General features: G+C 45.9%; 8 protein-coding genes across 19 annotated transcripts; 4 read left to right on the forward strand and 4 right to left on the reverse strand.

The window, feature by feature from the left end:
- Positions 1–533: 533 nt before the first annotated feature.
- On the forward strand, positions 534–100,150 carry Trpm1 (transient receptor potential cation channel subfamily M member 1). Of its 3 annotated transcripts, none has more exons than XM_075953299.1 (27): positions 534–608; positions 32,689–32,768; positions 36,117–36,312; positions 39,110–39,323; positions 40,280–40,404; positions 41,596–41,767; positions 44,932–45,106; positions 45,515–45,638; positions 46,414–46,486; positions 47,248–47,348; positions 52,993–53,163; positions 54,680–54,814; positions 55,838–55,888; positions 58,870–59,010; positions 59,837–59,866; positions 65,118–65,410; positions 67,598–67,826; positions 70,302–70,424; positions 71,140–71,271; positions 73,099–73,227; positions 75,908–76,159; positions 78,639–78,831; positions 80,255–80,275; positions 81,540–81,684; positions 83,119–83,321; positions 83,950–84,082; positions 98,974–100,150. In XM_075953299.1, the coding sequence occupies exons 1-27, from the start codon at positions 534–536 to the stop codon at positions 100,148–100,150; spliced, it is 4,893 nt and encodes a 1,630-aa protein (XP_075809414.1). The 3 variants fall into 3 exon arrangements, with proteins under 3 accessions (XP_075809414.1, XP_075809415.1, XP_075809416.1); XM_075953300.1 differs by having other exon boundaries at positions 78,639–78,813; XM_075953301.1 differs by lacking the exons at positions 534–608; positions 59,837–59,866; positions 65,118–65,410; ... (9 more) ...; positions 83,950–84,082; positions 98,974–100,150 and adding an exon at positions 19,385–19,671 and having other exon boundaries at positions 58,870–59,534.
- Positions 100,151–118,665: 18,515 nt separating this feature from the next.
- On the forward strand, positions 118,666–174,159 carry Mtmr10 (myotubularin related protein 10). Of its 4 annotated transcripts, none has more exons than XM_075952308.1 (16): positions 118,666–118,859; positions 119,362–119,422; positions 129,469–129,605; positions 131,706–131,778; positions 132,670–132,812; positions 140,010–140,100; positions 145,831–146,011; positions 148,047–148,134; positions 148,217–148,305; positions 149,786–149,916; positions 150,940–151,009; positions 151,740–151,810; positions 156,497–156,666; positions 164,353–164,523; positions 166,230–166,412; positions 171,186–174,159. In XM_075952308.1, the coding sequence occupies exons 1-16, from the start codon at positions 118,800–118,802 to the stop codon at positions 171,780–171,782; spliced, it is 2,316 nt and encodes a 771-aa protein (XP_075808423.1). In that variant the 5' UTR covers positions 118,666–118,799; the 3' UTR covers positions 171,783–174,159. The 4 variants fall into 4 exon arrangements, with proteins under 4 accessions (XP_075808423.1, XP_075808424.1, XP_075808425.1 ...); XM_075952309.1 differs by having other exon boundaries at positions 118,688–118,859; positions 139,998–140,100; XM_075952310.1 differs by lacking the exon at positions 140,010–140,100 and having other exon boundaries at positions 118,700–118,859.
- A 4,725-nt stretch (positions 174,160–178,884) lies between these two features.
- Fan1 (FANCD2 and FANCI associated nuclease 1) lies at positions 178,885–207,197 on the reverse strand. 2 transcript variants are annotated; one of them, XM_075952523.1, is made up of 14 exons: positions 207,068–207,197; positions 205,439–206,894; positions 202,267–202,407; positions 200,358–200,559; positions 199,575–199,802; positions 195,257–195,388; positions 193,587–193,695; positions 191,447–191,566; positions 187,945–188,109; positions 186,784–186,934; positions 183,087–183,190; positions 182,367–182,561; positions 181,725–181,853; positions 178,885–179,455 (listed from the first exon to the last, which is right to left on the reverse strand). In XM_075952523.1, the coding sequence occupies exons 2-14, from the start codon at positions 206,655–206,657 to the stop codon at positions 179,318–179,320; spliced, it is 3,033 nt and encodes a 1,010-aa protein (XP_075808638.1). In that variant the 5' UTR covers positions 206,658–206,894; positions 207,068–207,197; the 3' UTR covers positions 178,885–179,317. The 2 variants fall into 2 exon arrangements, with proteins under 2 accessions (XP_075808638.1, XP_075808640.1); XM_075952525.1 differs by lacking the exons at positions 178,885–179,455; positions 181,725–181,853; positions 182,367–182,561; ... (4 more) ...; positions 193,587–193,695; positions 195,257–195,388 and adding an exon at positions 195,395–195,519.
- A 2,810-nt stretch (positions 207,198–210,007) lies between these two features.
- Mphosph10 (M-phase phosphoprotein 10) lies at positions 210,008–226,056 on the reverse strand. The gene is made up of 11 exons (XM_075952706.1): positions 225,823–226,056; positions 223,567–224,257; positions 222,822–222,970; positions 221,469–221,637; positions 219,821–219,962; positions 218,456–218,523; positions 216,418–216,555; positions 214,256–214,366; positions 211,973–212,080; positions 210,507–210,737; positions 210,008–210,231 (listed from the first exon to the last, which is right to left on the reverse strand). The coding sequence occupies exons 1-11, from the start codon at positions 225,909–225,911 to the stop codon at positions 210,082–210,084; spliced, it is 2,046 nt and encodes a 681-aa protein (XP_075808821.1). The 5' UTR covers positions 225,912–226,056; the 3' UTR covers positions 210,008–210,081.
- Positions 226,057–226,214: 158 nt separating this feature from the next.
- Positions 226,215–240,201, forward strand: Mcee (methylmalonyl-CoA epimerase). Its single transcript, XM_075952744.1, has 3 exons — positions 226,215–226,342; positions 232,976–233,313; positions 239,919–240,201. The coding sequence occupies exons 1-3, from the start codon at positions 226,297–226,299 to the stop codon at positions 240,069–240,071; spliced, it is 537 nt and encodes a 178-aa protein (XP_075808859.1). The 5' UTR covers positions 226,215–226,296; the 3' UTR covers positions 240,072–240,201.
- A 42,933-nt stretch (positions 240,202–283,134) lies between these two features.
- Positions 283,135–488,135, forward strand: Apba2 (amyloid beta precursor protein binding family A member 2). Of its 5 annotated transcripts, none has more exons than XM_075952872.1 (15): positions 283,135–283,294; positions 329,038–329,113; positions 388,269–388,322; positions 438,740–439,736; positions 456,319–456,399; positions 457,815–457,851; positions 470,885–471,030; positions 471,951–471,986; positions 473,698–473,784; positions 474,994–475,179; positions 478,608–478,787; positions 479,854–480,066; positions 481,118–481,237; positions 483,585–483,725; positions 486,747–488,135. In XM_075952872.1, exons 4-15 carry the CDS (start codon positions 438,780–438,782, stop codon positions 486,816–486,818), a joined length of 2,256 nt encoding a protein of 751 aa, XP_075808987.1. In that variant the 5' UTR covers positions 283,135–283,294; positions 329,038–329,113; positions 388,269–388,322; positions 438,740–438,779; the 3' UTR covers positions 486,819–488,135. The 5 variants fall into 5 exon arrangements, with proteins under 5 accessions (XP_075808987.1, XP_075808988.1, XP_075808992.1 ...); XM_075952873.1 differs by having other exon boundaries at positions 388,273–388,322; XM_075952875.1 differs by lacking the exon at positions 283,135–283,294 and adding an exon at positions 285,624–286,032.
- A 1,657-nt stretch (positions 488,136–489,792) lies between these two features.
- On the reverse strand, positions 489,793–892,453 carry Entrep2 (endosomal transmembrane epsin interactor 2). Of its 2 annotated transcripts, XM_075952878.1 has the most exons (10): positions 892,099–892,453; positions 709,105–709,161; positions 596,591–596,701; positions 559,140–559,274; positions 523,026–523,133; positions 513,328–513,488; positions 512,457–512,592; positions 504,206–504,281; positions 495,496–495,723; positions 489,793–492,753 (listed from the first exon to the last, which is right to left on the reverse strand). In XM_075952878.1, the coding sequence occupies exons 1-10, from the start codon at positions 892,315–892,317 to the stop codon at positions 492,437–492,439; spliced, it is 1,548 nt and encodes a 515-aa protein (XP_075808993.1). In that variant the 5' UTR covers positions 892,318–892,453; the 3' UTR covers positions 489,793–492,436. The 2 variants fall into 2 exon arrangements, with proteins under 2 accessions (XP_075808993.1, XP_075808995.1); XM_075952880.1 differs by lacking the exon at positions 596,591–596,701.
- On the reverse strand, positions 606,078–607,582 carry Nsmce3 (NSE3 component of SMC5/6 complex). Its single transcript, XM_075952881.1, has one exon. The coding sequence runs from the start codon at positions 607,475–607,477 to the stop codon at positions 606,584–606,586; it is 894 nt and encodes a 297-aa protein (XP_075808996.1). The 5' UTR covers positions 607,478–607,582; the 3' UTR covers positions 606,078–606,583.
- Positions 892,454–990,085: the final 97,632 nt, after the last annotated feature.

A 990,085-nucleotide genomic window follows, 5' to 3' on the forward strand; every position in this document is an offset into this window, starting at 1 on the left:
TTCAGTCTCTGCCTCCAGGTTTCTACCTTGAGTACCTGCTCTGACTTCCCTGAGTGATGGAGTGTGACCTAAGAGTTAGAAGCTGACATAAATCCTTTCCTCCCCAACTTGCTTTTAATCATGTGTTTTCCCTGCAATGAAAACCTTAACTAAGTTATAGTCCAGCAAGGGGCCTTGGACACCAGTGCTGGAGGATCCCCAAATCTTCACCATGTGCCCCCCACCCCAGTTCAGCCACCACTTTCTCAAAGTAGATTTCACATCCAATTCCCATTTGCTAAATCTCTCTCCTAAAAACCATGCAGGGGCGCAGGGAGGAGGGACGGTGGATTAAAGCTGATTACAGATGTTACAGAAGCCATCTAGACTCTGGGCACCAGGTGGGAGTCCAGCAGGAGGATGGGAAGCAGCCCAGCTCCTCCCGAGTCCCCCACGTGCCTAGCCTGGTTATAAAGAGCCGTGTGTCTCTTGTCTCAGCCCATCGGGGATTCCCATGTGAGGCTGGGCCTCGCAGGGAATGCAGAGGGGCACCCATGGGGTCCCTCAGGAAAATGAGCAGCTCCTTCAAGCGTGGCTCACTCAAGAGCTCCACTTCGGGGTCCCAGAAGGTGAGTCAAGTTGGCTTGATGCCCAAGGGCTGATGGGCAGCGGGGTAGAGGGACGTGGGTCTCTGTTCTGTGTGAGTGTTGCTCCAGTGAACTCTTGCCTTCCAGGTGTGTGTGTGTTGAGTGTATATGTGTTACATGTGTATGTTGTGTGTGTGTGTGTGTGTGTGTGTGTGTAGGGTGTGTATATTGTATGCATATACTGTCTTCCACATCAACCTCCCTTCTTAGGAGGTGGACCCCACATTTCCTGTCTCTGTCCCACGCCCTTTGTCTCCATTCTCTCACTCAGAATGCTGCACAGCTACCTTTGGGCAGTGTCCCCATGACATCCTTTGTCTACACCACAGAGCACCACTAAGGGCTCCTGTGTGGCCCCCTTGCCCCCTGCTTTGTTCTGTTTGAAGGTTCATAAAATTACCGAGGAGACTTGGGGATAATTGATGCCCGCTGTGTGAGCCTTACCCTCAGGGAATGGAGCACACCAGAGGAAGTTGTGTAGTGGTGCTTCTAGCTGGGGGAAGGGTGTCCTGAGTGTCCTGAGCTGGGCCTGGGCTCTGTGACCTCAGAGCAGGCTGTATGGAAGTCCCCTATTGTGTCTGTTAGGCTCATTCGTCTGTTGTCCAAGGTGACTACACACTAGCCCAGGAGTGAGTGTCCCTAGGCACCTTGGACTTCAAGAAAGGGTCCTTTGGATCCAGGTTACCGTGACCGGTGCAACTGGGCACTGGAAACCTGTCTGAGAGTGACTAGAGATGAAGAAAACCAGACACAAGTAACTGTAAAGCTGGGATCCTGTGGGCCATGGCCTCAGAAGGAGGCACACCAGCAGCTTGGGTACTCGGTGTGTTTGGTCAGCTAATCTGTGTTTATTATATACAGTATGGACAAGGAGGCTGCTCAGCTGATCGCGGTAGATGGTCTCTGCAGAGGAACAGCCTTTTGAGGGTGTGTCCATGAAGTCATCTGGGACTAGGAAGCTCTGTATGGTTTACGCTACTGTTAGCCATTCATCAACATCCTTACTTGGACCAGGGAAAGGTCTGGCTATTCCCATGAATATACTCTTCCCACACTTGGTGGCCTGAATAGGTCATCTTACATTCAACAGACCTCAGATAGAGCCCAAGCCAGAAGGCAGAGGCTCCTGAACACTTGTTGAATGCACGGGTGGTAGGGGTGGTGCTGATCCTGTTCCTTCTAAGACACTTCTCCTCCAGAAGGAGAGGGACAGGAAGGAGAGGGTATGAGCAGAAGAGCGCTTTCCCCAAGTAGCTTGTTCTGAACACTGGCGTGCCAGCCAGTGCTGTGGTCAGTGTTGGGAATAGAAGCCAGGGCAGCAATGTGAGCCAGGTGAATGCCCTGTGGACCATCAATCATCACTCAGGAGCTGGCCAGGTTGTGGTCTCCCTGCATGTCAACAGCTGGGTATGCATCCAGCCAGGAGCCTGAAAACACACACAGAAAATAGGAAACTATTCTTTTAAATAGTTAAGGCGTTTTCCCAGTTTGAAGAATAGAGAAGATCCACCCCCAAGGGCTCTTGGTGGGCGGGTGGGGGGTGGTACATCTCTCCGTCCTCCCAGGCCTGTGAGAGTCACCATTCTTCCTCCGGAGCCAGCACGCCCACAGTGTCTTGTAAATTAGCATTCGCAGATCTACTACCACACTTGGCAGGAACACGACATTCACCCGCCCGCCACTAGCTACGCACTAGCTACGCCACTGCACCCACATAGTGCTGCAGGGCCTCCTTCCCAGAACACAGCTGCTCGTGCTAACTGATAAGAGCCGCTGGAAGGAAGCAGGCTGTGCTGTTCTGGGATCCCATGTTTCTGACCGCCCTCTGCCTGGTGTGGAGTCTGGGCGTGGGGGAACTCAGCTCAGGGAAGAAGCACTTGGAGTTTGGTCAACATTGAAAACTAGCACCTTTCTCTTTCCACTCCCTCCCCCTCATTTCCCTCTTCCTTTCCCCCTCCTGCACACCCTCTCCTGCCATCTCTTTCCTCCCCCCAGTCCGACTCCCCCCAGGACTAAGCACCCAATTTTACTTCACATTTAAGAAGAGGATGCCCCTCCCCTTTCCAAGGTGATCTCATCCCAAGACAACTGAAGGTGACCTCTTGCCTGCGCTGGCAGTGTGGTTCAGTAGCAGAGCCCGTGAGCTGCCTGTGGGAGGGAGACCCTGGGTCCCATGGCCTGTACTTCCCACCACCTCCAAACCTGAACTCCCCAGACCCTCCCTGCCTGCACCTGACCTAGTTAACGGCTCAGCACTCCGTTTGCCCCAGGCTTTTTTATGACGCTCCTCAGGCCGTGGATGAGAGCACAGAAGGGAAAATGAAGACCAAGAATGGTTCTTAGGATCTTTTTTTTTTCTTTTTTCCCCAACGATGTAGGAGTCTTACTCTGTAGTCCAGGCTGGTCTTGAACTCAAAGCAACCCTCCTGCCTGAGGTATCCCCCTGTTCAGCATGTCACAGAAACCCCATCCCAGCCTAAGTCCAGTGCATCCTGGGAACACGACTTCAGCTCCAAGCCATGGAGTGTGCACACTGGGAGAGCCCCACAGTGCGCATTGGGGCATTGAAGGCTCTGCTAAGTCTTGAGGAATGAAACCTGCACTTCAGCAGAGTTCCTGAAAGAAGCCCTTGCCTTTGTGAGGGTCACATGACCCTTGGTGGAGCCCAGGCTAGGAAGCATTCCATTAGGGTGCAGGGAATGGGTGAGCCCAGGCTAGGAAGCATCCTGTTAGGATACAGGGAATGGGTGAGCCCAGGCTAGGAAGCATTCCATTAGGGTGCAGGGAATGGGTGAGCCCAGGCTAGGAAGCATTCCATTAGGGTGCAGGGAATGGGTGAGCCCAGGCTAGGAAGCATCCTGTTAGGGTGCAGGGAACAGGAGAGTTGGCTCTGGAGGACGAGCTGAGGTGAGCTCCAGTAGCACACAGCACAGAACAGGCTGCCCCTCCCACTAGCCAGCACTGCCTGGAACAGTGGTTCAGTCTTCCGGACACTATAACCCTTATTTCATACAGTTCCTCATGTTGTGGTGACCCCAGCCCTAAAATTATTTCATTTCTACTTCATGAGTGTAATTTTGCTACTGTTATGAATCATACTGGAAATATCTGGGGTCGCAACCCCAAGACAGAGAAACACTGGCCTAGAGGATGCACCAAGCAGAGGACATCAAAGCGTTCCTGAAAGACAAACGGAAGAAAAAGATGTTGCCATCCAAACTTACTATGAAACTGTCAACATTCCCCAAAAGGAAATTTTTGGGGAATTTCAGAACCAACATCTGTCGACCGTGAGGCAGAGGCGGGTTGTCGAAGCACAGGACCCAGCTCAGCTGCAGAGTATCTGTGAGTCTCTGCTCAGAGGCCCTGAGATTCAGGAGGCAGCAAGCCCAGCGTGTGGAGGCAGAGAACACAAGGCACCCTTCTCTGAGCTGTCGTGCCATTTCCTCAGGGCAGAGCCAGGCATGACACTTTAGAGATCAGGATGATCCCGGTGGCTCTCAGGGACCTCTAAAATCCCCCTTTTTCTCCTACCCCACGTTAAAGCCAGCAGATGTCCCTCGCTGCTCCCCCGCTTGGCCATAGATGCGCTTGCAACTGCACCCCACACTTCTGCAACCCTGTCTTTCAGAGTCGGTCGCAGCCTGGCAGGGGCCCTCCCCCCAGGCTTCTGGTTCCACCCTGTCTTCTCTCATTCTTTGCCTCTGGGATTTGGGAATAGGCAGAGCAGTTCCAAGGCCAGCTTCTAGCCGGGCCTTCCCAGCATCTGTGGGGTCTGGCACCTGCTCACATCCCCAAGGGGTACTTCCCAGGCAGAGCTGAGACGGGGCTTTGGTGAATCTAGGTTGCAATGACATTCCATGGATAGAGCTTTCATGTCAAGGCTCTGGCCACCCTTGCCTGCAGGACTCCAGCTAAGGATTTTGCTGTGTGATTACAGAAAAGTTATTCAACTTCTCCGGGCTTAATTTCCTCATCGATAAGGTGGACTTTCCTGCGTCCATCACTGAAGATGTCTTCAGTTCCCACCTGCCTTATGTCACTAGGCTACCCTTGTTAGGAGTATCGATTTAATGTTTGCAGTACCAACTGAAAAGCAAAACCCCAAACGAGCACAAAAAACATTCGTAGGGAGGGAGCTCTTTGTGGCTTTGTTCTTTGTTGCTTTTCTCTGCAAATCTATTGTGGTGTTTGGACAAAGGCTGCTCTTTGATAAATGCGCACGCCTCCTTTCTCCCACAAACACACGTCAGCCACAGCCGCCTTTTTTGGAGGTGGGAGTCTAGAATGTCCAGTCAGAAAACAGCAGCAGACCCTCCAGGGGTGGACTTCCCAGGGAGTCGGCTGTGCTAAGAAAGTGCTGTGAAGTGGGACCAGAGAGGGGCCCGTATACATCAGGGTAGGGTGTACACTGTGCAAAAGCCGCAAGGCTGAGGAAGGGAGCTGAGCCATGCTGACTGACCTCCACAGGAAGAGCACCTGGCTCGCGGGAACAGCCGGTCCACAGGCTAGAGAGTTGGAGGGGACTTGGGACACAGGGGATCGAGATGAATAGGAGGGATGTGTGAAGGGAAAAGGTGCCCCAGTACCTGCTGATTCTCTGGGCCACGATGCAGGCTTCATCTGCAGTTGACTTTGCCCTTTGATAGAACCTTGGCCCAAGAGTAAAGAAAGTTCTCAGGGAAAGAGCAACTTGGGATTTAACTTTTGAGCAAGTTTTGAGATAGCATGGTGGTCCTCTTCAGAAGCAGCTAGACTTGAGCCATGAGTGGTTCAGGCGGACACTGGGCACACAGCTGGAGGAAATGCCCCCATGAGCACCGAAGGCTGAAAGCAGCCTACAGTGTGTATTTCAGGCCAAAGACAAAAGATCCTGTGTGCAGAAGCACAGCAGACGCTGTTGTTAGAGGCAGTGGGATCACAGGCCACCTATGCCTCCTGCTGCCTTGGGGACACCGGGGAGCTCGGGTGGCTCTTCCCACTTCACCACCCATCCAAAGGAAGCAGAGCCCCTTCCTCTCCAAGGAAGGAGTGGCCACACCCTTCCCATCTCTCTGATACTGTATGCACAAGGAATTCATTGGCAGTGCCTGGTGGTCTTGGCTAAGACAAAACGAAACACACCTTAGTTCTTCAACTTCATTACTGTCCCACATCATTCATATTCTCTCTGGTTTGCATTTCTGTGATTTTATTCACCTATGCCCTTGGTTCTTAAGAGCAGCAGGTTCTTAAGTGCTTTCAAGGCTTATTTTTTTTATTCTCTCTCTCTTTCTGTGTGACACATGTGTATTACATTTTCCCTACATGTACGAGTGTAGTAGCTAGCGCGTGTGGAAGTCGGAGGACAGCCCCAGGTGTCGCTCCGCACCTCCCACACAGTGTGTGACAGACAGGCTATCTGGCCCCCTAGCTTGCAAGAATTCCCCTGTCTCCACCTCCCGTCTCACTGTAGGAATGCTGGGACTACACACATGCACTATCACAACCAGCTTTATAAATGTGGGTTCTGGGATTTGAACTCAGGTCCTCATGTTTGCACCGAACCATCTCTCCAGTCTTATTTTTTAATCTTAAACTGGCAAATAAAAATTGTGTATCTCTATTATGCATATCACGATACTTTGAGGTATATTTAAAAAAAAAAGCCTTTGAGCTTTCTTCCTTCTCCCGAGAAACCAGTAATTAGCTTTGGTGGTATATTACTTATAGAGTTCTCTGCTTGAGGGAGCATGCGCTACTGTGTGTGTGTTGCGGGGGAGGGGATTGCACACGCATCCAGGGGTCTTGGCAGTGTTTCTAACCTAGGATTTGGGGGAGGAGAGTCGATTTTTTTTCTTACATTCTCCACACTGAGACTCCCTGCAGCAAAAGGCAGATTAGCACAAGTAGCTGGAACAGATGTTTAATGGCACGACCACTTGCCATATACACGGGAGAAAATGCAGAGAGGCTTGCACGTCTTCAGAATCTTTTTCTCTACCTCCGGCGTACATACAGCTCTTGAATAAAGACAGAAAAAAGGGTGTGGGCAAAGGCCTGTGCAAACAGGATAGGGCTTATTCTGCAGGGGTGTGTGTGTGTGTGTGTGTTGGGGAGAGGGCTATTCACATGAATGCAGGTGCTCTCAGAAGCCAGAAGACAATTCTGGGTCTCCTGTGAGAGCCACCCTTCATGGGTGCTAGGAACGAAACTCAGGCTCTCTACAAGAACAGTATGTGCTCTTATCTGGTGAGCCATTTCTCCAGCCTCATCTAGGAGAATCTCTTAGGACATAGAGTGACCTTTGCTTTCTAGTGAGGAGAAGCCATGCCAAGCACCGAGACCCTTTCAGAGATGAGCATTTTCCTTCTGGAAAGGGCACTTCTGCTCCATTCTCAAAGAGTTGCTTTTGTCCACGGTTTTCCAAAATAACTCGCTCAAAATAGTCCTTCTAAAGAGGCGTATCTGGTCTCCTAAGAGTCTTGAAACCCATCAGGACATTTTTTTTATGCTTTCCTGTGTTTTATTTTTACCCACCGTGTGTGCGTGAATGAGTGTGTGCGTGAGTGCGTGCATGTGTGTGTGTGTGCATGTGCATGTGAGTGTATGCCCTTGTACCATAGTACCCATGAGAGATCAGCTTACCTGCCGGTCCTCACATCTTCACCGTGTTTGAGGCGGGGTCTTTCGTAGTTTGCTGCTGGATATTGTGTGTCGGGCTTCTAGAGATTCTCCTGTCTCCATTTCCCATCTCTCTACAGAAGCACTGAGATTCCGGTTTCACACCACCACACTAGATGGTACAGGGGCTCTTAGCGTCCAAAATCAGGTCTTCATGCTTGTGTCGGAAGCCCCTTGCTCACTGAACCATCTCCGCGGCTTCTTCTCTGTGCTTTATAAGATTCTTCGAAGCGGCCAAAGCCATTTTGAGGAAAATGGGGATCAGAAATGAGGGGCACCGTGAACATGGCTAGGCATACCCCTGCCCTGCTAGGTCCAACACAGCCTTCCTTGGCCACGCTCATCATTAGCATCCAACCACATGAACTTCCAACTGCTCCTACAGGCTGGCCTAAGAGGGGCCTAAGTACCAGCGAGCCCCTCTCCCCAGCGGCCTCATCGCAGCCAGCTACTGTACCGTTCGTTCATTCCTCTAGCCATAAACTCTGAATCAGCCGTTCCTGTGATTATTTCCCACACCTGAGAGGTCCCCATGAAGAAGGGGACTCTCTTGTTCTCCACGCGTGTGTTTCTACAGAGTCTAATATTGTCCTGAGCCCCCTGAAACAAATGTGCTTTTGACTATCCGTTGTCATGGTTATTAGCAAAAGCTTAATTGGCCACTGGAACTACTAAGGGGACTTCCTTCTGTGGGCAGCCAATGCCCTCTATAGTCCACTGGTAGGACATTTTGGGTGCTCAATAAGGGACATGGGCCACACCTGCCTGGTGTGGAACTGGAACTGGAGCACCGAAACAGTGAGCCTTTGCCATGAGGTCACTTTAGACTGGGCAGTGGTGTGTCCCCAACAAGCCTGCTCCAAGTGGCCAGCCCACGATGCAGGGGGACATGTGTGTGACTGTTGATCTGTAAGGCCCTCCCTTTCCGTTCCCCTTTGCCCTGGTACCTGGTTAAATTCCTACCTGCTTTTCCTGGTTTAGACTCAGCCTTTCCTACTCGGGCACCCACAGGGGCAACCACTTGCTTTGGGCCTGGCAGGGCCTCTAGTATGGAGTAAGGCAGAAGCTCTGCTTTCCCAGGCTGCCAGTGTGGCTGGGCATCAAGCTAGAACGATGTGGTCTGAGGTGGGCATAGCCTGTGCGTTGGGAGACGAGCTCCTTTAGCAGAGAGATCTAGGGGTTGTTACAGGGAGGGCAGGAAGGAAGCACACGTGCTGGTCCCCTGCTTAAGGATCAAGAGCTCAGTCCCACCTCCCCAGACAACGGGTGCTGGGTGCTGGCCGGGCCTGGGCATAATCTTCCTAATGGCCCAGGCAGCCGTATAGCATCTGCTGGTGCCTGATGCCCGAGGAATATCTGCTTACATGTGATTAATGGCTGTCAATAAGACTTTGATCCTGGAAAAGCAGGCCTGGCCGCTGAGCCCAGCTACCAGCATGACTTTGTTCTGCTGGGATTTGGGAGCCATTTCAGTGAAGAAGGAAGAATGGCGCTCATGGGTAGCCCAGAGAGAGACAAGGGGAGACAGGGCTGAGGCTGATGGTGAAGGTGTCAAAGCATCCAGGGGCAAAAGTGTTTCCAGTCCTAGGACCCCAGCTCACCGACCCCAATTCCCCCTCCTTGGACCTTAGATAAAGTCCCTAGACCAATCCCCACCCGCTATGCTCTACACTAGCTATGCACCGAATGCTGCAACAATCAACAATCTGTACCTACATCTCGCTGCTCTGGCCCATCTCATCTCCTCGTCCTGGCCAGGCAAACAGCTGTCGGTGGAAAAGGCCAAATGCCAGGCAGGGCAGGAGGCAGGTTCCTTCAATTACTGGATCCCAAGACTGGCCTAGCACCCAGGCAGCCCCTCAGCTCTAGAAAAGACTTATTTCCTGACCCACATAGAAGAACACTCATGTGTCGTGAGCCCTTTATGTCCTCAGCTTTGAATCCACGGATTTAAACAGACTTTTTTTCTTATCACTATCTCCTAACTAATAGAGGATAACATGATCTGCGTGCTATTTAGGGCTTAGAGTGTAGCTCAGTGACTTAGTATGTGAAAAGACCTGGGTTCAAGCCCCAGCATCCCCAAAATACATATATCCATATTTTCTCTCAATATGTACACAGAACATGTGTGCTCTTGTAGGTAGTCTATGTCATCCAGGTATGTCTCAAGAATCCACATAGGTTCTATGCTCATACAACATTGTCTTGTATAAGGGACCTGAGCACTTGCAGATTTGACAGATCTGGGAGCCCTGTAACCAGTGACTCGGGTACTTAGGAATAACTGTACCCCCAAGGGCACCCTTGCTGAAGTCCAGGCCTCATGCCTGGACATGGAGGAGAAGGGGCTGGGTTGCCAAAACCACACAGGTTCTAAGAGGCCACAGAGCCTGTGAAAAGACCTCTGTCCAGGAGGCTTATGGGTGTCCCATCATACTCTCCGGAGTTTTCTAAGCCATGGGCCGTGTGTCACGTGCCCCCAGAGCCACCACAGCTCTCTGGCTTCTGGGGGCTCTCTTTAGCACACACGAAATGTATTTTCAGATTATCCTTCATAAAAGGTTTTCGCTCCTACTTCTAAAACTCCTATGACTAACGAGATTGGTCTGGGCGAGTTTCTAACTGACATTTGTGCAGCTCAGTATTTTGACTGAAAAAAAAAAGCAGCAATTTGATAAATTACTTTTATGGAAAGCAAAGGACAGCTAGGGCTCAGGTTTCTGAAAACAACCAGCAGGGGGCAGCAGAGCGCTGAGCTGGTAGCGCCTGGCTCACCAGCAGGGAAAGGTAGATGGACTGGCTGAGCAGTTAGCAAAAGTTGGTACTGTTGCCAGAGCAACAGCAGCTCAAGGGTCCCTAACCCTCCTCAAGACTCCATGGCAAGAGATACCCCAAGCTCTGGGAGTCCCCTAAACTGACCCACAGTGGAAGGCAACTCAGCCAGTTAGCCAAGGTGCATGAGGCACTCAGAAGGATGAAACTTGCTTGTGACAGAGGTGGCTAAGTCCCTCTTTGGAGTCATCTCTACCTGGCAAGCCCCAGAGGCAGTTGCCACTCTGACAGCATGCAAGCCTTTGGCACTTCACTGGGGGAACATCTATTGGAGATCTGTCTTAACATTTGTTGGTCACAGTGCAAAATAATAGGCACACCTTCTTGTCTTAATTTTTTTTTCAAACATTTCAAGATGGCAGTAGAGTAGGAACCCGAATTCAGGGCGTTTCCTATAGGACCCCACGTGACAGCACAGTCCCCCTGCCCATGAAGATGCCCTTGGCCATCCTTAGCCCAGAGCCCACTTGCAGTGAGTTTTGAGCAATGGGTTGTGTCTTAGGGTTTCCATTGCTGTGAAACAGCAGGACCAAAACAACTCTGGAAGTAAAGGGTTGACTTCAAAGACATTTCTCTATCACTGTTCATCTGTGAAGGCCTTTAGGGCAGGAACTCAAACAGTGTAGGAGCCTAGGGCAAGAGCAACTACAGAGGCCCCCAGGACTGCTGCCTACTGACTTGCCCATCATGGCTTGCTCATTCGACTGTCTTACAGCACCCAGAACCACCAGCCCTGGGTGATCCCACCCACAACAGGGTGGGCCCACATCAACCACTAATTAAGAAAATGCCCTACAGGCTTCCTTACAGTGCATTCTCATGGAGGCCATTTTCTCAACTGAGGTCCCCTCCTCTCAAGTGACTTCAGCTTGTGTCAAGTTGACGTGAGACCAGCCAGCACAGGCGACTTCATGGTTCCAAGACAGAGAATCCTGCCCTTCTTCCCTTCTAGGAATGGGATGGATTTCTGGCATGCACCCCACGAGCCATTGTGGCCCCTGTAGAAATAACTCTCTTGCGGCATTTAAACCGTGTTAGCTTGTGTTTTGGGAGACCAAGATTCCTGATATTTGAGCTCTTTCGTTCTACAAGTGTTAGTTATTCCAAGGAGTTCTGAGGCCCACCTGCGAGCATGGCCTCCTGGGAAGACAACTGTAGCTTCCTCAGATAGAGGTGGGAACAACAGGCCAGAGTAGTGATTCCAGCCAGTTCCAGCCTGGTGAGCCATTGACTTTATTGGGGTTACTTGCAGAAGTACAGGTGAGTCAGACAATGCAAAAAGATGTATTACTACAGTTGTAGCACAGTTTGCAGATGCCCCCCCCCCACCACCACCACCACAACTGCCAAGAGTCTCCTCTCTCTCAGAAATGGTTTACTGCTCGTGAAACTTCAGGGAGAGCCTCTGAGATGGGACTTCTGGTGAGTTGGGTAGGCCTTGCTTCCCAGCACACCAGAGAGTGGCATTTCAATCCAAAGGACACAGCTACACATCATCTTCTTCTCTCTCCCCCGGGGACCCGCCACGGTCACACAGTTCCGCCTCACTTGCCTCGTCCTCACTAGACTGCCCTTGCCCCGCGACAGGCAGCTGTAGGAGGTTTAGCTGTTGTGTAGGCTCAGGGATGACGTAAAACTGAAGCTATCCTGAGATGCTCCAGCTGCCTGTCTGTCCTCAGCTGTCCCAAAGCTCTGCCCCTTGTCAGTTTCCTCCCCACAACCGCCGCACCTCCTTTTTCTTGCGGAACCGTTGGCTGTCATTCAGAATTCCCTTGCCTGAGTCTTTCTGCTCAGAATCTTGACTTACCCAGAAATTCAGTCCGTAAGAGGATTTTTGTAGGTTAGGTACACAACTCAGTGGGAGAGCACTTGCCCTGGTTTTGATTCCTAGCAAACACATACACACACACACACGCATGCGCACATGCACACACACACACACACACACACACACACGCATGCGCACATGCACACTCATGCACACACACACACACACACACACACACGGGTGGTGGGGTACAGACAGACAGAGAGAGACTTTCCTGGAGATAGGCAGGCCTTGCACAGTTCCGAACTGCAGCCAGATGGAAGCTGCCCTCAGGAGGTCTCCACATGATAGACCCAGAAATAGACAAGTGATGACTTCCAAGGAGGGGTGTGAGCTGTGCTTTGCTGTGTGCCCTCTGCCATCATCAAGGCGGAAACCCAAGGAGAGTAGGAAGACTCGGGGCCTCAGCCTGGGGCATTCACACACCTGCTCAGCACGGGCAAATCTTTCAATTTCTCCACTGGAGAACTGTGGGTGCTTGAATCCTTCCCACCAGCTTCTGCAGCTCTGAGGGTGGTGACGATGCATTTGTAAGGTGCAGAGAAAATGAAAATGTTTCTCCTCTGCTTGATGAGGTGTACGTGCTTGAAACACCTTGGTGAATTCAATCTTTCCTCTTTATTTTTGTAAGAATAATGAATTTATATATAGTAAAGATTGATTTTATGTGCATTAGTGTTTTGCCTGTGTGTGTGTCTGTGTGTGTGTGTGTGTGTGTGTGTGTGTGTGTACCAGATCCCCTGGAACCGGAGTTACAGACCATTGTGAACTCCATGTGGATGCTGGGAATGAACCCAGGTTCTCTGGAAGAGCAGTCAGTGCTCTTGACTACTGAGCCATCGCTCCATCCCCAGCTTTTTATATATTTAAAAATTAAAACATAATCACATGATTTCCCCCTTTTTCCTTCTTTCAACCCCACCCACTTGCTTCCATTCAAATTCATGCCCTCTTTTCTCCATTACTGTGACATGTATATACATATGCGTAATATGTAAATACCATCTGCTCAGTCCGTTTAATGTTACTTGTATGGACCCGATTTTAGGGCCAACCAGTTGGTACTTAATACCCAATTACTGGTCTAATCCCTGGGGAAGACTTTCACTCCCAGCATCCCTTAGTTGTCTGTAGTTCTTTGCTTATAGTAGGCCCATGGGATTTCCCCCTTCCATGGTAACATGTTTATTGGTGAATGACCTTTAAAAAAAAATCACTTTGTTGTAAAGAATTTGCAAATAAAGACCCCAAGGTGTGTATGTCTTAACAAACATCTACACAGTTGAAACAGCCGTTTTGAAGTCATGGAGCTTCTCTTTGGATTTTACGCTTTCACTATCAATTGTGTGTGTGTATAATTATATATATATATATATATATATATATATATATATATATATATATATATATTGAGTTTCTCTGTAGCTTTGGAGCCTGTCCTGGAACTAGCTCTTGTAGACCAGACTGGCCTTGAACTCACAGATATCCTACTGCCTCTGCCTCCCAAGTGCTGGAATTAAAGGTGTGCACCACCACTGTCTGGCTCTCAATTATATATATATAAAATTATACATGTTTTATTGACATTTATTGAGCTCTACATTTTTCTCTGCTCCCCTTCCTGCCTCTTCCCTCCCCCCTTCAATCCTCCCTCAAGGTCCCCATGCTCCCAATTTACTCAGAAGATCTTGTCTTTTTCTACTTTCCATGTATATTAATTAGATCTATATAAGTCTCTCTTAGTGTCCTCATTGTTGTCTAAGTTCTCTGGGATTGTGGTCTGTAGGCTGGCTTTCTTTGCTTTATGTGTAAAAACCACCTATGAGTGAGTACATATGATAATTGTCTTTCTGGGTCTGGGTTACCTCACTAAAAGTAATGTTTTCTAGCTCCATCCATTTTCCTGCAAAATTCAAGCTGTCGTCATTTTTTTCTGTTGCGTAGTACTCCATTGTGTCAATGTACCACATTTTCCTTATCTATTCTTCAGTTGAGGGGCATTTAGGTTGTTTCCAGGTTCTGGTTATGACAAACAAAGCTGCTATGAACATAGTTGAGCACATGTCCTTGTGGCACGATTGAGCATCCTTTGGATCTATACCCAAAAGTGGTATTACTGGGTCTTGAGGAAGGTTGTTTCCTAACTTTCTGAGAAATCATCATACTGACATCCAGAGAGGTTGTACCAGCTTGCATTCCCACCAGCAATGCAGAAGAGTTCCCTTTCCACCACAACCTCTCCAGCATAAGTTGTCATCAGTGTTTTTAATCTTGGCCATTCTTTCAGGTGTAAGATGGAATCTCAAAGTTGTTTTGATTTGCATTTCTCTGATGACTAAGGATGTCAAACATTTCCTTAAGTGTCTTTCAGCCATTTTAGATTCCTCTGTTGAGAGTTCTCTGTTTAGGTCTGTACTCCATTTTTTTTATTGGATTATGTGATCTTTTGGTGTCCAATTTCTTGAGTTCTTTGTATATTTTGAAGATCAGACCTCTGTCTGATGAGGAGTTAGTGAAGATCTTTTCCCATTCTGTAGGCTGTCATTTTGTCTTGTTGACCATGTCCTTTGCTTTACAGAAGCTTTTCAGTTTCAGGAGGTCCCATTTATTAATTGTTTCTCTCAGTGTCTGTGCTGCTGGGGTTCTATTTAGGAAGTGGTCTCCTGTGCCAATGCGTTCAAGTGTACTTCCCACTTTCTCTTCTATGAGGTTCAGTGTGGCTGGCTTTATGTTGAGGTCTTTGATCCATTTGGACTTGAGTTTTGTGTATGGTGATAGATATGGATCTATTTTCATTCTTCTACAGATTGACAGATATGGATCTATTTTCATTCTTCTACATGTTATGTTCAGTTATGCCATCACCACTTGTTAAATATGCTTTCTTTTTTCCATTTGGTATTTTTTTTGCTTCTTTATCAAAGATCAGGTGTGTGAAGATGTGTGGATTGATATCTGGGTCTTCTACTCGGTTCCATTGGTCCTCCTGTCTGTTCTTATACCAACACCAGGCTGTTTTTCAGTATTGTAGCTCTATAGTAGAGTTTGAAGTCAGGGATTGTGATGCCTCCAGAAGTTCTTGTATTGTACAGGATTGTTTTGGCTATCCTGTTTTTGTTTTTTTTTTTTTGTTTTTCCACATGAAGTTGAGTACTGTTCTTTCGAGGTCTTTGAAGAATTTTGCTGGGATTTTGATGGGCAGTGCGTTGAATCTGTAGATTGCTTTTGGCAAGGTTGCCTCAATTATATTTTTAATGCATATATCTACCATAAGAAATTAAAATTCCATGACACAGTTAAAACTGGAAAAAGCATTAAAATCATATACACTGCCACAGCTCACGTGTTCTTTACCTGAGTCCTGGTCTTCCTCATTGCCTGATGGTATCCGTTCTTGTTCTTCAATGTATGTTATATTACACCTACACATACATCTGTTTGCTTATGTGCACGTCTGCAGTATAGGCCAGGATCCACATATGGGAGCGAACATATTCAGTTTTTTTCTGAGATTGAATGGCCTCATTTAATATACATTCATATAATGTTCATTCATTCTCCTGCAAATTTTGTGATTTAACTTTCCCACAGAGCTGAATAGTATCCGTCTTACAGATGCGCCAGATTTCCAGCCTACATATTTCTTTAAATTGCTCATTCTTTTGCCTTATGGTCTTTACTTAGGTCAGCTCTGGCTGGAAAGCTACGAAGCCTGAGGAGTGAAGCTTCCTAAGTTCTTTCTCGGGGCATGTTGGGCCTGACAAGGATTTCAGAACAAGAGAAGTTGCAGTCATGTTTAGGAAGGGGCTGAGCTTTCCAGAAGTAAAGAAATTTCCTCACTGGGTGAGAGAGTCCTCAGTGCATATATATTATGAGCCTCAAGAGGAAAATCTACACTAAGTCTCACCTAAATTCTGTTCACACAGAGAGGGCTTTTGAAAAGACCCCAGATCTGACGAGGCTAGTTTTGAGAATGCCAGTCCTTGGATCCTTTAGGAGGGATCATTTCTGAGTTAGGGATTTCTCTCCTTTTATCTTAGTCACTAGGAAAGGCAACTCTGTCTCTGGGGAAGAAGGAGCCATGCACTGTGGAAAGGAGAACACTCTGCTAAACGAGGCTTCCAAGGCCCAGGGAACTCGGGACAAGCTGCCGACAAGCTCTAGAGGACCCTGACTAACACAGGTTCATATTTTCTTCAAAGGTTATTATCCCCCAAGTTGCAATAAAAATCCATATTTTAGGAGTGATGACGTATTACTCGAAAAAGTTGTGACCGGAACAAGCCCCTCTTGACGGGTTCTGAGTGCTCCTACTTACGCACAAAGCAAGGAACGGAAGTCATGGCTTGTCTGGGAGCATGCGCGCTCCGCCCCCCCAGGATGCCAATCTTTCGCACCTGGAGCATCTTTCTCCCAGCCCGTGAGGAGGCACGACTGCCTCCTAGGGAACTCCTGCAAACCAAACAAGTTTGCAGCCAGGCCTGGGCAAAACAAGTTCTTACTCTGGTCCCTTGTTCAGATTTCTCCTCAGGAACACAGACATCTTGAAAGAGGAAAGGGCCACATTGACTGGCCTGTAAGGAGACCCACATTCTGGGAGGTTCGCCACCGCCCCAAGTGGCTGAAGACGAATGAGTCACAATGTTTGAAAGCCCTCCCTGGGTCCCAGCAGAGGGTAGTCAGCCACTCCGGGTCTGTTGGCTTCCAGCACAGTGACGCTGGGACTCCAGCCAGGGGGGGGGGGGGGCGGGGGAGGATTGATGAGATGTTGGGGACATGGTGGGCCATCTCTAAGGCTTTCTCCAGGGACCATCCAGAAGCTCCAGCTGCTCCCTGCTGTTGTAGGAGAGCTCAGGGCGTGCCCACTTGAGCACGCCTGTTCTGGGCTCACGAACCCTTGTGAGACATCAACAGAGCCGCAGCCCAGGGTCCTCATTTGCTGCGGCCACTACGGCCATCATCATTGCATCATTGTAGAGATGACCCTGCAGACCTACGCGTATCTAGTGCTTGGCGGTCCTTCGCACCCATGTGTTTGTTCTCCAGAGCCGCATAACAACACGGCCTCTGAGATGCAAGGAAGGAAGCAAAGAGAGAGAAAGGGGAAAAAAGAAAGCCCGTAGGAGCTGAGAAGGAAGCACGGCCCACTCGAGATCTGCTCTTGGGTTCTTCCTGTCTGGAACCTGCTTCGCCAGGCAGAAGAGTTAACGCCGCTCCTGCCAGTCTAGAGCTGTGTGGAGGGCTGTGTTCCTGGGGAAGGCTGCGGTGGTACTAAATTATCCATAGGCCTGGAGTCCTCTGCAGAATGCCCAGCAGTTGCTGTGGGCTCACCCTTGCTGCCTAGCTGAACTAGTCCACTCCCTGGAAAGACCTGTCTGCCCTTCAGACAGAGAGAGGAATTCCCAAGGCCTGAATTCCTAATTTCTGAAGATCTTACTCTCCCTAAACTGGGGGAAAAAAAAACATTTTTACTTATTCAGTCCCTGGAGAAACAGCTAAAGTTCAAGGCAATCAATGGCATGGGTCAACCTCTTGGTCTTTGCCTCATCTAGTCGTTCATAATTACACCTTGTGACTCTTCATGACCTTTTATAACGAAGTCAAAGATCTTAAAGTTACGCCTAACTTCCTCTCTTCACACAGGCGTCGTGTGACTTTCCAATTAAGCGGTCATTTTCATCTTCCACCCTAGGCTTTCTAATCTTTAGCTGAGTCGTGGGAGGGTAATGCTCCCCCGATTTAAATGCGTAAAATAGGTTTCAAAGTAAGAGCTACGGAAGCCTGCCCCTGCTGCCAATCCCAGGCGCGGTCTCACTGGTATGTCTTACCTCAAGTAAGACGTAAAGGAAATGGATTGGATCAGGGCTCCCGGGACAGGGCCCACTTGACCTTGGCAATTCTGACTGAGTGTGTGGTACTTACTTTTCCAGTCTGCCTCAGTCCTCCCTCCATCTTCAACATCATCTCATCATCTCCTTCCTTTGTCTGTCCTGACCTGGGAACTGTGGTCCCGTTCAGTTCTCTGATGCCCCACAGCTTCCGATTACAGCAGCTTTGCCTAATGTGCCCCCCGGACCCCCTACCCAATTACCCCCACACGTTAAAGCCCGCTAGCTTTCTCTCTCTCTCTCTCTCTTTTTTTTTTTTTGTTTTTTCGAGACAGGGTTTCTCTGTGGCTTTGGAGCCTGTCCTGGAACTAGCTCTGTAGACCAGGCTGGTCTCGAACTCACAGAGATCCGCCTGCCTCTGCCTCCCGAGTGCTGGGATTAAAGGCGTGCGCCACCACCGCCCGGCCCAGCTTTCTTGAGAGAAAGGTTCTCTCCCTTTCTGCCTTCCCGTTCTTGCATATCTGGATGAAGAGCTTCCTCTCACTTTTCTGGAGGGATTCAACCAAGTTCAGGTCAGACTGTGCCAAAAACCCCTTCATCTGTATTGACCATAACTATTTACATATAGCATTTACATTGTGTTGAGTATCATACGTCAGCTAAAGATGATATGGCATCTTCAGGGCTGCTGTGGTATGAGCCTGCCATCCCAGGTGTCTACCCAGCTCACCACCTGGGAAGTTGAGCACTGGTACACAATCCCTGCCTGTTAGCATAACAGGTGCCAACCTTTGGTGGACCCAGAGATGAAAGAAATCAAGTAACGGAAATAGCAGACTTTCCCCAGTTCCTGGCCTGACTGGGACCCCAGCTGCATCCTCTGGGGGAATTCAGACTCCCGGTGCCCCTGGATACCTTGTCCAACTCCTGCCATGATTTTTTGCAGTTTGCTGGCTCTAGGGAGGTCTACCCATTCCGTCTTTCCCATTCTCAGGGTTCTCCTGTGAATAGTACAACCTGGAGTGAGCAGCCAGGCCTGCACCGCGTCATGTGTTTTTGGGAAAGTCAGCTACCCGCAGTGTCCTCTTCTGCAAGTGGGAACCTGTTCAGGCATCCCAGCTGCCTACGACACACATTCATGGTAAATCAGAGAGGGGTCTGCTCCAAGGAGCCTCCCAGACCCATGGTGAAGAGCAGCCCAACCCAGGGGATGTCAAGGAGCCTTTCAGGACTGGCTTTCCCCAGGCAGGGAAAGCAAACCAGAGGCTGGGGCACATGTGCAGACGTGTTGTTACAGCAAATCCAAAGAGCTCTCATTGCGGTGGCCTGGGGGTGACTGTGACCCCAGTCAGGCAGATTGCTGGCAGGGTAGAGACAGAGAGGATTAGAAGCCTCACGTGGGCCTGGAAGTCATGTGGGACTCACCCAGCATTTGCCTTGGATTCATCTCAACCTCTGGCCCAGCCCTGAGCAACTTGAAAAGGCGCAGCAGTAATGAGAAGCATGTGGCTCCCCTTCCTGGCTCATGAGGGCGGGGCCACTGGCCGCCTGACATGGGGCTTCTGAAAGAATGATTAGGTCCAATTGTCTCAATTATGCAAAGTGGGCTGACATTTGTAGCACAGAAGGCCTGGCTGGGTCAGGGGAGGTGGGGGGACCACTTCAAAGGGAGCTGGCTCTCTGTGCATGCCACGCTGAGCAGCCTGGAAGCCAGGTCATGGGGCCGTTGTCTCGCAGGGATCATGAGGCCTGGGCATGGGGACACTCACATGCTCTTCATGTGGGCTGCTCTTCTTAAAGAGTGAGCCCCCCTCACCCAGTTTCCTGCCTGGGCCAAGGAAGAGGCTGGAGGAGACCAGGTTGAACCCTTCCTGCTTGGCGGCTGAGGCAGGTAAGCCAGGAGCGGAGCTTGGCTTTTGGCCCCTTGCTTCTCTCTGCAAAGGTGGCCTCAGGGCTGCCTGGGAGTGAGTACTGGATCCAGACTCTGCCTGGGTTCCCAGAGGCTCAAGCTGATTGACAGTTTGGTTGACGGAAGAGAGGGTCTGTCGGGTCAAGGAGCGGCTAATACTCAGAGTGTCCCTGGGTGGCAGTTTCTCCATGCAGGTGCCTCGGATTTGCTGGGAAGTTCCAGGGCTGAGTGGCACCCACCCTCTCTCAGTTTCTACCTCACCCCTTTCCTTTGGGGAAACAGACATCTTCCTCAAAAACTCCAAATCACCTGAGTTCACAGGGTGAGTGTGTACTTAGAAGTCTTCCCCACAGAAGCGTGGGGCTGCTAAAGTTTAGTTAGGCTTGGGGGAAATATGGTGGAGGCCCTAGGCCTCTCGTTGATCCTTCACAACAGAAGTGTGGACTGGACTGTAGACATGTTCAACAGCACATGACAAGGCCAGCAATCCCACGTGGAGGAATCTGTCCTGAGGGTAAGAGGACATTCACCTAATATTGTGTGCCACACTGCGACCCAGGGTTGTCCAGTAACAGGGCGGACACAAATCCTGGTCTGTTCATATGAAACATTATGAGACACTTCTACATGCTCAGAGCAGTCATAGCCTTGAGATTTGTACTGCCCGTGTCTAACCACATGTCTAATGTATCTTTAGAAAAAAAGGCAGGAGTGAGCACGTGGAAACGTGACCAGTTGTCATGGTAGCATGGAGGCTTTGGGAAGACCTGCTCATTTGTTCTTCTGTATGTCTCTCCTTTTTTTTCCCCCACTTCTGTTAGTTTCTGTAACAATTTCTTTTTTTAAATGAATTTTTTTTTATTTCGTGTACACTGGTCTCTTGCCCGTATGCCTATCTGTGTTAGGGGTGTTGGATTCTGAAGTTCAAGTCCGTTGTGAGCTGACATGCGGGTGCTAGGAATTGAACGCAAGTCCTCTGGAAGAGCAGTCAGTGCTCCTAACCATTGAGCCATCTCTCCAGGTCCCCCTCCCCCGCTGCCGCACATAGCAACTTCTTTAAATCAAATTATGCATGTTTTTAAACCATAAAAAATCTACCTAATCAGTGGGGAGAATAGCAGTGTGCACGGCGTGTACTCGCCTTGATCTGGTGCAGGCATTGAGAATGAAGGGGAGAGAGGACAGACGCGCACCCATTTGTCTGGATTTGGTGCAGCGACAGGACTAAGGCCAGGCTCTCCCCATGGGGAAGACAGGTTTGACTGGGGACGGCTTCTCTCTGGCAGTGTTTTGTGTGGTATTTTATAGTTATATTTGTAGCGCGAGCTGGCCACTTTCTTGCTGTTATTTTAGAAATAAGAAAATGTCACTGGAAATGCCAATTCATGTCGCATGTGTTTGCTGTGATTGTTGTTTGCCGGATTATTATTTTCTAGAAATCTAGAACTTGATTTGACTCGCTCTGACTTCTAAGTTTGTAAGCAGTGCAATAAATGAGATGGCCCCAGACATTTGAGGTCGCTTGTCATCCCCAGGCTAAACTGAGCAAAAATAGATTCTCCAACAAGCCAAAAGTCTCTTACTCAGGGACACTAGGTGGTTTTGAAAAACTCTTTTTACACATTGGTTAAATTTTTTCCAAGATATTTTGGAGAGAGACAGTCAGATTGACAGACAGAGAGACAGAGACGGAGAGAATTGATTGGAGCCTGGGCCAGGAAACTGGAAGCCCCCACTGGAAGCTCAATGGATCCCATCCACCTCTATCTTCTGGAACCTAAAGGAATTCACCATCTAAACACTTCCATTAAGAAGATAGTAACCTGCCCACTGTGGCAGCACATACCTGTGATGCCAACACCTAAAAGGCTGGGTAAGGAGGAGTCATCAACCGGGCTACACAGTGAGATTGTCTCAAGGAAAAACAACAACAAAGGCATGCTGAACTAGAGACACATTGCCATGGTGACCTGGCTAGGGACCTGGCCTGCTGATCCTGCTTTCACTGGCTCTGTTGGACTGGGCAGTGGGCAACTGAGATAACGGTGCTAGAAAACCCCCCTGGCACAGGAAGCCGATGGTCCATGACCCAGACACTTTGTAGTCAGGGGCAATTCTCCCAGGCTCCCGCAGAAAGTGTATATTACTGTTAACTCACTATTTTCCAGAATTCAGAAATTTAGTTGGCATCCAAATGTGTGTGTAAGTGTGTGTGCGTGCGTGGAGTGTGTGTGTATGTGTGTGTGTGTTTACAGTGCTAGGGGTCACTTAAGAACAGGTGCAGTTCCAGGCTCTCCCCAGCAGCTGGGCCTCCTGTGTTTCTTATGTCCCCTTCCTTATGGGTTGCCACCCCACCAAGTTTCCTCTCTGTGACTATGGCAAGCACAGGTCATAGGTCACAGATGAACACAGCAGAGTTCATCTGTCCCCTGTGCCTGCCCCTCCCCCTGGGGTTGGTCAATGCTTGATGTCCTTGAAATTGACTGCATTCCTATCAGAGGGCCTCCTCCTGATAACAGCACCAGGGCAGGCAGATCCTCTGGCGTGGGGCAGGAAAGCTGGGTTCAGGGAAGACAGCCCATGAAGCCATTTTCCCTCCATTTGTTAATGACTGTAATGTAATGCATGGGTATGTAGAATATGTTAAGACCGACAGGAGAGCTGCAGGGATCTTTGTGTCTCTGCCTCCCCAGCACCATGATGACAAGTGGGTGCCAGCTGGCTTGGCTTTCTGTTGGGGGCATGAGGCAATAGTGAAGGCACCGTATTGTGGCTTTGATTTCTGTTTCTGTTTCCCTAGTGATTTGTGATGCTGAACAACTTTTCAGGTGTTTGTTGGCTACTGCGCATCTTCCAGGGAGAACTGCCTATTAAAAAGTCCTTTGCTGATTTTTCTTTTAGAATATATCAATTATTCTCTGATAATTTCAGACATGTGTACACTATGTCTTGATCATACTCAACCCAAAATCTCTTTATCTCTCCCTCCCTTCCTCCCTCCCTCCTTCCCTCCCTCCCTTCCCTTTTCCCACACTGAGTTTACTTAGTGCTGCCTTCTAGAATGCTGACTGACCTTCTTGGCCTGGCCTCGTGCAGATCCCGACATAGCAGATAATTTCAGGGAGTCCATAAGAGCGACTAGCACACCACATCCAGAGGACAGCATTTTACCTCACTCCTGCCCATTTTCCTGCTCTTACATTCTTCCTGTTCCTCTTTCTAAATGTTCCCTGCACCTTGTGCTGTGGGGCAGGTTGATTTCGATGTCCCATTTAGTGCTGAGCAATCCAGAAATCACTTATTCTCAGTACTTGGACCAGTTATGAGTCTGCCTTACTCCCCCTACAGAAAGAAAGGAGCTGCTCTGGCCAAGGTGGAAGGCAGCATTGACACACACACACACACACACACACACACACACACACACACACAAACGGAGAATTAGATATAGATATATAAATGTAAATGGTATGAGACAATTTAACATGTTTGTAATAGGTTTCCCCTTGGGACCTCTGACTACCAAAACCCTCAATTTTTGACCACGTTTACCTTTGTATCTGGCGTAACTTCTCTCCTCTGGAGTGAAGTTCTGGCCAGAAAGAAGTTGGTTGTCCCCGGAATCTCCATGCTACTCTTGCCCCAGTGGGCATGTCTTGCCTGGCAGGTTGATATTGTCACATGGTCCAGCGCTGGGTAGGACAAATCTTTTCTCCCCCATGGGCATGCATAGCACCTTCCAGCCCTGTAAAAACTAGCGGGCCGGGAGAAGGTTTTAAAGTCAGTACCAGTTTGATACTGCTAAGTTCTGCAACCAAAAGGTTTGGTACCTCCCTTTGCTTCTTTTCAGATGACTTGTACTTCTGTTGTTGAGTGGCAAGGAACCTCATACAGCCTAGAAACTAGACCCTCACCAGATACACAATCTGTCAATCTTTTCTCCCTTTCTATAGGATATCCTTGATTGTGCTTTTTGGTTTTTTTTTTTTTTGGTTTTTCGAGACAGGGTTTCTCTGTGGCTTTGGAGCCTGTCCTGGAACTAGCTCTGTAGACCAGGCTGGTCTCGAACTCACAGAGATCCGCCTGCCTCTGCCTCCCGAGTGCTGGGATTAAAGGCGTGCGCCACCATCGCCCGGCTCCTTGATTGTGCTTTTATGCACATTTTTTAACATAATGAAATCATTTGTCTGTTTTCTTTTGTTGCTCATATTTTGGTGTCATTCAAATGTGCACTCTCAAGCCCAATGGAGATTTAGCCTCCTTTTCCTCTTTCTTCGAAGAGATTTATAGTTTTAGCTCTTAACTTTAGGTCTGATTCCATTTGAGTTAGTTTTGTAAAGGGTGTGAGGTATGAGTCTAAATTTATCCTCTGGTGTGTAAAAATACAACTTTCCAACACTATTTGTTGTGAGACCTTTTCCCACCATCACACATCCGTTTTCCATAGATAATGTGGATTTATTTCTAGGGACACCTATAACTGAAATTTTAAAATCACTGTCTTGTACATCAGCCAAGGGAATGTTATGGTGGGGTGTTTGATTTCTTGAGGAGACACGCTTCTTTGGTTATTCGTGTTGTTTATGTTCTTGTGATAGAATCTCAGCATCTGGAACTAAATCACTGATGGCGTTCCTTGGTGTCGATAGCTGGTCTTGCCAAAAAATGTCTCTTCAAAGTTCAAAGCTTCTCTAAAATTACAAAGTCTCTCTAACAGTCCGAAATATCTTAACTGTGGTATCCAATAAAATTTAAAATAAACAAGTTGCATAATTTCATATTCCGAGAGGGAAGAATCTAGGGCACAATCACAATCAAAGCAAAGCAAAACCGAGGTTTGGTGGTGCAAAAAGTTCAGCTCCTCACATCTGGGACCCAGTCATAATCCCGTGGGCCCCAAAGGGCTCCCCAGTGGCGCTCCTCCAACTCTGCCCTCTATCACACCATGACTCCTGTGGCTCAGGTGGGCACCCCGCCACGGCTGTTGCTGTCCTTGGTGGCCGTCCATGGTATTGGCCTCTCCAAAATGTTGGGATTTGCACAGCAGTTGGGCTGCATCTTCACCCATAGCCTCTCCTGGCCTCTCTTCAGGGACTCTAACTTTGCTCCCTGGTGTCAGGCCTCACTTTCTTCCCACACCTCCTTTGATACTGATGCTTCCACTGCCACTGAGTCTGCACCTTCTCAATGGCCTCTCATGGCACGCGACAGGGTCAAGTCTTAGCTATTCCTCATGACTCTTTTATGGTTTCAAAACCAGTACCCCTTGGATAACTCTCACATATTACACAGTTTGGCTGCTAACATGAGATGCAACCTTGGCCCCCAGGGTCACAGTTTCTGTGTGCTGAGTCCGAGGAAATATCCCCAGACTTATGATCTTCAACATTGCTGGACTCTTCCAAATCACACGGACTCTTCAGGACCAGCTGACCAGACACAAATTCTGAATTCAAAATATCAAATGGAGCCGGGCGATGCTGGCGCACGCCTTTAATCCCAGCACTAGGGAGGCAGAGGCAGGCAGATCTCTGTGAGTTCGAGACCAGCCTGGTCTACAGAGCTAGTTCCAGGACAGGCTCCAAAGCCACAGAGAAACCCTGTCTCGAAAAACCAATATATATATATATATATATATATATATATATATATATATATATATATCAAATGGTCCTCACAGTCTTCACTTATTTCTGAAACTTTATGAGCCAGGCCTCCATCTTCTGCATCTCTCCCAACATTCTTTTCTTCCAAGCTTCTACAGAGCTTGAGTTCTAAACATTCAACAGCTTTTCTAGCCCCAAGTTCAAATACCATCACAAATCTGTCTTTCATAGGAATTCCCATGACCTGGTACAAATCTCCATCTTACTTAGGGTCCCTATTGCTTGGATAAATACCATGACCAAAAGCAACTTGGAGAGAAAGAGGGTTATTTCAGCGTACATGTCCCAGTCAATCCCATCGTGAAGTATCGAGGTTGTCTATGATCTGCCAGCTGTACTTTCTCTGTACAATGCTTATGAGAAGTCATGGCAGGAACCTGGAGACAGGAACTGAAGCCAAAGCCGTGGGCATGTGCTCTTTCCTGGCTTGCTCCCCATCATTTGCTCAGCCTGCTTCCTTATATAAACCAGGAGGATTTCCCAGGGCCAGCACTGCCCACAGTGAGCTGAGCCTTCCCACATCAATCCTCCGTCAAAGCAGCACCCTACAGACTTGTTTACAGGGCACAATCATAGCGGCATCTTCTCAACGAACATTCCTCCTCCCAGTATGTCTAGGCTTGGGTCAAGTTGACGAAAACCGGCCAGCACACTGTAGTCGTCCTGGAGCTCCTGCACCTTGCCTCTCCCCAGCACACGAACTTGCAGTTCCTGGAGAGGTCTGCCTTGGAAGGACCCCCCAGATAAGCACAGTGTTGCTGTGTAGCTCACACTGGTCTGGCCCCCACCCGTGATAGGGCTTGTGAAAATGCGCACTTCTAAGCCCTGGTTCTCTGGGCAGACCGCAAGTCAGCATTTCCAACCTGCTTAGTTTTCAGCTGTGGCAGAATACACAAAGTGTGAGTTACTCTCACCCTTTCCATTTTCTGATGCTTTTTTAGTTGTCATACAAAATGCTGTGCTTTTTTTTTAATATATCACATGCACACATCTTATTGTATCTTACCCAAAGCTATAGACGTTTTATTAGAAACCTTATTGGTGTGTCTTCATTCTATGTAATACTGGGTTTCATAAAGACAATTTCTTTCAAGTATACCATGCACCCCGACCATATTCACCCCATGCTTTCCCTCTTCTCCTGACTATGGCATGGCCACCAGCAACATTACTAGAAGATGTTAGTGATGCTGCAGCCGTGCCCAGGGGTGACAAGAAGCCCAGGCTCAGAGCCTGCTGCTGTGGCCGGATAGCAGGTGTGAGTTCCTCACTTTGACCGGGTCACCCTGGGAACAGTCTCTTTTCCTTCTCTTTCAAACAAACCATGTTTATTTTTAGAAAATTAAAAATGCAGTATAAACAACGAAGAAATTAGAGAAAAATTATACGCTCCCTACCAACAAATAGGAATTCTCTTCAACCTTTCTCTGGCAGTGTTCAACATTTCTTTGTCTTGCAGCACTCCTCACAGTGGTGGGAACCTTGGAAGCAGCTCAAAACTTTGTGGGTGCGTGAAACGGAATTCAGTACTGACGCGGGCTGGGATGTAGATAAACCTGGAAAACATCACACGAAGTGTTAGGAGCCAGGTGTGGAAGATCACGTGATTCTACTTATCTAAGATGCCATATACATAACAGCTGTTGCCAGGAGCGGGTAGTGGGGGTGAATAGGAAAAACACTAACAAGTCCATGACCATTTCTAATGTTTTCATTCAGTGTGTGTGTGTGGGTACATGCGTGCATGCGTGAGTGCGCGCGTGTATGTGTGTATGTGTGTATATGTGTGTGGGTGTGTGGGGGTGCTTGCGTGTGCATGCGTGCACATTTGTGTGTGTGTGCGTGTATGTGTGTGTGTATGTGTGTGTGCGTGTGTGTGTGTGTGTTTACCACGGTGTGGGTGTCCTGCAAGGTTTGTAAGAGTCAGTACTCTCCTGCTACAATGTAGATTCTGGGAGCTGAACTCAGAACCCCCAGGCTTGGCGACAAGTGACTTGCCTGTTAAGCCCTTTAGTCAGCCCACGTGACTATTTCATGGAAGCCCTGGAGATGATCTGGTGTAGATGGTGCTGATGGCTGTACAACCCCCGAAATGGGACCGAAAGCGCCAAGCTGCAAGCTTTAAGGAAAATTTTAGATCTTGTAGCTTATACCGTAATTAATTATTCACTTTGGACAATTTTACACGTGTGTACAATGTACTTTGATCCTATTTGCACCGTTACCTCCTTTCATCCCCCCTATCTCCTGTTAACGCCTCCTTTCTCCATCTAGTCCCCCTCCCAGTGTCTCTCTTCATGACTTTACTTGGGGTCACTTGTCTAGGTGATGGTGGGAGGGGATTCACCAGAGACAGGCAGCTGACCAGTCCACACTCCTGAGGAAGACACTGGCCCTCCCCTGCCTTGGATTCCCCCTGAAGTGTCCGCAGGGCAATGTCCCTGGCAAGGACAGAGGGGGCCCTGACACTGGGACACTTGGCACTTCACACAGGTTAGCCCTGGGCCTCTGAGGGATTTTGAAAATCAGCCACCAGAAATAAGGTCTCCCTGCCATCATAGGCACCCTGTCATTTGAGTGTGACACCAGCTCAAAGTCCCCAAATTAGGGACATCACCTCCATTCTCCATAAGAAGCTTGACAATGTTAGGGTTTGCTTTGTCACAGAGGTGGAGAGACTGTGTCTAACTTGAGACACAAGAGCCAGAAAGGCCTTGGCCATAAGCCAGGGCCTCCCCTGAAGCAGAGGGTGGAGCAGGAAGGGATGATTGTGGGCTTTAATCCCTTGTGCACGTAAGAGCTCTCTGGATAAGGAGCCTTCCGACTTTCTGCAACAGAGAGCTATCCTGGTGAGCTGGTGCTCCCCTTGGTGAGCCCCCCCCCTTCCGGGATACAGGCAAGGGTGGAGCCCCACAGTCACCTGCAGTGGGAAGGAGGGTCAGCCAGTTTCCTCACCTCCTGGGGGATATGAGGCGAAGCCAGAAGTCTAGACTCCTCTTAAGTGCTAACACCAACTAGCCCGGACTTTGTATGCAGGAGTCCGGCCAAGCTCCTGTGTGGGACGAGCAGCCATGAGGGAGAGTCTGAGTCGTCTGCTCTAAATATACACATGAAATGAGTGGTTTCTCCTGACTAAACTGGCCCACAAATCAGCCATTTTACTGGGGAGTTTGCTGTTAATTTTGGCCCAAGAAATGACCATTGCATAAACAGACTCATGTAGCTGAAAACCAGTGTTTACTCTTGGAAGCCACTTCTCCCGTTTCTTCCAGGGCAGAGTCACACCCCGCCTTCACAGCAGCCTGCCCAGGTCACCCTTGCCCCCTGCCCTAGCCTTCTCAAGAGGATGTCCTAGCAGCCCTACTTTCTCCCATATTCTTTGTGTTTGGTCACCCTCCTTCAAGTACAGACAAGAAAGTCAAGTTGTTAACACAGCTTGTGACCCCCCCACACACATATCACTTAGAACCCCTACTTCCCAGCTCTTCTCACGGGCAAACGTCTCCAGGATCTGACATGACGCTGTCTGTTCAGCCTCACTCAGACCTTATACCATAAGCTGCATTAAAACCTAGAGAATTCAGACTCTGATCTCACACAGGACACCTTGGCTGTTTTACAGATGCGTCTATCAAAAAAGTAAACATACGGGTAACTAGTAGCTCCCCTTTCTCATCAGCCCGCTCTCCCTCATACCCTTGCCACTGCTCGCCCAGGACCCACATGCTAGCATTCACTGGGGAAAAGGATTTTGAGTGAAGCAGGGCTGACGATATCAGCTGTACTTGATTAGGGCCACAAACAATGGCGGTTGTTTGAGACCCAGGAAGATCCACCTTTTCAGAAACTAGAGAGGAAAAGCAAAGCTGACGCCGCATGGGGAAGAGACACACTGAGGCTGCTCCATCTCTGTGCTGCCCGGGCCCGGGGTGGAAGAAACACAGACCTAAATGCCAGGGCACACAGACTCCTGGCCCAGTTTCTTGTTTGTATGCCCAACATGTGAGTGTGAAAGCCAGGGCAGGACATCCGGGGCCTTTCCCCGGCTCTCCACTGTGTTGCCTTAAATAGCCTCTCACACTGCTCACTGTTCACAGCTTCAGCTAGGCTGACCAGCCAGAAAGCTCTCAGGACCCGTCTGTCTCCACACAAACCTCCCTGCGGTACTGGAGGTACAGAAACAGGCCATGCCTGTCTTTTTTTATGTATGCTGGGATTCTAATTTAGGTCACCCACTGAGCCTCCTCCTCAACATCCTCCCTCCTGCTTTTCTTACTCCAGGGTGCCCGAAAGCAAAAGAAGGGATAGATGCTAGGCATGCATTTGGCCTTTTTTTATTATTATTATTTTATGTGTATGGGTTTTTTGCCTGAGTGAGTGCCTGGTGTCCAAATAGGCCAGGAGAGGGTGTTATGTCTCCTGGAACTAGAGTTTCAGCTGACTGTGAGCTGCCATCTGGGTGCTGGGAATAGAATCCCTTGGTCCTCTGGAAGAGAAGCTGGCACTCTTAACCACTGAACAACCAATCCAGACCATTGGCTTTGTTTCTCAGAGAGTCTCGCTAGTAGTTCAAACTCCTGACAACTCTGCATCAGACTTGTGAGTGCTGTGTGAGCCACCACACCCACCTTCTTAAATTGTTAATGGTGATCCCAGTGGAGCAGGGTGTCAGAGTGGAGATCTAGAAACACTGGGTACTGCAAAAGGTGTCTTAACTGGGATGACCAGACATCAACTCAAAGCCAAACACACCGTGAATGCAACAGGTCTCTGGTGGTGTGCATGGGTGTGATATGACTTGGCTTCATAGTGCCTGGGTCTTGAGTGCACTGCCAAAATGAGAGCTCTGCACTGGGCAGGCGTCAGGCCAGCAAGTGCAGCCATCACTACCTGAAACGCATAGGCTCAGACCGTGGTCTCTGCTGAGTCCCGGGGCTTTTGCTAACTGCGGTGCTCTTATAGAAGCAAGATGATTGAAGACGTGTAATATTTTTCTAGCCACCTCTCAGCATGTAAGCACCAAGTAAGGGTAGTTCTGGATGCATTAGAACATCTGATTTTAAAGACTGCTATTTGATTTGTGGACTTGAGCTGTATTCTAAAAAGTCATTGAGTTTTGTCTTGGGATTGGAATAAATTTCCAACAGTTTGGAAATGGTCCTTAACATAGTCTGCACGGTGTGTTTATGTGAGGCAGCACTCTCAATGCTGACAATTATAAAACTAAAACATCAATCAATTCTGAGTGGTGTTAAAGATGATCTGAACCATGCAGTATCAGATATTCAGTGAAGACTGAATTCTTTATGGAAAGATAAAGAAGTACATCCTTTGATTAGTATGCAGGATTGCTTTCATCCCCAACAAATGGCAAAGATACATATTATAATATCAAAGAGTTATTACAACATATAATGTCAATCAAATAGTTATTTAAATGCATTTATTTATGATTTATTATTGGTAAATGTTATACAGATATATACATATGCTTTATATACTAACTTCTGGAGACTATAAATTTCTCACATGAAGAGTTTTGAGTCTGCTTTGTTGTTGAGCTGGGCTTGAACATTCTGCTCCTGGATTCTGGTCTGGATGAAGCTCCTACTGACTTCCCTGTGTTCTATCCTCTGAGCTGATCCATTTCTGTCAAGAACACAAAAGCACCAGCTTCCAAGGCACACTGTTCAAGACCCAGTGGTTCTCAACCTTCCTGATGCTGTGACCCTTTAACACAGCTCCTCATGTTGTGGTGACCCCCAACTATAAAATTATTTTTATTGCTACTTCATAACTGTACTTCTACTGTTATGAATTGTAATGCAAATATTGTTTGGGAGATAGAAGTTTGTCAAGGGGGTTATGACACACAGGTGGAGAACCATCATTGGGCAATTATTAAATTATTTGTGCATGAGACTTTAGTTCAGTGGTGGTGTATTTGCCTAGCATATATAAAGATTTTGGACTGAAGACCCCCAGGTTGTACATACATGTGTAAACACACACATATGAGTGTGTGTGCACGCACACACACACACACATGCACACGCACACATACATACACTGTTAACTCTCCTCCAGTCAGCCTGGACAGGTTTTGCCAAGACCCTCCCAGCCCCTGCTCCCAGAGGGATCTGCTGACTCTCCACTTAGAGTCTCCTTCTAAGCAAGGCCAATCACTTCACTGCTCTGAGCCTCCTCCACATGAGGGTGCTTTGGTGTCTGAGGACAATATAACTCGAACAAAGGCATCTGGGCCTCAGCCTTCTCCATAAAAAAAGCCACCGCAGGAAGTTCTCCCAATCCTTGTGGCCTGGATCCCCATGCTGCCCCACCCCTTATCCCTGTATTTTCTCAGCCATCGCCTGCTATTTTTAGAGGGCGAAGGACATGTGCCCTCTGCCTCCTTTTCCTTTGAAAGTCTCCACAGCACCCAGTACAGAGTGTAACCAGAGATTGCTCATTCATTCTTGGTCACCCAGACCTGAATAACCACACCTAAACTATATTAATTACAACACTGCTCAGCCTATTAGCTCAACCTTCTTATTAACTAACTCTTACATCTTAAATTAACCCATTTCTACCAATCTGTGTATGGCCACGAGGCTGTGGCCTACTGGTATGGCTCCAGCATGTCCTTCTCCTTCGGCAGCTACATGGCATCTCCTTGATTTTGTCTACTCTCTCTCTATATATATATCTCTTCCAGTCTGGCTATATTCTGCTCTGCCATAGGCCAAAGCAGTTTTATTTATTAGCCAATAAAAGCAGCACATATAAAGAAGGATACCCCACATCAGCCTTGCACAAAGGAGATCTTCAGCCAGTGGATGCCAGTGAACTAAGCCCAGCAATTGGGAAACAAACACATGTTTCTAGGCCACCTCTCTTACAAAACACCAGATCCCTAAACACATGCGACCCTTCGATTGAAATGACCACTCAGGTGTCATAGGCAAGGCCAAGGCCATAGCTCAGCCTTGAGTGAGACATCGGGTTTGACTCCACAGCATTACAGAAAAGAAACACACACACACACATACACACACACGGAATAGGAAACATCCTATTAATGTCATGTTAATTTTTTAAAAAATGAATTGATTGATTGTACTTATATATGAGTACATGGTATGGCTGGAGCAGAGGACAAGATAACTTGCAGGAATCTCTCCTGACATGTGGGTTCCAGGGATTGAACTCAGCTCGTCAGGCATGGTGGCAAACACCTCTCCCTGCTGACCCGTCTTGCATGCCCTATAATTTTTTTCATGAACCCTGGTGATGGCTTATGGAATCTAATTTTTATTCTTTTCTCTTCCAGGGTCAGAAAGCTTGGATAGAGAAAACATTTTGCAAAAGGGAATGCATCTTTGTAATTCCCAGCACAAAAGACCCAAACAGGTATGTTGGGTGCTATTGTGGAGGTATTGTCTGAGTCAGGGCTCGTCAGCATGCCTCCGCAACTATTCTAATGTCTGTGGGAGAAGGGAGTGGAGGCAAGGACATGCCAGAATTTGTCACCACGGGAGCCACTAATACAGATTCATGGGGCTATTAAGTGCCTCTGTTGACAAGCTAATGCCCCGACAGAGAATTTCTCTTTGCACCTCTTCCCTGGGCTCTCTCTCTCTCTCAGCCAGAACTTTGGAAGTCTCAGGATATCTTCTGGGGTGTCTGCAGCTCAACTCCCTAATTTGTTTACATGGAAGGAACTTCTATCATTGGGAAAGACTGAAACAATGTATCTGCAGAATACATGACCAAGCAATCTTTTCAAGTACAGACCATAGGCCAAGTTGTGACATAAGCCTCAATATTCCCAAACAAGTCAAAGCCTAGTCCTGAACCATAATTAAATAAAGTCAGAGATCAATAGAAGAAAAAAATATTGGCACCTCATAAAGTGAAGATACTCCTCAGTAACCAGTAGATCAAAGTTGAAATTAGATGGGGAATAAAATATTCCAAGATAAATTAGAATAAAGATATAACACAGAGAAGCTGAGGAGATGCGCTCATATAGGCTGAGAGGGAGATTTGTGCCCATAAGCCCCTGGATTAAGAAAGAGGAACGTCTAAATACACACCCTAGCCATCCAGCAGAAGCCACGGGAAAAGTAGGAGCAGAGTGGACGGAAAGCAGGCAGAGACAGCCCTGCTTCAAGACACAAACGAGGCGGCCCACACTGCAGGACAGAGGGACCTCGGTGGCAGAAGTCAGAAGCTGTTCTTGGAAAAGAACAAAACCCTGGGAATCAGTCAGCCAAGCTGATGTGAGGACTGGAATGGCAGGGTTGAGAGCGACAGCCGGTCTTAAACGGAAGCCAGCATGAAGAAATACTGTGATTTGTACAACAAATTAGAATTTAGCAAATTCCCAGAAAGGTACAAGCTACCGAAAGCTAGCTCAGGGGAGAAATACCCAACGGAAGCACGCTTAAGTAACTGGTGCGATTAGGGTCAGTGATCTAAAGCCTCCACATTGGTCCTCATTAGCAGTCAGAACGAACCCACATCCAGACAGTCTCCCTCCACTGATTTCTGAAGCCATTCCAGAAGAAACAACACAAATCCTCCACACACTCTGCCCAAAACATGTTGGGAGCACTCTGCCGACTAGTTGTACGAAGCCAGTAATACAGATTCCCAAACTGAGACATTAGACATTAGTGAAAGAAATGAATGAAGTTCCAAGCAGTTTGGAAACCATCCCTGCTCACATATCCAAAGATATGTCACTATTAAAACAGCAATGCTCACAAAATGACCCATAAATTCAACTTAATCCCAGTTGACAACTAATCTTGATGTCAAGTTGACTAGATTAAGAAACACATCTATTAGTGGCCCACACTTCTGGGCTTGTCTGTAATGGTGGTTACAGAAAGAGGTAGCTAAGGGAGGAAGGTCTGCCCAGAGTGTGAGAGACACCATCCCCAAGGCCAGGACCCTGGTACAGCAAGAGAGAGAACAAGGACGTCTAACATAGGCCTCCTCGCTGTGTCCTGGCCTCTGAGAGGTGACCCGTTCTGTTCATCTTTCTCCCTGCCATGACGTACAGAGGTCTCTGAAACTGTGAACTACGTCTTTCCTCCTTATTGTAGCTTCTTTTACTGTTCAATTAAAAAATAAATCTCGGGAGTCAGATAATAAAGGAATAAAGCTGAAAGATTCACAGAGTGATGAAGAAACAATCACCTCCCCTCTTCTCCACCTTCCTTGATCAAAACGGCTCCTCCTCGTTTTTTCTGTGTGCCCCTTTATCTTCTTCTAGTCAACTAGAAAACTCTGTAGTTCACTCCGGCTAACTGAATGTGGACTCCACCCTCCCAACTGATATCCAACTCCACTTGTGGTCTCGGAGTAAGAACACAAACAAATCTCCCGAATGTTCCACACATGACAGCCACAGAAGCCTGACTGACGTTACCCCTCTGGTGGCTTTGTTATAGAAACTGACACTCGAGTTCTAAAATGTACATGAACTTTTGTAAGAACCCAGGACAGTGAAAACAACTTGAAGGAAGGGAGGGGCAGAGGGTGGGAAGGCAGGGAAGAAGGAAGGGAGGGAGGGACAGAGGGTGGGAAGGATGGGGGGAGGTAGGAAGAAGGAAGGGAGGGAGGGACAGAGGGTGGGAAGGATGGGGGAAGGTAGGAAGAAGGAAGGGAGGGAGGGACCAGGGGTGGGAAGGATGGGGGAGGTAGGAAGAAGGAAGGGAGGGAGGGACAGAGGGTAGGAAGGATGGGGGGAGGTAGGAAGAAGGAAGGGAGGGAGGGACAGAGGGTGGGAAGGATGGGGAGGTAGGAAGAAGGAAGGGAGGGACAGAGAATGGGAAGAATGGGGGAAGTAGGGAAGAAAGGAGGGAGGGAGAAGGTGGAATGGGGGGATCCAAAGGGGAAAGGAGAAAAAAAGAAAAGAATAGAAAAGAGAAACAAAGAGAGGAGGAAGGGAAAGAAGAAAGGAAAGAGGAGAACGGCAAATCGAGTAGGAGAGAGAGGAAGAAAGAAACCCCAAATATCAGCTCACAACACTGATGAAGGAACAAGTATGGAAGGAAAGCCCCCCCCCCCATTGGTACCAAGACATCAGTCTGTGCCCTTGCTGTTCTCCCTAAGGAACATTCCAAGCTTTGGTGGTTCATGCATGAACTATGTGGCAGCCAATCAGAACAGTGACAAAGGAAACCCTGGACATACATGGAAAAACCAAGGGACATGCTCAGAGGAGACTAGGAAGGAGGGCAGGCCTGAGGTTAACTGAGCTGTGGAGAGGCACTGAAAATCAAGATCGGCAAAGCCCAACATATGGCTGCTCAGGACAGGACGACTCAGCCCTCAGTGCTACTTGGAAGGTTTAACTAAAAGCCAGAAGAACCCTGTAGCACCATAGAATTCCAGAAGGTCACTTATCTACTCCAAGGCTATGGCTGTACTTTACCACAAACTGCTCAGCAGTGTTCAGAGGGCCCCGCACCTGTTAATGTCCCCAAGACAGCAGAAAGAGAACCTCTTACTCAGTGAGAAAGAACGGCCAACCAATGCGTTGTAAACAGCCTGGTACGTGGGAAGTGAGGTGTCGCTTTTTGGGCACAGAAATGGCCAGGATCACTTCTGTCCCCCATGAAGCCGATGACTAAGACATTCTTGTGGCTCTGGCTAGACCCAGCTCATCCGTGCAGGCTGGTTTATACTCACTGATGGGAGGGGAGGGGGAATGTTGCCGAACAGTCTGACTTGCTCTTCTTCCAGGTGTTGCTGTGGGCAGCTCATCAACCAACACATCCCTCCACTGCCCAGCGGGGCTCCCAGCACAACAGGGGAGGAGAGCAAGCAGGTGGACACTCAGCCCGGGAAATGGTCCGTCGGCAAACACACCCAGAGCTACCCAACAGACTCCTATGGGAGTCTCGAGTTCCAGGGTGGGGGCTACTACAATAAAGCCATGGTAAGAGGGGTGATGGGGCTCTGTGCACAAGGACCCAGCCTTCACCAGTGCCTGTCTCCCGGATGCAGAGACCTGGGTCTTCCTCCGACTTACAGCTGAACCTTCATAGGCACATTGCCGCAAGTCCATGCTGTAGATCTGTGTGGATGGATTTTTAGATCACTGTAGAGTACATGCAGCCCCCATGAATCCACCCCAAGCTCTAAACCACAGGCACACCCTAGCCCAACCTCGTACTCAGTCTCCATTGCCCCATTCCTGGTACCCTTCTTTGCTTTCTAGTGCTATGATAAACTCTGTGACAAAAATAAATGAGGAGAAAGGGGTTTATTTCTACTTCTGTTTCCAGGTAACATCAAAAGAACTCAAGACAGGAACCTGGTGGCAGGAGTTGAAGCCATGGCCGTGGAGGAATGCTGCTTACTGGCTTTCTCCTCATGGCTTGCTTAGTCTGCTTTCTTATACACCCCAGGGCCACCTTGCCCAGGGGTGGCATCCCTCACAGTGATCTGGACCCTCCCACATCAATTATTAATCAAGAAAATGCCCCACAAGCTTGTCTACAGGCCAGTCTGATTTTTTAAAAAAAAAGTGCTTTCTCAGTTGAGGTTCCCTCTTTCCAGATGACCCTGGCTCTGGCTTGTGCTAAGTTAACAACAAACAAACAAACAAAATAACAACAACAAAAAAAACCCACCAGCATCCCTAGTGATAAAAAGCTCTTTAAACAACAGTCCCAATAGCAGGGGAATTGGCACCCTCCGCCGTGCATGCCAAGCCTCTACAAGGATTCTCTGAGCTCAGCTTCCCTGCGCCTTCTCAGACAGCAAGAGAAGGGGAACAGTCCCTCACAGTTTGCTATCTGGTAGGGAAAGCTAGCTCCCTTTCTGGTGCGTCCTGCAGTGAGGGGAGGTGCCAGCCCAGAACCCCATACTGCTGACTGCTGCTGACTCTTAATACTATTTTTGCAATTTCGTCCAACATTAGAATAATAATGTAAATAAATAATGTATATAATAATAAATAAAATTCAGTTATGTTCCAAATACCACAACACAAGCCAACATTAGAAAATAATGTAAATAAATAATGTATATAATAATAAATAAAATTCAGTTATGTTCCAAATACCACAACACAAGCCAACATTAGAAAAATAATGTAAATAAATAATGTATATAATAATAAATAAAATTCAGTTATGTTCCAAATACCACAACACAAGATTTTCTGGGCTAGCACCCTACATATAAGAATGGACACAAAATGGCAACACAGAGGAATCATGGCCGCTGACCACTGATGTCTTTTTCACCCTGAGAAGAAACTAGTTCAAGATGTGGACCCATGACCCTTCCCTACGCATTCAATGATAGCATTCCTCAACTTCCTGGACCACTGCGAATCAATTCTTTCAAGGTTAAGTTTGCAAACTTAAGTACAAGTACACTGAGATATGTTTGAATGCCTGACAAAAGAAGACAGAATCTTTAGCACAGATCGATACCAGCTCTTGTGTGATGTAAAGATACTGTGCTAAGTCACTTAAAATATTCATAATAAACCATTCAGAAATTCACATTAGCCTGGTCAATGGTCACTACAACACTTTAAATTGGGTACTTTTTATTATTAACTGCCATTTTTATTTAATATTTTTATTGATTTTCATTGAGCTCTACATTTTTCTTTGCTCCCCTCCCTGCCTCTCCCTTCCCCTTCAACTTCTCTCAAAGTCCCCATGCTCCCAATTTACTCAGGAGATCTTGTCTTTTTCTACTTCCCATGTAGATGAGATCCATGTATGTCTCTCTTAGTGTCCTCATTGTTGTCTAAGTTCTCTGGGATTGTGGTCTGTAGGCTGGTTTTCTTTGCCTTATGTTTAAAAGCCACTTATGAGTGACTACATATGATAATTGTCTTTCTGGGTCTGGGTTACCTCACTAAAAGTAATGTTTTCTAGCTCCATCTATTTGCCTGCAAATTTCAAGATGTCATCATTTTTTTCTGCTGTGTAGTACTCTATTGTGTCACTGTACCACATTTTCCTTATCTATTCTTTGGTCTAGGGGCATTTAGGTTGTTTCCAGGTTCTGGCTATGACAAACAACACTGATGTGAACATAGTTGAGCACGTGTCCTTGTGACCCAATTGAGCATCCTTTGGATATATACCCCAAAGTGGTATTGCTGGGTCTTGAGGAAGGTTGTTTCCTAATTTTCTGAGAAATCACCACGCTGATATCCAAAGGGGCTGTACCAGCTTGCACTCCCACCAGCAATGCAGGAGTGTTCCCTTTACCCCACAACCTCTCCTGCATAAGTCAGATGAGGGACTCTGTAAATGGAAATGTACTGTGTAAGCTTTAGAGGCAAAGAAACCTACAGTCAAGATCCCAGTTCATCGAATTTCGTGCCCTACTTAATAAATGACACCTTCTTGCTATATGTTCATATACAGGATGTATGAGTAAGCTCCCATGGGCCTCTGGAGCACCGTCCCTTATCTTCCTCTTACTATTACTGCACTGGGATAGAGTTTTCACATGTGGTTGTCATGGTAACACCAACATTTGGATCATAGCACTGGTATCTTGTGTTTTCCTTTGCTAAATTGACCATCTTTCCCTAAGTTCTCGTTAGTCACTTGGCTGCAGATTAATGCAGAGGGCCCAGCTCACAGAGGGCCTCAAGGGCCTGAGGGAGCTCTTCCTTGGACATGTGTGGTAACCCTGCTCCCTCTGACATTACAAACAAAACCAAGATCAGGAGGTGAGCACTGTGCGTTCTTTTGCAGTACATCCGCGTTTCCTATGACACCAAGCCAGATTCCTTGCTCCATCTCATGGTGAAAGATTGGCAGCTGGAGCTCCCCAAGCTTTTGATATCTGTGCACGGGGGCCTCCAGAGCTTTGAGATGCAGCCCAAGCTGAAGCAGGTGTTCGGGAAAGGCCTGATCAAGGCCGCCATGACCACCGGGGCCTGGATCTTCACCGGGGGTGTGAGCACTGGTAAGAGGGGCCCTGCCCTCGCTGGGAATCGGCGCATCTGAAACTCAGCTGAGGTTGCAGAGGGCCTCATAATGAGAACAGCCAGGAGACTAGACACATGAAATCCTGATCCCAACTGTAACAAGGGGGAAACTTATTCAGCAGGGCTTTCCTGAAATTGCGATGGATTTCTTTAAAGAGTATAAACGTAACTTTGTTAGGCGACTTTGCATCACCAAACAGGCATCTGAGGCAATCAGGTTCTCAAGGGAAAAGGTTTACTCTGGCTCACGGTGTTAGGTTCCAGCCTACGGTCCATTGGCCCCATGCCTTTGGACCTGTGGCAGTACCTCGTGGCGGGAGTGTGTGGTGAAGCAAAACAAAGAGAGGTGGACAACTAACTCTTCAAGGGCACACCCCAGTGACCCACAAACCACATGCTGGGTCCTCTCTCGTATAGTCTCACCACCTCCCAACGATGCCCAGCTGGTCGCCAAGCATCTAATATGGGACTTTGGAGGGGGGGACATTTGAGGTCCAAAGTTCAGTGGGAATAACAGAGATGGTCGTGAACATCTGAGTCACCCAGCCTAGCCATTGCTTAAGCATAGCCATGAACAAATGTCCTTTTCCACAAGCCAATAGGCCTTGGGGCATATATGAGTGAAGGAACATGCCTAGTGGTCTGTCTCTTGCTGTTAGCAGAAGGTACCCAAGCACTACCCACGAGATCCCAGGGACTTCTGGCTGTGGGCACAGACATCTGTGGAGGATGTTCTTACCCAGCAGCCATGGGCGCTGCTCTTATTTTCCAGAAGTTAACACAGGATCATTGGTTATGATGAGCACAGACTCATGGGATGTTTTCTCTTTGTGAAGGGAACAGGTCCCACCCCTGATCCAGGGGATTATGGGGGCTCAGAGCAGGTACCCCTGAGGTTAGAAGGACCTGAAACTTGGCCTGTGGTTGCTTACAGGGGTCGTCAGCCATGTGGGGGATGCCTTGAAAGACCATTCCTCCAAGTCTAGAGGCCGGCTCTGTGCAATAGGAATCGCTCCGTGGGGCATGGTGGAGAACAAGGAAGACCTGGTTGGCAAAGATGTAAGTTTTCTCTGAAGACATTGACGGGTTTTTAAGACTTGAAGTCTGTGTTTTGAGATCATTTTAAATTCATACTTTGTTGTAAGAAATACCATTCTTACTTCCTCTTTAACCCTGAAGCCACTAACGTGCTGCATAGCTCTAGAGCGTTTTTGTAGCTTTCAGGACATTGTATCACACAGTACCCAATCTTAGAGGGCTGGGTTTTTCCAGCCTCTGTAATACTCAGGAAACTCAGATTGTCCTATGCTCCTTCCCACTGCTGAATGGTGTTCTGTGATATGGGTATACTACTGCAGGTTGTCTATAACCCTGAAGAATATCTAAGGCTGTTTATAGCTGGCCTATTCAAAAGAAAGACAGTTCAGTGAGAGGGTATAGTGCTTGCTGAACAAGCATGAGGACTGGGGTTTGGATTCACAACATTCATATATAAAGTCAGATGTGATCGCGTGTGACCGTAATTCCAGGGCTGGAAATGAAGTCAGGGTCCTAGGGCCTCATTGTCAGCCAGTCTAGCAAGTCAGTAAGTTCCACATTTAGTGAGAGACCTTGTCTTAAAAAATAAGGTGAAGAGCAATTGAGGAAGATGCTCGGGTAGACCACACACACACACACACACACACACGCACGCACGCACGCACGCATGCACGCATGCATGCACACATTTATGTATATACACCACACATACACACATAGAGGTACACACAGAGACATCAGTGTGTGCCAGGATTTTGTGTTACTGCCAGCTCTCAATTCTCTGTAGTAGATAAGTGTTCAATTACCAGATTGCCATTATCCAAGGCAGCAGATCTCAGTCTGTGGGCTGCTACTCCTTTCAATCAATTTCTGACAATGACAATACACCCTGCATATCAGATGTTTACATTACGATTCACAACAGTAGCAAATTACAGTTGTGAAATAGCAACAAAAGTAATTTTGTAGTTGGGGGTCAGCACAACATGAGGAACTGTATTAAAGGGTCGCTGTGTCAGAAAGGTTGAGAACCACTGATAGAGCAAACAAGTTTCTTTCGGTCTTCATACACTAATTGTGAAAACAGCCTCCAGAGTGCACAGCAGAGAACCGGGGCTAAGTGTACGTGTGGTATGTGTCCACAGTGCTTGAGTATCCTATGACTCGATATGGAAGCCCCGCAGCTTTGATTGGTATCGTGCATCTTATTAGGTCACGAGAGTCTACCAGACCATGTCCAACCCTTTGAGCAAGCTCTCTGTGCTCAACAATTCCCACACTCACTTCATCCTGGCTGACAACGGCACTCTGGGCAAGTACGGCGCCGAGGTGAAGCTTCGAAGGCAGCTGGAAAAGCACATCTCCCTGCAGAAGATCAACACTAGTAAGTCCCGGGAGTCTGTGGACATCAGCTGGGGCCTGGCTCCACCAGGGTGGATGCCTACTGAGAAGGACGTTACCCAAGGATGTTTAGAGTTTCGATTCTTGCCAGGCTCATGGACCACGGTCAGACCCTTTGCCCTAGCCACCATCATTGCCTGCACATAGCAGCCATGTAATGCCTTGCCCAAGTCCACAAGTTGATCTGAGAAGTACCCCTGCGCTGTTGTCATGGTGATGATGCTGCCCATCATCATGTTGCCTTCATTCCTGTTTACCGTAGTCACAGCTATTATTTTCTTTAATGTTTTATTAGGAAAACAGTTTGTTCTCAAAGACTTAGCATGATTCATCCTACGAACAGATAAGTAGTGTAGGCCATTAAATATCTCTGTAGAACTGGGTCTCTCACATGGGCTAAGATGGCCAAATGAGGAAGTCCCTGGACCTGGACAGATGCAGAGCCATCTGTTCCTGATGGACACCATCCTCGCTGGTCCATGTGGCACAGCTTTGAGGAAAGAACACTCAGTGCTGGGGCAAATCTGAGGATAAGATAAAGAGAAAGGACTGGCTCCTGGCCCGATGAAAGGATGAGAGAGCTTGTTAGAACAAGGTCGTTGGCATAACCTCCTGGGACGTGCCCACACGCAAAGACTCTGCCGAACAATTGTTAAGCGATCTCACAGAATGTCTCATTCTTAACATCACCAGCAATATGTTTGTGCACAACAACCTAGGCCTGGGAAAAGGCCCTAATGTAAGGTACTGTGATATCTATCACTCAGGTGGTTAGGATTGGCATGGCCACCATGAAAGGCTATGGATTTTTCAAGAACCAATGTAAAAATATTTCTATCAATGCTCTGAAAATTCCATTCAATTTATTTTTATTATGTTCACTCCCCTGCTTCTCCCAGATCTGTCCTTGTCTCCCTACCACTGCCCCACCCTAAATTCATGTCCTCTTTTTAAAAAATAATTCATTGTGTCCTATCGGGCTGACCATGCGCTTACGGGTCTGGGGCCATCCACTGTAGTATGGCGAACCTACCAGGGGTCACAGTCTTACAAAAGTTGTCAACCCCTTCCCACCCCTACGCTGAAATGCTGACCGGCTTGATCTTGAGCAGATAGCCACGCTTCTGCAAGTGCAGTGTGGTTTTAAGAATCAGATCCTGATGGATAAATTGGTTTTATTTGTTTTACACTTTAAGTTTTTTTTTTTTGACTTGGAAGTCCTACCTGGCCCCGTGACTTGTGGGCTTCCCTTTGTCATCCTTTGCCTAGGCCTCTGAGTGGGGCAAGGACAGCAAAGGGGGGCTCAGTAGTCACCTCTACTGCATTGAGCTCCATGAGCCCGAGGCAAGAACAAGTTCTCCTCTGCTTCCGGAGATGAAGTCACCACGCTCCTAGAGATGTCAATTCCCAAGCCTGCTTGGATGGGAATCTCAAAGACAAAGGCGATGCCATTTTGATCCGTTTGCCATTATTCCTTATCCATGACATACCTTCAATGCTTGTTTGCTGAAACCAACTCTACTACAGCTCTTCGAGCAGGAGATAACAAAGTTGTCCTAAAGAGAAAGTATCCCCTGGAGAAGGCCTGGCAGGAGGGAAGCCGAGGCTCTGAATTCCCTCACCGAGAGCCTCCAGGTTTCTTATAACCTGTGCTGGCAGATTTTAGCTGACGCTCTTGAGATCTGTGAGGTCAAGGATATTGCCCCTACTTGGCACTTGTAATGTTTGATCACAACTCTGGAAACCTAGCAAGACCTGATCAGCAAATAGTGACCCTGTATACCAACAGGTTCTAAAGTCCAGAGCTTCACTGGCCACAGATGGAAAACATTCAGGGGAGAAATTCAGTCTTTAATTAATGTGTACAGTTTTGTTTCCCTAGTCATTATCTCTAAACAACACAGAGTAATAATTACTTCCACGCCATGACGTCATGGCAGGTATTTCAAGTCCCCTAGAGGTGGTGTGGAGCACACAGAAGAATGTAGATGTAGATAACACACCATTGCATATAAGAGACTTGAGCATCTCGAATTTGGTGTCCGGCGGCGGGTAGTATGATGTTCTGGAACTTATTCCCCAGGAGATGTCAAGGAGCAACTATGTAATATGTCCTGACCAGGCAGGGGTGACATTATGAGGTAGGCAAATTTGTCATGAAGACTCCACTCCTACTGTGCTCCCAATATGACATCAGCTTCCCAGACTTCCCCTGTCTCTTCCTGCTTCCTTGAGCCCACCCTACTGGATCTGTTCCTACTGTGTTCTTGAAGAGCCCGGTAATTTTAAAGCAGAGGCAAATCCTGGAAATAAGTCGTTAGAAATGGGCTAACAGTGGTCCATGTTTTTGTCCCTAAGATTAATATACAGGGGCCAGAAGTGCTTCAGACATCAGAGTTGATGAAATTTTGTCATATTTGCATAACCTTTACTACTGATCATCTCCAATGGAAAAAAATGATATCTGCAATGCTGTTGGTTTCAGACTTGAGCTGTTTAGATTGGGGATGCTTAACCCATACGGCCTTATTCCTGGCTCTGGAGGCAGTAAACAAGAGCATACTGCTACACGTTTGCCTCTTCAACGTCCCGAAGGCAAATGTGTTCTTATAGTTCAGATCCATTCCTCCTCAGGAGTTAAGTAAAGCACTGTTTCTTTTACAATGGCTCATCTGTGAGATGGCGCTTTGACCACTAGCCTGGCATTGTAATGCCAATGCGGGAGAAGCCCTGGATTGAGCTAGTTCCTCCCTTGCTTATCCTGCCCACCTTACACTGGATAATCCTTAGAAGACAGCCTCCAGGTGGGCACTTCACACCCAGGCAGGGCATTAAAGGAGCATTCTTAGCAATGCTTCTTAGCTCTCACGCCCAGGTGTCCCTGTGTCAGGTTCCTTACGGGTCACAGGGAAGTGTAGGGGAGCTCAAGAGTTTTGAGGTTCCAGAGTTCACAGTGAGACCATGATGTGAAGTTGGAATGCAGGAATGAACACACCCTTCCCTGACTTAGTCTGCCTGTTAGTCAACACTAGCGCCACAGGGAAAGCCCTGGGGCAGGAAGCTTGTACTTTTTGCGGTGTCAGCATTTAAGACAAGTTGGTGATGCTCATGCTGGCTTGAAGACCAAGTAGTGTGGTTGTGTTGCAGGGCTGGGCCAGGGTGTCCCTGTCGTGGGCCTTGTGGTGGAAGGCGGCCCTAATGTGGTTTCTATTGTGCTGGAGTACCTCAGAGAAGACCCTCCTGTCCCCGTGGTGGTTTGCGACGGCAGCGGACGTGCCTCTGACATTTTGTCCTTCGCACACAAATACTGTGAAGAAGGAGGGTAGGAACCGCATGGGATGCGGGCGAGCTCTTAATGGCCTTCTGTCAGGCTGACTTGAACCGCTCAGACACCCCAGAATTGTCTAACTCATAAGGAGTTTTCTTGACCTTCTCTCCAGTTCCCGAGGTCAGTGTGAGAGCTGCCGGGAGCTCCTATCCCTGCCTGAACCCCCTCTCGGAACCCTCTCTCTCACTCCTTCATTTTCCCTTATAAGTCTCACAAAGAGCTAAACTGAGGCCAGTTTTTAATACTGCCTTTAGGCCAGGGTGACTTTTTTGTCTCCTGGACGCAAATCTCGGCCATTAGCAATCACAAATCAAAAACACTCGGGTGGGCAAAGTCGGCCCGTTTACTCGGAAGTTGCCCTCCTTCCCCTGCTTCCCTCCTTATCTCCATCCCTTTGAACAGGACCATAAACGAGTCCCTGCGGGACCAGCTCCTCGTCACCATTCAGAAAACATTTAATTACAGCAAGTCACAGTCGCACCAGCTGTTTGCAATTATCATGGAGTGCATGAAGAAGAAAGAGCTCGTGAGTGTCTTCCGTTTCTTTCCCAACACATTCTACAGAGAGAGCTGTTTCCTTGTCTCCCTCCGCCGCGCATGCTTTGATGGACTTCTGCACCCTTCAGCTGACCTTCCCAAAGGGCGACTTAGAAACTCATTCCACACTACCTGCCCGAGTGCACTTGTGGGGGGGAGGGACAAGCCCACAGGTGGTCCCAGGTGTTTCCAGACCTTAGCAAACATGGGTGATGTCACACCAACCATGTCTCTCAACTCAGAGACGCCAACCATAAATCAGACTTGGGAAGTCCCTGGGAAGAGAGGCATGCAAGAGCCCTTTAGATGTGGTGACAAAGTCAAATTCACTTCCCTTTGCAAATGCAGGGGTCATTTCTCTTTCCTTCCTTCAACTGTATTGATGAGGCATTGGCCCTCCTCATTCACTTGTGATAACGTATTCAAAGTTCTAAATTCGCAAATCCCCTGTTAACGTATTCCTTCTGATTAGATGTGTGTTCAGCGGCTCTGTTGGCTGTTTAGTGAAGATCCCGAGTAAGCGCCCTCTGCCCCAGGTGGGATAAATAATAAGCTCCTAATCCAGGCAAGGGTCTCATCAGCAAGAGCAACATGGAAACTCCTGGAGACTGAAAACTCTTCTACCCAGCTTCTACCCAGCCTTCTGCTTCACTGCACCAGTCCTTGTGTTCAGCGTTTTTTTAAAAAAAACAAAACACAACACAACAGCTCCTTCTTCCTCTTGTTGCCTTGATTCCATCTCTTCCCCATCCACCCGTTTCCAGGTCACCGTGTTTCGAATGGGTTCTGAGGGTCAGCAGGATGTCGAGATGGCAATTTTAACAGCCCTGCTGAAAGGTGAGCCTCTGGGAAGGGGTGATTCTGATTTTTGTCTTTTCAGAGCTGCCTGGCAAGGGCTTTGCCAATAATGAATGCTCCTTTGCTTCCCTCCTCCTAAGGACTTTTAGAAAAAGAACCCTGAGCGGGCCAGGTTGCCTGGGGTGACCTCAGCATGATATGCTGGAATGACCGAACTCTAAAGAGGGCTTTTTGTGGGACCCACAGACGTTACCGACCCATCAGAGCTGTTCCTACCCATAGCTGTCCCAGTGGGTCTGGTTCCTGAACGCTGCACCCTGCCTCTAAAGGCAGGTTCTGATGAGGAGCTTATGATATGGCGGGGGTGTCTCTGTGGGAGGCACATTTCCTCCCTGCCTCTCAGCTAGTCTGGGGCCACAGGGACAAGAGGACATTCACCACAGACTTGATGCTGGGTGCCGTTTCAGGACTTACGGTCCTTGGCCCAGCTTGGCAGAGTTCTCTCCTTTTTAGATGAGAAAAGAATGAATTAGTTGGCTCCTCCTCCATCCCTTCCAGGAAACCACGCCCCATTGGCTTGGGATGAGGTTGCCTCTGGCTTCTTCTCAGCAAACCTAAAAAAAAACAAAAAGCAGAGGTCTTAGCTTTGGTGGTCATTCGGGGTCAAGAAAGAAATAATAGGTACTTAGTTCCAAACTAGCTCCCACCGGGAAGTGAGAAGCCCAAGTTCCCTCCCCAGAACCTGGCAAACTCAGGTGGTCCAGACACAAGTGAGGAACACTCATTTCTTCCTTTCCCAGGAACCAACGCATCGGCTCCTGATCAGCTGAGCTTGGCACTGGCTTGGAACCGAGTTGACATAGCACGAAGTCAGATCTTCGTCTTTGGCCCGCACTGGCCGGTGAAACTTTTTTTTTCTATTGTTTTTGTTTTGCTGGAGACAGGGTCTCATGTAGTCCAGGCTGGGCAAGAATGTGCTATGTAGGCAAGATTGGTCTTGAACCCCTGATCCTCCCACCCTCACCTCCCAAGTGCTAGGGTTGAAGGCCTCTGTGCCTGTTGGAACAGTTTTCAGTTTAGAATATTTATTGTGACTTGGCATGGTGCCGTGTTAGTATGTCCTTGATCATGACATGGATCTCAGGAGATGATCTCAGGGTTCTTATCTGGGAAATCCACGAGATTATTGGAAGATGTTGCTGTTTAACTTCAAAGAAACCAAAGAAAGGCGGGCTCTGAGCACTGATTCCGCACTGAGCGGGTCTTCCTGAGGAAACTAACCACCAAACCTTTCATCATTGCTGGTGAAAGAGGGTTTTTATCCTTTGAAAGAAGAGCATCAAAATTAACGGCAGCATTTTCTTCTAGGGCGCTGAGTTTTCAGGCTGTTTTGTAAAACTTCGGGGGGGGCGGGGGCTAGAGAACTCTGCGTGTGATGTGTAAGTGATGGGATTGCTGTATTCTTTGCTCTAGTATCTGTGGGATGCTTTAATGTACTGTATGCATCAAGTCTGTGCACAGCATACATGTAGCAAATATGGATTGTGATATATGGGTTGTGGTAGAAAGATGTAGTTTAATGTGTGATATCTGTGGGTTTATGGCATGTATCTGTGTGTGTGTGTGTGTGTGAGAGAGAGAGAGAGAGAGAGAGAGAGAGAGAGAGAGAGAGAGAGAATGGAAAGTGTAACTTTTGTCACGTCTGTAGAATAGTGTAACACAATGTAATACCCTGTGTTGAATGTGATCTCACCTGCACAGCACAGATGTATGTGCTCTATGATGTGTTGTGATATGATGTGTGGAAGCAGGCACATGTATGTGCGTGATTGGCAGGCATGTATGTGTGTGTTTTTTATTGAAGGATATTTTGTATGTTTGTGGCTGAGAAAATGTATATGAAAAAGGCACGATATGTGTGTGATTGGAAGGTCGTGGGTGTTGTGATGTAGGGCAAGTTATGTGTATGTGCACACCCATGCAGCCATAATGGCCACATGCACATAGTATGTGTGATAAGTCACTCGGGTGTCCTTAAGTCACTCCTTCAATCAAAGCAACTTCTGTGCTCTAAAAATTAGAGCATAAACCAGTGACAGGGCTAGAAAGTCACACAAGGAACCCAAAGGAATGTCAGAGACACTCTTTCCAGCGATAATTGCTCAGCCCATATTTGAAGTTCGTGGATGTGATCCATGCCAGCCCACATCCTTTTAGAGGTGTGGTACCTACAATGTTACATCCTGTGTTGAGTGTGATCTCATCTGCACAGCACAAAGGACTATTACTTGCCTTGTGCTGGCTCCATCCGTCCCCCCCCCCCCCCCCCCCCCCCGCGCAGAACCACACTCATTTCACACCTATTAACCCGTTTGCAGAAATGCCCTAAGGGCTCTGTCATGCACACCGCCTGCTACTCAGTCTCTCATCCCACAGCTCTGCAGATGTGGTAGCCTTCCTAGGGCCAGGCAGAAGGCAGCAGGGCTGGGAGCAGGGTAGGTGGGGTCAGGATTCTGTTCCTTATTATTTTCTTCCTTGCTGGATTTAGTCTACCATGTTACAAGGTTTGTAAGACTCCAATTACGTCATCCACCTGACTTTCCTCATGGCTGAAGCAAATGCCACCAACACCCTGGTCTTTTTCTAGGCTACCACTATGCTCTTGTTCTCTGCTCGTTCTCCCTAGTATTCCATTTTAGTGTGGAGTGTCCACCTCTAAAGTGCCTGATAGCTACCTGCACCCATCAGCTGCCCTCTTCTGGACAGCCCCTGAAGCCCTTCCTAAAAACCCCTCCTCTGCCAGCCCAGGTTACAAGCTATTCCTCTGAGGTTAGCCATGATGCTCTTGGAATCCCGGATGTCAGCCAGGAAGCAGAGTAGGTGAGTTCACCCGAGCAACTTGAAACTCTCTTCCTATAGCAACCACACCCTTGTGCCTTCTCCACTCCACACAGCAGCAAGACCAGAAGCTGCAGCAGGGAAAGGCTGCTGCATCCCACTCGTTCACCGTGTTTTCAAAGCTGCGCATTTACTCACTCACTTAGGACATGTTGGTTGATGGCTGCTTCTTGTGTCCGGGGCTCTTGTTTCATGCGTTGGGGACACAGACGTGAATAGAGCAGACTCACGGAAGTCTGTAACACCAGGGTAGATGTGAAGGTGGGGTAATGGAAGGAAGAAGGAGGCTGGTTTGGGACAAAATAACAGATAATTACTGGATTCCACATTATAGGAGGAGCTAGGACAGAAGATAAGCATGCACGAGGGAGAATCTGGGATGCTAGTTTGTAATGCAATACCAGGAAAGACATTGCTGAGAAAATGAAGTGGACACTGAGTCTAAATGGTGACCAGACAGATGCTGGCTTCCGTGGAGGAGGAAGGGCACCCGGAACAGACTGAGGCAAGAAAGAGAAGGGCAAACAAGGGATGGGAGAAGGAGCATCGTGGTGAGAATGCAAAGCGAGAAGGCGCCGGTTCAGAAGGCTGAGAGCTGGCCAGGGGGTGTGCTGCTGGGTCCTGCAAATCAAGCCCAGGGCTGAGTGCTGGGATCTAGAAGCTGGGGGATACACAGAAAGGTTTCTTTTGTCAACGGTATTGTTATCTTGCACCATTTCTGAGGCTCAAGAACTTCGGGGTGGCTTAGCTGGGCAGTTCTGACTTGGGGGCTCCCATTAATGGAAGCATGGAGTTTATCCTTGGGTGACTGGCTTCTTCCACTTAGCATAATATTCTCAGGGCCCCTCCCTATAGATGTATCTATCCCATGTCAGAATGTTTTCTTTCTTTCTTTACTTTTCTCTTTCTTTATTTTTTCCTTCCTCCCTCCCTCCCAGCCAAGCTCCCTCCCTCCCTCTCTCCTTCCTTCCTTCCTTCCTTCCTTCCTTCCTTCCTTCCTTCCTTCCTTCCTTCCTTCCTTCCTCTTTCCCTCTCTTGTCCTTTTGTTTCTCAAGATAGGGTTTCTCTGTGTAACCCTGGATTTCCTGGAAACTCACACTGCAGACCAAGCAGGGCTCTAACGCAAAGATCCTCCTGCCTCTGCCTCTCAAGTGCTAATACTAAAGGCAGGTGTCCCAATGTCTGGCTGTTCTTCCTTAAGATTGTAAAAGGCTCCACTTTGGGCCTAGTGTGGTGACGCACGTCTTCACTCCCAGCCGTTGGGAGGCAGAAGCAGGTGGAGCACTGTGAGTTTGGGACACGCCTGGTCTACAAAGTGAATTCCAGGCCAGCAGGGTTACACGGTGAGACTCTGTCTTGAAAAGAAAAATGTCCTACTTTGTGTGTGACCACACTGCTTATCCGCCATCCTGGTGAACAGTGGCTCTCGTGAGCAGCGGCGCTGCAAAGGGAGGTAAGCAGGGATCCATTCGAGTCTTGCTTCAATTCCTTTTGGAACATACCCAGAAGGATTTCTGTCATAATTCACTTATTATGCAAAAAATTCTATGTCTAATGTCTTAGGAGTCATCACAATCTTTTTAATAACAGCCGAAGTACAAATGTTCTCACTTCTCTACTTTCTCAAAAACGTGTTACCTTCTGTGGGTTTGTTTTTCATCCTAGTGGACTGGGAGGGCATCTCAGCTGGTTTTAGTCTGTGTTTCCTTCATGATGTCTGGAGGTGATAATCTGTGGTGTCCACTTGGGAAATTCTTTGGAGACATGTCTATCCAAGCCTTCCTTTCCTGGTTTTTCTGGCTTCCTGCCTCACCAGCCACAGCTGCTCCCACCGTGGGTCTCCCTTCATGTTCATGATGCAGCAACGAGGCCTTAGGCAGCGCTGACCCTATATTTTTTTGGAGTTTCAGCCTCCAAAAACCATAGGTCATACACAGTGTCAAGTCCTGGTATTTTTGTTGTAACAGCAGAAAGCTAACTAATACAGAAGGAGTCTGTGAGACATGCAGGTGCTAAGTTCACCAGAGGAACTCTGGAGAGGAGCGTGGACTAAAACTAGATGGGGAAAATTGTTCCTGAATAGCGGCCAGCAGTGTGAGCAGCGGTAAGACTGCTGAGGGAGAGAGCAAGATGAGAATGAAGAAGGCTAGGGGCAGAACCCAGAAGAACCTTGACATTGAGAAGGACTGGCCACACTGAAAAGAAAAGAAAAAAAAAAACCTGGAGCTTGCAGCACCCAAGAAACTGGTTAAGGGAGAAAGCACATGACTAAGGGCTTGCCATGAAGGGGGCTGGGTGATGCCCAGGTCTTGGGCCCCAGCACTGTCATCAGTGACCAGTGGACAGAAAGGCAAGTAGAGGAAAGGGTGAAGTGGATGGACCACGGACAGCTCACCAGTAGAGTGTGATGGCAGGAAGGCATTGGGGCGAGGACTTCAGCAGAGGGCCAGGACTTCTAACCCTAGCTGCATTGCCTTGACATACCCCATGCTCCACACTTACCAGGAAGTCAGACCCATTTTCTCCTTCCTATTTCACTAAGTGAGCACCCTCTGCCTTTGAGGTTTTCAGTCTGTCAACACACTGCATGTGTCTTTGAGACCACCCTCCCTCCATCCTCAAGGCCTCCATCCATCACCACACTGCATGTGCTCCTGGAGCCTCCATCCAGGACCACACTGCGCGTGCTCCTGGATCCTCCATCCAGGACCACACTGCAGGTGCTCCCCGATCTTACATCCTTCACCACACTGCACATGTTCCTGGATCCTCCATCCTTCACCTCACTGCACGTGCTCCTGGATCCTCCATCCATCAGCTCACTGCACGTGCTCCTGGAGCCTCCATCCAGGACCACACTGCACGTGCTCCTGGATCCTCCATCCATCACCACACTGCATGTGCTCCTGGATCTTCCATCCATCACCACATTGTGCAGCTCCAAGGCATCTGCTAGAGCCTCTTTAGCCATAATAATCTCCAGCTCACATTTCTTCCTGGACAGCGACTTGCGCTATTATCTGTTGCCTCTGACTCATTCATGGTCACATTCTCCCATCATTCGAGGACTATCAGCACACCTCTGGTACCTTTTAATTTGCCTCTCAGCACCCTTCCCTCAAAATGCACTCATCCATCAGCACGTCATTCACTTCAAATACTCACAGCCATTGCATCAGACCAATTAAGTCTTTGTGCTTATGGAGAACAGGGGTTCACAGTATTAGGATCTTCTTTATCAGACAGCCAGGCCACGGTGACAGATTTTGTATGTATACATGTGTGTATGCCTGTATATGTGCTGGTGCATATGTGCCCTGGGTGTATGCATATGTGCGTACTCAAGTACATGTTCATAAGTTTACCCATGGGTGTGTGCACCTTCCCCATGTGGAAGGTGTGTTCTTTTCCACATGAAGGCATTATTTGTGTGAACATGAGTGTGTACATGTATGCCTTACAATGTGTACAGGTGTGTGTACTATGCATGTGTGTGAATATATGGGAGTCTATGCCATGTGTGCATTGTGAGAATGTAGGTATGTGCATCTACTTTGTGTGTGTGCAGATAGAGTTTGGAGTGTCACTACACTTGTCTTGGAGTAAGGGGCAGTCTTGGTATCAACACTACTTGCTGTGGATTGCAGCCACTGGGAAGCCTGGCCCCTCCAGTGGACAACAAAGTCACAGAGAAGGAGAAGAAGCCACCCACAGCCACCACCAAGGGGAGAGGGAAAGGAAAAGGCAAGAAGAAAGGCAAAGTGAAAGAGGAAGTGGAGGAAGAAACGGACCCCCGGAAGATCGAGCTGTTGAACTGGGTGTGTGCAAAGTCCTTGCTCGTGTGTCTCGAGATTGTAGAGCCCAGAGTTGGCTTTACCCTAGTTCTCCAGGGAAGGGACACTCTAGTTACCTTCACTTCATCCCCATCAGGATGGAGGACTGGTGGAATAATGCCAATATTTCGGTGACAATAGTGTGTTTACTGCTGTTTAATAAATGGGAGTGATCGTCATTAGGGCATATGCTTGTCACTGCAGAGGCCCTGCTTGCCGGTGTCTCAACAGCAGGGAGACCTGGAAACATCTTGTATGGGTGTCTTCAGCCTCCCAAGCTTGGTAGCTGCATCTACTCACCCACCACCCCTCCCCACACTACCGCTAGCTCTACCATCAAAAGTGTTGTGTTGTGTGAATCATAAACATGTGGTTAATTTCTGTACCAAGTGTCCGCATGCCTGCCAAGCAGAGAGAGCAATGACCAGGGCTTCCTTTTGGAGTGGTACCTTCGTTCCAAAAATAGGAGTGTATGGCCACTCACTCACATAGCACCCCAGTGGCCTGTGACATGCCTACATGGTCCTACCACCACCAAAAGATGCTTCTCAGCCAAGAAAACAGCAGGAGAAACTTAATAGGGCAACATTGGAATAGTTGTCTTAACTCATTAAAAAATTTTAGATTGATTGATTATTTTATGTATAGGAACATTTTTTTTGTTAAATATTTATTTATTTATTATGTATACAATATTCTGTCTACATGTATGCCTGCAGGCCAGAAGAGGGCACCAGACCTCATTACAGATGGTTGTGAGCCACCATGTGGTTGCCGGGAATTGAACTCAGGACCTTTGGAAGAGCAGGCAATGCTCTTAACCACTGAGCCATCTCTCCAGCCCTGTATAGGAACATTTTGCTTACATATATGTATGTGCACCATGCACTTTCCTAGTGCCTGCAGAACTTGGGAGAAGGCCTTGGATCCCCTGGGAATAGAGTTAGCAGACAGGCTGTAAACAGGCATGGGAGTGCTGGAAATTGAGCCTGGGTCCTCTATAAGAGCAATAAGTGCTCTTAGTGTTTTGTTTATTTGTTTGTTTTTGGTTTTGGTTTTTTTGAGACAGGGTTTCTCCGTGTAGCTTTGGAGCCTGTCCTGGAACTTGCTCTGTATACCAGGCTGACCTCGAACTCACAGAGATCCGGCTGCCTCTACCTCTGCCTCCCAGGTGCTGGGATTAAAGGTGTGCACCACCACTGCTTGGCATGCTCTTAGCTTTGAAAACAAAAGTCCCTTGTAAACTTTGACAGAGCATGTGCAAGTATGTTTATTTAAAGGGAGCCACCCTGGGAAGCACAGGCTGGGTGCAGCAGCCTTAGGACAGTTCTTGGCTGGCATATGTGAGGCCATGGGCTCAATTCCCAACACCAGGTTAACAAACAAAACTGCAGGGGATACAGCTCAGAATATCCCAGAACTTTCCATGGTGTGTCCTAATGTCTCCTGCCTGGAGTCTCCACAGAGGCAATTCATGGACTCCCTCCTGGATTTTACGCAGGTGAATGCTTTGGAACAAGCCATGCTCGATGCTCTTGTCTTAGATCGGGTTGATTTTGTGAAGCTCCTGATTGAAAATGGAGTGAACATGCAACACTTCCTCACCATCCCGAGGCTGGAGGAGCTTTACAACACCGTGAGAATCCCTGGGAGAAGGCTGGGGGCGAGCTAGCTCAGAATACTCTTATCACCTGACACATATTATTATGCAACCACCACAACAAAAGCTCTCCACTGAGTGCATACTCACGAGGGCAGCTTCAGCTGGAAGGCCAGTGTGTAGTGGGGCGGCTAATCCGTATTTGCTCCTGGCTAGTGCATATTCATATTCTCAGCAACTGTGCCGTGACAGCCAGTCACTCCAGCTAGAGGAGACAAATGATTCCCGCTGTCCAATGGGCTCACATCTTCAAAAAGCCACCTCTGCAGTGAAAGTGTCCGAAGCTGAAAGTGTACTTGATGGTTCCAATCCACTGAACAACAAGATGCAGAATGCCATAGCGTCAGGCATTTCCCGGCGGGGGGGGGGGGGGTGTGTGTGTCATGAGGCTTACCCAGAACTTCGGTTTACGTGGAGAATGAGGAAGGGACTGTAGTTCACTGGCCCGAGGAAAGGATCAGATTCCATTTCTCGTAAAAACTCACAATGAGAGAAGTCAAAGGTGACCAGATGAACCCCTGTAAGTCTGCATTTACATCCTAAGCTTGTGACGCAAGAGGACCTCATGTCCTAAGGCAGCAGCAGACTGAGCTGTCATCAAGGTTATTAGTCAACTGTTGCTTGGGACCCTGACGTTTCCCTGGTTACAGGGAAAATACATTTTAGCAGGAGGTGTGTTGTGTCAGAATGGGAAGTGTGTGGATAAAATTTGCTTTGCGCACACTAGTCCAATTCAAGTTTTGAAAATTTACGTCTTCCTTGGTCATTCGAAGACTTTCAGTGGCAGAAATGGTGTAAAACACGCAGGTATTTAACACTGCAAGAATGCTAAAATTATTCAAAGCATTTCACACACATTTAAATGTGGAAACCACAGCCAGTTGCCTTATAACAAATGAGTCAGTGGTATATGTGAACCCCACAATTCACTGGAGCAGAATTTTGTTCAAGGGTTAAAGAGCAAACCATACTGATTGAGGCCCCCTGCTTCCCTTTCAGAGACTGGGCCCGCCCAACACCCTTCACCTGCTGGTAAGGGATGTTAAGAAGGTGAGTTATCCACCCTTTACCGGCTGGCACCTGCCACGAAAATAGTTTGTGAAAACAGTTTTCTGTTTTGACATGTGTTCCCTTCTTATTTGACGCATAGGGAACAATGGCTTCCTCTGCTCATGATAGTTCAGTTATAACGTTAGAAAGAGAAGAACAAAGGGCGAGGGGGATGACTGTAAAATGCTTGGAACTGTAGCTTGTATTTCTAGAACCCAGGAAATGCTGTGGGATGGCTCAGCGGGTAAAGGGGCTTACTGGCAAGTTTGCATACCTGGGCTTGATCTCTGAGACTCATACAGTAGAAAGGGAGAAGTGACTTCTGCAGGCTTTCCTCTGACCTCCACAGGTGCACTGTGGTGTGCGTGTGTGCATGCACGCATGCTCACACACACACACACACACACACACACACACACACACACACTCTAACACTCACACTAAATATATAAAGCTTTTTTAAAAAAAAAATATCTAAGCTGTATGGTCATGGAGTCCCACCTTCCATAACCCAAGCCTGCCAGAGGTAGAGACAGAGAATCCAAAAATTAAGCTGGCAAATTCCAGGTTCATTAGTGCCTCTACTTCAGTACATAAGGTAGAAAGACATTGAGGAAGACACCAGACACGCACACCTCAGATCCCCACATGCATTCACACACATGCATGCATGTGTACCTACACACACAAACAAATACATACATATATGCATATCAAACAAACAGACAAAAAGCAAAAATAAAACTCGAAGTATCACTGCACTGGGGCACATTGATAACAGTGTAGGCTCCAGAAGAACCGACAGGAGGCTGCTCAGGAGGTCTGTGTGCCCTGTGTAGTGCACCAGAGGCTCTCAGCCTTTGTGGTTTCTTCATTTCTAAGGGGAACGGCTCTCCTCATTCTCCAGGGCCCCCCACTATCACAGCCTGTGTTCCTGTGGGGTCTTGCTCACTCGGTCCTACGCTGGCATCTCTTGTTCTTGTCATCACAAGTTAGAGGTGAGGTCAGGTTCTCATAGGGGCAATCTATCTCTCTAGAATGAGACAGTGGGGCTTCTGGTCAGAGTTCTGTATGACTTGGTCATATTTCTTATCATGATTCAGTTCTAAGAATATGATAACGTGATTTCTACAGAGCAGAATGGAATCAGTGGATGGGAACTGAGGATCTCAGAGGTCCCTGGACCCAGAGCCTTGTTCCACATTCTGCTTCCTCCCTCAAGACCCAGGTGGAAGAAAGACTAGGAAGTGTAAACTTTCTTCTTTCCCAAGGAGGATATATAATATATGTTATTTATATATATAATATATATGTAAACATACACATTTAATTGTAACACACTTTAAAAAGGAAAACTCTGCCCTTTTACACGTTTAGAGTAGAAGACTGATTTCCAACCTCGTCTCCTTCCACTCTCATTAAATGAAGGAGTTCGTGTAGTGAGTATTGTATTGTCAGCTGAAGCTTTTTACCAACAGCAAAAACTGCATCCAAATAGGATTAGGATACTTACCAATCTAGGCTTCCCTCTGAATTTATTATTATTATTATTATCATCATTATTATTTTCCCCACTCATTGTCCATCCTTCCTTCTCCCCAGGGGAGTGTGGGGAAAAAAATAAGAATAATACCATAATAAGTCCAGAGGGAAGCCTAGATTGGTAAATATCCTAATCTTATTTTAATACAGTTTTTGTTGTTGTTAAAAAAAATAAGTTTCAGCTGAGAATTCAGTACTCACCTACACAAAAATCCTTCATTCAGGGAGGAAGTGCAATGATCCGTGTTTAATCCCAACTGTTTCCCAGCTGAATGACTTCAATAATCGCCCCTCTCCTGTAGTCCTCCTGCTTATCACTTGATTCCCTGTTCATAACCAGCATCTCCAAATCGTTTCATGGCAGAATTCTGAAGTTCAAGCTTGTCCCAATACATACACATTTCCACTGGGCCTGTCCCGGACCTGTGACCCCTCCCGGAGCACTCTCTCTTTCTCTTTTCACCCCATCATTCCTGCTCCATTGCTCCTATGTCATCATTTCATGGAAACCCTTACTTGCCCCTAAACAATGCACCCAGGCACCTCCAGACACTCCTGAGGGTTCCATATGATGCCGCACTCCCCTCTTCACAGCTTCATCCCTCTCCCCAGCATCCAGCTCCTGGTCGCCAACAAGGAATCTTCGGCTGGGATGTAGCTCAACAGTAGAGTGCATACCTCCCACGTATGAAACCCTGAACTCGGTCCTTGGCACTGAAAAAGAAAAGTCCCAAGAGTAAAAAATACCCAACATGGTCAATGATCATAATGGGATCTTAAGAAATATAGATTTCAGGAACAAAGGTTCAGCCAGTGTAGCTAGTCTAGGATATAGATGAGCGCCTCGCTTCAGGCCATTGCTTCTCACCACCGGGACTCTGTCCCAGCAGATCCTCTTCCACGTTGATAAGATTCAGCCCCTTTGGTGGCTCCTTGTCAGATCAGACAGATGCTGGTTGTGTTTTTACTGAAGATCTGGTGTCCCCCAGAGTCACTGACTACCACTTAAGCTTTCGCCAGAAGGGCTCCTGGCCCTGAAATATACGTTGGCCACCTATAGGTTCCCATAAGACCCTCTGTTTCCCAAATGAAGCTTGGCCCCTCCCTGAAGCTAGCGTCTCCTCTCCAGGGGGTTATCCAGGGTATGTGTCATACAAATAAACGCTTATATTCCGCTGGTACCACACTGTTCCTTCCAACTCCCCGTACCAGCTGCAAACCACTCTGCCTGGCCATGGGCTTGCCATAGACTCTGCAGTGCCTGAGTTTTTAACTCTTCCTTCTCAATGCAAGAGCTGATGCCAATGTTTGGAATCATCCCCACACGCCATATGGTAACAGACTGAACATGGTTGTTATAGTAACAGCCAAGCTGCTCCTGGGGTGATGTGGCCTAACTTGTGGGATGCTGTCCTCACTGTGAACTTCTTCTTTTGCAGAGCAACCTTCCGCCTGATTACCACATCAGCCTCATCGACATAGGGCTGGTGCTGGAGTATCTCATGGGAGGCGCCTACCGCTGCAACTACACCCGGAAGAGTTTCCGAACTCTCTATAACAACTTGTTTGGCCCTAAGAGGGTACAGATCAGCGGCCACGCCGTGTCCTGTGTCCCCCCAGAGTGGCATGTGGTTCCTTACTATGCTTCCCAATAAATCTCCCCGTGCAGAACCCAGCTCTTCACGCCATCTGTCCCAGAGTACACCCACACTGCCTCTGTCCTGACCCCCCAGTGTGAGGCTTCCGGGCGCTAGGTGCAGGCACTCATATCACCTCAAATACTGGGGCAGTCAGTGCAACCTGTCAAGCAGTCCGCCCTCCCTCTTTCCCCACAATAGCCTTCCTCCTGGTCCCGTGTCTCTACTCTCTCAACCCCTCCTCCCACCAATCACTGGAGCTGTTGTCAACTTCTAAAACATAAAAAAGCATCTGTTACTCCCCCCACCCCCGCCCCCGCCAAAGTCAGGGCTCCCTGCTGGTCAAACAATTATAGCCAAACTCACGGAAGTCCAAGGAATCCAAGACAGCTGTGGCAAGCCATCCCCACCCTACCGCAATAGATTCTATTCCTCTACCAAAATTAAAGCTAATTCCTGACCTGCCCTAATGCTTCTGGTTGCTCCAGTCCATCAAAACCCCAGTCATGTAAACATCAGATCTGCGGGGAGTAGTCCTCCCTCCTGCTCCACAATCTGTGCTGGAGATTTGTTTGGCTCTACTTCTGAGGAGGGCCGTGTGTCTGTCTGTCTTTCCAAACTGACTTCTGCTGACAGAAGCAGTTTGTGTGCAAGCATTTCCTCCTCTTGGATGTTGCCATTAATTAGTAGCGATACAGACTATTTAACTTAATTAACACTGTACTCACCTGAGTAAATTGATTTCTTTTCCTGCTTCTTCATCATGCAGCCGAAAGCACTTAAACTTCTGGGAATGGAAGTAAGTAGAACGGGGTTGCTTATGACACTTCAGTCACTCTGTGGAAATGGTTAGATTCAGAGTAACAGAAAATTGAGGGATGTTTTCCACGAATAAGTACTCTATACCAAAATATTAGATGGGTTGAAGGAATCGTCAAAAAGGTCAGACACCTTTAAAAATTTTAAGTACTAGGGGAGGCTGTGTTTTCCAGTGTGTTTGTGTGTGTGTGTGTGTGTGTGTGTGTGTGTGTGTGCTTGTGTGTGGGTATATGTGTGTGTGTGTGTGTGTGTGTGTGTGCATGCGCACACACGCAGGTGAATGGTTGTTCTCATGTCTTCCTCAGTTGCTCTCCACTGTATTTATTGAGGCAGGATCTCTGCCTGACCCTGGAGCATGTTAGTTACAACTACTTTATCTAACCAACTTGGCCTGGGAAAGCTGTCTCTGCCTCCCAAGGGCAGGACTCCACGCAGGTATGACACCTACCCAGCTTCTTCGTGAGTTCTAGGGATTCGAACTCAGTCCTCACACTTCAGAGCCAAGCACTGAGCCATCTCCCCAGCCTAAGCTTATCATATCTTAACAATTTAATTTTCTTTTTGTTAAGAATTTCACACGTGAATATAATGTATTTCGATTAATCAAATGCACCCTCATTCACTCCCCCCCAATTCCTCCCATATCCACACATGGCCCTTCAGTCACAACTCCGTGGGCTGTTTTTTAAAGCCACTGAGTTCACTGGATGCTGCCTGTATGTACATGGATGTAGGACCATCTACTGAAGCATGGCTAGCCTCTCAGAAACCTCAGCCCTGAAGAAAACTGATTCTATTTGCCCTCATAGACGCCAATTACCAGTCACACCTCAGCTAGGGGTGGACTTGATAAGCTCCTCTCCCATCCATGCTGGGATTTTGGTTGGCTTGATCTTATGCAGGTCTTGGGCATACAGTCATGGCCACTGTGAGTTCACAGAGGCAACGGCTCTGTCATGTCTAGCAAGTACTGTTTCAATGCAGATATCAGCCACCTCTGGCTCTTACAATTTCTCTTCCCCTTTTTCTGCAATGGCCTTCAAGCCTTGGAGAAAGAAACTGTGATGTAAATATCCCCTGAGAGATGAGCACTCCGCAGTCTCTACTGTATAAAGAAGCTTCTCTAATAAGGTTTGAAAGGTGTTCTGATCTATGAGCATTAAAAATACGTTAGGGGGCAGTTTGATACTATGTCCATTTAGCAGATATAGTAAGTTATTCCCGAAGGCCTCTGACACGGCCAGCCATGGGTTTGGGGCCCAGTAGCAGGCACAGGAACAAGAGTTCCATCTGGTGAAGCTAGCCTTTAATTTGGTCAGAAAGGTGTTGTCGCTACCCTAACATTCACGCTGCTATTGCACCGGTGGTATGTCTTGCCAGGCCAATCATTGCTGTAGCTCACAGGATTCCCTGCGGGGGAAGGGGTGATTATCTTTCTTCCCTGGTAGTGTGTACAGAACCTTCCAGCTCTATGAAAGTTAGCCAGCAGGGATGAAGTTCCCAGGTCTTACCAGCTTGACTTCTCCTTGACTCAAGCATATGGTGTCCACAGCAATGGGGTCTTATGATCAGGTTCTAGAAGATAGAACAATAATAACAATGACAACAGCCCGCAGTATCTGTTGAGGGTGTCTATGGGATAATAGATACTGTTAGAGATGGAGGCCTAATTCTATAAAGTTTGTAAAGTCAGTTTCCAAAGAAATACTAACAGAAACCTGTAGAGAGCAAGGTTACTTCTATCATCTAAAAACCATAAAATACCAAAGAACTCAATAAAACATTTTAACATCTAAATAAGAAATTAAGATTTCCTAAGAATGCAAATAAAGTTTAATATTAATAAGCCTTTAATATTTTACCTTATTGTTAATATAAACAAGGAAAAGATATGACATGTTCATTTATCAGTAGGTGTTAATGAGGAAACTCAAAGCTGTATAACATTCCTAATCGTTTTAAATTAAAAATAAAGCTATTTTTAAAAATAAAGTTATTTTCATAGAATATATTCTGATCATGGTTGCCTTCCATCTCCTCACAGATCCTCTCTACCTCCAAACTCTTCCAACTGCATGCCTTTTTTCTCTTTTAAAAAAACAAACACACACTGGGCTTTGGTGTTGCATACCTTTAATCCCAGCACTCAGAAGGCAGAGGCAGGCGGATCCCTGTGAGTTCAAAGCCAGCCTGGTCTACAGAGCAAGTTCCAGGACTGGCTCCATAGCTACTGAGAAACCCAGCCTTGAAAAACCAACCCACCAAATAAACAAACAGAAAAACACATAAATAAAAAAGACAAACAAGGATAAAACAAAATAAACTAACAAGAAAAGAAAAAGAAACTTAAGAAAGAGCATGAGAAATGCAGATACATACACCACACACACACACACTCACACACACACACACCCCAAACCACAAGCAAGCAAGCAAAACCCATACAACCTCAAAACCATAAGCCATAATATACAAGCCAAGGACCAGTAAATTTTTTCCTTTTATTCTTTTCTTTTCTCTTTTCTCTTTTTTTTTTTTTTAAAAAAAAGCTCAAACAGCAATATGAGACAAAAAAAAAATCTTCTAAGATATCACTGAGTTCATTTTGTGCCCCTCTGCTGCTGGGTATAGGCTGGCCCTTAAATCTGGTTTGTATACCCAGCGAGACTCCTTTTTTCACAGTTATCAATTGGAAATAGCTTCTTGGCTGGGGATAGACATTCGAGCCCACTTCTTCATCTCGGTGCTGCGACCCTGTCTGGTTTGTATCTGGCAGGCCCTGTGCATGCAGCCACAGTCTCTAACAGATCAACCCTGTATTATCTAGAAGACACTGTCTCTTCCGTGTCTTCCAGTACCTCTGGATCTTATAACTTTTCTGCCTCCTCTTCTTCAAAGCTCCCTGAGCCCAGAGAAGAGGAACTTGGTGAAAAGATCCCATTTGGAACTGAGAGTTTCATGGTCTTTGCACAACATCCAGTTGTGGGTCACTGTGTTGGTTCCCATCTACTGCAGGAGGAAGCTTCTCTGATGATGGCCTAGAGAGGAACCCGTCTATGGGTACAAAGGAATGTCATTAGGAGTCATGTTTACTGCTGTATTTCTTTAGCAAAATAACTATCAGCAAAGAATACTATTTGACATCAGGAAGATCAGCTCAAGTACCCTCCTCACGGGACAGAAGAGTTGACAGCACCAGTAACAAGAAGCTTTAAAAATGAAGCACTAAGAAAAACAAGACACAGACACACACAAAACCACACCACCCTGGGGCAGGGGAAGCAATGCTGCACCTCAGAATGGCACTCGGCTATTGCTGAGTGTTTTATAATTAAACTGCCATGCTCAACAGCGTCCCATTCTGAATGGTTTTGTTAAAAAGGCTTCAGTTCAGAACTCACAGCTAAGGCCCAACTCCGGCTCTATCACGTGAGCCCCGAGTCTTCTATTATTCCCTCTCTCAAGTCCTTCCGTCTGGTAGGACCAACCTGGTCACAAAGATCTGTTTAATGTGCCTCTGGAATACTCTGCTCCCAGGCCTGCTTTTACTTTATATTTCATTTTCTCAAGGACAGGCACTGAGAATACGAATTCATCCTGTCTTCCTGTCTTACAACGTTGAACTTGCTCATTTCCATTTTTCCTCAAAGAGACTTCCAAGTTCACTTTTACAAGCCTTTACACACCATTCTAACCTCTTCCACCTGTCCGATAGCTTAGTGAAGCATAGTTCTTATTCCGAGTTTTCTTTTTAATTACATTGTGTGTGTATGTGTGTGTCTGTGTATGCATGTGTGCATGTGTGCACACACAGACACAAAATATATGCCAGTAGAGGTCAGTGGACAGCTTGTAGAAGTCTGTTCTCTCCTTCCATCATGTAGGTGGTGGGAATTGAAGTCTTTGAATTCTGGTCCTTGGGCTTGACAGCAGGAGCCTCCTGGCCCACTTACCAATCTCCTGATTTTTAAAAGATGCACATATTCCTCCATCCCTTTTTTCCCTTCCCCTTATTTTTTGAGACAGTCTTTCTCTGAAGCTGGACCTCACCAATTGGCTAGACTGACTTGGCCATCAAGCCCAGAGATCCTCTTGTCTCTGCCTCCCAGGGCTGGGGTTACAAGCCCTTGCTGTCTCGGCTGACTTTCTACATGGCATAGGGATCCAAACTCAGTTCCTCATGTTTGCATGGCAAGCCTTTACTTTTATTCTGAGGGGAATCTCACATGGTTGCCCAGGCTTGCCTTTGACTCTCTCAGTAGCCCAGGAAGGTCTTTACCTTGCTGAGCCCTGCCTCAGCCTCCAGGTTACCTGGTATTACAGGCCTGTGCTACCAGGCCCCACTACACTGTCTCCATCAGTTCTTGGCTCAGCTATATCTTACAAACAAGTATCAGTGTTCCTCTGTGTTGGAAGATGTCCCTGAAGAGACAAAGGGTGACTTCACCTTTCCTGTTGGGCTATCTGTATTTAGTTTATGGGGAGGTTTTTCAGCTGTTTGCTTTGTCTCCTTGGTTTAAACTTTCTGGGGAAAAACATCTGCTGACCCTGTGGGATAAGTTACTCAAATAGCAGCATTCCTTTTCAGATCACTTGGCTTCCGCATAGTAAACACGCGGGGCCTTCTCAAAGGAATCAGTATGCAGAGTGGAGCCCAAAGCCTGGGGCTCACCAAGTCTCTCTGCTGCTTCTGACATGGAAGCCTGCCTCTCCCTCCTATGTTGAAATAGGAGCGGCGGGGCTGCGTCCCCGGCACCCGGCCGCCCCCATGGCTAGCTTTACCCGAAATAATTACACGGAAACTGTATTCTTTTAAACACTGCTTGGCCCTTTAGCTCTAGCCCTTACTGGCTAATTCTGATATCCTGATCAACCCATCTCTAATAATCTGTGGGCACAGGTCTTACCGGGAAGATTCTAGCCTACGTCCATCCTGGGTCGGAGCTTCATCGCATGCGTCTGCCTGGGAGCAGGGTATGGTGTCTCTCTGCTCCAGAGAGCAAAGCTGTCGAGTCTCTGAGCTCACTTCCTCTTCCTCCCAGCATTCTGTTCTGTTTACTCCACCCACCTATGTTCTAAGTTATGAGCCAAGCAGTTTATTACTTAACCAATGAAATCAACAGATTGATATATGACACTCCCACATCACTCCTATAGCTCCTGAGGAGCTAATTTGTTGTCAATTTAAGAAGAGCCATTTTTTTTAAGAAGCTGTGTTTCTTTCCTCCCAGGATGATGAACCTCCAGCCAAAGGGAAGAAGAAAAAGAAGAAGAAGAAAGAGGAAGAGATTGACATCGACGTGGACGACCCGGCCGTGAGTCGGTTCCAGTACCCGTTTCATGAGCTCATGGTGTGGGCCGTGCTCATGAAGCGCCAGAAGATGGCCGTCTTCCTGTGGCAGCGCGGGGAGGAGAGCATGGCCAAGGCCTTGGTGGCCTGCAAGCTCTACAAGGCCATGGCCCATGAGTCCTCTGAGAGCGAGTTGGTAGATGACATCTCGCAGGACCTGGACAACAATTCCAAGTGAGGATCTTGAAGGAGTGTGAGGCCCAGATTGGCTACTGCTCCGGTGCTCTCCCCTTAAAGGCATGGCCGCTGAGCTTCCCCTTTGAGGACCGTTGTGGTTGAGGTTTACTCATAAACTGCCCTGCTCGTCATGTCTGTCAGTATTTTTCACTGCTGTCCCCTGGGCTATTTCTGGGTTTTTACTGGTTTAATCTGCTGCTTTCCCATGCCAGTTATCAAAGCCCCTTTTATGCTAACAAGGTAGTGAAATAGATCCCCATAAAGAGACACTTGCTTGTGCTGTATAAACCTCAACACAACTACACACTGGGCTCTGAATGTCAGGAGGACTTCTGGATTTTTCTTCCCCTGTAGCTGGGGCAGATGGCTAAAGGGGGCTGGTGTTGGTGTTTTCTCTTCATGCAGATACTCACAGTAGGCTAGGTTTTCTGTTTAGCTCATTTCTCCTGGGGCAGGCCTGGAAAAGGAGGGCAGAGATTACTCCCAGATTTTAATGTGGCTCCTTTCCCCTTCCCCCTATTGGAAGAGGGGTTGTTCCGTACATTTGCTGTTAGAACCTGGCTGGGTAGGGCCCTGGACTTGATCCCATTTGGACTTGGCCACAGCAAGCATTTAGGAATACATGGGTTATAGCTCATGTTGTGTTTCCCGAGTTTGCCCTGGTTCTGCGGGCATGTCCGCTACAGTGAACAATGATTCCATGTCTGCCTGCCTGCCCCTGCAGTCTAGATATAGAATTCTTCCCTGTGATGGAGCGAAGAAGGGATGCTGATCTCCAGCTTGTTCAGCGTTTCTTCTGTTGTTAGGAGCAACCAGCCCTTTCCAAGTTTGTCACATGCCAGACTGGAAATACGAAGCCCAGGGAAGACTTTATAAGCATATAAACTTGAGGCAGATCCAGTCAGGCAGTCGTGCCAGCATCTGAGGGCTTTGGAAGCCTTCTGCTTTTGTTCTAGATGCAATGATTTCCAAGATGATTAGTAGGCTAACTGTTAGAACCCGAGGCTTTAAATGGTTTTCTCTTAGATTTATTTTATGAGTATGAATGTTTTGTCTGTGTATGTGTACGCACACACGTGTGCGCCATCCCGCCTGCATGCTTGGTGTCTGAGGAGGTCAGAAGAGGGCGTCCAGTCTCCTGGAGTTGGAGTTACAGGTGGTTGTGAGTCACCATGTGGGTGCTGGGCACTGAACCCGGCTCCTCCACAGAAGAAACAAATGCTCTTAGCCACACAGCCATCTCTATAAATCCTGAGCCCAAAGGACTTTTAAAACAGAGATATGTTCACCTACCTTTGGTGATGCAGCTATTCTAGATGCAGTCCTGCCTTCTAGAGCATCCTCCCTTGGTGATACGTCACCCTGCAGCCTAGGACCAGAACAAGAAAGTACTGTACGCTGTAGCATCTTCAAGGGACAGGAATGGCCACTCTCCCTCCTTCATTTTCATCTTCATAACTTCAATAAAATGCCCTATAAATGGAGAAGCAAAACCAGAAGGGAATGATCACTATGTGGTCATATTTTAATCATATCTCATGCAAAAAAGTTGAAGGAATAGGAAATGGCTATCACTGTCATTAAATATTGGAAATGTGGTCATGAGGAAAAAGGAACAAACTATTTTCAAAATACAGCCACGTCACCTTCTCCATGCCCTTGACTCCTACACTTACCCTGCCATTAACCATCAGATGTCCTGCTCTGGGCCCTATGACAACTGCACTTTGTTTCATTGCACTGAACATGTTGAATTATCTTGTAATCAATGCCTTGTTGAAGTCTTACACAATACAAGAAAAGCATATGGTTTAAATGATTGGCTTGTGTCAACGCATCAGCATGTCCAGCAGCCACATTTAAAATCAGAACCTAACGAACACTCACAAGCCATTCTGCTGTTCCACCAGCCCCACTCGATTCCTGAAGGACATAGATAGGTCTACCTATAGCCCTGTTTGCAGGAAGAGCAACCTGTTCCCTCTCTGACCAATCATAAATCCTGCTACTTGCTGTCTCCTTCCTCTGGTGACAGGTCTTAAGACCTTAAAGAGGACATTAAAGCCACTTTCAATTCTGTGTTCTGTGTCTTATGGCTCCCTACATCCCCATGGACATGTACATTTAAGTACAAACTCACAGCCACTGTTGGCTTCATCACCACCGACATCTTCTTCCCTGCAGAGATTTTGGGCAGCTTGCGCTGGAGCTCTTAGATCAGTCTTACAAGCACGATGAGCAGGTGGCCATGAAACTTCTAACCTACGAGCTCAAAAACTGGAGCAACTCGACCTGCCTCAAGCTGGCTGTGGCAGCCAAGCACCGGGACTTCATTGCTCACACCTGCAGCCAGATGCTGCTGACAGACATGTGGATGGGAAGGCTCCGTATGCGGAAGAACCCTGGCCTGAAGGTGGGTGTGAGGCAGTCATTGGGCTGGGATCACCAAGACGGGACACCAGGCTGAGCTCAGTAGCTGTAGCCTAGTCCATCTACCGCGGTCCTGTGGTACAGGAGCCCATTTCCCTCCAATTCAGTCACCCCATCACCCACAGCCTGGAAATGTTAAATGGAAAATTCAGGAAATGATCAATTCCTAAGATTATTTCGCTTGCTTGTTTTTGGGGGGGGGGGGAATAAGGGGCCTGATGTAAACTAGATGAAGACTCAGCCCCTGAGCTCCACCCTAATCCTCTTGCTTGAGTTGTAAATTATGTATTGTTCCGAGCAGTATGATGAAATCTCACATGCTCTCACTCTACCTCCCCCAAAACCATAAATCATCTGCTTGTCCAGAGTATCCACAGTGTATGCTGCATCTACCCATTAGTCACCTGGTAGATGTCTCCGTGACCAGATCAATTGCCACAACATCCCAGTGCTTGTACTCAAGTAACCTAAAAGTTCCTTATTAAGGACCACAAAGAAGAGAGCCGTGATGCTTCTCGGGAGGGTGTAAAATGTATGGCGCGTTAGCTTAGCTACTAGGTGGCAATGCTGCAGGCACGCAGGCAACACCCAGAGGACATGGAGGTCCACACTGTCTATGTCAGGCATCCTAGTGGTGAGAGATAAGGGGCACCACTGTAGCCCCCTGAGCATCCCCACGCAGGAGACACTACAACGGTTCTGACTGCACAGATGAGGAACTCGAAGCTTAGCAATTAAGTTGCCCAGGGTCTGAGTTGGTCAGTACGGGACAGGACCAGCGCTAAGGTGGCCAGACACTCTGGCCCCATTGTTCTTTGTCGCTGTCTTTGCTTGCAGCTGGAGGCCACCACGATTGAGCATGCTCTACAGATGGGTCATCAATCTACTAGTGAAGCACAGGCCCGGGGGCTAGGGAGGGGGCTCAATGGTTCAAACCACTCATTGCTCTTGCAGAGGATCCAGGTTTAATTCCCAGCACCCCACAGTGGTTAGCAACTGCCTGTAACTCCAGTTTAATTCCCAGCACCCCTACAGTGGTTAGCAAATGCCTGTAACTCCAGTTTAATTCCCAGAACCCCCACAGTGGTAAGCAAATGCCTGTAACTGCAGTTCCAAGAGAGGCAATGCTTTCTGTGGCCTCCTCAGGCATGACATGCACACAGTGCACAGACACACGTGCAAACAAAATACCCATGTGCATAAAATAAATTCATCTTAAAAGGTCAAACTACAGATCTGCCCTCTGTGTTTTAGCTGTGGTGCATGCCCAGGATCCTGGCTACATAGGAGGCCAAAGTGAAAAGGCTGCAAACTTAACACTAGCCTGATCTGCAGAGTGAGTTCGCCTCAGCCTGGATACATCTGCGCTGGCAAAATTCTAGCTAAGCCTCAACCCTGACTTACCTGTGTGGGGATTTAATGTTTACACATTGCTTTTTAAAGTCTGGATCACACACGACATTACTTGTCGTTTCTCTTTTGCAAAAAGAAATTCGGTGAATATTCTCAAACTTCTCACAGCCTGCAGTTCTACCAAAGTATCCAGCACATAAAGACACAGATCCTCAGGGTGGGGACAACGCAGCTCTCCTAGGTGACCCGAGTGAGCAATCCAACTTTATAGCTTCAACAGTACAGTCAGCCTTCCAGCTCCCAGGATTTCGTGTTCTTGAAATCAACCGAACACACATCAAAACCCCTTCAAGGGCTTTGGGAAGGGCAAAGGTGCCTGCTATAACCCTGATAGCCTGAGCTCAATCCCTGAGACACACATGGTTGCAGGAGAGAATCAACTCTAGCAAGTTGACATGCACTGTGGCATGTGACATGCACACACTAGACGGATGTGTGATATTTTTAAAAGAAATTATTTGTAAGTATATCTGAACTGAATGTACACACGCTGTCCTTTTTGTCTTTACTCCCCAAACAATAAAGTAGAACCGCATTTAACCAGGCGTTTGTATTGCATTAAGTAAGCAGCCACCTAGACATTATTCGAAGTGTGTGGAAGGATGTGTGTAGATTTTATGCAGATATTGTGTCTCTTAGTGACCATAAGCGCCTCCAGACTTTGGTATCTAAGGTCATTGAATCAGTAAAGCACACCTCTAGATTGACCATGATGGCATATCCAGGAAGGATTAACTAAGAGCAAGAGGGGGAGACCCCCCCCAAAGTGTGGACAGCACCAGTTCATAGGCTACAAATGGATGAAATAAAGTGGGGGGGGGAGAAAGCACAAAGTACAGGCTTGGGCCCCAACCCTCTCTACGAGGATGGCAGCTCCTCTCCTCTCCCCTTCCTCCTCCCTTCCCCACTATGATGATTTAAAACAAGTCTTTCCTCCCAAAACTTATTTTCTTAGGTATTTCATCCCAATACAAAAAAAGTAACTGAGACTAGATTCTCCTTGGATTACCCCAGCTTAAAACTGGGTTTGTTCCTCATCACCTAGGTGATCATGGGGATCCTTCTTCCACCCACCATCCTGTTCTTGGAATTCCGAACATACGATGACTTCTCGTATCAAACATCCAAGGAGAACGAAGACGGCAAAGACAAAGAAGAGGAGACTGTGGTCAGTGGCTCTCAAGAGGGTCACGTGGCTCTCAAGAGGGTCACGTGGCTCTCATTTTCAGTGGTTAGATTTTACCATGGACTTAGAAGGCTTGCTAATAGGGGCACAAGAAGAATTTCCTCTTGTTAAGGCCTTTGTGCTGGGAATGGGGTAGTTCCCACCTGTAGGCCACCTTCCATGTGCTGGGGATGGCCTGTTCACACCTGCAGACTGCCTGCCACGGGCTGGGGATGACCTATTCACACCTGCAGACTGCATGCCATGGCTGGGGATGACCTATTCACACCTGCAGACTGCCTGCCATGTGCTGGGGATGACCTATTCACACCTACAGACTGCCTACCATGGGCTTGGGATGGCCTATTCCCACCTGCAGACTGCCTGCAGTGTGCGGGGTGTGTGTGTGTGTGTGTGGCCTATTCACACCTGCAGACTGCCTGCCATGTGCTGGGGTTGGCCTATTCCCACCTGCAGACTGCCTGCCATGGGCTGGGGATGACCTATTCACACCTACAGACTGCCTGCCATGGGCTTGGGATGGCCTATTCCCACCTGCAGACTGCCTGCCATGCGCTGGGGATGGCCTGTTCACACCTGCAGGTTGCATGCCATGCGCTGGGGCTAGCCTGTTCACACCTGCAGGTTGCATGCCATGCGCTGGAGTTAGCCTGTTCACACCTGCAGGTTGCCTGCCACATGCTATGCTATTTTCCAGGATGCAAATGCAGATGCCGGCTCGAGAAAGGGGGATGAAGAGAACGAGCACAAAAAGCAGCGGAGCATTCCAATTGGAACAAAGATCTGCGAGTTCTACAACGCGCCCATTGTCAAGTTCTGGTTTTACACAGTAAGGCTCTCCCCAACGATTACCCTTGGTCATGTGGGGACTACTGAGCTATGCCAGAATCAAGAAAAATTTCAGAGCTTCAATAAAGTGTTCAAAGATTCATTAAGGTAAAATGAGTCATTAAAAAAAAACTAGGACTGAGAATTTTTAAATTAGATCCCAATATATTGTCACATATATTTTAAAGATGCGGGAATATTGGCTACCCTAGCCCCGCATGGCCGCTTCATTAAGCAAAGTAGACATATTCTATTTGCTTAAGGAAACGATTTTAAAAATACTTTTAGTAATTGACACTAGGGGAAGTTTTGTTTGGCTTTAAAATAAACAAAAAACGGGGGTTGGAGAGATGGCTCAGCAAATAAGAGCGCTGTCTACTCTTCCAGAGGTCCCAGGTTCAATCCCGGGCAGCTACATGGTGGTTCACAACCATTTTTAACTCCAGTTCCAAGGGCCCAACACCCTCTTTTGGTTTCCACTGACACATGGTGCCCAGACACACATGCAAGCAAAAAACCCATACACATAAAAAAAATTAAAAGTAAATGTAAAAACTGTTTAAAATAAAAATGACTTGTGAATTAGAGTCAACTCACAGACCCTATTTTTTCCCACTAAAATGACATGGTTGTTTAAAAGGCTATGGCTTCTGTCAGCTCTCTGTTACTATAACCTACCCCCCCCTCCCAACAACCGATCAACATGTAAAGAGAAAAGGGTTCCTTCTGCTCATAGTTCTGGTGTTTCCGTCCGTAGTCAGTTGGCCCTGGTGCTTCTGGACCTGTGGTAAAGTCACACATCATAGCTGGGAGTCTGCAGCAGAGCAGAACCACAATTCTCACAGATAGGAATAGAACGGAAAGTAGAAGGAGGACCAGAGTCCCCAGGCTACCTTCAAAGGCCCACCCCCACTGACCTCCCGCTAGGCCGCAGCTCTTCAAAGCTGCACCACAAGCTGGGCACACATGGGCCCAAGGGAGCATTTCCAATAGGAACAGTAGCAAGGCTGAACCCAGATACACAACTAGAAGGGCAACAAAGACTTTCTTCTCTAAAGCTCTCACCAAACAATGTGCTGGGCCATAGTGAGTCATTCTCTAGCCAGAGAGCTATACTCTCTGAGAATGTGGCTCACTGGTAGCAAGAGCAGGGCAGGACACAAGAACAGGTGAGAGCATCCTTTAGATGGACCACTACCTACATGCAATCCCAGTGTCGTGCCAGGAGTACTATAGCTTGGTCGCAATGCCGTTTTGGAGAGCCAGCTGCAGAGAACCTCCTGCCAGCTGTGCCCCTTCGCCATACGCCTCACCTCTTCTACCCACCTCTATTCTACCCCCTTTCTTGTCAAAAAAAAAAAGATAATTTGTTATGGCCACAGAAAATCACAGACCTGTCGTTAGAAAGTGAGGGTGCCCTTTGGCCATTGCTGAGGGCCTCAGAAGACAATTCATACAAACGTTATCTCTTCTAAACTCTCAGTTATCTGTCTACAATGGGAGATTTAAGAATGAGCTGTGTGGGGAGACAGAAAAGCTAAGTCACCTTTGCCATTTTCCCCAGAATGTAGAAGACACACCAGCAAGTTAGCAAAAATGTCCCTCGTATGTTATGATTTCTGCAACTTCACGACAAACGTATGGTGAAACATGGACTCTAGGGCCTGTTTGGTACCAAAGTTGTATGATGCTCCCAACCTACTTCAATCTCTGCACTGGTGATGGACAGGGAGGGAGGGTGTCCACTAAGCAGGGAATGAAAGAACCTCTTGTAGATGAAGCATTGAATGCTATCTCTGAGACACAAGCACCAGCTTTTCTCCTTCAGATCTCCTACTTGGGCTACCTGCTGCTGTTTAACTATGTTATCCTGGTGCGGATGGATGGATGGCCCTCCCCTCAAGAGTGGATCGTCATCTCCTACATTGTGAGCCTGGCATTAGAGAAAATACGAGAGGTGATTATCGAAAAGAATGATCCCTCCTCCACTAACTGCTGGGTTCGGTTTCAGGTGTTCCTGATGCAGAGCTGTGTGCAGACGGTGGCTGCCCGAGGGCCCTCCCTGTGAGGCCTCACCGTCTGGAGTCATTCTATTCGCTTGCTTCAGATGAGCATGCCTCCTCCTTCTGACTCACAGTTCAAAACACAAAGCAACGTAAATGACGCATGATAAAAAATAGGTTCGAGTGTATGGAGGGATTATAGCAAATTTTGCCAGCTACTTGACATAAGCCAGCAAGTATGAGTGGCCACAACTTTCAGCTGTCTTCTGGGACCTGAGATTAAAACTGAGACGGCAACTTTTTTTAAAGTGTGTTTGTGTGTGTGTGTGTGTGTGTGTGTGTGTGTGTGTGCGTGTATGTGTGCATGCATGTGAATGTATCCATCTGTGTGGGTGGATACACTGCCATGGGCAAGCGTACAGGTTGGCTTAGACTAGACTGACTGGTGAGAAAGCAAGGATTCCTCTGTCTCTGCAACAGCCCCTGCCCCATCATCGCCCGAGCCCAGTGTTGCGCTCATAAGCACACACCATCTTGTCTAGATTTGACATGAGTTTCAGACATTTAAACACAGGACCTTGTGCTTGTTCAACAGGCACTTCGCTCACAGATCCCCCTCCCGAGCCCCGGGAACCACACTGGTGCTATAACTTGGGACTTTGCATCGCACTGTGCGTTTGCATAGTTGGTGTCTTCTTTCAGAGGCGCATGGAAGACGAGTTCTTGGCGAGAGGGAATGGGAGAAGGAGGCAGGAGAAGGAGCTGAATGAGGTGTGGCTCCAGAAAGAGGCTGTTCTCTGTGTAACCCCATAGGTGATCCACCCTGCAAGGGGTGGGGGAGAGGAATTTCAGACCCACATCAGTGTTTGGCTCCCAGAGCAGCGGTGACTCCAATTACCCGAGGGCGGGCCTCCCAGAAAGGGGCAGGTGCGGGCCTCCCAGCAGCACCTGCAGTAAATGGGTGGCATGCCCACCTGGTGAGAGGCTCCAGGGAACCTGGGCGGGGCCCAGAGCATCTGCTGCAAACAGAAGGGTCCGGATTTTAAACTAAGCGCTGTAAAAGAACAGACATGCTCTCGCACGTGGCTCACATCAACCAGGTCTTTTATTTAAAATGGAAAGCCAAGCGTCAGTTTCCACAGACGGCAAAGGAAGTGCTACCTGGGATGGGCTGTCACCCACAAACCTGACAATAATGCATTCACTCACAAACAGCAAGTTATATCCAGGCAGAACATGAGCTTACAGTGAAGATACATACAGTACAGGTTGCTGACCTTTACCCAATGGACACAGAACCAATACCGTTATCTTGTATTGACTATTGACCCCACCCAGTAGAGTAAGTTTGATGTCGTCATCAAGTGACAGCAGGGCAATCAGGAGTGCTGAGAATTCTACACTCCATCCTCTTCCGTGACTCGCACTGTTTCTTCTCTAGCTGGGCTCCATTAGCTTTCCGCAGCTGTTCCACCCAAGACTTCCCAAGGTGCCGGTCTTACCTTTATATAACTGGGGGCGCATGGAGAAGTCAGAGGGCAATTTGGGGAAGCCAGTTTTATCCTTCTACTTTTAATGTGGGTCCCAGGTGATCAACCTCAGGTCACCAGACTTGTATGGCAAGTGTCTTTACCCACTGAGCCATCTTGCTCACCCTCCGTCAAGATCTGGATCCTACCAGGATTGTTCTGGGAAAGATGGGACAGCTGTCAGCCAGCACACGTAGCTTGCTGAGACAGTGAGCCCTTCTAGGTTGGTTGGTAGACGGTCGATACCCCACTGGCCCTTGGATCCAGGGGTCTACTCATGATTTTCAAAGTTCAAAGGGTACTCTGATATGGCTGCCTTGTCCCCTGTGGTGCCTCCACTGTGCCTGTCATGACTGCAAGTGTATGGCTGTGCATTCTGCTGGCAGAATAGCACCACTGTGGAAGAGTCCTTTAAGTCAGTGGTGATGCAAAAGGATAATATCTCAAACAGGAGGAAAAAAATCTGGCTCAACTTTCTCTGATTTCTCATGTCTAACTTGAAAAGAAATTTTGGCACGCCTGTGTTTCCCAGCCCCATCCAGCCTTTTCCGCCAGGTGGGTCAACCCTCTGCGGTAAGAGAACTTGCTCCTGCTCTAGAATTTTCCTTCTTTACAGTTCTGGAATGTGAGTCAGTAGGCACAAGTCCAGGTAATTAAAAAGGGAATCAAAAGGCAGCTGCTCTAATTACAGTCAGAAGGGGACAATCTGGAAGGCATTTCCCATGTCTACAAAATCCCTGAATCGAAGAATACAGAGGATTCCATGGAATTTCCCCCTCTAGATATACCCTTGGCCTGAAAAATTCATGTGTGGAGATCTTGAGTCACAAAGGGCTCAGATGCCCTGAAATGTCCCAGCATTTTTTTCCCCCCGAGACAGGGTTTCTCTGTAGCTTTGGAGCCTGTCCTGGAACTAGCTCTTGTAGACCAGGCTGCCTCGAACTCACTGAGATCCGCCTGCCTCTGCCTCCCGAGTGCTGGGATTAAAGGCGTGCGCCACCACCGCCCGGCTTGTCCCAGCATTCGTATCTTTCCTAGATTCCAATGAAGATGAGGTTTCTGATAGGACCCTCTCCACTTACTGCTCTTTGGGGTTTATTTTTAGATCCTCATGTCGGAACCGGGCAAACTCAGCCAGAAAATCAAAGTGTGGCTCCAGGAGTACTGGAACATCACGGACCTCGTGGCCATTTCTATGTTCATGGTCGGGGCAATCCTGCGCCTCCAGAACCAGCCGTACATGGGCTACGGCCGGGTCATCTACTGTGTGGACATCATCCTCTGGTACATCCGAGTGTTAGACATCTTTGGTGTCAACAAATACCTTGGTCCGTACGTGATGATGATCGGAAAAATGGTTAGTAATAGCTCCCCATGAGTAACCACATAGCTTGGCTGGCATTAGAACGCTGGGCCAGGCTTGGGTGTGGCTTCCTTTGATTTCACTTGGTCTTTCCGTTGCAGCTGCTTTAACATGTACCTTTACCCTGCGTGTTGATATCTTAATAAATTCCAACAGGAAACCAGGAGTTGAAGATTCTTATATACACATATTATAGACATTTATCTCTGGTTCTGTACCAGGAACTCAATATATGACATATTCTTCCTTCCATAGCATATTTAAACTGTAGGATGATCAAGTATTTATCAAATTTGTTCTGATTTTGTACTGATTATATTTTGATAGGAAGAAAAAGGAAAATATCCTCCACTTCTCTAAGAATTTTCTTTCCTGTCCCAGGACATAAGAAAGCCTAAGTTTCTTATATGTAGTAAGAGTTCAGTGTCAGGGGGCTGGAGAGATGTCTCAAAAGTTAAGAGCACTGACTGCTCAATTCCCAATACCCCCATGGTGGCTCACCACCATCTGTAACTCCGGTATCAGGGATCCAATACCCTTTCTGGCTACGGAGTGCACTGTATGCATAGACACACATACAGGCAAAGCACCATACACATAGAGTATAATATTTAAAATTCTTTAAAAAGTCATTCAGCAGCAATAGCTGTATCTCAATATACTTGCTCTGCCTCTTAGGGGCTGGAACCATCATAGAAACTCTTCACGGTAGGATGTGGATTTCATGTGTTAGGAAGTTTCATCCATTTCAGAATGCTTTCATAGACAATTCAGATTGCTAACTTCCTCGCCTCTGGCAGAAGCCAGTGACAATGGGGCCCAAGCCTGGCTCCTACCTCTATAACCCAACAGACTCTGGCTCGTGTGCTCTGCCCTGGGGTGGTAGACGTATGTTCTTTGTGCCATTAGTTTGAGACACAACCATGATGACATTTATTTGAGAACAGGACACAGAACCTAAGACTAACTATGACCCAGCAAGTTGTCCCTACATAACTAAACTGATTTATGTTAGGGCTAGTATAGAAGAAAGGCGACCTTCTAAGTTATGCAATAATCAAGAAATAGGATAACAGAATAATAATTATTTTTAAATACTTCAATAGAGCCAGTATATTTGAGCTACAGGACACATGGTTTAGTTAATTCCAGGCAGGACCCTAATGCTAGGGAACATTCAAAATTGGGGATTATAGGAACTAGAGAGATGGCTCAATGAATAAGGGCACTGGCTATTTTTGCAGAAAACTTGAGTTCATTCGGTTCCCAGAAGCCATATGTTGGCCACAACTGTCTGTAACTCCAGTCCCAAGTGATTTGACACCTTCTGAGGTGCTGCATACATGTGATGGAGAGAAACTTGGAGGCAAAGCACCATACATATAAAAGGGGGGTTGTTTGCATTGGGGGTTACAGTAGTTTAGCACTGGCAATGTAGTTCAGTTCCTGCCTAGAACGTGTGAGGCCCTAGTTCAGTCTATAGCACCACATAAAAGGAGGGAAGTGGGGTTCTATCTGTCTAGCATCTGGAGCGCTCTCCACTCAGCCTTCATGCCTTTATTTCTAAGAAGAATACTCTCTTGCTGTTGTTCCTAGAAACCCCCATGTTTTCTGATGAGGCCTTCCTGCCTCTGTTTTTCATTTGTAAGACAGGGTCTTGTTATGTAGCCTTGACCGACATGACAATCATTACATAGACTATGCAGGGTCTCAAATTCACAGAGCACCCCCTGCCTCTGCCTCCCAAGTGCTGGTACTAAAGATATGTGCCACCATGGCCAACGCTTTCTCTGTTTGCGCTTAGAATTACCAGAACATCTGTGTAGGGGTGTGTCACTTAGCTTTTGTCACTGTAAGAAAATACAACCTATAAAAGAAAACATCCATTACAGGTTACAGTCATGGTTGACTGAGCCTGTGGCTTTGGGGGTGTGTCACGGAAGCTCCTCGTGGCAGGAATACATGTTGCAGCAAGCATGCTTACAGCATAAGGCAAGGAGGAAAGAAAGAGGAAGGAGATGGGGTCCAATCATTGTCCTGATGACTTAAGGATCTCCAACAAAGCCACACATCTCAAAGGTTCCATCTCTGTCCTGGACTTGACCAATAGCGTCAACCTGGAAACTAAGCCTTTAACACACAGCCTTTAGTGAGAAGTATTCTAGGTGCAAACCAGAAAACATTATTCAAATGCCTTTGGTAAGGAGCATTCTAGAACTGAACTGGAGCAATGGGCAGCAATAAATAGAAGCAAGAATGAGCCCAAGCAGATGAAGGCATCAGGGCTCTGGAATAAGACTCAAGCTCTGCATGGGGTATAAAAAGCTATCAGCCTGTGGATTAGGAGGAAAGATGGGAAAGAAGCTTTTGTTTATCACAATTAAACTGACACCTTTGGCAAGCACAATAGCATGAGCCAAGGTGAACGTGGTCCACGAGTTAGTACTGAGGAATGCGTGTTCTTCCTACGCAGATGATTGACATGCTGTACTTTGTGGTCATCATGCTGGTGGTGCTGATGAGTTTTGGAGTAGCTCGCCAAGCCATCTTGCACCCAGAGGAGAAGCCTTCTTGGAAACTGGCTCGAAACATCTTCTACATGCCCTACTGGATGATCTATGGAGAGGTGTTTGCAGACCAGATAGACCGTAAGACTAGAATTCATAGTAAGATTCTCTTCCCTGCTTCCAGGGCAGATGATCATCACTTAGCTGCGTGTTAATGGGAGAACACCCATTAATTTAGAAGTAAAGTATTTTTCATTCTGCCACAGGCACTGGATTATTTTATGAAAAAATAAGTTTTGAAAGTATCTTACCTATATAAGCATGTATTATTCCCTGTTTTTTCTATTGTGTGTTAGTTAGCACACCAAAGAATGGACTTCATTATGACATTTTCCCCATTACATATATTGTACGTTGCTCTTATTTGTCCTTCTCCCAGTATCCTCCTGCTCCATTTTTGCTTTTATATTACATAGGTGTGTACATATGTAATATGTATGTGTATATATATATATATAAATAATAAGAGAGAAAATTTATCTTAGCTTCCTCTATTACTCCTCTTGCTCCCCTCCCTTTATGTCATGAAGATGGGCTGAAAGATGCACAACAAAATGCCATTCTCTGCATTCAATGCAGCTCTTACACACTCACAACTGCAGTTACTTGCACAGGGACCACACCAGACAAGGACTACCAACAAGACGAGGAAACAGGAGATGTTCACAGTGATCCTTTACCTCTGAACTCTTGGCTCTCAGTAGATTCTGGGAAAGGCCGGGGAGGGAAGGAATCACTGTCTGTAGTTGTGTTCTCTGCTGAGCCCACCAGACCCTAAAGATTAGCTCCAAATTCATTGTCACACAGGTTGTCCTGATTAATCTAAGTGGGTTAAAATGAATGAATAACTAGGAAAGTGAGATTTGTGCGGAGGAGGGGAGGTTGACAGGAAAAATAGAAAGGTGGGGATGGAAGTGGTTGGTACACCTTGTATACACGTGAGAAATTGGTCTAAACCCAAATTTAATTAAACATATATACTTAAAGCAAACAGACAGAAGTTTCTGGAATACAGATATTGCTGTGGTATTTTTATGGTTCATGCTTTTAATCACATTGGTTAATGAGAGAGGCTAATGAGGTAAACAAAAGACTATACTTTTTCAGTAACATCATTCGGAGCAGGTTTTCAGCTCTCCATCTGACTGCTTCCCCGTACTTTTGCCTCTATTTGCGCTGCTGAGGTGTTCGTGGCAGGATATAGGGAATGCTTGATTGTCACACTTGAAAGTTCAAAGGATCATCTGAAGCAACATCATGCCTTCCCAGAGCTTAACTCCCAAGCTCACACTGTTGTTTATAGACATATGGCTAGATGGATATTCATGAAATCTGTTTTTCAGAATTAATAATAGGTACATTTATTCTAGCAGGCTTGAGTCTTTGTGTATCTTAGCAGCAAAGCAATTCTTGTGTTGGTAAATTATTTTATGTTCCTCTCACCCATCATCTTATTTTCTTTTCTCCCCTCCTGGGACAATTGAAAAACAAAACGCAAACTTCATATCCAATGACTGTCTAGTCTACGCCATGGAAATCAATCGTAAGTTCCCATGGAATTGGTGGGGTGAGTTTGTGAAGGGTTTTCCTAAGTAATCTTTTTCCTCGTCTGTTTACTGATGGTCTTATCCTAGTTTTTTTTTTAAAGACTTTCTTTCTTTTTTCTTTTTTTTTTAAATTTATTTATTTATTAAGGATTTCTGCCTCCTCCCCGCAACTGCCTCCCATTTCCCTCCCCCTCCTGGCTTTGGTTTCCCAAGACCAGTACTTTTTTAGACTGTGAATAGACCATAAGTTCCACATTGGGATCCTCGTGTTTTCCCCCTTTGGGAACTAGATCTCCTTTGTGAACAGAAGGGGAAGAATTCATTTTCAAACATGACTCCATAGTCGATCTGAGCGGGTGGCAGGGACCCCTACGTCACACCGGAAACCAAATATGTTTTCAGAGTTAAGGTAAAATGAAAGCAAGAAAATCACAAGAAGACAGCATCAGCGGCTAATGGGAAATTATTAAAAGACAGAATAAGATTCTAATAGACAACATAGGGAGATACAATAATGGTTAATGGGTCTGTTTAACCACCATTAAAAACTAATTATATACATGGTGTAGCTAAGTTGTAGAATGCTTGCCAAGCATGTGCAAGGTCCTGTGCTCATTTTTCCCAGGACTACCAAATGAACAATAAAGTTTCTAAACATAGTGAAGGGATATGATGGTAAGAAAATGGAAAATGTTTACAAATGCAACAAGCTTCACTATGACTATCCCAAAGTAAAAACATAAATTTATTACCTTCTTTATATGATTCGATATTTTTGTTTAGAAAATTATTGCTTATGAGATACAAAAATCAAATTAAGCCAAGAGTGGGGGTGCATAGCTGTAATTCTAGCACTGTGGTCAGAGGATCTCAAGTTTGTAAGACTGTGTCAAACTAAGTAGGGCTGGAGATGGCTCAGTGGGTAAAGTGCTTGCTGTGCAAGCATGAGGACCTGAGTTCGAGTCCCCAGAACCCATATGAAAGAGCAAGGCACAGTCACACATACTGGACAGGAAGATCTCTGGGGCTTGCTGGCTCTAGCGGAGCCAGTATAGCAAACTGCAGGTTCAGAGAGAGACCTTGCGTCAAAAATAATGTGGAGAGCATTTGGCCTCTACATACAGATGCACAGATGTGCATCCACAGACACATATGTATCCATCCCAAAAGAAAAAGATTATTTAAAACACATATAATAGATGTTTATCCTTTTTGTTACATAAACAAAACAAGCCCCCCCCCAACAAACTTTTCTTTCAGCTCCTTGTGGTGAAAACCTCTATGACGAGGAAGGCAAGCGGCTCCCTCCTTGCATCCCTGGTGCCTGGCTCACACCTGCCCTCATGGCCTGTTATCTCCTGGTGGCCAACATCCTGCTGGTCAACCTCCTGATTGCTGTTTTCAAGTAAGGATCATGACGGAGGCCTCATGGCCGCTGCTCATTGCTCTAAGGGCTCCAGCTCAGGGTCAGAAAGTCATGGTGATACCTACAGTACGTTCAGAGAACTTTACTAAAACTTTTAAAGGGATAGGATTTTGCTCAATGTAGTCATAAATCAATTGTCAGCACTTGACTGTATGAACTTTGAATCTTGGCTAGTATTTTAACACTGAAGCACGCATTCTAAACTAATGGAGATAATTTCTTATGCAGACGTCTCCTGAGCAACAGAAGATTTGAGAAACTTGTGCTTTTCATTTTATTCATTTTCACTACCGAAGACAAAAATACTAACTTCACATGATTATTTTATATATAAAATATTAAATCTTATCATTCAGAGCAGTAGAGTTTTTTTACTAAATTTAGTAAATAAATTACTAAATAAAGTTTTTTTTTTATAAAACTGCCCATTTGACATGCATTGATTTTGTTGACAACACTTTAAAGATGTTGAAAAATTATTTTACAATCTAAGATGGGTTTTGAAAATAGAATCAAGGGCATCAAGGAGAGCAAAGTCATCCTTGACCATTCAACAAGTTCAAAAACAGCTTAGGCGGGGCTGGAGAGAAGGCTCAGTGGTTAAGAGTGCTGACTGTTCTTCCAGAGGACCTGGGTTCAATTCCCAGCACCCACATGGCAGCTCACAACTGTCTAAAGATCCAGTTGCAGGGGATCTGACACCTTCACACCAATGCACATAAAATAAAGTTAAATAAACCATAAAAAAATTAAAAAAAAAACAAACCAGCTTAGGCTACATGAGACCCTGTCTCAAAAACCAGAACACAAGAACAAAACATCTTCGAACTTGAGAAATATGAAGAAAAACTCTCCCTAGAATTGTAAAGTCATACCATGTAACAAGACAAGGCTCTGGCTGAAGCTTGAGAAAGGAGAAAACCAAGGTCTCTAGACAATAATGGGTTTTCTTAAAGCTCCAGTGCTAACAATCACACACTGACTGACTCCTGCTGGAAGCTAAAATATGACAAAGATTGCATTGCCCACATCCAAAATAGTGCACCCTCAGATAAGCTCAATTATTAATCAGCTGCTCATCTACACAGTAAAAAGTAGGTCATCTAGTCATTTGAATTGAAAGTTTAACTCTTCAAAGTACCTTTAAAACATAAAATATCACACTGAGCATATTAATCCGCAGTTTGGTGTGCATTTTCAAGAAAACAGTGTAAACCAAAATTCAACATATTTGATATGTCTTTGAGCGTGGATAATCCACACTGATGAATAAGGCTAAAAAAAAAATCAGATGATCAAGGAATCTGCCTCAGTGAGATTGCACTAAGTCCATCTCAGGATGTCATTTAAACCCAAGGAACAGAAAGCCCTGAAATGACAATAAGAACTAACTGAAACTGTCTTCGTTTAAAGCAATACCTTCTTTGAAGTCAAGTCAATATCCAATCAAGTGTGGAAGTTCCAGCGATACCAACTGATCATGACATTTCACGACAGGCCAGTCCTTCCTCCACCCATGATCATTTTGAGCCACTTCTATATCATCATTATGCGTCTCAGTGGTCGCTGCAGAAAGAAGAGAGAAGGGGAGCAGGAGGAGCGGGACCGTGGGCTGAGTACGTTGGGGATTCTTCGTTTTTACTTGCGGGATAATTTTTTTAAGAAGGTACTAAATAGACATTTCCATCGCAGCCTCATCAAAATACCGAGGCGTGTGAAAACCACGGCAGTCCAGCCGCTGGGTGTTTTAGAAAGTTTCTTGTTTTCTGGGTATACAGTGAGCCTTGCTCACTTACATTGTAAATGGTGTTGGTAAAAAGCCAACTCATGGAGACCAGAATCTTAAAGTTCGCAAAAGTCTTTCTTCTATTTCCACTTCCGTATGCTTGAAGACCCCTTTAAATGTATGAATGTGCTCCGTCTAAAGAGGGTAAGGAAAGAAAAGCTTGGCTTCTTATGCAATTAAGTGCAAACTGTTTTCTGGGAAACCTTTCGCTTTCCAGACAGATGCAATTCACTTTTGTTTTTCATTAAAACATGATCCATTTTGCTCCGATAGCATTTGGAACACTGAGACAGACTTTCTTTTGGGGGAACCGTGGAGGGAACAGCTACTTGAAGTAATCAGGAAAATGCCTACTCGTGGGGTCGAATTAAAGCTTAATCAAAGTCTGGCTATAAAATGCTAAAGCGATTCTTCTAAAAAGCAGTGCTCACGTGCCCCCACACTTCTCCCCCACACAGAGCTGTTCCTCAGTGACGAGGAGCTGAAGAAACTGCACGAGTTTGAGGAGCAGTGCGTGCAGGAGCACTTCCGGGAAAAGGAGGATGAGCAGCAGTCATCCAGCGACGAGCGCATCCGGGTCACCTGCGAGAGGTGCGCCAGACTCTGCACCCCACGCTTCGCGGGGTGTTCATTTCAAATCACTGCTTGGGTTTTTGGCTAAGATCGCTTATAGTTGCTCACTGTTCTCCCGCGTTTTAAAAAGTCACCTTCCCTACCTCTGCAATAGTGATGCAAATTGATTATGGGAAATAATATTTATTTTAAACAATCATGAAAAAACATACTTCCTAAAGTGGAGTGTTTACCTCAAATCCTATATCAGCTATAGGAGGCCACCATAAAATCCCTGCCTTTAGCGTGCGGTTCCCTTTGCCAAGCCAGGAGGCCCACTGGGGACTGAGATCCCCACCCTGCATATATGCATAGTTTCTTGCTGCTGCAGGGAAGCCCAGGAGAAAAGGCTCTCATCTCTGGAATAACACGAAGTGTGAGATCTTGCAGGGCTGGAGTAAGGGGTGAGTGTCTGTTTCCCTTAATCTCCCCAATTAGTCAGGATCTGTCCGGTAGACAGAGAAATATGATACTGGTTAGCCATGCATGCATGGATGGATGGATGGATGGATGGATGGATGGATGGATGGATGGACAAATGGATAAATGGATGGACAGATGAACAGATGGACAGGGAAGTGGGTGAGTGGGTGAGTGGATGGGTGGATGAATGGATGGATGAATGGATAGATGGACAGACGAACAGATGGACAGACAAGAGGATGGGTAGATGGATGGATAAGCACATAAATCAACAAATGGCTCAATGAAGGATGGTCAGGGAGGAACACAAAGCTAGGAGTGTGCCAGTCTGATGTATTTCTATACCCTAAACTGGGAACAAGTAGCCAGGGAATAAGGGAATAAGAAAGGATATACATGTTTTTGAAATCAGAATTGTTGGGACCCATTATTTCTTAGGGAAAGCAATGTTAGCTTGTTCAAATCTTGCTAGCATGTTGTTCCTGAGAATGTCACTAACTGGGTAGAAACAGACGCGGGAAACATGCCTAAGCAAGGTCTGGCCCATCCTGTATCTTCGAGCACTTAGGAGTAGTTTTCTGATACAGATACCAGCATATACTGAGAAACACAAACATGATAGCATTTAAAAGGGGGTCTTCAGTCAGCCTTGACCAGCGAAGCCCAAAGACTACTGCAGAACTCAGACACATCACCAAGCCTCTCTGCCGCATGCACGGCCTTAGATTCTGCCCCAGCCAAAACGACTAGATATGCCTCTGACATCTGGTCCCCAGCCCCTCCTGGCCGCAGTCACCTTGTAATCAACTGAGCCAGACCAGCTAAATTCAAAGGTTACCTGTACCAACATTTAGCCTTAATGAAGGACATTTTAAAAAAGACTTCAAAACACTCAATTGATGGCTTTACAGTAGTTATTAAGCTTCTAAAACATAGAAATTCCTTCTTCATAATGTAGTGAAAAATTTCCAGTTAGGAGTCAGACCTTGACTTGAATGTTGCTCTAGTCAGTCATTCACAATGGAAATTGTGTTTGGTTTTGGTTTTGCCTCTCTCTCTCTCTTCTCCCTTTCCCTAGCATTGTTTGGATTTTTATCATTCTTGGACCAGTGATTCACGAATGTAGTTATCAGGGCACTACCAAATCGAGGTTTTCTCTTGGGGCTGTGCACACATAATAGGAATGAAAGTGTGCAGGGCAACACACACACTATTTCCTGTTTTCTTGACTGAGGCCCCCCGCAGGAGACGGGAACACATTCCTGCCCCTCTACTTCCTTTGGCTGCTCTTTGCCAAGGATGACTCACAGGTGAATGCTCTAGGCAAGAGGAGGAGCTTTCTTCCCAAGGACCAGACCACCAGAGGAACAGGTGCCGTGCAGGCACTTGCTGTACCTAATTTTGGGTACTTGTGGTTACTTTCAAAACAGATGTTTGTGTGTTTGGAAATTTCTGCTGATTCTTCCATCCCTTCAATCGATTCAGTCAGTTCATTTCTGCACAGTATTTCATTCATTTGACTACTGATTGCTCTTTCTCTCAATGGTATCTGTTTCAGCCATCAGTGCAGGGTCAGGTCTGGTTTGAAGAGACAGGCCTCAGACCTTCTCTCACCACTCTGTTACCCAAGCACCTTTGCAAACACAAACTGGGGAGTCTCATCACTATCTGTCTCCCTGATGTGCACATCAGTCATTCCCTTCCACCAAGGGTCCCAAGCATGTCAACCCTCGTTCCTACAACTCAACCTAGCCCTTCCCCCCAATGCTTGGGAATGAACACTAAGTTCTAATACTGATTTTTGTTATCAAATGTCAATATTTTGTAACACCCAATGTTTAGTCCCTCAGTAAGAGATTTACAGTATGACTCACTGTTAGATAACACAGCCCTGGGTTGCAGCAAAGGGTTCAACCCAAAGCTCCACCGACATGCCCACGGGCTCTCATAGCTCTCTTAAATATAGACGACCTCTCCTGGACTCCAGGTTCTATAAATGACACCACCATTCAGCCGCTTCAACAGAAACTGAATGTCACTGTGGTTCGTGTTCCTTACCTTATCTTCTTTGACTTCTTCAGAGCACCTTGTCCTTTCTGACGCAGGAGTTCTGCCCATGCCAGCCCCTCTACCTGGTCTACCCACACCCACCTTCCTTATTCATTCTTTGAACCTCTGCTCAAATACCATTGACATGTGAAAAAGCTCCCTGGCCACCAAACACATGTAACTGGGTCAAAACCATTGAACCCTAAGATGGATGCAGTCAGCATGTCTGGATTTTGTCAGCCAAGATAATACCATAAGGTATAAATAGAGCTTTATGAATGAGTAACTAAAAATCATTCATACTTCACTACAAATCTCTAATCTCTTCTCAACCCTTGTGGAATCTGAGGCAGGTGATAGGACTCAGCTATGCTCCCTCCTACTTCAGATGTCTATGGTTTTGATGGGCCAAACCTGTCCTGGCAGATGCTGATCTCCATGGTCTTCTATGCTGGAGCTTTTTGAAAATTCTCATAGACTTGGGCATGAATCTTGTTATATAGCCTTTACTCATTTTATGTCTTCTAATCACTTCAAAACATACAGGACATAATGCAGCTCATAGAGTATACAGTTAGATACAGTTGATCCTGTCCTAAAGAAACTGTTGATCTTAAATAGTCCAGTCCTTTAACAACAGGTTCTGATTCTTCCCTGTCCCTGTTTAGAGGTTTTCTGTCAGATTTATGTATTTGAGTTAAGGTTTTCGGTTTCCTGATGACTTGGTGATTCCTATTAAGAATGGCAAAGGCAAAGGACCATAGGACACACAACTCTGAGACATTTGATATTAGCATAATGGCATATGCCCGAGAACTAAGGCAGAAGGATCATTAAAGTCATTCTGAGGTTCGTAATGAATTCTAAAGAAGCCTTAAATGTGTATCAAAATAAGAAGAACAGGAAGAGAAAGAGGAGGATGGAGGGGAGGAGGAGAATGAAGGGAAGAGAGGAGGAAAGGATGGGGAGGAGGAGCGAGTGCTTATTGTTAGTAATACCAAAACAAGGGTTAATGTTGGTAGGCATTGCCTCTTTCCTCAGATTGCAACAGTGGACAACCAAGAACTGGGGCCAGTAGGCTACATAGTAATAGCCACCAGCAAGACCAAGTCAGAGCTTGTCAACCTGAACATTTCATTCTCATCATATGCATTAGTTAAATGTCTTGTTACTGTGATAAAACGCCCACAAAAGCAACTTAAAGAAAGAGGACTTTACTTAGGCTCATAGTCTGAGGCTCATCGTGGTGGGAGGCATGGCGACAGGAGCATGAAGCTGCTAGTCTCCCTGGGCCCTCGGTGCCAGTCTCCCTGGAAACTGAGAGAGACAAAAGCTGGTGTTCAGCTCACCGCTTTTTTTCTCCATTATTCAGTGTGAGACCTCAGCCCATAAATGGTGCCACCCACAATCAGGGTGGGTCTTCCTAGCTCAGTTAGTCCTCTCTGGAAACACCTTATAGACACACAGGGGTGTGTCTCCTAGTTGACTCAAATCCAGTTGAACTAAAATGAGATGATCACTTCCTACTTAATGACTAGCTGAAAATGTGTATGGTTGGTAACTGCAGCATCAACATCTCCCCGAAGCCTTCTGCAAGTCTAGTGTTGAGCGCATGGTTCTCTTGATGTCCACATCTTTACAATGGTTCCACAGGGCCAACTGGGTTGGAAAGAGTCTTTTCTGAGGAAAACTTTGTCAGTGATTTAACTTCTGTTTTTCAAAATCAAGAATTACCTGGTCTACAAGAGCTAGTCACAGGACAGGCTCCAAAACTACAGAGAAACCCTGTCTTGAAAAAAAAAAAAGAATTATGTTATCACCAGGCAGTGGTGGCATACACCTTTAATCCTAGATCTCAGGAGACAGAGACAGGCAGATCTCTGTGAGTTCAAGGCCAGACTGCTCTACAGAGTTAGTGCCAAGACAGGCTCCAAAGCTACATAGAGAAACCCTGTTTCAAAAATAAAAGAAAAAAGAGGAAAAAAGAAAGAAAGGAAAGGAAAAAAGAATTACGTTTTCCACCATGGTTACCCTGTTCATGTGGCTTCAAGGAAGTGTAGCACCAAAATTTAATGTCTGAGTACAACAAATACGTTAGTCTCTGTTTCAGAATATGTGATATATTTCTTCTTCCTTTCCTTTCAAAATTATATTCTGCTGCCATTTATATTATTTTGTTTTGTTTGTCTTGCTATGTAGCCCATCCTGACCTCAAATTCAATATCCTCCTGCCTCAGTCTTCCAGTACAGTACTTATATAAGTTTTATTATGTCTAATATCTCAAACATACAGACTGGAGTTCATGAGCTACACATTTTGAGTGCAATTGGCCCTGTAGCTAAAGAGCCTTAGGCCTGGGCTAGCCAAAGCTGTATCTATAGATTCTGCTCGGGTGGGTATTCTTGTCACGTTCATGAATTGGACTAAGTCTTGGGTCTCCTGTAGGCTTGACAGGAAGTCAACAATCCATGGCATTGAGATATAATTGGCTTCTTTTTCTCATGTGATAAGGAAGAGAAGGTGTTGATAATAGAGACCTCAGCAAAGAGGCAAGATGGTAGCAAGAAGAGGAGTTGAGAGATCAGTCTTAGAAAGATGTAGAGAGCATAAGACAAAACACACAGTAGTGAGAAAGACATTTAGGACCAATCATATCTGAATGCTTTCATATTAAAAGTTAATGGGAATCAAGGCTGCTTGAGCAGAGAAAGGAATGGATTAAATGTTGGAGCCTTATTGGCTCCTTAAGTGGCATTCTTATTCCTCATCTGACTTGTAACCTGTTTTAGTTACAGTTTCTATTGCTGTGATAAAGCACTATGACCAAAAACAAGTTGGGAGGAGGAGTTTATTGGGCTTACATATCCTGGGTGATATTAATGAGAGCCAAGACAGGAACTCAGGGCAGAAATCTGGAAGCAGGAATTGAGACAGAAGCCATCAAGGAACACTGCTGATTCAATCAGCAAGTGCTTTTTATATCATTTAAAACCTTTTGCCCAGTGGCAGCACTGCCCCCAGTGAAGCGGGACCACCCACGTTAATCATTAATCTAGAAAATGCACAGCAGACTTCCTGTAAGCGAATCTTATCAATCATATGAGGCATTTTCTCCCTTGAGAATCACTCTTCCCAATGATTACAGCTTTTGCCAAGTTGACATAAAACTAACCAACACAAAGTCAACTCAGAGCGAGATACAAACATTAGGCCAACAGATAAAAAAATATCAACTTCATTAGCAATGGAATTATACTGGGTGGTGAGGCTCAGGGCTTGTTAAATATACTCCTAGTTTAGGCCTGCCAGCTCAGCCACTGGCAGTAGTAATTATCACAGCCCCTGCTCATGGTCATCAATCCCACCACACTTCTGTAGGACCAAGACAAAAAGAAAACCACTTTCCTTGCAGGCAGCTGACTTTCAAAGAGAGAAAGTAAAGTGTACGGGTGGTCTATATTCCAATCCACAACCCACAGCCCCCAACCTGAAAATCATTCCTCCTCCAGAAGAAATAAAGACCATAAGAGTGGCTGGAGGCGCTAATGTAAAGACTGAGAACATAGAAGGGAAAAACCCAGCACTCAGGGCCACCCACGTCAGTGCTACCGTGGTCATGAATCCAGTAGGGGTGATTCTAGGTGCACACGTTGACTTTTAGGGAAAATATACACAGAAGGGCGATAGCATGGGATTGTGTTGCAGAGTAATAAAGATGCAGCCGTGAGACAGCATGGCATTGTACTGGGACATGTCAGTGTGACTCCCGTGACTTTCATCAGCGACATCCTTCTTAGTTTGGATTTCTATTGCTGGGAGAAAACGCCTGACAAGAAAGCAGGTTGAAGAGGAAAGGGATTATGTGGCTCACACTTCAATACTGCTCTTCATCATAAAAGGAAATGAGGACTGGAACTCAAACAGGGCAGGAACCAGAGGCAGGAGCTGATGCAGAGGCCATGGAGGGATGCTGCAGATTGGCTTGCTCTCCACGGTTTGGTCAGCCTGCTTTCTAACAGAACCCAGGACCACCAGCCCTGGGTGGCACCGACCATAATCAGTCTAATGAATCAAACTAATTAAGAAAATGCCCTAAGCTGGATCTTATGAAGGCATTTTCTCAACCAAGGCTCCCTCCTTTCAGATGACTCTAGCTTATGTCAAGTTGACATAAGGCTAGCCCAGCACTCACCCAATAGCCCCAACATAAGGATGCATGGGGCTTGGAGATTGAAGAGACTCTACTACTATCCACAACCAACCAGCTGGGACAGTGCTAGTGCCACCAGGGGCAGCATAAACACATTTGAGTGTCTCCAGGCACTATTTCTCTTTGCCAGGCTCTATGGCCCTAGTGATGCTAGACAAAGGGTGAGAACCTAGGACTGTGGAAGAGATAATCCAGGATGTCAATGGGCTTCACTTAGCAGCTGACTACAGGCTCTGGCCCAAGTAGAAAGTGCTAGAAGATGCTAGTGATTTTGATGCTTAGAATTCTAGAAACCGAGGAACAGCAATGGTGGTGTATAAATGAGGGACACAGAACTAGCGTCCCAGAAAGCTTAATATTCTTATAGTAACCGCTCTGTGTACTGTTGACTACAAAGAATGAGAAAGATGGGAGACTTAAGGCTTGAGTTTTATTCTATCATTATTAGTCCTTGTTCAGTCTTTCACGTATAAAAGCTCTGCAAGTCAGGGCAAGGCACTACCCTGGGTGTTCTCCCTATAATTACTAACCTTAAAGACAGTCTATGTAAGGAAGTAACTGGAAATTAAAATGCCTAATGTAAAATTTAGAGTGGGTTAGATAACTTTATGATCTATGGATCTGGAATAAAATTATAGAGTAGGAATAGTCTTAGAACTCAAGTAGAGAATACCACGGGATCTTGAAACCTGGGTTTATACAAGAATGAACTGGACCTAACTCCACTAACATCACGTTTTGATGTGAATACTTAACTCTGTTATTATGGGAATGTTCTGTGTAATTTATGAGGTACCGTGCAGGTAAAAAAGGACTGTTCCATCTGAAAAGGTGGCTGTGCAAAAAAATATGTTTGAAGAACTGGCTCGGAGTTGAGTCCCACATGTCTAGGTCCTTTCCTTCAAAAGAGACACACAGAATCTCACCATGCGGAGATGAAGGTAAGACTTACGTGAACAGAACGGCACCTTTCACAGGCCGTCCCACAGGAATTACTACAAAAGTTCCACATACTGTCCAGAAGTTAACCACGCTGTTAGATATATCATTGTTTTAAAGTGATATGGAAGCGCTGGCTTCAATTTCTTTAACAAAAAGTGTCACTCTAGTTTAAGTTTTATGGATATTACACTAAAACCAAAATACCCATTTAGTAAGCAGTGTAGAGGCCCATGGAGATGTAGAGGAGGCTAGCAACGACACCCAATTCCACACAGTCACATTCTTTGACACTCACATAGCACCCGCCGTTCATGGGGAAACCTTCACATATACAGTTTCAGTAACTCTTCCAACATGGCTGTGTTACAGTTACTCAATACAACTGTTGTTCTACAAGGGACTCTTGGTGACAGATGCATAGTAAAGGGAATTAGAGGAATAACTCCATCCCCAGTTCTTACAGGTTTCCCAAAGTTGGTGTGGGATTAAACAGAAACACCCTTGGGTTTTTTCATAAAAAAATAAAAATAAAAAAATAGAGAGAGAGAGAAACCTCAACTAAGTAAACAAAAAGAGTATGTAATGTCAGCTATTAATCTGAAACTTTGGGGATGATGGTGGCATTTAGGGTGCACCCTCTTAACAGAAGAACCCAAAGTCAATCTATTCTAACCTCTGAGTTAGACAAAGAAATATGAAGGGGTATGGGACACTGGGATTACTAATTAAAATCTAAATCGATTAAGCAAATTTGTTTCTGGCCTCCTCAATGTCTTTAGGAAGAGGAAGGGTGAAAGAAGTGATGTTGGAAATTAAGTGGAGTGAAAAATTCTGCTCAAAGGCAAGGGCCTGATGCATGTGGGCCCAGAAAGTTTATAGACTTCATTTGTGTAAATTGACTTTCATATAATAGAGGGTGAAGGCTAGCCCTCAGGAATTTTCTGTTGCTCTGCCAGTTGAAAAGCCCTATATTTAGCATTCGGGAGTCAGAGGCAGGTGGATCTTTGTGAGTTAGAGGCCAGCCTGGTCTACAAAGTGAGTTCCAGGACAGCCAGATCTGTTACACAGTGTTGAGAATCATGGTCCCTTCAATAGAACCATAAAAATAAATGGTTTGCATGATTCTTCTTGAAAGGGGAGAAATATAACTATTCTTATTTGTAAATAACATGGTTATCTCTGAGTTTACTGATTAATCAAACTTCACCGAGTGCCTATCAAAGAATAGAGGTTTTTCATGTTAGCAGCTAAGCACATTGAAAGATGTCAAGTATGCCAGGCAGTGGTGGCACATACCTTTAATCTCAGCACTTGCAAGGCAGAGGCAGGCATATCTTTGTGAATTCAAGTCTAGCCTGGCCTACAGAGTGAGTTCCAGAACAGCCAAGGACACAGAGATACTCCATCTCAAACAAACAAACAAACAAACAGACAGACAGACAAACAACAAACAAACAGTAAATCCTAGGTAGTCTATCATTAATATGTGGAATCACTCTGTGTAGATGCCAAGATTAGTAAGAAGTCACAAAGCATGACTAGAAAAGAAGATAGTTCATTGTGGTGCTCGGAATGAAACTGGCTCATTTATTTGAATGATTGATCCCAGTTGGTAGAACTATTTAGGAAGGACTAAGAGGTGTGTCCTTGTTGGAGCAGGTGTTATCACTGGGTGTGGATTGTGAGATTCAAAAAAGTTCCTGAGATTCCGTGTGTGTGTGTGTGTGTGTGTGTGTGTGTGTGCTCCCTTTCTGCTTTGTGGCTGTGTACCAAAATGTAAGCTCATTCCTTCAGTCTACCATCCCGGACTCTGACCCTCTGAAACCATAAGCCACATTGAACACTCTACTTCATAAATTGCTTTGGTAATAGTGTTTTATCACAGCAATAGAAAAATAATTAAGCCAGAGGCTGGAACAGAGAGTGGAATATTGATGTGACCTATGTTTTTGGAGGAACGTAGAAGACTTTGGGACTTTGAACTACAAAAGCAGAGCATAGTGGACCTTCCTTGTAGGAACTCAGAAAACAGTAGTGTTGAGAGCCTGGAAACCATGGAGGCCTAGTTCAAGAGGTTTCAAAGAACAGCATCAGCAACTGGGCTAGAGACCGTTGTTATGATATTTTGGCAATGAAGAATGTGCCTGCTTTCTGCCATTGTCCCAAGAATCAATGGACTAATTTGCTTGGCAGAAGAGATTCAGGATTAATATTGACTTTGGCATGGGGTTATTAATAATCACTCTTAAGCAAATCTGTAGTTACAAAAAGAGCAAGTGGGACAAAAAGGAATACAAATGTATATTAAAAGAAAAGGAGGAGAAGCACCAGGAAATTTAATGTTGTAGCTAAGGCTTGAGCAGAAAGAAGTGAGAAGATTAGAGAGAGGTATGATCAGAGATGAAGTAAAGGGAGGGGTGCCCTCAGGGCAAGACCCCACATAGCTAAGCTTCCAAATTCTTAAAAGGAATTTTCTGCTCCTAAAAAGCATTAGCAAATATTATTCAGGGGTCCTAGGTTCATCCCAAGTTAGTAGTCAGGTTTAGCAGAGTCATGTGTGGATCTGGCTTTAGAATTACGAGGGATACACAAATAAAGCTGTTTGGAATCTTCTATCCGTGGTCAAGGTGAGCCACTGAGGCCAAGGGTGTGGCAGGGGAATCTGTGCACAGGGCACCGAGAGGCCATTGCATGCAGCTGTAGAAGTGAAACCTGGAATGTGTTAGCGACACCAGGATGTTGGAGAGGCCAGAGATGGGGAAGACCTACCTGTCAAGGAGAGCTGCAACCAGGGAGTGGATCCAGCCCAAGAGAGACTGTAGTGATATTTCATTTATATTTTAATAAATAAAGCTTGCCTAAAGTTCAGAGAGCAAAACAGTCCATCACTGGCTCTACCTCCACCTCAGTCCAAAATGGCGGTCCTACCTCCAGGAATCTCAGAATGAGATGGTGTCTGACAACTGTCTTCTCCCTTTTTATAATCCTCTCTAGGGCTGGGATTAAAGGCATGCACCACTGGGTTTAAAGCCATGCACTGCCCAGTTTCTATGGCAACTACTGTGGCCACTGGGATTAAAGGTGTACGTCATTGCTGACTGGTCTGGAAGGCTGACCAGTGTGACTGTTTTACTTTCCCAATCTCCGGGCAAGCTTCAATTATTAAAATACAAGTGAAATGCCACTCCAAGAGAGAAGTGTGTTGTAGGCACAAAGCTGGGGTAGGGAGAACCATCTAAGCCCTTTGGCATCAGACACTGAGCTATAGGAGTTGAAGTTCGCCCTCCAGGTCTTAGTCTTGCTTTAGCCCAGTATTTCCTCAATAGTTCTCCATTCCTCCCTTTTGAAATGGTTATGTATAAATATGCCATCGCATGTTGAAGGTGTATAACCTGCTCTTTGATTTTTCAGGGAGCTACAATTCATAGATTGGTTTGTGTCTCAAGAGAGGCTTTGGACTTTGAAACTGTTGAGACTGTAAGAGTATGAAGTCATTTAAAGTAGAACTAAATGCATTTTACATTAAGTATATCAACCAGCCAGTTGGGGTCAGGGAGTGAAATGTGTGCTTTGAATGAGAATGACCCCCCATAGACCCATTTATTTGACTACTTTGTCCCCACTTGGTGGAATTATTTAAGAAGGATGAGGAGGTGAGACCTCGCTGGAGGTGTGTCACTGTGGGTGACCTTTGTGGTTTCAAAAGCCCATGCTGTTCCCAATGCACTCTCTCTCTCTCTCTCTCTCTCTCTCTCTCTCTCTCTCTCTCTCCCTCCCTCCCTCCCTCCCTCTCTCTCTCTCTCTCTCTCTCTCTCTCTCTCTCTCTCTCTCTCTCTCTCCCTCATGGTTGTGAATGTGATCTTTATTCAGCTGTTCTTTTGCTCCCCCATCACGGTCTCTAACCCTCTGAAACTATAAGCCAAATGACACACTCTCTCTTTAGTTACCATGATCAATTATCACAGCAATCGAAAAGTAATTAAGACATTCATACTTTGCTACTTTCATTAACCATTTCAAAAGTAAACGAACTCAGTCCATTTCCCCTTCTTTTATCCATATATCCTGCAACATTTCTGGGTGGAGAAAAGAAAAAAAGCAAACAAAAAGAACCCCACCGCAGGTCAACCTCCTTTATTCCTGCACAGTGATCAAAAATTGGCTTTCTCCAAGTGGCAACAGTTTTCGGGTTCTAACCAAGGGTCTGGCAGTTTCTCTTGGCCTCTGTTGGATGATGTAACATTTCTTCTTCACCTTCAGGAAACAGCCTTAGAGAAGGGAGATGTAAGAGACCAAAATGGGGTCTCTCCCAGAGGCCAGGACCAGAGATCACGCAGTGGGACGGGAGGGTTAGAGAGGCAAGCAGAGTACAAGGAGAGCAAAGAAACAATGACTTTGACATTGGGGGTTCCTTTTTCATGTGTGAGTGGCTGGCAAACTGCACTCTGAGTTGGTTAATACGGAGAAGCAGAAAATTATAGAATATATCAGAGGAAAGATGTCTCTATGTATACCAGTTTACTTCTCTTTAAATACACGCACAGCTGCATTAGCTTTTTCTGGGATGCTTGTTGGAGGATTTCAAGTTTGACTACTGCAGAGGCATTGTGGTTTAAATACAAAAGGAATCATTGGAGGTAATAGATTGAGGAGAGCAAGGAGTATATTTAACAGTGAGTTGCAAGTGTCCTTCAAAAGTAATGGGAAGTATTCGGCACTATTCTTCTGCACATCCCTGCAGGGCAAGAGCAGCGAGAACCCTCAGGACTGGACTGGCTGAGGGAGGGAGGCTATACCATAAGGCAGTCCCAGGTCTTCTTGTCCATGCAAATTTGGTCCTGCTTAGCAGCAAGCTCCCAGGAAGCCAGCCCCTCCCTCCTCAAATGATGTAACTAATCAAGGGGCACATAAATAGTTCTCTGTCCAAGAGAAGAGTTAAGAACAGACACCAGGATCCTGCCAAGCAGCAGAGTGAAGCTGTCAATGAGGGCACAGAAGAGCAGCACTGACCAAAGCCACTCTAGGCAAATGCCAGGCAAGCTTGCTAGCGCATCGGCAGGTTGTGCGTGGCACACCGGATGTCCAGCGTGAGCAGAGGCGGTAGTGCAAGGAAGAGCACCAGCGTCACCCAGATGAAAAAGGAAGCAAGAAGGAAGGGCAGACTCTCACAGTGTGGGAATGAGAAAAGCCAGCAGAACAGAGAGGAGCTTTTTGTGATCTGTAGAAAGGACACCAGGGACTTAGAACCAGGCTGCACTGCCAGCCATGTTATTATAGAAACCACACATCTTCTTTTAAGAAAGTTGGGGAAAAAAAATCAAAGCCTGGTGGCACTGCATCAAGGTGTTTGCCATCACCTAGGGAGGAACCTGCCTGGACAAGCCACTGCAGGACTCTGGAGCCAGAACTCCCGACTCATCCCTGGAACAAATTCCATTTTTAGAAGGTCGTCCAAAATGCTGGGCATTCCTCACTGCCTCCTAGAGTTATATGTCATGAACCTATCCACACTGCACATATTGAAATGTAAGATGAGGTTTATTCTAGCAGGTTTCAGTTCAAGCAGCATTACAGTTTCATGTGCTGTTGCTTGGTGATTGATGAGATTTTTAAAAAATTATCTATTTTTTAAAAATTTATAATTTGCTATTATCTTTTCTTGTGGATTCTCACTCACCAAGAGTATATTGTTAAATACAAATACTAATCTAACATGCAGACAATTTAATGTGCCATTGTCCTTCAAATAAATTATATGGTAATCTGCATCTAATTATTACAATTTATTTTTAAGTCCCTTGAACTTCCAATAAAATTATATACTTATTTATTTTGTTATAACCCATTTGTCATTGACAGTCATAGCTAAAATCAGTAGTAACTACTAGTACATTCGGCCTTGCGGATCTGTGGATTCTGCATCTGTGCATCCGTCCTCAGACTGAAACTAGATTGGCAGGCAAGCTAGCTCAATGGGTAAAAGAACTTGTCCCAGGCCATCTGAGTTTGAGCTCTGAGACCCACAGGGTGGAAGCAGAAAACCAGTTCTGCAAGTTGTCCTTTGGTCTCCACACATGCGCTGTGGCACATTCACGTTCATTCTCCCCTGCTCCACGGCATAGGCACAGAAGCGTGCGCGCGTGCACACACCACACTAAAAACACTAAATAAATAGAGTAAGCTTTAAAAGTAAAATCTTTAAAATTCCCTCTATACTGAACACGTGCCAGCTTTTATTTTTGTCATTGTCGCCTACATAATACGATGGAGCCAATCTTTACAGAGCATTTACATTACATTAGGCGTTATAGACCATCCCGAGCTGACTTAAAGTGTGTGGGAAGATGTGTGCAGATTATATGCAGTTACTGTGCCAAGGGACTTGAGCCTCTGATGGACTCTGATACCCGTGAGGGTCCTGGGAGCAGTCTCTGGCAGCTACAGAGGTTGTACTGTATTTGTAGAAGCGGCTTAAAAGAGGAGTGCTTTATATTTGCTCACAGTTTGGGGTATGGTCCATCGTGGCAGGGAGGCATGGCAGCTGGCTTGTGCTGTAGGGGTGGGAACCCGCTCACATCTGATTGGTCACGAAGCAGAGAAAAGCGGAAGCCTGCATGGCTCCTTTGTGTACTGCTGTAGAGGCGGTCTCCTTTGCTTTTCGTTTAGTGGGAACCCCATGGGATGGTGCTGCCCACGGCAAGTCTTCCCCCTCAATGAACCCTCTCTGAAAATGCCCTCACAGGCGCTCCAAACTCAGGAAGGCTCTGGGTTCTTGGCCAGCAGCATCTTTCTTCATTCCTAAGGCAGTGTGAGGAACCAGCTGCGAGGCAATGGCAGAAGCAAACGTTGTGTGCGCAATGTTCATTAGCTCTGACCCCTGAAGAGTTACATTTTTCCGTGGATCAACTTCCTTTCTGTAAAATGGGGATGGCAGTAACCAGTGCTTACCTGGCAGGGCAGTGCTGGGGCCTGAATATACCTAGACCAGCACCAAGTAGACTTATTAGTACGCACACACTCCTCTAACAGAATACTTGGCAATATGGCAAGCACTACATGCTAACTGATATTCCCTAATGCTTGTCATAATTTGAGTGAGAGCTTGTATTAGGGGCAGGCAACATGCTCAAGCAAGGCTGGTAATCAAAGAAAGCCTGGAGGTTCAAACAGCGACAACAGTATCTCTATTGTTTTCAATATTTAATTAATCTCAATTTAATAAACGTATCCCTTTGTGTTTGCCAGAGTTGAAAATATGTCAATGAGGTTGGAGGAAATCAATGAAAGAGAAAACTTTATGAAAACGTCTCTGCAAACTGTGGACCTTCGGCTCTCTCAGTTGGAGGAGCTGTCTGGCAGGATGGTGAACGCTCTGGAGAACCTGGCGGGCATAGACAGGTCTGACCTGATCCAGGCCAGGTCGCGAGCGTCCTCAGAATGCGAGGCCACCTACCTGCTGCGGCAGGGCAGCATCAACAGCGCGGATGGTTACAGCTTGTACCGCTACCATTTCAACGGCGAGGAGCTTCTGTTTGAGGAGCCTGCCCTCTCCTCGCCAGGGACAGCCTTCCGGAAAAAAACTTGCTCCTTCCGGGTGAAGGAAGAGGATGCAAAGTTGCACCTGGACCAGACCAGCAGCCAGCACCACACTCCGGGTCCCAGCCCACCCGCCACGCCAGGCCGCAGCAAGCTTGCCCAGGATGGTCCCACGAGCGCAGAGCCCAGACCAGGACCGGATCCTGCCATCTCCGCGGGCGAGCTCGACCAGCAGACTGACCTCAAGAGCGAGGAAGCTACACCGGATCTGAATGCAGTGAGTGTTGCAGGCACTCAGCTGACCGTCAAAAGCACCGTTTCCCACCAACTGCGGGAGAGCAAACTCGCGCGCTATTACCCAGGAGACCCCAACGCCTTCAAAACAATGAAGTCCAGAAGCTTTGTCTATTCTGAGGGCAGAAAGCTGGTCCGGGGACTTAGCAACTGGGGTGCCGAGTACAGTTCAATCATGGACCAAGCATGGAACTTCCACTCGGCAGAATGGAAATGCCAAGTTCAAAGGATCACCCGCTCGCGCAGCACAGACATCCCATACATCGTGTCGGAAGCAGCGGTGCAAGATGAGTTTGAAGATGAGCGAAGCGATTCTCTCCTGGCTCCTCAGATCTCCCGTTCCGCCCTCACTGTTGCTGTTGACAGGACTGAGAAGGAAAACTTACTGTCTGTGAAGCCTCACCAAACTGTAGGGTTCCCCTGCCTGCGGTCAAGAAGTTTGCATGGTCATCCTAGGAGTGCGGAACCCACTCCTAGCAAATTAGACAGGGCGGGACATGCTAGCAGCGCCAGCAACTTAGCAGTCGCGTCCCTTGCTCCGAAGGGACAAAATGCTAAGCAAGAGAAAAGAAACACAGAAACTGAATGCTAATCTATTTTGCTTCTTTGATTAAAACCACAACAAAAACAAAACAAAAGAACACACTCACAACCAGAACCATGAACGGATGCCATCTTGGCCATCCAAAGCATTATCTATGCCTGGTAATGCTTTCATTTTAAAACGATGAAAATTTAAACTTAAATTGTAATGAACTTACAGCCGCGTCTTGTTAAGCAAGGTTTTGTAAACGATGTTGTGATACTGCCAGGTTGGGCCTGTAGCCCAGTAGGTAGAGGACTTGCTTACCCAGTTCACCCAAATCCTGTAATCCCAGCTCCCGCACCACTTGAACTGCGTGTAGTGGTGTAACACCTGCACAGTTGTGATCCCAGAATCCAGGGAGGTGGGGGCACGAGGATCAGAAAGTCACAGTCATCCTTGGTTACACAGCAAGTTCAAGGTCAGCGTGGGCTACCCAAGACACTAGGCCAGTGAAGCTAGTTAGTTAGTCACTGTCAAGACTGCAAGAGCTCTTCATTCTGAGAGCCACCTGCAACCTGACAAAGGCCTTAAGGTACTGGGTAAGTGACACTTCATGAGTAAGTGACACAAGAAAATTAAAGAAATAGTAGAAAAATAGTGTGGAAAAAGGAAGAGAAGAATAAAACAATTAGTAGAAATGAGAAGTAGCCACACGCTTCATGTGTTTTTATGACGAGTTTTGTTGGTTTTATGTTTTAAAATTATACAAAGGGGGAAATTGCAGAACTCTGTTAAATTTCACGTTCTAATAATATAGGCTGACTGAAGTTTGTGAATACAAGGTTACCTCAGTAACAAAACCCAAACCACTGCATCTTTCTCTAGGAACGGCTGTGCAAAGCTGTAGATAAAACCTAAGGGCTAGTGGCTCAACAACCAGAGACGGCTCAAGGCCAAGAACACAGAGTGCTGTGCTCCACTGTGTTGTTCATACAAAACAAAGGGCTGGGCTATCAAAAAACGCCCCACTTTCATTTGGGACTAAAGGTTTGGATTTTTTATCCGGGACACATAGACCCCTGAGCAGGTGGAATGTAGCATGCTCTGAGAACAAAGAAAAGGTTGGGGTTTTAAAACCGAATATGTCAAACACGCTATCACAAATGAAGGTTCACTGGCATTTCCAGCGATGGCTGAGTACCTGATGGAGGTAGAGCCTGTGTAAAGCTAGTCTCAATGGGATATCTGCAGTTCCTTCAGTGGGCCCTCCGCTTTATGTCACTGAAGTGTGACAGAACTACCTCCATTTTGTACAATGGTTCCTCACCAAGTCAACACCTACCATAACACCAGGACCTTGTGCAGGAGTTGGGGAGGGACGGAGTACCATCTAGGAATGTCACCACTCAACTATACACAAAGAATAAAGAGGACTTCCCTGGCTTTAATGGAAGTTAGTTAGTTCCCAGTACCTCTTCTAAGGGCTCAAAGAAGTCTCCAGCACACACAGAGAGCCAGTCTCCTGCCTAGAATCACTGATGGGTCTCACAGAAGCCAAGGCTTTCATAGAAAGAACCATTGGTTAGAAGACCCAAGATCTAAGAAGTAATGGCAGTAGTAAGGGGCCATAACAGATGAAAACAGGAGATGATGATTTAAAGAGGAGGGAAAGGGAGATGAACAAGTCAGTTGCCTTCTCTGAGTTCCAGTGGGGAGAGAGAGAATGAGGGAGACACATAAAGGCAGGCAGACACAGACAGAAGCACAGAGCATCGGAGAGGAGTCTGTGGTCTGTTCTCCACTAGAAGCTCACCTCGGGAGTGCCAATGAAGTGAGCCAATGTGATGAACAGGAATGAGACCGAACCCCGTTTTCTTAAAACAAGACTGAGATTTTAATAGATAGAATCCCTGAACTGGGATGAACTTTTCAAAAAGGTCTGAACCACCACTACGGAGGTGGGTGGGTTTTTGAAATTTAATACATAGCATTCATTCAGAAAACAAAACTATTACTTGTTTTCATATTGTCATGTGGAACCTATTTAATTATTCCTGCTATGTGTGTGTATGTGAATCCATGTTTCCTAAAATGATCCCCAAAGGATAGCTATTGACAACCACAATGATTAGGTCAATCAAAAAATTTAAGTCCTTTTTGCTGATTGCCAGATCAAGAGTGGGCTTGTGCCTCTGAAAAGCCTCTTGGTGCCCAAGCTCAGGGGGACAGCGTTTTTAAAGGCGAAACCCACAAAGACCACAATTTACATCAAAGTTAGATAAGGATCAGAGTGCCTTGACCTGTCCATCCTGGCAGAGCATTGGAACTATTCTAGACATTAACCTGACAATTATTCTTTGCTTATTTCTTTTCTAGTTATTTTAGTTTACTTTAATTAGTTTGGTTAACACATCTGGACCGTGGTCAAGGTCATGGAAATCTCAAATGTGTTGCAAGGCAGACATGGCCATTGGGCAGCTGGGTAGAGTGCTGAGCACTGTCTACGCGAACATAAAATGCTGTCAGAACAAGATGGTGCCAACTTAGTCACTTTGCTTCCCCCACTTCGTTTTCTCTCATTCCTAAACATTTCCTTTTGATAACAAAAACTTTAAAAAAAACATTCCTTTTTTTGAGATTAATATAATTACATTCTTTTCCTTATTTTGGTTGTTACACACACACACACACACACACACACACACACACACACACCACTTGCTGATAGTTCTCCTACCTTGCTCAGGTGTGAGACATGTGTCCCATCCCTGTAAGTCTCTCTAAGAATGATAGTACTTACTAAGTGTCACCTAAAAGCAACTTTAGATGCCATGGTTTTTGGTGAATATTTGTTTAAAAGATAGAAATGAATAGCTTGAAATCTGAGAACCTGAGGCAACCCAGATATTCTTAAGAGTTTTGTTATGTAGCTTAAATCGTACCATGTAGCTATTTATGTACTTATCTACATAGTACAACTCAGGTACTGAGAGTTTTATCTAAGTCCTGGACCCAACTATTTGATATGGCATTGTTACTGTTCCTATTGTCATCACATTGTCTAAATATAGGGAACCAACTATTAGGGACAAATAATCAATGTAATCAAATATATAGCACCATCTAGTACATCCAAATAAAACACTGCATATGTTGAACTGTGTTGGTGAATCCATACAGAGTCCACAAATTCTCTTTCTGTGCTATATAAATATAAAACAAAATATAATATGGCTTTTATACTTATATCACCCCAAATTCCGAGACATCACATTCAAGTTATAATATGGTATTTGGTAGATATTAAATGTGGCAAGCAGAGCCGGTAAGCTGTGAGGCACTCGGCAATCAGGATGTCCACAGGAGATGTGCCTTTAGAATATGCTCAGTTAATTCACACACACATTCCTTCCAACGCCATGCTATTATGGAAGTCTCGTATAAACGGACATCTTATAGAGCAGGGAGCAGTGGTGCAGGAGATGCAGGAAACCGTGGTGCAGGAGATGCTGCAGACTTCTGCTGGGGAATCCTCTCCAGTGAGGACAATGGGGGAGCAAGCTCTACTAGCACCCATGTGGAAGTCCTTCAGCTGTGGCAGGCAGGGAGGTTCACACTGTTGGAAGATCCAGAAGGGCCTCGAGAGATTTGGACAGAGGCTAGCCTTGATAGGCGAGCATGTGTGAACTCAGTCATGGGCACCAGAAACAGAATCACACTGTAGTCAGTCTCAAAGTCCCTTTGCTGCTGGGAATCAATGCTGAGGCTTGAGGTGCCTTGTCCCTAGACTATGACAGTGGGATTCTGGTGTAGTTTCCAAAGTTCCAGTTTTTTGTATTGTTCCAAAGGGCACTACCTTTGTGCTATCTGGGCCCACAACTTAGGGTTGATTTGCTAACATATCAGAACCATTTTGGAATTGGTTGTTAACAGTCTACCATAGGTGTGGTTCGCATAGGAGCTGCCTGATGGCTGACTCCTATCTTGCAGGCTTTACATTATTCCAAGTCATACAAGATGGCTTTACTTATGTTCTTAACATATTAAGCTTGGTTTCAAACTCTGTCCTATGGGAATTAGGAACTCAGAGGATCAAAAGACCACACAATGACATCTCTTCTTTGACATTATGTTACTGTTTCCATTCTGATTACATTTCACTTCACCACACAGATTGGTTTTTTGTTTTTTGGGTTTTTTTGTTTGTTTTTTTGGTTTTTTTTTTTTTTTTGGTCTTTTGTGGTGGTCTCTGCAAACATTAGAATCAGCAGGGTAACCACCAATGTGAGGCAAGAAGGAAATTCGGTTCAACACAGCTCAGTAGCCAGTGTTGTTTCAAACTTCTAGAGTGTGACACCAGGTACTTGACTTTAGGCATTTAAGTACAGTACGACTTTGAAAAGAAGAGTTTGCTGGTAACAATTACCTCAATCCTGTGTGCACAATAAAGCTTAAGGCGTGACTAAATAAAAATTCTTTTGTTTAGTGCATGCGACCTTCACAATAAGAATGGGTTCCGTAGTCTAAGGGCCTAAGGGAGGATCTGGCACAATAGCAATCATCACGGAGATCACCAAGCTATAAAGTACACGTGACATCTCCCCTAAGGGTGGGCTCTATTGACTGAGAAACAATGTTCAAGATAAAGGGTGAGGGAGGAAGAACATGGAGAATTCAGATGTGGCCTGGCCCTTCAGATAACATAGGCCACCAGATTACTAACTACACCCATTCCCTGCTTTCTGGATGAAAAACAGGAATACGTCTCTTCTGTTGAAGAGACAACTTTTTAACATTCCTGGTTTCTATAGTGCTTATTGCTAAGTATTTTTCCTTTGACCAACAAACCTTTCCGTCCATGCAATAATAATGAGACCAAATTAGACCACAATTAGAAGATGCCCAGGTTTAATGGATGCCAACACTCCCGGGTGGCCTGGAGGGTCAAGACCACTCCCATAGGCTATTTAAACTGCCCCCCAGAGAAGGATTACATGGTATCCTGATTTTCCATGGTCTTTCCAGTTCTCTGTTTCCTTCTTCATGTTTTCCAGGGGCGGGCACCTAGGAGTATTGGCATCCATTAATCCTGGGCATCTAATTTGGTCTGATGGGATTATTGGGTCGGCAGAACCGTTTGTCGGCCAAGGAAAAATACTTAACACTTATCTGTGAGCCCAAGGACCTAGTGCCCTCTACAGTCTTCCATAATCTAGGTTTCAATTTTTACATTTAAGTTGTTAATGTTAACAAACAGCAATTCCATATTCAAGTGCATGCTACTGAATACATTGGAAATAAAGAGAAATGTTTTGTTTAAAACAATATTTATAAAAGATACAGAAAAATCACATGAAAAAAATATATGATTTAATTGAGTGCTGTAAGATGAATATCTTTACAATTGCCACTGAGATTAGAGAATTTGCAGCTTAGTTGTGGTGTTGTATAAATGTAGTCCTAGGTACTTGATCATTTGCACTCACAGGTTGAGATGAGCCTGGGCACCTCATCCAAACAACAACAACAATGATCATATAAGAACCATGAAGCAGTTTTAAAAAGAGAACTTGCCATTCACTCCTGAAATCTCACTACACCTTCTTCTCCCAAAAGAAACCCGACAGTAAGTAGTCTTGTTTACAAAGACCATTTCCTTGCTATTCCAATCACTGCCATCCATAATTAATGTCTACCAAACTGTGTGGCTTAACTCATTCACCTCGTGGATTCCGAGGGTCAGGAATTCATAGGCACAGTCGGTAATCAACACCCGGATTTGAATGCACGCTGATTTCTGTGATGTAAAGATTCCTTCCGATCCCAGACTACTAATGTGGGAAGCCCTGAGTGTAGAACTGGATAAAGACGCCAACAGTTGCCTACTACGTCTTAGTCTAAGCCAGCAATAGCATATCATGGACTCATTCCATGGCTTTCAGGGAAGACTCGGCATCTGGAGGTGACTCAACAACTGAGGGCTGAGCTAGGGCGGAGACATGCTTAGTCACAAGTCTGAAAGCTGAGCCTTCTCTGCTGGGATCAACATCTCAGAACAGGGCACCTATCCGTGGCGTCTGGGGGACCCAGGGTCCCTTGCAGTAATCAGGTTTCTCCCAGGGTAGCTCGGGATTCGGAACGCAAGTGTCCGTTCAAGCAGGGAGGAAATGTCAGCATTTTTGTGGTAGAAGTCACGCAGACGGACTTCCAGTGCATTCTGTTGGCTACGGTTGAGTCAGTCACTAACGCCAGCTCAGATTCGAGGGGTGTGGCCACATACGGGAATTTGCTGAAACTTTTGCAGACAGGCTTTAAAGTCGCTGTACTTGTCACTGATTATAGTTTTTAGCAGCTGAATGCTTCTTGAATGATGGTCATCTTTTTGTTTTTGCTTGAAGGTCTTTGAAATCTGTATTAATCTCCTGTTAGGCTCTCTGGCTCTCAGTTCTCCTTATAGTTTATTTGTTAAAAACATGGATCATTTGTCATGCCAAGTCCCCTCTGGTCTAAATTTTACCTCTTAGATACTTAGAAGCAGCTTGATATGTTCTTGTGTTTTGCATAATGGCAGGAGGACTCCCAGGGCTGCTTATACTCGGGTTTGTTTTGCAGCAAGACAAAAAAAAAAAAAAAAAAAAAAAAAAAAAAAGGGACAGGAGAAGAAAAAAAAAAGTCCTCGGCCTGGAATTCAGCTTGTCTTTTCTTCTTACTGAAGTCAGGAAACTTCAACAGAATAAAGCTAAAATTGCCTGCAGAGATGTGTGTTCTCCTAAAGACACCATCAAATATGGATGCTAAGAGCAGCAAATGAACCATGCTTACTTAGGGCCAGAATGTATGCGACCTCAAGGCTTACCATATTATCACACCTCTCTCCTTAAATCTAAACATGTACCTCATTAGGCCACCTTATAAATTAACTTAAGAGTTAATAACATTTTTCTTTAAGATAAGAAAATTAAGCAAATCAGTTCACATAATTTTTACTTAATTCTAAAATTATCTAAATTTTAGCGTTGTTTAATCTGTAAGCCTTGTTGTTAAGTTACATCCGTTCAGCAGCATACCTTACAAAGCACGGAATCATGAATGTGGGTGTCAGGAAGATACCAAAGTGTGACTCTTAAAATGCTACCTCCAGCCTTGTGCTGAGTACTCACCACTGGATAGTGTGTCGCCCATCTCTCTCAAATCTAAAGCGTGAACGCGCCCTCAGAATAAACTTCACTGACTTCTGCTTCACGCTGACTTATCTTAAATTGTTGTCTGTGCTATAGTCAAAGTCTAGGCTTTGCGTTCATGTCCGGCTCTGCGGTCATGTCCGGCTCTGCGGTCATGTCCGGCTCTGCGTTCATGTCTGGCTCTGCGGTCATGTCCGGCTCTGCGGTCATGTCCTGTTTCTCAGGCTGTTGGCAGCAGTTCTGGACCTGTTCCTCTCTTCCACCTCCCCTCAGGGCTCCCCTGAGGGCACCCAGTTTGCGAGCTTCGGGCAAGGGGGTCTGGAGGTTAAAATACACAGACACACACAGACAAGAGAGACAGCGACACGGATCATCCTTGAATTCCCCAAGAACGCCCCCTTAATTGTGTTCAGGGGCAGATTATATAGAGATAGCCACGCCCCAGCCAACCCCACCAGAAACCACTCTCCTGCCACCAGGAACTCCTGAAGGTCTCGTGCTCAGAGCAGCTGTAGGCACTTGGATCAGGAGATTACAAGAAATTCAGGATCTGGGGTTTCACTGCTCCCAACACTGCAGGATGCATAGTTTGAAGCCTCTGTCAAGGTATTGTTGCCCCACTCATCTTGAGACACCCCCTTTGTACTTGTCTTTTTGTCCCCTCGGCAGGTGTTGATGTTCAATGCCAAACTTCCTTTAGTCATAGGAGAGCAAACGTTATAATAATGGTCTGGCAAGATGGCTCAGTGGATAAGGGCCCTTGTCCTCAAACCTGACACCTGAGTTTGATCTCAGGGATTCCCGCGGAGAAAGAGAAGAACTGACTCTCACAGGTTTCCCTCCATCCTTTATGATGTCCTCCCTCCGAATTATTTAATGAACAGAAAAGCGTTGCAATATCCAAACTCTATTATTCCTTTGGTTTCTTTGTCGGAATGCTTCACGTAGAGATGGCTGCCTTTGTCCACCGGTTGGGTGGACTGCAGGAGGGCTGGCCCTGTGTAACAGGACTGACTGATTGCTTCCTTGGATGTGCTGCCTTCACAATGTGTCGGTTTCCTACCTAACAGTGACCGCTGGTCCCATTTTGGGAAGCACACCCATGATCCGATGGCCTTATATATGCATGAGGCGGAGATCCTCCGTTGTATGCATTATTCTCTCCCATTTTCTTTCTTTCACACTTTAAATATGTTACTTGATTTTCTCCAGGCATAGAATGTAGCCATCAAAACTTGTGATAAAATCTAATTTCTTTCACCCTGAACTCATTTGCTTTGTTTGTCTAGCTACAAAGATATTTTCATCATTTTTCCTTCTTGAGAATCTGAGAGTTAGTTCTAGAGGAATGTGTCCTAATGCTGGTAAGTCCAGACTAGTGTTCTCAATAAAACATCATCTTTCAGTTTGTGGTTTCAAATCTGTGTTCTAATGTCAGTGAATTATCCCTTTCAAACAAGAATGATTTTAATTGATTATTTTAGCCAGCATACAAATACAACGTTATGGCTGTTATGGTTTTTGTTATGATGTTTTCATACATACACATATATATATACACACATATGCATGTATATGTATATATAATTATACTCTGCTCTTATTCTTCTGGGCTGTTTGATCCCAGCCCCCTTCCTCTTGTCACTGATCCCCAAATAGTCCCTCTTTATATTTGCATGTCCTGTATATTCTAGGATCCATACTTATTCCTTCCCCTCTCCTTCTCAGTTTCTTTCTCCCCTCTTCTAGCTCCTTTTCCTCTCATCCATATGTACCCACATGAGAGAAAGTACTGCCATATTTGTCTGACTTATTGTGGGTTAACATAATAATCTCTTGTTCTTTATGTTTTCCTACAAATACCATAATTTTATTCTTTACAACTAGAAAATATTCATTGCATATGTATATAGCATTTTCTTTATGCATTCACTTGTTATTGCACATGTAGGCTGGTTCCATATCTTGGCTATTGTACCATAATCAATAAACGTGAATGTGCCCAGGTCTCTGTTGGGGCTGACTTAGGGTTGGCATCACCGAATCATAAGATAGTTCTGTTTTTCTGTGTTTTGAGGAACTTCCTACTGATTCCCATAGAGACTGTACCAGTTTACACTCACCCAGAAGTTAAGAAGTGTTCCTCTCTGAAACCCTCTCCAGCATTTGTTTTCATTTGTTTTCTTGGTGATAGACATTCTGATTGGGGTGAAATGGTCTCAAAGCAGTCTTGATTTGCATTTCCCTGAAGCCAAGGATATGGAATATTTTTCAAGCATTTGCTAATTACTTGTATTTTTTTCCTTTAAAAAGAATCTATTTATAGAGAGATGATTCAGCAGTTAAGAGACCTGATTGCTCTTCCAGAGAGCCAGAGTCCAGGTCCCACTGCCTACATGACAGCTGATAGCTATCCAGTTCCAGAAGATCCAGTGTCCTCTTCTTCTGCCTTTATGGGCACCAGGCAAACATATGGTATAAGACATATGTGCAGGCAAAACACCTCTACACATGAATTTTAATAAAAATTTTAGAGATGTATTTTTTTAACTTATTCCTTTCCAATACAAATCCACTTGATCCCCTTATGTTGTCTTATTGCTATTGCTAGAACTTCAAGCACTATATTGAAGAGGTATGGAGAGAGTGGACATCCTTGTCGTGTTCCTGATTTTAGTGGGATGGCTTTAAGTTTTTCTCTGTTTAATTTAATGTTAGCTGTTGGCTTGCTATAAATAGCTTTTATTATATTTAGGTATGCCCCTTGTATCCCCAATCTCTCCAAGACCTTTATAATAAAGGGGTGTTGAATTTTGTCGAATGCTTTTTCAGCATCTAATGAAATGATCATATGGTTTTTTTCTTTCAGTTTATTAATATGGTGGATTACATTGATAGATTTGCGTATGTTGAACCAGCCCTGCATCTCTGGGATGAAGCCTACTTGATCATAATGGATAATTTTTCTAATGTGTTTTTGGATTCGGTTTGCCAGTATTTTATTGAGAATTTTTGCATCGAGGTTCATGAGTGAAATAGGTCTGTAATTCTCTTTCTTGTTTGGGTCTTTGTGTGGTTTTGGTATCAGGGTAACTGTAGCTTCATAAAAGGAATTTGGTAATGATTCTTCTGTTTCTATATTGTGAAATACATTAAGGAGTATAGGTATTAGCTCTTCTTGGAAGTTCTGGTAGAATTCTGCATTGAAACCATCTGGTCCTAAGCTTTTTGTTGGATGCTACCCCCAGAAAACCGACAAACTCATGGAAACTGAACATTCAACTACTGAACCACACCTGGGTCAAGGAAGAAATTAAGAAAGAAATAGAAGTCTTCCTTGAATTTAATGAAAATAAAGAGACAACATACTCAAACCTATGGGACACGATGAAAGCAGTGCTAAGAGGAAAGTTCATAGCACTAAGTGGCCACTTAAAGAAAACCGAGAAAGCTTACATTGGGGACTTAACAGCACACCTGAAAGCTCTAGAAAAAAAAGAAGCAAACACGCCCAGGAGGAGTAGAAGACTGGAAATAATCAAACTGAGGGCTGAAATCAACAAAATAGAAACACAGAAAACAGTCCAAAGAATCAATGAAACAAAAAGTTGGTTCTTGGAGAAAATCAACAAGATCGACAAACCCCTATCAAAACTAATTAAATGACAGAGAGAGAACACGCAAATAAATAAGATCAGAAATGAAAAGGGGGACATAACCACAGACACAGAGGAAATTCAGAGAATCATTAGATCTTACTACAAAAGCCTGTATGCCACAAAACTGGAAAATGCAAAAGAAATGGACATTTTTTTAGATAAGTACCATATACCAAAGTTAAACCAAGACCAGCTGAACGGTCTAAATAGACCTGTTAGTCGCGAAGAATTAGAAACTGTTATCAAAAATCTCCCTTCCAAAAAAGAGATGTATTTTTTTAAAAAGAAGAAGTGTCTATTGAGTTGATTAGTTGGTTTGGATGATCTGTGAGAGCTTGGAGTGTTTGCATTTCTTTCCAGATTCTGGGTCAGATGGTACAGTTGGCAAAAAAAAAAAGTCTTCTCATTCTGTAAGCTACTATTGTCTCTTTTGCTGTGCAGAAGGTCTTTTAACTTTGAAATCCCCTTTACTTGTTTATTCATGTATGTGGAGGAAAGGAGCATGCATGTGTCATAGGTGCAATAGGAATGTGACATTGAGTATGTTTGCTGTGCTGACCTGATGAGAAAAAGTAAATTAAAAAGAAAATTGAGTGGAGGGATTTTATAAACTGAAAATTTTCCCTTTTGTCTTCTGTTCAGAACTATAACAAGTCATTTTATAATAGTGTTATTTAATACACAAACTGTATTGCTATATAGAAAATAAAATATAATTTTTTAAAAAATAAAGTCAAATTAAAATGTGGTGACATACACCCTCTAATCCCAGCACTGGGGAGCAGAAACAGATGAATCTCTTTGGGTTCAAGGCAAGTGTTAATCCCACCAGGGAAGAATAAAACCACTACCACAGTTTAAAGTCAAATTTGAAGCAAGCTTTAATGAAATATTGGCCAGGTTGATGGACTCTCTGTTCAGGTTCATCTCTGGTTTCACAGAAAATGGCCCTTAGTCATGGTTTGCAGGTATTTAAGTATTTTTCATAGGTCCTGTCAGGGGCAAGTGTGTATCTTTTTCCTGCCTGTGAAACTCCCGCCAACACGTGATCAATCATGTCTGGTGTAGTTGGGTCAAACAAACTTGTTTAGGGGAGTGAAAACGTGTGACTTACAATCTCCCATGAACAACAGCCCCCAGCATCTCAGGAACTATCTGTCCTTGGCAAGGGGCTTGCAGATCAGCGGCCTTTTTTATTTCGTGGATCTCTTGGGCATAGTAATTAAAATTTAAAATGTAGCTTTGGCTCTCACAATAGCCTGATCGATACAGGAAGTTCCAGGCCAGCCCGGGGTACACAGTGAAACCCTGTTGCAAAACAAACAAAGCAAAAGGGAAAAAAGCAGCCCTTTCCTGAAATGTTTTACATTTTCTTCTAGGACTTCCAGTGTTTCAGATCTCAAGTTCTTTGACGTTTGAACTGGAGTTTGCACAGGGTGAGAGACAGGCGTCTAGTATCCCTTTTTCATAGGAAGATATTCTGTTTCCTGGCGTCATCTCTTGAAGAGGCTGTCTCCCCGCTTCTCCAGTGGGCTTAGTTTCTGTCCTTGTTGCTGTGATAGAACACTTCCTCTTCTTTTGACTCTCTCCTTCACTGGATCACATGGAGGTTGCTTCTAGCCCTCACCGGGAAGAAGGACTTCTTTTGAACGACAATTGCTCATATTTGTTCCGTTTCCTTACCCTGCACCCCGCATACCTTCCTCCAACTCAAAGATAATATACGCTCTGTGTGGATCTCTTTTGTCTACAGTAAACAGCTGCCACTTTGTCCTTGTGCTGGTTGGGTTTTGTCGTTGTTTGTCAACTTGACACAAGTTAGGGTTATCTGGAGAGGAAACTCAACTGAGAAAATGCCTCCATCAGATTTGTCTTTTGGGCAAGTCTGTGGGCATTTTCTTGATTGATAATTTATGTAGGAGGACCCCAGCCCACTGTGGGTGGTACCATGCCTGGCAGGTGGTCCTGGGTTGTCTAAGAAAGCCTCCTGAGCGAGCCAGTGAACAACATTCGTCCATGGTCTCTACTTCAAGTTCTGATTCCAGATTCCTGCCTTGACTTCCTCAGTGATGGACTACAAGCTGTAACCTGAAATAAATCCTGTCCTCCTAAAGTTGCTTTTGGTGGTGTCTTTATTACAACTATAGAAAGCGAAGTAGGGCAGACACTGGCACCAGAGAATGGGATGTAACTGTGGCAGACCTGTGCAGGCTGTTTGGGGAGGATGGTAGAAGTGTTCGGAAAAGCATTTGTGCTTAAAGCTTAGTGGGATGCTTTGTGGGAGGTCAGCGTGCTGAGAGCAATGCAGACAATGAAGGCCTAGCATGAGACTTTCGAGAATCCGTCAGAGACTTTACTGGGACTGTTCCTATGATCATTTTTAGTCTGGGTTTCTGACCTTCTGGGGCTAAATAATTGGCTGTGATTAACAAGAGACCATCACTACTGAAGCAAAGCCTTTGTTTTCTAGGACAATTGGTACTGGTCAGCTGGGGCTGAGATCAGATGCTAAGAAGAGACAAGCATCATCATTAAGGTGGAATCTTCTGGGATTATTTCCTTAGGGTTAGCACCAAAAGTTGTGGCCCATAGTGATCAAGGCTGCATCTCATTCTGGCAGCTGAATCTGGTAATGTGCAAAAATCTCCCGCATGGTTCTGGTTGAGGGGGCTGTGGAGATCCCTGGAAGCTTGGCATTGTAAGAGCCTGGGTGGGAGTCACCGGTGAATGTGCAGCCTCTGATGCAGTGGAGACCACGAGGAAACTCTCCAGGGAAGCAGTTTAAATAGACTGAGGGCGAGGTCAAGATTTTGGTGGGCACAGGGACGGGGCCTCCAAAGATGGAGGCCAGAGATGGGGGCTTACACTTTGTACCCCCTTTGACACAGTAGTTCTGCTTAGTGGGCATGTGTTCCATCACCTGTAGGAATGTTGTCTTTGTGTGATGTTTTACTCTTTTGACTTTGTTGTGGGGTCTGCTACCCAGCTCCCAAATAAATCACACACCGAGGTTTATTCTTAGTTATAAATGCCCGGCTTTAGCTTGGCTTGTTTCTTGCTAGCTTTGCTTAACTAATTATCCCGACTACCTTTTGCCTCTGGGCTTTTATCTTTCTATATTTCTGTATACTTTTCTTTCCCTCTTACTCCATGACTGGCTGAGTGGCTGATCCCTGATGTCCTCCTCTCCTTGTTTTCTTGCTCTTCCTCTTCTTCGTTTCTTCTTCTATTTATCCTCTCTGCCTATCCTTGCTCCTGTCTCATTGTTGGCCAGTCATCTCCTTATTAGGACCATCAAGCATTTTTGAACAGGCACAGAACACAGCTTCACTGAGTTAAGCAACTGCAGGATAAACAAGTCACACACCTGAAAACAATCTTCCCCAGCAATGTTGCTTCCTTCTTACTCCCTTTCATCACAACTTCTTCATTTCTTTATAGTGTGCGTTGTGTGTGCACACATGTTTGTGTGCACGCGTGCGTGTGTGGTGACAATGTGTTTATGCATTTGTGTGTGAGTACGGGTGCATGTGGAGGTCAGATGTTGAAGAAGGGCGTCTTCTTTTGCTTTCTGTCTTATTTTTTGAGACCAAGTTTCTCACTGAGCCTGAAACTTTTGGATTCAACTATGATAGCTGGCTTCCAAGTCCTAGGGATCCTCCTGTCTTTGTTTTGTCATAGACACCTGCCACTATGTTTGGCTTTTTATGTGGGTGCTAAGGCACAAACTCAGATCCTTATCCTTATGCAACTGGCACTTACGACTGAGCCATCTCCCCAGCCTGCTCATTGCACTCCCCCCCCCCCCCAAATCTTGACTCACATACTTTCCTGAGATTGTTTTTAAGTGAAATTTGTTTTCTTTAGTTTTTGTGGTGGTTTAAGACAGCTTTTCCAATTAGCTCGTATTCTTAGGTGCCTTTCTCTTGCCTTTGCTTCTTGTTTACTCTATTATGCTTCATCCTCAGCACTTTGTCCTCAGTGTGGATCCTTTTCCTGGAAGGGAAGTCTCCTTAGGCTGTTTTTCAAATTCCATCAATCCAGTTGCTTAGTCAACACACACCTAATTAGGAGCCTCTTGCTTTCTCCTGCTTTGGAAGAAATATCCATTCTGTTTCAGCTGCTGTCCTTGACCAGACCGGCTGGATCTCCCAGCAAACACCTTGGGCTATTCTGGAGTTCTAGGGAAGTCTCACTGATCCCTGATGCTGACACTGCAAACATTTCAGGGTCCTGAGCATTTGTTTGTTAGTGTCTTTTGCTCTCTTTTGGAAAACTCGAGGATGTAATGTCCCTTAGATATGCTGTTGATGCTTCCTTAGGGTGGTTTTGGGGGATTTTCTGTTTGTTTGTTCTGCTTGAATATGTTGTTGTTTTGTCTGTTTTATATGAGAACTAAAAGCTGTTGTGGCTTGTCAACTAAATTCTAAATTTTCCTAAGTTCTCCTTTAATGCACTTTAAAATGCTTGTTATCTTGAGAAGCATACCTTCAGCCGAGGGCATCCTTTTGTAGTCAGAAAATGTAGCCCCCTCTAGCTAAGTCCATAGCTACCACTGTCTCCTACTTTTATCTACCTTGTTATCACAGCTTGTCTCTGTGCTGTGCCACTACAGCACAGCTATTTCAAAATAGAAGGCCTAGAAGTCCCGCTCACTCACTTCGCAGCTCTGCTCAGTTTCCAAATCTCAAGGACCCTGACCTGGCCTGTTTCCCTCTGACCTACTCTTCCGCTAGATTAGGCTGCTTCAGGCGTCCTTGCCTCAAATACTTAATCTAAGGCTCTTACCTCGAGGTATTTCTGTTGCTGACCTCTGCCTGGAAACTCTTCCTTCTGATTTTCACCTCCCATACTCCCTTCAGCCTTTGCTTAAATGTCATCTGTGCAGTATTGCCTTCCCTGATTTGACCTAAATCTTAGTTGGTAAATACAATCTGTCGCCTTTACAGTCCCTTTAAACCACATTATATGTTATATATCAATTTTTTCTTTTTACGCATAATGAAAATGTCATGACTGTAAAGAACATTGGCCTCTTAAAAGTCCTGTACTAAGCTGGCACTCAATAAAAATCTGGCAATTGATTGAATGAGTAACTAAATGAAACAATAGATATTCAACAAAGATGAACTCATTCTTTTATTTCTTCTTCTTTTTTTCTGTCAAAGAAAAGAAAGTGGTCTCTAGGGGATGCCAGTGTTTCCTATGGTAGAAAACCCAACAGTGGAGACAGATATGTGATTAGACAGCTGAAACAGTAACAAAAAGCCCAAAGAAGGGGGTGATCTACAGCGTCTGCGCTGCTACGGATGCTATGGTCCTGCAGCACCCGGACTGCGTATACTACTGTACTAGGCCTGTAGCATACCGCCTGCACTGCGGGATGGTTCACCAGCCGGGAAAGGGGCTGGAGACTGAAACACACAAACACACAGAGAGACAGGTCATTCTTGAAACAAGAATGCCCCCTTTATTGTTTTACAGGACAGCTTATTTAGAGATCCTTAACTGATAGCCATACCCCAGCCAAACCCACCAGAAACCACTCCCCTGCCATCAGGAACTCCTCAGGGTCTGGTGCTCAGAGTAGCTGCAAACACAGGAAAAACAAGTTGTTTTGCTCAGAGCAGCCGCAAGTATAACAAGTTGTTTACAAGAAATTCAGGGTCTGGGGGTCCACAGCCCCAACCAAGCATCTAGTAGTCAAGGTCGGAATCTGAGAGGAGGCTGCAAAACCCATCAACAGACCCCCCCCCCACCCCCAACACAACACACTCTGAAACCCTGATGCCACCGAGACTGTACCTAGAGACAGGGCCAGTAAGACAAAAAGTCAGGGTGCTCATCAGACAGGCTCAGTGTTCTAAGAGGAAAGACCCACCATCTGAGAACACAGCAAGAAGGAAGCTATTGGCTAAAGCTACCTATTGGCCTGTAATCTCACCTATTACTTGGAGGCTGAGGCAGGAAGATCCCAAGTTCAAATCCAGCAACTCAGTAAAACCCTTTCTCAAAATAGAGAGGTTGGAACTATAGTTCAGTGGTAGATGTCACTTGCTAAATACATGAGAAGCCCTCTGTTCTGTCCAATCACTAGGACAGCAAGAAAAAGAAAAAGGGAGGGGAATTAAAAATCATTTGACAGAGGCTTGATTGAGCTTCTCTGAGTCCACAATTGTGATAAATAATAATACATTTTTGTTGTCTAGACCAGGTTGCCTGGAGCAACCTAATACAGCAAGAGCAGAGTCAGGAGTACAGGCCTGATCATTTAGTATTTTATTATAGTAGCCCAAGTGCCTATGTGGGTTAATACAACTAGATATCCAGAATATGTTACTTGAAGAAAATGATCCAGAAAAATATTATTGTGAAGCCAATAACAAATCTGGAGTTTCCCTTTTTTAAAAAAAAAATTTGCTGACATGCATATTAAAGTTGCAGAGACTAAGAAAACATGAACAATAAAACCCCCCAAAAGGGGCACAAATAGTTTGAAGACTATTAGGGGTAAGTCCATTTAATGTGTAGAAATAAAAATAGTCATAAAAAATATGCACCAGTGATTTTTCATAGGAGCCCGTCATGGCAATTTACTTGTCAAAGTACAGTTGCATGTTACTAAACAGAAAGATGAACTGGAGAGCAACTCTTTGCATTTCTGCTTCTCGGAACACACACACACACACACACACACACACAAAGCTAGCAACATTGGCTCACGTGTCACCATGGTGATTGTGATTTCTGGGGCTACATCGGTTTCTTTGTGACATTCATGATAAAATGCTTTTATTTTTCCAAGTGTAAGAGCATGGAATATCACTGGCTCCCTCTCATCAAAGGAGGTTCAGAAGCATGATTAAGTCTAGAAATGACCTGCACCTTGCTGAATGAAGCGGGGTTGCTCTTTGCAACTTTGGAGTAGATTCTCATTTCCGCAACCTAGGGTAGTCCCCAATGTGCTGGCATCTTCTCTCCCTGGACTGCTGATGGCTTACCAGTTCAACAGCTTCTTTATGAAGGATGGGGAAAGGAGGGGGCTGGGACATCTTGCTTAGTATCTTTTTTCACGTAAAGTTTAATGAGAAGAATAAATCAGTAAACTGAACTTGGGATTCTGCATTGCCAGCGAGTATCATTTGTCCGGGCCACCCAGCGCGGGCCAAATCTGCACCGCAAGTAGTTAGGTCAACTGGTAGTAAGCAGGGAAAGAAAATCTTCCCTTGTTTCTTTGAGATCTACTCTGGCAACCAGGTCTGTGATGATGCCTAAATCTCTGGGTCCTTTAGTACGAGTACTCCTCAATGCGCAGACAACTGGAACTGTGAGAAGACTGCACATCTTTTGCTTTAAAAAATAACAACAGAACAAAACAACAAAAAAAAAAACCCGATGCTGGTAGCTCAGGAGAGATGACAACAGGCAGCAGCTATCGCAGATGGGAGACTCCTGAGAACTAGGGTCGGGGACAGCAGCACACTGCCTACCACAGACCACAGCGGCTTCGCGTGACCGCCAGAAGCGTGCAAGTCGCAGTAGGCCGGTGAAGGCCGCCGTGACCCTTGCGAGCCTCCGTAGGAGAGCGCTCTCAAGATGGCCTCTCGGGGGCCAGCGGCGCCCAGTACCACCGTCGCGCTCCGCCACGGTGCAGCTAGCGAGCTTCGCGCTCGGCTCCGCGCGCCGCTTCCGGGGATGGGCGTGGCTCCTCCCGGCCCCGCCCATCGCGGGCGTGCCCTTGGCCGCGTCTGTCCCGGCCCGTCAGTCGGCCCGGCGGGGCGGGCCGCAGTCCCGGCTTGGGTACTCGCACCGGGAACGTTGGTCCCGGAGGCGTCTGATCGGCCACAGGGCCGGGGCCGCACAGGCGGCGTCACCATGTTCTCCCTCAAGCCGCCCAGACCCAGCTTCAGGTCCTACCTCCTGCCGCCGCCCCAGGTAAGCAAGCGCTCGCGGCTCGGCGCGCGGGCCGCCCGGGACCTGGACGCGAGCGACGCGGGGCAGCGCGCCTCCCGGGAGCCACGGGCGCGGTGGAAACTTGTAGAACTCCGCGGCGGCCATTCTCTTGCCGAAGTCCTCCGGTCCCTAGTCCTGCCGTGTGACGAGACCTTAGGGACCGTCCCGAGCTGCATTTCTTTTCTTCGGGGTCTGCCACGGACCCTGCTGTAACTGCCAGATGGTTGCAGCGCCGTGGACACCTAGCAGAGCTTACCTGTCTAGCAATTGTAAACTCTTGAGAGCAGCTTGGGCTACTTACTGTAAAGGTGTTGACTGTCAGGTTCTCAAGTCTAGATGAGTAGATCTGAAAACGATCTCGGTTTGGACGGGAAAGGATTTTAAGTCAAAGTCTGTCGCATGTGTCATCACTTAGAAATTTTGACTTAGTATCGCATGAGGGGATGGTATTTGGATTTTGCTTTATTTTGTTCTTGTATTTCAGACTGACGATAAGATAAGTTCCGAACCGAAGATTAAAAAACTGGAGCCAGTTCTTTTGCCAGGTAAATTTCAGAATTCTAACGTGTTTAGGACTGACATTGTATGAACAGTATTGTACGGTTAACTTTCCTTTTCTATTATTTTAAACATTCTTCAGTTTAAAAAAAAAACTTTACAAGTGAGAAGAGAAAGAAGAGTTGGCCAGACATAATTGGTGTTTGTCTAAGAAAGTTTAAAGTACCATAGAAGACTTTCGAGAGCATAACTACCTCATTATCTTTTCTGCCTTCCGAAATGTTCCTTTAAAGACATAGCTAGTTGTTTGCGTAGTGAAAGTTCTTTTTGCCCTGCATATGTGTTAGCATCTCATGATTGATAATCAAGTCATTATCTAATATGTTATGATAGTATGAAAAGCATGCCTGTGTCTCTAAGCGAATGACAGTGCTCAGCAGACATTGAATTACTCTGTAATTTTTTTTAAGTTGTCAGCTGTGTGCAGATTCGTTTGTTTGGTTTTTTTTTTTTCCGGTTTAGAACTTTGTTTCCCAGTAGAGGCATTATTGACCTTTCTGGCTGGACAGTTCTTTGTTGTGCGTGGAGTTTTCCTGAGCTGACAGCCGTCCCTACATCTTCAGCCTGTATCTGTTCGGTGCCAGTGGTACCCCATCTCCTGCTAACTAGCTGTCATGTTCTCAGCACAGCAGAATGTCTGCAGGCATTGCCCTACGTGTGTGTGTGTGTGTGTGTGTGTGTGTGTGTGTGTGTGTGTGTCGGTCCTTGTGTGCCCCTTGAGGTCATCCTCAGGTTGAGAAAGACTTATTGAGAACGAATTTACCCTAGACGAAGGACCCAAGAAATAGAAGTAGGGATTCATAGGAACAGTTTTACTGTCCAAAAACTTTTGATGGCTATTTTGTATTATGAAACAGTCACACAATAACTAAAGAAAAATCAGTTGTTTAATAAGATTATTGGGGCAAATAACCAGACAGGCAGGAAGGCCTGTCTTAAACTTAAACTATAATCAAATACCAGTTTGTTATGTTAAAAACCCCAGAATTATTACTTAAATAAGATAAGTGAAACTTTGTAGAGAGTAACTTAACAAATGTGGAAAGTTAGTAAGTAGGGACAAATAACTAACCGGTCAACCTTGGGTTCTGTATAGTAGATGCCAACTCTAGACTTCATTATTAGAGTTACATTTTTCTGGATTTTGTTAGTGTCTTTCACTCTGTTTACTAAGGAGCCTTCTCTGTGACCCCTGAGAGTGAGCAGCGTACATACTGAGCAACCGTTGCTCCCTGTGCCCTCTGTTCTCTGCCGATGTTTGCCATGGTCGGCATTTTCAGAACAGCAGCAAGGGAGACAGTATGCATGCTGACTGAGTGCCTGTGAGCTCCTGAACTTTGATTTCTACTTTGAACTGGCCCGGTTCTTAAACAACTGATCCTCTTCTCAGCAAGTCTGTGCTTTGATACTGAAAACAAGGTAGGCTTAGCTATACATGCTCATGTTGCGTCTTTTAAAATTAACTTTTAAATGTACGATATGCTTAGGAAAAGTGTCAGTGAGTATAACTATGGTCGAAGAATTTTTTTTTTTAGTGAAGCATTAGTCTTTAAAATTACTAAAAAAAAAATAATCATTTTCTGGGGAAGATTTTAACCTCAGTTTCTGACTGTGAGCAGGCATACTTTTCCCGGAAATAACACTGGCTTCTGTTTAATTGCCTGCTAAGAAGCTGCCTGACCTCCATTAGTTTTTCTCGCATGAAAGCTTATGCGAGAAACCCCACACTTGGATGCACGGTAAAGGTGATGTCCAGTTTCTTTTTGCTCTCAGAATAGAGAGCTGACCTTGAGTTGTAGAGTCCCGCCTCTTGCCTAACCTCTCCTGTTCTTACCCTCTTGTCCCCATATTTCCGTGCTCTTTGAGGTAGTGCCCTGAATGAGCATCCCACTGGGGTCCCCTTTTTCTGCCTCAACTCTAATGTCTAATCTGTGATCACTGCTAGGAACCGAACCATGCTTCTGTCTTCTGCCCACAGCATGGTGTTGTACTCGTGTACTCTGGAAAGCAAGTACAAAGTGTAGTTCTCTAACAACCTAGAGTAGTGCGGGTTGTAGGTCATGGTAGATTGTGTGTTTAACATGCGAAATATGTGCAGGGCACTGGGTTTGTTCCACACCATTACAAAAACGACAACCAACGGGCAACCATAAAGACCTAAGCTAGGGCAGCACCCTTACTGAGGGCTTGGCTCATACAGTTCTGGCCTTCACTGTAGTCAGGGGGCAAGAGAAAATTTGTCCAAGTCACCTGTGACTTTCTTTACACAGAATAAGAAGTGATTTTTGTGTGATATAGTATTGCGCACTATGTTTTGGCTTACTGCCTTAGGTCCAAGGATATCCTACTTCAGTTGCCCTAAGTTTGAACTTTTAATTCAATAAGCAGATGAAAATTAGAATACAAAATCAATTGTTTATTTGTGTGCCTTTATTATGTGCTCTATTAGGCCTTAATGCTAAGTTTAAAATGATCCCCATCATTTATTAAGTACAGAAAATTGAAGAAAATACTAGTAATTTAATTCAGATTATGGTTTATGTTAGTAATTTTCAACTTTGCTGGTTCATGAAGCCCTTTGAGATGGGGATTGTATCAAAGTTAGCTTTGTGATCCTGATTTGTACATGGTGCCTGAAATGTGACACTGAGCTATCGCTGAGTGAATGACCAAACAAAAGGACCCCGCCCTGTTTAGACCTTTTGCTACCTTAGGCATGCATGTGTGTAGACAGACAGACCAGGTTCTGGTTTTAGGAGAAAGAGAAACGCTGCTGTTTCATGGTAGACATCTTAAGAGAATTGCACCCGAGCCTATAATTGGAGTGAAGTACTGTGCTATCTTAGTTACCATTCTCTTCGTCATTAGCTCATTATATGAATCCTGTTTCCTTAGCATATTATTGTATAGATGCAGTCATTTTATGCTTTTAGAAACTAGGGTATTACATTAAAGTGTGTAACTGTGTATGTGTGTATGGATGTGAGCCCGTGTGGAACTCCTGGGTACTAGGCTTTGTATAGAAGGGAAAGGTTCCTGAAGTACAGTGATCTAGATCACAGCAGGACCCTGAGGGGATTCCTAGCTGCCTGGACAAGATTGTGATCTGATAAGTGGTTCCCAAATTCCAGGAAGGACCAGGGTAATGTTTGGGGCAATGTATGTATGTATGTATATATGTATGTATGTGTGTATGTATGTCTATATGTACATATGTATTTATTTAACTGATCTATTGAAACAGTATTGTCCAGGCTGGTTTCAAACCCTTGGGTTCAATGATCCCCTGGCCCCAGCCTCCTTCCCCAGGGGTGGCACTCTGGGCCACTGTGCTCAGCCTGAAGTGTTTTTTGCTAGGCCATGGTCGAAGGGACAGTCAGGAAGATGGACACTTTCTTTCTTAGGGTTGAAATTAATTGATGTAAACATTGTTGTGCTGACTTTACCGTCTAACTTCTTTGATTTAGGATATATTCCTTTGCTGAGTAAAACATTTTAAATTGGCAAAATACAAAGTTAGGAACTCTGCTTTAGTCGTCCCCCCCCCCTTTTTAATGTGTAGCTATGGTTTAGAATGTGAACTGAAAATCACAGGATGAGATTATTGTCAGTACAGCTTGCTGAGCACCTGCAGAGATTATCAGTTACTTTCTGTCGAGGCGTCCTCCTTTTGACAAATTGTTGTAACACAACTCTACCCAGCCAGAGTGTGGTCATCACAGCACAGCCTGCCTCTAGATATGTGTAGGTTCCTACTAAGGAAAGCATTTGGTAGTGCCGATTGTCCTTTGATTCCGGAAAACCCGGGTCAAAGAATGGAGAGCACTGAAGGGATAGTGTTCAGGCCCTGGGTTTTATTGTCCTTGATGTGCAGCTGACACACAAAGCTGCAGAACTTCCTTGTTGCTAACCTGGTTCCTGGCATGCCTTGACATCTGAGCTCACATCCTTGGCTGATGCACCTTATAGGTCAGTCTTCACCACAGCCTTGTCAGGCAAGGTACTAATTTGTCTCCATTTGGCAGGTAAGAGAACTAGCTGGAATTAAGGAAGCTGCGCAGTGTTGCAGGGTCTGCAGAGGCGGAGGCGACTGCCAAGCCTGGCTCCCATACTGTGCTGTTAGCACAGAGCAGCATGACCCACGTAGCTACGCTGGTGACTTTCATATTCAGATTTATGCTTTGAAACTGTGGTGGGCAGACTGAATGTCAGTCAAGAGAAAATCCTCTAGTGAGATGGAAAGAGCCATGTCTTTGGCTGTGCTTCTTTCTTTTCAACAGTGACAGATTTGACCCAGCTTGAGGAAGAACTTTCAATTTCAGCTGCCAGAAACTGGAATGTCTTAAGAGGTAGTGATTTCCTGTTGCTGGCTTTGCCGAGGAGTGGCTGGTAGAATGCCAGCAGCTTGTGATTGGGATATGAGATTTGCTATGAGGAGGAGGGCTTGGTGACCTTTGCCCATGTCTCTCCCTGAGGCAGGATCTTTTTAAGGCTCCTGGAGGTGGGAGGGAGAAGTTGAAAAGCTATGACTAACTAGAATGGATTGCTTTGTTTAACAGGTATGGAATGCCCGGTGTTACTTGGCAGAGGTTTTTTGTTTTTTTGTTTTGGGAAGGGTGGGAGGGGTGGAAGGTGGGATTCCTCCCTTACACAGTTTCAGTTTAGTGCGGGAAATGCTGTAGCAGAGGAGAGCAAAAGTTGGAAGGGCTCAGGATAGTCACCTAAGTCAGACTGGGGACTCTGCTCATCAAGGAGTGTCAGCAAAAGCCTTCTCAGGAAATGTTTGTCATCTGAATTTAGAGTGTCAGCAAAGCCCTGGCCACTGTTCTGAAAGCCCTGTGTCAGCTCAGTTCATTCTTCCCCCTTCCCAAGTCCAAAACCAACAGCACTTCAGTTATAGGGATCAGCTTGTGGGCTGATAAGGGATGCCCTAATCATCAGATCTCTTGAGGTCAGATAGGGGAAGTGTACATCCACAGGCAATCTGGAAAAATGACTGCAGCATTGGTGTGTAGCTGTCTTAATTTATTTGTTACATCTTCATTGTTCGTGCCATTTATATATTGTTCTTGTCTTCTGCCTCACCCTGCATCTCATTTCCTCAGTTAGCTTAGAAATCATGGGCTGGCAAAACAACACAAAAATGTCTTTTAAAGGGCTCATGTAATACCCATTTGAAGATGGCTTCCTAGATGAGCTAGACTGAGGTTTGTATTGGTCAAAAGCCTGGTAATGTGCCCTTGAACCTGTGATGTTCAACTGCAGCACTTTAGCCTTAGACTAGAGCTTCACCTGGAGCCTTCCCTTCACAGAATGGCAGCAGTGTTTCTTACGTCCTCCTGCACTACCTCAGGCCAGCACACTGCTCACTGCTCACATCAGTCTTTCCGCTGGTGCTTAAAGGCTCTGAACTTCTTAAATAAACTCCCACTTGAGCAGGATAAACTCCTGAGTCTTTCTGTAGATTTGTTAACACTCTGGCTTACTAAGTTGCCTGATCCTGGGTACTTAGGTTTGCTGCGATCAGTCTGGCTCTTCACTGCCTCCCAGATACTTGACTCATTGTCTGGGTCTTTGTCACTGTCACCACACATTCTGTACGGTCACAATCTCTTCTGCTCATCATTTCACTCTGGTCCTTTCCCTGGACCTACACCGTAGACATGGTCCTGCCCCCATGTGCCTGCACATAGTGGATGTGGTGCTTGGATGAAGGCTTTGGGGGTATGTGAATGAGCTGCACAGTCACCACCATTAGCGGCACACATTTGTTTATCTGATGCATACCTCAGACTTGCAGTTACAACTGTTTTAAAATTAGGTTGAGTAACTGGTGACAGCTTACCCCATACTATTCTTGAGTGTCACAAGCCCCATGCCCAGGGAATCCTTCCTGGATCAGGTAAACTGGAGACTGGTTCCCTTTTCAAGCCATGTGTTGAGTTACGGAAGATTTTGCCCTGGACTATTTTCCAAACTGATATTTATGGGAAAATTTATTTCTATTTACCAAACATATATTAACTTTCTAACTGTATGACACATTAACAGTAACTTGTACAATCTTTTTTGTTGTCCTTGGAGATTATAATTTTCCTTCCCTATACCATTTGGATATCATTCTCTTTGCATTTCTTTTCTCATTTTTCTTTCCAGGTAGAAGGGTTTGGAGGAAACTTCAGTGACTTCTCGGTCCCCTCCCAGGCCTTGGTAGAAACTCTCAGCTAGCTTCTAATTGACAAAGTTTGCTTGGATGCTTTTGCTCTTCCCACAGGGAAACCAGTTTCCTGCTTGCTTGCTCCTTAAGAGCACTCTCTGTTACTTCTCAAAGCTCTGCTGGTGATGTGTACAGTTCCTCTGTGGCTGAACATGCTAAGTCGGGAGTTGGAAGAAGTGATGGAGCCATTGTGAGCCATCCCTAGCACACCACCTCTCATTCCAGAGCCAGTAGAGGGGCGCTCTCCAGGAAAGCCTCAGAGATAAACAAAAACATTACACACCAAAGGGCCACTAATTTAAGAATAAAGAAGAAAATGTATTTCTTGTATCTCTCACTACTCTTTGTAAGTGTGTTGCTTTGTGTACTTTCTTCCCTGTTTTAAGCGAGGCTGTTTTTATGACAACAACTTAGAACACCTGTCGCTCCTTTGAAATGTTAGGAGAGGACCGCTGTTGGGTGAGCAGACAGCACTTTCTGCTGACTGCTGCAGCTCACTGGCGAGAGGCATCTTGACTTGGATGGACTCTTTCTGAGGGAGGTTTTCTGTATTCATCCTGGCACCGAGTAGACCCCCTGGGTACCCTAGATTGCTGTAGTATTGCACAGGCACCTGCCTTCAGACAAGAACACCTAAACATATTTAAGCTTTGTTTAAGATAATTCAGAGTTGTCATTTTTAAGTAGTCATCTGTAATGCTGGGGCCAGCAGACTTTTTCTGCAAAGTGCCATACAGTAAACGTTGTAGGTATTGTGGGCTAGCTCTGTGTTATAAGTACTCAGTTTTGCCTTTGTCCTGTGAAGTAGCCAAAAGCAGCACAAGAATAACGTTTCAATAAAATTATATATACAAAAAAAAAAGAGAGAGAGATCTTGGTGTAGCCCAGGGTCTGTGTTTTACCAACCCATGAAGCCATCATCACATACCGCCTTCCTTTGTCTCAGCCTTACTAAATTTGAAGGCTGAATGTTTTCTCCTGGCTGCATTGGGAAGAGTTTAATTGCTAGAAAGGGCTGTCGTGGGGATGTGGAGAGATAGGTAGGTAAGAGATAGACAGATAGGTAGGTAGAAAGATAGACAGAGATGGAGATAGAGATAAAACTGGCAGATGGTACAAGCACAGCCACAGTGTCCTAGTCCTGCAGCCCTTTATTCTTTGCTTACCATGACTGCCTCTGCCCCTTCCCAGGAAATCCTACAGTATGACTTGACTTGCTTGTTTTTAGGTGGTTTTTATTTGAATATGACATACATACAAGTACAAATGAATCATAAATCTTGTCTTACTGTAGCATTGTTTTGAGAGTCCTAGTTCAGATAAATTGGTTGGGGTGCAATATAAGATTAATCAGAAAGTTTGGGTTATAGTACAGGAAGGTATTTTCTGTGTGTAGTGGAAATAATTAGTTCAGTTATTTTAGTCTTATAATTGAGAACAAAGGGGACAGAGGTTGACTATTCAGTAGCCTAGATTGTGATAAGCTCTCGTGGAAGGAGCTAGATAATTTCTTTTGTTTCTCACTAGAATGCAGTTAGGAACAGCACTGTGAATCTTTAATTCAGTGTTGGTATTTGTTCCATGTCACTGTAGCATATTTACATTTATGAGAGTATGTAGAAACAAGGACAGAAGACTTTTGTGACTGGGTTCCACATCCGTGGAAATCACGGTACTGAATATGCACAGTTTTGTTCTTGTCCTTGTTCCCTGAGCAATACTGTGCAGCAGCACGGCACTTACATCGAATCGAAGGTGCTTTAAAGACTGCATGTGTTGTGTGCAATGCCCACCATGTGTGTAGGAGCTTTAGCATCCACAGGGTCTGGGAACCAATCCCCCGTGGGTGCTGAGGGACACTTGATAAGTTTCACATTTATTTTTATTTTTAAAGTCTTAAAAGTGTGAAAGTGATTTAATGTTTTTGGTGGCAAGTCCCTCATCTCTGTAGTAGAGAAAACACCTGCGCTCCTCTCGTATCTACTGACTAAGGAATCAGTCGGGACCAGCACTGAGAAGCTACCAGTCCTAGATTATACTCTGGGTGTTGGGCAGCTGTGGCAGGTCTGTGATTACATTTGTGTGCTCAGTCCTCGTCTTTCAACCCAATTGGCTCCTTGACCAGATTGAATAGCTAGTTTCAGCACTACTCAGAGCGGCTTGAGTTCTACTGCTGCTGGTTTCTGTTGGGAATATCACCTACTCACTTTAAAAACCGAGCTAGAGAATGTTGGGCCTCCTAGGGGAATAGAGTTGGTGAGCTTGGTGAACTACGTTGCTTTTTAGGGACAGTCTCACTGTGTACTCGGCCTGGTCTCCTACTCTGGGTTCTTCTGCCTCTGCCTCCTAAGTGCTGGTTTACAACACCTCATCTGATTTTGTGAGCTGCCTATAAGTCATTTGCTTTACTTATCCACTCGGATCACTGCTTTTATTTCAGTAACCTGGGGCACTGAGTTGATTTTTTTCCTTTATTCGACACTTTCTTAGCATCCACCTAACTAGTACTAGGTACTGTTCTATGCACTAAAGTTTCAGCACTGAACAAAAAGTCTGTTTCCTGCCACCTTTGGATGTATACTCCTGGCTGCGAGGCAAGCATTAAAACTTAAAAAGTGAACATGTGATCAAATTGTAGCTCAGACGCGCACTGGAATTGCAAGTCTATGGTGCAGCGATAAGGGAGATTTAATCTAGGCAGAGAGATTATTTTAAGGCATTCTTCAGCGCAGCCGCTGTCTAAAAGAAAGAATCTTCCAAGACAGAGGGGCGTGTTCAAAGACCCATAAATGGAAGCAGTGTGGTATATAAAAGGGATTCATAGAGGGCCATTGTGGGTAGAGCGGGAGGGTGAGGAAGACAGCTGAGCAGGACTTGGCATTCAAGGCCTTACGGCATGTGAAGGAGGCTTGTATTCAGGATGGAAAATTTCTTAAGTGATTTGAGCCAGGAATTTGACATGAGTATATGAATTAAATCCTCAGATAAATATTAAGGGTTGTTCTTAAAATTAGCCTCACAAATTTTTAAGAGCTTTGACTAAAATTTATTCATCGTCACTCAAATTTATTGTTAATATTTTTGTTAGAGAGGATTGTGTTGAAACTAAAGTTCCATTCTTCATGGAGTTTGGGGATTGTCAGCAAGCAGGTTCTAGTCATCACTGTGAAACTAGTTTTCTGGTAATAGGAACTATAAGAATCCTGGCTTTCTGCTATTGACACTTAAAATGTGCCTCGTATAATTGCGTTGTAGGTCTTAAAATGATCAAGTTTTCAATTCCTTTTCAAGAAATTGCTCCTTTCAAAGCATATGAATGCTCTTGTTTGGGTTTTCTAATATTTGTTTTTCCAATCTTCCCTTTTAACTCAAACTTTATTTTAAAGTTTTACTATTTACTCTGTTACAATTTGAGCACAGAGGTTTTATAGAGTATATTTTAAAGCAGATAGAACTGGATGCTGGTTCTCATCCCTTACAGAATGATAAAGACGTGATTGTTAGTGCACATCACATCTTGATAAAACACAGATGCTCCATCACAAATTTCTCAGAAACACCTTTGGACCTTGTTATCTAGAGGCAGTGGAGCAGAAGCAAAGCCCCAGGCTGGGGCCAGCCTGATTCAGTCAGTTCTGACCCGACAGCCTTTTGAGCCTCGTTTTGTACCATATCCTTAGGGACACAAAGCACTCCCAATGCCCTCCAAGTTTCAGATGCCACCAGTCATGAAGTCCTCCAGTAAGGTCACACAGTGGTTTGGCGGTTTGTTTGGCATATTTGTAGCTCACTATGTGTTTGATTTTTTTTTTTTAGGAGAAATTGTTGTCAATGAAGTCAATTTTGTGAGAAAATGCATCGCAACAGACACAAGCCAGTACGATTTGTGGGGCAAGTTGATATGCAGCAACTTCAAAATCTCCTTTATTACAGATGACCCAATGCCATTACAGGTATTTATTTTTATATTGTTTAGTATTGTTAAGACTTTAACTCTAAGCAGAATATATTGTTATATAAAGAAGAGATTGTGGAAAAATGGAAAATTGTGAAAAATTACCAATAAATCATTAATGTTGGAAATATTCTCTATAAAAACTGGAGTTGATGGGCTTAACAAGAGGACATAAATTTATGTGGGTAGGTGAGGGGCAATGGATCTGGGAGGAGTTGGGGGAGGGTGAATATGATCAAAATTCATTGTACAAAATTCTCAGAGAACTAATATAAATAATTTAAAAAAATCAAAATATAGTGAAGGAGAATGTCACAACTTGCTTGAGCCATAGTGGTTTTTGTGATTTTGGTTTGTTTTCTTTGGTGTAATATTGGAGACCAGACTAGGGCTTTGTCTGTGCTCTGCTGCTGAGCTCCGCCCCAGTCCAGAGTCTCACTGTGTAGCTCAGGCTGGCTTGGAACTCTTGATCTTCCTGCCTCTGCCTCCCAAGTACTTGATTACCCCTCACAGGAGGCTTAATGAGACGATTTTAGTGCTCTGCTGCATTTATCCTCGGGGATATCCTGGTGATGTATCCCCAATAAGGGAGTTCTTTCCTTTCCTCCATTTTTAGAAATGTGTTTATAAAAACAAATATTCCTTCTGACTAATCATGAAGAGAAAAACACAGTTATTTGGCATACAATATTATAAATGTTGAACATTTTAATGATTTGCTTGTTGGTTTTCTAACTAATTAGCTCTTTTCCCAGAAACTTGAATTCTACTTTCTAGCATATAAGTAAGAGTGAAAAAAAAATGACTAAATGTTTATTTCTTTAATAACCCAAACATTTCTTTGAGTGATCTGTAAGTATATTTTATTTCTTGTAATCATTCACTAATTTTTCAATATTTTCTGTATATTTATATGTGCATTAATCTTCTGAATTATATTTAGGCTAAATTTAAGGCATTAGCAAGGCTTGATATGCAGGGAGATAAGCTCATCTCTTGTGGACTTGTGTTTCCCTTTTGATTTTGGCTTGATTGAATGCTTTCTGGCCCCAGGCTTCACTGAGCAAGAGAAACCTTAAATCTATCACTAGGACCAGTGATAGACCAGTGCCATACTGACAGCTGTGTTTCAGTTTGAAAAGATCAGAAAGTATTTTCTAGGAGATGTCAACAGTGGGCTGTCACTCATCAAAGCCATCTCTACTGCTTTCTCTTCACTCTCTCTGCCCTCTTCTGTCCGTTTACAGGGTCTCATGTACCTAGGCTGGCTTTACACCCATGTGTAGTTAGAATGAACTTGAACTTCTGATCCTCTTGCTTCTACCTCCTGAATCCTGTGATTATAGAGGCGTTTCACCTTGCCAGAATATTATGTAGTGCTGGAAATTAAACCCAGGACTTCTACCTACATTCCCAGCCCAAAGCCTTTTCTCAGGTTGTTGTACTTAGAAAACTGACGCAGGAGAATCACACTTCTAAGGTGAACCCGAGTCAGACCCTATCTCTAAACAAAACAAACCTTTTTAAAAAATTTTAGTCATCATTATGTTCTAGATAGTCACTTCCCACACTGTGTTATAAAAATCAGGTATTATTTTACTCATTAAAATCAGATGACGTAAGAGCCCCTATCTTTCATTATTTTGGGTCCATTCATCTAGAACTAGGCATGCACCTGCTTGCCTATAACAAATTGATGGTATTACACTCTCAGATATTGTAGTAGCATTGTGGTATGTATTTTAATTTCCTTCTGTTAGAATAAAACTGTGAGGGGCAGGTGTGGTGACCCATGCCTGAAACCCTAGCACACAGGTAGTTGAGGCTACAGAGTTCTTAGGGGTTAAAGCTCAGTCTGGGCTGCCTGGTGAAACCTGTGTCAGAACTCAAAGCACACATGGCCTCCCTCCATTGCCTGCTGACGTGTGCTGTGAGATGCCCATCCCTTTGGATGGACGGCCCTTGCTGCGTAGCCAAGGTTTTTGTGCTCCTTGGCAATAGTATACTGAATTTCTTATCACATTAAAAGTAAGGCTTGTTATTGCCATTTTGAGGCCATTGACGAAAGAATTCACATGAATATCATTTTTTATTTCAGAAATTCCATTACAGAAACCTTCTTCTTGGAGAGCATGATGTCCCTTTGACATGTATTGAGCAGATTGTCACAGGTAGGTGGTGTTCTGCATGTGATAGAGGATCTTAGAGGATAGCCTCAGCTACCTGGGAGGCCAGAGCTAGCACAATGATCATTTCATACAAGTTGATTGAAGTCCAGAAGTATTCCTTAAAGGGCCATAGTCCCGAGTGTTTGAGTTGGAATTTTATTTCTGTTGACTTGCTTTTACATTTATTACTTTTGAATTCCTAAGATTCAACAAACAGAGAAATCAAGAAATTCTTGTTAAACGGAGATATGATTTTAAAAAATTTATTAGTTGTGGTCTCTTTGGAATTAAAAATTTAATCATTAAATGTATCAATGTAAAGATCCTCTGAAATATCACCGAAGCCATAGAACCAAGCCTCCAAAGTTGTAGGAGTTAGAGGAGATATGAAGTCAGGCGGAAGCACCCAGCGGTGGGGTCTGCTCCAGCGGCGGGGTCCGCTCCAGGAGCAGTGGGTCCGCTCCAGGAGCAGTGGGGTCCGCTGCAGCAGTGGGGTCCGCTCCAGCAGTGGGGTCCGCTCCAGGAGCAGTGGGGTCCGCTGCAGCGGTGGGGTCCGCTGCAGCGGTGGGGTCCGCTGCAGCGGTGGGGTCCGCTCCAGCGGTGGGGTCCGTTCCAGCGGTGGGGTCCGCTCCAGCGGTGGGGTCCGCTCCAGCAGCAGTGAGGTCCGCTCCAGCAGCAGTGAGGTCCGCTCCAGGAGCAGTGAGGTCCGCTCCAGGAGCAGTGGGGTCCGCTCCAGCAGTAGGGTCCGCTCCAGCAGCAGTGAGGTCCGCTCCAGGAGCAGTGGGGTCTGCTCCAGCGGCGGTGCTTCAGTACTGCTCTCTGCGGGGACGTTGTTGAAGGATCCTGAAGAGCACCAGGAAAGAATGTTATCACATTTCCTTTTTCCTTCTTCAGTGAACGACCACAAGAGGAAGCAGAAAGTCCTAGGTCCCAACCAGAAGCTAAAATTTAATCCGACAGAATTAATAATTTATTGTAAAGACTTTCGAATTGTCAGATTTCGCTTTGATGAATCGGGTCCTGAAAGTGCCAAAAAGGTAAATGCTGTTAAGCTTCAAATTCTCAGTTCCATTCTCAGTACAACTTTACTATTTTTAGTTATGTGAAAGTTGTTTTTTAAAATATAAGTATTTTTACTCTATTTATTGTTTATGCACGTGCACATGTGGTGGTAAGAGGCCCCAGTTTCTGTAGTTGGGCCTCTTCCTACCATGTGAATCCCAGGGATAAAACCCAAGCTCTGAGGATTGGCTGGAAGCTCCTTTATCTGATGAAGCCTCTCCTGGCCTTGCATACATTTCTTAATTGCTCAGGTGTTTTTAGGGAAAGTTATCATTAGTTGTCTCTTTAAGTTCACTTAAAGCCAAGAACATTAAGGGAACTATTTTCTTGTATCAATTTATAGCTACTTTAAAGTAACATGTATTTTTTTATCAACTACTACAATATTAAAGACTCCTTTTCAGTTGTAGAAATAAGCATATTTTCTACTTTCTGACTGTGCGAGCCAGTTTCTTTCCTGGTTAATAAATGTTGAAAAGTTGGAGATCTATTATAATTTCTATTAGTGAGGCTTTTAATTTAGTCCAGAGAACTTCGTGAACAGAGTGAAAGCCAGGCTCTGGCTCACAAGGATTGGTAAATGCGTAGTTGTAGAAGGGGCCTAATGATTATTAGTGGTTTAAAGAAACCGTAATGAATTAATTATATTCTGCAAAGGCAGATCACAACTTTTTAATTGACTTCTAGGGAATGTTTAGTATTTACTCTCAAAGTAAAAGTCAAGAGCAGAAACCATTTCTTTGGTCCCTTGCTGTATGTAGCTTTGCCGGTAGGATGAAGCTGTAGATCACCTACCCCTCTGTTTGACATGATGCAGAAGATGCAGAAAGCTATGAGAACCCCTGGGAGAAAGCCTGCTCCCCAGTACCAGGAACAGAGCATCAGTGTCCTGATGGACCAGGACTGACTCAGTGCTAGCCTACCAAGGATGCATTTGTTTTCCTTCTTAGTAGACTGCAGTAAAATTCCTGTTGTTGCCAGTTAAGGTCGTCAGAAGTATCTTAAGGCAGCTAACTGTCTTCATATCCTTTGGTGAGGAGGTGGTAGATTTGTTGTTAGAACTTGAACCAGCAGTTTCTCCTCTGAAAGGCAAGCATGAGATGGGTATCTAAAAACCGTATGGCTGCTGGGACTGCGAGCGGAATGACAGCAGTGTCTGAGCTAATGCTCTTATCTGCAGCCGACATAACCATCGCATGAGCACCCAGCTTGGTAACTTTAAGGCTTCGTTCGGTGGTTGAATTCTGCTGTTTGTGATTTTGGCATTTTACATCTGTGTGCCCGCTCTTGTGTAGAAAGATTGTAGGACTGATTAGGTCGAACAGTACAAGTAAAATATTTAGCCAAGTCACTTTCTCAGACTTAAATATATACTCGTAATGTCCTTTACCAAAGAAGTTAGAGCCTACCTATAAACTCTGTCACCTAGACGTGCAGCGTGCTGAGAGCAGGGGTGCCCTAGGCTTGTGTGCGACATTGAGTTAATAGTGTTTCACCTGCGGATTCTAGAGTTGGCCGAATTTTCTTTAAGAAAGTTTAAAGCTTTTCCACTCTTACTATATTTTTCAGACGACATATTCAGTGAATGGAAGTCATAATTATTTGGGTTGTTCTAGAGTACTTGTTGGTGTGCATTCTGTAAAGAAGGTTTCATTTTTCAGTTGCTGACATTCTTGGGGGTCCTAGTTAGGGTTTCTGTTAAACACCATGACCAAAAGCAAGCTGGGGAGGAAAAGGTTTATTTGGCTTGCACTTCCATATCATAGTGCCATCACTGAAGGAAGTCCAGACAGGAATTCAAGCAGGGCAGGAACCTGGAGGCAGGAACTGATGCAGAAGCCATGGAAGGGTGCTGCTTACTGGCTTGCTCCTCGTGCTTACTCTCCCTGCTTTCTTATAGAACTTAGGACCAACGGCCCAGGGATGCACCACCCACAATGGGCTGGGCTCTCCTCCACTGATCACTAATTAAGAAAATACCTTACAGGCTTGTCTACAAGCTGATCTCATGGAGGCATTTTCTTAATTGAGGTTCCCTCCTCTCAGGTGACTTTAGCTTTTGTCAAACTGACATGAAACTATCCAGCACTGGGTGAGGAATGGTGTTACTGGATAACTCCTTCACAGTGTGCTAAGTTTTTGAGATTGAAAGAAGGGCAGGCTGTGGCTTCTTGCCATAAAGAGTGCAAGTCCAGTCAGGATGAAGCCGGAACAGATGAGTGTGAGGGAATGATCACAGTGACAGCATTGCAGATGTGCTAGCACCAGCGGGGAGTCGCCAGCTGGAAAGCATGGTGAGCTTCAAAGCCAAGTTACAAACCAAGTATAGCTGGGGCCCATAGAAGTACTCCTTGTCTTCTGTGCAGGGCTGAGAAGGAGGAGGAAAAGGAGAATAAGGGGAATGAGACAGAAGACATCTGCTGACTTACATGTTTTATGTATGGAGTTGTATATGGCTAGCAAAACTTACTGGCTTTTAAATTTCAAGTGCAGGTTTTTGTGTCAATTCAGTAGGAGCTGACGCCATGACATATACCTGTAGACCTGGTTACTTGGTAGACTGGAACCAGAAGATCTTGAGTTCAAGGTCAGCCTGTGCTGCAAACTGAAATTCCACCTCTGAGAAACAATGAACCCTGCAATTATGACTGTGTGGACCCTCCTTTCCTATGACAGTGAAGCAGGAGGATCATCTGAGCTCAGCTAGGAGTTCAAGGCTGCTATTAGCAACACAGTGAGGCCCTGTCCCTAAGAGCAGGGTGCAGTAAGCATCAGCTGTGGAGTGAAGGCTCAGTTTATTTCTCCCTGGAATCTTTAATGTAAGTTTCCTATGGAAAACGCATTGGTTTTTGTAAGGTCTTTGAAAAGGGTCAGGTGTATGCTTGGAATTCTGTGTCTCATGAACTATGAATTGTTTCTCAAACACTGAAAGCATTCCTGTTTTTGTTTGAAATAGGAATGCTCAAAATACTAGATTGGCTTGCTGGTTCACAATGTTAAATGTTGCTCTAACCCTGACTGTCTAACTGACTCTTTTTCAATTGTGCCATGACTAATTAGGCTAGTTTGTGCAGCTGTATCACTTGTGCTGTCGTGGGAAATAAGGGTATCCTTAGAAAGGAGTTTAATGATACAGAATTGGACATTTTCCTCATAGAAACTTTGAACCACCATTTCCTTTTAATGTACCCTTGCTCAAAACTGAGGTATAAAAAATAAATTGAGATATTTTCAGATTATTTTTTAATGATTTATAACTTTAAAAAATGCATGGGTAGATCGATGAATGGTGATTAAATTGGATATCTGATGTCTATTTTATTTTTCAGTTAGAAATGAAGTTTGTTCACCTAATTAAAGAGTAGGACTGGATAGCTCAGTAGTTAACAGGTGCTTCTGCTCTTAGAGAGGACCTGAGTTCAATTCCAAGCACCCAAATCAGGCAACTCCTAACTGCCTGCAACTCCAGGCATGCTAGGCTCATATATATATATATATATATATATATATATATATATATATATATATATATTTAAAAATCAAAACAAAAAGGTTGGAGAGCCAGACATAGTTGTACATACCTGTAATTTCAGCATTTGGGAGACTGAGACAGAAGAATACTGAATTCAAAGCCAACCTGAACTTCATAGTAAAACACTTGAGAAAAATCAAAACAAAAGATCAAAACCATGTTGACCTGTGTTTGTATAGGCCAAAGTTCAACCTCAGGAGCTATCTACCTTGTTTTTGAGATAGAGTGTCTCACTGGCCTGGAGCTTGCCAAGTAGCAGGCTAGGCTAGCTAGCCATTGAGCCTCAAGGATCTGCCTGTCTGTGCCCTGCACCTCTGGAATGACAAGTGCATATTGCTGCCTCTAGCTGTGTGTGTGTGCGCGCTCTTCAGATAAGGTGTCTTGGTATAGCCCTGGTCATCCTTGAACTCACTGTCGACCAGACTGGCCTCTAACTCAGAGATCCACTTGGCTCTGCCTCCCTAGTGCTGGGATCAAAGGTGTCCACTACCACCTGCCTCCACCACTTATGTGGTTCTGGAGGTCAAACTCTGGGCATTATGTTTATGCAGTAAGCACTGTGTGGACTAATCTTCCTCACTAGCCCTAGCTTAGGTTCCTTGAATCAGTCTCACTTTGTAGCCTTGGCTGGCCTGGCTCTCCCCGTGCAGCCCAGGGTGGCTTGAAAGTGGTAATCCTGTCTCAGTCTCCCATATGCTGGTAGGATTGCAGATGTGAGTACACCTGCATTGGGCTGTTATTTTTGCCTGAAACTTGATATTCATCCTTGGTACTGAGCCACAGAAATGTAGGGAACTTGGTTTGCTTGCAAATGTGGTAAAGCTGGAGGTTAGTCATCCCTTAATTTGATGTCTCCTGTGCTGTGCTTCAATTAGAAGATTAATTGACTATGGATTTTTCCTTACAAATTATTAATTAGGGAATATCTGTATAGTAAGAATAATTTTACATGCAAATGAGATCTTATAAAGACTTTCAGAGTCTCTTACAAGAAGCAAGGAATTTAGACACAGACTTTTAGGACAGTGTGTTGGGAAAAGTATAAAACAAAAGACATCTGGCTTTCTCTCTCCTTTGGGTGTTCCACAGAAACAACATGACTCTCCTCCAGATATGCAAGTGTACATATGCCTGTGCCAGACAATAGCTTTGCGTGTGTATAATCATGCTTCTGAAGAGCAAATTCAATTTGCAATACAAACTTCCCTTCCTCAGGAAAGCAGCTGTTGTAGAAGGCACTGAACCAAATTTCAGTCTCACAGTCTTACTTATTGTCTTTAAGTGTACATGCTGCTTGACATACCTGCTTTGAAGCTACTGTGCCACTGTGTGGTTTTTAAAGGGGCTTTAGAAATAGGCTGTGTTGGGTTTTGCTTTATACGTGAGATTTGTGCTCTTTTGCTTCATAAACATGTTCCATCATTAGTGATCTGTGAATTTCTTCTCTGTTAATGGGCCTATGCAGCTTTCTGATTTTCTTAGAAGAAGCAGAAGACTAGTTATAGTGTTAGTTAGCATTTCCATGATTACACTAGTAACTGATCTGTCTGCTAACATGCTTAGTGCTGTCACTGCCAGACACAGTGCCTGTCCAGAAAGTCACAGGTGATGCTACAGCATGCAAAAGCTTTAGTTTCTTAGTCTCCATCCAGGGAAGTTTGCTAAGACTCATATGTAGTAGCTCTGGCTGTTTACAAGAAAGTAGGGCTGGCTGGGAGAGCAGTGGGCATGGCAGATGCGGCTGCAGTCAGTCAGACACAATGTTTACAGATATCCTTTCGTCTGACCATAGATGACTAAGGGAACCTTGGAAAGGTAAGAGTTGTTTAGTGAGGAGGACTGTGCAAGTACTTGGAAACCATGGCAGCTCGCCAAGACAGCCAAGTAATTAACCAAAAACACATTTTAGAAGACAGTTCTTAAGTGTAGATATCTAGGATTCAGGGAAGCCCACAGAGGTACCATAAAATATGTCTGGCTTCAGGATGTAGTTACTACGGCAGTGTAGCAAAATAGGGCAGCCATAAAAAGTGCTGTAAGTGTGTGTATGAAGTAAACATGGCCGTAGACCCTATGAAGGCATAGATGGAGAAGCTTCGCTGCTAGAAGTCCTTCAAAAAAGACTTATTTCTCTTCCAGTTGTGAGAAAGTACTCTGACCAAAGCAACTTAAGGGAGAACAGCTCACAGTTCTGGATTAGGAGCCTGAAGCAAGCTCCAGGTCACACCACACCACAGTAACAAGAACAGAGAAGTTTGCTTTTCCACTTGCACAGTCTGGGCTCCCTGTCTAAGGAATGGTTCTTCTACCACAGTTTAGATGGACCTAGTCAGGGTGTGTCCAGAGGCTCGTCTTCCAGTGAGTCTAGGTCTGTCAAGGTGACAGCACTGAACAGCACAGGTTGATGTACAGAACAGGAATTGGAGAGCGGAAAAAGTCGTCTTATAAGATTGTAAGTGGGACCCTTACAGGATGCTCTGTGGTTAGGCACTGAGAAATTAAGGCAATAAAAGTTTTAGGAAGATTTTCCTTTCATTAAAGTCTAGTGGTAAGTTATGTCTCCTTGGTTTATGCTTTAACTTTTTATGATAGGAAATGTTATCTGGAAGATGTTTGAAAATGCAGTCTAAGCAACAAGCTGACATATACTTAATGGTTAATGGAATTTGCATCAACTTACTGCAGACACCACTGCTTTGAGATGAGCTAACAATAAACTTTTCTTGCTTGCTCATTGTCAAAAGTGTGTCATTCTGGTTTGTGCTTCACCTTTAAGTCATATATAACCACTTTAAGAAAGACCATCTTTCTTTCTTCCTCTACACACGCCTTAGACTTGTTTCTTCTTTGTTCACGTCAGGGCTGTTTTCTTCCTCGGTCTCATCCATGGCTTGTAAGCATGGAACACTGTCCTTCCTTCCATCCAGTACCCTTTGAGAATAATAGTGTTTCTGTACACGGAGTGCTTTTGAAGGCTAGGCATGCTCAGTTGTTAATACTTAAAACAGCTCAGGCATTTCTGTCATTTCACAGATGAGAAGGCCAAGGCTATCGGAAAAGAACCAATTCACACAGGTCATAGCAAGTGCTTAGTAGACCTAGCACACAGGTCGTGATTTATTGGTTTTTCTAGCCCATGTTTTTCTAGTCTTAATCCATTTCACTGGAATGCTTTTTAAGATGTACTTCTTTATCTTATCTAGATATAGATACTCCTAATTTTAATTTTTTTTATGATTGTGGTTTAGAGTTAGAATTTTTTTTTAAATCCCTGAAGATTTTTAAAATCCACTAAAACTGAAACTTGGGTTTGGTTGTTGTAGAGTGGATATGTTGTTACTATCTTTTTGGAGAACGCTTTTCTAGCTTTCAAGTTTTATTTACAGATAAAATTATTCCACTTAAAAATTGAACTCAGCAAATACATATTGAATGCTTAAAGTGTCTTGGGGGGGCAGAACAATGAAGGAGATAACTTGGCCTTAAATAGTTCTTTCATATTCTAGGTCAACAGAAAAACATGTAAATAGTATCTGTAGTCATTGCCCCAGGATGACTCTCCCAGTGGCTAAAGCCTTACTGTACATTTCATTTAACTAAGTGTGTTAAATTCAAATTCTAAATGTAGAATTTTTCCTAGGTATGCCTTGCAATAGCTCATTATTCCCAGCCAACAGACCTCCAGCTACTCTTTGCATTTGAATATGTTGGGAAAAAATACCACAATTCAGGTAAATATGAAAATATTAAGTACTGTGACTAACTTTACATGTGTCCATCTTATTTGTATGTTTGTTGGACTTTTAGTGAGTGTAGGGTTATTAGCGTCCTAGCTGCTAGGAGACAAACACCATGCCCTAGAAGACACTGTTTGTCGGTGTCTCTTGAGAAGTGACCAGGCAGCCATAAGCCCTAGCTTGTAGGAGTCAAAACACCTATTTTCCCTGTAGGCACTGGTTTGTATTTTGTGCTCAGTATGTCTTCTGTTTTTATTTGGTAACTTGGATTTTAAAACTGGCAGAAAACCAAAAGATAGTTGAAAACCACAAAATTTCTAGCAAAATGTGATTTTTATATAAAAGCTGAAATGGTTAAAACCTTTTGGAGAACTTTGTTAAGATTTTCAAAATACTGACTTTCTGTTTTGAATAAGACCAATGAAAAGATGAGCATTTGTCAAAAATAGATATATTCTAGGCAATTTTGTGGTAATTAAACAGTTTAGTCCACATATCTATGTTAGCTATGACATCATCAAGAAAAAAGCTTAGATTTGATTATGTAATTCTGTTTTAAATACTCTGTTCTAGATAATGTAATTCCTAGTACAGTGACCATGTATCTCCTGTTAGCCTCCTCATGGGTCAGTTAGTGACTGTACAGTGACAGCTGTCAGAAGTACACATTCCACCAGTGTTCACGGAAGAAAAGTCAATGAAAGATCCATTTGTCCCAGCATGGACTAGGGCAGTGGTTCTCAACCTGTGGGTCGTGACCCCTTTGGAAAACATCTATTTTTTACATTATGTAAAAAAATTTACATTATGACTCATAACAGTAGCAAAATTATAGTTATGAAGTAACAGTGAAAATAGTTTTATGGTTGGGGGTCATCACAACATGAAGAAGTATATTAAAGAGTCACAGCATTAGCCGGGCGGTGGTGGCGCACGCCTTTAATCCCAGCACTCGGGAGGCAGAGGCAGGTGGATCTCTGTGAGTTCGAGGCCAGCCTGGTCTACAAGAGCTAGTTCTAGGACAGGAACCAAAAAGCTACGGAGAAACCCTGTCTCGAAAAATCAAAAAAAAAAAAAAAAGTCACAGCATTAAGAAGGCAGAGAACCACTGTTCTAGGGCTTATAGATTATTAATTGTACTAAACTTCTGTACTTCTTACCTTAAAACACAAGGTAGTAAATAACATAACTTATTTGTTATGAGATGGCTTAGAGGTTAAGAGCACTGGCGGATCTTTCAGAGGACTTGGTTTCAATTCCCAGCACCCACATGGCAACTCACGACTCTCTGTAACTTCAATTCCAGGAGATCCAATACCCTCACACGTGCGTGCAGGCCAAACAACAGTGCACATGAAATAAATAAATAAATCTTTAAAACTCTATAGCTCACTAATTGTACTGAGCCTTTATACGCCTTATCTTAAAACGCGAGGTAGTAAATTCCATAGCTTACGATGCGAGTGCACTTCAGCTCACCGCGGTGTCACTGCATAGAAATGTGGCATTGGCGCCTGGGACACAGATGCTTTCAGTACATCTTCATGACTTTGAAAATACCGTCTCAGAACAGCTTTCATTTTCTACTTCATAGAACCTGGATAACACAGTATTTGTGTCTTAATTTTTCTTATCCATATGTACAGTAACTATAATTTAGTCTTGAGCAGTACAGTTATTTTTGAAGTTGATACTTCTCTGTAATTCACTTCCTATCTGAAAACAAAGCACAAATCCTTGCGGTGATCACCATGCTCATTAGTGAGGTACCATTTCAGAACAGCAGCTCGGATGAGCATTTCCAGTCAGTCTTGGAAGCCTCCTTCAGTTTGCTGTGGTACAGCCTATTTCTTCATGCTGCTTTTTCCTAATAGCAATGATTTGGTGGCTAAGTAATGACTTTTGCAAAAACGTAATGACTGGGCTCGCCAAGTACAATCAACTGTGCAGTTGGTGACCTGACACCTGCATGAGTTACTGTTTGGATCCTACCTCCTTCATTTCTTGTGGGCATCTCCAGTCTATAAAACTTGAAGTACTTCATGTTTTCTTATAAACCAGTCCCTCTTATTTTCTTATAACTGGCTGATGCAATTGGATGATTAATAATTACTTAAAATATTCAGGAGCCCTTTTTAATAGTCCATCCTTCTAACTCCTCCTCCTTCAGCAAATTCTTCATAAGCATAGTTCTGGCCAAAGCTTTACTCATAGGGTAACATCCTTTAATATCCTTCCATGCTGTTACAGAAGCATAAAGTGCATCCCTAAGATCAAAAGGAGCCTGAAACTTGCATACACTGCAATAACAGTTCACTAATTTGTGAGTGAAGGATGCTCATTGCCCTCTCTTGAACCTCTGGATGGCACCTTGACTCATTGGCTGGATTAAAGAAGCCCCTTTTCAGGCAGGTAGGTGACAAAGGTGTTTCCACAAGTAGGAGCTGAAGTTGGAGACTGTCCGCTTCAGTTATCTGACGACTCTCCTGCTATCTTAGGCACTCTCCAGCCTCAGATGAGTAAGACTCACTTCTGAGAGGATCAGTAGGCATCCACACTGCAGCGAGCATGCTGAGGTACAGGGCAGTGTGCAGCTCCACAGGCTTTGGAGCAGTTGCTGCACACATACACCTAAACATGCTACTGTAATCCAAAGCTCCCCCATTAAAACATGTACATTTGTAGTGAGCTTTATTAAATTTATCCTCTCTAGCAATGTAGTCCTTAAATTAGGATTATAGAATTCATTTTAAATACTTATATGAAAAAATACATAGTATATAACTCTTTGGAACAATATAGGAATTGTCAGTTTGTTGCTTGGGTGCTTCTAGCATTCTTAGTGTGACGACTATAAACGATGTGACCAGTCTTTTCTCCTCAATGGTAGCTGCCATAGCAGCAGAATCACTGTAGAAACAGTATGTTGGCTCCTCTCAGGCTCACAGGGTCAGAGTCTCTGCTAAGAGCAGCCTTAGTATTTTGAGGTTGCCTTCTTTGCCCTTCTTTGTGACTTGTAGTTCCCGCTGTGCCACCACAGTGGCAGGCTTTCTTTGCGTATATTGACCATTTTTCCTATCTTTCTTGTTACATGAGCTTGTTCTGAGTGTCAGTGGGGAATCAGTTACATAGAAGCACTAAAATAGCATCACATTCTAGGGCTAGATATCTAAAATACTATAGGAAATGCCGGGTCAAGAATTCCTAGTGTCTCTGTTCTTTTAGTCTGCGAAAGAGCTATGCGTAAAACCTGTCAGGTATCCTTCAGGAAATCCAGGACTAGCTCGCTGCCGCAATCCTGAGCAGTCCATGGTTAGAGCAGTCCTTTGGGGCTTTTGAGGAAACACTAGAATTTGCAGTCCATGTAGTCTATTATGATTACTTATCTATTATGCATTGCATAATGAACTCTCTCCAAAGAAGACACAGAGCTAATGGCAGTGTAGTCAGTCCCAGCTGCTGAGAAAGGAACCTGCAAAACGGCGCACATGCATCCGACCCAGAATGGTCTCACTTTGTGTTCAGAAAATCTGTCTATTCATAAGGAGGTCAGAGAAATAATCCCAAATAGTAGAGCATCCTCACGTGATTTCAGAAATTCAGAAAACTAGGTATGAACTCAGCTGGGGATTTGCTGCTGAAGTGCTAGCTAACTCCCACAATGAGTGTGTTCTTTCTATCTGTGTTCTGTGATGGCTGTCCTGTTAAGTGGCCAAAGTCTGTGGTACAGTGCTGAGTAGCTAGCTAGAAGACACCATTTCTCTCTTTAGCTTTAATGGTAATGCTGTTTGTTGCAGGTTCTAGAAAAATACTCTGTATCAAATTGGAAAAGATGTCTTAAAATGAACAAACAAACAAAAAACGGATTGATCCCTACCAAAAGTTTTTCTGTACTTACTGAACTGACCATATGATTTTTTCCCCTTTGCATTAGTAATACGACCAGTTGCTTAATGCTTTAGAACACTGTATTGATGAGTCATCTAGAAAGCACACTTTCTAGGTGTTACGTTCCATAGCGGAAGTACTGCAGTAGAGTGGGATGTGAGGATAGAAGCTAATTAGCATTATAACTTCTGTGAAATCCTGTTAGAATCAGACTCAGGGGTAAAGTTCAGAATTCCTAACAGCACATCAGACCCTTGTGATCTAGACTAGAGTTCTTCAGTGATGGAGATGTCCCTTCTTCTGCACTGTCCTGTGTGGTACCCAGCTCCATGTGCCTGTTAAGCACTTGAATTGTCCTTAGTGTACCTTAGTGACTGACATTAGTTTTTATTTCAATTTTGTTTTGGTTTATATATAAATGGCCACTGTAGCTGGCTAGTGGTCCTATTCTCAAGTAGCACAGATCTAAATTCTAGGCCTTGTGTAATCTGTAGCTGCTCTTCTACCATGTCTGGCTTTCCTGCTAAATTGTATGGTTTCCTTGATGCTTACCATCTTCCCATTCTCTGCTCAGCATGCCCACCTCCTCCTCACCAGCTACCTGACACTCTCTTCAGAACCTATTCAGATGCTGTCAAGTCAAGGCAGCTTTCTTGCCCACCCCTTTCTGCATTTATTGTATATAGTTCATTCTGTGCTCATACTTTCTGTACCCACCTACTACTGTCGGGCTATAGCTTTCAGAATAATAGACAGAAACTCACCTTTCTGTTCTCAGACCTTAGTAGCTCATTGTAAGTTCTCCAAAAACATCTGTCTTCTGCCAGGAGTTAATAATGAACTTTTGAGAATTAACCATTGAGAATGGGGTGTAGCATGTTCACGTGATAAAAGGCATTTTGCATGGCTACAGGAAAGAAAGAAAGTTGGAAACAATGGTAAATAATTAGTTATGTGAGGGATCTGTATGACCCAAAGAAGCCATTTAAATTTGATTTCTTTAGAAAAGGAGACTCATTGAAAGGTTGGGGTAAGAAGCTAGTGTCATGAAACCATCAGGTAAGGAATGTCGGCCTAGGAACTGCCACTTAAACCTGGGGCAGTGAGACACTGGGCCAAAAGGGATTATGTCATCTCTTTTTGGAAACGTTCCTTCCTAAGGAAGTGAAATCTAGACCTACCTCCAGACTCACCATGTAGGATAGTGCTGTATCTTCTTGCGACACACAAACTGCTTTGTCAGCTTTTCAAGTTAAGTAGCCATACAGAGCCAAGAATCATCTAGTGAACAGATGCGAACATGTTGCTAGAAAAACAAAATATTCTGAGAACTTGAAAACTGTTGGGTGGATCCATGAACTTCCTACCCCAGTGTGGAGAGAGTATGCAGATGGCAGTTTACCCCTTTGTTCAGAACAGGGAGAAAGTTGAGGCTCAGGAAGTTTCCAAAAATTGGTAGAAATGGGAGATAATTGAAAAATAAGGAGAGTAAATGGAGACAAAATGTGGGCAGCAGGCATTTATCATTATATAAGGAAGTGCCTAGTAGAAAAAGAACCTTGTGTGGCAAAAGCAGCATCAGCAGTCAGTGGGACAGCTTGAAGTCTTCAGAATCAAGTTGGCTGCTCATCTGCAAGCAGAGGAGATGAAGCAGGAGAAGACTAGGAAAGGAAAAGGTGTCTGTACAGCAGGAAAGAGCCAGCCAGGACCAGGTGAAATTGTGATGCAAAGATTTTAGAGAGACATGACAGATGACAGGCAGGAGGCCACAGCTCAGGGTATGCATGTAACAGAAGACGGGATAGTTCAACAAAATTAATATTGCTTTTCCCATAGCCAGCAAAGTTAATGGAGTATCCTCAGGAGGTGGAGGAGTGTGGAGCGGAGTTGGCAGTAGCAGCAGCCAGAGGACGCCACTGTTTGAAACTTACTCAGACTGGGACAGAGAGATCAAGAGGACAGGTGCTTCTGGGTGGAGAGTTTGTTCTATCAACGAGGGTTACATGATATCTACATGGTAAGTCTTATTTTAACATGTGCACATGTGCGGGCACACACACATCTGGAAAAGACTTCTGTGGAGAATAATCCAACTCTACTTCCATTGATAAGCTTGCCAGTTAATGGTTAATACCTGTTTTAAATAAGGTTTAAAGGATACTTTATTTTAAAGTTAAAGACTTTGTAGTATAAACACCATCCGTAACATTTAAAAGATGTTGACAGTATTTTTTTTATCATTCGTAATCTAGTGAGTATTTGTTTGCAGTTTTCTTACAACTGTCTTTTAAAGTTGATTTAAAATTCAAGAATATTTTACACTGAATTTGAGTGATGTGTAACATAGGCCTTTTAATGTACAACGTTCTTGTTTTTCCTCTGTTACACATATGCATTTACAGACAAAGCCACATTATTGGTCTGTGGAATTTCCCATATTCTAATTACTGATTTATCTCTGTCCTGTCCTTTAACGTATCCTTTGTCTGCTGAGGAGCAATTGGACCCAGACTCAGTGTTTTTGCTTCATCAGGTGGTGCTGTCCCCTGTGCATCCCATTTAGTCTCTAGCTTGCCTGTCATGTGTGTACTTCCTCAGTCTCTGGCTAGCTGGCTGTATCTGTGTATGTGTATGTGCTGACACCTGAGGGCTGTCTGCTTACTCTGTCACTGTAAAGTTCCATGTTTTGTATCTCGCTTTCAGTGTCCCGGAATAGTTTTCACTGAGAGGGAGGATGGCTACCTGGACCTGTTATTCCATTGACGTTGCTGTTGGTTATGTCCTAGTTCTACCATCTTTCTACTTTCTAGCATACTTTCCCATCGGCTCTGACTACCATGAACTATAGCTCATATTTTAAAAAAATAAAATACATATATATATATATATATATATATATATATATATATATATATTAGGTTCGTAAAAATCTTTCTTTTACTCAACAGTTTTTTAGAATAGTGAACTGATGTCCCAGAACTCTTTAAAAGTGACCAGGAATTGTTGTTTCTTAGTTTAATGTCACTTAGGATTGGTGAAATTTTGAGAATACCTTGAGACCATTAAAGTCTCATTGGCTGTAATCAGCCTTCTTGGGGACATTGAAGTCTCATTGGCTGTAATCAGCCTTCTTGGGGACATTGCGCTGTCATGTTGTCACAGGAACTTCTCTGTTTATAGGTCTGGGCAGGGTAGTTTGGATTGTGTTGTTTTCATCTTCTGCTTCCCTTTGGATTTCACTTCCCAGTCAGCTTGTGCCAGTTTATGTCCTGAGAAGCACATGGCACAGCCTGGCTAGGCTTGCCCCTGTCTACCTGCTGGGCTGTGTGGAGGAAAGGAAAGAAGGTAGAAGAGGAGAACAGGGAGGGCCGTGAACTTCTCTGGAGCTTCACAGGCTGTCTCGTGTACTGTGCTACTGCTGTGAAGAGACACCACTACCAAGGCAGTTCTTCTCGGGGCAGGCATTTAACTAGGGCTGCTTACACAGGCTTAATCCATTATCATCTTGATGGGGAGTGTGACGGCACGCAGGCAGGCACCGGGGCAGCAGCTGAGAGCTGCCTGATCTGTAGGCAGGGCGAGCACAGTGGCCCTAGTGTGGGCTTTTTGAAACCTCAAAGCCCACCCCAGTAACACACTTCCTCCAAATCTCTCTCAAGTAGTGCCGCTCCCTGCTGACTAACATTCACATATGTGGGCTTATGGGTGCCCTTCTTACGCAGACTCCACACAGACTTTGCTTTTGTTTGCCTACCTTCTTTCCACAGCCTACAAGACATGGATGCGTAGTGATGGTGTTTCCCAAAGAGTAATAGTCGTTCTAGAAAATACTTAATTGTTCTGTATTTTTCTCATGTTCAAATTTTAATTTTATGAGAATTGACCACATCATACTTGTACACTGAGAGGGATTATCAGTGCCTCCCATGATGCCACATCAACAGCCCAATCTGGTGGGGCATTTTCTTAGTTGAAGTTGAGCTACTGTGAGTAGAGCAGCAGTGAACATGGTGAGCACCGGACTCATGCATGACCTCTTTCTCTCCTATTAGCCTTCCAGAATACTTTGTCGTGCCAAGTTCATTAGCAGACCAAGACCTGAAGATCTTTTCCCATTCTTTTGTTGGAAGAAGGATGCCAGTAAGTGACTTCTGTTGGATGCTATTAATGCTAATATCCACTGTTTCTGTCCAGTTAAATGAGGATTCTGCCTGTCTCCTAGTTCTGGTGCTGGAGCCACTCTAACGGCAGTGCTCTTGTGCGAATGGCCCTCATCAAGGATGCGCTGCAGCAGAGGAAGATTGACCAGAGGTAAGGGAGGAAGGTGGTCAGTGTACTTGGTATCGTAGACCTACTACTTGGAAATAGTTGGTATCACCATACATTCTATGCAGCGATTACCATTTTGCAAAGAATGAATATACTTGAAAAGTTTAAATCCCCTGGTAATTATGCTGCTGCCTGTGTAATAAGTCAGATCAGTTGAATTAGTAAGTCCAGGTTTAATCTGAGCAGAGCAAAGCAACTCCTGGGTGACCCTTGGGAAGGCAGGGGCGGAATCAAATGGCAAATATGGCTACCAGGTCTTATGTAGCCTGTAGGCATGGTCTTGAGCAGCCCCAGGGAGGGGCTGACTTTTGGCAGGCTTTCTCAGAGTCAGGGTTTGGAATGGGAGGAGTGAGACCAGAGCGTGGAATGATGCCTCTAGCTGGAGGTCCCTAACATCCCAACCTTTTTGGGCATATATGGACAGCCATAGGACTTCCACCTAAACAATACTAAATTCATCTTTGTTTGATAAAACACTTTCCTTTAACATACTTTCAATGTACAGCTATTTCCACTTGACATACTTTAGGAGAAATCAAACTTCTTTCAATTTCAGGTGTCTTGTTTAGGTCTATGAAGTCAGAATAGTTCAGAAAATGGTTTTGATGGATTTGCACAAACAAGTAACCTCCCTATCACTGGTAGGAAGCTGCTCTCAGGTGCACCCATAGCCATAGACTCATAGTTGACCTGGGTTACCACAGCTGACCACAGTTCTCGATGCTCTTTGTCCTTGCTGGCCTGTGCTGTCCATAGGCCTGTCCTGTTCTCTCTAAGAGAAGGTCTTCTGATCTATGTTCCTTTCTGCACGAGGTCACTGAAGGCCATGGCTTTAGTAACCAACACATTAATACTCTCTAGCTGACGCCTTCCATGTGGACATCTTCAAGGCCCTTTAAACTATATATCTAAAGCCAAACTCCAGGCTGTGGCCACCATGCCTCCCAGCCTGATGCTTTCCTCCTCCTTTCCTTTCTCCATCTGTAGCCCCTTGTGATTTGACACTTCTTTTTTCAGAAATCTTATAAACCCAACTATTGCCTAGGTTCCGCCCTAGTGTGTTATCAGTGCTGTCATTTTCTCTCTCTGTGTCGCATTTCATGGGCTCTAGCCACCTGTAGACTACTGAGTCTTTTCACTGTCCTCCACTGTCCTGACAGACATTTCACAAGTCTTCCCTCCTGGGTCACCTTCTTCATGCTCCTTCTGAATACTCTGCACCCACCAACTTGGCTTTCATCGTCAGTGAGTTCTGAGGCCTCACTCTTAGGCATTCTCTGGGTTTTCTTCGGTTTTCCATTTGATTTATGTAATGGCTGTTCAATTACTGCCTGTCTTCCTCGCTAGGCCCCATAGGGTGACACCATCATATGGTTAGCTTAGGAAGTATAAAATACTTCAGAATGAATATGGTCTGTACTGAAATGGATGAGCAGATTCTAAAGGATTTTGTTTTCACTAGGATTTGCAATGCGATAACTAAAAGTCATCCACAAAGAAGTGACGTTTACAAGTCAGATCTGGATAAGACCTTGCCCAATATCCAAGAAATACAAGCAGCATTTGTAAAACTAAAGCAACTGTGTGTAAATGGTAACGACATTTTATTTTGTGCATGTATATAATGAACGGGAATAAAGAATTATGTGGGAACTATCAGGAAAAATGATGTTTGTTAAAGACATGTAGGTATATCTAAGGAGAGACCCAACCTCTAGAAAATGAAGTTTAAACCTCTTTTGGTTTGGGGGAGAAAAAAAAACCAAACCTGCGAAATGTCCCCCAAGTCGTGAAAGATACTGACTACCTTAAAGAAGCATTTCTTGCACACATAGATACCTGAGAGTTTGGTGCGTAAGCTTGGGCTAGTGGCTCAGCTCGGCATGTGTCGCCTGTGTAACCCAGAGTTTTAAGGAGACTAGCTGGTCACACTGCTCTGGGCAGGATGTCCTAGGAAAGCATCTTTGGAGTAGAGTGGGCTCTTGGAGGGCAGGGCATGGATGATGAGTTGGCATTGTTGGTGTAGGGAGCTTAGCAAGAGTGGGAGCTTGAATGGTTGTGTCCACCCTGGGCAGGGCAGTGTTTGACTCCAGGGCTGAATACACACAGAGCTGACCCTGGCAGCTGTGAAGGTGCAGAGAAGTGGTTAGGGATGGGACCTGAAGCAGCAATGCTGTAGAGTGGGCCTTAGTCTAGGCATCGCTTTCTGGGGAGCCAGGAGTCACCAGCTCTCAGGACACAGTGTTAACTGTACTTGCCAGGATTTCCTTGAAAAGGCCAGAAAGTAGAAGACAGGACCTAGGGAGGGCTTTTTTCTGTTTCCTTCTAGAACTGTAACATGTCATCTTAGTGCAGTGGCCCATACCTGTGACCCCAGCATTTGAGAGAGTGAAACAAGAGGACCCAGAGTTGGAGTCTAGTCTGGGCTTTGTAGCAAGACACTGTTTTAAAAACAAACAACAATCAGAATGTGTCTTCCCAAGGGTTTATTGAAGTGAAAATGTGTGCTGCTTCCTCGGAGCTAATTATTGAATATGTGCGGGATATCACTTAGCTCTTAGATTGATTATGTGAAACCAGATTAAAGAGTTTAATGGCATTGTGTGTGTGTTACAGAGCCCTTTGAAGAAACTGAAGAGAAATGGTTGTCGTCACTGGAAAGTACTCGGTGGTTAGAATATGTCAGGTTTGTTTAACTTTTCATTTTGAAATAATTGTGAGCTCCCATGAAGCAAAAGATAGTACAGAGAGCCCTGTGCCCCTCACCTAGCATTCCTCAGGGTAACTTCTTGTCGAACTGGAGCACAACATACAAACCAGAAAATAAACACTGCTATGATCTGTAGATGTCATTAGTGCCTATTCCAGTTCACCTTCTCCCATCTTCCCTAATCCATGACTTCTGACATGTGCTACTCCATCTTCACTCTATAGTTTGGTTTCCTGAACATTATGTAAACCAACCTCTTTTTTTAAAAAAAATTTATGATTTATTTATTTTTATTTTATATGCATTGATGTTTTGCCTGCATATCTGTGCGAGGTGTCGGATCCCCTGGAACTGGAACTGTAGACAGTTGTGAGCTTTCTTGTGGCTGCTGGGAATTGAACCCAGGTCCTCTGGAAGAGCTGCCACTGCTCTTAACTGCTGAGCCATCTCTCCAGTCCCAGCCTCTTTTTTAAATATAGGGTTGATGAATTTCACTGATATTATTCCCTAAAGAATCATTCCTGTTAATACCAGAGAAGATTGCAAAGGTTGAAAGTCTGTGTATATATGGTAGATGATGGGTTTTGTGTGATTGTAAACCCTTAAGATTTATTTATGCAGGCGGCAGGATGTCTCTGCAGGCAAAGGCTTGTACATGGAAGATAGTTGATATTTAACAGTGTTTTCCCTCTTTCTTGCTTTTCAGGGCTTTTCTTCAACACTCAGCAGAACTTGTATACATACTAGAAAGCCAGCGTCTCTCTGTAGTCCTGCAAGGTAATTAAAATAATTCCTGAGACTACCAGGGCGGCCCACTAATGTAACTAGTGTCCAGTCGCACTGGCACAGACCTGCTGGAGAACAGAAAGGCAGACTCTCCCACTTAGTAAATCCTTTGTCTTTCCTAGGAAGTGGGTCTGGCCCTGGCTGGACTGATTCTTGGCACTAGTTTGGCCAAGGCATCCTCTCTAACCTATTAAATTTGCTATTAAAATTACTATTTTTCTAATTCAGACAAATTTAGTGTAAATGCTTACTGATTCATAGTAAATTGTGAACATAAAAAAATAATTTGAGATCAAAAATTCAGATGAAATAGCCAATAATTTTCTTCTTTATATAATTAATTAAATGTTTTTATTGATTTTCCATCCCTACTGTAGTCTCCCCTCCCTCCTCTTTCACAGTGAGTATTCTCATCTTATTGGGCTTGAGTCCCAGTTTCCCCACACAAAAAGGCTTTAGGAGTATGGAGCCTGTTTCACTAACATTTCTAAAGTGTGATTTTTAAACCATTTGTTGAGGTGTGATGCACATTGACTATACTGATAACTTAGCAAAGAGAAAGCTTAGGTTTTCTGTTTGTGATTTTGGTTACACATATGCAATCTCACCCAAGTGGAGGTCCGAGGACAACCCCAGGTGCTGGCCCTTACCTTTTACCTTAGACAGTGCTCCTCTTGTTCATAGCTGTGTAAGAGGCGAGCTGGCCTGAGACTTCTGGGCTCTCCTGGCTCTGACTGTCTCCCAGCAGGGGTGCTGGGGATTACAGATGCTTGTACTACTTTATAGGCTTTTACAGGTTCCAGTGACCCAAACGCACATCATCAGGTCTATAAAGCAAGACCTTTGCCCACTGAGTCATCGCCCCAGTTCCCCAGTCAAGTGTTGGAAATTTTTCATCACCCCAGTTGGGTGTTTTTTTGGTGGAGAGGCAGGGTTGGGGACAGGCAGTTGAGTCAGGGTCTGACAATGCAGTCTTGGTTGGCTTGCTTGAAACTTGCTCTGTAGACCATGCTAGTCTTGAACTTGCAGAGATCTGCCTGTGTCCTAGCACCAACTCACTAGGCTATTTTCTGTCTCTGTAGATAGGCCTTTTCTAGATAGTTCATATAATTGGAATCACACAGTATGTTAGTTATCAGTCTATGGCTTCTTTCATTTACCCTAGGATTTATGATGTTCATGAGTGTCATGTGTATTTTTAAAAGTGTATCCGATTGTTTGTAAATCAGTTTATCTATTTGCCTGTTGATGGACACTAGGTTGTTTCCATATGGGGACTGTCACTGAGTCTGTGGCTGTGAATATTTACACAGATGTGTTTTGGAAGACATGGTTTTAGGTTGCTAGGTTATGTTGCATATCCATGTCCATCTTGTAAGGATCCGCTAAACTATGCTCTGGAATGGCTGTGTTATTGGACTTGGGGATCACAATTTGTGCCCCAAATCAGGTCCAGCCACTCGTCCTCAACGAGCCAATAAAGAGTCAAATTAAAAGTGGAAAGCAGGAAAAGAAGGACAAAGAGATCCATCTGCTCAAGTCCATCTGACTGGGTCCTAACATGAGATCAAGATCAAATAGAGGGCCAAGCATGCACACATCTAAGCAGTCCTGGTCAGGGTGTGGTCCCACCAACACTGACCCATTACTGCCTGGGCTTCAGTCTCATTCTCTATGGTGTCTGACAAGTGGTAGAACAGTGTGAAGTCTCCTCCTAGGAAAGAAGCTCACCCTCTGATAGCACCTTTTTCTTTTCCCAGCTTAGGATTCCTGGGGAAATTCCCATGTCCTTGGGGCCCATTGTTTCAACAGTCTGACAGTCAGATAGAGAGACACACACATCTCCTTAGACTGTCTTCATTTCTGCCAGACTAGTTACTTCTGGACCACATTTTCTCTCTCTGCATGGATGAGGATGCTGATTCATCTCCATCCTCACCAGCACCATTGTCTGTCTTACTCAGGTGCAAGTGAAGTGCTAGTACTTCATTGTGCTTTTCCTTTACATTTCTCTAATGCGTTTCCTCTTTCTGTTGAGTTCTGAGCCTTCTGTATGTGTTCTGGATGCAAGCCCCTTTAATCCTACATGGTTTGTATTTTCTCTTACTGTGTCCTGTCTGTCCTTCCTTTTGGATTTTGAAATACTAATTTAAAAATTTTGAAGTATAACTTATCTATTTTTATGGATCATGTTTTTATATCCTATTCAAGACCTATTTGCCCAACTCAAGGTCATAGGGACATTTCCCTTTGTTTTGTTTTATAAAATTTCTATAGTTTTAGCTCTTAAAATTTAGGTCTTTGATCTATTTTGAATGAATTTGTGGGGGGGGAGAGAAGGTAAGAGGTTGAGAGAGAAAGATACATTAGATAAATAGATGATAGATAGAGAGATGACAGAGAAATAGAGAAGGTAAGAAGTTTTGTATGTGGATATTAAGTAGCCCCAGCATCATTTGTTGAAAAGACTTTCATTTGTCCATTAAATTGCCTTGGTGCTTTCATGAAAAATCACTCGTAAATGCCAAAAGTTTATTTTTCTATTTTATTTCTTTGAGTTTATGTCAGTTCTTCATGCTACTACCACAGTATCTTGAGTGCTGTAGTTCTTCAGTACACTTTAAAATTGAGACATTAACTATACATCTTGGCCTTTGAGATTGTTCTGGCTATTCTGGGTTATTTATATTTCTGTGTAATTTCTAGGGTTCAAAGAAAAAGGACTACTGGAATGTTATATGAGCATGTTGACTCCATAGATCAGTTTAGGGAGAATGCCATCTGTGTGGAATTGACCAAACTGTGGAGTGAATGTCTCCCCACTTATTCTGGTCTTCCTTCATTTGTCAGCAGTGGTTCTAGACTTTACACTGATTCTTAAATCTCTTGAGTACATTTAAGGTATTTTTAGGTGTTTCTATGGTTACAGTGTTTCCTTAACTTCATTTCCAGGCTTATTGCATACTTGTTATATTCTGAGTTCTTGTGATCTTACTCATTTATTCTAGTGGTTATTTTCTGCATTTCTTAAAAATATTTTTCTTGTATGTGTATGATGTGTGTATGTGCATGTCCATGTGTGTGGAGGCCAGAGATAAATGTTAGATGTCATTTTCAATCACACTCCACCTTATCTTTTGACATAGTGTCTTTCATTGAATCTGAGCTCATGGATTTGGCTGGACTGGTTAGCCAGTGAGCTCCAGGGATCCACCTCTTTCTACCTACCCAGCACTGGGCTTATAGGTAACCACTCCCCTTTTTATGTGGGTGCTGAGGACCCAGGACCTCGTGCTTTCTTCTTGGCAAACATTTACCAATTGAGCCGTCTATCCTTCATCCTTGATCTTTAATATGCAGGAGTTATATTGTTGCCAACTGATGCCTTTTAGTTCTTTTTTATTTATTTATTTTTTATTTGAGACAGGGTTTCTCTGTGTATCTCTGGCTGTCCTGGAACTCACTCTGTAGACCAGGCTAACCTCAAACTCACAGAGATCTGCCTGCCTCTGCCTCCCCGAGTGCTGGGATTAAAGACATGCTCTTTTATTTCTTTTTTTTTCTAAGTATTTTGACTTACGCCTCTAGTATCATGTGCTGTAGAAGTATTGAGAGCAGACATCCTTGTTTCATTCCTAGTTTTAGGGGGAAGCATTCAGTTTTTTACCATTAAGGATGATATTAGTTGTAGGGGTTTGGGAGATGTTTCTGGTAAGGTTTATTTTAACCCCTAGTTCATTAAGAGTTTTTATTAGGAATAAATGTTGAAGTAAGCCAGATGCTTGTTTGCTTCTAGATAATATTTTTATTGACTTTTGTTTTATTAATATGCTATTGTTACTTTGTCATGTGCTAAAGCAATCCTGCATTCCATAGAATAATTCCTAGTGTTTCATAGTAATTTGTTACATTAATACTTTATTCATGACTATTGCATCTATAATTGCAAAGTCTGACAGTGTTCTCATCATTTTGCCTGGCTTTGATATCAAGGTAATTCTAGACTCGTTGGAAAGGACAATGGTTGGGTGGCAAGATGCACAACTGTGATACTAGCACTTGGGACACAGAGATAGGAGGTCCATTGCCACCCTTGGCTTCACTGCAAGTTCGAGGCTAGTATGGGTTACATTGAGACCTTGTCTCAAAAGGCAAAAATCTGAAAAGGAAAATGGCTGTAAAGGGTGGGAAGAAAATGCTTGCCACCTTTTCATGTGATGGGAACAATTTCATTCCATCATTCACTTCTGTAATACAGTAATTTGACTTTGAAATACTGTGTTTGTTTAATATCCTTGACAAAACAACAGTAGAATGTATTCTAGAAAGATGTTGTACACAGACTATTGAGATGTAGGAAATGTAAGCAAAGAACTACATCTGCCAACAGTGACATGTGAAAGTCCATCTATAGTCAGTGCGTGTGTCCTGCAATGAATTAGGATAAAATACTGTACTTGTTTGCCTCACTGATGACCTGCTTTAATACTTCTTTTGGTTCATATAGATCTCCAATTAAGAATAGAATATGAGTTATATAACAAATTATATGCTGGACTCCACTAAAATTCTCTTACATAGACTACCTTGAAGGCAATTTAAGTATATACTGTTGAATTACCTAATTTATAGTCATGATTTCTCTTGGTCATCATTTTCTTTCCATTTTATTGACAGAGGAGGAGGGAAGAGACTTGAGTTGTCTGGTAGCTTCCCTTGTTCAAGTGATGATGGATCCGTATTTCAGGACAATTACTGGATTTCAGAGCCTGATACAGAAGGAGTGGGTCATGGTAGGATACCAGTTCCTAGACAGATGCAACCACTTGAAGAGGTCAGAGAAAGAGGTAATCAGTATTTCCGCCTTACGAGACCTTCCTTTTAAAGTGTGTGTTGTGGTGGTGGTGGCGGGGGAGGAATGCATAGTGCCTGCCATGGGAGGTTAGAGGACAACTTTCAGAGGTCAGTTCTCTTCCATCATGAGATATTGGAATCAAACATAGGACTTCGTGTTCATCTGGTAAGTGCATTTACCCTCCGAGCCATTTCACAGGCCCCAAATTCGCACCTTTCAAATATGCATGAGATAAAATTTTGCCATTGTGAAAATGGTAAGGACCTTTTTCTTTAGTTTTTCAATATTGATTTAAGACATCCTAGCTTTGTTAGTTAAAGGCTAATAGAGTGGAATCCAGATTGATGTAAAAGGTGACAATAGAGGCAGAGATGACGCTTGAACCCCTGACCTCTAGCATCTGAGAGAATAGAGCCAGAGCAGCTCCCTCCAAGCTGTTTGCTGTGGGCTGTCTTGAAGTTTGTCTTCTTATCTCTGGGCCTTAAATATATAAGTTGGGTGTTTGGTTTCCAAGCAACACAGCCCAGTTGTCATAAAATCAAACCTAGCTTTTCTGCACCATAGTGAGTATTGCAACTGTAGGAACACCATGGTTAGGCAACAACCTGACCTGCCGTGCTCGGTGCTAATGTCGGAGCACAAGAAACTGGGGAACAAGCAACATGAGCCTCCAAGCCTAAGTCCACAGTAAGTGATCTAGTGCTGATGAGGTGGATGGCAGAGACTTCTAAAGAATGGTTATGAGAGAGTGGAACCACAGAGGAGATGATTGAACACCAGATGTACTAACGAGAAACAAACAGCTGAATGTAATTAAAAGGCAATTCAGGAGATGAGAGAGGAACTCAAGTGTCTCAAAAATTCACACTGAATTCTAGGAAACGAAACAATAAACTGAATAAACTTAGCAGCTTCCCAATAGATTGCGGCAAGTGAACACGGGTTATCAGGCTATATAATATGATATATATATATATATATATATATATATATATATATATATATATATGTAGATGAATTAGACAGTAGTGAGATGCAGTATTTGGGGGATATAATTTCAAAAAAAACAATTGAAGAGTCGTGGACATTGAAGAATAAAAAGAGGTACAAGCCAGAGACTATTGAATAAAATAATGGCTGAAAGTTTCCCAAATTTTGGGAGATGGACATCCAGATACAGGAGGTTTTAGAACCTCAAGCACTTTTGACTGAAAAAAGATCTCCAGATATGATAATACAGCTTTTAAAAGTGTGTGTGTGTGTGTGTGTGTGTGTGTGTGTGTGTGTGTGTGTGTGTGTTTATGAGTGCAGAGTCTGTGGTGGTCAGAGAGGGCATTAGGCTCTCCTGGAGCTGGAGTTATAGGTGATTGTAACGCCACCTGCTGTTGGTACTGAGAATTAAACTTGGATCCTGTGCCAGAGCAGTGACCTATATGCTTCTCTGTTTCTGTGATAAACACATAACCAAAGCAACTTGGGGAGGAAAGGGTTTATTTCATATTATGCTTCCAGAGAACAGCTGATCACTAAGGGAAGTCGAGGCAGAAACCATGGAGGAATGCTGCTTAATGGCTTGCTTTCCATGGTTTGCTCTACTTTCTCCTCCCTCCCTCCCTCCCTCCCTCCCTCCCTCCCTCCCTCCCTCCCTCCCTCCCTTCCTCCCTCCCTTCCTTCCTATTTTCCCTTTCCTTTTTTTCTTTTTTTTTTTTTGGAGGGGTGCCACGGGTTTGAAACAGGGTGTCTCCGTATAACCCTGACTGTCCTGGAACTTGTTCTGTAGAGAGGCTAACCTGCAACTCACAGAGATCCACCTGCTTCTGCCTCTTAGAGTCATGAGCTACCACCACTCCACTCAGATTGCTTTCTTATACAACCCAGGACCACCCATCTAAGTACGGGACTGCTTTCAGTGGGTGGGCCCTCCTATATTGATGCTTAAGTTTAAAGATGCTCCATAGACATCCCCAGAGGCCAGTCTAATGTGGGAGTTGCTCAGTCAAGGTCACCTTTTCCCAGGTGACTGTAGTTTCTTCCAGGCTCAGAAAAACTAACGAGTGCAAACAACAAATGCTCTTTTCACCATGGCATTGCTCTAGCACCATCAGAATATGTTTTAAAAAACTAAATGATCAGAAAAATGAAAACTATTGAAGGTTGCAGGACAGAAATGTCAAGTCTCATAGAAAGGCAAACCCATCATAATAGCAGGAGAATTCTGAGCAGAAACTCTAAAGTCCAGGCAGGCCTAAAATGATGTATTTTAGCTGGGCGGTGATGGCGCACGCCTTTAATCCCAGCGCCTGGGAGTCAGAGACAGGCGGATCTTATTGAGTTTGAGGCCATCCTGGTCTTCAGAGTGAATTGTAGGACAGGCAAGACTGTTACACAGAGGGAAAAAAAGATGTATTTTAAGCCCTGAAAGAAAACCAAAAAACAAACCCCAAACTATCAAACTAGGTTACTGTTACCAGCAAAATTATGCTTCATAATCAAAGGACAAATAAAGATGATAAGAAGTAAAGATCATAAGCTAAAATTCATAAGCATTCCTTGCAGATAGTACTGAGAGAAATCCTCTACACAGGGGAGGAAACAATAAGTCTCACTAGAAGATTTGATAAGAGTTAGAGAATGAATCAAGAATTACAACAGGAGCTGGGCCGTGGTTGCACAAGCCCTTAATCCCAGCACTTGGGAAGCAGAAACTGCAGATCTCTGAGCTCAAGGCCAGCCTGGTCTAAAAGAGCTAGTCCCAGGACAGCTAGGACTACACAGAGAAACCCTGTCTCAAAAAAAAATATTACAACAGATGACAGGAGTTAATTCATAATTTTATTTATTTTTTTAATATTTATTTATTATGTATACAATATTCTTTCTGTGTGTATGCCTGAAGGCCAGAAGAGGGCACCAGACCTCATTACAAATGGTTGTGAGCCACCATGTGGTTGCTGGAAATTGAACTGAGGACCTTTGGAAGAGCAGGCGATGCTCTTAACCACTGAGCCATCTCTCCAGCCCCATAATTTTAAATAGTAACTCCCAATCTTAATGATTTCAAGTCACTAACTGAACAAAGCAGAGTGTCAAAGTGTTGGATTAAAAAACAAGACCCAAGTATTTGCTGCCTGCAATAAATATACCAAACTGGTAAAGATAAAATACAGTCTGGAAGTGAAAAGACAGGAAAAGATATTTCATGGAAATGAAATCTTTAAGTAAGGACTCGCTCTATTCACATCTAACAAAGCAGACTTCAAAATCAGTTAAAGACAAAGTTACTTCATTGATTAAAACGAACAATTCATCAAAATACATAACAGTTATAAACATCCACGGATCAAATGCTGGAAACATTACTGGACATAAAAGCTGATCCTAATACAACAATTATAGATGGCATCCATACACCTTGGTTACAGCATGAATATAAAAATGTCCCTTGTAGGTTTCTGTGTTGGAACAATCGATCCTCAGACGACAAGTTCTTTTTATTTCTTTTTGTTTCTTTGTTTGTTTTTGTTTTTTAACGGAAACTTTTGGAGGTGAATCCTCACTAGAAAGATGAATCACTAGGGTAGGTCTTGAGTTTATAACCTGAGCCACCCTCTTACCCTCCACTTCCTGTTCTATGGGACAAGCCACTGCCACGCTTCTGCTTCTGAAGAGCCATCTGCTCTGTGGCATCTTCTCCACTATAATGGATTTTATCACTTCAAGCCACCAACCAAAATAAATCCCCTGTGGGGCGCTTCTCTTCAGCAATGAGAAAACTAAGTAACAGAAATTTGGTAGCACTAAGTGGAGCCATTGCTGGCATGAACCTGCTTTTGGAAGTGGTGTTCTGAAGGAACTTTGAAAAGTTTGGAGGTTCAGTATAAGAGCCCTAGAACTCACTAAACACAGCTTAATTGGGCATTCTAGTGTGAGTGGGAAAGACAAGTGTAGACACACGGAGAGTGCAGACCATGCTCACAGGGTTTCAGAAGGGAACAAGGACTAAAGCCGTTCGTGTAGGAGTCTGAAAACTTGAATAAGACAGAACTCAAAGGTAATGGGCTAATTGGTTTGGCAGAGGAAATTTCAAGACAGAAGAATATTCAGGCTGCAGAATGGTTATTGTTCACTTTGTTTACCCAGATTTGCAGTGAGAGAGAGAGCAGAAAGTGGAGCAGGAAGATGTTAAAATTGTACTTCTGGCAAGGGAAGGAGTGATCTGGTTACAGTTGTGAACAGAAATGTGCAGCTTGATGAGGAAAAGAGCTTGAACCAGATTCAGTTGGTGACAGAATTACTGCAGAATGGCTGTGATTCTTAAAAAGATTAATGTCATGAAGGAGAAACCTTGAATTTAAAAAAAAAAAACGGTAAGAAAGGTGCTTTGGGGGCAAGGCCTCACCCATTGCAGATTCACTTGAGAGAACAGGGCTTAGAGCACCCTACTGGCAAATGGTAGCCATGAAAGTGCTTTCCTGGGTTCTGTGACCAAAATACCTGATTTCCAACTGTGATCCAAGGGATTCAAGCTACACCTTGAGCTGTCAGTGGACTTGGCATTGTCCACATGGTGATAGTTTTACAGACATGCAAAATGCAAGAGGGGATGGGCTGTTAAATGAAGGTTTGCACTGATTTTTGATAAAGCCATTTTATTTCCTGTGAGGACACCTAAGTGTGCTATATCTGAAGCTGTGAAGCTGTGAAATCTAAGTTAGTGGGCACTCCAGGATATTGGAGATGCCAACAAACTGCAGGCATGTTGTGGAACTGATCCAAGGGAGAGGTCATAAGTGTTAGAGGCACCAGAGTTGGAGGCAGGGCTATAAACTCCTATCTAAGCACACATAAGTGAGCACAAACCCCAAGTGCCAGGGCCAGAGCCACTTTACCCTGCTGGTTTTCAACCTTACTTTGGTACAGTTTTTCACTTGTTTATGTTGCTTTGCTCCATTCCTGTCTTATGAGCAGGAATGCCTATTCTTTTCCAGTCTTTATTGGCGGTAGCTTATTCTCTAATTTCATAGGGGCTCATCAGTAGAAGTTTACCGGGAATCTCAGAAGTCACTGGGCTTTAAGCTTTCAAATAACGTTAAAGCTGTCAGACTAGGGGACTTAGGAGCTGGACTTAATGCATTTTGCGCTGAGTGAGCCATGAACCTATGAGGATCATTGGCAGAATGTTGTGGTTTGCATGGGAATGTTTCCAATAGGTTCATATAGTCAGACACTTGGTCCAGCTCTATAGCTGTTTTGGAAGGCTTTGGGATCTTTAGGTGAAGCCTCACTATAGGAAGTGACTTGCTAATGCTGGGCTTTGTGGGTCATAGCCTGGCACCACTTTCTGTCTATTCCCTGATTTCTGATCCACGTACATGTGAACTGGCAGCTGCCACAGCTGTCACACCTGTCTGCTACCATGCTTTCCCCATCGTGGACTAGGCTCCTTCAAACTGGGAGCCAAAATAATCCTTTCCTTCCAGAGATGGCTTTTGTCAGGTGTTCGAGTTCAGTGATGAGAAAAGCAACTGACACACCTTCTCCTGAATTCATAGGTCATTCAGAAGAATAAAAACAAAACCAGCAGAATTTAAACTGCATTACAGAGCAAATATATTTAATAGGCATCTACAGAGTATTGTACCTAATAGCTACAGGATATACATTTTTCTCAGCAGCTCATGGAACTTTGTCCAAAATAGATCCATTTTAGGACACAGCATTCTTAAAAAATGAAAAAAAATAGAAGCAATGCTAGCAGTAGCATGATACCTAACTTCAGATCATACTGTAGAGCATTGGGCTGGCACAGAAGGGCACACAGACCAACAGGAAAGAAACAGCCGACTGAGGTAAGTGCATCACCTGCAGCTGTGCTGAGAGCATACACGGAAGAAAAGATGGCCTCTTTAGTGAGTCATTGCTGGGAAAACCAGATTACCCACATTTGGAAGACTGGAAAAAATCAATTCAAAGTGAATCAAAGACCGTATAATATATTATAATATAATATAATATAATATAACATAATAGATATAAAGTATTGAAGCTACTAGAGGAAGGCATACAGGAAGTGCAGGCAGAGGCCGTCAGTGCTATGTGGATGAGGGTAGAGGTGACTCTTATGCTGCGCATGTAAATTAGTGAAGCTCTCATAGGAATCAGTGTGGAAGTTTGTCTTAGAGACACCATGACCAGAGCAACTATTAAAAATGAAAACATTTAACTGAGGTGGTAGCTCACAGTTCATTATCATCATGGTGGGGAGCATGGCAGCGTGCAGGAAGACGTGGTGCTGAAGCTGAGAGTGCTACACCTTGCAGGCATCAGGAAGTAGACTGATAGACTGCGTGGTACCCTGAGCATATAAAAACCTCAAAGACTGCCCACACAGTGACACACTTCCTCCAACAAGATCAAATCCACTCCAACAAAGCCATACCTACTTCCTATGAGGTTATGGGCGTCAATTATATTCAAACAACCACAAGGTTCCTAAAAATCTAAAATAGGAACTATCTTATGATCCAACTATGCCACTTCTTGCTGTATACCAGGAGGGTCAAAGGTCACATCCAAAAGAGATACTGCCCAGGCTCAGTGTGAGGTCAGCATAGGTGCCCTCATCCCAATTGAATGGTAAGGAAAATCCAGCGTGTAGGTATACAAGACATAGCAGTGTACCATAAAAAAGAAGGAACTATGGGGCAACTGGAGATCATGATGGTAAAGCAAAATAAGCCAGACTTGGGAAGACAGAGCACACTGTCTCCTCTGGGGAGAGAGACTGCTGGGGAATAGGCAGGGGGAAGTGTAAGAGGGCAGGTGGAAACGGCCCACTTCTACATGTATGGAAGTGCCCTTATGCAATCCCCTATTGTATAGAACTGAATGCTAAGAATATCCTAGCTAGCTCAAATCATCTTTGGAGTTTCACATTTCCTGAAAATAGGCCATAATAGTTAGACCCGAGATTTTGCAAGGAACATCTTCATAACAGCTGTGTGGCTTCCTGGGCTCCCTGTTTAGCTGCAGAAGATCCTGTAGTACTTTGGAGGCCACGCAGCTAGGTTGGCTCCTTTACTGTTGTTTCAGAAAGCACCGTCGACTAGTGGCAGTGCCTCCCAGGAGTCCTCCATGTGGCCTAGGGCTGATGCCAACAGCTTCAGGAAACTTGGGGAATTTCCTGGATGAGAACATGGTCATTGGCTGACCAGTTTGTGTTGCTCTGTAGAACCACTTGCCGGCTGTTTAAACACACGGCCTGCTCCTCCACATTGGTACAAGGCGGCACACTCATTTGTCTGCTCTTACCATATTTGCTAAGCAAAGAAGAGTTACTTTTTTGTTTTGTTACGTTTTTTGAGACAGGGGTTCTCCGTGTAGCCCTAGCTGTCCTGAAACTCCCTTTGTAGATCAGGCTGACTTCAAACTCTACCTCCAAAGTGCTGGGATTAAAGGCACATGCCACCACCGCCCAGCACCATTTTTTTTTAATTAAATGTGTGTCTTGACATAGATAGGTTTAATCTATATGCATGGCCTTAGCTCAGCTCAGTCAAGTGTTTGAGGCTTAGATGTTTTCTTGTTAGCTTCTTTCGTACCAATAATCAGTCAGGGAGTACATGTGACAACCAGAGGACAGCACTAAATAATCCCTTTCTCTGTCTGTATTTGCCAGTCTCCTTTATTCTTGCTCTTCTTGGACACCACGTGGCAGCTGCTAGAGCAATATCCAGCTGCCTTCGAATTCTCTGAGACATACCTAGCAGTGCTGTGTGACAGTACCCACATCTCACTCTTCGGCACCTTCCTGTTCAACTCTCCTCATCAGCGGGTGAAGCAAAGCACGGTAAGTGCCATGCTGGCTGCGGCTACTGTTTGTGCATATGGGTGAGTACATTTTGTGTCTAGTATGTATGCACGCCCTCACATGTGCGTGCAGGTGCCTGTGAATTTGAAGGCCTGAAGTTAACATCTGGTGTCTGCCGCAGTCACTTTCCGCCCTGTTTTCTTGAGGCAAGTCTTTTTCAGACCTGGAGCTGCCAGTTCTGCTTTTCCGGCTAGTCGACTTGCCATAGGAATTCTCCATGTCTCTTGAGTTTTGGATTCACCTTCTTATTTAGCTTCTCTAGGAACGTGAATTATAAGCTCAGTGTCCTTTATTTATGGCTAGAAACCAAATATGAGTGAGTATATCCCATGTTCCTCTTTTTGGGTCTGGCTTACCTCACTCAGGATAGTGTTTTCTATTTCCATCCATTTGTATGCAAAATTCAAGAAGTTCTTGTTTTTTACTGCTGAGTAATACTCTAATATGTATATATTCCATACTTTCTTCATCCATTCTTCCATTGAAGGGCTCTCTTCCATTTCTTTAATGGAGTTTTTCACTTCCTCTTTAAAGGTCTCCATCATTTTCATAAAGTTACGTTTAAAGTTGTTTTCTTCTACTTCTTCTGGTTTAGGTTTATCAAGTCTTCCTGATGTGTGACTGCTGGGTTCTGGTTACCATCTTGCTTTTTAGGTTGTTGGAGGAATTCTTGTATTGGCGTCTACCTATCTCTTCCTCTAAATGAGGCCAGCAGTTTCTTTGTGTCTTGCTCCAATTCTTGCTGTGGCTGTCTGAGTATTTGGGAGTTTTTCTTGGTCTGCTCTGTACTGTCAGTGTCTGTCTCAGAAGGCCTCTGAGGTCTCTATACACCTGCTCTCTTGGTGCTCTCTCCTAATCCCCTCAGTGTTATAGCAGGCTCTTGGTCTCCTCAGTATTATAGCCAGCTCTCAGCTCTTAGGTGGGGTGTGGTTAGTAGCTTGTGGGGTCCAGTGGATGGGTTTGGATTTTGGGGGAGCCTAGCTGCAGGAAACTCCCTGCTGGCTGGCTAGGAAAGCCCATGGGAGTTGGGGAAGGGCCCCTAGGTTTTGTGCTTCAGGACATGCTGCCACACAGTTGTTTGGGTTCTGTGAACCTAGGTCACCATGTTTGTAAACCTAGGGATGTCAACAGTGGTCCAAGGTTTGCAGTTCCATTCTAGTGAAATGCTTTGTTTTATTTTTAGTTAGCACCTTCATTGCCTGGAGTACAAAGTCTCCTTGGTCGCAAGGCTGGGAACATGCTGTACAGGCAATGTGCATCTCTCACCCATGTCGATCCTCCTTTTCAGGGTAGACTTCCTGCTCCCATGAGCCTGAGTGCTCTAGCGACAAACGTCCCTGGTGGTGCAGGCATGGGAAAGAGTGGGGGGGGGGTGTCTTCTCACACGTGTGCTTCCCTGGTGGTGCAGGCATGGGAAAGAGTGGGGGTGTGTGGCTTCTCACACGTGTGCTTCCCTGGTGGTGCAGGCATGGGAAAGAGTGGGGGTGTCTTCTCACAGTGTGCTTCCCTGGTGGTGCAGGCATGAGAAAGAGTGGGGTGTGTGTCTTCTCACACGTGTGCTTCCCTGGTGGTGCAGGCATGGGAAAGAGTGGGTGTGTGTGTCTTCTTACAGTGTGCTTCCCTGGTGGTGCAGGCATGAGAAAGAGTGGGGTGTGTGTCTTCTCACAGTGTGCTTTCCTTTATAGGAGTTTGCTATCAGCAAAAATATTCAGCTGGGTGATGAGAAGGGCTTGAAATTCCCCTCGGTTTGGGACTGGGCTCTTCAGTTCACAGCAAAGGATCGGACCCTTTTCCACAACCCCTTCTACATTGGCAAGAGCACTCCTTGTGTACAGAATGGCTCCAGGAAGTCTTTTAAGCGGACAAAGGTAAGCTGCAGACAGCAGCGCACTAGCAGTAGAGACCCCATCCCCACGCTGCTGCAGACAGTGCACTAGCAGTAGAGACCCCATCCCATGCTGCTGCAGACAGCAGCGCACTAGCAGTAGAGACTCCATCCCCATGCTGCTGCTGACAGTGCACTAGCAGTAGAGACTCCATCCCCACGCTGCTGCAGACAGTGCACTAGCAGTAGAGACCCCATCCCTATGCTGCAGACAGTGCACTAGCAGTAGAGACCCCATCCCATGCTGCTGCAGACAGCAGCGCACTAGCAGTAGAGACTCCATCCCCATGCTGCTGCAGACAGTGCACTAGCAGTAGAGACCCCATCCCCACGCTGCTGCAGACAGTGCACTAGCAGTAGAGACTCCATCCCCACGCTGCAGACAGTGCACTAGCAGTAGAGACCCCATCCCATGCTGCTGCAGACAGTGCACTAGCAGTAGAGACCCCATCCCATGCTGCTGCAGACAGTGCACTAGCAGTAGAGACCCCATCCCATGCTGCTGCAGACAGTGCACTAGCAGTAGAGACCCCATCCCCATATGCAGACAGTGCACTAGCAGTAGAGACCCCATCCCCACGCTGCTGCAGACAGTGCACTAGCAGTAGAGACCCCATCCCCACGCTGCTGCTGACAGTGCACTAGCAGTAGAGACCCCATCCCCACGCTGCAGACAGTGCACTAGCAGTAGAGACCCCATCCCCACGCTGCAGACAGTGCACTAGCAGTAGAGACCCCATCCCATGCTGCAGACAGTGCACTAGCAGTAGAGACCCCATCCCCATGCTGCAGACAGTGCACTAGCAGTAGAGACCCCATCCCCACGCTGCAGACAGTGCACTAGCAGTAGAGACCCCATCCCCACGCTGCAGACAGTGCACTAGCAGTAGAGACCCCATCCCATGCTGCAGACAGTGCACTAGCAGTAGAGACCCCATCCCCATGCTGCAGACAGTGCACTAGCAGTAGAGACCCCATCCCCACGCTGCAGACAGTGCACTAGCAGTAGAGACCCCATCCCCACGCTGCAGACAGTGCACTAGCAGTAGAGACCCCATCCCATGCTGCAGACAGTGCACTAGCAGTAGAGACCCCATCCCATGCTGCAGACAGTGCACTAGCAGTAGAGACCCCATCCCCACGCTGCTGCAGACAGTGCACTAGCAGTAGAGACCCCATCCCCACGCTGCAGACAGTGCAGTAGCAGTAGAGACCCCATCCCCACGCTGCTGCAGACAGTGCACTAGCAGTAGAGACCCCATCCCATGCTGCAGACAGTGCACTAGCAGTAGAGACCCCATCCCCACGCTGCTGCAGACAGTGCACTAGCAGTAGAGACCCCATCCCATGCTGCTGCAGACAGTGCACTAGCAGTAGAGACCCCATCCCATGCTGCAGACAGTGCACTAGCAGTAGAGACCCCATCCCCACGCTGCTGCAGACAGTGCACTAGCAGTAGAGACCCCATCCCATGCTGCAGACAGTGCACTAGCAGTAGAGACCCCATCCCATGCTGCAGACAGTGCACTAGCAGTAGAGACCCCATCCCCACGCTGCTGCAGACAGTGCACTAGCAGTAGAGACCCCATCCCCACGCTGCAGACAGTGCACTAGCAGTAGAGACCCCATCCCACGCTGCAGACAGTGCAGTAGCAGTAGAGACCCCATCCCCACGCTGCTGCAGACAGTGCAGTAGCAGTAGAGACCCCATCCCCACGCTGCAGACAGTGCACTAGCAGTAGAGACCCCATCCCCATGCTGCAGACAGTGCACTAGCAGTAGAGACCCCATCCCCGCGCTGCTGCAGACAGTGCACTAGCAGTAGAGACCCCATCCCCACGCTGCTGCAGACAGTGCAGTAGCAGTAGAGACCCCATCCCCACGCTGCAGACAGTGCACTAGCAGTAGAGACCCCATCCCCATGCTGCAGACAGTGCACTAGCAGTAGAGACCCCATCCCACGCTGCAGACAGTGCACTAGCAGTAGAGACCCCATCCCCACGCTGCAGACAGTGCACTAGCAGTAGAGACCCCATCCCCACGCTGCTGCAGACAGTGCACTAGCAGTAGAGACCCCATCCCATGCTGCAGACAGTGCACTAGCAGTAGAGACCCCATCCCCATGCTGCTGCAGACAGTGCACTAGCAGTAGAGACCCCATCCCCACGCTGCAGACAGTGCACTAGCAGTAGAGACCCCATCCCATGCTGCAGACAGTGCACTAGCAGTAGAGACCCCATCCCCACGCTGCAGACAGTGCACTAGCAGTAGAGACCCCATCCCCACGCTGCTGCAGACAGTGCACTAGCAGTAGAGACCCCATCCCCACGCTGCAGACAGTGCACTAGCAGTAGAGACCCCATCCCCACGCTGCAGACAGTGCACTAGCAGTAGAGACCCCATCCCCACGCTGCTGCAGACAGTGCACTAGCAGTAGAGACCCCATCCCCACGCTGCAGACAGTGCACTAGCAGTAGAGACCCCATCCCCACGCTGCAGACAGTGCACTAGCAGTAGAGACCCCATCCCCATGCTGCTGCAGACAGTGCACTAGCAGTAGAGACCCCATCCCCATGCTGCTGCAGACAGTGCACTAGCAGTAGAGACCCCATCCCCACGCTGCAGTGCACTAGCAGTAGAGACCCCATCCCCACGCTGCAGACAGTGCACTAGCAGTAGAGACCCCATCCCCATCCCCACGCTGCTGCAGACAGCGCACTAGCAGTAGAGACCCCATCCCCACGCTGCTGCAGACAGCGCACTAGCAGTAGAGACCCCATCCCCATGCTGCAGACAGCGCACTAGCAGTAGAGACCCCATCCCCACGCTGCAGACAGTGCACTAGCAGTAGAGACCCCATCCCTATGCTGCAGACAGTGCACTAGCAGTAGAGACCCCATCCCATGCTGCAGACAGTGCACTAGCAGTAGAGACCCCATCCCCATGCTGCTGCAGACAGTGCACTAGCAGTAGAGACCCCATCCCCACGCTGCAGACAGTGCAGTAGCAGTAGAGACCCCATCCCCACGCTGCAGACAGTGCACTAGCAGTAGAGACCCCATCCCCACGCTGCAGACAGTGCACTAGCAGTAGAGACCCCATCCCATGCTGCAGACAGTGCACTAGCAGTAGAGACCCCATCCCATGCTGCAGACAGTGCAGTAGCAGTAGAGACCCCATCCCCATGCTGCAGACAGTGCACTAGCAGTAGAGACCCCATCCCCATGCTGCAGACAGTGCACTAGCAGTAGAGACCCCATCCCATGCTGCAGACAGTGCAGTAGCAGTAGAGACCCCATCCCATGCTGCTGCAGACAGTGCACTAGCAGTAGAGACCCCATCCCCACGCTGCAGACAGTGCACTAGCAGTAGAGACCCCATCCCCACGCTGCAGACAGTGCACTAGCAGTAGAGACCCCATCCCATGCTGCAGACAGTGCACTAGCAGTAGAGACCCCATCCCCACGCTGCTGCAGACAGTGCACTAGCAGTAGAGACCCCATCCCATGCTGCAGACAGTGCACTAGCAGTAGAGACCCCATCCCCATGCTGCTGCAGACAGTGCACTAGCAGTAGAGACCCCATCCCCACGCTGCAGTGCACTAGCAGTAGAGACCCCATCCCCACGCTGCAGACAGTGCACTAGCAGTAGAGACCCCATCCCCACGCTGCTGCAGACAGTGCACTAGCAGTAGAGACCCCATCCCCACGCTGCAGACAGTGCACTAGCAGTAGAGACCCCATCCCATGCTGCTGCAGACAGTGCACTAGCAGTAGAGACCCCATCCCATGCTGCAGACAGTGCACTAGCAGTAGAGACCCCATCCCCACGCTGCAGTGCACTAGCAGTAGAGACCCCATCCCCACGCTGCAGACAGTGCACTAGCAGTAGAGACCCCATCCCCACGCTGCTGCAGACAGTGCACTAGCAGTAGAGACCCCATCCCCACGCTGCTGCTGACAGTGCACTAGCAGTAGAGACCCCATCCCCACGCTGCAGACAGTGCACTAGCAGTAGAGACCCCATCCCCACGCTGCAGACAGTGCACTAGCAGTAGAGACCCCATCCCCACGCTGCAGACAGTGCACTAGCAGTAGAGACCCCATCCCATGCTGCAGACAGTGCACTAGCAGTAGAGACCCCATCCCCACGCTGCAGACAGTGCACTAGCAGTAGAGACCCCATCCCCACGCTGCTGCAGACAGTGCACTAGCAGTAGAGACCCCATCCCCATGCTGCTGCAGTGCCCTGTCGCTAGCCATGGTGTCTTTACAAGTGTTAGAAACAGGCACTTTGTAGGAGGCAACTACTGCAAGTTTTGAGAGGCCTTCCTTTTTAACCAATGTGATAATATTTTGACTTTTTTCTTGGTGAGGCCCCTGAAGCCCAGTTGGCATAAGAGATGGCAGTTGGCAGCTCCGAGCTGGACTTCTTGCTAGCCTGCCTATTCTTTCTAGAAATCAGCTAGTGTAGATGTTTTCCTTACCCCTACAGTCTTATGAGCATTCCCTAAAGCAAATGGTACTTGCCTTCCTTCCACTCTTCTCCTGGCATGATAATAACCTTGGAGAGTCGATCCAAAAAGTTAGTTCCAGAGAAGACAGCATAAGCTCCATAAGGGAAAGAAGGACCGTGTCCTTCAAGGCTGAACCCCTCCTGACCGCTATTAATCCTACCTGGTTAAACCTGCACCACTGGTCCTTTTGAAAAGTGGGCGCTCCGGTAGAGTAATGGCAAGATCTGTCTCCTGTGCAGAAAAGCTACAGCTCTACACTGAGAGGGATGCCGTCATGCTTAAAGAATGGAGTCATCAGTGACCAGGAGCTGCTTCCGAGGAGAAACTCACTAATACTGAAACTGAAGCCAGACCCACTTCAGCACACCGACAGTCGGAACGGTGGAGTGGAACAGTACTTTAAAGAGTGGTTTTCCAGACCAGCCAACCTTCATGGCATTATCCTGCCACGTCTCTCTGGAACACACATTAAACTGTGGAAATTGTGCTACTTCCGCTGGGTCCCTGAGGCACAGATCAATCTCGGGGGCTCCATCATGGCCTTCCACAAGCTCTCTCTCCTGGCTGATGAGGTGGACATGCTAGGCAGGATGCTGAGGCAGCAGCGGAGTGGCCCTCTGGAAGCTTGCTATGCAGAGTTGGAGCAGAGCAGGATGTACTTCAGAGCCACAGGTCCACACGACACCCTGGAGACACCAGAGTTTCTCTCCTCTTCCTTTCCATTTTCTCCTGTGGGAAATCTATGCAGACGGAGCATTTTAGGAACACCCTTAAGCAAATTTTTAAGTGGGGCCAAAATATGGCTATCAACTGAGACGCTAGCAAATGAAGATTGAACTAATGTATTTTCTGAACACATTGCGAGAAGCTGTATATTTCCCCTCCGAACTGAGATTGCTAATCTAGGTGTTTAAAACTGGTCATTTTATATGTAAGAAATTTGCACTAATATTTAAAACTTGTTTAATCATGCTGCCTTCAGTTATTCTAAGGGCAGTGTGACTTTGGTTTTGTCCTCTGTCCTTTGGGTCATTTGCAGCACACATTCCCCATTGTGACCTGTGATCACAGTAGTGAGGTTTCTCTGGTGTGTGAATTTTATCAGCATCTATTTTCCTACCTATTAAAGGTTATCTGACAGTCAGATCATGACCCAAAGACGGTGGGTAGGAAGTTCATAAATTAGCACTTAATGCATTTCAGATCATCTGATAAAATTCCCTGTAGGCCTCAGTTGGCATCCATATGTTTTTCTCTGGTTGAACTTAACTAATGAGGGTTTGTGTTCTGGGGTTAGACTTTATTATTTTAGTTGACCTCATTTAGGACCTTAGATCACTGTGTTCCAGAACCCTGAGTTTGCTTTAATTCCGTACAACTAACTTTGGAAAATGCACTGTAACTTTCAAGCATTCACTGTAGCTAATTAAACCTAGAAGTGCCTTGGACCTTAAGGTGAGAGTAACTAAGATGCCAGAATAACAGGGGGAACCATAACTCCACGTTTTAAACTTAGGGCATTTAGACCCCACTACATATTACATACTGGGAATAGCTTCTTGCCAACAGGCCTCACTAATAGCCAGTAGTCTCCAGAGCGACATTTTGTCCCTCAGGAAGTGACCCTGCAATCTATGGGGTGGAACCCCTAGAGACTCTTTAGGCAGCAGAGGCACAACTCCAGCTGTGGACAGGAGCATGCCTCACCCTGACCATGGGCTACTGGGAGTGCTCTGCCCCCCCATGATCACGTCAGCTGGCATGCTGACATAGGTCCGCACTCCTCCTTAGAAGTAGCTAGTGGAGGTCATGAGATGAACAGGTGCACAGACTAGAGCAGAGGGCTTCCCCAATTATTGCCATTTTAATACACTTTGTGGCTCCCATTCTGACTTTGGGGGTCAGTGCCAAGAGGCTGAGAAGCTCATCTGAAACTCGCGTTCCAAGCTGTGCTAAGAACCTGGCCGGCTTTATGAGGCCAAATTCAGAAGCTCCCAATTGTTGATGTGTGGAGAGCCTCCTCCCCGTTTCAAGGTGGATATTTCCTAATGGACAATGGCAGTGTCTTAAATCACCACCTTGGGTTTCAAAATACTTTATAGTAAAGTGCTGATTTAGTTGGTTTCTTTTTCTATAACAGAATTTCTCAAGTAGTTGTATCTGTATGTGGTGCTGCATAGCTATTTCTGCTTTTACCTTTGCAAACTGTTTAATGATGGCTCTGCATTTAACAGAGCAGTTGTCCTTGAAAGAATCTTAAGAAGTTCCAATCTCGTGGCTAACCTAATGTTTCCACCCATCTGCTGCCTATAGAATAAGGGCTCTTGTGAACTTATACAAATAGCATTATCAGCAGTGAGGATGCTCCCGTCTCTGGCTGCTTAGCAGCCCCAGGCCCTAAGACCACTGGAGCCTGATAGTAATTCCCACATTTTCATTAAGCTACTTCTAGAAATTGTTCTAAATTTATTTTGGTAATGGGAACTTATATCTTTGTAATTTATATCCCTTACATTTACTTCAACTCTTTTAAGAACTTTGTTTTTGTTAACTTACAAAAAGGTCAGGTACTATTAACACTACTTTTATGATGGAAATTGCCTATTTTTGTATGGTAATCAATTGTAAATGTTTTAATATTTCCACTAGGTGGTTGTTATATCATGATTATTGTGCATACTATTTGTAAAACAGCTCCAAAGCCCTAGTGTGGCCCATGGTACAGCTGCTCGGCACCTCTGTTAGCCGAAGTGACCCTGTGGTGGCAGAAGAGGTAAGCATGGCTGCATGCAGCATACCAAAGAGCTCGAGGCCACTGTCTCCCAGGCCCTGTGGGCAGAGCCTGTGCTGGTGGCGTCCACGCAAAGCCGACACTGGACGTTCTAGTGCGAATCCTAAAGGTGGGGTGTCTTACTGTTGTTTTACGATGGGAAGCAATTCTAAAACCAAAAATGCCTAACTCTATTTAAGGACAGGACATTAATTTGTACTGACAGACAAAGATGAAAACTGCTCAACACATCTTTCAACAAGATCTTCTTGCTGTAGCAGTAACCTCAAGTACAAACCTTGGTATTGCGACAAAACTAAAACCTTTGTGCCTAAATACAACTGGTGAGCTGAAGAGGGACGAGCAGGTTGGCTGGATCCTGCTCAACAGAAAGGATGTAAAGGGAATTCTGACTGCTAAATAAAATTTCCACTGAAACTGTTTGTAGTAGTGACCAGCATGAAACAGTCCATAAGACCATAGCCACTGATGACAGGAGGCTTCGGCTCCCTCCTGTACTGTGTATCCTTTCTTCATCTGGTTTGAATACCCTCTAAGATGGATTGGAGAAACAACTTTCACATCAGTTCAGAACTGGCTGTAGTTAGGCCACCTGAGTAGCAATGAACTACCCTATCAGTTTTAATACTGGGGAATTGTGTTTCCCTGAGTCCCTGGAGACTGGGACCCCACATTGAGACCTGACCCTGCTATACCGTCAAGTCACCTCCTTCTAGGCCCCTTCTCCAACCTGAGACTCTTTCAAACAGGGGCTAGTGAGCATCCCTGTTATAGTGACAGTGTATAAAATCAGCCTGATCTAGCCAATGGGGGTGTTCAAATGCGATGGCATTGGTCTTGCCTTTGCTAATATGGCCTCAGGTGCTTCAGAGATATAAGAAGTTAGTGGCACAGCTTTATTTTATAATCATGTTTTATTAACAAGGACTTTTCCAAAGGCCATTCCAGCCAGGGAAGCAGGGAGCCTGACTGCAGATCCTCACTTCTTCCTCAGCTCCTCCAGATCTATCCCTGTGTCACCTCCAGCTCTAATAGACCACCCACTGTAGACTACTCTTCCTTTCTGCCCCATCTCCAGTGGATCACCTAGACCTTCTCTTCTAACCTTCATCCCATTGTCTCAGCCCCAAACAAGAGCAGGCACTCCCTGGGATCCCAGAGGCTACTCTGGTCAGGGAACCAGGTGGCCTAACTGCAGATTTTCACCTGTCTGTCCTCTAAATCCAGCACCCCTTGTGTCAGCCTTAAGTCTGTAGCTAACCACCTACTGTGGATCTCCCTCCTCTGTCCCCATCTCCAGCGAACCACACAGATCTCCAACCTTCCTAATCATCCTGTTATCCCAGCCACCAAATTCAGCAGGCATCCCCTGGGAACCTACCTGTCAAGCCTGCTGGAGAAGCACGTAGGCCAGCGAAGCAGGTAAGCGAGCTTCAGATCTTCACTCTCCATCCTCTCCTCCAAATCCAATCCCCCAGTCTCGTCCCCAGCTCTGTAGGAAACTACCTGTTATGGTCTTTCCTCACTCTCTGTCCCTATTCCCAGGGGACTAAACTGAATTTTCTTCCCTTTCTTCCCTCCTGTGGACCCCTTAACTATCCCCCCCCCCAGCCCATCCCCATTCCTAAATTTCAGCTCCCAATACCTAGAAACATTTTAACTGGAACTCCCAGTGACCACATCTAACAGAATCACAGAAGTCCCTACCAGGAAGCACATAGTCACCACACTATCCTGAGAACCACAGAGGGTAACAGAAACCAAGGGACAAAACACCCCTCAACAAAGACAAGACCAGATATCGACACCTAGATTTACAGTCATCGCAAATTCAGCTGCCTAGATACCAGCGTAAAAACACAACAACAGCCAGGACAGTATGTATGTCTTCTCTAGAGCCCAGAAACCCTACCTGAGAATTTTAACATAGCTGAAAAACAAGATAAAGGCCTTAAAACAGGCTTTATGAATATGATAGAGGTTCTTAAAGAGGAATAAGTCCCTTAAAGAAATCTATGAAAACACAAACAATGTAAGGAAATAAACAAAAACCACTCAATACATAAACATGGAAATAGAATTAATAAAGAAAACCCAAACTGAGGGAAATCTGGAAATGAAAAATTCAAGAACTCAAACAGGAACCTAAGAAAAACCTCACCAACAGAAGACAAGGGATGGAAGAGAGAGTCTAAAGCATTGAAACCATCATAAAAGAAATGGATACCTTGGTCAAAGAAAGTGTTAAGTCTGAAAAACATCCTGGTACAAAACACCCAGGAAATCTGGGACACTGAAAAGACCAAAACTATGAATAGATTTCAAATCTAGGAATAGAGGTCAAAGACACAGAAAATATTTTTGACAAAATCATAAGAAAGTTTTCCCAGCCTAACGAAGGAGATGACTATCGGTACAAGAAGAATACAGAACACCAAATGGACTGGACTAGAAAATTCTCTTTGGCACATAGTAATCAAAACACTAAATGTAGAGAACAAAAAAAGAATATTAAAAGACAAAAGGGAAAAAGATCAAGTAAAATGTAACGTCACACCTATTAGAATAACACCTGATTCTAGAAGCCAGGAGATCACAAACAGATATTCTACAAACTCTTAATAGACCACAGATGACAACCCAGACTATTATACCCAGCAAAACTTTCAGTCACAATAGATGGAGAAAATAAGACATTCCATGATAAAACCAAATTTAAGAAATAATTTATCTACAAATTCAGTCCTACAAAGTCCTACAAGGAAAAAATCCAATGTAAAGAGTTTAACTACACACAGGAAAATACAAGGAATAAATAATCCCATGCCATAAAATCAAAAGAGGTGAAACACACATACACACACACATCACACAACACCAACAAAATAACAGGAATCAGCAAACATTGCTCATTGATATCTCTCAACATCAATAAAAAGACTGATGATGGTAGTGGAAACAGGATCCATCTTTCTGTTGCATTCAAGAAACATCTTACTGGGACTTGATTGGGGGAGGAGGAGGGAAATGGGAGGCGGTGGCGGGGAGGAGGCAGAAATCTTTAAGAAAGAAAGAAAGAAAGAAAGAAAGAAAGAAAGAAAGAAAGAAAGAAAGAAAGAAAGAAAGATACATCTTACTATCAAGGACAGATATCATCCCAGGGTAAAAAGATGGAAAAAGATATTCCAAGCACACAGACCTAAGAAGCAAACTCGCATAGCCATTTTACTATCTGACAAAATAGAGTTTAAAACTAATCAGAAGAAATAGGGAAAGACACTTCATAGTCATCAGAGGAAATACCTACCGAGAGGATATTGCAATCCTTAACATCTATGTGCCAAACACAACAGCACCCAAGTTCATAAAAGAAACAATAGTATAGCTTAAATCACATATTGATCCTCACACATTGATAGCAGAATTCATTCTTGCCAGTAAACAGGTCATCCAGACAAAAACTGATGGAGAAATGGTGGAGGTAGGAGATGTTAAAAACCAAATGGACCTGACATATTTACAAAACATTTCACCCAAAACAGAATATACCTTCTCAGCACTCATAGAACTTTCCCCAAAATTGACCATATACTTGACCATAAAGCAAGTGTCAACAAATAAAATAGAAATAACACCCTGCATTCTATCTGACCACCACACATTTAAGCTGGTTATCAATAACAAAAAGTTTACAAACTCGGGCTGGAGAGACGGCTCAGTGAGGGCCTGTGTTCAATTCCCAGCAACCACACGGTGGCTCACAACCATTTATCGTGAGATCTGGTGCCCTCTTCTGGCCTGCAGGCATTCATGCAGACAGTACCCTAAATACATAATGAATCTTTTTTTTAAAAAAAAAAAAAAAGCTTACAAACTGATGGAAAGTAAACACCTCACTACTGAATGAAAAATGGGCCAAGACAGAAATTAAGAAAGGCTTTCTAGAATGAAATGAAAATGAATACACAAAATACCCAAACTTAGGGGACAAAATGAAGTCAGTTCTAAGAGGCAAGTTCATAGCACTAAGTGCCTACACAAAAAAACCGGAGAGATCTCATACAAGTAATTTATCAGCACACCTGAAAGCTCTAGAACAAAATTAGAAGCAGACAGCCATGAGGAGTAAATGGCATGAACTCATCAAACTGAGGGCTGCAAATGACAAATAGAAACAGAGAACAATACAAATAATCAGTGAAACTGGGTTCTTTGCAAAAAAGATAGGCAAACATTTGCTCAAACTAGAAGGCCGAGAAAGCATATCCAAATTAACAAAATCAGAAACGAAAAGAGGGACTTAACAGTAGATACTCAGGAAATTCAGAGACTCATTGTGATGGTTCAAATAAGTACGGCCCCATAGACTTACGTGCTTGGCCCATAAGGAGTGGCACTATTAGGAGGGTGGCCTTGTTGGAGGAAATGTGTCACTATGGAAGTGGCCTTTGAGATCTTCTATGTTCTAGCTATGCCCAGCTTGAAACTCAGAGTCCTTTCACTCCCAGTAGACCAAGATGGAGCACTGTCATCTCCTCCAGCACCATGTCTGCCTGCATGCCACCAAGTCCCACAGTGATGATAGTGGACTAAACCTCTGAAAGGGTTTTCCTTTGAGTTGTCATGCTCATGGTGTCTCTTCACAGCAAGAGAAACCATGACTAAAATATTCGTAAGGACATACTGGCTAGCTCTTACATATAAACCAACCCATTTCTAATAATCCGTGTATCGCCACGTGCCCCGCGGGTTACTGATAATGACCTGGCATCTTATTCCTCTAGTGGCTGCTGGCGTCCCCCTTCTTTCTCCCTGTATTCAGTTTGGCTTTCCCGCCTAGCTATGTTCTGCCCTGCCATAGGCCAAAAGAGCTTTATTCATCAACCAATAAAAGCAACACATATTCTCAACATACAGAAGGACACCCACATCGGGTATGCCTGTTGCCTTGATGATGTGATCCACCTTGTAGTGAACTGTGGGAGCAGAATGAGGTTCTAGACCAACTTTTGACAAAGTGGGGGTAATCGAGAAGAGCACTGTCTTCCCTAACATCTTGGCACACGTTTTTTCTCGCACATAATCCAAAAGCTTGAAGCTTGACACGCACCATGACGCCACAACTGAAATTCTCTGGATTCCTCCCCTTCGAAATAAAGAATTTATTTCTGGTTGCTTTTCCTTCCCTAAGGAAATCAGAATTTCTATGGTTTCTGCCCTTCTTGGGTAATCATGAGACAAACCCACATTCAGGAATCTCCATTTCCAGTGTATTTCAGTGGAGAAATAATACTTGTGTTAAAAAAAAAAATAACCTCAAAGGTTCATCATGTTCATTTTTTCTCTTGACTTTTTTAGCCTAGTAATACGGAAGCTTGCAGCTCCTACAGTCCACCCACTGTGGATCCGGTATTTCCCAGCGGATGGCAAGCTTTGTGACATACAGATACTATACAAGGATCTCATTGTACATTCTGATCTCAGGTGTCAGAAAAATCAAAGTGGAAACAGCGCCAACAGCTTTATCCTCTTGAAGATCTTGTCCCAGTGGATGGCCAGATATCCCCAATGCGACATTCTTCAGCCAAGACCTTTGCTCTTAGCACCGACCGCAACCACGTGGCAGACTTCTACTTCTGCCCCCAGCTTCTGTAGTTCATCCAGCCAGATCATCTGCTTACATGAAAGCCGATCACTGGGGCCTTTAACCTCCACCAGCTGGAAGAGAAGTTTCCAAACTTATCAACATCTTACTGAAATGGAGAGGGACCCAAACGAGCTACAGTCGCTTAAACTGCCACCTCTGTGGATGGGTCGGTCTACACCACTGTCCGTACTTACAACAAAAAGATACGCAGCCGGGACAGCCCGGGAGATATTGTTCTGTGGGAACTACACAGTTCTGGAGAATCAGCCAACTTAGGCAGTAGCAACAGAAACTGTTTTTAAAGAGTGCACTGGGTTGCTGGTCCCTATTTTAACCCCTCAATCTGTTAGGTTTGCACTTGAACCAAAGCTTCAAATTGTGATGTAGAAAAGTAGGATCTAGTCTCTGCCAATCATCCCAAAGGCTCCATTCACACCAATCTCACCCCAACCCAGGACCTCACACGGCATTTGCTTAGGACACACCTATCTGTTCATCACATGTGCGGTTTCCTAGGTCTCACAGGTCTGCATAAGCTCATTCCACGGAGCTCTACCTCTCAGGAGGATCTTCCCAGGCACTTCTTCAAGTGTTTATTGTAAGACCGAACTGTTCCCTTTTTCCACGTTTTTAAAATATTGAGGGAGGAGGTGTTGTCGGAGGACAACTTGCAGGAGTTGGTCTGGGGACATAACTCACATTGTCAGGCTTGGCGGCACGCGCCTTTAGCCATCTCGCTGGTCCCTAAAGTGTTTATTATGTATCAGATGCAGGAAGGTAGGAGCTGGGTCACTATTGTTCACTGCTAAGTTAGGAGACAGCAATCAAAACAATCCAGTGGCGTGCAGGAAATGTGTGTGTGCGCGCATGAACAGCAGGCATCTGTTTCCCGGGGGGGGAGGGGGGTGTTTAAACAGGGTTTCTCTACATAGGCTTAGCTGCTCTAGAACTCAAAATTTAAGGCTAGCCTTAAATTCACAGAGAGCAGTCTGCTTCCTCCTGAGTGCTGAGGTCCAAACATGACAATATGATTTTGATCCGCAGAGCTCGCTAAGAAAGGATAGCATGGTGGTACGCACTCACTATCCTAGTGCCTGGAGTGGGGTAGGGGTGGGAGGCAGCAGTGCAACTGATGGGCACGGCGTGCTCCAGGAAGATTCAGGATATAGAACAACCATCTTATTCTGGGTACCACGGGGAACTGGCTGCCTGTTCCCAGAGGACTCCTGGAAGCAAGCCCCTTCTCCTAAGTCAGGCTGGCCAGCCAGAGGCGGCTCACCTCTGACCCAGAAGCTCATATAAATGAGAGTAAGAAGTGGACTTGGGCAAGGCGAAGGCCATTCTTTCAAGATAATGGTGCTAGATTCTGCTGATACCAGAAAAAAAGCCAGCGTGGGTAATTTGTTGGTGCTCATGGAGACTGTGTGCCTAAACCTATACAGTTGGCAGAAGTGGGAATGGGCAAACATTTCTGTTCTAAAGGAGCCAGGAGGTCAGGTAACCTTTCAAAGACACAAACTAAGGGAGAAACAGAAGCCCAGACTAAAGAATTAAATTCAGTCCTTTACTCGATAGGCTTGGAGTTCTATACATAATAAACAAAAATATTCTCATCAGAGACAGCACAGGTGGAGCTCAACAGTCAGCTACGCCCCAGCAGAATTTATTTCAACCCCACAGCAGACGGAAAAGTATCTACAGGAATCACACAATAAAAATAAAATGTAAACAGAGCCTCCAGCGCAGAACACGAGAGAACCTCTCTATGGCTTCAGGTCATGGAAGTAATTCTGATAGCTGATACCAATATAGTCCATTAAAGAACACCTCAATTTGATCCGAATTTAAAATTTCTGATCATCAAAAGATACTAAGGAAGTAAAAAGACAAATCACAGGAAAAGGGGGAGATAAAGAGGAAGAGAAGAAGGGGAAGAAGGGGCAAGTACAGGAGAGGCAGTGCAGTGTGTGGCGTGGACAAGACAAAACCAACCAGCGATGACAACAGGCAGGAACAGGCCCAGGGAATGTGGCTCGTTATGGACTCCTGAGGTCCTGGGTCCACACACTGTGAAGCCCTGCCTCTCAGCGCCCTGCAGCTGGTGACTTGTTCCAGAAACAGGATGTAGGTACTAGTGGACTATCACCCCACGGTGGGGCGGCATGGGACTGCCTGCCTCATTGCACCCCAGGTCCTTAGGAGTCTCTGAGAAGCCCCACCTCCAGCCTAGTGACTATCCAGGAATGGAATTCAATCCTTCCAACAGCCATGAAGAAAATGCCTAGCACATGGACTCTGACACCGTCACTGATAAAATCACACACAGTCTTCTCTACTGACCTTGTAGTGATGGCTCTGAGAATTCCACACCACCAAGTCAGGGAGGCCTCCTCGGCAGTGTCGGAAGTCAGCAGCCAGACGCCTGCACACACCACTGAGAACAGGACCCCCAAGGCAGGAGACAAGATCCTAAACACAAAAGGAGAGTTACCCACCTTCAAGACCAAGACCCCAAAATGGGCCTGAGTGGTCATCAGAGTACACCAGTACAATTCAACAAACACGGGCTCCAGGAACATCAGAGGTGGCTCTGCCGCTCGGACCAGGCTCCAGAGTGGCTGGCGAAACCCCAGATAAGCTCTGGCAAAGAGCTCTCCGTGGTCAATTACCGATCTCGGCCGGGTGTGGACATCCTGTGCACATCTGATGAAGAGGGAGAAGTCCTCGCTCCTTACAGAGGTCAGCAGCTACAGGGCAGAGGTTGCCCTTTCCCTGTTTAGGCCACAAGTCACAAAGGACGTGGGAAAGGCATCAAACTGGAGGTTTCTGAATGTCCCCACGTGTCTATCACTGACAGTGGCCTCTGGGCTTGGGGGCTGAGTATCACCACACACACACACATCTCTGTGCATTTTGATATAATTGCCCAAATGCAGCCAGCACTGAGGAGGGATGACTGACCAGACTGCAGGCAAGTATTACCTGAGCTTGCTGAAGGGAAGAGAAGCGGTCCCAGCTGACCAGGGCAGCCACTCTGCCTTGCTGGGCCTGCCACGCCTCTGTCACCAAGGCCCGCAGGCTCGCAGCAGGGGCGCTGTGGATCAGCTGCAGCCTGGCTTCCAGGGCCTGCTTCCTGCTCGAGAAGAAGCTGTCTGTGCACAAATCCAGTGGAGATGCCTGTGTGGAAGAGGAAAGAAACCTCCCTAACGTGCCTGGGAAGGACACTCAGGCAGGGACGCTCAAGTCCCACGGATCTGGAAGTTAGCCAGCTGGCTGGCACAGTGTTTTCTTCAGAGGAAATGAGTGAAAATATCAGATACATGTAAGCTTGTAAGCTCTCATCCTGGAATTTTAGTGATCATTTAAATCGAACTGGTAGAGCTGCAGCTAGTGCGAGTGGATTGTGTGAGCCACTGGCTGGGTGCTGCCAGAACAGGCGCTCGGCTGAGGGTGCTGGGTACTCTCAAAGTTCAAAACGTAATGTTGAAGGGACACTCGGGTTGGGGTTAAAAGCTACTAGTTCCTCTTTCAAAATAAAAGGCCCTTTCCCATGCAATTAGCGCCCCTGTGGATAGATCCCAAAGTCACCACGAGGCCAGGTTGCTGCTGGCTTCAGACCCTGGTGCCGGTGGGCATGAAGCACGGGCATGTATGCATGCACAGGAGAGGCCCCGGGGGGCATGGGTGGTGTTAGCGGGTCACCTGATAGGCGTTTCTGAAGACATCTGGTATCCCGTCCATGAAGATGATATCCCATAGCAGGAGGCCACACAGGGTGCTGAAGGTGGATCCTTCCCCATGGATCCCTACAACAAAGTCACACAAGGAGGAAGAAGACTCGTTTTATCTGCTTGTTCAAGAATATCACGATGGCTGGGCATGGTGGCGCGCACCTTTAATCCCAGCACTCAGGAGGCAGAGGCAGGCGGATCTTTGAGTTTGAGGTCAGCTAGGTCTACGTGGTGAGTTCCAGGACAGCCAGGACTACACAAAGAAACCAGTCTCAAACCAAAACAAAAACAAAAGAGGGCTATCATGATGACCTAATGTGAATTCTTTTTTAGGAAAATAATTGAAACATTGATTCTGAAGAACATGCTGTTTTCATGCTATGGTTGATTCTGAAGAACATGCTATTTTCATGCTATGGTTGATTCTGAAGAACATGCTATTTTCATGCTATGGTTGATTCTGAAGAACATGCTATTTTCATGCTACTTCTAATTCATTCTTCACACTATACTCCTTGCATACAGAAGCTTCATTGAAGGAGAAAACTTCACAAGACTGGAAAGTCACAAAGCAGTGGCTCTCAATATTGACGGACAGCCAGAGGGTCAGGCTTTCTTTAACAAAGCAGGTTCCCTCCCTCTGCTGAAGTTCTAAAGTAGTGGGCAAACTAGGCTGGGTGCAAAATTCACAAGTTGGCTCTGGCTCAGGCCCTTGGCGATCTACAAGAACCGTTTTCCCAGCAGGACTGACAATAGAGGAGGCCAGGCATTTGGGGCAGCTGGCAGCCTTAGACTCCCCCCCCCCCACCCCCGTACTCTTTCCATTCCCTTGGGCCACTCATTCTTTAAGCCGCTTTGGCCTGATGAGGTTAACTCGGTGTTCCTGATATGCAAGGCTTCTCAGAAACTGCCAGCTGGAAAGACCACCTGGTTCCAATGCCGTGCTCGTGCTGAACACACAATCACTGGGAGACAACCTCAGGGAATGGTTAGGTCCTAGGGTCACTGCAAGTCAGCAGCAGGGTCTGGAGAGCGATGAATGTCTTGGCATAGCCTCCAGACCTGTGTCTCTCTGAGTCCTGACTCAACCAGCTCCTCTCTCCAAGTCGGGTGACTGCACAGCTACACACCCCAACCAAGGAGGGCAGCTAGGTGGCCATCTCTCTGCCTTCCTGTCATGTTCACACTGGCAATAAAGCTCACAGAGAGCTTGGGGAAGACGGCGGGCGGCATGGGTGAGGTGTTCGGGAGCCTACAAGCTGCTCACCAGGTGCACGGGAAGGGGGGAGGGAGAGGGAGACAGCACCATGGGTGAGGTGTTCAGGAGCCTACAAGCTGGCCTCCTGCTCACTGGCTGCACGGGGGAGGGGGAAGGAAAGGGAGGCGGTGGCTGCATCCAGTGGCCATGCTCCTCCACCCTGAGCTCCAGAGCTGTGCTGGGCTGTTCTTGCTCCCTCTCAGTTCTGGCTCCTGGCCCACTGGCCTGTTTCTGTGATACATAAGGACAGAGTGAACACAGCTTGCTCCACCTGGCTGCAGCAAGTCCTCCCGCTACCGGGATCCAGACTCTGACCGGCTGGGAGAATGCTGGGCCTAACTTCCAGGTTCCTGTCCCCGAGTGACTATTACTCGGTCACTGACGCGGAGGTCAGAATCATTCCCGACCTTGGCTACGCTCTCAATTCTCACTGCGGTCATTTCTGGTATAATCTTCCTGCGTTATTCAGAAATAGCTTACCCTGGAGGGTTTGAAATGGCCTCTACACAAACCCCCTCTAGAATGAAGCCTGGTAGTAAATTGGCTCACTGTGGCCACATCAATCTTCTAACATATTAGAATGTAATGTAAATTTAAAACGTCTGATACAGATAAAACATCTTATGAAAATAAAAATATCTTTATAATTTAAAACATCTGGAAAAAGAGTTGTCGACTGCTTCTCGGGCTCCTGGCTTAATTGGAAGCATTTTTTCTGTGTTTCATTCATAACTGACCTTCCTCTAGCCACTAAATGGGACAGTTTACATGTCTCCTGTGACATCATCTAGGGCCTGGAATTTCCATCCTGTTCTTTGATTTCTAAGCCGTTTGGGCTCGCTGCATTGTCCAAGTCTTCAGCAGTTCTCCCCTAGAGCATGACCCCTCCCCGTGAGCAGGAGAGATGAGGAGGCTCAAGTCGACCCCTCCCCGTGAGCAGGAGAGATGAGGAGGCTCATGTCGACCCCTCCCCGTGAGCAGGAGAGATGAGGAGGCTCATGTCGACCCCTCCCTGTGAGCAGGAGAGATGAGGAGGCTCATGTCGACCCCTCCCTGTGAGCAGGAGAGATGAGGAGGGTCATGCCAACTCTCAATAGGAAGAAACCCCATGCCATAAACCCTGTCTGCACAGCCCAGCTCACCAAGACCCACACACCACCACCTCCTCACGGTACTGGAGCCGTTTCTCACTAGTAACCCTACAGCATGGGCACAGGGAGAGGTCAGGTGGCCTCACTCTCCAGTGACAAAGCAGAGGGGAGAGACTGTGAGAGGAAGTGCAGCCACAGGTCTCAGGGTCCAGGCTGTTATAGGTGTGCAGCTTCTGCTGTGGCTGTCACATGTATGAAATCTCAGTTCTGTGTTGGTTAACACGCTGCCGAAGTTTCACTGGACATTCACATCCAATGAGCGGACTAGCACGGCCCTTCAGCATCCTCTTCCTACCCTGCAGCGGCTGCCGAGACCACTAGGCTCCCAGCTCTGAGACCTGTGTTCTGAGAAGCTACAATTCCTTTCCTGTAGGCTGTGAGCATTTCAGAAGGTTGGCCTATGAATGAAACCTACAAAAATCCCAAACCGCTGCGGCAACCCGGACCCTTGGTCCCACTGAATTTCTAGTTTAGAGATAGAGAAGTATCAGATCGAGGTAGGAAGTCTCACAGATGCACGAGACTGCCTGCCTTCTACTGGACCACACCTCCAACGAGTGCATGCACACCGCCCTCCGCCACCAGGAAAAAGGGAATGGGAGCCTCTGCAGGGCTGCAGAGAGGAGGGGCGCAGAGAGAAGCAGTGCTGTGTTCTCTCCCTGTCTTTGCCTCCATTAATGGTGCCACAGATTCACTTGGAGGTCTCTCTGCCAAAGGCGGGGGGCCAGGGGTGTGAAGAGCCCCAGTCTCTGAAAGTGAAGACGAAACAAGGTCCCAGTGTGACACAGGTCCTCCCTCGGGTCTGGTGTGCAGCTTATTTCAAAAGGAATTCAAAGTCGCTGTTCTTCCTCATGGCCCCTGAGTGCGTCTTTCTAGCTCCTCACACTGGTGACCTCCTAACCTCAACTATCTGCACTGGCCCCGGGCCTCAAGGACAGTGTCACTGCCAGACAGTCCCTTTCAGGGCAAACCTTTGTTCTTATCATTTCTACCCACTCCCAGCCTGGTAGCAGAAACAGTCTCCTTACTCCAGCCACCCTACCGGTGCACCGTCCTCAGAGCCAGCAGAGAGCAGCACCGTCAAAACAGCAAGGGGACCCGCAACAAAAAACAGCATTGTTTCTCACACACCTCTGGCCAGCTGTGGCTTCTACTGAGGTCAGAGAGGAGAGCAACCCACTAGCAATGCACCCCACAACACTCCTTGCATTTGCTGCTTGGCCGCCTCGCTGGGCCATAGGAGACACTGCTTGGCTTACCCTGGTCAAAGCCGCTTCGCCTATAGTAGTCCAGGGCCAGCTCCTCCACAGAGCATAGGATTGTGGTGGGGTTGGTGGCGTCTCCAGTCTCGACGACAAACACTGACTTGCCCATTCCATGCTGAGGGCACAGCCTGCCTGTGATGGTCACCTAGAATGATGGCAAAAAGCACTCATCAAAGTCGGGCATGGGGTGCATACCTTTAGTGCCAGCAATCAGGAGGCAGAAGCAGGTGGGTTTCTGTGTGTTTGAGGTTAGTCTGGTCTATACAGGGAGTTCCAGGCCAGCCCAGGCTACATAGTGAGACTTTGTCTTAAAAACAAAACCAGACATACCTTGATTGGCCTTGCTTCAGTGGAAACCTCTGAAAACCTGCCTGCTCCTGCAGAGCAGAATGAATGGTAGGTGACCCACCCTGGAACACTCAGAAGGATGGGACTGTGCCAGCCTCTGAAGAGCATCTAAACGGCCCCCAGAGGACCAGGCAAAGGCGACAGAGGCTCAAGTTCTTACTCAGCAGTTCTGTCACCCAGCTCTGGCGTGGCCATATGGGGTAGCCCAGAGGTATCAGAGAGGAGAGCATATAATTGCACTGGCATTTCATTTGTATTTTAATAAATAAAGCTTGCCTGAAGATCAGAGAGTAAACACCACACTGATCAGCCTCACAGACCAGGCAGTGGTGGCACACACCTTTAATCCTGGTAGCCACACTAGTTTGCCACAGAAATCAGGCGGTAGTGGTGGGCACCTTTAATCCCAGAACTAGGGAGGAATTATAAAAAGGGAGGAGCCAGCTCTCAGTCTCATTCTAAGATTACTGAAGGCAGGATGGCCATTTTTGGACTTGAGGTAGAGGCAAGAGTCAGTGGCTGGCTGTTTTGCTTTTCTGACTTTCAGGTTGAACCCCAATATCTGTCTCTGGATTTTTATTAATCGTGCTACATGTAATGAAATGGATACCATGCTGATATCACCATTCCAGATGAGAATCAGGACATTCTGAGTTCAAGAGGAAGAATGTACTGAAAAGATTCCCAGGGGCCTCCACTCAGAAGAATCTAAGTAAATATGTTTAAATCGAGGACACCCAAAGGGGCACTGGGGATGTGGCCAGGGCTTAACTAAAACTAAGCAAAATTCACCCAAAGGACACCTACATGCTTAACATCTTCTACAGCAATTTCTGGCAGCTGGCTGAGGAGGTGCTTGTATTTTTTGCAGCTTGGAGATTCTCTCAGGCGCACAGCTCGCTGGTAGAGTGACAGCCGGTGTCCTGTCCTCACTTCTGGGTCTGCCAGGCCTTCGCTGATGCATCTAATTGCCTGGCAATTAACAGGTCACGTGTCAGGCTCCCCCAAGTCCTGAAGGCAGCAGCTGTTGATTTAGTCTGAGGAGAAATCTCACAACTAATTATGCCATTTTAGTAAGTGGGCAAACAGTGCTTGGAGAAATACAAGCTATCTTCTTAGCTCACTCTGGTGGCTTTAACCATAACCCCAAACAAAGTCATTTGATCACTCACGTGACCAAAGTAGAACCACCTGGAAGGAGCAAACGCATTCTAGGGAGACATTTGTGCCCTTCCCTTCCTCTGTCAGACTACTGAGACAGTAGGCACCAAGAAACTGACATTTCCCCATGGGTCTCATGGTGGAAGAAAAGGCTGGAGTCCTGAGGACAGCCAGAAAAGGGGCTTCTCTCCAGAAACAGGATGGTACACCAGAGCAAGGAACACAGTGATTCTCAGGGGCAAGTGAGACCACAGAGCCGGGCGAGATTCCCTACTCACAGGAAGAAGAACCTATGGTTCATATTTTCTAGGTTCTTCAAAGCTAAGTCGAAATATGAAAGCTCTAGAAAGACATCATTCCTCATCTACTAAGATCTCAGAAAGGCAGAAAAATAACCAGTGTTGGTAAGGATGTGGAAAAACCAGAGCCCTCGTTTCTTACTAGTGGGAATATAAAAATGGAGGGAAGTCTGTGAACAACAGTTTGGCAGCTTTTTTAAAGAGTCACACATAAAAATGCCACAGGAGCTAGCGGATTCGTTGCTAGGTACATCCCTAAAGAATTAAAAACAGGCACTCAAGAAGTATGGCACACCCATAGCCATGGCAACAGTGTTCATAGCAGCCGAAGGGCAGAGGGAACTCGAACACCCTTCACAGGACCGGACAAATACACGTTGGTCTGCGCATGCCACAGCATCATCCATGACAACCAAAGAAGTCACGACACACTGGAATAATGATGGAACTTGGAAGCAAGCACCGAGTCAAACAAACCAGGAGCCTGGGCTATGAGGGTAGCCAACCAGATTGCTGGGAGAAGGTTAAAAGAGTCAGACTTATTAGCATCCATCGGCAGGAGCCAGGAGAGATGGCTCCTGGGTAAAGCGCCTGCTGCCCAGTATGAGAACTGGAATTTGCATCCACAGAACCCAGGGGAAGCAGGGCGCAGCACTGACCGTTCATTTGTAATCCTAGTGTTCCTCCACCAAGATGGGAAACAGGAGAATGTCCTGAGCTCAAGGGCCAGCCAGGCTGGTGCATGCTGCGGTGAGCTGGATGCTCTGTCTCGGACAAGGTGCAAGCTGAGATCCACTACCTGAGGTTGTCCCCTGACCTCCACATGCATGCGGTAGCACTCACATACACATGGTCGTAAACGGGACACACACACACTAGGATTTTAAAATTTAAAGAAACACTTAAAAAAAAAAACCTAAAGAATGAGTGAAAAGCTCAGGCCTCGAGGAACTAATGGGGTCTAAAGGAGTCAAGAAGGGTGATCAGACACTGCAGCACTCTCTGCCCCTGCAGAGACACCAGGCAAGAGGGGTCTGGCATGGGCAAGGATGGCCAGTGCGGCTCCATCTCTTCCCAGGGGCTGGCACTGGCTACACCGGCAGCTTGTGTCCTATAACACACAGAAGACTAAGATGAGGGGACAGGATAACAAGGGCTGTGTGTATGGCAGTGAGCTACTGGACAAAGTTAAAAAAAAAAACAACTTGAACGTAGCACCAAAGAACGCTAAGTTCAGCAACCTGTCTGCCTCTGACCACAGGCAAGCGTTCTGAGAACTGTGAACAAGCGGGGATTGGGGGAGTCAGGAACATCTTTGGCCATAACTTCAATGAAAGGCAAAGGTGGCACAGATACATGCACTCTCCCATCCTGGGTTCTGGGCCTGCAACCACCCTGCCTTGTTCTTTCAGCCTCAACATAGCTTCTGTTGGCCTTGTCATGGGCACCCGAGGTAACAAGGCATGGCTTTAGTAAAAAGCAGTAAAAATACTACATCATACTTTTGCATTCTGTGGGCCATTTTTTCCACCCCTTTATCCCCGATTCACTTAATGTACCAATGGAAAAACAAACCCTCCCTGAGCACAGTCCCCTCCATTCAGTTCAGACACAGGGCTGGAAAGGGGACAGTCAGGGAGGGAACCCGCAGGCAGTCACACAAAGAGTCACTGTTACTCTCCTGGCTCAGAGGCAGTGGCCTCAAAGGCTCCACCCTACTCAGGCACATCAGTGACAGAATCTACGTATTTTAAGTCCCCAAGATCCCTGGGGTCTGCCAGAGAAAGTGCCCTGTTCCAAAGGTGAGGTCAAAAGCCCCGCAGAAGCACAGAGAGACAAAGAGAGATAAGGAAGAGACTGCCTCCCATCAGCCTTTGTTTCTAGAAGCAGGGAGCAACAAGTTAACAAAATCATCAGTTCTCACCAATTCCAGTCACAGACCATCAAATCAGTCTGAGAAGAGAAAGGGAGAGGGAAAAGGGGAAGAGGGGGATGGGGATATGGTAGGTGGGAGGTGGGTGGAGGGATGGGGGTGTGAGGGATGGTGGATGCGGGGAAGGGGGGACTATGGACCTGTAAGAGCTGAGACACACCTGATCCTCCCGTTCCTTCATTCCACTTCCTGGAGTCCACTGTCAACCCCTTCCCCTCCCAGTCAGAGCAGACAGACGGCTCCTGCTTCTACCTCATGCTAGTGTTAGAATCAGCCCTGCTATTGCTATTTTGGGGTAGGGGGTAGGGTTGGAAGAATCCACCCAAAGAATACTAACAAAAGGAAAAATAATCTTCTAATTACATTTAGAATTCCTTTTCATTTATTAAGTTTTTATTTCATTGCCACATGTTTCTAATGTTTTGATAAAAATTAAATATTTGAAAATTTTTGTTTTATCTAGAGAACTTTTCCATGTATTATATAGAAATACATCAATAGTAATAAAAATCATACTTTAATTATTTTCACAGAACCATAGATTAATAAGAGAGAAAAAGGAAAGGAAGAAGCGATGCAATTGTATTTTAACTAAAATAAAAATAAACCAGACATGGTGGTGCATGCCTTTAATATCAGTACTAGGGAAGCAGCTGCAAACAGATCTCTGTGTGCTCCAAACCAGCCTGGTCTACATGGTGAGTTCCTGGACAGCCAGACCTAGTGAAACTGCCCCTGACCAGAAAATAAACAAACAAGTCAGCTAAAGGAAAGAGTTTTCCTAGGCTGTGGCAGCTGGGGGCAGGGTGCTTATTTAGGTACCTGTGAGGCTCTCAGTTCCATCCCCAGGGCCTGCCATTTCAAAACCACTTTCAAGTCAAACAGGCTCTGGCTGCTGTTGCTGCCCACTGCTTACCGCTTCCGGGCGCTTCAGGTGCTGGTGCAAGTTCAGAGCCAGGCGATCCCACCAGCGCCCTCTGCTGTCAGGACAGTAGATTTTCTGAGACAGGAGATTTTCCAGTTCCTCCACGGCTTCCTATGGCAGCAATACAAAGAAAGGTTGTTAAATGCTAGAAGCACTGACTCTAATTATAGTCAGAAGTCAACAGAGCTGGTAAGGTCCGTTCACAATGAAGGTCAATGTTCACCATGTTCTCCTGCATGACCACCCAACTGCTCGGGCATCTGTACTTGACCCCCGGTCCCTGCCTGGTGGCTGGTGCTGAGCCCTCGGAGGTCTGGGAGCAGCCACAAGTCTCCACCAAGTCCCCTCTGGCAGCTCAAGGCCCCTGAGGACCCTGGCAGTCAAGCAGTGGCTGGTACTGGCAGGCACTGACACTGGGAACCCAGCAGGCCCCAGACCCACTGAGATTTGAGGTAGGCTGTCAAGTAGGCGAGAAGATTAAGGGGATACGGGAAGGGAGAGAAGTCTGTAGTTGGAATTATTTGGGGGGGACCAGCTCCCAAATGAGGACACAGAGACTTATAGTTGATTATGAATGCTCTCCTTTAGCTGAGGCTTGTCCCACTAGCTCTTCTAAACTTTTTAACTTGCTTCTATTCATACACATTTTGCCTCGGGGCTTTTTAGCCTTTCTTTCATTCTAATGTTCTACTCTCCTTCCGCCCTGTCTGGCTACCTAGCTGCCCCTAGTGTCTCACTGTCATCTCCTTTTCTTTCTTATTTCAAGCCTAACTTTCTCCTCCTACTTCTCCCCCTGCCCGGAAGTTCTGCCTTTACCTCCTCCCTTGCTATTGGTCATTCAGGTTTTTATTTAGACCAATCAGGTGCCATAGGCAAGCAAGGTAAATGCAACAAATGCAACACATCTTCACACAGTTACACAAATACAACACATCACACAGTTACACAAATACAACACAACTTTACACAGTTACACAAATACAACACATCTTTACACAGTTACACAAATACAACACATCACACAGTTACACAAATACAACACATCACACAGTTACACAAATACAACACATCTTCACATAGTTACACAAATACAACACATCACATAGTTACACAAATACAACACATCACACAGTTACACAAATACAACACATCACATAGTTACACAAATACAACACATCACATAGTTACACAAATACAACACATCACACAGTTACATAAATACAACACATCACATAGTTACACAAATACAACACATCTTCACATAGTTACACAAATACAACACATCACATAGTTACACAAATACAACACATCACATAGTTACACAAATACAACACATCACATACAACACATCACACAGTTACACAAATACAACACATCAAGCAGGAATTGCGCACAGAGACTGTGCCTACCCCGCCCCGCCCCTAGAGGATGCAGAAACAAGGGACCTGCGTCCTTGCTTCTCCTCCTCCCCCATCCCAGCAATCGCCAAAGAAAGCCATCTTACCATTTCAAAGGTATCGTTTTAAGGTAAGTGAACCGGCTTCCAGTTTGTATTATTCTATTTTCCTTAACTTTGCTTTACCTTTAAATCTTGTTAACTATAATGCATACTTTGAGCATTAAAGGCTTTAGAATGACAGATGTCACATCAAGTCCATGGATCTTCCTCTTTGTAAAATATCATTTGTCCATACAGAGTGACATGATAAAAGGGAACTCTGCCAATTTCTTAATCCTAATCTAAGGCTGTGACCAAGTCTCTAATTTGTGACTATCAACTACCTCCAGACAGCACATGGCAGGTGACAAAAGGCATGAGCTTCTTACCCACAAGACCTAGGGTAACTAGAGCCTTTCACGGAGATCTGTAGCCAGGGAAGACTGTCCGGGTTCCTAGCAGGCCCTGCCCATGACCACCACCAAGCCTTCCCAGTACACCCGCTCACCACATTATAAACAAAACGGCTGCTGGCAACAGCTTTCTTACTTCCCCCAAACCAGGGAAGCAGGTGCCTTTAGTAAACAGCCTTCAACAGCGCTGATGAGAGAGTGGGAAACACGGAGAGCCCCAGAAGTTTCCACTCCGTGCATGTCCCAGTCCTATCAGTGAAGGGCGGAGGGGGACGCTAACCTCGTACTTGCGAAGTCGCTCCAGTATTTCAACAGCCCGAGAGAAAATCCTTGTGTAAATCCACCCAACGGTAAAGCAGCGCAGAAAGAGTGGCAAGGCCTCGTGGTGTCTGAAACAACAACGCATGCCCACGGTTTAATAACTGGCTTGTCGGAGAATTGTAACAAGGGATTGAACACTGAATCCCGATCTTTAAAACGACATATTCCGATATGCTGAGTTGCGTGTGCAATTTCCCTCAGCACAAACTCACATCATCACAGCCAAGCTCCTGCCCGGACACTCAACGGGGTGAGATGAGAACACCTAATGAGATTTTTACTGAGGTCAGCATTTAAACCCCACCCACAACACAGACAAGCCTTCAAACTGCCTGAGAGCCGCAACAAAGGGTGGGCTGAACCCTCTTTAAACATTATTTAAAAACAGATTCTACTTTTACCTTTCTGCATAAACTGCTGCAACTACTTAAAATTAAGTTCATTTTGTAACTGACATATAAACACGCAAACTGCGTAAGCAGTGGAGTGTGACACCATATGCCCACACTGTAATCACAATAATCAAGTTGAACATCCACCTCTTTAAATATTATTCACCTCGCTTGTGGGTTTGTTTTTTTGTTTTGTTTTTAATTCGTTTCTATTCCGGGCAGTGTCTCAGGTTTACTGTTGCTATGATGAAACATCATGACCAAAAGCAACTTGGGGAGGAAAGGGTTTGTTTGGTTTACGTTTCCAGACCACTGAAGTCAGGTCAGGAGCTCAAGCAGGGCTGGAACCTGGAGAGAGGAGACGATGTAGAGGGCATGGAATGGAGCTGCTCGTGAAGCTGGAGGCATAGCCCCAGCCGCTGGCATCCATTCCAGCCTCCCTGACCTGGGAGTTGTATTGGTCTGGACTCCAAATCCCAGCATGCCAGGTCCTGACCCCTTCCTGGGGAGGGTCAGGACCACTCCCACAGGGTATTTAAGTGGGCTCCCAGAGGAGAAACACTTGGTTTTCGGGTCTGCATAGGCTCCCTGCTTTCCTGTCTCCCAGCCATGTGTTCAGCCACCCGAAAGCATCTTAATAAAACGATGGGCATTTTGATTTGGTTTGATTTGACCTAATTGGGTTTCTTGCACTGGCGGAGCTGCCCATTTTTACTATTTTTTACTTAACACTGCTTACTGGCTTGCTCAGCCTGCTTTCTTACAGAACCCAGGACCACCAGCCCAGGGATGGCACCACCTGCAATGGGCTGGGCCCTCCTCCATCAATCACTAATTAAGAAAATGCCTACAGGCCTGCCTGCAGCCTGATCTTACGGAGGCTTTGAAGGCTCCCTCTTCAAAGATGACTCTAGCTTGGGTCAAGTTGAAACAAAACTGGCCAGCGCAGGGAAGTGTGTATGTCTGTGTTTAAGTATGTGCAGGTCCTGGGCATGAGGAGACCAGAAGTTGACCCTGGGTGTCTTCCTCAACCCTTCTCCACCTTGCTTTTTCTTCTTGTTTTTAATATTCCTAGTTTACTGATGGTTTCACGCACAGGTATAATGTATCTTCCTCATAGCCTCCGCCATTACCTTCTACTCTCGCCACCTTCCTCGAGCACTGATCTCACCTCATGGCTTCCACCCTCAACACTGGAAAAAAAAAAAAAAAAGAAAAGAAAACACACAGCACTCACCTGAGGGACGGATGGCTCTTCAGTTGGTCCCAGTCCCTTTTTGCACTCCGAGAAAGCTCCTTAGCTTCTTCCCAGTTCCCACTGGCCATGGCAGCCGAAATGTCACTCAGCATGTGTGCCGCAGCTGCGTATCTAGGGAAAAGGCCGTGCAGGTCAGCCGGGGAGTCCTTCCATGACACTTCTCACATCCAGGCCACTGGGTTTACGGTCATGCGTGTGGGAGGGATGTGCTGGACATGGTGGTGCTGCCTTCAATCCCAGCACTGGGAAGCAGAAGCAGAGGATGGGTGGATCTTTAAGTTTCGGGTCTACAAAGTGAGTTCCAGGCTAGCTAAGGTTACCTGCTTCAAAAACAAACAAACAAACAAAACAAAACAAACAAAAAAAAACCACACAAAAAAGTGAGGTATACTTAAGTTGGATCTGAGTAATAATTTAATAAAGCTCTCCCCCACTGTTCAAAATGGCCGTGACTGATTCAGGGCCTACTAGGAAAACACCAGCATTTGCATCGGGAGATCACAAAGCTCGCCCCGCTGTATAAACAGTGATCAGATCAGTACTCCTGGGTGCCGGCATTCACTCATTCACCAAGTTAATCTGTAACTGACTTCAGAATTGTGGCAAGATGTCAGTAGAACACAGTAAGCAATGCAGTAGTCAGAGGTGCCACTGGGACACTGCCAACAGAATGACAGGGGAGACAGCGATGAGGAAATTTTATGAACTATTTAGTGGAAGAAATGTGACCTCATCACTCCCTGAGATATGAAAATCATTGACACGTGACTCTGAAATACTATGAGAGCACACTCATTGTGCTGTGGAGAAGAAAAGAAAAGTGTGCAATATACTAACGTTAACAAGAAAACATGTCGCAATGAAAATAAACTTATGGTTGGGGATTTCTAAGACCATCAGAAATATGTGTTTTCTGATGGTCATGACCCACAGATTGAGAACCGCTGCCATAGACACGATTATTTATGGTATGCTGTAAGACAATCCAAGGTCAAGAAGGACACAAAAAAACATGGTCAGGGGCTGTAGCTCACTGATTAGAGCACCTCACCTGCCTCACACGAAGCCCTAGGTTTGATCCTCGGCACTGAATAAACCAGTTGTGGCCACACATCAAAACAAGAGACTCAGAGCTCCAAGGTCATCCTCAGGCTCACAGCAAGCTCAGGGGCAGCCTAGGAAGTGTTGGCCACAGTGCTCTTGGTCCTTATGACCTGCACAACACGTTGGTCACAGATACTCTTTGTCAGGTGGTGGTGGCGCACACCTTTAATCCCAGCAGTAGGGAGGCAGAGGCGGCAGGTGGATCTCTATGAGTTCAAGGCCAGCCTGGTCTACAAGAGCTAGTGCCAGGACAGATTCCAAAGCTACAGAGAAACCCTGTCTCAAAAAACAAAAACAAAAAAACAAAAAACCAAATACTTTGTCCTCATGGCCCGGCCTGCATATTCATCCAGAAACAGTCAGTCCAGCTTTCTTGGCATGCCCTGTTCAGCTGGGTCAAGAACTGGCTTGCTCTTTGTCTGTGCCCAAGGCCCTGACTTCTGCAGAAGGAATCACAGAAGGAGCTAACGGGTCCTACTTGATTCAAGACCAGTTTTGAGCGAGTACTAGGTACTATCTTTGTTTCCTATAAGCTGGCCTTTAATCTTAATCCCAGTGCTCTGGAGGCAGAGGCAGGCAGATCTCTGCTGAGCTCAAGGTCAGCCTGGTCTATAGAGAGTGAGTTCCAGGACAGTCAGGGCTGTCACACAGAGAAACCCTGCTTAGAAAAAAAAAAAACCCAAACTAAACAAAACAAAAAATCCTGCAGAACTGCCTTGCCCTTACAGCTAGTCAAGGGTAACATAGAACAGCATCTACCAGGCAGCTAGTGGTACCCTACATCCTGCGCCCTGCCCCGTCTTGACAGTAGTCTCATTTTCCTCTCCTATTTTCATCTCACAATGACACCATCACCTCAAGAGAACACCAGAGCCAGCTCCATCTACTCCTATATGCTTCCTTATATCCAATAATGATCAAGTCATTTCTGCTTTCAAACTGATATACTCACCTGTGTCCACTGCCACCACCCGGTCCATATGTCACCATCATCACCCAGACCACCAACCAAAGTCAGACTAGCCTTCCTCAGCTCTCCTGGTCCTCCCTGACTTCTGCTCCTCCACAGGCTGCTTCAGGGGGTTCCCAATACTGGGAAGATCCAGGCTGTGCCCCATCTCACGAAAGTCAAGCATCCTCTGGGTCCCTGAAGCTTGTCCTTACACGGCCGCTCCCCAGAGCTTACGCCAGAAGCCTTCTGTGTTTCTCCAACACAATCAACCCTTCCATGCCTCAGTTTACCTTATTGCTGAATGCACGGCCTGGTCCAGGCCTGGCTGCCTTTCCATTGGTATGTCTTGTTTCAGATGTCAACTATCCAGGGCCAATCCCCGACACTACATATAAAGCAGAACTTGTGCAGCCTACCTCTCTCTCAATGGCCATATCACTTAAAAAAAAAAAAGGATTTATTACTTTTATTTTATTTGTATGTTGCCTATGCGTACGTAAATGCATTGCATGTCTACCTGATGCCCACAGACACCAGGGGAGAGTAACACATCAGATCCCCTGGCGCTGGGGTGACAGACGGCTGTGCGAAGTCATGAAGATACTAGGAACCGAGCTAAGTTCTCTCTGCAAGAGAAGCAACGGCTCTTAGCTGCTGAGACAGCTCTACAGCCCTGTCACCTCGTTTCCACACACTGTAATTTCCCTGCTTGTTATCTGTCCAGTGAGTGGTACCTGTGAAGGCAGCAACCTTACCTCCTGCTATAACTCCAGACACCCCCTACCTAGGGCATAGGAGGCTCCGTGCACTCCACACAGTTTCCCTGGATAACTGAGGTCTGCTTATCTTGAGTGCAGCAGGAGGCAAAAGGCTCTCAGGTCAGGTATTGTGTTACATGGCACTTCCAGAGGTCAACCAAGCCTGATGATTTCATTCCCAACAATGGAATTTTAATTACTTCATTATAGCATAGGTGCTTGGCAGGAAAAACATGAGTCCCCTCTCTTATGAGCTTGCCACCTGTGGTTCGGTCAACCATAAAACTAAAAGGTAATCCCTTTGCTCTAAGGGTAGCGATGACATTTATAGCACTAACCAGCATGTATGTGGCACGGCACAGAGGCCAGACTCTAAGTACTTCCCATGTGCTCAGACACCTGTAAAAGAATCACAGATGAGGCTACCGTGACAGAGCAAGTTCACAGTCCCGAGTCCAGGGAGCCTGGAAGGTGGATCAGGGTACGCAGACCACAAAGAGGAAAACCCACAAAAGACAGGAGACACCTGGAGCGGGGCGAGTCCTCAGGACGGAAGACCTGGCTAGAGACTCACTCCAAATGAACACAAGCAAGACATCAAAGGTCCTGAAGCTGAGGCAAGATGTGCTAATATTGGTTTCTATCAACACTGATTTGATTCAATAATTCCAGTGACTTCAGCTAGAACATGAGTGTTCTAAACACTACTTAATGTTCCCCAAAGCAAAGGTCTGAGTCAGTTCTGCTGAAGTTTGACTTATAAGTCTTAAGTCAATAACCAAAAGGGACATGCCAGGAAACTCATTTTTTCTGATTGATGTCACTTCTTCTTTTTTGAAAGGAAGTACAACAGTATGGTTGTGTGCACAACCAAATAACCAACAGTTGGGGGGTCAAGAGTATAGGGCAAGAGGACTGTGACTACCAGGCCAGCCTAGGCTACAGAGGCAAGAAAAAGGCCACCTAAAAACAAAAAGGCAAAAAAAAAAAAGTTCTTTTTCTTTCTTTAAGACCTATACCATTTTTTTTTTTTTTTGCAATCAAAGTCCATTCTGATCAAGTTGATGTTTTAATCCATGATGTGCTGTGTAAACTCCAAGGTCTAAGTCACCACACACGTGATCCTAACCACAGGCTCTCATAGGTCTGGTCTGGGAAAACACACCTGCCTTATTCACCCCAGCACACTCACAAGGCAGGGCTGTTGGAATCTCTCTGTCTGTCTCATAAAAAGTGCTCCTGCACAGCTACTCAGGATCAGAACCTAGTGAAAATCTTTGTAGCTTTAACTCAAAACTCACGGACTTGGCAGCCTTAGTCCAAGTGCTCGTCTGCATTCTTCCTGTAGATGCAGAAAGACCGTGAGGAAGGCTAAGGATGATAAACCCCAAAAACTTAAAAAATGACTGTATTGGCTGGCGAGAGAGCTCTTACTGCATTTTAAAATATGCACAGATATCCCAGTGACTTAGTGTGACCCCACCTGATGAGGTCCTCTCTGTCCCTGAAGATCTGGGTCTTCCGACTGACTGTGTAGCGAGGGAATTCCATTCGGCCCAGGTTGACCAACAGCACCGTAGAAAGCTGACCTTGACCCCCAGCGTCTTCGTCTTCCAGGGAATCAGTCAACGAAAACAGCAGCAAGATGCGGGAGAACACAGCCCTGGGGCCTTTACAGACTCGCAGGGACCGTCCAGCCAAGTCTTTAGCTCTAAAATAGAACACCACAGAATCAACTCTCTAGCCTTTCGGTATATGGGCATAGTCTGCAAATTATTCTCAGCTCAAATAAGGAGAATGAGCAGCCACGGTTCTACACTGCAGCAAACTTGTCACCCCTGCTGTGTGACACTGTGTGTGTGTGACTCTCTGTGACACTACTTAGCCTTTCTGGAGCTCAGAGCCTCACTTAGCACATGGAGGAAAAGGATTGAATGTTTGTATCTCCAAAGGTTTCTGTGGTTTTTACTCGGTAATGGTGCTTTCTGTCCCAGCCATAGATATGCAGGGTGTACCACGGCCATGAACCCTCAAAACACCAGGGAAACTCATACAAGAATGTATTGCCTCTTTGGCATTAGCAATTCTCTCTCTCTCTCTCTCTCTCTCTCTCTCTCTCTCTCTCTCTCTCTCTTCCCTCCCGAGTGCTGAGGTTAAAGGTGTGCACCACCACTGCCCGGCTCAAGTTTCCATCTGCCTGGTGACTTGGAGAGTGGGAAGCAGTCCAGACAAAGCAAATGTTTTCACCAATACAATGGCCACACACCTTTTTAAAATCGCCGCTCTGACTCCAGACTGAGTCTTGCTCCAAGTGCAGACTGAGCGCTGTCTGGCCAGTTTGAGAAGGGCATCTACCAGCTGCTGCTTCTGCCCAGCGGGACTCACCAAGTGGAAGGTTTTGGCCAGGGCTTTCAGTTCAGGAGCAGAAAGGAGTTCAAGTACATCAGAGAGTTCTTGCAACTCAGATTCTGAAACAGTTAACAACAACCAAAAGTTAAAAGTAGTTTTATAGAGTTTTCTATTATCTAACATTATTTACTTAGGGAAAGAAGAGAATTAGCTAGATGAAAATAAAATAAAATTTCTCTATAGAAACTGCAGTAAGTTTTGCAAAACAAAGCACGAGTCTCCCAAGAGTTCACCAAACTCTTCCCATTGAAGACTACAGACAACAACCAGGTGGTGGTGACACACACCTTTAATCCCAACACCTGGAAGGCAGCGGCAGGTAGATCTTTGTGAGTTTAAGGCCTGTCTGGTCAACATAGTGAGTTCCAGGACAGCAGGGCTACACAAAGAAACCCTGTCTCAAAAAACAAAAAATAAATGAACAAAAACCAAAGAAACCCACTCTAGACAACAAACAATGAACAAACATTACTGGGGTACACTCTCCATCCTTCTCATGTGTGGCCTGTGAGGGTCCTCTCCAAAGTAGGTCACAGGGGAAAGTGACCATCAGCTCTTCTCCACTCAGTCCTTTAGCGCATGATGCAGAGTGGAAAGCCAATCACGCCTCAGGGCTCCAGCATCCTGTGTGGTGTACCCCAGATACCATAGAAAGCCTCACACGGTCTCCGGGCTCCAGCATCTGCTGTGGTGTACCCCAGATACCATAGAAAGCCTCACACGGTCTCCGGGCTCCAGCATCTGCTGTGGTGTACCCAAGATACCATGGAAAAACTTACACGGTTTTAGGGCTCCAGCATCTGCTGTGGTGTACCCCAGATACCATGGAAAACCTTACACGGTCTTAGGGATCCAGCATCTGCTGTGGTGTACCCCAGATACCATGGAAAGCCAATCATGCCTCAGGGCTCCAGCATCCTGTGTGGTGTACTCCAGATACCATAGAAAGCCTCACACGGTCTCCGGGCTCCAGCATCCTGTGTGGTGTACCCCAGATACCATAGAAAGCCTCACACGGTCTCCGGGCTCCAGCATCTGCTGTGGTGTACCCCAGATACCATAGAAAGCCTCACATGTTCTCTGGGCTCCAGCATCTGCTGTGGTGTACCCCAGATACCATGGAAAGCCTTACACAGTCTTAGGGCTCCAGCATCTGCTGTGGTGTACCCCAGATACCATGGAAAACCTTACACGTTCTCTGGGCTCCAGCATCTGCTGTGGTGTACCCCAGATACCATGGAAAGCCTCTCATGGGCTCAGGGCTCCAGCATTCTTCTGCTACAGTGTACCCCAGATTCCACACCAGGCTGAATCGGACCCAGCCATGTGTCTTTATCAACATACAGAGGTGGTCTGTGCGGGCATGGTGGGGACAGATGTTTTTAGAGAAACTTATTTCATCCCAGCTGGCTTCATTTTGTCAGAGAGGGGGAATGGGGATCAAGAAGAGTCAAGTTCTCCCTGGAAGACAAGAGCTCAAGAGGAAAGACCCCTATTATTCCATCTCCCAGAGACTACTACACTTGCCCCAGGAAAGCAACTGTAGTCCGCCTGTCACGCCCTAGCCACCTTCACCCAAGAACCATCAGGACAGTCTTAAGTCACATGACAACCTGTTGCCCTAAACTAACAGCTTCTACACTTTTTTTTTTTTTAAAGCAATCAGTACTTAGCAGCCACGGATCAGGAGATGGCACCACCCTGACATTGTCATAGAAATCCCACTCAAATTCCGTTTTCCTCTCCGTGCCTCCCCCTCGCCATACCTGTCTGTAGGAAGCCCGAGTCCTTTAGTTCCTCAACCACAGGCGTTAAGTCTGAGGCGATCTCGTCATACTCCAGTTTACTCATCTTAATCCATGTTAGTTTACGCTGAAAGAGCCTTACATACAACTTCTGACCACTAGCTGCAATAAAGTTCAGAAAAAGAGCAAAAAATAGTAACTTCCTTCTCGAAAACACACAGATTCCTTAGACATGTTGTCAATGAATGCTGGCCAAATTAGAATTTCTAAAATCAAATTCCCCGACTTTTTAATGCAACATGTCCGCTCTTCAGAGAAGCTCTGCTCAGATTCTGGTTGTTTTGTTCCCTGCTTTTAGGTTAGCACATGTGCTGGGTAGTTTTACGTCAATCTGATACATGCTGGACTCACGTTAGAAGGGAGAACTTCAACTGAAAGAGAACGTCCCCCCATTGGTCAGTGCTGTGCTGCATTTTCTTGACTGATGATTAATTATTGATGTGGGAAGGCCCAGCTCTGGGCGGTGCCACCCCTGGGGCAATGGTCCTGGAGTGCTTTTAAAAAAAATAGGCTGAGTCGGGTGGTGGTGGCGCACGCCTTTAATCCCAGCACTCGGGAGGCAGAGGCAGGCACAGCTCTGTGAGTTCGAGGCCAGCCTGGTCTACAAGAGCTAGTTCCAGGACAGGAACCAAAGCTACAGAAAAATCCTTTCTTGAAAAAACAAAAAACAAAGAAACAACAAACAAAAAAGGAAGCAAGCAAGCCATTAAGAATAAGCCAGTAAGCAGCAATCCTTCATGACCTCTGCATCAGCTCCTGCCTTCAGGTTCTGCCCTGTTTGAGTTTCTGTCCTGACTTCCTTCAGTGATGAACTGTGATACAGAAGTGTAAGCTAAAATAAACTCTTTCTTCCCCAAGTTTCTTTTGCTCATGGTGTTTTTATCAGAGGTAGAAGCCTTAATTAAGAAAATAGCCGGGCGGTGGTGGCACACGCCTTTAATCCCAGCACTCGGGAGGCAGAGGCAGGTGGATCTCTGGGAGTTCGAGGCCAGCCTAGTCTACAAGAGCTAGTTCCAGGACAGGCTCCAAAGCTGCAGAAAAACCCTGTCTTGAAAAACCAAAAAAAAAAAAAGAAAAGAAAAGAAAATATACATTATTCTAGTTTTGATTTTAAAAAGTCTGGATTTCTTCCCCAAATGCCTAGTTTTAATCTATGCAAACCTACTTAATTAACCCATTTGGTGCTTCCTTAATACCTGGATTATCTTTAAATTTCTACCAACTGTTACATTTCTTGAAATTTCAACGTTTCTTTCCTTTAAGGAAACAGAAATTAGCAGCAATTTTACCTAAGATACACTGTACATGGGCAGGCATGATGCCAAACACCTGTGATCCCAGCACTCCAGAGGTGGAGGCAGGAGGATCAAAATCATCTTCAACTACAGAGAGCTTGAGCTACATGAGACCCTCCCTCAGAAAGACAAAATCTTTTTTTTTTAATATTTTTCTTTTCTTTTTTTTTAATATTTATTTATTTATTATGTATACAATATTCTGTCTGTGTGTGTGTGTGTGTGTCTGCAGACCAGAAGAGGGCACCAGACCTAATTACAGATGGTTGTGAGCCACCATGTGGTTGCTGGGTATTGAACTCAGGACCTTTGGAAGAGCAGGCAATGCTCTTAACCACTGAGCCATCTCTCCAGCCCCAGAAAGACAAAATCTTAATGAATAAATCAAGAAGCAAAAAAAGACATGTTGTATATTGTTCTCCATAGAGAGCAGCACACAAGAATCTGTTGGACTTGCCTTGGGCAAACTATTCCTATTTCTTTTTTTGTTGTTGTTGTTTTGGTTTGGTTTTTTTGAGACAGGGTTTCTCTGTGTAACCCTGGCTATCCTGGAACAGAGATCCATCTGCTTCTGCCTCCCAAGAGCTGGGATTAAAAGTGTATACCACTACTGCTTGACTCAAACTGTTCCTACTTCTAGGTTTTGGAGAAGCAGAGCTACCAACTACTCAGGAAGTCACATTCGAACAGTCAGAACCCACCAGAGAATCCCGACCACTCTGGATAGGAGTCAGTGAACGCTATTAAGTCATCACGTCCATCTTCTGGTGAGAAGCACACAAACAGACAGAAGCTGTGGACGTAACTGAGCTAATAGAACTACTGACCACTCTGGATAGGAGTCAGTGAACGCTATTAAGTCATCACGTCCATCTTCTGGTGAGAAGCACACAAACAGACAGAAGCTGTGGACGTAACTGAGCTAATAGAACTACTGTTTGCATATTCTAAAACAACACCAGTGTGTTACCGGGAAGATTCTGTAGTAATGGTGAGGATTTTTTCTTGGATTTTAATGCCCCAATATGGCCACACATCATTAGAAGACAGCGTGGCCACCAAAGCAGCTCTTCTTACCAAACTCCAGAAACTTCACGGCTTGGGACTAACAGTGACAGTCACACAAGAGTGGCTTTTGCATCAAACCTGCACTACCAGCACGGAGCCACCACTGACTGCCAAGCATCCAAGCAACAAACTGGTGTTTTTATGCACCAATTCAGGCTTGTGTTTCTTCTGTTTGTTCCACACCTCAACTTGACTCATCACCGTAACAACTTCAGTGGGGAACCTGATCTGCTGTGGCAGCTCACAACCTCCACCCCCATCTGAGGATTTCACTGTCCTTGCAGACAACAAGAAATTGATCACAGGACAGATAGACTGATCAGTGCCAGACCTGTAACTTTTTGTTTGTTTTTTAAATCTGGACACTGGACATCGCTTTACCACTATCAAAGCAGACATATAAGAAATAAAACTGCAATAAGCCGGGCGCACCTTAATCCCAGCACTTGGGAGGCAGAGAGGCAGGCCAGTTCAGGCCGGTCTGATCTACAAAGCAAATTCCAGGGCAGCCAGGATTACAGAGAAACCCTGTCTCGAAAAACCAAGGGAAAAAAAAAAGAAGAAAACCACTGCTCTCATAATTGAAGTACTGCTTGCACAGTGACATCACCAGGCATAAGAATCTGTTTTCAATGGGCCTATTCTTGACACAGACCTTGTAAGAGGCCGAGTCCCACAATATTCCCACAGTGGCTCCTCGTGGTCATTACACTCCTCCCACCCAAATCCGATAAGGAAGAAAACTTCCAAAGCGAACAGGCCGAGGATACCTGACAACTGGTAAAACTTGGTTATGATCCCCTTCTCCTGGTCATCAAAGAGCCTCATGTCCTCTTCATTCTCCCGGATAGCCTGCAGCACCACCAAGAAGCTCCGCAGGTAGTAGGGGTGGCTCGGTGAGGGTTGAGTGGTCTCCCTGGGACCATCACAACCGGATCCCTCCATCAGAATTTGTCGCTGTAAGGCACTCCCACCTTCCCTAAGCTCCTGGCTGTTATTCCCTGGAGAAGTATCCCTGGGCATGTTTGATTCCACCTCCTTAGCAGACGCTGGCGTGGGAATCTCAACAGTCACTTCGGCCTCTTCGCAGCTGCACGCCTCAAGCTGTGCAGCACCCCCACCACTTACCCCTCTGGCATCCTCTGGCTTCACAACACTGTCTCCTGAAGCCGACTTTCGGTTATTTTCAAGAATTAAATCTAATGAAAATAATGTGGGCCCGTGATCCGAAGATGCGGGCGTGCGGGCTGACTCCCCGCAGGGTGCTTTTTGGCTTTCATCTCCTATTATTATTTTACGGCTCTCTACCATCTGTTCAGAAGCATCCTCTTCCTCTAGAGATGCACAAGAAAAGCGGTTTTCCTTTTGAGAACCGCTCAACATCTCATCTCTGTCCTCCACCTCAGAAGAGTTAACAAGAAGGCTGGTGCCGGTTGTGGACAGAGAACGCCGTGGACAATGACTGGCTAGTCCCTCCTTCTCATACTGTGATTTTTTAACCTTTAGGTACTTGCTGGACAATTTAGACGACAGACTCCCCAAAGACGCAATTTCCACACTCTGACTTTGAAGCCCACTTTGATTTTTGCACACCGGAGCATCTTTGAAGTAGGGACTGGTCTGCTGTTGGGTGCCCAGTTTTGAACCACATCGGGCAGGGATTAAACTTCTCTTTGGTGGTGACAACTTCTGAGGTGTCATGTCTTCTAATGCAATACTGGATAAATCTGACCTGGACACAGTTGGATTCGTTAAACCAGACTGTGCAGGCTCAACCTGAACGAAGTCACCGTCGTTAGCACAGGACTCATCAAGGTGCCGAATTAGGTCGTACCTAGGCACCATTTTATGACAAATTGAACATGCAAGTTTAGCAGGTGGGGCATTGTTAAAATATGAAATAATAGAAGGAGATGGGCTTTTTGTAGTTTTGTTGGTAGATAAGCTTCTACGGGGTCTTTTTTGGACAGGTGATTTCCCTTGTGACATCACGACTATCAGAAAAAGTGGGAGGCCAAGAAAATTCGGGTAATCTCAGGTTAAGGGTCGCAGTGTCTTACTTTTACTCCCTTGGCTTGAATTAATAAAAGGTGCCTGCTACCACCTCATCAGACAAGACAGTGGCCACCCCGGGTGAAGGACCCCAAAGGTTTACTTTTACTCTCGCCTTGAACTAATGCAAAGTGAAGTAACATTTGGTGTAGGTATTCGTTCAATTTCTTCTCCCTACAACATAAAATACATAAATTAAAAACATTTTCACGCATTAACGGGGTCGGGGGACAACTGAATGGCAACTTTTGGAAAGAGAACCCTGAGCTTGAAAACAGATCAGGGTTGTCCTGCAGCTCCGCGCAGGCTCCGTGATCCTTGCCTCACGAGGACCGAGCTGCACTTACTTCCAGGCCCTTCCTAGAACCATTCTTCTTAAAAAGAGGACGCTGACTCTCTCAGACGCCTCTGAAGTCACTGCAGCGGAACCAGCCGAAGAGGCGCACGAGCGGGCACAGAGGCGGCAGTCCGCCCGAGCACCGCGCTGCAGGCATTCCCAGCCGATCCCCGCGACTGCACTCCCAGACTCGGCGAGTGGAGTCCAGAGCGATCGAACTGAGGGAGGGCGGATGGGGAGCTGGAGGGTGAAGACAGCAATGCATCCTCACAGGTCTTCTCTGTGGTAGCAATTGCAAAATGAGTGAAAGCAGCGATTGCCCCGAGAGCTTCACAAGTCATACACGAGGGTAGCACAAAACTAACCCTTTGTGGGTGGTAAATTAGGAAGGCTACCATAATTCCTTTTTGTTTGTTTTCAAGATAGGATTTCTCTGTGTAACCCTGGAACTCACTCTGTAGACCATGCTGGTCCCAAACTCAGAGATCATCCTGCCTCTGCCTCCCAAGTGCTGGGATTAAAGGCGTTTGCCGCCATACCTAGCTTTCCTAACGCAACTAAAAATTAATTCAAAGAGATACAGCTAAGATAGGTTACTCATAATAAACGCATTATAGTTAATTTGACTTTACAGGAAAAAATGAACACAAAAAGTCAGAGAAAATACGTAATAAAATACCAAATAAAATCAGGTCAATAATGACATTAAATGGTCATAAGTTCATAGAATTAAAAGGTAAAACCAGTCTGATTACACTTAAAAATGTAGTTCCTAACTATGTGTCACATTGAAGAGCCTGGTGCAGCAAATCGTTTGAATTGAAAAAATTCACAAAAAATACAAACTCCTAGGATCATGTAATACCCAAATCCCTATGAAAACTGGTACTTTAAGGTGTAGGGAGACCAGAGGATTACCCAAAAGTATTTATTCAGAGGAAAAGGATATTCCTACTTGGAATAAAACTTCAGGGAAAGTTGCTGGGTGTGGTGATACACGCCTTTAATCCAGCAGTTGGGAGGCAGAGAGGCAGGTAGATCTGAGCTGGAGGCCAGTCTGGTCTACATGGATTTCCTGGGGCTTCATAGTTTGGCCCTGCCGAACACCAACTTGGGGAAAATTTTTTTAATGTCATATTAGTGGTGTCACAGTCAGAAAACATCCCCCAAACTCATGTGTTAAAATTCAATGGCCAACAGAGCAATGCCTCCAGAATCCATATGGTAGGAGAGAAGCGACCTAAACATTGTTCTCTTACCTCCAGACCTGTGCGGCATCCTCAGAGCCCTTGACATTGCATACAATTAGCACCGTGGTAAAAAGGTTTTGGGAACTGGAACTAGAGATGGCTCAGAGGTTAACGGCACTTGCTGCTCTGGCAGAAGACCTGGGTTCAGTTCCAGGCAGCTCTACCAGGTGGCTCACAACTACCTGCAACTCCTGTTTCGGGGAAGCAATGCACATACAGACACGCAGGCACACACACATACACAACAAGGCTTGGGGGAGGAGTCCCGCCCTTCTACCTAACCCAAGGACAAAGCAACAAAATGCCATTTTGACACCCACATCTCCCCCATCAGACACCACTCCATCTGAACTGTAAAGAATCAAGTTCTCTATAAATCCCCCAAATTTAGTTTGTTGTAGCAGAACAAGCAGACTCAGCGAATCAGTATTTAAATCCAAACCCACACAACCTAGTTCTCTCCGATAACAGCCATGTTCAGCATTAATAAAGAACTCTAAACAGGATATTCTTTACCATTGGGTTTGATCAGTGCAGATGAAAATCAAGTACCTTTCCAGTCATTCTTAATCTTAGGTCTCATTCTCTACCATCTGGATTAAGGCTGGTCATTTTTCCATCTAGTCATGACGTTATCAGTGAAAGGCATTCTTCTGAGTGGGGATGTCTGAGCAATGGACACCTGGTTGTCCTAGGGAACTCTGAAGACTGCCAGTCTGTATTCCAAGCTCCATTAAGCCTGTTGCTTTTGGATTCCCCTCTAGATTCCCCTCTAGATCTGTCCTCTATCTTACTATGAACTGTAGCAGCTAACCTGTGCTAACTCTTTGTCCAGGTATTAAGATTTTCCAAAGGGGAAAGATCTAAACCACATACATGAAAGTGCTGTTTTGTGAAGTAAGACACAATAGTGGAAGAGAATGAGGAACTCAGAGGACTATGTGGACAGCCAGTTGTGAGGGATGTGACTGGCTCTGGGTGCTTCTCATGGCAGGCAGGCAAAATGGTGAACCAGTGACATCAGCTGGCGAGCACTAAAGCAGGAAGGGCACTGGCAAGTTCAGGTGTGTTTCATACCCAGAGAAACCCAGACAGGCTTTCTATTTGTTTTACGATGTTTTAGGGGCTAGTGTGCTCTAACCTAGCCTCCAACTCACTTTTTAGCTAAGGAAAATCTTGAATTTCTGATTCCCTAGCCTTCATCTCCTGAGTGGCTGATTATGGAGAGGTTTCCCAACGCACTGTGAAGTCTCAAGGTCTTTGTGTCTTGTTCATATCAAGCAAGATAGGTCTTTGCTAGCTATGTATGTGTGTATGTATGTATGTATGTATGTATGTCACCTAATACAAGTCAGTATCATCTGGGAAAAAAATAAAACAAAACAAACAAAAAACAAATCAAACCCACTCAATGAAGAAAATGGCTTTAAAGATTGGCCATAGGGAAGTCTGTGGGACATTTCCTGGATTAATGATTGATGAAGGACCCAGTCAACCACAGATGGTGCAACACCTGAGTAACTAAGTGGTTGTGAACAGAGCAAGCTGGGAAAGGCACAGAGAGCAAGCCATTATACAGTCTTTGCTGCAAGTCTTGAGTTCTCTCAATGACAGACTGTAAGCCGTAAGATGAAAAAGCCCTTCCTCCACAAGCTGCTTTGGTTATGGTCTTTATCAAAGCAATAGGAAGCAAACTGAGATAGGTCTCAAGAATTTTATTATAAAACAAAATAATGACAGAAACTTACAAATTTATATATTAAATTCAAATATATTACAGCTTTAATTTGTGAACAGAAATGTCCTGTTTTTTCTTCTTTATCTTTCCTGGTTGTTTTGCATCATTAATCTGCATTTTTACTTGATCTTGCAATTTAGAAAAGAATGCCTGAGATGACTTTAAGGGCTTATCTTTTCGTTCATCCTGCAGTTAAAACAAAACAGAGATGTTACAAATCATGCTTCTGTGAGACAACGCAAACCATACAGCACATCATGATCGGAACAATGACCAAATGCACAAACATGAAAAGCCACTACAAAAACAGTCGGCTACCTTAACATACATTCCATTATTACAACACCCTTGTGCCTTAGGGAAAAGAGAGAAGAAAGAAAACTTGCTGACAGGCCTGCCATTGTACAGAGCCCAACACATGCCATGCCATAAGTCCCCAACAGGTGCCTGTCCGTACTTACCTTTAACAAGGACACTTTGCCTGTTTTGGTCAACTGTTTCAGCTTCTCTTTAGCTGCTGCTCTGCTGGTCTTCCCAGGCTGGTCTGGGTTCCTCTTTTCAAGCAATTTCCTTCGCTTTTCTTTCTCCTTTATTTTCAAACGCTTCTGATATTTCTTTTTCCTCCGTTCTCGTTTCTTGTCTGTAGCTGTTTTCTCGGCAGTCGTTTTTAGATCTCCAGCTTTATTTTTCTCCTATTAAAATTAAACCAAATAAACAAAAACCATCAAATAAATGAAAACCCTAAACAACTACCATACTTGTTATCAATATCTAACATCTGCTGAGGGAGGAGAAGATGAGCACACACACAGTGGCCAATGGCTCCATGTCTGTGGAACAGTGTGTCAGGATGCAGAGCAGGCCCTGCTTGGTACCAAACTCTAAAGCCACACTTTCCTCTTTGCCAGAACTGTCTCAGTAAGAGTTCAGCCCCAAATGAACTCACAAAGGAAACACAGAGAGCTAGGCTCTCAAGTCCACAGTATTAGCCAACAGGTGCTCTCCAACACGGGTCAAAGGACATGTCTGGTTCAGTCTTCACTCTCAGCTGTGAATGGCAGCCCCTGGGTTTGGATGAGAGGGTCCTAAAGACCAATGAAGAGAGGAAGCAGGGAATCCTGACTCCAGTAAAAAGTGACATCCTCATTTCTCCTGAGCTGTCAGCTCATCACACCAGGTTCTGAGTGGCACAAGATGGCAGAGGTTCTGACAGAAGTGCTGGCTGTATATGTAACAAAGCAGAAGAGACAGAAGAGGACACCCGGAAGGCACGAATGTCCATGTGCAGGAGTCAGGGGATGTCAGCACCTGAAATATCCAAAGTGTTCCAGTGTTCAAATGGTCTGCTGGATTCTAGACGTCAACGCTGGTAAGCGTTACACTGCACTTTCTGATTATTATGGATAAAACCAGCATGGGGATGGGCTAATACTAAAGTATTACTGGATTTTCAAAGACTGAAACAGGCACTTTAAAACATTTGTAATACTTTCACGATGCCTGAATACACAAAATTAGTTTTTAAGCATTGCATAACTAATCACTCCTCTCACTATATAAGCATCCATATTGACAGAGGATCAACTCTAGGACCCCACAGATACCCAAGTTCTAACATTCATACTTCCATACACTTCAAATTGTGCGTGGATTGCATGAAGCCCTTGGACAATGAAAATACTACACACAAATAGCTGCACATGTTCAAACCAGACTCAGTTTTCTTTGCTGAATAATTTCAACATGCAGTTGGCTGAATTCATGGATGAACAACTCAGTTACAGGGTGTGGGGGGGATATAAATAGAAATTACTGAGATACACAGGAATAAAAACTGAAACTCAAGGAAAGTCACATCAAACAAATGCAGATCTGGTTGCAGTAAACTTCCTTGCAGTCGATAAACATTTCCACACTGGCTTCCTACCTTGATTTCCTCTGGGGCCAGGAGGGTCGCATCACTAACGCTCACTGGGGCTACTTCCTCCATGGTTATGGCCGGCAGATTCGACACCACTTTAATTTCAGGAACAGGCTAGAAAAGAGACAAGGTATTAGTGGGGAGAAGAAAATGGAGCAAATGTCATCCAATAAGCTCTTTATGGAGTTGGTCTCCTCTGCATATGCTATGGTTGCTGGCTTGGTGTTTGGGGGACTCCTGACAGTGGGGGTGGGCTGTCTCTGACTCTTTCACCTGCTCTCGGGACCCCTTCCTCCTACTGGGTTGCCTTGCCCAGTCTTGACATGAGGATTCGTAACTAGTCTTACTGTGCTATGTTTGGATGATATCCTTGGGAGGAGTGCCCTTTTCTGGGGAAGATGAAGGAGGGGGTGGATGTGGGGAAGAGGGAAAGTGCAGGGTGAACTGGGCAGAGTGGAAAGAGAAGCTGTGGTCAAGATGTACTGTATGAGAGAAGAATAAATAGAGCTGGGCGGTGGTGGCAGAAGCAGGAGGATCTTTGTGAGTTTGGGGACAGCTTGGTCAATAAAAGCTAGTTCCAAAAAAGAATAAATAAATTCTTTAAAAGAAACCACACGCTGAAAACAAAACACAAATCTAGAACATTTCTATGCTAGCTGGAATGACAACCATGACAACGGGCAGCAGCAAACCATTCCGAAAGCATTTATAGCTACCTATGTGTACAACATTCTGCCAGTCAAATACTACTGCATGTTACCTATTTGGACATTATCAAAGAATCCCACCTACTTAATAAAATATATTGATTTGTTATCATCTTGCCTTTTGCTATGGAAAAATCTAAGCTCTCAAAAGAAATATAAAAAATGCTTATGAGAAAAAATTAAGATTACTTGATAAAATATTTAAGCTACTAGAAACTTATCTTTATATATTAGCATGAAATGGTACTAAACTGTTTGTAAAAACTAAAATAATGTAGACGAGAAAAAGTTAATGGCTCAATCTTGTGAGGGGCTGTATGGGTAGTCATAGCTACCGTTCTTTCAAGATAATAACATCCAAGTCACATCCAGAGGACAATGTCCCAGGGAAATGTTGTAAGTGCAAACACACATGAGGAACAGGACAGGATCCTGGACTCTAAGCAAGAAGAAAATGTGGAATGTGGAAAACAAAACAAAACAAAACCTTATCCAACTGGGCTACTGTTCAGACATTCATGAGAAATACTATGCTCTTCCACAATCAGAGAGAAACAGAAGCAATCTCAAACAATACAGCATAGATGCTGGTTAACAGTTCGCATCTGCAGAGATAGTAGGTGAAATACAGACCCAGATATGAAAAAAAAATATTAGAGGACCCTACAGCAGCCATTGGCACTCCTGAAGAGTAAAATATAAAACAACAATAAAATCTTTTAAACCAAGGCAAAACAGAGGCTGAGGAAATGATTTAGTGGGTCAGGTGCTTGCTATAAAAGTGAGAGGATATTAATTCAAATTGCCAGTTCCCATATAAAAAATAAACATATCTGCACATGCCTGTTGAGTCCTGTGCTGGGGAAGTAGAGAGCAGAAGAATCTGGGAGCTCACTGACAAATCAGTCTATCTGAAATAGTGACCTTCAGATTTAATCAATGAAGAGGTCAAAAGACAGAGTGGAGAGCAATAAAGACGCCTGATGTTTCTCTTTGGTCTCTGCAAGCTTCTGACATCCAGACCAGTCTTTAGTTGACATTTAAACACCTCCACAAGAGACACCAAAGGGCGACAGGTGTTTAATAGAACCACAGGTGGCTGTAAGTAGACAGAGTATCAAGGAGTCAGGAGATCCCAGCCAGCCCAGGAAAGGGGCTGAAGAAGTCTGGAGTGGACAGAACACTAAGCAGTGCAGAGCACATGGGCCCAGTGTTAGTTCTGCCTCTCCCACATTCCAAGCTTCAGTTTGCTCATCTGCAAACTGGAAACAGTAACAACAGCTTAGTGTTTTGGGCAATGAAAGTGATGTCAGCAAAGGACCTAATATGACTTGCAGCAGGCACCAATCAGTGTGAGCGATAAACACCATCACATAATCAAACACAGCTGAGAGTCAGGAGAAGAGGAATCATTGAGGCTCAGAACCGAAGGTGACCACAGAGGGGCCTGCTGGAGATCGGGGTGAAGCTCCCTTACAGAAGCCCTGTTGTGACTTATAGGGAGTGTGTCCTGACACCAACAGAGCTCAGAGGGATGAAGTTCACACACGCTGTTTTTACACTGAACTGTTAATGCACATACCGGCTTGGGGATGAAGTGGAAGTTTGATAAGGCATCCAGTTTTAGGAAGAGAGAATCCATCATCTTCTGGATTTCTACATGCTCTGGATTTTCTTCTTCTTCAGTTTTTTGCTAAGTGAGTAAGGTCAATATCAGATGAAGCAGTTTACAGTGTACCACAGATAAAACATTACAGGCAACGAGGGTGCTACTTTCTCAGAACCACAACTATGCAGCAGCATTCCACCCTGATGTGGTGCACACTCCTTTAATTCCAGCACTTGAGCAGAGGCAGGCAGATCTGCGAGTTTGGGGTCAGACAGGGCTACATAGTGAGATCTTATTTCAAACAAAAATAAAAACAAAAAAATCCCCAGCCGGGCGGTGGTGGCGCACGCCTTTAATCCCAGCACTCGGGAGGCAGAGGCAGGCGGATCTCTGGGAGTTCGAGGCCAGCCTGGTCTACAAGAGCTAGTTCCAGGACAGGAACCAAAAGCTACAGAGAAACCCTGTCTCGAAAAACCAAAAAAAAAAAAAAAAAAAATCCCCAGCCAGGGAAGACAGTAATTTCCAACACCCAGGGAGCTTGTTCAAGACCAGCTTGGGTTACATAGTGTTACTTTGTTTTTAAAAAGAAGGAGAGAAGAATGTGGCAGAAGCAAAATTACAGGTATCAGCACCACCGTGGTGCCAATGCCTCACAAAGGCCACAACGGGTGCGCGTTTCAGTACCCGTCAGCTCTGACATTTAGAACTATCAGTTTAATTCCTTGGGTATTTTCTGTCAAGAGCTAAGCTACTCACAGTAGGATCATTAAACTTAAGAAAAATTAACAAATGTTAGTGAGGATGGGGAAATTTGGACCCTGCGGATTACTGGCAGCAAAGTAAAATGAAGTAGCCACAGCAGCAGCAAGCTTAGCAGTTCACAGAAGGCTAAAGGGAGTTAGCATTTCCCTCCTAGACATAATAAACCCAAGGACACTAAAGGAGAGAAACATGCATGCATGTGCACAAATACACACACAAAGTAGGATTTGCTATATCTAGCAGGTGGAACAGTCTACATACTCATCAACTGAAGAAAGACTAAAGAAGCTGTGGCACATATAAATATAAATGGAATATTACCCGGCAATAAAATAAAAATAAAGTGCTGATATATGCTATCAACATAAAGACATAATGCTAAATGAAAGTCACAAATTGTGTGACTTTATTCATACAAAATGCTCAAAGTAGGCAAATTCACAGAAGTGGGGTGTAAGACAGCAGAGATGGGAAGGAACGGGATGCTGCGAAGTGATAAGCAAGGGTTCAGGGAACTACAAAGAAAAACACAGTTAAGCGCCTCTGAATTATTCACTTCCTTATTCTGGTTTTTCAAGACAGTGTCTCACTATGTAGCACAGAACCAACTCAAAATATGATCATCCTTCTTATAAGCCTGCTGAGTCCTGGGACTTCAGGAGTGCCCCATCAGGTCTGAAAAACTGTCAAAATGTTTTTTATGTTAAATGAATGTAATTTGTGTAAGATTTATTCAGATTAGTCACACTGATATGGAAATGACAGCCATTTAATTCTACAGAGTCAGGTAATTTTATATTTGGTCTTCCCCTAGCCCCAAATGGGCATTGTGAAAGGCTAAGATGGTCTTCTGCTTGCTTGTTTTTGTTCTTCATAATTAAGACAGAGGAGCAGAAGGCAGTGGGAGGGGGGTGAGAGGGCAGGAGTGAGAAGTTCCTGGCTGTCTGTGGCTGTGGCCCAAGTCAGATGACATTGTGTCATTAGCGCTACTCCAATAAGACCAGAGTAGAGAAAAAAGTCTTCCCAGGATATGACCTTGTCCCGCTGTTTATCTAGGTTAAATTTAGAATTTAAGAAAAATAAAACAGAACAAATAAAAATAGCCTAGCGATCAAGATAATCTCAAAAATATATAAAATCTGAATAAATCAATTACTTCGAGTATCAAAGAAGCAGGACTTTAGAATTATAATACCTTATAATAATTGCTGGAAAATCAATAACTGTTATACAAACTGATTACCAGCCCTCTATTCCCAGCACATGCAGTTACACAAATATCTAGTTCTTAGATCAGGGTTGACTGAAGGTGTGGTTCTCCTCTGCCATTTCTTTAGTAGTCATAGCCCCGAGGGCCTTTGAGGTCACCTTACCTGGTTGAGTTTGATGTACTCCTGCTCATAAATCTCAGCAAGGCTCAGCTTACTCTTCTCGTGGTCTAACGTCAGACGCTTCTTATATTCATATGCATCCTCTTTGGGCTTTTCTTTTCGTTCTACATCATCCCAAGCCTGAAATGCAAATACATTAATAGAATCTAAGATTTATTTCTATGTTCTGTAAGAATTACAGAAAAGACATTAATTTTCAACTTCTGGGGCTGGGGCTACAGCTCGATGGTAGAGGGCTTGTCTTGTGTGCATAGAGCCTTGGTTTCAATTCTCAGCCTCACAGAAACAGTGCCCACAATACCAGCACTTGAAAGATTGAGGCAGTAGAATTAAACGTTCAAGGTCATCTCAGGCTATGTAGTTAGTTCCAGGGCCATCTATGGGCACATGAAACCTTGTCTCAGTAATTTTAAAAAGTGTTAAATGTGATAGCCCACATCTTAATCTCGGAACTTGAGACAGAGGTAGATAGACCTGCGAGTTCTAAACAAGCCTGGCCTACACAGTATTCCAGGCCAGCTAGGGCTACACAGTGATACCCTGTCTCAAAACAAAAAAACAAAACAAAACAAAAGGTGATTTTTTTTTTCTAAGTGGCAAATAATAAAGCATGAGGAAGAGAGCAAAGAGGACATTAGTTCAAACATTCCTCCTGCCTTTATGCTAAAGTCAGTCTTCCCCTTAGTTACAACTTTAATTGCCTTGTAACCCTTTGCTAGGAACTGAACCAGAGCCTCACTTATACCAAGCAAGAGTTCTACCAGAGCCACACCACCAGCCCTTAGATTTACTTTAGAGCCAGTTTTTCCAGCCCACCTTACTATGTGATCGAATTAGCCTAGTTTTTCTACTCTGTTCCACATTTTCAGATACTCTCATATAGTATTCTCCTGCTCTTGCTCCTCCACTGTAGATGCACTAAGGAAGTATCTCTAGTAAGACTAGTCACATACTTGTAATATAATGTCTGCTTTATATTCTAAGCTGACAAAACCAGAACAACTGCAGAAAACTCTTTGCTGGGCCACTAACATCTGAAAAGATCCACCCTTGATTTATTACAGCAGATACTGTGCCGAGATGGAGGAAGGGTCATGGGTATGACCAAAGCAAGCCGGATGCCCATCATCGCTGCAGTCCGCAGAATCGATAAGGCAGAAGGCCGACCCTCCAGAGCAAATGCGTTCTGATGGAGCAAACCCAGTTCACAAGGCGCTGGGCCCACCGTTTGTATATCAACTGATTCTCACAGTGAATCTCTTGTGAAGCTATGAGCACTCTCCCTTGGTGCAAGATTCAGCAGAGAATGGATTATTGGACACAACTCTTTCCCATGTACTGGTATATTGGGTCATGCCCCCCTCCCTGTGGGATTTCCAGTGGGAAATTTAAGTCACATAGTTGATAACCTTGGTTCCTACAGTCTAATCTCCATTTTGTTCCCTGAGATACATTAGAAGCTCCCTCCCTGCAACTATCTTCCATTTGGCAAGACATGCAGTCAGGAAAGGAGTCTTTCATATAGATCACATTGGAACCTCCAAAGATAGGGATGTCCAAGCTCAGAGAATTGCCTTTGTTTGCTTGTATATATAAACTGCAAACTTTACAGACTAGGAGAACAGCAGGAGAATAAAGAAGCTGATGCAGAACAGTACACAGAGGAGAGTCCATCTTCTCCCTCAGAATTAAGTCCCGTGCTTGCTGTGAGTCTTCTTCTGAACCCTGAGGGGACACTGAGGCTGGCACTCAGAGGTCCCCAATACATCATAAGCCCTATTACCCATCCAATCAACAAGATTCAGAACAGATGATACTGACAGTGGCTCTGGCCACTGTTCCCATCAGACACATTACTTTCTTGGGTATGAGCAAAGAGCTATGCCCTACAGAGAAGGTGAAAATACCTGTTTCCAGTCTCAGCGCTTTAAAGTCAAGACGATCAAATAAAAATTAAGAAAGCATTATTTCTAAATAATACAGTGAGAATTAAATTAAAACCCACTCCATTCTTACTGACCTGATCACGTATCCTCTGTTTAATAATATCTTCTAGATGGAGGGTGGTTTCCTCTGTGATTACAGGGGCTAAAAGAAACATAATGTGTTTGTTAGATAAATACACATCAGACTAGGGATTCTCAAATATGTGCTGGACCCACAACATAAGCCACACCTGGGAACTTACAAAACATCCAAATTCTTAGGTCAACCCTACACCTTCTAAATCAGACAGTGGAGAATTTCTTATACTGTTCTTGTTTACAGGCCTGTACCCTGTCACAGTTCACTGAGCTGTTCACAATTACACTGTAAACCTTGGCTATCTAATCAAATCCTTTTTAGCGTCCATTCAGTTCCAAGCATGGTGTGGTGGTGCCTCTGAGTAAAAGGCCAGTCTGGTCTACAAAGTGAGTTTCAAGATGGTCAGAGCTATGCAGAAAATATGTTAATAAAAATAAAAAAAAGTTTAACTGCAGAACACCCTCCCTCCATTCCCCATCTCTCTGTCTCTGTCTCTCTGTCTCTGTCTCTCTGTCTCTGTCTCTGTCTCTCTCTCTCTCTCTCTGTGTGTGTGTGTGTGTGTGTGTGTGTGTGTGTGTGTGTGTGTTTGAAATAGGATCTCATACAGCCCAGGATAGCCTCAAACTTCCTAAGTAACCTGAGGATGACTCTGAACTTCTGATCCTTCTGCCTCTCCCTCTCAAGTGCTAAAATAGGCCACCATGCCTGGTTTCTGCAATTCAAGGAATCACATCCAGGAATTCAAGTATTCTAGGCAAGCATTCCACCAACTGAGTTTGAGTTATATCTGTAACTTGAATGGATATGGTAAATGACAACATTTCCATCCCAATGCCCTGGGATACCCTCCTTAGCAGTTAAGTGCCAAGATATTGGCAGCTGTGCTTCTGTGTGAGTAGATACATGTGCACACTGGTGTATGCGTCATGTGTAGGTCAGAGGTCAATGCTGGGTACCTTGCTTAAATGCCCTCCACCTTATTTTTTAAAACAGGATGTCTCCTGAACCTATAGACATTAATTCCACCAGCAATTCAAGCCATTCTCCCATCTCTGCCTCCTCAGTGCTAAGATTACAGGATCTTTTTGTGTGGGTGCAGGGGATCCCAACTTGGGTCCACGTATTTGCACAGCAAGTACTTTACCAACTGAGCCATCTCCCCAGCCCCTGACAATTACTTTTTAATGATGGGAGAGGAGCATACACTGGAGACTTAAGGCAAAAACTACAAACTGTTACCAACTGGTGAATTCAGTTAAAGGGCATACCTATCCACTCTACTTTTCTATATGGTTGCAAATTTTTAAAACAAAAAGCAGGGAGAAAACAAACATTATTGAAAATCTTCCAGGCACCATACCCATCCTGACAGCATGGTCAAAGTGCAGCGTCTCTTCCAGCAGGCTGTTCTCTGGCCGCTTCTGCGCTGTCACTTCCCCTTGAAGCTGCCAGGGCTTTTTTTCCAACAACTCTTTTTCCAAAGATGCAATTTTCTCATTCATCTGGAAAATAAGACGGGTTATTTTGAAATGTGTACTTACTAATGTACCAAGCTCCCCAGAAGCATTGGGTCTATTTGTGGGCTCCGTTCTATTCAAACGATCTAAGTCTGCACAAGCCACTAGCACTTAATTATCACGACATCCTAACATGATTAGCCCGGAATATCACTTTATGGAGCCTAGCTCATCTCTGCCCTGTAACACACCATTTTAGAGACACTGGCAGACACAAGGCCGAATTTATCTTAGAGGCCTGCTGTTTGCCTACTTCCCTTCTGCTCACTTCTTAGTGAGTCCAGGGACCTTGGTAAGAAAGAATGCTTGCACTTTAGCCTCCCTAGCTTTTGCTTTTGTTACCGCACTGACAAGTCTTATAGAGATAGCAGGTAACAGTGAGGATGGTAACAGTGGACATTTTGTCTTGTTCTTGCTAAAGTGATGTTTCTAGAATCTGGCCAAAAACCATGGTGACAGTTTTGGACTTGATATATTTGTAGTTCCCTGAATCACAAAAAGGAATAAAATACGGTTAACTCCTTGACATGCCTGGAGCTTGCTGACCTTACACTGAATTAAAAGCTAGAGGCCCACCTGACGGTGGCACTGTTCTCACCACACTGTTGTGGATTCATGCATCACAACCAAGAAAGAGGCTAAAGTCAATGTGGATATTTACGTGTTGAGTCGGATACAGTTAGTCCTGTTTATACATTCTGCTTTATTTCTTATATATGGCTGTCAACCAAACATTACATTATTTACTTCTTGAAGGTTTGTGTAATTCCTCAGTGAAACCAAATATTTTTGGGGGGTGGGGAGAAGAGGGAGGTGGGAAGACATTAGGGTAGTAACTCATAAAGTTATTCTAGACTTTCTATCTCTTCTAGGGACACAGTGACAACCCTGAGCTTAATTCAAATTGCCTTTGAAAAATAATCCCTTAGGTAGTATTGATATTTCGTTTTAAGATGAGTAAATGACAGAACCAAAGTACAATAACAAGTTAAAAGTATTAAAATCATCTGTCTGGCACTCATGTAAGAGACACACCTCCTCCAGCAGCTGAAGCAGCTGAAGGAGGGCCACAGGATGACTCAGCGGAAGCATACCCGACAGGAAAATAGGCACAGAGAAGAAGATTTTACAAATCTGGTTCCAAATGAAGGCTACGGGCTAGGAAATGGAAGCACTAACTTATACAAATTATAAGATGACTTTCATGTGGTATTTATATACAGTATATGCAAGATTTCCTTTTTTTTTTTTAATGAGAGAGGGCAGACTACATATCCCAGGCAGATCTAATGCTCACTGTGTAGCCCAGGTTGTCCTTGAACTCGACACAATCCTCCTACTGCAGCGCCCCAAGTGCTGGATTCCCAGGCATGCACAACACTTAGCTTAGTACACATGATCTTTAGGGAGCAAGGACTTTGCTTTTCAAAGAGCAGGGTGGTTAGTGAGGTTCCACACTGTTGAACATATAACACAAGTCCTAATAATTACCTTCTCCTGTCTCTTTTCAAAAGAGGATTTGACTTCATCCGATTCTTGCTTTACAGCTAAGGGACTCGTATCTTCAGCCTCATCCTCTGGCAAAGCAAAGGTCACTCTTTTCAAGCCTTCTTTATGCTGCTCACCGTCCTCACCTTCTTCCAGGTCACCATCTTCATCCCTACAACACCAAAAGGCTTATCAAAGAGGAAACACTACAAGCCTGTAAGAATACAAAGATATTATTCCAACTATAAAGTACTTTTTAATACCAAGTGTCATTCAACATTCAGAACTTCCAGGGTCGCTAAGTTAAGGAACAAAAGGAATTCTAATTTTTTTTAATTTTATTATTATTTTGTATGCATGACATGTGTGGGCAATATGTGTACCAAAGCATATATGTTAAGGTCAAGAGCAAAACTTTTGTGGGTTTAGGGGATCAAACTTAGGTTACCAGGCTTGCATGGCAAGTGCTTTTATCTACTAAGTCATCAACTACCTGACCCAAAAGGAAGAGATTCTTTTATTTTTCATTCATTCATTCATTTATTTATAGGTAGGGTCTATCTCTATGTAGCCCTGTCTTTGAACTCCCTTGGTAGACTAGGCTAGCCTAAAACTCACAGAGATCCACCTGCCTCTGCCTCCCAAGTGCTGTGATTAAAGGCGTGCGCCACTACAAACCTGGTCAAGGAAGAGATCTTTAGGTGAAATGCTTGCTATGTAGAAACAGAGTAGAAAGCACTAATATATCAAATACGTAACTCATCAACCCATGATACAAAATGCTTATTTAAACATTCGGAGCTGGAAAGATGGTTAAGAACACTGCCAGCTCTTCCAGAGGACATGGGTTCTATTCATAGCACCCACACGTGCCTCACAACTGTCTGCTGGCTTGGTATCTCCAGTCCCAGGGGACCTGACACCATCTTCTGGCCTTTGCAGGCACCAAACATACAGCGAGCAGACATACAAGTAAACCAAAAAAACATACAGATAAAATAAACTTTAAAAACAACACAACGTGCTAGGTGGTAGTGGCAACGCCTTTAATCCCAGCACTAGGGAGGCAGAGGCAGGCGGATCTCTCCGTTTCTAGGCTAGCCTGGTCTACAGAGTGAGTTCCGGACAGCCAGGGCTACGGGCTCAAAACCCAATTGCCAGGTCCTTACTCACAACATAAAAGGCTGACTGTTCTGCTGGTGCCAATTAAATGATCACCAATATCCCCTGAAATCCAGACACATTTTCCTAGCTGTGTGATAGATATTTAGAGTCTGACTTCTGTGATGTACTTGACAACTCTGAGTACATATTTTACATCTCCACTTACAAACTACAAGAGTCTGAAATGCTCACGTTTCTGAAAGGCTCTCCTCTGCATCCTCGGCAAATCCTTCCTCCTTGTTTGAACCCAGCTCATCATCATCAACACTAGCGATGTCATCATCACTTTCAACGGGATCGAAGAAATCTTTGTATTTCATATTTCTGGAACTTTTGTTTGACTAAAAGAAAGATTTTTGAAAAATTTAAAGATAGAAAATTGTGAAAAAAAAAACACTCATGTGCCTATGTATATTATACACACATAAAAATTGCTTTCTAACTTTAATATCACTCCAGCCACAAACAGCTATTAGGGAAACTAGCAACGAGGTAACTACCTTAAAGGGCAACTGAAGCACAGCACACTGAAAGACAGAGCACACCTACTGAAAAGACAAAAAATAAGAGCACACTGTTCCATCTCAAAATTTCTAATTACCATTATTTAAAAAACAAAAACCACCCTCCAAATAGATAATTGTTAAAAGCCCCTTGCATCCATATCTTCCTTTTTTCTATTTAGTTGGGTGTGTGTGTAGGAGTGTTTTTCGAGGCAGGGTCTCATCACTTCGCCCAGGCTGGCTTTGAGCACATAATTTTCCTGCCTCAGTGTCCCACTTAAAATGTTCACACCCCTGCACCACTGGCTCAGCTTTTACATTTATTTAATCTCTTCAATACTTCACTTGTGCTCTAAGGAATTTTGAGGCACATTAAGTCTCTACTCAGGAAAACATGACATCTAAATTAAAAGTTTCTTTTCCTAAAACCTTACCTTAATCTTCTGATGTCCAAACAGCCCTCCCTCATCTTCATCTGAATCAATGTCTTCAAAAAAGTCAATGTCCTCCTCCTCCTCTCCGCCATCAGGTCTCCTTTCCTCTTCTTTTTCTACTTTTTCTAAAAAGTTCTCCATTTCAGACAGTTTGAAGAATTTATCATCCACTACAGACTTTTCTCTTGGTTTTTCGGATGGTTTGATTTGCATCTTGGTCTGCTGTTCCAGTTTGCTAATATCAAAGTCCAGGTCGGAATCCTCATCACTGAAAACGGGACTTTCTCTTGGGTCGGGTCTGCTTTGGGCTCTCTCCCCTGCTTTAGGAACATTAGCACCCATGTCTGACAGCTGCTCCTCCTCCACATCAGTCTCTTGGTTCTCCTGGCTCTCAGCCTCCAGCTCTAAGGCACCCTCCTCACCCTCCTGGTCGTCACCCTCCTGGTCGTCACCCTCTGGGAGAAGGCTGAGGTCTTCATCCTCGACTGTCTCATTAACTGCATTCTGGAAGTATTGTAAGATTGGTTCGTTCTGCAGTTCTAGTTGTTGCCAAATCTGCTCATCATCAAAACTGTTTATCTCAAGTTTCCGCAAAGGACTTCCAGAGATTCGGCCATTCTCTAAGATTTTATTAAAATCATAGAGAACTTTCGTTAAAGAGGTGAACTTTGATGCTAGTCCATTTTGAATCCTATTGGGAAAGGAATTAAGTAAGATTATACACAGTGATATCAAGCATTCTTAAATAAAAGAAAAAACAAAAAGCATACCTTATTTACAGAATAAAATGTAAATGAAGCATTAAGTAAAGACCCTCGGTCCCAACAGTGTGTATCTTGCTGATGGACCAGAGTATCTGAGTTGGCTGAACAGACTGTAGGCTGGACAATCACTGCTCATCTATCTGCCTGGAGATACCTACTAAGTCAGCCTCAAATTCTCAAACCTGTGGTAATGGCACAGACCTTTAATCCCAGCACCCAGGAGGCAGAGGCAGGCAGTCTCTCTGAGTTCCAGGATAGTCAAGATTACACAGAAAAGCCTGTCTCCAAAAACAAAACAAACAAATTCTCAAACCTGCCACATAACACTTTTTATTACTCATTTGGCAAGTGATTAGTATCTGGCTATAAATTTGGGGACATTTCTCTAAGGATAGGACACCTGAAATGAGATCTACAGATTGATAGCGACAAGTAAAAGAGATCACGTAGTATAAAGGTCTGGAAACATGTATTCTGGTTATAAGAAACAGTTAGGAAAAAAATACCTTGAAAAAGATGAGCTCAGGCAGTGTGAAGAACAGCAAGACCCAGACAGCTATAGTGTGATTAAGGAAGCAGAGTATGAGCCTGAGATTATAGACTCTGGGGGACCAGGACCCAAACCACGTCGGAGTCAGAGATAAGAACTTGTCACTTTAACGCCGAAAGCTGGTAGCAGAAGGGCAAAATGACAATTTGCTATTTGGAAAGAGAAATGATAATGGAAGATTTGTGAGGAAGCTTAAGCAGCTTCCCAAAGGATGACAGAGATTGATGTTGGAGTCACAACAGTGAGTATGGCAATTAGGAATCAAAGTCTAAATAGAATTAGCTAGGATGAACCAGCCAGAGAAAGCCCAGAAAATAAGAGAAAAACAATGACACCAAGGAAGTAGACTAGCTGACTAGGAACAAATAAAATGATAGCATAGCCTAGTAGTGGAAATGGGGAAATGACTTCAGGAGAGAGAAGAGTATAGGTGGAAGGGGAAGCTCTTTTGTGGACTCAGTGAATTTGCGATGCTAAAGAGTATGGATTTGCAATAGAAATCTGAGTCATAATTTTACAGGCTTTAATCGAAGCGCCAGGAAGAAAGACAGAAGTCTACCCTAATTTTCAAACTCAGTCGTGAAAGTGCACATTGTACAAGCACGTACTTTGATAAAGCTTAGTGAGTAGCAAGCGGTGGGCATCTCGAGGACATACATTCAGAAGTGCAATCGGCACAGAATAAGGTAGCATGTGTCAAAAGTCTCTCTCGACGCTAGTAAAGGCGCTTCGTTTTATTTTAGTAGCATACAACTAGGAGATATGCACTGAACAGCTTTCACTGAGAAAATTCCTACAGGCTAAGAGAGCAAAAACTGTCTGAAACTGGGGTTAAGCGACCTGTATGTACTTCCACTCCGGTCTTTCCGAAGTTGCAGAACGCCTGCCCGCCCGGCATCCCTGCGATACAGGTCGCCCTCCCAGGCCTGGATCTGCACTTACGTGAGGAAACACTCGGGTCGGCTAGTGGCTTTCTTGATTTCCCTCAGACACCGTTCCAGGGTCTGGCGACGGGTCATGCGAGGCGCCATAGCTGCGAACTACAGCTCCACGCGAGGGCCGAGAGCAGACGGAAGCCGTACGACAATCATGCGCCTTCCGCAACCATAAGCAGCTCAGAGTCAAAGGTTCCGCAGCGCACAGGTTCCGTCCCTAAACCCAGACGGTGGCTATAGCAGCGAGCACCTTCTACTTGGCATGCGTGGAGGCGGGGCAGACAACCGAAAAGATCTATTGGTCGTCTCAAGCGCCTTGGTGTTGTGACCCCGCCCCCTGGCCTCACGCCCCGCCCCGTCCTGTTTCCCCGCCCACTTCGGCTTTAGGCACGCCCCCCCGGGTCCCAGTCCCCGCCTTCTGCCCGCTTTCCCTGTTCACTCTGCCCTACTAGGACGCTGTGCAAGCGCCTTGCTTCACAAAATGAGGCGCATAGTGAAGGCCGCCGCGTTGGCTGCGAGCACTACAGGTGAATACCGGGCACCGTCAGGGGCGCCGGGCGCGGGGAGCGCTGCACGGGAGGCCGCGGGTGGCCGAGGTCTAAAACGCTGGACTTCCTGAACTGTATTCCCTTAGCGCAAGAGTTCTTTATTGTCCAGCTCCCTGCTATTGGGTTGCCCTTGGCAAACGTGGACCAGACAGGTAACCTGCCCAGGAGCACAGACAAGGCGGGGACTGCAGAAAATCAGGAAGGGACTCAAGAATTATTATATGCCCGCAATAAGAGACAGGAGAAACCAACAAAGTGGCGAGTCCTGAAAAGTCTCTCTTGAATTCAAGCATGTTTTATGCACTTAATCTACCCTTTTTTTCATCTGACGTAAAGAGGAAAGGAACAATCGGAAGGATTGTAAGTTCTCTGAGTTCTCATGACCTCCGTCTCTTTTATAGATAAGCAGAATTATGGTGACAGATAGCCAAGTTTTCTTACTTTCTCCTCTTTCGTTTTCTTTTCTTCCTGGTGACAGTTACTACCCTCAGTCTGAGATTTTCTATTTGGAAGAAAATATAAGGCAGCGTCATTCCAGAGTTACTCTGTTACATTTGTGACAAATCCTTTAGCTGGCTTGTTCAAAAGGTATTCAGAGGAATGAACTTTTGTTAATATACTTCCCACCTGGAAAGTTCTGTCTGCTCATCTGATGAAGCCTACACTACTAGTCATCTTTCAAAGTCGGCTCTCAAACTAAATTTGTTTCTTATTTTGTTTTTTTGGTTCTCTAGGCTTTCAGGCCAATCAAAAAATTACTTGTCTAGCCGGGCGGTGGTGGCGCACGCCTTTAATCCCAGCACTCGGGAGGCAGAGGCAGGCGGATCTCTGTGAGTTCGAGACCAGCCTGGTCTACAGAGCTAGTTCCACGACAGGCTCCAAAGCCACAGAGAAACCCTGTCTCGAAAAACCAAAAAAAAAAAAAAATTACTTGTCTGTCCTAGCATGCCCCCAAGGCAGAGAGATGGGCCACAGGCAAAAGAAAAAACATATATATCTTAATACATGAGCTGCCTTATAATCAGTTTAGTATAGTGGCACGTGCGCGCGCATGTCACACAAACACAGACACACACACGTGTAAGAGAGCATATTGTATCAAAAGACAGAGCAGAGCACAATAGTTTTTTTTTTGTCAGGGGGGGCGTTGATTTGTTTTATCTAGACAGTGTTTCTCTGTGTAGCTCTGGCTGGCCTGGAACCACAAAGATCTGTCTGCCTCTGCCTTCTAAGTGCTGGGGTTAAAGGCGTGGTTTGACAGAGCAAAATGTTAAGATGAGTTTCTGATTCAGCTAATGCTGAAGTTTTGCTAGTACTTCTGCTTGGTATGGTTTTCGTATGCCTGGCCGAATATAAATCACCACCTTAGCATGCCATATGTTGTTTTTTTTTTCAAATATCTGCTAAGGCAGAATCACATGTTCTGTCATAGCAAGCTCTCTCTTAGAAAATAGGCATTGCTTATCAGACATACACTAATGATATTAAAAATGAGGATCTGGCCGGGTGGTGGTGGTGCATGCCTTTAATCCCAGCACTTGGGGAGGCAGAGGCAGGCGGATCTTTGTGAGTTCGAGACCAACCTGGTCTACAAGAGCTAGTTCCAGGACAGGCTCCAAAGCTACAGAGAAACCCTGTCTCGAAGACAACAACAACAAAAATGAGGATCTGGACTGAGATAGTACCTCAGTTCCTAGAGTGCTTTCTTAATATGCACAACGCCTTGGCTCAGTCTTCATCCCCACATAAACTAGCATGGTAGTGCATACCCGTAATCCAAGTACTTGGGAAATGGAGATAGAAGAACCAGAAGTTCAGGTTCATCCTCAGCTCCTGTGCTGGTTTGAATGTAATTGACCCCTATAATCTCATAGGATGAGGAGGTGTAGCTTGTTGGAGTGGGTATGGCCTTGTTAGAGGAAGTGTGCCGCTGTGGGTGAGGGCTTTGAAGCTTCCTTTGCTCAGGATACTGCCCAGTGAGTCAGTCTACTTCCTGTTGCCTGCAAGATGTGGACTATCAGCTACTCCCCCAGCACCATGTCTGCCTGCCTTCTGCCATGCTCCCCGCCGTGGTGATAATTGACTAAACCTCTGAAGCTATAAGTGAGCCCCCAAAATTAAATGTTTTCCTTATAAGACTTGCCGTGGTCATGGTGTCTTTTCACAGCAAAAGAATCCTAACTAAGGCAGCTACATACTCAGTTTGAGGCCAACCTAAGATACCTGTGAAGTGAACTCCCACCCACAGAGTGGGGGCTCCCTTCCAGACCCCAGGTTAGGCACAAACAACACCCAAACCTCTGTTTTAACCAAGATCCTTTATTAAGCAGGAAGAAAAGTTAAAAGTGGCTGCTTTCTGCCTCAGGCAGAAAAACAGCATCAAATGGTCTTCCAGGTGTCCTTAAGAAGAGAAAAGGGGAGATCTGTGTTAGAATAGGCGAGGGTGTCCTGGTAAAGGAGATCGAGGAGGAGGGAGAAGGGAAAGGGGCAAGGATATTTGTCCTGGGGGGACAAAGGACTGACCTCTGAACGGAGAGGAGACAGATGTAGCACATAGGCAAATGGTGGTTTATAAAAGGGGGAACCCCATGTTAGGATGAGGTGGTTAATTTTATCTGGGCATGTTATTTAGGTGAGCCAAAGGGGGCGTCTGATTCCTGGACTTTGGTAGTCAGCCGCAGGAGGCAGATGTAGCCAAATAAGGGAATAGGCCTTGGTGGCTAGCTTTAGGAATGTCATCTAACAGTTTTTAGCAAGGCAGAGAGAATGGGATGGAGGGCAAGGTCTGGCAGAGCCACATGCTTGAGTGGGCAAGTGTCCCTTCATTAGCACCTTTTTCTTTTATTATTAAATGGCTGGGTATTGGGTAAGTGGGCGTTGTTTTCTCTGTTTGCTTCCTGCTGACATTGAGGCATCGTTCAATGAAGCTGGTTGGTTGGTCGAGGCAGGGAAGAGCAGGCTGTGTCAGTTGATGTCCAGGTTCTGCAGGACCATCTGAGGCTAGGGAAGTGTCGTCTATGAGACTGGACCAGGATGTAGAGTCTAAGGAGACAGCTGGACTGGCACTGGAGTTGCTGGAGCAGTCTGTAGTCGGTTTGAAATCTGTTGGGACAGATAGACTAGGGACAGAGGTGACGTTAAAGAGTTTAGAAAAAACATTTCGTTTGAATGTACATTTGAAACTTTTAGGTTCATGGTCCTAGCAGTTGGGAAGAGGAGTCCCAAGACCAGGGAAAGGGGGAGAGATCTTACCCTTAAGAATAGGCAATAGCCAGGAAATCTTGGGCTGTTGGTTTCAGAGAAAACGGACCCTTCTTTCTCTTACCAGCTGTCAGTTGCCAATAGCTCCTCAGCTGGAGGTGGGACTTCATGCCTACCTCTCTTTCCGTGTTGGGATTTTGTCTGGATTGAATTTTTTGCAGGTCTTTTTCATGCTGTCATAACTGCTCTGAATTCATGTGTGAGGCTGCATTACTGTATTCCTTGTAGTCGTCCGTGGCTTCTGGGTCTACACTCTTTCTGCCCCTCTTCCACAGTAATCCTCGAGTTTGGGAGGAGGGGATAGGAGATTGTGTGTGTGTGTGTGTGTGTGTGTGTGTGTGTGTGTGTGTGTGTGTGTGTGATATGTATGTATGTATGTATGTATAAATGTGTGTGTGTGATATGTATGTATGTATGTATAAATGTGTGTGTGTGTGTGATATGTATGTATGTATGTATAAATGTGTGTGTACCATTTAGGACTGAGTGATCTCTTATTTTCTGTACCTTGTCTCTATGTTAATTACCATCTACTTGAATAGAAGCTTTTCTGATGAAGGTTGAGAGATACACTAATCTATGGATATAATGTTAAATAATTGAAAGTCAGTTTCCTACTACTCCCATTTATTTAGCAGAGTGATTGTCCTATCTAGCCATAGTTTCGTTCATTAACAGTGGTGTCAGGTAGGGTCTCAACTTGTGAAATGGGCCTTTAGATCCAATCACGAAGTTGTTGGTTTTCCTCATGACATTTGTACCACTGTTGCACACTGGGCGTGTCTTGTCAGGCTGGCGATTGCAGCTGTCATGGTTCACAATTAGGTAAGACTGATGACCACGTTACTTCTCCAGTAGTGTGCATAGCCCTACAGCGTGTGAGAGATAGCCAGCCATGATGAAGCTTCCAGTGAGTACCAGCTTTGTTTTTCCATGTTCTGTGACTTAAGTATGTGGTGTCATCAGCAATAAGGGGCTCTGGAGGGTAACCAAGAGCATTGGCAATAGTTTGGGGACTCTATGGCATCCATTAGGCCAATTACTTCAGAAGAGGTAACCCATTCTTGGCAGTAGGCACTGGGCTTTTTATTTGTTATCCTGTGTGTCATATAGAGGCGTTGTTGCCCCATTAGAGAGTAACTCCTTTTAAATGGTGTGTGTGTGTGTGTGTGTGTGTGTGTGTGTAATAGTGTATAGCATGGGGGGGACTGGTTAACAGATTGCTGAAAGATAGTTATTGTTTAGTTTCCATTTCTATATTATAAGAAAAGAAATTCACAAGTGAAGAAATGGTCATGAGCAGTATACACGAATCAGAGGGGTTTGATTTGTTGTGATATAGGAGACCGAATTCAGATCTTTGTACACGCTCGGCAGTGTTCCTTCATTGAGCCGTATACCCCATCAGAACTGGAAGTGTATATGTGTGTGTGCACGCGCGTGTGCGCTTATGTGTGTGTAAGCTTGGTCAGGAGTAGGTTTCCATATGGTCTTTAGTGTTAATTATCCCTCCCCATATTCCCTCCCATCCCCACTCAATTTCCATTACTCCCTCTTTATACTAATGAGTGCGTGTATTGGTCCTAGCTGTGGCTCTGGGGAAGGAGGACAGGCAGATCTCCAGAGCTCACTGACCAGCCAGCCTTTCCCATTACTGAGCAAGACCTGACTCAAAAGTGGCATATAAGAATAGGGTGGAGGATACCTAATTCCATCCTTTAGCTTTTGTGAAATTGTACACACACACACACACACACACACACACACACACACACACTGTTTCTCTCACACACTTGGCTTGTTGTAGTATTTCATAAGGTATACATATATCAAAACATCACATTGTAAACTTTCAGCATTTATACTTTCATGTATAATTATAAGATATAAAGTATAAGTTATAAATTATAAATATATTTATCAATTATAAATCATAATGTATGATTTATACTTGTCAGTCATACCTAAATAAAACTTGGGGGATTACATTATTTTAAACTCTTTATGGCTGGTTGCTTGGTCTACAAGATTTTACCCACAGACTCTTACTGCATTTGATAGTTTGAATGTAATTGGCCCCCCTAATGGTGGGGCCTCCCACTCTCATAGGGAGTGGTGCTATTAGAAGGTGTGGTTTTGTTGGAGTAGTTATGCTTCTATTCCATCAAGTTGAATAAAGAAATAATGTAAAACTCGGGCCCAGAAGAAATCACAGCCTGGTATACACACCTTGTTCTCACTCTCCACCAAGAAGTTAGATGTTTTCCTTAGTTGATATTAAACAAAATATCCACCCAAATTATGCAGAGTATGCCTTTTGTGAGTTCATTCCATGGTGTGAAACAAACATGTGTACGGATTGGGAAGAAAATTGCCTGCTCTTCTCCTTGGGGGTGATGTTCACTCTCACATCCAGACTTCTGTAAAAAGCAGACGTCATTGGGCAGTTCTGATGTGCAGAGTACCCCTAAGTGCTACAGTAGGCATGGATTACTATGAATGTACAGTTACCCCTAAGTAAGCATGGATTACTATGAAAAGTGGGGTTCTTTGTTCAGAGTGGAAGTGAAGCTAGGAATATGCTTTTTATATTTATTTGTATTATTTTTAGTTATGTGCATGTGTGTGGGTCTGAGTGTGGGTTTGTACACTTGAATGCAAGTGCTCTTGGAAGCCAGAGGCATCCGATCCCCCTGGAGCTGGAGTTCTAGGCATCTATTGGCTGCTCGACGCAGGTGCTGGGATCTGAACTCGGGTCCTTTACAAGAGCAGTAAGTGCTCTCGACCTCTAAATTATCTCTCTAGCCCCAAGAATTAGATTCTAACTCTGAACAAATAGCTTTCTCCCCTACAGTTTGAACCTAGAGCCTAGTGCTTAGTAGATAAACACTGTATCACTTAACTGTCTCCTGGGCTCTCCTCCTGTTTTGTTTTGAGGCAGTCTCACTAAACAGCCCACCGTGGCCTTGAATGCACTCTGCAGCTTAGGCAGGCCTTGAACTTCCTCTCCTCCCACTTCTGACTCCAGAGCAGCTGGGATTATAGATCTGTGCCACCAGGCCTAGGTGACACACAGCTGGGATTATAGACCTGGGCCACCAGGGCGGGCTGACACACAGCTGGTATTGTAGACCTGGGCCACCGGGCCAGGCTGACGCATAGCTTTTAATTCTTGGCAGAGCAGAGTGAGTAGTTTTCATATAACAGTTTCTAATTTAATATCAAATAGATAATGTAAACAGTGAATTTTATAACTCTTTGTTTAGATTTTAAAATGAAATTTAGAAGTACATGACTTCTCAAAAGAGAGATATCAATGGCCGTTCGACTTTTTTTTTTTTCCCCTCTCAGGGCTTTTCTCCAGAGTCCAAACTCCAGTTGCTTCGGGGAGAAGTCTTTCCGTGTCACAGTCCCTGCAGCAAGTGTCAGGTCCTGTGTGGAACCTGGGTCGGCTCAACCATGTGGCCATAGCAGTGCCAGACTTGGGAAAGGCCTCGTCATTTTATAGGGATGTTCTGGGGGCCCAGGTAAGCGAGGCGGTCCCTCTTCCAGAACATGGAGTATCTGTTGTTTTTGTCAGCCTGGGAAACACCAAGATGGAGCTGCTCCACCCACTGGGGAGTGACAGTCCAATCACGGGCTTTCTGCAGAAGAACAAGGCTGGAGGAATGCATCACGTCTGCATCGAGGTATTCTATCATCTTAGTGTCTGCTGTTTGACTGCCTATAACCAGAATCGTGTATCGAGTTTTGAACGGAATGGTACTATTATTTTCCTTTAAGGGTGAATGTGTACGTCGGGCGTGTGTTTGTGCAAGTGTGTATATGTGTGTCTGTGTATGCATGTGCAAAAGTGTGCATGCATTCACTCTCTTTCCTTTGAGGAAACTATAAGAATAACATCAATGTATTTTGAGGACAACTAGATCCAATAGATCTAAGCTAGACCACCAAAGTGGATGTATTGATTAAATGTGGACTCTCTTGTAATAAGAAAGCAAAGGCTTTCCACTATCCCTATGAGGCAGTTAGGCACATGAAGAAAGATTATAAAATAAGAATTTCATCAACATGCCGAGGTTTTAGATGCAGTGGCAGGGATCGAACTGAGGGCACCATGCAAGCTAAACCTGTGTCAGACACAGGGCTATACCCCAGCCGAGGTATTCTCATAATTCTGATCTATCTTTAAAAATTGAATAACTTTCCAGGCAATGGTGGCACATGCCTTTAATCCCAGCACTTCGGAGGCAGAGACAGGCTGATTTCTGTGAGTTTGAAGCCAGCCTGGTCTACAGAATGAGTTCCGGGACAGCCAGAACAACACACAGAGAAACCCTATCTCAAAAAAATCAACCAAAACAAATTAAATAACTTGTTCCTTATTAGAAAACCAATTCATTTTCAATTTCTGAAGGGTTTTTTTTTTGTTTTTAAAAATCACTCCTCTCCCCCACCCCCGCATACCATACCTTGCGTGTTGGAGGTCAGAGGGCAACTTGCAAGAGCCATTTCTCCGTTTCCACTATGTGTGTTCTGGGGGATTAAACTCAGGCCATCGGGATTGGTGGTAAGCACATTTGCTCACTGAGCCCTCTCTCCAGGCCCTGGGTTTTAATATCTCCCAAACTGCATTTTGCTAACAGTGTCTGAGGAAAACATGAGGAAATGTTTGATAAGAACATTCTCATTAGAGAATATTTATCTGTAGATGGTCATGTTCGGATAACTGACTTTGAGGCTCCCAGCAATGCCAGTTAGACTTCAGCTTAAATTAACTTGATAGGACAACTAACTCATCAGCAAGACATAATGGCAAAATGAATGGCAAAGCCTCAGCCCTAATTCTGAGGAGCACTAAGTTGGCTAGAATAAAATCAAGGCTGTATTCACACATGTGAACCTACTTTGTGTTCGGTACCTGGAATTCAGCCAAACACATGGACCCTGTCTCCAGTGAAGCAGGGATATTTCAGCAGTCAAGTGGACCCTACTATGATAATGGGATTAAGATGTGTGTCTTCTCAGTATTCTTCAGTGAGGTGGAAGTTGATTGCTCGGGTCAAGGAGCTGGAAGGTGTCACAGGGCATTGGCTATAATGACTATGAAGAAGTTCCCTCAGAGAACAGGAGGAAAGGCCATCATAACAGCTAACAAACACGTGTATACCCTTTGACACACATGAAATTAACTATGACACACACATTCTTTAACTCACTCTCCTGGCTGCTCTGTTAGGATGCCACTAACCCCTCTGACAGGAGAAAAAACAAGACTTGATTAATTTGCTCACGGTAACATCAGGTACACACAACAGGGCTCAGGTTCAAACCCAGATTTATTCTGTTTCCAGGGTATGCACTCATAGCCATGTGGCCAGTTGCCTTCACTGTGTGATCAGACCTTAAAATGTGAGGTTGGGGACCCCATCCGACATTCGGCCAGGGGACCACACACAGTCTTGTCTTTACCCTTTCTTTCATCCTTGGAGGTTTCTTGGCTGCCAGTTTTATCCGTGAACAGAGGGTTCGTGTAAGCCCCCCTCTCAGGATGGAATACTGGACCATCTGCCTTTGAGTCTACTCTCTTTTCTCCTCCACGGTGTGGTCTAGGTTCCACATCAAGAGAGCTCGTGCTATCAAAGGAGACCAGCTGTGAGTCAGAAGTTCAGTTAAGTAGAGTGCGAGTCCAGGAAAGTAAGAGCCAGTTCAAAAGGAGAGAGCAGAAGAGGGGGCAGCAATGCTATGAGTGTGAAATGGAGGCAGGAGACGTGTGAGTGTGGAAGGTGCTCGGCCTACTTCAATCTGATAGCATCGCCACACGCAAAAGTGGCTTCGCCACACAGATTTCCCTTTCCCATCCTGAGCTATCACAGTGGTTTATGGGACTGCCTTAGGTACTGCTGTTCAACAGCCAACAGGAAGGGAATCAGAGAGCACTAAGGGCAAATGCCTATGAGGTGACTTGGGCATTTTACCTGTGGTTTCTACTCATGTCCCACTGACCTGATCATAGTCAGACGGTACGTGTGGCTGGAACAGAGACTGGGCAGTTTAGTCTGTGTCTAGGTAACTATGTGTCCCGCTCAAACAAGAAAGACTTTGATAGCTGGGAGGTGGTGGCCCATGCCTTTAATTCCAGCACTCGGGAAGCAGAGGCAGGCAGATCTCTGTGAGTTCGAGGCCAGCCTGGTCTACAAGAGCTAGTTCCAGGACAGGCTCCAAAGCTGCAGAGAAACACTGTCTTGGAAAAAAAGGTTTTATAATTAAAAGGAAGAAAGTGAGAGCGTCAGTCTGGATCAGATTTGTTTATCAATATCTGCAACACTTGGCAATTTTTATTTTTTTATTTTTTTTAGGACTTTTTTTCTGTGTTTGGGTGTTTTTCCTGCATGTGTGTCTATGCACCCTGTATATGCATGCAGGGCCTGTGGAGGTCAGAAAGGGGCATAGGATCCCCTGGATCAGGGGTTACAGATAGTTGTGAACCACCATGTGAGTACTGAGAACTGAACTCCAGGCCTCTGGGAGAGCAGCAAGTGCTTTTAACCCCTGAGCTGTCTCTCTAGCCCCAACTTAGCAAATTTTAAGAATAGGTATTGCCAAGATAGCCTTACCTTCTTTCTGAATGGCGAGACACTATAAGACGGAGACACTGGAGAGTCATTTCTCTCAGAGCTGTGGCATTCTCAGATAGTGGAGTCACAAGATGGAGCAGGTTTAATTCCTCAGAGCGAGTGGAGCAAAATTCCCTGCCTTTCCTTGAACAGAAAACATATTTTGTGAATGTAAATATTGAGATTTCAATCTCAGCGTATTGTCGGACTGTAGCCGTAATATTCTGTTCTGGCTGAAGGACTTGGGTCTTGAACTGTCTTCTAAAGTACAGTCCTCTGATGATAAAGCCCACCAGAAGCCCTTTCTGTGATCAGCGTTCCAGTTCATCTGGCCATGGAGTGGCATCACCAACACCATTTTGTTTGCTCAGGAGCGCGGATGCAGGAGCCGCGGTGCTGCTGTACAGCTCCTGCTCAAGGTTTCTCATGTGACACACGTCAGCAGCGACCACAGTGCCTTCCCAGATGCCTCACTCACGTGACTGGTACTGAGTGCACTCTTACAGCTTGGAGTTCAGCTGGACGTCTAATAGGAGCGCCTACAGGGGACCTCTTTGGCTTGACAAGCGAGGTGTAGTTCTGAGGGTGACTGAATTTCTTTCTGTGTTTATATGTGCGTGTATCCCCACAAAACTAGGGAGGACCGTGTGGCCTCTTCTGATGGCACCTTCTGCCACTGCCTATTGGTCACAGGCAGGTTTGAAGCAGAACAAGTCTCTAGATCTTGGCTTTTTAAAAAGTGTGTGAGTGCTTTGCCTGCATGTGTAGATGTACCTGGTGTCTAACAAGGGTAGAAGAGGGCATAGAGGGCACTGGGTCCCCTGGAACTTCAGTTACAGATAGGTGTAAGCTGCCATGTGGGTGTCAGGAACTGAACTACGGAGGAGTAGCCGGTGTTCTGAACTGCTTAGTCATCTTTCTAGCTCCTGGATCCTGTCTCTTAAGGGGAAGAGCCAAGCTTTCAGAGCACTGTAACCACGAATGTGTGCTGAGAAAAAGGCTAATGTGGAATTTTTTTTAAGCTATAAAATTATTTGAATTCCAAATTACCAGAAATGGGGAAGTTGGGATCAGCATCATTCGCATATGCAAGAAGCAACAACATGCCTAGCCTCGTGAACACATCACAAGTGATGGGTTTCGTCAGCTTTCTCTAGCATTTGGTCAACAACATGCCTAGCCTCGTGAACACATCACAAGTGATGGGTTTCCTCAGCTTTCTCTAGCATTTGGTCAACAACATGCCTAGCCTCGTGAACACATCACAAGTGATGGGTTTCCTCAGCTTTCTCTAGCATTTGGTCAACAACATGCCTAGCCTCTTGAACACAAGACTCGGGATTGTTGAAACACAACAAGGTAGAAGACCCATAAGCACCACATCACAAATAATGGGTTTCCTTAGCTTTCTCTAGCATTTGGTCATAAACATCACTAAGATGTCTTAATGTATATCGTTTGTTCAATGATTCTGGGGAGACATGAAAAAAATGTCTGTCTGAACTCGAGGGCACCAACAGCTCAAAGAATAACTCGTTCAACTCCACCTTGATGAGGAGGGTGGGTTTAACTGGGGTTTGCTTACCAGGTGGTGGCTGACTGATTGCAGAATTGCCAGCACCCTGCCTACCAACGCCTTGTTTTCTATGGCTCCCATTCTACAACAGAACTGATACCATGGACTTAGAGCACCACCTAGTATTAAAGCCGCAGAAGTGACCACAGCTTAGATAGCAGGGCGTAAGTAAACTCAGACCCAGCAAAGTTATTTTATGTGCACTCTGTCCTTGCTCTTGCTGGGGATTCAGAAAACACTGTCCCACGGAAGGGTGGCTTTGTTTTTCTGCACTCTGGAAGACAGACAGCTTAATGCAGCTGACTGCAAAATGGAGTCACTCTGGGGGTGGATTCGGAGAACTGCACATCTGTAAGTGTTCCTAGTTCTTCTCTAGCTTGTAGGTCTTTTGCCGTTTCTTTCATAATATCATCCCTTCTTTAGTCATCTAAGTCCACTCACTGGAGAAATGGATTTATTCTAACATCATTTGTCCTTAGCCAGACCCAGTGAAACCTCTGATTGTGTAGTTTCTGCTGTGGACACTCTTTATGGATCTAGACATCTGAGAAATCAGCACCTGTTGATTGTAACGTGCCCAGTTTCTGGTACTGTGTGATACAACTTCAGCAGATGAGCCACAGCCTGTACAGTGAGTAGAGGACATACCTGTGAAGAGGTCCACCTAGGATTGGAATGTTGGGTTCAATAACCTCTGCAGTGTGAGGAAGAGTGGTGATAGACTCGTGTGTGTGTGTGTGTGTGTGTGTGTGTGTGTGTTGGGGGCTGGAGGTTGCCTAGATTGGGGGGGGGGGTCAGAGTTAGTGATGTGTAGAGAACATCATTGCAGGAGAATGTGACGATCTGTATTTTTGTATGTAACCCTGAGAATACATCGGTTGTCACTCAGAATTCCCAAATCTCTCACTGTCTCCTGCAGCCTGAGCTGTTGTCACATGGAGCTCTCCCTGTACCCATCACTTGTCTGGCCCCCTCTCCTGCACTGCAGACAAGTGAGACACTGAAGACACACAAAAGAGAAGTGAACAGTTAGGAGTTTGTGGTCTTATGATGGAAGTGGCATTCGGACAGCTTTGTAGTGTCTTTCATTTCTAGTTTGGATCTCAAAGGCCATAGCCGGGTAGCATTTCTCAGGGGAGCCAAGAAGCTTGAGATCAGGGAAACATATTTGCTGAGCGCCTACTAAGTGTAAACTGCTAAGAACTTAAGGGCCACCATATTTTAAATTATTCCCATGGTAGATGTTTGTGCTAGTAGATTTTCTCCACTGTGAGAAATAGCAGAGACAAGATGAAAGGTGTCTTCTGGCTTGCTGACTTGGAGCTCCCAATTCATGACTTGTATCAGCGTAAATGAATGTAGGCAGATTGTAATAATCTATACAGCTTTAATGGGGAAATAGACTTACAGAACCACCAGTTCCAGCAGAGAACAGGAAAACAGAAGGGGCCAGATTTATATGTAAACATTAGCCCGAGGCGAACACGCCCCCTAATGGGCTGGGCTTATCCCTACAATGACTTACTATCTTCAGTGCAGCCTGTGATGACAAGAAGTGAAAGACACCACTGTCTCCTCAAAGGCACCGCTCTAATGCCCTGAGACCTCCCACTAAGCCCTGCCTGCTAAAGGCTCACTGTCTCCCATCAACTCCACCTGGTGCCGATGTTTACTAATGAAACTTTGGGGCCTTATGGGTCACACTAACAATCTTTTTTTTTTTCATTATGGATAAGAAACTCCACTCCCTCAGAAAAAGTTTGTTCAATGTTAGAAGAAATATCTGAAGTATAATATCACAATGTAGATCGCAAATCCACTAAGGTGAAAGGTCTTTGGTGTTACAGTTTTCATTTTTTTATTTTCTGAAAAATTGAGGCTTCTTTTGTGAGGTGCTTTTGTTTTGGTGCGAAGGGTGGAACTCAGGGCCGCATGCACTCTAGGCATGGGCTCCATGACTGAGCCCCACCCCAGCCTATGTGATAGTTAAGGCATAGTCCTGTCCAAAGGCAGAGGAAGCAGCTGACTCGAGCTCAAGACGCACGGCAGCATTTGGTATTTTTTCCTCTCAGATGTACCCACATTTTCCTCCTCTTTCCAGGTGGACAATATAAATGCAGCTGTGACGGATTTGAAGAAAAAGAAGATTCGTAGTCTGAGTGATGAAGTCAAAATAGGTGCACATGGGAAACCTGTGATTTTCCTCCACCCCAAAGACTGTGGCGGGGTCCTTGTAGAACTGGAGCAAGCGTGATCTGTAATTGGCAGACACTTAATTGGCTTGGACAACTCTTATCAACACTATCAGATGTATTATGCTACTGCTTCCTCTACTTAAAACGTCAAATTAATTACAGAAAGATTAAAATATATGTACACACATATATATCTATGTATATTTGTTATTTAAAATGGGAGGAAATCTTAATTAGTAAATACTTGGCATTGTTGAAATGATGTTCATAGACACTGCGCCCAATTTTTCCACTCAGGCAGACCTCCCACATCTTTCTCCAGGGTCTATCCCAGTGAGTCTTCCTCTTTTGCCCTATTCATACCTCTTCCCAACCCAACAGATCCAGCCCAGGTCCTACATCAAGTGCCCCAACTTAGGTCTTTCTGCCTGCTTTACAGATGATCTCTAGGCTTCTTCTAGGACCCTCCTATCCATCTCCCAACTCAAAGGCCCTCCCACATTGCATCCAACTTTTGCACCCAACCAGATCTACCCCATACCCTTGGCTTGGACCAAAAGTCACATCCTATACATTACCCTAGTCCCCTTGGTCCACCTGACTTTGTTACATCCAACCTCTAGGGCTAACCGCCCCCAACACCATCTCTTCTTCCCCAACCTGCTCTGTCCATATCAGATTTATAACTAACCAAAGAAACCCACATGTCCAGATCCCATTGCAAAAATACCAATGATGTGAAAGTGCCTCCTAGCCCGATAGAAATGTATGCCAATGAGAACTTCCTAGGGGAACTATAAGACATGATTTAAAAGAACAATCGTAAACTTCATTGAAGAAATTAAGGAGTTTAAAGAAGACATAAAACAGAGAAATAACTTAAGGGAAATTAGAACCTGAGTAATGCTCAAGGAAACACAAACACAAGGCTGATGGAAATGGCAAGGATTATCTAGGACTTCAGAATAGAATTTAACAAGGAAATAAAATCACTAAAGAGGTCTCAAGTTCAAGTGAAGAGGAAGTGAAGAATTCAATAATTTCTCTAAAATTTTTTTAAAGGAAATCCTTACAAGAGGAATGAATCAAGCAGAAGACAGAATATCAGGACTCAAAGGTAAAGGAGAGGATCTAGACCAAATAAGCAAGGAATAGGAGCACTTTACAAACAAACAGGAAAGGAACACACGGGAAATAGAACATCATGAACAGCCAGACCTTTGAACTGCAGGCATAGACAAGAGAAAATAATTCTAAGTTATAGACAAGATCTTCAACAAGATCATACAAAAAAAAAAAAAAGAAAAACTCTCAAGCTAAGGAAAAACACACCTATACTGATAAAAGAAGCATACAGAGCATCAAATACACAAGACACTCCCTGATTGGTGGGCTGTAACTTGCAGCTTCAGAGAACAAATCAGTCGTTTCGTTATCTCTCTAGAGGGTTGGTCTATAAAGGAGTAATAAAACTGCACTACTGAGGACTCTAAGAAAAACAAGGGGGGGCTGGAGAGATGGCTCAGTGGTTAAGAGCATTGCCTGCTCTTCCAAAGGTCCTGAGTTCAATTCCCGGCAACCACATGGTGGCTCACAACCATCTGGAATGAGGTCTGGTGCCCTCTTCTGGCCTGCAGACATACACACAGACAGAATATTGTATACATAATAAATACATAAATAAATAAATAAATATTAAAAAAAAAACGAAAAACAAGGAAATGGTGTCCTGTATCCTATACTTCTGCGTGTTCACCTGCACAGCTTCAGGACCCAACATAAAAGAACAGTTAGTTGGCCGAGTCTTCAGGTTACATACCCGTATCATAAAGCTAAGGTTAGGAATCTGTGCAGAGTTAATCACTGCCCTAGGTTAGCGGCCAGACCTAGCAGAGAGACTGGCATGGCAATCAGGCTGCTTTGTACCTTCAACATTAGCTCAACCAATCTGACAGCTGGCCATCATGTCTTTGTGAACTGGAGTACTTTTTCCTGGAAATAGTTTATCTTAAAAACCAATAGCAAGGCACCTGGTTTAATCTAAAGCTACTTTGAAGATAGTGCACAGCTGTCCTGGCAGCTGGGGAAAATCCAACTATTTTCATAGGCATTGACTGTGTAGTATATCTTTGTATTCATCTTTATTCATCCAAACTCTGTACAGGCTAACATTATTGATATCAATTAGACAATACAGCTTAAGGAGGAGTCATGTTCTAAACCATCTACAGATAAAAAATGCTCAGTAGATCAGGATGTACTCATGAGATAAACATGCTAGGATACAGGCAGTGGGGGATCCCCCATGCCTGCTAGGGGAAAATTGCAGGAGCACACGTGAGGTTACAGACAGAAGCAAGCAGATATTCCGGAGACTGTAGCCTCCTGGCCTTAACGAGGGTTTGCATCAGAGAGTTTTCCTTCTGGTGGGCTGACGCCTTAAATATTAATTTCCATCTACAGTTCTTATGGCATGGCTTCCAACAGGCAGGGCTACATTATGCAGCCCATTTGGCTAAGTTTTTATGAAGTTCAGATGGGCCTCAAAGATCAAGCCAGCCCAAGCTTCAGCAGGCCCCAGTCCTTACAGAGATGCTGTCGGCAGAAGGCCGCTGCTGGGAGGGATCATTATTCTCTGAGGTGTGGCCACTGGTAGGGATTTCCATGCCCAGCAGATGTCCCACACCAATGCATGTATGGGCAGTACTAGTTGGACTTAGTGGGTCATAGGGGGAAAAAGTACATAAGGACATGAAGAATCTGGGAGGACGATGTGTTAGGGGAGATGTCGGGCAGGTTGAAAGTGGAAAGGTGGATTGGATCTAAACACATTTTGTTGTATACATGTGCAAAATTCTGAAGAATAAAACATTTATAATAAAAAACTATGGTTGCTCTGCCTCAGTAACCATAGTCAGCTTTGAACTACTGTTTATACGATCCAGTTGGTGTTCTCTCTCTCTCTCTCTCTCTCTCTCTCTCTCTCTCTCTCTCTCTCTCTCTGTGTGTGTGTGTGTGTGTGTGTGTGTGTGTGTGTGTGTGTACTCACAAGTGCCACAGGGTGTTTATAGAGGTCTACCATGTAGGGCCCACAGACTGAACTCCGATCCTCGGGCTTGTCAGAAAAAAAGCCTTTACCTGCTGTACCATTTGGCCTACACAAATTCTTCATTTTTTACAGTCAACCCAAGTTGAGGCTTCTGTTACTGGAAACTGAAAATATCCTAATTACACAAACAAGAAACAAGCAAACCCCAATTGCAAAGGCCCAGCACCTACACTGATTAAGTCAAAAGCTTTCCAACAAGGGCAAAGAACTGGATGAATTGCTTCATGTAGTTTCTGCAAACGGGTTCTAAAATTATCTACTATCTTTTGAAACTCGACTTTAAATGCTTGATTAGCAGTGATTGTGTTTGATACTACAGGAGTGCGTCAAGGTGTCAGTTCAGTAAAAATGTGCTATTGGCGCTCGCTTCTTTAAGGCAAAGACAAGTAGGCCATTTACTTTACTTGTACCCAGCTTTATCATATAAGTATACACACTTGCTATAAGTTAAAGCAGAGGCACTCATTTTATGGATTATGGGGATCTAATTCAGACCCAAGTCTTCCCCAGGAGAACTGCAAGCAATTCCTCATCTGCTTAGTGACTGTTTCCTTCTCTGAGGGAATGCATCAATACAGGGGTCTGTGGCATTTTGGGGGTGGGGCAAGGCAGTATCAAAGATCCACCAGGACATGACAACCACAATTAGACAAGTTGAGGAGTGGGGCAGGGGAGAAATGTAGCATGCTTGCATACCTAGTGAGGCCACGGGGGGAGGGGTAGGTGGGGGGGCAGGTGGGGGCGCGGGAAAACGGGGGAGGGCGGGGAAGGGCTGGGCGTGTGGCTCAGAAGGTAGAGGCTCCCCGTGCATACACCCGATGCACTTCCACGCAGATCCCACAAGGTGGCAGGAGAGAGTCGAGTCAGAGATTTGTCCTCTGCCTTCCATGTGTGCAGTGGCCGGCATGCGACTTCTAATCACACGTTCAAACAACTGTAAAGTCTATGATTTTTGGAAAACTACAAATACTATCTTTTTTTCAATCAAAGTGAATTTGTCTTTTTACACATAACAATGTGATTTTAATAGGCCGGAAACTGCTACGGTGGGGAGGTGGCTAAGCTTGCCCTGTAAAGGTTCCTGTGTTGAGGCTTGGTCCTCTGGGCAGGGGAAGGCCCATGGGTGATCTGGGGGTGCTCTCAGAAAGAATGGCGGAACTCTAAAGAGATGTGATCTCTTCCTCCCACACCATGGTCGTTTCCGGTCATTTTCACCTACTAGAAGTCAGGCTGCTAGGGGGACTTTGACAAAGACTGTGTCATCGTGTTAGAACTCCTAGCATCAAAAGTTCAGGGCTAAATGAGCCTCTTTACTATGTGGGGTTAGCCTGCTTCAGGTGGTCTATTACAGCAACAACTGAAGGGGTACACCTTTCCGGACACTGGACTAGGTGCAGACCACACCCAAACACCAGTTTCCAACAGAGAGATCCTTTATTAAGCAAGACAGAGAGGCAAGGTGGCTGAATCCAAATCTGGCAGATACCCGAGCAAGGGCCCTGCAGGAGGGAAAAAGGGGGCAGGTCTGTGTTAGGATGAGCGAGGACGAGTTGGCAGGTTCGGATTGGGCACGTTAGTCGGTGTAGCCAAATAGGGAATTCGGATAGCTGGACCTAGGGAGTCAGCTTCAGGAATGAGTCAGGCTTAAGGAAGGGGCCAAATAAGCAACTGGACCTAAATAAATATGGTTTAACTAGGGAGGGGGCATGGGAGAGGGTGATATGGTGCCATGTTTGCCATGCTTGGGCCTTCAATAACATGACCCTCAGTCATCTACCTTAAAAAAGACCATAAACAATCCTTGTCAAGAACCAGAAGTTTGCCCTTGTGCCTGTGACTTTGGCTGTAGATTTATCGTGTGCACCCTTTACTATATGGAGACACTGTCCCTCTGTTTCCAGTCTCTTTAGGGTTTTTATTACAAAAGGTGCTGGATATTGAAAAAAAAATAAAAGCATCTTTTCTGCATTATTTATTGACATGATCATGCGACTTCTGTCCTTGAGTCAATTTATGTGATGGATTATATTTATTGATTTCCTTAAGTTGAACCAGTCCTCCACATCTCTGGAATGAAGCCAACTTGATCATTATAAACGATCTTTTGGATTTGTTCTTGAATTTGATTTGCATGTATTTTATTAAGAACTTTCAAGTCTCTGATCATCAGGAAGATTGGTCTATAATTTCCTTTTTTCTTTCTTTCATTTTTTTATTGTTTTGGGGGGTTGCTTTTTGTTTGTTTGGTTTGGTTTGGTTTTGCTGTTGTTAGCATCCAAAAAGGTACCTTTGGTGGCCCATCCAAGGTGGGCTGCGAATAGATCGTATCACATAACAGATCTAATACAAGAGGATTATTGGGGGAGGGAGAGAGAGTGAAAGAACACCTCGGAGTAGGGACGTGAGAGAGATACAGAGGCAGATAGACAGACAGAGAGAACAAACGAGAAGAGAGAGCAACCCAGGGTGGCCGGGACCTTTTCGGAGGCATATGTCTGTATGTAACACTACGCAGTTATCAACTCTAAGGGGCTGGACTGGGGAATGTGCTGCACCTGGCGGCAGTGGTTGAGCTGAAGTTGGAAGCTTTCTTTCCTTTTCCAGTTTACGAAGGGCCTTGAGAAGGATTGGTGTGCACTCTGGAAAGCCCTCCCAGGATGCTGCCGCGAACCCACTGGGGCTGGACTTTTTCTGAGATGGAGGATTTTTAAATTAGGGCTTCAATCTCATCACTTGATATTGGGCTCATCTTGGTTTAATTTTAGGAGGCTATATGCATCCGGAAAGTCAGCTATTCGTTTTAAGACTTCTACTTTACTGGAATACCAGTTTTAGTACTTTTATATTTATCTACTTGTGAAGTGTGTTTGTGTGTACCCATGCACATGCTTGAGTATGTCTGACCTATGTGGGAGTCAGTGTGTGTGTGTGTGTGTGTGTGTCTATGTGTTTGTGTGTACCCATGCAGAAGCTTGAGTATGTCTGACCTATGTGGGAGTCAGTGTGTGTGTGTGTGTGTGTGTGTGTGTGTTTGTGTGTACCCATGCAGAAGCTTGAGTATGTCTGACCTATGTGAGAGTCAGGGTGTGTGTGTGTGTGTGTGTCTATGTGTTTGTGTGTACCTATGCACAAGCTTGAGTATGTCTGACCCATGTGGGAGTCAGGGAAAGGCTTGCAGAGACTGCTTATCTCCTACCGTGTGGATTCTGTGGCTGACCTCAGGAGACAAAGCTTGGCAGCAGATACCTTCACCCACCGAGTCATCTCCTGGGCTGTGGAATGTAGTTTTTAAGGTATATTCTTGTGATTTCTGAACTTCGTTATTATCTATTGTAATAACTCCCTTTTCATTTCTAGCTTCATTAATTTGGGTTCTCTCTCTTTCTTTTGCTTAGTTTGGCTGAGAGCTAATCCGTCTCCTTTATCTGTTCCAAGATCCAGCTCTTTGTTTTATTGATTTTTTTATACCGTTTCTTATTGTTTTGATTTGTTTGATTCTATTTCAATGATTACTTCTCTGATCATGATTATTTCGCTATATCTGCTGCTTTGGGATTTGGCTTGTTCTTATTTCTCCAAAGCCCTAAGGTGCATCATTAAGTTATTTGTTTGTGACCTCTCTGATTTTTTGGGGGAAGTTATTTTTTTTTTTTTAACATTTTTTTATTGATAAAAGAATAAAGAAAAAAAAAACAAATTTCCACCTCCTCCCAGCCTCCCCTTTCCCTCCCCCTCCTCCCACTCTTCTCCCTCTCCTCCCACTCTTCTCCCCCTCCTCCCACCCCTCTCCCCTTCCCCCCACTCCTCTCCCCCTCTTTCTCCAGTCCAAAGAGCAGTCAGGGTTCCCTGCCCTGTGGTAAGTCCTAGGTCCTCCCCCCTCCGTCCATATCTAGGAAGGTGAACATCCAGACTGGCTAGGCTCCCACCAAGCCAGCAGATTGCGTAGGATCAAAACTGCTTGCCATTGTCCTTGGCGTCTCATCAGCCCTCATTGTTCGTCATGATCAGAGAGTTCAGTTTTATCCCATGCTTTTTTTGGTAATAGTCCAGCTGGCCTTGGTGAGCTCCCAGTAGATCAGCTCCACTGTCTCAGTGGGTGGGTGCACCCCTCGTGGTCCCGACTTCTTTGCTCATGTTCTCCCTCCTTCTGCTCCTCATTGGGACCTTGGGAGCTCAGTCCAGTGCTCCAGTGTGGGTCTCTGTCTCTATCTCCATCCCTCGCCAGATGAAAGTTCTAAGTTGATATGCAAGATATTCGTCAGTATTGCGCTAGGAAGGGGTCATTTCAGGTTCCCTATCCTCAGCTGCCCAAGGAACTAACTGGGGACCTCCTATACAATAAAGGAAGTTGTTTTTTTAAGATTTCATTTTTATCTTAAATTATGTGTGTGAAGGGAGAGGTATGTGGACATGAATGCAGGTACCCACAGGGACCAGAAGAAAGTGTTGCGTTCCCTAGGTCTGGCAGCTGTGCACTGTGGCATATGGGTACTGGGAATGGAACTTGGATCCTCTGCAAGAGGATCTTAACCACGGAGAGGAGCCATCTTTCTGTCCCTCCAGGTCCCACTCTCTTTGTGTTTTCTTATAGGCACTTACCAACATAAAATTCTCTGTTAGGAATGCTTTAATTGATTCTCATAGGTATGGATTTGTTTTTTATTGTATTTTTTATTGTAGATTTAATATTTTTTTCCTTCTAGATTTTCATTTCTTTGTTTGAGATAAGATTGCACTATGTAGCCTTGGCTAGCCTGGAACTCACTATATAGGGCAAGGTTGGCCTTGAACTCACAGAGATTCACCTGCATCTGCCCCGCAAGTGCTGGATGGGATTAAAATGTTGTTCATTTGCCATGAGTTTGCAGAGTGTCTGTAGTTTCCACTACTGTTCATTTTTAACTTTGGATTGAATGGAAGAAGTTCCTTCTTTTCTCCTGTATTTGTTAGGACCTGCTTTCCCAATACACGATCTGTTTTAGAGAAGGTTTTGTTGCTTCTGAGAAGAATGTGTTCTACAGGCTTTGGACAGTGTGTTCTTTAGAAGTCTGTTAAGTCCATTTGACCAATGGTATTATTTAAAGTCAACATTTCTGTTTAGTTTCTGTCTGGCTCGTCTGTTGGTGAGAATGAGCTATTGATGTCCCACTTCTTTTGTGTTAGGTTAATCTGTGGCATTATCTCTTCCACCAGTGGCTTAATGAAGTTGAGTGACTTGAGTTTGCTGTAGCGATGTTTGGAGATGCAATTCCCTCTTCGCAGGCTTTCCCTTTGATTGGTGTGAGTGACCTTCTTCGTCTTGTCTTATTAGTTTCACAGTGAAGTCTATTTTGTTGGAAGTTAGAACAGCAATGCCTGCTTCTTTCCTAGCTCCATTGCCTTGGGATGCCCTTTTCTATCCTTTCATCCCAAGGTGTTATTTGTCTCTGAAGGCAAGGCGTGGTTCTTGAAAGTAGCTAATAGATGGGTTGTGTTTTAAAATCTAGTTTGCTAGTCTGCGTCTTTTGATTTGGGGAATTGAGACCATTAATATTCAGAGTTGTCATAGAAAGGTCTGTATCCATTTCTGTCAATTTGTTGAATGTAGCATTTGGCATTTTCCTAATCCTCTTTTGCTTGATGATAATTTTAGCATCCTTTATTTCTTCCTTGTAGCTCTCGGACATTTTCTGCATACATAACATAATATGGTGTGGGTATTTTTTTTATAGTCCTGACTATTTGGTGTTCTATATATCTTTTAATACATGGATGAGTCTCTCTTTCCCTAGATTCAGGAAATTTCTGCTATGATTACATTGGAAAATATTTTGTATACCTTTTGCATAGAGTTCTCCTTCCATGCCCATATCATAGATTTAGTCTTTTGTTCCAGAGAGATTGCATATTGTTCATGTGAGTCTTGGAATTTGTTGGTTGCCCATAACTAAATGTTTCAGTTTCTCTACCTCACCTTCATGCCCTGGTATTGCTCCCCATAATGCGTTGATTGGTAGGGCTTATTGAAATTCTCATTTTCAGCATCATTTTAATTTGGGTTTATTTCATAACCTGCACTGACTTCCGTATTTCATTCCTCTGCTTTCTTTCTTAGCTAAATCAGGCATGTATCATGCCCACTTCATTTCTTTGAATGTATTTTCCATGCATCTTCTGAATTCTGTGTCTGGAATTTCATCTCAGCCACTTTCATTGAGGGGATTTACTCTGAAATCAGTAGATCTTAAAGGGGGATGTGTTGTCTTTGTTTTTCATGTTGATTGTGGTTTGTATTGGGAGTGGGCGTCAGGAATTAGACCTCTTTTAATTTTTAAAATTATTTAGGTTACCTTTCTTCTTTCGGTTGGAAATATTCATGATGTATTGTGATGTTCTGTAGGGAGCAGGTCATAGTACAGTTGGGGTATTATTTTCCTCCGTAAGACAGGAGTTCTACCTCCCAAGACCCTCCGTTACAGCAGTCACTAACAGGGGAACATTCCCTCCCAAAACAGAATAATAGCCAACTATACAAAAATAACTCGTAAAGTGCCAATCATATTAGGGAGGAAAGAAAATCGATAGCATTATATGCACTAACATATTAGTTACCGTGGGTATAAGTGGAGAGAAAAAGAAAATAGGAAGAAGAAATAAACACAGTGAGATTTTAGTGATGACGGTAGAGGAGGTGTGGATGGGAGGCAGAACTGTAGGGGACAAAACAACAGGGTGGGGTGAGAGAATCCAGGCTAAGGGTGAGAAAGAGAGAAGCACACACAGAAAGATCAAGACTCTTGGGAGACTGAAGCACAGGGACCCTGAACACCTAGTCAGACTCTGCTTTGGGGGACAGGAAAAATCGGAAGAAAAGATTAAGGAGAAAAGCAGAAGAGGGAACACAAAATAATAAAATAAAATAATAAAAATTGGGCAAGAACAGCAGGGCTAAACTGGCCTTGAGTGTTGAATTCATATGGGTGAGATGTAGAGAGAAAGCTGCGTGGGGTGCAGGCTGTGCAGGGTAGAGGCCTTGCTGCTGCTGTGGCTGCCCCGACTGGCAGGGGTGCAGGCTGTGCAGGGTAGAGGCCTTGCTGCTGCAGTGGCTGCGCCGACTGGCAGGGGTGCAGGCTGTGCAGGGTAGAGGCCTTGCTGCTGCAGTGGCTGCGCCGACTGGCAGGGGTGCAGGCTGTGCAGCGCAGAGGCCTGGCTGCTGCTGTGGCTGCGCCGACTGGCAGGGGTGCAGGCTGTGCAGCGCAGTCTGGCCTGGCTGCTGCTGTGGCTGCGCCGACTGGCAGGGGTGCAGGCTGTGCAGGGTAGAGGCCTGGCTGCTGCAGTGGCTGCACTGACTGGCAGGGGTGTAGGCTGTGCAGCGCAGTCTGGCCTGGCTGCTGCTGTGGCTGCGCCGACTTGGGCAGGGGTGCAGGCTGTGCAGCGCAGTCTGGCCTGGCTGCTGCTGTGGCTGCGCCGACTTGGGCAGGGGTGCAGGCTGTGCAGCGCAGTCTGGCCTGGCTGCTGCTGTGGCTGCGCCGACTTGGGCAGGGGTGCAGGCTGTGCAGGGTAGAGGCCTGGCTGCTGCAGTGGCTGCCCCGACTGGCAGGGGTGCAGGCTGTGCAGGGTAGAGGCCTTGCTGCTGCAGTGGCTGCGCCGACAGGCAGGGGTGTAGGCTGTGCAGAGCAGTCTGGCCTGGCTGCTGCAGTGGCTGCGCCGACAGGCAGGGGTGCAGGCTGTGCAGCGCAGTCTGGCCTGGCTGCTGCAGTGGCTGCGCCGACTGGCAGGGGTGCAGGCTGTGCAGCGCAGTCTGGCCTGGCTGCTGCAGTGGCTGCGCCGACTGGCAGGGGTGCAGGCTGTGCAGCGCAGTCTGGCCTGGCTGCTGCAGTGGCTGCGCCGACTGGCAGGGGTGCAGGCTGTGCAGAGCAGTCTGGCCTGGCTGCTGCTGTGGCTGTGTGCAGAGCAGTCTGGCCTGGCTGCTGCTGTGGCTACGCCGACTGGCAGGGGTGCAGGCTGTGCAGCGCAGTCTGGCCTGGCTGCTGCTGTGGCTGCGCCGACTGGCAGTGCCAAGCACCAATGCCTGGGGGAGGAACTTTAGGCTTCTCCATCTTTTATCACTGCAGCTGACCTGGGCAAAAACTCTTGTCCAGCCATTTGAGTATCTATTGTTTTTCTGATAATTTATTTTTCAGCTTCTTCCAGATTATTCTCTGGAGACTCTTGTGCACCCTGTCTGAGTGGCATCCGCCATCTTTGGTTCTATTTTTATGCCTGTGTGTGTGCATACCGGTGTACAGATACACATGTATGCATGCTTTTGTGGAGGTCAGAGGTTAACCTTAGCGTTGTTCCTTAGAAGCTGCGCACTTTATTTACTGGTCCCCTCATTAGGACCTGGAACTTGCTGATTACGTGGTTTGGATTGGCCAGCAGACTTCAGTGACCCACCTGTCTCCACCTTCCAGTGATGGGATTACAAGGTCAATCTCTGCATGGATCCTGCGGGTGGAACTTGGGTTCTCATGCATATGCTGGAAACGCTTTACCGCCAGAGCTGTCTCCCAGCTGCGTTCTTTGGCTTTTAGAGAATTTTTTACGTGTCATTCTATTAGGTACTTCTTGGGCATTGCAAAGCAGCAGCAGACTGGAGACTGGGCTGATGGTTAAACTATTCTGCAGTGTGAGAGAGTTCCTCCTGCTAAGTCAAAATCCTCACCCAGGCTCAAGTGGGATGGGAGACACTTTGCCACCATCAGCCCCTCTCCTCTCTGCCTTTTAAAGTGGGTCATTGTCGCCCTGATATTGGACCTGCAGGTCCTGTCCCTGGGTCAGCAGGGACCTCTGTCTTCTTCTTTGTGACCTGGCTTCTTTCTCCATCTCATAGTTTAAAAATGGATGTTCATCACTTTTGAACTTTAGTAACTATCCCCACCCTTCGTCTTAAGGTTTAAACTGGAGATGTTTGTAGACTTGCCACCCCGTGAAAGCCAGCCCTGGAGACAAATGCTTGCACGTTCTCTGAGAGTAATGCTGTCACCACAGCTTCTGCGTCATCTGGGTTCTGGTGCTTGGCTCTCTGTTGACCTCAGTTCCCTAGCGATTCCTCCCATGGCCCTTTTCGTACTCTTTGCTGCTCCTGTAGTGATTCTATGTGAGAAATTATATTTGTCGTGCAGCCCCCCAACCCTGCATGACAAGTGGGTTTCAAATTTTATTATCACATTGGTGCTGGCTTTCCTCACTACCCTGATTTCAACATCAGGTCACAGCTACAGCATTCGTTCTGAAACAGCCACACTGGTATGGACTAATCATAGATAGTGCATACTTAATTGCATATTTTCATAAGTATTTTTCCTCCCAGAACCAAATGTCCCATCAGATAAATGATTTTTATGTATTTCTCTTTCATTCCCTTGGCTTGTCTTTTAATCCTCTTAGCGATATCTACTGGAGAGCAGAGTTTCTCACTTCTACAGAGCCTATTCCTGGCTAGTTCTTTTATGGCTCATGCATTAGTGCATTGCCAGAAATCTTTACTGAGCCTAAGGTCATGATTTCCTGTTAGGAGTGTAGACCTTTTGTGAGTTTAGGTTTTACATTTAGATCTATGGCTCGTTTGAATTAACTGTCATGTACAGTACAGGATATGGCTTGAAGTTCAACTTGTAGACAGATACACACTTATTCAAACAATCTTTTTTTCCCCCAAATCTGTAAAACATCTGCTAAGGGAAACAGACACTGGCGGATCCTGGGGAGTTGCTGGCCAGGCAGTATAGCGAAAATAACGAGATCCAGGTTGAGAGTGGAAGACCTTTTCTCAAAAAGTAAGGTGAAGATAGTTAGCCTCCATATATCCACCAGGGAGCATGTGCACTGCGCGCGCGCGCACACACACACACACACACACACACACACACACACACACACACAGAGAGAGAGAGAGAGAGAGAGAGAGAGGAAGACAGACACATAGAGAGGCAGAGACAGACATATAAACACACACACGCACACATACGCGAGGGGCAGAGACAGACACATACACACACATGCACACATACGTATGTGTGCGTACACACACACACACAAAGAGAGACAGAGAGAGACTCATAGGGAGGCAGAGACAGACACATACATACGCATGCATACAAAAACATGTGCATACACACACATATGTACACACACACACACACACAGAAAAAGTGAAAGCGAGACAGAATCTGTTTCTCACAGGTGTGTGGCTCCATTTGGGGACTCTATTCAAGTTTGTTGGTCTATCTGTCCTTCTGTCCATATGGCCCGAATTATTTTTGTCATTTTTGTGATGTCTTTTCTAAAACATTCTCTTCACTTTCCCTCTTTTTTCTTCTATTTTGTGACAGGCTCTCACTACGTAACCTTGGCTGACTTGGAACTCACTATGTAGACCAGGCTGCCTCAAATTCACAGAGACCTGCCTTCCCTTGCCTCTCAAATGCTGGCTAAAGGAGTAGGCACCACACTTGGCAAAAATACTACTTGAAATAAAGAAGCGTAAGGTATCAAGTCTTGTATTTTAGAACTGTGTTGGCTATTGTGGTCCATTCTCGTACAATTTTAGAGTCTGCTTGTGAATTTCTTCGAGGAAGTTGTTGGGGTTTTGGTTAGATTAATGCTGTATCTGTATCCTGGGAGGCGCCTACATCACTGCTCAAAGATAGTACTCTCCATCACTGAGGCTCTGGGACCTGGGAGAATGGAGCCAGTAAATGAGGCAGTCTAAAGTCTCATGTAATAGCCAACTCTATTCAGAGCATCAGATAATTTATACATTGAGTGTTGATATAGTCACACGAGTGAAGCGTCTAATCACAAGGGCGAGCTACACATGGCAAAAATAAGACCAATCACAAGGGTGAGCCTCACATGGCAAAAACAAGACCAATCACAAGGGCGAGCCACACATGGCAAAAACAAGTTTTTTTTTTCTAAAGAGGCATACAAACAGATAGCAATAGCCAGTTGTAATGAGTAATCTGAAGTAAGCGCACTCCTATCTACTACACCTGGGTGGAGCATGAAACCATCACCCAAGAACAATTCTGTGTTTCTGAAGAAACTGAGATCACAAAACTGTCTTGGTTTCTTGGAGTTTTCTCACAAGCAATGTGAATTCTCCTCACATGAACCATTATTGGACCATGCTCTGACCAACACAGACATTGCTTTGCTTGAACTACGTGAAATGAAGCAGCCTGCTTTGCTACATAGTTGCTCACTTTTTAAATAGTGTGCTTTAAGCTCTCTGTTTTTGAATTACAGTAAGTACTTTATCCACACTCTACCATAGCATGAAAACAGTGAAGAGAAAGTTCTAGAAATAAATAACTCGTGAGTCTGAATTGTGTGTGCTGTTGCCCTGGGATTTCTTTTGCTTCTCTTCTATGATGGTGGCTGTCTTCATTTCTCTTCTGTTGCTGTGAAAAAGCACTTTGACCAAAACATCTTAAGGGACAGAGGGCTTATTTTGGCTCACAGTTTCGGAAGGAGGGGATGCCATCCATTGTGGTCGGAAAGCATGGCTGTGGGAATGTGAGGACAGCCTCTTGCATTGAATCAGCAGTCTGGAAGCAGGCAGGGAAAAGGAAGCAGGGTCAGGCTACAAAGCCTTAAATCCTAACCCTAGTGACACATTTCCTCAAGTCTCTGCCTCCTGTCAGTTCCATAGCCTTCCCAAATGTCACCAACATCTGTGGACCAAACACATAAGCCTATAGGGAACTTTTCATATTCAAACCACAACAGCCATGCTTTTTAAAACATGCTGAATCCATTAGGAATGCTTTGAGGTACAAGCAAAAGATCTCTACCTGAAGTCGTTTACAGAAGTCGAGATTAATTCCCCAGGTGGTGTGAGGTATGCGTTTGAAGACATTGGCTGAGGGACTCCATGACATCAGGGTGATCCATCTCTTGCCTCTCTCCTCCATGATTAGCACACAACTGTGCAGCCACCACGTCTGCATATGCCGAAGAAGAACAAAGGAAGGAGGTACGAGAAGGAACTTGACAAAGAAAGCCGCAGATCCTAAATAGACATAGTCCCTTGACACCTTTCTAAGCTCTGTTCGTGGGGTCAGCGTGGCTGAGCAGTGAGCTAGCCCCAGGCTCCCTCTGTGGCATGCGGTGCTGGAGAGGGCATCATTCTCGGCACCCTTTCCTAGGGCCGATTTAGAGATTGTGGGTCACAGAATTTACAACATTCACATTTTCACTAACGCCACCAAAGCAGTCTTCACGTTCCCACCACCCGTTTATAGGACTGCTGGTCTACCTCAACATCTTACCAAGGCTCGGTGTCGTCACAATTGCTAATGTCCCAGCGTAATGAAGGAAAGTGGAATTTTATTTTAACTTTAATTTCTGTGATTACCAGAAAGGCTCAGTCACTTTTGCTTTTTTTTTTTCTTTTGGGCCGTGCTGGCAGTTAAAGCCAAGTGCTTATGCACATGCGTGCTAGGAAAGCCCTCTCCATCCACACCTCTATCACCAACTGTTTGTCGGACTGCTGAGCTGGTCTGTGGTTTTCTTTTGTTAATCACCAGCCATGGCCTTGGCCATTTTCCTTCCCCCAGCAGACCTCCCTTCTCTTCCTGACTTATGGGAGTTAGTTGGATGATTAGCAGACTAATTATTGGCTTGGAACGAATTTTGAAACATTTCCATTTGTGCCTTGTCATTTATTTTATTGTGCTTGACCTCACACGGAGGTCTTTTTTGAAAGTTTTTTTAGAGTTTTATTTTTTACTGAAATTGAATCATTTCCCATTCCCTTTCCTCCATTCAACCCTCCATAGCCTCTTTTTCTTTTTGCTACATATATATGCATAAATATATAACTACGACCTGCTGAATCCATCTAGTGTGGCTTGCGTATGTGTAATTTCAGGGTTGACCACTGGTACTGGATAACCAGTTAGGAGGCTCATTACTGGGAAAGACTAGTTATACCTTTTTCAGCAGTCATTAGCTTGTAGATCTTTGCCTAGGGGTGGGGCCAGGTGAGATTTCCACTTCTACATTAGCTTGTCTGTTGGTACTGTCACTTTTCAGGTCTTGTTTAGGCAGCTATAATGTTGAGATATCACGAGTATAGCTTCCCTGTCACTTGTGTTTGAGACAGGGTCTCACTGTGTAGCCCTGGTTAGACTGGAACCACTGGACCAGTTGACCTGGAACTTGGGGAAATCTGCCTGCCTCTGCCTCCCTCATGCTGGAATTAACAGTGTGCACCACCAGGAAGGGCTGGCTCCCTGTCACTTCTTGTAGACACAATGTCACATTAGACTTTCTGGTCCCTTGGCTCTCACAATCTTTCTGCTTCATCTTCTGATATATTCCCTGAGCCTTGGGTGCAGAAGCCTTGTGTGTGGAAGCCTTGGGTCCAGAAGCATCGGGTGCAGAAGCATTAGGTGCAGAAGTGTTGGGGCCGTGTAGGTCGTGTTCAGTTGCTCTCTGCATTTTGATCAGCTGTGGTCTTCAGTAATGGTCTCTGTCTGCTGCAAAATGATCTTCTCTCATGACTACACTTTAAAGCTTTGGGATAGTAAGAGTCAATAACGCTGTATTTTTTTTCTGTACAGAGTGTTCTGCATTTTAAGGTGCTCTTTCCATGCTGGTTGGGTTTAATTATCTCTCTAATGACTTTAAAGGCTCTCTCTTGTGTTTTCTTCTAATTATTTAAAATTACTTTTATGGATTTTTTTCATTCTGAGTTTTATTTTAAATTATTTCCTACATAGATTAGCCAATTTCCCCTGGACTGTTTACTTAATAACAAACTATTTCTCTACAGATTCAAAATATTCTTTCCAGTAGCTAAAAAAAAATGTCCTAATAATATGTATCTGGTCTTGGGTATTTTATTTATCACTTTCTGTTGACCTATCCTGTCCATGGGCTAGTATTACAGTATTTTATTTAATATCTGTGATAAGGCTCGAGGGCCTAGCTCAGTGATACAGCATGTGTTTAGTATCCATGAGGTCTTGGGTTAAACTCCTAACATGACCACCAGAACAACAATAGCAGCAGCAAAAAGGCATGTAAGAAGTCTTGCGAGCAAGTTGTAAATATATTTCTCAGAATCAGAGTGATCGTTCTTGGATGCTTTCACACAAATCCATTGACTTTGGCTGTGGTTGCTTTGGGATGTGGATGAAACGGGGCAGGGGGACCACTGAGCCTCACAAAGCAGATGCTCTGACCCGGACCCAGTGCATCCGGCCACTCCCCGAGCCATGCCATGGTGTTTCTTAGTTCACGCCAGGTTCTGTGACTAATACTGCTTTCATTTGTCTTATTTTTGATTAATCATATTCGTAGTACATAACATCTTTTGAGTTTTATGTATTTGGCACTGTATCGGATCATCTTACTGAATGCGTTTTATAGTTTATCATTGGTTTTCTTAGAATTGCCAGGGAAGCAAACCTCTTGCCTAGGAATAATAACAAACTCTCCATTTTTCTTTCAAATATTTACCTGCCAATTCTTTTTTCTTGCTTGGTTACAAACACAATGCACATTTGTAGCACTAAAAATAAACATCATTATATTATTCCTGATTTTTGTTATTGGTTTTTTTCCCTAGATGTTTTGCTTGCTATAGAGGTTTGGTGGACTTATCAGCTAGATCTTCATAAACTGCATAACCAGGAAACCTGTTCAAAGGTAGTAGAGAAATCCAGGCCGCATGTCGTGTCTGTCGTGCTGGTGTGCAGAAGGCTCTGAGGCCCTGCAGTATTTTGGTTCTGTCCTGGGTGACTCCTGTTTTCACTACAGCAGGGTGGCCACTGTGGTTTTCATGGTGGCAAGGTGGCTACTGTGGTTTTCATGGTGGCAAGGTGGCCACTGCAGTTGCCTTTCAGACATGGAGGGAGAAGAGTCAACAGGCACACTTACTGGTTGTCTGACAAGCCCAAATTCTCAAGACCGTACGTTTTCATCTTTTGGTTGGAGCTAGGTTACGGTAGTTCCTTACCTACCTGAAAATGAGTGTTTTCAACAAGGCACGTGATCGTCCCATCTGCAGCAAGGAAGGAGGGATGAGAGACGTCATCTAGGCGACTAACAGTCTCTGCCAGGAAGCTGAAGGAAGCCCTTAGATGGCTCGGCATCCATGCTTATGCTTGCTCATCAATAAACATGCCGTTTAAGTAGTTTTATTTTAAAAATATCAGTTGGAGTGCTTCCATTTTTCCTGTCATAAATTTTATAATGTGACATTATCTTCACATTTGCTCCTGTAACACAGTCCTGACTTTTAGTAATTACTGTTCTGAAGTATGCATGAATCATGTGCTCTGAGAAACCCCACAAAGCAAATCCATCGTTCACCGCATCCACATCCCCCGATGACCTATTCCAATCCTTCTCCCTCTCCAGGTCTCAAGGTGGCCAAGTCCTTAACTTCTAATACCACTTATAAACTTTATTTTGAACTCTAACTAACTGTAAGTTTACAGAATGACATACACTGCTTAGGTTGTTTTCAAATCATGAATTAATTCCTTGTAATTAATTAATTATAATTACTTAGTTGCAATTAATATTAATGGGAGCATTCCTTTATGCATAGTTCTGAGTTATTGAGATGTAAGGCTTTGGCTTTTACAGCTATTGCTAAGCAGCTTTAAAAAATTATTGTGTAAGGGCAGGGGAGATGGTTTAGTGGGTAAGAATACTAACTGAGCAAGTGTAAGCACCTGAGTTGGGATCCCAGCACCCACATGAAACTTATCAGGGCTGGATGCATGGGCTCCTGTAATTACAGCACTAAAGGGTATATAGCAGACACAGGAGTTCTGTGGAACAGTCCTTTACACTCTGTGAATATATGTCACTGTGATTGGCATAATGAACAAGCCAACTGGCCAATAGCTGAACAGGATATAGTTAGGCAGAAAAGCCAAACTGAGAATGATGGGATGAGGAAGAGCAGAGTCCGAGGAGATGGATGCAGAGGGAGCAGGAGATGAACGCGCTGTGTTAATAAAGGTACTGCCACATGGTGGAGCATAAATAAAGGATATGGGTTAACTTAAAATGTGAGAGCTAGTTAGGAATAAGCCCGAGCCATTGGCCTAGCATTTACAATTAATACAACTGCCAGGAAGGAAAACTCCGCCTACGCAGGAGGATCCCTCGAGTGTACTGGCCATGAGCCTCACTCCAGGTCCTGTGAAAGACCCTGTCTCTAGGGAATAAGGCAGAGAGCGACAGCAGGACACTGGAATTCTCCTTTGGCTTCTGTGTGAGCACAGACATGCACACTCTCACACACACACATGTGCACATACACTGCACACCCTACACTCAAACTCCAGCCCTCCGAGGGCTTCTTTGGTTAATGTCCTGGCTAGTACTTGGAGTTCTCCGTCTCTTTGGTTTTAGTTGTCCTGAAAAGTCAATGACTCGGTGTGGGTTTTGTTTGCTTCTGCAGTGCTAGAGGTGAAATCTCTGCACAAGGCTCTGCACATGCAGGTAGTCACCCTACCGCTGGCTCACACCTGCAGCCTCCGGCTGTGGCTTTGCTGTGCACTTTGTTCATTTTTACACGTGAGCACCATCTGTGTGCTTCTAATTTTTTGAGCATTCTTTTGTTTGTGACTAGCCTGTCCAGTCTTTTGCCCAGTTGTTCCCACTGTGTGTCTGCCTTCTTCTTGCTGATTTTCCAGTTTCCTCTAAAATCGTAAAACTTGAGTGTGACGTCTTTGTCACCCTGTGCCTCACCTGTCTCTTCTTGAGTGAGCATTTTCTGACCAGCAAAAGTCTTCTAATTCAAGTGATCAGACACATCTGTCGTTCACACAGGACATTAGAGTTCCTGCCCATCTCAACACCAGGAGAGTAGTTTAATGTTTATAATTGATTCTACAGTTTGTTAGTTTACAGCTACACTACAAATAGAATTAATGTTTGTGTGTGGTACAAACAGAAAGAGCTGCCTTTTCCATACGGATAGCTAGTTGACCAAGGACCATTTATTTAACTAGAGAACTCTTGACCCATCTCCTGCGGTGTTCCTTTCTAGAGACAATTGAATGATTCCATGTGTGGCCTACTTCTGGATTTTCTCTCTATCACACTGATCCGTGCCTGTGATTGCAGTCACTAACATGCTAGCTTAATTGTGGATTGCTATTGTTTTAGCCCTTTGCCCTTCTTATAACTAGTGTTTCAGTGCACATGTGTGTGGCTCACATGCTTACGCACAAGTGCCTGTGGATTTTGGCTCGATTCTGTCGAATCCCTCAGATGGTATTGTGTAACTTTGTCTTACACGCTCCATCGAGTCACTTGAGTTTATTCCCCTATATGAGATAGTTTTTGGTGCTATGTTAAAAATGGAATTATTCTAAAATTTTGCCTAATTGTTTCTGTTAATACAGAGAATTATAGTCAATTTTAACATATTATTTTTATAGATAGTAATATTGTTAGATCATGTATTTCTTAAAAGTTTTTGGATTTAATTTTATTTGTATGAATGAGTGTTTTGCCTGCATCTATTTCTATGTACCATGACCTGGTGCTCTTAGATGTCAGAAGAAGACTTTGGATAAGCTGGGACCAACTTTCAGATGGTTGTGATTTGCCATGTGGGTGCTGGAAGTCGATCCCAGGTCCTTTGGGAGAGCAGCCAGTACTCTTAACCTCTGAGCCATCTCTCCTAGCCCCTCAATTTTTTAACTCATTGTATGTAAGTTTCTTTGGATTCTATATATCATCTGCAAAGAGTTACATTAATAACAATTCTTTAATAACTGTATAATTTGATAATTATTTAATATCCCATCCTAAAACACTGAATTTATTTGTTATGGAGAGCGCATTGTGTGTGGTGTGTTCTGAACTGAAAGTGGACTGTGATGATTTTGATAGACGTTGTTCTGTCTGTAGTTTCACTTGTGTTGTTGTTGTTTTGGGATTTTTTTTTGAGAGAGAGAGAGAGAGAGAGAGAGAGAGAGAGAGAGAGAGAGAGAAAGGAGAATGGGTAGGGCACCAGGACACTTCTGAGTTTATGTGCACTGCATATGTGCAGTTGCACAAAGCGGCCAGAAGGGGGCACCAGGTCACTGGATCTGGGGTTCCAGGTGACCCTGAGCTGCCTGACCTGGGTTCTCAGAACCACTTGGGTCTTTTGTAAGAGTGTCAGGCGTTCTTGACCTCTAAACCATCTCCGAAGACCCTTTCTTTGTATTTTTGAGAGTTTTTCTCTGTAGCCCAGACTGACCTTAAACTCACTGCCATCTTCCTGCCTCAGTTTCTGAAATGTTGGGATTACAGGCACGTGCCACCATGTCTGCTTGTCTTCTTTTTATAGGAGAAAATTACTATTTAAGACCAAGGAAGACTCTATATCTTTTTGTCTCCCCCTCCCTCCCTCCCTCCCTCCCTCCCTCCCTTCCTCCCTCCTTCCTTCCTTCCTTCCTTTCCTCCTCCTCCTCTTCTTTTTTGAATAAGAATCTCTCTATCTAGCCCTGGCTGTTTTAAAACTCACTATATAGACCAGACTGGCCTTGAACTCAGAGATCATTTGTCTCTGACTCCCAAGTGCTAGGATCAAAGGTGTGCACGACATCCCCTGGCCGGAGGATTCTCTCATCTCCAGCCTCAGCCATGAATTCATTACTTTGCTTTAGCATCTTATTTGCCACATCTGTGATGCCCCCACAGAGGCAGTGCTTTTATCACTGAGAGTGGTGTCTCAACAGCAATTGCCTCATGACTGTCACTCCACAGGACAGTGACTCCGGCCAATGCAGTGACTCCGGCCAATGCAGTGACTCCGGCCAATGCAGTGACTCCGGCCAATGCAGTGACTCGGACAATGCAGTGACTCCAGACAATGCAGTGACTCCAGACAATGCAGTGACTCCAGACAATGCAGTGACTCCGGCCAATGCAGTGACTCCGGCCAATGCAGTGACTCCAGACAATGCAATGACTCCGGCCAATGCAGTGACTCCAGACAATGCAGTGACTCCAGACAATGCAGTGACTCCAGACAATGCAGTGACTCCAGACAATGCAATGACTCCGGCCAATGCAGTGACTCCAGACAATGCAATGACTCCAGACAATGCAGTGACTCCAGACAATGCAGTGACTCCAGACAATGCAGTGACTCCAGACAATGCAGTGACTCTGGCCAATGCAGTGACTCCGGCCAATGCAGTGACTCTGGTCAATGCAGTGACTCTGGCTAATACAGTGACTCCAGACAATGCAGTGACTCCAGACAATGCAGTGACTCCGGCCAATGCAGTGACTCCAGCCAATGCAGCTGGAGACCAGAGCAGGGAGAGGGCCTGCAGCCTTGCTCCAGCAGCCTTGTGAAGGTCTTCTCTCCTGCCCTCAGCCCTCCACACTGCTGTCTGTTGTCACAGCCGCGTGTCTTAGAGTTCTGCCGCCAGCTCTGTATGTCTCTCCACCCAATTGTCCTCAGCCCAGAGCTCTCACCTGGCTGGCTGGGTTCTGCCTGCACCCACCAGGCTTCTGAGAGGCCCATGCTGTGGTTTGTCTCCCGAGGGTTCATGTGACGAAAGTTTTGTCCCCAGTGTGATAGTACTGAAATGTGGTGGGGCCTTTAAGGGACGGAACCTGGTAGGTGACGACATGAATGCCTTTGTGTGAGGATGAGGGCTGGGTCTCAGGACATTCTGTACTACAGGCTGCTGTGACCCAGATGGACCCCTCCTGCTCTCTCGTGTCCTCTCTAGTCAGGTAGCTCAGTGTCTCCTCTTGTACTCCAATCACACGTTACTATCTGCCATGAGGATCTCACCAGAGGAAAAGGAGCCCATTTTCCTTCTAAAATACTGAGTCTCGGTTATTTGGTGATGGCGGCAGTAGTCAGCTCTTAGGCAGCCTTCCTTACCCTCCATGTGGGGTTTGCAGAACTCTCCCAGCCATTGGTTCTCAGTGGTTCTCAAACGCCCTGGTTTCTCAGCCTTGAGTGTACATCAGATTCACTGGAGGTGGGGGTGGTGATTGGCTAGTTAAACATTGCATTGCGCTGAGACCTTTTGGGTCAGTGGATCTGGGGTGAGATCTGGGGTTTTGTTGGCCGGATCGTCTGTGATACAATACTCATACTACAGACTGGGAAGCATTTGGAAAGCCACTGACTGCAGTACTGAACAGGGGACCAAATGCAGCTCACTTTTTGTCTTCCATTTTTGAAGCATTAAAGCCAGGAAATGGTTTATGCTCTGATTTTTGCCAGCTGGTGGTAGTACTCACAGCCAAGACTCCGAGCTGATGCATGGGGAGAAGCGTGGGGTTCCTGGGAAAATACTACATGAATGGGCACACAAGACCACCCGTCTAATGTAGCTGCTATTTTGAAGTGAGGGCCTGGTGCTCCAAGAGATACACATAATGTCATTGCGACCGGTATGTTTTCTTTTCTGTAGTTGTTTTTCTCACTACCCAGAGCAGACGCTAGGACTTAGCTTGAGTCTGGTGCAGCCAACCGGAGAACACCAATGTCACACAGTGTGACTCAGAAAGACCTCAGAAAACATATCTCAAGCCGGTAAGGAGAGAGGAAAAGCAATTTCAAGCAGCCTGCCTCTGTGTACCCTTAGCAGAAGTTACTCCAGCAGCCACAGAGAGGCTGTGAGGTCCCTCTGGTGTTCCCAGCCTCCACCCACTGCCTTCTCATGCAAATCAGCCCTCCCAATTCGCATGCCATAGATGGCCTGGCAGATCTCTGTGTGTGGTTTACTGGCTTGGTCTTTGAAATATGTTGAATCTCAGACATGTGTTAAAAATGTGAAAATTCCACTAAGGTATAGGAGGAAGGCACAGGATATAGTAAAAGCAAGTTCAAGGTTCTCATGGCAACCGTGGAAACATATTGGAGCACCCTCCTCCTCAGCCTGGCCCTCCTTCAGCTCTGCGGTTCTCCAGGAAGGGCACCATCTTCTCTCTCACTGCACAAGCCGGAGAATGAAGAGGAACCCTGGCAGGGCCGCTCCCTCGCCAGCCCTCCTGCTAAGAGCGCGCACACACTCACGCACAGGCAGCTGACAAAGGCCTCTTTCTTTAGCTTCCAGTCCATCTGCCGTCCTCTATCTCCCCATCCCCCTTCAACTGGGCTCGCAGCATCCGCTCTGGTCCCTGCAATCTGTTCTGCACTTGGCAGAAGGACTGCCATGCACTTGGGTACTTGTTTCTTTATTATCCCGTTTACAGCACACCTGTACTGTAGGCATCGCAGAAGCACCGTTAAGATCCTCTCCCTCAGACACAACGAAGCAGGCTAGCCCCAGGCCACGCCACCCTCCCCCACAGCTGCCATTTCTTACCAGATTGACAGAGATGAGAATGATTTCATAACACTGTTGATGGTTTGGTGTGTGTGTGTGTGTTGGGGGGGGGTGATATTGACCAGCAGACACTGTTATCTGAACCATGACCTGCAAATGAGGAGGTTTCTAGTCCACAGTACTGTTGCCATGGTAATTAGCAAGTTTGGTCAAAGTTACACATCCTGATATGGTTTGAGCCACTTCTAGGTACTTCCAGGGTGGAGTTCTTGTGGTGATGACTCCAACAGTTTGTAATGCATGTGGCTATAAACAATCCAACATTGAGTCAAGGGTGCTGGGTGAAGGACATATTTATACATGGAATTCCATATAGCTGTAAGAAAACAGCCAAAGGAGTTCTCTGTGTTCCTTAGGATATATGGCTATGAGAAACAGCAACTTTAGAATGGGGTGTGAGCCTATGTATCTGCTTATCAGTCGCTCCCGGGGTGGGGGCAATAAACACTGGCGACATTAAGTCAGGACAAGCTAGCCAGTCTCCTGTAGGGAGAGGACCATTTCCTGTGTCCTCTGTCATTCCTTCTCAACTTCAAGCCAGGCTCCTATACTTCCCTTTCTGAAACAGCTACATAAGTCACTTCAGTGCCTGCTGTTAGCGCCTACGAGGTGCCTGGCGCGTAGTGGGGCCTCACTGTTTGCTGATGGAACTCACTTCTCCGGTGGAGCCGGCGCCAGCTACTGCTGTGATTTCAGGTGTGTTCGTTACAGGCTTGGCTGCCAGCCAAGGGTATTAGGACTCTGTGGAACCTTTAGGTGTTGGGCTGATAGAAGGAAGTTAGGTCCACAGGACCAAGCCCCTGAGAGCGATGTGGAACATCGCCCCTTCTTGTCTTTCTCTTTGCTTTCCAGCCTCCATCAGATGAGAAGTCAGTTCTCGCAATGGCCCCTGCCACGATGACTCTCCACAGACCCTAAACAGTGGAGCCCGTCAGTCACAGGCAGAAGCTGGAAAACTGCGAGCCCAAATTACCCTTTCAGCCCTGTAAATCGATGGGTTCCATTATTTGTCAGGATTCATTCTTCACATAAAAAAAATGATACCTAAACTTGACAACTCAAAAGAGCACATACTTATTATCACCCTTTTCTGTGAGTTAGTAGCCTAGGCAGGACTAGCTTGACTGGGCGTGACTTGGTTAGTGCTTGTGATGGTGTCAATCTGAATGTCCCCTTAGACTCATGTGTTTAGGAGGTGTGGCCTTGTAGGAAGAAGTGTGTCACTGTGGGAGTGGGTTTTGAGTCCTCATAGGCTCCAGCTAGGCCTAGTATGCCAATCTCCTACAGCCTGTGGGTCAGGATGTAGGACTCTCAGCTCCTTCTCCAGCACCATGTCTGCCTGTATCCTGCCAGTCTTCTTGTCATGGATCATGGACTAAACCTCTGAAACTAAGCCAGCCCCGATTAAACATTTTCCTTTATAAAAGTTGCCGTGGTCATGGTGTCTCTTCACAGCAATGCAAGTCCTAACTGAGACAATGAGCATGCTTTCGGTCTCTCGGGAGATGGCAGTTTTGTTACCGAGGGTGCTGTTTCAGCCACTGGAGAGCTCAGCGGAGCCAGGCTTGCGGATGGGAGTCATCGGGCTCACACTCATATTGCCACTAGGCCTGGATGTGACATAGGACATCACCTCTATTGCCCGAGTACTCAGTCTCAGCACGGCGGCTGGCCAGTAAGAAACGAGGAGTCAAAGAGAACCCTGAGTGGAAGCCACAGTCCATTCTGAAACCCAGAGGCAGCAGGGTCACCCCACGACTGCTGCTGGAGTCTGTTAATCGGAATTAAGTCAGAGAGCCACTGAGTGACCACACTCAAAAAAAAGGACTGTAGGAGGGCCTGGGTCTCAGAAGGCATGGGCCATGGAACACTTGTGAGCTTCCGTGCTTCATTAGAAAAACGTCTTTTCTAAGGCCTTACAGGCCTGGCCTACGGCCTGCAGAGGTCCCAGTTTCTCTAGCCTCTTCCACATGAGTCTTTCTTACTTTCCTTATGTGATATCTGTGGAAACTTTCGGTACCTCTGTGCATGCTGTCCCTTCTCCCTGAAGCACAGGTCCCTCTCCTACTAGGAACTTTCCTGACATGGCGCTCCTGTTTGCATTTATGCCCATCTCTTCCACAAAGCTCCAAGGCAGTGAGCACATCTTGTTTTGCTTCAATGGCATCCTCAAGGCCTAGTACAGTTTGTATGGTGTGGTGGTTTCCTTCAGGTGCCAACGGGACCTAGTGCTGGGATGCCCAGAGAACTCACTCACGCTATGTGAGCTCTGGGAGTGTCTGTGAAGGTGTGTTAGAATAGGAGAGTGGGCATGAAAGTCACTGGACTAAGTGGGGAGGATGCACCTTCAGTGTGGGTGGGTGCAGCCAGCCAGCCAGGGGCCACAGAGAACACACACACAGGAAGGGGAACCGGGTTCTCTAAAGTGCTCTTCTATGGCCTTCAGATGTCAGAGGCCCAGGCTTACCTGTTGTGTGACCATTCCTGGGGAGCTGTGATTAATCATCCATGTATCCCAGAGAAGTCACTGACGGCAGACCAAAAATGACTCCACTGGAGACTGACCCCGTGGGCCAGGGGTCTTTCTGGGCTACATACAATGACATAGGCGAAGGGCTACACATAGGAACATGGGAGCCTCTTGGGCAGCAGTACCACTGAAAGCCCATGGTAGCATAAATTACAAGTCACAAACATGCTCTCTTTGGAGCTATGGGAGCAAAGTCACCTCAGCAGTCCAGAGCGTCAATCTTCCTCAGCAGTTCTTATTGCTCATGTAACCTTGGGGACAGAACTTGTGAGTCTTGACAGTTTCAGGGACTTCCTGAGATTTGTGAGTTGCTGATTTCACCAGCTTTCTTTTGTTTACTTCTCAGCTTTAAGGAGCCTCAGTCCAGGGTAGAGGTTTTCAATTAGCAGATTGCTACACTACATCACAGAAACTGTTCCTTCAGCCTCCACTTGCGCTGAATTATGTGACCTGCCTCTCAGGGTCCCCAGCTGACCTGTGAGGGATGCGTTGTCTCCATAATCCCACAAGCCATTTCCCTTCCTATGTCTCATGTCACCTCTCCTCCTCTCTGTTTCTCCTCCCCTTCACTCCCCCTCCTGTCTACTGCTCCTGTCTTTATGGACAACCCTGCTTCATTCAGATAGTGATACCAAAGAAATACCAGGTGAATGGATTAAGTCACTCACTCCACAGTCGAGTAGGCCAACGTGTCAATAGGAAGCCCGTGGAACTTTCAAATGAAGGAACAGGGAAAATTTAGTGAGAAGACCATTAGCAAAGGTGAGGTGGCTAAGAATCCAAAGGCCCACACCCTGGTGTTTGCAGAATAGGGTAGCTGTTGGCAACCAGGCCAAAGGAGAGGGCTGGGGAGTACTCGCTAGAATCCAATGAGGCTAGCAGCTGTGGGAGAGGGCCATAGGGCAGTTTCTACAGGCTAGCGGAAGCACAGGGCCGTCTCCATGCTCTGTAAGGAGAGCAGAAGCCAGGGAGAAAGCCAGCCCCGCTCTCTTCAGTCCCTCCTGTCCTCGTAGCATGTTCCTCACTGGGCAAAGCAGACAGAGGGCTAAGAGCCTGCCCTAGTTGGCTCTCTATGCTGTGCCAAACACCATTACCAACAAGCCACATGGGGGAGGGAGCAGTTACTTTGGCTTATGCACCTACACCATGGTCCTTTATTGAAGGGAGTTGGGGCCACAACTCAAGGAAGGAACCTGGAGGCAGAAACTGAAGCAGAGATCATGGAGGAACGCTTCTTACTGGCTTACCCACCATGGCTTGCTCATCCTGCTTTCTAACAGGACTCAGGAGCACTTCCCAGAGGTGGAACCATCTACAATGGGCTGTGGCCTCCCACTTCAATCAGTAGTCATGAAAATGTCCCACAGACTTGCCTATAGGCCAATCTGACGGAGGGATTCAATTTTTTCTGTTGAGGTTCCACCCTCCCAGACTGTGCCAAGTTGACAAAAATCTAACTCACCCTGAGTCCGTAGGTCATCTTCGTGGACATAGAGCATGGTAGGAAAGGGGACAAATGGTTTTAGAGGAACAACAAAGGACCCTTGTGCAGCTCACAACTACTCTCCTGTTGTTCCCAAGTGGTGTAGGAGGTTCTTCTTTCTATGTGTTGCTTTCATTGGATAAATAATGAGACTGCCTTGGCCTTTTGATAGGACAGCAGCTTAGATAGGTGGAGTAGACAGAACAGAATTCTGGGAGAAAGGAGGCAGAGGCAGAGGGCCGCCTGCCATGAAGCTGCCGGGTCAGACATGCTGAATCTTTCCCAGGAAGCCACGAGCTCATGGTGACATACAGATTATTAGAAATGGGCTGAATCAAGATGTGAGTTAGCCAATAAGAGGCTAGAACTAATGGGCCAGGCAGTGTTTAAATGAATACACTTTGTGTGTTGTTATTTCAGGGTATAAGCTAGCCAGGCAGCCGGGAGCCACGTGGTGGGAAGCGGCCCACTGTTCTTTTTACAACACCCAAGGATGGAGAAACCCCACCAGCCAGCCAGAGCGTGATCATGGTGACTCGGCCATAATCTCACTTGGACCCCAACATGCCCACTTCTTCCTTTACAGGAGGAGATGAGGGAAACAGTTAATTAACGCAAAGAAGTCCAGGTGCTGAGAGCCATGCTGTATGCTGAAGTCTGGAAACACATCTGGCATGTTTTTGAACCACATCTGTAATAACAGGTGCAATTGAAGCCATATCAAATGTACAGAAATCCCTTGTCATTCTCCAAGTCACTCAAGACGTATCCCCCAAGCAAAGAGTCAAGCCAAACGGGGAAGCAGCAGTCGGCCCACCTTACATCAGACTATTCTTGTTGCAGCCACTGAGGTCTCTGAAGCTTCCTTCGGGGTGGGGCAGGAGCTCGCTCTCTGTAGGTAGGGAGGTAAGAGGGCCCACAGTGAAAGCTGCAAGCTGTTCACATATTTTATAGCGTCAGCAGAACCCGGGTTTAAAAGGACGATTAGGGGTTAACACAGCCGAGTTGGAGCACTGAAGAAGATGAATAAAAGGGCTGTGGGGTGGGTATGAGATTATCAAGCTAGACAGATAAGAGGAGGGACAGGGCTTCGTACCAACGATAAGCAGATCAGCCGTTCCCCAAAGCCTCCCAGCCCTCCAGGAACATATATTAGAAAAGACTCTTGTCTTTTCATACATTCTTGCTTCTACTGCCGTGCACGGTGACAGACTCCACTGTAAGGAAGGCTGAAAACAAGTTCCCACCTAGATCCATCCCTGGCCACGCTATAGACAAGAACTGAATGTGACATACTATGACACTAGGAAGGGCTGTGGCTGTATCCCCGAGGCTGAGTTAGAGTTAACTTTCTGCGGTGGTAAAGGGCAAGCCGACCCGGTAAATAGGGGAACAAAGACAGCACAATGCAATCAATAGCACTTGAGATGCCTGCAAGGTAGGGGCAGCAACGCTGGCCAAGCGACTAAGAGCTGGCGGACAGTCGAGGTCAAAGCTGGAGCCAGCAATGGACTGAGGGGGCTTCAACTGCTCCTCCCTGTGTGGGCAGCTCATAACCAGTGCATGAACGTCACAGAGCACGTAGACCCTTGCACTGGCTTGGTCCATGATCATCCAAGGAGGGAATCAATCTCTAAAGCGGTTCCCTCTGTCTGTGTCCACTCTCTGCGCTTGCTCTGTAGAAACACTGGACAGAAGGAAATCGACCATCTTTTCCTTAACTGAAAATCCCTCCCAACTCCTGGGAGTTTCTCTCACTGTTCCCTTTCCCCCTTGTGTAATTTCTCACTACTCTTTAATTTCTTACTTTTTTGGGTAATAATTCTTCATCAACCCTGGTTCTGTTTTGCAATACTTCTATGAGGACCTGTGCCATTAAATGTCTTTGGAATGAGACAACGAACTTAGGGCCACTGTCCTAGATGAAGTTTGATGACTTCAAGGGTCTGGCAAGCTGGGTACTCGGTCATATACAGCTAGGCTCTGAAAGAAAGGTCCTGTCTGACTAAACCACATTGTAGCACTACTGTGGGGCTTTCCGCCCATGCGTCAGGGGGCCTGTGGAGAGAGTGAGGGTCTCTGAATGTCTGTCCCTGTCACTCACTTCAGAACTGGGGAGTAACTGCAGGGTAAAGCTTCAGATCCAGACTTGGGCCAAATACTCCTTGACTACCATGGCTCTTCTTGGTGACCTTTTGCTCTTCTAAGAATTTTCTAAAAAAATGTCCTCAGGCTTAATGTCATTTCAGAGCCATGTCTGAAAGTCCCTAAAAGCTTTTGACATTTCCCTCTTCCCAGTGGACATGTGTTTCCAGTAAAAGGCCACAGGCATCTATAGCGAGGAAGTACGGGAAGATTACGGCATTGTAACTGTGACAGTGTTGCAAGGTCTTCCTGGGGACACCCAGACTCCCGGTGCAATCAATAGATTCTAGTTTTAAGAATCATTTTATTATGATCATTATTTTTAGTTTTATGTGTACTGGTGTTTTCCCTGTCTTTGGAAGGCACTGGATTCCCTAGCACTGGAGTTACAGATGGTTTTGAACTGCCACCTGGGTGCTGGGAATTGAATCTGGGTCCCCTATAAGAGCAGCCAATGTGCTTAACTGCTGAGCCACTTCTCTCCAGCCCAGTAGTCTAGTTTTGATCTCTGACCTCAGTCTGGAGATTTGGCTGCTGTTCATCTCATCCCCGGGAATACACACAATGATCCCAGTCTTGGTGGAAGTTCAAGTTCTGCTGGCCAGCAACAGTATTCTGACAATCACGTCTACTCTCGCCAGTTCCTTGTGACAGCTCTCAGCTTCTCAAGGACAGACACTGGTAGCCCTCCTGCTCTCCTGTGGTTTTGTGCCAGCCCTGTACTGGGTACTCTCTGATGGGCATCAGTGTGAAATGCCAAAATCCTTTCACCTGATACCCGCTCTCTGGATCCGTCTACTGTGTGGGAGCCACGTCATAGAATACCCAGTCTTGTTTCTCAGGCTATGACCAAGCCGCCAAGCTATTTGCTACTTCCTGTCAATGGCTAAACTTGGGTCAGTTTTCTTCTTCAAATGAAGAACCAGCTGTGTTGCCTCAAGTTCTGCCCATGAGAGAAGTTCTTTTCCTCACTAAGGGACCATCTGAGTGGGTTTACCCCTTTCCCACCAGGGCCCTGATGCTGGCTCCGCACTGCTGAGGCTGTGAATTCTGCCATCTCCAAGGTCCTGGGCCAGGTCTTCTGTGGTTTAGGAAGGGTCGGGTCTGTTTAAAAGCTGTGCCTTGACTCAGGTGGTCATTAATCAACCTGAATCACCCTCCTTCTTCTTCCTTCATTCAACAGATGCTCACAACCCAGGTGTCCCCTTCCCCCTGGCTTGTGTTTCCCATCAGTGGGGGCTTCAGGAGCTGGAGAACTAACTGTGTAACATGAACCACAGGTCTCAGGACAGCCAGGCCTATGCAGAGAAACCCTGTCTCAAAAAACAGACCAGAGCAAATGAGGAGAGAGAGAGAGAGAGAGAGAGAGAGAGAGAGAGAGAGAGAGAGAGAGAGGTGTCTAGCAGTGTGATAGAGCCTTAGCCCTTTTTTTACATTTTTTATTTTGAAATGGGTTTGTGATGGTTAATTTCTGTCAACTTGACACAAACAGAAACGTATCTGGGAAGAGGGAATCTCAATTGAGGTATTGCCTCTATTGGATTGATCTGTGGGCTTGGGGGCATTTTCCTGATTAATGATAGAAGTAAGAAGGCCCAGACCACTATGGGTAGTGCCACCCCTAGGCAGGTGATCCTGGATTCTGTATGAAAGCAGGCTGTACAAGCCACAGAGAGCAAGCCAGCAAGCAGCATGCACACATGCACGTACACACACACACACCCATCAGTTCCTGCCTCCAGCTTCCTATCCTGCTGGAGATGCTTCCTTGGTTTCCCTCAGTGATGGACCATGATGTGGAAGTGTAAGCTGAAATACCCTTTCCTCCCCAAGTTGGTTTTGGTCAATAGGTTTTTACAACAACAAAAAGCAAATCAGAGCAAGAGTCTCAGGAAGTTGTCCCTCCAGATCCTAAACTCACTGTACATATAGCCCAGCTGGGGTCTTAAACTCGGTCTCCTCCTGAGTAGCTGGGCTCATAGACCTCTGCTACTGTCCTCACCGGGATCTAAGGCTTGATTTAATTTTGATGCTATTTCAGTCTCATACACAACTGAAGGGTTGTGTTACACATTTAGGCGTTGAGATTTGGTCAGCAGAGTGTATGAAGATGCATGCTGCATGAATCTACTCAGCAGGAAGATCCCAGGCCAGGCCATAATTCATCAACTTTAAAACTTTGGACTGCTTCACATTTTAATATCTGTTACTGGTTGCATTGTGTCTCCTCCTAAAGATGTTGAACACCTCATCCCCCAACATTTTGAGCATGGTATTATTTGCAGCTGATAAACAAACAGAACTGGTGGTGGGCCCCTACTACAAGGCCTTTGATGTCCCTAAATAAGAGAACATTGAACACAGAGACAGATGTGCCCAGGAGGAAAATCAAGTGAAGAATGTGGGCATGATAGGGACACACACAATCTTCGAGGTTAGAGGAATCCATCTGGGAAGCATTTTCTTCCTCCAGCCTCAGAGGAAATCAGTCCCACTGACACCCTGACTGTATCTAGCCTCCAGAACCGTGAGACTACAAGTACCCCAACCTGTGGTTCAGCCAACTGTCCACAGCTGCAGGTCCCACAACCAAAGGTCCCATATCTTGCAGGGTCAACCAACCTTGAAGCAAAAATATTTGAAAAAAAATTTATATTTAACATGCACAGACACCCCCCGCCTTCCTGCTAGTCTTTGCTGAAGCCCCATTGTGCCCTTCGAGAACAAACTTAGTGAAGTGATGGTAGGGCCTTGTGAGAAGACTACTTTTATCCAGTAGTTAGACTTGAGGACACACCCAAGGAAGGCAGATAAAACAAATTCTGGACATGGCTTCTAAAATACTTCGTTTCACCTGAATGTTCACACATTTAGTCAGCAAACCTTTACTGGATGCCTACTCTGCAGTAGGCACTGCACATGAACCGAGAACATAGTTTATACTCTGTATCTAAGAGGTTAGCCTGTCTGAGTGCCAGGAACTGCTAACCACGTGCATGAATAAAGGATTGCAGGCACAATGGAAGTGAAAACAGAATGTCCAGGTGGGGACAAGCAAGCAGCCAAGCTTCCTGGGTCCAGTCTAGTTAGGTGGGGAGGTGTGTAGCAGGCTGGAGAGGGTCCCGAAGGAGACTCCAGGACCCCAGCAAAGGCCCCTGTTAGGACTGGACATGGCTGCCGACAAGCACTGACTGACCTTCTCAGGCCGGCCTGGGGTCCTGCCTGCATGACTGGCAGCAGTGGGGCTGGAAGCTGCCAGGCCATTCTGGAACTGGGCACTGGGAAGGGTAGGCCTGCTGCCTGGAAGTCTCTTAAGAACAGCTTCTCTGAGAACGCATCAAAGGACTGTAGCAGAGAGAACGCCACCCCGCTGCTAGGGAACCCCTACAAGGCACTTCCTAGGCTCACACACATTTATATAAAGAGTCCCAGGAATGTTTCTGAGAAAGCTGGCCAGACCATGGAGGTGAGAGGAATCTCGCATGGCCATTGGTGCAGGGTGAGCAACAGAGGGCTGGTGAGGCTGCGGTGAGAGACGTGGGGTGCCAGGCAGCACCCCTTTCCTCAGCACGGAGTCAACTGCTGACTGTCTGACCTTCATGCACCAGGGGCTGACTTGTTTCTTAACACTGTGACTCACTAGATGCAGCTGGGCAGTCTTGGGTCATCTTCAAGTTGGGGGAGGGGTGTGGGGACTGAGAAAGAAGGACCCCAACTTAGTTCCCTCTTCTTATGCTGAGGGCATTTGCTCTCCAATCAGGATGCTCCTTGCCAGGCCTGGGCTCAAGGATGGTCAGAGAGCAGGGTATGGTATAGCTGACCCAGTCTACCGCAGAGTAGTCTCCTGGTGACCAGGCAGGCTGGACGAGCACAGCCTCACTTGTGGTGGGTCCTCTATGGTCTTCTGGCTGGATCCAGGGGCTGCTTGTAGTCACAGCTCTGTCACCTCCGTACTATGGAAATACAGCAACAGATTTCCTTATTCCCAGTCTGTAGTGATATTTCATTTGTATTTTAATAAATAAAGTTTGTCTGAAGATCAGAGAGTAAAACAGCTGCCCTGGTCAGCCTTACAAACCAGGCAGTGATGAACACACCTTTAATCCCAGTAGCCACACTAGTTTGCCATAGAAACTGGGTTGGTAGTGGTGTATGCCTTTAATCCCAGAACCAGAAAGGAATATAAAGTGGGAGGAGCCAGCTCTCAGTCAGTCTCATTCTGAGATTCCTGGAGGAAGAATCACCATTTTGGACTGAGGTAGAAGTAAGAGCCAGTGGCTGGCTGTTTTGCTTTTCTGACCTTCAGGTTGAACCCCAATATCTGTGGCTGGATTTTTATTAAATGTGCTACACCAAGCACCAACTTGTGGTTTATAATTCTGTATTTTTACAATTGTCCTCCATGTAAGCGGATAAGCACATTAGAAGGGGACATCGCAGGGTTTGTCAGTGTGAAGTCTGATGGCCTCTTGGTTTAGGCAGATGCTTCATTCTCTAGACGGCTCTTCTGTGCTCTGCAGGTCACCGCAACTACACCCACTAAATGCCAGGAGTTTTGTTCCTCTATGTTTGGACAAACCCATCTCTACACTTGGCCAGACCGTTCACAAAATTGATACCAAGTGACAACTGAGGTTCTGGCTCAGTCTCCGTGTTCTGAGAGGAGTTGGGAGAATGTGGTCACTCATGGGTAAGCCAAGTTCAGCAGAGCAGGAAGAAAGGAGAGATGAACTTGTTGCTTTGGGTGAGGTCTCCGGTCCCGTGGAAAAGTGACACTGTGTAATTATCTCTGAGTCCCTGAGTCATCCATCCTGCATGCCTGGGCCATGTTGATGGTCACACAGAACTGCGTGTAACCATTAAATAGACTGTCCCTCAGAGCACCACACTGTGGCCTGGCTTTAGCGGGAGTTAGGCCCCCAGTATACCCAGTCTCCTGAAGCAGCTCTTAGAACTGTTGCTACTCAGGGACCTTACACTTTTATTTCCTTTCTGAACATGATGCTATGGCTTCAGGACACATCACCTTGGAATGCTTCTAAAGCTGACCCAAGGCCCAGGATAACAAATGTTGCTGGTCTTCCTGGAACCTCATGACCCTGGGGCTCCCTAGTATGTATCGGTAGTAAGAACTACAAGTAACCAAAACGAGCCATCAGGTTCTCACTGTATTAGCCAGTCTCTGCCTCTCTGTGTTTGGAGTCTGGGGTCACAGGTCTCCTCCCATCACATCTACGTCTTCCTTTAGGGCAAGATCTCTCACTGAACCTGGAGCTCACTGATTGGTAAGCTCCAGGGATCCACCTGTCTGACCCCGCAGTGATGGAATTGCTGCATGCTCTCATGCCTACCACGGAACTCAGCTGTTCTCACTTGGCTTCTGGGCAACCAAACTCAGGTCCTCGTGTTGGCACAGGAAGCATTTTATTCACGGAGCCACCTCCCCAACCTGTCAGCCAGGGTTCTTAAGGTTACAGGAGTATCCTTGAAACCAGAATGGACCCATATCGCTGAAAAGTCTAGAGGCAGGAAGATCAGGCACGGTTGGTTCCAGAACCTACATTGATGTCCTCTTGGCTCATTGTCTGTTTATCCTTCATTTTCATTTGCCTTTGCTCTGACAACGATTCTCACAGGTTGCTCTGCAGGTTCCGCTGGATGCTCACATCATTCCTACCAAGTACCATTTTATTTGGGGGAGACCAAGACTAAACTGGGTGGAGTCTGACAGGAGTGACGTGGGTCACATACCCAAGCTTAGACCTAGAGGAGGGAAGGAATGCATGGATTGTTGGGATGCAACTCATGTGCCCCCTCATGGCACAGGAGGGGCAAACCCTCATCCTAATTCAGAGGACAGAGGATGAGGATGGTGGGTCCTAAGGGAACATCTGAGTAGCCAATCACCAGAAGGGCAGCCTGTTCCAGGAAAAACGTCCAGTAGTGCAATGTCCAAGGCTCAAGGAGAGCAGAAGGTGTTGCCTTGCTGCCTGCTTCAATTCTGGTTATGAGTCGGAGGTACCACTTATTTCCTTTCTCCTGAGCGTCACGGAAGTGCAACCTGGTGGCCAGCAGGAAGCCTCTCTGTCCTGCTTGAAACTCTTCTGGGATAGGATGCCTTAGGAACCACAGGACAGGGGCCTGAAGACTTTGAATGGCCAGTTTCTTCATGCCCACAGATAGCCTGGGGGGTGGTGGTGGTGAATTCTGCTGGTCCTCTGGCGGTAAAGGGTAAAGTCTCCCAGGGGCCTCTTCTCAGCTCTGGGATCTGCGTGGGTGTAAAGTTCTGCCTGTAGCCACTCCAGATACTCCCCATGACTGGGGCTCTCTCTTGGCAGGCTGCCCACCTTGTCATTTCTAACACATCTCCACAGGTGCAGATGGGGGATCACCTCAGGTACCCAAACAGAGGCACCTAGCGCTCTCAGGCTGCTTTGGGGGTCTTGGGCAGATACTCCTTCCTATGAGTTGCTGTATACAACCAGCCTTGTGAAGGCTGGCTTTGATTGGATTGTCCTGGTCCCTTTGAAGCTCATCTTCTGTTGCTCAAGCATCTTTTCTTTGGCCTGATTCACATGGGAGGGTTATTCCCAGTCTGTCTACATCCGCTCCCCTAGCAAGGTATGTGTTTGTGCTGGTACAGCTCAAGCCCTTTCCTGTGGGCACATGGAAGTGACGGCGTGTTATTACAGTTGCCCTGTACCCAGCGTTCACAAAGGACAAGGGGACTCAGGACCCCCGAAGCTGCCAAGATCTACAGATTATCTCTCTGTGTAGCCTTGACTGTCCGGGAACTCACTCTGTAAACTACACTGGCTTCAAGCTCACAGAGACCTGCCTGGTTCTGCCCACCCCCCAAGCGCTGGGATTAATGGCATGTGCCCACCATGCCCAGAATGATTAGGTTCTCTAAAGAAAGGGCACAGCCCTTGCATAGAACCAACACACACTTTTCTGTATGCCTCGCTTCATCTCCAGCCAGCTTGCCAGACCTGATATCACAAAACTGCTGTCAAATAGTTTAATTCCGTATGGTTTAAGGAATAAAAACTGGAAAAATCGGTATGTGTTCAGGACAGATACCATTTGTTTCCAACCAACCCCGTCCCTAACACTGCCCTTGTGTCTGTGGTGCTGAAAACCAAACCCAGAGCCTCACCCATACTCCCCAAGCAGTCTTCCATTGGGCTAAATCCCCAGACCTGCCGCCTTTTCAAATATTTTCAATTCTTGGTTGAATCTCAGATGCAAAGGAACCAGTGACCATGGACAGCAATTGTGTATTACAGTGACTCTGCTGTTTGTTTTATCTATCGTCTGTACTAAAGATGCTACCTGGAGCCACACCTCATCTCTAGGACCCGCTCTCTGTTTTGCACCCCACCTTGACCAGTTGGCAACTTCTCTTACAAGGAGCAGAACGCTGCCTTTCCCTGCTGTGTCAGCATCCATCCAAACAGCTGCTCCTTCCTTAGAGGCTCTGCCCTGCAAGGCAAAGGTGTGTTCAACCCCTGCCCCACTTGGCACCTTGCCCTTCAGTATAAGCACAGTATAAGATCCAGTGGCCAGGATCTGGAGGGATGGGAACCGGAGGCTTCTGATGTTTATGATTATTCCTTTGTTGCTATATAAAGCCTTGACTTTTTTTTTTCCTTTCAGAATTTACATGCTCCACTTGGCCAAGAAATCAGTAGTATTTACTTTTGAGGAAGGTACTTTGGTCCCATGGTCATTCAAGGCATTTCCATGCCCCCTCTCTCTGTCTTTCGACACAAAGCTCCGGGCTGTGGAAGAACCCACTAGAGTGTGTGTGTTCTGGTGGGTAATTTCCTCACGCCCTAAATCCTGACAGTAAGACATCGGCATACAGCTGAGGATGCATTTGTCCTTGGACATCCTGGAGGCTAGGGATTTTTGAAGTCAACTTCCCTAGAAATGGAACAGAGAGGGAAACTGCCATACAGGCTCTAGGTGATTTGCCTGAGGCCTTGCCATACATGGTATATTAGTTGAGACAGATTTAGGTCTGGGGACTGGATCATGATTCTTTGGACTGTACAAGGAAGGTTGAAGGGGCTCAAGGACTTGGCATTAAGGGAGGTGAAACCAAGAGATGCTTCTGGTGAGCAGCCACTCTGGGATAGGAGAGATGATCTGCCAGTTCCACAGAACAAAGACATGTTTTTGTCAATCAAATGCATTTATTTATATGTTCAGCATAGGAATGAAAGAAAAATTTTCTGTTGCTTGGAAGTTATTAAGGAGGCATCTTTCCTAGTATATAACTCAAAATGTCTATATTCTTCCCTATACAAGAAAGACATGTGTTATTTTAAGAAGTAGGTAATGGTATACCATGAGCTGAGTAGTCTGGCTGCGGTTTACAATACCTTGCAGGAAATCTGACCTGGTCAGGGACTTGTGCCCTGCAGGAACTGGCCTGCAACAAGCCTGCAATTCATGAATACAGCCACTAAGTGGCAGTAGGCAGCATGGCCTTGTGGTCCAAAGACGTAGGTTACTTTGATTTCTCTCCCCAGAGGAAGGGACCAGAGATTTCAGGTGTCCTGGTCTCCTGCTTGGCACTAGTGGGAGCTGAAAGAACCTATAGTGGTCAATGCCTAGTGGAAGGTCTTCATGCGATTGAGGCCATGTCCTGGAGGGAGTTTGGGCCCTGGTCTCTTTACATAGCTCTTCTGCTTCTCCTGGCCAGATGAGCAGCTTCCTTTTTTATGCTGGGAAGTCATAGGTCTTTTAGCTTCCAAAGGGCCTAGCCCTGAAGCTATGAATAATTAAAAAACATAACCAAACAAACAAACCAAGAAACAGTCAGGGACAGATAATACCCAATATTTCAAAAAGCCAAAAGGGTAACCAGCTAAAACTCTTCCTGTCATTTCTGTTTTGGTCACTTATTTCTATCCAGGGATGGCCAGCCTCTGATTCACTTCTTTTTTTTTTATTTTTTTTTTCTGATTCACTTCTTGTGGTCTCCTGGGGGAGGTTTAGAGTTGCATGAAACCATCTGCTGAGTCAACCTTTCCCCTCTTCTCCTTTTTTACAGCAGTCTTCCTATGTACTCCAGGGTGGTCTTGACCACAATCCTCCTGCCTCCACCTTCCAAGTGCTGAGATTACAGGTGTGCGTCACTATGCCCAGCATCCTTTCCCTTTAATCATATGCACGGACACACGTCTCTGTCCCTTGTTCTACGCCTCATGTGACTCTGCCACAGGGTTCTTGCTTCTCTTCTGACTGCATGCAATTCCAGTGCTCGGATATGCCCAGTGTGCACAACTGTCCCCCAGTCATGGACTTTACAGTGGCCCTGCCCCAGCCCCTTTGCACATGTGTGCTATTCCTGTAGAAATGCACATGAAGCTGGAATTAGGTTAAAGGGCGTAGTACAGTTTAGATGATGACTGTCTCCCAAAGGCCCATGTGTTAAATGCTTGTTCCCCAGGCTGGAACTGTTAGGATGTGGGGTCTGGAAGGAGGAAGTTTGGTTATTGGAGGCATGTCCTCCAAAGGGGACTAAAGTCCCTTCAGGGAGGAGGTTAGTCTGTAGTGTACTCCCTGCCATGATGTCCTGGTTCACCCATGGTCAGGGCCAAGGCCAACTGACCAGTGGACTGGAATCTTGGAGACTAAGCCTAAATAAACTTCCCCTTTAAGAAGCTCTAACGGTAGGTTTGTTAGAGTTGATGGAGGCAAAGTAATAGGCATGTGCTGTTCTAATAGGAGTTGAACTTTCTCCCTTAGATGTCATACAGTTTACACTTCTGTGGGCAGTGAGGGGGTCTGCCAGTTTCCCCCTTACCTCTGGAACACAATGTGCTCCGAAGGTTCCGGCAGGTAAAATCAATGCCAGTTTAGTGTACTTTCAGTTTCCTTTCTTTTTCTCTTGCGATGCTGGGGAGCGATGCCAGGGTCGCATGTGGTCTCTGCATGGGTTCCATTGTGGAGACACACTCCCAGTTCTACATGTGTTTGAAGGTGCTCATCAGTTAGAGGCGCCTGCAGCCAAGACCGATGACCTCAGTTCAATCCCTGGGACTACAGGGTGGAAGGAGAGAGCCAACCCCTGAAAGCTGTCCTCTGACCTCTGCACCATCAGACACACACACACACACACACACACACACACACACACACACACGACACACACAGACACACCCCAAATGTAATGAAAGTGTTAAAAGAGATAAAAGTCACTTGTATTTCCTTTCCTGTGAACAGCCCATTTTATTTTTAACTCGGTTAAATTTTCTTTAAAAGCACTTTTCAATATTATGTGTATTATTAGCAAAATCAACTATGATTGATCTGCAAACATTTTGATTGGTTTTCTTTGCTTAAGGAGCTCATTTCCAGGCAGGAGTTTTCAGTTTTGTAGCAAGCTTAGGACGTCCCCCACTCCCTTCTTTAAAGCAACATTGAAGAGTGGGGCTGACCCATTCTCTCCAGAGTGAGGCCTGGCCTGGATGTTTGATTCCATGGACACGAGACACGGTCACTCCTGAGTGCCACAAGTCTGGGAAAAGCTTGAAGGCAGTTACCCAGAGGCATGACCTCAAACAGCCCAGACACAGGGTATTGTGGGTACTGTGTATGAATCTTTAGACATAGATGTCGAATTTCCTATGGGGTTTGGTCACCTTAGAGCCAAGCAAGATTGCCAAGGGAGACACCATATGCTTGTGGTCCTAGCATTTAGCAGGCTGAGAGAGGACAGCGAGTTAACAGGCAGCCTCGGCTATATGGCAAGTACCTGTCTCAAGGGCATAGGGACGGAGCTCCAGGTAGGTAAGTAGAGTACTTGTCTAGTGTGTGCAAAGTCTGCACTGCTAAGCAGATGGGCACATCTGGACCTCACGCTCAACAGTCACTACTACTATGGAACCATTTCCATTTAGCGAAAACCTGGGGCTGAACTACTGTTTTCCAGTTGGGTCAATAGAATATTTAAGGGGGTGTAAAATAAACAGTAAAATATGTTCACCTCCAGGTGATGGAGAAACTCTGCCAACCAATCACAGCTAATTGGGGCGTGGCGACCTGGACCCCAGGAAGAAAAACTGGGAGATACAGGTGCGTACTCTTCTCTGCGCGGTGCCCGCCGGACCGATTGGAAGTCGGACCTCCCACTCTTAGAGTGTGAGTTTCCCCTCTTTAAACATTAAAGTATAGCTGTTATTTTTGAGCTAGCCTGGTTATTTATCGTACCGACCTAATTCTCTACATCCAGGAGGAGGGAGAATGGTCTGGAGTGGAGATGACCTGTTGGGTATCCTGGTCACCGAAACTGCTCTGCTATGACAGGGCCCTGGGAGAGGAGATAAGGGAGGAGGCAGACAGACTACAGGCCCAGGAGGTCCTTACTAGATCTGTCCCCACACTCAGCTTTTCTCCTGGTCCTACTCAGGAGAGAAGGGCTCTCTGCATCCTACCCAGTCCCTCTTCCTTCGGTGACACTCTGATCTTGTGGCATCTGACCTTCATTCCAATCCACCACTAAAAGGAAAAAAGAAGAAGAAGAAAGAGAACCGAGGTCAACTGAAAGGGGGTTCAAGTGAAACAGGGGAGTTCCCACCCCTTAAACAGGCCACCCTGTATGCCTTAGACCCACACGTTGCCACAAGTACATAGGAGGGAAGGAAAGGTCAAAGGTGATACTAGCTTCTACCCTTTAAGGGCTTCAAGAGGCTTGCTTGTACGGAGGGGCGGGGCGGGCAGCTGGTTCTCTGTGGGAGTTGTAGAGGTTATGGGGCTTCTCCATTCCGGACAGCCAAGACAACACAGATATCAGAGAGTCGGTGGTCATCAGGGAACGGGTGAGAAGGCCTGGTGGCCAGCAGGCCTCTGGGAATCGACAGTGGAGAAGCAGGACGAGGCTTGCCCCGCAGGAAAGCCTTTCTGGTGCCGCGATCCCCTAGGGATTCCAGGGATTTTGGCCAGGGCTCCGCACAGAGCGGAGCTGGCAGAGCAGGGCGCGGTCGCCGCAGCCCCTTAGCACCGCGCGCTCTCCGGAGCCCGCCAGGGGGCAGCGCGGCGACAGGGGCAGGGTGCCGGCACCAGCAGCATCGCCTTCACCTGTTCTGCCCGTTGGGAACCAGACTTGTAAGGCTCCGCAACCGGCGGGTCCCAGCCCACTCCCAGGAATCTGTGTGCTCCCTAGGGCTCCACAGCGACTCCTGGGGCCGGCCCCAGCCCGCGTCCCGAGGACCTAGGTCCCAGGTGGGCTCATCTGCCCGCCCCGCTGCTGTCCCCGCGCCGCTCCCGGAGGCGCCGCGCTTGGCGCTGAAGCATCTTTGTCTGCGCTCTGCGCGGTCGCGCGGTCCTGAATCTCTTGAATCCCTAGGGTCTCTCCGGAAAGCGTTTCCGTCCCCGGTGGCCGGGTGCTGGAGGAGTGGGGGGCGGCCGGTGTGGCAGCGGCGAGGGCGGTGTGGGTGCGGGTGCTCCCGGGCCGCGCCGCGTGCACCCGGCAGAGGCGGCCCTGCGTGCCGTGCGCGGCGTCCGGGGCGCGCCCGCCGCTATCCAGCTTCCCGGGCTCATTAGCAGTCTCGGTGTGCGGCTCGGCGCGGGCTCACAAAGAGCTGCGGCGGCGCCCCGCTCTCGGCCTCGCGGACCCAGTCACGGGTGGCGGCGCATCGCGGCAGCAGGTAAGTGGGGCCCGGGGCGTCCGAGTCCCCGTGACCACAGCCTGGGTTGCTCGGTTCCGCGCGGGGGCCGGGGCGCAATGGGGGGCGCGGATGCTGTAGTCCCAACGCTCCCTTTCGGACCCTCTAGGGTTCTGGAGCGGAGGAGGGGCATAGCGGACAGGACTGGCAGCCGCTGGGACCTGGGGGTGCTGCGGACCAGCGCCCCTCTCTCTCCGGACCCGCCGGACCCTTCCCATCACTGACCAGCGGCCGGGCGCGGCAGGGACCAGCTGGAGGCTCGGATATCAGGGGCTGGCGGTGCTGTGCCGAGAGGCTACCTGTCTCAGCCAGAGGAACTGGTCACTCACTTGGGTCCCCCTTCACTGGCCCGGCCGCTAGTGCATTCTGGGTGGGGGAAGCCGCTTGGTACTGATACTAAGTCCCTGTGCTGGGTATCAACTCCGCTTCCAGGCAACCGATCATTGATCTGTACCCCCGCCCCCTTTCCCTTTATAATGAGGCCCAGGGGGGAGAAACTCAGTTAAAAATTCCACACCCAGTATTCTCTGGGGGTGCAGTGGAGGGACATGCCCCTCGGCCTGGCTACTTCCTGTTGGCAGGTAGAGCCTGGCAAGGGGACTTGGGCATAGAGGATGAAGGCAAACATTGATCCCAGGTTCTCCAAGCTTTGTTTTTACACTGGACAGTATGGGCAGCAGGCCTTTATATACCAAAGCTGTGGGCAAACTTCCCCTGAGTATGGTAGGGATAGAAGCAGTACCAGTGGGTCTGTGCAGGGGCCTGTCCTGGCTGCAGGGTGCTGCAGATGGAACCTGCTAATCTTAGAATTTACTTTCGGAAGACTTTTAATTCTTTGATATCTATTTGTATATGACTTGACAGAGGCCAGACCGAAATCTGACTTTAAATGTAGCCAGTTCACTCTGGGCTTGTGCAGGGTGAAGTTCTTAAACCAGGCATATTATTCTTGGTCTTTCATCCCTGGGCTGGTTTGTCCCCAGTCTCTTAAGCCCCATGCCCCCCTTTATGGATACTGCTTACCTTCTGAGAAAGGATAGAGGTCTCAGAAACAAAGACCTGCAAGCTTTAAGGGCCCAAAGGAACAACTTTTTCTGAAGTACGCATCTGCAGGTGCCAAGAACCAATGGGCAATCTTTCTTAGGGTCAGGGTCTTTCCAGTGAGGTGAGTCGCGGGTTTCTTGGCCAGAAGCAGCCTGGAGGCAGGGGACTCGGGTTAGAGTGGCTGGACTACTTTGTCCTGCACTCTGATTGCTGGGTGGTCATAGTGGGCTGCAGAGGGTTTCCTGAGCTTCGGAGCTCTGGGACAGAGGGAGGGAGGGCAACAGACTTGGAATCGTCAGGGACTTAGAGCAACATAGAAGGCAGTAGGGGATAACTGGAACTGTCTGTTTGTGAGCTGTTCTGTGGACACCACCAGCCTTAGTAGGCTTGCCCTTGGGGAAGTTTCTGAGCTAGGTATAGCAATGCACCACCCTCAGGCTCTCCTCATCCGTGTGGCGTCAGGGACCATGCAGCTTCCTCCCACTGCTGCCTTTCCCCTTCTAGGGGACTGGACTCCACTGAATCGGATGGTTGGTGAGTAGGCGTGAGCCGGACTTGTTCCTTGCTGGAAGGAGCTGTCATCGAAGACCTTAGCTTCTCGTTGTATTCCTCTTTCCCTTGAGAGGCAGCACCAGGTCTGAGTGGTAGCTTGTTATCCAGTTTGCATCAGTATCCCTATGATAGTTCTGAAGTACACCCCAATGGTTTTTTTTTTAATTATTGAATAAAATATTAGTTTCACACTAATAATCGGTGGGGATGGTTTGTGAAATGGAGGTGCATAAATATGCAATTCGCCAACTAAGCTAAGAAATGCTAGATAAAAATAAAAGATAATTGTAAAAGACACCAATCACACCCCTGGAGGCTGAGAGGGAGTGTTAAAACACCTTGACTTTTCCTAGACAAAACTGAGGAACTCAGAGGAAAAACATCTGGTAGCGAAGCTGGCATCAACCAGGGCTTTGCTTAGGTTGGGCAGAGGTCGCTGAGGCCTGTGGGAGGGGCAGAATGGGGGTAGTACGCAGACACAGAGGAATCTTCTAGCCCTCAACTTATTCCTCATGTTTTTCTCTTATCTCGGCCATGAATCTGTGGCTTAACAGGTGAGGGTCTCCAAAGATACCACTGCGTTCTTCCCCATCCTAGGAAGATATGGGTGTGGAGGTCCTACACAGCCCTCACTGCCCTTATAGTCTGTGCCCCGGGTACGGTAACAGCCTGGGCCGTGTGTTCTCTTTTCCTGTTTCAAGTTCCTTGTCTTATTGGTGGCCACAAGGATGAGAGACATGTAAGTCACTGGTGGAGCGCCGTGTGACCGCCGGTTGGCGGGTAGGCATTCCTGCCATAGGTTACCCTTGAGACAGTGGCCCCCATGGGGCAGGGGCCAGCATGGTGCTTACTCATTCCCTTGGAGGATGGCTGAGTGACAGCTCTGAGAGGGGAATCTCGCCTCCATCTCCTCCTAGTCTGTGCCTCACCCACCAGCTGGGCCAGGGCCAGCAGGAGTCTCCAAGCAGCCTGCTGTCACAGGCTGAGTCAGCATCATGGGCACTGGCTTCTCGCCTCTCCTGCAGCTGGTCCTCACTCTGTCCCTGTCTGGACCTTCAAAGGAGCCCGAGGAGAACAACACCCTCAAGGTCAGAGTGTCAGGCTCTGTGACACTTCACTCATTGGTGGGTATTACAGATGGACAACCCCATCTGTGCAGGTTAGGGGTGTGTGTGTGTGTGTGTGTGTGTGTGTGTGTGTGTGTGTGTTTGGGCACATACATGCTACAGAGTAAGAGGTCAGAGGACAACAATTTATGGGAATTGATTCTGACCTTCTACTATGTGGGTCCTGGGGGATGAACTTAGCTCACCAGGCTTGGTAGCATGTGCCTTTACTTGCTAAGATGGCTTCCTGGTCCTGATTATGCTTTCTGTGCTGGCCCCGGGGTTTCCTAGGGTTGGATTTTGAGACTGGTCGTTGATCAGTTGGGGGCAATGCTGGTCTATCTCACTGTCCTAAGTGGTTAGTGATTCCCCACTGCCTACTCCACACCTGCATTCTTGACCTGATTTCCATAGTTTTCTTTCCCTAAGGGTGATCCTTCAAGGCTTCCCAGGCTGCTGGCAGACAGCCCTTACCTGATTTGCCTTTGTTTTTGCCACCCAGTCTGTCACAGTCTACTACCTTGGTCTAAGCAGTAGTCTCCGTCCTTGAAGGTTCCAGCTAAGGTGGGCTCCTTCTCTCTTATCCCTTTGATCTCAAACTGTTGGACTTGATTGAGATCATGCCTCTGGGCATTTTCATCTGCTTCCTGGCCTCCTCGGATGCCTGCCTGACTTGCTCCATCATTTATTCCATTGTCTGTTCATACACCAGCTCCCTGACCACCCTCCATGCATTGGAATCACTTCCCCATCGTTAATGCAGCTTTGTGTCTTCTTAGCACCGAATACCCAGTCTTTCTCTCTCTCTCTCTCTCTCTCTCTCTCTCTCTCTCTCTCTCTCTCTCTCTCTCTCTGACACACACACACACACACACGCACACACTCACATGCACACACATATATTGCTCACTGTTTATTGTCTGCCTCTTACTACAGGAATGTAAAGACTGTTGACTTCTGTATCCCCAGCATCCAGAGTTGTGCCTGGCACACAGTAGATCCTCAGTGCTCTCGTGGTGTGAATGGCTGACTGGACCCCAGAGGCATCATTATCTTTGCCTTTCCCTACAAACTAGGGCTGGAACCAAGACATCTTCACACTTGGACCTTGAAACCTAGTGCAGAACCTTGAGGTCGGTGACAGGGAGGACAGAGCCACACAGTACTGCACTGTGGTTTGTGGAGACCGGAAGGGAATATGCTGGTGAGGCTAATCCAGCCCACAGCATGGTCTTCTGGCTTCCCACTGAAAAGGCTTTTGAATTTTTACTGGCCTAGATTGTATTCAGTCAGGCAGGCCCAGCTACCAGAGGTTCCCTTCTCCTCCATCTGGATGTTTCTTTCCTTTTTCTTTTTTCTCTAATATGTTATTCTGTTCCTCATCACTCTTTGTTACATTTTAATGCACTCTGTGTGTGTGCACACACGCGTGTGTGCTCACGCATACACATGCATATTCACCTGTGTTGAGGTTAGAGGGACAACTTGGGGCAGACTTTCTTTCTACCTGGGTCTATGAATCAGGTTACTTAGTGGCAAGTGCCCCGATTATCTGAGTGATCTTGTGCACACCCCTGCCCCCACTGGATGTTTCTAAACCTGTCTTGTACCTCACATCAGACCCAGTGTCTCAAGGACGGTCAGTTTTTGCTTGTCCGTTCTGGTCAGTTCTCCCTGTTGGAAGCCTTCTTTTGCCTAACTCCACCGCCTGTCTGGCCTGGTCGTGCAAGTTGCCCCGGTTTCCTGCGGGAGGAAGGGGAGGTGGGAAGAGGGGGTGGGATCTAGAATAACAATGACTCCAGCCTGGCTGTGCCACTGTCCCTGGGGTCCTGTGCAAGTTGTTTGCCTTGGAACCTTTCTCGCTCTATCTAAAGTTGTTTTGAGGCACAAGTGAAAGTCAATACTGAATTGATGCAAGAGTCTGTTATGATAGCGGTGGCTTCAAGGGGTGCCTGTGTGGCTTCAGGCTGATTGTGGCTTTTTCTGTTTTGCTTGAGAGGTGAGCCTAGCATAGATGCTTCCGGAACGCTGCAGTGCCCTTCCAAAGTAAGATACGGCTGTTGTTTTGTGACTGAAAGAGCAAACAAGAATGATAAAAGGATGTGGTTTGGTTACAACAGAACACTCCAGCATCTGAAGACAGTTTGGTGGAGAAACCAGTGGAAGCAACTCCACACTAGATGACTCTGTGCTGAGCCCTGGTTCACTGTGTTTCCTGATTTAAATGGCTTCCCTTCTCACTGGAGGTGGCTGGTCTTGTCTTACGCTGCAGCTGAGAGGCTGAGGACCAGGAAGCTGGCATTGGCCTGAGGGAGTGTAGGCACATCTCTTCCAGGTGTCCTTTGGGGGGAATCATTTCCTGAGGCATGTATTTATAAACTGGATGAGCCTGGCTAGGATTTGGGATCCCCCACCTCCAAAGCACATATGGTTAGTTTGCAGCGTGCGCTTGGACTATCTGTTGCCTGACGGCTGGGGGTCAAGTGCCATGGAGATTAGGGAGGGGGCTGGGGACCATTCTGAACAGCTGCTATTGCTGGGGCCCTAGGTGTTCTCCATTTTACACTTTAAGCGAGCATGGATTATTAGCATTTCTGGTCTCTAGATAGAGAGACGTGCTTGGTTAGGAACCATTCAACCACTTCTGAACAAACCCTAGTTAGTAAATGCAACAAGGAGGGTAATGCCGGCCTTAGAATTCCCAGTTGATGTGAGTGCTTATATATGTGTATTTATGTATGCAGATGCTTTATTTTTGTTTCATTTGTTTGGTTTTATATTCCTGAAATTGATTCCCAGCAAGGGAGTGCTAAATATGAATGACTCTGAACTGTTGTGTGTATTGTTAATTTTAATATCTATATATCTCTATATATAGATGTAGATATATAGTTTATGGTTTTCCCCAGTTGGTTCGATTAGCAATCTTCTTGAGAAACTCATTGTTTCCCAAAAAGGAGAACCATCAATTGAGTGAGCGCATGCATTTAGGAATGATGGATTTCTCAGGTCTCTGTGACGGCAAGTGTGTGCATTGTTCACATAAAACACAGTTTATGTTTTTAGGTCTTTTGGTGTAGTAAGTGAGCCATGTGCTGTAACATCTGTCCATGTTCTCCAAAGCTGCTGACAGCTGTCACGGGCTGGGTGGAGCAGAGGGAGACGTGTGTGTGAGAAGTTGGGAACTCAGGAAAGTGGGCTTACCCTCCAGCAGCTGCGGGCTGTCTTCGGTCCAGTGTGACTAGGCTTGTCCCGAGAAGGGCATGCACATCTATCTGCCCGCTGTCCTCCCTAGCTAGAGTGACAGCGAGGAACAAGTAGAATCTGGATGTTTTAACACATTCCTCAGTCAGTATGGTCACAGATGGGGTGTGCACGTGCAGGTGTGTGTACACGTGTGTGTTACCTCTAATCTGCCTGCTATGTCTCAGGTAACTGGTGTCATGGGAACCATAGCTGGGTATGGTTCTGGTTCTGGCTGGTGACCGTGATAGCTACTGTTTGATTGATGGATGGGCAGACTGATTCTGGCTGTTGGTCCTAGATATATCTTGTGCCCCAGAGGCAGGAGTGAGTCTGTCTTGGCATCTGTTTCTCCAGGGAATGGCACCGGGTATGGTCAGTTTTCTTAACCCATATCCCGGCATGCTTCACTTTGTGGTAAAGATTTCCCTGGGAACATTTTTCTCTTTTGAGTGCCAGGGCATTAATCTCTCTCTCTCTCTCTCTCTCTCTCTCTCTCTCTCTCTCTCTCTCTCTCTCTCTCTCCCTCCCTCCCTCCCTCCCTCTCCCTCTCCCTCCCTTTCTCTTTCTCTCTCTGTATGTGTTGGAAGGGGGGCTGCCATTAGTTTTGGGGCCCCATCTTTGTGATGTTTTGGGTTGGAAACTGCCAATCTTGACTTACTCTTGAGAATTAGCAGATTTTAGCTTTGAAATTAATTCCACTTTTATTGAGTACTAATTTTCCTCTTGATCACAGTCAGATCTTTGCTTCATTAGCTGCACTTGGATTTGCTGTTCTTCAGGGCAGCGTCACCTCAGCTTACATTGATCCCACGTGGAGGGATGCTTTTTGTTTGTTTTTGTTTTCTTAAGACAGGGTTTCCGCGGTGTTGCTTTGGAACCTGTCCTGGAACTCGCTCAGTAGACCAGACTGGCCTTGAACTCACAGAGATCCTCCTGCCTCCGCCTCCCCAGTGCTGGGATTAAAGGCGTGCACCACTATCACTCAGCATGGTGGGCTGGTTTGAGAGAGCCTGTCCTGACAATGTTCCCTGCCCTATGCTTTGTGAAACCATGCCTTTAGTCCATGTATATGTTTTATCCATCATATATGATATTTATTTAGTTAAAGGAAGTGAGGGGTAGAGAGGTTTCTGGGCATTTAAAAGGGAGCCCCTGATCTAGCCATTATCAGTCACAGATACAGATACAGATACAGATACAGATACAGATACAGATACAGATACAGGGACTTGTCAATGCTCAAATTGAGGAGTCAATTGAGGAGTCAAATGCTTTAGTTGTCCCTAGTTCCTTCGCTGAGGGCTCCATCCATCCATCCATCCATCCATCCATCCATGTATCCAACCAGTCATCTATCCATCCACCATCCACCCACCCATCCATTCATCCATCTATCCATCCATCTATGTATCCATCTATTCATGCATGCATGCATGCATCCATCCATGTATCCATCCATCCATTCACCCATCTATCCACCCATCCATCCATTCATCCATCCATCCATCCACCCACCCATCCACCCATCCATTCATCCATGTATCCATCCATCCATCCATCCATCCATCCATCCATCCATCCATGTATCCATCCACCCATCCATTCACTCAATTTTCTGAGTACTTGCTGATTCTGTCCTCCCTGTTCCCTATTTAGAGCTGGGTGAAGTTGGCACAGGGTGGATTGGGTGAGGCTGCTGGAGAGTGTCTCATGGTACCAGAGCTTGGTCCTAGTTTTAGATCCAAGCTCTTCCCTGGAAAGCACAAGCTGGGAGGTGTGAGAGCGCCAGGGCTGGTGGGAGTGTTCACAGACCTCCTTCGTGAGAAGGGGCCGAACTTGCCCTTTCAGAGCAGAGGGCCATCCTTCATGGGGAATCCAGGGCACAGGGAGAGCCCAGTGCTCTGGCATTAGGATTATATAGTCTGTGTAGGTTGGGGCCCAGATAGATGCACAATGTTTATGGCCCCTGACTGCCTTGGGTGGTCCTGAAGGGTTGGGAACAGAGCAGGTAGAGTGATGATAATACAGGCTGTAGTGGACTTTCTGAAACCATGCTTCTGGACCAGAGAGAGAGCAGGATCATGGGTAACGGCCACATTCACAGGTGAGATGACGCACAGAGGGACACAGGGGGAGAATAGGGGTCATTTAGGGACATAGAACCCTGTTGAGGTTACCAAGTGGGGTTTTTTGAGGATATCGGAGAGGGTTGACCAGGAGCCCCCACCCTTCCCAGGGTGCTCTTGCAGGAGGCCATGGCAGCCTGAGTCCCAGACTCACGAGCACGGATGTTTAATTTCACCCTTTAGAGATTTATAGGCTTGCTAGATTAAATTGCCCCTGCGCTTCTACAGGCACGACAAGATCTGTGACAAACCATACATCACGTTATTAATTTGCTCACGTAGAGTTAACCTGTGCAGCTGAGCTTGACTTACTCTAGGCTGTTCCCAGGCCCTGGGAAATAAATGTTTCCAGTTGTCTGCTAAGAGAAGGTGGCTCTTGGGACAGACTTGGCGTGGGACATATAAGCCTCACCGTCTTTGTCTGCACACAGTCAGCCTTCGCTTAGCTGGGATACAGGTCACTATTTCCCAGGCTCCCAGTAGCTTTCTGGTTGCTGCTGCTGTGTCTGGACTGGCCATGGTACAGGCTTGAGGCAGGGCAGGGCAGAGCTGTGGGTAGTGGTCAGATACCCTGAGACCCTCTGCTGGGTAGGAGCTGGATTTCCAACCTTAACACCATGGCAGGCAGTAAGAAGATATGAGTACCCTTGTTTTAGCCCAGAGACCCAAGGGCTACAGCGTTCACTTCCCCTATCCCTTCATTTTCCGATAGGATGAAGCAGCCTTTATTCTCTTGGGGCTGATGGGTCAGGAACGGCTCTTCCTCCAGTATGCCAGGTGTCAGCAGAGGTACCCATCTTCGGAAATGCAGCAGCCTGTTGTATTCTTTGGCTCAGGGTTGAGGAGTAGGGTCAATGGGGGCGTGTTCTTTCCCATGAGGCTCGTGATTTGCTTGGCACCCTTCATGGCCTCTTTTATTCCCAGGCACCACAGCTGGGAGTGGGCTGCTGGTGGTTAGAAACCATGACTTGAAAGGGGAGGTGCGCCATGATTGCGGTGGGGGCACCCTGTGTGCAGACCATTCCACCATCTAGATGACTTTATCAGACACCAGGGCTTTATGCCGTGGTTCATATTGACTAAGTCTCCAGTCCACCCTCTTACACAGCATGGTGTAGATAATGTCTCACCAGCCACAAGATAACTGTTTTACTGACGTTACTGCCTTGCTGTGCCCACATGGGGGTAATTGTAGTGGGTCTATGTCGTGCTGACTTGGTCCACCAAGGCTGTGGAACCGAAGACGACCCACAGAATTTACACGGGTCTGGAAATGCAAGCAGAACTTACTCTCTTGGTGGCCACCCCTTACCTGGGCAAAATTAGCTTTGACTTTCGGGTTCAGGTGGACTTTTGTCCTGTCCACCCAGTTTCCCACAGTGACGAGTGTGATGTCATTCCCATCCTTATTGGAAGCTATTCAAGCTGCCAGAGACATTTTCTAGAGTTAGTACTATCTGATTGCCTGGACCTTACATTCCAGACCTTGGCACCTTGGTTCTTTTGTTTCTTTTTCACACACATTTTTAGTGGAATATATTTTCACAAATACTTAAAAATCCAACAATGCACTGTGTAATCTACAAGAAAAAAGGCGGAGGACCACACAGGGATAATGATAGAGGACACTATGTGTGCATGCTTGCGCACGCGTGCACGCACGCGCGCGCGCGCGCGCGCGCGCACACACACACACACACCCCAATATACAGGCAAAAAGGTTCTGAACTCTGCCCAGCCATAAGGGAGATGCAAAGCAAATCATAACTGTAATACACCCCACATCCACCAGGCTAGCTCTGATCAAAAGCAGGCAGTGACAGGCCGTCAAGCAACTGGAATTCTAGCTGCTGACTAGGTATAAATCCTCACAGCTGCCCAAGGGAGGCGCCTAACAGAACCAGCTAAACTCACATGTTAGCTTCACGAGCCATCTCAGTCCAGCAGAGGTGAAGTGTGTACAAGGGCCCCGAACACTTTGGTGTCCTAGTCCTGTGGATGCCTCCTTCAGTCGCTTCCAACCTGATTAGGAATTTGTAGATGAGAACATCCCGGTTTCTCTGGCAAGGCCCTGAATACCACTCTAAGGGTCCTTATAGGAGAGTCAGCAGGAGACTGACCACTGAAAGAAAAGGGCGACACGCCCACGGAGCCAGAGATTCCTCCGATGCAGCTGCAAGAGACTGGATGGTGCAAGGGACAAAGTGCTCCCAGGAGCCTTCCGTAGAGGTCCCGGCCCTGCTGACATCTTAATGTCCATCTGTTAAAACAGCAAGAGCTGTGAGAATGTAACATGTGCTTTTGGGCACTCAGTTCTGTGAGGGTTTTTAATAGCAGTCACAGGAAACTAATCCAGCGGCCAGGAGACACACCCAGGTGTCCACAGATGCATGGCGGTGATTGCCAGCCTGCAAGCAAGCCAGATAATCATCGCAGAAGAACGGGTGAGGACGCCGAGTTTCTTCTCACCCAGAATACAGCACAGCAAGCAGGGAGTGGAGACTAATGTGGGTGCCGTGGGACAGATGCGTCTCCCCAGGAGGTTGAGAACGTCCTGGTGGTATGTGGCATTCTACATGACATTCAACGGCAGGCAACTTCATCCATGTCAGGTGCTGCCCTTGCAGGTGGCAAGTAGAAGTCACATAGGATGGAAAAGGACCTCCTTCAGGGGCTGATAATCTTCCCTTTATGGTGTAGAACTTTCTGTCGACATGCAGTATTCAATGAGAAGCTTTAAGTAGAGCAGTACACTGCTTTGACTTTTCCTGGAGAATTTTAGTTGACTGACTGCTGGATTATTTGACTGCTGGAATGATGGTGTTTAATGAGAGATAATTATCATTTTCCAGTACAATGAATGCTCACTCCTCTATAGACATAACAGTATTTTGAGAATGCAATCAAGGTAAGCAGACCCAAGCAGCATGCTGAGAACCTTCTAGATTTAGTTGGTATGAATATGTAACTTAGATAATATGAGCTTTTCTTCCTGCACATAGCAAAAGTTTTGGTTTGATGGGTATCCTCCAAAGACCGTTTTTTTTGTTGTTGTTTGTTTTGTTTTGTTGATTTATTTTTAAGAGAACCAGATTCAATTAACCTAAATGTCAAAGCATCATAGTGGTTTTATTGAGCTGGGAATCGAAGGGCTTGAAGAAGAGTAACAGGTAGGCAATGCATGGACGGACAGCTCCTGAGGGTCAGCCCACATCCTTGCAGTCTGGGAATCCTAGCCTGAGGTTCCCTTTACACAAGGGCCTCCTGATCCCCAGAGTTGCTGGCCCTCTTTGTGTCTGTCTCTCCCTGGTGTGACCACAGCACCAGGGGATAGCCAGGCTCTGGGTCAGGATGGTAGCAGAAACCATTTCCTGAGTGTGAGCCCATGGTGCGAGGCTTTGTGAATTCACTTCCTGGTAGTGGCAGCACTGAAGGAACCTTCAGGAAATGTGCCACCACCCTCTTAGGTGCTCCACAGGGTCTCGGGTCAGTCCTGGATACAGACTCTGGGTTGATGTCCCCCACATTTCTTTCAGATGAGCTCCCATGTGTCCCTTAGTTGACCCTTTCCAGCTGCCTTGACATTGTGCCGCTGTGGTGATGTCGCTGCGGTGTGTGCGGTGACGCTGTGGCTGTGGTGATGCTGTGATTGTGGTGTGGCTGTGGTGACACTGACTATGGTGACCCTGTGGCTATGGTGATGCTGTGACTGGTGTGTCTGGTGACACTGGCTGTAGTGACGCTGTGTCTGTGGTGACGCTGTGGTGACGCTGTGTCTGTGGTGACGCTGTGTCTGTGGTGACGCTGTGTCTGTGGTGACGCTGTGTCTGTGGTGACGCTGTGACTGTGGTGACGCTGTGACTGTGGTGACGCTGTGGCTGTGGTGACGCTGTGTCTGCGGTGACGCTGTGTCTGCGGTGACGCTGTGACTGTGGTGACGCTGTGACTGCGGTGACGCCGTGACTGCGGTGACGCCGTGTCTGCGGTGACGCCGTGTCTGTGGTGACGCCGTGTCTGTGGTGACGCCGTGTCTGCGGTGACACCGTGTCTGCGGTGACGCTGTGTCTGCGGTGACGCTGTGACTGCGGTGACGCTGTGACTGCGGTGACGCTGTGTCTGTGGTGACGCTGTGTCTGTGGTGACGCTGTGGCTGTGGTGACGCTGTGTCTGTGGTGACGCTGTGTCTGTGGTGACGCTGTGTCCGTGGTGACGCTGTGGCTGGTGTGGCGCTGTGTCTGTGGTGACGCTGTGGCTGGTGTGGCGCTGTGTCTGTGGTGATGCTGTGGCTGGTGTGGCTGTGGTGACGCTGTGGTGAGGCTGTGTCTGTGGTGACGCTGTGTCTGTGGTGACGCTGTGTCTGTGGTGACGCTGTGACTGTGGTGACGCCGTGACTGTGGTGACGCTGTGGCTGGTGTGGCGCTGTGTCTGTGGTGACGCCGTGGCTGCGGTGACGCCGTGGCTGTGGTGACGCCGTGGCTGTGGTGACGCTGTGTCTGTGGTGACGCTGTGACTGTAGTGACGCTGTGTCTGTGGTGACGCTGTGACTGTGGTGACGCTGTGACTGTGGTGACGCTGTGACTGTGGTGACGCTGTGACTGTGGTGACGCTGTGTCTGTGGTGACAGCTGTGACTGTGGTGACGCTGTGTCTGTGGTGACGCTGTGACTGTGGTGACGCTGTGACTGTGGTGACGCTGTGTCTGTGGTGACGCTGTGACTGTGGTGACGCTGTGACTGTGGTGACGCTGTGACTGTGGTGACGCTGTGACTGTGGTGACGCTGTGTCTGTGGTGACAGCTGTGACTGTGGTGACGCTGTGTCTGTGGTGACGCTGTGACTGTGGTGACGCTGTGACTGTGGTGACGCCGTGACTGTGGTGACGCTGTGGCTGGTGTGGCGCTGTGTCTGTGGTGACGCCGTGGCTGCGGTGACGCCGTGGCTGTGGTGACGCCGTGGCTGCGGTGACGCTGTGTCTGTGGTGACGCTGTGACTGTGGTGACGCTGTGTCTGTGGTGACGCTGTGACTGTGGTGACGCTGTGGTGTGTTGGGGATACTCTGACTGGAGATACTGCATGCTCACTTTCTTCAGTGCTTCTCATAATCACAGTGTAACCAGGAATACTGCAGAGGCATCACCACCGCCGTGGTGTCACCAGACACACTATGACAGCATCACCACCACCGTGGTGTCACCAGACACACTATGACAGCATCACCACCGCCGTGGTGTCACCAGACACACTATGACAGCATCACCACCACCGTGGTGTCACCAGACACACTATGACAGCATCACCACCGCCGTGGTGTCACCAGACACACTATGACAGCATCACCACCACTGTGGTGTCATCAGACACACTACGACAGCATCACCACCGCCGTGGTGTCACCAGACACACTATGACATCACCACCGCCGTGGTGTCACCAGACACACTATGACAGCATCACCACCGCCGTGGTGTCACCAGACACACTATGACATCACCACCGCCGTGGTGTCACCAGACACACTATGACAGCATCACCACCGCCGTGGTGTCACCAGACACACTACGACAGCATCACCACCACCGTGGTGTCACCAGACACACTATGACATCACCACCGCCGTGGTGTCACCAGACACACTATGACATCACCACCGCCGTGGTGTCACCAGACACACTATGACAGCATCACCACCGCCGTGGTGTCACCAGACACACTATGACATCACCACCGCCGTGGTGTCACCAGACACACTATGACATCACCACCGCCGTGGTGTCACCAGACACACTATGACATCACCACCGCCGTGGTGTCACCAGACACACTATGACATCACCACCGCCGTGGTGTCACCAGACACACTATGACATCACCACCGCCGTGGTGTCACCAGACACACTACGACAGCATCACCACCGCCGTGGTGTCACCAGACACACTACGACATCACCACCGCCGTGGTGTCACCAGACACACTATGACAGCATCACCACTGCCGTGGTGTCACCAGACACACTACGACAGCATCACCACCGCCGTGGTATCACCAGACACACTATGACATCACCACCGCCGTGGTGTCACCAGACACACTATGACAGCATCACCACTGCCGTGGTGTCACCAGACACACTACGACATCATCACCACCGCCGTGGTGTCACCAGACACACTATGACATCATCACCACCACCGTGGTGTCACCAGACACACTACGACAGCATCACCACCGCCGTGGTGTCACCAGACACACTACGACAGCATCACCATCATCGTGGTGTCACCAGACACACTATGACATCATCACCACCGCCGTGGTGTCACCAGACACACTATGACAGCATCACCACCACCGTGGTGTCACCAGACACTATGACAGTATCATCATCACCGTGGTATCACCAGACACACTACGACAGCATCACCACCACCGTGGTATCACCAGACACACTATGACAGCATCACCACCGTGGTGTCACCAGACACACTACGACAGCATCACCACCACCGTGGTGTCACCAGACACACTATGACAGCATCACCACCACCGTGGTGTCACCAGACACACTACGACAGCATCACCACCACCGTGGTGTCACCAGACACACTACGACAGCATCACCACCACCGTGGTGTCACCAGACACACTACGACAGCATCACCACCACCGTGATGTCACCAGACACACTATGACAGCATCACCATCATCATGGTGTCACCAGAGACACTATGACAGCATCACCACGGCAGGTGGTGATGGACTAGCCAGGAACCCACTCAGTGTGCTTTGGTGGCAGTACCCAGCAGATCACATTTGCATCCTGTTTTCCTCTGCGCGACGTCAAGCTTATCTGTTTCTTGTCATTGTGCGAGGACTTCTTGAATGCCAGTCTCTTCAGAACTGAGTGGTTGCCGGATGGAGAGGCAGGCTCTTGCCCCCTGACCCCTCTAAAAATTACAGATGCCTCTTCCTATTGTCAATTGTAATGTCAACTTTGCATTTATAGTATCCACTCCCCTGACCATGGCTGGGGATGCTCTCTGCCTCTCAACCACCCACACTTTGCCTTGAGTTCAGTGACTGCTCAATAAAACATTCAGACGATGTCTTCTCAGCTTCTCTACCTGCCCTACCACACCGACACTCAAGGACCAGGCCCAGCTCTGCTTCAGCATCCTCCTCTGCAGCTGTTTCCGAAAGAAGTGAAGAAAATAAGGTAGTGGCATGTGACAGGAGTCATCGCTCTGTGTCCCTGACTTCACTCCGGGCCACTTCACACAACCTTGGTATCAAAAAGTGCAGTCATTTAATCAGTATGGCCTGGGGCTCAGAAAGAGCATTCTAACGGTCCACCTGGATGGGCAGAATATTGGCTTGCTATTCCCTAGGCCTGGGACCTGGGGCTGTCTTGTCTCCAGAACACCTGGGGCCCTCAGGAGCGAGCCTCCACAGAGAGGCCCCACAGCTCTCTTCCTGAGGATGTGCGTCCATGAGAGTACGTGTTTATGATATGGATGATCATCTACTTTTAGGGGGTGGGATGTTGTCCTGACCCTGGCTGGAATTTTATAAGCAGGACTCTCTCTATCTCTTCCTCCCTCCCTCCCTCCCTCCCTCCCTCCCTCCCTCCCTCCCTCCCTCCCTCCCTCCCTCCCTCCCTCTCCCCGCCTTGTACTGATAAGCCCAGCCCCTTAGGGGGCATGTTCGCCTCTGGCTAATATTTACCTATAAATCTGGCGAGGGTGCTCCCAGCCGCCCCTTCTGCTTTCATTCATTTACACCCTCTCTCTCATAAACACATACACATACACTAACACACACACACTTACACACAGAATACCGGAACTGAAGTGTAGAAAGGAAATTCTCTTAGTATGTTTGTGCTTTCTGTCTCAGGTCCCTGCATCTACCTGTGTGGTGATCATTGATCAAACTCAAGGGGTGAATTGGTCCAGAATGTTACTCCTTTTTAAATTCTCCCTTCCCTGACTATGGTGTTACCAACAGTTGTTTTGCCCTGGACAATAAACAGAGGAGCCAGACTCTAGCAGGAAATTCACCTTAACTGTGTTGCCCTCTCAGAGGCCAAAAATTCTCATTTGTATTGAAAAACTCAGTGATGTTTTTTTCCTGGGTTTTGGCACACATAACAAAGGCAGAATAGGGAAAGAGTGGCCTCTGCCCTCTCGGAACTCTGGATGTGTGTTGGGATGTGTGACTAAAAGGTCAAGCTTGGGGTACCGCAGGATGGCACCCAGCCCATTGCTGACAGGAGCAAACTAGGTGGCACTGGTTATACTCCTCAAGGGCGGACCTCACACTCTTGCCAAAGCCCAGTGTGCAGAGGGGAAACTGAGATGCTACTTGGTGCAGAACCCACAAATCCTGCCCCATCCTCAGCGAGCTGCTGACACTATGCACACCTGGTATCATGTGCTGAGAAGGGAGCCGGGATGCTGAGGTTTCTCTTCCTGGACCCTTAACCACTATGTAGACACGAGAAAGAAGCCCTTTAGACAGGTCCAGATGAGCGACATCTGGCACACTACCTTAACCGGTGACTAGATCAGTGATTCTCAACCTGTGGGTTGCAGCCCCTTCGAGGGTCATATACCAGATATCCTGCACATTAGATGTTTATGTTACGATTCCTAATAGTACCAAAGTTACAGTTATGAAGTAGCAACAAAGTAACTTTATGGTTGAAGGTCACCGCAACCTGAGGAACCGCACTAAAGGGTGGCAACATGAGGGAGGTTGAGAACCATTGGTGGAGGTCATCATAAGGAAGGTCTGAGCAGCTGTCACGGCCACGAGGAGGCAGATCACTGAGTGTGATGGGGAGTTCTGGATAGGATCTGGGAACAGAAAAGGGCCATTTGGCGAAACGGAGGGAAGGAGAAGCAAATGTGGACTTACTTAGTTATAATGGACTGGTCTTACTTCATACCTTGTGATAAGCATATTGTCATTTTCCTGGACATCTCAAATCTTCGAAAACCATAAAACTGAAGCTGGAGAACTGGTTGCTGGGGCAACACACTTGCCAGATAAGCACGGGCAAACACGAACAAGCACGAGGACCCAGCACTCCAGTGGTCACATGTAACCTTGCCCCCTGGGAGGTGGGAGCCGGATCCCTGGTGCCAGCTGGCTGGCTGGACTAGCCAAATCGGGAGGGTCAAGTCAGAGGCCCTCTCTCTCCATATAAGGTAGGAAGTGATCAGAAATACATTTGACGCCAAGCCTCGGGCCTCCAAATGCATTCCCACACACAAGCCTATGCACCTGCAAACACATGGGTACTACATGCACATACATATACACACCCACAAAACAGTACAGCACCCCCATAAAAATCTCAGGTTGAGTCAGGTTCAGTCCTATTGCTGTGTATCCCTTGGTAGTAGAACCTTTGTCCATGACATCATTCCGCCCCAGCTCCTGAGATGAAGCACCCCCATTGGATGTCTTGTACTGTTTCCAAGAAAACAGGGGCCGTTTTGTCTAGTTGAGGTAGCCAGATTCCACTTTTGTGACAGATTACCCGAAGCAGAGAGGACTCAGAAGGGGAGAGGATTCATGGTTTCCGGGATTTCAATGCTTTGGTCCTATTGCTGTGGGCTACTGGCAAGGCAGAGAGTCGCCAAGAAGGGCAAATGTCAAACAAAGCTCTTACTTCATGGCGGCCTTGAAATCGGGTGAATTCACCTTTTGAGCAGAGCCTGTCCCTCTGAAGCCCTCTGAACTATTGTTCCGTCAGTAGATGAATCCATTAACGAGGTCAGAGTCCTCACCATCTGGCCATCTCTACCTCGGATGGAACATTTGGGGACCAAGCACTCAACCCTTTGACTTTGGGGAGTGTGTGTGTAAGGTCCAAGACATAACATTTAGAATATATATTTTTGTATGCCCCAAGTATCTGGTTGCTTGAAAACAATTTTCTCTGATACAGTCTCTGCCCTTACTTAGAAATCATTGCCAGGGGAAATAAACCCAGCCACAAGAGCATATTATCCATTTTCTGGTATCTGGTGCCGGGGGAATTGAACCACCCTGCCCACCCCACTCAGGGGAAGGCCACTTTTCATTTTTCTGATGACTTTGGACAGCTGTGCCTCTGACCTCTGCTTCTCTCTTATGATTAATCCCTGGAGCCACAGGGGTCTTTTTAAAAAATATCGATCCCAGTAGACAAAAGGCTCATGTGTGCTTGCTGGTCAAGCCAAGAGGCAGAAGGAGCTGGGTGTCTGCACGGGTGGGGCTGGAACTGGCGATTTATGCCCATGCGTACACTGCTCCATCTGCTTGCTTCCTACAGAAGGGGGCTGCGTTAAAACTGAACCCGGCAGCTGAAACCCTGGGCTACAGATGGCAGCTTCGGTTTAAATTCCGTAGCGGTCTCCTCCTGTTGTTTAGCAGAGGCACACAATGAAGTGGAAGGGAGAAGATCGGATGGTCCTGTAAAGGGACTCAAGCCTGTTGTGAAGGCTGAAAGGGTGGGTCTGGTTCAGTGGAGGGTCAGCTGGGTCTGCCAGGAACCCAAGCTGTCCCTTGCACCCTGGCCAGGTGGTGGTGCCTATCCATCATTAGCTCCTCCTGCCTGCACCAGCAGTACCACCCTTTGCCAGAGCATGGGAGTGCTGAGTGACATGGGAATCGGTATATGGGGCTGTGTTGTGTGGGACAAAGGAAGCTAGGGGTGGGCTAGAAACAGGAAGTATGTCCCTTGGAAGACAGAAGACCACTCTCCTGGGAACTGTGGTAGCTCGAATAGAAGTACCACAAAGGTCTGCCCCTGTGTTAACAGCTCGATCCTAACGTTCTGCTTTGGGGAGGTACTGTGGACCTTTTAGAAGAGGGCTCTTGAGTGGGAGTCCCTTAGGCCACTGGAGGCAGGTGTTCCTCCACAGGGGATTATGGGACTGTGTCCCCTTTCTCTTCTTGGTCATGAGGGGAGTAGTTTTCTCAGGAGTGCCGCCTGGCACACCCACCCGAGACCCACCCGAAGCAATGGGTGCATCTGCTCACAGAGCGCAGCCCGTGAAACTGTGGCGGGAACACGCGCATTCTCTTCGAAAGTCCGTTCTGTCAGTGGTGTCATGACAGTGATTGAAAGATGATTGGCACAGGGACCCCGGGTGAGTCCGAGTTCCCCACTTGTCCCCGAAACCTGTCCGAGGAGCCGATTCCCACGGGTCCTGCCACTTCTCTGGACTTTTGGCAAAATTAGATGGAGCCATATGAAACTGTTATTTTTATACGGCAAAGTGATCAAATATAGGCAATTTCCTATGCCTCAGGCTCATTTTAGCATTCAAGCAGCTCTGGTAAGAACATTTTTATTTTAAAAAATGTTATTTTTAGTTATTACATATATACAATTCAGTGCATTAGGGAAAAATAGGACTCTGAGACATGGAACTCTTTCCTCCTGGGGCCAAATTCAGCGCTTCCCTCCCTTGAGCTTGGGCACACAGCTGCCAGCGCCTTGTCTCCTCCGCTCTCTCAGAGGCCCTGTCTGTGTTCACAGACCCTGCTTCCTGCACCCTGGCCTCTCAGCTGTCACATGGATCTGGTCCCCAGGGCTGGATGCTGAGCTTGTTCTGTTTAGAAGGTTTTGTTCTCCATGTTTCTTTTCCCTTCCTCTTCTTTTCTCTCCCGCTCCTCATCCTCTTTCTCTTTGTCCATCCTTGTGATACATTCCCTGAAATAGAATTGCGGAGCAAAATCTTCATGCTTTAGGGGACCCCAGGAATGTTTTATTGCCATGAGCAGTGTGAGAGGTTGGGGCTTTCTTCCTGGCTGAGCATCCCTGTGTTGCCTTTCTTCCCTTCTTCCTTCATTTCCTCCTTCCCTCATTTTATTCCTTCTGTGTGTGTACCTGTGCTTATGTGCATATGGGGGTCAGAGTTCAACCTTGGGTGTTATTCCTCAGGCTCCACCCGCCTTGATTCTCTCTCTTCTCTCTCTCTCTCTCTCTCTCTCTCTCTCTCTCTCTCTCTCTCTCTGCCCCTCCCTTCCTCCCTCTGTTGCTCTCTACCTCCTTTTTCTTTTTTCTTTTGTTTTTGAGACAGGGTTTCTCTGTGTAGCCCTGACTGTCCTGGAACTCACTCTGTAGACCAGGCTGGCCTCGAACTTAGTGATTTGTGTTATATGAGGAAGGGGGCCCTTGTTCTTTCCAGCCACCCAGCTAGCTTAACCCCCGAAATAATCACACAGAAACTGTATTCATTTAAACACTGCCTGGACCATTATCTCTAACCTCTTATTGACTAACTCTCACATCTTGATTCAACCCATTTCTAATAATCTGTATGTCACCACGAGGTCGTGGCTTACCAAGAAAGATTCAGCATGTCTGACGTGGCAGCTTCATGACTGCTCTCTCTCTCTCTCTCTGACTCTGCTTCCTTCCTCCCAGAACTTAGTTCTGTCGTCTCTGCCTACCTAAATTGTTCTGCCCTATCAGGCCAAGCAGTTTCTTTATTAATTAACAAATAAAAGCAACACACAAACAGAAGGACCTCCTACACCAGATTTGCCTGCCTCTGCTTCTCAAGTGCTGGGATTAAAGGCATGCACCACCACTGCCACCCAGCTTACTTTATTTTTCTGTTGGCCTTGAACGTGTAGAGTAGGCTAGACTGGCTGGCCAGAGAACCACAGAGATGCTACTGTCTCTGCCCCCCCCCCCACATGTTCTTTCCTTAGCCCCTCCTTCTGTCTTCTCTCTCGTGGATGACACCTCTGAGCATGGACCTGCAGTACCTCATGCCCGCTGCATCCACGCAGCTGCCCTGTGGAATTTGGCTCTAACTTGACTGGTAGTGTCTGGAGGGGAAAGCGAGGACTTCTGGCTAGCCCCGTGGGAAGTTTTTCAGACTCTGTGGTGTTCCAGGGAGACACCCTCACCCCTAGATGGACTCCTGACTAGAGCCCTAAGCTCTTGTGCTTTTAAAGATGCAATTAATTTTCCCCGTCACTTGGCATAGACGGAGCCACAGAGGGCATCTGGGTCAGGAGATCACTGATAGGAGCCTTTGGAGCCTGGCTGGCATCCTGACAACCAGAGTCACTGGCAGCAACCCTGAGCATCTCAGGAAAAGCTGCCTTGTCCTGTTCCCCAGGAGGATCTTTGTCCTCCTTCTGCAGAAGCGATGGATTCCTGAACCCGCTCTGCTGGGCTGGAAGCAAGAGCTTTTAGATTTCCTCTGGTTGAGGAACTTAAAATGGAACAATTTACATCAATTCCTGCAAACCGAACTTTGTAGCCGTTTTCTATGCATGGAAGCACATTGTATGGGGACCTCTGGTGATGAATTTTAAAGCAGCTCACCCCCCAACACTCCGATGTCCTGAAGACCAGAGGCTGTGGGGCTGGGGGTGGGGTCCAGGTCTGGGGGCAGCGTCCACTTACCCTGAAGGAGAGGGAGGCGCAGGACCTCAGCTTCCTGGGTCACAGGGTCACTTGAGGCAGGAGTGATTTATTCCTTTCAGCCACACCCCAAAAGCTCAGGAAGAGTGAAGCAGAATTGACTCCCAGCAAGCTCGGGCCTTGTGCTGTTTGTGGGAGGTAGAGATTTGTCTATTGTTTCATTATCTAACAACAAAGGGCTAATAATGAAGATAAACAGATGTGACAGCCCTCCCTGTGAAAGCCTGCCTCCTCTAGCAATTATCCTCTGTCTTTGGAGGAGACACAGAGAGCCGTTTTCTGGCCTCAGATCTGGAGGTTGACAAGACCTTGGTCCTCAAGGGACAGGGCATCCAGCGCTTTCTGGACTCAGGAGCCCTTTGCCTTTCATTTTGTATAAGCAGTTTTTTCCACTTATTTTTTTCTGGTTATGAAATTAATATGCAATAATTATAAAATTCAAAGCTCAGAAATAAATAAGAAAATGACCCACCCCATTTAATCCCTGCATGACAGATATTGTCAGTTTGGTGTATAATTTTTTGCTTTTTCTATGAGAGTTTTTTAAACTTGTTTTATGTGAATACATACATATTTATCATTTTTAATATTGTCAACAAAATGAGATCAAGTTAATGGTTGAGCATTCCTCATCTGAATGGTTCAAGCTCAGAAACTATCTGAGCGATGGGATGTCATAAGTGGAAAATTCCAACACTCACTCCCTCTATGTAAACCTTGTGTCATGCACAAAAGTCTTTCAGATACCAAATAAAACCATATACATTCGAGAAGATAGAGTTACTTCCATGTGTGTTCTATATGAAGCATGGCCTTTTCATTTAAACTTGGGTCGCAGGCTCAGATATGTCTCAGCGAATATTCCCAATTCTGGATTTCAGTCACCCATGGTCACCAGCGGTCCTAAAATAGACCTATTTATCTGGATCTGAGAAGGAGTGTAGATGGAGAGGAGATGGAATATTCATGTAACACTTTAGAAGACTGTTCTAATGGTTTTATTTCATTATTAGCTCTTTTGGTGCCTAATTTGCAAGTTGACTTTTATCATTAGGCACAGATTTAGGAAAGAGCACGGGCAGTATTCACAGTGACTTGTCTTTGGCATCCCCTTGGCAGATACCCCAGATATTATATATATACATATACTATAATACACATATAACAAAATGATATAATAATTACACATATAATTTCATTTTACATTATATAACATAAACATCATATATATGTGTGTTCACATATATATTTGTGTGTATATATATATACATATACATACATAAAACTTGTTTTTCACTGTACTGCTTTTAAAATTATGAACAGAGGCCAGAGATAAGGCTTAGGGGGTAGAGAGTGTTGCTGCACAGTCATGAGGATCTGACTTCGGATTCCTCCCACCCACATAAAAAGCCATGTGTGGCCTACCACACATGCACTTATAATACTTGTGGGGGGAAAGAGAGAAAGAGAAAGAGAGAGAGAGAGAGAGAGAGAGAGAGAGAGAGAGAGAGAGAGAGAGAAGGATTGCTGGGGCTTGCTGGCAGCTAGTTGAGCTCCAGGTCCAGGGAGAGACCCTGCCTCAAAGAAGTCAGAAAGACAGTGGCAGAAGAGGATGCACAGCTTCCTCCTCCCGCCTCTATGCATGCGTGTGTGCGCGCACGTGCACGCACACACGTGCACACACTCACACACAGAGTTAAAAACATTTGTCAAACAGCACAAACGGTGAACAACCACAAGCCGGATTCTTAGACTTATTAAGAATTTGAATCTCTTCTTTCACTGTCGCCTGTTTTCCTGCTGATTTGTTCAGTGTTTTCTCATCAATGTATTGGTGTGTTAGGCGCACCAGGACTATGTCTCATTTGTCATGGACACCGCAGATATTTTCCTTCAGATGTCCGTTTTCCTCAACCCTATTTAATGACGTCTTTGGCAATGCAAAAATCTCGTGATTTTTTGGGTTATCCTGTCAAACATTTCTTTTATGGCTCCTGTTTTTTTTTTAATTTATTTTATTTTACCGACGAGACATCCCTAAGTGCAGATAAACACTCTCCATTTTTATTTTCATTTATTGACAGGGTCTCATGTAGTCCAAGGTTGGCCTTGGACTCATTTTGTCCCAAAGATGACCTTGAGCTCTCAACCCTACCTCTTGAGTGTTGGTGACACGGGTATAGGGCACCATGTCTGGCTTCCTAGTTCCTTTTAATACCCAACAGTTTTACGTTCCCATCTTCTCTTATTCATCTTATTCATCTTTAGATATGTGTGAATTGAAGATACATTTTTTTCCACATGAACATTCAGTTCCTGAATGTTATTTATTCACGAGCCATCTCTGTATCTCTGCTTTGATATTTTACTTCTTTCCTTTTGGTAATAGGGGTTGAGTCCAGGGTCTCATGCAAGTAAGCCCACACTCTATCTTTGAGTTACCTCCTGCCCTCCCTCTTCAACATGTAGGTTTGTTAGCTAATCTAAGGGCTTGCATATATAGCAAGTGGTTATTTGTTATTTTGTACATTGTGATAAAATGCAAAAATAAAATACAAAAACAACTTAAGGGTGAGAGGGCTCATTTTGGTTCCGATTTTGTGGGTACAGTCCTTCATGGTGGCAGGAGCTGAGGGCAGCTGGTCAAGGGAGATGAATGCTGATCCTCAACTGGCTTTGTCCTGTGTACCCAACCTGGGACCCTGGCTCATGGGGATGGCTCCTGACACCAGTGGGTGAAACTTTGACTTCTCTTGACCTAATCAAGACAATCCCCCACAGATGTGCCTCGTGGCTTGTCTACTCAGCAGTCCCAGATCCTTCAGGTTCACCATGGTAATCATTGCAGCTTGAGGTGTTCTGGGTGATTTCCCTACATGTCTAGATGCTCTGATTTATTTGCTCATTCTTAGGGCAGTATCGGCTGTTAGCACTGCTGTTGTAACATTGAACAGCGCCTGCTTGTTTGTTGGGGTTTCTGTCCCACCCAGTACCCCACAACTGTTTAGCCCCAAAGAAAATCACACATAGGTCTCCATAAGTTATAAGCTGATTGGCCCATTAGCCCTAGCCTCTCACTGGCTGACTCTCACATCTTGATTAACCCATTTTTCTGATCTATGTTAGCCATGTGGCTCAGTACCTTTTTTCAGTGGTGCAGATCATATCCTGCTGCTTCCGTGGTCTGGGCAGGAGTGGGAGGAATCAACTTCTTCCTTCCCAGAATTCTCCTGTTCTCATTACATCATTTTTACTTCCTGTCTGGTTTTCCCTCCTATATTTCCTGCCTGGCCAATCAGCGTTTATTTATAACATGATTGACAGAATACAGACAATTCTCCCGCACCAGCTGTGACTTTCCTTGTGAGACCATTGTGGGGTACCCTTCCCGCAGCAGTTGTGACATCACATATCGGAATTTAGCGGACACGCCATGGCTCATATTTATCGACAGAAATGTCACGTAAGCACGGGACTGCTTTGTTATTTCAGTCTCATGGCCTCTCTGTTTTTCTTTTTTTTTCCATCTCCCCCACCCCAGACTTTCTGCTTTGTGACTTTTCCTGGGGAGATGTGAACAGTGTCTGTTCATTCCAGATGGGGAACCCACGGCAGACCAAAGGAACGATCTCACCCAAATCAGACTGAGAGAACCAATGAGTTTGTTGGGGTCACTTACAAAGCATGGGTGACCCAATGGCAGGTGTCAAAGGCTCCCCAGCATGTGATGGACTTCTGGGACTGAGTCCTGTGTAGGCGGTTAGCCTGATGTGAGAGTCCCCCCTTGGCTGCAGTTGTTACTGTCCGTATAACCTGGGGAAGCATCTTGTGAACATGGTGACTCCCTTAGCTCTCAGTCTTTGCTGTGTGGTCCATTGGTGGATAAACTTTAGAGGAAGCTAACTTATCCCCAGCCTGCTAGGGATGTCAGCTGGGTTGGCTCTGTAGGTTGATATAGGCCAGAAGAGACACCTTCTTTCATTTCCTCCTCTGCTGAGTCTTTTTGATTCTTTGCGTCCTTCACTGGGGCTTTGCCGTTTGGTTTAAATACGGTCGTTACCTCGTTGGTTGGATTTCCAGTCAGACCTCAGAGCTGTCGCTGCTGTCCCTGGGATCACTGCCTTCCCTTGCACCATTTTCTAGCTGATATGGAAGTTACTACAAACCTGCTGGCTTTTGCATATGGAGACTGGTCGGTCACTTTGCGTGTTCGATTGTTGGTTTAATTGACTGTGGACTTGTCCATTCTGGCCCCTCCTGTCGGCTGTTTATTCCATTGGATACTTGCCCACTGTGGGGAGAGTCTTGGTTAATTGCATGCTCCTTGGGGACAGGCTTCATGATCAGTAGACATCTTCGTACATGAGCCTGCACGTCCCCAGCAGCCCCCAGGCCACTCCATCTGCTCCGAAGTAGGAGCAGGTGGCGGTCAGAGAGAGCGCGCTTTGTTTTTGTGTGACTGGAGTGGGCGGCAGGGAAGGAGTCTTGCACTAAGGCTTCTCCAGGCCAAGGCAGTGGTCCTACTAGAACCTTCCCATGGACACTCATCCACGGAATCTTAGAGGCCTGTTCTACATTCTGCTCTCTAGAAGAAGCAACAGGCAGCCAACTCCTTGGGTGATTTCAGTGGATATGTAGTAGTGACGACGGTGGGGACTTCCAAGCCAGCAAGATGCTGCGTGACTTCTGGTGACCTCTACCTCTTCTATGCCATGCCTCTGCACCGTGAGGCAGAAGTAGTGCACAGGAGGTGTGTTGTGGGGACAAGCACAGCAGGGAGTCGGAGGCTGTGGAGGATCAGCGGTGTAGATGGACCCTAATATGGTACTGCAATGGTGGTTAGCCAAAGGAAGACCACACTCTGGCTGGGACGACATGTGCTTCCTGGCCACACCATTCATACAAGACTCCGTTCCTCAACGGGAGCCCCAGCCCCTGCGATGCATAGCCCTTGGTTGTTTCCTTGGTCCCTGTGGTGTCGGAGTATCCACTGCAGCAGCTACCCACTGCTGTGGGTTCTGAGTAGTGTCTCCTGGTCAGTGGTAGGTGTTATTCTTGCTAGTTTAGGTTCCTAAGTCATTTCCCATTCTACTTGTTTCATTTTAAATTTTATTGTTATTTTTTACCTTTTAAATGTAGAATCTTTAAGACATTATAGCCATTAATACTGGTTCATCATCTTTTTTTCTTTTCTTAGTTAAAATATTTTTATGTATAAGGAGTTTATTTGATCAACAGTCTGCTCCTCGTACCGTCCCACGGGATGCCTCATTTTCCACATTGTTCACTCTGGATTCCTCTGCTTACAGAGAGGGCGTGGGGGTCGAGGGGAAGAACTATGGTCCAGGCTGTCTCCAGCCAGTGGAGTCCAAGCTTGGCCAGCTTTGTGGAGGGCAGCGAACAGAGGACCGTGCTGCCCAAGGGCAGCCCAGATCCAGAGGCAGAGGTGCACACGGGCAGAGCTGGCTCCTGGGAGGTGGCGGCCTTAGGAGACGTACACAGAGTTGGTAAGGGAAGGAGGAGCGAGACATGCCCCTTTGTCGGGGGTCAGTGAGGAAGACTCCAGGGTCTGTGAGCCTAGCCCTTAAGTGGGGAGATCACACCGGAAATCAATTGAAGGCTTCTAACGAGGCAGTCAATATACTTGGCTTTGGGAACGACATAAGAAGCTGATGGGTTCAAATGTATGTACTGGATCAATCTGGCCATCTCTTAATGTGCTTTTCAGAATGGCCTGTTTTCAAGTGAAAAGTGATTGATATATGGTTGGTCTCATGTAGCTAGAATGCCACTGAAAAAGGAGGAGGGGGTGATGTCATAGAGCTGTGGACAGGTAGCCTAAGCAGAGTCCCCTTTTGTTGTGCCGTTGGCTGCTGGGGCTCTGGATCACCATCTGCTGAGGACCTGCAGGTTCCTATCTGCATGCAGGCTGCAGGCTGCAGGCTGAGGGTCCTGTACTTAGAATTCCAGCAACTCTGCATTTTTTTTCTTGAGGAAATTAAACTTAAGGTCTTGCATATGCTAGGCAAGTTCTTTACCCTTAAGCCAGGTCCCCTCCCATTTTTATAATTCTGGGGTACCCAGACTGACCCTGAACTCTTGCAAGCTCTGAAACTTGTAACAGAAACTATGGTTAGCTAGCACCTTAGCTAGGTAGGAATATGCTTTTTTTTTTCCCCCTGGGCACTCTTGCCTGAGTGAGGAGGCCTCTCTTCCTAAGGTGCTATCCATTGCTGGATATTTTCTGGGGCTACCCAACTTTCCTGGTGGCCCAACCCAGATGCCTGACACCAAGGTTTGATGGGTTCCCATCATTCTAAAGACGATAATTCCTTAGCCAGCCAAGTGTGAGTCCTGATTCATTTGATCCATTCCTTCCAGTTTGGGGTTGGTTCTAGATTTGTAGGGCAAAAGCTGAGAATGGGGTAGCTTTTTGTGACAGTGGAGTTGGTTTGGTCAGGTACCCCTCAACTGGGGAGACGGCACTGGTCCAATCAGGGACTCGGCCAGCACAGCCTGGTCAAGGAAGCAGCCTTGGTCTTCTTGTGCTTGAACATTGCTTGAGGACAAGGAATCAGGAGTGACTTCTATTAGGGATCCTGATGCCCGTTGGAAGCAGCTCTTCATGTGGGTGAATTTGACATCTGCCCCCACACTCATCATTTCCTTTGTCTAAAACTGTGCAGTAGCTCTTTGATTTTTCAATTTTAAACCCTTATCTTCTGACAGCCCGGCTGACCCGGAGCCCAGTGCTGGAGATGGGCTGCCTCTGCCGTGTTCTTAATGGGATAGGTTTTATTTCGGATGAGTGGATGGTGACAGCCTTTAACCACCTCTGTGTGACTCTTCTCACAATAGCCCACTTCCCTCTCATCTAGTGAGAGCAGCAAGATCGAAGCTCACCTCACAGTTCTGCTCTCCTGGTGGCCTGGGTGGATCCTGGCTCTTCTGCCAGGACCAGGGTCAAATAGGCTAGCCACAGCCCAGGAAGTTTGGGGCAGTGGAGAGGCCTGTACCTGACCTCAGGACCCAAGTGGCTCTTACTGTCCTTTCCACCACCCAGAACATGTTGTATTCAGGTCAGAGCTGCTCTGCCGCCAGGTCCATGGACTTTGGGGCATTTTGTGCAAGATGCTTCCTGGATGAAGAGTCAGGGAGGGAAGCCAGGCAGGGTGCTCATTGTGGTGTCTCAGCATTTAAATGACTTGTGTCTGTGGGTGTCTTAGCATCAGGAGATGAGTGCTCAGGAAAGGTGGAGCAAAGGTGTTGGGTGCCTTCCCACCAGCGTGGCTCAGAATGTTTTTAGAATGTGAGGTGTCTTCCAGCTTAAGCCTGGGAGCCTCAGGGACTCTGTGGTCTTTGGTTTTCTCCAGATGGGCAGATGTGGATGATGTGCTTCTGTTTGGGTCAGTCCTTAACGAGTCTGCCTGAGTGTCGGAACTTGGGCTGTTGACTTACAGAGAAACGAGACATTCTGAAGTCTCTTTCAAAACTGTCCTGAGAGGGTTGAGGGGTGTTGCTCTGTGGGGAGGGCTTACCCAGCATGCTCCAGGCCCAGGGACCACACTCCCCACTACTGCACACAAATGAGTCAGTTTTCCACGCTGTTAGAACTTTCACCTTGTCATTGGTGGCAGTATTCTCCAGTGTGCTCTGTCTGGTGAGAAGCGTCTGTGAGTGTGGGCCTGCGCCCATTATTGGCTGGTGCCCTGGATCCCATGCCACCTGCTCACTTACAGTCTAGCTGAGAAGGTCCCTGGTGTTCAGCATGCTCACCACGAGCCCCTGTAGAGCGCCTTCCTGCGGCTCTCACAGCTGCTCCTCTGAGGTCTTGTTCTTCGCATGTGGAATTTTCCCTTTGGCTATTCCAGGTTCATGATCACTCCATCAGTGGAGGATCAGGATTGAGTTGACTGGCATGGCCATCTTCTGTTCTTTTATCAAGGATATGTTTATCTTCTTAGTTTAAAAACAAATTTACAGTAAAGTTGGGGTAAACTTAAAACCCATCATCTGATTCGGTTTTGTTTGTAAGGTTGGTGTGTTGAAGTGCCTTCCTTCTGGTATGTGTTAGTTGCTACCTTCTTTGCAAAAGAACATAATTATTCATTCCTCCCCAGCCCCCAGCACCCATTGTTTCTCCTCTGTCTCTATGAACCTGACATTTCTCAGAATTTCATATAAGTAGTCGCCAATAGTGTCTGCCATTTTCTGCCTGGCTCATTTCACTTAACGTGATGTCCTCAGAGTTTACTCCAGCTATAGCTGTGCCAGACTTCCCTTCCTTTTTTAACTGCTACATAAAAGTCAATACATTTGTTTTTTTTAACTGATACCTTTACAAACAGAAACTATGTATATAAGGTACTGTATAATGTTTAGATATATGTATACATTGTACAAGATTTAAATCAGGCTACACATATCCGTTTTCTCAAACAAATATGATTTCTTTGTGATGAAACTTTCAAAATCCTTCTAGCCTTTTGATTATGTGCATTGCTGCCTATAACAGTTCCTCATTGCTAACTGGCTGTTTCCTTCTAAGGTTGAATAATATTTCACTAATATGGATGTGCCACTGTGTGTTAATTCGTTCATTGGCTGGGTGCCAGGAGTAGCTCCTGTAGTAAAAACAGCCCAAGAAGCAAGAGATGGCTCTGTGGCTAGAGAAGGTAGGATGGAGTATTCCTCTTACATCTGAACACTGACTCCCACGAGCATCCGAGTCGGCTGAGGGCAGAAGCTGCAGATGAGCTTTAAAGTCCATTCCTCGAAGAACGGTAGCAACATGGGTGTTAGTTCCAGCTCCTACACTGGACTTTGTGGAATGAAGAAACAGGGCTTGTTTATAGAGAAGACTGTATTCATCCTGGAGACTGTGCGCAGCCAGGCTTTCAGATGGATGAAGCTGTGTGCTCAGAGCTGGATGGACCTCTGGAAGCATTCCCTCCTTCTCAGGCTCTGGAAACAGGAGAAAACTGTGTTTACAAGAGCTGGTGTGGTCGTGATCGGTTGCACCAGAGCTTGTGAAATTTGTGCCTTTGAAGCTCCCCTGTCAGATGAGGACATCGGTAAAATCTCTCTGCCGTTGACATACCCAGAAATAGAGCTGAATGTGTTTAGAATTCTGGGAAGCACCATCAGAGGAGTTAAAACGGGAGATGATTGGAGAGATGCTGTTGTGGGTGGGGAAATCCAGACTGGGAAATGTCATTTGCTGGAGATGCCCTCGTGACATCGGATCTCTTTGGTCTGAGGGAGAGGATTGTCTTACTTCTTTGGGACCACACACAGCAAGTGAGGGACCGTCTGTCAGGCTTGCTCCTCAGGTCTCTTTGTGAAGCTGAGCTGGTGGTTCCCATCCTTTGATAGGCAGGATAAGGAAGGGAATCACGATGTAAGATGCCTAACAGCATCAGGCAGGAAATGGAAGGCGCCAGTAATGGGAGGGGCTGTGGATTTGGCACAGCTTTTCCTGACCAATGTGGTAGGCAGTCGGCCGAGGCGCTGCCCCTAACAGGTGTGGTGTGTTTTGAGGTAAACGCTTCCGTCAATCTCCTGTGTCTACGGAGTGGAAATGTTTCTGCCCAAGGAAGGTGCCTGGGAAGGTGTTTTCCCACAGAGTGCCCTGGGCTATGCTCAGTGTTTACACCACACGGCCGGGGTTAGATGAAGGATCCTCATTGTACTTCTCTGGTGATGCTGGCTGTTTGTGAAAGGGTACTTCGCTTTCACAGGACCCACAGCCGGGTTCTAGAGCATTCGGAAGTCCTACTGACTAAGAGAGCGATTTTTCTCTTTCCGTGTTTCCCCGTGTATTCACATCCGTGTCAAGTTCGTTTCCTGTCAGTTGTCTAACAATGTCACTTGGGGTGGTTTGTCTTCTGTAAAATGGGAGCCATTATTACCTGAAACTTAAAAATTTAACCTTTCGGAATTTAAAAGTCTTGGGTTTAGGGTAATAGCTTAGAGTCATCCAGCCTTTTCAGGAAAAAAAAAATCAGCATCATAAAATGATGTTTCACATTCTGTGCTCTTTAGAAAGAAAGAATGTTTCTATAAAACTCTAGGTTTTGTCATAGAAAACACCAATAAATCGATACTTAAAAAGAACCTCAAGCAGAGGAGGTTTCAGTTTTGACTTTGGCAGTCGCAGGCTGGCTGCAGGGAGTTCCTCTGTGGCTCTGGAGTGGCCTGCAGCAGAGGTCTGGTGGGCTCCAGGGAGCCCAGGGTCCAGGAGTTTGGACTTCATCGGCTGCCTTCCTGCTCTTTGTTCAGGCTCGCAGGCGCCAGGGAAGGGCAGCTACGGCCAGCCTTGGGAAGAAGGAACGCGGCCACCAGCCTGTATCATTTTGTTCCTCCTGAACACATCAGATTGTCACTTACCCACGCTGGGGTGAGTGCCTATGGCTTGAGCTTGTCTGCCACTCTGCCTGGTAAAGATAAGATGCCCGGAGCCACTGGAGCTATTTGGGTGCACAGTGGAAGACATGCCATTTAATCCACCCTCTCTTACCCCCCAAACCATTTGCATTTCTGCCACGGACGGCATTAGCTTGTTTCCTTTGGAGCTCTGTGAAGGCTCCTCTTCTTTCTTCATTTTAACGGAGGATTTGAATGAAAATACATACTGTTGGAGCCATTTGCTAATGCTTCACATTTGAGAAAACAATAGGTAGCTGTTACAATGGGTTCCTAACCATCTGCACACAGTACCTGGGCCTTGACAGCGGTAGGTCCTTTCTCTTGCCCGAGCCCCCCTGGAGATGCTCTGATCCTAATCAGAGCAGCTGCAGCTTGGGGGACAGTAGCAGAGGGTTGGAGATGGATGCACTCCCGCACTCCCGGGATAACCACTCTATGTAATGAGGCTGAGTAGCTGCATGAGCCAGACATCACTGAGAGTCTCCAGATGGGTGCAAAGAGAGAGTGTATTATAGTAATGCATTTCTGAAATCCATTATTATATTATATATAATATATAGTGCTATATATCATATACTATAACAAGCATTCCTGAAATTCAATATAGTGATTTTTAATTTTTTTTTTGTTTTCTGTTGCTGTAGTTATTTGTTTTCAAAGACAGGGTCTTGCTTTGTAGCCCAGATGGCCCGGAAGTGGAAATCCTCCTGCCTGAGTGCTGGGATTACATGTGCGCACCACCATGCCCAGTTTTTGCTTTTAGTTTTATAACAACTCTCTCTCATACTACATTGGCTTGAGATTTTTGACTTCTCTGAAATGGGTTTGAGAGGAAATTATTTAAAGTAACATTTGTTTCTGGGTGAAAGCCCTGGAAGTCTTTGCAGGACTCATTCTTGGGTCTCAGAGAAGCCCTCCTCCTGCTCATGGAAGAGCCAGGCTGACTGGTGGGCAGAGCAGAGGAGAGCATATTTGTTTCTGGGATGATCCTACAGATCAAGAAGCATGGGACATTCACAGGCATGGCCTTTCCTGCTTTGAACCTGAGCCATTGGAGCTGCATAGGGGTTTAAGTGTCTTTGGGCGGGGTTAGGACTGAACCTTTGATTTGGAATCAGTGTGCAGCCTATAGAATGCCTTGCTGGCCAAGCCTCACCAAGCTCCACTCCTGGCCTCTCTCATGCTTCACAGGTGTGAGTAAAAGAGTCTGGATCGGTCTGTAGAACTTTCAGCTCAAACCTCGTGATATTCCTAGGCTTTGCTTTCTTTCTTTCTTTCTTTCTTTCTTTCTTTCTTTCTTTCTTTCTTTCTTTCTTCCTTCCTTCCTTCCTTTCTTTTCTCAGTTGAGTGGTGGTGATGCCTGCCTTTAATCCTACCGCTTGGGAAGCAGAGACCTGTGGATCTTAAGTGAGTTCGAGGTCAGCCTGTCTACAAAGCGAGTTCCAGGACAGTCAAGACTGTTAGACAGAGAAACCCTGTCTCAAAAAACAAAAATAACAAAGTACTTCTCTCACACATTACATCCTGATGACCACAGTTGCCCCTCCCTCACCTCTCCTCTCCCAGAGATCCATTCCTCTTTCTCCTCTCACTATAAAAAAAAAGAAAAAGGCCTCCCAGGGGTATCAACTGATCATGGCTTAACAAGTTAGACAAGACTAGGCTAGGTATATAGCTAGCCTCATATCTAGGCTGGATGCGGCAACTCAGCAGGAGGAAAAGGGTCCTAGAGCAGGCAAAAGAGTCAAAGACACCTTCGCTCCCTGTATCAGCGTAAATGAATGCAGACAGATTGTAATAATATATACAGCTTTAATGGGGAAATAGACTTACAGAACCACAGGTTCCCGCGGAGAACAGGAAAGCAGAAGGGGCGGCTGCACTCCCGCAATCTTTATAAGTAAAAAATATCCTCGGGGGACCCCGCCCCCTGCTAGCAAGGTGATTGGCTGGGTCTCTCCTACAACTCCCTCTGTTAGGTATCCCACAAGAACACTCGGCTACGCAACCATATCATATATACAGAGGACCTAGCTTAGACTCATGCAGGGTCTGTGTTATTGTCTGGATGGCCCGGAACCAGGAGCAGGACAATCCAGAGACTCAGGATAGAACCAAACATGACTGACAAAAAAAAAGTATCAATAAAATGTGATATTCTGTTGTGCTCATAGTTTGGTGCCTAGCCTAATTGTCATCAGAGAGGCTATATCCAGCAACCAATGGGAGCAGATGCAGAGACCCACAGCCAAACACTAGGTGGAGCCAGGAGGAACCCTGCAGAAGAGGGGAGGAGGCTTGCAGGGGTCAGAGGGGTAAAGGACACTAAGAGAACTTGGCCCACAGATTCAACCTTGCAGGACTCATGAAGACTGAAGGCTATTCTTTCATTATTCTTCCTGTTCCAGGGAGACAGGAGAGGATTCTTGCAGGCCTTCACAGAATTAGGGAGCATCCTCCCAAGTTCCTGTCTTGTCTCCAGACCTTTGTGCTTGTTCCCTGGATCTTTTCCTAGATGGTACCTTAAGACCTCAGGTGTGTACTTCAGGACTACAAGGAAAAGATTAGAGGCATGGCATCGTCCCCATCTGTTCGTTTTCTTGTCACTCAGCTAATGTTCGTTGAATACCTACTGTGTGCCAGGCCCATGAGAGGCAAGCCATAGCCAGACTGCATTCTGGTACTTCATGTACCAGATTGTTGGGTTTTGTTATTTTCTTAGTTAGGTTGCTATTGCTGCGATAAAGACTATGATCAAAAGCAGTGTGGGGAGGAAAGGGTTTACTTGGCTCACAGATCCAGGGTCATAGTCTATTGAAGGAAGCCAAAGCAGAAACTCAGGCAGGAGCCGGAGCTGAGGCCACAGAGGAACACTGCTTATGGATGCTCTCTGCTGCCTGTCTTATAAAAGGACCACCCATCCAGGGTGGCATCCACAGTGCTCTGTCCCTCCCTTGTCAATCACCAATTGATACCACATGTACTCACCTGCAGGCCAGTCTGATAGAGGCAGTTCCTTAATTGGAATCCCCTCTTCCTAGATGACTCTAACTTGTGTTAAATTGATTAAAACAAACAAACCATAACTAACCAGCATTCATGCATCAAGCAGAATCATCTGCGCCGGCATTTATCTGTACTGGATATGGACACAGACTGAAGCAATAACTTCTTGACCAGAAGGGGTCGGCTTGGTCAAGTGGCTCAGTAGTTTGTTCTGCTCTCTAAACCCTCCTGCTATGGCCGCTTCGGTTTCTTGTCGATCCACAGCTTCCGCGTTTAGGTGCTGGTGTTGTCTTCACAGTAGCCCGAGGAGTGGCATAGCAGGTGTGGTTCTGGTCTAGCTCATGCCTCACGGGGGAACAGAGGACTACCATTCTCTGTGTCTTCCACCTCCAGGAACTTTTCAGGCCACAGCATCTTTGCCTGTCCATTCCTTCCTCCTGGATACTGTAGACCATCCTCTGACGTCATCCTGGGAGTACAGTTTTTCAAGGCGGTTTCGGGGGGAGCCGTCCCTGGGAAGAACTGTGCCCTTCTGCCTCCTGGTATGTTACCACCAAGAGGTGGCATGGGATAACTGGTCAACCACCTGTCTTCCCACAGTAGTTTCTAGATCGAGTCAGTAAATCGTTCTGCAGTACCAGTGTATGCTGTGTGAGGTGAGGGGATAGGATTCTTTCTAATAGCAGCCACTGTCCTTGCCTGTGTGGTTTATTGCTATTTAAAGGTAGACTGGACATAATAAGAATTTGTAAAGTTTATTCAACTAAATAATGGTTTGGGAAGCGTCAAACTGGAAGAGGCTGAATTCTACCAGGCAGTGCTTACCTTTCCAGAACAGACATGGAAATGATGCCTAGCAAACATTTCATTGGTTACAGCTACACAATTGCCTCACTTGATCTAGCCAATTGGAAACACTGAACTTTAGTTCAACAAATATTTATAGGTGGGAGACTACTCTTGTAGCCAGCTTGGCTACAGCTGGAATTAGCTAAAACAAAGCAGCTAGGCACACCTGTGAGGTTTGCTTTTTCTTATTTAAATCATTTAAAGTAGGAAGACTCACTTTTAATCCAGATCTTTTGAGGTAGGAAGATCCATCTTTAATCCGAACCACACCTTCTGTTGGCAGCCTATGTAAAAGACATGGAAGAAGGAAGCTTGCTTTCTTTGCCCGCTTGCTTTTACTCTCGCTTGCAAATCCATTCCTTCACTAGCATTAGAGCCTACTTCAGGATTTTTGATGCATACTGAAGACCAGAGGAGACTTCCAGTCTTATGGACGAAACAGCTACTGGATTTTTGGACCTTCTGTTGGTAGACAACCATTGTTGAACTGGCTGGACCACAGCCTGGAAGCCAGTCTAGTAAATCCCCTTTCTGTGTCTATATATAGATTCCTTCTGTCCGTTCTGTTCCTCTAGAGAACCCTGGACAATACAATAGGTAACAGCTCAGGTTAAATTGTGCTTAACATCCGCAGATCCAGCAAGGCTAAGGTCCTTGGTGGCCCCTTACTGGCTTTGCCTGCTCTGGGCAGGCTTGGTCATCGTTTTAACTGAATGTTGTCATTCTAACTTCTGCTGCTATTTTAAAACTCGAGAATAATTCTTCCGGTTGCAACATAAAACCACCCAAGGTTTACTCTTTGTGTTTGGAGTTGAAACCCCTTTGGCATATTCTGTTCTGTGACTAATGCCTGCTCTCGTCTGACATCTTGGTGAACAAGGGGTTCAGTCCTCTTCTGGGCTTCTGTGACAGTCAGTCAGTGGGTTCCCTGTCATCCACCTGAAAATGTCAGTGCTGTGGAACTCTGTGTATGTGTGCACGTGTGCATGCGAGTGTGTGTGTGTGTGTGTGTGTGTTTCCTTTCTTATTGAGGAAGGCCTAGAGAGGACCCTTAGAGAAATGGCAGCTCCGGAAACAGATTTGAAGTTTCTGTTATGTCTGGATTGTAAATTACTTATTTCCTTTCTAATTGTGCTACAATCAGAGGGGTTGGGGATCCTGGGAGTTGCAGTTACCAGTCTCTGGCATGCTCTAGTTAGATGGGAGACAGGGAAGAGGTAGGGTCAGACCCCTTGCTCCTCCTCTAGTGCTCTCCCTGTTTTATTTTGTCCTTTTTGACTTCAGGAAATCACCTCGCTCTAAAGCGTGGTTCATGTTCTAATATAGTCATATTAGGTCCCTTGAAAGGAAAACAGGTTTTGAGGAATCTGTTTGTAGAAAAGCACTGCACACCGGAACCCCAGCTATGGAGGGAGGCTTTGAATAGAAGCTTTAGTCACGGATGGTGCCTTTGAGCCATCTGGGCCATGGTTTCCTCATGGTGTGTCTTGGCTCTTCTCTGGACACACTCATGTGGCCTGCATTGTGGGTGAGACACTCTAGTTTATAGACGGGTGACTGTTTTACCCAATACTCTGATTCTTCTGTCCCAAACACTGGACTGCCTGTCACTTCCCCTCAGCGATTCAGCCTCCTTCATGGCTCTTCCTGTGAGCTCACTGATGGCATCCCTTAGCTCCAGGAAAAGATATGAAGGCTTTGTCAAATGGTTTCTCAGTCTCCATCTATTTCACCTCTTGGAGAGTGAAGCTTTTAGTAGAGCCATGACACACATCCCAGGCTCTCCAAGGGCCTGAATGGTTGGGACCTGGTCACTTAGCACTTCATATCCAGAGCCCTGCTCAGGTGCAGAGGGTCACTGTCACTTGTTACCAACTGCCAGTTGGCCTGTTCTCCACAGTGCATGTATGCCATCTACAGACAAATACTCTATACCACAGACAGGTACCCCATACCACAGCAAACATTACATACCACAGATAATCTATGTCACAGATAAATACACCATACCTCAGACAAACCCTGTACCATAGACGTATACCCCATACCACTGATAACACCCTATACTATAAACACCCTATACTACAGACAAAAGCACACACCCTACACCAAGACAAACACTTCATTGTGCAAACACCCCACACCACACGTAAATATCCCATACCACAGGCAGATATCCTATAGCACAGACAAATACCCCATACCCTCACTTACTCCCTGTCCCTAACCACACGTCACACCGACATACTTACATGTACACATGTACATACATTGTACCTCATGCCACACACCTCATTATCATGTCATACACACAAAGACACATGTATGTACCATACTGACTCCACATTTAACTGACCGCATTCCACAACATGTATCATGTCGCCCCACACGCAGATCCTACAACCCATTCCACCCCCATACATAGGCCCCTTAGCAGAGTTCAGTCAGGGTCTGCTTTTGCCAGCTGAGTCATCTTATTAGCCCAAAATAGTTTTTAATGGAAAAAAAAAATACTACAAACCAAAAAGCACCAGCTGCCAAATGCAGATAGGGAATTCTCCCGTGGATTCTGAACTGGGAAATCTGCAGTCAGGAGAAGCTGGGGGTCCAGATAAAGGCTGACATGGTCCCTAAGGCTTTCTTTGCTGTCCTCCATCTATTCCCCTTTCACCTCCTGGTGAATATGGGGGAAGAAAGTGGAAATCTCAAGGATTCTCACCAATGTTATTCAGTCTGAAGAGAGGGGGAGCATGAGAGCAGGGGAGGTTAGAAACCTGGTCCGGCTTTATGCTGAGGTCTTTGATCCATTTGGACTTGAGTTTTGTGTATGGTGATAGATATAGGTCTATTTTCATTCTTCTACATGTTGATATCCAGTTATGCCAGCACCATTTGTTAAATATGCTTTCTTTTTTTTTGCTTCTTTGTCAAAAATCAGTGTTTGTAGGTATGTGGATTAATATCTGGGTCTTCGATTCGGTTCCATTGGTGCTCCTGTTTTTATGCCCATACCAGGCTGTTTTCAGTACTGTAGCTCTGTAATAGAGTTTGAAGTCAGGGATTATGGTTCCCCCTGAAGCTTCTTTATTGTACAGGATTGTTTTGGCTATCCTGGGTTTTTTTCTTTTCCATAAGAAGTTGAATACCATTCTTTCAAGGTCTGTGAAGGATTTTGCTGGGCATTGCATTGAATCTGTAGATTGCTTTCGGTAAGATCGCCATTTATTTGCACTGACTTGTGGGAAAATTTAGCTCCATCTTCCAGTGTACTGGACAGCTCACTAATTCTGTTCATTCTACTCTTAGCTCCCTGAATATCATACCACACACAATATTTATAAAAATCAAGCTTTCTTTTTCACTGGTTTTAGGTTTGTAGAAAAAAAAATGGGCATCAAGTTTCTAATTTGCTGGGCGTCTTGTAGTGTCCCCCAGCCCCCTCTTGTAGTGTCCCCAGCCCCTCCTCTGTTCTTCACGTCTCCCTTGGTCACACTGCCCACTGTGTTGCCTGCAGACAATGTGCTGTTTGCCTGTGTCCACCCTGTACTTTGTGGTTCCCTGTTTGTGTCTCTGTGGGATTTGACAGGGTTACAGATTCATCTGACTTTTTTTATGCAGACATCTTTGCTTCCCTAACTTCCTCCTGTTATAGGAATGTCCCTTGTCACATCCTTTCTCCTCTTTGCTTCCCGTGACATGGGGGAAGGGTTAGGGGGTCCTGCTGTGGTGCTGGTGGGCTGGTCCAGGGAATGATGTTCCTTGTGTCCCTCTGTCTCTCTGGCCTCAGTGTCTTCCCTGTGCTTCCCCTGGGGAACCTAGCAGAGATGGTCATTGCTTGGACTCACTTACGTTTCCCCATATCCCTCCCTTAGCAAAGCCGACCCCACAGAGGTGGTAACAGCTGCATGCGTTTGCTGCACCTTTAGGAGGGAGCGGGCTAACCATAAGAGCCTCATGAGCACAGGCTATCCCTATGTCTCATCTCACAGCACTGCAAGAGGTGGAAGGCGGCTCTGCCCATTCCCTGGGTGTGGGAAGTAAAGCTCAGTTAAGCAATATGCCCAGTATCACAGAGCTGGTAAGTGGCAGAGTTAGGACTGTACCTGGGCTCTGGGGCTAACCCCCTCTTCTCTGTTCAGGACTAGTGACCCACTGGAATGGTGGCTGGCTATGGGTATGGGGCATGCATGACCCACACATTGCACGAGAGGAGGAGAAGCAATGCTGATGTAAGCCCCCTTCCCTTCATGTCTTCAGGACTTGGAGGTTCATGGGAGACATGAGCATTGGACCTGATCTCTGGAGGTTCCTCTTTCCCTGCTTCTTTCTCTATCTTTCTTGTGTGGATGGAGCTTTTTTTTTTTCTCTACAAATGGGTGAGTTGGGTGGGCATGGGTGCACGGGAGCTTCAGAGACCAGACTTCCGAGAAGAAGCCGGCTGGTGGCCATTGCCAGCTGTGTCGTTCCGTGATGTCGCATGAGTGGGTGACCGTGCACCATTCTGCATGTGAACGTGGCCACTGCGCAGAGGGAGACACACAGTTCCCCTGTGCCTCAGGAGTTCCCAAGTCACTTGAATGTTTCCGTTCCTGCCAGCGCTCTGTGAGGATGAATACACACGTGGTGGAGGGCAGGGATTTTAGAGATTCTTTTTCAGTAGAGCTCCTCTCTTTGTTGAAACAGGAAATAGCCTGGGTGTGGGTGGCTCTGAGGAACAGGCTGTCTCCCGGCCCGCAGGGAAGCCTGGCTGTGGTAATTCAGAGAGCACAACCTGCTCCAGCCCTCAGAGTCAGGCTCCTGTGTGGCTGTGGGGCCCTGGGGGCCTGTAAGGAGGTCTAGGAGGCTTTGGCTGCACCTCCAAGCGGTAGCCTGAAGGTGAGCTTTCAGGTCACACTCAAGGTTTCTGGCTCAGCTAGTCCCAGCGCAGGAATGTAGAAGGGTGTGAACATTCATCTGTAAGTGTATGGTGGGGGCTGCAGATGGAATTGTGACTGAAGCATCCCAGATTCTGAAGTTGGGCCCCCTGAGAAGCCATTGATTTTTCTGAACACTCAGTCCACGGGTAAGCCCGTCACTGAGTCCACACTCACTGGGTCACCCTTTAAGTACAGTTGTAAGTGTAGGGGTACATACCAAGGGGCACAGCCGAGGAAGAGGACTTCTGCCCCAGTGGGTGATGGTAGGGGCAAATACTGAGCTTACTTTCGGAGGTGTGCAGGTATAGGTGAGTGGGTACAAGTGGCATCTGAGGTCATCCATGTTTGTGTCTACCAGAAGCTGGCCTGGTATGTCTGAGGCATGGCAGTGGTCCATGGGAGTGGGGCAGGGCAAGAGACAGGAGAAAAGCCGGAGGCCATGGAGCAAGACAGAGGCTTTTCTAGGCATCCTGAGGATTTGTACTGGGGAGACAGTTGGGGTGCAGCAGAGGATAATGGGATACCACTTCTGGTGGAAGTTTTACTAACAGATTTAGGGAGATATAATTAATATATTATGAAGTTCACCCCTGTGAAGTGTCTAATGTGGTGGCTTTAAGTATCTTCATGACATTCATTCCCTAACTCCAGAGCCTTCTACCTGTGCTCAGTTTGGTGACATCCTGTAATATTACTGTACTGTCTTTAAATAGGTGTTTGGTGGGTTTTACCTCATATAGGCCTGTGACTGTCCTGCTTATACAGGGAGCAGCCATTAGTACTAGTGGGTGCACCCGAGAAGCCAGGCTGAAGGGACTGCAGGTTAGAGTCAAAGCAGGGATCGTAGGGAGAACCCCAAGAGCTGGAGGTCAAGGCCAGTGTGGGGCGGTGAGGTGAGGTCATGGGTGGAAGCCAGGTTGGCATGTGGGAAGGCTGTGGAAGAAAAGTTCATCCGAAGCTGGAGCATGCCAGCTCAGGGGGAAAGGCTGGGTAGTCCAGCTGGAAGGAGGAGGCTGTGGGTAGAGCAGGGTCCTGTAAGGGGAGATGAGGCCCAGTTTGGACCAGCTGAAAAACAACCACCTGTAGGCATGCCTTGGAGATGTTGGTTGAGGCGTGAACTTAGAGGCTATGGAACAGTCGGCCTAGGTGAGTGTTGCTTGGTCCATGGTCTTATCCTTGGCACCGTGCACCCGGCGTGACAGCCTACCTGAGGTAACTGCCAGTCCAAGGGCCTCAGCTCCCAGAGGTGGGCATGGCTGTCTGGAAGACAGAAGCCAGTGTTTTGAGGACTCATTGTTTCTAAGCTTTGCTTGTCTGAGGAACCAGGTGCCAGATTATCCTCAAATGCCCCCCCCCCCCCCCCCAATCCATGTCTGTGCAGTGCTGGGCACTTCACTCAGTGTGCAGGGAATGTGTATGTGGAGAGTTTGCAAACAACTTGTGATGGTTCTTTGGTTTTTCTCTCCCTTTGACCATCTTGAGGGTGTTTCTAGAAAAGGAGAGTTTTCCTGTTGGCATAAAACAAAGTCCCAACTTTCTCACGAGCTGACAAAGCAGAAAAGGCAGCGGGTAGGAATGCAGCCATGTGGTGACCGTGGCTGCTCACTGAGCCCAGGTTGCTTCCGACACAGGGTGATAGACAGAGAACACACAGGTCCTGACTCCGTTGGGACTTGGCTCCGAGACTCTGAGTCCGTGACTGGCTGGCTTGGCAGGACAGGGTGAGAGTTGAATTCCCCCAGGCCTGTCATTCTGCGATGCACTCATTCAGGGGAGGCTCTGTCATTGCTAGCTGTCCTCACTGGGCAGGTCAGCCTGGAGCTCCCCTGAGTTAGAACCTTCCAGGCTGTTGCTTGCCCGAAAAGGTCACGCATCAGAATGAGTTTCCACTAGTCCCACTCTCTGTTGGGTCTGGCTCCTGCCCCTCCCACCCTGTACTCTGAGCCACTCAAGGCTTCTAGGTCAACACTTTCTTAAGTGCTTTGACACTTGGTCTGTGTGACCCTGTCACCTTCAAAGCTTTCAGAACATGGACAGTGAGCTGCCCATAGTGAGGTTAAGGGTGGGGGTTGTTCACAGAAAATGTCTGGATCCCAGAACTATTTGAAAGGGACAAGGACATTTTGAAGAGATGCCCCTGTTGACGTGAGAGCTTGTGGTAGGGAGCAGTTCCTCCCGTATAGAGCCTGCTTTCTGGTGAGGGGAGGCAGGCATGGCTACCATCAATGAAAGATGGTGTATGTCGGTCCTGGGAAGTGTCATGAGGCAGCTTTAAGCTTGGAGGGAAGGCTAGGGACACAGATGGTGGGTTAAATAATGAGGTCAGGAAGCTGACACCTGTCCAAAAGCATGATGGGAGAGAATGAGGGTGTGCAAAGGCCCTGAGATCGACCCTTGCTTGTCTGTTCAAGGGAGAACAAGGAAGCCAGATCGGAAGTGGTGAGGCATAAATGGTCCTGGGAGGTCTGTGAAGTTCAACAGTGGAGCCTGTGTAGAATTTGCAGGGGTGATGGAAGGAGATGTGTCCAGGATGTCACCACGGCTTTGGTCTGAGTAACCAAGAACTCTCACTGTCTACTGGTCGGGAATACTTTGGGTGGAGACCAGAGTGTCACCAATTCATGCAGCGAGGGCCTTAAGTTGCCTTTCAGAGTCAGAGTGAGTGTGAGAGATGCTAAAAGACTCACTTGGGACCGGGATGCCCTAGGGGTTGAGTGGTGTACGGAGGAGGCTCTTGCTGGCTGCTGTTTGACTATTGGCATCTGGGTCATCTTGCTGTCCTGTATGCCTGCACCTGGTTTCCTATGCCCTCGTCCATATAATCCTGCTTGTGTTGGCTGACCTGGATGTTATCTTCTCTTGCTCCAGCAGAGTCTTCAATACTAGGTAGAGAAGGGGCTCCCTGAGCCTCCTGGGAAGGAGTTGGCTGGGTATGGGTGTACAGAGCGTCAGGGCAGGGCTGGTAGCCAGGCTGTAGCATGTGATGTCAGCCATTGCAGGTGGTGATTCCAGGGAGAAGGATGTCCCTGACGATCTACCTCTGCCTTTCCCAGTGGGCCGAGTCACCCCCTGACTGGTCAGGCTTGGCTGTGTTTGCTGGGTCAGCATTCATAGTGAGGGGAGCCATGGCAGCCAGTACCGGGTGCAGAGAAGTACAGGCTTGGGATGTGGGCGCCCACCTCTTTGTTCCTGGTGCTCTGGGGGTCAGGTATGGGGGAGAGGGAAGCAGCTGGCCCTGGGAACTGAGCTCTGTTGGCTGCTTAACAATTGTGGGGATTGTAAGTGCTGCAGCGGCCTGCATTTTCTGTAAATGTCTTCCTGGGTGGGCTTGGAGAGTGGCCAGCCTGAGAAAGACGGGCAGGATGCCAAGGTGCCCATACAGGAGGGTCGTCTGCTGGGTACCGGTACATGAAGGAAGCCAAGTACCTAAACCCTGCCCCAGGTGGCCTGCCATAGGTCTCCCACTCCATCATTGGTGTGGGATAGGGAGCTACTGAGAGAACCATGGGGCCTTTGCAGCTGTCCTGGCTCCCAGGCAGCCTCCACTCTCCCACGGGGCATTTCTGAGGAAGATTGTGGATGTATTTTTAGCCTGAGGAACACACTGCAGGTGGCATTCGCAGGTTAGTAAGGGCAGGTGTGCAGTGAGACAGTGATGGGTGCCCGTGTTTTAGAGACTGGCAGGCAGTTCCTGGGCTTCTGTTCAGGATGCATGGCCAGGATCCAGGGAAGGTAGCTGCGGTCAGGGGAGACTTTTTCTATGCACCCCATTTTTTTTCCTTAAGTCATTTTTATCAGCATATTCTGGGTAGAAGGAACCGCTTCATGAGTGTCCCGCTGATCTGTACCCTACAAGCTCCACCCCAAGGGAGATCATTGCCTTCTGTTCTCCCGGGTCATCATGGACCTCACTGACACAATGACCTCCTTCTATAGCCTCAAACCTCTCATGGACCTCAGTGCAAGTGAGGCAAGAGCCTGGGGATCGGCCTTTGCAGTGTACCACCACATGGCGGCCCACTGACGTCACACACCATGAGAGTCCCTGGGCATGCTCACTGGGGTGGGTCAGATGAATGGGAGGAGAGTTGATCTGGGTCTCCCCACTCTTTTTCCTTAGGCACGATAGTGGATCCCAGAAGTTGGGGGGGGGGCTCCAGCTGGGTAGCATGCTCCAGGAGCAGGACAAAAAATCTGTCTGAAGAAGCTGTAGGAGAGAACGCAGCAGGGGCCTGCCTTAGCGCTCGAGGAAGAGTTGGTTTCCAGGCAGCTCCTCCTTTGAAAGGACAGGGTGTGCAGGAAGGAACCGAGGGCATGTGTAGGAGGTGGTGCCAACTCAGTGTCTGGGTGCAGAATTCTCCGAAGCTCAGGCGGTGTGCAGGCTTCCCAGGCTCTCCCGGGAGCAGAGCTAAGACGGAGACCAAGGTGTCTGTCTTTGCAGTTCAGGGCCGAGAAAGAACAAGCAAGCCGCGGAGGACATGGTGTCTCTTGCCCACCTGGTGGCTCTCTTCAAGCACTGGCATTTGAGCAAGGTCATCGTTTCTTTGCAGAGTCCTTGCATTTGGAAGAAGCATATCCTATCCATATATCACATATACCATTCTAAGAAAAGTATCTCGAATTGCACGGAGCTCTGAGCCTTGTGTAGTGTTTTGCTACTTTGGGAAAAAGCAAGCTGGGAACAGATTCCCTAATGTGTGGGATGTATGTGTGTAGAGGGGTGTGGGGATGTGAAGAGATATTTTGTTTATTTCAGGGTCTTCCTGCAAAAGAGTTTGAGAAGTCTGTCCCTCACATATCCAGTGTGGCTCCGGTCTGTAGGCCAGTTAGTGGTCTGTGTTGACCTTTCTGCCTGACCCTGAAGATGTCAGGAAACTCATGACCAGCTGCACTCTGTATTTCCAGATGTTGCCTGTTGAGGAGAATACTTGGGTTCTGACTCCGCCCTGTGTCTGTGAGGGAGTGGGTTGCTTTCCCAGCCCACTGACTCCATGTTTGTGATCTTTCTGTTGCAGTTCTCTGGATACTGAAGCACCGCTGAAGCTCGGCCAGGTGACCTGGTGGAGGCTGGACTTTGTGAGGAGACTGCCGGTGAGTGGGATGTGTTTTCCAACTTCCGCGTTTCCCGATGTGCCCTTGGGACAAGTCCCCATTAACATGCCTAGCCACAACCTCACCTCTCTCCAACCAAACTCTCATGTACTCATGCCGATTTCCAGTGCTGTCTGGTTTGAAACGGTAACACCTACAGTTGTCACTTGGTATCCATGGAATGGCATCAAGGGCTTCTGTGGGTTCCTGGATCTGAGGATGCTCCAGTCCCCCATGTGAAGTGCTCAAGAGTTACATGGGACATGCATACATCCTCCTTCGATGACTTCTGACACTTCATATGTTGCAACTGCTATATGAATACTTGATTTTATTATTTCGGGGATGGCAAGAAACATAGCTGCGCCCATGTTCAGTGTGGACTGGGCCGTTGTAATCCTAGTATGACATCACAGGAGCCCAATACCGTACTGTAGGGAGACGACAGGTTAGGAAAAGGCCAGGCCATGCCCATACCATTCATGTGGTCTCTGCTGTTCTCTGGAGGGTTTGGTTGGTAAAAAATGGTTTGCATCTTTAGGACTTTTGGAATAAAAACAGTTTCGATCTGTGGTTGATTGTGTCTACAGATGTGGAACTGCACATCTGTATATGTGAAAAAGGCATAGGGAAGAGGTAGCAATGTGTGGAGGACAAATGACCAGCAGGCTGCCAATTGTGTCCAGCCCATGGGAATGACTGTCCCTGTCTCTGCTGCCAGGGTACCGTCAATCCTCCATGATGTATTATTGGAGACCCTCCTTCCCAGACAGTGGTGATGAGCCCAGGGCATCCATCACTTCTTTCAGAGATTTTCAGAAGCTGGCAGGGAGTGGGCAGGGTCTCTGTGCCTTTTGTGGGAGTAATAGTTCTTATGTTGTTCCACACCCAGACCATTCATGGGCGACCCAGGCAGCCAGCCCAAAGGTGCTGTTGTTGTGGGAAGGCTCCTTTATCAAAAAGCAGGCTGGGGGCTCTACAGAAAGTGCCAAGTGAATGGTGCAGGGTCCCTGGGCTGGTCTGAGGGACCTGCAACCATGGTTGGATGTGAAGATGTGTCATCTCAAGGGCATCTCCTGCTGGGGAGTTAGGGTGGCCAGCTCTGCACGGTTCTAGCAGGGTGGTTTAAACAGCATGAGTTTGTAGTCTCTCAGTTTTGGAGGATTGAAATTTAAGACCAAGGTGCTAGTCTGGTGGTTCTTTTGAGGGCTCTCCAGGAAAGGGCTGGTGGCTTGCTCAGTTCCTAGACTACATCTACCTTTTAGGGGTGTGTCTTGACCTGCCCCAGGTCAGCCTGCTCTTGCCTGTGTACTGTCTTCCCTGCACCACATGATACTCTTGGTCAACAATGCGACACACACACACACACACACACACACACACACACACACACACAATTGGAGTGGACCTGGTGAATTTCTACAGCCTAGTGACCTTGCCTGGGCTGTCACGCTGTCACAGCACAGTGTCCATCCACCTGTATGCAGGGTACACTGCCAGCCGTATGAGAGGGCAGATGTAGCGACTTGGTGATGACCGGTGCTGCTGTTTGGATCCAGGGTGTCCTGGATCGCTGGGGTGGTTCCATCATGAAGTTGTAGAACCTTTAAGAGATGGAACCTCGTGGGGGGGTGGTCTTCAGGTCATTGGAAGTGTGTTCTAGAAGGGACAGTGGTCCCCAAGCCCTTCTGCCTCTTCTTTTTCCTGTGTTCCCACAAGACGAATAGCTGTGTTCCACCATGTTCTTTCTGTCATGATGGCTTACATTGTCACAGGCCTAGAAGCAATAGGGCCACCAACTGTGGACTACAGTCTCCAAAACTGTGAGCCCAAATAAACCTTTCCTCTTTATAAGCTGGTCATCTCAAGCATTTTGTTATAGTAGTAAAGCTGGATAACAAAATATGGTTTATTATGTATTGGCTTATATATTTTTGTAGCATGATTAATAAAAACTCAGATACTGGAGTTCAACCTAAAGATCAGGAAAGCGAAGCAGCCAAGCCACTAGAGAGCTCTTACCTCTATGAAATCTTCAGAATGAAAGAGAGCGAGTACCTGTCTCATCCAGCCTTATATTCCTCTCTAGTGCTGGGATTAAAGGCGTGCACCACCACCATCTGGCCTCTATGGCTAACTAGTGTGGCTGTTGGGATTAAGGGTGTGTGCCAGCACTTCCAGGCCTGTATGGCTGACCAGTGTGGCTGTTTTGCATTCTGATCTTCAGGCAAGCTTTATTTATTAAAACACAAATGAAATACCACTACATTATTTACACCCACATTTCTGAAAAATGTGTGTGCCATTTGTGTGTGTGTGTGTGTGTGTGCGTGTGTGTGCATGTGTGTGTGTGCGCGCGCGTGCGTGCATGTGTGTGTGTGTGTGTGTGTGTTGAATAGGAGTAAACCCAAGGCCTCTATGCATTAGGTTTCTCTTCTGCTGTTCAGGCATATTCCAGCCCTGCACTACATGACCCATTGTGGCAAAGAAGATTTTAATGCATAGCTTCCCCGTCTTGGAGCTCTATCATCTAACCAATACATTTCTATAGTCAACTTCCTAATGCCAGTCAGGACAATCAGTGCCATGCTACAGTCATAAACATCTCCCAGATGTGAGGGGTGGGCAGCCATTATTGATTACCCTTCCGCCTGCCCTGCCCTGGTCCCTGGATTTTCCAGACTGAGTAAGTCTTCCCAACAGCTCAGATGGTTGTTCAAATTCTGAGCAGTGTTTTCTAATGGGATGGGTATACTTTAAACATAACGTTATTGCACTTTTACAGAGCATGGGGTAGACTAAACACAAGCTTTGCGTGTCCTGGGAAATGACATTTGCTCCACTGGAGTGATCTGGAGCTGAGCCAGCATTGCTGGGTGTATGTCAGAGGAGGAAGGACAGCCTCCTGCCCTGGGCGCAGGGCAGGGACAGACAAGGATGGTGGCTGGCAGTGGATCTGGTGAGGGGAAGTGGGGCTGAGGCCCTCAGCACTGAGAATGCGGATTTCCTGCTCTTCCCTGACAGTGTCCTCTCCCCTGAGTGCCTTCGTCCACAGGGCATCACATCGAGGCTTCCCAGCAGCAGGACCTCCTGACCCTTGCTCACCCCTGCTGTGCCAAGACCTTGGGCTTTGCTCTTTGGTGGTTTTGGAGGTGACTGGGGAGAGGGGTGCTTTTCTCTCTTCCCCCCATGCAGGGGTCATCACCCTGTGTGGCTGCTGCGGCTGCTGCTTGCTGCTTTGGTGCCCTGTTAAGGGAGACCTGCATTTCAAAAGAAGACACAGAGAGGTGTCAGCTGCCCCTTCCTGAAAACCAGAAGTCAACGTGGCCACTTCTGGTTTGCTCCACCCCTTCACCCTTGATGAGTGAGACCACCTAGATACGCTGTGCACCACATCTGTCTCCATCTCCTTGGTGCCCAGGAACTTTGAGAGCTTGTCGTCCCTGTTGCACCAGGAATGTGCTATTACTGGTAGGATTTTTAAATGGGGGGAAAGTACACATAATACAAAAATTTACCATTAGCCATCTTAATAAAATGTATTTTATTTACTTGGTGTGTTTATATGTATGGGTGTTATGTATATGTGTGTATGTGGTGTGCACACCTCTTTAGTCCAGAGGTTTGGGTGTCCTCCTCAATGGCCCTCCATCTTAACTTTTGAGGGCAAGTCCCCAACTGAACCTGCTTGATCACTGATTTGGTTAGCCTAACTGGCTTCCTGCTTCTGCTTTTTCAGGGCTGAGATCACAGGTGTATCCCGCCCTATCCTGGGTCTCATGTCAGTGCTGGGATCCAAACTCAGCATCTGTGCTGACTGAGCCATACTCAGTGCCTTAACTTTATTTTTAAAACTGATACATAAATGTAAAACTTGTGTATATTTATGGCGATTGCATGATATTTTGATAAACTGTATATAACATAATGTTCAAACTAGGGTAAACATCTATCTCTTTAAAACGTTTGTGCTTTTTATGGTATTCCTGTAGCTTTTTTTAAAATATAGTTTTGTAGTGTGTATATGTGTAGGCCAGAGAGCAGGGTTTGAACTCAGGTGGACAGGCTTGGTAGCAAGTTCCTTACTCTGCTGATCTATGCGGCAGGCCCTCTTGTAGCTATTTGGAACACACAGTACTTTACTGTCCTCATCTTGTGCCCACAGCATGCTCCTGAGTGGTGCACCTGCCTCTGGTGACCATGGTTCTACTCTCAGCTTCCCTGGGATCAGCTTCTTAAATTCTCCACGTGAGCGAGACTTCAGGCAATGCTTGTCTTTATGCAGCTGGCTTACTTCCATTAGCAGAATGATGTCCAGTGGTGTCCACACTGTCTCAAGTAACGGGAATTCATTAAATTTTATGGTAGCTGATTGCTGTCTGTTCTGGTTTGTTTTCTGTTGCTGTGGTAAACAGCATGACCCAAAGCAACCTGGGGAGGAGAGAGTTTGTTTCAGCTTACAGGTTGTGGTCTGTCATGGAGGGAAGTCAGGATGGGAACGCAAGGCAGGAATCTGAAGGCAGGAACTGGATCAGAGACCATGGAAGAACCTGCTTACTGTCTCACTCCAAGCCTCAGGCTCATCTACTTTTCTTATACAGTTCAAGACTGAGGGCTCCCCCTCCCCGACCAATATACTAGGTCTCATTGGCATGCAGCTGTTTTCTTGTCTTTGACGCAGCCAACGGTGCACTTAGCTGAGGTTGGTGAAGCCCTCAGTCTTGGACTTGGAACTTCTAAACTCATGGTCTAAATAAACCTCCTTTCTCTGTAAAGTATTAAGTCTTAATATAAGACTTAATATATAAGTCTTAAGTATTTTGTTGCATTAGTAGAAAGAGAACTAAGGCAGCCTTTGGGTGAGGGGTTCTCAGAGTTCTCAGGGAGAGGAAGAATCAGCCTGCAATCACTGTTTCAAACTCAGGGCTATGATACCAGGCTTCTCATCGGGTGTGTTGATCTGTCCTTAGAAAATGTTCTTGTAGTGGTGCTGAAGCCAGGGCCCCCTGTAGCATCCAAGTTGCCTGATTGCCGCAGGAGAAAGTGGCTTTTCTGTGCTTGCTCCTAGATTTGGGGCTCTTATCCTTTCTCTGTACAAAACTTCCATCCACCATGGTCCACAGCCCCCCCTGCCTTGCTTTGGGGATTACAGTGTGGGGTGCCCACTCATCCAGAAAAGCAGACTCGCCCCCATTCCCACATCTTGGTGATTTGGTTCTCACTAACAGGTTTTAAGTGGTTGCCATCTGTTCTCCTCTTAATTATTTTTCCTAATTCCATCAAAGGGAGGAGGAAGGACATTTTCCCCGAAGTCCAGATCTCACCTCTGCCGCCCACCAGGGTGGAGGAACGCAACTGCCATCCCTGAGGGTAAGGAGGCAGAGGGTGACGCTGGCCCCTTTCAACAGGGCCATACCCCTGCCTGATGTTCATTCAGTAGTGCAGTGGCAGGAGCCTCCAGGCCTCAGCCTCACCCTCCTGACAGATCCATGCACCCTGCTCTGTGGTGGCAGAGACTGGATGGAGCTTCTGTGGTTGACCAGGGCCAGCCAGTCACTGTGAATACCTTGCCCAAGTGGAGCGTAGTGCTGGCAGATGCCACGCGGAGAGCTTTACTGGAAAAAGAGTCCCTCCTGCTGATGCATCCACTGGCCTGGTGTAGCTTGTCACTGTCCAATACTGCTTTTTGCCCTATGTTGTATTTTATTTATCACCCACTAGGCTGGATACTAACAGAGCAGTGAGGCCCTTTCCCACTCCACCGTCCCTCGGCATGTGTCCTGCAGACGCATTTCTTCCCCGACCAGGGAAGTCAGACGGGCTTTGGAGCTTTTTGCTATGCTAAGGCAATGAGAGTCTCAGCTGCTTCCCAGTGTGTGTGTGTGTGTGTGTGGGGGGGTGTTATCCAGCGATGTGCTGGCTGATTGCAGAGACCTCCAAGTCTCCTGCCTAGCTACAGCCTGACCTGCCCTGGAATGCAGCGATAGGGGAGGGCTGTGCACGCCCCTCCCCTCCTCAACTGTCATCAGACCTGCACCTGCTCATCCCTTCTTACCAGTGCCAGTTGACGAGCCTGAGGGGTTCAGTGTCTTTAGAAAAGGCAGTCTGGCAGCTGATGACCATGGTGACACTTTGAGCAGCCAACAGGTGCTCAATTCTGACTTCTCCTGGAGGAGACACCCTGGAGATGATCTTGCCAAGAACATACTTAATCTGGTGTCCATGCTTGCTCTGTCCAACCCAGATACCCCAACAGCCTCTTGGCTGGCTCTGTGAGATGTCCCCAGGGAGAATTCTGTGACCACAGATGGTTTATCCCTGGGCAGAATCTCTTTAGCTCTTCAGGGTATAACTGGATGCCATTTCCCATTTCTGGATACTCAGGAGATTTAAGAGTGGGCCACGAGACATTGGGGATTTAGCATCTGGCTACCACTTCTAGAGTCTGATTCAGGAGGCAAAGCAAAGCCCTGGTCTCCTCCTTGGGCCATTCATTGGCCTTCTTGCTGATCTCTAGGCTAGGATATTCAAAAAGCCAGTCTGGGACATCTGCTCTTTGGTGCTCGTTGCCTCTGCTGGCCAGGTCAGTATCCTGGGCCACAGTGACCACTGTGTCCCACCTCATGACCTCCCAGGAGAAACTGCCTGAGCTGTCTGTTCTGTAATTCCCAGACCCCCAAGAACGGGAGGTTATGGAGTTCTGCAACCAGCCCCGCATTTTTCTGGGGGAAGGCTTGATAGAGTTTCCTGGCTTTCCCGTCCCCTGTGTCCTGGCACTCAGATTGCCACCATTGAAGGCTATAATCCCCAGCCATTCTGGTGTGGCCTTGTTTCCTTCAGCACATGACTGGAGAGCCAGCCTCGCTTCATGGAAGCAGGACATGGTGTCGCATCTAGATTCACTGCTGGGCTCCCTAGGCTCAGGAACCATTTCTCCTCAGCGGTGGCCTGGAGGGTCCTTTCAGTTCAACGGTGTCTGTGAGTGAACTGGGGCGTTGTCTGCATCGGGCTTAGAGATGGGAACATTTTAGTTCTGTTTGAATTACCAGCAATTGAAAATAATAATGTCAGTCTTGGCTGTATATATTCGAGATTCTATTTGTATCTTCGGAAGCAACCACACAGTATGTATTTTGGGATGTTATGCTCAAACGTGCAGATGCTCACGTAGAGGAAGTCTCCGTGGGAGAGCCTCTGTGCTGGCAAAGGGGTATCTGGGACAGGTCTACATCTGGCCCTTCCGCACCTGACTCCTGGGTCTCAACATATTTGTAGGGAGCAGCCATGGAACCCAGCCTCCTCTCCCAGTTTAGCAGTTGGCTCTTGCTCATCCTCAGTGCCCAGGATGGTCTGCAGGTGCCTGAAGCCACCAACTGTGCTACCTGCTTGTAGCTGAGTGAGGTACCTATTAGGCACAGTAGGAGACCAACAGTAATGAATAACCCATACATTACAGCAGTTCATTCACAGTCTCTGAAGTGTTCATTTCTGGGGTTTTCCTAGTTGGTATTTGTGGGTGGCAGTTGACTATGGGTAAATGGACTTAAAAAGCAATGTCTCTAAAGAGCAGGGGCTGGAGCACAGGGCCGTCAAATTCCAGGAACAGAGCCACTGGTCAGATGTACAGCTGACCTGGGGTTCCAGTCACTATCTGACTCTGGTGCCAGTCTGTGGCATGGGGCAGGATGGGTGCATGCAGGGTGGTCCTTGAGACTGTGTTCACACTTGTCCCACAGTTGCCCACACTTGCAGTGGGCTCCAGGGCCACTGCTGCCTGCAGATGGGTCAGCTTCCCCTGGAGTGTCCATACTGGCTAGCGTCTCTGTTCCTAGGACAGTGCCTGACTGTGGGGACAACCTCCCCCTCAGGATTTCTAAGTTGGGGCACATGGAGCATCCCGAGATCCGTGTGTATCTGCCCCTCCCCATGCTGCCCCCATCATCATCGCAGAGGCACACCGAGCTTTGCCACAGCGACACAGGGTGGCGCAGCCTCCCTCGGGGATGCGAATGGAAGCTTGGGTCCTGGTGTGGTAGCGTTAGAAGTAGGATGGTGTCTGAGGGGTGGGTTCTAGTGGAAGATGGTGAGGTTGTTGGGGGTGTGTCCTCAGAAGGGATTAGGGACTGAAGAAACGAGTGAGGGCCTAAGAGTGAGTGGTGCTGAGGACGTAAGTTCAATTCCCAGCACCCACTGTAGGGGACTCACAGCCACGTGTGACTTCAGCTCCAAGGAATCCAAGGCAATCTTCTGACCGCAGCAGACAGCTCACCCGTCAGTTCTCTCAGGAGCCAATCCTTAGGCAAAGGGTCACTCTGGTTCCTGCTTCCTAACTTCTGTCCTCGCCAAGTGAACTCCCCTTCTCCGGTACACACCTTCTCCAAAGGTCGACCAACTGACTGGCTGGTTGCAGACTAGTTTTAAGCTATGAACTGAATTAACCTTTTATTCACCACAAAAGCTTCAAGCCTCTGTTATTTGGTTGTAGCCACAGACAAAGACTAACAACGTACTTTAGACGCGCCAAGACGCCCTTCAAGTAAATAATCCTGCCCTGTTACACATGTACTTCGTCTTTCTCAGTCCGGTTTGTTTTGATTAATGTGACCATCTCTAGTTATGTTCATGTTCTAGGGACAATTTTTTTTTTCTGGCAAGTCGGTGCAGCCACGATCAAGGTCAGTATGGAAGGCTAAAAATAGAAATGCCACTCAAGCCGGCTGTTCCTCTCTGTGTGCCTCTGAGTTAGCACATCACAGAGACTCTTGTGGGTCATTGCTTCAGGACTCACACAGAAGGGTCAGGAAGCAGCCCGCTGCCCATCAGTAGAGGAACTGCATACAGTGCTTTTGTCCCTTTTGTCAACGTTGGCCACGCCCCACTAAGCCAATGGGGGCTGTGTTGTGTCATCTCAACCAAGGTCTGCTCCTAGGGAAGAGGTGGAGTCGGCTGCTGTCTTGCCATACCAGGCGAGCAGAAACTCCTCCCTACTTGCTTGGCTCCAGAGTGTTGCCTGCACCTCTCCTGCTTTCCCTCTTTCCTGAAGTGTTGGGCACAAATGGTCAGGCATCTTAGAAGCCCCGCTCGAGGGGTCCAAAGCCCACCTGCCACCTGCTGCTACTTGAACAGAGTGTGTTTGGGGGATGAGGGTGCCATTGTTGGTCTTCTAGGATACAGCGAGTTGTAGCACACGTGGCCCCCTTGTGACCATTATTGCAAAAGAAAAGGGGCACCTGGGTGTGGTGGTGCACATCTTTATTCCTTGGGAGGCAGAAGTAGGTGGATTTCTGTGGGTTTGAGGCTATCCTGGCCTACAAAGAAAGTTCCAGGACAGCCAGGACTAATAGACACACAGAGGAACCCTGTTTTGAAAAACGAAAGAAGGAAAGAAAGAAAAAGAAAGAAAGAAAGAAAGAAAGAAAGAGAGAAAGGAAAAAGAAAGAAAAGGGGCATTTTCCTTTCTCCTGAAGGTGAACTAGGTCAAGAGATTTATTTTTTTTCTGCAGCGATGCGTTTCTTTGAATTCTCATGTATGACTGACAGTCCCTGGAGCACAGGTGTCTCTAAGGAGGTCAAGAGCCTGAAGTGGCCTGGCCCTGGGCTCCTGCCACCTGGTGCATCTGCCCCAGTCCTCTCTGCCCTGCTTCTCCCTGCTGTTGGGCCAAGTCCTGCCCAGATGGTGACATGAACCAGTCTGGTCATGTGTGGATGGGAAAGTTAGCCAACAGCTTGGGGTCTAGGAGGGCTTTTCCGCGTCCTGGGGGGCGGGGTTCTAGGGCTGGAAGGGCCATGGGCTTGAGCACCCACAGATTCTGCTATCATCAGGTGGCCTATAATTAATCCCCCAAGTATACAGTTGATGACCACATATGACTGAGAGGCTGAGGGAGACAGGAAAATAGGCCCTAAAGATGCTGACCCTGGAAATACAAGTCTGTTCCTTTATTCATGGCCCCAAAGACTCTACTGATGTCACAGTTAGGGTTTTGCGGTGGAGAAGTTATCCTTCATTAACTGGGTGGGCATATGTTATCGTAACTGTGTTAGTTAGCGTTGTGTGACTGTATAGAGCAGGCTAAACCCCAGCGTGGCGTCAGGACTGATCCGTGGCTCCTCCCACCAGTGGCTCTGCCTCTGTTTGGGTCTTGCACTGTTGACCTCTGTTCATGAATAGCTGTGACTTCTTGTGGGCCCCAGCTCCTCTACCTGTATGCCTGCTTGTGTGTATCTGTGTGTGAGTTTGCGCGTGTATGCCTGTGTGTTTGAACACGCCCGTGTGTATTTGTGTGTGTTTGTATGTACCTGTACATGTCTCTGTGTATCTATATATGTCTCTGTGTGTATTTGTGTGTGTGTGCCTGTGTTTCTATATGTATGCCTATGTGTTTCTATGTGTGTACCTGTGTGTATCTGTACGTCTGTGTATGTGTGCACCTGTGTGTGTATCTATGTGCCTCATGCCTGTGAGCGTAGAGCTCTCAGACAACTCTGAGAAGGCAGTGAATCAGGGCAGACCAACTTCAGGGACTGGGGCATCTGCAGAGGCTTGGGAGCTGTTCCAGCATGTGTGGGCGTGTGTATGAGGCCGCCAGTCACAGAGGGAAAGTGCTGCCTTGTGGGAGGCCTCCTGTTCCTTTGGTCACTGTTGATGAAGTTTTCACCTTAGAACACTTTTAGATGTGAGGAGAGTTTGCAGTGCTGGTAAAATAGCTCAGAGAAACACCGTCCCCAGCCATGGTTCCCCCAGCACCTGATGCTACAGTGGGCCGTTTGCCACAACCATGGAACCCACATGGATCAGTGGCAGATTTTAGACTTTCTTTGTTTCTGATGATCTGGGCAGTTTTGAGAATTAAGGGACTGGACCTTGGTAGACTGCACCTCAGTTTGAATTGTCTTAATGTTTTTCTCCTGGTTGTGAGTTATGAGTTATAAGGGGAAACCCCACAGAAGTGGAGTGGTCCTCGAATATCACATGCTATCATAGTCAATGTAAAACTACCCTTTTCCTCTCCAAAGGACTCTGTAGGAGGAAGCCGTCTAAGGGATGAGGGTCCTAGGGAGAGTGTGTGCATAAATGATTTGGGATTTCTGTATGGGAGAATGCTGCTTACTTATCAATTCATCCAGACACTCATGGATTCCTGGTTTTGCTGTTGCGTTTTGCATCATAGCCCTCTGCGTCCCTGGATACCACATCTATGGATTCAACCACCTGTGATTGACAGCACTTAGGAAGACAGCATCTGTGCTGCACACGCATGGCATTGTCTCCTGTCACTCCCTGTGTTCTCAGCCACTCAGCTTCTACGTTGCATTAGGGATTATGAATCCGCTGGAGTGACTGAAAGCTCACAGGATGGTGCACACAGGTTCTGTGCAGTCAGCGCGGGGCTGTAAGTGAAGGACTCATGCTTCCTATGACTGTTGTGTACAAGGCATTCTGGGTGAGCCCGGTGGGGGTCAGGGGCCTCCATGCCACAGTATTGATTTTTCTGCTCAAATTGTTCAGAAATACTAGAAGTTCGGGCTACCTTCTGGACCACTTTGACAAACCACTGCCTTCTCATGGTTTAAGCATTTTTTGTTTAATGAAAGATTTATTTATTTTATATGTGTGGATATTTTGCTGTGTGTGTGTGTGTGTGTCTGTGTTGTGTGCATTCCATATGTCTATATGGAAATCAGAAGAGGGTAATGAATCCCCTTGAACTGGAGTTACAGATGGTTATGAGCTACCACACAGGTATTGGGGACTGAACCTGGGTCCTTTGGAAGAGTACCAGTGCCCTTAACTACTGATCCATCTCTGGCCCTTGGTGATTTCTTATGTTTGGGGACAAGATATTTCAGTCTTATCTTGTACAGCGTGTTCATGAGGCCAACCTCTACCTCAAAATAAAAAGGGAAAAAGTGGCTATGCATATAGTTTGGTAATAAATCACTAGCCTACCATGCTTAAGACCCTTGGTTCAATTCTTAGTGCCATAAATAAATAAATAAACCAAACAAAAAGCAGTCTGCATGCTAAGTGTGTTTATTGTTACCAAGACACCACTGCTCTGGGCTTTTCCTCTTCAGATCTAGGTCACATCTGTGTGTTCAGACATATGTGGCCATGCATAGGTACCCTGGCTCTTTGAAGGCTGGTCCCATCAACAATCACAATCACCCATGAGGGTTCGGTGTGTCCGTCGTCAGTGTGGAAAGGAATACTGGCACCACCTGACCCTTAGACAGGAATAAAGGACCTGGCTGAAAATATATTATCCAAGTATAAAAAAATGGAATGATGGGAATTATCTGGTCACTTACCAGGGAGCTTGAAAAATAAGGCATGGACAGACACGGTTCAGTCCTCCACAAATGTGACTCCTGGCTGTCAGTTAAACCCCTGAGCTGAAGTTGTTATTGATCACTGAGGTGAGCTGTGTTGTCATGGTGACTGTTGCTTACTCTGGGTGAGCTGTTGTGATATTGTCATGCTGTCAGGCATTCTCGGTGTTATATTGTCACCCTGACTGTTGATCATGCATTCGCGGTGTTATATTGTCACCCTGACTGTTGATCATGTATTCGCGGTGTTATATTATCACCCTGACTGTTGATCATGCATTCGCGGTGTTATATTATCACCCTGACTGTTGATCATGCATTCGCGGTGTTATATTGTCACCCTGACTGTTGATCATGCATTCGTGGTATTATATTGTCACCCTGACTGTTGATCATGCATTCGCGGTGTTATATTGTCACCCTGACTGTTGATCAGGCATTCGTGGTGTTATATTGTCACCCTGACTGTTGATCATGCATTCGTGGTGTTATATTGTCACCCTGACTGTTGATCATGCATTCGCGGTGTTATATTGTCACCCTGACTGTTGATCATGCATTTGCGGTGTTATATTGTCATCCTGACTGTTGATCATGCATTCACGGTGTTATATTGTCATCCTGACTGTTGATCATGCATTCGCGGTGTTATATTATCATCCTGACTGTTGATCATGCATTCGCGGTGTTATATTGTCATCCTGACTGTTGATCATGCATTCGTGGTGTTATATTATCACCCTGACTGTTGATCATGCATATGCGGTGTTATATTGTCACCCTTACTGCTGATCATGCATTTGCGGTGTTATATTGTCATCCTGACTGTTGATCATGCATTCGCAGTGTTATATTATCACCCTGACTGTTGATCATGCATTCGCGGTGTTATATTGTCACCCTGACTGTTGATCATGCATTTGTCGTGTTATATTATCACCCTGACTGTTGATTATGCATTCTCGGTGTTATATTGTCATTCTGACTGTTGATTATGCCGGAAAAGTTGTTATATTGGTTATGGGCGGCTGCTCTTTGTTGCAGTCAGTATATGCCCTGTGTTGCACATGCCGTGAAATACTGTGCTACTGTGGGCCCCCAGCTTGGGTTCCCATCTCCTGAGAACTTCTGCAGTAATGTCTCCTCTCATCTCAGCAGTCCTGAGAAAAGCAAGTCTCTGTTTTCCCTGTGTGGCCGAGGAAAATCAGTGGCGCGAACATTGCCAGCTCCAAGCTGCTGATAAGACAGGCTCACATGGGGCTGGAGAGATGGTGTAGCAGTTAAGAGCACCCGCTACCCTTGCAGAGGACCTGGGATTAGTTCCCAGCACCCATAGCCGGAGACTCACAACTGCATGTAACTCCAGCTCCAGGGAATCCAACACTGTGTTCTGGCCTCAGAGACATCAGTATGATGTGGTATATGTGGTATACACTCATAGACACATACATAATGCTAAATCTTTAAAAAAAAAAGCACCTCACATTTCTGTATGCAGAATACCATAAGTCTGTACCCTCTGTCCTATGTTTGTGTCAGAGGAAGGAAGCCGAAGTGGTCATATTATGATTCCCTGACCTAGTCTCCCCTAGCAGGGATCTCAGAGTTTTGCTATAAAGAGGCCTCTTGTCATTGGTTGATATTCCTCTTCCCTCGTAGTCCCATTTTCTCCCCTCCTGGGCTTTGACATAAAACATCCCTGCAGAGTTGCCCCTCTGTACTTAGCAGATGTCGCTCATTGCAGCTTTGCCCTGAGCTTCACAGCCTGCTGTCTTGGCTCCTTCCCTGCACATTCCAGCAGCTGCTGGAGAGAAAATGTCCCTGGCTCCCACTTCCTCCTCCTTCTCCTGTCCCATTTTTCAGCTTTGTTTAGCCGAGGCTTCTGGAAGGTCTGTCTCTTCTAGCTGTCCCTTCCCTCCCTCCCACTCTCACACCCACTCCAGACAGACGTACACCACGTCTTGCAACACTTCCGTGGGTGCCTTTGGCACGGGAGCTGTTTCCAGCAGGGCCATCAAGTCGTCCGTTTCCCTGGTCCAGTGGCCATCGCTGAATCTTCTTTCCATTCATTCTCTAGGACCGTTTGTATTGTCATCCTCTTCCCAGAAACCCAGCCTTCCTTGGTTCCAGGCTCCCAGAAGCCTGGATTTTTCCTTCACCTCATAGGACTGAGTTCGTTCATCTCTTCCCTGGCCTCAGAGTCCTGGAGTGTCCCCAGAATCTATGCATGGACTTCCTTTCTCCTCAGTCCACGTACACATGGTTGTTGCACACAACCTTGTAGTGTTAATTGCCATTGGGCCCATGGCGTGGCTAAGTGGATGAAGGCACTTGCTGCCGAGCCTGACAGTTTGATCCCTGGATCCCACGTAGTGGAAGGAGAGAACTGTCTTTGCGGCTTGTCCTCTGACCTCCATACATACGATATGCGTTTTCTAATAAATAAGCAAATGAGTGTGAAAACATGTACCATCCACATGTGAAAGCACCCCACATCCATAACTGACCCTCGACCTCTTCTCAGGACTCCAAAGTGGTGAGTCCAGTTGACAATCCAACACAGCGGGTACCATGCCGTCCCCTACCATCCTCCGGTTTCACATGCCTCTACCGCATTCACTGGGAGTCAGTCTGGATGACTTTCTCTCAAATCCTACAGCTAGTCTGCTCCGGAATCCTGTGGCTGCTTGCCTTTGTCATTCCTGTCATCTCCCATGCATTGCATCGCAGACAGGGTTCCTATTTCTAGTTCACCCCACATCTCTAGGCTGTGTCCTAAGGTCATCTTGGTTTTCCCTTGAGATCCTAAACTAGATCATGTTTCTATCACCCTTCTTGCTTGGAGGAAAAGCCAGAGGCCCAGCTGTAAGTTATCTTCTCTACGATGTTATTTCTAAAAACTTTGCCCTTCCAAACTTTATTGATTAGCTTAGCACCTTCATGTGTTGGTTTCAAATTACCTTCAATAGAGAAGGCTTCTGCAGACTGGCCCAGTTGGTACCGACCCTCCTGTTTCTGCTTTTGTGACTCCTCACCCAGTGGGAGCATCTTCTCCATTAACTCCACAGCTTATGTATTAATCACGCTCTCCATCACTCCAGAATGCAGGCTGGGGAGCACAGAGCCCTAAGTCAGCCTCATTCAGCTCCAGATCTGTTCTCAGCATTTGGCACACGATAAAGGAGGTGCCCATTGTCTTCGGGACAAATGACAGGTTACACTTGGCAGCCAGGGCCTCCTTGAACTCTGTACCCTGACACCTTCTCATGTTCATGCTAGTCTTGCAGCCCAGTCATTCCTGTCACAAATGTCCACATGTCTGTTGGTCTGTGTCTGGAGCCTTGGAGAGAAGTCTGGGGTACGCTGTGAGTGTGGGCAGCCTCTGCATGTGATTAGGGCATTTTTTCTTTTTTATATTTACTTATTGGTTAGCGTGTATGTGTATGGAAGTCAGAACATAAACCCTTGTAGCTGGTTCAGGCTGTTTGGGACCCCCAGAGCTTCTTGGGACTTGGCCATCTGGCTTCTATGGAGTCACACCCAGGAGAAGGCACATGTGGACCCTGATGTCCTCCACAGGGCAGAGGGACCCTGGTCTGCCTCATCACAAGTGGGTAACCCATCTTGGGACCATCTGATGATTCAGCTGCCCTTGATATCCACAGGGGTTGGTTTCAGGAGGGCTGCAAGAATATCAGGGCCCTCATATATAAAATGGGGAATGTGTCAAATTCAAATGCATCTCCACGTGCTTTAATTTTATCAAAAATTATTTTATAAGGAGTGGGATGTGGTAGCACACACTTTTAATCCAAGAACCCAGGAAGCAGAAACCGGGGGACCTATGTGAATTTGAGGCCAGCCACTCTAGTGTACATATTGAGTTCCAGTACAGCCAGGGCTACGTAGTGATATCCTCAAAAAAAAATCTTAGTGTATATTAATTGAAAAAAGAATGCTTATCATTGTGACATTCTCATAAGCGTAGAGAAAGTATTCTGATGGTATCATCTCCAGGTGACACGGAGTACTGAATACAGTGTGAGTGCTGTGGAAATAGTTTAGTGGATAAGAAAAAAATGACACGTTCGTGGGCCAGCCAGATGACTCAGTGGGTGAAGGTGCTTGCCACCGATCCCGACAACCTGACTGTAATCACCAGGACCCACATGGTAGAAGGAGAGAGTGGGATTCAGCATGACTTCAGTTGTCCTCGGATCCAGACATGCCCGGTGCCACCCCAACCCCCAATATGTAAAATGTAATAATAAAAAGACACGCTCAGCAAAGAGATATGTTTTTCTGGATATTCTGCCCAAGGCTGGCAGACTCCTAAGAGGCACACTGCTGGGCTTGCTGCCTTGCTCTACTTGCTCATGGGTAGAATCTGGAGCTGTTGGTCCTTTTCACACTCCCTGCTTTTCCTTCAGCCCCACAGAAATGCCAGGAACCTTTTCTTGGTTACATAGCAGTGATGCGATTTGGTATTGTTTGTATTTGGTGTTGGTTTGGTTTTAGGGTTCTGTTACTCCTCAGTGCATTTGCTCTTGATGCGCCTGTGGGCTTTCAGTGATCCACCAGGGCAGCATTCTCCACCATACTACCATACCGTGGGTTAGAGCCTGCCCCGGAGCGTGTGAAGGGTTATGCTGAGAGCAGATGCACGGGTGGATTTGCTGAAGAGCCAGGACTGGAGTCTTGCCCCACGTTCCCACCATGCAGCTTTCCAAGGGTTTTATAATTAATGCTAATGGTGGTGCCGTCGTGGCTTGTTTAAATTACCCCAAGAGGAACATCTTGTCTATTAAAGAAACTTGATTGTAACTGCCCACCTGCTCTATTCAGGGACACGCAGCTTTTGTGGGAATTCTTCTGGGTAATTAAGGGGGTCTAAAAGCTGGCTTTATAGTCATTGATTGAACTGTAGATAACAATGAAGTCAAATAATTTTTTTTTGAAGCAACTGTTTCCATCTTCGGAAGCATGTGAGTGATTTGAATTAGAAAGAGTTCTCCACGTGCTGCTCAGGTGTCTAGGAAGGCATGTAGCCTCCGGGGGTTCTGGGCATGTTCTCACTGGGGGTGTCTGGGGAGCAAGGCTGTGTGGGGTTGTTTAGGGTCATTGTCCCTCTCTTGGTTTAAGCCCCGAAGGAGCTCAGGGACCACACAGGCACTGGAAGATCTGCAGAGGTGGTGGGCACAGCTGCCTGAACACAAGAGTCAAACTCCAGTGTGTGCCACAGCCAGCGCAGCACCGGTCTGGGGATGTGGGGCTCAGGTGCAGGTTTGGCCACCAACTTGGATATCTTCAGCTATATTTATATATAACTTCAGGTACAGTTGGCTTACATGTGTGGGTGCTAGCTGGGTGCTGGCGTTGCAGAGGCACTCTGGGAATTTGTGTTCAGAGGGCAGGGAGGCACCATTTTATTTGTCTACATATTATGGCATCGTGTTTTATATCAGTGTGGGCACTCAGGATGAAGATGGCACAGAGGAGTCCAGCTAGTACCAGCAGCAAGTACAGGCAGCAAAGGCCAGGCTTTGGAAACCTTTACGAAATCATGTCAACAGTTTGGACGTTGTCTAGTGAGTCTTAGATGCCACCACTGTAAGGGCTTCTTAAACAATAGCACATGTTAGCTTTAAACTTAAAACACACACACACACACACACACACACACACACACACACACACACACACACACATTCCTATCCGGTTAGTGTCAGGTGGACAGTCAGAACCATTGAGAGCAACACATCACACAGCTATGAGTGGTTCAGGGTATTTATTTTAACCTTTCCACCCATCTCCTGAACCCGCTAAGAAGGACTCCCTCTTTTCTTCCCAGCCCTTCCACCACTATTCTGTCTTCTTTCTCTCAGAATCTGACTACTTGTGGAGCCATACCTAAGAGGCATAGATGCGATTAAACTTAGAATAATCATCCAGTATGTAGGTACCTGAGAGGCACACCTGGGGATATCTGGCTTATGTGTGTTTGTGACTGGCTTGCTTTACTAAGTGTATTGTCCTGAGGACCCATCCATGAAGCATGTGTCAGAATTTCCATTACTTGTTGTTGTTGTTGTTGTGTGTATGTGTGTGTGTGTGTGTGCATGTGTGTTTGTGTTTTTGTGTGCATGTGGAGGCCAGAGGCCAATGTTGAGTGTCTTTTGATGTCACGCCCCATCTGGCTTTTTGAGAACAGTAAGCTGACTGGTCAGCAAGCCGTAGGTCCAATCCTGACCCTCCTGTTTCCACCTCCCTGCCCTGTGGTTACAGATGCCTGGTGCTAAGTCTGGTTTTTATGTGGGGGTTGGGGATCTGAACTCAGGTCCTCAAGCTTACATGGCAAATACTTTCCCCCAAGCCAGCTCCTAAGCCCCCTAACTTCCAGTCTGGTCAAGGCTGAATAATACTCTGTTTATATATGGATCACGTTTGTTTACCCACTCCCCTCGATGAGCTTCTGGCTGTTGTGAGAGATGGAATCTCTGCTTCCAGCTTCTGTGCACACACACCCCCAGCAGTGGGATTTCTGGCTTCTTGAAGACATACCATACTGTTTCCCACACTGGCCATGTGGGTCAAAACCAACACTCTATCCCGTCCAACACCAGGTGAGCACAGGAGGCACCTCAACATCAAAGTGGCCATCTTCTCTGCCCTGGGATCACAGGGACTGAGAAGACAGAAATCATCGCTGGGTCAAGGCACAGCGATTTAGGGAGTTCTTGTCAGATGCATAAGCTAGTCCATCCTGATGGATCTGAGAAACCTGGGAAGAGCTCTAAATGCAAATACGGGTTAGGATGAAATGCTGCCGCTTTGGGCCCGGTCATAGACTTAATGGCTCAGTGTCAAGGGTGCCCAACCTGGCAGTGCATTCTGCAGGCTGGGGACGGGCTCTCTTCCCCTGTAGGTGGTTTCTCTTGCTGGAGAGATAATTACCATCCTCTAATGAGTGTATTTTGCAGGTGGAACTTGGCTCGGGCTTGATTGCCCACAGCTGCCCCAAGAGAGGCAGTGCTGCCCAGAGCTTGTGAGCACCGCAGCTCTGTCTGGAGTTGATGGCTTTGGTTTTCTAGGCTCGTCTGACATGAGCCTAATATAAATTTCGGAGACAGCCCCAGATTCCATGGACCTCATTAGACTTCAAAAACAAGAGAGTCGTTTTCGACGGTGATTCTCAATTTTGATTCTACTACAAAAGTGTCCTTTTAATATCGGAGAATTTCCAAGGCTTTCTTCCATGTGTTCCTGCTGACATTCTTAACACTGTTTTGCTCACTCAGTAGCTACTTGCTAAGATTTTTTTAAACTTAACTTTCCATTGTAGAAAAAATTATATAAAATCAAAAACAACAACAACAACAAAAACCATGGTGTTATTTGTCCCTGAGAGGGTTTAGCTACTTTCTCCCCAAGTTCTTCTGCTGAAGTCTCAGACCCTGTACCACAGAATGTGGTCTTATTTGGTAAGAGGCATTTCAAGAGTAATCGAGTTAAAAATGAGGTCGCCACAGTGACTTCAGCCAACTCACCCGATGTCCCTATAATAAGAGAGCATTGGAACATAAACCTCACAGGACAGCCGCATAAATTCTTAGGAAGAAAGGGCCATGCACACATTGAAGAGAGGTGCCACGTGCACACCGAGGAGAGGGGACCACTGCAGACTGAGAAGAGAGGACCATGTGTAACCAAGGAGATGAAGCATGTGCAGCCAGGGAGAGGAGGCATGTGCACACTCAGGAGAGCGACCATGTTCACACTGAGGTTAAGGACCAAGTCAACAGGGAGGGGGCAGTGTGTGAACAGGTGGAAGGGGTTGGCACTCCAGTGAGAACCAATCTATTCCCATGGAATCAGCACTAATCTCTTCGGAGTATGGAGCCTCTGCACCTGACTGATTGATTACTCATTAAGATTCCATCACTCCAAAGCTCCTACATTAGGTTCCAACTTTCCAGCATCTTTGGGGAAAAGCCATTTCTAAGCCATAGCCATCAAGAAATATGGAATGATTAACTGTGGCTCCAGCATAGAGAACCTTTGCCCCAGTGAAGCCAAACCTGTCACGTGGCCCTGGATGCACACCACCCTTGGGACTAAGCCGCACCCAAGAGGAGACAAAACAAGCATCATTCTTACACAACCAGGAAGTGGAGGATGAGAAATCACAGTAAAAAGTGGTCCACATGCTTACTGATGGATCTATCCAGGATACCTTGAAATACCACAGCCCCATCTGTGTTTAAAGCTACCTGATTCTCCCAAAAAACATGCCGAGTGAACGAAGCCAGACACGAAAGACTGCATATTGTACGATTCCGTTTATAGATCATTTCTAGAAAATGACTAAATATAGCCCCAGAAGGCAGATGAGTGAGTGAGTGAGTGGTTGCCTAGGTCTGGAGCTGTACATGGGTTGGCTTCAGATAGGCATGTGGGAGCCCTGGGGTGCCACGTGTTCTGAGTCATCATGCAAAGCCAGAGATGTGCAATGCATTCATGAAGATGGTCTCCACTTAGAGTGGGGACTGCTGGGTCTATGAGTTGTTTGTTGGTAAAGTATTTTAGGGTTTCCGTTGCTGTGATAAAACACCATGATCCAAAGCGACTTGGGGAGGAAGGGGATCATTTCAGCTTGTAGCTTGTAGTCCATCACTGAGGGAGGTCAGAGCAGGAACTCAAGGCAGAAGCTGATGTAGGGGCCGTGGAGGAACACTGCTTACTGGCTTGCTCCTCGTGACTTGCTCAGCCTGCTTTGTTATAGCACCCAGGGCCACCTGGCTTTGAGCTGGATGGGGAGGGCTGAGTTGTTGTGGGATAATGTTTTTTTTACACTATGAAGATGTGTCTCTCCTAAGGTGCCTTCTGATTGATTAATAAAGAGCTGAATGGCCAATAGCTAGGCAGGAGAGAATAGGCGGGACTTCAGGGGCAGGGGAATGAAATCAGGAAAACTCTGAGTCATGTGGTGATTAAATCTGAGACATGGAGAAGTAGGATCTACAGTGTAGGACATACTGAGAGGTCACAGCCTGTGTGGCAGAACATAGATGAATATAAATGGGTTAAGTTGCAAGAGCTAGTTGTGAATAAGTCTAAGCTAAAGCCTAGCATTCATAATTATACGAAGTCTCCATGTCGGTATTTGGGGGCTGGTGGTCCAAAGAAAGTCTGACCAAAAAGACCGACTACAATGAGCATCTTTGGAAGGAGAACTGGTTAAAGATGAATGAGATCCTGGGGTGTACAAAGGGGTGGAGAAGCTTGTCTCGTATGAGCGTGTTAGGAGTCGGAATTAGTCAGGGTTCTCTACATTAACAGTGCTTATAGAGTGAATCTCTCTCTCTCTCTCTCTCTCTCTCTCTCTCTCTCTCTCTCTCTCCACCCACCCACCCACACACACACACACACACACACACACAGGATTACAGATTTATTAGAATAACGTACAGGCTGTGTTGCATCTAATTTGGCTGCCTATGAACATAAGGTCCAAGAATCCAGCAGATGCTTAATCCCTGAGACTGGATGTCTCAGCTGGTCTTCTGTAGATGCTGGAATCTCAAAGAAGTAGGCTCTATTGCCGGTGAAGGAGTGGACTTGCTAACAGACAATAGCAAGCAGGCAGAGAGCCAAGCTTCCTTCTTTCTTTCTCCAGGTCCTTATACAGCCTTCCAGCAGAAGGTGTGACCCAGATTAGGAGTGGGTCTTCCCTCCTCCAAGTTCCAGATTAGAAACGGAACTTTGCACCTCAAATTAACCAAAAATCCCTCATAGCTATATCCCGCTAGTTTTGGGGTTTTAATTAATTCCAGATGTAGTCAAGTTGACAACCAAGAATCGCCACCTCAGAACCTGCATGCTGCCCAGCCGTTCTCAGTGCTGTTTGTCAACTCTCACTAATTGACCAGCGTTTTAAAACAACGCTGACCAGAGTTCAGATTGAACTGGTCTGGGACATACATTCTGGTGGTTACTATTGCTTACAACTTACCTTCAAGTGAGGGATATTCAAATTCTCTAATTTCCTTTTCAGTCCTCAGCTGGGATTGCCTCTATACAGAGGTACCAGCCTTTGTGTGTGGCCACACAGTGGGGCAGTCCATGGAGGATGCTCAGTCTTTGTGTGTGGCCACACAGTGGGGCAGTCCGTGGAGGATGCTCAGCCTTTGTGTGTGGCCACACAGTGGGGCAGTCCGTGGAGGATGCTCAGTCTTTGTGTGTGGCCACACAGTGGGGCAGTCCGTGGAGGATGCTCAGCCTTTGTGTGTGGCCACACAGTGGGGCAGTCCGTGGAGGATGCTCAGCCTTTGCGTGTGACCACACAGTGGGGCATTCTGTGGAGGATGCTCAGCCTTTGCGTGCGGCCACACAGTGGGGCAGTCCATGGAGGATGCTCAGTCTTTGCGTGTTACCACACAGTGGGGCATTTCGTGGAGGATGCTCAGCCTTTGTGTGTGGCCACACATTGGGGCAGTCCGTGGAGGATGCTTAGCCATTGTAAAGATGAACAGCTCCTCATTTTCTCAGGTCCTGTTTGTTGCTACCTTTGAATCCTGAATCTGGGTAATTATAAAGAGGAGAAGATTATTTCAGCTGTTAGTTCCACAGGCAGCACATCCCGGTGAGAACCACACAAGATATCAAGCCCTGGTGGGCGGCAGGAGGGAAGGAAGGGGTGTGTAGGAGCTAAAGAGCAAAGTGAGTTCCCAGATAGCCAACCCATCCCAGTGAGAAAGGGGCCGTCCACGCACGGGAGCGCAGCCTCCTGACTCACACTTCTCACTGGACCCCTTCTCTGCACACTGCTGCATTGAGGGAGCAAACTGGCTTCACACTGCAACCCTCACAACCTTCCAGAGGTAGCCAGTTGAGTCTTCTTAACTGCCATTTTGAACTCCTAGGCTTGAATACATTTGATAGGTGCCAAACTGGGCCCGGGATTACTTTCATTTGGGTTCAAATGTTTGACCTTTGGCAGTGGAAGAGTGATCAACATGGTTCTTGAGATTTTTGTCATCCCCACAGCTTCCTGTGCTTCCTGAGAGCTTCCTGGCCTTTTCCTTTTTTTTTTTTTTTTGGTTTTTCGAGACAAGGTTTCTCTGTAGCTTTGATGCCTGTCCTGGAACTAGCTCTTGTAGACCAGGCTGGCCTCTAACACACAGAGATCCGCCTGCCTCTGCCTCCCAAGTGCTGGGATTAAAGGCGTGCGCCACCACCGCCCGGCTTTCCTGGCCTTTTCAAAGCGAAGCCATTTATTTTCCATGCCCCTCTCACTATCTTATTAGGGAAGCGTCCTTTATAGTTTCTATTGCTAAGATACCGATGTTGTCTTGTCAGAATCTAAGGGCTACAGAGTCCTTTTTAGGTTGCAGTTTTTTACCACGTACTGGACTATATAAGGGCTTGACCTACAGATCCCAGTATGCTCTGAAAGCTTTGCAGGTCTCTGTGGCAGTCCAGGCTGGGGAATTCTGTGTGGCATTGCATGTGTGGTTGGCATTGGGGAGGCTGGCTGGATGTTGTGGGTGAGGTGTGGTCCAGCGCTCAACTGAGTAATGACCACTATGCCATTTTTGACTGCATTAAGATGAAATGCATTTCATCTTGACCGTGGTAAGTAAATTTGGCCCAAACCAGCTTAGTGATGACACTTGGCCCAAAGTAGCCTTTGTTCATAGTGAACTGTGATCCAGCTTGACAGGGGAGCAGAATGCAAAATAACAGCTACAGATAACGAAGGGGCTGAGTTCCAGCCAATCATAACAGTCCCTCAGCCAGTAACAGCAGGCCCTCAGTCAATCATAACAGCCAGCCATTCAACCAATCATAACAGCAGGCCCAGCCAATTGGTGGCAAGCAACAGCCAAGTTATAACCATATGCGGCAGATGCCCAGCTGCAGCCGTCAGGCAATCGCCGCAGTAGCGCCTGCGTTCTTCCGTCTGTAGGTACAGTTCACCACACATGGTGCCGAGTTCTGAGCCACGCTGAGTCGGGAGTGCTCTTCTGGCACTTGGTCCTCAGGGTCATATTTTGAAGAACGCTTCCCTAATTCTGCTTTTCTGCTCATTTGAGGTGTCGGTGGTGATATGGCGTTTTCAGTGTCAGGGTCCCTTCGGGGTGGTGCAGAGACGGGCCCTTTTATGCGTTGCTCGTTACTCAGCAGTGGAAATAATCACACAGCCAGGCCTGCTAGCGGACTCACGTAAGAGTCTCAACTCCACCCTTACCGTTCTCAGCATTCACTCCTTCCTGGGTGAGGGATCCTTCCCTGTGCCCTGCACTGTGCTGAGTCCTCTCTAGCAAGACTCCATTTAGTCTGCCCAACCCTAGACACCTGTTCGAAGTCATACTGCCCACAGGTGTCGCAGCAAGGGCCAACACAGCTCTACTACCTGCTGCTGAAGAAAGAGGTGAGGAAGTAGGTTTCGGGTCATCAGGACTAGCTGTGACCTCACTGACAACAGACTGACAGACAGGCTCCAAGAGAGCATTGGTCCCACTGACACTGTGGGGGTGAGCTGATCATTCATTTTAAAGCTTATTGTATTAAAAATCATTTTGGATTTATAAGAAAGTACAAGGAAATGGTAAGAGAAGTCTTTAATGCCCTTCGTTCTGTACCCTTTCTGTGTTGGCATTTCCACACACCTTCACCCTGCTCCCTTTCAGTGTTGGCATTACCACACACCTTAACCCAGTATCCTGTTCACTGTTAGTATATAGCAAAGCTACTGTGTGAATGCAAACCCAGGAAATTGATATTGGCATAACTAACAGAACTTGTATTTCACTGGTCACTAATCTGTGCTTAAGTATATGTGTGAATGTGTTTGCATTTCTGTGCAATGGTACGCCAGACCTCATGGAGCCATTGGACTGTGCCGCCACCAAAGGACGTCCCCCTGCTGCTGCCCTGGCAGTCACATACATGGTCATCCATCATTCATAACTCTGAGTGATCTCTATTCTCCATATCTCTGCTACTCATGAGTGGATCATTCCAGATTGGCTTTTATCAGCTGGTGGTACTTCTTTGGGGTTTAGGGTTCACTCGAGTTATTGTGTAGTTATTGCTTTTTATTGCTGAGTATTCCATGGTATGGTTCTTTCATGCTGGTGTGTTTGCTTATTAAAGAACATTTGGGTCATTTCCATTTGGAACTGTTATGAATACACCGTCTGTGACTCTGAGGATGGACAAAGTTCTGTGTATGATTGAGTTTAAAATTTAAACATCATATTGTATTTTATTTTATTTGCACATGGGTGTTTTGCCTGCATGTGTGTCTGTGTCTGGTACCAAAACCAAGAAGAGGCATCAGATCTAGAACTGAGTTACAGGCAGTTGTGACCTGTCTATATGGGTGCTGCGATTTGAACTCGGGACCTCGGGAAGAGCAGTCTTAACCCGTGAGCCATCTCTCAGTCCCTAGAAGAGTTTTAGCCCTCATGAATCCATTCCCTGCAGTTGCTGGACTGCACAGTGAAGATATTTGTAATAGGGAAGGAAGTGCCAAGCTAGTCTCCAGATGTGAGACTGGTCCACACTGCCACCAGTGCTGGGCAGATGCCCTGGTGTCCCATCCCCACCAACACTTGAAGGTGTCACTGTTTTCATTTAAGCCATTCTTGGATGCATGCTTTGATAGCCCATCGTTGTTTTACTTTGTACTTTTCTAATGGCCAATACTTTTGGGTGACTTATAATGAGGTTATTCTCCACCTGAGTCACTTCCTAGGTGACACCCGTGTAGCTTTTCTCTAGAACTTTCTTTTCTAGTTAGATTTCTGGGAGATTAAAAAACCTGTTTTGGGGGAAGTTCTTTATCTATTCTACACACAAGTGCATGGGATGTGCGATTTGCAAGGGTCTTCTCAGCTGTAGCAAGCTTAAGCTCAGCTTGGCAGAGAGAAGAGTTTTTTTAATCCCGATGAGCTCCCTCTTTGCCATTTCTGCCTTTTGACGATAGTGCATTTGGTGCTGTGGCTGACACCCCACTTAATCACAGCCCTCACGGTCCTCCCTTGGGCCTCTTTAAGAAGTTTATTAATATATATTTATGTTTTTAAGCCCATGATCTACTTTGACTTTTTGTTGGTTTGTTATGAAGTGTAAGGTTCATGTCATATTTCTCTCTCCTTCTCCACCCTCTCTATTCCTTTTTCCTTCTTTCCCTGCTCTCTGGATGTCCAGATAGCATGGCTTCTTGAAAAGGTGCTCCTCTCTTTTGATTTACTTTTTGCCTTTTTTGAAATAATTTGCTCACATTTATTTCGGTCATTTTTCACTGTTTGTTTTGGGTCATGTTTCACTGTGTCTTTGTAGTAAGTCTTACTACTGTGCAGGGTGTTCCCCCTCTCTAGGAAGATAAACACATTTTTAAATTAGTTAGTTAGTCTACAGCTTTCCTATAGTAAGTCTGTCTGCACCTACAAACATCTTCAGGACATTCAACAGGGCTATTGAAACTTAAAAGTGGTTTTAGGTGACGTTGACATTTTATCCAGTTTGGTTTCCCATCCACAAACATGGTATTTCTCTCCATGGTATTTCTTTAGGTCAGTGGTTCTCAGCCTTCCTAATGCACAGCTCCTCATGTTGTGGGGACCCACCCAACCATAAAATGATTTTCATTGCTACTTCATAACTGTAATTTCTACTGTTATGAATCATAATGTAAACATCTGACGTAGGACCCCACGTTGGGGTCGTGCCCACAGGTTGAGAGAGAGCCACTGGTTTAGAGCTTGTGTGTATCTTGGCATCTCTTTTAGTTTGTAAACTCTGGGCATGGTTTGTTACGTTTGTTTATACATTTAGTATGTATGGACATCTCATTACTACTCTGGGGGAAATTGTAAGTGCTAGTTTCTACTTTAATTTTTACATTGGTTTACTTGTCAGTGTTTAGACAAGGTTTTAATTTTCTGCTTGCTTCCTTGGGCCCTTTTGCTTACTTAACTGCATGCTTCCTCCCAATGCTCTCTGGGTCGCACTTGATCCATTCGCTGTGTTTTCCTTTTGCTTCATTTGTGTGTGTGTTAAAATTTCCATGAACATTTTCCCTTTGACATATAGAGTATTTAGATGTTTGTTGGTTAATTCACAAGTTATTGGTAATTCCCCCATCCCATGTTTTCCCAGTTATTGATTTCTGTGTGGTTTTAATTATTTTGAGTTCATTCAGGTTTGTCTAGTTGGATGTTTCATAAACCATTAAAAATGTGTTGAAATATGCCTCATCTATAGTGGTTGTGTAGCCAAGATGCACCTACTAGTATAAAAATGCCACAAGGCAGAAGTACATTTTGTAACCTCCTCACCAATAGAGCATACAACACAGGCCACTGCAGAGTATGGAGGGCTGAACCTGGTGCTCCCGTTCCTGCCCCAGCATCCCAGAGAGGACCAGGATGGGAAGATAAGCCAGAATCTGCAAGTGAAATTGTGCTTTCTATCAAGTGAGCACCTGACTGTGATAAGCCAGGTTGTTCTGCAGCTTGTGGGTGGAGTCTCCTAAGAGTGTCAGCGGGAGCCTAATGATTTCGTGCTGAGGCTTGCTTTTGTATCCTTGATGATTTCCTGCCTGGTGGTTTTACCAATTATTGAAGGTGGTGTATGGAAGGTCCAGAACACCACTGAATTTCTCGTTTCTCCTCTGTCACGGTAAGGGTTTATGTTAGTGAGCCAGGAAGTGAATGTTGAGGGTTGCTGCATCTTAGTAGGCTGAGCAAGTTTTCATCATGTGATGAATGTTCTTGTCTTTGCTGATTTCCTTTACTCTGAAGTCTGCTTTATCTGATCTCCATAGAGCCTCCTTTGCGTTCTCATGATGAATCTTTGTATGACAGGTCTCCCCCCTCCCCTTTTACTTCCAGACTAGATTTGGTACGTTCAGAGTGTTATGACTTAGATTCCACCCTTTTATTTTCAATCTACTTGGGTTGGTGTGTTGTTTGTAGGCAGCGTATAGCTGGGATATACTTATCTACTCTGACAATCTCTTTCATTTAATATTACTAGACTATTAACATTCAAAATGGCGCTTGACATGTTAGAGCTTAAATATGCCTCTTACATTGTTTTCATTTGGTTTCTCTTTTGTCATTTCTCTCTCCTGCCTTTCTGTGGTTTACGTCAGTCTATCTTACAGTCCTGCATTGCTTTAGTTACAGTGTACTGGAATATACAGCTTTGCTTACTTTTCTTTGTGGCTGTTTGGCTATTATCACAGCCTAGTGGTGCTGTAGTTTCATTACTTTGAGCAAAGTGCAGGAGACCTCTATCTTATTTCCATGGATTCATTTATTCTCTCATTGTTTGACTAAATGTCTGAAAAGGGCCAAGTTAAGGGGGTCAGGATTTGGTTTGGCTCATGGTTTGAAGGGATACGATCCGTCATGGTGGGGAAGGAATGGCAGTATCTATTTGTAACGGGAGCCGGTCACCGGGGTTCTCCCTACCTCCCTACCTCACAGATCTATACATCAGGAAGCTGAGAATATTAAACCTCAAGGCCCACTCCTAGTAACTCACTTTCTCTGACATGGCTCCACCATCCAGAGATTCTGCAACCTTCCAAAACAATGCTACCATCTAGGGGCCAAGTGGTCAAACACATTTCACTCTCAGTCCATAAAATCCGACCCCTGACACTACAAGCTCATGGCTTTGTAAAATATAGACCACACCCAGTCCACTTCAAAAATCCTCATAGTTCTAGAGTTTCAACATCATCCAAAGGTCCAGAGGAGAGCCTTTTCTGGGACTCAAGGGAATCTCTCAACAATGAGTCCCAGTTAAGAAAAACAAATAAGTTGCATTCTTCAATTACACGTTGGTACAGAGTAAACCTCCTTGCTTCTTTTTTCTACATATCATCCTCAAAGAGAAGAATTAGGGCATAGAAAGGAAGGCTGGACCAAGAAAGAACCATCACAACCAAAAGCAGCTTGGGAGTCAAGGGTTGGTTTCAGCTCACAGCTCTCAGGTCCCACAGTCACCAGGGAGTACAAGCAGGAACTCAAGGCGGGATCCTGGAGGCAGGAACGGATGCAGAGTCTTGGAGGAGTGCTGCTTCATGGCTTGCTCTCCATGGCTTGCTCAGCCTGCTTTCTTTCTTTTTTTCTGCTTTTTAAAAAAAAGAGAACAAACTATCTATTTTTCATTTTATATACCAGTCTCAGTTCTTACTCCCTCCCCTCCTCTCATTCTCTGTGGTTTGTTTACCTTTGTGATCAAGCCTAGGGAAGCTCCTTCCCCAAAAGGGTCTTTTTCAGTCTGGCTACCCTACTTTCCTGGCACCAGCCTTTCAAAGGAGTTTGCATTGTTGAGCCCAGAAACTCCTGATGGGCAGGGTCTTGCCCTCCAGGTATCTTTCCTCTAAGCCCAGTGTTCTCTGCTTGTTTGTTTGCTTTCCCATTTATTTATTTAGAGACAGGGTCTCACTATGAAGCCTTGGTTGGCCTGGAGCTAGGTCTGTAGACCAGGTTGGCCTCAACTCACAAAATTAGTATTTTGCCTTCCTCTTTGTTTTTCAAAGGCAAGGTCTTTATAGTTCTGGCTGGCCACAAATTTTGTAACTGAATTTCTGATCCACCTGCCTCTGTTTCCTGAGTGCTGTGATTACAGCCCTGTAAACCACAGCTGGTTTATGCGGTACTGGGGACAGAAGCCATGACTTTGTGCATGTTAGGCAGGCACTCTAACCACACGCATAAACCACTTTTTTAAAAAAAAAAGAGCTCCAATTTCGTTAACACATTTAGACCCTCTTGACCTCCGACCCTCCTTTTGCTTTATATGCCACTTGAAACTCAGACTCCTTTTCTCTCCAAACTGTGTTTTTTCCACATCTTTCTGTTTTACTTACGCGACATAAATCTGGCAAAGGGCAGTGAGCAGCAATCATGGTACAGCCTGGATGACTTTCTGTATTAAATTTTCTTCTGCCAAACAACTTCTGCTTCTCCTTTCCAGTTCATCCTCACTGACTTTTGTGGCCTGCAGACCAGTTCCCATAGGGTTCCCTGTGAAGCCTCGTGATCCTGGTGTTCATTGCCGCTGTGCTGTTGGTGGTCTGGTCGTCTATTATCACAACGGCCCCTTAGGTTCTATTTGTAGCGCAACAGAGCTTCTCTAGCCTGCAGCTCCAAAATTCTTCCTTCTGTGCATCTCAGAGTCCAGCAAACAGGCAGGCAGGCACAGCAGAGACTCCTTCTCAGGACCATCTTCTAACCTTATTATTTTACTAGAAAGTTTGTCAATCATAATTGCTATTCAAACTTAGAATTTTTAATACCTGGTAGGTTGTTTCAATATTTAATTGTTTGTTTTATTTAAAAAATAAGAAAATATATTGAATGAGTTTTCGCTTGTTATTTTCCCCCTTGCTTTGGTTTTCTTCTTCAGGAGTTTTTACAATTATTAGCTCTTCTTCGCTTCAGCCAACTTAATTCATTCTCAGTTTCTATAGGGAAGAAAGGATATATATGTGATTGTCTGTCTGTGTGTCTCAGTGGTATTAGCCTAGGGCCTCTTTACACATGCCAGGTAGCTTCTTTAACACTGAGCAGCTCTCCAGCTCTCTTGACTGGCTCTCACTAAGTTGCCCGGCCTGGCCTTGAACTTGTGATCCTCCCACCTCAGCCTTCCCAGTTGCAGAGATCACAGGGCTGCATGGTTTCAGCTTCCCAAGCTTTGCTCCCTTCTGCCTCCTTTTCCTGGTGTCACCTACTCTGTCTGTTTGCTCACGTGTTCCTTTGGGTAAAAATTTCATTACTAATAAAACATTTCTAATTCCTGCCTGAGTTCTTTCACCTAGTTCTTGTGTATTTCTAATTTGGGTTATGCTGGTTTCCATTGTCTGTTTTTCATTTCTCATTCCCCTTTGGAGCACAGGTGACCTTTTGACCTGCTCAGTGAGCATGCATTTTGAACATTCTCTGTCTGCTCATAATTCCCTCTTTTTCTTGTAGTGTTCTTGTGTATCATGCGATCTGTCTTTTTATTGATGTTTCTCAAATGAAATAAAGACCCAGTTTTTTAGGAGACACAGTTCATAGAACTTTCTCCTCCACTGTCTGTATCCCATAGACCCTAATCCCCTGTTCCTTCCCCTGCTTCTCCTGGATCTCTCGTTTCTGAAGACTTTGACCTGGTTAACTTGGACATACCCCCAGTAGTATTTTCATAGGTAGGCCACTCCAAGGGCCCACAGTCCCCAGTCCCCACTGAAATCACTCCTCCAGTTCCCTCCCTTTCATATCTCTCTGTCCTCTCCCTCCCTCTCTCCTCTTTCTCCTCTCTCTCTCTCTCTCTCTCTCTCTCTCTCTCTCTCTCTCTCTCTCCTCTTTCCCTCTCTCTCTCCTCTTTTTCTCTGTCTCTCTCTCTCCTCCTCCTCTCTCTCTCCCCTCTCTCTCTTCTCTCTCCTCTCTCCCTCTCTCCTCTTTCTCTTCTCTCTTCTCTCTCCTCTCCCCTCTCCCCTCTCCCCTCTCCCCTCTCTCCCCCCCCTCTCTCTCCTCTTCATCGGGCTTCCTGTTCTTTATTTGGGGGCTCTCATTCGTCCTAAGTCCCTGCTGCATTCCTTGGATGGCTGTGGTGAAACCCAAACCACGCAGGTCCTAAGGACTGTATGTTCCCACCTTGCTGTAATTCTAGGTGTGTGTGTGAAACACTCATTCGTTTTGCGTAAATGCGCCTGAGTAATTCAGGCTTTCATATTTTAGTTGTTGCTGTAATTGTCTTACGTAGATCTAGGGAGATTTGACGACAGCACCCCTGTTTTCCCAAATCCTGTAGGAGGCCCTCTTGTTGCTTGTGCCCTGAGGATGCTGCAGCTGAGCACACAGCTCTTGGCAGCGTGCCTTCTTCTTCTCTGTGGCTCTACCATGTGGACAGCTTAGCTCCAAGAAAGCACCTGAGCGTGCATTTGGAAGCAGAGTGGTACCACCTACCCACTTCTGGAGGGCAAGAATCTTGGGAACAAGGCCTACATTATTCTCTTATTTGTGTTCCAGGGAAGTGTGGCTCTGAGACAAAGGGAGGGACAGAGTCACATTTGGTTGCACAGAGCCCCATGGACATGAGGAGGCTATACCTCCACCATGGGGTGGAGCAGGATCTCGAGAGTTGTTCACTGTTGTTGGCTGACTTCAGAACTTTCAGAGATAGTTGGAGGTTAGCAGTGGTATGGGAGACCCTGTCCCTGGGCAGTGGCCTCTGTATCTGTCCTGGCTCCTTCAGTGGCCCTCTGAGTAACTGTGCTTTGGTTTCCTCTTTTAAAGCTTTGCTGTCTGTTTCGTCCCCTCTATGTTGCTATGGCAGCACAACAGAGACTGGACAGTCTATAAGAAAAGAGTATGCTGGCCCCTGGTTCTGGAGGGCAAAGAACATGGCACCAGCATCTGCTCTGCTTCTTGTGGGAGTCACGTGTGTGTCAACTCACAGAGGAGAAGGCACGTGTGGAAGAGAGGGATATGGAGCTGCCGTTCTTTGTACTACTAACTTGCTGTCCCGAGAAGCAGCCCATTCCTGATCCAGGCATGTACAAGAACAAGATTCCCCGTGAAGCCTCATTTCCAAACCTTCTGTATTGGAATCTGGTTTGAGCAGCAGTGTGGTCGGAGCAGCCCACATCCAAGGCTTTGCATCTTTTCATGTGCAGTGAGGACAGAGGTAGGAGGTAGCGTCACAGAGGAGCAAGGCTGGTCTTGAGCGTCAGGACCTTATCCTCTATGATTCTGGAGGTGAAAGCCATGGGGCTGCCAGAGAATTGGATGGCTTCACTGGTGCTCATAGGGAGAGAGAGAGAGAGACAGACAGAGAGAGAGAGAGAGAGAGAGAGAGAGAGAGAGAGAGAGAGAGAGAGAGAGAGACGGAGAGAGACAGAGAGAGAGAGACAGAGAGACAGAGAGAGAGAGACAGAGAGAGAGAGAGAGACTTCCTTGGTCTGACCAGGAGACTACTTAGAGTAAAGGATAGAGGGACCAAAATGTTACAAAGCTCCCTGTGGAGTCAAGGGATGGACTTAGATGTGTTTTCCAGAATGTTCCATGGTGGGTATGGAAGCCACAGTCAGAGCCAGTGTAGCACTTCCTCACATAGACTGAGGTGTGCTGTCTGCCACAGAAATGCCAGCCAGCTCTTCTCCAGGAGGCGATAAGTGGGGCTCCCTGACCATCTGCCTAGTTCCTGACATGCCTACGTTAAGCTTTCTGTTGCCTGTATGATTTCCAGAGGGTTTGCCTCTTGTCTATTCTGGGGTCCCCTTTAAATGTCAGAATAATATTCAACCCTTCTCATTGCTCTGTAAACCCCAAATAATGCCATGCTTGTTGGTCAAGTGGCATGCAACGGGGTGGCAGCTTTGTCAGCACACACAGATGCACATGACCTTACATCCCGTGATTTTTACTTTATTATTTATCACTCTAGGTTTTACGTAACAATTTATTTAACATAAACTTATTTATATAATTATGCTGTCTTAACCACATAATATGTTAAATGCATAAGTCTGTTGCATAATTACTGTTATTAAAATGATAATTTCTTCTTTGTATTCCTACTCTGTGTGTGTGCACGTGTGAGCGTGTGTGTGTGTGTTTGTGTTTGCTTGGATTGGTCACAGAGTCTTGTATTTGTTAAGTTATGACTCTACACATTAGCTTCACTCTGAGTCCCCTCATCATCATTATCTTCATTATTATTACTTATAATAAAATCACTTTATTCTAATTAACTCACAAATAAAAAAATTACATACATAGATGATGCAAAGAAGCCACTCAAATGCCTGCCTAGTCCACTCTCTATCTCTCAGTGAACTTCTACATCTAGAATGACTGTTCTGAGCAGGGATTATTAGAGGACCGTTTCAGAGCTACTGCTTATGCTTCCTGTGCAGTTAATTCTCTCTGCATCTTCTTACTCTAAGATGCCCTTGATATTCAACTTGGTGTCTTATCACCAACAGTCATTAGAACCAGAGAATTTCCCCATATAAGGGAGGCTGAGGACATGTGGATTCTTGATGCTGGGTGGGTAGCAGCCCTGGGAGAGGACTAGGTAAGTGAAGCGGAATAGAAGCTGGTGTAGGAAGCCCAGTTTCAGGGCTCTGCCTCCTGGGTCAGATCTCATGCACACAGCTAGCACTCACAGCCCTCACGAGTGTGGTCAGTGGACATCTCCTGGTCTCCGAGACTCCCTCAGGGCACACCTCAGGCTCTTTCAGCCACCGAGCCGCATGCTCAGTGCCCACTGCGCCTGCCCTATGTAATCACTTGAGTTGGAAGTGTCACCCCAGCCCCTGGCCTGGGAATTGCCCTGGTCTGGACTCCAATTCCCAGCCTGCCAAGCGCTGACCTCTCCCCGGTTGGGTCAGGACCACTCCCACAGAGTATTTAGGCTCACACAGGAAAAAGGAACACATGGTCTTTGGGGTTTGAGTGGGCTCCTCTCCCCACCATGCTGTCCCTGTCCACCTGGGAATGTGGCATTTATTAAATGTGGGCATTTTTGATTCTGCCTAATCTGGTTTGATTGGAGTTCTTTGCGCCTGGCGGAGAGACTCTTTTTTTTTAAGGATTATTTTTAACAGATGGAGGTCCCCCACTGAGAGGGTCTGTTTTTTCTCGTGGGCCCAGGGCCATGCTGGAAAATGCCCTTCCCGTGTGCCCTCTCTGCCAGGCAAGGTTGGCTTCAGGTGAGTTCCTCTTTTAAGGTGCATGGCTGATAGGGTTTTGGGCTGACCCATTCGCTTTTTGGCCTTTGCTGAGCCAGGCTTAGCTGAGGTAAATTTTGATTGGCCAGAGACACCTGCCATTCAATTTTCACAGCCCTGTTTTCGATGCAAGAGTTGTCTCAGAGGGTGTTCTGTGACAGACTTGAGTCACACAGGCATGCGCTTCTAATGGGTTTCTTGGGTGGGACCTCCATCTGTTAAAAATAATTCTTAAAAAGAACCTCTCCACCGGCGCAAAGAACTCCAACCAAACCAGATTAGTCCGAATCAAAAATGCCCACGTTTAATAAATGCCACATTTCCAGGTGGGCGGGGACAGCGTGGCAGGGAGAGGAGCCCACTCAAACCCCAAAAGACTACGTGTTCCTTTTTCTGGTGTGAGCCTAAATACTCTGTAAAAGTGGTCCTGACTCTCCCCAGGGAAGGGTCAGTGCTTGGCAGGGTGGGAGTTGGAGTCCAAGCGCTTGGCAGGCTGGGAATTGGAGTCCAGACCAGGGCAATTCCCAGGCCAGGGACTGGGGTGACACTTCCAGCTCAGTATTACAATCACTGCTCCTGTTTTTCATATGAATTATCCCAGGGCTTATCATTTATAAAAATCTAGCGTTTTCCCTGATATATTTGAAATGGGTGCATCTTTAGTGAAGATTTCTTTTGTGAGTCTACTTGGGTGTTTTAAAGAAGTGACAACTGGATCTGGGAGATCCCTGTGCAATAATGGCTGTTATAAAGGGAAGTCTGCCTGTGCTCCCTGGAAACCAGAGGTGCAGCAGGAGTGTTGGTGGCCGTCCATGCACGATCCCAACACAGCAGAGGCCATCAGTACAACAGACTTTGCTCTCCTAGGGGAAGAAGAGGCTCTGTGACTGTAGAATCGGGAGTTAGAGCACAGGCCACCCCCAGAGTCACAGCAGAAGGAGCCTGATAGGGCCAGAACAGGGCTGACAGTCATGGAATTCAATTCCCCCAAGGAAGGAAAAGGTGAGTGTAGCTCCTAGGTAGTGACCCACAGTGCTGGCTGTTGAGGGAGAAGCAAAGGAAGCTTGAGATCAACTACTGTCTTCTAAGAGTGGGGTGCAAGGGCGTGGAAGGAAGGAACAGCCCAAGGCGGGAACATTGCCTGACAAGACCTTAGCCAGCAAGAGTGAGAATCTGCACAGAGCATAGAGATGGCTGCTCACAGAACACACTGTACTTCAGGGCACGGAGGAGGTGTGACTGAGCAGTCCTCACGGGAGCATATCCCTCCCTCCCTCTGCTCTCACTGGTCCCCTGAGGTGCTGGTCCTAGCACACCACAGTGAGCACAGCAAGCACCTTGCCCCACAGCTCTCCGACAGGCCATGGGCAGAAGCCAAGACACACAGATGGAGCACAATCAAGAAGCAAGGATAGGCACAGAAAACCACCACGACTCACAGCTCAAAGGGTCAGAAGTTAAGTTCATACTCTGTTACGTAGCAAGTTTGAGGCTAGCCTGGGCTACAAGAGACTCCGTCTCAAACAAGCAAGAAACAACAACAAAACCAGGAGAGAGCATTTCTGGGTACAGTGGCACAGGGCATGTGTGGAGGTAATGGGACAAATTTTATTTTTGTGTTTTTAATCTTGTTTCTAATAACATACTTATTTGTGTATGTATGTGGGGCCATGTGTGCCGGAGTGTGCACGTGGCTGTCAGATGGAAGTCCCATCTCTTCTACCATGTGGGGCTTGGGGACTGAACTTGGGTTGTCAGTTTTGGCAGCAGGCATCTTTGCCTGCTGAGCTATTGTCCTGGGCCCAGAGTCCAGGTTTCATCAGCGCTGCTGTAGACATGTTGAGGGTATAAACAATCCAACGGTGAACAAGTGACAAGCCATGACCTTCCTGTTGACAACTGCCGCTTGAACGTGACACAGGAAATGTCTTGCAATATGCAAATTATATCTTGGACTAAAATACATCTTTAAAATTTGTTTATTGTTTTAATAATTGCAGATCTGTCAAGGGAATACTTACCCTTGCTGGTTATTGTGTGATAATGACTGAAAATATTTTTGTTTCACGGAAGACAAAGGTGACAGATAAGTACATGTGCCGCATAGCTGGGGACAGGACAAGATGGTGGAGATACTTTTTTGCAAAAGTCCTGTTAGATATTTATTTTTTAAAGACCAAGACAAAGACAGAGATCAATGTGGCAGAATATATATATGTATATATATATATACGGCATGTTTTATAAAAAATGGAAATAAAAGTGGTCAGTGATGAAGGAAGGAACTAGAATTGGCTTACTAAGTGTCCTGAAGCTGGTGTGACCCCAATAGCTGACAGATCCAGAAGACCTTATTGGTGAAAATACGACCACGGAAACAAAACCACAAGCCCCCTGAAACATTCACAGAACCGAATGATGAACTGAAGATATAGGAAGAGGGGTAGAGAGGGCAGTAAATAAGGTAAGCAAAGTCCAATGATAAAGTGCACGAAAGGTTAAGATAAAACCCAGTATGTGTAAACTAACAAATTAACAAAGTAGTAAAAATAGCTATTAAAGGAATACACATACACATGCATGCACACGCAGACCACACCATAACGTACACTGTAGAAATAGCACAAATAAAGGCTGGGGAGACAGTTTCAAGAGGAAAGTGCTTGCTGTGCAAGCATAGACTTGAGTTGGTGTTCCAGTGTGTAGGGGCCTGGCAGACTATGCCTGCAACTCTAGCACTGGGGTGTGTCCAGACAGGAGCATCCTTGGAGCTCTCTTACCAGTGGGCTCCAGATTGACTGAGAGAACCTGTCTCCAAAACAAAACAAAAACCAGAATGAGGATTGACATCTGATGTTGATGTTGTCATTCTGGTGTCCCTTAGTGTATGCCTGCATGCACCATGTGGTGGTTTGAATAAGAATGGTTCCCATTGGCTCGCATATTTGAATGCTTAGTTCCTAGTTGGTGGAACTGTTTAGGAAGGATTAGCATCTATGGCCTTGGCCTTGTTGGAGGAGGTGTGTCTCTGGGGATGGGACTTTGAGGTTTCAAAAGCCCATGCCAGGCTCAGGCTCTTTCTCTGCCTCCTACCTGTGGCCAAGACGTAAGGTCTCAGCTACTGTGCTAACACACCATTCCTGCCTGCCTGTTGCTACATTTCCCACCATGAGGGTCATAGACTCACCGTCTGAAGCTTTAAGCAAGCCCCCAATTAAATACTTTCTTTACTAAGTTACCGTGGTCACAGTGTCTCTTCACAGCAATCAAAAAGTTACTAAGATACAGCTAGGCATGTATACATGCGCGTGCTCACACACACAAGAAACAGCACAACAGAGATGAAACCAAACCAAGCTATTGCATCAATACATTTAAGACAGTCTCCTGTAGCCGAAGCTAGCTAAATCCTAGGATGGCCTTGAACTCCTGATCTTCCTGCTTCCACCACTAGAGTGCTGGAGTCTACCTGTTTTATACAGTACTGGGAATTGAACCTGGGGTCTTTTGTGTACAAGGCCAGCACTCTCCGAAATGAGCAACATTGTTGGTCTCAAATCAATAAATCTAAGCAAATTTAACTCGTCGATCAAGCCAAGACTTAGTTGTTCATCCAGTCCATCCACCCTCCACGAAGAAGGAATCCTATCTACATTGGAGTGATGCAGAAAGGGCAAGAGTGACCGTAGCCTTTGCAACAGCAACACCCAAGCAGACCCAGGCCAGAGGTGCCAGATTAAATAGCAAATGTTGGGTAACAGCTCAATGTGTTCAATTTGCAAATAAAGCATGGTTAGCTGTGGTTGAGTGTGCTACGTATCACATGGTCAGCACCTCCACAAATGGAAACCACAGTCCAGAGAGGGAGGCCCAAGCATGTAACTAGTTCCAGGACAATGTGACAGCCACTCTGAGACGCGTAAGGGGACAAAGAAATACGTCTCAAACATACCAGACTTTGTACCATGTTAATAGAGAATACAACCGTATTTCAAGGTTGCATTAGACACTTATGAAATCTGACATATATTAGATTACAAAGGAAACCTCAATAAGGTCCTTATCATGGAAATGATATAGACAATATTCTACAGTCACAATGCAATAAAAGGAAAAATTAATCATTTGGTAAAAAAAAGCAAAAATGGCCTACAGTGTGGGAAAAAAAAACAAGATTAAATTCTCTTCAATATGTTCCTGGGTGAGAAAAATAACCAATTTCCATAATTTCCAGAATATGATGATAATGAAGATGTATCAATGTATGAGGATCTGAATAAAGTTGTAGTTATGATCTCAGTAATAGTGTTAACAAATGGGCGCTTTAAACATCTAATTCCCAGGGTTAGAGAAAAAGAGCAGAGTCAACTGAAGCTGAGATGTGGGAAAGGCTGGGAAGTCATGGACGAGAGAAGAAGAAGATGGAACCAGTAAATACCAAGTACTGATTATCATTGGAGGTCAAGTGAACAGCGCTCTGTTTGACGTCGGGGGGAGTAAAAATGCAAACATCCAACGCCAGCAGCACATTAACAAAACCATGGGAAGAGACTTAGTGCTGTGCGTGGGAGCAGCTGTGAGGGCCTTGGAGAGAACAGACACTTGTGCTAGGAAAAGACAATCGACCCAGACTGACCTCAGCAGACACGGTGTAAATGAACCAATCTTCCTTTGGAAGAAAACAAACCTAACCAAACCCAAGTTTCTGTCTGCATAATCCAGATAATGTCATTGCTGCTTAGAACGTTTCAGAGCATAGAGAAATAAAGAAACTTCAAGATTATGCACTGAAAGAAAGCTCCCTACCAGATGATGTGAAATTTCTGCACAGTCAATAGAGAGACTGTTTTACAAGTGGATTTGGAGAGAGATAAAATTTAATCGACGTCCATCATCTTACACCAGCGTATGTTCCAGTGGTCCCAGACGGGTGGTCACCATGAGAACCAGAGGAAAGCTTAGGGAACCTCGCACTTCTCTGACAGGCAGAATCATGATCCAGAATCCAAAAGCAAGGCAAGAAGATGGGTCAGTGCAGCTGCTTCAGGGGAAATGGAGAACAAACGCCTCAAGTCGAAGGAAAGCCCAGCTGATAAACCCCTAGGAAAGATTTGCTGGTTATATCCAAAGGCAGAGAAGACAGATGACGTCAGTGTGGGGAGGCCTCCAAAGCACAGCTAGTAAATCCAGGGGTGGGGAATCCCAAAAGGAAGTGGACAAGAGATCCCAGCAAGTAATTTACAGAGAAATAAATGCAAATGAGTATAGGAAAATATACCCATCTCTTATGGAAATGGGCATTAAAATGTAGGTACCATTTTACTGCTCGGACTGCCACATCTTCAGCCTTGATAATGCCCCTCTTGGTGAGCTTATGGAGAGCTGTGCAGCTAGCACCTGCTCCTGCCAATAGGCTGCAACACGATAGATCCATGCATGCCTGTGGCGCTCAGGGTCTTACTTTATTTTTTTAAGGTCTTTGAATCATTTTATTTATTTATTTATTAAAGATTTCTGCCTCCTCCCCGCCACTGCCTCCCATTTCCCTCCCCCTCCCCCAATTTAAGTCCCCCTCCCTTGTCAGCCCAAAGAGCAATCAGGGTTCCCTGCCCTGTGGGAAGTCCAAGGACCACCCACCTCCATCCAGGTCTAGTAAGGTGAGCATCCAAACTGCCTAGGCTCCCCCAAAGCCAGTACGTGCAGTAGGATCAAAAACCCATTGCCATTATTCTTGAGTTCTCAGTAGTCCTCATTGTCCACTATGTTCAGCAAGTCCGGTTTTATCCCATGCTTTTTCAGATCCGGGCCAGCTGGCCTTGGTGAGTTCCCGATAGAACATCCCCATTGTCTCAGTGTGTGGGTGCATCTCTAGCAGTCCTGAGTTCCTTGCTCGTGCTCTCTCTCCTTCTGCTCCTGATTTGGACCTTGGGATTTCAGTCCAGTGCTCCAATGTGGGTCTCTGTCTCTGTCTCCTTTCATCACCTGATGAAGGTTAATATCCAGGAGGATGCCTATATGTTTTTCTTTGGGTTCACCTTCTTATTTAGCTTCTCTAAGATCATGAATTATAGGCTCAATGTCCTTTATTTATGGCTAGAAACCAATTATGAGTGAGTACATGTTCCTCTTTTTGGGTCTGGCTTACCTCACTCAGGATGGGGCTTCTTTATGCGTCCCATTTCCTATAAAGCTCTTGCATGCTTGCATCAGATCAGTTCCTAGGAATCTATTATTTTCTTCTAAACAAGTGACATCTGCCTGGAAGTGACCTTTTCTGATTTCGTTGAGCTTGGGTCTTCATGTTCTGACATGCAATCTTGCCAGGTAGCTTGTGGAATCTACTATATCGCATGTCTCCTGCAAACAATGGCAGCTGGGCAGGTCTACCCACGGCAACCCTTGTCCTTTTAATAACTCCTGCTTCTTTCTCTCTTGGGTTAGGGATGAGGGGACAGACAACATAGTGTTGCTGGGCTTGTGTAGTCCCCTGGAAGGGTTGAGCTTGGCGTATACCATGACTGTAGATAGTCGCTCTTCTGAGGACTGCTGGGAGGGAGACATTGGTAAAGAGCTTGCCCTGATAGCGTGAGGGCTTGAGTAAAGATGCTGAGCGAGGCAGCACACACCTATGCTCCCAGCACTTGGGAGATGGAAAAGGACCATCTCTGAGGCTTGCTGGCCAGCTGATCTAGTCCAATTCGTGAGCACCGCCCAGTCCCGCCTCCCAACAGACATGCACACACACACACTCAGACGTTGCTGTTGCTTTAAGAGATTCTTTGTCCAATTGTGTCGGCTTTCCAATCCTATGACAAAGTGACTGAGTCAAACAACTGAAAGAGAAGAAATATTTATTTGGGGGCCACAGTTTCCCAAAGATCAATCCAAGGCTGGCTGACTCCATTGCCTTGAGCTCACACAAGGCCCAGATAAGGTAGGGAGCAGATGGTGGCCAGGAAACAAAGGGAGACAGAAAAGGACAGGATTAAATCACTCTCCAAAGGTGCACCCCCAGTCCCACCTCCTAGTCCCCCATTCATTCAGCTGTGAACTCTTGGATGGATTAACCAGGGCTGAAATTAATTTCTTCCGATCGATAGTGCCACTGGCTGGACATCAGTTCTTCAGCACATGACATTTTATATGCAAATCACAACACGGTCCTAATTTGTGAGGGTTTACTCTCCCCTCTTTAATTATGAATGCATCATATGTTTCAGTTTTATGAAACGATTTCTGTAGCAGCTGAGTCCATCATTTCCCCTAACAAATTATTTCATGGCATTAATAGCTTTTGTAACATTCATCCACTGAACCATATCCATTGTGTTTCCTATGAGTTGCAAGGCTCATGTGTTTTTTTCGCTTTAGGCTTTGGACGCCTGTATTTCTACATGAGCGTGGCCTGTCCTCTCTTATCATCCTCATTGGCTTTTCTCTGGTGCACACAGGAGGCCCACCATATTCAGTACCTTGCCCTCTTCCATTCTGGGAAGCTGTTAGTATGTGACTGAGAGGATCTGTTCCTTGGTGGATATCTTGAGTCTCCCTGGTAGGCCAGATACATGTCACGAGCAACTTCTAGCCACTTAAGAAACTGGAGCAGGAATGTCACTTGAGCCCACGAGTTCAAGGGCCGGCTTCCACTACATTGAAAGTGGGTATAATGTACTGAATAAAGGTCTCTTCAGAATGGGATAATGAATTCCTCCAGCTGCTCATTTCTCTCCAGCGTCTGAACCTGGGATCTCAGTGGAATGAGGCACAGCCTTCAATGTGTGTCTGCTACAGCCTTATGCATGCCCAGCAAACAACCTTTTGCATGGTCTCCGATGCATGCCTGCTACAACTTCATGCATACCCAGCAAACAATCTTTGCATGGTCTCCATTGTGTACCTACCACAGCCTCATGCATGCCAGCATACAACCTTTTTGCACAGTCTTCAATGTGCATGCTATAACCTCATATATACCCAGCATACAATGTTTTGCCCACTTTGCAATGTGTGCCTGCTACAGCCTCAAGCATGCCCAGAATACAAACTTTCACTTTTCCCAGCTTAGAAACACCGAACAGTGCACAAAGTGAGGGCCTTACCAATAGACTATCAAAAAGGAGTTGGTGAAGGGCAGTTGTACTCACTCACAACCCCCCCTCCCACAACACACACATCTTCTGCCTGTTGGCAGTGAGACTAAGCTGGAGCCATGGATTCAGGTGCACCAGAGTCAAACCTCAGCTCTTTTACTTAGGGGGACTGTGTGTGTATAACTCTGTGGATGGGACCTAAGATGTAGTGGCATTTCATTTGTATTTTAATAAATCCATCTTGCCTGAGGATCAGACAAGTAAAACAGCTGCACTGGTCAGCCTTACAGACCAGATAGCAATGACACACACGTTTAATCTCAGTAGCCACGCTAGCTTGCCATAGAAACCAGGCGGTAATGATGCATGCCCTTAATCCCAGAACTAGAGAAGATTATAAGACGGGAGGAGACGGCTCTCAGTCTCAGTCTCATTCTGAGATTCTTGAAGGCAGGATGGCCATTTTGGACTGAGGTAGGGGTAAGAGCCAGTGGTTGGCTGTTTTGCTTTTCTGACCTTCAGGTTGAATACCAGTTTCCATCTCTGAGATTTATTAATTGTGCTTCACTAAGATACTGTCCAAAGCCAACACTCAGGGGAAAAAAAAGTTGTCTATCTCCCCTGGATATGGCAATGGCTTACTCGATAAGTGGTTAAGGGTCAGGTGGGTTAGCCTCTGTCTCTCTACCTCTGTTCCCACTTCGATCTCATTCAAGAGGAAAGCCACTGTCACTTATCAAAGGATGGCTTTGATATCCACCTCCCCACCACTGTTCATCAGTTCCTATCATACAGCTGCTTACCCTAGATGTGTGACATCATGGGAGACTGAAGCAGTGCCCAGTAGTTCACCGAAGTAGAATGCTGCCTGCCATCTTTGCTCAGGTGGCTGAGTGTCCGCAATACAGACTTGCTGTGCTTCAAGTGTTCTGGAGGTAGGGGAGGGGATGCTGGCCCGAGCTGGGAGCATGAAGTCCGGAGGTATCTGTACTGCTGCTGGCTGCCCTCGGGCTGCTCTTATGAAAAGGCAGAAGGAAGAACAAAGAGTTCCCTGGTGTCCAGCTGTCAGGCCTGTAGCTTCTTTGGAGGGCACCCAAGGGAACCGTGAAGGAGGTTCATCTCCCCATCTTCTTTACAGAAGTTGTCGGTAGCTTGTGAGCTGCAGCAGACCCAGCTGTGAGGATGCCTACGTGAGTACTGGGGCAGGGTGCATGTCCTTCTGTGGTGGGCCAGCAGCTGCAGCCTGCAGAAGGGAGCAGTCGTGCGGTGCTCCCTCGGGGCTGCAGGTGGGTTGTGGGCTTCCTTCTGCATAGCTTGCAGTTCAGCAGACAGATGAAGGGACTTTATTAGCGGCAGGAGCTGGGCTGTATTTTTCCAAACCCATTAAGGATCTTGAGCAGCCTGAGTTGCTTAATGGTCCTGAAAGCATTTGATTAGTACAATGGCCTCTGTACAGCAGCTCCGGGATGCAGAGATTTTAAAACACCCAGGGTCTGAGGCCCTGGGCTCTCTGTGGTGTCAGCATAGCCCGAGTCTCACTGCCACTACCATCTTCCAAGGGTACTTAAGGCTAGCCAGGTTCTAAGCAGTTTCTAGGGTATACTTTGGCCCTCCCCCCATCCCCCACCCTGCTATCCTACCCAGGACCCCCTGCAGGCTGGACCTCTGGTACCGCTCCTGCTGCCTAGCCTTCTCTATAGCCTTTGCTCTCCGGTGATGCTGTGGTCCCAGCTGCCCTGCCTCCTAGGTCTCCCCCGGTTGTTCTGCTGTCCCCACTCCTCTTCATTAGAGTTGGTGGCTCCCCAAGGCTCTTGTCACTCTTGTCACACTGGGAGAAGGTAGTTTCGTCTCCTTTGGGACTTTGTGATTTCAGGTATAGGGATTTTTTTTTTTGCGAGACAGGGTTTCTCTGTAGCTTTGGAGTTTGTCCTGGAACTAGCTCTTGTAAACCAGGCTGGCCTTGACCTCACAGCGATCCACCTACCTCTGCCTCCCAAATGCTCGGATTAAAGGCGTGCGCCACCACTGCTCCACAAGGCTATGTCATTTGATTTGTCCATCTAAGGCACCCACTGCCCACCAGAGTCGGGGACTGATGGTCCCTCTAGGTTTACAGCACTGCAGCCAGTTTCAAGATAGTGTAACTTCTTTGGGGCGGGGAATAGCATAGGATCCAGCTCCTATTTCAAACCCTCCCTGTCTGTGGCAGCATGTTGCTGTATCTGGTGCAGTTGTCCATACTTGGCGGAGTCTCATATGTATTTCCCCGTCCCTCTAGAGTCTTTCTCTGAATACACCAATGGCCACATGCCTGTGTTATTAACAGATGGTTGTGGGGGCACCTGTGGCCTCATGGCTGGGAGGCTGAGTGAGGACATCTCTCTGGAGCCTTCTGACATTGTCAGTTTGACCTGACCTGTGACTATAAGCAACTCATCGGCTTCTGGGACCTCAGGTGCTTGGGCCCCAAGGGAGATGGACAGAGGAGGTCAGAGATGAGGTTTTTGATTGTTCTTTTGGTCTTTGCATCAGTTGTTGAACGGAGCTAGGGTGAGGAATCAGGCCCACACCGCCAGAGCCAGCTGACCCACAGAACAGTGTTTATTTGTGCTGCTGATTAAAAGAAAATTTATTTCCGAAGGCTGCCTTAAGATTTCCCCTGAGCTCAAGAGGGTGAGAGAGGATCAAAACTGTCTTTTAGAGATGAGAGCCGTTCCATGTAGCCAAAGTATTTAGTAGATTCGCTGTTGACCATTAGGCTCAGGGCAGTATAAGAACTCTGACTGAGTTTAATTTCTGATAATTTCCAGTATGTAAGACTGGAAAAGTGGACCGAGGTAATAAAGGATTTTATGTTTGTTTTAAATTGTGTGGCCCGATATTTCAATATGAGTGTGGGGACTTTGTGGACCCTACTTACCTTGAACTCCTGTGATTTGGGTGACCAGGTCATGCTGCCTCTCTGAGATGCTTTCTCACCCATTAATATCCTTCATGCAAGTAACAAAACACATTTCACAGGGACAGGAATCTATTTTTTCCTCTTGCAATTGAGAAATCTAGTTGATTTCAGGCAAGATTTGACCTTGTGATCATGGTCCTGTTTTTTTTTGCTCTCTCTTCTACGGTGTCAACTTCATCATAGAGTTTGTTCATATATTCTCATATGTTCTGATACATATATTCTGGCTGTCTATATTTTTATTACAATAGAAGAAATGTCTAAAACCCTCAAAGTCGTCATAGCCTATTAAAACTTAATCATTGGACAAAGAATTGATGTAGACAGACACACACAAATAAAAACAACGATTGTCATGATAGGGGAAAGTGATGCGGAGGTACCGCAGAGCCATGACAAACTCATGATGGGGATTACTGAGAGCACACATCCTTCCTAAGTTCACAGGAGCCTGCCATGGCTGCCCACAGAACCATTGTCAGCCTGCTCGAGAAGCCAAACTGAGATTTGATAGTGGGCCACCCTTGGCAATGACGCTAGGTTGCTGTCATCTCTGTAACAATGAGAAATATGACATGAGACTCCGTCCACACTGGTGGAAGATGTGCATTGCCCCCCCCCCCAATAGGGTTTTCTGGAAGAACAGAACCAACAGAATGAACATCTATTAAAAGACGATTTATTTGTGTGGTTTACATAGTATGGACTGGGTAGTCCAACAATTGTTATATCCCACTGGAGAGACTGAGAACCCAGGAGCTATTAATTTCTTGAAGCTAAATGTGCCAGCATTCCTCATCTGGTGCTGGAGGCCTGGGGGATTCCAGGAGAGCTGCTGTTCTTCAGTCCATATTAGAAACAGCTGAGTATGGGCTGGAGAGATGGCTCAGTGGTTAAGAGCATTGCCTGCTCTTACAAAGGTCCTGGTTCAATTCCTGGCAACCACATGGTGGCCCACAACCATCTGTAATGAGGTCTGGTGCCCTCTTCTGGCCTGCAGACATACACACAGACAATTGTATACATAATAAAATAAATAAATTAATTAAAAAAAGAAACAACTGAGTAATTGGTTTTAGTGGTGATATGAATATGCCATCCGCGTCCTGCCCAACATGAAGCTTGGGTTTGGGGCCATCCATAGCAGTATTCTGTGGCTTTAGTTTTCTAGTGCACTGTTTCCTAGAGTCTTTTATCATATTGGAAAAAAAAAAAGACCCAAACTTAGAAGTGACCTTTTCCTTCCATGCTTGTGTGGAATGTAGAAACTTCCAGGGAACAAGATGTGAGCAAGGTAATCACCGTGTCAATCTCTGGGTGGGCCATCTGGCCCATGATGATTAATCTTGATTGTCAACTCGATTGGATTAAGAAGTACCTGGAGATTAGCATCACAAACCCTGGGTGTGTCTGTGAGGGTGTTTCCACAGGGAACTCAATAATGGGGAAGACGCTCCTGAATCAAGGCACTGGGGTGAAAGTGGACCAGATGGAGACGAGGTACCCGCAGCCCAAGTATCCTTTTCTTCCTCTTCATGTCTGCCATGAGGTAATGGCCTCCTACCTCACCTGTGTCTACAGCCTTGCTGTTCAGCTTGGGGTCAAGGCTAAAGTTACAGAACCAGTCAACCACCACTATTTATATGGGTTTTTTTTTGGTCAGTGATTCAGAAGTTAACTAACACATAAGTTCTGCTAGCAACTGAGCTCCTTCGGCCTATGTATGAAAGACAAGTTCTAGGGCCCGGGAACAGATCACTGGGAGGCCCATGTCTGGGGAATGTGGGGGTCCGGAGCACCTGTGGGATGGGTTTTAAGAATCCACCCACTGGACCTTCTGATCCAAAGCACTGAGGCCATCTTGTGGTCCCCACTCCTGGGGCAGATTGTTTCTTAAGGGTTAGCTATGCTAGAAAACCCAGGCCACCTCAGGTTGGTCTCCCCTGCTAAATTCCTCTTTCAATGTATTCCAGAGAGTGCTCAGACCCTCCTGCTTGGTGGGAGGCATAGGCAGCTGATGACTTTGTCTGTTGTGGGGTGCAAAGGTACAAAGTGGGAGGCTATGTCGTCAGGTACCCTAGGCATGGTGATTGATACTACAGATTCCAGACCGGGTGCGGGTGAGGGTGGTGGCAAGCATCATGGCAGGGGTAGCTCCAATTTGTATGATTCTGATGGCTTTGGATTTGTGTTTTCCATCGACTATTTAAGCCACAAGCCTGACTCTTACCTCACTTAATGGCCGAGACTGTTCCTGACCAGGGTCCCTGCTGTAATTTCCATGTGGAATGTCCTCCTCCCCACAACCCTCCCCCCTTGCAAAACAAAGCAAGCAAATAAACAAACAAAAAAAATGCATCAAAAGCTTGGTCCTTTAGGCTATGAACCTATTGGGAAGAAGTAGAACCTTCTGGATGCGGGGAGAAATTAGGTTGGTGGGGACGTGCTTTTGCTTTCTTCCCCCTTGAGTCTAATGGCTCCCGTGTGGTGCCCTGTTTGCCCTGACTGTTGCTCCACCATCCAGACTCAACACAAGTCCTAAGGCATTGAAGCTGGGACAAGGCACACGTTTCCTCCGTGCTGACTGCTGCGGTCACAGAACACCAAGTGTCCTGCTGGCACCAACCTCAGGCCTCCAGGTGGCCTCTGGGAGTTGAATTCTCTCAAGGAATGTTATTGTCCCCAAAGCCAGGGAGGGACTCAGGGGAACTCCAGGGTCCCGTTTCCAATGAAGACCTGAGCTCAGGAGTGGCCATTGCTTGGTAGCAGAGATAGGTAACCCTGCCTCCAGCTGTTTCTGTGGGAGAAACAAATCTGCTTTGGGATGGTGTGACTTGGGTCCCAAACATTGTGGTGCAAGGTCATCTGTCATCCCAGCCCTTCAAGAGCCAGGAGGCCTGAGTCTGGGATGGCAATGGCTGGGAGGCTTGGGGCAGCAGGCACTTCAGGGGAGAGGAGGCAGAAGGAGGGACTAGGCTGGTCACAGCCTAGTGAAGCTCTGTCCCCCGGAGGTGCTGGCATATGAGCATGCACTGAGGGTGGGCACACTTTCCTTCACGTTTGCCTTTCTCACTTCTCCTCCCTTGGTCCAGCTGGAGAGCGATTAGTGATGAGAAACAGAAAACACAACGTCATTTCCCAACAGATCAAGGTCAAAGGAGAACAGGACAAACGTGGATTAATACTCTGTCATTTTGTCCTAAGTGTTCCGCCCAAAGGGAAGCAAGCTTGGAATTTATTAGGATGCTGTATTGTATCTGTTGTTAGATGGTGGTGAGAAAGGCGGCTGTTTTCATCAAGATCAATTTTGGATGGTGCACTGAATGGCACACGCTCCGTGTGTGTGTGTGTGTGTGTGTGTGTGTGTGTGTGTGTGTGCATGCGTGTACGTGTGTGCATGCTGCAGCACATGTTTGGAGGCCAGAAGACAACTTTTTAGGAGTCAGTTTTCTCCTGAAATTGTGGGTCTCAGGGACTGAACTCACATTGTAGGCCTAGGTGGCAGGCGACTTTACCTGGTAAGTCATCTTGCCAGTCCAAGATTCTGGTCTATGTTCTTGGTGAAGATCTACAATGAAACATCCTCAGTAGTTTGATGGTGAGATGTTGGGATGGACTTGGATGGCTGGGTCAGCAGGAAGCATCCTGCCCTGTGTCCTGGCCTCACTCGACACTGCCACCGCTGCTTTCTTCTCTGTCCACGTCACCTAGGAAAGGGAACTGAGGCCACCTGTGAAGGGTTTGTTAAAAACTTTCTGAGCACAGTCAAAGCACCAGGGAGCAGTGTGGGACCCTCTCAGCTGCTTCCACTTGTTGCCTTCCTGTAGCATACTGTGTCCATAAATGTGCCTTTTCCTGTTATTTTCCATGCTGGATGTGAGCACTTTGTTAATGACACCAGGTCACAGTGTTTGGTTTTTAGCCGTCACCGCCTTCTTCGCTTAACCTTGTGCTGGGGAGTTTCCCCCACGGGACTTGTAGCTGGGGCTCACTGCGTCAGGGCTTTCTGGTGCTGCTTATTGGCTCCCGTTGATGGATGCTCAGCTGCTTTCCAGTTCCTGGCTGTCACAAACAAGGCTGTCATGGATATTTATGTGTGTATCTTGGTGAATGTGAGCCAGACTTGTGAGGCGTGTTTTAACAAGGCGTTGCGGTGGGATTGAGGATATGAATCTTACATTTTACTACAAGTAGCCAAATTGCTTTCCAGAGTGGGTGGGTGTAGCCAGGAGCCTTCCCGACAGTTTGTGCGTGTCTCCTCTTTGCCCTTTCCTTGGCAACACTCAGCATTTCAGATGTTTTTAGTATTTGTTAGTCTGAATGTATTCCCTACCTGTGGTGGTTTGAACGAGAATGGCCTTCATAGGCTCACAGATTGGCATGCTTGGTCTCCAGTTACTGGAAACATTTGGGAAGGATTAGGAGGTGTGGCCTTGTTGGAGAAGGTGTAGCAATAGGTTTCAAAAGCCCACAGCAGGCTCTGTCTCACACAAACTTTATCTCCTACTTATGGATCAGGAAGTAAGCTCTCAGCTGCTGCTCCGGCACACACCTCTCACCTGCTGCCATGCTCCCCGCCGTGATGTTCATGGACTCACCTTCTGATACTTTAAGCCCCAATAAATTCTTTCTTCCATGAATTGCCTTGGTTGTGGTGTCTGTACAGCAATAGAAAAGTAACCAAGACACGGCATGAGGCCTTGATTTTTATTCCCTGCTTGCCACTGAGACGGAACACTGTTCATAGATTTACGTTCATGTATTTGTAATTAATTGTATCTATTTGTTTTTTGGGGGATCCTGGACCTATCTACTCTTTGCCCCATTTCATCCTTCCTTGTGGTCAGTCTGAGCCACTGTTTGAGTCATATATTGCAGATGTATTTTTCCCTTTTATTCCTCTCAGAGTGGCACAGGGCTAAGAGTGTGGATTTCAGGGCCCGCCTGCCAGGATTTAAAACTAGGTTTGACACTTCCTCTGTCGCCTCGGCCGAGGAAATGAATCGGCACATGCCCTGGTCTCCTCATCTGTGAGTAGGGCTTTGAAGGTTTCGAGATTTGTCTCTGTGAAGCAGCACTTTTTTTTTTGTCCTTTTGTTGCTGATCTAACAGAATACCACAGGCTGGATTGCTGGGGCTTACAGGTCCTGCGGTCTGGGAAAGGCAATAAGAAGGCACTCACATCTGATAAGAGTGTATCACCCATGGCAGAAAATGAAAGGGAACGGCAGAGAAGACAGAGAGGGAGGAGGAAGAGAAGAGGGCTAAGCTCCTCTTCCATCAGAAACCCATTCCTGTGACAGCTACACCCCTCCATTGAAATCGACGTTAACGCATTCATGAGGATAGAGGCCTCCTACCTCTGCAAGGTCCTGCTGCTCAACACTTACCTTTGGGTTAGATCTCCAATGGGTAAACTGTGGAGTGCACAGTTGAACCACACAGATGGTGGCGAACTTTATCTGGCCCTACCCTGCAAGGTCACGTGGGAGCCCTACACAGGCATTGCCACCCTGTCCACAGCCCGAGTGAGTTCTGTGCCCATTGCTGCTGTACTTGGCTTTCAGCCTTCTGCACACCCCTCCCATCAGTCCCCAAGCTGCCTGAATAAAAAAATGAAATCCCAGCTTCTCTCCAGGGGATGCCTGGGAATTGGAAAGCATCGGGCACAGCAAAAATAGAAGCTTCATTTGCTTCGGAGAGAATGACAGTAAGAAGGGCAGCTAGCAGAGGCGGCTGGGGAGTCTGGGGAGCCCTCAGTGGTCCTGGGCACCTTGAGGTTGGATGCAGCTGGGCTGATCTGCCAGCAAGCTGTCCGTTCCCTTTCATCCTAGCCTCCCACTGGCACCACTGTTGGTCTGTGCCATCCACAGTCTTGGCATCCAAGGTCCAGCTTTTAATACCTCACTATTGTACTGTCCTCTGGCAAGACGCCAGGAAACAGGATGAGTTTAATGTGGACAGTCATTGGAAAAATATGCCAGAGATTATAGGGTAGTCAGTCCTGCCAAGAAGGGCAAGGGAACTGTGCTCTGTCCCCAGGATGGCATGGGCCGCACATGGACAGACTTACTGAAGGGCAAAGTACAGCTGAGGCAATCCCTAGTTCCAGAAGAGCTATTAATGCCTAGCTGGGGTTTGCAGTCATGCCTTGCTCAGGACATGTTCTGAGGAGTGCTGTAGGGAGGCTGTGAGTTTGTTTCCCGGCCGCCTAGCAGCTCACACCTGAAAAAAAATCACAAAGAAACCATATTATTTGCGATACTGTTTGGCCAATAACTGAAGCATATTTCTGGCTAACTCTTATATCTTAATTTAACCCATCTCCATTAATCTGTGCATCACCATGAGATCGTGGCCTACCAGCAAAGTTTTAGCGCATCTGCCTCCCGCTGTGGCTCTGTGGCTTCTCTCTGACTCTGCCTCCTTTCTTCCAGCATTCAGTTTAGTCCCCTCCCCCCCCACCTAGCTCTGTTCTACCCTATCAGGCCAAGCCAGTTTCTTTAATAACTAATGGTATTCACAGCATACAGAGGGGACTGGCACATCAGGGAAGTGTTGTCATTGTGCAGATACTGTCTACACCAGGGTACAGGGACATTATTGGGCATATGATCTCTGGCCACTGTCATTCATGTGCCATATTACATCACAACAGATTCTGTGATGCCGTCGAGTGTATAATCTCGGCCTGTTGTCATTAATGTGGTGTCATACTGACCAGATGTCATTATATGCCACGTGACTGCATTTGAGAGTGCCTTGGGGTATTCTCTGCAGAAGCAAACACTGGGCAAACCTTAGAGTAAGTTCTGAGTGCTACCTGGTTGGCACATTTCTGAGCCAGGAAGGCTAGTCATTTGAGAACAAGTTTCTGAGTATTCAACCAATTGTAACAGTCCATGCCCCTACCATCCACTCTTCCTTCATGGTGGCTGCCAGGGATTCCTCTAGTGACAGCCGTCACCCTTGAAAGAACTAGTGTGAGCCAGTGAAGACCTCTGTCACCCAGTCTCTGCTTTCAGAGGAAGTGAGAGGCTGGTAGCTCAGTGCCACCTCCAGGCCAATGATATCTTTCCTTGTCTGAGACTTTGTAGCCATTTTCGTGATGACAGTACACACGATATTTTTAAGTCATTTCAATGGCAACCGTCAGAAGCACCTGCTGTAACAGGCAGTTGTTTTTGAAACTTTGAGATCATCAAAGACTCACTTTAAATCCAGCTTGTTCCCAAAACATTTGCACAAATAAGAGGCTTGAGATTTGAGCTTTTTATTCTGAAGATGCAGCTTGCACAGGGGGAAAATAACACACTCTCATATTTATAAATAGAGTTATTAGCATCGAAGACGTTGTTCTGCAGTCAGCGTAGGGACTTGGCTGTTCAGAATTTGAACATCTTATTTATAAGCAGTACCTGGGTTTCCGCTGTTGCTGTCTCTCCATCCCACTGGATCTGAGGACCTGGGGACCATTTCTGATTGAGCTCAGCCTCTCTTGGCTCACAGAAACACTGCTTTGATCAACTTTTGGAGTTGTGCCTCTGGGCCCCTTTCTTTCTTTGCTCTGGAAGATACTTGCTCTGTCCAGCTGAACACTGTCTTTGTGTATCAGATCGGCGAGAGACCCACACCCTCCAGTCCTACAACACATGTCCATGGTCCAAGGAATCCCTGTTTTCCTCTCCTGAGAAGTTCCATCCTGAGTGGTCTGTGGGTCCGGCCCCGTCTTTGGGGATATGCCCCATCTTGTGGCATTCTTCTCAGGGCAGTCTGGATGGCCTCTCGGACAACAGGTCCCAGAAAGACTGTCTGTTCTGTAGTCCACCTGTCCAGTGCCTGCTTCTCTCAGCGGCATCCCCAGGGCAAACAAGTCACCCAGGCAACAGTCCTGTGAGTGCCAGTGTGTGGGTGTGGGGGTGCCAGGTTATAGGTGTGGGATGCAGGAGGAAGCCTCTGTCTTTGATGCTTCTGAACCCAGACCAGTCCTTCTGGCAAGGACTCCTTGAGCCATTCCAGGGCCTCTGCAGTGTGTGGCCAGGATCCTGATCATGGATGTCTGCAGTGTATGACCAGGGTCCTGTTCACGGATGCCTGCACGGTTACTGCCCCTCTTCTTAACATTGCGCTCATTCTCCACCCCAATACAGAGTTCCAGACATCCCCAGTCCTTGTGTCTGGTACCTAGCCCCTAACAACGTGGGGTTTTCCAGTTAGCACAAGGAAGTTAATACATCGCTCTATGGTCAGCCGGCTATTGAAGGCAACCCAACCAGTTGTCTGCTTCTCTAGCAGTGATTCCAGTGTTCCTGGGTAGGATCAGAGTTCTCAACTCTACCCGGGGAGCTGGACGTGTTCACATCTTTATTTTCATGGTTCCTCACTCCTTCCAGGTCTCGGACTTCAATGAAGCTGTAATGGTCTGCCTTGAATGTCCTAAGAAAATGCTTTCAGGGGTGCTTTTGATGTGCATGTACCACCCTTGTGCATGCCTGGGCTCTTTCCTGGGGACCTTGGCTTTGAATGGATGGTTCATTGAGCTGCCCTGCCCTGTCAGGATGTGTGTGTGTCTCTCTCTGTGTGTGTGGAAAACATACATGATCTAGGACTTCCCATAAACCATCAAAAGTAATCAGCAAATTTTGAATCAACCCCTCTAAGGAATTTTTATTTCTAGAATGCCTGGAAACACAGCATTACAAAGGCTGTGTTTGACCACAAACTAATTTATTCCCCGAATCTTGGATGTTGAAAAATATAGGACCAATGGTGGCAATTGAAGTGGTGAGTCATGGAAATGGATGCCAGAAATCACAAAAGTTACTTTCTGTAAGAACCCGGGCCTCGGGAATGTCATATGATGCCAGGTAGCTGAAAGTCATTCACTGGGTGTGTTCTCTATGTCTGACTCGTGCCGTAGACAGAATGCTAGCCCAGAGTGCCATGGCTTCTATGGTGGTTCCTAAGGCAGGGTGCTCCGGGAGGCCATGTACCCTGGAGGATCCTACTGTCTACACAGGGAAGGAGGAATCCTTTGGCTTGAATTTGCATGTCTTTTCTGGGGGAAGCCAAGCTGCAAGGTCAACTGTCTCCTGCATCCATCCATAACCAAAGCCTAGGAGTGGCGAGATCTCCTGGAATGCAAAGTGTCTTAGTCTGGTGGGAAACCTGCAGATTTAATGTCCAGCCTGAAGGTTGCAGAAGACTAGAGCATTATTCTGAAGGTGGCTGTGGGCTGGAAGGGGTGAGAGCAGGTACTGTCTAATCATAAATGGCTAAGGAGGTCCCCCATGCCAGACTCCTGGGGAGCAAAAAGGGAGAGGAAAATGCACTCGAGAGTGGTAGGGATGACTGGACACACCAGATGTGAAGAGAAGCCCGGGTAACCGCAGCAGGCACGGGGCTTCCTTGTGTCCTTTTAAGCCCCTGGCAAGAGCTGAAATTTCCTGGTGACCCAGTTAACTACAGGGATAGCTACTGACCCTTCTGGCTTTCAAAAAACTTCCCCTGGTTTCATGAAGGTCCCGGAGAGGGCAGGAGAAGCCGGTGGTGGTGCTGGATCCAAGTGGTAGGTGACCTTGCATTTGAGTTAAAAGACTGCTGGGAAATTGGAGAAGATAAAACTTAAAAAGAATGCAAATGAACTGCATCAGAGTGGACAGGAGCCCTGACTCCATATCCACCAGGGATGGCTGCATGGAGCCTATAAATAGACACTTAGAGCCTGGTTCTAAATTGAGTTCAGATGTGGGCCTGTTTCCTCGCACGGAAAAGTATTTGTGTAAGGTATAACACATACCACTGTTTCCAAGCTGGAGGATTTTGTGCTTTCTTAGGGACTCTATGTGGAGCAGGCGGGGGATGTGCTGCTTCCAGATGAATGAGACTCTGTCCTTTTCCAGGGCCTCCCAGGAGAGGGAGCGCTTTAGAGAAAGGCTCTCTAGGGAAGGAGGCAACGGCAGTTCTCCCAACGCAGGGGAGTGAGTCCTTGGGCAGCTTCTGGGTTTCTCCCGGGTTTCTGCTCCAGGCCAAGAGAGACTAGATCCAGGGTACACAGGACCTCTGCAGACCCACAGTGAACTGGCAGGATGCCAGGTGGTCCAGAGTGGGAAGTGATACATGCTTCTAGGGAGGAGTGTAGCTTGTATGTCTTGAGGGTGTCGGTTCCCCTGGAACTGGAGTTACAGACAGTTGTGAACCTTCATGTAGATACTGGGAATTGAACCCAGGTTCTTTGGAAGAGATGTCAGTGCTCCTAACCACTGAGCCATCTCTCCAGCCTGGAGTCTAACTTCCTAGCCAGTCTTTCTGGGGACAATGAAGGCTCTCTCTCACTCAGCTACCTACCATTTTCTATTATGCTCATCGACACAAAAGATGGGTGCTTTGGGGGGAAGAGAAGCTTTATTTTGTCTTGGTTCTGGAGGTCCAGGGTCTAGCGTGCGTACTGGGATGGCTGTCCAGCTGGTAGCAACCCCAGGTGGCGCATGCATGGCCTCGAGTGGTGAGCAAGAGAGCAAGGGCACTTGCACGTTCGGATTTCTCTCCTTCTGATAAACCCACCAGGGTGAGCTGTGGGAGCTCAGGATGACAGGTCCTATCTTGGTGATCTCCCCTAACTCCCCACCCTCCCACCAAACACCATGGTCAGGATAAGTTTTCGTCTCCAAACATCTCAGGAGAAACTAGACTCCAACACTAGTCTTGTAAAGGACAAGCCGTGTTCAGACCTCAGCACTGGTTGACCAGTTTGGGACCACAGAGCCACCCCTTCACCAGTTGATGAGTGCGGGTGCCCTTTCCTGCCACGTAGGTAAAGTGTTTCCTCCAGGGAGCTGAAACATGTGGTGTATGCACTAACTCCATAATTAGTTGATTTTGAAGGTTTCCCGGTAGCAAGCTTGTGCTGTATCACGGGGACTCAGATGGGAGAGTGGCTCCAGGGTTATTCTGGGGATTTGGTGGGTTTCACCTTCCCAGATGCCTTTTAATAGCTTTTATTTTCTTTTACTTATTTTCCTAATGTGTTTATTAATATGTATATATTCTGTTCCCTCTCTTGCTTCTGCCCCCTGGGGTATGTGTGTGTGTGTGTGTGTATGTGCGTGTGCATGTATGTGTGTCTGTAGATCAGAGGTGAGCCTTGAGTGTCATTCCATAGGTGCCATCCGCCATACTTTTTGAGACAGGGTCTCTCATTGACCTGGAACCAGCCAGTGAGTTCCAGGGATCTGTTTAGCTCCACCTTCCAATGCTAGGATTACAAGCACAAGCCACAGTTAATTTTGTTATATGGTCTCTGGGGATGGGACTTGGATACTTTTGCTTGGGCTGCTGTTAAGCCCTTTGCCACCTGATGGATCTCTCTGGGCTCCATGGTCATTGTCTCCATATTCATGCTGATGCTGTGTAGCCTTTGACGCCCACACAGGAATCAAGCAGCCCATACCGACTGCACTTTGGGAAGTGAGCATGTGGTTGAAATGCCTCACTTGGGTGGGAAAAGAAGGCCTCTTCAGAGAGCCAGAATCTGCAAGGCACTGAATGAAAGGCTGCGCATGCACCAGACCTCTGGAAAGGACCTGCAGCCATGTGAATACCAGGCCCCTGCCACCCTACGGAGGGCACAGAATCCAAGGGTCTGCAGATCCCTAACAGTCTTCTGGAGGATTCTAGTCACTTCTCTGGACATGAGACATTTGCACAGGCCATATTAAGGCAGATGGAATTCTTCAACACTGGGAGGACCTGCTGCTAAGAATGTCTCCTGAGGGAACTGAGAGCCCCTATCTGGTCTTGTTGGAAATGTGCTAACACAAGTCCAGACCAGGCCTTTGTCACAGAGTAGAAGCCATCATCTCCTTGTGCCAGGAACAAGACCTTTTCCCTGGTAAATGAAGCCACCCCCGGTGACTTCAGGCCCCACAGCAGGTAGAGGGTGAACTGGTCACTCAGTGTATCTGCCTGTGAAGCCTCTGTTCAGGCTTTCTGTCTTGGAAGACTTTGGGAGGAGGCCTTTAAAAATGGACCAAAGGAGCTGAGGAGACAGCTCAGTGAGGAACCATGCAGGCATGGGTTTGGAACCTTGGGCCCTCATGTAAATGCCTGTGCCTGCAACCTCGGTTCTGGGAGGGCAAAGATGGGAGGGCATCTCAGGTACCTGGCTGGTTAGCCAGTCTAGCCGGTTAGTGAGCTCAGGGTTCAGAGAGACTGTTTTTAAAGATAAGAGTGACTGAAGAAGATGCTTGATGTTGGTGTTTAACCTTCACATGCATGTACACGTGCTCGCGCGCACGTGCACACACACACACACACAGAGCACACCACAGATTCCCAAAATAAAAAGAAACAGGAAATCCTTTATCATTTCATCCTGCTCTAGCTGGAGCAGATGGAGAAGGGGATTAGAGACGGTTCCAAGGACAGATAAACCACTCTGTCTTGAGCCCCTCAAGTCTCTTGGCTCTCCTCCTCAGCTTTCATTTGTAAGACGGTCTCTGTTTAAGGAAAATGGGGGGCCCCCGTCCTCTCCAGGTTCCCTAAGGAACCATCATGGCCAGGAAGGAGGGCTGAGACCCTTGACAGAGAAAGTGACCGACGTCCTTTCTCTTCCTTTAATAACTCCAACCCTTGCGGGGACCCCAGCCTTCTCTGAAAGTGTCACCGAAGAAGGGTTCTACAACCATTGGGGGGTCAAGCTTTGTTGTGGGGAAATGAATATTCATGAGGCCTTTGAAGAACTTCATTAATATGCAGGTAGCCTCTCCTTCTAGAATGGCACATAAACCATCATTATTTGCCCAACACGTTTTTCTTAAGGCAATAATTATGCAATGAAATGGCCAAAGAAACATTTTAGTTATTTGTTTAGGGTTTTTTTTCTGTCATCCCAGTCATTCACTTTTGCAGGTAATTCGAAGCCTTTCATTTAAATTTGTGTGCACGGAAGAGCCCTATATAAGCATCATCGTCATTTCTGGAATTAAGTCTTTTTTTTTTTCTGTTCCTTCTGCTTTATTCCAGGAAGACTGGATCACCAGGAGGGGTTTCAGGACGTTGTCAAGACACTCATTTTCGGTAAGCAATCAGAGGCGGTCTTGCATGGAGCCACAGTGGCCTTGCTTGGCATTCCTTCCTGCTTCTGCCACGTGGAAGCTGGGATTGCCTCAGCAGAGGGATGCTGCGCCGTGGCAGATGGATGAGTGCCGTGTCCATTTCCAGGGAACTGCATGGGTATAGTTCAGTGCTCCTGAGCACAGACCTTTGAAGCTGGTGTTGATTTGACTGCCAAGGTGTAGGCAGACCCTGAGCCAGCACTGATCTTTTACTTTGTCTGAAACTGGTCCTTGTGTACCACCCCACGGCAATAGCAGTATGCTCTTTGTCCTGTGTGTCCTTTCTCTCTCCGACTGGAGTTCCTGAGCCCTTGTGCTCCCAGGGAATCCGATGTACTGAAGGTTGAGGTCAGCAGCGAGCCCATCAGTATCCGACACAGACAACTGCTATGGGTTCAGGGTCCTCGGTATGGAAGTTAGACGTCCCAAATGTGCTTGAATCAACTCAGCTTTCTGAACATGAATGTGTAAAGTCCCAGGGTCAGTCTCTAACATTGCAAATAAATCAACAGTGAAAACACCCCCCCAAAAAAACAAAACAAAAATAAAACAGCAATAGCATATAAAGCAGAAAGTCTATCGAACGTTCCCATGTCTAAACACTCTGAAATTATAAGTACTTCTAGTCCCGAGCATTTTGGATAAGGGTCACTCAACCTGTAGTCTGCTTTGAGGAGTCAGCCATTGTGAAATTCTAGGAAGCTGAGCACAAGACATCTAATTTAGATCAGAAAGAGACCTCTTCAGCCAGGTGGTTCTAGGTTGCCATCTGCCTGTGCTCTCCCTGCAGGACCTGAGGGATGGAGCTTGAGGCTAGCCAAGAGTTTGCAGAGGGGAAGGTGGAAGGCGGAATTCTGGATAGCAAGGGAACTGGCTTATCTTCCTGGGCCAGACCTTCACCAGCTGGCCTGGTTGCAGGAAACCTGCTGGATGGGTGGGGATGTGTTTGGAGAGGAGGGAGCAGAGGTGAGGGTTGTTAAGGTCAGGAAGCCTAGCATTATAAGGTCTCTGTGTCCTGACCCTGAGCTCTCAAAACCTCTGCTCAGCTCCACAGTGCCCCCTGGATTCAGGAAAAGGAACAGCAACTGGACTAGGATGGAGTAACCGTACAATGGCACTCAGGGAGGTGATGGCTTGTAGTGTTCAGGAGAGGGAAATGTGGGTATCCTACCTGGGGAAGCTGTGCGGCGGTTCTGAGGATGCAGGGAAGACTGACCAGGCCAAGAGTAGTATTCTGAAGGTCAAGGCTACCCTCAGAAGCACTGCTTTGCCTTGCTCTGGGTAGCAGAAGTCCCTGAACCATAAATAGTGAGGGTTTTGTTGTCTGTTTGTAACGTGAGATGACTGTCTATTCACTTTCAGCATCTACCTACCTTATGTCCGAGGGACTAATCACGAGGCTGCTGGTGCTGAACACGGACAAGAATACCTGTGCAGCACACTGGATGTGTTCTTGTCACAGATGTCATGGGGTAGATTATGGGGTAGCTTTTGGCTGCGCCATATTCATGAGCAGTTAGGAGTTGCAGAGCAGCCAGAGCTTCCTCAGGGGACAAGGTGTGGCTTGGGTGTTTTTCTGTGGCTTCTAAAGCATCTTGGCTGAGTGCTTCTGAACGTTCTCTGTCGTCCGTTTTTACATACACCGTCCTTTCACCTCACACTCTTCACAGGCTTTTCCCATCCCACCTGATTTTGTGCTAAGAGTGGTGCACACTTTTCACCCTTAACCTCAAGATGCACCGTCCTTTCTCAACTCTGGAAGTGTTAGCACACTCAGGGGCCAGGTTCTGTTAAGGGGCAGGGTTTTGTTTGTAACTTGTGGTGGGACTAGCTTGTGAAAGGTGGCCTTAATAATGAGGGTGCAGCCTCATGAATTATCGTGAATTTCTAATCCTGTGGAACCAGTACATCTTCTACCCTCCAGGAATTAGTCACTGTGAAATTGGCACCTTCAAGTCTTCTGGAATGAAGTCCGGGTATGTTTCAGTCAGTTGGAGCTGTAGGGTGGTTCAGTTTATACCTTCAAAGCCCAAGGTATTTTTTTTTCCTTCTGTGCCTACAAAAAGGCCCGATGGGATTTTAAGTGTACAGAAATACTGACAGAGGATCTATACCAGTTGCTACAGCCAAGGCCCCTCCAAAGCGCTCTTACTACCCAGTACGATAATCCATCATTTAAGTGAATGTGCCCAGCATCCTCCCTTACGGTGTCCCTGAAGGCAAGCATATTCCTTCTTAGAAAGAAAAGTGGTGATGAAATGAACATTTTTAAACGTCAATTATGCCAGAATGAATCTCTGCTTGGAGAGCCACAGAGAGAAGCAGAGCCTGGCGTTATATCTTTTTCTGCTGCAAATGGAGCCATTTTATAATCTCAGAATACTAATACCCATGATGCATCTGGTATGTTGTGGTAGAATAACTTTAAGAATGTGCTCCCAGTTTTATCCCATGCTTTTTCAGACCCAGGCCAGCTGGCCTTGGTGAGTTCCCGATAGAACATCCCCATTGTCTCAGTGGGTGGGTGTACCCCTCGCAGTCCTGAGTTCCTTGCTCGTGCTCTCTCTCCTTCTGCTCCTGATTTGGACTTTGAGATTTCTGTCCGGTGCTCCAATGTGGGTCTCTGTCTCTGTCTCATTTCATCGCCTGATGAAGGTTAATATTCAGGAGGATGTCTATATGTTTGTCTTTGGATTCACCTTCTTATTTAGCTTCTGTAGGAACGTGAATTATGAGCTCAATGTCCTTTATTTATGGCTAGAAACCAAATATGAGTGAGTACATCCCATGCTCCTCTTTTTGGGTCTGGCTTACCTCACTCAGGATAGTGTTTTCTATTTCCATCCATTTGTATGCAAAATTCAAGAAGTCCTTGTTTTTTACTGCTGAGTAATACCCTAATATGTATATATTCCATACTTTCTTCATCCATTCTTCCATTGAAGGGCATCTAGGTTGTTTCCAGGTTCTGGCTATTACAAACAATGCTGCTATGAACATAGTTGAGCTGAACATAGCGGACAATGAGGACTACTGAGAACTCAAGAACAATGGCAGTGGGTTTTTGATCCTACTGCATGTACTGGCTTTGGGGGAGCCTACGCAGTTTGGATGCTCACCTTACTAGACCTGGATAGAGGTGGGCGGTCCTTGGGCTTCCCACAGGTCAGGGAACCCTGATTGCTCTTCGAGCTGATGAGGGAGGGGTACTTGATTGGGGGAGGGGGAGGGAAATGGGAGGCGGTGGCGGGGAGGAGGCAGAAATCCTTAAATAAATGAATAAATTTAAAAAAAAGAGAATGTGCTCCCACTGTCAGTAAAAGTTTGACATCCTTTTCTGTTTTTCTTCTTGAAGAATCAGTTTGTAATCATTATTTTGTGTGTGTGTGTATAGGATGCACAGAGACTAAGATCATAAACTCGGTGGTTTTCCTGCAGGATCACTGAGAAGGGAGTAAACTGTGTTGAAATCATGGAGGGCTCAGAGTGTATGAAACGAGGTATTGTTGCGATCATGAAGATGGCTAGCTAGTATAACCATAGCTGCTCCTGCCCCAGCACAGACATACGCCAGTGCCGTGTAAAACCCTGCCGACCATGTTTGAAAAAAAAAAATACAAAAACAAAACCAAAAACCACAGATCCAGAGCACTAAGAGAAGAAGATGCCATTAAGGCTGGGACTGTGAATTCCCTATGGGATGCTGCCGTGATTGAGACTGGTATTCGTGTGGAGAGAGACAGAGACATAGGAGACACACAAAGTGACTCTATGGTAAGACTTCCTGTGCGGAAGACTGGGATATGGTAGAGCTAGGCTATGGTCCCAGTGGAAATGGTTCCTCCAGGTGCTTTTCCTATTGTTACGGTAAGATACCCGACTTAGGTATTTTTCTATTGCTATGATAAAACACCGTGACCAAGGCAAGTTGTAACAAAGAGCATTTAGCTTGGATTACAGTGTCAGAAGATTAGAGTTCATGGTGACTGGGTGAAGAAGGAATAGCTAAAAGCTCACCTCTTGATCACAAGCATGAGGCGGAGACGGTTCATTAGGAATGATGCCGGCTTTTGAAACTTCAAGCCCCACCCCCAGTGACACACCTCCTCCAACAAAGTCATACTTCCTCATCTTTCCCAAACAGTTCCACAAAGTATGGATCAAGTATTCAAACAGATGAGCAAATCTGTGAGGGCTATTCTCATTCAATCCATGACAATACCTAAGATAAAAGCAATTTAAAGGAGGAAGAATTTATCTAAGCTCATGGTTCCAGAGGTCCATTGTGGTAGGGGTGGTGGAGGTTCCAGAGGTTTCTGTCCATGTGGTAGGGGAGGTGGAGGTTCCAGAGGTTTCTGTCCATGTGATAGGGGAGGTATGGGAGGGCATCACAGATCTGGGGAGGCAGGCAAGTTCAATTCATATTACAGTGTCCATGGAGCAGAGAAAGTACCAGAAGCATTAGTTTAACCTCCTGAGGCCTGTCCGTACTGACCTACTTGTCTTCCAACTACACCCCAAGCTCCTACAGTGTCCACCACTTTCCAAAATAGTGACTCTAGCTACTGGTCAAGCGTTCAGCACATGAACTAGTGGGAGATGTTTTATATTTAAACTATGACATGCAGGACAACTGATTGGTTAGATAGCAAAAGATGAGATGAGATTGCGTATTATAGCTTACAAGGGAATGTCCTTGGAGTAGAAGGGATAAAAGGTTAAAGTACATGGAAGACATTTTCTTCTCTCTCTAAAATAACAATTAATTACATGTAAGTAAACATTTTAAAGAGAACCAAGAAAAAGATAAGAGAGTTGAAGAATGGGCAAATAGCATGAAAAAAGCCCAAATGGCTTACAGACTAATGAACACTTCCTGTCTTCAATTGGGGAATAGTTTAGATAATGAAATACAATTTCACACTCATATTTGGCAGATTAGAATAAACTAAGGATTTGATGAGCAAGGGGGTATTTTCATGCCTTACTTTTTGAGAGCAGGTTGGTGAAAAGCCCCTTTAGAGAGCAACTGCACAATTTACAAAAAGAACAAAATGTGGCTCCCTGTGATCCAAACATTCCACTCTTAGGTGTATATGCTTCTTGTTGGCCATGAATTAGTCAAACTTTTCCAGAGAACCAGAAGTCATGGGACCAATCTCAAGATTTGCCAATATATTAATCTATCATTAGTGTGCCTTAGGACTTACTGTTGATGGGTTTATTATATTACAGTGATTGGCTCATATGTAGCAAGGTCTTGTGAACTGTCTTCACAATCTGGAGAGATAGCAGAGCAGAGCTCATTGGCTAAGAGATAGAGCACAGAGTATCGCTTCCTGCCCAGGTCCAACAGACTCACAGCCAGAGTACAGAGGACAGGACTCAGGTGTTCTGGCTTGAGAAGTCAGGCAGAGAGCAGATTCTGTCACCTTTCTGTTCTAATCAGGTCCTCCACCGGTTGTCGGAGGTTCCCTAACCCACAGTTCAAATGCACATCTTCCCAAAATACCCTAAGAGAAGTGGCCAGAATGCAAGATGGTCAGCCAGGTATGGCCCAGTCAAGCCAACACATAGAAATAATCACAAGTCACAGTAAACATTTTTTTAAATAAATTAAAACAAAATAGAGGATACCAGGGCCCATTCTTTGTAGGAGAGAATGCCTTTATTAGTGATGGGTCTAGTGGGAGATAGAGAGAAAGAGAGTAACAGTGGTTAAGTAACAATGGTTTGTGTTCATGGGTTTGTGCCTCACGTTCTCTACACTTTGTTCTGTGAATCTCATAGCGTTGATTAAAGAGGAGGTTGTTGTAGCACTGAGGAGTTACCTCAGTTGCTAAAATGCTCACCTTGCAAGCATGAAGACAGGAGTTTGACTACCAGGACGTGCATACAAAAAGCTGGGTGTGGTAACACATACTTTGAATTAATGCCAGCACTGGGGAAACGGAGACAGGTGGATCCCCCGGGGTTTCCAACTAGCCTTTCCAACTAGCCCAGTGAGAAACTTTGTATCGAATAACAAGGTAGGGGCTGGCAAGATGGCTCAGCTCTTGCTCCTAAACCAGATGACCTGAGTTCATCCTGGGACCCAGGTCTCGGAAGGGGAAAAGTGAACCCCTCAAGTTGTTTTCTGAGCTCCGCCCTCTCACTGTGGCACTTGTGTGTGTCTATACGCACCTATCAATAAACATAGAAATAAATGTAATAAGAGAATTTTAAAAATCAAAATCAAAATGCAAGGCATATGGTCCCTAAGGAATGAGACCTGATGTTGACTTTCTTTGCACTTGTAGCTCCCCGCACATAAACACACACACAAGACTGTGTGTGCATGTGTGCATCCCCCCTGACACATGCATAAAAAGAGGTCGTGGCAAACACCCACATGTGGCTCACCTCCCACTCTGTAGTGTGTGTGTCTTTGTGCCACCTTTTTGCCAGTGGATCCTCTAATGGACTGAATTCCTGGCCTCACCTTTTTTTTTCAGATGGTTCTGCATTTGTCTCTTCCTTGCAGCGTTGGGATTTTTCATGAGCCAGGCTATGCTAACTGACCTGGCCCTGTGTTTTTAGTGTCTGCATTTCGGGCTGCTTATCCATCTCTCAGGCACCTCTGAACATCTTCCCGAACAACTCACTCTTCCAGGTGTTGGCTGGAAGACTGCTGTTGTTGTTCTGTCCCTGATTGCTATTATTGGCATGGACTCCCGTGACCACTGATGCCCATCCATAGCCCAAGACTTCATGGGTAATGGATGCGCTGGAGATATGGGATCATTCTTTGATGCTAGTTTCTCAGGTGTCCAGAAATGCATTTTCCTACCCTAAGTGGGGACTGAGGAGTTGTGGATCAGGTGGGGTGTGCCACTGATAGGACCTCTCTGGTGCTGAGTGTCCTCTGGAGGACCCGACCCATAAAGGAGACACCTGATTATTTGTTCTCAGATTTGGAATGTGCTTTCAAATATTTGGAAACTGCTACTCTGACACCGACTTTTTTTTTAAGTTGCATTGAGAGAGAGAGAGAGAGAGATCACCACCATCCCTTTAAAAAGATGAAAAAATGTGTTTAACACAGGGAACTGCAACTAGGTTGAGCCCAGTATAATTAGTGTGATTAAACTGAAGGAAGCCATCCTTTTATGTATGTAATTTTTTATTAATGATATTCAGATCAAGTTAATTATGTCCAATTCTAATTAATGACAGCAGTGAGCAGGCAGTCTTTCCCAAACTGTGTTCTGTGGAGTCCCATGCGACAGCGCTGAATAGTTCACGTATTCCCAGCTGGACAGTCCCCCAGAGCCAGAGTAAATAAAGGCCTTGGGAGGCTCTGTAGGTGGGATTCATGGTCTTCCAGTCAAGGCTCAGCCACGCAGGCGCAGCAGGGTGGATTTTAAAAGACTGGAAGGAGCAGTTTAGGTGGTGGTGCAGTCTGTATAGGCAGGCCTGGAATCCATAGGGAAGACGGTGAGGAAGGCTGGCTGGAGCCTCATGTACAGCTCAAGCTGCAGTCAACGGGCAGACCCTTTCCCTAAAGGATGCCTCTGTTCTGTTATGCTGGTTCCGTGAACTGGGACTGGTGCTACTTGGGCGGGATGAGGAGGTGTGGCTTTGGGAGGTGTGGCCTTGTTGGAGAAAGTGTGCCACGGGGGGTGGGCTTTGAGGCTTCAAAAGCCCAAGGCGGGCCCAGGAGCCCCCTTTTCCTGTTGTCTGATGGTCCTGATGTAGAACTCTGAGCTCCTTCTCCAGCACCATGCCTTCCTCTATGCTGCCAGGCTTCCTATCAAATGCCGATCACGGACTAACCCTCTGAAATCCTAAGCAAGGCTCCAGTTAGATGCTTTGTCTCGTAAGCGTTGCCTTGGCCATGGTGTCTCTTCACAACAATAGATCAGTACCAGGAAAGTATTTGGTACAAGGAAGTGGGGCATTGCCATGACTGGCCTGACGGTGCTGCTTGATGGCAGGATTGGGGGACTTTGGATTAGGAAAACAGCTGAACACTTTAAGTAGAACTCAATGGGACACACTAACAGGAGCATGGAAGACAGTTGTGGTGAGAGCAATGTAAATCATGATGACCTGAAGAGGTTTCAGGGGTTAATAAGTGGCCTAGAGACTATTCTTTTGACATTTTGGCAAAGAATGTGGCTGCTTTTTGCCCTGTCCTAAAACTCTTCCTGAGGCTCAATTGAAGAGTTCTTGATGAATTGCTTTGATAGAGGAGATTTCAAGATAGTCTAGTTAGCATTGACTGCGGTACTGTCTAGTTAGCCTTGACTGTGGTACAGTCTAGTTAGCCTTGACTGTGGTACTGTCTAGTTAGCATTGACTGTGGTACTGTCTAGTTAGCCTTGACTGTGGTACTGTCTAGTTAGCCTTGACTGTGGTACTGTCTAGTTAGCCTTGACTGTGGTACTGTCTAGTTAGCCTTGACTGTGGTACTGTCTAGTTAGCATTGACTGTGGTACTGTCTAGTTAGCCTTGACTGTGGTACAGTCTAGTTAGCCTTGACTGTGGTACAGTCTAGTTAGCCTTGACTGTGGTACTGTCTAGTTAGCCTTGACTGTGGTACTGTCTAGTTAGCATTGACTGTGGTACAGTCTAGTTAGCATTGACTGTGGTACTGTCTTAGGGTTTCTATGGCTGCAACAAAACACCATGACCAGAAAGCAAGTTGGGGAGGAAAGGGTTTATCAGGCCCACACTTCAGCATCACTGTTCATCCCTGAAGAATAAGGACAAAGATTCAAACAGGGCAGGATCCTGGAGGCAGGAGCGATGCAGAGGCCACAGAGGAGTGCTGCTTACTGGCTTGCTTCCCATGGTTTGCTCAGCCCCCCTGCTTATAGAACCTAGGACCTACAATCGAGGGATGAGACCATCCACCATGGGCTGTGCCTTCCCCTATGGATCACTAATTGAGAAAATGCCTTACAGCTGGATCTCAGGGAGGCATTTCCTCAGCTGAGGCTCCTTCTTCTGATGACTCTGGCTTGTGTCAAGTTGATGCACAACCAACCAGTACAGGTGTGGTTCTTCGTAATCACTTTTAGGCAGATCTATAATGAAAATGAACAAGCTAAGCAAGGAAAAATACCAAAAGTACAGTTTGAGGAGAAAAGGAACACCGGGAAGTGTCATGAAGCTAAGCAAAGTCCATTGCTCAAGGAAATAAAAAGTTTCAAGAAAAGCTGGATGCTAAGTGGAATAAAGGGGTGACCTCAGGTCGAGACTCCACCCCACTAAGATTCCAGCTTCTGTAAAGGAATTAAAGAAAATCTTCAGCAGTGAAGGAAACCATCACAACACTTTATGTCCAACGTTAGAAGTCCCGTGGTCTTTAACAATCCCAATACCGCTGGGCGGTGGTGGCGCACGCCTTTAATCCCAACACTAGGGAGGCAGAGGCAGGCGGATCTGTGTGAGTTCGAGGCCAGCCTGGTCTACAAGAGCTAGTCACAGGACAGGAACCAAAAAAGCTTACGGAGAAACCCTGTCTCGAAAATCAAAAAAAAAAAAAAAGCAATCCCAATACTATTCAAAGTCCACAGTGTCTTTTGAGACTGTTCTAGTTCTGTAGCTGTGAGAAACACTGACAGACAGAACCCAGGAAGGAAAGGATTAATTTCATCTCATACTTTACAGCTCCATTGTTGAGGAAAGCCAAGGCAGAAACTCAAGACAGGAGCTTGAAGGAGAAGTTGTGGAGGAGAACTGACTGCTTACTGGCTTGCTCCTAGGCAGACATTCAGCTGCCTTTCTTATATAACCTGGGCCCACTTGTCTAGAGATGGTACTGCCCACAATGGGTTGACCCTCCTACAGCAGTGAGTAATCAAGAAAATGCCCCATGCTGCATCTGATAGAGGTCGTTCCTCAGTTAAAATTCTCTCTTCCCAGGTTTGTCAAAGGGACAACCAAGAATATCCTTGTTGTTTGGCTTTCCCTTGGGACGGCCAACTCACAGATAATGACATGGACACTTCTTTCTACTTAAGAAAGCTTGACCTGAAATTGATGTCTCCATCTCGCTCTTTTTTTAAAAAGAATTTCAGAAGTCTTTATTTTACAGATGCAGTTGTCTATATTATGAGCACTGTACTCAAACTTACAATGTAATATTTCAGCCTAAATAACACATATCATAATCTCTGTGATATAATAAGTAATTTTTCCGATTTCTCTGTAGCTCTGTGTTCAGAGTAATTTTAGTAGTTTAGCATCCAGCTCTTTCTATGCATCTTAATTTAAACAGCATATACTGTTATGGAATATTTAATATCTTTGTACTTGCTCACTAACATCACACAGTGGCTACCATTCTTTTTTTCTTTATTTTTCTCTGCTCCCCTCCCTGCTCTCCTCTCCCCCTTCAACCCTCCCCTAAGGTCCCCATGCTTCCAATTTACTCAGGAGATCTTGTCTTTTTCTACTTCCCATGTAGATTAGATCTATGTAAGTCTCTCTTAGTGTCCTCATTGTTGTCTAAGTTCTCTGGGATTGTGGTTTGTCGGCTGGTTTTCTTTGCTTTATGTTTAAAAACCACCTATGAGTGAGTACATGTGATAATTATCTTTCTGGGTCTGGGTTACCTCACTCAATATTTTCTAGCTCCATCCATTTTCATGCAAAATTCAAGATGTTGTTATTTTTTCAGCTGTGTAGTACTCCATTGTGTAAATGTACCACATTTTCCTTATCCATTCTTCAGTCAAGGGGCATTTAGGTTGTTTCCAGGTTCTGGCTATGACAAACAAAGCTGCTATGAACATAGTTGAGCACATGTCCTTGTGGCACGATTGAGCATCTTTGGATATATACCCAAAAGTAGTATTACTGGGTCTTGAGGAAGGTTGTTTCCTAATTTTCTGAGAAATTGCCACACTGACATCCAAAGGGATTGTACCAGCTTGCATTCCCACCAGCAATGCAGAAGTGTTCCCTTTTCCCCACAACCTCTCCAGCATAAGTTGTCATCAGTGTTTTTGGTCTTGGCCATTCTTTCAGGTGTAAGGTGGAATCTCAGAGTTGTTTTGATTTGCATTTCTCTGATGACTAAGGATGTTGAACATTTCCTTAAGTGTCTTTCAGCCATTTTAGATTCCTCTGTTGAGAGTTCTCTGTTTAGGTCTTTACTCCGTTTCTTTTTTATTGGATTATGTGATCTTTTGGTGTCCAATTTCTTGAGCTCTCTGTATATTTTGGAGATCTGTCTGATGTGGGGTTAGTGAAGATCTTTTCCCATTCTGTAGGCTGTCATTTTGTCTTGTTGACCATGTCCTTTGCTTTACAGAAGCTTTTCAGTTTTAGGAGGTCCTGTTTATTAATTGTTTCTATCACTATCTTTGCTGCTGGGGTTATATTTAGGAAGTGGTTCCTTGTGCCAATGCGTTCAAGTGTACTTCCTACTTTCTCTTTTATGAGGTTAGTGTGGCTGGCTTTATGTTGAGGTCTTTGATCCATTTGGACTTGCGTTTTGTGTATGGTGATAGATATGTATGGTGATAGATAACTCTAAGCCCCTAATTTTAAAAAAGACAACAAAAAACAAGTTATGTACTTTCAGTTCATAATAGCATTCAACTGAGGAATGGGAGCATAGCAACGACCAAGACCTACCAGGCAAACAGGACAAAGATCAAATCTTACAACTTCACGTCCAGCATCTGGGGCTTGTGATGGACTCGTCTGGGCTCCCTCTATATTGGGACACCCTACCTTCCCCCAATCCCTATTGCCTACAGTACAAGAAATCTCTCTCTTGGGACCGATTCAGTATGCACATGAAGTTTCCTCTGACGACTTTTAGGTGTCCCCTTCCCAGCTTCATGTAGTTGTCTCTCAGGGCCTCCTTGCAGAGAACCTGACACTGATAATATTGCCTGGGTTTAATGGCTTTCTGCAAAATTTAGTGCAAGCCTTCATGTCTCTCTTGAATCTCTCATGCCTAAAAAACCAGTACCACCTAAATAACAGTTTGTAGTTATACTGCCTGTTCAGGGATGTAGCTCTGCCTCTTGGGCCACCGTTGCAGCAGCCTGTGTATTTCTTTGAGACTGACCCTGGGGATACATTTGCCTGCATACTTGCATTCGACCAAGGAGCCCCTATAGTGGTGGCCTTGGTTTAGACCCTTCTAATTTGGTTTTCATTTCACCAGACCCTTCAATGCACAGTATGTTGCCTTTAGGATACAGTGTAGAACATGAGGCATTTTATTTTTAATAATGTTAATTGATAACAGTTAATGCTGCTTACAACCTGCCTCATCTGGAACTGTACATTCCTCTCAAACTGTGCTCTTATTTCTCCATTCCCCTTGCTCCCCTTTATTGTCAACCTGGATAAATCCAATGTGCAGCCACTGTGCCACACGCCAAATTCTGTCCTGTTTTTAAAATGTCTCCACTAAACGAAGTAGCTCATTACTTTTTAATTCAGCCCCACGGTCTCAGGACAGTGGCAGGATGAAGTGAGGTTCTTTTCCGGAATATAATCTGAGTGACCTCTATTCCCCACTCTTGATAGAGTCCCCATTGCCCCGTGAAGCTGTCTGAGCTAGGCTCCGCCCCACTGTCTTGGCATGCTTGTCTTTGGACTCCCATTGGAATGGCTCAGTTAACTCCATTTAAAGCACTCTGGAGATTTCCTAGTCCATACTTTTAAACTCTTCCACATTCTTTTTGCAAAAACCAGCTCTAAAAGTTGCATGGTCAGCCTTTACCATAGCAACTGTCCCTCTTTTCATACCAATTTTCTGTATTAGTTATTTTTTCATTGTTTTGGCAAAAGTAAGTTGAAACAGGAAGCAAGGGTTTATTTTGACTTGTAGTTTGAGGGCACAGCCTCTGTGATAGGGACGGCATGGTAGCAGGTGGCTTCATGATAGCAGGAATGTACATCTGGTATCCTCACATGTTGGCACATTAGGAAATAGAAGACAGGCTATAATACCCCAGTGGCCCACTCGTTGTAGTAAGGTTCCAGCTCCTCAATGGTTCCATCGCTTTTCAGACATGCCAGCAGCTGGGCACCAAGTGTTAAACACTTGAGTCCATGGGGAACGTTTCCCATTCAAACCACCACAGCCTGCCACGCCCAAAGATTCCTAGAATCCTATCACCATGTGGTACTTTAGCTAATTTTTGAATTTTAAAATAGTGGGTGGACTATTTGGGGACAGCTTCTTTCACACTATGTTGTGCTTCTGAGTCATCCGCTGGTACTGAGTGTGACTGCTGGTCTGAGTTTACATGGGATACAAGAGTTTCTGTTTTCTTCATTTGGTGGGCACAGAACCTTTTCCACTGTGTGGATATTATTTCTCATAGGAATTTCCTTATAAGTTGGGTGCACGTGCTAACATTTCTAGGGAGTCTCTGCAGGGATCAACTGGAAAGGCTGTGGGATCCGGATGTATTTGTGCTCTAGTGAGCAGGACTAATCCCTTTCCTGAAGTAATTGGTTCAAATGCCATGTTTGGCTAAGTGTAAGAGTTGGGTTTGCTTCACCTCTTCCCACTAATTGCTGTTGTCAGTTTTAATTTTATATCTGGCAGTTGTGCAGTGAGATCCTGTAACTTGAATTTGCATCTCTCAGAATACTAATGGAGTTAAATATCCTTTTAGAATTTCCCTGATTGTGTTTGGATCTCTCACTTGACGTTGCTGTGCGGGAACCTTGCTCCTTTTTCTGCTGGCTTTTCTCTTTTAGCAATTTGTTGGAGTTCATAGATCCAACATATTTAGCCTATGTTACATATATATACTATATATGTGAGTATATATATGTTGGAGACATTTTCTTACACTCTTTCTGTCTTGGTTCCAATGGTAATGTTTGATGAAGACAAAGCCAAGTTATCAAGTTTATAATTCAAGCTACTGTGGTAAATGTCCTATTCAGGACATCTGTGCACACTCTGAAAACTTGAAAGCACTCTGCAGTTAACCTTTTGAAGTTAACTAACTAGCTAGCTAACTAACTAACTAGTTGTAGCAGGCTTTCTTGGACTACCAGCCCGAGAACCATGACGTGGAGACTTATTATTAATTATGATGCCTAGCTTTAGCTTAGACTTGTTTCTAGCCAGCTTTTTAAACTTAAATTAAGGTCGGGCGGTGGTGGCGCACTCCCTTAATCCCAGCACTCAAGAGGCAGGGGCAGGCGGATCTCTGTGAGTTCGAGGCCAGCCTGGTCTACAAGAGCTAGTGCCAGGACAGGCTCCAAAGCTACAGAGAAACCCTGTCTCGAAAAACTAAAAAATAAATGAATAAATAAATAAATAAACTTAAATTAACCCATTTCTATTAATCTATGTGCTGTCCCAAGGCTTGTTCACCTCATTTATGTACTGTCCGTACTTCTTTTCTGTTTTCTTCTGTGTCTACCGGCTGTTCCCTTGCATCCCTCTCTCTTTCTTCCCTTCTATTTTCTCTCTGTTCATCAGCCCCTGCTCTACCTCCTCTGCCTAACTATTTGACACTCAGCTTTTTTATTAGACCAATCAGGTGCCTTAGGCAGGCACAGCAACCCGTCTTTACATAGTTGTTCAAATATTCCGTAACCATAAACAAATGCAACACGTATGTATTTAGTCAAAACAAATATTCATTCCACAACAACTAATTGGTATGTCGGGTATTTTTCCTCCATGTGTGTCCAAATGGAGGACGTAAGAGAGTGTCAGATCCCCTGGGACTGCAGTTATAGTCGGCTGTGAATCACCATATAGATGCTGGGAATCAAACCCAGACCCTCTGGAAGAGCAGCCAGTGCTCCCAACTGCTGAGCCATCTCTTCAGCCCCCGTGGTTAAGTTTTTGCTTTGCTGTTTTAGCTTTCTCTTTGAGTTGCATTTCTGAGTGTCTAAATTGATGCTGAGTAAATGATGAAGTAGATGCCAAGATTTGCTTTCCTTTTCATGGCTCTCTACAGAGGGTCTGGTTCCATTTCTGATGTCTGAGGTCTGGCAGCTTTCAAACTTCCTTCTTACTTCTCTTTCTGCCCCACAACTGACCATCCCAAGAAGGCCTGGACACTGTCACTCTTGGTACCAACCACAGCTTCAATCCATGTAAGCACACAGACTCCTCCAAGGCCTATTTTCCCAATCATCAAGGCCCCTCTTACATCCTCCCACGCTACTGGTGCCCTGTGTGGATCACATGGCTGCCTTGTTCTCCTCTTGGTCCTGTGTGTGATCGCCAGTCTCACGTCTGAACTACTTTTGGGTGGGAGGCTGATCCCACCTTGACCTGATCTCAACCCTGTGGTGACACACGTTCACAGATGACATCACTGTGAGCATTCGGTGCCACTGCCCTATTTGCCGTGTCTGAACACTGAAGCAGCTTGATTACCTCACCTTTAAAACATCCACTCGCTGTCGTGGTTAGTCCTCTAGTTGTGTTCCTTAAGAGTGTCTTACTGTGTTTATCCTTTGTGTTTCCACACGAAGTTAGGCTCAGCTGTTTTTTCTTAAAGTGAGATCCATTCTCTCAATTTCCACATAAATACTTGTTGCCAGATATGAACCCTGCAGGTGTATTGATGACATCCTTTGAGGTACCTATCCATCTAGAATAAGTTGACAAGAGTCTAATGAGAAGTCTTCCAATCAATGAATTTTTAATCTCCCTTCATTGTGGTCTACATTTTTTTGGTGGGGGTAATTTTGTGTATAGAACACCTTTTTTGAATTTTGATATTGTTGTTGTAAATGCATTTTTAAATTGTTAAGGTTTCATGACTTATCTATAGATATTTTTTATGTATTTCTGTTGCATCCAGAAACCTTACTAGACTTGGTTAATAATTCTGACAATTATTTGTAGGTTGTTTTAGCTTTTTATAACTGTGAAGTCATATTGTCCATGACCAATAAGAGCTCCCCCTTTGGACCTATGGAAAATCCCAGTTTGGTGATATCTGTCTTAGGGAAAATTCTTCTGTTATTTCCTTTCAATGGTTGTGATTCTGTTTCCTATTTTCTTTAAATTGTTTTGAAGTACTCTATACAATTCAGAACAGCACCTCTGTTTCAGTGTTGGCTTGTTGCAGGTTTCTATCAAGATGGGGTGTAAAGTTTCCCGAAATGTTCTTTGTATCTGATGACATCATAAAATGCTTCCTTGCCAGTTCACTGATGAAGTGAATTGCATGATTCATTATTACGGTAACCTTGAATTTCTGGGTCAAATCAACCAGTCTAATATGATGTCAGTTTTCTATGTAATTCCCTTTAATTTTCTGTTTTGTTTAATATTTTTATTTGTAACTTTGTTCAAAAGTGATAAGTGATTTGTTTTTTCTGTGGTGTTAAGGCCTGTGTTTGGGATCAGGGTAATGGATGCCCCATAAAATGTTTGTTGGTACTTCCTCTTTTTTGCCTCCAATGAGTTTGGGTAATATTGGTGGCTTTTGTTTGATTTATTAGCCTGACTTTCTTAGTTTGCTTTCCATTGCTGTGATAGACACCATGACCAAAGACAACTTGGGGAGGAAAGGGTTCTTTTCACTTTACACTTCCAGGGGACAGTTCTTCACTGATGGAATTCAGGGCCGGAACTGAAGGCCATAGAGAGGTGCTGCTTCCTGGCCTGTTCCATGCTTCCTCAACTGCTTTCTTAGACAACCCAGGGCCACCTGCCCAGTAATGCCCCCACCCACAGTTAGCTGGGCCTTCGAACATCAATCATTAACCAAGAAAATGCCCATGGACATGCCCACATGACTGGTGATGGTAGCCATTCCTCAGCTGAGGTTTCCTATTCTCAAGTGACTCTTGTTTGTGTCAAGGTGACAAAAGTAACAAACACACTGATTGTTCAGAGGACTTTACCTGGGAAACAAAAAGTAACAAGCACATTGATTGTCTGGAGGAATTCACCTGGGAAGCCAGTGCACTTTGAAGTTGCTTGAGAAGAGGGTTTTAATGGCAGATTCAGTTTCTCTTGGAAATACCGGGCCATTTGGAGTTTTCTTCTCATACTGGTTTGGTGTATTTGCTGTTCTAGCCTCTTCTCTGTCGCTGTGATAAAGCGTGATCAGAAAAAGCAATTGGGTAGGGGTAGGGAGGGAGGGACTCATCTCCACTTAAAATTCCTTATCACAGACAATAACTGTGGGGGAGTCAAGGTGGGAACTTTGAGCAGCTGGTCACACCGCATCCAGTGAAGAAGTGAGTCTATGTCCTCTCGTTTGCTTGGGCTCCGCTGCATTTCTCCACACTTACACAGTTCAAGATCTTTCTGGGGACTAGTACCACTCACTGTGGGCTGGGCCTTTCCGTACCAATGAACTTAATTAAGAACACCCTGCACCATATACATGCTGTAGTGGTTTGAAGGAAAATGCCCCCTCCCCCAGGCTCAAGGGGTGGCAGTGTCAGGAGGGGTGATGTTGTTGGAGGAAGGGTGTCACTGCGGGTAGGTTTTGAGATTTCAGAAGCTCAAGTCAGGTCTAGTAGCTCACAGATATACAACTCTTAGCTCCTTCTCTAGCACCATGTCTGCCTGCATGCCACCATCACAAGCATGGACTATACTCTAATCTGTAAGCCATCCTCAAATAAACGTTTTCCTTTATAAGAACTGCTGTGGTCATGATGTTTCTAGCGATAGAAACTCTAAGACACATGCCCATATGCCAATCCAATGTAGACAGTTGTAGTGTTACTTCATTTGTATTTTAATAAATAAAGCTTGCCTGAAGATCAGAGAGTAAAACAACCCTGCTGGTCAGTCTTACAGACCAGGCAGCGGTGACGCACACCTTTAATCCCAGTAAACACACTAGTTTTATCATAGAAACCAGGCAGTAGTGGTGTGTGTCTTTAATCCCAGCACTAGAGAGGAATATAAGATGGGAGGAGCCCGCTCTCAGACAGTCTCATTCTGAGGATTCCTGGAGGCAGGATCGCCATTTCAGCCTGAGGTAGAGGTAAGAGTCAGTGAGTGGCTGTTCTACTTTTCTGACCTTCAGGTTGAACCCCAATATCTGTCTCTGGGTTTTTATTATTCATGCAACAGGTAGTCTCTCATTGAGACTGTCTTCCTATGTTGGGTCAAGTTGACAACACTTAACAATCACGTGTGTTTTCAGTGATTTCTTCATCTCATGACAACGCCGTGCCTACTGGTGTTGAATTTCTCACAGTGTTTCCTACTGTCTCATAAGGGCTGGCCACATTTTCATGTTGGGGTTGCTTCTCTTTTTCCAACTCACCATTTTCATGATTCTTTTGGGGATGTATTAATTTAATTCCCCCTGAGGAATCAATATATGGCTCTGTAGAGTCTTCCCCACCCTTTTTTCCTTTTGAGAAAGATCTTGCTGTATGTAGTCCAAGGTGTTCTTGAAATTTTTTGTGTTATTCCCCTCCCACAACCTTAGTTTTTCTTACTTTAGATTTGTTATGAATTTCATGTCTTCTGTTGTTTAAAATATTTCTTCCCTTTGTTCAGTTTTATTTGGGACTAAACATGTTGTTACTTTAAAACTACACGAGAGAGAAGAAATAGTTATGTACTTTTCTACTCTTTTCCTAATATGTGAATTTAGAGGTGTAAACATCTCACTGAACTGGCTTTATCACTGTTATTAACGTTATGGTAAAACGTAAGTATTCAGCTTATCGTCTTAATGTCTTGAAGCTTGTGGTTCAGTAAGATTTTTTGCATTTCAGAACCAACCTCTAAAACATTTTCATCTTGCCTGCCTCCTCATACTCCATCCTTTGGCAAGACCTCTGTTAAACTCTGTATGAAGTGACCTTTTTAGTTTCCTCATTAAAGTGAAGTCATAAATTCTTTTGATTTGTTTTCAGCTTTAAAAAGAAATAATGGCTCTCAGTTCAGGATGTCTTCCCTTTTCAAGGCTGTATAGTAGTCCAGCGTGTGAATACACCATGTTTTATTTCTCTGTCCATAAGCAGATGGACATTCGCTGGCTTCCGTCTGTGGCTGTTATGAACAAGACTGCCAAGAATGTGAGTGTGAAACATAGTTTTTGCACGTTTTGTTTTTTTTTTACTATTAACTAACTAAAATGTGTTTAATTGTTGAAGTTCATCATTTGATCTGACGGCCATTTTAAAGGAGCTTATTTGCAAATGTTTTGCATTTTTTCCAAGTTTTATTTGGTTGTTTATTTCTAGCCCAATTATGCTGCAGCCAGAAATGCCCTTTCAGTGCAGTGTTTTGAAACTTGGCTTATCACATTTAGACTTTCCCTGGTACCATTAATTTTGATGAAGTATTCTGTGTGCACTGGAGTGTGGGTCCTCAGTTCAGGAGCGTGTGTGGTAATGAGTGAAGGTTGCTAACTGTAGTGTTTATAGACTTGCTTTTATTATTAACCTGCTGGTCTCCTATCATTACTGAGAAAGCTCACTTCACCTGACTTCACGTTTGACTCTGTGACCCCGCCAGTCCTTCTATAAAGAGTGAGGTCCAGTAACTGAACACATACCTGTTCAGAACTTAGAACTGGTGGGCACACATCTGTTCAGAACTCAGTCCTGGCGGGCACCCTTTTAGTACGGATTCCTTCACATTTCCTTTGGGGCAGCTTCCTTCTGTGAAGTCTACGTGGTCTAATGGTCAACACAGCGATGAAGACCGGATAAGCTTTGGCAGAGTTTCTGTGCGCAGAGGTGCAGCCTGACAGAGACAGAGATCCAGACACTCCCTTAACCACCACATCCATTGTGTTGTTACTTGCCTCTGGCGATACGGTACAGACGTGGCAATTAGTGAGCCCAGGCCCACCCGTGATTGTTAACTGGAGCCTGCACTTCAGTTGTCTTTTCTTAGCTTTTACCCATGACTGTATTAAGTTCAATAATTATGCCCCTGGAGGCCCTTTCAGACAGCTGTGTAAACCTTACTTGTTTTGGTGACCTCGGCAGTTCTGGAGAGCACAGATCAAGGATGACACACCATGTGTGATGTTGTTCTTCTGGTTAGACAGACAGTCACTCTGAGAAGTGCCATTTTGGTCTTGTTAAGTCAGGATTGTGTGATTCATACTGATGACAGCAATCTTGAGCATGTGGAAGGAAGCACTGTCTCCATGAGAGGCAGACAGTGTCCATACATTACTTGGAATTCTATATGGGGATATTTATCTATTCTTCCAAATTATTTTTTACTTGCTTACTTGTTTACATTACTATAAACTCAGAATATTCATTTTATACTTTGGGTTATTGTTGTGAGGGGTGCTGGGCCCCTTTGTTTGTCCCGACCGCCCGGCTAACTTACACCCGAAATAATCACACAGAAACTCTGTTCATTTAAACGCTGCCTGGCCCATCAGTTTTAGCCTCTTATTGGCTAACTCTCACATCTTGATTCAACCCATTGCTAATAATCTGTTTGTCACCATGAGGTCATGGCTTACTGGGAAAGATTCTAACCAGTGTCAGTCTCAGGCAGGAGCTTCATGGCGTCTGCAACTCTGCCCTTCTTCCCAGCATTCAGTTCTGTCTACCCTGCCTACCTATGTGCTGCCCTATCAAAAGGCCAAGGCAGTTTCTTTTTTTTTTTTTTTCAGTTTCTTTATTCAACCAATGAAAGCAACACATAGAAAGAAGAACCTCCTATATCAGGTTATGAAACAGACCTACATGGTTGAGCATTTCAAATCTGAAACTCTAAACTATAAAATGTAGAATCAGAGCCTATGGGGACAAGAATGGAAGGTCAAGTTGGGATCAGATGGGGTTGAGATGGTTAATATTAAATGTCAGTCTGACACATGTTAGAACAACCTGGGAGATTGTCCTCTAGATATGTCAATGGGGATGATCTTGACCATATTAACCAGAGGAGAAGACATACCGCCATTCTGTATATCGGGTTCCTGGAGAAAGGGAGCTGAGTGTGGGCATTCACTTCCCTCTTCTCTTGACCCGACATAATGTGACCAGCTACTTCAGGCTCCTGCTGCCCGACTTCTCTGCCCTGATGGACTGTACTTTGATATGTGAGCTAAACTCAGCCCTTTCTGCCTTAAGTGGCTCTTGTCAGGACATCTTATCACAGCCACAGAAAGGAAACCGAGATCCTTGCTGCGAATAAGGTAAATTACCTTCAGACTATATGTATGATCTGTGGAGTAATTGCAGGTCCTATTTTAGACCTGATTTGCATTCTTAAGGTTCTTACTATGTATGTGCAAAGGTTCCCAAACGCTAAACAAGTCTGAAATTGAAACTACCCATGCTCTTCAGTATTTCAGGTAGGGGATACAGAAGTGCCACTGTTTGTCCAGTGGCAAACAGTGTTCATATGGCTCCAGTGTATATCCTTCCTTGAGATACGGATGCTCAGGCTCACTTCTGTGCCCCTGGGAGCTTGACTCTTGATTCTCTCTGCTGTATCAGCTATAGGTCAGAACTTCTTGGTTCTCGCTAGTGTATTAGCCATAGCTCATAACCTTTCTCCTGAGGCTGCCGGAAGCCTGCTTAGCTCTGTTGTTAGGTTCACTGCCTTCCTCTTCCTTCAACCTCATGGTTTGCAGATATCTGAGTTCCCAGAGAGCTTGAATAGTAGGGAGGTATTTCACTGAAGGGTGAGTTACTGAGGTTTGTTTCCTGCAGGTTGCCTCCTCAGCCCCCTGGGTCCTTGTTGCTGTGGCAGCTCTCTGGTACTCTTCAAATGTTATCAAGAGCTTCTGGATGTATTTGCTGGATTATCAGATGCAGTGCAGTGCATCGTAGCTGGATGTGGCACCTCCTGGGAATGACGTTTCTGTCTTTTCCTACCAGGTCATGGTGGGTGGGTTCTTGCACTTTATAGTCATGCAACAAATATCCTACGGAGTACAGTGTGCAGTGTGTGTCGAGTAGAGAACTAGACATTCCATGCATTGCTTCACCTAGCGCTGGCCACAGCTGGCTAGAGCAGAGACATCTAGCCTTTCTTCAACGTAAAGAAAAAAATAACGATCTCAGAAGATCCCAACTATCAGCAAAGCTCTTTAAAAGGTTGACACATTGTACATAGTTTCGGTGTACTGTTTAGTACGCATATATGGTTTAGGGGTCACATGAAGGCGCTCGGCATATCCAGCACTTCAGACACTCATCTTTGTGGTGAGAACATTCAGAAATCCTCCACTTTAGACAATTTAGAATGTACAATGTGCTATTGTTAACTACGACCACCATACTATATAATCAAATAGGAGAAGTTGTTTCTCCTTTCGGCTACAACGTGGTCCTCACCGACCAGTCTCTCCCAACTGTCAGCCTCTTCCCCACCCTCTAGTAACCACTGCTCGAGTCTGTTTGCATGAGAAAACCTTTCGTAGATTCACAAATGAGTGAAATCGTGCAGCGTTTATTTTTTCTTTCCTGGTTTGCTTCACTTAACATACTGTCCCCCAGAGTCATTCATATTGTCACAAATAACACAACTTCATCTGAGTAATATTCCATATGCTAATGGTATTCCATTTTATTCATCCATTAACCCATGGATTGTACGTTTAGGATGACCTGTACATTAGCTTTTCTGAATACTTTAAGAATAAAACATAATGTGGGCTGGGGAGATGGCTCAAGGTTAAGAGCATTGTCTGCTCTTCCAAAGGTCCTGAGTTCAATTCCCAGCAACCATATGGTGGCTCACAACCATCTGTAATGGGGTCTGGTGCCCTCTTCTGGCCTGCAGGCATACATGGAAGGAATGCTCTGTATACATAATAAATAAATAAATAAATTTTAAAAAAAGAATAAAAGATAACGTATAGTGGGGATGTGGAGGAAGGGATCCCTGGCACACTGTTGGTGGGGGTGCTGCTTGCTCTAAACCCTGTGGGAAACTGACAGATGCTGTGTGCAGACCTGGAAGGTTCTGATGAAAGGGTCTTGTGGAGAGCTCCTTCAAATGGCCCTTCAGCCATGGACACCTTATGACAGGCAATTAATGGTGCAGGGTTCTGGTTCGTCCTTAAGTGATGTGAGCCTTTCTGCACAGGTGTGCCGAAGACCCACAGCAGGGATGGTGCTGTCGTGTTCACGTCTGTGGTGGGAGAGCTCCCTGCACTGGACCTGGTGGCTTCCATCCCTCAGCCGGTGCCCCAGTTTCATGTCGCCTGCAGGTCTGAGGAGCTTCTCATGCCTTTGTCATCGTCCAGGATGAAAAGAAGCAAGTGCTAGGAACTCTGCATGGCCAACCCGTACCCGCCATGTTGTTACTCAGCCAGCTCATGGCTTACCTCATCTTCTTCTGATTTGCATATTTCTAGGCAGCCCACAGCACTTGAGAAAGAAACCTCTCACATATCTTACCCCTGACTGACATCCATTTGTCTGCATATGAGCTAACCCTTGAGTCTGCCCCAGCCAGCTGGGCCAAGGTCTCTGAGCGGAGTGTGGGTGCTGATCCGTCAGCATAGAGAGCTATTGGTAAAAACGTGTCGATTTTAGCTCCCCAGTCATTCCCATTGCAACTCCGCTGAGAGCTGGATGTGACAAGCGTTTCCTCTGGAGGCGTGGTGTGATTACCTGCCCTGAAACCATTCTAGCACTTTTTACTGCGCTGCTGCCTGGGAGGCTCTGATTGCATCCATCCCATTTTCTGTTTCTCTGCTCCTTTGGCCCTTTACAGAGTGGGAGGAAAGGCATATCCCTACAAGGCCTATATGGAGAATTAAGTTTCATGGACCCGTGGATAAGAGGAATGAGCTAGTGTCCCAGGGGCCTGGGGTATACTCTTGCCAGAGGCATCTTTCCAGCAGGGACAGGCAGGTGGGGAAGGTTAGCTGCAGAGTGGAGTCTGGGCATGGGGGTATCCTGCAGAGACGCTGATGAGCAGCCTCTGACTGTGGATGGGAGAATGGAAGGGAAGCTTAGGGGCCAGAGCACTGATGCTCAGAAGCCAGTGAAGCCTACCATCACTTTCTGTGCAAACAGCAGGGTTGGAGAGGCACGGGAGACGGTAAAGCCTTAAGCAGGGGGAATCTGAGGCTGAAGAAACTTCAGACCATATGAGCTCTACTCCACTAAGGGGAGGTTACAGCTTAGGCCTCTGCACTGCCCCGTATCACCTTGGGTCACGTGCACTGCCGCTGGGTCTCTCACCTGGCCTTCTGTCTGCAGGGAGATTATAGCGCGGAAGAGTGGCAGGGGAGCATTGTGGAGATTAGCCAGGACTCACAGAGGCTGATGTAACCTTCCTCCGTGTGGTAGATGGGGTGACCTGTGGTCCAGCTGTGGTGTGATGAGGGCCCTGCAGCTGTGTTGCTGGGAGCGAGTTGGAAAAGTTGGACGCTGGTGTCACAGCTGTGTTCATTCTAGTTTCTCCTGACCTTTCTGGGGCTGCTCCATATCTCCCCGCCCCCCCCCCCCGTGTGTGTGTGTGTGTGTGTGTGTGTGTGCGCGCGCGCGCGCGTACAGATGCCTTGGAGGTCAGAGGTATTGGATTCCCCTGGAGCTAGAGTTACACGTGATTATGAACTGCTGGACATGGGTACTGGGAATAGAACTCAGATCTTCTGCAAGAGCAGTATGTGATCTTAATTGCTAGGCCTTCTCTGTAGCCCTTTAAAACCATTTGGATAATTTTGTGTGACACCATGGCAGCGTGTGTGTGTGTGTGTGTGTGTGTGTGTGTGTGTGTGTGTGTGTCCCTTATATTCTCTCTTCCCTTTCTTATAAAAACAAACAACCCCCCTCCAAAAAGGAAAACCTGGGAACCAATCATTGGGGTCCACCGTCATATGACCTCATCTACTCAATATCCTAAGACCCCACCTCTGAACACTGTTAGAAGAAGTGGTTTCTTTTCTCCACAGCTCAGTTCCTGGAGTCAGTTGGATGAATTGTTTCTTCCCCATGGAAACTTCATTGTGGGGATTAAATTCCAAGACCCGAGCCCTTGGGACACACACATATTTCCTTAGGCGTAGCAATATACACAGCAGTGGTGGGCTTTATAGGCAGGGGCAGCATCCCAGAGTCTGTGACATTTGCCTCCTCTGGGAAACCCCATCTGTCCCTTCAGGAGCTCAGCCTCATTTGCATTAACTGCAATAGAGGCTTCCCTGAGCCACTTTTCTAGGCCCCATGTAATGAATGCCTTCCTGCTAATGAACTCTTAGATTGTTTCCTGATGGCTGCTCTCACAAACAGGATGCTTGTGGGCTAATGGTTCTCTCGAGGAAACAGCAAGGAGGTGGAGTGGCTGCCTGCACAGTCCTACAGATGCCGCCATGTTGCTTCTGGAGTGGACTGTGGCATTTGGTGCTGATGCCAGAACTTGACTCAAGTGAGATGGAGGATCTCAATTCTCTAGTTTCCTAGATTCTTTACGAGGTCAATAAATACCAGCCTGTCTCTCTGGTCAATTATCTTTCTGTACCTTTTCTTAGTTCCCGTTGGGTTAGTTGCTTGCTTGCTTGCCTCCTTCCTTCCTTCCTTCCTTCCTTCCTTCCTTCCTTCCTTCCTTCCTTCCTTCCTTCCTTCCTTCCTTCCTTCCTTCCTTTGATACACATAGAGGATGTTGTCACTGCAGTCTGTACCATTCACACCCACCTGTAGAAACTACCCCCTCGCTCTTTATTTTCGAGATAGAAACAATGGATCTCCCTTCCTGGTTGATGGTGTTTGGTACAAAGGTAGTTTTGCCTTTTTAGCAGATCTCTAGAACAGACTTCTTTGCATACTCTGGCCATCCCCTGTGTACCCACTTGTGCCTCACACCCCCCAGCCTCTGCCAGGAGTTTGTAGATCTGTAGTAGGTTCCTCATGCAAGGGACAGCGTGAGAGTCTTGGTTGTGCACTGGCTTGCTGCACTTGATGCTGCTCTCTCTGCGTTTGCCCATTGCTGTAAATGGCAGGACTAGTTTCTTTCTGAAGGCTGAGAAACACGGTCACATATGTGTGCCATATTCTCTTACCCCATCCTCCTGCCAGAGGGCATGGAGGCTGTCTGCCTAGGTGAGACATTGTGAGTGACTGCAGTGACCAGGGTGGGCAGACGTTTCTTTTACACCCCAAATTTACTCTTTGTATATATACCCAGGGATAAGGTTATAAGGGAAAATTATAGCTTCCCTTTTCTTTGAGGATTCTCCACACTGTGTTCCACGGATGCTAATTTACACTTCCGCTAGCAGCTCACAGGGTACCATTCTTCTCCCGCCCTCCCGTGTCTTGTTTCCTTTCCCCTTTGAGTCAGCAGACTTCCTCACAGATGTGAGGGAAGTTTCACTTGCTCTTGCCTGATGGTGGGGTGTCACCCCTTTGCTTGATGACTGTGATGTCCGTCATTCACAAAGGCCTTCCCTGTGCCAAATACCCAGTATTCTAGAGACATCTGTTAGCCTTTCTACAGTTTATTTTTGTGAAAAGTTTGGGGGGGGGGGCAGATATAGCTCTGTAAGTAAAAGAGTTGCAGTTGTACTGCTCATCCCAGTTATTTGAAAATCCATCATTATCATGTCCTACATCCCCACATGTGCCGGGCTGTTGTGGACGGTCTTCTTGGATACTTCTGCCCAGCCTATGCTAACAAAAGCTTCCTGTGTAATTTTATTTATTTTTTTTTTGACCTTCATTGTTGTCCAGTGACTTCCTCTGCTGTCGGGGCTTTATTATTTTCACTGGGGATTCTGTTGATGCTGCATTGACTTTCTAAATTGATTGAAATCAAATTAAAATATTTACAGTGTTCTTTCATTCCAGGAATATAGTGTATATTCAGACAAAATTTTTATATGTCTCTATATTGCTTCTTTCTAGATGCTTTCTATCTTTGTTCCCATGAGATGCCTTTTGCTGTCACATCTTTCTAACTCCTGGCGCAGAGGATTCCACTGAGTCTTCATATTGAGGACCTTGGTGTCTGGCTGAATGTTTTTCTTGGCTGTGCTGTAGCATCTGTTCATTCTGTAAGACCCCCTCTTTATCTGACAAGTAGTTTCCCTTCCTCTTCCTCTAAAGCTCTCCACAGTGTGAGGCTCGTCCTGTAGTAGCAGCTGTACTGGAATGACCTGTACAAAGCTGCGGGAGGACGGGGTGGCTGTGTCCTGTTCCTTGTCTCTGCCCCTCCTCTTACAGAAAGCCTTCTGTTGCTTCCCTGTCGGTCACGACAATTCTGCTGCGTGTTGCTGTGAGATCGTCTTTACAGTTTCAGAAAGTGGCTTTTCAGTCTGTTTTTTAAAGACTGTCTGTCAATCTGTGTGTGAGTGTGTGAACCTATATGCAGCTCCCCCAGAGGCTAAAGGAGGGGTCAGATGCCCTGCACTAGAGTTAGAGATCATGGTGAACTACCTCATGTGGGCCCAGTTCTCTCTAAGAGCAAGATGTTCTCTTAACTGCGGAGCCATCTCTCCAGCCCCTTCATTTACTCTTCAGTGTTTGCTTCTTTGTTGGTTGATTGGCTGACAGAGCCTCACTTCATTGCAACCGCTGGTCTGTGACGTTTCTTTTTAAGCAGGAGCAGGTCAGGTTCCATCACACTTGGTCGTACAGAGCTTCTATTGACCTGTTGTTTTGGTCTAAGACCCCAACAGATGGTAGAGGAAGGCCAGTGGTGGCGATGCATCTTAGCTGACAGCCACTTTCATTTTGTTGAACTGAAACATTTCTCCTTCACAGTAGGAGAGGAACCAGAACACTGGACACACACCGCCCTCACCTATCTGCTCAGTCTGAGTTAACTTTTTGTTTTTATTAACACCCCCCCCCTCTTTTTTTTGGAAAATCTTAAAGTCATTATAGTCCTTCATCATCATTTGTCCAGGATGTAGAAGCCGCGCAGTAGGTTAAAACAGTGAGAAGCTTATATAAACATAGAATAATTGAGCATGGTAAACAGAGGCGGCACCGTGCTGGTGCAGGTCTGGGCAAGAGTTCTGCAGTGGGATGGAATTTGCCCCCAGAGATTCACATGGTAGAAGCTTCATCTCCAGCTGATGGTCCTGATGGGAGAAGTTGGTCCAGGAGGAGGTGGTTCAGCTATGATCTTGCGATGCACATCTCTGGGACTGGGAGTTCCCATGTGCTGGTCAAGCTTGATGACTTGACCCATCCTTGCAACTCATGTCATAGTGGAAGGGAGAATCAGCTGCTCAAAGTCACCCTCAGACCTTCCCATAGGTGCGCTGGCCCTCACACCCCCACCCTCACCCTCACATAGGCTGTGCATAGGATAGTCGTAACTTTCTCAAAAGTTAGGGCTGAGGGTCATTGTGAAAAGCCTGCCCCTGGCCTCTACACCTACACATGTGCGCACATCCACACTCACACCACCGAGATGAAATCATGTCAACTCCTACTCCAGATCACCTCCCCCAGAGGCCCTACCTCTAAATGAGCCAGGTGGATCTGGGGGTGTGGCTCGGTGGGAGGCCTTGGGTTTAATCCGCAGCACCGCAGAAACAAACAACCCCCTCGACGGAGCTTCCATCTTCCTACACATCTCCCAGTGGGGTTTAAGTTGCTGCACACTGGGATACTCGCTTGAACCATCCCCAAGCTGCGGCAGCACAGTGGAAGCTAGAAGCTGGTTCTCAAAAGAACCGTTTCTAACAGGCAAGGGCCTGGGCTTGCCTTATTATCCCAGAGGCCGGCCTGTCATAATCCTACGGACACTTGCTGGTGCTGGGGACACGGTGTGTCCTCATGTCTGCGGTGTCAGGGCGTCGAGGAGTGGCAGAACAAATTGTGCTGTAGACTGAACACTGCAGTTCCTCTGTCTGCTCTGGTCCCCACTGCAAAGCAAGTGACTGCAGGTAGGTGGGGGTATATTACTCCGAGTGATTATGTTGCCCTTCAAAAAAACGAGAGGATTCCCAAGTATTGTGTCTCTTCCCTTTTGGAGGGTGGTGCAAAGAATATGACTTGTTTTCCTCCATAGAGAGGAATCTTGGTGTGCTCCAGGTCATGGGGTCCCCAGAAGCTTCACAGTGGCGCTGGCCTCAGAATTGTTATGGGGTTGATTTCCTATCCTTTTTCTTTTCCTTTTCCTTTTTTGGTTTTTTGAGAGAGGGTTTTTCTGTGTAGCCCTGGGTGTCCTGGAACTCACTCTGTAGACCAGGCTAACTTTGAACTTACAAAGATCTGACTCCATCTGCCTCCTGACTCCTGGGGAAGGCTAGGTTCACAAGCAAAATATAAAGTTTCCTATCTTCTTATCGCTGGATCCCAGACTAGGCCTTCTCTCACCGAGACTACCATCCTACCAATTGCAACCATTCTGCACGAAGTTGTCAGCACAGCGCAGCTGTGATGGATTTTGGAATGCTAAGATGATTGGGAGACCCCAGACAGAGTCGCTGTAGGGATCAGAATTGCCACAGCATGGATGAAACAGTGGAAAGATGTATCACGAGGGAGAGGCACCCTGCTTCTGGTCATACTTGCAGGCTGGTGCCGATGAAAAGACTTTCTTTGGATGGGTGGCTGAATTGCTTTTCTCCTACAACTATGTCATTCATATCTGAGACAGCAACTATGCCAGACCACTGTCTTTGCCTAAGTCACTGACTTTCGTGGAGGTCATACCAATGAATTAAGTAAGACTATGGTAAGAATCCGCAACCCTGCTAAGTTTATCATTGTTGCCAGTGTTGATTTCTACACCCCCCCTCCTCAAGCAAAGATGGGAATTGGTGTTCATTTTACTATCTTGGGGATGCAAAGAAGTTCTAGAAACTTCCACATAGCTCTTCCTACAATAATGGGTCTTGTTCCATGAGTCAGATAAGGGCTGAGTGGATTTTGTCTGTCAGTTGCAAAATATGTTTCTCTAATTGAATATTCAGGAATTGGGTAAAATAGGCCTGTAGTGGGTCCATGCACCAGGTGGAACCACAGTGAGTCTGAACTGAAATAAGTAGGGCATTACTTTAACTCGTGGTTGTAATGATGTTTTGGGTTACCATAAACTGTCTCTTATATAGCCAGCATCTAGTAACAACCTTCCCCAGGGTACAACTGGTATTTTCACCTCAATTCACAGTCTTGTGTTGCCAGTCCCTTTGGGGGAACAATGGGCAGCCGTGCAGTTCTTCCTCAGGAGACTTAAGTCTCTTTCCCCAAGTCACCGTGAGTAACCAGCTATTGCCGAAGACCTCTCTCTGTAGGACAAAGCATTGTGCCTGGGGTCACAGCCCGACATAGCTCCTTTTGGCATCTGGCCTCCACTATTCTAAACATCTGGAAACCTATCTGAGTTGTGGCATTCCCCACAGTCTCTCCCAGAAAGCAGAGCAGCCATGGGCCTTTTAGGGGTGCAGTTATTTACCCCACAAGTCAAAGCCTTTGTGAAGGGTGCCTTCTAGGCCTTTTCAGGAGTTTAGCTGGGGTAGCTGTTCAGGTCACATATGTAGATCATCCCAACAGGGTTGTCTTTGGATTTCTTCCTCCATGGTGTGACAGAGAAGCTACAATCAGGAGTTATCCAAGGCAGCCTACCTTCCTTTATGTCCAGAGGTCTTGAAGCCCTCTCTCATATGTTAAATTTGGAAGCTGGAGTAAGTCCCTCTATCCAAGATCTTAGCCCAGCCTGCTGTTGGGTTTCACTTTGCACAGCCTACCTAACACCCTCAGGCCACATTGCCACCCACATTCTCCAGACCTCTGTTTCTGCAAGGTATTTTCCTCCTGGCTTGCCTGTGCACCTGACCTCCAAGCCATCAGACTTATCCCAAGTTATAGGTGTCATGGTAGCAAATGGTGATGGGATTTTTTTTTGAAGAGACATAGCATCTCATTGAAACTCCATCCTACCATCCTCAAGTAAAGCTTCTGTGAGGTTGTCAAGGTAAAGGTTTCTCCTCAGACACCTTTGGGGAGTTCTGTCTGGAGGCAGAGGAGTTGCTCGCATTGCTTGGACTTTGTTATCAGCTTCATTTGGACCTAATTAGAAATTCCTGTTTCCAGTTTCAAGGTCTCCTTCTTCCTGGTTGCTGTTGTGACGTACAATTGACCAGATTGTGAATTCTCCTTACCACTCAGCAGTTTGCATAGCTCAGTGTCACATGTGACTTCTGGCAATAATAGCTATTTGGCCACAAGAAATTCTTCTCTCAGGGCCATTATGGAAGCTGTTTCCTCAAACCAGGGCTTGGTGAGTCAGGTACCCAAATGAGTTCAAAAGAATCCAGCTTACCTCAGCTCATGTAGTCCTGACTCCAGCCTTGGCAGTCATGAACAGGAAGCTCATTGTATTTCTAAAATGGTGACTGTTGCAACTTTCACGTAGCAACTGCAGTTGGTAAGTAGACCGAGTGTGGTGCCGTTGCATGCTGTGGGACACAAGCATGCCATTTTCCACGGGCAAGGGTTCAGCATGGCACTCAAGCCCAGGAACACCATGGCAAAACTCAGTTGCGAACCCAACCTCTAGGGAATTTTTCTTAGGACAACATTGAGTTACAGTTCCCTAGCAGCCTACATCCAAGTAGGAGATAGGAACAATACAGCGGGTTAAAGAGAGAATATCCATGCAGAGATTGATTAACCATAATAGAACAGGATTATAAGGCACAGGAGCATAGCTGGATATGGTTGTGTCTGCCTGCCTGTAATCCCAGCTCTTGAGGGACTGAGGCGGGAAGGTTTCCAACCAACCTGGGCTGCATAGTGAGCGAGACCTTGTCTCACAAAACAAACAGACTAACAGAAACCCACCAAAAACAGAAAACGACACAACCAAGAAGAGACAAGGAAAAAGGAAAAAGCCAAACAAATATTCAGACATAAAATATAGACCGTATGCGGACTCTTAAGGCTAAGAATGCCGAAGGAGAGGAAAACATGGAAGCCTCAGACTGCACTGCTGAGGCACTGTTCAGCCTACACACAGCACAGAAGCTGCGGGCTCAGCAAGCCGCAGCTGGTCTGCGGTTTCTGATGTAACCAACGAATACACTCTATGGTGCAGGAAGGGACTTCTCCTGCTGGCTGGATGCAGAGGGGACAGTTCCGGCTCCAACAGGACAGAAGCCGTGGGGAAATACAGAACATGTGAATTGAGCGGTTTTGCTCTCCTGACCAGATGCGCGTGGGTTTGAGGGAGCGCAGCAGGCGAGACCAAAGCTTCGAGGTTGTAATTCTCCAGGCCTGTGGCCTGAGCTGGAAATGGCAGACCTCTTCTTCCTGTATGCGCTGTCATCATCAGGAACGTGTAGAGCTTAAGGGAATTCTGTCGCTCATCACAGAGCATACATGGAAGGACTTGTCCTGAGTCGCGAGGCAGTAAACTGATAACTGGCGCCATCCCTTTGTCATGTCTCGTTTTGCTACATACTCCGTGAATGTGGTGGCCACAAATTGCCCTTTATAAATTGTACAGTTTCCTTTGAAGTTTGATTCTACACATTCAGGGCTACTTCAAGCTCAGCATATATGTGCATATGTTCACGGAAAACTTAGCATATACATACATACATACATTTCATTTTAAACTGTATTGGGTTCAGAGTTATAAGTAAATCTTCTTAATTTAAATTGCATGTCTCTGCTTATGCTTATCTTTTTGACTTGATCTCTGTGAATGTTTCCCATGTGAATAACAGCCGTCAGTCTCCCCTTCGCTCACCATCATGGGCATTTTGGGAGTGTGTTGCTAATTAGATCCAGGAACTATTTCTTTCTTATCTTTATATATTTCTCTGTTTACATCTATTTTCCACAGTCAATGTCACTGTTCCTGCTTCATTCTTGTTAGCACCTGCTTGGTAGATTGTCTCTACCTCCGTATTTTTGGCAGTCCTCATCTGTTTTGTTTTGGGTACAGGGATCCAGGAAGCTCAAGTCTGTTTTTCAGTGAATGCACCTCAGACAAAATATGAAGAACAATAGACTCACGTTCTAGGGCTGCCAAAGCGTACATCCATAGGCTGTGCTGCTTAAATAATGGACGTGCATTTCCTTGCATGTTTATTGTTACTCTCACGTGCCCTCACCATTCATAGGAGAGTCCCCTTGGCTGTGTGTGAGGTGCACACCTATATCCCAGCACACAGAAGGCTGAGATCGGAGGATCATAACCTTTATACCAAGCCTGACCTTTTTACCAAGCCCCTGTCTCAAACAAAACAACACAGTAGGGGGAAAAGAAGAGTGTCCTTAGACCTGCATCGTTGTCCTTGGTATCCATGGGAATTGGTTATAGAACTTCCTCGAGTACCCCAGATCAAGGACTGTTCAAGTCTTTCTATGTCATAGTGCAGTGTTTATAAATAAACTATACACGTCCACTCATGAGATTTAATTTCTCTTTAGTTTACTTAAAATCGAACAACAGGGATGCTGTGTATGTAGTTGTTAATTGCTTATGGCTTATGGCAGAATGCCTGTATGTGTTTGGAAATAGCGAAATTTCTCTCCCGAATGTTTTCAGTCCTAAATTGGTGGAGTTCTTAGGTGAGGGGGCCCCTAAGATCAGAGTCCTGGCTGTAATGATCAGACTCTAAGATGCATAAGAATTATCCACAGTGCTTTATGCGAAGACAGGTTCTCAGGCTTGCTTCCAGCCTTTCCAGTGTAATGGTTTAGGAGCTGCCCGCCATGGTTTTCTATCTCAGGGACCTTTTAAGAACAAGTATCTCTGGTTGCCATGGAATGTAGGGAACTCCGGAGACTTGGGAGAGTGAACAGACCATTCATGGGCTATAGATACATAAGTCTGGAATGGTATCTATCTACTACAAGATATTAATTGTGGATTACGTCACTCTACAGGTAAAGGTGGTCTAAGACCTCACCTTTAGGTTCTGGTTAAACTAGTGTGTTTTGTATGTGGATGACAAGAATCTCTGTGTATTTAAAGATTGGGTGAGCAAAATAACCTCTGATAAAGATCTCTACTGTGAAATAAATAAGGTCTGGCTTTTGGAATATGCACCCAAAAGGGGAATCCCATTCCTTACTGGGGTCTGAATGACTGAGCTGAGGACAGTATAGCACCTATTACCAAACACCACTGCTCGGGATCTGCTGCCTAGGGTAAGTTATCCTAGCTCGGAATCCCAGGATGATCACACCCACTGAAGGCGAGGCGGAAGTGGGGGTGGCGGTGTGGAGGTGATGCTGCCTCCCGTGTCTATGCAGTGAAGAGACTTTCCCCAGAAGGGATTGGATACCTGGAGGATGTGGTGGGAAGAATAGAAACGACAATACTTTCGCTGGAAACATGATGTTGTCTTATCTGCCCTGGCTTGTGGTACCCTTGCCTGATGTGTGTTGAGGTCAGAGTAATGTCCGTGCATTTATCGTACAACTTTGCATGTCAGCTTTCGTAGGCTGTCTGGCTCTGGTGGTTGGCTGGGAGATGCATCACTGGGCTTTGAGTAAAGTACTCTCCTCCCCAGGATGGTTGGATCTCATCCATCCAGTCAAGGATCTCAGAGGAAAGTTCAGAGTCCTCATACAGGAAGGAACTATACTCTGGGCTGCCTTCAGACTCAAGACTACACGATGAGACCCTACTAGAGTCTTTAGCTTGTCATCTTTCACGAAAAACGTCAGACTTGGCAACCTTCACAAACACATGAGCTATTTCCTTGGAACAACTCTCTGCATGCCCCGTTGTCTCTTCTCTGGAGATTTCCCACGAGTTCCTCAGCTTTTCAGTTGGTGATCCGTATAATTGCCTCACCAGCTTCTACCTTGGGACAATCTCAGATTCAGGAAAGAGTCACCTACTATTAGACCTTTCGTTCCCCAAATGCCACTGCCTACCCTACTTGGTCCCTTGAACTCCCCACGCACGGGCCTGCAGCTCAGCACTTTGGCTGCCCCTCTGAGACCCCAATGCTGACCCCTCTTAAGGCACAGACCCTTCCTTTGGACCTCATCCCGCCCTGTGGTAGGAATCACTTCCGTGGTAGCTAATGAATAAAGATAGGTCAGACAGACAGACAGACACTGAATGAACAGGTGTGGTGTATGTAGTATGGGCTCTGCCCACTGTTGTAGTCAGATAGCCCTATTGCAAGGCCTGGCTTCCTGCATGTTAAGGGATGCCCCCCCCCCCGAGCAGCTTGGCTCTAAGGATGTATCTGGTCCTCACCCTACACTTTGGGTCAGAATTGGAATATTATCAGGATGCTTGAGTGATAAATGTACATGGGATTGGTCCAGAAGCTGTGGAGTAAAAGCTTTCAGATGCCTGGAACTGATGAGATGCCTGCCAGTCAGCCCTCCCTTCTTTGATGTCTCTCTGGTGCCAGACACTTTGTCTTATATGTCCTTTCTTGGTTTACATTCTGAGACGCCTTTCTGCCAAAGAAATTTTCTTCCTTCTCCACTGTTCTGGTATTTCCTTCCCTCTTAGACCTATGGGTATTAACCTGTTTAACCATCTGCTAGGATTGGCCAATCCAAATGTTAAAAGATAGTCTTCCACAAGTCCACCCTTACTTCTGATGGTGGGCTACAGATTCTAGGCTTCCAAGTAGCAATCCTAATTTGATAATTTTCTAGAAAGAGTCATGGACCTCAAAAAAGCACCAAACTTAAAGATCTTACTACAACCTAAGAAAAGAGACATACAGGGTGAAGATTGTAAGACTTCTATACTCAAAACCTCTAGTAGTCTCAGAGGTCTATAATTCCTTACCTGTGCTGAAATGTGATAATCGGCAGGGTATAGCCACCAAGAAAGACTCAGTTGAGCATCCTTGTCCAGGGTGCTTACTAGGGCTTCGCTGAGTGGGTGGGTGAGACTGATTATGTCACTGTTGAACTTCATCTCTAGCCTCCCTGTCCTTCCTTCCAGAGGTTAGCTTGTATCAGGTATCTCAGATTCAAACTCTACAATAGCTGGGCTGGTCTCAAGGGTGAGAAGCCTATACCCTTGAGTTGTGAATTCAGGAACCCATTGATAATAGCAGAAACACTTCTTCTCCTGGGAAATCCCCAGGACTTAGCACCTCCCTCCTAGAAACCAGAAGCAGAGGTTACCCAGTTGCTTATTACGCAAAGGCTGACTGCTGCCACTTGGTGTTAATAGGAAGTAAATGAAGACTACATGACAGCAAGGGATGGAGAAGGATACATGCATGTATGTGTTTACACCTAGTGATGCTGAGAACCAGCTGCCTTCTGCAGCACAAAACTGTTCATCCCAACAGAGTGATGATGTACCAAGATAGAATGATGGATCTCAGAACATGCATCAGAGCATGGTGGTGGAGGGGTAGATTGCTGTATCCTGCCATGAAGTTTCAGCTTGCCTAGAGTGGTACCCATGATTTTCCAGTCCCAAGTTTCTAGGTGATGCTGTTGCTTCTGGTCCAGGGGCCACACGAAAACACCACTGAAACAGACCACGTCGGGTATTTCCTGTTTTAGAATCTTGACCTTTTTAGATTACAATGATAGAAGGGAGAATTTGGCAGGAAGAGATTGCTTCCACACACAGGCTGTCAACACCATCCTTCTTGCCCTCTGTCTCTTCTGGGGCCTCTGCCCAGCTGCCAGTGGGCATTCGAGCCCCAAATCTCATGACTCATTGTACAATGATAGAAGTGGGTGGACATGCGTGGACAGATCCTACATAGGTCTCTGCCTCTGACTTCTTCAAGTGCCAGGGCATGGGCTCTGGAGAGGGACATCAATAACCTGGATTTTGGAGTCTCCACCTCCAGGCAATCACCTGACATCTGTCCTGTCTTTGAATCATTAAAAGAAGCCAGACCCTGATTCCCCTGGGTTTCTGAACCTCCTTCCCTGAGACATTGTCTTCCCTTTGGTCTGGTAGAGGCCACACCCTTATCCAGGAATTCTGTGAGCAAGGACAGGGGACAACAAGCACACATGGGCTGTATTTGAGGGGGTCACTGGAATAGTTGGTAAATAGCCTTCAGATTTTGGAAATGAGACACTCTGGGAAACTGTTGTATTTGGCAGATTTTGGCAGGAAACAGGGATGGAACTTTATTTTAGGCAGGGTTCTGTCACCCAGCTCTATCTTGGCATCACAGAGGATTTGAAACTGGAGGTTCTTCCTCTTGGTCAGTGACTTGGGGGAAATCAGGAATAGATTGCACCTTAGTCTCTCTCAGACCTGGAATCTGTCTATCCACCTTTCTTAGAAGTAATCCTAGACTTTAATAAAAAGAGGTTTATTTGTTTATTTTGTGTCTGTGGTATGAACCAGATGTGTATGAACCAATACTTTGTGTGTATGCAGTACCCACGGAGTCCAGAAGAGGGCGTCAGGTCCCCTCTAACTGGAGTTGGAGGTCATTGTTGGCTTCCCAATGTGGGTGTTAGGAACTAAACTTGTGTCCTATAGAAGAGCAACAAGTGCTCTTAACTGTCAGGCCGTCTCTCCAACCACATGGACTTTTTATTATCAGTTTCACAAATGTGGCCGCTGACCAATGGGCATGTGACAAGAAATCTGTGCGACACTTTGGAGTTAAAGCAGGGGCTCTTGGTGGCATTTGAGGCTCCTATTGGAAGCATGCGTCCTCAGTTCTAATCCCTGCAGCATCGTGCATGCTTGGAGCTACTCCAGCTCCCAGATGACTGTCACACAAAGCGCCGTCAAATGTACATGCTTCTCAACCTTTTGCCCATCTGTGTGCTTGCTAGAAGGAGCTTGAGATAATGGTACTCTCACTGATAAAGTCAGTGATGGAGCCCCTGCCTGAAGTGTCTGTTGATTATCCAGCTTTATTCCAGGGGTATATTGGGGTGTAAGGAGAAAGCCATACTAGGTGTCTGCGTGGGGGATGAGGGCTGGGAGGATTCTGGGAGTCTGTCCTGATTCTCTGAGGTCCATGTGATAGATTAGTGTGAGGGATTAGACTCGGTGAGGTCTTTGAGGGTACGTGTGATAGCAAAAGAAGGTGGTGTCATCTTAAACACACCAGAGGCCTCAGATGTTCATGGCCGTGGGTGGCTCAGACATGGGACTGCTTGGCCAGCCTTCAGCACTGTCCTTCTCCCAATCCTTCCTTATCTCCTCCCTTTTCTCTTCACCTGTAGCTGTGCACCCCGAAAGGTGACAGGACCCTAATGGGCCGTGGACCCTCTCTGGTTTCATCCCATCTCACTCAGTGTCTCCACCGTTAGCCGTGTGTTAGTCATCCAGAGACTTCCAGCGTTGGAACCCTACTCAGAACTGGCACTAGGATGTGACCCACAAATTGATATTTTTAGAACTGGTGGCTTAATTGTATCAGGAAGCCTGGATGGAAGTCCCCAGAGCTGGTAGCATTTGTCCATTTCCCCATGGCACGGTCTTTCCTGCTGCTGCTAATGATGACGCCACCCAGCCGAGCCGGAGCGACAGCAGCTGCGTTGGTTTGAAACGACTGAAATAAAAATAAAATGACTTTGAACTTAAAGTGCCTTTCAGAATCAATATACAGATCAATAACAAGCACACGGTGCTGGTCAGATGGTGTCACCGCGCCATGGCTAGTCTCTCTCACTGCACAGAATTAGAGGCTATGCTTAGATGCCCAGGGTTTTGGCATTGAGTTCTGCTTTGGGGATTTTACTCCCCCTTAGTAGCAATGCTGGTTCTTTGGAAGTGGCTTAATGAGCAGGGATGGTAGAAGTCTAAAAATGGTCCTTTCTGGCCAGAGGACTGGAGTGTAGGCTAACGGGATGAAGGAAGTGCTTCACCTCTGGCTCTGGACGGGGGAACCAATTCCCTTGTAAACATGGAGAATCCCACTTCCCTTTCCCTTGCTGCTTTGTCCTTAGCCTGGCCTTCAGCTGAGCAAAATTATGGAACTGGGTAATAGGCTAAAACTCTGAGACTGCCCAATTGTGTGGAGAGAGGAGCCAGAACAAGGAGTCTTTGGTAGCTGGAGACTATGAAATTGATCTTGAAGAGGACAGCTACCTATTACCTACTGCTACCTACCTAACAACTACGTATCAACCTACCTACTACCTACCTACCTAACATTTACCCATCTACCTATGAGTCTGGACCAGCTATATGCATCAGATACAGTTCTTATCAAGGGCTTCAGAACTAACCTGCAGTGTGAGCCATGGTCCTGGACCCATATTTAACCCCTAGACAACTCGTCTGAGGCAGACTCGGGTCATAGCCAAGCTTTTGAGACTGAGTTGGCATCCGAGTCACCTCCTGAAAATAGTAGGACAGAGCTGAGGTCTGCTCTGAGTGGGTAGATTGCCCCAGGAACCAAACAGACGGAGCTGAGGTCTGCTCAAAGTGGGTAGATTGCCCCAGGAACAGAAGGGCAGAGCTGAGGTCTGGCTCGAAGTGGGTAGATTGCCCCAGGAACAGAAGGGCAGGGCTGAGGTCTGGCTCGAAGTGGGTAGATTGCCCCAGGAACAAAAGGGCATTCACATTCACTCGAGTCTCCAAAGGGAATTCTGACAATGTCCAGGGTGAAACCCAAGTTTCTTTGATCTACAAAGCATGAAGAAAATCTACATAATTCTCCAGTCGATCACGATTTTTTTCTTTAAAAAAGTGACCAGTTCTGAAATTGGGAAGGTAACAAATGTCACCCTGAGGTGGCCTAGATGTTGTAATTGTCAAGGGCTTTAAAGTGCTTCATGAAGTAGATGTTAGCAATTTTTTAAGTGAAAAGAAAGAAATTCTTATTAGACAAATATGAAGTTTAAAAAAGGAGAAGAAAATGGAAAATTTCAAACTGGAAAATATATATGAAATAAAGATGTCCATTGAGTGGTCTGGGGATCAAAATAGACATGCCATAGCAGAGAATTATTTATCTGTAAGTAGTTGAATAAAATTGCCTTCAAGTAACAGAAAGAAAACATTTTCAAAAAATAGGAAGTCCTTGGAGACTATTAGAATAATACCAGAAATGCAAGGATTCACAACACTGAAACTCCTTACTGAAAAGAAAGCTGTGTGTGTGTGTGTGTGTGTGTGTGTGTGTGTGTGTGTAAGTATAAGAGGTATGGGTAAGGTGTATATATGGTAATAAAGCTTCATATTTTCCTTAAAGTGGTAAAAATTTTCTCAAAGTAGACCATAAAACATTAGGTTGTATAGTCTAATCCATAGAATAAGCATTAAAAATTATACAAGATCTGAGTGTGGTGGTGCTATAATCCCTATAATGCCTATATCCCAGCATTCAGGATGCTGAGGCAGAAGGATTGAGAGTTTGAGGCCATCTTGGGCTATGTAGTGAGAACTTCTTTCAGAACCCCAACATACAACAAAAAGGGAAATTAAGCCAAAGGGGCAACAAATAAAGGGAATACTAAAGAAATGTAAGTAACAAAAATTTAGGCAGGAAAGGAGAAGCAGATGGGCAAAGAAATGAAGGAAGCAAAGAGAAAAATAACCAAAGGGGTAGATCTAAATTCAGCTAGGTCCATCAATATATTAAATATAAATGTAAATATAAATATATTAAATTAAATGACCTAAATGTCAGCTAAGAATGCACAGACTGGGTTCTAAGAGTGGCTTACCCATGCTTTCTCTATTAAGAAATCAACCTTAAAGAGATTTAAAGTAAGAAGGTGGAAGCTGGAGCTGGAGTTGGAGTTTGCTGGAAGAGCACTCCCTGAGCATGTCCAAGTCCCAGATTTCTAGTACCAGAGATAAAATGGACATGATCAAAATAGAAGGCTAGTAAAAGATACATTTTTTCCACCTTTTACTTAAAGGAGGCTGGAATGGTTGTTTTAATGTTGGAGAAAGTCCACCCGAGGGCAAGGAGGATTACTAGCAGGTAAAGAGAGACAACTATTGATGATAAAAGGTCTGATTCACTAAGAAGGCATATGTCTTAAGTGTAAATGTGACTAACAGCAGAGCTCCTAAATGCACAAAGCAAAACTGACTGCAAGGAGAAGCAGGCGATAACTCAGCAGTGCTCACTCAGTAGCTCGTAGAACAAATAAGGCAAAGACAGAAGAAGTACAGAGCCGATGGACAATCTGACCAACTAGAACGCCCTGTGGTCATCTATAGAAAATTCTGTGCACTAACGGTAAAATAGATTGTGTGAAGTGAGAATGGAGCCATCACTAAGATAGATCAGATGGCGTATTAGAAAACAAATCATAATAAATTTAAAATGATTGAAATTTTGCAGAGTATGTTCTTTGATCATAGTGGGATTAAACTGGAAGCCATAGCATAAAGACATTCTCAAATATTTAGAAATAATATAAGATACTTCTAAAAGACTCATGGGTCAAAGAAGAAATCTCAAGAAATGAAACAGCTTGAAAGAAGTGAAAATTGAATTCAACTATGTTAAATATTGTTGCATGCGGCTAAAATAGGGCTTTGAAGGAACTTTATATTATTCAATGAAAGATGTGCACTCTTCATCGGCATAGCTCTTGCCTAGAGAAATGGACCAATTCATTAAAAAAAGATGAAACTACTAAAAAGCTAATTAAAATAGATGACATAAATTTCCTTTTCTCTATTAAAAATGTCAAATTTATGGTTTTAAAAACTTCCCAAAAATTTCAGTTAACTTAAATGACTTCATTGCTGAATTCTTCAAATATTTCAAAAAGAAATAAGATAATAATGATGATCCCATCCTCCATAGCCTTTTAAAGAAAACAGAAAAAGCAATTCAGACGTGAATGTAGCATTCCTTTCATATGAGAAACAAAGTGCACCATATAAAAATTTCATATCAAATGCAAAATTAGATGTGAAAAATCCTTCACCAAGTGCACTCAGCATATCTAAGGTAAACACATCATGGCTAAGTAGGTTAATCTCATACATGGCTGGAGTTCAGAATTCAACCGTTCATTAGTGAATTTCATGGTGGTAACAGTGAAAAGAAGAAAAACCAAGAGTGTCTCAGTATGGGTAGAAACACTCAATAAAATTCGACATTCATTTTTGCCAAAACCAAAATGTAACCCATAAAACAGCATTAGAAGAAAAGGAGGAAAGGAAGAGGGAAGACAAGATGGAGAGGCGGGAGGGTCAGACAGAAAGGAAGGGAGCAAGGAAGAAGAGCAAGACTGGAGGGGAGGGAGGACAGGAGGGTCAAGGATAGACAGAGGGACTGAGGAAGAAGGAGGGAAAGAGAATATTGCCTTTGGCAAGTCTGCATGCACACAATGGAATGAATTAAGCCAGCTCCTCATCGGGTTGCATTATTGTCTGCAAAATCCCTGCCACCTACAAAATACTCCTGGTTCTAATGAATAAACTCAGTGAGGCTAATACTCAGTACTCAGTGATATTTCTATTTGAAACTCAATAGCCAGTTGTAGAAAGACAATGGCATTTCTAGTAGCATGAGGAAGGCAAGAAAGAAGGCAGGCCAGGGCCAGGGCCAGCGAGGGAGAGAATAATTTCCTTAAGAAAACGTGCAGAATGTTCATGCGGGGAAGTATAAAATCATGTTGAGAGAAAGGGAAGATGACCTAAGTAAATGAAAAGATTTATCACATTTATGCATCTGAAGATTCAATATGGCTCAGATCTAAGTTCTGCCCAGGTTGTTCGATGGAGTCAAAGCAACCCTAATCAATCAAATACCTGATAGGGCCGAAAAAATAGATATTGAGAAATTGCTTCTAAAATACATAGAGCGGGGCAAGGGAAATTGAACAGCTGAAACAACAGTCAGAAAGGCAGCAGCCCTGATGGCTTGCGGAGATTCCACAGAGCTAGCTCTGAGTGATGTGCACATTATCTTTGTGGATGGTGTTAGTGTTCCAGGCTGCCATAACAAAGTCCCCACAGCGGTGGCACCAGCAACACAAATGTATGGCCTCACAGGTCGTTGGTAGGTCAGTTCCTTCTGAGCCTGAGGAGGGGACCTGTCCTGCTTTCCCTCTAGAGCTGTTTCTAGATGTTCTCTTTCAGAAGGACACAGTCATCCCAGATCAGGGCCTGCCCAAATGAACATATCGAGAGAGTCACATCTGCCATGTCCAGACTTCAAATTAGGGCTGTATCCTTAGGTCCTGTGGGTTTTGACATTTACATGTGTGGGTTGTGGTGGGTGTGGGGATGGGACCCATATGTCCTTGGATTATTTTACGTTGCCATTGATGTATGCACTTGAAAATAACAGGACGGCAGCACCAATAATCATTGTAAGCCGGGCGATCTTGAAACTGTTTGCTCTGAGCCTGTTAGACTTCTTTGTTGCTGTTGTGGTCCCCTGTGTTTGTTGGGTGGAGAAGTTGCTTCTCAGGCAGGATGAGAAAACGGTGAGTGTTGGGCATGTTCTGTGTCGTTTGCCATTGTATCACTGCTCCTGCTTATCCCGCACCTCAGTCAGCTTCCCGTCACTATGACGAATACCTGACACTGTCGACTTACAGAGAGGAAGGGCGGTAGCCAGGAAGCAGAAGAGAAGTAGAGGAAGGCCCTAGAAGCCTAATAGCCCTCTTTAAGAGCACACTCCAACTGCCCTAAATAGGGCCCAACTATACCTCTGTAAAGGCTTCACCAGCTTCCTGTAGTCCCATTTTGTAGACCAAACTTTAACACGTGGCCCTCAGGAAGACTTTTAAGACCACAGGTGTTACAGCCCGCCACGCTCGCAGGAACAAATATGCCACACAGTGGTTAACTTCAGTATCTCCTCCCTTTTCCAGAAGCTCTTGAGAAGTTCTTGTGCAGAAGAATCCACTGTTTTTACTGGTTAGAGACAACCAGCGAGGAAACTAAAGTTTCTGTGTAGAAGTCCTTACACACATTGATGACATGTATGACATTAGCTATGGCTTCAGTATGGTTACGTGATGGGATTCTGGAAAAACCTGTTCCGTGGCCTTGGTGCTGATTGAGAAGGGCTGACTGTAGTTTGTGGCTGTGTTCTCAGGCCATTCCTGGGCACTCTTTCTGAGGTAATGATGCGGTGGGAAAGCCAACTAAGCATAACAATACCCCAGAGAAACGAATTAGTCCACACAAGTTAGTCCACACCGCCACCCTGTGCCCCTTAAGAAGGTCTGAGACCCTCATACTTCCTGCTGTAGAAAAGTCACCTGACCCTGTGGCCGCCTGGGCTTCATAGGGCCTGCAGGGAGGCACTAGTTTTTGTTGTTGTTTTGTTTTGTTTTTTAATTTTTGGCTATAGCAGTGCCGTGAAGATACAAAGAGAGGCAGGAGGTAAATTCTGTTGTTCTATGACTCAAAGGCCGTGCTTGCTAGTACTCAATGCGTTTTCTCAGTTTATTCCGTCTGTACATGGCTGTAGTCGAGCCCCAGTACTGCATTCTCTGTGCTAAAATCTGTAAATGTTTCCATCGCCACACAGTTGTCTTGGGGTTGTGCCAACACTCGTTTAAGTAGGATCTTGTCAAGGAAGGTTTAATGTGTGCTCAACAGTTTTGTGCCTTCCAAGGAAAACATACCTCCTGTGATCCTAAGTAGATTCTGGGGTCTTGCTTGACAATGGTAGACATCAGCCTGGGTTTCAGAAGAATTTGTGAACTGGTCCCTCTGAGCTCAGAGTTGCCTATGATCTGGAAGAAAATATCTGGTGATTTCTATCTAGAGAGTTCCAGCTGATTGAGTGTTCCCTAAGATCATGTCAATGCAAATCATGTGTAGTCCAAGCAGCTAAATTACATTAGAAAACAACAAAAGAATGCTATCTCTACAACACATAACGGCCACCCTGGAAGACAGAAGTGCTGGCCCCAGCCTGGCTGTGTCCACATCTTATCTGTATGCTATGCTTGTCCCCAGCCTGGCCTGTGGTGGCTGAATAGCTGTTTCCGTCTGCATCTGTTACAAGCTCCTCTCAGAGCCAGCCAGTGCGTTCTCCCGTGTAGGAGACAAGAGTGACGTGTAATGAGGACGTTGCTGCTCTCTCTCTGGTCGACAATGAGCCTTTATCCCCGTCTCATTAGGATGCTTCGGGAACCGAGGGCTGAGCAGTGGCAGAGGTTGTGTTTCCTGTTGATTTATGTGCTGTCATAGGATTAATTGAGTCTGGACACGGGGTCTCATTTTCTTGGACATGTAGCAGGTAATCGTGCTTCTCCTGTACATTCAAATCGCTTTCCAGATGGTCTGCTATGAAGGATTTGTCTCTAATATGACTAATCAGAAGCAAAGGACCGCAATATGTTTGTGTACATGCTCTGCAATAGAAGCCCCTGGACCCCGATTGGGAGGCAGTTAACTGTTTCCTGGCCACACGCCTGCCTGTGTTCATCTGAGGATGTGGGCCACGGAATGCAACAAAGGTTTTGAGGTGTTCTGAATAGAGGCCCTGGGGTGGGGGAATGGCTTCTGTTATATCTTTCGGGAGCCTTACGGCATCACTTATGCAAGAGCAGGAGACTGCATTCAGTAAAGGAATGGGTTCTCTATCAGTAGAAGCCACTCTAACAAAAATACTGCAGATGGGAGTGGCTCAGGCTCTCTGGGGAGATGTCAAAGGTCAAAATGCTGGGGCGTTGCTATTTGCCTGGGATTCTCTTGTGATTCATAGATGGTTCCTTTGCACTGGGCCCTTACGTGGTGGAAGGGAAAGGCAGGTCTCTTGAGCCTCTTCTATAAGGCTCAGAAGGCTCAAATTTTCTGGCATGACCTCCTCACATCTCCACCTAATGCCGACCTTTTAGGGGTTAGGATGTCAACATAGGAACTTCTAGGAGACTCAACCATACGGTCTATAGCAGATCGTCTACTTCTCTAGCAACTATTAAAATGAAACTCACGGTGAGTTTTTATTGCTTATAGTGTTATGTTAAAATAAAAGAGGAAGGGCTGAAGAGATGGCTCATCACTTAAGAACACTTGCTCTTGCAGAGGACCCGAGTTTGGCTCCTAGTGCCCATCTTGAGTTGTTCTTAACCAGCTGTAATTCCAGCTCCAGGGGATCGGATGTCCTCTTGTGGCCTCTGCAGGCACCTGCACCCCCACCACACACCCACACACATACACACAAATAAATATAAAGTGTAAAATACGCTATAAGAAAGGAAGAGAGGAGAACACAGAACTGCGTTTCCAAGTAAGTTCTTAGCTGTGTGAAGGGATGGGCTGAATAAAGAACAGAAAAGAATACACCAAAGAGCCTGCAGCAGCTGTCTTTGGCTGGATCACTTGACACTCCCCTTTCTTGTTAACTGCACAGGGCAGTGGGTCACCCTTTTCATCACCAGAAAGTAATGAGCCCTCAGAAAGCAGTCACCCCCTCAGCATAAAACTCTGCCCACATGATTGTAGCAGACAGCGTGCCGGATTGCTCACACCTCTGGCTCTCTCCCAGTGAAGGGAGAGAAGCTCTTTGAGGCCTTCCACAGGGCAGCTGTCCTCCCACAGTAGCTGCGCCCCTAGATGTGCTATGTAGTTAAGCAATTGAGATCTGTCCACCAGTTGTTGCCTGAGTTCACCGATGATGGCAGCCAAGCAGGCGGCATTTTGCGATTCTGTGGGGCGCTTCCCCTAGGCATCAAGGGGCCACCTGAAAAAGTCTCCTTGAAGATGAGGTGTGGAAAACAGCAACCTTAATCATCCAGATGTAAACTATTCCCGTGCTTCATGTGAGGTGTTGAGACCTTGTTGGAATGGGCACTGCCTGAACATCCCACGATGTTGTTTTCATGTCTGTTCTGTGACTGTAGACCACAGAAAGAATGACTTATGGAGACCAGGACTTCATTTGGCTGCTGCTCTGGAAGCTGGGAAGTCTAAGAGCAGGGGACTGGTCCCTGATGAGGGTGTAGCATGGTGGAGTATTAAAAGGAGACAGAGGAATATGTGAGCTCACGTGTCTTCTTAAAGGCTACTAGTAATGTACAAGTAGCATTGTACAGACTGAGCAGGTTACAGTGTATGTGCTTAGGAATATATACGTGTGTGTATATATGTGATATATATATATACATGAACACACATATAAAACAACTATTATAAAAAAAGAGGCTATGAATTTGAAAGAGAGTAAAGGGTATATGGAATTCTTTAAAGAGAGGAAAGTAAAGGGAGAAATTATGTAATTGGATTACCGTCCCAAAAAAGATAAAATAAATAATTTTTAGAAGATATTAATAACATCATGTGGGGTTCCACCCTCATAACTGCATCTAATCCAGTTGGTTATGTCTACAAATTCACTTCTAAACATCAGTCACACATAAGCATTTCATCGGAGATACAGGCATGAAAAAGCTGGCTGAGCTGTTTCCTTCTCAGGAGGAGTCATTGTTCCGCAAACATCTCTGCACACTCTTGTTGCGTCTCCGCTCCTCGGCCACACCTTGTCCTCTGGTATGGGAGTTGTCTGCTCTTCTCCAAATGGCCCCACTTTGCCAGACCATCCACTCTTTGTCCTGCTGGTGGCAGTGGGAGCCACCTATAAGCTGGACACAGTCTACAGGAGCTCCCCCTTTCCCTGTGCCCCATGAGTGGGGTGGGGCGTATAGACAGAGGTACTCTATTGCTTGGTAAAGAGGTCAAATCCATCTCACAGAGAGTAGGGAGTCCCCAGAGACCTACTGTTCAAGTGACGTCCTAGGTCGGCTTGTCTCTGACGCACTCGCAGCTCCAGGCTAGGCATGACACGCCCACCCAGAACATGCCACGAGCATGCAGGTCCCCAAGTTGACGTGTACCTTCAGAGTGAGCATAACACTTTGTTGGGAAGCAGCCCTTTGCTTTCTGCCATGGCCCCTCTCCTATGTGCGCTGCTGCCTAGATGCCCTCATGTTCCATTGAAGAGATGTACGTTAGGCTCAGTGTCCCTGCCACAACCACTCTCCTCCTGTGCTGTAGAGCCATGTAAGACACAATTCTGAGCGTGCATCATCCCCCTGAACATCCATTCAGAGCTTCCCTTAACTCCCTATTTGTCGAGTTCAGACCTGAATTGGCTACTCTGCTGTGGTTTGGATATAGCATGTTGCCTGGGAGGTTGATATGTTGGAAGTTAGATCTTGTGTGATAATAGAAGGGGTGATGGAGTCGTTAAGAGATGGGGGTAGAGGAAGACCCTTGTGTCACTGGGAGGTGATGGAGTCGTTAAGAGATGGGGATAGAGGAAGACCCTTGAGTCACTGGGAGGTGATGGAGTCGTTAAGAGATGGGGGTAGAGGAAGACCCTTGTGTCACTGGGAGGTGATGGAGTCGTTAAGAGATGGGGTTAGAGGAAGACCCTTGAGTCACTGGAAGGTGATGGAGTCGTTAAGAGATGGGGGTAGAGGAAGACCCTTGAGTCACTGGAAGGTGATGGAGTCGTTAAGAGATGGGGGTAGAGGAAGACCCTTGAGTCACTGGGAGTGCTGTTCTCAGTGGGGATTAAGGTAGCTCTTAGGAGATCCCGAGTTACCTATTGAGAGAGAAAATTATTACAGCACCTAGCTTGGTCCTTGGAGTGCTCATTGGCTCTCTGGTTCATGTCCCCTCCCTTTTGACCATACTCCACCATACCTATGCCATCTGCCCTTAGGCTTTTACTAGAACTGAATTGATGCTGGTGTCTTGGTCTTGAAACCTCCAGAACCAATGTAAACAAACCACTTTCTTGTATAACGCTCCCCAGCCCCTGGTACTTTATTGCAGTAACAGAAAGTATACTAATAAAACTCTCCTATGTAACTTCTTCAAGACCTGCAGGCAGATAGGGCGTTTCAGTTTCCTAAGTTTGGACACCATCTCAAATATTTTGCTCAAAGTCTCCCAGAAAATTTGCTTCTGAGTTTGAACAAGGTAGTGTCCATCTTTAGCGGGAGCACACCGTCTTTACACAGAAGGTGCCCAGAAGGTGAAATGGGAGTCTGCAGATTCTTTTGAAAGGGCATCATTCCCCTCCCAGGTGGCCGCTGTGGGTCCTTTTCTCTTGATAGTCACTGAAAGGAGGCCCAGATTAGAGCTATGATATCATACCCAGATGCCACAGCTGCATTTGATAGTGAAACAGTTGCAAAAGCAAACAAAAATTCAGATCCTTACCACTGCCCACCAGAATCATAATGTGGCTCAAAAGAAAAAAATTCAGTAATATGAACGCTATCTTTCCTTCTTTAACATTCTGATATTTGTCATTGTTGTTTTAAGCCGACGTAAATAAAATAGTCTTTGTTCTTCTTGAAAATTCCGGCGTCTCACTTGTCTTCACAGCCCTAAGAAAACACTAATAAAGCAAAAGCAGAATAATGGAGAAAATTGTGTTATCTGGTGTTAAGATCTCACCGCCACAGTGGTTAAAATGGCATGGGGCTGATGCTGGGGAGAACAAATGGCATAGACTAGCGAGTTGGGGAAAAGCTGGGCTCACACAAAGGTTAGTGCAGACAGCCTGTCTCACGACTCACGACTCTCAGGTTTATAATGGTGTGCTAGCATAGCCATGCGGCTACCCTGCTTCTCACCACCAGCCTAATGTTTAGAATCCACTCGGAGTTACTCAGTGTCTAGTGGGATGCTAACTTTGTGCTAGAGAATTTCCCCCAGCTGTAGAGAATACTGGTATTGGATCATGAGCGTGTTTGGGGTCAGGGAGGCTGTGTGTCAATGCTCTATAGGTTAGGTGGATTGAATCCATTATTTTACTTACATTTTTTTCTTTCCTTTTTGTTAGAAACTTTTATCCCTTATTCATGTATTATAAAAGCAGAACATTCACAAAAGGAACTATGTACTAGATAATTAACTCAGCATTGAACCACTTTCAATGTTTCGTATCATCAAAAGCAAGATTTGTGCTTTGTGCACAAAACATGTTCCATATCTCAAAGTAAATATGTCTGGGTGGCACATGTCTTTAATCCCAGCACTTGGGAGGCAGAGGCAGGCAAGCTCTGTGAGTTCAAAACCAGCCTGGTCTACAGGACTAGTTCCAGAATAGCCAGGGCTACACAAAGAAACCCTGCCTGGAAAAACAAAACAAGCCAGAAAGAAAGAGAGAAAGAAAGAAAGAAAGAAAGAAAGAAAGAAAGAAAGAAAGAAAGAGAGAGAGAAAGAAAGAAGACCAATGAAAAGATTGTTTGCATGAATTTAAAAGTTTCTAGCAATTAATTTCTTTAATAATTTTTTTGCAGAATTTATAGAGATTTATATCTTTTTCTCTTTTGAGAGCAATTAACCCAATCTTATGACCCTTAGACTTGGCCACCTGGGTTGCCCTTGTGCAGAGGGCACGAGTGAACCTATATGCCATAGTGTTCAATGCAGAGTGCCTACCTAGCTTTCTCCCCTAGCACCAGAATGAAACAAACCAGTGAGTCTGTGAGTCCTGGGCACTGTCTTCTCCTCGGTGTCCTCAGACCCTCTGGCCATGGCTTCGCCACCCATGAGGCCCTTGGACAGCATGGTCACATCCTGTGAACAGCTGTAAATCCACAGCTCTCTGAGCTAATGAGCTGTCCAGATACAGGGGTACGGGTTTGGTCACATAATAAGTGGCATGCATCTCGGGTTGGCCATGGTCCACATGATTCTGACAGTTCTCTCTCCCTTCCTCTCCACAGTGGCTGGTTCCAGGTCATAATGGCTGTGTGAGTGTCTGCCATGGCCCACCGCAAGCGCCAGAGCACTGCGAGCAGCATGTTGGACCACAGGACCAGACCGGGTCCCGTCCCCCATGACCAGGAGCCCGATAGCGAGGACACAGAGCTTCCTTTGGAGGGCTACGTGCCCACGGGCCTGGAGTTGGCCACTCTGCGGCCAGAGAGCCCCACTCCCGAGGAACAGGAGTGTCACAACCATAGCCCTGATGGGGACTCCAGCTCTGATTATGTGAACAACACATCCGAGGAGGAGGACTATGATGAGGGCCTCCCGGAGGAGGAGGAGGGCGTTACCTACTACATCCGATACTGTCCTGAGGATGACAGCTACCTGGAGGGCATGGACTGTAATGGAGAGGAGTACATAGCCCATGGCACACATCCCGTGGACACTGATGAGTGTCAGGAAGCCGTGGAAGAGTGGACGGACTCAGTGGGCCCTCACACTCATAGCCATGGGGCTGAGAACAGCCCGGAATATCCAGACAGCCACCTGCCTATCCCAGAGGATGACCCATCCGCCCTGGAGGTCCATGACCAGGAAGAAGATGGCCACTACTGTCCCAGCAAAGAGAGCTACCAGGACTATTACCCTACGGAGGCCAATGGGAACCCAGGTGGCGCCTCCTCCCCGTATCGCATGAGGCGTGGGGACGGCGACCTGGAGGATCAAGAGGAAGACATCGACCAGATCGTGGCTGAGATCAAGATGAGCCTGAGCATGACCAGTATCACCAGTGCCAGCGAGGCTAGCCCTGAGCACATGCCTGAGCTGGACCCTGGGGACTCTACAGAGGCCTGTCCACCCAGCGAGACTGGCCATGGATCCAGCAGGCACGAAGCAAGGCCCAAGTCGCTGAACCTTCCCTCTGAGGCTAAACACCCTGGAGACCCCCAGAGAGGACTCAAGACCAAGACCAGGACCCCAGAGGAGAGGCCAAAGTGGCCCCAAGAGCAGGTAGGCCTTGACTATCCCCAAGAAAGGGGTAGAGGGCCCTGGAGAGTGAGGCATTGCCCAATGGATAGTGGAGCCTAGGAGGGATGATGGGGGGGGGGGGATTAGCTGCTGTACAGTTCACAATGGAAGCTGAGTTAATTTGTTCAGTAACTGTGACGATTTGGGGATGCTCTGGTCACTTATGAGCCCATCCCTTAAATTCAGGAACCCGTATCACCAGAGGACTGACTGGCAGCTCTGATCTCCTAGGGCATGCTCTGTCCTTGGGAGGTTCAGTCTGTCTTCCGCTGCCTGAATCTGCTCCTGACAGGAGAGTATCCATGCTACCTTCTGATTCACTGAGGTGGCTCCTCAGACCAGCAGACCATTGCTCAGGGTGGTGGCAGGGGATGCAGGCGTTCATGGACTTCCCTACCTAGGCAGATAAGTGCGTCTCACAGTTCCTGCTGCAATGTCTACCAAGCTCTCTTGACCTGACAGGGACTTAGCTGTGAAAATGAACTGTCTTGAAAAACATTATTTGAAATTTGATAAAGTTGTAGAGAATAATACAAGGGAACCTAAGCATAGCCATGGTTTATTTAAGCCACATTGGAGCAAGTTATGTAGTCTAATAAACCCATTTGAAAAAAAAAACACCATCTCAACCCTCCAAATAGAAAAAAATTTCACTGCAAGTCGATGTAATTACTGCATCTGTATAAAAGAATTTCTTCTTGGCCCTTTATACGCACTGCTTTCATGGTTTGTAAAGCCTCATTTTCTCCCAGAAGATCTTGTGAGTTTGAATATTTAGTTAATACATATTGAATTGAACACACATACACGTGCACACACATACACACAGTGAACGCTTATGTTTGGAATGTAAATCACATTGACTTGCTGTGAGATTTCCCACACATCTTGGTGCCCTTTTGTTCTTGCTAAGTTAATAAGTACCAGCTGACTTCACTTTGGGGGTGCGCCTGTCATTCACAGCAGTTCTGCCTTCATGGGGGGGTGCTGTGGGATATAAAGTGCTATTGTACTAGTGAAGGTTGGGGGCAGGGGTTCTGCGCCCTGGTCTGGGCTTTAGGCCAAAATGCCCACATTTTTATTCATTCATTCTCAGAGCATGGGCTTGTCCCCAACAGCAACGATGGCACCGCAGGGATGGATGTGGGTTGTACCGAGCTTGGGACATGCTGTGTTTTGTTGTCATAAGTGGCCTCCCTGTCAAAGGTCTGTCAAGAGAAAATTAGCTGGGAACCTGGTGGTGGAGTGAGAAGACCTGGTGTTTTTCTCTTTTTTTGCTTCCTGATAAGCAGATGCTAAGTTAAATGAAATTCCCTAGTCCTTTGGGTTAGAGTGTTGGGGGTGGTGAAGGAATGCAAATGGGCGAATGAGTGGTGGTGGTGGCTATTTAGAAGGGCAAGTAGAAGTGAGGAAGTCTCAGGCCATCATGGGAGACAAGAAGGAAGTCTGTTCTTTCAGAGAAAGGTGTTGAAAGGGAAAACAGGTGTCTTATTCTCTAAGACCAAGGTGTCCTGAAGGCAATACTCTTAGCCAAGACTTTGGAAAAACTCCTGAGAGCTAGCTAATGATTATACAAGGTTGGTTTTTTTGGTTTTTGGTTTCTAGGTTTTTTTTTTGTTGTTGTTGTAATGACTTGTTCATTAATTTGTCCAGTCATTTACAAACGAATCCTATCAAGAGAGAGCCAAGCAGGATCTAGCTCTAGGCTGACCAGGCCCTCACAAATGAATGACCTGAGCACCTTTGGCAGACTCTGTTGGGCCCTGCCATGTGGGTAAGGTGTATATCCCGTAGTCCTGGGTAGCTCACTTCACACATGGACCTCTGAACGTGGGCATGAGGATCGGCTGGCGATGGAATCGCCTCGGAAACCAGATTCTCTAGAAAATGCATTGACACTGGATACTTCGGATACTTCATTTGAAGTCACAGCTGTGTTCCTTAAAAGGAATCTTTTGCTCCCCTGGGGACAGTTAAGCAGTATCAGGAACCATCTTAGTGCCTGGCCTAAGACCACAACAGTCAGAGTGCCACGGAGTCCTTGGTCCAGTTCTTGGAGCCATCCCCATGGTTAGGGTAGCACGGCCTAGAGATGAAGTTGCAGCAGCAGAGAGAGAGGACCCCACAGCCCTGGCCGCTGTGTAGACTCTCTCTATAAAGTGTGCCTACATGGTCCTCACAGGAAGCACCCCAATACTATTCGACCCTATTTGCATTTCAACAAGGTGGTACATTTCAGTCAGAGAAGCAAACTGTGGAGGTCTTTAGCTGGAGGGACATGACAGTGCTGCGCACCGCGCCCCCGTGTCTGCGCTCTTTTCGCTGGCACCCAGTTCGCGAGCTTCGGGCAAGGGGGCTGGAGGTTAAAATACACAGACACACACAGACAGAGAGACAGCGACACGGGTCATCCTGGAATTCCCCAAGAACGCCCCCTTTATTGTGTTCAGGGGCAGATTATATAGAGATAGCCAACGCCCCAGCCAAACCCACCAGAAACCACTCTCCTGCCATCAGGAACTCCTGAAGGTCTCGTGCTCAGAGCAGCTGTAGGCACTCAGATAAGGGGATTACCTGAAATTCAGGATCTGGGGTCTCACTGCTCCCAACATCTCCCCCCTAAATTTTTTATAAAACAGAAGACCCTCCTGACCACACAGCCTTTTGGTCACTTTGACTGAACCTGTATTGTTGCATTTGCTGATACTCTTGGCACTGCTGTGGCATCCGCCAGGCTAGGCACCGACTGGGCTGAGGCAATGTGCCTTCCATCACAGCCACCTAGCAAAGCTCTGCTCCAGCTCTGCTCCAGCTGCCTTCTAGCCCCAGCTGCATTCATTCTGGGTCCAAACTGGTGCATGGAGTGGAGGGGAACTCAAGAAAGCAGGCTTGCTGCTCTGAAACCACTGAAGGGGCCCCACTTAAATTATCTTTTAGGGAATTTGGGCGCTGTCTCTCTGTCTGTGTGTGTCTGTGTATTTTAACCTCCAGCCCCTTGCCTGAAGCTCGGTAACTGGGTGCCAGCACATAGTGCAGACACGGGGGCATGGTGCATGGCACTTGGAGGTCTTCACCGAGATATCAACAATTGGAGGTCCCAGCCGAGATATCGGGAACTAGGGAATGCTGAGGGGTAGCCCTCAGAAGGTGAGGGTGGATGGGGTATAGTGTTAATCCTGACGTCCTTCGCTTGGTTTGGCAGCAAGTGGAAGTCAACTGAGAAAGAGGGGTAAACGAACAGGGTTGTCCCCTTTATTGTGTTCAAGGGCAGATTACATAGAGATAGCCACGCCCCCGCAAAATCCACCAGAAACCACTCTCCTGCCATCAGGAACTCCTGAAGGTCTCGTGCTCAGAGCAGCTGTAGGCACTCTGACCGGGGGATTACAAGAAATTCAGGATCTGGGGTCTCACTGCTCCCAACATGACAGCATCCTTTATGTCTCCCCTACTCATTTTAAAGTTTAAAAATGATAGTCAGGGTTAGTTTTTGAAGTGTGGTTTGAGTGCCCCTAATCTGAAAATACAGAATCCTAAATACTCTGAAGCGGAAGCGTCTTGATCGCTGACATGGGCTCGAAGAGGAAAATTTCATACCGGCCATCCCGAGACAGCTCACAGGCGAAGCACACGTGAGCTAAAAGCATGTTAGGTTACCCTCAGGCTCTTCGTGTAGGAAATCCACACGAATTCTCATGTTCTGGATCTCATCCCCAGCACATCTCATTATGCACACGCAGACACTGCAAAGTATGAAAAATACCGCTCTCAGCCATTCTATGCAGGATGCTGTCCTGGAGAGCACACTTCAGTCACAAAGGACTCGAAGTCTCTGATCTCAGGAATTCCTGGAGCAATCCAAAGATTCGTTGCTGAGGCTGTACTCATGAGACAAGTGAGCTGTGTCTTAGCTACTGATCTGTGCTTGCAAAAGAGACACCATGACCAAGGCACCTTAGAAAAGAAAGCATTTAACGGGGGCCTGCGTACAGTTTCAGAGGGTTAGGCCATGACCATCATGGTGGGGCAGACAAGGTGCTGGAGCACTGGCCGAGAGCGTGCATCCATGTCTGCAGCAGAGAGCATACTGGGAATGATGTGGGCTTTTGAAACCTCTTCTTCCAACAAGGCCACGCCTCCTAATCTTTCTGAAACAACCTACTAACTAGGAACCAAACATTCAAATATATGAGTCTTTGGGAGCCATTGTCATTCAAACAACCGTATAGTGGTTGAGCTCTATGTGGGGTAAGTAGCTCTCCCTTGTATGGCTAAAAGGGCTGATCTTTGCTCCTGAGGTTGCTCACCTGAGCTCTTGAGGAACACTGTAAGAACATACCTGTTCAGGGTCAAAGATCCTGTTCTGTGGGCATGTGTGGTGGTCTCTGTTGAGGGGTTCTCTGCATGGGCTGCTGAATGACTGGGTTTAGTGAGTGCCACCTTGCTTGTTTTGGAGCCTCCTCACTTTTGCCCCCATATCTGCTGCCCTCTGTGGTCTGTTGTGAGATAAAGGACCCTGAAAAGTCCCCAGAGCAATTTAGTCCTTTGATTGGGGGTTTCAAACTGTTCCCTGTCTGGAACCTTAGCCACTCAGTTGATGGCATTGGGTTTACAGCCTAGTTCAGCAGCTCTGTGCCTTGGGTCCAGTGAACCAAGTACGTGTTTTGCTTATTTGTTGTTTTCATGATTTCTATTTATCGCCAACCCAACAGTGTTTTCTAGCAAGAGCCCTCTGATAATAGGAAAACAAGAAAATCAATACCTCGTAGCCAGCCTAACACAACAGCTAAAGTGAAGTGTGATCCGGGGCCTTCAGCCACATTGAGTGCCATGCCCATCATCGTGTGTTGCAGAGGTGTTTGGTCTGTGACATTTCACCGAGGCTGGCTTTGTAAAGGACTTCTCCAAACGGCACGTGAATGGTGGCTCTACATGGGCAGACATGGTGCATGCATGCCTGTCCTTGACCTGTTTCTGGTGGAGTTGGTACTGAGCTCATTTTCGAAAGGTACCTCGCCGTGTCCTATATGATGGTACGTGAAACAAGAATTAACTCCAGCTGTAAGAAGAGAACCAAGAGAGGAGCTCAGGGGGATTGCTAGCATCTAGGTACCTCTCTGATGTGCTTACAATGGTCCCTCCCTGATCTGCTTGCAGTGGGCAGGAGGGGTACAAAGGGCTGGGAAGAAGGACATTAGTGTTTGCCTTGTGCCCAGAGGGTCTAAGCTATCCCAGTTCAGATAGTGTTTTAGAAAGTGCCTGCAGGACAGGGATTTTGGGGGGGGGGGAGATTCCCAAGGCTCTCTCCAGTCTTAGGAGGACAGGACATCTGGCCTCTTCCCCTCTGCAGCCCTCCTGCAACCCATCCTCCTCATCCACACATGCCTCCTATGTCTGCCTGTGGGCTGCTTTCTGTAACCCATACTGCGTACACTGGGCCTCTCTTTCCTGTAATTACTCTTTTCTCCAGGCAGTGTAACAGGGTGACTTCTGTATCTACTTTAACAGTTTCCCAGGATTGTTTTTGAAAGAGAAATCCTGTGGGTGCTGCTTGATGTCATTGCCTGCCCCTTCTCCCAGAGCTTCTGAACATGATACCCAGGGCATGCTGGCCTAGCCTGCAGAATCCTTCTCTGTGGCTTTAAGAAGGGGCTAGTGACTGTTATTATGAGGAAGCAGTTAATTTAGCAGAAAGTGGGGATGTAGGCAGGGGTTTAGAAGGTCAGGGTCTAAACTATTTTGGTTTCCAAAAGTTAATGAACTGACTTTTATATATATTTTTTATTTTCAATTCACAAATTAAGGGAGTTCAGTGTTATAATTTCATCATGTATACAGTGTAGAATAGCTTAATTAGAGCGTTCTTGATTCTTTATAATAATTATGAAGGCAGGGACTGGGGGGATGGCTTGATGCCCACATGTGATGGTCAGAGTTCCAGTTCCCAGCAGCCAAGTTAAGAAGAAGAAGGAGGAGGAGGAGGAGAAGGAGGAGGAGGAAGAAGAGGAGGAGGAGGAGGAGGAGGAGGAGGAGGAGGAGGAGGAGGAAGAAGAGGAGGAGGAGGAGGAAGAGGAGGAGGAGGAGGAAGAGGAGGAGGAGGAGGAAGAAGAGGAGGAGGAGGAGGAGGAAGAAGAAGAAGAAGAAGAAGAAGAAGAAGACGACGACGACGACGACGACGACGACGACGACGACTTTTATCCCAGCACTCAGAAGGCAAAGACAGGTTCCTCCAGACAAACTGCCTAAATCAGCTGAACTGACAAGCTCCAGGTTCAGCAAGAGACCCTGCTTCTGTAAGTCAAGCAGAGAGTCATGCCTCACTCTCAGAATCTGGTCCTCACATACATGGGCATGCACAGGCATGTTTATTAGCACAAACATGCACCTACCCATGAACATGCTCACAAACACATGAACATACTCACACCCTCTAGTGTTGTTAGTCTGTCTTCTAATAGATGTCCAGAAGGTATCCTTTCCCTGGTCCTTATAGAGAGTTAAGCGTGTGATGTTTGAGTCTCCCACAGTCAGGAAACCTGGATCTCACCTTGCTATACAGAACATTTTGGTCAGGCTACCTGCACTGGCCAAACCCATCTCTAGGGTCTGGGAAGGAGTATCACCTCGGACCTGGGTGCCAATGGGGTGTGTGGTCCTGGCTCTGATGACAATGGCAAGGTTTAAGTCCAGAGAAATCTTCAGTTTGGGAGACAGACCATGCCAGCCGGGGGCTGGGGGTTCCAGTGGAGTAAAACAGTGGCTTTGTTTTCAGGTGACACAGGGAGAGGTGATCCCAGCTGATGAGGTAGAACAGGAAGAGAACTGAGGCTGTGCAGAGCCGCAGAGGGGCAACTGCTCCTCTCTGAGGGTCGCAGCAGGGGTAGTTTCTCATGCCCATCTCCTCAGCCTCTTTCCTCCCTGGAGCCCTGCTCCCAGGAGACACCCATAGCTCCCGTAGCTGCCCTGACTTCCTTATACCTGCTTTCTAATGGAAAAAATGATGGGAGACCCATACTGGTATCACAGACATCAAGCTGAGCCGTCTCTCTGACATCAAATGATGCCCAAGGCTCCCTCTTGTCACTATGGGCACCATCTCACCAGTGTCTCCTCTTAAAGTCTGGTCTCCTTCAAAGATGACCCCCACCCCACCCCCCTGTAGGCTACCCTGTGTCCTGAACTGGCTGGCTCCACATTCCCTCCCACGCATTCAGATTGGTGCCTCTGTGTATCAGGCAGTGAGATTGCCAAAGTGATCATGGCCCTCCTTGTGTACTTCAAAAGTCATTCTAGAGGGGGAGAAAGACAACAGGGGAACTGGGTACCAGAGAGAGAGATGCCCACCTCAGTGAGGAGTTCCAGGGAGAAGACAGACTCTAGCATGGTGAGGAATAAGGGAGGCTTTAGGAAGTCAGCTCATGAGTGAGGCTAACCATGGAGGTATGTGAGTATCCTCAGCATGGATGGACTGTGATCCCAAAGAGAGGACAGGGAGAAGCAGAGGATCCAGACTGAGGGTGGTGGTGAGAGGGAGGCAGAGAGTGGTCATCTTGGGTAAGGGGAAGAGCTAGAAGAAAATTGGAGTATAAAAACCAAGGGCTAGAGACATGAAGAAGGCCCAAGTCAGAAGGGCAAGTATGGGAAGGCTTGTCAGGAAGAAAGTGCTTTGGAACTGTGGTCATGAGGATCCTCAGGGGCAAAGTGGAGCAGGTCTGGGGGTTTGGGAGGACAGAGAGTCACTCTCGGAAATGAGAAGAGGATATAGGTAGTATCTACAGGGACTTCCAAGGAGGGACCTGAAGAGACAGCAGCGGACTGAAGAGGGTGACCCACTGCATCCCTTATTTGCCAGTGGGAATGACTGCAGGTACACAATCTGAGGCCAGGAGCTGGCCTCTGTGCATGTCCCTCTCTCTGTTCCTGTTTGGCTCCTATCCCTGGCCCACAGCATTCCACGGGGTCTTGTATTTGCCAGAGACTGGACCAACATCCAATTGACAAACATGGTTAGTCACATGTCAGTGCCTACAAAGTACCGAATCCCATGGAATAGTCTTGAGGAGCGTCATCTGCTTGGAAAGGAAGTGGGCAATGAATAAAGATGAGGTGTGGAAACGCATAATGTCACTCATGGTGGGTTCACCTGAAATGTGACAGCGTGATGTGGCTGTCATGGAGTCTCACCCCATAGTATTCAGTCAGTCAGTGTTAAATCAGACACTAATGAGGGTCGGAGTTGTTGTAGCAAGACGCTCATCCACCATAACCTCCAACCGTGTGGCAGACGGTGTCAGACAGCACAGGAACACAAGCACAACCAAGGCGTGTTGGGAAAGGAGGTGTGTGTGATGGTGCCCCTGGAACAGAAAGATGGTGACATCCCAAACCTGCTGAATCAAGGTTTACCCTCTGATCCCACAGCTTACTTTCCTAGAATGTCTACCTTCACAGAAGGGAAGCTGGTGTCTCTCAACCTGAGACCGAGCCAAGGTCCAAACCAGTTGGAGCTGAGAGAGAGCCACACACACAAAAAAGCCCAAAGCCTGCTGCCTCTTGTTTTAACATCTGACAAGTATGCCAGGAATGCTCCTAGTTCTGATTGCAGGCGGAGCCAGCCAGTGAAACCAGGTGGGCACTGTCCTTGGTGCTGACCCACTGCAGCGCTGTCTCATGGCGGCATGCTCCACCTACTGCCTGGCTGTGGAGGACTGTGAGCCCTCATTGTATGGTGGTTGGGAAGCTGCTGATCCAAGAGAGACATTCATGGAGATGGCTGTGGCTGGACAGACATTATCCATTCACCCTCATCATTTCGTTTGGCTCATATGCTTGCAAGTAGCCTCTGATTCTGCCTTTGAGACTGGTTTGTGCCCACTGTACTTTCTGAGGTTCCCTAGCAATGCTCCCTGACACTTCCCACACAGCCCTGTTTCTCCTCAAGCAATTCTAGGAACCGGCTGGGAGATATCCGTTCCTGACTTCTGCTCCGTGTGCTGGGGGTGGGAAGGATCTGTATCTGTGGATTTTGTCCATATTGCGCACTCCTGCCTAGACTCAGCCACTCAAGAGCCTCAGACGACTCCATATCAAAACCAGGACTCCCAGGTGCCTGGAGCCCCTTTGTTACTCCTCTCTCTCTCTCGTCTCTAAAAGCAGGAGCCTTTCCTTGCTGTGATCTACTCCCTGCTCCATTTACTTGTCCTCTAGTGTGTGTGTGTGTGTGTGTGTGTGTGCATGCATGCACACATACACATGCATGTACTTGTGTGTATGTGGTGTTGGGGTGGAAACTTATTACCTTATACATGCTAAACTAGCACTCTTACCACTGACTTGCACCTCTAACCTCCTCATTGTTCCTCCCTCCCTCCCTCCTTCCCTTCCTCCTTCCTTGCTTCCTTCCTTCATCTCTGGGTATGTAAAAGACAGTCTGACAGTCACTTTCAGAAGCAGCAGTCAGTCTTTAACAAAGGCGCTCACCCAGTCCTTGAAACTTAAAGACACAAAGCGGTGGTTTCTATTGTGTAATTGACTTAGATTTCCACTCCTCTTTCCCTTTGAACTTTCAGAAGAATGTGAAAAAAAAACAGAACACCTAAGACATGGGCAATCTGGCTTGTGGGGAGAGATCGTGGCCTGGTAACATTTTCAGGGATTTGGGGATCAAGTGGCCTCAGTTGTTGTGATGGAGGGACAAAGAAAAGCATTTACCTACAGCACTGAGCCCTGCGGACAGTACACAGAGCCAAGTACGCCAGGCACAGAAGGACAGACACCTTGTGACTACAATTCCGTTAAGTTCCCAGGAAAGAAAATAGAGTTGTGTCTTCCAGCGACTGAGAGAGCTTTGAGTGGAGACCTGCGGCTTCAGAGGTTTAGGATTGTTAGGATTGTCAGTTGTGCAAGACACCAGGGGAGCTGGGTGTGGGTGGTGGTGAATCTACTCAATTGTGTGCTTTAATGATTGGCAGGGTAAACTTATTTAGTATTATAGAAGATCTTTGTGCTATTAACTGGCTTGAGCCAGTTTGGAACATCAGTACCCAAGCTGAGCCTGTCTGAGTGTGAGTAGCCAGAATCAATGACAAAGCATTTAGGCCAATCAAATTTGTTCGGTGAGAACAATGGTAGATGAACCACCTACCCTCATTTAGGTTCTGGACACAGGACATGTATGTGGTCATAAGATAGTGGATCAGCTCTTTAGAGGCTATCAGGCCACCATAATTTATAAGAGGATCAGCACTTCCTGATTTGTAAGGGAAGGCTCCCTTTTTCTCCTAGGTCTTGGGTTATGGTCAGTATTAGACATAATTTCAGCTTGGCACGAGTGTCACATAAAAGATTATTGAAAATGTTGTAAGCACAGACAACTGCCAAAGGGGGGGTGGTGGCTGAGGTCATACCCTGTGAATACTAATGTCAGCACACAGACATGCCCTGAATTACAGTGGGTTTACATTATAGCAAAGCACATAAGTCTTAATGTGGAAAATTGTAAGTAAAACATGTACAACCACTCTCCCAGCACCAGGACCTAGACGGTGCTGTGTTTTCTGCTCCCAACCGCGAGGCTGATGGGAGCTGTGGCTTGCTGTGTTGACAGCATCCTGACAGACAACTGCATTGCATGCTTCCAGCCCTTGCAAGGTCCCAATCCACAATCTAAAGTATAGTTCCTCCTGAATGCATGTTGCACTTGCACCAACGTAAAGTCAAAAAATGGAAAAGTCTGGCCAATAAGTCGATGCCCTCCTATTTTGTAAAATCTAATGTTGAATCTTAATTCTACATTTTCTCTTCCCACGCGTTTTTTTTTTTAAAACAAACATCACATTTTTACATTCCCAAAAGCTTGGCAGGGAGAAGCTAATTGGATCCTTGGTATCATTTCACTATGCTATTTGGTGAAATGTCTGTTTAAATTTTGAATCACGGGAGTTAGCTTTCGCATCTGCTGCAGTGGGCTGCTCCTGTGGGGCTGAAGTCAATTGTTTATTATTGAGGACTAATCATATTGACTGGCACTGAGGGCTCCTTTTCTTCTTAGGAGAACACAGCTCTGGCAAAGGCCTTTCCATGCTAGCCATGCCTACCTATACGGAAGGATAGGAGTTAAATACGGAAGACGTCCCCTGGAAGCTGCAGCCTAATATTGACTTAGCATTGGCCATTGACTTGCTTTTTTGACATGGCACCTTTGTTTCTTTCCTCTTTGAGATGTCAAGCTAGTTTTCTGAGAATGTGTGCACAAGACTTGAGGTTAAGTGCTGGGCAGCTAGGGGAATTCAGAGAATGGTCTAGGCCAGGCTCCTGGGAGGACTCCAGGTCTGGGCTGTGGATAACTCTAAGTAATTGCTTTTGAGCCCCCAGTGGGTTGTTCCTATGGAAATCTGTCCATACAGCTTCTTTCCTTCAGATTAGCAGGAGGGGAAATTGCAGCTGTCTGTGTGTAATTGGCGGAACCAGTGGTGGAAGGAGCAGTGTTGACACAAAACAGGATTCATGAAGGGGGCTTAGGTATTCTTGTTCAAGACTTGATCAGAACCAAACAGGATTTTCCCTCGCTATGTAGTACGCATTGCCTTGAGCCATAGAGCTCCTGTGTCCCCTTGAAGGTCCTTAGTGGGACCTCCCCACATGTGAGGCAGGTGCACCAGAGATAAACAATTATGTGTCACGAGGTCTGTGTGGCCCACCCTTCGCTTGCTGCTGAAGGGTGACCGTCATGCAGCAGGGTACCACTGAGCTGGACTTGGTCACGAACAAGACAGGATAGTTAGACGTCTAGAGGGTTCTTCTCACTCTTTCTTTTTGTTGGTCACTATTTTCGTTTCAATCATTGTCTTGGCAGTGCTGTAGGTATCTCCCATATACACATGTTAGGTAAGAGCTGAACCACCACTGTACGCTGTCAGCTGCCATTATTTTGAAATTATAGTAATACACATCCAATACGAAACTTGACATTGGGCCCGTTTTGAAGTGAGTGCTCATTCAGTGTCTTTAAATAAATGCTCTGTAGCCGTAGCTGCCATCTAGTCCCAGCGCAATCTCATTGCCTTGCAAGACTCTTACCCTTAAGCAATCTTCCCTTGCCCTAACCTCTTACTATGGGAAATTTGTTTTCTATCATTAATGGATTCATCTAATCTAGACATGTCAGTCTATGCTATGCTGCTTGGCCTCTCCCTTAGCCTGATTTAGGAGTTCACCCATGAGGCAGCAGTATGCGGGGGCGTTAATTCTTTTAGAGCCAAGGACATTGCATGGGGCGAGTGGAGCATGCCACACCTCCTATCTCCAGCCATGGATGGCATTGGGTTGCTTCTGTGGCTAGTGCCAGAGTTGCTGTGAGTACGTATGTGCAAGTTTTCAGGGGCTCTTTTTTTTGTTTGAGCTTTGTGGAGTGTATAGAGAGGAACAAAATTTCTGGACTGTGTGATCACCAAGGCTTGACTGTACAGTAGCATTTTCCATTCCCACCAGCAGTCAGTGAGGGTTCTGCTTACTGTGAAATTGGAAAAAAAAATGTAGTCATCCCAATCCTGTGGCAGGCCAGACTTGGTCGCTCCAAATCCCCAGGCCTGATTTCTAAAGGGTAGCTTTTGTTCACTGTAAATCTGTTTACGGCCTGGGTTATCCCAGGGAAGGATGAATCTTGGCACAACCCTGTAAGTCCAGTTTCCATGATGCCTGTGGGAAAAGTCAAGGGTAGGGTCCTCATTGCATATCTCCATGTCCTTAATTAGAAGTGCCCTGCAGAGTGGAGAACACATAAACACTCAAGACTGGCCACCCGTGGACAGCTCAGTCCTTTCACAGAGGTTGGCACACAGAGGTGAGTTCAGAGAACAGTTAGAATTTTGCCCTGAACTGCACAGCAAGGCACCCCTATCCACTGCCTGCACTCTGTCGGGCTCTCTGGAAAGACCACAGGCAATAAGCAGATGCCATGTCCGGTTGGTTATGCTGGTCTGTAGTCGAGAGGATCTCAGAGAGCTAGGCCTAGAGTTCACAGCCAGGTCGGAGAAAAGGTCCCTGGTCATCAGTGCCTGGAAGGGTGGCCAGATTGACAGATAGTAACAATAAAGGGGTCCTTTAAATGAGAGAGCTGAAGCTGTGTCTGGAGTTTGGGTTTTTACAAGATGAAAAGATGGTGATCATAATTGCCCGGCATTCTAAACAACTCTGAGTGACCCCGAACTATGTGCACACATAATTGAGAGGGCGGATTTTATGCAGCGGAAAAGCTGAAGTTCGGGCAGATGATGAATAATTTTTAGTATAATGTGTTTCGTGAAATGCATGGCGTGGGAGCGCATGACCTTTGGCATTTCCTCCTCCGATTTACAGACCTACCTACAAATTTTAAAAGACAGATTCCCTGACCAGCTGGCGGCCTCTAAGGTGTCTGCCGTGACACTTTTAAGCCATACATCTCTTTGCAAAGGTGACCCCCACTATGGAAGTGGCTATCACAAGAATAAATACCGTATCCCAGTCCCATTTTCCTCAAGGTAAATATTACAGTAGTGGCCTGAATTGTAAGAGGAATGGAGAAAATAAATAATAGCAGAAGTTTTTTTTTTTCTCCTGAGCTCCGTATATGTCAGAGGGTGGGTTCTCAGGCTTTCTAAAGAACATGTCCATGTTCCTGAGACAGACCCTGGTAGATCATGCTTTGTCTTGTCCCCATTCAGAGCTGTCCTCATGCAGCAGAACTCGAGTCAGATGGAGGAAAAAAATCTTTGTAGGGATAGCAGATGTTCAGGGCTCCTTTTAAAAAACAAAGTCTGAAATGGTCTCTAGAGGACACGGTCGTCTGAGTCATCCACGCGCCCTGGGATTTGTCTGTGGCAGGGTCATGCTGGAGGGGGAGGTGTGACACAGTGAGACACTGTGACTTCTTCAGATCTAAGCTGATGTTGTCTGTTCCTAACATGTTTGTCGTTCAGGAAAGGCTGTTGTTCCAGATGGCGTGAGCTGAGTGGGTGTGAGCTCGTTTACTGTGAGTTCGTCTCAAGCAGTGTGGGTTAGATGACTCGGTTTTCAGTCGAGTTAAGCAGACAAATCAGAATTGACACTTCCAAAATGCCAAACTTTATTTTGCACCAACTGGAGCCAACATATTTACTCAGATGGTTTATGTGCATTAGTGTTTTTATTAAGGGTGTTTATCTCTGCGCTGAGCAGCTGTCCCTGGGTCCCAGCACAACTTGCTACCCTCAGAACTCCACAGTGGGCTCCTCCTCCCGAGAGCACATTTCCTATTACAGCTTTGTACAAGCCAATCTCTGTTCTCCTATGGACGGCTGATGGTTTGGGCATTGCTAGTAGTTTGGAAGAGCCTTGGTCATGACTTGTTTTGACACGTGGCTGCATGGATCCCAAGGGAGTGTTCCACAGAATCTAGGTATCATCCTCACCCAAGAGTCCTGGAGCCCCACATTCATGGAGGCCTCAAACCACGTGAATTCCCAATGCTGTGTCTCATGTTGCCAGTCCGCTAGGTGGGGATCAACACCAGATGGGCTTTCCTGAAGAGAAACATCACAAGCCCACCTTCTTTCCTCTTTGAAAATAAGCCTGGCTGTATATGGAAAGATGTGGTTGTCATGGTGATGAGCAGCCCACTTGCGAGTACATTTGAGGAGATGTTGACATGGAGGAGGAGTGGTCCCCAGGGAAGACCTTGCTTTTCCATGGATGTCCCATACTGTAGCTTCACTTCAAGCTGTCCCAGGGGCCATGCATAGGGGAAGAGTTGACACTTCTGTGTCCCCTGGCTAAGTCATGAACTCTAACCTAAGTTACCCAAAGGCCTAATGGCTGGTCTGGAGAGGGAATGCAGCCCCCTGTGTTCCATTCCCCACCCATATCTGGTGTAAAGATATCTCTGTCTATCTATCTATCTATCTATCTATCTATCTATCTATCTATCTATCTATCTATCATCTATCTGAAGTTTAGGTACCACCCCAACATGTGTGGTAGGTTCTGTTTGCTGCTTGGTAGTTGCTTTCTCGAAGGCTTCTTAGGGATGAGTAGAGCTGGTGAGCCACAGGGTGGGCCTTCAACAAAGGGGGTCTGTGCAGGAACTCATTGCGGGCATCTTACGGGCAGTCACACTCTGGATACAGCCAGAGGCAGGATCCAGCACTCACCAGTGTATCAGTGCGACTTCCTGTTACTGCGTCATTGTGTCATCATCCTTCTGCTTGCCGTCACTTCCTGGAAGTCCCATGATTTAAGGTGCTGCTCACCAGCGCTGTTTGGTTTGGGTGGTGACTTTGGTACCTTGGATGTTGCATCTGTCTTCTGCATGATGTAAAGAACTAAATGCAGAAAGGGTGAAATCGTATTGTTTGAAGTAAGGGAGTTATAGGTTGAGATCCTATTTTAAGAGGAAACCTATGTTTCATGCCATGTTTTATTTTTGTAGTAGTAGTAGGTTGATGTGTTTGCATTTATTCTCACTCGAGAACCTAAATTTATTATAACAATAAAATCCTCAACTCTTGAATAATATGAGAGGAAGGTACCACCATGGAGAAAACTATAGAGAATCACTTAAAAAAGCTAAAATGGATTCAACATCTGACCCAGTGGTTGTAACTATGGATGTGGGTCCAAAGGAAGCAAAAACAAAGTCTCAAAGACGTAGCTGCACATCCAAGTTCCCAGCAGCATTGGTTGGAGGAGTCAAAGACTGGAGCAACCCAAGCTGCCTTCAATGGATAAATCATACAATACGTGGGACACCGTTCAGCCTTAACAAGGAAAATTCTGACAGTGTAACATGGATGGATCTTGAGGACATTGTGCTAAGTGAAAGAAGCCAATCACCAACAGATGAACACTTTGTAGTTCCCATGTATTCCAGGCATTTAAAGTGGTCCAATTCATAGATCCAGAAAATAGAGTGACTGGGCGCTGCCATATAAAGATGACTGAGGAGTGGGGGATTGTAGCTTCACGGTCAGGTTGCTTTTAAACATTCACTTTTATTTTTACTTATTGATATGTGTTTGTGTGTGTGCATATGAGAGAGCCCATGACAGAAGAAGGTGTCAGCTTCCCTGGAGCTGGAGTTAAGAACAGTTGTGTGTGGCCCAGTGTGGGTTCTGGGAACTGAATTAAGGACCTTTGGAAGAGCAGGACATATACCTAACTGCCCAGCAGTCTCTAGAGCCCGGGTTTCAGTCTTGTATGAAGTGTGACTTGGAATGGATGGTGATGATGTCATACAACAACATGGATATACTTTATGCCATTCAACTGTACACTGAAAATAGTTCAGGTGGTAAACTATGTGTTTTATTAAAATAAAAGTAATAGTAAATAATAAAAGTTAAGTAATTAGAAAACACTTTAGAAATACAAAAGTATCATATTTATTGTATAACAGTTTAATGACATGTGTATGAATACTTGGACATATTTATATGTGTCCGTATACATGTGTATTTTTTAAGATTAAATCTCATTGTATATCCAGGTTTTTTTTAAATCTCAGCTCAATTTTCTAATATATAAACATAATGAACGTTCCCATTTCCAGGTTTGCAATGGCTTGGAGCAGCCGAGGAAGCAGCAACGCTCTGATCTCAATGGACCAGCTGACAATAACAACATCCCAGAGGTAATCTTCTCCCAAAGATGAGAGTTCTGGACCAGAGTTCTCATGATGAAGCTGCTGGCTGTGTTATGGTCAGCTCACTCTCCTAGTTTTAGGATCTGGAGAGAGGAAGTTCAGATCAAGTTTAGTTTAGGACCACTGTCTGAGGAAGAGATGTCAGTTCCCTGTCCTGGGAAGAGGGGACTCACATATCCTGAGGACTCACAATTGCACTGTGTACTGTTGGTGCACTGTTGATGGTGTGGGAATCCCTGGTGCTCCCTATGATAGCATAGGGATCCCCGATGGTCCTCAATGATGGTGTGGGGATCCCTAGTACCTTGCAATGATGGTGTGCAGATCCCTAGTGCTCCCCGATGATGGTGTGGGGGATCCCTGGTACTCTCTGATGATGGTGTGGGGATCTCTGGTGCTCCCCAATGATAGTGTGGGAATCCCTGGTGCTCCCTGATGATGGTGTGGGGATCTCTAGTGCTCCCTGATGATGGTGTGGGGATATCCTGCGCTCCCTGATGATGCTGCGGGAATCTCTGGTGCTCCCTGATAATGGTGTGGGAATCTCTGGTGCTCCCTGATGATGGTGTGGGGATCTTTGATGCTCCCTGATGATGGTGTGGGGATCTCTGGTGCTCCCTGATGATGGTGTGGGGATCTCTGGTGCTCCCTGATGATGATGTGGGGATATCCCGTGCTCCCTGATGATGGTGTGGGAATCTTTGATGCTCCCTGATGGTGGTGTGGGGATCTCTGGTGCTCCGTGATCTTGTAGAAACTCAAGGGTAGCCTGGATTTCTCACAAGCACACTCATTTTTTGACAGGCTTCCCTGTGCTGTATAGATGGTCTATGAGTAACCCTACCCACCAGATACTAGCAACCAGTACTCTGTACCTCAGTTATGACAACAAAATGTCACCAGACATTGACCAATGTGTCCTTGAGGACAAAAATCATCGTGATTGGGAGCCACTGGTCTAAACCAATAACATGGCTATCTGATTCAAATTAGGGCTCTGGAAAATTACCTTTTCTCTCTGGGGTAGTTGAGACACGATTGTCAAGCCCTGTTGAGATAGTTGTAGCCATCCCATCTCTTTATTGTGGTCCTGAAGACACACCCAGGAAATTCTCATGCCCAGTGGTTTGAGAACCATTGGGCTGACTGCTCTTGAGGCTCCTTCTAACTATGATGTGCTAAGTTAGGGGTTCTTAAAGACTGGCTTGTGGGCTTCTGTGAGCCTTCTTAGCATCCTCTGTCCCGCTAAGACCATCTTGCTGTGTGGATCTGATTTCTTAGGAACACCAGCCATTCGTGGGGTTAGACTGTTCCAGCCCAGGGTGGTATACATCTTGAGATAGTTCTTGTAAGTCAGCCTTTTGCAGTTATTGTGTTTCATTCTCTTTGTTATTTCTCAACAGACAAAGAAGGTGGCATCGTTTCCAAGCTTTGTGGCTGGTAAGTGACTTCAAATTGGATCTCTCGGGAGGCGGTTAGACTTTATGGAAAAGCAAATGGTCCTTTTGTGCGTGGGTTTCCTCCAGAGACTCTTCCTTGGAAAGCCCTGTTTCCAACAAGGTGCCCGCAGGCATTTGACTCGTTGGGTGCTGCATTAGCCCACTTGAGAGAGGGGCTTTCCAGCTCATCTGCCTGATTCAATGTAATGAACAGCAAGGACCATTCATGTTTTCCCCTCACTAACTGCATCGCCAGTGACACCGAGGGCTGGCTTAATGCATTGAGAGGTGTCTATCTGAGCAGCTCGCTGGGATCTACTTTTCATCAGCGTGGTTATAATGACATCCAAATGCTGGCTGTTCCTTTTCACGCCCTCTTTCACTTTCCCTCCCACCCTTTCCAGGAGTAGCAGTGCCTGTTCATATTCCAGAAAGAGCAAAGCAGACTGTCTTGATTGGCTGGTTCTGTGTCAGTGTTTGGGGTGGGGGCGCTCCTATTCAGCTTTTGATGAAGCTAGCTTACAGTGGCCTCATGTATCAGGTGTCCTTGGGTCCAACATCAGAGCAAAGAAGTTGGCCTTTTCTCTGCCAGGAGAATGTTTCTTGCCTCTAATGGGTTATAATAAACAATGTGAGTTTTATTAACTTTTTTCAAATAAGCTGACAATTAATTCCTATGAATATTTATAGGAGCAAAGTAAATGGATCTTCAGAAACAAATGGCTTCAAACCTTTGTCATTCTGCTTTGCATTGATGGTAAATAACCAAAACCGTCAAGTTCTCCTTTAAGGATGAGCTCAAACCAGGCTTAACCAGTTCCAACTGGTTCACTGTGGTGACTGTTATTACCAGCTTAATGCCATTTAATTTAGAAGAGTATCAGTTTTAATTGTGAGGACTTATCTAAAACCCAAGTAGATGACTCCATGTTGCCCAACACAAATAGACTCAAATGGGTTTTGTCCTGCAGTTCACTTGTGGACTTGCGGCTTTAGGTGAATTTTTACTGGATCCAACTGGCTCCAGCTGATTTCCATTAGTTCACAGCAGGTGACTGTAGTCACCCGGCTGACTGTAGTTCTTCCAGGGTCTTATGATTGACAGGAAGAGACCACGCCCATCTTGTCACTCCCCAGTAGGGCATGGCTGGGTTCTGATCTGAAGGAGGCAACATCAATGAAAAATATCCCATCTCTCTGCACCACTTTTCTTGTTGGGGTGAAGCTAAAATGGACGTGACTTGGTCACAACCATTCAAGGCTATGGGGCCTTCTGCACCTAAGAAATGGATTAGTCAATAAATCATGGCTTCATTTGGAAAGAACTTCAAACTGTCATGGTTAGCAGAGACAGCGCAGCAATCTTAACTCTGCAAGGGGGGGGCGCATTCCAGCAGCTGTCCATGTGTTCCATCTGACTGTGTCTCGGTACTTTCTAGAAGGCTCATGTGTCTGGAGCTCCTGAGACTGTTTTTCCCCACATTAGAATGAGACAGAGCCGTCCCACCAGCTCAGATAGATAAACTGCTTGTGGGCCGCTCACATTAATATGGAAAGCTCACACTAGTGTGGTCAACTCACAAATTAGCACTAATTTAGGAGAGAAACTAACTGGTCATTATGAAAATAGGAAAACCTTAATCAAAAGCCCATCTCTTCATCCAAGAGAATTTACATCCAACAAATGTGACCAGCAGTCACAGAAAATGACAGAAAGGGATAGTGGTGAGTATCACAGAAAAACCTGGACTCTAATGAATTTAAGGGCAGCATCTGATGTTAGACACCTTTACCAGCTGGGATGGGCCTGTGTGCAAGGACCCACCTGACATTTGCTTAGCGGAGAAGCATGTTAGGGGTGTGAAGAAATCTTGAGGGAGCCACTGACTACTCCGTGACTGTAATGTCAGGTTAGCTTCCTGGCTACGCTTGGTCTTGTCTTCCGGTTTGTAACCTCATTGCCTGGATGACCCCAGCCATTGTTTCCTGTTCCAGCAAGGAAAAGAAAGAGAAATGCCCAAATCAACCACCGTCTCTCTCTCTTCATATTAAGGAATTTCAGTACCACAAGTGAGTAAAGGGGCTAGGAACGTGTCTCAGCTATTTAAGTGCCTGACGTGTAAGCATTAAGACCTAAGTTCGGATCCCCAACATCCATGTAAAAAGCCATGTGTAATGATACCCAACACTTTTTGGTGAGCTTGAAGACAAGCAGATCCTGGAAATTCATTGCCTACTAGCTTACTCAAATTCATGAGCTCTGGATATGATGTTCAAAAGTAAGGTGGAATGTGGTCATGGAACATGCCCAACATTGACTTCTGGCCTCCACATACATGTGCCTGCATGAACACATACACATTATACATACACAAGAGTGAAGTTGTTATCTGCCTGAGGTTGTATTTTCCAATATCCTTCTAAGCCTGTTCACCAGGCTTCTAAGAAATAGTTTTTCAGCTGTATCAATGAGCAGCATTGTTATGACAAAGATACTTTGATTAGCAGACCGTGTCTAGGTGGGAGAATGTCAGCTCTATCAGTGAGCACCATTGCTATGATCAAGATGGCTCTGTATCTAGGTGCGGGGATAAGAATCATTAAGGGTGTCACTCTTCTAATCAGGATGTCTCTTGGAGGGTCCCTGGAAGCTCCGTGTAAGTGGTATGAGAACTACATGACCGCGAGAACTCTTGACAACAGGAGGTTTTAAAACCGCATGAGGTCCATACGCTCTTCATAGTGGGAGCTTTGTACCCGCACAGCTGAGCCATCCAGTGGACCTGTTAGACTAGCTATGGACATAATTATATGTAGATTCTGGCCAGAAGAATCCTCACACTGTTCAGATTATTTTTTTTTAAAGTTTTCAGCTGGAGCTTTTATTTTTTTTTAAGTGAATCTGATCCATCTATAAATTTTTTGGTGTAAAGATACAAACAGAGGTCACGTTTTGAGCACCCTGTACTCAAGCAGCTGACTGGCTGTGGGGGAACATCATTGGTGTGGAGGGTACTACCTTTGCTGTATCTTCTGGCTCTGGGTCCATTTGGGGATGGTTCCCAGGTCCCAACGGAAGCTACTTTTCTCAGGATTTACAAACATGTATAACTTGCTGGAGCTTATATGTGCTCCTACATCCCCACCCCCTCCTGCTGCCATCCTCTCCCTGCCCCCCCCATCTTCCCTGGAGACTTGTCTGGGGCTATTTTTCTATGTACATTTTTGGGTCAGCTTATCTAGGTACATACACAAAATGCCCTCTTGGAGTCTTTATTTGGTGTCCATTCAGTGTGTCTAGTTAGAGGAGAAGTACCAGCTCTAGAGCACAGGCGTCTCAGACGTCCAGAGAGGCTTCTCGCCCCATCAGGTCAAACGTGTTTATCTTTAAAGCTTGTCTGGAAACTCTGACACATGTCCTTTTCCTTTATTCTTTGGTCCTTAATCCCTCTTCTTGTTTTGGTAAATGTTATCTTTTTGCTCCATTACATTTTCCTGACTTGTTTGTAGGTACAAAGAAACCTATTGATTTCTTTCCTATATTAAATTCTAAACCATTGGTTCGGTCAGTTTTCTTAGTTTTATTTTCCCCTAAATAAATTTTTATTTGTCTTCTTGGCTCTTCCCTGGCTTAGAATCACACCATCTACAAATTAGAATCCCTTCCACTCTCCTTTCTTGTTTTCCATAAATTCTTCCTCTTATCTCATTGAGTTGGGCAGAAAATAAGAAATGGTGTTATATAATAATGAGATATGCCCACTAGTTTTTTTTTTTAAGATGTAGCGTTCTTTTAAAAGATCCATCCTTTTGGTTTGCTATAAAATGTTCACACATACAAAGCTTAGAAAGTCATACCTATCGCCATGTACCCTCCCTGGCTTCAGGCTCACAGTGCCTACCTCCTCGTGACCCATAGTGCTTAACCCCCACCTCCACACTCCCCAAGTTCTCTAAGCAATCCCATTTTTCCTATAAGTAGTTCAACTTATGTATCTCTAAAATATAGGAATGCTATTAAAAACCGTTGCAATGCCATTGCCACAAATGAAGCTATTGGTCATTTCTGTGTGTCGCTCAGCACCAGCTCTTGTTTGCATTTGCCCACGCACATCTCAATAGAGATCTAAATCAGGTCCCCAGTGAGCCTGGCTGATACGTTTTATAATTGTCCCCCTCCTTTTACAGATTCTCCACTCATCTGGTCTCTCTCTGTCTCTGTCTCTCTTCTCTTTCATTGCTGTGATAAAACACTGACCAAAATCAGCTCAGGAGCAGAAAGGTTGATTTGGTTTATATTTGCAGACGACAGTCCATCATTGAGGGAAGTCAAAGCAGGAACTCCTGCAGGGATTTGAATCAGAAGCCATGGAAGAATGCTGCTTGATGGCTTGCTCAAAGACCCTATGCTTACCCAGCTTTCGTATATAATCCAGGTCCACCTGCTTGGGGAAAGTAGTGCCTATAACGAGCTGGGTTCTCCTCCATCAGTTAGCAATCAAGACAAGACCCCACAGATATGCTCACCAGCCAATCTAATCTAGGCACTTCCTCAAGGGAGGCCTCCCAGTCGCCCTTCCAGATGATTGTAACAAGTTGACAAAGCTAACCATGATTGCTTGCCTTTTCACAGTGGTCTTGATGACACATTGTGGGAGTCTCTGTATCATTCATCCAGTGACTCTTTATTTGCACTCTGGGATTGGTTGATTGTATCCTGATGGTGTCATCTGCATGGCCCTCTGTCCATGTCTAGGAAAATGGTCAGGGTATAGATCGAGGGCCAATTATAATAAGTTTATTTCAGTAGCGCTTCTTAGATAGTATTACATCTGGCTATCCCTCTTTCCTTTTTTTTTATCAGCAATGAATTTATCACTGTCTAGATCCATTTATTGGTTATTCTGATAGAATCATTTCCCTGATGTTGATTCTTTGAACTCCTATACAGATGAACTTTTCCTGATTCTAATGCACACAAGAAACACTGTCTGTCTTGAGTTTTTCTCTTTAACAATGTTTAAGATAATGGGTTTCCCTACCAATCTATAAAGGTGAATGGCAGACTTCTGTACTGTAATTGTGCATCCTTGACTTGCAACCGGGTAGGGTGGCCCTGAAGACACCTTGCTTAGGGATATTTCGTGTGTCTAACCAACAGGCATTGTGCTGTTAGTCCCTCAGTCTTCAGATGGCCTCAGTATGTTCTAATATTATATTCTGGCATAATTCAAAACTGCTTTGTCCTGGAATGGAATCATTTAATCCTTTCATCATGGAGCTTGGGGGATACTGTTGAGAGAACACAGTCTGGGTGCAGTCGGGCTTCCCTGGTGAAGAGCTTCAGAAGGGAGAACATGTGGTGTGCAGGGAGAACATGTGGTGTGCAGGGAGAACATGTGCTGTGCATGTATGACAAAGCTCCCAGCAATCCCACCTCCTAACGGTTACAGTCATGCAAGCCCCTCACGCTGTTCATAAGCTGGGAAAAGTGATTACTAGGATGTCGCCTCCAGAATTAGGTTATAGGAAGAGCGCAGTGTTCGCATCACTCCATCTTGCCTGTTCTCGAAGAGAGCCAAACTGCTCTGCTGTGGTCCTGAGCTGCCCTGCAGAGAGGCCAGCAGGCAGGGGATCTAAGTCTCTGCCAACAACCACGGCAGGGAACTTGGAACTGGCCTTTCTTGTTCAGGCCTTAAGACTGTAACAGGCTTCCCAGCTACCTTGACTACAGCCTCCACAGAGATCCTGAGCCAGAGGCCCCAGCTGAGAAATAGCTGTGTTCCCAAGATAATAAGTGTTTGGTGTTTTAAGCCACTAAATTTGGTGGTAATTTTTATGCAATTATACTCAATAAACAATAACTAGTGTGCTATATTTTCAAAGTTGCACCGCATACTGATTCGTCCTGTTATTTTGCCAGGGCTCCAGGGCTCTTGTACTCATGTTCTCTTGATCCCGTGTCCCAGGCTCTGATTCTCAAAGTGATTATGCATTTGTCTCATTCTGCTAATCACACTCCAGTCCCGGAGATAGCAGTATCAGCGTTGCCAAGGACGCAGGGCTGGAGGCTCAGTTAGGATTTCCTGGCCTTCATTCTTCGCAGCAAGGCTCAGCAGGGACGTACCACCAAATGGCCTCAGGAGGGGAGGGAACTGTCTCCACGGCCCATGGGGAGTCCCTGGTACCTCTCTTCCCACAGCAGTCAATCCCAGACCAATACTGTGTCTTGCGGTGGCTTTTTAAAAATGCTTGACTCGTGTTTAGTTGTTTGATTAGGTCACAAATGAACATTCAGATTCCTTTGTTTCATTTTTCTTTTAATTCTGAGGGCTAAGCTTTTGTCAGTATGATTACGAAAAGTACTTGCATGGGTCTAAAGTCACAACTCAAGGTATGCTGTGTGCTGAGGCGTCCAGTCCTGGATCCTTCTTACCTTCTGTCTTCTCTCTGGATACTTCTCCATATAGACAGCCATTTGTAACATTTAACATGGCTTCCTTCAGATTTCTAAAATGCTCTGTTCCTTCTAAATGCACACATAATGCATAAAAGTCTTTTAAGTTTTAAATAGGATTTTATGGGGGAGTTATACAAAGTTTCTTTACACACTTGGTTTATGCTGTGGTTAATGTTTCATGTGTATTTGTTGTGAGCTTACCTTCCTCTGTTTAGGTAATTGGGGTGAATTTAGATTTTTTTTCCTCCATCATGCCTTCCTTCTAACGCTAGCCATGTGCCCAGGAGCTGCATGGTACTAGTGGCGTTCCAGACTGCTCAACAGGACTCCACTGTAGGATGGCTCCTGCTCAGCTGTGCCTGAGGGCTTCCCAGGTTTTTGCCTTTACAAATAATGCCACAGAAAAATATGCCCAGACACAAGCTAATGCTTATGGTGTCCTCAGCAGAGTCGGAGACTGGGCTGGACTTGGCTTTGGCCTTCTCTGTCACAGCTTCTCCTCCTGCGGCCACTGAGCCTTGCCGTTCACTGTGTTCTAAAGCACCACTCCGTGTCACTACGAGTTGTCCCTGTCGATGACAACTCTGCCTCTGTCAGGTCTGAATTTACAGGTAGCACCATTTATAAGTAGCACAGGCCCAAGCTGCTGCAGAGTAGAGCCTTGCTGGGCTAGGCTGGTGTGAAGAGAGAAACACTGTAGACCCCAGAGCCTTTCCAGCGAGGCCCGGAGGCCATTCTTTCCCCTCTCTGGGGCGCCTTCCCATGGGTTGGCTCTTCATGGACCTGTGTGGCTTCCTTGATATTTGGTCTGAAGAGTCCCCCTAGAGTGACATGTGAGATCTGTGGCCTTTCTGAGGCTGTGGAGACAGGCGTCCCTCTGCATCATAGTCCTCACAAGATCTGGAGCCTCTTCTTCCTCGCTCCCTCCTACTGCATCCATCTGCCTGCCTTGCGTACCTGCACACTGGCAATCCTCTTCTTCTCTTCAGAGCCGGAACTGGGGAATGGCTCACAGTCTGCCCCTGCCCACGCTCCTCACCCTATGGGCTGGCTCCCACCTGCTAGCCCTTGAAACTGCTCCAAGGTCACCGCTGGCTGTCTTGTCAGGATGCCCAGTACACGGGGGCCCCTTGTAGATGGCCTCCTGCCAGCCCAGTACAGATGGGCTTGCCTCCTCTCTCTCTAAACCCCTTCTTGTCATGATGCCTGGCAGAGCTGGTTCCTGGGGCCTCCTTCTGCCACCTCGCTCCCTGTCCTCCCCACAGTGACTCGCCCATGCCTGCAACTTTAGTTGGCATCTCTCACTGCTCACTCTTATCCTGTCGTCTAACCTGGGCTGTCTTCTATGCTGTTCTTGGAAGGCGCTCTGGCCCCTGCAGCTAAACTGGTCCAAAAGCCCCACCCCAAGGCCAGTGCTTTTGCAAGGAACCCTTTGCAGTGAGTAGAAGCTCCAGTCATCTAGGCACAGATGTAACGTCTTTCCAGTTCCCCTCAACCGCACCTCACATTCAGCCTGAATTTGGACTGAATCTTCCATTCCCATCATCCTCATGGTCTACCCCAGCACCCTCTCCTGCTTGCTTGGACCCCTGCAACGGTCCATTAGCTGCTGTCTGTTCTTCCTCTCTGTTTTGTCCCTCTAGAGAAAGTGGTGTGGTTGGGCTGCTTCCCCAACTGTTAGGCCAGAGTGGCCACCTTTGGAATGGCTCCAGAGTCCTCTTATCTGGCCAGCGCCTTTTCTACACTCTGAGTTATTCCAACCTCTGGCTCATTCCTTGCACTGGGTCGTCTGGACGTCCTTTAGTCCCTCTGAATTGCTTCTCCCTCTGCCACCTCAGGACCTTTGCACCTGCTCTTGCCTCAGCCTGGAAAGTTCTCTTCTGTGATGTACTGATGTCGTCCCATGTTATAGACTCCCACCCGCTGGCAGCCCTCCTCAGGCGCCTCAAGAGGTCAGGCCTGCTGCTCCTCCTTCGGGGCCACACCTTCCCTTCCTGGCACTCACCACAGTCCTTCATGATGAGCTTGTGTTGGCCTGTGGACTGGTGTCAGCCTCGTCCTCTAGCCAGTGAGCCATGTCTTGTGACATCACAAGTCCTCCCAGGCAGGATACTGATTTGGGGAAAGTTATTTGACTTTGCTGAAATGGTCTTTCTCATCAAATGGGACAATGAGGTTAGTTCCAGGGCATTGTGAAGGACTGGTGGCTGGGACTCTGCTTCCACACAGGGCTGGTGAGTGAGATCTGGCAGCCACACCCAGGGCTCCCAGCTGCAGCTGCACAGAGTTCTGTCTACTTAGAGCTGTGCTCCAGCCTCACAGCTCTGCCCTCTGGCACCCAGGGAGAGGCCGGCAGTTTTGGAGCTAGCAGCCTCTGCCCACTCCTAACATGGTCCTCCCCAGGTAGCAGAGATGGGTGATCCCAGGTACAGCTCCATGAGACCCCAGCAACTCCCTGTCCACAGAGCCAGCAAGAAGCCTCAGGTCCAAGTACAGACCCCAAGGTCACGGATAGAGCATATGGACTCTCCAGGGCAGGAGCACAGGCTCTTTAACCATGCTGAAAACAAAGGCTGCTTCACATAGGAAGGACAGTGTCCCACACCCCTGTCAACTGTACACACGGGACAGTATGCTGTGTGACTCAGAGCAGCACATTGCCCTCTGGGTACTCGGGCTCACCTGTCTGTTAAGCCTTTGGAGTTCCTCTGCTCGCCATTGCCCTCTGCTGGTGTCAGCTAAGGGTTGCTGCTGGAGTTGGGCAAAGGAAGAACTAGTGCCCTTCACACACAGGGCTGGCTCTGTGCCCTCCACTGCTCCAGGCAGTCCGGTCCACAGTTCTTTCAGGAGCATGAGCCTCATCAAGGTCCAGAACGCTGGTCAGGTCTCCTGGGAACCGACCAAAAGAACCATAAGGTGGCAGCCTCTGAGAGTGGGAGTCAGATTCAGAGACCCGTCCCTGCCCTGCCCTCCCACCAGAGGAGAGGACACTTACCTAGCTTAGGCTCTGGTATTGGCTGAGCCTCACCAAGGGTAGATAAAGGCTCTGTATCACCCACAGAACACAGTAGTACTCCCTCTTCCTTTACACACACACACAAACACACACACACACAAACACACACACACAAACACACACACATTATTACACTGGGCCCCACTTGGGGGAATGCAGACCTATGAGCTATGATACAGACATCTCTGACCTGCATTCACTGGAGAGAATTTAGCTCAAGGTGGCCTGTGATAGAAAAACTGAAATCCTTCAGCCTGAAGTTCCAGAAGTCAGAGTGGCAGCATCTGGGTTGTGATAGTTCCTGTTCTTTTGTGTTGCATGGCTTCTGAACCCCCTGTCTGGTATGCCTGGGCAAGGACCATCACTGCCAATAGCTACCTCCAGACCTAGGGCTATGATGCCTTTGGAAAGAAGAGCCTGATGAGGCCCTGACATTGGAGAGCTACAGGGATGGTTGAAGCTGTCTTGCCCTCGCGGGCAGAGTATGAGAGACTTTGCTTGAGAAAGCTACTGTGGATCTATGAATTCCAGAGGGTCCTTGGATTGGGAAATTCCTGACTGGGGAGGAGTTTCCTGATTCCACTCTGCTCCACTGTGGCTGTCTTGCAGTTTGAGCATGCCTGTCCCAATCCTGGGGCTACTGAATTCTCTAGGCCTGCCCAGGGGCGGCTGACCAGGGCCCTTGCTTCACCCCCTGAAGTCTTAGCTGTATACTCAGAGAAAGTTCAGAGGCCCAGCCACAACAGATTTGAAAGTCAAAGCCTTGATTCCTCTTTTTTATTCTTTGAGAAATAACTCTGGACATTTTCATACCCCGTTGCTCTGTCTCACCCTCCCCCTCTCTCTCCAAACCCTTCCCCAATAAGTCCCCTCTTTCACTCCCTTTTCATGTCTTTGTGGTGTTTTGTCTTCATGGTGTGTGTGAGAAACAGAGACAGAGGAAAGCAGAAAGACACACACACACATACAAGGAGAGAGGGGGGGAGGGAGGGAGGGACACACACATACAGAGAGAGAGAGAGAGAGAGAGAGAGAGAGAGAGAGAGAGAGAGAGAGAGAGAGAGAGAACCCACTGTTTTACTGGCAGCTTATATGGCATAGGTGAGGGTTTATTTACTGGAATATGACAGCTTGCTAGCTTGCTAGTAGTTATGCCCCTGAAGAGTGACATCCCTCCGTGAGCAACCATTAATAGATCCTAGGGAGGGAAACCTCATGATCCCTCCCTCTTCCATGATGAGATGTCGAGCAACCCAGTCTTGTAGAGGGTCAAACCACAGCTGCGTTGAGTTCACGGGTCAGGAGTTTCTCTGAGTGTTGTGACCCCTTTGCTCCCTCTGTCCCCACTCAGGGTGAAGTAGCTGGCTCGTGGAAAAGTGCTGACTCACACACGCCATCTCCCTGGGACGAGGTGCCTGGCCACCAGATGCCAGACCTGTCTCCCTCAGGTGCCAACAATTCCCTCAGACTTCTTCTGTCATCTGAGTTTGGGCTAAGATAATCACAGGCACTTTGTTGCTTTAGTAATTGAAACTGTCTTCCACAGCGGCTATTGCTCTCCACCAAGAGCCAAGAGCTCCTCATTGCTGGAAGCTCACAACCCTGCCATTCCCCAGAGGAGTATGGGGCCAGTGTGTGAGGTTCAGAGCCACAGCATGTCCCACTCCCATCCCCAGCAACTGGTTTCTCTCTCCCCTATCTCTCTCTCTCCATGTGTGTGTATGTATGTATGTATGTGTGTAGCATGTGTCTGTGTGTATATATGGCATACTGGTGGGTAGCACTGTGGGATAGGAGCCTGACAGTCTAGGAGAAAATTCTAGATTAGAGGAGCTTGCTGAGAGTCCATGCCAGCCTGACACCCACCAGAGAGCTTCAGCTGGATCTTTCTGACCTCAGCGATCACCACGCTCTGTGCTATGGTGGGAGGCCGGAAGAAGTATGGTACCAAAGGCATTGCCCAAGCAGCAGGATGCAGCTGCACTAGCCATCAGCAAGGTGACAGCGACTGTGGTGTGATTATTTGCTGGGCATCTGGGTGCTTGCCGGATTGCCAATTTGAGCCCAGAAAGCTCGAGCTTATTCATTGCAGGAGGCAGAGCCCCCAGGAGAGCCCTGTAGCATGGCTCCTTCCCAAGGGTCTCCAGATGGAACCCTGTCAGCCAGGCCACATTGGTTGTCGTGGTGAAGGGTGTCCACCTCTGGACACAGGCTTGAGAAAGGACCACCTCCCATCCTCCTTGACTCGTCACACTTACCTACAGAGTTGTACAGTGGGGCACGCTTCTTCCCCAAGGATGTGGCATGGTGGGGGAGCTCAATGGCTTTATACTGGTGTAAGGGCTATGCCAGCAGACCGGAAGTCACTGGAGCATCCATCCATGCAGGATAGTCAGGGAGATCTTGACCGGCAGCAGGCACAGCATTGTAAGCCTACATTAGGTTGCCTGTTGGCTAACTGTGGTCCCACCTAATGTTATAAATAAAACTTCAAGAGGATACACCCTGCACATTCAGTTCCATTTGCCTGCCTCAGCTTTTGCATCTCAAGTGCAGAAGTCAGCCCTTGCAACAGACAGGACAAGCCGTGAAGTAGTCACCATCTGTCCCTTATAGAGCCTGTTAGTGGACCCCACACTAGAGTTGTGATGCCCGGATAGGAACCATGAACCACTAACCTGCAGCCTTTAATGCTTCAATTTATTAAAATAACAGCCATCCCTTCCTTGATGTCTATGGAGAACTGGTTCCAAGATCCCTTTGGCAGCCAGTCTACCGCTGCCCGTATCCTTTGTCCTTCGCACACCCTCCCCCATGCTCACATTTATCTGTGTACGCCTTTAAAGCAATGACAACAATAGGCGTGTCATGTGAACATGGCTCCACTGTAGCTTCTCAGGGAATAACCACAGCAGAAAGTCTGCACTTGGCCTAGCATGGCTACAACCATCTCGGGTCTCACTTCATAGTGCAGGCTCTGAAGCTCACAGACACAGGGCATCTGCTGTGCCTTCGGGGACAGCCAGTCTTCAACCACAGTGCTCAGGGCACCCGTGTCCAGGGGTCTTGCACTGCACGGTTGAGGCGGAGCAGGCCATCAGAGCGTCTGTGATGCTGCCATAGTCTAGAGGCAACAGATAGAATCAGGGCCCTGGTGCCCTGCTGAGGCCTGGTTTGGGTGGGATGAGAAGCTGCAGGCTGGCAGCAGACTGGACAGGGGAGGAGAGAAAGTCCCCGAAGAGTTCAACATGGCCCTTCACGTACCTCCATGAAAGCGTGGTAAGTGCCTCTGTGTTTGGAGGCAGTCCTTTCTGGGTCACAGCGGGTGCGTGTCACCCTGGAAGCGACAGTCGGCTGGGGTAGAGGTCCCCTCACCACACCATTCCATCCAGCCATGTGTCAGTTGTGTGACTTGTACTGGCCTCCACTGAGCTGCAGGCCAGCTGCACAGCTCCGTCCTCCCGCTCCACCGTCCTGGTGGCTGTTCACCTTGTGCCGGGCCGGGCATGTGAGCCCTTGGTTCTCTTTCAGGGCGTCACTCATTCTGTACCTCCTCAGTTCCAGGGCCCTGCGAGCCAGAAGACCTCATCGATGGGATCATCTTTGCAGCCAACTACCTGGGCTCCACCCAGCTGCTCTCTGAGCGAAACCCCTCCAAAAACATCCGAATGATGCAGGCTCAGGAGGCTGTCAGCAGGGTCAAGGTGGGGGTACTTCCAGACCCTGAGGGTTACTTGGATGGGTCCCTGGGGGAGCTCTGAAGCGGGGACTACATAGGCTTCAGGAGCTTTGCCCAGCATCCCAAACCTGTAGCCTAGCTGGCCAATGCTCAGCAGGGCAGAGTCATCCCTAGCTCCTCAAATGTGGTCCAGCCAGTCACTGGGAAACAGTCTTTTAAAGATAACTGACGCTTCTAAAGCATCCCAGTCTTTAAGCATATTTGTTTGGAGCCTTAAATCCGGTCCCAACCGTGTATTTTTAGCACCAAAGTGCTTCTAGAAGCAGGGAGAATACATCAACTGTCACTCAAATGCATAGCCTCGAGGAAAACCGGCACACGCAACGCTCTGTAGGCTTTGGGGCCTGTGTGGTTTTTCCAGCAGGTGATGATGAACAGGTGAAGCTAAGTTAGGTCAGGGGAGGGGACATGATGACAGTATGAGCTGGTGTCCCACCCTGGATAAGGTGGAGCCCTGAATATACTGTCAGCCTGTGGGAATGTAGAGGAACTATGCTCCCCTGCTCTCACTACACGCTAATCTCCTTGGATGGAAGCAGAGGGCACCCCGAGACCATCTATGCTGGTGAAGATAAGCAAAGTAAGGAGAACTCGGGCTGGACCCAGCCTGCCCCTTTGGGCCTTATGGCTCCTGACCCACCTTGGCCTCTTTCCTGGTCCCTGATCCCATCCTCGGGTCTATGGAGTGGTCGACAGTCATTTCTACGCCTGGCAGTGGCAGGCATGAATGGTCTGTCTTTATTGTGTGTTCTCAGTAGGGTGGTGACTGTCCAATGGTCCCTGCAGGGGACTTGCAGAGTCTGGGTTTTCTCTGTAAAGCACAAGGCTGAAATAACCTTGCCACAGCTTCCTTCCTGATGTTCTTTTCTCTTCCATGCTGCTCAGAGGGTGCAGAAGGCTGCTAAGATCAAGAAAAAAGCGGTGTGTAGAACCCATGTGAGCCTGAAAGAGCGTGTGTGTGTGTGTGTGTGTGTGTGTGTGTGTGTGTGTGTGTGTATGTGTATGTGTGCCTGGCTTCCTTTGTGCATGGGGGCTTCTGGTGGGCATTCAAGGAGTACCACAGAGCATAAGTTTTCCTTCTCTGTTAGGAGAATGCTGGATTTGGGAATTAAGCCATATTGCTTTTTTTGTTGTTGTTGTTTTTTTTGTTTTTCGAGACAGGGTTTCTCTGTGGCTTTGGAGCCTGTCCTGGAACTAGCTCTGTAGACCAGGCTGGTCTCGAACTCACAGAGATCCGCCTGCCTCTGCCTCCCGAGTGCTGGGATTAAAGGCGTGCGCCACCATCGCCCTGTTCATATTGCTTATTTTAATGAGCTGTTCCTATCTACTGTCTCCCATGTCCTGGAGCAAGGTTCATGTCTGCAGAACTCTGTTTTGCATGGACACTCCTAAACAGGACATCTGCTTGGACAGCGTAGAGTGTCTAGAACTTGGCTTGCCTCATAGTGTTAACTGTGTTATTCTGATATTTGGGCCGTTAGTTTTTACCCACTAAACTGGGACAAAGAGTTTGTCTTGGAACTGCCCTCTCTCCCAGATGTGGTTCAAGGCAGAGCACCTGCCTAGGGAGCAAAGGTCATGGTATGCACACCTAAGGAAAACTAGAAAAAAGAAGAAAAAGGAAGGAAAAGAAGAGTTTAAGCCTGGGTAGACTTTCAAAACTTAGGTTGACAGTCATTGGTTTGTTGACCTGGTCATTTCGTAAATGCTGGTTATTTTCTATGTACTTGTATAAAACTCCAGCAAGCTTGGTGTCAGAGGGCCTTGGTAAGCCCATGGGAGACATAGCACCGTGGCTTGTTATCCATCCCACTTTCTTTCCTTACATGTCAAAGACGAGAAATCTAGTTTCCTGTGTCCTCAAAGCGGCAACGTTCTCTGGGGCTGTGGCCAAAGGACCACACCTGCTGGGCTCCCTTTCCCTACAGGGAAAAACAGGGTGGAGGGGTAGAAGGTAGGGGAGTAGGAGATGGGGGGATTCTATCTCAGTGCCACTGTGAGGTGATCAGTATCTTCAGGGGTGTGAGAAACAATTAGAAGCTGTCCTGCTTAGGGGCAGGCCTTGAGCAGCTAGCTACTCAGCTCCAGGGCTGAGTTGCTTCCAGTGGAGACCACAAAATGTGACAGTTTCTCCTGCACCTCCATGTCACTGTCAGGCAATGCTCAGCCCTGTCCTCCGTCTCTCCTGGTGGTCTTTGGAAGGGCAGTCATGTGATTATGAACATTTAAGTAGAAAGGAAGGGCTTACATCTGAAGCAAGCTTCTTTGAGAACATTTTCCCCCTGTCCCTGTCTCCACCCTCAAGAATGTCCCTGGAGGGTAATGACAGTCACCGTCGTCACATCCAGCAAGAATTAGCCAAGGGACCCTGCTTGCTGCTGGGGTGGGGGGGCAGTAAGACCCCAGCCAGGCACTTGCTATGGCAAGCTGCCTCTTTTCCCTGTGCCCTGTGCCCTGAGAGCTCGCACTCAAAAGGGGGCTCCCCACCACGCATGCATGTAGGCTTCCAGTGGCTGCCCCATTTTGGTTTAGTGTTTCCTTCCATGTCACCTCAGGGTCGCTAGAGGACAGTATAAGGCAGTGAACTGTGTTGGGCCTCTGGGGTGTGACCACATCTGTGGTTCTGTCTTAGAATTCGGAAGGCGATGCTCAGACGCTGACAGAAGTAGACCTCTTCATCTCCACCCAGAGGATCAAAGTTTTAAATGCTGACACCCAGGTAAGCACCGGACAGACAGCTGTCCACATCACCATAGCCAGCTGTTGCGCCTGGGGCCTCGGCAGAGCAGGCGTCCAGCTGCAGGAGAGCTTTTCTCGGGAGGACCGTGCTTCTATTCCTGAGTTCAAGGTGCTTGTGCCAGAATGCCGTCTCCCAGGGACAGGGGAATGGGCCATCGAGAGAGCTAGTGAGTTTATTCCAAGTCGCTGTTTAGAGTGAACTGGAAGGAGAGGGCAGCAGGACAGTGATTTGAATGGAAAATTGGAGCACTGGCAGATGGCTACAGGGTGGGGACAGGTGAGTGGGTAGAGGCTGAAGTGACCAGGCGTGGCCAGGGACAGCGAGGCCACTCCAGTGGCAGCTTCTGTCTGAGGAGCCAGAGCTGGGCAAAGATTTGGGAGCTCTGGCTAGCAGCCAGCGTCTCAGTTGCCAGTGTCTCATTGACAAAGACTCGGCCCCCACCTTCCCAGTGCTGTGGCTGATGAGCCTCCTCATAACCTTGGCAGCAAACAGACCACTGCCTCGTCAGGTGTATGCAAGGCAAGAGGAAGAGAACTCCAGAGGTCAGAGCCTCAGAGACACCAGATTTCCCTTTGTGACAGGAGAACAAAGGCACAAAGGAGCAACTGATTAGTTTTTCAGAGCCTTTGTGTGCAGCGTTGTTAGGAAGGGGTCATGGGCAAGATGCCCAAGGAGATTCCCATCAAGTGACAAAAGTCATCAAGAGTAATGGGCCTGGCCAGGGACCATTATGGAGACTTGCTGACCACAGGCAGGCTCGCTACTTCTTCTTAGAACTTGTGGCAAACTCATCATTGGCTTTGACACAGGAAAGCCGGGAGGACATGAAGTCAGCCTATGTGAATGCATACGTGTTACTGGGATGCGCTCCAGCACATGGATGCTTCTCCTCCATGGCTGACTAGCCCCACCCCAGGCCACTTTGTCAAGGACCATTGTGAAACACTATGTCAACTAGAGCTGTGGCCCTCAACAAGGGCCGCTTCAATACCCCCACCCTGATATTTTTGGTTTTGGTATCCAGTGGGTAAGGCCAGTGATGTCAGTATCATCATCCAGTGTACAGGACAGCCCTGCCCTCTGCACTAGAGTGACCTGGTCTCAAGGTTACAAATCTCCCGTGTTAGCCTGGTTGTTCGAGATGAATATTCTCAGTGCTCCCTGACGTGGCCTCCCCCACCCCCGCAGGAAACCATGATGGACCACGCCTTGCGCACCATCTCCTACATTGCAGACATCGGTAACATCGTGGTTCTGATGGCCAGACGCCGCATGCCCCGGTCAGCCTCTCAGGACTGCATTGAGACCACCCCTGGGGCCCAGGAGGGGAAGAAGCAGTACAAGATGATCTGTCACGTGTTTGAGTCAGAGGACGTAAGTAAGGCTAGGATGCAGGGTGTGGGGAGCTGGCTGCTCTCCCGAAAGCCAGCAGTCACTTAGCTCCAGAGTCCACGCGTGAGAGGAGTCGGCGCCTTTCCTCACACTTGCGTCTCTGAATAAACAAGTTTATTTCCCTTCATAGTACGGGTGCTTCCGGAGCTGTTAAATACATCACAACTATCTAACCAAAGAAATCATTCTGCATAGCCTGTCGCTTGGAGATAAGTTCATTTTTGCCTAACTTTTCTCTTATGAAAATGCACATGCTTACATGCCAAGGGTGCATACATGCACACGCTTACATGCCGAGCATGCACACATGCACACGCTTACATGCTGAGCATGCACACATGCACATGCTTACATGCCAAGGATGCACACATGCATATACATACATGCCATGGATGCACACATGCTTACATGCCAAGGATTCACACATGCACATGCTTACATGCCAAGCATACGTAGAAGGATGTGTCTTCACCAAGATTATATAGGCTTTGCCTTTGCTGTGTTTTTTTTAACCATGTAACAACTTAAAACATTTTTTTCAAGTTTTAAATACCAAAGCTGAAAGATCCTAGGGTGACCAAAGCCTGTAATACCAACTCCTCTGAAGCCGAGGCCGTGGGATCATTGTGTCAATCACAACTGCCAAACAAACAAACAAACAACAGAAACAGAACCTGAGGTGACCATGGGATAGGGGGGCTCCAGTGTCTCCATGGGGTCCTTAGCCTCCAGGAAGGCTATGTTTGAGCTGTTACCTTTTCTCTGTTGACCTTCTGTGAAGAGGCCATTCCAAGCTTTTGTCAGTAGTGACAATATTGTGGGAGCACCGATCTCTGCAGGGGCTAAGGCAGGCTCGTTCACAGGAGGGCTTGCAAGCCTTACTGGATCGGTGTAGGTTCCGGGTAGTTCAACATTTGAAACACAGTGTAGAATCTTTCTCTGAAAACAAGGTTCAGACCAGGGTGTGGGAGCTCTTATCTTTTCCCTAAGTCATCGACTGAAAATGTTTTGAAGCAATGGGAGTTTTCTACTAGAAGCTATTTCTTTCTGTTCATGCCTGCTAGTGCATGAGTGTGCACCACCGTATGAGGTTCTGTGCATAGGTGGACAGACAGGTCCGTTTGCTTGGGGATGTCCTAGAGAGCCGGTGTGGTAGATGTCAACTGAGATGCAGTTTGAGCAAGAGACAGCGAGCAGTTGGGCTTGTATGCAGATCGTGGAGGAGCCAGGAATGGGAGGGGCCTAGGCACGGTCAGGGCAGACAACTTTTGGTAGAGACTGAGGTAGGAGCTGTCTTTGTGACTTTAGCTGCCATCCACTGGGCAGGAGATCGAGTTGGGAGTGCAGTGAAGGTAGAACCCAAATAATCCTTGAAGGAGTGAGAAAAAAAAAACTGCTCTGGCTCTGTCAGGCACCTCAGAGCAGCTGCTCAGAGAGGGAACACAATGGTAAGCCTGTTTAGGCCAGCTGCTGAGGCCCGGGTGCCCCTCTGTAAGGTAGGATTCACTGCCCTGGGGCTAGGGCAAGGCTAGATGCTACTGCAGAGATGACTGTGGCGATGTGAGCCCGGAAGCCAGGAAGTTGTAAGCTAGGCACGGCCTCCTCCTGACTTCTTTAGGACCTTGAACCCACCTGCAGGAAGCCACCAGGCGCTGAGGCCCTTGCACCTAGCCCTCAGCTCAGCTGGGGCCTTATAGCAGCCCTATACCCACAGGCCTGGCTGGGAACTGGAGCAAGCAAGGAGCTCTTGTGGGAAGGGCTGGAGCGGGGCCTCAGCTAGTTGACTCCTGTCCAGGCAGGAGGGAAACCAGGATACAAGGGGAAGGGGTAGGGTTGGAAGGCATCAGGGGAGGTAGGGACAGCAAGGGCAGATAAGGACAAAAGGGGAGGTGGGAACCAACGGGGAAAGTGGGGGACAGCAGGCAGTGTAGACTCCATGGCTCTATGGATTGTGCTTGAAGAGGGTGATCTCTCCAAATGGCATGGCCAACTTGAGTCTCTTGGGCATTTCCTTGGGATAAGGAGAGGGCGCATCCTACAGCAGGAAGAGTGAGTTGGAGGATGGGAAGTGCCTCACAGAACAACCTAGGACAGTGGGCAAAGACACCTGATGCCGTCAGTCCGCCCTTCCCAGGTGGAGACAAGGGTTTGGCGGTGGGAGCACTGAGATCCCCCGTCCCCAATCTGTGGCCCTTCTCCTTTGCGGGATGGGTGGTGGTACAGTCCTCCCTCGGCTATTTTCCTCTCAAGAACCCCGTGTGCTCCTGCACCAGTTCCTTTCTTATCCAGGCCGGCAGCGCCACCTAGCGGTTCCTGGGCTGCCGCATCCACCCACTGCTAATATGCTGATGTGGGAACAAGAACATTGTTGGGCAGGCAGTTCAGCCTAGAATCAGTGAGTATTTAAAGCAAGGCCTCGTGTGCGGAGACTATGATCCATCCCAGCTTGATTTTAGATATGCTTATTCATTCGGAAGCACTTAAATCAAGCATTGTGCAGAGGGAGAAAAGAGTTGAAGCCAGACCCCCCTGTTCTTAGATCATACTGAACCAAGGTTTTTGGAGTCACCCTACAGAGTAGGCAATGGCAGGTGTGTGGGAGGAGAAGCAGAGGGGTACTGGGGCTAGGTGGAGCTCACGCAGCAAGAGGGTTGGGCGGGGGAGGCAGATGTTGGATTTGCTATGCACTGAGATGTTCCCCAAAGTCCCATGCCTTCCTAGGGCTGCATGGCTCGGAGCATCCATATGTGGTCCAGGAGACGGCCTCTTTAGATCCTGCCTCCCGGTGTCCTGTCTGTAGCGCAGCCAGGGAGGCAGTCTGTCATCAGCGTCCAGGCTTCCATAGGTTTCTTCCTGGGGCATAGAAAGATATGATCTTCTCGAGAACATGGAGTCTGTTCTGGGTCCCAGATCCATGCCTTGTGGCCCTCAGCTTAGCATACGCTTCCATACCAGAGCATTGTGGCATGCACACCAGCCTCCACCTCTCAAGGGCTTCTAATTCCAGAGAGATAGAATAGACAGCTAACCGTGGAAGTGTCACTCCAGGGGGTGGGGTGGGATCTCAACTCTGCTTTTAGAATTAAATGGGCAAAATAAAAAATACATTACAGTTCCTAATTAAAGCAAGAAAATTTTGTATTTAGCAAATCCTTCTACTTTGTCATTTTCTGTGAGTTTACAAAAGCCTTGCTCTGTCCCAGTATCTGGACTTGAGGTAGCACAGACAACAGAGATTCTCATCATGGTGGCCCGAGGTGGGATGTGACAGACAGCTTTTGCCAGCTGAGAGCCCAAAGTCACTGCCTTCATTGTTTAAGCCCAAAAAAAGGGCTCCTTTGAAGGCACATGGGCACCTAGTGGAGCCTGTGTATCCATGCTTTGGTCTAGCAGGCCTGTTCCTCCCACAGGCCCAGCTGATAGCCCAGTCTATCGGGCAGGCCTTCAGCGTGGCCTACCAGGAGTTCCTCAGGGCAAACGGCATCAACCCTGAAGACCTGAGCCAGAAGGAATACAGCGATATCATAAATACCCAGGAGATGTATAATGATGACCTCATCCACTTCTCAAACTCGGAGAACTGCAAGGAGGTAAGCCACATTGGCTGGGGGTCCCTAGGGGGTGAGCCACATTGGCTGGGGGTCCCCAGGGGGTGAGCCACATCGGCTGGGGGCCTCTAGGAGGTAGGTGGGCCACATTAGCTGGGATCCCCTCCAAAGCTCATTCTGCTAAACCCTGCTCTCCGAACTGAGCCACCAAAGAGATGGGCCAGGCAGCCTGAGTGTGGGGCTGTCTCAATGCCTCCCCATCTCAGCCCACCAGACAAGGATGGCTCAAGGTATCAGTCCACACACTCACCAATGTACCAACACAGAGGCCCTCAGAATGCATCTTGCTCCTGCCTTGGAGCTGTGCATGCAGGTGTGAGATGAGACACTTGCAGTGGAGACAAAGATTCCAATCAGTCTTAATGGCCCCGAAAATGTGCGTCTTTAATGTTGTTACCACTCGGCTTAGCGCAAGGAGATATTTCTGCAAAGCTCATGGGAGGCATCTTGAGAATAGGGAGCCTGGGTGAGTCGGCAGTGAAATTCTGGTAACAGAAGCCCTAGCAGGTCCCAAAGGCCTTCTTTGGGGGCTTCAGAATGAATGAGTCTGCTCTTTGGGGATTAGTGAGGGGAAGATTTTGTGTGTTTATTGGAGGACTGAGTGAATGAATTATCCTGTATCCTTGTTGGGTGCGTGCCCCATCCTGGCTTCTTGAATGTGTGGCAATAGTTAGGCATCGTTAAAGCAAAGAAGAAATAGGACTTTGCAGATGAGAGTAAAGGCTAGACCATGGAATAGCCTCAGAGCGTTTGGTGAGTGGGATAACTTCACGGCCCAGGAGCCCTGCTAGCATCCCAGAATCCCTGCTGAGTTGGGCAAGGGAGGGACTCCCTGCTTATCAGTTCCCAGAATGCTCCTGGGTCCTAAATACTGTTAGAAGCTGGTGCAGGATGAGTCCAGAGGAAAGGAAGTTCTCTCAGCCTCAAACCTTTCCTAGCTGAGATAAACGGGCCTTCGCAGGACAGGATCCAAGGGACCAAGGCCAGTCGTGTCTTTCCCTGGATTTGGCTACCAGTGTGCCCCCTCACAGTGTCCTTTCTCTTGCAGCTGCAGCTCGAGAAGCACAAGGGTGAGATTTTGGGCGTGGTGGTCGTGGAATCAGGCTGGGGCTCCATCCTGCCCACTGTGATCCTGGCGAATATGATGAATGGCGGGCCTGCAGCTCGCTCAGGGAAGCTGAGCATTGGGGACCAGATCATGTCCATCAACGGCACCAGCCTGGTGGGGCTGCCCCTGGCTACCTGCCAGGGCATCATCAAGGTGTGTATTCTGGGATCCTGTGCCGGTGGTCTCCTCAGCCCTGCTGGCTTTGACTCATGACCCTCACTTGAGACTGAAGCCCAGAGAGACCCAGGGATGGGTCCACGACAGTCAGCTGATCCCAAGAGTAGCACATACCTGAAATCAGAGGAAGACCCAAGCTTCGCCAGCATAGGAAAAGGAAGGGGTTATCTCATTTCTCAGCCTGCTGTGCCTGGGATATTCCCAGGTTAGCTCTGCAGGGGGCGTGTCTGGAAGTTTTCTTAGTCATGACAGCCTGTAAGGTAGGCTCTCTTAAGTGGACACAGTACTGGGAGGCTGGTGTTCTTTCTGACCACCTGTCCTGTGAGCTTGAGAGGGCTTTGAGAGGTGCCAAGGCAGAGGAACACATGTAGGTGGGGTCAGGTTTTCATATGGCCCAGTTCAATACTCGAGGTAGGGGGTGCTGGTTTTGGTAGCAGCACCGCAAGCTGTGCTTGACCCCCCCCCCCTCCTTCCTAACCATGAAACTAGAATAAGCCTCTCTGTCCTTACAACATGAGGAACTTTTCTAAGACCAGAATGTGACATGAGGAGCTTTACGAGCCCGTCTAGAGTAGCCTCTATCCAATGGGACAGATACTTACAGGCCCAGCCTGGCTTTTTCAGAGCTACGTGTCCTGGGAGCCCTGTATCTATCTGCATCTCTGGGTGAGCTAAATTGCAGCCATGAAAGGCCAAAGCACTCTGGCCTGGGTTGCTGGGGGCAGACCTGGTCCTCTCTACAGCCTGGAGCTGCTCTTGGCTCCTCACTAGCCTGTCCTCATGCAGTCCCTGAGCCCCCAGCGCCTGCTCAGGTCCTCACTGAGCTAGTATGTTCCTCTTGGGGAGGTCAATCTGTGGAGTGTTTTTGACTATACAATGGAGTCTTCATAGCCCTCGAGAAAAGAAAGTTCTTTTGTATACGGCCTGGTGACAGCTGCTCCCATACCCCCTGAGTGTGACCCTGGTATTCAGCCCCTCAGTTCCTCTTCATGGGGATCAGCTAGTGACATGTCCCCATGCTCTGCAGGGTCTGAAGAACCAGACACAGGTAAAGCTCAACATTGTCAGCTGTCCCCCGGTCACCACGGTCCTCATCAAGCGTCCTGACCTCAAGTACCAGTTGGGCTTCAGCGTACAGAATGGAATCGTGAGTCTACCCCACACTCCCTGCCCGGGCTACCCACTCCATGTGTAGCTACTGGGCACCGAAGGCTGGGGTGCCGCTCTGTCTAGGGAGAGCTGACCAGGCCAGCTCCAGGGAGAACATACAAGCCAGACAGATCTGGATAGAATATGCTGGCCAAGGCAGACAGGGATGGCCAGTGTGTGGCCTGGGATCTGTCAAATGTAGACCAGTGTTCTCTTGAGGTGTATTCTCATCAAGTGCTTACTTGTAAGGGGAATGGCAAACCTTGTCAGCTAGGGTAGCCTGGACACACGGCCAAATGCTGGCATCATTCTCACCATGCTCAACAAACACATCGTTATTTATTATTTCATTCATTCATTCATTCATTCATTCAATTCATTTGCTTATCCATTCAGCAGACATGGCTCCCTATCAGCCTCTCTGGCAGGCACTAAGAAGACAGGAGGCCTTCCTGAAGGAAGGGATGCGGGGCCAAGCATCTACCTGCTTCCCGAGCATAAGTTCTTCCAATTGGGCACTACCTTCTCTGACTTGCTTGACCAGCATAAACTCAGGCTCTTTGGTTTACCTAGTGTGAAGGTCCCGAAGGGCGGAGCTAGTGCCACTAAATGAGTACAGAAGGAACCTTGTTCCTGATTGCTTACCCAGCTGAAAGAGCTTCAGGGTGACGAGGAGAGCATTTGCAGGGAAGACAAGGGGATGTGGGGGCTCCCTAATGACCCCGCAGAAAAGTACTAAAACAGCATTCTAGAAAGACAACTACCACTGAGGGAAACTGTCTTCACTGTTTCCTGTAGGGTCACAGAACCTGGGTAATGTCACAGGTCCCTTTCTGTTTCGGTCATATAGCCTGCAAGGCGGATTGTGTACCGTGGGGCTGGAGAGGGGGCATTGGTAAGAAGTGAGGGGAGGCTCTGGCTTGAGCCTGTGGGGGCTGAATTAAGATGTGTGAGAAGAGAAGGGGATCCCTGTGGTGGGCCAGGTGGGATATGAGCCCCTTCCTCAGAGACCAGAGCAGAGGCAGAGGGCAAGGTGTGTGTGTGTGTGTGTGTGTGTGTGTGTGTGTGTGTGTGTGTGTGTAACAGGGGCGCTGGAGGTACCAAGGGGTTTGTAATACCCTATCACTGAGGAGGCCTGTAGGGTAGAGGGAAGCCTGTTTGGGGGCAGTGAGGTGTGTGGTAGAAGTTTAGGGGTGCAGAGTTCAGATGTCTGGCTCTGAGAGGTTTGGAGTTGATGGAACAAATGTATAATTTTGGGTACAAAGTTGTTAGTCTCCAAAGGTCATGGGGCACGCAAGAGGGGTTTTGAGGTGGGCTCTGTATGCTCTAACTGTTCAGTATGGACTCTAGGGAGTCTCCACGCTGGAGACTTCTAGACTCCTTGGGAGATCATGTGGGATGAGAAGGGAGGATCCATATGGAAATAGCCTTAATTAGGTCATGTGGGGCCTGTCTGCAAACTAATGTGTTGTGCTTGGGGTGAGATGAGGCTGAAAATGGGAAATGCACTTATGCAAAACCAGCCGCGAGGTAGGCAAGCTTCTCCAGGAGGCTCAGGGGAGTCTCAATCACGGTGCATAGCAGAGAGGAACTAGGCTCCCTGCAGGCTCAGCAGGAGAGATGGGCTTGCCGGCCACTGGTGGTGGTGAGGGAGACTGAAGCAAGTACCTAAGACCTTACAGGCAACTGAAACCCAGGTAGGGCTGGGTGCCTCAGGGACACCCCGGAGCTTCATAGACTCCTTTGGCTGGGTCCTCATCATTGCCCCTAACTGAGACCCTGAGCAAGGTCAGCTCCACCACAAAACTTGCTCCTGCATGCCCCATGGCCTGGCTAATTAACACTATGCTTCCTAGGAAGCAGCTGGAAGGAGGTTTTGTGCCTCTCTTCCCTGTACGTGGCATGTCCCTCTCCTCTCCGTGGCCTCTATGGATGCCGCTTTTCTAATGCCTTAGTTTTTCGTGAGTTTTGTGAGTGAGTGGATGCAGTACCATTTTCTGGTTCAGTGTCACTTCCCTGAACTCCGTGTGCTGCTTAAGAGTTTATCACCGAACTCTCTATGAGGTGGGAAAGGGTCGGACCGACTGTCTTCCTCCGAAGAGCACTGGGGTGTGGCTGATGGAGAGATGCTTGCTCTAGGCAGCAGCAGGAAGAAGTTTTCTGACACCCACACTGTGCTGCTGGCTCTAAACCGCACTCTAACTCACAGATGGCCTCTCTCATGACTCACGAGTGACTCTTTGGGTTCCTGCAAAAGTAGCTTCTCTTCTTGTATCTTTGGGACACGGTGGAACACGTGCAGGGTGTGGTGGCCATGTGTGTGCTGACTTCACCTGTCCCCATAGATCTGCAGCCTCATGAGAGGGGGTATTGCGGAGCGAGGGGGTGTCCGCGTCGGCCACCGCATCATCGAGATCAACGGACAGAGTGTGGTGGCCACAGCCCACGAGAAGATAGTCCAGGCTCTGTCTAACTCAGTGGGAGAGGTAAGACTCTGACCCGGCCTCAAAGTCCATCTTGTTCACGATGGCGTCCAGGATGACTGGGCTCCTACTTTTTCTGTCTAACAGCCAACCTGTGGGCCATATTATATGCTCTGAGGGAAGTAGCCCTTTCAGGACAGCCTGACCTGTGGGACGCTGGACTCACTTCCCCATGATGGCTCATGCCCTACATTAACATCTGTGACCCAGCTGCCCTCCAGTGGCCACTGGATGTCAGCTGAGAAGCACACTATGTCCCCACCTCACAGTGTCCCTGAGTAGGAGGAACACAATGGGTGTAGTGCTCCCAGACACTCAGGGCAAAGGTCACTGGGCAGAGGCCACCAGGTACAGTTCCCAGCACCTTTTCTGAACAGAATCCTGCAAATCCAGCCCTTAAGCCAGGTGGCTCTGGTCACCACCTAGCTGCTGTGTCATTGCTGTCCCTTGTGCCCAGGGTCAGGCTGCTTTTCCTTCCCTGTTTCACTAGTCTGTAACCATCCCCTAGTTTAGCTCTTCTTGGGTCATCTCCATGGTAACAAGAGAATGGCCGAAGCCGGGCGGTGGTGGCGCACGCCTTTAATCCCAGCACTCGGGAGGCAGAGGCAGGCGGATCTCTGTGAGTTCGAGACCAGCCTGGTCTACAAGAGCTAGTTCCAGGACAGGCTCCAAAAACCACAGAGAAACCCTGTCTCGAAAAACCAAGAGAGAGAGAGAGAGAGAGAGAGAGAGAGAGAGAGAGAGAGAGAGAGAGAGAGAGAGAATGGCCAAGAGGGTCCCAATGGAGGGGTGCAGCTGTCCTCAAGGATCTCCTAAGTGAGCATCACAGTGCGTGGTGTGGAGCAGGCTAGATTGGGTGATGCCACAGTGCACAGAACGGAGACTTAGCCAGTATGGGCGAGGTTTGTGGGATAGAGATGTGTGTGTGTGTGTGTGTGTGTGCATGGGTGAGGTGGTGAGCACGTGTAGTGGGGAGAAGTTGAGGTGAGGGCGTGGGTGTGTGGATGTGTTTATATAAGGTTCGGGGAGTGTGTTTAGTAGGGGTATGTATGACTCCACCTGTGAGAGAAGGCATGAATGTGGGTGCTAGTGATTACAGGGGTGTCAGTACAAATGCATGCGAGTTTGTGGTATGTTTTCACGTGTCCACGGATGTTGATGAGGTGTGTTAAAAGCGAGAGGTGTTTGTGTCAGTGTCTATGTAGATGAGGGACTAGGTCTGTGACTTGTGGGGTCGACGTGTGTTTGTGACCTGTGCATGCAGCAGCGGAAGAGAGAGATGGAGTACGGCCACAGGTGTGGGAGAGTGGGGGTGGTAGTGTGAGCGTGGGTGCCTGGGAATGCGGGGGGGGGGTGAGGCTGTGTTTGTGATGTGTGCATACATGGACAAGAACGGGTGTGCATGAATGCAGGTTGTGTGTGTGTGTGTGTGTGTGTGTGTGTGTGTGTGCTCGCGCGTGCGCAAATGCCTTTGTGAATTTGCCGGGTAAGAGTGGGTGCACGTGAGTCGGAGCATATATGTGTATGGGGGGAGTGGGATGAGTGTGCCAGTGGGAACTGACACAGGGTGGTCACAGTGAGTGGGACCAAGGGTGTGGGTGCTAGGAGAGAGAGTGAGACTGGTGCTCAGCGGAAGCGTTGGGGGAGTTGGGTGCCAGCTGACGTTGGCTTGGATTCTAAGGTCCCTGCCAAACTCCCTCTGGTGGCCACCTGAGGACCATGCAGGTAAGATGGTCAGGGCTCCTTCCCTGTGGGCAGGGAAGGGTGTGAATTGCTATTTCCTCAGGGTATCCTGGTTAATGTCCCTCAGTGACAAAGTCAGCTTCTTGTGAAATACCGGGGCCAGCACATTCCTTGGGCTGGCAGTAGTGATGGCTGACTCTCAGAGAGACGACAGGAAGGAACCGTTGGCTGCCTGTTACTAATGTCTTCCAAGAAAAGAAAATCTAATTTTCCTAAGTACACATTTAGGAATGACCATCCTCATGGGAGTGTTCAGCTTCACACCTAAAGAAATCGATCCCGTGGAGGCATGGGCCTGGGACCCCAAGAAATGATTCTGCCTCCTCAGGCCTGGGCATAATCGATACCCAAGGAGGCAGCAAACAGGGGGTTGAGTGACAGACTCCATTTAGCTTGTGGGCTGAGGCTGCGTCTTCCCAACTGGGGGATTAAAATGTCTGCCTGCATTTTCCACTAACCCCAAGCACATTTGGAGACTGAGTCACTGGTAAGCAAGAGGAAGAACCTTCCTCCTCCACGTTGATTGTGGGCGGGGTAGAGAAAGGCTGTCCTGGGTTGTGGAGGAGCTAAACCATGAACACAGCAAACATCTGCAGATTTTAGCCTGAATGAGCTGGGCAGAGTCGAGTCGGGGTTTGCTTGCCTGGGGCAGAGCAGACCTGGGGGGCAACTGAGACCCTGGCAGCCTCTACAAGAACACAGCACACCTGAGTCCAGGAGCATGGCCCTGTTGAGAGGAGCGGATGATGAGACGATGACGCTCACCTGCTCTTTGCTTTCAGGGGCTCAGTATCTTCTTACATCCCACCGCCCTGGAAGCAATTCCATGGTTAGTTGGCTGTATACCCAGCCTATGGAGAGCCAGCAAGGGCAATCAGGCTGTTAAAAACATTTGTTACTTGCTCCTCAGAGGATGAAGTCTTGGGACAGCTTGTCTTTCTGGCCTTTTCCTAGTCCCAGAACTCTTGTATCACCCAGTGTTAGCATGTGCCCCTGACAGATGCCCAGCATCCTCCTTGCGGCTCTGGGGTGGGGTGCCTGCATTCTACGGGCAAACTGTAGTCACCCTTGGAAGTCTGATACTTCGTTCTTCCGGTGTCAGTGTGATGAGATGAGAGGCAAAGAGAGCTGCACCGTGCACAAAATCCTGGAAAGGGAGTGGTCCCCAGGCCTCAGCCCGGTCTGTCCCTCTCAGAGCCTCCCCCAGGAACTGGACAGCTGCTGTTCATTTTTACTTGATTGGGAAGTGGCGGGCAGCTCAGCCTTCCTCTCTACTTACAGATCCACATGAAGACCATGCCTGCGGCCATGTTCAGACTCCTCACAGGCCAGGAGACCCCGCTGTACATCTAGGTACACCCGGCATCGCCACGGAGCAGGGACACCAGGCAGACCCACCTGGGCCCAGAGGAGCCAGAAGCCAGGACACAGCCCTGACCCCTCATCCCATAGCCCAACCAAGAACTCTGGCTCCCCTGAAGGGTGTGTCCTCACCACCTAGTTTTCTTGTTTTGGTTTGGTTTTGCCACAAAAAAAAAGGTACGTCCTTACCAAGGGGGAGTCGAAGGACAAGCCTTTGGGACACTTACCGGTCCTCTGCCACATTCTCATCGCGGCTGATGAAGGGTGCTCACGGGTAGTTCTGTGTGCTGTGCTGTGTTCTTCTTCCCTGAGGCTATGGAATGTGAATGTGGTGCCCGCCCCTGCGGCTATGAAGGGAACCCTCTGTGATGCAGCTGCAGCCATCTCCTCCCTTTGGCTGGGACACTTGGGGTCCAGCCGAGTCCTAAAGGGCCCGTATGCTGGCGTAGCCTCCATCTGCATTGAAGCAGGGGCAAGCTGGCTCCTGGGACCCTGGATGAGGCTTGTGCCGCGTATGGGAACCTATGACTGATTGTAAGTATTGACGCAGCAAGGGGATACTCCCGAGTTAAATAAAAAAAAAAAATGATGGTCACAATGCCAAAACTCCATATTTATTTAGCAAATATTACTGTTTGGACTTTGACCTTGGCAAGCCATTCTTAAGACATTTAGGTTTTCCGGCGACCTGTGACCACAGCTGCTTCTCCTGTCCTCGCCTGTTCTGAGTCCCCTGAGACCCTGTGAATTTCCCTGGACATCTTCACGTGGACTCCTTCTCCACCACGAGGCTCCCTGTTGAGGGGGGCAACATCCTGCTAGGAACAAAGGCAGAAGCATGGGAGACATCCCTATTTAAAAAAAAAAATTACGTATACCCCGTAGCGCCACACACACACACACACACACACACACACACACACACACACACACACTGTCCCCAACAAAGCAAGCCCACAGCAGAAAACCCCCATCTCCTCCCTTCCTGAAGGGAACAGCGAGAGTGTAAATTACTTGTCCAGTGAGGTGCTTGGCCATCCCGCGCGGAGCAGTGTTTTAGTGTGTGGAGCAGAGCGCAGCGGCTGGCTCTGTTCATTAGCGATCAATGTGACCTGACATCATTTTGTCTGGCAGTCTCTTTTTTTTTTGGCTCAGGCCTTGAAGAATACACTGTGACTTAAGAAGCCTTATTACACAGTAACTAAAGCTTTAGAAACTGTACTCGAGGAGTAACCTGTGTGTTGCATGCAGCCGACCCTAGGAAGACTTCCCGCATATCGCTAATAAACCTGAAGTCATGACAGAAAAGCACTTGGTGCGCCTCATTTGTGGGCTGAGCGGGCCCCGCAGGCCTCTCCTTTCCAGCTGGGACTGTGGCTCTGTGAGTCTGCCTGTGGTCACGTCACCCCTCCCTGGTCTGGAGCCTTAGGGCAGGTGCTAAAGTCACCAGGTGTCACTGATGGTATCCTGTCACCAGGCCAGCTCCAGGGTCCCTACTCACTGGCTGCATGGACAAGACGTGGCTGGAGATGTCTGCTGACTACATAAAGGAGCAAGTGGAGACAGGCTTCTCCAGATCAGCCACCTCTGTGTGTGAGAGGAAGTCGGCCCGCACCCTGGCATTTCTCCACACGTGCGATACATACATGTAGAATATTAACATCTGGGCTGCGTTGTACTTGCTCAGTGGCCACAGGTGGGCTGTTCCCTGATGTGAGTGAGGAATGGGAGTAAACTTGGGATTTTTCTCAGGATGTTGGGGTGGGAGACGTTGGCAAGCCAGAGTCTCTGACCGGCCAGAGCAGAACAGGTCCCACCGTCGTGAGCTGTTGGCCACGTGCTTTCATTGCTCGTGATTCTGCAGGAACCTCCCGAGGGGCCTGAGCCCCAGAGACAGAAGGCCCGAGAACAAAGAAAATGCTTCCACGTGCCGACATTCAAAAACTGCTATCTAGATGGCTTGCGTTCTTGCAGAATGAAAAGAACAGTCCCTGGGGTGAAAGCTACAGAGCAGAGGAGCTGGCACCTGCTGCCCGCCAAGCAGAATGCCCTTGTGTGTCCTGGACAAGCATGTGCCCAGTTCCGGACAGATGCACTGGGATGAGATGAGGGTGTGGGGTGGGCATGGGTTTTCTTTCACCTGTGTGCAGGCACGAGTGACCATCTGTGCACGTGTGGAATGTTATCCTCTGTCACACCTAATCTTGTCTATGGAGACAGAGCCTTTTACGGAGCTTGCTCTTTCAGCTGGGCTGGCCACCTGGCAAGCCCCTGGGATCCTGCTGGTCTGCACATCCCAGCAGTGGGGCTACAGGATCACCTCCCCTCCTCCTGGAATCCAAATCAGGTCCTCATGATTGTCCAGTGAGTTCTTTACCCACCGAGCACCTGGTAAACAAGTTCAGGAGCCCAAATGGAAGATGTCAGATTATACCACACTTACAGGTTCTTTTGAATGTCAGGTCCATAGAGGGGCAGCTGTGGTTTCGACCTGTAGGCACAAGACTGTCTTCGCTCCTCAGTTCCTGGCACTGAGTTTTGGGTGGACAGTTGTGGTGGCCCACCAGATCCAGCCCCTCCAGGACCCTCTTAGTCCCAGTTAGACCTCAGTGACCAGAAATACTTTTTATTAAAACACTGATCATTATGAAAACACCTTGAGGTACATTAAATAAATACAAACTTTCAAGTTGTACAAACTGGTCTCTGGGGGCCTGAAAGCAATTTCTGCATCAGCTGTAGCTGCTCTAGCAGAAGTGGGGGAGAGAAGATCCGACATGAGCTTTCTGTTCCAGGGTTAGTTGCAAGCATTTCATTTTATCATGGCCTCCTTGAGACCTTTAGTCCTTGTGATGGGGCCTCCCACCTGCCTTCCTGGAAGTAGAGTAGATGCCCACAGTGGGTTCATATCAGCATCTTCCTGCCCCTAGGCAGACACTTGAAGGATGTCTTAGAAGGTACTGGCTGTTTTTTTTTTATTTATTTGTTTGTTTTGTTTTTTGGTGGTGGTGATGGGGCAGGACCAGGCAAACCTGGAGTGAGAGCATCTCCTCCCAAATGATCACGGTTGGACCCAGTTCAGACATCAGAAAAAAAGAAAAAAGAAAAGAAAGAGAAAAAATAATAAAAGAAAGAAAAGAAAAAGCTTCCAAGACAACTGTGCAAATGTGGAGGATGAGAGTTTTTGCTTTATGGAACCCACATATTGCCTGGGGTTCCTAGTATACTAGGTCACCACTGAGGCATAGCTAAGGGACCCAGAAGAGATAAGACAAATTGCAAGAACATCACCTAGTGGCTGTAAGCCTGGAGCTGAGCATTCCTAGTCCTCATGTGGACTGTGTGGGGCTCTGCAAAGGTGAATACAGACTGACCTGTCATCTAACAGTCTTGTTCTGGGAGTCACGGGTTCTCACCCACCCAGGCGCATCAAGTTCTGTGGTTTCTGTGTCCGTAAGATAAACCTGTTAGCGGAGCCATCTCATAACCTCGCCTGAATGGTTTGTGCACGTCCCTTTCTTGAGCCTGCCTAGGACTCAAGGCTTCCAGGAAGTGGTGGCCTGCAGCCGAGGGACGGTGCAGGTTGAGGCGAGAGTGCTGCAGGACAGACAGGGGCCTGCTGCAGACAGGCAGCGTGAAGGCCACAGTCCGGCACTGTGCCCAGAAACCCTTCACCCCGGGTGCATCATGAAGATACCCTAGAGCTTGGGTCAGTCGGGTGGGGTGGGGCCCGGCCTCTCTTGGATCTCAGCTTGATCGGGGAGCCACAAGTGTTTAAGCACCTTGTGGCATGGACCCTCCGATCACGAGACACCCTGCAGCTGCCTGACCTCACCTCACCTCATTTTTGCGGTGATAAAAATGCCACGCGGCCAGGCTATGCAAGTTTTTTTCAAGCTGATAGGCTCACGGGAGGCCATTCTACCTGTAAGGGATTTGACAAAGTCCTCACCTGAGGAAAATGAGAGGATTTTAGAGTCTGGATAAAGTGCTTGAAAACTCATCTCTATTGCGTCTCCCGCGGAAAAGGCAAGGTTGCCATCATGTGCCTGATTTATGTCCTCCAGCTCCATAACCGTAGGAAGGCCACAACTTACAGCAATGGTCAAGTCATCAGAGCATGAAAAGCTGACCACCATTGGGTGTCTCCCAAGCCTTCAGCCCCCAGCTTCCAAACACACAAAGGTCCTCAGTATATTGGCTACAGGGAATGGGGAGGGGGGCTGGGACATGGGAGTAGAAGCTGAAGGACAGGCCAGCCCAGGCAGAGTGGAGAAGGGCTTCTTAAGCCTACCAGCTGGACACTGACCAATGGTGGTCACACTCTGGTCCACCCCGGCACTTTCCATAGACTTAGGGCCTCGGTGCCTATATCGAGGCTCACAGGCCAATTGGGGTACAGTGATCTCCCGTGCTTGGAGCTGCTGCTTTGGACGAATCAGATATGGGGTTTCCATTTTTCCAGGAAGTTCTTGCAGGCAGCATTGCTCTGGACCCATTGCCGAGACATGGTTACTGTGGATCGGGCCAGAAAATAAGGTCTGAACAGCCAAGAAAGTCTGGGGGTGGTCATCTTCCCCAAAGTCACCTGGCTATGCCCCAGCTGGTTTTGCTCTGCTTCTGTATTCTCCCAGAAATAAGTGGCTGACCATCTGCATCCCTCAACACAGGTGTGTCTGCTGCCACCTGAATCGAGGAGGGGCAACTCTGGCTCACGAAGGCATGCCTTGGCCAAAGGTGCACACGTAGCAGAGATAAACGCATCTTAGCCAGCATGGTGACCTACCCAGCTAGGTTGGGTGATGTCAGATACCAGGGGAAGCCCTCCGAGGGATGCAGAGAGGAGCCTATTGCTAAGACACAAGTGACAATTATTTGCTGTGGTTAAAGAATGGGAGACCATGGGGGAGGGGTGCAGGGAAGGACGTGGGAGTAGCAGCTCACAGTCAGAGGCCTAGAGGGGAGGCCCAGGACACAAGGAGGCGGGCATTTCAAGCCTTCACGACACCCGCTCGCTGTCCAAGTGTGCCTAGGAAGAGTTTTCATGGTAGATTTATTTGCATGATAGCCCAGTGATCAAAAATGTGGGTCCAGGCTGTGCTAGCATTGCCTGTTTCCTTTGAAAGGAAGTGATGGGTCTGGATTCTTTAAAGGTTCCGCTGCAAGTGATACCAGTCACATGGCAGATGGCTCCATTGCTGCTGCCACCTTCTGCTCAGGTAACACTGAGCTGAACTGGGCCCAGAAGACAACCTTGTGCCAAAGGCCTTGATTCGGAACAGATACAGTGTCCTTAGGTTCCATAAGTGTCACCTGTCCCTAGACAGGGATTCCGGTCACATTCTTCAGTTCAAGGTGCTATCCCCCCTGATGCAAGCAGAGCTTGCTGAGTTAGTGGGACAGGGGGCAAACAGTCCCTGGGAAGACAACCGATGGCAGAAAGAGTAACAGTTCCCTGCCCGGGCCACCAGAGAGCCTCGCCTGGGTATTCTGATTGTTCTCTGCCCTGCAGGCCAAAGGCCTCTCTCTATCAAACACGGTGGCATCATGCAGGACTGGACTTGCAGGCACTGGGACCATCAGTGTCTACATCCAGGTCTGTAGCTGCTTCATAGCTGGTCCAGGACGCCAGCACCAAAGATGGCCTCCTCCACCCTGGGCTCCTCCGAGGTGACCGTTGAGCGGACGGTGCCCACCACATGTCGCACCTCTGAAGGGAGGGTACAGTGTGAGTGTTCCAAGAACTTAGCCACCAAGACCCTGGTGTCCGTGTAGCCCTTGCTCTCCACTAAGGAGTGCGGCCGTTCTTTGGAGACGGTCTGTAAGGTCTCCGGCTTGGTCCCTTGGTCCGTTTTCCAGGTATCTTGGTTGCCAGCAGACGGGAGCTGGTGTTGACCGGCGGCCGTGGCGGGGCGTGATGCAGAGACTAAAAAATCAAAGTGAAAGAGGAAGTCTGAAAACAGCTGTGAGCCAAACGAAACCAAAGTTCTAGAAAGAAAGAGATGAGCAAGAGTAGGGTGCGAGTTCTGTTTCAGAGAAGGCGCCCGAGTGGGACGTGCGTCCTGCCAGCATGGGGGGGAGTCGGGGTTAACCTCTCAGGATTGAGGCGGGGAGTGAACTAAGGGGTGGGCCCGAGAGAAGGGCTGCTGAGGGGTTGCTGAGCTCTCCCCAGCCTTCTCCAGCTCCATGACTTTTGTCCTTTGTGGTCTGATGGCCTGCTGGGGCAGAGGAGGAACATCCAGACAGGTTTAAGACTAGAGCTGGGGTGACAAGAGGTAGTGAGATTCCTCCCCCGTGTTAGCGTAGACGGCAGCCTCTATTCAGGGCCTTCCTCCAGTGTCCTCTAGGCTGGGCCTGAAGAAATGACTCTGGCTCCTTTAGATGTCATAACCATCACTCCACCTCAAAATTGGGACAAACACTGCTTAGATGGCACCTCCAAGAGCTGTGGGTAGCGAGATACAGTCCACTAACCGAGGACCACATTGAGAATCAGCTTGCCTAATATGATACCCACAATAGATATTCTGGGTGGTCTGCTCCAGGGTCCTGGGGGATCTAGCTAAGTAACGAAATACATGATGATGTATAAATCTCTTAGGCAGAGCTAATATTGCCTTAATAAAGCAAAATAAGGCAAAGCTGGGTGGCAATGGCCCCAGCCTTAGCACTCCGAGGCTGAGACAGGAGGTTGAGGTCAGTCTGGGCTACTAAATGAGATGCTGTCTCAAAACAAAACTAAATGTAAGTAAACAAGTTAAACATATGTGTTCTGTTAGTTACAGCCTTGGATATAACTACCTTGAGATAGGCACTCACATTCTGGAGCAGCTGGATGCAGAGGCAGCAAAGGACCCCTCACCATGACTCACCCCTTCACAGTAGGTGGGTGTCAAAATGTTTGAGGGGTGCCTCACTTCTCTCCAGGGCAGCCCAGGACAGTCCTGTCTGCACCTCAACTAGAAGAACATCCACAGGAAGGGGCAGAAAGGATCACTGGTAAAATTCACCAGCTGCCAAGGGCTGAGCAGGATGTTAGATGGCGGATGAGCAGACGTGTGGATAAAAGGAAATCACCTTGTAGTTCTCTCCCAGGTTCAGGTCCCACAGGAGCCCAGCAGGTGCCTAGGAATACCCTCCAATCCCGAGGCTCTCCAGGGAAGCAGAAGGTGCATGCCTTCAACTTGGGGAACAATGGCAGTCTCATCTCCCAAGAGGAGACTGAAGTCGCAGGCTGCTGTGTGGACCTCAGGAAGGAAAGGTGGCCACCTCTCCCTTGCCCCATCCTTGCGGCTGTTTGTCACAGACCATGAATTCCAAAGAATGCTATCAGAAGGCCAGAGAAGGGACCTAAGCCCCTCCAGCCATGAGACCCTCTCTCAAAGCTCTGTGAGGGGGAGTGGACACAGAAACTCCTGTGCTGCCCTTGGGGGTGGCATGCACAGAAGCTCTGGGGATGCAAGTTAAGGAGCAAAGAGAGCATTCCAGGTTTGAGCTGACCTTTCTCCATGGAGGTGCAAGGGGTGGGGAATGTAGCACCCAGATGCTATAGGCACAAAATTTGACGTTTCTACCAGGAAAACGTTCCCAGATAGCTGGCTTCTGTCACTTTTTTGCTTCCTTCCAAAGGCTGCTCTTCCTTGGCATGGCCAGACTCTAGGCTGCCTGGTGTTCAGCTACATAGGAGCGTGGAAGTGAGAGGCTGGTGTGGGCATCCCCATGCCCTCCGTAGAGTCCTTAAAAATGGACATCAGAGGAAGTTCGTGCTGCAATGCAGTCAAAGGCCACTAGAAAGTCCTCACTGGCAGAAATTACTCCCCTATAACATGAAGGTTGTATCCATCCTCCAGACTCAAGGACATGAGAAAGACTCCCAAGGAAGCTGGTATGGGCAGCTGGCCACAGGAATCCTGTAGTACTAGATCGTGCCCTTTTGGAATAAAAACAGCTCATGGTAACTAAGGGTAAGTGCTGCCTGGAGTGGTCTGAGTAGGTATGACCCCATAGACTCGTGTGTTTGAATGCTTGGCCCATAGGGAGTGACATTATTAGAAGATGTGTTCTTGTTGAAGGAAATGTGTCATTGTGGGAGGTGGGCTCTGAAGTCTTAGATGCTCAAGCTATGCCCAGTGTGGCACACAGTCTCCTTCTGCTGCCTGTGGATCAGGATGTAGAACCCTGAGTTCCTTCTCCAGCACCATGATGATAATGGAGTAAACCTCTGAAACTGCAAGCCAGCTCCAATGCTATGCTTCCTTTGTAAGAGTTGCCATGGTCATGGTGTCTCATCCCAGCAATAGAAACCCTGAGACACTCCCTGAACACACTCAGGGCAGAGGACATACCGCCTACACACAGTCTTTATCCGTGCTCACCAGCTCTGACCTGGACCTCAGAGCATGCATGCAGTTCGGTGCTGATGCTCAGGTCGGAGCTGCTGGCCACCTAAAGGGATCTTATTACCCTCAAGTCTTAAATTCTTCCTCCCTTGCCAGAATGATGCCTCCCTGGCAACACAGCAAGAGCCCAAGGCTCCGTTCCCCTCCACCCCCACTCAGGGCCCTCAAGTGTGCAGATGACATTTCCCCGGATCCAATCTGGGCCTCGATTGTCAAAGGTCACTTGTCCTGCGAGTTGGGTACATCCTGAGAATACACGTGAACCATACCTGCTTCACTGAATGCGCGGGAGGTGGGGTCGCTGGCGGAGCGGGCCACACGCCCTGGGCTTGGCTGTGCCTGTGTGCTCAAGCTTGTTGCTTCTGGTGACATGTGGTGAGAGACTGGTGTAGGTAGAAGGGGCGGTGGGGTGTCCAGAGTGCCATCAGGGGAGGGGTGGCTTGGACCCAGTGAGGTGGCACCCTCTGATGTTGGGAGACTCGTGCTACTAGCAGGCACTGCAAGAAAACAGGCGATTAGGGTAAGTGATTACAAATTCTGAATGCAGAATCAGCCGGATGCCTGCCCTCCAAACCCTACCTATATAAACTCCACAGTTAGAAGCAGGCCAACACTGAGGCAGGTTACCAAACCAGTACCTGGCATGCAGTCCCTAGATCAGATATGTGAGACAAACATAGCCCACGTGATGCTTGTCTTGGTTCCCAGAGTAGGCCCTGGGCAGCACCATCAACCTTTCCTGGGAACAAGCAGAAATGAACCCAGAGTTGGGGGTGTAGGTCAGCGATAGGCTCTGATTTGGCACAGGGAGACACGGGGGCAGGATCCGGGGGAGCCTGGGCGCTCAAGCCCCAGCTGGACTCTAAATGGTGAGCATCGCCACTGTGGACCAGTGAAGCTGGCCACGTCTGTGCTTCCTTCCCACTCAGAGGCCAGAAGCCCATGGGTTGCACCAGGGGCTGTTTCACGCATGAACATCAAACCCCGGGGGGTCGACACTTCCTTCACCCGCCTGGAATTACTGGCTCTGTGCAGGGGCAGACGCTGCAAGGCGATGACCTGCCTGAGGGAACCTGCTCCATCACAGAAGCCCAAATTCCAGCACAGGTGGGATGCTTCAAGCTTTGTTCTTTCCTTCTCTCCCACAGGGCCCAGTCAGTGCCCCTTGCTCCCCCCGTGTCCATGAGCTCTCCCCAGACCCAGGACTTCAGAGACACCTGCCACTCAGTACCCACTGCCGACTCTTGAACCAGCCTGTGGAATATTCTAAAACATTCTTGTCTAACTACTCCACCCCCCACCCCCAGAAACAGTTGGTGACAAGTAGCAGTCCATTTTGCAAAAACAGAAATGGTACCAATATATCATATATAAACAAACACCCGGATCGTCGGGAAGATTAACCCTTCTTTTTGGAGGGCATAAACTCAGGAGAAGGAAATCCATAGGAGGACGGCTGTTTCGTATATCCTCTGAAGTTTGGAACGGAGAATTCATGGGTAGGATGGAAACCGCAAAGGGAAGGAAGAAAACGGACAATAAAACGCTGTGTGCTTTGGCCCATGGGATCAGCTAAGCAGGGCTCGTGGGGGTCCACAGACCGAAATGGAAATTGCGGAGCCCATACAGGTCTGTGCTAGGTCCCCTGATTGTATGTTATGGTTGTCGTCTTGGTGTTTTGACAGGACTCCTGGCAGTGGGAGTGTGTGTGTGTGTGGGGGGGGGGTATCTCTGATCCTTCCCTGCTTTGGGGACCCTTTTCCCCCTACTGGACTGTGATGCTCAGCCTTGATGTGAAGGTTTGTGCCTAGTCTTATGGTATCTTAAGGCCTTGCTAGGTTGATGTTCCTGGTGGGGCTGCTCTTTTCTGGGAGGAGACAGTGGAGGGGAGGTAGATCTGGGAGGGAGGGGGAGGCTGAAAGGAGTGGAGGGAGGGGAAGTTGCAGTTGGAGTATGCTGTATGAGAGAAGAATAAATCATTTCTTTGTAAGTTTTGTGCTTGCATAACGAACATGGCGCCCCCAAAGCAGAAGCAGTGCGGGGGCGAGTCCGCGCCATATGTAGGAAGGTCATGCAAGGCCTCACACACTTTCTCATGACTTGATTTAATAAGCACTTTTTCTCAAAAATCTACTCCCAAAATATCTTCTAAGGAAGAAAACACTTCAAATGAAAGAAGCGAATCAAATCCAGATACACACATGGACGGCAGACCTGTGAAAGTTGCTCAAACCAAAGGCTGGGCACGTTTATGCCCTCGGAGGGCGAGAGAACCCCTCAGGAGGGAAGGCACTCTGCTCTCACTGGCTGGTGTAACTTTCCTATAACGCAGTTTGTCTGCTCTATTAACACTTAAAATACACGCTCCCCTGGATTCAGCAATTGTTCCCAGGAGTTTATTACCAGGCATAATTTTTACAACTACTCAGAGATGAAGAGATTGCTTAAAAAAAAGAAGCAATAACTGATCATATCAGAAAACTTCAGAGACAGAAAAGACATTTATTAACCCCAGCCAACCTCTGCTAGTTACTCCCCAGGGAACTACGCAGTAGTGTGCCAAGATCACCTCGGATAAGCTGAGCTGTGTGGTGCAGGCCCAGACAGTGGTGTACCAAGATCATTTCAGATAAGCTGAGCTGTGTGGTAAAGACCTACACAGTAGTGTGCCAGGATCACCTCTGGTAAAGTTAAGCTGTGTGGTGTGATCCCTGCTGTCCCTGCTACACAAGAGACTTAAGACAGGAATACTGTGTTCAAGGCCTACATACACTACATAGGGTATTTTTCTAGCTTACCCTTGGCAATTTAGCGAAAACCTGTCTTAACATAAGAAGTAAAGAGAGCACTGAGGATGGAGATCATTGTAGAATGCTTGCCTAGAATGTGCAAGGCCCTGCATCAAATACTAGTACAGCTCCCAAATATAAATATACATATATATGTGCATACATACATATATACATACATTACATACACACATACACTAGTATCAAATTCTAATACTGGTCCCAAATTATATATATTAGCATCAAATACTAGTGCTACTCCCAAATATATAAGCATCATGTAATATATATTATATTAATTAGCATCAAATATTAGTACTGCTCCCAATTGCATATACATAAACATACATATATACATATGCACACACTAGCATTAAATACTTGTGCTGCACACACACACGCGCACACACACACAGCCCTTTGGAAAAGATTTAGGTATATATTTATTTCATCTTTTTGGAAAAGATTTAAGTCTGGGGGGGGGGTGGGCCTCTGCATTTGAGCATAGGTACCTGCAGAGGCTAGAGGCATCAGGTCTCCCTGGAGCTGGAAGGGTGGTTTTGTGCTGCGGGACATGGATGCTGGGATCTGAGCATGGGTCCTCTGCAAAAGCAGCATGTGCCCTTAACTGCTTAGCCATCTCTGCAGCCCAACACCAAAATCCATATTTTAAATAGCTTCGATTCATGCTGTCTTAACTCTTCTTGATCCAGTTTTCTTACCGTCAGTGCTAACACAATCAATTCATAGACAGGCAAGTGTGACTTTGCTCTGAATATATATATATATATACATATTTACTGGAAACATGAAATCACAGTAGATACTGAAAAAGCTCCCAGCCCAAGACTAGTGGCTGTTTTTTCTCGCTGTCACCAGGGTAATGCTGCATGCCTGTTTTTATGACAGTTATGATCTTAATGGACTTCCGATTTTTCATCCAAAAAACCCACACCAGTTTTCTTAGTTAATGTAGAATAATGCATTTTGCCTGTGCCACGTGGTTGTTTTTTTTTTTTTTGACTCTCATTAGTGAACTTCACTGTGCCCCCAGGTTTTCACTATTTTGAAGAATGAAAACACCTTCACTTTTAGAGTTGGCTTTCCTTATGTTAGATCCTAGGGCACTTCCAGAAGTGGAGATTACTCCAACTAAGAATATAAACACGGCACGTAGATAAAGAGCCCTAACATGATGGGCTAGTTTATAACATGTCAGCCAAAAATGTGAGTTGTAGCTCCCCTGAGGTCTTGCTGATGTCCAAACCTCATCGCTACATTATTACTCGTGGTAGTTTAAAACCAACTAGAATCTGTGAAGAACCACAGAACTAAAAAGCAAGTTCAGCGTGGTAACAAGGGACAAGATCAACGTAAGAGTGAATCATATCTCTATCATGTGGTCCGCCACACTCAATGACTATAGGACTGGAAATCCCAAGTGCAATACTGTTCCTGAGTGAAGGGAATGAAATCCTGAGGCATGGAGCTGACCCTCTGTGTGCATGAGTTCTGCATTTGCCCACTCAACCTTGGCCTTTGATAGGACAGAAAATTAGGTAGGCGGAGTAGACAGAACAGAATGCTGGGAAGAAGGGAAGTGAGGCAGACGCTACAGCTCTCCTCTGACAGTGCTTTAGAAAACTTTTGTGTCTATGCTCACTGTGGTAGTTTGAATGTAATTGGTTCCCATGATCTCATAGGGAGTGGCACTAGTAGGAGGTGTGGCTTGTTGGAGTGGGTGTGGCCTTGTTGGAGGAAGTGTGTCACTGTGTGGGAGGGTAGACTTTGATGTTTCCTATGCTCGGGATACTGCCCGGCGTCTCGGTGTCTCATTGTACTTCCTGTTACCTGCAAGGGGTAGAACTCAGCTACACCATGTCTGTCTGCACACTGCCATGCTCCCTGCCACGATGATACTAGACCAGATCTCTTAACTGTAAGCCACTACCTCAATTAAATGTTTTCCTTTGTAAGAGTTGCTGTGGTCTTGGTGCCTCTTCATAGCAATAGAAACCCTAACAAAATATCAGTGACTGGGGGATTGCGGTGATAGGCCTGGCCATGTTTTTGTTTGGAGTAACATGGACTTTGAGAGTTTGGGTTAGGAAAGCAGTGGGAATGTTTTAAGCGCTGCTTAAGGAGCCATCCTAGTAGGAGCATGGAAGACAGTGGTGCTGAGTGTGACTTGATGAACTGTGGGGCCTGGCTCTAGAGGTTTCAGAGGAGGAGAGTGTTGACATGTGGCCTAGAGATTGGTCTTGTGATATTTTGGTGAAGAAAATAGCTGCTTTTTGCCCTTTTTCTGAAGAGTCTGCCTGAGGCTAAAGTGAAGAGTTTAGATTCATTCCTTTGCTAGAGTAAATCTCAAAACAGCCCAGTATAGACTGTTTTGTGGTTACTAGGGATATAGTTCTAATGAAGATTTATAATGAAATGGAGCAAGCTGAGCAAGGGAAAATACTTCTGGAGAAAAAGAGCACTAGGAAGTGGGATGGAGCTAAATTCTGTGTTCAAGGAGATGAAGAGATTAAGGAATGAAATAAGGGGAGCACTGACCTCAGGGCAAGATCCCAACCAGCTAAATTTCCAACTTGTGAAAAGGAATTAAAGAAAACTTTAGAACTGGGTATGGTGGTGTACACTTCCCAGCACTGGGAAGGCAGAGGCTGATGGATCTATGAGTTTGAGGTCAGCCTGGTCTACAGATCCAGTTTCAGGATAGCCAAGCTTAGGTAGTGAAGAAAGGTCAAAAGTAGAATGTTGGTGAAGATATAATTGAAGGAGGCGGCCATATTCCAGCCCCAGCAAGCAGCAGAACTTGGCAACTTTGGCCACATGGTTCTGGCTTTAGAGTTAAAGATAGAAGAAATGGGTTATGGAATTTACCTCCATGCCTTAAAAAAAAAGCTGCTGAGGCCAGGCTTGTGTCAAGGGCCTAGAGAGGCCATTGTGTGAAGCTGTAAAATTGAAGCCTGGATTGCCTTGGAGACCCCAAGATGTTAGAGATGCCAGAGTCTTGGGATACCTGCCAAGAAGAGCTGCAAACAGGGAGTGGAACCAGCCCAAGAGAAAGAAATGTGTTGCGATCAACAAAGCTGAATGGAGTTGGAGATCTGGAGAGCGCTTCGACATCAGACACGGAGATGCAGAGTTTGGAGTTTTCCCATCTGGCTTTTGGTCTTTAGTATTTTCTCACTATGTTTTCTTTCCTGCATTTTGGAATGGTAATGTATATCCTGTGCCATTATATGTTGGAAGTATGTGATCTGCTTTTTGATTTGATTTTTTATAGGTCATTATAGCTAAGAGATTACATGAATCTCAGAAGAGACTTTCAACTTTGGACTTTAAAACATTGTTGAGACTGTGATAGATTATGGGGACTTCTGAAGTTGGACTAAATGAATTTTTCATTATAATATTATTATAAGACTATGGGGGTTCAGAGAGTGCAATGTGGTAGTTTGGATGTAATTGGCCCCCATAACTACCTAGAGAGTGGCACTATTAGGAAGTATGGCTTGTTGGAGGAAGTATGGCACTGCTGGGACAGGATTTGAGGTTTCCTATGCTCAAGATACTACCCAATGTCTCAGTCTACTTCCTGATGCCTGAAAAATGTAGGACTCTCAACTATTTCTTTAGCTACACAAAGCACAGAGGGACCATGTCTTGAAAAATCAAAAACAAAACAACAATAAAACCAATAACATTGATGCATACTTTCAAGGTGACTTATTTTAAAGCATATTGGAGGTCATGCATGTATTCTATGAAGTATTTTGTCATTTTACCTAAGGAACCCAAATCCCTTATATCTTTGTGATTTGGCATCTGACAAGGGTCCTGAAACCTGTCACCCAGCGACATCAAGGGATGACTGTGCACCTAACAAAGTGTGGTGCTAAACATTATCAAGGGGCCTTGAGAGAAGTCAGAAGTGGTCAAGGGAAGGGGACTGAATTTTTGGATTGGAATGCTCAGTTGTAGGTGAGCAGTCTGTCCAGGTTGTTGTATGGGTTTAATGTGGTTTTTATAGAATCCCAGCAATGGTTTTTGAAGGTAAAGATGACTCATTCTGAAATGCACATGGAAAATCACAGGCCCCAGGACTGAACCCCTGTGCATTAATTAATAATGTGGGAATGATACTCTTCCAGATTTTTCAGTTCACTTGAGGGCTGCTGTCGTGGGCAGCATGACATCGGGAGAGCAGCACACAGATTAAGGGGACATAATAGAGAACCTAGAGATAGATACACATAATTATGTCCAACTGAATTTTTTGGGGGGGCGGGGTTCGAGACAGGGTTTCTTTGTAACTTTGGAGCCTGTCCTGGAACTAGCTTTTGTAGACCAGGCTAGCCTCGAACTCACAGAGATCCACCTGCCTCTACCTCCCGAGTACTGGGATTAAAGGCATGCGCCACCACCGCCCAGCTAACTGAATTGTTTTTATTCCAGTATGGGAGCTGAACCTTGGCCTCACATATGACATATAACTCTCTACAACTGCGTTACACCCTCACCATTTTCTAACATATATATTATTACTAAAGTGCAAGAGGAAAAATGGACTGGAGCAACTGAACACACATAAGAAAAAAAAAAACGGCCATAAGAAAAAAACCAGAGAAGAGACCTTGACCCAACCTCATTGTGGTACAACAATGACCGGAGCGTAGGTGTCTTTCCAACAGTTAAGTCTGCTGGCCTAAAGGCCTCCAAAGTATTGATTAACTAGTACAATCTGGAGCCTCTAGTACTTGGCATCACCACCAGAAGACTGGGTACTGGAAGTACTCCCTTGGTCTTATGGTCAGCTCCAGAGCTCACTGATAAGTTCCTGGGCAAGGAGTACCCAGATTCCTCTGTCCAACTCTGCCTATCCTTATGTAATAGCCAGAGAAGGGTCCCAGCTACCAGCCAAACCCTTTCCATCATAATTTCTCTAGAACAACTTGAAATATGTAGGCATCTCATGGTTGGGAGCTGTGGGGCACGACCCAAGAATGTAGCAAACTGGTATGATATCACCTTCTAACCACACTTCACCAAACCCCAGAGAAACTTCTGATGGCTCCTTGGAGTAACCCAAGGAGGGGCATGATCATTTTTGAATCCCATGATCACAGAGACTTGGGGCTCCTTCTCTAAAGGATAGCTTCTTCCTGCTTCTCTTAGACGTTAACTCTGTACTGGAGGCAAGGATTAACTGTGGTTGGTCATGGGATGTCATGAGTTATGTGACAAATAAGCTGTCCCTATGAGTCTGGATCAAGTCTCCAAGAAAGAGATTCTCTGAACCCCAGTCCTCTTATTCCTTTGATGCTGGGGTACATCTGCTTGTCTAATACCCATCCTTCAAGCCAGGTCAGTACCACGGAGGTTCTAATGTGTTTAGGAATCTGGCCTTTCACATCTGCCTTTCAGAACTGTCAAGCTTATGACGTCTAGTTTATCCTCTGCTCAGGCTGCCCTTGGAAGCCTGTTAGTCCAGCTCGCCCCCTGCTGATGGAGGGGATCGGTCACAGTCGCCTGGAACAGCTCAGGAGTGAACACTGCAGTCACGTCCTAGAACCTCATCAAGTTGAGACATTTATAAATGGATACCCATGTGCTAACCCCCCTGAGCATCACAGCCCAGCCTCACCTGCCGTGAACACGCTGAGAGCACACAAACCCACAGCAGCCTATGGTTGAGTACAACTGTCTAATTCAAAGCCTCGTTCACAGGAGTGTGCTGATCGGTCACGCAGTTTACTGAAAATATAAAATCCCAGCGTTGAAAGCAGTTTCCACTGAACAGCACATCACTTTCCTACCGCCATAAAGTAAAAAATCCTGAGTCAGATTATCGAGTGCCAGGAACTAAATATTCCTCCTGGGTCCTAACAGAGTGAGCCTCAGGCTGAGTAGTATTTTTCATCAAATTCACATCCTCAAGTGACGGAGAAAGGACACCAAGGGAAGAGGTGACCAAATATCTGTCCCAGAGAAAGTGGGAGATCTCCTGGGGACACAACGTACTGGATCTAGGCTGGGGAAGAAGGCTGTGACTAAGGTACCATGCTACATACAGAGAGAGAAGAGGGGTGGGGAAGAGGTGGGGAGAAGGAAACAGGAGGAAAGGGACATCCTTGGAAAACACACAAGCAGTGTTTCGAACCGAGAGGGGTATGATTACCTGGTGTGCTGAAGCCAGCAGCTGTGTTGGGGTCCCCGGAACTGGAGTCGGCCACCTGGTGATCGACACTTGGAACCTATAGCGAGAAACACGCGGCATTACCCTTGCTCAGGAGAACGCCTGCCCAGGCAACCTCCGGTAACACAGCCAGTCCTCTGAGCCCTCAAATTCCTTTGATGCAGTCAACACAGATTCCAAATTATCAGGGCAAAGCTTTCCAGAAAGTTCCAAAGGGTGAAGTAGGAATCTCTGTGTACCGTGAACTATGCTGAATTCATGGGGATGAGTCTGTTGGGCTTGAAGTACGAGGGAGAGTGTGCAGGTTCTGTGCAAACAGCACTCTATTTTATGCAAGGGCGCTTGAGCATGGGTGGACTTTGGCATCTGGGGAGGATCCTGGAACAAATACTCTGAGGAACAACTGTGTATTTTATGAGGTGGGTGTATGTGAGAATCGAGAATTCAAGTCATCATTGCAGAGACTGAAGCCCATTTCTCTGGCCAGAGTACCTTCCGGGGCACTGGCATACACTGAGTCTATCCACCTTCTACGAGAACCAAGACAGGTTTGCTGGATAATTTTGTCCACTTGACACAGGCTAGAGTCATCAAGAGGAGGGAACCTTCTTTGAGAAAACGCCCCCATAAGATCAGGCTGTAGACAAACCTACATAGTGCGTTTTTATAGTTAGTAATTGATAGGGGAGGGCCCAGTCCATTGTGGGTGGTGTCATCCCTGGGCTGGGTGGTTCTGAGTTCTGTAAGAAAGCAGGCTGAGCAAGCCAGGAGGAGTAAGCCAGTAAGCAGTTCTCACCCCCTCCACGGCCTATGCATCAGCTGCTGTCTACGGGTTCCTGCTTTGAGTTCCTTTGATGATGTACAGTGATATGGAAGGGTGAGCCAAACAAACCCTTTCCTCTCCAACTTGCTTTTGGTCATGGTGTTTCATTACAGCAATAGTGACCTTAACGAAGACAAAAGACCAGAGGATCCTCCATGGTCATGGCGGGATGTAAGACAGTCCCTACTCCAAAATGCCTTCTCTCACTTTTTCCTTGAGGTTCCAGGAAGAATAAACCATGGGACAAATGGTCATGAGACCCGACTTGCTTCACCCCAGTATGGCTAGGGCATGGAATGCACACTGGATAAATGGCTGGATCCCAAGTGAACTCCCAGCCTACCGTTGACTAGCTTACACTTTTTCTTCCTTTTGTTACCTTGCAGACTGAAGGAACAGGAAGCTCCTGGGATACTCTCCTGGCTGAGCTTTGGGTTACAGTCCAGGTGCACACAGGGAGGGGGTGCCACTTTGACTGCCAATTCACGGTGTAATAGCAATGACATACCATTAAGAGCCACCCTGGCTTGGTGGAATGTGGACTTGGTGTGTTCTCTTCAAGTTTAGGTCAGGGAGATTCTACCACTCTCCTCCTGGACTGCCTTCATTGGGGTTTTTATTGCTGTGACCAAACACCATGACAAAACGCAAACTGGGGAGGAAAGGGTTTATCTGGCTTATACTTCATGTTACTGTTTATTCCTGAAGGGAGTCAGGACAGGAACTCAAACAGGGCAGGATTCTGGAGGCAGGAGCTGATGCAGAGGCCACGGAGGGATGCTGCTTACTGGCTTGCTCTCAATGGCTTGCTCAACCTGATTTTATATATATATTCCAGGATCGTCAGCCCAGGGATGACACCACCCACAATGGGCTGGGCCCTCCCCCACTGATCACTAATGGAGAAAATACCTTACAGCTGGATCTCATGGAGGCATTTCCTCAACTGAGGCTCCTTCCTCTCTGATGACTCTAACTTGTTTCAGAACCAGTCAGAACGTGGAATGGCTCTGATCTGGAGAGGCCTCAGGAAACAGGACACAGGGGGCTGAGCCCCAAGTCCTCCTGCTCCACATCACCCTGCTTGGGCTGTGTGTGATGCAGTTTCTTCCACAACAGGCACAACTCTTCCAGCTGTGCTTCAGGCATCTGGCATATAGGCCCTGGGCGACGTGAGACGTGGCACACCCTGTCCGTGTGCCACATGGGCGCCTACCCCTTCGCCAGTTCAGGAAACAATATCTGACTTCTTGTGTTATTTTCAGAATTGCTTTGGGGACACACTGGCAAGTAATGAGCTCAAGAGGAGACTGGCGAAGGTGAGGCGAGCCCCTGTGGCTTTGGTCCGATTCCAGCTCAGGTAATTACATTCCTGCCTTCCGTGACGCCAGCCACTTCAATCAGAGAGCCGATATGCTGCAAGCTATGGTGGAGCTAGGGCAGGTGACCCAGCTGTGGTACCAACACAAAGGGTGTGAGCGGCTGCCTGTTGTGGTGGTGGGGAAGCGAGGCGCTGAGGATAGCTGGAAACCAAGCTATCGCCAGGGAGGAGAGCAGCCTCCGTGCGGCATTTCATCCCACTGATAGGCTTTGGAGCAGCAGCACACTTGCTATTCTCCTGCCTAAGCCCCCAGGAGTGCCGGGGAGGGAAGCGAGGGAGAGAGAATTCACGCCACCCTTGTGTCTACACACACCTTTCCCCCTAGGGTATTCACTACACGCCCGTAACCAATTGTGAAAATGTCTGCCAAGAATCTTCCACTAAATAACAGAAAGAAACTGCCTAAAGGGCTATTTCATTCCAGAAGTCTCTCTCCAATATCTAACCCCATATATATGTATATGTATGTGTGTGTGTGCACGTGTGTGCATGTATATACATATATATATACACACACACATATATATGTATGGAGGATGGGGAAGGAAAGAGAAACTTAGAAACCCGCTGCTTGAGAAAGCAAGCTCTGGCAATAAAGAAATATAAATAAAACAAGAGAAATAGAATCCACAAAGGGACAAGGTCAAGAGGAAATTGGATTTGCTTCATATTCTGCAGGGCATCACTCACTTCCCTCTGGCTCCCGTATTCAAGCACCAGGAAATGTAGTTTGGAAAGGAGATGGCTCCTGGGAGCGCATCTGTCACTTCTGAGTAGAGTGTTAGGGGTTTAATTTGAATCTGATGGCAGAGGCCACCTCAGTGCACGGAACTGTGTGGGAAATGGCCATTTGGCTCAGCGGCACTCCAGAGGCAGGAAAGGGGACGGGCAACTGTGGCATGAATCTAAACTGAGATTTGAGTTCTGCCACCAAGGCTCATAAACAGGGATGCTGGCCGGATGAAGAGTGCGAGGATTGCGAGAGACAGGCTCCCTACATAACCTGCTCTGGACACCCCAAGCCACGTGAGACTGTGCTGGTTTGAATGAGACATGTCTACCATACTCTTGGGCATATGCCCAGTTGGTGGCACTGTTGGGGAAGTTTAAGAGGTGTGGTTTTGCTGGAGGAAGTGTGTCACGGGGGCGGACGTTGGAGAGCAAACACCGCGCTACTTCTAGTTCTTTCTCTTGGTCTCTGTTGCTGTCTCTACTGCTGTCTGTCTGCCTCTCTCTCTCTCTCTCTTTCTGATTTGCTACTGCAGCTGCCGTTCCTGCCACCTCTCCACCGTGACGGACGTCTCTAAGCTGACCTGGTCAGGATGCTTCATCAATGCTACAGAGAAACAAACTAGGGAAGGGACAGCACCTGGAACTTGCTGGCTCTGAGATGCTACTTGGACCAGTTGGCATAACTGAAGGATAAACTGGAATTTAGGCAGATGGGCTCTGTGGGGGAACCCTGCGTGGGAATTCTGCCCATTTCTGTGATGTGTTTCTCACTCCTGGATGAAGCCAACCATCTAGTACCACGTTCATGAAAAGCTACGGTTTGGGGGCAATTATCAGCTGTCATGGAGAATGAGGGTTTTATATATTCAAGGTCATTTTTGAAACGCTTCACTTGCAAGTTTTAAAATGTAGAGGTCATTTCCTTTAAAATACAATTTATAGGACCCACAGCTGGTGATCCTATGCCTGCCCATCTCCTTTCTCGTAACTTCCAGTATCGTAAGAGACTTCCCTTCCTAGCTGAACTGCTACCCAGTCAACTACTGGTTGAGCCAACCTAGATACTGAATTTATCAAAGTCTCTTCCAGTTTGGCATGCAAGGTCAGAAAACTTAGACCCAGTGCTCTAGCAGATGCTCCCACCCCCCGCGCCCACCTCTGCATGCTGCAACCCCACCCACCTCGCCCACCCCTGCATGCTGCACTCCCCCACCCCGCCCACCTCTGCATGCTGCACTCCCCTACCCCACCCACCCCTGCATGCTGCACTCCTCCCACCCCGCTCACCCCTGCATGCTGCACTCCCCCACCCCGCCCACCTCTGCATGCTGCACTCCCCCACCCCGCCCACCTCTGCATGCTGCACTCCCCCACCCCCCCACCTCTGCATGCTGCACTCCCCCACCCCGCCCACCTCTGCATGCTTCACTCCCCCTACCCAGCCCACCTCTGCATGCTTCACTCCCCCCACCCCCACCCACCTCTGCATGCTGCACTCCCCTACCCCGCCCACCTCTGCATGCTTCACTCCCCTACCCCGCCCACCCCTGCATGCTGCACTCCTCCCACCCCGCTCACCCCTGCATGCTGCACTCCCCCACCCCACCCACCTCTGCAGGCTGCATTCCACCAGGACCACCTTCCTTGTTTCCCTCACACCACAGCCCTATCCAGATGGCCAGGTACAATGCTTCCCTAAAGTCCCAGGGAAGGTGAACTGTCCCTGTCCCGTCATCACAAGGATTGTCAACGCCATGGAAGCAGTAGACTCGTGTTTTTATACCCCGCAGCAGCTAGGAAGCATAGCCACCAGGGAGCCCTGGAATGTGAGCCTGTATCTAGTCAGGAACGCCAAGTGAGCAATTCTCAGTAACTTTGCTGCCCCTGCTAGAGGTTCGCCTCTGTGACATTGCTGTGGAGCACAGCCTGAAGTTGTGAAAAAGAACGACATCTGTACCTAAGACCAAGGAAGGGAATAGGTCTGAATGGGCATCCCCAGTCAGACGACTGAAAACAGCCTCTTGGGTGCACACTTGGCATCTCAGTTATTCTGGAGGCTGGAGAGGAACGCTCCATCGAGGCTAGGAGTTCAGGGCCAATCTGAACAACATAGACTGACCCTGTATCAGAAAAAGAAAAAAATCTTCGCAATGGCTGCCGTCTCTTACTCCCCTGCCGTCCGTATGTTGTCACGTCAGCCCTGTCCCTCTATCGAGTTTGCTCCACTCTAGCCGGTGCTGATAGGCAATTTATACACCCTCTGGCGTGCAGGGGCAAGCAATTAACCGCCCCCTCATCCAGGCAAAGCGCCCATGCTGCGAAGGGGCAGCTCCTTGATGCCTGGTCAAGGGAGATGGACCACCCCGGAGGAGGGGGGCAGGTGGCTGACGCAGCCTTCCCTCTGTGGTTGGTAATAGGTTTCCCTCACTTCCGGACTCCCAGAGATGTCTGTGGAATTGAAAAGTGCCCTGACACCTGAGCATCAAAGAAAATGGGCCTGGGAGCTGCGGGTCCTTAATCAACAGATGTGTCCCTGCTATACAGGTGGCCTGGAGAGGGGCCACAGGACATGTCACACACATACCTGGCTGGCTCCAGAGCAAATTGAGTTTGTGCCAGCACCTGCAGGGGGCAGGCTTCAGAGCTTTGACCTTCAGCCCTCCATACCCAGGTTCTCTGAGAGAAATCATGGAAGGCAGCGTTTTCCAGTGCCTTTGGGAGAACAGTGTCATATTGATCCCAGAACCATACATTAGCCTGAAATATATTGCATTCTTCAGGGAAAGAGAAAATTGGTGATGAAACATGAATCAATATCCTTCTCGTGTGCAGTGTGGAGTGGGGGCACTAAACATCATACTCAAAGTCGGTAGCGACAGCCTGCACCTGCACTTGGGCCTTGCAAGGCTAGCATGGGGCTCCTGGAGAAAGGATCTTACTGTGAAGCCAAGGCTCTGACAGGGCGGTGCCCCAGCCCTGACACTGTCCACAAGGAAGGGCCCACAGAATCATGATCTATCCACCCAGCCTCCTCTTCTAAAAACACTAGTACTAGCTCACAAAGGGAAACAAAGAAGTGGTTCCCTAGCACAAAACTGGAATTCTCTGATAGCAGCAAGCAGGCTTGCTGGAGAGTGGGAAATGACAGAGCTTCCCGCCCAAGGCAGCAATGAAATTAACATACTACTGCAGACATGGCTTTGAGGCCCCTGCTTCCCAGGATGGGGTTGCCCATCTGCACCCCATCATCACCTCTTCACTTGGTGTCTATCACCAATGGAGGAGCTTGCTCTGGTTCTAGTGCATTCTCCTCTGGGTCCTGCCATGTGGGTTTGGTGATGTTCTCCCCCAAGTAGGCCTGGTACCACACTTGCCTCTAAGATCCACCATGTTAATGTCACTGTCTTCACCACAAACCTTGACACAGTAATCTACCCCGGTTCTCAAAGTGAGTTCTAGTAACTCCAGGGAAGGACCCAGGATTGGGATTTGATTGACCAGGTTTTGTGGGACTGGGGGGATACCCGCTGGAATCTACAACCCATTCTCAGACCCTCCCTGGATGCCCGAATACAAGCTAAGCACCTCTGAGAGTTAAAGCCTGTCATCATGATCGACAGCTTCACTATTTTTATTGTAAATGGAAAGGTAAACCTCATTGCTAAGTTGCAGGTCCCTGCTCAGCTTGGAAGGTCTAGGCAAACGGCTGTCCAAGCTGAGAGATTACAGGATCTCTCCTTTACTGAGTCTCTAAGCAGCCTTCCTCCCAGGCATTTCCTACACAGTGACTTTTACCATGCACACAAAAGAGGCCAAAATCCGGAGTCTGGAGCTGCCATCTGCAGCCACTCAGGGCTGCATCTTAGGACTGGAGTGGGCACAGAGACATTATTCAAGGATCCTCTGGTTGTGTCAGGGCAGGCGGGATTCACCAGGCTGACCCAATATGAAGGGAGACTCCCTATGCCAAATGTATCTTTTTCCTTTGATGCCAACAGCCCGAACATTGCCTGTGCATCTCTCTGATCACTGCACGCATGCACCCTGTCTTTGCCTGTCCCCTGACTCAGCCTACAGAAAGTGACCCACCTTTGTGGCTCTGATTATCCTTGAGGCTGAGCCACTACAGTGGACAGACAGCACACCACAAACAGATATTCTTCATGGGCCCCACAGCTGAGGGGTGGCTGAGGTTAAACACCAGTAACCCTAATTTTCCTCCACCCCTGCGTGTCGTTCTGATGTCCAAGGTGCAGGGTCAGAGCTTGAGGTGATATCAAAAGATCTGAGCCCTGCACCAGGGCTATCATCCAGAGGTCAGTCAGTAGGAAAACGGGAGCAGAGTGCAGACATAGCTCAAGCGCCCTGGAGAGCCTCCACATTGTGGTATTATCCAGCTCCATGACTTGTGCCTGGGACGGTAATTAGCACATACCTGACTACCATGTCCCCATCTTTGCCTCAATCCCTACAGCCTCCACTTAAGGCCTCCCTAGCCCCATGACCTCACCTCTCTGCCTGACTACAGATTTCACACTCAACAAGGACAACAACAATAACGGCTAATATATAAAAAAAAATGCTATCAAAATATGCCCAGAGACTCCTCCAACTTCAGGATTTACCACGTTCCCAGTCTTCTTCTGAATCAGCATCATTCCCTTTCAGCCAATGAACTTGATACTAACGCGATTTTTTTCCCTCATCATTTGTCAGTGAGGAAAGCAAGGCTTTACAGACATACTCAAAGCGCCTGCTCATGGTTGGGAAACATGCAGTAATAGGAGCTGGCACACACAGCTCAGAGAAGGCCTCACAGCCGGCAAGTAGAGACACATCGCTGGCCTGGAGCTGCCTGACCCCTTACAGATCCATCCAGTCATGTCTGCAACGATGACCAATACAGGTCTTGGTCCCCTGAGTCCTCAGTCACCAAGTCCAGTTCCCCCTGCTCTGGTCACGAGTTAGAAGCTGTCCCAGCTCCTTCTACATTCTCTCCAGGCACACTGGGCAGCATGGGACATGGACAAATCTGAGTTGGGCTGTGTGTCTGCCTGTAGGAGTTAAGCTGAGTAACCAAAAGGGTGAGTTCACATATTGATATGCCCAGGCTTGGGTTGGACTCAGCATCCTGCAGTGTACGCAAGGCTCACACATTGCACGGTACATGCAGAGGCTTCATCACAGGGCAGTGGCTGGTGTCGGTGACACCGTCAGCACTGTCAGGGAGCTTTCTGAGGACAGGCCAGGAAGTGTGGTGTGCAGAGGAGCTGATCTTGTCAGGGCCCAGGCCTCACCTGGCTGGCGGGCGTCTGACCCACCACGGCCTCATATGGTGGAGGCAGCTCAGCAGGATACAGCATGCCAGGGCTGTTGATGGCGACATCGTATATGGTGCCGAAGGGGGAGGAAGCGAAGTCCAGGTGGAGGCCCCTAGAAAACAGGACAGCCCATCACACGGTCATCTCCCGGAGGACAGAGCCCAGAGTCTGACATTTCTCTTCAAGTGTTGACTATCTAATACTTGTCATGGTGAGGATAAAAGCCTGAGTCACAGGGCAGGCTTAACTTTGCTCTTTCTTCTGAAAGATGCCCGTATTTCATTGACCACTTAAGCTCTGTCTCCTATAACTAAGACAGTGATAAAGCTGATGAGATTTCTAATTAATGTTCCATGCTCTGTGACGACTGTCGCTCAGGAGCAACTCTGCACGCAGAAGAATACAACAGATTCATTATTGGCCTACAGTGTCATTTCAGGTGACACCGCAAAGACAAACGGAAACCTTCTGTTCAAGTCAGGCCTGTGGTGCTTGCCTGTAATTCTAGCACTTGGGACGAGACAGGAGCATGGTGGGTATGAGGCCATCTGGGGCTACCTAGGGCGTTCACAGCCACCCTGGCTGTGCAGTGAGGCTGTCAACAACAACAAAATAAAAATGGAATACAGTTAACCCATCACCACCACCAAAAATGAGAAAAGAAATACTGTATTTCCAGGTCACATGGCCTTTCTTCATTGCCTACCCTTGTAAGGCGCATGTCTCTGTACTGTTCCCCTCCACACCTCCTTCTCCCCTGCCATCACCACTTCCTCCTCCAAAAGACGCTTCCTGTCTGTGGCTTCTCACGCATCATGGGCCACAGGACACCGAGAGGAAGACTGACCTGTGGGCCTCTGCTGTGGGCGTACAGGTGTATTCTGGAGGGTAGTAGGGTGGAGGCGGGAGGGGGGCGATGAACTCATCGAAGTCCAGGGTCTGGTGGAGAACGGTGCCATGTGGAGTCACGCAGGCAGCACTGGCCGAGTGGGACCTCTGTGGGAAGAACTGGAGAGCAGAGAGAAGCAGCGTTATCCCAGAGCTGGAGTGGCTGGCGGCTAAGGGAGCTAACTGCAAACACATTACCTATCACGGTTTAGGCTGCCAAGCCATGACTGCTAAACACACCCTGTACAGAGGATAGCTCTGGCCTTGCTCTGCTCCACTTCCTATACCGCTATGCAGGATGCCTCTGATGTGTGTGTGTGTGTGTGTGTGTGTGTGTGTGTGTGTGTGTTAAAGAGCTGGGAAGTCTTTAATGCAGATTCTTACTGTGAACCTTCACTCCTATGACGCTGATGCCTTAGCCCTGCAGTCAAAAGGACACTTGCCACTCGTCCTTCCACACAACACCAGCAAGTCCCCATCACAGTGTGTACTGGGTACACACCCAATACCTAAGTCCCTTCTCCAAGTCCTGCAAAGTGCTTCAGGCCTGCACTGTGAGCCCAGCCTGTCTCACACGCTTCCTTAGAGTTCACTATGGGCCCTATGAACACTAATATATAGGGATCCACACACTTTGTAGGACATTGCCCCCAAAGGTGAAGAAAGCCCACCATGAGCTCCAGAATATTCTGTGGGGGCAACTATGAATACTGGGTGCTACTTAAAATTATCAAGGGAAACATATTTTAATAAAAACAAATGCTCTCTGCCTGCATTTCTGTTTCTAAAGTATTAACCAACACTTGTTTCTCTCTCCATTCTCGGGGCACTCCTACCAGAGGTCACGAGTTCTACGGAAATGCCCGAGACACTGCTTCATCTATAGATATAAAATGACCCACACTGTATGGGCCCCCGGGCCTTTCCCAGAGCGTGTCAGCGAGGTAAGAGAAAAGAGACAAACACCAAGAATCACAAGTGCACAGTTAAACACGGCAGCTTCGTTAGCAACTACAGCCCTCCAATCAGTGTGGGACAGGGCATCTGCCGAGCATCCGTGAGGCAGGTGAGATCTAACCGGACTGAAGACGGGTGGGACTCCAGGCTCTAAAGCAGATGGCCAGCGAGTGATGTGTTTCAGAAGAAGGAGAAAAAAAATGAGGGTCTGTCTGGTCAATTCTTAAGTCTGGGGATTTGCAGGAGCCATTGAGGATGCTGGAGTTGGGTGGCAGGGAACCACCTAGTGGTGGCAGGGATAGGGTGGGCTCATCCAGACAGGGGGACAAGCAGTTAGAGAATTTCTGCACTTGCAGGGCTGAGACCAAGGTTCAGAATATGGTCCAGTGCAGTGAAATCAGTATGCTCTGGGCTGATGGCTACATCAGAATGAGGGACGCATGGACTCAGAAATGGCTACCGCCAGCCTTCCCAACACAGAGCACATTCCCTGCCCTTCCAGTTAGGCTGACTGGTTGCTGTTTCCCTAATTGCTGGAAATTAGAGGGGAATTGCTGGCTGTGAGCTGGTTGGATGTACGTGGTCATCCTCTGCTTCAGAAGCTATTATCGTGCTTGCTGCTCGATAGCTAGGCGGCGAGGGGAGGGCAGATGTTCTGGGGGTCCAGTGAGGAACTATTTTGAATTAGTCTCTATCAGAAATGAGAAGAACCAATTGTATACTCAAGCAAAACTCATGAAATGCAAAAGCATTCAACACCAGCAGCCTGACGCAAGTTAGAAGACAGTGCCTTCTCTCCGAGCACGACTTTGTCTCTGCTGGGGACCGCTGCTTTCTTTCAGAAGTCGCCTTGGTCATGGAGTTCTAATCCCAGCGATAGAAAAGTAACAAATAACGCTGTCAGCCTGCCTGTGTTTTATCCCCCTGTTCTTTCCTGAATGGGGCACAATACATGCTCAGCGGATGGATGGATGGATGGATGGATGGATGGATGGATGGATGGATGGATGGATAGATGGACACCTCTCTGCTGCAGTGCCCTTGCTCTTCTGCCCCCGCAGAAACAGCCAACGGAGCAGTGAAGGAGCAAGCTGCCCGGCCTCTGCTCCTGGCATGTGGGCTCCATCTTCTGTAGGAGCTATTTTTAGAGCAGCCCGGATGAGCTTGTGCTGCTGGAAAATCTCTTACCATCAAGACCTCTGTGCACTGAATCCCATCCACTTTCCGGCTGCCTTCCAACCAGTGCCAACCACCCCCTGCTCAGAACAAGGTCGGCTCAGCCACCCTCCACACCATCCGTACTTTGTTTCCTCTTCCTGGCAACTTAACCCCTTCTCAGCTGGCAACCTGCCAGTCCTCCCTCCATGTTCGTGACTGGAAGGCCTGTCTGCCGGCCTGCACTCAGGATTCATGCTCTGGGGCCTCATGTCTACACCTTCATGGTCAGGTATAAAGCACAATTCTACAGCTCCTGGAGAGGGTAGAAACTCCTGTGTGGTTCTGTCTTCCCTGGGCGCTCGAAACCACACGGAGTCAGCAGCACAGCTGTGTGTGGAAACCGGCCGAGCTGCTTACACCTTCTCCCTCCCCACCACGGTTTGTCACTCATACGATAGCAGTGTGCACCTGAGACTTTCCGTCCTGTCTGTTATGGGAGGGGGGCTTCTTCCAGGAACACCTGAAAGCTAGGGGCACCAAGAGCTGCCGTTACTTGACCCTGGGTAACTTCCCAAGGCACACAACATGGAGCCCCTAAAATCTGGCTCAGCTCTTACAGTCTGGCTTCTGCAGTCTGGAAGAGACCATGAAGAGGTTAATGCACCTCAGACACTGAGCGGTCACTGAGACCCTCGTGACTTTGCACCTTACTGACCTATTAATCTCAGCGTCCCTTCCCCTGGTGGCACCAGGATTGTAACATGAAATGCCACCCCGTGTCACAGATCCACACAGTGGTGTCAGAAGGCTCAAATGAAGGCCTCTATGATGGCCATTATCTCTCGTCTCCGTGCTTTATCTTCTGCGGGGGAACAGGATGGAGGGCAGGCTTGGGCAGCAAGGGTCTGGGTGCCTCTGCAAGGTTTGCCCGATGCCTGGCTGGCTGCCTTCCCTGCCCCCAGCTTCCTCCTGGCATTCTGGCTCTTTGGGTGACTGTTAAACTCCTGGGGTGAGTCACGACTTTGAGTGTCCTGCACGCTCGCCGTTATCAGGGCCTGTGCACACCCATCTGCACTTTCCAAGTGGCTCTGCTTAGTGAGACATGTGAGCAGACGTGAGCAGATCGGGCGCTCGGATGGCATGATTATGTAATGGCTGCGGCTGCTTCCGAGGCTAAGGTGGCAGCGAGGGACGTGGGGGAGGAGAGTGATGCAGTGGAAAGCAGGGAAATGAGATTACATTTAAAAACAAGTTAGAAATGACAGGAGAGGCACTTAGAAGGCAAAGCACCGTCTTCACCGGGCTGTGTCAATAAGCAGAACCGCATCACTGCGCAGTTACTATTTCTGCGCATGTCAGAAGCGCTGGGCTTTAGCAGTTCCGACAATAGGAGTAACACTTGCCGTCTCATGCATTCATGATGTTAGTTCCAACTGCGGCTAATTATCCCCAATATGGATGCGTTCGAATTGTAAGATGTGGGTACTTAGACTCCTAAAGCCCTTAGAGTAAGGCTGAGTCCCGGCTGTGGTCATGACCTTGAGTTGCCTGTCTCCGTGAGCCAACTAGAGACCCGCCTGGTAACTCCTACAGTAAACCAAGGAGGCCACAGAGCAAATGGGTGAAATGTGTCAGCCCATGATACCAAGTTGGGGCTCTTCTGAAAAGTCAGTGTCACAGTTACATATGAGCCGCAGCAGAAATGGCTGGGGTTTCATCTGCTAGCTCTCCAGGGTAAAGTGACCATGGCACAATGGCAGAATGAGTGCCCGTGGATGGCTCATGGCTGCCTTCCCTGCATGGCTGCCCCTGAGGTGGTACTGGAGGATGCTCTCCTTTGACGTCAGGTAGGAGAACCAAGACAGGGTTGTGCCGGATAGCTTTACGTCACCTTGACACGAGTTAAAGTCACCTGAGGGGAGGGTTCCTCTATTGAAAAAAAATGCCTCCACAACTTTGGGCTGCAAGCAGGCCTGTAAGGCATTTTCTTAATTAGTGACTGATGGGGGAGGGCCCAGCCCATGGTGGGTGGGGTCATCCCTGGGCTGGTGGTCCTGGGTTCTGTAAGAAAGCAGGCCTAGCAAAGGCACGGGGAGCAAGCCAGTAAGCAGCATCCCTCCATGGCCTTTGCATCAGCTCCTGCCTGCAGGTTCCTGCCCTGTCCTGTTCCTGTCCTGACTTCCTTCAGTGGCAGACTACATTATGGGAGTGCGAGCCAAACAAACTCTTTCCTCTTTGGCTTGCTTTCCGGTCATGGTGTTTTGTCACAGCGGTAGAAACCAGAGCTAAGACAAGGGCCCAGACTATGATGCTAGGAATAGGCTTTACCCTCTGGGCCCACCATCCCTGTGTGGAGAGTTACTCAGGAAGGTATGTAAGTGTGGCAGCAGGAGCTGGGTGCATGCGTTAGGAGTGCCCCGCGGTGTTCTCTGAAAACAGCCTTGTGTGTTGGTTATGAGGTATGGGCCAACGGGAGGTTGCACACATGCTGGTGGAGGGGCTGCTCGCCAGTAGCGACCTTGTCATGAATTCGTGCTTCTTAGAGGAGCTGTGGTTGTGGTATGACACTTACCAAACATGTACATGAAAACAGGAATTCAATCTCTAGTACCACACAGACACATATACACACACATGCACACACACACACAGATATACACATATGCACACTCATACAGTCACATAGACACACACACAGATATACACAGATACACACTCATACAGTCACATAGACACACACACACACATACACATTCATACAGTCACATAGACACACACACACAGAGATACACATTCATACAGTCACATAGACACACACACACATGCACACATACATTCACACAGACACACACACAGATACAAATACACACTCTCATACAGTCACATAGACACACACACACAGATATACACAGATACACACTCATACAGTCACAGACACACACACATACACACACACAGATACACATTCATACAGTCACATAGACAGACACACACACAGAGATACACATTCATACAGTCACATAGACAGACACACACACACATGCACACATACATTCACACAGACACACACACTCAGATACAAACAAATACACACTCTCATACAGTCACATAGACACACACACATACATACACACATAGATACACATTCATACAGTCACATAGACAGACACACACACAGAGATACACATTCATACAGTCATATAGACACACACACACAGAGATACACATTCATACAGTCACATAGACAGACACACACACACATGCACACATACATTCACACAGACACACACACTCAGATACAAACAAATACACACTCTCATACAGTCACATAGACACAGACACACACTTAAATAATACTTCTCACTTTGAGAATCTCAAATAAAAATAACAGAAGAATGACTGGTCAGTAACACGAGCCACAACTGAGCTCAACAAACGGAAATGCAGCCAGAATTGAGATGTCAAAACAAGTTACGGTGACACTGAGGTCGTGGTGAGCGGCGCGTCACAGAACTGCAGCAGAGATTTCGTAGGATCCAGTGGGATTATGCTTCAGACACTGACAAACTGACTCCGAACTTCACAGGGAACGACAAGGGGATGGAATTTTCACAACCAGCTTGAGAACAAAGGAAACTGGACGGGTCTCACTCCCATTTTAAAAGGGACTATAAGGGGGCAAGCGAGGCTCTGTGGGATTGCTGTAACGGTAGACACGAAGGCTGATGAAATAGAACTGAGAGGCTCTGGATAAACCCATCTGTGGTCAGCTGTTGACCGCCAGTGACACGGAGCCAACTCCATGCCTTAATCTTTGCATTTCAACAAATGGTGCCAGGAACCACACAAAACTGGACCGCCCCCACGATGTACATTGCAACCAACTCAAGATGTTCCTCAACGCCAAACTAAGACTGCAAAACTCTCAGGAGGAATAATTTTATTTCCCTGGGAGACGGGATACCAAAAGCAGAAGCAGGAAATGGAAAAAGGAGACACACTGGGCATCACTGAAACTAAAGTGTTATGGTTTGGGAGCTACCACCAAGGGTCAAGATGATCACCAGGACAGGCGAAAACACGTGCACACCGCACATCTGAGGAGAGACCTGTATATCCAGAGAACACAGGGAACTCCATGACTCAGCAAGAGGAGACAATTCCAGTTTTGAAAATGGGCAAAGTCGGTTTGTTCCTTCACAGAAGATCTATAAGTAGCCATTAGACACACAGGAAGAGAACCACCATCATTAATCACTGGAAAAGGCAAATCTAAACTACAATGGAGCACCACCTCCCAACCACTAGGCTGGAGGAGGGGCAGGGACGAAAGGCACCTATTTTTATGCAGTTGTATGAGTTCTCAGATATGATGGGTACATGGAAGGATCGTCGCGAAGCTTTCGCAGTTGTCTTGTCCACGCGGGTTTTCTTTATGTGCCGCTATGAGATTTAGCTTCGTCCAGTGATCACATATTATTCCTTTACTTAAATGACTGAATGAAATGAAGTAAAAGTCTAAAAAGAGATCTCAAAGCATCTCCTTAAATATCCTGGTTCCATTTTTGGGGATGTGTCCACAAACTTACAGGGTCAGCCGCTTCTTCTAGGGGCCAGCCATACTTCATATGGCCACCCTGTGTCAAAAAAAAAAAAACAACCACTTCTCTATATTATATGATCCATCCTCTCGGCAGTTCCGGCAGGACAGAAGGGCTCAAATACGTATAGCACTCTGAACAGCTCTTCCTTCTGCCCCTTCGCCCCACCATGCTGCTGGCGCGCACAGCTCAGTCTGACCAGGAGACCAGAATGCTGCCTGTGCCTCACCAGCAGGAAGCTCAGTTACTCCTGTTTCTGAGTCAGGAGGCTTCTTTATGGCAGCTTGTTGTGGCTTAGATGTGGTCAGTCCTTCACTGTCCCTGTGTTGGAGGCTTGGTCCTCGGCGTGGTGCTTCTGAGGGGTGGCGAGGAACCTTTCACAGGTGAGGCCTCCTGGGAAGGGTGGGGGTGGTGGGGGTGGTGAGGGTGGAGTTAGGTGACTGGACACAAGGCCTTTGGAAGGAAGTAATGTCGGGCTTTCGTTCAGAGAGCTTGTTATGAAGTACAAGCCTTATCTCAACCATCTATCTTTGCCCACCGAGACGCGCTCCACCATGTTGTGACACGGGGGAGGAGGGGTCTTAATGCGTGCAGGCACCATGCTGTTTTGCCCCTTCTAAACCATGATTAAATAACCTCCTTATAGGAGTCTACCCTAGGGTATTTCCTTATAACAGAAAACTAAGACATAGCCTTTGTGTTTCTGTAATAATCTGCTTGCTCACAGCACACCACAGTTAGTAAAGTACAGTAAAGCAGTACTGCACTTGCAGTCAGTGCTGTGATGACGTCACTGCTGTGAGGTCATCATAGTGATGCCACAGCTGTGACGTCACTGGTGTGATGTCCAGTAACTGGCTGAAACTCCTACCATCTTGAGAAACGAAGACGAAGCTGGGGACATCGCAAAGTGGTAGCGCTGTGCACAAGGATCCCAGCACCGCCAACAAAAATCAAGGAAGATCAGCAGGTTGTCCTGTGAGGACCCTGTCATGGGTGAGGAAGCTACTGAACGAGTAGGTTCAGGAATGTGCTCAGAGGCAGCATACAGGTAGAGGCAGTGGGGCTCAGATGCAGCCATGCTTGACACAGGACCTCAGGCCTACTTCTGCTCGACATGGCCACCAAGAAGGGCAGCGTGTACTTTGGCGTAATTGTAAATGTTTACATAGCTAGACTATGCCTTATTCTTCTTTAGCTGGCAATTTTCATTTTAGTATTTAAAAGTGGGGGGAATACAAACTGCCATCGTCTACAGCCTTCAGTTCTGTTAGTTTAGCTGAATTGGTGTGATATTTACAGATCAATAGCAAAATCCACCGAGGTGGGTAGAGCCTTCTGGTATTTATATTTAACCTTTCCTTTAAACAGCAAGCTGGAGAAAATTGCCAACACAAGGCCTCCATGAATGAGGCCAAAAGTTCATCGGACTGAATAAGTGCTTAATTAGACACCTTCCAGAACACCACGACCTCTCAAGAAAGGTCAGCTCGCTATGACAGCTGCGTGGATGTATGGTGTGAGCACCAGGCTGCGCGCCACATACAATTAGGGACCAACGGAGGTGTAACATATTGGTAATGATGCTCTCTGGCCTTATATCTTGATTAACGGATGCGCCGCTAAAAGGCAGCTGAGGAGGAAGATTTAAGAGAAAAGCCCACTATAGGGATAACCTGTCTTTAGTGAAATGCTTAAAACATTGGGTAGAGGGCACAGCGGTCTTGTGGGTCAGGTTGAAAGACAAAGAGAGCTCGTGTGGCTTGTCCCAGCCAAACATTGTGGTGTTGGGAGGTGGGTCTAGTGGGAAGTACTTGGGTAAGAGGGCTCGACCCCACCTGAATGGATTAATGCTATCTAGAGGGAGTGATTTACTCTAATAAGCAGGGTTAGCTACCACTGGGGGACAGGGCTGTTAAAAACAACAACAACAAAAGATTAGCCCTTGTCCTTGTTCTGTCTCCTACATGCACTCACTTCCCTTCTGCCATTTGCCACGAGATTTACACCAGAAGCCAACCGCAAACAGTTGTGCAATCTTGGGGTCTTCACCTCCCAGAACTGGGTGCTAAGTAAACCTACTTTCTTTGTAAATTACTTCGTCTTGGCTATTCTGTTACAGTAAGAGAAAAGAAAAAAAGCAGAGAGAGAGAGAGAAAGAGACAGAAAAAGAGAGAAAGAGAGAGAACACAAACGGGAGGGAGGAAGGGAGAATGGGCACAAGAGTGACTATTACCCTTAGCACTAAAAACCAATACCCATTTCTTTTTATTATGAGTTTCAAAATAATGTATTGAACTCTAGGCTAGTCTGTGGTCCATTCATGCTGAGACCACAAAGAGCCATCATGACTTATGAAGTGTGCGTTTAGAGATGTTTATTAACAAGAACACAACCCTGCTCTGGCCTTACCACTCCCATGGGAGCAGACGGTTTATTTTTTTTAAAGACTCTGACCATGACACCAGATGAGGGCCACTGGGCCCTGACCTCAGGGTTAATTAGCAAATTTCAAAAGCCAAGAACAGCAGTTTTTCAATTTGAGAATCATCTTCCAATAACTCCAAACTTCTTTTATTACAGAGAATTCTGAAGAATAAGGACAGGCCTTGCTCTGAAGTTCCCAGAGGGTGTCCAGCACGGCAGGATTTTAACTTAGTTAGGGACACATTCCAGGTGCTTGGAATCGGGGAGATGCTATCATAAACATGGAACTCTGCTGATGTCTGAAGTAAGGCCATGGCAGCGAAGATGCAGAATCACCCTCTTCAGGGTGCTTCATAAGGCGACCAAGGATCTCTGAGCAGTCTGGACTGATAGAACCCATGGTTCTCTAATCAGAGGCAGAGAACACATGCACACTGGACTCCAGTTGGTTAGAGGAGGGAGGGCTGGGCTGGCCACTCTGAGAGGGCCTGGGCAAGAGCGGGGTCTCACTCACCATCTGTAGGACATCAGCAGAGACCATCTGCATACAGCACATGGCTGTGGCCAATGCGCACACGATGGTGGAGAGGACGTTGAGGGCACACACGCTGAAGAGGAGATCCTGAAAGAAGAAAGAAAAGAAAAGAAAAGGGTCAGTTCTTCCTGGTCACTCAGATGCAGAATCCAGGGCACACAGTAAGCCCGGGGCAGCGCCACATGAGCAGAATGCTCGTTTTGTATGTGGCTGTATTTTATTCACGCTCAAAATTAGCCTTTAAAATACACACATTTGTTTGTGTTTTTACTATGATGCTCAAACTGTCATTAATACTAAAAATACTAAAATAGGTCTTTCATAATTTTGGTAATTCTTAGGTAGTCTGTAAAATAGCCGAGAAAATATTGGGATGCTCATGTCAGAAGGTGAGTAATTTTTATCAGTCACAAAGTATAGCTCGACAATGATGAGTGTTTAATAAAATGTAGTCTTTAAATGACTTTTTTTTTGTGTTTATGGAACTGTAGATTCCCATGTAATTGTCAGAAATAATGCCAAGTTATCACGTGTACCCAGTGATAGCATCTTGCAAAACCACAGCTCAGCTCATTATCCCAGCCAGGATACTGACAGCCCAGGCAAGACATGGAACACCCCACCACTGTGGCTCTCCCGTGTTGCCTCTTAAAAAGAAACTTCCCTCCTTCTGCCTGCTTCTCACTCCAAATATCTTCTGTCAACCACTAGCTTGCTCCTCAGTGCTTATTTCAAGAATGCTACATGAATAGAATCACAGAGCCTGTGACCATTTGCAATTGTTTCTTTTTTTCTTCTTCATTCCGCACAACTGTCTTCTGATCCACCAAGGCTGTGGTATGCATTAACAGGCCATTCCTCTTTATTGGTGAGTAGTATTCCACTATATGGATGTACCACAATTGGTTTAACCTGGGAAATCTGCAACTTGGGACGACACGAATAAAGCATGCATATTTTGTGCAGGTGTTTATGCGAATGGAAGTCTTTATTTCTCTGTAGCAATTGTCCCAGACAACGATGGCATAGTTAGTTTTGCAAGGAACAGCGAACCATTTGACGTTCACGCCCATAATGCATGAGCAGTCCAGCTTCTCTGCAGCATTGCAAATGTTTTGTGTGGCTTCTAGCTTAGCCGTTCTGATGGGTCTGTGTGGATTTACTTTTCCAGCTCTATTTCCAATTTCCCTGATGTGTAAAGATGTCGAACGATTTCTTCTCCCTTGCTATTTGCCATCTGGTTCCTCTTTAGTAAAATGTCTTTCAGGTTTTGCTCATTTTCCCGTTGGCTTGTTTGCCCTTTCCCTCCTGGCTTTTAAAAGTTCTTTTCACAGGCACACGAGTTGCAGATTATTTTCTCAAACTGCAGCATGGCTTTCCAAGAACTTCCCATGGTGCCTGGGTTTGGGATGCAATAACAAAAATGTCACCAGATGTGTGACAAGACATTTGTTTCCTACCTTTGGGGTGGGGGGGCTAAGGGTATAGAGCAAGACATTGTATCTTCTGGCTGTGGCTTTGCCTCATGGGAACAGGGCAGCAAGTTCTCTGGGTTCTCTAAGGACTCCACCTCAATGACATCATTTTGTATGGAGTCATGATGCTCTAATAATGTCATAGTAGGGTCAGGATTTTAGCATTTCAGCATAGGAATTTGGGGCGAAGGGGACGTCCAATCCATTGCCAGTTAGCTTTTCATAGAGCACAGATTTCCAAAATTCTCTCCCCTCCCTCCCTCTCCCTCTCCCTCTCTCTCTCTCCTCTTGCCATGCTTTGGGTGCCAAGTCTGTCTAGCTCTAAATACTTAAATATTTTCCCACGTTTTTTTCCCTAAACAATTTTAGAGTTTTGTTTACGTCCATGCCCATGGCTCATTTTGAGATAATTATTGGATAAGGTTTAAGTTGCAATTCATTTTTGTCCTTTTAATTTTAATTTCCGTATGCTCATTGTGAGTATATAGAAATGTGGTGTGTGTATGTTTATGTGGTATATTGTGATCTTGAATTCATTAGTTCCAGTCATTCTAAAAGACACTTTGGCATTTTCTATGTAGAGAATTAAGTTCTCTGCAGATGTTGTTTCTCTGCACTTCACAAGCTGCTGCCCACTTGCCTTGCCTTAGAGCACTAGCTGGGACTCTGACCCCTGGAAGTTGCAAGACAAAAGCAGACACCTTCACCTTGTTCTCCATCTTAGAGGGTCTACTCCAAGGCATTGCTCTCTATCTTAGAGGGTCTACCCATGGCATTGTTCTGTCTTGGGGGTCTGCTTCATGTCATGGTTCTTTATCTTAAAGGGTCTGCTTCATGGTATTTAACTGTCCAAAGGCAATTCATTCTTCTTTGGGACATTCATAATGAAATGCCATAAATATTATTTACAAAAATCCTATTTAAAAAAAAACGGGGCTGGAGAGATGGCTCAGAGGTTAAGAGCACTGGCTGCTCTTCCAGAGGTCCTGAACTCACTTTCCAGCAGCTACATGGTGGCTCACAACCATCTATAATTCAATCTGGTGCCTTCTTCTGGCATGCGGGCAGCACACTGCATACATAATAAATAAATCTTTAAAAAAATGACCCCAAAGATTCACAAAATTGACCAATGATCCATCACCCAACTCTAGCTTTTTTGAATAGACAAAACACTATACACATCCCAAAAGTTACCGGTAAAGATTCTCTTCACAAAAGAACAACAGTATTCAGGTTAGATACAGTGATCTATCAAAGGGTGAGCATCTCCGAGAGGAAATAAAAGATGATTCTCTCTGTGACTGACATTGTGCATGCATGCAGGTGTCCGTGTCCATCTGACTGTCTAGTCCACCACAATTTCCAGGGCTTGTTCCTGTAGTCATGAACCAGTGTCTTTAATTCTAGAACACCTTCTAGGAAGGCTGTCACTGCAGAAGTCACTGTCTACTCCCTTCCCTTGGAACCTCGAGGCCAACTTGCGAGATAGAAAAGGGGTGTGATTCTGACAATATTATGGAGTGTAAATTTAGCTCGTGGCATTTCATGGTTCTCAAGGTTGGATAGTCCAGTGTAAGTGGAGCCAGAGGAAGGAGTCTGGGCTTACCATCTAAGCAGTGCTCAGTCTGTGGCTAAGGGTTCCCACTGTCATCCCCGCCATGGCGACACCTCTAAACAATGTGAGAATCCAAGTCTGCCCAGCCCTGTGAGCCCAGGCTCAGTGTCTCTAATCCTTTCTGGTAGCCCTGTTCCTGGCCTCTAGTAGTTTCTTTCCCAGCATATGATAACAGTGTTCAACAGAATACCCAAGGGACACTCTTCACAGACCCCATAGGAACCACAAGTCCTTTACTGCATCCCCATACATTTTGTCAATTTGGTGGTTGCTTCAAGCAGGAGGTAAATCTCGTCCCTGGCTACGCCATCTTGGGAAGAGGCTTTGGGTGGCGTTTTTGTTTTGGATTATGGTATAGCTGAGCAGGCCATAAAGTTGCTACGGCCACTCCATATGCCCCTTCTGCTCCTCAAGCCACTAAAGAAGGAACAGGATGGGAGTTTGAACATGGAACAGAACACATACACAGTTCTAGAGAGAGGATAAGGAGCTCCAGCTGTGTTTTTAACTCATTACCAATGAAAATGTGTGATGTTGGAGTGGCAACAAGAGCTTCACTTAAAATGACTGAGAAAGTAATTTGAAGGCTATAGCATAGAACCTGAGCTTTCACAGGGCTCCAAAGTTTGGAAACACTGAAGAGACTGGTGATATGCTACTGTAGAGGGGTGTGAGCCACAGCCCACAGATATATGGAGACGGTGTCTGAGCCAGACTTCAGAGCCCACGTCAATACAGTGTGGCCATGTTTTGTGGATGAGTAGGGGGATAATAAATGAGGATGAAGAGATGACAGGAGGTCATCCTTGTTAGTGTAACCTGGGAGACCAGCCCCAGGGCCAGGGGGTGATGGGAGATGTCCATTTCAAACAAGTATCATCTGGGACACGGGATGTACCGTTCCACAGACAAGCTAGAGAGTGGTTGGCAAAGCAGATCTGTAGCTCATGATGGTGTCCAGATCTGGAGGAGCAGAGTTGGAGCTGTCCCATGACCTTGACCTTGAGAATGTTCCTCACGTGTCCAGTGGCCTATATTTACTCCTATTTCTAGATCCATCACACTTCAGGGGTCAGGGTACCCCAACCAGTACCCTGAAGGAGACACATGTCTGCAATGAGATCACCATTTTTACCTTATGGGGACATTAGAGAACATTATACCGGACTCTTCATTATATATTTTACATGTGTCTAAGGGTAATTCCAAATTATAACTAAAAGAGTGATCCCCATCAATGCAGCATAGCTAGAAACAGATTGAAAACTGGGAAGTTCAACTTCAGTGACCACATGTCCCACTGTCACTGAGATGGATGCCCTGAAAGTATCACTAATTTCGCATCCACTTCCACCAGCCTTAAAACCTCTCACGAACACACACCCTGAGGCGAGCGCTGCTTTATGTCTTGTGAGATGTGTTTATTTGAAACACATTCCAGAATGACTTCTTTCCCACCGCTCCCCCAGCTGCTTCTCTAACAACACAACGCTGGAATTGGGTTTAAATGTTGCTTTACAATCCCTTTCTGGTTTAAATGACACCTTCACAGCCACGGCAGCTTCCTCAGGGCATCACCGCGAATGCTAGAGTTCAGTCTGTAAAATCCCTGTCCACGGTCGGTGGAAATGCAAGCATGGAGACAGTGCGCCTGTCAGTGCTGATCACGAAGCCGGCCGCTAGACACTTGCCACCACTACCTGCCAGGTTACTAATCTAATTCTTAAGAAACTCCCTCACAGAACACTTCGGGCATAGAACAAAAACAAGAGGGAAAAAGTTGTAGATACTCAGGCAAATCTACACATGATGAAGTCTCCAAAGAATTTCTGCACTCCCGGTAAATCTTCCAGCACAATTACTAGAGACGAGTGTCAGCAGCGACATCTCACAGATGCCTCCACATCAGGAAACTTGCAGTCCAGGGCTTGGATACCTTTGCCTTCTGGAAATGTCCTTGTGCAGATGACAAGCCCCTACAACCCTTTCCGTGCATCCATTCACCAGGTTTTTCTCTTTTGACATGTTTTCCTTCTGTCAGCTGAGGCGTCCCGCTGGGTAGCCTAGCACACGAAACAGGAGGTGGAGGATCATGGATATCTGATGTAACCGAATGTGGAGTGGGGTTGGGCTTTGCCTGGCTTGTCATTTTAGATACCTGCGCCCTGTATTGTTTCTATCCTGGACACGTCTGACACTAGCTATGTTTTCCTCTCCTACCTGACATTTATTTATCTGTGTGTGGAGACAGTCAGCCACGGGTGTGGGCACATCTCCAAGTTCCTTCTGATCCAGATCTTAACTGCTCTCTCTGTGCAGCTCACTTCCCTGGGCTGAGTTTGCAATAAGCAATTCTGGAGAAAGAGGAAAGAGGTGACATGTGCCCCCAAAGTGTAGATTTACTACGTAGGCATGGACTCCCCAAGTTCCACATTCCTCGTCCGTCACCAAGCTTGCTGTGTGCACAGGCCTCCAGACTGGGGACTTTGACTGAGGGCAGATCAGTCCCTCTGGACAGTGCTTCTATTGGGAGCATTCAGACTCCCTGTCTCTGAACCAGGACTCTCTTGTCTTCTGTCAGAGAGATAGCAGCAACCAAGAACAGGCGATGTCCCCAGTTAGTTCCTTGGGCAGCTGAGGATAGGGAACCTGAAATGACCCTATCCTATAGCAATACTGATGAATATCTTGCATATCACCATAGAACCTTCATCTGGCGATGGATGGAGATAGAGACAGAGACCCACACTGGAGCACTGGACTGAGCTCCCAAGGTCCCAATGAGGAGCAGAAGGAGGGAGAACATGAGCAAGGAAGTCAGGACCACGAGGGGTGCACCCACCCACTGAGACAGTGGGGCTGATCTATTGGGAGCTCACCAAGGCCAGCTGGTCTGTGACTGAAAAAGCATGGGATAAAACCGGACTCTCTGAACATGGCGAACAATGAGGGCTGATGAGAAGCCAAGGACAATGCCACGGAGTTTTGACTCTACTGCATGTACTGGCTTTGTGGGAGCCTAGCCAGTTTGGATGTTCACCTTCCTAGACATGGACGGAATGGGGAGGACTTTGGACTTTCCACAGGGCAGGGAACCCTGACTGCTCTTTGGACTGGAGAGGGAGGGGGAGAGGAGTGGGGGGAGGGGAGAAGGGCGGGAAGAGGCGGGAAATGGGAGGCTGGGAGGAGGCGGAAACTTTTTTTTTCTTTCTCAATAAAAAAGTAAAAAAAAAAAAGAACAGGCTGGTTTGTTAGTTTAAAAGGAGATAAAGTCATAGACCCTATGGGAGAAATAGAGAACATTCCAACTTCCATCTGGAATGGTAGCAAGACCAGAGACCACATCTTCCACCACTGTAGATGGCAGAATGGCGTGTTCATGAACATTCATTTGAAAATGTATAAGCTACCTCATTGTGCTCTTTTGAATTTTAAGTTCAGACTTGAAGGAAACAATGTATTTAATTCTCATATTTCTAATCACACAGAGAAAAAATTAATTTAACCTTTCTATAAAGTAATGCAGAAAGTGTCTCAGTAAAACAAGACACACAAAACAACCCTTTCGTTTCTGGTAAAATAATCAATGTGTGTGCATATGTACACGGTGACTTTCATGTCCCACATTTTTTCCCAATGAATTTTACAATCACGAAGCAGATACCGAGCCACGTAATTTGCTTCTGTAGAAGGCCGTGGTTGGATCCTGGATAGCCTAAGTTCAGATCCTAGGAAAGGGGCTAAAACTAGGCTGCCCTATAAAGAAGGTGAGTGACATTTTCTTATAGAACTTAAAAAGAAAGAAACCAGTAATGGCAATCACGGCAGTGTGGCACAGGCCAGCCCACTATCTGTGAAGCTCCTATCCACAGATTCAGTCACTCGTGGATGGAAAAAAAAAACCACAGGGGAAAATGGCTCTACAGTGAACATGTACAGACTTAAATTTCTTTGTAATTATTATAGGGGTGTGAGAAGGCAACTTTGGGGAGCCAATTCTCTCCTTCCCCTGTGAGCTCTAGAGATGAACTTGGGCTCTCTGACTTGCATGGCCAGCACTTTGCCCCACTACACCATCTCATCTACCCCATGTGCAGACTGTACTTCCTGTCATTAGTCTTTAAATGATACAGTAGGATAATCATTTCATAGTGTTTCCATTGCTAGGTACCATGAGACTTGTACAGAACACACACGGACACTGTATATTTTCTCTAAGGCACTTGAGCATCTTCAGATATATCCTGCAGATACCAAAGGATGAGGGTGTGGCAGAGGGAGAGAGAAGAAATAAAGACATATTCAGCGGAAAAGAATGCAAAGAAATATTAGAGCTCGGTCTGTGACTAACACGGCAAAAATAGATTTTGATGGAAAGAATGAATTAGCCAGTAACCCCAAGATAAATCACTGCTTATACAACATGCATGAAAAGATGAATAAGGTGAATGGGAAAGGAAAGTTAACACATGAGCATACCATTATGCTTAGACAACAGCGATGGACTTCCTAAACAAAAGCAAACCTCACAGAAACGACAAAAGCAAATAGCCGATAAAAATCCATCCGCAGACATGAGTAGCCGTTCTCAGGAGAAGAATGGGATGGTGGACAAGTATCTGAGAAGCTCACCATGGATGGCCAGCTGGGTCAGGGGGCAAATGTGCTTGCTGCCTGACCTGAGTTTGATCCCTCAGACCTAGGTGGTGGGCGAGAATTGATTCCCTACACGCTGTCCTTTGACCTCCATACATGCACCAGCCATCCATGACGCACATATGAGCGTAAATACACACACACATACACACACACACACACAAATAAATAAATAATGGGAAATAGAGAGATTCCAGTAGTAACTGAGAAACATACATCAAAACCACAATATAACCTGCTGGACAAATTCTACAAATAACCTTGCCAAGTACCGCAGCGAGCCAACACGGATACCAAGACGTTTCAGGTGGAAGTAAATGATTTGGTATTATCTTTTAACGTTGACTATTTCCACTTCTCCTTGGGGTGCACTCACCTGTGGCTGTAAGGTGGATGGATACACAGGTGTTTGCTCTGACCAGCTCTCTTGCCAACATCAACTCTCCTTCCACAGGGCAGGGTTGAGCATACTGTGGTTTACATACAGATGGAAAATTCCCAAGCGGGGAAAACAAGCTACCAACACACAGAGCACATGAGGGTTTCGTGGAAATGAGCTAGTTATAAAACCGGAGTGAGTAAGGTGGAACAGAGTTGCTAAGAAGTAGGAAAATGGACAAAGAGCAGAGGAATTCACAAAAAGAGCCGGGAGACATGACACCCGGCAAATCAATAGGAAAGGTTGGGGTCACAGTCAATGACACCAGGCCCATCATTTATGTGTGGAGAGCCATCAGCAATGTCACACCGTTCCCAAGGGAGAAATTACAAACCATAAATCTGCTATATGCCACTGCAACTTCTGGATGAAAGCATAAAACCCGCAGCTCTGAGGGAGAGGACGGTGGGTGCACTCGATTATTTGGGAGTTTTGCACATGCAAATTTGGCGACTTGCTAAGATTTATTTTTAACTCCAAAATGTCTCTCTCCCTCTCCTTTCCTGTCTCTGTCCCCATGTCTGTCTCTCCTTCTCTGGATGCATGCGCACTGTGTAATGTGCGGGTCTGTGGTGTGTGTGTGTGCGCGGGTCTGTGGTGTGTGTGTGTGTGTGTGTGCGGGTCTGTGGTGTGTGTGCGCGCGGGTCTGTGGTGTGTGTGTGTGTGTGTGTGCGGGTCTGTGGTGTGTGTGTGTGTGTGTGCGGGTCTGTGGTGTGTGTGTGTGCGCAGGTCTGTGGTGTGTGTGTGTGTGCGCGGGTCTGTGGTGTGTGTGTGTGTGTGCGGGTCTGTGGTGTGTGTGTGTGCGCGGGTCTGTGGTGTGTGTGTGTGTGTGTGTGCGGGTCTGTGGTGTGTGTGTATGTGTGTGTAGTGCACGCACCCATGGGTATGTGCGTGCATGTGGAGGCTATAGCAGGATGTTGCGTGCCTTCCTCTATCCCTCTCTGACTTGAGAAAGGGTCTCTTGGTAACTGGAAGTTTGTCCTCTGGCTGAGCGGCGGGTCAGTGAGTACTTAGGATCTGTTTATCTAGCTTCTCCCTGCTGCTGAGGCTACGGGCACGTGTAGGCAGTCACACTTGATTTTTACTGGAGTGTAGTGCATCAAATGCAAACTGGGGTCTTATACTAACAGAGCACCTGCTACTAAGTCATGTCCTCAGTCCCTACGGGCCCCCCCATTTATTCCCCCCCACTGACCCCTCTCCCAAAGAAATCCTGTCAAAGTCATAAAATAACCATGCAAAACACAGTTCTCTATAGATAGTTGGCAAAAGGTTCTGACCAAGGACTTGAAGGAGCCAAGCCCCGTTTTTTACCTAAGAGTAATTGTTTCCTGTGGGATTTGGTGTTCGTGGCAATTTTAGAAAATATAATTTTATGAACAAAGAAAACTAACTGCATTTCTTAAACAAGGCAAAAGGCATAAATTATTAAAAAATGATGAACATTTGTATTGAAATGTTAAGACATTTAATGAGAAAAAAGACATTAAAACCAGAAAAGAAAGAAAATTAGGGTGCAGATGGAGGTTCTGTCCGCAGTACACTCACTCCAAGAAACAATCACTATTCAGAAGGCAAAAGGAACATTTACAAATTCAAAGCAAATTACAACTCAGTGCAAAAGTAGTGAAGGAGATGAACAAAGCCGCTCAGTGGTCTTAGCACATGCAGGCTGCGGCATTGCCTGTGGCCAGGAGGATGCACAGACCAGCCCTGGGATGATGTCTTGACCTGCTCTCGGGTGCCCACAGCAGAAGGCATGCAAACACGTGGAAACAGTCAGAGGCATGGGGACCTGGACAAAGTGGTGGCGGGAGCAATGCATCCAGCCGCTTCGGGGAACAATTTAGCAGTGCTCAGTGAAGTGGAGAACGCACGAATTGCAAGACACCGTGCTTTCCTCGGTGCCCAGGAGATATGAATGCGATGTGTGGCGTACTACTGTTTGTAAGAAGAACACATCGAGAGTCCACATTTCCATCAAGGAAATGCTGTAGGTCCACATGGGTAAAATGAAGCGTAGAAGTGAAAATGATCTGGATTCCTTCCCATGGATGACTCACAAGCAAGGACAGATGTAGGACAAATACAAGGTCACAAGTGCCATTTATGTGCAGCCTGAGACTATGCCAAAACATATAACATAGAAGCAGTACTCAGGCTTCTGGACCCCCAAATGTGAGGTTCGTCCTCACCAGCAAACAAGGAGGCAGGTCTCCAGCATCAGACACCAGCAAGGGCGAGTCTGATCCAGTATGGTTCCTAACTACCTAGAGATAGCTTAGATCCCACAGGCTAAGCAGCCCCTTGAGTCCAGCACCTCAGATATCAATCCTTAGTCCCAGGCTGTTTGACCGGCTAGTCACAAACTGAGCTTCCAACAGCCCACTCGATGGGTTTGATTTGCTAGGGGAACTCAGAACCTCAGAGAAACACGAACACATAGCACTTGATTACTGAGATGGTAAGGCGGGGAATATGGGAGGGGCGGCAGAGTGCCATGTCGTCTCTGGGTTTGAGTCTTCTGGAGAGCCCTACAAGTTCAGTGATTTGGGAACTTGGCCTTGATAGTGAAAGCAGGTCACTGGGTTGTGTCCCTGGGGACTCTGCCTTCTTGTGTTCCCCCTGTTTCTGCTTCTCATCTGCCTCAGAGAGGAAACCCCCTCCCATGCTGCTCTGCCCATGCTGCTCTGCCTCACAACAGGTCCAGAGCCACAGAGCCGAGTAACCATGGACAAAACCTTCTCAGACCACGGGCCAAACGAAAACCTTCCTCGACACTGTTTCCGTCAGGGTTTGTCATGCGGCGGGGAGGCTCACAAAGACACATGCTCAAATGTTGACTGGAGAACGGTAAGCAGGTCAAAGAAATCAGCAAAGCCTAGAAAATCCCAGAGTTAGCCAGAGTGGGGCCCAGTTATCATCCCGGGCTTGACCAAAAAAAAAAAAAAAAAAAAAAAAAAAGGGAGGGAGCCATATTATCAAGGTCTAGCCAAGTGTAGCCAAGAGAGTAGTGCTTCTCCAGAGAGCAGGGTGTGTGTAGCCAAAACCTGCCAGGGAAAATGGGCGCTGGAAGAAAACACGTGGCCCACCCTTTCACCCTCTCTCCTACCAGTGTCTCACACGGGGGAAACACAGCTAGGACAGCAGAGAGAAGTGAGCCCAGGCATGCAGTGTGCAGGATCAGCCCTGGCGCTCACAGAGAGACTCAGCACAGGTCCTGGGACTGGCAGGCAATAAATAAAGAATCCATCTGTCTCCAACTCTAATCCGTGATACATTAATTCAAACAACAAAGTTGCTCACACAGTTAACTCCTTTATATGTAGTTTTGTTTTCTTTGGTTTTAATTACCCCATGGTCCAAGAGCATTAAATAGAAAATTCCAGAAAAAAAAAAAACTACCACACATTTAAAATAATGTATTATGCCGTATTTACACAAATGCACTATTTTGCTTTTAGTTCCTGTCAATCTCTCACCATGCTTACTTTATAAGTCAAACTATGACGTAAACACATATGTATAGAGAGAATAGGCACATGTACCGTGGAAGCATCTATGATTCCACGTAGCTCCTGGGAGCCCTGGTCTATGTCGTCCACATATGAAGGGCACTAGTGTTTTGGTAGAACAATAGCTCTGGCTTTGGTTAAACATTTTACGTATATAAATGGATGTTGTATAAATATTCAAAAAAGAATTAATATACTATAAGATTTCTTACCCACCAGGTCTCATCTATATATATATATGTGTCTACCTATAATCTAACTAGTTTTTAGTGGCTTTACAGTGGTCAGGTATTGTTTTGAAAATGAGAGTTTGTCCTTGTAGTGGTTTGAACGAGATAGTCACCATAGGCACATGTATTTGAACACTTGGTCCCCAGCTGGTGGCACTGTTTGACTAGGCTTAGGAGATGTGCCCTTTCTGGGGGAAGTGTGCCACTGGAGACAGGCTTCCAGAGCTTCAGGCCCAGCTTCCAATTTGTTCTCTGTGCTTTGTGTTTTCAGTTCAAAACGTATGTCCTCTGCCTGCTGCTGCAGCCCCACATCTGCCATGAGGCTTGCTGGGGATGGAACCATAGAAACAAAGAAACCCTTCCTTCCATAGGTTGCCTTATCAGAGAGACAGAAAATAGCACATGCACTATACACTGAGCTCTGCGGTGCTCAAGGTTCGTGTTGTAATCACTGAGGGTTGAGGAAGTGCCTTTTGCTGTGCAAACCTTCTCAGAACAATTGTGGGACTCTGTCATAACTCTAGCTCTACTGAATCAGTCTTAAAATGATAGGTTTTCTTGAATAAATGCCAAGGTAGCATAAAAGAGATTAGTGAGATTCCAGATGACAAAGGTTTAGAGCCAGTCTGCCCTGGGGCTTTATGGGGATGACTACCTGTAGGCCCCTTCTTCACCAACACAATGTGAAATAAAAATTAAAAGTCTGGGGGTGGCTACTTGGGCACTGGAGACTCCAGCTGGTACTGCAGTTGAGGGAGGAAGCCCGCCATATGAAGTAACACCTTCCATGGAGGGCTTCACGTCAAGCCAATGTGCCTACCAAATTGTTATCTGGAAAACGTTTGGTCTGTTCCTGACCTCACACCAAGGAGATGCCATTGGTGAGGGCACCACCCTTGAGGCCTTTGCTATTTGTGGAGGTGTCACCCTGAGTAGTCTTGAAGAAAGTGCTGGGGACAGCAAGGTTTGTGCCTAGAAACAAGGGGTGAGGCTGAGGGCTAGATGGCTGCCCCTGGCTGTCAGTGGGAGGTCTGCTAGGCTTTGGGCCAGAAGGCACCTGGCCAGATGGTTGGAGAGAGATCACGTTGATCCTCGGTGTGTCCCTTGTACATGAGTGTGTACATGTGCATTTATGTATGTGTGTGAATGTGTTTGTGTACATGTGTGTATATGTGTATGCTTGTGAGTGTGCATGCATTTCACTTGTGATGCTTGAATGTGTGCGTGTATGTTGTTTGACATGTTGGGGCATGAGATAGGTGTCTGGCTCTACAGTGATGGCAGAAGGTGAAGGCTAGGCACTCATGATATCTAGGCATAACGGCACCTGAGTGGGAGGTCCTAGAAAGAGAGGTTTGTTGTCTGTGTCTATGAGAGGGGAGGGACTTCACTCCCTCACCCCAGAGTCCGGGGAAGGCTTGGGGGCACCACTATGTAAGGGTGAGAGGTAGCCTTCATGGCCCTTGGAATAAGGCCAGGCACTAGGCAAAACTGATGTCTGCAGAAGCATGCCGTCCTTGCAGAGCCTGCCCTGGAGGCAGGGAAACTCAGGAGCAAGTCCTATCCCTCCACAACAGGAAGCAGTACTGTCCTCCCAAAGTCACTCGTGGGTGATTTGTGAACTGTGACTGGAAGTGGTGACTGATGTGAGTTCTGAGAGGTAGCCGTGACCTACGGCCTGTGACCCGTGAAAAAGACCTGAGGTGGAAGGGCGAGAGGTGGGTCACAAAAGGGTGAGAGTAGGGGTCAGTTGTGACAACATCTGCAGAAAAATCGCCTGTGTCATTCATTTCTGAACTATTAATTCATTTCAGGAAGAAAGAGTATCAGCAGAAACTATGATGCGATTTGTTGTATTTACATTTTAAAATACTTAGCTCAAAGCAAAACGGTACATTTAAAAGATTATTAATAAATATGACTTAGTTGTCAATAATATAGGTGTTTTAGAAAAGAATACAAACGGAAGAAATCAATTCGGCTCGTGTAAACGCAGTGTTAGTGTTAGTGAGCACTGTGGCCTGAATATTTTTATCTGTAGAAACGCCTGCTTCGAGAATGTTCTTGTCAAGGGAATGACATCAGGAGATGGGCTCTTTGAGACAGAAGGTCAGGGGGATGCAGCTCCTGTGATGTTAGTGTCCTCGGGAGAAGATGCTGGAAGGAAACCACTTTTCCCCTCTCTCCCCCATGTGTGATGGCAAAAATGAGAAGCCAGTCACTCCTGAGTCTTCGGAAAAGAGCCTTTACCAGAGCCTGGCCATGCTGGTCCTCACACCTGGGACTTGAGGCTCCCACAATGATGTGAGAAAAGAAAGGTCTGTTGGGACTCAGGACAGCTCCGTGCTTGCTGTATTCAGACAGGTCTCTAGCGTAGAAGCTACAAGTGTTCTGTGTTCAGACCCCTACAAACAAGCACAGCAATGGGTGTCAGGAACCCCAGTGCTGGAGGGGGCACAGAGACAGGAGAATCCCCAGGGCTCACTGGACAACCAGTCTAACTGAATCAGTAAACCCCGAGTTCAATGGAAGTCCCTGTCTCAAAACATACCGTGAACAGCGGCGAAAGAAAATACCTTCTGTCCTCCACAGAAACATGCATGGGGAAAGGCACCTGCAGACACAGACAGACGGACAGACAGACACACAAGCACGCCCAAACACACACACAAAACTCTGTTGTTTTAGCCACCCAGTGTAAGCATTCTCCTACTGTGGTCCACACTGACCAAGGCATGCATGCGTGTGTGTGTGTGTGTGTGTGTGTGTAGTTTTTATCATTAAGAGCATCTCTAAGGCCACTTGCCTTCTGACTGTAGGGCCTGCATTGTAGCATTCTGCACTTCTTGGGGGGTACACATGCTCCCACAAATAACAAGACACAGCCACCTGCACACCCTGAGCAGCACAGCGAAGGCCTGCACCTGGCATTCCTGAATGCGGCATGGAGATATTTAAACCATCCGCCCTGCAAGGTGCCTCCCCTCTTCGCCTCCTGCTGGGAAAGCCAGGAAGGTGTCGGAAACAAGGGGTAATTTCATCAGCGGCTTTAATTCTGACATACGGAAATCTTTTATTTTCCTTAGCAATCCCCTTTCCCGTAAAGGCGAAGGTGCTCACGAAATGGCTCAGGTGTTCCAAGTTAATCAGTCACGGGCTGAAATAGCAATGGTCCGCAAGGTGCTTTCTCGGTTTTCACGCAGAATGTTTTACAAGGAGAACTTCAGAGGAAACAAAGGCTTCGCAGCTGAGAGCCCCATGGAGCAGGTAGGAAAAGGCCAGGCAGATCTCACCTGCGTGTTAAAAAGGCGCCCTCATGCATACCGCAACTGTGAGCCTGCAAGCCCGGGAGCCGGCGTGGTGCAGCTGTGCTCCCAGCCCCACTCAGTAGCACCACAGGAACGCTGGTTTTAACTAGCACCATCTTCCATTACTGTGTGCTGTCTCACACTGCCAAATAATTCCCCAGGGAAACACAGAGGGGCAGCATGTTTGTGCTCAGGACAACCCTGAGTCTATCTGTTTTGCTTAGGAACTGAAGGCCAATTAGCTTTGCGCATGACTGAAAGAAAATGTCAATATTAAAGGACTCAGTTTAGTTAGCCCTCTAAGCCCATGATCTTCAGGCAGGGATGGCTCTAGACTTCAGAATCAGGCAAAGCAGTCAATTACTGTCCCTTCATTAGCTATTGATTCCATTGTCATTGTGTGATTAGGCAGTGTTCTAGCAATTCAGTGCTTGAGTGTCCCACCCCCTTTAATTCCAGGGAACGCCAGGCAGAGGATGGTGTCCTCCAGGGTCTGATGCACTCCTGCAAGAGATGGCTTTTCCGTCACTGGTAATGTCCCACTCTCCTCTAGGGGAACAAGGGAGCAAGGCCTCCTGAGGAGAGCTGGGGGAGGACAGGAAGCCAGGAGGAAGCCCCTAGAGCAGGGACTGGCTAGGCAATCACCTAGTGAATTCCATTTGAATGGAAAGAGGTCCGGCAGGTAGGGAAACTATTGCAGCCTGTCCTCTTGGCCATTACAGGTCAGCACCTATGGGTGGCGACAATGATGGCTCACCTGAACTAGGTCAGCAGAGATGGACACGGGGAAAATAATGTAAGTCCCATTGCCAGGTTACTCAACAGGGACAGTGAGGAGAGGGAGGTCAGAGAGGGCAGTAAGGTTGTGGCTCCTTACTGTTCTATACTGCCCTTTATTCTTGGTGTTGACGCAGTTGGTAGAGACGAAATCTTTGCATCACCCCCCGACCCCTGTACCCATGGCAGACATATCCAATGAGGGTCCACTCAGTATCAGCAGATAAAGATGGACACACAGGTCCAACAGAGCAGCATTATTGGGGGACAAAGATTGTTATCTGGGTAAACTGAGACAGAGGAGACTTGAATAGTGTCCCATGAGGCTGATGCTAGAGAGATTTCTTCCATGGGGGTTGTGCAGTATTGGCATTCACTGGCTGGAGAGAACTCCTCAACTCACACCCTTCCTGTTGGCTAGAGAATTACTATTCCCAGCGGAAGAGACTGTAGATACTGACTTCAGCTGTTTATCCGAGTCTACGGGAACATTCTGTAGTTTAACCCTTAGCAGGTATGAGTACAAAGGCCTCTTGGTAACATCCTGACTCCACTTTAGAAGACCCTAGTTGGCATTGTATCATTTTTGTCTTACCCTGTCTTCTAAGCTCATGACTTAAGTGTGTCCAAGGCTCTAACTCACCCCCATCAGCTTACCCTCGGTGCTCTAAGCAGAACTTGACACCCGTGTCCAGGCCTGTCTGTTGTGATACAGACTCCCTGAGCACCGATGGACCTGCTCCAGCATAAGCTAGCTTGGGTCTCTCACAGGTCGTAGCCTGTGGCCAGCTACTGTGGGTCCCCTCTCTGCTCTCTGATGAAGCTCCTTTGCCAGGACTGGACACTGGCTTAGTTTTCTGGTACCTGGTCCCTAGCTTAGGGAGGGTATTTACTTACTGGCTTCATTTTGTTAGGTACCCATGCCTGGGCCAGTCAGTTGTGGCCAAGTATCCTGATAGGTAGGAGGTGTTGAACCCAGGTGCTCACCAAGCCTGGGTACTTGAGCTCAGTACTCTCTAGCCCCACAAACTACTATGCCACTGTGACAGAAGACAGAACTGGAGCTGCTGTCTGTCTCCAGGAACTCATTTCTTGGTCACATCACATCATACAGCAAGTCTCCCTCATCTGATTCCCTTACTCCGGGGCATGTGGCTTTCAGTGCTTCTTCGCTGCTCTGGGTTTGAGTACCTATTCTGCAAGACTGGGGCCAGGTTAGCCTTCCAATGCCAATCTCTGGAACAACCTCTGCCCTGTGTGTGCAGTTACCTGCCTGTGGCATCAGGATGCTCCTTACTGGGAGAGGGGTCTGGATTACAGGGCATCCGGGGGAGGGTGGGACCATTCATTTTCCTGTCTCTGTGACTGACTGTCACAGCTGGACTGATTTTGGTCACCTAGGAAATTCCTCCTTAAAGCCATCCCAGAGAGCAGAGAGTCACTTGGTTGTTCGGCTGCAGACATGTCATGAAGTGCTTCGAGGAAGTTACAGTGGCGAGAGATAATTATTCCTGTATTTAAGTTCCTGTTGAGTGGGAACAAAGTTTTAATTGCTTTAAAGTATGCCTCGGAGTCTCTCATTAGCAATTACAGCAGCAACTGATAACTATTCATAAGAGAGAAACTTTACAGTTCAAATTAATCTCTTGATAACCAAAAATAGAAAGAAAATCCCACTCCTTTTTATTTAGATGATTGAGGAATATTTAAGATTCAGGAAAAATAACGGGGCTTATTTCAAACACTATTTTGGGAGGAAAATGCCATCTTAGCCCTTGAAGAAAACTTTGCAAGTGAAGACTTGTTATGTTAGTAAATTCCAAAATACAGACACCTGCAGATCTAACCTGCTTCTGGAGATGAGCCTTCAAGGGGCAGAGCCCTGGAGCTCCTGAGTCCTGCGTGGTAATGCCTATTTCATAGAGAGGCATTGTCATTTTTCCCCGTGTCAAAATGGCAATTTATCCTTCACATGACAGCAGAATGGCCCCTCGGGTGAAGGGACACATTGCCTTTTCTCAGGAGTCTATCAAAACTCAAAACTCCTTACTCTGGGAACCATAAAGCTTTGTCATTACATTGTAAAGTACGAACTTCACTCAGTGGCTATTTATTTCCTGGGCAGAATCCATAAAAGTTGGGCTTGGGGAACACATCCATCAGAAGGCATTCCGTGAGGAAGAGAGCAAGCTCAATACGGAACACGTGAAACCATGGCTTGTTAGTTTCCTAGTAATTTTTCCAAAGACACGGGACATCCATGAGAGAGAGCAAGTTTATTTTTGCAAATTCAGAAAGGAATCAGTTACTGGCTGGGCTTTGCCTTGTTCCAGCCTCTCCCATGCAGCTTGCAGTAGCTGAGCAATTATCTCCTGCCTGGCCGGGAATCCCTGCTCCACCTTTGAACGCGAGATGATACTGGGATTTAGTGCCTCAGGGTCTTCATCTGTTAAATGAGAGCAATAATACTCTTTCTGGCAGGGCAGTTTCAAGGGTAATATTAGTTCAGAAGTGTGCTTCCAGCAATGCCTGGCACACAGCAAGGGTCAATAAACAGTACCTATAATTACAGAAAACTGTTAATCACCTGGGTGCCTGAGTCTTAAAAAACAGAGGCCTGTGAGGAAGAACTCAGCAGAACTCTTTAGTCCTTATCGCTGATGCTCAAAGTAAAGCAATACTGTTGATTATTAGACAGTTGCATGGCTTAAGTGTCCCTACCAGAACATGCTGAGATGTCATCCTTCTCGGGAGGTATTCAGACGTGGGACCTTTAAGAGGCAATTAGTGATCATGAATAGGTTAATCATGTAGATTGATGAATGGGCTAAGAGACTGTCTCCAGAGCAGATCGTCACAGAAGCCAAGCTGGTCTTTCTTCAGTGGTACCGTCTACCTTGTCAAGATGCGGTACCAGGTCACCACCAATAAGGGAGATGCCAGCACCAGGCTCCTGGACTTCCCAGCCTCTTGAATTGTGAGACAATTAACTCTTAGTCTTTGTTGATTACCCAGTCTTGGGCATTTTATTACAGCAACCCAAAATAGACTAAAGTCACATTCATCCAAAGAATGCTCTTTTTCTCCTTTAGAGCGAATGATTGAGCAAAGTTCAGATGTCTTCCGCCTTTCACCATTCTGTTTCCCTGGCTCTCGAACGTTCTCGTGGTGACGTGTTTTACCCCGATAAGGTTAAGAATAAGCAAAAGCAGTTTGATTAAAGTCGAGGAAGATGAAGAACGAAGTTAAAAAGAATGAAGAGGCACTTGTGGGAAATAGCCATAGCACAAGAAGCCATTTAAGTGATCTTATTATTAGCCTTTGCCTCCAGAGTGCTTGGGAAATGTCTGTCACCAGAAGTAACATTCCCAGTCTATTTAACTAGCAGTCCCAGGCTCCCTTAAAGCTATCAGCACGCCTCTTTCCCCACTCTGCCTGACTGGATGGTTTCCTTGAATGCCCTCCAGGGCCAAAGCAGATAGCAGTTCATTTAGGGATACAGGAAGAAGGTTATTAAGGATTATGGTCTGTGTGTGAGCACGCGTGTGTATGTGCATATACACGTGTGTACACGTGCATGAATGTGTGTACACGTGTATGTATGTGTGCGCACATGTGTATATATGTGTGTATACATGTGTATATACATGGAGGTTAGAGGTTAATGCTAGCTGTCTTCTCCCTCACTCTCCACCTTATTTTTTGAGACAGGGTCTTTGACTGAACCCGGAGCTTGTTAATTCAGTGAAACTGGCTGACCACTGTCATCCTCCTGTCTCATTTTCCCAGAGCTGAGATTACAGGCATGTGCTATCACCTCCAGGCAACATATGTGCTCTAGGGGACTGAACTCAGATCTTGATGAATGGCAAGCACCTTACCAATTAAGTCACATCCCAAGCCCACCCGTGGAGGTAAACTTCAAGGCACGGTGGTCAGTGCTTGAGTGTGGGATCAGGCTGAGGAGGGACGCAGAGGAGAGAGCAACCGGTGGCTTCTTTGGGTCAGCAGTGTATCCCTCCCCACAGCATGTAGCAGCAGACAAAACCCACCAAGGACAGGAAGGACCTGTGCCCTGTGAGAGCTGTCTGCTAGGAACGGTGACATATGTTGGGTAAGAACCCCACCCCCTGCCACAACTGTCAAGATAACCCTGGCACTTCATCGCTGGGGCCAGGCCAGAAGGCTTCAGAATGTTTCTCTTCCTTGCCTCCAGTTTTGACAGTCACATCTCTGAAACAATATCTGCTATAGAGGACATTTCCTAATCCCCACAGTGGGTGTCTGAAGCCCGTATGTAGGACGGCTTCTCTCGGTCGCGCTTGGGGCCGCTGTTGTTGAAAAGGATGGTGGTCTGAGCTGTGATCCCTCTGCAGTTGAGCCTATAACCCAGATGGCATAAATGACTGACTGATGGGCAGGCAGTGCACCCAACATGGATACGCTGCACCAAAGCATGACTCATGTTCCCAGTGGAACAGAGTGCGGTGGTATGGAATTTCATCACGCTGTGCACAATGGCGCACTGTTCCACCTCTTCAATTGTTTACTGTTGGAATTTCCTCTTCAAGATTTTTGGACCAAGGTTGACTGTAGGTCACTAAAATCCCAGAAAACCAAAGGATGGCGGAGCAGCACCGATTAAATCAGCCCCCCGCACTCTACCTCCTCTGCTGGCCTCTGAGGGTTCAGCCCCTCATCGGCTCTTGGCCTCCAAGTGGAGCCTCTTCGTCCTGGCTCCACAGCTGTTGGAAGATCTGTTTCCACAATAAATCTAGCTACCGGGGCTGGAGAGATGGCTCAGAGGTTAAGAGCATTGCCTGCTCTTCGAAAGGTCCTGAGTTCAGTTCCCAGCAACCACATGGTGGCTCACAACCATCTGTAATAAGGTCTGTTGCCCTCTTCTGGCCTTCAGGCATACATGTAGACAGAATATTGTATAGACAATAAATAAATAAATATAAAAATAAAATAAAATAAATCTAGCTACCCTTCTTCCCTCTGACACCACTTTCGGTCACCCCCCCCCCCCGGTCCTAGCTTTTACTTTTTCCCCTTTTAGAGAACAGGGTCTCATAATGTTGCTCAGACTGGCCGTGGACTCCTGGGTTCAACTGATCCTCCTGCCTCAGTCTCCCGAGAAGCTAGAATGAAAGCAGTGGACCAGCATACAGGAGGTAGAGGAGAGTGGACCCGAGGACAAGAACAGAAAAGAGGAAGGGGGAGGGGAAGGAGAAGAAAAGTAAAGAGGAAGAGGGGGATAGGGGAAGGAGTAGCATAGAGAAGAAGAGGGGAGGGGGAGGTGGCAACCCCCAGCTCTCTACCCTGAGCCGCCAGGACTGATGATGACATCATCCATTGGTTGTTATGGGGAGAGAGGGGCAGGAGCTGAGATGCTAGGTCCCATTAGGGGGAAGTTTAGGGAGGGTGGTGGGGACCAATCCCAGGGAGTCCTGCTTGTCTGCCCAACCTCCGTGACTCCGCACAGATGGAAGCTTGTAAAAGCTTGCCTGACTGGGGATCTTCATCTGTGAGGAGAGTCTAGGTCATCCCTGAGTGTGGAATGACTGACTGACAGATCTACAATAGCCTGGAGCAACAGCAGGCAGCGAAGGTGAGCCAGCATTGGGTCATCAGAATGTTAGGTGTTTAGCTCTTGCAGGTGACAGGCATCTGTACCTAAGTGGGTGCATCTGGGTTAGAGTCAGCTTAAACATGGAAGGAACCAACACAAGAGATAAGGACTCATGCAACTGTGGAAGTGGGTGAAAAAACAGAAACTAGACATTTTTAAATAAGGAGACTAAGACAGCTGATAATTATAGTCAGAAAAAAACCTAAATTATATATGTATATATATATATATATATATATATATATATATATATATATATATATATATATATATATTTGAACTAGGGTCTCATTATGTAGATCAGGCTAGCTTTGAACTCACAATCCTCCTGCCTCAGCCTCCTGAGCGTTGGCGCTGTCTCAGGCTTAGATTCGTGTTTGTAACACATACAAAGTTAAACCCCCAATGTGAAACACCAAGTTTCGAAACATCAAATCTAGGTATGCTTGTGAGTTCAGTCCAGGACAATATTTCTGAAAACGCAACACAAAAAAATGACAGTCACAAAGGAACTGAATTTTCCTGCTTTACAACTAAAGGCTTCTCTGTGACAAGCAGCACCCAGACAGCGTGGAATGACGAGGCCCGGACAGAAGATGCTAGAATGGTGGAGGATAACAGTTTAGAACAGAGAACAAATAGCCTACGAGAGAAAACTGTCGAGATTGGCCATCCTCCTATGACAACACGCCATGTATGAAATGATAGCATCCAGAAGAAAGGGCGCCTCTTCTAAGCCCCATGAGACTGAGTCAGTTCGGTTGCCATGGAGAGCAAGCGGGAAAGTCTGGCAGATGTACTCTTCCCCCACCCCAGGTACGCATGCTAGAGAAAATCTAGCTTGTGCTACAAAGTTCACATGGCTGTTGAGTGCCTACTGCTACAGCGGAGAAACTGCAAACAAGCCAGCTCCATTCACAGGAGACATGACCGTGGCCCCTATCTACACGGTACAGACACAAGAAGACGGGTGGGAAGAGACAGTCGTTCATTGTACTGCTAAGGGGCAAACTTTTATGTAAATTTTGATGAGGTGTGCAGCTGTGCAGGGGAATGGCTAAAGTCTCCCCCACAACAAAGGTTGCCTCTCGGCAATCATCGAACCTGTAGAGGGAAGGAGGGAACACTGAGGTGAGGGGTTTTATCTGGGTATGTCACCGGACATTATAATAAACCATGGTCTAAATGCTTTACCCCCAAGGTTTCTGTGTTCAAAACTTAACCTCACGCAGAAGATCTGGGTTCCATCCAAGCTCCCACACAGCAGCCCACAACTATCTGTAATTCTAGTTCCAGAGGGTCTGGTGCCCTCCCATCTGCATGTTCAGTTCCTTGAGACCTTATGCCTTCATCTGACCTTTGTGGACTTCTGAATACACGTGGTACCCCTAAACTCATGCAAGTCCAGACAGACACACACATAAAATAAATAAATAAATAAGATTAAACTTAACCTTAAATGTATGTGTTAAAGGCAGTTGGAGGTAGCTTCCTTAGGGGTGAGGGTGGTACGGGCTAGATGAAGCCAAGTGGGTGGGATACCCTCCCCTATGACAGCCTTAGTGGCTTTTAATGAAAAAGGAGACATGAGCTCAGACACTGCTGTGTCCCATCGTGTGATACCCTCTGATTTACCAAGACCAAATGCCACACTTCTGGACACCCCAGTATTTAGAAGCATGGGCCAAATAGGCCTCTTTTATACTTTATACATTTCTGGATCTCAAGAATTTTGTTATAGCGACAGGAAGCACAATAACACAAGTGTCATGGCTAGAAAAGCCTAGAGCTACTATTATCACACCATTCTCGTGTGTGTGTGTGTGTGTGTGTGTGTGTGTGTGTGAGAGAGAGAGAGAGAGAGAGAGAGAGAGAGAGAGAGAGAGAGAGAGAGAGCGCACGCATGTGCTGAACTTGTTAACTAATTCTCAGGGCAGGGTGTACATTACTCAATTCTAAGATTCTAGGATGTGCCAGCAGGTGCATGGGACAAGGGACAGCCGAGGCATCCATCTGCACAGCAAGGCTTCCTTGACCATCCACAGGTCCGCCACAGTGCTTCAGGCACCACCGCATCTCTGTCCTCTAGCAAGTGGACTGCACTGGGAGCAGAGGATGGACCACATCAGGTATGGAAGCCAGAAATCTAGTTGTGAGAATGCTGCTCAGTCCCTGACATTGTGGGGTTTCCCTGTCCTTCTCCCTAGCACGAAAATAAAGAAGTCCACACTGCTAACCTCACACAGGTTGGAAGACAATACAGTGGACTAAAAGAGCTGTGCATACAAGGCTACAAAGGATAACACTCAGAGAAGCCCGCCAGGTTCCTATGAAAAAAATAATAATAATCACACTATCAGGTCTTATCCTGCCCCTAGGTTGCTTTGTCCATGGTACATTACATCCCATGCCACAGGCTCTCTCCAGAGGCCCCTCTCAATTTGACCACCTCCCCTGTGGCCTTGATATAACGAGAACACACAATAATTTTATTCGGTGCTTCCGTGATTACATTATTCCTCGGAAGTTCCTGTAGCCAGTTGCCTATTGATTGCCGAATCACATCAATGCCCGAAAGAAAGCTGTGAATTCAGCTCTCTCTCTCTGTCTCTCTCTCTGTATCTCTGTCTGTCTGTCTCTCTCTCTCTGATCCTATCCTTCCCTTCTTTCCTCACTCACCTATCACGAAGGCTTTGAGAGCTTTCTCCAGGTATCCCCATACAGAGAAACTGCACTTGCTCCCACTCCCGTGGTTTGCTCTTCCGCCATTGCCAGGTTGCCTTTCTCACGGCCTCACCCTCCCCTCATTCCTGCACATCTTCTCCTACGGCACATTTACCACTCCTCATCACAGTCTCCCCTCATGCCGATCCCAATTCCAAGCTCTGAAAACAACCTCCAGGTGTGGGCTCAGCCAGCGCTCTTTCCCCAGGCTGCTTGCTCAGCCGCGGATGCGCTCGCTCTCTCTCCAGCCTCATACTTGCCTCCTCCCTCAAGCCCCTCACTCAGACACTGGAGCGACTGGGATGCTTTCAGTGTCCAGATGAGATCAGTGAGTCCTAGTCTAGCAGTCCACTGTGAGCGGACAGTCCCGTCTCCAGACCTTGGAACGGAAAGCACACAGCAGACAACCTGCAGCATGAAGAAAGGAGCTGCGGGTTCCTGTGAGGGGAGAAGGATTGCACCTGTTTCTCCCACAATGCACCTGAGCCCTCCCTAGACTGCCCCCCTAAGGCTTGGATTCTTTTGGGTCACAGTACCTGTGTTAGGGTAGGGGTGGCTACAAAGTTCTTGTTAGGAGGGGAACTAGGGCAATAAACTGGGTGGACGGTACACGGGGGAGGAGGCTGAGAGGGCTGTCACATCTTAAAGGGACATTTCCAGGGTGCATCGCATTAGACCTTAAAATATCTAAATAATGAGATTGCAGCTCACGGAGATGAAGAGTGTCTTTAGCATTAACTTTCCCCAAAATGATCCCATTTGTATCATAACTGATTTCTTATCTAGCCTCCCAGACATCTAGCAGTACATGATCTTCAAAATTAAGGTGCACCTCTTCACGTACTTCACAGAACTTCATATAAAAAAAAAAGTTACACTATTTGTAGGAGCTGTGGGCCGCTTTCCTCCTCCCAGCTCCCGGCCACTGGCTAGCTTTATCCAAAATAATTAGACAGAAACTGTATTCTTTTAAACACTGCTTGGCCCATTAGCTCTAGCCTCTTACTGGCTAACTCTCACATCTTGATTAACCCATCTCTATTAATGAGTGTAGTACCACAAGGTGGTAGCTTACTAGGAAGGATCTTAACCCGTGTCCATCTTGGAGAGGAGAGCTATAGCATCTGCCTGAATCTGCTTCCTTCTCCCAGCATTCCGTTCTGTCTATTCCACCTACCTAATTTTCTGTCCTATCAGGCCAAGCAGTTTCTTTATTAATTAACCAATGAAACAACAGATAGATAGAAGACCCACCTACATCAACACTATCTATATTACTTGGTGTTTGTATTGCAAAATTTCTGGAACACGCCAGAAAAGACTAGTTCCTCTAGCTTTATTCATGTCTGTGGTGACGAAGGATCCTGGTCCCTAGGACTTTTGTATCCAGGTGTGGTAAGGGGGGGCAGTATATGTGTGGCCAAACATCTGTGCCTACATCATCACCACGTGTGCAGCTGTTCTGGCTGGAGATTATTAACAACAGACCCTCAGGTGCACCCGAGCTCTTCCCACTTTCTCGGTTGCTGCCCACCCTTTACTTGTAACTGCCCCATCCATAACCTGTGAATGTCTAAATTTGTGTGTTACATTTATCCTATGGAGGAGGTGCATGTGCTTTGGAGGTCAGGAGAGAACTTGTAGGAGTCTGTTCCCTTTTTCTGCCACATAGGTCCCAGGGACTGAACACAGATCACTAGGCTTAGCAGCTACTATCTTACCTCCCGAGCCATCTCAGCACACCCACACCTAAAATTTTGCCCACCCAGCAAAACAACGGATATCCCTCTTGAGACAAAGGGAGAGATTGAAAATATCCATAATCCAACGCTTTTGCTTTGTTATGGCAAAAGCAACACATCACCCAGCAAGGCTCCATTGCCCTTGAACATGCAGAGGCTACTGTCTCAGTGGCTGTACACGCAGTGCCTGACTCAGGCACAGAGAGGTGCCCCAAAATCTTCCAGAATGAAGAAGCTAATCCTTCTTATTGAAAGGCATTTTTGCTGACTTCAGAGACAGGGTGCTTGCTGAACCATGCCCCTCGGTGTAAGCCACAACTGTCAGCCTAAGATAGTCTTCCTGCCACTGTGCTGGAGGCCGCACAAACGGTGGGCAGGGTAGCAACTCAGCATGGTAGTCTTGGTGACAGCCCAGGTAGACAGGGTCAGAATCCGAGCTGCTGGACAGTGTATGTGGTGTGTGGGGAGACGACTGTCGTGTTGAGGGATGGCGATGGCAGGGAACATGGGTTTATTTTTCTTACCCTCAACAGAGTAGAAACTTAAAAAGTAAGGAGGTGAGGGCATAGGGATTCGGCTGTCCTAGTGTGATTTGGAGAGAACCAGGTCACGTGGTAACCCGGAGGTGGGGCCATGCTCTGTGTCGGAGCAGTAGAAGCTGGGATTGGAGAAGGGTATGTTAAGAGCAGGGAGGGCCAGGGCTCTACGTTTATACACAAATTGTTTTCATTTCCTTGGCACGAGTAAGAACATGATCGAGATTGAGGCATGAGTTGGCTTCTCATGTCTCCAGGTTTTTAAGGAAATTGCTTTGTTTTCTCCCTCCACCCCAAGCTTTTTTGGAGACAAAATACCTTTAAAGTAAGAGCACACACTCTTGGGAACTCACTGGTTTCTTGGAAAATGTTGATCTCCTCGCCTGGGGTTTAGCTTTCCTTGGATTATTTGGCTTAGTGTAGCTTGATAAATTAAATCAGGTACATGAAAGAAGGTGTTCCAGTCTGTTTTGAATTAGAATTGGGTCATTATAATAAAATCACAATGGCTTCCTTGAAAATAGCAAGGAATTTAGGGAGGATAAATATAGTATAGCCCATTATGGATATTCCACTAACCAATTTTGATTTTTATGACTTTAAAAATCTTGTAAATACTGAATAGAAAATGTCACATATTTGTGTTGGGTTTGACCTGGTGAGTACAATCTTTAAACCCTAATTTTTAAACAACAAGAATAAGCAATATCTCACCCAGAAAGATCCACAGACATGCGTTTTCAGTTACTGACTCGCCACTGTCAAAGTTTTGGGAAATCAGATACCCATATCCTCATCTTTAAACCCTGTTTTCTGACTACTCAGAATGAATGCTGACAGCTATTCCCCTTCATCAGGGGCAGGGCAGGGATCATGGGGGAGTGAGCTCCAAAAGGAGACTTGCTCACTGCTGTGGAATAATCCTTCTGTACACTGTGAATATGTATTACTCTCATTGGTTAATAAAGAGTCGACTGGCCTATAGTTGGGCAGGAAGAGACTGGGTGGGAGAGGCAGATTAGGAGGATGCTGGGAAGAAGGGCAGAGTCAGGAGTCACCAGCAGATGCAGAGAGAAGCAAGATGGACATGCCACACTGAGGAAAGGAACCAAGCCACATGGCAAAGTGTAGATAAGAAATATGGATTAATTTAAAATATAAGAGTTAGGTAGTAACAAACCTGAGCTATTGGCCAAGCATTTATAATTAATATTAAGACTGTTGGTTATTTGGGAACTGGCAGGTGGGAAACAAAAGTTTGCCTACAACTCATTGCCCATATCGGTGGGCCCCTCCTGACCTCTCCCAGGTTGTGGTCTTCTTTCCCATGCCATGAGTGCTTGGCCAGTAGGATGTCATCATGCTCCAGTCTATAGGAATCCAAGAATCCTAGCCTGACACGATGAAGTTCTGGGTCCCCTCAGGTTGTTGGCTCTGTTCTGTCCTCAACTTGGCAGCTAGAGAATAGGACATTTGCCACGGCTGTAGTACGATGTTTGAGAGACCATCAATATCTTTAAGAGAGAGGGCGTTTCTGCCCCAGGGTTCTCTATTAACTCTTCAGAATGGCATCAGTGTGGCATGATATGGTGGGGTGAGGAGAGGAAGAGCAGGGCAGTGTAAGAGGCAGAAAAAGGTTTAGGGGCTTGGAGGCCTCCACACAAGCAAAGACTACACGAAGCATGAGACGCTCAATGTCTGCATCTTATTCTGGATTCCAAGTCCCTTCGTCATCAGCCACAGGCATAGCTCTGGGCTCTTTCCCTGGCTGGCAAATTATTCCTCTGTAAACTCCATGTACCACACAAGGGGCAGGGAGGGCAGTATCACAAGCAAGAGCATTTAACCAAACCTCACTAATTCAGTACCAGTCATTTAAACACTACGAAAACCAAAACTCTTTGACTGCCAAGTGGATTATATGGGATCTTGCCAGCATCAACTGAGTTCCTTAGAAATGCAGGATGTATAATCTATAATTTAATATGGACACTTAGACACGGAGTGTTACTAATCAGATAACTAAGACCTCAAATGGGACTATACAAAAGATCAATGAACCCACTACAATTGCTGACCTAAACAGATAGATGGAGGAAACCAATCAAGGAAGCATTTCTCCAGCCCCCTCCTCCACTAGGTACTGGAAGCGTTCTTCAAAGGCTAAGCGGGGCTCCTGTGACCATCTGTGCAGATCAGTCCTGCCCAAGGTGACCCCGTTCCCCACAACCCAGATTTGTTCTAGGACCCAAGAGCTCTACCACTAGCAAAGCAGCACAGGGCCCCCGAGGAGCCCTCCCTTCCTCGGAGGAAGCCATCCATCACAGCATGTCTTAAGTTTTCAACAGCAACGTTGTGTTAAAAATGACTGTGCCAGCAATTACAAGAAAATGCGACAAAGCGATTAGATTTATACGTCTCTCAGAGGAAGGAGTATCTGTAACTGTGAAAAGAAAGTAGAATGTCTTAAGTCAAGCCTATTCGAAGAGCACAAGCTTGGGTAGCAACGAGGGTCTGGAATCTGCCATAGTGCTTTGATGCATCCACACTGCTCAGAAGAAAGATCTAAGGAAGACCTGCGAAGAGCAGGAGGAAGGGAGAGGGCAGTTGTGGTCCAAGGGCTCCAGGACTATGATGGAGACTGATGAGGGGGTTGCCGGCGTTCATCATCACACTGAAAGCAAAGGGAAAGACAGCGGATGCAGGGACAGCAGGGAGAGACGGCAGAGAAACAGAGTGAACTGGGGTGGAAGACGCAGTTTGAAATAAGAGGAAAGAGGCAGTCATGAACTATAGATAAAAAATGGTCCACAAAATATGCCACTGTTGTAAATACACTGAACTGGGGGTGGGGGACAGGGGATCGAATACATACTTCAAAGAAATGTGTACGGGGTGGGAGATACATACTTCAAAGACATGTGTACGGGGTGGGAGAGATGGTTCGGGGCCTGAGTCACACTGCTCTTGCAGAGGACCCGAGCCAGGTTCCCAGCACCCATACTAGGTTGCTGACAGTTGCTGTAACTGATGGATCTTGTGCCTTCTTTTGGATTCTAGGGGTGCCTGCACTCATGTGTGCACACCTACACGCTGAAACTCTTTTGTAATAATAATAATAAATCCTTTAAAAAGTAAACCTGTCTGAATTCGAGCGAAATGCAGACACATATACCCAATGGCCATGTGGTATCAAGACACGCCTTAGTGGAACTCATAGACCTAATAATTGAAAAATGCTATTGAAATCACACCCAAAAACTGTCATACCAGCTCTGCAAGTGGGGAGAAGATGGGCCACGAGTAAGAGCATACAGGTACCTGACGAGAAAGATGGAAGTAAGGTGGGTTTGGTCATGCTGCATTAACAAATATCCCAACAAGACATTACTTCTCATTCATATTATACACCCAATGAGTAAGTTGTGGGAGGCTCTATTTCCTGCAGTGATCTGATCCAGCTGACGGGGCAGGACAATGAAAAATTTCACTTTCAGAGAAGGACCTCTGAAGACACCTTACAGTCAAAGCTTTGGAAATTATACCTATAAATTTGCTCACGTGCCCTCAGCAACCACAGGGATCTGAGAAACACAGCCTTGCAATGTGTGGGAAAAGCTACAAATTTTTTAATGAATTAATTACAATTTATTTTTAAAATTAATTTTAGTTTACATGGATGTGCGTGCATCTGAGCATATGTATTGCACCATGTGCCTTCAGGAGCCAGCAGAGGTCAGAAGAGGCATGGGTCCCCAAGAAGTGGAGTTACTGCAGGTTGTGAGCCACCATGTGGATGCCGGGAACTGAACCCAGGTCCTCTGTGAGAGCAGCAGGTACTTTCCGTCCCTCAGCCGTTTCTCCAGCCTCAGCTGGAAAGGCTGAAAAGATGTCAGGAGGATCTTAGGACTTTCCCTATGTAAATATTCAACGACAAAAGAGAATAGCGTGTCCTAAGATGGAACTGCTGGGGGAGCTGTTCTCAAGAATTTCATATTGGCAGAGATAGAATCTTCTGGAACAGTATTCAATACACTTCATAGAGAAAACCGGCAAGAGCAGTGCTTTACGGTTAGAACAGGACACTGGGTACTGCAAAATCCCAAATGAAGTTGAGTCCATTCATGCTTCAGGTCACAGGGCAACCCACCAAATTCTAAGAGAAAGAGGGAGCCTCCAAGGAGAAATATGAGCGCCAGCTTGGAGCAAATGCAGTCCAACACCAGCTCTAGCTAGATGGGCAATGAACAGGACCACACAGGTAAGTCACCGGACAGATGAAAGCAAGAAAAACCGGTCTAGTGGAAATTCTACGAATAGGGAACAGTGGTCTGCCAGGAGTAGTGGCTCATCCATGAAATTTCGAGCAGTCGAAAGGCTGAGGCAGGAGGATCACCAAAGTTCAAGGCCAGCCTAAGCTACACTGTAAGACCCTTGTCTTGAAAAAAAAAAAGTCATAGAAATGAAAAATGCGTTAGGACCATCAATATAACCAAGGGAAGTGACCGAGGAGAGTTTGGGGTGTCAGGTTGGCTCAGCACAGAGAAGTCCCTTTCCACGCTATCAGACTGCAGACAATAAGAGTGTAAGATCAAAGAGGAAATGAAGAACATATGCTAAGCGTTTAGTATTCTGTTGTGCTGCTGCCCACACTAGGGAGGCTTTCTCGCTTCTGCCTGAGAGCCACAGGATTAAGGAGAGCTGGAGGATTAAGATGTGCTAAAATTTTCCTGAGCTCTGCTTGTACTCCTGCCTGTTTCAGCGGAATCCCTTTCCTCTTATCTCAAGAAAGCAAAGATTTGCAAAGATGTCCTAAGACATGATTGACACCACTATCCTGTTAAACTGCAAGAGCCCGTTTACTAAAGAATGACCTAGGGGCTGTCTGCAATAGCTGCACCTCTACTTATGCTTAAACTGCAATAGAAACTTCCCTTCAGTAGCCAAGGACCTAGGGACCACCCAGGGATGCTCACACAGAGAGAATCCAGACACCACTGATGGTTACATAGAATTCAACACCATGGCTCAAACTATAGAAGCTGAAAAACAAACAAACCATAGGATGGGGTTGGACTCCAGAGCTTTAGCTATGTCTACTGCCTGCTGGAATACAATACCTGGTATTTGGTTTGTTGAGAGCCTCATTTCTATAAGTAGATGACCTACAAGATGCTGTTAAGAGGATGACAAAATACAACAACATCCTCTCATGGACGGGAGTGGAATTTACTACCCAGTGATGGGAATCACTGGGCAATTTGGAACAAACAGTATTTATAAGCTTTAATGTCAGGAGCAGGGAAAACAATGTGTGCTCCCCCTTCCCACCTCCATTTGACAGTGCCCTGAAGTTCCCAGTTATAGCAAAAAAAGCCAGGAAGGTGAGTGAGCCATCCAGACTGGGGTGTGAAGGAGTCATTTCAGGAGTTGATGAACTGGAGAAAGGATACCCAGAGAACCAGTAAAGCACTGATCCCAGGTGTGTCTATGAAGGAGAGCTGCCCACAAGTCAGTGGAGCGAGTGGGGAAGTCTATTTTCAGTGTGGTTAGGGCACCATCCGATCAGCCTAAGCCTCAGACACAACAAAACATGAAGGTGAGGTCCCTGTTCTCAGTCCTGATGTCCTGCCTGCAACATCAGAGAACTCCAAGCACTCTGAACGCCAGGACCTACGCCACTGAAGGTTATAATCTGTTTCCTTGATCCGGAAGCTTTTGGCTTGGACTGAGCTTCATTGCCAGAATCCTAGGGTCTTCAACTTGTAGACAGCCTGTTGTGAGACTTCCCAGTGCCCATAGAAAGATCCTCTGACTGTATTTATGTCTATAAGTGTCCTGCTGGGTCTGTTCTCTAGAGACCCCTGGCTAATACAGAATAGGAGATGTAAAACAACCTCTGTATTACAAAGGATCAGCTACCCAAGAGTCCCTACTGCTAGAAACTGACTTTAGCAAGACCATGGGATACAAGATCAGTAGCAAGCATCAAATTCAGATACAACAATAAGAGATGATTCTAAAGTATTATGAAAATAAATGGGGAAAGGGGATAAATAACTCAGAATGTGTGAAGATCTATAAACTGAAAATTACATGCTGATGAAGATAATAAACACTGTTGGAATAAAAGGAGACCTAAGTAGACCTGTTCAAAGTAATGTGTGGGTTCCACATGATCTCAATCAGAATCCCAGCAGGGCCGCCATAGAAACTGACAAGCTTGTTCTAAAATGTATATGGAAATGCTAAGAACCTAAGATAATAGGAACAAGTTCAGAAAAATAACAAAACTGGAAGACAGCAATAAGCCACAGACAGACACTTGCGTCCAATAGTCTCCATCTCGCTGCTCTCAGGCAAAAGCAAGTTCTCATCCCAGCGCTACTATTCTCTATAGAGACCTCCATTAGGGGTGGGGTAAGGTCCCCTTCTCCTAATTTTCATCATTGCTATGACTAGATCATCACCTTTCCACCGTGGTCATCAACCCTGTCTCCCTTGAGCCTTCTGCCATGGGCTTTGATAGCTTCTGCCTTGAGTGTATTTTGCAAAACGGATCAATAAGAAGTTTGGGAGAGTCTTTCTTTTGTCTTCAACTCTTATCGGTATATGGGGTATCTGCATCTACCCGAGTGATGGAGGAAGGTCATTGGTTAAGGAATAAAGAAACTGCTTGGCCCCATAGGTTAAAACATAGGTGGGAGGAGTAAACAGAACAGAATGCTGAGAGGAAGTGAGCTCAGAGACTCCATGCTCCCCTCTCACGGGCAGACGCGACAGCTCTGCTCTCTGAGGCAGACACATGAAGCTCAGACCCAGGATGGACATAGGCTAGAATCTTTCCCGGTAAGACTGATGCTACACAGATTATTAGAGATGGGTTGATCGGGATATGAGAATTAGCCTGTAAGGGCTAGAGTTAATGGGCCAAGCAGTGTTTAAAAGAATACAGTGTCAGTGTAATTATTTCGAGGCATAAGCTAGCAGGCGGCCGGGGTGCTGGGGACGCAGCCCTGCTGCTCATATTACAACACCTGAGGAAGAGCCACTGACAAGGTTCAAACAGTCAGCTGTGCTAGCCAGCCTTGGCTTGAGTTCCTCGACTTCATTCCATTTGGCTACTCCATCAACAAATTTCCCATTGCCTCTTCTCATCAAAGGACAGTGAACAAGGATGAGACTTCACAGTCCAGGCCACCCCAGGCTTGAGCCTGCACCTTAGAGAAAACATCATTCCCAAACTTCAATTCACATCTCCTTGGAGGGCTTTATGTAAGTGGACCTTGCATCTCACTGAGTAAAGATTCCAAGAGGAAGTCCAGGGCCTTGGGGCAGCAGACCAAAGACTCCATGACCCATTAGCTTATAAAATAGCAGGACCGTTTGGCTAAATGTCTGCCGATGGTTCACTGTTAGAAGCTGGATCCTTGGGGCTGGAGAGATGGCTTAGCAGTTAAGAGCACTTGCTGCTCTTATAGAGGAACAGAGTTCAATTCCCAGCACCCACACGGCAGTTCATAACCATTTATAATTCCTGTTCCACCCTGCTCTGGCTTCTGTGGTCACCAGGCAATTTTATATTTGTACATATAAAATAAAAATAAGTAAATATTAAAAGCTTGGGGGTTTAGGAGGCAAGACTTCAGGAGTCCTCGGGTCACTGGTAGAAACCCTCCTGGGGGATTGTGGGAGCCTGACCTTTCCTCTTTCGCTTCCACTCCCTTGCCTGCGATGAGGTAAGTGGCTCTGTCACATGACACACTCCTGTCATCCTCTGCAGGCTCACCACAGCCCAGAGCAGAAGGCACTGTTTGATCACACACTTAAAACTCTAAAACTAAACAACAAACCAAACCTTTCCTCTTCCAAGTAGATTACTTGAATTTTTTTTATAGTGCCTTAAAGTGACACACACAAGTGGTCCCCAGAGCCCGAGATGCCCTGGAGGCTTGCTGGCTTTCCCAGGAGGTGGTGGTCATACTGTCTTTGTGGTTACCTAGGGTCTGATTATGTTCTTTACATGCAGGGAGAAAGCATACCTGAGCTCAAGCACTAACTTAGACGATATCAGAAAGATCTTAGAGTAAGCAGAGTTCATTCACTCCCCATTGCAGTGGGCTATGAATGGCCACGCAGGCACTGGACACTGCTCCTGAGCAGACCCCAGCAATGAGATGCGTGGACTATGAAGATATGTAATGGAGAGCCACAAGAAATAGTTGGTACCAGAGAAGCATCCCTGTGAACCTGCAGCTCTGGCTTCCCCCGTTCTCACGGGCTGTCACTTCGGTGGGTACTAGGAGCCAGAACTTGGCCCATTTCCCCATGTGGATAGAGCAGGTGTTGGGGATACTCCCTCCAAAATAAGCAAAATAACCATGTGACCACCGTCCTTCTTCTCCCCAGGTTGGAGGCATCTGTCTTTGGAGCCTGTGGTCCACAGAAATGGTTTCCGGCCATAGGCCAGAGCTCTCCACTGTAAACAGTCTCACCACCAACAAAGAGGTTCTTTGATGGCAGCACAGCTTTCAAAACATTTCAGCCACTTCCTTCCAAGGAAAGGACTAGGTTGACTGTATTTTTAAGAAGCCACTTTGGGTTTTCAGGAAAATAGCCCTTGAAAGAAGACAGGTATGGGGGGGATAATATAGATAGCATTTCCATGTGCCCTCCCCACTTTTTCTTTGAGACAGGATCTCACTGTCTGGCCCTGGCTGGCCTGGAACTCTTCATGCAGATCAGGCTGGCCTTGAACTGACAGAGATCCACCTGCCTCTGGAGTGCTGGGATTAAAGCATCATCATCGTGCCCGGACAATATACTCCCTTTAAAAAGGATCAAATTCTTTATGTAGGAACCATGGGGAATTATAAGATCTCTTCCTTTATCATTTAGTTACATTTGTTTGTTTATTTATTTGTCGTTTATATATTGGTTGCATGAGCATGCCACTGTGTGTGAGGAGGAAAGAAGACATCGTTCTGGGGTCAGTTCTCTCCTCTTTCCATGTGGGCTCTGAGGTTCTAACTCAGGTCACTAACTTGATGCCCAGGGTCTGTACCCACCGAGCCATCTCACCAGCCCTACGTATCATTTTAGAAGTCAAACGCATCACCATGTAGACCTTGATGGAGTCACAGCAGAGACTGTAATCATGGTAAGCTCATCTGTGAAGAGTTCTTTCAGCCATTCTTACCCTGCTTTAATTTGTCAGAGGCAGGAAAATTACCTGGCAAAGATGGAAACGGGGGGGGCCAGAAATCAGAGCTTCCAAAGGACAATCTACAACGCTTTGAAATACGTTTCCCGGAAGGATGATCCTCAGCATCCAGCCACCTGGATGAGTCAGGAGCTGAAAGGATTCGCTATGCTAATAAATCATCCTCCCATTTCCAGGAGAGGGAAGGGCTCGCAACAGGCACCGCCCAGCCTCACCTTTAAGGTCAGCCGCACAGCATTGCAGTTCTCCTGCAGCGGGTTCAGCTTCAGTGTCTCCCCGAGGTTGCTGCATCCGGATGAGTGGTGCTGCAGCTCGCAGCAGACGCACACCTCCACGCTGTCGAACTTTATCTAAACAGGAACACAGACAAGTCTCGCATTAGCACGGCATCTGGCCTCCGAAGCACGCTCTGAGGTCTGTTATGACACAGCAAGGACACGTGAAATGGCTCCATTGGAAACAGACCAGGACAGCTAAAACAGTTTCCATTGACCAAGGCCACGAATTACTTCGACTTCTTTTTTCAAAGCAATCATTAAAAAAAGAAAGCGGAGCTGGAGAGCTGGCTCAGTGGGTAAGGGGGTGCCACCTGCACACAGGTATCTGAGTTTGAATCCCTAGAGCCTAGGGGAAGCTAGGCAAGGCAGTACATGCCTATAACCCTAGTGTTCCTATAGCAGAATGGGAGGCAGAGGCAGGAGAATCCCTGGAGCTCACAGGCAAGCCAGTTTGGTGTGTACAGCGACAAAGAACATAGATTCTTAAAATCTATCTTGAGAAAATTCTTCTCTCATACAATGCGTTCCAGCCACAGTTTCCCCTCCCTCCACTAGAGGCACTGTCTTGAGCAAGGTGGAAGGGGAGGACAGATTTCCAAGGTTGTCCTCTGGTAGCACATGTCTCTCTCTCTCTCTCTCTCTCTCTCTCTCTCTCTCTCTCTCTCTCTCTCTCTCTCTCTCTCTCACACACACACACACACACACACACACACACAGAAAGAGAGGAACATTATTTTTCAAGCAGTCTTTAAGTTGCATGAACTGCAGGTGGGCTACAAGAATAACTGCAATCTGAAAGATACTCCGGCATTGACTGCTCTGTAGAGATGAGCTTTGCCTCGTTCTTCTCTCATGGCCAGAAATCTCCTCTTACTCCATCACTCCATGGTCCCTGACATCCTTTCCATCCATCAGCATGCAGCCCATCTTAATCTTCAAGGCTCCGTGGGGTTTCCCATCCCCACCTCTACCTAATAGTTGTTTTGTTTCCCTGGAGTCTCACTTGTTGTCATACTACATGAGCGGTCACTGTCAGGGGACTCTGGATAAATTAAAACAGCTCAGAAAATTAAGGGCCATGGGAGGAAACAAATGCATTCACAGAACTTTGAAAAAACAGTGGCAAAGCAGGAAATAAGGTATGAGGTTCTCCGCTACAAGAAAAAGATCAGATTTGCCAGTGCCTGAGCAGAAATGGGATTTTAAAAAGAAAAGAAAAGCAAACCCAGATATAAAATGCCTAAACAGAAAACAGTCGCTTAAACCTGTGGGATTTTATTCAAAGCTGATGTAACATGAAACAAATTCTTTCCCGCAGACTAGCAGGTGCCCACTTCCAATAAATCCTGACAAACGCTTCACACCAGGTGACTCAAAGTGCCCATGTTATTTTCAGACAAATATTGGCCCGCTGTAACTGTAACAAATGAGTTTTCATCGAATGATGGACTGCGAAGGATGGTGCCATAGGCACCCATGTATCATGCCTGTCATTCCTAATCACTGGATGTGGGCAGGACGCATCCACCACATCCGCAGAGCTAAGGAATGTGCAGGGATTCATCAGGGGCTGGCTCTTCCTACAAGGCATGCCCCCTGCAGGTATGCAGCTCTGGTCCCCAGATGCCAAGTTGCCTTTTCATCTGAGCTGTGTCCATGGACAACGCCCACACCAAGCTCTTTCCCTGAGTTCCTGTAATTCTCCCCCACACTGCTTACCTAGGCTTCTAAGTGTTTATCCACAGTGCTTCTTTTTTTACGCCTTTGCTTTCCTCGTGTGCAAGCTTGTATCCCCAGCATCTCCACATCAATCCACAGGAGAACAGCTTCGGATGCATCCCAGGACACCCTCAAGACTGGGCACTGGGGATTTTGTGACTGGCTCTCACCAGCCAATGTGAGCAAAAGGGATTGGATGGGAGCTCTGAGCCTCAACATCTCTACCTAGGCTTTGTGATTCTGCACCCTCCTTCCAAAACTAATTACCTTCCAAAGAGACAAGACTAAATTCTGGGGAACTGAAAGGCCCTACTCCAGGCCTCATCAGGAGATTCATAAAGTATAGCTATATATCTGTTTTTCCCATTGGTACAAGCATACATGACATTATTATGAAAAGGCTAATAGTTTTCTTATTATCCAAATGAAACCTCTACCAACAAAGGGCATAAGCATTCAAGCTCACCTGCATCTTCGCCAATTCTCCCTAGGTGATGCTGGACTCAGACACTGCTGTCTGTGGGGTGTGTCATACGATAGCATCACATTTTAGGAGATGGGGCCGCCTTCAACCTTGCCCATTTTCTTCACCATTCATTTTGTGAAAGAGAACACACACACACACACACACACACACACACACACACACACACACGTGTTCAAGGCAAACCCAGGCAGGCCTCCTCTTCTCTGCCCAGGAAGCTCATCACCTCCCTCCTTGTTTTGGGGATCACTTGCATACTTCAGTCTGTATATTTTTCCCAATGACACTTTCATTAATTTCACTAATTTTATGCACGCAGAGTGTTACTATATTTAGATGCAGGTGAGTGATGTTTGTTGGCATCATATTAAATGGCATGAATACATTCTATTTTTATGCCTAACCTACTGATGGACATTTGAGTTGTTCCCAGTGCTTGGTAGTTGTGGTTCCAAAGAGAATGACCTACAAAAGGGAGTGGCGCTATTAGGAGGTGTGGCCTTGTCAGGGGAAGTGTGTCACTGTGGGGGCGGGCTTTGATGCCTCTGGCTTAAGCCTCCCTTAGCGTGACAGCCACCCAATTTCCTGTTGCAAGCAAGACATAGAGCTCTCAGCTCTTCCAGCATCACACCTGCCTGTATGCTCTATGCTCCCCATGACAATAATGGATTGAACCTCTGAAACTGTATGCGAGCCATCCCAATTAAATGTTTGCTTTATAAGAGTTGCTGTGGCTGTGGTGTCTTTTCACGGCAACAGAAACCTAACTAAGGCAGTAGTTAAGAGTAAAGCTGCTTAGCCATCCTGCATTCCAAGTCACATACACAGCATTTCATTTGAGGATAAATAGACATCTGAATGGAGCTACTGGGCCTCTAGGGGTCTTTGTAATAGATCATGCAGGAAAATTTCCACTGTGCGTGTGTGTGTGTGTGTGTGTGTGTGTGTGTGTGTGTGTGTGTGCTTTAACCAATTTACATGCCACCAGAACAGTGCCAGTGTCCTTAACTTTCATATTCTGGCTTCATAATTTTGGCAAGAAAAGTAATGAAGGGAAAATTTCACCAAAATGAGAGACTAAGCCAAGAAGAATGCACGCAGGCAAGAGATAGAGGAAATTCTAAAGCAATGAGAAAAGAGCAAACAGACCATCTCTGCGACCAAGAGAGTCACACTGAAGCAGGAGACAGAGGCTCTGGAATCTATTCCAAAAATGGGAAACAAAGCTCGCCAAAGCCACCCGGGCAGGCTCATATTGACAGATTCTCAGTCCTTTTGGAGCGCCCGAGGAGAATTAGAAACAGGAATGTAGGACACCAAACACAGCATAATAAAACCATGATAACTTCAGACTCCAAGAGCCAGTACATGCATACATGGCTCTGTTAAATATGTGGCTTGCAGACCCCACAGTTTCTCATGGTATAAAATTGCCCTTTTCATCCTCCTAAGACAATTACCGTAGGGCAAGTTTTCAGCTTTGGTGATGTCCAAACGTTTACTCGTATGTTCCAACCATTAATGTAACAGCTTTTCCTGAGCCCTAGATGCTAATGATGTTCTACTGGTTTTCTCTAATGGCCTTATATGTTTATCACTATTTTTTGATGCACAAGACTTTTATAGTTGTTTTTTATGTAAGAGGCAGGACTTTGGTTGAGGCTGATGATCTGTGCCTAGAGATGTTCAGGTGATCTAATACCTGCGGCAAGGCCTTCTCCTCTGCTTTGCTTCAGACCCATGTGAATCCACTTCTGGCTTTACTGGTCTGTCTGTCTCCACCACACACAGTCTTGATTACTGCAGCTATAATCCAGAAATGGAAAAGACGTTTCCTCCCCATTTTATTCATTTCATTTTATTCTTTTCTCCCATTTTATTTCCTCCTCTTACTCCCATATATGCTTTAGAATATGACTGTCAGTGTCTATAAAAAATTCTCGCTGGGATTTTGATAGGCGTCAAATAACCCTGCGCATCAATTTAGGAAGAACGGACAGTGATTTTTATGTTATGTTTGAATTCAAGAATAGGGCACGTCCCTCCACTTCCCTTGATTTATTTCACTACTGTTACAGAGCTTTCGGTGAATGAGCCTGACACACGCTTTGTTGGAGTTATACGTATTCTGAGTGACTAGAAATGATACTTCACTTCACATTTCAGTGTCTTCTTTCTCATTCCCAGGGTAGACCAACACATCGAACTGTGGGTTTCAGCGTGTCCTGTAACCTTTCCAAACCCATCTGTTAGTTCTTTGTCGGTGTTATTTATTTGCATTGTTTGCTGTCCTTTAAAAACTTCCGTTGGGATTTCACACGAAGACATCAATGCCATCTAAATCGAGTTGGTTTTACATCATCCTTTGCAATCTCTATGCCTGTAATTTTATCTTCTTGTCTGACTACGCGGGCTGGAACTCCCATCGCTGTGGCCATGCTGAGTAAGACCCGAGAGAATGAGCAGGCTTGCTGTGTTCTGCATTTCAGGGGGAAAGTACTCATTCTTCCAGCACCGACTGTGTTAATTGTAGGATTCCGCAGCCACGTTTCCAGCTTGAGGGCATCGCCTAGGCCTATTTTTCTAAATCTTTTTGTTTGTTTGTTTGTTATATTTTTCTTAAAAGTATGAGCTCACTTTCTTAAATTCCTTTAGACATTATCCAGTGAGGAGAAGGCTACTACAGTTGGTGTGTGGAACCCGAACCTGCAGTCGGGTTAGGCACAGTTGTCAGTTCAAAAAAAAAAAAATCTTCCGAATAGTCACAGCTGATTTCCAGTTCTACAGATCGGATCAGAGACTTCTGGCTCCTTTTTTTTTTTAATGGAAAATCGATTTTTTTCATACAATATTTTTAAAATCTGATATGTTATTTTTTTAATCACAAGAGGACGTTCAGTTTTGCCAACTGTCCTTCCTGCATCAGCTAATACAACCATGTGGCTCTGCTTCTTGGTCCTGTTGAACGAGTGGATTAAATTGATTGGCTTTGTAATGATGTGTATGATTTAGAAACATGAATATGTATTTCCTTGTGCTATTTTCAAGGACTTCTGTGCATATATTACTGAGTAATCTCCAGGTCTCTTTTTCCGCATTGTCTGTGTACTTTTGGTAGAATGATACCAGTTTCATTAAACCAACCAAGGAGTGTAACTTTCTCTTCTATATCCTCAACTAGCATGCAGAAATGATATTAATTTTTAAAATATTTGGCATATTTGCCAGTGAACCCTTCTGGATCTGGCTATTTTGTTCTGGGGAGTCTTGAAATTATGGTGGATTAATTTTGCTGTTCCTCAGTGTCTCTATTATTTTTTTGTTAAAATTAATCATACATATTATAAGTCTATGGGGATTGAGCGCAGCGTTGATTTTACATTGTGAATTTCGTTACCCCAGTTTACAAATCTGTCATTCCACAAACCAATTCTATTGTGGTAAAACATTTTAAAATCTACCTTTAGCATTTTTTTTTTTTTTGGTTTTTCGAGACAGGGTTTCACTATGGCTTTGGAGCCTGTCCTGGAACTAGCTCTGTAGACCAGGCTGGTCTCGAACTCACAGAGATCCACCTGCCTCTGCCTCCTGAGTGCTGGGATTAAAGGCGTGCGCCACCATCGCCCGGCCTCCTTTAGCGATTTTTAAACATACACAGTACTGTCATTATACACACCACTGCGCAATAGCTCGCTAAGGCTTATTCCTTCTGTCTTCCTCAGTGGTTCTCAACTTTCCTAATACTATGACCCTTTCATACAGTTCCTCACATTGTGGTGACCTCCCCCAGCCAAAATTTTCGTTGCTACTTCATAACTGTAATTTTGCTACTTTTATGAATCATAATGTAAAAACTACCTGATACTTTTGATGGTCTTAGGTGACCCCTGTGAAAGGGTAGTTCGACTCCCAAAAGGGTCGTGACCCACAGGTTGAGAACCACTCTCTAACTGAAATCGCATATCTTCTGACTGGCACATCTTTTTCGTGTCTCCTGCTACAGGGATTATCATTCTGTTCCTATGAGGTCGTTATTTGGATTCCAATGTAAGTGGCTCACATGGTGCTTGACTTTCTGGGCCTGGCTTGTTTCACTTAGCACAGTACCCATGTTTCTTACAAATGACAGAATTTCCATCTTTTAAGGGCTTATAAGTACAACGGGATGTAACCATCGATCTAACAACAGGCTTTCAATCTAACAATGGGCTTTTGTGTTGTTTCCATATTTTTGCTATGAGAAGCAACGAACCCACCTGTGTGTGTGCCGCCATTGCTTCCAGCACACATAGTTCATATCCTTGGGACACAGACCAAGAAGTAGGGTCGCCAGATCACATGGCAGTTCGATATCATTTCTGCAGAACTCCTACACCGTTTTTACAGAGTGGCTACGTTAATTGTATTCCCACCTGCAGTAAATATATTGGTAAAATGGCGCGTGATTTCAATAGACTGAAGAAGCTGGCGTCACTTTAAGCCAATTAAGAACAGGAAAAGAGTTATATTTCTTAAAAGTTCTCACAGATAAACAACAAGCATTGTTAGACTGGAGAATCAAGGCAGGTACACATCTGGCTCCTGGATGGAAGGAGCTGCAAACCCTCCAGATGTGAGCTTTCCCAAGGAAGACATGGCAGTGTGATGGGTGTTCAATCCGAATCCCAATGCTGCAGGCTGATTGGAAGATGGTACTTTAGAGATCTTATAGAAAAACAATACATGCAAGAATTACCCAGAACGTTCTTTACAAAGGATAACCATGGGAGGGGTGGCTCTCAATCTCATGTTCGAGGTGCTGAAATCAAAACACTGATATAACGGTTTTAAAATAGAGACCAGTAAGAGAGTGTCAGGAAGAGGAACAATGACCCAACAGAGTGCGATGCAGGAACAATGACACTTCAGACTGATGTAGGGAAAAAGTAGTCTACTTACAAGGAGCGAGTTTGGTGGTCGTGTGAACTCATGCAGCCACTATGGAAGTCACTATGGGAAGCCTCAAAAACACTAAAAACAGACCCAGTCCATGATCCACCTATTCCACCCCCATCTGCCATCAATCAGTCACACACATGCCTGAGATTCAATGGGTACAGGTGCACTGCTCTCAGAAGCTGTGTTATGGAACCAACCTAGATGCCAACAATAGAGGAGTGGATAAAGATAAGGCAGTGTGCATATTCAGTAGACTTTCATTCACAGGTAAGGGAGAATGGAATTAGGCAAGTTTTCAGGAAAATAGAGGCAACTGGAAATATTGTCATCTTGAAAGAAGGCCGTCAGTCACACAATACCACGTTTCCTTTTATTTGTGGTCCCTACATCTCACACAGATGAATAGAGATGAATTAAAGTAGAAACAAAACTGTATGGAACAAAGGAAACTAATGGGAAGGGGAAGAGTTAGTCGGGGGATACAGGGCATTGCTCAATATTTAACGTACAGTCGGATGTAAATATGCAATGTATATACACAACAAAAGATGCTTAAAGTTTAGGCAAGAATGTATAGAGATTAGAATTCTCTTGTACATTCCCTTGTCTGTTACTGGCAAGAAGGCAAAATGGTGTGGCCTTTGTGGGAAACAATGCAGCAGCATTTCTTCTTAAATTGGAATCACTGTGTATCCAGCAAGTGAAAAGGAGCCACAGTCGCAGAAGGGCGGCCACTGTGGGATCCTACTAGGTGAGGCAGGAAGGAGGAGGGAGAGTTCTAGTTTTTCAAGGTGGGAAATGTGTAAAGAAGAAAATGGGCTTCATGATATTGTACAAATGGTTAAGGTAGGAAATTTTAAGATGTGCTATAGTGATATTTAATTTGTATTTTAATAAATAAAGCTTGCCCGAAGTTCAGAGTGCAAAGCTAAGCCACTAGAGGCCACGGAGTGGTGGCACATACCTTTAATCCTAGGACTCGGGAGACAGAGGCAGACGGATCTCTGTGAGTTCAAGGCTACCCTGGGCTATACAAGATCGATCCAGAAACAGATCCAGGTGGGTGATGGCTCACGCCTTTAATCCCAGCACTAGGGAGGCAGAGGGAGGAACATAAGAGGGAAGAGACAGGAACTCACTGGAGTGTGGAGTCTGAGGTTTGGTAGAGACCCAGTACAATCTAGGCAGACTAAGGAGATCACCCCTTAGGTCTGAGCATTGGTAGAGGTAAAAAGTCTCTCTAGTGGCTTACTGCCTCTATAGCCATCTCTGGGCTTTTATTATTCATGCTACAAAGTGTGTTTTCTGCCACAACTGAAAATTAACATCTGGTTTTCACAGACTTATTCATTAATTAAAATAATGATGGCAATAGAACACGACATTGGCTCTGTCTGATCTTTAGCAGGGTCCCAGAGAGTTATGTGGTTCAATGATACTCTGAGTACTCCATGACCTTCAACAGGTGACAGCTATATCCCAGCAAACTATTGTAGTTAGGAACACAGACAAGCCACAGACGGATTCCCGTACTCAGCCTCACCTACCTCAAGCATGCTCAGAATGCTCCCATTAGCTGCAGTTGGGCATAGCTGAGCACAAAGTCACCACTTTGCTGCCCCACATAATCTACTGAATAATGAATGGAAAACACAAGAGTCGGTAGGCTTGTGACTTTGGCATGCCCTCTGTGAGCCAACAGTTCACTCTCGCTGGCCTCTGTCTCCCCTCTCCTGCCTTGCCTCCCCTGGGCTAATAACTCAGCTCCCAGGTTCAGTCTTCCCCTGACCTGTCCTTTGGCAGCACCCGAAGGTCACAAATCTAGTTCCTCTGTGCTTCTAGCAGCGGACGGCAGGGGTGGAGCATTCCTCTTTTTGTTGTGTAAGCCCTTTCTACTCCCAGACAGGCTGATGGGCCATAAATAAGGGGGGCAGGTTAAATGCGCCAAAGAGATTCACAAAGAATTACTGTGGTTTCATTTGCAAAGCTCTGCTGTGTCTTTTCCAGTGACCCCAACGCCAAGGGGGCACTCTTGAAATAAATCTGCCAGCACACCCAGATGTCAGGGTCAGGGAACTAATCATGAGCTTTCCCGAATTCTTCTTGGAATTAATCACCAACTCGGTGAAATAACTGATGGAAAAGATTTATTCGGATGTCCCTTTCCTGGGGCCACTAGAGGGTACTTTGGAGTGAAAAAAATAAAAAAATAAAAAAAAAAATATGCTTTTCAGCTAAACCAACCTGCCTTCCCTTCCCCGGGATTACCCTGCAGTGCGGAAACAGTTTTGGCTTTAGCATGAGCTATTTCAGTGTCAGTGACGAGCACAGAGGCGGAGCTAAGATTATGCAATGCTTTGATCCACGTTCATGAGATGGTTGAGAAAAAACACACTCATCTCTCACTACCCGGTGAACATCAGACACCCCACCCTACTGCAATGTAGAAGCAAAGCCGATAGAGTCAGCACAGGAGAGCCCACAGATAAGAGGGATTTTTGTTTTGTTTTGAAAGATGGACTTTGGGAGCTGGAGAGATGGCTCAGAGGTTCCAAGTACTAGCTCCTCTTTTTAGAGTACTGGGGGTTTGATCTTCAACACTCATGCTGCAACTAATAACAGCCTGTAACTTCAGTCCCATGGGATTTGACATCCTCATCTGGCCTCTGTGGGTACCGGGCATGCATATGGTATACACAATGCAGGCAAAACACTTATGCACATGAAATAATAATTCAAAAAATAAAAGATGACTTTCTGAGCTAGGTTGGTGGTCTGCACTTGCGATTCCTGAACTGGGCAGGCAGAGCTAGAAGAGCGACAAGTTCAAAGAGAGCCTGACCTATGGAGTAGAACCCATTCTACAAACTCAATCAAACAAAAGCACAGTAAAGGAGCCCAAGTCCAATACAGCCAGGCTCACAAGTCCTGCCGGCGTTGTTCTGACCCAACCACACCCACCCCCTTGCCCACGGCTATCGTGTAACACAGACTTGACAGTGGGGCTTGACTGGTACTGATGGAGTCGCAAGGAAAGAGAGAAAAGCAACCATGTGGCATATTCCCTGTAGTTTCTTACTGTGGGAGCCTTTTTAGGGACATGTGACCACCCATGGCATGCATGCCAGGCACAGACAGGGTGCTTACTCAGTCACTAGAAATCCATGAGCCACTCTGTGCCGTCAGGACTTTTCCAGAACTTGGAAGCTTTACTCCATTAGAGGGGAGCTCAGGGTGTGCACAACATGGATTACGGGGTGCATCACAACTACGCATCTAAAGGAAAGGACAAACTTGCCGGGCACCCACGTGTCCTCAGCTCGTCTTCCAAGACCCACTGCTACTGTGTTAATAATGTGCTCTTACCACTAGTACCATTTCCTCTGTGAAACTGGGTGTGTCCGTGTCTGTTGGTTACAGGTTTGAAGCTGTGATGTCTTCTTGATGGATTGTTCTTCTAATCCACGTGAAATGATTTTCCTCTCTTCTGATTAGTTTGGGTCTGACGTCCATTTTGTCAGATACTGGCACAGCGCTACACTCGCTGTTTCCCATGAACACCTGGTTTAGAATACTTTTTCCCACCCCTTCAACCTGAGGCTGCATCCGTCTGTGATGCTGAGGTATGTCTCACATATGTAACAATAAATGAATCCCATTGTATGACTGAATCTGATAGCTTGTGTCTTCTGGGTGGGAAACTGTAACCATTAATAATCAGAGTTAATACTGAATGATATGTATTTTCTCTGGTCATTTCATTGATTTTATAGTGTTTGGTGTTTTCTATTCCTCATTGGGCTTAACCGCTCTACTAGATGTAACTCATGTTCACTCCACTATCTTTGATAATCTAAAAGAAATGAAGGAATGTTTAGATGCATATAACCTACCAAAAATAAACTTAAGATGAAATAAATTATTTAGAGAGAGCTAGAGCAAATGTTCACACTGAAGCAGCAACTAAAACAACCTCCCAATTGAAAACAAAATCTAGGCCCAGATGGAGCCACTGCTGAATTCTATCAGACTTTTGAAGCAAAACTAACACCAAGAATTCTCAAACTAGTCCACAAAATAGACAGCTAGAATTAGCCAGATACCAAATCAAATAAAAAAAAACATTTTAAAAGGGATAAGAAAATTACAGGTTAATCTCTGTACTGGACATAGATGCAAAAAGCCTCAATAAAATATTTGTAAACCAAATGCAAGAGCACAACAAAAAGATCATTTACCATGATCAAATTGGCCTTATCCCAGAGGTTCAGAAATACACACAGATCAATACATGTAATAGATCACACAAACGGACCCAAGCATAGAAATCACATTAGAATCTCAATAGACACAGAAAAGTTTCTCTTAATGAAACCTGGCATAAATTTATGAAGAGACCTCTGAAGTGATGAAGAAAAATGAAACACATCTCAATACAGGAAGGGCTAAGTATGACCCACAGACACGCTGCGCCGTGTGGGGAAAACGTGAGGCATTCCCACGCAAATCATGAACTCTCCTGTCTCCACTTTTTCTCAACATAGTACTTCAAATGCTACCAAGGTCACCAAGACAAAGAAAGGAAATGAAGGAATACAAATATAGGAAGGAATAAGCCAAAGAATCTATATTTTCAGATGCAATGATTCTCTGTATAGAAACCCTGAAAATAATTTTCCCCTTTTCTGTAGGATGCCTGCCTCCCTACCCTGCGGACTGAACCCAATTCATTTTAGATTTTAATTTTTAATATTGCTGCCTCTTTATAGTACCAAAGGGATAAGCAATCATGAACAGGCATCTCTAAAACTGGGAGTCCACATAAGCCTTCTCTCTTTATAAGTTGATCTTCACAAACATTTTGTTCAGCAGTAGAGAGCTGGCTGGCACACGTGTGCCCGAGTGTGTCAGTGTATGTACTGGAGTTCGGGAATGGAGTGTGGACTGTGTAAACGTGGCAGAGTGTTTGAACGCTCGAGATCAGAGGACGTGACCGAGGAGGATCTTCTGTAAAACCTGCAGTTACTCAGGCTGCAGAGACGGGTTGTGCACACAAACAAGACGACCTGAGCTTGGACTCACAGTGCTCATGTAAAAAGGTGGGCATAGCAGCACACTCTTAGGACCCCAGTGCTGGGGGACGGAGACAGGCAGATCCCTAGATCCTCTTAGCTAGTTTGCCTAGGCAATCGGTGATGGTCATCTGCTGTGAGAGACCCTATCTAAACAAAAATAATATGAAGGGCAATAGAGGGAGACAGGCCAATGTCAACCTCTGGCTCCACATCTGAACCCACATAGACATGCACAGACTGTACATATATATGCGCACATACTATATTCTGAGAAAATGGGACGATAAAGCTTTAGTTATGCAGTATGAGAAAGATATCAGGGGAGGAGAGTGGGGCTCCTATACTTGATACCAGTGGCATGCCAGTCAGCCCTTAACACACATACACACACACACACACACACACACACGTGCACGCATGCACACATGCGAACGCACACACACAGGCTATTTAAAGAGACAGGGTCTCACTACATAGCCCTGGCTAGTCCTGAACTTACTATTTAGACCAAGCTGGCCTCAGCCTCCTGAGTGCTGAGATTAAATGCATGTGTCATTGTGCCCGGTGCTTATATATTTTAAATTGACAACACACACACACACACACACAGAGTGGAAAGCTTAAATGTAGCTCATTAACAACACATGACTTCATATACAGTATTTGTGGAACAGCTCTTAATAGCTATTTTTTTCTACTTTCTTCAGAACTCATTTTACCCTACCGCATGATCTCACCCGTGTGTAGACTTTAAAAGCGCTGACCTCATAGACACTGGGGGTAGACTGAGGATCACCAGAGCTAGTGGTTGGGTAGGGGCCTGGGGAGTTGCTGGTCAAAGGCTCAGTCACTGCAGCTAGACGGGAGGGAAACGGCTCAAGGTTTGCTACCCAGGAAGATGATGACAGTTTCAACACACTGCATTCTCTAGGAGCCAGAGCAGGGCCACCCCGTCAGCCCTGACCAGGGTCTGTGTGTGCTTGGCTCAGCATCACTTTCTCCTCAGCACTGGGGGTAGGATTACCTCAACCCTGGGGTTTGAGTGTTCTCGTCCAGCTCACGTGATTGCAGAGCAGGGGGAATAGTAAAGGGCACGGCTAGCCTCAGCCTGGCTCCTCCGAAGACGACTCGTCGAAATTCACCCCTTAATTTACCCTTAAAAGTCAAGTGGGCGTTTGTCAGTGTGTTACTTTCATTATGACGATTCCGGCCATGAAGGGAGCCTGCTAATAAGAACCAATTACTACTTCTGACTTCTGATGTTCACACCCCAGAATGCAGGAAGACAGTCTAGGAAAAGCTTTCGCTCGCTGTCAAAGGCTAGAAGCTGCTGCATTCTTTTCTTTCTTTCCTTTTGTTTCTTTTTTTCTTCTTCTTTTTGGTTTTTCGAGACAGGGCTTCTCTGTAGCTTTGGAGCCTGTCCTGGAACAAGCTCCTGTAGACCAGACTGGCCTTGAACTCACAGAAATCCTCCTGTCTCTGCTTCCCAAGTATTGAGAATAAAGAAAGGTGTGTGCCGCCACCACCTGGTGTGTCAGAGCATACATTAGTGAGGATGGTGGGAAATGCATTGCAAGCATCCATTCCTTTAAGACGGACAGTCTGAGGGGAATTTGTTAGTTTAGGTATGTTAGTTTCCATTGCTGGGATAGAGCACCATAGGCAATGAACTCAGAAAGGGGAGAGAAACGTTTTGACGCCTGGTTGATTGGGTGTGTGGTTTTGAACTGTGATGAATCAATATTTCATGAAGAGATGTAGCAAAGGGAGCTGCACTCATCATAGCCAGGAGGCAAAAATGAAGGAGGAAGGGGATGTGGCCGGGGTTCCACTATCCCTTTCTTAGGGCACATCCCCAGTGATTTAACTTCCTCCTTCTAGGTCTGACTGCTTCCCATAGCACCGCGGGCTGGACACTGCGTCTTTCACACGTGAGGCCTTGAGGGACATTCGGAATCCAAACTGCAGCACTATGGCTTCATATTTATTTGCATGTGCATAAGATATTTAGGGAAATGTTCCAAAGGATAGGACTTTTATTCCTTAAATCAGTTCATTAAGCCTAAGGTTTTCCTTCACCTTAGGGGTTCTGTTTTCGTTTCTTTCCCCTTCTTCTGGGTCTTCGCTAAGCACTCAGACTACCTGTGAAACAACGAATCTATTTCAAGTCAGAGTCTTTAATATTTCAGTACATTTGTGCCACCCTGATAAGTGATGGAGAGAGAAAGGGAGAATATGAAGGTAAGACTGGGAGATGCTAGCTGGAACTCCCGACATTAGCGCCTCTGTCAAGTGGGGTACCTAGCCGGCCTCACCCACTCTCTTGTAATTCAAGCTTGTTGTCAAAGGATGTGGCATCAGTCCCGAGTACTCTCACAGGTCCGTGTATGCGGTGGCACCACCAAGACCAGCATCCATCACTAAGTCAGACATGCTCCCAAGCCAAGTAGAAAAGCCAGGCTGTCTTGGTATCATCAGAGAGGAGCTGAGGAGCTCCACGTGGAGACTCTTGTCTGTAGAGCTGTGGTGGAGGCTGCAACCTCCACCTCCTCCTGGGACTGCTTTCTTTAATTATGTGGACTGAGCTGAGCTTTCTGCCAAAATCTTATCAATTAACACTGCTGTCAGAATGGCTGCACTTTGCTGGCAGAAATAGAGAGAGGTCTGAATCGTGCTAGCTAACGGGAAAATAAGAATCACTAAATATCTTTCTTGATGGAGATTCAAGCAAGAAGAAGAAGAAAGAGGAGGAGGAAGAGGGGGAGGAGGAAGAGGAGGAGGAGGGGAAGGAGGAGGAGGAGGAAAAAGAAGAAGAAGAAGAAGAAGAAGAAGAAGAAGAAGAAGAAGAAGAAGAAGAAGAAGAAGAAGAAGAAGAAGAAGAAGAAGAAGAAGAAGAAGAAGAAGAAAGAGGAGGAGGAGGAGGAGGAGGAGGAGGAGGAGGAGGAGGAGGAGGAGGAGGAGGAGGAGGAGGAAAACAGTGAGATGCCTGAGAGAAAGGTTCACGGTCAAATTCACTAGGAAAAGCAGTGTTTCTCAAAGGCTAATGATTGGGGAGGTGGAGGCAGGAGGACCAGAAGTTCAATGCCTTCCTGAACTTATAGCCTCAACAAACCAACGCCAAACCTTCAAAATGACTGTCCAGCTCAAGTTTTTCTGACTGATGACGTTCTAGGTTAAAAAAAAAAAAATCAAGCTTATCCCACCCTCCCTCATCTTCTTCTTTTCCGTGCCTTCATTGTAAAAGCCCACGCAAGAAGTGCAGTGTGAAGAGCCAGGGGAATCTTGATCAGAAGCCTGCCCTCCTCGTGCTGGACTTCATTTGCAAGGGGCACAGCAGGACCCAGGTTCCCTAGTGCTCAGGCCCCTCTTGGTCCTCTAGTCACAGATACAAAGGCCTGCCTGCCAAGTGGCATCCCTTCCTTCCTAGACTGTAAATATAACACAATAAGGCACATTTTTATGGTTCTTTCCTAGTCTTGAACTTAATAATGTAGTACAGTTTCACGCCCGTCAGAGTTATCCATGGGAAAGCATGGCTCATAGAAGTGAATGTATTTCTGGGAAAAATGGAAACACTCACACCGTACCTACAAATTACAGCCGTTCCTCCATGCCCATGGAATTCTGGGACTCCAGGACACGCCCAACCCCAATCCCAGAATGCTCGAGTCCTTCCCAAAAAATGGTATAGTATTTGCATATGAACTGTACCTGTCTATTTTAAATAGTCTCCGGGTTACTTATGATAGGGAATGAACACAATGCCTATGTATATCAGGTACGTGGACTCAGTACAAGTACAAGTCTGGTCTGAAGCAGGCTCAAGTTTAATCTTCTGGAATTTTCTGGAACTTGTTTTTTGCCTTTTGGTCTGGGAGTTCATGTAGCTCATGCTGGCCTTGACTCAAAGTCCTCCGGTCTTAGGCTCCTAAGTGCTGGGTATTGTTGGAGTGTTTATGAACTTAGGGTGCTTGCATCTGGAGCTGCAGAACCAGCGGTGGTTGGGTTCTGGGTCACTGATGGAGTTAAGTGTCTCAAACATGCTAAATAAAGAAGTTGGGCAGAGTGATTGATTGGTTGACCTTGGGCCAGGGGGACAGTTACTTAAACTTAAGGTTTCTTTTATTCCTCAAGGATGGGAGGACAACATTGTGTTTGAGGATGAAATTTGAGAACTCAACATCACTCTCTACTTCTTTTTGAGAAATGCCATGTTCTGGGCCTATAAGCTAGTCCCTCAAGATGAGGCTTCCTGGCTCCAGCTGACCTGAGTCTGTGTCTGGCCTGGCCCTCACAGACGTCTCTACTTCAAGAGGTGAAGTACCCTATCCCATCTCTCTGCCGTGTCCCCACAGTAGGCTCCTGTCCTTTAAGGACACATTAAGGGATCCAGGGAGACAGACACAGTATGGGGGTTGTATCAGTTATAGGGCCTGGCTGTCAGTTTCATGCCATCTAAAAGTGAGCCGAGAATGCACACAAGGACGATTTCTCTTTCCCCATTTCTCTTGGACACACAGACACACACTTTAGCAAACATTAAACCCCTGTTAAAGGGGACAGAGAGATGGCTCAGTGGTTAAAAGCACTTGATTCTCTCTCTCTCTCTCTCTCTCTCTCTCTCTCTCTCTCTCTCTCTCTCTCACACACACACACACACACACACACACACACACACACACACACACACTAGCAAATAATAAAGTCCTGTTAAAGGTGATAGAGAGATGGCTCTGTGGTTAAAAGCACTTGACACTCTTCCAGAAGGCCCTGGTTCGATTCTTAGCACCCACACAGTGACTGACAACTATCTGTAACTCCAGATTCTGGGCAATCTGACACCCTCTTCTGTCCTCCTCTGACACCAGGCAGGCCATGTGGTACATAAACATACATACACACAAAACACCCAAACATACAATAAATAAAAAATAAAATAGTAGTATTTAAAAGCCCTGCTAGACACAACACCCACCCAGGACACCTGACTACAGCAGTGTCCTTGCTTCAGGTAGGAGGCAGAGAGAACAGGGACATCACCCAGTGCCTGCAGCCCTCTCCCAATCCCCTGAATGGGGGACTGCTCAACCCGAGACATTCCACAGACCCTGACAAAATAAAGGCAGCTCTCTGGAGAGCTCTCAGTTGACAGAGGACTGGCGAGGGTGAAGTCCCAACTGGGATTCAGCAAAGTCCAAGGCTTGCCCACGCAGGCAGGCAGCCACTAACTTAAAAACACTGGTGTGATCCAGCCCAACAGGTGTGAACTGGACCACACACAGTGATGTGGGGGCTCCTTGGAACGCTAAGAGATTTATCCTAGTTCCTGTTGCTGAGGTAGACGGTAGACCCCCTTCTAGTTCCTTCTATGCCCCAGTGAGCAGTTACGAGAGGGAGGCTGACACATGTCCTCCTACTAGTGCCTTTGGTTCTCTAGTGGCTGGAGAGACAGTGGAAAGATCTAAGCGCCCCAGCTCTGGGATCACAGAGAAGAAATCCCACCAGAGGGCAGCATACTGTGTGCGCTGCCAGGCAGATGCAGCAAAAGTACTTGAAACCTTGGACCTAGTGAGGAAGCCTCGTCTAGACTCAGGGAGGTCAGCGCAGCCCGCTCACAGCCCCTCATTCTGTGCTTCCTTCTCCCTGACCACAAGGCCTTCCCTTCAGTTCCCAGAGCACACAAGGTAGCCCTGGGCCTCTCCCAGGCACCTGTGGAGCCCTAGTTCACAGGCCACCTGCTCAGAAGCCCCTGGCCTGCAGGCATTCCGCCACCTCTCTCCTGCGCGCAGTTTACATAACGCTGCCCCATTGCAACATGAGCTCTTTCTGCCAGCACCAGGAATGTGCCAGATATGGGGTCTTCCCTGGGTCAGAATGCACCATCCAATGGGCAAGAGGACAGCATAGACACAGGTCCAGCACACTGAGAAACATTTACCTCAATCATTGCAACGTTATTTTATTGACTTTTATTCTGTTAGGATTTATTTTCTCTGCAAGGAAACTTTTGAGGTTGGAATCAACTTTCGAATCTTCATTTTTGCCATGATATCTATTTGTCCACAGCAAGGCAAATTCACTCAATGATAAAGCATAACTTCTGGGTATAATAATATACCCAAAAGAAAAATTATGTATCACTGTAACAGAGCACCATTTAAAGTAAAATGCTAAATTTCTCAAGAGGCCAAGAAAATCCAAGACCATTCCTGACCCATATTTAGTATAATTAAAAACAAACAAACAAACAACCTTTAGCAGTTCCAAAGCCCATGATGAAAGCGATGGTTAGCAAGATTCCGAAGGACTCTGTACTGCCAATCAGAGTTTTTCTTTACCCTCAGAGCCAGGCACGTCTAACTGCCCCAGCCTGAGGCTGTGTGCTCTTCTAATTTACTATTCATGGTCAGGAAGCTAAATCAGGGTTTCCCTGGTTACTGAGGGGCTCTTCTGAGAGATGTGGCTATGTAATTGGTGTTGGCTTGGTTACTGGGTGTTTTCGGTGCTGAGATGAGAACACTGGTAGTAAATGCTGCCGTGAGCCTCAGAGAGAAATGACCTGGCTCTGGATAAAATGAGACAGTCTGAAGATTAAGGTCCTCCTCAAGATGTGCCACCGAGTGTCCCCACCTATGCTCCTGACACTGACAGGCCCAGCAGCAGTCTAGAGAGTAAATGGACCATGAAAACAGTAAGTGCTGAAAACACGCGCACACACACACACACACACACACACACACACACTGGACTCAGGAAATGAATTAGGCCACTTCAGCTATCTGCTGGACTGTCGCACAGAATTTGCCATGAATATTCTATCTGAATCACAACTCAACAAATGTTTCCTGAGCTGCTGCCAGAGCCCCGTGTTGGATACAGACATGAGGATATTTGGGGGCAGCTTGCAGAAACAGGCAAGCAGGCAAGTGATAAGGATGCAACCCCAGAGCTGATGTTACAGAAAGAGGAAGGTGGGTACCTCATGCCTCTGCCAGGCTGAGCACAAGGCAGAGGCTCAATGGCTTTAGAGGAAGTCTGAGGTCTGTCTGTAAGCACCTGGAGAGCGATGTCCATGGCAGGAGCCTGATCTTCTGCCTGAGATGCCAAACTCGCACCAAACCTCCTGTCCACAATGGTATCCGGCTCCGTGTGGGTGGCACACAGCACTTCCAAGATTCTCAGTCTCCTCCCCATGCCCAGGAACCACCAGAGAGAAAGAGGAGCTGAAGGAAAGAGGGTAAAGGGCTGGCAGCCTCCTGGAGAGAGTCCATCTGCAGACACTGTTTTAGACCAACAGACTGAACCACACTCATTTTGTCTTCCCATGTGGAGGTGAGTTACAGACAACAAAGAACATCATTCTGCATGTCCAAGTTATAGTGTGAATTTTATTTTTATATGAGAGATGTCAGTAGGACCACAAATACCTCCCACAAAACTTTACCAATAAAAAAGAAGAAAAAGACCTTAAAACAGACCAAAAAAAGTTAGCTAAAAAAGGATATAAACTGTGTAACTCCACTTAGATGAATTACCTGGAATGGCCATCACAAGACAGAAACAGAATTCCCAGGGGCTGGAAGGAGGGGTCATGAGGGCATACTGCTACATGACACCAAGTTTCTCTTGGAGGTTACGACAAAATTCTGGAAACGGGGAGATGTTATAGTTGCACGTGGCATGAATGTTCTTAATGGCACCACTTTTTATAAGTAAAACAGTTAAAGTGGACCTTTTATATCATGTCTAGTTTACCATAATAAACCCACTCCTCTTCATAAGCCAATGAAAAATAGAAAAAACAAAAATACACAAATGATCAGTGGGATAGTAGACAAAAATCCTGCATGTAAAAGAGCACAGATATTTAAAATATATAAAAATATCCCAACATGTTTATTAAAGAATACTATGCACTTGTAGTCCATGCTTCTTAAGAAGCTGAGGCAAGAGGATTGTCTGAACCAGGCATTTGAGGTCAGTCTGCTCGATACCGAGAGGGCAGTCTATCACACTAAATCAGTGGTTCTCGACCTTTATAATGCTGTGCCCCTTTAATACAGTTCTTCATGTTGTGGTGACCCAACGACAAAATTATTTTCCCTGCTACTTTACAACTCTAATTTTGATACTGTTATGAATTATAATGTAAATAGCTGTGTTTTCCCATTGCCTTAGGTGAGCCTTGTGAAAGGGTCATTTGATCACTTGACCCACCAAGGGGCTGCAACCCACAAGTTCAGAGCCACTTACTAGATGTTTATATAAGAAACAAGGAAGGGTCTCATATGAGCATCCCAATTGTTCACTCAAGAAGCTAGATAAGGGGCTGGAGAGATGGCTCAGTGGTTAAGGGCACTGGCTGCTCTTCCAGAGGTCCTGAGTTCAATTCCCAGCAACCATATGGTGGCTCACAACCATCTGTAATGGGATCTGGCACCCTCCTCTGGCGTGTGGGCATATATGGAGGCAGAATGTTGTATACATAATAAATAAATCTTTAAAAAAAGAGAAGCTAGATAAATAAGAGCGATCTTCTTGACGGTGTCAGAGTTCACCCTCTGCTTCCTGACTATGTATGCATGACCTCACACTCGGCTGCAGTGATTTGCCCCTGTGATGGACTGAACACTCACACTGAGAGTCAAAGTAAGTCCCCCTTCTTTACATTGCCTTATTTTTCTCCTTGCTCTGATAAAGTATCTGATAACAACTACATTAGCTTTTCTAGGAAAGAGTAGACTATGTTGCAGTACATATAGAACAACTATTAGCCTAATACCAAAAACCATACAGTCATAGTTGGGAAGGGGGAAGGAGAGGAGAGACGTGAGGGCAGGGAGCACAGGGGAGAAAATTCTACCAAAAAGCATTTAAAAGACCAAACCCAGGAATATAAAAGGATTACAGATCACAATCAAGTGACACCCATTTAACCAGTACATCAAACTGGGGCAAGCAAGATAGTTTAGGGTCATGGGACCCCACTTTGGTTTGGGTTATGTGCACACAATATTTTTTACTTTTGTTGCATTTGGCAACCTGAATTCTTCACCTATATGTTCTATGCTTACACACCACTCTCCCAACGATGCTTATACTCCCATTTATAAACAATGGTGTAAGTTTTCCCACCCTGGTAACAATCAGATTTAGACAGTTTCAAGGATATTCCTGATATATTTGGGTATGAAGAATTAAAGGACCAATCTGAACTGGCTTTGGGATAAGTGCAGAAAGGTAAAACTGTGTCCTCTAGTACCTTTTAGGGAGGATCCTCTGCTGTGGGATAATGCTTTTGTACAATGTAAAGATTTGTCACTTGTATTGGTTTAATAAAATGCTGATTGGCCAGTAGCCAGGCATGAAATATAGGCAGGGCAACCAAACTAAGAGAATTCTTGGAAGAGGAAAGTCTGAGTCAGTCCCTAACCAGATGCAGAAGAAGCAAGATGAGAATGCCTCCTAAGAAAAGGTACCAAGTCACAAAGGTAAACATAGATAAGAATTATCAGTTAATTTAAGTTGTAAGAGCTAGCTAATAATAATGCTAAGCTAATAGGCCAAACATTTCTTAATTAATATAAGACTCTGTGTGTTTCTTCGAGATCAAATGGCTGTGGTACCAGGCAGGACAGAAACTTCCATCTACAAATGATGCCCAAATGTTTGGCAAGAATTTCCACATAAAGCCTGAGAAAGTTTTTTAAAAACCGATTCTAGATAGAAAGAAGAGAGTCAAGTGCAGCTTCTTGGTAACTGTCTTCACTCGGGTAAAGACTTTGTTTGCTGGCAGTGAGCATAGACATGACTCCCTTAAGAAAGGCTTCGTGACTCAAAACCCTTAGCAGCAAAACCCTTGCAGCTCTTTTAAGAGGCTCTGCCATCAAATACTTAAATGGTGTTTATGAACAGCCAGCATCACGCTTTTTGGTGATGGCATGAACCTAGAAACTCCACAGAGTTGTGGCAATGAACCTGGTTCCCACCAGTCATGAAGTTAGACTCTCAAAAAGCTAAGGAATGGGGTGGGGCCAGCCACCAAACCTGCAGCTTTAATCCTAGCCATATCGCTTAGCATATTAAAGACTCATATGACCAGAAAAAGATTGAAAAAATATACAGTAAAGACAGATTCAGACAAAAAAAAAAACAAAACAAAACTCTAAATGGTTTACAGTGTGTTTAAAAACATACAAAGGCTTGGGAAAGAAAAGAAAAAGCATAAAGTCCTTTAAAAAAAAGAAATAGAGTAGCCAGGCATGGTGGCATAGGCCTTTAATCCCAGCACTTGGGAGACAGAGGCACACAGATCTCTGGGAGTCAAGGACAGCCTGGTCTACAGAGTGAGTTCGAGGACAGCCAAAGATACACAGAAAAACTGTCTCAAAGAAACCAAACATTAAAAAATAAAAATAAAGGAAACATAATTTTAAAAAAGCCAAGTGAAGATGAAAAACACAGAATCTGGATACGTATGTTATTGTGCTGGTTTTTTTGTTGTTGTTGTTGTATGAATGCTGAAGAAGGAGGAATAACAGCTTCTTAAAGACATTTGATTATAAATGCTGCTGGATTAATCCAACCTATATATTTTGAAAATGCCTTGACTTCAAAATTTAAGTTAAAAAAATGTTACTTTAGATAAGAGGTTTTGCTTTTGTTTCCACAGAAAATGAGAAGCTTTGGATTCATTCTTGGGTTAAAAAAAAAATAAAGTTTGATTGAGGAAGACTCCCTGATAAATCTTCAATGGGAATGGATGGCCCAAATGATCCAACGTTTCAGAGCACCTCTGTTGCAATTTCCTCTGAGTTCTACAGCCAGAACAGCCTCAAGTCTGCTGGCTGAGATGATCCAGTCTCACAGAATATTCCAGTCAGGACTTGATCATAATCCTAAATTTTCTGTAGATCTCCATAAGATTATCAATGACCCCAATCAGCAGGAAGTAGCCTAAAAAACTATGCCCACATTCCCCCCAAAAAATAAATTATGAATGCTTGTCTTTGTTTAGTGTGCTGGTTACAAGTTGTTATGAACAATGGTCAGGAAAAAAGCTAAACAAAAGAGATTAGGTTTGGGGTCTTGTTTTGAAAGAAAGAAAAGGGGAACTGCTGTGGGATAATGCTTTTGTACACTGTAAATATTTGTCACTCATATTTGTTTAATAAAACACTGACTGGCCAGTATAGGTGGGGCAACCAGACTAAGAAAATTCTGGGAAGAGGAAAGGCAGAGCAGTACCAACCAGATACAGAAGAAGCAAGATGAGAATGTCTCATCGAGAAAAGGTACCAAGTCACATAGATAATTATGGGTTAATTTAAGTTGTAAGAGCTAGTTAATCATAAGCCTCTGCTAATAGGCCAAACAGTTTATAATTAATAAAAAGTTTAAAATTAATAAAATAAATAATTAAAAAATATAATTAATATAAGCCTCTGTGTGTTTTTTTGGGACTGGACAGCTGTGAGAACAGGTGGGATAAAAACTTCCATCTATAGCCCTCTATTTATTAACTTATGACTATGCATATGGTGTGTTCATGACTAAAATAAGAAGCACTATGGGAAGGGCCATGCCCAGTTGGAAAAGAAGAACAATCTATCAATCTGTCACTCAAAATTGAAGACCACCCAAACCACACCCCTTAGTAATCAGCTCATTTTCCTCTTAGACTCCATGTGGGCCCTTGAGTACTCTGACACCTATGGGCCACTGTCAATCTTGACAGTGGTTCCCTTTAAATCCTGCTCTGAATAAAGTTTTCTTTCTGTGTCTGTGAATCTACGTGAGCCTTATTTTCAAGTATTTGGAGAGGAAAAAAACCCTAGAAATAGTCCACCCAAACCGTGACCACTCATTCTCCCCTGCCAGTCAGCGTAATATATTACCATCAACAAATTAGACAGGATTGAGAAAAGGGATTTTTGAAAAATCCCAACATGTAGTTATCAAAAATTATTAAATTTCAATTATAAAAATTAAATTATTAAACTATAAATGCACCCCTTAGCAAGCCAGCAATGGAGAAGACTGACCATATTTTGAAATATTTAGTTAGATAAAATGCAGCTCATAACTTATATAACTGTAAGGTTTGCATGCTTGCATATATATTTGTGTATGACACATATAGCTTACAACAGCTAACACCATGCCTTTATCAATGCCTGAAGACCGAACATTTTCCTTTTAATCCTGGGAAACTAGTGGTGCAGATCTGGGATCCCAGTTATTTGGAAGGCTGAGGCAGGAGGATTACAAAGTGAAGGCCTGCTTGGGCAGTTTAGTGAGATCTTGCTTTAAAATTAAAGGGGACTTTCCAGATAAAACGTTGGATTAGAAGTCACAGGGGAGCAAGTGGCTGATTAAAGTTGGGGAAACAAAGGCGGGGGTTACATTTTATCACTGTATCCTCTGTCCCCACAATCACACGTTTATTGCCCCAAGGAGATTCCTGACTATCAGACTCACTGCTGCCACTACAGCCACGGCAGCCAGAGCCACCCCGGGTGGATGTCTGCTGGTGCTGGCACACGAGCCTTTGGGACTTCTTTCCTCTCCCCAGAATCGACAGAAGCGTCTCCAGTTGGGCTCTTAAAAAGGGGGTCTCCAGTAATCTGCTGCCCCGGTTCAGCCCCACGAAAGAGTGGGAAGGGTGCCCAAGCTCCAAACGCACAGTGCTGAACATGCCCCCACCTCCAATCTCTCCAGCTGCCACCACCCTCATGCAATGGCATCTGCCTTGGCTAGATGAAGATGGGTTTAACTATCCTTAATTCCTAGTGTGGTCAGGAGCAGGACTTGAGGGATGCAAGACAGAGGCTTTCCCGGGGTGAGTCAAATCCAGTGCTGAAGTCGATCCTGTTTATTATCCTGTCTCCCCTCCAGCTCAGTTAGTCCTACAGATAGTCCTTATTTATGAAATACACAGCATCAACAGTAGCCTACCTAGGCCTCCCCATTGTTTGTACATTATATATTTTTTTCTTTCTTTGCTTTCCCCCCATCTCTACACTCTTTTCCTTTTCTTTGTCCTCTCGAAGTAGCATAGACTGGCCTGGCTTACACAGTCTCTATGGCTTTACCTCCTGAGAGATGAGACCATTCAATGATAGCTAGCTGAAACACTTTACCTTTTATTTTTTGGTATGTTCTTACCCAAAACTCCATCTTCCTGCTACCTTTAGAATTTTTGTGCCTCTACCATTGCTTCCATATTTCATATATATATATATATATATATATATATATATATATATATATATATCCCATACTTCTAGAAACCTAATGCTATCAACAGACCTACTGAGATTCCTTCCTTTTCTCCCCACTCACACTCAAAAATAATTTATCTCTCAGTGTCCCTTTACACCTAAATCAATCACTACTAATGGAGTGGCTGTTTTGTAGTCATGGGGTGTTACAGACAGTATTCAATTCTCAGGGGGAAACGGGATATAACTTCATGCCGAGTATGCTAATCTAACAGAGAAAAATATTACCCAAACTATACTGAAACCTAGTCTCTCCTGAATGCTACAAACTTCTACAGGGGAAGAAAACGGGCGGCCTGAACTGAAACAACAAAAACCAAATCAGTAATCTAACCACAAACGGTGAAGTCCCAACACGAAAACATAAGCAACATGAGAAACCAAGACAACATGCTTCCTCCAAAAATTACCAGCCCATTGTAGCTCACCACAAGAAAGACGGAGATTAAACTCTGAACAAAAAAATCAAAGGATGATGGCAGTTAGACGCAAAGAATTCAAAGAAAATGCAAATAACCTCCTGGATCCCCAGAGAATACAAACAGCTGAATAAAGTAAGGAAGCCAATTCAGGATATCAAAATAGAATTCAATATAGACAAACACTGAAGGAATATGAAACCTAACTAACCAAAAGCACAATAGGTAAACAGAAAGCTCAAAGGACATCCTGATGAACAGAACGGCTAGTGTGGAGGGCAGAATGCCAGCTTGAAGATGGCGTAGAGGAAGCTGACCACTTAGCCAAGGTCAATGATAACTTCCTTACATGTATCAACAGAGCATGCAAGATCTTTGTATGCCATGAAAAAGCAAACTCTATCGCTATGAGCATAAAAGAAGGAGAATTTCATTCCAAGAGCAGAGAAAATATTTTCAGTAAAACTTTAGAAAAAATATTTTAATGTATGAAAAGAGAGGGTGATCTGTGCACAAGAGGCACACAGAATAGCAAATATGCAGAGCCAGAGAAGAAACTCTCCACATCATGTTGGAGTTAAAACACTGAATATATGAAAGAAAAAAAAGTGTATTTAAAGCTGTAAGAGAGTAGGGTCAAGTCACACATGGGGGCAGCTACCCACAGAACAGCTGAATCTTCAGTGGAAAGCTTAAAACCCAGAAGAGCTTAGACAGATGTATTTTATAGTCCAAAGGACCACAACTGTCAATCTAGCCTAATAAACCCCGAAAAACTATCCTTATGATTGAAAGAGGAGGAAAAACTTCCTACAATAAACACAAGTGAAGGAATTTATGACCACCCATAGATGATACTGGAAGAAATACTTCGGGGTGAAGAGAAAGATACACACAAAAGACACTATGAGGAAAACTCAAACAATGCTAAGGTCATCATTAAGCCGAAGAGGATTAGGAGAACAAAGCATTACCAATTCAGCAGAATGCCAGATGCCAATACACATCTTCCAGAGATAACTCTGAATATAAGTGATCTAAGTTTTCCTATCAGAAGACACAGATTAGACTATACCACAGAATTTTCCTTCTTGCTTCCTCCAAGAAACACACCTTACCGTTAAGATAAACATTATTTTAGGGCGAAAGAATGAAAAATGGGGTTCCAAGCAAATGCAACCTGGAGACAAGCCGGTGTGGCTATTCTAATGTGACAAAGCAGACTTCAAACTAAATCAAGTTTGAAGATACAAAGAAGGTCACTGCATACTGACCATGGAAAAAAAATCCATTAGAAAAAAATTACAGTTCTAAATAGATACTCACCAAACACAGGTGTGCTCAATTTCAAAAGAGCAAATAGTATTACATGTGAAGTTTCAAGTAAATCCAACACGATAGTGACTTCAATACCCATAACCACCATTAGACAGATGGAACAGTCAGAAAAACAAATGAAAAAAAAAACCTGGGATTAAATGACATCATAGGTAAGATAAACCTAATAGATACATACACAAGATCCTCCCCCGCAACCTCAGTCAGAATGACCTAGAAAACAGATGAAAAAAAGTTTGGCAAGGTTGGTAGGAGTGTAACCTGGTGCAACCACTATAAAGATCAGTGTGCAGGTTTCTCAAAAAGCTAAAAATAGAACTGTCATATGGCCCAGTAATAGCACTCCTGGGCTTACACTGAAAAGACTCCATCGTCTATGGCAGAGATATTCATTCACTCAACTGAGTTCATTACTGCTCTATCCATAGTAAACAGAAGATATAAGCAACCTAGATATGCATCAGTTTAGGAATGAATACTGAAATTGGGGTACATAAAACGAAATCTTATTCAGCTGTAGACAAAAGTGAGATTCACGGGGACTTGAACCAGAAGATATCCTGAATGCAGTAGCCCAGGCCCAGAAGACAAACGCCACATTCTCTTTCTCAGATGCAAACCTTAGCTTCAAGTTCTTAGACTTGTGTGTTTCACTTGGAACACACGTAGAGGACAAGATACTCGTAAAGGCTTTGAGGGAAGGGGCATGGTAGAACCCATGTGATATGAAAGAAGGGTTACCAGGGGTGGGAAGGTTTAAGTGGAGGTGGAGGAGGGGATAGAGAAGAGACCAATAGGGCAAAAGTTCAACCAACAGTAAGGATATATGAAAAAGACATATGTAAACCTTGAAGGCATATTTTAAATATATAATTCTTAGAAAAGCATGTGAACAAAGAGGTGACTTGCATGCATGCATAATGTCCCTTTTGGAGACCATAGGTTAAGGAATAAAATCTCCAGGGCCAGGTAGGGGATACTTCCTACATGTTGTTGGTCATGGCGGCCTCAGTGGCCCTCTAAACAACATAGGCTATGCCCCTGCTCTCGGTTGCCTAACAGAACCAGACATTAAGACCATGGTGCTGAAAACACTAAACATTTTGGTGGCAGGACATAGAGAAATTAGTTGGAACTTAGCCGGAAGCTTCCATCCTGCTGCCTAACTTCCCTAGTGCTGAGAAGTGCTAGTCACCTGCTCCGGCGAGAAAAGTATCAGAAGTCTAACCCAGCTGTGACCCTTGTGGGCTACGATACGGACCAGCCAGGACAAGTGAGCCCACTAGTATAAGAGCATACAGTACAGGAACCAGGTGGTGGTGGTTAGTAGTTAATTGCATAAATTAGAAGCATACAGTTTGAAAGCCTATATTCTAAAACACATGCTTATGTGTTGGGCTAATGAGTTTGGTGTTGCTGACCACAATTAATTATATTTATTTCACATTATTACAGAGCAGGTGCTTTAATTAGCAAATAAGGCTAATCTTTGATTTTCTTTTTTTTTGTTTTAATTTAACTTTTGTGTTGTTGTTTTAATCTCTTGGACTATTAATGGGTATCTACATTTGCTTCTTCTCTAAAGAAAAGAGTGATCTCTCTCTCTCTCTCTCTCTCTCTCTCTCTCTCTCTGACACGGTTTCTCTGTAGCTTTGGAACCTGTCCTGGAACTAGCTCTTGTCGACCAAGTTGGCCTCAAACTCACAGAGATCCACCTGTTTCTGCCTCCCCAAGTGCTGGGATTAAAGGCGTGCGCCACCACCGCCCAGCTGATAACTTTTATAGTTATCGGGAGTCTGGTCTCAAGTATCAAACTGGGTGAAATTGCCTGTGTACCGCTAACCAAATATTCTAACTTCAGTTTAATTTTTGAAAATTCTAAAGATCTTCAATTAACCATCATCATAAGGTAATCCCATTAGACTGATTTTCCTGTCCTAATATTGTCTTTTCAAAAAGAAATTTATTTTTTTTTTACTTTTCCTTGCTGTATTTATTTCTGACAAAATTTCTTTTTTTTAACTTTTTTTTTATTTATTTATTAAAGATTTCTGTCTCTTCCCCGCCACCGCCTCCCATTTCCCTCCCCCTCCCCCAATTAAGTCTCCCCCCAGCCCGAAAAGCAATCAGGGTTCCCTGTCCTGTGGGAAGTCCAAGGAACCCCCACCTCCATCCAGGTCTAGTAAGTTGAGCATCCAAACTGCCTAGGCTCCCACAAAGCCAGTGCGTGCAGTAGGATCAGAAACCCATTGCCATTGTTCTTGAGTTCTCAGTAGTCCTCATTGTCCGCTATGTTCAGAGAGTCCGGTTTTATCCCAGACTTTTCCAGACCCAGGCCAGCTGGCCTTGCTGAGTTCCCGATAGAACATCCCCATTGTCTCAGTGTGTGGGTGCACCCCTCGCGGTCCTGAGTTCCATGCTCGTGCTCTCTCTCCTTCTGCTTCTGATTTGGACCTTGAGATTTCAGTCCTGTGTTCCATTTTGGGTCTCTGTCTCCTTTCATCGCTTGCTGAAGGTTAATATTCAGGAGGATGCCTATATGTTTTTCTTTGGGTTCTCCTTATTTAGCTTCTCTAGGATCACTAATTATAAGCTCAATGTCCTTGGTTTATGGCTAGAAACCAAATATGAGTGAGTACATCCCATGTTCCTCTTCAAAAAGAAATTTATATTCTTCAAAGAATCGCAGTATTTAGAGACAGATGTGTGTTACTCTCTGTGGTTCAATACACTACAAAAACTATTCCTAAAAAGGGTATTGATGTTTTATACTATAAAATGTCTAATACAATGTGGGGGGAAAAGTTGACTAAGTACCGACATTTTCTTTGCTTTATGCATGTGATAATATTTACTAGAACAAATCAAACTATATTAAAAATAAAATATAAAGCAGGGTGGAACGTGCCTGTAATCCCAACACTCAGGGAGGTGGAAGCAGATGCTTATGGTCCTCTCTGGCTACACTGCGGGTTCAAAGTCAGCCTAGGATATAATGGGATCTCAAAAAATGGGGGGTGGTGGTATAGAAATTATAATAGCCATGTACACCAAGGCTTCTCATGGTGTTATACAATGCTTGATTTTCTGTTGCCACCTGCTTCCCTGGGTGGAAAAAAGAGTCCTTTACCAATTACTCCCAGGAAACGGGCTGCACTCTGAACAGAGAAATCAGGCACCATACGTGGGAGGCACAGAGAGAGAAAGTCTGAGGTTCAGCTCATCGGGCAGAAGGAAGGAGGCAGCTGCTGCTTCCGCATCCAAATGGCTGCACGCATGTCAGGACTCCTGGGCCACCTCTTTTGTTCTGGGGGACACAGGTGCATGCCCGAAAGCCTGGCCAGGGACTGGAGAGGCATCCAATTAGTGTGTATACCATGGTCACAGGAAGGATAGGGACACCCTGGCTTCACAGCTAACAAGGACAGATCACACTATCCCTGCGGTGTGATCAGGCTAATTTAAAGAATCCGAATCACTGGTGTAGCTGGGGATAAACAAAGGAAGCCATGCTATTGTTTACTCCGAGGGGGTTGCCCTTTACCCTCTTATAGGCTTATGTGATACTCTTATTTACTGTGTGTGTCGGGGGGGGGGTCCTTTACCCTCTTATAGGTTTGATGTGACTACAAAGGACGTGCTCATGCTTCTTACAAAGCTGCATATGGTTGGCTCCACACCTCTTTGCTGTGACATCCATTTTAGCTTAGGCTCCTGAAAACTGTTCCATAGAGAGATGGTGTCTACGCACTCAGAGATTTACTTTTGTTGTGTCACATTTGTGACGTCCTGGGTTCTAACTCCCACCATTAGAAAGATAATGAACAAATCAGTTAACTAATTCTACAATCTGCTCTACCCAATTATAGCCAAGAAGCAGTTCTTGTCTTAGAAATCCTTCTGCTGCCCGGCACTTCACATCCTTTCCCTATCCTTCAATTGTCAGCATCATTCTAAAGGCCAAATATAGTGATTTGCTAATGGTTAAGAACTGGAATCTGATGCCCATACTGCATGCATAGCTGCATGACTTTGGAACTACACACTTAACTCGCAAGGACTCTTGTTTTCCTGCCTATAAGAAGGGGACAGCAGTGTCTTGTGTTCAGAGTGGCCAGAGGTAATTAAGAGAATCCATACAAGGGGCCGAGGCCATGGTTCTCAACCTGTCAAATGACCCTTTCACAGGGGTCGCATATCAGGCATCCTGCGTATCAGTTATACCACACTTCATAACAGTAGCAAAATTACAGTTATGAAATGGCAACGAAATTCTAGTCCGGGGTCACCACAACCTGAACTGTATCAAAGGGTCACGGCATTAGGGCTGGGAGCTGTTCCTTGCACATGGCAAGCACTGAATCCACACAGCAGCCATGACGGTCATCGTTGTCACCATGTGTCAAACAGTGCTAGGTCGGCATGGAAACATTAAACAGCACATTTCAAGATTGGGGCTTTATGAAATGAGCCAAACAGATGCCTCATCCTTCGCCTGCATTTCTAGTTTCTGCGGCAATTCCAAGGACAAATGGATTCATCCACTGCACTCTACAGTGATTTTTTTTTGATTTATTAAAACAATTATTACCTGACTGCATTCAGATTTCTCAGACCTGCAGACAGGAGTGCTTGTTCATAAGGTGGAACAACGGTGGTGCAGAGCAGGGTAGAGCACCCTGTGTCTCCAAGACACACGTGGTAAGGCTCAAGCAGAGCCTTGCATGGGAAAAGCATCCCCCACAGATATCCACAACACGGGCTTCCTCATCTGAACATCAAGTGTTGTATTTGGACACATGTGTGTCCACATATACGCACACAAATATCTATGAATATGAAAGATGTGTCTATGTCATTAAGCAGGTGCCTGTGTGGTTGGAGTGGGAGGCAGAAAGATGGGGGGACTGGCAGTTTTCATCCAATGCATGTGTTGCTTGCATCTTCTATATGAGACTTGAATTGTATTTTACTTCACATTTTAAAAGGAAAAATGAGAACTGGTGTCTTTTCATTTAAGACAGGATAATCATCTTCCTGTGTATCAAATTTCATTGAAAAAGTATTCTCGGTTAGACTTCTCATTTGAAAACACAGAAAAGGTGTGACAGAAACTCCAAGCAGACTGGGAGGGTTCGGTCATTATCAACAACGCTTCATTTAAACAAAGCTCATGCTGTCATAGTCTGATGCACACCAAGTCTGGAGTTAAGCAACATGGGGAGGCATTTGGGGACAGACGGAAAAGCAATGTTTCTTTGTCTTTTACCATGATTTTAATTGAAACAGCATGTTTGTTTTAAATCTGTAAATGGTTTTTTTAACTGCTATGAGGGTCCTTAGGAAAGAGACCTTAGGGGAAAGTGTTTCTGTACTCTCTGCTAGCAATTGTCCCCTAGCTGTCCAGAGTGCCACCCACCACGACATCTCCAGGGGTTGCCCACCTGTGCGTTCTTTAAGGTCACTACTAAAGGTGTAGTAATGTTCATTAAAAAAAAAAATAAACCCAGAGGATAGACAAGTGGCTCTGTGGTTAAGAGCACTTGCTGCTCTTGCAGAGGGACTTGGTTCAGGTCCCAGCACCTACCCAGCAACTCGCAACTGTCTATAACGCCAGTTCCAGGGAATCTGATGCCCTCTTCTGGGCCCTAAGAGCTCTTGCGTTCACATGGTTCACATATATACCCTCAGGCACATATGCATACACATAAAGTTAATAAATATTTAAAAATAAGCCCAAGACCCACAAAATTTACCAATATTTAAGAAAAATCTCTAAAATTTAGAGAAGTGAGAAAATTGTTCATAAACTTAAAGTTGGAAGGTTTTTCTAGGCAAACCACGTGATCTGGAAGTCAGCAGGGGATGCAGATGGACAAGAATTGGATATAACGTAAAATTTCCCTCCAAAAATAACACCATGGCAATTGTCAACTTGTAAATTACAAACCTCAAGAAAAAAAAGAACAATTACAATATATACAATAAAGTCTAGGCTTCTTGACATAGTATTTATTAATAAAAAAATGACAATATAACAGAATAAGTAACATGATACACTGACAACATAAAATTTAAATGACAATAATGTAAACCTTATGTTTTATTAAGCAAATGAAAATTATAAAATGATATTGACAAATAACATTTCTAATAACACACACAGGTATTTGCACGGGGCTGGGTAACTAGGCACAGTCACAGATTGTTGGCAAAAGTGTTACATGGTACCTTGTTTTCGAAGACCAATTAGAAATAAATTCATAAATTTTGCTATTTATTTGTGTATGTGTATGTCTGCCTGCCTGTCTGTCTGTCTATTGTGAGATTCAACCCAGGGATTTAAGGTTATTAACAAGAGCACTACTCTTAGTTTTCTGAAGTGAAATCTTAGTAGGCAGCCCAAGGCAACTTGTGATTCTTCCATCTAAGCCTCAAAGCAATAGGATTATAGGTATCCCTGCAAACTCAGCTCACTTTATCAAACTGGAGTACATGAACATGCATTACCTGAGACTGTTCTGAGTTTATCTTCTCCATGCCTGTTTGCAGGTTCCTATCTTGTGCACAGCCATGCCTGCAGGACCTAGGCCAGCTCCCTTGTGTCAAGCATCCCTGCTTTGCATTTATGCGCAAAAGGTCACATTCTCTGACATTTTCATTTGACCAGAAGACTAAACTCCTTCATGAAGTGATAGTGACCAAAACACCACATACCCGTCCAGAGAAATTCTTCACTGGTCTCTGCTTACCAGCAAAATAAATCTTTCCAAGAATTCATGGGGAAATGTCAGCAAGTTCATGGTTGTCTGTGCCTGTGTGTAAACTGCAACACATGTAATAATAACACACACAAAATCCACGCATGATAATAATGAACTAATGGCTAGAAAGGTAGGAAGAAACTATTATGCTACTTCTGGAAGACAGAGTGTGTCCGAGGTGTTTAGAGTAAGGAAATTATTTTCACTTACAGATCTTTTTTATGCAGAGAAAACTAGATGATTTTAAATCATGCATAGAAAAGAGACACAGATACTGTGTGTCCATATGGCAATGGGCCAGCTATTCTAAAGAGAGCTAAACCCCACAATTAACTAGTGGAGAAAATTCAGATAACACAAAACATACCCTGTGTCCTTGAGTGGGAAGACAAGGAACTATCTAATATCAGTTCTCAAGGTTATGCATAAATGTTATCTATCCCAATTAAAATCTCAAATCCTTTCTTTTGATTCTAGGCTCCCCCAAATTCCACAGTTCATTTTGGAGACTAAAAATTTAAGAACAAACACTAATGCTGTTAAGAAGCAGACTAGGTGTTTGTGATAAGTATGGGAACAGGGTTTCCAACCAGTTATAAAAACCAAGAAGGTAATTTTCTGAGCATGTGATATATACATTAAGTCTCAGCACCTGGGAGGTGGAGGCAGATGGATCTCTGTGGGTTTGAGGCCAGCCTGGTCTACTTAGTGAGTCTCAGGCCAGCCAGGTCTCTATAAAATGAGACCCTATCTCTAAAAATAAGAAAATAAAAAACTAGCAAATGGCCAGACACAAAATTGGGACAGAATAAAAAGCCCCGAAGTAGATCAATGTGTCCAGCTGTTCATGTGTTCATACATGTAAGTGTTCTGGGAGGGTAGATACTGGATGCATGTTGGCCATACACCATACATCCACCATTTTCCTCATTGGTGCACCAAAGACAAGGAAGGATGGGCTCATTTTGACTCACAGTCTGAGGCTGCAGTCCATTATGGTGGGAGAAGCATGATGGTAGAAGTCAGAGACTGCTCGTTACTTAGCAAACAGAAAGCAGAGAGAGGTAAATTCTGATGCTCAGGTCAGTCCCCTTTTTAAAATACAACCTGCAACCCTAGCCCATGGAATGGTTCACTCACATCTAGGACTGGACTTCCCTTCTCAACGAGCCTAATCCAGAAAAATCCCCTCATGGATAAAAAAAGTAAATTTGTCTTAAAGAAGATTCTAAGACATTGACAATACAGATCGTCACAGCTCCTGACTTCGTGCTGGTGAATTACCTCTGGAATCTTACTGAATTCAGTTAGTTGTAGAAATAATAAGCGTGACTAGTTGCAAAGCAAATCACAAAGCCGCGTGGGTATTAGAGCATATGCAATCACACTACATATAGATATAGCTGTAATATGTACATGTGGTGTGTATGGGAAAGTCTGAGAAGAAGCTGTAAACTGATTGATAAAATTGTAAATGAGTTTTGCTGTTTTCTATTTCAACAGGAGAAAAATAGGTCTACTTTTCTCATATATAGATTTCTATGTCATTTAATACCCTATGAAGAATGGGGGGTGGGAACACCACATATAATAGGAAAGGGAAGTTAAGTGGGGGAGAGAGAGGCACAGTGCGAAGTCAGATCATATTAGCAGAAGACCATGACTCCAGTGACAGAGCTCTCGCTATTATGCACGTAGCCCCTAAGCCAGATGACTGGCTTCCGTGTGCCTGGGCAGAGGGACACTTTGGATCCCCTCTAAGTGAGACAGATGGCGGTGCTTCTGCAGCATCATCTAGCCAGAGATACCTGCCAGAGAGGGCATCAGTGCGCACGTGATGCTCCTCTCACTCATCAGAGGGCATGAGGAAACCGGACCCAACTCTCCTCTTCTTCCTCCCAGTGCTTGATGTTCTGAAACAGGGGCAGTCTCAGATTAACATGAAGGCTTGGGAGGGGACAGCACTTCAACCCCAGAGGCTGTGTGTAAGCCTTCACTTTTAGCTGGGCTGCCAGGCACTGTCACTTCTCCGTGCCCCAGACACTTAGGCCCCCACAGTGCTTTGCCTAGGAAAATAAGAATCCCAAATAAAACTGCCTAAGGCCCTGTAAATGGCTAGCTTACACCATGTCCGCTGGATGAAGTACTCAGAACAAGGCGATGCCAAGCTATGGAGGCAGGATGGCAAGTCTCCACTGTCGATAAAGGTGGAGCCCAGGCTATATGGGTTCTTTGTAACCATGGGGACACAGCACCTGCAGCGGATGGTGCTGTGAATGTCCCAGCAGAGAAAATCCAGCCCGTGATCCCTAGAACACAGTCCAGACTACGCTCCAACAGTTAGTTTCTGTATCTCAGCAAGTTCTTTAGCAACGAAGCTGTGCCGGTTACCCTCCGTGAGCCCAAACACACACAAGCACACACACTGTGCTGGCTATTTTTTTTTTATGTCAGATTGACACAAGCTAGAATTATCTCAGTTATCTGAGAGAAGGAAACCTCGATTAAGAAATTGCTTCCATAAAATTGGGCTATAGGTAAGCCCGTAGGGCATTTTCTTAATTAGTGATTGATGTTGGAGGGACCAGAGTATTGTGGGCGGTGCCACCCCTGGGCTGGTGGTCCTCGGTCTGTAAGAAGGCAGGATAAGCAAGCCATGAGGAACAAGCCAGTAAGCAGTAGCCCTCCATGACCTCCGCATCAGCTCCTACTTCCGGGTTCTTGATTTGTTTGTGAGTTCCTGCTTTGGCTTCTCTCAGTGGACTGAGATTCAGGATATATCCGCCAAATAAACTCGTTCTTCCCTGAGTTTCTTTTAGTCATGGGTGTTTCATCACGCAATAGCAATTCTAACTAAGATGCATATTCATACACACATGTACATGCATGCACGCACACACATATGCACAGGCATAGCCAACAGACATACTCTTACACACACAGAGGCACACAATATACACTCATACACACACAAGAGAGAGAGGAAGAGAGAGAAAGAGAGAGAGCCAAAACTAACTGTAATAAGGGTGTGTTTGTAATCCCATCACTTGGGAGGCAGATGTGGGAACATTTTCAAAACTTTGAGGCTATCCCAGTCTACATAATGAATTCCAGGCCAGCCATAGCTACCTTGGTGAGATCTTGCCTCAAAAAAGTGTGTGTGGAGGGGGATAATTTACAAGAGTATGTTTTAAGGAAGAGAATCCATAGAAGTGAATCAATGTGACTGAAATTCATTAAGGAACTAAAAAGCTAATGAATTAACACATCTTTGAGACTTGAAGAACACAGTACAATTATCCCTTAAATGTCTTCCTGTAACATCCGTGCCTCTGACCTTTGCAGAAAGTTTGCCTTGCACTACTCACCAGCTGGCAGCCTTCTAGGGAGCTGACGAGCTGGGCATTCTGGCAGGAGAGGATGGAGCCAGCGAGGTTGAGCATCACACACACTGCAGAAAGCAGCATGAAGAAGGTAATCTGGAAGCAAACCAAACACAAATTGATTACCCACTTGGCGAGGCTTCGAGGGAAAATGACTTGGTTTTCCAAACACTTTGGCTTGACGAAGTAATTACACGAATAATATTTATATGTTTTAAAGGAGAATGGGATTGTTTCTCAAGATGGCAGCTTCGCGTTACCCTACATAGCAAAAGTGAAAACTCTGAAAAGCCGTAGCAAGTTACCACGCATTTCTTTGAAACTTACAATGTAAATTTTAGAAGCTAAACCCGAGAATACTATGCATTCCAGACGCTCAATAGGAACATGCCAGAACTTATTAAACGAAATTGAGGAAAGGAGTATATTGATTAGAAGGATGTTAAATTGATTTTGTTCAGTTTTTGGAGTAGAAAATTTTGTACACGTGCAAAAGAGAAGCGGATAAAGAGGCCCTGGGTACTCATCGCCCATCCTCAATAATCAACCAGCTCAGGCCAGCTGTTCTTCACTGCTCTCCATGGGGAATACTCTGCCACAAATGGGATTCATACAGCCACGCCTTAAATGTTTCAGGGTGTAGTTCTGAAGAATTGTGAGCCATCTTTAAAAATATTACTGAAGTACTGTTGTCGTGATTATTAAAACTGAACATTCAATAGTATCAAATTCTAGAATGTTCATCTCGCCTCACTTGCCTATTTTCCAAACTTTGAATCAGGTCACCCAGGATATAGTCAAGGTGCATAAGGTATGACAGCTATGAAATCTTCCCTTCTTTTCCCTTCTTTCCTTTCCTCTCCACTCCTCTTCCCTCCTTCCCTCTTTCCTTCTCTCTCCTCCCCTCCTTTCCCCCCTCCTCCCTTCCCTCCTCTTCCCTCTTCTCCCCTCCAGATAGGGTCTCACTACATATCCCATTCCAGCCTCAAACTCACAGTCCTCCTCCCCCTGCCTCCCAAATGCTGGGACAATTCTAAATCCACGAGTCTCCACGTTCAAACTTACTGAGGAAACGAATTCATTAGCCCTACAGAGTGGATAACCAGGCCGAGTCTTATAAAACACCTCTTCAAGAGTAATCGAAGCTAATATGATCCAAAGCAGAGAGAATGTACTAGGAAAACTTGTAAAGACTTTGAAGCAGGTGAGAAATACTAGTTCCCAACGGTTCCTAGCACGCCCTTCCAGGCTACTTTGCCCTTCATCGTCATTATGCCGGTTTAAACCATTCTGAGGTACAGAAAAGGACATTAGTGCAACTGACTCTTGGCGATGCAAATGTAACGGAATTCTGTCTGACGAAATGGAACTAACTGTCACCCGTGGCTACCAGGAACTTTTCCATCTACTTCTAATTATAGTTCAGGATTACTGACAGCCCACAGGTCTGCAGTGTTTGAGTTTCTACTAGAAATGTCTGAAAAATGTCCCAATTCCCTCTTGAAATAGTAAGCTTTTTATCATCTTTGGCCCATGTTTATCGTGATGTTTAAAGCTGGTTCTTGAGTGTTCTGCAATGATAACTAATGAGGTGCTTTGGTTTGATTTGGTGTGTGTGTGTGTGTGTGTGTGTGTAGTGTAGCGCTGTGTATCATTAGGGACCATGGATCTAAGCTTAATGTGTGTGTATTGTGTGTGTGCGCGTGTGTGTGGTGTATCATTAGGAACAGAGGATCTAAACTCAGCACGTGTGTATGTAGTATATCATTAGGAACCGAGGATCTAAACTCTGTGTGTGTGTGTGTGTGTGTGTGTGTGTGTGTGTGGTGTATCATTAGGGACCATGGATCTAAGCTCAACCAACACGTTTCATCACTACACACTCAAGTTGACCCCTGGGCCCTTCGGGTTTACTTGGAAGTTTATGAGCTTCAACGTCTTTCTTGCTCCTTGGTTCTTGGGGGTTCCAGGACCACCTTACACACCTCCTGCCTCAAATATGGAACAATGTGTGCCTTTCAATGAAAACAAGATTTAGAGGTCACAACTTTTGTGCTCAAGTAGTTCTTCTCTCTTTAGGTGGTCATTATTTTCAACTTTCCAGTTGGCAGACTCGCCATGAGTTTATACTGACATTTCTGAGTCACAATGGAAGATATGCGGTTTTAACTTAACCCATCCATTCTTGGTCTGCAACTTCTTCCAACCATGCCAGAATGTCTTCAACATAATTGTGATTCACAGCACCATAAACAGCCTCAAAAATAGCAATGCCCTTCCAAACACAGAAACACACCATGGAGATGATTTAAAATAAAGACCTTTTTGTCGCTTTAGGATGCATTCTACCAGGAAAAGTAGTTCCGGGACAGGCACCAAAGCTACAGAGAAACCCTGTCTTGAAAAACCAAAAAAAAAAAAAAAAAGTATGGCCTTCTAAACCCACGTGTTCTCTTCTGTGTAGTTTCTCGCTGTTTAGCTATTGTTTGTAAGAATGCAATTCTGATTTCCGTAGTAATTGACAGAGACGAGGGGATAGCCACATCCCTGGGACACTGGGCACGTAGTAAACACTGTTAAGATAACTCTTAGTGTCAATCATCAATTAGGTTTATATTGTAAGTGCTCGTTCTGATGTTCATTTCCTATAAATAATAAAGGAAGTGTAGACTGGTCAATCTGACACTACTTTGTAGGTGCTAGACTCCCCTGCCTCTCTGGCTTCCCTAACAAAAGGGCTGTCAGTCAAACAGTCAGCCCCCCCAGCCTTATGCTCACATTGACCATTTTGAACACTCCAGGGACACTCTGAAGAAACTACAGAGACCATAGCTGCTTTCTCTATCTATCTCCTGAAGATACAGCCCAGTCAGGACTGTTTCAAACAAGCGACACTCAACTTTCTGCTATCCTAAGTCTTGGGGAACTCTAGATAGCCTATTTTCCCCAGGCCAGAGGAGGAACACTTCTCCTGGTGGCCCAATAGGATTATTGTGACTGGTACAAAAGAGACAACACTGGGATTGGTGGAAACACCAAACCTTATTCTGTGACAAGTTTGCTATGATTAGTACACAGGTCTTCCCTCTGACTGTCCTGTCAGGCCATTTTGCTGATTGGTGAGTAGCTGGGGACATCTTCCTGCTGCTTCCCCTGCTGTTCTAACATTAGGCCCAGTAAAGACTTCTCTTGGCCTACTGTAAGTGGAGTGTGCTGAGCCAGTAACACAGGGGAAGAAACAGTGAAGAAAGCAACAACAGAAACGGTGGTGGTGAGGGCAGAGGCAATGGACAGCACCAGCAGTCACAGTGGGCACCAGGTTTAGCCAGTGGCCAGTCGTCTGGTTTCTGGAGAAGGGGCGGAGCTGAGCAGGTTGCATATCACATCGCAGAAGTGGCAGGCTCGCTACCTACTTCACAGCCGAAGAAGAGGCGGGGCAGCAGCCGAAGAAGAGGCGGGGCAGCAGCCGAAGAAGAGGCGGGACAGCAGCCGAAGAAGAGGCGGGGCAGAGCGATTAGCAGGCCCCGCTGCAGAAGCACAAGAGTGCCTGGCTGCACGGACAGCTGCAGAAGATGCAGAGCTGCAGGACAGTGGCGGCAGCTAAGAGCAGTTGCAGACCTCTCCTGAGTGGCAGCAGCTCTGCTGGCAGGCACAGCGACAAGACGCAGTAAATGGAGAGCAATCGTAGCAGGGACAAGAGGGGTGAAAGCTGAGGCGGAAGGACAGAAGGCTGGAAAGGGAGAAGATGAAATACAGGCCCTGATGTCAGAAGAGTCCCAGAGAGCTGTGAAGACTTCCAATAAATCTATCAAGGGCTGAGAAATTCTACTACGTGTGGCCTGTCCAGGAGTTGTGCCAATGGTTGCTAGCAAGGGCAGAGAAATCCATATACCTGCAGCTACCCAAGTGCTAACACTTGTAGAGAAAAAGCCCCACTACCTGAGGCCTGCACAAGATGTTAACACTAGAGGGCGCCACTTGCTGTTGCTGTAGTGATTGTCCTCAAAACCCTAAGGATTCAAACACTGCCCAAGCCCAGCACAGAAAGGACTCCCCTCACCCCTGCCCCAGACTTTCTATCTGGATAGAGCTAGCCAGTGAACTGGCACTGAATGTTGATTCAAGCGTCTCAACTGTCAACAAAAATTTCCAAAGCACAGGAAGAAGTAGCAAGGTATGGATAGTCCCGGGAAAAGAAGCCACAGAAAACCTCTTGAGACAGCTTAGACAGGGCAATTTAGTTGAAATACTCTTAATGAACAGTCTTCACTATTCTGAAATTGCTGCAGGAAACCTTGGGCACAGAACTAAAGGAAATCAGGAAAATGACAGATAAGGAGAACCGAATGTCAACACAGGGGATACAGAAGGGAAAGAGACAGAAACTGCAGGTAGAAAGTGATATGGCTGAATGCAGGCGCAAGGACTCTGGCTGCAGACTTCAGCTGTTGTAAGAGGCAGGGAGTGCAAAGCAGGAAAGCCAAGACCAGCCTGCTGAGGAGAAAGAGAAGAAAGAGGGGTAAAGAGAAGCTAAGCAACTTTACAGAAACTACCAACTAACAGCGGGGGCACCCAACTGATCACAGTTCTAGGGGAAGCAGAGAAGGTCAGAGCAAACCTGAAGGACGGACTCATGGCTAAAATGTCCTGGTATCTGATGAAGACACATGGTAGTATGTTGTGAATACCTCAGAGTCTCCAGAGACACAGGGAACCACAACTGAACTCACTATAACCAAGATAGCACAGGCCAAAGATGTAGAGAAAAGCCTGGAAGTAGCAAGGTGCAACTCTTTACTCAAGAAGTAAAATTGAGTAAGACTGTTCTTTGGACATAAAAAGTGCATAATGTTCCAATAAAGGCAGTTCATGGAAACAGGCAACTATTATCACACCACATAAACACACACACTCAAACACCCACCACACAGACACCACATAAACACATACCACACACACACACACACACACACCACATAAAAGTAAGCCTTAGGATGGGCAGGAGATGCATTCACAAGGAGATGCTTGTGATACATTCACAAGCGATTAATCAGAAACCAAAATCCTAGCAGAGAGTAAAAACTGCAACCCCATCTCGGTTCCCAGTGAATTCTCCTGAGCACTTTAAGAGTTAGTAACAATCCCAGTTTTTCCAAACTTGGAGGAGACTCTGGAGCACTTCTTGTCATGCAAGGCTGCCATCATAAAACTAAACCTGGCAAAGAAAACTAAAGATACAAAAGTACCTAAGGAGATAGAAAATCCTTGAAAAATATGGAAAGATTGCAGTATGAAGTCCACACTCCGGTCAAAGTGGAGCAAAGCAAGAAATCAACAGAAGACAAATGACAATGGGTCTCTACCATGGCCTAGGGAGAATCTGCTTTAGAATAGCAAGAAAGTCAGATAAGCAACATAAATGCCAGAAAGACATCCCAGCATCCAGCAAACACAGGGGTCATTTGTCCCGCTGTGAGAATTCTTACCTTTAGAGACACATCTAAAATATGTACAAGTAGCTGGACAGTGGTGGTGTTTGCCTTAATCCCAGCAGTGAAAGAGGCAGAGGAAGGTGGAGCTCTGTGAGCTTGAGGCCAGCCTGGTCTACAGAGTGAGTTCCAGGACAGATAAAGCTACATGGAGAAACCCTGTCTTTGAAAACAAGAAAAATAAGTAAAAATGTACAGATGGTATATGGAGACGAGGATAGAGACACAGTTGGAACAAAATTACTGGAGAAGCCAGGTGATTACATTGCTTTTCTACTTTAACATGTATAGAATTTTCCAAATAAAAGGTTTTTTTTGGGGGGGGGGGGTTTCAAGACGGGGTTTCTCTTCCAAATAAAAGGTTTTAAAGACATACTTGGATCCTCCCTGCCTCATAGGCCACATACTGGTAATCTCAGAACACTGGGTGCTCAGGAAACAGAACTGAGTTCAAGGCCAGCCTGAACAAGCTGTTGCCATTGGATTTATGCATGTGTGTGTGTGCCTGCGTACACCCATGTGCATGTGTGCTGAATGAAGTCATGTCACCTGGAGTGATAAGGCTTTCTCTAAGTGCCATAGACTGACTAACCGCCCCCCACCCGTGCCGAACCACAAAACCTTGTGGGGTTTGCTGGTCAAGGGAGTCAGAGAGACTCCATATTTATGCTACTGGCATTGCCCTTGGCTGCTTGAACTAGATTTGACCTAGAAGCCTTCTCCCTAAAGACTATGAAGACTAGTGTCCACAGGACCGAAAGGAGTTACGAGAACAGCCAAGGGAGAAAAGCAGTAAATAGCCCATCCAACTGTAAAACCTATGAACCAGATTAATTCCCAGCATAGAAAGATATCCCCAAGGGTGCAATTGTGGCAGTCACTATCTTGAGGATAACTAAGAGTTGTCTAACTGAACTTAATAAGATAATTGAACCCAGTAGGATAAGAGCGAAGCCATACTTGATACTATAAAGCCAGCCAACAACTTCTGGCTGGTGAAGACGAGAACCCCAGGCAAGAATTACTCCTGCTCCTTTCTTAAATCACCATAGTTCCTGACTGCATTCTAAACCCTTATCCTCAGCACACAGATAAGCGCAGCCCTCAGCCCTCATCAACGCCGTTTCTTTCGGCACCAGGTGGAGACCACAGGAATCTACAGTGGATCAGAACGCAGAGAATAGCTCAACACTGGGTGCTCAACCTCTATCGACACATCTACAACACAGCCACTACACCCAGGCCTCAGGGGACAGCACAGAAGAGGGGGCAGAAAGAGTGCAAAAGCCAGGGGACCAGGATGTCTGCCGTGAGATGGTTCCTCTATGTATGACGGGGAGGCTGCACCCATGAAATCTTAACAACATGACTGCCTAAACAAGTCCCCAACATGACAATACCAGTTAGCACACCAATGCAGATGGGGGAAACTCACAGGCCTCACTCCTAGATGAAGAACTGCAGGATATTAAATGATGGCGAAGAGAGGGAGAATTAATTTCCTTCAGGGATGAAGTCCCAAATTGATTATCTAATCCGATTGGTCAGTCTAATGTTCTCAGCAGGCTGCACTTACATAAACAGTGTGTGTGGTGGGGGGGGGGGGCAGGAGGAATTGGAGTGGGCATGGGGAGGGGTAGAAATATGTCAATATAGCACTCATGTATCAAATTCTCAAAAATAAAAAAAAATACCTTCATAATTAAGATTAGCGAGAACTTTACAAAGCATAGTACAAAATACAGGGATTAACAATGCTAACAATTAAGACACATGAAAGCCAGATATGTATGGCAAAACAAAAGCCCAGATGGTATTGGCAACTGGATTCAGCAGTGAACTGATATGCTAAGGCTACAAAAATCTCCTGAAAATCATGCACAGAAAGAACACTTGATGTTCACAATCTGATGCTCAGATTGGAGAGTAACAGGGAGGGCGGAAGCTAGCGTCACAGTGAGGTATAAATGACAGACCCACGACAGGGCTGTGAAGGCCGAGTGCTCACAAGGGCTTCAGACTGTGGGATGACTGGCAAAGACAAAACAAAAACTGTCTAGATGCTTGATATGCACCCGAGAGCCATTTGGTAAATATCACTGGTGAGTGTTGGCTTCTGGCTTGGATTCTTGAGGTAGCACACCTATGCCGGCCAAAGTAGAATGCTGGGAGAAGCCTGTCCAGCAGTTAGGGGGTGTTACTCTCCCATCATAAAAGGGAAATAAACACGAATGAATCAGATCATGCATCTACCCTGATAAAATCCAAAAACAGTTGGTTGAAAACAGCCGTGATTAAGGACACAGGACACTTACATAAGCTGTCAAAGTCCACAAAAAGAAACCATGTATTCTCATGAAAATGCACGCACAAGTAAAGTTATAAAAACATATAATGGCTTGCTATGCACCCCGGGGAATCTGGTAAGAAAGAAACGATGTAAGAGCTTATCTACCCTCTCACGTAGCACCGCATCTGGAGTAAACCAATCAGAGTCAACTGTGAAGATCTCAGAAAACTGGGATACCATGATTTTATGACAGTTTTTACCCGAGACTATGGGTACAGATGACAGCATACGCACAACACACCTAAAAGCTGACTCAGGAAGGTCAGGGGGCCAGTAGGCAGAGGTAATTCATACGCTGACATAAAATGCTTACCAAGAAAAGAGGGACTTAAGGAAAACCTAAACCCTGTTTTAAAATCTCTAATCTGCTCACACTGCTTTTGTCAATTTGACATAAGCCAGGGCCATCTGGGAAGAGGGACCCTCAGTGGAGAAAACGCTGCCATCAGATTGGCCTGTGGGGCATTTCCTTGATTTCTGATTGACTTGGGAAGGCCCAGCTCTCGGTGGGCAATGCTATCCACAGGCAGGTGGTTCTGAGCTGTATAAGCAGGCTGGGCAAGCCAGTGAGCATTTCTGGCCTCCAGGTCCCCACAGACTCCCCTCAGTGATGGACTACAGCTATGGAATAAACGTCCCTCCCCAAGCTGCAGAGGTCACAGTATCCACCACAGCAGAAAGCGAACTAGGACAATATTGCCAACACAGATCAACTCTCGGGAGCCCTTCTCACTCCTCCACACCTCGTAACTACCACAAATTAACCTCCAGTTCAAGGGTGATGAAAGTCACCTGCCCTCCCCTGTGCCCTTGGAAAGTATCTGCCTCCTTTGATGAAGAACCTAGAGCAACTCTCCTCAGAACAACTGTGCTCACTGCACGTGTCTAGTGTTTGGCTGAAATCTAGTAAGAACTCCAAGGGGCCTGTCTCTTTGGCTCATCTATAGCAACAAAGAATTGTTTTCACCAGTTGAGACGAGACTTCAAAACTCACCCCAGGGAACCAGCCTGACCTTTAATTCAAACTGAGTAGGTCAGATTCCATCCTGTCACTGTGCTGTGCCACAACTCGCAAAGCCCAGGGGATCTGGTGGTTGTCCTGTTCACACTGGCCTGTCTGGGCTGCCCTCACCAGACATCACAATGAGCTCTTAAAAGAACGATTCAAATATGCTAAAGAAAATGGGAAGAACTTCCGAGCCCCAGAACTTGTGACCGTTCTTCTAGGAGTGACCCAGCATGACCTGAAGAACAAAAAGAAGCTCAAAATCAAGAGTAAAAATAGAGTATAAAGTGACTCAATTCACACAGGCCCTTTGCTGAGGTTTACACTAACTTCCATATCTATTCACGACAATGGCATACTCGATATGGGATTTGGCCCATTCCATAGATACACACGCTAAATCCTTGGGGTGGGACTGGGATTTGCACACTGGCAGTGTGACTCCCAACAGGCCTGGTTAGTCACTGTGACAATGTTTATAAACCCGAGACCTACAACTTGCTCCAATATACACACTCATGCACTTCTGCAACCGTTGACCTTAGAATCGTGGTCAACAACGTTCAGAATCAGACACTTCCTTAAGAGTCACAATTTCTAAGAGAAACAACAAAAATGATGATGAACTGACTCAAAAGCACAGTATTTATTATAAACAGAAAAAAAACCTTAAATGGCATCCATTGGGTAACAGTAATAATTATGAATATAAAAATATCAGAGAACACATCAGATAGGTTGTTTGGAACCAAAGACAGTGCTCATATCCATACAAAATATGTATTTTTAAAGTTTTGTAGACATGAGGCAAAACCAACTGTATTTCTATTTGCAATTTCAAAAAGACTCTTTCTCCCTCCCATCCATGAACTAGAATAATAAGAGATAATAGCTACTTTGCTGCCTTATCTTCTAGGAAAGCATCGAAGCAATTTACCTAAGTGTTCAACTTATATGTTTGACGTCATAAAATTTCCCAGTTACGTTTAGAAAGCTAGAAAACGCTTTAAACAACAGACAAGAAAGATTTTTCCCATCTCTTCGGCAATGAAAGACTAAAGCCCCAAAACATAATAAAACATCAAAACCCTGCACAACATCCTAAGGCTACATGATATTTACACTCTGCAGAATCACGCTTCCTCCAACCCCCTCGCCCTGTTCTTTTCTCCTGGGTTTCGGGAGTTCCTCAGACTGCACCTCAAGAGTTCAAGAGGAGTGGTTGGAGCGCTAGCTGCAGGTCTGGCCCTATTCTCCTCATCCGCCAAGGCCTCGCAGTATTGTGTGGGCCAGTCTTTGGGGTCCTGATTGTGGACTTTGGCCACGAACTTAAGAACTTTCATCTTGCTGGTTTCCAGGTTGGTTCGCGGGCCCCACTGAAGCTCATAGTCCACAGGATCGGTGTGGGGGATCCTCCGGTACTCCAGGTAACGCTGCCGCACGAAGTCTTCAGTAATGAGTTTCTTTGGGTCACCAAAAATTAAATGCTTCTTAGTGGGGTACACCCCGAGTCGCCGCAGAAAGTCCCAGACCTCGGTCTCCGTGATGGTGTTACCTTTCATGAAGATGAGCCCCAAGACTATCATGAGCAGGCCCGTGGTGGGTGTGCCCTGGTCGCCCCTCACTTCGGCGTCCTCCTCCACCGGCTCCAGCGTGTTGATGAGGATGTAGGTGTGGCTCTTGGGCTCCAGCTCCACCAGCTTGTACCCGAACACGTATTGGAGGCGCTCGGCGGCCAGCTTCAGCATGTGGGGGTATACGTCCCGGTAGTCACCCATCACGTGCTTCAAGATGTCGGCACGCTTGATGGGGATCTTCTTCTGGTCCTTGATCAGCAGAAACTGCACCAGGTCAGCCACCTTCAGATCCAGCTGCTTCTGGGTGCGTTGCAAGGAGGCGCGGGAGCCCTGGGACGAGCCGCCCGTACCGCGGGACGTGCTGGGAGCCTCCTCGCCAGCGTCTTCCCACTCCCGCTCCCTATCGGTCTGCGTGCTGGGCCGGCCGCGGCCCCTGGGCTTCTGCAACATGTCACCGGACCGGGGAGAGCTAACCGCGTCCACCTCGCAGTAACGGCCAGAAGCCTGTGCGCAGCGCGCCCGTTAAGGTTCAGGGCGGAAGAGCGGCGCACGCGTGACGTCAGGTCGCCTGCGCGCTGCGTGCCGGAGGCGGAGCGGTGCGACCAGGAGTCGGCCTGAGGGGGGCGGGGCATCCGGACGGCTACCGCGAATGCGGAAGGTCTTGGCCTTGGCTCTCCATTCCCGGTTTTAAAGAGTGTCGAATGGTGTTTATGAAATCATATAAATAGAAAACAAGAACCAAACTCCTCGGCAAGTGTACGGCTGGATTCTACGGCACACCGGTTTAGGCGCGCTTCATAGTTTTTAAATTAGAAATTTGTATATGGAGCACAAAGGATAAATGTGTGGGGTACTGTGGGGAGGGGTTAAATGAAGTTTAGAGAAAGACCTGGGAAATAAAATAAAACCGTTCATTTGTGTACCAAATGAGGACATGAAAGACCCAGAAAACTCCGTTTGCGTGCCTTTCCTAAGCACAGTCATACCCCCAGGCCTGTTACTTTCTGTGCAATCCCTTGGAGTAGGTATGTAGGGAAATAATTCTCTAAAGTAACATTTCTCCCACTATTTCCAGACTCAATTCTCTTCATTAAACTTCACCCATATGAGTATGAGAAAATACATAGAAGAATTGCCAAAAATGTGTTTTATCTTGGTATGTGAGCTGACCTTCTGGAAGACGTGTTTGAGAAAACTGCCTTGGACATCTATCCATAATTTTAGCAGAAACGTGATGTTAGAGGAATGCTACCCCGAGAGACACTTGCTCTCTCCAGAGGATATCATTTAATTTATGTTACCAATGATTGGGAGTAGCGATAATGTGGATCTCTTGATTTTCTTTCTTAATACATACGCTTTAAAGTCGCAATAAGAGAGAAGAGCTAGCATCCCTTACAATTTGCAATGTGTGCGGTTTGTAGATGGTTTAAATTGCGCAACTCTAATAGACAAAATGAGCCATTTCATTAACTCAAACCATCAGCAGTCTGTTGCCATTGCTGCTACAGATCTTAGCAAATGTGTTTCTTCTCCATTCACTGACAAGGAAACTGAGCTTTCCTGTCTTTTTTAAAGCTACAAAGAAAATAGGTAAAACTGTTCAAAGAACGAACTCAAATTGATTTCCTCTTTAATGCAAATATATTCAGAGGAAACCAATTTGGATCACATTATCTGAATAATAACATCAAAACATGGCCTTATTAAAATTTCATTAAATGTAAGCAGCATAAATTTTTTGTTTATAATTCAATATGAAAATGCAGAATGATAATGGGACCTGCAAGGCAAATATAAAATTCCATTCCATATTGTGATGCAAGTATTCGGAAACCTAGTGAGCTGTGAGCAGGAACTTTCTGTTCCACACAGGATCCAACAAGACATTATTAGGCATGGGTGTCAGTTTCAGAGGCTGCCATAGTCAGAATGTGTCCTCCGAAGCTCACATGTTGGAAATGCAAGCCCCAATGTAACAGCACAGTTGCTTATTGGGTGAATGAATGCCATATTCTCTGTAATGGGCCAAGAGTGAGTCTATTTTGCCATTGTAGTCTCTCGCCATCTCATGATATAGTGACCCTCAACAGATGTGGCTACACGCCCTTGACCTCCCAACCTCCAGAGCCATGACTGAAATACAACCCTGCTGTTTCCAAATTATCCACTCTACGGTATTATTTTACAGCTACACAAAAATGGATTAAGATCAACTAAATAAAGCATCACACCGTGACATTCTCTTTTATTTACAGTGAGTCATTCATTTGCTCCAGTTCCCCTGCAAATTGAAATCTGTATTTAAGTTCATAGTAGCCTCCTGCAATCTAAAATTCTGCAATAGGTCCTTCCAGCAGGATCTGTTGTGCCTTAAGCCAAATAATTCCAGCAGCCAAGAGATAAGGGAGAAGTGGGAAACAGGATGGGAGCTGTTGTCAGCAATCAGGCTGCTTGCCGGTATTTTCCGTGTTAATTTCTTCACAAAGCACCACGGAGCTTCAGCAGTCGGGCTAGCACCCAGGACTAGAAACTTCAGCATCTTTTAACAGCACTCCCACACAGACAACAGATGATCATGATTCAAAACACATGAAGAAAGACACCAGTTTTCAGTCTTAAAACACCTTTCTTCATACTGTCCAGAAAGGCAGTGAGAAAACATGGACATGGAACAAGGTTACTAAAGTGGAGATTAGAATTTCGCAATGAGAAAGTCCAAATCAAATAGGCCATGGAGGCTGTGGAGGCTTGGGCAGAAGCTATGACAGTAATAATACCGATAATGGTAAATGCCAGCAGCTAATGCCTTTACAAAGGTAACTGGAGCTGGGAGATGGTGGCGCACAGCCTTTAATCCCAGCAGAGGGAGGCGGGTCTTTGTGAGTTCGAGTCCAGCCTGGTCTAAAAGAGCTAGTTCCAGAATAGGCTCCAAAGCTACAGAGAAACCCTGTCTCGAAAAACCAAGAAACAAACAAAGGTAAGTGCAAATACTGCTTCTTTAGTCCCACAACAACCCTGTGATGCATTTGATTACTCTCACTCACAGAGAAGCGAGTGTGTGAAGTGTAGACATGGTGATGTTGGAGAAATAAAGCTTTGGCATCGGGGAATTCAGACTACACACTTGAAAAAGCTACTGACACTCCAAATCTCACCTTCCAGACCAACAATATGATACCATTAATCCTGGATTCAAGGAATTAGCTGAGCTGTGTTTGCTAAGTCCCTAGCACAGGGTCTAGCAGGGTGTTTACTTATGGTTCATTTCCTTCCAGAGGGGTTATGCGAATGATAATTTTGAGGATGCTACAAAGTTGTGCATGTGTAAAAGATGAGAAATCTTACTCTCTTAGGATCCTTGTCGGACCGCAGAATTAAATTCATGAGATAGGATTTTAATTTAATTTGATTTTTGTAATCCTGGGGGTCAAATCTGGGGCCTCACATACATTAGGCAAATGTCCTACCACTGAGCTATACCAACAGACCTTAAGACCCATTAATTAGACGAAAGCACACACACCTTTAATCAAAGTGTTATGGGACACCATTGCTTTTTTAATGAAACAAAGTTTCAAAGAAGTGGCGAGACCTGGATGTTTTTGTATTTGAACAAAGAGCAATAATTGTAGAAATGTAACTCAATTCTGTAGGCAGGCTAAAGGAATGTAGTTAGCAAAGGCTGTCCAGAGATTTCTTGGCCATGACCCAGTAACGTTTCTTTTCTCTCTGTGCATAGGCACCCTGCCCTTGGACGTTTTTTAATCTCCTGTTTTAAGGAGGAGAGGAGCTGAGGCTGCCCTTCTCGTATCTGCTGTTTTTCAAGTGTTTCAGCTCAAAGTAACCCTCATGCCAAAGTGGTGGATTTGGGGTGGCATAACCTGAGCTAGAAAGGTGTTCATCTCAGAGGAGCGTGTGCACATAGAAAAACCAGGAACATGTCGCTGTGTCTTTAAGGCGGTACACTTTGAGAAATAGAAAGGCAGAGTTTTGTTTGCTTGTTTGGAAGATAAATGAAAATTATCTCCCGGGTGAAGCCCCACTCTCCAGTGGCATAATGCTCTGCCCATTATGTGGCTCAAATTTTTTAGCAAATTCAATGTGATTGACAAGTGGTAAGTGCAGCTCTCTGTGGAAGCCTCGAAGTCACCAAGACAAACGATTAAAACGGGAAAAGAAATTTTCAGACGCCTTGCATTAGTGACCTTTTTGCATTTATCATCAGGCCCCCCAAACACAGGGGGCAAAATAAAAATTCTTGGAGGCAAACCCCACACTAGCTGAGATTTCAAAAGCACCAAGCCAGGCTACACAGCACGCTTTAAACCATCTCTAAGTAATTAAATGCTTTCTTCCATCTCCTTGGCAGCGAACGCCCGCCAACAAGCTCTTATCATCTTCATTATCTACTAGAGGCTCCTCTCCATTCACTGATATTTCTCATAGAAGCAGAAAAAGATTTGAAATCCTCTGAGAGCAACACGGTGCTAAAAGCAGGCGAGGACCTTCGGGGAAGACAGGGAATGATGTAAGCATGCAGTGAGCGTGCAGGAATGGCTTCCCTGCCTTTTCGATGTGGAGGGCGGGGATGGGACAGCGTGCAGCAGGTGTGTGAAGGAGCTGCCCTTGGTGTTAGATAACAACCACGGCAATCAAGACACCTTAAAAGGTTCAGTACAGTTCTTCTCCTTGGCTCACTGTGTCTACCCATCCCTAACAAGATCCTTCAGGCTGATCCCCATGGCCAACCACATAGAACATTTTGTTCCTCGTAAAAGTTGATCAAGCCTAGCAGAGCTTTCCTTGGCTGGGGAGATAGCGCCTTCCTACTACCACAGCCACTTGGCACAGAGCCTTGCTTGAACTCTCTTTTCAAGAAATAGAAACTCACAGTTACCAAGGGCCTTGATTAAAAGCATTAAGGTGTACTGAGTTATGATCTCAAACAGGAATAAGACTTGATTTGTTTGCTTGGTTTCTTCCTCCCACTGCAATTTTTCCCCCTTTGGAAATTGCTGCTTCCACCTCTAGGAGACCTTTATACTACTCTTTCTTGCATTGTTGGCGCACGTGATTGGGGTCAAACATGGTGATTATGGCATTCAACCAGCATCTTTCAAGGGGCACTCAGATGGGTCCTCTTCCCTGTGCTAACAAGCTGAAGGGCAACATATACCTCGCTGTAGTTTGTCCAAAAATAAAATAAAATAATAAAAAAAAACCAACCAATCTCTCCCTCATGGTGATGCCAACTCAGAAGATACCGAAAAGGTGGAGAAATAGTTTAAATCCTGCTGTCTGAATCTCCGTGTCCTGAGTTTAAGGTGAGACTCCTGCAGATAACTGGAACCTGGGCATCTTTCACCTAATCTGCTTTGAGCTGTTCTCTGGCCCCTGAAACTGAATAAGTTTTAGCTAAGTCTGCAGGTACACCAAATGTCCAGGGGAAAAAGAATGCAGGGGGCAGGAGACCCTGGTGCACAGGGACAGGAATGGGGGCAGAGAAGGTGGACATCTCCCCTGAAGACCTCTTAATACCATGGGAAGATACTGAATACAATCTCACACAGAATTCTGTGGCTGGGGAATTTGCTTATATTTTATTGTTAGGAATACAGATGTGGGAGGCAGGCAATGAAGGGCCACACTTGTATGTGCTTTCTAGCCACTTCCCCCTGGAGCTTCAGACAGCTTGGAGGATACCGTCAAATGTCACTTAATGACAGAATCTTGGCAGGTGATTTTGTCATTGGGTAGATATAGGTGGTGTAATCTTATGGGACCACCATGGCATCTGAGGCCCACAGTTGACTGAAATGTTATATCATGTGATACAGGGCTCCACTTTAACCTACCTGCTACTCCAGATTATTCGTGTTTTCACCCAAAGCATTTCTCCACAGGCCCCAGCATGCAAGAAACAGGGCCTCATTGTTTTAAAGCACATTTTGGCCTGCAATAGAACTGTACTCACAAAGCAGGGGCACCAAAGAGAACTGTCAAGGCTAACAGTGCAGATAGTTTTCATGAAAACCGTATACATTGAGTCAGCAGAAAGAAATAGATAAAATGTCCCAAGTATGAATAAACATCCATAAAAAAATAAAAATAATAAAAACTATCCAAGGCATACAGGAGGATCCTGTGTATACATGGCTATTGGTCCCCAGGGAGGCGGCTACAAACAGAAGTAGATGGAACAGGAATCCTGCAACATGGAAAATTTCCACAGCCCATGTCTCTGGTTCCACATCCTTTCTGGCCCTCTCCTTTTGACTAGCAAGCTGAATGGCAGTCTTTCGGGACTAGAGTGAGATAATCAGGGCTCATGGGTTCTCGAAGGTCTGCAGAGGCAGAAACAAGCAAAGCCTCGCCCCCGAGAGCTTGGGTGCTGGTTGTGAAACCAGCTAGCCACTTTTTCAGTCAGGGGAGACCTGGGAGTATTGCATATGCTGTAGCAGAAGTTTATGTCCCTTTCTGAGAACAACTACAGCCATCTCTTCTTTGTGGATGTGCTCCCCCTACTCCCCCCCCACCCCAAGTGCTGGACTATTGACTAACAGCATCTTATGGGCAATTGGAAATATACCAGGCCTCAAGGTTGGGCGGGAAAGCAGTTTCCCTCAGAAGTCTTAGGCTACAAGAAGCTTCACCATGAGGCTGGCATCCTCCATGTCAGAAACTCCTAGGGTTCTCATTGCCCATCAGCCTAACCATTTTCTGGTGATTTCCAATCACATGCTCCAAAACCAAAAGGGAGAAGCACAAACATCCCTGTGTAAGGGATGAAGGGACTGATACCTCATTGCAGGCGGTCCAAAGCCATGAAGGAATGAACAGGGAAACGGGCAAACCTTAGCCACCCTGACCAACCTCTGAACCCAGCAGAGGGGAAAAACCTAAATAATACATCCAGAATGAAAGTACAACATCACTACTGACTCAATAGAAACAATTTATACGGAAATGATAAGAACTATGCAGTGGACCAGCAACACTGCTTTAAGCAAGGCTACTAATGTAGTATTATACAAGCACAGATCTGTTAAGGGCTTATCTGTGCTCTAGTATAAATTTGTATGTTTAAGTTCTATTCTTGGTGCCCTAGACTATAACGATATTTGAAGGTCTATTTAACTTAAATGTACTAAGCTAAAATGGGGCACTTAGGATGAGTCCTCAACCGGTAGGATGGGTACCCTTACCAAAGGGGAGAGATCAGAACACGCCCAAAAGAAAAAGCTGTAAGACATCAGAGTGAGGAGTGGCCATTTCACATGCTAAGCAGTGTAAAGATCAAGAGAGAGCAAACCTTCATCTTTGATTTGTGGCCTCCAGATATATGAGAAATATATTTCTAGTGTAAACCAACAGCCTGCAGTGTTGTGTTACAGTAGCTATAGCCAACCAATGAACAGATAGAGCCAGGGAACCGAGTTGAGGGTCCAGGGATAAACTCTCACCTTTATAATCAATGTTTAGAAGGAGCTAAAAAAAAATTCAATAGATTAACAGCAAATGATACTAGCCATACTGGACAGTGCATAGCAAAGAGAATTTTGACCTTGACCTTATGCTACGCACAAAATAGGGCAAAGTGGGTCAGTCAGTCCCACGCCAATTAGAGCTGGCACTATAGAACTATAGACTGAAAGAAGTAAGTTTGTGTGACCTTGACATGAGAAGCAACCTTTTAGATACAAGACCAAAAGCAGAGCTGATAAGTGAGAAGACCGAAAAGACTGGGCCCGGAGGTGCAGGCTGTAAGGCCAGTGACATAGAATGTTAGAATGTACCTCATCAAGGGTATGACTTGTGGTGTGATGGAAATTCCAGAAATTTAGAACATGGAGCAATAGCTGTAAATATGCTAAATGAACTCCAGAATAGTACTTCTGGCAGGTATAGTTTATGGTGTATTAACGGTAACTCAATCAGCCTTATTTTAAAACACAACAAGTTAAGGCTAAACCAAAAGTCTCTAATAAGCCTAGTGAGATGAAACAGGATAACAAACCAGCATTGAGAACCACCAAGTAGATCACGTCATGTGCCCAGACTTTCTGCATTAACAACGATGAAAAAAATTTACATGATAAAAATCAATCAAAATTCAATGAAGGACAGTCTCCTGTGGGAATAATGATTTCAATCACAATCAACAAGCATGCCTATTTACATTTTAGATTAACTCTAAAATAGGCATCTTTAAAATATGCTGCACTGTTCAAGAAAAGTGATTTTGTTTGAGTTTTTGCCACCAACTTCCTGTGGGTTCAGGCAGAAAAATCTCAAACTGGTTAGGTATTAGCCTTTCCCCATAGAAAGGAGGGTCTGGGCAGGTAATACACCTCAGTTTTAAAGCACATTACTCTATGAAAGAATTCAAAATGAAAACCCATAGATGTGTAGTGGAAGAAATTAAAAGCCATTCAAGTTAACACTTAACTATTAGCTGTGTGTGTGTGTGTGTGTGTGTGTGTGTGTGTGTGTGTGTGTGCGCGCGCGCACGCGCGCGCCTCTGCACCCATGAGAGTTTATGTGTATCACATCTATGCAAGTGCCTGTGGACTGGAGTTACAGGCAATTGTAAGTTGGTTTTAGAAACTGAACCTGAATCTTCCGCAAGAGCAGCAAGTGTGCTCTTAACCACCGAGACATCTCTCCAGCCCACCTAATTCCCTGTTCCTTGGGGGATTCACTGGAGGTGTCGGGTGAGCTATAATGAGTTTCCTATCTTGGTTCTATCTTCATTTGAGTGCTAACACTGTGACTTCTAGAACAAAGAGATATTTCCCCTTAGAACTACCCAGGAAGCAGACTTCAATAAGGACGGTGACAGTCCTTGAGGAACTGGAAATGGGAGCTCTGACTGCCCCCTGGTTTAAAAGCCATGCGCACCAGCAGGCTTTGTGGTTCCCATCCACTAACTAGTCCAGCCTTAGCACAGATTCTAGAGAAAGGGAAACATGAAGGGTAGGTGGCAGAGTGAGTTATGGACACAGTGTGGGCCAGTGCTTCCCAGGTGGGGTTTAGCCACTGCTAAGAAACCACCTGATACCTGGGGGGAAAATCCCCCCATTGGAATCAACCTATCGGGCTGGAGAGATGGCTCAGCAGTTAAGAGCACTGGCTGCTCTTGCAGAGGGCCTACATCCAATTCCCAGTACTCACATGGTGACTCACAACCATCTATAATGGGATATAATGATGCCCTCTGTTGGCAGACAGAACACTCATACCTTAAAAAAATACAATAACAAATAAAATTTTCAAAAGAATCATCCTATATTGGGAAATGTGCTTCAAAGCAACCTGGGAATTTTGCGTGTGCCTGATTCAGGGACCTAAGATGGTACCTCTGACCTTGCAGCAGGTGCCTCAGGTGCCTTTCTCTCTCCCCTCCTCCCCCAGCTCCTCTCTCTCTCTCTCTCTCTCTCTCTCTCTCTCTCTCTCTCTCTCTCTCTCTCTCTCTCTCTCTCTCTCTCTGTATTTAACTCATCATCTATCTATAGGAGTGTCTGGCTGGGGCCTCTTTCCTGATTTAGGTGGAGGCAGAAGCTGCTCTTCCAGCAAGAATCTTGTGTGTCAGTTCCTCCAAAAAGGGGACTTCGGAGAAAACTAGTGAGAGCCTGCTATTACTGGCTCCTGGACGACCTCTGACCTGGTCAGTTTGGTTACCTCATCCCAGCCATAAGCATCTTATTCATCTTCCTCTGTGTTTCAAGCTTTGCCCCTTTAACCCTTCACCTCCCTTTTAACTCCAACCTCTGTCCTCACTGCAATTTCGGTGAGTAGCCTTCACTATGAGCCAATTTCTCTGACTACCCACAAAGCAAGCTCCCACCTCAATAGCCCAGTAAAGACAACCCAATCTGGACTAATCTGAAAATTATAAAATAAATGAACGCCTGTGAACATTTGTGGAAGATATGCTCATGACACATGGTTTAAAACTAAATTCGCTCCCCAGGTTTCTTAGGCACATTTTTGAATTCCACATACAGCATTGAAGAAACCTCTACTGTAGTTAAAAAAAAATTCACAAAGCAAAACAAAACAGCTGTTTAAGCAGAGTGGATTAAGTAAGTCGCACACAGAATGACATCCACATCTGCTCTCTTTCATGTACCCGTGTGCCGTCTGGAATGTCCCCCAAGGACATGTGCTAAGACTTGCTTCCCAGGTCACTGTGCAATAAACGGCGGTAGAGCCTATAGAAGGGGCATAGGGGAAAGGAGGATTTGCAGGGGCGGGGTGAGGTGGGGGTGTTGCCCTTGAAGGGGGTGTTGGAAGTTTGGCCGCCTCAGCTTCTCTGCTCCCTGATTACCATGAGCAGAGCAGTTTCCTCTGCTGTGGACTCCCCCAGGATGTTCTGTCTCTCTACAGGCCCAAAGGCAACAGAGCCAAGCAACCTGGGACTAAACAGGGTTAGGGTCTCCTCGCTAAATCGTGTTCCTCGGCTTTAATGGATCCCGGTGCCAATTATTTCCTAAGTATGCCATCTGAGACCAATAAGGCTCTGTGTGTAAGGAAAATGCAGCGGCTGTAAATGAGAAAGACTGGGAAGAAAGAACGATAGTGAAGAAGCCTGCCCACTTAGCTGACTGGCAGGTTTCTGTCTCCAAGCCGCCAGTTTGGAGGCTCACAATACACTACAGTAACAATGATGATTACTGTTTTGCTTAATGTAGACAAACAAATGTGACACTGTTTCCCCAAGACCATCCACAAGCCCTGCATACACCCATCGATGGGCTTTCTCTGGAGGCCACAGCTTGGGAGCACTGTGCTTTGAATGGGAGCACTGAAGGCTCCTCTATTTTGCCTCTGTTCTAAGGGACAAGGAGTAAAGGTCTTACAGAAATCTAATCACTTTTTTTGTTTTGTTTTGTTGTTGTGTTTTGTTTTTCAAGGCAGGGTTTCTCTGTAGCTTTGGATCCTGTCCTGGACTAGCTCTTGTAGACCAGGCTGGCCTTGAACTCTTCAGAGATCTACCTGCCTCTGCCTCCCTAGTGTTGGAATTAAAGTTGTGCGCCACCACTGCCCGGCTCCTGCTTTTCTTATGAAAATAATTCAAACAAGAAAATTGGTGCCCAAACTCCTCGTTTTCATTTTGATAGACTTTACAGTTCACGGTGTAAATGCTGGAACATGTGTGTATGTGACCCTGAAATACCCCTGGTGGATGGGGTCACTTCTACCACAGAATTAAAAGGCCTACCCCTAACTTCCTGCGAACGTGTAAATCGTATGCTGGCTAGCAACCTTACTCCGTGGGAGAGCTGGACAATTCATCATTTTTAAACTTCAAGTGGGCAATCACTAGAAATCTACCATTAAAGGAAACTAATTTCTCCCCAGATGCTACTGTGTTTGCACGGCATGGTTTTTATTTTTAATTAGTGCATATTAACTATACAAGACAATGAGTTTTGTTTAACATTTTCTTACACCTATAAATTGTTCTCCGATAATGTTTGCTGTTTCAACTTCCTCTTTTGAATCTCTCCCTTCCTGCTGGTCCCATTCCTTAAAGAGATATTTTGGCTGCGTATGAAGCTGTCAAAGCTGTCAAAAAGCCTTGAGAAGGAAGGAATGAAGAGAAAGAAAGAAAGAAAGAAAGAAAGAAAGAAAGAAAGAAAGAAGAAAGGAGGGAAGGAAAGAAGGAGAGAGAGAGAGAGAGAGAGAGAGAGAGAGAGAGAGAGAGAGAGAGAGAGAGAGAGAGAGAGAGAGAAACATTCCAGGCAGTAAAGAAACTTAATCTCCGTAAGACAAAACAAAGGAAGTCAAAAGTTTGGGTAAGAAAGAGGCAGAAAGTGGAAGATGAGAGGGATCCTGTAACACCAGGGAAAATGCAAAGATAGCCAAGGAAAACACCTATGAACAGCTCTGCTGAGGAAGTGAGGGAGAGACCGTCCTGTGGATGAGACTCGCGTTCAGCAGAGCTGCCTCCGTTCAGCTAGCCTGGCCATGGCACTGATTACCAGTTAGGAAACTACCCTGGGAAGGAGGACCCTAACTGCACAAAAAGAGCCCCAGCTAGACTTTCTGGAACTTCCCTGACCTCTGAAGCTGGTGACACCATTCTCTAATTTGGATGGATACAGCAAGACTCTTAATTTTATTTTCTTTCCTTTTTTGAGATCTTATTAATCCCACAAGTTTGAACAAGATGGTAGGAGAGACATCAACCAATTTGCTGTTTCCTTGGATGTAGCCAATCACTAACTAGCTACATGCCGATGAAATTTCTAGAATGGCTAGATTGTTTATAGTTATCTAAGTGGTCCACACTGTTCATGCATCTTTCCCCCAAGCACACTTACCTCTAAGCAAATTGCCTAATTCAATGGACATTTTTATTCTGGACATTTAAGAGCTGTGGATTGGGAAATTTCACAGAGTAATTAATTAAGGTGGATACATCTGTTATGCTAATCCTTCATTTCTAAGTGTGATTATTAGATGCAACTTACAGAATTCAGCACAACTCACCGCCACTTAATATTAACAGCCATCCACATTCCTACTTGATGAACCTTACTCAAGGACGCTATTTCTAAATTCATAAACAAATTATGCGGCACCTTACATGGATGTTAAATACCAAGCAAGTGTCTGAGGAATGGACACGTGACCCGATTCAAGTCAATGGACTGTGAGAGATGTTTTGAGTGACATCTGAGAGGTATTTATTTGCTCTTAAATACAGGCGACAGGCAAAGGAGAAAGAAAACTGCCCTTTTAAGCTGCCGTTTTCCACCTGCTTGTATGTCCCTAAGTAGTGGCGATCGCCTTATGGCTAAGATTTAAGCCAATACATTAAAAACACATTCAAAGTGGCAGAGTGGAGAACTAGAAAGAACGAAAGCCCCCGACTCAGGTAGACTGTGATGCCACACCCATAACATCCTGTCTATGCACCTGTGCTGGCACAGCTTCCTTTGTCAGGATTTTGTCTTATGTCGTATTTCACTTGCTGCCAAAAGCAACCCTAAAGCTTCCCAACCAACATTGACAGACTAGGTAGATAAGCAGGAGAACTGGGCATCTGGCTATATACCAACGTCACCTACTAATACGGGGGTCCCAGTCAATGCCCATGTGCCAGCTGCTCTTCCTGTCTCAGCTCTGAATACAGTTGAAGGGTGGATCTGAAATGTTGCTGAAGTTCAGACCTTGGTGCACAGGAGACACTTCCTAAATATAAACAGACACTGAGAGCAACAATTAATAAATGGGACCTCCTGAAACTGAAAAGCTTCTGGAAAGCAAAAAACACGGTCAACAAGACAAAACGACAGCCTACAGAATGGAAAAATATCTTCACCAACCCCACATCGGACAAAGTGCTGATCTCCAAAATATACAAAGAATAAGAAATTGGTCATCAAAAGAACAAATAGTCCAATAAAAAATGGTGTATAGACCTAAACAGAGAATCCTCAACAGATGAATCTAAAATGGCTGAAAGACACTTAAGGAAATGCTCAACATCCTTAGCCATCAGAGAAATGCAAATCAAAACAACTCTGAGATTCCATCTTATACCTGTAACAGTGGCCAAGATCAAAAACACTGATGACAACTTATGCTGGAGAGGTTGTGGGGTAAAGGGAACATTCCTGCATTGCTGGTAGGAGTGCAAACTGGCTCAGCCCCTCTGGATATCAGTATGGTGATTTCTCAGAAAAATCAGGAAAACAACCTTCCTCAAGACCCAGCAATACTACTTTTAGGTGTATACCCAAAGGATGCTCAATCATACCACAAGGACACATGCTCAACTATATTCATAGTAGCACTATTTGTCATAGCCAGAACCTGGAAACAACCTAAATGCCCTTCAACCAAAGAATGGATAAGGAAAATGTGGTACATTTACACAATGGAATACTACAGAGCAGAAAAAATAGTAACATCTTGAAATTTGCAGGCAAATAAATAGATCTAGAAAACATCATGTTGAGTGAGGTAACCCAGGCCCAGAAAGACAAACATCACATGTGCTTACTCATACGTGGCTATTAAACATAAAGCCTGGAGCTGAGCCTGGCCTTCTGAGACTTCACCTGGTCTTGCTTTGCTTAGGAGAGCACAGGGAGTTACAACCCAAATGTCTCAAGGTCTTTAGGAGTATGAATATCTTTGATTCCTAGACTCATGCAGAACCTCCAAGTTTGGCATTGTTTTCTGGCCCCTGTAGTGTAATATTCAAGCCACAGGAAGAGAGAAAGTTCCTAACCAGTCAAACACACATTCTCTGCTCTCCAGTGGTCACTAATGGGGCCTGAAGCACATCGTTATCTAGACGGTGACCAACAATCCTCACAGTCTATGGCGTAGCACGTATTCGGCATTCACAGTTAAACCCAGGGATCCAAAGTCAGGGACAATTTGCAGGTCATAGGTCACATGATCTGGAGAGATGCTTAGTGTGTGCTGGAGACCAGGATGGGGAGCAGCCACACCAGGGCAGAGTGTAGCTAATCAGTCAATACAGGGCTTTCCTGAGCAGCAGACAGGGAGGAAGACCTTGCAAGGAAGCTAAGGTGCCAGTTCTGAAGGGACTGAGCTTCCTCCTTTGAAAGTTAAGTTGTAACTGAGGCCTAAGGATGATTCAGAAGAGAAACTATCTCCCCTCATCCCACCCTGGCCATATCTAAAGAGACAATTTGGTAGAGTGATTTCCCAGCATGTCTGTGGTTGCAAGTTTAAATCCCAGTGTGCGCATGTGTGGATGTACACCCCCACAGAGGAGGGGAGAGAGGGATGAAGGGGAAGAGGGAAAGGAAGAAAGAGAGAGAGGCTTATTCGCTATGGCACCATGGAGAGAAAACTATCCCTGCATGACTCCATCTCTTCCCAGTAATGGATTCAGCCTTAAAAGGATTGTAACTATCAGAGTCTGAGCTGCTCCCACACCAGACTGGGAAAGATCTAGACCCAAGATGATGATCAGAGAGAGCAAACTTGAATGCAACCAGAGAACCACAGTGGTTTGGAGGAAGGAGGCAGCCGAGTTCTAGAACAGATGGCTACGGTGGAGCAGAACTAATAGCAGAACAGAAATAGACTTTATAATATAAAGACGTAATGAGAACACATAAGGAGCTATTATTGGAGTGTCATAAAACGCTACGAGGCCAGAACGGAGCTTGGGGTTTTAATTTAAAATTTTAAAAGAGGAACTGTAAAAAAAGGAATGGTGCCCACTGAAAGAAAACGCATTACTGTTTTAGGGGACCAAACGAAAGATATGTCCCATAATACAAGACAAAGAGTTAAACGAAGCTAAAAATATCACAAATGAAAAATAAAGACATGGAAGATAGGAGCAGGAAGCATTCTGGGTAAATAACGGGAGCTGGGGAAGGACACAAAGCTATGTCAGGGAGTAAACAAACGGAAAAAAAAGAATTGGGAACCCCTATCAAAAGTGTCCTGAAAAGTCCAAATTTAAATACACCCTGGAAAAATCTCTGAATTTTTAGCACTAAATCATATAAGCATCCAGACAGAAAGAACAATGAGTTTCTGGGAATAATTTTACACCCTAGTCGTCACCTGTGATCACAGAGCGGTGCAGACCAGGAAAGACAGAGGGGGATAGTGGTGAGAGAGAACACTGGGTGAAGAATTTTCTCCCCAGGAATGCTATCATTATGCTAGCACAGAAGAATAGATTAGTGGACACACAGCGTCAGGACACAAAGACTGTCTATGTACGCTAAAATAACTCTGCACATTCCCACCAAACACAAAGAAAACAAGGGATCCTAGGAAGGAGAAAGAGGTGGCAGTCAATATTAACAACAGATTTTATAACGCAATCACAGGCCACTTCACAATGAACACTGTGGGAAATGGGTTGCCATGTGACTTTGACTTATATATCAAAGAATACTTGACAAACCTAGATGGTCTAACCTATATACACATATGCGGTATGGGCTAATCCACTCTTCATTGGCCACACATCTGGGCAACCTTCTAAATATTGTCATTGATGATACTGCAGTGGCACTTTTATATCTAAATGCAGAGAAGGTATAGCAATATCATTTAATAGAATGATAATGGATTTTCAACTCCATTACTCCTATGGAACCACCAAAGGATCCTGCCCATCATACATGGGATCCAGACACTGATCAAACGCGAGGTGGGCATGCCCACGTTTATAAAGATCTTAATATTGGTCACAAAGATTCTTGAAATGAGGATCAAAAAAAATATTAAAATCTGAACTCAGATAATCCTGAAACACCTCGGGAATAAGAGCAGGAGGACCCATGTGTGTGGCTGGAAACTCAGCTTTAGTCCCACTCCTCCCTCTCCAAACCCTGACTCCCACAGAAAGACCATCAAAAGACCAAACTCCTTCCCCAAAGCTCAAGTTCTCACCTACAAGGTATTTAAGCTCCGGTCCCTAGACACACCATGTGATTTCTCCTCTTCCCTCCCCCAATTTACTCCTGGGGGATTTGAGTGTCACTTGAGAGCACTTAGCTCGTTGGACCTGGACTTTTAATTTGGCTTGATCTGGCTTATTTGAATTGGTGGAGAAACCCACTACCAGGGATTCAAAAATACCTATCAAGATGAAGTGCAGAAAAATACTCCTTCAAAGGCCTCAGATGGGCACGCTGAGAGGGTAGAGACATCCACTGGTCTCTGCTGCTAGGACCGAATTTCTCACCATGCCTTTCTTTCTGTTGACAATGCCATGAATAGGGACTGAATGCATTTTATATAGTGATGCGAACAGAGATAGAATCTGGAAGTTTAGGGACAAGGACCTCAATTCTTGCCCTTGCTCAGAAGCCAGAAATACCTTTGGATCTGGCCTGAGGCCAGAGATGCAAGAAAAGTTTGGGGTTCTGGTTCCTGCTTTAGTTTCTTGTTATCACTCTTCTGTTAGGAAGCTGCCTAGAACCTGCATGTGAGGGTGTGTCCAGATCTTCAGTGCAGACACTCTGAGGGGACAATGCTTCGCCAACTGCACTGACCAGCTCACTCCATGCCTCCCCAGCTTACGCCATGAGTCCCACTAAAAGGCACCTAGCCCAGAAACTTGATGGTACCCATCCCTGGGACCCTGCAATATAAGAGCTCTAACGGTCAAGCTCCAACCTATGACCCCATAGCTCCTTTCTAAACACCTGCCTTGTTGTGATCTGTGAACTTCATCCTTTGGTCTGCAAGACCAGAACCCAGAAGCTCTAAGTGGCAGCGTTGAGCTGTGGTGAGCTCCTGGCATCTTAACTCAGGTTAAGCCGTCTCAGCCAGAATTCATCCCTCCCAGAGAAGGACTAGATTTTCCCAGTTCTAACAAGCTTCTGAGTCGAAAGTTTTGTGCTAAATGTGGCCGATGTGTGTATTAGAACCTTTAAAATGAATGGCCTACTAGGAGCTACTTAGGTCCCAGTGAGAGTGTGTTCCTCTTTTTTACACACTCACTAGGCGTTATGACGTCACCTACTATGAAGTTCTCAGCTGAGTGAATTTAATGCTGGCACCACAGACTGTGAGTTAAATAAACTTCATATATATATAAACTATCCGCATCTGGATATTGAATTACAGTAACAGAAACTAGACCAATATAGATGGTATTCTGCCAAATCCCTCGCTAGGAGGCAATGGCGGTAAGATGAAATATGAAGCGGAGAGAAGGTCTTGCCAAGTCCTTTCCCACCCTTGTCACGTCACCAGCAGTGTCCCTTCCCCAATTCCCAGCTCATTTAGGCACAGAACAATCTCCGTGCTCCTTTAAGAAATGGCCACCAGCAACAACAGAATAGTGTGTATACCATTTGCCAGTAAATGTGAAAAGCACAGATGAAACTGGAAAATCCTAGGACGCAACCAAACAAAATTAACAAAAAGCCTGAATCTGAATAGTCTCTGGAGCTTATGAACTCAGAATTTCAAAACTGAGTTTAAAACAATTCCAGACCCAGATCACTGCACTGGTAAATTCTACTGACCATTTATAGAAGAAATAACCTCATCCTCAACTCAGCGTTTCCAAGTAGAAAAAGGAGGACTATTCCCACAGTGTCTCTTATGAAGACAACATTACAATATAAAAACATGGCAAGGACATTTTAAAAAATTGAAGACTAGAGGCCAACTTCCCTCATGAATATATAATCAAAATCCTGAATAAACACTAACAATAAAAATCAAGAGAGTCAGCAGGAGCAGGGTGAGGTTCAAATAAGGAAATCACGTTCATTTAACATTCAAAAATCAACCCCGGCAGCTTGCCATATTATCGGAATAAAGAATTCACTTCATATGGTCTTTTCAAAACAAAGGCAGATCATACAGTCATAGCCCAACAAAACTCAGCAAGCTTGAAACAAAAGAAAACTCAGTCACTCAAACAACTGCACAGTGCCCACACCACCATGATATGCTGGGAATATCCCCTCTATGTTGAGACATGAGACAAAAATCCCTCATGTCCACATGGAAGACCAGACTGTGGAATCAGAAAAACAAAAGAAAAACCAGACATATTTAGAAGGAAAAAATTATTATTATTATTATTATAGTTTGTTTTTTTTGTTTTTTGAGACAGGGTTTTGCTGTAGCTATCAAGCCTGTCCTGGACCTAGCTCTTTTATGTCAGGATGGCTTCAAACTCACAGACATTTGCCTGCCTCTGCCTCCCGAGTGCTGGGATTAAAGGCGTGCGCCACCATCGTCCTTTCTTACTTCTAGCAGCAGTTATGAGAACCAAAGGAAACAGGCAGAGATTTGAAGCAGAAAGTCTCCTGGGCTCCCTGGCCACACAGGGGCAAGTTGCCTTACAGGTCGGTGCCCGTGAGAGGTGTATTGTAAGCAAGGCTCCAGCCTCTGCTATGCTGAGCCACTGAACTTCCAAGGGTTTTCTGGTGGATGCTACCACAGCGCAGACTCCCATGCCATGAGGCATCTCACTCCTGCCTCAACTGCACTTGACATCCCTCAGCTCTGACGTGTCAATCTGGTTCCCTACTAGGCTCACAGGGGACAGCTTCTTAGCTGTACTTCCCTACTTAGGACTCTAGGGTACTTGTTTATTCCAGACTGGAAACCAACCCTTTAGTGTTTGTCCTTGGCCCCCTGCCCTCTCCCTTCAGAAGTCTGCTGACTAATTCTGGAATCTCTGTAGGACCGGGGTTCAATCAGTCAATTTCCTTCGGGTACCAGGCTTTGCTCTCAGCCCTCAGCAGGGGGAGAAAGCAGAAAGAAAGAAAGAAAGAAAGAAAGAAAGAAAGAAAGAAAGAAAGAAAGAAAGAAAGAAAGAAAGAAAGAAAGAAAGAAAGAAAGAAAGAAGCCCACCCAGTCACTATACAATGGCTCATTTCTCGTCCTTCCAAAATGCGGCTGACATTTCCCATCTGTCCAGTTCCTTTGAGAGTTTCAATCTTTCTTCTTTTGTTCTTTTAATGTCATTTTAATATCCTTTTGTTCCTCTACTGTGAACCCACATCATCTAATTTTAATTGTGTTTCGGGAAGAAGGGTTATAAAAAGAAATACTTGTTGGGTGTGTATTTACTTTGAATATTGCGTTGTAACTATTGCTAATAACAGCCCATCTTTAAGGCTTACATGGGGTCATTTTCTTCTGAGAAGTTCAAAGTACATTTTAAATGTCAGGTTGAAGAACAAAAGGGAAATGTCATTATTACCATTTTAAAGTTAGATAGAGTGAAGCCTTGTGAGAGAGCCAAGAGACTGCTGCCCCCTCTGCTGCTGTGGCCGTGGTGTGACCTCCTATTCTCAGGTCAGGGGCTCCTGGTTTTCCACTGAGGTCCCACTGTGAGTGTGCTATCTATATTCCTTTACAAACTATTTTCAATTACATTTATTTATTATACGTGGGGGTGTACATGTGCTATAGTTTACACGAGGAGGCTGGAAGACAACTTCAGAGTTGTTTCTTTTTTTCCATCTGGATCCTAGGGATCAAACAAAGGCTTTAGCAACAAGCGCCTTACCCACTGAGCCACATTCCCAACGCTCATATCCAAGGTTTTATTTTCTTTTTTACTTTAAGAGAAACTTCCATATCCATAGTCCAGAGAAGACCTCATTGAGTTCTCAGCATGATGCAGTGCATGCTATGGCCCACTCCCAACTTACAGGCACCATTGAGGTGAGCCTTCACAGAGAAGGAAACTTAAGGATAGAGCTGCGGATGGACTGGAGGGGAAAAAGGCCCTGGGCCCACGGAGAGGGAAAGTGGACAGGTGTTTGTCTCCTTTGCTGTCAGGTTCAAGTCTACGGTCCCGAGTGTCCTGGTGGATGGGGAACAAATAATTAGACTCAGCCCACAGAATCTCCTTCCCTTCTGTTTGCTGCCTGGGAAACGAAAGGCTGCAGAGAAACATTAGTGGCGCAGTCTCAGAAAGGAAAGTAAGGAGAGCACTGTAACCTCCTGAGAAGAGTTACAATGAAAGGGCTTGCGGAAGCATGATCCCCCTTCCCACAAGGAGACAGAATGTGTCTCGTGTACAGTTATCCAGAAAAGAAAAATGACCACGGCAGGGCATTTCCACCCCAGGCACAAGTCAGAGCTGTGTTTGAGGAAAGATAGTTGGTTCCTTTTGGGGAGAGAAGTCTTTAGTCTGAGGAGCTGGAGGAACCTTCCTCATTCTTGGTTCACCATTCTCCTGTGGGAGGTGCAGGGTTACAGGGATTTAGCCGGCTTGGGGGGTGAGCATCATGAGGCCCTTCCCAAGGAACTGAAGGGTCACTGGAGTCAGACTCTCTGGAGTGGGAAGAGGAAGCCAGGATGGTAGAAGGTGACAATTTGTGAAGGTCCTTAGATTTGACTTCATTCTAAGAATCCGGAAAACAGCATGTCACTCATGAGAGGATTCCTCAAATACACTGCTGACTTTACCTGAAGTCCCGAGTGAGGCATCCGCGAAGGGCCCCGCCTCTGCCTCATGGCGGTACAGACTCCAGCATCAGCCTAGAGATGGGATCAAGGGCAACTGGGACCAGAGGGTGGATGAGACAAGATGAGGATGTGGTGCGGGCTCAGAGACAACTAAATTTCCCAAGACTGGGAAGAGGGATCCAGGTGCAGTACAATGGCGGAGGCTCATTGTACCCACTATCCCACATCCAAACTGCCAGTCACTGAAGAATTGACAGTTGTGCCTCTGCTAAGTCAACACATTTAGAGATATAAAATTTAGCACAAAATTTTAAATATGATCCACTTGTGAGTAGGCTTCATCCAACTAGTCAAAGGAGAGGGGGACTCTTCCAGCAGACTGCCTTTGTATTTGGATCAGTGATATTCTTGGGTCTCCGGTCTGCTTTGCCAGCCCTACAGAGTTTGAATTCACCAAGCCTCTACCTCTACAACCTCAAGAGCCAATCAGTCCCTTCAGATGAATGAGCCAATGCCAATACCTTCAGATGATATCTCTCTTTGTTCTCTCTCTCTCTCTCTCTCTCTCTCTCTCTCTCTCTCTCTCTCTCTCTCTCTCTCTCTTCCTTTATCGGGGTCCTCCTGATCAATACAAAGTGACGCAGATAAGAGACGATGATAGGTGGGACCAGGGAATGGCAGAGGAGGGAATAAGAACGGTTGGGAATGGTTGGGATGGTAAGTGATGTGCAGGATTTCCCCGAAGTCTAGGGTCAAGAGAAACAGAACAGTTGAAAATGACTCAGAGATTACAATCTCTAACCAAAAAAAAAATTCATAAAGAATATAGGCAGCCCTCTGTATTGGCGTGTCCTCCAGTCACAGACTCGGTCAAACTCAGATGGAAACGCTGGGAAAGAAGGCAATTGTGATGAACACATCCAGACTTCATCCCTGTCATCCCTCCTCAGCAATACCACAGAACGGCCCTCACACAGCACACACACACACACATTAGAGACTGAGCAGTCGGGACCACACACATCTGTATTCATAACACAGGAGATGGTGGGTGGTAGGAAGGTCAGGAATGAGATAACAGACAGTGAGGTAATGAGTTCTCGGCTGGCTGAGCTACATGAGAGCCTGACTCAAAAACGGGGGCCGGAAAAGAAGAGAGAAAGGTGGGGCAGCATGAGAACATACTATTTTTATTGTTTTTTTTATCAGCTACTTGTATATTTCTCACCAATGATGACTACCGAATATAAAGAAACGGCTACTTTAAAAGTCACGTTAAAGACTGCTTCCTGTTGTGATGGAGTGAACTGACCTCCACTGTAAACACTCGGCAGAATGAGGGAGGCCGCTCTTCTCAGACATCAGATAGGTCACACCAAAGTCCACTTCTTGAGAGGTGAAAGCATGCATTTCAAGACATCTTAGTTTTCTGCTGCACATGGTGCATGTATTACAGGCTACAGTAGAAAGGGGTGGAGCCCAGGATCCACATATCCCGTGGAGCCTGGTTAGGAGGACCACAACATATAGCTGCTGAGAGGGAAGGACTTTGTGGAGAGGCATATTAGAATGAAGAAAATGCATGGGTAAGCACCAGGAATCTTCAGAGTACCTAAGTATTTCCCAGACCCTAAGATGCACGTGAGCAGAGAGAAAGTCTCGAGGCCTTGCAGAAAACAACTAGAGACATTAAGGGTTGAACACATTCCAGAGCAGTGCAATGAAACAGGAGTTCCAGCCACAGAGAAACAGCACAATGCACCCCGCACACTCAGCCAACTCCCCAGAAAGCCATCCCTGGAGAAAAGGTGGCTTGTGGACCAAGGCTTGCAAATCGCTGCCAATGAGTCAAATATGACCTGTTGTGCCTCTATTGTACAGCTTGTATCTAAGAATAGCTTTTATATTTCATTGAAGAAATATATGCAGTGAGCGGTTCCCAACCCTCGCCATTTATAGTAAGTTCCCAAACCTGCGCTTTAGACCCATCGTAACAAATCCCAAACAGAAACTCAACTCCGGCAATCATTGGCATGATAGATGTTAGCTAGATAGCCAGCAAAGAGGTTTTTAAACAAACCCTTGGACACCGAATCATAAAAAAAAGAGGATTTTCCCTCCCAACTAAGGGAGAAAAATGAAAAACAAAAAGAGGCTGCAGAAACAAAAACTCACAGATGGGAATAGACGAAACCAAAAGGTTCTGTATAGTGAAGAAGATACTTCATAACAGCATGGAGACCACTCATCAGAAAATGGATTACCGTCCAGAGCACACAAGACACTAACAACAGCAACAGTATAGTAATCACAATCGCCTGATTAAAATAGGCAAATGATCTAAATAGAGACTTCCCTCAGAGTGTATACAACTGGCCAACTAGCACCGGAACACTTGCTCAGCATCAATCACCCCCATGGAAAAGCCGAGACTACCCTGCCCCAACTAGAAAGGCGAGGGCACAGAAAGAACACCGCTCCTGTATGTGAAGGGTAGAGATATAAATTAGTACGGTCTAGTAAACAGGATGTGTGTGCCTCAAACACTGGAAACAGAACTACTGCACGACCTAGCACCTGCCATGGGTGTCTACCCAAAGGAGAGGCAATTCGCATTTCAAACCGGTCTCTACATAAGCTTGTTTATGGCAGCATGATTCACAAGAGTAAACCTGAGATTCCATCACCAGAGACGTGGATAAAGACAATGTGACACTACCTATATACAAGGGAATGTTAGTCAACCAAGAAAAACAAAAGCCTGCCATGTCCAGCAACATGAATGGGACTGGAACACATTATGTTAAATGAAGTAAGGAGGCCCAGGAAGATAATGCCACATGTTCTCACTCATCATTAAACAGCTGGACTGATTGAAGCAGAATGTAGAACAGTGGAGAGCAGAGTTGGACACTGATGCGGGGAGGAGGAGAAACACAGGGGGCAGTGAGCACGGGGGTCCAGTTGGGTTAGAGTGATGTTGGAATTCCTGCATGATACAGTAACTGTTACTCACAACAATTATTTGTATATTTAGTTATGATTCTGAATAGTCTCATCCCCCATATGACAAATATTTAAGTTGACAGATAGGCCAATTATCTGTTCTGAGGGCTATAAATTGTATGTAAGTATTGAAACGCCATATTATACCCCATCAATAAATACAATTATTATCTATTGATCAAAACTAAAATAAGAGCAACTTGGTTGCCCACCACAGCTACACAATAAGACTGCATTGTGGAAGACATGATACACTTTGGGTACATGACGTAGAGAAACCAAACTAGAACTAACCCGGAAACTCCCTTCCTGCTATCTAGCTTCCATAGTACCACACAGTACTATGGAGCCTGCGTATGAGGAAAAATCAATAGACTTACCAAGACATGGGCATGCTTCAAAACTGACCTGCTAAGCAAGATGTATCTACTGTTACAATAGTGGTATAACCGTTACGGGGTAACCAATGCTTTCAAGGGAGGGAATTCCTACTTAGTACCGTAAACATAGCTAGAAGCCATGGCTGGGAAGGACATAGGCCCTACTGGGGATCATACCACCATTGTTTTGCTAAATGGACATGGCAAGCTGCCTTCTACACATTTGTACTTATGTCCAGTGCTAATCACCATCTTGATCAGGGAAGCTTCTTTCTGCGGTACACATCAGTCAACACTGGGAGCTCTAAGTGTCCTAAGTGCTGAGAATAAGTGACTAGATGCTCTGCCCTAAATGGGGCATTTATGTCAACACTCAGTCTTCTCCAGCTAAAGCTCAGGAAGTGTAGTGGAAGAGGAGGCTGGGGAATGTGGAAGAGTGTTGAGAAATGCTGTCTTCCAAGACCTCGCATGCACTGCATTAGTGCAAGATAATGCCAGTGAACACTGTGGCTTGGATGTACAAGGGGCTCGTGAGCTTCTACCCAAAGCTGAGAAGCTTCTGGCAACTGATGGCCACCGGGGGAGAGGGAATAGTTTTCCTCCAGGGGGTGGCCTCTGATAGGTCACTCAGGTGGTAGTCCTACACTCTTACAAAGTCAGGCAGCACTAATTAGATTCAGTTGTTGGCTATTGCAATTCAGTTAATTACTTGTGTTTTTAGACAAGGAGATGAAGGTAGGAGAGGGAAGTTTTGGGTGGACGGGTCTAGTGGAAGTGGGAGAAGGGATTCCAGTATATGAGATATACTGTATACATGCATGAAATAAGAATTTAAAAAAACCCACTAAAAATAATAAAACAAGAACCAGGGACTTGGCTCAGGAATAGAGCTCTGGCCTAATACATGTAAGGCTCTGGATTAGTTCCTAGCTCTGCAGGAAAAGGCATAAGAAGCAAATACAAAATGACATATGTTTATAAAACTACATGCATGAACCCTAACAGAGATGGTTAGCATCAGGATTAAAAGTGTGTTCCAGGATTTAGGGCTCTGGGCTGAGTTTTTAAAAAGTGGGAGAGAAAGAATGAAAATTAAGCTTTTTGCAAAGACTAAAACAAGAAATAAATATTTTTGTCAAGTCAATATTCAGCATTTTTCGAAATTTTTGACATAAGTTTAAAACTTTTTGAATAACATTGTCCTAAGCATCTCTTGCCTGAAATATTATAATTAATTTTTCTACAGAGTCAGAAACTAAAACAAAAACTTAGGAAAAGGTAGCAAGAAATGAAATGGACTCCATTTAATTTTTTAAAAGTGTTGCATGTACATATGTTCTGCCTCCATGTACGCACATGCACCACATGTACCTGGTGCCCATAGACCCGAGACAAGGGCACCAATGCCCCTTGAGCTGGAGCTCCACCCAGTTGTGGACACATCTATGAGATGAAATGCAAAAAAAATGAACTATCCAGCGCTAAAGGAAGGGTGCTGGCAGCACTGAGGTACAGGCATGATGTGAACCCTTCCAGAGGACATGAGAAGAACTGCTCTCCAGTGTGCTTCATAAAGGCAACATAAGCTCAGTAATGTTTCCTTATGTTAAAGGAAAATTACATAATCATCTCCTCTCTTGTGAAAACAGATTCAAATATCCTTCACAAAGCTCAACAAATATGACCGAAAAGTGGAAAAAAAAAGATTAAGGGAGAGAAGAAAATGAAAGTAATATTCATGTGAGTAAACGGGAGATGCACACAAAATATGGTGAGCACATACGGCTGGAGGCAGTGCGCTCTGTTGGCCTAAGGCAGGTTTAAAGAGTACGTTACGATCCCACACTAAAGATGAGTGTACCAGTGATGCTCCGTGGAGCATCCAAATGAACTCCCAACACAGGTGTTTTGGCTGCTGGAGGTACAGCAGTCCTAATTGGCATGTTTGAAGTTTAAAATGCTAACGTTTCAAATTGGAAACTTTCTACGCGCGAACATGACATCACTAGTGGAAAATTCCTTACCTGCCCTCAGGTGATAGAGTTCGGCCACCCTGCAGGGGCAACGAGGATGCTATATAAATTGACATTCATGCTCTGCAGATATGATGTACATGAAATATAAATGATGTTTGCGTTTACACTTGAGTCCTGTCCCCAAGATATCTCATTATCTACCTTAAAGTATTCCAGAATTCGAATCTGAAATACTTCTCATCCCATGTAGCATGGGTAAGAGTGGTCCAACCTGTACTCACTTGAACTTCACCAGTTTCCCACACATGCGAGTCCTGTTGGTCAGGACCTCTCATGGACAATGTGGTAACGTGTTCGCTCCATGACATCTGAGGCTTCTGCTCAGTGGCCAACATGGCCTGCCTCTGCTGTAGTCTCCTCGGAGTCTCTGGGATGTAGCTACACTGGCTTTTTGTTTGTTCCTTCAATTCTCCAGGTAGGATCCTGCCTCACAGCCTTCAGATCTGTTCTCCCTTTCATTTAGAGCCCTCTTAACCGGGACATCCACCAGGCTGGACATTCATCCTTCTCAAGTCTCCTCTACGAAAGCCTTGTCTGGCTGGCCAGCCTGTGAGATAATGAATCTTCCCTGCACCCTTGGTGTTCTCTATAGTCTTTCTGCCTTTAATAACTTAACACAATCCAAATGTCTAAACTGTTTCTATTCCCTGGCTGTACAGATATTCTCTCCAAACCGAAACAGTCTACCTGAAGGGAGGTTCATTAATTGAAGGGAGGTTCAGGAATTGTCTAAAATTCCCAAGTCTCAGGAAGATCCTAAAATTTACAGGATTCACAAGTCCGTTGCCGAGGCTATCTATATAAATAGGGATAACCATTGGTGAGAAGTTGGTTGTTACCCATGCCAGGGTGGGAGTTTTGGTGACACAGCTGACAACAGTCCGCCATGTTTCTGCAATTAACCCTTTTTCATCCTCCTGTAAGTAAACCCAATAAAATCACTGGTCCACTAAGTTAGACTCGGGTGGAGATGCCTTTCTAACCTGCCATCAATGCCCTATCTGGGAACATTTGTTAATCTTTTCCCAGGAAAAAAAATTACACGGGGCCTGTGTTTTCCCAATCAGAATGCAAACTTCACAGATGGTTATATTTTGCCTGACTTGTTCACCTTTGCATTCCTAGAGCCAGCATGGCTATGTGGGTGCTGTGTCCCATGTCTCTAATTCCAATACTCTAAAGGACATGAGTTCAAGACTAGCCTGGACTACCCCGCAGAACAAAAAAGAAAAAACCCAGAAACCTTATTTTTTGTCCACTCAGTGACTAGAAGGACAGCTGAATGGGTATAGATGTGAGGTGTGATCTCATGTAGTAGATCACTGGCTTCAGGATCTTAGACGGAACAGAGTCCACTCCGTTGCACCCACACATTTGGCAAACCACATAGAACTATTCGGGGGGGGGGGGGGAGTACAGAACCAAAACTTAAATTTGTTGCATGATGAGCAACAAGTCTCCAGGATTGCAGTGATGTGTAAGCAGGCTTCGCTCAGGCCACAGCCACGTCACACACCATCTGATGTCACCAGCACTGGCTGGGTAAGCATCATCCTTCCGGTGTTACTCGGGAGCTATGTCATTAAGGCCTCCAAGAGTGCCCCTGTAATGACCACGCACAAGCTTCTCATGTCACCTTGCCTAAGTAGCACAGTATAACCACGATTCATGCAGCATTTACATGGTGTTGGACGTTACATGTGAGCTGGAGATGTTTTACAGTGTACAGGAGGAGGTGTGGGGGTCACACATGAGCACTACACCATCTTTCATCGGGGTCATGAGCTGCTTCTGAGCATTCATCACAGAAGGCCTGCCATTCTCCCGACGGATGTATGCATATGCTGCCATTACGAAGAATGAACGAAACTGTGGGCAGTCACCACAATTTATTCTAACAAGCAAGGTACAGAGCAGATGCTGCCAGGCCACTTTTGTTTCCACCGGGAAATAAGTTGTATATGAATAAATGTGGAGATGCGCAATCACCAGTGATTTCAGAAGGGGACAAAGCCACTGCTCACAATGGAAATGTTGGGGAGGAATGCAAAGTATGTTTCAAACAGGCCTTCCATGTTTATTGTGCATTTTTCTGCACAGTTTGAATTTACTAACTATGTCACTTATATTTTGCATTAAACTATCAATAGCAATTTTTCCTGCTAAGATTATGGGCTATTGAAAAAGATTTTTTTCTTCGTAGTTTTTGCTACTCATTGTTACAAAACTAGAAAATAATGGGAATCTTATTTAACAGAATCCAAGAAAAGCATTGTTAGTTTCTAGAAACTTCCTTGAAGCCCCAAGAGAGTTTCATTCATCAAATAATACTATCTGAGAAAGCAAAAATACATTTTTTGTGTCGCTAAGATTTTTCAGCCACAGAAATTTCAGATATTTAAAGTACTTTGCTCTGAACATGGTCTGCTCTTCTGTAATTCTACCATAATTTACAATGGAACAGCATCAACAGAAAAAAAAAGGTTAGCAAATGGATGTGGTTTAAATTTTTTTTATTTTTTTATTTTTATGGTGAGTCTGTATGTCTCCAGACATTTCGTGTGTCTGGGTAGTGGCACTGGGGTCAGCTCAATGAGTGAGTCAACCGACTAGCACCCTGGAAATACTGGTCTGACAGTTCAAATGCCCCCTCCACACCCAGTTCACTTGTTGGAGCCTCGTACAGAATATGATGGTTCTAAGCAGAAAAGTTTGGGGGAAGTGATTAAGTCATGAGGGCTCTGTCACAAACCAGAGACTTGAGCGACCGTCCGTCCCCTGACTGCGTAAATACAGAGCAGTGAAAACCATCCTGGAACAGTGTAAGATGGCTCCGTAGATAAAGATGCTTGCTGCCAAGTTTGAATCCCTGAGTTCAGTCTGCGGAATCGACATGGTGGAGGAAGCGAGCCAGTCACACACTCAAATACACCAAATAAGTATAACTAGAGAAATAATATAATCCAAGAATCAGAGAGCTTCCCCAGACACCAAACCTGCTGGAGTTTTAACCTTGGACTCCCTAGCCTCTCTAAATGTAAGTAGTTTCCTGCTTTTTGTCAAGCAAGGTAATTTTTGTGGGTGTTCATGGTGACCTTTCGGGTGATCTTGGTCCATCAAAGCACATTAGCCTGGAAGGAGTCCATAGGTTCCCATCTTCTGTGGAAATAAAAGCATAAACTTCTTTTCCAAAGCAACATATCCCTAGACCCAAATTTTGAAATCAAGAAACTTTTAAAGTATATATGTTGGTTTAGCTTAGCAGCCTGTACAATGAAATGTCTCTCTATACTTAGCTCATTCACAGTCAAAAAATTCAAAGAAAATATAATATACATAATCCAGACTCTCTGTGTATATTCCATCTTTATGTAGCTTATTTATTTTTACTCCTTTAATCGAGGACTGTCTGTACTCTGTCTCTTTAAACACTTTGTTTTATTTTTTTTAAAACTTGTTACTTTAACTCTCTGTACTTTTTCTTCTCTCCCCCAGCCTACATACATTTTTTTAATCACTGTGACCCATTTAGAGGGCTTTTTCATCTGAGTTTGTCTTTACTGTGTTATTTGTAATCCTTTTCTGTCCAGGACCACTTCTTAAAATGCTAAGGGGCGTGGCTAGAACTAAGGCTGCTTTGCCTTTTGGCAGAGGTCTGTTTGCTGCCTCTGAGAGCCTTGTACATTGCCCCATCTTCAGGCACACAGCAGGTCTATGTTACCATTAAGCAAGTTGTAGCACTCTGCTCACAAACTCCATTTAAATGCTCTGTGGCTGGACCTCCCCCAAAGAGTTAGAGCTGTTCATGCTGGTAAAACAGGAAGCCACTGTCTTTTTTTATTGATTTTTATTGAGCTATACATTTTTCTCTGTTCCCCTCCTTACCTCTCCCTTTCAACCCTCTCCCATGGTCCCCATGCTCCCAATGTACTCTGGAGATCTTGTCTTTTACTACTTCCCATGTAGATTAGATCTGTGTATGTCTCTCTTAGGGTCCTCATTGTTGTCTAGGTTCTCTGGGACTATGACTTGTAGTCTGATTTTCTTTATGTTTAAAAACCACTGATGAGTGAGTGCATATGTTTATTGTCTTTCTGGGTCTGGGTTACCTCACTCAATATGATGTTTTCTAGCTCCATCCATTTGCCTGCAAATTTTAAGATGTCATAATGACATTTTGATGCTGTTGTTTTTAAGAAGCTGCATTCTTTTTACTGCTAAAGTTGAGTCAGGAAACCTCTTAAAGGAGCCACATCTCTGCTTTCTACCAGCAAGAAGCTGCCAGACATGCCCCAGAACTTTGCTGGTAAACCACAAGCTTCATGGTAAAATATAAAATAAGAGAAATAGGTTAATTTAACATATAAGAGCTAGCTAGCAATATGCTTAAGTGATTGGCCAAGCAGTGTTTTAATTAATACAATTTTGTGTAATTATTTTGGTCTGAACGGCCAGGAACAAACGAGTAGCCTCCATCAACAGAAGTTTGTTTAAATGATTTATAAATTACCCAGCCCTGGGTATGTTGCTATCATAGCTGGAATGAGCTCAGACATCTGGGGTCTTGTTTAACTGTGTATGTTTAAGTTCTATGCTTGGCATTAATTTTTTTCCTTGTGCATTTGTATTTCTTTCTATTTGCTCAGTTTCACTTTCACTCCATCCCCACACTGCAAATGTCAGAGAGAGAGAGAGAGAGAGAGAGAGAGAGAGAGAGAGAGAGAGAGAGAGAGAGAGAGAGAGAGAGATTGGTGAAAGGTTCTTTTCCAATAACATAAGAAAAAATGGGAAAGCGGCTTTGATAAGAGCCATCTGAAAAAATTCATTTGGATGAGATAACCCAATGGGTACAAGTACTTGCTATCCCAGCCTGCAGACCTGAGCTCCATCACTGGAGCCCATGGGAGAACCATCTCCTGCAAGTTGCCACCTGACCTCCACAGATGAAATGTGCAATGCACACCTTATACATGTGTGCATACACATACACACAGATGAATAATGAATTAAATTTTCAGAAAGGAAAATTATTTGATTGCTAAGATTTAGACTAAAATATGTTACTCTGTTTACAAGGAGTTGAAGCTACTCACCTATCCATCTTTTACCTTCAAATGGGAGCTGTGAAGTCCGTATTCACTGCATTGTTGTACACAGTGATGCTGTTGGGACAGGGAGCTCGGGCTCCATTGTCTAAAGACACTTAGCTCCTTTATACTAATGCAGCAATGTCTTCAGCAGGCTGATGGCAAATGAAAATTAATTCCACTGCAAGCTGATAAAGTGAAGTCCATTAAAAAGCTAGACTACTTTAGATTAGATTTTCAAATGAATGAGACAAGAGCCTTCACAATGGCTCCAAAATGGGCATATTTATAACCCTGCCCTGCCTGCCAAATATAATTACATCCTTTTTTCCTGCCAACCATCTCAACTCATTTCACAGCAAGTGGAAAGGGAGAGAGAGAGAGAGCTGTTATAAACAGGGTACTCCCCACAAGAAGAAAGAACTGTTTTCAGGATCCTGCAGCAATTTGAGAGCTCATCAACTTGGATCATTCTGTCTTGGGATGTTCCATGTTTTTGTTTATTTGTTTAGATATCATTTACTGTCCAAATTAACACCACATGTTTCCAACAGTCACATAATAGAAGGCCTCGTGCTGGGGGCTGTTTCTAATGTGCTGAGCACTCTGATACGGAGCTTCAGTTCCAGCTGATCACACTGACCACAAGCCGGAGTAAATCCTGGCTACTGTCCTACTTTAAACACCACAGCCAAAAGTAACTTGGGAAAGGGGTTTATTTCAGCTTACAGGTTGCAGTTCCTCAACAAGAGAAGCCAAGGCAGGAACTGAAGGCAGGAACCAGGAGGCAGGAATTGAAGCAGAGAGCATCAGGATAGGTTATTTGGAGATGAGGAAGAAGGATCCAGCATGCTTATTTGGAGCAGTGTAAATGAACGCAAGAGGAAATGGCCATCCTTCGTGACTGGAAGGCTGCTGGGCACCAAGGAGTTACAGTCAGAAGGAAGGGATGCTTACTGATGGGGGAGTCATATGAGACAAGTCTGGAATATTCTGTGGCAATTAATTTCTTTTAAAGTAACTGAGAATTAACTTCTAAAAGGGTGAGCCTCTCTTCCCACTCACACCATGCCTGGTTTTATACTTTTCTTACATTTTTTTCCCCAAGAGCAAGTTATAGTCAGCTTCCTACAACCTACAGAAAAATTCAGCAATATTCTATTTTTAAGCTCCGTTGCTAAGAATCTAACTGTTTAAAGCAGCTTTTCTCCCTGGTTTTTCTGTAACCGAATTAGGACATTACATTCAAATATATATCTCTACTGATACCATATAGAGCACCCTCTCCCTTTCATACAAAAAAATTGCTTAATCAGAATCAAAACTTGAGAATCTAATTTTAAAAGTTGGTCACGTTATTAATTTATAAAATACCCAACGTCAATTTGAGCGGTTAAATAATCCAAATATACTGATAACCTCCATTATTCTCTCTTATTTCAGGAAGAGGTTTAAGACAGTGTGGGTACACAGGCCGGGTTAGCCTGTAACTCGCTGTGTGGTGGACCGAGAGCCCCAGCTCATTCCTATTGTTCTCTGTCATTATTCTCACTCGACATTGACACATTAGGTAGGAAATTCTGAATGACTTGCAGGTCAGACACTTCGAAAAGAGGAGTTCACCCCTTGCTTTTACAATCTAATTATAACAAATATTAGGGGTTTACTATGTAAAGATAGCTAAAAACAAAAATGGAAAAAATTAGATTAAGAGGAAAAAGTAATTTCTCCATTTCTATAAACTGATTATGACCACTCCCCCCCCCCCAGGTCATAGGTTGCGGCCCCAACCCCTAATGTGATGAGATTTGAGGTTTTAGGAGGTAATTAAAATTACACAAGGTTATAAGGGCAAATCCTGCCCGACAGAGTTACTGTGCTCAGAACGAAGAGATGTCTGTCTCTGTCTGTCACTTTCTCTCTGACTTGGCACCCAGCTCTCTGTGACCCACCTCTACACACACACACACACACACACACACACACACACAAACAAACTTAGGGAAGGCTCTATGAGTACACATGGCCCTCACCAGAATCTGACCATGTCCACACCTCTTAAAACATACTTTTAGAATAGCATACACAAATACAATGCATTTCTGGGTTTGTTTGTGTTTTTTAACTACTTACTTTGTTATTAATTATATGTATATCTGTGCATCTGTGTACAGATTTGGGCCTATGAGAACAGGGGCCCACAGAGGTCAGCGGAGAGTTGTCTGGTCCCCTGGAGCTAGAGTTACAACTGGGTTGTGAATTGCTGGGTGTGAGAACTAAACCAAGCTCCTCTGCCCCAGCAGCAAGCACTTGTAACTCCGGAGTCATCTCTCCAGCCCCAAATTCGAAGCATTTGAACGTGTCTGCCCTTCGGTTCCTACTCCAAGCCTTCCCTGGTCCCTCTCCCATAGTCTACTCAACTTCTCCTGTTCATTCATACATGTACCTACACATATCTATGCACACACACCTGTTGAATTGCTATCGAGTGCCCCCCAGAACTCGATGGCAAAACCCTATTGCGGTAGACACCATTCACTTTTTCACCGGAGTTGGAGAAATCAGGATAGTGTTGTCCTGGAAGCCTCCTCCTTGCTGGTTAGCTTTCACACTAGGCAGGGGGATGAAAGTTACCTATCATCTTACCCGGCTGCACTCGATGAACTACAATAAGGACCTGCCTGAAGAGACATGCATAGTGGTGCAGCGTATGCACTGGGGGAACCACAGCTGTCTGATTGGATTCAAAGCCTACTCAATAGGAGGAAATCCAGGTAGACTTGAGACTTCCAGCCTCCAGAATCTTAGAGAATTAAATGCCTTTTCCTTAAGGAATCCAGTCTGTGGCATTTTACTGTATGTCGGAGCTAAGATAGCCAATTAAGGAGGCCTTTGTTTGTTTTTTAAGTAGAGAAAGAATCTATTGGTTATAATGCCCATTGTATTATGTTGTCATTGCTTTGTTTATTGAGACAAGGACTCACTCTGCAATCCAACCTGTCCACAGACTTGCAATCTTCCTGCTTCCGACTCTTGAGCGCTGGGATTATAGATGTATAGATAAATGTCTGGCAGTAAAAATATTTAATACACATATATAACATTTTGGGGAAGATGAACAACTGAAAATTCAACCAATTTATCCCCACCCCAAAAATGTCTGTCTACAGATTGCTTCATCTATTGTCACCAACGCCATCAGTCCCCCATGACAGGAATGTGGGTGGCCCTCTTGATGCTCAGTTTTACATTGCCATTAAACTCAAGCCTGATGATGCCTGGTCCCAGCAACAGGCAAAGCCGAGGACTGAACGGCTTGAGATACTTCTCAAAGGAAGCCTGGCCTTACTGAAGATGCTGACCTCCCTAGCTGGGTGACATTGGAGCATCTTCACTCCCTCTGATTGATCCTCCAGCCACACAGTCACCTCTGTTCTCTCTTTTTGTTTTTCAGGACAGGGTTTCTCTGTGTGGATTTGCAGCCTGTCCTGAAACTCACTTTGTAGAGAGATCAGCCTCTGCCTCCCAAGTGCTGAGATTAAAGGCGTGCACCACCACTTGGTCCCTGATCTCTTGAAGGTCACCCAAGACAGCGAAAGAGCCACACAAGTAAAGTTCTCAGGGCAGTGTCTGGAACAACACAAGAAATATTTCCAGACCAGTGTGAAAGAGTTTAGAGCACTGCACCCCAACGTGGGGTCCCTCGGTGTGCTGATCAGTCTAAGCTAAGGTTTCTTATGCTTCCTCAAAGAAAACCTTAGTATTCTTTATAGTACTGGGGATTAACCCCAGGGCTTTGTGTATTCAGGGCAGGTGCTTTACCACTGAGCTGTCTGTATATGTGTGTGTGTATGTATGTATGTATGGTGTGTGTATGTATGATGTATGCATGTAAAGTATGTATGGTGTGTGATGTGTGTATATATGTATGTATTTCTGAGACAGGGTCTCACTCTGTATAGTTCAATCTGGCCTAGAACTCACTCTGTATCCCAGACTGACCTTGAACTCACGGCAAACCTCCTATCAGAACACTCCCACGTGCTGGGATTACAGGCTGGGATGCTCAGCCTAAACAAAACTTCTAAATTTCCTTTTGTCTTCAACAAGACAAAAAAAAAAAAAACTCATATAAAAGATACCCTCCCCCACCAGGGGAAAAGAGACATTATTCCACAAGGAGCTACAGTCAAGAGAATTTGGAACAAACAACCTTGTTAAAATAATTATCTCCCTGTACCTTCCCCGCGGTTTTCCTGCCACTGCCTCTCTTGCTCATCCCAGATAAAAGCATGGGGCAGAGGGGAGGGGTGCCTCTTCTGTTGGTGGTACTTTTCTAGGAGGGCTCTTGTGTGCATAAAACTGTATAAGCCTGTGTGTTTCTCTCCTTCCTGTTAATCTGTCCTATGTCAATTTAATTATCAGACCCAGATGAAAACCCTGAGAGAATAGAGGAAAATTGGCTTCCCTACATTTCAGTGTATATTTTATAATGTGAGAAAATACACTCAGAAGCCATTAAGTGGAGTACAGTGATGGTGACAGCTATGAAGCCAAATCCCTTCCCTAGTGCCAGTCTCCGTAACTCCAAGGCCTAGGCACCTGCCACTAGGTCATCACTACTGTTGCAGGGTTCAGTGGGCTCGAGACAAGGTCTCTGCAGCTTCAAATCAAGTGAATGATGCTTAGTCCCCATGTCTCAGTGTCCGTATCTATGTAAGGTGTTGGGTAGCAGTGCCCAATATACAGAGTGACTGGAACATTGCTCCAAGTAGAAGGTTGCATTAATCACATAATACCTGGTACCCGAGAGCCCCCAGCCACTGTCCATGCCGACACAACATGGTGGGGAAATCACTCCACCTTGTGGTGGCCAGGAAGTCACGTGTGAAAGAGAGGAGGGGAGGGGCAGGTGTATGCAAAGTATGATGGTGCATAGCTAGGCTTCTCACTGGTTGAGATAAAAGGATCATAAGTTCACTGCCAACCTGTGCCACAGAAGACTCTATCACAAACAAACAATAACACAAGCAGGAACCATGTTCAAACCTGACCTTCATGAGTTCCCTAGGCACTGAGGGACAATTATCCGAACTGTACCATAGTCCGCAACATCCTTTATCTGATTCTTCACACGAACAAGACAGACATCATAAGAGCTTCACTGACAGCAATCAGAGAGAAGAAGGAATTGCATCATGCATATGAACCAGGAAGGGCACTAAGGACAGAAATCAGCAGAGAAAGAGACTCTGAACAGCACTGTTTCCCCAGACTCACATCTAGATCATGGGAGAAAATTAGGAGAATTCTCATCATTTTCAAACCAGAGGAGGTAGGAACTAAGGTGGGCATACGTAGCATCCGGGAATTTAATTTTTCCTCTTGCTGTAAAAGTTCATGCATTACCTGCAAGAGATCAACCCAGGAAGACAGGATCTAGGCTGAAGTGAGTGACACCCATAGCTGTGGTACCCACCCTCGTCTTAGCCGAGAGGGCACTTAGCAGGGCTTCAGAAAGGGGTCCAGGGCTATAGCAAGGGAATGTGGAGCGGATGCGCATTCTAGAGTCCCTCTCCTAGCTGGACAAGCGCCGATGACAACATCTATGTCTGCAATGAGTCTCTGACAGGGAAAGACAGGTCCCCGTGGGGCACACAGTCTGTCAAGAAGCATCTACACACATAACAGCCGTGTTCAGGAGTGCAGGGACGGACTACATCCTGCCCAAGCAGGACGAAGTGTTGGCAGAGCACGTGTGCAAACACGCAACAGATCTATCAGGCAAGGAAGCAAATGGAACCAGACGTGTGAAAACAGAGCTCACACACAGGGAAGACGACACCAAGAGACACGCTCCCTCCAGCAACTGCCGGGAGCCTAGGAAGCTAATGAGAATATGAATCCAGCAAAAGAAAGATTGGAAGTGATAAAAAGATGAGGCTAGGATGAAAAGGAGACTAGAGACCAAGCTAAGGAAACCAATTACAAAGTGAGAATTAAAATCCCACCATTGCAAATCTCATAAATAATGTAGAAACAGCCGGGGACAGAGAAGACATGAGCGAAAATCGAAGTAATGGCATGGGAGGAAATGTGACACTTCCGGAGTTACACCGAGGAACGGAGAGGCTGTCGACGCTAAGTTACAAGGAAGAGGCATTGTATAGAGCCAGGAAGGTTTTTCTCTGAACTCTGAAAGTGAAATGCTTTATGATGGAAGCCTTATCATCTAAAGTTCACTATGAACTGCAATTTCACTTCTATTAATTTCAAAGACAAATGTTCAAAACATAAACAGGGACTATGTGGTGTGGGAGGGCATATGCTTAGTTATGGGAGGACCTGACCTTAACCCTCAGCACTGCAAGAAATAAAAAGGAAGAAGAAGATAAAAAGAAGAATTAATACTAACTATCCCATTAAACTAAATTTAATATTTCTTAACACACACACACACATTGGACAGGTATAGTGGAGTATACCCATAATACCAGCGCATAAGATATGGAGGCATGTAGTGGCATTTCAATTGTATCTTAATAAATAAAGCCTGCCTGAAGATCTGTGAGTAAAACAGCCCCACTGGTCAGCCTTACAGACCAGGTTATGGTAACATACACCTTTAGTCCCAGTAGCCACAATGATATACACCTTTAATCTCAAAAGCCACAATGACATGCACCTTTAATCCCAGTACCCACACTAGTTGCCATAGAAACTGGGCAGTGCATGCCTTTAATCCCAGTCTAGAGAGGATCATAAAATGGAAGGAAACAGCTATCAACACTCAGTCTCATTATATGATTCCTAGAGACAGGATTGCCATTTTAGTCTGAGGTTGAGGTAAGAGCCAGTGACTGGCTGTTTTGCTTTTCAGATCTTCAGAAAACCCCAATTTCTGACCCTGAGCTTTTATTAACTATGCCTCAGAGGCAGCAGGATTAAGTAGTTTAAGGCCAGCCTCAGCCATATAGGAAGTGTGATGATTATTCCCAACTGTCACTTGATGGGCTCTAGAGATGCTAGGGAGATGGGTATCTGGGCATACTCATGAAACCTAGCAATTTGCTCAAAATTGAACTGTTCCATCCTAGGTGTAGGCTCCTTAAGACTCAGTAACTTTTAAAGGGAAGCCCATTAACACTCTTAAATTATGGTCTGAAGTTTCCATCTTGGAAGGAGGCTCATTAAGACTTAAGAAATAAACAACTCACAAGTCTCAGGAAATCCCTGAAACTTACCAGATGTGCAAAGCCTGTCCTTCCCTGAGGTTATGTAAGTAGGAAAGACGACTGCAGAGAGGAAACTCACTGACATGTCAAGACACCTGGATGTTGTGCAGAAAGCACTGGCTTTCCAGAGCCTAAGCTGGAGTAGGCTTCTGGTTGAGCTGCTGTTTCTGTGTTATATCTGCTCCTCAAAGTAACTCCTCACCCATACTGCCATAAGTAACCTCAGTAAACTCAGTGGTTCAACCAAACTGGACTTCGGTAATTGTTAATTTGGTCTGATGTCCATAACCAATCTGGAGTGAATTAATATTTACTCATGTCTCTCACATGATAGCCTAAAGGACTGATTAGGGTAATTGAGGCAGGAAGAATCACCCACTGTGAGTGGAATAATTCCTTGGGCTGAGGTCCCAGACTGAAGAAGAAATCAAGTTGAGTGTAAGCATTCATCCTTCTCCACATTGTGACTGTGGGTGTCATGTAACCGGCCCCTGCTGCCATGACCTTCCCGTCATGATGGACTGCAGCCCTGAACTGTGAGACAAAATAAACTCTTTCTCCTTTCAGTGGGGTTTGTCAGGGTATTTTATCGCCAATGGAAAAAGGAAGACAGGAAACTCAAGGCCAGCCTAGGCTGTGGGAGACCCTGTCTTGTGAAACAGACAAAGTATTATTCCTCCATACCTCATGTCTGTTATCACTACCCGATTAAGTACTTGTGAATTTATGGACATATAATATTGAACTGACAGTTTCTGGGAAGTCCCACTCTGCAAATTATTGTTTTTGCTACTTTTTCTGTATTGCTTAGTTTACTGGAAAAAAAATGCATTGTCTTTTTTAATGTGTGTGTGTGTGTGTGTGTGTGTATATATATATGTATATATATATACATATAATATCTTAATTCTAAAGAGAAGGAAGTCCATTCAGTGTTCCTGCAATAAATGGATTCTGGAAACTAATGCAGATGTTGAATATAGAAAGCAAAGACCAGCCCTGCTGTGAACCAGTTCATGGCAGGTGACCTACTCAGGAAGACAAGAATCCGACAAAGCAACTTCACACCAGAAACACAAGGCTGATTCACCACGAGGAAACACACCACCATCACGTTGGTAGGAACACAAGGCTGATTCACCACGAGGAAACACACCACCATCACGTTGGTAGAAACACAAGCCTGATTCACCACGAGGAAACACACTACCATCACGTTGGTAGAAACACAAGCCTGATTCACCACGAGGAAACACACCACCATCATGTTGGTAGAAACACAAGGCCGATTCACCACGAGGAAACACACTACCATCACGTTGGTAGAAACACAAGCCTGATTCACCACGAGGAAACACACCACCATCACGTTGGTAGAAACACAAGCCTGATTCACCACGAGGAAACACACCACCATCACGTTGGTAGAAACACAAGCCTGATTCACCACGAGGAAACACACCACCATCATGTCGGTAGAAAACACAAGCCTGATTCACCACGAGGAAACACACCACCATCACGTTGGTAGAAACACAAGCCTGATTCACCACGAGGAAACACACCACCATCACGTTGGTAGAAACACAAGGCTGATTCACCACGAGGAAACACACCACCATCACGTTGGTAGGAACACAAGGCTGATTCACCACGAGGAAACACACCACCATCACGTTGGTAGGAACACAAGGCTGATTCACCACGAGGAAACACACCACCATCACGTTGGTAGGAACACAAGGCTGATTCACCACGAGGAAACACACCACCATCACGTTGGTAGGAACACAAGGCTGATTCACCACGAGGAAACACACTACCATCACGTTGGTAGAAACACAAGCCTGATTCACCACGAGGAAACACACCACCATCACGTTGGTAGGAACACAAGGCTGATTCACCACGAGGAAACACACTACCATCACGTTGGTAGAAACACAAGGCTGATTCACCACGAGGAAACACACCACCATCGCATTGGTAGAAACACAAGCCTGATTCACCACGAGGAAACACACCACCATCACGTTGGTAGAGCTGGAGGAAAGCGGCTAAAGGAGGAAGAAAATGCCTAGCGTTCCTTCATTTCCAAACAGTAAGCCAGAACTGGTGGGCATTCCCATCACGCTCTCACATGGCAGAAAGCGTATTCATTGTAACACGAAAATCAGCATTTTAATTAACAGAATCAATTAGACTTCTCATGTCAAGATACGGGATAAAGGCGTGTGAACTGTGTCTAGTAAGCTTCAACTTAGAGCCTGTGTTTTTAGCCCCAGACAGTTAGAGAAGACTATGAGAGGAATAAAATATGCAGATTTGGTTAAATTCTCTTTATTTGTAGAGAATGTGGCTTTATAGGAAAAAAAATGTATATAACATAATAAAAATACAAGAAAACATTCAAAGGGTTGTAAAATAAATATACAGAATTGGTAATGTATATCCAAACCACAGACATTCAGTTACAAACTACAGCAGAAGAGAAAAGCACATCCACAGTAGCAAAAAATACACACATCACAAGATTGGGAACGTGACAAGAATTGCCGAAAAGCCATATAATGACACGGGGGGGGGGGGGGGCACGTTCATGAAGCAAAGAATTCAAATAGGAAGCTACAGCATGCATGCTCATGGGTAAGCGTAGACAACACTAGAGAGACAGGTCTGTGCGCAGCTCAGTAGAGCTCCTGCCTAGCATCATGAAGCCCTGAGTTAGGACCCCAGCACCGCATAACCGGGTATAGTGATGCCAGCCTGTAATCTCAGCTGGAGGCAGGACGAAGAACAGCAGGACAGTCATCCTAGGCCACGGTGATGGTTCACGTTGATAGCACCCAGAATCACTCAGAAGACAAACCTCTGGGCATGTCTGTGACGAGGTTTCTAGGCTAGGTTAACCGAGGTGGGAAATTCCACTCCCACTGTGGGAGGCGCCATTCCATAGGCTTGAGACCCGGGCTGAATAAAAAGGAAAACGGAAAAGGCAACCAAAATATCAGCATTCATCTCTATCTGCCTGCTGACGACGGATCCAATATGCTCCTGCTGCTATCACTTCTCTCCCATCATGCACTGTGCCCTCAAACGATGAGCAGAATATGCTCCCCCTTCCTTAAATTGCTGTTGTAGGTATCTTGTCTCAGTAATGAGAAAAGTAATTAATACACAGGAACTAAACATAGCAAGTTCGAGGCGACCCTGGTGTACATGAGACCCTGTCTTTTAAAAAAATTAAGTCCATCTCCCAAACATAATCCATAAATTTAATGGAATTTAATGGCATTATGATAAAGCAAAATTGCCATCAATGTTTCCTAGAGGGCTGGCAAATTGATTATACGCCTCATCTAGAAGAACAACTAAGAGAAATCAATAAAGAATAGCAAGGAAGGCTAGCCCTGGAGATACTACTAGAGTCCCATAAAGTGTCTGCTGGGGTGAAACAGGGCAATACTGATCTATGAACTGACAGACAAATGGAACAAAACCGAAATATCCAGAATCAGACACATTGGTCTATTGCAGTCTAGCATATGACAGGAGGTCACCTAAAATCACTGAGGAAATGCACACCGCTAACACCCGACATGGTGCGACTACGTGCTGTAAGGACAAGGGAAACGATGCATCTGCTTCACGCCAATTACATCAAAATTATTTCCAAACTGAACAGAAATGCGAACGAGAGGGAAAGTAAAGGACAATAGAGAGAGGGAGTGGGGGAGGAGTGTGAAAAAGAGAGAGACAGAGAATCAGAGAACATCCATGCAAGCACTAGAAGAAAATTGAAATCCCTCTATAGCTTTGGAGTTGAGAAATAGAGCCTATAACTAGGTTTCCACAACAACAAAAACCTGATAAATTTAGCTTCACAAAATAAAAATCTTTTATACTCTATACAAAAGCCACTAGAGGTAAGTCAAAAATGCAAATGATAAGCAAGAGGCGAGGAAGAGTGCCATGGGGTAAGGCACAGCATCCATCACACTGGGGGGCCTATGCAACTGCTCTGCAGATCCATTCTCTGGTCCCCAGGATATAGCATTGCATAGCGCTATGCTACAGAACCAGGAACTACAACCACACGCAGAAAGCACATGCACACATGTACTACACGGGCAATGTACTATTTGCTTCTGAGTTCTAAATAGAAGCAGAACACAGGTGAGGTTCAGCTCCCAACACTCAGCAGATTTAAAGAAAATGCGTAAAACAGCAACAGTTACGGGGGATTGGGATGTTGAGAGAAGGTAAGGAAATAGGTCAGAGAGAACGGCAATCACAACTAGAAGTATCAAGAAATACTAACTTATGCATGTATGGTGGTTAGAAAGAAAATGGCCTGCAAAGGGAGTGGCGTTATTAGATTGTGGAAGTAGGGTATGACCCTGTAGGAGGAAGTGTGTCGCTGTGGGGGAGGGCTTTGAGGTCTCGTTCGCTCAAGTTTCTCTCAGCGTAACACTCACTTCACTTCCAATTGCCTACAAGATGTGGGACTGTCGGCTATTTCTCCAGCACCATGTCTGCCTGCACGCCACCATGCTCCCCGCCATGATGATAATGGACTGAACCTCCGAAATCAAATGTTTTCCTTTATAGGAACTGCTGTGGTCACGGTGTCTGTTCGCAGCAACAGAAACCCTAAGACAACATGTTTCACTTCATAATAGTAAACGTTTACTATAACTATGAGAGTAAACTAATTGGAAAAGCAAAATGTAAATCCATAAAGGCAAAAGCAGAAATGAAGCAAGGAAACCAGCCTACTGGGCTAGAGGCTTAACTGGAGAGTGAAGGAGAAAAGGGCCAGCTAAGAAACCCACCCTGGCTCCGAAACCAGACCCAGTGGAAGAAACCCACCCTGGCTCAGAAACCTGAGCCAATGAAAGAATACTTTAGCCCCAAACCCAGAACCAAAGAAATACACCCTGACTCTGAAGCCAATGCGAAAGAAACACACTTTGGCCCTAGAATCAGAGCCAGTGAAAGAAATATGCCCTGGCCCTAAAACTAGAGCCAAAAAGAAAAAAAAAACAGTGAAAGAAACACAGTTTGGCCTTAACCAGAGTCAAATCTGCCCAATCAGCTGAGAAGAAAACCAGTCAATCCCTGGGCAGGGAAACAAACCAATCTCTGAGCAGAAAACCCTGAACAGAGATTCTGGCTACTCTGCACACAAGGGACTGAAATCAGACCAATTCTCACCCTGAAAATCTTCCCCCTGGAAAAATTTCCCCCCAAGAAGTACTATATAAGCCCTGCACCTGTTCAGTTTGCAGCTGCTCTTCTTCCACCCAGGAAGAATCAGCCACTCTTCTGAATCCTTCCCTCCCAATAAATCTCTTGAATGAGGTTTTGAGTGAAGACCTTCTTTCACTGGAGCAGAGATGGAGCTGTAACACTTTCGCTGGGGAAACCTTCCCTTGGGGAAATCTTCCCTTATTAGCAGAGCCCAGTTGTTACTCTCCAAACTGTAACAACTTGGCTGGGGAAGCCCTCTCCTGTGCGAGCAGAACTGTTACATTAGGGAAACCTTTCCCTAGAGCAGAACTGGAAGCAGCTATGCTTACTGTGACCTGTGCTATTCCCTGGCTCTTGACTGCCACAATCTTCTTCCACCTGAGCTGTAAACCTCAGTATTCCCTGGCCCCTGACTGTCAAAATATTTTTCCATCTGAGCACTTAGTATTCCTTGGCTCCCAACTGCCAGGATCCCTTTCCATCTGAGCTCCAATGTTTACAGAGAGTGGTTTTTAAAGTAACTTTAAAACCAGCCACTTAGCTATCTGTAGTCGTGAACCACATGAAGATGTTTGGTCAATGATATAGCCATGGTTGACCTTGACCCTCTGATCTCCTTGTCCTTACCTTTCTAAGCACTGGATCATAAGAAATCACAAATACTCTCCACTGAGGTGGGTCTGGAGATCAAACTTAGGGCACTGTGGAACCCAGGTCAGCACGCTCTCAACTGAGCTAGACCCCTGGTCTGTGCTCTGGAGTTTAAAATCTTTATTTGGAAGTGCACTCCCATCTACTAAGAAACAGCTAACTATTACCAAAAGTGGCATCCCACATCTCAAGTCCACCCTGTTTCCTGACTACACCAAGAGGTCGCTGACCTATAGTATCCTGTTTGTTCAATGACTTCATAGTATCTGGTCAATGATGAAACTAACTGACATGTTTTCTAAATGTGTCTCCATTGTTAAGCAGGATGTGACTACATTTTTTTTTCTAGCATGTGGATCTTAGGATCATAGATGGACATGTGGTCTCCAGCAGCAGGAAAAAAATAAAAAGGAGAGATTAAAAAAAAGAAAGAAAAACCCTGAGAGACACAGCCAAGAGCAAAAAGAAGAGAGAAAGACAGACAGAGAGAAACCTGAACATGAGGCACATTTGGCAAGAAAAGCATTTATATTTACAGGAACGTTCATGGCATGGTGGCAAGATCATTTTGGGATCTAGAAACAAAATAATGTGATGTCTCAGACTGGCTTCACTCGGGGAGAAGGAGCAGCAGTGGGTACCGATGACAAGAATGGCCAGGAGCGAGTGACAATCATGGCAGGCAGCAGCAGGAAAGCTCCGTGCAGCATGTCCTTCACTCTGCATATGCCTAAGCTTGTCCACAGTTCCCATCTTTAAAAATACAAGAGAGGGCAGTCAGATCCCTGTTATTCTTGGCGACACAACCCATCTGCCAGAACCTTACCATCTCAAGTGCCCCTCAAGTTATAAGGCAAATTAATGACATTACAAAAGTCATACGTGGTATGATTGTATTGAGGACATATTTCTGGTACAAATATAATTTTGCCAAGTTGCTGAAAAAGTATTGTATTAAACAACAAAAATGAAAATAACCATCTAAAAGAGATTTTTGAAAGTTAAATAAGAAATTCAGGGTTTGCTAATTACATGGAACTGCAATGTTTGAATAGAACTCAGTACATGGCCCTTGCTACTTTCAAGTACTAGGTCAAATGGAGCTACCCTGAGGAGCATCTATAACCCTATATAGTTACCACCATCAATACCATCACACATGTAAGAGCACAGATGCCAACATTGCCACAACTCTGCTACCTCGCAATTCCCAGGCATATTCTGCCTATTGGTCCATTAAAAAACATAGTAATCAAATTATGATAATTACAAAGCCAAAGGCAAAACCATGTTCCTTTTCAAATGCCCTGGTAAATGGAATGATGTAGAACTGAAATACTTGAATCAGAATACTCAGAGACAGGACCACAAAGCATTAAAGAATTTCATCTTTATTCTCTGAGGATCTGCATTCAAAGACTCAATCAAATTTAAATTCATCACTTATGCAAAGTGGAACAGGAATCTCCCATTAAAATTACCATAACTGCTGGCTCGTTAAAATGCTCAAGTGCATTAGATATAGCATAGAAAACCCCAACTGTGTTCATTCCAATACTATTTCTGTATTAACCCAGAGAACTTGTACAACAGCCATGTGACCAAGTCATGTGACACCCCCACCGCTTCAGAGGTTTCCAAGAAGCCTGGTTCTGGCCCACAGAAAGGCATGGGATGAAGGCCACCCAAATGAACTCATGTCATATGCAGCCTCCTCCCAAGATGTCACAAGTGTGGCTTCTGCACTGGGACAGTAGAGGTATAGGTAAGGTAGAAGCTCTGTGGTGTCCTTTTTTTTTTCTTTTTTGCATCTTGGGTCCTACATGACGGAATGTCTACTTGAACTTGGTTCCCATAGGGAATCAACAGACAGGTTCCACAGAAATGTTCTCAATTGAGGGGCTAGCTTTTCAAAGTTCCAACAGAATAACATATACATTGATGGCAAATTCTCAGCAGTACAAGTAAAGGGACATTTGTGCCAGGCTGTCTACAGGCTTAATGCAACAGACAGAAGCTAACTGGCAAAGAGTAGGTAGTAACTAGTTTCTACAACCAGATGTCCTCTTCCACTCGGATGGCTACAGCCCTTTCTTTCCTTTGCAAAAGTGTGAGTGATGAGAAGCCAAATTTACTTAACAGTCCATATTAAAAAAAAAACCCTACATTTTAATGATATGCCGCTTAAAATAGCAATTCTATTCAAAGCAGAAGTATAAAAAGCAAGGCCATCTCATTCTGACATCTGTGCCACCCACTCAAACTGAACTGGAGCCTCCATTGGAAGGTTCCAGGAGTGCCTCATTGCTGCCAGGGGCATTGCCACAGGCACCAGAAGACAGTTTACAGCAGGCTGTCATTTAATTTCAGACGAATGAAAATATGGAGTCTTCTGAGTTCCAGACACTCTTGTGTTTTCAAATTAGACACAGCGGAATGAGGAAGAACACGGGAGCTAGACACCAACTGTAAAACACAAGCCACGTCTGGAGCGGGGAGGGAATTGGTGGAGGTTTGTTTTGTTATTGTTTTGAGGAAACATCTTTTTGTCTAGCCCAGGCTGCTCTCCAATCCCACAATCTTCCTTCCTCAGGGCCATGCTCCAACACACCCAGCCATTAACCCAGTCTTTCTGGGCCAGAAGCTGAGGGAAGTCTCACTTCCTCTGCGAAAACACACCTGAATCCAGGTTGGATTAACCATGGTGTTCTTGACTGTTCCGAAGCTTGCATTCTCCAACTACTGAATCTAAGTGCTGTCGTTGGCCAAACAGCACAACAGAGTAGACCACACTCCCAAGACTAGGGTGAAGATGCCCAGACACATGCACACGCCCAAGATTAGAGGTGGAGATGCTGTTGACTGAACAGCATAGTAGATAGAGCACCCATACTCCCAAGATTAGAGGTGAAGACTCCTAGATTCCAGACCCACGACTCACTGGTAAGAGAGCCACCTGGACGCATAATTCGTATGTAAAAAGACAAATGGTAACATCCAGTTTCAGCTCCTACAGGTACAGCATAGAAGAACGCACTGAAGATGGGTGGCTTCAGTCACATTCCTTAGAGAAGTAGAATCCTGACAAACTTCTCTGGAATCTGAAGCCCGTGAGGCCAGGGTTTAGTATCTGCTTATCTGGAGACAATGCTGGAGCCAAAGACTATTACAAGTCCCGAACAGATTGATCTTGGCCAAATGCTTAGAGGCATTTGAGCCTGAGCTAAAAGCAAAATAATAATTATTAATAATAATAAGGTTGCTGGGTGCCAGCCCTTAGGAAACCCCACACTTGGGGGCATTTAATCTCTAAGAATACTCTCACGTTCTCATGGCTAAGCGCCCAGAAAGATCACCTGTGGGCTGTGTACAGGGAGGAAGCCTGTTCTTGGGGAAGTGTGAACAAAAGGCATGCATGGCAGCCTACTCTGCAGGAGAACAGACTTTATTAGCTCTTTCTCCAATATAGAAAAGGGGTCTTTTCCCACTTGCATCTTACCTAAGGGAGAAGAAGAAGTCTAAGAAGCGTTTGTGTTGATCACTGCTCAGGTACATGGCCCACCGAAGACTTAATGACCATAGTAAATCACCTCACCCCCATGGCTTCCCACACCAACAGTGCTCCAGGACAGCCATATGAGTGACAGCCAACAGCCAAAAGAGCTCTGAGACAAGGACTTCTCAGAGAAGTCCAAAGACCAAAAAAAAAGGGGGGGGGGACAAAAACAAGGAGAACAGATGAGTTTGGAGTCTCTGCCATACATAGTTAGAACCCACTTAGCAAAGCCCAGGTCCTTTATCTCGTCTCCTACCTGGGCCTGCTTATCTCAGCCCTCACTATCCAATTCCGATGATGTGGCTCACAGTCTGGAAAGTCAGAACTACAGACACAGTGAAAAAGCCAGTGGTTTCCAGGGCTTTACCACAGCGGGGAGGGTAGGATAGCTGAGGTGCAGGAAAGTCGGGTGCTGCTCTTTCATTTCCGTAACAGTGAACACGTGATAGATAATAGGCATATGTTTGAGCCGATGTTCCATACATCACAAAGAATAAACCCAAAAGTTGACAAAAAAAAAAGTGATCATTTAAAGTGACAGAGAATCCTAGAATGGAGGGATGAGCCAAGAGAACTATATTAGAAATATGTAAAATGACCTCATTGAAGTAGGGGCTGTGCGGACCCTGGCAAGTCTTAAAGGCAAGCATAGCCTGCACACCTGCAGGCGGATGCAGCTCTGTGCCAGCAACCCACGCACCCACCGTACTTGCTAAAGCTGTCTCCTGCCCAGGAGTTCCAGCGAACAACAAGCACCACCCCACATGCTTGCTGGAATTAAACAGGGGCGCAAACGAAGAGCAGATGTCGAGGGGCAACTCACTATTGAAGTGAGAACGGGGACAGGGGGCTAGGATGAGCGTGGGGCACAGACTGTCACTGAAGACATTACGCTGAGCTCATGTTTGTATAGGCACAGGTGGCCACCGACAGAAACATCTGTAAAACACATACCTGTATACACATTAATAAGCACATATATTTTGTATTTTGTCAGGAGAGTCTTAGAAGCAAAGAATTCTAAAAGTACTAAATAGCCCGGCATCCAGATTTCCTAATACCATTCTCTAACAAAAAAGAGATCTAGAATCCAGCCTCCTCAGAGAACTGGTTGCTCAGGAACTAGGTGAGAAGCACAAGATGAGCAGAAAGTACAGAATTAATGGTTTGGATACAGCTCAGTGGAAAAGCATTTACCTAGCACAGGTGAGGGGTCCTAGGTTCAATTTCCAGAACTATTTAAAAAAAAGACAAAAGTCAATGACCTCACAATGCTGGGGTTGTTTTAAAGGGACACAGGAGCTGAACGGAAATAATTTTGGCAACATAATGAAGTAATACTGACTATAACAGAAATGTAAAGAGTCATATGTCTTTATTTATATAAGGAAATAAATAATGAAGAAAGAAATCTCACAAGCAGAAGACTCACAAATAGCTCATGCAGAGCCTTCACCCTCAGGCTGGAGGAGGGTCACTCCTCATGCCTCAGGTAAGGGCTATAGAGAGGGACTTTATCCAACAAGAGCGCAGTGAGAAAGAAGGTAGCTCGTCCTAAAGAAACCCGAGTACCACTTCCTTAGTCATGTGACTAAGGTTCACCTCAAGCACAATACACACTGTGACTTCATAAACCTTGAAATAATGGGATGAGAGGGCCCCTTTGCCCAGCGGTCTTCTGCCTACACATGCCACCAAATACAAACGTCAAACAGATTATCAGAGAGATAGAGAGGGGGGCATCCTACAGAATTTCTGACCAGTATTTTTCAGAGACTATGAAGAGACACAGTGACGGGGCATAATGAAAGTATTGCTCACACTTCACATGACCGTGACAAGATGTCTAGCAGAAACAACTCAAGAGGAAGATGTGTTTGGGCTCGCAGTTCTGCAGGGATTTCGTCTATCCCGGAGGGAACAGCTCAGGTCTTGGAGCAGGAGGGAGTACGCTGGGAAGACTCCTCCAGGGAGGACCAGAAGGCAGGCCAGAGCTAGGAGTGGGTATAAGCTTCAAAAGCCTGACCCTTGTGACCTACTCCCAGACCAGACTATAACCTTCAAAACAGTGTCACAGCTGGGGACCAGGTGTTCAATACATGAGTCTATGGGGCCATATCAGATTCAACCCCTAACATGTGACATCCTGGGTGAGATCTGGGGATACACTAAAGAAACACGTGTAGACTATGGGTTTGTTTGAATTAATAACACTACATCAGCGCTAGCTCATTAATTTTCATAAATGTACTGTGCAAATCCAAGACACCACTAATGGGGGAAACACAGGGTGTTCTTTGGACAGCGACCCCAGTTCTCCATAAATGTGAACTGTTCTAAACAATGAAGCGTGTCTTAGAAGTCCAAACAGCAATCACAAAGCATAAATATCTCCCACAGTCGCACGCAGCCTCCCTGCAAGCTGCCTTCATAAATAAATGGATGCTGGCTGCTCAGATCCCCAGGGCTGGGCACAAGTTTTAATGCTTCACAACCCCTACAGCATGCCGGTAAGCTGTCCCTGCCCTGATTCTATCCCCAAATCAAATTAGTTGTGTAAGAGATGAGTTCCAGCCAGAACGAATGGGCTTCCTGTAATGTTTGCCTGCTTGATGTGGAAAGAAAAATGTGAGAGCATGCTTTTCAGCAACACCAAAGGGGACTGCTTCTCAGTCTGCAGCAGAAGCATGCTGGTCACTAGCTGGCATCTGCCTTCTGGCATGCAGGAAAGATCCAGCATTACAGGTTGGGCATCTCATCATCCTGAGACCAATCTACAAAACTAGAGGGTTCCCAGACAGCATCTGAGCATGAATGTACAGTGTGAACCCTGGCACGCACATGCCCAGCGTGAATCTTGGCACACCCATATCCATCAGTGACAACGTGGTGCTAACACGCAGGAACGCACAGCGTGAACCCTGGCACGCCCATGCCCATCAGTGACAGTATACCAAGAAGACAAGCTGAGCATCCTGGCTAAGATAAGCTATTCACCTTTGCAAGTGCCGTCATCTCCAGGTGGCAGACCTACTCAAAGCCAGAAATAAAGCATTCATGCTTTAAGCTCCTGGTAGTTCAGGGATCTTGGAGAAGGGTGTTGGTGCCTGATAGACCAAACATGCAGTTTTCCCTCTCCTCACACCCCCAGCTCTAATCCACCCGAGCAGAGGAGGTAGAGAGCAGGGTGTCTAAGGAGAGGAATGGGACATCGCCCCAAAACACAACTGCAGTGCCACAAGGCTAGTCTGCCAGCCATCGGCTCTGGAAGGACTGGGCAAGGACAAGAAGCTCACGGCACTAACACACGAATAACACGTGCCAATAATTTACACACTCTATGTGATAATCTACTGCTCATTAGGATAACACTACAAACCACCAAAATAAGATGCACCTTAGTAAAATGTTTCCCAGTGTGAGGCTCACACAAAGTCCAGGAAGCTACTGGACTCCTCTTGCTCTGAGAAAAACAGATGAAAGGAGACGGGAAATCCCTAGAGCTCATATGTAATCCCAGCTTTAGGAGGTGGAGGCAGGAGAAGCAAGGACAGTCTGGCTACATAGCCAATCCCATGCCAGCATGGATTACAGTGTAAGACCCTGTCAAGAAAGAGACAATTGTGGGAGCTGAGGGTCGGGGAGGGCAACAGAGTCCCTTCAGACAACCCCTGCTGATGGAGCAGTGGGATCCTAACAACACCCGCTGGGACATGAAGAGTGACATCAGTAAATGGTTCTTCATGCCATCTCGGGAAACCAGGAAGAGGCCACGGGAGTGATCACAACCTACCTTCAGAAGCATTGGAAGCAACATGAAGAGCTGTGCTAAAAGCTGATCTCGCTGAAGCAGAGAGCAGAACTGTGACTGCCGGGGCTGGAGAAGGTGGTGAGGGGCACGGAGAGAGGATGAACAACGGCACAGGAGTACCCTGGCATAGGATGAGTGCCTCCCGTTCTCTGACACAGTAGGAAAACCTCAGCGCCAACACTGTGTAGTTTTTTTTTTTTTTGGATTTTTTTCGAGACAGGGTTTCTCTGTAGCTTTTGGTTCCTGTCCTGGAACTAGCTCTTGTAGACCAGGCTGGCCTCGAACTCACAGAGATCCACCTGCCTCTGCCTCCCGAGTGCTGGGATTAAAGACGTGCGCCACCTACGCCAGGCTTAACACTGTGTACTTAAAATAGCTAACAGGAAAGATGTTGAAGGCTCCCAGCGCAAAGACATGAATGCTTCGGGTAATAAATATGCTTTGTAGCCTATATGACATTTTACATGGTACATATTATTGAAATGATACTGTCATACAAATATGTACAAGTGCCGTGTTTTCATTAAATAAATTATAATAAAAATTTTAGACGATATGAATAAGTTAGTGTATAAGTAATTAAGAGAAGAGATGACTCATAATCTAAATTAAAATAGACATTACCACACAGATTTTCTTAAAACGCTATACAAAATGTTTGCAGTTCCTGATCTGAGCCCAGAAAAGATGGGTCCAGGAAGGGTCAGTGAGGCGCCTCACAGGGGAATCATTAGTGCCAGAAGAAGGAAAAGGTAACTGTTAATTGGGCCCTGTGCTAGGGACAGCCTGGACAGATATCTGAAGTCACGGCCCAGAGAGCCATCTCCTCATAGGCCACATTCCACCCTTGGTGAAAGATACAGGCACTTCCATCAGGGGCACGTAGTCTGGAGGGGAAAATGGACAGCTACGTGCTTTAAAACGCTTTAAAATGCATTAATAATAAAATTCAATGACCTTACTCTCTTCAGTATTATACCCTTCTGTTCTGATTTGTATTTATTTATGGTGTTAAATTATTCTTGTGTCTTTATCTGCTTTCTTTTACTTCCCAAGAAAAAGTTAACACTTTTTTATTTCAAAGGCAATCCTACTTTGTAAGTTAAATTCTGTCTCCCTTGAAACTCATATATTGGCATCCCAACCCCTAAGACCTCAACTGTCTTATTTTAACACAAGGTAGTGAAGCCAGTATCCATTAATATGAGGCTGCAATAGAATAGAAGGGTCCTGGTACAATCCAACAGTGTCCTCATGCAAAGGAGAGAGCTGAGCAGACAGACATGCACATAGAGAGGATGCCATGCCACCAGAAGGGGACATAACAGAATGAACATACCTGTGAACCAAAGAAGAGACATGTGCCATCAAAGCTTGTAGATAGTCCGGAGGGCTCTTTCCTGGGGCTGTCAGAAGGGAGTAACCCTGCCAACACCATCATCTCGGGCCTGTGGAATATTGGCTGAAGACATGCTACATTTGTTATGCTGTGGAGTATTTGTTTAATGATACAAATGATGTGTTGTATTCTTTTATATTGTGTTTGTTTAACTCGGTGAAGCTGTGTTACTTTGCCTGTCTAAAACACCCGATTGGTCTAAGGAAGAGCTGAATGGCTGATGGCGAGGCAGGAGAAAGGATAGGTGGGGCTGCCAGAGAGAGAGAAGAAACAAGAGGAGAAATCTAGGAAGAGGAATCAAAGCTCCGAAAGAGGAGAGGAGGACTCCAGGGAGTCAGCTGTCCAGCTACAAAGCAAGTCATGGAAGTAAAGAAAGGTATAGAGAAGGTTAAAAGTCCAGAATCAAAAATTAGACAGGAAGACTTAAGAAAAGTTGGCAAGAAGCAAGCCAAGCTAAGGCCAGGCATTCATAAGAAAGAGTAAGACTGTGTGTGATTTGTTTGGGAACTGGGTGGCAGGACCCTCAAAGAGCCAACGAGTAAACAAGACAACTACTTCAGGCTTCAGTCTCCATGGCACTGAGACACAAGGAACTTTCTGCTGCTTGTCCTGCCCAATCTATGGTACATTGCATCAACTTTCTCAGAACACAGTCACCCAGAAGACAAACCCCAGAAGACCCAGGGCAGATGTTATGGTTGTCACACACTATGGTGACCATTACTTCTAAGCAGCTCCAGCCGTTTGCTAGAAACTAGGTGGCTGCCACCAGCAGGACACAATGCTTTACCCAAAAGCGCAGGAGCATCTTCCAAGATGGCCATTCATCCCCAGCAGTTCCTTTCTCATATACATCTGTTCTGAGGGCGTCTTCACAGTTTGAAGATCTTAAGGGCTCCGATGAAATGGTCTCTGCCATTATATGAAACATCTGAACAAAATATTAAATATTCAAGGGGGACATTATGTTGAGTCTCATCTGAGGGTGTTCAAATACTTGAAAGTTGAAATTTAAAAGAAGCTTTTTGTGGAACATCAGAGGCTGCTTCTCTTCCTGTTGAGCAGGAAGTTCTAATTCCTACCCAGCGCATATGGGCCAGCCTTTGTGGTTTGCTTGAACAAGAGAAGGTGCTAGAAATGATACTCAAACAGAAAGATGAGTCATAAGGATCCAAGCAGCTTTGGCCCAAAGCACCCCAGGAGAAGCTAGATACCATGAAACAAGCATGACGTCATGAAGTGCGCACAGACAGACACACATGGAAAGGCCATGGGGAGCTAGGAAGCTGGTGTGGCAACTGCTCCCAGCTGTGCAGCCTCTGTTTTGCTACAGTATGTGAGGGGAACAACTGTGTCTGTCAACTTTCAGCCTCTGGGACAAAGTACATTAGAAAAGTCCTGTTAGAGTCCCACACTGGAGCACCGGACTACAACCCCAAGGTCCAAATCAGGAGCAGGAGAGAGAGCACAAGCAAGGAACTCAGGACCGCGAGAGGTGCACCCACACACTGAGACAATGGGGTTGTTCTTTCGGGAACTCACTAAGGCCAGCTGGACTGGGTCTGAAAAAGCATGGAATAAAACCTGACTCGCTGAACCTAGTGGACAATGAGGACTGCTGAGAAGTCAAGAACAATGGCACTGGGTTTTGATCCTACTGCACGCACTGGCTTTGTGGGAGCCTAGGCTGTTTGGATGTTCACCTTACTAGACCAGGAAGGAGGTGAGAGGTCCTTGGACTCCCCACAGGGCAGGGAACCCGGTCTGCTCTTGGGACTGATGAGAGAGGAGGAGTTGATTGGGGGAGGGGAAGGGATATGGAGGCGGTGGCGGGAAAGAGACAGTAATCTTAAATAAATAAATAATAAAAGTCCCGTTACTAAACCAGCTAACAGTTTCAGTCCAAGGTCATCTGTCTCCCTTTTTTCCTGGGCTTGTGAGACAGAGTACTGGGTAGAGAAGAGCTGTTCAACTCGTGCAGTCAGGAAGGGGAGAGAGGGAGACTACAGGACCACAAATGCCCTTCAAGGACACACACCAGTCAGTGACGGCCCTTCTCCAAGGAGATTCCACTACCCATAATCTCTATTGCCTCTCATAGCCCATAAAGCTGTAAATCCATCAAGGGAGGTCAGATCCCTGACCCAATCACATTCCAAAGCCTCACCTTTGAGCTCTGCTGCACTGGGGGCCAAACCTTCAGGACTGTGGTTTTGAGGAACCTTAACAAGAATCTTCTCGAGGAGACACGCCACAGAGAGCCAAGAAAGTTGGCCGATAGTCACAACTATGACCCCAAACTTCAGGCCCCAGTCCAATGTCCCAGGCATCTGTGGGAACCGCAGTCACAAGTAAAATATTTCCACTGTGCCCTTCCTAAATTCCTCCATCACAAAATTATGAACACAGTAAAAATGTAGCTATTCAGTGTGTCTACATTTCAGGGTAGTTTATATCCACAACAGAAACTAAAGCTCAGCTCTCTGTCAGTGAAATATGTTTTCATCTCAGACTTTTTAACAGAGTTAGGCAGGTTTATCCAGGGGCTGCAGTGCAATTGAAATTCCATTAGGGATGCTTTTTAACAATCAAGTGAGATTAATATAGCTTCTCGCTACAAAGGACTGCAGGATCTGTGCCAAACCACATCTTAACCCAGTGCTGCTACGCAGCAGAAAAGTATCACAGCGTTCACTCTCCTCTAACAACTACCCAAGGAAGGTGGCCAGGACAGGGAGCCAGAGGACACTCCTGCAACGCTCGAAGACCAAGCAGGACTCGGCTCCAAAGTGGGAGTCAAAGAGATAACAGAAGTGAACGTCTAGGAACATGGATGGGATTCGCGGCTCTGATACCAAGGAGGCATCAAAGATGCTGCAGAAACATGGGCTCTTTGCCTCAGTAGGGACAGGAGCTATCTGTTGCAGTCAGAGCCAGCTCTTGTAGCTCAAGTGTTCCTGCTACAGACAGAGTGCACCTGCCTTGCTGTCAGCTGGGACAAAACATCCTCCACACAAGAGACCTGCCTCGACTGTTTCTCTGCTGGTTCAGTACACACTGAGATTTAGAAGTAAGTAAGGACCATGACCTACTTACTCACAGCATGTTCATCACTGTGCTGTGTACAGGACTCTGTGCTCTGGAGGCCTCCGCCCAAGTCTACGTCCTTATCATTTCAGTGGGACAGGAGGCAGCTCTCCCTGATCTCACAGCTGACTCCTGGAATGCAAGTCCAAACCGGTTTGACCAGATGCCAGATGTAAGAAAAGGAACTGGGTGAAACCAACTTACACCCACTCCCCCACCACCTTACCAAGAAATGACAAGGCATTCCATCTATGCTGGACACAGGCCTCCATTTTGCTCATGTTCCCTTGGCCTCCGGTAGGTGCAGAGCTTGCTACCAGAACTGCCAGGTCTGATGTTGCCTGCTGGCTTGTTTATTGAAAATGAAGTTTTATTTCGGTTATCTTGTTGTTAAGGGGGAAAAAATTAATTTATGTACAGCAAGGAAAATTAATTTGAGACTATGAATTTCTTGCAGACTTCAAAGAAAAGCATTACGCAGTTGTTAGGACCAACTCACAGATTCCCCATTGATAGACTTGGGTGATTATGCAAATACTAATTGAAAGTATAAAGCTTGGAGTACTGTGGGGAGTGCCAATCCATTTCCACTTAAAGTCCGAACCCTGAATGGCTTCTCTGTGGATGTGTGGGAACACAGCAACCTGCAAGCCTGGGACTCTCAAACCCCACTGAAGCTCCAATGGGAGGGAGCTGACGAGCTAAGGCACTTATTTCTCCCACACACCAGTTCTGCTGCAGGACTGATTGCAGGGAGGGGAGACTCTGGTAAGTTCTACAGGCATTCATCCACTGTTCTGATCTGAACCTGAAAGGTTCCTGCCAAGCTCATAGTTTGAAAGCTTAGTCCCTAACTAGTGGTGCTATATTTGGAGGTTCTGGAGACTTTGGGAGGTAGGGCTTGGTTGGAGGAAACAGGTCACTGGAAATGAGTTCTTGGGAGCCTGTTATTCCTGGCACCTTCTAATTCCACTCCCTGCTTCCTGGTACCCCATGAAGGGAACAGCTCCTCCCTGCCTTGTACTCTCTGCCAACATGATTCTCTGCCTGAGTGACCGAACCCTCTGAAACCAGGAGCCTAGGCACACCTTTCCTGGCACAGGTTGTTTCTGCCAGGTATTTGTCATAGCAACAGGGAGCAACTAATGCAGTTAGAGACACAAACTAGCAGAGGTCAAAGGGACATTGTGTTACCTCTGACAAGTTGCTCAGTGTTGAGCTCAACCCAACATCAATCAACATCACTGAAGATTTAACCACACACCATGTCTGCCTGTGCTTCCTCTTAAGCCAATCAGCTTTTATAATTACCCATAATGTTCTGTCCTGTATTACCAGAACAGAGAGATAGCAACTACCTTTGATCCCAAAGTGATTCCAAGCATAAAGCAGGTACCTCAACCCACCCACCCCAGAGCCTGTGCTGTCAAATTGTACACTGTGATATTTCATAGCTGTGTTGATGTTAATAAAACCATAAAATGCAACTGCCATGGGGGCATTCTCCTTATCTCCCCAGTAAGAGTTATCATATACTCTTTTTACAAGGATTCCTTGAGGTGGCCTGTGTTTGGATGAGTGTGTCTGAATGTGTGCAGAATCCTTCACCTGTATCCACAGAAGACTAGCCCCAGGCATCCCACCTGCCAAAGGCACCAAAGCCCAGGGATGCTTAATTCCCTTATACAGAATAGTGTACTAACTGCATAGAACTTACCAGCATCTTCCTATATATTCTGTACCATTTCTAGATGACTTAATATAACATAAATGCTGTATAAGTAGTTCAATTATTCTCTCCACAGAAGATAGAAGGTACATATGCATGGAGCTTAATATATATGTTAATGTCATCTGTCATATATAGTAATACAAATCACATAAATACATGAGGACTGTTTGGATATAATATATTCATATATATTATGGTTTGGTATATAATATAGATATATTATACATCTCATATATATGTGTGTATTTAACATACGCACACAGAGTTCCTACATGGAGGAGGTACTGCTGGATTAAATACCACCATAAACCTATAGCAAGGGCACATCACTGACAGCTGTAGCCACACTGGCATCAAAACCATCAACAGAAAGAAAAGAACAAACACCACAGTTTTATTGGATCTATGGAGTAAACAGGAAGGTGGTCGTTGCAAGAGACAGGACTTGGAGAGAAGGCCAATGCAGCAGACAGGTATGGACTGACTCCATGGAGCAGGGCCTTTCTCATGAATGACAGCACAGGAAGCTGCTCCAGGAATAGGGAGACACCACAGCTATTTTTCCCCTTGGCTTCATAGGCCCCGCGCCTCTCTATTTACTTGGCCATCGTCATCTTGGTTACTTCTCTATTGTGGTGATGAAATTGTTAAACAGCAACTTGGGAAGAACTGATTCATTTCAGTTACACTTCCAGAAAGCAGTCTGTCACTGAGGAAGTCAGGACAGGAACTCAAACAGGGCGATACAGATGTCATGGGGGGGGGGGGGGGGGCGACAGGGTACCGTCTACTGGCTTGCTTCTCATGGCTTGCTCAGCCTGCTTTTTTTATAGAACCCAGGAGCACTAGGGATGGCACCACCCACAATGCACTGGGCCCTCCCCCATCAATCATTAATTAAGAAAATGCCCTACAGGCTTGCCTACAGCATGATCTTGTGGAGGCGTTTTCTCAATTGAGGGTCCCTCTTCTCAGATGACTCTAGCTTGTGTCAAAGTTGCCAGAAGCAGGATGGATGCTTGTTGCGGGAGCTCCTCCCACTCCTCCAGCCTATAGCCGCTGAGATACCAGCCCATTGGGGCGTGGTCTCTCTCTCCCTTTAAAAAAGCAGCCACTTCCCTCTCCTCTCTCTCTTCACTTCCTGCTCCGCCGGAGACTAGACTCCCTTCCTGGTTGCGTAGTATGTAAGTTTTTCCCCTTTAAATAAATACCACCCTATTAATCATAATTCCAAACTGGTGTGGCATTGTTTGTGACTTAAGCCTTCAGATGCTAACTCCAAGTCTGGCTGAGCATGTGCCCATGACCTCTTTCCTCAACATCTTAGTTACTGATCTGCCACTGTTGGTTCAACACTCAGACAGAAGGACAGAAGTCAACTGTCAACTGGATTGCTTTCAATTAAACAATGTTACATTCTTCTCTTTAATGATGAAGCAAGCTATTTTAAGATACCATTTTCCAAATAAAACAACAGAAGGAGGCACAAAAAAATAGATCTAAATTTAGGTCATCATATTTTCCCCCCAGCAAACAGCACATTCAAAAATTAATTTTAATTAATTTAGTTTTAATTTTCATCTGATACATCTGGGCCTTGGAGCCAACCTGGCCCAGTCCATTTTGGGGTGACAGACCACTGGGAATCAGTCAGTCTTCCTGTGTGTTCGCATTGCCCCAGGGGTTCTGCCACCTGCTCTTAACTGATCATCTATGGAGAGTCCATCCCCTAGAAGACTTCCATCCTGGAGTTGATTTCTGATTCAGTCCAACAACGTTTGGCTGCCCAGTCGCAGAAGGGGTCTGAGTGATGCCCAACAGAATCACACAACCATGCGGCTCCAGTGTTAACTGTGAGGGTCAAAGCCTGGGGTCTATGCCTTCTGAGAGGCTTCTTCATGAAGGTTAAAGGAAATCCAGAAGGAAGAATTGGAAAAGGAAATCCAGAAGGAAGAATTAGAACAGGTTCAAAAGGCTGGGAACGCGGAGATGGAATTGCACACAGCTTTTCATGGGGACAGACAGGTGGGATGCGAGAGTCCACAGGGGGACCCAGACTTCTCTGGGACGGTCTGCAGCGTTAAGATGCAGAGAAGAACCATGAGAGGAGATGACAGCAGGAGAATCCACACAGGGGAGCACTCAGCCTTCCTCCGCTATCTGTCACAATACTATTTCAATCATTAGATCGGAACTAAATACAGATCTAATTTACCAAATAATGTTTTAATGACAATGGCGGTGGCACCCAGCCGTGCTCCAATTTATGCATAACTGCGAGATAAATTACATCTTTTGACTTGCAGGAAAAGATGTCTAATTAGCGACGTTTCCAAATATAAAGAATCACCATTGTAAGGCATGCAATCTTGTTGCAACAAAGCCACTCGCTAATATATAAAATGTTGCTGTTTAATAAACTGCTACATGAAGCGTGGTTCCAGTAGCACCTGAAAATGGAATGTGACAGCCAGGCCTGCAGAGGGACCGGATACAAGGTCCACCGTGGACTGACCATCATGGCACAAAACATTATATCCGATCAAATTCTGGTTTGTTAGCTATCTCGAGATTAGGATTTGTATAAGGGTAAGATATTTAGGGCTTTTTTAAAAGCACTAATATTTAACAACGCTTTCTTAAGGGCTATTTCAAAGTTGCAAGATCAAACCACCATTAAAGAAACCTGGCCATGAGGTATATCCAGAGGAAGAGAGCAGATAGCCAGAATTCTGCAAAACTGAGATGGGAGGCAGGTATTAGAGGCCCAAGGAAAATAGCAGCTGGGTCTGGCTAGCTGCCACCTGGTTGGACAGGAAGATGCGAGGGACCCAAGGATACTGTCTCCCAACAGTCAAAATGTCCCTCTGTGGTAAGCATTCCTGAAGCTGCAGTTAGGGTCTTCCTCCTGCATTAGACAAGGGCACCAGGGCACCTTCCCAATCGGGGGCCTGTGCAAAAGTCCATGACCTAAAGAGACCCCGGGGTCATCCTAACATATCATTCACAGTATGATTTTGACCCTCTTTGTTAGCTTTTCAAGAGGATCATGGGGGGAAAAAAATCTTTTTTTTTTTAAAGATTTATTTATTATATATACAGTGTTTTGCTGCATGGTCACCTTCACACCAGAGGAGGGCGCCAGATCTCATTACAGGTGGTTGTGAGCCACCAGGTGGTGGCTGGGAATTGAACTCAGGACCTCTAGAAGAGCAGCCAGTGCTCTTAACTACTGAGCCATCTCTCCAGCCCCTGGGGAAAAAAATCTTAAAATGGAAAGCTAGTCCATATTAAGGGTTAGGATTTAAGGACCATGCTACCCATTTTATGAATATTCATAAGAAACTTCTCCTAAAACCACAACGTAGGACACAATGAACTGTAGATCATCCGCCTCACGGACCACCCACTGCAGTCCTCCTAGGAGTATATGCTTGCTTTACTAAATAAACGTCTGTCTAAACTGCCGCTGTCTCTGTCTCTCAGCTAAATCCTTTCTTTCAAGAAGACGTGGGTGGAGGAGAAACCTTTGTCCATTAGCGAAATGAACAGGAATCCAACCCAACAAGCACAACTCCCTCTGCGGATGAGACCTCATTGGAATCTGGCAAAAGGGCTGACTGCGAGAACAGGTCGGCAAGGGCGCCACCCAGAGGGTGTTGCAGGCTGGCCAGGCACCAGCTGACAGACTCAGAGGAACAGGAGGCACTGAGCAGAGTGCAAAGCCATGTAGAAGGTGGTGCTAAGACAGGAGGGCTTGTGGGGGGGGTAAAGGTGGGCATAGTTCCAAGGTGGGGGCCTTCAGAAGGATGATGCAGTGTTTTCTGATTACGTGAGGCAAGTTAGCAGCTAAGGAACTGCAATTGAGTTGCTAACTGGAATGAGAATTAAGGCTAGGCAGGAGAAATTGGGAAGAGTGACAATGACATCCCACATATAGAGGTTTCTAGGTTTTGGGGACTCCATTACGGGGACTTTTATAAAAGCATTTATTATCCTGGGAAACCACCAGGCTCTTTCAAACGTTCCACCAATGTTTTAGCCGGGATTTCTATTGCTGTGAAGAGACACCATGGCCACAGAAACTCTTATAAAGCAAAAACATTTCATTGAGGTGGCAGCTTACAGTTTCAGCCCATTAGTGGTGCTGGCTACATCTTGATAAGAAGGCAACAGGAAGTTCACTGTGACACTGAGGAAGCTTAATCAAAGGAGACCTCAAAGTCTGCCCCCACAGTGATACACTTCCTCCAACAAGGCCACACCTCCCAATAGAGCCACTCCCCATGGACTTATGGGTGCCAATTACATTCAAACTACAACAGCTAACCATATTTGTGAATGAAAACACTGCCAATGCATTAAAGACCAAATAATGAAAAGACAACAGCGAAGATCTGGCAATGCGGGAAGAAATGTTTTGGGTTCCATTCCCAGGAACCAAAAGAAAACAAACTGGTTGGGCAGACAGCTCAGGCAGACAATGTCTGTTGTGTAAGTCTGATGACCTGGATCTGATCTGCAGAATCCATGTTGAAATCCATGGCCAGATGTAGTAGCTCACATCTGCAACCACAGCATGCCTAAGGCAAGAAGGGAGGTAGAAAAAAAAAATCAGCCAGAAGCTTGTGGATCAGCTAGCCTGAATCAGGCTACAGCAGCAGAAATTACAACAGGTTGAAAAAGAGAACTAACTCCCCAAGTTGTGTGGTGACCCCCCCCCCCGGCATAAATAAAAACGAAAAAGGTGTGAAAAGCCTCCAAGGCTGGGAAACGCAAGGGGCACAGCGACCTATCTGCTCCAGTTTTTGCTTCCGTTTTCCTTTCCTTGTCAATGACATGCTTCATTTATTTACAGTTCCTGAAGGCCAGACACCATGGAAAGAGGGAGCTGAGACACATTAGGGATCCAGCCAGAACCAGCTTCTGGGGCACAGGGCTTGCACGCCACCTGGGTAGACAAGAACTCTGAAATACTCTAAGGAGCGGTGGCAAAGTCAAGGCACTCCTGGGGGCATCTCATCACACTTCCCGAAGCATTTCACAGAGGTGCAGCTGAGATCTAGAACCCCTCCGGTCTACCACGCACTCTGCTGCATTCATTTGGGGGCTTACGTCTTTGTTCCTGCCTTCACTTGTTTTTCTGTTCGTTTCTCTGCTCATCCTTTCACCGTGAGGTTGGTTACTCGTCTGTAGCGACATACCGAGCAGGGACTGAAGATACAGTGCTCTTGTCACAGCTCAGCTGTGGGGACAGAGGCCTTAGAGAGGGTGATGAGCATTGCACGGATCAGGGTGCAGGTGCCCCAGGCACAGTGAACCAGCACTGGCCTGTAGCCGACCAAGCCCAGCAGAAATGGAAGGCTCTCTCCCAGATCTGCAAATTAAGTCACATCCACAATACGCCATACACGCACATTCTCATGCATCTAGTGTTGAGTACTATGTAGGAAACAAGCAGATTGGGTGGGTAGGAGGTGGCAGAACTTGAGATCTGGAGCCCCTGTGACAGGAGGAAGGGTACGGATGCACACTCCAAGCACAGGAGGAAAATCTCAGACATTTCCAGAAAACTGCCAGGGGACCAAAGCTAGAATGCAGGACAGCATCAGAAAAGCAAACAGCTTGGGCAAGATCCGCAGGCCAAAGGCAACACTTTGGCTTTTTTTTTCCTACATGAGACAAGGCAACATGCTGACGGGTCTTATTCGTGTCTTTGATGATGCTCACTTGGGCCCTTACTCCCATGCAGGGGTTTGCTGCAAGTGGAGGCCAGTCCGTCCTCGGCATACTGCAGCAGATTCCTGCCCTCTGATGTGCTTTGCATGTGCAGAAATTTCCCAGATCCCGGCGGCTCTGCAGATTGGCAGAGAGTAAGTAGAATCACGGAAGTGCCGTGAAGACGGGGATGAGGGAACAACTGGGGGGTGGGGGGGTCTTAGGTGCACAGTTGTAAGGCAGGGTAAAGGCACCGCTGTGCACTCCACACCTGTGGTTTGTATTATCTATGATAATAGATGTTACATATAATAGATATGATAATAGACAGGCATGCTTCCCATTCACAATATTGTTAAATAAGGGATTTCTGCCGAGCTGTCAGCTAACCAACTGCTTCCTCGTGATGGACCCCGGCGTTTCTGGACCACAGGCACTGTTGGGATGAGGTCCCTTTTCCCAGCACAGGCCGGCCTTCCAGATCAAATCCCATAGTGCAGATTCCGGAATCGAACCCTGAATTAACTTACACTAGGTTAAACCCTGCCAAGTTCTCCCTGCACCCCTCCCTGCCGCCGGGAGCTATTCCGTTTATACCCCCATTAACAAAGTACCAGAGTGTCTGCGTCCCTACTACGTTATCTAGCTGGTGGGAAATGTGCCCAGACTTACAGGCAAAATATGTTATTTCCATGCTGTTCCCATAAGGAAGTCTGCAGCGCTCCCATGGTGAAAGGTCTCTTACATCTCCTTTCCCCTGCGCTCTGTGTTCAGTTATGATTTGGATGTTTGTGGTCTTTTTCTACTACATTTCTAGGAGGTATGGACTGTTTGTGATCTGACTTGGAAATATTTCCCCCAGCTTATTACGCTTTGGGGTTTGTTTGCTTTTGATGAAAAAAATGTTTCATTTATTTGTTTAGCCATGCAAACGTTTTTTTTCTTTTACTTCGATGTAATCACATTTATTCAAATTTTATAGCAGCAAGGAATGGGGCACGAGCAGGTCAGAGGAAATGGGGATGCTCTTGGGTTCAGTTTAGAAAGATCTCCAAACGAGCGGCCAGCTGGAGAAGGCAGAACACATTAACTCCTTCGCTAAGCTGAGGGAATGATGGGATACTTGCTCTTCCTGCCTTACGTCTTCAGTGAGGAACAGCTGCGGACAATTTTACATGTCAGTTTGAGCAGGTCATGACGCACAACTACTCCGCCATAGAATCATCTTATTGTAGGCGTGAAGGCATCCTTTAGAACTCGTTAGTATCTACAGTAAGATTATGTATGCAGCTCTTGCTCCGGAGTGTGTGCGGGCCTCATCCAGTGAGCTGGAGGCTGTAAGAGCAAAGACCGGCGTTCCCTAAAGTAGAAACCATTTCTTCCCAGAACACGGCAGGGAAGAAAGCCCATCTGAGTTCCAGCCCTCTGTCCTGTGGAATTTAGATGCGGGACTGCTATTTTAGCCTGCATCTGCATCCTGCAGGCTTGCATCACACAATTCCCACTGGCCACATAGCTCTCCTGACTTTGCCTCTATCTCTGTGCCTGTCCCTCCCTAGGTGATTCTATGCTCCAGAGAATCACGAATAGCACAGCAATCTTACTATTTCCTCTTCAAGAGAGGGATAAAGTAATTAGCTGGATTGGAGCAGAGGTGGGAATTCTCTGTTTAAACGTTGCTATATTTAGATTTTTTTTTCTGGTTCCAGGAATCAAACCCAGGGCCTCAAGTGAGCCAAGCACATACTCTATCACTGAGTCAAACCTCCAGCTTCACGCTTAGAAATGGTAGACCATGTAACCACCTACTCAGGGAGGAAAAAAATACCGGGGCAAAAGTAACTGTTAGGTATAAAATACATTCTATGTAGAGTAAGAAGTAAAAGTTAAATATATTTTCTATAATAAATGATTCAGGTTTATTCAGATGAATTCCTTTGGGGGGGGGATTGTTTTTGTTTGCTGCTTGTTGACGGAGGGGCACAAACACAGGCGGGGCAACCTGCACCTCAGCCCTTAGAGTAAGCATGCAGTTGTCAATCATATCTGTGCCATATTTAAAATATATAGGATGTACTCACTCCTGGCCCCAAGCCAGGAAAGCATACCATGTACATGTAGATTTCTCACAGGGCCACTGCTAGCCTGAGAGACCCCAGAAATCAAGACTCACTTTCTCAGGAACCGCATTCTTATGCAAGGATTCAGGGCTGTGCAAGGTTTTTCTTTTTCTTTTTTTAAAAAATATTTATTTATTTATTATGTATACAACATTCTGCCTCCATGTATGCCTGCACGCCAGAAGAGGGTGCCAGATCTCAGTACAGATGGTTGCCGGCCACCATGTGGTTGCTGCGGATCGAACTCAGGACCTCTGGAAGAGCAGCCAGTGCTCTTAACCACTGAGCCATCTCTCCAGCCCCCTGTGCAAGGTTTTTCGAGACAGGGTGTCACTATGGAGGCCCGCTGGCCTGCAAGTGCTATGTAGACCATGCTAGCATGGAACTCACAGAGATCTGCCTGCCTCTGCCTCCTGAGAGCTGAGAGTAAAGGCATGTGTTGCCACACCCATAAACAGACATTTTTAAAGGCAGCCTTAAGTGACAAATGAAAACCAGGAGTAACGCATATGTAAACCTTCACGCTGGAGCTGCAAACCATTTCCAGAGGTCTCTATCCTGCTTGTTCATTCGCAGTGGTAGCCCTGCCTGCTGGAAAGGGCGTCCACGACAGTTCATATTCGCTGCCCTACAGTGACGTGCGCTGCTACTCATGACATCTGGCTCTTGGGGCTGCACAGATGACTGTTGAGTTGCACAAGTCCCCAAGGACAGTTCCACAAGTTACTGCCTCAGTCAACACAGCCAGTCCACCAAGTGGTGGGGAGCAGAGGTTCTCCCGATGAACTGAGAACTCTGAGCCCACAGGAGTATACAGAGTGCCCATACAGCCAGCCTGTTCCCAGGAAGTTACAGCATCCTCGGAGCACCTTGGTGCTTCTGGATAATGGAGTCTGCACAACAGTACGTGCTAACGGGTGATCCATCTACTAAAAACACACTGGAAAGAGACTACATTACTGGCCTCTGAGAGCCAGGGAGGTCACCAGGAGAGGAGTGTGGTCAAGTAAACATAAAGGCAGGAGGAGGAGTGTGGTCAAGTAAACATAAAGGAACCCTATGTCTTGGTTTGCTCTCTCTTGCTGTGATAAATACCAGGGTTCAGTGCAGCTTGGAGAGGAAAGGGTTTATCTTAGCTTACACTCCAAAGTCATAGTCCATGCATTGAAGCAGGGGCCGCAGAGGAACACTACTTACCGACTTGATCTGCCTGCTTCCTTATATAACTCATTACTGCCTGTCTGGGGTGGCACTGCCCAAAGTGAGCTTACCACATCAATAATTAACTAAGAAAATGCAAAAAAAATTTTATTTAAATATAAAAGAAAATTCCCCCACAGACTTGACTATAGATCATTCTGATGGAAGTCATTTCTCAGTTGCGATTCCTTCTTACAAAATATGTCCAAGTTTGTGTCAAGCTGACAGACATCAACCAGCACACCCTACACGCACACAGATCCCACAGAGATACATGCTCAAATACACACTACACAGATACACACTCACAAACACACACTAGATCATGACAGATACTCATATAACAATATATACACAACACATACATGCACATGTACAGACATGCAGACACATATGCACAGCACAGGCATAGAAAACATACACAGCACAAACACACATACACAACACACCCACATAAACAAATATTGAAACACGCAGGTATAAACACACACATATAAACATACAGTACACACAACACGCACTATATATACATACAGAGTCTCACACATACCACCTATAGGCACAGACTTGTCCACACCCAGATCTATCCACACGAACCTTGGTAAGTCTTTGCACTTCGCCAAGCCTGCTCTTTCCTTTGTAAAGTGGGCAACCTTGTCCCGGCTAGATGAATTGCGACAAAATCCCAACAGGATGGGGACTGCCAAGGTTTCAAAGCCCTGAACAAATTATGCCTCCTTCTCCACAACCTTCGTTCTCACAGGAGAGAAGGGACATGTGTCTCCTTAGTGTGTGAAAGCTGTCATCAGGGGCTTATGTGGGGCACTGTCACTGGGTCCCTTGAATGGCATTCCCCACCCCCTCTAGGAGTAAGAATCCACTCCTGAGGAGCTTGCTCAGCAGAGTGTGGCTAGGGAGGAGCCTGGAGCAGGAAAGCTAAAAGCCTGGGTGGTCCCGACAGTGAGAGCATCTGACCTCAGATCCACACCCCTACTCTCTGACTCCAGCACCAAGCCCCCCTATATGCTTATATTTTGGGTGGGAGTCTAGCCTTCAATGGCTGAGTCATCTCTCCAGTCCAACCCCTCTATACTCAACCATGGGGAAGGAGAACCAGTGGGCAAAGCCCTCGTTGATGCACAAAGGGAGACACACCCCCTAGCACAGGTAAGTGCACACGAGCACACGACTGAGATTCCTGAGGAAAAGCCACGGCTCACCTGTGTTAAAGAACCCAAAGAGCTGATTGACTGTTGACATCTTCCATGACTGTGGAGAGTTGGAATGCTGCAGATGAGGAGAAAAATTATCTTCATTGCATTTAGGCCCCTTAACAGCATCCATTGCCCACCTCTGTGTGTGACCTAACATTTTTGTCATTATCAGATGCAACTGTTTTGGAATGCACCAACAAACCCCTAGCTTCCAGCAACCTGGAAGCTAAGAACGCCATCGGATAACATGGGAAGCCTAGAGCAGACAGCTCTGCTCTGCCGTCACCCACGTTCCTGATGTTCCCACCAATGGAGTTGGAGAGTGTCTTCATTTATGACTTTTTGGTCCATTGCCATAAACACTTAAGAACCAGATCCTTGCCATGTTGGAACGCGGTATTTGGAGAGACAAGAATCCTGGGCTATGGCCACTCCAATCTCGCTTCGGAACAAACCATCTCTTTCTTTGAAACAAGAGTTGCTTTCATCAACAATATACAGACACACAGTACATATGCAGACACACGGGCATACCTGGACAAATGTTACACATGCACACAAACAAGCTTTTCATGCTGGATCCCATGGTGGGCACTATGTGGTGCTTAGGAACATACTTTCTGTTCAGGTGCCATGTGCTCTCTGAGTGCCCAGGGTTCTCTCTGATAGACTTCCTGTCTGAGGATTCTCTGCCCCAGGTTGATCCCAGGGACAAGTCTGAGCATCCTGTTCAAGTTTAGATCACCAGATCAATAAAGTTCCAGCTCAGATTAGCATCCTCAATAATGCCCCTCAGAGAATCTTCCAGCATCCTGGCTCACCCTCCCTACTTCCTTGTCTCCAGCTCTGTTTTGGGAATACTGTAAAGCCAACTTGAGTGTGGAGAGTTCACTGCAACCCAAGATGGTAGTATGGACTCAAGAACCCAGCTCTGCAGTCATCCCACCTGCCTCTCCAGAAGTACATGCCACTGTCCTTCAACTGTGCATGCCCCAGGGAGGCAGAATCATGACAGTTGACACATTCCTCAGTAGATGCTGGACTGAATATTTTATTATAAACTATTTAGATTCTCATGACAACCGTATGAATCACCATGGTGATTACCACTTTCAAGTGGAGAAAAGGAGACACAGAAAGTGAGGAACATTTGGAGGTTTGCCCAGCTGCTAAGCAACAGAACTAGGGTCCCATTCCATCAGGGGCTTCAAGAGCAGAGGCGGCACCAGGCAATGTAAGGCATGATGGGAGCTTTGGAGGTTCAAGGTAAACAGAAATCAAGAAAGATAGGAACAGCCAGGCAAAGAGAAAGATAAAACTAAAGGGGGGGAGAAAAGATAAGCAGATGTCTGTGACCTAAGGCCAGGCAAGAAACCAATGGAAAACAGAGGAAAGTCACTAGTTCCTGGGGAAATTCTCCTAGAGCAAGGATTAAGAAATGCCACCATTCTGAGGATGCTGGGATTCTGCTCCTAGGCAAAAGCTCTCTCTTTACAATCCTTCTTTTTGCACATGCCCCGCCCCAAGACGGCAGCAGAGCAAAGGAGCTGCAGACAGTGTGGGATTCACTTTGCTGGTATCCGTTTGTCTCCACAAATTAAGCTCATTAAATAAAATGCCTGCATTAATTAAATTCTTTTATACTTTTATAGACTGGCTCCACGAAAGGGTATCTTCTTTGAGCTTCATGTAGCACTCTGCAGACATTCAAATTCACTTCCCTATCATCTCCTACCCTGGCTTCCAATGTCCTGAGTAAGCAAAGGTTTGTGGTGGCATTATTCAGAGATTCCTCTTTCTCTCTCTCTCTTTTTAATGAGGTCATGTGACCTTCAGGAAATGCTCTCATTTTGTGGATTCTTGGCAGTAAAGGAGGGCAGATGACCCTGAGTGAAACCTGATCTTAGATAGTCCAGTCTATCTGGGCAGACAGGAGAATTTTAAGCCACAAGTCAAGAGTACTGATTTGTTTCCAGTTGGGCGAAAAACTAGCTATTTACAGCTCATAAAAAATAGCGTAGAGCCAATTGAGGATGGCCTGACATAAACAGCCATCAAAACTGCCCTTGAGAAGCCCTGGTTAAGTCATTCCTGAAGCTCAAGCTTCTTGATCTCACATTTTTATAGAAAAGGGCAATTCTTGCCTTATACTGAACATTCTTGTGCATTTGTGATGGGGTCATGTAGATGGAGATGGTGCTTTAGTTTCCTGACCACTCATCCATTGCTGGTGGGAACGCAAACTTGTGCAACCACTCTGGAAAGCAGTGTGGCGGTTTCTCAGGAAACTCAGGATCAACCTACTCCTAGACCCAGCAATACCACTCTTGGGAATATACCCAAGAGAGGCCCTATCATACAACAAAAGTATATGCTCAACTATGTTCATAGCAGCATTGTTTGTAATAGCCAGAACCTGGAAACAACCTAGATGCCCTTCAATGGAAGAATGGATGAAGAAAGTATGGAATATATACATATTAGAATACTACTCAGCAGTAAAAAACAAGGACTTCTTGAATTTTGCATACAAATGGATGGAAATAGAAAACACTATCCTGAGTGAGGTAAGCCAGACCCAAAAAGAGGAACATGGGATGTACTCACTCATATTTGGTTTATAGCCATAAATAAAGGACATTGAGCTTATAATTCGCGATCCTAGAAAAGCTAAATAAGAAGGTGAATCCAAAGACAAAGATATAGGCATCCTCCTGAATATTAACCTTCATCAGGCGATGAAAGGAGACAGAGACAGAGACCCACATTGGAGCACCGGACAGAAATCTCAAGGTCCAAATCAGGAGCAGAAGGAGAGGGAGCACGAGCAAGGAACTCAGGACCGCGAGGGGTGCACCCACACACTGAGACAATGGGGATGTTCTATTGGGAACTCACCAAGGCCAGCTGGCTTGGGTCTGAAAAAGCATGGAATAAACCCGGACTTGCTCAACATAGCAGACAATGAGGAATACTAAGAACTCAAGAACAATCACAGTGGGTTTTTGATCCTACTGCACATACTGGCTTTGTGGGAGCCTAGGCTGTTTGGATGCTCACCTTACTAGACCTGGATGGAGGTGGGTGGTCCTTGGACTTCCCACACGTCAGGGAACCCTGACTGCTCTTCGAGCTGATGAGGGAGGGGGACATGATCGGGGGAGGGGGAGGGAAATGGAAGGCGGTGGAGGGGAGGAGGCAGAAATCCTTAATAAATAAATAAATTAAAAAAAATACACATAGAAAAAAAAGAAAAGTCGAAGTTCTTAAAACCTTTTAAATGCCATATTCTGTAGGTCTTTAAAGTGTTGAAGATTTCTAGCTGAAAGATAGCTCTATAGATCTAGAAAGCCTAGCTAACATGACTCCAGGTTTGACTATTATAAATGACTATCTATGAATCTGTATTTCGTAACTATGTATTACATTTGTAAATGAGCTACACAATACCTTAAACAAGAGCAGAAATACATATACACAGTGTAACAAAATTGACCTTAAATTTGTATCAATAGACCAAGATCCATACCAATGTAAAGTATTTATCTCTTTAGCATATCCCCTTTTAAATGAAAATAAACATTTATAAATAGTCATTTTGGGAATTTAAGCATTGTGCTCTACAAACTGCTTCCTGCTGCTCATTGAGCAAAGTATTTTTAGGGTTCTTAGAGACTTTTGGGGGGATCTTGTTCCATCAAACCACATTAGTCTGGAAGGAATCCACAGATTGTCATTCTCTGTGGAAACAAAAGCATAATGTCTTTTGCAACATAACATATACTTAGACTCAAATTTTTAAGTGAAGTACCTTTAAAATATATTTGTTGGCATAACTTAGCAGCCTGTACAATAAAATTTTTCTCTGTAGTTAGCTCATTCACAGTCAAAAAATTCAAAGAAAACACAGTAATATACATAATCCAGACTCTCCATGTATTTTCCATCTTTATGTGGCTTTTCTTTTACTCTATTACTTTTTAATATTTACTTTTATATCTTTACTCCTTTAATCTATGACTGTACTCTCTCTTGTTTCTCTCTTAAATCTATGTATATTTATCTAACACTGTGACTCATTCAGAGGCCTTTTTTTTTTGTCTGAATCTGTCATATTGTATAGCTGTAATCATTTTCTAGCCAGGACTGCTTCTTAAAATGCTAAGTGGTGTGGCTAGGACTGAGGCTGCTTTGTCTTTTGGCTCCTCTCAATCCAACATGGCAGAGGTATGTTCACCACCAACTCTGTGAGCCATGCTTACCATTCCAGCTCCAGGGACACAGTGGGTATATGTCACCATTAAGCAACTTCTAGCACTCTGCTCACAAACCCATTTAAGTGCAGGACCTCCTGAAAGAGTCAGAGCCACCATCTCGTAAGGAAGGAATGCAGTTTTTGCTGCTAATGCTGAGTCAGGAAGCCTTCTCTTAAAGGAGCCGCACCTCTGCTTGCCGACAGCAAACAGAGCCTATCTGGAAAACAAGCAGCTACTGAGAAGCTCTAATTGACTCCTGTCTTTGTGGTTCTAGAAGTTCATTCTTTTAAGCTTTCTTCAATTTCTTTTTTTTTTTTTTTCCGAGACAGGGTTTCTCTGTGGCTTTGGAGCCTGTCCTGGAACTAGCTCTGTAGACCAGGCTGGTCTCGAACTCACAGAGATCCGCCTGCCTCTGCCTCCCGAGTGCTGGGATTAAAGGCGTGCGCCATAAATTCTTACCCCACATTGGCGCCATTGTGTATCTGGAAACTGCACTTTGGTTTCCTGACCACTCAGACTCAAATAAATCATATAGAAACTGTATTAATTACAACACTGTTTGGCTAGTGATTCAAGCGTATTTCTATCTAGCTCTTATGTCTTAAATTAACCTATCACTATTAATCTATGTATCGCCACAAGGCTGTGGCTTACCAGAAATATTTTGGCAGCATCTTTCTCCTTTGTCAGCTCCATGGCATCTCTTTGACTCCACCTGTTTTCTCTCTATATCTCTTCCAGACTGGCTATCTTCTACCCTGCCATAGGCCAAAGCAGCTGTATTCATTAACCAATAAGAGCAACACCTATACAGAAGAACATCTCACATCATGGCCATGTCTTGATAAACCTGCAACAAGCTGAAGATACCATAGGCTGCAAAGGCACCGAATGCAGCTGACCTACTGAGCATCATAACCAACAGACCAGCTTGGTAGCACACCACACTACAGGGCCGGTAATCTCCCAGGTGAGTGGGTGACTGGGAGAACAGTTTTCCGCCACTGCCCAGCATGCAGAGAAAAGCCTGGACCTCCCACGCTAACGCAGGAACTAATGCTGGTTTCTTCTAAATGTCTGTCCCCTTCACATCATACAAAAGTGTAAAAATCACTAAATCGAACCTTGTTAGTACAGATGTTTGTGCTTGGTTTCTTAATTTTTAGGTTTTCATTGCTTTCCTATTGCATACAGAGTCATCACTATATTTTACATGCAAGCACATATAAACACAAGGAAACATGTGTTACAACAGATCTGAGACATAAATCCTCCCACATTAATGTTTTTTATTATTTGTTTATTTCGTAATAACCTTCAAACAGATGGGAGATGGTATCTCTTGGTTCTGAGCCGCATTTCTCCTCCACTGATTAGCAATGCTGATCTCTCTCTTTTTTTTCTTTTTTCTTTCTTAAAAAAGCTTTTTGGTTTTTGAGATTATAATTACATTTCTCCTTTCTCACCTCCAAACCTCCTCTATACCTCCTCCATTCTCTTTTAAATTCATGTCTCCTTTTCTTTAATAACTGGGGTGTATGTATTCTTACACACATAACTACAACCTGCTCAATCTGTATACTTGTATGTATATGTTCTCAGGCAGTCTATATGGCATGGGATAGCCAATCGGTGTGCTGTTCTGTTGGGAAATATTATTTTAAGGTGTGTTATATTTGTGTAAGCTGTGGAACATTTGTTTAATAATGTAAAGATGTGTTGTTCTTGTTTATGCTGCATTTGTTTAATTCTGTGAAGCTGTGATTTTTTTGCCTGTCTAAAACACCTAATGGTCCTAACAAATGGCCAATAGTGAGGCAGGAGAATGGATAGACAGGGCTGGCAGACAGAGAGTATAAATAGAAGGAGAAACAAGGAAGAAAAGGAGCAAGAAAAGGAGGAGAGAAGATGTAGGGGGCAGCTATCCAGCCACACAGCAAGTCATGGAATAAGAGTGAAAACAAGATTATAAAACAAAAGGAAAAATCCCAGAGACAAAAGGTAGACGGGATACTTTGAGTTAGGAAGGATGGCAAGAAAAAGTCAAGCGAAGGCCAGGTATTCATAACTAAAAATAAGCCTCCATGTGTGATCTATTTGGGGGCTGGGTGGTGCCTCCCCCCCCCTCGCAAAAAAAAAAAAAACCAGGCAACAACACTCTTCCCTGGGAAAGACTATATGTCCCACACTCAGGATCCCTCAATTGCCTGCAGTTCTCCAGGTAGGCTTGAGGCCTTGCGGGCTTTCCCCCTCCACACCCACATGTGTGTTGCTATTGTCCTTGTTCAGCTCACGTTTGGGCGGTCACGACGGTGAGACTTTCTGAGCATAGTTTCTGATATTCCCGAGAGACATTCTCACAGCAAACCAACTCACTGTTCCTCTGGCTCTTACAATCTTTCTGCCCAGCCCCCTTCCTCAATGATTCCTGAGCCTTAGGTGTAGGAGCTGAGTTGTAGAGGTATCATTTAGAGCTGGGCTTCTAAGGGGGAACTGCCAGGAGTCAAATGTCCCATCTTGCACCTGTAGGCTATGAATCCTAAATTCACCTATTTAGCCCCCAAATAAATATCGGAGCATAACTATCGGGTATCAGGAACTAATCTCAGTTTTGGGGTGCAGCAGGAGCAACACTGGTGGGTGAATCTCAGAGCAAGCGGATAACAGTTCAGAGTACTAAGAAGGGTGCTATGACTTGGTTGGGTGTCCCTCAAAGGTCTCTGGGCCCTGCCAGGCAGTGGTGGCACATCACAGCCAGCACCTGGGAGGCAGAGGCAGGTGGATCTTTGTGAGTGTGAGGCCAGCTTGGTCATCCAGGACAGCCAAAGAAATCCTGACTCAAAAATAAAATAAAATAAAATAAAAAAGACGGACTTGGTCCCTAAACGGTAGCACTGGGATCTTTAAGAGTCAGAACCTAGTGGGGTCACTTAACCTCACATGCACAGCTGATGCTGGCTGTGGTGGGAGGGGGAGACGACTTCCTGCACCTTCCAGAAAGTTCTTCAGACCTTCACACATCAATAACACTGTCTCTGGCCTAAAAAATTCTGTTCTCACCAAGATGTAGCCCATCATGCCCCTCCCCACACCACAGCTCACAAAAAAGCAGAGCGGTAACATCTCCCCCATATTAGGAGAAAGGAGATCAGAAGGCAGCTTTATGTTGACACAATCGCAAAGGCAAAACAAAGTCAGAACGTAGACTCCAGAATGTTCCCATGTCTACTAAGAGAAACAGTCTAATCAGGAACATATATAAGCTATGCTGCAAATAAGTTGGCGTCAATCGTGAATACATAAATTTTTGGCTTGGGGACTTCCATACATGGCATACTGGCAAGCCAGACTGTAAACTAACAATATCAATGATAGCACGAATTGGAAACATCTCGAAGCTGCCAGAAAGAGGGAGGAGGCGGTGTTTTGGTTTCCGGGGGGGGGGGGGGAAACACTCAGCAACAAGGCAAAGGATTCTTGGGAGCTAGGGAGTGGGGGGCAGAGATGGCACATTGGCCCCTTCGTGTTTCATGTCTGCAGATACTGAAAACATTTACCCTCAACACGCGTCAGCTTAAGGGCACCCCATACTGTAAAACACAAACACAGTCAACCAAGCTAGAACTGGTTTCTTTACCTGTAGTTATTAAACTCTGCTGCCTAGCAAGGAACAGGTGTGTCTCAGCCTAACTCAATCATTTGATGGCTATTGCTCTATTTGGGTTTATTTCATAGGCTCTTTCAGATCTTTAAATTGTTCATGAAACCTAGGCAGTCCATCTAAAATTTCAACTATATTGACACAAGATTGCTGACTGACACATCTAAAATCTCTATATTATTTTCCCTTTTTATTCGTCTTTTCTATTTTATCTAATAATAAGATAGTGGCACAATGAGGAGTATGTTCAAAGAATGTTGAGCTTCTTTGATTGTTTCCATTATTCTTGGATTTTTAATTCCGTATTATTCTTTTGTCCTCACTTCAATCACTCTTTCTGTGGATTCATGCATTTATTTTTATTAAAAAATTATAAGCAAAGTTCATCTTGGAAACTGAAAACAAACAAAAATACTATGAACGTTCCCTGAAGTCTATAATACTTCCTACTATTACAAATGAGATAAAGAATGTATCAGCATTTCATTTGTCCAACAGGCATGACTCAGGAACTCTTGAGGGGGAAGCATTTGCTTAATTAGAAACTGTGTTAAGATTAAGTTTGCACTCCCAGAAGGGAACACAGAGAGTTAAAAATATGGCCAAGAGAGATGGCTCAACATCCACATTAGGTAGTTCACAACTGCCTAAAACTCCAGCTTCTGGGGATCCGACACCCTCTTCTGGACACACACACACACACACACACACATATGAATCTTTCTAAAGTTAGAAGTGTAAAAATGATAGGTTAGCAGCAGCAGCAATCAACAACATTGTTCCTAGTTACCTATGTGCTGGTAATGTTTGCAGCAGTTTGAAAGTTTCAGATGACCTCTTGGAGAAAGATGGATGGCGCTACTATCATCACTGCCTGAGGAACAAATACGGAGGACAAGCGCTAGTGCAGATAAACAAGACGCACATCACCAACAGCCAGGCCCACACTAGGGGGGGGTCCTCGGTTTTCCCTTGAGCAGGAGTTTCCTCATGTTCCCCACAGTTGCCAAAGCAAACCCCGCAAGATTCTCCCTGTTCCTGGCAGCGCATCTCGAGTCCTTTGCTCTAGGAGTGTGGGCTTCACCTCACGCACTGCTCGGCTTCGAGTCCTTTGGTCCAGGAGTGCGGGCTTCACCTCGCGTGCTGTCCGCTCGGCTTCTGCTCTCGGGATCTCTTCCCGTCAGGTGTGTGTCACCAGCTCATTCATCACCCGAGAGATGCACTACCACACTCATCATCTTCCCATTTGTGAGCACGTCCCTCCTCACCCCTGTCCCGGAGCTGCTACTCGCTCTGGCATGCTGATGACTGCAGGCTACTGCAGCCAACCTGGCTCTCCTTAGGGGAGGCTACTACCGTCTCATTAGTCAAATAACGTCCTTTCTTTTTGCTTATTAAGTTCCCCTTTTGCTATTTCTTAGTTTGTTTTTTTTATTTTTCATTCTTGTCCCCCTGGACCAATCATTTGGTTCCTATGGTTATTATCACAGGGTATTATTTCTTTCTTATTTTAACAGCCTTTCAAATTCCATTTGTCAAAAAAGTAAACAGTGGGATCCCAGCCCTTGTTACTGTAGAATAAAAGTCATAAATATTTTTGTAACAAAAAGACCTAGAAGTCGTGTAAAGATGACACTTAAGGTATGTTCCCCATGTGATATGAATATCGCAATTTCATTAACATGGCTATGTCCTTTCATAGAGTGTAAGCTTAGAAGAGAAACAAATTTTTCAGTATTTTCTAAAAATTATGTGTGTGTGTGTGTGTGTGTAATTTTTGGGTCCAGAATCGAATAAAAGAGCAGAGGAGAGGAGACTTCCTCCTGAGTTGGAGCTTCCATCTTCTCCTGTCCCGGTTCTCTGGCCTTCAGATTCCAGGATTTATATCCTCCCTTAGGTCCGCAGGTCTTCAAACACCACTAGATTATACCTAGATCTTCTGGGTCTCTGCACATCTGTCAAACTGTAGAATTCACTGTTTCCATGATCTTGTGAGCTGTAACAGTGCTTCTATAGATGTATTAGAGAGATTCCCTCTTGGATACATTTCTTTGAAGAACCCTAACCCACATTCATTTTATCAAGATACACACACAAACCAAGCAGCAAGCACACACTGCCTAATAAGGCCTTTTTGTAGCAGAATAAAGGGGCATGTTCCAAAATACTAAGGGCCATCATGGGTTGATGCTAAGGTGCATATTTTTACGATAGCAGACGAAACCCTTGGATAATTTTGACGGGCCACTTTGAGGATAAGAGGACATTTCCTCCACAAAACTGGAGGGAACCTCAAAGACAAACAAGGAGGAGACGAGAATAGCTAGTGTCCAGAAGGAAAAGCACCAAGACAGGAAAGGATCTCACAAGACCAGAGAGACAGTCCCAGTTAAAATCTGCACTGCAAATAGGAAACGGCAGGCCAGACACTTCCAACAATTAAAATTAAAGCTGTTAAAGTGACTTTTGCGGGATAGAATGTTAAATTTCCCCAGTTTTGCTAGTTTCCTTATCTCTGCAGATCTGCCGTGCACCCATTTCAGCTGTCTGGGGACTGGTCTCAGTGGACCTGGACTCCCTGTCTCCTGGGGTAGAGGGTGATGTGAACATCATCAGGGCCCTTCTGAGCTTTTAAGGAGACAGTATGTACAACTCTGGGCCTCCGCCAGGGCAGAGCCACTGTGTCTTTAAGGCCTTTTATAAACTGTGGTTCTGGGTCATCGTTTCAGTTTTTTAAGTGTTCCACAGCTTTAAAGATTAGTTTAGAAGCCGCTGATGATAAGGAACTCAAGCACTCCTGAAAAATACTAAGGACAGGGAAGTACAGACTTGAACAACCAATCATACACAGTTCCCAAGGAGAACCCAGAATAGACATTCTATTCTCATTACAAAATGAAACTTGCCTTGACCTCAGAATTTTCCTCAAATTGCTAATGCCAAAATCCTGATTGCCAAAAAATTCTGAACCTAGCTAAGTTGCTCTTATGTTAAAGTGACATATGGCTGTTTTTTCACACCCAATGGGATATATATATATACACATTATATATATATATTCAGTATATATATGCATATATATATGGTGGGTATATATACCATATAAAGAGCTGAGCGGAATTCATAATGCAAGAAAGCTAAAGTCAGGCATGGAGCAACTGGTAAGAGGTGAGGCCTGGGGCTCAGTATGGAGTCCCACAGAGACATGTGATGGCACCTGTTGTCAACTTGACAGGCTCTAGATTCACAGCAGAGATAAAGCTCTGGGCAAATCTGTGAGGGATGATCTAGAGGAGGGTAGCCTCTGAGGAAGGTAATGGGGGATTATCTAGAGGAGGGTAGCCTCTGAGGAATGGCGTGAGGGATGACCAAGAGGAGGGTAGCCTCTGAGGAAGGCTGTGAGGGATGATCTAGAGGAGGGTAGCCTCTGAGGAAGGTCATGGGGGATGATCTAGATTAAGGTTAGCCTCTGAGGAACCATTCCTTCAGTGAGGATCCTGAACTGTAAAAATCAGAACAAGCAAACTGAGCACTAAGGTGCATCGCTCTCTGATTCCCAACTGTGGGTGTGATGTGACCAGCTGTTTCACGCTCATGCCACCTTGGCTCCACCCACCGTGATAGTCCGCTCCCTTGAACTGTGAGTTAAAAATAAGTCCTTGCTTGGGTTGGGTTTCTGGGAAGTGCTGGCACATGCCTTTAATCCCAGCACTCGGGAGGCAGAGGCAGGCGGATCTCTGTGAGTTTGAGGCCAGCTTGGTCTACAAGAGCTAATTCCAGGACAGGCTCCAAAGCTACAGAGAAACCCTGTCTCATAAAACAAAATAAAACAAACAAAAAAAAAAACATTGCTTGGGTTAGGGTATTTATCAGAGCAACAGCAAAAGAAGCTAATAAGTTCCTATAATCTGAGATAGAAGGGGTTCACAAAGACAGAATAAAAAAAAATGCCCACTTAATCACTTTTCACATGAATAGCTGTAAATTGGTGTCCTTCTGGGAAGACTTTACCTATGACGCAATGCCTTCTATTCCCGTGAGGATGGGGGAGGGTCACCCAAGCACTAACTTCGGCTGGAAGAAAAAAAAATCACTGAACTCCATATTTTAAACAACCACATCTTAGTCTCTGTGAGGGTGAGATTTTATCTTTGGTTTGGGTAATTTCATAAGTGAAAGACTGAAAATACTTTATAAAGATCAGAAGATAGAGCAGAAAAGATAACATTGATAAAGCAGATGTATCAAAAGATGGCAAGTCCACCTCAGAGAAACCATTGCGTTGTAAGAAGCCTAAATAAATGGGAAAATATAGTTCCATGGAAAGGACACTGAGTATTACAAAGACATTAACTCCCCCTGCTGTGGGATGGATACCTGTGTGTCACAGGTACGTGTGTTGTTAGTCCTCTCTTACCCATGGGGGACTGGGAAGTGGTAGAACCTTCAAGAGGTGGAGACTGGCGAGAGGTGTTTAGGTCATTGGGAATCACCCCCCCCCAGAGTAGGACCACAGCCTTCCTCTTTCCCTCTGTACATCCCTGAGATGACCCAATTCTCTATGTAGTCCTCTCATCATGACATACTGCTCCCCCAGAGTGATGGAACCAACCAACCAAGGACTGAAAGCTCTGGACCACTGTATCACATGGACCTGCTCTTTCTAGAGTTTGATTATCTCAGGTATTTTGTTATAGTGAAAAGGAGACCACCCCCCTCCCCCCAATGATAGACACAATACAGGTCCAATAAAATTCCAGAAAGGATTTTTCACTGGATCTGAGAAGTCGCTCCTAAAACCTCCACGGAGAACAAAGGGTCAGGATTGTCAAAACACTATCGGAGGAAAACATTATAAGACCTGTGTTTGGTAAGGAGAACGGATACATTGGAAAGACTCAGTTCCCACAGTTTCTCTGTCTCTAACAGCTTCTGTTACTCGTCAGATGTGTATGTGAGACCCTCTTCAGTCAACTTCAGTCAGTTTTCAACTACTAATACACAAGCCAGTCCCCCCCCCCCAAAAAATGAGCCTTATGCTCATCCCTAACTGAGATTTTTGTTTTATTAAAACACTTAAGCCTAAAGTAATTTGGTTCATATACACAAAAATCAGAACACAGGATGCTGTGCTCTTGCTTACTAGATAGCAAGAGATTACTCAGGGATCAGAGACAAGGCACATGAGTGATCGTCTTCATTAAAAAGAGCTGGGCATTTGAAAGAAAATTTGATAACTAATAGCTTATGTGGGCCACATTGTTCAAAACTGCCTAAGTAGAGACGGCTCCTCAGAACCGCATACTAAATTCGCTTTCAATTAGTATGGTTCAGCATTTTATTCTTATGATTTGTATGCTTGGTGATACTTTTAAAATTAACTGTGCCATGGACAGACAGATCACATACTTCCCAGCTGTAATAATTCTCCTAATGCTATATCTTTACAGCAGTAATTACCTTCTTTCTGAAAGAATATGCGCTTGGATCTCATGACACTTCATCTATTACTTTCCCTATATTAGAGCTACCTCAGCGTATTACATTTTTTTCCTTAACGACTTTTTTCTATTAGGAGACCACAAAGGCCCTGGGGCAAAGGAAGTGCATTAGGAAGGGGAAGCGTTTTAGCAGGGCTGGGATTTCTGAGGAGTACCCCAGCCCACTCTTGCCAAGAACATGCCAAGCAGCAGATCTTCTACTTCCTGTCAGTTTCGACATACATTTCAAAACAAAAGGCTCTGAAGATCACTGTTAATGTAGCAAATTAAACTGCCAACACAGGGGCTGGAGAGATGGCGTGGTGGTTAAGAGAACAGGCTGCTCTTGCAGAAGGCCTGGGTTTTACTCCCAACATCCTCATGGTGGCTCACAAACATTTACACCTGTAACTCTAGAGCCAGGAGTTATATAACATCCTCTTCTGGTCTCCTTGGGCACTAGGCACGCATGTGTGTGTGTGCATGTGTTCATGTTCTTTTGGAAAAAAGATTGCTTATGTAGCAAGTCACACACCACCATGCCACTGGTCACTGAATTTCACATTCTGAGCCGAGGCGTTGCCTGGGGTACCTTAGCACTACTGCACCCCCCCCCCCTTCCTGGGAACCAGGCCCTTAGCATTAGGAGGCACCTTAGCATTACTGCAACCCTCTTCCTGGGAATCAGGACCCTGGTAACCACACGCGTGCACGGGAGCTTTGAGTACTTTCCATCCCCATTGTAGTCTTTCTTCAATAGACCCGGACCCTGGAACTGGGGTGAGACGACCTGCAGGTGTTCCTCCTTGTAATCGCCATAACATTGATCAAGTAGAGTTAGCTGACCATTGAATGAACTAGTCAAAATAGTTGACAAATGATTTTTGGACTTTCCCTTTGATTCTGTACTGCCCCCTCCCTGATTTTGTGGTTTTTTCCTTTAAAAGAGCTTGTAATAGACAAAGCAGGGGTCCTTCTCCTCTCGAGGCTGAGGGACCTCTGCCGTGGCAGAATAAAAATTCCTCTTGCTATTGCATCAACCGTGCTGTGAGTGTCTCTTGGGGCGACCTCCTCCTTGGTGGGGCTTTAGGGCCCAACATATTCTCGCCTCAGCGGGCTTGCTAGTTGGTTAAACCAGTTAGACAAAGAAGGATCCATCTGGCCTGGCAGCTGGCTCTTTCCTTTGCTGACCATGAATGTCAAGTGCTCACTTAGTGTGAGAACAACAAAATCTCCACAACCAAAGACCTGCTGACTGAGAAACTACTGCACGGTGGGAGTGAGCCATCTGGGGTCCCTAATATCAGAGGGGCTTCAGCCCAGGCTGAGGAAAGCCCCCAAGAACCAGCCAGAGGCTCCTTCACTGTTATTTCCTTTCTCAGAAGCTTGGACAGTTTGCTTTACTCCCAACTTTTCCCCCCTATGCTTTGCCTGCTTCCTGGATTTTCTTTATTCACTCTGTGGACCTGGAGAGAGTATCCCCTAACCCACCTGTCCAAGTGTTACATATCTAGTGCTGATGCTAGACCCCATCAAAGTTCGGGGTGCACCCATCTCTATGTCAGCCCCAGAGGAATCAGCAGAATATGATGAACCACATGCTTAGAGAGCAAACGAGACCGGCTGACCACCTACGTTGTAGTAGTTACTGTCCCAGGACTGTAGTCAATTACGTGTTTGAAAAGGCCAGCTCTTTCACCTCACCCCTACTGGGATCCTGGTCTTGAGAGGATGTTGTAGGCTCTGTGCAATAGCAACAGGTCTTCATACTCCTTTTATCTTATATGTATACAATTAATCCTTGACTAATAATGTTCTAATTTACTATAATTTCTTCACACTATACTTCCACAGTCAGACCTTCATAGTTGTTGATTCTGCATTGGCAGATTCATCAAACTATGGGTTGAAAGTACTTAGGTGGCATAATTGTATGTCTACAAATACAAGTTTTACCCTTGTTATTCTCTAAGCAATACAGCATAACTGTTTGCACCCCATTTGCATTGCATTTTGAATTATAAGTTATCTAGAAATGATTTACAATTTATCAGAGAATAGTTTGTACGTAAATATTATCCCACTTTAATATAAGGGACTTAAGCATCCACTTATTTTGAAATCTACAGGGAGTCCTGGAATCAATCTTCCACTGATATGAGGGATGACTGTAATACTATTTTAATATTTTATAGCTGACTGTGGGCTCAGAAAGTGCCCTCAAAGGCCCATGCCTTGAAAGCTTGGTCCCTTGATCCCTTGCCTGTGGTGGTTCCAGGAGGAGGTGGACCTTTGAGGATGTAGGATCTAGAGGAAATTTATTCTCTCTCTCTCTCTCTCTCTCTCTCTCTCTCTCTCTCTCTCTCTCTGTGTGTGTGTGTGTGTCTGTCTCTGTGTCTGTCTGTCTCTCTCTTTCTGTGTGTGTGTCTCTGTCTCTGTGTCTCTCTGTGTCTGTCTCTGTCTCTCTCTTTCTGTGTGTGTGTCTCTGTCTCTGTCTCTCTGTCTCTCTGTCTCTCTCTCTCTCCTCCGTGACACAAGTTCTGCAGCTTGCTCTGACACATGCTCCATTAGGGTTGTTCTGCCTGTCACAGGCCTGAAGGCAACAGGGCCAAAACCATCACAGATGGAACCCTCTGGAACTGGGGGCCAAAATACACACTTCCTCCAAAGAAACTATCTAAGGTATGTGTTACCATGACAGAAGGCTTACTAAGACATGGCGCCGCCTATTCTCCCAGATCATATCATTCCCTCACCTAGACCGGACTCAAGCTTCCTGAAGGCAAGAACCACCTCTCTCATGCTTCTTATCTACTACTCAGCACGCAGCTCAGAGCTTGGCACAAGTGTCCCGTTGTGTGGGAGCTGCTGCAGTGCAGGGTCTGGCACTTCTGAGAACCACTGTGAGATAACTGCCATTCACCGTACAGACAGTGTGAGGAACTATCCCAAGGTCGCCCTCCTCACGGTCATCGCCAAAGCACACCAAGACGCAGTTGGCCTACAACCGGCACAGCTGGAAAACTCTTTTCTGTTGAAAATTTGTTTAAACTTTGTTGATGCCTACTGTAGGGTTCTAAACAGTCAATGACAAGCTAACGATTTGTCAAGGTTTTTGGGTTCAGATACACAATTCACAGCACATTAACCACTGGGCATAAATTACAGTAGAGCAGTCATCAATATAAACACGAATACTCAAGGTGTGAGACCCTGTTCCAGGCTCTAAGCTCGCAGAGGGCCTGTCTCTTCAGCACCATTCCTATGGAGGCCGCCACTTAGGTTTCAACGGGAAGGGTACACCATTCTCCACCGGGGCCATGGGACAATGAATTCTTTCTGAGAGCTTTCCTAACAGCAGTAGAAGCAGCAATCAAGGAAAGCCTACTGCGACTGTTTCCAGGTGAATTTTTAAGATGCTGCAGTTAACTCATGTGATGTTGAATGCACAATCACCTTATCAAGAATCTTTGTCAACCCTATATGTAATCTGCTCATTCCTCTTGCCAAAAGCAAAGTATTAGTCCATGTCTCACTAAAAACATGCCTGGTGGATCAAAATAAAGCCACTTCTATTCCTCACTAGAGTCATTTAAGGAGATCTAGATCACTGTCAGCTGTACTAAAACGAACTATTTTCCCATGGCAATTTTTAATTTCACATGGTGTCTTATTTTTATTTTTCCCCCTGTCATTCCTGGGGTCAGATATCCTGAGCAAAAAAAGTTAAGGGAGAAAGGTTCATTTAACCTGATGATCCCAAGATACAAAACAGCCTGACAGGAAAGCAATGGCACCAGGAGCTTGGCAGTGGCTGGCCAGATCTGATCTCCAGTCAGAAGAGGAATGTGACACATGCATTCATAGTAGAGCTCAGCTCAGTTCCTTTGCTTTCAAACGGTCCAAGGAATGGCGCCTAAGAAATGGCACTAACCACGATGGCTAGACTGTCCCGCCTCAATTAGGAACGGTGCCTCAGGAATGGTTCTACCCACGATGGCCTCAGTTAGGAATGCTGCCACCCACGATGGCTAGATCTTTGGAGCTCAATTAGTACAATCAGGATAATTCCACAAAGACATTCCTAGGGGCCCATCTCTCTGGAGATTCTAAGGTCTGTAAAGCTGCCAATCACCAGCAAGGTCCTGAGTGGTCTGTTTACATCTCTTTTCTAGTTAGCACTGCCTCCTTGTTAACGTGCCATACTGCTAGCGATGTAAAGGAAATGGGGACGGAAGCAATGACTCAACGGGCAGATGCAATTGCTGTGCAAGCATGAGGACTCGAATTCGAACGCCCCAGCACCCACACCAACATCCCTGGCAAATCTACACACGCCTGTCAAGAACGAAGGATGAAGAATGAAGACAAGAAGATTTAGATACTTCCATCTTTTCTTGAAAAGTAGAATTCCTCATTGCTCCAAAGACCCGAACAGGGAAGTCTATGTCTGGCTTATTTTCCTTTTCTTCTACAATTAACCCATGAAGATTCATCTTTAATATGACCAAGCAAAATATATTCTCTTAAAAAGAGGTCCTGCTCTTTCCTGACTGTAAGAAACTCCCAAAGTGGATTCATAATGAATTTCCTGAATAATGACTTCAAACAGATTTACATTAAATATATTAACCTTTAACTCACCTATATTTTAATAGCATATTAAAGTTATATTTGAGATCAATTCACGGCTTAGGAAGAAAGCCCCATAGGCTTTCTAGAATTCATATTAAAGGTTAAAGTGATTCATATTTTCCCCCCACAGAATCTGGTCAGACATATGACTTTGTAGTATGACTAGGGCTGAATTTCTGATGGGCACAGCAGGAATCATTTCTGTAGGTTCAAAAATTCAAAGACACTTTTGGAAAGGAGATAATGTATGCAGCCCAGGGTTTTAAGATTTCTTACATTGAAAAATGATCAGCATAGCAATGAGGAGAGAGAAATATAAAACACCAGTCCTGGATGAAGTTCATCCATCATGAGTTCCCCACTTCTTGCCATTTGCATGTTATGTTAAATACTTCAGTTGCGGGAAACAAAAGCAACAGAATCCAGCTGAAGGGAAAGACGAGAAAAAACACTGCTCTTCATCTGTGGGTCTCTAACAAACTCAAGACCATGGCAAGAACTAGTCATTTGTGGTTATTCACAAATAGGTAAGGTTGTTTTCCCGGTCCTGTGACCTGCTGGTTCCACCCCACGATGACACCAGCAAGCTCTCGTGACTGTCTAGAACAGTACTTGGACATAGGTGATGCCTCCTTGTGCCACAAAGGTAAGTTTATCAGGGACAGATGTAACCTGAGCCTAAGCATCATCTCAACACTTGCCTAATTTGATGTAGAAATTTGCAAATTAGGTTGGTGACAACTAATAGCTGCCGGATTTCAGGTAAGTCCCACTCAACAGGAGAAAAATCATGCCTAGTACTGGAAATCTAGCCAGCTAGTGAGTTCACGCACCTTAGGAAAGAATCTATTATTGCCACTTGGCTGGACTGGCATAACTCCTTACTTCATTCTAAATCCTTATGCTTATGCCCACAGATAAGTATAGCTGCTACCTCTCATCATAGAAGCCTGTCTTTATAGAAAACAGAGATCAGAAAAACCACAACTGGAGACAACGCAAGAGATTAAGAGATCATGGAGAACCCAGCCCCAACAGACATATCTACATCACAGCTCCAGCATCTATGACTCAGGGAACATCGCTGAAGAAGGGGCAGAAAGACTGTAGGAAACAGTTTCTCTTAGAAATGGCTGCATAAGCAAGGCCAGAGCAATGGCAATGTCAGTGGGCTTATTAATGTGGAAGGGGGAACGTCTCTTGGGATTCCACCCCTCGACAGAAACTATAGGCAATTAATGACTCCTGGGAGAATGAGAACTAGCCTCTCCCAAGGGACGAGCCCCCTGGTTGGTTGTCTAGTGCAAAGCAGTCAGCCTCGAAACCATATATACACCACCAACAAAAACAGGCTCAGCAAGTTGTATCTATATAGAGGGATTTGTGTGTACACACACATACAGACATACACACCTATGTAACAAAAGTAATCTAAGAAAAGGAGGCTATCGGCTCGAGTGGGAGAAATGGAAGGGCTGGAAGGAGGGAAAATAGAGAAAGCTACTTTAATTAGAAACATTTAAGAAAAAGGAAAGAAGCTGGGAGGTAGCACATGCCTTTAATCCTAGCACTTGGGAGGCAGAGGCAGGCAGATCTTTGTGAGTTTGAGGCCATCTTGGTCTATAGAGTGAGTTCCAGGGCAGCCAGGACTGTTACACAGAGAAAATAAAACCTGCTCTCTATGTGATAGTTCCAGATAAAAGCAAAAACGGTGACTCATTGGCCCTACAAGTCTCAGTCCAAGTTACAAGTCTGAGTCACACCCTACAGAGCTAATGAAAGAGGACTTTTTAGCTATGTGTCCTATGCCTCAGTTTCTCCTTGGGTGGGCCAACAGTTGCCTCACTGGCTATCATGAGATCTAAGTGGAGGCAGTACATGGGCAGGTCTCAGCCCACCCCCTGCGTTCTACCCATTAGTCACAGAAGTCACAATGAAGAGACGAGATTGTGTGGCTATGCTTTCTGTCCCTTCAATTCTCATCTCCAGAGGCCTTCCCAGCACATCTGGAAGGCAGAAACAGCTGGTGTAGGGGCTACAGATTGATCATGCATTTTTCTTATTATTAGTCATTTCAAATAAACTGGATGCATCCTAATTCGGGGGTTATGCCTTTGCAATGTTTGTAATTTAAAGAATTTTAGTAAATTTTAGTTTTATAATTAAGGCCCACAGCAAAACTGAGTAGGGAGACCTGAAATGTCCTGTATATTTCTTCTCTCCACATATGCACAGCCTCCGCTGCTGCCACATCCTCCACCAGGGAGGTACAGAAGTTATAACTAGTGAGCTCACTGGTTCATCACTAAGTCTCAAGTCTATGGCTTCTGATGGGCCCACTCTTGGTGTTAAGCATTCCATGGCTCAGACAGATGCATAATGGTGAGCATTCACACTTACAGGATCAACAAAAGCATTTCGCTTGCTGTGCCTAGACATCCCTCCCCTACTACTCCTGACTGTTAGACCTTCTCCACGCCCTTGCAACTTCTGAGCTTTTGACCGTCTCTGTGTTCACCGACTGAGCCTTATCAAAGGCATACAGCCTTTCCTGGATGGCTGCTTTCATTTGGTGATAAGCATTTAAGCTTCTTCCTTGTCTCCTCCTGGCTTGACAGGTCATCTCTTCTTAGCACCGAATGCCCCCTGTCTGAATGCACCTGCTAATGTATCCATTCTACTGAAGAAAGACTGAATTTTTAACCTACCACCCGAGGCTGTGGTTTTCAAACACTGAAAGCTACTATGGGTCTTTCTCCCACAGAAGACCGGAGAGAAAATAGTCTCTAAGTGGTGTTTCAAACATGTTCACAACATAAACACTTGACTCTGTGATCTTCCACACCTTCCAGACTACTGTCACCTTTGTTAGTTATTTCTACTTAAGTCTTGGGAGCTGGAATCCTAGCCAGCAGCCCCTAAGCCAAAGGTTTGCAGTGAAGTCCAGCATCCGTCTAATATTCTGAGTGACTGTCATTGGTGCTTCTTGGGCCTGTGACATCTTAAGAGCCATCTGAGGCGGTCTTAGATGACTTCTGTGCCTCCTGGGTTTATTTGGATAATAATGACTAATGCAATCAAATAGAATGTGTTGTTTAAACTGGGATGTTCTTATTCTATTTATTAAGATCTAATTAGCAGAAAAGAACATTTAGTCATTTTAATTGAACAGGTCAATGAATGTTAACGAACACAGACAGCCATGCAAACACCACCAGAATGAAAGCACAGAATGTTCCATGGAACCCAGACATTCCCTTGAGCCAGTGCGCTGCAAGACCCTACCCACCACTCAAGCCCTAGACGAGTAGCAACCCACTCTCCGTCGCCAGCATCCAGAGAATCCTGATCATGTGGTCTTTTATTCTTGGCCTCCCTTTCCCTTCTCTTTTCTCCTTCCTGTGTTGCTTTGAAAGGGACCCAGGCTCAGGCTGATCTTGATGCTGCACTCTCCCAAGGTCTAGGATTGCAATCACATGATATGGCAACAGTTCCGGCTCCTTTAGCCTACTTCTTTTAAGATTCACCCGTACCGTACTGCATCCAGCAGCACCAGGGCCTCTTCAGCCCCAGAAGTGTGCTATTAGAGATCAAGCCGGTGCTGACCTGAAAACTTTGCCCCTAGCTAAGCTTCCTAGTTCTAAAGGTGCTATGCATGCTACCAGCAGAAAAAAGCAATCAACAGTCTTCCTCGGGTGTGAACCCCATATGTACTAAAATAATTATGGACCTGGAAAGATGTGCCAACTGGTGCAATAGTGGCTAGGATGTCATGGAAGTAACCAAGCACTTTATGATTGGATTTAAGGCCTCTGTCGCAAGATGAAACCCATACCTGTTACCAGAACTGGGCCAAGAACCCATGGCTGGACAGGGCACAGGTTCTAGGAGAGACCCTACCATTGTTCTACTAAGTTGACATAGTATTAAAACAGCTCTTACTGTCCTGGATTGTGTTCACAGAGTACAGCTTTTCTCAACCCTTGCCAGAGAAGCTTCTGGTTGCAACAGATGATGGTCAGCACAGAGACCCACAACTGACCGAGGTAGATAGAGTAAGAAACTGTGCAATGTCTAGCCTTAAGTGAAATATATATTCCACACTTCCTCCTTCAAAGGCTCCAGAACCACTGCTGGAGAGGAGGCAAAAAGAGTATAAGAGCCAGAGATGGTGGCAGACTACAAGGCTGTAGATGTCTTCTGGAAGCAGCAGGGTGGCTGCTCACAGCAGACAAGACAGCAGGCACAAGAGCCGTGTAAGGCTCAAGCCAGACAAACCCCAGCATGAAGAGGGAAGTTGGGCATGAAGTTAACCAGGAAGTTACGGGCAGTTCTTGGCTGCTGGGAGGGAGACAGTCAACTAACGACACCCCAAGGCCACACTCAAAAATATTCCAGCAATACAAACAGGCCTTGATGGGGGAGGGGGATTACAGATGCAAAGTTGTGTGGGAAGGGATGGGAGGGGAATTTGGGAAGATTTGGGGGAAGGAAGCTGAATATGATAGGAGAGTCTCAAAGAACCACAAACATAAAAACATTAATATAACATCACAAACAACATCATAAACGTAAACATAACATAAAAACATAAAACAATGTAACAAAAAGAACTACACATGCCTACATTAAAACGCTCCAAGGGGATAAAGAATTGTGTTCAACATCTTCCCAATGACACCTTGAACTACAGGTGCATCTTACTAGGAGATACTAGGAGACCAGAGCTCTATGGAGTCAGGGAAATGATCTTTGCAGGTGTGCCTTCATCTGGTGACCGTGACGGATCTCACTTCTCAGCTTGCCAGCTCTAAAAGGAATTTTCCCGGTGACATCAGGAGAAAAGGCCAAGTGAAGACCTGAAATGTCACTGCTGCATAAAAAGAAGCAAATTCCCAGAGACGCTGCCAGGATCGACTTGCTGGGAACTCTGGATGTAACCCAGAATCTTTTGGGCAACGTTGGGATTCTTTTTTCAAAGTAAACAGCCTGGAAACTGAACTTTATGGTCCTTTGGCTTTGCCCTACTCCATACCCTGACTCCACCTTAGCCTAGAAAACCATCAGTTCACATACCTGGGGCAGGCCTAGAAGCCACCAGAAGGGAGGGGTCATTCCCAAACAACTGTCACATGACCATTCTAGTGATTATTTGGAGGTCATACTCAATGATAATCTGTACTTTACCTTTATACCCACAAAGTCTGAAAAGCCTGACCCCTTGGAGATAACTGTCACATACAGTTATAGATAAGTATTTTTTATGCTGTCGTTGCTTAAGTAGTGAATAATATCCAGGGAAGATTAGACGAGACATCCAAAAAGCCTTTTAGTAAAAGCTGAGGAGCAATATATCCATAGCTTTTGAAAAGCCCCAGCATATTTCTGAGAACACAGTATGCCACCTAGATATGTAGAGTTGTGTTTATGCCCAGGATGGACTTGAAACATCTCTGAACTATAGCCTCTAAGTCTAGGATTCCATGTAAGCAGGACATGAGCACTAAAGCAGATTGTCAACTACCTGGCACTATGTCCAAGGTATGTCCCAGCAGACACACACCAGCCCCTTAGCAAAGACTAGGCACTGACCACAAGCATTGAAAGGAATCTTTGACTAACCACGATCCAGTCAGCTACCAGATTCACTATTTTATGGAATTAGTTACAAAATCACTAAACAAGCAACAAAAATCTACAATAAACAGTATCAAGAATAAAATAGGGAGAGGGGTAAATTTAATTGCCCTAAGTGACAAGTTATGAAAATGTCTGAATCTGCAACAGGAAATTGCATGCCGTGTAAAGATATAGTGAACAGGCACATGTTAGAGTGGAAAAAACGATACATGTAAACCGTCCCCCGAGGAAGGCAGATGGTAGGCTTAAGAACTTCGGCTTTATGGGATAAAACTGGACTCTCTGAACATGATGAACAATGAGGGCTGATGAGACGCCAAGGACAATGGCACGCGGTTTTGATCCAACGCAATGTACTGGCTTGGTGGGAGCCTAGCCAGTTTGGATGTTCACCTTCCTAGATATGGACCTAGGACTTACCACAGGGCAGGGAACCCTGACTGCTCTTTGGACTGGAGAGGGAGGGGGAGAAAAGTGGGGGGAAAGGGAGAGGGGTGGGAGGAGGGGGAGAAGAATGGGAGGAGGGGGAGGGAAATGGGAGGCTGGGAGGAGGTGGAAATTTGTTTTTTTTTTCTTTCTTTTCTTTATTCTCCTTTTATCAATAAAAAAAAAAAAGAAAAAAGAAAGAACTTCGGCTTAGCTCTTTTAAATATGCCGGAAAGAGCTAAAGAAAATCTTGTTTAAGGAAAAAAAACACAGGATAATCAATGATGATATTTCACCAAATAGAAAATAGCAAAAGAAAGGCAGGGGTCATAATACAGCATCAACTATACATTATGCAGCTGAAGAGAACAAAAATTCCAACAAAAACTTCTTCAGAGAAGTAAAACAGCAAGACTGGGTAGGCAGAAGGAATTAGCAGGGACCTGAAAGATTGGCTAATTGACATTATTTAGTCTGGACAGAAGGGGAGCAAAGAACCAAGAAACACAACAGACCTTAAGCCAGAGTTCTCAACCGGCTGTCTACAACACCTTTGGGAGTTGGATAACCCTTTTATAGGCAACGCCTAAGACCATGGGAAAACACAGATACATTACGATTCATAGCAGTAGCAAATTACAGTTACGAAGAACCAGTGAAAATAATTTTAAGGTTGGGGGTCACCCCAACATGAGGAGCTGTACTAAAGGGTTGCAGCCTTAGGAAGGTTGAGAACTGCTGCCTTAAGCAATGCATGGAACATTACCAAGAATGTTAAAGCACACACAATGAGGTGTAGAGAGGGAAGGGGAGAAGGGAAAACAAAGGTTAGAAAGAATGTTTGAAGAAGTTATGGCCCCAAACTTCTCCAATCTGATAAAAAGATACGAATCTAAACTTCCAAACCCAGGGAATTTCAAGTAGGTCAAACTTGAAAGGACTGATACCTGGACACGTCTTAGGTCAACTGTCAAAGCTGAAGTCATAGAGAGATCACAGAACAAGAACAAGTGACTGTCACTCACACAAAGGATCCCCAAAAGATCAATAGCGAGTCGCTTATAAACCACAGATGACAAAGGGCAGCATGGGGCATATTGAAAGCCATAAAATAGAATAAAAAGAAAAGCTATGAGTCAAGAATTCTATATATAGCAAAGTCATCCTTTTAAAATTAAAATTTGAGCCATTCCAAAATAAAAACTAAGGTAATTTGTTATGAGAGAGGTCCTAGAAGAAACGAGAGAAAGAAATAACATCACAGAGAAACACAACACTTCTCCTGCCTGATTAAAAAGATGATTAAACAAAACAATAATTGCAAAGTTGGAGTGAAGGGCACAAAACACACCAAGCTTTAATTTGTATTAAGACAGCATAAAAAAAGGAAAAACAGAGTTACAGAAGGCCAGCTTCTGTATAGTATTGACATTAAGTTAGTATTCATCTGAAACAGCCTACTGTATATTACAACGTTCATCTTGTTATCAAGGACAATAACTAAGAAAATAACATAAAAATACATCCTTAAAATAAGAAAATTAAAGTAATATGCCAGGGCTAGAGAGATGGCCCAGCCATTAAAGACTAGGCTCACAACCAAAAATGTCAAGCAGTATGCTAGAAAACATAAAGGAGGGAAGTAATAGAGGAAGAGACAAACACTTTAGCATATGAGGCACTTAGGAAACAAAGAGAGTCTGAGTCATGATCCTTCCTTAACAGAATTTATGTTAAGTGGAAAATATCTTCAATTGTGGGCAGACATTATGAACATATACATTTAAAACACAGTCCAACTATGTGATGTCTACAAGTGACTTTATATTCACAGAGCTGGTGATTCTTCAGTAAGTAGAAAAGGGACAAACCAGGGCTGCTGGTGTTGAGCAAAAAAAAAGGGGGCCTGGGAAAGAAAAGATGCAAAATGACCTGTGGGGTGGATGTGTCAAAAAACATGAACGATGGTATGAAAAAAGCTACCCCAGAAAAAATAGAAAGTTCTTAACAAATAGCACAGCTGTCTGTCAAAATGAAAAACTCAACACTAGGGTTAGCTATAGAGTGTATATAGTAGGCGCCCACATATCTAGCTAGAAAATATATCCAAAAAGAAAGAAAAAGACAAGAAACTGATGGGAAATGTCAATGACCCTAGAAGGTCAATTTAGCAGGTGGAATTGGAATTCAAGAAAGACAAACCAGAAAGGACAAAGAAGAGATGATTTGCTTGTAAGCTGCAGTAAAAGTTTCTGGAAGCATCAAATAAACAAAAAATCAGAACGAGTGTGGCTTTGCAGTGCATGGCAACCAGATCTAAGGTGGATATATTACAGCATTTCAGAAACTGTAACAGAAGATGTCTCTCAATATTATAGGTATCATTTGTACAGAAATTCACTGATAAGATCAACTTATTCATGATGAAAAAAATTCCATAATAATAAGCAACTTGAGATATTTATTCTAAAATGTACTGAAGGGAAAAATGTACAGAAGTAGACAGAAGAATGATTCACAAAACAAAAACATGATTGGTTAAGAAGCTTGGTTAATTAAAGTAGATGGTACCGGCTTCAGGAGAGATTGACAGGTGCATTCCAAAGCACAGATCTCAATAACCAGGCTCAGGCCCAGCGATGGGAGGGGAAACACGTCACACGTGAGGAGAAATGCTAACACTCAAAAACTACTACTCAGACAGTGGACTACTCATCCTTAGCAACATGACGGGGCACAGAGAGCCTCGGGTATATAAAGGTTTGCCACATAAATGAGTGTAAAGCGAAACAGATTTTACAGAATTAAAAAAATAATAATAACTAAAAAAAAAACAAAACAGGGCAGGAGAGACTGCTCAGGAAATGAAGACATATGCTGGCAAGCCTGCTGATCTGAGTTTGATCTCCAGGACCCTAGGACTTGTGTCCATGTCCTCTGACCTCCTCACTTGTGGCATGACACATGAGCATGTACACTTGCACGCACACATACATACATACATACATGCATACACACATACATACACACACATACATACATACACACATACATACACACACATACATACATACACACATACATACATACATACACACATACATACATACACACATACATACACACATACATACACACATACATACATACATACATATACACACAAATAAATAAAGCAAAAGATGTGATATTAAAAATAAAAGACAACAGCATGATAAAGTATTATTCATTTAAAACAGAAAAGGATCCATGTATTAAGAAACCCACAAACAATGAAACATTTTTATGAAGATAAGAAAAAGTAATTCACAAAGGAGCTAACCAAAATGCCAGACTCCTGTCCTAAAAGGCAAGCTAAATCAATACATTCCTAAATCTCTATGGTATCTATATCACTACAGACTCTTTAAAAGAGATTCACGATGCCTTGTGATATATAAGATAATCTATAATCTGTTATATATAAAAATATTTCAACCTTGTGGATAGTTTCTTTTGGGGAGGAAGACAAAGGGTATTTTATCTTTGTATGTTATTTAACTGTTTATATAATAGTCTCTTAAGTATTAATTATTACAAATAAGGTAGGGGGACAGTGTTCAACTCCTTGCTAGTTTACATAAGCTTTTTAAATCATGCTACCTGCGATTGCACACGAGAGTGTCACCATTAGGATCGCAAATGTCACAAGATGCTTCTCTTGAGGCTTTTTGACAAATCATCTAATTAGAGTTGTGTGGTCTGGTACTAACTTGGGATTCATTTACTACAAAGACAGCAAGTCCCTCAATCATAGGAGGCATTTCATATGACAAATGACACCAGGTGGGAAAAAAAAACACTATCTTTGTTTGTCACTGCTGCCACCAGCTTTCAGTGTCTGAGAAGGTTCTCAGAAAACACTACAGAAGGGGTGTGTGTACCTCCCCACACACATGCACAACATTTTCCATCTTTGTATCCCTCTTGTATCATGCTCATAAGGTCTTCTTCCCTAGTGCTGGTCAGGTGACTGCTGTCCCATACCCTCCTCTATCACAGACCCTTTTGCCAGCATGTCACCAGCTTTGGGCTAGGAATCTTGGCACTGTCGTTCGACCCACAGCCAGTGTAGAGGCTCAGACCCATGCAAAGGAAGAGTCACAGCACAGCTAATAACCCGCTCGTGTGTGAGGGTCTCCAAAGGGATGCTGCTGTCGACAGAACTCTGGAGGTGTGCATCCCTGCCACCGGCACGGTCACTCATTCCTGAAATCACCCAGTGACTCCAGCGGGCACCTAACACCGCTTCTTCCTAACGAGCACTAGGGACAGTCTCCTTTCACAGACAGTTCATTGTGCCTGTCAGTGGAGAGGAGAAGAAAAGGCCAGTGATCTCTCTGGGAATGAGTTCGGAAGCTCACAGAGATCTTGTCAGTTTCCTCCTCTAGAAACATGGGTCATTATGGGAGAGGATAAACACAGGGCCTTGAGGAAGAGAAATCAAGACTTCAAGATCTGTTGTTCTCTATGTTTTGGCCAGTTGTAGATTTATGAAATAGTCTCCATCTGTAGCAAAAAAAGGAGATCCTTTGATGAGAGGAGAGAGCTATACTTATCTGTAGATGTAAGGACACAAGTATTTAGAATACAGTTATAAATTATACTGGCTTCAGCTCCAACCCATTTATATATAATGCAATCCCCATACCTAAAATTCAGGAAACATTATAAAAAGAGGAGACAGAAAGATCATAGGTGCCAGAGAACCTGAAATCATATTTCACACAGAGAATTTCTGCTGTGAAATAGTGTTTCCTATATGTGATGAAAACTTCATCCATAAAATCTTAACATGGTCACCCAAACAAAATATCACAATGAAAACACCAGTTTTCATGCCAACATAAAGGGGAAAGTGGCATAAGGCCTCACCCCTGTATGAAGAACTATAGGCAATTCTGTAGCTGCTGAGAAAGTGAGACTCAACCTTCACCAGGGATGAACCTCTGGTAGGTGATCTAATCCCAAGTGGTCGGCCCTAAACGCACACACACACACACACACACACACACACACACACACACACACCACTGGGCTCAGCAAGTTATGTGTGTGTGCACGTCTGTGTAAAACAATAACAATTAAAGAAAAGGTCAAAGGTCAATAATTTGAGCTGGAATATGGGAGATATGGAGAAGTTGAAGGGGGTGAGAGAGGAGTGGTAAATTATTACTAAAAAAGACTTCAAGGCAACCCAGCCATAGAACTCCAGACAAGACCCTCCCCTCATCTTCATCTGCTCCCCACAACTTACCCATCACCTCCAAAATTTAGTTCTATTTTCTGGATTTGGGGAACTTGAGAGGGTCTTAAAGAAGAAGAGCTGAACATAGCACGGTTGGTGTTTTACGTGGTGTCATGGCTTGGCTGAGGCTTGAGTGTGTAAACAGAGTGTATGGGTTACAGTTTGGTCCTCAGCTTGATGATAGTGGGGCCTAGTGGAGGACATTAGGCCGCTGAGGCTGTCTCCTCAGACGGGATTAATGACTATCTCCTGACGTGAGTTACTGCAAGAATGGCTAGTTATGAAAGGCTGAGACTAGCTGCTCCCTTGTGTTCTCTCCCACCATGGTGTCACGTGTCACGAGGCCCATCAGAGACTGAACCAATGAGACGGCCATAGTTTGTAATTTGTCTTGAAAATTGTGAACTAATTATGCTTTTTCTTTATTAAAAATATGCAGCTGCCAGGGTATACACCTTTAATTCCAGCACTCAAGGAGATAGAGGCAGGAGGAACTTTGTGAATTAGAGGCCAGCCAGGTCTATGGAGTGAGTTCCAGGAATGTCAGGGCAGTTACACAGAAAAAAAAACTTGACTCGAGAAGAAAAAAAGTATACAGCCTTTAATGCCCTACGCAGATATTAACTGGTATGTGTGCACGCATGCAAGCATGTAATGATATTTCATTTGTATTTTCATAAGTAAAGTTTGCCTGAAGGTCAGTGCAAAGTGGTCACACTAGTCAGACATAGGGGCAGGCAGTGGTTGCACACACCTTAATCCCAGCAGCCACAGTAGTCAGACATAGGGGCCAGGCAGTGGTGGTGCACGCCTTTAATCTCAGCAGTAGAGAGGAATATAAAGCGGATGAGACAGGAACTCGCGCTCCTTCGGTCTAAGGATTTCGCAGAGGTAAGAGCTCTTTAGTGGCTTGACTGCTTTGTCTTTCTGATCTTCAGGTTGAACCCTGATATCTGTCCCTGGGTTTTTATTATCTGTGCTACACAAGCATGTCAAGTAGCTTTAAGAAAAAGCAAACACCCCCCCCCCAAAAAAAGCCAGGAAGTGGTGGTGCATGCCTTTAATCCCAGCACTTGGGAGGCAGAGGCAGGCGAATCTCTGTGAGGACAGCCTGGTCTACAAGAGCGATTTCCAGGACAGGCTCCAAAGCTACAGAGAAACCCTGTCTCAAAAACGAGAGAGAGAGAGAGAGAGAGAGAGAGAGAGAGAGAGAGAGAGAGAGAGAGAGAGAGAGAGAGAGAAGAAAAAACAAACAGGCACAGATATCTGTAAATAGGCTATGCTTGGTTCCTGCGAGAGGGGGGTCTGGTGAAAGCCTAGAGAAGAGGGGACCAAGTGAACAAATAGTAAAGAGTACAAATGAGACCCTGTGGGTGAGTACGGAAAGACAAGATGATTAGGAAGAGGATGTAAGAGGGACTCACTGGCATCCAGGCTGGGGTGTGGCATGAGAGGCGATGTGCAAGTCAAGGGGTGTGTGGTTCGAGGAGAGCCAGCAGGCAGAAAGGGATATCTGTGAGGTCCATGATAGGTTGGGTGGGAGAAAGAATTTTGATGCCAAAGACTTGGGCTCAAGTATGAGTTAGTTGTGTCAAGGCCTGGAGGCTGCCGCTTCTCTTCTTTAGTATTTTAATACCAAACTGACTCTTGCCTGTAGTACTGGGAAGAGACGTGCCCACATCACACTCAGCCAGCGGCCACCATTATCACCCACAGTGTTTCACAGAGGGCACATTTGGGGTCATTCACGTAAGAATCCTGATTGACAGCCACTTGTTATGTGTCAACAAGGCAAACACATAATTCCTAGCTAGATGCTTGGTGGGACACTCGTTTTGATGTTTTTAGGGTGTATTTAAGATGAAATGTACGTTTAAGTCAATAATCGCCGAACAGAGCTGAATGCCCTGCCTAATGTAGGGGCTTCTCATAGGGCTTCATCTAAGCAGTTGAAAGCCCCGCAAGAAGAAAGAATGACCTCCTCTAAAGAGAAGGAACTGAGAGGTTCAAAAGCAAAGTGGTACTCATTCTCCCCTGAGGTGCTAGGCTGCTGGCCCAGGCTGCGGGTTTGGGCCTTGTTAACAATCTTGTGAGATTCTTTAAAGTAAATAACCAAATAGACGAGCAGGCAGAAACTAGCTAGTGTAACCTGTGTGCTGTGTTTTCTAGTCATTCCTCACTGATACATAGATACATATGTAGGTATGCAGAGTTCGGTCTCTGTATTCATGGGTTCTGCACAGACAAAAGAACCTTGTTAGGGGAGGGACAAAGAACTCCCCACCCACACTTTCTCTGCTCCACAGTGTGTGGCTGCTTCTGGGTGGTGTCTATCCAGACAGGCAGCACCTGCAAGCCTCCGTTGTAACTGGAAATGGCCGGGTGATGATTCTTGCCATGAGATATACACACGCTGGGCACAACTATTAGGCCAAGGAGACCCAAACCCACCTCCCATGAATCCCAGAGACGCCCCAGGCATAGGGAATAGGAGGACACCAAATATTAAGACCTACAATCTTTCTGAAACCTTCTGTCAAGGGCAGCATCTGCACTGGAGAGCCAATGGGAGTAAATCAGCACTGCACAGAGCCACTAAGAATCTGGGGTTTGGCACAGTGGCTAGCATTTCCCTAGCGAAGCCCTTCATCCTCCAGCTGGGCCCTGGGAGGAGATCAATCAAGGCAAGGTGAATGCAAGCACCTTCCAGAGAGCAGCTGGTCCTACACTAATCACCCAGCAGGCCCCAAGAACCAGCTCTTGGAACACTGCCTCCACAGGCCCAGCTGCTGCCATCCCTTTCTCCCTGTGTGAGCTCCACAAACCTCTCCAGCTTTCCCAGGATACATCTGAGCCACATCCATAAGGTATTTCTAAGGCAGCTGCATCCTGGCCACCCTGCGAGGATCTCCATCCTGGAGCTAGTACAGAAGTGGGGGAAGGGGGCGGCTGAGTGACTAAAGATGTATGTTTCTACATCCATCCTAAGGAGCATTGTTGTTTTTTTGTTACGTGACTGGCATCCAAGGTCTTAATCTGTCTGTCCTGTGGGGGTATGTGGAGGAATGGAACAGACTGTCTCTCCGTTGCTAAGGACAGCTCAGAAGTTATGGCTGGTCCCCAGCCAGTGTGTGCACTGCCAACCCATCCTACACAGAGCCAGTTTCTTGGTCCCCATGATGGAGTTGCCATAAGTTCATCCATCCAAGAAAGAGAAGAAGGGCTGGGAGCCGGAAAGTAGAGCATACGAAAGGAAAAAGAAAGACCAGATGTGTTTTGTTGTTGTTCTTGGGGATGGATGGAGAGGGGACTAGGATTCACTATGCTAGCCTCTCCCTCCACTTTTCTGCACATTTAAAATGTTCTATATTAAAACATTTAAGGAAATTTCTTCTGTGAACTGAACTACACAAGAGGAAGTTCAATTGAATTCTCCCCCGACACCATTTCAGGATATCACAGTCACATTCATGAAGGAAGTATCTTCCACAAACACATTTCCTGTTTTCCTATTTCCATTAATATTTAGTACGCATCATTGTCTCCCAGCCTTATCACTTAAAACAAGATTTTTAAATAATTGATTAATACAAAAGGCGGACATAACCACACTGCCTTGTTCAGTGCCCATCAAGGCTCTGACATGGACACATCAATATATTAATGCATACACCGAGAAGACCAGGCTGCAGATCAATACACACAGAGATGCTTGGGGATACTTCTCAGAGGGAAAGACCATCAACCTTTCCCACCCCTGGTGTGGTCTATGCCTCCTCGCCCTGCCCAGTAATGATTCCGCTCAAGAAAAAATGTTTTATCCATGCAACCTCTAAAGTTCCCCCAAACTAACATGTCTTGAACTCTGGTAGAATATATGCTGATTGTATACTCCTGTGTGAGTATTTGCACATGCACATATCTCATAAGCACATAAACAGATCTTAGTGGCTGGAAAAAGCATTGGTATCCAGACTTTCAAAATGTCTTTGTTCTCAGAATATCCTCGAGGGATGTCACCAAAGCCCGCAGATAACGGATGTGGTAGCACAGTCGTAGGGATCGCTCAAGGGGCATGCTGGGAAGAGCAGCGTGCCAATGCACAGCCAGTTCTTGAGAGCCCATCGGCACGCAAGCAGACGCTAGGTACAAAAGTCTGCCACCAGCTCATACCAAGCACTGCACACCAGCTCCTGCCAACAGCTGAACGCTGGCTGTCGCTCCCTCTACCACGCTCACTCCTCCGCAGGCAAAGCACTGTCCAAGGCCACCCGGAGCTCCAGGTGCCACTTACCACAAGTGAGAGAGGCCTCTTCCAGGAGACGACACCAATGAGTCCAGACAACAGCACCTGGAAGGAAGGCGAGCAGAGGGAGGTGAGACATTTGGCAACCTCTCAGACTAGCTTCAACCTGTTCCACTCATAAAAGGACATGTGAAATCCGTACAATACAAGAGTGGTGTGTTTTCACGAGCTGGGTCTCCACTCCAAATGATGACAGCCTATGGCCACACTGACCTGGCTGTTCGAGAAACCCACGCGCTACAGAGCAGATTGCTTCCTGTGCGGTATTGCACAGCATGTCAGTGTCGGGTTTACAGATGCTCCATGAAGCTGCTTTGTGTTCCCCAGTCCTCTAACTTATCTGGCTGAGTCCTATCAAATCACACAAAGGCCACCCGTGGACACCCCTGGAGTGAAGGCCACTCTGAAGTGAGGTGGCTCCCCACCATACAACCTTCCCTCCAGTCTGTGTTCCCAGCAAAGTTTCCCATCTTGATAATAAGCAATAACTCCTTAGACTGCTCTGGAACTTTCTAGACACCGGCTCACAGCAGCCCACCCCTTTCCTGACAAAGCCCTGCCTTTATTCTTGCCCCGGCTCCTGTTGTTGCCCCCCTGCTTCTCCTCTCCCGTGTCATCTTTATCACACTGATGCACTGTGTGTTTGTGCCTGTGAAAACAACTGCTCAAACACATGACATTTATCTAGCTCCAGGCCCACCTTTTCTTAAAGTCTGCACTCGGCAGGGAAGACACTGGCTTGATTCACATATTCTTGGTCTCCTTGGGTCCAGGAATAACCAGAGACTATGGAGACTAAGCTACTTCCCATCTAACATCTGTATTCACCCTCCACAACTTAATAGAAGCTTTGCTTCTCAAGGTCACAGAGAGATCGCCAAGTGCTACAAGGTGCTGCCCCACGTTGCCCATCAAAGGACGATCCTCCGAAGAGATCCCGCCCCTCCAGGCTCTGCAGTTCTCCATCACTCGTGTTCTTCCCATTTCCCACGCTGCTCTCTTCAGCATCCTCTTAGAGTCCTAATCCCTGATTCCATGTTCCCAAGATTTTTGTCTGCTCTTCCCAGTCACATGGGAAACTAGCTATTATGCACCCTAAGAAACTTCCACAGCCCAGAGCTGTCTGCTAGGCATCTCAGCATCTGTGAATTCTGTTCCTGGCACCTGTTGTTCTCCCACTCGGCTCATTCCAAATGTATCTGAAGCCATCACCTTCCAGGCCTGGTGTTCCTCTAACAAGCTCAACTTTCCAAAACCATGCTACTCCTGACTGGCCACTCATGCCTAAATCTCATCCCTCGCCAGCCCACCCCAATATCTAAAAAGACCCAGGGAAGGAGGCTCTGGCTTGCTGATCAAGAAAATTAATTATTCAGGAGGTCTTATCATAAATAAGCTCTTTGGACATGAGATCCTGGAAAGATGGACCTCACACACCTACCGCTGTGGGATTAGGTCAGGCAGCCAACGACCCAGCTGGAAGTCTTGGATGCTTTTATCCCTGGAACTCCACAAGGGCCAAGCAGACCTGTGAGGACCATGCTACTAATACAGCTACAAAGTCTGCTTGGTCACTGTCTCAGTTACTGTTTCTGTTGCTGTGAATAGACAGGACCAGAGCAACTCTTAACAAAAGAAAGCATTTAATTAGGGGCTTGCTTACAGATTTAGAGGGTTAGTCCATGATTATCATGGTGGGAATCAGACAGGCATGGTGCTGGAGCAATTTAGCTGAGAGTTTTCCATCCTGATTCACGGGCAGTGGGGGTGGGGGAGAGAGAGAGAGAGAGAGAGAGAGAGAGAGAGAGAGAGAGAGAGAGAGAGAGAGAGAGAGAGAGAGAGAGAGAGAGAGAGAATGGGCACCTGGTATGGGCTTTTAAATCATGAGAGCCCACTCTCAATGACACACCTCTTACTCCTTCCCAAATGGTCTACCGAGTGATGGTTAAGCATTCAAACATATGAGCCCCTGGAGGTCATTCTCATTCAAACCACTACAGTCACAGACCGCAGCCGGTAGAACCAGACCTTACACGCAACAGGCTTTAGTCTACGCACATGAATCCTCCAGTCAGCACTGACAATTAACCACAACCTCCATGTGCTGTCCAGCATCCTTTTCCTGCTATTCTCTCTCTAATGCTGGAGAGACCCTTGGCTTCTATCTCTCTGGGCATCTGAGTCTAATTCTTCAACAGGTCTCTAGAACTTGACTTCTAGCCAAGACCCAAACATCCCCACCAGCCTGTGAGGCCAGATCTATCATTACCAGATAGACACCCTGGTCTCAAGTCATTTCAACATTAGATCTCAGGGCCATTTCTCTAGTGAACTTCTCATGACAACTCCTATCACTATTTCCTGCTTGACATTTCAAACTCCAATTCCATTCCTTCACCTCCAAATTCTCCTCTTCGGGTTGAGTGGAAATTCCCAGCAAGACATCTTCTGAGCTCACTATATAGTTCAAGGGTCAGGAGGTGGCATGGCTGGGCTGAGTCCTCTGTACGTTCTGCCATTATAAAGTCCTCTGCCTTCCTCTATGCCCAGACATTAGCCTTCCTCACTTGCTTCTGCCTATTATGACAAACTGCCCTTAGGAGGAGGGGGCTCTCCCTCTGCCTCCCTCCACCTCTCTCTTCACATGTACCAAATAAAGCTCTTGAGACCATCAATAGAGGAATGTCTGCAAGCCAGGAAGATAACTCTCATGAGGGTTGGCACCTAGGCCTTGGTCTTTGTAACCTCTAGAACTGTGAGGGAAAAAAAATACATTATCTAAGCCATTGGGTTCTGCTACAGTATAGTAACAATAGTTGATTAATATGTAGTATACGTATCAGCATAACAAAACATCTGAGTTAATTAGCTTACACAGGGCAGAGACAGATGGTAGGAAAATAGCTCAGTGGGTTAAAGGCTTGCTTGGGCAACGAGGAGGACCTGAGTTCAATCCCCAGTAGCCATGTAAAGGCTGAGCTTGGAGGTACATCCTTTGTAACCCCGGTATTGAGAGGCAGGAGGAGGCAAAGACAAATGGATCCCTGGCCAGCCAGTCTAGCTAGTTGATGAGCTCTAGGTTCAGTGAGAGACCCAGTCTCCAAAGGTGGAGGGTGAGAGGCAGATACTTGATGCTGACCTTTGACCTCCTCACATGTCAGTGCACACACAGAGACATGTACACGAACATGTACTAGGGAATACATACTCATACAAATACCACACACACACACACACACATGGTTTACATAGGCTCACAGTTCTGGAGGTCTTGGTGCACCACTGGCTAGCTCTGCTGCTCAGGCCTGCGTTGAGGACAGTGCAGCCTGGTTAAAGGTTAAGGTGTGTAAAGAAGAAAGGCCTCAAGGCTAGAAAGCAAAGGAGGGAAGGGAAGGAGGCCCCACAAAACCCTTCAAGAGCTGGCGCCCAACCACCTGAGGGCTTCCCACATGACCTCTCACAGCTACCCCTTCCCAGTAGCAAGAGGCTGAGACTTCAACGCATCACATGCTACTCTAGTTGGAGTGGGCTGCTGGATTCTCTCTCTCCATGCTTCCACAGAAGCGGCAGGCTTCCTGTCTCCGGATACACTGGGGTCAGTTCCCAGGACAGCATGGCCCTGCCAGAACAGTTCAGAGAAGGATTTTCAAGCTTAGGTGAGGGGGTCTCTTTTGGGACACCTGCCCAAATCCATTTGTGACCCAGGGTAGAGAGACCCGTCCTTCAGAGCACAACAGAAAAGAATTTTGAATCCTCTGTTCCTTGACTATTGGTCTTTTTGTTTTGTTTTGTTATTTATTTATTAAAGATTTCTGCCTCCTCCCCACCACCGCCTCCCATTTCCCTCCCCCTTCCCCAATCAAGTCCCCCTCCCTCGTGAGCCCGAAAAACAATCAGGGTTCCCTGCCCTGTGGGAAGTCCAAGGACCACCCACCTCCTTCCAGGTCTAGTTAGGTGAGCATCCAAACTGCCTAGGCTCCCCCAAAGCCAGTACGTGCAGTAGGATCAAAACCCAGTGCCGTTGTTCTTGAGTTCTCAGTAGTCCTCATTGTCCACTATGTTCAGCGAGTCCAGTTTTATCCCATGCTTTTTCAGACCCAGGCCAGCTGACCTTGGTGAGTTCCTGGTTTGAGCTAGTTTTATCCAACTCCAGCATCCAGTAAGGAGCTGTGGCACATTCTGGGGGCTCAGTAGGTCTCTAGGTTTATTTGATATCACGCCTACGAGAAAACGGGTTGTGAACCATGCTAGCTGTGAAACTACCACACCATGAAACTGCTGACCCATTTAACTGGCACATTTTGTTACTCAAAGTCCACAATTTGTCAAGAATATGGGGAAAACTGCAGAAGGTCAGAGAGGGGCAACATATAATTAAACAGCTGTAGAAAGAAAAGGCAAAAATGGGCGAGGCAGGATGCCACTCAGAGAGGCGAGGCAGGATGCTACTCGGAGAGGAGAGGCAGGATGCTACTCGGAGAGGTGAGGCTTCCCCTTTCAAGCCTGTCAAGTGACAAGGATACCAACTTGCTCTTTCTGCTTTCCTGCCCGACCTAGAAGTTGCAAGAGATAAAATTAGAATTGAGACAGAAGTTCCTGCTGCAGCCGATGATGAAGAGAGGAACAGACTGTCAGGCAGGAACGGCCCTATTAGAGCCCAAAGTAGTTTCCACGGACGGTACCACTGCCTGACAGACAGGCCTGGAGTACACAGGCTCTGTAGATCTTGTCTTCCTAATGCTGGAATGTTCCTTTGATGCCAACAATCAAGAATTTTGTTCAGATCATCAGATCCGATTCAGAGGCAAATGATGAGGCAACATTTTAAGCAGTGGAAGGCGTCCTTGTAGAAGGAAGATGAGAGCCAAATAGATTACTTTCCCCAAACACATGGCAGGTGTGCCCACAGCTACCGCGGAGTCAGCTTGCCGCCAAGAAGCCGTGTTTGCTCCATGCCTGGGGAAGGAAGCTGTTGCAGAAACAGAGCAAGTGAGCTGCCGGGGATGAGTGATGCCTAGTGAGTGGTAACAGCCACAGCGCTTCAGACTGCAGCTCTGTCTCAAGCCATTCCTGGTCAGCTTCATACAGACGGATAGAACTCCCGCATCGGCTTCACGCTCTTTTGTGCGCCTTTCTCTGACTGGCTCTCAGCCGCGCACCAAGGCTGCCAGCCCTGCCCGTGACTGTGTCTTCTCCTGAACTCACTCTAAACCAGCCTCTCTCGCTACCAGCTACTTCCAGTAGGTGGTCCCAGCCTTCCCCCCGCAACCATTTCCGCAGGGGGCGGGGATGGGGCTGTACCAGTAGACAAAGCTCATAACGTCCATCCTGAGGAAAGCCCTCAATATGCTATCGTGGCTCCTGTCACCCTAAGGAGCCAGATCTCACAGAAACAGAACTCAGGCTATGTTCCCTTCCCAAGCTCTTTGAAACTGAGTTCAAAAGCTATCTGTGCTGTGGTTTTACTGCTTCTAATTCGTGGTCCCACTCTGTACCCAGCTCCCCCATGCTCTTGTCATGTAGGCTGTCCCAGACTACATTACACGGCATAGGTTTTCCTGTCATCCCTTGAAAGGATATTAAGGTCAGGTATTTTCCTTTTTCTGAGGCTCTTCTCTGAACACTCCTTTTCCTCTGCCTCTCCTCCCTCATCATCCTGTCCATGACAGCCATCTCTATTACTTACTTTAAGTTATATTTGAATTATTTGAAATATATTCTTTGAGGGTTCTGTACAATGTGTATATATATCCTCTTCTCCCAACTCCTTAAAGATCCCCTGCCTATCTTCCCATCCACCTAACTTTTTATTTTTGCTCTCTCTTAAAAAAAATAAAGTTTAGTTTGTGTTGGTCAACTCAACACAGGGATAGCCACAGGGATAGCCATGGAATGTGGTTAATACACCGGGCACCATTGCATTGAAGAAAACCAACATTTTCTCACCTAGCAACTATCTGTAGTAATATTTTGTTTGTGTTTCAACAAATAAAGCTTGCCAGAAGACCAGAGTGCAGAGCTAAGTCACTAGAGACCGGGGAGTGGTGGCACACACACCTTTAATCCCAGGACTCCAGAGACAGATGAAATCTCTCTTCGTTCAAGGCAGCCCTAGGCTACACAAGATTGAATCTGTCTAGAAGAGATACAGAGCTCACACAAAGGTGATCCCAGCACTTGGGATCAACACCTTCAATCCCAGGGTGAGGTGGTGGAGACAGGAGTGATATGGCTGGATAGAGAGAGGAATATGAAGCGGGAGAAGAAAGGAGCTCATGGCAGTCTGAGGACATGGTCAGTATGAGAAGACACACACAAGAAAAGGAAGAAAGCAAAAGAAAAAAAAAACCAGGAAAACTGGAAAAAATTCCTGAAATCTGAATAATAAAGGAACTGCTGGAGGCATCACCGTTCCTGATTTTTAGGTTATACTACAGAGAAACTGTAGGAAACAAGCATGGCACTGGCAGGAAAAAAGGACATATTGATCAGTGGGATTGATCTGGAAACACAGACATCAGTCCACACATCTATGGACACCTGGTTTTTGACAAAGAAGCAAAAATTACACACTGGTGGGGAAACCAGCATCTTCCGCAAATGCTGATAGTGAAACTGGACAGCAGCTCGTACGAGAATGAAAACAGATCCGTATGTATCACTGCATAAAACTCAACTCCAACACAAGAGACCTGCTACTCTGGATCTGACGGAAGAGAAAGTGGGGAAGAGGCTTGAACTTATCAGCGCAGGAAAGGGCGTACTCAACAAGATGACTAAGCACGGGGCACTAAGACCAACAGAAAATATAAATACATACAGTCACGGGACCTCGGGAAACTGAAAAGCTTCTGTACAGCAAACAACACTGCTATTTGAGAGTATCGGGGTCGTGTAAGGAAAGAAAAGATCATCCAGAAGGAAGACATGCATTAATAAACGTATTAATTAAATACGGTGGAAGAGAGCCACATCCCAAGGTTGGTTGGTGGCATTTATTCCGAGGGTAACATGACATGGTCCTCATTCTTAGACACATGTCAGCCTGGCTGCATGTTTACTCATGGTCAGCAGTTAAACCCAGAGAATTCTTGTCATACCTCACAGCTACGACATGAAATATGATCTAAGGTCCTTAGCAGGCTAGACCCACCTAGGGCAACCCTCCATTCCTCCTCATCAAATGGATCCAGGACCTAAAACACATTTCTGCCAATGGCCGATCACACGTATGATAATGGGTACCCCAGATTTGAGAGTGATGTTGGTTAGAGTGTAATGTTCTGTATGGTTTAATCATTACTTTAGAATGCAGACCCATTAATTTAAAAACATAAAGCTGTATATTTTGTCACAGTGATGGTAGCAGCAGCTTTGTTCTAGCCACTTTGTTTGGCTGGTATAGATCAAGAGGTCACATAGGCACACAAGAGGTCATGTGGGCACATGCCTGTAATCTCAGCACTGGGAAGGTTGGGAGAGAAAGACTGGGAATTGGAAGCCAGTCCGGGATACTCAGTGATTCATATTCTCTCTCTCTCTCTCTCTCTCTCTCTCTCTCTCTCTCTCTCTCTCTCTCTCTCACACACACACACACACACACACACACACACACACACACAAAATTAAAGGAAAATCAAAGAAACAAAAAGAAGTCAAATAGAGTGACTGGCCTGCTCCACACGGGTCTGTGTGAGCACACTCCAAGATGCTCCACGCAAGTCTGTGTGAGCACACTCTATGATGCTCCACGCGGGTCTGTGTGAGCACACTCTAAGATGCTCCACGCAGGTCTGTGTGAGCACACTCTAAGATGCTCCACGCGGGTCTGTGTAAGCACACTCTATCACTCTATGATGCTCCACGCAAGTCTGTGTGAGCACACTCTAAGATGCTCCACGTGGGTCTGTGTAAGCACACTCTATGATGCTCCACACGGGTCTGTGTGAGCACACTCTATGATGCTCCACGCAAGTCTGTGTGAACACACTCTAAGATGCTCCACGCAGGTCTGTGTGAGCACACTCTATGATGCTCCACGCAGGTCTGTGTGAGCACACTCTAAAATGCTCCATGCGGGTCTGTGTAACACACTCTATGATGCTCCACGCGGGTCTGTGTAAGCACACTCTAAAATGCTCCATGCGGGTCTGTGTAACACACTCTATGATGCTCCACGCGGGTCTGTGTAAGCACACTCTATCACTCTATGATGCTCCACGCAAGTCTGTGTGAGCACACTCTAAGATGCTCCACGCGGGTCTGTGTAAGCACACTCTATGATGCTCCACGCAGGTCTGTGTAAGCACACTCTAAAATGCTCCATGCGGGTCTGTGTAACACACTCTATGATGCTCCACGCGGGTCTGTGTAAGCACACTCTAAAATGCTCCATGCGGGTCTGTGTAACACACTCTATGATGCCCACGGAGGTCTGTGTAAGCACACTCTATCACTCTATGATGCTCCACGCAAGTCTGTGTGAGCACACTCTACGATGCTCCACGCGGGTCTGTGTAAGCACACTCTAAGATGCTCCACGCGGGTCTGTGTGAACACACTCTAAGATGCTCCACGCGGGTCTGTGTGAACACACTCTAAGATGCTCCACGCAAGTCTGTGTGAGCACACTCTAAGATGCTCCACGCGGGTCTGTGTGAGCACACTCTAAGATGCTCCACGCGGGTCTGTGTAACACACTCTAAAATGCTCCATGCGGGTCTGTGTGAGCACACTCTAAGATGCTCCACGCAAGTCTGTGTGAGCACACTCTATGATGCTCCACGCAGGTCTGTGTGAGCACACTCTAAGATGCTCCACGTGGGTCTGTGTAAGCACACTCTAAGATGCTCCACGCAGGTCTGTGTAAGCACACTCTAAAATGCTCCATGCGGGTCTGTGTAATACACTCTATGATGCTCCACGCGGGTCTGTGTAAGCACACTCTAAGATGCTCCACGCGGGTCTGTGTGAACACACTCTAAGATGCTCCACGCGGGTCTGTGTAACACACTCTAAGATGCTCCACGCAGGTCTGTGTGAACACACTCTATGATGCTCCACGCGGGTCTGTGTAACACACTCTAAGATGCTCCACGCAGGTCTGTGTGAACACACTCTATGATGCTCCACGCAGATCTGTGTGAACACACTCTAAGATGCTCCACGCAGATCTGTGTAACACACTCTATGATGCCCCACGCGGGTCTGTGTAACACACTCTATGATGCTCCACGCAGGTCTGTGTGAGCACACTCTATGATGCTCCACGCAGGTCTGTGTGAGCACACTCTAAGATGCTCCACGCAGGTCTGTGTGAGCACACTCTAAGATGCTCCATGCGGGTCTGTGTAACACACTCTATGATGCTCCACGCAGATCTGTGTGAGCACACTCTAAAATGCTCCACGCAGATCTGTGTAAGCACACTCCATGATGTCCCGTCAGCAGTAGGCCCAGCAGCACACTTCCCACAGTGTACCCCTATGGATAAGAACTTGTGACTGCACATGATGAAATCCTTCCCATTTGTCAGTGTCACCCACTTAAAGATTCCATCTCAGCCACAGTCCTGCCCACATGCAGGGAGGAGGATTGAATAAACATGTCCACATGGGGCAGGGTATTCCAGCCCATCAACAGTTCTGCATGTTACACCAGTATGTTCAGAAGAATTTCAAGAGTACGAAGTATACATCATTATCATTAAGTTTTTATCAACTGTCTTTTGCGCATCTCCCGAATAATCATATTTGTTCACGAACACTAATGATTAATTCATGTACTTCCTCCTCCTTGGAGTATCTTTTCATCCAGATATGAACCTCCTCACCATGCTCTATTCTTTGAAAAGTACTGTTGAATTCAAATTTCCAACATTTTTGCCAAAGCATCACATTCTTCTATTTAAAATTGAAGCCCTATTTTCTATTCTTGTGCTAGCTTATGTTTGAACTTGCTAGAATGACCTTCGCAAGCATTTGGAGAGCCTTCAGACCCACGCAGAAGATGTGACACAAAGTTCCCAGACTGTTGACCCATGGAAACTCAGAAATGTTCTTTGTGGTGTGCTGAGCCACTAGGCTTGTGGAATTCAGACACACGGCAACAAAAATTAGAAGCAGGGAGCTGTGTGAAAAAGAATCCTGTGAGAATTGGAAGTGAGGGGGCGAGATAAGATGTGATTTGCTGAAAAAGAAAATCTATGAGAACTGTGAAAGAGGGAAGAAAAGGAGGAAGAAGGCAGAAAGGAAGGATTGGTCCAGCTTATTTATTACCTGCTCTAAAAATTAGTATATTGAAATACTATGTCCGTAGTTACATTTGTTGAGCTCTGGCTACATGCTGGACACCTGCCATGTGTTTACATTTTAACTCTGCCGTGACTGTCCTCAGAGGTATGTGTGATTGCTGTGTCCACGCATGGAAGGAAACATGACAACCTAGTCACTAACTTACTGTCCCTGTTTGTTATAGAAAGCTGTGTGAGGACCCGAGTGCTTAAACCCCAGATACAGCTTTCCTATATGTGTGCAAGTAAAGGTGAGAGAGAATAAAATTTAAAATTCCATTTACAAGACTTGCAAGCAAAGAGGCAAGATGGCCTAGAACAAACAGACCAGACAGGAGTGGAGCAAGAACAATGCCAAGAAAGCTTTTCAGCGGTTCTTAACCTGTGGGTTGCAACCCCCGGGAGGGCACTGAACAACCCTTTCCTAAGATCATTAGGAAACACAGATATTTACATTACAACTTATAAAAGTAGCAAAATTACAGTTACAAAGTAACAATGAAAATAATCTTTTGGTTGGGGGTCACCACAACATGAGGAACTGTACTAAAGGGTCACAGCATTAGGAAGGTTGGGAACCACTGCCTTAAACTGAGGGGCAAAAGAAGTTTTATTATTAGACGAAGCAACAAGATAGAAGGAATTAAGCAATTAAGATAGAAGGGATTCAGTAATGTACATATTCTGCGTGATTCTAATTAAAATATTTAAAAGAGATAAAAATGATCCACGTAATACAAAGTAAATCGGGGGGGCTGGAGAGATGGCTCAGGGGTTAAGAGCATTGCCTGCTCTTCCAAAGGTCCTGAGTTCAATTCCCAGGAACCACATGATGGCTCACAACCATCTGTAATGAGGTCTGGTGCCCTCTTCTGGCCTGCAGGCATACACACAGACAGAACATTGTATTCATAATAAATAAATAAAATATAAAAAAAAAAAGTAAATCGGCTAAGTCTCTTGGAAAGGAAACAAAACATAATTTCTATTCTAATCTTCCTATGAGAGCAAACTCCAGAGGAACCACAGAAGAAAGCCTAAATGTTCTAGACGAAAATGGGAAAAAAAATTAAAAACCGTCTTGAGGTCAGTCATACACATAACACAGCCCCAGGGGTCACAACAGAGAACACCGATGTGTTCAAACTTTTCAAGTTTGTGATGTGTCAACACTAGTGGGGGTGACTAAATGCTGCCACCTGTCTCTGTGGAAGGTGCGAGTCTGTGCTCTGATGTGCCAGTGGGTGGTGTGCCTGTTCCCATTCCCGACCTGCGTGGTCGTGCCGGGTGGAAGCAGGACCACACTGCCACCCTCAAGGCCGTGCACTCTGACCTCCTCATGCAGGTGTCCGCAGCCCCTAAGCCTGAGTCCTTAGAATAGCACTGTGGCACAGACTCAAGCAGAAGCCCCGTGCACAGTGGAGTTGTCCTCACCGACCTGCAGACCCGGAGGAGAACAAAACACTGAGTTTGGAGGAGATGTTAACTGTAACATTACTTATGGCAAGAGGCAAAAAGCAAATTTGTAATTTTAAAAGAATATAAATCCCAAAACAACTTTAATAGGAGAAATAAATTAATAATGGATATAGTAGAAAAGATTGATTGTTTTTCTTAATTCACAAGAGGTCTGTATACATTAACAAGAAAACAAAATGACTCAGTAGAAAAATTAGCTGAACTCTAAAAAGAGGTGGTGTATTTTGAGCAGAGAATAAACCTCTAACAGCCAGCCTACTTCAAATGCCTCAAAGTTTAAAACATTAGAACAATGATATAAACATGTGTACCCATCAGTCAAGCAATATTTTGGTCAAGTTTTGGCAAAAGGCAGACAGGTGGACCTACACAACTTATTGAACATAGAGAAGTCAAGCCGGTGCTTACTACAGCCTTCAGCTCTGCTTACTAATATTCATGGTACTGGAAAGTACTCTGTACTCTGCCATAGGAGAAAGGTAAACACCAACTCTGCTATAAACCCTTCAAGCTATAAGAGTGACCTGCTTGCAAGATTCGTTGGTGCATCAGTAGTGCAAAACTTGTGTGAGTAACCAACCAGTATCTTATTTGAGTTAAAGCTCACTCCATGAGATGGAACCCATACCTATTGCTGTTTGGGTGGCCAAGAACCTGAGACTAGATAGGCTAGGGTCCTAGGGGATAACCAAATATGACTGTTCTGGCTCCTAATGATATTGTCAGACTCACAGATCCATGCCTTGCTCAGCCATACTTCGAGAAGGTTTCTCCTGAGACAGACGGGAACAAATACAGAGACCCATCACCAGGCAATATGCAGAGAGTGAAGAGACCCTGGAACACTCAACGCTAAAAGGGATGTCTCCATCAAATCCCTTCCCTCGGGGCTCAGGGGAACTCTGTACAAGAGGAGGTGGGAAGAATGTAAGAGAGGCTGGAGGACATCAAGGAAACAAGGCCATCTAGACATGACAAGGCTGGCAACATGTGAACTCAAGAGACTGTGGCAGCATACACAGAACCTGCGTGGGTCTGCATCAGATGTAATCTTAGAGCTGGAAGAATAGACACACGTCCCCATTCCTAACCCAAAGCTATTTCCAGTTGATAAGTGCTTGCAAATGAAAACTAAGTTTTCTCCAAGGGAGTCTCCCTGGAGAGAGAAAAAAAACCAGTCTTGAGAGTCAGCCCCATGAGAGTAATGAACGAGACTTCTGGATGGAGGGGCAGTTGGGGGTTAGAGAGAAACCTGGTGCCAGGGAAACTCCCAGCTAAGACTCCTAGAGAGGGTGCTGGAACTGACAATCTCCTATACTCAGATTGGTGACTTCCTAATGTCACCAAAGAGCATCCACCCAGTAACTGATAAAAGCAGATGCAGAGATTCACAGCCAAAAACTGGGCTGAGCTCCAGGAGTCCTGATGAAGAGAGAGGGAGGAAATTATATGAGCCAAGGGGGAAGTCACATGACCTGAGCTCCTGGGAGCTCAGGAACTCTGCACTGACACTTAGGGAGCCTTAATGGGACCAACCTAGGCCCTCTGCCCCTATGTGACAGTTGCATAGCTTGGTCTCCTTGTGGGGCCCCTAGCAGTGTGATCAGGAGCTGGCTTTTGGGAACCATACTGGTTACCTTGCCCAGTCTTAATGCAGGGGAAGGAGCTTGGTCCTGCCTCAACTTGATGCACCATGCTTTGTTGATGCCCACGGGAGGACTGCCCCTTTCTGAACTGACAGCTTGAGTTCCTGCTGTAACTCCAGTTGTTTTGTTTTATTTGTTTTTCGAGACAGGGCTTCTCTGCAGCTTTGGAGCCTGTCCTGGAACTAGCTCTTATAGACCATGCTGGCCTCGAACTCACAGAGATCCAACTACCTCTGTATCCTGAGTGCTGGGATTAATAGCGTGCGCCACCACCGCCTGGCTCCCATAATGCTACTTCTGAAAAAGTCGCTGGTCCTAGAGCTGAGGCAATGGCTTAGCTGGTAGAGTGTTTGCCATACAAAGATCAGGACTTGAGTTCAGATCCCCAGCACTCATATAAATACTCACATACCACACACAAACACACAGTCACATTGACCACACACATACATACAATAATTGCTGGCATTAGCCAAAGGATTAAATGTGAGAACTAGAAATAACTTAGGTGCTTAGCAAGAGGGGAATGCTGCTCTTTGCTGCATCCCTCCCCATTGCTACTACAAAATCCTGGTTTGGAAATATAGTTAATGCCCCTAAGACATGCTCACACTTGGTGAAAGGCAAAGAAAAGCCAAAGATAAGAGGTTGGGAAGGTGGCTAGCTTTCCTGCTAAGTGAGTCTGTCCATATGGACACCATCACGCAAACAGGTGGAGAAGCCAGGGCTGTGTCTCAAACCTGTCCTTGCTACCTCTGGACAGTGTGCTTGGCTTCCTCTTTTCTCTTTTGTAGTTCTGGTTTACATACAATTAAAAAAAGACATTATTAAAACCACAGTCAATGGTAGTTGGTTCTATCTTCCAAGGTAGATGAAAACTTATGTCAGTGTGTGTGTGGGGGGGGGAGGCGAAAAACGAAAACAAACTAAAAACTATATTCAAGCCTCCCTGTAAATGTAGGAGAAGCTGGCAGTCAGAGCCATATAGCAAAAGCACTCAGACAAGGCTGGGTTCCACATAAAGAGGCAGGGAACTAGATCACCAGTATGTGGTGGCAAGGGATGACAGGCTGACCAAATAGGTATGTGGCAGGATGGGAAGACCTGAATGGCCTGATAAGGTGACAGCGGGGTGGCCATGACCACCCTGTAAGTCCAGTGTCAGATGGGAAGCTCAAAGTGGACCCATTACACTGCTCAGAAAAGAATGTTATGTAAACTGCGGAGCATTTTAATTCTCTCATTTTAGAAGCCTCTTTCTTTGCACAACAATAAAAACAATGTATTTGTTTATCCAGAACATTAATTCCATTAAAATCACATTATGTATAATGAAAAGCAACCAGACTATAATTACAAGAGCAGACTCACCGACCCGCATCAACTTTTAATTCCACTGGAGTTACAGCAGGAACTGAAGCTGTCTGGAGCAAAGAATGTTGCTTCATTTCCCAATGACCCAATGAGGGTTCACTGTGCTGAAGTTAGGAACTTCACACTGTAGGCGCCTACTCCAAAGGCAGGCCTGCTCCCTGAGGCTACCTTTGCCTGGATTTTAACACAGGCAGACGCAGAGGTTTTATATCTACGTGAAGAACCAAAGTTCCTCCATTTTGTCCTCCGCCTTCATCTTGTGTCTTGTGTAAGCCATTTTCCGTAAAACATTCCAGTTCTCAGAAATGGCTAGGAGCAAAAGTAATAGGGTAGCCATCTGGAAAGTACAGATAACCACAGAATTTCCTCAGCCAATAGGAAAACTTGACAAGCAAGCAACAGATGAAGTTCGAAAATGAAATTTCTGAAAAGTCCCTAGACACGAGCCAATCAGGATAGAATCTATCACCCCACACTCTGCTAATGTAACTTTTCTGGGTTTTGCTTTTAAATAAAGCTTTCTAGAAGGGCAGGGTACCTCCTGACAAGGTCCCTGCTGGCTTGTAATGTGCATACAGTAAACCTTGCTTTTGCATTTCAGTGAGTCGGTCTCCCTGGTGGCCTTTTGGGGTCCCTACGGACTGGGTACAACACTAGGCACAAAGCATGTGCTCTTCTGGGAATTCTTCCCCTGGGTTAAAGTGATCAGGGACTAGATTCTCTAGTTCTCACAGTGGCCCCAGAAACTTGGGAGCATAAGGACGCCACCCAGGCTAGCTTGTTCTCTCCTGACTGCCTTGTATTCTGACATTTGGCACTCAGATGTTATCTTCTGAGTAAATCTTCAGAGAGACAGCAGTCCTCTCACCTAAGGAGGCTCTGAGAGGAGGCAGAGGGAACCAGAGGGCAGTAAGGGGGGGAGGGACGCTTGCTTACAGCAAGGAGGCACCCCGGAGTGATTCTTGAGTCCCATCAATCACTCCGGCCAATCACGACTTATATTGAAATGATACACACTGGTGATATTTGTGGATACTGGGGTTCAGTGGATGCCTTTGGAGGGGTCCCGAGTCCTCAATCTAGAAATCAGACAAGAGAACTGGTTAAGAAAGAATGAGTGGAACCGAACTGTACAAAAGATGGGGCCTTCCAAGGACACATCAATGGCTTGGAGTCAGTTACAGAGTTCAGGCTTCCTAAACGTCTTTGTACTTGTAGCTCCGCACACAACTCCAGGCACCCAATGTCTCATTAGCATCTGAAATCTCCTCCCACAGTCCAGTGCTTTGCTTATTATAATGACACTCTAGACTGCCCCCTAGGTGTACAGGGGCTTCAGCCAGAACTCACTGGCTTTGACTGGCTGATTCCAGCCTTCTTCTCTGCCAGCTCTCCTTTCTCTTCTGCTGGCTTTGTAGCCTTTTGTGTAAGACCTTCTATGCCTACTCTTCCCTACTCTCCTGCCTCACTGGGACACATAGGACTCTATTTGGCCCCCAAATGTCACTCACTGCCTATGTCTACCTGAAAGCTAGACACTTCTAGGCCCAACACAGAGTAGGGAGGACTCAATGATTTACCCCAAGCTAGTCACATGAAGGGTGCCTTCCCTTCCAACCAAGGTACTAGCACCCTGTGGTGGCTCTTTTCCCTTCCCAATTTCATTCCCACCAAGCAATAGGCAGTGGTCCACCTCCTGCAGAACCCCGTATCTGCCCAGTCAGCAGTAGTCTTGGGGGGCTGAGTCAGATACCCCCGCTTTAGTCCTCATCAGCCCCTGTCTCTGGTACCAACTGCTGCCCTGGCTCCCATGGCTCCCCCCTCACCCCCACCTCCACAGCCTCTCCTCAGCTGGCACCCACCCTCTATCATGACTGCTCTGTCCCCCTCCACACAGAGGTATCCTGGGAGAGTTCACATCCCTACTGCTCCAGCTCCACCCTTCAGCCTCCACATAATCTGGCCCAGGGGCATCTGCTGGATGTTTGCCCAGTAGGCCAACTGTATCACTATCCGCCCACACGGCACTCCCATGATCCTCTCAGCATCCTCTACCTCCCATCAGCCAGGCGTGCCTACCAGAACCTCAGCATCACTTCGGTTCCCCCGTCCGATCCACCCAAACCTCACAAACCAGTTCCCCTAGGCGTGCCTTACTAACCATATCACAGCAGACTTTGCCGGCTACCCTGCAGCCCACGCCTGGCTGTCACCTCCCACGGGACCACAAGGCCAGTCCTACAGAGGTTGCTCTGCTACGCCTCTGTATTCTCTGTGCTGTAGAACCGTCCGTTACAGTGAGAATCTAACCACTCGTTCTCCCTTTCCCATGATCCTTTCCTTCAGTCTCTAGCACTGAGAGCTAAGGAAACTTCTTTTCTTTATAAATTACTCAGCCTTGGGCTACTTGTTATACTAACAGAAAGAGAAGGAGAACAGCTTCCCCAGACAGGCGCCTTTTCTCACTACAACGCGATCAGGACTTCATACTCTGTCAGTTCACGCTCCTGTTATATTAGAGGCTCAACGGTAGCTCTTCCAATGAAAGTCTTATTTACTCCCAGAGTCGCCTGCTGACGTCTCTGAGTGCCTGGGACCACAAAGAAGTGGCAGTAAAACCATATGAGCAGAGTGCCCAAGAGAAGCTCACAGGAACGGGAGTCCGACTTTGTCATTCTGATCTGAGTCACTTTTATCACCGTCTGAGGAGTTAGGCTGCTCTCCAGAAAGACTGCCACTTACAACCGTGGCTGTACTGTTTACAATTCTCTAAACGTGAAAGCTGAGGGCCCTCCCTTTCCCAGTGCCCCCGCTCCCGCTGGCAGCAGTGGGACCCCACATTTTCGCAGCTGACAAGCAGTCCAGTTTTTATTTCATCACCCCGCGCTGACGATGTGAAGATGAAAATACCACTCCTAACAGCCTTGAGCATATGATAATTAAAAGAATTTAGGATATCCTTTAAAATTCCACCACTGTACTTTACCGCAGCTAATAGCTTTGTTCTTTTTCATCTGCCAGTATTCATGGTGGGCTCTCTCACAGACCTGAGAACCCCCTCTCACACACACACACCATGTAAGTATTCAAGGTGGACTCTCCCACGGACCTGAGACACACACATGCACACACACTCACCATGTCCAGTATTTATGGTGAGTTCTCCCATGAACCTAAGACACCCCCCCACAACACACACACCACATTCACTATTCATGGTGAGCTCTCCTGCAGACCTGAGATACTCCTGTACACACACCATGTGCAGTATTCATGGTTAGTTCTCCCATGGACCTGAGACCCTCATCACACACACACACACACACACACACACACACACACATGCAAACACACACACACACCATGTCCAGTATTCATGGTGACCTCTCCAATGAACCTGAGACCCTCCCTCCACACACACACCATGTTGGAGCAGACAGTACATTTTCTGGGCACCCCCATCTCCTTGAATTCTCTTACCTTCTCTTTTGGACTAAAGCATTTTTTAAACCATTGGCTTCTTATTTCCTAACTGTTTTCAGACAGGTTCTCACTAGGTAGCCCAGGCTGGACTAGAACTCACGAACTCCCTTCCAAGTATGAGGATGCATGCGGACACATGCTCTGTGCTTCTACTTCTGCTATCTGTTAACTCCTTGGGACTATATGCTCCAAAACCTTCCAGAGAAAGCATCCATGGGAAGTTAAAATTCGAGGCTCTGCATCTCGAATGGAGACACAGACAGGTAGGAAATCTGGTTCGTGACCAGAGTGTTCAGAACTCCATGGTGAGGAAGTGAAATATGGACTCTTGACCTGTGTGTGTGTTTGTAAGCTGTGTACACGTGAGCGCACACGTGTGTGTGCCATAGTGGTGTGAGTGTGTGTGTGTGGATGTATGTAAATGTCTGCACAAGTGTGAATGTCTGTGTATTTGATTGTGTGAATGTCTCTCTGTGTGTATGTGTGTGAGTGTGAATGCATGTGGGGGGGAAGTGTGCATGTGTGCATATGTGAATGTGTGCATGTGTGTATGACAGAAAGAGACAGACAGACAGACAGACAGACAGAGAAACATTTAGGAGCTGGTTCTCCTTCAAAAATTGGCTCTGGATGGCACACAGGCTGTCAGGTTTATGCATCAAATGTTTTGACCTGCTGAGCAGTGAGCCATCCCTCATTGTCTTCTGTTTGTCTTTTTCAGATGTAGTCTCAGTATGTTGGCTAGGTTCGTCCTGACCTGCTGAGTTCAAGTGACTGTCTGACGTCTTGTTCCGAGAACTACCGTGTCACATACATCTGTCACAGTATCCCAGTGCCCTCATCTGTGGACAGCCAGGAGTTCCCGCAGCATTCATGCCCTCCCTTGCCCCCACCTGTGGCACCCTCCACCACTTAGCAAGTTCAGCTGTGCTTCAGGGCTGTGGGTTATCTTTCCTAGGAGACAGGTCCAGGCTTCACTTCTGTAGCTTCAGAAGATGAGTCTGGGTACCCAGAAGCACAGGGTCCCCCAACTTCAGCAGTCTCTTGAGTTTGGATCAACAGTTCTTTCATTAAACCCTTCTCCCTCCTCAAAACGTCCTGATAATCTTTTTGAAAAATTTTAAAGATGGATTTATTTTATTTGATGTGTGCATGATGCCTGCAATGTTTGTATCTGCACCATGTGTGTGCAGTGCCAGTGGGAGTCAGAAGAGGGCGCCAGATCTCTTGGACTTGGAGTTATAGATGGTTGTGAACTACTATGTAGATGCTGAGAACTGAACCCAAGTCCTCTGCAAGAACAACCAGTGCTCTTAACCATGGGGCTATCTCTCCAGCCCCTCCCATTAGTATTATTCATGGGTTGAATCAAACCAATTTAGAGAAAGAAATGGTCATCCTCATAGTATGGACTATGCCCAGCTCAATCAACTAGCTCACTTATTGTTGATGTTCAATTAATGTCTTTCAATAGAGTTTTACATCAGCATACACAGTTTTCTAAATATTTTAAGTACTTTTATTTCAGTCTCTCTGTGTGTATGTGTGCACACATGCATGCCAGGACACGTGTGGAGGCCAGGAGAGAATTTGTAGATTTCAGTTCACTTTCCACCATGTAGGTTCCCGGGATCAAACTCAGGTTGTCATGATGGCAGAGAGTCTTCTGGCTTGTGTTAATTTCATTGGTTAAATAAAGAGACTGCCTTGGCCCTTTAATAGGACATAAAATTAGGTAGGCGGAGTAAACAGAACAGAATGCTGGGAGAAAGAAGCTAAGTCAAGGAGTAGCCATGATTCTCCTACCGGACACAGACACAGGTTAAGATCTTCCCTGGTAAGACACCTCGTAGTGTTACAGGGATATTAGAAATGAGTTAGATCGATATGTAAGAGCTAGCCAATAAGAGGCTGGAACTAATGGGCCAGGCAGTGTTTAAAAGAATACAGTTTCCGTGTAATTATTTCGGGTATAAAGCTAGCCGTGTGGGCGACTGGGTGGCAGGACACAGCCCCACCGCTCCTATTTCAACATTGTCAGGCTTGGCAACAAGCTCTTTCACCCACTGGGCCATCTCCTCAGTCCCCAACATTTTAATTAGATTTATATCTAGATGTCTTATTTTTGTGCCATTGAAAAATGATCCATTTTACATTTTTGGTCTGCTTCTAACATAAAAATACACCTGACTGGGTTTTGATGAATTGATCTCCGAGCTAACCTGCTGATAAACTCCTAACACAAACTTGAAATATTTCAGCATGTCTCATTCCTGACTTTTTTCTCTTAAGACTGTGTACACATGTATATGTATGTAAAGCTGGGTATGCATGTGAGGGTCAAAGGTCAACATTGAGGGCTTCCTCAATTGCTCTCCACTATTTTGGTTTTTGGATTTTAGGAAGGTCTCTTACTGAGCCAGGAGACCACTGACTTGGCTAGACTGGTTGGCCAGGCCAGGGATGTCCCTGTCTCTCCCTCTGTGGTGTGATTACAGGCATAGACCGCCTCATCTGGATTTTTATGCTGCTATCAGGGATGGTAGTCAGGTCCTCATGCTTGCAGCAAGTACTTATTTCACGGAGCCATCTCTCCAGCTCCCCGTTGTTGATTTAAAAGGCAATACTTCATGTTTCTCTACAGAGAATGAAATGGTCCTATTAAGCTACTATTTTTCCATAATAAGTTTCATTATATTTTCCTTAAAATCTGTCCATTATACTGAGCTATCAGTGCCACTGCTGACCTCCCATCTCATCCCCATGCACAATCCTATCTCCCTTCCATCTTCGTGGCTGCTTGTATTCTCTTTATTCTTACTCGTCCTATTTTCTTACGTTTGTCAAACAGCCACTTTTACCCCATAAATGCTGAGCCTCCTCACTGTGCCTCTGTTTTCTGCTTCACTAATTTACCTTTGTGTCTTATTATGCTTATCCACTGGTCTTCCCAAAGTTAACCTGAGTACTTACTTCAGCTTTAATCCTTCTTCTTCTTAAGCACTTAATCTATTGATTTCCATCCTGACCTCTTGTTTGACTCAAATCAGTGTTCAAATGTTTCCTAACTTTCCAAAGATTCATCTTTTTAGTCACTGACTCATTTTTCTATTAATTATATTAATTTTTGAGATGATAATAGAATTATACCATTTCCCCTTCCCTTTTCTCCCTTCAACTCCTCCCATGTCCTCTCCTTGCTCTCTTTCAAACTCGTGGACTCTGTTTTTCATTAACTGTTGTTACATACATACATGTATATGTGCATGTCCCTAACTACATAAGCACAACCTGTTCAGTCTATATAACGTCACCTGGATGTGTGCTTTCAGGATTGACATCTTGGAATTGGATAAACAACTGGCGTGCTCCTCCCTGGGAAACTAAATTAAGAGAATGTGATCTCTTTATATTCATTTTTAAAACAATTTTTGAGACTCACTTTACAAATTCTGTACAATCAGTTTTTTTTTAAAAAATTACATGTTTCATTGAGAATATCTCTACTTTCCATATTTCTGCATATGTCAATTAGATCAACTGTGCTTGCTCATTACATGGAACCATCAGTTTAAATTTCCATCTCAATGATTTACCAATAACATGATACACATCAAAATTTCTCCTTTTGAGTACATTAACCACACTTCAGGGCAGGTCCCACGCTTAGGTCAACCCCAAACAAACTCAATGATAATTTCATAGACTTTTTTTTTAAATCTCCTATTGCTTTGCCTGAGCATGTTTTTGCCTTACTGGTCTTTTGCTCATATATTATGGTTTCCAGTTTTGTATTTTTATGAGTCTGTGTCTGTTTCTTGTGTTTTGTTTTGTTTTTTTTTTTTTTTGTTTGTTTTTTTTGGTTTTTCAAGACAGGGTTTCTCTGTGGTTTTGGAGCCTGTCCTGGAACTAGCTCTTGTAGACCAGGCTGGTCTTGAACTCACAGAGATCCACCTGCCTCTGCCTCCCGAGTGCTGGGATTAAAGGCGTGCGCCACCACCGCCCGGCTTTGTTTTGTTTTTTTAAACCTGGTTTCTTTGGGTTATTTTGCTCATTTGTTTGCCTGTTTGTTTTCTAGAGACAAAGGGGGAAAAAAAGGAAGTGCAGCTGGGTGAGTGGGAGCTGGGGAGGAGCTGGGAGGAGCTGGCAGAGGGGAAACAGTGATCAGAATATACAATGTGAAAAACATTTCAGAATAATTTCTCCCTCTGACAGAAGATTTGATCCCAATGTAATTAAGTTTCTTTAACCATTTTGTGGTTGTTTTGTTAGACATATAAAGTATAGAATTGTAACTGTGTGGTATATGCAGTGAACCTTTCTTAGGGAAGCATTGTGTCTGGTTGTAAAATAACTGTCGGCATTCAGCTGGGAGATGCGCCTGGCTTTTCTATGCCTTTATGTCCTTCCAGTCTCTCCACCATAGCATGAAGGCACGCCTGCCGGACAGTGTGTCCATGGGTTTGTGTGTAGCACAAATTCTAACTGGTCTTAATAATAAAAACTCAAAAGTCAGTTATTAGGGGGTGAAAGTGGAAGGATCAGAGAAGCAGAGCAGCCAGCAACTAGAGTTCTTACCTCTGCCAATGCTCAGACCAAAGGGCGATCCTGTCCTCAGACTGACTGCTCCTCAGACTGCACCGCTCCTCGGGCTGCGCCGCTCCTAGGACTGCAATGAGTTCCCGTCTCCTCCTGCCTTATATTCCTCTCTCCACCCAGCCATACCATTCCTTTTTCCATCTCTCTGGTGCTAGGATTAAAGACATGGGATCCCATGTGCTGGGATCACCTTTGTGTGAGCTCTGATTCTCTTTTAGACTGAGTCAATTTCGTGCAGCCCAGGGTGGCCTTGACCCAACAGAGATCTGTCTGCCTCTAACTCCCGAGTCCTGAGATTAAAGGTGGGTGCAACCACTCCTTGACTTCTAATGGTTTAGCTCTGAACTCTGATCTTCAGGCAAGCTTTATTTGTTAAGTACAAACAAAATATCACTACATTTGTTGCTTTTGTTTTTGTTTTCCGTTTTATCTGACAAGTCTAGACAACTGTGCCTTTTTCTTGTTCATTTAGTGAAGTCACTGAAATACTGGAACTTCTTCCTTTTTTTGTTATTTGTGGTTTTGGATTTCTCGTTGTTGTCAAATGAAACAAACCAAATCTCTCCCCCAGTCACCAAAAATTATTTTTCTACACCATTGAGAATTCCAGGTTCCTAAAGTTCTTGTTCAGATAGCCAAGTCCTTTACTTAAGTCTCCTGCCCCTGTCGCCTTTCCCGTCCTGACTCGTGTCCACGGGTCACGCCGGTGAATCTCTTGGTGTCAGCCCAGACTCTTAGCCTGGTATTTGCTGATGTCCCCGGCAGCTATGTCTCCTCATCCGTGCTCATAGCTTTCAACTCACTTCCTTTCTTCCCGGGAATTTATCTGCTAGAGCAAACTGTGTTTCAGATTATTAGCTCCTGTACACCACCGCTTGTTTCTCTGGTTTGTAATCCAAACCAACACCCTGAATGCTACAGCGTCCAAGACCCGCGAGACTTGAGTTTGCCAATTAACCCTACCCACAATGCACTTCTCCAGAGCCATCTCGCTCTTCCACCAGACTCTTTACATCTGTGACACTTTGCCTCATCTTCCAAAGATGACAATGACTACCCAGAAGTGCGGGTTAGGATAGAGAGCATTGTTTGAGCAGAGCCCAAGGGACAGCTCAGCCATAGTCCTCATGATGCGTATGCTTTAGACCTCAACTTTTCAGAGACACCAGGTCTCCAAGGAGAGAAACGACCCGTCCAAGGACACAGACCTCATAAACCATGACGTCAACATGGAGATGCTCCATTAGTTCCAAGGAGAGTCAACGCAGGTGTTGCACAGCTACATCACAGAAGTAATTCCAAATGGGAGCGAGTCTACACTAAACCTCCAGGCTCACAAGCAGGAATTTGAGTTTTAAAAAGGAGCTTTTATATGGTCAGGATAGATAAGTAGGTGCATATTACCTTGAAGATATAATCCATGAGTACTTTCCATATAAATTTTCTCAGACCAAGATTCGATTTTCTCTAATAACCCAAATCCGAAAGGAACGTTATGAATAGGAGCAAAGACACGGGCATTCATGGTTCTTTAATTGCATTTTCTGTAAAACTCTGTAATTCTATTTTTAATATTTGATTATACCATTGATGGGGCTATATTCCACAAAAGCAATTATGTTTTGCCCAAAAAAAACAACATCAGAACGGAATAATATGTGGCACACTAAGAGTTGTAAGAATAGAAGCAAATTCAGAACACTTTAGAACAATGATTGAGATCACTTATTCAGAAATTACGGCAAACGCGCTCTAAAGATGTGGCTGTTGTAGCTACTCCGAATGTAAGCTGGGTACTACACAGGCAAGAATGTGCGGCAATGATGTAAATGAGCACATGCCTGAAACCTCCACACATGATCCCAGCAACAGCTCTTTCGACATAAGAAGACATGTAATAGAAATACTCCCCCACCCCCAAATCTCTAAAAGTCATACAGTAGAATCTTTCAAGAAGCAGCAAACAGGTGGCCAGTCTCTCCAGTGACCCAGAGCCCAGCCTGATGGATCACCCACAGCTTCAAGCTAAAAGCAGACGCCACCTCGGGAGCCTGGCATGTCACTGGCATGTGATTTAGTTTTATTGGTTCACCGTGGCTCACCTACCTGCTGACCACGAATAGGCAACTGCATCATCCAGCGGGATGGAGCCCCGCTGGACCCCTGCTTCTGATAAGCATTTCATGGTGTTACAGCCCTGCCTGTCCAGAAAGCACAGAGTTCACAGCGTGTCTGTGTCTCCAGGAAGAAGAGGAAAAGCTGGAGAAAATACAGAAATCAAGTCCCAGAGGCTTTGACTCTGGACCCCAGCAGCAGCTTGCAATCTGGGGTTCTGCAACATAGAAAAAGAGCATAGGGGAGACCACAGCTCAGTACAGGGTGGGACATGGAGTCCAAGTACAGTCGTTTTCCCACTGGGACAGTTTCCAAATCTAAAGGTTAAGTACTGAAATCTTAGCAAAATCCCACTGAAAAGCAAGATGTAGAAAACCGTTGTAATTGGGGCACACAAGACGGTGAAGCTGTGACAAAGCAGAGAGGATCCCAGTACGCCAGAGCCATCCTGTCCCTCATCAGGGCTCCAGCCATCTCTGAAACAACACCAACCTGCCTGGTGGGAGGTGACAGCCACCAGAGAGTCCAGAAAATGAAGCCAGGTGACCAATTTAAAAACAAATTTTTTACTATCATGCCCAACAAAACTGAGAGGATAAACAAGATGATGAAAATAAGAATTTTACGGGAAAAAACATAATCTTAGAAAAAATAGAAGTAAAACTAAAAATTTAATTCCCGAAATGAATAATGCAACGTGTGGGCGTAACAAAACAAAAATTATACATAGCAGAAGGCAGTTCTTATAAACTAGAAGACGGGACAATTGAGACACAAACCCACACAAAAACATAAAAAGGAAGGAAAGCGTTAGGCTCGGGAGTGCAATTTTGCAGTATAGCACAGCACACTCAGGGCACCGGGCTCCATCCTAAGAGCCCAGCACGCTCAGGGCATGGGGCTCCGTCCTAAGAGCCCAGCACGCTCAGGGCATGGGGCTCCGTCCTAAGAGCCCAGCACGCTCAGGGCATGGGGCTCCGTCCTAAGAGCCCAGCACGCTCAGGGCACGGGGTTCCGTCCTAAGAGCCCAGCATGCTCAGGGCAAGGGGCTCCGTCCTGAGAGCCCAGCACGCTCAGGGCACAGGGCTCCATCCTACGCACTGCCGAGATCAAAGGCTCAGTGAAAAAAAAAAAAAAACCTGTGTGTGAGCTGAGATGAAGTTCCAGATAGAGAGGAAAAGAATAGTTTTATTTTTACGCAGCATCATGTCACCATGGTAACACTCCATATCACGTCTACAGAGAAAGGCTCATAGTTCTGGGGGTTCTTCTCCATGGCCAAGTGGCCTCACTTCTTTGGTTTCTGCTAACATACCACACTGTGACAGGAATATTCAAGAAATAAGCCATTCACCCCATCAGAGAAAAGCAAAGAGAAAAAAGAGAGCATGGGTCCCAAAAGATCCTCTGAGTTAGTGCCACATTATGCCAATCCCAAAGTTTCTGTCACTTCCCAGCATACCCTAGGAAACCAAGTGCTAACAATATGGATGGCCTGGGGGCATTCAATACCCCACCAGCAGTTACTGTAACAAAACACCTGAGGCAGGGTGGCTCTAAGGAGAAGGGAGGGTTACTTTGCTTATAGTTCTAGAGGCACAAGCTCGAGAATCTGGTGATAGCTCTCATGCTGACACTCCCAAGACAGCAGACGCATAGCGTGACAAGAGGTGGGTAGCTCATGCGTGTTCCGGTTTCTTCCCCTAGTTATGAAGACACTAGCATCTTATCATCTTAGAGTCATCGGCTAGCAGTAATGACCTCTCCAAAGCCTCTATAGTTCATAATCAAACTAAATTTGCACACTCTCAGAGCCCCACAGGAGGTCAAAGTTCAACACCCCAAGCTTTGTAGAGTACACGCAAACCACAGCCAAACCAGAGAAACAAAAGATATGAAAGGGTGTCTGGGAATTTCTAAAAACAAACAAACAAACAATAAAAACAAACAACAAAATCACAAATGCCTCAAGAAAGTCAGCAAAACCAAGCTGACCAACCACATACAAAGAGAAAACAACAAAACATCAACAGAAATCCTTAATAAATAAATAAATTAAAAACAAAAATCTTAAAAGGAGCAAGGAAATGGAAACACATACACCCCTGCACATACACACCTGCACACACATACACACCTGCATACACACATGTACACACACATACACATACCTGCACATACACACCTGCACACATAACACACACCTGCATGCACACACATACACACCACCACACATATATCTACACATGCACACATAACCACACAGGCACACCTACACACATACATACACATACTTGCACACACACACCAGCACACACATACACCAGCATACACACCTACACACATACACATACCTGCATACACACACCTGCACATACATACACCTGCATAAATACCTACACACACATATACACACCTGCATGCACACACATATACATACCAGCACACACACACACACCTACACAAACACACCTACATGCACACACCTGCATGCACACACATATACATACCAGCACACACACACACCTACACAAACACACCTACATGCACACACCTGCATGCACACTCATAACTTCACACATACACATGCCTGCATACACACAAACACACCTCCATGCACACATACACCTGGACACACACATCATACATATTCCTGCACACATACATACACCTATATGCAGACTCACACCTTCAAACATACACACACCTGCGCATACCTGCACACATACAAACACACCACCATGTACAAACACATTATACACACCTGCACATACATGATTGCATGTTCACACACATACCTTCAAAGAAGTAACAATGTCTGACAGACAACTTCTGACAGAAATGATGAGAAAAAATTTGTCTCAAAAGAAGTCAATCTCCAGCCTAAAATTCTACACCAAGAAAATGTTCTGTTTTAAAAAAAAAAGCAAAATAAAGACAATTTTAGGCAATCAAAGCAGAATTTGTCATCAGAAAACCTGCACTCAAGCAAAGCAGAATGGCCCAGAGGAAAACCAGATAAATGGGAAGGAATAAAGATGGATGGAAGAAGTGAAAGTACGCTAACTGCTAAAACTCCAGAAGCCGTGAGATATCCATTCTAACTCAGCAAGAGTGCAGACAATCATCAGCCTGTGTACACCCCAAGCAGACAGGACTCGGGTCTACATCAGCCAGTGTAGAGCCCCAAGCAGACAGGACTAGGGTCTACATCAGCCTGTGTACATCCCCAAGCAGACAGGACTCGGGTCTACATCAGGTTGTGTACAGCCCCAAGCGGACAGGACTCGGGTCTACGTCAGCTTGTGTACCACACCCCCAGGCAGACAGGAATCAAGTCTACGGTAGGTCTGTGTACACCCCCAAACAGACAGGAATCAGGTCTACGGTAGGTCTGTGTACACCCCCAAACAGAGAGGACTCAGATGCAGGTCGAACAGGCTCTTTGGGAATTCAGGCTACCTATATAGAGGAATTTACAGGCTGATTGAAGACAGAGATACGACCAAAACAATCAGTGATGCCTGATTTTTCGTGAGTGCTACGTGGGCAGGTTGATTGGGATGGAAAGTCCCTCACAGCGGGAGATGTGCAGAATCTAAAGGTCAAGGGTCCACCAGCCAGAAGGGGAGGAGGGAATGCACAGGGCGAGGGACAGTCAAAGATGAGACTTCCGTATCCAGCGGTCAGTCACCAGCACCATAGCCACTACTGGGTCAGAGTCCTGCAGGGCGATGCTGGTGTCCACTCTTATAGCCACAGGTACCGGTTTATCAGTGGTCAACAGATGCTGGGGAAGGCTTCTTGGGGGGGATGCAAAGCAAGAAGGATTTCAGTGGCAAAATCTACTTAGGTTATAGTTTTAAAGAATTGTATATATAAAGTTTTGAACTAGGTACCAGGAGGCTTTCAAGTCAACAGGTCCCAGCTTGCTCTGAGGAAATGATTAACCCAGGATCCCAAATTCAGAGGCCACCTGGAACAGCTTGGGCATGATTTGAGTGAATGCCCAAAGGAGTCTTGTCTTCAGTGCTAAGAGGTGGAACCTTGTGGGAGGTGTTTAGGTCAACCAGGGTCTGACCACCGACAGAATTGTGGGACCCCTGTTTTTCTGGCTTCCATTCTTGCAAGGCGATCTTTCCTTCTCATTCCTCATGCCCCCCAGTGGTAACCGCCATGAGGCGTTGCAGCCAACATGCCCTCACCGCAGCTTGCACTGCGTTGCTTTTGTTGTCAGCCTGTACATCCAGGAGTGGAATAGACCTCTTGTCTTTAACAGTCTCAGGGATTTTACCACAGAAATGAAAAACTGATTGATACCCCCCTTTGGTCCACTTTCCGTAATAATCAGGAAAGGGGGCTAGGAGAAGGGAAGTGAAGGAGGAGGATAACAGCCTCCCCTTCCTTCACCCTGAGAGTTCTACACGGCTATCCCCTAAAAATTTCAAAACACAAAATCCACAATGTGGAGACTGATGGGCACCAATCAGTACTGCAACATTATGAGTCAAAATGAGACAGAACCCACCATGCCTTCCACCACTGCCACGCAATTGCACATGCGTGTTCAAACATGTGTGTGCAGATGCATATGTAACCTGCTAACGTGGACCTGGCGCAAATTTCTAGAAAGAGACTACTGTAGACGGAGGTCTCAATTAAACTAATGAAAAATGAAGGCGACTGCCAACTTCAAGAAAACAAGAAGTTAGGCAGCAATCATACAACCCAACACACAAAGCTCTATATGAGTAATGTGTGCACAGACATGGTAATGTAAAGCCAAACGCTGACAGCTGAACACACGCCTACTCGTGTGCGTGAGGAGGAGGAACCCCAAGGGACAGTGCAGTAGTAGCAAGTTAACTGTTCATCTCCCTAAGAATAAGCCCCAAATCAGCCAGCCGTGTATGGTGACACATATCTATAAGTCCAGCTACTTTGAGACTAAAGAAAGATAACAAGGTTGGGATCCGGCCTGGACAGCACAGTGAAACCCTACTGGAAGAGGAGGGCATGTCCAAATGATGTTTAAAATTAACTAACCCAACATCAAGAAACCACATCCTAACAGGAATGTGATATCATAGAGCCTGAATGTGGGAAGGCAGAGAGTCCAAACAGTTATTTCCAGGCAAATTAGGATAGAGAGTCGCCAGGTTATCCTCTTTGATATTTGAGTTTGAAAACTATGTTATCCTGTTAGATGACAAAACATGAATTTAAAAAGGATTAGACATGAATGCCTTTTCCTTTCTAGTGGCATGAAACTTAAAATGCCTAAACCTCATTAAGTAACATTGGCATCTATAACAGCTGTGGGAAAACTGTTGGGCCCTTTACATGTTTTTAAATACAAAGAAAATTCATTCTCTTCAATTATGCCAGAATCCCTAAATCTTTCCATTTTTCTCTTTCCCCATAGGGAAAGAAAAAGCTGATATGTCTACACCCCAAACGCCAAAAGGATTAAGATCAGCTGGTTTGTCCCATTATCATTTCATGAGTAAAGTACTCTCAGAGCTGGAAGGAAGCCAGCATCCAGCCAGCTGCTGAAGACAGCGCAGGCAGAGTCCTGGAAAAATCACTCCAAGTGAGGACACCCCAGCTGAAGGGCTGAGCGAGAAGCCTCTCCCTTGCAAGAAGGACACAATACACATATTAACTGCTGCTCCAGAGACGGAAATGATACCACTTGGTCCAAGAGGGGCTTCTGAGGATGAACGAACAGTCTTTAAATTATAGTAGAGAACTGAAAAAAAAAAAAAACCAGAAACAACAGGGTAGCTATCTCTGGGAATTTCAAGGAGGAGCATCAAGCATCAACAAGCTTGTAGATTGTTCTGGTTAGTCAACTGGCAAATTGACACAAGCTAGAGTCACAGGAGAAGAGTCTTAAGGCGGAACTATCTAGACCAGGGTGGCCTATAGGCACGCCTGCAGGGCTGATTCTTAACTGAGGTTGGAAAGCCCTGCCCAGTGTGGGCAGCAACACCCCTCAGGCAGAAAGTCCAGAACAGCCTGAGAGATGAGAAAGGTCTCTGGCACCAAAGAAGCTCCGATGCATTTAATGCTCTTGACTGCGGATGCAATGTTACTAGTTACTTGAGTTCTTGCCTTGACTTCCCCAAAATGAGGGACTATATTTTAGAATTGCAAACCAAATAAATCCTTTCCTTGCCTATGTAGTGGTTTGCCAATATATTTTTCACAGCAACAGAAATAAAATGTGTTAAATCAGGGAAGACTTTGGAAGATGCCAGGTAGCTGGAAGGGAAAAGAAAACCCATAAGGTTGGAAGTCACTGGCTCTTGGCTGGGCAAAGTAAACACTATACCTATTACCATCTCCCCTACAAAACCATGAGTGTGTGTGCGTGCATACGTGTGTGTGTGTGTGTGTGTGTGTGTGTGTGTGTGTGTGCGCGCACGAGAGAGAGAGAGAGAGAGAGAGAGAGAGAGAGAGAGAGAGAGAGAGAGAGAGAGATCAAAGGACCTACACAAATGGAATTTGCCCAGGAATCTCATGCTGGGAGAAGAAGGCACCAGCTGGATGGGAACTCGTCTACTGAAAAAGACTTCACGCAGTTCCAACACTTGTCAGAAACCGGACAGGGTAAGACGGAAGCCCAGACAGCGATGGGTCAGTGCTGGGTGGGACCTGCTTAGATGCACACACCCTTAGCCCTCTATTTAAGGGTCAGTCTCATTTCAGGACCTGGAACACAGCTGTGGCAGGTCACCGGCTCTCTTTGTCCCACTGCCTAGTGTGGCCACATTAGCTTTCCCCTTTTTGTTCGGCTGTTTTCATTGGTTTGTTGAAGATGGGTGGTCAGATCAGACTTGGGACACAGGTTGTGTCCTCCAAGTTCCACAATATAAAATGTGTATGGGAGTATATTTTATGTGCTATGTATGCACATGTGCATGCAGGTGCCCGTGTCCATGTATGTGATGTGTATGTGGGGAGAATATGTATACAACGTGTATGTGTGAGAGCATGCAGGTGTCTTGCACGTGTATGTGATGAATATGTGGTGAGTATACATATGTGATGTGTATGTGTGTGTGCATGCAGGTGGCTGGACACATGTATGTGGTACATGTAGACGCCAGAAGCCAATATTCCTCAATCTGTCTTAACCTTATCTTTTGAGAGAGAGTTTTTGACTGACTAGGCCCTCAGCACTTGTCTAGACTGCCTGGCCAGGGAATCTCTGTGGACATGCCTACCTCAATCTCCTCTATAATAGGATTACAGGCATGCATAAGCATGGCCAGCTCTTTTTTATTTGGGCGTTGGGGATCTGAGCCCAGATTCTAATGTTTGTGTTGCGGGCACTTTACCTGATAAGCCATCTTTCCAACAACTAGTTTTTGTGTTCCGTTGATGCTCCTGGAGAAAGATATTGTCATTGTAAATCAAGACAGACAGTGACAAGAACTGAAAGCCGCTGTTTGGAGAGTATAAGATACAGGTAAATACTAAATCAGCCCTGAGCCTGGATCAGGAGCACAGGCCTATGAATCTGAAGGAAGAACGGGGTGGGGGAAGCCGGACTAGGCATGGCAGCCAAGGGAACCAGGGGTGTACAGTTGATCGCATATGATGTCTGATAGGACTGAGGGGAGCAAGATGGAACTGAATCCAGTGAAGAATCCAAGCCAGGGGTTCTTGATCTGTGGGTTGTGACCCCTTTAAAGGTCACACCTATCAGATATCTACATTCTGATTCATAACAGTAGCAAAATTGCAGTTATGATACTAATGAAAATAATTTTATGGTTGGGGATCACCACAACATGAAGAACTGTATGCAAGGGTCGCAGCGTTAGAAAGGTTGAGAACCACTGATTCTAAGCTGCTGTGTCTGAAAATGTTCTCTACATAGTACGAGCTTCTCAGGGAACACATATACAGAATGTCCCAGAGCCCATGAGATTTGAAATATGATGCAGATCTTCCCACTGGGAAAATCCGGTGCCGGAGTAACTAACGAGCCCGACACACATGGCAGGGAAGGAAGAGGTTCAGTCTGGCAAACACAGGCCTTCCCCACTCCCCAGTGGGACCTAGGAATCTTTTTCTTAATTCAAAATGCATCCTTAACATCTGTCCTAGGCACGTACTCCTGCACATACTTCAGAAAATACTGGGGAGGAAAATTATAGTGGGAACTCAGGGAGAGAGAGCAGTGCGTTTTACCTTCAAACTGAAAAACCCTTTTCTGACTATGTAAGTAATGCATGTTCATGTCGCCAAAATGAGATCATATGAAAAATAGCAGAGAAGAAATAAAATTCACTCGTAGGGCTGATGCAGAAAAATCAATGGGAATATTTAAGTGTGTTTGTAGCCAGAGTTTACTCTATACAGAGAGTTCATTTGATTTTATTTTTTTTTTATAAAGATAAGGCTGACAGTTCTCCATTTAAAAATATATTACTGTCTGTTTTGAGATTTTTTCCCTTGGGGTACTGGGAATTAGACCCAGAACTTTGTATATGCTTGTCAAATGCTCTGTCATTAGGTTACATCCTAGGCTAGACTTGAACTTTCTGTGTAGCGCAGATAAGTCCTGAACATGCAATCCACCTGCCTCAATCTCATGAGTAGCTAGAATCACAGACATGTGTCACTGTGGTCAACTCAAGATTTTCCTTGTCACAGAAAGAGATGCAGCTGCCACGGCTGTAGGCATCCTCTTACCCTTTTTAGATACATCTCAGTCCCTCAGCGTGGGATGGACAAGTAAAGGTGCCATAGCCACTATTCCCCCACCGAGAAGACAACGACAGGGAGAGACGGAGGGAACCCACTGCTAACTACCAGCGTATCCCAGGGTGTCTCCTTTTGTTGCTGGGATAGATTGATTTGGCTTATACTTCCATGTATGTCGCAGTTCATCACTGCAGAGAACCAGGGCAGGAACGTAATGCAGGAACCATGGAGGAAGGCGGCGTGCTGGCTTGTTCTTGGGCTTCTTTTACAGTCCAAGACCACCTGCCCAGGCATGGTACCATCCACTCTGGGCTGTGCCCTCCTGCATCAATTAATAGTTAAAACAATCTCCTGCAGACAGTGCCCACAGACCAGCCTGGTAAGAACACTGAGCCAACTGAGGGTCTCTTTTCCAGGTGATTCTAGGCTCTGTCAAGCTGACAGTTAATGTTAACTAGGCCACCCAGTCTCTTTAGGGCTTTGGCTATAGGATCACTGGCCCAAAGTCAAGTCTCCAGATGTTCAAGTGCTTGTGTAAAATGGAACAGGTTAGAGAGCATCCATGCACTCACATTCTCTATCAGACCTCAGGTCATCTCTAAGTTATCGACAATGTTCTATACCAAGGAAATGCTATACAAACAATTAAACTGAATTATTCAGAGAATAAGATGAAATGTTCGCATGTGGTTTTTGAATACTCTCAAGCTGAGCAGGTTGGATCTGCGGGTGTGGGTTCTGTGTTTGTTTTCATCTTACCCACGAGGCAGAGAGAAAACAACAGGCAGTATCCACAATGCACCAAGCCCACAGCCCGGACACATTTCCTTTTGTCAACCACTCAGAACTTTACCCAAGGTGTCCTATGAATAAATTCACACCCAATGCCCCCATTTTCTCTCTCATTGGTAGATACAGGAACAGGCTGTTTATCAAACCTGCCTCCAAGAATTTAGTTCTTACAAAACTAACCACATTTTGCTAATTCTCCTGACCCGACATGTCCGATTTCTACCATTAAAATCCCAGAGACAGCCAACCTGCGAGCATCTTTAATGACTGACATTCTTCAATTTCCAAATCCTCTTTGTTTTGTGTGGTGGTTAATATCGCTGATTTGGCAGGATCTAGACTTGTGCACCATTCTGGGCACACCTGTGAGGAATTGCCTAGATTAGCTTAATCTCTGGGCTTTTCTGGGCTATGAGGTATTTTCCTGATTACATTGACTGACATGGGAATCCCTACCCTGGCTGTGGTGGGAGGGAGCAGCTGTAAGGAGGCCCAAGGGAAAGGTTGTTATGTTTCTGCTGGCTTGCCTTCAGGGCTGGCCGGTTCATCTACCGTGTATCTGTCTCCTCTGCCGACATCACAATCCAGCTTCTCACGCCTTCCAGTGTGGACCGAAGACAAGTGGCCCTCCAGGAGTCCTCCTGCCTCCAGCGCTACCGTGTGACTGCTGGGTCACCAAGCTATGGGTTCTCAACCTCTCTGGTGTGCAGACAGACATTGCTGGCCTGCCCAGACCCTTTGGGTAAGCAACTATAATAAATTCCCTTTTGTTATATAGGCATGCTATCCATTACTATCCTCCAGAAAGCCCCGATTGATACACTCTATTTAGACTACCTTTATATGCAAGCCAATATGCATACTAATAGCCTTGGTTTCTTGATCTTGACCCATGTCACTGCCTTGGTCAGTTACTGTAAACATAATTTTGGTGAATAATAACAATACAATTTTCTGTATTTTTATGAATCCAAAACACTGTCCAAAACAGAGGACATTAAGTAACTCATTTTTATGGTGATAACTTGACATGACTGATTTTTTTCCCTGCCGTATTATTTTTATATTTTATTACCTTTCGTTCTCCATTTTTTCTGACATTTTCTATTTTTATCAATTTTTTTTGTTGCTTTCATGCTCCAGTGGCTAAATTTTTGGAGATCTGCTTGAAACTACATGTCTATTACACATGCGTCAATGGCAAATACTACGGCTTACCACAGACTTCAAGTCTCTGTTCTGCCTCCTGGATTTTATCACGGAAACCACATCAGCATCTAGAACTCAAACTTCGCTTTACATTCTACTGCTCGTACCGCTTATGTCTGCACTATTTATACCAGTGCCTCCCATCTCCTGATTTATCTTTATTGACAAATTCTTCTATTTGGCTTATGCACTTCAAGTAATTTCTTCTTTCCGAAGTGTTACGCAGAGGCTGAGTTCATTGTCCTGCTGAGGGTGACTTTCATTTGCACGCTCACTTTCATTTGCACACTGACACAGAGAAGCTTCGATGCCTAGAGGATCCTTGCCTAACAACTGAGTTGCTCTAAAACATGGAGATGTTGGGACATTTCCTTCTAGTTCTTGGGCTTGACCATTCAAATCTAGATCAGGGCCAGCTGGCAAGCTGGTTCACCTGAGGACCCGCATGGTGGAAGGAAAAACCTCCTGACCCCAACGAGTCACAGGAAAGCACACATGAAATAAATAAATAAATAAATAAATAAATAAATAAATAAATAAATAAGCAAGCAATTTTTAAGATCTTGTATCAACCTGATTTGCTTTGCTTCCCATGTGGCCCTCCTTTTCTGTTGTTCATCTTGGGTTATTTTTATTTATTTAAAGCTCAGAGGCTTCTCTAGAATACCAAAACCAGAGCTGAAGCACCTAGCCATGCCTTTGTGAGCCCCGGCTTCTTTCACACTTCCCCCAGCCTTGTTTCATTGCTCTCAGTGTGAGACGTGACCCTCAGGCTGGTCTTCCCACACACTCATCACCTTGGGTATTTTGGCTTCCCTCCTCACAGAAACACATTCCTGCCTCTGTCACGCTTCACACGCTTGACGTGTGGCTTCCTCTCAGATCTCTCCTGAGTTCATGAACCACAGTCTTTTAAAAAGTCTTATTCCATTTCTCTATTTACCCATGCAACACGTACGACAGCGGCCATTGGAAGATGGAATGTAATTGCCGGAAGGGGGGTGGTCTTCACATGTGCACAGGTACACGTAGATGTGTTCGTCCATGCAGATGCATGTGGAAGCCAGAGGTTGATGTCAGGACGTCTTCTTCAGTCACCTTTCCACCTTATCTCTCAAAACAGAGTTTCTCACTAAACCGAGAACTTGCCATTTTGACTAGCCTGGCTGGCCAGCAACCTCGTCTTTATCCCAGTGGTGGGGTTGCAGGTACACACGGCAGTTTTTCCGCGAGTTCTGAGGAACCTAAATTCTAGTTCTTCTGCTTCCATAGCAAGAACTTGACCCACGACACAGCTCTCCAGCTCCTGACTGCTACGGTTGGATCACGGTTTGTCGACCTAAAAACACACGATGAAAGTTCTGTTTTCTGAAACCTGTTTTTGAGTCTTACTAGGGACTGGATCTCACAGCCCACCTCTCTCATCATCACAAGCGCGAGGATTACAGGCTTGCACCACATCTGCCTTGATGCTGAGTATGATTGCCACTGTGCTGTGTAGGCAAGTTGGGCCTATTGGGATGTAGTGAGAGGCGAGGGATGAACATACATGGACGAAGACCTCCCTTGAAGAAGTGACTTCTCCCTCTCACAGGACTAGCTCAGTCTCCTCAGGAACAGACTGCTAAAAGGCTAGGCCATCCCTCCTTGGTTTCTTTCTCGCACCCTTTCTGCTTCCTCCCATGAGGCAGAGCACAAAAGGCCCAATGTCACGGGTTGCCTTATGATGCACATCCCAGGCTCCAGAGCTATCAAATACTATGTATCTAGTTTTAGATGTTGTTACAACAACAGAAACAGACTTGGGCAATTACAGGTCTTTAACATTGACAAACACTACCAACACTGACTCTCAGCTCATCAGTGAGATGCTAGAAACCACAGGCAGTACTCCACACACACAAAGAGAAAACAATTGTTCCATGAAGATTAAACATGAGGCCTTTGGCTGACGTCCACCGAAAACAAGTGATGAGAAGGGACCAAAAGGGCCTTAGACACAGGGTGTCTAGAGAAATGGTACCGCAGAATGTGTTGTTGTCTAACTGATCTCCTTTGGTCTTTTGGGCTTACATCATTTATTTATGTTTAAAGCATATTACAAATTTCTGCTATATAATTATACAAACTTCATATTTTACAAACATCGAGTATATGTTATCAATATTATCAATTATGTGTCCTTAATTTTCCCATTCTCAAAGAGTTCCCGACTAAACTATTATTCTGCAGCTACAGCAAAGCAAAATCTTTCCCTACTGCACTGTCCATAGGAAACACATTCGGGATGGAGTTTAGAAAGGAAGATTGCTTGAGCCCCAAATCCCAGACAGTCTAACTTGGCGTACCTGAAATGTGTCAGTGTGTTACTAGTGTTGAATACCGTTGCTGTTGGAATTGACTGCCACACACTCAAGGGCTTTAAACAACACACATTTAGCATGGTGCCCTTCTGGAGGGCAGAGGACCCACGTGGGCTGGCAGGGCTCTTCTGCTTCTGGGGGGCAGAGGTCCCACGTGGGCTGGCAGGGCTACCCTCTTCGGGAGGCTCCTAGGACAATATGTTTCCTTGCCTTCCCAGCCCCGCGGCCGCCCTCCTTCCCCTGCCTGTGACTCTCCAGTCTCCCTCTTCTTGCTGTTTGGACCTAACGACACACCGGGCCACCTCCATAACCCAGACAATTAATTCTCCACCGAGGGAACTTTACTCAGCAACACTTGCTCTTTCCCTTTGTCATGAAAGGCAACACATCCATGGGATCCCTGGGTGAGAGCACAGACTTCCACCCTCACATGTACAAACACTCCATCCCACCTTCCCTCTCTTTTTCCTCCCTTCTCACCCGTGCTAGGATGGAACTGAGGGGCTAGTACATGCTACCAACAGCCCCTGTCTCGGCACTTCATCTCCAGTCCCCAAACCTGTACCGTTAATAAGTCCAAACAGATTACAAAGCAAAAGGCACTGAACTTGATGTCACCACTTGGCCACTGGAACCTGCTCTTTCAAAACCCTTCACCTTAAAAGTAAAAAAAACTAACAACCATGAAGCTATTCGGTCATAATACAAACAGCACACACTACAACGACATACATACACACACACATACACACCCTGAAATTAGATAGTAATAATAGTATGTTCCTAGGCCTACCTATTACAAGAACTGAATTGGAAGTATGAAATCAATTTTTTTTAAAAAAAAAAGGCATGTTTATGAATCAGTAGAACAAAATAACAGTAAACCAATCCTAGACTCAGTAGTGGTCCACTTTCCTCTTAAATAGAAAGAGCCCTTGGTTAACCTGAAAAATCCCTGCCTGGTTCTTGCAGTTATCTTTCCAGATAACTAGACTTTGTACCGCCAAAACAGATTTCATTTTTTTAACATTTTTTTAACATTTACTTTTTCATTTCTTCTTAAACCTATTTTATTAAAAAAAAAAAAGTAAGGTTTCTGAATTGTTTACATATATTTTTAGGGGAAAAGAAGAATGTCTTTGTGGTACATGCCCATATTCCAAATGTGTCACTATTTCTATTTAAATGTCCCCAGAATTGACAGGCTTCCTGATTTGGGGCTTCCTATGCTGTCATCTGCTGGCAGAAACAAAACTGGGAATAATGAAAATGTCGCGAAACAGCATCACATTTAGGAAGCATGAAAATTTTTTTTAATGTAGCTATCAGTCATCCTTAATGCTTGCCAAATACGATGTGTAAAATCCAGTCAAGGGCCGTCAGATGCCCAGACTGCAATATTGCCTGCACAGAGGACGCACCAGGAGGAGCAATGCCTGAGGCCTGCAGGGCAGCTGACCACATGGGCCACACTGAGGTTACCTCAGTTGGCACATCTTCTTTGCACACAGTCAGAGTGTTACCCAGCCTTCTGGAGCCAAGACGAACCCCTGCTAGGTAGGTTTGGAATCTGAGTATTTTATGTTAGAGTTGGAACTGGGAGGTTGGCCAGACTCTTGCCCTGTAGCCCAGACTGGCCTGGAACATGCAGCAATCCTCCTGACTCAGTCTCTTAAATACTGGGATTACAGACATGTGTTCTCAGCTGGTTTTATGTGGTGACATTGTTTAAATCCAGGGCTTCGTGACTAAGAAATATGCATCCAACCAACTGAGCTACATCACCAACCTGAAGTAGAAAGTTTTATATTGATGTAGTTGATGTGTGTACACTAAGTCGTCTTATTTCCGTTAAATACGTCACTCACAATTGTTAGCTGAATTCCTTCCACCCCTCTATCCTAATTCCAGCAGAATCGGGTGGGAAAGGGCAAACCAGTTTGTGGTTAAAACCTGTAGCAATGGCTTGAAGCTGCCTGACACAGAGTTCCTAGAGAGTAATTAGAGATAAAAATCCCAACAAGATGAAGAGATGCCCCATCCCGCCACAGTCATGGGAGGATTCCTCCAAGCGCAGGCCTACGACAGGCCAACCAAATCCCACCTGTGCAACATGGATGGCCAGACTTTCAAACACTCCTTAACCTTTATCTTCTCCGACACCCAGAAGCCTGTTATAGCCCCAACCACTATGCAAACTTATCTAAGAGGAACTTAACTCTAAGGCAAAATCTAAGGAAATGTCCAAAGACAGAACAAGAACTTGAGCTGGCCATTGTACCCAGTGACCACTTCTGCACGGGAGCTAGAAAGGAGCCCAAGATTCAGTTGAGCATGGCACCTATGGCCAAGGTAGTTCTTCTTGATGTTGCACAATCTGAATACTGAGGTGGCAAAAACCAAGAAAATGAAATTCTCTTTAAGATGTAGAGATAAGAGACTGTAGGATGTTCAGCCCTAAATGGGGCTTCTCTCCTCCCAAGCCTCGGGAATCATCTTGGAAGAGGAACTGGAAAAAATGTAAGAGTCAGAAGCAATGGATTTATAGATTACGAAAGAGTATCTTTGGGGCACAGCACAACAGCTGCACACAGGAACTCACAGCAGTTTCGACAGCATACACGAACCCCACACACACTCAAACCAGGCCAAATCACAATATGGAGTGGGGGCTTGGGCATGAAGTTTCACCCCTTGCTACTAGCAATTGAAAGATGCTGAGAGGCAGAGGCAGTTTTCTTTAAGAGTGTGGCCCCGGTTAAGTTGGCCATGCTCCAGTGGAAGGCCCCACATCCAAGAATATAGAGGTAGCACAGGCTGGACTTGATGTTTGCAGGGTAGGGAGAGACCCAGAATTGAGTGGGTAAAGAAGAAGGGGTAGATCTGGGAGGTGTGGGTAAATATGATCAAAATACAAGTACAAAAATCTCAAATAATAACAAAAAAAAGAGATTGGTGACCTCAACAACACAGGACCTGGGAAGAAGCTAAAGGTCTTTCTTTCAGAGCATAAGCTACAGACTTGATTGCTTCCATGATTGACAGGTAGTTTCTCCCATGCCTGGATCCACCCACATCTTCAATGTCAGGATTAATGTCATCCGCACAAAGAAGACTTCACGGATAACCCCAGTCCAAGGCCAAACCCAGTGCCTCCTATGGCACTGTAGTTTTATTTACTTTCCAAGGAATGCCTCGATATTCATGGCTCATGTACTTGTTACATGTCTTTCCTAATCCTAAAGGTATACCCACTCAGCAGAAGCCCAGTCTGCATTGCCTACATCTCTGTCTCCAGATGCTAGAGAATGCCTGGTACCACAGAAGCTGTATCATTAATACAGATGGATGTGTGGCTGGGTGGGTAGTGGGTGGATGGATGGGTGGATGGATGGATGGATGGATGGATGATGGATGGATGGATGGATGATGGATGGATGGATGATGGATGGATGGATGATGGATGGATGGATGGATGGATGATGGATGGATGATGGATGGATGATGGATGGATGATGGATGGATAGATGGATGATGGATGGATGGATGATGGATGGATGGATGGATGATGGATGGATGGATAATGGATGGATGGATGATGGATGGATGGATTGATGATGGATGGATAGAGAACAGAAAGAGGAGCTAAGGAGAGTATAAGGAGGTTAGAAGAGAGGAGTGGGATCAGGCATCATTGTACCACGGAGCCTCATCTATGTAGCTTTAACTTTCCTGGAGATCCTCCCCTTCCCACAAAGCCAGTGGCCGTGCTGAATCTGGGATATAGCAAAAGAAGAAAGGGGAAGACAACAAAGGATCTGATGGAAATGCACAAGGTCCCAGGGTTGCCCTTTCCTACTTCTGTGAGCTCCACCTCCCCAGTGCTTACCAGCAACTCCTTTTCTATAGAAGTCTACCAAAGCTGGCTTCTGTTGCCTGCTCCCAAACAAACTGGTTCCAAAATCCTAAATTGTATTTACGGATTGTCAGTGCTTCCTGTGAGCCAATTGGGTTTGCTCTCTCACACGATCTGATGGGGCGCACACCTCTCTCACATGATCTGATGGGGGACACAGCTCGCTCACATGATCTGATGGGGGACACACTTCTCTCACATGATTTGATGGGGGACATACCATTACATTGTGGCATTCTGAATATGAAAAACTAAAGGTCTCCAGGCCTTCATAAACCACAAGGCAGGAGCTGGGGTTGGACCCTGGCCTTCCGGCTCTAGTGTCAGCTGTCTGAACTACAAGGAAGTCCTTCCTGCTAAGCCCCCACTGGTACAGCTCTGTTGTGATACATACAGAATTAAACATAGCAGAGGCTCTTTACAAACCTACTTAGAGTGGGATCCGCCTGTGCTGTTCTTCCACAGCTGATCGTGCTGGGAATCGCTCCTCTCACAAGAAGATTTTACGGCTTGCTCTAGGGACATTTTATAGACATGCCTTAAACAAAACCACAACTCAAGTGATAAAATTCATTTCGTGAGACCCTCTGCACCCACCTGGATATGGCAAACTGAGCCTTTTTTTTTTGTGGAACTAATTTTTAGACCTAAGCAGCAGGAAACTTGTTGCTTTGATTAGAATCTTATCCTCCTTGGTTTCTACAGGCACAGGGTATGCAGACCACTTGAGGAAATGTGACAAATAAAATAAAAAGTGAAATCAATCTTATAAGCCTATTTTCACACACCAAAAAAAAAATTATCTGAGTTTTAAAGGCAAGGAGTGGGATGTAGAAGTAAGAAAACGAATCCAATTGCCTCTCATTCAGGGAGTCAGAACCCTCCTTTTCAACTCTTCAAATTAAGGAAACGAACACAAGACCACTCTGATCAGAAAGTCTGTAATAATAGCGGCCTGGAATGCATTTGCATTTTCTTTCAGTGTGAACGGGCTATTTTGATAGTCAGAAAAACCATGACAAATTGCCTGAGATTCCATCCTTTGTCCCTGTAAAATGGCTCTCTGGCTCTGGTATGCAGTATCGCTGTAAAACACACTTAGCTTCAAATGGACAGGCAGAGCGAAGCCGTTAAAAACGAAATTAGCAGCGCGTTCTCTCTCTGCAGCCGCTCTAATTGTAACTTAAAAGAGTTCTGCTCACTCCAGGCAATGCTATTCCTATACAGAACTTCAGTTCTCCTGGGACTAGAATAAGTGCCGTGTATGATCCGAGGCCTCCTTCACCATCCCAGGCCCTCTCCACCCCAAGCACACACGTCAGGTCTGAACCACTGCATTTGCTTTTCTCTTCTGCTTCAGCCCGTTGCTCACCAGGTCTCCCCATCAAGGCCTTTCCACTGTCTCAACCTCTTCCCACCCATCATCTCTGAGTGGTTTGCCTAGAGAGGTGCCCTGAAGCTCATCATCTCTGCGTCTGCACCATGTTAAATGCTGGACACGTGAGGTGCTTCTGATCTGAACTTCTCTCTCGCATGCCATTTCGGCCCATGTCAGGACACCGGTTCCAGCAAATGCCATGGCTGAGGGAGGAAAGCAAGAGCCGGCATTCAAACCGCATCTGTTGTGGGCTGTCAGTGCCATTGCGATGGAGAGCTCCAGAATCGGGCAGGGAAGGCGGGGGACTCTGCCTCAGAACCAGCGTGTTTACACACTTTTCCTTCCTGATGTCAGCTGTAGCTTCCCCTGACTGTTACAAGAGCCCTCTGGCTAGTCATGAAAGCCTAGAATTGTCCACCTCCACTGTCGTCCATTCTTGACTCCTGACTCCCTCCTGGGCATCTGTCTTCAAGGGGAATCTGAGGTTAGTCACTGATCCTCTACCTTGTCATTGCATCCTCTCAGCATGATGCCTCAGTCATACCCATTCCCCTTGCCAGAACCCAAGCCACCCACCCGAGCCAGCACACTGGACCCGAGTCAGTGCTAGGGCTGAGACTGTAATGCAATCTCCATCATCGTGGCTAGGAGGAGAGGATCGAGCCTAGGAGGAGAGTACAGAACCAAGCTCAGTTAACTCAACCTTTAGGCTACATTTTCCTTTCCATAGAGTGAGCAGCCAGAATCTGATACAGCTCACCCTGAGTCAGCTTTATGACTGTGTAGGATGGGTTAAGTATTCAGTAGAAGCCGCATTTTAGGTTATGAGTTTGATCTTTCCTTGGACCACAGTTAAGTAGTAGAATGCTCTCTTAGGGTATGGGCAGGAGCCCCAATGAGTCACTTGCTCACCAGGGAAGAAAACTTCAACACTCTCCAGTGCTATTGAAACCTACAGGGCTCTGGAAGAGAGGGGTAGTAAGCCCCTTTTCAACTAGTGACATCTTCATGCTAGGATGGATGTGTGGGGATGTGACCTCATCCGAGTGCAGTGTGATAAAGACTGTGCCTGCCCAGGGAGAATCCTTTTTGCTTCTTTCCAGTCTGAACTAAGAGTAGATGATGTGGGTGTGTGTCTCGATGGCAAAATAACTGATGAGCAGAGTTAGGGCTCCAGCACCACACACACACACACACACACACACACACACAACCCACAATGATAGCAATGCTTAAGTAAACGACTAGTCAAAAAAAAAAAAAAACCAACCCTTTGCCCCTTGCAATTGCGTACTGCATTGGCAATTTCTGTGCACTTTTGTCTTAAAGGTGTTTATCTTAGTTCACATATCCACAAGAAAAAGCCGAAACGATTTAATGATACCTTACTCAGTATCACATAATGTAGCTAGTTTAAAATGATTGTTTTGGAGACAATAGAAAGTCATTTCCAGAAAGTTTCTTTTACTCAAATTTCATTCTACCAATTGTAGAGGAAAAACCATGATCAGATGTGCCTAGTCTGCCACAGAGCCCATCTGGACATGGATGGAAATTCCACAAGAGAAGCCCCCAGCACCCTCACTCCTCAAGGCATGACCTTGGAGACGCCTAAGAAGTCTTTAACATGGGGTCACTATCATGAAGAAGGCACAACTAGCTTTAAATCCTATATTCTGAACACCTTTTTTCCCAAGAGTGAGCCACCCCCAGCATCTTCCTTTATATGGTATGTGGTATATGAAACAGATGACCAAAACCCCGCTAAACAAAAGCTGGTGTTTATTATCTTTCTCGCTGGCATGCTAGTTGAGTGCATCCCAATCCTGAGGAATTCAAGAGTTCCCTGAAATCTCTCAAAGCCATCCTGTAGGCTTCCCTGATTGCAGGATTTGGCAGTCTAAGCAAATACCAATGCATTTCATTCATTGTTTCTGCTTTGAAAGAGACTGCGGTGTCTCGCCACTAGGCCTGGTGTTTACTCAGGCTCCGAAAAAGATGTTTACCAGGTGCTCAGGTCTACACTGCAAATTGCCTTTGGCCTCTGCAAACAAACCTCATATCTGACAGTTTATGATTCAGGAGAGTTGGATAATTAAAGCCACATTCTTGCCTTTCATCGGCATCCCTCACCTGTTCAGGGTCCCACACCAATATACAGCCATACAACATACTGTAACTAAGATTCCAGATCTCGGAGATCAGTGAGTATTCATCTGTGCACAAAGCACCTCCATACACTGCCAAATAAGCCACTGAGAAAAGAAGGTCACTCTAGGGGGTCCAACCCGAAGCAAACATGAGCAGATGACTTCTACCGGAATTCATTCTGCCTGGAATTCATTGTTTGCTTTTCAAGCTAAGACCACTGGGGCAGGCTAAAAACTATGTCCATATTCCCAAATATTGTTTATAAATGTTTCTTTACATTTAAAGGGGAATATGCTATAGAGATGAATACTTTACATTGGTATGGATCTTGGTTTATTAACACAAGTTTTAGGTCAATTTTGTTACATGTATATTTCTGCTCTTGATTAAGGTATTGTGATTGTGTAGTTCATTTAAAAATGTAATGTATACTTTAAAAGTATAGGTTAATAGATAATCATCTATAATAGTCAAGCTTGTAGTCATGTTAGTTAGATTTTTCTAGATGTATAAAGATATATTTCAGTTAGATAGGTATTCTTCAAATCTTTCAGAGACCTTCAAAATATGGTATTTAAAATGTTTAAGAACTTAAGACTTTTCTGTTGCAAGGAGGAAGCTGTTTATTTGTCCCGGCCACCCAGAATGGAAATAATCGCACAGAAACTGTATTAATTAAATCACTGCTTGGCCCATTAGCTTTAGCTTTATATTGGCTAACTCTTACATCTTAATTTTAACACATTTCTATTAATCTGTGTATCACCACGAGGTCATGGCCTACCAGCAAAGTTCCAGCATGTCTGACTCTGGTGATAACTACATAGTATCTCTCTGACTTTGTCTTCTTCCTCCCAGAATTCAGTTCCATCTTCCCCGCCTACCTAAGTTCTGCCCTATCAACAGGCCAAGGCAGTTTCTTCATTAATGGTAACACAGTACATAGAGGGGACTTCCACATCACTTTTCATGACAGTGAGACACATCTGCTCTTGGCAGCACCAAGCTACTTCAAGAGGATAATGGGCACTGAAGAGGCTCCTTATGGAGTTGGTTAACCATTTGGACAAGAAACTGCTCTTGCCTGGACAGATTAACTAGACATGCAGGACCCACAAAAAAAAATGACTGCTAAACTTGCCTAAAGGTAAGACAATCCTTCAGGGTTCCTGCTACATAAAAAGAGTCTGTCAGACGTTCTGCAAGACACAAAACAAAGTGACTGACAATATCGGTAAAACTGTCTTTAAAATTTCCTGCTTCATGGAAAAGTCTGCTGGATACTATGGGCCATTAGGCTAAAAATGGATGCCCCAATGGTACAAAAAAACTTTGGGTGACTGTCCAGGCAGCAAGATGTCTCTGTCATTTCTAGAGTTTTAGAATTTGCTTACAATACACTTCCTGTTTATTTTGGTAATATTGTATCCTTCTGGAGTCTTTGATGGAGTTAAAGCATTTATAGTTTTCCTTAGTTATGATTAAAGATAAAGTAGATATAAATATTGTAACTGTAATTCTTGCTTGATACCTGTTTTATTATATGTAATTTTATTATGTTAAAATTAAAACCTTCCTTTTTGTTTAAACAGAAAAGGGGGAAAGGTGTAGGAGGTCCTTCTGCCTATGTGTTGCTTTTATTGGTTAATGAATAAAGAACTGTTTTGAGCCTATGGCAGGGAAGAACAGGGAAAGCCAGGCTGTATGCTGGAAGAAAGGCAGAGTCAGAGAAACGCCATGGAGCCGTTACCGCCAGAGTCAGACATGCCGAAACTCCAGTAAGCCACTGCCACGTGGCGATACACAGATTAATGGAGATGGGTTAAATTAATATGTAAGAGTTAGCCGTTAAGAAGCTAGAGCTAATGGGCCAAGCAGTGATTTAATTAATACAGTTTCTGTGTGATTATTTCGGGTCTAAGCTAGCTGGGTGGCCTGGAACCGATAAGCGGCCCCTTCCTCAAAGCTGGGTCTCACATTTATGACCCGATGAGTTAGACCTTGAAAAGGCATCTGTGTTCAAAGAACAGCTCAGGACATTTTGGTAAGTGACTCTCCACAAGGAAACATGATAGACCCAGCCCAACTGTTATGACGACTCCATGACTCCTGTTTCTCATAACAGAGTTCGTGGGTCCAGGGAATCTCAGTTACAGCCACGGCTGAGAAGGACTCCCAAATCAGCAGGTATACTCCCTCAAATGCCCAACGTTACCAAGGAGTCTATTTAGTGCTTTTTTCCCACGTTACCCTCTCCCCCACTGCACTCCAAAACATTTCCTCTTTACACAGTTCAACTTGACAAAGAGGCATTTTCTCCTGCCAGCAAAATTCCTCCTTATTGTCCTTTCGGGGGGGGGGGGGTCTGTTTTTATCTGGATTTTTGTTGTTTTCAAGTCTTTAAGTGAGAATGGGAATCAGTGGTTACACTGTGTTTCCCTAGGGAGAACAAGCATCCATTCATCCATGGTAGGACACTAACATCTAGCCAAAGAAATGATTCCATCCACATCAAGCCTGAAGAACGAATGATTTCAACTGGGGTTCCCTATAGGAGCATGGGGGAGGGTAGCTTATAGGGCATAGTTGACTCTGACAGCTACACCACTGATGATAAGGTCCTTGCCCCCACCCTGGAGGTTGCTAACCACTTACATCTATTCTGGAAGGGAGAGGCCTCCTTCACACACTGTCTTAGGCACTACTTCCTGAGCCCTACCAACCTTTGGTGAAGAAGTGTTAGTGATCCCAACCCTGTGAGGACCTTGTGAAGGGTGTTCACCACTGCTCTGATTTTAGGCAGCAGTGATCATGCCATGCCTGAAGGACAGAGTTCCAGAACATTCTACCCTTCCTTCCGCTTACATTCTCCTTCTGTCCTATTCTGCGACAGCCCTGGATGCTTGGAAGGGATGGGACAGACAGACAGAAGATTGATTTCTCACATTCAGGGCTGAGCACTGAGCCACTGTGCGGCAGCAAGTACCCTGACTGGTTATGAGAATCCCCAGTAACCACTGCCCACGCCATCTTTCGAAAGAAACGTCCCTGAGCAGCCTCAAAATCCAAATGTAATGTTTAGAAGGCAACTTGATAGATGCATTGTGTCCACTTAACAGAAGAACATCAGGTGCTTTTCCACTTGACCTGTGGCCTCTCCTAGCCATAGGCTTGCCTTAGCTTACAATACTAAATGTGGGCTCCATTTATAAAACAAGCCTTAGATCAATTAGACAGCAACTGGTTGCACTTACAATAGTTGTGCTAATGTTATAAGCACAGGCGAACCTTGTCTGGAGTGTGGTGGAGCCTGTCAGGTCTATAACTGAGCGGGGCTTGGTGACAGTCCTCTCCCAGTGGCCTATGTAGTTACTCCAGGAACACTGAAAGTTAGTCACAGTTCAATGCCAGCTTGACTTCATATATCTTGCTACCAACGTGCAAGATGTTTTTAGCAACAGGTTTTTCCATCTTCCTCTGGCGTTTAATCAACAACAGCAATAATAACTGTATTGTTTGGGGAAAATTCAGGGACCTCCTTAGGCAACAGCTTGGAGGAAGGTAAGGGACCCCTAGTAATGGGAATTTTCAATCAGTAATTATGTCAACTGAGCCTGGCTTCTTCCACCTGTGCAGGGCGGCCCCTTTATTTAAACTCCTGAGCTGGTGTTTTAACATTTACAGGCACAGACTGCTGCAGGATTTTCTCAGCCACCTTCTGAGCATGAGCGGCACCTTACCCAGTCATGAAACCTCCAAGAATTCACAGCTGCGCCTGCCCCAAACCCTGTGGGGATGGCCTCCAGTCCTTGCTCTACTAGCGCTGCACATATGTAAGATTCTTCCCCAAATCTATAGGGCACTTACAGGTTAGCACTATGCATTGAGACCTTTGTACAGAGTGGTGAAACGGTTCCAAAGGCCCCCACCATCCATTTCAAGCAAGGGCCGATTGATCTCGGAATGAAAGGATACTAAAATATTTAGCAAGGTCCAAATGCGGCAGGAAAAGATCCCATCTCTCATGCTAACTACTTCCTCAAAAGAGTAACATTGGGGAGAGTGGCGGGGAGAGGAGGCATGACTCTCCTTATTCCTCTGAAATCTGCAGTTGCTCTTTCTTAAGAAGCCTCCCACCCCTCACTCTCCAATCACTGTACATTTCCTCCTCACAAACAGCCGGACTGAGCCGGCCCATACTGCCCAGTCTCACCTGGAGCTAAGAAGGAACAGATGGATACCATGCTGGCAGCTTCCAAGATCTGACAGGTTTGGAACCAGAGATGGCCAACGCCTCTGCCTTGACCACAGTGCCTCTGCCTTGACCACAGTGCCTCTGCCTTGACCACAGTGCCTCTGCCTTGACCACAGTGCCTCTGCCTTGACCACAGTGCCTCTGAATGGGTTCAGACTTGGTGTGTGTGTAGCATACACATGGGTGTGGGATAACTGTCTGTTCCTGGAATGGGCTTAATCTTTCTCATCAGTACTGCTTCATCATTTATATCACACCGACTTGTTTCTTTAAGGCCTCTGACTCACAAGCATGGGATTTGGCTGTCAAGCTTTTTCACTAGCAACGCCAATTTGTCAGAAATTTTGCCACATTTGTTTCTGAGTGATGCAGAATTCTGCAGGCCCCATCATCTGCTTTTCCCTTCTCATCCCCTTCTGGGTGTCTTCTCATCTTGAATGACACACTGATGCAAACAACTGTAGGTCTGTTAGAGTCTCTCCAACCTCATAAAGATCATTATCCACCATGGGGCTCGGCAGAGCAACCAAGCCTTCACAGCAGTCTCAGGTCCCTGCTAAATTAACTTCTTTCTTAACTCTCCTGTGAGTATAGTCATAGGCGGCCCAGTAATTCTGCATTAAACACCGTCTCTCACATGCCCAAGGCCCTCAGTAATACCTGCTTTCCTCCCATCACCTTCTGGTTGCTGATATCCCTTAGGACTTCAGTGGTAGCCAAACACTCCCAATGGCTCACACACGTCAGGCCATCAGGGACCAATTCCTCTCATATTGCTTTGGATTATGTGGCTGTTGTCTCAAAGAGGAATGGGTAACTATATTACTTGTTTCTCTGCTTCCCGCGCATCATAAATGACCCATGCGTCCCTCTTTTAATTCTTGATTAAAAGTCTTTCCAAACTCAAGTGGTTCAGAGGAGGAGTATTCCCTGGTAATCAGTTTCCTACACTGTGTAATAGTAAAAGTGAGGCCTAAGAACCCCTGTAAAGTAACCTCGCTCTCTCCTTAAGGACCCCAAGAAGGGATGTTTAGCACAAATCTAATACATACTCCTTCCCTGATACTCCTCCACCCACAACAAGAAGGCGTGGAGAGCCAGAAAATGTGTCTTATTTCATCTTTTTATCCATGTTTTCTCCCAATTCAGAAACTAGTGTGAAGGGTGTCATCCGCATACTTTGCACGTAATTGCTCCCTTATGTGGCCATGTTCTTTCTGGACAGAGAGCTGAACATCAGTAGCACATCTGATTGCCCACAACCTGCTTAGGATTCTATCCCACAATGCTTCTTCGAGGGAGCGCACTATCTTCTCTATTCTTTCAGTCATCGAGGGGGGCATGTATCCTATACTTACACACCTGACCCCAAATACCAAAGAGATATGCTACTCCTTACCACACAGAGGAAGGCCAACCTAAGATTTCCTCCCTGATCCCCCAGCTTCAGACACAGCAGCCTCAGCTCTATGTCTTAGCACCCATGTCAGGGATGATGAAACAGCTTCTGCAGTATAAAATGCATGCCATCCCGGCACTCAGGAGGCAGAGGCAAAGAAAGGAGCCACACTAGGCTGGCTCTGATGAGTGCTCTACCTTTAGACAGCTTAACATCAGTTGCATGAGCGTCGTGCCACAAGAGCGGGGATGCTGTAACTACTCCCCTCAAAGTCATCGTTGCTTCTGTTGTGTCCCTGTTCAGGTGCCCAGTATTATGTAACTTTCCCCAGGGAGATGAGAACAAATGTCTGTTTACCTCAGTAGTATACCAAAAAACAGATCAAATAAATTATTCTGCTCAAGACTAGCTGGGTAAGCTAATATGTGTAGTTGGGGTTACTTACAGGAATAGGTGAGGGGCTGTCTACAGGAGCAGAGGTGACTCCTGGGCAGCTATACCTTAAAGAGTCCCCTCTCCAGCAATTGTTAACAGGAGGGAAGTCGTGTGCCACTTGCAAGTGGAATGTTAGTGGGTTCCATCTTGTAAGGATCTTATGTAGGTAATAGCTGTTCCGGTCTCAAGATGACATTGGTCATCGTGCTGAGAAGGCAGCGTTCCACAACAGCGTCTGTGTTCCCTAACGATTTTTTGGAGGCTAACAATTGTCCAAGCCTTCAAAGCATCTCAATGATAAAAGTTTAGAAATTCTCCTTTGTCTGAACCATCATCATGATAGGAAGGGTAGGGACAAAATAAGACCCTCGACTTCTTTTGAGATGATCCTGCCAAGGAATACATATGTCCTACATGTCAACAGCACCTGGAGGGTGCACCGTCACTGTGTTTGAAGTGAAGAGTCACACCTGGGTGAGCCCTCATCCTGGTTGGCATGGCACTACGGATTTGGCTGCTGGAAGTCCCTCGTCCCATAAAACACTCAGGCCTGGCTGCCCATCCTGATTTACTTAAACATGACAGCAGACATGCATATCGGCCTGACAATGAACGAACCCCTTTGCTGCTGCTGAGGCAGCCAGTGCTGCAGGGAGGCCAACGGTAACAGGCTAGATGCTGAATCTGGGCTGAGAAGACTCGGACGTCAGCAGAATCATCCTTGCTGGCTATTTCGCTTACAGGCTAAGAACAAGAGAAATTCTTGGCAAGGGTTCAGATGTCACTGTGTGTCGTTTTCTGTACCGTGTCAGGTGTCATCTTGTAAAACATCTGATGTTCAACTAGAGAAAGTGTAGCTGCTTGATTCATTTATAACATTATAAAATCTTCTTTCCTACACCAGCAATATCCCGTGGGTCTTGGCTATGTGCAAAGACTTTTGTCCCAGGTTCCGTGATAGGAGGACAGGGATGCTGGGAGAAAGGCATTAAGGTTGACATATGAAAGAAGCCGTAGACTGGAAACCCTTCTGCGTCTGGTCACTAGCAACAAAGCGTGTATGGTAAACAGGCCAGGGCATATAATCCTAGAAAAAAGTAGCCACGATATAAGAGACCTAGAAAAGGGCACGAGACCATGGCACGGTGCTTTTGAAACTGTGACATTTCCCAGGTTAACCTGCCCACCAGCATCTTTCTCTTCCTCTACCAATGGTCTCTCTTTCTAATACCTTACTATGTATCCCTGATGCAATTCTTGTCCTGGGTCCCAAGAACCTTAAAATCCCAGTAAGTGATACCCCAACACATGAGCCCCCCTCCACCCCATCACTGGCCACTGTAATAGAGCAACCTCTGAGGAGGGGCCATGTATGGCTCTCAAATGACACGGACATTCTTAAAAGCAAACAATGACAACATAACACTGCTTTTTCAGGCTCTGTCTCAAGAGTTTTCAAAGTGTGTGAGAATTTTCAATCCCTAAAACATTCCCTGTGCTCAAATACATAAAGCAGATGAAAGTGGCCATTTTGTTTGTAAAGGTTGATTTTATAAATTCAAATTTTAAATATAGGGGCTGGCTAATATAGAGGAGAGGCAGTGTGCTTATTTAAAATATATAATTAGTCAAGAAATGCATACTGTCTTTTAGACTTTCCGTTCTGCTTCAGGAGCCATCTGATAGAGAGGATGTCTCTGGCCTGGCCTGTGGCTTTTGGGTGTGTGCCAACCATGCCAGAGGCTAGTGTTGAATCTGCTCAGTCAGGTGACCTGGGGCCCCTTCCACAAAATAAAGACTTCTCAAGTTTGCAGTGGACTGCAGAGTTTCCTCCATGGGGTGCACTGGTCAAAGGCCAGGATGGTTTCCACCTTACTAAAAAATATGAAAGTTACATTGGTAAACATATAAATTATAAAACCAGCTCATATATCTAAATTCAAAGAAGAAATAAATAACCAGTTCTAAAAACAAAAATAAATACATAGATGTCAGAGATGTTCCTTTAAAACACAACATCTCTATCACATGGACTGCTAAGTCTGCACTGTGACGTCCCCACTCAAACTTCTGTAACTTATCACGATGCTGAGACTAGGCTTTGAGTTTGGATAATTAATAGAATCTTCCCTTTCCCCTCACTCTTGATTATCCCCCATCAGGGCCATGTTTGCACTTCTCTTGTCAATTGTAATCATTTATTTGAACCAGCTCCATGGTTCATTAGCTCTTCATTAGTGCCTGTGGGCTGGAGAAAATGTGCATGAATTCCCAAAGTAAGTACGAATTTCCCTGGCAGCGCAGCAAGGACACGTATTCCCAGAATGTCGTGCCCAAGACAGCTGCAATCAAGACCTGGGCTCTTGAGTGAGACAAGTGGTGTCCTTGGGAAGGAAAGGAGCTCACTCTCCCATCCAGTCCTGAGCATCAATTCTAAAAAAAGCCCTTCGGCGGCCACAACAGTCAGGCTTCATCTCAGACCTGACCTTGGCTCACATTCTGGTATGTTTGTCACTTAAATACAAATACACCGTGCAAGTCGAAAGAATTCAATTCAAATTTGGACAGCCAAAGTCACCCTGTCAGCAAGTTAAAAAAAAAAATAGGCTGCCATGTACCACCCTGGAGGTTCAGTGGGCAGCTCAAGCCCTCGACAAGACAGAACTGGATAGAAATGCTGGGCTCTGGCCTTGGATCTGTGTGTATATCACTAACTGATGGGAGAAACCACACAGCCTCCATACAGCACGGGCCTGCAGAAATGGCTGCTCTTAGAGAGATCGCAGATTCAACGGGTCCAGAAAGTGAAAAGAAGAACTGGAAGATTGAAACGCACATCATGAGACAGGACCAGTCAAACAGCAGCACAAGGAACTGATTAGACCCACCTAGAATGTAAGCCCGCCCACAGGACAACTGGCCGCACCCCTTCGATCTCATCAATGAACTTCCATCACCAGAATTAAAAATGTGAGCAAGGAGATGGAGAAAACAGTTCAGGGGGTAAAGTGGGTGCCGCTAAAGTGTGAGGCGGTGAGCTAAACATCTATAAAATCCACAAAAAAGCATCTGAAATCCCAGCGCTCCTACGGGCAGAAATGGAGGAGTCCCCAGATGCCTGTGGGCCAAGGTGCCTGACTTATCTACTGGCAACACCCTGTCTGAAATAAAGTAGAGGGATGAAGATTGATAATTGAGGCTGTTCTCTGACATCTACATACATGCATGGTATGCATGCATACACACACACATACACACACATACACATGTCAAGCACACAAATACAGCAATCAATACAAATCAACAATCACTAAGTAAATGCAATTTAAAAATTTCAAAAACAAACATCAAGGCAAATGCACAATTCTCACCTCCAAAGGAACAAGAAATAGCATATTCTTAAATATGAGTGACCAGGAGCGGAGATCCAAGCTACCCCAAGTGCCATATTCGAACATGGTAACAGATTCATGAACTTTATATAGTAGCAAAACTAAGAACATCATAAATCGATATTTTAAAGAGACACCTGTGGGAACAAATCGTTATACTATGGTGACTTAGGATATAGGCTAGGGATGCTATAGGACAACATACTCAGCCTTTAATTAGGGGTCTGGTAGGATGTTCTCAAAAGAATTACCTACCAGTCACAGGATGGACGTTGGGTCGCACACAGAGGTGGGAAATGAACGGCTCTTGAAGGAGCTACACAGGATTAGAGCATTTTTGGCTCCAGACCTGGAACATGTGCCCTCCACAATCACAGAAGTAGATGTGGCTTGTTTCTCGGAACTTCTGTTCATAGAAGTAAGCAAGATGGTGAATTGGATCCCACGGGGCTGGGTTAAAGCTGTTAATGTAAGTGTGTTAATATAAGTGTGTGTTTGGCTTGAGATAGAGAGATATAGAAGCGGGCATCCAGGCATGTGTGTATCTTCAGGCTGCTGTGTATAAAACACAGGTTCATCTAATTTACTGATTACGCAGCTGTTGAGTCACCTGTTTACAAAAGTTTATTTGTAACCCAAAATTCAATAGTTAAGGCCATTTGCAGCCCTGTGGATACACACACATATGGCAGAAAATAACATGAGCCACCAAGACATGTGTTCCCAGATGAGCTAAAAGCAAGTGGCGCCTGCCTTCCCCCCGGCAGGTTTTATACCAGACATACATGTCTATTTCACAGCCAACCTAATTTCTTTGTAATGTTGTGTTTCATGGTTGGTGAGTCTGATGCTTAAGAAACCTCAGAGCTGAGTGTCAAGGGGTTGTATGGTGTTCCTAAGAGCAGAAAAAATAGTGTGTAAACAAGTTTGGGCACAAATGTAAGTGCTACTGGCTATAAGACCAATGTTAATGAGTCACACACACACACCTGTAACTAGAAGCACACATAAAATAAACTAAGGTTTAATATTGATCAGTTGACAGCAATCTGAGTAGAGGAGGGCACCTGGCCCTGGCCCTGAATTTCCCACAGGAACAATGCAACATTCACTAGTTCAGAATTTTTGGTATTTTACAGAACATAATAGCTTCAAATAATTAGACCTAATTACATGTGTATTTCCTCATTTGGTCCCCTAAGAGAGCCTAAAAGCAATTATATTCCAGTAGTTTCCAACAAGATTTTCTGATAAAAGAAGAAATGGATAAGTGGCTGATGATAGGGCAGGGGCAGAGATGAGCCTGGGGGCTCCTACAATGCAGAAAAACGAGGAACTGTTAAGAAAAAAAGATGTATAAAAAAATGAAGGGGAATGTATGTTGAAAGGAAGCAAGAACCAAGTGGCCAGAGGTCAAAAAAATAACTATAGTATTTAATTATGACCTAAAAAATAGAATTAGCATTCATAAGCCCACATGGTACACAATGACAAACAAATAGGGGAGATGGAACAAATCATGCTTTAGGAAGAATTCAAAATAATAAATGTATAAAAAAGGAATAAAGGCCAGGTCTGGAGGGTACGCACCTAGATTCCCAGCACCCAAAAAGGTGATGAAGAAGGGTCATGAGCTCAAAATCAGCCTGGCCTACATAGTAAGGCACTCCCACATACAAAATAGAAGAGCAAAGAAAGAAGAAAGAGGATAGAGAGAGAAGGGGGAAGAGGTAGAAAAGGAGGGAGAGAGAGGCAGGAAACAGGGAGGTGTAGGGGGAGAGGAAGGGAGGGACGGGAGGGAGAGAGGGAGGGACGGAGGGAGGGACGGAAGAAGGACACAGTAACAATACTGCCGTCAGAACAGCACCATGGTGATCATTGCTGAGCCATGGTCCACACTCAACGGTGCTAAAATTCATGCTTGACTTGCCAGGAGAGGCATGAGCATTTCACCAAAGTGCCTCACCAGAAGAGTTATTAATCACCAGGCGCTAACATGTGCCCCTTAACTGTGTGATTTCCTTCCTGTAGGAAGCAGCACTCACTCCTCTTCCCATAGAGTACTAGCCAAGAGTGCTTGTAATGAGTACAGGGAGGCTAAGGGAGGTATCTGCAAAGAGAGGATGGGCAGGTGCCACCTTGCCCAGACGAGTAAGGAGAAGCATCATCAGTGATGTCCCCATGGGAGAGCGAGAAGATTGTCTTACCTCTGTGATGCTATTTTCTCCAGTCCATAACCAGAGTTCAATCATGAGGAAACAATAGATAACCCAAAGCAGGGGGGCATTCTACAAAATATTCCTTAAAGTGCCAAGGTTATGAAAAATCAGGCAAAGACTAAGGAACTGTCAAAGACTAGGGAGACTAGTTATGATGATCAAAGAAAAGAGTATACTAAAAAGCCATTAGCAAAATCCTACTGAAGCCTAGTCCAGGTTGTTTGTTTGTTTTACTTTTAGTTTTGATGGGCATACCATGGTTAGATGAGATGTTAACCCATGGGGGACATGGGTTCAGAGCACCTCGGCATTTGTGCCTGCACAAATCTCAGAGCAGTTAAAGGACACTCCACCTCTGAAATCAGTCACATTAGCTGGGTCCACAGTGAATGAAAAGTCCACCATCAGTCTTCCCAAAACGGTGCTGATTGGTTTTAAAATTCCTGAAACCACACATAAATGAGTATGAGGTCCTAGGCTATCACTGAAGCCACACAGCAGCAGCAGCGGGAAGGAAGGCAAAGGACAGGAGTCACAGAAGAGTGCCATCCCCTTCCTTCACATGACATAAACAAGGTGCTCAAGAAATCATGTCAGTGAAGTGGGCGTCATGAAAGGGCTCTAATATACTCATAACGTGATAAAGTAAGCATGAGAAGAAAGGAAAATTACAAGCAACAAAAGTATCAAGGACATAGCAAGAACTAATCGGGATGATCCCAAGTTCACCAATGACTGTGGCCAGCAGACACCTGAACAGATGGTGACCATCATTCACGAGCAGAGAATATAAACCCCAAATCCTTTTATATTCATCTCATTGGGGGAAACATTAAAGCCTGATGAAGCCAGGGACTAGAGACTGTGAAGCCATGAGAGAAAGATGCACAGAGAAAACAGTGGGAGGAGGGATAAATGGAAGATCATACTCTCAGACTGCAGCATCATCTCCTGGTACCGCACACCAGCAGCCCATCCAGAACTGGCCTCTTGCGCATATAACACGGAAAAAGCCCTGGACACCTGTACCTAGAGACTAGTGGGAGAACGTTCTTAATGCCCTGTTCACAAGAGCATCAAGGTGGAAAGTGACCCAGATGTCCACACCCAGGATAGCAGACCAAAAACTGAAATATAGCTGGACAGCGGTGGCGTGGTGCCTGCCTTTAATCCTAGTGTTTAGGAGGCACAGGCAGGCAGATCTCTGAGTTCAAGGTCAATCTGGTCGGCTGAGCAAGTTCTGGGACGGTCAAGGATACACAGAGAAACCCTGTCTTGAAAACAAAAAACAAAAAAGACAAGAACAACAACAACAAAAACCTGAAATACATTCACAACATAGTCCAAGAATGATGGGCAGTAATTCACAAACCAGAGAGGAACTCTAGTCTGGGAAAGTCTTAAAGGTTAAATATAGGAGATTGAGTTTGTGTGTTTGTTTATTTGTTTTTAAGATGGATTCTTGACATGTAGCCCTCCTGCTTCAGCTTTTGGAGTACTGGGACTTCACATTTACAAGAGACTTTTTATATGCCTAAGATTAACCAAAATAATATTTTTAGGATACAGAGATACAACCAAACTACACTGAAGAAAAATAATATTGGTTAAGTATTGGAGTGTGGAAATGAGATAAGGGAAACCAGGTGGCCAAATATGGGATATATTAAGAACCCTCCGTTAGTTTTAGAGGTAGGTTTTAAAAGACTATTTTAAATTATTTAAGAATACAATCAGGGAATAGGGAGATGGCTGAGAGGACAAAGCACACTCATATCTACAGATCCTGTAAGCGTGAGTACGGTAGGTAACGGGTGTCAATCATGTCAGCACCCCTAGGTGACATGGGCAAAGACAGGAGAGTTCTCAAAAGCTCTCAGACTAGCCTGCCAGGATCAGCAACAAAAACAGGAGACCTTGTTTCAAACAGGGTAGAGGTGAGAAATGATCCCTGAGGTTGTCCTCTGAACACGGCATGTGCACGCCTGCATTCTCATATACAATGTATACACACACAATATATACACAGAGAGATAAAATAACAACCAACTTCATAAGACATTTATATATGTGTGTGTATATATATATATGTATATATATGTGCATGTTCAGAGAATATATTTGAATAAAAATACTAGGACTGGACCCATCTTCTACACTGTAAATCCAATTTACTTATAAAGCAGCATATTTAAAAGAACAGTGAAAGAATACTCTTTTATATTAGATAAGGAAGTAAAATATCTGAAAATGAGATATCTAGAACGTTGACTTTTAATTTTCTGTTCTTTGGCAGCTATGAGACCGCAGAGAGCTTTTAGATCTACTTAACTCTTAGATGGGAAATTCTAGAGTGCGTGCATGGACATTCTGCCCATGGTCACCACCCTGACACGGTGCCAGGAAGGCACAATGTTTCTAAGCTTTACCCAATATCTGCTGTGCAAAAGACCAAACCACAGCTCACAAACTTAAGGCTAACTGTTGGTAAGAGTTAAGAACAGAATAACATCTACAAACCATTATTGATCAAACATAAACCCTAGACCTAGATTTGAGGTATCTCTGAAGGAACTGTTTTCCGGGGAAAGACTCGGAGGCTCTGAAACAATAGACTCTTGCTATTTTGATGCTCACCATAACTAGATATGAACTGCTGAACACACCATGCGGTTGCAAGATACATAGAGAGCAAGCCGGAAATGAGCAGGAATCTTCCTCCCTGTTGGCTGGCTTCCATAACTCAGAAGCTATTCTCTAGGCTGCTGGACTAGAAAAGGCATCAGTGGTATTACCAAGCTGTAACTCTACCAACTGCAATATCGATATGCCTGGCAAGATATACCCACTGCTGCAATAGTAGCATACGCATGTTGGGGGAGACTGCTTGTTCGTTTCCTGGCCACCCAGACTCGAAATAATCACACAGAAACTATATTATTTGCAATACTGTTTGGCTAATAGCTTGAGTGTATTGCTAGCTAGCTCTTATATCCTAAACTAACCTATCTCCATTAATCATCGCCAGGTCATGGTCTACTGGCAAAGTCTCAGTGGGTCCTGCCAAAGCCTCTGTCTCTGGCACAACTACATGGCTTAAAAGTGACTCCACCTGCTCTCTCCTCCTCTATCTGCTTGGAACTCCTGGCTTGCCCTATTCTGCTAAGGCACTGGCCAAAACAGATTTATCCATTAAGCAATAAAATCAACACATAGACAGAAAGACTTCGAACACCATTTCCCCTTTTCTGTCTAAATGAAAAGGACGGCGTTAAATTTAACATAGTAAAATGACATATAGCAAGACAGGTGTCAAGCAAGAATTACAGTTACAGTATTTATGCCTACTTTATCTTTCATCATAACTAAGGAAAACTATAATTATAGCTATCTACTCTTCAACTCCATCAAAGACTCCAGAAGGATATAATATTACCTAAGTAAACAGGAAGTACATTGTAAGCAACTTCCAAAACTCTAAAATTCACAGAGCCATCTCACTGCCTGGACAGTCACCTAAGGTTCTTCTGTAACATTGGGGCACCCATATTCAGCCCACAGGCCGATAGTATCCAGCAGACTTTCCCATGAAGCAGGAAATTTCTAAGACAGTTCAACATATATTGACAGTTGGTCAGTCACTTTCTTCTGTGTCCTGCAGAATGTCTGGCAGTCTCTTTCATGAAGCAGGAACCCCGGAGGACTTTCTCACCTTTAGACAAATTCAACAGTCATATTTCTGTGGGTCCTGCATATCCAGTTCATACAGCATACCATCAAGTAGTCCAGGCAAGAGCAGTTTCTTGCCCAAATGGCTAACAAACTCCATAAGGAGCCTCTTCAGTGCCCATAATCCTCTTGAAGTGGATTGGTACTGCCAGGAGCAGATTGTCATGAAAAGTCCTAAGTTCTTAAAACATTTTAAATGCCATGCTCTGAAGGTCTCCGAAAGATCTAAAGAATACCTATATAACTGAAATATATTTCTATATATCTAGAAAACATAACTAACATGACTACAAGCTTGACTATTATAGATGACTATCTATTAACCTGTATTTCTTAATTATACATTACATGAGCTGTACAAACATAATACCTTAATCAAGAGCAGAAATATACATGTAACAAAATTGATCTTAAATTTGTATCAATAAACCAAGATCCATAATAATGCAAATTCTTTACTTGCTTTGAGGCCTGCTTTATAGGAGAGAATACATTCCTGGTGCTTTGAGTCCAGACAAAGTACCATGCTCAGGAGGTCACATGGGTGAACTCACTCCTCTTGTGTTGCTAATCTGACACGGTACCAAATCAAACGCTAAATATTTATGATTATACCCATAGACAAACACTACTCTCACCCTTAATCAGAGAAGCTTCTCTTTGCAGCACACAACAATGAACTAACCTATCTCCATTAATCATCGCCAGGTCATGGTCTACTGGCAAAGTCTCAGTGGGTCCTGCCAAAGCCTCTGTCTCTGGCACAACTACATGGCTTAAAAGTGACTCCACCTGCTCTCTCCTCCTCTATCTGCTTGGAACTCCTGGCTTGCCCTATTCTGCTAAGGCACTGGCCAAAACAGATTTATCCATTAAGCAATAAAATCAACACATAGACAGAAAGACTTCGAACACCATTTCCCCTTTTCTGTCTAAATGAAAAGGACGGCGTTAAATTTAACATAGTAAAATGACATATAGCAAGACAGGTGTCAAGCAAGAATTACAGTTACAGTATTTATGCCTACTTTATCTTTCATCATAACTAAGGAAAACTATAATTATAGCTATCTACTCTTCAACTCCATCAAAGACTCCAGAAGGATATAATATTACCTAAGTAAACAGGAAGTACATTGTAAGCAACTTCCAAAACTCTAAAATTCACAGAGCCATCTCACTGCCTGGACAGTCACCTAAGGTTCTTCTGTAACATTGGGGCACCCATATTCAGCCCACAGGCCGATAGTGTGACACTCATGGCCCTTGAGATACTTAGAATAAATGACAGTTGAGTGTTCAGCCCTAATCAAGATATCAAGACAAGAATGTAAGCGCCAGAACACAGGCTGAAGGCTGTGAAATGCTGTTTATGGTCTGGCATAGCCATTGCAGATATGCTCTCAGAGCAGCTGTAGTTGCATATACTTGGCCTGCACAAAACTGGGCATGTCGATAGCTAATCATGGACCAGAGAGGGTCCCATGGTCTTTATGCCTCCATGCTGAACTATTGGCAACTGATGGTGTCTGAGAGAAGAACAGTCATTTCCTTCACCCGTATATGCGCTGGTGGATAGTTGTAAACATGTGACCACACAGATGGCCTTGGTTGAAGTCAGTGGAACACAAAGCGAAAGAAAAAGGCATGGGTGTGGGAAGGAGGGAGGGATGACAAGTATAGAAAGGAGATAAGGGAGGGCAGGAGTGAGAGCATGCACAGGTATAGAGCTGTCAAAGAATAAATTTAATCCATAGAAAGGTGCGGAGACCAACAGAAGGATTGAGAACAGAAACATACATGAATGCTGACTTTGCACTTCTAATCGAGAACCACAAGAAGCTAAGTAACTAACTGTGTCCTTTCAAATTTCAGGCTAAAACAAAATTCCCGACTGAGGAAGATGTAAACACTAATACTGTCCCTCCCCCCAAAAGAAAGTCCATGAGAAAGTAAAATAGTAGAAAGTGTTAGCCATACATCTTCTGTCATGGAGCCCGAGGATGTTTTACTTCATTTATGAGCTCAGTTATTCCTAAACTGTCTTGCTGAGGAGCGGTGGGGGGGCGGGGGTGATAAAGTGAGTCAGGAGAATGTGTTGCAGATGCTCTCTGTCTGCAAGGGATGCTGCAACAAAGTAGCACAGGCTGGGAAACTGAGGAACAGACATTGGTTTCCACACAGTTCCAAGCGTGGAAGTCCTAGATGCAGCTGGGAGTAGAACAGGCTTCTTCTCGGTCCTCTTTCTTGTACATGACTGTGCTGTCACCTCCCTGTATGTTCATATTATTTTCTCCCCCCCCCTTCTTGCCCTTATAACTTCTATAGTTATAAGGGCATATAATCTTATTTGTACTTAACTTCTTAAAGACCCAGTATCAAAGTCTAGTCATACTCTGGAGTACTGAGGGCTATGAATTGAAGACACAAATGTCGTCCAAGGACACAAGTAAGCCCCTTGAAGCATAAATACTATGCAATGTGCTTTCACCATCATGAGACAATGGCACAGGCAATGTCATGAACTAATCCCAAAGGCTTGATATCCGCAAAGCCATGCTACTATGGAGACATAGTAAAACCTAGAAGAGGTAGAACCTGGTGGCATTATGTCAGGTCACTGAGCACACGCCTTTAAAAATGACCATTGGAACCTTGATCCTCCTCTTCCTCTCCTTACTTCCTGTATAACATGGGATGGGCAATTGTCTCCACCATTCACTCCCTCCCTCAAGTGCTGGCTCCTAACAGGTCTGCAGCAGGGGCCAACCAAGTGAGCCACAGGGAGATGATTCAGTGGTTGCTTGTACTTGACCTTGATTCCATAGTTGTTATCTGGCTAACCCAAGCAGGTACACACACACATGCATGCACGTGCACACACACACACACTAGAGAAAGAGAGAGAGAGAGAGAGAGAGAGAGAGAGAGAGAGAGAGAGAGAGAGAGAGAGAGATTCTCTCTACCTCTATCCAACCCCACCTCAGAAATTATTTTTTTTCAAATACCTATTTTGCATCATTACTAAGCTTAAAGTTGGTAGATCTCGGAAGAATCTTCACTTTGCAGACTGCTTGATTTCTGGGGCTGTAACATCCCTGAACCCTCATTTATTCTCATGTCACCTTTCTCTTGGTCTAGACCCTGAAAAGGCAGCATAATCCCATAACATGGCATCAACTGCGTTACAAATGGCTACTGTGGTAAAATTAGCATCAAAGCTAGAATCTCAAGATGACCTTTCAACCAGCCCCAAACCCGTCAGGTCCCAGCCCCAGCCCCAGCCCCAAACCCCGTCAGGTGCTAGCCCCAGCCCAAGCCCCAAACCCCGTCAGGTCCCAGCCCCAGCCCCAGTCCCAAACCCCGTCAGGTCCCAGCCCCATGGCCACCTCTGCTTTCATCGCTACCCCTGAAAATTAGTTTTGCCTGTTTTTAAATTTCCTATAAAAAGAATCCTAAAAACTACAGTTCTTTATCAGGGATTTTGAACCACTGCCCAGGCTTCCTTACTGCTGAATTAAATGATTACTACAGTAGCGACCTAGTTTATTTTTCTCATTTGATTGAATGGTCCCAGAGAACACGCACGTCATTTCACATAGTCCTGTGTGTGATGAAAACAACTTCTACTCTGCATATAATAGAATGGTGTGTATTAATCATAAAATTCCTCTGCAATCTCCTTGAGTTAACATTGCACTTTTAAAGTTATGACAGTCACTCTTCCAATGGGCCCCTTCCCAGCAACGGCAGAGTCTCTCTCCTCTCTCGGGTCTCTGATCATCTAGACCCTGACTGCTCCTTCAGGGGATATGCTCAACCAAATTTCTGAATATCACCCCCCACTTCCTCACCCTAAGTCCCACCAGGCTAAAGGCTGCATGGGCCAGCAGAAGGCTCAGCACAATAACAGTGGCCCAGACTTAGAATGCTAGCCTCCAGAATCATAGCCTCCATGACCAAAGGAAGCATGAGAAAGCAGAAAAGACAGAAAAACAATGTTCTTACTGTCTGGCGGAACTGCACACTCTTTAAAGACGAACACATAGGGTAAAGCCTCCCCTAAGGCCAACCTCTAGAGACAGCTGGTCCCCGCATAGCACAGTCGAGACCATAGCCTTGAACTTCAATGGGCAGAATCAGGGCCTATGAGCAAATCCTTCAAACATCAGTCCTCATATATGAAGACAGGGTCTCTAAGAGAGAGAGACAAGCCTCCTGGTCCTAGAAGCTGAGGACCCCGCCCTGGCAGCATCTCGGGTTTCCAGGACACCTAACGGAAAGGTATAGCAGAGGACTTTTCCTAGCTGTCGCCACTTATATGGTCATCCTCCAGCTAGAGTTGTATTCCAGCCTCCCACCCCCACACTTTAAATCCATAACTAGTGGCTATTGAAGGACCCTGCACGCACCCAGTATGCTGAGAAAAAAAATCTGGTCTGACCAGCTCCTTCATGACCCAAGATTTTCTGTACTGACTTCAAACCTTAGGCACCCTCAAACATCAGATGTCTAGAGACAGTGACCCTGATGGAGTATTACTAAACTGGAATATAACCAAGAAAAAGGAGAAACTAATTACAAGTCAGCCCATCAGCAGAGACCCATCCCAGACATAGCACAGGCCTCTCGTGTCTCTGGCAAAGTTGGGGCTGGATAGCTAGGTGATCAATATGTGTTCTACCAAGAAAGCCAGCAAGTGAGGATGGCTGAGAAACAAGAGGTATTGTCAATCAACCACCGACTTCTGGAGCAGAGAGCAGGACTTCAGAAGAGGAAGAAGCTGCAGATGACAATGAGGTTAAAACATGATTAAACTGGACTGAGAGAAAAAAAAATAAAAAAGACAACATCTTAGATCAAAACTGACCTCGTCCTCAGTAAACATACACGGTAGAGTAGCAAGATGCCCAAAGTGGCTTCCCATACCCTTCTCATATGCCCTGGCCTGAGAGCGTTCTTGTGCCTTCTGTTCCTCTGATTGGCATTACATTCACACACGTCCTTCCTAGTAAACAGTTGAAGGAGGACTGTTTCCCTGAGGTCTGGAGTTATGCTGACAAATTCATCAAATTTGTTGCGGAGAGGTGCCGACCCTAATTTATAGCTCGCAGGTCAGAAACAGTTTTACATGTGAGAATTGCGACTGGGCTGTGCCTTCAAACTGTGGAATCCAGTGATGTCTCCAGGCAGACAGGCTGAGCCAGGCTGAACCGTAAGGTGTCCACATTCCGTCAGTGTCTGCAGGAGAAGTGAACATGTGGGATATCATCCTAAACATGTTTCGGGGGTCAGAGGTGAAGCATTCAATATGGGAGTTAAGAGTCCAAAATCACATTGAGTTGTTTCTTTATAAGGCAGAGCAAAGAGCCAGCTTGCCCCTCCCACCTCATCAAGCAGCATACCTGTGAAGGTCCTCATCAGACACTCGTTCTGCAGTACTTTGATCTTGAACTTCCCCCATGCAAATCTACGAGAAAGAATTTTCTCTTGAAACTACCCAGCCTAGGTCATTTTGTTACAGTATGCTAAACAGATTAAGACACAAAGTAGCTCCTATTCCAGACCTCCTGTGCTACCTTGTTGCCATGTGAACCCATTCCAACAAAGGGATGTGTGCAAGCCTGCTGAGGGTGGGGGTGAGGGGGGGTCAATGAAAGTAGCTAATTGTTTCTACTTTTAATTTCCTGCCTCTGGGAAGACAGATATGCTTCTTAGAGAGATAGTGGTCCTGTAGGAACAAGCATGAGGCAAAGCCGGTACGTAAAGGCAGGAAGGAGAAAGGGGACACCTGGGTATACGGTACTGTGGAGGGGAGTTGGGCAGTGTTGGCAGTTTTCTTACAGAAGTTTATACTGTTTTAGTTGGATGTTAGTTTTCCATAGCTATCATAACAAAAGGCCACATATTTAAGCAGCTTAAGACAACATACAGTTTACAGTGTCTAATGTTGAGTCTCACCGTGGAGCCTCCCAAGTGAAACCATGTGCATCCTTTCTCAGTTTCCTAATTGCGTGAACATTCCACTCAAACCCATGACCCTCTGCTCCAAACCACCAGCGTCACATGCGTCTCTGAAGAGTCTTCCACACTCACATCCCCCCTCTCCAGCTGTCCCGTCTCCCTCTTCCCCTCACGTAGACAGGACAGGGTCATATCCCTCCTCAAGGTCAACTGGTGTACCACCTTATCCATCCACAACCGTAATTACTCTTTTCCACATAGCGCAGTATGCCCCAAAGATTAAAACACAAATATACTGAAGAGATTATTATTATTCTGCTAACCATACATATACACAACAAACAAATCCCACTAATAATTTGAGACAGAAACACATAATTATAATTAAAATTTTAAATTCAATATTCAAAATGGTTATGAGTCTAAAAAAATGCTTAAAACAGTGAAGCAGGAAGGTTGTATTCATTTGAATGAGAATGGCCCCCTGTAGGCTCATATATTTGAATGTTTGGTCTCCTAACCAAACATTCAAACATTCAACAGTTGGTGAACTGTTTAGGAAGGATTAGGAGGTGTGGCCTTGTTGGAGGAGGTGTGTCACTGAGGGGAGGGTGGACTTTGAGGTTTCAAAAGCCCATGCCAGGCCCCTTTTCACTCTCTCTACTTCCTGCCTGTGGAACAGGATATAAGCTCTAAGCTACTGCTCCGGCACCATGCCTCCCTGCCTGCCACCATGCTCCCCACCATGCTGGCAACAGACTAACCCTCCGAAACTATAAACAAGCCCCAAGTCTGATTATTTCTTTGATAATCTACTTTGGCTTGTGGTGTCTCTTCACAGCAATAACTAAGACAGCTATCTTGAGATTTTCATGGACGAGATAAATCATCCTGACATTAGATGATATTAAACCAAATCTGCCGATTTGAGAGAATGCTGTGAGCTCTTATTGAAAGGTCTTGCACAGCACCCATCCCCAGCTTAGCCAGGCTGAAGCTTCTTCACCCTGTGTCTGTCTGAGCTGAGCTGAGCTGAGCATCCTCTTCCAATATATACAAGGTCAAGCAGGGCATGCAGACCTGGCACTCAAGAGGCTGCCATGAGTTCAGGTCCAACCTGGGCTACATAGAGAGACCAGACTACATCGTGAGACCCAGTCTCAAACTCATCACTATAGCCTCCCCTCAAAATCAAAAAGTTATATAGGGCCTTGAACATGTTTCGCTAATTTTTTTAATGTAGTTTTGCAACTTCAACTGGAGCTGGCCCTCTATGCCAGAGGTTCTGCATCTGAGCGTTCAACTCACGGTCAAACAAAAACATAAAGAAAAATAGCACCCATGCTGAACAGGTAAAGACTTTTTCTGTTGGTATCACTTCCTAAACAATACAGCGTGGCAATGACTGACAGAGCACGTGCATTGTAACAGGAACTGCACGTAACCAGAGATGAAGTGAAGGACACAGTGTGAGGTGAGTACCTCCTAGACAAAGGGACTTGAACAGCCACACATTTGGCTATCCTCAGGAGGTCCTGGGCCCAGCACCTGCAGCTAGAGATGAGCAACTGCACTTGATTTAGTAACCCTAATAAGATGGTTCACCTTGCTAATTAAAGCAGCAGCTGTGCTTCTTAACCAGGTCTCTGTAGACGCAGGCCCTCTGTATAAACAGAAAGGGGATGGAGAGTCCCTAGGCACCAACCCCTCACAGACAGTGACACTTTGTGGATTTGAAACAAAGATCTCCAGGATCTTGGCAGTATCTACAAAGTCCCTGGTTCTTCAGTTCTGGTCTGTATATCTTCACGGTGTGGAATCTACCTCCCTCCAGGACTTTAGGCTGAGCATGCTGGACAGGTAAGGCAGCTCTGGGCCCTGCTGGGTGGAGGGAGCCCAGGTCAAGATCACTCTGTACCAAATGCTAAATGCACACAGACTGTTCCCTGTGGGGTCCTGGCACGGGATGCTGACACTGACCTATGAAATGTTATGTGTGATACTTCCTGTTACTCAGAGCAGCCAGCCTCAGGCCACAGGCTTTGTTCCAAGAAAGAATCAGATGAATGAATAATGCAGAGGCTCATTTTTCCAAATGAATAATAAAATAGTTCATACGCAAGCTTTTGAGCCCTCCTCCAAATGATAAATATCCCATTACATCAGCAGAGATGAGAATCAGACTGCTCAACCAGGTGAAGCAATTTAATCGAGCTCTCTCCCATCCTGTTTTCTTGGCGTCTTAACTTCTTTGAAATTGCTTTGAGAAGAATTAATCTGAAGACAACTTTGAAAGTAGAGAAGACAGAAGTAAAACCTGGATCTTGCAGAAAGTCTAGGAAAACTTGGCTCTGGGCAGTGCTCTATGAGGTTCCCGGAGGACCCGAGCCTGGGGGGAAGAAATTTCTTCAATGTAACACTTCTGATGCATGAAATCACCCAAAGGGAAGAAGAGAAAGCGTTACAGTGACTGTAGAGCAAGAGAGGCAGGCATGATCAGCAGGCTTGGCTCATCCCTTAGTTTGGGTTTGAATATACAATGTTCCCCAAGGGCTTATACGCTGAGGGCAGGTCCCCAGAGTGGTGCTATTTGGAGTCAGAGCATTAATGAAGTGAGGCCTTCAGGAGATCCTCAGGTCATTGCAGAATGCTCTCAAAGGGGATGACAGATCCCTGAGTTTTTTCTCTTCCACCCCTTCCTAACTGATGAAATAGTGGCTTGCTCCACGATGTATACCAGTTGGGAGGTGGTACCCAGCCAGAGGCCCGTGCAATGAGCTCCCATAACCATGACCTGCAAACACTGAGCCCAAACAAGTCTTTTCTCTTTATAAGTTAATTGTCTCAAGTATTTCATTATAGCAGTGGTAAGTTAATATGTCCTTTATTAAAGAGATCAGCCTAATAAGAACAGATGGATCAGAGGGAAGAAGAGGGAGAAGACAGAGCGCTAATGAGAAAAGACCACATCTACAGACCTCGGCAGTCAAAATGAAGAGATAAGAGAAAGCAGAGTAGATGAGAGATGGAAGCACTCAAGCCAACACAGGACAGGACAAATGAGATACATTCAACCAGTGTGCTGTCCATGGTGCTCAAAGGGGTCAGCTCAGAGGAGCTCAGGAAGACAGGGCATGCCTAAAAATGATGGCGACTTTGTCACTGTCTGGATGAAAGACAGGAAGAAGGAGCCTGACAGGTGACCACAGACACAAACAATCAGAGAGACCAAATGTGAACAATTCCTTTGGTAGGACACAAGTCTCAGGCAAGATTAACTACTAAAACAACACAATACTCCAATGCTATGCAGGACAGAAGGCCAACGTCCAAGAAGAAAAGTGAGCAACACCCAGTGCGGTGGCAATAGCTACACTTCGACCCCATCACCAGACCAACATGGTGGCCTAGAAATTTACTGATTATTTTCACCATCCTCAGCAGACACCTTACTACACAGTGTGGTTTTAATTAGCCAAACATTTTGAAAAGGATTATGAATGTCACAGGGACACAATATGACTCTGTCCCAATAACCCCATCACAAATTGATAATACTAATTGAAAATATAGTTAAAGCAAGGTATAGAAATATTGACCTGCAATTCATGTATGCATGTGTATATATAATATGCTTTATGTATCTGTATATATATATACTATATATATATATATATTTCATTGTATATACACACAGAAGTAGAGCACTTGTCTTGCATATAAAAGGTCCCAATTGCATTGAGGAGGAGCACTGCCTCGAATACCTCTCACTTCACATTCTAGCTCAGTCACACAGCACAGTACCCAGAGAACTAACACTCTTGTGTTCATGAGGCTCACCTGGGAGCTGCCATCACTGTCTTAGCTCATCATCACAAAAGACGTGTCTCTAGCCCATGAAGAGCTCAAACTTGAAGGTATAATTCTACTGATTATGCATTGTCTCTGCCCTTCATAGGGTCAATTATGGCATCCAGTAATGCTGAGGCTGAGCAATCTGTATTCTTTTACCTTAGGGTGACAACTCTGTTTACTCATTTGCATCAAGGAGTGCTGTTTGCTCCAAATAATTTAAACTGAAAGCATTACACCAAATGCACCCCGAGGCTCCCATTGAACACTGGAGGGGATGCCTCCCAGACAGAGCTAGAGAATCCAGCTTTCTCTGGTCCAGAGCTGATGCTATGGTACATCAGCTCCCCTAGCAGTCCCACATCACCAAGCTTTTCCCTCAGCCCTTAGGGGCTCACTTTCTTTTTCCTGCAAGAGTCTGTAGGAGGGTAGCCAGCAGGGGGCTTCCTGAGCAGCTGCACAGGCACACAAAGACACACAGACACACACACACACACACACACACACACACACACACACCTCACAGAGGACAACACCAAGAGGACAGGGAAGCAGGCAGAGAACATGCATGGCTAACAACTGAGGATATCTGTGTATGACAGAGATTTAAAGACAACTAGGCATCAGGCTGCCTGGCATTGAAGGTGCCATCCCCTGTACAGAGCAGAGTCCCCACCTACCTGCATCCTAAGGGCTCCCTCAAAGGTCCACAACCCTCACCCGGTCCTGGGAGGCTGGCTCAGGAAAGTGCTTTAAAAACAATCACAAATATCATTCTGCACAGAACTGATTTAGAACTTTTCTCCTAGATAAATGAGCTCTGGAGTATGAAATATTGGTCTTTTCTGTGTTTGTGATGTTTTCTGTCTTGTCTAACTAATCTGCTTTTGTAGGCGGAACCAGAGAAACAACACACAGTTCATTTAGAAAGAGGCCCAAATGACCACTCAGAGCCAACTTTTCTTCAGTAGCTCTGAGTCCTGTACTCTCCTGTCTCTCTCACAATGGAGCTGGGGAGGGGGGGGGGGCGGCACTGGGAATCTCAAGCTGGCTATGGTTTTTAAGAGACAGAGAACTGTGTTCATGTACTGATTCCATGGCCTCTGAGTCTGGAGGGCGGACCTACTACTTTGAAAGTACTGGGCTTGCATGCTTGCATGTGCCTAGGAGGGGGAAGATGGTGGGACATGAGTCACCTGCAGGCTGCATCCACTTGACTCTGCTGATCACAGAGTACCACAGTGACACCCCACCCACTTTATGTCCTAGGACAGACAGCATGGGTGGAGGGAAGGATGGCGGGAGGGAGGAGGGCAGCTACTTTTCAGGGTGTAGAACTGCCCACATATCAAAGTCTCCTTTTGTTAGTATTTGCATTTGTTTTATTTTACTTCTGTTACTATTGGGAGCAACTTCATCTTTAAAACACAGGTTGCATTTCTCACATTTGAAGGTCTATAGCTTCACATGTCTTCACATAACACTCAAAGCAAAACCCCAGAGCAGTAGTGGTCAAAGGAAAAGCAGTCACTGTTGTAAGGGGGTAGCTTGTTTGTTTCCCCGTTGCCCAGCAGCTCAAACCCAAAATAATCACGCAGAAACTATATTATTTAAAACACTGCCTGGCCCATTAGCTCTAGCTTCTTATCGGCTAACATTTATATCTTAACTTAACCCATTTCTAGTAATCTGTGTATCGCCACATGACTGTGGCTTAATGGGTAAAGTTCCCAGCATCTGTCTCCTTCGGGGCTACACTGCTTCTCCCTGACTCTGCCTGCTTTCTCCCAGCATTCAGGTTAGTTTTCCCCACCTACCTAAATTCTGCCCCATCAACAGGCCAAGGAAGTTTCTTTATTCACCAATGGTATTCACAGCATACAGAGGGGAATCCCACATCTAGTCACATCCAGAGAAGTACCAGGAAGGAGGCATTAGAGCCGGAGACGGCTGGCCAGACCAGCAGATAGCCTGTGGTGTGTGGAGGTGAGGGGTCAGGAACACAGAGAGGAAGAAGAAAGTGACAATAAAGAGAGCCAAGCCACAGAACCTGCAAGGAGCATACCTTCTGGCTCCCTGTCCTTCTAAACTCCTCTGGAGGTCACTGACCACACACACATCTTGGTCTATTTATTATGCCAATGCCACCATCCCTAGCCTTCCCCAGCACACTGCTGCAGGGCAGAGAGTCTGGCCCCGGCGTTTCAGCCTAGGTGGAACAATTTCACAACTATGTGGCAAAAGAACTGGGGTCCACAAGTCAATATTAAAAACATCCACTGCTTTAAGTGAAATGTGAGCCATGGGCCTCCGGCCTTGGTAGGGAAGCACAATAAATCCTGTCTGCAGAGTAGACTCTTCAACAAACCCCACAAACCTCGTGGGACCTGGAGGGACCAGCCAGCTTTGTCCCGTGACAAGCAACAACAGCAACACAAAGCAGAGCCATGCCCACTAGGTCTGTGTCAAGTTAGGGGTTTCCCACCACCTCTCTACATTATATGGGAAATAAATACTCAGGGAAGGAAACAGAGGAAACACAAAAAGAGAATACAGTAAATAAAATACATCTTTATCTGGCAATAAACAGTTAATATTTTGTCATGTTTTCATTCAAGCATTTTTGGCATGTGTTTATATATGGTATGCATACCTGTATATATGTATGCTCCTATATGCGGGCACAGGTATGTGTATGATGGTGCATGGGGTGGGAGACAGGGTCCATAACCGAACCCAGAGCTTGCCTACTCTGACTAGTCTACCTAGCTGCCTTGCCCTGGGGATCCCCTGCGTTCATCTTCCAAGTGCTGGAATTACAGCTGGCTGCCACACCCACTGGCTTTTCCCTGGGTTCTGGGGCTCCAAACTCTGATCTTAACACTGGCTCAGCAAGCGTTGTTTCTACTGAGCCATCCCTGCAGCCCCTCCAATCCATCTTTTACATATCTCTATATTGATCACAATTAGCAGGAATTATGCTATGTGCATCTAAAAGAACGTGATGACTTGCCTAGACAGCTGAACAACATTTGAAAACTTGGTTTTCATGGCCGTGGCATCTGGGAATAGCATTTTATGATCACCCTGTGACTGTGATATTTCAAGTTGTGTGCCATTTTCAACTAAGATAAATAAAGCAGGTGGATATCTTGTGGTCTCTGGTTTCATGGAAACCCTTGGCGGGTGATGGAAGCAAAGGGCATGTGTATTTACTTTTCAGGAGGTTATGCCCCGCAACCTTTCCTCTAGTTGTCTGGAAACGCACTTGTTCTTCAACACACACATCCATATTGAGAGCGGGTATTTAAGTGTCCTTACCAGTTTGTGGACCTCTCAAAGGCCTGCCCTGCCAAAGAGTGTTTTTAATTTGCCTTTCTATGATCTCCTGTGAGGATCAGTGTATTCTGTTTGCTTTCGTATTTCTTCAGCAGCTCGCTGACTGGAGACTGTCTGGACCCTTCCCATTTGATGCTAATGTTTCCTTATTGATTTATGACTGCTTTTAGTATAATAAGGATGGATTGGCAGGTAGATAGCGTGTGTCCTGATTTGCCAATTCTGTTGATGGCGTTTGACACATACAGTGCACTAATGGATGTGTGGTCAATTGCATCCATCTTTCCCATATGATGCCCCCACCGCCAGCGCAATGTCGCTGTCCTTCATCATGGGATCAGCCCCAGGCTCAATGCTCGCTGTCAGGGTCTCAATTTCCTAGATTGGATATGGAGGATAATGACAGAGCATTTACTAGAGAGAGGTGGGATATGGCAGGCAGTCTCTGAGGTACTCCCAACGCCGCCTTCTGATATTCCAGTCAGGGAGTACCAGAGTTATCATGCAGTAAGCTTAGAAGCAGATATTCCCTGGGGGCACCTAAAGATGGCACAGAAACACTCAAGGAAGTTGGGCCAAGATCCCTGACCTGGGGAGGGGGCAAGTATGAGCAAATCACAAAGACGTAGATGCATGAAAATGCCATGGTTAAGCCCACCATTCTGCATTCTGTCTCCCCTGAAACTGTGAAGAAGCAAACATCTGTTTTAGGTGGCTATGTTTAAGGGCCATTTGTTATACAGCAGGAGGTAGCTAATACACACAGAGGTGCCTGCTTAATGGTTCAACTTGATGATGGCTTGTGGGCCCATATTTCGATATGGCACAAGAGCCATAGGCCCAGTCTGAGCTGATCACGTAGCTCTGCAGACAAGGTGTCTCTGCCTAACAATAGCAAGGATGTAGATCTCCTGAGGAGAGGTGTTGACTGAAACTGGTCAGGATGTTTGGTGCTTCCTTCCTTTGTAATTTGGAGGATGTCTCATAGAGATACTAATTCAAGGCCTACCTGACTGCTAGATGCAGACGTGACCAGAGCCCATGCACCTGGTTGCCTAGGAGATAGCCTAATGTGTTCCCGCTCTACTCATGTGAGGATATATAAGCTGTTTGGAGAATAAATGAGAGATCTTTTTTGGAGAGAGATCTTACCCGTTAAAGATGACCGTGTAAGTTGTGTCTGATTATTCCTCGCGACTCCGTTTCAGCCGAGTTAGGGAATCTGTGTTGGATCCACATGGGCTCCGACAATGGCTCATATCTTATAATTTCTCAGTGAGATTATTAGAACATTAAATGCCTTTTCAACTTATGAGGGTCTGGGGACATAAATACATTGTAAGTCAGGGAGCATCTATACATGAATGCATATAACAATGGCTATGATAGATTACAAACAAGAGACAATAGCTCGACAGCTTGTCACTCTGTCCATGAAAAAAAAATATGTAATCCTTTTCCACTTCTGAAACCGGGCTTGACTGTGGGACTTGCTTTGGCCAAGAGAGCAGTGTTGGGTCCCAGGGGCATGCAAAATAATAGGGAACTGCCTGCTGACACCACAGGACACCACAGGACACAAAAAGTTTCCAGTGCACTGGGCCCACAGGTCAGAGTTCGCACGTCTGAAAATGGAAGCCAGCTTTGAACCTATTTCTGTATTTATTTATTTATTGATTGATTTATTGATTGATTGATTGATTGATTGTAGCTTTGGAGCCTATCCTGAAACTAGCTCTTGTAGACCAGGCTGGCCTTGAATTCGAGATCCCCCTGCCTCTGCCTCTGCCTCTGCTGGGATTAAAGGCATGCACCACCAGCTTCTTAAGGGAAAATCTAGCACTAGGTGTGGATCCAAGAGATTTTACAACCTTAAAGTCAGACTTAAAGTCGTGTTACATTTTAAGTTTTACATTTTTGATGATATGATAATAACTAAGGATGCTTGCAAAAACTTTCGACTGCTTTTTGCTCTCCCTTAAAGTATGCAAGGCAGAGAGTAGAGTCACGTAGGGGGACAGTTAAAAATTAAGGGGATACCACACAGAGCGCCTCATAGAGGCAATAGTTAGAAGCTAACTTTTGTCCTCCATACCTGCCTAGCTGGGAACCTGTCTAGCTAGGAGGCAGGAAACAACTGTTAAAAGTTTACCTCTGTGCACAGTACCTGCCAGGATGTCTGCTCTTAACGTAAAAAGCGATTGTTAAAAGTTAACCTTTGGTCGCTGACAAAGCTGCTAGCTGTCAGTTCTCATCTCTCCAGGCTTTTAATTTTATATTCCTATATTCCTGGACCCTTCAAGAAGTGTCAGTGATGATGCAGAAGCCAGCACACAAGAACTCCCCAGCATACAACTGTGTCGCTGGCGTGGGAAGGAATCAGAACTAAGTCAGCTAGGCAAGTATGGCAGACATATCAATTGGGTTTCTACTCAGATGCTCACTTTTCTAGGAAACACCGACACAGATACTTCCACACATAGTCTGACCAGCCACTGGGGCTCCCCTTAGCCCGGGCAAGTCAGCACATAACAGCCATTTCAGAACCTCAGGCTCCACACAAAAGAGTGATTCTAAACCTACCGGAGCCCCGATCTAATTCCTCTAACTCTTCCACCCAACTGGAAGCTTCTAATCCCTTCCAGAAGTGACACACCTGCTCCTAGGACTCCTTCCCTGTGCAGCTTCTCCCAGCACAATGTCAAACAACCATAGCTATGAGTACACGTTGATACAACCACAGCGAAACAAACTTCTCCGCAGAGGGTGGCATACCGTTTAATACAACCTTTTCCTGGATCATACTTTCGTTCAGAGGAGGGCATCGCCAACTCTTCGAGAAAACACCCTTTGACTTGATACAGTCACAGCGTGCTTTGTTTTGCTTTGCTTTTCCATAGACCGCATGATATTTTTCCTCAGGTTTGTCTTCCCCGAGGGAAGGAGATGTAGCTGAGCACACAGCTTGTTCAGAGCTGACAAGTGCTGAGCCCATGGGCATCCTATTTCTATTCTCATGCGATCTGGGGTGCAGTTACATGACTACACTGTCCAGTGTGGGTGTCTTTCCCTGGATGGCTGCAAGGGATATGAGCTGATTCTTTTCCCGTGTATTCAATGACCCACCAAGGAACTATAAATGTCACCACAGCCCACCAAAGCACTTCTATAAGCCTTCCAGACCCAGTCCCTCTGATCAAACCCAGCCTTTCCTTAAGAATAGTCTCACAACAGAGAGAGATGGCATGGGATGGGCTAAGAACCTAGACATAGGCTGCGGCAGTGTGCGGTGCCACAGAATTTCTCGTGTGACATGGTGGTGGGACAATATGACTATCTTGCTCTGGGGGCTGGACTCTCCCTTTGGAGTTGATGTGAACTGGGCTAGTTCCACCAGTTTCTAAACTATCTTTTGTCATCACCATGAGTACATGCTATCTCTGAATCATATTACAAGCTTGACAGTTTGCTGTGCGTGGATTTCAACAGCCGAAGAGCTTTGACCTCTGAACTGCTCCCCAACCACACTAGCATTCAGCAGAGCTAAGTATCTTAATAGTCAGCCTAGAGCCAAGAGGGAGTAGAGCCAGAGTTTGCCCAGGGCCTTGGCCTGCAGCCCACGGTCATTACCCATGCTCTGTGAGAAGAATCCAACTTGCGCACAGGATCCTTCTGTGAACGCTATTCACAATTCAATCATGACTTTACTTGGTAGGTCAGTGCTTTCTGTTACAAAAACCTCTCCCCACAAGCTATGCTGATATTGTCACGCCTTATTAAGAAGGGAGCCGGGTGTGGTGCGCACCTTTAATCCCAGGACTCGGGAGGCAGAAGCAGGCAGATCTATGTGAGTTCAAGGCCAGCCTAGTCTACAAAGTTCCAGGGCTGCCAGGGGCTACATAGAGAAACCCTGTCTTGGAAAACAAAAACAGACGGGGGGGGGGGGGATAATGGATCCATTTTTATCATCTACACCAATATATAAATACCTGAGGGCAATCATTTCAGACTCAACACTTAAATTTTAAAATATGAAACAATACACATGTCAGAAATCATTCCTAAGCAACGGTTTGGCCAGGGTCAGCCCATCGGAACATTGCAGGCTTTAGCAGTTACAAAGAGATGGGGACACCTCTACTCTCCCGTTCCAACTTCCAATTGAAAAGCCATCAACTCTAGCTCCCCACCACAGAGGAAAATAATGCGCAGGTCTTTCATGCTTTACCAATTAATAAGTGCTTGTTGGCAAAAGTTACCTGCAGGTCAATCTTCCCCAACCTGTCACCTGGCAAGACAGTGTGCTCCCCAGCTTCATACTGTTTGGGATCCCCTGCTGGCATGCACTGAATAGGAACTTGGCAAGTTACAACTCTTTCTGGAGCCTTGCTTCCTGTAGATGGGAGAGTCTCAAGGCAGGAACTATGGCGTCCACACTAGACTGACAGCAGGAAATCTATTGCCCCGGGTGTTGGACAAGCCTGTCGCAACACCCCACAACTGTGTCACCTTGCTCGGTGCGGTCACTTGGATCAGCATGTTGTCACAGAGAATCTTCCTGGCTATCCTTTACTTCCCTTCATTTCCTAAAGGCCAAGTTCATTTAAATCTTCAGCCATAAAACCTTTCCGGCCGGATAGAATTACTCAGGATGTGCTCTGAAACCACGCCTGTATCATGGCTGGTAAGTAAGGAAATGTGGGCTGACTTAAAAATAAATGTTTTTGTTTATTCAGTTTGTTCTGCGGCAATTTCGTACCCATATATAATGCTTTCTTATTACTCTCTCCTCTTACCTTCTCTTATCTCCCCCTCCAACCTCTCCAGCCACCACCATCCCCATTCTCGCATTCCTGTCTTTTTATAACTGGAAACTTCCATGTGAACACAGGTTTGGAACTCTGCACCAAAGCCTAGAAATCCCCACTTGCCCTCTCCTCCGCCTGGACTGTCCCTCCTGTCTCTATCCCTAGCATGAGAGGCTCTGAGGGCTCTCCACAGCTCACAGAAGGAGCATCTCACCATATGTGTCCTTTGTGATTGGCTTCTTTCACTCAGCCCGATGTCTTCGGGAGCCATTCACGTCGTCCTGTGTCAAAAGCCCTTTCTCTCTATGAATGGATGGATAATATTCTATTACACAAAGCTAGTACGTTTCGCTTCCACAAGCACTTCAGGCTGCTAGAGGTAACAGAGCCGTGTGGCTCGGTGAACAAATATCCCCAGCCCCGGCTGCAGCTCTTCCCTGTAGAAACTGAGAAGGCGTACTGCCAAAGCATGTGGTCATTGTCTGCTCCTCATGAAGAGTCAACGACCTCTTCTTTATTTGAGGTTTTAAGGAGAAGATTGGATGCTTCAAGAGGACATGTGACGGCCAAGTAGTTAATGTGCTTGGAGCCACCAAGTATTCCGACATCTTGGTGACAAAGCAGTCCCTCTCTCGGCATGACCCCCGCAGTCCCTGGTATATGTGAGCCAGGCAAGCAAGCTGCTGCAACTTACATAGAAAAACAGACATCCCAACCACAAAAATCCTTCGCGTTATAACAGGAACGTGTGGCTCTAAACTCCGTGGCTTCGGGTCCTGTTGGAGTGTTTTTCAGTACAAGGAAGAGTGGGAGGTTCTGGTAATAAGTGATTACTTGGCCCTCTATCCCCCCTTCTCCCTCGTGAAATCACAGAGATAACAGATTCACAAGGCCAAAGAAACAAAGCAATCATGGGCAGGGGAGTCCAACTGCTCTTTGGATGCTTAAGCATGGGTGCAGTCTTTGGGATAGGTGGGGCACATGGAGGAGGCACTGAGGAGGCTCAGCTCTGCTCCCCTGAAGAACAGGAGGTTATGTGTTAGACCCGTAGGGTATCTAGAAGGCAGGCTGCAGAAATGCCCACTGGCCCATCCTATGAATCCACACGACCATATCTTGTTCTAATAAACACCAAAGATCAGCTTTTAGAGACGCAACCAGGGAAGAGCGGGGCCGGGCTGAGATGAGTGCTAGGCACAAGGACGCTTCTCAAGGCTCCAAAGGTCTACTTAAGATTACCCTTAAACTAGCTAAGTGACTATATGATTCACTAAAACCATCACGCCAGGCATTTACAGAGGGGGATAATAGCAAGATTTTCAGATTATAACTCATTGAGATAAAGGCATAGAGATGCCAGAACTAAAACCAGCTAGCCAGGTTCAGATGCTACCCCTAGCTAAATGTAATTCCAGACCAAGATATGGCCAGTTTTAAGTTTTACAATGAATGGCCACCACCTGACATGGCATTTATACTCAGACACACAAACAGAATGATTGGAAACATGACTCAATGTCTGTACACCTATACTCTCTACGGCACTGTGCACGATCGCTGAGACGTGGAAACAACCCAAGCATCAATCAGGGGTTGAGTGTACAAGCAAACGTATACAAATACAAAGAACATGATGTGGCCTTAAAGAAGAAAGGAAATCTGACATGTTACACATAGACGAACCTTGAGGACCATCTCAGTCCGGTTCCTGTTGCCATAGATACCCTAGACGAGGTCATCTACAAAGAAAGGAGGTTCAACCCCTATAGTTTGGGAGAACATTGCATTGTCCCTCGGTTAAGGACTCTGTCTACATTATCCCATCGAAGAATGCGGGCGGGCAAGAGAGCAGTAGACAGTGCAAGCAGGGGAAGGCCGAATTCGCTTCTGTCACAAACCCATCACTCTGAGGGTAATCACCCCACTCCTGCCATAACATCAGCAACCCATCTGCTCATGAGGAGCTCCACTCTACCTGCCAACGGTACTGCACGGGGGATGGCGTTTATCACACATGAATCTCACAGGGGCATTTTCACGGCCAATGAACACTAAGTGAAATAAGCCAGTCACAAAAGGACAAATAGCACATGGTCCTACTACTAGAGTTGGCTCAAGCCACCAAATTCCTACAGACAGGGAGGGGTATGGCGGTCGTGGGTGGCAAGGAGCAGGAGATAGGGGAGATAGCGTTCAGTGGTTAAAAGGGCTTCTGTGCTCTGGAGGTGGGTGGTGGAAACGCCACTGAACATATATTCAGAAGTGGCTAGGAGAGCCAATTTTGAATATTTACCATGACGTCAAATTAATTATGAATGTTTTTCTAAAAAAATTGTCTTAATTTGAAAAGAATACAAGAAAACAGAACTCTCGGGAATGGGTAAGTGTCCCCAAGGCGTGGGCAGGCGTGAGCCTTCATCTCCAGCCTCTCTTCGCCATTTGATTTGAACTGTGCTGTGTTCGCAGTGGATTTTTAAGTATTAATTTTAAAACACAATAGAGAACAGTAGAGATGAAAAGCAAAGCAAGGCATAAAAGCTGCACACCAATAAGCCACTTGTCAATCACGGGCCAGATCCGAGCAGGGATTATCAGAGCAGAAGGCTCTGAGTACTTCAGGAAGCAAGTGCCGGGCCAAACTCATCTCATTTTCTCTTTTAATAAGGTTACAAGATTGGCATATTAGAGGATTGCTAAGCAGATGAGGGCCTTTATTTCAATATGATGTTAACACTGTCTTTCATGTGCCCCGGGAAGACAGTGGTAATGGGGAGAGGTCGGCAGGCAGCACCGCCTGGGAGGCAGCAGGTGTGGTCTGTCAGACACAGAATTCAGGCCCAACCAAGTGACAGGGTCGGAGTAAGGAAGGATTATGACATCAGGGTGAGACACCAAAATTGCAATGAGATCACCTCAACAGGCTGGAATGCTGACTTTCAAAACGAACAGCTGAATTTACCCATGACACAAATGTTCCGCATTTGGGTACCCAGTTTTTTTAAATACCATAGCAGCCTGTAGTGGAAAGGGAGAAGCCACGGAGCTTTAAGGACATTCATCTCCTCCTGGTGTGGTAAGCTGTACAGGTGGCAACCATCCATTCCATAAAACAGTGGGTCTGTCCGATGTCCTCCAACACTGTCCCCTCCCCACACTGTCCCCTCCCCCTCCTCAGTGCCGGTACCACCTCCAAAGGGACAAGAACCCACCAGAGAAGATCTGGGAGATATGAGCCTTCTAATCACAAGCAGATATGTGGTGGTGGAGGGGGGGGTGAAGTGTCCCCTCAACTGATAGGACTTTAATGCTGGAGGGGATATGAATGAACTTGCCATCTCTGTGGAATAAACTAGGGCAACTGAGTCACTGGGAAACTTGTTTGACTCAAGTTACAACTGCCTGACAGTTTTGTAACACGCTAAAAACCCATCCGTGGCTCAGCCCAGAGTCCACGAAACTCCACTGGCTGTTCTGCTTAAACAAAGCACAGATGCATTCTAATACTTGTAGCTGAATATTAAGAGCAGTCATGAGAATAACAACTTACATTTGTTAACTAGTGGGTTTTGAAATGCTGAGGCTAGAACCCAGGCCTGGAGCATGGCCATCTGACCTGAACTTACATCCCCTGTGTCGCTTCTTCCACCCTTACTTTGTTACCTCAGTTGGACCGTCCCAGAGGCACTGAAGATGCTTCTCTGTAGGGCTCTGATTCTATCAGTCCGTCATCAGCCTAACCCAGTATCAAAGTGAAAACTCACGAAGCTCTTTAATGTGGACGGTGATTTCTTCTCCATAGCAGTTGTATTTAAAACTTTGCTTTACATCCAGAAGTAGAATTTATCAATGTACAGTAAAATGTAATTGCCTTCAGGAGGTGCGATGCCACAGCCTCATGGGAAGAATGAATTGTGGTGTTCCTACAGCATCGGCACACTAGAGTAAATGACGCTAGCAAGAACGTGCAATGTATCACAGAACAGCTGAAAGGATGACTTAAATACCTTCACTATCAAGAAATGATAAAAGGTTTAAGGTGATGGATATGCTAATTGCTCTGATTTTATAATTACAAAATGCATACATGAATCAAAATATCACATTGTACCCCATGAATATGCACAATTATTATACGTCAAGAATAAAAAGACCAAAATCAAACAAATGAAAACTAATTGCCTATCACTAACATCTAATCAGTGGGACTACCTGGCAGGTTTCTCAAGTGAGGTGACTCCATTTCGGATTCAGTGAGTTCCTGCTTAAGTAAATAGGGTGTGCCTTCAGTGTGCTGCATAGTTTCTGGGATAGCTGATCGGCCTGGGCCAGGCCTGGCTCTGCTGGATACCTGTGCAACAAATGCAATTTACTAAACATCGGTTGTGTGCAGACACTGCTCTATAGGTGAGCAGGGAGGGCAGTAACCCTCTTGGGCAAGAAATGTCTGGCTTAGGGATCAGGAAAACTAAACAAACAACATGATGGAGCAAAGCAAGAGCAAACTGGGGGAAAAGCCAGTATGGGCATCTCCATCAACAGCCTAGAAGGCATGACGTCACACAGGAAGATGGGGGGGGTGGAGATTGCAGTGAAAGCAAGCAACCAGGTGGGAGCATGCTGAAGTCTAGCTTAAGTTTTCGCAGAGATTATGCAGACTTTCAAGGGAAGAGGGGTGGCAGATGGGCAGAGAAGGCTGCAAAGGGACAAACCGGTGGCACTGTAAAAGCCCAAGGGAGCATGTTGTGTCACACAGGTAAGAACCCAAAGGAGGCTGACGTGGCTTGTTCATGAGACCCCAGGGGAGGATGCCGTGATGCCGAGGTGACAGCCCAAAAGGGGAGGATGCTGTGGTACCCAAGTGAGACCCCAGGGAGGATGCTGTGCTATTTGGCAAGAGTACAGATAGAGATACATCATCCTCAGATGAGAGAGTCCAGGAGAGGATGCTGTGGTACCCAAGTGAGACCCCAGGGAGGATGCTGTGCTATTTGGCAAGAGTACAGATAGAGATACGTCATCCTCAGATGAGAGAGTCAGAAGAGGATGCTGTGATACCCATCTAGGTAAGAGTACAGATGAAGATACGTAGTCCTGGGGTGAGAGAGTCCAGGAGAGGATGCTGTGATCCCATCTAGGTAAGAGTACAGATGAAGACATGTGGTCCGCGGGTGAGAGAGTCCAGGAGAGGATGCTGTGATAGATACCTGGGTGAGGTCCTGGAAGACAATGCCACAACCTCAGGTGAGAGCCCAAGTGCGGTGTTGCTATTTCTTCCAGATTTTGCGTGATCTTTGCTGCCTTGAATCAGAGCATCTACGGTCATCCTCCACAAGTCCCTCACAACACTTAGCCCGTTAATATCCTCTCACGGGCAAAGGGTGGCTTTCCAGGCTAACTGGTTGCTTTCTTTCCATGCCTTGAAGGCCTGAGTTTATGACCTGTTTATTGCTAGAATGTGCTGGAGTACAGGGGGTAGGAAGTTGACAGCAGTCACAGTCCTAGTTACGCCTAGTTATGCTGCTTTTATGAGCCATCACCCACGTTGGCGTGGGCTTTTGTCTGTGTTACGGCGGCTCAGGCTGACCTTCCCGATGCCGGGGAGGCTGCTGTGACATCCTGGGGTCGCCCATGCTACTGCAGGCTCAGTTCACTAAGCTGAGTTTGGATCAAACAGTTTCCTTGGTTACTTTGAGAATATACCCTGAGACGCTACCCTGAAAACCTTATGTGAGTCTGAGTAAGGATTCTACAGCCCCCAAAGGAGACCTAAGAGGCAAGGATGGAGAGATGGGAGCAGCCATGGGTGTATCCAGACAAACACAAGCAGAGCGGACAGACGGACGACACAAAAGGAGAAGGTGAGGGGCCTCTCAGGCATGGGAGTTTGGGCAGAGTGGCATGGCTCCTCTTTCCCCAGAGGCCCCAGGCAGTGTTCTGACCAACGCTCCAACCCCAGCGTTGGTGAATGCAGCATACTGGCCATCGATTCATCTGTTGCCTAACACGGTAGATAATGGCAGAACATCCCTGTTACTCTAGGAGACAACATGTCCAAAATAAAGTATTGTCCTGCTTTCTGGATGGCAGCTCAGTATAAGTGTTAAAGAGCTGCACACACACAGCACACACCACACATGCACGCACATACACATGCACGCACACACATGCATACACACGCACACAGGCACATGCACACAGGATGTTCTCTGGAGACACAGCGTGAAGAACAGATGAACAACAATGCAGGGCCGCAGGGTTTTGTGGTCGGTCTGTCGTAGTTAGAGAACCCTCCACGGCTGGCAGAGGAATTAGAAGCACGCAGACTGCAAGGCGAAAGAATGACATCTTCCACTTCCATTACATCACCCCTCACAGGAGGGACACAGGACTTCGTCCACAGACCAATTAAGACTTTCCATGGTACTGCGGGGCCATACCCTGGTCAGCCTCACTCCTCCAGGCCTGGCCTACTCTACACACCCAGATGTGGTCTTCTTCTGCCATCCCATCCTAATTTAGGGAAACCACCCTCCCAGTGCCCTTCTTTTTCTCTTGGCTGGGTTAACTCCTCCCACCGCCCTTCTTTTTCTCTTGGCTGGGTTAACTCCTCCCACCCATCCCTCCCGGCTCTGGCTTTCCTCCTTGAAGCTCTTTCTAATTATCCCAACCTTCAGGTCATTTGCCTGCCCCCAGACATGGAACCCTTGCCTGTATATCCAGAAACAACATGGACCACTGACAGCCCCTAGCCTTGAGCACAGACAATGTGTGCTACAGAGAACACCAACTTCTACAGGTAAAAGCAGCATGTGTCTGTTTGCAGATGGAACACCATGACCAAAGAAACCTGGGGAGGAAAGGACAAAAGTCAGGACAGGAACTCAAGCAGGAAAGGAACCTGGAGGCAGGAACTGATGCAGAAGCCATGGAAGGGTGCTGCTTACTGGCTTGCTCCTCGTGTTTGCTCTTTCTGCTTTCTCATAGAACCCAGGACCACCAGCCCAGGGATGGTACCACCCATAATGGGCTGGGCCCTCCCCCAATGATCACTAATTAAGAAAATATCCTACAGCCTGATCTTATGGAGACATTTTCTCAATTGAGGTTCCTTCCTTTTGGATGATTCTAGCCCGTGTCACGCTGACATAAAACTAGCCAGGACAGGCAGTGTCTCACACTCTGAAGCACCCTTCTGCAATCCTGTTGGATTGGGATGGCAGCAGAAGGCTGAACAGTCTAAAGGTTACAATCTCCATTGAGGGCGGTGAGAAGGCTCTGGAGAGGACTCCATTGCAGTAGGAATGCAATGTGCACCTCATGACAGTTAGGTGGTAGACAGACAGAGATGCTCATTTCACTAGAATCACAGGTCCTACTGTTCTACAGCACAGCTGGTGACCACGGTGACAAACACACGGCATACTTTCTTTACTGATGGTCCAAACACAGGTCCCCTGACTTTTTCTGTATGGACCCTGTGACATTTACCCCACCAATAAACATGGACAATGATTTCCAGCTACTCAGGCTTTTAAAAGCTAGTGAAGAAGGGTCAGTAGATGAAGACGTGCACACATGAGACCCTTGTTTTGTACAATTCATCCTGAGCACCACAAAAAAAGAGAGAAAGAAAAAGAAAAGAAAAATGTTGAAGGCAGTAAAAACTTTAAGTAAATTAAAATTTAAGAACAATTTTTTCTACTAGCCCAAAAGGCTTCCTTCAGGGGTTCCACGAGTCCCTTCCAGAGACACTAGCTGAAGTCTTGAAATTCCTCAGAAAAACTACCACCTCCATATTTTTTACAGCTAGATTTCTTTAGCATCGTGGAAGTCATTTTCTCCTTCCCCAGAGTCGGGGTCTGTGAAAAGTCAAAGAGCTTACACGCTGATTTTCAATATTACACGACATTTAAGAAGACTGTGGAACTAAAGAATGGATTTCTTAAAATCACCTTTTAGAGTCCATGACAAGACCAATTGGTTGATGCAGAACTAAAGGAAAGCTCCCTAACACACCAGAGAAAAATCACAGCATATGCATTTCCAAAGGAAGAATAAGGCAGAGGCCTCGGGATGGGTGGAGGCGTGCCCCAGTGTACCCCAGAGCACCCAAGGTCACCCCAGTACACTCCAGTGCACCCTAGGGCACCCCAGGGCACTGTTGTTACTATGTGTGTACAGGACACAGAAAGTCTAGTCAGTGAATCCAGAAGATTCTGGGGCTGCTGTGCCCAATTCCAAGGGTCACAGGACACTTGTCAGCAGGCCAGCCATCAGTTAGTCCCTACGGCCTTGCTTCTGGCTCCTGTGCCAACTTCATCTCCCTGACCCTCCCTCTGAGTAGCCAGTTCTGTTCACCTCCAGCTACCCACCTCCACCCACCGTGGCTGATTCCGCTAGGCAACCATGTCACTTTTCTGATGCCCAAACCCACCTGAAAATTCTTTTCAATCTTTCAGAAACTGCCAGACTTGCAGTCAAGTAATGAGCATCCACAGGTCAGGTGACAGCCACGACTGTCCTGGGCAGTGACCTTCCAGCAACTAGCTTTACCAGTGTGACAAAAGAGGGGACTTTGCCTTTGTGATGTCTGAGATGAGGAGCTACAGGGTACCTCAGTGTTACAGTGTCTGTCTAGAATGTTCCTGGCTCTGAGTTACAACCCTCAGTACCACACACACACACACACGCACGCGCGCGCGCACACACACACACACACACAGACAAGATAACCCCGAGAGTTAGCAATCCCCCCTCGGACTTCCTTTCTACATGAATTTATTATTTAATTGCCGAAGAATGCCGGCAAGTCACAATTAAAAGCGCTCTGGGTTCACACACTGTCTGACAAACGCCATGTCTTGTTTTACATGAGCAGATTCGCTGTTACAATCTCACACCTTTCAACAGCAGCTCCTCCACTCACAGCCCCACTCACAGCCGCGGCAGAGCCTGTTAAACCCGCCGCACATAGGAGACATCATTAAGCCAAAACTGCACTTCAGATCCACAGTCTCCAAAATGACCTGGGAAGCAACACAGTGAAACGCTGGCTGTCGGCCCCCACGATGGCAGGGCTGCCCAGGAGCTGCTGGCCAGGGGATAGACTATGCCATACTCCACTTCCCCAAGAGCAGATCAAAATTCGAAACCTAAAGTTCGCCTCCTACCAAACGGATACACGGTCTCATTCCCATCTTAAAGTCAAGGCCCGCTAACTGGGACAATGCAAACCAGAGGGGGTGTGTACTGGGCCCACCTATTGGGACGGTGCTGACCAGAGGTGGTGTGTACTGGGCCCACCTACTGGGACGGTGCAGACCAGTTTGTGGCTCCCAGTGACCACACTTGCTCAATATAATCAAAGGTACGACACTGAGACTCTCTTGTCTACTCGTGAATTCATCTGGTAGAGCACGACCTGATGCAGCACCTACCAGTGGGGTCCCACGGAACCCCAGAGGAATTATGGGAGAATTTTAATGGCCCCACAGGGGCGAGCTGGTAGGTGGCAGGTTACACGGCCCGCGCCCTAGCTGCACAGAGATCAACTCCATTTTCACATAACAAAGATACCTGGTGAGATCTCCCTGGGAGATGAAAAGGCTCCTTTGTCTACAGGAAAAAAACAAACAGCAAGCAGAACAATCTCTGCAAAACCATCTCCAGCTGTTAACACTGTGTACACTGATGGGAAAGCCCCAAGCAGCAGTTCTGGGGACGGCCCAGGGACCCCTGGAGCTGCAGAGGTGGTTCAAAGCAGCAGTGGGGGGGGTCTCGGGGTGTAATATTCATATCTCAGAGCCTGAGCTGTGCCTGGGATGGCAGAGGGGACCAGAAGGTTTATGCTGAGCCTAGAAGCCAGGGACCTAGAAGTGCGGCCATGATGACCCCCTGCTGAGGACGCAGTCTTTCACAAAAAGACAAAGAAATATTCCTGCACCACCATGAAGAGAGAAGGGGACAGGAAAAAAAGGAGAGGGTATAGCAAGGAGGGCAGGGGCAGAGCAGGAGCAGAGGGAGGTGAGAGTGGGGGAGGGGCTGGGAGCATCAGCGTGGGAGAAAGGAGTAAAGAGCAAAGCAGCAAGAACAAAGAAGCCACATGAGAAATGGAAAGATGGACTGGCAGCTCCTTGGAACATAGGGAATCCAGGGCTCTGGCCACAGCCTTAGGAAGGCACCTATGCCCAGCACAACCACCACAGCAGGACAGGGACGGGAGCGCCGGGGCCAAGGCACAGACCAGACACACAAGGCTGAGGCTTGTGACGGCAGGTGTCCAGCACAGAGGCCTGTGCTCTCTAAAAAACCGTGAATACGTCTGCAAAACTGTGTTCCCCCATTCTTTTTTCTCCTCGGAGGCTTCTGGAAAATGTTATTAGCATGGCTCCATGTACCTTCCCTCACAGAGATTGGTGCGCGCAGCTCCAGCAGGACCACCAGAAGCAGAAGGAGCAGGGAAGTGTGTGCAGCTAAGTTGTACACGGGCAGGTGCACGGGATACTCTGTTCCAAGGACAAAGTTGATGGCCCTCAAACAAGAGGCAAAGCGTCCAAGAGCAGAAGAGACAGGTACAGCCCAGAAGCGGTGCATGGTAGACTCCTTAAAAGGCTAGGCCCGGACAGAGAAGCGCTGCCCGTGGAGTGTTGCGGGGTGGGCTGCATCTACACAGTGTGGTCTCTAGATTTTCTCAAGAGGTGCACACTGGGATTGCAGCCACTGGCCTCAATATATTCATTTGACAGAACAAATCTCTCCTGACATTATCAACTGCCTCACCTTCTCCATCCCTTGGGGATAGCTCAACGGCTGGAACCAGGTCCCTAATCTAATTCAACCAGTGTCAGCAGGAACAATTCAGGGTGAGAGGCAGGAGACAGAACATAGCGTTGGAAAGACAGGTTTTAAAAATCTGAAGCTACCTCCAAAAAGGGCACTAAATGATGAGCTGTTTAGACAGGGCATCGAGGCTTCAGTAGATATATTGATAATATAGTTCATATAATTAATGATAACAGTTACAGCTACATTAAATTAAAAGAGTAGATGTGTATATGAACCCTCGTTCCCTATTCTTCTTTGAAGATTTCAGAGATCTTGCATTTGATTGCCAGAAGGAGAATGGAAATGCAATTTAGCTCCTGAAGCTGAAGGCGGTGGCTGGCTGCTCACACGCTTGCAGTGGTTCCTGAGAGGTAAGTTAGGAAGGAGACAGAATGGACTGTCCCACCCCCACACTTACACCCAGGAAAGGAGGAGCAACAGCCCTCCCCACCACATACAGACACACACACACACACACACACACACACACACACACAGGGACACACTGTGTCAACAATGATTTCTTCAAGGCCACACCCCACTCAGGCCCTCCCTCTGTCCTCACCACCTCTGACTACCTCTCTGCCTAGGGCAAGGTAACTTGTCCCTGCACAGTTGTGATAAGCCCTCTTCTAGGGCTGAAATGAAAATGCCCATTTTCATGGAAAAATCATAATACTTCCAACCAAAACAGGACTCAACTGAAGCAAGCAGGGAGGCATCATGTCAGGTGACACCCCTCCCACCCAGTGTTGGGCAGCTTGGCCCATACCTCACACCTGTTAGAGTGGCCATTAAAGTCGTGGCTATGAGGGATGGGCGGCAAGGGTGTCACAGAATGAAGTAAGTTCTCTCATGAAAGTATGCTCTATAGCTCTTCCCAGAGAGGCAAATCCTGTTCAGGAGGAGGCTACTCTATCCCCTGCAAAGTTCCCCACATACGTGTGCCCTGCCCAGCTGCCCCATAGATCCCAGCAGTGTGGTCCGCATTTCCCTATTCTTGCCTAGAAGATTTAGAGCGTGTTTTACTGTGGAGTCGTCGCTCAAGTGTTAAGAATTAGGACATAAACCTTTTTGGGGTTGTTTCTTAAGAGAAGGTCTTACCATGTAGTCTAGATTGGTCTTGAACTAATGATCCTCTTGACCCAGCCTCTAGAATTCTGAGATTACAAGCCTAAATAAAGAACATTCTTAAATACTGCAGCAGTTTAAATAAAACTCAGCAGAGGCCAGAATGCTATCTCAGAAAGTTGGCTTAAGAAGGCTCCACTAGACTAGGGGTGTGGTGGCGCACACCTTTGATCCCAGCACTCAGGAGGCAGAGGCAGGAGAATCTCTGTGAGTTTGAGGCCAGCCTGATCTACACAGTGAGTTCCAGGAGAGTGAGACCCTGTCTCAAATAGCAACAAAATAAACAAAACAAACAAAAAACCCCAACTTTATTCATGATAAAGAGACAAATTTAAAAACGAAGAAAGAAAGATGGCCAGAAAGTCTTTTATATTGACTTTTATGTCATTACTAGGCCCTTCCTTCCTGCGGACATAAGAACACTACTTCCCTATAACAACTGTATGTGCTAAATTTAATAACTCTGAATAGGCTCTGGCCCTCCACAAAGACGCGTGTTCACACTGAACATGAAGGGAAGCAAGCATGGAGTTCTTTCAGAGAAATGGGGTGAGTGGAGAGGAACAGTATGACCTGGGGGTTATAGCCTTTTCCACCCCAGTTCTTATCTGATAACAACAGCTGCTTCCAAGGAGCTTGCTGAGGACTGGTACTTTCAGCCAGTTTTGAAATCCCCAGCAAGCATTCAGTCTATGCAGACTCATGACACGGTTGCTGTTGCTGCTCGCTGGAAGAGGAAGGCCTACCTGTATGTGACTCTCCTGTCTTGTGACCACAGTGCTGTTAAAAAGACATCCTGGGTTCTGTCTGACTCCATGGTCATCTCACTTGGTCCCAGACATAGAACAGGGTCGGCAAGGTCCATCTACTCAAAGAACCATGGGATATACTGAACGCTAGCGTAGGAAGCTATCTTCTAATAATGCTGATGGATAAAAATGTGCATAAGAGGGTGTGGGAAAAGGAGTGGCAGCCAAGGATACACCGCAACCCTGAAATAGACAAAGAAAGAAACAAAGGCCAAGCGTCACTCTTTGAGTCTCCTGGAAACACAAGAGACAGAGAAATGGGTCCAGTGACGCTAGGTTGTGTCTCTGAGGACCAAGCCAGATGCTGCTGATTCTGGCCTGCTGTGCACCTCTGCAGACATGCCTGGAATCTAAACGATCATCTCCCAACAGAAAGAGTGTCAGAGCCATAGTCCCCCCCTGTTCCAGTCTTAGAGATGCCCTGCCCTAGTGGTGGTATCTGACTTCTGTTCACAGTAACATTCAAACAGAAACAAATGGCAGTGTCCATGATACAAGTATGAGTCCAATGGCCTGAAAGCCAGAGAAGGGATCAGCGTGTGTGGAATTCAGTCAGCGTGAAGGGTGTTCAAAGTGAAACCTTATCACTCTCATGTTTATAATGAAAATCTGAAGTCCCCTTTATCCTAAAAAATGATGTCTTCACACCAAACAATTTTTTTAAGCTATAATAAGGTTAGTTTGAAGAAGTATTTTGTGTTGATTACAATGTTGGGAACCACTGAAAAACTGACTGCCACCACCAACCAACCCCACCACCAGCACTACCACGAATGGAAAAAGGTCTTGTTTATATTTATTATCGTTCATAGGGTCTCCTTTTGCTAAAAGGCATCTAAGTTAAAATACCAGGAGAAATGGCACCAGAATGCTCTATCGCCAAACAGCTGCCGAGAGCCTGCTGCCGTGTGCCTGCTGCTGGGGGCAGGAAGGTCTGCTTAGGGCCTCAGAGAAGAGTGTGTTCACCCTCAAGGTCCAGCCACCAAGGTGGCACCAAGGTGGGACCAGCCTTTGACACTTGTTCCTAATGCTCCATCTCAGCCCCTGGAATACCCCTTCCTCTCCAGGTCCAAATCTCTGCGCTTTGACCATTTTTATCAAAACCTACAGAGCAGATACTATCTACTCTTCCATGGCTCTCCCTTGACCCCTAATGGTCACTATCCTCCCTGCAAAGTAAGCAACAAGGAAGGGGAGGGAGGAAATTCCCACCATGTCAGCAGGCCACTCTGCCATCTGGGAAGACATGGAGGAGCCACCTGGGCTCTAAAATAGACAGGCCAGCCTCTGGTCCTCTGCCTCCTTCCAACCTTCACGACCAAAAGAAGGGCCTGCAGCTGTCGTTGGTTGTGTTGGTTGGTGTGCTGTTACCATGACAGAATAATTGGCATATCAACTTCAGAGGTTGAAAGGTTAATTTTGGCTCATGGTTGAGAAGCTTTCAGATGCTGGGAGCACAGGGGATCATGGAAGGACCATGAGGGGGAAAACTGCTCATTCTGTATAGGTCAGGAGAGCAGGAGCAAAGAGAAAGAGATGGAGAGAGGGGGAGATTGAGGGAGGGTAAGAGAAAGAGGGGGAAAGGGAAGTGGGAGAGGGTGAGGGAGGAGATTAGGGTGAAGGTGACTCTAGAGGCCAATATCCCTTTCAAGAGTATACCCCAATTGGCCTAACTTCTTCCCACCTTTTATTTGTCTGTGTGTGTGCATGCATGTGTGTGTTTGTGTGTATGTGTATGCATGTGTGTGCATGTGTGTATGCATCTGTGTGTTCATGCATGTGTATTTGTGTGTATGTGTATGCATGTGTGTGCATGCATGTGTGTGTTTGTGTGTGCATGCATGTGTGTGTTTGTGTATGTGTGTATGTGTGAGCATGTGTGTGTAAATGCATGTGTGTATGCATGTGTATGTTTATCTGTATGTGTGTGCATGTGTGCATGTGTGTGCATGCGTGTGTGTATGCGTGTGTGTACATGTGTGCGTGTATGTGATGTGTGAGCACAGGCACAAACCATGACACACGTGTGGAGGTCAGAGGACAAATTTAAGTGTCAGTCTTTGCCTTTCACCTCATTGATGGGGGAGTCTCTTTGTTGTTTACACTATAACATGGTGTAAACACGGGCTAGCTGGCCCATGAGCATCTTGGGATTTTCCCATCGTCCCACAGAAGCCCTGGATTGCAGATATGCCCTGAGGATTCACACTCAGACCTTCATGTTTGCACAGCAAACTTCATACCCACTGAGCCATCTCCTCTGCCCTCTCCCACCTCCAAACAGCACTATAGGCTGGGACTCTCAGAGGACATTTCCACCCAAACTACAGCAATAGCTTTTAACTGTTCCTTCCTTGTGTGACACCGTTATTGCCAAGGCCAGAGAATGCTAGTGGCACTGTGTGGCTGGGCCTTGGGAGAGGGGGCATCTGTGATGCCTGGCTTGTGAGGGCGGAAAGCAGCCCGAGAAACTGCAGCATTCTCACAGAATAGCGGCCTAAGGAACTCTGCCAAGAGGCATGTTCACGGTGTGGTTTGACCCGCGCACATTTCCATATTTGTAGTGGGCTGTTTGCTTAAGATAAATTAAGAAGCAGAACTAAATCCAACACCCATGTTATTAAGGTTCTGGAATCAACCTTCTGATTGCTCCCCAAAGACTCGCCAGCATCCCCTAGTGTTCTGAACACATAGTACCCGTGACACTGCAGGTGGGTACATGCAGGGGGCAGCGGCTGTCACTGTTCTCAGGAGGACTGCAAACAAAGGGACATGGCAGGAGTTCCCATTTCTTTACCTTCATCAGCATTCAAGTCCTCTGGTATCGGAGGCCAACAATAACAGTAGAGACTAGCCTCTATGTAGTGCCTACTGAGGCCCTACACAGATTAAGGTTTTTGTCCACAGCTCAGTCAGGCATGTCGACACCTACTGAGGTTTGGAAAATTAAGGGAACATGACCAAACCACAAGCAGAGGTGGCTGAGGATGCGAATCAAGCCTGCATCCATCTAATTCCAAAGTTCAGGAGGTGCTGGAAAAACAGCCATCTTTATACGTCTCTCAGCTTTAAATGCTGGTTACGTTTTACTGAGATTCAAATCCCATTGCTTAACTTTACTATCCACTTAAATTTTTCTCCTTTTAAAAACTTCTCGTTTGCTTTTTTTTTTTTTACTGGTTGTCTACTCATTACTCATTTTTTGTTATTGGTTTGTTAGACATTATGTGAGGACTCGACTATGTTTCCTGTCTTGAGAAAGTTTTCCTCAGAGCCTCCTATTGGCACTTAATTTTAGTGAAATAAATACCTCAATATGCTTTAATAGCTCGCTGGAACCGTCTCCCCTTTACATATAAATGTTTCCTTGATAGTTCTTTTTCCAATTTCTCCTGAGGCGGTCGTTCATTTTAGTGTCTGCTGCTTCCTAAGAAGATATGAGGGCATATTTTCAGAGAAAAACACTATTTCGATGTGATTTTTTTTTAAACACTGGAGCAGCTAGATGCCGAGTGTGCGCATGTGCGTCTGTGTCTATGACCGTAACTGCTTCTCTCTGCCCCACCCACCTTGTCAGTGGAGTGCGTTTCTTAAGAAACGATCTTGCTCACATTACTCTTCTCCAAGAACAAGTTCTTGGACTCAGGCATCAACCCTTACTCTCTGCTCCCCGAGTGCTTCATCTCCAGGGGTCTCTTAACTCCTTCCTTATATAGTTCTCGGATTAGACTATTGCTCTTTTCTAGTTTGTTTATTGTGCGTTTTATTTTTTAAAAAAATGGTTTTCCTTTATGTATCATTTGTGGATGTGGTGGCGTGTGCGCACGCGCATGCGTGCATGCACAGGCACGTTCTACAATCGGCACCCATAAAAGTCAGAGGACAACTTTTGATTTTCTCTTTCCACTATGGGACTCAGGAATTGGACTCAGGTTGGCAGCCCTGCACAGCCGCAGGGAGCTACTTCAGCAGCCCCCCAAAATTGTTTGTTTGTTTGTTTCTTTTTGAGTAACAATAAAAGGACTAAAACTATAAATTTTCCTCTACGGATAGACATATGTAAGTATCTTTTTATATAAGTGCACACGTATGTATGTGGTAATGTTATTTCTTGAAGAGCCTAACATCTAAACATGTATTTCTCCTGTGGTTTAAGCATTATTTTGGCCAAGTATCTGCTTCATTCATTTTGGTTAATTAACCAAACAATTAATTGTCCAAATCACCCCCTACTAACTTTAGTTTTATGAAATGATGATCATGGATACACAATTCAACATCTTTAAATAAGCCGATGTTTCCCCTGAGTCCGAGGTTTTTAAATGATTCATCAATATTTGAATCCCATGGTTAGTTTCTGTTGGTTAGAATGAACGATTAGTATGTAAATCATCCTTTTGTACTTACAGCGTTTCATTAAGTCATGCGTTTATTCACTTTGTTTCATGTTTTCTAAAAAGGACCAACTTTCAGACAGATGTGATCTTTTTTATTCCTTGCTGTTATTTTTAGGAGTTTTCGTTTTCTGTATTTTGTAGTGAATCCATTTTTTTTTCCTTCATTGCAGAATATACTTTTGTTAGCATAAAATAGCCTAACTTGTTCATCCTGGTGCCTCCTGCTTTGATTTAATGCTGTTTTGTTTGCCCTTATGTATCTTTGCTCATTATTTTTAAACTTTCTCGCTTCCTTTGTTTTACCTATGCTGCTGTTCTAAAGGTCAGGGATAAATTCTATTTGAGCTAACCTCATGCAATAGAGAAGCTGATGCTGTTGAGTACAGGGGCCTCAGCTGCACCTTCCTGCCTTCCCCGTATGGGAGTATGTTTGATGCACACTCCCGCATCTCCCTAGGATGTCCCTTACTGTGTCCAGGTGCCCTGCTTGCTGGGTCTAGGGATCCTGCTCTTCCTTAGCAATCTGAGCCCAAGCTTCACCACCGAGATTCACCGGAGCTCTACTCCCGTGCCTATGTCAGAGGCTGTGAGGACGAACAGGAAGGGGAAGAACCAAAATCCTCCAGTGAGTGGCAACTGGGGAAGGAGAACGAGGCTACAGAGCCCTAAGTTAGAAACAAGAGGTGACACCAGCAGTTATAGAAGGGACAGAATTAACTACCAGCTCTATGTGGGCTGCTGTACCAATACCACAACATCTCACCAAGACCCCTCGTTCTGACCAAAACACCTCCCATTTCCCTTCACCGTGGGCTATTTAAATTTCTTCACAGTGGACAGACTGCTCTGTGACCATCTTCAATAGAGCCCTTCCCTTGGGCGAAATTACAGAGCTTCTGTGCATGGCAAGCAAGCTGTAGCACACGCATCCACACAGATGTGCACATGCATCCACACAGATGTGCACACCCATCCACACAGATGTGCACACGCATCCACACAGATGTGCACACACATCCACACAGATGTGCACACGCATCCACACAGATGTGCACACACATCCACACAGATGTGCACACGCATCCACACAGATGTGCACACGCATCCACACAGATGTGCACACGCATCCACACAGATGTGCACACGCATCCACACAGATGTGCACACGCATCAAAAGCTGCGAACAAGAATGCATCCAGTAGGGCCCAAGAGCCCATGCTGCACCCCGCCCAGCTGTCCATCGGCAGCAGACGTGACGAGCGGACCTGGCTCATCAGCGCAGCAGAGCACTCGGCAGCGACGAACACAAATGTGCCCCAACAATACGACACGGTAGCATGACGGTTCAGAAGTTGCCGTTGATGATCATACGTTAGGCACTATGGAATACAGTGTGGATGATTCCCTGGTGACAGATTCAAAACCAAGCACGATGAATACATGCTGCTAGAATCAAGAAGAGGCTCCCGGGAAACAGGCTCCGACATCCGGTGTTCTGGTCTGTGGGGGCTGGCTGCACAGAGGTTCACTTTGTAAAAACATAGTAAGCTGTGCTCTCAAATATTTGTTCAGTTCTCTACATATCTGTTAAATTTCAACACAACATTTAAAAAAAAAAAAACAACTAAGGGCTAGGGAGAGAATCTGTTGCTAGGAGACAAAGAACCCAAGATTTGGGCTTTTGTTGTTAGCCCTTGGAGTTGGAGAATGAAGACTATGAGCTCTATGGAAAATGTTCAGGGAATTTTCCCACCAAGTCTGGCTAGCTTATAGGTTCACCCTACACCCATCAACCCACAGGCCCTGAGCCCACTGCAGGTGCTAAGAAAGAGCTAGTGCCACCCCAGAAGGGCCCTTTTGCAAGCCAAAGACACCACCAGGCCTAAGGAGCAATCTCCACCCAACTGTATAAATTGATGGCAGCGCCCCCTGGTGGAGGAGGCAGCTACACCTGTAGTATGTCCGAGCATTCTCCAAATACAGAAGGGAAGCAATAGACAAGGATCGCACAGCTTTTGGAAAAACCACGCCTGCTTCCTTCTAGGCTGCATCATCCAAGAGAAAGGCAATACAAGCATTTGCCTGGAGTTCTAATTTCCTAATGGCCACAAGGAAATTGATGCTAAAAATTAATTTGTCCTCTGATCCAACATAGAAATCATTTGATTTCTACAGGTAAGCAGCATCGAAAAATCATTACACATTGTATGTATTTTTAGCATACCCAGTCTTCGAAGTCTGCTGGGTGTTTGAAAGGAATGGCCCATCTCACTCCAGCCATATATGAAGACCCAACAAGTGAAGACTGCAGCTTCTCCCCCATCTCCACACCCCAACATTGCTTCATTTTCTCTTACACTGTACCCCTATTGAGAACTAGGAGGTTCTACTGTCCTCAATGCAGAGGTCTGGTCAATGCAAGTTCTAGTCTAATGAACACATGCTAGAAATTCTGCCGATGGAAAGCCACTCTTCCCACTGAGCTGGACTGAGAGTCCTGCAGTTGTGTGGGCAGAAGTGGCCTCCAGGTGAAGAACAGAGTCTGGAGATGGTGGGAGGAGCTGGGTTCTGTGGACGCTGCTGGAGCTTCTACGTCAAGACAGACTAACCCTATGTTTAGACTTCACTGTTTTCATTAAAAAGATCTGGATTACACTGGTGTGTCTTTAGATCAAAATAGACCTAACCAGCCAAACCTTGTTATTCAGATTGTCTCTGCTTTGTTTTCTTTTGTGATTTTAAAGCCTCATATTATAGTTGTATTATTCATATTGGTTCTAGTTCCTAGTATAATTCCGATGACAAGTCTGAAGATATCTAAGACTAAAAATACTGTATCTCTTCTGAAGCCATAATTTCACTCTCGGGGGTTCAGCCAAAGAAAATAACAGGATAAGTAGCCAAAAATATACAGAAAATGCTCATTACAGTATAAAGAGAAAACACAAACCCCGTAGCAGGAATTCATGAGGAGGCTGAGGATGGGGTGCAGAGGTTAAAGCACTTGCTGCATAGACATGGGGACTAGAGTCCGGGCCCCAGCACCCACATAAATGTTTGATGGGTGTGGCTTCCTGCCTGTAATTCTGGCATTTGGGAAGTGAAAATATGGGCTCATTAGAGCAAGCTGGGTAGCTAGACTAGTAGGAGACCCTGCCTCAAAACTAACGTGGAGGGCAATGGTGGAAGATGCTTGGTACCATGGGCCATCACGTGTACAGACATATGTATACACATGTGTGCGTGCACACACACACATACACATGCATACACATGCATGCACACATGCATTGCACACACAGACACACCTGGGTGTCCAGTCCTCACTAGTCTGGTCCGTCATGTCCTCCACTGTTAAAGGCTGAGTCTCCGGCTCTGAGCTTACTGGGATGGAGTGGCGCCTTTGAGAGACAGAACCTTGAAGGTGAGAGTGGTATCGTATCCCTTTCTCTTTCTCCTCTTCCTTGCCATGAGGTAAACAAATAGCTCTCCCGGACACTCTCCACATCATGTATCGCTGCATACCCAAAGCAATAGGATTGATCTGCAAGGAGCTGTAACCTCCTCCCAAACCGTGAGCTAGAGCAATCCTCCTTTCCTTGAAAGCTACCTGCATGGGCATGCCATCAAAAACCAGAGGAGCGTCAGATAGGGAATATCAAATCTCTTCAACTTCCCAAGGACTGGGTGGGACCCAGAGAAACCACAGTCACAATGGGAAGGTGGAAGCTGGCAAGCCTGAGAGACAAGGAACCCCTACAGTGAGCAGGGAAGGGGACCTCTGGGGGTCCTGGTGGGGGAATATCAAACCTGAATGTTCCTGGAGAAGTCAAGGGATTGCAAGAGTGAGGGTGGACCTCAGCCACAACCAAGCATAAACCCCGAAAGGACGCACTGCTTCAGATGCAGACAGAGGAGGTTTCCAAGCTCCCATTCCTCAGCTCTGGCCACAATGCCCCACCACCTGGTGCCACTCTGAAGAGGGGCCTACATGCCATGGAGGGGGCCCAAGAAAGCAAGATGCTTGACAGGATCTAAAGGGAAGTTTTCAAACCCAAGTATGTATACAAATATAAGAGATTCGCTATTCTGGATGGGACCTGAAACCTGAACGTCTAACAGACACCCCCAGAGATGCAGGTAGCCCCGATATATAGGCCACAGATTGGCCAGAAAGATCCCAAGAAACTTGCTTGAATTAGGAGAATTTAAACATTCTCCCTCACACCCCAGGTCTTAAAGAGATTAGTGATACAGAAAGGAAAACTAAAGAAGCAGAAAGTTCCCTGCACATCTGTGCTCAGTGTGAATAAGCTCAGGAACCCCAGAATGCCTACTTATGTAATCTAATGAAAATTCTGGAGGAAACATTTATAAGGCATAAGGATGGAAAATATTAAATTATATGCTTCACATAGCCTGGTTAAGTACACTCTGGGGGTTGAAGAAGGATAAGGCCATAAATAAGACAGCCGTCCCTTCACCTCCATTTATAAAGCATGGAGCGTAGCCCTAGACAACACCTTCCCTGTTAGAAGCGCTCTCAGACTTGATGCGTAAGCAGATCCTGCCTTCCACCCTGCGCACTGCGGAACATTATGTTTTTAAATGTATTTAATTAATAAAACAAAATGTTCAGACACACGCACGCACACGCACACACACACACACACTCTCAGCCCTCCCTCCTCAGTGCACCACCACCGCAGAGGAACATTTGTGGCTCAGTTAGCAAAGCACAAAATGAAGCCCTAAGCTCAGATCCCCAGAACCTATATTTAAAAAATTATAAAAGCAAAACAAAAACCATCTGGCCATAGCAGCATGCATCTGTAACATCAGCTCTGAAGGGATTGAAAAAAAGGGATCCCCAGGGGCTAGAGATGTGGCCCAGCAACTAAGAGCGCGCACTACTCTTACAAAGGACACAGTCTGGTTCCCAGCACCCACATGGTTGGCTGACAACTGCCTTTAACTCCACTTCCAGGGCTTCTACCCTCTTCCTGCCTCTTCAGGCACCTGCATTCATGTACACATATGCCCCTGACACCCACATTGAATTTAAATTAATAAAAATAAAATTTAAAAATCAAAAGGACCCCATTGGACATCTGGTCTGGTCAAAATCATAAGAATTAGTAAGTTCTAGGTTTAGTGAGAGGCTCTGTCTCAAAAAATAAGGTGACGAGAAAGGAAAAAAGATACCCAGTGTTGAGCCCTGGCCTCCATATGGGCATCTGCATCTGCCTGTATATATGCACACACCACACAACCATGCATATACATCACAGACACACACATGCATGCTCACACACACATGCATGCATACACACGTACACACTGCTGGAACATAGTGATCACTACTGTCCGAATCCACACTTTACAGTGTGTTTACCTCACGGCTGGAGGAGTCCACACTTCACACCATTGATGTGGGACAATGGCCTGTATTCTGTCAATTATATTTTAAATAAACGCTGATTGGCCATTAGCCAGACAGGAAGTATAGGCGGGACAACCAGACAGAAAGTAAAGGCAGATCAATGAGAACAGGAGAATTCTGGGAAGAAGGAAGCCCATTCCTAGGAAGTCCTGACCCAGCTACAGAAGAAGCAAGATGTGACTGCCTCGCCGAATAAGGTACTAAGCCACATGGCTAACACAAACAAGAGTAATGGGCTAATGTAAGTTATAAGAGTTAATAAGAAGCCTGAGCTAATGGGCCAATCAGTTTATAACTAATGTAGACCTCTGTGTGATTTCTTTTGGGACTTAATGACTGCAGGAACCAGGCAGGACAGAAACCTTAGACAACACACAGTGTTTACCTCACTGCTGGAGTCCACACTTCACACTCTGTTTACCTCACTTGTGTCCAAATCCACACTTCACACCATGATTACCTTACTGCTGGAGTCCACACTTCACACCGTGGTTACCTCACTGCTGGAGTCCACACTTCACTCTGTGTTTGCCTCACTGCTGGACTCCACACTTTACACCGTGGTTACCTCACTGCTGGAGTCCACACTTCACACCGTGGTTACCTCACTGCTGGACTCCACACTTTACACCGTGGTTACCTCACTGCTGGAGTCCACACTTCACACCATGGTTACCTCACTGCTGGACTCCACACTTCACACTGTGTTTGCCTCACTGCTGGAGTTCACACTTCACACTGTGTTTGCCTCACTGCTGGAGTTCACACTTCACACTGTGTTTGCCTCACTGCTGGAGTCCACACTTCACACCATGGTTACCTCACTGCTGGACTCCACACTTCACACTGTGTTTGCCTCACTGCTGGAGTTCACACTTCACACTGTGTTTGCCTCACTGCTGGAGTTCACACTTCACACTGTGTTTGCCTCACTGCTGGAGTTCACACTTCACACCATGGTTACCTCACTGCTGGAGTTCACACTTCACACTGTGTTTGCCTCACTGCTGGAGTCCACACTTCACTCTGTGTTTGCCTCACTGCTGGACTCCACACTTTACACCGTGGTTACCTCACTGCTGGAGTCCACACTTCACACCGTGGTTACCTCACTGCTGGAGTCCACACTTCACACTGTGTTTGCCTCACTGCTGGAGTTCACACTTCACACTGTGTTTGCCTCACTGCTGGAGTCCACACTTCACACCGTGGTTACCTCACTGCTGGAGTCCACACTTCACACTGTGTTTGCCTCACTGCTGGAGTTCACACTTCACACCGTGGTTACCTCACTGCTGGAGTCCACACTTCACACCGTGGTTACCTCACTGCTGGAGTCCACACTTCACACCGTGGTTACCTCACTGCTGGAGTCCACACTTCACACCATGTTTACCTCACTGCTGGAGTCCACACTTCACACTGTGTTTACCTCACTGCTGGAGTCCACACTTCACACCATGTTTACCTCACTGCTGGAGTCCACACTTCACACCATGTTTACCTCACTGCTGGAGTCCACACTTCACACCATGTTTACCTCACTGCTGGAGTCCACACTTCACACCGTGGTTACCTCACTGCTGGAGTCCACACTTCACACCATGTTTACCTCACTGCTGGAGTCCACACTTCACACCGTGGTTACCTCACTGCTTGAGGACTCCACACTTCACACCGTGGTTACCTCACTGCTGGCCATTCTATGAGTATGGATGAATGGCTACTGAGATGTTTCACCCTTGCAATATTAATCAGAAGAGTTCACTGCCTTCAAACTCCTGAGAACTGCCTTTTCCTCCATCCCTTTGCTCTAACTCATGAGGACCACCGATGCTTTTATCATCTGAATGGTTCTGTGCTCATTTTGTGGCCTCTACCAGTTGACATCTTTCACCTAGTCACAAGCATTTCTCTGCCTTACTAGCTCATTTCTCTTCAGAATGAATCACAGCCCACTATCTGAATGTGCCATGGTTTATTTATCTATCCACTCACCTCTGAAGGACATCCTCACTGCTTCTACACAGTCACAATTATGAATAAAGATGCCATAAATATACATAGGCAGAGCTGGGGACACAGTTCAGTCAGCTAAATGCTGGCCTCATAAGCTGGAGGACCTGAGTTTGGATCCTCATGTAAAAAGCAGAGCAAGGTGGTGCGTGCCTGTAACCCCAGCACAGGAGAGGCAAGGATAGAAAATTCTCGGGATGCTGAAAGCCAGCAACGTTTAGCTGAGTCTGTGAGCTACGGGTTCAGTGAAAAACCCTATATCAAAATTAAGTGGGAAGCAACTTAGCAAGACACTCAAAATCTAATTCTGGCTTTCAAATGGATACATAGATATAGATACACATCTGCATGTATGTATTTACACAGACACTCAGGAACATGTACTCACACAGACACATGCACGGATGTGAAAATGTATGCATATCAACATATCAATACACAACACACATATGAACATATATACTCATACATGCACCACACATGTGAACATATACTCATATATACACCACAATACACATGTGAACATGTACTCACACGTATACCACATACACACGTGAACATATACTCACATATATACCACACATACACATGTACACACACAAGAACATGTACTCAAACAACACACACACACACATTTTTGCACAAGCCTGGTTTCCACTTCACATAGGCAAACACTAAGAACTGTGATCACGTGATGAAATGACAACGATGTTTGGCTCAGAAATGTTCTTTAGAAACAAGAATGCATAAAGGCTGGTTACCAGCCTGTGGCTCACCAGAGGTAATGGAACCTTCTGGAGGTTGTCTCTAGTGGGAGGAAGTTAGGTTATTGGAGGGTGCCTTCAAGGGATAGTGGGACAATGGCCCTTTGTTCTTTCGGCTGCCTAACCACTGTGGGTAAGAATGTTTCCCAAATCAAACTGCCCCACCTTGATGCCCTGCCTTGTCACAGGTCTAAAGTGACAGACCCCCAAACTGAAACCTCTGAAACCATGACTCAAAATAAATTTTCCATCCTTTGAAGTTGTTCGCCTTAGTTATTTCATCATAACCAAAGCCTAAGTATCACATGTGGCAAGAGTAAATATCATTTTGCCAGGCATGGTGCACTTGGCTGGCTAAGATAGGAGGGCCATAGATTTGAAGCTAGCCTGGGCTACCTAACAAGACTCTATGTCATAAAGAAAAAAGTGTAATTTTGTAGGAAACTTCAAACCATCCTACAAAATGTACTCCCCTGTATTCCCCCATTGATAAGCCTGGGATCTTGGTGCTCAGCACGGTTGCGGGGTCCAGGCTGCGTGTCCTCAAAGCACGCAGAGAGTGTGTGATTGTAATGGAAAATACCTAAGGCCATGTTGTGTGGACCGCGTTTGTCTATCTGCAGTCTGTGTATCCTCTCTGTGAGGTGTCTGTTTCCATCACTGTCCAAAGCCTGGCTTCGGATTACTGTAGAGTCCTGTATGTGTTGGTGACAGTCTTTTCTCAGACATGACTGGTGAGCATCTTCTAGTCTGTGGCTAGACAGTAGCTTCTATGGAGCACGTCTTCAATTTCAATGAAGTTTAACATATTGCTTCCTTCTCCCACGTATCATCCTTTTGGTCTAAATAGTCACTGCTGAAATCGCCTGGATTTCTCCTGCTGACTCCTAGGATGCTACACAGTCAGGTTTTACACTTAGCTCTGGGATCCACAGTTCATTTCGGTGAGGAGCTTGAGTGTAGATGCCCAGCCCAGTTTGCTGAGCACGCTGTCTTTTTCCCACTCGATAGCTTTTGTTCCGCTGTCAGGAATGAGTAGCTATATCGAGTGGCTCTATTCTTGGACTGTGTGCTGAACCACTGATCAATCTGTTCTTTCGCCATCAACACGCTGTCATGATCACCTTTACAGTAAGCCTCGAAGTTGGCAGTGTTGTATTTCTGGCTTGATTGTGCTCGTTCATTATTCTGAGTCCTCAGCTCATCACAGAAACCTGAGAAACCATTTACTGACAACCACAAAAGAACCTGCTCAAATTTCTGGTAGTTTTAGTTTTAAATAACCATAAGATGAGTGATTTTATTCATCTGTAGGATATCATATTTGATATATGGGATTGCATATCTGATAATAATATTAATATAAAAATTATATATTATATTATCTTTATATTAACTATGTATACAATTATATGTATCTTTATATTAATATGAAACTTAATATAAACTCTCAGTTCTGGCAAAATCAAATAGAGTATACACTGTAAAATCAACATACAATATACACTGTAAAATGTTTTAATCCCATATAAAAATTCACCTTCTTCGCTCGCTGCCCTGCTGTTACCTCTTCCATGGCCCTGGGGTTCCCATATGATGTGTATGACCTGCAGAGATAGCACACATAGTCTGCGGCAGGGGCAGGGCTTCCTCTAGATTTCAAAGTTCAGGAGCAAGGAAACATGTGCTTAACAATCTTTTAAAAGACATTTTCACTTGTTACAATTCAAGTTAAAGCAAACATGTTCCTTCAAGAGCTAGAACAACTGAACCTTATACCTCATTTTAACAAGAATCCAATTAATCAGAAAGCTCCTTCATGCCTTCTTACTCGCTACATTTATCTGCACACCATCATGTGGACTTCATGTAGATCAGGAGGCCATGCCAAGGTCATCACTTGGGCAGGTGGAATGTCCTCCTTTCTTACTGTGTCAACTACCCTGGTGCTAAAGGACTATGTCTTCAGCCACTGCCCTCACCCACTGGTTCAGAAGGCCTAGGATCAGGGATGCAGGAAGAGTTAACTTTGGTGCTTTGTGAGCATCAGATGCAAAATTTTTCAGTGTGACCCTGAACCATAACCAATACAGAAACTATCGCAGGAAAGTTGACTTCCTATAGGGTCTGTCCAGACACTCCTGCCCTAAGCTGAAAACCACCAAACACAGCACATCATAAAGACAGCTGTCTCCCTCAGGATCCCATGAATGCCTAAGAGCTACAGCGTATTGTCACCAGGCATCAGAGATCACTAGGGTCAGAGTTCAAATCTCTACTGAATGCAAATCATTTCTGAATCATTATTAAGCTGAAAATCACTAGGTCAAACCATCACAACATGGAGACGTGTGTAATCATTTCTACTCCAAACACATACACATGGACACACAAACACAGACACACAGATATACACACACACACAGATACACACACAGCAGCAGCAGATGTACACACACATTTTCATTTGCTTATATTTTACTATGACACAAGCTTACCATGAACAGAAAACATTTTTTTTTTTGGAATTTCTGCATCCCACTCTATTAATTGACACCTTGCTTCCCAAGGCACGCCATGCCTCATGCCATACAGTTCACCAGCTCAATAAATTCTTTACACAATGAAATATGAGCTAAAGTAATAGCGTCTATTGCTGACAACACGGAGCAAAGAGCTTTTTAAAGACCTTACGCTCATGCCTAAAGATACGAACTAGAAAGGGCTCTAGCAGGAAGGGACAGATACACAAGCGGTAAGTTAGTGTTTTCCATTGTCCTGGTGTTTATTGGGTTACAATGAATACTCACTCTGTCTGAAACCTAAAAGCTTTAACCCTCAGCCTCACTCTGCAAGCCAAAACCATATTTTGTTGACAAGATTTAAACATTCCTGGCTTCTGCCCAGAAACATCAGCAAAAAGGCAGAGTAGGCATCTCTGAGGGCCACCCCTCCATAGAAACGTCAACAACTCAAACAGAAAGTGTTAGCTTTGTTAGAAGTCAGAAAAACAGGGGGAAAAAAAAGTTCACAGTCACCACACAAATGCTGAATCAAGAAAAAACTGTTCAAACAGAAAGAACCATCTTTGAGTTGTTGCTGGGCTTTGCTTTGTTTGTTTGTTTGTTGCAATGCAGGGCCTCAAAGTGGTGGTGGGGGTGTCTTGAAGACAGCCTCGGAGTTTCTAGTGAGGGCCCTTGTCCCTGGTCCTAATAAAGGGTCCATAGAAGACCTGACTCACATGGAACTGTGCTTCTGCAGAGACTGTGGAAGAGACTGATGAAAAACTGACCAGAGATGGAGGCCTCACAGTTTCACAAAACTGAACTCCCTGAAGAGCACAGAAAAGCGCAGCCTGCAGCCACCTGCGACAGAAGATTGTCACCAAGGCATCGGAGAGGGTGTTGAGGCCATAAGAGGAAGCCTCACAGAGAGGGGAGAATTCCGAAAGGTCCATGTTCCCAAGGCAGGATCCATACTAAGGAGACCCAAGAAGACACCAAACGTCCACATCAATATGGTCGGCAAGCTTAACATCAACAGCAAGTGAAGGCTAAGGCGGAGGCAGAGCCATAAGTGTTCGGGCTAGCTCATGGCACAGAAATGGTGTGCAAATGTCAGCAAAATCAGCCTGCCTCCCCTTCCCTCTCCCCTCTTGTCCTCTCCTCCCTCATCCCCCACTGCCCCAGTGTCCGTTCTCCTGCCCACCTCTCTCCCTGCTCTTTGAAGATACTAGGTGAACACAAGACAAAAGAGACTTCAGAGACCACAAATTACAAGAACACAGACGTAGAAAAAACAAACAAAGAGAAAACAAAGAACAAAGACAGCCCACAGCCCAGCTTTTTAAAACGTCACAGGACCAAACAGAGTCCCAGAACTGGATTCAAGGAAGGAGCTGCAAACAAGGGCAGCAGCAAATGCTTAAGGTCCAAGTGAGGACTCGATTAGAAATCAGATGTGTACTGAATCTGCAGTGCTCGCCCAGGCCGGGTCATGTGACTCCACTGAAGCCCGGGTCTGCACACAACTCAAGCCATGCAGGATACAAGCATGGTTTGCAGCAGCTTAGTGTAGACCGCTGCCAACGAGAGACCAGTGACTATGCCATACAGACTTTGTGCTTCTGTAGAGACCTGGCAGGGGAACGCAGCAGCGGAGGGGTTTATGACCTTCTACTATCTCTCCTCAACATGCAAGGCTCCAGTTGTCTACCTCTGGACCGCATTGCGTTGGAATGTTTAATTTTGGGAACTGCTGCATGAGTTTCTGAGTTTCATAAAGAAAAATTGCTAAATGAATTTTGGCTCGGGATTAGGTTAGGATTTCCAACAGTTTCTACAATGGCCCTAAACACATGCCTGCTGTGTGGTATTATGCATTTATGCAAAGCAGCATTCTCAGGAATAACAATCATAAAATCAAAATATTGATCAACTCTGAAAAACACTGAAGATGTTCTCTGTCCTGCAGTAGCAAACAAGCAGCCAATTCTTCATGTAAAAAAATTCTTTATGAAAAACTAAATAAACACATCTACCTCACTAGTGTATAAATTTGTTTTTACCTTCAATAAATGATAAAAGTATATGAATACCAAAGAATGTTTTAAAACAAATGTGTTAATGATTTGGGATCAGTAGACATTTGGTTTGTTCACCTATTCCGTACACCTATATATCCAGAAGAACACGACAGTGTCTCGGGTGAAGAAGAGTCACAAGTGGAAAAAGTTTAAGAATAGTCTACAGTAACGAATAAGGAGCCCTGGTCTACGCTAAGCAAGACGAAACCATGGATGGGCTGGAGAGATGGTTCAGCCATTAAAGGCTAGGCTCACAACCAAAATTATAAGAAGAAGCCATGGAGTAAGCAGCAAAAGGCCATGATCTGTGGTAAACAACACAAAGTTCCAAGTTAGGAAAACAAGTTACTCTCTAAAGTTTCCCCTCTAATACAAAAAAGTCCACTTTTCTTTTTCTTGGTGGGGGGGGGGGTGCATGGTTCAAAACAGGGTTCCTCTGTATAGTCTTGACTGTTCTAGAACTAGCTCTGTAGGCCAGGCAAGCATCAAGCTTACAGAGATCCACCTGCCTTTGCCTCCTGAGTGCTGAGATTAAAGGTGTGAGCCACCATCGCCTGGCTAAAAGTCCATTTTTCAACAAAAAATGAATCGTTAAGCATGATAAGAAACAAGGAAACCATTGAGAGATGGTTCAGCCATTGAACTTGCTGTTCTTCACAGGACTCAAGCTGTGCTCCCAGCACCCAGGTTTCATCTAAACACAGACTACACACATGGATTTTTGCAGCTTCGGGGACTATGTTAAATGATTAGTTGTTGATTTTTGTGTGCAACATCAGATATGGTGCAATTGCATGTTTGCATTAGATGTCCAGTTTTCCTACCTGTGTTTACTAAAGGTACCATCCTTTCCCACTGAGGGTTTCTGGACATCTGTGGGTTCTTCCTGGCTCTCTGCTCTGTTCCACTGATCTGTGTCTGCTTCCTATGTTCATCCCAAGCTCTTCAGATGTACGTGTCTTCATACTACACTTGCAATCAAGTAAATAGAATAACTCTATCTGTATTCTCTTTACAAGAAGTCTTCTTTGAAGACTTCGAAGTTCTATATGACTTTAGTATTTTTCCACTTCTTTTCTACTGAAAAATTTTGATCACAGTTTCCCTTCCCCCAACTCATCCTAGATCCTCCTCGCCTCCCCACCCCAATTTCATGCCATTTCTTTTCTTCTCTCTCTTTAGGAAAAAAAAACAGGCAAATAAACAAACCATAATTCTAAAAAGTAAACACACACAAAAAAACAAAATCCATAAAAGTAAAAAAAAATCAGAAGCCGTAACATACAAGCAAAGGGCCAGTAAGCCCCCCACCCAAAAAAAAAAAGTTCCCAAGCCAAATCAAAAAAAAATCTCATTAAAATTTTGGTAAAGATACCATTAGACCATTGAGTCTATAAATTGGGACAGGATGGATGTCTGATGACACCAAGTCTCTGATTCTTAAAAACAGGTGTCTTCTAGTGTGTCCTTAGTGCCCTTCACCAACATTTTATACTTCTCAGTGTTTGCATCTTCCTCCATCTCCCTGGCTGAACTTACCCATAAGCTCCTTGTTATGTTTATGTTGATATAAATGGAGTTCAGCTCATTTCAATTCTTCTTCAGCTCATTCACTGTTACTATATAGAACCATGGCTGATTTTTTCCATGTGGGCTTCCAATCGTGCAGCACTACTGAATTTGTTTATGAACTCTAACCATTTCTAGTGTGCCTTTAAATTTATATGTGTAAGACGAAGTCATCTAAAACACAGTGCCATTTCTTCCTGGGCAATCGGAGTAAGTCTTCCTGCTAGGACCTCCAGCACTATGCTGAATGAAAGCCATTTGGGTCTTGTTCCTGATTTTTGCAGAAACACTTGTTGTCCTTCACCAATGAGTTAACATTATCTGGGACTTGTGGCTATGGTGTGTGTGTGTGTGTGTGTGTGTGTGTGTGTGTGTGTGTATGTGTTTATGTGTCAATTTACTGCAGTGAGTTATATTCCCTTTATCATACCTTTAAAAGATTTTTAATCAGGAAAATATGTGAAATTTTGCTCAACTTTTCTTCTATCTCCTGAGACAATGATATAGCTTTTGTTGTTATTGTTATTCTTTTGTATATTTATGCAGTATTTCTTGATTTGTGCATGTTGAGCCCTTCCTACTCAGAGATAAATTACTCTACATCATGGTCAATAACCCTCTAAACATGTTGCTGAAGTGAACTTCTTCTCAGATGTCCAGTTTGTGAGTCCCTGCCATAGCTTGCGTGTCTCTAGGAATGCATGCATTTCCTGTAGATTACTTAAGTTGCTGGAACATAATCGCTCACAGAAGTCTCTTCTGGCCCCTTGTATCTGTATGGTATCAGCTGTCATGTTTTTGTGTCTAATCTTTTTGGAGTCTTCTCTTTCTCTTAGTCTAGTTATCAGTGTATTAATTTTACTTTTTCCAGAGGATTTCATACGTTAACAAATACACTGTACTTACATCATTTCCATCCTTCCTCTCATTCTCCGCTCACGTCCCCAACCTCCTCTCATTCATGACCTCTTCTATATCACACACACACACACACACACACACACACACACACACACACACCACTCAAGTCAAATTATTTTGAGCTTATTTGCATGCGTTTACGGTTGACCGCCTAAACTAGATCCCTGAAGACAGTAACTGGTTCTTGCCTGCCTGTAGCTCTTCATTTAGGCATACTGCACTAGACACAGACATGGGCATAGGACAAAGAAGCTTTGTCAGGAGGTGTGACAGTTTCGCTTATCTATGGGTTGGAAGGCGCTATGCAAGTTGCTGCAGGAGAAAATATATCATTCTATCTCTCTCTCTCTATCTCTCTCTCTCTCTCTGGATGGGAAGTCATTGAGGGACATTTCCCCCATTTTTTTAAAAGATTTATTTATTTATTATGTATACAACATTCTGCCTCGATGTGTGTCCACACGCCAGAGGAGGGCGCCAGATCTCAGTACAGATGGCTGTGAGCCACCATGTGGTTGCTGGGAATTGAACTCAGGACCTCTGGAAGAGCAGCCAGTGCTCTTACCGGCTGAGCCATCTCTCCAGCCCCTCCCCCCATTTTTTAAAATTAATCAAAAAAATTTTTTTATTTTACATAGTGACCATAGTTTCCCCTCCCTCCTAATGTTCCCTCTCTCCTGACTCCCATCTACACCCCCCCCCCAAGAATTAGTTTTTATTGTATGGTTTCTCTTCTGTGTGATAAGAATATATATTCTGCTGTTGGGGATGGTCTACTCCTTATCTGTGGGGTTCATGGACTCTTCAGTGTTGCTGACATCTCTTTCCTTAGTGATGTTCTGTGCTAAAGAATTGAGAAAGTGAGGTGCTGAGACCTTCTAGTGTGACAACTGTCTTTTAAAAAAAAAGAGGTTTTTTTTTATTGTGAACGAGTGTGCGTGCGCATGCATGTTGTAGTGTGTGAATATGTGTTCACACGTTGCACTCACTCATGATTCTACGTGTGAAAAATCAGACGGCTATACTGGATGTCTTCCTCTATTGTACTTTAAGACAAAGACTCTCACCGCACCTGGAGCTCCCCCTTTTCACTAGACTGGTTGACAATGAGGCCCCGGGGAATCCACTTGTCTCTGTCCCCAGTACTAGGGTGCAGACATCACCGCTAGGCCTGGAGATGCCACGAGGTTGCTACTGATCTGAACTCAGGTCTCCACGTTTGTAGAGCAAACAGTTCTCCCACTGAGCCATTCCTCCCCTTCTCTCCCATTTTCTCAGTTGAGGTTCCCTCGTCGAAAAGTACTCTAGCCTCAAGTTTACATAAAACCAGCCAGCACTGTAGTGATATTTTGCTTGTGTCTTAAACAAATAAAGCTTGCCTGAAGATCAGAGTACAAAGCTAAGCCACTAGAGGCCAGGCAGTGAAGGCACACACCTTTAATCTCAGGACTTGGGGGACAGACAAATCTCTGTTAGTTCAAGGCCACTCTGGGCTGCACGAAATTTATCCAGCCTAAAAGATAAACAGAGCTCACATAAAAGTGATCCCAACACACCTTTAAACCCAGCACTAAGGAGGTAGAGACAGGAGAAATATGGCTGGGTGGAGAGAGGAATATATGGCGGGAGGAGACAGGAACTCCTTGCAGTCTGAGGAGCAGTCAGTCTGAGGAGCAGTCAGTCTGAGGAGCAGCGCAGTCTAGGCAGTCAGAGAACGCTGTCTGAGGAAGCAGTCTAAGAACAGAATCCCTGAGCATTGGGAGAGGAAAGAACTCTCTAGTGGATGGCTGCTTTGCTTTTCTGATCTTTACCATTAACCCCTATATAGGACTCTGGGTTTTTATTATTAATACCAACTAGAATTTGTGCTACACAGCACTAGACGCACACACACATGCACGAAAACACAGACACACACACAAACAATGGAAATTTATCAAATCTTAGAGGAAGTTATAACATAATTTGACACAAACATTAAAACATAAGAGAGAAGATGTAGGTTATGATGGAGACGGGAGATAGAGATGGAGATGATGGGGTACAGAGCGATGAGATGGAGATGGAGATGGTGGGGTACAGAGCGATGAGATGGAGATGGTGGGGTACAGAGCGATGAGATGGAGATGATGGGGTACAGAGAGATGAGATGGAGATGGTGGGGTATAGAGCGATGAGATGGAGAAGGAGACATATATCATGAAAGTAAAGGAGACCACATGAGAGATGAGACGGCACTAACAGTCAAGGAAACAAGAAAAGGTAATGGGAATACAAATACTGTATGTTTTCTTCCACATCTAATATACATTACATGAAACAGAAGAGGGACGATTTGGGTGGAGAGGGGAGCACTATGTGGGGGAAAGGTAGACAAGAAAGAGCAATGAGGTGTGAATATGTGCCAGGCATAGCGACACATGTGGCATTATGAGACTCATCATCTGGTGAAATTTTAATTTTAAAAATCTCTATCAAATGAGTAATACATGCCTGTAAGCTCAGCACTCAGAATTCTGAGGCAAAAGGATCACAACTTTGGAGCTAGCCTGAGCTACACATGAGACGCTACCTCAAAAAAATTAAGTCAATAAATAAAACTGTCAATAAGACTATGGTCATCTGATTACACTGCTAAAAATATCCTCATAGAAAAAATATTTCCTTTCACAGAGACATGGCCATTCCCATTAGCAGAAAAGCTGGGGGCAGGGTGCTTCTTCATTCATCATGGGACCCGATATCGTAGCTAAACCAAGGACATCACAAGGAAGAAAATGACAGTAAAAACACAGTTGCAAAATCATTAGCAAAGAAAATCAAAATATTGTGGTGTTTTGAATAAGATAGTTCCCATAGTCCAGGCATTTGAATACTTGGTTCACAGTTGGTAACACTATGGAGCCTTAGGAGGTGTGGCCTTGCTAGAGGAAGTGCATCACTGGGGGAGGGCTTTGAAGTTCCTGCTTGCAGCTGGGGAAGTGAGTGCTCAACCATTCCGGCCATCATGGCTGCCAGCTGCCACGCTTCCCCACTACTCCTACCACTGTGACTAAGATGGCAACAATGATGGACTGATCCCTGCGGAACTGTAAATCCCAAATTCACCCCTCTTCCATAAACTGCCTCAGCCGTGGTGTTTTATCATGGTGACAGAAAAGCAACTAATACAATGTATGGGCAGAATTACTCACCATGACCAAACAGAACTTAATTCCCATAATATGAACATACAAAAGCCAATCAACATAACAGAAGAGAGCACAAACCCACATGATGCTCTTAGTGATGGGAAAGGTTCTTCCAATCCCAACATCTTTTCACAGTCAGAAACACTCAACAGAGAACTGGAGTTGCTAAAGGACAGTCTGAGAAACTGGCATTGGTGTTAGAGAAGAGATTCTCCACCTGAGATCTGAAGAAGGAAGCAGGGCATGGTGGTGCATGCGTTTAGTCCCAGCACTGGGGGGGCAGAGGCAGGCAGTTCTTCTTGAGTTCAAGGCCAGCCTGGTCTATAGAGCAAGTTCCAGGGCAGCTATGGCTACACAGAGAAACCCTGTCTCAAAAAAAAAAAAAAGAAAAGAAAAGAAAAAGAAGGTGAGGTCAGCTCACACTCAGAGTTAATCCAGGGTATGGAAGTCCCAAGAAGGAAAATAGTATAAAATATACCCACAGACAGGAAGAAGTTAACTAATTTCTTCCTGCAGATGACCTAATTAGAACAGACACACAAACAACTGAAGCATACAGCCCAAATTACAGAATACAACTTAAATATTCAAAAAATCAATTATATATTTATATGAGGAAGAGACCTGGTCAGTGGTCCTCATCAACTTAGACCATAAAACCCAATATGGACAAATTCAACAGAACCACCATATACAGATTGCCCATGCATGCTTCAGCATTGCCAGGGAGTAAATTTCAATCTCTCTCTCTCTCTCTCTCTCTCTCTCTCTCTCTCTCTCTCTCTCTCTCTCTCTGTCTATCTGTCTCTCTCTCTCTCTGTCTCTCTCTCTGTCTCTCTCTCTCTGTCTCTCTCTCTCAATCTCTCTCCATATGTGTGTGTGTGTATACAGTGTCCAACATTGTTCAACAGTGAACAGTTTGAAAATTAATTTAAGGAATACAGCAAAAGCTAAGACATAATCTGGCACCTTTTATAAAATGGCCTGGTGCTTGCATAGAACCTGCAGACATCCTCCAAAATACTCAAAAGTCATAGCTGGTTGACTTAAGATACCTAATGCAAGGTGAGCATCATAAATAATTAATACACTGCATTGTTCAGCAAATACTGACTGAGAAATATGTACAAATTCAGTAGAGAGACCTTCCTTTTTTTCTCCAAATATTTTCAACCCATTGGTTTGAATCGGCAGTTGCAGAACCCCAGCTAGAAGGCCACAGGTACTCTCAGGGGGAATTACAAACCGAATTTATGCAGATCAACAGGTTGGATGCACTAAACAAAATGAAGTGGTTAAATGCAAGTTTCAGAGTGGCACACAGGGCTAGGACTGCTTGTGTGATTTTTGTAAAGCACTACACATTGATTACAAAACCAAGAAATGAAGCATAAGAAATAACCCCCCTGTTTAGGAGAGGCCAAGCTAAAGGAAAACACAAAAGACTGTAACTGATCGGTAATGCTTTTCCAAAAGAAAAAGAAAAACTCTAAAGAAAGAAAGCTGAGGCAGGTATTTCTAAACATAGGCAGTCATTAATTCCACATTATGTATGTATGCTTCTTAGGAGTTTTAGCCTCTCTCTCAATCTCTCTCTGACCTTTTCTGTTTGAAGCTAGGTTAAGAACATTTTACCTGAGTGGAAGAAATATTTGAATTTTAAAGAGCAAATGCCAACAAAGAAGAGGAAAAATAGTCAGGAGAAGCTCATGCAATGCTAAGCAAGTCACAGCGCACGGCTATCAGTTTCCCTCAGCTTCATCAGAGATGCTGGTGTCCCTTCCCATGCCCAGCGCATGAGGGGGCACCTGGGGCCGGTGAGGACACAGGGTGGGTGGCAGCTCTGTCCTGGGAAACACAGGCAACACTTGGCAGAAGCAGATCTGGTGGCGGGTCCTGAGGAGCCCCAGGACTGTGATGTGCAGCTCAATGTCACAAACAACAAACCGCCAAGCAACCAAGTGTGTAGCAACTTTTTAAAAGAAAAAAAATCTCTAGTCAACTGACATTTAGAACTATGACTATACAGTGTTGCACACATTGTAACATGTGAAGATGAGAAGATGGCTCAGTCTGTGAAATGCTTGCCCTGTTTGGAGCCCCAGGAGAGGGGGGAAAGCTAGGCAAGCACCTGTAACCCCAATGGTGAGGCGGCAGACACAGGAGAATCCCTAGGGTTCGCTACCCACCAGTCTAGTCAAGTCAGTGAGCGCTGGGTTCAGTGAGAAGCATTATCTCAAAAACAACAATAACACACATGCACACAGATGTAAGTGAACATATCTATATATATAGCCTTCAATTCGCCAAATGTAAATCAAATATTTTTTAAATCATATCTATACTGAAAACACTTTTTTTTGTAAGTCATAATCCCCTGAACAACATGGAATGATTGTTTATACAAACAGCATTTACTGCATATCGGGTATTATAAGTAATCAAGATTTAATAGGAAACAGAACATTTGCAACGGTTCTACACAAATGCCAAGCCAATGCGTAAATGAATACACATCTCAGAATCCACAAGGTCCTGGAATCAGTCTCTAGGGGATACCAGACAGGGATGTACTTAAAACACCCAAAATGCACCTATGTATCCCAGCCTCAGTCAGGAACCTAACAGACTTCTGAGTGATAAAAACTGGCTTGATAGAGGAAATAGAGTGCACACACGTGCGTGCACACACAGACACACACACACACAGGGAAAGAGAGACAGAGATAGAGAGATTGTATTCAGGCAGGTGCTAGAGATCTAAACTTAGGTCTTCATGCTTGAACAGTAAGAGCTCTTACCGACTGAGCCATCTCATGTTGTGTGGCACTATTCTTGAGGATACTGAATTCCAGAGAGAAGCAGCAACATCCCAAAGCTAGGATACCACCTAACACCAAAGTCCAACTTGTTGAGCCAATGAGGGTTTTTGTTTTGTTTTTTAATTTTCTGATTTTTTTTATTTTATTGTTTTTATTGAGCTATACACTTTTCTCCACTTCTTTCCCTCCCTCTCCTCTCCCCTTCTACCATCTCTTGTGACCCCCATGCTCCCAATTTACAAGGAGAGCTTGTCTTTTTCACCTTCCTATTCAAATCCATGTATGTCTCTCTTAGGGTCCTCTTTGTTGTCTAGTTTCTTTGGGGTTGTGGCCTGTAGCTTTATGTCTAAAGGCCATGTACGAGTGAATACGTATTATATTTGTTTTTATGGGTCTGGGTTACCTCACTCAATATGTTTTTTTCTAGATTCATCCATTTGCCTGCAAATTTCAGGATGTCAATATTTTTTACCGCTGTGTAATACTCCTTAGTATAAATGTACTGCATTTTCTTTATCCATTCCTCGGATGAGGGGCATCTAGGTTGTTCTATTGAGGTTACTTAAAGGAGCCTACATGACTCAAAGATGGCTGCATCACCCACAGCCTACATCAGCATGGATGATGGTCACTCATCCAATCTGGAAACTTGGAACTCGCTATACCACCCGCAGGCAGCTCAACAAGTTGAAGTGTGCCTCTTGCAGGGAGTCTGGTTTGTCTGGGGGGCTCCCAGCAGTCTTACTGTTTATATCAGATAGGGAAGGAGGCTAGGGCATTGGGTCCATTTCAAGGACTTCCAGCAGCTTTGGAGTTATTTCCTGAGTTTTAAGGAGTCTGCCTTTAGAACCCCCAGACTCTCTTAAGGAGCTTCCCTCCCCGTGGAAACTGATCTCAGAGGAAACCGCTAAACAACACGTCTCCCCAGCCTCCTAACCAGACTTTCACAATGCCGGACGAACGACACTCATTTCATCCAATGACCTAACCATCCCAAGAGGAGCTGCATTAATCTTCACGGGGGGATGACCCGAGGGTTGCAGCAGCCATCCACCCTTCCACATGACAGACACCAGGGAGGGGACAGTGCCACTCAGACACCTGGGAATCACCGGTGCCTGGTCTTCCGTCATCTCAACCTTAAGAGAGGTTCGCAGCTGGACACAGGCAGGACACTCTCTTGCCTCAGACCATCTAGGACATCAACTGAAAGGCAGGCCAGAGTGAGAAGGCATGCTGCTGACACGAGGGCACCCGCCTGTATTACAAAGATGCATCCAGCAAGGGAAGGCTGCCATACGCAACAAGCCCATCCTGCAATCAAGATACCTATCCATAATAAATATTTATTCCCAGCAAGTTTTATTGCACGGTTATGAAATTAAAGCACATGTTTTAGCTCACCTGTAGTTTCTAAATATCCTATGGTGAACTATATTATTGCTAAAATTAGAGAAAATGGTAAATAATCATTATTTTAGACGTAAAAAAAATAAAGAAAGGAAATGAGCCAACAAGATTTGCAAGCAGCTAATGAAGACCAAGCTTTGGGGACTCCCCCAGGCCCAGGCTCCACCCACAGACACCTGTTGTCTTTGCCTTGTGCATATTTATGTTCTCATATTACTTGTCACCAAAATGTTCCCAGAGTGCTTTGCTTCAGGCCTCATACAACTATGGAGTACCTTGGAAAACAATAACTGTATAATACTAACAGATCCTGTAAGGGGGAGAAGCGGAAACGGACCAACCCCATTAAGGACAAGTATAAGCTCAGAGAACTATACCCAGGCAACAAAATCGTTATTCTCTTTCTCCATAGACTAAACTGTCCCCTCAAAGTTTATAACCAGAGGAGCTTTACTTCCCAATGGGACAGAGTTAGATGATGTGGCCTCTGGAAGGTGATGAGGGTTGGGTGAGGTCACAAGTATGGAGCCCCATGTTGGCATAAACACCGTTGGAAGATAAGGAAGCAATACCAAAGCTCTTCCTACACATGAGAACGCAGCATCAAGGCAGCCACCTGCAGCCCAGGAATCAGGCCCACACCAGAAACCAAATCCACCAGGGACTTTGCAGCCTCCGGAACAGGGGGATGGTGCATCTGCTGTGTAAGTCGCCCGGTCTGTGGTGGTGTTACACAGCAGCCCAGAGTGACCAACACACCTGCCCTCTGTCTCTAGTGGCTCCAGCAGACTATACACGAACCCCTGTGAACCCTCTTCTTCAGACCACTGCCAATCTCTGCACTGCTGTGGTTTTAGACACAGACGGTCAACTGCCAAAGCTTTGCAAACGCTGCAGGGACTACTCGTGCGAGGATCCTTTGTTCTCTGGACTTCATCAGGGTCTCCACAAGTCACTTCTTCTCACCTGCAGGGAGACTTTCTTCTGAACACTCCCCTCTGTGTGGGGCCTCAGCCTTACATGCTGAACGTTAAGGAAATGCAGCTCGCTCACTGCCGTGTTTGAAATGTACACTCTCTGCCCTTTTTAAGATGGCAAATAAAGAGTCTCGGCAACAATGTGGGCCCCCAGCTTTGCCTGACCCAGAAACAAAGGGGCCAACTGACAAGCCTCGCTGAACACTCAGCTCCGAGCACCTTTGCCAAATGAGTCATTAAGACTGAACATCAAAATGTAGCGTTGCTAAGGAGCTCGAGTCCTGTAATCTGAAAAGGCACTAAAAACACTAGGGTTCCTCCGAAGCTGGCTTGAAAACCGCTTGTCTATATTAGCGAGAGGCTTAGGGAAGGGAGAGCTGGTCCATTTGTAGAAGTTGAGTCTGCACTGTCTACAGTGGGGTCATAGGTGCTATGCATACCTGCCGTGTTACAGGAGGACCTGGAGGACATAGAGTTGGGCGGGAATTCTCATTTTAGCCAGGCTGTTCCATCTTCATTCAGCCAATGGTGAAGGAGCAGCCCCAGACCATAAACACTGCTCCAGGTCAAAGACAAATGGCAGCATTGCCCACACCCTGTCTGTCTGTCCCCGTCGCACACAGCACTGCCGCATAAACTCGAAGTCTCAACCTAGTGGTTACACTATGGAGGTCCCCCCTCACCTTGCCAGAAGCCCTCCAAGTCCACGTCTGAGCCTTGGGAAAGGTGCTGGCTGTGACCAGATTTAGGACACATATTTATGAACTGCCTCTTTGGTGCTAAGCCCTTTTCTAGACCTCCGGGGAACAAAAGAGGAATCTCAGCCTTGTGGCCACCACACTCTAGAGGGGGAGACTCTCAAGGTAAGAAATGTGGGCACACAAAACAGACGCATGTTCCAAGGAGCCCAGAGCTCGGATGCAGGCACACGGAGTGACGGGTAAAGACAGAATCCTTTTTGTTTGGTCTTGGTTAGTTTTTAAATAGTAAAAAGGCACGGCATAAAATGTCCCAGTCTAGCTATTTTTAAGTGTGCAGAATGGAAATGTTAAGGACACGCAGTTTGTTATACAACAGATCTCCCAAACTTTCTCGTCTCTATAGTCATTGAATAACACTCCTTTCGTTCCCTCTCCAGAGCCCTAGACACACCGCTCTCCCCTCCATCTCGGGGGGGTCTGATTACTCCTGGTGCCTCACGCAAGCGGAATCACACATGATGTGTCCCTTCGTGACTGACTACCCGGACTCTGCAGGCGCCCTCCAGGTTCATCACGCTGGAAGCCGGGTCAGAACCGTCTCTCTTTGTTGGATGGCCTGCCTCCCACTATATGTACTCGTCACATTTCGTGTGTTGCTCATCTACCCACGGACACTGGCGTTGCTTCTGCTATTAGAAGCATGGCTCTTGGAGCGTGTGTGTATCCGAATTTTCTCTAAAGGAAGGAACGGCTTTAAAGTAAGGGATCAAGTAGGTTTTCAGTGAGAAGCTGACACCTGAGGAAAGACATGGAGGTGAGGAGAACTAGCAAGCCAGGAGACAACATCTAGAATTAGAAGGAGTAAGCAGAGACTTCGGGAGGCTCTAAACTATGTAGGGAAGGCCAGGTTGGGGCTGAGCTAGGAGAGAGGTGTGGAGGAATAGAAGAAGGAAGGGAAAGGAGAAGGGAAGGGGGAGAGAAGCAGGGACTGATCGGAGGGAAACAGATCCCACATAGATAAGTGGGACCCCTGAAGCCACAGACCCACATGGAGCAGGAGACCCATGAGACTGCATAGCCTTCACCAAAGACTGTAGTAGGAGAAGGCAGGCATCTTTGGCCTTCCATCGCTCCACTGTAGGATGCTGTAAAGTATGTTCTAGGCATGCCACATCAGATGTCACCAGAGTCCATCCTATGGGCCACCTTCCTTCCCACCCATCTTCTGGGCTCGTCCATTATTTTCCACAGGCTTCTCTACCCCATCTGCAGGTTCTTGACAGCTCTAGACCCCCTTCATTGAGACATCTCCACTATTCACATTTCCCTTACACTTTGTCACCAGGCGTGTAACATATGGATTCTCACAGCTACTACCAGACTGCAGAAGCTCAAAATCAGCTGTTTGTTAAAGATGGGTTTCTCTAATGCCTGGTACTGATCAGCCCAAAGTCCACTGAATGAGCAAGGGTTGGAGAATGATATGTTAATTGATGTCAGGAACATGTAGGTCAAAATCCTTATTGCTTCCAGCAAACTATGGCCCTTCATCTTGACTTGCAACCAGATGAATGGGTCAGACCACATAACCCAGGAGCCTAACAAGGGCTCCACTGGCCCATTTCCCAGGAAAGAGTCCCTTGACAAAAATCTCAGAATCAACATGGAACCTACATTTAAGGATTTTGGATGAACATTTTAGCACCTATGTCAGGAAGTTTAAAAACTCACAATTAAGAAAGAACTTCCCAGAAGACTTGATCATATCACAACCTATTCACTCAACAACTCTAACAAGGGACAGAACCTCAAGCCAGGCAAGGCAGGGAGCCAGGGTAGGTCAGACAGGCATCCTGAGCCAGGAACCTGGATCTCTGATAGAAGTGAAAGACCTCAGTGCTAACAATAAGACTTCCTGGGAAAGAGAGCACTACAATACATTAACAATGCATGCATAAAACCAACTGCTTTCTAAATCTATTTAGTCCCTGAGAATTTCATGCCAATATACAATGTATTTTGATCACAGCTACCTTCCATGCCTCTCCAACTTCTTCCAGAGCCCCCAACACATGCCCCTCCCAAATTTATGTATTTTTTTTAACCTACTGGGTCTAATTAATGTTGTCTGCATGTTGCTCTGGAGCATGGGTAATGACTTTCTTCCCTCAGCAGCCATCAACAGCCAATAACTCATCAGCTAGGGCTGGGACTTCACGTTCCCCTCCCCTATCCATGTTGGAACTTTGACTGGCTTTATCTTGCTCTGGTCTCATGCAGGCAGCGACAACTGCTGTGATTCCTAAGTGCAAGAGCCCAGATTTGTGACACTGAAAAGTTTATACAACAACTCAGCCTCAATTCTGGCTCTTCTAATCTTTCTGCCTGTTCTTCCACAATGTTCTCTGAACCTTGGGGGAAAGGAGAGATATTAATGTCCCACTTAGGACTGAGTATCTCATAGTCACCAGTTTTTCTTGACCATCATCATTGTTGTCTGCATAATGAAGCTTCTCTGGTCCCATTCATTTGCCTGAAAATTTCATGATGTCGTTGTTTTTTACAGCTGAGTACTACTCCATTGTATAAATGTGCCACATTTTCTTTATGCATTCTTCAGTTGAGGGGCATCTAGGTTGTTTCCAGGTTCTGGCTGGAAACATACAAATAATGTTGCTATGAACATGTTGAGCACATGTCTTTGATTGAGCATCCTTTGGGTATATGCCCAAGATTGGTATTGCTGGGTCTTGAGGTAGGTTGATTCCCAATTTCCTGAGAAACTGCCATATCAATTTCCAAAGCATCTGCACACGTTTGCACTCCCACCAGCAATGGAGGAGTGTTCCCCTTACTCTACATCCTCTCCAACATAAGCTGTCATTCGTGTTTTTGAACTTAGCCATTCTGACAGGCATAACATGGTATTTCAGAGTTGTTCTGAGTGAGGTAACCCACACCCAGAAAGACAAACATGGTACGTACTCACTCATATGTAGATATTAGCTGTAAAGTAAAGGATAACCAGGCTACAATCCACAGCCCCAGAGATGATACATAACAAGGAGGGCCCAAAGATGAATGCACGGATTTCTCTGGAAAGGAAAAATAAATCTTATTATTTGGTGGTGGGGTGGAGTGATGGGAACATGAGGGATCAGGTTGGGCAGGTTGGATACAGGACAGAGGGGAGAGTAATGAAAGAGATGTCTTAATGGGGACATATTTCCAGGTTAGGGATAAACCTGGTGCCGGGGAAACTTCCAGGAATCCACAAGAATAGCCCCAACTAAGACTCCCAGCAATAGTGGAGAGAGTGCCTGAACTGGCCATCTCCTGTAATCAGATTGGTGACTACCCTAGTTGTCATCAGAGAGCCTCCATCCAGTAACTGATGGAAGCAGATGCAGAGATGAACAGCCAAGCATTGGGCCAAGCTCAAGAAGTCCAGTTGAATAGAGGGAGGAGGGATTATATGAGCAAGAGGGAGTCAAGATCATGATGGGGAAACCCACAGAAACAGTTGACCCAAGCTCATGGGAGCTCAAGGACTCTAGACAGACAGCTAGGGAGACTGCATGGGACCGACCTAGACATTCTGCATGTGGTAACAACTGTGTAGTTTGGTCTGTTTGTGGGGCCCCTAGCAGTGGGACCAAGACCTGTCCCTGGCACATGAGATGACTTTTGGGGATCTTTTTCCTGGGGTGGGTTGCCTCTCTCAGCCTTGATGCCACAGGGAGGAATGTGATTCTGCCTGAACTTAATATGCCATGCTTTGTTGACTCCCATGGGAGACCTTACCCTTTCTTAATGGAGACAGAGGAGGAGTGGATGGGGGAAGAAGGAAGATTGGGAGGGAATGGAAGAAGAGGAGGGAGAGGAAACTGTGGCTGGTATGTAAAATAAATAATGAAAAATTCTCTTTTCAGATATGTGCACGTTTGGGTCAAGTTGACAAAGGAACCGACAAGTCCAGAGGGTAAAACTGTTCCTAGCTTTTCGAGGACCCTCCACACCAGTATCCATGGTGACCACACTCGTGGGCATTCCCACCAACAGTGAATAAGGGTTCCCCTTTCCCTACATCCTTGCCATCTATGGATTAAGTTCAAGAGGAAAGGATCGCATCACTGGGATGGCCAATTCCTAAGAACACACTGTACAACAGAGTCCTGTGGAGTCGTGGAGAGGCAGCTAAGAACTCGAGTCACCGCAAGGGCAGTGGCATGGGATATGTGTGAGGATGGTCCTCTGGGTAGCAGCTTATAAAAAGGACAGCTGAGTTCTCAGAGGTCTGGATCTGAAACACTAGTAAGTATGTTCAGGCACCAGGGCTCAGGGAGAGGCTATGAGATCACATGGCCTGTCATTCCAACTAGAGCAAACTCATCCTGTCTCTGCCAACACATGCAAAGGACAAAATTAACCATAGTGGGAAAGACCGGGTGGCAGAGGAGCCAGCACATACTTCTCTGGTGTCAAATAAAACACAAATGCTCCCCTGTTTGGCTCTGGAGGCCTTGTTGGCATCTCTGACGGGTCCTCATTTCATTCCTGAGAAACTCCGCAGGAACCTACATTCAGACAGAAATAACTCTCTGGTCTGTGCTGGCGACTGTGCGTGACCGACCAACCATGACGTGGGTCTGGCTGTCAAGAATGTTATGTGTCAGGAGACCTCTTGCCTAGGAACCTGAATTTCAAAGGATGACTGGTGACTGAGGACATCTTACAACGTTTATCTTGAAGCAGTATGCTTAAGGAGGAAGTTATTCAAGAGACAACCTAAATCCCTTCCTCCCCCCTCCCTCCCCTCCCCACCCCTCTGCCCTGACGTGGAAAGGTAGCACCATGACCCAGGTAAAGCCCATCACTGAGAAGAGGTGGGCATGATCGGAAGCCCAAGGTGCCATGCTGTTAAGTGCAATACCCTCTACTTCAGAGTCTGTGTTTCTGTCATCCAAGCAATTTATAAATGCTGTACCAATGCTCTGTGCAGAGAGAAAAATGACAAAGATAAGTTATCAGATCCATTTCGTGGCCAGGCTGACCATCTACAAATCTGTATTGTATATGGGCATGTTCCTCATGAGAGGTGTGGAATTTAGATTCATGAGGTTTTTAGACTTTGTTTAGGATGCCATCATCTTCATCATCCATTTACCGGGTACCTACTGTGTGCCAGGCACCGTTCTAGGCCCAGGGAAGAACCTGGAGCAAAGGGGATAGAAACCCCACCTTTCTACAGCGGGGTGCATGAGAGGGTGGACAAGAACAGTACCCACAACAAACAAGCAGATTCTTCGGTGTGACAGGAGACAGGGTAAGACCCATAAACTTGGGGCAGGATCGGGGGCAAATGGAGCCATCAAGGAAGGAGCGGGAGCAAATGGAGCCATCAAGGCAGCCTCACCAACAAAGCCACTGATGGGGAAAGACCCAGACCACCCTGACATGTCAGAGAAAACATTTTCCCTGGAGAAATCAGCCCATGCAAAGATAGATCAGAGCACTTAAGAGAATAGTGCATTTAGACATGGACTTTAAGCTTAAAAAAATTACTCCAACCACACAAAAATGTGCAACCCTTTTCTAGTGAAGTATTAAACATGTTTATATCCTTTTCTCTTAAAATAAAATGAATTTCTAATTAATAACTATCTGTAAAGCAATAAACACACATGCGCACACGCATGCGTGCACGCACGCACACACACACACACACACACACACACCCCTACCTCTTAACCTCCTAGGCACATATTCTCTGTCTGCGGCCATGTCAGAAAATACTGCATACGCTGCACCTGGTATTTCCCCGCGCTCTTTGCTCCTTCCTGAATTCCTCGAACGCTTCAGGATGGGAGCTGATCGCTCTTCACCACAGTTATTCCGAGTCAAAGCCCATGATGCGAAGGAGTGGAAATCGGCAGCAGGGTTGAGCTCCAGGAATGTCTGGGAATACCTGAAACCACAGATGGTCTCAGTGCGTGCAGACGATGCCTTTCCTATACCTAGTATGGGTTTAACTGATAAACTAGGTACAAAAAGAAACAGCAGTGAACGTAAAACTAACAGTTTCAACAATATATTCCTTAAAAGCAACTTCAAGCTAATGAATCAATTGATTATTTCTGGAATTTTCCATTTTGGAGCATGGTTGAGCTCTCTGGAATGACACTGTGGAAAGAATTCTAGGGCAAGGTGGGGTAGGGTTGGAACCTGGGATGGGGCGGGGGGGGGGGGGACACTGTACAAATCAGTACGACACCTATGGACACAGGAGGAAAGTGAAGCCACGTGAACACTACGGAGAAAATACCTCCGAAATTAATCTGAAGGTCATTCTAGACTGCTATCCTGGTGGACTGTAGGTAGGCACAGACGTCCTGAATCGAGGACCTCAACACACGGAAGCTTACGCTCAGAAGATACAGAATGGGGACCACGTGCACAGAGCTAGTCAAGATAAGAAGGCATGCCACAGAGACTAAAAATACCATCGCAGAAGAAAAATCCACACAGAAGGAAGTGCAAACTCGTGACAGGGGCGAAAGCTTCTGGAATCCTCACAGAATGGTTTGATGAAAAGAGAAGGCACCTAAGAGAATCTCATACAGGGACAACAAAGAGGAGCGGGCACACGGGGGAGGGGAAGACAATGCACGGATAACAGGGACTGTGAGTTAAGCTGCTGCTTTCCAAAAATAAAAATAAAAAAAATGCGAGACAGGAAATGGCCTTGTTCCACCAAAGAGCCGAAAATGCTCTACGCTGCAAAACAACCAAGTCACCTCAACAAGTCAGGGAACAAGCCCACACATTCACAGGCAGTACTCTTTCCTGATGCCCTCAAACAATGCACGCCACCCCCAATCCCTCTGGAGCCCTTCATGCCTGCAGTAGCCAGGAACTCCCCTTTAACTCAAGGAACTCAAGCCCAACCTTAAACAAGTAGCTTTTTAAATGTCTAAGTCGACAACCTACACACTGAACGACAATTCCGGCTTTATCTGGAACACTGAGAATAAAAGTCGCTCTTTCCCAACACACACAAAAGACAGCAGAAATATCTAGGCTTCAAGAGATTTCAGTTGACATTTTGCTGGGCTAATTGCACAGCAAATTAGCCATCAAAGATCCAGGCAGCCTGTGATGCATGAGCTATGAACCCACCATCCACCTGGATCCCTCCAGAATTATTTATATCGCCCGTGATGAATAATTGTCATCAAAACCAAGGGCATTCCAAGTCTGGCAGGCTGGCCCTGTATTAAACTTACTCATCGGGGCCAGGAGGAAGATACCGGACTGTAAAGCACTTGCCTCGCAAACACGTTTGATGGTTAGTTTCTCAAAATTAGCCCCTGGGAAGACTCTCGGTGAGAAATCGTCTAGATCACACTGACCTGGGAATATGTCTATGGGGGGCGGGGAGGGGGGATGTCTTAATTGCCTCAACTGACGTGGGATGACAAAGCCTAAAAGAGGGTAGCACCATTCACTGGTCTGGGTTCCGGACTGTATAGAATAGAGAAAGCAGCAGAGAAAGTGTTCACAAGCATTTATTCTCTCTCAACTCTCGACTCTGGGTGAGATTAGAGAGTTGAATTGCTGGCCTTACCTTCCCCGCAATGATGCACTGTAACCTGGAACTGTAACCAAAATAATATCTTTCCTTAAAGTTACTTTTTTATTGGTGTATTTCATCATAGCAACAAAAATGGAAACTAAGACACATGAGGACCTGAATTCAAACTCCAGAACCCACATTAAAAAACCAGGTGTGGTGGTCACACTTGTAACAGCATGGGGATCCAGAGATGGGCAGGTCCCGGGAGCTCACAGACCAACTGACTCTCTGAGATGGGCAGGTCCCTGGAGCTCACTGACCAATGGACTCTCTCTCTCTGAGATGGGCAGGTCCCTGGAGCTCACTGACCAATGGACTCTCTCTCTCTCTGAGATGGGCAGGTCCCTGGAGCTCACTGAACCAATCAACACTCTCTCTCTCTGTCTCTCTCTCTCTGTCTCTCTCTGTCTCTGTCTCTCTCTCTGTCTCTCTCTCTGTCTCTCTCTCTCTCTCTCTGAGATGGGCAGGCCCCTGGTGCTCACTGACCAATCGACTCTCTCTCTCTGAGATGGGCAGGCCCCTGGAGCTCACTGAACCAATCAACTCACTCTCTCTCTCTCTCTCTCTCTCTCTCTCTCTCTCTCTCTCTCTCTCTCTCTCATTACCCGCTAGCCTCCACAAGCATGTGCACACACGTGCACACTCACAAGCACACACACAAATACACATACAAAAAACTACAATCATCAATTCTACTGGACACTTCCTGCCTATTTAAAATGTTAGAAAAATGGGAGAATAATCCATAAACAATTTAAACCTAAAGCAGAATTGGTGATTAAAAAAATAAACTAAGATAGCATTTTGTGAAATTTTATAGTAAGAGCTGGCTTTGGACATGCTGCAAATACAGGGTCAATAATGAGGGGGTCAATACCATTTCTGAACCCTATCCGCTAACAGCCAATGAGATTCAGTCTAAACCTCCTAAGCATGGCTGAGCAAAGCTAAAGACTGAAATAAAGGACATATAATGTCATCGGTTCTCCCCAAATTGATCAACAGAAATAACTTTCAACCAAGGGTAATTGTCCCCACGCCAAGCAAAATCTGTAATGTCTAAAAATATCACTGTAATCAAGCCCTGGGGAAAGGGCACTACTGTGATCTGTGGGTCAAGGCTGAGAAAGACAGAAAACACCCTTCATTCAGGACAGCCCAGAGACAGTCCAGCCCACTCATCACCAGAGACCTGTGGAAACATTCTGCTCTATAAAGCCAATGTGGTTCTAATGGAATCCCAGCAACCTCCATTGAAAACACAGTCAACTAAATCCAGAATTCGCATCACAGTCAAAGGACATAAAAAATCAAAACGGCTGTGAAGAACCACGCTGGAGTGCTAGCTCAGCCTTTGGGGGCTGTTCAGAATATTCCAAGGCTTGATGAGAAGGCCCTGTGTGGTGAGGAGCCAGTCTCCATGAATTCTGTGTCTCCTGGCTGCCGAAGGAAACAACACTGGAAGGCTTGTGGGAAGAGAAATCTGAACACCACGGAAGACGAAATAGTGAATTAGCAAGGTGAAGATTAGATACTGTTGCCCTAAAGCCATTCAGTGATGAAACTGGAAGTTCCTGCTTTCCCTAGAGAGCTGCAACTCACAAGGCTCTCTCGCTTCCATTCCCTATACCCTCCCTACCTTCACTGCCTTTCCTGAGATTGTTAACATTATCACCTTGACAGGATCTAGAATTATCTAGAAGGAAGCCTCTTGGCACGCCTGTTGGAAATTCTCTAGATTAAGTAAGCCTCTGGGCATGCCTGGTAGCAATCATCTTAACTAAACTAATTAAGGGGCCCTAGACAACAGTGAGGACCCTCAGAGAGACACACATAGATCTAATTTACATGGGAAGTAGAAAAAGACAAGATCTCCTGAGTAAATTGGGAGCATGGGGACCTTGGGAGAGGGTTGAAGGGGAGGGGAGAGGCAGGGAAGGGAGCAGAGAAAAAAAATGTAGAGCTCAATAAAAATCAATAAAAATTTTTAAAAGAGAGAGAGAGAAGCCTAAGCTAAAGGTTGAGATTTCACAATTAAAAAAAAATAAAAATAAAAAAGGTGGGAAGAGAAGATGGGATGGGAAGCACCATTCAACAGGCTGAGATTCTCTGCCGAGTGTAAAGAACAGCGGCCCCACCCCAGGGTTCTCTACTGTCCGCTCCCTGATGGCAGACACAGAGAGGCCAGCTGCTCCCAGCTCCTCCCGCCATGCTTTCCCATGATGGACTGTACCCTGGAACGGGAACCAGAGTTAACTCCTCTTCCTTCACGTGCTCCTGTCCCAGTGAGAAAGCAGCTCATGCACTCAGCCTCCAGTCCTCTCCTCGCCACGCTTCCGCTTCCTCTCCGCGGTGCCAAAGCACCAAAGTACAGGGGCACAACAGACACAGAACTGCCCCCCACACACATACCCACACACACGGGGGTGGGGAGCAATGGTAACTACCTTAGATAAGAGAGTACAGCGTTAGCCTCAAGATAAGACAAAACAGAGCAACATATCACAATCTTCTGTTGCAGAAATAGGCATATCTGGAAAAACACTTTGATGAAGATGCAACATCAACGCTTGGGAGAAAAGATAAATATTTCAACAAAGGGTGCTAGAAAAATGAGATTTCTAAAATTAAAGTAATTTTCATATTCATACACAACTGATAACTTCCTGCTGGAGACACGGCTCAGCAGTTAAGAGCAAATACTGAGACTCAAGCTGGGTTCCCAGCACCCATCTGGGTGACTCACAACTGCCTGTAACTTCAGCTCCAGAGGGTCTGAGGCCTCTGCACCCCACCCAGGGCCCCCGCACTCACACACACAGACACATAATTAAAAATAAAATACATCTTTTTAAAAAGAGTTAATTTCCAATGACACAGAATGTAAGATTTTAAACTACAAAGCTTGTGGAAGAGTATCGGTGAGAAGGCTCAGGGGATGAAGGGGCCTGCTGCTGACAACCTGAGTCAGTGAGAAGGCTCAGGGGATGAAGGGGTCTGCTGCTGCCAAGCCTGACAACCTGAGTTCAATCCATGACACACACTGAAGAAGAGACCGCACGTCCACAATTGTTCTCTGACTCCTGCATGCACACTGCGCACACAGCTGTCCACGCTCACAGACATCCATGCACACAATAAAATAAAACAGGAGAAGGAACACATCTTCACAGCCCTACGTTAAGCAAAATTTTCAATATATCAAAACATAAAGTGTCTTATCTTCAAAACACGCTGTTAAGAGAATGAGAAGACAAACTACTTCCTGATGTGGGCAATCCTTCTGTGTATGTGTTGATTTCATTGGTTAATGAATAAAGAAGCTGCTTTGGTCTGTGACGGGGCAGAAAAGAGCGAGGTGGGAAAACTAAGCTGAATGCTTAGAGAAAGTAGGCAGAGTCAGTGAGATGCCATGTATCCTACCAGAGGAAAAAGATGTCAGAACCTTGCCAGTAAGTCACAACCTCATGGTGATGCACAGATTAATAGAGATGGGTTGATTTAAGATGTAAGAGCTTAAACCTTAGAAATATGTTTAAGCTATTGGTCAAACAGTATTGTGATTAATACAGATCTCTATGTGATTATTTTGGGAGTCTGGGTGACCGGGGAAACGAACAAGCAGCCTCCAACTTCACTTCCAAGAAGGAAGTAAAGTGCAAAACAATTTGTAGCCAAAATATATAAAGAAACATTCAAATAAATAAAAAGAATAATGTTGGCAAAAAAAAAAAAAAACAAGAAAGACTCTCTGTTCCATAGAAGCAATGAGAAAATTGGCAGAAAGTTGTCAAGTCAACTTTTTTAGAACTCAAGGTATTTTAAAGGAGCATGCAGCAATCTGTGCTTGGTTCTCTGGGTGGAAGATCTCAGCAGGAATGCTGAGGGCTATAGTACATGAGTGTTGACCTATTTCCTTCCCGCCTCAAGATCTCTGCATCACCCTGAAAACCAGTGCACAGTGCAAGCCAGCGCCTGGATGGACAGAGCAGAGAACTGTCCTGACTTAGCCCGTCCACTGTTCCTCTTGTAGAACCTTGAGGAAAGCAGAGCACACTCACTGTGACAAGGCTTCTCCTGGGGGTGGGGCTTCTCCAAAACAATGAGAGGTTACCTTTGGCCACCAAAGCTTCAGAGATGAAAAAAAAAAAGAGGAAGAAAATGAAAGAAAGGAAGAAAGGAAGGAAGGAAGGAAGGAAGGAAGGAAGGAAGGAAGGAAGGAAGGAAGGAAGAAATAACTTTACAGGACAGGAGATATCCTATTACAGAACATTAGAAAAGTTCAATATAGGCCTGAAATTTTAAAAGCCACACACAAAGGGCTGTGTCCCTGACAATGATTACGTCTCAAGCCCAAAAAAGGCCCGAGAAGACCCTGGACTCCCTCCTCTAACTGTTGTGAAAGCTCTATGAAAACAGCATAGAGTTCTGACTGCCTGGCTGAGTAGTAGAATTATATTTACAGATGATTTGATTGCCTCCATAGGAAATCCTAAGCAATCCACAAAAGTCCCAGCAGAGGCCATGCATGAATCCGGCAAGGTTTCCAATATGAAAATCAACACACAAAACAAGTTGTCTTTCTGTACAGATGCAAGGAATAATCAAAAATAAGATTAATAACTCCATTGATAACATCATAAAAAAGTACTCAGAAAGAAATTAGGAAGCATAATACAAGCCTTGTATACTGGAAGCAAGAAGCCATCACAGAAGCAAAAGAAGGACGATCTGGATGGGGGAAGAGACATCACATTTGTGGGCTGGAAGACTTAACATTGTTTAAATGCCAATGTCTCCAAAGTGATCTACAAACCCAATGGAATTCCCATCGAAATCTAGCCAGATTTGTATTAAAATAGACAAGACTATCCTGCAGCTCATATGAAAATGCCAGCCCCAGAGAAGCCGAGGCAGCATGGAGAAAGTAGACCAGGCTGAAAGACTCGGGCTTTCTGGTTCCAACACTTAGCACAGAAATGCAGGAAGAAGTTGACTTTAGTCAACTGGTTTTCAAGGAACGTTAAGGCAGCATAACACAGAAGGCCTGGACCGTTCGACAAGTCATACAGGACAGCTGAAGAGCCAAATGAGAAGGAATAAAGCTGAGCCCCTATCACTCATCATAAAACTTAAGTCGCAATGGCTTCAAGACTCACATATAAAAGCCAAATCTGTGAAACCTTTAGGGGGAAGAAAATACAATGAACTAAATCTCGTCGTACTTGGATGAGGCTCTGATGGTTTCTTGGTTGTGGCACACAGACAGCAATGCCACAAAAGGAAACAGGAGGGAGTTGGGTGCATAAAAATTAGAGGCTGTCCTCTTCGATGGACACTCCCGAGAAAATAAAAAGACAATCCATCCACAGGACACGAGAAAACTTGTCTAATCGTGTATCTGATATGGACCTAACACCAAAAATATATAAAGAAGACATTTTACAGACCAGTTATGACCAAAATAATCCAACTAAAACCTCTGGCAAAGGATTTGAATAAATATTTCTCCAAACATGTTCAAAGGACAATGAGCTCAGTCAGTGTCTTTATTCATGAAGGAAAAGCAAATCAAAGACAGGAAGTGGCAAAGACCTGTAATCTTCTAGTGAAGCTGAGGTAAGAGAATCGCAAGTTCAAGGCCTGCCTATATAGTGCCTTAAAGGTCAGTGTAGGCAAATCAACAAGACCCTGTCAGAAGACAGACTGAGAGAGACAGAGACAGAGAGAGACAGAGAGAGAGAGAGCCTCATGATGCAGCTGAATGGTAGAGTACTTGCCCACCATTTATGAGATACTAAACTCCATACCCATTATCACAAAATAAGAGAAAAGTGAAAATATGTTTTGGTGCAAAATTAGAAGCTTCCTATGTGGCTGGTGGGGTGTGAGATAATGTGATCACTTTGGAAAGTGATTTGAAAGACCTGGACCGCAACACTGAGTTACAGATGATCCAACAATTCAACTTCTAACTAAACACCTAAGACCTGAGAGCCTGTTCAACCCCAGAGGCTCATACAGAATGTTAGCACTGACATTAGTCACAATAGGCAGGGAGGCAAATCCAGATGTGTGTCCACCTTCAAGCAGGCAAACAAACACAGGGCATGGCGATGGACTCCACTCAGGCACAGTGTGAAGTAAACCTGTGTTCGATGCTCCAGTCTGAATTAACTTCGCAAATATCTTTGCTAAGTTCAAGGCCAGCCTGGTCTACAAGAGCTAGTTCCAGGACAGGCTCCAAAGCCACAGAGAAACCCTGTCTCGAAAAACCAAAAAAAAAAAAAAAAATCTTTGCTAAGTGTAAAAAAGCCAGCCACGAAAGATCACTGAAGACCTTCCATAGGTAGAGGGATCACACACGGCACCTCCATCAGTTAAGTATGCCGAAGAGATGGTCCCACTGTGGTGAAAGTTTCCAAAACAAAAGTATAGAGTAGAGAACAATGAGAGGCCTCGAGAGGGGCACCATAACGCCAGGCAGCCTTAGAGCAATGGGCTCCATCCTGTCTCTGGTGGTGTTTTCAGCAACCTTTCCACGTGTTGGGATTCACAGAACCATGCACTAGAAAACCAAATCGGTACTCTCATCCCAGAAAGCCAACAAAGGAATCAGGCCCTCCTTCCTAACATGTACGTTCCTCAATAATTATGAAAGAAATGTCTGCACCTCCAGAATGAGCAAGCTTAACTGATTTACTTCAAGAGTGAGCTAATCAATTCTGTATTCATTAAATCCAAATGTTTCCAATGGGTAGATTTAATACGCTGTGGCAAGGGGAAGGTGTGTTCTACATACCGAAGCACAAGAATTAATTGTTTAAAGCTTGGATGCAAAAAGGAAAATTAAAATTCCATGTGCATGATATAATGCCACACTTGGGGAACGTATTCCTGCAGAGGGGGCTGAGAGGCAACTGTGAACAGTTTAGTCACCTGGTTTAAAAAAAAATGAGAGTCTATTGCAAGGAAAGTGTCCCCTGCTCTGGACCAAGCCCTCCCTAGGCTGATATGGTTCCTCTCTTGCACAGCAGTCTCTTCAAACTATTCCCTTCCTCCCGAGTCCCCTAACAAACTCTAGCTTTAAGACAAGCCTGAGCCAGCTTCCCCTCTCTCTAAAACAACAACAAAAAAAATATCTTATATCCAACACACAAGGCTCTATGCCTACTTGCAACAATCTTTCCCAGGAAGCTTGTTCTTGTTCAGACTCCAGGGACCCACGATGGGCACCCTGCCCAGCGGCCTCTTCTAAGGTCTCTTTCACTCACATAGGCCTCTATTCTTTCAGGGTTCCCAGGTCTGCTGGTGAGATTCTGACCAACTAGGCCTGTTGGGTAAAACAGTCGTTCCAACAGTGAGCTGGTGCCCGTGATGGCCACAGCCTCAGAGTCAGGGGCTCCTGGTTAAAGGCTGTGCACTAAGAAGAGTAGTGGAGGTTGGGGCTGGCCAGATAGGTGTTCCCATTAATACTGTGACAATGTACAGTATCTGGCTCCATAGAACTTCCAGCAAGGTCTCAAGACCTCTAAAACCTCCCTAATAACAAGCATCAGTCTCCATGTTAAGGGCAGATCCAAAAATAAATGAAATAAAAAGAATGAGTTAGAAGGAGTGGCCGCGTGTCCTTGTGAAGTAATGAGGTGATGCTCACCGTCCTGGCCGACAACTCCCAGTAGAGAGCCAGCCTCTGACACCCAGAGTGAGAGTCACTTGGCATGCCTGCAGTCAAGACCATCTGGTACGATGGCCTCATGCCCACACGAGAGATAACGAGCCAGTTTCAAATGGGAAAGGAACCCAAAAATAAAGATGCCAAATCAGAACCCATCAACTGGCCAAATGACACTTCCTCGGCAAATCCTTATGCTGGAGAATCAGGGTCTCAGGTGAAGAATTGCCACCCCAGACAGTGAGGGACCTGCTGCACTGTGGTGTCCTGTGCTGAAACCCTTTGTATTCCAGTGATTTATAGATCTCTGCCCTGGGGAATAATGTTTGTAGTCCAAAAGCCAAGAAAGAAACTAGCTAAACTCCTTAGGCAGGAGACTATACAGAGAATGTTCATAAAACAGAATAATATGCAGCTATTAGAAATAACCAGGTAATACCATATGGATTATTTTATCTGCCTAAAACTCCACTCTTATAAATTCTCTTCCATTTTATGTGATTCTACTTATAATTTCTATTCCTATTCTTTGACCCCCAGCCACTGTGGCTAGCCCAGGAATTAAACAATATAACACCAAACAGGGCCATTGAGTCTTCTCTGGGACCATCTACTCTGGAATGTAAAAGCCTCTTTTACACACAATCTACTTCTGTGAACACACCAGTCCACCAAGGCTGCCAGTGGCAGATTTTTACATATAATTGGACTGAGAAGGTATGCATAGGTGTGCATTTGTGTGCACACACAGCTGTCTCACTAATGCACATACACTCTGGAAAAAAAAAGTATGGCATGGGTGTGCATTTGCGTGCACACACAGCTGTCTCACTAATATACATACACACTGGACTGAGAAGATATGACACAAGTGTGCATTTGCATGCACACGGCTGTTTCGCTAATGCACATACACACTGGACTGAGAACATACAGCATGAGTGTGAACTTGTATGCACACACAGCTGTCTAAGACACAGGAACCTCAGATCTACAGGGGTGAGAGGCAGAAAGTAAGAGTGTCCCACATTTCCAGTTCTAATGAAAACAAGGTTATTGCTGATATTTTTCTTTTTATAGTATGTTTCAAATTGAAAGGAAGGTTCCATAATCTGTCATTGCCAACACCACAAGTTACACCCCATAACTTCTCTTCTGGGTCAGTTACTTGAAACTGAAAACATATTGAAAAAACAAAACATATTATTATAAAACATACTATAAACAACAGAGTTCAGACAGACCTCAGGCAGAGGCCACAGACACTTATTTGAACCATTGCTTACTTTGGAAACTATGTTTCTTCTGACTCTTCCCCTGTGCCAGGCATGATGTCCTCCAAGAATATTAACCCATCTTTTCTCAAAACAGTCACTGATGAGGTTCCTTCTGCATTGGGAAGCTGCAAGAAGTGTGATGTCCCTTACAAAGTTTATCTTCAATCTACTTTCCCTGGAGAGCCCCACCACAATCAACCTCCCTTCAACTATGGGCGTGCCCAATGAAGAGTCAAGGAGGAAGAGGGCGGAGCTCCTTCCGAAGGCTCTCCCTGTGCATTCTTCATTTGTGCACTTATGTGGTCTTCTCTTTTGCTAACCACACACACCAGCACCCCAGCACCACCAACATCAGCACCAGCACCAGCACAATGCCTTGATCTCTGCTCCACCCCTCTCACCTATCTCCCATCTTCACACTCGTCCCTACTCCTCAACACACCCCTCCTAGAATCCAGCATCTACCCTCCAGTTCTCCAGCCATCTTATCCACGTTACTACCTTCCTCATCACCACCACCAGACTCTTGTTTTGAAGGCTTGATTCCCAGCTAATGAAACTATGTGGGAAATTTCTAGAAGCTTTAGGAGATAGGTCACGGCTGGAAAAGGGGTGGCACTGCGTGCCACCCTTGGGTACATTATCCTTGGCCCCTTCCCATCACTCTCTGCTTCCTGCCACCTATGATGTGAACCAGCTGTTCTCACCACACACTCCCACTTCCATGATGGTCTGCTTAACGTATGGAGCCAGGAGACGAAGAACCGAACCCTCCCGAGACCACAAGTCAAAACAACCTTCCTTAACATTTTTTTTAATCAGATATTTTGGTCAAAGCAATGCCAAAGAAACTAGCAGAACCCATAAAATCCATTGAATACACTCCAGGCCTGTGAACTGACGCTCTACAGTATCGGCACCATTTCTCTCTTCTTGGACCATTCCCCCACCTCTTCTAAATCTCTGCCATAGTCCTAGAAACAGCATTGTTCTCCAGAGTTCTGCTTCATGCAATCACTGTGGGGTAACCTCTTCTCCCAAGGCTTAACCACCATCTCTGACTCAATGAGGTCCAAATCTTTACTGAGAGAACCTACAAGGACCCATCTGTCACCCGAGGAGGCCCAGACATCACAGCTCGAGCTAAAGGTAGGGGTCACCTCAAGGGGAAAAGGACAAACTCGGAACCATAGACCTGTGTGTTCACTTCTGTCTTTATACTCCACCACCATCTTCATGAGGCCGGAATGTTTACACACTAGGAGACCCTTAGGACTTAGAAAAGCTAGTATTAGTGGGTTTTAAAGGAGTACACAACTAATTAATAAAACCAGGGGGATGAGTAGCAAAGAAAAGCTTAAACAAAGCCTTCAACTGTACTTCTCCGTAAAGTCACTAATCATAAAGGCTGCACAGCTGAGCGACACACTGTCAGCTTCGCACTGGCTTGTCCATGATGTGACACATCTGATACAAGACTTATAACAACCACCTAATCTCTTCATAGAAACCTGAAGGTCCCCTCATGCCCAATATAACCAGTGAGCAATTACCAAACTTTCTGCTAAGCACACTGTTCTCTTGCTAGAGCTTACAGGAGATGGTGCCGAATAGGGAGAGCCTTGACCTTCGTCTCTTTACAGTGTCTGTCCTCTCAGAGCAAGCCATCCAGGCTCTACGTGGCTGTGTCTGTACACACGCTGAACACTTGAGAACCACCCAGTGGATGCCGTAAAAAGACCGCAGGCAACAGTTCTCCAGAAATCAGCGGCACAGAGTCTACCAGGAAGTGGCAGCGTGGTCTAGAGGCACGGTGACCCAGAGGGAAAGGACATGAGCCTTTACTGTGGTTTCCAAGAGAGGGAAATGGTGAAAGGGTAAATGGTTGAAGATGAGCTATCTGAAAATGGTCTTTGGGTTCCAGAGCATAAAGGTTGTCTTAGTTTTCTGGTTCCTGGACCTCGGGAGATTACAGCAGGTAGATAGTGATCCAGAATGTGAGAAGCTGATTAAGAAATAGGTGAGGAAATGAATCTAGACTGGCTGGGATGCATCTGAACAATTTATTGCCAGTTCTAAGAATTGGGTAGCCTGGGAAGAGACACAGCCTCCAAGAAAGTAAAAAAGATGCAAAAAAAAAAAAATCAAAACAGAAAATAAAAAGACATGATTGATCCATGCCCAAACTGTCCCCTACAGAGAAGGGCATCCAGAGGTTAACTGATTTAACAAAGCTCAAATGAGACCATGAAGAGTCCCCCGGACTGTATACACTCAGTATCTATACATAGTATCTATATACACTCAGTATCTATATAAAGTATCTATATACACTCAGTATCTATACACAGTATCTATATATACTCAGTATCTATATACAGTATCTATACACACTCACTATCTATATACAGTATCTATATACACTCATTATCTATATACAGTATCTATATACACTCAGTATCTATATACAGTATCTATACACACTCACTATCTATATACAGTATCTATATACACTCATTATCTATATACAGTATCTATATACACTCAGTATCTATATACAGTATCTATACACACTCACTATCTATATACAGTATCTATATACACTCATTATCTATATACAGTATCTATATACACTCAGTATCTATATACAGTATCTATACACACTCACTATCTATATACAGTATCTATATACACTCAGTATCTATATACAGTATCTATATACACTCAGTATCTATACACAGTATCTATATACACTCAGTATCTATACATAGTATCTATATACACTCAGTATCTATACACAGTATCTATATACACTCAGTATCTATACATAGTATCTATATACACTCAGTATCTATATACAGTATCTATATACACTCAGTATCTATATACAGTATCTATATACAGTATCTATATACACTCAGTATCTATATACAGTATCTATATACACTCAGTATCTATATACAGTATCTATATACACTCTGTATCTATATACAGTATCTATATATGTAGTAATAGGAGCGGCGGGGCTGCGTCCCCAGCACCCCGGCCGCCTGGCTAGCTTATGCCCCGAAATAACAACACACAAATTGTATTCTTTTAAACACTGCTTGGCCCATTAGCTCTAGGCCTTACTGGCTAATTCTGATATCCCGATCAACCCATCTCTAATAAACTGTGTAGCACCGGTCTTACCAGGAAAGATTCAGCATGTCTGACCTGGCGGCTTGCTTCATTGCGTGTGTCTGCCCAGGAGAGGGGAGCATGGTGTCTCTGAGCTCACTTCCTCTTCCTCCCAGCATTCTGTTCTGTTTACTCCACCCACCTATGTTCTAACCTATCAGGGTAAGCAGTTTCTTTATTTAATTAACCAATGACCTTCCTCCATCATATATATACACTCAGGCTAGAAGAGTTCTAAAACACAGCCATTTCATGCTCTCTCCCCATTCCAGGGACTCTGAAGCTCAGAGAAATCTAGCTGCTTTTCCTAACTTGCTTGACTAAAATAAGGGTGAAGCCAAGACTAAACTGTATTCTCGTTTCATCTTTTAGCGTGAGATCTGTCACATGATCTCTGTACACTGTGGTCCCCACCAGACACCTTTGCACGAGATCTATCACATGATCTCTGTACACTTCAGACCTCACCACAAACCTTTGTGATGCTATAAGAAGCCCAAGGGGCTTCTCATGGTTATTAAAAGGATGAGTGCAGGTGGTGTGAATAGATAGCATTGCGCGGAGGAGCTTTAGGCATCCATGGATTTTGGTACCTATAGCCAGTCACTCCATAAATACCAAGTCATAACACTATAGCTCTGTAACTAAGGGCTGTGTGTTCTGACCAGGTTTGGAATCATTGGGTCTCTCAGTATCTCTTGCCATATGCAGAGATATGAACAGTGCTGTGTACTCTCTACCTAGAACGAGCTATGTCCTACCTTCTGACAGTTTTGTTCTTGTGACCAATGGCCCTTCCTCCCTCCTTCCATTGAAATTCTTTCCATTACAAGGTTTCTCCTTGTGGATGCAATTTATTTAGCAATGACTGAACTAATAAACATGCTTTGTCTCCTATCTGTTTCACAACGACTCCTCATAGACATTCCAAATTCTCCAACCAATTCTAAGTTAGAGGCTTTTGATGATGGAGACATTTGCTGCTGTGGCATGGTGGTGGCCTGCCACCTTTGTGAGCACCTGAATAGTGAAGTAGGAAATGTCCTCTCATGGGGACAAGACATGGACAGATTCTCAAATCTTAGTTCATAATCTGTTACCCATTAAACCAAAATCCGTCTTTGTCAACAATGTATATGGGACACGCCTTCCTTATTCCTACCCCTTCTTCCTGTCTGGTGGTAGGGGACAACTTGTGGTGTCCCCAGTGACAAGCTGGCTATGGATCCATATCTCACAGGAGAAAACACCCATCGACCACGAAGAGCCTAGTTAGAAATGCTGTCCTCGTATCTAGTATGAGATTGCAGACCTCAGAGCACTCCAGCAAGCTAATAAAGCCTGTTCTTTTATCTGACAGCCAGCAATCTCCATCTCACAGCCAGTGCTGCCATCCATACTCTTCATGCCAGCTTTTATTCCTGTCATCGCTGGTGAAGAAGTTCCCCTGAGTTCCACCGTAGGAGGACAAGCAGCCTTTACCCGAGGCTTGGAATTTGAAAGACAAACATGGGTTAGTCTTGGGGAGAGCCAAACAGGAGGCTGGTGCGTATGACAAAAGGCTGTCTGGGACTCTTTTCCTTTCTTTTTTAAAATTCATCTATTTTCATTTTATGTGCTCTGGTGTTTTGCCATGAGTACCAGGTTCCCTCAAACTAGAATTACAGACAGTTGTGAGCTGCCATGTGGGTGCTGGGAAATTGAACCTAGGTTCTCTGGAAGAGTAGTCAGTGCTCTTAGCCACTGAGCCATCTCCCCAGCCCCAGGACACTCTTTCTATTTTTTTCCAGTTTTAGTTATTCTTGGTAAATAAAAATTGTATATATTTATCCTATACCTCTCCTCAATTTGTGGGTAAGACATGTCCCAGAGACCCTACCCCCAAACAATGACTATTGCCATTGTTCTTGATTGCCTGCCAGAATTTGGTGGTAATACCCTATGGCTGAAGGCGGAAGACTTTGGTCAAGAGACATGAAGAAATCAAGATGGTACTAACTAAAAAGTGTCCTCCCTGCTGGCCTCCATTCATAGTACCACTGAGTGATATGCAGATTCCTGGAAGGGAAAGGTCATCAACAGTCTTAGCCAGGTGTGACAGCCAGGAACTACAAGAATGACCAGTCTGGCAAGACATGCTCATGGCGGCAATACTGGTACAAGTATAAGGGGGTTGCCAGCTGCTTACAGCTTGGGTTTAAAGCCCACTCCACAGGAGAAAATACACAGTACTATAAATCTGACTAAGAACTATAGACCCTAGGGGTGAACCCACTAACATTCTGTTAAGTGAACATAGTATCAAACTGACCTCTAAATTTACATAGTATACCTAAAGGTTAGTTTAACTCTCAGGCTTTATCAGAAAAGTTTCTTTGTGTGGCGGATGGTTGCAAATGCAGAAACTCACAACTGGTCAAAATGTAGCTAATGGGTCAGTGGAGAGTTCAGCCACAAATGCACATCTATATCACACCCTACACAAAGGCTCAGGGACCACTGCAGAAGAGCAGACAGAAAGACTGTAAGAACCACAGAAACGGTTCTTTCATGGATGTGGCGGGGGCACTGAACTCATGAACTCCTTGTAGCTGTGTATCTGTGTGAGATTAAGCAGTCAGCACTTGAGCATGAAGTGAAAGGGTTTATGACCCTCCACCCTGAGGAGCTGTGAACAGCTGATGGTGTCTGGTGGAGGGAGCGTCAATTTTCTTTAAAGGTGAGGGTCCTGGTAGGGAGTATGTGGGCAGCACAAACCAGACTCAATGGATTATGTTTTTAATGAGGACAGGAAGCTGGGGAGGGGGTGAAAGGTGGGGGTAACACAGAAGTTAAGGGGAGGACTGGTAGTGAATATGACCAAAATACATTGTATGAAATCCTTCAAGATTTAGCTAAAAAAAATTAATTGTATATAGCTACCCTATACAACATGGCTTGAAATATGTACACACTAGAGAAAGGGGCAAATTGAACTAATTAGCAGATCCATCGCCTCACATACTTATTTTTCCTCGACGGCAACACTTCAAATGTGCAGCAAGCCTGCAGAATACACTGCTCTGCTGAGAGCCAGGGCTGTCGTCATCCTGTACAAGTGACCCGAACCTACTCCATCTTAGCTGCAATTTCGCCTTCTCCCACTTGTAGCCTTCATCCTACATCGCAGAAAACATCCTGATTTCTTTCGCTTAACTGCAACCTGCAGGAAACGTTCTACGTGGGAAACATCAGCAGGAAACAAAAGCCAGAGCGGTCACCTGTGTTTATTAAAGCTTTCCAGCATATTTGAAATACATCCTGCCCAGATAAAAAACCCTGTAATGGTACAAAGGAGGAAGCTAAGCTTTCTCCTCTAGAGTAGTCATGGCTGAGGCATACTACCAAACAACAGTTCTCTGGGCGACTTGGCCACTTATCCAGCATCGTGGGCAGAAAACATGGCCATACCTTCCTACTGGCTCACACGCAGTGTTGCCTCCCACACACTCGCTTTAGTGATTTCAACACCGGCTGTTCAGGCAACCATGGAGAGGAGATGCAAGTGTAGGCTGAATCCTGGTCACCGGCGTGCCAAGCAGCATTCAGTTCTAACTGCAGACTAAAATCTTGCTTGGACAAATAGGCTGGCCCAGGGAAATCAGCTAAACCAGTGCTCAAGTGTGAGACACACATTTTCCAGCCCCTCTGTACCTGCTCTCCCAGCAAATGTGGATTCAGCTGGCTTTAACCCCTATCAGATGTAAACCCCTATAAACCTGAGATATCCCCAAGAAAGAAAAAAAAACAACCCTCACATTAAAAGACTTGGAAAGTATACACATTTCACAGAAATTAAGCAAAAGGCAATAAATGGCAAGATAACCCTTCCAGCCAAGATTCTCAGCTACCCAAATGAAATCTGATAAATATTTACGACGCACAGGCAGCAGACCCTACCGTGCCGCAAGCTTCACGGGAGGAACAGAAGAACAGCACACCATGTGCTCTGTGCCAGTACCTGTGCGACACTTCATTCCCCTCTCCCTGACCTTGATTGTCCCCCTGCGGAAGGCTTCTTATCACCGCTCTCCAGGCTCAGAACCCAAGCCTCAGAGTCTCACCCTGCTGCCCAACCAGAAGGCACTCTCCAGGAGGCCAGGACTTCTGGTGCGCTGTGCCCACCCGCTCTCTGGGCCGTGCCACTTGGAACGTTAGTTTTCCAGAAACTGCTCTGGAGAGGGATGTGTTGGGGCAAAAGGAGCGGGTCACGAAAGAGGCTTCCTGCAATGCATGTGTTGTACTTTGAGCCATAAGAAAATGATGCAGTAACTAGGGATGGGAAGGGGACAAGAAACAGTTCCTTATTTTCTCCTAACTGAAACGGTCACGCTTCTTAATGACAAGGGTCCGAATTCTTACAGTTAAAAGTAAAATATAGCGAATATGTTCACCTTTTTAAAAAAAAAATCCCCAGCTGGTGACACGTTGGAAAATTGTAGAACCTTCTAGATATGAGAACTAGCTGACAGACATAGGGCCAGCAGGGCAGGAATTGAGATTTATAGACTGGCCCTATTTTGGGTTGAGTTCATCCTTCAAGGACGCAGCCCCTGAGAGGCTGCTCATGCAGCAGAGAGCCCTATACCCATGTACGTACTAGCAACACTAAGGAGAATTAGGAGGGACTGGTGTGGGTTGTATAGGGGGGCAGGAGAGGGAATGGGGCTGGGCTTTATCAAAGCATGCAATATGCATACATGAATTTCTCAAATAATGAATAAGAATAAGGCAGCATTGGGCTGGTTTCCCCCTTTAGCCATGGTACTCAGGGCCCAGGAGTCCTCACAGCTCAGGAACTATAGGAGATACATCAGGCTGATGCATAGACTGATACCCACACAAGCCCATATGTGATCTACAAAAATAGCCATAGCATACGTCAACCCAAACGATATAGTAGTGGGCTATCTGTGCATATTCTCCTCAGCTGAAGGGGAGATGGGCACTATATCTTGTTCTCCTTCCCCATAAGGGACCTATGGGATTGAAGGAAACTGATCCCTGCCTGCTATTCTCCCCTTAAGACTCTAGCCAGGGAATACATCTTCACTGTAGAGTTTGAGAAGACAATAAACAGAAGGTTCCTTCGAGACACTGGGTACAGACCTCAGAAAGGTGCCGTGTAACTACCCAATGACCCAACTGAGCAGCTAACTTTTCAGACCGTGTGATTACTTTGTCCTTAAATACTTTATTTATACCCTTCCTGATTCAGGAAAAAAAAAAGTCAAGAGGTTTAGTCACCATGAATAAAAGGCGGTGACTTTAGCAAGGAGACAAGAGTAGCTAACGCAAAAACACACATCTTCAATCTCTGTAAATGACCCAGAATAGGAATACAGATTTGTAAGATTCCAAAAAAGTCCCCATAAAGGAAGTGCAAAGACACAAAGTAAATTCCAAAATTATTTCGGGGGTGTGAGCAAGAGTGCTAAATCCCTGGCCCTTCCCACGCTCGGAGCTCTCTATCACGGCAGTAAGAGGAGCTGGCTGCAGCGGGACACACCTACTGCCCATCTAGGGGAGCTGAGGCTCAAGGCTGAGGCAAGGGGGCTCATGAACTTGGCCGGTCCCAGCTCTGTGTCAGGACTCTGTCTTGAAAAGGAGAAGAAAATGTGGTGAACCCTACCTAGGTGAGGGAAGGCAGCCTTGAGTCTGCCTTTGTGGTTCTAAATCCTGAGGCCCAGCTGCCCCACTGTGACTGACCACGGCATCCGTCGGCCCTAACTTAGAAAGCGCAGCTTTCATTTCCCGGTGGGCCTCTCACAGGCTTCCAGTCCTTAGTATAATCCTGTCCAATTCTAGAGTTTTTTACTTGCAAGCATCAGATTCTGTGTTAACTGAGCGAAGAGGGAAACAGAATCAGTCTGAACAATGTGGGAAGGCCTTTCAGAAGCCCTAAGCAGGAGGGGGGACTGGAAAGCTTAATGCCAGCATAGGCATGGCCAGAGGCAGTGGTCTCCACCCTGCCCAACGCTGGCAGGACATCCTCATGATGCTACTTCACTCTGTGCTGGACACTGGCTCCCTCCCATCATGCATGTCCACCTGGAGGTCACCCTGCTCCAAACATGTTAACACTGTTGTCGATCTCTTGAATAATGGCTACCCATAATGAGTGTAGACAACAAGGCTCATGCAGGCCAGTTGCTCCTCCACTCCTGAGCTTCTCGGGAGCTCCAAAGTCTGAGCCGTCCATGGGGCTCAGGCAGCTCACCGGACCCTTTCTGAAATCTTTCCCCATCTCTCTTGTGTTTAGGTGAACAAACACAGATGAACACAGACATCAAGGAGAGGCCAATGGGGGAGGGAAGCATTCAAGCACGCCATCATCAAGGCTCAGTGACATTGCTCCTGGCACCATAAAGAAGCAAGGTGGGGGCACATCCCTGGGGGAAAACAAAACAGGGCAGATGGATCTATGTGTCCTATTTGGTGTCCGGTCATTTTCACACAAAGCTGCAAAGACTGGATGGCTTTGATGACCATCCAGTATAACAAGGCATGATGACACACCGGTCCTGGCAAGTCTCTGAGCATCCCGGTCAGAAGCATCTTAAATGCCATTTCTAAAAGGAGGCAGCCACACTGCACACGGCAGGGAGCTCTCTTCTTAGTGTGATCTGAGGGCCACACAATTGCAGTGCCGGGACTGCTAAAAGCTTTTCTCTAAAGATGAGGGGTTGAAATAAATGGGAAGCAGGCAAGTTAAGTCCTGTGGCTTGAGATGATTATCCCGAGGAACATTCTGGAGACTGTGGGTCTGGAACAATGGGTCCTATCCTCCCATAGCTATGAGGAAAGTATCTTTTTAAAATAACAAAGTCCATTTAAAAACTCAGTTGGTATCTCAAGATGACAGAGCGGGTGCTGTTCTTTGTCACCCGCGCCGTTCTAGACTTAATGATCACAAACCACCAGGCATCCGCAGGGTCTGCGTCCTCCCTACCCCTGGATGGAATGTTAATGCTTCACAAGAAGAATAGCAGACCAGGAAGAGCCAACCAGCACCACCTCTGAGACCTAAAAACCCGGCCAGAGCACTGAGTGTAGGAACTGAGACTCAGATCATCTGATCACTGGCTTGTGTTCCATAAGCGTCACTAGGCATCTGCCATGAGCCAAGTGTGAGCCTGGAGATGAGGTGGACACATCCCCCAGCTCCTACCTAAGGAGCCTGTGTCCCAGGAGAAAGACAGATACCAAGAGACGCAAGCTTTCATATAGCGAGAAGTGTTGAAGAGAAGACAACCCAAGGAGAGGCAAGAACAGAAAGGTCTGGTGACCGTGAGACAAGGTCCTCTCCTAAGAGCAGGAACGTCTCCTCGGAAAGTGAACAGTGATCAGGACGGAGGCAGGAAAAGGAGTTGCGATTTGCTAGGTGTGGTGGTGCACACCATAATCTCAGCTCCTTCACAGTAGAGATGGGAGGGTTAGGAGTTCAAGGTCATCCTTGGCTACACAGCTAGTGGAGGCCAACCTGAGCCACATGAGAACCTGTATCAAAAACCACAAACATACACACATACAGAGAGAGAGAGACAGAGACAGAGACAGAGACAGAGACAGAGAGACAGAGAGAGGCATATAAGGACCTGGAATCCAACATAAAGAAAGAACCATACACTTCAGTGTGCAAGAAGAATAAGAGTCTCCTTGGCAGAAGGCAGAAGAGGCAGAGAATGGAGGTTACTGGGAAGGTCACTGCTGGGCAGGCCTGCTCGAGGGCCAGGGGAAGCCTGGAGTCTGAGGACCAGCCACACAGCCACAGGTGGTGGGGTGACATAACCAAATGACACCCCTGACTGAAAGTAGGCCAGGTCTTTCTTCACCAGAGAACAAACATAGCCATTTTTAAACCACCATGTAAAAACATCAAAACGGACATATCAGGTCGGGGCGTAGCTCAGGGGCAGAGCGTTTGCCGAAGACACATAAAGCCCTGGGTTCAGTCCCTGGCACCCTAAGAACAGACACAATGGGTAAAAATGTGCATGTTACAGACGCGATTGTCCACTGTGGCATTTCAGGGCATGCCGGGTCGGGCTCTCCTACATCTCTGAGTGAGCTGGCTCCTGTGCGTTCACTGAAATTCAGAGTCTATTTGCCATACTTTTATTCCATCCAATCACTGTTTCAATCTCCTTGCTTTAAAAACATCTTTTTGACAGAGAATTTTAAAGAATGCTTTCCCTCTTAAAAAACATGATAAAATACAGGCAACAGACATTTGTTTAGGGCATGCTTTTTAAAGATTTTTGTTTGTTTGTTTGTTTGTTTGTTTTTTCAAGACAGGGTTTCTCTGTGGTTTTGGAGCCTGTCCTGGAACTAGCTCTTGTAGACCAGGCTGGTCTCGAACTCACAGAGATCCGCCTGCCTCTGCCTCCCAAGTGCTGGGATTAAAGGCGTGCGCCACCACCGCCCGGCTCAAGATTTTTTTAAATTAAGTTTTGTGTATATGAGTTTCCATGAGTGGGTATTTGCATGTGCACATAGGTGTCCATAGTGGCCAGGGACCAGGGGCACTGCACGCCCCTGGTGTGACAGAGAATTGTGAGGCTCCTGATGTAGGTGCCAGGAACCGAACTCAGGTCCTCGGGAAGAGCGGCACATGCTCTTAGCCACAGAAACATCTCTCTAACCACCAAGGACACACGTCTTTTTTAATAACTGCTTTTGAATTAAGATATAATTATATAATTTCCCTCCTTCCTTTCCCTCCCTCCAAACCTTCCCATGTCATTCGTGGCTTCTTTTTCTGTATTGTTGATATAATATGTATGTGGATATAAGACTGCAAAGGTATAAATATAACTTTCTCAGCCCATATAATATTACTTCTATGTGTGTGTTTTCATGGCTGACCACGTGCTATTATTGGCTAACCAACTGGGGAAGAATATTTATCCACGCTCAGCATTCCTTGCTTGCCTGGAGTGCTTTGTCTGGGGTTGAGGCCTTGTGAGCTCCCGCTCCCACGTGGTTAACATGTAGTTGATATTATCCTTGTTCAGGGCATGTTAAGCAACCACGTTGGTAAGGCCTCACAGGTGTAGCTTCTGGCATTTCTAGGAGACAAGGTCTCTCTCACAGCGAACTCCTTGTTCCTCTGCATCTTACAATCTTCTGGTCCTCTCTTCTGGAATGTTCCCTGAGCCTGAGATTCAGGAGTAGCACAGCAGATGTATCCGTTGGGACTGGGCTCCACATCTGTGCATTATGATTGGCTGTGATTTACTGTAATGGTCTCCATCTGTTGAAAGAGAAGTTTCCTGGATGAGGGGTACAGACGACACTTTTCTGTGGGTATCAGGATGAATGTCTAGAACGCGGTTAGGGCTCATGCTGGCTTAGTGAAGTGGCAGGTGCAGGCTCTCCTCCAAGATCCATGATGTCACCAGCCCTGGGTAGTTGGCTAGGTTTCCTACACCAGGCATGGTTTCCCTCTTGGTGGAGGGTGGGGCACACGTTAAAGTGAAGAGTTCAGAGTCACAAGTACACCCACTGTGACTTGTGTACAGCCGCCACCGTCCCCTCTAGCACTTGATACCTTCCCTGCTGAATGTCTGTCCCTGTGAAGGTCAAACATGTTCTCAACAACCTCCCCAGCAACCTCCATCCATCTACCTTGTTTCTGGAAACCACCTGCAAGTGTAACGAGGCAAGTTTGATCCTTTGGAGCTTGGCTTCTTTCATAATGCCCTCAAGGTTTATCTACTTCAAAGACTGTCTCTCCTTCTCAAGGCTGGGTGATAGTCTATTGAGTGCATATATACCCCACTATATTTATTTGTTTATATACCCCCAATTATTTATTGCTGAGGGCACAGCTTGCTTCCATATTTTTTGTCTATTATGAATAACGCTGCTATGAACACAATCATGCAAGTATCCAAGTTCCTTTCCTGATATTAGTTACAGCCCCTACTTACCAGTTATCCGTGACTCGCAATGGTGTAGGGCAGGCTAGCAAGTTACAGCTGTGCCCGTTAGCACTTGTGGACACCACAGGCCTCCCACTGTCCCTGTGGACAGAGAAGCAGCCCCCTGCTCCCAGGGACACACCACACATCCCATTTGATCTCAGGAACTTGATGAGATCAGGTTTTCCATTTTCCCTCTAAAAGTACCTAGTGGGGAATGAAACCTTTATTTAACACTTTTGGAAAATGTAAAAAAGTGGCTTCAGAAACCACTTGCACATCCCAGGCTAAGGAAAGACAATAGCAAAAGATGGCCCCATGTCTTTTGCAAGCGTGGCTCTCTTTAAATCCCAGGGAAGGTGAGCAATATGGCAGGCTTTGGTTCTGTCACTAAAATAACGCCAAATTTTCTGTACTAATTCCCTGTCTTCACGCATGTGTGTTACGAGTACACTGGTGAATAACTGTGCGTGTGTTCATATGTGCGTGGGTACACGGATGTACACGGGTGTGGAGAGACCTGAGGCTGATATCACGTCTTCCTCTATTGGGCTCCACCATATACGTTGGGGCAGGGTCTCTCTCCAAACTCGAAGCTTCTATTTTGGGTTAGTCTGGCTAGACAGGCTGCCCTGTCAACACTTCTTGCAGGCAGGGATTCCAGGCAGGTTGCCATAGCCACCTGGTTTTTATGTGGAGTCTGGGAATCCACGATCAGACCTCACACTGGAAGCCCTCTGACTTACCAAGCCCTCTCCTCGGCCCATTCTTGATGTTTTATCACCTTTCAGGTGTTCTATAAATGAAGTTGAGCTTAATCAGAGCTATTTATAAAGCACATTCTGTTAACTATAACTGTATGTATAATACTTATTCTTCATTTTTTATTTATTTTATATAAATTTATATTGACCAAATGTCTTATTCAAAATGTTTTAAAGCTAAGCTTGGTGGCGCAAATCTTTATGTCAGTTTCTGGGGAGACTGAAGCAAGAGAAATGATCACTTTTAACATAGTGAGTCTTCATCTCAAACACAGACACAAATATATATATACACAACACACAAAAATAATATTTCACTTTGTGACTGGAATAGTCTAGCTATATGTACAAGGCCCTGGTTCAATCCCATGAGCTAAAAAAAACATTGTAAATAATTTTTTCTGTACATTTACGTATAAAAATTTCTAAATAGGACTTTAAAATGTAATAATTAAAAAAAAAAATAACAGAGTAATACCAAGAAGGGAAGAAATCTTAAGTGAAATGTTTAACTGGATAGCTAGATCCTAGAGCAGGACATGTCCACATTCTGGGATAATCAACACGTGACACAAATAATTTAGTAATCAAACTGCGGAGATAGGGCATAGGATGATAGTGGCCAGGGGCTGTCTGGGGAGGGGGATGGGAGGGTAGAGTTTCAGTTCTGCAAGATGAAAACAGTCCTAGGAGTAGCTAGTCAGTTGTGACTGCTCCATGACGTGGATACACTCCAGAAGAACACTCTTAGAAACAGTGAGGTAAAAGTTACATGCACACTGGATAACAATTAAATTCTTTCAAGTAAAAACTTCATGGTTATTCCAACAAGTAATGCAAGTCAAAACGGTCACTGGTCAGTGGGAGTAGACAGCTCCAGGGGCTGGGGAATAGGGAAGCAAGGTTTTGGCTTTGCCTTCAGCAGAAGGATGGCAAACACCTTCCACCAGGCAGGATGGCAGCACCGCGATCCACTCTGCATTCCCCTCTCCCACTGCCTCTCATCACACGTTAGCACTCTGATATTGAGGGGCCTCGTGCAAGCAATGTCAAAAGACATCTGCTAGCTGCCAAGCAGAGGAGCAAACTGAGAAAGAGCTAGGCGTGCATCTGCTTAGCCAGGCATGAGGGTTCTGGTGGAAAGTAGCTATCCGCAGCAGCAATGCAGGGGGTGGAGTCATCCGACTATCCATCAAACATCTTCTATGAGCTTACACTGTGATGTGCGCAAGACTAGGCATTACTGAGTGAGCAGAAGGCTGCCTTTCACGCGGCTAAGTTCTGAAGTCGAGTGAGCATCAGTTGCCAGGTCTTTCGGGAAGATTATAATACATATAAGACAGGATGGGTTGATGAGACCAACTGATCCACGGTAAGGACCATCACCGAACATTTTCCAGCACTAAACTCCAGCTGACTCACCCGAACAGCTGCTCCATATCTACAGATACAGAACACGATTAAGGATAAGGTGAAATTCTGAGATTAACCAAGAGGAAAGGCAGGGCATCCAGTGATTTCCAATATGCGTTGAAATTATGTTGTCAACACTAAAGGGCAAGAAAGGTCGGGACTCTAAGCAGCCAGGAGTGCTAATGGGACCACGAAGGAATTCTATGAATGAAAAGAAAGCTTAATACTCAGGCAGCATGACATCTGCTTGGTGTGGTAGCCATGTCTTTAATCCCGGCACTCAGGAGGCAGAGGCAGGGGATCTCTGTGAGTTGGAGGCCAGCCTGGTCTACAGAGTGAGTTCCAGCTAGTGGGACCGCACAGTGAGACCCTTCCTTTAAAAGTTTTGTTTTAATTTTTTTTTTTGAAAGAGAGTGTGACATTAAAGAAGAGAGTAGGAAATGCGTGGATGAATGTCACTTGGACAGGCCAGATTTTTCATGAAAGCAATATTTATCATGGTATTTCCTTTCCTGAAATGCTTCCGATAAGAGTGGCCTTCATAGAGGGCAAATCGCACTACTGTGCTGAGACCAGGAGCCAAGAGACTTTGTCACAAAAGGGTCGCTGATGGCCACCATGTCTGCCACTTTTTAATATTAACACAACAAAAATTCTTCTAATGAAGTCATAGTGCAGGAGTCCTTCCTCATCCTCAGAGAACACACTTCTTGATCCTGAGTGGACGTGTCAAAGCACCTCCATACCAACGACCTACCAACAACCTATCCATACTGCTTCTCATAAAAACACTTATCGGCGATAAAATTTAATTTTTAAAGTAGACATGAATATATTAACAATGAAAATTAATAAAATGGAACAATTACAACATCCTAAATTTTAAAAAAAAATTGTATGCACAGAGTCTCTCCTTCCATCCTTGGGCGCACCCTTCTTGTGCGGCCGCTGGAAGATAGAACGCATGTGTGGGTAAGAGGAGATGAGAGCTGCAGGTACTGTGACTTTGTAGAGGGTGCTGGGGCACAGTCACCCCAGCACATGACAGTTGATGTGGTAAGGATGGCAGCTACCAGGTGATCAAAGGGTGGGTGATCTATGCCCTGTGGATATGATATACAAAAAGGAATGAGTCACATCCTGCGCAGACAGCACGAGACGACACTGGTCAGAACGGCAAGCAACTTAAAACCCTGTAAATGTTTATTTCTGTAATTCTCCACCTCCTGTTGTCCAGCTGTGGATGACCATGAGTATCTGGAAACAAAGAAAGAAAAACCACAAAGGAAGAGACCGTCCTACTGTTTCTGCAATTAGTCAAAGGTGGACACTGTGAACATAATCTCTATTCTAAACAGACCCCAAGCATGGTTTAAACACCAAACAGGCTCACCTGAGGAGAAGCTGCGTGCTCAATCAAGAACCACCGAAAAGACATAAAATATTTCTGCTTAACCACCAGACATTTACACTTCACAAGAATCACACCTGATGAAGCCATGGCTGCCGTTAGCGCAGAACCGTGTGTCCGGAGACTTCGGGTATACACACCATGAGATGACTTTATACTAGAAGTTCTAAGTCAAGAAAATCTGAAATGCTACTCAAACTGACAATTCCGAAACACAAAGGACCGCCCTACTCCATGGCATTTAAAAAGCAAAAGTAGGGCTGGAGAGATGGCTCAGTGGTTAAGAGCATTGCCTGCTCTTCCAAAGGTCCTGAGTTCAATTCCCAGCAACCACATGGTGGCTCACAACCATCTGTAATGAGGTCTGGTGCCCTCTTCTGGCCTGCAGGCATACAAGCAAACAGAATAATGTATACCTAATAAATAAATAAATATTTAAAAAAAAAAAAAGCAAAAGTAAAGGGGGCGACTTCCCTAAGGTCAAAGCAACACAAGATGGAAGGCAGGAGGGCGATACCAAGTTCCAGAAGATGCTGAGAACCACCAATAGGAATCCAGAAAGCAAACGACTGCCCACGGAAGCCAACTGGAGAAGGACAGAAAAAACAGACGAAAACGAACGGGAAGATAGATAAGTGTTGAAAAAGAGGCAAATCTCTCCCAAATGCCCATGAGCAAAGTAATCGCCGCTTTATGAAACTAACAGAAGAACGAGGCGCAGATACACGCGTGTGAAGTTCTCAGACAGCAACAATAAAACGAGTGCTGGAGAGTGAATGAAGCCGGAAATGGCATCCATATACAAAGAGGCAATGGTAAGTTAGGACACAGAACGGACGGTGAGTTTAATGATTAAACACAGTGCGGGGGGATGGAGAAACAGCTCAGGAGGGAAAACGCATGCCGTACAAGCAAGAGGACCTGAGTTTGTGTCCCCAGCACCCACACAGAGCCAGATGTGGCTGTGAAGCCTACAGCCACAGAGATGGGTGGGTAGAAACAGGTGGCCCCTGGGGACACGCTGGTCAGCCTTGCCCAAATGGAAAGACTCCAGCTCAATGAGAGACTCTCAAAGGAGACGATAGAGGAAGACATCTGAAGGTGACCTACAGGCAAGCATACCCACTCCCAAGTGTGCTCTCGCTCTCTCTCCCTCTGTCCCCCAATCTCTTTAACACACACACAAACATACACACACACACACACACACACACACACACACCAATACAATACTGAACAAGATAGCATTTATGAGAAAATGGTAAGTAGATAAAGAGGGACCAACATAGGCACAATGGGAGTTCTGATAAGAAACAGAATAGTCACTCAAAATGGTAACACACGAAACTGCTTCCAGAGGTACTTTTCAAACACATGTCGATACATATTTTTAATGGGCAAATGGCCTGTGCAGACATTCTTGAGAGAAGACAGGCTAATCTCCACTAGGTATAAGAAAGGGGATCCAGCATCACTAATAAAGAGAAAGCAAAGGAAGATCTCAATAACAGCCTGCGGATGCAACTCAATTGGTACAGGGTCTGGGTGTGAAAGATACTGGAAGATATAGATGGATAGATAGATAGATAGATAGATAGATAGATAGATAGATAGATAGATAGATAGATAGATAGATAGATAGGAGAAAGAGATAGACAGATAGACAGACAGACATAGAGGGATGGATACATACATATATTAATGACTAAATAGACAGACAGACAGACAGTAAAGAATATAGTGAGAAGATGTAGAAGACCTCAAATCACTATGCGGCATTCCTGCTAGGAATCTGAAATGGTGTAGCCTCTATGGGAAACCATATACATATTCCTCAAAACAGTGAAAATTAAAGTTAGCAAGTTAGGTATAGTAGTAACTGTACACGTCTTTAATCCCAGTACTCAGGAGGCACAGACTGGTAGATTTCTGTGAATTCGAAGCCAGCCTGGTCTACATAGCAAGTTCCAGGTCAGCCAAGGCTACATAGACACTCTGCCACATAGATAGATGGAAGGATGGATAGATAAATGATAGACAAACAGACAAACAGAGAGACAGACAGACAAGTAATAAGAAATTCAGAAGATCTAGAAAGTCCTTTTTTGTTACACATTCAAAAGAACTGAAATCAGCATCTCAAAGAGACATCTGCACACCCAGGCACACTGCGACAGCATCCATAACGAGTAATGAGTAGGCACAGCCTGGGTGATGCATGCCCTGCAATGTCTCTGAGTCTCAAGAGGAAAGGGAACATGCAGCAACTCGGAGGAGCCCTGAGGACACCCAGTTAAATAAGCCAGTCATCATAGCATAAAACTGTGAGGTTTCATTTATACAGGCTACACACACATTCAAGTTCAGGGACACAGGCCACCCAACGGTGGCTGAGAGGGCCTGGGAGGAGAGGGACATGGGGAGTCTCTGCTGGGAAGAGTCCTGGTTCCACAGATGCACGCACGACTCTGGGAAATGATGACATACCAGCACTCTCAACAGTGTTGAACTGCACTCTTCCTGAGGTTGACAGAGAACTGTGTGCTTTGGCACAACTTTTTAAAACTATGCTAATTTAAATTAAATTGCATATTGAAAAACTACATCACACACTTGAAACCAATACAGTCCAGAAGAGCTATCCCAACCTAAGGAAGCTATTAAAGAGGAGAGGATAATGAAGCCGCATGGGATGAGAGGGGACTCGAGTCCTATCTGTTATCCTTCAGTTTGTTGGGAGGAAGACAATTAGGTTTTGAAGCAGATAAAAATGAGTCGTAGTTTTCATTATAAGAAGTCCAGAATCGGGCATCTCTGTCTTTATCTCTGAACTCACTTGACACATACAATAAAGGGAACCTATTGGCTCTCAGACTGACAAGCTCAGGCCTGAGCTATTGTCAGGGCAATAATGACCAGGAGCTTGGTGTCGCCTTCTGCTCTGACCTCTAGTCTGGGGTCCCACACAAACCCCCTCGGGCTCTCTCCTAATTATGACTAAATGCCTACGATAGAACCTGACTAAATCCTCATACTATGAGAAACGAGGGCATTTGTTCTAGAAACTTTCTTTGGGTCTTGAAGTTGACTGAACCTGGGTGGTGACCTCATTTTGTGAATGGGTACAGGAGCCCCATGTGAAGTTGGGGTAGAATTAACTCTAAGGAGGATATGGAATTAGACAGAGGAAGGACATTCATAGTTATGTCCTTCCTAAACACAAGGTCCTTCAGAGAGGGGACAAATGTCCCAGCACTGAGTCAAACAGAATGACTTAAAAATCATTGTTCCTCATTCCCCCCTAACACTCCAATGGACAGTTAAAACAATTGATGAACAAGATGGCAGAGGCCATGGAGTGTGGCATGTGAACTCAGCGAGTGCTCCTTTACGCCGCCCACAGGTACACGGTATTATAAATAACTACAGTCACTTGGGAAGCTCCCCCAGGAGCTTAGTGGAAGGTCTGTTACCTCAGCATAACATCCTGAAGTCCATCAACTACCAGAGCAAATGGTATTCTCATGTAAATGTCACAAACATAAGTCACTGAGATTAAACCCTCCTTGCTAACTGTTACCTCCTTGGTCTTGCCATAAGTTAACTTTCTTTTAAAGCAAAAATGTACAAAACTTTGAAGACTTTAAGACTACCAGAATATAAACACATTTTAATTGAAAAAGATGTTTAGGGTCAGCATGATAGCTCAGCAGAAAACAGAGCTTAGCACCCAAGCCTGACAACCTATGCTCTGCTCCTAGACCTCACCTGCAAGAGCCAACTTCTACGGGTCTTTCTTTGACCTTCCTATATGTACCTAAACACACACACACACACACACACACACACACACACACACACGCTGTCTCTCTCTCGGTCTCTCCCTCCCTCCGACACACAAAGATGACAGGCAGAGTCTAATCCATCAAAGCAGCAGAGGACATACACTACACATACTCACAACGGAGATATGAGGCAATTAAAAAAAGATAAAGTTGATGGGTTTTGTAGGATGACAGAACAAACCCAAAATATCTAGATAATAATAAGCGGAGATAAACCACCACCACCATCATCATCATCCCTGATAAATGACAAAAGAGCTCAAAATCACAGAAGAGTAAAAAGTATCTGCTGCTAATGACAATAAGATGGCTTACTCTGCCTCTCGAGAATGATTTTTATGTAATTAATGTATGCTTTCTTGTTTATAAATGCCTGATTTTCAAAAGGAAAAAAGAAAAAGCTTGGCATATTTACCTATTTATCTATTTCTCTGTGTACCTGTTAGTCCTTTTGCCTCCTCCCCCTCAAACAGATGACATTGTACAATAAAGGACTTTGAGGAAAAAAAAAAAAGCAAAACCAGCTAGAAAATGGATAGGGTCACTTAGAAGACCCACTGGGAAGGGATCCAAATAATAATAATAATCCCACTCCCAATAATACCTGAAAAGAACTGGTAAGGTGTGGGCAAAACTCTCAAAGAACCGGAAAATTCTCCACTGGACAGTAGTCTGGTTTGATATGTCCTCTAAGGGTCCTGTTCCAGAAGCTCCAGGCTGTGGTTTGAAGTTGTCAGTCCCAGGCCCACAGGCTCCCCAGTGTTCTGTGTTGATGCCGTTTGGAAAGCTGTAGAACCTTTAGAAGGCAGAGCTTACATATAGAGAAGTGGGTTCCTGGGGTCCTGAGCTTTCATAGCTTGGTCCCATTTCCTGTCTGCTGCCCACTTCCTGACTCCAGGCCCATGTGACTTGCCTGCCTCACACCCCTGCTGGGCCTTCCCTGCCATGAAGAGCTTTGTCCCCTTCTTAAACTCAGAGCCAAGGTAAACACCCCTCCCTTCATGATTCTGTCCCAGCCCTGGGAAGTGTAATTTCCACAGTTGGCTCCCAGAGTGGCTGTGGTAAGAGGCCAAAGGACATTCAGCAGGGAAGGCTCAGGCAATCCAGGCCCTTGGCAGTGCTGCTCTGAGATGTCTTCGTGGATCCCTGGCTAGTGGTTATGGGTGAGTTATTACAGAGAACCAGCGCGGGCTTATGCCCTCTTCGGCTTCCTATCCTAGTGTGATCTCTTCGCGCACCACCACGGCACCGTCCACCATGATGTAACACAGCCACGAGAGCCCTCAACAGAATGAACATAATATTTGGACCCTCCACCTTCAAACCTGTGACAGCTAAACAAACCTCTTTCTTTTTTTTTTCATTTATTTTTTTTATTGTTTTTATTGAGCTCTACATTTTTCTCTGCTCTCCTCCCTTCCTCTCCTCTCAACCCTCTCCCATGGTCCCCATGCTCCCAATTTACTCAGGAGATCTTGTCTTTTTCTACTTCCCATGTAGATTAGATCCATGTGTGTCTCTCTTAGGTTCCTCATTGTTGTCTAGGTTCTCTGGGTTTGTGATTTGTAGGTTGGTTTTCTTTGCTTTGTGTTTAAAAACCACTTGTGAGTGAGTACATATGATATTTGTCTTTCTGAATCTGGGTTACCTCACTCAACATGATGTTTTCTGGATCCATCCATTTGCCTGCAAAGTTCAAGATGTCATTATTTTTTCTGCTGTGTAGTACTCCATTGTGTAAATGTACCACATTTTCCTTATCCATTCTTCGGTCGAGAGGCATTTAGGTTGTTTCCAGGTTCTGGCTATGACCAACAATGCTGCTATGAACACGGTTGAGCACATGTCCTTATGGTACGATTGAGCATCCTTTGAGTATATACCCAAAAGTGGTATTACTGGGTCTTGAGGAAGGTTGTTTCCTAGTTTTCTGAGAAATCGCCATACTGATATCCAAAAGGGCTATGCCAGTTTGCATTCCCACCAGCAATGCAGGAGTGTTCCCTTTACCCCACATCCCCTCCAGCATAAGTTGTCATCAATGTTTTTGATCTTGGCCATTCTTACAGTTGTAAGATGGAATCTCAGAGTTGTTTTGATTTGCATTCCTCTGATAGTGAAGGATGCTGAACATTTCCTTAAGTGTCTTTTTAGCCATTTTAGATTCCTCTGTTGAGAGTTCTCTGTTTATGTCTGTACTCCATTTTTATTAGATTATTTATTCTTTTGATGACAAATTTTTTGAGTTCTTTGCATCTTTTGGAGGTCAGTCCTTTGTCTGATGTGGGTTTGGTGAAGATCTTTTCCCATTCTGTAGGCTGCCGTCTTATCTTGTTGACCATGTCCTTTGCTTTACAGAAGCTTTTTAGTTTCAGGAGGTCCCATTTATTAATTGTTTCTCTCAGTGTCTGTGCTGCTGGGGTTATATTTAGGAAGTGATCTCCTGTTCAAGTGTACTTTCCATTTTCTATTCTATGAGGTTTAGTGTGGTTGGCTTTATGCTGAGGTCTTTGATCCATTTGGACTTGAGTTTTGTACATGGAAAGAGATATGGATCAATTTTCATTCTTCTACATGTTGATATCTAGTTATGCCATCACCATTTATTAAATATGCCTTCTTCTTTCACTTTATATTTTTTGCTTCTTTGTCATAAATCAGGTGTTTGTAAGTGTGTGGATTAATATCTAGGTTTTGGATTCAGTTCCATTGGTCCTCCTGTCTGTTTTTATGCCAATACCAGTCTGTTTTTAGTACTGTAGCTCTGTGGTATAGTTTGAAGTAGGGATTGTGATGCCTCTAGAAGTTCCTTTATTGTACAGGACTGTTTTGGATATCCTGGGGTTTTTTTTGTTGTTTTTTTTTTTTTTTTTGATTTTCCAGGCAAAGTTGAATACCATTCTTTTGAGGTCTGTGAAGAATTTTGCTGGGATTTTGATGGGCATTGCATTAAATGTATAGATTGCTTTTGGTGAGATTGCAATTTTTACTATGTTAATTCTAACCTACCCATGAGCGTGGGAGCTCTTTCCACTTTCTGGTGTCTTCTTCAATTTCTTTCTTCAAACATTTAAAGTTCTTGTTCTACAGGTCTTCCACTTGTTTAGTTAGAGTTACTCCAAGATATTTTATGCTATTTATGGCTATTGTGAAGGGTGTTGTCTCTCTGATTTCTTTCCCAGTCCTTTTATCATCTGTGTACAGGAGGGCTACTGATTTTTTTTTTTTTTTTAGTTAACCTGCTACATTACTGAAAATGTTTACGAGTTGTTGAAGTTCCTTGGTAGAAATTTTTGGGTCGTTTATGTAAATTATATTATCATCAACAAATAGTGAAGGTTTGACTTCTTCATTTCCAATGTGTATCCCCTTGATCTCCTTTTGGTGTCTTATTGCTCCATATAGGACCTCAAGAACTATATTGGATAGATATGGAAAGAATGGACAACCTTGTCTGATTTCAGTGGAATTACTGGGAGTTTCTCTCCATTTAGTTTGATGTAGGCTGTTAGTTTGCTGTCTATTGCCTTTATTATGTTTAGGTATGTTCCTTGTATCTCTGCTCTCTCCAAAACCTTTATCATGAAGGGATGTTGTATTTTGTTGAAAGCTTTTTCAGCATCTAATGAGATAATTATGTGGTTTTATTTTTCAGTTTGTTATACAGTGGATTACATTGACAGATTTTCGCATGTTGAACCATCCCTGCATCTGTGGAATGAAGCCAACTTGACCATGGTGGATGATGTTTCTGATGTGTTCTTGGATTCAATTTGCCAGTATTTTATTTAGTATTTTTGCATCAGTGTTCATGAGTGAGATTGGTCTGGATTCTCTTTCTTAGTGGTTTGGGTATCAGAGTAATTGTAGCCTCATAAAAAGAGTTTGGCAATGTTCCTTCTGATTCTATTGTGTGGAATAATTTGAGGAGTATTGGTATTAGTTCTTCTTTGAAATGTGGTAGAATTCTGAGCTGAAATCATGTGGTTCTGGGCTTTTTTGTTTGGGAGACTTTTGATGACTGTTTCTATTTCTTTAGCAGACGAATCTCTTTCTTATGGATTGTTCAGCATTATATATTTCATTACAAAAATGGAAAAGAGACAAATAAATAAGAAACTAAATGAAAAGCAATAATATTCTCCTAGAGAATGTTTCAGACTATGAAGTTATTAATCTCCCTAGATTGACCCATAAATTTACTGCAACCCAAATAAAATATCAGGAGAATCTGGAAACCTGTTTTGTAGGAAATAAATTAGTAATCGATGGGGTTGGAGAGATGGCTCAGTAGCTAAAGAACACTGGATGTTCTTCCAGAGGATCCAGGTTCAATTCCCAAAGTCTATAGAACAGTGCACAATCATCTATAACTCCAGTTCAAGGAAATCCACCACCTTCTTCTGGCCTCTGTGGGTACCAGGGGCATAATGGTGCACAGGCACAGATAACAGTGGCAAAATCATAGTTGTGAAGCAGCAATGAAGATAATGTTGTGGTTGGAGTCGCCACACCATGAGGGACTGTGTTAAAGGGTCGTGGCATTAGAAAGGTTGAGAATCACTGCTCTAGAGTCATTTCCACCACAGGTTGGTTCTTCCCCTACCCAAGGCTCTTCCTTTGCTTGGCTCCAGCTTCCCATGACAATTCCCAAACCACACACCTGGCCTTCAGAGTCTCGGTCGAGAGACCCTGTGAATGTCACTCATTGGGGCCAAGAAGGAGTGGCTAACATGTTTGCGGGGTCTACATGGTATGAATACCTAGCAAGACCTCACTGCTCCTCCCCGATCTGGAGGTAGGGACCTGCACGTCCCCCGGTCCCTGCTATTCCTTCATGTGGGAATTCTCAGACTCACCATGCCACCTGCTCCTCCCACCCCACACAGCACTGCATTCTCCGCCTGGACATGTTTGATGAGGGCGTGATGGGTTTCTACGTTTCTGCAGGCCTCAGTGCTGTCTGCTCTGGAGGCGGCACAGGGTCAACCCTCCTTTGCACAGATGAAAAAAAGGAGGCTCCAAAAAGTCAAAGAAACCCCTTTCAGTCATTCCAGAGCCAAGTGTGCTCTGGCCCCTTGTAAGTTCACTTCCCCCACACACACACACAACATGGGAGCCAGAGAGGCAATGGATGGGGACACCTGGAGAGCGGCAGGCTGCTGGCCCTGTGGTCCCTGCTCTGACAGCTCAGCAGAGGGAGACTCATTTCGCTGCCACAGCCCTCCTCCACTAGGGCAGCCAGGACCACCAGGTAGGACAGGTAGGAAATCCTCATGGATTTCCAAACACAAAAGTAGGCTCTACCAATTGGTCCATGTCCCGGCTCAGCCTAGTGCCCAGCTCCCCGGCTCCACACACTTGCTCTCCACATTACCATCCAAGGCCATGCTGCCAAACTCCTATTTCCATTTCCTGCACAGATCCCTCCCCAGCCCTCTCCCCAAACAGATCTCCTCAGAGGAAACGAACCCTATAATCTCTAACCTACAAAAGACGCATAAGGCACCAACTCATTCCTCAGAGGAGTACGGCAAGGTTTAAATGAGGTAATGTGTAAATCTCTCTGGGTGATGTCCCAAAGTGAGGATATAACAATATCAGGTCTTGTGTCTGTCCTGATTAGCTGATACCATGATCGCCAGACCACGTCACTTCGTTGTCACCTGAGACAGAAAAGCGTAGAAACAGCTCCTACTCCATTCTGATTCCTGCAGCTGGGCTCTGCCAGGCTGCAGCCCAGCTGGGTTGTTCATACTTCATGCCTGGACCACCAGAACAAAACCTACCCTCTTTTGTCTCCCCCAGTAAGCCCCTGAATTTCTCAACCATATTCCTTTCCGACATCTATTCAAATAAATTACAATCCTACTGGCTTCAAAGCCACACAGCTGTTTCATACTGCAGTTCTGGGAGTCAGAAGTCTAAAAATAGGCCTCACTGAGCCACATTCAAGGTGTCAAGAGGTCTCCCTCAGAACCTGTTTCCCATCTTGAACCGAGAACCATTTTCTTCTTTCCCGGCTTCTACAACTGCCTGCGGAATTTAGCACGTAACTTCCTTCATCCTAATCTTTTGATTGTCATCACACCTATTGACACAGAACTGCTCTGTACCCCTCCCTAAGGACAACTGTGCTGACTCTGGGCTCACAGGATGACCCAGCATGATCTGGCCATTTCAACGCCCATAACTTAATCTCCTCTACAACACACCTTTGCCACAAAGGCCACAGTCGTATTTCATGAACCATCACTCAGCCCTACCACGCTGGTCTAACGCATCCAACCTATAGAATCCAGGCTACTCTCATTCTTTCCAGAAATAGAAAAAAAAAAACTATCCTAAAATTCACATGAAACCAGAAAAGACCCATGATAGCTAAAACAGTCCTGAACAACAATAGCAAAACAATGAGAGAGGGATGACCCTCCAGATCTTAAGATATATCCCAGAGCCATAATAAAAACAAAATGGGGGGCTGGAGAGATGGCTCAGCGGTTAAGAGCATTGCCTGCTCTTCCAAAGGTCCTGAGTTCAATTCCCAGCAACCACATGGTGGCTCACAACCATCTGTAATGGTGCCCTCTTCTGGCCTTCAGGCATACATACAGAAAGAATATTGCATACATAAATAAATAAAAAATAAATGGTACTGACAGAAAAAGAAGTCCTATAGACCTACAGAACAAAACTGAAGACTCAACATGAGTACGTGCAACTTCAGCCACTTAATATCTGACAAAGAGGCTGAAAAGTATACACTGGAGAGAAGAAAACACCTTCAGTCTGGGAAAACTGAATGTCCACCTGCAGAGTGAAAGGAGACCCGTGCCTACCACCTCTCCCAAAGCTCACTTGAAATGGATCGAAGACCTAAGTGTGGAACCTGAGACACTGGCACTGGGAGAAGATGAGAGAGGCGGTTCCCTACCTGACGCAGGTGAAGGACGTCCTCGCCGGGACTCCATTACTCAAGAATCAAGGCCAACAGCTGACAAGCGGGACTTCACAAAACTAAAACGTTCCGCCACAACTAGAGAAACAGCCAACCGGGTGAAGAAGAAGCCCAAAGAAATGGGAGAGGATTTCCACCAGCGATACATATGGCAAAGGATTAATGTCCAGCATATATAAAGAACTCAAAAGAAAAGAATCAAAGAAACAAATGACCCATTCAAAGAAATTCACTTGCGACATGAACAGACAGTTCTCAAAAGAAGGAAAAAGGGGCTAAGAAATACCTCAAAAGTGTTCATCCTTCCTAGAAATTAGGGAACTGCTAATCAAAACAATCTTGAGATTTCATTTTACTCCAGTCAGAATGGCAAAGGTCAACCAAACAATCAAAACACGTGCCCGAGGGAGTATGGGGAAAGGGAACCCTTATTCGCTGATGGCAGAAAGGCAAGCTGGTGCCGCCACTATGGAAATCAGTGTGGAGAACTCCCCCCAAAGCTAAAAGTAAATCTGCCGTAAGACTCGGTGTACCACTCCTTGGTGTGTGTGCCCAAAGGGCTCAACATCCCACTCCACCGGTATTTGCTCAGCCATGTTCACTGTAGCCATAACCACAGGAGCTCGGGAATGGAAATAATCAAACTGTCCTTCGCCCGGAGAATGGATAATGAAAACACATACACAGCACAGAAAACCATCCGGCTGTGAAGAAAAAATGAATTCGTGAACTTTGCAGGTAAATAGATGGACCTGAAAAGATCATTTTGGGTGAGGTAACCCAGACCCAGAAAAACAAACAGAGCAAGTTCTTTCTCATTGGAGGCTCCTGCCTCCAAGTCTTTAGATTCTAGTGAGTTCATATAGCGTGGAATAACTAAAGAAAGCAGGAAAGTAAACATGGCCTGCTGCATGTGTGTGGGGGGCAATAGAAAAGGGAACAGCGAATATAAGTGATCGATGGCTGAGGTGGGAAAGATGGGGGTGGGGGTGGCATGGGGGGTGGGGTGGGGTGGGGTGGGGGTGCTCTAACAAGGGAGCGAGATAGATATAGTGGGAGAGCTGGATAAAATAACAAGGATTTTATCTGGATCTGGCCTTGGACTTTTTTTCTTTTAGCTGGGAGGCTTTTTATTATTATTTTAATCTCATTTGTCACAGGTCTGTTTAGACTGTTGACTTCTTGTTTAATTTGGGAGGTTTGGCTGAATCTAGAAATTCGTTTATTTCTTTTTGGTTTTCCAATTTAATGGAGTACGGGTTCTAAAGGTGCTCCCTTCTTATAGTGTGAATTGGTTTGGTATCTGTCCTAATGTCTCCCTGTTCACTTCTAATTCTGTTCATTTGTGTCCTCTCTTTCTTTCTGTTGGTTCGCCGGGCCAAGGGTCTGTCAATCTTGCTTATGTTCTCAAAAATCCAGCTCATAGATTCATTGGTTCTTTGTATTGTTTTTCTGTTTCTGTATCACTAGTTTCTGCTCTGGTTTTTATATTGCTCTCAAGTGGACTTGGGTTTGGTTGGTTCTTGTTTTTCCAGTTTTGAGTTTCCTCATTAAGTCATGTATTGGTGATCCCTCTGACTTTTTAACATAAGCACGAAGAGCTATAGATTTCCCTCATAGGACCACTTTCAATATGTCCTGGAGATTTTGCTGTGTTTTCATTTTCATTTAGTTCAGGGAACTTTTATTTCTTTCCTGACTTCTTCTTTAACCTTTTCTTCATTATAATGAGTTGTTTAATCTTCATGAGTTTGGATATTCACTAGAGATTGGTTTGCTGTCAATTTTAACTTTTATTGCACTGTGTTCAGACAAGACACACCGAGTTAATTCCATCATTTTGAATTGGTAAAGAATTGTTTTGTGTCCCAGGACGTGGTCTATTAGAAAAAGCTTCCATGTGCTGCTAAGTAGTGGTGCATTCTTTGGTGTTTTGTATAGACTAGTCTATAGATTTCTGTTAAGTTCACTCGATGTATGTTTCTCTGACTATTTTTTGTCTACATGACTTAACTATTGGAGAAAATAGAGTATTGAAATCACCTACCATTAATGGATTGGTGCTAATCCATGTCTTTAAATCTAGCAGTGTGTGCTTATGAAATAGGGCGCACCAGAATTTGATGCAGATGTAAAGAATAGCCATGTCTCCTTGGTTCACCGTTTCCTTGATTAGAATGAAGTGCCCTGTTTTTGTATCTTCTGAACAGTTTTAGTTTAAAATCTATTTGTCAGGTATTAGGACAGCGATGCCTGCCTGCTTCCTGGCCCATTGGATTGGAATACTTTAAACCCTCTTATTATCTAAGGTGGCCTTGCTTTCTTTGTTTTTTGTGTTTTTTGTTTGTTTGTTTGTTTTTGTTTTTTTGCTTTGTTTTTGCTTTTTGAGGCAGATTTTCTCTGAGTAAGAGCCTTGGCTATCCTAGAACTCACTTTGTAGACCAGGTTGGCCTTGAACTCACAGAGAACTGCCAGCCTCTGCCTCCCGGGTGCTGGGATTAAAGGCCTGTGCCACCATTCCCAGAAAGGTGGCCTAGCTTTAAAACTAAGATATATTCCTTGTAGAAAACGGATGTGAAGTTTTGATTCCGAATTCACTCAGTCAGTTTGTGTCTTTTGACTGCAGAACCAAGACCATAGGAGTTACTGAAATGTTTCTATTAACTGTGGTCATCATGGAGCTTTTCAGTGGTGTTGGTGTTCTCAGTGGGACTTTTTGTTTCAGTAATTACAGCTTCATATTTCTTTCCAGTGTCTCTGCTATATTCATTTTTTTCTCTTCAGTCCAAAATATTGCTTTCTATGTTTTCTCTGGGTTTGGTTTGTAGGCTATACATTTTAGGCTGTTTGTCTTTTGGAAGGCTTTTCTTTTTCCTTCAGCTATGGGAGTTGATTTTGCTGGACACAGTAGTCGGGATTGGCCATTGTGGTTGTTTAAAACTGGGAACGCATTGCTCGAGGTCTTTCCGGCTTTCAAAGCTTCCACTGAGAAATCAGCTGTTATTTTGTTAGGTCTTCCTTTATACGTGACTTGTGGTTTTTGTCGCTTAACAGCTTTCAATATATTTTCTTTGCTCTGTATACTTAATGTTTTAACTGTGATATACTGGGATTTTTCTTTTCTGGTATTGTCTATCTGGTGTGCTATGTGGTTCTTCTATCTGTATGTGTGTCTTTCCTGGCATCTATGATCTTATTACACATCTGGTCTTTGCCATTGACTTGTGATCTTCTCTCTCATCTTTGCCTGTATTTTGAAGATCTGGTATTTTCATGGCACCCCACATCTCCTCTTTCGTGTGGTTTATTTTAACTTTTTCATATTCCTTGCTTAGTTGGTCTAGATCGTCTACTTTGAGTTTTGATATTCCATCTTCATTTTAATTCACTCTACTTGTAAGACGTTCCTTTTGAATTTTCTGGTTGACTTATGGGCTTTTTCAATACCTTCTTTATTTCAGTTTGAGTCCTCTTCAATGTTTTTATCTCTATTGAATTCCATTTTCGAGGCCTGGACTGTCTGTGTCGTGTCTCTCAGCCTTGCGCCTGTGTTTTCTTGAATACCACTTAGGCATTTATTCGCCTTTAGTTCTTTCTGCTTAATTTCATTGAACTGTTTCTTTGTGTCTTCCTTAAACTCGCTGAATTCTTTGTTGAAGTTGATGATTGTTCTTTGAAATTCTGTGTCCTTGGGTTCTTCTAGGTAATTCTCCTTGGCAACAAACTCTCTAAGGCTAGTGGGCTTGGGAGAGGAGACACAGCTTGGCCTTTCATGATGTTTGTATTTCGGAGATGAGATCTGGGCATGTGGACTTCTTTTGTGAGGTCTGTGTCTGATACAGAAAGAGCAAGTTGAGCCGGAAGGGAAGAGGGTCTTTTGGGTCTTGAGGCTGGAAATGATTTAGGTGGTGTGAAGTCAGGGGGGTAAAGGGGACTGGGCTGATGTGCAGATGTGTGTCCTAGTGCAAGCTTGGAGTGTGGTAGTAGGTCTGGCTGGGAATGGCTTGGGAGTGGCCTGTGCATGGGGCAGTTAGGGGGAGTCTTGGAGGACGCCTAGGGGTTGGTTGTGGTACTGGCAGGGGTGGACAGACTAAGCAGGGACACGGGATGTGGAACACAGGCTAGCTAGATCTTGGGGCTTGACGAGGGTGGGAGAAGAGAGAAGGTCAGGTTGACTCATTAGACTAGACCCTGGAAAAGGATATTTGAGCTACCTTTAATATGCTCCACCCACAAGGAAACTCCAAATATTTTTCTTCTGCATGCAAGTCATAGGAAATTTTAGAATTAGAGATGTCGACCGAGGCCAGCAAATTCTGACCCTTGCCTGCATTGCCCTGATGCTTTTTTACACACGGTATTACTTAGCACTAGCTGGGCATTCGCTTGTGCGTGGTCTACGGCTGCTTTCTCGTCGCGACAACAGACTGAGTAGTTGCCACAGAATCCCCCACAGCCCACAAAGCCCCAAATATTTACTATCCAATGCATAAGAAGGCTTAGACATCTCCAGAGGGTGAGGGGACCACCACTGCTGGCTCTGTTTACCCATCTGGTGTCTACCATGTGGAGACAGTAGATGGGCTGTGTCCCATCTACACTTCCAAACCTCTCTTTCCAACTCTCCCCAGTCCCAGGGAGCCTCTTTCCCTTCCTTCCTACTTCCTGTTCTATGGGCACTTCCCTTCCATCCTGCCCTCTTTCCTAGTAACATGGGTCTTAAGAATAAAATCATTTTCAGGCCGCCTGGCTTTGTTTTCAGTATACGAAGGAAAGTCTCTGTAACAACACTCATTTTTCTCTTACAATAAATCTTGTTTTTCATGGTTATAGTCTCTCTAGAGACTCAAGAAAGTTAGCTTTGGGACTCAAGGCAGAGTAATGAGTTCTTTGTTCTAGATAGACCCTGCTTCTCTCCCAAAGCAACAACTGCCCTTGATTTAGCTGGCACAACACACAGTAACACGCTTCCCGGGAAGAAAAGGAAAATGGGTCAATTCAAATTTTCATGAATATTATTCCTTCAGTAACTAGAATAAGGGCTAAAACAGTTTTGACCAAGCAGTGGGGAGTGAGATGTGGAATGCAATGTGGAAATTGGGTCCTTGCTGAGGGGACAGCCATGGGAGCCACGGGAGCCAGGCTCTCTGCTAACCAGCAGCTGCCCTGGAGTCCTCCTGTGGGGTTCGTTCCATGGAACATAAGAAAAGGAGGACAAGTGAATGTGTGAGCCAAATTTAGGACCAGTTGTGGGTTGAGGTAGGAGAGGGGTAACCTCAGCTCACACCGTGAGAGAGACTTCAGAAGGGCACAATATCTATACCCTTAAGTCTGTATAGACCACAGGTACTAAAAGATATATGGACCTCAGCCCCTCACACCTCAGACACCAACAAGAAGCCAAATGAACACTACCTTCGACAAGGACACGAAGCTTCTGCCTCCAAAGAGAGTAGTCCTACCCAAGGCAGGCTCTTCAGATCATTACACACTGTTTAAAGGAGGAGCTCACTGTGTGCAGTCCAAACACCCATGGTGAAGTTGCCAGCTGATGAGCCCTGGGCACACCCTGACAGGACTCCACCAGCCCCTCGTTCAATGCAGAGAGCGAGCGTGTAAAGAAAAGATGTCTATTCCCTCTTCTCGTCAACACTACAGACTTCAAAGGAGCATCAAGAACCACCAAGCCATTAAAGAAAAAGGAAGTCACAAAAGCTCCACAAAAATTAACAGAGAAAAATGTCCCTGGTACAAACATGAAGTTTATTTTACTCAATTCTAATTAAGACTATCAAACAGAAATGAACAAATAATACAACCAGAAAATTGCACAAATACTAAGGAAATTAACATAAAATATGAAGGTGAAGAAAATACTCACTATGGTCATTGTTCAGGTTTCTTCCTGTTGCTTCGATAAAGCCTGGAGCAAAACCAACTTGAGGAGGAGAGGGTTTATTTCAAGGTACAGTTCCCAGTCCGCCATCAAGGGAGCCTGAAGCAGGAACTGAAGCGGAGGCCAGGAAGGAATGCGGCCGACTGGCTTGCTCCTCAGGACTTGCTCAGTTGACCTTCTTACACAACCCAGGATGACCAGCCCATATCAATCATCAACCATCAATCAAGAGAATATCTCCCAGACATGCCCACAAGCCAATCTGATAGAGACAGTTCCTCAGCTGACGTTGTCTTTTCCCAAATGACTCTAGTTTGTGTCAAAGTGACAAACATTAGACAGAATAATTACGATCTGAGAGCAGATGACTCTCGCCTGGTCGGCTGCCTGCCCCCAACCACCAACCTGTATGAGCCTCGCATGACCTGGCATCCCAGAGATCATCTTCAGCCAAGACAGAAGGATGTGCCAATCAGCTATCAGGGTCAGCTTGTGCCAGGGAGGATCTGAGGCAGCCCAGAGGGGAAGCCATAGCCACTGTTAGATGTTTGCAGAAGTATTGGGCATAGTAGTTCACACCCGTTTCCTCGTAGCTTTTGCCCGAATTGATCAAGAAGCCTGGTTTCCACTACAGACAAGCCTGTTGCTCCCAAGTACATCCTGGAGAAAGGACCCAGAGAGCTGCACATAAGTAACCTGGACCCCCGAGACCTCCTGTGCTTCTCTCCCACTGCCGCCCCCCCCACAATGCCCCTTTAATAAAGTTTTGCACAACTATATACTAGACAATCTCTGTGTCGTGTGACTTTCCTGGGGAAGACACGAGACACAGGGCACCAAAGAAACAATCGCATCCAAGTCTATCCCAGGGACTCTCAGTTCACTGGGGTCACGTTCAGGAGCATGGGTTGGAGATTGCTTGCAGAAGCACAGGTGACTCACAGGCAGCCCCAGTATGGGTGACAGAAAGCAACATCGCCAGAGGTGCCTGCACAGCTGGCAGGTACGCCCACAGAAGTCTCTTCTCCAGCAACTGCTTGCTGCTTATAGAACCTCACAGGTGGACCTTGGAAGACTCAGGCTTTCTGAGCACACTGAGCTTCAACTTCCTCAGCCCTGTGAGCCCCTTTCTCCCCCGAGGAAGTGCTTCAACTTGGAAGAACAGCAGCACAACACTCTGGGGTCCGTTCTGTTAGCCATCTCCCTCCCTGCTGCGGTCACCATTGAAGATTTCGTTAGATGGTCCAGGAGATGGATTTGAACAAATATCCCAGATTGAAAAGCAAAAGGCAAACAAACAAAAAGCGTGGAGAGACATGAAGAAAGCTACAGAGTGAGCACCGGAGGTCTGATATTCAGCAGTTCTGCTAAAAAAAAAAAACAAAAAAAAAAAAAACAGAGACTGTGCAGGCCAGAAAATAAACAAATTACAAACTGGGCAGTGGTGACGTACGCCTTTAATCCCAGAACTTGGGAGGCAGAGACAGGCGGATCATTGTGATTTCAAGGCCAGACTGGTCTACAAGACCTAGTTCCAGGACAGCCAGAGCTGTTATACAGAGAAACCCTGACTTGAAAAAACAGAAGAAGAGGAGGAGGAGGAGGTGGTGGAGGAAGAGGAGGAGGAGGAGAAAGAGGAGGAAGAGGAGGAGGAGGTGGAGGAGGAGGAGAAGAGGAAGAGGAGGAGGAGGAAGAGGAAGAGGAAGAAGAGGAAGAAGAAGAAGAAGAAGAAGAAGAAGAAGAAGAAGAAGAAGAAGAAGAAGAAGAAGAAGAAGAAGAAGAAGAAGAAGAAGAAGCAGCAGCAGCAAGTTACAAGGCATTCGGCACCAAAGAGGAGACATTTGAGAGGCTAAGGCTTCCATGCAAACGGGGGGAGGTATCTGAGCACCTAGAATAGAGAGGACCCCAGATAGGAAAAACAGGTTGACTTACCAACGGTGGTTCAGAGGCATTTGATATGGAAACGATGGTGCTTGGATCACCAACAGGAAGAATAAAGCCTGAAAAACCTGACCTCTGTCAATGGAGAGCAAGCAGGAGCCCGGGAAGAGGTTTTGCATTTCTGTTTGTTTGTGCCTCATCGTACTCCCTGAATTTTAACTGCCAAGAGCATATATCACTTTAAAGTCAGAATTGTGGTCACCATCACACCCTTAACTATAGCCAGTAGCCTCCACTTATATCCTGGTTTGCTTTCTGTGGCTTTCCCACAGTCAGTATGGTCTAAAAGACTATCTGAAAAATTCCAGAAATAATTGATGAATTTTAAACTACCTGCTGTACTAAGCAGTGTGTTGGATTCTCATACCATCCTGCCCTGTCCTGCCAGAAATATGAGTTATTCTTACATGCAGCATACCCAACCAACTGTATGTGTGCATGACTCTTTGGTCATCTAGTCACTAAGCCCATCTGCGTTTCCGGGTCAAAAGTTGTGCTAGCAAAGCATTTGTACCGAGGTAACCATTATTTTACTTGGTAACAGCTCCAACATCCAACACACTAGAGCAGTCAGGCAGGCAACTCTCCGATGCGGAAAGGGGTGAGAAGAGCTTCCCTGTGTAAACAACGGAAAACGCTCCATCTAGTAAGGAAAATATATGTGCTAAGGCCGCTACAATGTGCAGTAAGAACAGATCTTCTATTCACCAAATTGAAAAGGAAACATTTTATGCCAGTTTGATGTTAGACCTCGAACTGCAAAAGCTCTGCCTACAGTGCAAAGTAAGAACAAGGAAACACGCAGTCTGCAGAAGGCTGGACACTAGCCAAGCTTTCAGGCATGGCCTGGGAGTCTTGGGTGGTGTGCCCTGTGGATAAGGCAGGGCTGGCTATACCACTTCCAGTGCCAGAGAACACAAGTTGCCAGGTTCTTTCTCCTCGGTGCAGTACCACTTAGCTCCTTCTGATTCCATCCTTATCACTGAAATCCATGCATCATCTGGGCTGGGAAGAACCCTGAGTGTAACTCAACATCACCAGACACTAAGAAGATTCTGGGATTTCTCTATGGTTGTGGTTGTTAACGCTGGTGTTTGGTTATTGACGATAGAATCACACACACACACCAAAAAAAAAAAAAAACCATAATAATAGAGTAATAGTGTATGTACATTATTGTACTGTGTATGTGTGTATATATGTACATATTTGTATGTGTCCATACATACATATTTGTATGAATTTAAATATTGTGTGTGCATGTATGTATTCGTGTGTATGTGTGTGCATTTGTGTCCATGTATGTATTTATATGTATGAAGTTGTGTATATATATGCATGTACATATTTATATGTATGTATATTTACATGTATTTGTGTGTATGTACATGTAAGTATGTGTGTGCATGTTTGCATGTATGTGTCTATATCACAACATGACCACTTTGAGCAGCAGCTGTATACTATGTGTCATGACAAACTGGCAGCTCTGTCAGTCTATGGCATTTCTTAAGTATCCTTTCACCCTGTTTGAAGAGCCAATACTACTGTGTCCCACACCCCTTAATGTCACTCAAGGGTGCTGCCAAGCCAGGAAAGGGGGCCTGATGACACCAAGTCTGCATTTGGGTATGTCGCCAGTGTATAATAGACGTTCTGTTTTTCCCTTTTGCTGACACGGGGCCAAATATCAATTTCTATAAAGATACTGTCTTTTCAACTGAAAAAAAAAATTTAGGTATAACTAGAAAATAATGATTTGTTAAATCAGAAGACTTGATAAGTTTATATTCAACACGGCCAAGCTGCTTACCAACGTGTTCCATAGGTACAGTCATTACCTGTACCTGCTGAGCTCCAAAACCATATCCAGGAAGAGCCACCACAGCTGTCCCTCAATGTCTGTGGCTGTTCCTTAGTGCCTGTGACTGTCCCCCAGTGTCTGTGGTCATCCTCAGTGTCTGATTGTCCCTTCATATCTATGGCTGTCTCTCAGTGTCTGTGGCCATTCCTCAGAGTCTGTGGCTGTCCCTTGGTGCCTGTGACTGTCCCTCAGTGTCTACAGGGGCGATTTTCAGGACTCTGTTCCCCCACAGTCACTAAAATCCATGGATGCTCAAGGCTCTTATATAAAATGGTATAGTAATCTGGAAAGATGGTTCAGTAGGTAGGAACACTTACAAAACAAGACTAAGGACCTGAGTTTGGATCCCCAAAACCCACACAAAAAGCTGCATGTGGTCATGAACACTTCTGCAAGCCCAGTACTGTGGAAGGAAGAAGACAGAAGGATCCCTACTGGCTGCCAGCCTCATTCGAGGTTCAGTAAAAGGCCTGGTCTCAAAGGTGTGGGGCAGAAAATGATGGAGCACAACCTTCGGTATTTTAGTCTGCCTTCTCAGGCACACACATTCGGGAGGTAGTGGTCTCGGCAGAGGACCTACACACATTCTCCCGTTTGCTTTAACCTAGACGGCATGCAGTGCCTACGCAACAAAGCTCCACACAGACACTTGCTCCTTGTACTGCTGAGGAAGTGACTACAAAAACCTGCACAAGTTCAGCACAGATGCATTCTTCCGGAGTATGGTTGATCTACAGTTAGAACCACAGATCCAGACCCCAAACACCCAGATGACTCATTTTGACTAATCTCATTACAGGTGACAAGCCTGAACTAATCTTATAATTAGACGATGGCAAGGTTTATTTTTCAAATAAAATTTTACTGTCTCATCATGCTTCCAATTTTCTGTACAAGAGCGTCAGCTTAAGTTTTAAGTCTTCATTTCAGATCAATTAACTTTCATGCCCATCTGAAGTGCCCCATTTGGGCTGGATAGATAGCTCAGAAGTTAAGAGCACTGGCTGCTCTTGCACAGGACCCGGATTCAGTCCCCAGCACCCACGTGACAGTTTACAACTCACGTCCACCAAGCATGACCATTTTACATACATACATGTACATACATGTAGGCGAATATTTACACATACAAAAATAAAAATAATAATTTTTCTAAAGTTTAGATTTGTTATGGTAGATCCGGGTAATTTTAAAATCTGAAATTTTAAGATAATCTAGGTATACTGCTATGCACTGGGAAACCAAGAACTCAAAAAGATGGAGGCATGATGGTTAGGAATATAAGGCCAACCACAGCAACATAACAAGTTCAAAGCTAGCCTGTACTACAAGAGACCCTGGTTTGGGGGACGGGTTGAGACTCCGGGACTATTTACTACAGGCTTTTGCAGCTGCTGATACAAAGAAGTACTTTACTTACATTTACCGTGTCCCCGTATCTCACACACACACACACACCTACAAATGCCAGTATTTTAACACTCCTGGATCCTCCAGGCTTCCATCATCAATCACTGTCTACCGTACTGTACCGTACTGTGTCACATAGGTAATATACGACACCTGTCAACTATAGGTGAAGAAGAGAAGATAGTTCATCACTACAGGAAGCCACCATTTCAAACGGGACTCAAAAGCGAGACGTGGGTCAAATGCACAAACAAACCTTGAGGTACACGTTCAGGAACCTAGTACATGCCAGGACGGCGAGAGTTAATAATATACTGCATGCCTGTGTTGACGATGGGAGCTGTCTGGTGGGCTCACCACAAAGCCCAGCAGGCAACTGTCAGCCAATGGATCTGCTTTGGTTTGGTTTGGTTTGGTTTGGCTGTGGAACACCCATCACACGAGATGTACTAAAGCGCTATGTTGCCACCTTTTAAATGCATGTCGTTTATTAGTTGACCATAGCTCAATAAATCGGAGGGTGAAAGACCAGCTTAATGCAGGGATAAAATCCAGGTAGTCTGGCATGCTGTGAAGACATAAAGATCCCATTCTCAACTTGCCAAGTCTCTGCACAGGAAGGTCCAGGATGTCCTTGGTCAGCACACAGGAGGGCACATAGCCAGAGCCTCCCAGAGAGCAAAGGCGACCCATTACAGTACAGATACTGTGGTTTTGAATGTTAAGTGATCCCCCGAAGACCCAAATGCTGCATTCTTGTTCCCAGGGCAGCACAAACTGGGAGATGATAGGACCTTTAGGGAGATCTCTAGGTCACTTCAAGGTCATGCTCTTAAAAAGAACAAGATTCCAGTTCCCTCTCCCACACACTTACACACACTGGATGAGCAATTTGCCTTCCCACAATGCTTCCCACGACGTGTTTCCTCACCGCAGGCCTATCATCAGCAGGGCCAACCAGCCATGGGCCAAATCCTCTATAAATGGGAGGCAAAATATTCCTTTTCAGATTATATGATTATCTCAGGGGACTTGGGGCTTTATTACATCTATTTATTTGGGGGGGCACGTACGGACATCCACGTCACAGTATACACATGAAAGTCAGAGGAGAGCCTGCAGGAATTGGTTCTCTCCTTCCACCATGTGGGTCTCGGGGATCTCAAGCAAACCTTCAGGCTTGGCAGAAAGTGCCTTCACCCACTCACCCCCACTCAAGGTATCTGTTGAAGGTAAATGAAGCATCTAAAGGCACCCGAGGGTGTGTGACATTCACCCAGATGATGGCCTCTGAGATGGCAGTCCAAGGGGTACCAAGAAGGGTGAGGTTCTAGATCAGTGGTTCTCAACCTTCCTAATGCTGTGAGGTGACCCTTTCATACAGTTCTTCAAGTAGTGAACCCCCAATCATAAAATTATTTTGTTGCTACTTCATACCTGTAATTCTGCTATTACGACTCTTAACGTAAATATGTGGCATGCGGGATATATGATATGCAGTTCCCCGAGGGGTCACAACCCACAGGTTGAGAACCGCTGTTCTAGAGGCTGAGAGGAAGCTGTGTCATCATCTTCCTCCCCATGAGTCGCGACCCACAGGTTGAGAATTACTCTTCTAGAGGTTGCGCAGAAGCCAGAAGCTGTATCAACATCTTTCCTTCTAAGACCATCACACCAAAGACACTCTGCCATGGTAGCTGTGCCGAGTCTGCTTCCCTTGGGAGAGGCTTTTAGGATGAGCCAGCAGTGGTCTCTCCTGTGGGGGCTGCAGGCTTGAGGACGGAAGATGGCCACAGAGAGAGCGGAAACATGTGGATGTCTGATGAGCCTGGAATGGAGTCTGCAGCTTGGGCAGGAAGTCTGTTCCAGTGTCGGTTTCTTAATCCAGAGAGGTCTTCACTGGCAAATAGCAGTGGAGAACCATGCAGGGGTGATATCACAACAAGCCAGCAACCTGGCTCCCAAAAACGTCCAGAAAAAAAGACAAGACGAACAAGCCTGCCTTTGTGTCTCATAGAGGAAGCATGCTCAGTCAAGCACACGGCCAGTGCATTGGGGATTATGGCTGGGGTACAGATCCTCAGCTCACTAGCCAGCCAGTCGAGACTAATCACAGTGCCCCAGGTCCCAGTGAGAGACTCTGCCTCAAAAAAACAAGGTAGCTCTCACCTAAGGAGGAATGACAGCCAAGTTTGTCCTCTGGCCTTCGTGTGAGTGAGTGTGTACACATACAAGACTGTACTGTGCCTGCCTGTACACACACACACACACACACACACACACACACACAAAATAATAAATTCTGGATTAGTGAGGTTGTGGGTATAAAAGTTAAATGAAAGTCTTAGAAGGAAAATCTTAGGGCTATTTGTGTGACCTCTGTAATGCTAATTAAGAGGGAAATATGCAGAAAATATGAAAGTGAAAACAGACATATGACTGAAAAGTTTTAAATATTTCAAAAGACAGCAAGAACCGAGCCCAGCGCGAAGATTACTTGCAAGATAGAATGAGGTGGCTAGAAAAGTCACTTCAAATGAAAACAGATGCCAAACTTATTCCGTCAGGTTGATAAAATCACTCAAGGTTGCTAATACTCCAGGTCTCATGGGTAGGGAAAAATCAAATCCTTATGCAAGATGTCAGGGGTGAGAATGATCATAACCTTTTCCCTCGACTAACCCAATGACACCTAACAGAATTCCAACCTGGACACCCTTTGACTAGTAGCAAATCCACCCCCCAGGACATCACTCTCGGAAGCAGGCGCTGGCATCTAAGACCAGCAGCATCAGACACTTAGAATCTGTGTCACCGGGAAGTTCCCAGCACCAAGAAAGGGAATAAACCACGGTAATCTGCAGTGTAGATGATTACACAGTCACTGAAAGAACGGATTCAAAATTATCACCAACTGTGACAAGAGACAAGACACATCACACTTTATAGCGAGCCACTGAGTAAAATGTGGGTGCTAGCATCACAGCTCCATATTCTTTAAAAGAAAAGGATGTGTTTCACATATAAGCATTCTGATAGACTTGTGACTGAAGTTTGTTGAGTGACATTACACACCACTGGCAACGTCAGCTACCTATCGGCAGAGCGTGTTTGTGCATTTCCTGGATTTTGGTTATGGCAACAATTACATACTGCTTTAGGAATATTCTTAGAAGTCTGGCGGCGTTGCTCTTACAGGGCTTAGTTTACACAAAGGCTCAGCTTCTTTGCCGGCAGCTGCTGTGCAGGTGATTTCAAATGCACTAATTCAGGGTTCTGGGCATTGTCAAAATTAGAAAGAAAATGATGAAACAGCTCCCTAAGGAGTAACTGGTCAAAACGCCACTTGACTCCAGGCTCTCAATGTACTGCCAATCACCACTCAACCTCGCCACAGAGTCATGCAGAGAGAGGTGACTTATCTCCTAACCTGTTGGACAGTGCAGCCTGGGACAGGGGACCACATGAGGGGTGGCCCTCAGAAGCCAAAGTACCATCTGGCTTGGTCATTGCTGGCCTCTGGACACAGCTGTCCCACCTCATCTGCCTCCAGCTTTGCCAAGCTCCCCTGCTATAGTTTAGCTCTAGAATATCTGCGAAAGGTCCACGAGGTAACGACTTCATTTTGCACTGCACTAATGGAAAAAGGTGGAACCTAGTGGGAGGTCTCATGACCTAGAAGGGAATGGTAGGTTTCAGCCCAACCTCTTCCTTCCTCTTTTTGCTTTCTGGTTCACTCCTACCATAATGTATTGCCTTACCTTGCCACAGACCTAAAAGCAATGGGCCAGGTGGTCAGGAACTGAAACCTCCACATAGCAATCACATATGTGTGCATACACAGACACACACATACACATAGAGATACATATACATTCATAGATATATATACATTCACACATAGACGCATACACATAATCACATGCATGTACACACACAAAGACACATATACACATATACATATTTCACACATACACAAATACACACACAAACATATACATATAAATATATTCTTATTCATATACTGATACAGATACACATATACATATACACATACACACACATGCATACCCATACATACACACATATCTCTCTCTCTCTCTCTCTCTCTCTCACACACACACACACACACACACACACGGAACTTTTAAGTTTCCTCAATGTCCCCAGTGTAATGTGTCTTTAAATTTCTCTTGAACCTCCACCTTTCAGACATGGTTAGGGTTTCTCCTAAGAAACAGGTGGGACCGCCTTGCCAAAGTGGGTTCCTCCACCAGCAAGCTCTCCTCCATCTCTGCTACATAGACGGCTAAGTGACATCTCCAGTTAGGCACTTGGTGCTTGTTGTTGCTGTTTTGCTTTGTTTTGTTTCAAGACAGGGTTTCTTTGTGTCCTGGACGACTTGGTGTGTCTAAAGTTAAGCTCAAAGCCACTTCTTGGCTCAGTGACCCTGAGGCAGTCATGAATTTCTTCTTTGTCCATTTCAGATCACTCACCACAAGGAGCCAGGGCTGTGTGAGGAGCAAGCATTGAAAAGAAGCTGGCTTGATTGTGTGTCATTCCCCTGGCTAAGACAAGGGAGACACCTCATGGAAACTCAAAGGGAGGGAACTGTCCAAGGACCTGAGCAGTAGGGGGTCCACTGGGCCCCCAGTGAAGTGGCCTAGGACCCATGTAAAAGGAGTTGTCAGATTTAGGGCACAGTAAGTGCTCAGTAAAGTGAGAACTGGTTTTCTCTGTACCACCGTTTCCTCAATAGAAGGACTGCTGATATAATGATTCTTCAACAGCTCCAAACCACAGATGGTCAAAGAAGTTTGAGGCAGCAATGAAGCACTCCTTACAGAAGGTTCAGAGCAGAGTATAGCATGAAACACACAGTGAGTTCCATAAAAGCCAGTTATCTTGGTCACCTGTCTATAAGGAAGACCCTTCAAGGGAGTTGGGGCAAATATATTCATTATCCATAGGAGACTCATCTCAGGAACTCCCAGCCCCCATGGTCGGACGTTCAAATCTCTTATATGTCATACAACTTGCATATAGCCCACACATGTCTTCCTGCATGCTTTTAAATCACCTTCAGGCTGCCTATGAGAACTAATGCAATATAAATTCCATGCAAACCGTTGCTATACTGTATTATTTGGGTAGTATGGCCAAGAAAACTCTATACATATTTCTGTATAAAAACAGGGTTTTCCTGAATATGTTCATTCTGTGGTTGATTGAATCCACGGCTACAGAAGCTGCTGGTGCTAAGGGCAGACTGCATAAGAAAGGCAAAGAACCCATGTTCCCTATCCACAACCACATCAACAGGCAAGCCTGTCCCAACTGGAACTAACCATTCTTTCTGCAGGGCAGAGACAACATGTGAAAATCTCGATAGACCATGCTGAATTTAAAGGCTGGAGATGCAGCTCAGGGGCGGAGCACTCACCTCGGATGTTCAGGTATGTTCCATCCCCGGCACAAGAAAGATTAAAGAGAAGCCTATGGGATGAAGGCCAGAGGGTGGGAGGTAAAAAGTGTAAGTACTTCGTGGCTTCAGTGCTCTTCTCTAGATCCTGGAGAAGTGCGAACACATGACCAGGCATGACTCAGAACTGGGGGGAAACCAGAACCAACCACTCCTAACTGTTGAAGACAACAGCATTTGAAACACAAACCTCATTATTGTTTTACCTGTCCAACTTAACCCCTGCAACGAAATGCAGGGGATGTGTATTTTAATATAAATGCTTTTTCTGCTGTCTCCAATTAATGTTTTCTTTTTAAGGCTTATTATAAAAAAAAAAAAGGCAGTTCTCTTTGCAAACCCTGGGGAAATTCAGCTAAGGCTCAGAGGAGGTGGGGGAGGCTCAGGCAAAGAGTCAGGAAGCCTAATTCACCACCCGTCTGCCACCTGTAGGCTGGTTCCAGCAGGCTGAAACTCAGTACCCACTAGACAGACATGAAAACAAGGCATATTAAGTATTGCTAAAAACCGAGCAACAGATGTGTGGAGACTATATATAGGGGCGGGATTGGACCACGGCTCCCTAGAGGCGGCCGCCCACCTCCTCTCATCGATCTGAACACTGGGAGTTGTGACCACACGTCCTGTCCTCCTAGTTAGCGCTCCAAGATGAGCTCCCCTCCCCACCCCGTCTGAAAGAAGCTTGGAAAATTAATACTCCCATTAGGATGAACAGCCACACCTGTATCGATCCTTGTTTCAAGGGTAGTTTTGCTAGGATCTCATTTTAAACCAGACAAGGAACTTGCAAGAACAAAGGCCATTACAAACAAAATAAATTAAAAAAAAAAAGCAAGACCGATTTTTTTTTTTCTAAAATTACGAAAGTTAAGAACAAACAGCGATCATTAATTCCAAAGGTTTGGTTTGGGTCTGTGTACGCGGAATTTAAACGCATAGCGTTCACTGGAAGCCTGTAATGTATTTGTGCACAATCGACCAAATGTAGTTACAGTTGTCAAGAGTTCTCGAAACAAGTGCCGGTCTTTATAAATACCCGTGCCTCATTCATCTCCTAATTCCCATATGCCCGTTCTTTATTAATATAGAAAATAAGCAACTTTTATCAAAACGCTACAAAATACCTAAATAAATCAATAAATCATCTCGGACCCATGATTTCTTTAATAAATGTTTCCTAGGGGAAGATTTGAGAGTCAAGGACCTGAAAATCAGTCTAGAGTTCAAAGAGCACACTCCTGGCTCCCAGTCGCCAGTCGGTCCAGCAGGATCGGGGGATTACGAAAGAAACAAGACGCCTCCGTGTCCGGGAGGTGAGTGACCAGAGCAGAACCAGCCGTTCTCCCCCGGACTGACCCGCAACCGAACGCGAAGCCCCGCACGCCCCCGGCGAAAACCGCAGCGAAAGGAGCCGCTCACAGCGGGCTCAGCACCCGGGCTCGGGCGCCCCCGCGCCGCGCCGTCTCGGTCACGGTCGCCCGCTGCCCGGGTCGGTCACTGGTGAGCAGAGCTCCCAGCAGCTGCCCCAGACAGGGACTCGCCACCGACCGCCACCCGCCAGGTGGCAAGGGGAGGGCGTCTGGCTCCTTTCCCCTCTGAAAAGTAACTCCGGGAGCAGCGCGTTGGAGCGGCAGTGAGACTAGCGACGGTCCCCGGAGTTCCTCTGCCCGAGACTTGGAAACTGTACCCGAGCCACGGCTGCCAGACCCGGGCGTCCGCTCCCCCACTCGGCGCGGGCCGCGTCCCCGTCACTGCAGCTCCGGGTCCCGGCCAGCGCCACCGCCGCAGACACTCACCGAGAAGCCGGCCCAGAAAGGGCAGGAGTGGCGCACGCGGGCCGAGGTGGTGAGCGCGAGCGCCGCGAAGCTCACGGCCACGATGAGGCATCCGAGCGCCATCTGCGTGGCCCCGAGAGCCAGCACGATGCGGGAACGGCCAGGGCACTCGCGCAAACGGGACAGGCTGTGGGGCAGCGCGTGCGGGCGCGGTGTGCGGGGGCCGCCGGCCGGAGGCATCGCGCCCCGCAAGCTCTCTCCGCGCTGCGCTCCTCACAGAGGCGCCGAGGCAAGTTGAGCCGGCTGCGGGGACCGCCTCCCCGTGGTCAGCAGAGGCTGCGACGCGCGGTCACCGCCAGCCGGCCGGGCCGGCCAGAAAGCCGGGCTCCCGCAGCCCGCGCCGATGCCCGCGCCCATGCCACCGCCACTGCGCAGGGCCCGCCGGCCGCGCTGCGCCCTCTCCCGCTCGTCCGCCCGTCCGCGCGCTCCCCCGGCCGGGCGCGGGAGCGAGCCTCCGTGCCGGGCGCGAGCTGCCGCGGGCTTCGGGAGCGAGCCCAGCCGCTGCGCGCTGGGCCCGGGAGGGAGCGGGAAGCCGGAGTGGGGACGAGGCGCGGAGCCGGGAGCGGGAGAAGTCGCAGGTGTGTCCTCCGCGCTGGCGCCTCCTCCCGGTCGTTGGAGAATCCTGAGGAGAGAGCGGACCGAGTCTCCTTAATGGCAAGGGTAGCGAGCCGGCTCCTCAGGGAGCCTTTGGATAAGGCATGGGAGCCGGGCTGCAGGACCTATGGTGCTGAGGACCAGGAGCCCTGGGACCTACGTTTCCTGCTCTGAGCCTCAGGCTTGGCGACCTCCAGCCCCTCTGCAGAGCAGAAACCAAGATAAGCCAGGACGCTTTCTTGCAGTTCCAGAACCTCCCTAGCAGCCACCTATTCCAGGGGCACGCAGTTGCCTTCTATCCACCTTTCCTTCGCGGGGCTTTTTATAAAACAAGTCCCAAGTTTGGGCTTTAAAACAATATGCAAGGCGAATGTAAATGGACACAGTAACAACCTATTAAGTCTCCTATACTCCTTCTGGAGTTTGGTTGTTTTTTTTTAATATTTATTTATTATGTATACAATATTCTGTCCATGTGTATGTCTGCAGGCCAGAAGAGGGCACCAGACCCCATTACAGATAGTTGTGAGCCACCATGTGGTTGCTGGGAATTGAACTCAGGACCTTTGGAAGAGCAGCCAATGTTCTTAACCTCTGAGCCATCTCTCCAGCCCCTGGCCAACAGTTTGTTAAAACGACTGGCTTCCTTGGAATTGCAAGGAAACCTGGAAATTTGGTCGTCGTGATGGCTTTGTGACCCTGTTGATGGGACAACTTTAAACCTATTCGTGTTGAAAGAGTCCTAAAGTGTTAGGAGTATGAAGGCTTGACCGAAAAATTAGGAAGCAAAGTTGAAAAGGATTTAAAAAAAAAAAAAGGCAGAGGCCCTTTTTCCACGGCCTCTTGACAGGACTTATGGAGCCCCACCTCCACCCCACCCGGTGCCACGGTTGGATTGGAAATACTGAACGGTGTCCTGAAAACATCTCAATTGCTGGTGCTTGAAATTTCAGCATTAGAGATATTGATTCCTTTGGGGCTTGACGATCCTCTATTAAAATGCAAATTCCCCTTGAAGGGGCAATAGCTCAAGCCTTTATCAGCCAACACCTTATGAGGGCTGGGATTTATTTTCCAATTTAACTGGATGGGCAAGGGATGAAGAGAGAGGATGGGAATCCCAGGATAAAGTGGCTGACCTCAAAATACTGGCCTGTGACCAACTGCTGCCATCTCTCCCAGTTCTTTGTAAAACGAATAAGGCTCTGGCCAGGTGTTTAGAACGCCCTAGTACAAATTCCAATTTCCTGGAGGTATTTTCTATCCAGAAGTTCCCAAGGCAGCGTTTTTGTCAGCGCTTGAAACAATATCAAAGCGTGTTACTGGGCTGCCCTCACCTCCCTCATCCACTCACTCAGGCATTCTTTTGAAAACCGGTTCAGACCAGGGCTCTAAGCAGAGGCCTTCAGTTTAAGGCTCTTAGGGGAAGGTACCTCAGTGAACAAAACAGAAATAATCAGCATAACAAATGAGCTAATTATTTAGCTTATCTACATTGTATACTAGTCAAAATTATTTTAACCCCTACTGTTTGCCAGAGAAAAGATTTGAGACAAGTAGAAGCAGACAAGCGCCCCCCCCCAACTTTTGATCTCCTGGGGACTTTGTCAGCGCACAGATAATTGCTCCAAAGCCAGTTGTGTCTGGGTTCAGTGGGATAGAAAATGCTGCTACACCTGCCACCCCAGGGCTGAGAGGAGCTTCTGGTCACACTGGTCCAGATGCTATTGCTATCAGCCTGGTGAGGTGTGTGTGTGTGTGTGTGTGTGTGTGTGTGTGTGTGTGTGTGTGTGTAAGGGGAAAGTGGTGGTAATAGGTCAAGGGATGGGGGTAAGGAAAGACAATGGGTAGTGGGGGCAAGGGGTGGGGGGCAAGGGGTGAGAGTGAATTGGATTAAAGTGAAGACTTGCAAAAGGAGAGATGTTTAGGAACTGTGGTTGATGATTTGAACACAAGGAAGAGATGGGGCCTGCCTCTAAGAAACTCTTATTTATTAATTGAATTGATTCCCAAGTAAATGTAGACTTTTTCCATTTATGACTGGCATGCCGACAATTCTGAGGAACAGGAGGCATGAGTGAGGTGAAGTTCAAATATCTACCTCCACTGGGAACTTTGACGTGGAGAAAGCCAAGAAATTGATCCCAAAATGAAGCTTACTTGCTGCCCTAAAAATTAGTCCTGTTGGTTTGAAAAAAAAATAAAAACATCTTGGAACAAAATAATTTAATAACCAGCAAGTAAAGAGCAATTTGCGAGTCAGGTCGTCCCAGGAGTGGGAGGTACAGAGAACTCTCCTCCACAGCACCAACAATGTGGAGAAAGGAAAAAGGATGAAGAAAAATAGTAACAGACCAAAAGGTTAGTGGTTTCCAAATTTCTTTCCTGCTGAAGATTAAAGCGGAAGGAATGCCATTATCCAGCCACTGACATGGAAGTGTTGGCCATTTCTCGGGAAGTCAGAGGAACAACTCTGCTTCAGTCTGGCATTTCAGCCTGAGTGACACTATTCTGGTTTGGTCTGTTGTAACATCGCACACGAGCCTAGACAATAATTTCGTTGAACATTGTTTCACAGAATTTAAATTTATGCTATTTAATTTAATCCTATGCAATTTAAGATGGTGGCTACAGTTATCTTGGAATTTGGAGTTATAATAAAACTGTGTTTAATTCATGGCTTGAAGCCATGAAGAAAGAAGGAAGGGAGGGATGAAAAAAGAGGGAGAAGAGGGAGAAGATGGCACTACTGTGAGCCTACCCTCTTGCTTTGATCCTAACAACTCGCCGACCCCTTTGGTCCTCAGGATGTGTCTACTATAAAATATACCAGATGGTTTGCCGCGGAGTTTGGGCAGCCTCTAAAGACCAACTCAAGACAACTTATTTTTCTCTTTGGGTCAGATGAGACTAAGTGACTAAAACCACTGTTTTTGAGCAAAACAAAACAGCTAAATATCTCGGTGAAAGGCAAGTTACTTACCTCTTGCCATGAAAAACTGAGTGATGTTGACCAAATATCTCATCCTGCCTTGCAATTAATTCCATTCTTGCTCCTATCACCATGTACCTTTCTATAGATAGATGACAAACAAAGATGCCCCCTTGTGCCCTCTCTAAGCAAGAAGAAACTTGTATTCAGAATCTCTACCCTCAGCAGGCAGTGGCCCAAGGGACACTCTCTTCTAGGAATGGAAAATGAGCAACACCAGCTCAAGGTGACTTAGAACAAGATAAAATGTTTTCTGGAGTATTTTCTTAAACGTGTGAAAGAATTATGGAGAAAACAAGGGTCTTCATGTCAAGGTCAAAGACAGGAAGAAACCAGTGAGGTGGGTAGAGTACACCATTAGAAAGATGAGTTTGAAGTCAAAGGTTTCTAGAACTGAGGACTCAGTAATCCAGTTCCCTGCTTTGCTATGGAACCCCAAATGGCCGTGCCATAAAAGCAAATATGCCCAGAAACCTCTAGCACAACCTACAGCAAAGGCAGTCCTATTATACAAAGTGTTTTAAGAGCTGGCAAAAGTATAAGAAAGGCCTCTCCAGAGAGAGTAGCATCTTATAGGGTTCGAATTACTTCTCCAAGCACTGTTTGAAACTCTCCTTCCCTTAATGCCTCCAACATTGGACGGGGCATTTATGAAAACGCTACATCTAATATCATACTCAATGTTAAAGACTAGAAGATTTCAGGGCTGCAACAGGGAAGTCTGCATTCACCACTTCAAGTCAACATTGCACTAACAAGAGCAATTAGACACGAAAAGGGAATAAAGGCATCACAATTAAAAAGAAAGGTACAAGTGATATCAGTTTGCAGATGGCATAATCTTATATAGAGAAAATCAACAAAATATACAGGAAAGCTGTGAGATCTAATAAATTCAAACAAATTAGAAGGCGTGAGATCGGTACACAAAGATCAGTTGTGTTTCTGTAGCCTGGCCATGAGCCATCTAAAAGGGAAATTAATGAATCAGCTCTGTTCACAGTAAGATCTAAGTGAATAAAGTCTTATGACTGTATCTAAGGGAGCAAAAGCCTTATACTCCTAAATCACAAAGCATTGTTGAAAGAAATTCAATCTCTAAATAAATGAAAAGACATACTATGTTCATGGATAAAAATACAACATTAAGATGTGAAAATACAAGTAATTCTACAGAACCAACACATCAATGCATCAGCATCTCTGGCAGAAACAAGTCTCAAATTTACATAAAATTACAGAGACCACAAATACCAATGAGATGAAAGAAAGAAAGAAAGAAAGAAAGAAAGAAAGAAAGAAAGAAAGTCCACACTTCCAGATTTCTAAGCTTACTACAAAGCTGGAATAATCCAAACAATATGATATTATCAGAGGATAAAAATATACACTATGTAAATAGGATTAAGAATCCAGAAATAAATCCATACATCCAAGACTAATTGCTCTTTGATAAGGTCAAACCATATATATATAGTCAACTATCACCATTCCACAGGGGAAAAAAAACTTCAATCGATATTTCTGGAACAACTGTATTTGCATATGCAAAGCAAAAAGTAAGACTTCAATTTCACATCCTATACAGAAATTAAGTCAAAGTGGATCAGAGCTCTAAATATATGAGCAAAAACTATGAAATTCATAGGAAAACAAGATTCTGGTATCAAGATTCATGATCATGGTTCTGACTGATTCTTACATGTGTGATGTAGTTTGGATGTTAAACATCCCACAAAGGCCCATGTGATTAAAGGGAGGTGGTGGAATTTTTAAATGTTGGGCCTTGGAAGACATTAGGTCATCAAGTCATCAAGGGTATGCCATTGTAAGAGCTAATCTCAGCTGTCAATTTAATGAACTCTAGAATCACCTGGGAGACCAGCATTTGAACATGCATGTGGGTATTGATTGTTAATTGAGGTAAACAATCTGTCCACTGTGGGTAGCACCATTCCCTAGCTGAGACCCTAGATGTATATAGCAAGGAGAAGATAATCAGACCACAGCGTTCCTTGCTGTTTCTTGGCTGTGGATGCAATGTGCCCAGCTACTTTAAGCTCCTCGTGCTAGAATGTGGAAGAGTTTAGTGCTCAGAACTAGAAAAGCCTATTGCGCTGGAAGCAGAGTTTAATGAACCATTCTGATGGGAACCTGGAAGGCAAGCATGCTTAGGAAGGACCTGTGAGATGGGCCAGTGGTAAAGGTTTTTGCTACCTGACAATGCAAGCCTGACGACCTGAGTTCAATTCCCAGAGCCCATGTAAAAGTGGAAGGAGAACACTGACCTCGCAAAGTTGTCTGCTGATCTCCACATGTATACCATGTACTTGTGTGTGTGTGTGTATGTGTGCTCACATGCACATGTGTGCATGCCCTATATACACCCAATACACACATAAACATATATATGATAATAGAAATAAAAGTTCCCCCCCCAAAAATGAGAGAAATGCAGACCATGGAGGCCTGAATCACGAAGTTTTAGAGGTGAATGAGGATTGTATTAGGAACTAGGCTTTATGACATACACTGTCAAAGAAACTGACTGCAATCTGCCGTGTCTTGAGACCATGAATGATGTTGAACTGAAAAATAATGGACTAGTTTATTTGCCAGAGAAAAGCTCAAGACAAGACAAGGATTCAGGCCCATGGTGAGAAAGCAGTTACAATCTCTAAAGAGACCAGTGCCATTGAAGAGACTCCCCTGCCCTGCACTGGGATACTAGGAGAGATATCCGCAAGATAAAACTTCACCCACCCAAGGCTTTACTGTGTGAAGAGCCAAATACATTTGAAAGAAGAAAGGCTGAACTGAAGGGTTCCCTGCTCCTCAAAGATAACTAGCTGAAGATGTGTTTCCCATGGCCTAGCTGTGGTCTAATGCTGCTGTGTTCTACGAGGACATCTCAAGCTGGCATCAAAACTTGGCAGCATCACTCAGACTTCCGGAACTTCCCTAGAAGTGTGAAAGATGCAAGATTAGGGGGATCGTGGAGTCCTGTTCCACTGGCTCAGGGGTCAGCTTGGGACAGGCAATGAGTGGCAGGGATGGAATCTTTGCAAGAAGATCCTAAAAGACCACTGTGTGAAGTCATGAACATTACATTGAAGTTGTAATTAGGACCCCAGGATATGGGAGATGCCAGGACCCAAGAATATCCACTAAAGGAAACTACTTTTCCCTGTGTAGTTTTTCCCTCTATGACTGTAGTCATAGATAGAGCCAGCCTAAGAGAGAGGCCATAAGCAGTGCAGACAACAAAGTGGAGGCGTGGGGCTACCTCAGTCCTTTGGAGCCCAGCCATATTTCATCAAGGGCCAGACATGGAGTTATAGGATTTGGTTTGTGCCCTGCTGGATTTTAGTCTTCTGTGTTATTGTATGATGTAAAGAAGTTATTTATTTTATTTCATAGCAGTTCACAGTTAAGCAATCACCTTAAGTTTCAGACAAGATGTCGACTTTCAACTGTTAAACCGTTGGAATGGTTAAAGACTACGCGCACTTTTAAAGTCAGACTGTAATTTGCATTATACAATAAGCATGGGATTCTGAGGACAAGGAGTGAAAGGCTAGTTTTTAACTGGCATCTTTGAATGTCAGGTTGGCACAGAGTGGAGTCATGATGGTTAATAACAGTGTAAGCTTGGTGAACTCTAGACTCACCTGGGAGACCAACCTCTGGGCACACCTGGGGGGCATTATCTTGATTAGGTTAACTGAGATGGGAGACCTGCCCACTGTGGGGTGGCACCATTCCCTGGGGTGCGATTCTCAACTGTGTAGAAAGGAGAAAGTGGAACCAGGCGGTGGTGGCGCACGCCTTTAATCCCAGCACTCGGGAGGCAGAGGCAGGCGGATCTCTGTGAGTTCAAGGCCAGCCTGGTCTACAAGAGCTGGTTCCAGGACAGGAACCAAAAGCTACAGAGAAATCCTGTCTCGAAAAATAAAAAAAATAAAAAAATAAAAATAAAAAAGAAAGGAGAAAGTGGTCTCAGAACAAGCCCCTGTTGCTTCCTGTTTCCTTACTGTGAGCCTAGCCGATGCCCTAAGCTCCTGCTGCTGTGACTTCCCCATGATGGACCACAGCCTATAGCTGTGAGTTAGAATAACCCTTTCTTGCTTACAGTGCCTTTATTGGTCACTTCATTATAGCAACAGAAAAAGATACCAAGACAGCCCTCAAAGGAGCTTGTGGAGCCTGGCACCGCCATTTTTCTCTTTTATTTGCTGGAGATGAGATTTGCTTCACCATGCAATCCCTGCCATTGTCATCTGGGTGCCATCTAATAGGTAAGCCAGAGGCATGGCAAGCAAAGAGTCCACTCTATTTTGTACCAGAATCTCTAAAACAGTAGACCATTCTCTCTATAAACTAATTATATCAGGTATTTCATTATAGTAACAGTCAACAGGTAAGTTATGGCAACAAAAACAAGAGCAATGAAAAAAAAACTAGGTAAACCATACTAAGGAACTAAAACCTTTTTATGACTCAAAGAACATTATTTTAAAAAATCAAGCCCAGAAAATAATATGTACTGTCAAGGATATGGAGAAATAAGATCAGTTGTACATTGCTATAACATAACAGAGAATTGTTGAAAATGGCTATAAGATTTACCAACAAAGCTTATAAGTATCCTATAATTTAAAATGGAAGTTCTAAACACCTCTGGGTGCATACCCAAAAGAATTTAAAAGCACAGACTCAAAGAAATATTTGTGCATTCGGGTTCATAGCAATGTCGATCACAACAGACAACTCAACCGCCCAGTGACAAATTAGTGGAAGTCTAGGAGATGGACTAGGGAGAAACACTTGCTATGCCAAAACCCACATAAAAGCTAAAACAGTGTAAAGTGTCTGCAGTTTCAACATGCACCTATGAGGACATCGAGGGATGAGGTGGGAGAACTGCGGGAAACAAGCTACCCTGGTGTATGAACAATAGCAGCGACTTTCAAGAGACCCCCTCCCTGGGCTGGAGAGATGGCTCAGTGGTTAAGAGCACTGGCTGCTCTTCCAGAGGTCCTGAGTTCAATTCCCAGCAACCACATGGTGGCTCACATACATGTCACACACACACGATAAATTATTGGATAAAATGTGATATATACAGACAGAAGAATAGCATTCAGATTAAACATGGGAAATTCTGATGCACACTGCATCTTGGGCAAGCCTTCAGCACTTTATGCTAAATGGAACAAGTAAGACATAAAAGGACAAGCCATCATTATGTTTATAAGAAGAGCCTGGAGTCATCAGAGTCACAGAGAAAGAAAGCAGAATGGCTGTCACTGCTCACTGGAGAAGGGGACAAGGGAAAGCTGGTGTTGAATAGGTACAGCGATTTTGCTGGGGAAAATTAAAAACTCACACTACGTATGATGGTCACACAACACTCAATTATACTCTATACCAAAAGATTGCTTGCTTACAAATGATTAGAATGGTAAGATTTGTGTTATGTATTTTACCACAGTAAAAAAGGGGCACACTGAAATACCATTTGATATGCACTAGAATGGCTATAATTTGGGGAAAAGCCTAGGAAGTAATTGTTGGGTATGATGTGGAAAACTTGAAACTCATTGCTTTAGGGACTTTGAATAGTGCTGTTGGAAAACAGTATGGTAGCTCGCCCCTCCAGGTACGTGCCTACAGGAACTGAATACCAGCATCCTCTGCTTGTCCTCACCAACTCGGGTTTGTGTTGGCTCGGACAACCACTGTGGGCGAGTTGGAAGCGTGAAAGTCCCAGGGCACTGATGGAGAAGAGTGTCTGTCTCAAAGTGGCTTCTTTCTGTTCTTGCCTTTAAAAATATTGCTCCCTCTGTCACTGTAGTAACTGAAAGACAACTAAGTCAGTGAGAGCCAAGCTCTGATATGTAGAACCACAGAAGTTGGGTGTAGCACAATGGAGCAGGGAGGGACAGACCTCTTTCGGAAAGGGAAATAGAACGGATGATTATGGACAGAAGAGGGGACTGGAACAAGAGAACCAAGTGGGGAAGGGAAAAGGAGAGGAGGATGAGAATGGGAAGACAGGAGAGACAGCTAAAATGAAGGCCACCTGAGGGGTAGTATTGAAATCCAATACAGTAGAAGCTTCCTAAAATAAATAAATATAGGAAGGCGAGCTACATAAAATTGTCAAATATTGTGACGGAGTCATCTCTTGTCACCAAATGAAGCTTTGAGTGCCAGGATTGGATTATATCTAATTGAGTTTTTGTCCAAAGGGGTTCCACAGGAATCCCCAAATAACCCAGCCTTGTTTCCAAAGCTACAGGTTGCTCTTCACACACTGATGGCAAGGCCTCAATGCTGAATACAGCATCTGACAACTCATTGAACATGGAGAAGTTGAGCTGGTGCCTACTTAGAGCCTTGCCCCTACGTTCTAGGGTCTTTGGTTCAGGAAGGTACTCTGTAGGCTACCAAAGGAGAAACAAACACCAACTGAGCTGCAAACCCTTTGATCTACAATACAATCCTGCCTGCAAGATATGCTAGGCATATCTTGATGGCACAAACCTTGTGGAAGTAACCAACCAGTGTCTGGTTTGACGGAAGGCCCACTCCTTGAAATAGAACCCATACCTAGTACTGGGTAATCAGGAATCTGAGATTAAATAGGACATAAGGAAAAATCAAATACTACTCTTTTATTTTATTTTTTTTTTGTTTTTTTTGTTTTTTGTTTTTGGTTTTTCGAGACAGGGTTTCTCTGTAGCTTTGGAGCCTGTCCTGGAACTCCCTTTGTAGACCAGGCTGGCCTCGAACTCACAGAGATCCGCCTGCCTCTGCCTCCCGAGTGCTGGGGTTACAGGCGTGCGCCACCACCGCCCGGCAAATACTACTCTTTTAAAAAGAAATATAACAATAAAATGACACCAATGACATTCTGCTACTCTCATAGGTCAGTGCCTTGCTCAGCTATCATCAGAGAGGCTTAATGTAGCAAGCTGTCTTGCCAGATTATCTTTGGACACCCACTCGCAAATAATGACCTGGAGACTTATCATTAATTATAAACGCTTAGCCTTAGCTTAGGCTTTCTCCCAACTAGCTCTTACAACATAATTTAACCTGCTTGTATTAATCTACATTCTGCCACATGGCTTTCATCTTCCCTCAGTATGGCATGTCCAACTTGTTTCAAGTCTGATGGCATAATCCATCCACCTAGATTCCTCCTCCCCTTCCTCTCTCTCCCCAGAAACCCTGCCTCTCCTGCCCTCCCCTCCCCTGCCTAGCCGTTGACCAATCACAGCCACACATCTTTGCACAGTATACAAATATCCCACAACAATTCCTCCCGCCGCCTATGGGGACAGATGTAGAGACCCACAGTCAGCTGTTATGCAGAGTGAGAGATCTTAGAACGCTCAACCCTAAGTGTGATGTCTTCATCAAACCCCTCCCCTCAGGACTAAAGGAACCCTGTGGAAGAGAAGGCAGAAAGAGTGTAAGAGCCAGAGGGGAGGAGAACACAAAGAAAACAAGGCCCCCTAAACCAATGTAAACGAGCTCAAATGAACTCACAGACACTGGCACAGCCTGCAGGTTACCTGCGTGGGTCTGTACCATGTCATCTGCGTATTTATTATGGCTCCCAGTCTAGTGCTTTTATGGGATTCCTGGGTGTGTAGACAAGTGGGTCTCTGATTCTTGTGCCTTCTCTCAGGCTCTTTTCCTTCTGTCTATTTGTTTTGTCCAATTCCGATGTATTAATTTTTGTTTTATCTTGCTATACTTTGTTTTACTATCATCCCTGAGAAGCTGGTTTGTTTTTCTAATGAGAAACTGAAAGAGAGTGGATCCATATGGGAGGGGAGGTTGGGGGCATGGCTAGAAAGGAGGATGACCAGGATATATATTGGGTGAGAAAAAAAGTTTATCTTAATAAAAAGGAAAAAAAATAACTGAAAGATACAGAGAGTATACAGTATACAGAGAGAAAAACCCTCATCCTGACAAACCCTGAGCTATTGTTACTTAGTATGCTCTTGATATGATTTTAAATCACCACGAGGAGGAAAGGATTTTGCAAACACTGGGAGCTGAATGCTGAGCGGTATTATTCCATTATTAATATCGAACCCAGTCCAGTCATGCATACTCTCCTAAAGTACCTGGCACAGTGCTTCACAGAGAGTGGTAGTCAGCTCTACTTATTAAATTAATCCTGTATCCTAAGCTCTATGTTAAGATGGAAATTCTTATCACTTCCGCGCTGCTATTGACTAGAATTTTCTGAAAATCCCCTGAGAAATAACTGATGCTGGATTATCCAGAGAGGGTAATGAGGCTAAGAAGGAAGTTCCAGTTAAGTTAATTCAACTCGCATTATTAAATCAAGTTATTAGAAATCTATGTATTCTAATGATTTCATTAGAATAAGAAGCTATTCATATTCATACACACTGACTCTGACAAAATTCCACAGGAAGGCAATGTTTTGCCTTGAGGAAAACTATCAAAATTATGAACCAAGCCACACGAGACACTGTGATTCTCATCCATCAACTGAACAGACTATAATGAAGTGAAATTTATCATTTGGATTTGAAGCATGAGAGTCACCTTCAACCAGAACCCTTTCACTAACAATTTTTACAATGAGAAACCAAAGGAAAATGCTTTGCTCATGGATAAACGGAAGGTCTCCAGGACAGTAGTCATCAGATTAACTGTCTTTCTTGTCCTTTCCGCTCCCCACAGCAATGGTGAGACGAAAGCAATGCTGAGACCTACGTGTCAGACTGTGATGTCCCTCCCAGGCCTGTATCTCTGGGTTTAATGGAACCCGAGCCATCAGCAACTCCTCTACCCACTCTCCAAGAGGTTTCCCCAGTACTCAGCCCCCAAACATCCTGCCCTTTGCTTGTTTATGCTTCCAGAAAGCAGCGGTTCGTTCTTGCTGAGAATGACTCTCTTCAACCCCTATGTGACCTTCCTCCAAGCGTTGAGGCTTGTCTGTGAAAGGTAGGACAAAAAAAAAATGGGTCAGGCAGAAGGCGGGGCCTCGCTGATTCATTGCTAGGACAGGGTTCCACATCCTGTTGAAAGCACTGATGGTACCCACCTCGTGAGTCCTTGTGAGAATTTAGTGATGTAACAATGCAGAATCCTTACAGCGCTTGACATACGACACCCTCCGAGAGCAGGTCATCTTTCTATTATGTTAGTACAAACTCACATCTCTGAGCTCCATTTTCTAGCCTAGTTAAGGTCACAAGAAGTGAACAGCAAAGACTGCAATAGCTTAAATCACATATGCCCTGATACACTGGTTTTGGAAGACTTCACTACCCTACTCTCACCAAGGGACAGGTCATCCAGACGAAACTAAACAGAAAAACATGGGAGCTAACTGACGTCATAAACCAAATGGACAAATGGATATTTATGGAACATTTTACCCAAACTCAAATTAATATACTTTCTTCCCAGTGGCCCATGGAAGTTTCTCCAAAATTAACCACAAACTTGGACACGAAGAAAGTCTAAACAGATACAAAAATATTGAAATAACACCCTGACCACCATAGATTTAAGCTGGTAATCAACACCAACAGAAAGCTTACAAACTCATGAAAACTGAACAATTACTACTCACTGAAAACAGATCAAGACAGAAATTAGGAATAAACTTTAGAACTTTCTAGAATTGGATGAAAATGAATACACAACATAACCAAACTTCTGGGACACAACGAAAGTGATTCTAAGAGGCAAGTTCATAGTACTAAGTGCCTACAAAAAGAAAGTGGAGAGATTTCCTACTAGTAATTTAACAACACACCTGAAATATCTAGAATACTCAGCCGAAAAAGGGATGTCTCCAACAAAACTCTCCCCTCAGAACTCAGGGAACCCCGCAGAAGGGGAGGCAGAAAGAGTGTAAGAGCTATGGTGGGTGGAGGACACCAAACACCAAGGCATCTAGACACAACAGAGTTGGAGCGTGTAATAACTCACAGAGACTGTCGCAGCATCCAGAGGGTCTGCACGGGTCTACTCCAGATGTGGTCCTAGAGCAGAAAGGAGATGCAGACACACGCCCAACCCCAGCCCAAAAGCTATTGCCAATTGATAGCTACTTGCAAATAAAAAATTAGTTTTCTCCAAGGGACTCTCACTGGGGAAAACTACTCTTAATGGCAGGCCTCATGCCCCCCATAAATAGCCAACATTAAATGAACTTAAAGGCATTTGGGGGGTTATTTGTCTCAAAATGTTAAGTCAGGCTGGTTTTTGTTTGTTTTGTTTTATACCTTACACGTTTTTTGCTTACATATTATGGCTTCTGGTTTTGGTTTTCTATGGAATCCCAAGTGTGCAAAGGTGTATATTTGGGGGGGGGGGGAATGAACTTTTTCTTTGGCCCCTTTTCTCATTTGGTTGTTTTGTCATATTCCAATTTGTTTGTTGTCTATTTATCTTATTTTACGTCCATTATAACTCCTTAGATGCCTGTTTTCTAAGGACAGACAGAAAGGATGTGGGTCTGGGTTGGAAGGGAGCTGGAGAGGAACTGAGAGGAGAAGGGAGAGGGAAATCACAATCAGAATATATTGTATTAAAAAATGTTTAAAAAAAATAGCTGTTCACTCAGAAGTTCCTCACATAAAATAAGAAGAGATGTCCAGACCAACACACACACACAAATTGAAACACAATAAACATGAAAAAGCAACATAACATGGTTCCTCAAAAGTATCTAAAAAAATCTATTGTGATTATGGTTTTTTAATGTGTGTTTTATGTATATGGTACATGTTCAGAAGCCAAATACTCCTCATCTGTTAGTTTGCAGAATCACTGCACACTCAATATTTCTATTGTTTTAAAACTACCTTCAGTACTGTTTAACAGTTGACTTTTTTTACATGCTCAAAAATGTTGCCAGATTTATGTACTATTTGCAAACTTATAAAAATAAACAAAGAAAATATGTTGATTTTTTTTTTAAAAAATTTAAGGCATGAAGAATTGCAAAGTGGCATAACTACAAGTTACTCTCCAGGTAGCATGTCATAGTCACAATGTCAAAAAATAGATTAAAAAAAACATTAACAGGTATAAGACAAAGAGGCCAACTCACCCACAAACACATCCAAATAGCACCAGAGACCCCCAAAGCCAAGAGGAACAGAGTGATAGGTTTTCAAGCCCTGAAAGCAAATAACTGCTAACCAAGATTTCTATATCCAGAAAGGCCCAGGAGAACTGCCTTTTTAAATTAGTGTAGAAAAAAGTATTTTTCAAGACAGGCACAAAACAAAAAACCCAGAATGTTATACACGGATATGAAAGACAGTCTCAATCAAGAGGGACAAGGAAAGAATGAATTTCATGAAAAGAATAGCTGAACACAGAAGAAACAGGAAGGAATTTATCATGCACCACACAGAAAACTAGCAAAACTTTGATATTAATAGGGTGAAAGAAAAAGACAAGCAATAAATATTCCAGTCAGCTAGTTCTTCAGATTTCCCCTTGGCCATGCTGATTGAACCCCTCCTACCAGCCCATCCCTTCGGTACTCAGCCTTTGTGCAGTAGACTCATAATCCTTCTAGTTCTTCCCCAATGTCCCTTCCATCCTTCCCTTTACCCCATCCCCATTTTATTTTTACTCTCCCCGACCCTCAGAACACTCTCTACCAAGGACCCTACACCCGCCACACTTGGCTGGGACTCAGGAACGTCACAGCCACCATACATGGCTAGGACTCAAATTAGGCAATAAAAAACAAAGAACAAAATACTTGTACAACAAAGGTACAACCAGATAGCTATATGAACGAACAACTCAAACATCATCTGAAGTCTGAAGAGAAGTTTTATTACACCAAAGATGAAAAAAAGTAACAAATAACCTCAAAACAGTTAGTCATAAAGGGGAGGGGCAAATCACCACAAAAAATAATGGAATTAACAAATGCTGCTCATTAAAAACTCTCAATATCAATGGTCTCAATTCCCCAATAAAAATACATAGATTAACAGATTATATTAGAAAACAGGATCCATCTTTCTGCTGTATCCAATAATGGCACCTTACCACTAAGGAGAGATAATCATCTTATGACAGAAAGACAGAAAAGGGTATTTCAAGCAAAGTGAACCAAGAAGCAAACATACATAGCTATTTTCATATATGAAAAAGACTTAACACCAAATTAATCAAAAGAGATAGGGAAGGACACTACATACTTATTAAAGGAAAAATCCAAAAATATAGTTCAATTGTAGACATTTATGCACCAATCACAAGTTCATAAAAAAATAAAAGCCACTACTACAGCTAAAATCACATATTAGGCATCACACAGGTCTAGTGGATGACTTCAATATCCAACTCTCACCAAAGGGCAGGTTATAGTGGGTGGATGTCAATAAAAATGCCCCCTTTAGGCTCAAATATTTGCAATCTTAGTCACCAGGTAGTGGCACTATTTGAAAAGAATAGGATTTCAGGGTGTGGTCTTGTTGAGGTTGTGTCACTTTGGGTGGGCTTTGGGGTTTCAAAAACCCATGCCAAACTCCGAGCCACTATCTCTGCCTACCAATAAGGACGTGGCTCTCAGCTACTGCTCCAGGCTGCCTGTATGCTTCCACACTCCCCACCATGGTGATAATAATGGACTAAACTTCTGAAACTGTAGCAAGCCCCCAACTGAATACTTTCTCTTACAGTAGTTGTCTTGGTCATGGTGTCTCTCCATAGCAACAGAACAAAACTAAGACATCCAGAAAATCAAAACAGAAAAACGCTGGAGTTAAATATTGGGGGGGGGGGGCTAATGTCTACCTCAGCACCCCGTGGAAGTTTCTCCGAAACTGACCACATATTAGTATACAAATCAAGTTTCAACAAATACATTTAAAAGTTGAAATGAAGTCCTGTGTCTTATCTGGTCACATTGAATTAAAGCTAGATATTAACAATAGAAATTGCAAGAAAATATATGCACTCATGGAAGCTGAATGAAAACTGGTCAAGACAGAAATCAAGAAGGAAATTGAAAGCTTTTTAGAATGGATAAAAATAAAACACAGGATGACCCAAACATTTGGGACACAGTGAAGTCAGTGCCAAGAGGAAAGTTTGCAGCACTAAGTGCCTACCTACGTTTAAAAACAAAAACAAAAAGCCTAGAGAAATCTCACACTAATAACTTAATGACACACTTGAAAGATGTAGAAAATCAATAAGAAATAATACCCCACAAGAGTAGAGGAGAAAAAAATAATCAAACTCAGGGCTGAGATCAATGAAACACAAACAAACCAACAAATAACACTGTAGGCCCATATTTCTATATGGTGTAGCAGCCAGGCTCTGAAGCCATAGGCCCACCAGAGGTGGTCACATAAACCTGCAGACAGCCTGTCGCTGCCCTCAACAATAGCCAGGATGTGCTACTCCTTTCTCTTTTGTTAAAAATGTAGATCGCCTGGGGAGAGGTGTTGGCTGAAGCTGATGACTTAGTTGCAGATGCTTTCCCTAGCAGGTGTTCCCCAGAAAGAGAATATTAATGAGGTATCCACCTCGGTTGAGCGATTGGGAGGGGGGGGGGATTAAGAGATGTTTGATAATAAACACGGGTAGATCTTCAGGAAGAGGGAAAAGCCTGAGATGCCCTTCCATGATGATGGTGTAAGCTGTGTCTGGTTATTCCTTGCTCCTCCGTACCAGTCCAGTTAGGGAAAATAATTTTCTATGTTGGGACCCACGGGCCCTGACATAACACAATAAAATGAAAAGTTGCTTCTTTGAGAAAAATTAACAAAATTGACAACCTTTAGCCAAGTTAAGCAAAAGACACACAAAGAGGTGATCCAAATGAATAAAACTAAGGATGGAAAGAAGGAAATTACAATCGACACCAGGGAAATTCAGAAAACTACAGGATGTATTTTAAAAGTCTGTATCCCACCAAAAAAGAGCGCTTAAAATAATAGGGGAAATTTCTTGACATATACTACCTACCGAAGCTAATTCAAGATGAAATACACTATTTAAACAGGCCCATAGTCCTAGTGAAATAAAAACAGTAATTAAAAATATTCCAATCAATAAAAGCTCAGGGCCATGTGGATTTAGATCAGAATTATACCAGTTCTTCAAAGTAGAGCTAACACCAATACTCACTTCTCAAATTCCTCTGCAAAATAGAAACTAAAGGAACATTTTCTACTTCATTTTACAAAGCCATGATCACTCCACGCCAAATCATCACAATGAGTAAACAATAAAAGAAAATTACAGACTAATATAATATCCCTTATGAACACAGATTTTGAAAAAAATCTCATTAAAATACTTGCAAATCAAATTCAAGAACATATAAAAAATCCACCATGAGCAAGTTGGCATAATATCAGAGATGCAAGGATAACTCAACATACATAAATCGATAAATGTAATCTACTACATTAAAAAACTTGAAAGTCAAAAATAATATGGTCATCTCACTAGATGCAGAGAAGGCATTGGACAAAATCCAACATCCATTTATGACAAAATTTCTGAAGAGACTGAAGATACAAAGGACATACCTCAACATGATAAAGGCAGTTTACAGTACACCCTAACTGGAAGCGTACCTAACATCACCCTAAGTGGAAGAAACTCACAGTATTGTCACTAAAATAAGAAGCAAGGCAAGGATGTCTGCTCTCTCCATCCCTATTCAATACAGTAATTGAAATCTTAGAGTAATAAAACTGAAGGAGAGCAAAGGGGATACAAATAGAGAAGGAAGGAGTCAAGATGTCTTTATTTGTAGATGATATGATGGTATACATAAATATCCTAAAAACCCCACCAGGAAACTTCTACAACTGATAAACACTTTCAGCAAAGTAACAGTGCACAAAATCAGCACACAGAAATTCGTAGCCCTCCTATACACAAAGGACAAAGGGACTGAGGGGGAAATCAGGAAAACAACACCCTTCACAATAGCCTAAAACAAACAGACAAACAAACAAAACCCCTCTAATCATACACATAAAAGACTTGTATAATAAAATCTTTAAGACACCGAAGAAAGAAACTGAGCTGGGTGGTGGTGGCGCACACCTTTAATCCCAGCCCTCGGGAGGCAGAGGCAAGTGAATCTCTGTGAGTTCAAGCTCAGCCCAGGACAGCCTGAGAAAGAGAAACCCTCTCTCAAATGAATAGACAGACAGACAGATAGATAGATAGATAGACAGACAGATGAATAAATAAATTTTGAAAAGAAAATTGCTGCTAGGACTCTTTCACCCCACCCCCCCACCTCCCTGAGCCAACTTCCTCAGGCCTGCGCACATGTCTTTCTCTCTCTTAATAAACTCTTAAAGTGGGTTTCGCTGTGTGTTTCCTGATCCATTCTCTCTTGCGCCCGGTGATTTCATTATCCCTGGGAGGCCTGCTCTTTTCTGAAGGGAAACAGAGGAGGAGTAGAGCTGGGAGGAGTGGAGGGAGGGGAAACTGTGGTTAGGATGTACTGGGAAAAATAGGGTACAGAATTAAGCAGAGAATGAAACACAAACATCTAAGAAACAAAAGACATGTTCGACATTCTTAATCACCAGAGAAATGCAAATTAAAACTATTTTGCAATTCATTTTATGCTAGTCAGAATGGCCAAGATAATAAAGCAAGTAACAGCACATGTTGGTGAGGATGGGGAAAGGGGACACTTATTCCTTACTAGTGGGAGTGCAAACTCGTGCAGACAGGACGGAAACAAGCGTGGAGGTTCCCTGAAAAAGCTGCAAAGTGATCTGCCACAAAGTTCAGCTACACCAAGCTGGGGCATATACCAAAGACTCTGCATCTTACGGCAGAGACACTGGCTCATCCACATTCACTGCTGTCTATTCAAAGTAGTCACAACTTGGAAACGGCCCAGAGGTCCATCAACTGATGATGGCTAGTGAATGCCTGTCACATGGATCCAATGGAATCGTTTTCATCTGTTAGGAAAAGTGGTTCTATCCCTCATAGCTCCCGAATAACATGATATTTATCATTATTTTTGTGATATTGCAATTTTCCAACCCTTAAATAGATAGATTCTAGCTTATTTTTATTTTTAATTAGCATTCTCTTTCAGTGTGTGTGTGTGTATGTATATAATATATAGAGAGAAATTTGCAGATAAATTAATAGAGCCAGAAAAGTCATCCTGAGTGAGAAAACTCAGACTCAACAAAACCCTTACTACATGTTTTCTCCTGTGAGTGGATGTCAGCTTTTAGGATTTAGATATGTATGTTTCAATCCAGATAATCATATAGATTAGGTATATAATAAAGGGAGGGACCTTTCAAGGAAGGGGGACTAGAGTATAGTGTTATAAAGAGAGAAGGGGAAACTGGAATAGGATGGTTAGATGGCAGGAAGATGGGAGGGCACAGTGAAGGAGGAAATATGAGGTATAACTAACGCTGAAGACCCTTTGAAAAGCCATGTGTACAAGCTTCCTAAAAAAATATACATATATGAAAGGAATTTAAATGGAGTTGTCATATAATGAATGACAAAATGTCCTACATAGACACTTTCTTTATGACATGAAGTAAAACCTCCAGTGCCAGGAATGAATCATATCTTGTTGAGTGATTGGTCAAAAGAGTGACATAGAGCCCACCCCAATCATCACAGACTATTGCCAAGGCTATATATACTGTGTGTGTGTGTGTGTATATATATATATATATATATATATATATATATATATATATATATATATATACAAAATACACTTTCTTCTTAGCAGTCATGGATGGCACCTTCCCCCTAAAACTGACCACATTCCAGGCTAGTGGTTCTCAACCAGTGGGTCGCTATCCCCTTGGGGGTCAGACAGCCCTTGACCAGAGGTTACTTTTCAGATAGCCTGCATATCAGATATTTACATTGTGATTCACAACAGCAGCAAAATTATAGTTATAAAATAACAACAAAAATAATTTTATGGTTGGGGGCCATCACAACATGAGGAACTGTATCAAAAGATGGCATCATTAGGAAGGTTGAGACCACTGTTCTAGGCCACTAAGAAAGTCCAAACAACTACAAAAGAGACATAAACAGCAACACAGAAACTGCACAAATATTGAAGTCTGAGTGAGACACACTTGAACAACCAGTGATTCAGTTAAGAAATTGAGGGGAAAATTTAAAAATTCATTGAATCAAAAGCAAATGAGAACACAACTTGTCAGAACCTTTGAGATCCATCTCAGATGGTTCTGAGAAGAAAGTTAACAATTATGTGTGCTTACATTAAAAAGGCAGAGGCACCTTACATAACACATAACACAATGATATGAGTCAAAGTCATGGAAAAAGAAGAATGAGCCAAACCTAACGAGCTGTGAAGAAGTAATAATTATTAGGGCAGATATTAATCAAATGGAAACCAAAATAACAATATGTAGACTCAAATGGCAAGGTGGTTCTTTGAAAGAAATAAACAGGATTGACAAATTCTTATCCAAACTACTCAAAACAAAGACCCAAATTAATAAAACCAGAAATAAAGAAGGTTGCCCTAATAGATGCCAGTGAGGGCCAGAAGTTGACTAGCAAATGCTTTCAAAGGTTATATGCTTTAAACCTGGAAAATATAGAAGTGATGAATAAATTCCTAGACGAATCTGATCTCAAGTCATGTCAAGAAGACAAAACATTTAAACAGATTCAAAAGGGGCAATAATAAAGTCTCCACACAAAGCCTAATGGGGAGATGGATTAGTTGGTAAAGTGCTTGCAAGGGTTCAGGTCCCCAACACCCACATAAAAAGCCAGGCACAGTGCTGTGTCTCTGAAATTGCAGTATGGTGTGTGGGGGTGAGGGTGGAGTTATTGTCTCCAAAATAACAAATAAATCAATTAATTAACCGATCAGTTAATTAATACATAAATAAAATGGGAAGCGGGTGAGTGAGAAAATATGTGATACTCATCTTTGTCATTTTTGGCCTCCACACACACATAAATCACATCCAAAAGAAAAAAGGTAAAATGAAGATAGAAATAGAATTCCAGAACCAGACATATTTATCTCTCCAGCATTTAAGGGAGATTTCACACCAGTACTCCTTAAACTGTTCCACAAAATGGTAAGAAAAAACACTAGCAGATTAATTCTACAAACCCAATAGTACCCTGGAACTAAGACCAGATCACACCACAACCAAACAAAAATAAAACAACAGAGCCGGGTGGTAGTGGCGCACGCCTTTAATCCCAGCACTTGGGAGGCAGAGGCAGGCAGATCTCTGTGAGTTCGAGACCAGCCTGGTCTACAAGAGCTAGTTCCAGGACAGGTTCCAAAACCACAGAGAAACCCTGTCTCGAAAAACAAAAGCAAAACCAAAAAAAAAAAATAAATAAAACAACAGACTAATTCCCGAGATAAACACAGGCACAGAAATTCTCAATAAAACACAAATTGAATTCATGAGGACATGACGAAGATTATACTCCTTATCACCACCTTGGTTTTATATCAATCATTCAAAGTTGGTTTCAACATATAACATATGTGTAACCTAGTGTGTGTAATATAAACTTAGGGACAGAAATCATATGATTTAAAGGTTTCTTAGCTCTCCTCTCCAGACAGGTTTGTTCAGTGTTTGTATTCTTGGCTTGTTTAGCATGACCTTCCTATAGCATGACTTTCGTGCTTGTGTTTGGAAACATGTTTTTAAACAGCTCAATTTTGCGTCTGACATCACTGAACAAAGATATATGTGCTGTTCTGCTGGAACCTGCCTCTGTGTGTCTCCATTCCTCATGAAAAAGTGGCTGCATATCATCTCATAGACGGTGCCTGACAAGTGAACCCTTGTAACGAAAGGAAACCAGGGGCTGTAGACACCTCATTCCGCTCTCCCTCTGCCACCTCTGCAGCCTTTTAGATGCTAACACGCTGTCAACCCACTACAGATTTATAGCTGTTTTAATGTCACCTTTCTAGTTCTCCCAGTTTTAATCTACAGATTGATCAACATGACCACAACCACATCCATACAGACCAGGCAGAAATAGTAGGCTCAGAATCAAAACGGCTGGCTGCACTGGCAACTCCTTCCAGTTGTGTTAGCAGGAACAAACTACTAAATGCTCCTGCATCCCTTTGCTGGTGTGGATGTGGTGGTGATGTTCACGGTAGCTGTGATGCTAAAAGGAAGGGATAGACAGAAAAGAAGCTTGACACATGCTGCCACTGCGAGGTAACGCCAGCACGCATAGAGAGCGGCCTCTCAATGAGTTTCTTTCTTGGTGTCATTTCCTACATGTCAGGAGCCAATTTCCTCCTAAAATCATTGCAGGAACCATCACCTTGGGGAGTCTGCAGAGAACCCCACACCCTTAATTGTGTTAGGAATGGTTCTATTGACAGAGCCTACCCCACACCCAAATTGGCTGTTAATGAGAGCTATCTGTTAGCGGAACCCACCCCGCATTCCAAACTATCTAGAGAACTAGGTGTGTCATCTCCTAGTTGTGACTTCCTGGCCTACAGTGACCTGACCGAAGATAACCTCCTGGCTACGTGACCAACTCGGACCCTGTGACCAACGTGAACCACGCGGCAAGAGCCCAGGCCCCTGTACCCATCCCCCAACTCTTTACCATATATAAAGCTGTACCCCATCTCTAATAAACGGAGGCTTTGACAGGAACCCCAGCTTAGCCTCCTTCTTGTCTCCTAGCTCATATCTTCCAGGTAGTGCCTCTCCGGGACCCTGGAATAACTGACTGCTGGGTGGGTTACAACCCCTAGACTGAGTAGCCCACCCAAAGGCAATCTACACCTACAGTCATGGGTGTATTTTAACACCTCCCCACCAGACACCACACAAAATAAATAAAATAGCTTAGTGTCCCATGGATGTGTCCCATAAGGAAGCTGAAGAGAGGAAGGTGGAGTCTTGGAATATCTCAGAACCATTCTGGTTCCTGAGTTTTTTCTGAAGGACCTGGCATTTCATGGCCAGCATCTGGGACCACTGGGAGATCAAGAAAATGAAGCAGACAGTATGCTAATCCTCAATTTCTGCTTTGTTTGAACTAGCAATATGTCATTGAATTGGTTTCTTTGTTTGGGGGGCTCTAGGGGGAGCGTTGTTGCTGTGGTTTGGAGTTTTTGCTTGCTTGCTTGTTTTTAGCCAGAGTCTGTCTTTCTGTGTAGTTGAGGTTAGCCCCAAGCTTATACTCCATGTATCTCTGTCTCCCGGTGATGGGAGTGCACACAAGCGCACCGCACGTATAAACCACTCTGGGTGGGTTACTTAGTCTAGGGGTTGTAACCCACCCTGCAGTCAGTTATTCCAGGGTCCCGGAGAGTCACTATCTGAAAAGACATGAGCAAGAGAGAGGAAGAAGGCCAGGCAGATTTGTTGAAGCCTTCGTTTATTAGAGTCAGGGTTACAGCTTATATAGGATAAGGAATGGGGGGGGGCACAGGGGCCTGGGCTCTTGCCACGTAGTTCACGTTGGTCACATAGGCCAGGAGGTTACGAAAGGTCAGGTCACGATTCCTCGGCCAGGAAGTAACAAGTTGACACACCTTAGTTCTCTAGATAGTTTGGAATGTGAGGCGGGTTCCGCTAACAGATAGCTCTCTATTAACAGATAATTGGGAGTGGGATAGGCTCTGCCAATAGAACAATTCTAATTATTGTTAGGAGTGAGTGGGGTTCTCTGCTAACTCCTCAGGGCAATGGTTCCTGTAATAATTTTGGGGGGAAAACGGCTCCTGACACACATGCCTGCCTCATCCAATCTATTTCTGTGTGACAAACCTCCCAGTCCCTTTTTCTAGATTGAGGAGGCAGACGACAACAACAAAAGACATGTGTTCGAATCCCTGCTTTACACCTGGGAACAGAGACCTAGAATGGGCATAGAATAGAAACAATGAATCCATTAGTGCCACGTAGGCCTGCAGCCAGAATGTGTTTCTTCCAGACTCCATGGCAGTATCATCTCCGCCAAATCCCTCTTCATGGCGCCTCAAGGCTTTGTCTCCACCTTACGACTGGAACTAAAATCAGTCATTGGCCAATGGGAGTCGGAAGCCACGTCAAAGACTCCAAGTCAAAGAAGTGAATGAATGGCAGATTTAACTTACTTTCACCCTCCAGGCCAAGTGCCCTGCCCAGGGCTGGTCCCTTGGCATTTTCTAATCGGCACAAGGATTCTGTGTTGACTAGCCGCAGACTGGCTAGCCATGGTCTTCAGCATGACCAACACAGAGTGCTAAAGCCTTGCTTCTTGCTCCTGAACCTCTTCGGAGAGTTCCCGATTCAGTCTGCCTGCATACTTCTCCCAAGGAAGAACACAGACTGGCGAGTTAGAGATGAAGCCCATCTGTTTTGTTTGTTTTGCTTCTCAATAGACTACGACTTCTAAGTTAAGTAGGACTGGAAACTGTAATAGCTAGTTCAGGCCACTAGGGTGCCATTTAGGAAATGACTTCCTCAGTAAAATGGTGTAAATTACCATTGTAATGTAAAGAGAGGACGCTACTCTTGCGCAGATCAGTGCTTAAAGGCAGCGGGTCATCTAATGCATGCCTCTGAGTGGCATCCGAGTGACCTGTGATCCTTAATGCTCCATCTAAGTGGTCCACGCAAAGGAGGAGGCGTTCCTATTGGAGAGAACATCCAGTTTAATTACAGTCTGGGAAGAAACAGACCAAGCATCTTTGGGGGGCCAGAGAGTCCTCCCTCTCTTCTGTAAGTAGGTCTGATCTCAAACCACCACAGACACACTGTATAACTGTTTCCAGGGCAGACCATACAAAGTGCTGAGTAGCCCTGCAAGTTTCAGGGGGAAAAAAAAAGCCTTTGAAAGAGGGAGGGGAGGGAGTTTGAATGGTTGATACAATAGTAGGTCTTAGAGGCATCCTAATGGTCATTCATGCCAACAAGAAGGATGCTTTATCAGTGTGCTGGCATGGCTTCCGGTTGGTATGCAAATGATGCCCAGGAGACTTCAGACCTGATGATCCTCCTCAGTTCAACGAACTGCTGTGTAAGCAGGGAACTGTTGCTACTTTCGGCATTCATCTTATACATTCATAATTACCGCCAGTCTCCCAGTAGATCTCCGCAACGTCAATTTCACCTCCCGTCTTTCTGAAAACATTTGTCTTTCTCCCTGAAATCTTTAAAAACATTGTAACACACCAAAACACCGGAGATGATCTGTCTTTGCTAAATGGGGCTGTAATAAATCAGTCCCTTCTAAATAATGAACGTTCTGGAGATGGGTGCCTAAGTAGCTTTTCAATCTTTTCTTTTTTTTTTTTAACAAAATCATTCAATTTGGGCAACTCTTGCTAAAGGAAAACGTTCTCCTCATCTTCACACCACGTAAGGGGAAGTGCCAAGACACATTTCTAGTCTGTCTTTCTCTTACTTTCCCACCCCATGAAGGAGGACAATTCATTTGATCTATGATCAAATAGAATTTGTACAGGACTTCTACACGCCATCTAATCTGCTATGGGCTGAATCGTGTGCTCATGATTTAGAACTGAAGAATTTTGGGGTGTATACTTGTCTAGAGACAGGATCTCCGCAGGTGTAATCAAGTTGAACGTGCTGGCTAGTTTTTAGTCAACTTGACACAAACTAGAGTCACATGGGAAGATTCCTCTACTCGGGAACTGCTTCCATCAGACTGGCCTGTAGGCAAGCCTATGGGGCATTTTTCTTGATTAATGATAGTTGTGGGTGGTCCCAGCCCACTGTGGGCAATGCTATCCCTGGATGGGAGGTGCTAGGTTGAAACCAGACAGGGCTGAATCTTACAGATACCATGCTTTTCCTGTTCATAGAAGCCTCTAGTAACCCTCAATTTTGCTATACTGGGTTATCAAGGACAACAGGATGAAACAGTTACAACGTAGCTTATCATAGAAGATGTGTGAATGTGAGCTCTCCCTCTGAACAGCTTGCTGTGTCCGATCTTGTGAATGACTGAGATGCTCCAACACCTGCAAGATGACATGAAGTGAGTTGGTGATGGAGGCACAGTGACAAAATGGGGTGTCATCTTGATGGGATTTCGAATTGCCCCGGAGATACACCTTTGAGCATGCCTATGACAGTGTTTCCAGAACCCACCCTGAATGTGAGTGGTGCCCTCCTATGAGATTGAGGTCCAGGACTGAATTTTAAAAGGGGAAAGAGAAGAGTCGAACACCAGTGCTCATCTCTCTCCGCTTCCTGACTGCGAATGCAATGTCACCAGCTGCTGCCTGGTGCCGCCGCCACGCCTTCTCCGCCGTGATGGAGTGCAGCAACTTCCCTCCGTGACAACTTGCTCACCTCTGAGAAGTCCCTGAGAGACTCTAGCATGGCAGAGTCCCTGTTTCCTCCTGGCTCCTTGAAAGTCTTTTCATGAGGTACAAAAGATCTTATCTTCTTCATTACATGACAAGCTCAAAGTTGTCTTTCATCTTGTTTAAGTCCTTGGCCTCATGTGTTGGGACTAGAACCTGGGAATCATTCAGTATGGATTTTTAAAAAAGATTTATTTATTTATTATGTACAGGGTGTTCACCCTCCATGTATGTCTGCAGGCCAGAAGAGGGCACCAGACCCCATTATAGATGGTTGTGAGCCACCATGTTGCTGGGAATTGAACTCAGGACCTCCATAAGAGCAGTCAGTGCTCTTAACCTATGAGCCATCTCTCCCGCCCTCAGTATGAATTTTTTAAATGAGTGAATGGCTGGAAGGGCTGGCTTTAAGTCATTTTAAAAACAGACCTTTTAGAACTTATTACTGAATACAAACAAGAACAATGTAGCTCTCTTGTTTCCCCATTATCAACATTATACCTCAGTCTGGTAGACTCGTCACCATCACTGAACCAGTTTTGGTGCGTTGTGATGAACAGAGGCCATGCTTCATTCAGGTTTCCTCCTAAGGTTAGCTCATGTATATGTTGCATCTAATCGTCATATCTTCTGTGACTTCTCTCGGGTGTGACAATTCATAGACAGTCTGTATCTTTTAAGGCCTTCATATGTTGAGAATTTAGAATTAGTTGTTCTGTAGACACTCTTTTAATTGGAAACTGGGATATTTTTCCCCACAATTAAACTAAGGTGATGTGCTTTGAGGAGGAAAAAGTGGCAGAGGGCCTTCCTCACCATACTCTGTCACCATGATGGCTGTTGACAGTGACTTTGACCCCAACGACCAGTGTCAGCGTCTCTGTGGTGGAGTTTCTCCCGTCCCTCACTCCATACTTTCTTCGTTGCGCGAAAGCCACAGAACATAGCTCGCACTTGCTTCCTCCTTGATGGCAGAGACGAGCCATGCACCATAACGCTTCTGCTCTGTACCGACGCCCCTCATTTCCCATCAGTGTGAAGACTTTTTTGTGTGAACACTTCCTTATTTACTGACAGATGTGCCAGCCTCTGTCTATGTCTCCCCTCCTGAAAGTTCTAGATTCAGTCATTCTCTCAGGAACACTGGTTGCTTCCACTGAAGAATCATATTAGAAATCAATATCTATACACTACACAGGCTCAAGGCTGCTGGGGAGTCATGGCTGTTGAGCCATCTCAGATGACAGGTGAGTAGATCTACGTGTGTGTATACTGACCTGGGTGCGTATCTGTATTTCTAGATGCAGCTGTCTCCAGCTAAGAAAGACTTGTGTTCCTGTGGTGTCATGACCTCTAACTGGCCCCATGCAGATCCTTTCAGCCCCTCCCCTACTTATTTGTAACTCCTTGTTCCTGCACGGAGATAGGTAATTTTCAACATCTGCTTAATATACTTCAGTTTTGAAAAATCCTCATGCAGACACAAGTTTCAGGACTGTCAAGCCACACTGCGTGGGAAGAGCTTTACCACCTTGTGCCCTTAGTTTTGTAAAACTTCGTGTCAGCTTCAGTCATTGTAACTAAATACTGAGAAGATCCATTTAAAGGAGGAAGGTTTGGCCGGGCGGTGGTGGCGCACGCCTTTAATCCCAGCACTCGGGAGGCAGAGGCAGGCAGATCTCTGTGAGTTCGAGACCAGCCTGGTCTACAAGAGCTAGTTCCAGGACAGGCTCCAAAGCCACAGAGAAACCCTGTCTTGAAAAACCAAAAAAAAAAAAAAAAAAAAAAAAAAGGAGGAAGGTTTGTTTTGGCTCATTGTGTCAGAGGCTTCCATCCATGGTTTGATGGAGGAAGGTCATTGGTTAAATAAAAAGAAACTGCTTGGCCCTCATTGGTTAGAAGATAGGTGGGAGGAGTAAACAGAACAGAACGCTGGGAGGAAGAGGAAGTGAGCTCAGACTCCACAGCTCTCCTCTCGGGAGCAGATGCCTCAGAGAGAGATGCCATGCTCCCGGCTCCTGGGCAGACACACGTGATGAAGCTCTGACCCAGGATGGACGTAGGCTAGAATCTTCCCGGTAAGCACACCTAGCTGTGCTACATAGAATATTAGAAATGGGCTAATCCAGGTGCGAGAGTTAGCCTAGAAGAGGCTAGATAGAAATGGGCCAAGCAGTGATTAAAAGAATACAGTGTCCATGTAATTATTTCGGGGCATAAGCTAGCCGAGCAGGTGGCTGGGGTGATGGGGATGCAGCCCTGTCGCCCAAATTACTACATTTGCTGCCGTCCGTGAGGCTCTTTTACACATCTGTGTTCTGTGTAGACCCTTTGGTCCCATCTTACATCTCATCCTGGGTTCCCCCAAATTCTCATTTTAAAAAAATGTAGCTGAGATTTACTCTATACCATAAAGTTTATAGAACTCCTTCACATGGCTTGGAAAGATTCGTGAGTTCACCACTATATACTATTTGCCCTACAAAATACCCTATCCGTCACCTGCTCAACTTCTATTGTCAACTTTGGCCACCACTGGTACCTCCATTGTCTCCAGGTCTTTGCTTTCATGACTGCCATGGGGTTGGAACGGTACAGCATGTGGCTTTTTGAACTGACTCCTTTCAATTAGCAATGCTATGTAGTAAGATAATCCATAACATTTTGTGGCTTGCTATTTCAGCCTTCTGGTTGCCGAAAATGATCCTATCATGTGGACTTACCTCACTGTGTCTCTGTCCCCCTACTCAACTATAAAACATTGTTGTTGTTGTTGTTGTTGTTTTTACAGTGTGGAGCAATTATGAGTAAAGCCATTGTAAACATTTACACCGAGGGTTTGGGGGTGGACAGGTTTCAGTCACCTGACCATGGCCTCCGAATCAATGATGGGACTGCCTAGTACTATCTAAACACCTACCAGATTCTCTTCTGAAGCGTTGGTGTCATTTTCATTTTTATAGCAGCAGCGAACGAGCGCACCTCCTGTTCCTCCTCTCCTTTGGTAGCCGGTATCTTCAGGTTTGTGATGAGGGTTATCATTTATAGGTGTGGAAGGGCATCTAATTATAAACAATCATTGGAACATAATTAGCAGTTCTCATGGGAAGCTACGTATGACCTACTCTGAAGCTTCATCTGGGCAGATGTCTCCATTTTGAACTTCCTTACAACTAATGGTCATATTGATTCAGAAACATGATTCAACCACAGGCTTAGGCCAAATCTTAGCTGCTAGTTTTGCTTGTGCTATCCACAGGGTCATCGCATAGGTTTTGGGTTTTTTCTTTTTTATTTAATTAAAAATTTATTTTACATTCCAACCCCAGTTATGTCAGGAGCCAATTTCCTCCTAAAATCATTACAGGAACCATCACCCTGGGGAGTCTGCAGAGAACCCCACACCCCTAATTGTGTTAAGAATGGTTCTATTGACAGAGCCTACCCCACACCCAAATTGGTTGTTAATGAGAGCTATCTGTTAGCGGAACCCACCCCACATTCCAAACTATCTAGGGAGCTAGGTGAGCCAGGCCTACTGTGACTTGACCGAAGATAACCTCCTGCCTACGTGACCAACGAGGACCATGTGACCAACGTGAACCACGCTGCAAGAGCCCAGAACCCTGTGCCCATCCCCCCAACTCCTTACCCTATAAAAGGTTGTATCTCGTCCCTAATAAACGGAGGCTCTGACAAACTTTGCATGGCCTTCTTCCTGTCTCCTAGCCCATATCTTCCAGGTAGTGCCTCTCCGTGACCCTGGAATAACTGACCTGCCAGGCGGGCTACTAACCCTAGACTAAGTGGCCCGCCAAGGCAATCAACACAGTTACATTGCTAAGAGATTTTTATCACCAAGATTAGGTCTTCTATTTTCAAACAAAACTATCTTGTGTGTGTGCTAACTCTTTTTTAAAAAATATTTATTTATTTATTATATATACAATATTCTGTCTGTGTGTATGCCTGCAGGCCAGAAGAGGGCATCAGACCTCATTACAGATGGTTGTGAACCACCATGTGGTTGCTGGGAATTGAACTCAGGACCTTTGGAAGAGCAGGCAATGCTCTCAACCTCTGAGCCATCTCTCCAGCCCTGTGTTAACTCTTGAAGCTTTTGTATTCCTCCATCTACGCATCACTTGCTGAGTTGACCTAAAATCTTGACCCAATCCAACAGTACACCCTAAATTGATCTACATGCAGGGAAAGCTTGTCTTTTTGTAACATGCTGATAACAAGTTCCTTATTGTACTTAAGTGTCTAGTTAACCACACCCCCAGTTCTAATTATTAAATCATGTGACTGGAGTTAGTAGGCAGCATTCTTAGCCTCAAAGACAGGCAGCAAGTTTAGGTAAGTAAAATAGCAGCGGAGCAAGAATAATTTGTCAGGAGCCGTTTTCCCCCCAAAATTATTACAGGAACCATCGCCCTGGGGAGTCTGCAGAGAACCCCACACCCCCAATTGTATTGAGAATTGTTCTATTTACAGAGCCTACCCCACACCCAAATTAACTGTTAATAGAGAGCTATCTGTTAGTGGAACCGGCCCCACATTCCAAACTATCTAGAGAACTAGGTGTGTCAACTCGTGACTTCCTGGCCTACAGCGACCTGACCGAAGGTAACCTCCTGGCCTACGTGACCAACGTGAACCACGTGATCAATGTGAACCACGCGGCAAGAGTCCAGGCCCCTGTGCCCATCCCCCAACTCCTTATCCTATATAAGCTGTAACCTATCTCTAATAAACAGAGGCTTTGACAGGAACCCCTGCTTGGCCTCCTTCTTCTCTCTTAGCCCATTATCTTCCAGATAGTGCCTCTCCGTGACCCTGGAATAACTGACTGCAGGGTGGGTTACAACTCCTAGACTAAGTAACCCACCCAAAAGCGGTTTACAATAGTTGACGGCTGTATTGATCACACATTTGATTAGACTAATAAGGACAGATGGATTCAACTTGATCCCAGTGATGAAGCCCCAGAGAGATACGCCATGAAGTCTTGCTTTCTGTATATGCAGAGCCATCCTGGTTGGTCTACGCCCTTTGCAGGCTGATAGCTGGGGTTTATTTTGTTCTTGCGGTTGATGAACCAACAGAGGCTCATGGAGTAGAGAATAAAGCAACATTTGAGACATTAGACTACTGATCCTAGCTTCAGCCCTTCCTGGGTAAGCTCCGTCAGCTTGCCAAGCCTGTTTCTTTACACCTGCTGCAATCCCGGCCTTATCAAGACTAGATAGCTACCAGGTATAGAACAGCCCCACCGTCGGGCAGAGCAGTCGCCATGAGCAGCCTGAACCAGCACAGGATTGAGCTGTTTTCCAGTAAATAACAGTAGCTGTGATTTTGCTACTGTTATGAATCATAGTGTAAGTATCTGATATACAGGTATCTCATGTGACCCCCATGAAAGGGCCACAACCCACAGGATGAGCACCACGCCTCTGGAGGGTTCCCTCAGCCCTACTCATGTGGCTGCTGCTCAGGTGTCCCGCTGCCCTCTCTGACAGTGGTAGTCACCTGTAATTCCATAGTAATGATTATAGCATACAGCTGAGACAACTGGGAAGGTTCAGATCCTCAGTATCCTGGAGTTGCTACTATGTCTCTTGAGCTGGGCTGCTCCTTGGCTCTTGGACGTGTAGACCCAGGAGTATAAGACTCATCAACTCCTTCATTTTTAGAGCTAGAATTCTTGGCTTCACATGAAATTTCCTGACTTGAAAAGGTTGGCTGAAACTTTTTAAAAAAATGTATCGCTGAGCATTGAGGGTAAACCTGGGCTACATTGCAAGTTACTGTTTTTAAAATCTAATTAATTAATTAACCATTAATCCTATGTTTCTTTGATGCCTGCTATATTACGTCTTACCATATAATCAATCTATAGATTAACTCTTCACATATAGGTGAGCCCCTGATTCAGCTAAAGAAGAAACAGTTCACATATCAATGAAAAGTTAAGTTACAGATTATAATGGTGGCACAGAACTATAAATAAAGGCCATGAAATCTGAAAGCACACAAAGAAATATGAATAATCCATAGGAAAAGCAAAGTTTTCCAAGGACACCAAAAATACGCTTGCCAGAACTTGTGAGATCTGTCTTTCCAGCGCTTTACAAATGCATAGAGAAATTGGTGAGGAGTGAGGCCCAGTGACAGAGTGCTTGCCTGAGGCTCTAGGTTGGATCTCAGCCCCTCAAAAATGAACAAATAAGTGAAACCAATAGAATATGAATATTTGCTTTACACATTATAAGCTTAAGCAATAAAATTCAAAAACTGAAGTTGTCCATTTCTTTGTAAGAAACTTGACAAGACTGGAAGAGCCTTCTCATTCATTGGCAGAGATGACACAGAGGCCAAGTGGCCTTCTCATTGGTAGGGATGACACACAGGCCAAGTGGCCTTGCTGTGTGTGTCTCAGGCCTCAGTGAGCTCCTACATTAGGATCCCTTCTGCTTGCTGCTTCTGGCTTTGAAAGTTGGGAAGTGTACCCAGGGCTCCTTTTGTTTGGATTGGGATTTGCTGACCTTGCTTTCCCTGGGAACAACACCACACTTGTCATGTCCTCCCTCTGCTTTTACACTTGTCAGTTGGGTGTCATAAAATGCCTCCTACATTCCTGCCTAGGGCTCTCCAGAGGTGGCAGGATTATTGAAGTGACAGGGGAATCCCATGGGCCCAAGTCAAACAGCTATTTCTCGTAAGCTTGTCATTTCTGCTACACTGACCTTATACAGCAGGCTTATCATCTCCGGAGCATAGGCTCCATAGGACACTGGAAATGCTGACAGCCAGCACAGGTAAGAAGCTGCCTCCCAGGCAATGACGTCAGGAGTTCAGCCCACCCAAATTCTACAGCCCAAATCTTTCAACACCCAGTGTGAGATCCCCAGACCAGCGGACACATGGTTAACTCCACCCTGTGGCTTGACCCGGATCCGTCTCCTCAGAGTCCAAGAGTCTACCTACCCTGGGCGACTGAGGCCGTTTGGATGAGAAATGGCTCTTGACTGGCTTGGCTGTGTGAACACTTGGCTCCCAGTTGGTGCTGTTTAGGGGGTGTGACCTGGTAAAGGAAGCATGTCCCCAGGCCAGGCTTTGAGAACCCGCAGCCTTGTCCTACTTCCTGCTCACTCTACTTCTCAAAGGCTGCGGTGATCTCTCTGCTTCCTGCTCCTACTACCATGTTTGCCCCTTGCTGCCATGTCTCCAGGCTGTGATGGATGAAAGTCTCTGGAACCGTGAGCCAAAACAAACTCTTCCTTAAATTGTCTTTGCTCATGATGCTTTGCTTTATCACTGCGACTGAACAGCAACTAACAGAGTAGCCTAGGACACCAGAGAAGCCAACTGAATTCCTCCCCAAGGAACCTAGGAACTTTATTGCGGCAATGGCCTCCGATCCTGTTCTGTGTGATATAGCACAGCTCCTGTGGGTTTGGTAGCATTTCTGCCGTCATGCTCTGGGAACAAACACCCGCATACCTGTGGCCTAAAGACTCAATGCTTGTCGACTATTTCCTCCGTGACTTCATGTACATACAATTCCAATTTCACGTATGTTTTCATCGCCTTTTAAAATATGTACTTTGATTCTTACCGGGTAACACTTCCTTTTGGTTATCCACTCTTCTAAAAGGTCACCTGGACTCATTCCTGAGAATAACAAGGCAGCGGAACTGAGCACTGACCCCAGTGAATGAACGGAACCCGCTATGTGTGGAGACTACTCCCTGGTTGTGGTCTGAGTCGGTTATTTATAAATGGAGTGGTGGGCCCAGCATTCCCAAGGTTTGTTCTCTGAAGTTTGTACTCTCAGCTAATATGCCATGGCAACTGAAACCTGAGCCAAGTTTTTGGGAAACTGGAGTTACTTAACCAAACCGTAATAATTGAATTTCATGCCTATCGGAACTATGACAAGTGAAGGCTGCCAGTGCTTGTATTTTGCCTTTGCAGAGCCAGAATGAGCCTGAAGCCAGCAAGACTCTTGACCTGAGATGGAATCTACACACACCTCCCACCCTGACCTCCAAACACCTACTGCAGTACTTTATGTCAAAGAAAAACGCTCCCTAAGGTTAATGCTACTTCCTCTTCAGAGAAAGAACTATGTAGACATAACATAGTATTAGAAGCCAGGAGATCTGCTTTGGGCACGATCTGCTATGGATTGTATGTCACTTTCACGCGCTGCATCTGAAAAATAATGGACTATGCACCGAATTCTTTCCGCATTACCTATGGATCTGTCAGAACCCTAGCAATCACAGCATCTTAGTCACGTCAATATGGAGAAGTAAAGCCCCGTCTCCTAGCTTCTTCTCCCATTAGGAGTGTGAACAACGCAGCCCAGGTGTTAGCCCTGCCCACTTCCGTAGACTCCTGCTGCATACACTCAGCGAGCCTGCACCACAAAAACAGACACCATCTGGCCACTTTCCGCTCACCACCAGCTTAAGTCTCCTGTACGTAATGCACACATTATGTCGCACTGCTTCCCCCAATGCAGAAAGAAAAGAGATCTGCTCTAAATACAGTCTAGAGTCTTCACGTCCGTGAAGCCCAGGGCTGGAGACTGTACAGAACTCCAAAGCAGTGCCCCCAAAGGGCACTGATTCACATACGTGTCCCCAAAGGCTAAAATGACCCTGAGAACTTTCTGATGACGTCTAGATCTGAAGCTAGTTCATAAACATTGGAACAAAGTATTTTATGACTGATAAGGCTAATTAAATCCCAACTGCGTCACCCGTGAGTGATATTAATTATGAAATCTCCAACTGCTGGAACAAAGCTAGTGAAATGATGCTGCTTTCTCATTTCACACCAAGCGTGTGGATGTGGTGGATTCAGTCTGTGCAAAAACTAAGCCAGATGTAAGTGACAGCTCATTGCTGGTGGGAGTGCAAACTTGTACGGCCACTATGGAAATCAATTTAGCAGTTCCTCAGAATGTTGGGACTCAGTCTACCTCAACACTTAGCTATAGCACTCCTGAGCATATACCCAAAGGATGCTTCATTCTACCAAAGGACACTTGCACAACTATGTCCATTTCAGCATTACTCATAAAAGTCAGAAATTGGAAACAACCTAGATGCCCCTCAACAGAAGAATGGATAAAGAAAATGTGGTACATTGATGCAATGGAATGCTACTTTAGTGTTTTTTAAATGGCATTATTTAATTTTCAGCCAAATGAATAGAACTAGAAAAAAAAATCATGCTGAGTGAAGTAACTCAGACCCAGGAAGATATAAATATGAGCAGTGTCTTATCCAGTCATCATCAGAGAGTCTTTCTCCAGCGGCAGATGGGAACAGATGTAGCAACCCACAGCCAGATATTATATGGAGAGAGAGAGTCAAAATTTGGAGGTCTCTATTGGGCTCCTCTTATCTTAGCTCAGGGAACCCTACAGAAGAGGAGGCAGGAAAATTGTAGGAGCCAGAGGAGATAGAGGACACCAAGAGAACAAGGATCTCTGAATAAAGTAAGCAGAGCACACAGGAGCTCACAGAGACTGAAGCAACAAACACAGGGCTTACATGGGTCTACACCAGGTCCTCTGCATGTGTATTATAGCTGTTAGCTTAGTATGTTTATGGGACTCCTGACTATGAGAACAAATGGGTCTCTTACTCTGGTGCCTGCTCTTGGGACTCTTTTCCTCCTGTTGGGTTGCTGAGCCCAACTTCGATATGATCGTTTTTCCTCCATCTTATTATATTTTATTTTTTCATGTATAGTTGTTATCTCTTAGAAGCCTGTACTTTTCTAATGACAGACAGAAAGGGAATGGGTCAAGAGGAGAGAAAAGGTGGGGAGAAACTGGGAGGAGTAGAGGGAGGGGAAATATAATCAGAATATATTGTATGAGAAAAGAATCTATCTTCAATAAAAAAAAAGAGAAATTTAAACAAAAAAGAAAGAAAAGAAAATATCAGTATACTTGAAAAGAGATTTTCTTTGAAAAAGATGATTACCCTGTATTTATTGTTTTTCATATACTAATATTAGTACACTTATGATTGACATGTATCTCCACTAACTAGTTAAAACTTTATCTGTTATTTGTAGTTTATCTATATTTGTCCAAAAACTTAATCATTAAAACAATAGATAGTCACTGAAAAAAATGCTTATCCCATCACCTTCCATATATTAGACTCAGGCACTGGTTCTTTTTATAAGATATTGTGTTGTGAATAATTATTTTAAGATGTGTTACATTTTTATGCTGTGGAACATTTTTTAATGACGGAAAGATATGTTCCATTGTTTTATGGTTCATTTGTTTAACTCTGTGGAACTGTGATACTTTGCCTGTCCAAAACACCTGGTTGGCCTAATAAAGAACTGAATGGCCAATAGTTAGGCAGAGAAAGGATAGGCAGGGCTGACAGGCAGAGAGTATAAGTAGGAGGAGAAATCTGGGAGGAGAGATAGAAGAGTAAGAAGACCAAGAAGCAAGAAAAAACACCAGGGGCCAGCCACCCAACTACACAGCAAGCCATGGAGTAAGAAGTGAAGAAAGATTTACAGAATAAAGACAGATAAAAACCCAGAGACAAAAGGTAAATGGGATAATTTAAGAAAATCTGGATATAAATAAGCCAAGATAAGGCCAGACAACTATTAGCAAGAATAAGCCTTCTTGTGATTTATTTGGGAGCTGAGTGGCAGGTCCCCCAAGAGACTAAAAAGAATTTAAAAAGAAAACAATTTTGAGAATCAGTTCATTAACTTGACTTCCTTATAGAGAAGGTATAGTAGATTTACTCTGCAAGGTCTCTAATGTTGTCTGTACCCTACGCTGTTTCCTTATTGAAGGAGAAATGGTCACGCTACAGGCAAAGGCATGACATCAAGTGTTGGAAATTAAGCCTCAGAAGATCTGGGTGCTGGGAACCTTGAGCAAAGCCACCTAGAGGTTACAATGCAGAAATTGGACCAAAGAAAACACTTGTCCTCTTCTGAGAACCATCACAAAATGATGCTTGGAATGATCTTTGATGGAAGCAAACAGAGTAGAGACATTTATATTACTTTATTTTGTCTTTTTTCTCAAGACAGGGTTTCTCTGTGTAATAGCTCTAGCTGTCCTGGAACCACAAGTTCTGTAGACCAGGCTGGCCTCAGACTCACAGAGATCCACCTGCCTCTGCCTTCTGAGTACTGGGATTAAAGGCGTGCGCCAACACTGCCCAGCTTTATTTATTTTTATTTTTTATTTTCTAGTTTTTTTGAGACAGGGTTTCTCTGTCTAACAGCTATGGCTGTCCTGGAACTAGCTCTGTAGACCAAGCTGGCCTCGAACTCACAGAGATCCACTTGCCTCTGCCTCCCAAGTGCTGAGATTACAGGCGAGTGCCCCCACCTCCCGACTTATTTACCTATTTTAATTCCTACATATGACTACTAATACGGATTTTCCATTTAATGTATTAATTTAAAAATTCTTGTTTTAAGCTAATTTTTTTCTTTAGAAATGTCAGAAAGTATAGCTATAAAGTCTCACCACCATAACTGCCTAACCATGAGCAAAGCAAGGAAGACACCGATAGACACTCTGACACAAGGAGAGGAAAGACCATGAGTCCTCAACTCTACACAAAGAACTAAATACATCAAAGGAACGCTGAGGAGAGAAAAGGTCTTCCTCATCAAAGAGCACACCAATTAGTAGTTAGATCTGGGAGGAACTGAGAGGGAATATGATCAAAACACATTGTAGGCAACTTTTAATGAACTAGTACCATTTTTGATATCTTAATCTCAATAAATCAAAGGAATAATTTTAAAAATGTCATTTGTGGTGGTACAGATCTGTAATCCCAGAATCCGTGAGGCTGAGGAAAAAAGAATCAAGAGCTTTGTACTCATGCCCCTAGGCAGCTCTGATCCTTGCTCGGAAAGACTTCAGTTTGCAGTGGACATCAGTCAGTGGAGGGATGCATGATTAGTGAAAGGGATAAGAACAAGGCACCGTGTGCCTGGCTCTAAACAGGTCATCTAAGTAATGCTTCCACCATCATGGCTTGGGGAACGTCTTGAGAAAGAGGTAGAGGGAATCTAAGAGCTAGTGGAAGGGAAAGGTGCTAAGAAATGCTAACCTGTGCATCCCTAGACATTGCGCTCATGAATTCTGCATGCAGCACTGGTTCCCTGCACAAGGCCTGAAGAAGAACATCCAGCTAATATCCCAGGCTTGGCTTGAGGGGTTAGCTCTCCAGGTTAGAGGCATTGCTTGGGGGCTATTAGTAGTTAATAGTTGCTGGAGAAGGGAAAAATCTTTTTGAGCATGTGGCCACTTGTAGGTTTCCCACGCATGAATGAACAACACTGATAGAATTTAATGGGTTATCAAACAGAAATGAAGTTGGGAAGGGGCAGTTTGGGTGGCCATGAGGAGAGCTGGAGCAGGGAAAAGAAGTAGACATGATCATATTTCATAATAAAAATGTATGAAATCCTCAAATAATGTATTTTTAAAAAGCGAGTTAGACGCCAACACTCATGTTTTCTTCATTTTTCACCATCAATGCCCCAAAAATGCCTTTCTTTAGAGGCCATTTTTCTGAAAGGAAAGTATGTACTGCTTCTTAGAGTGTTCCTGGGGGTTACTTAATGAACCCCAAATAGGAAATTAGCTTGGTCATGCAATGCTGGCAGTGGGTAGATTAGTCAGAGCCTAGTTATCTGACCCATCACCAAAATGACCAAACACCAACCTCCGGAGCAACCAGCATATGCAAAATACCTAAGGTGAGAGATGGCGCAGCATTTCCCAGTGGTCAAAGATGGTAGGTGCTGACAATGTGCAGAACATCACAAGACGGTCCCCTAAACAATGTAAAAAGACAGTGGGGGTGGAGGGAGAAGCAGAAGCAAGCCGCCCTTGGCTCAGCCATGTAGCTAGAAGCAGATGAGAAGACTCTTCATCCAAGAGGCAAGCGAGGAATCCAAGGCCAAAGACTCTGGCTCACTGACCCCTAGAGCCTCAAATCTGGGTGCTGAGCTGAGACAGACTCCCTCGGTGGGGCAGCTCAGCAGGAGTTTGTCACCCTCCTTGCCTCAGAGGGCTGTGGCTAGGAACTATCTGGGCACATAATATTGCTTAAAACTGAGTTATCCCAGGATGAGGTGAGGCTGGGGAAGGCCTGGGAACAAGAAGAAGTCTATCACAAGGTTTAGGAAAGGTGTTGGCCCTGTATTACCTTTAAGATTAAGCTTTATTGGGAGAGAGACTTTGGAGATGGGGACAGAGAATGCTAGAGACTTGGGGATGGAGATTGCTAGAAGGCGTACATCATACCATGGACACTGTGATGGCTCCTTAAAAGGAGAGGGAGCCTTCTCTTCAAAGCCCTGAGGAGCTGAAGACAGCTACCATGTATAACACGGCAGGGAGGCCAAAGGAAAGAGTCTTCAAAGCCCACAAACTGAGAGGGTTTCTGACTCAGATTTGCAGAAGGGTAGCAGGATGCTCCGTACCACGTGACTTAACTTGGCCTAGCCTACAAGTCAAAGGGGAGAGGCCTGCACTAGGTAGGACTGTAATCTCTTACCTTGCAGTCACACTGGGGAGGGGCCGTACTTATTCATTCTTCATGCTCTACCACACGGAACAGACTGCAGTAGGGCGCAGCACGTCTGCGCCCGCCCCCCCCCCCCTCCCCCGGCCACTGTATCTGACTTCTCAAAGTGACTGACTGTTCTTAAAATGGCAGATCTATGATCTAACCTTGGCAGCTCCAGGGTGAGACATGGCCATCTCAATCATTTGTCAGGAGCCGTTTCCTCCTAGGATTATTGCAGGAACCATCACCCTGGGGAGTCTGCAGAGAACCCCACACCCCTAATTGTGTTAGGAATGGTTCTATTGACAGAGCCTACCCCACACCCAAATTGGCTGTTAATGGAGAGCTATCTGTTAGAGGAACCCGCCCCACATTCCAAACTATCTAGAGAATTAGGTGTGTCAACTCCTAGTTGTGACGTCCTGGCCTATGTGACCTGACCGAAGGTGACCAACGTGAACCACGTGACCAACATGAACCACGTGACCAACGTGAACCACGCGGCAAGAGCCCAGGCCCGTGTGCCCAACCCCCAACTCCTTACCCTATATAAGATGTACCCCATCTCTAATAAACAGAGGCTTTGACAAGAACCACCTGCTTAGCCTCCTTCTTCTCTCCTAGCCCATTATCTTCCAGATAGTGCCTCTCCGGGACCCTGGAATAACTGAACTGCAGGGTGGGTTACAACCCCTAGACTGAGTAACCCACCCAAAAGCGGTTTACAATCATTCACCGAATCGGACAGACCAACAAACTAAGCTCAGCTTGGACAGTGGCATGAACTGCCTCATCACTTCAGAAAACCCTGAAATTGAGATCAGCAGGTAGCTCAACGGCTGGAGCCAGTTTCAAAATAGAACTTCTGAAGCTGCTCGGGCGATGTGACAGCCACTGTCCTTCTCTCCAGCAGGTTGATGAAATGCTTCCCAGGTTTAGAAGTACTGAAACGGCTCCACCTACCCAGGACTGCCTTTCCCTCCTCCCTCCCAAAGTGCTGGGACAATAACATTAGCCAGGCCAGGGGCTAACAAACTGGCTTCTCAGGAGGGTGGCAGAACCTGCTTGGCCCCACAGACTGAAAGCCAAGTGTGGGCAGCAGAGGATCCGGTGTGCAGAAACAGGGAGTCTCCTAAAGTGAACACAGTGCTGGTGGGCATGCGTCCAGTACAGGCTCAGCACAGGCTCATAGGAGAGACAAGCTTACAAGTGTGATTTGACCTCAACTCGGTCCGTCTACCTGGAAGAAGCCAGTTATAGAAGACCCAGAAGCAAACGGCTCCAAACTCACTTTTTTTTTTTGTGGCTTTTCAGTTTTTTTTATTTTTTATTTTTTTAAATTTCTTTCTTTCTTTCTTTATTAAAGATTTCTGCCTCCTCCCCGCCACACCTCCCATTTCCCTCCCCCTCCCCCGATCAAGTCCCCCTCCGTCATCAGCCTGAAGAGCAATCAGGGTTCCCTGACCTGTGGGAAGTCCAAGGACCACCCACCTCCATCCAGGTCTAGTAAGGTGAGCATCCAATCTGCCTAGGCTCCCCAAAGCCAGTACGTGCAGTAGGATCAAAAACCCATTGCCATTGTTCTTGAGTTCTCAGTAGTACTCATTGTCCACTATGTTCAGCAAGTCCAGTTTTCAAACTCACTTTTCTTCGCCCCTTATGTTTCCCCTTTTCCCTTTTACTTACCCTTCTACAAGTTCTTTTACTCCTGAGGACAGGGAGCTTTTTATTTATATTTATTTAATTTTATTTGTGCTTTTTACTTGTTGTCCAATCAGATTCGTGTTCTTCTCACGCACTCTTCAAAAGCCCAGCCTCCTCTTTCATTCATTCTAGATGTCCATGTGTAGAACGAGACCCCTACTTCTTCAGCTGTGCAAATATTGAGTCAAAATGGATAAAGACCTTAATGGAAGACCCGAAACACTGAAACAGCCAGAGGGAACTTGAGGTTCAGCTTAGGGTAGGGGAGCAGTTCCTGAAGAGAGCTCTGGATGCTCGGGAAATAACTAAAAAACAAGACTGTGTGAAATTTAAAAGCTTCTTCACAGCAGAGCCAAGAGTTGTCAGGGTGAAGCGGGAGCCTGTAAAACAGGAGATCTGTAGCTAAACACTGGAGGGGATTAACACCTAGACTCTGTGGAGAATCCTCCGAACTAAATACCATCAGCGCAAAAATTACCAAAACAAATCATGCAATCAATAAATGGACAAATGAATGGGACATTCTCAAAAGGAGAAATACAAATGGCCAATAAACATTTGAAAGACGGTCAATATCTTGACCCACGAGGGAAATGCAAATTGAAATCACATTAAAATACCATCTCCCCCCCCCCATCAAAGTAACCATCATCATGAAGACAAATGACCAGAAATGCCAGCAGGGATGTGGAGAAAAAGCAACCATTATACCCTGCTGATGGGAGTGCGCACTGTTGCCGCCACTATAAAAATCCATATGGAGTTTCCTCAAAAACAAACAACAAAATTGCCACATGACCCAGCTACCTCTGTCCTTAGTGGATATCGGAAGGAATTTAAGCCAGCATCCCACATAGATTCTCCCATGAACCTGTTTAGAGTACATGACAGCGAGGGAGAGTCTCGGGAGATTAGCACATGGACCGTGTTTTGTATTGTGGTTGAGATTACACTTGGTGCAATCTTTGACAATAGCAGGTGATTTGTTTGTGTGTAGTTCTGGAGATCAAATGGAAAATCTCGCCAATGCTAGGGAATGGCTATACTACTGAGCTGCGTCTCCAGCCCTGACTGTCTTTTACAGTAGAAAGATGTAGAAACATGGGCCAGCAAGATGCTCAGAGGGTAAAAATGCAGTACAGTACAGCCCGATGATCCAAGGTCCATCTCTGGAACCCATGGTGGAAAGAGAACCAACTGTGCCCACAATCACATGAATCCACCATATATATATAATTATGCGTATAATTATTATATATAATATTAATTATATATAATATAATCTATATGGTATTATATATTAATTATATATAATATTGTAGATTGCCTTTGCGTGTTACTTAGTCTAGGATTAGTAACCCACCTGGCAGTTCAGTTATTCCAGGGTCACAGAGAGGTACTATCTGGAAGATAAATGGTCTAAGAAAGAGGAAGGAGGCTAAGCGGGGTTCTTGTCAAAGCTTCCGTTTATTAGAGATGGAGTACAGCTTATATAGGGTAAGGAGTTGGGGGTGGGCACAGGGGCCTGGGCTCTTGCCGCGTGGTTCACGTTGGTCACATGGTCCATGTTGGTCACGTAGCCAGGAGGTTACCTTCGGTCAGGTCACCTAGGCCAGGAAGTCATGAGTTGACACACCTAGTTCTCTAGATAGTTTGGAATGTGGGGCGGGTTCCGCTAACAGATAGCTCTCCATTAACAGCCAATTTGGGTGTGGGGTAGGCTCTGTCAATAGAAAGATTCTTAACACAATTATGGGTGTGGGGTTCTCTGCAGACTCCCCAGGGAGATGATTCCTGCAATGATTTTAGGAGGAAATTGGCTCCTGACATAATATAATAATTAAATATATTTAATTAAAATATATATTAATTAAATATATTATGTCAGACTTGGAGTGGCAGTACATAGCCCATAATTCCAGCATCTGTAGGGTGGGGGCAAGACTGAAACTTTGAGGATAACCTGGGCTACATGAGAGAGAGAGAGAGAGAGAGAGAGAGAGAGAGAGAGAGAGAGAGAGAGAGAGAGAGAGGGAGGGAGGGAGAGAGAGAGAGGAGTTCTGCAATAGTAAGTATAAAGATGGTTCATATATGTGACCTGGGAAAAAAAAGAATTTCTATGAAACACAGGCCACAATCATTTTTGAAGGAAGCAAAATAAACTTAAAGGCAGTTTAACTTCTCCGTAGCCGGCATCTTTCTTGGAACATACTGCAGCAAGTAATTCTCCATCTTCTTTTCGGGTATTATAAACCTCTGAAGTCATTGTGTATGTCACCCAAGGACTTATAATGTTGGGAAATAATAGAGCATATTAAAGAAGCAATCTACCAAAGCCATTCTGAATATTGAAGTTCTGTGTGAAATTCAACCTACGTTAAGTACCTCAGTGCCAAGCTTTTTCTCTAGGGGAAAGGGGGCAGGGTTTAGTCTACGTTAAATCACACATCCTAAAGCAGGTGGTTAGAGAAAAGAATGTGCTGGTTTAACACCAGGCAGAGCAGCCTTTACCAGGCACAAAAGGAAGGGCCTATGGGAAAACCAGGGACACGGTTGCCCCTCAGTGACTGGTGCCAGAGACACAGCGCTAGGGATTCCATCTCTAAGGTCTCTGAAGGTTCCGTGTTGACCTTTCAGTCCCCAGAATAGTGCCATTAGCGACGTGGGGCAGGGGGGCTGAGCGTTCAAAAGTGGGGCCTGGTTTAAACATGCCCTTGACTGGGGTGGTGGAGCCCAGACTCTCTCTCTGCCTCTCCTTTACTTAGTAGCCACGAAGTGAGGAATTCTGTTCGCTGGTCCACGGTAACATGTTCAAAGGGACGGCTAAGGGACCATGGACTGAGACCTCGAAAACTAAGCAGAACAGTCCTTTCGAGGTGGATTATCTCAGGTTTCTGGTCCCGTGACCGAAGGCTAACAAACATATACACATACAGTGGTGCTCATGGGGGCATCCACACGCAGGGCAGCTTCAACCATGCCCAGCCAAGGCAGAGAGAAGAGGCTGAAATGAGGAAAAGCCTTTCAATGTACGGACCCTCAAAAGGCACTGAAGCTGTGGCCCTGGCCTGCCAGCCCCTGTGTGGCACAGCCTGCCCCCCACCTGCCAGCCCCTGTGTGGCACAGCCTGCCCCCACTTGCCAAGCTAGTGGGAACTCACTGACTCCTGACTGACAACTGGGGAACATGCATAGGACCCACTAGGCCACCTGTGTACAAGTGACAATGGTATGGGTTGGGCAGTATATGGGGTCACTGGCAGTGGGGCAGGATCTAACTCTAATGCATGAACTGATTTTGTGGAATCCATTCTCTATGGAGAGATACCTTGCTCAACCTAGACATTGGGGGAGGGCTTGATCCTGTGTCGGGGTCCAACATATAAACTACTTTTCTCTAACTGGACCAGTGCAGAGGTACAGGAAATAATGAGACCCATTTCACACAGCAATATCGGAAGGGAGTCTCAGGCTTCATTCATTCCTGAAGATCACCACCTGCATTTATTATCCAAACACCTTTTATTCCCCCAGATAAACTAATGTGGAAACTCATTAATATTCTCTTTCTGGGGGGTGGGGGAGCAGGAGTACCGTCACTCCTGCAACTCAGTCACCAGCTCGGAATCCACACCTCTCCCCAGGCGATCTACAAAATAACAAAAGAGAAGGAACAGCCCATCCTGAGGCTTTTGTTAGGTGGCCACAGCTTGTCAGGCAGGATAGTGACTGCCTTGGAAACCAAGCATGGCCAGAGAACGTGACTGTAAATATCTCGTATGAAATACGGGCCTACAGTCTTGCGTCAGAGAGGTGATGGGACAGACTTAGTCAACTTCCCAGGGGAAGACTTATCCTCTCTGAGGAGTGGATGGGAGTGAGATGGGGAAAGGGGAGAGTGAGGAGAAAGGAGAGAGGGGAAACTGGGATTGGTATGTAATAAATAAATAAATAAAAATTTAAAACAGAACATATTCAATAACAGAAGGGCCAAATGGCATCACTAGAATCCAGCTATTCCATGACAGCAAGAGCTGAACGTTCCAACACAGCTGAAGTACAAGAAAGTGACTTTCAAATTATTTTTATGAAGACAATAGAGGTCCTTAATGAGGAAATGAAAGAATCCCTTAAAGAAATTGAGGAAAAGACAAACAAAAATTGGAAGAAACCAATAAATCCCTTGAAGAATGCCAAGAAAGTCAAGAAAAGCAAACAAACAAACAAATGAATGGAGAAAATGGCTCAAGATTTGAAAATGGAAATAGAAGAAAGCAGAAACTGAGGAAATTCTGGAAATGGAAAATCTAGATAAGGAACAGGAACACAGATGCAAGCATTACCAAGAGAATACAAGGAATGGAAGAGAGAATCTTAGACACTGAAGATAAAATAGAGGAAATAGATTTATCAGTCAAAGAAAGTATTAAATCTAAAAAAAAAAAATCCTAACAAAACATCCAGAAAATCTGGGGCACCATGAAAAGATCAAAACTAAGAATAATAAGAATGGAAGGAGAAGCATCCCAGATCAAAGGCCCAGGAAATATATTCAGTAAAATCATATAAGAAAATTTTCTCAATCCAAAGAAGGACATGCCTTTAAATGTACAAGAAGCTTACAAAACACCAAATAGTCAGGACAAGAAAAAAAGTCCCCTCACTACATAATAATAAAAATAAATACAGAATAAATTTTTTTACAAATGAAAGAAAGAATATTAAAAGCTGCAAAAGAAAAAAGCTGAGTAACGTATAAAAGCATGTCTATCGGAATTATATCTAATGTCTTAATGGAGATGCTAAAAGCTAGAAGGGCCTGGACAGATAGATGTTTTACAGACTCTAAGAGACCACAGATGCCAACCCAGACTACAATACCCAACAAAACTTTCCATCAGCATAGAGAAAACAAGATATTTCATGAAAGTCAAATTTAAACAATATCTATCTACTAATCTAGCTCTATGGAAGGTACTAGAAGAAAAAAATCCAACGCAAGGAAGTTAGCTACATCCACAAAAACACAGGAAATAGATAATCTCACACCAGCAAAACCCAAATGTAGACAGCCTCGGTGGGTTAGTTAGTCTAGGGGTTGTAACCCGCCTGGCTGGTCAGTTATTCCAGGATCCCGGAGAGGCGCTATCTGAAAGACATGGGCGGGAAAGAGGAAGAAGAGGAAGAAGGCCAAGCAGATTTGTCAAAGCCTCCGTTTATTAGCGTCATGGTTGCAGCTTATATAGCCCCTGGATGAGTAATTTGGAGATGAGATGGGGGCAGGGACATAGCCAGGAAGGAATCTTGCAGCGATGGTTCCAGCCAGTCGCTAGGTCGTCGTCCAGGAGGTTACGACCAATCAGGTTACGATTCCTTGGTCAGAAAGTCGCAAGTTGACCACCTAGTTCTCTAGATAGTTGGAAGGGGCGGGTTCCGCTAACAGATAGTTCTCAAGATAGATGGGTGTGAAATAGGCTCTGCCAATAAAACAGTTCTTAATACCGTTGGGGTGTGACAAAACAGTTCTAAATACCGTTGGGTGTGTGGCTCTTTGCAAACTCCCCAGGGCAATGGTCCCTGCAATAATTTTTGGGGGAAATGGCTCCTGACACCCAAAGAAGGGACACATACACACTACCATCACCACTATAAACAACAAAATAACAGGAATTAACAATCATTGGTCATTAATATTATCTCTCAATATCAGTGGGCTCAATTTGTCAACAAAAAGACAGGCTAAAAGAATGGATACAAAACTGAATCCATCCTTCTGCTGTATACAAGAAATACACCTCAATAACATTATATCAAGATCGATAGCAGAGGATAGATATTATCTCGGCTTTTTTCCAATCAAATGGACCTAAGAAGCAAGCTGGTGTCGCTATCCTAAAATCTAACAAAAGAGACTTCAAACCAAATTAATTCAAGGATATAGAGAAGGACATTTTATACTCATCAAACAAAAATATCAACCAAGATGATGTCTCAATTCTGAATATCTATGCCCCAAATGTAAGGGTAACCACATTTGCAAAAGAAACATTACTAAAGCTTAAATCACACATCAAACCCTATACATTATTAGTGGGAGATTTTAACACCCCACTCACACCAATGGACAGTTCTGCCTGACAGAAACAAAATGGAGAAATAACAGAACTAATAGACCTTATGGCTCAAATGAACTTAACCCATATCTATAGAACATTCCACCCAAACACAAAAGAATATACCTTCTTCTCAACACCTCATGGAGCCTTCTTTAAAACTGACCATATACTCGGTCACAAAGCAAGTCTTAACAGATACAAAAAAATTGAAATAAACCTCTTGCATCTCATCAGACCACCATGGATTAAAGCTAGAGTTCAACAATAGCAGTAACTATAGAAAGCCTACGGACTCAGAAACTGAACGGCTCTCAACTGAATTACCACTGTCAAAGAAGAAATAAAGAAAGAAATGAAAGACTTCTTAGAGTTCAATGAAAATGAATACATAACAAAACCCAAACCTATGGGACATAATGAAAGCAGTGCTGAGAGGAAAGTTCATAGCACTAAGTCCGCACATAAAGAATTCAAAAGAATCTCATACTAGCAGATTAACAGCACAACTGAAAGTTCTAGAACAAAAAGAAACAAAAGAACACCCAAGAGAAGTAGACAGCAGGAGTAATCAAACTCAGGGCAGAAAAAAATAAAATAGAAAGAAAGAGAACAATACAAAGAATCAATGGGACGAATAATTGGTTCTTTAAGAAAATCAGCAAGATAGACAAACCCTTATCCAAACGAACTAAAAGACAAAGAGAGAATATACAAATTAACAAAATCAGAAATGAAAAGGGGAATGTAACAACAAACACTGAGAAAATCTAGACAAATTAGATCATACTTAAGAAACTGTACTTCCCAAAACTTCAAAATTTAAAAGAAATGGGCAAATTTCTTGATACCAAAATTAAATCAAGATAAGATGAACAATTTAAATAGACCTATACTCCTAAGGAAATAGAAGCAGTCATTAAAAGTCTCCCAAACAAAAAAAATGCGAGGCCAGATGGTTTTACTGCAGCATTCTCTCAGATTTTCAAAAAAGAACTAATACCAATACTCCTCAAAATATTCCACAAAATGGAAACAGAAGGAACATTGCCAAATTCATTTTATGAAGCCACAGTCACACTGATACCCAAATCATACACTCAGCAAAGACAGAATTACAGACCAATTTCTGTCATGATAATTGATGCAAAAATGTTCAATAAAATACTCAAAAGCCAAATCCAAGAACGCATTATAAAGCTCATTCACCATGATCAAGAAGGCTTAATTCCAGAGATGCAGGGATGGTTCAACATATGAAAATCTGTCAAGGTAATCCACCATATAAACAAACTGAAAGAAAAAACCCACATGAACATCTCATTCGATGCTTTTGACAAAGTCCAGTACCCCTTCATGATAAAAAAAAAAAAGTCCTGGAGAAATTAGGAATACAAAGGACATACTTCACTATAATGAAGACAATTTACAGCAAGCCTATAACCAACACCAAATTAAATGGAGAGAAACTCAAAGCACTTCCACAAAAATCAGGAACAAGACAAGGCTGTCTGTTCTCTCCATGTCTATTTAACACAGTACTAATATTCTAGCTAGAGCAATAAGACAACTGAAGGAGATTAGGAGGATACAAGTCAGAAAGGAAGAAGTCAAAGTATCACTGTTTGCAGATGACATGATAGTACACAAAAACGACCCCCTAAAATTCTACCACAGAGCTCTTACAACTCATAAACACCTTTAGTAAAGTAGCTGAATACAAGATTAGCCACAAAAAAAAAAAAATCAGTGTCCCTCCTACACACAAATGATAAACTGACTGAGAAAGAAATCAGGGAAGCAACACCCTTCACAATAGCCAAAAATAATATAAACTATCTTGGGGTAACTCTAACCAGGCAAATGAAAGACCTATCTGTATGACCAGAACTTCAAGTCTTTGCAGAAAGAAATTGGAGAAGATATCAGAAAATGGGAAGATGCCCCATTCTCATGGATCAGTAGAATTAGCATAGTAAAAATAGCCATCTTACCAAAAGCAATCTACAGATATAATACAATTCCCATTAAAAATCCTAGCACAATTACAGATCTTAAAGGGACAATACTCAACTTCATATGGAAAAAAACAGAAAACCCAGGATAAATAAAGCAGACCTGTACAATAAAATATTATAATCCCTGATTTCAAGCTCTACTACAGAGCTATAGTAATAATAATAAAAACCTCATGGCATAAAAACAGATGTATTGATACTAGAATTGAATCAATGACCCAGACTTAAATCTACATACCTGTAGACACCTGATTTTTGGCCAAAAATAGTCAAAATTATTTGACTATGAAAAAAGAAAGCGTCTTCTACAAATGGTCCTGTCACGGCTGGATGTTAACTTGTAGAATGCAAATAGATCTATATTTATCAGCCTGCACAAAACTCAAGTCCCAAATGGATAAAAGACCACAATATAAATACAGTTACACTGAACCTGATAGAAGAAAAAGTGGAGAATATTTTTTTTTTTTGTTTTTTCAAGACAGGGTTTCTCTGTGGTTTTGGAGCCTGTCCTGGAACTAGCTCTTGTAGACCAGGCTGGTCTCGAACTCACAGAGATCCGCCTGCCTCTGCCTCCCAAGTGCTGGGATTAAAGGCGTGCACCACCACCGCCCGGCTTGGAGAATATTTTTTAACACATTGGCACCAGAGACAACTTCCCGAATAAAACACCAGTAGTACAGACACTAATAGCAATAATTAATAAATGAAACCTCACAAAACTGAAAAATTTCTGTAAGGCAAAGGACACTGTCAATAGAACAAAACAGCAGCCCTCAAAATGGGAAAAGACCTTCACCAGACACACATCTGACAGAGGGCTGCTTTTCAAAATATATAAAGAACTCGAGAAACTAGGCATCAAGACAAACAAACAAACAAACAAATACTCCAATAAAAAATGGGGTACAGGGCTGGAGAGATGGCTCAGTGGTTAAGAGCATTGCCTGCTCTTCGAAAGGTCCTGAGTTCAATTCCTGGCAACCACATGGTGGCTCACAACCATCTGTAATGAGGTCTGTGTGCAGGCATACACACAGACAGAATATTGTATACATAATAAATAAATAAATATTTTTTTTAAAAAATGGGGTACAGACCTCATTCTGAAACAACGCCTTTCAAACTGAGCAGCCCCTTGTCTATTACAAAAGCTCTTCGCTATGGCATGCATTTGACAGACTTGCGGCCCCTAACCTTGAGGGCAGATTTCTTTTTGCTAAGATGTAGCAGAGCCAGCCTCTAGTGTGTGAAGAGGAGGCTTTTGATACCATATAAAAGGCTGTGATGGGCCCAACGGGGCTGATGGGTATTGGGAGACTCGTCTCTGTACCTGGGTTCCACATTCCTCTCTCACTACCCCTACTCTAGGAGACACAGATGTCATGCAATGTCTCTTTAAAAGGTTTTGCAGAAGCTGTTTAATTTGCTTTTCAAAATGTTAACTTAGTAGTTTATTGGTTGCTTGTATGCATGCATATGAGAGAGGGGCACAGAAAGGGACACAAATACAGAGAGAGAGAGAGAGAGAGAGAGAGAGAGAGAGAGAGAGAGAGAGAGAAGACAGACAGACAGATGGACATATTTATTCCCTGGGAAGTTTGTTCTGATGAGTGATCCCCAGAGACTGACAAGGTGTCCATGGAGATGAGCTTGTCCTTCCCAAGGGGGAGAAAAGTATACATCTGGAACTTGCCACACTCTGGGGGATACAACCCTAAAATGGGGTCTAGGAGTTTATATTGAACATCTGGGTGACCACCTATGATCATTCCCACCCTAAACACCATCATCCATGGCTTCCTGACATTGTTGGAGATTCTCTTGAAGCAACTGAATGTGACTTTTTTCCTCCTGAGACAGGGTTTCTCTGTGTATCCCTGGCTGTCCTGGAACTCAGTCTGTAGACCAGGTTGGCCTCTGTCAGAGACCAGTTTCGACAAATATACTACTTACCAGGGTAAGGGCATGAGGATTAGAAGAAGAAGTAAAGAATACAAAGATGTGTCAGGAGCCGTTTCCTCCTAGGATCATTACAGGAACCATCACCCTGGGGAGTCTACAGAGAACCCCACATCCACAATTGTGTTAAGAAACCGTTCTATTGACAGAGCCTACCCCACACCCAAATTGGCTGTTAATAGAGAGCTATCTGTTAGCGGAACCCGCCCCACATTCCAAACTATCTAGAGAACTAGGTGTGTCATCTCCTAGTTGTGACTTCCTGGCCTACGTGACTTGACCGAACGTAACCTCCTGGCCTACGTGACCGTGGACCAACGCGGCAAGATTCCATGCCCCCGCCCCCATCCCAAGCCAAACTCCTTACCCTATATAAGCTGTACCCTATCTCTAATAAACGGAGGCTTTGACAAGAACCCCACTTAGCCTTCTTCTTCTCTCTTAGCCCATTATCTTCCAGATAGTACCTCTCCGTGACCCTGGAATAACTGACTGCAGGGTGGGTTACAACCCCTAGACTAAGTAACCCACCCAAAGGCAGTTTACAAAGATGCAAGTGAAAATAATGACACAGAAAACATAGGATAGCACCAAAATGGAGTTCTAGTGAATACTGAAATCCACCTGCATTTAATTCTCCATACACTTTTATACCCCAATACAACAGGGGAAAGAAGACAAAAGACTAACATGATACAAAGGACAACTCGAACAGTTATTTGACTCAATACTTGAGACATCAAGTCATTGAGAAAGGCATTTTGTTCTTTGAGCAATGAACCCACTCTAGACCAATAAGGCTGAAAGCAGTCCCTCCCTAGGTCAAACCTCCTATTTCAAAAGAAGGAGCAGAAGTAGCTTGAATTCCCTGATCTTTGGTCACTTTGGAGTGGATATGCCTGTACGGGTCATCTTAATGTCAAAAACACCAAGCAACCACATCCTAAGTTAGGGTGTATAGCCACACTTGTCAATAAATTTGAACAATCTGAAACTCTCTGACCTTCAGACAAGGTGGAAATAGGCTCACATTTTTGGGCCTCCATAGGCCTTGAACTCAGAGATCCACCTGCCTCTGCCTCCCAAGTGCTGGGATTAAAGGTGCCACTACCATGCCCGACTCCTGAATTTTATTTCCATTGCTGGTTTTTACTTTGCTTTTAAGTGAGTTGAACAAGGGACTTGAGGGGAGTGAAGGATCAGTTTCTGAGGCACTGGAAACACATCCACATTCATTAGCCGTGGAGTCTCCCCCGAGAAGGCTTCCTTGTATGCTCATCATCTCCTCAAGGATAGGTCTGGCAGCCGGGTCCTAAGTGGGTTAAAGTGAGGTGGTGGGGCTCATTGTCCAGGCAGCTGAAGCTAGCATGATGTAACAGTTCACTGTGATCAAATTTGCTTCACACTGACAAAGCTAAGGAGGTTAGTCGATGATTCCCTCTGTGTTCCAGCTGGAGAGTTGAGGCTGAGAGACACAAACGGCAGGTATTGTAAAGTCACATAGGCACTGAATAGAGAGAAGACAGGAATACAGCTTGTCTAGCCATACAAGGTGAAAACCCCACCATTAGGCAACAAGAGCTCCCCTGGCTGAGATAACACCATTAACAGCAAATGCAGAACTCATGGAAACGCCAGTTCCTGAGAGGTATCTGAGAATAGCCATGAATGCTTTTCTTTGTTTTGTAATTCCTTTTTCTGTTTTCACATATGAAGCTCCATTATCTTCATATGTATGTATTTGTTACTATGCTTTGTTCTCATGTTCTTCCTCTCCCACCCTCTGCTGTGCCTCCACCCTGCAGCTGGCTCCCTCCCTGCTCATTTCCTCTCTGCTTTTAGATTACATGTTTCCCTTCCTACTTCCTACTTCCCTTACGATCCCTTCCTTTGCAGACTGGCAGGGAGGAGAGGACTTAGGCAGAAAAAACCTGAGTTTGATCAACAGAACTCACATGAAAATCCTGGGGAGACAGAGTCAAGCAGATCCCTGGACCTCACTGACCAGCCAGCCTAGTCTATATGGTGAGTTCCAAGTCAACAAGAAAGCCCAACTCAAAAGGGCCTGGATGGATGGTGTCCTTGTTTTCCAAGGTTTCCTGATGGTGATTCTACCTTTGTAGGTGAGGTGGCATTTTCCCTTGCAGCTTTTAACATTGTTTCTTTGTTTTGTATTGACATCTTCACTATAGTTCGTCTTAGGGGTCTTCTCCCCCGGTCACGTCTATGGCCGCATCGATTCGAGGCACCGGATGCCTCCTTGTGTCTGAAAGCCTGTTTCTCGAGATTTGAACATGTTTCTGTTGTGTCTTCACTGAAGTGTGAGTGTGTATTCTCTGTGTCTTTAGTGTCTGCCTCAGTCTCTTCTCTTCAGGGACTCATGTTTGGCCTCCTGACCACGTCCCGGGGCTCAGCAATCTTCCTCTTTATTGAAGTCTAAACGCAGCAGCCCTTCAGCCTTCTCCTCTGTCTCATGTATTCTTCTCTATTGAGCCCATGTGTCTCTGTTTTTTCCCCCACTGTGTTTTTCTGTGATTCAGTGAGTTTGCCATATCTAATATTTCTATTTCTTTTTCACATCTGAATTTTCTAGCTGACTCTTTTTTCCACGTTGCTGACTTTTTGGTCCATATTATTGCCGAATTTCTTATTCACCCTGCTGACTTCTCCCTCTGTGTAGTTGACTTCTCCCTCTAGGGCCTGAATTGAATCGATATGCTTGTTTGTAACTTCTCTTAGGTCATTCGTCATTTTTGCCACAAAACTTCAAAGTCTTCATCAGACATAGTGCTTATTTCAGTATCTTTGAGTTCAGCAGATGAGAAGCCACAGTGATCTTTGAAGTCATGATGCCCTACTTTTCCATGTTCCTTGCCTTTCTGGGTTGCAATTTGTGCACCTGTCAGTTAGGACATCTCTTGGGGATTTGGAATGGGACGAGGATCTTCCTATTGAGAAGCTTAGCCTTGAAGGCACAGCCCCTAGTACCACTCAGCAAGGCATAATAACCCACTGTGGCAGAACACCACCACACCATCAAGATACAGCAACACAGTAAAGCTATTACCGCCCACTAATCCATCACCAGCCATCATAGGACCGAAAATGCCCAAGCTATTGTAGAATGTGCGAGGAAGCTACAAATAACTTAGGGTAGATGTGGGAACTGTAAATGAATGAGATTTAAAAAAAAATAATGCTTTGAATAGGTATGGCCCCCATGGACTCACGCAATTGAATGCTTGGCATATAGAGAGTGGCACTTGTTGGAGGAAGTGTGTCACTGTGGGGCTGGGCTCAGGGGTCTCATGTATTGTCAGGAGCCAATTTCCTCCTAGGATTATTGCAGGAACCATCACCCTGGAGAGTCTGCAGAGAACCCCACACCCATAATTGTGTTAGGAATGGTTCTATTGACAGAGCCTACCCCACACCCAAATTGGCTGTTAATGAGAGCTATCTGTTAGCGGAACCCGCCCCACATTCCAAACTATCTAGAGAACTAGGTGTGTCATCTCCTAGTTGGGACTTCCTGGCCTACAGTGACCTGACCAAAGGTAACCTCCTGCCTACGTGACCAACTCGGACCCTGTGACCAACGTGAACCACACGGCAAGAGCCCAGGCCCCTGTGCCTATCCCCCAACTCTTTACCATATATAAAGCTGTACCCCATTCTCTAATAAACAGAGGCTTTGACAAGAAACCCCGCTTAGCCTCCTTCTTCTCTCCTAGCCCATATCTTACAGGTAGTGCCTTTCCGGGACCCTGGAATAACTGACTGCCGGGTGGGTTACAACCCCTAGACTGAGTAGCCCCCCAAAGGCAATCGACAGTGTATTATGCTAAAGCCACACCCAGTGTGGTAGACAGTTCACTTCCTGATGATCAAGATGTAGAAGTCTCAGTTTCCTCTCCAGCACCATGTCTGCCTGCATGCTGGCTGCTTCTTGCCATGATGATGATGATGAACTAAATCTCTGAAACTGCAAGCTAACCCCAATTAAACGCTTTCCTTTGTAAGAGCTGCTGTGGTCCTGCTGTCTCTTTACAGCAATAGAAACCTCAACTAGACTATAAGCAAACAGGGGAAAGAAGGAAAGTAAGGTTTGATAGATGAAAGAAAAACAGAAAGGGGGAGCGGAGAAGAAAGCTACAGAGAAGAAAAGAGCCAGCGAGTCAAATCTGTAAAGGAAGAAAATGAAAACAAAAAATATTTTCCAGTCCTGAAAAAGCTCAAAAAGTTAGGAAAATGTACGAAGGGGTGGGAAACCTACGCACATTTAAGAACCAGTGAGTTAAAGTGAAAGCAGTGGTGAACGTGGAGGGCGGGAAGGGAGCAAACACTCGGGGAAAACAAAGGGTCCTCCAAAGGCCGGTGTGGCCGAGGTTTGGGGTCTAGGTAGCACTACTGGGAGGCAGCAGACTGTTAAGAAGTAGGCCTAGTGATGAATCGTTATGTCACGGGGATGCCCCCCCACATCCCTGACATCCTCCCTCTCTCTGCTTCCCAACCAGGAGGGAGCTCTTCTTCCATTGCATGCTCAAACAAGTGGCTCAGCTGTGAGCTGGAACACTCAACGCTGTGATCTAAAATGCACTTCTCTCTAAGTAGATTGTCTCGGGCACGTGTTGTGCTGGCAGAATGGTGACTAACACTTCTGTCATCCCCGCCGAACTCCATGGTCCCGCTCTGTGTTCTCAGCTAGCCCCGCACGCCTACCCTGTCCCCTGGAAACACCTAGCCTGTTCTCCATCGCTGGGGACACTGTTCATGAACTCACACAGAGCCTTCTCAGGCAGGCTGTTCTCCTTAAGCCGAAAGTCCCTGAGATGGAGTCCAGCTGTCGCATATGCAGATGGCTCGTTCCTTGTATTTATTCAGTAAAATTTCCTTTGCGAATGCTCAGAATTTATCCAACCTCTTGCTCTTTGAAGAACATTTAGGCTGATTGCACTTTTTGAGTATAAAATAAAACTGCTTTGGGACTCCACATACAAGATTCTATAGAGAGAGCATGCTTAGTTTTTAAAAAACAGCTGTCAAACCAATTTGTTAAGGAAGCACGCTGTTTTTATATTTCCATTAGCTATATATGAAAACTCCAGCTAAGATGAACTAAGGTAAGAGCCTGCTGTGGTTTGTATTTTAAATGCCTAACACACACATACACACACACACACACACACACACTGCCACCAATTTCTATGTTGAAGACTTGATTCCCAGCTGACAGGGCTACTGCTAGGAGGTAGGGACATTAGTAGTCGTGATCTAACTGGGAGCATAGCATTGAAGAGGATGCTGGTACTCTGACCCTTTCTGTTTCTCTCTCCTTCCTGGTCACTTTGTGGTGAGTAGCTCCCTGTCATGTTCTGCTTTGCCATAACCCGAAGTGATGAGGCCAAAAGACCAAGGACAGAACCCTCCAGACCTGTGAACCGAGATGAACCTTTCTTCTTTGTAAGTTGTTCGCCTTTGGTAGTTTGTCACAGCAATAGAAAGCTAACAGGATCCTTACAGGCTTACGTTAAGACAGCTTTCCCTGCACCCACTAGGACCCCTTGCAACTTGCTTTTGGGGAGCAATAAATAAGCTCACACAGGCAGATACTTGTGTGAGTCCTTTGATGCTGTCTCAAGCTGTAACACAGTTTCAGTGCAAATGAGTCTTTAAAGGGACAGAGTTCACAAGTGAGTCCCAGGAAATCTGTGACCTGGCTGAAAAACCTGGATTTTGCATTGGATTTTCATTGCGTATTCCTCTAGGGTGTGGCTCTTTGTAAGTACTGCTAAACATATTGTCTTGTGTTCTATAAAAATAATTTAACTATTAAAGTTACAGAGTGTGAAGATTGCTAGAAGCATGTGTTATATATTATCCTTTTGAAAACTCTGAGAACGCCTGAGAATACTGACTTATTGTCCCAAATGTCGAAGAACAACACCCCCGAGGTTTAAAAACACGGGAAGAACACAGTAGTGGCCTTTGACAGTGTCTTGGGTCTTTGGGCTGTGTGGGGTGACCTTGGGCGCCTGGCTCCCTGTTTGGATGGATGGGGCAGGTGTCGGCACACTTTTGTTCAGATCTCTGGCAGTGATGCTGGGATCTGCTTGTGTGTGTGCTCCCCCCAGGCTCCTCGAAACCCTGATGGTGGCACGGGCATGCCTGTCTATGTGAATACCTTGCAGGGCTTTAATTAAAACCTGAAGGGGCCTCAGATTTGGCACAAAAGATACCCAGACATTGAATTCTCAGAACGAAGCAGATTCTACTACCCCAAGGGACAAGCAGGAGGCTGCCTTTGAATAGAGCAAAGATAGCAGCAGGTGGCTCTTCAGGAGGAAGAGGGAAAAGTCCATGCTAGGATAAACTGGTAAGTACTAACTGGACATGATGCTCAGTATAGCCAAACAATAAATTTTGACAGCTGGACCTTGATGATAAGCCTCAGGAATGAATCAGGCCTAAGCAAAGTGGCTAAATAAGAAACTGGCTTAACACAAGAAAGAAGAGGGGAAGGGCAGGACCTGCCAATGCCATGTCTGGGCCTGTTAGAGTCCTTCCAAACCTTTTGGCTTTGTAGAGTCTAGCCGGTTGTCTGTTCCCCACTCTCTAAGTATGTCTGGGGGGGTTGCCTTCTAAGCCCCTCTTCCTGTTTTATGACTAAGAATGGGAATAGATGACTGTTGTTCCTTTGCGGAACTACAGCTCCCAGCATTTTCCTGGACTACGGACATATTCCCAGAAGCCTTTGCATTCCCCGTTAAAAAGCGAGGGCCGCCACGAGCCCGCCCTCTCTCTCTCTCTCTCTCTCTCTCTCTCTCTCTCTCTCTCTCTCTCTCTCTCTCTCTCTCTCTCTCTTCTTCCCCGCCTCTCCTGCTTTTACCTGCCCGCTGTTACCCGCCCCCCCATTAAAAGTGCACCCAAGTGGGACCGCCGCGTGTCTGTGTCTTCTTCCTCGCGTAATGTCTTTACCCTCTAACACGCAGACAAGAAAGCCAGCCAGAAATTAGGAACAACAATGACCACAGCCCCTGGCCATCCTGCTGCCACCACACCATAGCACAAAACAAGTACAGCCACCCGTGAAGGGGCTGACCGGTGACTGGGAGCACACTGCCCACCTGGCCTTCACTTGGCCCTCTAACAAAAGAAATATGTACCTCTGGGCTAAGACCCTCTCTTCTGATTTCCCTGAAGCTGTGGTACTTGGAGAGTTCAGTGTGTTCAGCTGGGCAGTAAGGGGGCATGAGTAACCAGCATTCTGTCCGGTCAGCTGCGCATTTCCCGGTCCTGTAGGAAGGAAGCTTCTTACACCTTGGTTTGTCCTCGCCTTCGGGTGGGCCCGTGTGGAGAGTGGATGAGTCCTCACTGAATGTGTGTCTAGGTATCAGTAACACGATTGCAGTCTTGTCCCACACACCAATGCCTTAGATCAGCAGTTCTCACTCCATGGCTCAAGACCCTTTGGGGGTCAAAAGAGCCTTTCATAGGGTTGCATATCAGAACTCCTGCATAGTGGATATTTATATTATGATCCATAGCAAAATTACAGTTATGAAGTAGCAATGAAAATAGTGTTACGACTGGGAGTCACTGCCGCGCACCGCGCCCCAGTGTCTGCGCTCTGTGTGCTGGCACCCAGTTACCGAGCTTCGGGCAAGGGGGCTGGAGGTTAAAATACACAGACACATACAGACAGAGGAGCAGCGACACGGGTCATCCTTGAATTCCCCAAGAATGCCCCTTTATTGTGTTCTGGGGCAGATTATATAGAGATAGCCATGCTCCAGCCAAACCCACCAGAAACCACTCTCCTGCCATCAGGAACTCCTGAAGGTCTTGTGCTCAGAGCAGCTGTAGGCACTCTGATCAGGGGATTACAAGAAATTCAGGATCTGGGGTCTCACTGCTCCCAACAAGTCACTGCAGGACGAGGAGCTATGCTAAAGGATCACAGCATTAGGAAGGTTGAGTACCACGGCTTTAGGCCCATGACAATGGGGAAACTTTCTCTTAGGCAGAATAAGGATGTTGACTGCACAGGTGTCAACCACAGCTTAGTGTCCAGGATAACTATCCCTGAGACCGCCCCCCCCCCCCCACAGAGACCTTCTCAGGGATGAGGTAACACCCTTCCCCATTCCAGCAGCCAGTTTTATAAAGTCGTGGAGTTTCTGGGCTGCCGGAGGCATCTCCAGCAGAGTGTTTATGGTCCCCAGATCCCAGCCTTGCTTGTGTTGCTTGTCTGGATTGCAGCTTCTTACAAATGCAGAGGTGAATACACAGAAGATAGGGAATCCTCCCTCCAGGGACTCGCAGCATCAGCTCCCAGCCCTGAGCGCTCCAGCCAGACTTCCTTTTCATTCCCCGCATTAAATCCCCATTTGATCACCTACTGAAGTATTTCCTTGAATTTTAACTGTGGAAGCAAAATGGAATTAGGAGGCCTGAGAGCCTGGCTGCTTTTGCAAGCTGGATGATCATCTACTGTTGCTTTGGGACTAGGAAATTCCTCAGCTTTTGTTTAATTTCCCCATATGTAAATGCTTCATAGTAAAATGTGGTGAAGAATCAGGTTTAATTTTTTTTTTTAATTTAGCTAAAAGTGTATTGCAACTTGCCGCAGAAGAAAGCCTGTACATCTCTCACAGTCTTTGGAAGGAGGGTTCTCTACTTTGTCCCTAACTGTTCTGGTATTGAAATGAGAAGCGTGGGTTGTCCCTGACACAAGCCCCTCTGCAGGTACCATCGCCTCAGGTGGAAATCTGCTTCCCCATCCTTAAGCATGGCCGAAGGCACGGACACAGGTGTGCTGTTAACCAGACAGCCTGTCACCAATCCGACTTTCAATGTCCCACCTTCACAGAGGAACAAAGCCAAGAGTCAAGTCTTCCCACGGGGAGATGGGGAGGAGTGGGGAGGAAGCACAGAGAAGCCAAACAGTGGTTTCCTTTAAATCTATGCACCTTTTCCCATAATCCCCTAAATATGAGTGGTGGGTATTTCCCAGCTGTCAGTAGCTAGGCATAGAGTTTAACCTACTGCTTTTTGGTTGCCCTATGTGTAGGTTAATGCTACCACAGCTGTGCTGTGCCTGCCCTTGTTTTTAAAGGGCTTGGAGCTCTACCCATGTCCATTCAGTAGGCAGGAAAGAAAATCCAGATAACACTGGCCTGGTATATTGTACGTCAGTATCTGTCTTTGGCTTCCTTCAGTCATGGCCTTGGTAGCAGACTCCAACAATGGGCTGAGAAAGTCATTGTCAGTTCTTATTACTTGGCCTGGCTCCTTCTTGGGTCACCTGGTCACCTCTACCTGCTGCTCCTACTTCAAGTTTCTTCTCTGTAGTCTGTCCTGAAGTCTGGTCGTGAGGGGGCACACGTGATGGGAATGGTGACATGAATTAGCCATTCTTCATCCAGCCACCGGGCCATCCCGAGGGGAGCTGCAAGGACATGGGACTGCCTACGTCTGACCTGTTTGTAAATCCTGGGAATGGGGCAGACATCATCATTAGTCCTGCGCAGTTGGAATGAGCTCTGGTTGCTGAATTTTTTATTAGATATTTCAGCTCCAAGGTCTCCTGAGAGTAAGTTCTCTAGGAGACTGCCTGCTGGGATCCCCAAGATTCTGTGAAGCGGTGGGACCCCCAACTGTCAATGTTCTCTAGGGCAAGAAGACATGTTCACCAGCTTTCCAACAGCTTTGAAGCATGAGGTAGGAGAAGTATTGTTTCCAATGCTTGAATTATCATTACTTGTGTCCCATTGGGGATCCATAAGATTTGAAATTATTGTTTGGTGCTAAGGATTGCACTCAAGGCCTCAAATATGCTAAGCCCATGCTTCACCATTGAGCTATATACCCTGCCTCCAGAAGATATATTTTTAGGCCAAATCAGCAAGCCAACTTATATGCAGTAATAAAAAAAAAAAAGCTGCGTTTGATTTTGGAGATGGGGACACTTAAATGTATTTATTATAAAATTGGGTTGGGAGTAAGCGGTGTTTTATAAAACACTCAATCAAAGCAGGAAAGCAAAGAACAAAAATAGACGAGCGGGGAGAGAGAAGCTCAGCCTCAGTAAGTCTGTGCGTGGTTCTGCAGGCAGGCGTTGCAGAAGGTAGCTATTTTAATATTCATATGCACATAAGTTTTGGCAAATGGGTGAGGGTTTGTGATGGACTCGGCGCCATCCTACTGGGCTCTGTTAGTTGCATGGTTGGTACTTCCCGCTCCTGACCTCTGGTCAGGGTGAGGAGGCCGCAAGGATGAGGTCTTTAGATGCCCCTTCGAATGCACCAGGTGCAAATGTTCCCAACAATGTGAGGACCGGCACAGAGGATAGGTGGATTTGCAAGGCAAGATGGCAGCCCATCCTTGCCCAGCATGTTTAAAAAAATAAAAACAAAAACAAACAAACAAAAATCTGTTCAGATTTTGCACAGGCTTTGGATCTACTCGGAGGGCAGATCTCTGCTCCCTTCTTACTCTCAGACAAGGACCCACCCTCTCAGGGCTGCAGAACCACCTGCCATTTGTAGCTGGCTCTGCCCACTTCTTCCCTATTTAGGTCACCTACAGATCTTATACACTTGGAATCCTGACTATTGCCTGAGAAGGCCTGTGTGTGACATGCTCAGTTGTGGGCCTGTGACACTCCTGGTACATGATAAAGCTCCTAATGGAAGGACGATAGGTTACTGGGGGTGTGCACTTATGCAAGACACTGGGAACCAGACTCCTTTCCGTCCCTCTATTAGCTTGCAGTTATAGCAGGGTAAGCAGCTTCCTCCACCATGCCCATCCTGCCATGATGTGCTCCTTAGCAGGGGTCCAGTTCAACCTCACACCGACTGGGGTCACCACAACTGTGAGCCAAGGAGACCTTTCCTCCTCCTAAGTTGTCTGTCTCGGGAATTTCGTCACAATGACAGAGAGTTGTCCAACACAGCATCTATGAGCCTGGGCACTGCCTCATTTACAGAGTGCTCAGAAGTCTTGTGCCATAGAGCAGGGCATGCGGCTCCTGCATGGACCAAAGTGCTGCAGGACCGTGCCATATTTACCCATTCTCCTGCCAAGCAATAACAAGGAAGAGGCTGTTCTGGAGGGTGGAGTCAAGCACACCACATGGAATGTACAGGAAAACAAGAAAGCGGGCTTCCCACAAAGTGACCCCAACACGCAGCATAGCCCCCTGCCGAATCTGGGCACCCTCCCTGATCGCTTGGCAATGGCCAGCTCCTTTTGAGAGAGTGAGTCCATAATACATCAAAAAATCAGACAAGAAGGGCTCAGGCCAGTAAGGTGGCTGCCAACAAGCAGTTGGATTCCTGGAAGCCACATGGCAGAAGGAGAGAGCTGACTTTCTCAAAATTACCCTCTGATCTCCACACACGCATCTTGGCACACATTGTGCATGCATTTGCGTGGGTACTCGCACACAAACACATATACACCTTAAGACAGGTAAATAAATAAACGAGCAAACACTATTTTAAGAGAACGGGAGTGGCTGTCTTTGCCTCGCCAGTGCAGCCATGGGCCTTGATGGCTGATTCGTTCTATTTATTTATTTAATGTATAGGAGTGCTCTATCTGCATTGTATACCTTTATGCCAGAAGAGGGCATCAAATTCCACTATAAATGGTTTGTGAGCCACTATGTGGTTGCTAGGAATTGAACTCAGATCCTCTGGAAGAGCAGCCAGTGTTCTTAACCCCTGAGCCATCTCTCCAGTCCCATAGGTTTACTCTTTCCCCGGTGGCATCCTCTCCTGGAGCAAGAATGTCTACCTAAAGCATCAGCTCCTAGTGGTTTGTGTGTGTGTGTGTGTGTGTGTGTGTGTGTGTGTGTGTGTGTGTGTGTGTGTGTCCTGTGGGCAAGGTGACTTTTGCAGTCTGAGAAGAAAAGTCTGTTCTGGAAGGAAAATGCTTCCGGAATGTAAATCTATTTGACATCAGCATCAATATCCTATTTTGAACCAGCTCCAGCTGTGCAGAAGGCATTTCTCCAACCCCAGAGTCACTCTCTGGCCATGGGCCTCCAAACACACACTGATCTCCAGGCCCTTGAACTTTCAAACACAGACGAAGCCAATGACACGTTACAGCATTTCCTACTTGCAGGTCTGTCATGAGCCGACCCCCCCAAGTGAGTTTCCTATCATATCACATATATAGAAATTAATAGCATTGGTGAGACGCAATAACCATTCATAGAGCCGTCCCTGGGTTTCCAGTAGCATCCCATTCTAAAAAACACTCCATCTCCAATTCTACTTTCTAGTAAACAGTTGGATGCTGGGGACATCCTCAGCCTTCGTTACATCTCCCCAAACAGACCGTTCACTGTTTCCCTTTGTTGCAACAGCTAGCCATTCATTTCTGCAGCAAGGTCTCAGGCAGCCACGGGCCCTAGTTCACTCAGCACCTGAGGGGCAGAGTTGCCCGGAGTCACCACACACCTCAGAATTAAGCACCATTATCGAAACACTCTGTAATGTTTAAGGAGATGGAAAGAGAGTTCAGTAGCCATATGTGGCTACTATATTCAATAATGTGGCTAAATTTCCAATCTCCGCAGAAGTTTCTACTGGGTAATGGTTGTCAGTAATCATCTCAATATGGCAGTTGGTTGGGTGATTTTGATTCAGACAAAACAACAATGATTTATTATAAACAACCTAGGAAAGAAACAAAGTTCCCAAAAAGACATGGTGCTCTTTAGTATAGAAGCCCTCACCTTGAGGTCACTTCTCCTGGCTAAACCCTTGAGAAGACCCAACCTGTGCAAATGGCAGAATATGATAAGAACCTGGGGGGGGGGGATCACCATTTAACCAAGAAGGTAGCCTATGTGTGGTTTAAGGAATGAGCACTCTGCCTGAGGGTACATGCTGATCCAGTGGGAGGGAAACAGCGCACCGCTATAATCGCGGCTACTCAGGAGGCCGAGACAGGAGCATCACTTTAGCCAAGGGTGTCAATGTCAGACCGGGGAAGATAACGAGACCCTAACTGAAGAAAACAGTAAAAACTAAGGAATTGACAAAATGTTCATGCTGATTTTTACTGTAGTGTAGAGCATCACCTGAAGTCTTGGGAGCTTTTATTATTATTATTAAAAATTATCCTAAATTTTTAAAAGTAGAGAAGAACATTCTTTGCTTTCAAAGGATGTATCTGCATTAAAAGTTAAGCGGAGTTGGGGCAATGATACAGAAGGTGTTGACAGATCATTAAACAAAATCAGCGGTTGACTTACTTGTGTTTCTTATGATAGGAGAAATGAGAAAAAGAAGAGGTTTTCCATGCAGCCTGTCTCGGAGTGTGTAGTCGCAGTGCAGGAAAACGGTGACAGCGGCTCAAGTCAGATTGTCACAACTAAGAACAGTCACAGCTAAGGCAACTGAGACGGCTACTGCCATACCAAATGGTACAAGCGCTGGCTGGGATGTACGGTGCAGCTTCCGTAATGAATAAGCTTCTGAATAAATGTCATCCTGGAAGCTAGAGATGGGGAAGGGTTATGTTTCAGCTGCTGGGCCATGACCCAGAAGGTAAGACCGTGCAGGCAAGGCAAATCCCAGCGGACTCTTAGAGCTTAAAGATGGGATTTATCCACTTGGCCCAGTTACAAGAATACGAACAATCGCTGGGGTTGCTTGTAAATTTTTTTGAATGGTCAGGCCATCTCAGGCAGAAAAGCCACGGCAATAGCCAGGTTTTAAAAAAAAATACTTGGACAATGCTTCTCCCACTAGGGCAAACCGCCACTGGTCCCGTGTGTCGAAGGTGCACATTTACTTGAGCAAATCATAAAGAAACTTGGCACAATGACATTTAATCAAAACTTATATTGCCCCACTCCCCAGCTTCCAGGAAAAGTAGACGGAACTGTAAAACTCAAATTGGGTATGTTCTCTGGAACCCTTGGATGGCCCTGGCTGAGAGGCTGAACCCAGGAGCCTTTAGGGTAGGCTATTCTAGAACTCACAGACTATAACCTCAAGAATTAATAACTAGAAGACTCATAAAACTAAGTCAGGCCTGCTACTGGCTGCCCTTATTCGGGTAGACCAAACTCGATGCTGTCATATCGAGGAGGATTTAGCAACATGTGCTTGTCTTCTGAGGAACAAACTCGGTTGTAAAAACTGTGACCTTTGGAACCTCTTCCAAGCAGCTATCAGATGTCCTGGAAAAGATATCAATTGGAAGCATTCTCTTGGGGCATGCTGGAGGTGTGTTTGTCAGAGGGAGTTAGCAACTGATAAGATGGCAAGGCCTCTGAGAGTGGATGCTTGGATCTGCGGCTCCTCTAAGCAAAAAAGCCAAAAACGTGGGTTTGCTACCAGGCCATGACCAGAAGTCCAAACCACTGAGCACCTTCAACCAAGCCCTGAAAGACTTCTTGCTAGTGATAAAGTGATACAGAAACCTTAAAGAATAATTTATCAGGGCTATAGAGATGGCCCAGTGGTGCAGCGCATTGGCCGCTCTTCCCAAGGACCTGAGCTTAGTTCTCAGGCATCCAGTTGTGACTTTTGGTTGATTGTAACTCCAGTTCCAGTTGATCTGATGCCCTCTTCAGGCCTCTGTGGGTCCCTGGCACAAGCGGTGCACAGATATGCATGTAGGCAAAACACGCGTGTGTGCTCGCGCGCACACACACACACACACAAATTTTTAAAAACTGGTTTGTACTATTATGTGCAAATACAGTCACATTTCTGTATCTGTAGGCTACCTGCGTTATCCCTCACAGGCATGCCCATCTGCTTGGGCTTTCATTGATACTAAAGCAGTCAAGCTAAGGACCAAGGTTAGCCATCACATCCAGATTCAGACCCTCAGCTCTTCTGTTGAAAAGCCAGGCATGGAGGCCTGCACCTGTAATTCCAGCGCTGAGGAATTAGAGACAGTAAAATCCCTATGGTTTCCTGACCAGCTGCTCTTGTCTCATTCGTGAGCTCTGGGAGGTTTAATGCCTGACTCTGTCTCAAAAAACAGAATGGGGAACAATTGAGAAAGACGCCCAGCGTTCAGTTCAGGCTTCCACATGCACATCTGCATACAATTGCACGCACACGCTCACGCATACACACATGAACACACACAAATCTGTATGCAGATATTCATAATCCCCCAACTCTGAAAATATTCCAAACGTCCACCAGCTGGTGATTTTTATAACTGAGCTGCGGTTTATTTATAATATGTCGGTGTGCCGTTCAGCAATAAGAGGGTGTGAGCGACTGTACAGGGCACCGTGAATGGATTCCGATAGCACCTGCTTCATGAAAGGAGCAGAATTCAAAGGCATTTGGCATGCTGGAGTAGATGATCAGACTCAGAGAAACTGTGGTCTAGGAACAGGCAGGGGGGAATTTCCAGGAGGGACAATTGTGTGTCGTGATGGTATAAGTGCTGGTGGCAGTTGTAAAATCGTACAAGTGGACACATTGTTCAACTCTCAAAACTTTACGCTCATACGAGAATTACCTTGTGGGGCTGGGGATGTAGCTCAGTTGGTAGAAACTTCTTAGCCTGCACAACACCCTGGACTCTGTCCCAGAGACAATATAAACTGGACGTCATGGTGCATGCCTATAATCCCAGGACTCATAAGGTGGAGGTGGAGGTAGGAGGATCAGGAGTTCAGGGTCATCGTCGGCTAGGTAGTGAGTCCAAGGGTAGCCTCAAAAAATAAACATTAAAAAAATAAAAAGTAGAGATAAAGTTGCAATGTGTAGATTATGGAAAGAAAGACAAGATGGTGGAAGCCACTGACACTCTTGGGTATGCAGAGTTGCTCCAAGGAGCCTGAGAGACCCACAGAGGCTTCAAGGGGAGACAACATGGCAGTGGAAGTCTGCAGAGCACTCGGGAACAACTTTAAAAGAAAAAGCAGGTCTGTGGGAAAATGGTTTTTAAAAGCGGACTCAGAAAATTGGAAGGGAAGATGACAGAGCAAAGCCGTGCTCAGTGGAGAAAAACAGAACTAGAGCCATGGCAACAGCGCCGGGTACAGGAGCACAGCCCTGGTGGACGAAGCGACATGTTGTTGCCAAGCAGGGCCTGCAGTGTCGTGTGAGAAGCCTGGAGATTGTGAGATTGTGCAGGTTCTGGCCTGGAACGTGTTGTCCAGGTGCACAGTTATCGTGGCTCCGAGCAACAAGAGATCCAAGATGAAGATAAATTCATCTTCTGGATTAAGCCTTCTTGAAAGACCTCCGTGGTCCATGCTGCTGCCAAAAGCCATGCTGGTAACCTTGGCCTGTGCTACAGCCAAAGGTCTTGCTGGTGTCCGTGATCTGACTGCATCTGGAAGGAAGCCACAGTGAGGTCCATGGTGTGTGCTATTGCCAGAGACCATGTTGAGGTCTGTGCCCAGCTGGAGGCCTCGTGGGTGTCTGTGCTCCATGCTGCCCCTGGCTGTGAGCAAGGAAGTTTCTTTTGCAGTGGTATGAATGACTGCAGACTTAGTTGAAATGGAAAGACATTGGAGGCTTCTGTGGCAATCTCCCCTCAAAAAGGAATCAGTCCAAACAAGAAGCTATTGAAGAGAGTCCTTAAAAACTGTGATAAGTGTGCTTAAGTGTAGTTCTTCACAGTTGATGGCTTCTGGGGATGAGGTGGGGCCCGGAATCGGGGAACAACAACTCAGTTTTTTTTTTAAATATTTATATTTATTTTGTATGCAATATTCTGTCTGTGCGTATGCCTGCAGGGCAGAAGAGGGCACCAGACCTCATTACAGATGGTTGTGAGCCACCATGTGTTTGCTGGGAATTGAACTCAGGACCTTTGGAAGAGCAGGCAGTGCTCTTAACCTCTGAGCCATCTCTCCAGACCCAACAACTCAGTTTTCTCTAAGGGGCTGGCCACTGAGGGTTTGACCATGCTCCAATGAGTATATGGGCAACACAAATTGGAACTGGTGTATTTATTTATTTTGTGGAGGGGGGGAGGTTGCAAGGGTGGGAGGGTGGACCGAGGAGGAATGGGAAGTGAGTGTGGTCCGGATGCGTTGTATGTTTGAAATTCCCAAATAATTCATAAAAATATTCTGCTGTGGGGGAAGGTTGTAGCAAGTAGAGTATACCCTCTCAAGTCGGAAGAAAATCACCTAAACTAAACAGACCCCTTGCTGCAGCACCAACACCATCCTGGGGCCTTTCAGGCCACCTTAGATAAGTTAGGATTGTGAGCGAGGCCTATAAAATTAATTACACTGATACCTGACTGTGCCTGTCAAACCTGAACACTGCTCTAAGCAGCCAAAACTGATAAGCCAAAATGACTCTGAACAATGATAGCAAAGGTGACTGACAGCCAACCAAGAGTTTGCGCAACACTAGCTTACCAGATCCTCTAGGCCTCATGAGAATTCTTTCCCGACTCATGGCATACATCCATGTTCTCCGACCCATCCTGCTCTGACCAGGGACAAGGTGCAATTCTCAACAGACAAAACCACCAGGGCTCTGTCCTTCCTAGGGCTCTTTAAGACTCTCAGTTGTCCTTCTGCAAATCCCTCAATGGAACAAGTAAATGCAGTGTCCACACGGCGCTTGCTAAGTGGTCCTCATCTTGCAGTACCCTTCCACCATCTATTTCTGCTCCTCTGATAAGGAAACCAGCTACATTCTAACTCCACGGAGCAACCTTTTCTTATCTAGACCTTTATAAAAATCAAAACACATAGTTTAAATAACTCTGTGCCTCAAAATCACTTGTAAGGGGACCGACGAGATAGCTCCATTATTATAGTGCCTGTCATACAGTGTGAGGGTCTCTGAGTTACATCCCTGGGGCCCACATAAAAGCCAGGTTTAGTGGCACACATACACAACCCTGGTACAAGGGAGGCAGAGACAGGTGGGTTCCTTGAGGCTCAGAGGACAGCCAGGACAGTCAAGTTCAGTGAGAGACGCTGTCTCTAAAACCAGGTGGAGAGTCGATAAAGAGAATGCTTGGTATCAACCTCTGTCCTCCACAGGACACTGTTCATTTTTCATTGTTTTATGATATTCAATAGCCTGATTATTCCATGTCATTTATCTATCTGTTGCCACAAGCAATTTGGAGTACTTCCTGTTTGAGCTATTTATTACAAAGAATGCCATAAGTGATATACCTTTCACGTAGGTGTCTTTCAGGTTTGCCCCCACGCCAGTGCATTCCTTCTTTGAAACCAATCAAACTAAAAATTGCAAGTACTGGGAAAACTCAGCAAACTTGGGATTATTGTTGACAAATGATAATAAGACACTCCTGTGTGTAAAATAGTGTTTATGGAGCATTTTGTTTTCAGCTTTTCCAATAAGAATCGAACAACTGTAATTATTCTAAGACAGTAAGGATATTTACACGAATTAAGAGAGTGGTTCCAGTTACAGCACCTTTGCTGTAATGAAAACGAACAGACAAGGTCAACAGTGCCCTGTGGTGTTTCACTGGAACCCAAGATGACTTTGGAAGATTGCAGAGGGTTGCTGTCCTGGTTGGGTTTTTTTTTTTTTAAGTTTTATTTATTTATTATGTATACAGTATTCTGTCTGCATGTATCCCTGCAGGCCAGAAGAGGGCACCAAATCTCACTGCAGATGGTTATGAGCCACCATGTGGTTGCTGGGAATTGAACTCAGGACCTCTGGAAGAGCACAGTCAGTGCTCTTAACCTCTGAGCCATCTCTCCAGCCCCCTGGTTGGGTTTTGTCAACTTGATACAAACCTAGATGCTGTGGGACTATGGTTTGTACCCTGTAATTTGTATTATTTTAATAAAATGCTGATTGGCCAGTAGCCAGGCAGGAAGTAGAGGCAGGGCGACAAGAACGGGAGAATTCTGGGAAGAGGAAAGAGACAGTCTACAATCATCACCTAGACTTAGAGGAAGCAAGAAGAGACTGCCTCAGTGATGAAAGGTACCAAGCCTTGGCTAACACAAACAAGACTTATGGGCTAATATAAGTTATAAGAGTTATAAGAAGCCTGAGGTAATAGGCCAACCAGTTTATAATTAATGTAGACCTCTGTGTGTTTCTTTGGGGCTGAACAGCTGCCCGACCAGGCGGGACAGAAACCTCCGTCAACACCTAGACTTAGCTGGGAAAAGGAATCTTAAATGAGAAAAATGTCTGCATAAAATCAGCCTGTAGGCAAGCCTGTTGGAATTGTCATATAATAGTGATTGAGGTGGGAGGGCCCAGCCCTTTGTGGGCAATGCCACCCCTGAGCAGGTGGTCCCGGGGTGTAGCGGAAAGCAGGTTAAGCAAACTATGGGAAGCCAAAAAGCAACAGTCCTCCATGGCCTCTGCTTCAGCTCCTGCCCCAGGTTACTGCCCTGAGTTCCCTGGATGATGGACCACAAGCTGTAAGCTGAAATAAACCCTTTCTTCCCCACGCTGTTCTTCGCCATGGTATTTTATCACAGCAATAGAAACCCTAAGACAGTTGTCCAAGAAGACAGAACTTCTATCATAAAACCCGGGTATGACTGCCACACTTTCGCTTCACTAATTTATCTTTAAGAAGCGGATCTCTGTGAGTTCGAGACCAGCCTGGTCTACAGAGCTAGTTCCAGGACAGGCTCCAAAACCACAGAGAAACCCTGTCTCGAAAAACCAAAAAAAAAAAAAAAAAAAAAAAAAAAAAAGATTATACTTTGAAACCTGTAATAAACAGCGAGTAATGTCGGGCTGGCTGTTGCACCTCCATGGAACAACTAAAGAGTCATACACATGCAGAGACATTTATGTGCACTTAAGGCTGTGGAACACAGAGGACACACAGTTATCAATGCCTTACATTCTGTGTTTCCCTATTGCTCACCCTACGGTCTTTACCAAATGAATGTAAAAAGAAAAGCCCAGCTGTACTACCAACGTGTCTCACTGCTGAGACAAAGTGCATGACAAGAAGTTTCTTAAGGAAGGATGGATGGTTTGCAGTTGAAGGGTGGACAGTCTACCATCACTGGGGAAGTCATGGGAGCAGGAAGGCGAGGCGGCTGGCCACAGGGCACCTGCTAGGAGGCAACGAGAGACAAATGCTACTCAGTTTACTGCTCTTTTGTTTGTTGTAGCTCTGGCTGTCCTGAAACTTTCAGTGTAGACCAGGCCAGGCTTGAACTCTCCTTGACCCACCTACCTCTGTCTCCCAACACGAGGAGTAAAGACATGCATCATGATGACCAGTTTTCTCTGTTCCTTGGATGTGGTCCAGGACCATAGCCAATGGAGAGGTACTGCCCACACTCAGAGTGGGTTGGTCCACCTCCGTGAACCTCTTCTAGACACTTCTTCACAGACAAGCCCAGAGACTTTCTCCCCAGTGGTGTCCAGAGTCTGTAATGCTGACACTCTGTGTTAATCATCGCAACAGTGGAATAGGTGCTCTGGTCTATTGGAACACAAAGATTAACCCTTGAAATACTGCTGTATCCACATCCACATCTGCCTAAGAGGTCAGAGCGCTCTTCCCTTAACACGCAGAAGTTTGATGGAGTGCTCGCAGAGCTACTCTGTGGGGAAAAGCTACTCTGCTGGGGAAAAGCTACTCTGCTGGGAATAAGCTACTCTGCTGGGGATAAGCTACTCTGCTGGGGATAAGCTACTCTGCTGGGGATAAGCTACTATGCTGGGGAAAAGCTACTCTGCTGGGGATAAGCTACTCTGCTGGGGATAAGCTACTCTGCTGGGGATAAGCTACTCTGCTGGGGATAAGCTACTATGCTGGGGAAAAGCTACTCTGCTGGGAAAAAGCTACTCTGCTGGGAATAAGCTACTCTGTTGGGGATAAGCTACTCTGCTGGGGAAAAGCTACTCTGCTGGGGAAAAGCTACTCTGCTGGGGAAAAGCTACTCTTTTGGACTGCAATGGGGAAGGGGAACATCTCATGGGGAGTAGAGCCGTCCCTACTCTCTAAAGAAGTGTCATGGTCTGGGTTTGGGTGCTGTCTTGTTGCACTCGCTTGTCAAAAATTAGACTTGTAGGGATTTTTCCACCATGGGAATAATTTTTTAATCAATATATGTCCCCACAAGGAGATATTCATGAAATACTCATCTATCTATTCATTTGTGTGGTCTTCACAACTCCACTGTTTTAATCAATTGGGTCCACCTGGTCCCTGAAGGGCCGGCTGCCTCTCTGACGTGTGGGCGTGCTGGACCGCCTCCTACCCCCTGCTGGCCCTCGCCCAGTCCACCCTATGCCTAGGACACATTTCTGACTCTGCACTAATAGTTCCTCACCAGGTGTCCAGCCCACAGACATTCAGACCCTAACTGTATGTTTGACCTGTGTTGGAACTGCACAGGTCCCACTGATGAAGTCCCTGCTTTAGGACCTTCACAGGCGTAGAAAGAGTCCTAAGAGAGAGGCTGGAGGTGTAACCCAGTGATAGAGCCCTTGCCTGGCATACTCACGGTCCTGGGTTTGACCCCCCCATCACCATAAAAAGAGAACGAGACTGGTTTCTCAGAATCATTCTTAGTAAGAGCTTTGGAGGGAGGTAGACTCATTTTGCCAACAAATTCCTCTTTAACATTTAAGTCTATTAAAAGTTGATGAATTCTTAAATACGAATTCCCCTGTATTGTAAAACGTAATCGCTCCGCTTTCTCAATATCGTGCACTCTTGCTTTCTGAACGTGGTCATGAGTACGCGCAGCTGCACCGGTGCCCACTTGGCTGTTCCAAGTCTTAGAAGTGGTAAGGGTAATGGGCCAGCTTCCAAGAGCTGTGGTCCCAGAAATTTGCTTTTTTCAGCTGCCAAAGCTTCTCAGTCTCTTTAAACTGCACCAGCCCAGATGTGCTCTCCCAGATGTGGTCTCCCCGTGGACCGGGCCCATGCTCAGGCTTGGTTTTCAAGTTCTCTGTACTCAGAAAGAATTCCTTTGCTAACCCCCAGAGGACTCTCACATCTCCCTGTCACACCTCACGCTTCCTTGGGTCAGGGAGTGCTGGTGACTCACCCTGGCTCCATCTTTTCATCATAGCATCCCCCAGCAGCTCTTGCAGCTAGTGAAGGCTCACGACTTTGGTCTGCTACTTTTAAAGCCACGCTTGCCCTCTGCTTAATGCTCCTGCCTCAGTCTTGGGCTGAATGCTGTAGCAGAGACCTACAGAAAGTTTCAGCTAAAGAAAGTTTCCTTCTTGGCAAAACTAAACACAGTTATTTCTGGTCGACACCCCCCAACCCCTCTTTCCCCCCACTACCTTCCTGTTCCTGCCCCTACTTAAACCTTCCCACTCCCACTACCCTTTTCCCTTTTCATGTGACCCCTCCACACCCCTCTTCTCAAAAGTCTCCTTTTTTCTCCTCTCAAAAGTCTTTCCTAGTTTCCTAGTTTCTCTATGTTCCCTCTGACATAAACACACGTGAATAAAATAGAGATGCTAGAACCTACACGTGATAGAGAACAGACAGCATTTGTCTTTCTGAGCCTGGGTTATGTCAGTTAATTTGATACTGTCTAGTTCCATCCATTTTCCTGATGTCTCATAATTTATTTTGATTTATGGCTACATAAAATTCCATTGTGCACACGAGCCTCATGTTCACTATCCATCTGTTGACAGATGTCTAGGCTGGTTCCATGTCTTTGCTATTGTGAGCAGAGCAGCGATAAACTAGATGTGCAAGGGTCTCTGCAGTGGGCTGTACAGTCCTTTGAGTCCACGCCCAGGACGGGAATAGCCGAGTCTGTTTTTAGCATTTTGAGGAATCTCCGCACTGATTTTCATATTAGCGGCGCTAGTCTACGTTTCTACCGACAACGAGTGGTATTGTAAGGTAAGTCCTTCAGAGAACACACAGACTTTCTTCGCTGGCTGGCAGGCTACACAGGGCACTTGCCTAAATCATACAGCCCCGAGCCTTATCAGTCTTGGTCTTTTATACACAGAAACCACATCCCAGTTGATGCACCTCAATTAGCAAAAACAGTTAGCAGTAAGCAGGGTGACAGAAGCCAAAAATCAAAATTAGTATGCTTAGGAACTTTCCCACAACTATGGGCTGTGATGGATTAGGTCTTTGTTTTGACAGGTGTTTGCTGGGGTCTTATGTGCTAGGCTCTTAGGTCAGAATGATGTCTTGGTGCCTCTAACATGGTGTTAGTTGTGCTAAGGTCTCGAGGCCTGTTATAGTAGGGTTCCTCTTTCCCCATGCCCTTGCCAGTGTTTGTTGTCTTTTTTTTATCTTAGCCATTCTGACTACAGTAAGATGGAATCTCAAAGTTAATTTAAGTTGCATTTCCCTGATGGCTAAGGACGCTGTAGAACACTTTAAATATACTTATTGGCCATCTTTATTCTATTTGCAGATTGTTAGCAATGGCCTCTATTTTAGTCCTGGTTATTTGAGGAGCAGAACTGATAGAATATATATATAGGATTTATTAGAATGGCTTACATTCTATGGTCCAGCTAATTCAACAATGGATGTCTACCAAGGAGAGGTCCAAGAATCCAGTAGCTGTTCAGTCCATGAGGATGGATGTCTCAGCTGGTCTTCAGTGTACACAGGAATCTTGAAGCCAAAAAACCCTTTCCTCTCCAACTTGCTTTTTGGTCATGGGTGTTTCATTGCAGCAATAGAAACCCTAACTAAGGCAGGGTCTAACCCTTAAAACTGCCTAACTGTTCCATGCTGCTTCCTGAATCTGCCAGACAGTTACACTCAAAAGGCTGGTGTATGTTACAACTCTGAGCTACCAAGGAAATTCTTGATACCCCTCTTGGTACCCCAGGGCTGGTACCACCATGTGCCCTACGGCTTTTGTACAGCAGACACAGTCTCTGTTGTACCCAGGAACCCAAACTCCAGGTGTCTGTAGGGCCATGCACTCTCTAAAGGGTCTTAAGAGACTGAGGCAGAAGACTTGCCACCAGTTCCAGCCTAGGTAGGGCAATACAGTGCCTACAATAAGACTGCCTCCTCTCCCCTAACCTCACTTAAAAACAAAAGAAAGACTTTATATAGATGGTCATACACTCATGCCAGTAACATCTCCCTACATTTCCAAGAATCTGAATTTATGCCCCAGTAATCTAATTTCCAGAAATTTACTCCAAGGATGTGTAGAAGACACTTACAATGCTGGACAAAAAGGAAAGGGACTGAGGAGATAGTTGAGTTGATAAAATGTTTGCCACATCACAAGAGCTCCCCGCAAGCACATATGTATATGCACATAGCACACACAAAATCTGGGCAAACAATGTTGGGGACCAATCTCGACAAAAACATCTCTTGCCAGGGTAGGGGCATGGGGATTAGAAATATAAGTAAAGAATATGAAGGCACTAAGAAAAGCAAAACAAAACAACAACAACAAAAACAAAAACCAAAACAAAACAGGAAAGCCAAAACAATCCTGTACAATAAAAGAACTTCTGAAGGCATCACAATCCCTGACTTCAAACTCTACTACAGAGCTACAGTACTGTAAACAGCCTGGTATTGGCATAAGAACAGACAGGAGGACCAATGGAACCGAATAGAAGACCCGGATATCAATCCACACAGCTTCGAACACCTGATTTTTGACAAAGAAGCAAAAAATATCAAATGGAAAAAAGAAAGCATATTTAACAAGTGGTGTTGGCATAACTGGAACTCAACATGCAAAAGAATGAAAATGGACCCATATCTATCACCATGCACAAAACTCAAGGTCAAATGGATCAAAGACTTCAACATAAAGCCAGCCACACTAAACCTTATAGAAGAGAAAGTGGGAAACACACTTGAACACATTGGCACAGGAGATCACTTCCTAAATATAACCCCAGCAGCTCAGACACTGAGAGAACCAATTAATAAATGGGACCTCCTGAAACTGAAAAGCTTCTGTAAAGCAAAGGACATGGTCAACAAGATAAGACAGCAGCCTACAGAATGGGAAAAGATCTTCACTAACCCCACATCAGACAGAGGTTTTTTTTTTTTTTTTTTGGTTTTTCTTTTTTTTTTTTTTTTTTTTTTTTTTTTTTTTGGTTTTTTCGAGACAGGGTTTCTCTGTGGCTTCGGAGCCTGTCCTGGAACTAGCTCTGTAGACCAGGCTGGTCTCGAACTCACAGAGATCCGCCTACCTCTGCCTCCCAAGTGCTGGGATTAAAGGCGTGCGCCACCACCGCCCGGCTCAGACAGAGGTTTGATCTCCAAAATATACAAAGAACTCAAGAAATTGGTCACCAAAAGAACACACAATCCAATAAAAAAAATGGAGTACAGACATAAACAGAGACCTGTCAACAGAGGAATCTAAAATGGCTGAAAGACACTTAAGGAAATGTTCAACATCCTTAGTCATCAGAGAAATGCAAATCAAAACAACTCTGAGATTCCATCTTACACCTGAAAGAATGGCCAAAATCAAAAACACTGATGACAGCCTATGCTGGAGAGGTTGTAGGGAAAAGGGAATACTTCTGCACTGCTAGTGGGAATGCAAGCTGGTACAACCCCTTTGGATATCAGTGTGGCAATTTCTAAGAAAATTAGGAAACAACCTTCCTCAAGACAAAGGACGCTCAATCATGTCACAAAGACATATGCTCAACTGTGTTCATAGCAGCTTTGTTTGTCATAGCCAGAACCTGGAAACAACCTAAATGCCCCTCGACTGGAGAATGGATAAGGAAAATGTGGTACATTTACACAGCAGAAAAAAATAACGACAGTTTGAATATTGCAGGAAAATGGATGGACCTAGAAAAATTATTTTGAGTGAGGTAACACAGACACAGAAAGACAATTATCACATGTATTCACTCATAGGTGGTTTTTAAACATAAAGCAAAGAAAGCCAGCCTACAAACCACAATCCCAGAGAATTTAGACAACAATGAGAACACTAAGAGAGACTTACATGGATCTAATCTACATGGGAAGTATAAAAAGACAAGATCTCCTGAGTAAATTGGGAGAATGGGGACCTTGGGGGAGGGTTGAAGAAGGGAAGGGAGAGGCAGGGAGGGGAACAGAAAAATGTAGAGCTCAATAAATATCAATAAAAAAAGAGAATGGGTTCCAAATATTGCTTCTATTTTCATCCAAAGGTCAATTTATTCGTTTCCTTCAACTGTTTATCTTTTATGGCTTTCTTCAAGGAATTTATTCATTTTTTCAAATTGTTTCATTTGTGTTTTTCTTTTGGGGAGAGGGTTTCAAGACAGGGTTTGTCTACGTAACAGCCTTGGCTGTCCTGGAACTCGATTTGTAGATCAGGCTGCATCGAACTCACAGAGATTCATTTGTTTTTGGTTTTCTTTCTTTCTTTCTTTCTTTCTTTCTTTCTTTCTTTCTTTCTTTCTAAGATTTATTTATTATGTATACATTATTTTCAGTATTCTGTCTGCATGTATGCCTGCAGGCCAGAAGAGGGCACCAGGTTTCATTACAGATGGTTGTGAGCCACCATGCGGTTGCTGGGAATTGAACTCAGGACCTTTGGAAGAGCAGGTAATGCTCTTAACCGCTGAGCCATCTCTCCAGCCCCAGGGATTCATTTGTTTCTGCCTCCTGAGTGTTGGGATTAAAGGTGTGCACCACTACTGCCTGGTTTCCCGGATGTCTTGAAAAGATTTATTCATTTCCTCTTTAGGGATCTCTATCATCTTCATCCCGTTGATTTTAAGGTCTTTCTGTAGTAGGATAGCTAGGCTATAGTGGTGACATATCGCCTGGCTGGTGTTCATTGTGTTCTTAGACTGGTGTCTAGGCATCTGGGTTTGAGGCAATTATAGGCAATGGTACACGGGCGTAGTTCCCAGAGGGGCAGTCGCGGGCCACGAGGGGCAGCAGGGTCCCACTATCTGAGGCCTCTGTGGGTCCCGGGTGGGTGGGAGGTGGCGGGTGAGAGAACTTGGCAGGTCTCTTGAAGCTAGTTCCATGAGAAGCCACAGTGGATGAGAGACAGAGATAGATAGCCATGCCATGCAGAGTGCGTTTGGATATAGTCAGTATATTCAATAAATGGGGGTGGGGGTGGGGGTGGGGGTGGAGAGAGAGAGAGAGAGAGAGAGAGAGAGAGAGAGAGAGAGAGAGAGAGGAGAGAGAGAGGGAGGGAGGGAGGGAGAGAGAGAGAGAGAGAGGAGAGAGAGAGGGAGGGAGGGAGGGAGAGAGAGAGAGAGGAGAGAGAGAGGGAGGGAGGGAGGGAGAGAGAGAGAGAGAGAGAGCAATAGGCTGGAAGTGGAAGGATCTGTTTGCTTCAGTGGAAGGGGGAGTGGGCGAGGCTTGTCTCTTAAAGGGACAGGACAAGTCGTGGGCAGGGCTTCTCTCTTAAAGGGACAGGACAAGTCAGCAGTAGGTCAGAACACTAGGTGCCCCTTGCTGAGCTTGTTTTTGTTGGGTGGATCCTTTGTTCCTTGGTTTTTGTTTCCTCTCTGGAATTTCAGAGAGTGGGATGGCTGTGTGTTGTCTAGTTCCTGACCTGCTCAGCTGCTGTGTTCACAGGCAATGCCTACTGGTGTTGGAGACCTGGGCAGAGTGGGATGAGCTGGGGGAAGGAAGGCTGGAGGAGAAGGTCTTTGTGACCCACTGGGGATGGAAGTCTGAGAAGAAAGGAAGACCACAGCAGGTTTCCTGCTTCAGAGCTGGGGATGAGACTGGGGGACCGGACTGTGACTCTGCCTTCGGTCTACTTGTTACCCTGGGAGGAGCTGTCCTTGGGTTAGCATGGAGTGCCTGCTGGAGTTGGGGTTTGGGACAAATCAACAAGTGGGGGGGGGGGGCTGATAGGAGAGGATGGTCTGTGGGATCCACAGGAGATGTGGACAGGGGTGAGGGGAGGCTGCAGCTGGTGATCTGTTAGGGTGCTGGAGATGAGAGTGGGGATCGGGTCTGGGAGAGAAGACCAGAGAGGGAAGGTCCAGGCAGCCTACCATCAGTGGGCGTCTGCTAATGCTGGGGACAGGAGGTTAGGAGGGCATGGGGGAGGGGAGGCTGCGGCTGGTGAACTCTTGCAGTTCTAGAGATGAGATGGGGTGGGGGGGTTACGTCTGGGGGAGCAGAGAGAGCCTTGCTTGTGCTTTTATTCCATTAAAGGGTTAAGATTTTGCATCCGGACAATTTAATGTGGCATCTTTGTTTTCTAGGACGAAGAGATACTCTGAGTACTCGCGTGGATTTCAGCCCCTCCCCCCCAACTCTGGCAGTGCAAGCCAACAGCTGCTGCCAGCTGTGGGGCTCTGCTATAGGGTTTGTAGGAAAGGAAATGGCTTTACACCCAAGTACATGTACACACATTCACGCACGCATGCACACATGCATGCACGCGCACACACACGCATGCACACACACACGCACACTCATGCCCACACACACGCACGCACACACACACGCACGCACACACACATGCACACGCACTCACACAGACACCCTAACACGGGCTTTGGCACTCCAAACCGGTCTCACTCCTATTCACACAGACATTTTCACACTCACATTCACACCTGCTGTGCTGGTTTGCCTCTCGGGTAAGTACGTCACTGTGCAGTGGAGCAGAACAGTTACTATCATGGAAACCAGAAAGCATCGGAAGGTGGGGTCCAGGAAGGGACCAGGTCAACATAGAACCCCCCAAGCCCTCATACTCAGTGTCCGACTTCCTCCAGCTATAGATAGCACTACCTTTATCCCCTTCCAAGAAGGCTGTCATATTGTGAAGCCATCAAAGGGTTAATCTTGAGTAGGCCAGAGCCCTGACACAGCCACGGATGTTCCTCCCTAATCTCCCTGCTTACTCCATCCAATCAAGCTGACGCTGAAGGTAACCATTGCATGTCTTGATGCCTATTCCAAACTCACACGATGTCTTCTTCATTCTAGGGCCCTCACAATCACATGCGTTTTCTCTCGTGACTCGCAGCAGAAATGACAAACAGCCATATACACTCACAATTCACACACACACACACACACACACACACACACACACACACACACTTATGCACATACACTGAAAGGTTTAAGTTCCTGCTGGCACGCGGGTCTTCCCCGCTCCTCTCCTTCAGCTGATGAAAACCCTAGTCAAGTTCTCTTCAGACAAGCAGGGCTTGAGGGGAGGCTCCAAAGCACTTGATACAGACCTTCTTCCAGAGGGAAAGGCCCTTGTTGCAATTGCTGCTCCCTTGAGCGTTTGCTCTTTGTGTCCAAGGCTTACCCAGGAGCCACCCTTAACTAGTTCCTCCCTGGCTCCTCCAGGAAGGGAAGGGATGAGTTCATCCCACATTGAGGGAGGAGGGGTCAGAAAGGGGCCTGGAGGCCTTTCTAACATCTCTTTTGGAAGTTGTAGGAAGAGAGGAAGTCGGATTACTCTCTGAGTCTGGTTTATTTTTTAAATGAGGTGATGGTCTCGATTATCTGTGGCATCATTGGGCTTCTATTACTGTTAAGTGCCGAACCTGGAAGGGGCTGCTGGGAGTCCTTGACTGCCAGGCATCTTGTCACTCACAGATGACATTCCAAGCCTGTTCCAGCGATCACCACAAGCCTTTGGCACGTTGTGTCAGGGCTGTGAGATGCCGAAGCTCGCAGCCACCTCAGCTTGTCATCACGGCTGTCAACACAAAGTGGCTGATTGCACCTTGTATTGGTGATAAACTCAATTGGCATGCAAATTTCAAATGTCTTATTTTGAAGCAATTTTAATCTAGGTTAAATGTACCCTGTCAAATTCTTACTCCTTTCATGCAAGAGCCACAGCAGGGGTGGGAAATGAAGGCAGCTCCAGCGGCACGCAGCTGAGTGGGAAGAGAAGTGACGGGAAAATGCCCAAGTCCCCAGAGAGGGCTCCAGGGCTAAGAAGCAGCGTGGCACTGGAAGCTGGGGGCACATAGAGGGTCTAGCCTGGGGGAGCTCAGAAAGAAATTCCAGCTTTGATTCCCAGGAAGTGGCTGTAGTCTCCCTGGGGTCAAGGTCTTTGGAAGACTAGGCACTTGTCCACAGAGGACAGCCCTGTAAATTGAGTGCACTCTTGTTAACTAGCAAAGGCATCAGGTGTGATGTGCCTGGCCTGGGATTTCTTCTTTCAAGGATCTGTTGGGTTTCTGTAATGAGAAAAGCCCAGCTGTAGTGTTATAACCTGAAACTTACTTGAGGAGTCTGACGCTCCAACCAGGGAACTCTCCTGAAGAAGAGAGCTGTGGTATATTATTCTGAGTGTCACTCTAGAGGTACCGTGGAAAGAAGGTCACGTATCCCCCCCTCCCCAGGAAAACTGAGGTGTGATACCTGAGTGTTAGTTTTCAGTTTGACAAAATCTAGAATCATAGAATCACTGGGAAAATGGCCTGGGGTGGGTTGTAGTCTAGATTTATTAAGATGAGTGGACACGCCCATTGCGAGGAGGGGACCATTCCCTAGGGGCGGGGACTGTGGACTGTGTAAAAGGGAGAGAGTGAGCTGGGCACTACCATGCATGCATTCATTGCTCTCTTCCTCTGTGAAGATGACTTTTCAGGCTCCCGCTGATTTGACATCTATGCCTCGATGATAAATATTTTCTCCCGAAAGTCACTTTTGTCCAGGCAGCAACAACAACAAAAAAAGAAACTAGGAGCTCAATGGCCAATGAGTTCATAAACCATGCCTGTAGAGTGAGACCCCACAAATACCCCTAAGCGCAATGGCAGTGCTCACTCCACAGCCGCTCCAGGACAGGGGTACACCCCCAGATGTTGGTGTATGTGCCTCTTCATCTCTCTGTCTGTCTGTGTCCTCTGTAAGAAGCTTATGGCTGAATCAGACAGGAGTGTGGGTACCCTGAAGACTTGTGACTTTGGGTTGTATCTGAAGTGGGGACGTCTTGAGGGACCAGTCCCTGGACCAGCCTGGACTGGCATCATCTTGCTGGTGTTGAAGAACCAGATGCATGGGGGATCCACACTGTAGTGTAAAGTTCTGCAGGAGCAACTCCCCTTTATCATCTCTAGATGGTGAGTGTTCAAAATCTTCCCTTCTAGAGACCGGGAAATGGCTCAGAGAGTAGGATGCTTGGTTTGCAAGCTTGAGAACTTGAGATCTCCACTACCCACGTGAAAGCCAAGCATCTCAGCACACGTCTGTAACGGGATGGTAGAAAAATGACAGCGGGGCTTGGGTAGCCAGTCTGTCGCCAAAATGTGGGCTTCAGGTCCAATGAGGTGGACAGTGATGGAGAGGGGCACTTTCCACAGCCCCTGGCCTCTATACGCATACGCACATGGATACGCCACACACACACACACACACACATGCACATCTCTTTTCTGACTGCTGGAGGTAGAACTCACTCCAGCTGAGGAACTGCAGTACAGCTGCAAAAAGTGAGAATTATCGTCACCAAGCAGGTCACGCCCACTTTTCCATCTCCAGCAGGCCTGTTGTTTCCTTTGCTGTTCCAATATTCTGGGCTCCAGTGAGCTTCCTGAATGCAGGTCTGACTCAGCTGTCATCTGGGGTCCTTGTGGACCCTGTTTGGACTCCAACTTGAGGGGCTATGAGGTTGGGACCATATGCTGCAGCTCCCCAAAGACTCTCTCAATATCCTCAAGTCTCACCCACAGGGATACAGAGGTGGCACAGCTGGCTTCTCCTCTGAGGGCCCATGGTTCTAAGCTGGCAAGCACAATGTCTTGTTTCAGATTTATCTTTAATCGTGAACACACGTGAACGTGCATGCCTACAGAGGCTAGCGGTATTAGATCCCCTGGAGCTGCTGGAGGTCCAGGTAGTTGTGAGCCACTCAACTAGGGTGCTGGCATTCAGCCTCAGGTCCTCTGGAGAGCAGTGCATGCTTAACTGCTGAACTTCTCTCTGGCCCCAGCAGGGTTTTTCAGTTTATTAGTTTATCTGTTAAGGTCTGCTTTACCAAATAAATTGGTTGTTGTTTTTGTATGTTTTCCTTTTCAGAAGGCGCTTGATCACCCCAAGGGTTAAAAGTGAAAACCAAAAGTACAGGCCTGCTGTGCCCTGGTTTTACCCAGGAAAGTTAAATGAGGGGGAAGCGAGGGGAGGAATTCCAGTGACTTAACCAGAAAGATCTAGAAGTTTCCTGGCTGCTTGAACAGTGCCACACCGGCACTGACGCTGGCGCACCTTATCAATGTCTTTCTTGGACAGAGTTTGGGTTGGAGTGCCTGGCCACAGGGCGTGTCCCATCACTATGCAGTGGCCGGAAGTCAGAGAGCTTCTGTGCCGCCCCATCACTCTGCTGGATTCAACATGTAGGAAATGGCATTTTGGACTCAACCCTCCCCATCCCATAGAGAAAATGTCCCAGGGTTCCTGGAAACTGACTATCAACTCTGGAGAAGCTAGGGGCAGAAGGAGAAGCCAGTCCAGCCCTGAGACTGGGGCCAGGGGCCAGGTATGTGTTCCAAGGAGCTAGGCAGCCCTGCCAGACCGGTCCATCCGGACCCAGCAAGGGCCTAGCTGGCAGGGGGTGGGAGGTGAGGGGATTGTAGTCGAATTTTACTTTCTTGTAAATTCTCTTGAGACCAACTGCCTTGTGGGCTTAAAATTTTCTAGGCATGACAGGGAGACAAAACGTCTTCCCTTCAGGCATATGACTATATGTAATTTTTTTAAACAAAAACCAAACCAAACAGAAGAGGAGGGAGGCCCAGAGGGAAGCCCAGAGGGAAGAGGCCCTGAGGAATGGGGTAGTGCACTGGGTGAGGAGAAGAAGAGGTTGAGATGGAGGAAGCTTCTCCTCCTTCCCTGCTGCCCACCCCACCCCCACCCCACGCCTGTCTCTCCTCCCCCCACATCTGTGGCCCAGATCTTCCTCAGCTACACTGCCCTCCCCCTGTTTTCTCCAAAGGCCTCCTTCCTGGCACACCCCCTCCTGTCGGCTTCGCCCTCCCTGCCTTTCCAGACCAGCATCCCCAGTGCCAGCTGGCCAGGGAAGATGCCCACATCTCATCTCCACTCCTGCAAGGACCCTGCTCCTCTGCTTAGATTAGCCTGCTGCTCTTTGGCCACCCCAGCACGCCACTGCACCCATCCCAGCACGGACACTGCACACTCCCCAGCACGGGCACTGCACCCACCCCAGCACGGGCACTGCACCCACCCCAGCACGGGCACTGCACTCACCCCAGCACCCACCCCAGCACGGGCACTGCACCCACCCCAGCACGGGCACTGCACCCACCCCAGCAGGAGTACTGCACCCACCCCAGCACGGACACTGCACCCACCCCAGCACGGGCACTGCACTCACCCCAGCACCCACCCCAGCACGGGCACTGCACCCACCCCAGCACGGGCACTGCACCCACCCCAGCACGGGCACTGAACCCACCTCCAGCACCTGCACGTTCACTAGTGTGCTCTTCCTTCTCTTCCGGGCAATCACCCTGAGTGTCCTCAGGGGTTCTGGGCGGGTTCATGAGGCCCTGGGTCTCTTAGTACCCGGCCTGCACCTTCTCTCCTGGTTTGGACACACTTCCCATCAGTCCCCGCGTTCCCCATTGCTGCTCCTCTCCATGAGGGGAGGGGTCTAGTCTAGAATGCTGCCTCCCCTCACTTGAGATGGAGTTCTCCCAGAGGTGGGCTCTGCCCTGTCTTCTGTAGGAGCCAGCCACGAGAAGCTAAATAGAAACAAACAGACCACCCAAAGGAAGTTCTTAACTTCCAACCATTATCACCTGCCAGAGTAGGACTCAGCCATTGACAAGTTTAATCGAGGCCCGAGTCTCAGTAGTTTACCTGAAGCAATGCCTGGTTGCAGGAAGAACAACAAACTGAGATTACCGGAGCATCACTCAGGACACCCCTAGACAAACATCATCCAATCAGGGGTCCTGAAACTTAGAAACCCCTCACCCCCACCTTTACTACTATAAAAACCCATCTCTATCTGAGCTACAATTATTACAATATGTTGGATACGTGGAGGGACCGAGTTTGCAAACTTGCATAAAATAAATGCTCTTTGCTTTTACATGTTGGACTCGGTCTCCTTGTTGCTTTTTGGGGGACTTCGTAGATCTGGGCATAATAGTGACTTTTCCATATTCCCTTCCCAGCATGACAGCCTGCTGGTGTTGGGTGGCTCCAAGAACAGCCTTAAGCATTGGCTCAAGGGTGAGCAACCCTCATGTGGGGAAAAACAGAAGCCATGGGAAACAGGCAGACGGAGATCATGAGAGCAGGCAGCAGCTGACCAACCTGGGCCGGAATGAGGCTACTCAGAACAGCAGTGGGTTCGTGCACATGCGCGGTGTCCGCTAACTTCTGACTTTCAACACAGTCCTGGCAGTCTGCACAGGGGAAGAGGAACATAGTAGGGATGCCAAAGGCGGCTCCAGAGGGTCAGGGTTACCTGTGGTGGTCACAGGGTGTTTGAAGGTATCCAAGATGATCCCAGCTCCAGGTTTGGACACAGCAGCGACAAGATGATGGTGTAATTCTTGATCACCACTGCAATAGCTTCTGCTCCTGCAGAGTGAGCTCCCGAATGCAGCCAGATTTCACAGTCCACATGTGGCTCCCCTGGGACCACTGCAATAGCTTCTGCTCCTGCAGAGCGAGCTCCTGAATGCAGCCAGAGTTCACAGTCCATACAGTGGCCCCCTGGGATCCCCCCAGTAACTATCCATAAATGCCAGTGTCTGTTCATCATTGATGAGAAGGTTGTTTCCATCAGTCCCCTCCAGGGCCACGGAGAGTCACAGGCACAATGACATTGAAGTATTGTGACCCAGCTGCAGGGACTCCAGAACAGTGGTACAGTGAGGAGCGGTCGCGCAGGGGCACTGCCACAGGTGACCATCGGCCATCCAAGCAACTTTGGTTAATTGCTGGCATGCACGTGTGATGACTATCATCTTAGAGGCAGCGAAGGGGCAACCTCGGTAAGAATGCCTGGCAATTACTTCCAGCCTCTCACTAGGATCCAGGGCATCTTGGGCCCCGGGCCAGGACTCTGGTGCCTTCCTCCTAATCAGCAGCATGTGTCCCAGCTGTTGTCTGGTCAGGATAGAAAGGAAATCACGGGTCATCAAACAAAATGCTCAGAGACTTCCGGGCGCACCTGGAAGCTCAGACTCATTGCGGTTCCCTCCAAGGTGTCAAGGGAGCACCCCGAAAATCTCTCCTGAATGCCTGTTGTGAAGCCAACAAGGCCACTTCAGCTTTCAGCCCAAGGGCCGCAGAGAGACAACTGTAATATTCTGGCTCTTTAAGAGACAAGCCACGCCCACTCCCTTCCTCCTTGCAGTCTCTGCCCCACTCTCTCTTCCTGTCCCCTCTCTGGGAGAGGCAGCTTCTGTCTCTCTCCCCACTTCTCCGCTCCCCCTCCCGTCTCTCTTACCTCTTCTCTCTCCCCCCCCTTCTCCCCTTTTTCCTTCCCCTCCATAACCCACCTAATAAATATCTAACTTTACATGGTGTGCCTATCTGTCTCTCTGGCCCGCCCACCTGCGGGCCTGCCCTCCCGCCTGCCCACCGCAGTCACAGGGAGTCTGCCCTGTGGTCCCTGCTTGGACCCAGGCAGCTAGCAGCAACCCCATCTGCATGGTGTGCCTATCTGTCTGCCCCTTGCCCACCCGCCGCCCACATGGCTAGCCACCGGGGACGCCCAGGGGACCAGCCACCTTGGTTTGTGGGGACCCACAGCAAATCCATCACAACGACCCTGAGGGAGGCAGGCCAGCACCACTTTCAGAGGCTCGTCTTTATATGCTGCGGGTGGTCAGGACATCTTTGCTTCTAGCTAATGACAAGTAGTCTGCTTTTTTTCTGGGTGGTCAGGGTGGAAGCCAGGGTCTCGTGCACTTGGGCAAGTGCTGAACCCCTGAGCCCCCTCCCCCACCCCCTACTGATGACTTTGGTAGGCGGCCATGTTTTCTGGCTTGGCTCTTCAATCTCTGAATTATGTCTCCCCGTTAAGGTGGCAACTCAGGATACTCAATTCTAAAATGCAGCGCGACTGCCCAGGCGGAAGGATGAACGATCACTCTTGAGTATTGCTGGGCCTCTGTGTGGAGGGTAGGTGGGGAGTGCAGATCGCTGGAACACATGGCGGACACGGAGGCACACAGAGGCTAGGGTCACCATCACAGATCAGTTGTCGACAGCAGTCAGGGAAGGTGTCCTGAAGGAAGTGAGGATTGAGTCCTGAATTTGGCCCCCAGCTTAGGAAGAAGGGCACCCCGGGAGAGGAGCCTGCTTCTGGGTAAAAGAGGCAAGACCCGGCAAGGACTGGTGGCATGGGCCCCGGGTGGGAGGGAAAGAGGGATTGAGGGGGCGTGCATCATTCTCTCATGCGCAGGGGCCCACTTACGAGCATCAGACATACTCTGTGGGGGCCGCCCTGGAGAAGGAAGCAGCCCTGTTGGTAGTGAGAACAGGAGTGCCCAGAGGGCCACCTCCTCGGCGGAGCCATCAGCTCTGAGAGGCGAGACCCAGGGAGTGCAGCGGTGGGGACAGAGGTGTCCACAGATGTGCCGCCTATGACCGAAGGCCCCAACGCCCCAGTGATGCAACCACTGTGGGAGGAAGACCGTAGTGGTGGTCCACTGGGCACCAACGGCTGTGGCAGCACCATGGTTCCCTACCCCCAAAACTTGGGTGAAAACTTTCATAGTACATTAAGCAGCAGTGAGAAAAAGGATGTCCTTCATAAACAACAGGCCAAAAGGAAAACAGTGAACTTGGTCAGTTTTCTGTGCCATGGGATTGAGATGAAAACATTCGGGATAAAAGACTCTTTATTATGCTAAGGACGGACGACCATGTGGACACAAGGCCGCATACAAGTCGTGACCTAATATAACAGACAGAGGGGGACCCAGAAATGTGTGAAACTTTCTTTACCGCTGCTGTGGTCAAACACCACAATCAAGGCAGTTTACAGAGTTAATAGTTTATCTGGGCTGACGGTTCCAGGCTAAGAGTCTATCACCATCAGGGCTGGGAGGCACAGCAGCAGCAGGCAGGGCCAGGAACAGGAGCTGAGAGCTCACGTCTTGAACCACCAGCACAAGACCCCGTGAGCAAACTGGAAGCAGGGAGAGGCCTTAAGCTTTCAAAGCTGGCCCCAGTGGCATACTTCCTCCTGCAAGGCTGTGCCTCCTCAGCCTGGGAACCAGCTGTTTTCGAATGCCCAAGACTACAGGAGACATTTCTCATCCAAACCACCATAGCCTGTTCATCCAGATTCTTCTGTGTTACATTTTCAAAAGTCGCTGTGACCCTGTTACTTGACAGAAACAACTTGAAGGAGAAGTGACACATTTTGTTCCCCGTGTTAGAGAGTTCATGGCTGCTTAGCCCCGTAAGCCTGGGCGGAGCATCCCGGAGGCAGGAGGGGAAGACTGTTCACCGCAGGCGGGCCAAAAGCAGAGCGAGGAAGGGACAGGCACGGAACCAGTAACCAACCACCTCAAATTCCTAATGTTTTCAGCTCCTCTTAAAATAGTGCTACCAGCTGGGGCTCAAACGGTCAACATGTGAAACAATTTCACACAGAAACTGCAATGCTGGCTTCTCTATGCAGCCTTCCTCTCAGGAACAGGCAGGATCCTCCTGGACGTCAGATTCTGATGGACAATCACATGGCATAGCCCAGGGGAACTGCTTTATGACGGCTCTCACACAGAAAGGTAAGGAAACAGCAGGCGTTGGTCTTCAGCTGGTAGGGATTGGACCCAGGGACTACTGTGTGCTTTGGCATGAGATACACGCCCAGTTCCGAGGGCCTAAGTTCAGGCTTTATGACCGACTCTGGAAAGTGTATCTATGACCCCCTGAGGAAAGAGACAATCTAGTTTCTAGTTTGCCTCACGAGACAATACCAGATGAGAGGCAGGAAGTGAGCCACTGCCTTTTTGAAGCCTTCATTCTGGGACATCATCTTCTGAGCCCCAATAATATCAGGCTTCTAGAAGGTTCCAGAATTGTTGAGCGGGAAACAGGGTTTGACTTTTTTTTTCTTGTCTTCTCTCCCTGCTAGTGGCCTCTTGCAGATGGAGAGCAGCTGCCATCTGCACAGAATCCATCACCCTGCCGCCGCGGGGAAGATGGAGGATTTTAGCGTGGGATGGAGCACCGCAGTGTGATTCAAATTGCAAGAAGGTGACAAGAATGATGATGTCTTTGAGAGGCTCACCCAGGAAGCTGATGGCACCGTGCGGCACTGCAGCCTGACCCCGAGATGATGCTGCAGCTTTATAGTGGCAGGGTCCCCTCCCTGGATACGTGACTGGGGTGGCCAGGTCTGGGGCTGCCCCTTAAAAACAAGACTAGGAACGTAGGGAGCAAAGACTCTCCCTGCACACAGCCCACCCTTGGAGACTAAGCCAAGCCGACTGTGCAGGGAGGGCACACTCCTCAAACTCTTTAAACAAACTATCTTAAAAGGGCTGCCAGTCAGACCCTGAGACATTCCAAAACTGGTCCACCTGGGCCTCAAGCCTGGCATTTCATCTTAGGTTCATAGTAAGGAGTGCCCGTACCTGGAGGAAATGAACTTTGCTGCCTACCCACAAAGGCTGACAGGAAATGCCACTCCCGAGTTGCATTGGACAATGGCCCTAAGTCCACAGTTTTGGCTTTGAGAACCTATATGCCATTCTTTGCATACAAAAACCTAAAACAGACACCAAATGTTTTTATCCAGAGGCCAGAGAACAGTGGGATATGTATGTGGGGGCTACATTCAGAGTGTAGCAAATTAGGGTGTCATGTCTTTATATGAAGATGTCTTGGGCCTCTGTAGCCATGGACACACGAACTGGCTTCCCTCTGGGGTTCTGAGTTGCCTTCACGGTGACTGTGACAGACTTGGAACGTGATTCACTGACGGCACTCTTGGCTACTCAAGCTCTTTGGCACTGGCAATGCAGGGCTCCAAGCTTCCTTGCGGGGTGGCAGCTGTAGGATGTAGCCCCTCTACCAGCTGGCGGTCTGTCCAAGCAGGCTGGTAGGTGTGGCTCACGGCAGACTAAGCTGTTGGCACACTCTTGCCAGGTCTGCAGGGGAGAAATGCCATTCGGCCAAGGGTTAACCAGGAAGTGTGAGCTAGCACTTAGGCTTATATATCCTTGAATGCCAGAGCTCTGGGCTGTTGCTGAGCGTCGTGTGTGGATGTGTTGGCTGAGAGAGGGCTTTCTCACAGGTGACTGCATCTTCTGGAATTCTCTGTCCTAGTCACTCCTGGACAAGATGACCTGGTGTGTATGGATTAGGACGAATGTGTTTCTGGCTCTTTCCCATCTCACTCCCAGATGGAGGTGGGTGTTGCGGGGGAGGGAGCAGCAGGGGCCTATGGAGGCTATTCTGGAACTTTAACAGAGAGTGTGGGTGGGGATCACCCAGTCCTACTAAGAATCACACAGTCAAGGGACAGGGAGGGGAAAGGTCAGGTGCTGGCCTGGGTCCTGTCAGAGAGACATGTTCTACAACACAGTGTTGGCTGCTACGTAATCAGCAGAATGCCTTAAACAGGCCAAGGGCACACACCCCAACCACCCAACACAATAGCCCACATTTAAAGCAATGCCGTAGTCAGCCCGGCATTGTGGCTTTTAGCTGTGCAAATGTCAGAGCTGCAGACTGGGCAGAAGCTAACCGGGAGATCAGAGAATGGGAGGCCTAGGCCTTGGTATGTGCCCCGTGTCCCACTTGTCTGGAAGCACGGGGGCGATGAGAGGGGGCCGCTGTGTCTCTGGTTGGATGTGAGGATTTGTGCCTGTCCTGGGAAGACGCAGGACGAGAGAAGAGCTGAGCGTACAGTCCACTGCCTGAAGCCGGACTGCACCTCTAGACCACACACAAGTCCATCCAAGGAGTGGAAGCCTCAGTGGCTTCGGGGTGATCTTAGGGTATTGGCTCCATTGCTGGCCGAGTGGAGAAGCTGATCCTGAGGCAATAACTAAACAGGTGGACACAGAAATCAAACCAAGAATAACAGACAAAACAAGAGGCCAGACCTCGGTGGCAACACTGAGATTCAGAGCTGGTGGGAGACGTTTAGTGGGGCCAGTGAGTAAACAGAGCAGCACACTGTGTGTGTATGAGAGACCGACAGACAGAGAGAGGGAATTTAGAGTTGCTACAATATTCTATCTAAAGTGTTCAATTTTCAAAAAAAGCTAGATACAAGAAAAAGGTGAGCCCCCTTTGTGGTTGGGGGAAGCAGCCAGTGCCGTGGGCGCTGAGGCTGGTGTTAGGCACAGACATCAAAACAGCCATTGTAAATATGTTCAAAGACCTAAGGGAATGATTATGACAGCGATGGCACAGACTGCAATCTATCGGCAGATAGAAACTGTGTTTATTATACACAGCTAACCGAAAGAAGACTTGACTAGGGGGTTCAACAGCACATCCGCCTTGGCAGAACTTGGACATAGATGAATTAAAAACCATCTAGTCCTAGCTGTGTGAGCTCCCAACACTAAGGAGGTTAAGGCAGGAGGATCATGGGTTTAACTCTAGCCTAGTCCACACAGCAGGGTAGCTGTCAAAAAATAAAGGGGGCAGGGAGAAAGTAAGAAAGATTGCATCATGAGAGATTGGGTTAAAGTAGAGGGGAGGGAGGAGAGTAAAAATAGAGGCAAGAAAAAGGAAGTCCCCAGTGTGTGAAAAGGTACTAACTTACGCATCAGGGAAGTGCACATTCGACATAGGATACGCATGAGATCCATAGGTAGATGCACACATAGTCAAACACTTGTGAAACAAAGAAAAGTCTCAACACAGCAGCAAACCTCATCAGATGCAAAGGGAAGGAACAATTCCTGTTGACTGGGCAGTGGAAGCATTGGAGGAGGGGCCCAGAGTTGAAATAGGCAAGAGCTAAACACCTTGCCAAGCTAGCCTTCCGAGTGGAAGCAAAGCAAAGGCATTTTGAAACGAGGCTTGAGAAGAAGGTTCATCTCAAGCAAATCCTCCCAAACCACCCTAAAGGGAGTCCTCTGGTGGATAACAAATGTCCCCAGAAAGTTCCTGGAATCCACACGAAGGGGCGGGGAGGTGGCTCCGCTGTCAAAACTCTTGCTGGCACACTGGAACAACTAGTTCAAATCCTCAGAACAGAAGTGAACACCGGACCGTGAGGCACAAGCGTTTGTAACCCCAGCAAGCCTATCGGCAATGGAAGGCAGAGACAGGAACATCACCAGAAGCTGCAAGGCCAGCTAGTCTCTGAGGACTGAGAGCTGAAAGCTGACCTCTGACCTCCTCATATGTGCTGTGGCACAGGAACTCACACACGGAAACACTATACATATGTATGTGCATGCATGCGCACACACTCACACACACAATCTGTCTGAAGAGTATGGGGCCGTTCTCATACAGGGAAACAAACACTGCTATCTTTTCTTCAATGGATTTAAAAGACAATTATTTACAGTGCTGGTAAAGCTCACTAGGCTTGAAGCAGCAAACACGACACGTATGGGCAACAACCCCAGGGCCTACATTGGAATATGGTTTCTCTATTTCATAGGGTTAGTAAAAATTCACAGTGGACTGGAATAAATGAAAATTTATATTGCAGTATATACAATACATTAAAAAGGTGAAATAGTATAAAAGCAAATGAATTTACTTACATATTTGAAGTAGGGTTTTACTCTACAGCATAGACTGCCCTAACAACATTTTTTTTTAAAAAAAATATTTATTTATTATGTATACAATATTTTGTCTGCGTGTATGTCTGCAGGCCAGAAACGGGCACCAGACCTCATTACCGATGGTTGTGAGCCACCATGTGGTTGCTGGGAATTGAACTCAGGACCTTTGGAAGAGCAGCCAGTGCTCTTAACCACTGAGCCCTCTCTCCAGCCCCCCCCCAACAACACTCTTGCCTCAGCCTCTTGAATGCTGGGATTACAGTCGTGAGGCATCGTGTCTGGCACAGTGATGAGATTAAAATAAATTATACTAGGATTATTTTACATGGAAGAGGAGAAACGACAAAAAACAGCAGAAAGGCTGACACAGCATAAAGAGAGAAAGAGCAGTCAGAGGTCGCCCGCCTCACTGGCTGGAATGGACTAAGTGCTTTGTCAGACGGCAGACATGGAGCTCACGTGCAGGCCCCAGGTACATCCCCTTTCTTCTCCTTCCATCAGGACAGGACACCAGCCCAGGCAATGGAGCCACCCACATTTACAGTAGAGTTTCTATCTCAATTACCTAATCCAGAAAAGTCTTCATACCCCGTCCAGAGATTTGCTTCCAGTCGTTCTGAATCCTATCATGTGACAGAGATTAACTGTCACACAGACTAAGTCATGAAAGATCAAGCTAAATGCTTTGTATGAGACTCGGTGCACTTTAGATTCAAAGACAGACAGAAAACCAAGAATGTAAAAGGCCTGGTGCAAACAAAGGCCATAAGAGAGCCAGAATGGCGAAGATAATTCCACTCAAAATAGACTAATTCATAAAACAAGAGTAAAGGGGCTGGAGAGATGGCTCAGAGGTTAAGAGCATTGCCTGCTCTTCCAAAGGTCCTGAGTTCAATTCCCAGCAACCACATGGTGGCTCACAACCATCTGTAATGAGGTCTGGTGCCCTCTTCTGGCCTTCAGACATACACACAGACAGAATATTGTATACATAATAAATAAATAAATGAATAAATAAATAAACAAGGGTAAAGGATGCGCTTCGTAGAGAGAGTCAAAGGCAGATAGAAAGCAGAACATCAGGAAAAGATGTACCACATAAACAGTGACCTTAACAAAAATGGAAGAGCGGGCCTACTAGAAGTCCAGACTACAAACAACACAGTTAAGAGGACATGTTGATACCATAAAGGATGTAAGGGAAATACAGCAATACATGTGCTCCCGACGAGAGAGCACTAAACACATGAACCAACAAATACAGACCATGGGAGTGGGAACAGGCATTGAAACAGACACGGTTGGAATCTGCAGCGCTCTGCTTCCTGCTGAGAAACGCTAGACAAACGTAAACAAGGGCACTGAAGACCTGAGCCCACTAGATTACCAACAACCTGATTTTTCCATATCCACACAACTCACCCTACATAGATTCCATCCTCCTTCCCACGGACGCCTCTGCCCCATGTCCAAAATAAGGATCTACTTCAGTACGGAGTAAGCAAATCCATATCCAGAATAAGGATCTACTCCAGTACAGCAATCTGCCACCAGGTTGCTGGCTGGTCACCCTGGGGAATGGTGCCATATCTGGTGTTGGTCTCTGCTGCTGGCTGATGTAGCACTCAGCAGCAGCTGTAGCCAGGTCAGCCTTGGTGAGTGGCAGTCCATGTTGTTGAGCTGATGCATAATCCCCATCTCTCTGCCACCATGGCCACTTTGTTCGTGGACCCATTGGGCAATGACAGGGATGGCTAAGGAAAGAGACTATCTACTTGGTTACTGAACCCTCTCTGCTGGCCACCTTTCGAGGGGCATTGACAGGGGACACAATGATCTTCACATCCTTAGCCCATTTGGAGAGATGTATCCACACACCTCTTCCCCAGATGTCTTTCTCACCCCTTTTCCAATCATGCTTTTTCCAAGTCCCAGACCACACAGGCAGCCGTTGGCACATTGATAAAATTGTTCACTGTACATCTGGCCTTCTCTCCTCCCAAACAAACCGTAGGACCATGTATACTGGCGAAGTGTGCCCACTGTGAAGATTTCCCTTTGCCATATCTTTCAGGGTTGTCCCAGAAAAGGGGCTGTAATGCTGCAGCTGTCTACTTCTGGGTGGTGCCTGCCTAACGTGCAGAGCCATTTGGAAACGCTAGTCTTCTCTTCCTCAACCAATCACACAGAACACCCCACGAGGCTACAGCTGCATGCCTGGCAACAGACAGCATTGTAACAGGAGTAGAAACTGTAAGCATTTGGGCAACTTCTTCACGTAGCTTGCGTCTGCAGGACCTGCTCAGGCCGGTCTCATAAACATAACTTCCTTTTGATAACAGGTTGCTGCTGTTACGACTTGGTGAGTCAGATAACACCCAGCTCATGATTGGCAATTCAGGTCACATGGCAAATGTTCAATTTCCACTAAGGCCCAATAGCAGGCCAAGGGCCATATTTCAAAGGGAGAATAGTTGTCCGCAGATGACGGCAGAGCCTTGTTCCAAAATCCCAAAGGTCTCCTTGGTATTACCCTATAGGTGTATAGGGGGGCTGAAAAGGACTCCAAACAGCACCCCTATCTGCCACTGACACCTCAAGTATAAGAGGGTCTGCCGGATCATATGGTTGAGGCGGTAGAGTAGCCTGAACAGCAGCAGGGATCTGTTGAAGAACCTTCTCTTGTTCCAAGCCCCGCACAAAGCTAGCAGCTTTATGAGTCACTTAGTAAACGGGCCAGAGTAACACAGCCAAGTGGAGATGGTGCTGTCTTCTGAATCCAAAGAGGCCCAGCAAAAAGTGTTTCTTTCTTGGTGGTGGGAGGAGTCATGTGCAATCACTTCACCTTACAAGGACTTTCTCTGCATGCCCCCACACCACTGGACTTCTAAGAATTTCACGGAGGTAGAAGGTCCTTGAGTTTTGGTTGTTTGTATTTCCCATCCTCTGACACTTGTATGTATTATCAAGAAGTTCAAAGTGGTTGCTACCTCCTGCTCACTTGGACCAATAAACATAACATCACCAACATTGTATACTAGTGTAATATGTTGTGGAAGAGACAGACGATCAAGATCCCTTCTACGTAAGTTATGACACAGTGCTGAGGAATGCATATGTCCTCGAGGTAAAACTGTAAAGGTATACTGCTGGCCTTGTCAACCAAAAGCAAATTGCTTCTGGTGGTCCTTATGTACTGAGAAAAGGGCATCTGCTAGGTCAACAGCTGCATACCACGTACCAGGAGACGTGTTAATCTACTCAAGTAAGGACACCACATCTGGTGCAGCAGCTGCAATCAGTCACTACCTGGCTGAGTTTTCCATAGTTAACTGTCATTCGTCATGTCCATCTGTCTTCTGCACTGGCCAGATAGGAGAGTTAAAGCAAGATGTGGTAGGAACCACCTTCCTGCATCTTTCAAGTCCTTGATGGTGGTACTAGTTTCTGCAGTTCCTCCAGGGAGGCGATACTGTTTTGATTCACTGTTTTCTATGGCAGAGGCAACTCCAAAGACCTCCATTTAGCCTTTCCAAATGTAATAGCTCTCACGCCACAGGTCAGGGAACAAATATGAGAATTCTTGCCAACTTCTAAGTATATCTATCCCAATTACACATTCGGAAACTGGGAAAACAAGCACAGGATGACTTAGGGGACCTACTGAGTCTACTGTGAGTCAGACTTGGAGGCAAATCTCCATTATTACCTCATCTCCATGAGCCCCTACTTTAACTGGAGGACCACAATGTTTCTTGGGGTCTCCCAGAATCATCACCAATTTAGAACCAGTATCCAACAGACCCTGGAAAGTCTGATTGTTTCCTTTTCCCCAGTGTACAGTTAGGTCATAGGTTCTTCTGGGGAAGCACTGGAGAAAGGCTAACAGTAAAACTTTTAGGCATCTGTCAGGGTCCTTTCTCAGGGAAACCTGGTCATCTCTTCATTCTGGGTCTGCAAA

This window comes from Microtus pennsylvanicus, chromosome 18 (genome assembly GCF_037038515.1).
Source record: "Microtus pennsylvanicus isolate mMicPen1 chromosome 18, mMicPen1.hap1, whole genome shotgun sequence".
Taxonomy (NCBI): domain Eukaryota; kingdom Metazoa; phylum Chordata; class Mammalia; order Rodentia; family Cricetidae; genus Microtus; species Microtus pennsylvanicus.

Excerpts from the sequence above, each read along its gene's own strand:
- Trpm1 (XM_075953299.1), top strand. The coding sequence starts at position 534 with ATGGGGTCCCTCAGGAAAATGAGCAGCTCCTTCAAGCGTGGCTCACTC. Across the intron at positions 609-32,688 it reads CCACTTCGGGGTCCCAGAAG|GGTCAGAAAGCTTGGATAGA; the intron begins GTGAGTCAAGTT and ends TTTCTCTTCCAG. Across the intron at positions 81,685-83,118 it reads CTCCTGATTGCTGTTTTCAA|CAATACCTTCTTTGAAGTCA; the intron begins GTAAGGATCATG and ends CTTCGTTTAAAG.
- Mtmr10 (XM_075952308.1), top strand. The coding sequence starts at position 118,800 with ATGTTCTCCCTCAAGCCGCCCAGACCCAGCTTCAGGTCCTACCTCCTG. Across the intron at positions 118,860-119,361 it reads ACCTCCTGCCGCCGCCCCAG|ACTGACGATAAGATAAGTTC; the intron begins GTAAGCAAGCGC and ends CTTGTATTTCAG. Across the intron at positions 129,606-131,705 it reads ATGACCCAATGCCATTACAG|AAATTCCATTACAGAAACCT; the intron begins GTATTTATTTTT and ends TTTTTATTTCAG.
- Fan1 (XM_075952523.1), bottom strand. The coding sequence starts at position 206,657 with ATGTCACAAGGGAAATCACCTGTCCAAAAAAGACCCCGTAGAAGCTTA. Across the intron at positions 186,935-187,944 it reads CTGTAGAAGATGTTAAGCAT|GTGACCATCACAGGCAGGCT; the intron begins GTAGGTGTCCTT and ends CCATCATTCTAG. Across the intron at positions 183,191-186,783 it reads GCGAAGCGGCTTTGACCAGG|GGATCCATGGGGAAGGATCC; the intron begins GTAAGCCAAGCA and ends ACTTTGTTGTAG.
- Mphosph10 (XM_075952706.1), bottom strand. The coding sequence starts at position 225,911 with ATGGCGCCTCGCATGACCCGTCGCCAGACCCTGGAACGGTGTCTGAGG. Across the intron at positions 224,258-225,822 it reads CGACCCGAGTGTTTCCTCAC|GATTCAAAATGGACTAGCAT; the intron begins GTAAGTGCAGAT and ends CTTTCCCAATAG. Across the intron at positions 216,556-218,455 it reads AACAGAGGATACGTGATCAG|GCTTGGGATGATGTAGAACG; the intron begins GTCAGTAAGAAT and ends TTTGCATTTCAG.
- Mcee (XM_075952744.1), top strand. The coding sequence starts at position 226,297 with ATGAGGCGCATAGTGAAGGCCGCCGCGTTGGCTGCGAGCACTACAG. Across the intron at positions 226,343-232,975 it reads GTTGGCTGCGAGCACTACAG|GGCTTTTCTCCAGAGTCCAA; the intron begins GTGAATACCGGG and ends TTCCCCTCTCAG. Across the intron at positions 233,314-239,918 it reads TGCATCACGTCTGCATCGAG|GTGGACAATATAAATGCAGC; the intron begins GTATTCTATCAT and ends TCCTCTTTCCAG.
- Apba2 (XM_075952872.1), top strand. The coding sequence starts at position 438,780 with ATGGCCCACCGCAAGCGCCAGAGCACTGCGAGCAGCATGTTGGACCAC. Across the intron at positions 456,400-457,814 it reads ACAATAACAACATCCCAGAG|ACAAAGAAGGTGGCATCGTT; the intron begins GTAATCTTCTCC and ends ATTTCTCAACAG. Across the intron at positions 471,031-471,950 it reads AGGCTGTCAGCAGGGTCAAG|AGGGTGCAGAAGGCTGCTAA; the intron begins GTGGGGGTACTT and ends CATGCTGCTCAG.
- Nsmce3 (XM_075952881.1), bottom strand. The coding sequence starts at position 607,477 with ATGTTGCAGAAGCCCAGGGGCCGCGGCCGGCCCAGCACGCAGACCGAT.
- Entrep2 (XM_075952878.1), bottom strand. The coding sequence starts at position 892,317 with ATGCCTCCGGCCGGCGGCCCCCGCACACCGCGCCCGCACGCGCTGCCC. Across the intron at positions 523,134-559,139 it reads CTGTGCGGCTGACCTTAAAG|GATCTCCTCTTCAGCGTGTG; the intron begins GTGAGGCTGGGC and ends TTCTTCTTTCAG. Across the intron at positions 513,489-523,025 it reads CTGCTGATGTCCTACAGATG|TTCTTCCCACAGAGGTCCCA; the intron begins GTGAGTGAGACC and ends TCTGCTCTCCAG.